Below are 1153433 nucleotides of genomic sequence, written 5' to 3'. Positions count from 1 at the left end.
ATTGGCAAACACACAGCCTCCGCCTCCACCACCACCACCACCATGCCCTCCTACACCCCCAGGCCAACAAGCTGTGCAAGGCCTACATGCATTTGGCCACTATAGCTACAGTCAAAATGCCCCTCCCCCGTCTGGCTCATCTTGGCAGGCAACCGGCCAAATTTTTGGCAGAAGCCAAAATTTAGAGAGTCAGAAATAACACCTATCCAGCTTTGCCCACTCCACAATCCTATCCTCTCCCATCAGTGATGCCTGTTAGGCACCATAATCTGTAGGCTCACTGCAAACCAAGCAAAAAAATTTGGAACCTTAAGCGGCTTTTGCAGCCAATTACACAGTTTTCCTTTTTTTTTTGTTCAAACAATTTAAAAAAAGTTTTTGCAAACATAAACTGTTGAAATACCTATGTTAATAGCAAAATAACTTGTGTCCTTGTTTTGGTTTATGCAGCGTGATTCCCCGAATAAAAGACTCTCTCTAAATTTTTACCAAAAAACAAACAGGCGGTCTTATTTTCGGGTAATGTCTTATTTTAGGTACCTTGCGGACCCGATCAACGCCCCTCCCGCTGCTTTCCACAGCTCAGTCGTGCTTCCTGCATTACTTGCTCTCATACAGCATCAAGTTCATATTATGTGATTAATAAGTTCCACCTACAGGAAGCAATGGCTGTGATTAGTGCATCTAGCACTGAATTGAATGGCCAAGTAGGAGAATAAATCAAACACTGACATCGCATGCTGGAGATGGGATTTCTGAATCCCGTTACCAGGGACTGATCTTGTATGGGAGGCTGACAACTGTTGGACCCCTACCAACTGTCCCAAACCTATAGACAGCAAAAGGGACCTTTGCCGAGCCACTCATGGTACTATTAATATTTTGGCTTTTGTACTTGTTTAATTATGACTTTTATTTTCAAACTATAGCTAATATTTTGATCCTACCTTTAAAAATTAAATATGGCTTATTTTCTGGTCATTTTCTGTGAAACAGGGGTATCGTTTGTAGTGCGTTGCCCTTGAAACAATAACCTGTCTTTTGGGTCCTTTATGAGGTACAGGATCTTACATTTTTAGGATGTCTTATGATGCTGTGTTTCACCACAAAATAAGCGCTACCATGGTTTTTGGCGATAGTATCAGAGATAAGCCCTACCCCCAACCCCCCCCCCCACCACCCACCCACCCCAAAAAAAGGGATTTCCATTTTACGGAAAAAAAAAAAACCTTTTCTTATCAGCTGTGTCTAGTGTGGTGCAACTGGTTTGCAATGCAAAGCGATATCGCAGATTGCTGCTTCAGTGCTGCCAGAAAATCAATGAAGCACTCAATGAAACAATGCGATGGCTTTCATTGGTTTATTGATTGCTTCATTGTTTGTATCCCACAAAATGCCAGGCAAACACAATACTCTCGTACTGAAGGTGGGATTTATGATGTCCACAACTAGGCGAATGAGGAAGGCAAGTAAATTTATTTCAGCTCTGAGAAGAGTGTGAATGCCAGCAAAGCAACATAAAGGTAAATATAAATTTGAAATCCCCCTAACCTAATGCTATATATGGGGAAAGATATCATCTTATTTTTCAGGTTACACAGTACTTACCTAGCAACTGCCGTCATGATCTTCATGCTGGTCTGCAAAGTCGCGCTACTCTGTCGGTTATTTGAGTGGTTGTCTAGCAGTACTCCTAGGCTGTGATTGGCTATAAGTCATGCTATATAACCACTTAAATATCATACCATTGAAATAAGAATGTACTCACTTTTTTCATTAAAAAATAGTATAATTTTATTTGCACCACATTATTTTCATTAAAAACCCAAAAAAGTAATAAAAGATGAGGTATTAGTTTATAATATGGCAAACATTGCTAATGCCCATTTATCACATTAGCAATGTTTGGACATATGATGTAAGCTCGTCAAGGGTCCTTATTTGCTTGCGATTCCCTAACTAAAAAAATAAAAAAATCAATTTGGCAGCCTGGAAAAAAAGTCAAAACCCAGTTTAGAAAGCCCTCACCCTCAGGCTTCATGGATAGTGACCAACTGCCACAGAAATTCTCCCTGACAACTCAGGAAGTAGTCCACAAAGTGGTCTCTAACCTGAATCCCAGAAGATGCAGGCCTAATCACTTAATTGTGATCGAGCCCTCAAACTGATGAAGTTTTAGGAGGTGGATCATCCACAAGCGCCCAACCCATGTCATTGATCTGGCAAAAATTGTGCAGAACTACAGCAGCTTTAACTACCGTACATGTATTTTCAGGTGCCAAGGAATACATGTGCCCAGGAATATAAATGGTGCCCAGGAATACTCACCATTTACTGGAAAGAATTCCAAAGGCGCTTTTTACGAACTGCCAAGCACACATGAGTCTGTAAATAAAGACCCTCTGGAAATGACCGCAGAACATAGGTTGACAGGCCAAAGCCCTCATTCGCAACAATTACGAATGGAGACCTTGGATGTGAAGAACCAGCAAGCACCCATGGCTCTGGCAGGGCCATCTGGTTGGAAAGCAGCCGCTGGCCCATTCTGGAAGCCCTGAAGATGTGAGCATCAGCAGAGCTTCCATAGGCCCCGATATCCTCCAGTAGAAATCGGTAGTCACTGTTGGGTACCACCAATAGGACTACCTAACAGTACTGTTTGTAATTGAAATATCAGGACCTGAGCATGGTGGCTTCTTGATATGGATGTGCTTTCCATCCAGGGCACCAATGCAGTTTGGAAACTGTGCTGCATCTTGGAAACCAGCAGCAATTGCTGCTAGATGGGAGGCAGCATCATGCTTGCCTTCAGCCACTCCCAAATCACACAGCATGTCCTCCTCACAATTCTGGTGACGGTACAGTGCCCCAATAAAAATTTGAAGTATAACGGGGCAAAAGAGTTACAGTGGCCAGGAATCTGTAACAAGAAGATAGATAATATTTTAGAGATGCCAAAAGAGCAAAAGTAAAATACATTAAGGACCACACATTAGCAAATTTTTATTTCAGTCAAAAAGAACAAAGGATGGCGTAAATTATACAGAACACAATAACCATGGGAGCAAAAAGACCTCCAAGAACTGTGGACATGCAGCCAAGCATACATATCTGAGCCAACACACAATTACAAGGGGGGAAAAATTGCTAGGAAAACACAGACTACAAATCAAAATGCATTGCAAAAGAACAAAAAGGATAAAGGTGGGGATAAAAATAAGTAGTAAAGTTTTCCAAAGATGAACTTACCGAAGGATGACAAGCAGATGCTCCTCAGGCATGATGGACTGCCACATGTTCGTGTCTTTGTAAGTTAAGTGCGGCTGAAGGAGCTCAAGAAGCTTGTCAAAGCTCGCAGTACTCAGCCGGCAGAAAGCCGAATTTTTTTTTTTTGTGTTTGCGAAGATCGCTGTATAGAGAGGCTAAATGCTCCTTTTGAGGACACTTTGTGACAATTGGATGAACCCAAAACCACTGTTTTATGTGTTGCGGCTCATTCTCTTCCTCCTCCACCTCCATCTAGGAATCGTCATCAAAGAAGATGTCATAAGCCAGCCATGCCAGAAAGGCAGTGTGACGAGCTCCAGACAATGGCATCCCTCTCTCTTCTCTGCTAGAAGCAAAGTAAAATGGCTTCTAGGTGTTGGCCAGTGGGCTGGACAAGGTTTTGGAGGTTGGCTAGGAGTTTGGCTTTTTTTTTAAGGTGGCGCGGGTGCACGCTGATGCACTGTGGATTATCCATGCGGAAAAAATCTGTAATCTTCCGCAAGCAATAAAAATACAATTTTAGGAGAATCTGTGGAAAGCTGCATGAAAATTCCATGCGCCCCGTGGATATAAAGCCTGCTGATTGTGAGCTACAGTATTTCTACAAATATATTGTATAGCATGATTTCAGCTTTCAAAATTATTACAGGTTATTTTCCATTTTGAGTTTTCTGTGCTAAATTATCCTAGCAAAGACTGCACAGAAGCCGTTAGACTTCACATAATTTTGATGCTGTTCCTATTCATTTAATTTGGGGCTATGGCATTTTTAAGAAGAATAACAAGGTCACAGCACTATTCTTGCCATCATAGTTACCAGAATTGCGAATGACACCTTTTTTTCTGTTCTTTAAATGAACCAAGTGTATATTTAAATTAACTGTATAAAATCTAACATAACATTTAGTCAAAATGTATCCAATATATATATAAATGATTGAAGTACATGTAATAAAAATTCATTTTTTGTAAAATAATATATTCTGGGAAGTAAAAGAAATACACAGGATTTATGGCTAGGTGCAAAATTAAAACATTGACAAGATGGTATTTCATGCCTCCCAAACTACACTTGACTTTACCAGAATCATTTAAGGATTGTTGGAGGACATGCGGTTCCCATTGGCACATTAAAACCTACTCTGTGGGACTGTGCTAATAACCAACCTCTTTGGAAAGCCACTTATCAACTTTTAAAATAAATTACAAAAGTGAATCTAAATTTGGACTCGGTGAGTTCCTTACTCCTTTTGAATCTTCAAAGCATCCACAAACCGATTTGAATTTTCACAGGTTTTCTTTTTTTAGGTCAAATAAATTGGAAAGATATTGGAAAAACTGAACTTGCCCACATATCTTTGAAATAAACAAAAGAGCCCCCCTGCCCCAAAATATATATATATAGGCTTCCAAGGAAGAAAAACCTCCATGGTCCAGTGGCAGGAGAAAAGACCAACCAGTGAGAGCTGCCCCTGATTGGTCGCTGCGCTGAGCCAATTAGAGGCAGCACTCACTCACCCATTCATGAATTCATGAATGTGTGAGTGAGAGCTGCCTCTGATTGGTGAGGCTGTCACCAATCAGATGCAGCTCATTCAGCAGGCGGGGATTTTAAATCCCCGGCTGCTGAATACTACTCACAACAGTTCAGGAGAACTGCCGGCCGGCTGCAGCTGAACTCCGTCTGCTGGGACAAGGCGAGTATATATATTTTTTTACTTTTTACACATTTCTGGATGAATTTCAGGGAAGGGCTTATATTTTTAAGCCCTTCTCGAAAATTCATCCCGCGCTCGCCGGCAGCCCATTGCTTTCAATGGAGCCGGCTGTATTGCCGGCTCCATTGAATTCAATGGGCTAACATTGTTCTTCTCTGCCACAGCTGTTACAGCTGTGGCAGAGGAGAACGATCTTTATGCTGACAGTGCGCGCGGGGGGGGGGGGTCTCACTCTTGCCACTATTGTGGCTTAATAGTGAGACCTCGGAGCCCGAAATGCAGCCCTGCATGTTGCTCCTCGCCTGCCCTATCCATTTCTGTGTTTTTTACATGACTTTGGTGATTTGCTAAGATTTTCACAAATGAAAACCTTAGCGGAGCACCAGTCATATACAAAAATGCTCGAGTCGCCCATTGACTTCAATGGGGTTCGTAACTCGAAACGAACTCTCGAGCATCACTGAAAGTTCGACTCGAGTAACGAGCACTCGAGCATTTTGGTGCTCGCTCATCTCTAGTCCTGACTTTGTTATACACCGCTAATGAATGTGGATAAATATGTAACCACTGGTTAGCCTTTTTTCCTGCTATCGGAGCATGGAGGGTTTTTTGCCTTGGAAGCCTGTATATATAATTTTTTTTTTTTTTGCCTACAGCATAAAAGGGTGTTTGAAGAGAAAGGATCCTGTATGGGGTCATCCCTATTATTCTTGGGGTGATCATGTCATCTAGGCATAAATTAATTTCCTTTCTTTTAGGGCTCATGTCCACGGGCAAAATAAGAATTAAAATCCGCAGCGGATTTTAACTCTTCTTCTGCCCGCGGATCCGCACCCCATAGGGATGCATTGACCACCCGCAGGGTAGATAAATACCCGCGGATCGTCAATAAAAGTGATTTAAAAAAAAATGGAGCATGGAAAAATCTGGACCATGCTCCATTTTCATGCGGGTCTCCCGCGGGGACGGCTCCCGCGGGCTTCTATTGAAGCCTATGGAAGCCGTCCGGATCCGCGGGAGACAAAAATCATATTTTACTCACCCGCTCCGTTTCTTCTCTTCGCGCGGCGCCATCTTCTCTCAGTCGCGGCCGGATCATTTTGCTTCGGCCCGGCGCATGCGCGGGGCACGTCACCGACGTCATCATGCACATCCGCCGAGCCGAAGAAAGAAGATCCGGCCGCGACGAGAGAAGATGACGCCGCAGCGAAGAGAAGAAACGGAGCGGATGGGAGGTGAGTTTATTCTTATTTATTCTTATTTTCAGCGCTCATGTCCGCGGGGCAGGAGGGACCCGCTGCAGATTCTCCATGGAGAATCTGCAGCGGATCTGATTTTCCCCGTGGACATGAGGCCTTAATCTCTGGAGAAGGTCCCTTGTATTGCCTATAGCATCTCATTCCCTGTTATGACCCATACAGACAGATTTTGATACTGAATTTTGATATCTATGTTATAGCTAGTATTGGTTCAGGCCTGCGATCGGTTTATGTATTGTGTTTCTATGTTTAATTACAATTAAGGTTACAGCTTAGTCAGGCTTTTTCAGTGATATGTAAGAGTGTATCGCATATAGCCACTTATTCTTGCGTTAGTCATATTATCTTATAATTGATCAGGCGGCATGTAAAGTAGTGTAGTGAACATATATTTCCGATGCCCTACCTCAACCTTTACAACTATCTTCTTCATAAGTTTTTATTTGTCTTATATAAATGGTCGATCAGCTGATCAAAATTGTCCTGTTACAGGACTTTACCCAATATTTTATGAGAGCATTAGGAATTCTTGATGCTATCTTGTTAATTTAAATGAGGTGTAATAATCCCATAAGAAGAATTTGGGTATCAAGTATTTTAATACAGGATTCGGCATTAAGTCAAATCCATAAAGATCTCCTAGAACAGGTTAAATGATTTTAGGTTGTAGCTTTGGTTACAGCTGCTAAAAAAGTTATTTAAAATACAAAGAGTCTTACAGCCAAATAAATGCAATGAATCACATGTAGAGTACTAGCAATAGCTTATTCTGTCAGGCTTCCTTTTTCCGTTCTCTTTTTGCTAAAATTCATATTGAAACACCTGTCTTAAATGGTGCTTGCCATATATAAGTTGCTCGTATTTTATATTGGAGAAGGTGTGAGGCCTCTTTCAGATGGGCGTAATTTGCTGCATGCCACAAGCATTTCTCTCGTGCACAAACACACACCATGTATGCAATGACGTGTACTTGCTGTGTGCCAATAATCTCTATACATTATCTTGAGGTGTATGAGCACGTAGTACACGCCAAGATAATGCATGATGCAATTTTTTTCATGTGCCGCGTGTGAGGGGCAAAGTAGAAGGTGTATGGGAGATTGATACTGCATGAAAATTGTGCACATAATGTGCCGTGACCATACACTGGTGTGAGAGAGGCCAAACTGATGGAACTTTTTCTTGGTAAAAATCACATGTAATAAATGGGACTAAAATCCATTATGTCAACATCAATAGCTATGTATCTGCACACTAGTTTGGGAAACACTATTTGTAGCAGCCAGACACAGAACTAGTCCTGCATATTGATAAGCTGCAGGCTAGTCACACCCACCTCGCCCTCCAGCCAATGATTGCCTGCTCTCTCTCTATGCACAGTAATAGGCAGACAACTATCAATCATTGGCTGGAGGGCGGGGTGGGTGTGGCTAGCCTGCAGCTCCTGCATATCCATGACTTCTTTAAATAGTTCTCTATGTATGTGCTTACTGATAAAATGTAACTTTCTCCCAAACTACTGCACAAACATACAGCAGATAAATCAGTGTAATCCATGTGACTGTCACTAGCTTGTGCTGCCCTCATTTTTGGATCAGGGTTTCCTGGGGGGCTTGTTGTTTCTGCCATTATACAATAGTGCTATATGCTAGCTTAAGCCAGTAAGTACATAAAGGGACGCATCGGAGCAGCGTGGGCAGTGGAGCGACCAGCAGAATATTGTAAGTATAACCTGACGGTCGTCTTCTGACATCGGAGCTATACAGACTTCAGTGATTATGTTGGAAGATGTCAGACAGTGGACTTGAATGAGTTAAAGGCCTCAACTGGCATTACATCAGAGTGATTGTGTAGGCATTGCAATTGTGCCCACATGAACAACAGCCGAAGGATGAGTGTAATACATAGCTGTACTCTCAACGCAGCTCCCCTGATTGAAGAAACGTACAGGGGTGGACAAAGATATGGAAACACTGTATGAAATGCATGCCTTAAATTAAATGGGATTATAAATCATATTTCAATAAGACATGTAGTGACCAATTTTAAGTGAAGGTAATATGACACAGATACTACAAGACAGAAGTGCACATCTGCCGGAGCAGCAAGGTTCCATTGGTCAGGGGTTTAAGCCACTCAGCTGTCATTATCAGGTGGCTTCCAAAACCACCCAGAGCAGGGCAAGAGGTGAAGTAAACACAAATTTGTCGGGAAAGCTCTCAGCCAAGCAGGAGTCAAAAGAGTAGCTAATGATGAGAATGCAATGCATTTCTTACAGTGTTTCCATATTTTTGTCCACCCCCTGTACAGTCCTGCAATGTGATAGCCAGCTCTGGCTATTTGATCACTGACATCACTATAGATAGAGCTGGGCACTAGAAAAAGTTCCCTAAAGTTGTCTCTTGATAAGCCTGCTAGAGCATACCAGTGGTATACAATAGTAGGTGCTTGTCTATTTATATACCCAGAAACAATAAAGTGGCAAACATAAGTATGTCAGCATATCTAATATAAAAAAGCCGACAGGCTTTTTCTTGCACCTCACTTTGCCGTCTTTGCTAGACCTTTGGTGGATGATTTTGGTGTCATTAGAACTGTGACATTCTCACCACCGCCGTAAAATTATAAAATTTGAGTTTGATACATTGAGTGACCTGTCAGGTCAAAGTTCCTATGTTAAGTCTAGCAGTGCTGTTGTGCTTCAGCCAACAGACCCACTAGGAAGAGTCAAGCATTGCTAAGCGATGTTCATATCAAGTGCTTACAAGTTGATTGTTGTCATGTCCCCAAAACGTGGAAGACCAAGCCATGGACGGTAAACAGTGCAAGCTGAATCCTCGGCTCCACAGTTCTTAAAACATTTACAACCATTTTGCCAAACATTTTATGTTCACGTAGCGAACATTGGGTCAATCTAATTGTAATAAAAAAAGGATGCTGAACTAAAGGGTCGTTTTACACACAGCGTTTTGCATCATGGCAAGTTTCATTGTTGTTTTTTTTTTATAGAAGCTTTTGCCTCTTATTTGCAGCACAAAATTTCTCAGACAGATATCGTCTGTTTTAGCTTTAGGTCAAAAAAATCATTAAACGTACTACACTCAGTTTTCCTTTGAAGCTTTTTCTAACTTGTCTTGCATTTAAAAAAATTTTTTTTTAGGTTCATGGCTTTTCTTGAAATGCAGCCCTAGCCTTCAAGTGCTCAATTTGGGGGTCAGCTGTTACTAACAGTGATGTGAATTGTGAAGAGACACGAATGTAGGGCGAAAGGGAGAAACATATCAAGAGGAAGGCACGTCAAGCCAACCCTTGTCGGTACAGTCTTCCACTTGTAAACCGATGTCCCCACTGTGAAAGAACCTGTGGATCATGAATAGGTCTCTATAGTCATCTACGGACCCACCACAAAGACCCCATACTTGAAAGGCAATCATGCTTAATGATGATGATGATGACATCCCCCACAATACCCTTTGGCTTCAGTTGCTATGGATACAGCAGTACTCAGTCTGGCAGTTTGTAGCTGGTTGCCAGACAGCTGCACACCTGTGTGGAGACTCCAATAAATGACACCTCTCAAATGTCCACATGCATAGCTGGCAGTGCATATTGACCAACAGCTTTGAAGCATAGTCCTTCACCACTATCTTCACATCTTCTGAATGTGATATCATGTCATCTGAAGTACTAATGCTGCTAACAACAATCCAGCCTTCATCTACTAATCAACCATTGTCCAGTGTTAAAACAAACCATCACTGTCGTGCACACATGTCACCACAGGGGATTTAACGCCACCATGAAGCTACTGCAGCTTACATGACACAGCGACAAGCCACAATTTCACCTCAGTCACCAGCTGAAGTTTGTAAATCACATGCAGCTTACAAGCAAAAGCAATGAGCGAACATGTCTCCTCAGCGAGCTGGTGAAGTTCATAAATCACATGCAGTTTTTATGCGAAAGCAACAGGGAAACATGTCTTTTCAGTGAGCTGCTGAAATTCGTAAATCACTTGCAGCTCATATGCAATAGCAAGAAGTGAACAACCTCAAAACTACCCCAGAAAACTGTGTGCGAAGGAAGCCTTAGGCGCAGTGCAGTTTTTTTCCTTTTAAATCTCCTGCTTTCCTGCAGAATCCGTGGGCCATCTGCAGTGTCAGCTGCGGGTGTGCCGCAGATCGGACAGCTTCCATTGGCTTCAATAGAAGCCGTCTGTGCAGGACCCGAAGCAAAATGGAGCATGCTGCGATTTGTTCTCCGGACCAAAGGGTTCGCAAATCAAATTTGCATGCTTAAATTCAGCTGCAGGCGCCCATAATTGTCTATGGGTGGCTTGAACTGCAGATCGTCCGCGCGGGTGCACCGCCTGGATTCCGTAATTCAATTCCACCCATGGACATGAGCCTTACGGGATTAAAAAATATACAATAAATTACCCTCCAATGTTTGGCATCCCCAGGTGGAGGGAACAAAGCATAAGAAAATGTTTTTTCTTTGCTTGTACCACTAAAATTAATAACAATTAAATTCTAACGTATTTGTACCCCATAAGGGTGACTACCCGCTACAGTTTTTTTTTTCACTGCGAAATTCGCAGCCGCCGGCCCCATTGAAATCAATGAGAGAAGATCACTATCTCCTGCCACGGCTGTGACAGCCACAGCAGGAGACTCCTTCAGCCCTTCTGGGATGAGAGGCTGTATTCCTGCGGAAACGCCTTGCATCCAGGGCTTTAAGAAGGATTGGGAGAGTGATATCGGGGAATCAATCACATCCTGATATTGCAGTAATTCTCAACACCCTATGCGTGTGATGATCAGGTAGAAGACAGCTCAGTTTGACAGCCACACCTTTGATGTAATGAATTTTCTGATCTTGTCTGCTTAATTTTCTGGTTGCTGCAATGAGTACTTTAATCAAAGGGGCAACGTCCCCCTCATTGTGTCCACTATTCCATTCCATCAATTTTCCTAAAAGCATATTAATGAACCAAACGCCTTCAAGTGTCATGAACCATATGGATGAAGTGACCTGAATGCCAAATTACCAAGAAAAAGAAGGTAGAGGAAGATTTTCTCATGAACACTTCCTTCTGTTTGCCTAATCACTGAAATTTCCATAATCATTGTCCAGGATCTCTTAGAAATGATTGTTCTACCTTGTTGATTCTATGCCACGTCCATGACTTTTCTGAAGACGAAGGAGCTTATGCGAGTTATTATAATTGTAATTATCATCAAACTGTATTGCCATTCATAATGAATACTGCTGTTAGTACCTGAGAAAAGAGATATTCTTTCTTGATTTTTGTATTCATTTGTTTTCTAATTTTGTCTAAAAAAATCTCATCTGCAATTGCTTGCTTAGTTTTCTAGAAAAAAAAAACTGCAAAAAAGAAATTAGCAACCCTGCACAAAAAATTCAAGCAGCACAACTGACCATTTTAGCAAATATAATTCCTGCCCTGCCGCCTTAAAATGTATAATATAAACTAAGGGCAAAAAAAAAAACACGTTAATAAACCCTTTAAAGCGAAACACTATTATCTGATTTTAATGATTGCCTTTGTCTATTCCCATTTAACTTGATCACCCTTGAAAACAATTTCCTTTCCTGCAGTTTATTATGAGAACGTGAATCAGTTTCCATTGACTATGTGGTTACATGTATACAGCAACACCAAAGTAATAGTATCTGTCTCAGGAGAGTTGCTGTACTGAATCAAACATATGCACATAAGTACAACCGTTTCTAAACAGTCTTTTTAATATTTTCAAATAGTGCTACTGGTACTGTGGAATTAGCATCTGTGTTCCCTTAATTCTAGAATTTAACTTAAAATGTATTTTACATGTAGATTTAATGCAAGATTAATTACCGTAAATACTGGCGTATAAGATGACTGGGCGTATAAGACGACCCCCAACTTTTGCAGTTAAAATATAGAGTTTGCGATATACTCTCCGAATAAGACTACCCCTCTTCCCACGCACACCAAATCAAAATTTTAAAAACATCAAATTTGATTTCAATGTGATAATTTTAATTCAAATGCTTATGACATGCAGGTACTTAGCAGGAAAACTGTCACTTATAAACATAAGGCTGTTTGTCATCAAACATGTACGGTAAACATAAAACTGTGCAAGTGGATTAAACTTTTCATAATTCACTCTAAATCTGAAAGGAAGGATAGGACAATAAACCCATGGGAGCCGCCATGCTGTTTGTTTTCTAAGCTGTCAACCCAACTGGAACTGAAGATAACACAGAATAGAGAGAAAGTGCCTGGCAACGCCCATCATAACTGCAAGCTATGGTATTTTTGCAGGTTTTGCTGGCGTGAGTTTCCCTTTAAAAGCCTTCAAAATCCTCCTGTTCGCCATCTGATACCATAAGTACATCAATGACATCTTGTGATACATTTGTAAGGCGGTCATCGTATGGATCGAATTCCGTATCAGGTGGTGTGGTCTCAGCTTCGGCTTCCTCTTCATCTTGCCACAAGTAGTCGTCCTCCATACCATCTAATGAATTTGATATGCCACACTTCTTGAAAGACTTGATTACTGTTTCTGCATCAATATCATTCCAGGCTTTTATGACAAACTCACACAAAGCATCCAACTGTGGAGCACGCATGTTTCCTCCTTTTGTGAATGATTTTTCACCGCTAACCATCCATTCATTTCACTGTTCTCGAATGCAATCTTTAAATGGCTTGTTTAGGCACACATCCGGTGGCTGTACCAATGATGTCAATCCTGCAGGAATAACTGCCACATCTGTGTTTAGTCTTGCAAGCCTTTGCTTGGTGCTGGGAGTTAAATGAGCCCTGAACATATCCCACACCAGTAGACTACGTTTTTGACTAAGTCCACCTGGTCACCTGCTCCATACATTATCAAGCCATAGCTTTACCCCTTCTTCATCCATCCAGCCTTTTTCATTCACATGTACAAAACAACCAACAGGGAACTTGAGTTTTGGCATTGTTTTTCTTTTAAAAATAATCATTGGTCTCAGTTTGGCGCCATCAGCTGTGCATCCTAGTACCACTGTAAAACTGGACTTCTCATGTCCTGTTTTAATTAAAATTGTTTTTTCACCTTTTTGATGGACAGTTTTATTTCCAACCATATCAAAATTAATAATTGGAGTTTCATCCATATTTCCAATACTACTTAACGCATAGCCATGTTTAGTGCGCTGCATTATTACGTATCGATGGAAACTATTTACTTTGCTATCAAGCTCTGGGGGTAATTTTTGTGCAATTTTCGTCTTTTGCCTCAGTACCATATTATGCCTTCCCATGAATCTAGTACACCAGGAGGCAGTGGCCTTAAATCTGTTGCTGTGATCTGGGTTAGATTTGGCCCACTGAAGTGCAAACAAACGTATTTTATTTCGTGTCACTAAAAAAACGTTTTGGCGATGCTCATTCATCATGTCTGCTACATGTTTTTCAAGTTCTGGCCAATGTGGGGTGCCTCTTCTTAATGCACACTTACCCCTTGGCATACTCTTTAATGCTTTTTTATTTGCTTTCCAGTCCCGAACCATCTTCTCTGTTACTCCATATTGTCTTGCAGCAGCGCAGTCATTATGTTCCATGAAAAAATTTACAACTTTAAGTTTGAAACTGGCTTCATATTTCTTTCTTCTTGCTGGTGGAGCCATGATGGGGTTTTGACTGTTGGACATGTGTACCGTATACCGTACTGTATAATGGTGCTATGCTGAATAAACAGGTACAGATAGTGGTGCTGTATGTGGTATACAACAACCAGCCAATCACGGCAAACGATGTACCTTACCGACGATTGGCTGGTTGTTGTATACAAAGCCTGCTTGGATTGGTCAGCTCCCTGCCTGCCCAGCCCTCCCTGTCTCCAAGACTATCACTTGCCATATTGCTCTGCAGCTATGCAACCAAATACGGGTACCTTACAGCGCCGCGGGTCTCCAGGAGCACCACGGTTGTTTCCCTCCACTCCTGTCATCCAGCAACCTCTGATAGCGTCCCGCCGGTCCCGCTCATCACAACTTCCACAAAGACCCCGGGGAGACTCACCATCCAGTCAGCATCGCCTTGCCGCGGTGTTTTTTTCGCTCTCAGCGGGGCCCCACAGAGCGGAGAGTCCAGCTGTCAAGCGCTGAGACTACAGGCGAGGGGCCGGGATGAGGAGGCTGCCGGCGCACACACGTCAGCAGAAGTCCTCCGCGGCAACATCAGGGGGGGGGGGCTGTCTGTCATTCTCCTGCCCGAGCCGGCTCCTTACAACTCGTAAGTTCTGCCATACGGCGACCGCAGATTCTACAGTACAGCTTTTAGTACAGGAAGTTTCAGTACTCACCGTATAAGACGACCCCCAACTTTTGCAAAGATTTTGCTGGGGTCAAAAGTCGTCTTATACGGCGGTATTTACGGTATTATTGAATTATTTGATTTTGAGGAAGTAAAAGCAAAGTTCTACTCATTTGTGAAATCACCCTATTGTGTTTGGAGTTTCAACTGTCTGTAAATGATATTAAATGTTTATTGTGGTTTCATGCAGTGTTTTTTTTGTTTTAAAGAAACAGTTTTGTGTCAATTTTTCGTGCAGTTTCTTAAAAAAACATATGGCTAGAATTGGTCAAACCATCCAAAAACCATATAATCTACTCACTGGCAAAGATTTCCTATAGTCCCAACTTCTGAAAGGACCTCTGGTTTCCTTCACCTAAGGCTGTATTCACACGAACATATATCGGCTCGGTTTTCAAGCCGAGCCGATATACGTCGTCCTAATCGGCAGGGGAGGGGAGATGGAAGAGCCAGGAGCAGGAACTGAGCTCCCCCCCCCTCTCTGCCTCCTCTCCGCCCCTCTGCACTATTTGCAATGGGCAGAGGCGGGCCGGGGCAGGGCGGGGCTAATTCTCAGAACTTAGCCCCGCCCCTGTCCCACCTCCTTTCATTGCAAATAGTGCAGAGGGGCCGAGAGGAGGTGGAGAGGAGGCAAATAGAGGGCGGGAGCTCAGTTCCTGCTCCTGGCTCTTCCATCCTCCCCCCCCCCCCCTGCAGATGAGGACGACGTATATCGGCTCGGCATGAAAACCGAGCCGATATACGTTCGTGTGAATGCAGCCTAAAGTCTATAAAAATTTTCCTTTGATTCTCTTTTGAGTGGGGTATGCAAGACCTGGGATCTCCTTCGAGGTGATTTAGCCACACATCCGTTAGCGTTTAACCCCCCTAATTCTTCTGCCTGACATCCTAAAATTAGATCTTGATGTCCATGCTAAGCTTATATGGACTTACTTTGAAGACATCTTGGTATCAGATATCTGGCTTCACCATTTGCAAGATAGCATACAATTAACTGAATATTTACTGTCTCAAATGCCATGCACACCACTCTAACCCTTACAATTGTCACACTTATCTACAATCCCCTCTAAATTTTATGAAAGTTAATGAAATGTATCCATCTACCTGTCCGCTCTAGGACTTGGAACACACCATCATTGCACAAAGTCACCTTAGCAGGAGACTAGCCATTCTTAAAAAAAAATTATTGCTACGCAAGACACTTCCAAACCAGCATTTAGCATTTCATGTGAAAGTTCCGTACTTAATATTTGCGATTGCTCCTTTAAGCTTACTCCAGAGGTTGTGATGCTATCAACACCTTGTTCAATTTACAAACCCTTAAAAACTAATCTAATCTCTCACACATTTGCTGCAGCACAGTTCTTTTTTCCTCCTTTGTGGCTAGACTCATCTGCTCATTTACATGAATAATGAATTGCTAACGTTAGCAAAATTAGAAGACTTGAAGAATTAACTAGCTGGGCTAATAGATCACAAGATAAATTTAGAGCTACCTAGGACCCTTGGTCTAATCTGGTTTTAACTTAATTACCTTCTGAGTACCGTACGGGACTAATGTAAACTTGTAATCATTGTATTGCTGAACTTGTCTTTACTCTTTTGGGACTTTGAAAATGTTCTACTCTGTAAACTATTTATTCTAACTCCTTCACCTTCACTTGAACTTGTTAGGGATTTGATGTGTAGCCACTGTGTTGCCCAACCAGTAGATGGAACAGACCGGCAGGGAAGACAGCTGAAGGCGTGACTTAGAATGCAAGGTGACCAAGGGATCAAGCCCTATGCTGGAAGCAGGAGATGGAAAGTCCCTGCTTATAAACAGCAGAGAATTCACCCTGATAAGGGGGGGCCCTGCGCAGGGAACGTGGCGCTGATTAACCCTCTCAGGACTGATCACCGGGAAGCCAGGAAGTTGGATACACCACGCCGTCTGCAGAACCAAGGAGTGAGAAATTTCAGGAAGAGGGTGGAAATACTTGAGCAAACTGAAGAGAAAGTATAACTGCAAACACAGAAACAAACAGGAGCAGCAATGACACATGCATATATGAGGGCTCATACACCAACACTGCAGCAATGGCTGTCAGGTTTGAGGCCTCTATATAGTGGTGAAGAGATGACCAACAATCTGCAGCTTGATGGAAGAGACAGAATCAATTTAACCATGACAGTGCTGGAAAAAAGGCAATCAGACATTCATAGCACGATGCCGACGTCTGCCAGACCTAACAGAACTCAGATCCTCTCTTCCTGAAGTGCTCTTGTTCCCCCTCTCCATCCTTACCTCCCCTTTCCCTTTCCACCCCACCTCTTGCATAATGAATCATAGAATGGGAAAGTTGGAAGGGACCCCAGGGTCATCTGGTCCAACCGCCTGCTTAGTGCAAGATTCACTAAATCATCCAAGACAGATATTTGTCCAGCCTTTGTTTGAACACTTCCATTGAATGAGAACTCACCACCTCCCGTGGTAACCTGTCCCACCCATTCATCACACTCATTGTCAGAAAGTTTTTTCTAATATCTAATTTGCGTATCCTCCCTTTCAGTTTCATCCCATTGCTTTTAGTCTTTCATTGTGCAAATGAGAATAGGTCCGATCCCTCTGCGCTGTGACAGCCCTTCAGATATTTGTAGACAGCTATTAAGTCTCCTCTCAGCCTTCTTTTTTGCAAGCTAAACATTCTCAGATCCTTTAACTGTTCCTCATAGGACATGAGTTGCAGACCGCTCACCATCTTGGTAACTCTTCTCTGAGCTTGCTCCATTTTGTCTATGTGGGGTGCCCAGAACTGGACACAGTATTCCAGATGAGGTCTGACTAATGAAAAGTAGAGACATAATTACCTCACAGGATCTAGACTCTATGCTTCTCTTAATACATTCCAGAATTGTGTTTGCCTTTTTGGTTGCTGCACCACATTATTGACTCATGTTCAGTCTATGATCTATTAGTATACCCAAGTCTTTTTCACATGTGCTGCTGCATAGCCCAATTCCTCCCATTCTGTATGTGACTTTTCATTTTTCTTGCCCAGATGTAGGACTTTACATTTCTCCTTGTTAAATACCATTCTGTTAGTCACCGCCCACTGTCCAAGCTTTTCTAGATCTTTTAAAATACTCTCTCTCTCTTCCCTAGTGTAAGCTATCCCTCCTAGCTTTGTATCATCAAATTTGATCAATTTCCCATCAATTACCTTCTCCACTTCACTTAAAATGGTGATGAAAAAAAAATTAATCAAGAGGTAGTTATGCTTACATGTTGTAACTCATCTTATGTTAAAGGTATTGAAGATATCATCTACCTATGTTATTTGCTTGAAAATTTTTAACAAAATGTTTACTTGCTTGCAGTTTCTTGAGCCAAAGCTAAAAGTGGAGGCAAAGGATATAGTAAATACTTACATTGCTGGATCCACTTCTTGCATTGGTTTTAAAAATGCATCAAAAATGCAGTGGTGTTTTTCCAAAAAATGCCTTGTGTGAAACTATGCTTAGAACCCATTCACACAGGCATATTTCCTACCTGTCTGCTGGTCGTGTATTTCACGGACAACACATGGACCCATTATAGTGAATTAGGCTATACCAAGTACAGTGTAAACAGTGTCATGTTCCTGCATGTCTGTACAGGGTACTGGACATGAGGTGCAGACAGTCCTGTTCAGGGTGCATGGTGTTCTGTGTTGTATGTCAATCCCTGGTGTGTTGGTGTGAGCTGTGTTCAGTCCTGCTGTGTTTCGTTTGTCATTTAGGTCTAGATAGGTCCCTAAGTTCCAGTACAGGGCTGTCCTTGCTGGAACAATTGCCCCACATGCAGGCAGGTTTCATGTGGAAGTTGTCCCATTAGAGTAGGGACCCCCGAGACAATGAAGACCCTTAAAGTGGTCTTGCAGGCTTAAGCATCTTGACCAAAATATGTACAAATACCTTGCACCATATCTATTTACATCTGTTTATGCGTGTGGGTATACTTGGTTACGTTTTGGGTGCTTGTCAGTCAGTGTGTTATGTCTATCCATGAGTTATGTCCATTGTTTCCGAGTTCTGCTGAAGTTTCACCAGTTCGTGAGTGTGAATGATGTAACAGGGTGCAAGTGTTCTGTTGCCCATTGTTACGATCGTGTGGGCAACCTAAGAATGGGAGCCCACACGATCATACCCAAAAGGGCGAGAATGGATGGGATGGACGCACACAGGTAGCACCAAGGTCACACAGGATTCACACAGGTTTCAAGCAAACCGACTCTGTGCTACACGGGAGGATGGCATGGCCCTACCTAAGCGGGGGATTCGCCCCAATAAAGAGCCCCCAGCGGTCTTCGGAACTCGGCCCTAGCTGATCCTAGGAGCCACGCCAGAGACCAGGAGACATATACATGCCACATGACAAAGACAGAACAGGATACACAGTATACTAAACGCAACCACTAGCAATAAATAAGCTGAATATAAATACCAGCTATTGGTTGACATTTTGTACAAAACATGGAAGCTAGCTGGCCACTTCACGGCTCCTGGTTATACTGCTAGTCCCTACACTAACCAGGAGTCCAGCAGAACTGGACAGAGTTCAAACAGAAAGCTGCAACAGGACAGGACACATAGCAGGTCACGCAGCAAACTGACACAAAACTGACAGAATTTAAACATACAAATGGACATGAACCAGCAAGACAGATCACTCAACAAAGCTTGCAATAGGACAGAACAGAGCACTGGACACAGCCAACCACAACATATAGAAACCCAGACAGTCTCCACCCAGAGCTCACATGTGCACAGCTGGAACTCACAGCAAGTCTATGTGTCCTCATACCAGGGGATAGACAGACAGCCAACCAGGCTGACATAGGGAACTGTGTCAGGGATCCACCAACAGACACACAGAGAGAGACATAAGACGTCTGGAAGGCCGCACCTGAAAAGGGGATCTGAATATAACACAGAAAAGGACTACAGGTGTCCAAACCGTCTTGGGGAAGCAGAGAGACAATAGACCTACTTGCAAACACAAAAACAGAGTGGGAACAATCTGAACATGACTGATAACAAGTTACAGGACACAGAAGTAACATGAGTGCTCACCCCAGGGTCCAGCCAGAGACTGACCAGGAGCTGGGTTTATATGTGAGCACAGACCCAGGAGATTGGCTAGCAGGAAGTACCACACCCAGCCAGCTCAATTAACCCTCAACCACCTGACTGTGCTGCTAGGAGTACATAGTACACAGATCGCAGCAGCACATCCTGACACCCATAACGTTAACTAACATTAAAACGTAGATGCTTTTTCAGAACTTTGACAACAGTTGTGTTTGGAAACCCTAATTGTTGAATACATTTACACACTAATTCCTTTGGACTTTGGATACCTGTTCTTTGAATGTCTTCCACCAGTTCTTTACTATTTGATGGTCTTTTTCAATGCTGTTTGTCCAGTAGACTTCCCATAACTTTCCCAGGGTGGCTCTTCATTACATACACAATACTCACATTCTGTGAGTTACAGATTCAAATTTTGCTAGCTACAATGCTCACTGCAATTTTCTTTAACCACTTCCTGCTCCAGGACGTACATTTACATCCTGGAGCGTCAGGGGCGACCTCTCTGCATACAGCGCGGGCGTCAGATGTGTACTATAGCTGACACCTGTGGGCAATAGCCGCGAACATCCGTTCGGCCGATCGTGGCTATTAATCCTTTAAATGCCGCTGTCAGTCCCATACGGCTCCCCCGCGGTGAGATCGGGGGAGCCGTGCAGGTGTCATGGCTGCCGGGGGCCTTCTGAAAGGCCATCCCCGCAGAAGCCATCAAAGTATTGCATAGTGTAGTCCCCCAGGGGGACTTAAAAGTAAAGTGAGAAAAAGAGTAATAAAGTTTTTTTAATTGTAAAAAAAAAAGTAATAAAAGTTAAAATCACCCTCTTTTGTCATATCTATAATTTAAAAAGTCTAAATAATAAAATAAAGATACATATTTGGTATCACTGTGTCCATAAAAGTCCGATCTATCAAAGTAGTGCATTATTTACCCTGTGCGGTGAACGTCGTCCGAAAAAAAGAATTAAGAACGCCAGAAATGCACTTTTTCAGTCACCCTGTCTCCAGGAAAAAACGCAATAAAAAGCGATCAAAAAGTTGTATGTATTTCAAATTAGTTCTATCGGAAACTACAGGACATTTCGCAAAAAATGAGCTATCGCTGAACTACGTCGGCGGAAAAATTAAAAAGTTATTGCGCGCACAAGATGACCGCAGAAAATAATTGAAAACAATTAAATGTCTTTGAAAAAAAAATAGTAGTATAGTAAAAAAAAAAAAAAAAAATACCAGTTTGGTATCACAGCAATTGTACTGACCCATAGAATAAAGTTATCCTGTCGTTTTTGTTGCAGTTTGTGCGCTGTCAAAACAAGACGCAGTGAAAGATGGCGTAATGTTTTTTTTTTCATTTTACTCCATTTTTTTAAAGTTTTTCAGTACATTATATGGTACATTAAATAGCACCATTGAAAAATACAACTCGTCCCGCAAAAAACAAGCCCTCATACAGCGATGTCGATGGATAAGTAAAGGAGTTATGATTTTTTTAAGGGGGGGGGGGGAGAAAAAAACGAAAATGGAAAAAAGGGGCCGCGTCATGAAGGGGTTAAACTATCACCATCTTCTGTACTCTTCTAACCATGCATACACCCTCCCACTAACTTCAGGTTTCACAGTAGCAGGAAGAACACCCAGATGTATAATTATTTCGTCACAGTAAGGGTTCTCTGGTATTCTCTAAAACGTAACCTTTATTCAAAGTCTCGAATAAAAAGGATTTATTTACTCTAAATCCTAGCTTACAGACACACAAACAAAAAAGAATAATATAAAATCTAACCCCTATCAACTAATGGGGAAAGAATAACCAATGAGCCACCTTTGATAAAGTGTCTGGTAACAATAATACCGGGAGATCAAGAATTCCAAATTTTTCCCAGGATACTCGCCTCAAAATAACTTGAGATTGAAAATAACCAAGTTTGGCTCAATGGAACTAGACGTAATGTTCCCACCTTCGTGAACAGATACTACAGCAATTCAATAAGATGAATGCTGTCAATTTCATCAACATGCCGTGGCTGTGCATCCAGGTAGTAATTAGATACACTTTTTACCGTTAGTCGAAGAAAAGATAATAAATGCAGGGCTGACAATCGTCAATCACTGCGGCTCAAAACAAAAATTCTCTGTGAGTCTATGGCAAACAACAGGCCAAAAAAGTGCAGTGCATCACGCTGCTGAATAGGTTCTTAATTGGGTTCAACGCGTTTCTGCTACGGATAACGTAGCCTCATCAGGAACCATCAAAAATACAAATCAATAGGTCAGCTATAAAATACTCGGTAAGTCCCAAGGTGAAGGGCTACCCTTCTTTGAACAGGAGGAGACAGACGATCCTATCACTAAATAAGGACAGATAAGCCCAGTTTCCCCCCAAAAATAGAGCTGCAGGAATAAGAATCAGAGGTAAGTCCCAAGGTAGGGAGAAACTCTTCATCCACTAGGAGGAGATAGACGATCCTATCACTAGGTAAAGGTAAATAAGCCCAGTTTCCCCCAGGTTAAAGTTGCAGGAACAAAATAAAAAATGGCAGCAACCAGCCTTGGTGGTAGGCAGGTAGCTATGAATGAGCTCTGTGTCAACTTAGGTTCTTATAGTAGTGAAAACCCTCCCTTAATTAGGGGTATGTAGCCTTACAGCCAATAAGGTCAAGTTATTTCTGACTCCGCCCATTTGGGGCGGGGAGAGCACTGACTGAGTAAAGCAACTCGGTAGAGCCTTTATTAAATAATGAATTTAGGCGCATGTTTATTTTCAATAGCATCCCGCTCCTCCAAACATCTCTTAGAAGCAATTTAAAGCTTTCTCTAGTGTGCAACGGAGCGTAACACAGTGTATCTGTCAATATCTAGAAAGTCACATGACTCATCCCGGTCATGTGACCCAGTGATGACGTAGTGTCAGGTCCTTTCACCCAGAACGACAGGGCTGAGCCACAGAGAAGAAATTACATGCTCAACTAGAGGAAAGCTGGAGAATAACTAAGGCAAAGGAATAAACTCTTTGTCTGTTGAATTATATCCTAAGAGCCCATGCGGTTCGAAATGTGGGAGGTGCGATATTTTACACTGTCATACTCGATCCGATAGTAATGGGAGGTATCTCCCATACGTGATGACGTCAGTGCAGGACGCACTGTTGTAGTTTTTCTATCTTCTTGCGGCTCTACGGACTAGCAGTTTCGGAGTAGCAGGTCATGTAATCGGGCACCGTTTTTCAACATATAGGTACCAATGATGTAGAGTCCAGAGGCAGGCTTGTGCTGTCCATATTGAGCCAACTGCCTACATATATATTGCTATTTGAACCTCATTGAGCTGCTCCGTGCCTGTAGCGCGGAGCTCAGTGTCATACATTATGTAATGATAATAAATCTTTGATTATACCATTGAATGGTGGCTATTGTAATTGATGGTATAGTAGCAGAACGCATAGATAGAACGGGATGTTTGAAGCTCCACATCTTACTTAGATGATGTCAGATAGCGCATCAAAAAGACAGGTGTTGTGTCAGTATCTGAATAAAAATTCAGTATGCATAGTTTATGAAGTTGATGGCTACTTAAGGAAAGGGAGGGGAAAAGGGAATTATTTTAAAATTGAGATTCATATGACTATATGTTAGGAGGCTGACAGAGAATTATTCCTAACACAGATGACAGATTCCCAAAAGGGGTAAGAGATGGTACTAGAGGTAAGTATACTGAAATCCCCACGTTTTTTAATGAATGAAACTTGAAAACGATAGCGTTTCATTGAGACCATTGGGCTGTACACAGTCTATACGAAACGTCCATTGTGCCTCTTTTTGTAATAATCTTTTGTCTAGATTGCCGCGACGCCCAAAACTCTTTATGGATTCCACTCCCTGGAATTTTAATAAGTCGGGATTTCCATGGTGAAAATCCCTCATGTGGATGGCGACGGGGGTTTTTTCCCCCCGTCTGATGTTTCCTACATGTGCCAATATCCGACGTCTGAACTCCTGTTTAGTTTTCCCGATGTAGTTCTTTTTACACGGATTGGTCGCCATATAAACTAGATGGGAAGTTCGACAGTTGAAAAATTCTCTAAGATTATAGGATCTGTTGGTACTCACGCTGGTAATTTTATCTCCTTTTTGTATATTAACACAGGCATGACAATGGGAACACGGAAATGTTCCTTTAGGTTTGAAACCGTTTAGCCATGTATCCGGTTGGGGAGTTCGTAGGTGACTTTTCACTACCCTGTCCCTAATGTTTCTACCCCTCCTGAATGTTAACTGGGGTGTACTGGGTAAGATAGTCTTTAGGTCCGGATCATCCTGGAGAATCCCCCAATGCTTCATAAGAAGTTCTCGCATATATGGAACTCCTGTGTCAAACGTGGAAATAATGCGTATTTGATCTTCCGTTTTTTTACTTTTCGGTACCAGCAGAGATGATCTGTTCTGTTCAGTGGAGAACTGATATGCCCTTTCAACGGCGTTACTTGGATAAACTCTGTCAGCAAATCTTTTCTTTAGATCATTGCTTTGACGTTGGAAATCTTTCTCTTCGGAGCAATTACGTCTAAGTCTCAAGAACTGGCCCTTGGGGATTGCCTGTCTTAAAGAGTAGGGGTGGGCGCTTCCCCATGCAAGTAAACTATTTGAGGCAGTGGGCTTCCTGAACAGAGTAGATTGTAAGGATCCATTGGGGGTCTTAGCTATCCGAATATCTAGAAACGTAATTGATTCAGATTGCACTTCCATGGTGAGTTTCAGATTTATGGAGTTCTGATTAAGTGCATCCACAAATTCGGTAAACGAATCCTTAGTGCCAGACCACAGGACGAGAATATCATCTATATATCTGAGTCCATTGTGAAAATTGATCTGTGAACACCATCTGAGCCTCCCACCAGCCCAGGAACAAATTTGCGTAAGATGGGGTGCAAGGGCTCCCCATCGCGGTGCCCCTGAGCTGGTGGAAGAGATGGTTGTTAAATAAGAAATAATTTTTCGTAAGGACAAATGTCAACAGATCAATCACAAATTGATTGTGGCGATTAAAGGCCGTGCCTCTCTGTTTCAGGAAATAGCCCACTGCCTCAATCCCGATTTCATGAGGGATAGAACTGTAGAGACCCTCTACGTCTAAGCTTGCAAGTAGGGTATTGGGTTCGAAGTGTATCCCGTCAATCAGTCTCAAAACGTCCGTTGTGTCACGTACGTAAGAGGGTAACGCAGTGACAAAAGGACGTAAAATCCGGTCAATATATATCCCGCAATTTTGGGTCATATTCTCTAGACCTGAAACAATTGGCCTGCCTTTAAGTTTACTTGCATGGGAAAGCACCCACCCCTACTCTTTAAGACAGGCAATCCCCAAGGGCCAGTTCTTGAGACTTAGACGTAATTGCTCCAAAGAGAAAGATTTCCAACGTCAAAGCAATGATCTAAAGAAAAGATTTGCTGACAGAGGTTATCCAAGTAACGCCGTTGAAAGGGCATATCAGTTCTCCACTGAACAGAACAGATCATCTCTGCTGGTACCAAAAAGTAAAAAAACGGAAGATCAAATACGCATTATTTCCACGTTTGACACAGGAGTTCCATATATGCGAGAACTTCTTATGAAGCATTGGGGGATTCTCCAGGATGATCCGGACCTAAAGACTATCTTACCCAGTACACCCCAGTTAACATTCAGGAGGGGTAAAAACATTAGGGACAGGGTAGTGAAAAGTCACCTACGAACTCCCCAACCGGATACATGGCTAAACGGTTTCAAACCTAAAGGAACATTTCCGTGTTCCCATTGTCATGCCTGCGTTAATATACAAAAAGGAGATAAAATTACCAGCGCGAGTACCAACAGATCCTATAATCTTAGAGAATTTTTCAACTGTCGAACTTCCCATCTAGTTTATATGGCGACCTGTCCGTGTAAAAAGAACTACATCGGGAAAACTAAACAGGAGTTCAGACGTCGGATATTGGCACATGTAGGAAACATCAGACGGGGGGAAAAAACCCCCGTCGCCATCCACATGAGGGATTTTCACCATGGAAATCCCGACTTATTAAAATTCCAGGGAGTGGAATCCATAAAGAGTTTTGGGCGTCGCGGCAATCTAGACAAAAGATTATTACAAAAAGAGGCACAATGGACGTTTCGTATAGACTGTGTACAGCCCAATGGTCTCAATGAAACGCTATCGTTTTCAAGTTTCATTCATTAAAAAACGTGGGGATTTCAGTATACTTACCTCTAGTACCATCCAACCTACCACCAAGGCTGGTTGCTGCCATTTTTTATTTTGTTCCTGCAACTTTAACCTGGGGGAAACTGGGCTTATTTACCTTTACCTAGTGATAGGATCGTCTATCTCCTCCTAGTGGATGAAGAGTTTCTCCCTACCTTGGGACTTACCTCTGATTCTTATTCCTGCAGCTCTATTTTTGGGGGGAAACTGGGCTTATCTGTCCTTATTTAGTGATAGGATCGTCTGTCTCCTCCTGTTCAAAGAAGGGTAGCCCTTCACCTTGGGACTTACCGAGTATTTTATAGCTGACCTATTGATTTGTATTTTTGATGGTTCCTGATGAGGCTACGTTATCCGTAGCAGAAACGCGTTGAACCCAATTAAGAACCTATTCAGCAGCGTGATGCACTGCACTTTTTTGGCCTGTTGTTTGCCATAGACTCACAGAGAATTTTTGTTTTGAGCCGCAGTGATTGACGATTGTCAGCCCTGCATTTATTATCTTTTCTTCGACTAACGGTAAAAAGTGTATCTAATTACTACCTGGATGCACAGCCACGGCATGTTGATGAAATTGACAGCATTCATCTTATTGAATTGCTGTAGTATCTGTTCACGAAGGTGGGAACATTACGTCTAGTTCCATTGAGCCAAACTTGGTTATTTTCAATCTCAAGTTATTTTGAGGCGAGTATCCTGGGAAAAATTTGGAATTCTTGATCTCCCGGTATTATTGTTACCAGACACTTTATCAAAGGTGGCTCATTGGTTATTCTTTCCCCATTAGTTGATAGGGGTTAGATTTTATATTATTCTTTTTTGTTTGTGTGTCTGTAAGCTAGGATTTAGAGTAAATAAATCCTTTTTATTCGAGACTTTGAATAAAGGTTACGTTTTAGAGAATACCTGAGAACCCTTACTCCCACTAACTTCAAGATGAAAATCTCTGAGAAGTTGTATTTCATTTGAGAACTGTTTCACATGACTGCCGCATTTCATTCCAACATTATCTTTGAAACTTCCCCATGACTTTTAGGACATAATGTATACATATATGCCATAAAGTGGGACACCAAATCAATCATACTTTAGGGTAAGTTTACAATTTATTTCAGAAAACTCAATGACTGTCCTAATCATCTGAATGGGTTTTTGCAAGAATCCACGCGGAACCAATGCAGAAACAATCTCAATCAGATGTTTGGAACTGATTTTTCAGTTGCATAGATTTCCTAAATATTTCTGTGTGTGATCATACAAGACAAATTAATAAGAAGTTACAGTTATTTTGAAGGTAAATGATCCCTAAGTACAGGGAAATATTTTTCATACCATATTAAAATTAATTGACAAAAGACATAAAAACCAAAAATGCCATATGGATAGAAAAGCTTTTTAGCACATTTTCCCAGAAACTATAGACCTTTTTTACTGTAGCTGAATGTCTTTTTTACGTGTCTTTAGAGAGGCCAGAGATCAGGCATTAGCCATTTCTTTAAGTCATTTGAAACATTTTAGTGCTTACTTTACCTTATAAAAACATGTCTTAGAGAAAAAACAAATGTAGTAAAACATTAAAATACTGTATAAAAATAAATTATGTCCTTCACCTTCATGGCTAATTTGGAGCCTAAATATTGTTTCTGCAGACATCAGAATTGTCTTTCAGGTCATCATTCTGCTGTTGTGTGTTTTCTTAATGTCATTTTAATTATGTAATAAAATAACTTCTAAAATATGAATCTTAATGACTGTTTATCTAAGATGACATTAAAGGGGCAGGATCTCTGCATCTATTCATATTCATATACACATAATGGAGCAGGGCACAGACCCCATGTTCATGGTTATGGGACATTTTATAAAGTATTCTTTTGCCTTTTAGGCTACTATTACTTTAAAAGTTGTTGTGACACGGAGGACAGATGTGACTTCTGAGGTTTCAAAAAAGAAGAGGAGGCTTTTTTAAGAAACAGCATATAGAGTAACACACGTTATGAGTGGCGATACAGAGGTGTACAGAACTTTTGACCCGGTTGATTCTATTAGGCTATGCCAGGCTTGCTTTACAGAGAGATTTTGTGAGTGATACTGCAAATAGAAGAGCATTGTTAACCATTCGACACAGGAAAATAAAGTATGGCATTTTAAAGTAACACTTGAAAAAAAGTCATAAAGGTAATAATTCAACTTTTGCCTAAAGCTAAGATACTCCCTCAAGCCCCTCCTACTGGTCAATTGTTCTACCTGTCACCCATATTAGTGCCATTTATCACATGAAATAAAACTTAGGTGAAAGTCGTGGAAATGATTAGTCTTCCACCACTATTCACATCTAATTAGGGACTGCTCCTAGATGTTCATGCTGTAAATTTTTTATATGCAGAACATTAACTGTTTAACCCAGGGCACAATTATATGTGTGTATATGTATCTAGGGAATAATATAAAAAGCCTGACTGGAGAAGTACTGGAAAATAAATAATCCCAGCCCAAATGTTTGCAGAATTTTATTGAGCAAAACAGTGTTAGAGTACTCAATAATTCATTAAATATCTTTCACATGTATATATTGGCAGCAAAAGAGAATTGAACACAATCTTGTGTTCAAGTGCTATATGTTACAAAAAATTCGGCAAAGATGAATCCTTTGAGGTTTATTTCCACCTTCAATGCAACCCATTATCTGTACAATTCCATTAAAAAACGAACTGAAATCATTAGCATGGAAATAATACCCAAAGCTAAAAGAATGTGGTTGCATAAATGTGAAAAACCTCTTATATTTGAAGATGTGGTTGTGTTCAGAATTAGCCATACACAATTAAACTCATGTTAAAGAGTAGTCAGTAATCCGCTGACATTATGTAAAGTGATTCTGATTTAGCAAAAAAAGAAGTATCAGCTCACTTCACCAGCAGAATCGTCCAATATAGCAAGGAAATCTGAATTTCAACTGGAGCTCCGTCCTCAAGCAGCTGTCGGTAGACGGCTAAAATCCATATAAAAAGGTAGAAGTGGAGAGGAGCTGCTACCATTTAAAAAATTACATTCTTTATTGAATAAAAAGCATACAGCTCACAGGTCCGCGCTGAACGCGTTTCGTCTACAATAGCCTTTGATTTGCCCCATATAAAGTTCAGATTTCCTGACATTTTCTTAGTTGCAGTTTTCAGCAAAAGGTATAAAGAGCTTCCAACAAATCAAAGGGATTTGACTGTTGAAAGGTATCAGTCAGGAGAAGGAGACCAAAATATTTCCAAGGCATTACATATACTATGGAACATAGTGAAGATGGTCATCAAGAAGTGGATTAAATTTGGCACAACGGTGATATTAAAACAAATCAGACATCCCTCAAAACTTGATTAAAAAAACAAAAGAAAATTGTCTGGGAGGCTGCAAAGAAGTCTAGAGCAACATTAAAGGAGCTGCAGGAGTCTTTGGCAAGTACTAGTTGTGTAGTACATGTGACAACCATCTCCCGTATTCTTCATATGTCTGAGCTGTGGGGTAGAGGGGCAAGATGGATGCCTTTTCTAACAAAGATCTAAGCCCCCCCTATGTTTTGCCAAAATCTACATCAAGTCTGTTAAAAGTATGTGGGAACACTTTATGGTCAAATGAAAACAAGGTATGTTTGCTGCAAAACCAACACTGTGCATTACCAAAATACCCACAGAGAAGACAATAATGTGCTTTGAAGCTGTTTTTCTGCTGCCGGACTGGGGCTTTAGTCAAGGTGAGGGAATTATAAACCGTTCCAAATATCAATCCATTTTGGCACAAAATCTTAAGACCTCAGCTAAAATGCTGAAACTGAAGAGGAATTTCACCTTTTAGCATGACAACAACCTAAAGCAGATCTCCAAATCAACAAGAAAATGAATTTACCACAAGATGATCAGAGTTTGGAAATGGCCCAGACAGAGCATATACCTGAATTTAGCGGCAAATTTGTGGGGTTGACCTGAAGGGTGCACTACACACAAGATGCCCTTTGCAATTATACAGATTTGGTGCGCAAGGAAGAGTAGAAAAAGATTGGCAAGTCAAGATTTACCATGCTGATTAACACCTGAGTGAATGCTGTGAGAAAGTCACAGGGTACATCAACAAAGTATTAGTTTTAGGGTGTGTATAATTATGCAACTACATTATCTATTTTTTTCCATGCTAAGGGCTCAGTCAGTCAAGCATTGTTTTTGGCTGTGCAAAGCACTTCTAAAGGAACCAATGGGTTCCTATAGAAGCTCTCACATGAGAGAATGTAATAGCGCAAAACGGCGCGCACCTAACAAACATAGAAGATTAGCTATCTGTGGTGCGTGACATGCAGGAGTTTCCATTGACTCCTATGGGAGCAGGAGTTAATGGAAACTCCTGCGCTGCCAATACCTTCCCCACAGCTTACAGCAGGGCATTTAGAAAGTGCTGCCCAGAAGCGAATTTTAAATGTCCCGCTGTAAACTCATGTTAGTCCCCGTGGGGATGAGGGGACTGTCCGAGGGTCCTGTTAATCCCCGCGGGGACTAACAGGAATTTACAACAGGACATTTAAAAGGTGCTTCTGGGCAGCACTTTTTTAATGCCCTGCTTTAAGTTGCGGGGTATTCCTCCTGCCCCCCTGCTGGGCAATTCCAAGGAGCGGGGGCAGTAGGGGACTCCCTCCCCCTCTCTCCCCAAGGGAGTTCCCTATAGCAGTGAGAGAGAGGGGGTGGGATTACAGGGCTTTGCCCTGAGAGTGTGGGAGGAGGGGGCATGACTAGAGAGATCCTCCCCTAGCACATGCCCCCGCTCTATGTTTTGCTACAGGGAATCTCTGAAAAGCCCTATAGCCTTGCCCCCTCTCTCTGCGCTATAGGTATATCCCTCGGGGGTCTCCATAGCAGGGAGAGAGAACAGAACTATGGATTTCCCCATAGCAGGGAGCGAGCAGAGCAATGGGGTAATAAACCATAACCCCGCATCATCTCTCCCTGCTATGGGGAAATCCCCCTTAGGTCCGCTCCATCTCTACCTGCTCTAGGGAAATCCCGAAGCCCTGCAGGGCTTCTTCACGCTCACCTCCTGGAGCAGCTGCACTTCTCCAAGAGCAGCTGTTCCAGTGAATTGTCGATTTTCATGCACATGAAACTCAGGTCTCAAAAAAATTACCCGGTCACGCGATTTCGGCAGATGCGAGCAACGCTTTTTTTGTATGCCCATTGGTGCACAAAAAAACACTTGTCTGACCTAGGCCTAAAAGATTAGTTTGTTTTCCAATGGAATTGTACAGATAATGGCTCACATTGAAGGTAGAAATAAATCTTAAATTATTCATCTTGGTTGGATCTTTTAACATGACAAAACATGGCATTTTAACAGGGGTGTGTAGACTTTTTATATCCACATTACATACTTTATGTATATAGTAATTGTGCTTTGAATACCGTATATACCGGCGTATAAGGCGACGGGGCGTATAAGACGACCCCCCAACTTTCACCTTATACGCCGGTATTACAGTGGAGAAAAACAAAATCATTACTCACCTCCCCCGGCGTTCTGTCGCGCTTCGGCAGGATGTCGCTCGCTCCTCGTCCCCGGCGCAGCATTGCTTTCTGAATGCGGGGCTTGAAATCCCCGCCTCCAGAAAGCTAATACACACGCCGTCAGCCAGTTACATCCATTCAATGACATCATTGAATGGCTGTGATTGGCTAAAACACACGTGGCTTCAGCCAATCACACTATTCAATGACATCATTGAATGGGTGTGATTGCTAACACACGTGCGCCTTCAGCCAATCACAGCCATTCAATGATGTCATTGAATAGTGTGATTGGCTGAAGCCACGTGTGTTTTAGCCAATCACAGCCATTCAATGCTGTCATTGAATGGCTGTAACTGGCTGACGGCGTGTGTATTAGCTTTCTGGAAGCGGGGATTTCAAGCCCCGCATTCAGAAAGCAATGCTGCGCCGGGGACGAGGAGCAAGCGACATCCTGCCGGAGCGCGACAGAACGCCGGGGGAGGTGAGTAATGATTTTTTTTTTTTACACTTTTTTTTTTTTGTATTACCGGCGCATAAGACGACCCCCGACTTCAGAGCAGATTTTTCGTGGTTCAAAAGTCATCTTATACGCCGGTATATATGGTAAATCCATACATGAAATTCCTTTTCTTGTATATTCAGACATCTAATTGGTTGTTAAAATAATCACTACAGTAAAATAATAAATAGAAGACAATAAGAAAAGGGGTAGTGGGGGGATGCAACTGCAGGTATTTATTGATTGTTTTAGATCAAAAATCACAGCACTGACATACACCCATTCAGCAAGCATTGAGAAAGAAAATATGCATGTACAGAAAGCAGCAAGGAAAATGAAAAAACAAAATCAGTTTGGTAGAATCAACATTTTTAGCTGTACTACATGTAATTACTATAGCTGCCTATGAAGTGTTTTTATAAGTTTATTCACATTAAAGTTGGTTTCTATCTTTTATGCATCAAGCTATAACTTCCTGATGTACGACCCATTGAAACAGACAAAAATTAAGTGCATATATACTGTAAATATACTGCAAGACAAAAAAAAACTGACCGATGTGGCTTTTAACTGGATGCTAGATAGATGTAAAAGAGAACGGCATTGAACTAACAGACTTCGAGATTGTCATCATTTGCATTTAACATTCATTTTAAATTGGTTGCACCACTTCTAGCTGTGGGCGATCAGTTGACAACCAGTGTCTCACTCTATCTGTAGCTTTTGGCTGCTTCTCCTACCTTTCTTAAAGGGGTTGTCCAACTTCTAACTGTTTTGCTGCAGGAAGCAGAAACTCTGTACCTTGCGCAATGGCCTGGGTTGGCACTGTGAGCTGAACCCTATTAAAGTGAATACGACCCAGCCTGAAGTACCAACCTAGGCCACTGTGCAAAGTACAGAGTGTCTGCTTCCTGTGACAAACCCTTTAGGAAAGAAAGCAGCCAAAGGCTACAGAGAGTGAGACACTGGTTGCCAACTAATGGCCTACAGATTCTCAACCTCTCGCCCCTCTTCAATCTGGGATCTGTACAATGTGGACAAGAATGTTAATAGCTTACCTCTATATACATTTATGACACACAGAAAAGTTCTGCCATAAATGTTTTAACATTAGAAGTCCATTTCCTGGAACTCCCCACTGATAACATGTAGCTGAAAACAGGGCACACACTTAGAACAATAATGAGCTCTTATCACACAAAAGAAAAAAGGTCAGATATGCCTGCGGCAAAACATTTTTTATAGCCCTGTCCGCAACTTCTCAGATAAAAAAAATACTAGTGTTAAAAGGAAATTTCAAATCCCAGAGAGACAGAAGAGTCTGGGAGTACAAGCTCAGAGCCACCTTTGACATACTCAGAGCAAGAATAAATGTTGCACATGGTTTTATGTCATTATGCATTACTTAAGGAGCGTGCCCTTCAGACCTCGTAGAAGCACCACAACCGTGGGCCAGATCTCAATCAGAAAACCAGAAAACTTTTGTACTTCTTATCTTCGAACTGCTCCAACTATTTAATGTTATAACTATTCTTTCCCCTAATCATATTGAAGATTCTTGCTTAACATTACTGTCTCAATTGCCACACCATTTTCTGCCCTTTTTCTTTTATTTATGTGACTCTTCATATTTGGTGTTAAGCCATGCTTGATGATAAGATCTAAAGGTCCTTTACACAGTCCGATTATTGGGTTCAAATGCTCTCGACAATCGAGCCATGTAAAGGGGCCAACTACCAGCTGATGAAAGAGTAAATGAGCTAATTCTGTGTGAGCAAGGAAATGTACAGATGGTCTATAGGGACAAATGATTGTTGAAGCAATTGTTCATCCCCATAAACTAGTTCTTAGGCCATGTATAAGAAAATGAAAGAGCGCCAAGTGACAGGCATGTTATTCACTGCTTGCTACATCAGGACAAGAACTTGATTTATGTCATAAGACCAAAAAAAGTCTCAAAGGCTTACCATTTGCCTTCTTTTTTATAACTCTTTATAAAGTTATTGGCATTTAAGAAGAACATACATGAGCAGATCAAAACAGTTACAAAAAATCTTGGTCACATAATACACATTTTGATTCCAGGAGCGACTTTCACCATCAGACATCCACTTAAGCTTTCCAGTTTAGTGTTTTCTGTGTATATAGCATTACCTTGCCTATGTATATACCCTCCATTTTTTTATTTCTCCCCTTTTACCCCCCTTCCCTATCCTCCAACAACCTTAATACCATGTTATAAAAACAGTAGCAAAGTATAGAATTGTAACAATTAAACTTTTGAACTGACCCATAGTGAACCCCCCACGACCACCTCCCCCCAGTCCAATCATGTAATCTTTAAGATTCCCAATTGATTCATGTCGCTCTGACTGTAGTACCATATAGTGTTAATGAATTGGGCCGTACACACCTTGATTTCATTTGGGCTAAGAAATTTTTCTGTAAGTTTCCTCCACTGTTTGAAAAATTTTGAGGCTTGAGACTCTACTCATCTCTCTATTTCTATTCTCTCCACTTTTAGGAGTTATTTTAATTGTTGTATAATATCCTTTATACTAGGGAGTTTAGCCAACAGCCAGTGGTTCAAGAGGTACCGCTTGCTGATCAATAAAATAATGTGGGTCACTTTAGCTTTTTTTCGTCTGATCAGGCAGTTGGTGGAGAATAAACACTTGTGGTGTCAGCTGCAGGAGCTCCACCCCCCCCCCACCCCCACCATATCCTTGATCAGTTTTTGAGCACCTACCCAGTAATTTTGGATCTTTGTGCAATGCCATGTGCTATGTAGAAAGTCGGAATTTGGTTGGGAGCATCTAGGACAAGCTTGTAGCCTTTCTGGACTCTTGTGATTTTGTGGCTTGTCAAACCCATATATAGTTCCATGAATTATCTTAAAGTAGGTTTCCTTCCATCTTTCATTAGACACCGCCTGCCTCACCGAAGTCCAGTTGTCAATTATTCCCTCGGGTAACTCTGGATCTTGGAGCTCTCATGCCCATTTTTTGAATAAGCTAGGGTTGTTCTTTATCCCCCATCCCTCCCTGAATTTGGTATACAATTTTGAGATTGAGTGGTTATCTGAGTAATCTTTTACCAGGATCTCTATTGGGTTAAATATTGTTTCCTTGGCAATGTCAGCTAGTCTTTCCTGGAGTAAACCATGTACTTATGTGAATGGTAGGAAGTGAGACGGAGGTAAACTTTGTTCTTCACACATTTCTTTAAAGGTCTTGAATCTGGAGCATTCTGGTGAAAGAGATGGTGAACTTTCATAATTCCCTTGTGCCGCCATATTTCAAACACTTTGTTTTCCATCCCCTCCTTAAATTCTGGGTGTTGTCACAAGTCCATGTGTTTGGAGATTTTAAACAACAGTCCATAAGCCTTACAAGCTATTTTCCAGGCTGCTATGGTGTGTTTTACCATGATAGAGTGTTTACATTCTATTGGAAGACTAGCGTAGCTTGTAGGTAGTAGGGAATTTAGACTCCATGGGGTAAACAGTTTTGCCTCTAAGTCGGTATTCTAGTAGTCATCGGAGCCCCAAAGCCAGTCCAACGAGTGTCTTATGAGCCTAGCCACATTATACAACCGAATGTCGGGAAAATTGAGTCCTCCTACGCTTTTGAGGAGCATCATTTTTTTTTCAAAGCTATGTGCAGTCGTCTTCATGACTACACAAAGGACATGAAAGCCATGTGCAATTCCCCCTGGTCTTGCCTATGAAGTAAGAGTGGTATTGTATTCACTGGGTAGAGAAGTCTTGGAAAGCTAACCATTTTTATCAAGTGGCACCTGGCCATCAACGAGAGCGGAAAATTGCACCACCTATCTAACTCTCTCATTATTTTAAGTATTGTTGGAGGATAGTTCAATCTGTAAAGCAATTCTGGCCTCTTGCTTATGTTTATACCCAGGTGCTTGATATTTTTTTTAGCTATACTAATAGGACAGCTTTTAAGATCTGTGGCAGTTATATGGCCCTGGGGGAAAAATGTCCAATAATTTACATTTAGTGGTGTTTACTTTGAAACCCGACAGTTTCCTGAAAGCTTCCAAAATGGCAAAAACACACTGTAAATCAGATTTTGGTCGGGAAAGCACTATCAAGAATAACATGGTTTTTACTATACTACCCTGGACCCTTATGCCCTTGATTCCAGTGTTGCCCTCTAGCTTGTGGTTCAGTTGCCAGAATAAATAAAAGTTGTGATAGAGAGCCTTGCCTAGTACCTTTTTGTAAAGGGAATCTTAGGGATAGAAAACCTGGTGTATTAATTTGCGTTTGTGGAGAAGAGTAAAGCTTATATAAATAGGAACAAAATTGGCCATTAAAGCCCATCTTGTTCATTATCTCCTTCAGCCAAAACCACGAGACATTATCAAATGCCTTTTCCGCATCTGTCATGAGAATGGTGGGAAAGGATGAGCCATCAGGTGCAACTTGATGTCGTTGAGAACAGTCAAGATCGTCCGAATGTTTATAATGGCCAAGCATCCTTTTGTAAATCCTCTGCATTGGGGAAATTATATGGGGCATGATGGTGGCTAGGCAATCTGCCATAATTTTGGCCTTCAGTTTAAAATCAGTGTTGATTAAAGAAATTGGTCTGTATGATTTAGCATCTGTAGGGTCCTTACCGGGTTTGGGGAGCAACTTAATAGGTACTATATTCATGTCCGAGGGGATTGGGTTATCATGGATATATCTGTCAAACAGAGTCTCAGGTAGTAGGGCGGTCTGGTCTTTCAATATTTTAAAGAATACCCCTGTATATCCGTACGGTCCCAGAGCTTATTTCCAGTGTTTTTGATACATTGTTTAATTTTCAATTGGAACACAGGTGAATGTAGTACTTTACATTGTTCCTCAGTCATTGTGGGCAAGGATATGTCTGCAAATAGGTCTTACCCTGAAACTGTACTCGATTGTGATTGAGAGTAGAGTTTTGAGTAGAACTCAAAGAATATAGTTTTGCTTCCTTTCGCGACTATGACAATAACTCCCTTTTTTGTAACCAGGACTCATAGGTTTCTTTTGCTGTAATCCATATCTGTTTGTTCTGATCATTTGGCTTCTCCTGGAGCCAGGTGTATACATCCTGTAATAATTCACTGAACCTACTAATTTTATTTTTGATGTTTCTTTTTAAAGAAAATACATATGCGATTGTCATGCCTCGGATGACTGCCTTGGCTGCGTCCCAGAGTGTTACTAGAGTGGGCTTTGTTATCAGATATGTACTCTAACCACCACCACTTCAGTAGAGTACAAAGTGTCTCATCTGCTAAAAAGGATCGGAACCTCCAAATATAATCTTTGCCCCTCGGGAACTCCTTGCACAGGGACAATATTACTGGAGTATGGTCCGAAATCACCATGTCTTCTATAGACATTTTTGCCAATCTTGGTATCAAGAGAGGTGACATAAGTATGTAGTCTATTCTAGACCATGAGTTATGCACATGTGAAAAGTGCGTGAATTTCTGTCCCTCCGGGTTGAGCTCCCGACACGCATCCCTGAGACCAGACTTATTTACAAAATTTTATAGATTGGAATCATTATATCTTATATTGTCGCCCCAAGTTATCTGGGTGCATCAATCTTCTCCCACCCTGTTAACTGTGTTAAAGTCTCCTCCTACTACTTTACGTTTTTCTGTGTCCGTTAGTAGTTTGTCCAATAGGTCTGATAAGAACTGCTTGTTATTTGTATTGGGACCGTAAATAATATAAATGCTATAGTTCTCCTTTCCTATTTTAATATGTAGAGGCAAAATCCTCCCCTCCGAATCATGCCACTGGTCTTCCACTTCAATGTTTAAGCCCCTCCTAATGAGAATTAATACCCCTGCTTTTGACTGCGCTGCTGGTAAACCATGTATTTTCCCGACCCATAACCTACACATGCAAAAATAATCCTCCTCCATTAAGTGTGTTTCCTATAGCAATGCTTTGTCCACTTTCAATTGTTTTAAATGCCATTGTACTACTGAATGTTTGTCCCTTAACATTCCAAGAGTTGATTTGCATATTAGTATTTTCCTTTGATTAGCTTTTGGGTGAAAACTGGTTGCCTAAAAGGCCCCCTGCGGGTAACAAAAAAAAAAACTTAAACAACTTTGAACTTTTAACTAAAATCTAGTAAACTAATTATACCTCTCCCTACTTCCAAACTCCAGTGGTCTACCGATTCCCAAATGGGCAGAAGCAATAGGGGTGATGATGCAATCTCCTTTAGGGTAAAAATGCCTAGCATAAACCCCAAAGAAGAATGCATAAATCGACTTCCCTTAATTCCATTTCGTAAGCAGCATTTGGGAGCAAAGTCGAACTAAAGTCACCTACTTGCGACTGTAAATAACTTTAAAATAGTTTTTCCAGCTCTGGAAAACCTATTCCGGTATGGAATCAAATAGAGCATTGCTCCATTTTGTATTTGCATATAATATCTCTCCGCTCCAGATATTTGCAGGCTATAACAAGAAACTATTAAAGTTAGGCAAACTTATAACGTATTCAATGTTCTTTTTCTATTTAATGTCCCATGACATTCTTTCTTACTTAGTGTCCCCAGAGTGTCACTCTTGTGATGTTGCATACTCACAACCCTGCTGGGACCTCACGGGGAAGTCGTGGGCACTGTTACAGGCTTGCAATGTTGCTCCTTTGGTGCGACTGAGAGACTCGTGAAGTCATCATGCCAGCTCCTGCTGTCACTTGGCGTTGAAGGAGTATGTTCTCCTTGTCTGTCTGGTGAGTGAGTGGGTGGTTTCATGGCTAGTTCTTTCTCTGCTATTTCTGGATCTTTGAAAATAAGGATGATGCCATTAGAGCAAAACACCTTAAGCATTGCTGGGTAAAGTAAAGCCAACTTTTGTTCTTTCCTATGGAGTCCTGACAAGAATGCCTTTCTTTTGCGCTGGACTTCTGCCAAGTAGTCCGCAAAGATCTAAATTTTATGCCCCCCCCACTCTCCAACAAATTATTGTGGCTCTTGAAGTTTCATAGAATTAGAGCTTAGTCTGAATAGTCCAGGTATTTTACTATAATAGGGCTCGAACGTATCCTGTTATTATGGGCTTGTGTGGCAGACGGTGAGCGCATGTCAGGTCTGAAGTGATGAGCATGTTCTACTTTGAAATTCCAAGAATGCTGGGTATTGTAGACTGGCGTAAGTCTTTTTATAAATAGATTTCAAGGACTCCAATAATGTGAAAGTTACTGCGTCTGGACCTGTTCTCCAGATACTCTAGCCAATCCCAGAGATGTTTTTTTTCTCACATCAGTTTTTCTACGCATACAGTTGTAGGGCTATGTTCTGAAGATAATGTTTCCATCTCATATTCAAGTGCATCAATTCAGTTGCTGTGTTGGGACACCATGTCTCGGAGCTCACGCAGCGAGCCAGCTACTGTAGCAGGTTATCGTGATCAGATGATGCAGGAGACGCAGGAGGAACTCCCAGTGGAGATCCATCTTTAGAAGTAATTGCAAAATACCCTACCTGACTGTTTGGACTTCTGCCACCCAAATATCGAGTATTTGTGGGCCTTTTCATGTCAAAAGTACATCTTATTGTCTACCTTATCAGCTACAGTTTTACTACAACCCATAGAGAAAAATGAAATACTTTCATATGGATATTGAATAGATTTTGAGTCAGTGATTGATTTAATTTAGGATTTTTTACCGATGGTTTACCTAATGAAATAATTTAATTTTTGTATATTTGCACATGATATGATTATGATACACGTTTTTTTTATAATTCCTCATCACCACTGAATGTGATTCCTTATCACCACATTTAGTGATTAGCCTTAAGGCCACTGTCAACTCGTGTTTTCAACTATTTCTGCAACTGCGATTAATTAAAAAAGTGTGGTGTGCAGATTTTTTCCTCACATTATAATTGCAGATGGGTCGATAGCATCTGCTTTCAAAATATTTTTAGAAGCTCCTCTCAGCAGTCAGTTAAAAAGCAGCAGAAAGTAAGGTGTTGTCGACCATGTGACAGCGGGAAGATGATACGTCTAATTGTGAATATTTGTTGAAGTTTACCATTTTAAAGTGTTAATTTGCTCTTCTGAAAAATAGCTACCTAATGCTGTTTAAAAATTCACTGTTTTCATTATCACTGTGCCAGCAGATGAAACCTCAGAAAAGGTTATTTTAGAACTAGCACAGAATAGAAATGCTGAATAGGACCAGGTTCGAACTGGACACAAGAGTACCACAGGATATACAAGCGTACTAGAGGATATACTGGTGGGTCTAGATTCTGAGACAATATTGGGCCCTAGACGCCTAGCAGATGACAATTAAATTTGAAGCTCATCATTTTCAACAAGAGACAATTCTTATGTTTATTTTTTTGTGATGTTTGATAAACCATTTTTTGCTTTCTCATATATATTACAAATGCTTAGGTTTCCAAGGTAATACATTTTACATCAATTTCCTTTTCCTACTGATATTAAAGTATTCTTACAATAAATACTAATCTCTGACTCTCCTCCACCTCTTCAAATCCATTGCCACAGTACTGTTGCCAACTGGCTTATTCTGGGCTTATCTTTTCTGATATCCGACAAACTTCTAAGTTACGCACCAAAGTATGTTCTCATTTCACACACTAAGAATATTTCCTTAAACAATTCTCATCTTTTTTCATCCTCGTAATTTTTCAAATGTTCTCCTTATGACCTATCTCCTTGTGTCCATATGCCATGATAAGGCATATCAAGATTATAGAAGTGTAGTCCCCCACTTCAGACCTCCCTCTATATGACGGAATGGACAATCACTCTGCTCAGTCAGCACAGTGTTACATGAACAACCATTCATCTGGATGGTCACCAAATGATATTACATTTCTAGTTGACCAATGCTACCCTTGGAAAAAGAAGCTGTTAGCTGGGGTGCCAGGAGGAGATTTTGGAGCAGGCTGCATTCTGAAAGGGTCTCTAATGATGTAATCCCTTTAAACCCTTTTGTTGGAAGGTGGTGTGGGGTGACAATGAGGAAACAGTCATCTCCAAGACTTTATACCGTTCCCCGTCACATAACCTTTCAGGTCAAGTGGTCCAAATTAGCCCCGTATCAGGGTACACCCCGGAAACCAAGAACTAAACACTGAGACAGTTATCAGTTTCCCCAGATATGTAGAGAAGAGCCACAGCAGGTAACAAGTGGTTCTCTCTGGAGGGAGGCGACACGTACTGAGCGTTTATTCTCCTTTTTATAGCTTTTAAGAATGCAGGAAAGAAATGTCTTGTTAGTCACAGCATACATCTCATTGGATTAGGCCAGTTGTTATGAATTATGCATTGTTCGGCAACCCCATAGCGTGAGAGTCTATGAAATGTCCTTTAAGTATCTGTTTATCCGGTGTGGTCTGGTTCCTCCCTTGTGATTTAGACGGTCGTAGTGTCTTGTTAATACAGTCAGTTCCTTGTCCGAGCCTTAAGGCGTGAGGGAGCTTCTTCTGATAACAGTTGCACATCAGGCATCTAGATATGTTTCTCGGAAAAAGAGAAACAAATCATTAGACACGGTACCATACCTCCTGCCCTAAGCTTATCTCTGCTTTGAATTATTTCTTCTAGTACACACAAGCCTATTCACAGATTATAATGCTCCATTTTGTATCTAGCGTCCATTTTTAGGCAGATTCCTTATTTTAATACACATACTTTCTCAGTCCTAGCCTGACCACACCATTAAAGGGGTTGTCTCGCGAAAGCAAGTGGGGTTATACACTTCTGTATGGCCATATTAATGCACTTTGTAATATACATCGTGCATTAAATATGAGTCATACAGAAGTTATTCACTTACCTGCTCCGTTGCTAGCGTCCCCGTCGCCATGGATCTGTCTAATTCTGATGTCTTCTTGCTTTTTTAGACGCGCTTGCGCTGTGCGGTCTTCTACCTGGTGAATGGGGCCGCTCGTGCAGGAGGGCTGGTCACCGCGTCGTCATCGTAGCTCCGCCTCATCACGTGTGCCGATTCCAGCCAATCAGGAGGCTGGAATCGGCAATGGAACGCACAGAGCCCATGGTGCACCATGGGAGAAGGCCCGCGCTGCACCATGGGAGAAAACCGCAGTGCATCCCTGGGAAAGGACCGGTGGCCATCTTTGGGAGAAGATTTTTTAAAGTCCTTATTTCGTCGGATCGGTGAGTAGCAAGCGGTTTAAAAACCGCTTTAATTTGCTATTTTATGCCAGGGGGTGACAGGGGGAATGGGGTAAGGTAAAATTTTGAGGTTTGCCGTGAGACAACCCCTTTAAAGGGGTTTTCCAGTGAGAATACTATTGATGATCTATCATTAGGTCATGGTGGAAGCCTCCATGTCGAACTCCCCGCTTGTAACTGCAGGCACGGCTCTCATTGATTTCAATGGGAGTTGCGCCTGCAGTTATAGGCGTTGGTCACTACACGGAGGTCGGCACTGATGCTTCCACTCTGACCTCTGTGTATTTGCGGCGCTGACAGCATGTGCCCGCTCAGCTGATCAGTCGGGGTCCTGAGCGATGGACCCCTGCCCATCAACTATTGATGACCCATCCTGATGATAAGTCACCAATACTCTTGAGGTGAGCTATTTTACCGGAGAGAAGTGTGTAATACTGAATTTATGTTCATAACATGTAACTCCATCTTTACTTGTAGCAAAGTTGTAATTTAGCCTGATCCAATATTGTTTTTTCTAATTAAAATAGTGAAGTGGCTCATGGTTCCACATTAGCTTTCTCTGTGAGCATATTACTTTATAATGTATCAAGTGTGTGTGTGTTGGTGGGGGGGAGGGGGGGTCCTCTGAGTCATTCTCTTGCAGAAGACATAAATCCTCCTGTATATCTCCAGTTTGTTTTTTTTACATGGGAAAACGATTGTCTGAATAATTGCTTGATAGATTGAATGAAAGCAATAATCCTATGTAAATAGGGACTTCAACTGGATGATGGGTGAGGATTTTTTTATTACTCGCTTCATTTCACCTCACCTAAAAATAGTCACTGGTTGATTATCATCTGGTGTAAATAGGTAGTCATCTTTCATCATGTTGGGGGTGATGGTATTAAAACACAGGTTCAGGATATAATGCAGCAGACGGAGTTACAAAACTAAACAATATTTATTGAAAAATAAAATAGAAGTGAATAATAGTAGTAAGAGAAGGAAACAAACCTTTATCATATTGTTCCTCAACGTTAACTATGCTAGTTAAAGCCTAGGATTAACAATACTTTGAGCACAATACAGAAATAACAGAAATACAGTTATCAATGACATGATTCAATAAGCTGTCCGTCTGAGCGGAAGTACAATTTATATATCGTAATGCACAGTTTGTATTTTATAGATTAACACTTTCCCTTCCATGATGTGGTAAATCAGGAATGCAAGTTGAATGGACACTAATAATAATGTCTCTGAAATCCCAAGATCGACTACTATTAATAAAAATACATCAGTCAGCTTTTGAGTACAGAACTTACAACAGGCGTACAAATTAGACAGATCCAACCACTTATTGAAGTCTGTGTTCTAATTCACAGCAGAACTGCTAGCTAAATTTTTAGCCTCTTTGCGGTCTGTATGCCTATCTGATAGAAGCGGGCCCCACTTATGATTAAGTTGCATGGGAATTGTCATTACCACTGATCCAAGCTGCGTCAGATCAGGAACGCAACTCTATCCTGTTGGCTCCTGGTCGCAGTCCAGATGTCCCACTGGGTTGTGTTTGAGCACTGATGCTTCCTCCGATAAGGTTCCAGGCTGCAGACACTACAGGTCACTCTATGCAGCACTTCTCCAAGCAGCTCCGCTGGGTTGTTGCACCCTTTCTAGCATCAACTTTACCAGCACCAGACACTGTGCTCTGGACTCAATCCCTTCTGGCAGCCAAAACAATACCTGCAGCTGCTCTTCTAGTCTCTGTATTTCTACTCCTTTCTAGGACTTTCCAAACATGTGATCTGCCAACAGCCAATCAAAGCATAGCACATAGCAGGCAATATCTGGGTGCAGGTTTTCAAACTAGCAATTAGAGTTCAATATAACCTCAGGTTTCCTATCTTTAAGGCAATCTTAACCCTTTAGGGTGAGTGTCTTACAAATGACTAGCCAACAGCTTTGCAGAGAGGCATGCACTTGTTTGAAGTGTGCCTTTCACCGAACATTTTGCCCTCCTTCTTAATGCTTATTAACGCAGGTGAGAAGAATACGAGGATGCAGCACTAACTGTTCAGTTGAACCAGTGAAAGACCACAGCAACGAGTTTCCACTTGTAGACACTTGCAAATATTTATGGGTGTTCATGTTCAGTGTACTTGGCAACCAATGAGTGTGCATTGAGGAAGGGTTGAAATTACAAATACACACCCGCCAAAGAACCTCACGCTCCCTATGTTGTTGTCAATGATATTTTAGCCCTTGCAAATGTACCCAACAATTCGATCAGTGATCATGAAATTGAACAATTGTTTACAACAATTGTATAAAACCACATAAACAAGGGTCATTCATATACTTTAGTGACTATTTCAAGTGACTATTTAGATGATAGTTGTCCCATGTAAAGCCACCCTAAAATTAGATACTCAATTAGGGGGTGTTACAATTATCTATTCATATTTGCTAGTGATTTGTTTTATTCCCAATGGAAATTTTCTTGAAAGATTAAAGACAAAAAAAGAGTATAAGACTCAAGCACCTGTAGAACAGGTCAGAGCTGGCACAGAGCCTGTGCTTATTTTATGCCAGTCTACGGCATTAGACATTTATCATGAGCCATGAGACATTTTTAAAAATATGTCAGTTTCACAGACATAGTACCAGAATTTGTCATTTTGACATTATTAAAGATGAGCAAATATTTAAAAATTATATTCTCCATTAATTCTCCAAATGTGAATTATTCTGATTCATTGCCAATCTTGGACCTACGAATTTAACATCCCCTGTCACTATTGATAAATGTCCAGATATGAATAAGACCATACCTTGTTTTAATTATTATACTGTGCTCTGCTTATAACTCAAACCTGCAATATATTTAAGGGTTTATTTATTATTGGAAGAATAGATTTTTAAAGATATCTGTAATAAGCAATCTGGGGGTGTCTGATGTACTACCTCTGTAGCAGGCAATTTATGGGGCATCAGAAACTAGTAATTCCAATGGAGCATGTTTATCTGACACTATGGAATGCACTTCTGTAACAGTCATTCTTGAGAACATTTCTGTTGGAGGTACTCAAGGAGACTGGAAGGCATTTGGGGGCTTTTTGGACTTCTCTGGCTTGCACATCAATGGTAATCTCTGGAACAGCTAATCTGGCGAGCATCTAAAGAGAAAGACTCAGATGGACAATCCCTTCTCGGAATTAAGTCATCCTTATTGGTCAGGCTTCTATAACCTTCAAATTGTTTGTGCCTCATAGATGTACGCAAAACTCTTCTAAAGACTCAGATGGACAATCCCTTCTTGAAATTAAGTCATCCTGATTGGTCAGGCTTCTATAACTTTCAAATTGTTTTTGCCTCATAGATGTACACAAAAACCTTCTAACAGTCTATTGAGAGATACATGTGTTTGCCTTATCTTTCAGTGGCTGAACGATGGATTTTAAGTTAACTTAAAATGATCATTCAAATGAAAAGTGCACGATGCCCACATTTACATGTAACGATTATCACTCCTTTTTGGTCATTTGAATGAATTTTGAGCAATAATCGTTAGGTGTAAAAGGACATTGAGGTAATAAAATTCTGTCTGTCAGAAACCACCACTAGGAGCAAGTCCCTACATTTGGATACAGCTATTGGAGCTATAAACATTTCTACACAGTGCATTCCCAACACTGGAGGCTGCAGCCAAATTCTATGATTGTGCAACAGGAAGTAGAAGAAGCTGCTTAGTGCCGGGCCACCTCCCTTGGGACCCATAGCAGTCGCCCATGGCTGCTCAGCTGGTAGATACACTATTACACATGAGAGTAAAGCCTGAACATATGCATTCCAGGTTTTAATTTCTGTCTTGGGTATAATTTCAATTTGAATAACAATGCATTCTTGCCTTTTGATATAATAAGTCATCCAACTGATTTTACCAAGTGTACCATTTATATTAAACATGATTTATAAGCACTCTTACAATAAAAAACAATATATAAACAGCAAAAGTATGTCATTACTGTTCTGATGTAATAGATAAATTACCAATAATAGATTGTATTCATTGACATATTTTATGCTTTTGTATGGCAGGAGAATAAAGGAGTATGGAAGAAATCTATCTTCGTAGAATAAATAATTCCAGACATCTGTTGTATGTAAATAGTGGCTGTGTTGATATCTCCAGAGCACTCATAAAATCTGACAATGTGTTTTGTTTTGCTGCAAAAAAATGTAAAATAGGCTTTAGAATTTCTATTGTGCATTAGTGGTGCTATAAAAATTCGAACAATGAAATATCTTCCTTACTGTTTGCAGCTTATCAAAGACTGATATCCAACTTAAAGAATAGGTTCTTATATCACATATTTAAAGTGTAGCTTATTCTTTATTTTACTTAAATAGTAAATCACATGGGGAAAAGGGACCAGGATGTTACATTTATATAACAAAGTCAAATTATATTTTATTTCCAAACAAATTGCATCACTTTAGGATTCATCCATACAAAACAAAGTAGTAGCAGGACTTCCATAGAGGTGCATTTATGTGGAATTCATACGGCTGTATGAAGAAGTTTTTCCTGTCCCCTTCCATAAGTTTGGTAGAAAAAAAAAGTGGCATGCTCCAACACAATATGCATGGAGGCATTCTACAGAATGGCATACATCCAGGATTCTTCAAAACCCCAATAGCATGAAAACATAGGAGTTAGAGTTGAGCGAACGTACTCTGCCGAGCTTGATGCTCGTTCGAGTATTAGCGTACTCGATGGTGCTTGTTACTCGAACAAGCATCACGCCGTGTTCGACCGCACCCCAGTTTTTGGTTCCTCCCCGCTGTGACGTGCCTGTTTTGGCCCCTCCCCGCCGTGACAAAGCGCGCGCGTCAATGGCAAATTTTTTGGCAGGCAGGGGGCGAGAGAGAGAGAGAACACACGAACCAAGAAAAAAAAAAGCTCGGGACCCGGCGTCCCACATACAAAAATGCTCGAGTCTCCCATTGTAGTCAATGGGGTTCGTTACTCGAGTAAAGCTCTCGAATTTTACGAAAAGTTTGACTCGAATAACGCGGACTTGAGCATTTGGGTGTTCGCTCATCTCTAATACGAGTGAAACCAAATGTTTGATCATGATAAATGTTTTGTTTTTCAGCACCCACTGATTGTAATAAGTCTTCCATTGTCTTCTAAGTGAAGGCTTAGTACACCAAAGTGAAGGCAAAGAGGCACAGTACGTTGATATGCAATACAGTCCTACCATTTTTTAACTCATTTAGGACCAAGCACCTTCTGCTGCTGCAATCTAGCAGGAGCAGGTCAGGTGCATGGATGTCAGAGATAGTCCAGAAGCCGGTGGAGAAAATAGAAGCAGTACTTAACCACTTCTGACTACTTTTTTGCAGGCTACATGGCGCTCAATGCATGCTATGCAGAAAATAGAAGAGCAGCAGTGCCCAACTCAGCTCTCACAGTAACCATTGTATGTTTTTCCTGTAACTGTGAATGTCCGAGTTACAGTAGAAAACGGAGAGGCTAAGAAAGAAAAAAAGAGATGACAGTGTGAATGTCCCGCAGATGTCTTATATGACATCATGGGTAACATAGATGTTAAAACTGTTACAAAAACAATAAAAGAAAATAAATACAAATATATATAAAATAGGAAGACAACATACCACCCATGCCAACCTAAACTGTCACCATAGCCGCCAGGTATATGAAGACTATACAAATATTATCTATAAATAATGAAATGTCAGAACACAACCTGGTATTATATCCATGATGATGCGAATTGTTTGTGAAAATTAAAAATAACCTAAAAGTAACAAAGTATAATTCTTGACAATACAGGAGAAGCTTTATCCACGGGATAATTATAACTCTGGATTTCGATTCAAAGTAGTCCTAAAATAGTAAATGGAAAACCAAGGGAAGACATGTTGACATGGCAATCATTTCCACCTTTATTCATTTATTTAGCTGAGCTTTTCGGGGTTAGAAGTTGATGTTATATAATTTAATATATATATATATATATATATATATAAGCAATAACATATATACAGAACAAAAAAAACGTCAGAAACAAAAAGGGGAAGCCATTAATTTTTTGTATAAATATAGATATTTTAAGAATAAAGAACTATAAAAGTGAAAATCTTCAACTTTTTGTACATATTCCCCCTAATAAAAAAAGGTGTTAAAAAAGGTATTTCAAAATAGCCCATATGCCACAAGAAATGCAGCAAAACTATTTTTGATAGCTGAAGAAAAAGTAGATCCATAAAACCATCACGTGTGTAAAATGGCTAAAGTGTGCCTGATCCTTTAGGGGTTAAACAAATAGTGGTCTTAGGGTCTTAGAGAGGATGTGGAGAAAAATCTGGCTCTTTACTTTCGTCCAACGCCTATGAAAATATATCCAAATGAAACATTTGGCTGACAAATCATCCCTCAACTAATTAGTATACAAATCCCTTCACATACCACTCTTCAAATAGCTCCATGTTTTAAGGCCCTTTTACATGCAATGATTATCCCTCACAATACATCTAAATAAATGAAAATGAACGACAATCGTTACATGCAAAAATGGGCAACATGCATTTTTCGTTCAAATAATGGATTTCAGTTTACTTAAAATCCATTGTTCAGCCACTGAAAGACTGAGCAAATACATTCCATTTGATTGTATTTCGCTCATCTTTCAATAGACTGCATGATGTTCTCCCCACGGCATGTTTACACTAGCCACGAGGAGCGCAATGGATTACGTCGGGAGCTGTTTGCACAGCTGGGAGTGTGTTTAAAGACACACTGGGCTCTGCAAATAACTTGTGGGGGTCCTTTTACATGCAAAAAAAGATGATAATTTGTTATTGGCCATTCACATTTTATGCAAATAGCTGGCTAAATCTTTCAATCTTTCAGCCCTTTGCGTATAAAAGAGTCTTAAGCCCCCTCCTTTCCATAACAGATCCTTTTGCCATAAGATAAAAGCCTTCAAGTAGTACAAATAAGTTTCTAGTTTCTGGTTCATATTTGATTTCTAGAACTACATTAAACTAGCAACTATTTTCTTTTCTTTTATAAGAAGGAACATTGGTCTCTATTCAACAACCCATTGCATGTTTAAAATACTTACCGTATATACCGGCGTATAAGATGACTTTTGAACCCCAAAAAATCTGCTCTGAAGTCGGGGGTCGTCTTATACGCCGGTAATACAAAAAAAAGAAAGTGTCAAAAAAAAAATCATTACTCACCTCCCCCGGCGTTCTGCGGCACTGCTGCAGGCTGTCGCTCCCTCCTGGTCCTCGGCAGAGCATTGCTTTCTGAATGCGGGGCTTGAAATCCCCGCCTCCAGAAAGCTAATACTGTGATTGGCTAACACACGTGCCTTCAGCGTCCAGAAAGCAATGCTCTGCCGGGGACCAGGAGGGAGCGTCATCCTGCAGCAGCGCCGCAGAACGCCGGGGAAGGTGAGTAATGATTTTTTTTTTTTGCTCCGCTGTATTCCCGGGGTATAAGGTGAAAGTTGGGGGGTTGTCTTATACGCCCCGTCGCCTTATACGCCGGAATATACGGTATGTCACGTTACTGAAATTGTATTTTAACACAACAAGTATGTCAACTTTCTTTTATTCTTTGCTTATTATAAAACCCAATAAAAATTATTGAAAAGAAAAATTATTTTCTCCAAACAACCAAGGAGAAAATCACAGAGGTGAGAGGGAAAACAAAAGCATATTTCACTGGAAAAGAGCCAAAAATGCAGTACCTGAAAAGGTGCAGAGCAGGCACAATCGGCGTCGAGCAGGCACAATCGTCATAAGGACGGCACAATCGCCGTAGGGTCGGCACAATCGCCGTAGACCCTAACAAAATGCAGCGAGCCAGACTATAAACTGGAGGAGCTAAATTGTTCACTGCAGACTTATATGCAGCCACCCACTCAACCCAGCCCAGATTGGGGAGGAGTGACTGCAGACGAACCTAGTCCCCAATATGAACGATACCATAGAAGCCAGCCAATAGATGGGTGCGTCCCACAATACAGGATTACAACTCACACTAAGAAAGCAGTGGGTTGCCCTGTATCTCAACAGTGCCTACCCTACAGCGATTGTGCCTGCCCTGCACCTTTTCAGGTACTGCATTTTTGGCTCATTTCCAGTGAAATAAACAACTGAGGAGGAAACATAGGAAAACAAAAATACAAGTCGTGAAGCAAGAAGGGGAACCAAAGCAAATGAGGAGTCACTTGACTGTTAACCTGTCAGCATGGTATCTATTGGAAGGCCAGTTGAAAGTATTAAGAAAGGGTCTCAGTTACACTACTACAACAAAGCTTAATTTCTTTAACACCCTGCTTCATGTAAATACATTTGTAAGCACAATTAGAGGAGAAGAAGAGTTAAAAATCCTATGTAAACCAGGTAGGACAACAAAATTAACTTAACTGTTGGAAAAAGAAAGGCTCTACAAGAACTGAGGGACAATCATAACATTATCATACATGCATCAGATAATGGGGATCAATAACTGTTCTGGATAGAGGTTCATATGAGAGAGAAGTTGATGCTATGCTGAGTAAGCATGATTTATACCAAAAATTTAGTTCAGATCCCATCCAGGTGTTTCAAATGTACTACAGATTATTGATGCAAGCAGGTTTCTCACTCAGAATATTATCCAGCAAATAGATTGAATACTTTGATATAGCACATCCCACTTGTACAATGTTTTACACTCTTCCAAAGACCCACAAACAGACTTTCCCTTCCCACATATAGGGTCTTTTTTCAAGAGGATCTATACTTGGCTGGATACACAGTTACTGCCACTGGTCCGAAGCACCCTAAGGAAGTATTAAAGGGGCATTCCTAAGACTAAAAGTTTTTCATGTTTTCACCCTTCCGCTGGATGGGTGAAAACTGATCAATCAATAGGGATCCAACTGCTGGGAGCCCCACTGATCCTGATTAAAAAATGTGTTCCCCCTTTTTCTCAATGCAGGGTTGCTTCTCCCCATTGCTGTAATTTTCTCAGTGAACAGACCCCTGGATTCATATGAATGGCTCCATTCATTTCAATTAGGCTTACGGAAATATCTGAGCACTTTGTACTTGGCCATCTCTGTCACTCCCATTTCAATGAATGAAGCTGCATTTTCACATGCACAGCCAACAGTCCATTTACTGAGCTGTTACAGTGATATGGAGAAGCAATCCTATATTGAAAAATAGGAAGGGACATGAGCCCTCCATTTATGCAATCGGTGGGGGTCCAAGCAGTCAGACCTCCACCGATCTATCAGTTTTCAGCCATTCAGCTCATTGTCTCTGGAATAACTGGGTTAAAACTGGTCATCTTATGCCACACATCTTAGAATATGTTGAGCCAAAAGAAATGATAAAAAAGTAGATGTTTGAAGAAAAAAATTAGATTAACTAATTTTATTCTCCATGAAATTTCAACATTCAAAAGCGTAGTCCAAGATGCACATTAAATACCTGGATAAAATGGGGTGAATTCTGGAGAAAATAAGTCCCTTTATTGTTATGCAGTATTTCATTGTTAACATTCAGCAAAATCCATCAAAATGACAAACATGGAGTAGAAATAAAATATTGCAAAATAAGCCTCTGGTAGTACTTCTTATTCACTTTAAAACAAATACACATATTTTTTGTATGACAGCTTAAAGTTCTTAAACAAGATCCTACAGTGCTCATTAAGTATAGGTCTGTATACACTAAAAGGAAAAGGTATGGCTGGGGTTCCACCAAATTTAATGTGTGCAAGAAAACCTTGCAATGTCTCAATATACTTCTAAAGACCTGCATTTAACTTGAGCTTTTTTTCTATCATACTTTGACTGGTATGTATCAGTGAAGCTTTTTGAACTGGAAAAGGATAGGGGAAATCTTGTTAGCCTCAAATCCAAAAAGTTCATGTGTCAGACTTTGGATGTTAGGTCAATCAAAGAAAATGATTCTACCCTGCATATATACAGAATAGAGATGAGCGAGCATACTCGCTAAGGCTAACTACTCGAGCGAGTAGTGCCTTAGTCGAGTATCTGCCCGCTCGTCTTTAAAGATTCGGCTGCCGGCGGCGGGGGAGAGCGGGGAGGAACGGAGGAGAGATCCCTCTCTCCCTCTCTCCCCCCCACTCCCCCCTGCTCACCGCCGCAACTCACCTGTCACCCACGCAGGCAGACGAATCTTTAGAGACGAGCGGGCAGATACTCGACTAAGGCACTACTCGCTCGAGTAGTTAGCCCCAGCGAGTATGCTCGCTCATCTCTAATGCAGAACATGTGCACATCCATTGTAAACTTTATCATTGCACACACAGATCATCACTGATCAAATCTAACAGAATCAGTTCATAGGAAACAGACTACTGGCTTCTGACCGATTCCAAAGGCAGCTCCATATGGGATGGTCTTGCGATCGACCTTTGGGACTATGTTGCATTAAAAGACTATTATTGTGTCAAAACCTCTGCCAAAAGGGGGTACCCAAAAAAATAATAGAATTGTAGAGTTGATGGGACCCTCAGGGCCATCTTCTCCAACCCCTTACTCAATGCAGCATTCATTAAATCATTCCAGACTGATGTTTGTCCAGTCTCTGTTTGAAGACTTCCATCGATCACTCTCACTGTCTGAAAGGAAGGAGAAACAGATTAGATATTAGAAAAAATATTTTGTTTCATCCCATTGCTTCTAGTAATTCCTTTTGTAGCCCTTCAGATATTTGTAGACAACTATTAAGTCTCCTCTTAGCCTTCTTTTTTGCAAGCTAAACATTCTCAGATCCTTTAACCATTCCTCATAGGACATGGTTTGCAGACTGCTTACCATCTTGGTAAGTCTTCTCTGACCTTGCTCCGGTTTGTCAATGTCTTTTTAAATTGGTGTGCCCAGAAGTGGACACAGTATTCCAGATGAAGTCTGACCAAGGAAAAGCAGAGGGAAATAATTACTCACGAGATCTAGACCCTATGGTTCTCTTAATATATCTCAGAATTGGGTTTGTCTTTTTTGCTACTTCATCACATTGCTGACTCGTGCTTAATCTGTGATCTATTACGGTAGTATACCCAAGTCTTTTTCGCATGTGCTGCTGCTTAGCTCAATTCCTCTATTCTGTATGTGCTTTTTTCATTTTTCTGGCCCAGATGTAGTACTATTCATTTCTCCTTGTTAAATACCATTCTGTTAGTCACTGCACACTGTTTAAACTTGTCCAGATCTTTTTGCATTCTCTCTCTGTTCTCCACTGTTAGCCATCTCTCCTAACTTAGTGTAGTCTGCAAACTTGATCAGTTTCCGCTCAATTCCCTCCTCTACTGTAGATCATTTACAAAAATGATGAACAGTACTGGGCCCAAAACAAAGCCTTGTGGTAACCCACTTGAGACATTCTTTCGTTTGGATGTGCAGCCATTTATGACCACTCTGAGTATGATCACTCAGCCAGTTGTGAATCCACCTAATAGTTGCCTTGTCAATCCCATATTTGTCATTTATTTCAATAAAGATGGTATGAGATGCTTTGTCAAGTGCTGTACTAAAGTTAAGGTATACTATATCTACTGCATTTCCATGAACGACCCAGTCGCGATTCTATCAGAAGAAAATTTGATTTGTCTGGCATGACCTGCTTGTTACAAAGCCATGCCAGACAATGATTGTGCTTTGAGGATCCTATTTCTCAATATTTCCCATTCTTCTTGGAGATTTCTGTTCTTAAGAACATCCAGCCATTGGATTCTTCCTAACCTCCTTCTGAGTTCATTAAAATCTTCCTTTCTGTAATCCAACCTTGACATCTGAGTCTTCTCAGGTCTTCCTCCCTTTGTTTTCCAAAATTCAATGATAGCATGATCGCTGCCTTCTAAGCTCACAGCCACCCTTACTTCCTCAACCTTTTACTCCCTGTTGATAAGAATTAGGTCCAAGATTGCAGATCCCTTTGGTTTTTGTTTTACCTTTTGGCGGATAAAGTTGTCAAAGTGGACCCACTACTTTTGGCTGAGAGAGATTCCCAACAGATATCTGAATAGTTAAAATCTCCCATGATCACATGCTTTTTTGAGAACTTGGCTATCTGATGTAGAAAGGGTTCATTCATGCCTTCTGCTTATCCAGGTGGCTTATAGAAAATGCCCACAATGGTGCCCTTTTTTTTATTATTCTCTCTTTGTATTCTTACCCAAAGAGTTTTTACATATCTATCATTCTCTGAAAGTTGAATCTCTGTGGAAATGTATGCTTTCCTAACATACAATGCAACACTCTCTCCCCTTTTATTAAGCCTTTTTCTTTTAAATAAGTTATATTCTTCAAGCCTTATATTCCAATCATGTGTAGCAGCCCACCAAGTTTTGTGATGCCTATGATATCATATTTCTCTTCTTGTGTTAGGAGCTTCAGTTCTTCTGCTTTGTGCATTTGTGTAGAAACATTTAATTTGTGATCAGTGTCTCTTGCTCCTCTACTTTCCTTCTAAATTGTTTGCCTTTGTTCTCTCTTTCCACTTCTAATAGCAAGATTCCCAATTGTATTCATTAGCTTTATATTTTTGCCTGGCCTTTTACTTCTCTTGCCATATTATCCTAGTTTAAAGCTCTTCTGTTGTCTATTTTTGTGGTTCAGGAGGTGTGCAATTTTCAAAATGAATATTCTACTGAGTGCAATACCTGTTTCAAGTGTTACCGATCCATGTACCCAGACAATTTCTTCAGCAATTACTTTATCTTATGTCCAAAGTTGTTTGGCCAAATAAACTAACTCGAATAGCCTGCAATATACTGACCAGACCAAAAAAGGATGGGGGGTATGGGCCTTCCAAACTTCCCCGATACTACCAGGCAGCACATCTAATGCGTATAGTGGACTGGCACAGACATTGGGACCTTACACAGTGGATTGACATAGAACAGGTATCAGCACCAGTATCCCTCTTAGTTCTCCCATAGATACAGATCAGGTCATGGCGGAACTAGCACATCACCCAACAATTGGCCCCATGATGACAACGGTAACTAGGATCCTCGCAGGGGCAGGCGTCTCTCCACCAGACCTTCTGCCACTTTTTTTCAATTCTTGGCAAACTGGAATTCTTATGTATATATTGTTGTTTTATTCTGTAATTTTCTTTTATATGTGTATGTAATTATGTTTTTTACTATCTATGTCCCCCATGACGTCATACAAGACCTTTTATTTGACACTTTCCCACTGCAGCTGAGGCATCCATAGGAGCCCCAGTCACAGGGGAAATTAACCCCTGTAGTGACATTAGTCACTGGAAGAGCTGGCCAGGGTCTAGTATGACCCTTCAGCTCTGCTGTAGCAGGAAACTCCAGTGGTCACATGACCCGCCCACCCTCCCCCGGGCTCCCGTTGTGAAAGTTACACTGTACCTTCACTTTCAAGTTCACGTGGCTTCTCCTCCCAGTTATCAGCTGTCACTAACAGCTCATAACCCTTTCCTGTCTCTGACTGCAGAGCAGGATGCTTAAAGCGCTGCCGTAATTTTATATACAGCGGTGCTTTAAGCCCAGGACCAGGCAACGTAAATTTACTGTGTCTGGTCCGTAATGAGTTAAAACTCCTGTTTATGAAAACAGAGCAGTGCAAGTTGTGATATCGGGAGGAGTTACAGTTTTCAGTCAGACAGTTTGAGTGGGAAGTCAGTTCCAGTCAGAGTCAGTGAGAGAAGAAGTCTGAGTCGTTTAGCACGTTACAGTCAGTCAGAGCTGGAGCATGAAGAGAGTCAGTTAGTGAGTGATTCAGGGAGTGAAGTCAGAGCAGTCTCAGGAGAAGTACGGCCGCAGTCTTAGGAAAAGGGAGTCATATTCGAAAGTAAGGAAGCTCATGAAACGTCTCAATACCAGTGCATCGTGGAGGCGACTAGCTTGGGATCCTGCTACAAAAACAGTGGGTGGAATGAGCCCCTGTAACGCTGGAAAACCAGGGAAAAATATAGCCTCACCCTAGCCTCCATTACAAGTACAATCTCACCCCAGTCTCCATTACAGACCTCATGGTAACCTACTGAGCACAACCCACAGATAACTGGGATAGACATGGATACTGTTCACAAATAATCCTAAATATAGAGAGAGAGTGCCTTGAAGAAAATCCTATTAAATATCCTTGAGTGTGTTGTTTTCAACTGCTATAGTTTGTGTAAAGACCAATTAGTGTATTGCCATGGAGGAGTGTATAATTTTGCGCAAGTTGTGAAAAGACTGTCACTAAAACTGTACCTTTGGTTTTGCAACAGAAAAACTGTGAACTTGTCTGTTATTCTCGTGTCATCCCCTGGGAGTTCACAACTTAAGGTACTGGCGTCACCTGTAACAGAAACACTCGACATTAGTTGCCTTAAGTTCTAAATCCATGCACGTTCCCAAGCAAGGCCTGTAGTGGGCATTTTGTGGAGAGACTGCAGAGCCACCCATGACCGCCATCTTGTTTTATGCCCGTGGTCTCCCCCACAGCTGGCTGTCCCTCCGCTGGGACATTGCAGGTGCACTAAGCGTCAGCGCCACTATTACTAAGGGGGCCTCTATGCTGACTAAAGAGGGCAAGACTCTAGCATGCTAGCAATAATCAATGTCAATACATCAGGCATAAGGAGATGAAAACTTTGGACCAGATGCCGAGAGAATTGTAGCAAAAACAAAATTATATGTAAGCTTAGAGAGCCTTATTCATAGCATAGCTGCCTGGGGCCACAGTCATTGCTCGATAGGCTGCTTGTCAGAACACAATATAATGCGATACTATGGTATTGCATTACACTCTATCAGCAATTAGATGAGATCAAGTACCCTAAGGGGACTACAACAAATGAGTTTGAACATTTTTTGTTAAATTTTAAAAAATAAAAAAAGGTAGCAAGGGTTAAAAAAAACAAAAACAAAAAAAAAGCTTAGCCCATATTTCTAATTGAAAGATTTAAAACAAAAAGCTTATAGACATTTGGGATTACTGCATTTGTACAAGTGTAATCTATCAAAGTCATACATTATTTATCCCACACGGTGAAGATCAGAAAGTAAAATACACAACAGAATTGCACTTTTCTGGTCACGCCAACTCAAAGAAACTAAATTGAATTGAAAAAAAAAAAAAATATATATATATATATATATATATATACACACACACACACATATATACACATATACATATACACACATACGAAGGGCTGCTGATAAGTCTTTGGTTTTACCCAGAAAGAAATGAGATAGGAAGATGAAACTTTACATTTATTCCAAATACTCTCCTCTGATGTCAACACACTTCTTACATCAGTATTCCAAGTTCTGTAGGCCTTGCAAAAGGAAGGATTTCAGTTGTGCCTCAAACCAGTCATCCATAGCAGCCATGGCATCAGAAATAGTGTGAAATTTTGTACCCTTGAGGTGTTTCTTTAGGTTTGGAAACAGATGATAGTCGGAGGGAGCTAGATCTGGTGAATAAGGTGGGCGGTCAACCAGCTGGAAGCCTAGCTCCACCAGTTTTGCCATGGTCGCTTGTGCAGTGTGAGCGGAGGCGTTGTCTTGCAGGAACAAGACTCCTTTAGACAGCTTGCCGTGCCTTTGGACTTCAGAGCTACCTTCAATTGGTCCAAAAGTTCAATGTAATACCTTGCATTGATGGTGGAACCATTTTGAAGGTAGTCCACTAGCAGCACGCCCTCCTTATCCAAGAACACAGACGCCATCACCTCGGTGGCTGATGTTTGCACCCTGAACTTCTTTGGGCGAGGAAAACCACTGTGCCTCCATTCTTTTGACTGCTCCTTGGTTTCAGGGTCATACAAATAAATCCAGGTCTCATCCATAGTGACCAGTCGATCCAGGAAGTTTTTATCAGTCTGGAAACGCTGACAAATGGACCGGGAAGTTTTCACTCGCATGCTTTTCTGATCTGTTGTCAAACATTTGCGGACCCACTTTGCAGATAGCTTCTTCATGTTCCAATGTTCATGGATAATGACACAAACACATTCACAAGAAATCCCCATGATGTCTGCTATTCCTTTAGCTGAAATTCGACAATTCTTGAGTATGAGGTTGTGCACAGCATCGACAATCTCCAGAACAACAACCTCTCTCGGTCGTCCAGGACGTTCCTCATCATTGGTGCTGAAGTGGCCCATTTAAAATTTGGAAATCCAGTTCTTAACTGTAGAATGTGAAGGGCATTGATCCCCCAATGTCTGCAACATATCACCATGAATATCCTTAGCGGACTTTCCTTGCAGAAACAAGTATTTTATCACTCCTCTGCTCTCATTTGCTGTGAATATCGCCTTAGACTCCGCCATTTTGTTTTCCCGCGTGCCTAGATCACTGTTGCCATAAGCTACAAATACAAAAAGTTGTATGAACTCCAAAATACCAATAACGATTACACGGGACATCCCAAAAAATGAGCTCACACAACTATATTGACAGTAAAATAAAAAAGTAATGGCTGTTATACCGTGGTGGCAGAAAAGAATTTTATTTTTTCCACAGATATTTTATGTTTTAAAAGTAGTACAGCAAAAAATACTATATAAATTTGCCATTGTTATCAAACTGACCCATAGAATAAAGTAATCATGTCATTTTTGCTGCAGTGTGTATGCTGTAAAGACAAGAACACCCCCCCCCCCCCAAAAAAAAGGCAAAATTGAGTTTATTTCCATTTCACTCCACTTAGAAGTTTTTAGAAAATTTTACTACATTATATGGTATATTAAATAGAACCATTGAAAATTACAACTCACCCGGCAAACAGGTTCTCAGACAGCTATGTCGATGGAAAACTAAAAGGAGTCATGATTTTTTGAAATTGGGAAGGAGAAAACAAGAATTCCAATATATAAAAGTGCTGCTTCCTTAAGGGGTTAATTAAGCAAGACTTTACTATGTATGATAAAGAAAGCTATGCCAAAAGTATTCTACAGGACATTAGCATTATTTGGAAACAATGGAATAGATTATTAATGATCAATAAACACTATCTCAGTCCATACTCCATGAACGAGATACACTACATGCACACTTTTGGAAAATCACAGTCATTTTACGGATTACCGCATGTATTGCGTACTGCTGCCTGCTGACAAATCCCCATACACTATCTTGGTATATATGTGAGTGTAATAATCACCAAGATAAAGCATGTTACATTTCTTTTTTTTTGCGCGAGCCCAGTTGAAAGTAATGTAAAGTCTTTCAAAATCTTCGGTTACCCAAATAACAAAATCCAGCTGTTATTATAAATTAATATTGACAAAACTCAATAAAAATGTTGTTAAAAAAAAATATATATATATATGTTCAGAGTCCTTTGAACAGGTGATTAGCGCAGTACCTTTGGGGAGGCTGTACATTGAGGAGTGCAACATGATCCAGTCTACTGGAGATTACATTAGGCGGTCGTAGTCACAATTGCTCACACTTCTGAAACGTGCTGCTGATCTGTTTCATTGCGGTCATCCCTTATTCCATTGAAATCTTAGAGCCTACTGTCATGCCCACAATTGGGTTACTGTAAGTCTCCTTCATCGCCAACTAAGTCTGTCTCTGGAACCCAGCCTTTATCTAGTGACAAATGTGCTGCTTCAATCAGCAGAGTCTCCCTCTGTTGTGGACACAAATCTACCTGTAGTTCAGCTCTGCTACAGCCTTCACTGACAGAGTGTCTTGCTTTTCTGTAATCTTTGAAACTGTTGAGTTAAGGCTCATTTACATGCAAAGACAATCTTTCAAATGATTGAAAGATTGACAGTTCTAGTGATCATTTTGCATGAAGTGCTAATGGACACTAATGTCTATTAGCACTTTATCAGCGTCATTTGCATGTAAATTAGCCTCCAGAGTAGTCTACATAATTCAGCATGTGGCCTATTCTCTGCAATCAGCTCCACTGTTCTCGCACAGGCTGTCTGCATGACTACAATGTAATGAGCTGTCCCGTGCAGAACACAACATGCGGTCTGTTTAATCTACTCTCTTGCTAAGCAATGGATTTTAAGATCACCTTAAAATCATCTTTCAGTCAAAGAGCAAACTATGGTAGCATTTACATGCCACGATTATTGCTCATATGCCATTGCTTGAACAAAGCCCGGGAACATGACCGGTACTATTGTATCTTGACGCCACTGGAACTGATGGGTGCAGACAAGGCTTAAGCTGTTTGACAGCCAGGTCATGCCCCCAGTTGATGATTGGCTGCAGGACTTTCTGAGTGTAGGCGATGAGGTTCTAGTGTGTAGCGGACACCGGACATGTAAGACTGCGACACCCTCCCTTGCTCCCCTTTCCCTGCGCTTGCCTCCCCATTTTTCTTGGATTACATTTCAGCTGCCAACCCCAAAACTGCCATGGCTCGGCCCCCATAGCTGTAATATCTGGCGTCCCTGCTGTGAAAGTCCCCGGGCAGAGGGCTTACAGCATCGCGACCCCGGACTTGCAGTCCCTGTTGTCAGTCTCCCACCTCTGCTATCACTGTGTTCAATGTAGCAGGGTGGCACAGAGGGGAGTGGATGGGGACCGGAGTTGAGAGTGCCGCGGGGATCCATAGCTCTGCAGCAGTCACACCGCCGGACCTTGCAGCCAGCCGTGCGCTGAGGGGAGTGCACCGAGACTGGCGCTTACACTGGCCGCAGGGATACATAGTGCCAGACCTTACAGCCCACCCTGTACTGGCTGGGAGGGCACCGATACCAGCGCTCACAGCAGCAAGGCAACTGAGGTTTGTATTGCATGGAGTGTTAGAGTTAGTTAAGTGTAATGGTTACATTATTTGCTGTAAATGCTTCAATGTGAGACCATTTACAGCTAATAATGTATGTCTAACACTTACATTACCCTAACCCTCCATCCCAGCCAAACCTTACTCCCCATGCTGCTAGCACCTTGCTGTAGCCAGCCAATCAGGAGCTTGTGGGCGTACAGTGGGCAGATACACCCCATCACTAGCTCTCCACCCATTCTTGTGCTGGCATCAAGATACAATAGTACCAACATGACCTCCCTTTTATACCTTATCCATTAGCCAGTCAGTGTGTTACTCAGGTCCTCTCAGTCTATGACAACAAAAATTAGTGTGCAGAGTCATATGACCTCTCCCTGAAGGTCCTGGGAAGAGCATAAAAAAACTACAGCAGTACTATTCATATTATACACACATATATAAGAGCATTTAACGCCTTACATACCGACACTGAAACCTTTTTATATGTACAACATCTTGAAATTAATTGTACATTAAAAAAGGAAATAATGGATAAATAATATAATCTCACATATTTTGAACCTAGGACATATATGAGTGAAGTACTGTTGAGAACAGAAAGTCGCATTTATAAGTGGAAGATATACAACAGATTACTAGTGCAGGTACGGCAATAAAGTACAGTTCAATACATGTGAATAGAATTTTCACAGCCCCCATGCACATGTAATGGTTTCCTAAACTGCGGGTATGGGAGCATACTGTAGATTTTCAAAGCTGTAGTATGTCTATTATGCTGCAGATTTACAATATGGATTTCACCCTTTGCAATGCAAATTTTTACTTACTTATACACAGAAGAAGAGAACGCTCTAATAAAAATAGGATATTGTGAAATGAACAGGTAATTAAAAGATAAAAATGTTATCAGGTTTTCAAACAGAATGTTTATGATGAACAAAGTGAAACTACCTAAAAATAATTTGGCTCTCTAAAGAAAGTCAACCTTCAACTGTTCGGGAAGTGGCAGCAAAAACCTGTGTATACAAACATGCTGACACACATATACATACATATGCCGATTTACATACTGTTCATCATGACAATTATCTCTGCTGAATTTTTCTTAAAAAGGGTGCAGAACACAACGGGACATAATTGTTCCAGCCAAAATGATGCATGTCTTTATGAAATGTGCTCTGCCATCTCCAGGTGAAAAGTAAATATCTCCCATGTAATGTTCACCTTTCACCAGCAGTAGAGTGTTAGGGTACTTTACATGTAATGACTATCACTCCTGTGCTTTCACATAGGAGTAATGACAGTCATTCAGTCAATGAAAGTGGAGCGCACCGGAGGTCTCCTATAGATCTTAATAGATGAATGACTCACTCAACACCCGGTTGTGTTCTGTTTTTACATGGAACAACTATTAGTTAAAAAAAAAAAGCTCATTTGAGCGATTTTCCAGCTGATAGTTGGCTTATGTAAGAGTACCCTTACACATAGTCTACATAGTCTATGTAATTTAAAATAGCCTGTGGAGGAGAGCTGCGAAGCTGAGCCAGGAAGAGAGGTAGCAAAAGGTTTCAGGGCATAGCAGCAGCAGTAGTAGTACCGTGTTTCCCCGAAAATAAGACAGTGTCTTATATTAATTTTTGTTCAAAAAGGTTTAACTTTTTTACATGTATAGCTGCCTGGACACTAGGTAGTAGTAGTAGTATTTGGGATAGTGTATCGCAGAGTTTAAGCAGGAAGCAGGTGAACACTATTAAAAGGGTTCAACAGAATTGCAGCAATATCTAAAATTTGTGTTGCCCAAGAGTGGCTTTTTGTTTTATGTCAAGATCTTGGGGACTAACATACGATTATCTTGTGAGAATGCCAGTTAGTGTATATTAAGTTGGAGGGTGGAGAATCAGGTAAGGAAAAAGAGCAGTACTTAATTCACTGATCACTGAATGCAGGTTCATTTCTGTGAACAGAGAATGGGAGCAAAGAAACAGCAACTAAAGTACAGTTTTTGACTGATACAGCCAATCTAGAAACAGCACAACCTTTGAAAAATGACGAATATACAAGCTAGCAAGAGTGCTCAGAAGGAGGAAGTCTTTGGGTGCAACTGGTGTGCTTCCTTGCCCTGTATTAAAACGTGTTCTGCTTTTCACCCTCTCTTCTTCAAAAAAAGAAAAATGGAAGACCATGCATATGCGATGGACAGTAAACTCTTGAAAGAAAATAATGGAGGCATTCATGTACCATTACTCATTTGATGACCCCTTCTTGAAGGCGTCAACTTCTACTTCGTTTTCTTCATCAGAGTCAAGAAATACAAACAAGCGGTTGGCAATTTGGCTGTTTCCTCTTCTTAATTGATCAATTGTCTGCCAGTTTGCATTTCTTCATCATCAATCTTTGCTGAGGATGATGGAACAGATGTCCTTAAATTATCTCTAGCATATACTTAGGTTTGTGAGGTACCAGCTGAGTGCTGCTAATCTGTTAAGAGTCTGATGCTGTTTAAAGCCTGTACCACCTTCATGATTATTGCTTTGATTATTAAGCACCAATGGGCTTTAAAGGGATAGTCACGTGAAGGTGAACATCAGACCCATGGTATCCTTCAGCACCAAAAAAATCTTTCTCTGGAACCCAGACTGTATCAGATGGCAAACACTGCTTCAATCAAGTCTCCCTCTGTTATGTATACAAGTACAGTTGTGAGTCAGCTCTGCTGCAGCTCTCAATGACAGCATTTCACACTTTTCTGTACTCTCTGAAATGGTGAGGCCCTATCCTATTTTCAGCATACCCTCAAATACTCTTTGGATCTTTCCCTATGGTATATGTTCCATGCCTTGTCATCTATAAAAATGACACCTCATGAGATCTGTGGTAAAGCCTGTCTTCTTCGGATGCATACATACTGCTCAATGCAGAGATTTTGATGGGGGTACAAAGCTATAAATTTTTTACTATCTTGAGGCTGTACTTGAAACATCTACAGCCACCCTATGTGGTGCTAAACTATGACAGTGGATTGTTTTCCCATTTTTGTGGTGTCTTTTCTCTCTTCTCATGGCCTCCGCTGATTCAGATCTCTGGACTAGAAGGTTTCAGCGTGAAGGGAAAAGGGATCCATGCATGAAGGCAAAGAGCTTTTTTTTATTGGGGTGAAGTCTCACAAACCTCAAATCAGCAAGTGACATCTTTCATGCTCTTCTAGGAAGAGAAGACAGTCTTGCTCTTCTATGGATTCTTCTTACTGTATGGCTCTTAAACAGATCTTTAACATTGCTGTCAACTCTGGTTCATGGTCTACTTGAAAAGGTGAGGCTGAGGCAGATATGGGAGTGTGACTTAGGCAGCAAAACCCACAGCTTGTCTGCTGATGTTGAGACAAAGCAGCCCAACTAACTCTGATTCTCAGTGCAACCACATATTTTACCCTTGTAGCGTCTTGGTATTTATTCTCTGCATGTACAACTTACTTCATGGTTGTAGCTGAAAGGTCAGGAGGGTGTATGAACCTGGAAACTGCCAAGGTATATGGATGCACACAATAACATGAGAGCTGAGAAAACTTATTGCGAAAAAGTCTGACAGTTGTGTACTAGGCCTATAAGTGGTTCAACAGGATGAGGCTGCAATGATGAGCCCCCCATTGGTACTTCAAGGTTAGGCATTTGTAGTGAAAAAATTGGGTATAGCCCAAATGTATTTGAACCGCCATATTACTTCCTTTGTAAGGGTAGCCTTCTTTCTTTTAAGTATCAATGTTTGATCTGCAGAGATTCTCATTTACCTATGTTGTTTCAAAATCCTGCCCCTAAACCAGCTCCTGCTGCACAGGCCAAGCGCAGCGTCCGAGAAATGGGTCCCCAGCCTAGAAGACAGCGGGGGCAAACTCCTATATTACTCTCGCACTACCAGTACACACTCCCATTTAGGAAAGGGCACTCAGCGCTGCATGGCAGCTTCTCACACACTTGCGGTCCTTCAAGTCATTAGTATAGAGGCCTGGGTAAATTGGGCCCAGGGCACACATAGGGCAATTGCTCAGGTTCTTCCATCTTCTCCACACTCAGACTGAAGGTGTCTGTGTGCAGGCAGACTCTCCTCTTGCAACCTTCTCACCAACTCAACTAACTCTCCACTCCCTCTCATGCACCTAGCAAACACATATATTAAACAAAGTCACGACATACATTTTCCAGCCATAACCAAACAGTAACCCATTCAGTGCCACAGAGGTGCAATACAAATCAAATTCACGCACATAAGAGACACAGACAATACATAGGCACAGGACAAATGCATTCATACTTATGGAGGGGCCCCGTTACTCTGGCCTACTACAGTCCACTCTACTAAAGAATAAGCCAACCCCGATGCCTCTTAACCAGAGTATATGATCTGGAGGACTTTCAACATGTTCTACACAATTACATCTAGCGGAACATCTACACAGTCGTTGATTGTGCAAGGCGAAACCTGTAAACATAACTCTCCCTTCAGTTGCTACTCAGAGCTTCCTCATCCAGGTGTACTTAAATTACCTAAGATGTCACATTCTATGAAAAGCATTAGTATATAATAGCGTGTATAGCCAGACCACTGAGAAGTTTACTGTTAGGTTGGACGGAATCCAAGGTGCAATAATATTGCTATGGGGCACTTACATAATTCTTCTCCCCAAAGACTGAAGAACATATTACACTGTAATTAGACAAAGGAATAGAGACGGTTTGACTGGTAGGACTGGAACACAGGATAAGTGGAATGACCATCACTTTCCTGGAAAATTTTCATGATGGGTGGTAACCTTAGGTATAGATCCCCAACTGAACTGACTAAAGATAAAAATGAAAATGCGGATGTATCCTCTGAGAGACAGTTGAGATAATATTCTAACACTGGCAAGCATGAGCAGACAAATAGGGATATGCAGATTAACCTCCTCAGACATTTAGGCTTTAGACATTCATTGTAGTTCAAATCACGTATTTTTACAGTAAAATACTCTCCTGCACATTATCTTGAATATTTTAATGTTATGTTTCTTCAACTAGCAGATTAAATTATGCATACTAATATTAGTACACATTATGCAAACAAGTGAACATTTTGGGAAAATAAAATAACTTTAGAATCTTTTGGGTCAATAAAGGGAAAAAAAGTCTAGAAAAAAAAAATACAAAAGTCTCACAACTACGGGAGTCTAATGTAAAGCGAGGTGTAACAGAGTATGCAGCAGAAAGGCATTCAACAACAGGAGTCTCTTTAGCAGCACGCGATTCTCTTCAGTACGGATTGCCCCATAGGTTCCTTTGTGTCCGACTCTGTGCTACTGCAAATAGGTGTGGGTATACTACTCCAGGAGCTAATTCCCAAAGAAGCCATGGAGGACGGACTATCAGGGTCCCTCACTCTTACCTCACAGTCCTTGGTAAGAGTCCAGTTCAGGGTGCTGTGGTACAGAACAGCTACAATCCAGCTGCCACCATGTAGCAAACAAGTCCTGAACGGTGGTCTCAGGCTCCAAACAAGTGATCACTGAGGGTAGTCCACTAAGAGGTCAGGAAACCTACTGGTGACTCTCTGCCTTCCAGCACCAAAATAGAGCCACACTCCAGGGTCCTCAAAGTCCCAAATGAAGGGACAGAATGCTGGAGGGATGGCTGTTCTAGCCTCCTGGTTGTCCTCATGGATAACAATCCATGGCATGTACGGTCGGTTGAGCCCACGCTACGGGGCCTTCAGGAATGGCTCCGGCAGCTGTCCCTCCTTCGAAGAAATAGATTTTGGAGGGGATCTCTTCCTTGCCGGCACTACGTCTCTGGGCCGAATGGAGTCCTATCTTTAAGGCTCCTTCTGGCGCTTCTGTTAAGGGGGAAGCAGGTGTAGACGGCGGAGAAACGGGTTCGCAGTGGCAGCACCAACCCCTGAAGCTCCGGTTCTTCGCCCCAATAAAAGCGAGGTTGAGCAGGAGCATATCGGCAGGAGCTACACGCACAACCTGAGCTGCCATCTCGCCTGGGTGAGTGCTCGTGTTGGTCTGTGAAGAAAGATCCAGTGGCTCACTCACAGATAATTAGGACTCCTCCTCTGGGAACTCCTCTGTCCTTGGATGCTGTTCCGTGGCAGGGGTGACCCGCCCTACTTTTTCCCAGCCACGGCGGGAACTTTTTGCGGGCTCCAGAGCACAGGTTGAGGAAGAAGGCTGGCCGCCATCTTGTGGGTCCAAGTCCATTTCCCTTGTAACAGTTAGAAAGTTCAAACTAGGCAATATAACAGGGTCTAACAGCACCACGCGTCCCCATCTCAGGGCATACCACATCCTGGCAATGTAAGAACGAGACTCAAATGGAGGGTTTTCTTTGCTCTGCATTCTTTTCTGCAGTTAACTCAGTCTTGTCCCTCCAGTAAATCTTCAGAAGGCTCAGCAGACTGGCAAATTAGAAATTCTGGAGATACTTCAGATGTGGGTATTAACTTTTTCTCTCCAGACTGCCTCGTGGGGATAGACACGATGGAACCATCCTGTTCATGCTGCCAGATTGGCTCCACCCTGCAGCATATGAGGAGCAGGGCCCCAGCCTAGGAGACAGTGGGGTAGAGTTTGGGCCTTGTCACGGGGCTCTACCATATCCTACCCTGAGGGTAGCCCAGGACCCATCAAAGTAGAGGGCATGCCTTTCAGTGTGGTAACAACCTGTAGTTTACCTTAAGTCTTTGTCACGTGTGATGCCACAGTTCAGTCCTCTGTAGTGAATCCAGAAAGTGTCAATAAAGAGTCCACACACACACAGAGTTAACATTTCAGAGCTAAACCTGGAACAGTCAGTAGAGCTTGTTTACTTGAAAAGTCAGTTAGTCCAGTACAGAGTACATCCACCATCAGAACATTGGTGCAGGCATATTAGTGGTGTGACAGGGAGGTTCTCACGGGTTGCTCAAGATGATCTATAATCGAGTTATCTGTGTGACCCAGTCCCCGGCAAACCCCTTCTCTCTCTGTATGCTCACATTTAGGAAAGTCTGTGCTGTACTTTAATTGTTTTCTATACTTGACAAAGGCGTTTATAGAACGCTGAAACGCGTTGTAATACCTTTTGCTGCAAGACATTCACTTGCGTGCAATTTTATTTTGGAAATAAACCCATGATTTATGCACATTAACACTGTCTGCTACGACAGTTTATTTTGGTTTTAAGAGGAGCTCCAGCAGGAGCGCGGAAAGAGCATTTTTTATCTTTGAAGTTTGCACATTTAGGAAAGGGCACTCAGCACTGTATGGTGGCTTCTCACACACTTGCAGTCCTTCAAGTCATTAGTATAGAGGCCTGGGTGGATTGGGCCCAGGGCACACACAGGGCAATTGCTCAGCCTCTTCCATTTTCTCCACACTCAGACTGAAGGTGTCTGTGTGCAGGCAGACTCCTTTTGCAACTCACTTAACTCGCAAAGACATATATCAAAACAAGGTCACATGACAAACAAAATACATTTTCCAGCCATAACCCAGACAGTAACCCATTCAGTGCCACATAGGTGCAATACACATCAAATTCATTCACGTAAGAGATGCTGACAATACATAGGCACAGAACAAATGCATTCATACTTATGGAGGGGCCCTGTTACTCTGGCCCACTAGGACTCTAATAAGTGTAACTGCAATGCACCCTTGGCTAAATCTCGAGAGACCAAAATACAGAGCTTCTCACCACTGGGTTTTCTGACTATTTTCATGCCACATGGTCCTATTTTGGCAGTCAAGTTTACAAGTAATTTAAAATTTGTTTATGATTTGTAGTACAAGAGAAGCTGGACATAGTGGTTTAACTATTATCTAATAGTTGACCTCTTTTAGTAACCCCCCTGGCACAACTTGCAGATTTCTCCAGCGGGATTGGTTCCAAGAAACAAACTTTGATCATTTAGGCTTTCCAGCTAGGTAAATTAATGATTGCATTAGTAGGAAAAAAATTGCCATCTTTTATGTATCTTTTGACAAAACTGTCTAGTTTCAAAAGGAGATTGGGATGCTTTACTTACCAAATCTGACTTGGAATCAGCAGTCTACCTTTTATCTGTTTATTCATCATGTTTCCATGTACTAAGTTGTCAATTGTACAAATTTACACTGACCTTTGTCTCCCAGTAGGTTCTTCTAGGTCTTGTAAATATTTTGAATTTTAATTAACTTTTAGAATGAGTAAATTCGAGACAGGTTTAAGTTCCATCACCCATTATCTGAATCGTTCCTTGTTTGTAAATTCTGGGGATTCTTATATGGGCTCTACACTATTGTTTACATTCCTACTATGGTTTGTCCTTCTTGTGTGCACTGAGGTTAATACTATAAACATGGTCTTCTGTGTCCCCCCCCCCCTCCTCGAAAATAAGGGCTTTTAGTTTGAACAATTTAACACCTGTCAGCCAAGAAAGTTGTATTCAAAACAACTACAGTGCCTGCTAAGCCTTTTGAATTTAGTTTGCTGTGTATTTCCAATTGGCAGAGCACTCTATACGTATCTCGCCCTCGCAAAATCTCATATTAAAAAAGCCAAATTAATTAGGCTTAGCAGGGTTCTCAAAAATAACCTTCAGATCTGGCACTTGTTCCTTAGGGACTTAAAACATATAAATGTATTTTGCCCAAAAAAAAAAAAATCAGAAGTTGTGAGTAACAGCTATTCATTGATATATTAGTCACTCATGGTTTTGAATAGAGATGAGCGAGCGTACTCGTCCGAGCTTGATACTCGTTCGAGTATTAGGGTGTTCGAGATGCTCGTTACTCGAGACGAGCACCACGCAGTGTTCGAGTTACTTTCACTTTCATCTCTGAGACATTAGCGCGCTTTTCTGGCCAATAGAAAGACATGGAAGGCATAACAACTTCCTCCTGTGAAGTTCCAGCCCTATACCACCCCCTGCAGTGAGTGGCTGGGGAGATCAGGTGTCACCCCAGTATTAAAATCTGCCCCGCCCGCGGCTCGCCACACATGCATTCTGACAGAGATCAGGGAAAGAGCTGGTGATGCTGCTGCTGCTATAGGGAGAGCGTTAGGTGTTATTTTAGGCTTGAAGAACCCCAACGGTCCTTCTTAGGGCCCCATCTGACCGTGTGCAGTACTGTTGAGGCTGCTTTTAGCAGTGTTGCACAATTTTATTTTTTTTTGTATATCAGGCGTGCAGACCATTGCGTCCTCAGTCTGCAGTCATTGTACAGAGTATAGGGCCAGTACTGGTGAGGCAGAGAAAGAGGGAAAGGTGAAAGAGATATACTGGCTATATAGGCAGTGGGCTTTTTCAAAAAAATTGGGGAAAAATACTATATTTGGGCTGCCTGTGACCGTCTTCAGTGTACTGCGTGTCTGCTGGGGGTAGTAGTCCTAATTAATACGCAGCCAGCTAAGTGTTAAAGCAGGCTTGCGCAAAATTGTTTCCTGGCTCTGCTGTGCCCGTTACATCACCGCCGTCATAGTGCCAGAGGGAAACAGTAAACATAATATACGCTGCATACAGTATCTGTCTACTGTTTCAGCTCACCATTTAAAAAAAGGGAAGCCAAATACTTAAGGCGTACCACTGCCCTTTGGCGACTTGACTGCTTCTGCGCTGTGAATTCCACTAGCTCAGTCCTACGCACCTAGGTCTCACTACAGGCGTGCGCAAAATTGTTTCCTGGCTCTGCTGTGCGTTCCGTAAGCGAAGTCAGCCTCCAACCACAGGCCAATAAGCGGCACATTTAATTACAGCGTTCTGTTTCCGCTCTACTCGTAATACACCATGCTGAGGGGTAGGGGTAGGCCTAGAGGATGTGGACGCGGGCGAGGACGCGGAGGCCCAAGTCAGGGTGTGGGCACAGGCCGAGCTCCTGATCCAGGTGTATTGCAGCCGACTGTTGCTGGATTAGGAGAGAGGCAAGTTTCTGGGGTCCCCAGATTCATCTTACAATTAATGGGTCCACACGGTAGACCTTTATTAGAAAATGAGCAGTGTGAGCAGGTCCTGTCGTGGATGGCAGAAAGTGCATCCAGCAATCTATCGACCACCCAGACTTCTACGCCGTCTACTGCTGCAACTCTGAATCCTCTGGCTGCTGCTCCTCCTTCCTCCCAGCCTCCTCACTCCATTACAATGACACATTCTGAGGAGCAGGCAGACTCCCAGGAACTGTTCTTGGGCCCCTGCCCAGAATGGGCAGCAATGGTTCCTCTCCCACCGGAGGAGTTTGTCGTGACCGATGCCCAACCTTTGGAAAGTTCCCGGGGTCCGGGGGATGAGGCTGGGGACTTCCGGCAACTGTCTCAAAAGCTTTCAGTGGGTGAGGAGGACGATGACGATGAGACACAGTTGTCTATTACTCAGGTAGTAGTAATTGCAGTAAGTCCGAGGGAGGAGCGCACAGAGGATTCGGAGGAAGGGCAGCTGGACGATGAGGTGACTGACCCCATCTGGTTTGCTAAGCCTACTGAGGACAGGTCTTCAGAGGGGGAGGCAAGTGCAGCAGCAGGGCAGGTTGGAAGAGCCAGTGCGGTGGCCAGGGGTAGAGGCAGGGCCAGACCGAATAATCCACCAACTGTTTCCCAAAGCGCCCCCTCGTGCCATGCCACCCTGCAGAGGCCGAGGTGCTCAAAGGTCTAGCAGTTTTTCACTGAGAGTGCAGACGACCGACGAACTGTGGTGTGCAAGGTTTGTCGCGCCAAGATCAGCCGGGGAGCCACCACCACCAGCATGCGCAGGCACATGATGGCCAAGCACCCCACAAGGTGGGACGAAGGACTTCACCGCCTCCGGTTTGCACAACTGCCTCTCCCCCTGTGCCCCAACCTGCCACTGAGATCCAACCCCCCTCTCAGGACACAGGCACGACCGTCTCCCGGCCTGCACCCACACCCTCACCTCCGCTGTCCTCGGCCCCATCCAGGAATGTCTCTCAGCGCAGCGTCCAGCCGTCGCTAGCGCAACTGTTTAAGCCAAAGCGCAAGTACGCCGCCACGCACCCGCACGCTCAAGCGTTAAACGTGCACATAGCCAAATTGATCAGCTTGGAGATGCTGCCATATAGGCTTGTGGAAATGGAGGCTTTCAAAAACATGATGGCGGCGGCGGCCCCGCGCTACTCGGTTCCCAGTCGCCACTACTTTTCCCGATGTGCCGTCCCAGCCCTGCACGACCACATCTCCCGCAACATTGTACGCGCCCTCACCAATGCGGTTACTGCCAAGGTCCACTTAACAACGGACACGTGGACAAGCACAGGCAGGCAGGGCCACTATATCTCCCTGACGGCACATTGGGTGAATTTAGTGGAGGCTGGGACAGAGTCAGAGCCTGGGACCGCTCACGTCCTACCCACCCCCAGAATTGCGGGCCCCAGCTCGGTGGTGGTATCTGCGGCGGTGTATGCTTCCTCCACTAAACCACCCTCCTCCTCCTACGCAACCTCTGTCTCGCAATCAAGATGTGTCAGCAGCAGCACGTCGCCACCAGTCGGTGTCACGCGGCATGGCAGCACAGCGGTGGGCAAGCGTCAGCAGGCCGTGCTGAAACTACTCAGCTTAGGAGAGAAGAGGCACACGGCCCACGAACTGCTGCAGGGTCTGACAGAGCAGACCGACCGCTGGCTTTCGCCGCTCAGCCTCCAACCAGGCATGGTCGTGTGTGACAACGGCCGTAACCTGGTGGCGGCTCTGCAGCTCGGCAGCTTCACGCACGTGCCATGCCTGGCCCACGTCTTTAATTTGGTGGTTCAGCGCTTTCTGAAAAGCTACCCATGCTGGTCAGACCTGCTCGGAAAGGTGCGCCGGCTCAGCGCACATTTCCACAAGTCCAAGATGGACGCTGCCACCCTGCGGACCCTGCAACATCGGTTTAATCTGCCAGTGCACCGACTGCTGTGCGACGTGCCCACACGTTGGAACTCTACGCTCCACATGTTGGCCAGACTCTATGAGCAGCGTAGAGCTATAGTGGAATACCAACTCCAACATGGGCGGCGTAGTGGGAGTCAGCCTCCTCAATTCTTTACAGAAGAGTGGGCCTGGTTGGCAGACATCTGCCAGGTCCTTGGAAACTTTGAGGAGTCTACCCAGATGGTGAGCGGCGATGCTGCAATCATTAGCGTCACCATTCCTCTGCTATGCCTCTTGAGAAGTTCCCTGCAAAGCATAAAGGCAGATGCTTTGCGCTCGGAAACGGAGGCGGGGGAAGACAGTATGTCGCTGGATAGTCAGAGCACCCTCATGTCTATATCTCAGCGCGTTGAGGAGGAGGAGGGGGAGGAGCATGAGGAGGAGGGGGAAGAGACAGCTTGGCCCACTGCTGAGGGTACCCATGCTGCTTGCCTGTCATCCTTTCAGCGTGTATGGCCTGAGGAGGAGGAGGAGGATCCTGAAAGTGATCTTCCGAGTGAGGACAGCCATGTGTTGCGTACAGGTACCCTGGCACACATGGCGGACTTCATGTTAGGATGTCTTTCTCGTGACCCTCACGTTACACGCATTCTGGCCACTACGGATTACTGGATGTACACGCTGCTCGACCCACAGTATAAGGAGAACCTTTCCACTCTCATACCCGAAGAGGAAAGGGGTTCGAGAGTGATGCTATACAACAGGACCCTGGCGGACAAACTGATGGTAAAATTCCCATCTGACAGCGCTAGTGGCAGAAGGCGCAGTTCCGAGGGCCAGGTAGCAGGGGAGGCGCGGAGATCAGGCAGCATGTACAGCGCAGGCAGGGGAACACTCTCCAAGGCCTTTGACTGTTTTATGGCTCCCCAGCAAGACTGTGTCACCGCTCCCCAGTCAAGGCTGAGTCGGCGGGAGCACTGTAAAAGGATGGTGAGGGAGTATGTAGCCGATCGCACGACCGTCCTCCGTGACGCCTCTGCCCCCTACAACTACTGGGTGTCGAAGCTGGACACGTGGCCTGAACTTGCGCTGTATGCCCTGGAGGTGCTTGCTTGTCCTGCAGCTAGCGTCTTGTCAGAGAGGGTGTTTAGTGCGGCTGGGGGAATCATCACGGATAAGCTTACCCGCCTGTTAACTGACAGTGCCGACAGGCTTACACTCATAAAGATGAACAAAGCCTGGATTTCCCCAGACTTCTCTTCTCCCCCAGCGGACAGCAGCGGTACCTAAACAATACGTAGGCTGCACCCGCGGATGGAAGCATTGTTCTCTATCACCATCAAAAGCGGGGACCTTTTAGCTTCATCAATCTGTGTATTATATTCATCCTCCTCCTCCTGCTCCTTCTCCTGAAACCTCTCGTAATCACTCCGAACGGGCAATTTTTCTTAGGCCCACAAGGCTCAGTCATATTACTTTAGTAAACAATGTTTATACGTTTCAATTCTCATTAAAGCATTGAAACTTGCACCTGAACCAATTTTTATTTTAACTGGGCTGCCTACAGGCCTAGTTACAAATTAAGCCACATTAACCAAAGCGATTAATGGGTTTCACCTGCCCTATTGGTTGGGCATGGGCAATTTTTCTGAGGTACATTAATACTGTTGGTACACCAATTTTTTTGGGCCCTCGCCTACAGTGTAATCCTAGTAATTTTTATGGGCTTCGCCTGCACTCATGGTACAGCAAGGTGTGTGGGGTTGGCCTACACTTTTGCTACATAAACATAAATGTAACTGGTGCCTTGTCTATACTGCAACTACTGAAATGTGAAAGAGACTGTTATCTCCCTAAACTGCTGCAACGGGAATGTTACTGTGGCCTGTCTTGACTGCTACTACTACTGAAATGGAACTAATACTGTGCTCCCACTATACTGCTGCTTCGGAATTGTTACTGGGGCCTGTCTGGACTGCTACTACTACTGAAATGGAACTAATACTGTGCTCCCCCTATAATGCTGCTAGTGATATGTTACTGGGGCCTGTCCCTAATGCTACCACTGAAATGTTACTAATTCTGGGCTCTACCTATACCGCTGCTAATGCCATGTCACTGGGGTGTGGAAACGGAGGCTTCCCAAAGACATGATGGTGGCGAGGCCATTTCCCACCAACGCGGTTACTGTTAAGGTGCATAGAACCACGGACACGTGGAGAGGACACGTAGTGCCTCAAAAACATCCCCCTCCTCCTCCAACTATGAAAACATTCTTGGCAAATACCTTTGCATTGGTCCGTCTGGTGGCAGTCCAAGAATTTCACCTTTACCGACACAACAAGAGAGCCACCCCCACCATCCCCCCGCCTCGGCCCACTTAATCCTGGCCACATTCCGAAAACCAACTAAATAAAACTGCGCTACTACGTCAGCAGTCACCACCACATTCCCACCAACACGGTTACTGTTAAGGTACATATTACCAGTCTGACTGGGGCATGCACTGTGTGCCGAAGCACAACTATATTGTATGTGACGTTAGCTCTGCTGAGCAGGGCACTGCAATGGGATACATTTATGTACCGCCGATGGGTTCCAGGGAGCCACCCATGCTGTGGGTCCACAGGGACTTCACATTAGGGAGTTGTACCTGCCAGTGTCTATGTATTAAAACCCCCGGTCAGACTGGGGCATGCAGTGTGGGCCGAAGACCACTTGCATTTGATCGGACGTTACCTCAGGTGTGATGGGCAATGCAATGGGATATATTTATGTACCGCCGGTGGCTTCCTGGGACCCACCCATGCTGTCGGTCCACACAGAGTTGTAACTGTATGTGTCCACTTCTAAAGAACTCCAGTCTGACTGGGGCATGCAGTGTGGGCCGAAGCCCACCTGCATTAAACCTGACGTTACCTCAGCTGTGATGGGCAATGCAATGGGATATATTTATGTACCGCCGGTGGGTTCCAGGGAGCCACCCATGCTGTGGGTGCACACGGAATTCCCATTGCGGAGTTGTACCTGCCTGTGACTATTTATAAAAAACCCCGGTCTGACTGGGGCATGCAGACACCTTGACAGAATGAATAGTGTGTGGCACATGGGTTCCCCATTGCTATGCCCACTTGTGCAGCTCCTGATGGAGGTGGCACAGGATTGGATTTCTCATTGCTTCTGTACAGCATTGTGGGCTATCGCCCCACCCCTTTTAAAGAGGGTCGCTGCCTGGCCGTGCCAACCCTCTGCAGTGTGTGCCTGCGGTTCCTCCTCATGGCAGACGCACTTATAAATAGACATGAGGGTGGTGTGGCTATGAGGCCAGCGTGTGGCATAAGTGCAGCTGAAGGCTGCGCCGGGACACTTTGGCGTGCGCTGTGGACACTGGGTCGTGCGGGGGGGTTGGGCAGCATGTTACCCAGGAGAAGTGGCAACGGAGTGTCATGCAGGCAGTGACTGTGCTTTGTTGGAGGTAGTGTGGTGCTTAGCTAAGGTATGCCTTGCTAATGAGGGTTTTTCAGAAGTAAAAATTGTTGGTGGGGGGGGGCAGTCTTGCCGCTATTGTGGCTTAATAGGGGGACCTGGGAACTTGAGATGCAGCCCAACATGTAGCCCCTCGCCTGCCCTATCCGTTTCTGTGTCATTCCCATCACTTTCTTGAATTGCCCAGATTTTCACAAATGAAAACCTTAGCGAGCATCGGCGATATACAAAAATGCTCGGGTCGCCCATTGACTTCAATGGGGTTCGTTACTCGAAACGAACCCTCGAGCATCACAAAAAGTTCGTCTCGAGTAACGAGCACCCGAGCATTTTGGTGCTCGCTCATCTCTAGTTTTGAAGCAATATTTGGCAGTACATAGGTATCAGATTCATAGGCCAATTTATAGTTTGAGACTCTGTGAAAAAAGTTTGGTTTGGTCCAATTTAGTTTGAACCTAACCAGAAGTTTACCAAACCCTTAAAACTAGTCTAAGATCCTTAAAGGTCTTGTAAACTACATCTAAGAGTGTTATGCAGTGCTTTCATAGCTCTTAGACAGTGTTATACACCTGAGGACTAGTGTTGAGTGAACTAAATCAGTACCACACTGTTTCGTGTAGAACTTTGCCAATAGCTCAGTTCAGATTTATGCTGATGTGAACGTTGAGCAAAGCTTGACCCATAACAGGGCTTTACTGGTTTAGTTAAACACTAAGTTATACTCTAGCTATTGACATCTGGCACAAGAATATGGCTAGTTGTCACACTGTTTGGTCAGATAACATGGTGACTGTATTCACCATTAACGTCTTCACTGCAGAGTGTACATTTAAGTCCTGCAGCGTCGGACACCAGCTGTTTCTTACAACAGCTCTGATAAGCCGCGCGGCTGTTCAGAGCTGCTAAGCCTTTAAATGCCCCGAACGTTGTTTGGGGGTCCTGTACAGCCCCCCCGCGATGAGATCACAGGGAGCTGTGTGGGTGTCATGGCAGCCAGCGGCCTTTTGAAAGGCCCCAGGGCTGTCATGGTAGAATGCCTATCAAGCTATGCCCGTGAGGTGGCTTGATAGACTGCTTGCCCACTAGCAGTATGATGTAATACTATGGCATTACATCATACTGCAGGAGTGATCAAAGCATCGCAAATTGTTGTCGCCTCTGGGGACTTAAAAATAAAAACATTAAAGTTTTACTAATTATTAAGAAAAGTAATAAAAGTTTTAAAAAACCCTACTTTTGCCATTTTTATAATTTAAAAACTCTAAATAAAATAAAAATACATATTTGGCATCACTGCGTCCGTAAAAATTGGATCAAAGTAACGCAATATTTACCCTGCACAATGAAAGTCATCAGAAAAAAAAAAAGAAAGACAGAAATGTGCTTTATTGGTCAGCCTGTCGCCAAGAAAAAAAATACAAAAAGTCGTATGTATTCCAAAATGGTACCAGTGCAAACTACAGGATGCCTCGCAAAAAATGAGCACTCCCACAGCTATGTCAACGGAAAAATTTAAAAGTTATTGTGGTCAAAAGATGTCGGCAGAAAATTTAAAAAAATTAAATAGCTTTAAAAAAATATACATATATATATATATAGTAGTACAACCAAAAAAACCTAAGTTTGGTATAGTAGTAATCGTACTGACCCATAGAATAAAGTAATCATGTAATTTTTGTTGCAGTTTGTGCACCATAGAAACAAGACACACCAGAAAGTTTTTCAGTACTTTATAAGGTACATTAAATAATACTATTGAAAAATACAACTCGTCCTGAAAAAAAAAAAAAACCCTCCTACAGCAAAGTCAATGGATAAATAAAGGCGTTACGATTTTTTTAAAAGGAGGAGAAGAAAAAAAAGTAAAAAAAAAAAAAGTGTCCTGTATAAGGTGTTAAATGGGTATTAACATCTCAGGAATCCTATTTCAATGTGTTTCAAATCTCAAAACAATGCATTGACCTATAAGAGGCTTACTTCCAAGATACTCCAGTCTCCTGATATTCCAGATATTGATTTTTTTGAGTCGTGGATGTATACCGTTATTTTGCACTGGAAACAGACCACCTCTTCTATGAATAGAAATAGCAGAGGAGCAGATGAGGCACTTGAATACTTTTTTCATCTAAATCTGAGGGATGAGAATGCATGTACACTAGTTTTTGCACCAACCACCAGCTTCCACTGTTGTCTGCTATTTACTTCCATGGAAGAGGTGGTCTGTTTTCCTGGCAATGAGCACTGAACATCCAGAGGGCAGAGGAACCATTAGCTGCGTTATCTGGAGAACGGAGCATTTTGAAAGTTAACATTTTATGGGTGAATGCTAGAGATGAGCGAGCACCAAAATGCTCGGATGCTCAGTACTCGAGTAAAACTTTTCGTAATGCTCGAGAGCTTGTTTCGAGTAACGAACCCCACTGAAGTCAATGGGCGACTCGAACATTTTTGTATGGACCGATGCTCTGCATAAGGGATGATTTGTGAAACACCTGAAAACATCAGAAAGTCATGGAAACACCACAGAAACGGATAGGGAATGGCAGGGGCAGCATGTATGGCTGCATCTGAGGCTCCCAGGTCCCACTATTAAGCCAAAGTGGGGGCAAGAGCCTTGCGGTCACCCCCCTAACTATTTACTTGGGACAGACCCTCATAAGCAAGGCACACGTGCTGGCACATCTTAGCTAAGCACCACACTAGCTCCAACCAAGAACAATCACTGCCTGTGGGTGACACCGCTGCCTATTCTCCTGGGTTACATGCTGGCATTGCTGTCCAACCCCCCGCACGACCCTGCGTCCACAGCGCACCCAAAATTTTCCCTGCGCAGCGTTCAGCTGGCCTCATGCCACACGCTCACTTTATAGCCACACCACCCTCATGTCGATTTATAAGTGCATCTGAGATGAGGAGGAGCCAGAGACACACACTGCAGAGGGTTGGCAGGGCCAGGCAGCGACCCCCTTTAAAAGTGTGGGCGATAGCCCACAATGCTGATGATAATTGATGATAAATTAACGTACGATCATCATTCCAATCCCATGCCACCTCCGTCACAAAATTGTCAGGAGCCACAAACGTGGGCATAAAGGGGACTCAGGTGCCAGAACTTCTACACATCTCCACAATGCAGCAGCACATACTAACACCAAAGATTGGTTTGAAGCAGGTGGTGTCGCAAAAGTAGCCACCACAGGTAAACAGTGACCCTGTGAAAGTCTCATTAAATCAGTTATGCTTCCTGTGAATGCTCCAATCCAGTATCTCGGATAACTGTGGTTACGCTGATCCCCAGACCCCAAGCAGGAGGAGGAGGTGGCATAATAAGGCCGAGAAACCATGACCGAAGTAGGACCCGCAATACTCTGTGTGGGAAGCATGTGAGTGGGCCCAGGGTCAGGCTCGGTCACAGCCTCCACCTTGTGTGACCCAAGGTGCTGTGAGTTACATAGCAATAGGAAATCCATGTGTCCCCACACAATTCATTCTGTGTAGGTGTCAGGCAGCTGAACACCGCTATGGGAAACCTTTGTGCACCCACAGTTTAGGCGAACCACTGAAACCTTTCTGTTGGAAGAGAATAGGCGAACCCCTTAAACCTTTCAGTAGCAAGTGTATAGGCGGACCCCAGTAACATTTCTGTAGCAATTCATTCTGTGTAGGTGTCAGATAGCTGAACACCGCAATGGGTAAGCCTTCTGCGCCCTACCCAAGTCAGTCAGCGTATTTGTGCCAGATAGGTAAAACACCGCAATGGGAAATCTTTGTGTACCCACAGTATAGGCAAGCCCCTGGAACCCAGGGACAGTATTAAGCAGGAAGAAAAGAGAGTGCCCAAACATGGCAGAGTTTCACCCCACCAAGGACTTCGGCCTCAGCCCACATTTCTGCCCAATTTATTCTTTGTATGTGTCAGATAGCTGAACAATGCAATGGGAAAGCCTTTGTGCACCCACAGCATAGGCGAGCCCATGAAACCCAAAGACAGTATTACACATAAAGAATCCAGAGTGCCCAAACATGGCAGAGTTTCACCCCGCCCAGGACCTCGGCCCACACTTCTGCCCTAGTTAGTCAGCGTATTTGTGCCAGATAGGTAAAACACTGTAATGGGAAAGCCGTCTGCACCCCAGCCAAGTCAATTAGTGTATTTGTGCCAGACAGATAAACCAACGCAATGGGAAGTCTTTGTGCACACAGCATAGGCGAGCCCATGAAACTCAAAGACGGTATTACACATAAAAAAATCAGAGAGCCCAAACAAGGAAGTTTCAGCCCGTCAAGGACCTCGGCCTCGGCTCATATCCTTTTGTTTGGCCCAAACCACTGTCTCAGATAACTGTGGTAACACGAGAGCAAATACATGTTGCCCAGCACTAATCCCCAGACCCCAAGCAGGAGGAGGAGGTGGCATAATAAAGCCGAGAAACCATGACCAAGGTGGGACCCGTAATACTCTGTGTGGGAAGTACGTGAGCGGGCCCAGGGTCAGGCTTGGTCCAAGCCTCCACCTTGTGTGACCCAAGGTGCCGTGAGTTACATAGCTATGGAAAATCCATGTGTCCCCACACACTTCATTCTGTGTATGTGTCAGGCAGCTGAACACCGCTATGGGAAACCTTTGTACACCCACAGTATAGGTGGACCACTGAAACTTTTCTGTTGCAAGAGTATAGGCGAACCCCTCAAACCTTTCAGTAGCAAGTGTATAGGTGGACCCCAGTAAGATTTCTGTAGCAAGAGTATAGGCGGACCCCTGTAACATTTCTGTAGCAAGAGTATAGGCGAACCCCTCAAACCTTTTAGTAGCAAGTGTATAGGCGGACCCCAGTAACATTTCTGTAGCAAGAGTATAGGTGAACCCCTCAAACCTTTAAGTAGCAAGAGTATAGGCGGACCCCAGTAACATTTATGTAGCAAAATTATAGGCGCACCCCTGTAACATTTCTGTAGCAAGAGTATAGGCGGACCCCAGTAACATTTATGTAGCAAAAGTATAGGTGAATCCCTCAAACCTTTCAGTAGCAAGTGTATAGGCGAACCCCTGTAACATTTATGTAGCAAGAGTATAGGAGGACCCCAGTAACATTTCTGTAGCAAGAGTGTAGGTGAACACCTGAAAAAATTTGGGTACCAAGAGTGTAGGCGAAGGCCGGAAAAATTAGTTGGATAACAGTATAGCCAAGGGCCTGAAAAATTTGTGTACCAAGAGTACCCCTGAAAAATTACTCAACCGCGAGGGCAGATGAAACCCATAAACACTTTTTAAAGATACAGCTCGCTGTTGCTTAATTTGTTACAGAGCCTGGAGGCAGCCTCCCGAAAAAAATTGGTTTCAGGTAAAGTATAAAAACTTTTGAAACTTTTAAAAATTGTAAAAAACTTTTAAACAGAGCCTTTTGGGCCGCAGAAAAATTGGCAGTTGAATGTGATGACATGGTGTTTTAGGAGGAGGAGTAGGAGAAGGAGTAATAATATCTGAGAATGATTGACAAAGCTAATTCCTCCTTTTTTGTGGTGATAGAGGATGCATTTTTCTCCTGTTGCAGCGAAAAGAATCATTAGGTTCCGCTGCTTTCTGCCGGTGAAGAAGAGAGATCTGGGGAAATCTAGCCTTTGTTCATCTTTATGAGTGTAAGCATGTCGGCGCTGGCAGTTGAAAGGCAGGTGTGCTTATCTGTGATGATCCCCCCAGCTGCACTAAAGACCCTCTCTGACAAGATGCTAGCGGCAGGGCAGGCCAGCACCTCCAGGGCGTACAGCGCAAGTTCGTGCCACGTGTCCAGCTTTGACACTCAATAGTTGTATGGAGCAAAGGCATCACGGAGGATGGTGGTACGATCGGCTACGTACTCCCTCACCATCTTTTTACAGTGCTCCCTCCGACTCAACCTTGACAGGGGAGTGGTGACACAGTCTTGCTACGGGGGGCCATAAAGCTGGCAAAGGCCTTGGAGAGTGTTCCCCTGCCTGTGCTGGACATGCTGCCTGATCCCCACGCCTCCCCTGCTACTTGGCCCTCGGAACTGCGTCTTCTGCCACTAGCGCTGTCGGATGGGAACTTTAGCATTACTTTTTCCACCAGGGCCCTGTATTATTGCATCACTCTCGTAGCCCTTTCCTCTTCGGGAATGAGAGTGGAAAGGTTCTCCTTATACCAAGTGTCGAGAAGAGTGTACACCTAGTAAGCCGTGTTGGCCAGAATGCGTCTAACGCGAGGGTCACGAGAAAGGCAGCCTAACATGTCAGCCATGTGTGCCAGGGTCCCAATAGACAACACATCGCTGTCCTCACTAGGAAGATGACTTTCAGGATCCTCCTCCTCTTCAGCCCATACATGCTGAACAGATGAGAGGCAAGCAGCATGGGTACCCTCTGCAGTGTGGTCAGCTGTCCCTTCCCCCTCCTTCTCCTCCTTCCCCTCCAAAACACGCTGAGATATAGGCATGAGGGTGGTCTGGCTATCAAGCGACATACTGTCATCCCCCGTCTCCTGTTCCAACCGCAAAGCGTCGGCCTTTATGCTTAGCAGCAAACTTCTCAGCAGGCTAAGCAGCGGGATGGTAACGATAATGATGGCCGCATCGCTGCTCACCATTTGGATAGACTCCTCAAAGTTTCCGAGTACCTGGCAGATGTCCTCCTTCCATGCCCACTCCTCAGTAAAGAATTGCGGAGGCTGACTACCACTCCGCCGCCCATGTTGCAGCTGGTATTCCACGTCACACAGCAGTCAGTGCTCTGGCAGCTGAAACCAATGTTGCAGGGTCCTCAGGGTGGCAGCGTTCATGGTGGACTTACAGAAATGTGCGCAGATGCGATGCACCTTGCCTAGCAGGTCATACAAGTGGGGTAGCCTTTCAGAAACCGCTGAACCACCAGATTGAAGATGTGGACCAGGTATGGCACGTATGTGAGGCTTCCGAGCTGCAGAGCCGCCACCAGCTTACGACCGTTGTCACACATGACCATGCCCGGTTGGAGGCTCAGCGGCGAAAGCCAGAGGTTGGTCTGCTCCGTCAGACCCTGCAATAGCTCGGGGGCCGTGCGCCTCTTGTCACCTAATCTGAGTAGTTTCAGCACGGCTTGCTGACGCTTTCCCAGAGTTGTGCTGCTGTGACGCGCGCTACCGACTGCTGGCGACGTGCTCACATTTCTTAATATAGTATAGTATAAAAAAGTAGAGGTGGTGGAGGAGGAGGAGGTGGCATAAAATGCCGCAGATACCAGCACCGAGGTAAGACCCAGGCTCTGACTCGGTCCCAGCCTCCACCAAGTTCACACAATGTACCGTCAGAGAGATATAGTGTCCCTGCCTGCCAATACTTGTCCACCAGGAAAAATAGTGGCGACTGGGGACCGAGTAGTGCGGGACCGCCGGCGCCATCATGTTTTTGAAAGCTTCCATTTCCACAGTGGTGTGACCCGGAGGCGGTGAATAGCCTTCGTCCCACCTTGTGGGGTGCTTGGCCATCATATGCCTGCGCATGCTGGTGGTGGTGAGGATGGTAGTGGTGGCTCCCCGACTGATCTTGGTGCAACACAGGTTGAATACCACAGCTTGTCGGTCGTCCGCGCTCTCACTAAAAAACATATACATCTTTGAACACCTAGCCCACTGCATGGAGGCTTGCAGCGAGGGGGTGCTTTGGGAAACAGTTGGGGGATTCTTTGCTTTGGCCCTGCCTCTACCCTTGGCCACTCCACTGCCTCTTCCAACCTGTCCTGCTGTGGCACTTGCCTCCCCCTCTGAAGCCTTGTCCTCAGTAGGCTTAGCAAGCCAGGTGAGGTCAGTCACCTCATTGTCCAGCTGCTCTTCCTCTGAATCCTCTGTGCGCTCCTCCTTCAGAGTTACTGACCTTACTACTACCTCACTGACAGACAACTGTGTCTCATCATCCTCATCCACAAAAAGCTCTTGAGACAGTCGCCGGAGGTCCCCAGCCTCATCACCCGGACTCTGGGAACTTTCCAAAGGTTGGGCATCAGTCACGGCAAACTCCTATGGTGGGAGAGGAACCATTGTTGCCCAATCTGCGGAGGGGCCTGAGAACAGTTCCTGGGAGTCTGCCTGCTCAGAATATGTCATTTTCATGGAGTGAGGAGGTTGGGAGGAAGGAGGAGCAGCCAGAGGATTCAGAGTTGCAGTCCCTAGGCTGGGAGTAGTGGACTGTGTAGAAGACTGTGTGGTCGATACATTGCTGGACGCATTTTCTGCCATCCATGACAGGACCTACTCGTACTGCTCTGTTTGTAATAAAGGTCTACCACGCGGACGAGCAAATTGTGATATGAAGCTGGGGAGCCCAGAAACTTGCCTCTCTCCTAATCCCTCAGCAGCCGGCTGTGATTCACCACGACCAGGAACTCGGCCTGTGCCCATACCCTCACTTGAACGCCCACGTCTGCGTCCTCGACCCTTACCCCTACTCCTCATCATGGCGGATTAAGTATAGAGCAGGGCCCAAATAAATTACACTGTACACCGCTGACAACTGTGGCTAATTCACCGCACACAGAGACTTGTAGATAGCGGAGGCTCTATGCTGTGACTTGAAAAAATTAACCCGCTGTCTTGCGCTGATACCGAGGGGTTATTTACCGCTCACAGAGACTTGTAGATAAGAGAGGCTGTATGCAGTGGTAGAAGACTCTAAAGCCAGCGGATAGTGCTGGTAACTGCGGCTATCTCAACCCCACCAAGGAAAGGGTATTGTGAGATGCTCTGCACAGTGGCAGAGCTGAAATAGTTTGCAGTGGCCCAGGAAATATTACAGTACTGTTTAGCGGTGAGACTTCTGTCTAATGCACTGCAGACATAGAACGATCTAACTGAAATAGTTTGCAGTGGTCCAGGAAATATTACAGTACTGTTTAGTGGTGAGACCTTAGTCTAATGCACTGCAGACATAGAACGGTATAACTGAAATAGTTTGCAGTGGCCCAGGAAATATTACAGTACCGTTTCGTGGTGAGACCTCGGTCTAATGCACTGCAGACTGAAAACGGTATAACTGAAAGGCTCTGCACAGGGCTAGATGCGTTAAAAAAAAATTGGTGCACTACTGCTCCCAGCCAGCCACAACTATAATGCACACGGTGAGAAGTAGCCCTAAAAAGGACCGTTGGGGTTCTTGTAGAGAGGATCCCTACGGTAAAACTTTCCCTTTCTCAGCAGCTTTGTCCCTAAACTCTGCGTAATGCACTGCAGACTGAGAACGGTATAACTGAAATGGTTTGCAGTAGCCTAGGAAATATTAGATTTCTGTTTCACGGTGAGACCTCGGTGTAATGTACTGCAGACTGAGAACGCTATAACTGAAAGGCTGGGAAAGGCCTAGATGCATAATGAAAAAAGGTAGCACTGCTGCTCCCAGCCAGCCACAACTATAATGTTTCACGGTGAGAGCTGGTTGTACGGCACTGCAGCCTGAGAACGCTATTACTGAAAGGCTGGGAACAGGCCTAGATGCGTAATACAAAAATGGATGCACTACAACTCCCAGCCAGCCACAACTATAATGCACACGTGAGAAGTAGCCCTAAAAAGGACCGTTGGGGTTCTTGTACAGAGGATCCCTACGGCAAAACTTTCCCTATCTCAGCAGCTCTGTCCCTAAACTTTGCCAAATGCACTGCACACACAGAACAGTTTAGCTGGAATAGCCTGCACAGCCCTGGATGCATAAAAAAAAAAGAAGGTGCACTACTGCTCCCAGCAGCCACAACAGTAATACACACTATGAGGAGTAGCCCTAAGAAGGACCATTGGGGTTCTAAAAGACAAGATCCTACTCTAACACTTTCCCTATATCAGCACTTTTCCTAACCACTGCCAGCATGCGTCTGAGGCGAGTCGCGGGCGGCCCCAGTTTAAGTACTCGGCGGTCACCTGATCCCGCCAGCCACTCACTGCTGTTGCCGGGCAGAGGGCTGGCATGTCACAGCAGGAAGTGGTAATGTCTTCTCCGCATGTTTATTGGCTAGAAAGTGGTGCTACACATGCGGGGAAGGGAAATGCAATTGACTTGAGTACACCGTGGTGTTCGTCTCGAGTAACAAGCACCTCGAGTACACTAATACTTGAACGAGTAGCAAGCTCAGACGAGCATACTCGTTCATCTCCAGTGAATGCATTGCTTTGCGATTTCAAACAAATTGAAATAAGATTACCCAGATGGAAATATCCCTTTAACTATTTAACTTCTAACCCCATTCCTATTCTGTCATTATTGCAGTATCTGATTTTTGCATGTTTGAGCAATAGCATTGCCTTCCGACAGAGCCTTGTGTGCTGTAGAGTGTTAAGGCAATAGAATGCAGTCCTAAGCTCTTGCACATGACCTGAAGGTTGAAGGTACAATCCCTGCATGGTTCAGGTAGCTGGCTCAAGGTTGACGTATCCTTCTGAGGTCAGTAAAATGTGTACCCAGCTTGCTGGGGGGTAAAAGAAGGCAATGGCAAACCACCCTGCAAAAACAGTCTGCCAAGAAAATCACCCTAGGAGTCAGTTAAGACTCAGTGTTTGCGCCAGGGACTTTACCTTACCTGCACAAAACACATCCTTGGTCTTGAGAATGGTGTAGGCTGATGTTTTATCCTGATTTCAGTGGCATAATTTAAGGGAACATTATCAACAAGATCTGGAGGGGCAGGGCTATCATAACGTCTTGGATCTAGTAGCGAACAACTGCTGGTTGCTCCAAAACTTCGTGTTGTCTGCTATTTTGGCCAGTTATGGGGTGAATGGCTTTGTTTTCTAATTAGTGCCTTTTTCTCCTGACAAGGGGACGACTAAATTGGCAACTTTAGATTTTATTGCGCCCTGTAGGATCAATCCTTTTATCCTTCTCCATGATTCAGAAAAAAAATGGCAGCTGAATTGTTAATGCTCAAAAGAAGGTTTAGACAACAAATATTTCATAGTAATATTTCCATAGCCTTTTTTTGCATACTCTGTGTTAGGCTTCATGCTCACGGCCGGGTCAGATTCTGATTGCGAAATCGCGCAGTGGAATCAGACCCGGCGCCCCTCAGAGACCTTACACTCACCTGAGCGATGATGCTATTTTCCTATGATACTACCTCTGTGCTCGCAATAGAAGCTATATGTGCACAGCTCCCAGCCCGTCCCATCTCCTCCCCCTGCAGAGGGGGACAGCGTATATCGGCCAGGCGTGAAAATAATGCTGCAGCCTGCTATTTTTCTGTCCAAAAATGGAAATCTGCAAGAATGGAAGCCTTTCCGATTGCTTTAAACTTTTGAAACCAACGGGGAAAAAACAGATCAGATTTTTTTCCATTTTATTGACATTTCTCTCCTCCATAAACAGAGCAAAGAGATGGAAATCCTGAATTGATGCATGTGTGAAAGCAGCCATAACGTACACTGTCTGCTTGCCACCATGAAGAATAGTGCCAACTGAATGGGTGAGTTTGTCTGCCTTTCTGCACAGGAGTGGGAAAAATAAATTTTCCCTGGGTCTGCCTAGGAGCCTCATTGGGCCATGATACCACACTGGGTTGTGTTAAGAACTTAATCAAAGTTTTAATCTTGTTTCCCCTGACCCAGCTTTTGCACTAGTGGCATTACTTCCTACACTCCCTTAAGTTTTATACTACATGTAGAAGATTGTGGGTATAGTAAGTGTAACTTTGTGATGTTTGTACTTCTGGTTTGCTGTCACATGTCACAAGAGGTGGCAAAGAAACCTTTCCTAAGGAAATCTATCCCCCCTGGTTAAATATTAAGGATTTACCCACCCCAGACTTGCAAGCAAAGTTAGTTTTTCATAAATTTGTTTTGATTTTACATCACAAGGCTCTCTCTTGCAAATTTTATTAAAGCTGTGAGTGACTCCCACATACATTAGAGTCTCTGCATCCTTTATTTTGTGCTTAGTTCATACCACGCTTATTCAATAAACACCGGCTTCAGTATTCATTTACACAGCTAGCCCTCCCACACCAAGTCTCTGGAGCCTCCTAAAGTCTGCCCCTCTGCACAAACTACAGAGCTTATATAGTACCATAATAAATTCAGTGCCTTCACCTAACTTACCTGAGGACCACATACAATATGTGTACTGGAGACAATGGAATGGCAGGCTCACTGCAACCTTCCCACCATTCCAATAAAAATCCAGGCCTAGAAAAGAACTCTTAGAAAAGCCCCAGCAAACCAGTTTTAGAGACTCCTGGATTTTCCTGCATTTCTTTATCTTACGCAGCTTTCCTGGGTGATAAATACAATCGCTTTAGAACTTTTCCTGATGCAGGTTCACAGGGGTTAACAGTAGAGTCAAATTAAACACACTCAAAGGTAAAAATAGACCATGAAGCTTAAATGCTACAGAACTTTCACAGTGAATACACAGTTTGGGTTTACTCAGATGAGCATATATCGGTCAGGTTTTCACACCCAACCGATATATGTTGCCCTTCTCTGCAAGAGGAGGTGGCGGACCGGACCAGGAGCTAGTGCACTGAGCTCCCGCCCCCTCTCCGCCCCTCGCCACTTTTTCCAATGGGAGGGTCGGGATGGGGACGGAGCTAAGTTCCGCTCCCACCCCGCCCCTCTCATTGCAAACAGTGGTGAGGGGCAGAGAGGGGGCGAGAGCTCAATGCACTAGCTCCTGGTCCGGTCCGCCACCTCCTCTTGCAGAGAAGGGCAGCATATATCGGTTGGGCGTGAAAACCTGACCGATATATGCTCATCTGAATAAGCCCTTAATCTGCAGAAGCCAAATCCACCTCTGAATGGGGGGAATTTGCTGTGGCTTTCAGCCTGTGCGCTACAAAACTTGAAATCCTCTGTCAAAATCCGCAGCAGATTTCATTTTAAGAGCAGCCTTAGGGCTCTTTCGCACAAGCGTATATCAGACGCCATTTTCACGGTCGACCGATATACGCTACAATCTGAGGAGTAAAAACTCGTGAACGGGCGCACAAATCTAACATTTTACAAATGTTTTACAAACTTAGGGCTTCTACCCACTAGCGTTTTTTTTTTACCGCTGCGATATCACTGTGTTTTTTTCAATGGCACATTCTAATGTTAAAATCGCATCGCACAAAAATCGCAATTTTTTGGCGATGTGATTTTTAACATTAGAAAGTCCCATTAAAAGAAACACAGCGATATTGCAGCATTAAAAAAAAAACGCTAGTGGGTAGAAGCCCTTAAGGCCTCATGTCCACGGGCAAAAGAAGAATTAAAATCCGCAGCGGATTTTAACTCTTCTCCTGCCTGCGGATCCGCATCCCATAGGGATGCATTGACCACCCGCGGGTAGATAAATACCCGCGGATCGTCAATAAAAGGGATTTTTAAAAAAATGGAGCATGAAAAAATCTGGACCATGCTCCATTTTCGTGCGGGTCTCCCGCGGGGACGGCTCCCGCAGGCTTCTATTGAAGCCTATGGAAGCCGTCCAGATCCGCGGGAGACCAAAAGTGGAATTTACTCACCTGCCCCGCAAACATGAGGCATAAAAATAAGAATTAACTCACCTCTCGCCAGCTCCGCATCTTCCGCGCATGCGCCGGCCCGAAGAAAAAAGATCCGGCTGCGACGGAGAGAAGATGAAGCCGCGGCGAAGGGAAGATCCGGAGCTGGCGAGAGGTGAGTTAATTCTTATTTTTATGCCTCATGTTTGCGGGGCAGGAGGGACCCACTACGGATTCTACATAGAGAATCCGTAGCGGGCCTTATTTTCCCCGTGGACATGAGGCCTTAAAAGGGAGAGAAGACCCCGCTTAAGAGGGTTTACAACCCTGAGAGCAACTTCACACTAGTGACTGTGATATCACCGCGATAAAATCATGGCAAAATCACAATTTTGTTCATGAGATGCTTGAGCATCAGCAATGCTTTTTCTTGCAAAAATATAGCTGATCTTTGCGATTTTCTTGTGTTTTTTTTTTTCACGTGATTTTGCTGCTATTTTTTAACGCAATAGCGAATAGGACTTACTAATGTTAAAAACGCATCGTACAAAAAACGCAAGTTCGTGCTTTGTGATGCAATAAAAAGGAGGCTCCATAGAGAAACATGGGATATTTAAAAAATGCAAAACGCAGAAAGATAGAACATACTGTGATTTTTTTTCCTCACAACAGCGCATGAGTGAAAACATCACAAATGTGAAGGAAACCATTGAAAATCACTGTTTGCATAATTCTACATTTTCACTCACTCTCGCATCGCGCGAAAATCGCGCAGTTTTATCGCCAGTGTGAAGGCGCCTTGAGCCCTTAAAAAACCTGACAAGCAAGTGCATTCCTGAAGCCCCCTGCACACGGGCGGGTCAGATGCTGCATGTGGTCCTGGCAGTAGTGGCGTCCGCACATACCTGCTTTCTCTTTTCTTTATCTGTACTGCGGATGGTCCGCATGGCTCGCTGTCAGACATGCACAGTACAGGTTTTTATTTTAAACTTCTGCTTTTCCCACGTCATCACCTAGCAGAAGGGCCGCGGATCAGATGGCTTTCATTGACTTCAATGGAAATCGTCCGTGTAGCATACATGCAAAAATAGAACATGCTGCAATTTTTCCTCTGCGAGCGTAAAATCGCAATTGATTTCTGCTCGTGTGGAGCAAAAAGGTTTTTGAATAGCGTGTTATGGGCAGTATTTGCGGCAGAATCTGGAGACGGATGCCCACTCCGGATTCCGCAATGCAAATCCGCCCATGTACAGCCGGCTTAAGGCTGGCTTCACATAACTTTACTTGCACATGCAAAACGTGCGCTTGCGCAATATGCAGTGAATAGAATCCATTGATTTCAATGGATGCGTTCACATTCTTGTATTTTTCGGCTGCAAAAAAAAAGAGCAACAGGCACTATTTTCTTGAGCATGTGCGCACCAAAAGCCCCTCAGAAATCAATGGGGACGAGCAAATGTGTGCTTAATACGCTAAGAAATACATGAAACGCTACGTAATTGCACAGGAAAAATAACACATCTAGAATTTATTAGACTATTTTGCCATTTCTGTGGCTGGGAACTTCACATGCAAAAACAGCAAAATATATGTTGATGCGCGCACAAAAAGGTATCATTCGTTTCACAAATACGCAGTGCTCATGTGCCCCCACATATACATTTATGCTCATGTGAAGTTGACCTAAACACTAGATATTTTCTGAAAGCAGAGAAACCAATGATTTCAGTTTCCTTTAGCCTGGGTTCACACAGGGCGGATTTGCTGCGGTTTTGCCGCGGATTGCCTTTGTATATCCGCACTGCGGCAAAACCGCTGCGTTTGCAGTGCAATGCAGCACAAATGAGTTTTGCAAAAAAGCTGTTCTCAAAGGGCAGATTTTTTCCGCACAGCTGCAGTGCGGAAAAGCAACTGCGGCGCGGTTTTCAAAGATGCAGCATGTCCATTCTTCTGTCTTTTCCGCAGCGCTTTTTTGTCCATAGACCTCTATGGACGCAGCAAAATCTTCACCAAAATACACGGCAAAAAGTAAAAAAACGCTGCAGAAAAAAACGCTTGCAGATTTTTCCGCAAAAAAATCCACAGGAAAATCCGCAAACCAAAATTAACCTTTGAAGCGGTTTTGCCGCAGAAGCAATTCTTCTGCAGCAAAACCGCAATGGAAAAACCGCTGCAAAACCGCAGCAAATCCGCCCTGTGTGAACCCAGCCTAACAGACTGATCGCCGATATATCTACTTTCACGTAACTTTGTGATAAACAGTAATTATTATCAAAAATGTACATTAAAACATACATTCCACATAAAACCACATAAAGCAGAGGATTACATGCAAAACAATGTAAAAATATTAGAGCATGGTGTGCAAAGTTTATATAAACCAAAAAGCCTATATATCAACAGGAGGCTGTGCTCGCAAAATCACTGAAACTGAGCTCATGTAATATTTGACTGTCACCCACAAATGTGGTAAAGGGACTAGATCATCAAAAGAATTTTTAGTGAATAAAAAAATGGGATGGGTGTAGGCGCAGCTGACCGAAATATAAAGTTCAGGGCAATACAGAAAGTAAGCTCAGCTTCTCTATTTTATTGTAAACCAGCATATAAAGACGCGTTTTGGGGCAACACCCCTTCCACAGTTATAGTTGGGGATACACCTTGTGAAGGCTGATGGTATGTGCATGGTGTACCGGGCAGAGAGGCCCCATGCACATACCAATAGCTAACACAAGGTGCATCCCCAGTGCGCATTGCAGTCGGCCGTTTTCATGCCAGATGGAAAAGATAGTTCTGGAATATGGCTGCCTGTCTCATAGACTCCTATAGGAGCTGCCAAGAAAGGGAGGTGGGAGGGTGTTTAGCAGCATCTCTGCTAAACTCCCTCCCCCTCTCCGCTCCTCGACGGCTGTTGGCAGAGGGGGGGGGGGGGGGCGGGACGGTACGGCGTGGGAGATTAAAACACTAGCTCCTGGCTGTCCTGCCCCCTCCCATTGCAGATAACCGGCAAGGGGCAGAGAGGGGGAGGGAGGGGGTCGGAGTTTAGCAGAGCTAAACTCTCTTCCCCTGCTTGACTGTATCCCGGGCTCGGAGTATACTTGCCGGCCCCTGGGCCGTCTGAATGGGCGCAATAACGAGACATGCAGCCGTGACTTGGTCATGGCTGCCTCTCATTCATGCGAGTTTTGGTCGCGCTGTGACCGTGACATGGCCGAACGAAAATCGCAGCGCCCATGTAAAAGAGCCCTCAGGCTGCATTGTGGCTGAAGCAGTGATCCCAGTCATATATAAAGACAAGGTTATTGCCTTGTAAAAAAAAAAAAAGACTAAGGGCTCCTGCACACTTGCGTTTTTCCTATGCGTTTTTTTTTCACGTGATATCGCTGCGTTTTTCACACGCCATTGTCAATGAGACTTTCTAATGATAAAAACACATCGCAAGTTGGTGCTTTACAATTTTTGTACTATGCGTTTTTAACATTAGAAAATCCCATTGACAATTGCGTGAAAAAAACGCAGCGATATTGCACCCACTTGCGTTTTTCTTGCGCGTTTTTTTCACGTGATATCGCTGCGTATTTTTCACGCGATTGTCAATGGGATGTTCTAATGTTAAAAACGCATCACACAAAAATTGTAAAGCACCAACTTGCGATGTGTATTTAACATTAGAAAGTCTCACTGAAAAACACGCAAGAAAAACACAAGTGGGTGTTCACCCTAAGGCTGGGTTCACACAGGGCGGATTTGCTGCGGTTTTGCCGCGCAAAATTTCACCGCAGAAAATCCGCCCGCGGCCGCTAATCTCGGGATTAGCCAGCCATGTGGACGAGATTTCTTAGAAATTTCGTCCACACGGGACGGCCAATCCGCTGCGGTAAGTCCGGCTGTCCATTCTTTTTCTCATTCGGCTGCGGCCGCACTCTCCTCTATGGGAGCGCTGGCCACAGTGAAAGAGCGAGCGGCCAGGCCGCTTCAAAGCCGCCGCGGCTTTTTCCGCGGCGGTTCTCCCGTCGGAAATCTTGCGTTTTTTGCTGCAGCCAAACCACGAGATTTCTGACGGGAATACGCCCTGTGTGAACCCAGGCTAAGGGCTCCTTTCCACTGGCTATAGCAATATTGCTGCGAGAAAATTGCTATGTTAAAATCACATCGCAACGCTGCAAGCTTTTGCGTTGCGATGCGATAATCAGTTTTGCCATTGCACTGTATGGGCAACAGAAAAATGCAAAACGCTGAAACAATCCTCCTGCTGCGATTTTTAATCCTCACATCGCAGCTTGCCCTTAAACATCGCTAGTGGAAAGGTTGTCATAGAACAACATGTGTGGGACTTTCCTGCGAGAGCTCGCACTCTTGCATCCCACTGAAAACTTGCGATTACCTCGCCAGTGGAAAGGAGCCCTAAGGCCTCATGTCCACGGGGAAAATCGGGCCCGCTACGGATTCTCCATGGAGAATCCATAGCGGGTCCCTCCTGCCCCGCGGACATGAGCGCTGAAAATGCAAATAAATGAGAATAAACTTACCTCCGATCCGCTCCGTTTCTTCTCTTCGCGGCGGCATCATCTTCTCTCGTCGCGGCCGGATCTTCATTCTTCGGCTCGGCGGATGTGCACGATGACGTCGGTGACGTGCCCCACGCATGCGCCGGGCCGAAGCAAAATGATCCGGCCGCGGCTGAGAGAAGATGGCGCGGCGCCGAAGAGAAGAACCGGAGCGTGTAAGTAAAATATGATTTTTGTGTCCCGCGGATCCGGACGGCTTCCATAGGCTTCAATAGAAGCCCGCGGGAGACCCGCATGAAAATGGAGCATGGTCCGGATTTTTCCATGCTCCATTTTTTTTAAAATCACTTTTATTGACGATCCGCGGGTATTTATCTACCCGCGGGTGGTCAATGCATCCCTATGGGGTGCGGATCCGCGCGCGGGAGAAGAGTTAAAATCCGCTGCGGATTTTAATTCTTCTTTTCCCCGTGGACATGAGCCCTAAGGGTGCCTTTCCACTAGCATTTTTTTAACGCTGCAATATCACTGAGTTTTTTTAACGTAAATGTCAATGGGACTTTCTAATGTTTAAAATGCATTGCACAAAAATTGCAAGTTAGTGCTTTGGGAATTTTGTGCGATGCGTTTTTAACTTTAGAAAGTCCCAATGACAATCGCGAGAAAAAAACGCAGCAATACTGCAGCGTTAAAAAAAAACGCTAGTGGAAAGGCACCCTTAGGGTGCATTCAAACTACCGTATATCGGCCGGGTATTCACGCCGGCCAAAATACGGCGTCTCTCTCTGCAGGGGGAGGAGGCTGGAAGAGCCGGGAGCAGTGCTCTGAGCTCCCGCCCCCTCTCTGCCTCCTCTCCACCCCCTCTCCACCCCCCTGCACTATTTTTAATGAGGAGAGGCGGGATGGGGGCAGAGCTAATTCCCTGAATGTAGCCCCGCCCCCGTTCCGCCTCCTCTCATTGCAAATAGTGCAGAGGGCCGGAGAGGGGGTGGAGAGGAGACAGAGAGGGGGCGGGAGCTCAGAGCACTGCTCCCGGCTCTTCCAGCCTCCTCCCTCTGCAGAGAGAGACGCCGTTATACGGTCGTCTGAATGCACCCTAAGAGTAATATTTTAGGTGCTATTGAGCCTGAAATAGATAATAGGAGGGACATACCTCCTATGTCCTTAGCGACTAAAGTGTCTGCCTGCAAGGATGTATGAGATACTTCCTTGGCAGAGAAAAAGTTAAAGTATTTTCATATTTCGCAGTGCTGTGGCAGAAATTTGTGGGAGTGAAAATCAGTTCCATCTGGGTTGTTTTGTCATAAAAACATGAATTTCTATAAAACCCATTCAGATGGATGGATCAACTTAAAAAATGTACCGTATGTAAATATACCCTACATGTAAATGTATACATTCTTTTTAGGTCATTGTTTAATATATCACCATGTGATGTATATTTGAGCAGTTTTCTTTAGAGTTATTACAAATTTCACTATACTTCTAACTTGATGATTTTGATATAAATATTAAAGGGGTTGTCTCGCGGCAGCAAGTGGGGGTATACACTTCCGTATGGCCATATTAATGCACTTTGTAATGTACATCGTGCATTAAATATGAGCCATACAGAAGTTATTCACTTACCTGCTCCGTTGCTAGCGTCCCCGTCTCCATGGCTCCGTCTAATTTCGCTGTCTTCTGGCGTTTTTAGACGCGCTTGCGCTGTGCGGTCTTCTGCCTGGTGAATGGGGCCGCTCGTGCCGGAGAGCTGGTCATCGTAGCTCCGCCCCGTCACGTGTGCCGATTCCAGCCAATCAGGAGGCTGAAATCGGCAATGGACCGCACAGAGCCCACGGTGCACCATGGGAGAAGACCCGCGGTGCATCGTGGGTGAAGATCCCGGCGGCCATCTTGGTGAAGGAAGAAGGAAGACGTCGCAGAGCGGGGATTTGGGTAAGTAATATATATAAATTTTTTTTAACACATCCCTTGGGGTTGTCCTGCGCCGAACGGGGGGCCTATGGAAAAAAAAAAAAATGTTTCGGCGCGAGACAACCCCTTTAATTTAAAAAAGCACAAAAACACTTCCGCAACTTTTTAAAAATTTATTATATAACCAGTATATATGTCAGGTAGTCTTACCTTGTTTAGTTATTCCTTTCTATCTGAAAAATTCCCTTCAGTTGGGTCATGTGACCTCTCTGGAATTTCTAACCTTTATGTTCTCTGAAGAGGTCACTACTAAAACTTCCTCTGTGATAAAATGTCATGGAGTGTAGCATGCATGCTGTTCTCAGGAGGATGATTAGAGGCTCTTGTCATACAGTTATAATGAAGTTCATTATAATAAAGAATCCTTGTAGCGGGACCCGACCCGAGCCCCTGCAGAGAGCAGTGCGGGCACTCACCTCTCCCGCGGCCCTGGCTCTTTCATGTGCCGGCTGCCGGGCAACCGGCGCATGCGCAGAGTGGAGCCGGCAGCCGGTGAGTGAAGTCCCGCACAGAAATAGGGCATGCCACAGTTTGTTTGCCGCGCGAGATTTCGTGTGGCCAAACCGCGGCCATCTGCATAGGACTGCGTTTGTTAACGCAATCCTATGGTAGCTTCCATTGGCGGAAATCCCGCCACGGAATTTCTGCCCGTCTGCAGGCGGCCAAAAGATGATAAAATCCTTAAAATGCAGATAGAAGTAATGTAGTGGCCTGAAATTATGTTTTTTCCTCAAGTACATACACAACTTATACTGAAGGTTACCCAAAAGTTTAGTTACACTTTATAACAGATTTTTTAAATTTGGTAACCTTTGTAATCTGGAGAATGTACAGAATGAGGAAAATGTTTTTTTCCTGCTATCCTCTGATATTATATTAACCAATGGAAGTCTCTGATTAAAAAGCCATGACTGACAGAGATCAGAAAAAGCCCCATCTCTTTGTTTACACTTCAGGTGCTGTGATCAGTACTGTTTGTGATATCTAAGATGTGAAAATATAGAGATCTGAACTTTCTCTATTTGTGGCCATTAGAGCAGGAGTGTAGCTGTTAATTGAATCAGTACACTTGTGGGCACAAATTATGTACCAGTGTAGTGGCCTAGAGTTAACAGGGCCCCTCCATAAGTATGAATGTGTTTGTCCTATGCAATTGTGTTGTCAGTGTCTTCAATGTGTGTGCATTTGATGTGTATTGCACCACTGCAGCACTGAATGGGTTAACGTCTGGGTTATGGCTGGGAAATATATCTTTATATGTGTCATGTGACCTTGTTTAATATATGTATTTCCAAGGTGGAATGCAGGAGAGTCTAGTAAGAACTTCTAAGAGGAGAGAAGTTCTGCTGATTGAACCCCACAGACACTAATTGCTGTGAGAAAAACCGGGTCACGCAGATAACCCGACTGCGTGACCCGCATCTGATTTCATACTATGTGGCACTCACCTCACCTCTTCTGAAGGCTTCCTGCTGTCAGCGTTCCCCAGCTTCTGGTTCTCAGAGGGCTGTAGTAGCCTCACCTGACCAGTGGCACCACAGCTGACCAGGCCGCTTGGAACCAGAAGCTGGGGAACGCTGACAGCGAGAAGCCTTCGGGGGAGGTGAGAGGGAGCGCCGCATAGTATGAAATCAGATGCAGGTACATGGCTGATTTCCAGTCAAAATCCGCACCAATGGTATGGATTTTGACTGTTTATTAGATGCAGAAATGCTGCGGAATTTGCAGTGGAAATTTCTGTTACGGACATTCTATAGCATTTCCACCCTATGTAAACATACCCTAAGTCAGCTTGAGGTACACTGCCACATTCAGAGGGGCCACACTAGTAATAGTGTCCTCAATGTCAGCCCCAGTAGTAATAGTGTCCGCTTCATCAGCCCCAGTAATAATACTAACCCCCACAGTGATACCAGTAGTAATAGTGACCCGCACAGTGGCCTCAGTAGTAATAGTTATCCCCACAGTGGCCTCAGTAGTAATAGTGATCCCCACAGTAGCCCCAGTAGTAATAGTAATCCCCACAGTGGCCTCAGTAGTAATAGTGACCCCCACAGTGGCCTCAGTAGTAATAGTATTACTACTGGGGCTGATATAGGAGATACTATTACTAATAGTGTCCCCTATATAGACCCCAGTAGTAATAGCGACCCCCACAGTAGCCCCCTAATATATACTTACCTCTTCCTTGTAGTCTGAGTGCCACTCCTTTTCATCTTAACGCTGCAGCTGACGTCAGTGTGTGCGCCCAGACGCCTCCTGCTTTCTCCTCTCCCCGAGTGGAACCAAGGAGGAGAGGTCAGGGGGGGGGAGGATCCCAGAGTCCACATACTGACATCAGAGTGTTCACCCGGGATTAGCGCTGCTGAGTGATTACTGGCAAGGGAAGCATGGCACCCCGGACCATAATCACTACCGTGGTGAGCAGCCGTCGGCACATGTGCCAGCAGAGAGGGCTCTACTTACCCCTCTGCATACCCCATCTGGCACACGTGCCATAGGTTCACCACCACCCCAGCCCTAGTATATAATATGAAGATGCTGAAATATAGGGCCTTTGGTGGTTTCTTTACTAATACCTCATCCTAAAAACTTAATCCAAGAGCCATGCCCAAGTAAAATGAAGGTTGTCTTTAGTTTGCAGTATTTCCATAGGAAATAATATAAAATACTTATTCATAAGCCTATAACAAAGTCTTATTTAGTATATCAGTTTAGAGGAAGGAATTGATTGATTTACAAGCAATTACCATTTAACATGAAAGTTCTGACAGACATAAATTGCAACTGTAAAATATATATACTTTATGAAAGAAAACAGCTTTTCTAAGCACTTTACTTCCAAATTTCTCTTAAAAAGCTTGTTTGTATAGATTTATTTTCCATTGTTTTTATGACACCAATCTCTATTGACATTTGGCTGACATGCCACTTACCCACATTTTATTGACTTTGACATTTTATAATTTCAAAAGCACAGCTCTTGCTAAAACCCACATCTCTGTCTCCTGACCCTACCCTTAAGCTACTTTCATGCAGAATCTGCTTCCACAAGATTGAATTCTTTAATTTTGGCTTTAGAGTTTAACTTGTGTAATTAGCATTGCATTGCATTAATAGGGAACATTCGGACCTCATTTTGATAAATAGCCGAATAAGCACATTTTGATTTTTTTCATACTTTTTACTTTTTGACTTATTTTTGCTTAAATGTTTATAGTAAGTAATAAAAGATTGAAAAAAAGAATGTCCTAACATAGAGATCATATTCTAACATAAGGGAGGGTGGAGTGTAGAAGAGGTCCAGAATGAAGAGGCTTCCTGATGAAACCTCAGTACCGTCTATATTTCTTGGAGTCCAACCACTGACAATGGTCCCACTGGATATCATACAGATGCTGATAAATTATATACAAGTCATATACTGGCCAGCAATTGCGTTATCCCATTACATATGCCAGGCTTCACTGTACTTTTCTGTAGCGACAGGAGGAAGGCTGCACATTGACCGGAAGTGACGTCAGACGCCAGTAGCAGCGCGCCGAGGCAGAGGCACGAGCGGGGGGTCTGAGGGAGACAACGGACCAGCGGAGGAGCCGATACCGGCGCCCCAAGGTGACAGGAGCCGGCAGGAGGAGTGCAGAAGCGGAGCGGAGCAGCAGCGGGTCTCGGAGCAGCAGCAGGAGGGCAGAGTGACAGGTGGAGTGAGCGGCCGCCGGAGCAGAAGCAGGTGCAGGTGCGGGGGCAGCAATCAGAGACCGGCAGTAGCGGAGGGGACCAGAACGAAGCAACTGAGACAGGAGGGCAGAGTGTGCTGATAAGTATCTACCTCTGTGTGTGTTTGTGAGCTGTGTGTCTTCTGTGTATCTGGTTAGTTGTGTCTTCTGTGTATCTGGTTAGTTGTGTCTTCTGTGTGTGTGTGTGTCTGGGGGTCTAAGTGTTTGTGAGAGGGGGAAAAAAAAAAAAAAATTTTGTGAGCGCGTGTCAGCGGGTAAGCGTTTGCGCGAGAGCGGCAGCGAGTGAGCGGTTGCAGCAGCGTGTGAGCAGTTGAGTGGTCGCAGCAGCGGGTGAGTGGTCGCAGCAGCGGGTGCAGCGGTGAGGGGTTGCAGCAGCGGGTGAGGGGTTGCAGCAGCGGGTGAGGGGTTGCAGCAGCGGGTCAGCGGTTGCGGCAGCGGGTCAGCGGTTGCGGCAGCGGGTCAGCGGTTGCGGCAGCGGGTGAGCGGTTGCGGCAGCGGGTCAGTGGTTGCGGCAGCGGGTCAGCGGTTGCGGCAGAGGGTCAGCGGTTGCGGCAGCGGTTGCAGCAGGGTGTGAGAGGTTGCAGCAGGGTGTGAGAGGTTGCAGCAGCGGGTCAGCGGTTGCAGCAGCGGGTCAGCGGTTGAGCGGTTGCAGCAGCGCGTGAGCGGAGTGTGAACAAGTCTATCTTCACTACTTCCACAAGTAAATTGTAGATCCCCATTAGGATGAGCTCCATGCCTGGCAATGTCATCCAGTGTGCTACTTGTGCAATGTATGCGGTCCTTGATCAGCCGATCGAGGGTGCATACTGTTGCGCAAGATGCGTGCACGTCGAACATTTAGAAGCCCAAATTCTGGATCTAAATGGGCAACTGGCAACACTGAGAGCCATTGACATCATGGAAAGGAGTTTGGTGCTCACTGAGCAGGCACTCGCTGGGGTAGAGGCGGGGGCGGACGGTAGTACGGAAGTGCAGGGGGAGCAGGCAGTCAGCTGGGTGACAGAAAGAAGGAGGGATAGAGGGAAGAGAACCAGGGAGGCTAGTCCTGAACTGGCACAACCCAACAAGTTTGCACGATTGGCAGATGAGGGGGATGCCATTACAGAGCCAGCACCGCTGCAGCACGACACGCCCTCTGAACGCCAGGGGGATGACTGCTCCAGTGAGACGGGGACGGGGAGCGCAGGGCAGGCTAGACAGGTTCTAGTGGTGGGGGACTCAATTATTAGGGGGACAGAGAGGGCAATCTGCCATAAAGACCGGGATCGTCGAACAGTGTGTTGTCTTCCTGGCGCTCGAGTTCGACACATCGCGGATCGGATTGACAGATTACTGGGAGGGGCTGGTGAGGATCCAGCAGTCATGGTGCACGTTGGCACCAATGAACAAGTTAGAGGTCAATGGAGGGCCCTCAAAAATGATTTCAGGGACTTAGGGTCCAAGCTCAGGGCAAGGACCTCCAGGGTAGTTTTCTCGGAAATACTACCTGTACCTAAAGCCACACTAGAAAGGCAGCAGGACCTTAGGGAGGTAAACAAGTGGCTCCGGAGTTGGTGTAAGAAGGAGGGATTTGGGTTCCTGGAGAACTGGGCTGACTTTGCGGTCGGCTACAGGCTCTACCGTAGGGACGGGCTGCATCTAAATGGGGAGGGTGCAGCTGTGCTGGGGGAAAAGATGGCTAGAAGGCTGGAGGAGTGTTTAAACTAGGGACTGGGGGGGAGGGCAAAATGAGAAATAGTGGGGTAGCCAGTGTAATTAGCGATCTGGGTCCAAGCAAAGGGAATGGGGGACGAGCAGGGGGTGGGGTTAGTACAGTTAGAACTGATAGATCAGCCATAAGTACGAATAGCAACAAAACAAATTTAAAAAACAAAAAAAATGATATAAATTGTATGATCACGAATGCACGAAGTCTGATCGGTAAAGTGGGCGAGCTTGAAGCAAGAATGACTGATGAAAGTTATGACATAGTCGGAATTACTGAAACATGGCTTGATGATAAGTGCGATTGGGCGGTGAATTTGCAGGGGTACAATCTCTTCAGAAGAGACCGAAGGAACCAGAAAGGGGGAGGGGTATGTCTGTACGTCAAATCGAACTTGAAGCCGAGGCTACGGGAGGATATAGGGGTAGGAGACGAACAGGTGGAATCTCTGTGGGTAGAAATACAGGGAGGAAAAAATAACAAAATCCTGATAGGGGTCTTCTATCGACCACCAAAAGCAACAGAAGAAACTGAAGACCTACTACTAAGGCAGATAGAAGAGGTGTCAAAACGAAACGAAGTAATTATCATGGGGGACTTTAATTACCCAGATATAACATGGGAGAACGAAACCTGCAAATCTCACAGGGGTGATAAGTTCTTGAGAGTAATTAAAGACAATTACCTGAACCAACTTGTGCAGGAACCAACAAGAGGGAGGGCCATTCTGGACCTAGTACTAACTAACAAACCGGAACGTATAAGGGGGGTGCAGGTTGAGGGGCACTTGGGAAACAGCGACCACAATATAATCAACTTCCAACTGTCAATCAATAGGAAGCCTTATCAGGGAGTGACAAAGAAACTAAACTTTAGTAAAGCAAAATTTGATGAGCTTAGAACTACTATCGGTAACATTAATTGGGACAACATCCTCAAAAATATCAGTACGGAGGAAAAATGGGAAAAGTTCAAAAGGATCCTAATCACCTCATGTGAGCAGTTAATTCCCTTTAAAAATAAAAGAAACTCAACTAAAAGGAAACCAATGTGGCTCGACAAGACTGTACGAGGGGCAATAAACGAAAAGAAGAAAGCGTTCAAACTACTAAAGCAAGAAGGCAGCGAAGAAGCGCTAAAATCATACAGGGAAAAAAACAAAATATGCAAAGATACGATCAAAACTGCCAAGGAGGAAGCAGAAAGACGGATCGCAAAAGAGAGCAGAAACAACCCAAAGCTATTTTTCAACTACATAAACAGCAAAAGGATTTGCAGGGAGAGCGCTGGCCCTTTAAAAAACAATGCAGGAGAAATCATTGATGATGACGAAGGGAAAGCAAATCTACTAAACAGCTTCTTCTCAAGTGTGTTCACCAAAGAAAAGGAAATGCCACACGAGATGCAGGGGAATAAAACGAACCCCTTACAAAATATCTCATACCTAACGCAGGAGGAGGTGCGGAAGCGTCTAAAGAAAACTAAAATTGATAAATCACCGGGCCCAGATGGATTACACCCAAGGATACTAAAGGAACTAAGTGACGAGATAGCTAGGCCGCTATACCTAATATTTCTAGACACTATCAAGACCGGAGTAGTACCATTGGACTGGCGCATTGCCAACGTGGTTCCAATTTACAAAAAAGGGAGAAAAAGTGAGCCTGGTAACTACAGGCCAGTAAGTCTCACTTCAGTAACGGGAAAAATTTTCGAGGGGATTCTGAGAGACGCCATCGATGAGTACCTCAAGGAGATTAAGGGAATAACTCCTCACCAGCATGGATTCATGAAGGGTCGCTCATGTCAGACAAATCTGATCAGTTTCTACGATGAAGTAAGCTCTAAGCTGGACCAGGGAGAATCTATTGATCTTGTATATCTGGACTTCTCTAAAGCCTTTGACACCGTGCCACATAATAGGCTAATATACAAAATGAGGCAGCTCGGACTGGGCGAAAACGTGTGTAAGTGGGTAAAAAATTGGCTCAACGATAGAAAGCAGAGGGTGGTAATAAATGGTTCGTACTCTGATTGGACCACAGTCGCTAGCGGGGTGCCACAGGGTTCAGTATTAGGCCCCACTCTGTTCAACATATTTATTAATGACCTGATAGAGGGGATGCACAGCAAAATATCAATATTTGCAGATGACACAAAATTATACAATATAATTAATGCAACGGAGGACAATGTGCGGCTACAAACGGACCTGGATAAGATGGGGGCTTGGGCAGAAAAATGGCAAATGAAGTTCAATGTTGAAAAATGTAAGACTATGCACATGGGCAGGAGGAACGGATGTCACAAATATTCACTTAATGGGGTACCGCTGGGGAAAAGTGATATGGAAAAGGATCTAGGGGTATTAGTGGATAATAGACTAAACTGGAGTAACCAATGCCAGTCAGCTGCTGCAAAGGCAAATAAAGTCTTGGGGTGCATTAAAAGAGGTATAGGGGCGAAGGACGAGAACATTATCCTTCCATTATATAAGGCACTTGTCAGGCCTCACATGGAATACTGCGTACAATTCTGGACACCGGTGCTCAGGAAAGATGTCACAGTGCTTGAAGGGGTTCAAAGAAGGGCAACTAAATTAATACATGGAATGACGGGACTGGAATACCCACAGAGGCTATCCAAATTGGGACTATTTACTCTAGAAAAAAGAAGGTTAAGAGGCGACCAAATAACCATGTATAAGTACATGAGGGGACAACACATGGATCTCTCCCGCGATCTGTTTACACCCAGGACCACGACGGTAACAAGAGGACATCCGCTACGATTAGAGGAAAGTAGGTTTCATCACCAACATAGAAAGGGGTTCTTTACTGTTAGAGCAGTTAGACTGTGGAACTCTCTACCGGAGGAAGTGGTGATGGCAAAATCGATAGAGGAGTTTAAAAGGGGACTTGATGTCTTTCTGGAGAAGAAGTATATTACAGGATATAAATATTAGGTTAAGGGTCAATCCTGGTATACAGGCAGGTAGGAACTATTAGGGGTTGATCCAGGGAACAGTCTGATTGCCATTAGGGAGTCGGGAAGGAATTTTTCCCCCAAAAGGGCTAATTGGCTTCTGGCCTTGGGGTTTTTTGCCTTCCTCTGGATCAACACAGTAGGATAGACAGGCTGGACTAGATGGACAATGTCTTCATTCGGCCTTACATACTATGTTACTATGTTACTATGTTACTATGTTACTATGTTACATACTATGTTATATGAGGAACACATAACAGCTTATTCTGAAAAGTTACCTGAGACCCTTTCAGTAGTGTTAATGATTTGTGGCTCTTATGGGCTTCAGCTGAATGAGGTCTACATTATGCTCAGAGGGGAATCAGAACACTAGTCTATTATCCAGCAGGGTATTTCAGTGCTCTGTCAGTATGTGGGGGGGGGGGGGGGGGGGCAAATTGGAGATTGGAACATAGAGTTCAAGGCAATGGCCTCTGACACAGCAATGAAATGGGGCCAGTAATGATGAACAAGCTTATTTATCTGGCCTTTACTCTGTTGGAGGACAGGAAGCAAGCTACCGTGGGCAGGTGTCCAAAATGGTTTTGGCATCTGGAGGCTGAAAAAGCAGCAGCGCTGGGAACTCGAATGGGGTCAAATCTATCCCTGTGAGGCCTGCAGGCCCAAGGAGCAGGGTGTAGCAAGGATGGTCCAGTTGTGAGGATCACGACTGGAAGGTGTTCTGTGATAAGATGGATGGCATGCGACCAGACAATGAGACTGATCCTAGGGAATACACACAATTCTGGGCTAAAAATAGGTTCCCAACTCTAATGCATGGTACACTCTTAAAGGGGTTTTATTATGATAATAAAAATGTTTCCAGCAGCTGGACTTCTTCTAAAAAAAAATAGTTAATATCTTTCCTCGAATCCCTGAAGTGGAGCTGAGTGGCTCACACTGCCCTGTGCCAGCTTCCGGGTCGATGGCCAAGCAGAAGTACATAACCATTAAGGCCAATCAAAGGCTGAAGCAGTCCTGTGCTTCTGCCCGCATGTCTACCCGGAAGCTAGCACCAGGGCAATGTGAGCCACTCAGCTCTGCTTTGGGGATCCGAAGAGACGTGAATATGATCTATTTTTTTAATTTTATAACAGGCCCAGCTACTGGAAAGTTGTTCTAGCCATAATGAAACCCCTGTAAGTAAGTGAAAGGGAGAATGACTGGTTCCTGCATTTCTCTGTATGGTTGTGGATTAGGCTCAGAACAGTTTAAACACAGCTAAAATGAAGCCATACCAGATGTCTTGTCTCTGAAAGTTCTTGTCATATATTTTAAACATTTTAATAGAAATTATGAAGGGGTATTGGTTCTCCTTGCAGAGATCTGATTGTTGTAGGAAGTCTTATGGTCCATTTAGACAGAACGAATGTTGGGCAAACTCGTACCTGTGTGTCCTCACATGCTGTTGCATGGGAGCTAGTAGCGCTGGCTTGCACATAGTGCAGCCAGCAGGCGAATAGGGGGGAGGCTGCAGGAGATTTCTCTCCTCTAGCTCCTCGCCCCTCTACATTGACTTAACATAGCAGCCGTTCACTACTGAATGTCTGCTATTTACACTGAACGATAAATGATCAGCTCATCGTCCATCGTTTATGCAGCATAAACGATGAGCTGATCACTCAATGTAAATAGCAGTCGTTCAGTACTGAACAGCCCCTATGTTAAGTCAATGGAAAGGGGCGGGGGAGTGAGAGGAGAGAAATCTCCTGCAACCTCTTTGCTGTGAGCCAGCAATACTAGCTCCCGTGCAGGTGCACGAGAGCTAGTATGTGTGGGGACGAATGTCAGGCATTGTTTGCCTGTCATTTGTTCAGTCTAAATGGGCCTTTACAGATAATACTGGGAAAAGTATGCAAATTGGCTCCAAAATTAAGAAAACTGTCTCTTTAGTGCCAAGTATATTTTCTTATGAGAAATATTACATTTCAATATTTGATCAGTATTTTACATCATTTTTTTTAACTTGAAACAGGAGTTGATCCTAAATACAGAAAGTGGAATAGCAGAAGTGGAATCTAGTTCTGATCTTTAAAAAAAATGATGAAAAACACTTATTAAAAATTGAAGTGTGAATGAAGCTTAAGCTTATCATCTAATGATAGCTTCATTTTTTTTTAATTTCTGCATAACCACTACTATTTAGGGAAATACTAAATACAGTATCCATTCTTTGCTAGAAATTAGGACACCCACGGAAGTGTCTATGGCTTTTACTGTACTTCTGTATGACTTAGTTTTCATTGCAAGTTCCATTAGATATATTTAGGGTGTTTTCTCAAATAGCGTTTTGTGTCAAATGCAGCGTTTTTCACTGCAAACACATTTTTTTGTGACAAAAAGTGCCAAAGCCACATGCTAGTGTGAGGGTATATATATATATATATATATATATTGCTATATGTTTTTGATACTTTTATACTGGTATGCAGATTCTATGCAATGCTATAACGCAAGGGAAAAAAACTTAATATGTAGCCTTAAAAATCCTATCAGATATTCCAAGGCTTTGCAATGCGAAAAAGAATGAGTCTTGGAAACCACAAAGAGGAACAAGGTGCAACGGCAACATGCTTGGCAGCCTTCCCAGAAAGGACATTGTGACATCTTGCTCAGAGGACTGAGAAGAAAAGCAGAAGTGCCTGATGTAGATAATGGACATGTGATTGTTTGCAACTGCTTATTTGATCAATACTGCTCTGAGCAGAATTATGAACATATATGGTTATGCTATAGACTTGGACCAATGAGATGATATATGCTTTGTGATGCAACAGGAGGGTATAAAGCCCTGTGTAAGCCAGTAAAGTTACCGCCATTACTCCCGTACAGGGAACCATACCAGACCTGTGTGTGGTGTTCTTCCTTTACTGCCGGCTACGGGACATTGGGGTGGGTTTGGTTGGTGCTGTACTCATTGTTAATTACCCTGACACTAGTTATACTGTAGATCAATAGAAAACATGACATACTGACACAATAAAAGCTTTTTAAAGTTTTACTTTTGCATTTTTCCTTCCTTGTCTTTTTCTATTGTGATTTCTGGATCATTGGGGATTTTTTTTAAATGCAGCATATACTAGGGCAGGCATCTTTGAACACATTTTACCAAACATGTCTTTATAGGGAAAAAAATCTAATAATAAAATCTGTAAGTTAGATGGCACCCTGTGTGGATTTTTTTTTGCCTTTTCGCCCCTATCATAAGTAAAAAAAACAATGTGTTACATATATCACTGATAGGCGGTCTTGTGCAGAAATCAGCAAGACAGCAGCATACCCACATCATAATAGCTTAGTTAATAAATACAGCATCAGAACCAAACTCATAACAGTAATACAGCACAAACTGATCTCAGTACATAGATTCAATGGCAGAACCAAGCTCATAACATAAATACAGAACCAGAACCAAGGTCATAACATAAATGCAGCGTGAACCAACCTCCGTATAAAGTTACAATGCCAGTACCAAGCTCATAACATAAATACAGCCACAGAATTAACAATATAGCATAAATATAGTAGAATTCCTAAACAATTGTGTTGTGGGAGTACGCATCAGCTGACAGTGGTGCCTCAGAACAACAGAGGAAAGGAGACAGATCTATAAGGAGAATGATTCATGTAGCTCCATAAAATGCTGTTGCACTGAGGAAGATGATCATCTGACTAGTCAGATCTAAGGAAGGGGATCACTCGCAACCTACATTTGCCTGGTGCCCTCTCCTGGTGGTCAGCACCCTGTGCAGCCACACAGATCACACATAGCTAAAGCCGGCTATGGCATCATGGGTACAGAAAGAGCAGTAAAATGACTCCGCAATATGCCAACCTTTTCAAGGAAAAACTAGAGGGACTCTCTAGCCTCCTGCTCCAGCAAACCATTGACCTACTTCCGCTAAATTGATGACATTATTATCATCTGGACCAACACCGGATAAGAACTAATAAAATTCCATGAGAGATTCAATACATTTCACCTCACCATAAACCTGACATTAAGCTACTCATATACTGCAATCAACTTTTTGGACACCACCGTAAAAAATTCAAGCAACTCAATACAGACATCCCTATACCGAAAACCAATTAATCGGCCAGCATACCTCAGATGGGACAGTTTCCACCCTAAACACATCAAAAAGTTCATTTTCTACAGACAGGCCATCAGATGCAACCGGATCTGCTCTAACCCAACAGATTGAGGAACATCTATATCATTTTAAAAGGACATTTTTAAATCAGGGCTACCATCCCACCTCAATTGATAACCAAATCACCAGAGCCACCAGGATACCCAGAAATCAATTGCTCCAATACACAGAGAAAGAAGGAAATGATTGTGTACCTCTAGTGGTGACCAACAATTTACAGCTAGAGGTAACAAGGAAAACCACAAAGAAACTCCATCATACTCAACACAAGGATGACCATGTGAAACCATATTCCCGGAACCCCCCTTTCCCCTTCTGGGTTACAGACAACCTCCAAATTTGAGGAACTTTATAATCAGTAGTGTATTGCATTCTGACACACAAAAAGGAACTTATCCCTGCAATGTAATTATCTGTAAGACCTGCTAACATGTACTGACCGCGGACAGGATACAAATCACCAACACACAGCAGGACTATAAGATCCCGTCCAATGTTGTGTACCTGATCCTGTGCAGTAAATGTTCTGTTGGGGGCCTTTATGTTGGAGAAATAAAAACTGAAAGCGAGGCTGAGATCTCATCGCCATACAATTAAAGAAAGAAAGACAGAATTCCCTGTGGCAGAGCACTTTTCTAGTCATAGACACAACATGGAACACATGAAAGTCACCATATAAAAAGGCCATTTCAAATCACAAAGCCATAGAAGAATTTGGGAGTTCAAAGTTATGAAAACTTTTGACACTTTCAACACAGGTCTAAATTCTTCAAGAGGATTCATGCGTGACTGAGAAGTATCAGTAATCTATAGCAGAGATTACACACAGGCCTGGTATCCCCCTAACACTAATCCAGGGACCATAAAACTTTCACATCTTTATCAATGGACTATTTAAGTATTTATTTATTTATTTATTTCTCTACTCATCCTGTCCTGGTATTTTTTAAAGGCAAATTAATCACACCATGTCTGTGCCTTGTCATATTTATGTGTGTATACATATGCATGCTTCTTCAGATCTATTTCATTAAGCTTTAGAAAAAACCCTGAGTAGGTTTGAAAACTCACTATAACATCATGTATTTATGTTAGCCATTAAAAGGTGTCATATATACAAAATTACCTGATTTCTCTTACTGAGAACAATCACATTTTACAGAAGGAGCATAATGTAACCTTATGAGGCAGAGTTCCATGTAGCTCTCTATGGCTCCACGAGTTATTGCACAGCCTCTACACCTTGTGAATGAGACCTTAAATTCCAGATTTGACAAGTTATATAATAACATAGTTTTAGTGACACATTCTCACTTGCAAACTTTTGCATTTCCTATGAAAGTTGGCTAACTCCAACACAATGACTGATGTTATATAGTATGTTTTAACAGAAAGGGAAGAAGTAAGTAAACAGTGGCAAAATAGCTGAATTCTGATCTTCTAAAATTCCATTCTCTGCTACCATTTTCTTAGGTTATTGTGCAATGCAATTCTCAGAAAGTCACCAAGCTCTGTGCAGATCATGAAAAAGCAGAGAATGCCAGGATATTTAAGCTCTGAAACCATCACAGTTATGTATGCATTATTTCATAACCATTGGCCATAAAGGCATATTCATGCATTCCAGTTTTGCTGCAGAAAATTCATAGATTAAAAAATTATTTTTATGTATTTGAATAAGATTTTGTCACAGCTTGCCAGTCACAAATGAGCTGGCGCTGATGCTGTGATGTCACCCCAGTCCAAATCCCTATGTGATTCTCACGTCTGCACATGCTGACTGGCATTTAGACAGTGGACACCAACTGGACCCTTTTCTGTTAGTTTATGGGCAGATTGATTAGGTGGGAGATGGAAAGTCCAGCCAGCCAATCAGTTTTTAGTTTGTGTGTATTTATTCCGGCTTCTCCTCACAGAGGGCGCCAATTATTTGTTTTGATATTCTATATTTTAATATATTCTTTAGCTCAAGATCAGTACAAAATAAATAAAGAAAAGTATTTATAAAATTCAACAACTTTGTTTCTTTGATCACAGCTATAGCGGGAATCACTACCACCTTCTATTAATCTACTTGATGCAACTGTAGGCAAGTCTAACCATGACTTTCAGAAACAATGAATTACTAAAAAAAGATATGGACAAAAAATACCGTCCTGAGAATATATGGTAAAAGATAGCTAAAACAACTTTTTAAGAGTACATACAGAATTACTACTGAAGTACTTATTATTTGACACCAGATAGGGATTTTCTTTCTTGTAAATTCTAGCAATGTTTTGTTTTAACTGTTACATTCTGTCTCCTGAGAAAATAATTAGACTTTTTTACAACTTCAAATTAAATTGCTCTCTTTATTTTCATAGGTTTTAAAAAAAAGTCACAGCTTTACCTTCTGTACATAAAAGATTTGGTTATTCATGAAAAAGAAGGTTTAATCCAGTCTTTGGGGGTTAATCATGCATAGAGAAGGCATTTAACTGCTCTTTCCTCACTTAGATCATTAAGGATTTCAATCAGTAGTACATGCTTCTCCAAACTGAAGAGCCTACATTGAAGGTCAAGTTAGTATAATGTCTCTTTATTGAATGGACCATAGGAGATAAATAGATTGAATGCTTTCTATGGTTTTAAATGTCCTAATGCGGATGTGGCAGGCAAATAGGAGGCTACAATGTACAATTTATTTGTTCTTTCACGTGTGTCATCTTGTCTTTGGGAACACAATGCATACACTTAATGTTAGGCATAATAACATGTTTGATTAGAACAGTTTGCTTAATATGATCATTAGAGAAGATTTATAGCCTGGAAATACTGAAATAGAAAATGCTCTATTTACTGGAATCTTGAAAACCAATATATGTTTTCCCAGAAAATGGATGATTAAACAAAAAGCTTCTTCATGAAACAAGGACTTCTTAAAAACTGCCAGTAGCACTGTCAAAACTAGTTAGATATTGTTGACATCACTTTTGACTTTCCTTTTAGTTTATAAGTTCAACATACATGCAAAAAAATCTAGACAAAATATACCATTTTCAGCTTCCAACTTTTTGACATATACATCAAAGGTACGGTACATGCTTTCCCTTGCATCCACTAGTTAAGTTAAAAAACGTGCTTTTTTACTGTAAAAACCCTCTTTTTCTAAATAAAGTTGTTTGACACACAGGAAGTTGGTTGGTGTGGTTATATTGGTATGATTGATACCGAGATTATTTAGTACTGAGTTGTTATGACATCTTCTGCAGCTATGGATTAGATTGCAAAAATAGAGAAGTTTAGCTGGTCAAACCAAGTTTAGCTGTTCTGGGTTCTTCACCTTGCTTTCAGGCCAGACCAAGTTTTAGCAGTGGCTCTGCCTTTCCTGGGGCTGAGGGGCGTGGTGTTTGGGTGAGTGATGTCAGTCCTCACCTGTCTCTGAGTAGCCTTGCCCTATATAGGGTATGCTAGAATTGACCTTTAGTGCTGGCCAATTTCAGTTGCTTTTGGATTGCTGGTGAGGAGCACTTCCAGGCTCTGGAGCTCCAGTCCTTGCTACAGATGTCTGAGCCAGCTAAGTACTGCTGTTTATTTCCATGCACTGTTCCTCATGTGTTCAAGGCTCCCTGGTAGGGATTTGTAGTGGCCTAGGTCCGCAACAAACGATAGCGATCGGCTGCTGATTAAGCAGGGCTCCCTCTCGGGGTAGGGGTTTGCAGGGAACGGATTTCCCTTAGTTTTTTTTTGTATTTCCTTTGCACAGTCATGCTTATTGGTTGTGTTACGCACAGTTGTGCTTATTATTATTTGTGTATGTCGCACGTCCTGTCAGGACACGACATGCCCATTTAGACACAACTATTATATCGCTCAAAATTCGCTCAAAAGCCATCTTTTGAGCGATAACTTTTGCGTCTAAACATGCTGCCATCATGCACTCTTCGTTCATTGCTGATTTTTAGCAAGCTAAAAGTCAGCTTTAACTCTTATCAGCTCACATGCTGAGTTCTCAGCAGGACACCGCTGATAGCATTCTTTCAACTTGTATCCCGCATGGACTTCTAAGCGGGATACCAGCCAAAAGCTCCAGAAACAAAGCAGCTGTTTTGCATATACGAAGCAGCTGCTGTTCTCTGAGCTGTCAGCAGTGTCCCGCTTCACCTTGATTCAACCCTTAAGTAGCTTAATAGCTACTTAACAGTTTATACAAAGATGATCGCTCAAAACTGTCACTCAAACTGTTGTTTGAGCGATTTTTGAGCAATCATCTTTCAGTGTAAATGGGGCTTAACAGAGTCTGTATTGTCAATTGTGACATAAGCCTTACAGATTTGAGGAGGATCTATTTATGACAGTGGAGTATATGCTGCTGCCTTGGAGGGACGTCATAAAAGAAGTCATTACTGTAGAAAAAAAAATTGCTGTCTATCTCAAGTTTGCCTGAAACCATGCTTCTGGGAAAATTTTCTATAGACAGATGATACCAAAATTGTGACTTTCAAGTATAAATGTATAATGCTATGTTTGGAGGAAAAATAACACTTTGCACAAAAAACAAAATCTCATCTCAAATGTGAATTATGGTGGAGGGAGCATCATGGTTTGGAATTTTGTTTTTGCCACAGGGCCTGGATAACTTGCAATCATTGATGGGACCATGAATTCTAAGATAAATCAAAATAAGCTACAGGAGACTGTAAAAGCAGCAGTCCATGACTTTAAACTGACATTGGTTGATGCAAGAAGATAATGACCTACAGCGAACAAGTAAATCAAGTAGAGAATGGTTAAATAGGATTTGTGCTTTGAGTGGCTAAGTCTGAGTCCTGACTTTAACCTTATCGATAAGCTATAGCAAGACCTAAAGAAGGTGGACCATGCAAGGCATCCCAGAAATATTGATGAACTGAAACACTTTTGCAGGGAGTAATGGTCCAAGATTCCTCCTCAATGTTGGTTAAATCATATTTACATCTACACTTTGGTGGAGCTGATTGTTGCTAAAGGAGGATCTACAGGCTATTAAATTCAAATGTTCACTTAATCTCTCTGTATTGTGGATGTTTACTCAATGTACAAATGTAACAAGTGCCAAATAAATGTTTGGCATATCACATCTGTTTGTTTAAAAGGGCATTAATGTTGCAGAAAACTTATGTTCATATACTAAATTGTGTTAGTCTCTGTAATAAACTTACAGTAAAAATGTTGTTGCATTACCACTGTAAATCATGTATGAAGTGGCTACCACTAGGGGTCTCCCTTTACTGTTTACAATGTCTGTCATTTGGTACATAGCTTCCATAATAATAAGGACCCAGGTATGTTTCCTTAGCAATAGAGGGAGGTGCTATCTTCACAGGAGCACTCCCATACACCCAGAGGCTGCATGCTGACAGCTCTGCAAACACTGTAATGACAATCTCCAAAATCTCCTGGAGGTGTGTGTACACACATCATATTGCGTTTACTCACCATTTGTGAAGAATGCAGAATTGTCCTGGGAGAGCAGAGGTATGGGCATTCAAATGCTCCCTCTCCTATTAATTGAACCACAGACTGTACAACGCACCCCGATAACTCAGGTCAAGAAAGTACAGGACAGGGAACTACTGGCAGAATGCTAGGCTTGCTACAGACACCCCTGCAAGTGGATGACAAACAACAGGGCAACAGAAAAAATGGGCAAAACCACTTGAAAATCAGAACTTACAGACATGAAAAAGGGTACAAACATCAGCTAATGAGTGGGAAAGGAAAACCTGGTGTATTTTAGAGAATTTGTTGAAAACTCGAATACGCTTTAACCCTTTCCAATCCAATTTGTATTCTGGTTTTCCTAGGGGGCTTACTCTTTTTCTGCCATTATACAATGGCACTATATGCTGGCTAAAGCCAGAACTGCATGAGGTGACACATTGGACAGGCTCCAACAGCAGAGAGGCTGGCAATATACAGTAAGAGAACCCTGATGGATGTCTTCCAACATCGGAGCTGTACAGCCTTAAATCATAATGTCTTTAGACGTCAGACAGTGGATTGGAGAGGGTTAACACACTGGACAAGTGTTCAGTATACTACTCTATTGGCATAGCTATTGCTACTTATGACTGCCAATCTACACAAATAGTATAGGCATACTACAGTAACTCCATAGGGCACCTCACCAACCAAGAGTGGTGATTCTACATCTGATCTTAACAATAGACATGAACAATACATCTGTTTGTGTGGTATAAGTTCAGTTAGATTCTGTTTGTCTATTATTGTGCTTTAGATAATCAGGCCACATTTGATCAATATTTGTTCCAGAAATCCAGTTAATTCTAAAGAGGTCATTTACTTGTTCTTAATATTGTATATCTCGACCTCATTTTAAAGAGTGAGGCTGCAAGACAAAAAAATAATAAAACAATTGTACATTTTCAATCGGAAAATGGAAGTACAAAACCCACTTTATTATCCATAACTACTCACTAAATTTGATGTCATGTTGGATAGTTCAGAATATCACAAGATTAGTTTCAAGGAGATTTCCTCCTAAGGAGAAGCTACAATGTTTGGCTTCTGATTGGTCCCAAAATTATAGGTATTCCTTAACAAAATCAGTAAGGATCTATTTCCCTACCTTCTATACCTTTTAAAAAGCAGAAATGCATCGTGAAGCTTCTAACAGAGACAAAAAATTTCTGTACTAAAAGACAAAACAGTATCACCTTCATTTATTTATTGTTCCGTAAAGATTAATTATAGTTTAAGATCCATCTTCTGTAACTAAAAGATTTTACTAGCCCATTGATTATTACATTTTATTGGAGTAATAAAAATTTTCTTACATAGTAATTAGAAATTAATTACAAATGTACACCCTCAGTCTAAGATATAAATACTTTAATCAACCAGGTCAGTTGTGTACACCATCCTATGCGCCTCTGGTCTCATCATAAACAGGTGTTAGTTGGCATCAGCCTTTAATAATTAAGAATATAAGGCCATCGAAGATGTCGCTTCCAATATACATCTCTGTTATTAACTCACCATTCAGTCGGGCATCACACTTATTGCCTCATTCCAATCGAGATTCCTAGATAGAAGGATGATCCTCTCCAAAGTGATACATCATGGGTGCGACATTCCCGCTATGTATTCACAGTACGGAGCAGTCCAAACTCTAAAACTAATTAAAAGCCTTAAGACAAATAAATACTTACAATATCATGATCTCTTGTGGCATTCCAATGCCTATGGTGGGCTGTTACTCCATCCTAAACATGGTGCCTCTGATGCCGATTCAGACTAAAAGAAAACTAAACCTTAAGGCCCTTGCACAGGCCAACCATTGGGCATGATTGTTCATATGAATGCTCAGTTCCACGACTGTTCAGTGGAAATATGTACCCTATCAACTGACTAATGAAAAAATGCACAACACATCATTTGTTCCACATCGAGCCTGAATTGGCCCTTGAAAAGGCTGGGTAACAGAGTGCCAATCTTGTTGATTGGTGCTGGTCTATGAGAGCAGGTTTGATGCATGTAAAAAGATGTACCTAAAATGGACAACTATGTGGTCAACTATGTCAGCATGGAATAATGCCTTGCATAGTGGAATATATATATATATATATATATTTTTTTTTATAAATGCTGAAAGTTTTTAATGCATTTATGTCACATAACTTAGTATATATTTTATGGAAAGCTCACATGGCTGCTTAAAGTGTAACTATGTTTTTAAAAAACCTTTGACTTGGAGCATGGAGGTCTGGCTGCTGAGAACCCCACCGATTGTTATAACAAGGCATCTGAAGTGCTCGTCCGAGCATTGTCACTGCTTACTAGCCAAAAACAGACTCATAGACTTTCTATTGAGCCCATCTTCAGTTAACAAGCAGAAACAGAATCTGAACAAGTGCTTCAACTGGCTCATTCTAGCGATTAGTGCAAGTATCAGCACCCTGAACCTCAGTTATGAAAACTTTTGACACGTCTCTACGACACGTCAAAAGTTCTTAGAAAGCACATCTACACTTTATCATTTATTCTAGTTGTCAAGCCTATAGCCTTTTAAAGTCAAAAGCAAACACTTGTACCTGCAAGGACTGTACTTAGCTAATATGTACTTGCTTACAGTCATAAAAAATATTATGTTATGTTACATTGCATGAAAATATTTAAAAACTGTACTTGATGTTTAACCCCTTAGTGATGGCCGTATCGACTTTCTACGTCCTGCTGTTGCAGAATGTCTATGGATGGGGAGAGCGCCGCTATCTCCCTCCATACAGCGCGGGCGTAAGCTTTGTATTACAGCTGACACCCACAGACAATAGCCTCGATCAGCCGTTCGGCCGTTCGCGGTTATTAATCCTTTAAATGCCGCTGTCAATTCTGACAGCGGCAAATTGACAGCGGCATTTAAATCCCCGGAAACAATGTTTGGGGGTCCCGTACGCTCGCCCCCCCCCCCCACGGTGAGATCGGGGGGAGCCGTGCAGGTGTCATGGCATGCCAGGGCTGCCCTAGCAGATTACCTATCAAGCCATCCGCATGGGGTGGCTTGATAGACTGCCTGTGAAAAAGCAGTATGACGTAATGCTGTGGTCACCCCTGGGGACTAAAAGAAAGTGTAAAAAAAGAACAAAGTTTTAGTTATTATTGAAAAAAAAGTAATAAAAGTAAGAAAAAAAACCCTTTTGCCATATTTGCAATAAAAAAATCTAAATAATAAACCAAAAATACGTGTTTGGTATAGCTGCGTCCATAAAAATCCGATCTATCAAAGTAATGTATTATTTACCCTACACGGTGAACGTACTCCAAAAAAATAAAGAGCGCCCAAAATGCACTTTTTTGGTCACCCTATCTCCGAGAAAAAATGTAATAAAAGGCAATTAAAAACTCAACTGTATGCGAAAATGCTACCATCGGAAACCTCAGGACATACTGCACAAAATGAGCCTCCACACAACGACGTCGCCAAAAAAATAAAAAAGTTATTGTGCGTAGAATATGGACACAGAAAATAATTTTAAAATATTCAATATCTTAAAAAAAAAATACAAGTACTACAGCAAAAAAAATACTATATAAGTTTGGTATCGTATTGGTATCATACTGACCCTTAGAATTAAGTTATTAGTTCGTTTTTGTTGCAGTTTGTGCGCCGTAGAAACAGGACGCACCGAAAGATGGTGGAATGTCGTTTTTTTTCCCATTTCTCTCTGCTTAGAATTTTTAAAAAGTTTTTCAGTAAATTATATGGTACAATAAATAGTGCCATTGAAAAATACAACTCGTCTTGCAAAAAACAAGCCCTTATACAGCGACGTTGATGCATAAATAAAGGAACTACGATTTTTTTAAAAGGGAGTAGGAAAAAACGAAATTGGGAAAAAAGCAAAAAAGCTCTGTCACTAAGGGGTTAAAATAAAAAAATTATATTTGATCTTCAGAAGGTCTCTTCGATGCAAAATAAACCCATTATCTCTTAGATAAAAAAATTTGAGCAGCTGCCAAAGGCACGTCTGATTAATGGGACATTTTTGTCCGTTGGCCTTATTAGGGTGTTTGCAAAGTCTGGTCTTTCTAGTGTAAAGCTTATGCAGTTGACCTAGCAATACAGTCAAATATGCTTTGATATCTCTCGGCATTCACTCAGCTTTTGCAAAAAGGCAGTTGCAATCCCCCACATATGTAGATTATGGCTGCTGCTGGGCTTGTGCTTGTCTTTTCAGTGTGTGTTGGCCACTGCTCATCTGTCTGATTTTGTAATGGAGCTTCTCCCGTTTCCCTGTGTTGGCACTGTCCGTTTTTTCTAGTGTCACAAGTGGGTCAGAGGTTGGGTCAAACAGGATTGTTGTTTACTATTATTCTTGTACTGTAAAATGGTAAAACTCAATCATATAAAAAATAAATATCGGTATGTTACCCATCAACTTCAATGTTAAAGCACAAATGTTTATAACATATATACTTTTTTCGAGGACAGAATAGTGCATTTAACTACAATACGCTGTCCTCTAAAGAAACCTAGAGTGAGAGAAATCAAAAAATAGAATAGAGTGTCCTTGGGACTGCAAAAAGTCTAATTCTCCCTCAGTAGCTTGTTGGACCTAACCCTCTGATCTCCGTCTGTATGTGGGGCAATTCTGAACACCTTGCCATCTTGAAGCACTACATCATTCAAGGTTTGTTTTTTGTCTGGGAGAAGGATTAGCGTCATATGGATCAGACCATCATCTTCCTCAGATCTCAGTATCACAGGGGATGAATAAGAGAAAGCAGGGATAATATTAGTAAAAAAAAATATGAAGACTCACCCCTCTGTTGCTTTCTTTTGGAGAGAGGAGTAGAAAGGATGAAGTGTTACTCATCTGTGGAGAAACAAATGCAGAAAAAGCAACCCTTCTAAGGGCTGCATAGAAGGGGTGCATGATGGTGAGTGTCCTGCCATTGGAATAGCAGAGTATTAATACTACAGCTCAGCCTTGCATCTTCTCAGTGAAGGGCTCCTTGTCTCAAGAGACACAACTAGTGTTACGGCACTCTGCCCCTCGAGCGCCAGGTGGGGTGCCCTGAACTTCCCGCACCCCACTGTTCCTGCCTACTTGCCTCGGCCCTGGCTAACCCCAGGCGGACAACTGGACGGCGGTCCCTGCGCTGGCTAGGGACCTGGCGACTGACGAAGAAACTACCTGATGGGGGACAGAGTGCCGACAGAGAGGCAGATGGAAAAGACCAACAGGACTTACAAGGCAAAGCAAGGCTGGAGATGGAAGCTGGCAAGCTAACTAGAAGGAGACTGACTAGCAACTAGCACTGACTGAGACAGGCTGACTAGATGCAAGCAGAACCAATAACTGGCAGTGAGCTCAGGTCACTGCCAGCCTTATAAATGAAAGACTCCGCCCCGAGGCAGAGAGTGGGAGGAGCCAGCTCCCCCACTACTGCACAAGAGAGGTGGAGGAGTGCGGGCGGCGCCCTATGGGCGGACACGCCCACGCCGCCGCACACCAGCGGAGAGCCCCGACGTCAGGGCTCCAGGATGCCGGAGCCGACGCCAGGGTGGTGCGCACTGACCGCGGGACCCTGCGCGCCCTGCATGGTAACAACTAGATTCTGGAATTTGACAGTGTGATGCAGTGGTGCTGCTGGGACTCGAGTCCTGAATGAGATCTTTGTAGCTAGAAGAGGTGAGGTGAACTGAGCAGGAGCTTGGTCAAGTGTCCGTGTGTCCTTAGCTTTCCATGGTGCAGAAATGCTGGTTGAGAAATGAGGTTTCAACTCTACAAAGCTGCAGAGGAGAGCAGCAACTTGTAGGGCTCAGCATGTGTGCACCAGTAAGAAATCCAAGGAAAGCAGTGGTGGGATGCCTGATAGGAAGATCGTAAAGTTTTTTTTTTTTTTTTCTGTATTTGCAATTCTTTTCCATAAGCAAGATATGGAGAACATGGGTAAAAAAGCTTGTTCTGTAAGCTCATAAAAAACACTCCAAGGAAATGTGTCTTATTCCTCAATGTGCTTGGTGCCTTTTTCTGCTAAAAATATAATTGGTGTGAGAGCACATTTATTATCAAGAGTTCTGTGATTTCAATCAACTCCTGCTTTTGCATAACAGCCTAAAGTGTATCTCATTTCCACCTGCAATTTATTCACTCCACTCCCTCTCTTTGAATTTCCAAGGCAATTTAATGGTTGCAATTGTTGCTTACTAGCTGTAGTCTTAAAGTTACTTATCATATTTGGGTTAGTGGAAGTCTGCCTGGTCCCAATGACAATGATTCACTTTGCATCTAATATCTGAGCTAATCCCATCTCAAACCACATTATTAAAATGAACTACAAATCTTGTAGTTTTCAGGGCTATTTGCTACATTGACAAAAGATTTCTATTTGCTTCCTATCTTATAAGTGTACAAAAGACACTATTGATAACAGTTACCAACACTAGACAGCGAGGTATGTCACTTTACTGTAGAATGGAATACAGTGTATGCCACGTCCCTCATCACAAAGTAAATAGAATAGTTGCTGCTCTGGTGTAGTGGAGGCGCATATAAGACATATTCCCAGAATTCAATAGAAAGATCACAGAACAATTCACAACATTTTTACAATTGTGACACAGATAATAAAGGCCCTTTTACATGCAATGATTATATTGCTCAAAATTTGCTCAAAAGCCATCTATTGAGCGATAATCGTTGTGTGTAGATGCGCGCCCATCTTGCACTTGCCATGCACTTTTCGTCCATTGCTGACTTCAGGTCCGCATGAAATCCTTGTCCCTCAGGATGATAAGATAAGATGGACAGCACGCTGAGTTCTCCCACAAACTCACTCACTGGAGCAGACAGTCTTTTGGCAACCAGTTATTAGCTGCAATGGAATCCACAATAGCCACCTCAGAACCCCGTCCGCCTACTGTCTCGGTCTAAGCCCATCTATCTTTGCATAGGACTATTGGGAGAGAATGCATGTCCTCCACTCTTAGCACTCTCTCCGTACTGCCGCATCCATTAGCAGTCTAACCTCTTGTTATAGTCTCTTGTTCATGCAAGAATAGACTCTGCATCTCAGGCCTTCACTCTCCAGCAAACCGGGAGAACAATAACTTGTGATTAAATTAACAGTTGCACCAAACACATGAACAGTAAAATTAAAATTACACATTTATGCCAGAACAGATATGCATTATTGCATGTTCTCTTAATAAACGCACATAGCGTTGTACACCCCCTCTACACCAGAAACCTGGTATAATTGCATCCATTAATCTTCCCCAATCTGCAGTTTAATTCTAATTACACAGTAATCCACACTGTTGTTTCAATTTTATAGAGCGATAATTGCCCCAAATTTTCACATACGAGAACTACACTATTTCTGGAGATTCCCTACTGTACTCTATGAGGTCACAGCTCCAAGGTAATTTAATGCTTGACCAAGAAAATGCAATGCTATATTGTTACATTGTTTATTCCTGTTTTTTTCAATAATGCATGTGTATCACAATTGCAAAAAAAAGTAACAGCATTGAACTTTTTATAATAAATCACATAAAACAATTTAAATGCTCTCTCCCTACTTAATACTATTGCAGGTAGCATATAGCATGTTAGCTTTCACTGTAATCTCACATGAGATTGAACTGTAACATCCGTCTGCTTGGAAAGGGGTTGCCCGTGGTCTGCTGCCTGGGATACCCGCCAGTCAGCTCTGTTTTATATGTAGTCGATGTATTGCCAGCAACACACAGCTCTGTACACTTTACAGTGGCCTAGGATAGTATTGCGGACTCAGTTCCCAAGTGAATAGCAACTGTGCTTACAATACCATTCCAACCAACTGCAGTGTGTATAGAACAGCTGCCTGGCAATTATCTGATTGGCAGTGGTCCAGGGTAGTGGGTCCCCACCGATCAACTATTGATGAATTATTCTGAAATCTGATCAAAGGTTCAGTTCTGGAATCCTCTTTAATTCTCACAGAGCCTTGGACATAGGCTAGTGGCATACAAGCATAACTGTGAGTTGCGCCCAACAGACTTGGATGCAACTTGTATGGGACAGCACATGGACACCAGATTGAGTGCTGTCCGATGTACAGACACAGCACATGCATTGGTATGTCCTTTATCTTGTCTGTGAAATGGACAGGAGTATGACAAAGTAACATAGTAACATGGAATCTTTTGCTTTAAAAAAAACCTTACCAAACTCCTATAAATAACAGACACAGACACCAATATTGGATAAAAAAGACTGCGGTGTTTATTTAATGGGGTTACAAACATCGGGGAAAAATGTAACCAATAATAACCATAACACTTCCTGTAAACTGTCTTACAGACACGAGTTTACCACCACCAAACTCTCTCCAAGTTTACCTGCCCACCCGCTAATGCGGAGGACAATCCCCCATTAACTACATGGCGACAAACCTAAGGGAGGGAGGGCGGGATGCTGCTGCCTTTCCAGATTATGATGGCCCCACATCTCTGCACCTCTATATCTCATTATTGCTTCTGGGCCTATCACCAGCCACTGCCAGGCCACCTGACTCTGCCTGACAACCACAGGCATTTTCTCGCCATTTTTCTTCAGCCAATCAGCTGATGCTGCCAGCCACTCCATCACTGGGCAGAACTCACTCTCTTCCATCTCATCTGATCCTGTAATGACCTTTGTAACATATCTTGACTAACCAGAAAAACCCCTCCATAGAGGGTGACACATTATCCATCCATCTTGTACCTAATGCTCCCAGATTCCATGAGGCTTTCTCTCCTGATTGTCCCTCAAGTCTTACATGGTATGTATGGCTGAAAAAATACATATGTCCATCCAGTTCAACATATTATTAACCAATGTTTATCTAGAGGAAGGGGAAAAAAACAATCAGGCAATCAGAATGAATCTCTGGATCACCGACTCTTCTGAAGTAATCAGTGACTATGACATGTAACATTGCTGTACTCAAGAAAGGTGTCCAGTAGAGATGAGCAAGCATCAAAATGCTCAGGTGCTCGTTACTCGAGTCAAACTTTTCGTAATGCTCGAGAGCTCGTTGCGAGTAATGAATCCCATTGAAGTCAATGGGAGACTCAAGCATTTTTCAAGGTGACCCATGCTCCGCCTAGGGGAGGTTGTGTGAATGACCTGAAAATATCAGAAAGTGATGAGGGGAAGAGGCAGTGGTGTGACCCGCACGCGGTGAATGCACTTCGTTCCACTTCGTCATGCTGTTGTTAAGGACCGCTGCACGGTCACATTAACCTTTCAGGCCTTGGGTTCCAAATTAGTTCGTACCTGGATGCATCTCAGAAACCAAGAACTAAACACTTAGAGATAGTTATCAGTTTCCTCAGATACGTAGAGATGAGCCATGGCAGATATACAGCTCACTCTGCTTAAGGCGTGCGTACACAGAACGTTTATTGACGTGGTATAGTTCTAATACAGGAAAGGAATGCGTCATTAGTCACAGCGTTAATCTCATTGGGTTAGAGAAACATTACAGCATAGTGAGAAAATATATGTCCTTCAAATGTTTATTCCTCCCGGACGTTATCTCGTCCTCCCTGGTCCTCCCTTGTATTCACTTTGTGATTCAGGAGGCTGTAGTACAGTCAGTTCCTTTGTCCAAGTCTCCGAATGGAGGTGTGGGAGGGCTTCTTCTGATAACAACTGCGTCCAGACTTGGTTCTCATGAAAAAGAACAGAGACAAATCATTAGACATTGTACCGTATCTCATGCTCTAAAGCTATTTCAGCTTGAATTATTGTTTCACTACGCACAAGCTTATTTACATCTTATAATGTTCCATTTTGTATCTAGCGGCCATTTTGAGACAGATTCTTCCATTTTATGAGCCTGTACCTTCTCAATGGTGGTGGTCAGTCTGGTAGTGGTAGCTCCCCTGCTGATCTTGGTGCAGCACAGGTTAAACACCACTGTTCGTCGGTCGTCCCCGCTCTTATTGAAAAACCTCCAGACCTTTGAACACCTAGCCCTTTGCACGGGAGCTTGCTGTGAGGAGGTGCTGTGGGGAACAGTTGGGGGATCACTTCCTCTGGCCCTGCTTCTCCCTTTGGCCACCCCACTGCCTCTTTCAACCTGTTCTGCTCCTGCACTTGCCTTCCCCTCTGAAGCCCTGTCTTCAGTAAGCTTACCAACGCAGGTTGGGTCAGTCACCTCATCATCCAGCAGCTCTTCCTCTGAATCCTCAGTCTGCTCCTCCATCAGACTTACTGCCCTAACAACAACCTCACTGATAGACCACTGTGTCTCATCATCATCATTCACAAATAGCTCTTGAGACACTACTTGGAAGTCCCCACCCTCATCACCCTGAGACTGTGAAAAGTCCAAATTTTGGGCATCCGTCACGACAAACTCCTCAGGTGGCTGATGAACTGTTTTTTCCAACTCAGGGAAGGGACCCAAGAACAGTTCCTGGGAGTATGCCTGTTCTGCATCTCTCCTTTTCCTGAAGTGACCAGGCTGGGAGGAAGGAGCAGCAGCCTGAGGATTCACAGGTCTAGTCCCTTGGCTAGCGTGAGTAGACTGAGTAGGAGACTGGGTGTTGGATAAATTACTGGGCGCGTTATCTGCTATCTACGTTATGACCTGATCGCACTGTTGTGCTTTTAATAATTGTCTACTACGCGGACCTGCAAAATGTGGGATGATGCTAGGGAGCGTAGATATGGGGCGCTCTACTAATTCCTCAGCAGCAGGCACTGTTTCACCCCGCCCGGGACCTCGGCCTCTGTCCACACCCTCATTCGGATGCCCACGTCCACATCCTCGGCCTCGACCCTTACCCCTAGTCTTCATCATGTTGGATAATGCACTTGGTCAAAATGCTACACAAACTGTGAGGTATTTTGCGTACGCTTATAGCCCAAAATAGACACTGTAAAAAGCGTATACCGTTAGATAGCGTGGATTGACAGGACCCACACAGGGGTATATAGCATACACTTTGGGCCCCAAAATATACAAAGTGAACAGCGTATACTGTTGTTAGATAGCATGGATTGACAGGACCCACACAGGGGTATATAGCGTACGCTTTGAGCCCCCCCCCCAAAAAAAAATGTAAACAGCGTATACTGTTGCTAGATAGCGTGGATTGACAGGACCCACACAGGGGTATATAGCGTACGCTTTGAGCCCCCCCAAAAATCTAAACAACGTATACTGTTGTTAGATAGGGTGGATTTACAGGACCCACACAGGGGTATATAGCGTATGCTTTGAGCCCCCCCCCCCCCCCCCCCGCCAAAAAAATGTAAACAGCGTATAGTGTTGTGAGATAGCGTGCATTGACAGGACTCACACAGGGGTATATAGTGTACACTTTGAGCCCCCCCCCCCAAGAAAATGGAAACAGCATCTAGTCTTGTTAGATAGCTTGGATTGACAGGATGCACACAGGGGTATATAGCGTACCCTTAAAGCCCCCCCCCCCCCCCCAAAAAAAAAAAAAATTTAAAAATGATTGGAGTTTTGTTACTTCCCATCTACTCTCTGTACACCGCTAGCAGTAGACTGCATAAAACCGGTAACAGTATGCAGTATACAGCCGGGATGCTTGAGAATACTTTGTGCGCACTACTGCTCCTAGCCAGCCAAACTGCTGATGCACAAAATGAGAGGAGTTTTAGTCCTAAAAAGAACTGTTAAGTTCTTGGAACAAGGATCCCTGCCTAACCACAACCTCCAACCTACACTATCACTCTCCCTGATTAGCAGCAGCTCTGTCCCTCAGCTAATGCATCATGCATGTGAGACGAGCCTCAGGTGACCTGAGTTTTTATGCTCATAGGTCACCTGATCAGGCCAGCCAGTCACTGCTATAGATGTGCACAGGGTTGACACATCACACCAGGAGGTGCCAAAGCCTTCGCTGCATGTTTATTGACTAAACAAAGGCGCTAAACATGTGGGGAGGAGAGGGTGAAAGTTTTCTAGTGTCCAGGCCTCTCTTGAACTCATTTAGTCAGTTTCCCATCACCCCGTCATCAGGCTGAGAGTTCTACAGTCTCACTGCTCCTACAGTAAAGAACTCCCTTCTACTGTATGTTGGTGTAGAAACTGTCTTTCCTCTAGATGTAGAGGATGACCCCTCTGTTACAGTCCTTGGTATAAATAGACATGCCATGTGTTATTCAGACAACCATGGGTCCTTGTGAAAAAACATTTGTTACACGGACAGCACACGGTCAGAAAATATGCTAGTGTGCACCTAGCCTTAAGCTGCAAAGGCATGTGAGATGACCGCATGGCAGCAAAACAGCACTATCAAAAAACTCTAGGAGCTTGCACAGTAGATACCAACTAATGGCAACCACTGTGTGAATCAATCCAATTACAATAGGTTATTTTGCATAATTGCATAGAAAAAATGACTCTCCCCATTCACCAGAACATGGAATTTAGAGGTCTGACTATTAGAGATGAGCGAACGTACTCGTCCGAGCTTGATATTCGTGTGAATATTAGGGTGTTCGGGATGCTCGTTACTCGTAACGAGTACCACGCGGTGTTCTGGTTACTTTCAGTTTCCTCTCTGAGACGTTAGCGCGCTTTTCTGGCCAATTGAAAGACAGGGAAGGCATTACAACTTCCCCCTGTGACGTTCAAGCCCTATACCACCCCCCTGCTGTGAGTGGCTGGGGCGATCAGATGTCACCCGAGTATAAAAGTCGGCCCCTCCCGCGGCTCGGCTCAGATGCCGTGTGAGTTAGTGAGGGAAAGTGCTGTTCTATTGGAGTTGCTGTAGGGAGAGTGTTTGTAGTGAGTGTAGGCTTCAAGAACCCCAACGGTCCTTCTTAGGGCCACATCTACGTGTGTGCAGGCTGCTGTTAGCAGTGGAATTTTTTTTTTTTTTCCTCAAAATCGGCAGTGCAGAGCATTGCACCCGGTATTAGGGACAGAAGTGGTGCTTAGGCAGGGAGAGTGTTAGGAGTGAGTGTAGCCTTCAAGAACCTCAACGGTCCTTTCTAGGGCCAAATTTAACCGTGTGCAGTACTGTGCTGGCTGCTGTTAGCAGTGTTGCATATTTTTTTTTCTAAAAATCGTCTGTGCAGAGCATTGCACCCTCCATTGATACTACAGGGACAGAATTGTGTAGGCAGGGCCACAACACAGTTATTGTTCATTGAATATCCGCAGTGGGGCCTTCCCTTTGCAAAAAAGCGAAAAAATTATATTTGGCCTGCCTGTGTCAGTCCTAAGGTCTCCGTGTACGTGTGTGCTGCGTGCAGAACGTACAAAAATCAAACGCAAGCAGCTACGGTTTACTGCAGGCTTGCGCCATTGTCTTTCCTGACTGGCAAATACCTGCTCTGCCAGAGTTAATAACTCTGCTACACTAAAGTTGTGTGACACTTTTTCAGGGCCACACCACAGTTATTAAACGTATTGTTCATTGAATATACGCAGTGGGGCCTTCCCTTTGCAAAAAAGCGAAAAAATTATATTTGGCCAGCAGGCTTGCGCCAATTTATTTCCTGCCTGGGAAATCAAATCACTGGTAATACAGCATGCTGAGGGGTAGGGGTAGGCCTAGAGGACGTGGACGCGGCCGAGGACGCGGAGGGCCAAGTGAGGGTGTGGGCACAGGCCGAGCTCCTGATCCAGGTGTGTCGCAGCCGACTGCTGCGCGATTAGGAGAGAGGCACGTTTCTGGCGTCCCCACATTCATCGCCCAATTAATGGGTCCACGCGGGAGACCTTTATTAGAAAATGAGCAGTGTGAGCAGGTCCTGTCCTGGATGGCAGAAAGTGCTTCGAGCAAGCTATCATCCACCCAGAGTTCTGCGCCGTCCAGTGCTGCAAATCCGAATCCTCTGTCTGCTGCTCCTCCTTCCTCCCAGCCTCCTCACTCCACTACAATGACACATGCTCAGGAGCGGGAACACTCCCAGGAACTTTTTTCGGGCCCCTGCTCAGATTGGGCAGCAGTGGTTCCTCTACCACCAGAGGAGTTTATCGTCACTGATGCCCAACCATTGGAAAGTTCCCGGGGTCCGGGGGATGAGGCTGGGGACTTCCGGCAACTGTCTCAAGACCTTTCAGTGGGTGAGGATGACGATGAGGCACAGTTGTCTTGCAGTGAGGTAGTAGTAAGGGCAGTAAGTCCGAGGGAGCAGCGCACAGAGGATTCGGAGGAAGAGCAGCAGGACGATGAGGTGACTGACCCCACCTGGTGTGCAACGCCTACACAGGACAGGTCTTCAGAGGGGGAGGCACGGGCAGCAGCAGGGCAGGTTGCAAGAGGCAGTGCGGTGGCCAGGGGTAGAGGCAGGGCCAGACCGAATAATCCACCAAGTGTTTCCCAAAGCGCCCCCTCGCGCCATGCCACCCTGCAGAGGCCGAGGTGCTCTAAGGTCTGGCAGTTTTTCACAGAGACGCCTGACGACCGACGAACAGTGGTGTGCAACCTTTGTCGCGCCAAGATCAGCCGGGGAGCCACCACCAACAGCCTCACCACCACCAGCATGCGCAGACATATGATGGCCAAGCACCCCACAAGGTGGGACGAAGGCCGTTCACCGCCTCCGGTTTGCACCGCTGCCTCTCCCCCTGTGCCCCAACCTGCCACTGAGATACAACCCCCCTCTCAGGACACAGGCACGACCGTCTCATGGCCTGCACCCACACCCTCACCTCCGCTGTCCTCGGCCCAATCCAGTAATGTCTCGCACCGCACCGTCCAGCCGTCGCTAGCGCAAGTCTTTGAGCGGAAACGCAAGTACGCCACCACGCACCCGCACGCTCAATCGTTAACCGTCCACATAGCCAAATTTATCAGCCTTGAGATGCTGCCGTATAGGGTTGTGGAAACGGAGTCCTTCAAAGCTATGATGGCGGCGGCGGCCCCGCGCTACTCAGTTCCCAGTCGCCACTACTTTTCCCGATGTGCCGTCCCAGCCCTGCACGACCACATCTCCCGCAACATTGTACGCGCCCTCACCAATGCGGTTAGTGGCAAGGTCCACTTAACTACGGACAGGTGGACAAGCACAGGCGGGCAGGGCCACTACATCTCCGTGACGGCACATTGGGTGAATTTAGTGGAGGCTGGGACAGAGTCAGAGCCTGGGACCGCTCACGTCCTACCCACCCCCAGAATTGCGGGCCCCAGCTCGGTGGTGGTATGTTCAGCGGTGTATGCTTCTTCCACTAAAGCACCCTCCTCCTCCTCCTCCTCCTCAACCTCTGTCTCGCAATCTAGATGTGTCAGCAGCAGCAGGACGTCGCCAGCAGTCGGTGTCGCGCGGCGTGGCAGCACAGCGGTGGGCAAGCGTCAGCAGGCCGTGCTGAAACTACTCAGCTTAGGAGATAGGAGGCACACGGCCCACGAACTGCTGCAGGGTCTGACAGAGCAGACCGACCGTTGGCTTGCGCCGCTGAGCCTCCAACCGGGCATGGTCGTGTGTGACAACGGCCGTAACCTGGTGGCGGCTCTGCAGCTCGGCAGCCTCACGCACGTGCCATGCCTGGCCCACGTCTTTAATTTGGTGGTTCAGCGCTTTCTGAAAAGCTACCCACGCTTGTCAGACCTGCTCGTAAAGGTGCGCCGGCTCTGCGCACATTTCCGCAAGTCCCACACGGACGCTGCCACCCTGCGCACCCTGCAACATTGCTTTAATCTGCCAGTGCACCGACTGCTGTGCGACGTGCCCACACGGTGGAACTCTACGCTCCACAGGTTGGCTAGGCTCTATGAGCAGCGTAGAGCTATAGTGGAATACCAACTCCAACATGGGCGGCGCAGTGGGAGTCAGCCTCCTCAATTCTTTTCAGAAGAGTGGGCCTGGTTGGCAGACATCTGCCAGGTCCTTCGAAACTTTGAGCAGTCTACCCAGGTGGTGAGCGGCGATGCTGCAATCATTAGCGTCACCATTCCTCTGCTATGCATCTTGAGAAGTTCCCTGCAAACCATAAAGGCAGCCGCTTTGCGCTCGGAAACAGAGCCGGGGGAAGACAGTATGTCGCTGGATAGTCAGAGCACCCTCCTGTCTATATCTCAGCGCGTTCAGGAGGAGGAGGAGGAGCATGAGGAGGATGAGGAGGAGGGGGAAGAGACAGCTTGGCCCACTGCTGACGGTACCCATGCTGCTTGCCTGTCATCATTTCAGCGTGTATGGCCTGAGGAGGAGGAGGATCCTGAAAGTGATCTTCCTAGTGCGGACAGCCATGTGTTGCGTACAGGTACCCTGGCACACATGGCTGACTTCATGTTAGGATGCCTTTCTCGTGACCCTCGCATTCAACGCATTCTGGCCACTACGGATTACTGGGTGTACACACTGCTCGACCCACGCTATAAGGAGAACCTTCCCACTCTCATTCCCGAAGAGGAAAGGGGTTCGAGAGTGTTGCTATACCACAGGACCCTGGCGGACAAGCTGATGGTAAAATTCCCATCCGACAGCGCTAGTGGCAGAATGCGCAGTTCTGAGGGCCAGGTAGCAGGGGAGGTGCGTAGATCGAGCAGCATGTACAGCCCAGGCAGTGCAACAGTCTTTAAGGGCCTGGCCAGCTTTATGGCTCCCCAGCAAGACTGTGTCACCGCTCCCCAGTCAAGGCTGAGTCGGCGGGAGCACTGTAAAAGGATGGTGAGGGAGTACGTAGCCGATCGCACGACCATCCTCGGTGACGCCTCTGCCCCCTACAACTACTGGGTGTCGAAGCTGGACACGTGGCCTGAACTAGCGCTGTATGCCCTGGAGGTGCTTGCTTGTCCTGCGGCTAGCGTCTTGTCGGAGAGGGTGTTTAGTGCGGCTGGGGGAATCATCACAGATAAGCGTACCCGCCTGTCAACCGACAGTGCCGACAGGCTAACACTCATCAAGATGAACAAAGCCTGGATTTCCCCAGACTTCTCTTCTCCACCAGCGGACAGCAGCGATACGTAAGCAATACGTAGGCTGCACCCGCGGATGGAAGCTACGTTCTCTCTCACCATCCAAAACGGGGACATTTCTGCTTCATCAATCTGTGTCTAATATTCCTCCTCCTCCTCCTGCTCCTCCTCCTGAAACCTCACGTAATCACGCTGAACGGGCAATTTTTCTTAGGGCCACAAGGCTCACTCATAATTTTTCTAAACAATTTTTATATGTTTCAATGCTCTTAACAGCGTTGAAACTTTAACTTGAACCAATTTTTCGTTAAACTGGGCTGCCTCCAGGCCTAGTTACCACTTAAGCCACATTAACCAAAGCGATTAATGGGTTTCACCTGCCCTCTTGGTTGGCCATGGCCAAATTTTTTGATGTACATTAGTACTGTTGATTCAGCAATTTTTGTGGGCCCTCGCCTACAGTGTAATCAAATGAATTTTTAGCCCACCTGCATTACAGCTGACGTTACATCCGCTGTGTTGGGCAATGCAATGGGATATTTTTGTGTACCGCCGGTGGGTTCCAGGGAGCCACCCATGCTGTAGGTGCACACGGAGTTTAATCTACATGTGTCCACTTGTAAAGAACCCCAGTCTGACTGGGGCATGCAGTGTGGGCCGAAGCCCACCTGCATTAAGCACGACATTACTACCTCAGCTGTGTTGGGCAATGCAATGGGATATTTTTGTGTACCGCCGGTGGGTTCCAGGGAGCCACCCATGCTGTAGGTGCACACGGAGTTTAACCTACATGTGTCCACTTGTAAAGAACCCCAGTCAGACTGGGGCATGCAGTGTGGGCCGAAGCCCACCTGCATTAAGCACAACATTACTACCTCAGCTGTGTTGGGCAATGCAATGGGATATTTCTATGTACCGCCGGTGGCTTCCTGGCACCCACCCATGCTGTGGGTCCACAGGGAATTATAAATGCATCTGTTTCCACTTGTAAAGAACCCCAGTCTGACTGGGGCATGCAGTGTGGGCCGAAGCCCACCTGCATTAAGCACGACATTACTACCTCAGCTGTGTTGGACAATGCAATGGGATATTTTTGTGTATCGCCGGTGGGTTCCAGGGAGCCACCCATGCTGTCGGTCGACAGGAACTTCACAATAGGGAGTTGTACCTGCCTGTGTCTATGAATTAAAAAGCCCGGTCTGACTGGGGCATGCAGAGACACCTTGACAGAATGAATAGTGTGTGGCACATAGGTTCCCCATTGCTATGCCCACGTGTGCAGCTCCTGATGGCGGTGGCACAGGATTCTATTTCTCAGTGCTTCTGTACAGCATTGTGGGCTATCGCTCCGCCACTTTTAAAGAGGGTCGCTGCCTAGCCGTGCCAACCCTCTGCAGTGTGTGCCTGCGGTTCCTCGTCCTGGCAGACACACTTCTAAATAGACATGAGGGTGGTGTGGCATGAGGGCAGCTGAAGGCTGGGCAGGGACAGTTTGGTGTGCGCTGTGGGGGGGGAGGGGGGGCGGTTGGGCAGCATGTAACCCAGGAGAAGTGGCAGTGGAGTGTCATGCAGGCAGTGATTGTGCTTTGTTGGAGGTAGTGTGGTGCTTAGCAAAGGTATGCCATGCTAATGAGGGCTTTTCAGAAGTAAAAGTTTTTGGGATGGGGGGGGGCCCACTCTTGCCGCTATTGTGGCTTAATAGTGGGACCTGGGAACTTGAGATGCAGCCCAACACGTAGCCCCTCGCCTGCCCTATCCGTTGCTGTGTCGTTCCTATCACTTTCTTGAATTGCCCAGATTTTCACACATGAAAACCTTAGCGAGCATCGGCGAAATACAAAAATGCTCGGGTCGCCCATTGACTTCAATGGGGTTCGTTATTCGAAACGAACCCTCGAGCATCGCGAAAAGTTCGTTCCGAGTAACGAGCACCCGAGCATTTTGGTGCTCGCTCATCTCTACTGACTATTAACGGTTTTGTTTTACAGATTTTTTTTATTTTATACAATTAAAGGAATTTACCAGTGCACAAAGTTATATGTAGTACTATCTTGTAGTTATGGTGCTTGACTCGTGTATTGTCGCTGAATCCCTTTGTCATGCCCCTCTCTGTTTAGGCCGGCTTCACACAGGCGAGAAAATCGTGTGAGATTTCTACATTGCGAGACGCACAAATATGAACACCGTTCTTTTGAATGGGGTCATACACATGAGCGATATTTTCCCGCATGGCACTGCGATGCAATGCGGAAATCACATACTGGCATATACTATTTTGCGCGTACTATCGCAGTGCTCATTGCTTTTAATGGAGCCAGCGGCAGCATTGCATCATGCGCAAAGTGCACATGATGTGAGATCTCCCATTGAAAGCAATGAGAGTTAGGGCTTACTCAGACGGGCTTATATCGGTCGGGTTTTCACGCCTGGCCGATATACGCTGCCCCTCTCTGCAAGAGGAGAAGGTGGGACAGAATAAGAGCTAGTGTACTGAGACAGATAAGTCCCGCCCCGTCCGCCCCCTCCAATTGCAGACAGTGGCGATGGGCAGAGAGGGGGCAAGAGCTCAGTGCACCAGCTCCCGTCCCATCCTGCCTCCTCTCCTTGCAGAGAGGGGCAGCGTATATCGTCTGGGCGTGAAAACGCAACCAATATATACGCCCATCTGAATAAACCCTTACTCACATGAAAACGCCCTCGCCTATGTGAAGTTAGCATAATCCCTGCACTAACATAGTCTTATCAGTTGTCTATGTAATATGCCTTTAAATTGAAGGTAAATAAAATCAAGCAGAAGTATTCTCATTTTTCTATCTTTTTTCTAATACAGCACATTTTTTCTTTTTAAATTAGCTTGGCTTTGGGAGCTTTGATGCCTCAGCAACTTTGCCAGACAGCAGAAAAAAAAGGATTTTCTTGATATGATTATTTGATTATTTTATTGACACAGCATTCAATATTATTCCTAGCATGTTTTAACTAGTTCCACATTAAATTAGGGTCAAAGGACATTCCAAAAGTCTGTATTTTTCAACAAAAGTTTAGATGAGCACATCATAATTAGATTATTATTGATATGGTAAACAGATCAGTGAAAATGTAACCACCTTTGAAAATTCCTTTCATATTTATATCAAAATAATCCCATTTCAGGCTGCAAATAAAACGGATGACCCAGTTTGGATTAAAATGAACTTTAGCTATGACTTCTAGAGATTTGATGTAACAGCAAACACATATAAATAACAATTATGTGTGCCAATTGAGTTTCTTTTTCTGCATAATTAGAAATGATGTTATCTTAGCAAATTGCTGACTTTGTAAGCAGGACAGCTGTGCTACTGATCACTGCCAGATCTGTGCGCCATTTAAAGAACATAACAGTGCCCATATCACACTGTGAAATTCTTTATGCCTCATTCACTCACAGAGAGCAAGACTTGACCAGCTCCAGGGCAGCAGTCTCAGTGCTGTTTGCTGGGGCCCAGGAAACTTTATTGCTATAGTTCAGAGATCAGGGAACAGTTTGCAAGTTTTGCAATTTGCTGAATTACTCTGCTTGTCATTAAAAATGCAAAGTAAATGTTTCATTTATTTAAACATAAATTCCACTTGACTGTCACATATTTAAAGTGGATCTGTCAGGCGTTTCAATCACATAGAACAACTACAAAGTAAGATACCTATCGCAGATGATATTTTTTGTATTCCTTTGTTTTACTATTACTAAACAGCTTAGAAATTATGTTATAATTACCATATTTTTCGCTCTATAAGGGTGGCTTCACACGAGCGTGTTTTTGTGCGTGCATACACGCGCACAAAAACACGCTTCTATTAGAACCAATGCATTCCCTATGGTGTGTTCACATGTCCGTGTTTTACAGGTGCGTGCCTGTAAAGATAGAACATGGGTGCACCATAGGGAATGCACGCGTTGTCTTCCATGGAGCCGTGGCTGCTGCTGGCGGCTCCATGGAAGACAATGGTCTGCTGGCACCCCTGAATTGTTTTTCAGGGAAGAGCTTTACCTATAAGCTCTTCCCTGAAAAACAAGAATTTTAGTGTAAAAAAAAAAAATAAAATAAAATACTTACCTGTCCGCCGCTGCCGTGTCCCCGCCGGGATGAGGAGCGAATCTGCCGCATGCGGCAGATGTTTCCTGTATCCCCACGAGGAAAAAGAATTCACTGCTGCACCTGCCACATCTGCAGCATTTACAGTACCAGCTATGTGGACATAATTCTGCAGAAAAAGTCCTTGCAGATTCCACAGCATATTTCAAAAATCTTGTGAATTGTAAATCTGCAACATGCCAATTTATGCTGTGGACTTTGGCAGCGGATTTCAGCCTTTGAAAAGCAAAAATTGAAACCTGCAGTAAATCTGCATTTAGTTGTCCATTGCCAATTTTCCACTGTGGAAAGTCAGAAGCAAATACTCCCCTAGTGAATGCACCCTAAGGCCTCATGTCCACTAGCTAAATGGAATTGCGGATTCCACAGCGAATTTTGCCCATAGGGAATCATTGGCCCTCCGCGGTCTATTAAATTGATTTTTGCACCCGCGGATGGCATTTTAAAAGAATTCCGTTTTTCGCACGCGGGAGAAAAAACGCGGCATGCTCCATTCTGTCGCAGATTCCACGCGGATCGTCAGATTGATAGCAATGTGTGCTGATATCTGCATGCAAAAAAATATCATTTAAAGCAAATCCACGTGGAAATCGCCGTGGAAATCCGCAGCAGATTCTGCGCTGATTGTATTTTTTTTAGTGGACATGAGGCCTTAGGGTAAGTTCGCACGGCGGAATTTGCTGTGGAATTTTCTGGTGTGAATTCTGCCTCAAAAAAACAGGTCAATATCCACAGCAGTCTGCTGCAGGTTTTAGAGCTAATATGCAAATGGATTTGCCCCTCAATGGGCAAATTCCAAGTGCTGAATGCTGACATGGAAAATCATGTTTCCGTGAGTTAGTATACTTGATTTGCTGTGGATTTTGATGGGGATCCACAGTAGACCACTTCCCGAGGTGAAATCTGCTGCAGATCCATGTCAAAATCTTCAGCCGAAAATATGCAGAGTATTTTGGTGTGAATTCAGACTGTTCGTCCGAGTAAAAAATAGTGCATATGAATGTACTTATTCAAATAAATACTTCCATTCGATTTTCAGACCAATCTTTCTGTCCGAAAATTGGATGGAAAAAACGCATGTGTGCAAGTACCCTATGGGCTCAGTCAGACAAGCGGAGATTCGCGCGTCTTTCCGCGCGGAAAAAAATGCAATTCGTGTGCAGAAAAAAATCTGCATAATCACGTCCATTGCCATTCATATGTTCTATCTTCTGTAGGTACAGATTTTTTCCAGCAGACGTGTTGCAATTTTTTTTCAGCGTAGAAAGGCGCGCAAATATCCGCTCGTCTGACTGAGCCCTAACATGTTTATTCTTGTTCTCATCCAAGCCAGAATGGATAAGTGTGGTGACTCAGTCACTAGCACTGCTAGGGTTGTAGGTTCAAATTATGTTAAGAGATTGTTACTGCTTCTAAATGAAGCAATTGCAGTCATATGTATGAACTCATTATCAGCATTTCAGCATTTACTGTGAGCTGTAAAATGACAATAATTAGAATAACCTGTTCAGGAACCACCAGTCTCAAAAAATGCGTGTATACATCATAAGTGCCCTATGTTTACAGACTGTTCAGGAATTTCCGGACAGTTGGTAACTAGAGATGAGCGAACGTACTCATCCGAGCTTGATGCTCGCTCGAGTATTAGGGTACTCGAGATGCTCGTTACGCGAGCCGAGCACCACGCGGTACTCGAGTCAATTCCATTTCCTTCCCTGCATGTTTTGCGCCATTTTTTGGCCAATAGACATGCAGGAAAGGCATTACAACTTCCTTCTGTGACGTTCCAGCCCTATCCCACCCCCCTGCAGTGAGGGGCTGGGGAGATCAAGTGACCGCCGAGTATTTAAAGCGGTCCCGCCCGCGGCTCGTCTCAGACACACGCTGGCAGAGATTAGGGAGAATGCTGTTCCTGCTATAGGGAGAGTGTTAGGCTACTGTTTGCGTTTTCAAGAACCTCAACGGTCCTTCTTAGGGCCACATCTGACCATGTGCATTACTGTTGTGGCTGCTGGGAGCAGTTTTGCACAATTTTTATGTTTTCATCTTGGGCTATGCAGACTATTGCGTTGTCAGTCTGCAGCCAATTATACAGAGTATAGGGGCAGTACTGGTCAGGCAGGGACAGTGGTAGAGTACAATCCTGTCAACAAGTAACCCAACGGTCCTTCTTAGGGCTACCTCTGACCATGTGCATTACTGTTGTGGCAGCTAGGAGCAGTTTTGCACTTTTTTTTTCATCTTGGGCTCTGCAGACTATTGCGTTCTCAGTTTGCAGCCAATTATACAGAGTATAGGGGCAGTACTGGTCAGGCAGGGACAGTGTAAGTGTACAATCCTGTCAACAAGTACCCCAAAAAAGCTCCTCCTTAGGGCTACCTGTGAGCGTGTGCATTACTGTTGTAGTGGCTCACTATTAGCCAGCTAGGCCTTTCTGCAGCCCAGCGTATAATTTTTTCGGCCCATAGTGCAGGCCAATAATTGCCTCATTTTTTACACCGCTCTGTGCCTCCCGTCAACTTCACGCACAGCGTACACCGACAGCCGCTGATAGAGGGAAAGACGTATAAATGCTATCTAGGCTGCTGTTTTTTTTTAAAAAACTGAAAAAACACTCCTCCTTAGGGCTACCTGTAAGCGTGTGCATTACTGTTGTAGTGGCTCACTATTAGCCAGCTAGGCCTTTCTGCAGCCCAGCGTATAATTTTTTCTGCCCACAGTGTGTGTTACATAACCGCTGTGACCCTCCAAGTGCAGGCCAATAATTCCCTAACTTTTTTACACCGCTCTGTGTGTCCCGTAAGCTTCACGAACAGCGTACGCCCACAGCCGCTGATAGAGGGAAAGACATATACACGCTATCTAGGCTGTTGGTTTTTTAAAAAAAACTGAAAAAACACTCCTCCCTAGGGCTACCTGTGAGCAAGTGCATTACTGTTGTAGTGGCTCCCTATTAGCCAGCTAGGCCTTTTTGCAGCCTAGCGTATAATTTTTTGCGGACTGCAGTGTGCGTAACATAATCGCTGTCAGCCTCCAACTGCACGCCACTAATTGCATAATTATTCAGACGGCTGTGTCTGCTCTATTGGTAATACACCATGCTGAGGGGTAGGAGTAGGCCTCGAGGACATGGCCGTGGACGCGGGCGAGAACGCGGAGGTCCAAGTGAGAGTGTGGGCACAGGCCGAGTTCCTGGTCCAGGTGAATCGCAGCGGGCTGATGCGGGATTAGGAGTGAGACAAGTTTCTGGGGTCCCCAGCTTCATATCACAATTTATGGGTCCACGTGGTAGACCTTTATAACAAAATGAGCAGTGTGAGCAGGTCCTTTCGTGGATGGCAGAAAATGCATCAAGCAATGTATCGACCACCCAGTCTTCTACGCCGTCCACTGCTGCAACTCTGAATTCTCTCGCTGCTGCTCCTCCTTCCTTCCAGCCTCCTCACTCCATGACAATTACACATTCTGATGAGCAGACAGACTCCCAGGAACTGTTCTCGGGCCCTTGCCTTGATTGGGAAAAAATGGTTCCTCTCCCATCTGAGGAGTTTGTTGTGACCGATGCCCAACCTTTGGAAAGTTCCCGGGGTCCGGGTGATGAGACTGGGGACTTCCGGCAACTGTCTCAAGAGCTTTCAGTGGGTGAGGAGGTCGATGATGATGATACACAGTTGTCTATCTGTGAGGTAGTAGTAAGGGCAGTAAGTCTGAGGGAGGAGCGCACAGAGGATCCGGTGGAAGAGCCGCTGGACGATGAGGTGACTAACCCCACCTGGTTCGCTAAGCCAACTGAGGAGAGGTCTTCAGAGGGGGAGGCAAGTGCAGCAGCAGGACAGGTTGGAAGAGGCAGTGGGGTGGCAAGGGGTAGAGGCAGGGCCAGAGCGAAGACTCCCCCAACTGTTTCCCAAATCACCCCCTCGTGCCAAGCCACCCTGCAGAGGCCTAGGTCTTCAAAGATGTGGATGTTTTTCAGTGAGAGAGCGGACGACCGATGAACAATTGTGTGCAACCTGTGTCGCGCCAAGATCAGCCGGGGAGCCACCAGTACCAGCCTCACCACCACCAGCATGCACAGGCATATGATGGCCAAGCACCCCATGAGGTGGGACGAAGGCCGTTCACTGCCTCCGGGTCACACCACTGCCTCTCCCCCTGTGCCCCAACCTGCCACTCAGATCCAACCCCTCTCTCAGGACACAGGCACGAGTGCCTCCTGGCCTGCACCCACACTCTCACCTCCGCTGTCCTTGGCCCCATCCAGCAATTTCTCTCAGCGCAGCATCCAGCTGTCGCTAGCGCAAGCCTTGGAGCGCAAGCGCAAATACGCCACCAGGCACCCACACGCTCAAGCTTTAAATGTGCACACTGCCAAATTGATCAGCCTGGAGATGCTGCCGTACAGGCTTGTCGAAACGGAGGCTTTCAAAAACATGATGGCGGCGGCGGTCCCACACTACTCGGTCCCCAGTCGCCACTATTTTTCCTGGACACGTGGACAAGTACTGGCGGGCAGGGCCACTATATCTCCCTGACGGCACACTGTGTGAATTTGGTGGAGGCTGGGACCGAGTCAGAGCCTGGGACCGCACACGTCCTATCCACACCCAGAATAGCGGGTCCTTCCTTGGTTCGGGTACCTGCGGCGGTCTATGCCACCTCCTCTAAACCCTCCCCCTCCTCCTACGCAATCTCTACCTCTCAATTAAGAAATGTAAGCAGCATGTCGACAGCAGTTGGTGTGGCACGGCACGCAGCACAGCGGTGGGCAAGCGTCAGCAGGCCGTGCTAAAAATACTCAGCCTAGGTGACAAGAGGCACATGGCCCCCGAGCTGTTGCAATGTCTGACTGAGTAGACTGACCTCTAGCTTTCGCCACTGAGCCTCCAACCGGGCATGGTCATGTGTGACAACGGCCATAACCTGGTGGCAGCTCTACAGCTCGGAAGCCTCACACACGTGCCATACCTGGCCCACGTCTTCAATCTGGTGGTTCAGCGGTTTCTGAAAAACTACCCGCACTTGTCAGACCTGCTTGGCAAGGTGCGCCGCGTCTGCGCACATTTCTGCAAGTCCACCACGGACGCTGCCACCCTGCGGACCCTGCAACATCGGTTTAATCTACCAGAGCACCGGCTGCTGTGCAACGTGCCCACATGGTGGAATTCTACGCTCCACATGTTGGCCAGGCTCTATGAGCAGCGTAGAGCAATAGTGGAATACCAACTCCAACATGGGCGGTGTAGTGGGAGTCAGCCTCCCCAATTATTTACCGAGGAATGGGCCTGGATGGCAGACATCTGCCACATCCCCGGAAATTTTGAGGAGTCTACCCAGATGGTGAGCGGCGATGCTGCAATCATTAGCGTCACCATTCCTCTGCTATGCCTGCTGAGAAGTTCCCTGCAAAGCATAAAGGCTGATGCTTTGCGGTCGGAACAGAAGACAGTGGAAGAGAGTATGTTGCTTGATAGTCAGAGCACCCTCATGTCTATATCTCAGCGCGTTGAGGAGAAGGAGGAGCAGGAGGAGGAGGAGGGGGAAGAGACAGCTGGGCCCACTGCAGAGGGTACCCATGCTGCTTGCCTCCCATCTGTTCAGTGTGTATGGCCTGTGGACGAGGAGGAGGAAGAGGAGGAGGATCCTGAAAGTGATCTTCCTAGTGAGGACAGCCATGTCTTGCGTACTGGCACACATGGCTGACTTCATGTTAGGCTGCCTTTCTCGTGACCCTCGCGTTAGACACATTCTGGCCACTACGGATTGCTGGGTGTACACCCTTCTCGACCCCCGGTATAAGGAGAACCTTTCCACTCTCATTCCTGAAGAGGAAAGGGGTTCGAGAGTGATGCAATACCACAGGGCCCTTGTGGACAAACTGATGGTAAACTTCCCATCTGACTGCGCTAGCGGCAGAAGGCACAGTTCCAAGGGCCAAGTAGCAGGGAAGGTGCGGAGATCAGGCAGCATGTTCAGCGCAGGCAGGGGAAGACTCTCCAAGGCCTTTGTCAGCTTTATGGCTCCCCAGCCGGACTGCGTCACCACTCCCCTGTCAAGGCTGAGTCGGAGAGAGCACTGTAAATAGATGGTGAGGGAGTACGTAGCCGATCGTACCACCGTCGTCCGTGATGCCTTAGCTCCATACAATTATTGGGTGTCAAAGCTGGACACGTGGCACAAACTTGCGCTGTATGCCCTGGAGGTGCTGGCTTGCCCTGCGGCTAGCGTCTTGTCAGAGAGGGTGTTTAGTGCAGCTGGGGGAATCATCACGGACAAGCGTACCCGCCTGTCAACTGCCAGTGCCGACATGCTTACACTCATAAAGATGAACAAAGCCTGGATTTCCCCAGACTTCTCTTCTCCACCAGTGGAGAGCTGCGGAACCTAAAGATTCTTTTCGCTGCAACCGCAAAATAAAAGCACTCTTCTGTATCATTCAATCTGTCTCTGACATTAGTACTCCTCCTCCAGAAACAACATGTCATTGCGCTGAATGGCCAATTTTTCTGCGGCCCAAAAGGCTCATCTACATCTACCAATGTTTTTACAATTTTTCTAAGTTTCAAAAGTATTGAGACTGTTACATGAACCAATTTTTTTAACAGGGCTGCCTCCAGGCTCTGTTACAAATTAAGCAACAGTGAGCTGTATCTTTAAAAAAATGTTTATGGGTTTCACCTGCCCTCTCGGTTGATAAATTTTTCAGAGGTACACTTGTACTCTTGGTACACTAATTTTTCGGGCCCACGCCTACACTCTTATCCAACTAATTTTTCCGGCCTTCGCCTACGCTCATGATATCCCAGTGTTTCAGAGGTTGGCCTATACTGTTACTACAGGAATTTTACTTGGGTCTGTCTGCCTGCCTATACTTCTGCTACGAGAAAGTTACAGGGGTCTGCCTATACTGCTGACACTTACATGTTACAGGGGTCTGCCCATACTGCTGCCACTGGAATGTTACAGCTGTCTGCCTATACTTCTGCTACAGAAATGTTACTAGGGTCTGTCTATAGTGTTACTACTGAAATGATACAGGGGTCTGCGGTTACTTCTCCTACAAAAATGTTACTGGGGTCTGCCTATACTTCAACAATAGAAATCGTGGTGGGGTCTGCCTATACTGCTGCTACAGAAATGATACTGTAGTCTGCCTATACTGCTGCTACATAACTGTTACTGGGGTCTGCCTATACTTCTGCCACATAAATGTTACAGGGGTCTGCCTATACTGCTGCTACTGAAATGTTACTAGGGTCTGTCTATAGTGTTACTACTGAAATGATACAGGGGTCTGCGGTTACTTCTCCTACAAAAATGTTACTGGGGTCTGCCTATACTTCAACAACAGAAATCGTGGTGGGGTCTGCCTATACTGCTGCTACAGAAATGATACTGTGGTCTGCCTATACTGCTGCTACATAACTGTTACTGGGGTCTGCCTATACTTCTGCCACATAAATTTTACAGGGGTCTGCCTATACTTCTGCTACAGAAATGTTACTAGGGTCTGTCTATAGTGTTACTACTGAAATGATACTGTGGTCTGCCTATACTGCTGCTACAGAAATGTTACTAGGGTCTGTCTATAGTGTTACTACTGAAATGATACAGGGGTCTGCGGTTACTTCTCCTACAAAAATGTTACTGGGGTCTGCCTGTACTTCAACAACAGAAATCGTGGTGGGGTCTGCCTATACTGCTGCTACAGAAATGATACTGTGGTCTGCCTATACTGCTGCTACATAACTGTTACTGGGGTCTGCCTATACTTCTGCCACATAAATGTTACAGGGGTCTGCCTATACTGCTGCTACTGAAATGATACTGGGGTCTGCCTATACTGCTGCTACATAACTGTTACTGGGGTCTGCCTATACTTCTGCAACATAAATGTTACAGGGGTCTGCCTATACCGCTGACACTTAAATGTTACAGGAGTCTTCCTATACTTCTGCTACAATAATATTACTGGGGTCTGCCTATACTTCTGCCACGTAAATGTTACAGGGGGTCTGCGTATACTTCTGCTACAGAAATGTTACAGGGGTCTGCTTATACTGCGGCGACAGACATGTTACTGGGGTCTGCCTTTACTTCTACAGAAATGGTACTGGGGTCTGCCTATACTGCTGCCACATAAATGTTACAGGGGTTTGCCTATACTGCTGCCACAAGGATGTTATTGGGGTCTGCGTATACTTCTGCCACGCAAATTTTACAGGGGTTTGCCTATACTGCTGCCACAAGGATGTTACTGGGGTCTGCCTTTACTGCTGCCATGTAAATTTTACAGGGGTTTGCCTATACTGCGGCGACAGACATGTTACTGAGGTCTGCCTTTACTTCTACAGAAATGGCACTGGGGTCTGCCTATACTGCTGCCACATAAATGTTACAGGGGTTTGCCCATACTGCTGCCACAAGGATGTTACTGGGGTCTGCGTATACTTCAGCCACGTAAATTTTTCAGGGGTTTGCCTATACTTCTGCCACAAGGATGCTACTGGGGTCTGCATATACTTCTGCTACAGAAATGATACTGGGATCTGTCTATAGTGTTACTACAGAAATGTTACAGGGGTCTGCCTATACTGCTGCCACGTCAATGTTACAGGGGTCTGCCTATACTGCTGCTACATAAATGTTACTGGGGTCTGCCTATACTGTTACTACAGATATGTTACAAAGCTCTGTCTATACTATTACTACAGAAATGTTCCTGGGGGTCTGTCTATACTGTTTCTATTAAAATGTTACAAATACTGGGCTCTGCCTATACTGCTGCTACTGAAATGTTACAGGGGTCTGCATATACTGCTGCTACACAAATGTTACTAGGGGGTCTGTGCATACTTCTTCTACTAAAATGTTACTGGGGTCTGCCTATACTTTTGGCACGTAAATGTTACAGGGGTCTGCCTATACTTCGGCTAATGAAATGTTACTGGGGTCTGTCTATACTGTTACAACGGAAATGTTACTGGGGTCTCCCTAGACTTCTGCAACATAACTGTTACTAGGGTCAGCTTATACCTTTGCTACAGGAATATTACAGGGGTCTGTGTATACTATTGGTGCACTACGTCTTCCCATCGCGGTGTTCTACCTATATGGCCCCCAAAAAAATCCAGACTGACTAGGGCATGGCGTGTGGGCCGCAGCCAACATGTATTCCCTCTCATGTAACCTCAGCTATCTGGGGCACTGCAATGGGATTTCTTTATGTACCGTCTGTGGGTTCCTGCTAGCCACCCATGCTGCGGATGCACACAGACTTGCCATAGCGGAGTTGTACCTGCCTGGCACTTTTAAAAATAACCCAGAATGTCTAGGACATGGCGTGTGGGCCGCAGCCAACATGTATTTCCTCTCACGTAACCTTAGCTATCCGGGGCACTGCCATTGGGATTTCTTTCTGTACCGTCTGTGTGTTCCTGCTAGCCACCCATGCTGTGGGTGCACACAGACTTGCCATAGTGGAGTTGTACCTGCCTGGCACTTTTAAAAATAACCCAGAATGTCTAGGGCATGGCGTGTGGGCCGCAGCCAACATGTATTTCCTCTCACGTAACCTCAGCTATCCGGTGCACTGCAATGGGATTTCTTTATGTACCGTCTGTGTGTTCCTGCTAGCCACCCATGCTACGGGTGCACACAGACTTGCCATAGCGGAGTTGTACCTGTCTGTCCCCAAAACACTGACAGACTTGGGTAGGGTGCAGAGTGCAGATGGTTTACCCCTTGCGTTGTCGATGAGGTATCCGACACCCAAACAGAATAAGTAGTGTGTGGACACATGGAGTCCCTATTGGACGCAGGGTCGTGCGCGCGGCGGCGGGGGGGCTGGGCAGCATGTAACCCAGGAGAAGAGGCAGCTGTGTGTCCCACAGGCAGTGATTGTGCTTGGTTGGAGGTAGTGTGGTGCTTAGCTAAGGTATGCCTTGCTAATGAGGGTTTGTCCGAAGTAAAAATTGGTGGGGGGGGGGGCACTCTTGCCGCTATTGTGGCTTAATAGTGAGACCTGAGAACCTGAGATGCAGCCCTGCATGTTGCCCCTCGCCTGCCCTATCCGTATCTGTGTCGTTTCCATCACTTTCGTAGGTTTTGCAGATTTGCACAAATGAAAATCTTAGCGAGCATATACAAAAGTGCTCGAGTCGTCCATTGACTTCAATGGGGTTCGTTACTGGAAACGAACTCTCGAGCATCGCGGAAAGCTTGACTCGAGCAACGAGCACCCGAGCATTTTGGTGCTCGCTCATCTCTATTGATAACCCTTGTTCATGGCTTGTGTGTGATATTGTGGCTAAGCATCATTGAAGTGAATGAGGCTGAATATTAATTGCTCACACAACCTGTGGACAGATATGGAGCTGTGTGGAAAAGAAAGCAGTCATGTGTTTAGTGATTCTGGCCAGCACTTTTAATTTCCAAACTTAACTTTAAAGTTGTTGGCACTCTTTTTTTCTGATAGAGAGCTCCAGATCCCCTTCATAACTATCCATTATATATTGGCTGCCTGCAGTCACCACTAGGTGGAGCTTAATAGCTGACTGCATACTGTTTTATTATTGAGTTCAGTATATAAACAGTATACAGTAAACTCCCACACACTATATAGTTGTGGCTGTAAACAGCTAGCGTGTTATCTTTTAAATCTATATAACACTGGGGATTTAGAAAAGCGGAGCTCTAGCTGCTATAAAGATAAATTAAGATGTTTATCAGAACAGGCTTTTAAATCTAATTTGAAGAGTCAATGACATTTTAAGCATCAATTATATACTTGTGTCTCTAGTACTTTATTTTTGTAGCTTATTCCATTCTTTAGGCTAAGCGAATAACAAACAAAACTGCAGAAAAGAACAGCAATGCACTGCAAAGTGTAACTGACCTACTGCTTGCTAGAGGTTATATGGATAAGAGCAGCAGTTGTTGTGTTTACTTCATGCATAGCCTGACAATATGGAGAGGTTAAATATTTCTTAACCTCAATGAATGTTACTTTTCTAATTATGTATTGTACAGGGGATTGGATACACAAGACATAATTCTTCCATTTTCACATAGTGTAGTAAAGGAACTAAATTAATGCATATTCAGATGACTATTATAATAGACAAAAATTCAGTTGCTCACATTGATTAATTTCCCTAAAATGTAAAAAGGTTGCACGTTAGAGACTACTTGAGCGGAATGAAAATCTAGAAGAGAGAGGTAAACCCTGTATACATATAGACCATGATAAATATTGATATACAGTTTTGCGCATGATGTGCAGTCCTGGTCTTCTGTGCTCATTGTGGACAAGACTTATCTTTGAAAGACTTAACCCTTTCCAATCCACTGTCTGACGTCTTCCTACATTCTGATTGAAGCTTGTACAGCTCCAACGTCAGAAGACGTCCGACAAGGTATTCTTACTGTCTATTGCCAGCCACTCCTCTGTCGGAGCCTCTCTGGTGCACACACACTGGCTTCAGCTAGCAGATGGCACCATTGTCTAACAGCAAAAAGCGAAAGCCATTTAGGAAACCCTGAATCCAAAATTGGATTTGAAAGGGTAAAAAGTGAGAAATGGGATTAAGGGAACACATGTATCACTTGGTCTACTTTAAAAACACTTTACTGGTGATTAATGGTGATACAGTAAATTTATTTTCTATGAATTCTAGACAAAGATCTAATTGCTTTGTAATGTAATTATCCTACATCAAAAGCCCATAGAAAGGGTGTATATAGAAATGTACATAAAGTGGAGCCTCCATTCTGACACTGGTTACTATCACCATGTGGAATACTGTGTACAGTTTAGGGGACCAGTTTTAACTACAGGGCTTGCTAATGAATTAAAGGGGTAGTCTAGTTGTAAAGTATTGATTGCCTACCCTCATGATAGATCATCAATGGTAGATCGTGAGGATCCATCACCTGGAACCCCTGGCGATTAGATTTTTTCCAGGCTAGTGTGCTCATGCACTGAGCTGATTTCTAAAGGAATCAGACAGCTCCATTCTCACTACAATGGTGTGGCTTGGTATTGCAGGTAAAATTTCGATTCCCTTTAATGGGAACGTTGCTGTAATGCCAAGCTTCAACACTGCAGTGGGAATGGAGCTGTCTGCTTCCTGCAGAAATCAGCTCAGAATCTAGGCAATGGACTCCTGCTGATCTACTATTGGTAACCTATCCTGATAATAGGCTATCAATAATTATGATTTACAAGTGGACAACCCTTTTAGGTGTTTATTGGCTCCAGGTTCCTAATAGCTACATGGTTTTCGGCAAATAATGAACAGCCAATGAACAAATTTCATTAGCGAGCCGCGAAGATTTGCATCAGTTGTGATGTTATCAGCTGCATCACTGTGCAAAAAAGATACAACCCAGCTACGTGGCAACCATTACTTGGGATTGTACCCTAAAGGTACTTTCACAAAGGTGGAATATTTTCGTAACGCAGCAGAATTTGCGGTCCTTCAGGAAAATCTTGCATCAAAAGCCGTATGGCTAACCTGCATATTTTAATGCGGAATTGAAAATAGCAGAACTCTGCTGGCAGTTCAACATCAAAGTCCAAATTTAGCAGTCCAAATGTTGACACGGATTTCCGCAACAGCAAATTCTTCAGTGTTCTGAGGAAATCTTGGTGTCCATGTAAAAGCACCCTAAAATGAAGTTACTTTCAGACACATGAGATGTATGTGACATTCAAGTGAATGAGGCTTAGCTGCAATACCAGACAGAACTAATGGACAAGTACTGTAACAAAGTAGCAGTGTTTTCGAATCTCATTCAACTATTTTAAAAAAATTTCTACACCATCAGATGTTTTTTTGCCCTTCTCTGGGTCAACATAACACCATGTAGTTGAAGAAACACTTGCAAATAATTACATTATTCAACGCGGGTTTTGTAATGGAGACATGATTAACTAATCTTACATAATTTTCGGATGCTGAACACGAAAATTACATTGAAAATGCGAGATTGTTTCTTGTTAGGAAGTTACAGAGGTAAAAAGGAAAGAAGACCGAGTTCAATGATACTGATACACTACTTCTGGTCTAGTCTAAGTGATGATTGACAAGGCCAGTCTTTATTATAATGATTTAATCTGTCATGATTATCCCATTCTCAGAGATAACAGCATTTTGTGCAGCCCTGCTGTAGGCCCACTTATAGCTACATGCCGATAACTTTTAAGTCACAACACACACGGCACCCATGATTCCTGTCGCGGTCAGTCCATGTGTGGCAGAGGACAATGCACTCCTGATTATAAATCAGTGTTCCATGTCTAATGTAGAGTGCAAATCAGCCTCCAATTTCATGTGTGAACATTTGTATGTAGGTCAAGAGGGGTGTCATCTCTGCATTCGCATATATATATACTGTATATACCCCATCTAAATCAGTTTCATTAAGCCTGAGGAAGCATCCATAGAAGATCCGAAAGTTCGCTGTAGCATCATGTATTTTGTCAGCCATTAAAAGGTATCATATCTACAAGATCACTTGGTTTCTCTTACTGAGAACAATCACACATTGCTCTACTAACACCGTACCAAACCTTTTTTTTGTGTGTGTTTTACTCATAATTCCTGCATTGATGTATCTAAGAAGACTTTTTTCCATTACTGTATAGGTTTCTTTCTAGTTTGAGATGCATATGCCAGATGAACAGCACATTGTCAAACGGAGCTTTGTCAAATCTATAAGCAAACGCCAACATTGCCATTACACAAAGTGAGATTACTTTCTTCAGAAGTAAGAAAGGGGGGGGGGGGACTTGTAATTTGTATAGCGCCAAATAGTTCTGCTTTATTTCAGGCAATTTATTTATTACCCCCCAACAAGCTGGGTACTCATTTTACTGACCTCAGTAGGATGGAAGGCTGAGTCAACCTTGAGCTGGCTACCTGAACCACATGGGGATTGAACCTTCAGGTCGTGAGCAAGAGCTTAGGACTGCATTCTGCTGCCTTAACACTCTGCTCCCCACGTGGCAGTAAACTGAATAAAGCATTATTTTACCAACAGCAAAAGTAAGTGACCTTCACATTTTCTGCGAGGTGATTCCATTGTTTCAATCTGGAGGCCAATAGTTCTGCTTTATTCTTATCCAATTAAAGTCCCTGATAAGATCATTGAGTTGCTCATGTGTTATCTTGTGCTGCTCTTCAGAAACATTTGACATAAATTCACGGTGGCCCTGCCAATTTGTTCATGTTTGGTTCATCTATATCACTCTCTTTATCGTGGGTTTCTGCAATGGGCACTTTCCTTGCTGTGTACTACAGACCGCATTGTAGATGGGATATTAGGGTAGTTAATTGTCATCCTCTTCTAATTAGTCATTCCTTTAAGACGGAGTACCATGCAGAAAAAGAAATCTGTAACGTGATTTTTTGGTTCCCTCCATACCATTGGGACTGCAAAAGGCATGGTACTTCCCTTTCCATGCAGCCACGACCAAAGATTTGTTGAAGAGGTATTGCAACAAAAGTGTGGAGTCCATGGTTAATACTGATTTCCTACTTTGCAACCAAGGTATAAGAAGTAGGCTTTTTATATTTTATCTAATAATACATGCAGATGTAAAATAAAAAAGTACTTTTCAGTTTTTTTCAGCGTTTTTTGACTTTTTCCCTCGTTAACTTCCAAGAAAGAACCCCTCTTGCATTTCAGTACCACAAAATTATGTAAAATTACTCAATAATGTCTCTGTTACAAAAACGTCCCAATTTTTGTAGATTAGTTTTATTAGCACATTTCAGAATTCTTTTTCTACTTGCCAATGAAATTAGATGATATCAACAAGAGTGCTGATACCACAGAAATAGACAGTCTTAGATGTTTTAACATTCATACAGGTAGCACAAGTTGGGTTAGTTTAAACCCACTTCCTTCTGGGCAGTATGGGCACTTTAAATCTCTGCAGGGCTCACACTCTTCATGGGTACTGCCACATTAATGAGAAAACTACTATTACAAGTCTAATGCCAACTTCATTTAAACAAAAAAAACAGCAAACATAGTTAGAGCTGAGTCCTACTGTTCTGGGATGGAGGGAACCCAAACCAACACCAGTGGGATGGGCCGTCTTTTTTGTAGGACCCTAAAAGGGCATCTTTTTTGATATGTAAAACTTATTTAGAGTATCTGGTAGAGATGAGCGAACGTACTCGGTAAGGCCGATTTCGCAATCGAGCACCGCGATTTTCGAGTACTTCACTACTCGGGTGAAAAGATTCGGGGGTCGCCGGGGGGCGGAGCGTGGCGTGGTGGAGCGGGGGTAGCAGCGCGGAACAGGTGCGAGCTCTCTCTCTCTCCCTCTCCCCCCCACTCCCCTCTGCAACCCCCCGCTCACCCACAGCGCCCCCGAATACTTTTCACCCGAGTAGTGAAGTACTCGAAAATCGCGGTGCTCGATTGCGAAATCGGCCTTACCGAGTACGTTTGCTCATCTCTAGTATCTGGCAAACAAGTGAATATTTATCATGTTATCTTTAGAGTGCTATTGATCTTTATGATCTTGCAACTTTAACTGATTTAATAATATCAATTGTATAAATGCTTCAAATCACCTTTATGTATGGGATAATGCACCCACTAAAAAGTTGGAAAAAAATTAAACTTTTAAGTCCTCACAGCAACATAAGCTAAGTTTGAGGACGTGACAGGAACCCGGGTCATATATTTTTTTATACCCACCTGCTTCCCGTGATCATTTTGTGTCCAGCTTGAACATAACCTTCCAGCAGTGGCTGGCACAGAAACAGGAACTTTATGCAAAGAAATGTAAGAGACTGCCTCCACAAGAATGGATAAACAGCACCTATATAGCAGCAATCACTAGTATAATCATTAGGCTCTATGGTAACTATTATTTACTCTACATTCATGTCAATACAATATCACAGACGTATATTATAACAATGATTCCCAATAATAGCAGTATTAATATTTGGATTCATCAGATATAAAGAAATTATATTTCAGAGTGCAACATAAAAATACGGCAGAAGAAGAAAAGAACTAAAGGAAAGAAATCACAAAGTCACAAAGCAGTCATTTGTCATGTCAGGTACAGCAGTTGCTTAAATCCCACAGAAACACGCTGAGTATGACACCAAGGAAAATGGATAATGAATTTCAGTAATAGGTATCATGTGCGGGAGTTACACCACAGTGATGTATGAGGGGGTTCAGATTATGATGCTGTCTTATATGCTATCTATAAAACGGCCTATTGACAGTGCTTTATTGAATTATTAATAAACGGAGAACGCCATTTGTATGTTGTTTCACTGTGGAGCAAGTTTTTGAGTTAAATTTTCTATTGATCAAAAATGTGCTATTTTTCCCCCTAACAAATGGGTTTCCTGAAGGAAGAATGTACGACTGTTATGTTTCTGCTGTCCTATATTGTAGAATTAATTGCTCACGACTGGAATCGACTTCTGCAGTTTCAGAATAATATTTTACTGAGAGATTGGATCTATATATCATTTCTTTTATACAACACTGATAACTTCATCATGTATTTCCAGAAAATATTTAACTCTAGTCATCAAGAACTTACATTATTGTGTGCTTTTTTTTTTGCATAGAAGAAAGAACTCTATAAATGGGTGTTGACTTTCCTATTCTTTTATTAAGAGTTAGAAAAAACATGGCTACTTTCTTCCAGAAACAGTGCTACACTTGTCAATGAGTTATGTCTGTTGTAGCTCAGCTCCATTGAAGTGAATGAGGCCGAGCTGCAATACTACACAACCTGTGTACGGGTATGGCTTTGTTTTGGGGAAAAAGTAGCCATGTTTTTCTAATTCCCCGACAACTCCTACTACCAAAATATGGTACAGTACGTCAAGGGCATTAATGAAATAGTGAAGGTCTACTTCCTTATAATGAAAAACTTAAAGGGAGAGCAGCGCTCCAAAAGTAATGGTGTATTGAAAACAAGCAGAATTTTAAATCAGAGGTGACTCACCTGGCATGAACAGCCACTTCCCCACAGGGACAGCTGTCACATCTATTGTCCGGGTTTTGAACTACTGCCAAAGGCCCTCCGTCCTTACTGGATATAAACAGGGTGGAGAGCATCTATGGAATTTTCACAGGTTGAACTAATGATCCAGAAGCTATAAGAGTGGACTCTATCTACAACACCTGTGATGATTTCAAAATTAATTGTCCTATACTGTACCCTTGGAGCGCGGGAACTTTTCATCCTCTGATCGACGGGTTTAATCGACGGGCAAAGGCTTCCTTAGCCTCAGGTGACCGAATGTTTACCTCAGCACCCTTCTTACTAAGGTCCGTCAAAGGTTTGGCCATAAATGGAAAACTCCTAATGAATTTACAATAAAAATTTGCAAAACCTAAAAAGCGTTGCAACGCTTTTAAATTAGTGGGTTGACACCATTCAGTTATGGCCCGGACCTTGTCTGAATCCATCTGAATAGCAGAAGGTGTTATGACATACCCCAGAAAAAGAGATCCCTTGGACCCCAAATTGGCATTTCTCTAGCTTAGCAAACAATTGATGCTCTCGAAGACCAGAGAGCACAACACGTAAATGACTCAGATGCGTCTCTCAATCGCGGGAAAAATCAAAATCTCATCCAAATACACTACCACAAAAGTACCCAGAATATCATGAAAGATGGCATTTATGAAGCCATGAAAAACGTCTGGGGCATTGCATAAACCAAACAGCATCACCAAACACTCAAAATGCCCGAAAGGAGTATTAAATGCAGTTTTCCATTCATCCCTTTCTCTAATCCTAATCAGGTTGTACATTCCCCTGAAATCGAGTTTGGAGAACCATCTTCCACTTATACCCTGATTAAGGAGATCAGGGATCAGCGGAAGTGAGTATTGATTCTTCACAATAATCTTGTTCAATGCTCGATAATCAATACAAGGCCGGAGACTACCATTCTTCTTTTCCACAAAGAAGAACCCAGCCCCCGCTGGAGACTCAGAGGGACGAATATGCCCCTTGGCCAAACTCTCATTTACATACTCCTTCATGGCCTCCCATTCAGGGACTGTAACATTACCCCCAGGAATAAAATCAATTTTGCAATCCCATTCCCTATGAGGGGGCAACACTTCTGAAAGTTGCTTAGAAAATACATCAGCAAACACCTCTAAGTACTTAGGAAGGCTAGGAATCTCACAACTGGAAGTATGCAGTTGGACAGATGTTATATGATCTCTACAGCCCGCTCTCCACTGTATTAACTCAGAGGCTGCCCAATCAATAACAGGGTTATGAAGACATAACCATGGTAACCCCAACACAATATCGACGGATAAATTCTCCATGGCTAGGAACGTACAGGTCTCTGTAGGTAGGGCTCCTACAGAGAATGTTAGTTCAGGTGTAATCTTCTTAACTAGCCCCGCAGTCAACGGGGTGGAGTCGATTCCAGAGACCTGTATGGGAGGACTCAAATCCCGCAATTCAGATGCAAATGGCTTAACAAACTCCAAATTTAAAAAAAAATGGCAGCCACCCCTGAGTCAATAAATGCATGACCATAAATAAGACAGGAACCAAACAAAATGGAACAAGGAAGAAGCAACTTAGAAATACCTGGAAGCACCTGAGCTCATGGGCGATCCCTTCGGACATTGCCTAGGAGCGGAAATTTTCCTGCTGCTGTCTCTTGTCACAGGTGGCAACCCGATGTCCTCAGGATGAGACAACAGCAGGTCCTTTACTGCCTCAGACAACCCGACAAGAAATAAATCCTTTAAGGTCTGGTCATTCCACCCAGAATTAAAACAGTACTGTCGGAACTGAGAACAAAAATCCTCGGCTGCACTCTTGCCCTACCGAAGGCTTAACAATTTAGACACAGCATAACCTGCTCAGTCTGGTTCATCATATATCTGACCCAAAGCTGTAAAGAAGGCATCCATGGACTGACGAGAGGGTGAATCAGGTGGCAATGAAAAGCCCCAATTTTGTGGATCACCCGTTAACCGAGAGATCACAATACCCACCTTCTGGTAATCTGACACAGAAGAGTGTGGACACAAACTAAAGTATAATCTACATCCTTCGTGGATTGCAAAAAACGCCTTCCAGTCACCAGAAAAGAAGTCTGGGGGTGTTGCTTTGGGTTCACATACTGATACAGGACCACGGGAAACCATCGCCGGAGCACCAGCAACCACTTGCTCCTGGTGCTGGAAGCGGGCTGACAAATCCTGTACAACCTCGGTCAAACTTTGCACCAGGTTAACCAATGCAGACACAGTTGGGAATACTTAGGGCCAGAGAATGCAAACTCGAAAATTGTATGGCCAGAGTTTCTGTCAGGACTGGTTAACATAGTAACATAGTAACATAGTATGTAAGGCTGAATGAAGACAATGTCCATCTAGTCCAGCCTGTCTATCCTCCTGTGTTGATCCAGAGGAAGGCAAAAAACCCCAAGGGCAGAAATCAATTTAGCCCTTTTGGGGAAAAAATTCCTTCCTGACTCCCTAATGGCAATCAGACTGTTCCCTGGATCAACCCTTAATAGTTCCTACCTGCCTGTATACCCGGATTGACAACTAACCTAAGACTTGTATCCTATAATGTCCTTCCTCTCCAGAAAGACATCAAGTCCCCTTTTAAACTCCTCTATGGATTTTGCCATCACCACTTCCTCCGGCAGAGAGTTCCACAGTCTAACTGCTCTTACAGTAAAGAATCCCCTTCTATGTTGGTGATGAAACCTACTTTCCTCTAATCGTAGCAGATGTCCTCTTGTTACCGTCGCGGTCCTGGGTGTAAACAGATCTTGGGAGAGATCCTTGTATTGTCCCCTCATGTACTTATACATGGTTATTTGATCACCTCTTAGCCGTCTTTTTTCCAGGGTGAATAATCCCAATTTGGATAGCCTCTCTGGGTATTCCAGTCCCGTCATTCCATGTATTAGTTTAGTTGCCCTTCTTTGAATTCCCTCAAGCACTGTGACATCTTTCCTGAGCATCGGTGACCAGAACTGTACGCAGTATACCATGTGGAGCGTGACAAGTGCCTTATATAATGGAAGGATAATGTTCTCATCCTTCGCTCCTATACCTCTTTCAATGCACCCCAAGACTTTATTTACCTTTGCAGCAGCTGACTGGCATTGGTTACTCCAGTTCAGTCTACAATCCACTAGTACCCCCAGATCCTTTTCCATATCACTTTTCCCTAGTGGTACCCCATTAAGTGAATATTGGTGACATCCATTTCTCCTGCCCATGTGCATAGTCTTACATTTTTCAACATTGAACTTCATTTGCCATTTTTCTGCCCAAGCCCCCAGCTTATCTAGGTCCGTTTGTAGCTGCACATTGTCCTCCGTTGCATTAATTATATTGTATAATTTTGTGTCATCTGCAAATATTGATATTTTGCTGTGCAGCCCCTCTACCAGGTCATTGATAAATTTGTTGAACAGAGTGGGGCCTAATACTGAACCCTGTGGCACCCCGCTAGCGACTGTGGTCCAATCAGAGCACGAACCATTTATTACCACCCTCTGCTTTCTATCTCTGAGCCAATTTTTTACCCATTTACACACGTTTTCATCCAGTCCGAGCTGCCTCGTTTTGTATATTAGCCTATTATGTGGCACGGTGTCAAAGGCTTTAGAGAAGTCCAGATATACGAGATCAATAGATTCTCCCTGGTCCAGCTTAAAGCTTACTTCATCGTAGAAACTGATCAGATTTGTCTGACATGAGCGACCCTTCATGAATCCATTCTGGTGAGGAGTTATTCCCTTGTTCTCCTTGAGGTACTCATCGATGGCGTCTCTCAGAATCCCCTTGAAAATTTTTCCCGTTACTTAAGTGAGACTTACTGGCCTGTAGTTACCAGGCTCACTTTTGCTCCCTTTTTTGTAAATTGGAACCACGTTGGCAATGCGCCAATCCAATGGTACTACACCGGTCTTGATAGTGTCTAGAAATATTAGATATAGCGGCCTAGCTATTTCGTCACTTAGTTCCCTTAGTATCCCTTAGTATCCTTGGGTGTAATCCATCTGGGCCCGGCGATTTATCAATTTTAGTCTTCTTTAGTTCTTTAGTCACTTCCGCACCTCCTCCTGCGTTAGGTATGAGATATTTTGTGATGGGTTCATTTTATTCCCCTGCATCTCGTGTGGCATTTCCTTTTTGTTTGTGAATACACTTGAGAAGAAACTGTTTAGTAGATTTGCTTTCCCTCCGTCATCATCAATGATCTCTCCTGCATTATTTTTTAAAGGGCCAGTGCTCTCCCTGCAAATCCTTTTGCTGTTAATATAGTTGAAAAATAGCTTTGGGTTGCTTTTGCTCTCTTTGGCGATCAGTCTTTCTGCTTCCTCCTTGGCAATTTTGATCTTATCTTTGCATATTTTGTTTTTTTCCCTGTTTGATTTTAGCGCTTCTTCGCTGCCTTCTTGCTTTAGTAGTTTGAACGCTTTCTTTTTTTCGTTTATTGCCCCTCTTACCGTCTTGTCGAGCCACATTGGTTTCTTTTTAGTTGAGTTTCTTTTATTTTTAAAGGGAATGAACTGCTCACATGAGGTGATGAGGATCCTTTTAAACTTTTCCCATTTGTCCTCTGTACCGTCATTTTTGAGGATGTTGTCCCAATTAATGGTACCGATAGTAATTCTGAGCTGATCAAATTTTGCTTTACTAAAGTTTAGTTTCTTTGTCACTCCTTGATAAGGCTTCTTTTTGAATGACAGCTGGAAGTTGATTATATTGTGGTCACTGTTCCCCAAGTGTCCCTCAACCTGCACCCCCTTTATACGTTGCGGTTTGTTAGTTAGTACTAGGTCCAGAATGGCCCGCCCTCTTGTTGGTTCCTGTACCAGTTGGTTCAGGTAATTGTCTTTAATTACTCTCAAGAACTTATCACCCCTGTGTGATTTGCAGGTTTCGTTTTCCCATGTTATATCTGGATAATTAAAGTCCCCCATGATAATTACTTAATTGCGGTTTGACACCTCTTCTATCTGCCTTAATAGTAAGTTATCAGTTTCTTCTGTTGCTTTTGGTGGTCTATAGAAGACCCCTATCAGGATTTTGTTATTTTTTCCTCCCTGTATTTCTACCCACAGAGATTCCACCTGTTCTTCTCCTACCCCTATATCCTCCCGCAGCCTCGGCTTCAAGTTCGAATTGACGTACAGACATATCCCTCCCCCTTTCTGGTTCCTTTGGTCCCTTCTGAAGAGATTGTACCCCTGCAAATTCACCGCCCAATCGCACTTATCATCAAGCCATGTTTCCGTAATTCCGATTATATCATAATTTTCATCAGTCATTCTCGCTTCAAGCTCACCCTCTTTACCAATCAGACTTCTTGCTTTCGTGGTCATACAATTTATATCGTTTTTTTGTTATTTAAATTTGTTTTGTTGCTATTCGTACTAATGGCTGATCTATCACTTCTAACTGTACTAACCCCACCCCCTGTTCGACCCCCCCCATTCCCTTTGCTTGGACCCGGATCGCTAGTTACACTGGCTACCCCACTATTTCTCTTTTTACCCCCCCCCCCCCCAGTCCCTAGTTTTAACACTCCTCCAGCCTTCTAGCCATCTTATCCCCCAGCACCGCTGCACCCTCCCCATTAAGATGCAGCCCGTCCCTACGGTAGAGCCTGTAGCCGACAGCAAAGTCAGCCTAGTTCTCCAGAAACCAGGGGGCACAGAAGTCCCTACACCAGCCCTCTCCCCTGTCCCTGCCTACTTGCCCCCCTGCGCTAAACCCCAGGGTGACAACTGGGCAGCAGTCCCTACTCTGCACTAAGGAGACTCCGTGAAAGAAGGGACAGAGAAGACCAACTAACAACAAACAACTGACAAACACAAAACCTAAGAGTCAGGAAAAAGCAGGGTCAAACCGAATATGAACGTCAAACCAAGGGAGAGACAAGCTCAGAGACAAGGAATAGCCGAGTTAGACAACTGGAGACAGAACTGATGTAGCGGGTGTTAGCTTCACAGGACCAAATCAAACACTGGCACTGGACTCCAGTGTCAGCCGAGCTAAATACAGAAGTCCCCGCCTACGGCGGGGCGGAGCGTGATGATGCACCAGCCGATGATGCTATAAATCCGGCCTCCCTCTAATCACGCCTCCTAACAGGGGAATCGTGAGCCCGGCCGGCGCAGACGCACCTGCGCGTGCGACAGGACCTGCACCGCCGACCAGCCTGAGCGCATACCAGCACAGGGGAACCCCAAACAGGGACGCTTACATGACCGTTGACTGCATCGGGAAGGCCCAGGTCATTATTGCATGCAAAGCTCCCATTGAATTTAATGGGTTCTGTGCCTGCAGTACTGAACTAGGCCACTGCAATGTTGTCAGCATGGCAAATGTCAGGAAATCAGCTGATCAGCAGGGATCACTAATAAGAAGCCCATTCACACCAGTGTATTTTGTTTATGTGCTGTCATTATTTTTTACTGACTAAATATGAAGAGCACACAAACCCATTAAAGTAAGTAGGTGTATTTAGACTTGAGTTTATTTTACGCAGACTGATGATGCTCAAACAAAATTCCCATATTTCCTATTTTGGTCTGTATTCTTCTGCATTTTTTACACAGGTAAAATACAGATGGCACATGGATGTAAAAAACGCACATATGCAACAAAATCGCATACACACACATACACACGTAATGAAATTAGTATCTCAACAGTCCCATTGAAAGTAAATGGAGTGCAGATGTGCTTGTGCAACCAGTGTTTCATTCAGTCTCTTCTTCACTGTGTGTGGTGCAGTAATCCCGTAGTGAGGAGGACAGAAGACATGGGACCCCCATTCTTCAGATCAGCAAGTTATTCCCTATACTGTGGATAGAGGATAACTTTAAATTCTGGTAAGGGCTCAGTCACACAAGCGGAGAGCCGTGCATATTTCCGCGTGGAAAAAAAAACGCACAGTGTGCAGCCGAAAATCCACATGACCACGTCCATTGCCACCCATATGTTCTTTCTTTGGCATGTGCAGATTTTCATCCGCACCTGCGGTGCATTTTGCTTTCCGTGCAGAGATACGCGCGGATCTCCGCTTGTGTGACTGAGCCCTGAAACTCCTTTTAATATAATGCCAGCAGAAGTACTACAATACTGAGGGATTGCAGTATATTGTATAAATGATCAAACTATCCCTAATTCAAGTCCCATATGGGGACATAAAAGTAAGTTAACACATTTTCAAAAAGATTACAAGTTTAACAAAAATATTGTCATTTCTAATATGAAAAAAAAACCAAAAACACATCTGGTATAACTGCATCAGTAAAATAGGGGGTGCCTGGGAGTGAAGAAGGGTAGTCCACTGCTGGTGGAAGTAATTTGTACTTTGCCGATTTGCCTTTTGGCTTTGTATAGAATGCTTAGGAAATGTGTGAAATATTCATTATTTTATGCTTTTACGTCCCATTTTTAGCATTCTATTGATAACCTAGGTATTCTGCACCATGGCTCATTTCCCACTTTGCCTGGAACATAGGTAATGTCAAAATTAAATAATCTTATTTCACACTTTGCCTAAAACATATTAAGCTTTCTATAAAATACACATGTATCGATCTTTAACATGACCGGCACATCATGTTAACTCGATTTAAGTGTTGTAGTACATTGAAGCCAAGTTATCACACGGATCTATTCTATACAATGCCTGCATTTCACACTTTGCCTGTAAAATATGTAAACTGTAAAAGATATTCTTCTTTACAATTTCCACAGCATCACCAATTGTAGTGCAGATGTACCAAAGTCGGATTATAATAGTTTGTAGCTTTCTCAGCTCTCATTCCCTTCCATGCTCTATACTGTTAGACCCACTACATATAAATGGCAAGAAAGGATATATGATACCCACATCACTTCATATAAATCTTTTAACATTTCCATTAAGCAAATGCATTTGAAAGATAAAAGTTAGGATCTGTGCCTGTAAAATAGGTGGAACATTGTGTCTCTCCTGTTCTGGAGAAGGAAATGAGCATTTTGCATTGATTTAAATCAAGTCTTTAAAAATGTGTGTGAATAAGACATCAATATAGTCTTTTTCCTGCACTTTAGTGTTGTCTGCAGAAAGTCAATGGTGCGCTGAAATTATAATATGCTCATAACAACTATCAGATTGATTGGTTGATTCCAAATTAAAGAACGTGAAAAACAAAGCATGATTTAGATAGAAATACTAGCGATCAGCTAGCTTCATCAAGTCCCTATTGTATACTGACATCATAACGATTCCCACCATTGTGTTTTCATTAATAATTGATTGTGCTTACTGTAAGCTATTAAAGTGACCTTGAACAACAGTACAAATTAAATGCTGAAGTTTTTATTTTAATTCCTAAGAAATGCTATTAGCAACAAATGCAACCACAAAAGCAATAACTTACACAGTTTGTTCTATTTCTACGGAAAGTCATCAGTGAAGGTTAGAAAAACATGGCAATTGCCAGTTGACCCGGGCAAGTGAATGTTGTGATTCTGACATTCATTCCACTGTTGAGCCTCTGGTGAAGTGGCAATGTCAGTCTGTTTACAAATACAGCAAACTTTAACATGACTTTTAACTGTGCCACAATTTGGGACCTCTCACACAGGATTACAAATAGTCGGTAACAGCCAAACTGCGGATTTTGGTGTGGAATTGAAAATGGCGCATTTTTGCTTGCAATTCCACATCAAATTCTGCAGTTAGCCAAGTAGATTTTGGTTGGAATTCTGGAACGGCATATTACACAATACCGTTGTCGAATATTTCGTCTTGTGTGAAAGTTCCCTCAGTTTACTCTGTTTTTAATTCCTTTACAATGGATTTGCTTGTTTTAAGATAAGAGAATAATGGGTGAACCCCATAGTGATTGGCCTATTATATGCCTTAAGTACCAAGCGTTTTTCATTGTTGCATTGCAAGAGCCATAACTTGCTGACAGCCGTTTGAGGGCTTGTTCTTTTGGGACAAGTTGTATTTTTTTAATGATACTACTCTGAGGTATATATACTGTTATATAACTTTTATTGCATTTTTTTGGGAGGGTATTTGGAAAAACCCTAAAGAAACTACACCATTGTTTTGGGGTTTTGTTTTTACGGCGTTCACCATTTGGTAAAAATAACCAGATAACTTTCTTATCTAAATTAGTACAATTACTGCAATACCAGGTTTATATAGAGCTTTTTTTTTTACTACTTTTGCATAGTAAAAAAACATTTTTAAAGAAAAACAATTGAATCTGCATTACAACATTCTAAAACTCATAACATATTTATTTTTCTGGCTCTATGAGGTCTTTGTTGCATCCTAAGAGCGTGCAACCTCAATAACATAAATCAAAGGCACAACTGTGCATAGAAAATACAAAATAAATGGGGGAATACTCTCCCTATAATCCCCTATCCCGGGAGGGGACCCTGCCTGCTCAGCAGACCGACCGCGCTGATAAGTGCGAGCCTGCAATCGTGCCTGGGCCTCTGACCAGTCCCTAGCTGGGAGCCCTAGCACAAAACAAAAAGAGAAACAAAACCAAACCAAACAGTAAAAGAACTTAGCTTATCCAGCAGAGCTTCCACCACTCTGCGTTGCTCCGTCGCTGTCCAACATAGAACTGAAGTGAATTGACCAGCTCAGGAGTAACAGTTAGCACTGCTTAAATAGGAGCAGAGCTACTTAGCACCAGCTGCTGACTGACATTAATCTTGCAACCACCACACCTCTCAGCTCCAGGAGAGGTAGGAATGCTGCTAAACCCTGGTCTGGCCTGAAAGCAAGGTGGAAACCTCAGAACGGCTGCAACAGTACCTCCCCTTCTAGGAGGGGCCCCAGGACCCTTAAGATCAGGACGACCAGGGTTTGATCTGTGAAATTTTTTGACTCGACGGGAGTCCAAAATGTGACTTATTACCAACTGCTCCTCCCCATCCGCTAGCACAGGAGCCGGGGTGGAGGGTCATTCCCAGGATCGATGAATCTTTTGAGCAGAGATTTGTGGAAAACATTGTTAATTTTCATCACCCTGGGAATTTCTAACCAGAAGGCCACCGCGTTAATATTCTCCATTATTTTAAATGGACCGATAAATCACGGGCCCAGTTTAGCGGATGGTTGTTTGAGTTTTATATTTCTGGTAGACAACCAAACTAAGTCTCCAACATGGAATTCCGCCGCCTCTGGGCAGTGACTGTTAGCAACTCGCTTTCTCCGCTGAACCGCTCGCCGTAACTCTCTCTGGACCTTGAACATAATAGGCCCAGAAGAATCCGGCTACCCCAGTGCCGGAGCCGTAGCAACACACTTCTTCAATTTCTGAACCCTCTCAGGATCCATCTTAAAACCCTCTTGAGTATAAGCTTTGAGCGTCAGTCTCTCAGGAGGGGGTATGCGGCTCCTGGGGAACTCGTAGTCAGGGAGAAGTTTAATAGCACAATCTCCCTGTCTGTGCGGTGGTAATTTGTCTGTCCCCACTGGGGGAAGCCCCTCAGAGAGGTCGGCGATGACCTCCAGCAGCTCTTCTGTCTGAGTAGAAGCTATATCAACAGAAACGCAACCGGACCGACAACCAGGGCTCCACTCAACAATGTCCCCCTTATCCCAGTCTACTACCGGGTTGTGTAGACGTAGCCAAGGCAGCCACAAGACTACTTGCGAAGGGAGGGATTCTATGACATATAATGTTATAATCTCCCTGTGGAACAGCCCAATTTTTAAACGGACCTTAGGCACACAAAACCTCAGACTTCTCTGCGATAGTGGAGCAACATCAATGGCGGATACGGGAATGGGAAACTCCAGAGCCTTCATCTCTAAGCCTAAACGTCTGACCGTCTCCCGATGTATTAAATTAATACTAGCTCCACAATCCAGAAGGACTCTTATGGGGCTGCCCACACTATCAGACAGGATCTCAGCAGGAAGCACCAGTCTGGAGGATGATATCCAGGCAATTTGATGGCCTAGAGGGGCCCCCTCAGTAATCTCCCGGTCATCAAGTCCTGACTGGCAATTATGACGGGGACAACACTGAGCCATGCGACCAATGTGATTATAGGAAAAGCATCGACCTTTACACTGTACTTTGTTCCCAATCCTAGCCCTGGCAGCCAGAGACCCAAACTGCATGGGCTCCTCCACATCTGCTGATAAGAAGCCAGAATCTATGGAGAGTTCCTGATGTCTCTCCCTGATCCGTCTCCCAGCTTTGATAGCCAGAGACATAGCCTCATCAAGACTGCGGGGTACTGGATAACCTACCAGTATATTTTTGATTTTATTGGATAGACCCCAATGGAACTGGCTCTTTAAAGCAGGGTCATTCCACTGGGTTTCTGCTGCCCAACGTCGAAACCCAGCACAATAATCTTCAACAGAGGAGTCTCCCTGTTGTAAACGTCTGATATTCCCTTCTGCTACCGATATCTTGTCTGGGTCATCATAGATTAGACCCAATGCAGCAAAAAAGTCATCCACCGAGTCCAAGTCCTCAGACGTTGGGGGTAATGAAAAAGCCCATGCCTGCAGCACCCCTTGCAGTCTGGACATGATAATGCCCACCTTCTGGGCGTCGTCCCCTGAAGACACTGGACGCAGTCTAAAGTAGAGCTTACAGGCATCCCGAAAGGATCCGAATTTCTGCCTATCACCAGAAAAACATCGGGTAGCTTAATTTTTGGTTCCTTCCTGGGAACCAGCAGTGCAGTTTGTTGCTGTTTTATCTCAGCGAGCTCAGCAGCCAGAGTGCCAAGCTGGTGTGAAAAAACCTCAAGGGGATTCATAGTAACAGCACAGAATCTCCCTGAGTAGGTAAGGGCTGGTCAATCTGTTGCGTCCTAAGAGCGTGCAACCTCAATAACATAAATCAAAGGCACAACTGTGCAAAGAAAATACAAAATAAATGGGGGAATACTCTCCCTATAATCCCCTATCCCGGGAGGGGAACCTGCCTGCTCAGCAGACCGACCGCGCTGATAAGTGCGAGCCTGCAATCGTGCCTGGGCCTCTGACCAGTCCCTAGCTGGGAGCCCTAGCACAAAACAAAAAGAGAAACAAAACCAAACCAAACAGTAAAAGAACTTAGCTTATCCAGCAGAACTTCCACCACTCTGTGTTGCTCCGTCGCTGTCCAACATAGAACTGAAGTGAATTGACCAGCCCAGGAGTAACAGTTAGCACTGCTTAAATAGGAGCAGAGCTACTTAGCATCAGGTGCTGACTGACATTAATCTTGCAACCACCACACCTCTCAGCTCCAGGAGAGGTAGGAATGCTGCTAAACCCTGGTCTGGCCTGAAAGCAAGGTGGAAACCTCAGAACGGCTGCAACAGTCTTGTTTTTCACTAGAGGAGTTGTAGTTTTATTGGTACCATTTTGAAGTACATAAACAGGAGTAGAAAATCTGGACAGTGCCTCTGTAGGTTGTAGATAAAAAGTAAATCTAGGATAGTTCACAGCGGATAGCGCGTGGTAGGTGCAAGAGATTGTGGTAGTCATAGGTAAAGGAAACCCTGTCCCAAAGAAGGGACGTCAGAAGAGAGCATGCATGGAGAAGAACTGGGGGGTGGGGCCTCCAGATTTAGTGCTAGGTAAAAGGAAAAAAGATAACTCCTGTAGCAACACGGACCATGTTATCTTGTGCTTGAGAAAAAAGCACCCTAGCTCTGAAACGCGTTTAACTGTACCTGTAGCTCTGTTTAATAAATTTACGTTTAATTTATCACAGAGGGCTCTGTTACCATCACTTCCTACGGACTACACCAGTCCATACAGCTACACGTGTCCCTGTAGGTAGTCACACTTGGTATTATACAGGCCACCCTGAGCGCAGGATTTATCTTTTTTTTTTTGCTTTCACTTTGCATTTTGAAGTACATGTAACTTTTCGATTACTTTCTATTGTGTTTTTTTTGGCAAACTAACAAAAGAAAAATGGCAATTATGTAATTACTTTTTTAAACCATTTTTATGGCATTCACAATGTGTGATAAATAAATATTTTCATTGCCTAGGTCACTTTGAACATAGTAATACCTATTATGCGTTATTTCTTTTTTTGGCATTCTGTCCATTTAAAAATTAATTTTGAGGGTAAAATTTTATTATTTTTTTAAACTGGATTTCTTTTTACTTTAAATTAAACTTCATTGAACTTTTTCAACACTGTTTTAGTCCCTAAAGGGGACTTGAAGATGCAATTGTTTGATCACAAGGATAGTACACTGCATTACTTATGACAACAGCCTATTATATCTGCCAGACGCAGGGTCCAGTAGACTGAGTTACATGGCAGACATGGAGGTCTTGTCAGGCTACCATGAAAACTAATTTGGTATCTTGCAATTGCATTGTGGGGTGTCGATGGGTGACAGAAGGAGCCCCCTCCTTTGTCATCTGCTTACATGCTGCAGTTGCTATTAATTGTGGCATGTAAGGGGATAAAATGCCAGGATCTGAGATATCTCAACTACTGGCAGTTAGAGCAGCATCCTGGCTGTCAGTAGGGAGCCAAGTCACAGCCTGAAAAAGAGGTATGTGCAAGTTTAAAGCCAATTAGTGAGGTCAGTAAAAAGGTGTATTGGCTGTCACTAAGGGGTTAAGATAAGACAACCTTATACAACAAGTTCTCACAGATACGCTAAACTCTGTTACATTTGTATGTCAAGGTTATGCTTGTAAGTTGTGCATAGAGACAGATACACTAGAAAATAATACCACCCAAATGTAGAAATAAACAGTTCTGATTTAAAAGTACCTATAACTGCTGTCATAGGCTCATGTTCCTCATTGATAGTACTGTGTACAGGGGTGGGACAATTCAGAATGCATCCCCCCATTCTTTTGTCCCCAAGGTAAATCCTAATAGCTTCCAGAGGGGGAATCACTCATTTACTTACCCAGTGTCACCCTTCCACCTCTGATTCAAAAGTACCTATAACTGCTGTCTTAGGCTCATGTTCCTCATTGATAGTATTATGTCCAGGTGTGGGAGAATACAGAATACGTCGCCCCATTCTTTGGTCCCCAAAGTAAACCATAATAGCTGCCAGAGGGGTAATCACTCATTTACTTTCCCTGTGTCATTCTTTCACCTCACTTTCAGGAGAGCAAAGAACAGAGAATGCTACTACTACAAAGGGCTGTAATTCACTACAGGTGATTTTCCGGCTCTTATCGGCAGTGAGGGGGTACCACAAGCAGCTACTTAGAAAGAGGATGAGAAATAGCTGTGTAGTATTGCCTGGGTATAGTTATGCTACACAGCCTCTGAAATAGGAGAGGGGAGGGGGATCTGAGCTTGTGCTGGTTCATGAGAGAAACTAGTTGATCATTGGTGGGAATGCTGCCTGCCAGAAACTTGAATGTAGGAGAGCCTGCAAACCAAGTATGAGGAAGTGCATTATTTATTTTTCTGCAGTGACATAGGGAGGTATGTGTGTATTGGTTTTCCTGCAAAAAGGTTTTCTTGGCCTTTTAGAAAAGAGCTATATATTTTTTTCTTTATATACAAATAGTGATCCACCAAGTGGCTCCTTCCTGCTGCCTACTTACTTACTCTTCATTCTGGCTGTGCCAGCAGATTTGTTCTGCTCATTTCCATACACACATAACTCATATCAGACTCTATCTAAAATCTTTGAAATCTGCCATCTAAATGGAACTGCAGGTGCCGTTAGATCACTCCCTGCCCTAACCCTGACACTGAATTACTAATCCTGTCAAATAGACAGGAAACTTACACCAGGAAGTCTAAAATGTGCCAAATATATCAGAATGGCTAATGGTGCATAATATATTTGGTGCATCATCAGACACTTCTGTCCAATTTTATGCCCACTATTGGTTGGCTTAGTTAGCAGCAAAATTTTGAGCCAAAGACCACTTTTACAAGAGCATATTTCAACTCTGTTTTCGGTCTGTGTATGGTGGACAAAGCTAATTCAAATCTATAGGGCCATTCACATTTTTTCTCATACATGTTTCAAATATGCAGCATGACCTATTTTTGTCTCTATATTTGCATGCATTGCTATTATTTTATGTTTGGCAAACAAATTCGTATTCGACCGCTAGAAGATAAAACGAACCATGTGTTAACCAATCACTATGCCTACATAAATCGCATGATTTTTCTCCATCACAAGTTGTATTGCTACATTGTAACAAAACTCTGTATTTATAAATAGTATAAAGAAGGTGATGAATCTCACAAAACAATGCAAATGTTAATATTAATAAAAAATGTTTACGTGAACTTTTCAGCTGAAGAGAACTGTCAGCGGCAAATGTTCAGCAAATTCATTACACCTCCAGTATTCCAACAGATTGCTCATTCTACACTCATAATGACAGATGTTTTACTTGTACAATTTTAATTATACACTCCTCAAACTTCAGTGATGCTCTTGGGGACAGAAAATCCTAGCATTTAGAAGAATTAAAAAATAAGTCTATAATGCATGTACAAACAGGAGAAATATCCATCATGTCATCTAAGGACAGAATGCTCTGGTCACCTAAATATACTATTTAATATGTAAAGCCAGCATACTTTATTAGATGGACAGGTCTATACTTTAAAACTATACCAACTCCAGGAACCCAATTCTTTAGTCCAAACTGCACAGACCCCACTTCAATCGCGGAAGCTCTGTCTATATACCAAATAATCCAACATAAGACCAAATGATCGGAAATGTGACCATGTAAGTCTGTCTCACGTTCCATCAGTCTAATGGCTTGCCAAGCCTCGATATGAGAAAAAAAACCCTCTTATTATATAAACATAGGTAGCGTTGCATGTGTCATTCTGCAAACGAATAAAGAGTATCAAACAGTGTAACAAGCCTTCATATAAACAGTGATGATTACTGGTTTATTTTTCTGCAAGCCTCCAATTGGAAGCTGTCAAAATAAAAAATGAACTATGTAATTGTAAAAATAAAGCTCTAAATGAATAAGAAAATATAAGCTCACTATTAAATGTAAATGGCATTATGTGCCTCAATCTAAATAAAGTCAAACTAATTGAACATGTATTATGTTCTGTTCATTCGAAATGTGTAAGCCGGCCTTGCTATCTATTGACGGAGTTTTAATTGTTGCAGTAAAATATTGACTTTTATTCCCTGTCTTCTTGCAGGATTGTTTGGTGTATGGATGAATATATACTCCTATTACTTATGATGGCACAAACTATTGTGCCATTTGGTACAATATTATGAATTTGGTGTGTTCATGGGGGGAGCAACCCCCAACTCGTATTGAGACTGACTATGTTGGTTTGACTACATGTTAAGGCCTCATTCACACAAGCGTGTTTATGTGTGTACATAAGTGTGCACAAAGCCACGCATTTATTTAGAACCATTGGTTCCCTATGCTGTGTTCACTTGTCTGTGTTTTACAAGGGTGCAAATGCATGTACCTGCAAAACATAGGACATACGTGCACCATAGGTCTGTACTGCGTGTCAATATTCCCCGCGAAGAGTCCCCTTGTCACTGAACACTGTGACAGCACTGTCACAGTGTTCAGTGACAAGGGGACTCCCTGCGGGGAGTAAAGAATCCTCTGCCACAACTGTCCCAATTGTAGCAGCTGTGGTAGAGGATTGCGATGTTCTCCCATTGCATTCCAAAGCAATGGGCTGCCGGCAGCCCCTGCAGTGATTTTCCAGGAATGGCTTTAAATATAAGCCCTTTCCTGAAAATCATCCCTGGTATGTGTAAAAAATAAAAAAAAACATATACTCACCTCTCAGCTGCTATCGGGGCTCAGGCACGTCCAGCTGCTTGGGTCCCCGGCAGTGTAGTGAAGTTCTTTCAGCAGGTGGAATTTAAAATCCCTGCCTGCTGAAAGAGCTGTATCTGATTAGCTGAGCGCTCACCCAATCACAGGCAGTGCTCAGCTATTCATTGAATGACAGCTGAGTGCTGCCTGTGATTGGCTGAACATTGTGACCAATCACAGGCAGCACTCGGCCATTCATTGAAGGCCGTGCCTAATGAAGGCAATGGGCACGGACCTGTGTTCACGCGTGTTTTTGCACGTACATGGACACACGGTTTTGTGCGCACTTATGTACGCACATAAACACGCTCGTGTGAACAAGGTCTAACGCTGTTCCATTAGCACAGAGTAAATATTGAAGATAGCAATATCAGGTGGTGCATTTAGCAGAAGAAGCCCCATAGCAAAAATCAACACCCTTATTGCTGGTTTATGCCATCACAATCCACCATGTTACGACTATATGGGTGAATTCACACAACCAATTTGTTGCAGAAATTTCTGTGACTGAAAACCAGGTCTGTACATCTGAATAGGATTGTTTTGGTGGCAAGCACGTGGATTTTTGCAAGTCCTATTTGAATGAATAGAATAGTCACAGACATTTCTGCAACAAATCTGTTGCATGCGGATTTACCCCATAAAAAAGGTGTAGAGGACTTTATGGCAAATCTCCCCTGTAGACATCACATATGCAGAAGACCTTGATTATTCCTGTCATTGCCATTCTTACCAGTGACATGAGCATTATGATTTATTAACTACTCTACATTTAATTTGCTGAACCTAATCCTTTGATTCTAAGCTGATTACCTCCTGTCAATGATTTTAATAAGATCTGTTATACTAGCATTTGTTTATAAAGTGGATTATTTAATCATTTTGAAAATCCAAATGATAACAGTAACATAGATAACGATATTTAATCCAAGGGAAACATAAACATTTAAGGATGATAAGAAAAATAAGAATTGTTAGATGTTCAGATGTTAATTTTACATTGCTTATTTCCAATACTGTAAAGTAGATTGTACACTGCTGCAATAAAGAAAACCAATGTCATGAATACTAATTTAATTATTGCAAAATGGCCGCCTTAACCCCAAGTCAATGATCAATCAGACAACAGGCAATTAGATCAATGAAAGCAATTGACATGGATAGACTAAAAGTGACTGTTAACATTATGCCATAAATTACTTCCCCTATAAAATCTAGAAGTTTTTTTTTTTACATAACAGGTATACTATAGAAAGTGGCAGTTATATATAAAATAATTTATAGCAGCAAATTAATTTTGAGTACACAACACTTCATTGATGCCAAGCTTACATTCAGTAGTGCTAAGGAATGCATTTATATTCAGTAACGCATTGTGAGAGATTTATCAATAGTGCTATGGGATGTATGAATTTGCGAGTTGGTAATTATGGCACAAATTGTGATACATTTCTAAAAGTGTTGCTTATGGTGCATGTTGTTTTGTCATTCTCTCTATTGTTTCATTAACAGTGAATGTTGGTGCAACGTGACAGAGCATGATTGTAAATGTCAAGTGATAAATGCACCTAAGCTGTTGAGTCTGGATTTATTCAAGTCTCACATCTTCAAAAAATGTGGACACAATCAAATTTGGTCATTAGTATTTACTATGCCTATTTCTTGGTGACTGCTACACTCATTGTCACAAAATCAAGCACCTAGAAGGAGTTGTCGGAATCGAATAAAATTTTATGTGTGATTGTAACGTTGATATAAGTGATTACAATATCAGAGCAAAAGGATAATTTATTGAGAAAAAAAGGTTACTTGAAGGGAGGATTTAGTACCCTGTTGGACTGCCTCTACCTTGAATGCAAGATGTGTTATTGGTAGCATGGAGGCACATAGGTTCCATATGGTATCCTGTAGAAAATTGGACCACAATTGCTGTAACTAAGTTTTAGATTGTGTAAACTTGTAGGCTGTCAAAGTTGGCATCACACTTGGTCTCCTATATGTTCTATTGGCGATAAATCTGGTGAACGGCAGCCAAAGAAGTGTGGCAATGTTATAGAGGCATTCCTGTGACGCCCCTGCTGTGTATGGCCAACCATTATCCTGCTGGAAAATGCTTCTTGCAATCCCTGCCATGATAGACAACACATGTGGCTGCAGGATGTCCTGAACATATCATTGAGCTGTCATTGTCCCTCGTACCACTATTAGAGGTGAGTGACTGTCATATGCGATGGCCCCCAGAATATTAAACTAGCAGTGGAGACAGTGTGTTGCTGCACAGCAAAGGCAGGATTGAGGTACTCACCGCTAGGTCAGCAGGCTCAAACATGGCTGTTGTCAGTGCCCAAACTGAACATGGATTTGTAACTGAAGATAACCAAATTCTACTCCATAGCAGTCCAGTTTCATCATTTACAATTCCACTGCAAATTGAGGTAATGGTGGGTGGGTGTCAAAGGCAGTACATGTAATGGGCGCCGTTAGACCAAATGTCCTTCAGCCAAGCTCCTGGAAATGCTTCAGACAGACAAAGCGGCCTGTAATATTGGTGCCACCTGTCTCTGGATGATGAACAATGAAACAGGTGGAGCTGCTCATGCTTGTTGGAAGATCAGACAACCCTCTCTACTGGTGGTCTGTCGAGGGTTTCCAGAGCTCAATCGCCTTGTGTTTAGGCCCAGGTGATGGGCAATGGGATTTACATTCTCTACCCATGAAAAGTTTGGTTTTACAGGAAATTTCATTCAAGCAATTAGGGCCCTTTATACCTTCCTGTTAGCTAGAGTTTTGATAGATGGCACCTTATCTGAGCCTTTTAACATTATAAACAGCACTCGCCAAGGATGCCCTCTTTTTCACCATCTATTTATTTTAGTGATTGAACCTCTTGCAGAGAAAATTAGAATCAACTCCTCTATTTCTGGAAAACATGCAGACCTCAGACAACGCAAAATAACTTTTTTGCTGATGACATATTACTTATAGAGATGAGCGAACGTACTCGTCCGAGCTTGATATTCGTGCGAATATTAGGGTGTTCGGGATGCTCGTTACTCTTAACGAGCACCACGCGGTGTTCTGGTTACTTTCAGTTTCCTCTCTGAGACGTTAGCGCGCTTTTCTGGCCAATTGAAAGACAGGGAAGGCATTACAACTTCCCCCTGTGACGTTCAAGCCCTATACCACCCCCCTGCTGTGAGTGGCTGGGGAGATCTGATGTCACCCGAGTATAAAAGTCGGCCCCTCCCGCGGCTCGCCACACATGCCTTGTGAGTTAGCTGAGGGAAAGTACTATCGTGCTGGTGCTGCTGTAGGGAGAGCGTTAGGAGTCAGTGTAGGCTTCAAGAACCCCAACGGTCCTTCTCAGGGCCACATCTACCTGTGTGCAGGCTGCTGCTAGCAGTGTTTTTTTTTTTTTCTCAAAATCGGCAGTGCAGAGCATTGCACCCGGCATTAGGGACAGAAGTGGTGTATAGGCAGGGAGAGTGTTAGGAGTGAGTGTAGCCTTCAAGAACCTCAACAGTCCTTTCTAGGGCCAAATTTAAGCGTGTGCAGTACTGTGCTGGCTGCTGTTAGCAGTGTTGCATTTTTTTTTTTTCTAAAAATCGTCTGTGCAGAGCATTGCACCCTCCATTGATACTACAGGGACAGAATTGTGTAGGCAGGGCCACAACACAGTTATTGTTCATTGAATATACGCAGTGGGTCCTTCCCTTTGCTAAAAAGGACAAAAAATTATATTTGGCCTGCCTGTGTCAGTCCTAAGGTCTCCGTGTACGTGTGTGCTGCGTGGACAACGTACAAAAATCAGACGCAACCAGCTACGGTTTACTGCAGGCTTGTGCCATTGTCTTTCCTGACTGGCAAATACCTGCTCTGCTAGAGTTAATAACTCTGCTACACTATAGTTGTGTGACACTTTTTGAGGGCCACACCACAGATATTAAACTTCTTGTTCATTGAATATACGCAGTGGGTCCTTCCCTTTGCTAAAAAGGACAAAAAATTATATTTGGCCAGCCTGTGTCAGTCCTAAGGTCTCCGTGTACGTGTGTGCTGCGTGGACAACGTACAAAAATCAGACGCAACCAGCTACGGTTTACTGCAGGCTTGCGCCATTGTCTTTCCTGACTGGCAAATACCTGCTCTGCTAGAGTTAATAACTCTGCTACACTATAGTTGTGTGACACTTTTTGAGGGCCACACCACAGATATTAAACTTCTTGTTCATTGAATATACGCAGTGGGTGCTTCCCTTTGCTAAAAAGGACAAAAAATTATATTTGGCCAGCCTGTGTCAGTCCTAAGGTCTCCGTGTACGTGTGTGCTGCGTGGACAACGTACAAAAATCAGACGCAACCAGCCAAGGTTGAGTGCAGCCTTGCGCCAATTTCTTTCCTGCCTGGGAAATCAAATCACTGGTAATACAGCATGCTGAGGGGTAGGGGTAGGCCTAGAGGATGTGGACGCGGCCGAGGACGCGGAGGGCCAAGTGAGGGTGTGGGCACAGGCCGAGCCAGTGCGGTGGCCAGGGGTAGAGGCAGGGCCAGACCGAATAATCCACCAACTGTTTCCCAAAGCGCCCCCTCGCGCCATGCCACCCTGCAGAGGTCAAGGTGCTCTACGGTGTGGCAGTTTTTCACAGAGACGCCTGACGACCGACGAACAGTGGTGTGCAACCTTTGTCGCGCCAAGATCAGCTGGGGAGGCACCAGCAACAGCATGCGCAGGCATATGATGGCCAAGCACCCCACAAGGTGGGACGATGCCCGTTCACCGCCTCCGGTTTGCACCACTGCCTCTCCCCCTGTGCCCCAACCTGCCACTGAGATCCAACCCCCCTCTGAGGACACAGGCACTACCGTCTCCTGGCCTGCACCCACACCCTCACCTCCGCTGTCCTCGGCCCCATCCAGCAATGTCTCTCAGCGCAGCGTCCAGACGTCGCTAGTGCCACAGTTTGAGCGCAAGTGCAACTACGACGCCACGCACCCGCACGCTCAAGCGTTTAACGTGCACATTGCAAAATTGATCAGCCTAGAGATGCTGCCGTATAGGCTTGTGGAAACTGAGGCTTTCAAAAGTATCATGGCGGCGACTGCCCCGCGCTACTCGGTTCCCAGTCGCCACTACTTTTCCCGATGTGCCGTCCCAGCCCTGCATGACCACGTCTCCCGCAACATTGTACGCGCCCTCACCAACGCGGTTACTGCCAAGGTCCACTTAACAACGGACACGTGGACAAGCACAGGCGGGCAGGGCCACTATATCTCCCTGACGGCACATTGGGTGAATTTAGTGGAGGCTGGGACAGAGTCAGAGCCTGGGACCGCTCACGTCCTACCCACCCCCAGAATTGCGGGCCACAGCTCGGTGGTGGTATCTGCGGCGGTGTATGCTTCCTCCACTAAACCACCTTCCTCCTCCTCCTCCTCCAACGCAACCTCTGTCTCGCAATCAAGATGTGTCAGCAGCACGTCGCCAGCAGTCGGTGTCACGCGGCGTGGCAGCACAGCGGTGGGCAAGCGTCAGCAGGCCGTGCTGAAACTACTCAGCTTAGGAGAGAAGAGGCACACGGCCCACGAACTGCTGCAGGGTCTGACAGAGCAGACCGACCACTGGCTTGCGCCGCTGAGCCTCCAACCGGGCATGGTCGTGTGTGACAACGGCCGTAAGCTGGTGGCGGCTCTGCAGCTCGGCAGCCTCACGCACGTGCCATGCCTGGCCCATGTGTTTAATTTGGTGGTTCAGCGTTTTCTGAAAAGCTACCCCCACTTGTCATACCTGCTCGGAAAGGTGCGCCAGCTCTGCGCACATTTCCGCAAATCCCACACGCACGCTGCCACCCTGCGGACACTGCAACATAGGTTTAATCTGCCAGTGCACCGACTGCTGTGCGACGTGCCCACACAGTGGAACTCTACGCTCCACATGTTGGCCAGACTCTATGAGCAGCGTAGAGCTATAGTCGAATACCAACTCCAACATGGGCGGCGCAGTGGGAGTCAGCCTCCTCAATTATTTACAGAAGAGTGGCCCTGGTTGGCAGCCATCTGCCAGGTAGGTCCTTGGAAAATTTGAGGAGTCTACCCAGGTGGTGAGCGGCGATGCTGCAATCATTAGCGTCACCATTCCTCTGCTATGCATCTTGAGAAGTTCCCTGCAAAGCATAAAGGCAGACGCTTTGCGCTCGGAAACAGAGCCGGGGGAAGACAGTATGTCGCTGGATAGTCAGAGCACCCGCCTGTCTATATCTCAGCGCGTTGAGGAGGAGGAGGAGCATGAGGAGGATGAGGAGGAGGGGGAAGAGACAGCTTGGCCCACTGGTGAGGGTACACATGCTGCTGGGCTGTCATCCTTTCAGCGTGTATGGCCTGAGGAGGAGGAAGAGGAGGAGGAGGAGGAGGATCCTGAAAGTGATCTTCCTAGTGAAGACAGCCATGTGTTGCGTACAGGTACCCTGGCACACATTGCTGACTTCATGTTAGGATGCCTTTCTCGTGACCCTCGCGTTACACGCATTCTGGCCACTACTGATTACTGGGTGTACACACTGCTCGACCCACGCTATAAGGAGAACCTTCCCACTCTCATTCCCGAAGAGGAAAGGGGTTCGAGAGTGTTGCTATACCACAGGGCGCTGGTGGACAAACTGATGGTAAACTTCCCATCCGACAGCGCTAGTGGCAGAAGGCGCAGTTCCGAGGGCCAGGTAGCAGGGGAGGCGCTGAGATCAGGCAGCATGTACAGCGCAGGCAGGGGAACATTCTCCAAGGCCTTTGCCAGCTTTATGGCTCCCCAGCAAGACTGTGTCACCGCTCCCCAGTCAAGGCTGAGTCGGCGGGAGCACTGTAAAAGGATGGTGAGGGAGTACGTAGCCGATCGCACGACCGTCCTCCGTGACGCCTCTGCTCCGTACAACTACTGGGTGTCGAAGCTGGACACGTGGCCTGAACTCGCGCTGTATGCCCTGGAGGTGCTTGCTTGTCCTGCGGCTAGCGTCTTGTCAGAGAGTGTGTTTAGTGTGGCTGGGGGAATCATCACGGATAAGCGTACCCACCTGTCAAACGACAGTGCCGACAGGCTTACACTCATCAAGATGAACAAAGCCTGGATTTCCCCAGACTTCTCTTCTCCACCAGCGGACAGCAGCGATACGTAAGCAATACGTAGGCTGCACCCGCGGATGGAAGCTACGTTCTCTCTCACCATCCAAAACGGGGACATTTCTGCTTCATCAATCTGTGTCTAATATTCCTCCTCCTCCTCCTCCTGCTCCTCCTCCTGAAACCTCCCGTAATCACGCTGAACGGGCAATTTTTCTTAGGGCCACAAGGCTCACTCATAATTTTTCTAAACAATTTTTATATGTTTCAATGCTCTTAAAAGCGTTGAAACTTTAACTTGAACCAATTTTTCGTTAAACTGGGCTGCCTCCAGGCCTAGTTACCACTTAAGCCACATTAACCAAAGCGATTAATGGGTTTCACCTGCCATCTTGGTTGGGCATGGCCAATTTTTTGGATGTACATTAGTACTGTTGATACAGCAATTTTTGTGGGCCCTCGCCTACAGTGTAATCAAATGAATTTTTAGCCCACCTGCATTCCAGCTGACGTTACATCCGCTGTGTTGGGCAATGCAATGGGATATTTTTGTGTATCGCTGGTGGGTTCCAGGGAGCCACCCATGCTGTAGGTGCACACGGAGTTTAACCTACATCTGTCCACTTGTAAAGAACCCCAGTCTGACTGGGGCATGCAGTGTGGGCCGAAGCCCACCTGTATTAAGCACGACATTACTACCTCAGCTGTGTTGGGCAATGCAATGGGATATTTCTATGTACCGCCGGTGGCTTCCTGGCACCCACCCATGCTGTGGGTCCACAGGGAATTATAAATGCATCTGTTTCCACTTGTAAAGAACCCCAGTCTGACTGGGGCATGCAGTGTGGGCCGAAGCCCACCTGTATTAAGCACGACATTACTACCTCAGCTGTGTTGGGCAATGCAATGGGATATTTTTATGTACCGCCGGTGGGTTCCAGGGAGCCACCCATGCTGTGGGTGCACAGGGACTTCACAATAGGGAGTTGTACCTGCCTGTGTCTATGAATTAAAAACCGCGGTCTGACTGGGGCATGCAGACACCTTGACAGAATGAATAGTGTGTGGCACATAGGTTCCCCATTGCTATGCCCACGTGTGCAGCTCCTGATGGCGGTGGCACAGGATTCTATTTCTCATTGCTTCTGTACAGCATTGTGGGCTATCGCCCCGCCCCTTTTAAAGAGGGTCGCTGCCTAGCCGTGCCAACCCTCTGCAGTGTGTGCCTGCGGTTCCTCGTCATGGCAGACGCACTTCTATATAGACATGAGGGTGGTGTGGCATGAGGGCAGCTGAAGGCTGCGCAGGGACACTTTGGTGTGCGCTGTGGGGGGGAGGGGGGGTTGGGCAGCATGTAACCCAGGAGAAGTGGCAGTGGAGTGTCATGCAGGCAGTGATTGTGCTTTGTTGGAGGTAGTGTGGTGCTTAGCAAAGGTATGCCATGCTAATGAGGGCTTTTCAGAAGTAAAAGTTTTTGGGAGGGGGGGGGCCCACTCTTGCCGCTATTGTGGCTTAATAGTGGGACCTGTGAACTTGAGATGCAGCCCAACATGTAGCCCCTCGCCTGCCCTATCCGTTGCTGTGTCGTTCCCATCACTTTCTTGAATTGCCCAGATTTTCACACAAGGAAACCTTAGCGAGCATCGGCGAAATACAAAAATGCTCGGGTCGCCCATTGACTTCAATGGGGTTCGTTACTCGAAACGAACCCTCGAGCATCGCGAAAATTTCGTCCCGAGTAACGAGCACCCGAGCATTTTGGTGCTCGCTCATCTCTAATTACTTACCCTAACCAACCCAGTGATGTCCCTCCCGACAGCGAGCCAAATTCTTACCCAATTCACATTAGCCTCCTTTTACAAATTAAATATCCCTAAATCCCAAATATTAGGGCTACATATCTCATACAGACTAAGAAACAATATCCAAACGGAATTCCCATTCGAATGGCAAAGTAAAAGTATCTCAACTAGAGATGAGCGAACGTACTCGGATAAGCACTACTCGTCCGAGTAATGTGCTTTATCCGAGTACCTCTCTGCTCGTCCTGAAATATTCGGGACGCGCTGCGGAGCGGGGAGCTGCAGGGGAGAGCGGGGAGGAACGGAGGGGAGATCTTTCTCTCCTTCTCTCCCGCCCGCTCTGCCCCGCTCCCCGCTGCGACTCACCTGTCAGCAGCGGAGCGCCCCGAATCTTTCAAGACGAGTACAGCGATACTCGGATAAAGCACATTACTCGGACGAGTAGTGCTTATCCGAGTACGTTCGCTCATCTCTAATCTCAACCTAGGCATCAAACTAAGTCCCCCTCTCTCAGAGATTATCACAGTTAATTACCTCCCCTTACTGAGCTCCCTCCAGCATGAGAAATTCTTACTCTGTCTTAGCTCTACATTGTTGCCAAGGAGGAGTGGGTCTTCTTAACCTCAAAGCATGTCAAGGTTCCTCTATCCTAAACCAATCCCTCCCATGGCTACTACAATCTCCAAAAATGAGCTAGTCTCTCCTGGAAGTGGAAATAAATGAAACCAGATCCCTGTCCTTCCTATCGTATGCTAACAGCCTCTCCAAGCATAGGATCCCACCTACACACTCCCTCTCTTTCACTTCCTATGCTGTCTTCCTTGATAGCCTAGGGAAAGATCACTCAACAATTGCTCTTATCAGAAAATTCTATACCTACAAAAATCCCTATTGAGATCCTAGAATACTTTATTTCTGGCTTAAAGACAACGCCCTGGTCAAGTAGAGACATAAAATACCTAGATGACTTACTATCTACAGAAACCATCAAACCCTTTCACTTGTTAAAAACCAGTTTTGATGTCCCGGACATGGATCTGTATAAGTATTTACAGGTCTGCTCTTTTTTATAAACTGTACTCAAATACATAAAATCAAACTACCAGATCAGGTTTTACAAGGTCTATCTAATGCTCGATTACACAACAAATCATGCATACGGTTCTTCTATGATCAACTGGTTGGGAAACTGAAAACCACAAAAAATGCCACATCTTAAGTTGGGAGAAGGATTTGGGGAAACAATACCTATGGAAAAATGGTTGAAAGCGTTTGAGTGGACAGGCCATGCTTCTAAAAGTGCAAATGCTATACAAACCCATCTGGAGGTTCTGACTAGATGGTACTTCACCCTGATGTACTTATATCATAGAAAACTATGCTCCGATGCAACATGTTGGAGGGTTTGTGGGAGCGAGGGAACCTTCTTCCACATTTTCTGGTCTTGTAGGATGTTAGATGTTTTCTGGAAAGAGGTATACAAATTACTTAGCAACCTTACAAAAATTTCTAATCCCAAATTTCCCAAGACAGCCCTGTTACTAGTAGATCTAGACATGTATCATCCAACCAGTAGAGTGTTGTTAGGCCACATTTTTCTAGGTGCAAGATTGATTGCTAGAAAATGGAAATCCACAACTATACCATCTATTGAGGAAATAAAACAATCAATATCAGAGCACTGTATTCATAGAAAAATTCTGGCCCTGAAAAATGTCATATCGAAATATAATGAAGTGTGGAACCCTTCCAAAACCATTCTAAAATTATGCCTTCCTTCTGTTTTGACAGTTTGATTCATCCCTTATTTGTTCCTCACCCCCCCCCCCCTTTCTATCATACCGGTTACCGTAAAGTTGTGCAAAACTGCTGAGGTTTTCAAGTTCAATATCACTATTGCAATTGTACTACACTAAGTTTATATTATGCATTTTTTGGTAATCTGCAACCATTTTGAATATTTCTAATAAAAATTGAGACAAACAAATCTGTACAAGTGTTTTATCCTATTGACTTCAATGGGAATCTGCTCCATACTTTATGTGATGCATTTAAGTTTGAGATCTGTGTGGCGAAAAAATAATTCACATGCACATTCCTGATCTAGATTCTGCAAGGTATGACTACTTGCATGCAGATGATTTTTCAATCTGATTTTCAAAAACCGAAAATTGGAACAAAATAGCAACCATTTATATGAATAGCTGTCTGCACACGGGCTTTTTTTATTCGGACTGATATTTTGAGTAATAAAAAATTGCGGCATGTCCTGCTCTTATCTGATTTTTAGACAATGTGAGCACATGTCAATATGCCATGTTCAGGACATTGAACAGCATGCAGACGGTATATCCGAGTGCTGTTCAATGCAAGTTGCGCCCGAGAATCTCGGAAACAACTTTTTTTTTAACCACCCTTGTGCAAATACTGTATATTTGCAGGAAAATCTGCAAATGGATTAACCTTATTGAATGTGGCTGACCCATGTGTGGATCCAGAGTACCTTGAAATGAAATTCCGTGTTAGAAATTCACAGTAACCATGCAAATCCTGATGCAAATTTTCATTGTAATCCATCTCAGATTTTTCTGGTATTGATTTCCAATCATGTTGATGAGGCCTAAAATATGCCAAAGTTTGACTATAGAAAACTGGTGTAGAAGGGCCACTTCACATGAGCCTATGCACAGAAACACTCAAATAAGCGCAACACATTTCTGTCATGAACACTGCGATTTTGTACATATTTTTGCACATATTTGCAGCACCCCAGAGGGATACCCTGGACACTGGACTGACGTGAAGAGCTGGGAGGGTTAGGTGTTGACTTGTCACGGCGTCACTTACCAGGCTCTGGTCCCAGTGGGGTGACATGTAGCCAAGGCTAGAGCAGGATTGCAGGCCACCTTCGACACCTCTTGGATAGGGAATACCAATAAATGAGATGATGGGGGTAGTAGTTATTACTTGTGATGCCACCATTCACACACATTGGTATGCTACGCAGCGGAGAATAAACATAGAGACTTGTGTATCGTACCTTGAGTCTCTAGGAATGGTTAGGGCACAGTATAGCTTTACTTGAAGTAACTTAAGCAAACAATTATTCACAGTGATGCAGGTACAATTCTTCAAAGTGTAGCAGAACAGAGCTCAGAGATCAGGGAGGATACACTAGATGAAAACCGGTCCTACAGTCTGCGTTATCCTTACGGCACTGCTCCTGGACGCATATATCTATATTACACTCAAGTTCGGCACTAACAACCAATCAGGTTGAATCAGGGAATCCAAACAACCAATGATGTTGATCCAGACAAGCCAAACAACCAATGAGATTGCTGTAATTGTGAATCAGAACCAATGAGGTCGCTGGAATTGCTCCATAGTGCCGAACTTGAGTGTAATATAGATATATGCCTCCTGGACTGGGAGCACTCCAGAGGAGGAAGAAGGGTAGAGGTCACTCCACAGACACTCTGGCAACAATTATTTACTTAAAGGGGTGGTCTCGCGAAACCAAGTGGGGTTATACACTTCCGTATGGCCATATTAATGCACTTTGTAATGTACATCGTGCATTAAATATGAGCCATACAGAAGTTATTCCACTTACCTGCTCCGTTGCTAGCGTCCTCGTCTCCATGGTTCCGTCTAAATTCGCTGGCAGCTTGCTTTTTTAGACGCGCTTGCGCAGTCCGGTCTTCTCCATTCAGCACGAGCCGCTTCAGTGTGCTCCCCGCTACAGCTCTTCTGCGCATGCGCAGACGAGCTGTCACTGCTCGGGAGCGCGCTGCAGCGGCCATTCTGTACCTTCCTCTGTTAGAGGAAGGTGCAGAAACTGGAGCTGCCCAGCGGAGAAGCCCAGCCCAGCCCAGCAGCCCCGAGAAGCCTCCCAGGTAAGTGATTTGTCGGGGGGGGGGGGGCTTCCGCTGCGCCGGGCTGCGCCGGGGGGGGGGCTGTCGCTGCGCCGGGGGGGGCTGCCGCTGCGCCGGGCTGCCGCTGCGCCGGGCTGCCGCTGCGCCGGGGGGGCTGTCGCTGCGCCGGGGGGGGCTGCCGCTGTGATGGGGGAACTAGCGCTAGGCCGGGGGGGCTGTCGCTGCGATGGGGGGGCTGTCGCTAGGCCGGGGGGGGCTGTCGCTAGGCCGGGGGGGGGCTGTCGCTGCGATGGGGGGGCTGTCGCTAGGCCGGGGGGGGCTGTCGCTAGGCCGGGGGGGGCTGCCGCTAGGCCGGGGGAACTAGCGCTGGGCTCCGGAACCTAGCGCTGGGCTCCGGGGCCTTCACCTGGGCTGAGGGTCTAGCGCTGGGGAGCCGGGGGCTAGCGCCGGTTACCTGCTGCCTGGCGGTGGGCGTCTGGTCGGCGGCTGCGGGGCGTCTGTTCGGCGGCTGCGATGCGTCCGGTTGCCATGGAGACACAGCTGGCGGCGTCTCGGGAGCGCGCACGTCGGGCTGCAGCGAGCGACGGGGAAAGAGCCGGCGGCCATCTTGAGGAAACTTTTATAAGTTGCTGAAACGCTGGAACGGTAAGTACGAACCAGCTAGAAATGTCATTTACAGGGGGGCTTAGTAATGTATACTTAATGGGGGGGACTGGGCAAAAAAAAATTTAACTGCTTCCTCGAGACATCTCCTTTAAAGGATTGGTGATAACACCCTGCTCGGCAGGCACGTGGGTGTGTTTCTAAGCAGCGTACCTCTATACGGTGATCTTGGAGTTAGACGGCCGCATAGGAAAATTGGTGTTATGAATTGGTACCTGTATGATGGGTCTCTATATACAGAATTACTTGGGGATGTTCTCTCTTATGGTCTTACGTCTCACTCAACTCACATCCAGATTCCAAATGCTACGGGATATCTCTCCTTTTCCTCCATCTTCACCTACATGGAAGCTGAAGGTGCTTCCATGTGGCTCTGCATTAGCACTCTATCTGAAGAAAGGATGGAAGACCAACTTCTCTTTCCGCTCTCAATCACTCCTATTTATACCTTCACTCATACCACATGACATGGCAGACTGTTGCATTTACAGGCAATGATTTTATTGCAGTTAACCTCTCAAGTGCTGCAGCTGTGCAACACACACACACTGGATATGACAAGACAAGCTTTGCACAATGCATCCACATAGGACAAACATGTATGACATTTATGGAGGGGACTAGGATGGTGTTCTGGGCAACTACATATTACTTTACTTTTTTCACTCGCCGGGCCAGTTCACATGGGCACAGGACCCCTTCACCTCTGTGCTTTTAAAGGCTATTTAGCCTAAGGATATCCAAATGTGCTCTTTTTCCAGCAGAATTGCACAATATACTGCACAGTTGCACTCGTATTGAATGCGCATGTGCGCACCTCCCATAGATTTCTATGGTGGATTTTTTTGCACGTGCAAAAAACATTGATGAGAATGAACCCATTGAAATCAATGTATCAGGACTTAAACCCAGGAGCTCCTGTACTTCAGTTGGCAGCTCTTCATGCTGAGCTATTCAGAGAGCTGGATCCTTTGCTGAACATGATCCTTATTCTTTACTCCTGTTAATCTAGTTCCTGTTTTCCTGATTATCTCCACCCTGCTTCCTGATTAGATTCTCTATTTAAACCTAGCCTTGCACTTTCTTCCTTTTGAGATTATTGTGTTTCCAGCTTTTAGTCAAGCTCTGCTACCTGTCTGCTCCTCTAAACTACAACTGCTATTCCTGTGTACCGAACTCTGACTTCCCCTGACCATGCTACCAGCCCACACTGGTTGCAATAAGAGGCTCAGAACCCAGACCTGATCGTTACACAATGGGTTCCATTCTCTGTATACTGCGTGCACAAATACACTTGTGTGAAGGTACCTTTATACTAAGCAAAAGTCATAAAAACCTTAGTTCATCTGGGTGTGTATTTAAGTATTTTTGAATTATTTCTAAGGCAAAGTTAATGAAGAAAAATAAGAAAAAAGAAAGAAGAAAAGCAGAAGGAAAAAATGTTTCATTCTTCTTTTTTTCCTTCCTCCTCTTTTAGTAGGTTCAGCTGAAAAAACCACCCAAAGTTTGAGTTCTCGCTGAACCAAATTTTTCGCAAATTAAGAAAACAGAGTTTGACTGTTTCAATTCGCTCAACACTACTCATTAATAGTTGAGGAATCACTGGCAGCTACCCTGATGGTCTAGAGTAGCAGAGAGTGTTATTACTACCTCGATTAGTGGTCTACAGTATTAGAAGGGGTTACTGTCACCATCCTTGGTGTTTTATAACAGCTCCCACCTTAGAAACCTCATTTGAAAAGCCAGCAGGAAAATTTCAGAAGGTACTGTGGATGTAAGAGTAGGCTTCCGTCGTGATCATTTATTAGCAGGATAGGAGCCAGCATCGATATATCGCTAATCATCAATATATCACTAACCATTAGAGATGAGCGAGCCTACTCGGCCACGCCCCTTTTCCGCCCAAGCGCCGCGAATTTCGAGTACTTCCGTACTCGGGCGAAAAGATTCGGGGGGCGCCGTGGGTGAGTGGGGGGTTGCAGCGGGGAGTGGGGGGGAGAGGGAGAGAGAGAGGGCTCCCCCCTGTTCCCCGCTGCTACCCCCCGCTCCGCCACGCCTCCCCCCGCCCCCCGGTGCCCCCCGAATCTTTTCACCCGATTACGGAAGTACTCGAAAATCGCGGTGCTCGATCGAGTAATTACTCAAAATGAGTAGGTTCGCTCATCTCTACTAACCATCCTTGTTTGCTAATGCATTTACTACCTAAAATGCCATTAATAGTTGATATACACTCATTAACATAAAAATTATATGCAGCATTTTCAAATCATATAGAAAACTTTGCTAAAAATATGTTTTCTTTCAGGAGTTGCAGAGAAACATGTTGGCTGCACAAAGATTGATCAGAAAATATGCATGATACTGGGACTTAGTATTTATTGCAGATGCAAAAATCCTTCCTAAAAAAATGATTTCTATTTGTTAGTATGCTTGTTAACTTCCTCAGTTTAAGAAATAGGGCCTAAATTACTACAGTCTGTCTATTTATCTATCTTAATTTCCTTTTCCCAATGCAATGGAATTTAACAATTCTAGACCGTGGATTTCTGGATTGAAGAGGCATTTGTCTGAAGTATATTCAATACATGTGTTTGCTACTCACTGGAGATAGGGAACCTCTAAGCCACAATCGGTTTTGCACTGACTAGTTTGAAGTCCAAGTAATTTCTATGTTCTCAACCCTTAACTTCCACAAGGAAATATGGACTTTTCCAATCAGATGCCAGGTTGTGGGCCCTAGAATAGTCAACAATTGTTGCTAGAAGTGCAGAAAAGGCAGTAGAATGGTTAGTAATGGTCATCAGGAGATTGAGCAGTCAGGATGCAGCAAACCAGAAGATATGATGGGAACATAGTCAGAAATATTTTCAGGGGTCAGAACCACAAGTAGAACAGTGGAACATTTCCGGCTCCTCATTACGACCAGTGTCGGACATACTGTCCTGACTAAAATGAGGAGCTGGAAGTGTAATACAAGGCTGCTCTCCCATTGGTTTCAATGGGAGTGAAGCCAGCTATTATACTTCATACCAAAGAAGGACCCCAGGGGATCACGCTAGATTCTAATACTCAAGAACAAAAATAACAAATGCCCAAAAGAAAAAAGTAGCCAGTAGTTGCATCCCCACCCAAATGTAACTTTTGTTTTATTTTATTAGAAATTAACAAGCACCACATATATAAGACCCTGAGTTAAACTGCAAGGCTTCACTAAACACAGAAAAAATAGCTGTCTACCCGATTAAATACCTCAAGATCGTAGTGGGTGATAATATACTTGGTGTAGCACATCTCAATTACGGCCCCACCTCTGATACTTCCTCTCCAGTCCTTAGTTATTCTGCTGTCTACCCTTTAGACTAGAAGAAAAACCATTTTGTAATACGTTGTGTGTCCTTTGAGCCTAATAACTTTTATTAGATAATTTTAAAAACTATCTTTTAGTTTGGAATCGCGCAGTGAAAGCTATTCTAGAATTTTTGATTTCTCTGCCACAGTGAAATTAGATATTTTTTCAAATTGGGAGACATTTAAAAAATAATGCAATTGTGCCTTTTTTTGAAGGGTGGTAGTTTTTACAGCATTGATAGTGCAGTTAAATTGACATTAACTTTGTTCTATGGGTCAGTATCATTGCAGTGATATCAAATGTATATAGTTTTTTAATCTTTTTCTTTTTTATAAAAGAAATAAAAAAATTCTTACGCAAATATTGCTTTTTGTCACCATATTCTGAGATACATAACTTTTCATTTTTTCATCAATTGGGTGGCGTGAGGGATCAATTTTTTTTTGCGAGGTGAGCTATAGTTTTTATTAGTTCTATTTTGGAAAACATATGTCCTTTTGATCACTTTATATAACATTTTTTTGGAAGCCGGGATAACAAAATTGTACCTTGTGATCTTCATAGAAACCTAAAATGGTTCCAACCTAAGTTGGAAGGGACCTCCAGAATCATCGGGTCCAACCCCCTGCTCAGGGCAGAATTCACTAAATCATCCCAGACAGATGTCTATCCAGTCTCTGTTTAAAGACTTTCATTGAAGGAGAACTCACTACCACCTGTGGTAATCTGTTCCACTCATTGATCACCCTCACTGTCACAAGGGGGCCATTTGGGACCCCTGAAAGCCAATCAGGACATTTAAATGCCACTTTCAGAATTGGCAGCAACATTTAAAAGTTCAACAGTTGTGATCAGCATGAGTGCTGATTGCAGCTGTTGAGGTGTTGACTGTCAAACATAGCCAGTAGCCATCGTGTATGGAGCAGGATCAGCTCCAAATCCAACTCCATACAAACCCAGCACATGGAGGACATACATGTCCATCCTTTATGGTGAAGGGGTTAAACAGAGTGATGTGCTGCTATTAAATCTGCCCAAGGTCAACATATCAATGGAATTTTCATGTTTTTTTTTTGTTTGTTTTTCTCCTCCTTCAGAGGAACCAAGAAGTTTGTTGGCCCAGTTAGTAGTACTCGTGCCTTGCAGTGCTGGAATTCTAGGTTCAAATCTGTCCAAGGGCAACATATGTATGGAGTTTTTAAAGTCCATGCAGATGCTGTCCTTGATGAAATTTGGACCCAGGATCCTAGCACTACAAGACAATAGTGCTAACCACTATTCATTCAACCATTCATTGAAGACAAACAGACACACACACATTTATCATGCCAGCCAATCACAACAAGCAACCCTAAACCAAAAGTCTTCAATAATATATCTACAACTGATAAAGTAAGAAGTCATCAAACACAAGTGCTTCCACTTATGTCAGCTTCATGACCTTCTCTAATAGGCATTGTAAAACCTCAACTAAACTCTAAACATGGACAGAAGCATTGCAGTGGGTGTCTGACTATCCTCTGCATAGGTCATCAGCAATTGAGGGAGGGGAGGTCTACCGCTCAGGATTGCAGCAATCCATACATTGTCCTCAGTAGTAAGTGCAGGAAGTGCAGGCATCAGCTTCACTCTAATTTAAATCAATGAGAGATCTACAGTGCTCATCCACTTCCTGCTTCTCTCCTGGTTAGGACGTCACATTCAATCCTGACCAGAAAAGAAGCAGAAAGTGAAGGTGCAGGTTCCTCCCCTGTCCACCAATGACTATGTCTGTCCCACTGCACTGGACATCAGGTTGGCTGATTAGCTGATGGACAGTGGTCCTGAGCAGTGAACCCTCATCCTTTAACTAGAGGATAGGTCATCAGTAGAAAAGAGGGCAGAAAAACTCTTCAACACACAAGCTGACCCCAAAGTTCATACCAACTCCTTCATTGCAAGGAATCAGAAGAAGGCAAAAATCATCATGTGGCCCTGTCCTAAGATGCTGTGGGATGTGATTAGGTAGTATGCGTCAAGATCAGGATGTGGAGGATACTCATTTTAGTGTTGCTATGCCTCTCTTCTATGAACATACCTGCTTGTGATATTTTGCTTCCCTTTAAATCATACTTGTTACTTTGAATAAAACCCTTCAGATTCTATATTTGCTGCTAATGATCTCAATTAGAAATGTATAATGTTTCATTCAGAAACTAAGAAAAGACATAACTTATGTTGAATGTATGTTTGGTGTTCATGTTTTCAGCACCTAACATATAAAAACTAATCCGCTCTTAGAATTCTTACAATTGTGACAGACAAAAGCTTCTATTAAGAGATGATCTTTGTGGCCCAATGTTCAGTTGATTCAGCTAATCTTCCAGCCTCTTATTGTGTCAAATACATTGCTTGATATTAGACTGAAAGAAACTTAAAGAATGGAAGAAAAGTGTCAAATTGCTAGTAGAAATAAATGTATAACTGGGTAATAAAGATGCATGAACTTCATTTTGCCTTAGATGGGATTGGATCAAAATTTATTTTTACATTTTTTGATTGTTTTGTTAGCGTCCCCCCATGCCCTACTGGCCCCAAAACTTCAGCACAAGTCATATAACCCTAAAATAACTAAAGAGGCTTCAGGGCGGAAGAAACAATTCACTGATAAAGGACAAGATCAAACTGAGTCACAATGAAAGTCAACAATCATTAATAAAGGCCCAAGTCTAAAGGCCCATTCACACGGAGTGATGATCGCTCAAAAATCGCTAAAAAGCGATCATTTAAACGATAATTGTTGCGTCTAAACGCACGGCCATTGTGCACTTTTCATGCACTGCTAGCTGATTGTTAAATTCTGGTCAACCTAAAAATCGGCGTGCGGTCTTATCAGGTCCGCACGCTGAGTTCTCCACGGGGAGTGCTGATAGGATTGTTTCCCGCCGGAGAACAAAGGATCTGAGCGCAGATAAGAGCCCTCGGGCTGTTAACTGCTTTCAGCTAAAGGCTTAATTTGCACACTAAATAGCTATTAAGTAGCTGAGTAGCTACTTAATAGTTTATGCAAAATGATCGCTCAAAGCTGTCACTCAAACTGCCATCTTTGAGCGGTCATTGCTCCGTGTAAATGTGCCTTTATGTTTTGACAGATAATAGAGTCCCCAGTAAGTCAATATTGGACTAGGACCACGACCTGTTCCTCCTTGATATTAGGGTCCTTAGCTAGACCTTTGAACAAGTACTGGAATTAAAAAATAGACAAATTACAAAATAAATAGGAGAAATCTAATGTAATGAAGTGACAGAAGATACTGCTTCACTTTAAGGCACTTCCCTTTTTTTCCCTTGTGAAGTAAAGACGACACGATGCTGGCGAGGATGGCCTGGCCATTTCAAGCTATAGTACACCAACTTCTAATATTTAAAGGACCTCTGCCATTACCTATGAGCCCACTACATTATAAGGGTGCATTCAGATGAGTGTGCTTATGTGCGCACATAACCACACGTCTATCAAAACCATTGGGTCCCTATGGTGTGTTTGTTTTTACAGGTGTGCCGACATGCCATGTGTAAAAGATAGGACATACATGCACCATAGGTCTGTGGTGCATGTCAATATTCCCCACGGGGAGTCCCCTCATCACTGAACACTGTGACAGCACTTTCACAGTGTTTAGTGACAAGCGGACTCCCCGCAGGGAGTAAAGAATCCCCGGCCACAGCTGTCAATAAATTCAGTGAATGGACAAGCGCTGCCTGAGATTGGCTGAGCACTGTGACCAATCACAAACCGCACCCAGCTGTCATTCAATGAATCAGCCAATCAGACGCAGCCCTTACAGCAGGCGGGGATTTTAAATCCCCGCTTGCTGAAAGAACTTCATTACAGGGATGGGACCCAAGCAGATAGACATGCCAGAGCCCGGCAGTGGTGGAGAGGTGAGTATATATATTTTTTTATTTTTTACACCAGATAGGAACGATTTTCATGGAAAGACCTATATTTAAAGCCCTTGCCGGAAAATCACTGCAGGGGTTCCTGGCAGACCGCTACCTTCAATAGGGCCGCCGGCAGCGGCTGTGGCCCCATTGAAAGCAATGCTGCACAGACCTGCATTCACGTGTGTTTGTGCACTTAGGTGGGAACACTGGTTTTGTGCGCTCGTGTGAATGCACGATAAGGCTCAATATTGAAAGAACGGTGGAGTAGGGAGGTCCAGGGAACTATTTTTTTACTCACTAGGTCCCCTGTTCCAGTGCTGTGCCCCCAAGAATTCAGCAAGCACATACATTGTGACTCTTTTCACAAGGCTCTGTACTTTGCCCGTATTACTACAGCATGTGTCCACATGTGTCCTTTGAAAAGCATTGCCATTTAGTATGTGTCCACGTAATGTTTTTAATAAAGAACTGGTCAAGAAACAATGTTAAGCAACAAGAAAACAAAAATAAAAAGAAGCATTGGCGATTCAAGGCAATAGAAATTGCCTTGCTATTTTATTCAAAATATGGTAGAATGGAGAATCAGCATGTGTTTTCTTCCACCTGTATTCATGCAAGGGGCTGGGTAACAAGGTCTGTGATGTGCTGTGCATTTTTCTGAGTATTTCAGTTTTTAGATGGCCCCAATGGGATTCGATACGCTGGGTGTGGGCACCTGTCAAAGGGTCGATGAAATTTTCAGAATGATTCACCGTTTGGTGAGTGTAATTAGAACCGGGCCACATGGATATGTTCCTATAAGCTTTCCACTGCTCTGAAATTATCGTAGCACCAGATGCTACTTTGTGCTCAATTAGGGGGTGCAAAGTACAGTCATTTCGCCATAAAATGTGGAACATGCAAACTTCCTGAACACCATTGGGCAGCTTCCAGACTTGGTCGAAAAACCAAGGGCCTGCAATATGACGACCATAATTCTGGAGGAGCAAGATTTCCATGCAAAAGTCGGCCACGATTGTATTTCCTGCGTCCCCTTATGAAGCTTTCATCAATTTGAACTATTTCACCCGGCCCTGCCATTGGTAGAGCATTTGAAGGGCTCAGCAACAAACTTCTTGAGTGCAATTTCTCCAATCAATTAGCATTTGTTCATTCAAAATCACTTCTTTCAGCATTGATTTTGTTTGTTTCAATGATAAATCTTGTGCCCAGAAATACAGAACAGCTAATCTGACCTTCATGGAAATTTTAGTATGTGATTTTCTGTCACGGCCCAAGGTTGCAAAGGAGGAACGCAATTCATTTTTCTGTGATGCAGCACGGATTTTACCATCAACGATGGCAAAATCCTTCATAGTCTTTCCCTCGGTTTCCCTTTGTTGCTGGATGAACAGTGCCGGTACAGCCATTGGTTTCCAGCAAGCATTGCTGTTGTTGCTGCTCAAGGTGCGCAACAGAAGGGAGAAAGTTATGTTGTTGAGCAAACTGCATAGCTGATAGCCATAGCCATAGTAATACCTACTGTGCCATTTGTCTGTATAGGAGAGCATGCGCACAGAGCCTGGTGAAGAGAGTCACAGTGTGTGTAGGAGTGCTCGTTCCTTTGGGGTACAGTGCTGGAACAGGTGCATTTGGTAAGTATAAGAAGCAGCTCCTCAAACTCTCTATCCCTTCAACTTTGAGCACCATAACTTAGTTTAGAGGCCCTTTAATTCCTTTTCAGACTTTTAACTCCATCTGGGAACTTGATAAATTCTGCAAGTACTGTATCAAATCCTGTGTCCTTGGATACCAACCATGTGGTCACTGAAATTCCTAATGGTTATGTTGTAGCCCCACCAGCAGTAATCAACATTCCGGACACACTGACAGCACATTTTTTTTTTTGTGCAGAGAAGGGTCTATTTACATGACTGTGAAAAACTCACAAACTCATAAATAACACTGAGGATTACTGAGGATCCCAAGGATGAGATGCAAATTGTAAATTTATTACTTGTGCCGCTGACCGATGCTCAGGTGGCATTATTGAAGAAAGGTCTGTCATTTACACCTACACCATCATTCAGTTAGTTTGATTGAATCAAGGATGTTCACCTCTTCACCAGAAGGCTGGCACTGTATACGTGCCAGGCAGCTAAACTCAGGATGAATAATACGAGGACCATCATAGGCCTTGAGGCTTCAGCGATGGATCTTTAACATGAAAATGATGATGGTCCAGTTGCGGCTGCAGTCCCCTACACATCATTAAAACCAAGATCTATTACCTGTACACTCTCTCAATTCACCATCCGACAAAGTCCGGAACTTTGTAATAATGGAATACTTTGTTTATAAGTTTTTATTATTATTCCGATACATTAGCCCCAATGCTGCCAGAGCGATACATACCACTGTGACTCTATGGTCCTGGTCTTTATTAATATGTATGTATTACCGACTGCTCTCCGAGGTGCATTTTTCAAGTCCCGTGTTTTGGACGGTGTACATGCTCAGGGCTTACAACTGAGTGTAAATGAAATATAGAGATGAGTGGTGCCCAGCAATAAGGTTTCAGCATGCGTGGGTATAAGGATCCGAATAGTTAACATAGCAGAAGGACTTCCTATATTGAGGTAGTGATTGGTGTTGGCCTATGTCAGTTTATTTACGGTATGGGATACATGAAGTTGATTGGCAGACTGCTATGCTGTAGTACGCGCCCGATGTTCGGTTTATTTAATGTCCGTGATCATGCAAGTCATTGGTATATTGCACCATTGTCCCTGATGATGCCATGAAGGTGGTTGAACATGTTGGGAGGGGGGGGGGGGTTATCTTAAATTTAAATAGGTCACGTTGGTTACCCTTTTTCATTTTGGTGTGACACTTGGACTGCAGCCCTGTGTCATGCCTTTCATGTGACACAAACTGGTGTCTTAGTATTGTGCACTGTTATAGACATTGTAGTCTCTGTACTTAAGCATTAGGGATAGTTACATTAATATCTGGTATCTAGGGTCTCCTGGTTTTTAACTTTTGCCCTAATGTATTGTAAATTATTTTTCAATAAAGATCTATATTTTATTACTAGGGTTATGGTGTAGGGCTGTTTTCACATTTGGCAAATTGTCCTAAGATTTAAAACTGGAGACTGCTGTATCTCGGGGTAGCTCTTTTCACTGAGCTACTGTTTTGCTAACAGCTTCTTGCTGAAACCATTAATCCAGTTCCTTACCTTTTGGAAAACCTTGCTTTAATTTGCCTTGATTGTCTGGACTGCCTATATAAGCCTGTTGTTACCACTGCCTCCTTGCAAGCATTGGTGTGCCGCCAATGTAGACAGACCACATGACTGCTATGGGTCCTGTGGGCCAAGGGCCGAACAGCATGGCCCTATGCCACCACTGACTGTCCGGGCCTACCACAAAAGTCCAATTGGCATTTAACTTACATTTCTGCTGGACAAGACTGACGCTGCTGTCTCAGTGGGTGAATAAGCGGTCTCCTCCCCCTCTCTTTTGCTCTTTCAGTGTTGTACTGCCAGAAAATGGAGAGGAAGCAACATCTACATTGAGAAAGAAGAACAGCATCCAGACCAGTAAAAAGAAATGTAAGTTATGGAGAGACTTGTGTTGCTGGCCGAACCTTCAGAGAAGGTGAGAGAGACATAGAGGGGGCATTTTAGCATTCAGGGGCCATAGAGGGGCTATTGTAGTGCCCAGGGGCTACAGAAGGGACTCTGTAAGTTTCAGGAGCCACAGGAAGGTTGGGGAGGGTAAAGAGACAAGTCATAGCTGAGATGAATCATCATAGTGGTCTAGATACAGATAAAGAGTAATGTAAATTGACACCACTAATCGGAGAATTCTCCACTTTTTATCATTAGAGGTAATTGCACTGTGTAGAACTGGCATCTGTATTTAAGCCCACTGCATTATAGGTATGCTGTCTCTAATATACTTTCTAATATATATTTTTTGGTAGGCAGACCCAATTCTGAGTTTTGCTGTGGAGTCCCATGAGTTCTTGTAATGCTTGCAAGATTATTTTGCTTTTGCCTCAGTCTAGTCATACTGTTCAACTGCCATCCTCCTGGAAAACTATTGCTATTATCTCTGTACGGATTACTGGCTAACTGTTGACTATGGATCTGTCTTACTCCTACCAACCTTGCAGTGTATACCTGCGCACCGAACATTAGCTGACTATTGACTGCACTTATATAATCTCTCTATTACTAATATCTGTGTACCAGACTGGGTTTTTCCTTACCTCTTCCTGTTACTACTCAGACTCAACTAGACTCTGATCTTCATTCCAAACCATTGCGGCTGTTTCTGGTATTGCAGTTGAACCACATTCAACTAAATCTGATACAACCCGTTTATTACACTGTTAATAAAAGGGATGTTCAGGAACATAGCATCAGATATAACTAATGACAGTATTGTGCATGAAATGGAATAAAAACAGCAACTAGTAGTTTGGCCTATGTTTATTGCCAGTATAATACAATGGCCATATATTGACAATATTGCTGTGGGCATGGCAAAATGGCTATAGGTTCGATATTACCACTAGACATGCAACTGTCTACTAGACATGATGTCACAGTGAATGAAAGACTTGTGGTGAGTGCCAACTTTTAATGAAGAGTAAGATCTAGATAAATATGTTTTCTTTAAACGTTCAGCACAATAATACCTTATATGACCATGTTCATGGGCAATTCCTTTAAATTGATTTTTTTCCATGTTTTATATTTCATAAAATAAACTGATTGCAATGCATGTTTGATAAATTATTCTATAATTTGCAGTCTACTTCCTTCATTTGGTCTCCTCTTAAAAACAGTAAACTGCTTACAGTTGATCCAGCAGTACCCATGCAGTTTATTTGCTGCCTTGTTTTTACTAACTGGAGGTGACATTTTTCCTTCTGTCAGCAGCAATGAGGAAACCGAATGACAGTTTTGTTCCTGTAGCTATTCTACCGCAGCTGTGGACTTATAGCAACAACCCAGGACTGGGGGCTATTCACTGACTGATTACGAAGGTCTCACAATGTCATGACAACTTTTTTTTTTTAAACTTTCTTACGATGCTTCAAGTCTTTCAGATAGCCATATAACAACTATAGATTTAACATGTAATTGTTTTCAAACACATGGAAGTCTAGATTAGGAAAATATAATCTAATTAGTCATAGTAATTAAAACAGCCAGCAACTAATCTCCCAAGTATGTAAATACACCAGAATCTAGAGTCTGTTCAAAGTTTGCAAGAACCTTAGTAACTGCTTTTGAATATATGTGATATTTTTATTTCAAATAGTGTCACAAATTGTTACCCTTGTGTCAAATTTATATTCCACATTATGAAATCAATCAATTGCTCTAAAATGTTATAGATAGAGCAGCAAAAAAAAACCTTATTTAATAGGTTTATTTGCCTAATTTTACTATGTTAACTTTTACTTGTATGCAAAAAAAATGGACAAGTATAATTTAATTAACACAATAGAACTAATAGAACATGTGTTTTTTTTAAATTCAACACAGAATGCCGCTTTTCATGATTATTGTAGCCTCAGAATGATTCAACCCCCTGAATTGAATCCCTCATAAGAGCACACATTTGTAAATCAGGTGTTGTTCTCAAGCTCACCTGATGCAATTAATCAAGAGCTTCATTACTTACATCAAGTGTGTTTGAGATAATAAACATCAAATACCTAAACTCGCTAGGGCATTGTTGACTGAGATGTTTGATTACATGCTAGAAATATGGCCAAGAGATTGAACCAAAAAGTTAATAAAATACATCATTGCACAAGTAAGGGAAATGATACAAAAAGATAGCCAAGGTACTGAATGCTCCTAGAGGTACAGTGGGAAGCATAGCTCACAAGATTAAAGTTAAAATAACATTGCCTTCACAACCTGGACGGAGCAGAAAGAAGGAGCTATCACCAGCTGCCACCAGATTCCTAAGGAGCCAAGTGATCAAAACCCCTTGAGTGATTGCAAGAGACCAGCAGCAAGATTTGGTGGCAGCATAGTCTCCCTCTATGGAAGGTTCAATAGAATATAAGGTATGTTAAGAGTGAAGAAGATGCAGTGTTGTTAAATTGCTCCCATATTTCCTCATATCACCTTGCTTGCAAATGGAAACTAAATAGATAAATATGGTGCATATATGATAGTAAATTAGGCATACACCATAACTAAGACCTACTACCTAGTAATACCTACTGCTAGCACAAGAGATTTTAATACTTGGGCTCTTATAAGAATACAATTGCCCTCGATTGCTTTGGTATGAACATTGAAACCAGAATAAAACAAGAATTCAGTATTCATGATCATGTAGCCTATAGATTCAGTGCAGACCATTTCCAAGAGCATTTTGTACTGTACTGCCCATAGGGAGTCATACTGCAGAGGCTGCACATTTCTTTTTCAAACTAAATCTTATTTTTTATGTAGAAGAACATAAATCAGAAATCTTTTTTGTAAAGCCAAACAATCAGAGCACGATTTTGAACCATACCAGCATTTCCTCAAGCAGGCTTTTGTCATAATTAATCCCTTCAACACGAGACACGTTGCTTTTTTTCTTCTCATTTTTACGTCCCTGCCTTCTAAGACCCATAACTGTTTTATTTTTCCATCAACATAGCTGTGTGAGGTTTTGTTTTTTTGCACTACGAGTTGTGTTTTTTAAATGGAACAATTTAATGTACCATTGAACGTACTGAAAAACGTAAAAAAAAACTTTAAGAAAAAAAAGGCAATTTAGAGGGATTAGTTTTAACAATATTCACGATGCAGTGAAAATGACATGTGAACTTCATTCTGTGGGTCACTATGATAATACCAAACGTACATAGTTTATTAATGTTTCACCACTTTTAAAAAGAAAATTTGCTTTCCATTGTCATATCATGAGGCCCATAAATGTTTTTTTTTTTTTTTCATTGATTGGGCTCTGCTTTGCAGGGTGAGCTGTAGTTTTTATTAGTACCATTTTGATGTACATATAGCTTTTTGATCACTTTTTATTCAGCTTTTTTGGAAGCCGAAGTAACAAAACCCCCCACAATTCTGGCACACTTGATTGGTTGCACTATAGTCTGTATCACAAAGAGAATGCCGCCAATAGCGGTGGCGTTGAGTGTTTCACTCCCTCATATCTCCTTTGGTCGAGACCGTTTATTTATTTAGCACCAGTGATAATTGTCACAAATTGCCAAACCCACAACCACAAATAGCGGAGTGATACATTCATTGCCACTGCTAATGGCTTCATTCTCTTCACAAGACAGATTGTATATACTGAAATACTTTAATATTGCAGTATATAGTAATTTTCAATTTTGCCTGCCATAAGTAAGTTTTAATAGTCATCCATACAAAGTAGCACTAGTAGCCTTCACTAGGCTCCAGTCTACCATGCTTACCCATCAGCACCCCATGATTGTGTCCCTGGGGGGGCTATAGAGTGCTGCAGAGAGTGCCCCCACATGGCTGGCAGTTGGTATGCACAGGCAGTTTTGACCATGGCATCTACATACTTTACTGTAATTATAACTGGTCAAAACTAGCTGATAGCTGCTGGGCATGGAGTGGACTTGACTCGTGAGCCCGCCCAATATGGTCTTTGCAACCGTATGATGTATATTTACATGATGCAGTTGGGTAGGGGTTAACCTTTCTTGCATACAAGTCATACAGATCAATAATGAACATGTAAAGATAGTTTTAAATATTTTTCTAATATGTTACTAATATTAAATGTGTAGCATATACAGGAATCTTTACTGACTACATTTGCAGTACATGCACACTGTTATAGAACTGCAAACTATACCAGCTTACATACCTCAGACAATGGAAAAATATGCTTTTTTCCAGATTCTGTCTAGACTTTGTTTATAACATTACCTCTTGCAAGAGTACAGTTCATGTCATTTTCTCTGGCTTTTACCATTAAGTGATGATGGTCTCTGTGTAAAACAAACTTTCAAAGCACTTTCAAAACAATGTAGCATTAAAAAAAGATTTCTTTCTGCTGTACAGTTTGCTTTATATGTTCTATCTTTTTGTTGTTTAGTACTAAGCAGGCAAAATGATTGAAAACAGCAGACGCCTGCGGTTTAGAACTTATCCGTCTACTTTAGTTTATAGAAAAACATAAGTTTTTAGTTGATCTGTCAACCGTAACAAAAGTACATTTAACTAGGTCATTAAGGGGTAAGTTCATGCTTAAAGTATCTAAAATTGAGTTTGAGACAAAACACATTGGGGCAGTCATGTAATAACTGTAGTCTCATGCTATCAACATAGAATAATTATTTTGACAACTCTCAAGCGCTATTGTCAGTTTACGTTCTTCCTAAGAGGAGTCTAAACAGAACACACTTTGTGCGCAGAAAGCTTATATCTAATAAATCTTCTAACTGCTATGTGTTGTACACTTATGTCATTTCCAAACTGCATATTCACATGCATCTCTGTAGACTGACTTTTATGTTATACACATAGCCCCAAAAAAGATAGTTTCATATTAAATTGCAGAATATGAGGAATTGGTGATAACGAGATGTCCCCTAAAAAAATGTGCAGTTTATTATGTAATGTATGACATAAATATATCATTTTGTAATTGCGGTTGATTAAATGCTTAAGTGGCTGGGAGCTATTGCTTTGCGAATGCTTTATTTTTTCCATGTCATATGAATTGGTGATCCCATTTCTCTAAATTTAAAGTGTAACTCTGCTTCCCAAAAACCTTTGAGATACTGTTACAGTATACCATCAATAACAGAAAGTAAAACCAGGTTGACTATATTTAACCCAGTCACACCCATTCCTGGGGGTGGTTCATTATGTAGTTTAGCTGGTTGTGCTAGGATGTGTGCTGTGCAGCTCTCTGTCTGGATCCAGTTTGGTTTGTGGATTGCTGAATTCCCCTCCACCCATAAGAGTGGAAACGCCTGAATTTCCCCTCTGTCCATAGGTGTGTGGACGTCTGAATTCTCTTCTGTCCATAGGTGTGTGGACGCCTGAATTCTCTTCTGCCCATAGGTGTGTGGACGCCTGGATACTCTTCTGTCTATAGGTGTGTGGACACCTGAATTCTCTTCTGTCCATAGGTGTGTGGACGCCTAAATACTCTTCTGTCCATAGGTGTGTGGGCACCTAAATTCTCTTCTGTCCATAGGTGTGTGGACACCTGAATTCTCTTCTCTCCATAGGTGTGTGGACACCTGAATTCTCTTCTGTCCATAGGTGTGTGGACACCTGAATTCTCTTCTGTCCATAGGTGTGTGGACACCTGAATTCTCTTCTGTCCATAGGTGTGTGGACGCCTGAATTCTCTTCTGTCCATAGGTGTGTGGACGCCTGAATTCTCTTCTGTCCATAGGTGTGTGGACGCCTGAATTCTCTTCTGTCCATAGGTGTGTGGACGCCTGAATTCTCTTCTGTCCATAGGTGTGTGGACGCCTGAATTCTCTTCTGTCCATAGGTGTGTGGACGCCTGAATTCTCTTCTGTCCATAGGTGTGTGGACGCCTGAATTCTCTTCTGTCCATAGGTGTGTGGACACCTGAATTCTCTTCTGTCCATAGGTGTGTGGACGCCTGAATTGTTTTCTGTCCATAGGTGTGTGGACGCCTGAATTCTTTTCTGTCCATAGGAGTGTGGACGTCTGAATTCTCCTCTGTCCATAGGTTTGTGGACGCCTGAATTCTCTTCTGTCCATAAGTGTGTGGACGCCTGAATTCTCTTCTGTCCATAGGTGTGTGGACGCCTGAATTCTTTTCTGTCCATAGGTGTGTGGAGGCCTGAATTCCGCTCCATCCATAGATGTGTGGATGCTTCAGCTGCTTCATTCTAGCGATTGGTGGAGGTTTCAGTATTCGAAGCCCCAGCAATCAAAACCCACTGACAAATACATATTACACTGTTTCTTTGTTAAGCCACTATCGCGTACTATTTGTGGAATTTCATTTGCTGAATCTTCATCGAAATACTGCAAATACTATACATATATCCTGAATCTAGAATAAAAAGTAATGAAGCTCATTTGCAAATAGGCTTTATTGAAAAAGACCTACCATTTTACTGTTTACGTACAGACCTATATATCTGTCAGAACCTGGCAAACTCGGGCAGATGCCAGGACCAACTGAGCCAGAGGGCTGATTTTTCTTGGGAACCAGAGATGGGTCACAGGGGGAGTCGGGCTACTGGGTCTGGCACAGCAGCCAGGCCCCCCCCTGAAGTTAATATGAAACATGTACAACTAAAAAAAAGTATATATTAACCTTCCCTGTTACTCCGCAGCAGCTATAATGGGCGACGCTGTCCACCACTAACTTCCATGCTGTACGATCATGTGAGAATCCCGTTATTGCTGTAGTCAATTTCCAGCTTCACTGTTAGTGTGGTCAGGGGATGTCCGCAGCGATCATGTGTCTGTCACAAGATCGCACAACAAAAAAGTAGTGGTGGACAGTGGTCCCTATTACAGCTGCCGGTGGGCGACAGGGAAAGTGAGTATGTAAATTTTTTAAAATTACATACTTGGGGACATTGAGTACATTTTTTGTGAAAGGGAGCATTATTAGTAAAAAGGGGCAAATGGACACATTATTTCTGAAAGTGGACAAACAGGGACATAATTTATGAAACTGGGAAAATTGTGGCATTATTTCTAATTAGGGGATTATTTCTAAACAGAAGCATTATTAGTGAAATGAGGAAAAGGGGCAGTATTAATGAGTGGCGACATAAGGCATTATTGCTAAGTAGGGACATCATTACAATGTGAGGGTCACCACTCGAGGGACGTACATCTTGAGGAGCGATTTGTGGAACACCCTGTGGATTCTCCATGTGTTCGGTAGTGCCACCTCGTATGCCAAAGGACTAATCACTTTAGTGATAGGGAAAGGGCCCACAAATCAAGGAGCCAGCTTCAACGAAGGAACCTTTAACTTCAGGTTCTTCGAAGACAGGTATACCAACTGGCCCACAGACAAAGGTTCAGAGATGGTATGTGTACCTCTACTCCTCCTCAGCACCGCATCCCTGGACCGCTCCAAGTTGCCCTGCACCTTCTCCCACACCTCCCATAGGTCCTGAACCTGAGCGTCAGGAGACGGATTGTTAGAAAAGGAGGGGAAGGACACCGAGAACCTGGGATTAAATCCAAAATTACAGAAGAACGGAGACACACCAGACGCCGAATGTGTATAATTGTTGATAGCAAATTCAGCCAACGCTAGATAATTGACCCAGAGACTCTGACAATCACTCACATACATTCTGAGGTACTGAACCAATTCCTGGTTCATACACTCCATCTGCTCATTAGACTCCGGGTGGAAGGCAGAGGAAAACGACAATCTGATACCGATATTCTTACAAAACGCCCTCCAAAACCGGGCAACAATTTGGACTCCCCGATTGGGAACAATATCCTCAGGGACTCCATGCAGGTGCACAATCTCTCTGACAAATATGGTGGCTAAGCTTCTTAAGATCGGTAAAATGCGCCATTTTGGAAAATCTGTCAACGACCACCAACGACCTTCCCCCCCAAGTTGCATAGGAATACAGCCACACTTCTGAGGAACATTGTGTTACTCCCAAGAATTGATAAAAATAGTGTACAGTGGTATAAGGGTCAATCGTAGCACACGGTTGTCACTGAAAACAAAAGGAGGCACGGACAGATCTAGACTAAAATTCTTAGATTTTAACTGTTTAAAATCACTAGTTTAAAAACTGTTCAAAAGAAGACAGCAAGTGGGCTGCTTGTTTTAAAAGCAATCTCAGAAACTTTATAAGCACAAATGCTGGCAGGTGAACACAACACTCAAGCACAGACCTTCTCTAAGGAACAGCTGTACAGCTACCAAAAGTTTTTCTACGCAAGACAGCGGGTGTGCTGCTTGTTTTAAAAGCAATGCCATAAATTTTACAAGCACAAATTTTTCCAGGTGAACAGAACAGCAAAGCACGGGCCTTCTCCAAGGAAAAGCTGTAGAGCTACACCTGTTTCTTATGTTTTAGAACATTTCTGTTTGAAGAGAAGAAGGAGGTGAGGAGGGAACAGACAAGGATAAATGTACCATAACTCTTGGGCGCATTATAAAACATGACCACTACTTTCAGATTCATGCCCCAACTGCAGAACATTGACCCAGTGTGCTGTTAAGGATATGTAATGTTGCTGGCGATGCTTGCTGCATCATGTGTCCCTGATCAGGTGTACCCTGCCACTGACTGTGTTCTTCGATGCAAGGAACCCTTTATCACTTTCAGGGATAGCTTTTGGGCAAAGAAATGTCAACTGGGCATCTGGTACTGGGCGTTAGCATGGAGCATCATGTTGCGGAAAATGTCTGTTTCTACTAGCCTGAAGGGTAGCATTTCCATTGCAAGCAGCTGTTCAATGCTTGCAATCAGACTTTGCGTTCCTGGAAGGTTGGGATTGTATTTTTTGCCAATTGCAGAAGACAGGACTGAATTAAGTGTTCTACTGCTCATACGCAAAACTTCCTCTCTGTATTCAGAGGCTACTGCATGAACAGGGAGGGAAATGGAGGAAGAGGCAGCGACAGCAGCAGAAGAGGGAACAGGATGAGGCTGACTCTTTGCCCTCTGGCCCAGGTGGGCTCTTCAAGGGTGATAAGAGTTCATGTGACTTTTCACACACACATTATTACACTGAGGTTTTTTTATGCTCTTGCCATGTTTTAAACACTTACCACAGATCTTATAGATGACCACCTTTCTGTCATCACATGCAGTTTCAAAGAACACCCGGGCTGCCCATGTCCTCTGAGCAGACCTTGCTGTAGGTGCTGCTGTGAATAGTTATAGCTGATGATGATGGTACAACCGTTGTGTTTTTTCTGTGGTACCCTATTCCCAGCCTTAGCTGGTTGCTGCCCTGCAACTTCTCCCTCTTCCCCCTACGAGCTGCCATCCTAACTCTCCCAGAATCTATCAGGTTGAGTCAAGCACCTTACCATCTTCCACCTCTTCTTCATTTTCCTTCTTCTCCGGAGGGAACTGTATGTCACAATGAGCACCAGGAGCTGGTACCATTTCCACATCCCCCTGAATATACATTACCTATGGATGGCTGACCACATGCACTGACCTACCCTTATCTTCCTCTACGAAGAAAATAAATAGTTGGGCATCAGTGTCTTAGTCTTCTTGCTCTCGTTGTTTGGACTGTTTGGCTGACACCCATGACACGGAATGATCATAAAGCTCTTTAGACTGATCATTAAACTGGATTTGGCACGGGATGAAGTAGAGGGGAGATGCTCATAGCAGACTGGTGCAGACTGGCTGCAGTGTGCCTCCAACTGGGAGGAAGAGGAGGTGGTGGTACTTCAGGCATGCTGTGTCATCCACTCTATTACCTGCTCTGCTTGCTGTGGATTTAATGCATGGGAAGAATCACTTCTAAAGAATGGCATAGGACTTGCCTTGCCTCCGATAGAACATAGAGCTGTTCCTTCAGTGGGAGTCACTTGAAGTGCTAACTTGACCCATCTTCTACCACCACCACTACCACACGTCTCCTACCCCTTGCTTTTTTCATGTTTTATCCTTATTAATTTTTTTAAATTGTTAAATTTTTAGTGTAGTTTTATGTAACTTAATCAGCTAATTTTGGAGTTTGCAGAAAACTACTGCATGCCGCGATTCTCCAGAGTGAGCCTATCAATTAGATAGGCTCATCACAGAGACCTTACAGTGCTCCCCCTTCCTCCCTGCTAGCAATGGACAGACAGTCTAAGGCCTGCAAATAACTCATAGTGGCTGGACTGGCAACTTTGACTGCTGTCTGAGGCCGCTGACATGCACTGCATTTGCTGTTTCCCTATTCGACCTGCTTTTTGTTTTAGATTAATGAAAAAAAAACCCTGCCAACTGAATAAGCTGTAATCCCTGTGAGGTACAATATGTGAGAACACACAACCACACAGTACAGCTTGTATATTTGTGCCCTGTCCCTGTTTGGTGTAATCTAATTCCATCTTCCAAACGCCACTGCCAGCTGAATAAAGTCTGCAAATAATTTGTAGTGGCCAGACGGGTGACTTTGAACGATGTCTGAGGCCACAAACAGAGGACTGCAGTATTCCCCACACCAAGGTGTAGTTTGTTTTTTTCCTTGCTGTCATATACGTTGACAGAAGCAGAAATAAACCCTCCCCCAATGTACAGACCAGGTTTCAAATGGTGCAACTTTTTTCTCTATTCCTTCCAGTATAACCTTGGTATACAAGCTTTCACATCCAGCTGCAATATATCCTCTGTAGAATATCTGTGCCTATTAACAACAGAGTCCATGTTATATAAACATATAAACGTGATGCAGCTTCTCTGCTGTGCTCAGCTGCTTAAACTGTGCCTGTGTTTTTTATATACATATATATATATATATATATATATATATATAACTAAGTCATGTGATTCAGTTGTCCAATGAAAGTGCTGCCCATATGTAAGATGGAGGACACATTTGGTAACATCATCATGGTGCCCTGGCTGTTGATTGGCTGCATGCTGACCTCTGCAGCAGGCATTATGGAAAATTTGATATTCCTAGGATTTTCACCAAAATTGGTTCAAACTAAATTTTGATTTTGCTAAAATCATGGCAATTTTATTGCCCAGCCGATCAAGATGAGCAACACTAGTCATGACGACGTAGGCCAATTACAGTAGAAAAGGGCAACTGAATGACTCCAGGCAGTAAGACTATCACCTGTGATCATTGGATATAACAGTACTGTAATCATTTATATGGTCTGCAAAACACCCGTGTATAGCTGATATCATTATATGGTTACTGTATGCACTGCTGCAGATTTACTGCTGCATGTGCCGTGACACACTGCAAAGGAGTCCACTAAGACTATGGCCCCCCTAAACCTGGGGCCAGCCCTAATACTATGAACTAACCGTAGGTGAAGTCAATTTCTGTAGACTTTACTTCATTTCATTATCCTCTTTTCTTGCTAGTCCAAAGACAGTAAGAGACAGGGCTGTAGTATATCTTGGGCCCGTTTTACTGCATTGGTGCTAGGACAGCTTGCTATACTTGATAGAACAGTGAATTCTGAATTGTACCAGCAAATTGTAAATGAAAATGTTAGGACATCTGTCCAGAAGTTGAATTTCAAGAGAAAATGAAATGAGTCATGCAGTAAGGCAAAGTCCCAAAGCACATAAGTTGTTCCACAAGAGAATGGTCAAAGAAGAATACAGTTAAAGTTGGAGCATGATCAAGTCAAAATCCTGCCCTTTATCCTACGGAAATGTTGTGGAAGGACCTGACGCGTGCAGCTCATAGAAGGAAACCCTCCAACACAACAAAGTTAAAGCTACTTTGTATGGAGGAATGGGCTAAAATTCCTCCAAGCTAATGTGTCAGACTATCCAACAATTATCAGAAATGTTTAGATACAGTTATTGGTGCACAACATGGAATCGCACTAAATATTGAAAGTGAAAATTCACATACTTTTGCTACTCTGAGACATATGATATTGGATCATTTTACTCAATAAATAAATGACAAAATGTAAGATTTTTGACTTTGTTTGATTTGGTTTGTTTTATTTACTTTTAGGAGTTGTGTGAAAATCTGATATAGTTTTTAGTCAAATATAAGCAGAAATATAAAAACTTCTGAAAGGTTTACAAACTTTCAAGCACCACTGCATGTAGAATGACCAGTTATCCCCACCCCAAACCCCACCATTCAATCTTTCTTCAGTTTTTTAATTACCTTGACAAGAGGTCCTCCAACGGGTGAATTTGGTAGAAGCAATATTTAATTACTATTATACTTGATGTTAAAGACAATGAGGAAGCATAGATAAGTAAAGTTTGTAGACCTCGATGCTGGTGTGGTAAGAACAGGTACGAGTGGTATTACAGAGGTTACCAGATGATTGGGGGAAAAAAGTTCTCAACTGCAGCTTCGACTAGAAGACATTTTTCACTGTTACTACTTCTGTCCCCATTTGGTAATACAGAAGTATCTGGGAAGTTACATTTTCTCAAACATCTGATGGAAATATAACATATTGAATATAATGTACACTCATAGGATAGAGGTCCAATAGTGTGTTTTTCAGGGTCCTGATATCAAGCACACAAACCACTATACTGTAATACACATCTTCACTTTAGCCTCGAGTAGACTGTCCTCATATTTTGCTACGCAGGTTAAAAGCTCATAGTGCACACAAAAAACTTCAATTATTGCAAGATGTCTCAAGTTTGAAAGTGCTTTGTATAAAATGTTATTAAATTGAAAATATAGTAATTTGCTAATACAAGGCCTCTAAAAACCTAGGCACAAGAGTACTATGGGATTACTAAGAAATACAGCTCACATCCATAGTTCACATTTAGTGAATCTATTATTTCAAATTTTGTTTGTTTCTCTTCACTTACTTTTATGATGAACCTTGAAAGATTACCTCTAGACAGTTCCTAGAAAATCTTTTCTGCACTATAAAATTTTGACTCTGAGTTGTGTTCAAAAGAAGCACTTGGGAAATTAAAGGATTTTCAAAGGATTGGAAAGAAATAACCATAAGTGGTTGTGTATGGTACTGCATCTTAGTCCCATCTAGGTCAATGATACTAGCACAAGACATAGACAAGAATGGTACTGCTTTTGAAGAAAGCAGCCATGGTTTTGAAAATCTAGTCTAACCCCTTTAAATTCCCTGTAGCTGTTATACTAGTCACTGAATAGCCACTTTATAAGAGATAGCTGCCCTTTAATGATAGGAGCTTCCCTGTTTGGAAATTAGACCTGTAATCTGGAGTGCTGCATAAAATCAAGTTAGCACATTTTCTGTGGATCCGTTTCAGTGTGAGTCTGCATTACAATGGAAAAATTGAGTGATTTGAGCAACCTCGAATGAGACCTGGTCATCGGTGCAAGGATTTTGTACACTTCCAATCATGTTAGAATTTCTTGGGCAACAATGTCAAGAGTATATCAAGAATAATGTTATCAAGGAAAAACATCCAGCAAAATGGGACACTGTGGATGTAAACAACTTTTCTACCAAAGGGGTCAATGGAGGATGCCAAAAATCATTATAACAGTCAAGCAAACTCTAGCCAAATACAACATTGGTGCTCCAACTGTTATGTATAAATTTACAACATTTGCTTCCTTAGCACAGATCACCTATAAGAACAGACAGCAAGTTCCACTGACCCTGCTGTCTACGAGAAACTAAAGGCTCATGGGCCCGGGTGCAAAAATTTATCTTGGGGCCCCCCAACTTCTCTTAACCTCTTAATGCAGAGGCATACCCTGCTGCTTATGGACCCCAATGCAAAACCTATAATAAGGCCCCCAACTATAATGCTTTATTCATAGTACTGGGCTCCTTATATGAAAAAGAGAGGCCTTATGAGCCCCCTAAGGCTCCTAGGCCCGGGTGCAACTGCATCCCCTACAGTTACACCAGTGGGCTCACCTGTACCCCTATGAGACAATCCAAGCCTATATGAATACATAAAACAATCACATGATTACATTCCTAATGACATCTTTTTCGATTGAAATAACCCATATAATCCAACCCCTATGAACTTGTTGCAATCAGTGCAAAAATGAATAATTCATTTATCATTCATTCTCCCTTGCTTTGTACATACATTGCACTCTTTACTACCTACCTTCCCTCTCCAAGTTTTATGGCAGCTCATAGTTTTGACATTATATGATCATAGCCAGGCATTGTGTTTTCATACAGTATATGAGATTTAATTCCTATGCTTTGTTCCACGTCTCTGCTTCCGGATAACATATTTCATGCAGTTTGTGATGGATATACGAGTAGCGAGTGCAATTCTTCATTAATAATCTGTGCAGGATGGACAGGTTAACTGTAATCTATTTTCATACCGCTGTGATCTTTTTTTCTGAATTTTGACTACACTTCTTCTAAGGATGATCCTGTAATTGTTCAGTGTAAATGACATTCTGCTATTAACACCCTGCCTTAGGAAATGCACATCAGGTGACACCGCATGGCTAGGCTGATTGCAGAATCCCTGCTATGCAATGGAAAGGTGGTATAAAAGATTTTAGTCATTCCTCTTACAGCAATCTAGTGCTGTCACTGCTCTGCTCTCTACCGAAGTAAGACAAAAATTGCTTAATAATAACATGCCTTACATAGCGGGACCAGATACAACTCAATTTGTAGCACAAGAGGAGCTTTCTGAGGTTATGAAAGGATAAGACTTACAGACAGGTAATAGAAGAAGAGAAATAACAGAGAAAACATGGGACAATAGCTATTATATGTTCGGAAAACTGTGTTAATTATAGAAGTGTACAACAATGACTAATAGGAACTGAGTGAAGGAATGAAAAGTCATAAAAGGGAAATAACAATAAAAGTACATTGCAAAGTCAATAATAAAAAAAAGTGCCTGTGTCAAAAATTAGGAACATTTGCAAAATAGCACAGGATTATGACTGCCACCTAGTGGACAGCATTTTTGTTGATATATAGAAAAAAAACTGAATTTGCACATTTCCTTTTGGTCATCTGTGGGTTTGCCGCACACAGAAGCACTAATACTGTAACATCTGCTCATATTTGCAAGTTTCATATATTTATGTAATGAATAATAAAGCCACAAAAATATTTTCCTGCTACAAGGTAAAATGTCATGAAATGAGCAGACATTTGCTCATACCAGCATTTCAGCACAGTGTGTTCCCTTGAGGAATAGGAATATTTGGCTTCTTTTTCAATAACACTCTTATCCAGTGCATTATCTTGCTTCAACAAGGTCCAAATGGGGCTAAGGCTTTGTGCACTAAGCTGCTTTTTAACATCTTATTGTTCCCCAATCAATGCAACTAAATTCCTTAATTTAGAAATGTGAAAGCATTATTGAAGTCTTTCTGTTCACAGCTCTGCTATTCAGAAGCATCCTAATGCAGAAGAAACAAGTGTTTGTCACCTTGACGGAGGAGCCGCTTGGTCCCTTAGTCCCCTGGGCCGAACTTACTTTGCTTGACTCACCGTCCTCCCTCCTCCCCTCTATTATGCAGTCACAGGAAGAGTTGTTTCTGAATGTTAAAGTGCTGAACTGTCCTTGTTTTTTTATTTCCTTTTTTAATGAGAATAAAAAACACTTAAGTGTATCTTCCAAATGTTCCACTATCATCCACGACTTATCGTTATAGCTAACAGGAACACCTATGGTTTCCTGTTGCTTCAGATACATCATAGATATGGTACAATGTGCTCCTTGTACATGTTCCTATAGATATGGTATAATGTGCTCTCCTTGTACATGTTCCTATAGATATGGTACAATGTGTACTCCTTGTACATGTTCCTATAGATATGGTACAATGTGCTCCTTGTACATGTTCCTATAGATATGGTACAATGTGCTCTCCTTGTACATGTTCCTATAGATATGGTACAATGTGCTCTCCTTGTACATGTTCCTATAGATATGGTACAATGTGCTCTCCTTGTACATGTTCCTATAGATATGGTACAATGTGCTCTCCTCGTACATGTTCCTATAGATATGGTACAATGTGTTTTCCTTGTACATGTTCCTATAGATATGGCACAATGTGCTCTCCTTGTACATGTTCCTATAGATATGGTATAATGTGCTCTCCTTGTACATGTTCCTATAGATATGGTACAATGTGTTCTCCTTGTACATGTTCCTATAGATATGGTACAATGTGCTCCTTGTACATGTTCCTATAGATATGGTATAATGTGTTCTCCTTGTACATGTTCCTATAGATATGGTATAATATGTTCTCCTTGTACATGTTCCTATAGGTATGGTATAATGTGCTCTCCTTGCACATGTTCCTATAGATATGGTACAATGTGTTCTCCTTGTACATGTTCCTATAGATATGGTACAATGTGCTCCTTGTACATGTTCCTATAGATATGGTATAATGTGTTCTCCTTGTACATGTTCCTATAGATATGGTATAATGTGCTCTCCTTGCACATGTTCCTATAGATATGGTACAATGTGCTCTCCTTGTACATGTTCCTATAGATATGGTACAATGTGCTCTCCTTGTACATGTTCCTATAGATATGGTACAATGTGCTCTCCTTGTACATGTTCCTATAGATATGGTACAATGTGCTCTACTTGTACATGTTCCTATAGATATGGTACAATGTGCTCTCCTTGTACATGTTCCTATAGATATGGTACAATGTGCTCCTTGTACATGTTCCTATAGATATGGTACAATGTGCTCTCCTTGTGCATGTTCCTATAGATATGGTATAATGTGATCTTCTTGTACATGTTCCTATAGATATGGTACAATGTGCTCTCCTTGTACGTGTTCCTATAGATATGGTACAATGTTCTCTCCTCGTACATGTTCCTATAAATATGGTACAATGTGTTCTCCTTGTACATGTTCCTATAGATATGGCACAATCTGCTCTCCTTGTACATGTTCCTATAGATATGGTAGAATGTGTTCTCCTTGTACATGTTCCTATAGATATGGTATAATGTGCTCTCCTTGTACATGTTCCTATAGATATGGTACAATGTGTTCTCCTTGTACATGTTCCTATAGATATGGCACAATGTGTGCTCCTTGTACATGTTCCTATAGATATGGTACAATGTGTTCTCTTTGTGCATGTTCCTATAGATATGGTACAATGTGCTCTCCTTGTACATGTTCCTATAGATATGGTACAATGTGTTCTCCTTGTACATGTTCCTATAGATATGGCACAATGTACTCTCCTTGGACATGTTCCTATAGATATGGTACAATGTGCTCCTTGTACATGTTCCTATAGTGCCTTATTGAAAAGGGTCTTCAGTTTCTCTAAAGTGACCTGTAACTCTGGAGACAAAGAAAACACTTGTGCTTTATTTGTGATGGAGCTGACAGTAAAGATGACCTTCAAGTAGTCCTTAACTAATCTTCTGTAGAAATTCACAAATCGTATATGGTGCGGTTCATCCTTTACATTTCTTGGAATGGGCCGATCAGTGATGCTTTAATCTTGCTGGGATCCATACTGAGGCAGTCTGGAGAGACAGTGCATCCCAGGAATTGCACGTGAGTGTGTTCAAATTCTCTTTTCTCTAGCTTGATGTAGAGTTGATTTTTTGGAGTCGTTCCAAGACCACCAGGACATGCCTGCGATGTTCCTCCAAATTATCAGAGAAGATAAGGATGTCATCGAGATATGCCACCATGAGTTTGTCCAACAGGTCTCAAAATACATTTTTAATGAAATGCTGGAAGGTAGTGGGAGCAATCCAAAGGCCGAACGGCATTATCAGATATTCGAAATGACCATACCTTGTTCTAAATGCAGTCTTCCACTCGTTCCCTGGGCGAATCCGTACAAGGTTTTAAGCCCCTCTTAGATCTAGTTTAGTGATGATCTTAGCAGAGCGGAGTTCTCTAGTAATTCTGGAATTAAGTGGAGGTGGTGTAGCAAATTTTAATCGTAATCTTATTTAACTCTTTTTAATAGATACATGGTCACAGGGTGAAGTTGCTCTTTTCTGAAAGAATATGGGCTGCCCCAGCTAGCAAAGAAGGTCCAATGAACTTCTTTTTCAATTTTTTGTCCAGGTATTCTCTGAGTACCTTCAATTCTGGTTCTGAAAGGCTGTAGATCTGCCTGAATGGAATAGAAACTCTGGGGAGCAACTCCACTGGGCAATCATATGGCCGATGAGATAGTAGTTGGTCAGCTTTCTTCTTGCTGTAGACATCCCTGAAATTTGATACTGAGCCGGTAACTTCTCACAGTCTGGCTGACAATCCTCGGGCTCTTCCAATGTTTAGGGGGGAGGATGGTGCCATCTGGCAGTTCTCCCTACAGAACTCAGAAGGGAAGGCAATGATCTTTGATTCCCAGTTGATAGAGGGATTATAAGTAGAAAACCAGAGGATCCTGAGAATCATCGGATATTTAGGGAAAGAGATGAGATGATAGCTGATTGTTTCTTGATGGTCAGGTTTCATTTGGAGCTCTAATTTGACTGTCTTGTGTGTGACTGGTCCCTAGAACAAGGGTGGCTCATCCATGGTTTCCATATCAACAGGTATGGGCTTAGGTCGTGTTGTAATGTTGCTTTTGTAAGGTAATTTTTTCCTTCTGTTGATCCAGCACCAGTGTCTGTAATCCAGAAAACTTTTCTTGGTAGGAGGCACAAAGCTCTTGAAGTTCTGTAACTTGCTTCTACAGAGTGGTCACTATGTGCTCCATCTTTGGCATGATTATTTTGTAGCATTTCCAGCACTAGGTTGGAGCCACGGGTGTAGTAGCCATGCAGGTCCAGAGAGTAGTCAGGGTAGAGACCAGGAGTCGGCAACACGTGGTCTCAGGTCACAGTACAAAGGAAGAGGTGGGTAGCATTGTCAGGAGGAAAGCCAGAGGTCGGTATTGGAATATCTCAAGTCACAGTACAAAGGTGAAGGTGAGTAGTGTTGTCAGGAGGAATTCCAGAAGTCAGTATTAGTGGTCTCTGTTTGATTGCAGAAGAGCAAGCAGGTAGTGAGCTTGACTAAGGCTGTGCAGTACAATAATCACACGTTGAGGGAGTGGCAGGACCAGGCTTTTATAGTGAGCCTAATCAGGAACAGAGGCAGGTTCGCAACAGGGGAACAGACCAGGGACCACAGAATCATTGGTAGGGGTTAGCAAAGAAGCTGTCCAAGGAATGGATGGCTCAGTGGAGAGAGCTGATGACTGGAGTGCAGGAGGTCCCAGGTTTGAGCTCTAACAAATATAGTACAATGTGGGCTCCTTGTACATGTTCCTATAGATATGGTACAATGTGTGCTCCTTGCATTTTAGATGATTGCCAACTTGCTGATAATTAAGTTTAACCAGCAGGGCACGTTTAGGCAATGTAAGAGTCCTAGCACTGCAGTTGTGTTGTACCGATCTGAATAACAGATTGACTGAAACCTTTCACCAGCCACATTTTCCACAAGATACCATTCATGTATAGCACCAAATATTCCCCTTTTGGCAACATTTGGCACTATTTTTTTTTCTTCAAGAGCACTACACCCCATTCCCCAATGAGTGTACACTCCAACATTTATTGAGTTCTGCCCCAGTTCTTTCACTAGAGACCTCTGAACACCTCTACCCTAATTATGACCACCCTGTACCTTTAGTTTTCATGGGGAGGGGTGTCATAGAAACACAAGAATGTGCCTTGCAGTCAAGCAGTTCTATCTTTGCTCCATCTCTTCTTTACCAACCTATGAGAAATGTGATGTTGGCAAAATGAATATCTTAAAATGAATATACAATTACATATAAATAGCAACATTATACTATGTTTCAATTATCCGTATTCATTAGTGTGACCTCTATGTTGTAATGTCAGTTATAGGCTACGTCTACAAGGTAACTATGTGCACGACACAAGTCACACATGCAAAGATCATAGTGTAGCTCTGTGATCTCCCAATCTAATAGTAGTCAGTGCGGGTCATGTTGAGACTCGCAAGTTACCGTCATCTGTGAGTTGAGGTTGTGGCAACTTGCCAGTAGCAACACAACTTGCATTGATTTCTATTAAATTAGGACATGGCAGAGCTACACTGTGATCTTTGCCTGCACAACCTTTGTTGCGCACAAAGTTATCCTTTAGTCATAGCCTTAAGGGGTTTGTCCAGAACTAGAGAAAATGGTCTGCATTTTGGTTTTATTCCAAGAAACCGCTACAGTTGTCCGTGGGCTGTCTGGTAGTTCATTTTCTTCAATGGTGTAATTTCAGACACAGTCCATAGACAAGAGCAGCACTTATGCTGGAATAAAGCAGAAAAGTCAGATTTTCTTAATATCATTACCAAGACATTTTAATTTACAAGCTATCCTGTCTAGAGTTCCCAGGATCCTAGTACTATATAACTCTTATACACTGTATTGTATCTGTCAATAAACTTTTGTTGCAGGGAATATCCTTGATAACATTTTGAAAAAAGAATATTGCAACTGAAACTCTGGAAAGAGACCAACTATTATATCCCTCAGAGATACTTAGGCCGGCTGCACACGGCCGTGATGGGCTCCGCCGCGTGAATTCCGTGGCGGAGCCCGTCACGGTGCCCCCCAGAGACCCCAAACTTACCTGCGGATCCGGCGTCCTCGCTCCCGCATGACGCTTCGGCGTGACGCGACTGGCCGTCTCATATGACGTGCCGGCCGCGTCAAGTGACGCAGCGGTGGTAGGCGAAGAGGCGATTTCACGCTATCTTCCGCTGTGCTACAGCGGAAGATAGCGTGAACGGACGGCTTCCATTGACTGCAATGGAAGCCGTCCGCACGTACACCCGCGGCAAATAGAGCATGCTGCGGGTGATGACGGGAGATTTCACGATGCGGAATTCCACGGTGGAATTCCACACCGTAAGCCTTGAGCTATTAGGTTCAATATAACCTAATAGCTGCGGGCAACGCGGCGGAAATCCGTCCGTGGGAAGGAGGCCTTATTCCAAGAAATTAGATTATGAGGTTTATTGCATATGTACACTGAATGGTCATTTTTTCGATACTGGCTCTTTTATGATTGGACCGCCGCTATATAAAACGTAGACCTACGCCCCGAGAGTGCAGCATACAATCAAGTGAGCAAGTTTTCCATGGATGATTTTTAGTGTGTATTCACATTAGAATGGGAAAATCACGTGATCTGAACAACTCTGAATGAGACATGATCATTGGAGCTAGACTAGCCGGGGCCAGGATTTTATACATTACCAACCTTGTGGGATTTTCTCATGTAATGGTGTTGAGAGTATACCAAGAATGGTGTGATTGAAGAAAAATCCAGGAAAAGAGGATCTTGTAGACATGACTTTATGATAAAAGGGATCAGAGGAGGATGCCAAGAATCGTTGGGATGAAAATGCAGTGCATAGTGAAGCAAATTGCAGCAGAATATAATGCTGGTGTTCCAAGTAACATGCCTGAATGCATGGATGGGCTTTAACAGCAGTTGAAGTGTTCTAGAGGCATTACTGTCTAAGACCGAGGTCAGACGAGCGTGTTTTTTTGCATGCATATGTGAATGAAAAGAATGCACGGCTCGCATAAGCTGAAAATGCGTGAACAGCCAAAGTTTTTGGATGTGCAGCACATGAAACTTTGCCCGTTCAGTGGAGCAATCATTGAATGGCTGTGATTGGTTCCTGTGTTTAACCAATCAGAGGCAGAGCTTCCAGGAGGATTTTTCAATCCCCGGACAGAAGAAATGAAGAACAGTGCCAGGGAGAGAACAAGTGCTGGAGCCGCCGGACAGCACTTTTAGGTGATGTATTTTTTAAATTATTTTTTCATGCAGCTAGGGGTTGTTTTTAGGGAAGGGTTTATATTTCAAGCCCTTTGCCAAAAATCCCTGTGGGGGTTGCCTTCATCCCATTGCTTTCAATGGGGCAGCAGCAGCGCCGGCACCATTAAAAGCAATAAGATAGCATTGCTCTGCCACAGCTGTGATAGGAGATTCTTTCATCTCTGCGGGGAGTCCCCTCATCACTGAAAACGGTGACAGTGCTGTCACAGTGTTCACTGTTAAGGGGACTCCCCGCAGGGATTATCGGAACCCTCGGGGAGTCGCCTCATGCCCATGGGGACTAAGGAGTTAACAGCAGGACATTTAAAAGGTGTTTCTGGCCAGAACCCCCTTTTAAATGTCCTGCTGTAAACAGCAGGGAAGCTATTGGCAGTGCAGGAGTTTCCATTAACTCCTGCCCCCATAGGAGTCAATGAAAACTGCTGCAAAACGCACACCAAAGATAGTGCATGGCCTATATTTTTTAGGTGCATGCTGTTTTGCGCTTCAAATCCTGTGCATATAAATGCTTCTATAGGAACCCATTGGTTCTTTTAGAAGCATGCATTATGTGCGTGCAAAACACACGCTTGTCTGAATGAGCCCTAAGAGGAACAGGAAGACTCCAGTGTGGAAAAGAGCAAAGAAACTGGATCACTGAGCAGTGGAAAAACATCACCTGGTCAGATCAATCCAGATTTCTGATGCACCATGCTGATGGGAGGGTTAGAATTTGGCACCAGCAGCATGAATCAATGAACCCTTCCTGTCAGGTGCCAACAGTACCGGCTAGTGTAGTTGGAGTAATGGTTTGAGGAAGGTGGCAAATCCTGGGCTCAATATTTCTGCAGCAATCCATTAACATTTTTTCTTGCTTAACATTCTTACAATTACCATACTGCATCCAAATAGAACCATGCTATAAATACATTAAATCTTTATACTGAGAGACTCAGCTGAAATGCAATAAAACAAAAGTAATACAAATCAAATTAAAATGAGACTACATAATCCCTTCAGTGTCAGATGGGCACTGAGGGTTGTACAGGATTCTGCTACTGGTGCTGCTGGCACTGGAAGGATTAAACATCCAATATGCATTAAAAGAAGGATTTAATTCACAAAATAAAAAGTCTTTAAACTTTAATGCGATCTTAGTAAAAATAAGAGAAAGTGTACAGTTGTGCTGAAAGTGCTCTGCACAATCCTCCAGGAGCCATGAAAATTCACAGGTGACGGAGCAATTCTGCTGCACTAACAAAGGACATCTGTGACTTTCAATGAGATTTGTAGGGCTGTGTATTAAAGGGAACAAAGAATAATTCCTAACATAGCCGTGGGCAGCCTATTTCTTTTTATGCATTGTGAAGTTATGGCATTACTTTACCTGTACAGTAGTCCCACTGCTGTCAATAAATCCAATTTGGTCTAAATATAAAGAATACTATAGGGAATTGCTTGAAAAGGACCTATCACCTTTCTTTACAACTTTGATCTATTAAATACTTATATTGCCCATACAATAATTCTAGATGATCTTTTCTTTGAACTATGCTTTGTGCTATTCCTTGGTTATCCCTCCTGGAAGTGTACAAATAAACTGACAACTGAGCATCACAATTCCTTTTGTCCATGGTGTGTGTTCCTACACAGTCTGACACTGGTAACACTGATTGGACATATAAGAGGTTGTAGGGACAGATCCTATTGACAAGAGGAGAGGTGACACCTAGTTGTCAGTTTTTTCATACATTACCAGGAGGCATAACAGAGGAATGGCACTACAGCGAGTTCTAAGAAAAGATGCTTCAGGATTGATGTTGGTATGAAGAATGCAAAGTTTTACCAAATCAGATGTGCCAGGGTCCTAAATCACATTTGGCTGGAGATCCTGATGATGGTATGTTCACATTACAGATTTGATGCAGAAGTTTCTGAGACTGTTCAATTCATCTGAATGAGCTTTGAGAATATCCATGTGCATGCTACCCAAACATCCCCATTAAATGCGTATTATCCTATGGAAATGCCAGCCCATTCGCAATGGTTAGACGTAGGTGGGATTATGAAAACAATCAAACTAGCTGTTCTACACTTTAAGGCCTCCTTCCCACGAACGGATTTCCGCCGCGTAATTCGCGGCGAAAATCCGCTGCGTTGCCCGCAGCTATTAGGTTCTATTGAACCTAATAGCACAATGCTCACGATGCGTAATTCCAGCGCGGAATTACGCACCGCGATTTCTCCCGTCCTCACCCGCAGCATGCTCTATTTTCTGCGGGTGAGGACGGGCTGTACGCACTGACGGCTTCCATTGCAGTCAATGGAAGCCGTCCGTTCACGCTATCTCCCGCTGTAACCAGCGGGAGATAGCGTGAAAAAACGCTTTCCCGCCCACCGCCGCGCGTCATCTGACGCCAAATGACGCGGCCGGCCGCGTCACGTGACACGGCCGGCCGCGTCACGTGACACGCTCGGTGACGCGGCGGTGGTGGGCGGTGACGGGCGGTGACGCGGCGGTGGTGGGCGGGGAAGCGATTTCACGCTATCTCCCGCAGGTAAGTATAGGGGCTCTGGGGGGCGCCGTGACGGGCTTCACTGCGTAATATTACGCGGCGGACCCCGTCACGCTCGTGGGAAGGAGGCCTAAGGCAGCATGCACACTGGCGGGTCAGATTCTACATGCAGGAGTCCGAAGTGGAATCCAAACCCTGTGCCCAGCCGGTATCTGAGCGTACCTGTATTTTTTTCTTCTTTTCTGTACTGTGAATGCGCAGTACTCCTTTTTTTTTTTTTTTAAGCCCCTGCTTCTTCCGCGGAATCTACAGCCCGTCCGCAATATCGGTTTCCCTTGACTTCAATGAAAGCCATCAGTGCGAAATCCACAGAAAAATGGAGCATGCTATTGCATTGCATGCTATGGGCGTTATTTGCTGCAGTTTACAGAGGCGGTCGCCCGCCTGGATTCCACAATTCAAATCTGCCCGTGTGCATTCACCCTAAGTCCCATAGAAGTGAGTAGGAGTTACAGAAAGAACATACCTTAGCACAGCCAGTTTAGTGTATTTTTGTAAAATCTGGCCAACAGAGGTCACAGCAGTGAGCCGGGGCAAAGTCATGGTAGTAGGTATGGGTTCCAGCGATGGGACCGGCAATTATCAAACATTTATGGCACGTCCTGTGTTCAAGATGGGAATACACCTTACAGTGATTGGCTGAAATTCCTCAATGTATAATGCTTTAGCAGGACATCTAGAAGCAATGGGGCAGTTTATCCTAGCTGACACATTTGATTTCAGCCAGAGTAGAGAAATGCTGGAAAGACAAGTGCTTGCTGTGGAGTGTCCGGAGTGCCCACTAAAATCAATAGAAAGCCCATTCATGTTAACAATATGCAAGAACAGCGGATCACAGGGACGGCACTTCAGGATGGTCCCAACCACTCAGGTAGTCGTCAAGGGATCTTTATAGAGATGATTAAACTTAGACATCCTCTTTTATCTGCTTCTTTGATTTTGGTGTAATTTACTGTAAATATTAGAGAACTGCCTAAAATAGTATCTACAGAACATATTACCGTATTAATGGATTATGAAAATACAGTGCAACAGCCGTCCAGATGTGACAAGCAGAACAAACTACAGTTATGGCACCTATTGCAGACTATAGGTTGTTAGAAATGTTAGGCTAGGTATATACTAATCTTAATGTAATTTGTGCCTGAGAGACTTGAGCACAACTCACATCGGTCAGCACATGGACAGCCGTACTGTCTGGTATACATGGACTCTGCACACTGACATACATTGGCATGTCCTATTTTTTTGTTCATGAAATGGACAGGAATAGGGCATGCCATGAATTCTTTATAGGCCCATGTGAAAAACCATCTTTGCATATAGCCTTATAGGCTATAATAGGGCTGTGTGCTGTCCATGGATTAACACAGACAACACATGGCCCCAAACACACAAGTGCGCCAAAGGCCTTAGTCTGTAGTTTGCTGCTAGGATCTGAGGGCAGACATGGAAAACGTTGGATTGCAACTGTTGCCAGGAGTATTTCTATTAATAACAATTTTGTAGGCTCTGTACGTGAAACATGGAAATGTTTCAGTTGGGAAGTGACTGCATTTTCTGGAGATATGCTTTCAATTGCTTTGGTTCAAAGACTCCTTTAACAGGATCTGCCATTGCCAGTTCAATTTAAAGTGAGACTCTGGTTTCTGGACAAAATTATGTCCCAGTACCGGAAGGGGCCTGGGGTATATCACCTATAGCTGTTCTTCTCTGCTGTCTCTCTGATCCACTGGTTTTTGGTGCTGATTTTGGTCGACCAAGATGGCCAAATAATATTCAGACTACCTAAACCCTACAGTGCATTCATAATGTTAGACTGCCAATTCACTATACATGCTCTATGATTGGCCAGAGCTGCTCATGTTATCCGCACTGGCCAATCAGATAGCAGTCCACAGTATGCATTAGAAAGTTAGAAAATTGCTGCAGCCATCTGCCACAGCCCAAAACGGGACCAAGTACCGGTGAATCGGAGGGATGGCAGAGGAGAATAGCAGAAGGCAATTTATACCTACTCCCCCTCCAATGTCAGGACAGAATTTTTTCCTTAAACAAGAGGGTCAGTTTAAATGCTTAAAGGGGTTGTCTGAGTTGTAGCTTCTGGATAAAACCCCTTTAAATGCACTAAAATACCAAACAGACATGTACTCACCCACCCTGCTCCCACTGTGTCCTGCAGCACTGCTCTGGGTTTCCCCTCTGACATCAGATTTACAGACTATCCAGCCTGTTTACGGGAGGTCACAGATTTTGCAGCCAATGACAGACCTCCACCCTTGACCGCTAATCTCTGTAAGGCCAGGCTCACACAAGCGTATTTGAATTACATAATACGCGGCACATTGTGATAATTCAAATACATTAATTTTCACTGTTACACTAATACTAGTGTTTCTTCATTGCGTATAATATGCAGGGTAAAGAAGAATGCAGCATATTCTATATTACCGCATATTACTAGAGATGAGCGAGCCTACTCGGCCACGCCCCTTTTTCGCCCGAGTACCACGATTTTCGAGTACTTCCGTACTCGGGCGAAAAGATTCGGGGGGCGCCGTGGGTGAGTGGGGGGTTGCAGCGGGGAGTGGGGGGGAGAAGGAGAGAGAGAGGGCTCCCCCCTGTTCCCCGCTGCTACCCCCCGCTCCGTCACGCCTTCCTGTGCCCCCCGGCGCCCCCGAATCTTTTCACCCGAGTACTGAAGTACTCGAAAATCGCGGTGCTCGATCGAGTAATTACTCGAAACGAGTACGTTCGCTCATCTCTATTGTTCTCTATGTGTGCGTACAAAACGCTATACATATACAATTACATTGCGTATGTGCGGTGTTTATACTCAACATTGCCTAACAACAGGAAAATATTAAAAAAATGAAACCAGGAAGGCTGTGCACGCTTCGTACGCAAAAATCGCTGCCATATGCGGCAATACGCAGGTCCATAGTGTGGTAAAACATTCGCTTCAGCACCTGTGATATCCCAAAAACCAGATGGGACTGCAGCCTGTAAACAAAAGCAAGCAATGTACACAACAGAAGTGAGGAGAGGTGAGTACATGCTATAACTATTTGTTATCTTAGTGCATGCTGAAGGAGTTATAACCTGAAGCTACAACTTGGACAGCCCCTTTAAAAGTTTTTTTTTTTCCAACTCTTATGTGCCCTCAATGCCATATCAGTGCCTCTCACTGCTGGGACCCCAAAAAAACCTGGAGTGAAACAGCACCATTCCAAACCTAGTGTTATGCCATGAATTGTAATACAGACCTATTGGCATTAGTGAATGTAAACCCAAATACCATACATGGATGGCATAACTAATACATACATATGTCATCAGTTTTCCTTATCAGACAACCTTGATCCTACTTCACAGGCAACTGCTAAAATATCAATATTTCCTAATATAATATTACTGTCAGAATCATTCCTGCAGGCTATGCATCAAGTCCATATCTTCTGCAAATCCTCCACACCTTCAATGTGATAAATAAAATAGATCCCATGCTAAAGATACTGAACATCCTAGTAAAACTATGGGCCATTTAAAACCTTCTTTACCCATGCAGTTATCTCAATCACTCCTGCAACAAACAGTAGTACCGGCTATAATATATATGAGGCAATTACCCTTTAAGCATTCCTCTCATAGCTGCTTGTTTCATGTGATACAATGTTTCTATATTATTGTTATTGTTATCATGTTGATGTTTCTTTTTATCTCTTCCAGTACATTAAACCAATGTTATACTGTAGTTGTAGAACATCCTCACATCTTTTGCAGCCTGCCACAGTCTTTCTTCTGCATGTGAAGCAGCTGAGCTACACCAGTTTAATGCTACTGGGATAGTTGTGCACCGTGCATGTAAATCTGTGCACTGATCTCTCTGTTCTCAGCTCTTCAGCATCCTCCCTGCCTCAGTTCCCAGTCATCACATGTTTGGATCCTCTGCAGCACAGAGCTGGGATCACCCTCCAGTAGAAGATCTGGATGCTACATGCAGCCACATATGCTGAGCACTAGACTGAGGTTAGAGTGCCTTTAAGGCAGGAACAGTGTAGCAAAGCCCAAGTGAGAAGGATGAAGTAAGTCAGCAGGAGGAGCAGGTGTCTGGGCGGTGCAGCCACATTCCCTTCTTTCCATTCTCTCTTTCCCAGTCTCTTCTTGTCTTTTCATTCTTTCTTCCAGTAGAAGGAGCTACTTGTCTGATCACAGGCAGAGGACCAGGGAAGGCTGAGAGGCACGCTGCCTGTGTTTGCATACACACCGACCGCTGCTGTCATTGTCCTCCTCAGCTGACCACAGCACTCGGATGTAAATCGCACATCAGGCGCAGCTTTGCGCAAAATAGCACATCAGGCGCAGCTTTGCGCACTGGCTACTACTTCTCTGATCAGCCAGTGAATGTCGGGGAAGGAATAATACAGAAGAAGCAATTGCAGATTCTCCTTATTACACCGGACTTGGGCTTCCTTGGATCTTTATCTTTGTAGTGACCCAGAAAGATGATCTTTAAGGAGGTCACAAGCCTCCTGCTGAGTGTCAGCTTCTGGGTACCACTCCTAGTTAAAGGTAAGTGATGCTGCTGCTGTGCCTAATACTTTTCCTTACTGTATGTCAACTAACTCTATCACTTAGCGACACATCATATATGCTAGAAGGAGTGAAGTGTCCTATTGGGAATTGAGGGGTGACAGGGAATTGGGGAATGACGTGATGCATGATCCCCATGTGGATTATTCCTTCTGCCATCTGCAAATGGTCTGTAATGAGATGACTGGGAGAGAAAGCTTAATTGTAATCTCTGTTAGTAGGATTTAAAGAACTACAGGGCAGTCCTTGTGTTTCCTTCTGGTGATGTAGGATGCAGCCATGCTTGGAAATTAGGACTATGGAACAGTTCCAAGTTATGTTATCACTTGTAATGTGTCAGCTGCTCATAACTCATGTCCTAGGAAGTACTCTGATACATACTGTAGATGTTAGTAGTCTTGCAAAGTTGTCTAGAAACAAGGTTGTGAATAATGGATGGAAGTTGTTTGATTTTGAAATCTACTTTTACCTTACAACATAATGTGAAGCTACAAACTTTATAGCAAATTTAAGAATACATTAACACACACCCCTTGTAGGTAATTCTGCATGCCCCTGGATCTTACCCTTCAGTTTATGCATTATGTGCTCATGTGCATTGCTGCCTTCCAGGCATTATTCCTTTGCTCAATTTGTCCCTTATATGTTCCCCTGCTAAATTCTATTACTGCATATTTCCATCTTTACTAAATTCCCCTTTTTGTTGATCTTCTATATAGCTTAAAAGCACTGTGCCCCAAGCTGTACCTGTTCTAGATCAAGCGCTGTCCTCTGTGCACCTGTTCACTTTTATGCACCTACACTCTTCTTGCCCCAAGCACTGCTTGGACTTTTCACCCCAGCCTGGACTCTGCACCACTCATTGCTGCACCTATACCTACTAGGCTCTGCTACTGGCTCTTCCAGAGCTAAACACTGGTACTGAAAATCTGCAGCCCCATCTCTCCTTGGCATGAGGACTGTCAATAGAATAGCTCCCTAACTTCTGTTGGTAGAGGGGAAAGGTCTTGTTAAATACAGACAATTCGTCATGGCTTGTAGGAGTAGGTCTAAGGATGAAAGGAATGGATGAGATTAGTGTCTACCCGACTGTGTAGTTCGTTTTCTCTGCCTGAAAGATAATGAAGCCTTTGGGGCTTTAAATTGTGTGAACAGGCACTGATCTGATCTCCCAAATTAATATAAATATCACAATGGGAGTGACCGCATCCATAAAATAAATCCCTTCTCCCCCAGTACGGCCACTGCTTCATTTTTCTATACTGTCAACCTCTGTTCTCATGAAGAGTTGTGATTTAGAACATCTGTATCAATCTGCAGGAAAAACACCATTAAATGAGAGGGATTGCACAGAAAGCCTGGATGCATTTTGTTTATTTGGCTACAGTGCAGCATATAGATTTATCTTGTAAGGAAACAAGAATGCAATCAGTAAAGCCAACACTGCTGTCATTAGATTATAGATTAGAACAAAAAGTCAAAAGGTATCCGGAATAGCTTTAATAAGCACTTGAGCTCAGCAAATGATTTCTCTCTTAAGAGACATATTTTCCGGTTTGTTTCTTATTATTGATTATCTCTGCACTTAGGTTCAAAAATGAGAGAAAGTTTATTGCTCCCACCAACCTGTATACTACCTAATGGTCACCCTCTCTCCTTTCTGTAATTCCCTATAGTCCTTTAGATTGGTTGATAAGGGCAAGAGAGGTCTTACTGCAGCCACTGCAGATTTACTACTCAGACCATTAAAAATCTAATTAATTTATCTTACACTGTTTCAGCACAGATAGATAGGTAGATAGATAGATAGATAGATAGATAGATAGATAGATAGATAGATAGATAGATAGATGCGTAGTTAAAACTGTGGCCTTTCTCAGGTGGTTATAAAACATGAAGACCAACTAGTATCAGACAGTCCAGCTGGTGCTTTGAGGACTTAAATTCCTATTAATACCATGAGACCAGCAGATGTGTTCCATACCTAAGACTCTATGGAGCCACCCACTGATGATTAGGAAGTGATTCATGTAATCTCTGTGAATTGTCATGAGAGGCAATGAAGAGTTTTCAGAATTTGGACAGAAAGATGCCACCCACATCAGTAACTGGCCTTCGGGAAAGGCATAAAACATGATGTTATTGTTTTGCTTTTTTGCTTTTTTTATTTGATAATATGTATTCCTTTTATATTGCGTTGTGGCAGATGTTAGTTCCATCACAGCATATTCAGACAGATGTTATTTTAATGATGCTACACAGTATAAATACAAAGGCGACTTCATAGATTGGAAGAGGAAAAATGAGCTTCATTAACATAGAAACGATTGTTGCTCACGCTAGCTGAGTTTGTGGTTTGTTTATAGAACTGTTTAGTTCTTTTATTATAAAGTCTTGCCACTTCATGCAGTCCGGGTATAATAACCAACAGGAACATAACTCAGATTTCCCTCTCTACATTGTAGGGTTTTGGGATTCCATACTCTACTACGGGCCATGTCTTTAAATGATTTCTGATTTTAAATGATCAGTCATCAAACTGAATAGTGTATTAGCTATTTAATAATTCACCAGCATGGGCTATTCTAAAAATTCAATAACATTAGACACAGTGTCAGGAAGCACGTGATATTATGCAATCAGTCACAGTGGTGAACGCTCATATCTTAATCCTTTAAGCAAAATGTACCCCATTAAGGTCTAGACAAATTCATTTGTTTTACAGATTGACTTCTCTGGGTAGCTTCAATTCCCCGCTCTGTCTAAAATGAACTATTGAAGGCGAGCAAGTTGATATTATTCACTTGCTGTGAAACCCACTCGTATATTAAATATTCATTTGAAGGAAAATCTACTTTTTCATCCTTTTTTTTCCCATCCATAGTAGATTTATAATTGTAAGGTGATGCAATGATCTCTAATGTAACATTTACCAAAGTATTAACATATCTATTCTTCTTCATTCTCTGAGAGATGATCAATCAGTTTAATGTAGTCCATTTTGCAAACCTGTGTAATAAAATACGATTTAGAAAATAGATGATTTTTCTCTAGAAAGAATGATCTCTTTTATAACAAGTGTCCAATTTTCCTAACTCAAAGTTGATGACTAAAAAGTTTCAAATTATGATATCTGATTTTTAAGTACATTGGAATGCCAATAGCCTGGCCAACGAGCTGTAAAATTGAATGTCGTCCTTCCTTAAAACGCGTTATTTGCCAAATTACTGAGGCTTCCAGGTTTAGTGCGCTTTAACATTTACATTAAGGAACAAGTCAAGATGATTTTCTGTTTTCCCGATGAGTGAAAACTAATGGAATTTTTTAAGTGTGGTCGGTGCCCACAGTAGCCTTACATTTAAATGCTTCCAAGTGTTATCTATCCTTAAATAAGTAGCCAAATGGTCTGTAGCAGTTTTCAATTTAAAGCTGGTATTTGTCATTTACAGCTCTCACAAGCAGTGCCTTAAACTTTCTTATGTATAAAGTTATGAGATGGTGACATTTGCATCAGCCAGTAATGGACATGTAGAGCACTGGGGAGAAATAACGTTTTTATACTAGTGTGTATTCTAGATCAGGAGTCTCCAACCTCCTATGTGTATTCTAGATCAGGAGTCTCCAACCTCCTATGACTCTCCAGCTCTTGTGAATCGACAATATCCAGAGTGCCCTGAAAACCTCAGACTGGATGATTTTAGTATCAAGGTGCTTTCACACATACAGAATATTTCTGCAATTCACATCTAAAGGCACAGCTTAATCTACTGCTGTGGATCTCCGCTCCGTAACTCGCATGTATACATCTGGATTTCAGTGCAGAAATGTCTGCGTTTATAGATGCAGATTGTGGAAATATTCCACTCATATGAAAGCATCTGTGGTGGCAGCAAAGGAATGGGATTGTGGTGTTTTCACAGTATTACTCCAGGTCCATGTGATCCTGTTTCCAGCACCAGTTCACTGTCATTGAAATAGGTACCTAAGGTGTTATCTGTCATAAATCCCTCGGTGTTTGCTGTCACTTCCGAAGGTCCCTTTATTGTCATCTATAAGAAATCCCTCCTATGGATTGCATTTCTATTACAACTCCTGTGGTCTAAGGACTGATTGGGCAAGAAGAAGGAACTACCCTTAGTCTACCAATCAGCCATGATGGAGGTGTGCTTATTCTGCTCCCACCTCTACCTGAGTGCTGGTTATTTTCCTGCCCGTAGTGTTTGGTGAAGCAGCAGACTCCTGTCAGCCAAGTACTTATGGCTATTTATAATTGCTCTTTCCTTTGGCAGTTAACTTCCTCGCTTTTCCCCTTCTAGCTACAGTTTAGACCCCCTAGGTTTCTGACATGGAGCTGTCCTTGCTGGGTCAATTGCCCTGCTTTTAGGCAAGGTCTGCCACACCAAAGTGGGTTAGGGATAGCGTTCCCATTCCCATACTTTATTTGCCTATCTTGTGTTTCCTACGTCTTTGATTGTCCGTCTTTATCTGTTGTGTTAGTGACGTCTGTGGAAAGCACCATACTTGTGCCCTTCACTAACATAACAGCACCAGCACTAGAAAGCTACAGATTGGACATCGTGGTTCTAAATAATCAATTATACAAGTTATATGATGTGTTTCTTGGTTCTTATTGAAGTTTACAGCAGACAATGTTGCTTTTTATTGACTTTTTTTTCTTTTTGTTATATGTAAAAGTGTGTTAGAAGTGTTGACCAGTTTTAATCTTTATACGATTGTCAGAGCTGTGCAAGTAAATCACAGAAAAAGGACATATTAATTCAAAAATCACTGCCAGTAGGCATATTTACTGGTATGCTGATACAAAGATACAAGGGCAGGTATAAACATCACTTCTCAACAGCATGTAGTTAGGCGAATTGCTATATGAAAGAGCTTGCACAGGTGCAAAATACTGATGAACACGTACATGTCTACCACATACTGGGAGATCGCTGCTTAGTTTTATACTTGCACATAGATAAGGCATAGAAAGGGTGCCAGTCCCACTGATACGTGTGGTGCACCATGCAGGCTTACAACCCATCAATGACGCAGCATACAGTCTGGTGGGCAGTAGTGTTCATTGTTGCCCTTATATAATCAGTAAGTGTAAGTAGCATAAACTTTTCTGAGGGAGACATCTCCGGTAAGGTTTTTGCACCATGGTGATAACGTCAGAGGGGTATAAATGCTGTGCAAATATCTCCTACCACTTTTCTAGTCATGTTGAGCTGATGAAGCCTCTTGGATGAGTGATGAAAAATCCTAAAGTTTCTGAAACAAGTCTAGTGGATTTTCACTAACCACTACTAGATATAGTGTACCCTTACCTAGTGGATGAACCAAAAGCTACGTAGACATAGGGTCCTTTTACACGGGATGCTAGATGCAAAAGAGCCTATGAGTCTTCCCAGCAATGATCGCTCAGTGAATGGAGGCTGAGCAGGCAGGGGATCATTCAGTCTCTCCTGCCTCTATTCGCAGTAAGCAGGCAGTTGTTCATAGATGAATGACTACCTGTTTATATGGGTTGATCATTGTTCAGTTTTTATGTGTGCAGAATCTGAATGACGAACAGAAAGCCTTTGAATTATCATTCATCGTTCAATCATTGCATGCCTTTACACTGAACAATTATCATTCAGATTTCCGGGATTAAGCGAGAATCTGAACAACATGTAAAAGGGCCATACACTGAATTGCCATTTCATTACAGACACCCATATCACAGTGCATTGGATCTTCTTGGCCTTCAGAACTGTAGCAATTCATCACAGAGTCCATCCACAGTTATTAGAGAACCAAGAGGACGTCAAGAAAATATTCCTTCCATTACTCCACCTCCACTAGCCTGAACTGTTGGTACCTGACAGGAAGGGTTGAACAATCCATGCTGTTTGCATGAAATTCTGACCCTCTCATCAGCATGGTGCAATAGAAATCTGCATTCATCTGACCAGGTGATGTTTTTCTGGTGCTCAGTGATCTAATTTTTTTGCCCACTGGAGTCTTGCCTTTCTGTTTTTCTTAAAAAGCAATGGCACTTGAACTGGTCATCTTGTCCATCTGTGCTTGACTGTAAATTGATTGAACAATTCTTGACATCCTCTTCTGACCCCTTTTGTCGATAAATTGTTTACATTCGTACATACCCCTTTTTTGGATGTTTTAGCTCAATCACAGCATTCTCAGCATACTTTCTGTACCAAAACACCACAGGGTTGGCAGATTATGAAATACTGACCCCAACTAATCTAGCATTTGAAGTCACGCAGATAGGCAATTTTTTCATTCTAATGTGTATTCACAAAATATGGAAAGCAGAACCTTACTGGGTCAACATATGGATGAAATCCACAGCAAAACAACAATTTAATTGACTAAGTGAACATTGAAGCCAATAAATGGGTTTATGTCAGTTGTGACCTCAGAATTATAACAGTGTAGAAGCTTCTCGTTAATAACTTCTGTTTTCAAAATCTTATATTTTCTGAAGCACTTGACATACTATATGTCTATAAATACGCTCTAATTAAGGGCAGGGGAATACGTACACAAGTCATGCTTCCCTTCTCTGCTACAAGCTCATGTCCACTAGTCATCAAATACAGACTGCATGAACCATCTACTAATAATTACATTTTTCTATGTAGCCAAAATGATATTTACTACATATAGATAGGATACAATGGTAGCATTCCCGATGGTTGTGTCAGATGAAGAAAACATCACAAAAATTATTTATATTAATTCCTATATGTCATTCTCAGTGGAGAAAAATCACCCAACCTCAAATTTGTAATATACAAAGCTATCAAGGTTTTAAAGGGATTTTCCAGGCAGATGCTGTTGATGACCTATCCTCAGGATAGGTCATCAATAGCTGATCTCTGGGATCCACTGCTTGGGAACTCGACCGATCAGCTGTTTTGGCACAACACATGGAGTAAGAAGATAACTCCATAGTAACATAGTATGTAAGGCAGAATGAAGACAATGTCCATCTAGTTCAGCCTGCTTAACCTCCTATGTTGTTGATCCAGAGGAAGGCAAAAAACCCCAAGAGGCAGGAGCTAATTAGCCCATTTGGGGGAAAATTCCTTCCCGGCACCCTAATGGCAATCAGACTAATCCCTGGATCAACCCCTAATAGTTCCTACCTGCCTGTATACTACTTCTCTGTAATAGCCAGCGCTTCTAATTGCAAGTGCGGGTCCCTTTAAAAACAATGAGAGTTGTGCATGCAATTACCAGTGCCAGATGCTACACAGGGGTCAGAGAAATTGGCTTCCACTCTCTAACCTCTGACATTTGGTGGTGACAGAGGGCACCAGAACAGCTGATCGATTGGGGTCCGAGTGGCAGACCCCAACCGATCAGCTAATGATGATCTATTCTGAGGATAGGTCATCAATAATATTTGCCTGAAAAACTCCTTTAAAGGGGTTGTCTCACGAAATCAAGTGGGGTTATACACTTCTGTATGGCCATATTAATGCACTTTGTAATATACATCGTGCATTAAATATGAGCCATACAGAAGTTATTCACTTACCTGCTCCGTTGCTAGCGTCCTCGTCGCCATGGTTCCGTCTAATTTCGGGGTCTTCTTGCTTTTTTAGACGCGCTTGCACTGTGCGGTCTTCTACCTTCGGCTCTGCTCGGCAGCATCTGCGTTTTGGCCCTGCCCCCTTGTACGCATCATCGCGTAGCTCCGCCCCCATCACGTGCCGATTCCAGCCAATCAGGAGGCTGGAACCGGCACACATCATGGGGCGGAGCTACGCGATGATGCGTACAAGGGGCGGAGCCAAAACGCAGATGCTGCCGAGCAGAGCCGAAGGTAGAAGACCGCACAGCGCAAGCGCGTCTAAAAAAGCAAGAAGACCCCGAAATTAGACGGAACCATGGCGACGAGGACGCTAGCAACGGAGCAGGTAAGTGAATAACTTCTGTATGGCTCATATTTAATGCACGATGTATATTACAAAGTGCATTAATATGGCCATACAGAAGTGTATAACCCCACTTGATTTCGTGAGACAACCCCTTTAAGTTACTGAGATCTGGAAATTCCATTGTGACACATGAAAGTTCCACATGTAACCAAATCATTCATATAAATTTTATATGAATTCAGTGGTGCTGTTGATGATTGTACAGGGGGTAGTGGCCAGAGCTTGTAGTTGCAGGCGCAGCTGTCATTGATTTTAATGAGAGCTGGAACTGCAATTATGAGCACTGACCAGTACACAGGCACCGCAGCTGACTGCTTTAGCTCAAACCGCTGCGTATTAGGCCTGATTCACATGAGTGTATGTGTATTTGCACGTACATTTGAACCTTGTTTTTGCACATTGGGTGTTGCACATTTGTGCACTCAATTCCCTTCTTTAGTGTGCTTTTTGCACATGCAAATTGTGCACATTTGTGAGTACAAAAAAACCTGCTGCCACGGCCTCGTCCATTGAAATGGCTAATTAGCCTAATTAATTTCATATGTTCTATTTCACTAAGAAAATGCACAGGAAAATAGAATATGCTACATATTTTTGTGTGACGGAATTGCACACACAAAATATATGCTCGTGAATTAACCCATTGCAAATGCAAGCAAAAATATGGTCATGTGAATCCGGCCCTATGGTGCTGACAACGGGTGCATGAACAGCTGATTGGATGGGATGCCAAGCGGCTATTGATGACCTATCCTCAGGATAGGTCAACAATAGTATTTGTGGATAGCCCCTTAAAATATGGAGGTCACTTAGACAAGCAACTGAAAGACCATGCTGCAGTCTCATGAGATATTAAAGTTTATCTTTGAATAAGCAGATATCAACTGAAAAGTTTTTGAAAAACTTTACACATATCGTAGAGTATGTGAAGACTTCATTTTTAGCTGCAGTTTCGCTTTAAATGTAAGAACCATTAGATAAGGTCTACTCCCAATAGAAAACGTCTGTTCATAATTTGATACAATTTAATATTATACATCTATGTTGAATCTGCTGTTACAGTAAAACTGTTTTGTTTGGGGTTCTCGTCTGCCACTGTTCCTCGTGTTGGAAAATATTGTACAAGAGACTCTGGTTTGTGTAGCTATTTTAATGATTTGTCAGACTGGTTTCTGTGGTTAACAAAATGTACTTTACATAATACTTCTTTGCTGAACCATCACAATATAAGATATAAGAATATCTCTGCTGGAAAAAGCTTGTAATGTCATTAATTCGGAATGCAGGATGTGGGGGCTGAGGAGTTACTGGGGAATGACTGGACAGCAAGGAAAATGACCAGAGGGCTCAGCAATACAGTATGTTAAAAACATTAGTGATATTAGTTTCATTGGAAAACTGTGTGGGATAAATCTTATCTATCCATCCAAGTACCTTACAGGATTCAATGTGGTTAGAATTTGTACAGAACTTGGCAAGTTTGTGCTTTAATTGGCTGCAAAAACAGAGGCAGTGTATACTGTGTTCCTCTGACTAATATGCAACTGTTGATGCACAAGTAATAACAATATACATGAAACAAGACTATATACACTATCCAGTCATAATATCAAAACCACCTTTTGTAGATCCCAATTGTGCCACCAAAATAACTTTGACCCATCAAGGCTGGGATTCACAAAACCTCTGAAGGTTTCCCATGGTAGTTGGCACTTAGATGTCAGCAAATACTTTAAGTCCTGTAAATTGGGAAGTGGAGCCTCCACGGATTGGGCTTGGTTTCCCAGCACATCCCATACATACTCCATCATATTAAGATCTGGGGAATTTGAAGGCCAAGTTAACACCATAGAAATGATATCTTCAATTCACCTAACAGTAATCAGCAAATACACAGGAGTGCAGGGCAGCACAGAGCTCATAGAGCAAAGAAAAATCCAGTATCCATGACTTAGCATAAAACCTTCAGGCTTTATTTAACATATTTAATAAAATCCATCAAAGTAAGACATACACTACTGATGCCTTTTAGACCTATACCGGATCTTAGTCATAGATTTTATTGGATATGTTAAAGAAAGCCTGAAAATTTTATGTTAAACATCAGATGTCTGAATTTCCTCTGTTCCAACTCAATGCAATGAACTCCTTGTCTTGTTCCTCAAACCATTTCTGAGCAATTTTTGCAGTGTGGCTGGGTACATTGTTTTACTGAAAAGGCCACTGCCAATAGGGAATATCAATGCCATGAAGGGAGAAGCTGGGAATACTTTGTCTACTACAGTGTTGTTAATGTAAAAATCAATATTTGCTATACAATATGCTTTGGGGGTCCAAATTCTTAGCTAGAGGTAAGCTGAGCTCAGGAGATTAACTCTCACAACAACAACACTTAGCCTGATCAAAGTAATTTGTTTATTGATTGACATGCACCAGTTTTTATAGGGGCACATATTCAATTACAATAATTCAAATCTGTTATAATTTAGTTATTACCATTGGTCAAGAGAAACAAACACTATGAATATGCACGATAAGGAATTTAACATTTAAATTGCTGAAGGAAGAGCAGTGCAGACGCAGTAGAATCCTACATGATTAACTTCTCTGAACACAAATATACTTTAATTATAAACAATAATTATTTAGAGAGAGACAGGAGAACAGGGCACAATGACCCGAGACATTCAATCTAGGGCCATCTAATGTTCTAATCATCGAGGTCCCTTCTTATTCTTCAATACATTTTAGCAAACCTTGTTAAAGGAAAAGTACAAAATAATTGACACAGAAGATGGCTACTTGCTCACAAAATGGCTACGCATAGGATAGAACATGGAGTCATATTCATTTCACTAATAGTGTTTAAATATATTAGGTGGTACATGTCAATGTAACATCCACATTAATGTTAAGAACCAAGTTTCCCAGAAGAATATTGCCTAGAGTATCACACTGCCACCTTGTGTTCTTACCATAGTGCATACTGGTGCCATCAATTTCCCAGATAAGCCACGCACACACACACAGCTGTCTACAGCATATTAAAAAAACTGATTTATCACACCAGACTATGCTAGTCCAGTTTTTCTCCTCACCTGCCCATTATATGTACTTTTGGCTGTGGACAGGCATTAGCATTGGTATTCTGACTGGTCTGTGACTACTGCCCAAACACAACAGGCTGCGATGCACTGTATGTAATTATACTTTTATATCATAGCCAACATTAAGTTTTCCAGCAAATTGTGCCATGCCCTGTCTTCTGCGGGACAGGACCAGGACTCTCCCCACACACATCATTTACCGTTGGTTGTCCATGACCCTGTCACGGTTTCAATAGTTGTATAGTCCAAAATTTAGCAGGTTTGGGTGTTTTTATGACCATGATGTTGCAGTTGCATTATAGAATGGTAGAGTTGGAAGGGTTCTCCAGGGTCATCAGATCCAACCCCCTGTTCAATGCAGGATTTACTAAATCACCCCAGACAGATGTCTGACCAGCCTTTGTTTGAACACTTCCATTGAATAAGAACTCACCACAATCTGTGGCAACCTGTTCCACTCATTGATCACCCTCATTGTCAGAAAGTTTTTTCTAATATCTAATCCGTCTCCTCCCTTTCAGTTTCATCCCATTGCTTCTAGTCTTTCCTTGTGCAAATGAAAAAAAGGGCTGATCCCTCTGATCATATTGCACTTAGTAATGCATCTACATTCATAATCATTGTAAGTAATGTCTTAATGTGATCTTGTAATTTTGGTATCATGTGACCAAAGTCGCCATTGTAGTCCTAGCCTATTGCTCATTGGCAACTCCCTTTAGCAATACCAGTCAATTACGGGAGATTCGCAGTAACAGACCACCCTACAACCAGCTAATTTTTGAAGGACCTGTCTTGTGGGAATGTTTTTTTCCCACTGGACAATCCTTTTTGTAATAGTTTAGATACATATAAAGAGAACACACTAGAGATCTAATTCATTTCTATCCTAGCATACGGAGTGATGTGGGAACAGACAAAACAGTGTATCAGGTATTTCAGATTAATTATAGACATTAATTTAAGCATACTGCTTTATAAGAATAAGCCACATCAACACTATCCAAATCATTAACCTATACACCCATGAATTAAGAAAAGTCCACAGTAGTATATAATGAAAAGAAAATGCAGAAATGAATACTGTCTGAGAATCATAATTATATATATGAAACCCTGGAATTATCTGAAACTATTTACAAGTTGACTACATGAGACTGTTTTATACTGAGCGTCAGTCAAAGAGTATTGTATGTTTGGTTTTGTCGCATATTGTTAAAAGGGCCACTCCTGTGAATATTGTTTTTTATTCAGTATGTAATTAGTCCCCCAGTATATAAAAATCAGCTAGTATTACCTTGGTTAGTTATTTCTATCTCATAATTCATCAAGTTCTTAAGAAACAAATTCAAAAGGAAAGTGGAAGAGTAAGAGACACCGATCAGAAAATAAAATGTTATTACACAAATGCACAGAGCATGGGAAACAAACAATGGTAATTGGAACTTCTAATACGTGATGAGAAATATGATGTCATAGGCATCACAGAAACTTGGTGGAATGATACACCTGAGTGGAATACAAGGCTTGAAGGATATAGACCTAAAAAGGGGCGGAGGTGCTGCGTTGTATGTTAGGAAAACAGAAAGGACTCCATTGTAGGCATTTACTATAGGTCGACTGGACAAGCAGAAGATATTGATGAACTCTTTCTACATCAGATGGCCGCACTCTCAAAAAAGCATGACATAGTGATCATGGGAGATTTTAACTATCCAGACATTTGTTGGGAATCTCTCTCAGGTAAAAGTAATGGATCCAACAAATTCTTATCCACTCTTGCTGACAACTTTATCTTCCAAAGGGTAGAAGAGAAAGCTAAGGGATCTGCCATCTTGGATCTAATTCTTACCAGCAAGGAGGAAATGGTCAAGGAAGTAAGGGTGGCTGGGACTTCAGGAGGCATTGATCATGCTATCCTTGAATTTTGGCTAAAAAGGGGAGGAAGACCTGAGAAAACTCAGACCTCAAGGTTGGATTTCAGAAAGGCAGATTTTAATGAACTCAGAAAGAGAGTAGCAAGAATCCAATGGCTGGATGTTCTTAAGGACAGAAATGTCCAAGAAGGATGGGAAGCACAATTATTAACAATCCCTAAAAGAAGGAAGAATGGGAAGCATTTAAAGAGACCAGGATGGATGAATACAGAACCTAAATGCATGCTAAAAAGGAGGAAAAAATGTTTATCAAATGGAAAGAGGGGGAATATCTAAAGACAAATATGATGCAGTCTGCAGAAGCTGTAGGGCAAAAATAGGTAAAGCTACCAACTGATCTTCCCTGCGCTATTGGGGGGATAAAAGAATGCATGCTATCTATAAGCAGAGAGATGGTGAGGGAGCACTTAGCTAATTTAAAGTAATCCAATTCTCCAGGTTCAGATGAATTACATCCTAGAATACTGAAGGAGACAGCACGGGTAATTGCTGAACCACCCGCCGCAATCCTTGAAAATTCCTGGAGAACAGAAATCCCAAAAGATTAGAGAAGTCCCAGAAGATTGCCCTAATAGGGCATATGGACAGAGTTATCTTCCTGAGACAATACTTCTAATTTACAGGATCCAGACTGGCACTTCAGAGGACATATAAGTAGTCACCATTACTCATTTTTTTTAGAATGGGAATATCTGTTAGGCCTGCTATTCATGGGCGGGTCAGGTTCTGCGCGCACGAGCCCATATCGGGAGATGACTCTGCCTGTGGCCAAGGACATTTTTTTACCTGTCCGGGTCTTCTGCGGACCTGTCTAGGTCTTCTACCTCCTGTCCGGATCTTGTTTCTTCAGCACTGCGGATGCGTGCATGCGCAGTACACTTTATTTAACTCCTGCTTTCCCGCGGATCTGCGGCACATCCGCAGTGTCAGCTGTGGGTGTGCTGCAGATTGGACGGCTTCCATTGACTACATCAAGTCAATGGATCCCCACAGAAATGGAGCATGCTGTGATTTATTTTCCAGACCAGAAGGTCCACAAATCAAATCTGCATGCTTTAAAGGAGATGTCCCGCGCCGAAACGGGTTTTTTTTTTTTTTAAACCCCCCCCCCGTTCGGCGCGAGACAACCCCGATGCAGGGGTTAAAAAAACCACCCGCACAGCGCTTACCTGAATCCCGGCGGTCCGGCGTCTTCATACTCACCTGCTGAAGATGGCCGCCGGGATCCTCTGTCTTCATGGACCGCAGGGCTTCTGTGCGGTCCATTGCCGATTCCAGCCTCCTGATTGGCTGGAATCGGCACGTGACGGGGCGGAGCTACACGGAGCTACACGGAGCCCCATAGAGAAGAGGAGAAGACCCGGACTGCGCAAGCGCGGCTAATTTGGCCATCGGAGGGCGAAAATTAGTCGGCACCATGGAGACGAGGACGCTAGCAACGGAGCAGGTAAGTATAAAACTTTTTATAACTTCTGTATGGCTCATAATTAATGCACAATGTACATTACAAAGTGCATTATTATGGCCATACAGAAGTGTATAGACCCACTTGCTGCCTCGGGACAACCCCTTTAATTAATTTGCAGACGCCCATGCATCCCTATGGACGGCTTGATTTGCATGTCCCCTGCGCAGATTCAGCAAATCAAATCTGCCCGTGGACATGAGGCCTAACTTGCTGTAATGGGAAAGGACATGTCTTAGAGACAGGCTCCCTTTAATTCAGCAACCTTCTACTGACTTCTTCAACCAGCTAACATTTTATACTGGAACGAAATTCACTTTATAAATAAACCGGCAACCTCAATCCGTCACAATACTTTCAGATACCATAAAATGTTGAGCCTCGTGTCTACGGCGCAGTATACCTGTACAAGCTTTAACAATATAAATGGCAATGCTAATCGCTTTGAAAGCTAGAATAGACATTTGCATGGAGAGGATTGTTTTCTCACATTTGTATTTGCATTTCCCAGTTATTTTGTTTAGCTGGAAGTGCGTTCTACAAATGAGGGCAGGTGAGAGATCGTGGCTGCCTCTGTTTAGGAGATTGCACTGTGACAGGCAGCTGAGCAAAGTCAGGAGAATCTGTACAAGTCATCCAATCCCTGTTGGGGGAAGCTAGGAAGTCAAAGGCTGTTGTACATGCCAAGCAAATTAACCTTCTTTGATTGTCACAAATAAACCATACATATGGCTATGATTTGTCCAAGGTCGAGGGAATTCCTTTTGAAATTGATGCAGACATTTTCCAGTGTACAATGAGCAAACACAAGCTATTGTTCTCTGAAGGTTGAAGCACGGGAATGATAAAAACCTTGACATGACTGTAAAAAAAAACCTGTGAGCATGTAACTTCTTCCTAAAGGCTTTTTCATTTCTCTTCGCACTATTTTATCCACTTTTAGCTCAAAATGCAAATCATGGAGGTGAAGATGGAAGGAATAGATACAGCATATGGAGGTGAAGATGAGGAAGCAAAAAGAGTTTTTCAGTAATATCATGATGCATTGATCACTTACTTTATTGATGTAATTAATATATAATCTTTTGCAACAATTTTTATTGCTACAGTGCCTTCTAAAGGGGCTGTCTTGCCACTTAACCCTTTGCAATCCAATTTTGGATTCAGGGTTTCCTAGGGGGTTTTCTCTTTCTGTCATTATAGAATGGCGCCGTCTGCTGGTTAGAGCCAGTACTGTGGTATGGGACATGCTGGAGAGGCCCCCGACAACAGAGCGGCCAGTAATATACAGTAAGAATACCCTCCCGGACGTCTTCCAACATCAGAGCTGTACAGCTTTCAATCAGAATGTCTTCAGACGTCAGACAGTGGATTGGAAAGGTTAAAGGGGGTTTCCCACTACTTACGATTGCATAACAACCACCCTTTTCTGCCTGATTGTAGCTGTCCAGGACATGTGACTCCTGCAACCAATCGCTGTCCACAACAGTAACCTTTTATACCCAGTGATTGGCTGCAGCAGTCACATGGCCTGGTCAGTAGAAACTAAGAAGGACACAGTGGTTGTAAAGCAATTTTAAGTTATAGAATTGTTGAGTTGGAAGAGACGTCCAGGGTCATCCGGTCCAACCCCCTGCTCAGTGCTTTTCATGAGAAGCCCCTTTTAAGTTTTTCAAAACCAGAACACTTTAGAATAATAAAAGAAGTAATTCTGACCTAGCTGATCCTCTGCTACTTACTTCTACCACTTTCTGTCTACCCTGCTAGTTCATCCTGATTCTTGTTGACAAGAATATGTGACTGCTGCGGCCAAGAACTGGTCATAGCAGGTCACTTCTGGGGTAAATATGGAGGCAAATACAGGTCAAACATTAATGAAATTTGGATGGTATACAGTTGGAATGTCATATGTAACATGTCTGCATTATGGATTTGTATTACGGACATGTTACAATATGCTGGTCTGAAACTGGCCTTAGTGAACAGATAGAAAGGAGTATGATTGCAGGATCAGCCTATATATCAGCAAGTTATTTCCCCCCAAAAAATTAGATATACTGGAACAATAAAAAAATGACAGATGTGTGGTTTTGAGTGCAATTAATCTCATTCTCCTATACTCTCCCAAGTCATACTACCAGGGGTAAAAAATTAAGAAGTCTTCCAGCACCTAAAACATCTATAAGGCCTCTTTGAAACAGGTGACAGCAATATCGCATCAGTGTTCTGTGTGATGTTGCTGCTTTTTCTCGTGGCAATATCATGATTTTGTGTCGCTTTAAAGTCGCACGACTTTGTAGTGCTTTTTTGCTGGGATTTTCAGGAGGGGGAGGGGCTTGAAATATAAGCCCTACCCATAAAATACATCACCTAATGCTGTCTGGCTGGTGAATTTTTGGAGAGTGACATTGTGACATCACTGAGTGCATTATCCCTATACTCTTTCAAAACTGGATGTATTATCCCTGTACTGTGATATCATTATGTGAATTATCCCTGTACCTTGACATCATTGGGTGGGGAATTCACTGTGTGGATCCCTGTATGTGTGCATTATACCTGTACTGTGATATCACTGGGTGAATTATGGGTGAATTCACTGGGTGAATCCCTGAACTGTGACATCACAGGGTACATAATAGCTGCACTGTGACATAATTGGGTGCATTATCCCTGCACTCTGACATCACTGGATGAATTATAGGTACATTTGCTGTGTAAATCCCTGCACTGTGACATCACTATGTGCATTATCTCTGCACTCTGACGTCAATGTTTGTATAATCTCTGTGCTGTAAGAGTAAGGGAGACCAAAATAACTTTTGCTATGAGGCCCCATTGTTACTTGTTACACCCCTGCTTGGAGTGGTTGGAATGGCAATGCGAGCTTATTTCCAGACAACCTTCTATTTTTATGGTTTTATGTGGGGGTGTACTTTAAAGCCATAAACTCAATTTAATCACATAGCTTATTTTCTATAGCTTCATGTACAAGTTTTCTGTTTCTCCTAAACATTCATAAAAGTTGGAAGCTTACTCCATTAGCTAAGGTAATGGCCAAACATTTTTTTAGCATGGAATCTACAGTACGTTTGTGGAGCTTGAGTTTAGTGATTTACTAGCAGACTAGGGATAACTACAGTACATGTGTTGTGTGGAGAAAACTGCTGTAATGTTTTTTGCAAAAGGCTGGGGCTACATGCAGAATTTTCCAAATGTAACTATTGAGTGGCAGCTGTAGTTCTTGGGAGTGCACACAATTGTATGCAGCTCACTGTATTCCCTGGGCTATAATGTAATGGGGTAAAGTAATCTCTATTAATTATTTCCCTCTCTGGAAAGGAGTCATGTGGTAGATGGTAGAATAAAACCTGCCCACTAGAGATGAGCGAACGTGTTCGTCCGAACTTGATATTCGTGCGAATATTAGGGTGTTCGGGATGTTCGTTATTCGTAACGAACACCATGCGGTGTTCGGGTTACTTTCACTTCCTTCCCTGGCCAATTGAAAGACAGGGAAGGCATTACAACTTCCCCCTGCGTCGTTCAAGCCCTATACCACCCCCCTGCAGTGAGTGGCTGGGGAGATCAGGTGTCCGCCTAATATAAAAGTCGGCCCCTCCCGCGGCTCGCCTCAGATGCCTTGTGAGTTAGATGAGGGACAGTGCTGTTTGTACCGGAGCTGCTGTAGGGAAAGAATTGGTAGTTAGTGTAGGCTTCAAGACCCCCAAAGGTCCTTATTAGGGCCACTGATAGCTGTGTGTTGGCTGCTGTTAGCAGTGGCAATTTTTTTTTTCTCAAAATCGGCTCTGCAGAGCGTTGCACCCGGCATTAGGGACAGAAGTGCTGCATAGGCAGGGAGAGTGTTAGGAGTGAGTGTAGCCTTCAAGAACCTCAACGGTCCTTTCTAGGGCCATATTTAACCGTGTGCAGTACTGTGCTGGCTGCTGTTAGCTGTGCTGCATTTTTTTTTTCTTCTCAAAATCGCCTCTGCAGAGCATTGCACCCTCCATTGATACTGCAGGGAAAGAATTGTGTAGGCAGGGCCACAACACAGTTATTATTCATTGAATATACGCAGTGCGGCCTCTTGCTTGTAAAACAAGTGAAACAAATTCTATTTGACCTGCCTCTGTCCGTCCTAAGGGCTGTGGACACGTGTCGGCTGCGTGTGCAACGTTTAAAAATCAGACGCACCCAGCTACGGTTTACTGCTGGCTTCGCCATTTGCTTTCCTTAATTGGGAAAAAAATACCAGCTCTGCCAGAGTTATAATAACTCTGCTACCCTCACGTTCTGTGCCACATTAGCAGGGCCACAGCACAGTTATTAAACTTCTCATGTTCATTGAATATACGCAGTGCTGCCTTTTGGTGGAAAAAAACTTAAAAAAAATCTATTTGTCCTGCCTCTGTCCGTCCTAAGGGCTGTGTGTACGTGTCGGCTGCGTGTGCAACGTTTAAAAATCAGACGCACCCAGCTACGTTTTACTGCTGGCTTCGCCATTTGCTTTCCTTAATTGGGAAAAAAATACCTGCTCTGCCAGAGTTATAATAACTCTGCTACCCTCACGTTCTGTGCCACATTAGCAGGGCCACAGCACAGTTATTAAACTTCTCATGTTCATTGAATATACGCAGTGCTGCCTTTTGGTGCAAAAAAACGGAAAATATTTCTATTTGTCCTGCCTCTGTCTGTCCTAAGGGCTGTGTGTACGTGTCGGCTGCGTGTTCAACGTTTAAAAATCAGACGCACCCAGCTACGTTTTACTGCTGGCTTCGCCATTTGCTTTCCTTAATTGGGAAAAAAATACCAGCTCTGCCAGAGTTATAATAACTCTGCTACCCTCACGTTCTGTGACACATTAGCAGGGACACAGCACAGTTATTAAACTTAGATTATTCATTCACTAGAGGCAGTGGGGCCTTTCGTTTTCAAAAAAGGGAAAAAATTATATTTGGCCTGCAGTCTTGCGCCAATTTATTTCCTGCCTGTGAAATCAAATCACTGGTAATACAGCATGCTGAGGGGTAGGGGTAGGCCTAGAGGATGTGGACGCGGCGGAGGACGGGGAGGGCCAAGTCAGGGTGTGGGCACAGGCCGAGCTCCTGATCCAGGTGTGTCGCAGCCGACTTCTGCGCGATTAGGAGAGAGGCACGTTTCTGGCGTCCCCACATTCATCGCCCAATTAATGGGTCCACGCGGGAGACGGTTATTAGAAAATGAGCAGTGTGAGCAGGTCCTGTCCTGGATGGCAGAAAGTGCTTCGAGCAACCTATCGTCAACCCGCAGTTCTGCGCCGTCCACTGCTGCAAATCCAAATCCTCTGTCTGCTGCTCCTCCTTCCTCCCAGCCTCCTCACTCCACTACAATAACACCTGCTCAGGAACACTCCCAGGAACTGTTCTCGGGCCCCTGCTTAGATTGGGCAGCAGCGGTTCCTCTCCCACCAGAGGAGTTTATCGTCACTGATGCCCAACCATTCGAAAGTTCCCGGGGTCCGGGGGAAGAGGCTGGGGACTTCCGCCAACTGTCTCAACAACTTTCTGTGGGTGAGGAGGACGATGACGATCAGACACAGTTGTCTTGCAGTGAGGTAGTAGTAAGGGCAGTAAGTCCAAGGGAGCAGCGCACAGAGGATTCGGAGGAAGAGCAGCAGGACGATGAGGTGACTGACCCCACCTGGTGTGCAACGCTTACTCAGGAGGACAGGTCTTCAGAGGGGGAGTCAAGGGCATCAGCAGGGCAGGTTGCAAGAGGCAGTGCGGTGGCCAGGGGTAGAGGCAGGGCCAGACCGAATAATCCACCAACTGTTTCCCAAAGCGCCCCCTCGCGCCATGCCACCCTGCAGAGGCCGAGGTGCTCTAAGGTCTGGCAGTTTTTCACAGAGACGCCTGACGACCGACGAACAGTGGTGTGCAACCTTTGTCGCGCAAAGCTCAGCCGGGGAGCCAACACCAACAGCCTCACCATCACCACCATGCGCAGACATATGATGGCCAAGCACCCCACAAGGTGGGACGAAGGCCGTTCAGCGCCTCCGGTTTGCACCCCTGCCTCTCCCCCTGTGCCCCAACCTGCCACTGAGATGCAACCCCCCCTCTCAGGACACAGGCACTACCGCCTCATGGCCTGCACCCACACCCTCATCTCCGCTGTCCTCGGCCCCATCCAGCAGTGTAGTTCAGCGCACCGTCCAGCCGTCGCTTGCGCAACTGTTGGAACGCAAGCGCAAGTACGCCGCCACGCACCCGCACGCTCAAACGTTAACCGTCCGCATAGCAAAATTCATCAGCCTTGAGATGCTGCCGTATAGGGTTGTGGAAACGGAGTCCTTCAAAAGTATCATGGAGGCGGCGGCCCCGCGCTACTCAGTTCCCAGTCGCCACTACTTTTCCCGATGTGCCGTCCCAGCCCTGCACGACCACGTCTCCCGCAACATTGTACGCGCCCTCACCAATGCGGTTACTGCCACGGTCCACTTAACTACGGACACGTGGACAAGCACAGGCGGGCAGGGCCACTACATCTCCCTGACGGCACATTGGGTGAATTTAGTGGAGGCTGGGACAGAGTCAGAGCCTGGGACCGCTCACGTCCTACCCACCCCCAGAATTGCGGGCCCCAGCTCGGTGGTGGTATCTGCGGAGGTGTATGCTTCCTCCACTAAAGCACCCTCCTCCTCCTCCTCCTCTGTCTCGCAATCAAGATGTGTTAGCAGCAGCATGTCGCCAGCAGTCGGTGTCGCGCGGTGTGGCAGCACAGCGGTGGGCAAGCGTCAGCAGGCCGTGCTGAAACTACTCAGCTTAGGCGATAAGAGGCACACGGCCCACGAACTGCTGCAGGGTCTGACACAGCAGACCGACCGCTGGCTTGCGCCGCTGAGCCTCCAACCGGGCATGGTCGTGTGTGACAACGGCCGTAACCTGGTGGCGGCTCTGCAGCTCGGCAGCCTCACGCACGTGCCATGCCTGGCCCACGTCTTTAATTTGGTGGTTCAGCGCTTTCTGAAAAGCTACCCACGCTTGTCAGACCTGCTCGTAAAGGCGCGCCTGCTCTGCGCACATTTCCGCAAGTCCCATACGGACGCTGCCACCCTGCGCACCCTGCAACATCACTTTAATCTGCCAGTGCACCGACTGCTGTGCGACGTGCCCACACGGTGGAACTCTACGCTCCACATGTTGGCCAGGCTCTATGAACAGCGTAGAGCTATAGTCGAATACCAACTCCAACATGGGCGGCGCAGTGGGAGTCAGCCTCCTCAATTCCTTTCAGAAGAGTGGGCCTGGTTGGCAGACATCTGCCATGTCCTTGGTAATTTTGAGGAGTCTACCCAGGTGGTGAGCGGCGATGCTACAATCATTAGCGTCACCATTCCTCTGCTATGCATCTTGAGAAATTACCTGCAAACCATAAAGGCAGCTGCTTTGCGCTCGGAAACGGGGGCGGTGGAAGACAGTATGCCGCTGGATAGTCAGGGCACCCTCCTGTCTATTTCTCAGCGCGTACAGCAGGAGGAGGAGGAGCATGAGGAGGATGAGGAGGAGGGGGAAGAGACAGCTTGGCCCGCTGCTGACTGTACACCGGCTGATTGCCTGTCATCCTTTCAGCGTGTATGGCCTGAGGAGGAGGAGGAGGAGGAGGAGGATCCTGGCAGTGATCTTCGTAGTGAAGACAGCCATGTGTTGCGTACAGGTACCCTGGCACACATGGCTGACTTCATGTTAGGATGCCTTTCTCGTGACCCTCGCGTTGCACGCATTCTGGCCACGACGGATTACTGGGTGTACACACTGCTCGACCCACGCTATAAGGAGAACCTGCCCACTCTGATTCCCGAAGAGGAAAGGGGTTCGAGAGTGTTGCTATACCACAGGACCCTTGCGGACAAGCTGATGGTAAAATTCCCAGCCGACAGCGCTAGTGGCAGAAGGCGCAGTACCGAGGGCAAGGTAGCAGGGGAGGTGCGGAGATCGAGCAGCATGTACATCCCAGGCAGTGCAACAGTCTTTAAGGGCCTGGCCAGCTTTATGGCTCCCCACCAAGACTGTGTCACCGCTCCCCAGTCAAGGCTGAGTCGGCGGGAGCACTGTAAAAGGATGGTGAGGGAGTACGTAGCCGATCGCACGACCATCCTCGGTGACGCCTCTGCCCCCTACAACTACTGGGTGTCGAAGCTGGACACGTGGCCTGAACTAGCGCTGTATGCCCTGGAGGTGCTTGCTTGTCCTGCGGCTAGCGTCTTGTCGGAGAGGGTGTTTAGTGCAGCTGGGGGAATCATCACAGATAAGCGTAGCCGCTTGTCAACCGACAGTGCCAACAGGCTAACACTCATCAAGATGAACAAAGGCTGGATTTCCCCAGACTTCTGTTCTCCACCAGCGGACAGCAGCGATACGTAAGCAATACGTAGGCTGCACCCGCGGATGGAAGCTACGTTCTCTCTCACCATCCAAAACGGGGACATTTCTGCTTCATCAATCTGTGTCTAATATTCCTCCTCCTCCTCCTGCTCCTCCTCCTGAAACCTCACGTAATCACGCTGAACGGGCAATTTTTCTTAGGGCCACAAGGCTCACTCAAATATTTTTTCTGAACAATTTTTATAAGTTTCAATGCGCTTAAAAGCGTTGGAACTTTAACTTGAACCAATTTTTCGTTACACTGGGCTGCCTCCAGGCCTAGTTACCACTTAAGCCACATTAACCAAAGCGATTCACCTGCCATCTTGGTTGGGCATGGCCAATTTTTACTGAGGTACATTAGTACTGTTGGTACACCAATTTTTTGGGGCCCTCACCTACAGTGTAATCATAGCAATTTGTATGTTCTTCGCCTGCACTCATGGTACAGAAAGGTGTGTGGGGTTGGCCTACACTTTAGCTACATAAATGTAACTTGGGCCTTGGCTACACTAAGGCTACTGAAATGGAACTAAGACTGCGCTCCCACTATACTGCTGCTTCAGAATTGTTACTGGGGCCTGTCTTGAGTGCTACTATTGCTGACATGGAACGAAGACTGCGCTCCCGCTATACTGCTGCTTCGGAATTGTTACTGGGGCCTGTCTTGAGTGCTACTATTGCTGACATGGAACGAAGACTGCGCTCCCGCTATACTGCTGCTTCGGAATTGTTACTGGGGCCTGTCTTGAGTGCTACTATTGCTGACATGGAACGAAGACTGCGCTCCCGCTATACTGCTGCTTCGGAATTGTTACTGGGGCCTGTCTTGAGTGCTACTATTGCTGACATGGAACGAAGACTGCGCTCCTCCTATAATGCTGCTACTGATATGTTAGTGGGGCCTGTCCTAATGCTACGGCTGAAATGTTACGAATTCTGGGCTCTGCCTATACCGCTGCTAATGGTATATCTCTGGGGTGTGGAAACAGAGGCTTCCCAAAGACATGATGGCGGCAAGGCCATTTCCCACCAACGCGGTTACTGTTAAGGTGCATATAACCACGGACACGTGGAGAGGACACGTAGTGCCTCAAAAACATCCCCCTCCTCCTCCAACAGGGAAAACATTCTTGGCAAATGCCTTTGCATTGGTTCGTCTGGTGGCAGTCCAAGAATTTCACCTTTACCGACACAACAAGAGAGCCCCCACACCATCCCCCCGCCACGGCCCACTTAATCCTGGCCGCATTCCAAAAACCAACAAAATACAACCGTGCTACTAGGTCCGCAGTCACCACCACATTACCACCAATGCGGTTACTGTTAAGGTGCATATAACCACGGACACGTGGAGAGGACACGTAGTGCCTCAAAAACATCCCCCTCCTCCTCCAACAGGGAAAACATTCTTGGCAAATGCCTTTGCATTGGTTCGTCTGGTGGCAGTCCAAGAATTTCACCTTTACCGACACAACAAGAGAGCCCCCACACCATCCCCCCGCCACGGCCCACTTAATCCTGGCCGCATTCCGAAAACCAACAAAATACAACCGTGCTACTAGGTCCGCAGTCACCACCACATTACCACCAACGCGGTTACTGTTAAGGTGCATATAACCACGGACACGTGGAGAGGACACGTAGTGCCTCAAAAACATCCCCCTCCTCCTCCAACAGGGAAAACATTCTTGGCAAATGCCTTTGCATTGGTTCGTCTGGTGGCAGTCCAAGAATTTCACCTTTACTGACACAACAAGAGAGCCCCCACACCATCCCCCCGCCACGGCCCACTTAATCCTGGCCGCATTCCGAAAACCAACAAAATACAACCGTGGTACTAGGTCCGCAGTCACCACCACATTACCACCAACGCGGTTACTGTTAAGGTACATATTACCAGTCTGACTGGGGCATGCAGATACCTTGACAGAATGAATAGTGTGTGGCACATAGGTTCCCCATTGCTATGCCCACGTGTGCAGCTCCTGATGGCGGTGGCACAGGATTATATTTCTCATTGCTTCTGTACAGCATTGTGGGCTATCGCCCCGCCCCTTTTAAAGAGGGTCGCTGCCTAGCCGTGCCAACCCTGTGCAGTGTGTGCCTGCGGTTCCTCCTCATGGCAGACGCACTTCTAAATAGACATGAGGGTGGTGTGGCATGAGGGCAGCTGAAGGCTGCGCAGGGACACTTTGGTGTGCGCTGTGGGGGGGAGGGGGGGCGGTTGGTCAGCATGTAACCCAGGAGAAGTGGCAGCGGAGTGTCATCCAGGCAGTGATTGTGCTTTGTTGTAGCTAGTGTGGTGCTTAGCAAAGGTATGCCATGCTAATGAGGGCTTTTCAGAAGTAAAAGTTTTTGGGAGGGGGGGGGGGCACTCTTGCCGCTATTGTGGCTTAATAGTGGGACCTGTGAACTTGAGATGCAGCCAAACATGTAGCCCCTCGCCTGCCCTATCCGTTTCTGTGTCATTCCCATCACTTTCTTGAATTGCCCAGATTTTCACACATGAAAACCTTAGCGAGCATCGGCGATATACAAAAATGCTCTGGTCGCCCATTGACTTCAATGGGGTTCGTTATTCGAAACGAACCCTCGAACATCGCGGGAAGTTTGTTTCGAATAACGAACACCCGAACATTTTGGTGTTCGCTCATCTCTACTGCCCACCTCTTAATAGTTAGAAGTTGATTGAGGCCTACAAGGAGAAGAAGAGATCACATTGATGACAGTGCATTTGGCGTTGGGCAAAGACAAAGTATGCAACTCCTTAGGAGTGAGAATGGTCGCTAATATGCTAAGAGGAAATTTTGAAAGTGTTGACTTTCCTCAAGGGCAAAAAAACGCTATTCAGCGCAGCCTTAAATTGTAAGTTCTACATCTTGCTGTAGAAACAGGATGTTGTTGAGTGTTTTACTTGGGACTTGAGAATTATGTATCTGCAGTGTACCCCAAGCTGCCTATGATTTTGTCTAATAACTGTTTTGCCGTCATCTGATCCTTCATATCGGTGGTATGTTGTGGCTTCCACTGCCCCATTTTCCACAGCAGAAGAGTGATGCACCTACTTTGAGGCCCTTGTACAGTAGCTTGATAGTTAAAATTGGGATGTTGTGCTAGTCTCCATATATCATTAGCCTAACACTTTTTCATAAGCCTTTGTGCCCCCATAATAATAATATCTACAGTTACATATTGCACTTACTCTACAGCAATGCCTCCTTCATACAAATATCAGTGAAGCTCTACCCTTCTGTCCTTCAGCAGTTTTTTAAGTCACATCACCTAATAGCACTAGACCTTATACGAACTAGTCCTGCCAAAGAACATTTCACCAGTAATGGTTTATAACTAGTCGGGAGGGGTATCATTTCTCCTTAAGGAGAGCACCTAGAAGGTGAGTGAGGAAACTTATAAGGTCATCCATGTTCCTCTGGGAAATATGCAAATAAGGAAGATGGAACAATACCTATGCAGTGCCACCTATTAGATGGCAGCATTCCTTCAAATCAATGACAGACACTTAAACAGGTCTTTAAGACAATGATTGGGAATTGAAAACTAAGCCAGAAAACCATACACAGACAGCTGTTTCCGGGTTTTTGCCTTTCATCAGTATGCAGTAGGTTTCTGGCTTGGCTAGCGAGCGGCCTGTTATGCGGATCGGGAGGGGTTTATCACAGGCACAAATTGAAATACAAACCTACAAGTAGGTGGTTTCTTCATTTTTGTGCAAAGTGCTAAACTAGCAAGAGGACAATAGCCCTGAGGTCTACTGGTAGATTGTAATCTACTATTTGGCCACTTATGGCCCTTTTATATCTCTCTCACTCTTCCCCCCCCCCCACTCCCTCCTGATTCCCTACGACCGCCCCCCGCATGCTGCTCGGGCGAGTACACAGTTACTCGATAAGACTGCTACTCGATCGAGTAGCAGCCTTAAACGAGCGTGCTCGCTCATCTCTAATTATCACTCAAATTTGTCGATTTGAACACATTTTGAGCGATAATCATCTTATATAAATGACTCATTACTCTTTTAGGCCACTGCAAAGGCCAGAAGACTATCTCAGCAGACAGAACCTCCAATAAGTGACTATTTTGTATAATTGGCAATTTGAACCTTTTTAGAAATGTGCCCCTTTGTGTTAGTTCCATAGCATGTACATTTCTAGTTCTATTTTCCATCTAAATGTCTAGAGGACCTGCGTAGAATGCTACTTACATCCACGATAATGGTTGACCTTGTTCTGGCACCAGCAACCCTCGTAATTATAAGATATTGAATGCTGCATATTCCATGTTGATTCCTCTATGAAACCTGAAGACATTAATTTTTTAACATCAGTCCATTTTCATAAATAACCTCTTGATAGCACTCACCATTCACAAACCTTAAAAGCCTAGCAGAGACACGCGGTTAGCAAAAAACCTCAGGGGAAGGTGAGCAGAGCAACATAGTGACCTGAGGATAATAATGGAGCAACGGAGGAGACATAAAAGAATGCCGAGCAGTTTGCAAGCACAATAACTATGAGCTGCTGTTGTAGTTTAATACAATTAATAAAGTGTGTGGTTTAGCTCAGCTGCACTTCTGAGTAAAAAGGTTGCTGTAAGGTTAAAGCAGAAATAAATGCAAAGGAAATCATTTTTTACATGGTTTGCTAATTAAAATATGGCACATTCAGACATATCAATACATTACATTATGTCAAGCTGTGGAACTGTCATACACTTGTCAATTACTATACAAGCCTCCTGTCAGGGCAAGGGCGTAAGCATGTTTTAGTTGTTAAGTAGTGTTCGCACATTGTGGTTTCAGACTGCAGGCAGGTTAACCACCAGTACAACTTCATGGCAATCCTTCCCATGAGCATTATGTCCGCATAAATATACACATGATGCCTTTCTTTGTAGTTGGCTGGTGGCTACTGCTTTTAATGTTATTAACTCTTTTGATCAACGTTAACTTTTTATAACAGCACTTTAATAATTCAACCACATAACTGGCAAGCACTACACCAACTGCTGTCTTTCGGCAGGCAAGTCAACTTTCGTAGTGATATGTTTTCAACAACTTTTTCTCCAGAAAAACCATCAGCTGTGACTTACTGTAGCTTCATAGTCTCCAAATACTTGAAAACCCTTTAAGAAGATAATAAATAGTCCTTCGCATATTCCCACAGGCAAGCATCCAACAAATAGGGAAAGGGGCAGGAACATACATTTTCAGGGTCAAAGAGGAGCAGCAGGTGAGGGGAAGCAATTATATAGCATAAGATATATATATATATATATATATATATATATATATATATATATATATATATTATTTTATATATAATTATATATAATTCTACATACTTTCAGAAGGCTCCTGGCTGCCATGGCAACCACACGGCAACCTGTAATTTTATTGCGAGTGCTAGTGCCGGCCCCCTGAATGCTGATTGGGGAATTTCAATTGACCGTGGCATTTAAAGGGTTAACAGCAGCGCGGTTTATCAAAGCTGTTGCGCGTGGGTGTTGGCTGTAAGAAACAGCCAGCACCTGCAATGTATAAAGCAAGATTGACCCGTGTTCCCCCTCCATACATACCCTGAACCTGCAGGATGTAACTGTATGTCCTGTAGCATTAAGGGGTTAATGGAGGGATTACAAAATCCTATTGGCTCCTGATCCAGGCTACACAAAGTCACTTATGTAAAGGGGGCACCAAAGGGAGGGAAAAGTTAGGGATGGTATGGTCCAGACTGCCTTACTATGTTTCAGCATTTTTTTTAACCCTGTACTACAATCAGCTCGCTCCCTCTCTCCTCCATTGGCTGCCATGCATGTCTATAAAAGAAAATCCAACTTTCTGATATATTTTTTAAATTCCTCATCAATTTGAATATCTCTCTTTGACTTCAAGGCATGGAAACAGTTTCAACTCGGAAGCTGAAAACTGGTTCTATCCTAGTCTTGCTCTTGGCTGTAGATTTTTTACAGTATATCAGTCTAGGCAATAGCCTATAAGCTAAACATAACAGTAGTACAAACCTCTCACCAATTCCAGGCCGATACATTAACTCACACCTACACTAAAATATTGCTACAAACCATAAATGAAGCAGTATGGGGTACTGAGGTAGCAGTTGCAAGTTGCACCTCTGTTATAAATTGCCAGCTATGCAGCTATGTACAACAAGAACTACTACTGTAGGTCAGTAGGGTTTTTAGCATCGAAATGTAACTTCTTCTGACCAAGTGTTTCGTACATAGATAAACGTTTGCTACATCAATGTATTGTAAGTAAAATCCTCAGCCTGGATGTCCTGAGTGTAGGGGGAAGTCGGTCATAACCATGATTAGGTCTAAACCAGTTCTCAGCTCCTGAATTTAGGGGGCCACTTTGGGGATTTTTTTTCATTCATTATGTAATAAGACCCCCGGTTTATATAACTCAGCTAGTATTACAATAATTAGATATTCCTTTCTATCTGAAACTTCCTAGTGTCCTTCTCTTTAGGTTAGTCATGTGATCTCAATCTGACCACCTGAGAATTACTTGACTTTATGTTCTCTCAAAACGTCAGTTTTTCAGTAAACATAATTCCTACGTCTTGGACCCTACCTTGTAAGCTCTTTAGAAGGGAACACAGAAAATCCTATCACAGTCACTGCTAATGATTATAGGCTCCTGTCACACCATTATAATGAAGAAGATCACAGCTCATCCTCTTGACTGTATATTTATGGTCTGCATTTTATTTAGGCAAATATAGAATACAGAAGGTTGTGGCAGTGTCCTCACAGCAGTCAGAGATGGTACTGGCTCTAGCTTGTCATGTGATTCTGTGCTGATGCATCATGTGAAAACTAGGATAACATAGAGAAGATAAAGCAGGGGGAAATCTCAGCATCAAGATAGTGAGTGACTGATAAGCATCAAACAGGAGCACTGCATGAAAGTCACTGCAATATATCTGTAACAATCTGGAGGCTTCCTCTCTAATCAGGTGAGAGGGCAGGAATAGAAAAATGTCTTTTTGCCAGAGTAGCCTTTTAAATACGTTTTTTTTTAATTTACAGCAACAAGCAAAGATTTTGGAAAAAGTTGCAGAACGTTTTGTTATTCAATGATAAAACTTTATATAAGAGTGGATATGAACGCTGGATCTGCTACTCATAACAAGGCTTCTAGATTCTATAATGTCTCATGAAGACATTATATGCTGACATATTGAATGTCTTTGGCTGAATGATACTGAATAGAGATGAGTGAGCATACTCGATCGAGCATTGCCCTTTGTGAGTACCTGCCTGCTCGGGAGCAAAGATTCGGCTACCGGCGGCGGGCAGGGAGCGGCGGGGGAGAGCGGGAAGGAACAGAGGGGAGATCTCTCTCCCTCTCTCCCCGCTCCCCCCTGCTCATGGCCGCAACTCACCTGTCACCCGTGCCGGCAGCCGAACCTTTTCTTCCAAGCAGGGAGATACTCGCTAAGGACAATGCTCGATCGAGTAATTGTCCTTAGCTAGTATGCTCGCTCATCTCTAATACTGAACCAATAGAACTTTGTGTGTCACCATATAGTCTCTGCACAAGTCAAACCATAATGTACGGTATTCTAATATCAGTTCACCAGTTGAGTAACTTCACTTTAATAGAGATTTTTGTATATATTACATCTCATCGAAAGAAATTGATCAATATTTGCTATTTCTTGTGAATAAACTTGGTAGTCAAAGAGTTGCCTGCTAAGCTCCACAGCCAATTTCACATCCTTCGCTGAATGTCAAGTTTTCCAAACTGCCAACTCGAAGCCCATTTGCCCTGTCAGTATAAACCAGCCCTATGTATATCTTCAACAATCCAGTACTGAGAAATTCAGACGGCCGGTGTGAATACGCGTTTCTGTTGACAGTCTGCTTTACCTGACATCCGGCTTTGGGAATGCACTTGTTTACTGCTTCAGTTTGGAATCTCTGGTTTTCAATATCCTCCCCGGAGATTTAGCAATCACTACTGTAGCTGAGAAATAGAAGTTAGGCTTTCTATTAGAAGTTGAATGCTGTCTGGTGATGTAGATGGCCAAACTGGACGTTTAATTTACGATTCAAGACACATTCCGAGCTTTTTCTTCTAAATGGTCACAGAAAAAGAGTATCTTTTAAACATCATCTGTACTATAAAGAAGAGATAAGGTCAATGTGGCTTTAACGTGGTCTGTTCGTTACCTTAGGGCAGATTTAAGTGGAGCAGTTTTGTGTCACTTTTTCTGAAGTTATATTCTTTTGTAGCATGAAGAGGTTAGGTTAAAAAAAAAGCTGTGGTACATTTTCCATTTTCTTTTCGAAATTGGGATTTGATCCAAAAAAGTAGAGCAGACGTTTTATAATGATTAACCTCTATTGGTTCAGATTTGGTCAAGGAATTAAAAGCAGCAAAAGTGTCACATTTGTATCGCACTGGTTGTGCTGTATGTCAACCCAATTTTCTTAAATATTTGAATTGTAACTTATACATTATATTAAAGATACTTTTTAGCAGTAGGTTTACCAATGCAATTACATCCATTTTTTGGTTTAATTAAAAGACTGATATTCATGCCATCATTTTTATGAAGGTTCCCTGTTATTTACCAACACAACGAGTCATGGTGTGCCAGTTATACAAATGACTGATTTTGATATAAATTGGAGGAGAAATAATTGATAGTACAAAATGGTGCTGTTCAGTGGTTTTGGTGTTTTCCCCAACATGATTGGCTCAATGAGGAAATGCATCATAGGCTGGGTTTATGCCACTTTTGGTATACAGGTGTGTCATTTCTTTTGGCTGCACATATTGTGAGATGTGTGATGTGAAATGAACATCTTTGAACAAAAAAAAGCAATTTGTGGGTTATTCTGATGGAAGATGTACATACTACAAGTATCTATGTGTGACTATCCAGTGGTTGTGACATGGATTGGGGCTTGTATTGTATTGAATTTGTATTGTGAGAACATGGAGTTCTTAAAGGGGTTGTAAACTATTAACCCTTTTTCCAATCCACTGTCTGACATCTTAAGACATTATGATTTAATGCTGTACAGCTCCGATGGTGGAAGACGTCCGTCGGGGTTCTTTTACTGTATATTGCCAGCCTCTCTGCTGTCGGGGCCTATCCAGCGTATCACCTCATGCAGTACTGGCTTTAGCCAGCACATAGCACTATTGTGTAATGGCAGAAAAAGAGTAAGCCCCTTAGGGAAACCAGGATACAAATTGGATTGGAAAGGGTTAATGGCCTATCTGCTGGAGAGGCCATCAATAGAACGTCGGAGGGAGTCTGGTGCCTGGGATTCCCATCGATCAGCAGTTCACTTGGCTAGTGTGTTTGTGCACTGAACTGATTTCGGCAGAAATCAGACAGCTTCGTTCTCACTACAGTGGCCAAGCTCAGTATTGCAAACAACCTTCCTATTGAAGTGAATGGGAACTCTGCATGTAATACTAAGCCAGGCCACTGCAGTAGAAATGGAGCTGTGTATTTTCTGCAGAAATCAGCTCAGTACATGCATGCACCATCCCCGGAAACAGCTGATCAGTAGGGTTTCCGGGCAGTAGACCCCCACCAGTATACTATTGATGGCCTTTTCTAAGGATGGGCCATTAATAGTTTACAATTGGACAACCCCTTTAACGAAAATTATGCAAATGTAATGGGGCATGCATCTGTACATTTGGCTTATGAATGTCTATGGGCATGTTAGATGTATATTTCTCAATGTATATGTTAATTGTTCTAGTCAAACATAGTGTAAGTTTAACTATGTGTACACTTTTATGTGAAACTACTATCAACATAAGCTATTCTAGCAACATTTTCTTGGTTTCCTCCAAGGAATAAAAACACACATGCACACAGACACACTGGAACATGATTAGGCGTACACATATGAAGCAGGTTTAAAAAATAATCAGTATAATCTGACAAGAAGGAATGAATTTGTAAAATGGGTTCCGGGAGAATACTCAACTTATTGTCTATTAAACATAAGATGAGCGTGGTGATGAGAATTTTGTTCTGTCTTGGTCGGTTGTCATCTATGTGTGTTGCTCTTGAAAAGTGGTCCCGTTGACAAGACATGAATGATTAATTGGAAAACTTACAGTAAATGTTGATATAAAACCCTGAGCATTGTTCACTTCAGTCTCCCAGTGAGAGCTCAATCTAATCAGTCTTCTCGTAAATCCACAAATGAGTTGATCTTCTAGAAGAGTATTGGCCCGCAAACCAGTCATCTATATCAGCCCAGTAATTGGTCCCACATGGGTATATTTGAAGTAAATTGGCTAATCACTAAATCTTTCACCATCAGAGGTCCCCGAAGACAAATTTAAAAGCCACTCTGCTAGACCGTGAACATATCTAAAATAAGATGCAACCTCAATAATAGAACTGTGCTGTATGGGTAAAACTACACATGTACCTGAGTCATTCTTCACCAACTAACTCTGCCATCACAATATGCTTCTTATCTTTCATTTCACATAATACTGTAGGTTAATCTACTATATCAGGCCTCATTCCTAATTCTGTATTATTTCCATGTAGAATAGAACCTCAATATAGATCAAATGTTATTCTCTGGGGATATATGACTATATTTCTGTTTGCATTCCATATGTTCCAATATGCAGAATGTGCCTTATGGTGGTCGTATGGTCCCAATAGATTCCTATGATGTTCAGAGTTTGGGTCAGAATACCCATGGTCAGAATAGGACACTCATCCTTATTATGGACACATAAATGTGGCTCTAGCATGCTCCTATGTCAATGGCCTTACGGCATGTGCACAATCCATGTCAGAAAAATGTGCCATGGATTTGCACATGCTGTTGCTGCAGATCTGCATACGGATTAGTCCCTTGCAATGGGTTTAATCCTTAGGGTTTAAACAGACAAGCCTGTTTTTGCTTGTTTTTGTGTGTTCGAAAATCCCGTCAGCAAAACGCTGTGAATAAAACCCAATGATTTCAACGAGTTTATTCTCACTTCTTTTTTTGCACGAGCAAAGAAATAGGACCTGCTCTATCTTGTGTGTGTTTGCGCACCAAAGAGCCCTATAGAGGTCTATGGAAGTTGTGCAAACACGCACATCTGCACGAGCGAGTATTTGCTAAATGTAACTCATACAAACAATCATACGTACAAATAATGTAGGTGTGCCATGTTAAAGAAGCACTGCAGTTTTTTTCATGGGGGAAGGGGGAAATTACAATATCACTGATCTCTGCTGTAAAGAATCCAACTTGGTAGTCATGTCCCCTCCAGGCCATTTGTTCTGTGCTTTCCTTCCGTCCTCCAGTTCACATGATCAGTACTCTGACAACAGTCTGTGTCCTGCAGTTAATGAGCTAGATTTATGACGGCTACTGAAAAGAAAAACTGTTCTTCTTGCAAAGAGCAACCATTCAGAACACAGCTTTCGTTTTTAAGAGCAGAATATGAAATAAAAGCTGTGCTATGATTAGTTGCTATGGGCAAGAAAGAGTTTTTCTTTTCAGCAGTCATCATAATTCTGGCCCATTAACTGCAGGACACAGAGTGCTATCAGAGTGCTGGTCATGGGACCAGGAGACCAGACGAAAAGGACAGAAAGCACAGAGTGGAGGGGACAAGCTACAGAACTAGAATCTTCATAGCAGAGATCAATGATATTAGGATGGTCCCCCCCCCCTCCCCCTAGATTTAAAGCTGCAAAATATAGCATGCAATGGCAATGGAGCATACTCTGACCAGAAGGGGCCTGTAGGATTCTGTGGGTGTTATGTTAAAGTTAGGAACCATTACATAGCACAGATAGATAGTTGGTGCTGTTATGCTATTTGTATGTAAAGGTGTACATAACATAGAGGCAGACAGGGACTGAGATAGAGCCCTTGGGGAGAAGAGGCCCCAGTTGTGTTATTGCACCATCCATTTTTTCACTGCAGGACAGTCTTCTAAGGAGGAACTGCATTGTTAGCAAACAAGGAGGTTGAGAATTTTCCCAAAGATCATTTTAACGGACATGAAAAGGGAAACAAACAAGGGGCACTACTGTCCTGGCTAGCAAAACCAGACACCATAATAAGGGGCCCCATTTAAGTTTTTGCTATGGAGCCCCATCTCTTCTATGTATGCCGTTGTTTGTACATATGCTTTTTAGACTTTGAAAGTTTAATCTGAAGCTGAATTTGGACATCACACTTTAATTACATTATATAAACATTGTACTAACAACAGCTATATACTCAAGGAGGAAATTAAAGTAAAATTTATTGCACAGCCCACTTCAGCTGGTCTCACGGGGACAAGAAAAAGCTTAGAATTCCAATAATTAATTATCTAATTTATTTGTGACGGTAATGAACAGATTCATTGTGCGCAGGCAGAAGTGTCTACATGTGGCTTTTAATCTATGGTGTTTTATATGAAGGTGCTTCCTAACAGAAATCATTTAATTGACTCTCTGGTTACAAAGACTTTCTAGGTTTTTTTTTCTTGTGTAATACTTGGGTGTTTCTTACATACCTAGTTGTCTTGTGTTACTATCAACGGGAATTACAATGGATTGCAATGAATGATGTGTCTGAATACGGATCAGACGATTGTAGGTTTGACTCCTACCTGGCTCGTGAACATTACCATGATTGCTCATATAGTGGCTAGTACTTTGCGTTGTGGCCGCAGCACCTCCGGTTTGTATCCGGGTCACAGCCTTCTTGTTCAATGCTACTGATTAAAAAGCAAAGGGGAGCCAAACTGACCAAGGGCTATTAAGAAGCCAGGATGATAACTTACTAAGCGGAGCTAGATGGACATGTGTCTCTTTTCAGCCTTAGACACTTTTACTTTGCTACAATTTTTAGTCACATTTTAAGGATTTATTACTGAAAATCGCATAGGTTTAGTATGTAGGGAATATAAAATGTAAAGCCATAGTGCATTTATATTACTATAAGATTATCTACTTGCTTAATAGTATGCTCCACCTCCAGCACATTGCAGTTACGCATATGTATAGCATGATCAATGTTTGTTGCTTGTCATTCAACGTATTTTGCCACATGGTTAAGGTAACTTTGTGTCAGTCCGTGTTCTACTGTAAGTATAATTGCTGTCAATTCTGTCAACTTTGCTGTCAGTTAGCAGGTGCGTGCCCCAAGAATAAGAAATTCCAGTATGCTTTTCTATGATATGGCACACATTATAGGATAAAGTGAATATGTGTATCTATTCAATACACCAGCACCAAAACCAAATCATTGAGCAATTCCAATTGGCATCATTATATCTCATCATTATATCTTATATATTATTTATAGTAAGTATATAAGCTACTGAAATTCGTTGAAGAATTGGGACATAAATATCAAAAGAAAATTCTAACTCCTAATTATTAAAACTGTAAATCTGTCTAAAGTCTAACTTCGGGCACAAAATTAAAATTCAGCTTCTGGAAAGACTATTCATTCACTTGAATGGGGGGCTGTGTCCTGTCTTCCTTTAAAGCAACCTTCTGTGTTCAGCATAAAATTCTGTCCCTGAGAACAGGGAAGGGGTATGTTAACTGCAGTTGTTCACTGCAATGCCTTTAATCTGTCAGTTTTGGTCTGTCTTTGTTTTAGGTGGTCCAAAGTGGACAGCAATTTTCTACCTAACTAATGCATACTGTGTACTGCTCTGTGATTGGCCAGTGCTGAACGGGTGACCAGCTCTGACCAATTAAAGAGCAGGTAAAGTGTATTGCTAGTCTAAGACTACCAAGGCACTGTGGGGATTAGGTTGGCTGAAGATTGTATTGGTCATTTTGAATGGCTGAAAATGGGACCTGAATCCATTGGCTCAGAGGAACAGCAGTGAGGAACAACTGCAAATAATATACCCCCTACCCCTTCCAATCCCAGGATAAAATTTTGTCCTGAAACCGAAGGGCCACTTTAACAAACTGTTTGAGTAGTCCACTGACAGTGACAATGGAGTAGCACTGACATGAGCTACCCAACACCACTGGGGACCACAGACATGTGCCTATTAAGTTTAAACATTGGGTGGTCCATACAGGAACAGACTTACAGTTTAGGGTAGATAATGGGTAAATGCATAATAGCAGCTTGCAAAGTATATTAATGTAGATAATAGAAATACTGATGAGGTTGGGCAAAGAGAAGGCAAAATGAATTATGGATCTACAGTCTCAATATCTTGAATTGCTTCTGCTTGTAACAGGTTATAGAAATGTGTAAGATTGCCGCCAAGCCTAGTGTAGCATATGAGATACCTAACTCTCGGATGGCAAGACACACAACGCACACACAGATCCTGGAAGTTATGAATTTCTTTACTTGTGAAGCAGTCATGCAGGCTTAGCAGTTGCAACAACGGTTCTCAAAGTAAAGAGGTGCAAACATAAGTTGAATAACAGCAAAGAGTCTGGTGGTTGGATTAGGTATATAACTTGGTGTCCACTTCCCTTTTGGACCAGCTTCAGGCATTCCATCTCTGGTCTCCTTTCCATGCTAGTCACAATATTACAGACCATTCCTTTCCATGACAATGACCAACATATCGGTGGTGCCTTGTTTGGGTTATGTGTTGTCACAAGCAATTGTGGTCCTGTCCAGCTAGCATTTGCCCAACTGTATAACACTTGGCCAACGTCTCCACACTGCTACTTGTGCTTCAGGGAAACTCCGCTTTTATAAGTGCTGAGCCTTGACCAATCTCTATTCTAATGTGCATGGGGTCTCCTGCTCAGTACCTGGTGGTCTTACTGCTCCACACTGCCAGACACTTTACACCAAATTATGTATTCTTAATGATAGAGAACCCAAAAAAGTCATTAAACACAAACATGAACAAATGAAATAAACGACAATCTCATAAATGTCCCATGGCTAATCCTCACCTTACACGTGTATCATTGAGCTGCGTAAATAGGTTATCTTATCATAGCTACCTTTCCACATATGTCCTGATGTATTAGAGGGTGTCTATAAGCCAAAAAGTGGGTCTCGCTCTGCAATATGCGGATTGTTGCAGATTGTTCATTTTCTGCAAGCATAAAGTCATTGTTCAGTCGTCCGCAAGTTATTATGTGTAAAAAGCAATTATTCCATCATTCCCATTCAATGGCACGGTCCTCAGATGGAGTGAACGAGTGAATGACAAAAAAGTGAAATGATTAGCTGCATGTGTAAACTGACTGCATTTTAAAGTAAACGAGTTTTTGCTCCATATAAAAGGATCTTAAGTTGCAAAACACAACTTTAGAAGTTCTAAATGATCTACTGAAAAAACATAACTTCAAGCTTCTGCTCTTTATTTCCTTAGTTTATCCAGTTGTACTGTCTTAAGGATTTGTAGCCTTGGTATATGGTAGAACCCTAAGGCACAAAATGCTGTGCCTGGCAGGTTTCCTTATAGCTTGCTGTGATCAAAGCACATGTAGAAGAAACCTTGGCTTTCTGCGCCTGAAACAGGCCTTAAAGGGGAACTGTCATAAATCTTTAATGTATTATTAAAAGGAGATTTTTTTCCTAATTGATCTGCGCTGAAAACATAGCCTTGTATTCTAGTAGTTACAAAATGCTGTCACTACACAAACTCGGTATTCTCTAGTTTCTTTGGGGAATCAGATATCATAATAATTAGTCAAGATAATGTGTGTCACTTGGGAAGGGTAAAGCTGAAGAACACAGCAAGGGGTCTATGATATAGATTAAATCCTCCTTCACAGGTTTTAGTTCTTTCTTGTGAAGGTCTGAAATATGGAGATAAGATTAGTAAATGCAGCTATTCAAGTAATTGTATATATATATATATATATATATATATATATATATATATATATATATATGCATATATATATATATATGTTTGTATCAGTATCATGTCAGTGCATTTCGCATTTAAAGGGGTTGTCTCGAGGAAGCAGTGAATTTTTTTTTTTGCCCAGTCCCCCTAATTAAGCATACATTACTAAGCCCCCCTGTAAATGACTTTTCTAGCTGGTTTGTACTTACAGTTCCAGCGTTTCAGCAACTTATAAAAATTTTCCCAAGATGGCCGCCAGCTCTTTTCCCATCGCTTGCTGTAGCCCGCCGTGCGCGCTCCCGAGACGCTACCAGCTGTGTCTCCCTGACAACCAGACGCCCCGCAGCCGCCCACCGGACCCCTGGATTGAACACGGCCGACCAGTCACCCACCGCCAGGCAGCAGGTAACCGGCATAGCCCCCCCCTCCCGACACAGCGGCAGCCCCCCCCGGCACAGCGGCAGCCCCCCCATCGCAGCGACAGCCCCCCCATCGCAGCGACAGCCCCCCCATCGCAGCGACAGTCCCCCCATCGCAGCGACAGCCCCCCCCCCCCGGCACAGCGACAGCCCCCCCATCGCAGCGACAGCCCCCCCATCACAACGGCAGCCCCCCCGGCACAGCGACAGCCCCCCCCCATCACAGCGGCAGCCCCCCCCCGGCGCAGCGGCAGCCCCCCCATCACAGCGGCAGCCCCCCCCCCGGCGCAGCCCGCCCCCGGCGCAGCGGCAGCCCCCCCGGCCCATCACTTACCTGGGCGGCAGGACGGCAGGACGGCGGGACAGCTGGGCGGCTTCTTGGGACAGCTGGGCGGCTCTGCACCTTCCTCTAACAGAGGATGGTACAGAATGGCCGCTCCAGCGCGCTCCCGAGCAGTGACAGCTCGTCTGCGCATGCGCAGAAGAGCTGTAGCGGGGAGCACACTGAAGCGGCTCGTGCTGAAAGGAGAAGAACGGACTGCGCAAGCGCGTCTAAAAAAGCAAGCTGCCAGCGAATTTAGACGGAACCATGGAGACGAGGACGCTAGCAACGGAGCAGGTAAGTGAATAACTTCTGTATGGCTCATATTTAATGCACGATGTATATTACAAAGTGCATTAATATGGCCATACAGAAGTGTATACCCCCACTTGGTTTCGCGAGACCACCCCTTTAAGCTGAGCAAATATGATCATAAAAAACGCTGGATACTTCAATGACATATCTATCTATCTATCTATCTATCTATCTATCTATCTATCTATCTGTCTGTCTGTCTGTCTGTCTGTCTGTCTGTCTATCTATCTATCTATCTATCTATCTCTCTCTCTCTCTCTCTCTCTCTCTCTGTATATATGTATTTATATATATATATATATATATATATATATATATATATATATATATATATGTCATTGAAGCCTAGAAAATATTCAGTATTTTTTATTATCCTTATTTTTATGTTCAATGTGGACTTAAATGCAAAATGCTGCTTTGACAAGTCAATGATACAATAGGAAGCTTAAAAACATTAGCAAACATCTACTTTCCTATAATAAAGAATTGTAATGTTTCAATAAGGGTGGTTTCACATCTGCACGTGGGGTTCTATTTCCCATTCGGGGAGCAGGAAAAGAGAATCCCCGCGGCTGAATGGCTCGTCTGAGGACGGAACTAAACAACACCGAGCGGACCCCATTTACTATAATGGGGTCTGTTCATTTCTACTCTGCTCCCTGGCTTACCTGAGCACAGACCCCATCAATTTTTTTTTGGGGGTGGGGGGAGTTGCCTATACACTATCATAGTCTGACTGTGTGTCACTCAAGCAGTGCCACTGTGCCTTTGAGTCTGGATCAATGCTTTGGCCCATTTGTGTTAACAATGGGTGGCAGTCCCGGAAGTTAACGTAACCCTCTAATTTTGGGGACAACATTCTATGCTAGGATCTGATGGGGCGGGGGTATATTACTTGCTGCTGTTCTTCCTCACCATTTCTCTGATCTTATTTTCAGTCATCCAAGATGGCCAATACAATTTTCAAACTATCTAATCCCTACAGTACATTGACAGGGTTAGGCTACCAATGTACCATACCTGCTGTCTGATTGGCCAGAGCTGCTCATGTAATCAGCAGTGGCCAATCAGAGCACTGCACAGTGTGCATTAGGAAATTGCGGCAGTCATCTTGGACAGCCAAAAATGGGGCCTAGAACTGGCAGATCAGAGGAGCGGCAGATAAGAACAACTACAAGTAATAAACCTCCCTCGCTCTTTCGTCTGGGACAGAGTTAGGGGGCTGACAAAATGTACATGGTAGGAAATCCCCTTTAAAAAGGTATTAAGGCCCTGATAGATAAAGCACTAAAAGCATATTCTATGGATATCACATACATATTTGTTGCAGAACTACTCCTTCAGGGATACAAGTAAGACATAAATATTAAAGTCTGGTTTTGTGTCGTGTGCATACTTAGCGGCCTGATTTCGCTATATTCTTATGTGAATACTCTATATTTGTTAAAAAAAGATGAGAGTGATCTACATCTACGTGCCACAGCACATATGATTTCTGGAAGTGGATTTTAAATCAGTCTTCTACATGTATTTTTGCAAATATATGTAGAATTTATACAGTATTTCATCTCTTCCCTGCTCCTCACTGAGCAGTGGCCTCGAGGTCTCATGCTCAAATCCATTGGCCATCCTTTTGAGCTTCTGCTGATAGCATTTTTAATACATAGTTTAACTCTTTTAAGTTTTACCATCATTTTTCATTCTTCTTTTCCTATTACATTTTTAAACTCTGATAATATTAAATTGAGAAGAGAAATTTCATAGAAAACAAACTGGGACAAGATTCCCGGGTGAAATAGGTGATACCATATATACAGTGCCGTTAACACATCCCTCTGGTTTTGGGACAAAATTCTATTCAAAGACCAGACAGAGTGAGTGGTATATTGCCTGCAGTTGTACTTCTCTGCCATGCATCCGAAATGCCATTGTCCAGTCCGATTTCCGGCTGTCAAAATTGGCCAAAGCAGTCTTCAGACTACCTTATCTCCTTAGTGCATTGGTTGTGTTAGACTACCCTATACCTGCTCTCTGATTGTACAGTGGTGCTCATGTGATCATCACTGGCCAATCAGAGAGCAGTGCACAGCTTGCAATTAATTACATAGAAAACTACACCTGCCATCTTGGAAGCCTAAAACTGGGACCAGAAATGGTGAATCAGATGGAAAACAGAGAATATTAGGTGCAGAATTTTATCCTGAAACTGGAGGGTCATTTTAAAAGTGATTGTTTCACCTTCAGTGATGAGTGAACTTAAAAAAGTTCAGCTCAGCTGGTCCGCTGAACTTTTGTGAAAGGTTTGGTTCAGTCTTGAAGTTCCCCAAACCCCTTAAAACTGGCATATAACACTGTCTAAGAGCTGTAAAAACCCTGTATAACACTCTGAGTTCTTAGTCAGTGTTTTATGCTAGTTTTCAAGACCAGTGTGCAGCGAACTGTACTAGTAGAACCATGTTTCGTGTAAAACTTTGCTAAAAGCTCAGTTCGGGTTTGTGCCAAACTAAACCTTTAACAAAGTTTGACCTGAAACAGAGTTCTAGAGGTTTGGTTTGCTCAACACTACTCACCTTGCTATGGTACATTGACATCAAATAGCCTGGGCGAAAGCCAGAGATGAGACAACCCCTTTAAATACAGTCACATGTCAGATATGGGACACTACCCTTAGGCTGTGACTACATGGCAACATGTTTGGTGTGACATCAAGTCTTAGACATGTAAATGTATGTGATTTTTGTGTGACTTGCTGTCGCATGTCTGCTTTAGGACTGTGATTTTGCTATTAACCCTTTCCAATCCACTGTCTGACGTCTAAAGACATTCTGATTGAAGGCTGTACAGCTCCAATGTCGAAGGACGTACATCAGGGTATTCTTTCTGTAAATTACTGGCCGCTTTGTTGTCGGGGGCCTCTCCGGCATGTCATATACCGCAGTACTGGCTCTAGCCAGCAGATGGCAGATTGTATAATGGCAGAAAGAGAAAGCCCCCTAGGAAACTCTGAAACCAAAAATGGTTTGCAAAGGGTTAAGAATCTATGAAATCGCAGATATGTCAAGTGAGTCGCATGAGATTTATATTGTTGTTTAGGATAGAAAAGTAATATACAACTTGCAATAAAAAAGCTAATGGTTTTGAAAATCAGGTGTTGCAGTCACAAGGGCCTGCATACCGCAATGTGACCACATAGATACAATGTTGCAATGCCATAAAGCTATAGGCTTAAAGCCGCCTTCACACGGGCTGTATCCGCTGTATCATTACTGCTAGTAGTATCACTACTGAAATCTCACAGCGTTTACAATACAAGTGAAAATGTCCTTAGGTGCGGATTTTACTAATATGGAATTCTTACGAAATTGCTACAGGTATTCTGTTGCGGAATACAACCACAGATTCCATCACGTGAGAAGGCTGCCTAAAGGGATTTTCAAAAACTTTGCCTAGTTAAAAACTAATATTTATACATTAGCATTTTCATGTTATATAAATATTCATTGTATATCCTAATAGTAATTATTCTGCTAATAAATAATTGATCCCTGGTATTCTAGTAAAGTTCAAGTCTGAGCCAGCCTAATAATTTTTATTGCTATTTTCTACCATAAATAGCAGAGATTTTTGTTTCACTGGTCCATCTACCCTGGATTCATTTCACTAGTATATTAATTTCATGGATGCAAGACTATTGGAATTGTTGAGTTTTGGTGCCAGGAATTTCATGCATTCATTTTTTGTTAGTCCTCTTTAGCTTTCCGTGAATGGACCCACTCTGATGGAGCTGTTGACTTCGACTAATAAGAGGAATGCCAGATTAGGAGAAAATGTATCTAAACATTTAAGTTGTATGTAAGATCAGTTAGCCCACTCTAAGATGAAGGCATAAGGCTCCTATCACACATTATGTACTAGTTGCAGAAATTTAAGCACCAAAATTCTGTAGCTATGTACAGTACAATGTTACCCTGCTGCACATGACCAGATTTGCATTGCAGAATTTAGAGCGGGCACTCGCCTCCAGAATCCACAGCAAATACCATCCACAGCATGCTATGGAAAAGTGCTTTTTCCTACACACGAGCGGATAACAATTACAATTTTACACTCGCTAAGGCAAAATCGCAGCATGCTCTAATTTAGTGCAGTGTCCACACGGACGGCTTCCATTGAAGTCGATAGAAGCCGTATGACCCCGTGGTCTGTCCACAATTAACATTGCGGACAGGTCGCAAATAGTCGCGAATAGTATGTCATCGCCTAGCGACGGCGCTGGAAGATTTGTGCTGCTTATGTCCAACAGCGAGCTGTCCGGACCATACACAGCATTGATACAGAAGAAAGAAGACAGGTACGCGAGTTCACCAGCTGGGCACAGGGTCCGATTCCGCTACGGGATCCCGCATCCGGAATCCAACCTGGTCGTGTGCACTTGGCCTTAGTGAATGGGGTTTTAACAAATACCATTCGCTGAGGCCTTAGTCAGACGGGCATTTTTAGCCACGATTTGCGCATGCGGCGATTTTATAAAACCATTGCTTTGCAATGGTATCGGACACATGAGCGCTTTTTATGCGCTCGTCCGATAAATTATAGAACAAAAAATCGCAGATCGCACCTATCTGCGATCTGCGATTCCTGTTCTCTTCTCTATATGCGCTCAATGGGGCCAGCGGCAGCAGCGCCGACCCCATTGAGAACATATAGAAGACAAATCATTCTTCTCTGCCACAGCTGTAACAGCTGTGGCAGAGAAGAACGATGTTTGCCCATTGAATTCAATGGAGCCGGCAATACAGCCGCTCCATTGAAAGCAATGGGCTGCCGGCGTGCGCGGGGTGAATTGTCAGGAAGGGCTTAAATATATAAGCCCTTTCCTGCAATTCATCCTAAAATGTGTTAAAACAAAAAAAAATTGTATACTCACCTTTCCGCTGCAGCCAGAGTCCAGCCGCGGCTGCTGTCAGTTCTCCTGAACTGCTTCTCGGCACTATTCAGCCGGCGGGGCTTTAAAATCCCCGCCTGCTGAATGATCTGCCTCTGATTGGTCACAGCCCTGACCAATCAGAGGCAGGTTTCACTCACACACCCATTCATGAATTCATGAATGGGTGAGTGACTGCTGCCTCTCAGCGCTGAGCCAATCAGGGGCAGGTCTGACTCACATCCATTGATGAATTCATGAATGGGTGTGAGTGAGACATGCCTCTGATTGGCTCAGCGCTGAGCCAATCAGGGGGCAGGTCTGACTCACACCCCCTTCACACCCACTGCAGGACGGCTGCGCGGAGCTCCGGCTGCCGGGAGAAGGTGAGTACATATATATTTTTTATTTTTACACATTTTAGGATGAATTGCAGGGAAGGGCTTATATATTTAAGCCCTTCCCGACAATTCATCCCGGTCTCGCCCGCAGCGCATTGCTTTAAATGGAGCCAGCTCTATTGCCGTCTCCATTGAATGCAATGCGCTGGACAGCTCCGGCCCGTTTCTAATGAAACGCGGCTAGGAGCAGATTTTCGGGCGATTTGCGGGCGACTTGCGCGCATCGGCCACGCGATTTGCGGATGCGCATCCGTCATGCGATCCACAAATCGCGCGAAAAAACGCCCGTCTGACTAAGGCCTGAGGCTGAATTCACATGAGCGTATGTGTATTTTCACGCACGTGATCGTAGCGTTCTTGTGGAGTGAATGTTGCTTCTTTGCATGTGCATCAACATATTTTACTGTATTTTTTGGGCACGCAATTCGTGCACAAATGTGCATGCAAAAAAATATGCACAAATTATTCCCAGCCATGTGAACCATCCAGGCAGCGCGATAGCGCGACCTTCACTACGCAAAAGGTCACACTATTGTGTGCATTTTTGTTCTTCTGCTCTCCTGAAGCTGCCCTTATTGGGTGCTTGTTTGTTGAGATGCTTGAAATGGAAGCAATAAATGCCCTTTCTCAATGGCTGATTGACATAGTTTTAGAATCAAATCCAAAAGTTATTTTTTTCTACTTTTTTTTTTCTTTGGTTTGTTACATTGATAATGAACATATGTGAATGCACATAAAATGACTTAAAATGTGCTTGGTTGATAAATGTGTCCAGTAGTTGAAATTATTAAATCAGTGATGTTCACATGAATGGGAACTGTGCCTGCAATACCAATCTAGGCCACTACACAGTGTACAGTGCTGTCTACTTCTGGCACAAATTAGCTGCATGAAGTAAAACATCTGCTCCATTCTGCCGCTGATTGCACAGTATAGATCATCAATAGTTTAAAAGAATTGTCCAGCTACTCATAATTTTAAAACTTAAAATTACTAAAAGTACAGAGACTAGCGGGGACCCCAAGAAGTATTAGATTGCGGAGGGGGGAGGGTCAGAAAAGGAAGTAAATTTTTTATTTTAAAGCATTTTAAGTGCCCTTTTTTATCGTTAACAAATACTTTATTGGAAAAAAAACTGTCAGAAATGTGCCTTGTGCCAACAGTTAACTATTGTCAAAGTGGAAAGTCGATATTAACTCACCTGGTACACTGTGGGTAACCCCTGGTAAGAGGGATCCCACTGCCCCCAGTTGTCCAGGTTTGTGTGTAAATGGTATTTTTGTCCACAATCCAGTGAATACCGGAGAGACGTCTAGGGTAGCAGGTTAGCTGTCTGGATAACCAGGAGCCCACAGCAAAAAATAGTCCATGTTGAGCGCGGGGAGCGTTTTATATTTCAATTGGACACATATTTTATTGGGTGTTTCAAAAGAAATTCAAATATAAACATAGATATAATGTAAAATAAGGCATACAGGACCATAATCCACAACATAAGAGATGAGTTGGAGGCAAATGGTTGTGGAATAATCACCAGGTCGACATTTAGTTTAGGCAAACGTAAGGCCCTTTTACACACAACGATTATCACTCAAAAAGATGGCTTTTGAGCGATAATCGTTGCTTGTAAATGTGCTCATCTTTCACTTTTTAGCTGAACGATGATTTTATGTTTGGCATAAAATCCATCGTTCGGCAGAAGAGCTGATGGCAGGGACTTCACGCTGTGTTCTCCGCGGGGAGCGCTGATAACATTGTCTCAGCTGTCAGCCCCATGTCAGAACAAAGGAAATGTATTCAGAGAACGGACCACCGGTTGGTTTCTGAATATAGCTCCTGGAGGCTCACACGCATTAATAAACTACTAGTTGACAGTAGTACCAATTAGTAGTTAATGCAAAATGATCGCTCAAAATCCATCTTTTGAGTGATCATCTTTGTGTGTAAATGGGTCCTTAGCTTCTATTAGGTATAATTGACAAGAGATAGGAAGACTGTCCATTATATCTTGCAATAAAGTCTGTGGAAGCCTCTTGCAGACATGTAGTTGAGGAGGTCAAAATGTACAATGAAGTTTCTGCAACACCTAAGTTACAAGTCATTTGTAATGATCATCCCTCACATATTGTGGATATAAAATGGGTTGAGAATTACTAAAAACAGTGCAGAAAAAGAAAACTGGTCAGAGTGAGCTCTTTCCCATCCACCTTAAAATGAAGAAAGGAAGAAAATACACACAGGTTGGCTGCACTGATTTGTAAGGTACATTAATAGAACCAGTCACTTGATATCTGTACTGGTATATCCTATTTATACCCAATGTTTTTGAAATAAGGAGGATGTATCATCCATGCATAGCCAGAAAAAAAGGAACCACTCCACAGAATATCTAACTGTTTCTAGTTGGCCCGGTCTGGTAGTAATCAAATGTTCTATCAAGCAGCTATGTTGAACCATAAAAAATACTTCAGTTAAGGAAGGGCTAACGGAATGTTTCAATTTTCTAGCTATGGAGGTTCTTGCTGCCGTTAGAACATGAGATGTAATAACGAGGTGGGCAGAATTATAGCTAAATATACCTAATGATAAGAGAGCTCTACTTGGACCCCAACCGAGATTGGCTTGTAAAATCAATCATACTGAGTTTTTTAAATGAGTCTGTTAACCCCTTTAAAGTTGGAAATCTCTTTTATTTTTTTCTGAACTATAGAAATCCACTAAAACATTGGAAGACCTAGAAAATACCATCAAAATGCTGGATAACATAAAATAAACACAAAAAAAATGAAGACCATAAATATTTTACCACTACTGACAAACATGAAACTTCTAAAGTATCTCCAGTCTGTTATTAGGCTGTGTTATTGTTAATTTCCTGCTCGAAAATCTTTGCCCTCCAGTTGTGATTTGATATGGTCTCAGCCTCACTCACAACAATGCGGAACATAGAAAGATAATACAGATTGCTAAATAGGTGCTAAAATGTATTCTCCAAAAGTAATGTTGAGAAAAAATGTGAGATTAGAAAAAAAGTATCTTAAAAGTGTTTCCACTTATGTCCATGGGCAGTGACATCAAGCTTCTTATGCTGAATATATTCTAAGGGTTTATTCACATACCCGTATATGTTGTCCGTGTGCAGTCCGTGTTTGCAACCAGCTACAAAATATGTCCGCTACCAGCAGCAAATGTGGATGTAATTTTACCACCTACCAGGGTATCAGCTGAGTCTGCCATCTTGAATTTTGGCTGCTAAACTAAGTTTAATTAGTTTGATCCATCAAAATAAGGGGTTCAAATTAAACCTAGATTTGAACCAAGATCATGGGCTGAACTGTGTTGGTGCAGCATTTTTCTACTTGATCTTAGATCAACTCTTGTTGATCTCAGATCAAAACGTTGGTGCAACTGGACCTGAGAGCCATAAAAGTCCTGCATAACACTCTCAGAGTATTATACAGAGCTTTTATGATTCTTAGACACTGTTTATACACCAGTTTAGGGGTTTTGCTGAACTTCTGGTTCACTAATTTGGCCCAAACCAAGCTTTTTTGCAAAAATTCAAAAGTTCTCTCATCCCTACTTAGGAAATGCTATTAATACCGGATTAATGGGTTCCAGCTCCAGCAAGCACCACATTGTCATCATTGTTTACTGGGCACAACTCTATTCTTTTAGTATTGGCTGTGCCTGGTATTACTGCTCTCTACAGCTTCCTACCATTCAAGTAAATGGGACTGAGCTGTATTAAAAGTATGGAGCTGTGTCAGGTAACAATGACGGGGACTTAGCGGCTCAGCAAGAGTGCCGAGTGTTAAACCTTATTCACACAAGTGTGTCCAATTCTAATACCTGTATATGTCCATGTGAGATCTGTATGCATTGCATGTCTGCTTTTTACATCTGTGTGTGATCCTATTTTTTTCTTGCGCATTAAAAAAAACTGAAGGGGGTTCAATTATTTATCTAGAATCACTTAGGCCTCATGTCCACGGGGAAAATCAGGCCCGCTACGGATTCTCCATGGAGAATCCATAGTGGGTCCCCCCTGCCCCGCGGACATGAGCGCTGAAAATAGCAATTACTCACCTCTCACACGCTCCGGATCTTCCCTTCTTCGTGGCTTGATCTTCTCTCCGTCGCGGCCGGATCTTCTTTCTTCGGCTCGGCGGATGTGCACGGCACGCTGGTTGCGTGCCGCGCGCATGCGCCGGCCCGAAGGAAAAGGATCCGTCCGCGACGGAGAGAAGATCAAGCCGTGAAGTAGGGAAGATCCGGAGCAGGTGAGTATATTCTGATTTTAGATCTCCCGTGGATCCGGACGGCTTCCATAGGCTTCAATAGAAGCCTGCGGGAGCCGTCCCCGCGGGAGACCCGCACCTAAATCGAGCATGTCCATTTTTTTTTTTCATGCTCCATATTTTTTTTAAAATCACTTTTATTGACCATCCGCGGGTATTTATCTACCCGTGGGTGGTCAATGCATCCCTATGGGATGCGGATCCGCGTGCGGGTGATCCGCTGCGGATTTTAATTATTATTTTGCCCATGGACATGAGGCCTTAGTAATGATAATTTAAAATGGAGTGCCTAAGGATCTTTTTCATGTGCTTTTTTTTTTTTGAATGAGTGACTGTCGTCCAAGAACTGGGACCAGATTACGACATGCTGCAATTCTTTTGCAGTCCAAGTATAAAACAGATGTCTCTATAGCATCATAGACTGTATGGGTAGCGTCACATGAGCGTACTTTTCCACGTGGAAAGATCCTGCACACAAAACGCAGAGAATAGAACCCATTGATTTTAATGGTTTCATTCTCATTTCTTTATTTTTGTACCAACGGTTCTTGCAGGTGCAAAAGAATAGGTCCTACCCTATGTTGTGTGCATTTGCACACCAAAGAGACCCATAGAAATCTCTGGGGGCTGCACAAATGCACACATATGTACGCATGGGTATGCACAAAACACTGAGCAAGCCCGCACCCACTGGTACCTCATTTGGCTTAGTAGCCATTTAAATCAGGGTTGGGTGATACGCCCACCCATGCAATCTAGTGGTGCTTACACAAATGCGCAACTTTTGAGTCATTATAGAGCGCAATTTTTGGGTCACTATGCTGTTCATGTGCAGTCAGTTGCAAATGCAGACAGCACACAGATGTGAGAAACACTTTATTTGACCACCTATCTGATATTAATGGCCTACCCAAAGGAAAGAACATCAACTTTGCAGCCCTGGATAACCCTTTTAATATACCGATTCAAGTGGTGTAATCCACAAATTGGTACATATTATGACATATTGCAATGACCAATATTGCAGTTAACTACTTTTTGTTTCCCCCCACGGTCCTGAAAAGTGGCAGTTCCATTGGCACTAGAAAGTGGTAACCATAAGTGGGCTGTAACTCTCCTTCCACCATATAATACTTTATAGGGAAAATTACTTTTTAGTAAAAGCTAAGGATGCAAAATAGGAGAACGTGTGAACATCAGCATACCATAATGCACAGGTATATTTCAGGGAAACTACACATTCAGCATGTTTCCACTTTGTATTTGAACCCTTTTCAAGACTATATATATATCTATATATATAAAGCTGAAAGCCCTCACTGACTGACTGACTGACTGACTCGCCAAAAGTTCTCCAACTTCCCGATATCGTAGAAACATGAATTTTGGCACGAGCATAGATTATCTCCAAAATAGGAAAAGTAATTGGGTCCCAACTCGATTATTCAATTCTATGCGCAAAAGAATTGGCGTCGAAATTTAACGTACATAATCTAAATCTCTCACTTCCCAATGCCATAGAAACTTAAAATTTGGCACGGGCATTGATTATGTCATAAATAGGAAATGTTAATAGGTCCCAACTTGATTATTCAATTCTATGCGCAAAAGAATTAGCGTCCAAATTTTACGTACGGAATCTAATTCTTTCACTTTCCAGTGTCATAGAAACATGAAATTTGGCACGAGCGTTGATTATGTCATAAATAGGAAAAGTTCATAGGTCCCACCTCGATTATTCAATTCTATGCGCAAAAGAATTAGCGTCCAAATTTTACGTACGGAATGTAATTTTCTCACATAGAAACTTAAAATTTGGCACGGGCATTGATTATGTCATAAATAGGAAAAGCTAATGGGTCCCAACTCGATTATTCAATTCTATGCGCAAAAGAATTAGCGTCAAAATTTTACGTACGGAATGTATTTTTCTCACTTTCCAATGTCATAGAAACGTGAAATTTGGCACGAGCATTGATTATGTCATAAATAGAAAAAGCTAATGGGTCCCAACTTGATTATTCAATTCTATGCGCAAAAGAATTAGCGTCCAAATTTTACGTACGGAATGTAATTTTCTCACATAGAAACGTAAAATTTGGCACGGGCATTGAATATGTCATAAATAGGAAAAACGAACGGGTCCCAACTCGATTATTCAATTCTATGCGCAAAAGAATTAGCGTCCAAATTTTACGTACGGAATGTAATTTTCTCACATAGAAACGTTAAATTTGGCACGGGCATTGATTATGTCATAAATAGGAAAAGTTAATAGGTCCCAACTCGATTATTCAATTCTAAGCGCCAAAGAATTAGCGTCCAAATTTTACGTACGGAATGTATTTTTCTCACTTTCCGGTGTCATAGAAACGTGAAATTTGGCACGAGCATTGATTATGTCATAAATAGAAAAAGCTAATGTGTCCCAACTCGATTATTCAATTCTATGCGCAAAAGAATTAGCGTCCAAATTTTACGTACGAAATGTAATTTTCTCACTTTCCGGTCTCATAGAAACGTGAAATTTGGCACGAGCATTGATTATGTCATAAATAGGAAAAGTTAATGGGTCCCAACTCGAATATTCAATTCTAGCGCAAAAGAATTAGCGTCCAAATTTTACGTATGGAATCTAATTCTCTCACTTCCTGATGTCATTTTATATAAAGGAAACGTCGCATGGTTACCTCCACGTGGTGTTTTCTGGGTAACTATGCAAAATGGTGAACATATGTTTTTCCGGTATCTCTAAAGTAACCACGACTTCATAAGATTTTCCGTGTGAACACCAGATAAACACCAGTACCAAATTAACTCGGGCGAAGTCGGGTATATCAGCTAGTATATATATATACTGTATGTATATATATATATATATATATATATATATATATATTATTATTATTATATAATCTTTGCTTACTCTCTAGATTTAACATGTTTCCTGGAAATTCTATATGAATGGTGTATAACTAGAAATGTGACGTCATGAATTACTGTAATGATACTGAAATATAACCATATCATTGGTTGTCAGTTGTTGAGCCTAACCACTTTTAGTAGCTCAAGAACTGTGAATTTGCATTTTGCACTTGTACATTATGTGGAGTGTACAGTATCTTTGAGCTTACAACAAATGGCAATATAATACTTCTCTTTCTGTGGATAAAATGAGTTTACACAATAACTGGAAAATAATATAACATAAATATTCATGTATTTTGCATTACTATATGGTTAAAGATAAAAGTCCACATCACACATAAGTGATATGTATATAGTTTTTTTTCTCCACAACAGCTGTTCTCTTTTCTGTTCAAAAGGCTATTCATCAAACAAGCTGTAAATGTGCCTTTTATTTTATTTATTTCCTGCCTTAAGCTATTATATAATTGCAGTACAATATTGCTATACGTCTAGCATTATTTATATCAAGGGCAATGAGGGACATGTTACGTGACATGACAACAACCATACCAGCCGTGAAGTGCACCAGGAAAGTGCCGCAGGCAGAGAGGGGATTTCCTAAAGTGGTAAAGTGGGAAAAGGAAAAGGTATACATAGATAGGGATCTGAGCTGCTAATATATGAGATGCCGGGCTCAGTGATTTAAATTTATCAGATATATGTATGTATATATGAGTGTACATACCTATATGTGTTTGTGTGTGAAAAAGGCAAAATTTTGGAATGGCCCAGCCTGTGCCCAAATCAGAATCCAATTAAAAATCTGTGGGTTGACCTGAAGAAGGCTCTACACATGAGACGCCCACACAATCCGACAGATTTGGAGCGCTTTTGCAAGGAAGAGTTGGCAAAGATTGCCAAGTCAAGATGTGCCACGCTGATAGATGCCAACATGAAAAGACTGAATGATGTCATAAAATCAAAGGGTATATCAACCAAGTATTAGTTTTAGGGTGTGCATATTAATGCAAACACAATATTTTAGTTTTTTTTTTATTTCCCCATCCTAAAAGATTCTAGTTTGTTTTGAAATTGAATTTTACAGATCACGAGTCACATTGAAGGTGGAAATAAATCTGAAATGATTAGAGATGAGCGAACGTACTCGTCCGAGCTTGATGCTCGGGCGAATATTAGCGTGTTCGGGATGCTCGTTCCTCGTAACGAGTACCACGCGATGTTCGGGTTACTTTCAGTTTCCTCTCTGAGACGTTAGCGCGCTTTTCTGGCCAATTGAAAGACAGGGAAGGCATTACAACTTCCCCCTGTGATGTTCCAGCCCTATACCACCCCCCTGCTGTGAGTGGCTGGGGAGATCAGATGTCACCCGAGTATAAAAGTCGGCCCCTCCCGCGGCTCGCCTCAGATGCCTTGTGAGATAGCTGAGGGACAGTGCTGCTGGTGCCGGAGCTGCTGTAGGGAGAGCGTTAGGAGTTAGTGTAGGCTTCAAGAACCCCAACGGTCCTTCTTAGGGCCACATCTAACAGTGTGCAGTACTATGGAGGCTGCCTTTTGCAGTGGTGCACATTTTTTTTTTTTGTTTATCGGCCGTGCAGAGCATTGCGCCCTGCAGTAATTATACAGGGACAGAATTGTGTAGGCAGGGCCAGAAGACATATTTTATTGATTGAATATACGCAGTGGGCCTTTCCTTTAAAAAAAAGGGAAAAAATTCTATTTGGCCTGCAGGCTTGCGCCAATTTTTTTCCTGCCTGGGAAATCACCGCTCTGCTGTAGTTAATAACTCTGAAACACTGCAGTTCTGTGACACATTTGCAGGGCCACCACAACACATTTATTATTGATTGAATATACGCAGTGGGCCTTTCCTTGAAAAAAAAGGGAAAAATTTCTATTTGGCCTGCCTCTGACAGTCCTCAGCGTTCTGGGTACGTGTGTGCTGGGTGGAGAACGTAAACAAAAATCATACGCAGCCAGCTAAGTTTAACAGCAGACTTGCGCCAATTTATTTCCTGCCTGGGAAATCACCGCTCTGCTGTAGTTAATAACTCTGCAACACTGCAGTTCTGTGACACATTTGCAGGGCCACCACAACACATTTATTATTGATTGAATATACGCAGTGGGCCTTTCCTTTAAAAAAAAGGGAAAAAATTCTATTTGGCCTGCAGGCTTGCGCCAATTTATTTCCTGCCTGGGAAATCACCGCTCTGCTGTAGTTAATAACTCTGCAACACTGCAGTTCTGTGACACATTTGCAGGGCCACCACAACACATTTATTATTGATTGAATATACGCAGTGGGCCTTTCCTTGAAAAAAAAGGGAAAAATTTCTATTTGGCCTGCCTCTGACAGTCCTCAGCGTTCTGGGTACGTGTGTGCTGGGTGGAGAACGTAAACAAAAATCATACGCAGCCAGCTAAGTTTAACAGCAGGCTTGCGCCAATTTATTTTCTGCCTGGGAAATCACCGCTCTGCTGTAGTTAATAACTCTGCAACACTGCAGTTCTGTGACACATTTGCAGGGCCACCACAACACATTTATTATTGATTGAATATACGCAGTGGGCCTTTCCTTTAAAAAAAAGGGAAAAAATTCTATTTGGCCTGCAGGCTTGCGCCAATTTATTTCCTGCCTGGGAAATCACCGCTCTGCTGTAGTTAATAACTCTGCAACACTGCAGTTCTGTGACACATTTGCAGGGCCATCACAACACATTTATTATTGATTGAATATACACAGTGGGCCTTTCCTTGAAAAAAAAGGGAAAAATTTCTATTTGGCCTGCCTCTGACAGTCCTCAGCGTTCTGGGTACGTGTGTGCTGGGTAGAGAACGTAAACAAAAATCATACGCAGCCAGCTAAGTTTAACAGCAGGCTTGCGCCAATTTATTTGCTGCCTGGGAAATCACCGCTCTGCTGTAGTTAATAACTCTGCAACACTGCAGTTCTGTGACACATTTGCAGGGCCACCACAACACATTTATTATTGATTGAATATACACAGTGGGCCTTTCCTTTAAAAAAAAGGGAAAAAACTCTATTTGGCCTGCAGGCTTGCGCCAATTTATTTCCTGCCTGGGAAATCACCGCTCTGCTGTAGTTAATAACTGTGCAACACTGCAGTTCTGTGACACATTTGCAGGGCCACCACAACACATTTATTATTGATTGAATATACGCAGTGGGCCTTTCCTTGAAAAAAAAGGGAAACATTTCTATTTGGCCTGCCTCTGACAGTCCTCAGCGTTCTGGGTATGTGTGTGCTGGGTGGAGAATGTAAACAAAAATCATACGCAGCCAGCTAAGTTTAACAGCAGGCTTGCGCCAATTTATTTTCTGCCTGGGAAATCACCGCTCTGCTGTAGTTAATAACTCTGCAACACTGCAGTTCTGTGACACATTTGCAGGGCCACCACAACACATTTATTATTAATTGAATATACGCAGTGGGCCTTTCCTTGAAAAAAAAGGGAAAAATTTCTATTTGGCCTGCCTCTGACAGTCCTCAGCGTTCTGGGTACGTGTGTGCTGGGTGGAGAACGTAAACAAAAATCCTACGCAGCCAGCTAAGTTTAACAGCAGGCTTGCGCCAATTTATTTCCTGCCTGGGAAATCACCGCTCTGCTGTAATTAATAACTCTGCAACACTGCAGTTCTGTGACACATTTGCAGGGCCACCACAACACATTTATTATTGATTGAATATACGCAGTGGGCCTTTCCTTTAAAAAAAAGGGAAAAAATTCTATTTGGCCTGCAGGCTTGCGCCAATTTATTTCCTGCCTGGGAAATCACCGCTCTGCTGTAGTTAATAACTCTGCAACACTGCAGTTCTGTGACACATTTGCAGGGCCACTACAACACATTTATTATTGATTGAATATATGCAGTGGGCCTTTCATTGAAAAAAAAGGGAAAACATTCTATTTGGCCTGCCTCTGACAGTCCTCAGCGTTCTGGGTACGTGTGTGCTGGGTGGAGAACTTAAACAAAAATCATACGCAGCCAGCTAAGTTTAACAGCAGGCTTGCGCCAATTTATTTCCTGGCTGGGAAATCAAATCACTGGTAATACTGCATGCTGAGGGGTAGGGGTAGGCCTAGAGGACGTGGACGCGGCCGAGGACGCGGAGGGCCAAGTGAGGGTGTGGACACAGGCCGAACTCCTGATCCAGGTGTATCGCAGCCGACTGCTGCGCGATTAGAAGAGAGGCACATTTCTGGCGTCCCCACATTCATCGCACAATTAATGGGTCCACGCGGGAGACCTTTATTAGAAAATGAGCAGTGTGAGCAGGTCCTGTCGTCGATGGCAGAAAGTGCTTCGAGCAACCTATCGTCCACCCACAGTTCTGCGCCGTCCATTGCTGCAAATCCGATTCCTCTGTCTGCTGCTCCTCCTTCCTCCAAGCCTCCTCACTCCACTACAATGACACATGCTCAGGAGCGGGAAGACTCCCAGGAACTGTTCTCGGGCCCCTGCTCAGATTGGGCAGCAGTGGTTCCTCTCCCACCAGAGGAGTTTATCGTCACTGATGCCCAACCATTGGAAAGTTCCCGGGGTCCGGGGGATGAGGCTGGGGACTTCCGGCAACTGTCTCAAGACCTTTCAGTGGGTGAGGAGGACGATGATGATGAGACACAGTTGTCTATCACTGAGGTAGTAGTAAGGGCAGTAAGTCCGAGGGAGGAGCGCACAGAGGATTCTGAGGAAGAGCAGCAGGACGATGAGGTGACTGACCCCACCTGGTTTGAAACGCCTACACAGGACAGGTCTTCAGAGGGGGAGGCAAGGGCAGCAGCAGGGCAGGTTGCAAGAGGCAGTGCGGTGGCCAGGGGTAGAGGCAGGGCCAGACCGAATAATCCACCAACTGTTTCCCAAAGCGCACCCTGCTTTCTCCCCATGCATCCTCCCCATGCCACCCTGCAGAGGCCAAGGTGCTCTAAGGTCTGGCAGTTTTTCACAGAGACGCCTGACGACCGACGAACAGTGGTGTGCAACCTTTGTCGCGCCAAGATCAGCCGGGGAGCCACCACCAACAGCCTCACCACCACCAGCATGCGCAGACATATGATGGCCAAGCACCCCACAAGGTGGGACGAAGGCCGTTCACTGCCTCCGGTTTGCACCGCTGCCTCTCCCCCTGTGCCCCAACCTGCCACTGAGATCCAACCCCGCTCTGAGGACACAGGCACTACCATCTCCTGGCCTGCACCCACACCCTCACCTCCGCTGTCCTCGGCCCAATCCACCAATGTCTCGCACTGTCCAGCCGTCGCCAGCGCAAGTGTTTGAGCGCAAGCGCAAGTACGCCGCTGAGTACCCGCACGCTCAAGCGTTAACCGTCCACATAGCCAAATTTATCAGCCTTGAGATGCTGCCGTACAGGGTTGTGGAAACGGAGTCCTTCAAAAGTATGATGGCGGCGGCGGCCCCGCGCTACTCAGTTCCCAGTCGCCACTACTTTTCCCGATGTGCCGTCCCAGCCCTGCACAACCACGTCTCCTGCAACATTGTACGCGCCCTCACCAACGCGGTTACTGCCTAGGTCCACTTAACAACGGACACGTGGACAAGCACAGGCGGGCAGGGCCACTACATCTCCCTGACGGCACATTGGGTGAATTTAGTGGAGGCTGGGACAGAGTCAGGGCCTGGGACCGCTCACGTCCTACCCACCCCCAGAATTGCGGGCCCCAGCTCGGTGGTGGTATCTGCGGCGGTGTATGCTTCCTCCACTAAAGCACCCTCCTCCTCCTCCAACGCAACCTCTGTCTCGCAATCAAGATGTGTCAGCAGCAGCAGCACGTCGCCAGCAGTCGGTGTCGCGCGGCGTGGCAGCACAGTGGTGGGCAAGCGTCAGCAGGCCGTGCTGAAACTACTCAGCTTAGGAGATAAGAGGCTCACGGCCCACGAACTGCTGCAGGGTCTGACAGAGCAGACCGACCGCTGGCTTGCGCCGCTGAGCCTCCAACCGGGCATGGTCGTGTGTGACAACGGCCGTAACCTGGTGGCGGCTCTGCAGCTCGGCAGCCTCACGCACGTGCCATGCCTGGCCCATGTCTTTAATTTGGTGGTTCAGCGCTTTCTGAAAAGCTACCCACGCTTGTCAGACCTGCTCGGAAAGGTGCGCCGGCTCTGCGCACATTTCCGCAAGTCCCACACGGACGCTGCCACCCTGCGGACCCTGCAACATCGGTTTAATCTGCCAGTGCACCGACTGCTGTGCGACGTGCCCACACGGTGGAACTCTACGCTCCACATGTTGGCCAGGCTCTATGAGCAGCGTAGAGCTATAGTGGAATACCAACTCCAACATGGGCGGCGCAGTGGGAGTCAGCCTCCTCAATTATTTTCAGACGAGTGGGCCTGGTTGGCAGACATCTGCCAGGTCCTTCGAAACTTTGAGCAGTCTACCCAGGTGGTGAGCGGCGATGCTGCAATCATTAGTGTCACCATTCCTCTGCTATGCATCTTGAGAAGTTCCCTGCAAAGCATAAAGGCAGACGCTTTGCGCTCGGAAACAGAGCCGGGGGAAGACAGTATGTCGCTGGATAGTCAGAGCACCCTCCTGTCTATATCTCAGCGCGTTCAGGAGGAGGAGGAGGAGCATGAGGAGGATGAGGAGGAGGGGGAAGAGACAGCTTGGCCCACTGCTGACGGTACCCATGCTGCTTGCCTGTCATCCTTTCAGCGTGTATGGCCTGAGGAGGAGGAGGAGGAGGAGGATCCTGAAAGTGATCTTCCTAGTGAAGACAGCCATGTGTTGCACACAGGTACCCTGGCACACATGGCTGACTTCATGTTAGGATGCCTTCCTCGTGACCCTCGCGTTACACGCATTCTGGCCATTACGGATTACTTGGTGTACACACTGCTCGACCCACGGTATAAGGAGAACCTTTCCACTCTCATTCCCGAAGAGGAAAGGGGTTCGAGAGTGTTGCTATACCACATGACCCTGGCGGACAAGCTGATGGTAAAATTCCCATCCAACAGCGCTAGTGGCAGAAGGCGCATTTCCGAGGGCCAGGAAGCAGGGGAGGTGCGGAGATTGAGCAGCATGTACAGCACAGGCAGTGCAACAGTCTTTAAGGCCCTGGACAGCTTTATGGCTCCCCAGCAAGACTGTGTCACCGCTCCCCAGTCAAGGCTGAGTCGGCGGCAGCACTGTAAAAGGATGGTGAGGGAGTACGTAGCCGATCGCACGACCGTCCTCCGTGACGCCTCTGCCACCTACAACTACTGGGTGTCGAAGCTGGACACGTGGCCTGAACTCGCGCTGTATGCCCTGGAGGTGCTTGCTTGTCCTGCGGCTAGCGTCTTGTCAGAGGGGGTGTTTAGTGCGGCTGGGGGAATCATCACAGATAAGCGTACCCGCCTGTCAACCGACAGTGCCGACAGGCTAACACTCATCAAGATGAACAAAGCCTGGATTTCCCCAGACTTCTCTTCTCCACCAGCAGACAGCAGCGATACCTAAGCAATATGTAGGCTGCACCCGCGGATGGAAGCATCGTTCTCTCTCACCATCCAAAACGGGGACATTTCTGCTTCATCAATGTGTGTATAATATTCCTCCTCCTGCTCCTCCTCCTGAAACCTCACGTAATCACGCCGAACGGGCAATTTTTCTTAGGGCCACAAGGCTCACTCATATAATTTTTCTAAACAATTTTTATATGTTTCAATGCTCTTAAAAGCGTTGAAACTTTAACTTGAACCAATTTTTCGTTCAACTGGGCTGCCTCCAGGCCTAGTTACCACTTAAGCCACATTAACCAAAGCGATTAATGGGTTTCACCTGCCATCTTGGTTGGGCATGGCCAATTTTTTCTGAGGTACATTAGTACTGTTGGTACACCAATTTTTTTGGGCCCTCACCTACAGTGTAATCATAGTAATTTCTATGTTCTTCGCCTGCACTCATGGTACAGAAAGGTGTGTGGGGTTGGCCTACACTTTAGCTACATGAATGTAACTGGGGCCTTGTCTATACTGCAGCTACTGAAATGTGAAAGAGACTGTTATCTCCCTAAACTGCTGCAATGGGAATGTTACTGGGGCCTGTCTTGAGTGCTACTATTACTGAAATGGAACTAAGACTGCGCTCCCCCTATACTGCTGCTAGTGATATGTTAGTGGGGCCTGTCCCTAATGCTACCGCTGAAATGTTAATAATTCTGGGCTCAGCCTATACCGCTGCTAATGGTATGTCACTGGGGTGTGGAAACAGAGGCTTCACAAAGACATGATGGCGGCGAGGCCATTTCCCACCAACGCTGTTACTGTTAACGTGCATATAACCACGGACACGTGTAGAGGACACATAGTGCCTCCAAAACATCCCCCTCCTCCTCCAACAATGAAAACATTCTTGGCAAATACCTTTGCATTGGTCCATCTGGTAGCAGTCCAAGAATTTCACCATTAACGACACAACAAGAGAGCACCACCACCATCCCCCCTCCTCGGCCCACTTAATCCTGGCCACATTCCGAAAACCAACTACATAAAACCGCGCTACCAGGTCCGCAGTCACCACCACATTACCACCAACGAGGTTACTGTTAAGGTACATATTACCAGTCTGACTGGGGCATGCAGTGTGGGCCGAAGCCCACCTGTATTAAGCACGACATTACCTCAGCTGTGATGGGCAATGCAATGGGATATTTTTATGTACCGCCGGTGGCTTCCTGGCACCCACCCATGCTGTGGGTCCACAGGGAGTTGTTACTACATCTGTCCACTTGTAAAGAACCCCAGTCAGATTGGGGCATGCAGTGTGGGCCGAAGTCCACCTGTATTAAGCACGACATTACTACCTCAGCTGTGTTGGGCAATGCAATGGGATATTTTTATGTACCGCCGGTGGGTTCCAGGGAGCCACCCATGCTGTGGGTCCACAGGGAATTATAAATGCATCTGTTTCCACTTCTAAAGAACCCCAGTCAGACTGGGGCATGCAGTGTGGGCCGAAGCCCACCTGCATTAAGCACGACATTACCACCTCAGCTGTGTGGGGCAATGCAATGGGATATATTTATGTACCGCCGGTGGCTTCCTGGCACCCACCCATGCTGTGGGTCCACAGGGAGTTGTAAATGCATCTGGTTTCCACTTCTAAGGAACCCCAGTCTGACTGGGGCATGCAGTGTGGGCCGGAGCCCACCTGCATTAAAGATGATATTACTACCTCAGCTGTGATGGTCACTGCAATGGGATATTTTTATGTACCGCCGGTGGGTTCCAGGGAGCCACCCATGCTGTGGGTCCACAGGGAATTATAAATGCATCTGTTTCCACTTCTAAAGAACCCCAGTCAGACTGGGGCATGCAGTGTGGGCCGAAGCCCACCTGCATTAAGCACGACATTACTACCTCAGCTGTGTTGGGCAATGCAGTGGGATATATTTATGTACCGCCGGTGGCTTCCTGGCACCCACCCATGCTGTGGGTCCACAGGGAGTTGTAAATGCATCTGGTTTCCACTTCTAAGGAACCCCAGTCTGACTGGGGCATGCAGTGTGGGCCGAAGCCCACCTGCATTAAACATGACATTACTACCTCAGCTGTGATGGGCACTGCAATGGGATATTTTTATGTACCGCCGGTGGGTTCCAGGGAGCCACCCATGCTGTCGGTCCACAGGGACTTCACAATAAGGAGTTGTGCCTGCCTGTGTCTATGAATTAAAAAGCCCAGTCTGACTGGGGTATGCAGACACCTTGACAGAATGAATAGTGTGTGGCACATAGGTTCCCCATTGCTATGCCCACGTGTGCAGCTCCTGATGGCGGTGTCACAGGATTATATTTCTCATTGCTTCTGTACAGCATTGTGGGCTATCGCCCCTCCCCTTTTAAAGAGGGTCGCTGCCTAGCCGTGCCAACCCTCTGCAGTGTGTGCCTGCGGTTCCTCCTCATGGCAGACACACTTTAGACATGAGGGTGGTGTGGCATGAGGGCAGCTGAAGGCTGCGCAGGGACACTTTGGTGTGCGCTGTGGACACTGGGTCGTGCGGGGGGGGGTTGGGCAGCATGTAACCCAGGAGAAGTGGCATCGGAGTGTCATGCAGGCAGTGATTGTGCTTTGTTGGAGGTAGTGTGGTGCTTAGCTAAGGTATGCCTTGCTAATGAGGGTTTTTCAGAAGTAAAAATTGTTGGGAGTGGGGGGGCACTCTTGCCGGTATTGTGGCTTAATAGTGGGACCTGTGAACTTGAGATGCAGCCCAACATGTAGCCCCTCGCCTGCCCTATCCGTTGCTGTGTCGTTCCATCACTTTCTTGAATTGCCCAGATTTTCACACATGAAAACCTTAGCGAGCATCGGCGAAATACAAAAATGCTCGGGTCGCCCATTGACTTCAATGGGGTTCGTTACTCGAAACGAACCCCCGAGCATCGCGATAATTTCGTCCCGAGTAACGAGCACCCGAGCATTTTGGTGCTCGCTCATCTCTAGAAATGATGCATCTTTATTGGGTTTTATAACATGACAAAAACATGGCATTTTAATAGGGGTGTGAAAACTTTTTATATAAACACATACTGTATAGTGTGTTCCAAAAGTCATGATAGGGGTTCAATTGATTATGTTGTTGGAATGAAATATGACAGACACATGAAACAGGTGTCAAATGAAATACAGCGTCTCTAAATTTGTGCCCTAAAAGTCATAAAACATGCTACGTATTATTAAACATAAATCCTATTAGAGAAAAACTCAAATCGAATTTTCCACATTTATCAAAGTTCTATGTTGACCTCATTGGTGGATTGGTAAACACTTAAAGCTATTCTACTTCTTGCCACACTCGACCAAGAACATCAGGAGTGACAGATTCAACAGCGTCCCTTCATCATAGACAGTTTGCTTCACATACTCCCAGAAATAAAAATCCAGAGTTGCACGTTGAGTGTGACGGCCATTTCTTCCATCCACCTCTACCAATTCAGCGCCATTGAAGGGACAGCATATTATCTTGGAAGTGAAGGTCACTTTAATGCCATGTGCATAGAATCCTCTAAAGGGGTTGCATGAGAAAAAATACCTGAAAAAAACAACTTCCAGAAACAACGCCACTCTTGTCCATTGGCAGGAACTGGTATTGCAAATGAGCCTGAGTGGTGCTGTTTCTGCAAGATAGCAACCATGTTTGTTTCTACTCCTATAAAGTATTGTTCCACTTTCTTATAGAAATGGGAAGGATTGAACAGGTATTGCACCAGACACAAGGAGTCTCGGAACGGGAAGGTGTCTCCGAAGTCTCTCAAACCATTGGACTAATAAACTAGTAGGGATGTTCTCATATAGCTATGGTTCAGAGAATCTCGGAATAGGAAGGTGTCTCCAAAGTCTCTCAAACCATTGGACTAATAAACTAGTAGGGATGTTCTTATATAGCCTTGGTTCAGTGAGTCTTGGAATGGGAAGGTGTCTCCGAAGTCTCTCAAACCATTGGACTAATAAACTAGTAGGGATGTTCTTATATAGCCTTGGTTCAGAGAGTCTCGAAACAGGAAGGTGTCTCCGAAGTCTCTCAAACCATTGGACTAATAAACTAGTAGGGATGTTTTTATATAGCCTTGGTTCAGTGAGTCTTGGAATAGGAAGGTGTCTCCGAAGTCTCTCAAACCATTGGACTAATAAACTAGTAGGGATGTCCTCATATAGCCTTGGTTCAGAGAGTCTCGAAACGGGAAGGTGTCTCCGAAGTCTCTCAAACCATTGGACTAATAAACTAGTAGGGATGTTCTCATATAGCCTTGGTTCAGAGAGTCTCGGAATGGGAAGGTGTCTCCAAAGTCTCTCAAACCATTGGACTAATGAACTAGTCGGGATGTTCTCATATAGCCTTGGTTCAGAGAGTCTCAAAACAGGAAGGTGTCTCCAAAGTCTCTCAAACCATTGGACTAATAAACTAGTAGGGATGTTCTCATATAGCCTTGGTTCAGAGAGTCTCGGAATGGGAAGGTGTCTCCAAAGTCTCTCAAACCATTGGACTAATAAACTAGTAGGGATGTTCTCATATAGCCTTGGTTCAGAGAGACTCGGAATAGGAAGGTGTCTCCAAAGTCTCTCAAACTATTGGACTAATAAACTAGTATGGATGTTCTCGTATAGCCTTGGTTCAAAGAGTAATAGAGTAGTTTTAGAGTTTGTAACTGTCTAAATATTTCTGTAGGATTTCTTTCAGTATTGATATTCCTTGCAGGCTCTTCTTGCCTATAAAAGACCAGTATTCATGTTTCACAAGCGGCATTGGAAGTGTTGTTCACTGTTTTATCACTTTGTGCCTCTGGTAACAGGTTAAATTTAGAACATAAGCTCTGTAGCAGCATCTGTCCTTATGTTTCTTTTTTTCTTACAAGACTGCACACATTACTGTGAGGTGTATAAGGACGGAGAAGCTGTACTTTTAAGGGGAATTCTGTCAAAGGAGGGGGGCTTTTATCGACCTTCTCAGAAAATAAGCAGTGTTACTTTGCAGTCTTGTTGAGCAGCATAAATCATGTAAGGAATTCCAGGCACAATCTAGAAAGTACAGTAGAAAGTTTCTGCGCACCATTTACAATGACCTCTATCGAGTGTTAATTTGCTTCTAATTGTCTTAATAACAGTCATAAATAGAGATTAGATCCAGCTAAATGAATAAACCCCAGAGGTGATAAGAGCACTTTATTTGTATTAATCAAGCATCTGGTAAAAGGAGCAATCATTTCATAAGACTAGTACTATACAGGGCTGCCAAGCAGAATTTTTCTTTTTTCTGAACGAGTTATCCAAAAATCACTGACAGACATCTTTTTTTTTTTTACGGACAAACACGGACTGAATAGTAAAGATTATAAGTCATACATGTCTATAGATCAGATGCCGATATGAACTAATTACCAGCCTTTACTATGAGCTGTAAAATGGTAATTACAGTCATAATAACCTGCTAAAGTACCAATAATCTAAAAAAAACATTACCCCCCGCATCTATTTTTTTTCACAGACCTATTTTAACAGTGTCCAGGAATTTATGGACTATAGTTCACTAAAGTATCTAACTCTACATGCTTTTCATGTATGGAATGATGCTATTAAGAATTCCACATGGGCGATGCGTTGTTATGCGGAAATAAGCCGTGATCAAGTCTGCTTTTTTTTACCCATTCACATGAAAATATACGCCGCAGACCAGAAATCCCTCAGTCGGCATAAATCCTCGGCATGGCTTCTAATATGTAACTAGAGCCAGCTGAAATGCTTTTGTAGTGTTGGACGCTGCTAAACTCCCTCCCGTTTTTGCAGCTCCCATAGGAGTCAATAGGAGCTGCTAGTGTATATCGGACGAAAGATAGCGCAAGATCTATCTTTTCCGTCTGCGTATAAAATCAGCCGACATATTCGGTTGCCGATGTCCTATGTCTCCCGGTGCGACGTTTTTATGTGGCTAAAATCAGCTCATCTGAATGAATGCATTGGAATTTAATGCTTCAGATGGTCACGATTTTTTATTGCGCCTAACTTAGCCACATAAAAACACTGACTGGTGTGAATAAGGTCCTGCACACCTGCGTTTTTGTTGCACGTTTTTTTCACGCGATTGTTAATGGGACTTTCTAATGTTAAAAACGCATCGCAAGTTGGTGATTTGCAATTTTTGTGCGATGCGTTTTTAACATTAGAAAGTCCCATTGACAATTGTGTGAAAAAAACGCAGCAATATCGCGTGAAAAAAAACGTGCAAGAAAAACGCAAGTGTGCAGGAGCCCTACGGGTATCTGTGGCATTTCAGGTGGTTAGTCTATGCTGTAGACCAGTATTTCTCAACTCCTGTCTTCGGGTTCTCACCAGGATTTCTTTAGATCTTAAGCTACCTACGCATGGGCGAGCACGATATCAAGCCGAGAAACACCTTGTATATCTTCTGTGAATTTCTGATCCCCTGGTGCGAGTTCCACGTGAGCATGTAAAGGCCATGTGATGTATTTAATGTTCCATTGAAATCAATGCGTGATGTGTTCCAAGGAATGCAAAAAAATAGAACATGCCATGAATTTATCCCTCACCGCATCGCATGTGTATGACTCCATTCAATGTATGACTCCATTCAATTTCACATTTTAATGAGTTTTGTGAGTCCCGCAATGCACAAAACTAGCGCGAGATTCTCGAATATGTGGAACCAGTCTAAGGCCTCTTTCACATGGGCTACGAAATCACAAGATTTCGTAGCGGTGCAACATTACTACAAAACGCATGTATGTGAAGCCTATGGTTTCAAATGGGGTCTTTCTAGAGATGAGCGAGCACCAAAATGCTCGGGTGCTCATTACTCGAGTCGAACTTTCAGTGATGCTCGAGAGTTCGTTTCGAGTAACGAACCCCATTGAAGTCAATGGGCGACTCGAGCATTTTTGTATATCGCCGATGCTCGCTAAGGTTTTCATTTGTGAAAACCTGGAAAATTCAAGAAAGTGATGGGAACGACACAGAAACGGATAGGGCAGGCGAGGGGCTACATGTTGAGCTGCATCTCAAGTTCCCAGGTCCCACTATTAAGCCACAATAGTGGCAAGAGTGAGACCCCCCCCCCCCAGCACTGTCAGCATAAAGATTGTTCTCCTCTGCCACAGCTGTAACAGCTGTGGCAGAGAAGAACGATGTTAGCCCATTGAATTCAATGGAGCCGGCAATACAGCCGGCTCCATTGAAAGCAATGGGCTGCCAGCGATCGCGGGATGAATTGTCGGGAAGGGCTTAAATATATATACCCTTCCCTGCAATTCATCCAGAAATGTGCAAAAATAAAAAAATATATATACTCACCTTGTCCCGGCAGAACGATGTTAGCCCATTGAATTCAATGGAGCCGGCAATACAGCCGGCTCCATTGAAAGCAATGGGCTGCCGGCGATCGCGGGATGAATTGTCGGGAAGGGCTTAAATATATAAGCCCTTCCCTGCAATTCATCCAGAAATGTGTAAAAATAAAAAATAAAAAAATATACTCCCCTGTTCCCGGCAGACGGAGTTCAGCGCGGCTGGCGGCAGTTCTCCTGAACTGCTCTGAACAGCTGTGAGTAGTATTCAGCAGCCGGGGATTTAAAATCCCTTCCTGCTGAATGAGCTGCCTCTAATTGGTCACAGCCTGACCAATCAGAGGCAGATCTCACTCACACACCCATTCATGAATTTATGAATGGGTGAGTGACTGCTGCCTCTCATTGGCTCAGCGGGACCAATCAGATGAGAGGCAGCAGTCACTCACCCATTCATAAATTCATGAATGGGTGTGTGAGATCTGCCTCTGATTGGTCAGGCTGTGACCAATTAGAGGCAGCTCATTCAGCAGGCGGGGATTTTAAATCCCTGGCTGCTGAATACTACTCACAGCTGTTCAGAGCAGTTCAGGAGGACTGCCGTCGGCCGCGCTGAACTCCGTCTGCCAGGACCAGGTGAGTATATATATATTTTTTTATTTTTACACATTTCTGGATGAATTGCAGGGAAGGGCTTATATATTTAAGCCCTTCCCGACAATTCATCCCGCGATCGCCGGCAGCCCATTGCTTTCAATGGAGCCGGCTGTATTGCCGGCTCCATTGAATTCAGTGGTCAGTGCTCGTCTCGAGTAACGAGCATCTCGAGCAATGGTCAGTGCTCGTCTCGAGTAACGAGCATCTCGAGCACCCTAATACTCGAACGAGCATCAAGCTCGGACGAGTATGCTCGCTCATCTCTAGTTCTTTCACATGAGAGATGTTTTGTAGCCTGAAAGAACCCATTGGAAACGATGGGCTTCACATACATCTGTTCTGTAGCGATGTGACATCGCTACAAAATCTTGTGATTTTGTAGCCAATGTGAAAGAGGCCTTATTAACAGGGTCTTATTTAATGGCTGCATGTTGTCTTTGTATTTCACAGACAGCATACAGAATACAATAGGCTGTCAAGCTATTCACACACCTGTCTATTCACATGATGGTCCATGTGAAAAAACATTGCTGCATCTCCTATTCTCATCCTTTTTCATGAACAAGAATAGCACATGCAATATGTGGGGTCCATCAACAGAGATACATAGAGCATGACAGTCTGTAGGTTTGGCATTTTTCTGGAAAAAGAAAAGAAAAACACATATAAAAAATCAGCAAGATTAACCTTCCACCCTCACCCCACCACCCTACATACACACACACACAAAAGTCTTTAAAAAGACAAAAGAAAAAAAAATTGTTACATGGGGAAAAAAATCCACCAAAATGCTTGTATCACACAGCCACACAGTGTTTTTTGCAAAAATGCTGCGCTTTCCGCATTTTTGCAGCAGGTGTTTTTTTTGGCAAAAATGTTGCACCCAGATACTAGCTTTAGCTTAATATTGAAATATGGAATGCTCTATTAACAGTTTGACAGCAAATTAATTCAAATGAATAGGGGCTCATTATGTCCATCGGGCACCATGTAGTCCTCCACACCCTAGTAGGATTTAGGGCCCATGCACACGAACGTACATTCAGTCTGTGTGCCATCCATGTATTTCACAGACAGCCATTATAACCAATTAGGCTATACGTGGCCCCCAGGAAAAAATTACAGCATGTCGTATTCTGGTCTATATCATGGGCTGGAATCGGTCATGCAATGTTCACTACTGGCGGGTCTCGCACAGCACAGAGACAAGTGTCTGTGTGATACGCAGTGCAATTTGCACCTGAGAATGTCATGTCTAACTCACATATGCCCATGTGCATGAGCCCTTAGATTTAGTTAATTTGGAGGGGGGCCTGAAAATGGACCCACATTTATCTACTTAATGTGTCTTAATAAGTAATATGCAAATAAGGGAGATGGAATAATACCTCCAAAGTGCTACCTATTGGAAGTCAGCATTCCTTCAAGCCAAAGTCAGACTCTTTATACAAGCCTTGTAACAATGACCGGGAAGCTGTTTCAGGGTATTTGCCCTTCATCAGTGTACAGTAGAAGTCTGACTTCGCTAGTGAGAGGCCTGGAATGGGGGTCAGAAACGCTCTCTCTTCTCCTTAGGGAGAGCACCTAGACAGTGAGTGAGAAGACTCAAAAGAGATGGAATAATACCTCCACAGTGCCACCTATTGGAAGGCAGCATTCCTTCAAGCCAAAGTAATATCACAAGAGGTTGCCTGAAAAAGACATTTTAACTTCCATATTTTTTACTCCATAGCGTAAAAGCTCATCATAAAATCCAAGGTCACCGCTACCTTCTCCAATAATTCACAGTTGGTTTTGCAGTATGCTTTATGGTGCATATACAGAGGTGACATCATCTGAGCTCTGTCATTATAGTCAGGGACACCAAAGCTTGTAATGTATTCTGTTTGCATTGCTTGAGTACTATATTATATAACAAGCCGGGAGTATTATGTTACATAACAAGTTGTAAGGTTAACCTGTAAATAAATTGTAAGTTATAATCTGCAAAACAGCAGTCCTTTACTTTGTGTTTGATCAGTTCACTTCAATGGGAGCAGCACAGTTATTGCCCCCAAGCTATTGAATTTTGTGTGGGAGAGTCATGCTGAATAAGATAAGGGGAATGATACATCAGTGAAAACAACACAAAGAAGGATATAGCCATATTATTTGCTCTCTAATGTGCTTACTGCCTAGACACATTAAACAAATGCTTAGCTATGCTATGCATAATTTAGTACAAAATTGAGGTTACTGGTGCTTCCTTATTAGAGGTACAGCAAGCTCATCACTGGTGTGAAATTTATATAGTCTGCTGCTGCATAGAGATATATGAAATTAATGTTTTTCAATAGTCTTAATTTTTGATATCTAAATTAAATTCTTAGAACAGTGTGTGTTTATTTTCTAATTACATGATTATATTTCTCTTCATTTTTTTTAGCAGTTTATAAGTACAATGTTTAGAGGAACTCAGGATAAAGCCTTATTCACATGAGCGCTTTTACGCAGCCACGTTTATACGTTGGCTGAAATTCGCGACTGTCTGAAGCATTGGTTTCCAATGCATTCATTCATATGACCGATTTTTAGCTGTGTAAAAACGGCCCGTCTGAAAAAATAGGACGTACCTGACCGAAATCGGCAACCAATCAGAAAAGATTGCCCTATCTTTAGATGGAAATACACTGGCGGCCCCCATAGACTCCTATGGGAGCTGCAAAAAAAAGGGAGGAGGAAGCAGTTTAGCAGCGTCCAACACTGGGAAAAGCTTACAGGTGCCTTTATTTAGACATTAGAAGTCATTCTGAGGATTTATGCCGACTGAGGGATTCCTGGGCTGTGGCTTATTTTTTTTATGGCCTGTATTTATGGAGCGCATGTTCCATTTTTCACGGTGTGTCATTTTATGCGCTGTATACTCGCTCGAGTGAACGGATGGATTGGAAACCAATGCCTGAGAAGGTCATGTATATCGGTCGGCCGTAAAGAAAACGTTGTTTATACGCTCGTGTGAATGTTTTGGTTTTAAAGGCTTTTTAGGCATTTTACCCATGTAGTGGCTTTACTGCCATATTTTATTTCGTTTTCAAATATAATTTGTATAGTCTTGGATTACAGGGTACATATGGCAACGGTTTAGGTTGGCGTTGGCAGTGGGTCGTTTTCTTTTTCATAGATATATTTTTATTTAATTCTGTAATTTTTTTAAACTTATTTTTGTAACTCTTTTCTTTTAACATCTATGCCTTACATATTGTCATATAAAACCTCTGGGGGTCATTCACATTGTCTTTGTGACTAATGGCCAAGGACCCTGCTAGATTGTAGGAGCAGGAGCTTTAATTCTGAGCAATACTTTTGTTATAGGCCGGGATTAATGCCCAGGATCAAGTTTCATAAATTTACCGTGCTAGGTTCTTAATGGATTACATGAGAATAGAAACAAACAGTCAATGCAAATTACATTAATACAAGGATGAATCAAAAAGTAATGCCTCCAGCATCTCCACAGCTTTATTAATGAACAGATCAAAGCAAAAGTCACATAGATTATAGCCTGACATCTCATGTAATAAAACTACTGTTCCAGATAGTCACCATCACATGCAATGTATTCACGCCATTGTTGAACTCAAGTATGAAATCTGTTTTGTAAAAATTGAGTAGTTTGTTTTCATGTTGATCTGAAAACTTGACTTTTTTGGCCCACCATGGTGCCATTCCTTGGATTGAGTCTTACTCTCCGGGTCATATAGGTATGCCGACTATGTTTTTAAAGAAATCCTGTTCTTCAGCTTGAAAAACATCCTAGAGCTTTTGACAGACCTCACATGCCTCTTCTGATTGTCAACTATCAACTGCTTGGAAACCCACGTAGCACAAACTTAGTGATAGGACATATTTGCCATAAATGTTTTTAAGATGATTTTGGATTTCCTTAGTTGCACACCCCTGTTTCGCTAGATATTCAATGACAGCTCTTTGTTATAGCCTCAAATCCATGGTTCTAATCACTTAGTCTGAAAAAGAAAAGCATACATTAATGGAGAAAGGATCCCTACTAGAGATGAGCGAACGTACTCGTCCGAGCTTGATACTCGTTCGAGTATTAGCGTGTTCGAGATGCTCGTTACTCGTGACGAGTACCACGCGATGTTCGAGTTACTTTCACTTTCATCTCTGAGACGTTAGCGCGCTTTTCTGGCCAATTGAAAGACAGGGAAGGCATTACAACTTCCCCCTGCGACGTTCAAGCCCTATACCACCCCCCTGCAGTGAGTGGCTGGCGAGATCAGGTGTCACCCAAGTATAAAAATCGGCCCCACCCGCGGCGCGCCACAGATGCGTTCTGACATAGAGGAGGGAAAGTGCTATCTTGTTGGAGCTGCTATAGGGAGAGCGTTAGGAGTATTTTAGGCTTCAAGAACCCCAACGGTCCTTCTTAGGGCCACATCTGACCGTGTGCAGTAGTGTGGAGGCTGCTTTTTGCAGTGTTGCACTTTTTTTTTTTTGGTATATCGGCCGTGCAGAGCATTGCGCCCTGCAGTAATACTCCAGGGCCAGAAGCGCTTAGGCAGGGACAGAAGACATATTGATTGAATATAGGCAGTGGGCCTTTGCAAAAAAATTTGGGGGAAAAAATCTATCTGGGCTGCCTGTGACTGTCCTCAGTGTTCTGGGTCTCTGCTGGGTGTAGTAGTTCTCCACATTCATACGCAGCCAGCTAAGTGTTACAGCAGGCTTGCGCAAAATTATTTCCTGGCTCTGTCTGGGCTGTGAAATCACCGCTGTATTGCAGTTCACAGTGCAACACTCTGCAGTTCTTTGACATACTCCAGGGCCAGAAGCGCTTAGGCAGGGACAGAAGACATATTGATTATTGATTGAATATAGGCAGTGGGCCTTTGCAAAAAAATTTGGGGAAAAAAATCTATTTGGGCTGCCTGTGAGTGTCCTCAGTGTTCTGGGTCTGTGCTGGGTGTAGTAGTTCTCCAAATTCATACGCAGCCAGCTAAGTGTTACAGCAGGCTTGCGCAAAATTATTTCCTGGCGTTCCGTAAGCGAAGTCAGCCTCCAACCACAGGCCAATAAGCGGCACATTTAATTACAGCGTTCTGTTTCTGCATTACTGGTAATACAGCATGCTGAAGGGTAGGGGTAGGCCTAGAGGACGTGGACGCGGCCGAGGACGCGGAGGCCCAAGTCAGGGTGTGGGCACAGGCCTAGCTCCTGATCCAGGTGTATCGCAGCCGACTGCTGTGGGATTAGGAGAGAGGCACGTTTCTGGCGTCCCCACATTCATCGCACAATTAATGGGTCCACGCGGTAGACCTTTATTAGAAAATGAGCAGTGTGAGCAGGTCCTGTCGTGGATGGCAGAAAGTGCTTCCAGCAATCTATCGTCCACCCACAGTTCTGCGCCGTCCACTGCTGCAACTCAGAATCCTCTGGCTGCTGCTCCTCCTTCCTCCCAGCCTCCTCACTCCATTACAATGAGACATTCTGAGGAGTGGGCAGACTCCCAGGAACTGTTCTCGGGCCCCTGCTCAGATTGGGCAGCAGTGGTTCCTCTCCCACCAGAGGAGTTTATCGTGACTGATGCCCAACCATTGGAAAGTTCCAGGGGTCCGGAGGATGAGGCTGGGGACTTCCGGCAACTGTCTCAAGACCTTTCAGTGGGTGAGGAGGACGATGACGTTGAGACACAGTTGTCTATCAGTGAGGTAGTAGTAAGGGCAGTAAGTCCGAGGGAGGAGCGCACAGAGAATTCGGAGGAAGAGCAGCAGGACAATGAGGTGACTGACCCCACCTGGTTTGCTACACCTACTGAGGACAGGTCTTCAGAGGGGGAGGCAAGGGCAGCAGCAGGGCAGGTTGCAAGAGGCAGTGCGGTGTCCAGGGGTAGAGGCAGGGCCAGACCGAATAATCCACCAACTGTTTCCCAAAGCGCCCCCTCGCGCCATGCCACCCTGCAGAGGCCGAGGTGCTCAAAGGTCTGGCAGTTTTTCACTGAGAGTGCAGACGACCGACGAACAGTGGTGTGCAACCTTTGTCGCGCCAAGATCAGCCGGGGAGCCACCACCACCAGCATGCGCAGACATATGATGGCCAAGCACCCCACAAGGTGGGACCAAGGCCCTTCACCGCCTCCGGTTTTCACCGCTGCCTCTCCCCCTGTGCCCCAACCTGCCACTGAGATCCAACCCCGCTCTGAGGACACAGGCACTACTGTCTCCTGGCCTGCACCCACACCCTCACTTCCGCTGTCCTCGGCCCCATCCAGCAATGTCTGTCAGCACAGCGTCCAGCCGTCGCTAGCGCAAGTGTTTGAGCGCAAGCGCAAGTACGCCGCTGAGCACCCGCACGCTCAAGCGTTAAACGTGCACATAGCCAAATTTATCAGCCTGGAGATGCTGCCGTATAGGGTTGTGGAAACGGAGTCCTTCAAAAGTATGATCGCGGCGGCGGCCCCGCGCTACTCAGTTCCCAGTCGCCACTACTTTTCCCGATGTGCCGTCCCAGCCCTGCACGACCACGTCTCCCGCAACATTGTACGCGCCCTCACCAACGCGGTTACTGCCAAGGTCCACTTAACAACGGACACGTGGACAAGCACAGGCGGGCAGGGCCACTATATCTCCCTGGCGGCACATTGGGTGAATTTAGTGGAGGCTGGGACCGAGTCAGAGCCTGGGACCGCTCACGTCCTACCCACCCCCAGAATTGCGGGCCCCAGCTCGGTGCTGGTATCTGCGGCGGTGTATGCTTCCTCCACTAAAGCACCCTCCTCCTCCAACGCAACCTCTGTCTCGCAATCAAGATGTGTCAGCAGCAGCAGCACGTCACCAGCAGTCGGTGTCGCGCGGCGTGGCAGCACAGCGGTGGGCAAGCGTCAGCAGGCCGTGCTGAAACTACTCAGCTCAGGAGATAAGAGGCACACGGCCCACGAACTGCTGCAGGGTCTGACAGAGCAGACCGACCGCTGGCTTGCGCCGCTGAGCCTCCAACCGGGCATGGTCGTGTGTGACAACGGCCGTAACCTGGTGGCGGCTCTGCAGCTCGGCAGCCTCACGCACGTGCCATGCCTGGCCCACATCTTTAATTTGGTGGTTCAGCGCTTTCTGAAAAGCTACCCACGCTTGTCATACCTGCTCGGAAAGGTGTGCCGCCTCTGCACACATTGCCGCAAGTCCCACACGGACGCTGCCACCCTGCGCACCCTGCAACATCGGTTTAATCTGCCAGTGCACCGACTGCTGTGCGACGTGCCCACACGGTGGAACTCTACGCTCCACATGTTGGCCAGGCTCTATGAGCAGCGTAGAGCTATAGTGGAATACCAACTCCAACATGGGCGGCGCAGTGGGAGTCAGCCTCCTCAATTCTTTTCAGAAGAGTGGGCCTGGTTGGCAGACATCTGCCAGGTCCTTGGAAAGTTTGAGGAGTCTACCCAGGTGGTGAGCGGCGATGCTGCAATCATTAGCGTCACCATTCCTCTGCTATGCCTCTTGAGAAGTTCCCTGCAAAGCATAAAGGCAGACGCTTTGCACTCGGTAACAGAGCCGGGGGAAGACAGTATGTCGCTGGATAGTCAGAGCACACTCCTGTCTATATCTCAGCGCGGTGAGGAGGAGGAGGAGGAGGAGGAGGAAGATGGGGAGGAGGGGGAAGAGACAGCTTGGCCCACTGCTGAGGGTACACATGCTGCTTGTTTGTCATCCTTTCAGCGTGTATGGCCTGAGGAGGAGGAGGAGGAGGAGGAGGATCCTGAAAGTGATCTTCCTAGTGAGGACAGCCATGTGTTGAGTACAGGTACCCTGGCACACGTGGCTGACTTCATGTTAGGATGCCTTTCTCGTGACCCTCGCGTTACACGCATTCTGGCCACTACGGATTACTGGGTGTACACACTGCTTGACCCACGGTATAAGGAGAACCTTTCCACTCTCATACCCGAAGAGGAAAGGAGTTCGAGAGTGATGCTATACCACAGGACCCTGGCGGACAAACTGATGGTAAAATTCCCATACGATAGCGCTAGTGGCCGAAGGCGCAGTTCCGAGGGCCAGGTAGCAGGGGAGGCGCGGAGATCAGGCAGCATGTACAGCACAGGCAGGGCAACACTCTCTAAGGCCCTTGACAGCTTTATGGCTCCCCAGCAAGACTGTGCCACCGCTCCCCAGTCACGGCTGAGTCGGCGGGAGCACTGTAAAAGGATGGTGAGGGAGTACGTAGCCGATCGCACGACCGTCCTCCGTGACGCCTCTGCCCCCTACAACTACTGGGTGTCGAAGCTGGACACGTGGCCTGAACTCGCGCTGTATGCCCTGGAGGTGCTTGCTTGTCCTGCGGCTAGCGTCTTGTCAGAGAGGGTGTTTAGTGCGGCTGGGGGAATCATCACGGATAAGCGTACCCGCCTGTCAACCGACAGTGCCGACATGCTTACACTCATCAAGATGAACAAAGCCTGGATTTCCCCAGACTTCTCTTCTCCACCAGCGGACAGCAGCGATACCTAAGCAATACGTAGGCTGCACCCGCGGATGGAAGCATCGTTCTCTATCCCCATCAAAAACGGGGACCTTTTTGCTTCATCAATCTGTGTATAATATTCCTCCTCCTCCTCCTGCTCCTCCTCCTGAAACCTCACATAATCACGCCGAACGGGCAATTTTTCTTAGGCCCACAAGGCTCAGTCATATAATTTTTGTAAACAATTTTTAAACGTTTCAATGCTTATTAAAGCGTTGAAACTTTCACCTGAACCAATTTTTATTTTAACTGGGCTGCCTCCAGGCCTAGTTACAAATTAAGCCACATTAACCAAAGCGATTAATGGGTTTCACCTGCCCTCTTGGTTGGGCATGGGCAGTTTTTCTCAGGTACATTAGTACTGTTGGTACACCAATTTTTGGGGGCCCTCGCCTACAGTGTAATCAAATTAATTTTTAGCCCACCTGCATTACAGCTGACGTTACATCAGCTGTGTTGGGCACTGCAATGGGATGTATTTATGTACCGCCGGTGGGTTCCAGGGAGCCACCCATGCTGTGGGTCCACAGGGAGTTGTAACTGCATGTGTCCACTTCTAAAGAACCCCAGTCTGACTGGGGCATGCAGTGTGGGCCGAAGCCCACCTGCATTAAACATGACATTACCTCAGCTGTGATGGGCAATGCAATGGGATATATTTATGTACCGCCGGTGGCTTCCTGGCACCCACCCATGCTGTGGGTCCACAGGGAGTTGTAACTGCATCTGTCCACTTCTAAAGAACCCCAGTCTGACTAGGGCATGCAGTGTGGGCCGAAGCCCACCTGCATTAAACATGACATTACCTCAGCTGTGATGGGCAATGCAATGGGATATATTTATGTACCGCCGTTGGCTTCCTGGCACCCACCCATGCTGTGGGTCTACAGGGAGTTGTAACTGCATCTGTCCACTTCTAAAGAACCCCAGTCTGACTGTGGCATGCAGTGTGGGCCGAAGCCCACCTGCATTAAACATGACATTACCTCAGCTGTGATGGGCAATGCAATGGGATATATTTATGTACCGCCGTTGGCTTCCTGGCACCCACCCATGCTGTGGGTCCACAGGGAGTTGTAACTGCATCTGTCCACTTCTAAAGAACCCCAGTCTGACTGGGGCATGCAGTGTGGGCCGAAGCCCACCTGCATTAAAATGACATTACCTCAGCTGTGATGGGCAATGCAATGGGATATATTTATGTACCGCCGGTGGCTTCCTGGCACCCACCCATGCTGTCGGTCCACAGGGACTTCACAATAGGGAGTTGTACCTGCCTGTGTCTATGAATTAAAAAGCCCGGTCAGGTTGGGGCATGCAGTGTGGGCCGAAGCCCACCTGCATTTAATCGGACGTTACCTCAGCTGTGATGGGCACTGCAATGGGATACATTTATGTACAGCCGGTGGGTTCCAGGGAGCCACCCATGCTGTGGGTGCACACGGAATTCCCATTGCGGAGTTGTACCTGCCTGTGACTATTTATAAAAAAACGCGGTCTGACTGGGGCATGCAGACACCTTGACAGAATGAATAGTGTGTGGCACATAGGTTCCCCATTGCTATGCCCACGTGTGCAGCTCCAGATGGAGGTGGCACAGGATTGGATTTCTCATTGCTTCTGTACAGCATTGTGGGCTATCGCCCCGCCCCTTTTAAAGAGGGTCGCTGCCTAGCCGTGCCAACCCTCTGCAGTGTGTGCCTGCGGTTCCTCCTCATGGCAGACGCACTTATAAATAGACATGAGGGTGGCGTGGCATGAGGGCAGCTGAAGGCTGCGCAGGGACAGTTTGGTGTGCGCTGTGGACACTGGGTCGTGGGGGGGGGGTTGGGCAGCATGTAACCCAGGAGAAGTGGCAGCGGAGTGTCATGCAGGCAGTGATTGTGCTTTGTTGGAGGTAGTGTGGTGCTTAGCTAAGGTATGCATTGCTAATGAGGGCTTTTCAGAAGTAAAAGTTGTTGGGAGGGGGGGGCCCACTCTTGCCGCTATTGTGGCTTAATAGTGGGACCTGTGAACTTGAGATGCAGCCCAACATGTAGCCCCTCGCCTGCCCTATCTGTTGCTGTGTCGTTCCCATCACTTTCTTGAATTGCCCAGATTTTCACAAACGAAAACTTCAGCGAGCATCGGCGATATACAAAAATGCTCGGGTCGCCCATTGACTTCAATGGGGTTCGTTATTCGAAACGAACCCTCGAGCATCGCGAAAAGTTCGTCTCGAGTAACGAGCACCCGAGCATTTTGGTGCTCGCTCATCTCTAATCCCTACATAACATGTCTTTTGTATGAAAGCTGCAACCAGCCAGTGAATGAGTGTTTGCTCATTCATCAGCTACATGGAGACAGTTTACACAGCATGATATTTGGGCAAAGAGATGGGGAGGGACATACTCGCTAATAGCAGCTGCGACTTGCTTGCGGCTGCTATTCATTCAGCTGTTTTAGTGTGGCTATCTGAGCCTCAAAACAATGCTGGTGTGAAAGAGCCCTTAGACCTCATGTCCACGGGGAAAATCAGGCCCGCTGGGTCCCTCCTGCCCCGCAGACATGAGGCATAAAAATAAGAATTAACTCACCTCTCGCCCGCTCCGGATCTTCCTTTCGCCGCGGCTTCATCTTCTCTTCGTCGCGGCCGGATCTTCTTTCTTCGGCCCGGCGGATGAGCATGGCACGTCGGTTGCGTGCCGCGCGCATGCGCCAGCCTGAAGAAAAAAGATCCAGCCGCAACAGAGAGAAGATGAAGCCGCGGCGAAGGGAAGATCCGGAGCAGGTGAGTATATTCTTATTTTAGAGACCCGCACGAAAATGGAGCATGTTCCAGATTTTTTCATGCTCCATTTTTTTTTAAATCACTTTTATTGACCATCCGCGGGTATTTATCTACCCGCGGGTGGTCAATGCATCCCTATGGGATGCGGATCCGCGGGCAGGAGAAGAGTTAAAATCCGCTGCGGATTTTAATTCTTCTTTTGCCCGTGGACATGTGGCCTTAAAGTGCTATTTTTAAATCTTGCTTTCTATCGGCAATTCATGCCCTTTCCCAATCATGTGACGTGAATAACGAGTGTGGATCAACAAGATCACTACTCATTAGACTGGCCTTCATGCAGCCCAATTCCAAATGTCCAAACAGTCATTTGTCTCCTAAACAGTATCACCATTGTTGGCAGGGCATCCCCCATTCACGTGGGAGGATACGCTGTAAACAACAATTATTTTTTGGCTGTATGAAAGATGCCATCAGCCAATGAATGAGTGTTCATTCATCAGCTAATTGGGGGCAGCTTACACAGCATGATATTCAGGCAAATGTATATGCCTACAAACCTTCTTGACACATCATCGGGCCATGAAAAAGGCTCTTAAGACTAGTGCTGGAAGAACCATTTCCTCTTTAGTTTTCTTATTTATTAATACTAAAATTACAAATTGAGCCCAAAACAAACAAATGTTTCCTCCTGTTTTAGTTCAATTAGGGAAGAGGAGAATATACCCTTCCATCAGTAGTTACAAGCATTGTAAGGCTCAGTTCACACACACTGTCCAGATGTTTTGTGCTATGAAACCTGTCAACCCACAATGCTACATTAAAAGCAAGCAATGCTAAAATGTGAATATAGGTTACACCTCCACTGTGGGCAATTTAAGAAATTGTATTAGTCGTGTCTTTTGAATGATGAAGCTTGAGAGCGTTGTGTGGAGTCCTATACTAGTTAATTAGAGCTTTGAACCTACCACACAGCTAGCACTTTATTTTTTGCATGCCGTGAATGAGAATTTAATGCACAATCTTGCATATAAACCATAGCAAAACAATTCGTAGCCTTGCCCTATAGTGCCAAGATGAAATGTCTAATTTCTGTGGCATTTACTTTAACAGCAAAGGTTTTCTACTTAAAAGAAGATGGCATTTATAAAATATCAGTTTAGGGGCTTAGTGGCTTTTTAATTAATGGGCTGCATAAGCCTTAAGACATGTTTTCAAGCAGTTAAACATCACTGTGAAGAATTTGCACATTACCATACTCTGTACAAGAAACATAGCAGAAGTCATTTGTCGAGCGGCACTGCTCTCCAGGGACAAGCCCAGTTTTTGCAGATCTGTCCCTAGAATTGCTTCTCTTTTCTAAGTATTGTACAAGTGTACAAATCATCCCTCCTTTCATACATTATACTGAAGATTAGATACCAGAAAGCTAAACCTTTTTTTTTATAAATTGGCCACAAGGAAAATCAAGGTATTCAAGTTAAAGAGGTTTGCTATTTTGGACTACAGGTCCTTCTCAGTCTGCCTTTCCTGCCATAGGGAGATTAAAGGGACATATAAAATTGATACAACATATCTAGTGCAGGTTCTAAGGACAGGACTTGATGAATATTTAAGAGATCATGCACTGACTCCTCAGACCTTATAACAGTCTACCAGCCTTTATGCCTTATGGCTCACTTACATATAATGATTATTGCTCAAAATGTAAATGCAAAAAAATCACTCAGTATTCGTTCACTTGTCAAAAAACTATCGCTGGATCACAGGCTTCTCGTTATGTGTAAATGTCCCCCGCTTAGTGCTTCACATAAAAGATGAAGCACTGAGTGAGAAGCCAGTGAGAAACTCGTGATCCAGCAATAAGTCTTTTTTGGTTAATATTAAGTCCAGAATGGCCGTCCCTCTAGTGGGATCCTTTGTATGTTGGGAAAGGTAATTATTAGAGATGAGCGAGCACCAAAATGCTCTGGTGCTCGTTACTCGGGACGAAATTTTCGCAATGCTCGAGGGTTCGTTTCGAGTAACGAACCCCATTGAAGTCAATGGGCGACCCGAGCATTTTTGTATATCGCCGATGCTCACTAAGGTTTTCATGTGTGAAAATCTGGGCAATTCAAGAAAGTGATGGGAACGACACAGCAACGGATAGGGCAGGCGAGGGGCTACATGTTGGGCTGCATCTCAAGTTCACAGGTCCCACAATTAAGCCACAATAGCGGCAAGAGTGCCCCCCCCCCCCGCACTGTCAGCATAAAGATCGTTCTCCTCTGCCATAGCTGTAACAGCTGTGGCAGAGAAGAACGATGTTTGCCCATTGAATTCAATGGAGCCAGCAATACAGCAGGTTCCACTGAAAGCAATGGGCTGCCGGCGATCGCAGGATGAATTATTGGGAAGGGCTTAAATATATAAGCCCCTCCCTGCAATTCATCCAGAAATGTGTTACAATAAAAAAATATATACCGGCGTATAAGGCGACGGGGCGTATAAGACGACCCCCCAACTGTCACCTTATACGCCGGCAATACAGTGGAGCAAAGAATAAAAATCATTACTCACTTCTTCTGACGTTCTGCGGTGCTCCTGCAGGCTGTCGCTCCCTCCTGGTCCACGGCAGAGCATTGCTTTCTGGACGCAGGGCTTGAAATCCCCGCCTCCAGAAACACAGCCAATCACAGCCATTCAATGACATCATTGTCATTGGCTGTGATTGGCTGAAGGCACGTGTGTTTCTGGAGGTGGGGATTTAAAGCCCTTCGTAGAAAATCAATGCTCTGCCGGGAACCAGGAGGGAGCGACAGCCTGCAGCAGCGCCGCAGAACGTCAGAAGAAGTAAGTAATGATTTTTATTCTTTGCTCCACTGTATTGCCGGCGTATAAGGTGACAGTTGGGGGGTTGTCTTACACGCCCCGTCGACTTATACGCCGGTATATATTTTTATTGTAACACATTTCTGGATGAATTGCAGGGAAGGGCTTATATATTTAACCCCTTCCCGACAATTCATCCCCGCGCTCGCCGGCAGCCCATTGCTTTCAGTGGAACCTGCTGTATTGCTGGTTCCATTGAATTCAATGGGCAAACATCGTTCTTCTCTGCCACAGCTGTAACAGCTGTGGCAGAGAAGAAGGATTTGTCTTCTATATGTTCTCAATGGGGTCGGCGCTGCTGCCGCCGGCCCCATTGAGCGCATATAGAGAAGATTTATGGCCTTAAGAAGGACCGTTGGGGTTCTTGAAGCCTAAAATACTCCTAACGCTCTCCCTATAGCAGCTCCGGCATCAACAGCACTTTCCCTGAACTATGTCAGAATGCATCTGTGGCGAGCCGCGGGAGGGGCAGATTTTAATACTCGGGTGACACCTAATCACGCCAGCCACTCACTGCAGGGGGGTGGTATAGAGCTTGAACGTTGCAGGGGGAAGTTGTAATGCCTTCCCTGTCTTTCTATTGGCCAGAAAAGCGCGCAAATTTCTCAGGGAAGAAAATGAAAGTAACCCGAACACCGCGTGGTACTCGTTATGAGTAACGAGCATCTTGAACACCCTAATACTCGAACGAGTATCAAGCTCGGACGAGTATGCTCGCTCATCTCTAGTAATTATCTTTAGTTATTAACAAACTCATCTCTTTTAGGAGATCCGCAGGTTTCAGTCTCTCAAGTTAAAGTCTCCCTTAAAGAGGTTGTCTCGCGAAAGCAAGTGGGGTTAAGTACTTCTGTATGGCCATATTAATGCACTTTGTAATATACATCGTGCATTAAATATGAGCCATACAGAAGTTATTCACTTACCTGCTCCGTTGCTAGCGTCCCCGTCGCCATGGCTCTGTCTAATTTCGGTGTCTTCTTGCTTTTTAGATGCGCTTGCGCAGATGGGTCTTCTCCCTTCAGCTCGGAAGCAGCGGTGATTTGGCCCCGCCCCTTGTACGCGTCATCGCGTAGCTCCGCCCCCGTCACATGTGCCGATTCCAGCCTCCTGATTGGCTGGAATCGGCACATGTGACGGGGCGGAGCTACGCGATGATGCGTACAAGGGGGCGGAGCCAAATCACCGCTGCTTCCGAGCCGAGCCGAAGGGAGAAGACCCATCTGCGCAAGCGCGTCTAAAAAAGCAAGAAGACACCGAAATTAGACGGAGCCATGGCGACGGGGACGCTAGCAACGGAGCAGGTAAGTGAATAACTTCTGTATGGCTCATATTTAATGCACGATGTACATTACAAACTGCATTAATATGGCCATACAGAAGTACTTAACCCCACTTGCTTTCGCGAGACAACCCCTTTAATAATTACCTCATTGTTATTTGCTGCTTCATCTATTTGCCTTACTAATAGATATTTGGTGACTTCTGTTAAATTTGGTGGCCTTTAGAAAACCCCTATGAGGATTTTATTATTGTTTTTCTCTACCTATAGAGACTCCACATGTTCATTTCCTTCAAATACATCTTCCCATAATGTGGGCTTTAAACAGGACTTTACATAAAGACAAATCCCTCCCCCTTTCAGTTTTTTAATCCATTCCGAACACTATATAATCCGTTAGGTTAATCACCCAGTCACAGCTTTTAAACCAACCAGGTCTTACTTATTTCTAATATGTCATATTTTTCCTCAGACATTATTACTTCCAGTTCATCAACCTTATTGGTCAGACTTCTAGCATTAGCCACCATACGGTTTAGAGATTTTTGATTATTTATTTTAAGTGTATCCTTATTAACTGTTCTGCCAGTTCTTACTGTACCAACCATCTCATTGCTCTACCCCTATTGTCATTACTTAGTCCCAGTGCACTGTCTACACTGTCTTCCCCTCTATCCCTCTGGTTGCCCTCCCCTATCCCTAGTTTAATACTTCTCCAACCTTCTAACCATCATCTCCTATTCTCCCACTCTGTCAGGAATCTCAGGATACAATAGCACCCTTGCAGAACCATATAGAACTAATTGATCAGGCATCCTCCAGTGCAGTAGGGTGCCTTAAAATAACTATGGAGATGTCCGGATTGGCCCGGGATAGAAATACTGAGTGCATGCTGGCCCTTTAAGAAGTGACCATGTGTACCCGCACCCTATGGGTGGAAGCGACAAGCACGTTAACAAACAAAATAGTGTGACCTCTGCTGCATATGACAGAGGGAGAATGTTGATAAAAGAAGAAGGAAGTAGGACGAGCCACTGGCCACGGCAACCAACCTTTCTACAGTGTATCAGTGTAAGTAAAATGTATCTGCATGAATTCCAGGCACTTCACAAAGGGTTCTGAGCTCACATTAGTAGTGGGATTCCCACTTCTATGATGTGGATGTGCCCTAATAGGAAATGTGGACAGAGACTGCCCATTTAACACTACATCTTTAGAGCTTAGTCACACGGGCGCATCCGGGCGCTGATGTGCCTGTCTTCCTGCATGAAGAAGACGGCCGCACTGCAGGTGCGGACGTCTCTCCACAGCGCCGGAAGAAAGAACACATGACCGGCAATAGAGCCGGTCATGTGTTCTTTCTCCACACCTGCAGTGCGGCCGTCTTATCCTGCAGGAAGACGAGCGCATCGGCGCCCGGATGCACCCGTGTGACTAAACCCTTAACTATTAAACAGTGCTTATTGAAATCAGTGGAATTTGTAGATGTAAATAGTCCTACAGTACAGAAAGTTTTACTTGACGTAGTTCTTGGCATTTTCATATAGCGGAAGGTCCTGACCGGATTATCTTATCTCTTGACTTTTTCGTGCATCTGTGGACAGCTTTAGGACATGCTGAGAGAATTTCTGATATAAATAGTTGAAAATACATCATATCATTCGAGGAAAACACAGTCAACGTGTTCAATGCACAAAACAAGAGAAAATTGCTAAAAATTGCCTGGCTTTGCCCATTTTCATGAAATACATTTTGCATACTGTAGCATTGAACATTTGCAACAGTCATAATACCAGCATTGATGCTAAACTGAATAGTTCAATTGTGTGTCTGTCTATACCCATGTAGTCAATCAACTCTTATGGTTACTCCTGATGTGTGTAGTACAGCTGCAATCATCCTCTCATAGGTGTGGATAATGTTCATCCCGAGCAAACGCTCCCTGATCTGACCTCAATCTGTTCATGCTTAGCAGGTGCAGCGGCGGCTTCATTGTGTTGTGTCAGATGTTAATAATTTACCCTATTCTACACTTCTGTTATTCCTTATGGTTATCCTAAGGAATCTTACTGTGAAATATTTTTTTCCGAGGATTTCATAAATGTTTAGAAAGATAATTCATTTAGTGCACTAATGCAAATCTTAGAGATCAGTTATGAAAGGAATTAATTAAACAGGACATTTAATTTCCGTAAAGATTATCACGGCCCTATTTATAGAACATATATTAATCTACGCAAGAGCAAGATTTCATAAGACTTTAATGTCATACATATACCGTATATATTAAGATTAAGGGTTATGCATGTTTTTAATATTATTTTTTTACAAAAAGGCCTTTTAGAGAAACTTCAGCATACCATCATGAAGAAGATAAAAAGTGGAGATATTTTGCCCTGTCTCTAGAGATGAGCGAGCACGCTCGGTAAGGTCAGTTACTCGAGCGAGCATCGCTCTTCTCGAGTAAAATTGCCTTCTCGTCCGAGCATGCTTGGGGGTGCAGCAGGGGTGAGTGGGGGGGGGGGGGGGGGGGAGAGAAAGAGATCTCTCTCACGCTCACCCCCACTCCCCTCCGAGTGACTGACCTTACCGAGTGTGCTCGCTCATCTCCACGTGTCTCCTCTGATATATTACATGCTAACGCTATAAGTAAATATCTGCAGTAGAGGCTGCTTTTATGGGAAAGTCATATGTGACTAGCTATTTTCCATAATCTTGAGGTTTCCATTTTTGTTTTTTCCTCACCCCTTTTTTAAAAAATCATAACTCTTTTATTTATCCATCGATGTCGCTGTATGAGGGCTTGCTTTTTGCGGGACAAGTCTTATGGGCTATGGAATCAAAATTTTATATCTTTCGTACATCATGCAGGGTTTTTGTATTCCATAGGGTAGGTCAAAGGATGCTTATTGAGTGTGGGACACCAACTGTGAAACATGGAGAAGGAAGCGTGAAGGTCTGGGGCTCTTTTACAGAATTCAGATTTGGCATCTTGCACAAGGTGACTGGCACACTAAACAAAAAGTGCTACCACAGCATTTTGATACATTATACAATACCCTCTGGTGTAAGCCTAGTTGGTCAAGCATTCTAAATACAGAAAGATAATGATCCAAAACCTACTTCTAGGTTATATCAGAACTACTTAAGAAGACAAGAAGTATCCGGAGGGCTTCAAAGAATGTAATGGCCTGCAAACTTAAACTAGTTGAGCTTGTTTGTGATGAAATTAACAAAAGGGGGAAAACAAAACAGCCTATAAGTGCAGCACATATGTGAAAATGTCTGCAACAATGTTGGGAAGAAATTCCTGAACAATTTCTGTGTGCACTTGTAGAAAAAATTCCTCAATTGTGTAAAGCCGGAAGTGGCTACTTTGAAGAGTCAAAAATCTAGATTTAATTTGGTGAAATCAAGGTTATCTATTATTTGTATTCATCCTAACTTGTTTATTTGCTCAATGCTTTCATTTTAAAGTGCATTTGAGACATTAAACTGTCTAAATATCAATAGAAAAACTGTTGGAAAAATTGAGTCTTAAACTTTTGACTGGTTGTGCATATATACCAAATGTTGGGTGATGGGGAAATCTGATCAACACTTACAAATACGAAGAGACCCTACCTAAAAGCAATAGATGGAAACAAGGAAAATGGCTATTAAGAATCCACCACAGTATATGCAAAGTTCAATGATAGACAAACACACAATAAACCAGATGTTACACAAATTCAAGAACAGCCAATAGTCAGGAGATAGATATAATAACACCCCAGATTGCACCTAAAGATAAATAGACTTATTAAACTGAGAAACAGGTAAGGAGACGCCGACTTAACCAGAAACAGCTGCAAACAAGCACTATATCTGGGGTCCTCAGTAAGGGAAAAAACGGGATAAATATGTAGACACAAGTGCCGGTGGGTCAGCTGATGCATATGTCTCCCAGTCAGCTAATTGATCCCCGTATCAAAAGATAAGTACTCATGTCGGTGTCCAGTGTCAAAAAGACCCTGAGCATGTGCCAGTGCATGAATCACATGGACCAGGGTTGACACTATGATGTTACCCTGGTCCCGATCTGACATGGCTGGTGAGCCGTAACAGTAACATAGAAACATTCACTGCATTACCTTTGGGGCATGTTGATTTGGCAGGTGTGCATTTATCAACATACCTGTACCCAAATTTTAACAAAATGTGGTAAATGGAGGAACCCATGTAGAAAGGGTAAGAAGAGGATTCTGCATAATACTCTTCTGTACTGTGATGTACGGAGGTTAAATGAATCAACATCAGAAGTGGGATTCAATTTGATTTTTTTAACGGGTCCCCAATATTTACACTGTGTAACATTTTGCCATGGATAATACCACTACTGTTATTTGCACTTATTTTATACATAACTGTCAATCAAATACCTTTAGAAGAAATTAGGAGTTTTAATAAAATTTGCATTTTAGAAATGTTTGGTCCTACTACTAAAATTTCTCTGTTGCCCCCAAAAAGAAAACTTAGTTTAATGCAAATCTAATTAGAAGCGACACTTTGTATATTTCCTTATTCAGGGACAACTTACTTCATTGCACTCATACCCATTTACTATCAACAAAATCCTCATTTTAAATTAGACAGTCAAATAGTTTTACTTCTTTCTTTATAAAGGAAACAAAGTAGCTAAAGTACAACTAATGTATTCTTTAAAACTCACATTGTGCATTTGCGAACATGTTGTGCAATCTGAAGCAAATTTCTTGCTGTAATTTTCTAAAATTTCTAATATAAATCTTATAGTTTGTAAAGTTCCCAGCATTTAAATTCAGAAATTGGATTGGTAGATAACCAAGGGAGTTCAAATGTATTTTGTTTCTCACATTACAATCAGAAAATTGCTCTCACTGTTGTGATTCCTTGGCTCAGCCCTGGAATGGCAATATCCAGTTCAGAATTTAATTAAACCTTGCATGTGCATAGGAAAATCAGTGCAAATAAGCAAAATATTGACTGAACAATCTAAAAAGAAGCCACTGGTGAATCATGGTGTCATGCTATCATTAGTATGTATGATGGCCAGAGGGGTCGTTGGAGTGTTTAGATATAATCTTCAAAAATGGTGGTCCATATCGAATACAGTGTGAGGAAACTGCCCGGGACATTGTACAGTTACTGAGATGGTGTGGCCTTGCAAATAAATGCAAAATTGAAAATTGTTTGTGTTGGATTCTATGGCTTTGAGGATTTTCAATGCTTCTCACAGTGGTGAAATAATCTGGATTGCACAGTCTGAAATTTCACAGTATCCTGGGAAGCTTATGTTCCCATATGGCATCAGAAAGCAAGTGTTAGACTGCTAAAGTATATACTAGACTTATGCAACATATCTCAAAGAGTGAGGAAAAAACAAAGTCTACCGTAACCTTATAAATAGGAGTTTCAATGCCATAAGCACATTGAAACTCCTATTTATAAGGTTACGGTAGATCTTGTGCAGTGTGAAATCACATATAACGGTAAAATTAGTCACTTAAGTGTAGCGTTGATGGCCTATTTTTAGGATCCCCATGAATCACCAGATTGAGGTCTTCGTCAGGCATCCAAGGAAAAGGAAGAATGCAATCAGAGGTTCAAGCATGTAGCATCTTTCTTAAGTAAATACATGATTTTATTTATACAGTCTGTTGCTACAGACTTCTGTTTTCCTCCACATGGTCGGCTTTAGCTAGATGCGACCTGTAAATGCCAGCTATCTGCTTGTAGAGGGGGCACCAAGTGCGTGTGAGCAAGACAATTGGCCCTGTTGCAGCAGTGCTGAGATCGCTGCCAGATTAACGAAGTCCAGTGTGGGTTTTAGATTTAGTTCTGCACTTTCTAGCTCAGTAGGTGTGACATAATGTTATCACATCTGTGGGTAATTAGCTGGGTATTTGTCTGGGCTGATACTGAGCTAAGGTGCTGTGTATTGTCATTGGTCAGCATGGTGTCTACAGCTCTTTACTTCGGACGTCTCAGTGTGCAGCGACTTACTCTACTAAAGCTAAGTGCTGTGTTTTATTTTGTTTTGTCCCTTATCAGTTTGGCCAAGTAGGGTTACTTAGATCCCAGGAATGAGTGCAGGCCTGCATCTATCGATGCGATCAGTCTGCCGTGGTAGGCAGGGCCCTCTCCCTCACTATTTAGGGAAAGACTTCCCATTTATTATTTATCAGTTTGTTTTAGCCGCTGCACTGTGAGCATTTATTCCGTTTGTCTGCAAGTGCTTGTCCAGCACGTCCTGTGCAGACGTAACAGGTCCCTTTAGGTCTGCCCATTCAGATTATCTTCTTCGGCCCTGCAGCAGCATATTGTAGAGCTACATGTATCATCCTCCTACTGCCTTTGTTTCCTCCCCCTTATGTTTTGAGGCACTGCTATTTGCTTGTCAGCACTCCTGCAACACAATTGCTTAGTTCTGATACTGTATTTATGGTATGAGCTTGGTTCTGTTATTTTCTCTATGCATTTAGGTTGGTTCTGATACTGTATTTTTATTATGAGCTTGGTTCTGGTCAGTATTTATTTACTGATCTGTTCTGTTGTTGGTCTGCTACTATCTTGTTGCTTTCTGTCAAGCAGAATACAGGAAAACCAGGCAAACTGCCCATCAGTGCAAGATGTGTTGTTCTTTTCTTATGATGGTGGGGATAAAAAAATCTGCACAGGGTACCTTTTAACCTAAGTTTTTTTTTTTCTTCTTTGCGTTCAGTCTGTAGTCACACTGACATGAAGGGTATTGTGCCTTTTATGGAAATGAAGGGAATGTTGAGTTATAAGTATAGGCCATTAATATTTTATCCTCAAAGTCCCTTTTAATGGGAGGGCTTTGAATATCACAGAATTTTCCTGATCTCTGCTGGATGTTTTTAGATGTTTGCTTACATTATTTTCTACAGGGAAATATCAATGTGGGACCCCAAAATATTTGAATATTAACAAGCAAAGGTGTTGGTAATTAATCCATGAACTGTGGAAAAAGTGGGGTTAGGGGGCAAAAACCTTCAGTTCTCCTCTCTAAGGTGCTTTTGGGTGCAATGGTGTCAAGAAACACTAGAAAGAAGCACTATTTTAATCCTTGAAGTGGGCTCTTATCCTTTATGCACACCATGTTTATAAAAAGAAACCTATGGGCATACAAGAGTTCTGAGATTCTTGATACCATTGCATTGGCTGGTACAGATATAGCAAAGTCTAACCTGACTGTGATAGCTTTTTGCAATAAGTTATCTTATTTTAAGCCATTGTCATGAAAGGACAAACAAATTGGCACAAACAGTTATCTTAGGCTGGGTTCACTTGGGGCGGAACCGTTGTGAAATTTCAGTGCAGACTTTCCGTACGGAAATTCAGCCTGCAAGTCTGAGACTAAGCAGCAAAGTGGATGAGATTTGCAAAAATCTCATACACATGCTGCGGACAGCCTGCTGCGGCCAAGCCGCACTGAAACTGACATGCTGCACGGAATTCAAAGCCGTGACATGTCAATTGTGTCACCATTTCCACTGCAGACTCCTTTCTCTCTATGGGGATAGATGGCCACAGCAGAATAAGCCGTTTTCAAAACCTGCACCAAATGTCTTGGGACTTCAGCTGCGGAAATCTCGTGGAATTTCCATGCGGTCCCGCTGCGGATATTCTGTGAGATTTCCGCCTAGTGTGAACCCAGCCTTACTATTTAAAAAAAAAATCAGTTCAACTTTGCTACATCTGCACATATTAAAGATCAAAGAATAAAAAATAGTAGGTAAGCTTTCAGGTTGACTCTGCGAGCCCCACACAGAATTAGAGCATGCCGCGATTTGTTTGCCGCACGAGATTTCATGCGGCCAAATCGTGACCGTCTGCATAGGATTGCGTTTGTTAACGCAATCCTATGGCAGCTTCCAGGGGCGGAAATTCCGTGGGAAATCCCGCCGCGGAATTTCCGCCCGTCTGCAGGCGGCCTTAAGTAGAACAAATAATTGCAATGTAGCAAAAAATCAGTAAATAAATAAATAATTTGGTTATAGCCGTCTAACAAGCTCATGGGATCAATTGAAAAAAATGAGTTTGTCATTAAAGAGTTAATGTATTCTCTGATTTATTTTATCTAGGACTTAGCAGTGGATATTCATGGGGCAAAAGAAATCAAGTTTAAAGAATTTAGTTAACATTTTTCTATAGAAAAAAACATCGCCAATTTCCATTTACTATTCACATTGTAATTAAAATCCAACACTGCAAATTGCTTCGTGATTCTTTATGCATCCAGCTCTCACTTTCACAAACTGCAACATACTGTGAACCTTGATTAGAGCGGCATATTCATGTTTACATTTATATCATCATCTCATGCTCAAATCTGCATTCTAGCAGCCAGTTACTAAGCTTAAAATAATATTCCAAGAGACATATTGTATGACTGTGTGGGAACATATGTGCATGTCAATTAATAGTCATATATACAGTATGCTTCAAAGTGGCGACCATATTGTTCAATGCATTAACAAATGCTATGCGTCATTTTGCACTTAAGGGAGATAGAAGAATACATCTGCAGCACCACCTATTGGAAGGCAGCATTCCTGCAAGTCAATGTTAGACTTTTTATACAAGCCTTGTAACAATGACTGGTAATTGAAAGCCAAGGCAGAATCCATACACAGACTGCTGTTTTGGGGTCTTTTCCCCTCATCAGTGTGCAGTAGGTTTCTGGCTTGGCTAGCGAGAGGCCTGTGACGTGGGTTAGGAACACTATCTTTTCTCCTTAGGAAGAGCACCTAGAAGGTGAGTGAGTAAGGAGACTTATAAGGCCATTCAAGCTCCTCTGGGTAATATGCAAATAAGGGAGATGGAACAATACCTCTGCAGCGCCACGTATTGGATGGCAGCATTTCTGCAAGTCAATGTTAGACTCTTTATACAAGCCTTGTAACAATGACTGGGAATTGAAAGCCAAGCCTATTGCACATTGATAAGGGGCAAAAACCCCAAAATAGCTGTCAGTGTATGGATCTTGGCTTGGCTGTCAATTCCCAGTCATTGTTACAAGGCTTGTTTGTGACACATCCAGCGTTATTTATTAGATACATTGCATGGTAAGAAGCACAACTGTCGTTATCTGCTGCAAATTTCAGCTCTATGCTACTTCACATTTACTCTCTAGATGATTATTTAGCTAGAATCAAAATGAGGCATTTGGAATACTTTGCATATGTTCACACTCTATTCTTTTAAGGAGACATAAGAATGTAGCCATTTGGTCAGTATAGTGTCTTTTCTTTTGTTTGTTAATTTGGTTGGGGTTGTGCTTATAGGTAAAAAATACCCATGCAGAAGTGAATCGGATTAATCTGAATGGGATAGGGTTAGATTCTCCTTGGGCCCTAAGAGCCCAAGGAGCTAGCTCTATGATATACATGCCATGAGGGGCATAAGTACTGGAGATTTAGAACTTGCTTTCACACTTCACTTATACCAAGATTTTGATCTTTTAGTTGAAGTCTACAGTCAGTGATTATTAGGTCTTGACTGTTTTGGTTATTTAAAAAGATGAGCTCTGACGTATTCAACCTATTAATGACTATTGATCCTTAAATAAGGGGCCCAACTCTAAGAAGTTAAAGGGGTTGTCCCGCGGCAGCAAGTGGGTCTATACACTTCTGTATGGCCATAATAATGCACTTTGTAATATACATTGTGCATTAATTATGAGCCATACAGAAGTTATAAAAAGTTTTTTACTTACCTGCTCCGTTGCTGGCGTCCTCGTCTCCATGGTGCCGACTAATTTTCGCCCTCCGATGGCCAAATTAGCCGCGCTTGCGCAGTCCGGGTCTTCTGCAATCTTCTATGGAGCCGCTCGTGCAGAATGCAGGCTCCGTGTAGCTCCGCCCCGTCACGTGCCGATTCCAGCCAATCAGGAGGCTGGAATCGGCAATGGACCGCACAGAAGAGCTGCGGTCCACGAAGACAGAGGATCCCGGCGGCCATCTTCAGCGGTAAGTATTGAAGTCACCGGAGCGCGGGGATTAAGGTAAGCGCTCCGGTAAGCTTCCTTTACCTCCCTGCATCGGGGTTGTCTCGCGCCGACCGGGGGGGGGGGGTTGAAAAAAAAAAAAACCTGTTTCGGCGCGGGACAACCCCTTTAATGCTACCTTTGGAAGAACTAAAGGTGTGCCAATGCCTAAGGTGTACTGGGCTTCACAAGGAAGCACCAAGATGGCCCCTCAAACTGAACTGAACTGAAGTTCCCCTGGAACTTTTTAGAATCTGAAGGCCTGCTTATGAAAAGGGACCTTTTTGTGCTGAGTCACAGTGAAGAGGCAGTGCTGAGCAGAGTGAGCTGGAAGTGCTACTGAAGCTGAGCTTGAGGGAGCTGTGAACAGCTCTGCTGAGGAGCTGCTGTCTGTGAGCGGGACGAGATAGAGGACAGGGACAGTAAAAGAGGAAGGGAAGTTGCTGTTTATTCCCTTGAGAGTAGGTGAAAGCAGGTTCTGGATTGGGTGCATAGAGGCTGTCAGCACTGTGCAGGAGACTGAGAGAGCCGGGAACGGTGCTGACATAGACCAAAGCTGCAAGCTGCTGGAGGAATAAGTAAAGGAGCACCTCATTGCCTAGGAGCAGACAGAGTATGGAGCTGGGCTGCTTGGCAAAAGCCTCGGGAAGACATCACAGAATTCAAAATCATTGAGTTGAAGGTGAGGCCGGCCTCAGTAAAAGCTGACACGTGTACACTAAAACCGGGCTCACATGGCCGTAATTGTACTGCACATGACCGTGTACTCACATAGGCGGTTATGCACAGTGCACCTTTCTTGGTTTATATTTTCCGTGCCATCATTTAGCGATGATGCGGATACCCTCAGCGCATACGCAATGTATATCCGCAATCATAGAGAACAATGTACTCTGTGTCGCGGATATCCGCGATAAAATAGAACATGCTGCATTCTATTTTACGCAATTCTGACATGCTAATGAACTGGTGGAACTGTGTAATTAATTTGATTGAACGTGTATTACCGCGGATCAAATGCTCACGGAATCCACAATTCAAGTCCAGTTGTGTAAGACTAGCCTTAAAGGGACAGTTGCCTGCTCATAGAGACCATGCTAATACCACAGACACTGAATGCATTTCAAGTTTAAAGTGCTCAAATTTGGTTGAGAGACTGTGGCATTTAAATGAACTTTGTCTGAGTATTCTGTAAACGGCTTTCCTAAGAGGCTGATTAGGGACATTGATCACGAAACGTGTAATTGTGCTTTGCTAACCGTCACCCAAAGCTTGACTAAACAGCAACACTAAGTACCCAGCGTTGCTTACAGTGAACGTTAAGTAATATAGTTATTGTGTTTTGAAACTAATAGAGTGTTAACCCCTTAGTGACCGGGCTTTTTTGCTTTTTTCCATTTTTGTTTTTTCCTACTCCTTTTTAAAAAATCGTAGCTCCTTTATTTATCCATCGACTTCGCTGTATGGGGCTTGTTTTTTGTGGGACGAGTTGTGTTTTTCAATGGCACTATTTATTGTACCATATAATGTACTGAAAAACTTTTTAAAAATTCTTAGCGGAGAGAAATGGAAAAAAAAATGACATTCCACCATCTTTCGGTGCGTCCTGTTTCTACGACGCACAAACTGTAACAAAAACGACCTGATATTTTTATTCTATGGGTCGGTACGATTACTACGATACCAAACTTATATAGTATTGTTTTTGTTGTAGTACTTGTATTTTTTTTTTAAGATATTAAATTTTTTTCAATTATTTTCTGCGGTCATTTTGTGCGCGCGATAACTTTTTTATTTTTCCGTCGACGTAGTTGAGCAAGGGTTCATGTTTTGCGTGATGTCCTGTAGTTTCCGATAGTATCAATTTGGAATACATACAACTTTTTGATCGCTTTTTATTGCGTTTTTTCTGGGAGACAGGGTAACTAAAAAAATGCATTTCTGGCGTTCTTTATTTTTTTTTTCGGACGACGTTCACCGTGCAGAAAAAATAATGCACTACTTTGATAGATCAGACTTTTACGGACGCGGCGATATCAAATACATATTTTTATTTTATGATTTAGATTTTTTAATAATAGATATGGCAAAAGGGGGGTGATTTAAACTTTTATAACTTTTTTTTTTTTTACAATTTAAAAAACTTTATTGATCTTTTTTTTTTACTTTACTTTGAAGTCTTTCAAGCCACCCTGTGTGGATGGCTTGATAGGCAGTCTGCTAAGGCAGCCCTGGGGCCATTCATCAGGCCCCCGGCTGCCATGACACCTGCACGGATCCCCCGATCTCACCGCGGGGGGGCCGTGCGGGACCCCCGAACAGTGTTCGGGGGATTTAAATACCGCTGTCACAGCGGCATTTAAAGGGTTAATAGCCGCGATCGGCCGAACGGCCGAGCGCGGCTATTGCCCGCGGGTGTCAGCTGTAATAAACAGCTGACGCCCGCGCTGTATGGAGGGAGATAGCGGCGCCACCTCCCTCCATACACGTCCTGCAGCTGCAGGACGTAAAAACACTATGGCCCGGTCGTTAAGGGGTTAAACTTGCCAGAAGGAATTGTTTGTTATTTTACTTATTTTCATCACCAGTTTTCTTGGTAACTATTTTTTCCTCATATTATAACCCAAGCGCTGACAGCTCCAAGAGTTAGTTAGTAAATATTTAGCTGTTTGTTTGTTATTTTTACTTTTATTCTCTAACATTCCTGGTGGTTACTCAATAAATATTATGTATTTTTGCAACTTCTTCATCTGCCTTGTGTCCTGAATTTGATATTATTTACCTGAGACATTTCAGATAGAAATATATAAAAAGTGTATATATATATATATATATATATATATATATATATATATATATATATATATATATAATATGCTTTTTATGGGTGTGTGTATATATATATATATATATATATATATATATATATATAGACAAAATGCTTTATATTATTTTAGGATTTTTTTTTTACTGTACTCCAATTTACATATTAGATGTCCTTTAGAGTATAGTACATGTTTTGCAGAATATTGCAAGCTATTCTCAGCTTCCATAGACAAGGATCTGTTACACTATAGAACATTTTGCTCAATTAATCCCTAGCTATGCTGCAGAATATACTGTAATATACTCTACTCCAACAAGATAAAATAAATGAATGGTCGGTGTCAATATCTGAGGCTCTTGCAGCAGTTAAGAAAAGAACTATAACACTGTGTTTCATGTGACATTTCCCAAGCTCACCTGTCAGTAATTGTAAGCATTATATGGTTGTCAGACACTGAGACCTGCAAACAATCACACAGTCACACACACCTCTTGTTATACACCTTGAAAGACAGACCTATTTTCCAAGCAGTTATTTTTACCCAGCAGGTTTCTATTTAGTACTTTTGTGCTTACTGTGCAAGAGGGCCTCCAAAGTCAGATCAAATACAAAACACAGCAGTTCTTCTAATTACATTTCAGAGACTCAAGCTGGTTTGTGTATTGGATGTTTTAATAGTGTTAACAGCAATGACCTGTACCATTCATTATGAACACCTGTTTATGTGAGAGATATGTGTGTAAGGTCAATGTGACCGCTAAGTACCTATAACAACCTCTCTTATTTATGGTTTCTACCGTTACATCCCAGGTAGGAAATATTTAATTTGGACTTTAAATAAAGCCATATTTCCAATGTCAATTCAGAGCTTCCAGTCTGTTGCTTTAAGAAATGACCAATTTCCAGTAATGAAATGCACTATATTTGAAAGAGAACATTTCACCAGAAAACAGTCCTTCAAATAATGGCTGTGTTATGACCAGCAGGAATGCTTCTGCTGTTTTGTCATCTCCTGCCTTTTAATACTGTATGCTGTTGGCGAAGTTGCTATGCAACTGTATGATAACTGGTCTATTACAGTGGGTCAGCTGACCACACTTCTGTAGTCCAGGTACATATGGAGAGGGATTCATGATTGGCTAGACTCTCTTTAAAGGGGTGAACCAAGGATTATAAAAAGTCATTCAGAGTACTGGAGTCAAAACAGCCACTTCTGGTTGAGTTCCAATGAGCGGTTTTCTAGTATTGCTACCCCTTCGCTGTCGGTGACATCTTCGTTGAGGGTCTGGCTGTCGGGTCGTTATAATAACTAAGCCAGCCTTTCTTTATATCTCTGCTTTAGCTGTGATAGAAGGGGTTGGCTTTGTTATTATAATGAGTCAACTACTAGACCTTTGGCAATGACATGACTGACAATGGAGGGGCTGCCATACCATGTGTCTGCTTGCCAGAATTCATTCGGAAGTGGTTGTTCCAACTTCACTACTCTGGGTGAGTTTTTACAATCCTTAGATAGCCCTTTTACATACTCCTGGCTTCATCAATTTGTTTTTGCTTATAGTGTAAGCTATGTACATTTAAATCTGTTATTCCTTGTATGTTTCTAGTATCTTATTCCTAACTTTTTTCCTGATCAATATAGTTTTGTTCCAATGTATTTGTTACGATCGTGTGGGCAAACTAAGCACGGGGGCCACACGATCATTACCAAAGTAGTACTGGAAGGGAGTGGTATGGTATGCACGCACACAGGTTGCACATGGTATTCACACGGGTTTCAGGCAACTGACCCTGTTCTACACGGGAGGATGGCATGGCCCTACCTAAGCGGGGAATTCGCCCCAATAAAGGGCAGCCCATCGGTCTTCGGATCTAGGCCACACACCAGAACAGGACCAATTCACATACCACATGACAGGGACTGAACAAGAGGACACATAGAGCCAGAATACACAGCATACAAAATGCAACCACTAGTAACAGATGATAAGCTGAATATAAATACCAGGTATTAGTTGACATTTTGTACAAAACATGAAAGCAAGCGGGCCAACTTCACGGCTCCTGGTTATACCGCTAGTCCTTACACTAACCAGGAGTCCAGCAGAACCGGACAGAGTTCACACAGAATGCTGGAACAGAACAGGACACAGATAGCAGGTCATACAGCAAGCTAACACAAAACTGACAGAATTTAAACATACAAACGGACATGAACCAGCAAGACACAGATCACACAGCAAGCTTGCAACAGGACAGACAATCAGGGCACGGACTCTACCGGCACGGACTCTACCGGCGCTCACAAACACAGATGAAACTCACAGCAAGTCTGTGTCCTCATACCAGGGGGGATAGTCAGTCAGCCACAGAGGTGACATAGGGGACTGTGTCAGGGATCCACCAACTGACACACTGGAAGCAGAGAGACAACAGACCTACTTGCAAACATAGATCAGAGTGGGAACAAGCTGAACATGACTGATAACAAGTTACAGAACACAGACGTAACATGACTGCTCACCCTGGGACCCAGCCAGCAACTGACCAGGAGCTGGGTTTATATGTGAGCACAGACCCAGGAGATTGGCTAGCAGGAAGTACCACACCCAGCCAGCTCAATTAACCCTCAACGACCTGTAGCTGTGCTGCTAGGAGTACATAGTACAACAGATCCCAGAAGCACATGTAACAGTATTAGTCTAGTTTTGGTGAAATGTATCAGTTGCTTTTCATGACTTTTATGCTTAAGATCATAATTTCCCAATGTTTATCACACAGAAACCTAAAACAATGATTTTCTATCCAAGGTTTCCTACCCAGAAACAAACTGTATCCTTGTACTTCACCATGGCAGCCACCCTGTTAATACATTCAGTAATAGAGTTGACACTGTTACCAGTAATGACAGGATTAAGAAATTTAAATTTTGGTAATCACAAACATGAAAAACTCTGCCGTTATTTGTACTGTGCACAAGATCCAATCAGTCGATTTCTAGTGTTTGCCAGTTCACTGCCTGATTGCTGTCCTGTAGGGCGAAGATCGGGCGAATGAGCGTTCTACTGAATGCTCATTCATGACTACTTGTGAAAGGGACTTTAGTTTATGTTTATTAGGGAGCTCATCCCATCATACTGTAGGTACCTTACAGGTGAATAGCAATACAATTTATCTGAAACTTCTTAACCAAAGAGATTCACTTTCATTGTATGACGTCTCTGCACTTTTCCAATATTCTGTTAATACTCTGCTTGTGATGTCTGATCTGCAGTCATTTTAACTGTTATATTAAGCAATTACTCCTTAAATACAATTTCCTAAGTTGATTTTATTATTGAAATTTCACCATATCATAGACTTTTAGGCCTGTGGGAAAACCATATTTTACACTTCTAACTTGTAGGCACAGTTTATTGTAGCTTGTACTGTATTCTGTAATTACTCCACTCTCTGAGGGTGTATCAGGGCACATTACAACACTCTGTGTGAAAGAGTACATTGACAGAATAATGATTGCTGAAAGTGGTACCTGTACCAGCAATTTGATTTTCTTGCTATATCAGAATCATTTAGTTTGGTTAAGTGAGTGATTTAAAAAACCATTGTATAAAGAATTTCTCCCTAATACTATACTTATATGGCCTCCAACCCAGAAGGTACTTTTAATCATGCAGAAAAATATTCAAATGCTTGCTAGTCATAAGTATGTGAGTGAGTTTACAATTTTGCAGGTTTAAGACCCTTTTACATGGCAAGATAAGTTGCCAAACGACGTCAGATGAACGATTACACACACACATATATAGATAGATAGATAGATAGATAGATAGATAGATAGATAGATAGATACGATAACAAGGCCAATCTTGCTACATAGATACCATACCGGAGCAAAGCTAGACAAATACTTTTAACCATGACAGGGGTCATATAAACAAAATTGCTGTGTAGCCCTGTGACAATAGGTGGCACTGTGGAGGTATTATTTCATCTCCCTTAATTTCCCTGTGACCTGATTCCTGGTTCCGTCAATGTAAACATATCCTAAGTCAGCTTGAGGTATACTGCCACTGCAGAGTAGCCTCAGTAGTAACACTGTCCCCTATATCGACCCCAGGAGTAATAATGACCTCCACAGTAGCCTCAGTAGTAATAGTTCCGCTTATATTACCCCAGTAGTAATAGTAAACCCCACAGTAGCCTCAGTAGTCATAGTGTCCCCTGTATTGGCCCCAGTATTAATAGTGACCCCACAGTAACTCCCTGAGACCGATATACTTACCTCCTCTTTGTTGTCTTCAGAGAGCCACTGCTCCTCTGCTTGGCTGTTCTGCGGGCAGAAATGTTCGCCCCAATACCTCCTCCCTTTACCTCTCCTCTTGCAGAACCAAGGAGGAGAGGTCAGGGAAAGAAGATCCTTAGTGCACACACTGCAGTTAGTGCAGCGCTGCTGAGTGATTACCAGCCAGGGAGCCACAGCTCCGTGGCTGGTAATCAACTTCATAGTAACCATGCGCCACAAAAGTGGGACAGACATCCCAAAAATACGACAAAAGGCTGTCCCGATTAGGTACCCTGGGGACAGTGGGACATAGAGTCCCAAAGCGGGACTGTCCCGCCTATATCGGGACATCTGGTCACCTTACCCAAATACAATGCGGCTGCAACTAATGTGCACTAATGCACAACTCATTATTTTCTTTAATGAATAGGCTGCAACAGCAAATGACCAGTTCAAGCCCCATTTCTATCTGAGAAACAGGCAAAACGTCAGTGGGAAAAGAACACAAAGTGAACCCTTCTTGTCAGGTGTCAATATTTCAGACTGGTTGACGTATAGTAATAGTGTGGGGGAAGTTTTCCTGGCCCATCCTATGACTTCTGATACCTGTGGATGGATGCCACAACAAATTTGGATTCTGAAGGCAAAAGAGATCCATTGAGTTATTAGATGGGTGCTTTTAATAAAGTGGCCATTCAGTGTTTATATATTTATTGTTAAATATAATTTTTATAATTAAACATGTAAAATATTTAAGCAAATTTTAGAATTAGATTAATAAATATGGGATAAATTGTCTGTTTTCTTAGTCAATCCAATGCCTGTCTGTGACACAGTGTATATTATTTACAATCGTAACTGTAAACATTCAACTGGGATCTTGCCTACCGTATATTTCCCCACTAATCTCTAAGTAACTGCTCAGATGTAACCTCTACTCTAAACTATGACCTTCTCCTCTTTTGTACTTGAGTCACCTCCTTACGCTTCTTTTTCTTTTGAACTTTCTTTTTGTTGAGAGTTTTCAAAGAAAAAAAATCCTGTTTCTATATTCTTTATAAAGCTACAAAAGTTATTGCCTCATTATTTCACTTTTCTGAAAGCTCTGCTTTCTTATTCTTGTATTCTGCTTCGTATTTTCCATATTTTCAAACATTTTGCCCAATGTGTATCCACATAGACTAGATTATACAGTATTTCTGTTTTCCATTTCTAAGCCTAATTGGCATATCTATGTGAATATGCTTATGTATCCAGGACTTCTATCATGACCCTCTTCACTGGAATAGTTTTTTTCTCATGCCCTCAAAACATTCCTAACATGGCGTTAAATTTGACGTTTCAAAACAAGCTTCTAATACCATTGATGAATTTTGGTAACTGTTGTTCCAATATTGCCTCCTTTTGACAAGTAATCATTTGCTTACATTTTCCCACAACAGATATACAGTGGATATAAAAAGCCTACACATCCCTTTTAAAATGCCATTATCTGTACAATTCCATTGAAAAACAAACAGATAATTTATGGTTAAAAAAACCAAAAAATAAAATAACGTGGTTGCATAAATGTGTGCACCTTAATACTAATACTTTTTGTTGATGTACCCTTTGACTTTATGACCACATTCAATCTTTTTAGGTAGGTGTCTATCAGCATGGTACATCTTGACTTGGCAATCTTTGCCCACTATTCCTTGCAAAAGCACTCCAAATCTGTCAGATTGTGAGGGCATCTCATGTGTAGCGCCCTCTTCAGGTCAACCCACTGATTTTCAAAGGGATTCAGTTCTAGGCTCTGGCTGGGCCATTCCAAAACTTTGATCTTCTGGCAAAGACATTCTTTTGTTGATTTGGGGGTATGCTTGGGGTCGTTGCCGTGCTGAAAAGTGAAATTCCTCTTCATCTTCAGCTTTTTAGCAGAGGCCTGAAGGTTTTATGCCAAAATGGACTGATAGTTGGAACTGGTCATAATTTCCTCTACCTTGACTAAAGCCCCAGTCCAGCAGCAGAAAAATAGCCCCAAAGCATTATGCTGCCTCCACCATCTTCACTGCAGTTATGATATTCCTTTGGTGATGTGTAGTGTTGGCTTTTAGTTCAATCTTGGTCTCATCAGACCATAACACGTTCCCCCACATACTTTTCGCACACTCGATGTAAGCTTTGGCAAAACGTAGCCGGTTTGGATATTTTTATTTGTTAGAAAAGAATTCCATCTTCCACCCTACCCCACAGCCCAGACAGTACTTGTCAGAAATTCCTGCAGCTCCTTTGATGTTTCTGTAGGCCTCTTGGCAGCCTTCCGGACAAATTTTCTTCTGTTTTTTTCATTAAATTTTGAGGTACATCCCGTTTTTAGTAATGCCACTGTAGTGTCAAATGTAATCTACTTCTTGATGGCTGTCTTTACTGTGTTCTGTGGTATATGTAATGCATTGGAGATTTTTTGGTACCCTTCTCCTCATACCTTTCAGCAATCAGATTCCTTTAATGTGTTGTAAGCTCTTTACGGACCATAGCTTTTGATGAAAAATACAACTAAGAAAATGTCAGGAAAATCTGAGAGCTGAAATTTATATGGTGTAAATCATAACCACTTTATGTAATGGCAGCTAAGTACTAACTACCATTTAACATTAGTAATGGTGCTGTCCTATAAGGTGACGGAGACCCAAGATGTATCGTTTATACTCACCCGCCCCTCCATTCCTGCAGTGTCCACTGATGCAGTCTGGTGAGGTCTGAAAATCTGACTCTTTTCAGACTGCTATGTATACACACTCCCATAGACGTGTATGAGAGTGTTTGCGCATAGTGGTCTGAAGAGTCGGATTTTCAGACTGCAAGTGGACTTCACCAGTGGACGCTGTGGGAATGGGTGAGCGAGTGATTATAAAAAATATATTCCCTTGATCTCCGTGATCTTACCAAACAGCACTATAACTTAGTTTATGGTGCTATTTGGTGGTGACAGGATCCCTTTAAGGATTTGAATATAATAGGAAATATTTCTTATTAAGTACATAGACTGCATTTTGTAATATAATGTACAGTAAAACTTGGTAATAAAACTTTTTAAATTCTCATGCATTATATCATGGCCCCTGTAAATAATTGATCTGCATAGTCCTGAGACTTCCTGGGTAGTAAAGAGCTTATGTATTCTCAAGCAGACATGAGCCAATCAGCGAAAAATTGCTTCATCCATGTTTTGCCGATGGCCAAGTTTCCTATTCCCAGTTAAGGGATCTGTATTAAAGGAAATGTGTCATCAGAAAATGATGTATTATATAAATCACATAATTGTGATAGACATATTTTTAAAGAATTTTTGATCATTTTTTTTACATTTTTGGTCGCAATCTACATTTTAAAGAATATCCTAAATCATGCATTTTTCACACTCACCACAGAGCCTAAAAACAGTCTGACATTTCCTGATCTTTAGAGCACTGGCGTAACTATAAGGGATGCAGTTGCACCTGGGCCCAAGAACCTTAGGGGGCCCATAAAGCCTCCCTTCTCCATTTAAGGAGCCCAGTACTATTTATAAAGCATTATAGTTGGGGGCCCTGTTATAGGTTTTGCATTGGGGCCCAGGAGCTTCAAGTTACGCCTCTGGTTTAGAGAAAACTTTGCAGCAGTCATCTCACTAACATCTCAGGCAGGATTACACTAAAAGGTAAAACCTATATGTAGATAATAGGATCTATGATTCACAACAGGTGATTAAAAGTGACTATCTACTCGCCCTCCTTGCAAAATGACCTCTGCACAGGTCAGAAAATATGTCTAGAGCAGACTCCCATACAAGTCAATGGATTAGCTCCTGTCCATTGTGTGAATGGCTCTTGAAGCTGCTGTAAAGCATATCTTTAAATGCTGTTAAATACATCTCAGGAAAAATGGCAGCCTCCATAGTCATGTATAGACAACAGAATAAAAAAATCTACAATCAGAAAATAAAACAGATTAGAAAAGTTGAAAATGTTTCTCTATCTGATTTTATTTAATAAAGAATGAAGGGTCTAGATCCCCATAAGTATTTCCGTGTCCATTGTCTTATACATATGTTATACAGCTCAGTAATAAAAAATAATGTCAACCATCAGTGAAACACCAGCAAAACAAACACAAAATGGAAATTAGTAAAGGCTTAGAGTCTGTCCTGCCCCTGAGGAACTTTCCTTTCACTGTAACTTGAAATTAACATAAATAATAATGTTAAAATGCCCTCTGATGTCGGGACAAAATTCTTTCCTGACATAGGAGAGGTATAGGAGTATATAACCTGCAGTTGTTCTTTTCTGTAGCCCATCCAATCCACCAGTTTTGGGCCCTGCTTTCAGCCATCCAAGATGGCTGCACCAATTTTCTATCTACCTAATGCACACTATACATTGCTCTCTGATTGGTCTGTGCTGATCACATGAGCCGATTTGGTCAATCAGAGAACAGGTATATTGAATTGGTAGTCCTAACATAACCAATGCACTGTGGAAGATTAGATAGTCTGAAGATTGTGTTGGCCATCTTGGATGACTGAAAACCCCCAGAAGTGGAGGATCAGTGGGACAGCAGAGAAGAACACTGCAGGTAATATATCACCTGCCCCCTACGGTTCCCAATCAGAATTTTGTCCTGAAACTGGGGGGGGGGGGGGGGGGGGACTTTAATTTTTATTTTGTCCATGATTTGAGAATATGTAAATTTATATTTAGCCTTTTTCTAAATATACATGGCTAACTACCGGTAGTACCAAAAGGAAACCAAAAAGTGAGCAAGCACTGCAATAAAATCGGATACACTGATTTTAAATTTTTTTAAACCAAAGCAGAATGCGTTCAATAAAGGAAAATGAAAGCCTGGTAAACATGAACAAAGGTCATTTCAGAGCAGGTGGCACTGCTGTTGCATGGTCTTTTGTCTCAGCTGAGCATTTTAGATGTTTTGTAAGTTTACCTAGAGCACAAAACAATTACATCCAAACAGCCCCTTGTGCTCTCCGAGCTTGTTATACTTATTATCAAAAAATTTAAGCTAAAGGAAATCCAAAGAACAGAAACATAGTGTAGAGAAGTATTTTTTAGAAATGGTCAAAACAGAAAAAAACACTAATGGGCAATTTGAAGGTTAAAGTTGTTCCATATGGGGCCAAATAAAGGTTTCATGAATCATCTGAGCATTTATCTTTATTAAACATTTATTTATTAGAATTTTATATAGTAGACATAATTTCACGATAACAGTAGAGTTTTTGTTTCTTGATGTAGCATGCAAGCATAATATGTGAATTATAGTGAATCATGGTATTTATTGTATTTCTTAAAGTGTTGTGGAATATGCCATCCTGCAGAATATTCTGCACCAAAATCTACCTTGCTAACTTGTGAATTTTAAAGCAGAATTGAAAATGCCAGAATTCTGCCGGCAAAATCAAAATCCATAGTTAGATGTACAGATCTTCATGCGGAATTTCAGAATGGCATATGCGGCAAAGTCGGTGCTGAATATTTCCGGCCCATGTGGAAGTGCCCTAACTGTGCTTATAGGTAAATCCAACTCAATCCACAGAATAGGCAATAAATGTTGCAGTTAAGGGTGTCTTACCGTTGAGGTTACCACTGATCATTGGGACTATGGAGCCCTGTCCTTGTTCACCCTTCATCTAACTATACCTATGATGGTGGAGATGTATGGAAGAAGATGAACATGCTCACTTCTTTGCTAATGCAGCAAAATTGGAATTGTGAAAGTTCCTTGGAGGTGGAGCAAACCCTAAGCTTTTATACTGTACATCTCAGCGCAGTCATACTTGGTGAGGAAAGAAAGTTGTTACAGGTCTCTTGTTCTGAAAATCATTGTGGTCACTTTAATCATTTTATAATTGAAAGTTGCATGCAGTTCTTACACTTTAGGGCAGATTTATCAATATATCTATGCCAGTTGTCTTACGAAAATACATAGCAAAATATCACTTTCAGTCTTTCATATTTATAAAGATATATTGTTACTTTTCCTCATATGGAAGGGTTTCAGAGTCATGCCCCATTTATCTAATTTATGAGAGTGTTCTGAAAAGTCTCATAAGCAATGCCATGCCCAACCTTATTATACGCCTAAGGCAGAATCAACTTTTTACTTACATTATTGCATTACAGCAAAATCTCAGCACAGGAGATTAGTTTGTTTGTTTTGTATGAGTTTCCATCTTGATGATTGAACCCTTTCTCTAAAAATGGTGAGGCACTGGTAGAAAAAGTGATTCAAAAGTCAGGGCCACTACAATGATCTTCTCAACAAAAATAGATACAAACAGAAAACTTTATAGAACACTTAGATGAGTGGGGAAAACATTTTGGCAATATAGTGCTACCTTTCGGCCATCTTAGATTTAGGTCAAGAAACTTCAGTGAAAAAGGCGTCATTGGATATATAATTTGAGAGGGTAGAAACGCATCAGAAATTGATTGGTGCAGTCATTTCTACAACACCTGCAACCATTTTTTGAGTTATGGATGATGTTGTGTTGAGTATTAACCCTTTCCAATCCAATTTGTATCCTGGTTTTCCTAGGGGACTTACTCTTTTTCTGCCATTATACAACGACGCTATATACTGGCTAAAGCCAGTACTGCATGAGGTGACACATTGGATAGGCTCCAACAGCAAAGAGGCTGGCAATATACAGTAAGAGAACCCCGACGGACGTCTTCCAACATTGGAGCTGTACAGCCTTAAATCATAATGTCTTCAGACGTCAGACAGTGGATTGGAAAGGGTTAATAAAGTTGTTTTGTTAAATTATGTGGTATAGAAAACACTAATCACATGTCTTTTCAGGTACCAGAAAATGGCATTAGTAATGCAGGACAGAATTGAGATCATCTTGATGGTTGGTAAAAAAAAGTTCACTTGAGATGGCTGAGGCTTTCAATCAAGGACACCCAGGAAACAACCAGTGAGTGCACAAACTATTAGGAAACTGATTCAGAAGTTCATAGAAACTGCTAGTGATCAGGACGAGCTGAAAACTGGTTATCCGCCAAGTGGCCAAGAAAACTGCGAACTGGTCAAGAACTGGTGTGAATCAATCAACTGTTGTAAGGAACCTTTATCCTGTCATCTTCATAAAACTTCTGTTGCAGCTGCAGGTTGTGTGGGTGGCACATGTGTCTCTTGTGGATCCTTATGACAGTTGGTTGACTCACACCATGCTCCAATGCCAGTCTCCTGGCACTTTTACGTGTTGATTCTTTGTGAAAACAACTAGTACAGCTGCCAACACCTTAGGATCGGAAACTGCTCAGATGACCAGTTCTCGATTTGTCCTGTACACTACCAATTTCCCTGAATTTCTGAATTAGTTTACCGACAGTTCATGCCCTCACTGGCTGTCTTTCTCAATGTTTTGCTTGAAAGTCTCGTGCAATTTACTTGAATTTCTGGTACTGACATTAGGATGATCTCACTTCTATCCTGGATTGTTGGCTGCATCTGCTGGTACCTGAAAAACATGAGATTAGTGTTTTCTATACCACATAGTTCAGCGTAACAACTTTTTTAATACTCAACATAACATCATCTGTAACTCAGAAATAGTAGCTGTTATTGAATAAATAAGCATACCTATTAACTTTTGATGAAATTATACCCTCAGGTCATGTATCCCATGACCCCCTTTCTACTGAGGTTTATTGGACTGGATCCAAGGCACAACCAAGATTGCCAGGCACCACCATAGTGCAAAAATGTTTTCCCACATCTATGTAAATGTTCTAAAAAGTTTTCTACTAAGTTTCGAAGATCTGTGGGATGGCCCTGACTTTTGAATCACCCTTTATATTAGGACATTTTCTGTGTCTGTATTGAACTGGAATACATATTGTAGCAAGCACCCTAATGAGATGAATATTTTTTAGGAAACAGGATGTACACTTTAGCGTTATATTAGGAAACCAACCATAAGCATTTATCACAAAGTAAATGTACAAGTATTTTAGACTGTTTGTAAGCTGACCTTCATAAGTATTGTATCTTATCTAGACCATTCTATAACATTCAGAAGTGTTGTTGAATGACTTTATATTGGTAGCTACAGTTCATAACCAAGGGAGCTCGTTTTTCCTAACAAAAGTCTGCAACCATCGAAATAACCTTTCACTAATCAAGAGTGACTCCACGTCTGCTAAAATTTATTTGCATGCTAAGAAAAACACTTATTCATTGTAGCATTTACTAACTAACAGAACAAGCACAAGTGATTATAATTGAAATAAAACCAGCAAAAGTGAAATGAAACTCAGCAGTAGCAGAGCTCGGTCTAAGAATGATTGGATCAGGAATTTGTAGACATTCACAGATCTAGACTTTCTTAAACATTCAGTTGAGTGCAGCAGTTTAATTTACTGCTAATTCACCGATCTATATTTCTGAAAATAAGGTTTAATGATTTGCTGAAGTATCTGGAAAAGTAAACAAATTAAGTTCAAGCAAACAGACAAATAAGTATCTTCTAAGTGAAGAAGTTTCTATAGGACTTGTTGCTACAGTCTTTCCAAAATATTTATTTTTCTTAGCTCCCACTCTCTTCTGTTGTGGAACATCTGACAGTCTATGTAATGTTCATGGATTTGTCATCCTTTAATAAGGACCTTTTACGATCGTGTGGGCAGGCAAAGCACGGAACTCACAAGATCGTGACCAAAGGGGACACACACGGGATTCAAGCAACTGGCCCTGTGCTAACGGGAGGTAGAAATGGCCCTACCTAATCGGCGACATTGCCCCAATAAGGGCAGCCCAGCGGTCTTCGGATCTGGACCCTAGCTGATCCTAGGAGCCACGCACCAGAACAGGATGCATTCACATGCCACATGACAGACCCAGAATACACCTCATACAACATGCCACCACTAGTAACAGATTGGAAGCTGAATATAAATACCAGGTATTAGTTGACATGTTGTACAAGATGTTGAAAGCTAGCAGGCCACTTCACGGCTCCTGGTTATACCGCTAGTCCCTACACTAACCAGGAGTCCAGCAGAACCGGATACAGTTCATCACACGCTGCAACAGGACAGGACACAGACTGCAGGTCACACAGCAAACTAACACAAAACTGACAGAATTTAAACGTACAAACAGACATGAACCAAGTCACACTTCAAACCTCACCAGACAAACATTCATGACTACTCACCTGAGGGGCCATGCAGTGACTGACCAGGGGCTGGGTTTATATGTGAGCACAGATCCAGGGGATTGGCTAGCAGACAGTACCACACCCAGCCAGCTCAATCATTAACCCTGAGAGTGCTGTGCTGCTGGAATCACAATAGTACAACATGTCTCAGCAGCACACGTAACAGGACCCTTCATACAGTACAGAATATTCTACAACAGCATTGTGCCATGCAGGAAAACATCGCTAATGTGAATGAACCCATTAAAAAGAATGGGTTTCATGTTTGTGCGAGATCTGTGCATCTCACAACGCACAAATATTTCACGGGTTTCTTGCCAGTGTGAAGGGCCCCTCAAATAGTTGTGTAATTCATTAAAGTTGTGCTCACATTTATGTTATTTTCCATCACAGTAAAAATAAAGAAATCTAATTGACTGATGATAAGACAATGGGATCCATTACAAACTTTATAAGCAGAATGTAAAATAGTGCATAAAATCCTTACAGGGAAAACATGCATTTATTAACACATCCCACATAAGACACACACCATTTCAATTCGCATAGGATACCCTGCGTGGATGAAAACATTAAAATGTGTTCATTAACAAATAATATTTTCCTAAAAAGGTGCTGTAAGAGATCTAAAATTTGGATTTTTTTGGCATTGTGACTTCTACAGCTGCAGTTATCTAGGTTTCTTCTCAGGTGCGCTGACTCAACCGCAGCTCTTGAACTAAGTGTGTCACCAGGACCTTTGTAAATGTTAGTTTCCGTCAAAATTCCTTGTGGCTCGGCTTGGATTGGCAGATGTACTAAGGGAGCAAATGTATGTCAATTAGAGATGAGCGAGCACCAAAATGCTCGGGTGCTCGTTATTCGAGTCGAACTTTTCGTAATATTCGAGAGCTCTATTCGAGTAACGAACCCCATTGAAGCCAATGGGAGACCCGAGCATTTTTGCAATGGAGCCGCTGGGTGCCGAGCTTTTTTAAAATTCTCTCTCTCGCTCTCTCCCCCTCTCCCTCTCGCTCTCCCTCTCTCTCCCTCTCTCTCCCAGCCTGCCAGCCAGCCAGCCACATACTGCTGTGGACTTGCGCACGGTGGCACGTCACAGCAGGAAGTAGTAATGCGGGGAGGGGGTCGAACGCAGCATGGTACTCGCTCAAGTAACGAGCACCATCGAGTATTCTAATACGCGAACGAGCATCAAGCTTGGACGAGCATGTTCGCTCATCTCTAATGTCAATATTATGCTTCCATGAAACCAGTCCTTGGTTTGGTTTATATAACTCGTTACCTCAATGTTTGTAACATATGCAAGCAAAATCGATAAGCTCCAATGGCCCAACATGCGGTATGCCAAAAGAGTGTCCTTTCGGCATACCTTGGAAGGCATGAACTAGCATACTTAATTTTTTAATTGCTCTATTTAATGTATAGACACATTGCAACAACCATATACTTAAAAAAAGAAAAAATAAATTCTCAGCGCCTCAAAGAATATAAGGAAATAACAAATATAAAAATTGGTGAGTCACAACTCACCTGGTGCACAGTGCGCTCCTAATTAAAGGAGCCACCGGCACCCGATATCCACGTACGCCTTCAGAAAGATCCTGGTCTTCAATCCTGTGACTGCAGGAGAGCGTCCCGGGGTGTAAAGCCTTCAGGCTTCCAATATCCAAAGCGGTGAAAAGAAAAAAGACCCCCGCGCTCCGAGATCAGGAACTCCGTGGCATAAATTAAATGACTTTTATTGCGACGCGTTTCAACGGTACACAGCCGTCTTTCTCAAGCATTACATACATAATAAAATACACACCTTTATATACATAAATTAATCAAACCTTACTCACTACACCCGGCTCGGACGGACGCCGCGTCCCGGCGCCATCTTGAAACCACGTGGAGTGATCCAGTATACAATCCACGTGATGATGAACACGTCATCTATTTCATTTATAAAACAAAACCTTTTCACCACTATTATAATCTCTGTTGAAACCAAATCACATGGTCAAAAATTGATATTACTCCGTAAAGTTATATATCAAACCACATATCATAATTATCAATAGATCAATATCTCTATTGTATTTCAAAATTTCTTATCATAATATACTGTCATGATATAGTTGTAAACAATTGTAGACTCAAACCCTAAAACTATTATATATGAATACATAAAAAAAAAAAAAAAACAGTAATAAATAATGTATTTTCAAATAGACCCTCTATATGGAAAATAAATAAATAGATCTAATTATATAAATATAGGTAGCATAATATATCTAAGCAATCATATTTTAGTTATATCCTATAAAAATTATTGAATATGTTATCATTATATAAAATGCTTTATAAAATTAATACAATAAATATAAATATAAATATAATAGATATATATCATTATATAAAATGCTCTATAAAATTGATGTAATAAAAATATAATAGATATATTGACTCCCAACTATTCTATCGATGATAAATCCAATAAAAACAATAAAAAAAAAAAAAAAAAAATAATAAAAAAAAAAAAAAAAAAAAAAAAAAAATAAAATAAAAAAAAAAAAAAAAAAATATATAATTTTTTGATTTTATCTATAAAAATATTTTTCTATATATATATAGATATACAAAATTCATATTTTCCTCCCTAATAAATCTAGATTTTCTCCAATATCTCATTTAAACCCCCAGGTACCAAAGTCTTCAATTTGTAAATCCAGTACATCTCCTTTTGTCGGAGATGACTGGTTGATTTATTCTGAACTTGTTCCAGAGGAGTGACTTTCATAAATCTCGATTCACAATTATGCTCCTCCAAAAAGTGACGTGACAGGCTGTGTTTTAAAAATCCCCTCTTAATATTGAATCTATGATTATTGATGCGCATTCTCAGGGAATTTTTAGTTCTCCCTATATACCTCATGTTACAACTACATTCTATTAAATAAATGATGCGTTTACTACCACAGTCTAATCTATTACTACTGCCACATTTCACCATTTGACCATCCAGTTCAATGGATGTTCTCCCTTGTTGTATGTATGAACAACATCTACATTTTGTTCTACCGCATTTAAAAATGCCCGGTTTTTTAAAAAAAATTTTCTCCTTATCTCTACCGATTTTTTTAGCTTCTGCTCTTGAAGGGGCAATATTATCCTTAATAGTTTTATTTTTCCTGAAGATTAGTTTTGGATATTTATCTATATTTTTCCCGAGTATTGGATCATCTTTAAGGATAGACCAATTCCTTTGTAAAATTCTACGGATTTCCCGATTTTGGTTATTATATTTTGTTATAAAAGCTGTTTTATATACATTCTTTTCTTCATTGATTATTTTAAGAACATTTTTATTCATGAATTTATTTACTGAACTATTGTCACTACCTGAATCTCCAATGTACTCAGGTGACCTATTCTCAGCATTAGTTCTTTCTTTCCATATTCTATTATATGCTGTATTAAAAATATTTACAGGATAATTTTTATCTAAAAAACGCTTTTTTAAAATGAGGGACTGTTTTTTAAAATCATCATCTCTAGTGCAGTTTCGGCTAATTCTTTTGAGTTGGCCGTATGGGATATTAATTTTCCATGGACGTGCATGACAGCTGTAAAAATCAATATAACTGTTACTATCCACCTTCTTAAAATGAGTACTGGTAATGATTTTATTATTAAAGTGAGTTAGTTCCAAATCTAAAAATACCAAATTATTATAATCTATATTGGATGTAAACCGTAAATTATAATCATTGTTGTTTATTGTCGCTATAAAATCTAATAATTCGTCTCTTCCCCCATCCCAAATCAAAATAATATCATCTATATACCTCTTAAAAAAAACTATATGTGTATCTAAAAAACGATGTCTCTCAAAATCACCCACATATAAATTAGCATACGTCGGGGCGAATTTGCTCCCCATCGCCGTGCCCCTCTTCTGTTTGTAAAATTTATTATCAAAAGTGAAATAGTTATTATCTAAAATGAATAAAATGGAATCTAAGATAAATTCTATCTGTTGATGGGGCATCAACGGGTCCTGTACGAGATGATCGTGAATTGCTGTCAAACCTTTCGTATGGGGGATGCTGGAATACAGTGCCTCTACATCGAGAGAACACCAAATAAAAGATTCTTTCCATTCAATATGTTTAATTAATTGTAATAGGTGGCCAGTGTCTTTTAAATAGGACGGGAGACTGCGCATATACTTCTGTAACTGTTTATCTAAGTATTCGGCTAACCTGGATGTAACCGAATCTATACCAGCGATGATAGGTCTCCCTGGTGGATCCTGAATGTCTTTATGGATCTTGGGAAGGTGGTGAAAGTATGGAATTTCAGGTTCAACCTGTAAAATGTATTTTCCTTCCATTTTTGTCAAACTATTATTAGATATACCATTTTCTATATGTATTTTTAAAGCTTTATATATTTCAGTAGTGGGATCCCCTTTTAATTTAATATACTGTTCCTCATCCTCTAGTATTTTAAGACTAACATTTTGATATCTACTCCTATCCATAAGAATAATCCCCCCCCCTTTATCAGCCTGTTTAATAACTAACTCTTCATTATTTTTAAAAGAATTTAAAGTGTTCCATTGAGATGCTGTTAGGTTAGATTTATATATGCCTCTCTTATTACTATTTATTGATCTCTCCAGTTCTGTTAGTTCTTTGAGTACTATATTATAAAAATATTCAATGTGCATACCTTTATTCTCAACGGGATAAAATTTATTATGCGGCTTTAAATCTGTGGGGATGGGGTCCTCTAAATTAAATGTGATATTAAATTCCTCAATATTTTTATCTTTATTCATTAAAAAATATCGGTTGAGTGTCATTTTACGAATAAACTGGTTTAAGTCTACAAAAATTTCAAACAAATTTATGTCTCTCGAGGGACAAAAAGAAAGACCTTTTGATAAAAGATTTAAATCCTTCTGATATAATTTAAAACTCGATAAATTATAAACGCCTAATTTCTGAGCTTCTAGATTGGTTATTTCCTTATTTTCATCGTCGTGATTCTTCTTTCTCGTTGGAAGAAAAATCCAACGAGAAAGAAGAATCACGACGATGAAAATAAGGAAATAACCAATCTAGAAGCTCAGAAATTAGGCGTTTATAATTTATCGAGTTTTAAATTATATCAGAAGGATTTAAATCTTTTATCAAAAGGTCTTTCTTTTTGTCCCTCGAGAGACATAAATTTGTTTGAAATTTTTGTAGACTTAAACCAGTTTATTCGTAAAATGACACTCAACCGATATTTTTTAATGAATAAAGATAAAAATATTGAGGAATTTAATATCACATTTAATTTAGAGGACCCCATCCCCACAGATTTAAAGCCGCATAATAAATTTTATCCCGTTGAGAATAAAGGTATGCACATTGAATATTTTTATAATATAGTACTCAAAGAACTAACAGAACTGGAGAGATCAATAAATAGTAATAAGAGAGGCATATATAAATCTAACCTAACAGCATCTCAATGGAACACTTTAAATTCTTTTAAAAATAATGAAGAGTTAGTTATTAAACAGGCTGATAAAGGGGGGGGGATTATTCTTATGGATAGGAGTAGATATCAAAATGTTAGTCTTAAAATACTAGAGGATGAGGAACAGTATATTAAATTAAAAGGGGATCCCACTACTGAAATATATAAAGCTTTAAAAATACATATAGAAAATGGTATATCTAATAATAGTTTGACAAAAATGGAAGGAAAATACATTTTACAGGTTGAACCTGAAATTCCATACTTTCACCACCTTCCCAAGATCCATAAAGACATTCAGGATCCACCAGGGAGACCTATCATCGCTGGTATAGATTCGGTTACATCCAGGTTAGCCGAATACTTAGATAAACAGTTACAGAAGTATATGCGCAGTCTCCCGTCCTATTTAAAAGACACTGGCCACCTATTACAATTAATTAAACATATTGAATGGAAAGAATCTTTTATTTGGTGTTCTCTCGATGTAGAGGCACTGTATTCCAGCATCCCCCATACGAAAGGTTTGACAGCAATTCACGATCATCTCGTACAGGACCCGTTGATGCCCCATCAACAGATAGAATTTATCTTAGATTCCATTTTATTCATTTTAGATAATAACTATTTCACTTTTGATAATAAATTTTACAAACAGAAGAGGGGCACGGCGATGGGGAGCAAATTCGCCCCGACGTATGCTAATTTATATGTGGGTGATTTTGAGAGACATCGTTTTTTAGATACACATATAGTTTTTTTTAAGAGGTATATAGATGATATTATTTTGATTTGGGATGGGGGAAGAGACGAATTATTAGATTTTATAGCGACAATAAACAACAATGATTATAATTTACGGTTTACATCCAATATAGATTATAATAATTTGGTATTTTTAGATTTGGAACTAACTCACTTTAATAATAAAATCATTACCAGTACTCATTTTAAGAAGGTGGATAGTAACAGTTATATTGATTTTTACAGCTGTCATGCACGTCCATGGAAAATTAATATCCCATACGGCCAACTCAAAAGAATTAGCCGAAACTGCACTAGAGATGATGATTTTAAAAAACAGTCCCTCATTTTAAAAAAGCGTTTTTTAGATAAAAATTATCCTGTAAATATTTTTAATACAGCATATAATAGAATATGGAAAGAAAGAACTAATGCTGAGAATAGGTCACCTGAGTACATTGGAGATTCAGGTAGTGACAATAGTTCAGTAAATAAATTCATGAATAAAAATGTTCTTAAAATAATCAATGAAGAAAAGAATGTATATAAAACAGCTTTTATAACAAAATATAATAACCAAAATCGGGAAATCCGTAGAATTTTACAAAGGAATTGGTCTATCCTTAAAGATGATCCAATACTCGGGAAAAATATAGATAAATATCCAAAACTAATCTTCAGGAAAAATAAAACTATTAAGGATAATATTGCCCCTTCAAGAGCAGAAGCTAAAAAAATCGGTAGAGATAAGGAGAAAATTTTTTTTAAAAAACCGGGCATTTTTAAATGCGGTAGAACAAAATGTAGATGTTGTTCATACATACAACAAGGGAGAACATCCATTGAACTGGATGGTCAAATGGTGAAATGTGGCAGTAGTAATAGATTAGACTGTGGTAGTAAACGCATCATTTATTTAATAGAATGTAGTTGTAACATGAGGTATATAGGGAGAACTAAAAATTCCCTGAGAATGCGCATCAATAATCATAGATTCAATATTAAGAGGGGATTTTTAAAACACAGCCTGTCACGTCACTTTTTGGAGGAGCATAATTGTGAATCGAGATTTATGAAAGTCACTCCTCTGGAACAAGTTCAGAATAAATCAACCAGTCATCTCCGACAAAAGGAGATGTACTGGATTTACAAATTGAAGACTTTGGTACCTGGGGGTTTAAATGAGATATTGGAGAAAATCTAGATTTATTAGGGAGGAAAATATGAATTTTGTATATCTATATATATATAGAAAAATATTTTTATAGATAAAATCAAAAAATTATATTTTTTTTTTTTTTTTTTTTTTTTATTATTTTTTTTTTTTTTTTTTTATTGTTTTTATTGGATTTATCATCGATAGAATAGTTGGGAGTCAATATATCTATTATATTTTTATTACATCAATTTTATAGAGCATTTTATATAATGATATATATCTATTATATTTATATTTATATTTATTGTATTAATTTTATAAAGCATTTTATATAATGATAACATATTCAATAATTTTTATAGGATATAACTAAAATATGATTGCTTAGATATATTATGCTACCTATATTTATATAATTAGATCTATTTATTTATTTTCCATATAGAGGGTCTATTTGAAAATACATTATTTATTACTGTTTTTTTTTTTTTTTTATGTATTCATATATAATAGTTTTAGGGTTTGAGTCTACAATTGTTTACAACTATATCATGACAGTATATTATGATAAGAAATTTTGAAATACAATAGAGATATTGATCTATTGATAATTATGATATGTGGTTTGATATATAACTTTACGGAGTAATATCAATTTTTGACCATGTGATTTGGTTTCAACAGAGATTATAATAGTGGTGAAAAGGTTTTGTTTTATAAATGAAATAGATGACGTGTTCATCATCACGTGGATTGTATACTGGATCACTCCACGTGGTTTCAAGATGGCGCCGGGACGCGGCGTCCGTCCGAGCCGGGTGTAGTGAGTAAGGTTTGATTAATTTATGTATATAAAGGTGTGTATTTTATTATGTATGTAATGCTTGAGAAAGACGGCTGTGTACCGTTGAAACGCGTCGCAATAAAAGTCATTTAATTTATGCCACGGAGTTCCTGATCTCGGAGCGCGGGGGTCTTTTTTCTTTTCACCGCTTTGAACAACCATATACTGTGCTTTGTACTTTGTTCTTTTTTTACTGGAAACTTATGCACCATGTATTGTAAGTTGGAGGATTTCCTCAGAGGTATACGTCAGGAGCATTTCCTGACACATGCCACCAATGCACACTGCAAATGGCATGTGAACTCAGCCTTGGAGGAGCCCTCAGTGGAAATGTACTAACTCACTAAAGATATCAGCACTATTTGTGGAAAATATTTTCCTGCTTTAGTTGTTGTGTATACTGGAATGTTGATGGCCTCTGCTATTTTATATAACATTGAACAAACCAAACTATAAGTATAATTGTCAGGGATTTCTAATCTTAATCTTGTTCATATATTTCAAAAATGTTAAAAGAAAAGAGACAACGCTAAGGATGTGATGCATTCATAGGTAATGCTGGTGGCATATGGAGTTCTATGTCATGACAATCCAACCCATGACAGTTTGTGTTGCCATAGACCTTTTTCTGGTATAGTAGTCATGCTCCAGCACATACTGTTCATAATCTCTACTTTCTTTTACCCTATATAGTCCTCCACCACCCTCTATTTCACCTCCCTCAATTAACAGTATATTTTGCGTAGTCCCCATGCATTTTTGTTAATATATTCTCCAACCTGCAAGTGGTAAGCTCAGATATTACAGGAACCCTAGAGATTTCCAAAATTTTGCAATCAAAGTCTTTGCTGCTACTTGGACATTGAAGACTATGGTCTTATCAGTAGGGGCTAAAGTTACAATGCCTATGTGCAGCAGTGCTAAGGAGAAGCTTCATATTATTGGAATACTTACAGTATTTTCAAGAAGGACTTTAGTTTGGCTCGAAAAGCAGCTAATACTTGGGCAATCCCAAAAATCTGTTTCAAAGTTCCTTTGTCACCAGAACATCTCCAGCATTTATCTGAGCTCCTAGGATGAATAGCAGCAAGGTGTGGAGGAGTGGGATACCAACGATGGAGAAACCTCCTTGTCAACTCTAAATGATAAGCAGATTTTGTCAGCGAGCTTGCTAATGTATACATTTTATTCCAGTCTTTTATGCCTATGGAGATTCCTAGATCTCTTTCCCAAAGTAAGCAAGGAGGCCTTTCCCCTAAACTTCTATCCAAATAACCATATAAAGTCTTGGGATTCCTTTGGCAACTTTATTTGAATTACAGAACGCTAATTCAAATGTAGCTTTGGAAAGAGAATACAGATTAAGAGTCTGAGTATTAAAATGGCGTGTTCTGAGGTATTTCTAGAAATCTTTGTTAAGAATGTGAAATTTAGCAGAAATGTCATTAAAGGACATTAGGTGATTATTACCTTTCCATATATCTGAGATTGAAATGATCCCTGCAGTGATCCAGTAACTAATTGAGATATCTGGAATAATAAAGAGTATCGCATGTAAATGTAATTCATGCCGTCTGAAGGGAATAATGGATTTGTAAATTACTATGTATTTCCATGCTGTGATGCCAGCTTCAATAGTAATATAAGGAGATTTACAAAAATTTTGTACATTAGCCAATAGCCATGGTAAAACATCAGCAGGTATAGTATTTGGAAATCATTTTTCTATATTCACTCAATGCTTTTTGATGGTATTGGCTTTTCAGTGAGTGGCTTGATCAATTATAGTTGCACAGTAGTAATAAGAAAGCCGGGGTAAGGTCTGCGGATAAATCCAGAGGCCTTAGGTGCGTAATTTCATCCTCAGATGAAACTTTAACTTTTTAAACTTTTTTTTTCTTTTTTTTACACTTTTTAAAACTTTTTTTACTTTACATGATCACTGTTATCCATTGGATTGCATACAGCGGTCCCCTGTGATATCTCTCTGCTCCTGGCTGCACATGCTGTCACGGAGCAGAAGGATTTAAAATTTCCCGGGGCGCGAGCCTTTCTGTGTATGAGCCCGTCTTTTCTTCGGGCGCGCATGCGTAGAAGGCAACGTGCAGTCCTTAACCCCTTGAGTGGCGGGTTTCCTACCACCCTGTCGTGCCCACCAGGGCAGGTTTTTTAAAATGGTCTAATCATTGAATTTCAACTAATTTTGCAGTTGCGTCTCAAGAGCCATAACTTTTTCATTTTTCCATTGACATGGCCATATGAGGGCTTGTTTTTTGCGGGACAAGTTGTGATTTTTTAAACAGGGGGGAGGAAAAAAAGAAATGGGGAAAAAAGAAAAAAAGGGGCCATGTCATTAAGGGGTTAAATAATGCATTAACTTCCTTCTCTGGGTCATTATGACGCATGGATACCACATGTGTGACTGTATTTTTGATTTTTTACAAAGTACAGGGAGACAAGTGTTTTTATAATTTTTTTAATAATTTTTTTACTCTTTTTTTTTTTGTAATTTTTTTTTTGTCCCTTTAGGGCACTTCCACAGGGACCCATCAGGACCCCTGATCACATTCCGGGGGTCCGATGGTGACAGCCCATCACATGCTGCAGTGACAGCCCTTTACATGCTGCAATCACATAGACTGCAGCATGTAAAGGGTTAACACAGCAGAGATCGGAGGTTTTCTCTGATCTCTGCTGTAAGAGCTAGTACCTATCTGTCCTCTGACAGCCAAGCACCAGCTCTCCCTGCCACAGAGACCATCGGCTTGCTTCTGACAAGCCGATGGTCTCTATGGCAACCTGTAAACAAAGCAGGATATTGCCGACATATCGGCAATATTTTCTGCTGGTTTTTCAAAGCCCTTGCTTTGTTCTCTGTGGGTCTGTGCAGGCAGAGCACACTGTCACAGCTTGTGGCATTGTGCTCTGCAGCTCCCATAGTGATACATAGCCCGGAAATCTTCCGGGCTATGTTGCTATGAGCAGTGGAGCTCGTCCCGGAAAATTTCCGGGCGTGCCACTCAAGGGGTTAAAGGACCATATCGCTGCCGGACATCACGGAGGACAGGGTTAAATATTTTCACCTCCCCTCATTGATCGGATCAATGAGGGGAGGTGAAATTTTAACTTTATTGTACCTTCTACAACTTTTCCATGATCGCCGTTATCCATTGGATAGCGGCGATCATGGGTGCGGGGACCGGTCACCACGGTTCCCGGTGACATCTCCTGCTTTCTGGCTACCTTCAGTAGCCGGGAAGTAGGATATTTAAAATGTCCCGAGCCGATCTGGTCGTATGCATCGCCATTTTCACTTTAGCGCGCATGCGCAGAAGACGCCAGAGGGTCCGTTTTGGACCAGATCATCGCAGGACGTCGTGGAGGATGGGGGTGAGTAGTTTCAGCTCCCTTCATGGATGCGATCAATGAGGGGAGCTGATACTCTAACTTTTTCAACTTTGTATTTACTTTATTGCTATCGATTGCATTGCTGGGGGTGGGTAGGGAGGGGGCGCCCCTGCGGCCCTCAATGACTGCTCCATGGTTTCGGCTACCTCCCCGAACTGACAGCATGGAGCTGTCATGTCCTCAGCCCACGGGGCTTTAATTCTCAGGGGAGGCATGTTTTAGCATCCATGAAGATTAAAGCCCACTTAGCCAGAACGTAAAAACACTATGGGGGTCTTCACTAAGGGCTTAAAGCTGATAAGGGACATCTTTGCCAGGTTCCCTTGGAGATGATAAATGTTTTAGAGGTGTATCCTGTAATACAGCAGCGATTGGGAGGGAGTATAGTGCCAGAATTGAGTCATTTCCTACTCCAGATATACTAAATTTGAGCAGAATTTCACTTCCTTATCCCCAATGGACTCATTCAAATGCCTTCTCTGCATTGAGGGAAAGAAGCAGAGAAGGCATCTGAATTTTCCCGATAAAGTTAATAATGTTTACAAATTTACGGGGATTGTTAACCAAGTACCAAGTACCTACCCTTACCAAATCCTACCTGATCTTGATAAACCAGAGTGGGTAAAATATCTACCTACCTAGTGGCTAAGAACATTGAATATATTTTTAAGTCCGTGTTAAGTAATGATATGGGGAAGAGGTTTCCAGGTCTATCTGGGATTTTCCTTGGTTTAGGGAGAATAATGATCGTAGCATGTAACACCTCTTTGGGGATTGTACCCATTGTTTGTATATTGCTAAAAGGAGAAACAATATGCGGGGATAAGGCAGACTGAAAAACCTTCTAGTAATTGTGTGTTAAACCATCAGAGCCAGGAGTTTTATGTTTGAGTCACTTGATAGCATTATTGATTTCTGCTAGAGATATAGGGGCAGATAATGTTTCTAACTGCTGCTCTGACACCTAAGGGAGCGAAACAGAATTTACAAAGGTAGATATCTCCACAGTAGTGGGTTGGGGAGTTGATGGGCTGTCTTGGAGATTATAAAGTGAAGCATAACAATAAGCTATACTAAGGATTCATTAAAGTTTGAAGGTTGAATATTTTTTTGCTTTGTGCGTTAAAAATATGTATTTTAGAGTTAGCAGCTCTAGATTTCAGACACAATGCTAACAATGCACTAGTTTTATTATTTTGACTATAATTCTTGGCTTTAATTTTCGCAGCGCTTGTTCATATTTATATAATGTAACTGATCTTGGAGGTTACGGATCATATCTTACCTAGCTGGGCAGTATTTTGCTTTAATAGACTCATCTAAATAATATTATTTCAGTCAATTATTATTATTTAGGTAAATATTATTATTAAAATAATATTAATCCTAACTAGAGATGAGCGAACGTACTCGTCCGAGCTTGATGCTCGGGCGAATATTAGGGTGTTCGGGATGTTCGTTATTCGTAACGAACACCACACGATGTTCGGATGTTCGGGTTACTTTAACTTTCTTCCCTGAGAAATCATTTCTATATGCGCTCAATGGGGCCGGCGGCAGCAGCGCCAACCCCATTGAGAACATATAGAAGACAAATCCTTCTTCTCTGCCACAGCTGTAACAGCTGTGACAGAGAAGAACGATGTTTGCCCATTGAATTCAATGGAACCGGCAATACAGCCGACTCCACTGAATGCAATGGGCTGCCGGCGATCGCGGGATGAATTGTCGGAAAGGGGTTAAATATATAAGCCCTTTCCTGCAATTCATCCAGAAATGTGTAAAAATAAAAAATATATATATACTCACCTGGTGCCGACAGACGGAGTTCAGCGCGGCAGGCTGCAGTTCTCCTGAACTGCTCTGAACAGCTGTGAGTAGTATTCAGCAGCCGGGGATTTAAAATCCCCGCCTGCTGAATAAGATGCCTCTGAATGGTCACAGCCTGACCAATCAGAGGCCAGCCCTCACTCACACCCATTCATGAATTCATGAATGGGTGAGTGAGGGCTGCCTCTGATTGGCTCAGGGGCAGCGGAACTCCGGCTGCCGGGAGCAGGTGAGTATATATTTTTTTTTTATTTTAACACATTTCTGGATGAATTGCAGGGAAGGGCTTATATATTTAAGCCCTTCCCGACAATTCATCCAGCGCTGTCCGGCAGCCTATTGCTTTCAATGGAGCCGGCTGTATTGCCGGCTCCATTGAATTCAATGGGCAAACATCGTTCTTCTCTGCCACAGCTGTTACAGCTGTGGCAGAGAAGAATGATTTGTCTTCTATATGTTCTCAATGGGGTCGGCGCTGCTGCCGCTGGCCCCATTGAGCGCATATAGAGAAGAGAACAGGAATCGCAGATCGCAGATAGGTGCGATCTGCGATTTCTGTTCTATAATTTATCGGACGAGCGCATAAAAAGCGCTCATGTGTCCGATACCATTGCAAAGCAATGGTTTTAAAAAATCGCCGGACGCATGCGCATGCGCAAATCGCACAAAAAAAACGCTTGTCTGACTAAGGCCTTACGGTGCAGCCAAGAAAGTGTAATAATGTATACAACCGTGTGAAAGAGCCCTTATAATGGATGATTTTCTTGAAAAAAGCATAATAAAATGTAATTATTTTATCTTTATTATCCTATAGTATAATTTATGCTATTTATTGTACAAACCAAGATAATTCATTTTCCAATTGCATCAATAAAGGTCCAAATTGGAGCATTTTGGTGCTCGCTCATCTCTAGCAATGACTACTCCTTGTTTCGTTAATTGCTACAGCAGCAAGAATATGAGGGAGATATTTGTGTCTTAACTGGAAACTGTCACCTGATAATGGTATGATTCTTGTATGCACAGGATATCTGCATTTGAACTTTTAGCCTCTTTCCAAATTAGAGACCTTTTGAAAGGACTGTTAAGTGCTTTCACATTCAGTGCGATTATGTAGAAGACCATTTCTGGAGTTTCTAGAAATACAGTGCATATATTTTTGCATATATTTCCCGGAGGAGCATGGATGGCCTTATAAGTCTCCTCACTCACATTCTAGTTGCGCTCCTTAAGGAGTCACGCTAGCCTTCCCAACTATAAATACAGTAAAACATCTTGTTACCAGCTAGCAATATGTGGGTTTAGAATCTTCTGTAGAAACTTAGTAAATTGCAAGTACTATTCAAAAACCGATAGTATCATGAATTAACATCAAGGAGCTCAAAAATATGTTTGAGTATGCAACAGCCTTTAAACTATGATGCAAAGCGGGGTTTAGAAGTTAAGAATATCTAACCAAAATATGTGTATGCCACTCCTGGGCTATAATGCATGCAGTAAGTAAAGCATCCTGGCAAGGATATTCAAAGAAATATCAAAAAAGCTGAACAAAATGTAACCACAATAAATTATGTTATTAGTTGGGAAATATTTATACATACCCTTTAACCCACACAAATGGGAAAAGGTGTATGGCCACTAAATTATATAATTCACATATTTTAAGGAGTTGATTTTGTTATCCATTCATCTTCGAGTCTCATATATTGCTTTCCTCTAGGTGAATTTGGAACAGTAGTGAGTCTTCAGTCCTGGAGAAGCTCCCTCAGCTTGGGAGGAGAGTCAAAACTAGTTTTTCCCCTGTCTTGTCACCACTAATTTCACAGGAAACCCCCATTTGTATGACATGTTATTGGCACGTAATTCAAGACGTCTTGCAGAGTGGTCACAGATAGATCAGTAAACATGGAAATGTCTTTAAATCTGTCTGGAAGATAGAAATATAAATGAGCAATTACATCTCTTAAAGTTGAGGCAGGCAGAGATTTAGGTTTTTGTATTCGGTGCACTCTGTTTATGACCAGATCAATTTGAGGTGTAAGGCCATTTTCACACATCCAAGAAAATTGTGCGAGATTTGTACGTTGCGAGGTGCACAAATCTTGCACGAAGATGAACCCCATTCTTTTGAATGGGGTAATACACATAAGTGATTTTTTGAGTGGTGCGGAAAACAAATCGTGGCATGTCCTATCTTTGGGTGTTCCCTCGGAATGCCTCACCTATTGTTTTCAATTGGGCTAGCAAAACATTGCACGGCGTGCGAGGTGCATTCAAGTGGGATGCAATGGGAGGTTTTCCATTGAAAACAAAGGGAGACACTTGCCGATCCTCCAACGTGGCTGAAAGGATCGCTACTTCGCTGAAGTGATGCGATGGGTTTTTGACACAAAAATGCCTCGCATCCACGGGGAAATCGCACGTTTCTGTGCGCAATATCAGCCCGAATTTCACGGCCCGATATCGCCCTTACCCATGTGAAATTAGCCTAGCTGGAAGGACAACAAATAAAAATCTTTAGGATATTTTGCAAACTGCTCTGCTTTAACTACTTCAGGTATGCGATGAATCACATGTTGTTATGGTAAGACCGATCTTCCAAATCTGCCACTTTCAATTCCAGTGCTCCTACCTCCTCCTCTAGGGCATTGTTTATATCCACTAACTTATTGTGAGCTGTTGAGAATTCTGCCACTTTAGATTTGATGTAAGAAGTACGGTCTTCCAGTGCTGTAATCTCTGCTTCTCTGTTTTTAAAGGCAGCATTAATGTCCTTTTGGAGAAATGTGCTCAATTCCAGCAACGTAATTTTAGGAGAATCCTCAGGCACTGGTTTGAGAGAGGAGGACAGAGAGTGATCGTACTGAAGCACGTTCTGCTGAATAATGTGTTGCTGATCAGATACAACATGTGTAGTCACCATTTCAGTTAGCTGCGGCACTTACATATCCAACAGGTTTGGGTCCTCTTTTCTGTACTGTGAGTTCCAGCAAAGTTGTAGGATGGTGAGAGAGTGAATTATCAGAGCTTCCTTGAGAAGGATCAGGTGATGAAACAGTGGAGGACACTTGTGAACCTGCAACACTACTGCCCTCTGATTCAGTGAGCATGCTGCTGGCTAAATTTGTGACCTTGTAGAAGGAAAGAACTCTGTAAATGTTGCAGAGTTCAACTTCTGCTTTCCCAATAATGCAGGAGCACTGGAAGAGATATGTGATGCAATTCTTACACCAGGGACCCACAAAGGATGCAGTGAAAAGCTGATTTTTAGCCAAAAGCTGGTGAACATGCAGCTTACTCCATGTGCTGAAGCTGCACATTACGTTTTAATCAGCCAAGTCCATTGTTTCTGCGGGTCTGGGACGATCATCTAATGTGCTTGGAGGCCTCCCAACATTTCCCTAACGACAGTTGTTGGTGGAAGCAAAGGTCGTCCAGTTGGATTTCAACCACCCAATCCTTTTGGCCTCGAGGAGTAAAGCCATTCCAGCAATGGCTTTCCTCCCTCGCCAAGTTCAGAACACATGCATGCTTAACATGTGTTTAGGGGTGTTGGGTGAGATAGCTATTCAGCCCACAGCTCTTTTATGTGTATGAATGGCTTTAGGAAATCTAGTTAAATTTCACATGAAAGGAAATTTACTTTACACAAATTCTCTTTTGTATATTTTATATTTGGATCCAATTATCAAGTTTGTAAGCTTAATTGCTATTTTTCAATAAATAGAAGACTGTTCTTTTAATTTACATTGTGTTTTGATTACATTACTCTAGGACAAAGACTAATATTGCCGGATAATCATGTAAATGTTTTGTTATAGCATTTGTAGAAGTGCCACACAATCAGATGGTTGAATAATGATGGTTTCTAATGAAAAGTGATCAATCATTCTTAATGAAAGATATTTGGCCTTATGTAGATTTTCTTTTTGCCAAGATCTTTGCTCTCTAAATCCATTTTTAATGCACAGATTACTTAAATGTAATTGTCTGCAAAATAAAGAGCTAATCTTTGGTTTGAATACATGGCAGTGTTCTGTATGTTCCATGTAGGACAAAAATAATAGTAATAATGAAATAAATTTTCAAGAGAGGAGAATGTTAACTGTAACACACGTAATGTCTCGGACTCTTCTTACTTTTTATGCTGAAACTTTTTTTTTTAACATTTTGGAGGTCATTAGCTGAGAATAGGTCCATGCATAAGGAGTCTGACAGAGAATATACAGCAGTGCATGGAGGCTGTACAGCTTTGTCATAAATGATACGTATCTTTGTTGTGTGCATTAGTCCTATCTGTGGCATTCCTTAAGGGTGATTTCAGATGGGTGGAATTAGCCCACATTACGCACCTCAAGAGGTGGTAAATTCTGCACCAAAGTCCACAGCCTCCATGCAGATTTTGATGCAGAATTGAAAATGAGTTAATTCCGCCATCAATTCTGCATCAAAATCCTCAGGAAGACCTGTGGATTTGGCAGAATTTTGCAGCAACTGATTAAGCTGCTTCTTACAGTGTTGATAATTCCACTCATATGCAAGAGCCCTAAGGCCTCATGTCCACGGGCAAAAGAAGAATTAAAATCCGCAGCGGATTTTAACTCTTCTCCTGCACGCGGATCCGCACCCCATAGGGATGCATTGACCACCCGCGGGTAGATAAATACCCGCGGATGGTCAATAAAAGTGATTTTAAAAAAAATGGAGCATGAAAAAATCCGGACCATGCTCCATTTTCATGCGGGTCTCCCATGGGGACGGCTCCCGCGGGCTTCTATTGAAGCCTATGGAAGCCGTCCGGATCCGCGGGAGACAAAAATCAGATTTTACTCACCCGCTCCGGTTCTTCTCTTCGCCGCGGCGCCATCTTCTCTCAGTCGCGGCCGGATTATTTTGCTGCGGGCCGGCGCATGCGCGGGGCACGTCACCGACGTCATCCTGCGCATCCGCCGGGCCGAAGAAAGAAGATCCGGCCGCGACGCAGAGAAGATGACGCCGCAGCGAAGGAAGTATCCGGAGCGGGTGGGAGGTAAGTTTATTCTGATTTATTCTTATTTTCAGCGCTCATGTCCGTGGGGCAGGAGGGACCCGCTGCAGATTCTCCATGGAGAATCCGGAGCGGGCCTGATTTTCCCCGTGGACATGAGGCCTAAAGGGGTTTTACCACCAGAACCATTTAAATGTCTGATTGCTGGCAGTATGACTGATGAGATCCCAGTGATCCTGAGAATAGCACCCCTGAATGTGACAATGTGAATGGGGTGCACATCTCCACGTGTCCTGTTAAAGTGAATGGATCTGCTGTCGAGCATATGCACTTCCACTCTATTCACATGGGGTATTTAGGAGCGCCATTCTCAGGATCACTGGCGGTCTAAGTGATCGGACATTTTACCCTTGTATGTGCAGACAATTTTACATAATTTCATAATATTACAGATGCATCCACCCTTACCTTAACTCTAATTTGGTTAAGAACTGTAAATTCTCCATGCAACCAGTTCAATGTAATATTGCAACATGCTAGCAAAGTCCTTGAAGTTTGCAATTTACATCACAGTCCCTGGGTGGAGATAATAGACACATATAGGGTAAAGATCTTGTGACAGAGCATTGCAAAATCAATTTGTCATAGTGGACACAGCGGGAATCTGGCATTGTCACAGGGGCAGCATTATGCCATTGAACACAGCAGCATTGTGGTGCTGCCAGAGGAGGAGTCTGAGGAGGTTAGATCAGGAGGCAATAGTAGGAAATGAGTTTGAGTTCGGCTCTGACAGCGTATAAAGTTAGAGGGACCTGCTATAAGTACTGACAATAGCAATAGACCCAACACCCAAAAGAGGGGTCAGAAAGAGACTACTGGGCTATGAAAGCTGAGGATAAATTTCGGTACAATGTCCAACAGACAGAATGGACTTCTTTCCTGGGAAATGGCTGTCAAGCTAGCCTCCATTGGAGGCCCCTAGAAAGTATAGGCTGGTGACACATGGGAACAAGCCCCTAAAACATTAAACCTTCTTCAAAATCAGGCTGTGTGGAAAAGGAATTATTTGTAACCTGTAAGAGTTTTGAATCTACAAATTGTTGTTATCATGTTTGTTATATTGTTACTTAAGTGTATGCTATTATGGTCCATAAAGGAATGGTAGCCTCAATTGAGAGAACTTGGATTGCAGCTGTGGCTACCCCATTGTGCTTGAACTGCTCTTTTGGCTGCAACTAGCACATTAGCATCTATGAGACATTGGGCCCATGAAAGTTAGTGGCATAGTGGCCATGAGGACCTATTGAAGTGAGGAGTAGTTCCTATTAATATGACTAGTTCACACCAGTGAGTGGCATATTGTTAGGGCAAGCTGTTTCAGAGGCTGCCTCTCAGAGACCCATAGCAGCATGGTAAGACATAAGGAAATTTGACGCACCACTATCTGCTTGGAATTTACTGCAAAGGTTGAGTTCTTCAATCCCACATAAACACCTCACTGTAACATAATGCTACATGCTTCCAGTAAATTTGTTATAAAACAACATCCTTGTCTTACCAGGAAAACCTTCTTAGGCTGCTCTCACACATGAAGGCAGCAAAGCGCCACAAATTTAGAAGCGGTGCTTTGCCGCAATTTTTTGTTTTGCTTTCGGCCTGAGCTCACTGCAACTGACTGTGTTTTAGTGCACCCAATAATTGTGATGCGTGATGAGGTGCGCTAAAAGGACTAATATAAAGCAGACAGCACTCGAAAATCGTGGTGCTGGAAGGCCCCATCTAGCGCCGTGATTGAACACATCTCTGTAATGCCACATTGATTTAAATAGGAGCGTTATACCGCGATTAATGTGCTGTTCAAAATGCCTGTGTGAGAGAGGCCTTACATTTAGAGATGAACAAGCATACTCGCTAAGGGCACTTACTTGATCGAGCATTGCCCTTAGCGAGTACCTGCCCGCTCGGAAGAAAAGATTCGGTTGCTGGTGGCGGGTAGGGAGCTGCGGGCAGGGAGCAGCGGGTAGGGAGCTGCGGGCAGGGAGCGGCGGGGGAGAGCGGGGAGGAATGGAGGGGAGATCTCCCTCTCTTCCCAACGCTCCCCCCTGCTCACTGCCGCAACTCACCTGTCACCTGCGTCAGCAGCCGAACCTTTTCTTCCGAGCGGGCATTTATTCGCTAAGGACAATGCTCAATCAAGCAATTGTCCTTAGCAAGTATGCTCGCTCATTTCTACTTACATTCTGTCCACAGACCAGAGCTGCGGTGCAGAGAAGACGGCTGCCTTCACAATTATGTGAAAAATATATAATGCAGGACCCTATAGAAAAGGTTCTAGAAAGTAAGAACTTGGTGTATCTCTAAATAAAACTTCATGCATATTTTCATGGGTATTTGGCACTTTAGCATACCAAAGTAAGTTTTTTGAATTTTTTGTGGTAGAATTTCTTGACCAATACAGGAAAAAGCTGCGGCGTGTACAGCGCATAGAGTCTTCGTAGACAGTGAAGCACTTAAAAATAAAATGTCCAAGTAATTTCCAAAATAAATTTATTTAATATCCTTAGCAGCGCTTCGATCAATACTTGTAACTATAATGACACACAGCTAAGTAGCCTTAAGACAACACACGTAGATTATACAATCAAAGCCGAGTACTAAAAAGCTCCTTCCAGACAATATTCTGAATTCTAAGGTGAAAGGCCTTAAATCCCATTATTACTTCTGTTCTATATAATGACACAATCAGTTCTCTTTATGAGCAATTGTTCCCATTTCATAAAGATTTGACTATTGGACAATTCAAGCAAATATGCCTCTTACTTTTGCCAGGCTAGGTAGATATTTTATTTTTATACTCCATTTAACATGAAGAATTCTAGATAACTAGGTTATAACTTAGTAGACGACATTAGAACTTTAAACTTTCCTTGTGATATAAGGTGACTTAAAAACGAAGAAAAGGAAAGCGCATTCTAGGTTGGGAGTATATCACAAAGTCTGGCTCTGAACCTTGGCAAACAATTCATGTTGAATTAATGTATAAGTACCGGGCACTCAAGCTTGTAATTTGGTGATCTCCATTTAATGTGAAGAATTAATTAAGAATTAAGACTTGAAGTTCTTGACATGCATTTGCTACATTCAGACATTTAGAACTCAGAAAGCCTTGCCCTTGAAAAATACCCAAGGTAGTCATTTCAGATTCTTACAAGGTTGTAGTTTGTCTCCCTAGATTTTTCACATAAATAAGTAATTGACCTATTTTATAGGTGTTGGATTTGCATTATTTAGAAGGAAGTGGCTAACGTGCAAGACATTCTTTGGATGCATCACCCTTGTGACATGAAAGGCACAAAAAGTAAAAAGATTGAAGAGGAAGATATGTCTTTTTAAAGCATTATACTGTAAAGGTGACTTTTCCTTGACAACAATGCAGGAGTGTTATGACTAAATATAAGCTCGGAGTCGTAATATGGAACTCATAGAAGTTCATACTGCACTTTCTTATGCCTACAATTTGATAGAGAGGCATACAGATATTTTATCTGTTGAATTTACGCAGTATGGGCACTGTAGTACCAAGCCATAGGCTTGCTGTATGCTACTTTACAGGCTACGCTCTAGCTATGTGTTTGTTTTCCCAGTATTTCAGTATTATATAATGTATATAACTATAAGGGATTGGCTATTAAAAATTAGGCTTTCAAAGTTATTTCCTTCTTCTACATAATAACTCTTGTTATTACGCCATTTTGCAGCGGTCCCAAATCATTTGTTCATCAAAAATTTGATTTTGAGGCGCTGCGCAATTGGCGCATCAGCCTTACACACAATCATCTTCAGTATTATTCCTTTGAGCTGAAATGCTCATTAATGTCCTTGGTTTCTATATAAGAAAGTGTGTTGCCCATAACAACCAATTACAGTGCAGCTCTCATTTTACCTAAGCAGTATAAGAAATGAAAGCTGAGCTGTGATTGGTTGCTATTGGCAACAAAAATGACAGGCGAAGTCGGTAAGTTTTCGATTTTTTAAATTATGCCAGTATTCGTCGCCTGGTGCGTAAGAACGCTCATGCAAAATTGCACTCAAATCGGACCAAAACTGCGGATTTGTATACGACACATCCAAACAGATTTTGTGTTTTATATAGAAGATTTATAATATTTACCAAAGACTATCACATTGGTGTCTAAATTTTTATCCCTTTAATACTTACATGAGCTTTAAGGCTCATCTGCATCTATGAACACCTAAAACACTACAATGTAATCCTTTTATATATATATATATATATATATATATATATATATATATATATATATATATACACTACCTTATATAATTTGGTGTTTATGTGTTGTTCGCACAGAACACTTTATGAAGTTGCATGTACCGATGTTCCTCTGCAAAAAGTTCCACCCCTCCCACTCTCCTCACTTTTTACCCTTAAATATAATGCCCCTTTTTATTCAAATTTACCCCCAGACTAGAGGTTGCAGCCCCTTCTTAGCCTTAAAAGCATGCTTCATCCCTGTAGACCATGGCCGCTTCCTTATGTACTTTACAGCCTTTTAGTATACACACAGAGGTTAGTTAGATTCTCTTCAGGATATACACATAGAGGAGGTTTAAAATATCTTCAGTATATACACATAGAGGTGAGGTAGATTCTCCTCAGTATACAAATCATATCCTTAAATTTGAAACCGGGACCCCAGTGCTGCAAGGCAAATGTGCTAACCACTATATATTTGGAAAATTTCAGAGTATGTACGTGTGTGTGTGTATATATATATATATATATATATATATATATATATATATATATATATATATATATATATAACATACAGCTTGGTTCAGATTGTGCTAGTGATTTTGCACCAGAAATTTGACATGCAGCAGATAAATTTGCACTGTGGATTTTTTTTTCAGCATGTGAATGAGATTTCTTGCAATCTCATCTATACTTATCCTTATCTTATAGTAAATTAATGACAAGGCTGTAAATATTTAGTGAGTCACAGATGCGGGTATTCAGGTTCCGATCATGGCTTATTATTCTTTTCAGTTTAACACAAACCTCTTTTACACTTGCTCTCCAGCTTCTTCTGTGTGTATTATGTATTTTGTTGCAGCTCTGACATATCATGGATCAATAGTGCATTAAATGTTAAACCCTTTTCCACTCTCTCAATCCATTTTGAAAAAAAGTAAAGATCAGAATGAAACCAGCAGCATAAAAAATGCTGCTCAATCCACTTTGCGGAGGTAAATATCCTGGAAGCTGGGGAAAAAAATCATTTATAATGATAAAAATACTCTTCATTGTTTGATTAAGGGGATGGTAGGAGAATACAATTGAAATATAAAGCAATTCTAGTCATTTAGACATAGTAAATAAATGAATGCTGAAATGCATCTATAACTGGATTACTCTTAAATTGGGCCCAGTCCAATGAAGGCAGCCGTCAAGTCTTAGGTTCTATGTATGTGCGATGTTAAATGGGACGAGAAGTCTCTACAGGTCTCTGTAAGGCACCATAATCTCACCTAGTAGTAACACTTGTATGGAGAACACCTTGTCAACACGGCATATAATAAAATATGTCACACATGTATTTGTCTTCTTAATAGATATGGCTTCCCTATAGTTCAATATTCCACCTGTCAATGGACATTGCAATATGACTAAAAGACCTTTTACAAGGGACGAGGGTCAGGCAACCAATGCCGGACACTCGTCCCCGTGTATACTTGCTGGCATGCTGTTACACAGGAGCGCGTATCGCTGGATCGCTCACAGCACGGCCAATAGGGAGATGGGCGGCTGCAGGAGAGTTCTCACTCTCCCCCACCCCTCTCCATTCACTGTAAGTGGCGGATGTTCAGAACTGAACGACTGCTGTTTACACTGAACAATCGTCGTTCAGGATTTTAAGCATGCTTAAACTGAACGACTGGATGATTCACGTCCAGTCATTTAGTTTCTGCATGCTTTTACATGGGATGATTATCACTCAAAAACCTGCAGGAGCGCAGGAGTCTGAACAACCAGAATGGCAATCATCCTGTATAAAAGGGCCTTAAGTAAAAGTAGTGCTGTGGAGGTACTTTTCCATCCCCTATTTTCATACCTTTTTCTCAAGGAGCATTGCATGGCCATATAAGACTACCTGCGCCAACTTGGCTCTCTCCACAAAGAGAAAGTTTGTTCCCTTAGAACTTTTTTATAAGCAAACAAGGTACATAACACAGTATGTCACACATGTATTTGTCTTCTTAATAGATATGGCTTCCCTATAGTTCAATATTCCACCTGTCAATGGACATTGCAATATGACTAAAAGACCTTTTACAAGGGACGAGGGTCAGGCAACCAATGTCGGACACTCGTCCCCGTGTATACTTGCTGGCATGCTGTTACACAGGAGCGCGTATCGCTGGATCGCTCACAGCACAGCCAATAGAGAGATGGACGGCTGCAGGAGAGTTCTCTCCTCACTCTCCCAAACCCCTCTTCATTCACTGTAAGAGGCGGACGTTCAGAACTGAACGACTGCTATTTACGCTGAACGATTGTCAGGATTTTAAGCATGCTTAAACTGAACGACTGGATGATTCACGTGCAGTCATTTAGTTTCTGCATGCTTTTACATGGGATGATTATCACTCAAAAACCTGCAGGAGCGCAGGAGTCTGAACAACCAGAATGGCAATCATCCCGTATAAAAGCGCCTTAAGTAAAAGTAGTGCTGTGGAGGTACTTTTCCATCCCCTATTTTCATACCTTTTTCTCAAGGAGCATTGCATGGCCATATAAGACTACCTGCGCCAACTTGGCTCTCTCCACAAAGAGAAAGTTTGTTCCCTTAGAACTTTTTTATAAGCAAACAAGGTACATAACACAGTATGGGCCAATAATAGTTTTGGGTGATGCATAATGGATCTGTGCAACAGGTGGGACTTAAGCTGAAGTATGCTATCATTTCCCCCTAAACTAGTCTTATGGATTTTTCTCTCATTTTTTTCTTTTTCACCTGTCCATAACCAAAAACTTGAGAATACCATCAATCGGATGAGTGCAACATCTAAACTACCGTTGAGTGTTAAATCTTTTCTTCAATGCTAACACACTTTTATGCTGAGAGAGAGAGAGAGAGAGAGAGAAAGGGAGAGGGAGGTCGAGGGAGAGGGGGAGAGGGGGAAAGAGAGAGTGGGGGAGAGAGAGAGGGGAAGAGAGAGAGAGAGAGGGGGAGATAGAGAGAGGCGGGGAGAGAGAGAGGGGGGAGAGAGAGGGGGAGAGGGAGAGGGAGAGAGGGAGAGAGAGGGGGAGAGGGAGGGCCCGGCGTCCCACATACAAAAATGCTCGAGTCTCCCATTGTAGTCAATGGGGTTCGTTACTCGAGTAGAGCTCTCGAATTTTACGAAAAGCTTGACTCGAATAACGTGGACCCGAGCATTTGGGTGCTCGCTCATCTCTAGTGAATAACTTAAATTTGACGTAATGAAATTAGTGAACTAATTATAACCGTACTAACCTTTTTATTTAAGGTTTTGAAGTGTCAAACTGTTATGATGTTTCATTGACCACTGTGAAAGCTGTAATACTTTGTAAAGTTAAATGTGGAAAGGTATATGGAAACATTATTTTTTTAAAATGTGTAACAAAAATTGATTTAAAACAGAAATTATTTAAAAAATAGATTTGCATTGAATGGTTCTTGATACCATATCTGTAGAACTTGATGACTTGTGGATATAAGCATGTATTGTGTGGATATCATTAAGTAGTTTTCATTGGACACTAAAAAATTGCTTCTAAATTGACTGATGCTAAATTGTAATCATGCTAATGTAACCATGTGAAATGCAACCAAAGTCATTCTAGCATGAAGCCTGTTATTGTCAGTAGGAGATAAGAAAGCAAGGAAATAATGTTTGTTGCTTTTTGTAGGATCTCCACTGGTAGCGTCTTACTGTGCAGACTGATGTTTTAGTTAAATTATGGAAGAGGTAATATAGTCCCCAAATGAGTTTTCATTGCTCCAAGTGAACACATCTAATGACTGTCACTACATAGACATGTTCATGACTGTGGGTTTAGAGGCAAATCAAATTATTGAAATTATTGATGGTACAAAATAAAAATCTTATTACTCCTCAGTAACTCTATAGAAATGGAAATATATTAATTTACTAAAATTGTTAAATATAATGTCCACCTCTAACATATTTATGTGTGGATTTAATCATCATTAGGATATTGATATAGGATACATAAAATGTAAATAAATGCTGAACCTGTTTGATGGACCCAGACATTTACATCCTGATGATCTTATGGCATATCATCCCTGAGATGACATATCATTACATCGTCCAATAAACAGAAAGATTAGTGTAGGGCTAACATTAAAGGTACAGAGTATAAGGCTGGGTTTACACTCAAAGTTTTTGGTGCAGTTTTTCAGCCAAAAATAGGGGGTAAAGGAAATTATAGCAGAAAGACTTATACTCCTTCTCTACTTTGTATGCACTCCTATGTTTGGCTAAAGCTAACTTCTCACGAGCGAGTGTGATATTGGGTCATGAATCACAGCCCGATATTGCGCTCTCCAACATGCAATTTCCCCGCGGATGTGAGGCATCTTTATATCAAAACCTCCTCACATCACTTCGGGTAAGTACAGATCCTTCTACTGCGGGCAAGTAGCTGACAGCCATGGCGGAGGATTGTACAGTGTCTCCATTGTTTTCAATGGGAGAACTGTCTTTCCATCGAACTCACGTGCACCTAGCATGTGGTGCGATGCTACCGCCGACCTCATTGAAAACAATAGGCGGTGCGATGGCACACCCAAAGATAGGACGTGCTGCGATTTGTTGCCTGCATCGTGTGTGTATGACCTGATTCAAAAGATTGGGGTTAAAATTGGTGTGAGACTTGTGTCTTCCGCAATGCAGAAATGTTACTCGTGAATCTTGCCCATCTATAGCCTAAGAAACCTACATCAAAAATCACACCCAAAACTCGAAGTATACGTCCAACATTAGGCTAGTTTCTGATAAACGTATTGTAACATGTCAATAATATGAATCTGTTTTACAGGAGATATTGTGCTATATGTCATCAGTATTGCATCATTGCTTGATCTGTATTTTCCTGTATATTTATTGTCATTGGCTTTATTTTCTACAGAGCCAATACTAATCCATTTGACCAATAGAAAATTATACCAATGAATGCAAATGCAGAGGCAAAAACAGACAAAATAGGTCATACTTCATTTTTAAAACATGTCTGTAAAAAATACGACTATGTGAATAGATACATAAATTTACATTAGCTCTGTATTATGATCCACAAAACATGGAATAAATACTGCTAAAATATGCTCATCTGAAAGGGGCTTAATGGTGAAGTTGGTGAGTGAAAGTTTATTTCCCTATTTTAGTTTGTTTCTATAGGTCCGAAACTGGTACAATTTCTATTAAAACCATTCCAGATGGATAATAGAAAATTACTGTGCCAATATAGCAAACGTTAACTTGACATTTACCGTGTTGTGTACTCCATAATGTACTCCAATGCCGTAAATGCACCAGTCATGTTAAAGATTTCTACATCTGTGATATGACGCTGACAGCTAAATATGGAAAAGCAAAGTGCATATTGCGTGCAGACTGGTATTATTTGGTAAAGATGGTTTTTCCATTTAACCTTTTTTTATTTTGTGTTTGTCTTGACTGGTTATCTATTATGCCTTGACTTTTTATCTGCCTGCTGTCAAACACCATCATACACTTGACAGTTACCACATAGTAATTTGTTTCCAGTTCAGTGGGTGATAAAAGCAAGGGTTTCGTTTTCTAAATGTGTCAAATGGTTCTCTTACAGTAGAAACCTGTCACCCAGTCCTCAGGAGATGCACAATGGTGTAAAGCGAATCATTCAGTTGAGAATTTGAACACATGTAAAATGACATTTTTAACATTAATAACGCTTTTAATCGGAAAATCATTTATTCGAAACCCCTTTTAAACCTTATGTTTGTCATAATTGAAAGAACGTTTGTTTGAGACATGCTGGAAGAAGAAGAAAATATATATAATTTGCATGAGTATTATAGAGCGCTATTAGTTAATTATCTTAAAGTGACTGTCGGGGCTTGGAGAAACAAAGATGACCAACTTCTGGGACTGTCTGATGCACATTGTGCATGAGTGTGCATCATTAGTCTAAGACACTACACCTGCTTTGATTGACCAATGCTGCCCATGTGAGCAGCACTGTCCAGTTAGTGCATCATGTAGTGTCTCACACTACTAATGTATACTTCGCACAGTGTGCATCACGTAGTCATAGAAGTAGTTCGGCCATCGTTGTCTCTCCGGGCCTGAAGGGTCATTTAAGGTAATTTTGTGGTACAGTTGTTTGGCGCATTAGCGCTCAACAGCCGTAGCAGCAACGGTCACTCCTGTGCTTTACATAGGTAGGATAGTTGTTTAAGTGAATGGCTAGGGATCGTTCCAGCCCATCCGCCCACATTCACAGTAAGCAACAGTCAAAGTTTGAGCAGCTCTTATTTACACAGCCCAACAGTTGCTTGATTTTTACTTCTGCTAAAAATGCAGCGACTCTGACAAGTGAACGTTTTGTTGCTCAGCGCCCTATTGGCAGCTGCTTGTACATGCTACGATTATAATCAAGTATAATTGAATTAATCGCCTTGTGTAAAGGTACCTTTTAGATGTTGGGAGACTATGTACTAAATGGAGATTCTGAGTCCTCCCAAAATGCTAGGGGCAAACTAGCTCTCCATTGTGGCTTATAAAGGAGGGTCCAGAGGGTCCAGAGTGGAGAACAGCCCTCTATTAGGTCTGTTTGCCCTATTTTTTTTATTTTTTATTTTCATAGTCATACAACTGACTTCTTTAATATGATTAGGTTCTTTATGCTTGGGGTCTGGCTGCTTAGCATTATGATAATGAATGCCATTTATTGGTCTGTGACAGTCAGAACTGATTTAAGAAACTGGTTTTCTAAAAATGCATAATGCAGAATAGCTGTTAGAGTTGCTAGCATACATCAAAAAGTCGAATGTTAGGAAAGGTTTAACCCTACAGGTTTATTCATACAGTCATGGATATATGCTGTCTGAGTATTTGGACAAACACAAAAAAAACATTGGATAGCTTGTGGACATCGTCCTTGGGCTGCCCGATGTATACTGAATGCTTTATCCATGAAAATGAATTAAATTTTAAGTTACTTCTTAATAGATTCAAAGTGCAAGGAGCAGAAACAAAATCATAAAACATAGCCACTCATGGAGAAAAACTGAGATAAATCACCTTTCTTACTTATATATTAATGATTTTCTATTTACTGCCACCATCTCTCATCATCACCACTAGTTATATGCTCTATATAAATGTCAGATGACAGTCATTGATTCCTTGACAGATCAAATGACCCTCTTTTGGTTACCCAATACTGGCCTTTTCCTCTATCCTCAGGCCATGTTTCCCCGGATGTTGCTACCCACAACAAAGTCTGTTCACATAAGTGACCATTTGAATGGTTTTCTGCCCCCTAGCTTCTAAACTTTATTTCAAATCTGCATGACATGTCACTTCTGGATGCCGATTCCATGTTGGAAAATCTGCACATAAATGTGCAAATCTATGGCAGAAATCATGGGCTCAGCCATAGATTACTACTGGAGATTATGATACTGATTCCCAAAGCAGAATGTGCCCGTGTGTGCACGAGCTAGCATAGATTTGTGCTGTGATTTACACCAGTTTTGGCATAAATTCTAGGAATCATGCCAGGCTGTGGGTAGGGGGGCAGGCACTTTCATTAAAGGGGTTGTCCGGGTTACTTTATTATTCTTCTAATGCCTGCACTTTCCTGGCCCCATAAGTACTGTAATGTACATACTTTCACAAAAATTCTCCCATTCGCCATTTTCTAAGCCAGTCATGTGGATAGTAATGTCAATGAGAAATGATGTCTAATAAACATGTCAGGTGGGTTATAACACTGTAGTGCCTCCCATGTTTATGGGGCGTCACTGCTTACATCCCATTTGGAGCTATCCTATGCAATGTCTCCGGAGTCCTCTCAACCAGCTTCAACAACAGCGCATGCGCTGTCTTCTTCCTCTGCCGCAAGCGCTGACAGCTCTACTTTGACAAGGGCTGTATGAGCTATATTAGAGCTGACACAGCAGCAAGCACCCACCATTGAGAGCGGGGAGACGGAGAGGTAGATACATGGCAGTCTGGCACAGTAATAGACAAAAAAGAGGGGGAAGGAGGAGCTGGGAAGGCAGCTTTCTGCTAGGGGGCTGCTTTGCAATGCTTGGGGACTCATTGAGTCCGCAGCACTGGGAGACACTGCTGAACTCCCAGGAGTACCAGTTGACATAGCGGGGTAAACAGACACATCCTGCAGAGTATAAACAATAACAAGGGCCCCTCTTGGCATTACAAGAGCCAAGAAAAAAATATTTTTTTTTTATGTCAGTGGAGTCATCAGATGTGCTGAGACATGGGACTTGTTTTGGCTGTGTTTTGGTTTTTTTTTAATGTAAACTCTGAAAACCCTTTAAGCCCCACCCACTTTTCAGAAATGCAGTGAGCATGGCATGGAAAGCATAAGAAGTCACAAATTTTTGTGCAAAACATGCAGGCAGCAAAATGTGTGCCTTTTTCACTACAGTTCTGGCATACAGCCTGTCTTAAATCCTCCCTATAAGCTTTATTTAGTCTCATCCATGGCAAATATTTATCACATCCTATTGAATTTTGGGAGCAGTTTGAGGCCCATCTGTCTCAGTAATGAGTATATGTTTGCTTTGAAGAGCATTATTTATTCAAAGACTTCGTAGAATAAAATATCATTCTTCATAGAAAGCGTTAACAGGGCTGTGTGGTATATCTGCTAAGATGTAAATTATCTCTGTTTCTGTGTAGAAATTAAATGGAGACAATTAAAATTTAAGTGCTGTTGTACATGCCTCAGAGTGAACTAGAGTGGGATCAAATTTAGTTCTGCGGATTTACACAAGTTGAGTTTATTACATTATATTTTGTCTTTTTATCATGTATCACAATAGAGATAGTTTTGTGTGCTTGATCCAAATTTGCCTTATGGTTTCTCCAGTTTAATTACCGTAGTGCAGAAGAACAAAGGATGTACTTGTAGTTATAATCAGGTTGCCTCTTTCAGCATCCAATCTAGACGAGACATGTCCATGAATCCTGTGTTTGCTGCATAGCAGTATTCATGCCATGTTTTACTGTATGTTACAGAGGTGTTCTGCCCTAGAAACAATGAATCGCTAATATGACATCTCATAGAAAATGGCACCATAAAGAAAAAACTTCTAAATTTAATAGCCTATGTTGGTATAGTACAAGTACACTAATTTCTATAGATGCTGTATTGCTGTTCTGTGCAACTTCAATATTGTATAGTGCCATATTAAAGCTGTGTTTATGAGGCTTTAGTACAATGATTTGTAAATATTGGGGGACATTCACATCGTATTTATATTCTAGTTTATATCGGGGGTTTTGTCTAATTCCACCCCCCTTGTTGATCCAGAGGAAGCCAAAAAAACTCAATGAGGCAGAAGCCAATTTAGCCCATTTTGGGGAAAAAAATCTTTCCCCACTCCATAATGGCAGTCAGAATAATCCCTAGACCAACGTTTTGATAGTTCCTACCTGACTCAAAGACCCAGATCAATAACCCCGCTGATTATTTAATATCTATATCCTGTAATGTAATAGCGTTCTAGAAAGACATCTACTCTCCTCTTAAACTCCTCTATCGATTTCCATCACCACTTCCTCAGGCAGAGAGTTCCACAGTCTTACTGCTCTTACAGTAAAGAATCCCATTCTAGGTTGGTGATGAAATCTTTGTTCCTCTAGATGTAGAGGATGTCTTCTTGTTACCATCGAAATCCAGGGTTTAAACAGATCATGGGATAAATCCTTGCATTGTCCCCTAATGTATTTATACATAGTTGTTTGGTCGCCCCTCAACCGTCTTTTTTCCAGGATGAGTAATCCCAATTTTGATAGCCTCTCTGGGTATTCCAGTCCTCCCATTCCGTTTATTAATTTAGTTGCCCTTCTTTGTACCTTCTCAAGCACTGCAACATCCTTCCTGAGCTCCGGTGTCCAGAACTGTACACAGTATTCCATGTGGGGCCTGATAAGTGCCTTATATAATGGAAGAATAATTTTCTTGTCCTTCTCCCCTGTACCTCTTTTTATGCACCCCAAGACTTTATTTTCTTTTGCAGCAGCTGTCTGGCATTGGTTGCTCCAGTTAAGTCTACAGTCAACTAGTACCCCCAGGTCTTTTTTCATATCACTTTTCCCTAGCAGTACCCAATTTAGTGCATATTGGTGACATCCATTTCTCCTGCTCATGTGCATAACCTTACATTTATCAATATTGAACTTCATTTGCCATTTTTCTACCCAAGCCTCCAACCTATCTAGGTCAATTTGCAGCCTAACATTGTTCTCTGCTGTATTAATTACCTTGTAAAATTTTGTATCGTCTGCAAATATCAATATTTTACTGTGCATTCTGTCTATCTGGTCATTGATAAATATATTGAACAGAATGGAAACTTTTACTGACCCCTGTGGCACCCCACCAGTGACCGTGGCCCAATCAGAGTACGGACCATTTATTACTACGCTCTGCTTTCTATCTCTAAGCCAGTTCTTTTCCCAGCTACACACATTTTCGCCCAGACTGAGCTGTCTAATTTTATATAGCAGCCTATTATGTGGCACAGTGTCAAATGCTTTCGAAAAATCCAAATATACGAGATCAATAGCCTCTCCTAGATCTAGCCTAGAACTTACTTCATTGTAGAAGCTGATCAAATTGGTCTGACATGATCGGAACTCTTTTGAAACAAAGACAAAAGGTCTCCGTCTCAGCAATACAAGTGAATGGTTCCGTCTAGATTGTGTCCAGGGTTTCCATCTGAATCTCTTTTTGAGGGATTCAGATAGAACCCCTGATGTGAACCCAGACATAAACCATTAAAGTGATGTAAATGCCCCTTTAGATCTACATTACATTTTGCTTGCTTTTCTTTAGCATTTTTTACTTTGTTTTCTTTTCAATGTGACTTCTTGTCATAAAGCAAGATAGCTCCTACTTAAAACCAAGTATACAACCGGGAAAACACAAACCCATCCCATATCTGCCATAACTATTCAAAATCCTCATGGCTCTGCACATTCCGTAGTCGTGTTAATTAGTAGTTGTTTAAAACCATTGTTCAAAACCACTTTGGCTGCTGGTAATCTTAATTCCGAAGGGGTATGTGTGAAGAAAAAAAATTAAGCCAACGTAAGATTTATATTGGCATCAAAGTCAGAAAAATCTATAAGGAAAAGGTTTATTGCCGTTTCCTCATTTTTTTGCCTTGTTTTCACACATACCATATGCACAAAGGGAATGGTTTCCGTAAATAAATGATAAAACCTAAAGGATAAAAGTCTGAATTGGTTTTGCTTGGTTTCCGAGCATGGCATCTGGCTAAGCTCATTTACTTTCAATAGATTTGCTAATTAGAAATTGCTGAACCTTTTGTATTTCTGATAATGAATTAAAGAATCAAATTTACTTGGTAGGATAAAATGACAGCGTGCTGGGTCACATTGTGAGCACTTGTAAAGCACAGTGGAAGATGAACACATGTAAGAATGTTGTGACAGCAACTAATGAAACTTTTCGGTGCCCTACAATTATCCTCTTGCACCATGTGTAATGAATACACTTGTACTACAAGATTTCATTTATTAGGCTAAAGCTACCTGACTTCAAAAACATCACATTGTGAAAGAAGGAAAGTCATTGAGTCACATATTACATAGAAAAGGTTAGCAAATGCTGCTAACAGATCATAGGTTTATATTATTATTGTGTTCTAAACTGGTCAAAGTATTTTTTCTGAAGGGAATATATAAATTCAGGTTTAAATGCTGCGGTACTTAAGCTGTTTGATATCTGGCGGGATAAACCATAGTTCACAGTGCACAATACTAATCGGATTATTCTATATAGACCTAAGCAAGCCGTTCTCTTGGCAGGAGTTGAAAATCCTCATTGACATTAAGTATTTTGGGTCATTACCATTAACGCTTCAGCTGTGTGTGCCTTTACTATTCCCTTGAGATACAATAACAATAAAATGGACATTTCATCTTTTCTCCCAAACACTCAATACATCGGAATGCGAAATCTTTTTGACTTATGTTTTTTTTTTTTTTACAAAAAGTACAGGTTATACTGTGGTTAATATGGTCTTGGATATTAGTATCTGTTCACTATGGAAAAGTTAAATGTAACTCCAGTTGTAGCACATTGTATCTGCCTATGGTCTTTTCGATATCGGTATCTTATCTTAAGCCTTCAGAGCCAAAAACATTTTGAATGGCCAATGACATTCCAATGTTTTTTCACAATTGAACTGAGAATCCACGTTTGTAGGGTTGCATACTGAGAAATTTGGACCATCAAAACTACTTAGTATTGCATACATGGAGGTGTTTTCAAATGAATCACTATGATGATCTTAGGGTTCTTTCACATTGGCACTTTTGGGTTCTGTTTTCCTACTCCATTATGGAGCAGGAAAACAGCGTAGTGCCCGAATTTGACATATAATTGAACCAAATGGTGCAACATGGACCCCATTGACTATAAAGGGGTCTGGTCGGTTTCTGGCTTCTAGCATTTTACTGCATGAAACCTCTAATACTGTTTTGAATGAGCATTTAGATATTTCTTCTCTAACATAGTATAAATGTCAGCCTACACAACCAGCCAAAGAGAATTTCAGGCACATATCTGACCAACCAATAGTCATCTACATATAGCTTTAAAGCTGACCACAGACTTTAAGGAGTTTGACTTTTCCTAATATACACAGTTGACTTTGAAAGGGAAGCTTTACATGGTGATCATTCAGGTGAATGGCCATCCATGTAATCCAAGGACAGCTTAAGCCCACCAGAGCTACTGGTAGTCTCATATGTCAGGTCTCTATTCTGGCTCAGAGGGAGTCCCAAGCAAGGAACCCCCTTTTATGACTATGATGGAGAGGTCTGTGGGAAGTCTTAACTTTCTGGCAATTCTGGTCATTGAAACAAGAAGTGTTGTGTTTGACAGTTGTAGACAGGAAGGTACACTTGTATACAGTTTTTAAAGGAACTCAGCATTGAGATTGTTCCAAACATCTTGGAGAACTAACCACAGATCTTCTGTGGAGTAAGTTTGCATAAATCCTTCTGTCTCTTCATGATGGGGGAAGGGGGTATATATTCACTTCCAGGATTCCTTGTTCTTCTTTACACTGAAGATAGTCCTTAATGACATTGGCTGTATGTTTGGAGTTGTTGTCCTTCTGCAGAATAAATTTGGAGCCAATCAGACACCTATTTAAAAAAAATGTTACTCTGCCGCATTTTTTTCCACACCTGCCAAAACATTTAGCGCAGTACTTTATAATTTTTTTTACATTTTTCATTAAATTCTCTACCATAGTTCGATTAGAATCCAATATCTCTATATCTCCTCTTGCGCAAAGGTCATAAAACCAGCGTATCTTCCATGATTAATACACTAAGCCAAAATAATACATTTAAATGAGCAGTAAGCTAATTATTTCAGAGGTTACCAGAACAAAGAAGTTAATGTTTTTAGCACATTTTATTGAATTTTAATTACTTTGGGTGCCCCCAACTGAGTCTTTATAAGTTTGTGATATTTCTTGCTGCACCGTCTCAAGAGATCTGATGCAGACATTAAACTTTTTTAACTAATTAAAAGTAACGAGCAATTGGGAGTGAGAAAGTATACAAAATAACTTTCAAACAGTTAATTGAATGTATTGTACACTTTCAACTGTTAAATAGAGGTTCAGAGGAATAAATGTGACAGTGGTGGGACATGATTACCACTGTAAGCCAATACTTGGGAATTATACCAAGTTTCCTGGGAGGCTGCAGAAAAGATTATTTTCTGGACTGAAATAATTTTACATAACAATCCTGGAAATGTTGAGGTCAAACCACGGTTGCAATAATCCAAGGATTTAACCGTGAATTAACCATCAACATGATGTGTCGGAATGTAGCCATAACCTTGAGTAAATTTCTACATTTGAAGCCCTTTTTAAAAGTTATGCTCAACTCATTAAAGGATATAATTGCATTTACTAGTAGAGTAATAATGTGATTTACAGTATATCTCCAATTATGAACAACATTTCAGTTTTAGGTCTAAAATTCTAAGCTAATTGATTTTGAAATATATCTTTACTGTATGTCAATGGTTCTCAACCTGGGGTGCACATTCTACAAGTGGTATGAAGCATGGGTGCAAGGGGGTATATAGCAGGCACCCAGGCTTTGTCTACCTATCACAGTTTTACTGAAAACCTGTGATAATACTGCGATAGGTGGACACAGATGATCTAGCAAGCTCAAAGATACACCCTGAGCCATAAATGAAGAAGTGAAGACTATTCCTGCTGTTTTAAGTATGCTTGTATTCACTGTATGTGTCTACATTAACTATACTGAGTGGTGGAATTGGTTTGATTTGTATTGTATCTAGGTGGCAGCATTAATTGTACTGTAGTGCTTGCGGCATTAACTATACTTTACATAGGTGGCATCATTCAATGTATTCTATTTACTCTACATCAGTGGTCAGAACTGGAAGTGTAACAGGAGGCTTCGCTCCCATTGAAATCAATGAAAGCGATACCTTCTATTACACTTTTGGTACTTACTGCAATGAGAAACTGGAACTGTAATGGAAGGCATCTTTGCCATTGATTTGAATGAGAGTGAAGCCTTTTGTTACACATCTGGCTCTAACCTCTGATGCAGATGTCCATCCCCACTGCACAGTAAACCAGAGGATCAACTGATTGGTGGGAATCCTGAGGGGCAGACCACCAATCAACTATTGATAACCTATCTTGAGGACAGGTCATCAATAGTAAATGCCTTTAAGATTTAAGCTTTGGGGATACTTGGTTGAATTTCTTTGACTATCAGATACTGTCTTTTTGTGGTCAGAACAGAGCTGCAAGTCTTTGCTTTCCTTCACATAGTTATATAAATAATAAAATAGTGGCGGAATGAATTCACCACTAGCGGGAGTCTAGGAGCTCGCTGCATCTATTATTAAGTTCAATTACTGCTGTACAGAATAAATCTGTATATCCCAGTGATGGTAGCAAGCAATAGAATGTCATCATTTACTTTAATCCCTTAATGACCAGAGTGTTTTAGTCCTAAAGAATCAGACACTTTTTACCAATTTTATGCATGAGGTGATTTAATGGTCCTATTCTTCTTCTTCGACTACTAAAATTATTTTTGCTGCATTTAAATATATTTTTTTCTACTTAAAAGTAATATGTGCAAAGAGATTTTAAAAAAGCTTTTACATTTTTTAATTTATAGTTCTTTATTTTGAAAACCAGTACACTAAAATAATGGGTGGTTATTTTTTTTAAATGAATTAGCTAGCATTTTATTCTATACTTTTTAACTTATTTTTTGTATATATATATATATATATATATATAATTTTTAACATACAGTGTATGTTCCCCATGACGTTATACAAGACTTTAGGGTGAACATTAGGATAGCCCATAGAGATATGGCAGTATTACAGTAAGACACCTTTCCAATTTGTTACATCTGCTAATAGTAATGTTAGGGTAAAGTTTTTGCTGCAACTGGAAGATGGTGCTCAAAACTGATGTATATTATGAGAAATGGCGCTTATGTGCAAGATTTCCAATTACACAAGCTGCAGCATTAATTTTACCAATTAGCTTTTGCAAAAGTACCACTATACTTGAAAACATACTTTGAAACACAAGTATTGACAATGGAATTTGTCCTGACAATCCAAACATTTGTGCTGTTCATACAAAATACGTCCAAATATATGAAAATAGTCAAAATTACGACACAAAAACTTGTCAGTCAATGCTTAAGGACTGGACTGCAGAATTCTTGGTAATCTGTGTTGGAACAGCATTGCGATTTGCTTCCACGACTTAAAGCAGCAGTTGTTTTTCTTCTTCGTCATTAGTAGAGATGAGCGAGCACCCAAATGCTCGGGTCCGCGTTATTCGAGTCGAGCTTTTCGTAAAATTCGAGAGCTCTACTCGAGTAACGAACCCCACTGACTACAATGGGAGACTCGAGCATTTTTGTATGTTGGACGCCGGGCGCCAAGCTTTTTTTTTTTTTCCTAGGTTCGTTTCTCTCTCTCTCTCTTTTTCTCTCTCTCTCTCGCCAGCCAGCCAAAAAAATTGCCAATGACGCGCGCTGCGTCGCGGCGGGGAGGGGCCAAAACAGGCACGTCACAGCAAGGAGGAGCCAAAAACTGGGGTCGGGGTCGAACACGGCTTGATGCTCATTCGAGTAACGAGCACCATCGAGCTAATGCTCGAACAAGCATCAAGCTCGGCAGAGTATGTTCACTCAACTCTAGTCATTAGTAAAAAGTCTGAAAATGTATGGTCTTTGAGCACCACCTTGTCGTAGGTTACAAGGCAAAACATCCCCCTTAAGAACAATAGTTACAAGTAGAGCTTATTTGAGCTTGCTAAGGCCCAGCAGCTCTGCTAAGTCAGGGGATGCCAGTGATAACATGATCACCAGGTGCAACAGAAGAAATGGCACTGCCATGACAGGTTCTCGTAAATGGACTTTTTGAAAACAAAGTTATACTTCCACCGGTTACACTGTTGACTTGCCAGGTGTGATTAAGTTGATTGGAATTCAAGCAAATTATTTATGAATAAAATTAAAGTTTGCAATTGTATGTATTTTTTATTGAGCTCTGATCAGCGTTTGCAGATTTCATGGTTAGTTTTGTTAATTTGCTATGGCACAGAATCTTGAAAAATGGGAATTAAAGTCAGTCTTCCATATCAAAGTATATTTTAAAAGTAAATTAGAAAGGTTATTTGATTTTGATTAAAAGATGCTCAGACTGTTTTCGAAGATGACAGTATGAATGTTTGATCAACATTCTATTTACTTATATATTCTGGATAGAGCATAACTGCTTACAAATATTCGTCCACTCATAAATAAAGCTTTGATCTACGAACAGATAGCAATTTAATTACATTTTAAATATCTGTCACGGAAATTCTTTAGATTAGGCCTGGTGAAAAAAAAATGCAAGTGGTTTGATCTACAATCTTCCAATCCACTGTCTGACGTCTGAAGACATGATGATTTAAGGCTGTACAGCTCCGATATTGGAAGACGTCCGTCGGGGTTCTCTTACAGTATATTGCCAGCCTCTCTGCTGTCAAAGCCTATCCAACTTGTCACTTCATGCAGTACTGGCTTTAGCCAGCATATAGCGCCGTTGTATAACAGCAGAGAAAGAGTAAGCCCCCTAGGAAAACCAGAATACAATTTGGATTGGAAAGGGTTAAGGGATGCATGTACAGCTGGGTGGCACATATACAGTATTAGTTGTCTACAATCGATTATTTTATACTGGAGCCAGACTAATGCCCCATTTAGATCCATAGATTATCGTCCAATTTTTCCAATGGTTTTGCTTTTAAAGACGGATGTTTTTAGCCTAACGAAAATCATTGGATAATGGACGTAGTGGCCGGGCTTTTCTGTCGTTGTATTATCATTGTGTACTGTTTGCATTGAATGCTACATTGAGTCAGTGAATGACTGAACGAATGTCATTTTAACCAAACGAGAAGCTAACAGAGGAACGACAGACTTAAGTGGACTGAAAGACAACGATGAGCGAGTCGTTAACGAAAACTGCACGATGGGTGCAAGATAGACGCAATGATTATCGCTAAGACGATGGCTTTGGAGCGAATTTTGAGCGATCATCATTGTGTCTAAGTGGGCCTTTATTGAAGACATTTTGGTGCAATGTTTGCAGTGGGCTGGCGTTCATTGCAATGTATGACCAAACAGGAAAGCTCTGCTGCTGTAGTAAGGCATCTAATACTAAAGCAGCTCCCATAGGAAAACATGAGATCATGTCTCTCCACCAAACCAGAGGAAAATATATCATTAGTGATTATTGAAATAATTAGGTGATCATGTTGATTTTTTAAAAATAATTAGGATGACCCAAATCCCAATTCCCACTAAAGTCAATGGGAATAAAAATTGGGTTCACTGATTTGGCCTCTAGAAGGTCCCTAATGCCGCCAAATGCCCCCAAATTGCATGGTAACACATCCACACGTGGCGGTGCCTCTTCAATGAATGTGGCTCAGTGATTAGCACTGCTGCCTTACAGTGCTGGAGTGCTAGTTTTAAAATGTGTCCAAGGACAACATCTGTGTAGAGTTTTTATGTTATTTTAGTGTTAATTTTTTTCTTCCTCTGCCCTTGGAGAAGAAAGAACAAGTGTGCTGGCTCGGTTGTTAATTTTGTGTCCTAGCAGTGCTGGAGTTCTAGGTACAAACCTAACCAAGGGCAAAATCTGTATGGAGTATTTCAAAGTCTATGCAGACGTTTTCCTTTATGAGCTTTAAACCCAGGACTCTAGCACTGCAAGGCAACAGTACTAACCACTGAGTCACATTTATTAAAAGGTGGCAACAACTCCTCCTCTTTCGCTAACTTTTGCCAAAAATCGGATCAGGCTGACCCGATCTGATTTTGCAAAAATCAGCCCGATTTTACCCACTGTCTAATCACGAAAGCAACCTTATAAACAAGCTTACTAGGCATATTTGAAGGAAGTCAAAGGGCACTTTTAAACAGATTAACAAATGAGCAACAGATTAACACTTGGGCGTTCCACTCCCAAGTCAAAGCCAGTCTTTGGAACTATATTCTCTAAAATTGATTCTGGTAAGTTCTAATAGAACTCTTCTCTATTAATGCCAAATACCCTATTACGCAGTTATAATACTAGATGCCTTAAATATATGACTTTCTGGACAAGAATTTTGAGCTAGGAGCACATCCATCAACTCTCATTATTCTGTTGTCCAAACTGTTTTCAAATCCATGTGGATTTTTGTGGGGAATCCCTGGTCGGCATATTCAGCAACGCTGTTGTGGAATATTCTGTCCTGGGTGAAAGGTCCCTAAAGGTTCCACAGTACATGTGCAAGTACTACACCATCTTCAATGATTACATCTGCACATGATCCTGCCACTGCTCAGAATATTGTATTTTTATACAGGCCATTCTGAGTACTACATGCCTGTCCTATTGAAATAATGGGACAAACCTGTAATACTCGAAACAACCGCTATAAAAAAATAAAATAAAAATACAGCAGTCTTTTCGAGCACTTAAAGGATTGTGCTAAGATCTAAACATTGAAGAGACCTTTAATCAGTTGATTGGTGGAGGTCCTGGGCGACAAACCCTCACTAATCAGATATTAATGGTCCATCTAGATGATAGCCCGTCAATGTAAACATTTTTAAAGCCTGGAAATTCCTTTAACAAATCTGTCAAACAAACAATATATTTTATGTATGTTCCGATCAATGTGGATTTTTTAAAAAGTTTTTTGTTTTTCTTGTGATCCAAAACAAGAATGACTAAATTACTTTACACATAGGCAGACGGATGCTAAACATTTGGATGCATTTGCTGAGTAGTTTTAGAAAGAAAAAGAAAGAGTACTACTGTTTCGTATTTTTTAGTCGGACAACGGCACAGCAGGATACACTATTATGTACCTTCAAAGGAAATTTTTTTTCCACAGATGAACCAAAGAAACTGGTTCCTTACATTGTTCTCAGAGATACTTACAGGTATATAAAGTGTCTTTATATAACCAGAAATTTTCCAGTCAAAACATAGTATGATCAAAGCCTATTAGTGACTTGTTTCCTGAATATGCAAAATGAGTTGCAATCAAAAATCAGGAGGCTCATACTTGTGCACAGGTGCTATGTCTATAGGTACAGTACTTATGCTGCATTTATATGATTAGAGGTGTAATCTGAAGCTTCTGGCTCCCAATGCAAAAGCTATAACAGCCTCCCCAGCTACCATGTATCCTTTAAAATACTGGTGTTATGTGAAAGAAGGGCCGTTTGGCTCCTTCAGGTCCTAGGGCCTAAATGTGACTTTCACTTTTGCAATGTCTTATGTCTATACAAACTAGTTATATACACTATCCTACATGTTGTCTTGTTGAAAGTATGGGTGACCATTCTCCGAGTATTGACACTTTTTGGCAGCACATTATTGTCTAGAATGTCAAGGTACACCTCCGTGTTCATGGTTCTTGTCACTACAACCAACGGACTGAAACCATTGTAGATAGACCGATGCATCTTCTTTGAGAGAACTCAACCTTTGTGAGGATGAATGGAGGGAAATTTCAGCTGAAGTGTAACAGACATTAGTAGATATTATGTAACTTATGTCATTAGGGCCAAAGGAGTCCCACTGAATATTAACATATGCAAATAAATGCTACTTTTGATTCTTGCCCAATAGTCCAATTACTTTTGTATTTGCAAAGTACTGGTCATGTGTACAGAAGGTAGACGTTTCTTCACTTGGGGCAACCTGGGACCTTTTTTATAAGCTTTTAGCGAGGAGAGGCAGACTTTTTTATAATTGCATCCTTTATTTAGTGAACTATCAACAGCGCAAATGGTAATTGTATCAACTGAATTATCTTTGTGTCTATGCTTTTTGTATACCAAGTATTACTAAGCGGTAGAGTGAGAAGAGACATTGTACTCCCTGAATGCAGTTCAAGGAAAACTACATGGCATACTTTTATAGCAACACTTATTTAATCTGAACAATCCATAGGATATGGACATTTTCATCATTAGATAAAGACTTTCAATTTCATATAAATGCATATGCTTACTGTGCTGGCTAATCATTGCAATCATAGTGTCATTCTATGTACATTTACATAAAAGTATTACATTCCTGAAATGTGCTGAGGTTGTACAATGATCTGTTATTTTTCCAGTGAGGATTCATGTGCTTAAATGTAATGGTTATAAACTTGTTGGGTCATAGCCCTAAATGTTCCTTTTTTCTGCAATTGCATTTACTTTTACTACTTACCTAGAGTATTTCCATCAAGCTTAATGTTGCATGCACATGTACTACAGTATGTCTGAACTTGCAGATTTGCATATCATGCACAAAAATCTATAATAAACTAAATATCTGCTCATTGCTGTAATAGGGAATAACTTCATAATCAGTGGGGTCTCATCGCTGAGACCCCACCAGTCCTGAGAAAGGGGGTCCCATATATCCTCTTTTCATTTCTACAGGGTTGCTTCTCCCACCCACAGTGACATCAGACTGAATGGAGCACTGACTGCACATGCATGGCTGCCACTTCACCAATGGGGTTGACGTAAATTGCCGAGACTTGTATATGGCTACCATTGAAAGTGAATCGAGTGGCGCAGTGCATGTGTGACCGCTGCTCCATTCAATGTCCTCATCACTGTAGGGGGTGCTGTAAGCCATCAGTTAAAGAGAAAGGGGGACCCACACCAATCATAAAGTTATCCCCAATCCTGTGGAAAAATCCTAAACCACATAATGCTTGCACATGAGTGAATAAATGAAGATAAGAAGAATATAGAGGATATATAGGTCACTTTAGAGGATTTATTGCCCATATAAATACAGAAGGCTTGGATCTTTTAAATGTCATTAACTGTAATTTGGGAATTACTTGCTTCCGCTTTTACAACTATTGTATCCTTTGATGTTATTGCTGTTTGTATTTATTGCATATTTACGGTAATTTATTCTATCTTGTAATCCAGTACTGTAGTAATTACTTACCAACTCACTTTTTTTTTTACATTATTAGCAAATATGACCTAATTATTGTCATCCATCCAAAAAGTTTTACCTACGGACACATTTTAGGATTGCGTTTTATTGTTTCCATCACCTTTCCTACAGTAGATTTTCAAATTGGGAGGATTTTCAAATTTCCATATGATCCCAAATTTGGATGCCCTATAATTTACCAGGAAAGACTATTCAGCCACATTAACTATAATGTACGAATCAACATAGAAAGTTCATAGACAAAGGAGTATCTCATTTTTGTGTTTTCCCTAGAACAGTTATTGCGGGCTTGGACATTGCCGAATTAGCTCCCCGTCACGAACAGAAGAGATAAGAATTCTCCTAGCATGTAGTTGTCATGACATCAAATGCGGCCTGTACAGTATTTTCAGCTTCATGACTGAGTTTAGAAAACTGTGAAAAGGCCAATGCTAGCATAAAGGCTACAGGGACTGTTACTTGCACTGGATTTTTATTTTTTTTTAACCTTCATACTGTATCTTTTTTCCATGATTTGCTTTCTCTTAAGTGTTGCTTGAGGCCTTTCCGGGGCTCTGTCTTACAGAATATGCTGATTCAGTTTACCTAGAGGGGAAATGAAGTGGAAAATTGAATCTGCATTAATATAAGATGCGAGCTTTACACTTGTTGGTATTGCACTGAGAAAGTTTAAAGCAAAGCTTCATGCTTTACTTCTAGAATTAACATTTTATGCCTCATGATTAGCGGCTGTTTACAAAGATTTGACCATTTATCCTTATGTTATAGTATAAAATGTCGCTCCAAGTCAGCAGAAGGCATTCAAATAATAGTTTGTTTTACGATGTCACATTTTAAGCATATTTTATACTTTTTATTACAGTTCTATGCATCTTTTTCAGCAAGAACACAGACAGTTTACACTTAAGGAAGTCTACATCTAGAATGTAAATTATATCCTAAGTCATTCCATAAATTCATGCATGCCCACTTGGTAATAATGTGTCTAATAATAATATAGCCATATAAAATGCATATCTACCTGAGGCTATTCAATGCAGATGGCTACATTTGTTGTCATTTCTGGATCCTGAATTCGTATAGTTAAAGGGGTTTTCTGAGCTAGAGTTAAATTGTACAGAGGGCAGGAAATGGTTAAAAATAAACTGAGCCATACTCATGGCCTCAATCCTCCACCGGTCTAGTGCCACCACTTCTATCCTTCTTGCTGGACTCTATATACTTTGGCTGTAGCAGTGATATTCCATATATACACATGACTGCTGCAGCCAATCACTGGCCTCAGTAGTATGCAGCTTGAGACTGCTAAAGCTGGGGATTAGCTGCAATGGTCAAATATATATACAGAGCATCACCTCTGTAGTCAACATAAATGGAGCCCAGTGGGGAGATTGGGAATGGATCATCACTATTACTGGAGCAATATGCAAATAAATTACATGGAAGTCTTTAATGCCACTATGACATATCAGAGTTTAAAGGGAAACTGTCATCACCTTTGCCCTATAAACTTTGTTATGGGACTCGTAGGTGAGGGAATAGGGAGTCTGGCGAGTTGTGTTTTATACTCACCGGGCACCCTGTTCCAGAGGTGTGTCCTTGTGATGTTGGCGTTTGACAGCAGCTTGACTACTTCTACACGTGCATCTCCCATTCATCTCTTTGGGTAATGTGCACATAGAAAGAATCACTTTAAAACAATGAGACTTCACAAACAATGGTTTATCGTTGCGATAAGTTATCAATGTTTGGTGGGTCAGACAACATTTCCTGCATTGTGGGAGTCTACTTCATTGTTCATACCGATACAGCAACTTGTCCATATGAGCGAATGTGCTGGATACTACAGCTCAATCCAATCCAAGTCCCATCCATTATCAGGCAGATGTTGGACCACCACCAATCAAACATTAATGGCCCTTCTTAAGGGTTTCTGTCATAACGTTCTTGCTGCTCGAACCACAGGTAGCATTAACCCAGGATAGAGAAGCCGTTGCCTTTGTGGGTGTTCTATTATGAAATGCTGCAGCGTTTCAGAATAAATATACTTTGAAGTTTAACTTGAGGCTGAGCTCCAAGTCATGGGGGTGCTCTGTATGCAGATTGACAGCTCTCTCCCTATATACAAGCAGGGAGAGGAGCTGTCAGTCTTCATGGAGCACGAGGGGAGAGGCCCGGTACATCCAGCCCCCTTGACTAAGAGCTCAGCTTTAAGCTAACTTCAAAGTGTTTTTATACTGAAACACTACAGCATTTCCAAATAAAACACCCACAAAGGCAATGAGCTTTCTATCCTGGATTCATACTGCCCATGGTTCAGGCATCAGGAACCTGATAACACAATCCCTTTAAAGAAGTATCCCAGTTTTTGACATTTATGGCATATCTACAGGATATTCCATGAATGCTTGATAGATGCCTGTCTTACTTGCTCAGAAACTTCTTTCTATAACTCAATGCAGCGACCGGAGGCTGCTTCGTCAGGTGGGATCGGGGTCAGAGGAGCCCCATTCTGGAGATCCAGATCCAAAGATAGGACTGACCTCTATCAGACATTTATAGCATATCCTTAGGATATAATATACATTTCAAAGTTGGTAATAACACTTTAACGATAGCTACACAAATTATTACCAAAGCACTCATTAGCAGTCACATCAGTAATATTATCTTCATTTATGGCCATCTTACATCTCAGTGCTTAAATTAGTTTGACATATTTTACTTTTTCCTGCCATTAAGCTACAATGTTCCAAGTGACCTGGTGGTTAATACCAGTAAGATGAGTTTCTCATTTGTCCCAAGTGTCCATTGAGCATGGTTCATGTTAGTCTCGTTTGTAAATGTTGATATCTTAAGGTGTTTTTCTCCTGGAATGCTCTTTATTTGTCATATGAATTGCGTTGTCTTATTCCTAGCGATGGGCAGAAAACAAGCAGATAAATTTACACATTAAAATAGTGGCCATATTATGAATATGCGTAAGCAAATAAACCATATATTGTTAGTTGTGTACAGCAGACGCAAACAGGCAATTTTACTTGGCAAATGTCTGCATTTGGTTAGGTGGTATCGGAGCTTTTGTAGAAATATATGCTTTTGACATAGGAACAGCAGCATGCATTTTTGTGCGTTGCATCGCCTGCAGTGTGTTCCCTTTTCTGTTGTTCTGTACCACTGTACACTTTTGCTCGTTCTGCTCACTCTACCTTGACATTCTATACTCGCCTTTGCTCGCAGCCGATTACCAGCCTATAAAACTTCAGCTGCAGGCTGAACGTGTGAATAAATCTGATGATGTATATGGAGAATTGGTACCAGAAAAGAGCATAAAAGAAGAAAAGGCTTCAGTTCAGATACTTTTATAGACAGCTCTGTATATTGTACTTTGGCAGTTTTAGTTATTGCAATATAGAATGCTGACTTTGTTTACAGAATTGTTTTGTTCTTCGAGAATGAAAACGTCATAGAAACTACTGTGGAAAGAAATGTTTGTTTTTTTAGAAAGTTTTGATGTATCACTATTGATAGACATTGAAGTGCTGAAGTCTAGGGAAGAGCATTTAGACAGAGATGTGTTTTATGCTCCAAAGTTAGAGGCAGTGAAGGTAGTTGCTAGTTGTTTGCTTGTGCTGCCTGCATAGGAATTCATGTGCTGGAGCACATTATTGGAGAAACCACTCATTTAGGCTAATTTCACACGGGTGAGCACAATATCGGGTGGTGACAATTGGCCCAATATCGTGCCTAGAAACATGTGATGTCCCCATGGATGCGAGGTGTTTTTACGTCAAAAACGGCTCACATCACTTCTGGGAAGTACCGATCCTCCTTCGTGGCTTTCATGCACCCCAGAGGATTGGCAAGTGTTTCCCTTGCTATGCAATGTGCTTTCTGGCCCCATTGAAAACAATAGACGAGGCGTTCCGAGGGAACGCCCAAAGATAGGACATGCCGTGATGCGTGAAAAAAGAATAGCTCATGTATATGAGCGCATTCAAAAAATGGGGTTCATATTCATGCGAGATTTGTATGTTTCACATTGCACAAATCTCGCACAATTTTCTTGGCCTTAGGATCCTTTTGCACGGAGTGATTAATTGTTGGAACAAGTGAATGAGCAAACGAGTTATTTTTACATAATGCAATGATTATTTGAATGATAATTGTTCCATGTGAGGGTGACTACCCACTACAGTTCTTTTTCACTGCGAAATTCACAGCGTTTTTTTTTCTCCAGGGGTCTATGGGACTTGTTAATGTTAAAATCGCGATCGTGCAAAATTGCAATTTACCGCAGTGAAAAAGAACTGTAGTGGATAGTCACCCTAAAATGGTTTTTATTTGTTTATTGTTAAATAAAATCTGTCATGATTCCTTACATGTCTGTCTCAACTGCTGTGATTTTTTTTTATTGCATTTCATTTAAACTGTTGAAAAAGTCATAAATTGCTTCCCAAAAGGGATTCTAGTGTAATAAATACTTGTGTTCGTCCTAAAAAAACAATTCTGTAGCCTTTTTGTCTCCTAACTTTCTGATGTGTTCTTTCTCTGTTAGGCCTCAATATCATATCAATGTTCAGCAGTTTTGTTTTCCTGCTCCGTTCAGGGAGCAAGAAAATGGCACTCCCTGGCTGGACAGTTCTGTCTTATGATGGTTCCAAACAGAACCCCAATGACTATAATGGGGTCCATTTAATTTCCACCAACAGTCTGTCATTTTGCCAGAAGTTACAGGATGAAATGCATGAGGGCAGGTATACATCACTTCCCGTCAGAAAGCAGACAGGCAAATTACTGTATAGCGGAGCGCATAATACTAATGAACAATTACTTACACACCTACCACATATTGGGAGGAGTGGCTGCTTAGCACTATACTTGCACATAGATAAGGCATACAAAGGTTGCCCGGCCAAGCGATACGTGTAATAAACCATGTAGGCTTACAACCTATTAATGATACCACATACAATTTAGACTGGTGGGTTGCACTGTATATCAAAAATGAACCACACTGGCAATGACACCCACTGGATTTCCCAGCATTTTGAAGCCAGGCTGCTTACTGGAAAAAAATAATCATGAATACTAATTAATACAAGGTATTATTTAATATATTGACCAAAATACGCAGGCTTGCAACCCACGTCAAGGGTCCTCTTTATCCTGAAGGTCGCTACACTAACATTTATAAACATGTTACTGAAAAAAGATGAATGAACTCATAAATTGCTGGCTCTCTAGACAAAGCCTTTAACTGAAGTCAATTTCAAAGCTGTGCAGAGAAAAACTGTTGAAAAATTACAATACTTCATTCTGAGGATAGATGTTCATCCAGATGCTGTATTTGGACTCTTACCGATCGAGAATTAATGCTGTATTCTAATGATAGAAGAAAGTTTTAGTAGAAGTTGCTATAGAAAGTTGCTAGGCAGTAGAACGTGTTAGAACATTCAGCGACCATATAATTGCTATCTGGGTAAGTGGTAAGCTAGTGAACACTCAATCTATGCCCCAACGATGGATGCTGATGAGGAAACCATTGAAGATTTTTATGGCGACGTCCAGAAAACTCTAAACGAAGTGCCAAATTCGGCAGCCAGGCAGAAGCAACCATCACAGGAAGATTTGGGCTTGGTGAAAGAAACAATTCTACGAAGGAAATCAGCTCAGGATAACAAACATATGGTTTATACAACCCAAATGCCGACTGTACACGTGGACATCTCCCAATGGCCTCCATCAAAATCAGATTGAATACATCCTGTGTAATCATCGTTGGCAAAGTTCAGTCTCTGCTATGACTGGTGCCAACAGGAGCACTGATCATGAACCAGCTAAGATCAAATTCAATAGCATTAAGAAAGGTGCTCCATTGAGAAAATGTGACATCTCTAAAATTCCCCAATTATACACTATTGAGGTAGCAAACAGATTCGAACTGCTTGACACATCAGAAAAGCATCCAGAGGAACTATGATACGATATACAGTCCATGGTTATGGAAACAGACAGTAAGCATTTCACCTATAAGAAGCAGGAAAAACAACACTATTAGAGATGAGCGAGCATACTCGTCCGAGCTTGATGCTCGTTCGAGTATTAGAGTGCTCGAGATGCTCGTTACTCGAGACAAGCACCAGGCGGTGCTCGTCTCGATTAAACGAGCACTGACCATTGAATTCAATGGAGCCGGCAGTACAGCCGGCTCCATTGAAAGCAATGGGCTGCCGGCTAGTGCGGGATGAATTTTCGGGAAGGGCTTAAAAATATAAGCCCTTACCTGAAAATCATCCTAAAATGTGTAAAAAGTAAAAAAAAAAATATACTCACCTTGTCCCGGCAGAACGATGTTAGCCCATTGAATTCAATGGAGCCGGCAATACAGCCGGCTCCATTGAAAGCAATGGGCTGCCGGCGATCGCACAATAAATTTTCGGGAAGGGCTTAAATATATAAGCCCTTCCCTGCAATTCATCCAGAAATGTGTAAAAATAAAAAATATATATATACTCTCTGGTCCCAGCAGACGGAGTTCAGCTGCGGCCAACTGGCAGTTCTCCTGAACTGCTCTCTGTAGTATTCAGCAGCCGGGGATTTAAAATCCTGGTCACAGCCTGACCAATCAGAGGCAGATCTCACTCACACCCATTCATGAATTCATGAATGGGTGAGTGAATGCTGCCTCTGATTGGCTCAGCGCAGCTCTCAACTGAATGACAGCAGTTCAGCACCACAGTGCAGGGGACAGCAGGAGAAGACGCGGCTGTGCCCCAGCAGCTGAAGGGAGGTGAGTATCTATTTTTTTGTTTTTTAAATCACTTTTAATTCATTTCCAGGGAATGGCTTATATGTAAAGCCCTTCCCTGAAAAAGAATTCAGGTGTGCCAGCGGACCATTGTCTTCAATGGAGTCGCCGGCAGCAGCAGCGGCTCCATTGAAGAGAATGCCTGCATTTTTATTCTTTTTTACACTAAAATCTTTCTTTTTCAGGTAAGGGCTTATATTTTTAAGCCCTTCCCGAAAATTCATCCCGCGCTCGCCGGCAGCCCATTGCTTTCAATGGAGCCGGCTGTATTGCCGGCTCCATTGAATTCAATGGGCTAACATCATTCTTCTCTGCCACAGCTGTTACAGCTGTGGCAGAGGAGAACAATCGTTATGCTGACAGTGGGGGGGGGGGGGTCTCACTCTTGCCACTATTGTGGCTTAATAGTGAGACCTCGGAGCCCGAAATGCAGCCCTGCATGTTGTTCCTCGCCTGCCCTATCTATTTCTGTGTTTTTTACATGACTTTGGTGATTTGCTAAGATTTTCACAAATGAAAACCTTAGCGGAGCACCAGTCATATACGAAAATGCTCGAGTCGCCCATTGACTTCAATGGGGTTCGTTACTTGAAATGAAATCTCGAGCATCACTGAAAGTTTGACTCGAGTAACGAGCACTCGAGCATTTTGGTGCCCGCTCATCTCTAAACACTATTGGTTGCCCGAGCATACTTTCAGAATAGTGGAAAAAAAGAGGAGCAGCAAAGACAAAGTTCGACAACTGAATGACGATTTTCAGCAAGCGGCAAGGAAAGACAAGGAAATGGACTGGAGTGAGCATTGCAAATAACTTGAAGCAGAAGCCATAAAAGGCCATATGCGAGGCTTATTCTCACAGGTCAAGATGGCCCGCAAACCTTTCATGGCATACAATGGCACAATTAAAGGCAAACATGGGAAGGAACTGAATATCAATGGTAGGTTGAGGGAATACACAGAGGAACTATATGCCTGCAACTACATATCTGGACCATTGCATGAGGTGGAGCCTGTAGACTTGGAGCCATCCATTATGGAGTCAGAAGTGGTTATGGCAATGAAACAACTATCCAAAAATTAAGTGCCAGGCATAGATAAAATATCGGGAGAGCTATTGCTGCCAGAACCAGTGAAAACCATCACAGCACTGTGCCAGGCAGTAGGGGCTTCCACACTATGGCCACAGGACTGGAAAAGATCTATCTCTATCCCTCTACCAAAGTAAGGCGACTCCCAGAATTGCTCCAACTACCGAACAATGGCCCTCAATCTGAATGCAAGCAAGATCCTTCTCAAAATGATACAGGAATGACTGAGATCAGTAATCAAAGTGGCACTCCCTGATGCACAGGCAGGATTCTGGCGAGCACACGGCAACCATGATCATATTGCAAACCTGCGATGGAAAATGTTTGAGAATACTAAAAGAATATCTACATCTGCTTCATTGACTACATCACTTTATACCAATCAAGGAGCCACTGTGAGAACACAATACAGGGGCACAGATAGTTTGGTCTTGGCAAATGCATTCGACAGGGCTACATCCTCTCACCCATGTTGTTTAACCTATATGCAGAAGTGATCATATGGAAAATGGACCTGTACAAATTGGAAATTGGGGTGAAAATAGGTGGCAGAAACATCAACAATCTCTGTTATGTGGATGACACAACTCTGCTTGCAGAAACAGAAGCAGGTCTGAAGCAGCTGATATGGAAGATTAAAACTGAAAGGGAAAAAATGGGCCTCTACCTGAAATTAAAGAAGATTACAATTATGACAGCTGCAAAAAATGGCCAAATTCAAATCAAAATTGACAATGAATTCATAGAATGCGTGAAAAACTTAATTTTTTTTGGCTATCCTAATGTAGGATAGTATTAGGGGAAGCACAATGCTAAACATGGACAAAATCTGGAAAAGTAGGAAATAGCAACTAAACGTGGGATAGTGCAAACCACTGTTTTCCCCAAAGCCATGTATGGAAGCTGATAGCAGGAGGATTGATGAATTTGAGCTGTGGTGCTGGCGAAAGCTGATGTGTATGTCCTGGACGGTGAGAGTAACAAACAGAGAAGTCCTGAATCGTATAAGACCCGATATATCACTGGAGGGGAAGATGACCGGGCTCAGATTCACGGATTTTGGTCATTTAATGCGAGCAGAGTCGCTAGAAAAATCTATAATGCTTGGACAGATCAGTGGCAAAAGAAGACCCGGCCGCCAAAGATCTCAATGGCTGATACTGGCATGGATATTACAAAACTAAAAGAAGCAGTGAAAAACCGAAAAACATGGAGGAAGCCCGCCTTTAGTGTCACCGAGGGTCGTGGATGACTAAGCGGCTAACAACAATTCTAGTGATATGACATTACTTGTAATGGTAATGGTGGGAAAACCCTGTTAATGCATTATGTATGAATGGATCTCAGGTAAATTGGAACTTGTCCTGTGTACACATCTAATAATGATGACATCAATGTATCTAAATGTATATGAGTATGCCCTTGCTATAGACAACCTGTACCTATAAATGCCAATGGGCCATCTCTTGGGGCAAGCAGCAAAAAGAGACCTCATCTAAGGCTGCCTGTCCACGGGCGTTTTTGCATTGCGTTACCCACAGCGATAATCTGGCCGCGGGGAACGCAGTGCACGCTTTCCAATCGTTGCCGCGATTCTCCACGATGAGCCTATCTGTCAGATAGGCTCACAGTGGAGATCCATCAGCTGGCTCCTGCTCCTGAGCGGCGACTCCTGTGGCGGAGATCCACAGAAGGATATCGCAATGCCCGTGGACAGGCAGCGTAAGACTCTAAATATACAATTTTCTAAATGAAATTATGTTTTGTTTTTCTCTAAGCTTTTATAACTGATGTTCACAGCACATATGTGCAACCTGCATGACTAGACACACCAGATGCCTGTAAACTCATTGTCACATTATCACCTGCTAAACATGTCAACAACTTACGAAAATTGAAGTGAGATAAGAATAGAAGTTGTTTGCTTCTTAATGTTTACTTGTGGAATAAGATGCAGTATTTTATGCTATTTAATGCCATATTTATACTATATTATGAGGTCTAGTGTACTCTGATGTCTAATAAATACTCGTCAATATTGGTCATTGTTGCTAAAAGCCAAATTCTCTATTATACTTATAAATACACTTATAACTACTGTATAAGACCACAGTACAAACAATATGTCAGAATTAGTGACATATAGCAATAAGGCATAGCCACAATCCATTCTGACACCAGAATATTTTGTTATGAATAAGTAGTAATGTACCGCAAGTCGAACCTGCTAATGAAAAGAAATATGGCTTGCTTAAAGGAAATTTCCACCCAAAAAATGAAAATAAGGGGGTAGTTAGTATGTGAATACATTGCACAATTTGTAGTTGATATAGTTTTTATATTAGCAGTGGCATCCTTTCATTTTTAACATCAGTAGGCAACTTCCAAAGTGCGGTGTCAAAAAAGGATCTTTTTATTTCTTAAAGGCAGGTGTGATGTTTTGGTTGAGCGTAGCCTTTCTCAAGCATATGAGCTATGTTCTGCTGAAATGTCTCACCTGCTTTTATGTAATAAAGATCCTTTTTGACACCGCACTTTGAAAGCTGCTTTCTACTTCTTCTGGTCATCTATATGGTTGGGTAATCAAGATTATTCTCACAAAGGAGTCGTGAAGCCATGCTTTTCATACGTTTGGAGTGCTGTTAAGCTTTCTTTATGCTTTCATATTTATGGCATCTAGTTGCTATTGAAAGAGTTGTCTCAACAGGACAACCTTCTATCAGAATGAGGTTGATCTAACAATCAGCTGATTGTTATGGTTTAGCGGATGTGAGCTAGTTTGCAATGTTTCATCTAGTTAGCTGTATGACTGGTTCCAGATGGCCGGCTGTTAGCATTCATATATTTGCCCTTCTAACCCAATACTCAACTAAACCTAGATCACCATGTTCATAGTGAACTCTACAAAGAGTAAATTACAGAAACTCCTTCTTTTTAAAGACCTTTCACATGGATTGATCATCGAGCCCTGTAAATGTGCCACTGATCAGCAGACAAACAATATATTTTTCATATATATCAGTGTTCTTATGAAAAGTTTATTAACCTTTTATGTTCTTGATTTTTCAGGGGACGTGTGTGAACCCAACCCATGTGAAAATGGCGGAATATGTCTGTCTGGTTTGTCAGAGGAAACCTATACATGCGAATGCCCAACTGGCTTCAACGATCCCAACTGTTCTAGTGTTGTGGAGGTTGGTAAGTGCAAGCTTGTGATCACAATGCAGCTTTATTTTATTTTTGGTATTATCAAGTATATATCTCTTTGTGCTTGAATTTGTTATAAAGAAGATGCAAAGATCTTGAAAAAAATAGTTCTGTTCATCTTCTATTGCACTTTTGCAATAAACATTTCCACTCGTGTTCTATCCCTATAAAAGAGTTACTGGATTAAGGTCTTAAATGGGTTATAAGATTTAGAAAACTAATTTTAAAATGCTAAATATGACCATTCTGAGTTAATGGGGAGGGTTACCCATTCAGGACCATCATCTCTTAGCCAGAGCGGAAGTTGATTACAAAGAACATCTGGAATACCCCACATGAATGTGCATTGCACAAATTGTCCATTAAATTCAGTGGGAACTGTGTACTGTCTAAGGTCACTGGTGGTGGTGTAGGAAAACTAAATACTTGCTGCCAGGTTCCCACAGTTTGCAACAAATGGCTAGAGGTCCCAGCAGTGGGATATGTTGTGATCAGCTTATCAGCAAAATAGCACTGTACGAAGCAAAAAAAAAACTCCTTAAAATATAGTTGTGTTGAATAGCTTGGTAACAAAGCTAGTGTTGAGCTCATTAATTGATTTCATAATTTCCTCATGTTTTATTTCTTGAAATGAGAAGCAATGAATTATGTGTCACAGATGTATTTAACTTTTAATAATGGCAGATATGTTTCAAATATCTATATGGGAAAGATTGAAAGGGGTTGTACAGTAGTAGATAAGTTGGGGTCTGATGCCTGAGATCCCTGCTGTTCAGCTGTTTTCTGGGTTGGTGTTCTATTGCATTGAGCTGATTTCTGCAGGAAGCAGACAGCTCTGTTTCCACTGCAGTATCACAAGCAAAGTTCCCATTCACTTCAATGCCTGTAATACCAAGTCTGGCAACTGTAGTGAGAGGGGAGCTGTCTACTTCCTGCAGAAATCAGCTGATCGGTGGGGCTCCTGGGCGATGGATCCATGTTTATCTACTATTGGTGAAATATAGTGTTTCAGATGCTAGACTACAGCTCTGGATGTGGTAGCTGTGGCAGATCGTAGAGTAGTCGAGAGGATGGCAGAAGTCATCAACAGGTACTCATGGTTTGCAGTACAAATGGAGGAGGTGGTAGCATTGTCAGGAGGAGAGCCATAGGTCATCAACAGGTAGTCACAGTTGGCAGTAGAAGAGCAGTTTTGGGAGATGAAGCTTGACCAAGGCAGTTGAGCACAATAATCATGCAAGTTACTAGAGGAAGGGCCAGGCTTTTATAGCATGTCCAATCAGGGGCAGGGCGGAGCTAAAACAGGGACTGGATAGCAGGAGCTGGAAACAAGGCTAAGGTCCATGAAGAGAGCTGTCCAAAAGTTTGGATAGCTCAACAGTGAGGGCTGCCGACTTCAGCACATGAGGTCTTGGGTTCGATGTCTGACACCACTAATGGTTATAACTGTAAAAATGGAAATAAGTGTGTTGGATATTTGGATTCAAAACTATGCAATCTTTTGCTGCATTCCATTAATAGATAAAGGTGCATTCATTTTTACATAATATGTATGACCTTGCCTCTGTGCTGTTCTTAGCGTGAAGTTGTTAATGTTGAAATGAAGTCATTAGAGAAACAATGCTCTGTTTTTGCATTTTCATTCTTCACCCTTTAATTAGTTTTGTATCGAATCAATAGTTATTTAAAAGTTTGAAACTTTTTATCTGTTCCTGTTAAACCATACACTACTTGTCGTAATTAATTTATTCTACCTGCTGTACTGTTTCTCCTATCAATCTATCATTATGTGTGTTTTTGCAAAAGTTTCAAATTATTGCGTTCTATATCTACATTTTTTGCCAAAAATAGAATAAGTTTAAATGGCAATTATATTAACCATGGAATTTCCATAACGGAGAACTCCGTACTACAAACATTTAATACATTTTAGACTACCATGCATTGCTGTATTACATGTTCACATGCAATTCAATTGTATAATGTGAATATTTTTCATAATATAATATACAAGCTGATATACCCAAGTTACTTTGATGTAGGTGTTTATGTGGTGTTTGCACAGAAAATTTTATGAAGTTGTGGTTACTTTAGAGAAAACGAGAAATAAAATATGTATACAGGAGTGTTAGATACTCCTCAGGCAGCATGTACTGATGCCCCTCTGCAGAATGTGCCACCCTTCCCTCTCTCCTCACTTAGGACCTAAAGAATACTCACAACATATTTCACTCCTCTATGACATCGGGAAGTTACATTACATAGGGGTGCACTTACTTTTGCAGTTAGCATTGAAAAATCAAGTTGTGAGCCCTTTACTTTTCCTCTTTAGGACCCAACTTATCCTATTTAGGACCTAAAGAATGCTTGTGCCAAATTTCATGTTTGTAAGACACCGGGAAGATAGAGAATTAGATTAGGTACATTACATAGGGGTGCCAATACTTTTGCAATTAGCATTAAATAATTGAGTTGTAACCCCTTTACTTTTCCTATTTAGGACCTAAAGAATGTTTGTGCCAAATTTCATGTTTGTACTACAACGGGAAGTCAGAGAATTAGATTAGGAACCTTACTTAGGTGTGCACTTACTTTTGCAATTAGCATTGAATAATCGAGTTGTGACCCCTTTGCTATTCCTATTTAGGACCTTACTTATCCTATTTAGGACCTAAACAATGCTTGTGCCAAATTTCATACTTGTATGACACTGGGAAGTTACATTGCATTTGGGGTGCACTTACTTTAGCAATCAGCATTGAATAATTGAGTTGTGACCCCTTTACTTTTTCTATTTAGGACTTAAAGAATGCTCGTGCCAGATTTCACACTTGTGTATCACTGGGAAGATACATTACATAGCGGTGCACTTACTTTTGCACTTTTCACCTTTATATATATATATATATATATATATATATATATATATATATATATATATAGATGTACAGGGCTATCTTTTTTCACCACCTCATGGACAGAGTATTTTAGGTACATTGTTCCATCTGGAAAAACCCTACATTAAATGTGGATTTGATGTTGAGTAATACTTCTGGCACTGTCAAAATTTCAGTGAATATTAAACCCTAGTTAACTCTTTAAACTTCATACCTTTTAATTACAAGATGTATTTCTTTGTTGTCTACTTGCCATTTTATACAGATGTAGGATTTGTTAAACAATTTAGTTTTTTATGTAGCACACTTTATGGCTGGATTCACAACTATAGTTCTTCTGAAGAGGGTGTGGCAGCTACATTGATGTACCAAGAGTGTCAAGGATTTATGACCAAAATAATGTAGTATTAATTAAAACCAGAAAGATCATTTTCAATTTTTTAAAATCTGCTTTAATTTTATGATTGCATGTTTTTTTTTAATTTTGTTGTCTATTCACGACTATGGAGGCTGCCCTTTTAGAATTTTTTTTTTAATATGGATGGTGACTGAAAATTAAAAAAAAAAAAATCACCAAAATATTTTAAGTGTATGTTTAACACAAAAATGTGATTTCTATAATAGGTCATTTTCTGATGACACATTCCCCCATTTCCTTTAATAAAGGGATATTCTCTTACATATTTTAAAATGTCAATGGTTAAAATACACAATGGATTGGTAAGATTTTTTTGTGAGTTTATGGGGCCGCAAAAGAAAACAAGAAGATTATAAATTCTTTTCCTCAACTCACTGTAAATCTTCAATCTTTCCTGCCTCCGGGATGCAAGATATTTCTGTCTGAGGTTTTCCATGTGAGACTGTGTTTTGCAGGTTGTTGAACAGAGTATGAATACTTAGTTGTCCTCTTGCTAATAGGCTGTGGAACAATGATACAACCCAATTCGTGTCTAACATTTATTGAAAAGATAGGTTGGATTATTTAAACAATACATCAGGACATTCCAATTAGCCCTCGAATTCAATGTTGGCATGGCCAGCAAAGCAAAGTATTTTTAGATGGTTCAAGCTTTTTCCTTTAGAACCAGCCTGCTGGCTAATGCTCTTTGTCTTCCTTCATAATAGAAAAGAACCCTAGTTGTCCATATTTGTGGTTTGATGCAATAGCCCATGTTCTGATGGGCATATCTACCTGACCAGTTTCTAGGTTGAAGGTCTTCTTCAACTGCCACCCAAACATTCATTCACAGAAGCAGAAAACTGATCATAGACGTCTTAAAAGATGCTTAGGTAGTATCATTTTAATGAACAATCCAGAGTAGAAAAAGAGGGAAAATTAAATGTAATATTTCTTTCAAGTCTAATGTGTGTACAAAATAGAATATAATTGGTTCATCTATTTGCAGAGCTTTAAACCATTGGACAATTTGCAAAAGCAAAAGCAATGGGGAAAATGGTATAGACTGTGAAATGGGACTGCGTAATGGAAACAGGGGTAGAGTGGTGGGAGGGGTTAGTACGGGTAAAACTGACAGAATAGTGAATAGGGATACACTTCATGGTGACTAATGCTGCAAGTCTGACTAATAAGGTTGATAACCAGGAAGTAATAATGTCTGAGGAAAACTACGATATAGCAGAACAACTGAGACCTGGTTGGATTAAAGCTGTGACTGGGCAATGAACTTACAGGGTTACAATCTGTTCAGAAGAGATTGTAAAAACTGGAGATTGGTAGAGGTTTGTCTTTATGTAAAATCCTGTTTAACGCCCATGCTATGAGAGTATATATGTGAGAGAGATGAACATATGTCGCCCTCATCCACTCCCGGCTCGATTACTGCAACTCGTTGCTGATCGGCCTCCCCTGCACCAGACTCTACCCTCTCCAGTCCATCCTGAATGCGGCAGCCAGGCTCATCTTCCTGTCCAGCCGCTACTCGGACGCCTCTGTCCTATGCCGGTCACTGCACTGGCTGCCCGTTAAATACAGAATTCAATTCAAACTCGCTACCTTCATCCACAAAGCCCTCCACAGTGCAGCACCACCCTATATCGCCTCCCTCATCTCAATCCATCAACCAGCCCGGACTCTCCGCTCTGCTAATGAAACCAGACTGAGTGCCCCTTTCATTCGAACTTCTCATTCCCGCCTCCAAGACTTCTCCAGAGCAGCATCGGTCCTCTGGAACGCACTACCAAAGGCTACCCGAGCAATCCAGGACTCGCAGAACTTCAGGCGTGCTCTAAAAACGCACCTCTTCAGGGAGGCATACCGCATTCCCTAAACAAACCTCTCTGCACTCCGCCTGATAACATGCTCCCTGACCTACTGACTGCAATCCCTGCTAGCCATCATAAACCGCTCCTGTGGTCATACCGTTTCTGCCGTCACACGGCTAAATGTCTGACCATTGTCTATGTGTATAGCATCGCTCACTCTCCACCTCGCCATACCGTGCACATCTCCAGCCCCTTTACCTTCTGTATCACCCCATTACTTGTAGTATGTAAGCTCGTTGGAGCAGGACCCGCACCCCTATTGTTTCCATCAACTGATTACTATATGTAACCGTGGTTCTGTAATGTTTGTATTTTGTCTTTCTGTATTCCCCCTGTCTATGTAAGCGCTGCGGAATATGTTGGCGCTATACAAATAAAGTTTATTATTATTATTATAACATGGAGAATTTGTATGGGTAGAGATTAGAGATGAGCGAACGTGTCCGTTACGGACACATCCGCACCCGGACACCCGCTTTGCCGAACACTGCAGTGTTCGCGCGTAAGTGTCCGGGTGCCGCCGGGGGGCGGGGAGATGCGCGGCGGCGCGGGCGGCAGTAGCGGGGAACAGGGGGGAGCCCTCTCTCTCTCCCTCTCCCCCCCACTCCCCGCCGCACCCCCCCGCGCTGCCACGGCGGCCCCCGAACTTTTTCGCCCGAACACTGAAGTGTTCGCAAGGTTCGGTGTTCGGGCGAAAAAGGGGCGGGGCCGAACGTGTTCGCTCATCTCTAGTAGAGATACATGGAGGGAAAAACAATAATAAAATCCTCATAGGGGTTCTTTATAGGCCACCAAATATAAAAGAAGCCACTGAAAATCTATTAATGAGGCAAATAGATGAAGCAACAAATTATAATGAGGATGACTATCCAGATATAAACTGGGAAGCTGAAACCTGTGGATCTCAGAAAGGTAACATGTTTCTGTCAATAACTAAAGATAATTACCTTACCCAATTTGTTCATGACCCAAATAGAGGGACGGCTATTTTGCACTCAATATTAACCAACAGACCTAACAGAATAACAGAGGTGCACGTCGGGGGCACCTGGAAAATAGTGACCATAATATAATACATTTCCATTTGTCTTTCAAAAGAGACATTTATAGGGGAGCTTCAAAAGTACTAAATGTTAGAAAGACAAGGAAATCAACTCAGAGATGCCTTTAATATTATTGATTGGGATAATGTCAAAAATAATAGTATAGATAGTAAATGGGAAATGTTTAAAAACATTTTAAATACTTACTGTGAGCGGTTCATACCATACAGAAATAAAAAGGTTAGGAGTAGGAGAAAACCAATGAGGCTCAATAGAGGTATAAAGTGGGCAATAAACAATAAAAAGAAAGCATTTAAACTACTATAAAAACAAGTGAAGAAGCCCCCAAAATCTATAAGGATAAAACTTATGTAAAAAGCAGATAAAAGCAGCAAAGATTGAGACAGAGGATGCTTATTGCCAAGGAGAGTAAAGACCCATTTAGAAGGGGCAAATGTTGGGCAAATGATGCCCGACACTCGTCCCCACATACACGCGCTTCTGTGCTGTTGCACAGGACTATCGCTGGCTCGCTCAAAAAATGGCATTTTGCTTAACTGGAGCAACCAGTGTCAGTCAGCTGCTGCCAAGGCAAATAGGATCATGATGTGCACCAAAACAGGTCTAGGGGCACATGACGAGAAAATTGTACTGCCTCTTTACAAGTCACTGGTCAGACCACATGGAATATTGTATACAGTTTGGGGCATCGGTACTTCAGAAGAATATTTTAGAGCTTAGCGGGTTTAAAGGCAGGTAGCTATAGCAATATATGAAATGGGTGGACTACAATACCCAGAAAGGCTATCAAAATTGTTTTTTTTTTAGTTTAGTTATTAGATCGGTTTGGCTGAGGGGTGACCTAATAAATATATATAAATATATTAAGGGTCAGATACAGAAATCTCTCCCATGATCCATTTATACAGAGGACTATTCATACACTTAAAAAAAACTATAAACCTTTTTCTGCTGGACAAATAGATCGTAGCTAAGTCTTGATAAACATCAATTCTATCCCATGAAATCCTTTGACATTAAATGCCAGCTCTCCTGGTACATAACAATAAGTAACTTGTTTCTAAGGCAACACATGACAAAATTACATACATGACTAATGGCTTAGTCATTCTTATATATTCCTCTCTCCCATTAGTTCTTTTCCTAACCTCTGGCCCTTCTCCTAGTTCTTTGATATACACTGAATGGACACTTTATTAGTGACATCCATATAGTAGCATGTTAGATGCCCTTTGGTTTTCAGAACATCGGTAATTTGTTATGGTGTCCAACCACAGGTATCAGAGGACTCAAAGTGTGACGGAAAACCATTCAACACATTATTATTCCACTACCACGATCCGGAACTAATATATTATAATTTATTTTAGTTGCACCAAGCTCTGACCCTTCCATTAGCAGGGTGCAACAAAAATCTGATTCATCTAACCAGGGGATGTTTTTTCCACTGCTCAGTGATTCAGCTTTTAAATTTTTATGCCCATTGGATTATTGTTGTTCTTTTTCTCTTAGCAAAATATGACCAGTTCCAGTGCTATTGCTGTCTATTGCCCATCAACTTTGTAAAAACTCAGCTCAAGTTCATGCTGAACCAAACTTTTAGTTAAGTTTGACCTGAAACAGGGTTCTACTTGTTCAGCTTTCTCAACACTAGTCCAGAACACTAGTGCTAGAGGCAAATGTATGGCCAATTTGGATGGCTTATTGTTCAGCGCTTTTCACTATTTTTTATTTTCATTTTATCCTCTTGTGATTAGTAAATCTGCCTTCACCTCTGCACAGTTGAGTATTGTCCAGGCTTTAGAATAGTCTAATCCTCTATCCCTAAAATAATAACAATATTCCTAAATGTATTTTGAAAAATGTCTACTTTGAGTGTGGAGACTGAGTAACATCTTCATATTCCACTCAGAGCGGCAAAGTGATACATTTATAAAGTCAGCTAATGTTCAATTTTTTGACTTGTAGAATATTCGCATTCTGATTTGCATTGTAAAATAGTACAGAATGATAGAAGGCAGAATTCATACATGTCAACGACCTTCAGATAAACAGATCGTAAATATCTCTCCACAGATTCTTGGCTGTGTGAGATGCATGATAAAATATTGCCGTTTTCTTCAATGTTGGTTAAACTGTACTATTAGGAGAAAAATATTCAATACGAGTTGTTTAATTATGAATGATAACTCAGCATGCTGTTTAAACGTAATGAAATAATCAAAAAGATTGCACTCTAGCCAAAGCTATGTTTTTAAGCAGCCAAATACATAATACAACGGTTGTGTAATGAGCCTTGTCTATGAAAAATGAGCCTCTTTATAATGAGATGTCAAAGTATTGATGCAAGTGTCTTTATTTTTGCATAATAACACTTTTAGAATGAGGTTTATGTTTGATTTGGTGCAAAATTGGATGGAAACCCATTGAACTGCATTAATTATCCATTTAAAATGCATCCAGAAATGGCAATAATGTTTCAGGTTTTACCTTTTAGCATGTTTGTTGTGTGTGCATAGATTGCTTTATTACTGTACTGTATTCTGTTCTTATTATATGCTTGTTATGTGCAAATGTTTGCTTGTGATATGACAATATTTATTTAAAAAAAGCACAGATAAAGCAAATAATGTTCTTGAAATGGTATAAGATTATAATGACATTACAAAGAAAAAAGTAAAATGTGATTGCTCTCAGTAAGAGAAACCAAGTAATCTAGCAATCTTGTAGATATAATTCCTTTTAATGGCTAACAAAAATACATGATGGCGAGCTTTTGAACCTACTCTGGGTTCTTCCTCAGGCTTGAGTGGAATACATCAGTAAAGGTGTGTGTATATATATATATATATATATATATATATATAGTCACAGACACAACATAAAACATATGAAAGTTACTATATTAAAAGGCTATTTCAAATCCCAACATCACAGAGGAATTTGGAAGTATAAGTTTAAGTCTGGAATAACTTCAAGACCAGAATGAACCTTGGAGTGGGATTCTTGCATCAGTGGAGAATATGAATAATCTGGAGCAGACATAATACATTGGCCTGGTGACCCCCTAACAAAAATTCTGACCATAAAACTTTCACATCCCTTATCAGCGGACTAATTAACCCTTTCCAATCCACTGTCTGACGTCTAAAAACATTATGATTTAAGGCTGTACAGCTCTGATGTTGGAAGACGTCCGTCGAGGTTCTCTTACTGTGTATTGCCAGCCTCTCTGCTGTCTGAGCCTATCCAACGTGTCACCTCATGCAGTACTGGCTTTAGCCAGCAGATAGTGCCGTTGTATAACGGCAGAAAAAGCGTAAGCCCCCTAGGAAAACCAGGATACAAATTGGATTGGAAAGGGTTAAGTATTTACTCCTCTACTCATTCTGTTATGTATTGTTTTAAGTGCAAATTATTCACACCATGTCTGTGCCTTTTTAAAATATGTATGTATCTATATGCCTCTTCTGATCTATTCAATTTAAGCCTAAGGAAGAACCCTGCATAGGTTTGAATGCTCGCTATAACATCATGTATTTTTGTTAGCCATTAAAAGCTATCATATCTACAAGATTACTTGGTTTCTCTTGCTGGGAACAATCATATTTTGCTCTACTGGCCAATGGGCCATTGGGTCAAAGTACAGTGTGTCTATGTCTGTAAGTAGCTGTAAGTAGTTACTGGGGTAAAAAGGAATTATTTACTTAACATGATCATTTACCATAGATATTAGATGACTAATACAACATGAAAACTCAAAAGCTACTAGTTAAGAATCAGCTACTTTTTAAATCCAGAAAAAGTGCTAAAACAAAATGTTTATGTACTAAAAAAAGAATTTAATAAGTATTTGTGGTAAAACTTTTATAATAATATTTTGGGAAGCTTTAAAATCACTAATACATTTTTCAAATACAGAATAGGGGATTTTAAGGATTTTTGCAATAGTTTTTTTTCAGCCTATTCTGTACATTTTACTTACAAAACCTTTCTTCAGCTGTCTAGCTAGGTAAAGATTTGGCTGAGAAATTCATCTTTACCTCACTGTATAGCAGTATAGGGAGCTTGATCCAGCTGTGTCTGCTGCTGTTCTCTCTAGAGAAGTTGTAAACTTACTGTTCCCAATAAACAATTCCATTTTATTAATAGCTGCCTTTTATTTAATGTAAAGTAATGAAAGTTGGACACTCAGGCAGGCAGATAGAAGGAAATTTGATGCTTTCGAACTATAATGCTGGACAAGAATGCTGTGTATACCATGGTCAGCAATGGTCGACTAAATGGATAATGATTAGAGATGAGCGAGCACGAAAATGCTCGGGTGCTCGTTACTGGAGTCGAACTTTCAGTGATGCTCGAGAGTTCGTTTCGAGTAACGAACCCCATTGAAGTCAATGGGCGACTCGAGCATTTTTGTATATGACTGGTGCTCCGCTAAGGTTTTCATTTGTGAAAATCTTAGCAAATCACCAAAGTCATGTAAAAAACACAGAAATGGATAGGGCAGGCGAGGAGCAACATGCAGGGCTGCATTTCGGGTTTCGAAGTCTCACTATTAAGCCACAATAGTGGCAAGAGTGAGACCCCCCCCCCCCCTGTCAACATAACGATCGTTCTCCTCTGCCACAGCTGTAACAGCTGTGGCAGAGAAGAGCGATGTTAACCCATTGAATTCAATTGAGCCGGCAATACAGCCGGCTCCATTGAAAGCAATGGGCTGCCGGCGAGCGCGAGATGAATTTTCGGGAAGGGCTTAAAAATATAAGCCCTTACCTGAAAAAGAAAGATTTTAGTGTAAAAAAGAATAAAAATGCAGGCATTCTCTTCAATGGAGCCGCTGCTGCTGCCGGCGACTCCATTGAAGACAATGGTCCGCTGGCACACCTGAATTCTTTTTCAGGGAAGGGCTTTACATATAAGCCTTTCCCTGGAAATGAATTAAAAGTGATTTAAAAAACAAAAAAAAATAGATACTCACCTCCCTTCAGCTGCCGGGGCACAGCCGCGTCTTCTCCTGCTGTCCCCTGCACTGTGGTGCTGAACTGCTGTCATTCAGCTGAGAGCTGCGCTGAGCCAATCAGAGGCAACACTCACTCACCCATTCATGAATTCATGAATCTCAGCTGTGAGATCTCAAGTGAGATCTCAGCATGTCTGACTCACACCCCCTTCACACCCACTGCAGGCCGGCCGCGCTGAACTCCGTCTGCCGGGACAAGGTGAGTATATATATTTTTTTTTATTTTTACACATTTCTGGATGAATTGCAGGGAAGGGCTTATATATTTAAGCCCTTCCCGACAATTCATCCCACGATCACTGGCAGCCCATTGCTTTCAATGGAGCCGGCTGTATTGCTGGCTCCATTGAATTCAATGGGCTAACATCGTTCTGCCGGGACAAGGTGAGTATATATATTTTTTATTTTTACACATTTCTGGATGAATTGTAGGGAAGGGCTTATATATTTAAGCCCTTCCCGACAATTCATCCCGCGATCGCCGGCAGCCCATTGCTTTCAATGGAGCCGGCTGTATTGCCGGCTCCATTGAATTCAATGGTCAGTGCTCGTTTAATCGAGACGAGTACCGCGTGGTGCTCGTCTCGAGTAACGAGCATCTCGAGCACCCTAATACTCGAACGAGCATCAAGCTCGGACGAGTATGCTCGCTCATCTCTAATAATGATCATTTAATGTAATCTCAGTTCTCCTGTGTCCCCAAATGTGTCTGTCAGACCACCAGGGTATTCTATAAATCCTCTCTCTCCTGCCACTGTCCCCGGCACCGCGCTGTGTCAGGAGTGTGACAGTGCATCAGTGACATACACTATAACTTGACAGTGCATCAGGTCTGGCAGTGAGCGAGAGTTCTGTAAGGAGAAGAACTGTATATTGCAACAGTGTATCTACAAGTGCTCTGGAGAGAACAGCAGCAGACACAGCTGGATGGAGCTCCCTTTACTGCTATGTAGGGAGGGGCAAATGGATTTCGCACTCCTGTCTTCACCTAGTTGTACAGCTAAATAGGGTTTTGTAAGAAAAATTTACAAGATAATCTGATAAAACCTATTTCAAAAATGCTTAAAGTCACCTATTAAGTACATAAAAAGTGTAGGTACTCTTTAATGTATCTAAAACCCATTGATTAAAGTGATATATGATCTCACATAAGAGAGGTGCATTGCCAGCAGATTACATAAAAATCATTAATGTCAAACTTTGCTAAATCACATATGAAAGCAGCAGTTATGCTTGTGATCATAATGTAATGGCTTACCCTGCAAAATAGTAAAAAATAAATTTCATAAAACTTCCTGAAATTACATTAAAGTTTCCCTCAAGTGCTAAAGTGTTTTATTGTTTTCTCTGCAAAATAATAATAGTTTCCATTGGTTTTATCATAAGTCAACAATGATAAGAGTAATAGATCTTTTTCAGGCCATTATGTCAACTATGTGCCACAAAACTAGTTTTAAGCCTTTTCTATAAAATGCTTGTAATTTGTCATTGCTGTTATTAAACATAAATTAATACTTTGCAATATTTTTTCTCCAAAGAGTCGGATTCTTTATAAATTTCCATACAGATTTGACACATATTTACTCAGCAAATTACTTTCTGGAAGAGGTTTTAACTCAAAGTGCATTTGTTTTATAGAGTCTGTATTAGTTTTCTAATGATTATTCTCCAGATATTTTACTATTGATAGATTGTGGACTTGTGACACGTATTGGACATTGGCAAACATGTGGAGCAAAACAAGTCCTGCTTCTTTATAGCCAAAGGTACTAAGGTGCTGCACTTGGGAGCATGTCTACAGTCCCATAGAGATGAATGGAGCAGTAGTGTGCATGGTTTACTAACACTCCATTCATGTGGGAAGAAAGGGGGAGGGGGGCAGGACCCCAGTTCTTGTGATTAGTGGGGGTCCCTGCAGTTGGTCTCCCACCCTGAGAATGGAGAATAATTTTAAACTTGACAGAATTTATTTAATATAACTATTGACAGAGAAGTCAGGAGCCGCTTACCCAAACCTCCTCTTCAGCAACTATTAGGGTTTATACATGTCAGATTTCTGCAACTGAAAATGTCCTCCACACACCTAAATGGGTTACTTCTACTGCTTGTGCATGGAATTCATAAAACCCCATGCAACTGAAATTTCAGAAATAAATATGACAAGTATGAACATATCCTTATGTTTGTTCAAGATAAATGTATGAAACTGCCCATACAGCTGGATTCACATGAGTGTTTTATCATGGCTATTTTGCCGCGATAAAACACCGTCTGAAAATCGCAACCATGTGAAGCATTGGATTCCAATGCACTTGTTCCGATGGGTGATTTTTTTGGTGCGTAAAATTGGACGGCTGGAAAAGGTAGCACACACAGTGTGCATTCTGGACAGCGCTTTTACGCTGACCAGAAAAGATAGGTCTGGACCTATATTTTTCCGGAATATGCTGACCAGTCCCATATACTCCAATAGGAGCCTATGAGAGCTGTTGGAAAAGGTAGGTGGGAGAGAGTTTAGCAGCGGCTCTGCTAAACTCCTAACCCCTTCCCTCCCCCTCTCCACCCCTTGCCATCTCCAGCAAAGGGATGGTCGCGGGACAGGGTGGAAGATTAGCATGCTACCTCTTTTAAGCTCCTGCCCCATCCTATCCCCTCCCCTTGTCATCAAGGGGTGGAGATGGAAAGGGAGTTTAACACACTAACTCCCATCCTGCCCCTCCCCTTTACCGGCAGTTGTGGCAAGGGGAGAAGAGGGGGAGGGAGTTGATCACCCAAAGGTAATCCAAGCTGCGACGTATACACACCGCAGCCCGGACATCTGAATAGGCGTTAAAATGGGAGATGCAGCTACTTGGTCATAGCTGCCTCTCGATCATGCGATTTACAGCCACGATGCAAGCTGCCGCAAATCGCAGTACCCATGTGAAAGAGCCCTATATGTGAGATTTCAGTTGGCCAACCTGTGGATGAGTAATCATCATCTAATTTTTTTTTGGCTGATTTTACAATAAACATTTATTACTGGTCAACTACTACCAGAAGAAGTCCAACACAACAGATAAGAATTTCAACTAATTGTCAGTTATTGGTCTGCAATTGCTGCTGTAAGTCCAGTGAAGGGGTTGAGTGAGAAAGGGGAAAGATGCTGAACTTTTTATTAATGTTGAGCTTTGGGAAATGGAAAGAGGAGAAATCTAGCTAATTGATACTCTGCATAAGAGAATGTGGCAGATTTATACTAGAATATACTAGTTTGTGCTTTCCAATTTTCACATATGCGTCACAGATAGTTCTTCAACAAATCTGCAGCGTAAAAAAATACCCTTTTGGCCATAACTCCTGAATCAGATGTACTTTTACTTTTCCAAACATAGATAACCATGGGATTTACAGGGTTTCAGGCACTACAATAGTTTTAAACTGGCATAAGTGGGATGGTAAATCTTTTTCCTTCAGAAAAATCACAGACTCATAATAAAACCAGTTTATCTTGGAGTAGAAATTAAAGGTTACTTACATCTTTTAATAGTTGTTGGCTCAACGCTTGTTTGGCCAACAGCTTCTCTGTCCATCTCCCCATAACTATGCATGCATGATTTAATCAAGTGTGCATGTGTTCTCGAAAGGGAAGGGAAGTGAAGGACCATTTACATGCAAAGATAGTCTTTCAAACAACTGAAATATTTTTGCAATCTATTTGCATAAAGTGTTAATTGCATTAATCGCTGTTAACACTTTATCATCTTCATTTGCATGTAAAAGGGCCTCTGGGAGCTGTTTGCAGAGCCCAGCCTTTGAATAATCACATGCCCAGCAGTGCACAAAGCTGCATCGTTCTGCTCATGTCTGCCAGCAGATTACAATGTTATCTGCCAGCTCCCATTGAGATAACAGTGTACTGAGAGATAAATTGGTTTGCTTTATTTCCCAGTAGAAGAACAATGGATTTTAAGTTCACCTTAAAATCATCGTTCAAATGAAAAGTGCACGATGTAACGATTATTGCTCATTTTCCTTTGTTTGAACGAATTTTGAGCGATAATCGTTACACGTAAACGGGCCTTAAGTGAACTATCCCTTGAGAACAAAAAGCTTGGGCATATTTAAGTTCAACACGACTGATCCTTTATTTTCCAGATAACTGCTCACAAACATCAGACATTTTGTACTGATTTTCAGTCACGGAAATTTCTGCAATAAATTTACCATATTTGAATGTTTTTCACATAAAAGCTACAGACATGAAATGCACATTGGTTGCTTTAATGTTTAAGGGTGTATGTCTTCAGTGTGTTATGGCAGTGTATTTTAATATGTGATTTATGTGTTTAATATATGATTTATAAGAAATGAATTGCTGCAGTAAATGCTTCCTCAGTAAATTGGAAAGGATAGCAGATGAGAAGTGAAGAATCTGTTTGACAGGTTTCTAATTAGTTTAGCTGTGAGAAGTTTACCTGTGAGTCTACAGGATGGATCATTCGTTAGCTGTGAAAGATTGAGGTTTCATTTCAATTACAGTAATTGCAATAAACATTGCACGCAATATTGCTGCCTTTTCACTCTTCTTGGTGCAATAAAGTCTTCTCAATCGGTATTTGATACGTGTGATATATAAGGGCCCTTTTACATAAAACAATTATTGAGTTTCTCGCTGGATAGTGCAAAATTAAATGATAATCGTTCAGTGTAGACACTGCCAACGACTGAACTACTAACAATAATTTGTTGGCTTATTGTTTGTCGTTCAGTTGAGGCAGGCATTAAATTCGAATGATGATTAGCCTGCGTAAATGGGCAATTGTTCGTCTATGAACGACTGCCTGTTTACTGTCAAAGGAGCCGGCCACCATAAGTGATCCCTGGCCTCTATTCATTGAACAATTATTACTCCTGTGTGAAATTACAGGATGTGATAACTGTTGTGACGTCTATCAGGTGTTTAAGAACCCTAAGCAATTTTGTAGTTGTCATGTAGCACTGTAGATACGTTTTCCTTTAACTAAAGAAGGAAGAGAAACTCAGTTTTCTGCCCTGACTTTGTATTTAATACATCTAGGCATCTGACTGCGCCAACCATGACAAGCTATGGCATGCCCTACATGAGCTGGGCGTATCGGCACATCTAGTCAAGCTGATAACATCACTTTATACCAATCAAGAAGCCACTGTGAGAACACAGCATGGGGACACAGATTGGTTTGGAATCGGCAAGGCATCTGACAGGGCTGCATCCTCTCACCCTTCTTGTTTCACCTATATGCGGAAGTGATCATGCGTAAAATGGACCCAGACAAATTGGAAATCAGGGTTAAAATAGGTGGCAGAAACATTAACAATCTCTGTAATGCGGATGACACAACTCTGCTTGCAGAAACAGAAGCAGGTCTAAAGCAGCTGATATGTAAGAATAAAACTGAAAGCGAAAAAATCGTCTTCTACCTGAATTTAAAGAAAACTAAAATTATGCCAACTTCAAAAAATGGCCCAATTCAAATCAAAATCAACACTGAAGTCATATATTGCTTGCTAGAGTTCATCTTCCTTGGTTTAAAAATTGACCAGACTGTAGAATCAATGCCAGAGATAAAATGTAGGATAGCATTGGGGCGAAGCGCAATGCTGAACATGAACAAAATCTGGAAAAGAAGAGATATTGGTATAGCTTCTAAATGCATGATAGTACAATTCACCGTTTTCCCTATATATGGATGTGAAATCTGGACTGCGAAGAAAGCTGATAGCAGGAGGATTGATGCATTTGAGCTGTGGTGCTGGCTAAAGCTGCTGTGTATACCCTGGGTGGCAAAGGTAACAAACAGAAAAGTCCTGAATCGTATAAGACCTGATGTATCACTGGAGGGCAAGATGATCAGACTCAGGTATTTTGGCCATGTAATGCAAGCAGAGTTACTAGAAAAATCTATAATGCTTGGACAGATCAGTGGCAAAAGAAGACCTGTCCACCAAAGGACATGATGGCTGATACTGTAAAAGCTGGTACTGGCATGGATATCACACAACTGAAAGAAGCAGTGCAAAACCGAAAAACATGGAGGGAGCTTGCCTTTAGGGTCCCCAAGGGTCGTGAATGACTAAACGGCTAATAACAACATCCTGGCCAAGAAAAGCATTGCGCACAGCATCTAGGACATATACTTCAACAACCTTCTACCTCTTGTTTTGAGAAGAGTGCCTAAGACTCTAATACATATTATTGGTTGTTGCTAATTCTTATATGTATGGAAGGCAGATATTACAAAATGACTCATTATGGCAGTGTTAGTTTTGTCTACTGCTGATTTTTAATTGGACATCATACTGTTCTTTTAGAGCAATAGAAGATTATCTCAATTAAGTTGAACAATTCTCAGATAATACTCATTTACTTTGAAATCATTTCAGATCATAGAACAAGTAGAATCCTTGGAAATGTTTAGCATGTAATTGATAGAATGCATATTATTACTCTTATCGGTAATGTTTTAATAATAATCTATAATTGTAAGTTTTCTTTTTGCCTAAAATGTATCAGTTGTTGTACTCTCTAAGGGCTCTTGCACACTGGCGAGAGCTATACCGAGATATGATTGATGCCCCAATATCGCTCTCCCAATCCTTCTGAAGCCCTGGATGCGAGGCGTTTTTGCAGGGAAACAGCCTCCCATCCCAGCAGGGCTGGAGGAATCTCCTGCTGTGGTTGTCACAGCCACGGCAGGAGATAGTGGCCTTCTCCTATTGATTTCAATGGGGCCAGCAGCAGCGCCAGCCCCATTGAAATCAATGTGAGATGATCTTGATCCTCTGCCACTGCTTGAAATATAAGCCCTACCCCGAAAATGATCCCTAACTGAAAATTAAGAATAATAATTATAATACATCACTTTAGAAACACTTCAGCTTCTCTTCTGGCCAGGGATTGAAAGCTCTGCCTCTGATTGGTCACAGTGCTCAGCTGTAATTCAATGAATGGCTGAGCGCTGCCTCTGATTGGTCACAGTGCTTAGCCAATCAGAGGCAGTGCTTTCAGGCAGGGTTTTTTAAATCTTGGCCAGAAGAGAAGCTGAAAAAGAGTTCCGGGGACCTGCTGGAAAAAGACGCGCCAAAGATGACAGCACTTCTAAGGTGATGTATTATTATTTATTTTATTTTTTCTACAGTTAGGAATTATTTTTGGGGTAGGGCTTATATTGAAATTTCCCCTACCCCGAAAATCCACACCGCGGAGAGTCCTCTGATCATCTCACATTCATTTCAATGGGCCAGCGCTGCTGCCGCCAGACCCTTGGTGAAATGATGGGCGAGATTGCAAAAAGAATGGACATCCCACAATTTTTTTTTTCATGCAAGCGTTAAAACATCTCACATGTTAATGGAGCCATTGGTAGCCGTTGGCTTAATAATTTTGCGATTTCTTGCATCCTTGCTGGGAAATCATGCAATTTCATTGCCAGTGTGAAGGCACCCTAAGGCTCTTCTATTTAGTATGCTTACCATTGCCCCCCTTATATAGTTACCATGAAAAGGTAAACATGGTATCTATATTTCCATATTATTTAGGCCTCACGCATGATGATACATTTGCAAGAGTCTTAGAGCTCATGAATATTCCCATAATATGCCATTTTGCAAGCTTCAAGTCTCCTTAGAGACAACCACTTTTACAATGCGGCGACTGAGGCAATTAGTTGATCCCCACTGGCCCCACTCCGGCATCCTGGGAAAAAGTTTATTTTGTCAAGGGAAGCCATGGCCAACCAAGCTTTCCCCCTACAGTGCTATTATGAAGTCTACTTCTAGTACCAGACAGTTTTTCTATTGCATAGTATCACAACATTGTATTATTCACTTGACTATCTCCCATCGCTGCTACTAAAAGTATGGCATTTGCAAAAATGAACCAACCTGACGTAATGCAAATGCTGAAAAAGCTGCAATGCTCGGATGATCAGTGAATATACCAATAGTCATAACTTCACAAATGTAGCATTGGTAGCCCATTTAAGTCTTAAGCTACACATGCAACCCCATTTTAGCATCTGGATTATACTCGCAACTTCTAGACCTCTGCATTGTGGTTCTACTGAAATTTCAAATCATCATAAATTGTGCTCATAATGGAAATGCTAAAATGTGGCAATATTTTGAGATTATAGCCTAAAGCCCAGATTTGAGAATTCCTGCTTCAGGTTGTCTCAGCTGTCATAATGCAGATGTCATCACATAACCATCCCATTAAATGAAAAAAAGTTTGTGGATCATTATAACTAAATTAGCCACATCTCCCGTGTTATATATGAAAAAACATTGGTGCAGTCTGTAGGGTCAAAACAATACATTTTTCTATCATTAGTCTTAATTTTTCGAAAAGAATTGTAACTGCAGACTATCTTGAACCCCTGAGAGCATGATTTGAGGGATGAGTAAGATATTGAGCTTAGCTCCATAAAACATTAATTTAAGGCTCTGTGTAGACGTTTGCTCTATTATACATACAGGGTATAATATATTTAGTATTGCTCATGTAATTTAGATACTATCTCTCTAAAATATCTTAATGATTTAAGAATGTATTATGTTGCAAACTAATTTCATTTCTTCTCAGATAAGTACGAAGCTTACATTTGCTGTAGATGGCGTTTACTTCCATAGTTATGTATGTAATTCATGGAGCTCATTTTTTATCTCTTGGATTTGATTTTGTATTCACTTTTGAAAGAGCCTGCCTTTTATTCCCACGAGCGACGGTAATAGCCGAATATTCTCATATGCAAACTATGGTTTGCCGTTGCACCTTCATTTTATACTATCGACCTTTAACAGTCCCTGTCTATAGGGAGAGTTAAACACGTTGCAACTATGAATGGAAGCTTAGTAGTGATATATGTAGGTGAATTGAGTTATTCTACAGAGACCCAAATACAGTATAAATATGAAAACAGTAGCGGATTATTGCTTTGACATAAATCATGCAAAATGGCCTCAAATACAGTAGTTCACTCAGTTTTCAGAGCTTGTTTTTATTTGTGAAGCATGTTCGTAATAAAATTGAGATATCCAGTAGTGAATCTGGTCCCTTTATCAGCTATGTTTACAGGGAAAAGCAGAACTATCAGTAAATGGACATCATGAAGTTGTCATCTTCTGCAAAGATTTGAAAAATTCTATCCGATCATTCTTCAGGCTTGGTTCCCACCAGCATTTTGCATTATATTTTCCTGCTCTAATATGTTAGTGTTAGGTTGTGCTTCTGGAACCTGTAGTACTACGGGTTTCTAGGAGCACATTCCCACAGGTGTGGCATGATTGAGCTGGCGGGGTGTGGTGTTCTCCAGCCAACCAATCACCACCAGTCTGTTGCATATAAATATCAGTCCTATGGCTGGAGGGAGCTCCTGTTCATTATCCCCCCTTGTGTTTGCATTAATTGTTCTGTGGGTGTGAGCTGTGATGTGTCCTGTGTGTCTGCCATGGTTGCTTGACATGTGGTGTGAACAGTCCTGTTCAATTCTGTATGTGTTCCATGCTGTGTTAGCGTGAACTGTGTTCTGTGCTGCTTGGATCGTTTACCAACTCTGGGCGAGTTAAGTCCTTAGATTCCAGCGTGGGGCCGTCCCTATTGGGACGATTACCTTGCTTGCAGGCTGGTTTCCTGTGGTTAGTTTTCTCGTTAGAGTAGGGACTTGCGAGACATTGAGGACCGATTAAGTGACTTGCCGGTTCCATGAACCAGCACCTCATACCTAAGTTATTCCATCTGGCTATGTGTGCAAATACTGCACATATGCAAAAAATGCATGCAACACGCACATACATGCACAGGTAAATTGCTTTATATTTCACAAACCAAAATTGCATTACTAATCACAAATATTAATTACAGTTTGCTCCATAGGAGGGTACATGACTTAACTTGTACTGTATATTGTTAGAAGATGTTATTTACAAAAATACTTATTAACAGGTATTACAATATTAATTTGTCTAATTGTCTCAGTAATAGCTTCAATAACACAGAGCAACTATAACATGAAAATCAGTCTCAATGCATAATAAATTGTAACATTATTTCTAATGAAACACCATTTTTATAAGAAAACTAGCAAACACTGTTTAACCGGTTAACTCGTTGAGCACTTTGCTACCAGTTAGCACCAACTCTAGAACAGTCTTAAACACCTAGGCTTTTTGCCCGACAGGATACATCTGTCATTGCTTCTCAAGCTCAGCAACACTGACTCTGAAACAGGTTATCCCATTCTTTACACAGAACAGCTTTAAGGCCCACGCAGGACCACCTCACAGTAGAACTGGCATAATTCTGGATCACACGCAAAAATACATGGAATAACACAGTTTCTCTCTGTGGTAACCCTCCAATCTCTCAGGAATACAACAATCAATGACCAAAGCTCCCTAAACTCTTTGGTCTCATGACTTTCTTGGTGTTGGACAATCTCCTCCTCAGCTGCTTTCTCTTTAAACACCGGTCAGCTATTCTCTGGTTGCACACATGAACTCTGACTTGTTCCAGTATTGCGTGCAGGAGGACTTACTGTATCACGTGGGAACAGCCTCTTTGCATCTAACTTTGATTTTGCTTTACTTCACAGTAGCTTGTCTATTTTGGGTGGCAGTATGGTACACTTGAGTGGGCTCATCAGCACTCACACCAGTCTTTCTCTCTTGATTTTGGCTTGCTGGTTCTTCCTCTTTCAGGACTGTCTCTCATTTTCTGCAACTGACTATAAACAAGCTCCTTCCACCTCTTTTACCTTTCTCTCTTTCAGAAATGCATAGGAATGTCCTCTCAGTTTGCTTGCCATTTCTCACTTACATCACTCTTCATCTGCACAGTTCATGTTGCACAGACCTTTTTAAGCAGCTACTCAGTCATCTAAGTTGATGCTAGACATCTCTCCAGCATGAACAATTGGCCAGGCATGTGACTGATGCTGTTTTCTCCATTTGAAGCTGGCCTCCACCACTTTAGTGATCTTTTTTTGTTGTGTCACTCCTGTACAATGGTGCCATTTGCCATTATTTATAGTGCACCCTTCTACTGTCTTCCTCTGACATGAGGCCATGCAGTACAGGGACAGGGCCCATCCTTAATGCATCCCTAACATGGGGGCTAAGTCATAGTGGGGGCTGGTACCTCTCCTTTTCTGAATGGAGGGGACAGGGCTTATTCTGGCTCAGTCACTTGATCTTCACTGGAAAGAACAAGAGCTCATCCCATTCTCCTACAGATTCACTCTTCTGAGCTATATCTGTTCTTTTTAGCACATTTCATTGATAAGTTTGCTAAAATTATTGGCACAAAAATTCTGGAGCAAGAACAATGGTAAATACACTCTCATGTTCTTACAATGAGGCACTGACATTATTTAGCCCTACCAAAGAGCCTGTTTATGGACAAAAAGCTGGAAGGTGGAAAGGTGAGATAGAAAAGTTCTTCTGTACAGAACTGATATTCAGAGCAATTAATGTTGTCAATAAGATTGTATTCTGTTTGATTAAATGCCAGTAGTGTAAAAATATACGTGAACAAATTTGAGTCGGTTTCGAATAGGGCAAACAATTTGATAAATATTTTTACTTATATGACATTTTTTGCAGTTATACCTCCTTTTTATATTCACCTCTCTCTACTCTGCGCTGTGTCTCATTCCATTGCTCCAGGTCTTCCTCCTGACGTCATATTTACAAGTTGCCCAGCTTATTTTTGGGGCACTACAATCTGCTAAAGCCAATGACATATTTCAGTGATTGAGTACTGAGCTCTGTCATTGGCTGCAGCAGCTTGTGATGGCCTATAAACAGGCTGGACTACAACCTGTAAACAATCAATGGGAACGAGTTAGGAGTGATGGAGTGGGACACACTGGGGAGCTGGAAAAGGTGAGTATAATGTTTTATGGAAAGGGGAGTTAGGTTTTAAAGAAAAAAAAAGATCTCAGAAAACCCATTTAGAGATACAAGGCTGGTGTATTTCTATTTACTATAAAAGCAATCCCTTAAAGCTCTATACTGCTTCTAGTGTATTTAATAGGATTTGTATGCAGCTGTATAAGTTTAAGGGCCTTTATAAACAGGGAATTTGCTGCTGACAATGGGACGAATGATTGTTCATCCCCCATAGAGTCTGAATCAGCCTGTGTAAGGCAAGGTGGGTATTCATTGCACGACTTGGATTGGTCTATGTAAAAGAAGCCTTAGTGTAATCTGAAATGTAAAAAACTTAAAGTGTCCTATAGCTAGGGATGAATTAACTTTTCAAAAGTTTGGTTAGGCCGTTTCACCAAACTTTTTCAAAACACATTTCTGGATGAATTGCAGGGAAGGGCTTATATGTTTAAGCCCTTCCCGACAATTCATTGTGAGATCACCCGCAGCTCATTGCTTTCAATGGAGCCGGCTGTATTGCCGGCTCCATTGAATTCAATGGGCAAACATCGTTCTTCTCTGCCACAGCTGTTACAGCTGTGGCAGAGAAGAATGATTTGTCTAGTATATGCTCTTAATGGGGTCTAACTTGAGAAAGGTGCTTTACCTCGCACCGAAACGCGTTGCCTTATTAAAAATTTTTCGTTTGGTTTCAACACCTGGATCATCACTATGCAATTTGGAGCATAGCTCTATATCTTGTGGTGGACACTCTGAGGAGGGGGCATTTGTGCATCATACCCCCCTCCTTCCAAGTAAGTGTTATATCTCATCATCATTTACACGTTAATCTATCCTCAGTTTACTCCACTTGTGAGCGCGGATCCTTTTTTTCTGACGTCTTTTTTCCTTTCTTTTTCTCAATGGGGTCGGCGCTGCTGCCACCGGCCCCATTGAGCGCATATAGAGAAGAGAACAGGAATCGCAGATCGCAGATAGGTGCGATCTGTGATTTCTGTTCTATAATTTATCGGACGAGCACATAAAAAGCGCTCATGTGTCCGATACCATTGCAAAGCAATGGTTTTATAAAATGGCCGGACGCATGCACATGCGCAAATTGCGTGAAAAAACGCCCGTCTGACTAAGGCCTTAGACAGTATTATACACCTATACACCAGTGTTCGGGAATAATGTCGAGTGAACCAAACCAGTTGAACTCTGTTTCAGGTCGGACTTTGCTAAACGTTTAGTTCTGGTTCATGCCTAACCGAGTTTTTAGCAAATTTTGACCTGAAACAGGGTGCTATTGGAGGAGTTCACTCATTAATACTTATAGAAATTTGAAAAAGTGTTCAAATCATGCTTAGGTTATTATACAAGGTAATAGTTTACACCTGGGAATCCTTACAGTAAATTACATTTTATACTTTTATTAATTTCCTGCTGCTTGTATAGCATCAATATATTCTTGGCCCCAATGGAGTTCACAAATCTAATTTGTGTTGAGCTATTTAAATTGTTCTTGTTTGGTTGTTGTTTGCAAATAGCTGAATGTTTCTGCATTTGGCAAGTACACGTAATTTACAATGGAGGTTAAGTAATTTTGATTACAACTGTGTATACAAAAGGATTCTTCTACCTCACCTTTTTTACCTTTTCTCATTTTGTCCATCAGGAGGATTAAATCCAATTCTTTACAGTTGAATGGTTAATCCCATCATAGTGTCCCGTGTAGTGCATCTATGAGATATCTGAATAAGATTAAACATGAAGCTGATCACATAACCAGCACTCTTTAGGACTAGGAACATGGCCTATGTCATTTGACCCTGTTGCTTAATTAATGCTGAAGTATAGTTGACGTATTAGGGGTCACATTACTGATGCTATATTAGGCCCTGTTCGGTTAGTCCATGGATGCACTATACAGGACACATCCATATCCTGTACCATTGTCCTATACCATTTGTCTGTGCAGAGACAGGGGTCTACTGCACTGGTCTAAGGAATGTATGTGAGCAGTGTCTTAAACCTCTTTTAATTGAATACTGTATATTAATAGAGCTAAAAGCTAAACACCTCTTTACTTATCAGTATGTTTTGGAGGTCCATTGAAAACAGAGGATTAAAAGATACCAACCTAGGAAGAGAATTTTGTGGTTCACTCTCCTAGACTTCTTCCTTGGTCATCATCTTTGGTTTTTGGACCCAACCGGTGTCACTTCCATTTAATGGCACAGCAGACTTTGTTAATCTACTGGGTTTGCCATGTGTCATTAAGTGGCTTGTAAGCATCGATATTATTATGTTCTGCAGTAAGAAATGCTGTCCATGGAGGGCACAGAGCGACATCTGAAATTCAGAAGTATAGGATTTCTCTGCAGATGCCTCACTGTGAATGAAAAAGAGCAAAAAAATGAGGTTACAAACATCTTTATGGCCGTTTCAATCTGAGGTGTCAGCACATTGAAATAAAAGAAAGAACAACATAACAGCAGGAAACCAGGAAAAGGGGGTTAAAAAGCTACTCTATACAAAGATTACAAGGCCTCCCATAACTTCAATAACTAAGTGTTCATCTACTACCTAATATATCCCGCCCCATTGCAGGTGTCATTGTAACAAAATCAATGTGACTTGGTGGTTTTAGAGAGGCTATCCCATCTCAATGTTTCATGGCTGAGATGAGATATCTGCGGCTATTTTCCGATCACGTCGCGGGGTAATACGGAAACAGACAGTTGAGGCGGTAGCGTTGCACTGTCTACTTAGCTCCAAGTGAATTGGTGTTACGGAAACAACAGAGCTCAGTGTTCTATGCTATTTCCATAATACAGGACTCATGGGAACAGGGTGGCGTGCTGTTTTACACTGTTTGCTAACTCCCATTCACTTCAATAGGAGTTACGGAGGCAGCATAAGGCTGATGCCTCAGCTTTTTCTATAACATTGGTGAGTCGTATCAGCCATGCAACTCTAAGATAGGAATATCCCTTCAATGTTGGGACTAATTGAGCCTCAGGTGGCACAAAGTATTAAGGCAGCAAAAATCCAGCTGCCTTGTTCATGACCTGTAAGTTGCTAGTTCAATCCCAACATGGTTCAGGTAGCCATGTATGGTTGACTCAGCCTTTCATCCTTCCGAGGTTGGTAATATAAGAAAATAAGCACCCAGCTTGGTGGGGAGTAATAAATATAATACTTGGAAGTGCTGGAAAATAAGTTGGTGCTATACAAATAACAAGATGTATTTATTTTTTATATAAACAAGTGAGATTCTATGGCAAAAACATTTGAAATATTTCTCATGTAGGTTTATTTAGCCTGTATGAAATTATAGCAACCCTCTTGTCCCGGACAAATTTTTAAGAGCAGAGGGGAGGGGGGTTATATTGTCTTTTTGCCCTCCTATATTCCTATACAGCTATTGATCTACTGGTTCATGGGACTCTGCTCTGAAGATCCATGATGGCTACATCACTTATTAGACTTGCTGCTTTCTCAGTGTCCAGAGCTGCTCAGGTAGTCTAAGAAACAACAGGCCGATTTTGGATGACTTAAACAGGGCCCCAGGAACCAATGGATTGTTGGCTCTGTGAAAATAAAGGAGGGTGCACCCAATAATATAAACAGCTTCCTGTATGGAAATAAAGCAACGTTGCACCAGGTAATATAAACAGCATCACTTCCCGTTCCAGGACAACATTTCGGTTCTCTACACTCTGCTCTGATATAAAATGTATCACTACTGAATGCAGGTTTACATTTTTGACATCTAACACACATAACAATTAGCTAATAAGTTAAGTTGCCAAGAAAAATGCGCAGCTTTCATTTTTATATGGCAAAAAAGTGTTTAGCAAATGACTCATCATAAGCTGCTTACAATGTTCTGAGCATTGTGGTGTGATGAGTACGACTTGTAGACAATGACTTGTCAGCCACTCCAGATATTTGCTATTTTCAGCATGCAGCACAATTGATCAGCGTCTTGAAAACCTTCACCTTTTTATTACAGACATGAAGCTGTGCCATTATCTCAGAATAAAGGCAAATGCCAATACATGAAGAACTGTCACTTAGTAGAGACGCAACTACCTGTAGACTATTCCAGTCACTCTATTATTGCCATACACAGTGAATAACCTTATTCTTGTATACTTAGGTTTGCCAGTATTGTGCATCTAGCCTTGTAATCTAGAAAATATATCTGATATTGTAAATACTTTTTATTCAAACTGTCACGTGTGACTTTCAGTTGAGAACGTCGGCAGATCTAACTAGTATAGTCGTCACTTTGCTAAGACTAATAACATCAGAATGAAGTCTATTATTCTATCGAGGTCAAAAAGCTGAATGACTACATGGGATAGTTGGTGTTTATCAAACCAAACCAGTAGAACCCTGTTTTGGGTCAAACTTTGCTAAAAGTTTTGTTTGGCACAAACTTGAACTGGGCCTTTAACAAAGTTCTGCCTGAGACAGGGTTTTACTGGTTCGGTTCGCTTAACACTAGTCCTGAACATTGGTGTATAATACTTGGAGTGTTATACAGGGATTTTTCAGCTCCTAGACATTGTTATACATCAGCTTCAGGAGTTTTGGGGAATTTGCGGTTTGGTTCAAACAAATTCAGACAGAATCAAACTTTTTGCAAAACTTTGGTGATTCGGCCAAACTAAACTTTTCAAAAGTTCGTTCTTCACTAATAGTCCTATAAGATAAATAACAAATCAGTTCCATGATGTGCTCAATCATATATTTAGCAAATCTGCTCCTTGTGGTCTAGGCTAGAGCTGTACTTGACCCGTAACAGCCATTCTATAGCCAAAGATCAGTGTTGCCCTGCCTGCATCACATGTAATGTAACTGAATATGGCTGCATTATGATTCGTAAATTGCCACAACCCTATAGTCACAAAGAAATCCAAACCTGCTGGATTTGTTTCTACTGTGGTAATTTCTGAGTCACAACATGACTACAATCATGTTGCATGCAGTGAAGGCAATATAATGCTGCAATCTTTGGATGTAAGACATGTATTGCGGCTAAAGTCGCCTTGTAGCCATTGTTTAAAATGAGAATACAATTTAAGTAGAGATGAGCGAGCGTGCTCGTTTAAGGCTGCTGCTCGAGCGAGTAGCTGTCTTATCGAATAACTGTGTACTTGCCCGAGCAGCATGCGGGGGGGGGGGGGGGGGAGCGGGAGGGAGGGCCGCCCCCCGCATGCTGCTCGGGCAAGTACTCAGTTATTCGATAAGACTGCTACTCGCTCGAGCAGCAGCCTTAAACGAGCACGCTCGCTCATCTCTAAATTTAAGCAACAGCTAACAAATTTTCTGTGTTGTTTGAGCCCTGTATTCTTAGGGCATATGGATGTCATAGAAGGGATCCCCTGTCCTAGCCAAACAATGGCTTTATCAGGCTTCTGTATAAAATGCAAGAGCGTGGGGGGGGGGGGGGGTTGATGTCATGATGACATAATGCTTTTAAGTTCGCTATCAGGTTGCAAAAAGGAAAGACTTACTTTCAGCTTTGCTACACCTGTATATTGTTTGCATGTCTTTTGCAGATATGTTTGTACATTTTCCCTAAACGGAAAATTGTTTGTCACTTTTAAACATTAGGTGCTTTGAAAAAAGCAAAATACTAAAGAGATCTTGTTTATGATGTTAATGGGTTCACCTAATATGGCAAAAGCCACTTTTTCAATTTTATACATCTTAAGTAGAAGCTGCCAAGATATGATAATGAAGCAATGATAGATGATGGTGGAATATACCACTAATTGCTTTTACTCAACCTCTTTGGCCTTTAGCCTTCCCAGATTTAACAACAGAAGTCTCTGTAACCCGCAGTTCATTGCGATTGTGATAAATTGTTCCATGCAAAGGAAAGTTATTTTTCGATGGTTTCATAAGGTCTCTGAATGGACCAGTTGCTATGGTTACCACTGCTGGTTTACAAAATGGTGTGTTAATGCCTAAATACACTTGCAATTAGGAAGTTGATATTCGCCTTTTCTTTAAAAATGCGATTTGTTTCCTTTTTTAGATAAACCATTTGGTTTTTGAATCTTACATTGTTAAAACATTCAGGATACATAAAAAACCACTGCAAAGGGGTTATTATTTAGATAATGCATCTAAAAGCTGAATATCCATTATGCTTTTGCTAGACGTATATTTAATGTGAATGCAAATTAATATATCATAGGAAATACTTTGTTAAAAAAAGTTCTAACTGCAACAAAATGTAGTGGGAAAAATAAATAGATGAATACATTTATGCATAGAATATAATAGCAATCACTCATTAAAGCATATCTATACTGCTGTGTGTAGATTACAAACAAAACTATTTTTGGTCATTGCATAACATTTTTCAGCAGTTTCTCCTCTTCAGGCTGTATTTTTGACTTTCATTTGTCTCTGAGCTGGTGGGTGGAAACTAGATGCTATGATGTACTCTATTCTGTGCATTGTTAAAGAAAAAAACTACAGATTCCAGTTCCTAACTGGAAAAGGGCAAATGTCCCTATCTTCAAAAAAAAGGGAAAAATATAGATTCAGGAAACTACAGGACTGTGAGCCTGACTTCTATTCCTGGAAAGGTCTTTGAACAAATTACTAAGCAGCATGTATGCAAGTACTTGGATGAGAATGGAGTAAGTAACCAGAGACAGCATGGGTTTGTAACAAACAAGTAATGTCAGATTTCGTTCTATGACAGAATCACTGAATGGATTGAGCAGGAAAATGCCGTAGATATAGTATATCTTGTCTTTAGTAAAGCATTTGACAAAGTATCTCACACCATACTTATTGGAAAAATAACCAAATATGGGATTGACAAGGCAACTGTTAGGTGGATTCACAACTGGCTGAGTGATCGTACTCAAAGAGTGGTCATAAATGGCTGCACATCCAATTGGAAGAATGTATCAAGTGGGGTAGCACAAGGCTCTGTGCTAGGCCCAATGTTGTTCAACATTTATATAAATGATCAGGAGGAGGGAATTGATGGGAAACTGATCAAATTTGCTGACGACACTAAGCTAGGAGGAATAGATAACACTGGAGAATAGAGAGAGGATTCAAAAAGATCTAAAAAGCACATACAGAATGGGAGGAATTGGGCTAAGCAGCAGCACATGTGAAAAAGACTTTGGTATACTAATAGATCATAGACTGAACATGAGTCAACAATGTGATCCAGCAGCCAAAAAAGGAAAACACAATTCTCAGACGTATTAGGAGAAGCATAGAGTCTAGATCACGTGAGGTAATTATCCGCCTCTACTCTTCCTTAGTCAGACCTCATCTGGAATACTGTGTCCAGTTCTGGGCACCATGATTTAAAAAAGACAGCGACGAACTGGAACAAGCTCAGAGAAGAGCAACCAGGATGGTGAGCAGTCTGCAAATCATGTCCTAAGAGGAACGATCAAAGGATCTGGACATGATCAAAAGATCTATTTAGCTTGCAAATAAGAAGGTTGAGAGCAGACTTAATAGCTGTCTACAAATATCTGAAGGGCTGTCACAGTGCTGAGGGATCAGCTCTATTCTCATTTGTACAAGGAAAGACTAGAAGCAATGGGATGAAACTGAAAGGGAGGAGACATAAATTAGATAATATAAAGACTTTCTGATAGTGATAGTATATAAATAGTAGCAATCCAACTTTACTAGTTGTCTTCGGCTTTTATTCCGTGAATGCAGGTATACTCACAGATCTTCCATGCCGCCCAGTCACAGCGACAGTCTTCACAAGAAATCCAGCAATTGGGAACAGAAGGTTTAGTGAAAAGTAACTCTGCTTTATCTCTTTGTGCTCACGTTACAGGACAAACACAGGAGTCCTGTAACGTGAGCACAAAGAAATAAAGCAGAGTTATTTTTCCTTAAAACATTCTGTTCCAAATTGTTTGGATTTCTTGTTTCTGACAGTGAGGGTGATCAATGAGTGGAACAGGTTACTATGGGAAGTGGTAAGTTCTCCTTCAATGGAAGTCTTCAAACAAAGGCTGGACAGACATCTGTCTGGGATGATTTAGTGATCCTGCATTGAGCAGAAAGTCCCTTCCAGCTCTACGATTCTATGTTCCTAACTGTCTGTAACACATAGCACTACAATTTGAACCAGATATGGACACTGAGGGAGCACACTACTAAAATCCTAACTATTTTGGAGGTGTAGGCACTGTAGCGTCCAAAAATGTGCTGCCGCATATGTTTCAATGATTGACGATCTTGAAAATCAGGTAGCTATTATCATGATCCCTAGTATAATATAGTGTAACCTATAGCATTGTTTAACTTGAGCTGCCTAGTTTATAGAGTTACAATACTGGACTATAGTAGCAAGTATACAAATGGTGATGTGGGATAGAAAGAACATGTACTGTAACGATTAGCTTATTTAATGGCTAGCATTTTGTAACTCTCATGCTATAACTAGACATATAAGATAGCTCTTGGATGATAGCTTACTACTCCAGCATCTCCATAAATATACCAAAATGGTTATGCTAAGTCAACCTGATATATTGTTTCTACTAGTGATGAGCGAACTTTTTAATAGCTTGGTTCATCCAGTTCTCCAAATTTCAGTAAAAAGTTCAGTTTTGCCCAAATTAGTTCAAATTGAACTGGAACTTCTCTAGTACCCCTAAAACTGATGTATAATAGAGTTGAGCGAACGTACTCTGCCGAGCTTGATGCTCATTCGAGTATTAGCGTACTCGATGGTGCTCATTACTTGAACGAGCATCACGCCGTGTTTGACCCTGCACCAGTTTTTGGCTCCTCCCCGCTGTGATGTGCCTGTTTTGGCCCCTCCCCGCCGCAACGCAGCACGCGTCAATGGCAAATTTTTTGGGCTGGCAGGCAGGGAGAGAGAGAGAGAGAGAAAGAGAGAGAGAGAGAGAGAGAGAGACGAACCTAGGGGAAAAAAAAGAAAAAAGCTCAACACCCGGGGTCCCACATACAAAATGCTTGAGTCTCCCATTGTAGTCAATGGGGTTCGTTACTCGAGTAGAGCTCTCGAATTTTACGAAAAGCTTGACTCGAATAACGTGAACCCGAGCATTTGGGTGTTCGCTCATCTCTAATGTATAACACTGTCTAAGAGCCATAAAAGCCTTGTATAATTCTCTTAACAACTTTTTAAGGCTAAGTTAATAAAGAAAAAAAGAAAAACAAGGAAAACAAAAGAAAAAAGAAGAATGAAAAGGAAGGAAAAGTTAGGAAAAAGATTATTTTTCCTTCCTATGTTTCCTTCTTGTTCTTTATTATTTTCCTTCTTTTTCCTTATTCTTCTTTTTGCTTCCTTAGTAGTAGTATACTACTATTCAACAATACCAGAGCTTCGGCAACGACAGAGTCAACAAGTGATCATCTACCTTTTCCTTCCACCAGCTTAAAAGTAGATGCCTAAAGCTATCATAATCTATTATCTCCTCATTTTTGACAGCTGGGCTCTATATCTCTGTTTTCTCCAGTTATATTTCCAGCTACTGTTTTCTCAGACAGCAATTACCGCAGCAAAATGCTTTTTAATGTACTCCAAGAAAATGTTTGCACAGAATCTGGCTAAATATAAACTTATTGGGTCACAATCAAAAATACATTACAGTATGTAGATATCTACACATGCAAATAATGGAGAAAGTTATAATCTAACAAGTTTGATGGAAATTAATCTAAGCGTAAGAAATTCATAATTTAATGGACTGTGTAGAGAATATGAGTTGAACAAAAGAAATATATGTTAATATTGCTTAGTAAAAGATAAATACCTATCCTTCAGTTTCCAATGGCAAGCCAATGCTCAGTCAAGACAAATGTCAGCAAGAAAATGAGCAGCATACTTCTAGCACTATATTAGAAGGGTAAAGCAGATTTCCATTATGTCAAGTATTTAGAGTATACAATAAGGCCTTAGTCAGACGGGCGTTTTGTCGCGCGATTTGCGCATGCGCATGCGTCCGGCGATTTTTTAAAACCATTGCTTTGCAATGGTATCGGACACATGAGCGCTTTTTATGCGCTCGTCCGATAAATTATAGAACAGAAATCGCAGATCGCACCTATCTGCGATCTGCCATTCCTGTTCTCTTCTCTATATGCGCTCAATGGGGCCGGCGGCAGCAGCGCCGACCCCATTGAGAACATATAGAAGACAAATCATTCTTCTCTGCCACAGCTGTAACAGCTGTGGCAGAGAAGAACGATGTTTGCCCATTGAATTCAATGGAGCCGGCAATACAGCCGGCTCCATTGAAAGCAATGGGCTGCCGGCGTGCGCGGGATGAATTGTCAGGAAGGGCTTAAATATATAAGCCCTTCCCTGCAATTCATCCAGAAAAGTGTTAAAATAAAAAAAATATATATACTCACCTGCTCCCGGCAGCCGGAGTTCTGCGCGGCCGGCCTGCAGTGGGTGTGAAGGGGGTGTGAGTCAGACCTGCCTCTGATTGGCTCAGCGCTGAGCCAATCAGGGGGCAGGTCTGACTCACACCCCCTTCACACCCACTGCAGGCCGGCCGCGCAGAACTCTGGCTGCCGGGAGCAGGTGAGTATGTATATTTTTTTTATTTTAACACTTTTCTGGATGAATTGCAGGGAAGGGCTTATATATTTAAGCCCTTCCCAACAATTCATCCCACACTCGCCCGCAGCGCATTGCTTTCAATGGAGCCGGCTGTATTGCCGGCTCCATTGAATGCAATGCGCTGGACAGCTCCGGCCCGTTTCTAATGAAACGCGGCTAGGAGCAGATTTTCGGGCGATTTTCGGGCACCGGTCACGCGATTTGCGGATGCGCATCCATCATGCGATCCGCAAATCGCGTGAAAAAACGCCCGTCTGACTAAGGCCTAAAACTGTAACTTTTTTTGTTAAAGGGCCTCTGGTGAAAATACATCTTTCCATAACTGGACCCCTCAACTAATTGTCTGTTACACTCTGCGTGTCTCCTATCTATATTACACTCACTTCCATGCAGTGCAGTCTCCTGTCTGATGGTTATCAGGTATCATCTTGAAGTTGAGATTTTTCCCTGCTTTCTCTTTCACTAGTCTGTGCTATTGTTCCCATGACACATCGGCACAACATCACATAAGCAGCTAGAGCCTGTACCATCTCTGCCTTCTGGGAGTAAAGTGGGATTATCATTACCTTCTATATTCACCTGTACAAGCTACAGACCACAGATACAGTCAGGAGGATGAACTCCATAGGTATAGCCAGGATCTGAGCCTCACGGGATTAAAGATAAATTTGGTGAAGCATTTAGAAATGTGTTGGCAAATGGTTTTCCAGGACACCAATATTGAAAACCTATCTCTAGGATAGACCATCAATACCAGATCAGTGGAGGCTCGCTGCTTGGAACCCCCACCAATCAGATATTTGAAGAGTTTGCAGCACTCAGGTGAGTGCTATGTCACCTTCACTGCATACCAAGCACAGTCCATTTCATAGAGGTGGTGCCTGAAGTGCCCACAACACTCACCCGAACTCTGTGGCCTCTTCAAGCAGCGAACCCCCACTGATCTGATATTGATGACCTACATTGTCCTGAGGATAGGTCATGGATATTTTAGTCCTAGAAAAGCTCTTTAACACCAGTGTTCAAAAGACATAGAATATTTTTTTCTGTCCTGCTTTCCTTCCAGACATGCTATACCTCCATTAGGTATAACCTCCATTAAGTACAACCTTGTGACAGTTGCATAAGTTACGAATGTATGTAATTGTAGTTTTAGATACATTTTCTGCCTATTTTAACCTTGTACAAAATCAATGCTTGAAATTTTGCTGCCATTTTATTCATCTTTAATACATTATCACTATTATAGTCCAAGGAAGACATTAAGCCGTAGGGTTTATTGTGTGTATTTTGTAGAGTTAAAAAAATTCTACAAATGTACAAGGAGTATCTTTATTGGATTCTCGCAAGCACAAATCTATGAAAGGTCTGATAGAAGTAACGGAGCTGAACAAAATTATCTGGCTTAACTTTAATTTTAGTTCTTCTGGAAAGAATCTGTTTCGAAAGCCCTGCAGACTCGAGAACCTTGAAAAACATACAGCACTGTTTGTTAATGGCACAAAGCAGATTAGAATATTTGGCTGCGTTGTCAGCATAATGAAATGATGGCATCTCTTGCGGATAAAGTTTTCAAGAAAACAAATAAAGGAATGCTGTTTAATACCTGAAGACGCATAATTTGGTGAATTTTACCAATAAAGTTTTGTTTCATCTGATGTAATTGAATGCCTTAAATTGTAGGTATTTGAAGAGCCCTATGAGGAAATTTCCATAGCATTTTCATTGTTTATTCTGCCTTGTACATACTTGGAGCTTGGAAATCTCAGTGTTATTGATCACAGTTTGTATTCTATTAATCAGGGCCTGATGTACATCTTTAAAGGCCTTTTATGTTCAGAAATGTAGTAATTGGAGCAGCAACTTTAAGGTGCAGACAAATCCAGAGTAAGTACTCACATCCGACTCTTCACTTAGAGTTCCTTTATTGTGAAACACAGTCCATCAGCATATCCTGCGACGTTTCGACCGCAAATAGTAGTCTTCAACAAGCATACAGGTATAAGCATGACTGCCAATATAGATGTACAAAATCAACACCAATCATAGATCACCAACAATTAGACAGAACACCCACATGAAGTATACAGACCAATCGCAGGGAATCCCGGGCTGGGCGGCACCTGAATATCATTGAGAGATAATAATATGTAGAGCAACCTTGCATAGTCCTGTGTGTTCATGATAGAAATATAACCGGCGTGTGTTCATCACCACTGTGCATGCATGAGAACAACCATGATGTTCACGAGATCACAGAACCAGGAAGCAACGTCACAGTTACTATGGCAGTGAGTGCATCACACCGCACCTCTTGCGCTACAGAGTGCTCAAAATCACGAGAGGGTCCACCATATTTGGCATACATCCTGTGTATGGACGGAACCTAATGTTGAACTCGTAAGGCAAAGTGTATATACAAAAATGCCATGGCAACCAGGGCTCCTCCATCAGAGCCCAGCGACAAACTGCACCGATCACCTGAGCTTCAACATTTCCCTTTGCAGTATGAACCAACTATAGAATATATAATGGCATAGATACACTGTGCTCATAAAAGGAACTGAACGGGAGTACACCTAACTCTCTGAACATTACAGATGTTGGCATCAGAATTATTAATAATGTCCCTATATTGATCTCTAAAACTGATATATATGTAGATATGTCCCACCGAAATTTATGAATGATCTATCTATTCTATGTTTGGGGCCTAGACCTTCATATCCACTCTCTAGTTAAGCGCATGTGTGATAGTTGGTGAGTCCCTTGAGAACTAAGTCATATAATCACCATACAAAGTGGAATAACATGATACAAGTGCCCCAACCTGACGATTAATTATTGATATTCCACTAATAATGAGAAAATCTTATAATGCACCTACATATAGAGAAACACACCGGTTATTTTCACGATTAAATATAATTTTATTATGAATATACAACAGACGCCAGCTAAATAAATATCTGCATGAACAAAAATCTATTGACACATCATCATAGACAAATGCATTTCAGTCCATCACATCAAGGATGACGACTGATGATAAAGACGGCATTCAAGTTCCCTCACTCCACGGAATTCCTGTCAATATAAAAAGATATATATATATATACATATAAATATAAAAATGATCAATCGTATGAAAATGTCAAACCTAAAACAAACAATACCCATAACTGTTAAAAAAGGAAACAAAGCAAAAAGGAAATGAAGCACAAGCACATCCGTGTCAGGATCTGCCTAACCGTAGTTGGTCAGAGAAAGTCTTTCCTCTCCTGTCTTTGGTGTGCCCCTTGTTTAGATGATAAGTTACATATATATGTTGGTCCATTATAGACATTATTATGCAAATAAGGAAGATGGACCAATACCTCTGCACCACCACCTATTGGATGGCAGAATTCCTGCAAATCGATGTCCGACCCTTTATTCAGGTCTTTGAAATAATTGGGAATTGAAAACCAAGCCAGAATCCATACACAGACAGCTGTTTTAAGGTGTTTGCCTCTCATCAGTGTGGTGTATGATTCTTGCTTGACTAGTGAGAGGCCTATGATGAGAGTTGGGAGGGGCATCATCACTCCTTTGCATACACTTCCCAGGAGCATGAATGGCCTATAAGTCTCCTCACTCACCTTCTGGGTGCGCTCCTTTTGATAGTTATACAGTTCTTAGGGCTCATTCACATGAACATGTTTTCACAATGTATTAGGCACATTATGCGCGGCCACATGATACTTGGTTAATGGAGTCAATAAAAGTACATGGATTTTTATTGATCCATTCACATAAACGTGTAAACATTGCGTTTAGATATGCATGTGAAAAAGATTGCAGTATGCTCTATTTCACTGCATATCATGCAGTGACAGCCATATTCTTTTCTATGGGTGGCGTATCCAATGCTGTACATATGCCGTACATTGCGTATAGGCAACGCCGCTATAAGACAGAGCAGAGAATTAAAAAAAAAAGAAACTAGTCACACTGCACATGACCATGCACAGTGCACTCGATGCCATGCACTGCCAGCTCGACGGGCTGGTAAAACACTGTGTGATCCACACAGAGTGTTAGGCCAGCTACCTGTGTCTGCCGCTCTCTTGCTGTTCTGGGAAGACACGGGTGTCACTCTATTCCTCCTGTATGAATTGGCTCATAGCTGGGTACTTGCCATCAGCACTGCAGGAGTTAATCCTCCCAGTGCTCTCAGACCAGCTGTAGGGTAATGGGTTATTACCCTCCTATTTAGCTGAGTTGGGGATCCTCTTGCTTGCCTGAGTATTGGTGTGAGTTTGTGTGAGTTTGCCTCAGTCACCTAACAAAGATCTCCAACTTCTGACTTCTGTGTTTGCCTCGATCCTTGGACTTCACCTGGATTACGTCTGTACTCTGCCTGCCTCGTCACTGCACCAAAACTCTGGTTGCAGTTCGGACTGTTTCATGGTGCATTACATCGGTACCTCTGACTTCCATGGGTCAGCAGCCAACTACACCGGGACTATTCCAGGAGGTAGCGGCCTGTCCGGTTTACCACAGCAAAGGCCAGATCTCTGTACAGGGGTTAAAGGGTGAATACTAGGTAACCACCAGGATAATGCCCTTAAGACTAGCCCAAAACCAAACCGATTAGTTGGCACAGTGGGTCCATACTCGCTGTTCATAACACAGAGTTTTACTCACACGGTTGTGTGAATGAGCCCTTGTTTCCATTTTTATGTTATTAATATATATATTTTTTTATATTTGAAGATATTGCAGATTATGTCATGTTATCCATGACAAAATCTCAGTCCCCTGTAAGTTATTTCATGGATTGACTTTCAATAATTTTTTGATGCTGGGCTCCTAATTAAATTATTTGATAAAACCCAGAAAGACAAAGTGATTTATTCTTTCTCCCCATGCTTATATAAATTTGATGGAGTCTCATTGTGTTTGCATTAGAAAGCTGTCATTCACAATATAGAATGTTTCAAAGTGTTCTCATTCCCATTACTGCATATGATATTTCTCTTTTGTTAGAGGAACTGCAATATTTCTAGGCTGAATAAAACAGCTGTCCTTACTAGTAATTGATATTTCCCTGTTTCAATGGACAGAGGTAGAGATAAAACCACTGGCATGAAATGGACTTGTACAGGTAGATGGCCTTGTGACTTATTTTACTGGAACATGATGGTAAAATGGCATATTGGCTGCAGTTTGTTTGTAGAACATTTCAGATGTGGCATTTATATTCTGTTGCACTTGGAGCAGCAATTTGAAATCCTCAACATATGCTCATTAATCAATTCACAAAACTTAGACAGCAAGGCATTCATTCCATGGAGCTAACTTTACTGAGAGTATTACAATTGCTGCCAGTGTGACAGAGTAGAAGATTGGTTTAATATACCTTTCTGCCTCTATATGTTAGAGTAGAAAGAAAATAGAAAGTTTTCAAAGTCTCTATCAGTGACAGCCTTGACCAGCAAGGAATTGCAAGTGGCTACTTCTACAACCCCAATTCCAAAAAATTTGAAACAATGTATAAAATGTAAATAAATGTAAAGATAAAAAATGAAATGATTTTGAAAGAAACGCATATCAAAAGTTGAAAGTGAGCCATTTTTCCACTTGATTGTAAAAAAATTGTTGGCAGCAACACATCTCAAAAAAGTTGTGACATGGCCATGTCTACCATTGTGTAGCAACCCCTCTTCTTTCTACAACAGTCTGTAAATGTCTGGGAAGTGAGGAGACCAATTGCTGGAATTTTGGGAAAGGAATTCTGTCCCATTCTTGGCTGACGTTGGATTCTAGCTGCTCAACAGTTCTAGGTCTTCTTTGCTGGATTTCCCATTTCATAATGTACCAAATCTTTTCTATTGGTGAAAGGTCTGACTGCAGGTGGCCAGTTCAGCACCCGGACTCTTCTACAAAGCCATGCTGTTGTGATGGATACAGAATGTGGTTTAGCATTGTATTTCTGAAATATGTAAGCCCTTCCCTGAAAGAGACGCTGTCTGGATGGGAGGATATGTTGTTCTAAACCCTCTATATCCTGCATAGTGTTGATCGTGGCTTTCAAGATGTATAAGCTGCCCATGTCATAGGCACTAATGCAACCCTATACCATCAGAGATGCAGCCTTTTGAAATGTACGCTGATAACAAACTAGATGGTCCCTCTTTCTTCTCTTTATTTTGCTGGACATGGCGTCTCTGGTCTCCGAAAAGCATTTCAAATTTTGATTCATTTGACCACAGAACAGTTTCCCATTTTGCCCCAGTCCAGTTTAAATGAGCTTTGGCCCAGAGAAGATGAAATGAAATGGAAAGTTGCCTCACTTTTAACTTCTGATGTGTTCTATGTTCCATTGTGAATAAAATATAGTTGTATGAGATTTCCAAATTATTGCATTTTTTTTTCTTTTCATTTTACACAGCATCATAACTTTTTGGAAGAGGGATTTTACATGCCGTTTGCTGAATTTAACACCCACATGAAAATGTGTATATTTTTTTATCATGATCTTTTTGGATCGATCTATCTATCTATCTATCTATCTATCTATCTATCTATCTATCTATCTATCTATCTATCTATCTATCTATCTATCTATTTTTCATAATCATGTTAGTGTTATATCTCAATACTGGTCTATTATATTAAAATAGCAGTGTTGAAGAGTAGCATGTCAGTTGTAGACATTTTTTCTGTGTCTAAGTCCCATAGGATCACTGCTATCATTAAAGTAAAGAAAACGCATGATACATGCATGGAGCCATTGTTGGACCTGTGTTCATTTCAGGGACTCTCAACGCGGATCTCCAAGCGTTGCTATGGAGAGCGCTTCCCCCTCGTCAACGAGCAGAGAATCATTGCGATTCTCCGCTCGTGGGCAGCAATTCGCAGCATGCTGCGAATGTACCCCGATTTTCCGTGGTTAGCCTATCTGTCAGAAAGGCTGACAGCGGAGATCCGTCTGCTGGCTCCTTCTCCCGGGTGGCGGTATCCCGCGGCAGATCTCCGCCGCGGGATACCGCAACGCCTGTGGACAGGTAGCCTTATAGATCATGAGACACTCCCACTATTAGATCCATATGTCCTAATACGTTTTTGGATAGGGATAGTCTTAAAGCAATCCTCCAGGCCTAGACAAAGGTGGCTGCACTGCTTCTCTGACTACCCGATGCACAGTGTGCATTAGTATGCATCATTAGTCTAGGACAAAACGCTGCTTTGCTTGGCAAGTGTTGCCCACATCAGCAGCACTGGCTATTTAGAGCAGTATGTATTATCTAAGATTATCAATGCATATTAATGCACAGTGTGCATCAGGCAGTGAGAGAAGCAGTGTAGCCATCTTTGTTTGTCCTGGACCATAGAGTCACGTTAAGTATGCAACTCCTTTAAGAAATGGCATCCAAAAAGTCTGAATAATCTTGGATTATACAACTGTATTTTTGGCCCAAGAATTGTATAAAGCTAATTTTACTGCATGAACTATATTGCAATAGAGTATCAGTGTTCGGCTACATCATGATTTAGATGCAGACTCGACTATATTTATATTAATGCTACATAATAAAATAATGAATTTAAATTATTCAACAATTATGGTTAATTAGCAGCAACATAGCGCTAAAATTACTTGTTTAAAGAGAAAATTGGAACTTATCCCAAATTTAAACTCTTTAAACACTGTGGTTTAATTTAGTTATTCAACCAGGAGCAGATGCTGAAGGAAAATACATTTCAGCAATTGTGTAACAGTATAAAACTTTATATATTTTGCAATTATTTTATTAAGAGATTCCAAGCTAATTTGTCTTTCAGTTTTATATTTTTTCACTTTTTAACTGGTTTCTAGAGTGTGATGTACGTAGTAGAGCTCCAGTAGTAGAGCACACCAGTAGAGCTCCCATCAGTTTTCTTCTAACTCTGCTGTACTGGCTGCCTTTTCGGTCCCTGAGCCTTTGGTTGTGCTTCATCATGGTTCCTGTTGTGGGAGAGCAAAAAAGAGGAGCAGCAGTGATAGCAAAGGCTGGTTTGTTGTGAGGCCTGTCTGTCCATTAACTGAGTTGTGATGACAAAGAGGAAAGAAATTGGTGGTGCATGTGTGCTTTATGATGGTAATAAGGCACAGGCATCTGCAAATGCTACTCCAAATACTTTGCAGCCCAACATCAGATGCAATATAAAATATTGAGCCGGTTGATCATGCAGAATGCATGGGATGGTCGCTGTATTGAGAGAGGCCGCATTGCAGCAAACAGATTGGTGGATCTTGTTTGTTTACCTTCCCCTGAAACCCTTTTAAGAAATGCTCATGACACATCTACAGTTCTATTTGTCTTCTCTGATGGAACGTTTAATACATTATCACACTCTACTGAGAAGAGTAAGCATGGTCCTCTATTATATACTTCATCTGCCTCTGTGAATACTAATATGCAGGCCATTTCAGTACAGGCTAAGGGTTTATTCACATGAGCGTATATCAGCCACTGTTTTCACGGCTGGCTAATATATATGCTACCATCTGATGCATTGGATTCCAATGCATCAGATCACACAGGCGTATTCCCGTGGCGTTAAAGCACCCTGTGGGAAAATTTTGCACCGGGTGCTTTTACCCTAGGCAGAAAAGATAGTCCTGGAACTATCTTCCTGACTGGAATACATCGGCCGCTGCATAGACTCCTATGGGAGTCTATGACAACGGCCATAGAAGGGAGGTGGGAGGGAATTTAGCAGTGTGACTGCTAAACTCCCTCCCCCTTCTCTCCTCCTCTCTCCTCTGGCTGTTTGGAATGGGAGGGAGCAGGAAGGGGGGGGGCTAAACTGCACCCACTCCTGTTGCAGACAAGGGCGGGGAGGGATGGGAGCTTAGCTCCACCCCCGCCCCTCCTCCCCCAATTGCAAACAGACAGAAGGGGAGTTGAGGCATTGTGGCTTCGGCATTTATGTGCCGGCTCGGGCTGTTTGAACAGGTGCACAAACATTAGATTTATGCGCCCGTTCACGCGTTTTTACGGCGTCGGCGGACGCATGTAAAAGCGCCTATGGCCATGTAAATAAGCCCTAATGGTGTGGATATACAAAATGATACACAAAATGAACCTACTTTATGCAATGTTTTTCTAGCTTGACTAAAAGCAATACTGTTCTGGCTTCCCTCTCTGCTCAGGTTGGTAGCCTAAAAGAGGATTTTGGATTTATAAGACATGATTTGCACAAACTTTACTGAGAGATTGTCTAAAGCAGAGACACATAATGATGAAATGGAAGAAAGAATTTCTCCTGTGCAGGATACAATTAGTAAGTGATAACAGTCTATCTGTACTTTGCAATATAAAGCAAATTGCCTGGAAAATAGACTAAGAAGAAATAATTTGCAAGTGGTGGGGCTTCCAGAAAAGGTGGAAGGATTGGATCTGAGATAATTTTTTGAGGGATGACTGAAATCAACTATTGGGGAAGATATTTTGTCAAATTAATTTGCTGTGGAACGGGCTCATAGAGTTCCTGCTAAACCACCTCCACCTGGTGCCACGCAGAGAACTGTTTTTAAAAAGATCAGGACGTTATGTTAAAGAAAGCAAGAAAAATGAAAGAGTTAACTATGGACAGTCCTTATATAGCCGTTTTTCCAGTTTATTCAGTGAATATAAAAAACTAGCCTTGATACCTGATGCAGAACATGAGCGATACAAAACGTGACCTTTTAAATAAGAAAAGATCATATCAGAACGTACGTATAAATATGTCAAGGACACCTATGCTGGTCCGATTTGAGTAAAATCTGGCATTTTTTGTTGCCAATAGCAACCAATCATAGCTCAGATTTCATTTGTTATACTGCTGATGTAAAATAAAAGCTGTGCTGTGATTGGTTGCTATAGGCAACAGCTTTTAATCCTCTTAGTACTGAGGTAAAAGGAAATATGTGCTGTGATTGGTTGCTGTGGGCAACAGTTTTCAATCCTCAGTGCTGAGATAAAATGAAAGCTGCTCTGTGATTGCTTGCTTCAGGCAACAATATTTAATCCTCTTAGTGCTGAGGTAAAATGAAAGCTGCTCTGTGATTGCTTGTTATGGGCACAAAAAACTGTTTTTTACTGCTTGTTGATTTACTATTAGACAGTTTTGATGAATGAGGGCTGGTGTTCCTAAATTTGCTCCATGTATTCCTGTCTGGGACATATCATTATCCACATAGACATCCAAGGCGGAATTAGGAAGCATGACATGGACCGATGATTGGTGGCTCCACCAGAGTTAGACTGGGGCTAAAAAAGCAGTCCTGAAATACAAATGTTCAGCGCTCAGTCTGACTCTTCAAGTGGGAATTACTTGTTGGAAATAACCAGAAATACTAAATCGCATATGTAGAATCCATTGGTGAAAGCAAATTTGGGGGTTGCTGCCTTAAGAGTCAAGCAAAGGCAAAAAATGCAAATAAGGTTGCCAGGACAACAACATTTCAGAATGTTTTTTATCCTATAACCTTTTTCCGAGTTGAGATTATACTGTGTGCAAAATTTCATTTCAATCGGTCGTACAGTTTGTGTGTGATGCTCCAACAAACAGACATTGACAAATATATAGAAGGAGATGGGTTCAGTTTCATGATGTTAAGACAAGGTTATGGGGTTTACAGCTGCCTTGTGCTATTTGGTATCCAGCACAGGTGAGAGATGTGATGCAGGGGGGGAGACTTTTTTAATGTCAGGATATTGTCTCCTGGATTGATAATCGTGGACAATATTTCTATAACAGTAATAAATAGTCCTCTTTATTAGTGCAGTACTGGTGCAGTATTTCACCGTCTGAAATGAGATTATTTGTTACTGCTTTTTAGTATTAGTGACCTTATGCTGATATTGTTTTTTTTTACCATTATCACTACACCTCGGTGATTAAGAGGTTAATCGAGAAGTTATTATAATTTTGTGGAATGTGTGAGATATAGGGGACAAATCTAAAATATATGCTGATTTTAAATCTATTCAACTACTTTAACCAGTTTTTATTTGTCACATTTGACAAGAGATTTTGTGTGTTTGCTTCAGCATTCTGGATTGGCACATTCGTTTCATTCTGTGTACTCAAATTACTTGCGTGGAGTAAGTGTACTGATTCATAAAAATATCTATTTTAGGTGTGAGTCATCTTTTATAGACTTCAGAGACAGATATGTTTGTTTTAAATGTATTATTGAGCAAAATAAATATTTTTTCGTTGCAATATACATCCACTCTCCATATTCCAGGGAATGTATGAAGAAGGTGGTGAAATGTGTAACTATATCCCCTGCTGTTCAGACATTAATTGTGGGCAATTTTAATAATTGCCTGAAATCCTGTTTGGATAGATTTACTAAAGACTCTATAGTGGCTTATCCTTCCCCAACTGGTTTTACACTCTTATTAATGGAATTAGATTTATGTGATCTGTGGAGGTTGAGAAATCCAGAAGTTTGACAATGCTCTTGTTATTCCAGTTCACATAAGACACTTTCTAGAACAGATTTCCCGATAGGTTCTCCATCTGTGCTTCCTTATGTTTGTAGAGGGGAATATTACCACAAATTGTCTGATCACTCTCCACTATACTTGTCATTGATTGAATGGTGAGGGATTTGGTTTGGATAGAGTATTTGGAGGTAACATTCCTTTTGGTTGAAACCACTTCATGGTAATGCTAGACTAGAAGATGCTCTAATGGATTTTTTTCAGATTCAGGGCTCCTTCACACAGGCAATGTGTTTTTTGGCTGCACGTGTTGCAGCCTAGTTGCAGCCTACTATCGCATGAACGAGAGGCAGCTGCGACCAAGTTGTGGCTGCATCTCTCGTTTTATCGCCCGTTCAGACAGTTGAGGCTGCAGCACATATATGCTGCAGCCTGGAATACTGTCAGGTGGTGGGAGAGAGTTTGGTTCTGCTAAACTTTCTCCCTCTTCCCTCCCCCTCTCTGCCCCAGGCTGGCTTCCAGCAAAGGGAGGGGTGGGATGGGGTGGGAGCTAACGTGTTGAAATCCTGCCCCCTCTCCACCCCTTTCTGGCTGCCAGCAAGGGGAGGGGGTAGGGTGGGGTGGGAGTTAGTGTGCTAATCTCCCACCCCATCCTGCCCCCTTCCTTTGCTGAGAGAGAGCAAGGGGTAGATAGGGGGAGGTCAGGAGGAGGGAGTTTAGCAGAGCCGCTGCCAATCTCCCTCCTACTTCCCTTTTCTGGCAGCTCCCATAGGCTCCCATAGGAGTCTATGAGACCAGACGCTGTATTCCGGCCAAAGATAGGTCCAGACCTATCTTTTCCAGCCTGTGTTAAAACAGCTGGACAGAATAGGCACCATATGCACTATTTTTTCTGTCTGGCCGATTTTACTCCCCCAAAAATAGCCCATCTGAACAAATGCATTGGAATCCAATGCTACAGATGGTCACAATTTTCAGATGGCATTTTATCATGGAAAATCGCAGTGATAAAACGCCTGTGTGAATAAAGCCTAATGTTGGCTTTTCCTCAGTGCCTATAGTATGGTAGGGCTATGAAGGCATTTATACATGGTCATTGTAGACTTAGCTTACCTAAGTCTAAATCTCTGGATGTCATTAGGGCTCTTCAGCGAAGAGCTTTAGATGCAGAGCAAGTCTATATATATTCTCCTACTAATCAGGCCGAAATTAATTGGAATAAGGCACAGTCTATACATGTGGATCATCTGAGAGATGTTGCAAAAAATAAGAGCATTTTTATGAAGCATAAAATCTTTGAGGGAGGTGAAGCAGGGGGTTGTTTTATGGCTTTTATAATTAAGGCATGGAAATTATCATCTTATGTTGCAGCATCAAGAAGGCCTGATAATTCTTTGGTTATAAAGGAGGACGAAATTTTGGAGACTTTTTTTCTCTATTTGAAAAACGTGTATGCTTCTAAATTAGGTGTGGTTTGTGAACCTCTTTAAGAATATTTGGCTCGGGTGCAATTGCAAATTTTGTATGATGATCAGAAAACAATATTAGAGGCTCCTTTGACACTGAATGAGTTAAGGGATGCAGTAGCAACACTTCCACCATTAATGAGAGATGCTATGATTGTTTTCATTCCTAAACTGGGAAATAATTTGTCTCTTCCTGATTCCTATTGTTCAATATCTCTGCTGACCCTTAATGTGAAGCTACTTGTGAATAGATTACTTTTAGCAGTAACTTATTGGATACATGAGGATCAGTGTGGCTTTATGCCAAAGAAATCAACTGCTATTAATCTGACGAGTTTGTGGGAGCAGGACATTTTTTTTTACGCTACACTGCCAAAGCTTTTGACATTGTCAAGTGGAACTACTGTGGGTTGTACTTCACAGGATGGTTTCTGTCAGAAATGTGTGGCATGGGTTAAAATGCTCTATTCAATGCCAAGGGCAAGAGTAAGGGTAAATGGTCACATTAAGGCTTCGTTCACATGGGCGACATGACATCGCCGTGAGAAAATCGCAGCGATATCACATTGCTGGTTTGTGCCATATCGCTGCAGTTTCTCACAGTGATGCCGTGACTTTGTAGCGCTACAAAGTCATGCGACTGTGTAGCACCACATGCAAGGATTTTTGGGGGGTTGGGTGGGAAAGGGGGGATATCCCAAAAATCAACTGTAACAGAAAATTTTTTTTTTTAAAAAGCATACATCACCTAGACGCGCTGTCCGTGGCTCCACTGCAACTTCTCCCCGGGTCCCTGACACTTGTCTTCTTCTTCTCTTCTGACCGGAAAATGAAAAATCCCCACCTCATGGAATCGCTACTGTGATTGGCTGATGCTTGGCCAATCAAAGCCAGCACTCAATGAATGGCTGTGATTGGTTCATCGAGCACTGGCTGTGATTGGCTAAGCATCAGCCAATCAGAGGCAATGCTTCCAAGAGACAGGGATTTTTCAATCCCCGGCCAGAAGAGAAGAAGAAGACAAGTGTCGGGGACCAGTAAGAAGATGCGGCTGGGCTGACAGTGCTTCTTAGGTGATGTATGTTTTTGTTTTTTTTTTTCTGCAGCCAGCGCTTAGGCTATGGCTTTGACAGTAGGGCTTCCTACTGTCAAAGTTGCATCACACCACACAAAAACTGCATTTTTATGTGATGCAACAGAGAGGAAGGCTCCATAGGAAAACATGGGCTACAAAACCTCACAAGTCGCGTGCATATGGCGGGACCCGCAAGGCTTTTGTGTTGGGTTGTTGCAAGCTACAAAACATTGCATGTGTGAAGTGACCCATAGGAAAGCATGGGCTTCACATACATGCGATTTGTAGCATTGTAGCAATGAGACAAAATCTTGCGACTTTGTCGCTCGTGTGAAGGAGGCCTTATAAACAGATGGTATTAGAGAGGGGTTGGCAATTCTAAAAGCTTGGATATATTTTCTGGCATATCAGTTGCAGCAGTTGAAGGAGTAGTAAGAAAGAAACGGGGTGGGGTTGAATGGTAGATTAATTTCTAAAATGACAGGTTGTAACACCAGCAAAATGTTATGTAAGACGGGATGAAAGGAGGAAAAAGGGGACCATAACTGACTATTACATTAATAATTAAATTGTGGAATACATTAAAACAGATTTACTGTATACATCCCCCTTGGGGTGAACCCTAAGTTGCCAGATTTTTTTTAACTTGGAGAGACTTTCATTGTGGCAGAAGATACACTCTTGGGATATTTTTTAACAGTTTTGAATGATTTAAAAAGCTTTATGATGTTCCCCATAATCATTTTTTCTGGTTCCTTCAGTTATGACATTAGTTTGCTGCTCAGACAAGATCAATTTCTGTGCTTATGGTTCAACACTCTTTGGTGAATTTTCATGGGTGTTCTGGAGCTACAAAGGGTGTAATATCTTATTTATATAGACAGATGCTTTCTGAATTAATATAGAAATTCCAAATACAGGCAAAAGAAAAATGGAAAAGACGTTTAGGCCATATTATTAAAGCAGTGTTTTGTATGATTCCAATGATATCTCTAACTAAAAGTCAACCAGTATCGCAATATAACGTTTTAGATAGTATAAGATTAATCTAGTACCAATGTTAAACAACTTTAATGGAGTACGATAAACTCTATGTATTAAAAAGGTTTGCGATACTTGTTGACTTATTTAGCGACTGAATCACATCTGCGACTGCTATGAAAACGGTTCTCTAAATTTACAAGTGAACTTTACATATCGTACTTTTCTGGTCATGATCTAGAGTAGTTGGTTAACAACAGGGCCACTAATTCTAGTTAAAATATTTTAACTATTTATGTATTTAGCCTCCAATGCTCCATTTCTATTTATGATTAGAGATGAGCGAGCGTACTCGGATAAGCACTACTCGCTCGAATAATTTGCTTTATCCGAGTATCGCTGTGCTCGTCCCAAAAGATTCGGGTGCCGGCACGGAGCGGGGAGCTGCAGGGGAGAGCGGGGAGGAACGGAGGTAAGATCTTTCTCTCCTTCTCTCCCGCCCGCTCTCCCCTGCTCCCCGCTGCGACTCACCTGTCAGCCGCAGCGGCACCCGAATCTTCAGACCCGAGCACAGCGATACTCGGATAAAGCCAATTACTCGAGCGAGTAGTGCTTATCCGAGTACGCTCGCTCATCTCTATTTATGATCCATAAAGGGTATTTTTTTCCATCAAGTAAATTTATCACCTACCCATATGATAGCTGATAATGGTTTGAAAACTTTGGGGCTACACCAATCACTACAACAGGAGTCCAGAATCGCCTATTTCTTCTTATCTACAGAATCGTCATTAGAAAGGTGCTGTGTACTATGCACAATTCAGTCTCTATGGCAGCAATAAAAATAGATAAGCCCAGTATTTTCTACCATTACTCTTCCTCACCACGGCTGTGTGGAGGAACTAAACAACAAAAAATCGAGTTCTAGTGATTTTGGTAGTCCCAGGGGTGCAGCTCTCAGCTAATAACCATTCTTCACTTATCTTATGAAAATTGCACATACTGCAGATGATTAAATCTAGAACTGTAGAGGTTCAAAAGTTACACTTTCCAAAATGCTTTTCCAATTGACAACTGATTGTCACATTTCCAACCTCTGGTATATTTGGCACTCCAAACTTGGCCACCAACTGGGCAACGAGCGAGAATTTATTCACTAGTCACTTCTTTTTAGTCCACCTAAAAATAGTTGCTGGTAATAATGATCATCCAGTGTAAGCAGATAATCATTGTTTTTCAACAGCTAGCTAATAATTTTTTGCAGAGAGATGTGTGCTTATTCAGCATGCACCTCCCAACAGACACTGATTGGCTCCTGCCTTTTTTACAACATTTTGCCCTAAAAATACCTCCAAAGCTCTTGCAGGAGTTGAAATTTTAACTAAACGCCCGTCAAAGAACCTCATGCTACCTAACTAGCCGACAAATGATATTTTGGCTCTGTAAATGCGACCTCGGCAATTAAAAATGTAAAAAAATTGAACAAAAAGTGAACATCAATTGCTCCGTGTAAAAGCAGAGAAATGACTCATTCATACGCTTTAGCAACTGTTTAGATATAGTTGATACTTGTCCCATGTAAAGCCACCCTTAGTGACACTCCACTCTGACTGTTTTATTGTGATCCCAAGAAAACGTCAATATGCCCTAATAGTGCATATGGATATGGATTCATAGGATACCCCATTTAAATTCACTGCTAGCCACTTCCATGTACTGCAAATTCTGCAGGTACAGGAACAGACAGAAGACCCCAAATAGCAGCTTCAGTCCACTTTCATTACAATCTGAATGTTAAAGTTTTGGGCAACCTTGTTAACATTTTACTGGAGTTGTACCAGTTACAACATCACAGGCAACTTTTAGTCAGTATCAATGACCCTATAATAGCGATAGATAGATAGATAGATAGATAGATACTATACACAACCATAGATAGATAGATAGATAGATATGAGATAGAGTAATGAGTGATTGATATGAGATAGATAGATAGATAAATATGAGAAAGATAGATAGATATGAGATAGATAGAGATATGAGCGATTGATATGAGAGATAAGATAGATAGATAGATAGATATGAGAGATAAGATAGATAGGTAGATAGATATGAGATAGATGGATAGAAGATATATAGTAGAGATAAGATAGATAGATAGATAGATATGAGATAGATAGATAGATAGATATGAGATAGATAGATATTAGATAGATAGATATGAGATAGATAGATATTAGATAGATAGATATGAGATAGGCCGCCTGCACACAAGCGTTCCGGATTACGCCAGCGGATTTTCACACGAGGGAGACCTGTACCTAAATGTGCTTGCGGATAGGTGCGGATGCGTGAAAAATCCCGCGCGGATATATGCGGATGTGCTGCAGAAAAAAACGCGTGGAAAAACCTGCAGCCTCCTACCATGCCTACTTCCTCTAATGTCATGGCAACCAGTGCCCTCATTCGCAGCTGCACTGTGGATGTACTGCCTGAAAAAATGCATCCATTCACTTGTATTGGAGTCTCCATACACAGAATCCGACCCAAATTAAGACATGCCGCGTTTTTTTTCTAGCGCGTGAAAATCTGCGATGCAAATCCGACCGTCTGGGGACAACTGCGGATCCCCATAAAAGTAAATTGGCTACAGTCAGGGGCGGACAATGCACTTAAAATACCGCGGCAGAAATTCCGCCCGTGTGCAGGCACCCATAGATAGATAGATAGATAGAAATGATAGATAGATAGGAGATAGATAGATAGATAGATAGATAGATAGATAGATAGATAGATAGATAGATAGATAGATATGAGATAGATAGATAGATAGATAGATAGATAGATAGATAGATAGATAGATAGAGTAGACATATTTGAGATAGCTTCATACTGCCTTTCTGGTTTTCAGCCTGCGTGAGATTGGTTTGTCAGTTCAGTAATACGTTGTCTTTCAGTTTCATGACATGTTATTTAGTCTCCTCTATAGTTGATGCAGTTCCCTCCATATACAAAATGATAATTAAAAATGAAACCTACAAAACAAATGACAGTGAATATACTGCACAATATGGTAATGTGTTCCTGCAGTGTAATCCTAAAAGAAATAAAAGTCATAAAATAGTAAAGTCAAGGTTATAATTGAGAAATAGATCAAGACATGAAAAACCATTATGTAGGCCCTTTAAGCAGTAAACTCTATGACACCCGTACAACTCAACAGCCCGTTCATGCACTACACAAAATCTCTAGGAGGAAAATAAATTGGTATTTTAAAAATGTTCTGTATCAGTAAGTCAGTTTTACCCAAAATAATTAGATAGTCAACTAGAAACTTCAAAATCTACAATGTTTAAACACTTTCCACTTATGAAAGTACGTAAGGCTCTCCACTAAGGTGAACCATCACATATCTCTCCCCTCATTTCTGCCTACTGTCCTACCCATGCTCTCTGATCTGCTAATGATCTCAGACTCACATCCTCTATAGTCCAAATTTCCCACTTCTGTCTCCAAGACTTTTCCCAAGCTGCACCAGTTTCCTGAAATCTGCTACTCTAAAGAGATTAATTCTCAATATCCAGTTTTAACGGTGCCCTATAAAAACACAACTCCTTAGGCTGGCCTGTTACGTTCGCTTATCTAACTTTTCTCCATTTATCCCTCAGTCAATCAATCTTGGTATTTATATAGCGCCAACTTATTCCGCAGCGCTTAATTCCTAAGAGAATCCTGCAAATTCAATGCACTCAAATGCTTCATATCTGTACATACTATATATATGTACTAGCTGGTGTACTATCGGAGGAGGGTTCTACTAGGCTGAATTACATGGCAGATATGGAGGCCTTTGTCAGGCCTCCAGCTGCCATGAGAACCCCTGTCATCTGCTTACATCCTGCAGTTGTTGTTGATTGTTAGATGTTAGGTTTATCTGCCAGAATCTGAGGCTTCTCTTTTCTTGGCAGTTACAGCAGGAGCCTGGCTGTCAGAAGTCAGCTAAACAACTACCTTAAAAGGCTTAATAACTACCTTAAAAAGCCCATTAGAAGGGTCTCATCAAAGTCAATGGGTCAGCTCCCGTCCATTGAGTCTATGGCCCAGGAGGCTGATGTAAAGCAGAGCTGTGAAGTCTGTTAAATGCAGCTCAGGCAAGATGGCCTCCCCCATAGTCATGTACAGACAATAGAATTTAAAAAATGTTCAATCAGAAAATAAAAACAAACTAGAAAAATAGTGTCCTGCTTGGTGTTAATTAGTAAAAAAAAGTATATAGGTGATACATTCCCTTTAAAGCTTCACAACTCTTTTAGCTGTGATAACTGGCAATATGATTGCCAAAGTTTGAAAGTGCGAATTACAGAGCACCTCTTAAAATGAAAAGCTATATATTGCATCAGTTGTTTTTAATGGGCACCCTGTGGTCTTTCAGAGCCAGGAATCGCAGGGGGCGCAGCTGTCATTTTTAGGTAATGCTATTATATAAAGTTACTGTACTTTATTTCTGTGATTAACTTTCCATACTTGTAAAAACAATTCTGTGTGTAAAGATATGGGAAAAAAGGAATACAATGTAAGACTGTTGTGTCAGCAGGTTTTATTATTGTATTTAATCATTATTGTAATATGATGTGTGATTTATTTATGTGCACTTGACCCAGTTTCTTTTTTTGCCATTATAAGCAACTCATCTATGACTGTGGATTATTGGAAATTTAATTGCATAGGTGGATCACTATGCTTTAAGTCCGGGATAGGTTGTTATTTAACCATGTTAGGAGCAATAGAGAAGGTTTATTGCTGGAGGTCAGTACATTGTTATCTTGTACAAATTGTCTCATTAAATCATCTAATATATATATATATATATATATATATATATATATATATATATATATATATATATATATATATATATATATATATATATATATATATATATATATATAAAATGTACATGTATGGTATAGGAGCAAAAACCTATTGAGCAGGTGACAGGTGAATCACACAGCTTGAGCATGCTGTCCAAACTGTAGGCAGAATGATACATAGTATTATGGGAATCAATGATATAGTTACTTGTATTTTATTAATTTATATCTCTGCTCATTTTAAGCTGATGGGTGATCCTATCAGTGATTGACAGCTATCAGTGTATGACTGTATACAGAGCCAGCTGTCAATCACTGATGGCTCCGCCCATTGGACTGTTCAGTTCCGAATCAACTGAGATATAAATGAGTAAAGTACAAGTTCTATTGAATCTTTCCCCATAAAACTATTTATTCATCTGCTCAGCTCCTCCTGCTCTCTAATATGCTGCCTGCAGTTTGGACAGCGTGTTTCAGCTGACAGATTCCTTTTAAGAAAGGTAATGAAAAGCATGTGATTCCCCTGTCCAATGGGTAAAAGTGTTTGCACCTATACTATACATGTACAGTATAAATATATAACATACTGCCTATCGTTTGGGCAGTATGTTCAAGCTGATAGATTTGCTTTAAAGGGGGTTTTAGGCAAATATTGTACTATTGATGACCTATCCTCAGGATCAACCGCTCAGGATCCCCAGTGATCAGCTGACTTTTCTGCCCGCTGTCAGTGCAGCGGGGCTGGACGTTATCATCGTGGTCAAAGGAGGAAGTCTCCATACAAAACTAGTTCAGGAGAAAAAATACACATTTATTAATTCATCCTTTAAAATAGGTTTAGCTTGATATTAAATAAACTGTGGTGCCGAACTTTTTCTTGCCATTTCGATAGCTTTTCAATGGCTGTTGCAGCAGGTTTTCACATTTTGGTTAAATTATGCTACATCTATACATGTATTAAACTGCTGAGTATGGATCTGTTCACCCTCATCTTCATGTGCATAATGTTAAGGAGGCACTTTGGCACATTTGTACATCCATCCCCTCCCCTCTTCACCTGGTTGCCTGTCATTATCTGGATTCTCCTATGCATATTATAGTCACTTCCATACAGTGTAGCCTCCTGTCTGAAGCTTATTAGACTCAAACTATATGGTGAGATTTTTGTTTTCACTTTCACATCAATCCCATGATGCATCAGCACACCACTAACTAGAGGCTATACCATTTCTGCATGCCGAGTGGACAGCTTAATTATCATTACCTTCTATAGTCCCCTAAATAAGCTACAGACCATAATTATATAGTCAGCAGGATGAGCTGTAATCTCCTCTGTTATTACTGCATGCTAGGAGTTGTGTAATCATCCGTAACTGTGATGGCAGTGTCTGTGTTTCCCTATAAACCGTGTCTAGGGTAGAGTCCATGTCCAGGTCATAACACACATATTAAGAAACTGGCTAGAAACTGAACACCTAAACCTAAATAAATCTGAGCTGGTCAAGATTGAGATCACATTCATTTTGACACTGACCCGCCCCCTAGAATCTTTAAGAATGGCATGTAAAATAATCAACCAATTTAGTAATGTATCTCTATACAAGTTGAATATAGACAAGTCCCTTATTCTAGGTCTGGGGGTATCTACAAACCTAGAAAATGCAATACGGGCGGAATTTCCCTTTGAGTGGAAAAAAAAAGGCATACCCTACTTGGGAATAACGTTGACACCATCCACCAGAGACATAGAACTAGAAAATTACCCCAAACTGCTTAACTCCACCCAGAAAGTAATTGACCATTTATCAGGTTTAAAACTGTCGTGGATGGGCAAGATCACATCCTACAAAATGAAAGTCCTCCCACTAGTCCTGTACCATTTTAGAACCTTACCACTTATTATCTCCAAGCTTACAATTTCTAAACTCCAAAAACAACTAAACAACTTTTTATGGAGTGGAAAGAAACCACGTTTAGCCCTGTCAATATTAGCACTCCACCGGAAAAAGGGAGGAGCGGGAGTACCAAATCTAAGGGCATACTACGAAGCTAATATACTAAACCAAACTAGACAATTAATCAGGACCAACAACACAGTAGGCTGGCCCAATGTAGAAAAAAGCTATATAAATGATCTACCTGGACAGGCACTAATGCTTGCTACTTCAATAGACGGTTTAATATTCCCAAAAAGCATAGACACCCAACTTAAAAACATTCCCCCTACATTACAAGCCGCGATCCAAACATGGAAAGAACTTACTAAAAAAATAAGCATATCCGATGAAACGGAATTTCCTCGCATACCTATCGAGACACTCAATCTATTTTTACCTAACTGTGATATGAAACCGTGGAGCGTTAGAGGAGTCAGATACGTAGAGGACTTAACATCCAAGAGAGAAATTAAAAGCTTTACAGAAATAAGTACTGTCTATGGCCTCCCGCAGAGCGAAAAATTTACATACTTTAGAATCTGCTCTCTCTTAAGAGAGAAACCCTTACACAAAGTAAAACTCCCGACCACAATCATTAAGAAAATTCTCACAAACCCTCTCGAAGGTAAATCGGAGACAAGAGACTATTATGACATACTAACCAACAACAAAGCAATGACAAAAAAAACATACATGTCGAACTGGGAACTAGAACTCAAAGAAAAGATACCTCTGGATCAATGGTCCAGCTCGAATACGTTAATGACAAAATCCACTATGGGACTTAACATACTAGAAGTACAAACCAAAATTAACCTAAGATGGTACTACAACCCATCACTTTTATACAATAGATCGAACCTGGGAGATGGTTTGTGCTGGAGAGGCTGCGGCCAAAAAGGCACATTATCACACATTTTTTGGTCCTGCCCAACACTAAAAGTATATTGGGAAAACATAACCATGTTCTTACAAAGCACATTGAAGTGCTACATACCTAAAGACGCCAAAATGTATATATTGCTGATGGGCTTGGAAACGTTTCCTAAACAGATAAGATATGTACTTGCTCACTCCCTAATGACCGCCAAATCCATAATAGCAAGACACTGGAAAAATCCATTACCCCCTGACATAGAAGAATTTAAAAGACGTATGGACGAACAATATATTTTTGAAAAATGGTTGGCGTTCCGGAATAAGAACACCAAAAAATTTAATGAGACCTGGGAGACTTGGAGAATATCCTTAAAAAAGTAACAGTTGAATCACACAGATGCGTGAAGCCTTGTTACTGAGTTTGTTCATATGTTATATGTTCGTTGCAAAATATGTGTGGAATACAGGTTGTCAGAGGAACACAACGATTACGCTAAGTGTAAGTTATAGAAAATAGTACATGACTATACCATAACCACAATATAAGAATGTGCAATAAAATCTCAATAGAGTACTACCCTATATAGCACAGAGTGGTTACCATACCAGTTACATATTTTGACTGTAAAGCTGTGGAATGTTACCAATTGTTGTAGTAAAGTAACTTAATCAAAATACTAACACAAATAGCACAGTCTGAATCTGATACTAAATATTCGTTGATTATGTGCAAATCTCTTATGCTACTATGTACCAATGACTTGTATGTTTGTTAAAATTAATAAAAAAATCTAATGTTTAAAAAAAAAAAAAAGATTGAGATCACATGACCATCTGAGGAGAAGGAATTTCAGATAGATAGGAATAACTAATCAGAGTAATATTAGCTGACTTATTTATACTAGGTGGCTAGTTACACAATGAATGATAAATCAAAATCACCGCAGTGGTCCTTTAAGTACTTTATTTTCTCACGGGTATGTAGATCCAAGAGGAATGGTAAGGAAAAAATACAAAAGATTTACCATAAATGCAAAATAGAGGCAGTGAGTATCCTGGTAAAGGCAGTATGCATATATAAATATTGTATAGACATACCATGAACATGTACATATACTCATGTATATAGATGTTAATTGTTGTAAAATAAGTTCAGGACTAGAGATGAGCGAGCGTATTCGGTTCGGGTGTTTTTGGACTCCAGCACCGCTTTTTCCGAGTAACTGACTACTTGGACGAAAAGATTCGGGGGGCGCCGGGGGGCGGCGTGGTGGAGCGGGGGGGTAACAGTGGGGAACAGAGGGAAGCTTTCTCTCTCTCTCTCCCCCCCCCACTCCCCTCTGCAACCCCCCGCGCATCCCCGGCGCCCCCCGAATCTTTTCGTCCGAGTAGTCAGTTACTCGGAAAAAGCGGTGCTCGAGTCCAAAAACACCCGAACCGAGTACGTTCGCTCATCTCTATTCAGGACCTTAAATGAAATCTAACCCGACAAAATTTTACACTTTATTGGCAAAAATTGATAGCCTCAAAATACATCATAATTAAAGATGAGCGAACACCAAAATGTTCGGGTTCGCGTTATTCGAAACGAACTTCCCGCGATGTTCGGGTGTTCGTTTCGAATAACGAACCCCATTGAAGTCAATGGGCGACCGGAACATTTTTGTATTTCGCCGATGCTCGCTAAGGTTTTCATGTGTGAAAATCTTGGCAATTCAAGAAAATGATGGGAACGACACAGCAACGGATAGGGACGATTAGCCCATTGAATTCAGTGGAGCCGTCAATACAGCCGACTCCACTGAATGCAATGGGCTGCCGGCGATCGCGGGATGAATTGTCGGAAAGGGGTTAAATATATAAGCCCTTCCCTGCAATTCATCCAGAAATGTGTAAAAATAAAAAATATATATATACTCACCTGGTGCCCGCAGACGGAGTTCAGCGCGGCAGGCTGCAGTTCTCCTGAACTGCTCTGAACAGCTGTGAGGAAGTATTCAGCAGCCGGGGATTTAAAATCCCCGCCTGCTGAATAAGATGCCTCTGATTGGTCACAGCCTGACCAATCAGAGGCCAGCCCTCACTCACACCCATTCATGAATTCATGAATGGGTGAGTGAGGGCTGCCTCTGATTGGCTCAGGGGCAGGATAGATTTGTCTTCTATATGTTCTCAATGGGGTTGGCGCTGCTGCCGCCGGCCCCATTGAGCGCATATAGAAAAGATTTCTCAGGGAAGAAAGTTAAAGTAACCCGAACATCCGAACATCGTGTGGTGTTCGTTACGAATAATGAACATCCCGAACACCCTAATATTCGCCCGAGCATCAAGCTCGGACGAGTACGTTTGCTCATCTCTAATCATAATTAATATTAGGGATGAATCTTCTGAGAACCAGTACACTCACCACACCTGACCTACGTTTCATAGCAAGTGCTTCATATGGTTGGGGGGATTTGCTATAGAAGGTGAAAAATATGCACAAAAGCTGCCCAATCAGAAAGAACACAGTTGAGCACATTCACTAATCCTGTCTAGCAACTAAATAGTGTAAACTTACACCACATAGTTGCATCATTTATTAGATCTATGACAGTAGCTCCTGTTAGATGATAGTTTGGCAACTAGTTGGCTTACTTTATGCCAAAATTTTGGTGCCATTTAGCACACATTTTCACATTTATGTCATGCTTTCTTTCCCATTAAGTTACACCTCCTGTCCTCTAAGCCATGCCCCTCATCAAAAGAAGTACAGAAAGTGTCTAAAACATAATAAATTGCTTTGAGCGAACCAGACCAGTAGAACCCTGCTTTAAGTTGAACTTTGCTAAAAGTTTGGTTCCGCATGAAACCAAACCGGACTTTTAACAAAATTTGACATGAAACAAGGTTCTACCAGTTTGATTATATAACGCAGTCTAAGGCCTCAGTCAGACGGGCGTTTTTTCGCCCGATTTGCGCATGCGCATGCGTCCGGCGATTTTTTAAAACCATTGCTTTGCAATGGTATCGGACACATGAGCGCTTTTTATGCGCTCGTCCGATAAATTATAGAACAGAAATTGCAGATTGCACCTATCTGCGATCTGCGATTCCTGTTCTCTTCTCTATATGCGCTCAATGGGGCCGGCGGCAGCAGCGCCGACCCCATTGAGAACATATAGAAGACAAATCATTCTTCTCTGCCACAGCTGTAACAGCTGTGGAAGAGAAGAACGATGTTTGCCCATTGAATTCAATGGAGCCGGCAATACAGCCGGCTCCATTGAAAGCAATAGGCTGCCGGACAGCGCTGGATGAATTGTCGGGAAGGGCTTAAATATATAAGCCCTTCCCTGCAATTCATCCAGAAATGTGTTAAAATAAAAAAAATATATATACTCACCTTGTCCCGGCAGCCGGAGTGCAGCGCGGCCGGCCTGCAGTGGGTGTGAAGGGGGTGTGAGTCAGACCTGCCCCCTGATTGGTCCCTGCGCTGAGCTAATCAGAGGCTGGTCTCACTCACACCCATTCATGAATTCATGAATGGGTGTGAGTGAGACCTGCCTCTGATTGGCTCAGCGCTGAGCCAATCAGGGGGCAGGTCTGACTCACACCCCCTTCACACCCACTGCAGGCCGGCCGCGCTGAACTCCGGCTGCTGGGACAAGGTGAGTATATATATTTTATTTATTTTAACACATTTCTGGATGAATTGCAGGGAAGGGCTTATATATTTAAGCCCTTCCCGACAATTCATCCCACACTCGCCCGCAGCGCATTGCATACAGCCGGCTCCATTGAATGCAATGCGCTGGACAGCTCCGGCCCGTTTCTAATGAAACGCGGCTAGGAGCAGATTTTCGGGCGATTTTCGGGCACCGGTCACGCGATTTGCGGATGCACATCCGTCATGCGATCCGCAAATCGCGCGAAAAAACGCCCGTCTGACTAAGGCCTAAGAGCCATAACAATCAGGTATAATGCTCTCTGAGTATTTTATAGAGGTTTTATGGACCTTAAGCAGTGTTATAAACCAGTTTTAGAGGTTTCAATGAACATTTGATTTGGTTCAAACTCATTCTGACTGAACCAAACTTTTTGCAAAAGTTAGCCGAGCCCCAACTTTTCAAGAGTTTGCTCATCACTAATAATAAACGTTAATTACTACTAACCATAACCATTATTTTTATGCATGCATAGTAGGTAGAGATGAGCGAACACCAAAATGTTCGGGTGTTCGTTATTCGGAACGAACTTCCCGTGATGCTCGAGGGTTCGTTTCGAACAACGAACCCCATTGAAGTCAATGGGCGACCAGAACATTTTTGTATTTCGCCGATGCTCGCTAAGGTTTTCATGTGTGAAAATCTGGGCAATTCAGGAAAGTGATGGGAATGACACAGTGACGGATAGGGCAGGCGAGGGGCTACATGGTGGGCTGCATCTCAAGTTCACAGGTCCCACTATTAAGCCACAATAGCGGCAAGAGTGCCCCCCCCCCCCCACTGTCAGCATAAAGATCGTTCTCCTCTGCCACAGCTGTAACAGCTGTAGCAGAGAAGAACGATGTTTGCCCATTGAATTCAATGGAGCCAGCAAAACAACAGGTTCCACTGAATGCAATGGGCTGCCCGCGATCGCAGGATGAATGGTCGGAAAGGGGTTAAATATATAACCCCTTTCCTGCAATTCATCCAGAAATGTGTTACACTAAAAATATATACCGGCGTATAAGGCGACCGGGCGTATAAGACGACCCCCCAACTGTCACCTTATACGCCGGTAATACAGTGGAGCAAAGAATAAAAAGCATTACTCACTTTTTCAGATGATCTGCGGCGCTCCTGCAGGCTGTCGCTCCCTCCTAATCCACGGCAGAGTATTCCTTTCTGCACGAAAGGCTTGAAATCCCCGCCTCCAGAAACACAGCCAATCACAGCCAATGACAATGATGTCATTGAATGGCTGTGATTGGCTTGAAATCCCCGCCTCCAGAAACACAGCCAATCACAGCCATTCAATGACATCATTGTCATTGGCTGTGATTGGCTGAAGGCACATGTGTTTCTGGAGGCAGGGATTTAAAGCCTTTCGTGGAGAAAGGAATAGTCTGCCGGGAACCAGGAAGGAGCGACAGCCTGCAGGAGCGCCGCAGATCATCTGAAAAAGTGAGTAATGCTTTTTATTCTTTGCTCCACTGTATTACCGGCGTATAAGGTGACAGTTGGGGGGTCGTCTTATACGCCCCGTCGCCTTATACGCCGGTATATATTTTTAGTGTAACACATTTCTGGATGAATTGCAGGAAAGGGGTTATATATTTAACCCCTTTCCGACCATTCATCCTGCGATCGCCGGCAGCCCATTGCATTCAGTGGAACATGCTGTATTGCTGGCTCCATTGAATTCAATGGGCAAACATCGTTCTTCTCTGCTACAGCTGTTACAGCTGTGCCAGAGAAGAAGGATTTCTCTTCTATATGTTCTCAATGGGGTCAGCGCTGCTGCCGCCGGCCCCATTGAGCGCATATAGAGAAGATTTATGGCCCTAAGAAGGACCGTTGGGGTTCTTGACACCTAAAATACTCCTAACACTCTCCCTATAGCAGCTCCAACACGATAGCGCTTTCCCTAAACTCATGTCAGAATGCATCCATAGCGAGCCGCGGGAGGGGCAGATTTCAATACTCGGGTGACACCTTATCTCCCCAGCCACTCACAGCAGGGGGGTGGTATAGGGCTTAAACGTTGCAGGGGGAAGTTGTAATGCCTTCCCTGTCTTTATATTGGCCAAAAAAAAGCGCTAACGTCTCAGGGAAGAAAGTTAAATTAACCAGAACACCGCATGGTGTTCGTTACGAATAACGAACATCCCGAACACCCTAATATTCGCACGAATATCAAGCTCGGACGAACGCGTTCGCTCATCTCTAATAGTAGGTTTTTTTCAATTAAAAATATTCTCTTTGTGCATGTATACTAAGCAATATCCATTGTGATAGCTCAGAAGTTAATGAATAGAAAGTTATATTGCTCCATGTAAATGAGCCTTTAGATATTTTCTTCTATCACACTCCCAACACTCTGTGTTAATCCTTACAATTTTATCATTTTAATTAAGCATTGATTGTAATTAAAATTGAAATGTTTCTGGTATTGTGTTTCAGTAAGTAAGACAATTAAAAGAATAAATACAATTTTGTAGCATTTTCTTCTTCAGGTACTTAGTAATTAAACAACATGTAAATTGTAACACACAGAATTAACCTTTAAGCACAGCAAAGCAGAAGACATTGGGACTTGGGGTTTGCAGTTAAATCAACACAGTAATGCAGCTTTCAAGAACTTCACATAATTTTGGTTTTAGATATAGTGATAGACATGTTGGTTTGCTAAACATGTAATTTTAAAGTAGTTTGCAAAACTTGGCAGCTATCCAAGCGTACAGTATTTCAAAGTATTGTTAAAAATAGAACATAGCAGGTGTTTATATATATATATTTCCCCCCATCTTAGCAGTTTTGCTTGCTATATTTCTCGGTAACCAGTTATATAAAAAATGCTGAAAATGTTGTATTAAACAAAGCCACAACCTAAAGGAAATGTTTATAATGAAAGTAACAATCTATACTCCGGTTTTATCGTACCTCTTTTATCATACAGGGTTTTATCATATCAATAAACCTGGTTTATTCAATTCTCTGCGATTCACAATTGGATAATGTAATAGTGGACGACAGCTGAATAAAACAAGTAATTATGAGTGCTGTATGAAAATGTTTTCTTGGAGAAAACTCATGGCTTAGCTTTTTCCCATTTTTTCTCACACAGGTTGGCATAGAACAGACACTGTATTTAATTCAGCCTAAAACTAAAGAGGTGCCAAAAAATTAGAGGACAGGAAAAGGATAAAACAGAGACTATGTTGCCTTGGTGACTCATCGACTGAATGAAACATGTTTGTACATGTTTAATATACTATATGTGTTCTACATCTAAATTAGCATAGCACCCTTAATCCCTTAGCGTATCATGAGTTACATGTACATCATCAACATCGGGAGATTCCCACCAGATGGCATGCAACAGTCCGGGCAGAGGATGAAAGCTGTAAAGAACTTTTTGGGGATCTTGGATATTGTTGACCTATCCGCTTACTCCCGACACCGTACCTATCTGATATTTTGAGGAGCCATAGTGCTTGGGCAATCGTTGTGGCCCCTTCACTGTGTACTAGGCACTCTGCAGTACATTTTATAGCAGTAGTGCCTGGTATTGTAGCTCAGTTTCATTTAGTTGAAAAAGACTGAGCTGCACAAAGGCCAAGTGCTCCCGCCAACTCAGCCTCGCCAATTAAAAGGCCACTGTGGTACTATCACCAGCTGATCGATGGGAGGGATGAGAGTTTGATCGAGCATAAGTTATCTGTATTTTAGTTCTGGAAAATAGCTTTATTTTTTCTTGGATATTTTCAGCTCATAAATTGGCAAATATTTTGCATGTCATTGCATTGAAGTAAAGCCCCATTTACACGCAACGATTATCGCTCAAAATTGGCTCAAAAGCCATAGTTTAAGCGATAATCGTTGTGTGTAAATGCTCCCATCTTTTACTTTTCGGCTGAAGGATGGTTTTTAGGTGAGCATAAAATCGATCATTCAGCTGGAGAGCTGAGAGCAAGAACCGCATACTGTGTTCTCCACGTGGAGCGCTGATTCCTTTGTATTCAGCAGACAGACCCACAGCATTACAAAGGAACTGTATAGAGAACAGACTCATTTACATGCAAATGAAGGTAATAAGCTGCTAATGGGCATTAGGGCCTATAATGGCCCATTTACATGGGATGAATGTCAGGCAAAAGATCGTCCCTGTGTGTACTGGCTCCCATGCTGCTGTAGAGGAGGGAGTATTGCTGGCTCGCTCACAGAGCAGCCAGCAGGGGGCCAGGGTGACTGGAGGTGATTTCTCTCCTCGCTGTCCCCGCCGCTCTCTATTCACTTAACATAGTGGCTGTTCAGTACTGAATGGCTGCTGTTTGCACTAAACGATCATCATTCAGGATTTTATGCAGCTTAAAATCCTGAACAATGATTGTTCAGTGTAAACAGCAGCCATTCCATACTGAATGGTCGCTGTGTTAAGTGAAAAGAAAAGGGGGGGAGGGGGGGAGGGAAATGACTTCCGGTCACCCCGGCCCCATGCTGGCCACTGTGTGAGTGAGCCAGCGATAGTCGCTCCCGTGTAACAGCAGGGGAGCGAGTACACACAGGGATGAGTGTTGGGCATCGTTTGCCCCGACATTCATCCTGTGTAAATGCGCCTTTAGCAGCTTATGCAAAATGATTGCTCAAACTGTCATTTCCCCTATCTTTTGAGCAAATTTTGAGTGATCATCTTTGTGTATATGGGCCTTAACTCAAAAGTGTGTGTGTGTGAGGAGGGGGGGAAGGTCTTACTGAGGAGACTCAGCTCGTGTATGGAAACTTATTTTCAATCAACACTTTCTAGGAAATAGTGTGCAGATTAGCTCACGTCAGCCAAATCAGAGACTCCTCCGAAAGGAAAAACTATCCATCTTTAGACAGACTGTTATGGTGTTCTTGCTGGGTACTTTTTAGCTGGATGAGATGATTAAAGGAGTGTTCCCACTGTGTTTTTTACTGTGCTGTGGGGTTTCTTCTGGGAATTATGTTAAAGGTGTCAAAAGCCCAAAAATTATAAACGCGGCAGGAAAAATATGGTATTAAAAATCAAACCTCTGTTCCTCCATCTTCAGTAAAAAAAAAGTTACAGTCACATGCAACGCTTCGACCGTCCAACGGTCTTTATCAAGCTTGCTGACGTTTATACTTTTTTGGATTTTGTTTTCTGTTGGAGATTGTGGAGTCCATTCTCCCAAACGGCTCTGCAGCTATAAAGCCTTCCCTGAGATGGGTACGATATTTTGTGCTGTTGGTAAAACGCTGTATGGTTTGAGAGGTGTCAAAAGCAACATTGTGACAGAACACCAGAACGACAATGAACAGAACTATTCACTGTTATTTGTGAATGGACACTACTTTGGTATCTGTTTGACAGGGTAGTTGACGGCACTTGTGATTTAACCCTCAGATGGAATCCCACAGCGTAGTGAAAAATTCTATGGAAACGCTTAGTTAAATCCAGATCATTGGGGCTTATTTACTAATACTGCCTAGAAGTTAGACAGTGCAAACTTAGACAGTTTAAAATGCTCCAGAATTTATCATAGTGGCTCTGCTGCAATGATAAATCTGTCAAATGTTATCTAGTCTAAAGGCCCTTTTACACACAGCAATTCTCGCTCAAAATTTGCTCAAAAGCCATCTTTTGAGCGATAATTGTGTATAAATGTGTGCCCATCGTGCACTTACTGGGCACTTTTCGCCCATCGCCGAGTTCCGCTCAGCTTAAAATCCAATGTCCCTGATAAGAGGGACTGCATGCTGAGTTCTCCATGGGCAGCACTTATAACATTCTTTCAGCAGCTGTCCCGCTGGAGAACAATATCAATGTATTTAGAGAACAGACAACCCACTGTTCTCTAAATACATACAAATGAAGCTAATTAGCTACTGATTAGCCCATTAGTAGCTAATGCAAAATGATCGCTCAGAACTGTCAGTTTATGACGAATTTTAAGCAATCATCTGTGTTTATGAATGGGGCTTTAGTTTAGACCATCATTCAGTTAATTTAGGTTACACAAAAAATTGTGTCAAATTTTGGTGCATTTTGGCACAATTTATAACATGATTTATAAGCTGATAAAATTACTTTATACCAATCAAGAAACCACTGTGAGAACAGTATTGGGACACAGATTGGTTCGGGATGGGCAAAAATGTCCAACAGGGCTGCATCCTCTTACTCTTCTTGTTTAGAAGGGTGAAAGGATGCAGGGAGGGAGTTCACTTTTAGGGTAGTCAAAGTTCGGGAACGACTAAACTGCAAACAACAACATAACATGATTTAGGTCACCCCTACTCCTGCCTCTTTTCTTTTTGTACAAAGGAACACCCCTTTGTCAGACACAGCAATAAAAAGTGTCCAAATGCATCTAAAACACATTGTAAGTGTGGAGCAAAGCATGTTCGACAGTGTTCTGGTTCAACTTGTTTAGTGAAACTGATCACTATTACATGTATGGATGGATGGCTGATCTCCTGGGACACAGAGAATATTTCTTCATAGATTTATGGATTTAGCGAGAAAACAGTTTAGGTTCACAGCAGAATTAACCTTTTCCAAAACTAAAGTGCTGTATACAGTATATGCAGTTTAACAGCAGAACATTTCCTGGATGGAGCAGCGCAGCATTCTTCACGCTTTCATCTGCGACTGCATGCCGAATCTGTGCAAAAGGCTATGAAGGTATGGATGGGAGCATAGCCTTACTGATATTTTCTTTTTTTAATGTAATTCATTTTCCTTAGGGCTCATGCACACAGGGCACACACGGATTCCACTGCTGAATTCTGCAGCGGAATCCGCCCGTGCCCACAGACATGGACATTAAAAGACAGGTTCTTACCTCTCCCCGGCCCTTTTTTGTAATCTCTTGCTTTCCCACGGACCGGACGGCTTCCATTGACTTCAATAGAAGCCGTCCCTGCGGGGTCTGCAGAAAAATAGAGCATGCTGCGATTTCTTCCAGCGTGTGCGATCCGCAAGCCGGGGAAAAAAATCACATTAGCTGCTCTTCGGGTGCCCATGTCTCCCTATGGGTGGCTTGATTTGTGCATCTCCCATGTGGGTGCCCTCACTCAGGTTTCGCAAATCAAATCTGCCCGTGCCTTATTTAGTGTTCCTATAATAGGCAGATCAGTTTTCTCAAACCTAATGTCAAGTTGTAATGCACAAACATATTAACCCCTTGTTTCCCGACTATCAACTAAGCAATAAGCTAAACATACTGTGCTAAAATATTAAATTTAAGCAATGTTTGTAGGAAAATTTAAACTCCTGTTTATATGACTTGTAAATAATGATCAGCATGTTGCTTTAAAAGTATTTCCTGTGTGATACATTCTTTATCACTACTACAGATGCCAGTATTTTTGGGCTGGTGTCCAAATTAAATCTTTTAAGTTGCTTGAATCAAAGAAAGCAGTGCAGAAGGTTCAGGTAACTGCAGTACATGGTCTTTTCAGCTACAAAGTACAGAACAATCGACGTCTGCAGGCAGCATTTAACTAATGAACTTAAAGTGGGAACTATGGAATGTTATCTTCTCTTTTATGCAATTCAGTCTTCTAAAGAAGAATGAACTTTAAAGTTAAAACTAAAGTTCACTCAGCTTTGAAAGACTGAATATTTGATATTTTGCAACTAATCATTTTGAATTAAAATCTTGCAAACTTATAGGTAATATATTTTGTGAAAATTAGCATTTTTGTATGTGAGGACAGATGGCTTGTTTTTTGGCCACATATTTAATTTTGAACAATAAACTTAGATCCTTTCAATGTGTTCAATTTAAAAAGACAAGAGGCAGCAAACACTTGAAATAAATTTCCAGCTTTGAGCGCCATTTTCTATGTTATAATACCGCTGTGGTGAAAACACATTTTTCCATGCCTGCCCACTTCACCTGATTGCCTGTCACACCTTGGAGATATCCTTTGTGTATTCCAGCCGCATCAATGCAGTGCAGCCTCCTGTCTGATGCTAATCAGACACCATCTTGAGACTGAGGGTTTTTACTTCCAGTTTCACATCAATCTCATGATGCATCAGCACAGTATTAGTTGAGGCTATACCATTGTTGCTTGCTTGGGGGAATTTTAAATTTTTAGCTTCTATATTCACCTAAATAAGTGGTACAGACCATGCTTATACAATCAGGAGGATGAGCTGTGATCTCCTCTATTACAGCTGTGTGACAGGGGCTGCATGATCATCATCAGTAATTGTGATGAGAGAGTCTGTATTCCCCTACATATAACAGTATCACACAGACTGAAAAAACTGATAATTTGGGAAGACATTAATCTAAGTAGATCTGAGCTGGTCAGAACTGAGATCACATGACTATCGAGGAGGAGGAGATTGGGAGTTTCAGACAGAAAGCAATAACTAACTAAGGTAACACTAGCCCACTGTCAGTGGTAGTCCCTAAAAGCTGCCTGCAACCCCTGTCTTTACCTACTTGTCCCCCTGGGCTAGGCCCCAGGGCGACAACTGGGAGACAGTCCCTATAACCTCTAAGCAAGTCAGGAAGTCTGGGTCTGCAATGCGAGAATATGCGGTACCAGGGATCAGGTGAGGTCAACGTTGGGTCCAAAAGCAGAGAGTCACAATGGGAAATCAGTTCAGAATAATGTAGGTGTATCCTGGAGACAAACATACACTGACAGTGTTAGGAGAAAACTGAGACATTTAAATGCTGTCAAAACTCCTGCCCAGCAGCTGATTGGGGCGGGGAGCCTGCCAGCAGCAAAACCCAGACATAAAGCAGCTAGTGCAGAGACCCAGACATTCAGCAGCGAGTGCAGAACATGCTATTCAGAATTTCATGGCAACGGAGACGGCATCCGCTGCATCCCCAGCAACCCAATTACCCAGGCGCCGCCCCCCGAGCATGGGACCCCAGCAACCAGGGGAGGTCACCAGCACCAGGGCTCCCTTGCACCACACCCCAGCCGCCCAGGTGATAGGACCCGCGGTAGGGGCACAGAGGCCTCGGGAGCCGCTGGTCCTGACACCCACTCATTTATACTGGTGGACTAGATACCTAATGAATGAATAAAAAAGCATCACTGGAGAGACCCGTTAATCTAAATAGGTCCAAAATTATGTACTTCTTTACATACAGTGGTTTCCACCCTTACCATTCTTTAAATTTAGGTAAGTGGGCATTAACTTTTTAACAAACTTGTGCTTATGTGATAACCAATGTAATAACTAGCAAAAATGCAAATTACTTTTATTTATCTGAAATTATACTTTTGTGCTGAAAAATTGCTCTAAAGTACTGATCACCAGAGGTTTCCCTTCTTTCTAATTTGCTGAGTACTGTCAGTTGTCAGGAGAACTCCATTTCTAGTAACAGAGACACTAAAATGGATAATAGGAAGTTGTGGAGGGGGTTGCCTTATGCTGAAGTATATGGAAATGGGCGGGGGAGGAGGAAGACAGAAGCAGAAACTCACACAGATGTGCTTCTAGAGCTAATAATAAGTGATTTACTGTTACAGCTACTGAAATCACATCTACACTGCTCCGAATTGTACACTGTCCAGGCTGATGTTATTTCTCTGTGTGTTAAAGTTATAGAGCTAAATACCCTGATTTATCCATGTGCAGTCTATAGGAACCAACAGCACAGCTAACCTCCACCCTCCAGTTTGGGGAAAACTAAAAATTAGAGCTGTAGGCTGCAAATTGGTGAAAAAATGCAATATGCAAGTCATTTCATGGTCAGATATAATATTATTCATCATGTACACATTAGCTTACTCTAGTCAGCTGAAAAGTTTGATACACTCTAACGACCCTAAATTTGTGTGAAAGAAATTCAATATAATATTTCAACATGCTAGTAAAGCTCTTGACAAGCTGCACCTCGCATCACTAGGTGGCCACACAGGGACTTATATGGTATCTACAATGCAACTCCCAACAGAGTATCGCAAAATTATAATTTAAAAAAAAATCTAGTCATCTCACATCGCACATCTTGGGATATATTGAGCCAAGAGGAAATGTAAAGGGCTTATCTGTAGCTTCATATGAGTCATAACTGACGTAAAGTACCAAATCCCCTGTTTAGCCATAAAGTTAAATGATAAAATTAGGGTAGCTTACGTTCAATCTTTCAATCACTTTGGTGTAAATGGGCTTTAGGGATGGGATATCAAATCAACCATTCTACAGACCCCATAGTACTGGAATAGCCTGCTTCTATAACAATATAATAATTATATGTTAATGGCAAATATGAATGCAGGAAGGTGATATCTGCCACCCCAAGGTTAAGCCTATCTGATTTGCTAAACCTTAAACCTTTAGGCAATTGCACTAATCAATCTTCTACTCATGAGAGGATAACATAGTATTACAGACTTAGTAGTGTTGCCTGAGCCTCCCATAAGGATGATAAACCTTTTATCAGGCTAGAAGGCTTTGCATTTTGGGCAGATAAGTCAATATGAATGACTTTGACTCTACCCTCTAGACTATGGCCTTTGCGACTAGTAGGTGAAGGTTATTTGCTACCATAGGCACAGTGTTTATTGGCATGGATGGTCTATCAGCCAGGCTTACTCGTGATCACAACAACTACATCTGGATCATATTACTCTTGTACTCTTACAAAAACATATAATGCATGTTCAAGGCACAGATGAAGCGAAGTGTAACTTGACTGTGATAGCTTTCTGCTGCAAGCTATCTTAACTTAAGCTATTGAAAAGCTGTTGTTACTTTAAAAGAACAAAAGCCATTAAAAGGGCAAATAAATTGTGGCACTGAACATTAATGCTTTTAAACTTTGCTACACCTGTAAAGTATAAAGAATCCATTGAAGACATTTTTAGATAAAATATTGGCAACGTACATATGGCGCAAAGCTTTACTTGACTTTTAATGTGTTATAATCACATTCTGGGCTACAGTTGGTTTACCTTCTCAATAGCTTTACAATGGGATTTGTTGTGTTCAGATAAGAGAACAATAGCTTTTGGACAGCTTAAGTGCAGAAGGTTTTCACACCCCAGTTAAACTTTGCAGTTTCAGTAAATCAGTGTTTCCCAACCAATTCAGTATTAGCAAACCTCTGGGGAAAACATATTTTAAGGTTGGGCACTAACAACAATGGGGTGTGGTCAGGGGTGTGGCTAAGGGCATGGTTTATCACAATGTATGATTTTATCTCCACTATTTCGGGCACCTGGTGGACTCTAGTTAGCTCAGCACCACTCACCACTTCTGTATCACTTGAGCAGCGGCACTGTACTCACTAGAGGCCGCCAGGTGCCAGGTAAAGAAGGTGCCCAAGACTTCGGAGGTCCGAGGTAGCACGTTATCTACTGAAGAAGCGCAGCTGATTAGGAGTAAAATTTGCACCAATGGTGCTGCACAGTTAGATTTCACACCGCATGTAAATTTACGCACAGGTTTTAGGTAGATTTTTTCTACAGCTTGTAGACAAGATTTTCAAAATCTAATCCACTTTGCTGCTACTGTAAATGCCGCAGAATTTCCATGCAGAGGGTTGTCCACTACATAGGAGACGGAGCAGGACTTCTGCTCTGACCCCGTTGCATTCTGGTGGGCGCTGCCTGGAAAACCCATTTAAGGTTGGCTACGTGATTACCAACCTGAGAGCCGCACCCCCCCCCCCCCCCTGTTGGGAATCACTGATGTAAATGGTTGTATTCTAATTTCTTAGATTAAATCAGCAACATATATTTTATCCGCAGTTCTATTATCTAAACTTCTTTGACTAATTTAACTTGATCAAGGACTATGGGCTCTGTGAACATTTGCTTGCTTTTCATCCATATGAAAGCTTAGACTGAGAAGAATTAAATTATATGGCATTATAGTGTTTTCATTTGTGAATAAATGTACAGTTTAAATAAGACTCTATTCACGCCTCTTTTTTTTCCCTTTATGTTCTGTTCATATGCTGGGAAAATATCCTGATGCATACGTGAAACATAACCCAAAAGTTTGTAACTGCATGCGGTACAATTGTATTCAGCAGCCAAAAACTCGCATTGTAAAAAAAAAAAGTATATACAGAGAAGTACATAAAATCCACTTTATTTATTCCATTAAAATGCATTTCAAGTGATTGCTCACTTACTCATAGCACCCTGCAAGAGTTGACTACATCTTCCAGTACTGAAAAAAAAGGTGTTCGACTGCACGCCACCTGAGCGTATACTGAGAGGCACTATATGCATGCACACCGCAGGCTTCTTCTATCTAGAATCTCACATACTGTACTTACCATTAAATCCAATGCAGTTAATATACCGTGCAGCAGTTTATTTCTATGCTTTACTCTATAAACTAAAGTCTTCAATCTGTTCTTGGCTCTGTGAAGATAAGGAAAGTATACATTATGTTGTATAATAAGTTACATTGGTTCTAGTATTATTTATAACAATATACAACCATGGAATACAGGAGTGACATCATTTTTAATATAAGAAGATTGTGAATGGAGAAATAAAAGATTGCAAATTGAAATCTAGCAAATGATTGTATTAACCCTTTCCAATCCACTGTCTGACGTCTGAAGACATTATGATTTAAGGCTGTAGAGCTCTGATGTTGGAAGATGTCCGTCTGGGTTATCTTACTGTATATTGCCAGCCTCTCTGCTGTCGGAGCCTATCCAACGCATCAACTCATGCAGTACTGGCTTTAGCTAGCATATAGCGCCGTTGTATAACGACAGAAAAAGAGTAAGCCCCCTAGGAAAACCAGGATATAAATTGGATTGGAAAGGGTTAAACTGAACACTAAAATATAGAGGTTGTATATTATTGGTGGACAGCTGGTGTCTAGGGTGGCCTCTGGCTCCCTTTTTGCATCTGTTGATTCTACAGACTGCACACTTTGCTGTCCTATATAAATACATACACACACACACACGCTACTGTCTGATTTATGCCATAAATGTCCGATTAATGTGAGTCTGCTGGAAAACCTCATGGTTCAGATGGCCATTTTTGCAGTGTGTAAAAGCGGCCAGTCGGCAAAGATAGCGCAAAGTTCTGGAAATATCTTCCGGACAAAATATGTCAGCCAGTCCCATAGACTCCTGTGGGAGCTGCTAAAAGAGGGAGATGGGAGAGAGTTTAGCTGCATACTCGCTCCCGCGCCCTCCCATTGCAGACAGCCGGCAAGGGGCGGAAAGGGGGCAGGAGTTTGGAAAACTAACTCCCGCCCCATCCCGCCACCTTACATTGCAGACAGCTGGCAAGGGGCGGAGAGCAGAAAGGAGTTTAGCACAGCTAAACTCTCTCCCTTCGCCCAACGATATTCCTGGTGCAGCATATGCACACCACACTCAGCCATCTGAATGGGCACATAAACGAGAGATGCAGCCATGGCTGGGTCACAGCTGCCTCTTGTTCATGCGATTTTCAGTTGAGCTGTGGCCATGACACGGCCGTCCAAAAATCACAGTGCCCCGTGTGATAGAGCCCTGAGGATAAAGTCTGGTACAATAACTGGCATAATAATGAGAGAATTGACTTCTAATGTGTGAAAGTATTAATTAGGAGGGAGACTGCATTTCTTAGTGGAGGATGTGTTTGCTCTAGCCATTTTGAAAGTTTCCATATTGAATGCAGTTTAGGTTATTCAAATGGTAAGGGGATTATGTGATATATCAGTCTTTGTTAGAATTCTCTCAGAAACACAGTGGTAGTAGCAGTATTGCCCTATCTTTACCTATTTACTCAGAAACACAGGGTAGTGTCAGTGTTGCCCTATCATTACTTATTTAGTAAAGTTAAGAGTTAAGTGAGGACAACGTTCCACAAAGTGCTTTACATGATGTGTTCAATGTGTCCACCAATCTGCCAGATGCACATGGTTAAACATTTAATCCAGTCTTCATGCACATACTGAAGAACTGCAGGTAATGCTTCTTCGCAACACTGTAGGATTCAGTGTTTCAGGTGAACCATATTGTCTATTTTTCCCACACACACAAGGGACTTTAAATGGCCCCAGAGTCAAAAGTCATTAAGTCTGCTGACCTTAGCAGTCATTCTGTTGGACCTTTATGCCCAATCCAGTGCCCAGGGAATTGCACATTCAGCGATCTGCATACAGCCATAGCAAAGTGTAGAGGTGCAGCATCCTGTTAAAAGCAACATGGGAACTCTATGTTCTCATTGGGCACAAATGGGAATATGGTATCTTATAACATATGGAGGTACTTCTCACTTTTAAATGAACCATTACTGAAAAAAGACCCTGGATGTCAGACACAATTTACCAACTTTGCCCTCGCTTGACTCCTAAACAAGTAAAGATAGGGAAAAACTGACAAGTTCAGTGTGTTTCTGAATAAATTCTAGCCCAGACTGATATATCAAATGATCCCTTTCGCATTGGAAAAGCCTGAGCTAAATTCAATATGGCAGAGTTCAAAATGGCCACGGAAAACTTCTCCACCAAAAAATGCAGCCTCCCAATTAATACTTTCACACATTGGAAGTCAGTTTTCTTATTATTACACCAGTTTAATGGATGTCTTCAGACTTTGTCCTCAACCGGCTGATAGGAATTAGTAAGGATTGCCTTATTATCTTTACTAGTTGTATGTTATATCCAGTGCTTTGATTCCAGCATAAAAGTGTACAGGAAATCCTACTGTACTTATTGATTTTTCCTTCTCTTTAACCTCTTTAAAAGGCTATTAACCCCGATATTCACTAACATGTAAATCAGCGGTGTCAGAAGGTCACATCATTGGTTTTCTGGATCTTTAAACCAAATGTTATTCATGAGGTTATTAATATGATCTGTTACTCTGAGCAGCACAGTGACTTCAAAATGTATTAAAACAAAATTCACACTGAGTCCAAACAGAGAACATCAGAAACGTCGAATTTGCATTACTATAAAGCATTCTGAAATATTGTAAGAAAAAAAAATTGAAGAAGAGAATTACATCTGCAGAATCATCCTAGCAATCTTGTATACATTTACTTTCAAACACCAGCCACAAAGGAAATTGCCATTTTATGTGAATTGAATAAATGGATCAAATAGATGAAAGTATGCGGTTACTGAAATTGCCAAACATACAAAGCTATGAAGGAATGCACCACTGTATGGATACATTACAAGAGAGAATACTTACTGCTTGTAAATGGTCTTGCTCTTTTTAAATCCTGTGATTGTTTATTCCAAACATGAATTGGCTGATTTATCAAATGGCGCTCTTATAACCGCGGTTGTAATATGCTTGACTGTAAATTAACCTGCTCGACCATTTCACTGGACTTCCTCCCCAAAGAGTCATTCATTTTTGGTTTGCAGCAGACCTGCTATGTCATTAATCAGAGCAAAGCCATCCACCACTTAATACATTAAGGAAGGTCCACATGTGAATATGATAATCTATAGGTAATTTATATTTGTCACAAAACACCAAAATAAATGTGTTCTGTCTCCAAAGTATGCAAAAGGTTTTACACCGCCAATGTTACATAAAGCCTTCTTTCACTCATATGCCTAGGAAAACGTTTGAAGCTCATTTATCTCAATGGCTGTCATAGAAATTAATGACAATGAGCAATGTAAACCAATGAGTATTTACTCTTGCTGGGGAAATGGAATTATTTTAGCTCTTATTGGTATAGAATTGTTGTATGAACCACCATTCATAAAAATCAACATCATGTGCATTTAGAACGTTATATCGTACAGTAATACCGATTCACATATACAATTAAAGGTGTCTGCCCAAACTATTGATGACCTATCTAATGATTTCTTTCACACTGCGGAATTCCGCAGTAGAATTCTCCTGCGTAAACATTGAGCTATTAGGTTCAATAGAACCTAATAGCTGGTGGATAACGCCAGGGATTTCCGCCGCTTTCACGCGGCGGAAATCCGGCTGTGGGCATTAGCCCTGAGTCTCCTCTCAGCCTTCTTTTTTGCAAGCTAAATCTTCTGAGATCCTTTAACTGTTCTTCATAAGACATGATTTGCAGACTGCTCACCATCTTGGTAACTCTTCTGTGAACTAGCTCCAGTTTGTCTATGTCTTTTTTAAAGTTGAGTGCCCAGAACTGGACACAGTATTCCAGATGAGATCTAACTAAGGAAGAGTAGAGGCGGATAATTACCTCACGTGATCTAGACTCTATGCTTCCCTTAATACATCCCAGAATTGTGTTTGCCTTTTTGGCTGCTGCATCACATTGTTGACTCATGTTCAGTCTATGATCTATTAGTATACCCAAGTCTTTTTAACATGTGCTGCTGCTTTGCCCAATTCCTCCCATTCTGTATGTGCTTTTTTCATATTTCTTGTCCAGATATAGGACTCTCCATTTGTCCTTGTTAAATACTATTCTGTCAGTCGCCGCCCACTGTTCAAGCTTGTCTAGATCTTTTTGAATCCTCTCTCTTCTCTAGTGTTAGCTATTCCTCCTAGCTTTGTGTTGTTGGCAAGTTTGATCAGTTTCCTCTCAATTCCCTCATCTAGTCATTTATAAAAATGTTGAACAACACTGGGCCTAGGACAGAGGCTTGTGGTTCCCCAATTAAGATAACATAATTCAATTAGATGTGCAGAGATCTTTCACGGTATAGAAGTCAGGCTCATAGGCCTGTAGTTTCTTGTTGAAAGTGTGGCCATGGGCAAAATTAGAAATGGGGTCCCAAATACTGAAATACTGCATAAGGCCTCCATAAATGGTACAGATTGTGGAACAGCTGCAGAATGCAACCCTTATATTGCACGGGTTGAATTCTGCAGCATTGTTCAGCAGCATAAATAGGCATGCTGCGGATTTGTTGTGGTAAGTTTCTGTACCATGTGAAGGAGATATCTGAAATCTCCTCCACATGGCTGGTACTGTAAACACTCCGGACGTTGTGCAACGTTTACTGCCTGTGTAAAAGTGTCCTCAGGGAATATTCGCATAAACCAAATTGGATGGAAATAAAACCCATTCTTGGAAGAATAGCCCAAGTTAAAAAACAGTCGTTGCATGTTCTATTTTGGTGAGATTTTTTGTTTAAGAAAATTGCCCACGGTTGTGTTTAACAAATTGTCTTTCACTCCCATGATGCAAGTGGGACCCCATTTTAATCCAGGTAACCATGAAAACCATAAATAAAAAAGAGAACCAATATGCTGCAACGCCAGGTTATAACCCTTTTACTGCTGGAAAGGTGACCTGCTCTTCACACAGCAGTAAAGACAATTTTGAGTTTAGGGGCTAACCAATGTAAACATTCCATGGCTACTGAGTCCTGTAGCAGGTGTAGCAAATATAGCAGTGAAGGGGAAGCACGTTACACACTGAGCCTACAGAGGGATTCTCAAATGACATACAGCTCAGTGAGCCTTCTGTATTAACAGGAAGAAGGCAGCACATTGTTATTTGTAAATTTGTGTCAGTGTTGAGAAAGTCCCTTCGGCCCCACAATTGCCGATTGCGACTCCTATTGCTATGCCAGTGCTCAGGGAGGGTGCTGCAACCTGTTTGTACACTTGCACATTGGTAAGTTCAGTCAGTTCCTCAGATTGCCTGGGGACCCTAGGCAATTCCCCCTCCAGTGTTGCCAAGTTTTTTCCCCTCCAACACTATCGCTGAGGATACAAGACAACTCTTTTCACTAATAACTGCAGTAATCTACAATTAGGAGGTTTTTTTGTCTGCATGCATTTGACCTCAGACACTCCCCCATCAGACTCCATTCTAGAGTTGGGAGGGGTATAGTCTCTCCTTGTAAAGAGCACCTAGTATGTGTGATGAGACTTATAAAGCCATGGATGCTCCTCTGGGAAATTCAGTATGCAAATGGGAGATGGTATAGTGCCTTTACAGCATCTACAGTGCCTCTACCTTCTAGTAGACGCATTGTGTAATCTTGCATTTGTATATTCCCTTCTTAAAGCTTGATAGAAAATGTAGTCATTCCCACTGGTTCTGATCTTCCATCTTTTGCTCATTTAGCATTCATTCTGCCACAGTCCTGAAATGTTTGTGCCTAACTATCATTCTTCAAGAAATCAACATCTTGCATTTCTTCTACTTACCACTGTATTAGAAGTGCAACCACCCCCCCCCCCCCCCACACACACACACACACTTTATGATACCGTTATATACACATTTAATAAGTATTGTTGTATCACTAGGCACATCTTCAATCAATGAATCAATAATATCTAGTGGATGAACTAAAGGAAATGCTCATGAAGATCTTAGCAGGCTTAGCACATATAATGTCTGTGCACTCTACATTTTTCTTCTTCCTTTTTAAGTTAAATCATATTTTTTAACACCTGAGGTGAATGTACACTTCTGTATGTACAGTATGCTTTTTCCAAAACCTAATATGAATCTAAAAAAAGAGAAGTACAAATACTTCCTTCAGTCCCCATGCAGATTGTACAGCTATGTGCACTGAGGGTCATGGCGTCCCTGTGGATCCGTGCTATGGAGCCATAGACAACCCTTGTGCCACTTCCCTGTGCCTCCTTGTATTATCATATTAGGAAGATATCTTTCCTTAGAAATATTGCTGCTCCAACTTAGTAATATGGCATTATATCTAACATTCTGCAATAAAATCAGAAAACTCCATATAAAATCATTCGGACGTACATCAAAGGGGTTTTCTAAATTATGTTAAGATTGGAGAGAAGGTAACAGATGGTTACAAATAAAAATCTAAATCATGCTCATCGCTCTGTTCCCTCACCAGTGCAGCAGCGTCACTTTCGCCTAACGGTCTCCAGCTGTATACCACTGAGACCAGTGATTGACCGCAGTGGTCATGTGTGTCCATGGAATGTCACCGCTGCAGCCCAGTAAACAAAGACATGCAGTGAGGACAGGAGGGGGAAAGGAGCAGTGAGTAGGAATTTTTAAAATTATTTTTAACCACCTGCTACCCTTGCCTCGATTTTACTATGACTTGGAAAACAAATTTAAGGCTCCATTGAAGCCTATGATAGCTAGTATGCATAAGCTATTATATTTCTCCTAGTTTTAGGATTCAGCACTGATTTTGAATAAAATAATACACATGCAAATATAAAGCCTCTGGTCTTGTTCACTCTAGCATTATGGTATCCATTGGTAGCGGAAGCTATAATACTTGTGCCCATCCATTGTACAGCAGATAACATTGATATTTTATGGACTCCATTGAGTTATAATGGGATCCATTGAGTTTCATGGTGGCTTTCATCACTTTGGCTGGGGAAATAGCATAGTATGCAGGAATATTTTTTGTGTTAACCCTTTCCAATCCAATTTTGGATTCAGGGTTTCCTAAAAGGTTTTCTTTTTGCTGTTCTACAACGGTGCCATCTGCTGGCTAAAGCCAGTGCGTGTGTGCGCCAGAGAGGCTCTGACAACGGAGTGGCTGGCAATAGACGGTAAGAATACCCTGTCGGACGTCTTCTGACATTGGAGCTGTACACGCTTCCATCAGAATATAGGAAGACGTCACAGTGGATTGGAAAGGGTTAAATCTGCTGAGACAATAGAGCCAAGAGAGGCTCTGACAGCAGTGTGAATATAGCCTAAAAGTGCTAATTACAGAAATCTGCCTTTTCTCTTATTATTTTATTACATTGTTCTTTCAAAAGGCATAATCTTGAGGTCACTAAAGGCGAGCCAGCGATACTCACTCCTGTGTGACAGCATGGGAGCGAGTATCGTTTGCCCGACAATCGTCCAGTGTAAATGGGCCTTATGTCTACCATGTGCACGAAGTATCACTACACCATCATTCTTCAAAGCATTAAAGAGTTATGTAGGCTTATGTAAATAATGCAAATTCATTGGCTAATAACAAGTAGTGAAACATTGTAATATGCACTGTGTTTCAGTTCCTGGATATTTTCACGGTCACTGCTTGCTGACAGCGAATGTACATGGGCGTATTTGCATTGCGGAATCCGGAATGGGCATCCACCTCCTGATTCCGCAGCAAATACCGCCTATAAACATGCTATTGAAAATTTATTTTCCCTGTCCATGAATGGAAATCAATTGTGATTTTCCGCTCGCTGTGGGAAAATCGCAGCCTGTTCTATTCCAGCGGGGATTCTGCACGGACAGCTTTAATTAAAGTCAATGCAAGCTGTCCGATCCGCCACCCTTCCACAATCATCATTGCGGAAAGCTCGTTGAATCTGTGTCCATGCCTAGCAATGGTGTGGGATAATCTGCACTGTGCATGTGCGCAATACAGATTATTAAGAAGCTGAGGGGTAACCAGCCAGGCACAGGGTCGGATTCCACTGCGGAATCCCGCATGTAGAATCCGGCCCGGCCATGTGCATTCGGCCTAAAAAGGGTCTCTCTCATATAGAATGAAAATGGTTTGGCAGACAGTGATAACATTTTGCATTCAAGCTGCAAGGGAAGGGAGAAACCTGATAGGCCATGTCAGCTATTTTAAATGCCGCCATCTTGGATCGAGTCTAATTTTTCCAATGACAATGTAAGTATGCTAGAAAATTTCAACAGAAAAATAATAGTCTGCTTAAAATAACTTTATTGATTCTCATGTTAACACAGTAATTCTTTTTTATTACAGGCAATGGGAATGACGGTTTTAATGTCAAGCAGAACATGTTGATATCTTCCTTATGTCAAGTGAGAAAAGCACACATCATCGCCAGAGATTTGAATCAATGCCACCAAGCCAGACCACCCATTACCCACAGTGCAGTTACCAAATACCTTTCCAAATTCCAAGAAACAGGTTCTGTTGTTGATAAACCAGAATCTGGACAGTCCAAAACTGTTGATAAATAAGGTCAGAACAGAAGATGCTGATGCTTCATTAGTAACAGTTTTTGGTCATCCAAATTTTGGTTTCTCTGGGACAGAACCTGTTTCCTGGAATTTGGATAGAAATTTGGCAGCAGCACTGTGGGTAATGGGAGATCTGGTTCAGATTGAAATCTTCGGCAATAATCTCAACATGTTTTGCTTGTCCGTAATGAAGACATTGCCTGTGATATTGCATGTGGCTGTGATATTGGTGACATGGTCTAACAGGTTTTTTCCTTTCCGCACAATTTGTATGCAAAATTGCATCACCATCTGCAAAACCATTTTTATTGTATATGGGTGTTGCCAGCATTTTAAGACAGCCCATACATTTAAGTTATGTAAACAATGAGTACTGTCATAGACTTCTAACAAGCAAGCCGATGAAACTGGTGAAAAATTATTTTCTCTGTATAGAAGTGTACCAAGTTGTAACCTAGTAATGCTGCCCTGTATCTAAATATAATAGTATCAAACTATTTTTGCTGTATTATATGTATCAATGCAATGGCATCCCCCTTAGCACCCAGCACCCAGGGCACATAACTCACCTGCCTGCTCCCCGCTATATCCATGAAGGTATACTCTTAATTGGACATGTAGACTCACTTTGCCTATAGCTCCCATTTTCAGTATCTAGAATATCTAGTTTTCACTTTTAATAAATGATATAAATAATTTTGAGTATTTCTCTTACATGGCACAGTTATGAATCAGAGCCAAAAATCCAGGCAATTTGAATTTCAGAATATTCAGCAACAAAATGTGTTTAAGTCCCTTCAGAGACTCAGTGAAGTATATTTGTCTATCTCCTGTTATCAGTCCTACATTTTTTTGGAAACAATGTGGGACCAAAAAAATGTTGGTAAATAAGTCAAAGGTGCTAAAACGGGAACTCATTTTAAAATCTCCATTTGTTTTTTCTTTTGAGGGCTGATACATTTGTCTTGTAATGAATGCTATTGAGACGCAAAGTACAGTGTAAGCCAAAGAGATGTGATTATCTTGCCTACAAGGGATATGTTAACTGCCAATCTGACATTGAGGGTTCTAAATCGCTAGCCTGACCCGCCCCTTAGATTATTGTTACACTAAGAGACTATAGTTTTAGAGAATTATCTGTGCTGAAGTTTACTGATACAGTGTTTCAAATACAGCAGGCTATGTGAAATGATTCTAATAAGAAGGTATGATATGCAGAAACAGTGACAGCTCTGCATAGTTCTAGATTTTGTGCAAATGTCAAGAGACTATAAACTACTCCTAGGTAATGTTAAATGCTGAATCTAAACTACTGGGGGATCAACATTGAATTTAGGTAAGGAGGAACTAAGAGCATAGAAACAAATTAACCTATTATTAGCTACTTGTGAAATGTTATTGGAAAAGAGATCTTCAAGTCATCATTATAAGTTTTGTTGAATATTCGAGGAGGAAATACAGTTTTTGCAATGTATTCTATTAGCAGAGTATGGCACCTCTCTTGCTTGCTCTAAAAATAATTCATTGCCTAGGGGTACAAGTAACACAAGTACTAAGTTTGTGGTGGGGGATAGAGGTCAGAGCCAAGTCTCACAGTAAAGGCAAGTTTGTTTCAAATTAATTTGATGGTTATGGACAAATGATGGAAGGGACGATAACCAAGCAGAATAATTGAGGATTATTTTTGCTGTGCCAATGATAAAAAAGAACATATGCATAGTTATGCCTCGGTCAGACTACCGTTTTTTGCCACGATTTGCGGATTGCATGACAGATGCGCATCCACAAATCGCGTGACCGGGGCCGAAAAATCGACCGAAAATACTGCTCCTAGCCGCGTTTCAATAGAAACAGGCCGGAGCTGTCCAGCGCATTGAATTCAATGGAGTCGGCAATACAGCCAGCTCCATTGAAAGCAATGCGCTGCGGGCGATCTTACGATGAATTTTCGGGAAGGGCTTAAATATAGAAGCCCTTCCCTGAAATTCATCCAGAAATGTGTAAAAACAAAAAAATATATATACTCACCTTGTCCTGGCAGACGGAGTTCAGCCGCGGCCGGCGGCAGTTCTCCTGAACTGCTCAGAGTAGTATTCAGCAGCCGGGGATTTAAAATCCCCGCCTGCTGAATGAGCTGCCTCTGATTGGTCACAGCCTCACCAATCAGAGGCAGCTCTCACTCACACCCATTCATGAATTCATGAATGGGTGAGTGAGTGCAGCCTCTGATTGGCTCAGCGCAGGGACCAATCAGGGGCAGCTCTCAGCTGTCATTCATGAATTCATGAATGGGTGTGAGTGAGAGCTGCCTCTGATTGGTGAGGCTGTGACCAATCAGAGGCAGCTGATTCAGCAGGCGGGGATTTTAAATCCCCGGCTGCTGAATACTACTCTGAGCAGTTCAGGAGAACTGCCGCCGGCCGCGGCTGAACTCCGTCTGCCGGGACAAGGTGAGCATATATATTTTTTTTGTTTTTACACATTTCTGGATGAATTTCAGGGAAGGGCTTATATATTTAAGCCCTTCCCGAAAATTCATCCCGCGCTCGCCGGCAGCCCATTGCTTTCAATGGAGCCGGCTGTATTGCCGGCTCCATTGAATTCAATGGGCAAACATCGTTCTTCTCTGCCACAGCTGTTACAGCTGTGGCAGAGAAGAATGCTTTGTCTAGTATATGTTCTCAATGGGGTCGGCGCTGCTGCCGCCGGCCCCATTGAGCGCATATAGAGAAGAGAACAGGAATCGCAGATCGCAGATAGGTGCGATCTGCGATTTCTGTTCTATAATTTATCGGACGAGCGCATAAAAAGCGCTCATGTGTCCGATACCATTGCAAAGCAATGGTTTTATAAAATCGCCGGACGCATGCGCATGCGCAAATCGGGCGAAAAAACGCCCATGTGACTAAGGCCTTAGGGTGTTTTCATGACTTGCCTGAATCGTCAGGTACCCTTTAAAGGAGTATGCAAAGTTATACTACAACATTATGATCATTTGGGGTCCAACTACTGGGCAAAACTAATTTCGGTAGGTTTACTGAATTTTGGAAAAAAGTTTGGTTTAGTCTGAATTACTTCAAACTAAACCTTTTGCAGTAATAATGATTGCAACTGTTGTTAATTGAACCAAAGCAGTTGGACCCCGTTTTGAGTGGAACTTTGCTAAAAGTTTGATTTGTGGTTAAACCAAACCTCAGGTGGTGATGGTTCCTATCGTGGTTCAGCAGTTAGCATTGTTGCCTTGTGACACTGGGGCCTTAGGTTCAAATTTGACAACATATGCATGGAGTTTGTATATTCTCCCTGTGTTTCATAATAATCACCGTTATTTAACTATGCAGATGTTGCCCTTCATCAGATTTAAACCCATGACCCCAGTATTGCAAAGCATTCCCTTCTTCCCCCTATTCACACCCCAAGATAAGAGAAACCACCACCTTGTTGACTCTTAGCCATCTACTCTCTGTGCTGGGAAATCTTTAGAAACAGTTGAGGTCTACGAATCAAGGAGAAATAATAGTGTATCCTTTAAACATATTATCACTTCACTTCTGAGGGTGAAATAACCCCTTAATCCTTGTCATCAATATTATCATGTGCCATGGATGCTTATGGTCAAGAAGCTGTTCATTGTTCTCGTGTCCAAACTATCAACAAAATGTTTTCTTGATTTGTCATATTTGTGCTGTAAATGCACTGTCATCAATTACTTTGCTTAGTTTAGGGGCATGCTAAGCTGAATGTGCCTGTCCTCGTCAGTTCACAGACCTTACCTGCAACGTCAGGCCTGGCAAGTATCAATATGGAAGATTAGCTCAGAATTTATGGTTGCCGTGACTCTTTACCTCTCATATTGGTCAATTAGCATCCCCTTCATGGTTTTTTTTTATCTTTCTATGAATCAATTTAAGATCATAGCTTGGACTTGATGGGCTTGTGTTTTTTTCAACCTTATCAATCATGTTTTTATTCTAACATTTTTAAATGTTTGCAATCGAAACAAAAGACAGAACTTCCATGGTGCAGATGTTATATAATGCAGGATCGAGAAATGGTCTGGTGGAGAAACTCTCAACTGGGAGTTTTGTGCTGATAGCGCAACACAATGAACAACTTTTAACAGCTGTAGCCCTCCTTCTACTGGATTACTGATCACTGATCCATTGGCAGTAATATAAGTGAAAAATAAAAAGAGAAGGTAAATGCTGCTGTGGATGAAGATAGAGGCTAGATGATAATGTGGAAAGCTTTATTGGGCTATGCATTTATGAGCCCTGTTGATGAAAGAGCAAGTCTGTTTCAGAAATGTGTGGAACAATAAAGCTTTGCATGTTATCATCCAGCCTCTACTTTCATCCACAGCAGCACTGCTCTTCTCCCTTTGTTCTTCATTTATATTATTTCTCAGACCCTCCATTAATGTTCTGTTAAGGCACGTGTCTTATTCTACTTGACGTGGTTTTAATCCCATATTATATGTGCAAACCGTAAACTAACGTCATGTAGAAATGTGAGATTTCTTTATTGCTAAAGAAATATCAAAAGTCATATTCCCCTATTGGTATTAAAAATATTAAAGACTAGTGTTGAGTGAAATGAACAAGTAGAAACCTACTGTATTTCGGGTTGAATAAACCTGAGGGCTCAGTCAGACGGGCGCATCGGCGCCCATGTTACTGCAGGAGAAAGACGGCCATACCTCAAGACGGACGTCTCTCTGCAGCGCCGGGAGAAAGAACATGTGACCGGCTTCATTGCCGGTCATGTGTTCTTTCTTCAGCGCTGCGGGGAGTCGTCCGTCTTGAAGTACGGCCTACTTCTTCCTGCAGGAAGAGCTCAGTCACATGGGCTCATCGACCCCTGTGTATGGGTGCCGATGTGACCGTGTGACTGAGCCCTGAATCGAGTTTTTGGCAAAGTTCTACCTGAAACAGGGATCTACTGGTTTGGTTTGCTCAACTCTTGTCCTGAACTCTGGTGTATAATATACAATTCACAGAAAAATAAGCCAAATATGGATTACCTGATACACTACTGGGCAGCATCACCATATTCCCTAGTAGAATGCCTAAAGCCAGATTGCCATATGAGGGAGCTAAATGTTCATGAGCCGACTAATTCACAGCCACTTAACTCAACTGCAGTGTATCAGGTAACACATTTTTTCTCTCACCTCTGTGATTTTATTTAGCTATTACTGAGATAGTGTAGGTACTGACATATGAATGATGGCCTTTCTGTGGCCCATCAGCTTACGTGTTTTGGCCAAAATTCAAACTAATTCCCACATTTATCACAGTTCTTTTTGCATGCAGTGGGCTATAGATCCTGGGGGAGCCCTGGATGCCCTGCCAGTGTGGTGCACTGTGGTGATACAGGGCATTTCACTGCTTTGCCAGTAGGGGTTGTATTCCTGTATGGTGTGGCACACTAATATATGGCTGGCATCCTTGGTATCAGTTCATATGTGTGGACTATGTTGTCTGCAGTCATCCCTCCCTCAATTTTGGGTTGAGTGGCTGCACATTAGTTGGCACATGAACATTTAGCTCCCTCATATTGCAATCTGGCTTTCTAAATGCTACTAGGGGAGATTGCGAATGCCCTACAGTCTATCAGATAATGCATATTTAGCTTCTTTTTCTGTGAGTTGTGTCTTTGTACATTTTTTCTCTCACCTCTGATTTTATTCTGGTGTATAATACTGTTTAAAATCCATGAAATCTCTGTATAATACTCCCAGACTGTTGAACAGGACTTAGCTCTTAATATTATACACCAGCTTTAGGGGTTCTGATGAAGTTCTGGTGCAGTTCAAACTAATTCAGACTAAGCTTAGATTTTTGCAAAAGTTTGGCAAACTGGCCCAACCAAAATGTTCAAAAGTTCGATCATCACATTAAAGACATTTCTAGCTCAAGAGATAATACAATAAACAAGATTAACATATAATTTCAAGGAGAGCACATAGTTACATAGTACTGTATATGAGACTTAAAAAGGTTCTCTATTCTTATTGTGTTTAGTGAAAGCCAAGTTAGGCCGGCTTCACACGAGCGTGACGGGCTCCGCCGCGGAATATTCCGCGGCGAAGCCCGTCACGGCGCCCCCCAGAGACCCCATACTTACCAGCGGAAGATAGCGTGAAGACGCTTCCCCGCCCACCGCGTCATGTGACACGCCCACCGCGTCACATGACGTGGCCAGCCGCGTCATATGACGCGGCGGCGGTAGGCGGGAAAGCGTTTTCACGCTATCTTCCGCTGTGTTACAGCGGGAGATAGCGTGAACGGACGGCTTCCATTGACTGCAATGGAAGCCGTCAGCGCGTACACCCGCGGCAAATAGAGCATGCCGCGGGTGAGGACGGGAGATTTCACGGTGCGGAATTCCGTGGTGGAATTCCGCATCGTGAGCATTGTGCTATTAGGTTCAATAGAACCTAATAGCAGCGGGCAACGCAGCGGATTTTTGCCGCGAATTACGCGGTGTAAATCCGTTCGTGGGAAGGAGGCCTAAGAGATATTTTTCCCATTTTTGTCATTGCTAGTGTTGTTACAAATATCTAAATCTAAAAGAAAAATAACACACTGTATGTTAACTACATTGCATTGCTTCCATAATAAACAAGGCTACAAATAGCTACGCCAACTGGAAACAAAAAACAACAAGTAATAGCTAGCAATATGAGGAGGTAAAATGAAAAATGTTTCTGATCCTTAAGACAATTATTCGTTTCCTTAGAGGTGTTACTATTCTAACCTATACTTGAAATCTTATTGGTTGTTATGTACAGAACTCTTTGTTTTATATATGTTCCCCAGTGTGAGTTGTTTTGCTCCCTGTTGCTGGTAATTTTCTAGACATCTATAAATTGTTTATTTTTACTTTGTTTAGTGAAGGCCAAGCTAGTGATATTTTTCTGATTCTCTGCACGGTTAATGATGTCACATATATCTAATTCTAAAAGAAAAATAACTCGCTGTATATGAATCACACTGGACTCATTAATCACTTTCCCAGCACACCTTAATCCAGTCACTGGTAGCTATTGTTCTTTTTTGTGTAGGAGCACTGCCAAAATGAATCACATATTCAGAGATGCACTTGGAATATGCGCACTACATTTTAATGAGAGAAAAAGTAAGCAATAATGAAATGATTTATAGATTCTTATGAAAAACTTCAATTTTAGCTCTTGGCTTAAAATGACAAATATATCTTTTATATAACACACACCTCATATAGAAATACTATGGCATCACACAGAAGGCATAGTTATTAATTCCTTGATAAACTGTACTATTAGTTACAGAATGTAGATATGATTAGTGTAATGTAAAAGGATAATTAATTTAGCACATTTTTACGAATATAATGTCCAGAAATGAATAGAATCAAAATGAAGGAAAAAAAATTCTGTATATTTTCTATGTCAGCAACAATGCTGCATGATATTTTCAGCCACAATCTCCCATCACATTTCCAGCCATAATGCCCACAAAATCCAACCACTATGCCCCACCATAGTGCCCATCATATTGCCAGGAAGAATGCCTCATCATATTGCCTGCCATAGGTCATTGACCTTTCTCTGAGTTCCCTGCACTGACCAGACAGCTGAAGTGTAGAGAGGTGGGGGCTAAAAGGGGTATTCCCAACTAGAACATTTATGGCATATATACAGGATATGTTATAAATATTTGATAGATGCAGTTTCCACCTCTGTAACCTAACCTATGTGAAGAACTGGTTGATTGGGGCTTGCAGAAGATGTTACAAAATGTACCATCCCCGTAATTCCAATTTTTCAATTCGCCCCATTCAAAATTAATTACTATGACCAAACGGTACTACTAATATAATTCTAAACTCTATTTTTAATACAGTAGTTATGACAAATTATGATATTTTATACAATACAGTTACATGGTACAAAATTTACATTGTGGTAACTTCTATTTAGTGCCCAGTCCCTGATTAACCATTAGCAACAAGTTCAAAGTAAACTGACTATATACTGTCACACTTTTGGTTTTCTAGTAATGTAAAGGGGCATTGATGTTTCAGACTACTTATGCTCATGTAATAGCCTGTCTCATCAATCATAATTAGAGATGAGCGAACGTACTCGTTTCGAGTAATTACTCGATCGAGCACCGCGATTTTCGAGTACTTCCGTACTCGGGTGAAAAGATTCGGGGGGTGCCGGGGGGCGGGGGGAGGCGTGGCGGAGCGGGGGGTAGCAGCGGGGAACAGGGGGGAGCCCTCTCTCTCTCCCTCTCCCCCCCACTCCCCGCTGCAACCCCCCACTCACCCACGGTGCCCCCCCGAATCTTTTCGCCCGAGTACGGAAGTACTCGAAAATCGCGGCGCTCGGGCGAAAAAGGGGCGTGGCCGAGTAGGTTTGCTCATCTCTAATCGTAATATATTTTCTTTAAAATATTTGTTGTTTTATCACTGTAAATCAAGTTTGAAATGCCTGTCACTAGAGTTCTCCCTTCCTGACCCTCTGCAATTCACTGCCTGTTGCTAGGAATTGAGCTTCTGTAGTTATTCTGACTTTAGGACATGAGGGAGGGGCTGTTATCTTCACAGGCTGCTTCCATGTATCTACAGACTGAGGGAGCTATACTGTCTATAGTCTCCACAATCTCTGCCTCTCCTGCTGTTGCAGCACGTGTGTGTGTGTGTGTTTATACAGTATTTTTGGGTTTACTAACCATTTGGTCTCTGAATGCCTGAATTGTCCTGAGAAAGCAGGATAGGCATTCAGATACTGCCTCCCTTCTCATTGGACCATATTAGAGCAATGCAGTATGGGAAGTGAGAGAAAGGAAGTACAAGGCAGTGAACCACTGGCAGAATGGTAGGATTGCTACACGCCCACTGCCTGAAAGTGGATGACAAACAGTAGAGTAACAGAAAAATGGTGAAGACCACCTGAAATACGAAACTTAAAAACATGAAACAGGGTACAAACAGCAGCAAATGACTGAGTAAGGAGTACCTGGTATATTTTAAAAAATCTGTTGAAAACTCAGGTATGCTTTAAAATACCTTTGTTTAACCACTTAATATAGGTCCCTCCCATTATATTACAGGTTTTATTTTTACTTCAGTGAGATTTTTGTTTACTGACCAAGTGTTTTTTCTCAGGTGATCTTTTAAGAGTCAAGGTTACCTAGCATGATCATATCAGTATATTTTCCTCCAAAAAGTTAGCATAATAATTTTCTTGTTAACTAGTGAGCATTAGTACTGGCCTTAATTAAGCAGTGGTTTTTGGGTAAACTAACCTTGAGTATTCTGTGTCAACTCTTTATGCCCTAATAGTAATGCGGTCCATCCCCAGTGATCTACTACAGTTGCACTTTTCTCAGTCACTGGTAGCTCAGTGGTTTAGTTTCAGCTGTATCCTGCTGTGAATCCCTGATAAGGCTCATCGTGGTCTTTCAGCAAAAATGACGAAGAGCGACGGGGTAACGAAAACTGCACGATGTAAGTACAGTTAAAAACACAACGATTATGAGTGAATTTTGAGCGATAATCGTTGTGTCTAAATGGGCCTTTAGTCCAGCGTCAATGACAGATCCCCTTTTTAGGCTTAGACTGCAGTTTCTGTACACAGCGATATGTAGAAGCTGCAGAAGACAAATTGTACAGAACTTTTAAACAAACCCTAGTGAAAAAATAAATGTCAACTCAAAATACATGCATTTAAGTGAAATAAATTGTCCCTCAAATATGTCTATAGCATTCATGGACAAATGTACAAATATTCTGTTTTAGGGCACAAATGTTTAAGCTAACATGGAACTTATTTTGCAAGAATATAGTCTTCCATGAAGATTGCACTTTAACCTGCAAGACTTAATCATTATTTCACAAATATCTTTCTGTATCTCTAAAGCTATTTTGATCTAAGTTTCTGGTTTCCAGCTGAACTTAGATACAGTACATGGCACCGTTTCCTTTCATCTCCACCAGCTTGTAACTCCGTTATCACTTTTGCTTTCTTCAATTTTTCTTTGCTTCTCCTTTCTTTCTTCTGTGCGAGAAATCATTTTCACATGGGCAAGCAATTAGAAAGGTGACATGTACACTTATAAAATTTCATAAAATTACTTTTGGATGGAATTCAGGAAACTATTGATGTCTCAGATAACAGTTCTGATACTAAAAGCTTTGTAGCAACTTTGTAGTTTACAGGGAAATAATGCTTAAACCAAAAATAAGTCCGGGGCATTCATTTATCCAAACCTAAAACACATCATGTACATTACTGAAAAAGTACAGTAAATATCCAATTTCTATCACATATACACAGCTTGTTATCAGTTTGTAATTATTTGTAACAATATAGCTTGGACAAATCACTGAGCATTTTTTTCCCTAACGGTTGCTAATTCAGTTTGCAGAAATGTGACTTGATTACTGATTATATGTTTCTAGTAGACTATGCAGATGCAGAAATGCCAAAATGCAAGCATTGTAGTCTGCTGATTTTGCCATTTTAAGGAACACTGAAGCTAATTTCAAATGGCCAGAGCATGGCCTTATCTTAGCGTTCCAGCCTCCAGCCATATTACTAGATCACTATAATACCCCACGGTAACTTAAGTTTGGCTTAATAGAGCTACAGGGGTGCAATTATTAGGAGCATAAAATGGACTGTTAAATATAGGGGTAATATATCCATCTGAAAATAATCTAAAAGTCCAACACTTATAAGCGTGACACATATAAAGCATCATAGGGTAAGGCCCTTTTTTTAAATTTGCTGTCATTAATTGCATTAATGAACACTATGGGTACAGATGCAGAATGCTCACCAAATCTGCAGTGTATAAAAGTAGCTTCAAAGGGGTTTTCTGACACTAGAGTATTAATTACCTATCCTTAGAATAGGACATTAATAGAGATGAGCGAACGTACTCATCCGAGCTTGATACTCGTTCGAGTATTAGCGTGTTCGAAATGCTCGTTACTCGTAACGAGTACCACGCGATGTTCGGGTTACTTTCACTTTCATCTCTGAGACGTTAGCACGCTTTTCTGGCCAATTGAAAGACAGGGAAGGCATTACAACTTCCCCCTGCGACGTTCAAGCCCCATACCACCCCCCTGCAGTGAGTGGCTGGCGAGATCAGGTGTCACCCGAGTATAAAAATCGGCCCCTCCCGCGGCTCGCCTCAGATGCGTTGTGACATAGCTGAGGGACAGTGCTGTTGGTGCCGGAGCTGCTATAGGGAGAGTGTTAGGAGTTAGTGTAGGCTTCAAGAACCCCAACGGTCCTTCTTAGGGCCACATCTAACCGTGTGCAGTACTGTGGAGGCTGCTTTTTGCAGTGTTGCACATTTTTTTTTTTTTGCTATATCGGCCGTGCAGAGCATTGCGCCCTGCAGTAATACTACAGGGACAGAAGTGGTGGTTAGGCAGGGAGAGTGTTAGGAGTTATTGTAGGCTTAAAGAACCCCAACGGTCCTTCTTAGGGCCACATCTAACCGTGTGCAGTACTGTGGAGGCTGCTTTTTGCAGTGTTGCACATTTTTTTTTTTTTGGTATATCGGCCGTGCAGAGCATTGCGCCCTGCAGTAATACTCCAGGGACAGAATTGTGTAGGCAGGGCCAGAAGACATATATTATTGACTGAATATACGCAGTGGTCCTTTTCAAAAAAATATTGGGCAAAAAATGTATTTGGCCTGCCTGTCACTGTGCTCAGTGTTCTGGGTCCGTGTGTGCTGGGGGTAGTAGTTCTACAAATAAATACGCAGGCAGCTAAGTGTTACAGCAGGCGTGCGCCAAATTATTTCCTGGCTCAGAAATCACCGCTCTGTTGCAGTTAATAACAGTGCAACACTCTTTAGTTCTGTCACACACTCCAGGGCCAGAAGACATATATTATTGACTGAATATACGCAGTGGTCCTTTTCAAAAAAATATTGGGCAAAAAATCTATTTGGCCTGCCTGTCACTGTGCTCAGTGTTCTGGGTCCGTGTGTGCTGGGGGTAGTAGTTCTACAAATAAATACGCAGGCAGCTAAGTGTTACAGCAGGCGTGCGCCAAATTATTTCCCGGCGTTCCGTAAGCGAAGTTAGCCTCCAACCACAGGCCAATAAGCGGCACATTTAATTACAGCGTTCTGTTTCTGCATTACTGGTAATACAGCATGCAGAGGGGTAGGGGTAGGCCTAGAGGACGTGGGCGCGGCCGAGGACGCGGAGGCCCTAGTCCAGGTGTGGGCACAGGCCGAGCTCCTGATCCAGGTGTATCGCAGCCGACTGCTGCCGGATTAGGAGAGAGGCACGTTTCTGGCGTCCCCACATTCATAGCACATTTAATGGGTCCACGCGGTAGACCTTTATTAGAAAATGAGCAGTGTGAGCAGGTCCTGTCGTGGATGGCAGAAAGTGCTTTGAGCAACCTATCGTCCACCCAGAGTTCTGCGCCGTCCACTGCTGCAACTCAGAATCCTCTGGCTGCTGCTCCTCCTTCCTCCCAGCCTCCTCACTCCATGAAAATGAGACATTCTGAGGAGTGGGCAGACTCCCAGGAACTGTTCTCGGGCCCCTGCTCAGATTGGGCAGCAGTGGTTCCTCTCCCACCAGAGGAGTTTATCCTGACTGATGCCCAACCATTGGAAAGTTCCCGGGGTCCGGGGGATGAGGCTGGGGACTTCCGGCAACTGTCTCAAGACCTTTCAGTGGGTGAGGAGGCCGATGACGATGAGACACAGTTGTCTATCAGTGAGGTAGTAGTAAGGGCAGTAAGTCCGAGGGAGGAGCGCACTGAGGATTCTGAGGAAGAGCAGCAGGACAATGAGGTGACTGACCCCACCTGGTTTGCTATGCCTACTGAGGACAGGTCTTCAGAGGGGGAGGCAAGGGCAGCAGCAGGGCAGGTTGCAAGAGGCAGTGCGGTGGCCAGGGGTAGAGGCAGGGCTAGACCGAATAATCCACCAACTGTTTCCCAAAGCGCCCCCTTGCGCCATGCCACCCTGCAGAGGCCGAGGTGCTCAAAGGTCTGGCAGTTTTTCACTGAGAGTGCAGACGACCGACGAACAGTGGTGTGCAACCTTTGTTGCGCCAAGATCAGCCGGGGAGCCACCACCACCTGCCTCACCACCACCAGCATGCGCAGACATATGATGGCCAAGCACCCCACAAGGTGGGACGAAGGCTGTTCACCGCCTCCGGTTTGCACCGCTGCCTCTCCCCCTGTGCCCCAACCTGCCACTGAGATCCAACCCCGCTCTGAGGACACAGGCACTACCGTCTCCTGGCCTGCAGCCACACCCTCACCTCCGCTGTCCTCGGCCCCATCCACCAATGTCTCTCAGCGCACCGTCCAGCCGTCTCTAGCGCAAGTGTTTGAGCGCAAGCGCAAGTACGCCGCCACACACCCGCACGCTCAAGTGTTAAACGTGCACGTAGCCAAATTTATCAGCCTGGAGATGCTGCCGTATAGGGTTGTGGAAACGGAGTCCTTCAAAAGTATGATGGCGGCGGCGGCCCCGCGCTACTCAGTTCCCAGTCGCCACTATTTTTCCCGATGTGCCGTCCCAGCCCTGCACGACCACGTCTCCCGCAACATTGTACGCGCCCTCACCAACGCGGTTACTGGCAAGGTCCACTTAACAACGGACACGTGGACAAGCACAGGCGGACAGGGCCACTATATCTCCCTGACGGCACATTGGGTGAATTTAGTGGAGGCTGGGACAGAGTCAGAGCCTGGGACCGCTCACGTCCTACCCACCCCCAGAATTGCGGGCCCCAGCTCGGGGGTGGTATCTGCGGCGGTGTATGCTTCCTCCAGTAAACCACCCTCCTCCTCCTCCTCCAACGCAACCTCTGTCTCGCAATCAAGATGTGTCAGCAGCAGCAGCACGACGCCAGCAGTCGGTGTCGCGCGTCGTGGCAGCACAGCGGTGGGCAAGCGTCAGCAGGCCGTGCTAAAACTACTCAGCTTAGGAGATAAGAGGCACACGGCCCACGAACTGCTGCAGGGTCTGACAGAGCAGACCGACCGCTGGCTTGCGCCGCTGAGCCTCCAACCGCGCATGGTCGTGTGTGACAACGGCCGTAACCTGGTGGCGGCTCTGCAGCTCGGCAGCCTCACGCACGTGCCATGCCTGGCCCACGTCTTTAATTTGGTGGTTCAGCGCTTTCTGAAAAGCTACACACGCTTGTCAGACCTGCTCGGAAAGGTGCGCCGGCTCTGCGCACATTTCCGCAAGTCCCACACGGACGCTGCCACCCTGCGCACCCTGCAACATCGGTTTAATCTGCCAGTGCACCGACTGCTGTGCGACGTGCCCACACATTGGAACTCTACGCTCCACATGTTGGCCAGGCTCTATGAGCAGCGTAGAGCTATAGTGGAATACCAACTCCAACATGGGCGGCGCAGTGGGAGTCAGCCTCCTCAATTATTTTCAGAAGAGTGGGCCTGGTTGGCAGACATCTGCCAGGTCCTTGGAAAGTTTGAGGAGTCTACCCAGGTGGTGAGCGGCGATGCTGCAATCATTAGCGTCACCATTCCTCTGCTATGCCTGTTGAGAAGTTCCCTGGAAAGCATAAAGGCAGACGCTTTGCGCTCGGAAACAGAGCCGGGGGAAGACAGTATGTTGCTGGATGGTCAGAGCACCCTCCTGTCTATATCTCAGCGCGGTGAGGAGGAGGAGGAGGAAGATGAGGAGGAGGGGGAAGAGACAGCTTGGCCCACTGGTGAGGGTACACATGCTGCTGGCCTGTCATCCTTTCAGCGTGTATGGCCTGAGGAGGAGGAGGAGGAGGAGGAGGATCCTGAAAGTGATCTTCCTAGTGAGGACAGTCATGTGTTGCGTACAGGTACCCTGGCACACATGGCTGACTTCATGTTAGGATGCTTTCTCGTGACCCTCGCGTTACACGCATTCTGGCCACTACGGATTACTGGGTGTACACACTGCTCGACCCATGGTATAAGGAGAACCTTTCCACTCTCATACCCGAAGAGGAAAGGGGTTCGAGAGTGTTGCTATACCACAGGACCCTGGCGGACAAACTGATGGTAAAATTCCCATACGACAGCGCTAATGGCCGAAGGCGCAGTTCCGAGGGCCAGGTAGCAGGGGAGGCGCGGAGATCAGGCAGCATGTACAGCACAGGCAGGGCAACACTCTTTAAGGCCCTTGACTGCTTTATGGCTCCCCAGCAAGACTGTGTCACTGCTCCCCAGTCACGGCTGAGTCGGCGGGAGCACTGTAAAAGGATGGTGAGGGAGTACGTAGCCGATCGCACGACCGTCCTCCGTGACGCCTCTGCCCCCTACAACTACTGGGTGTCGAAGCTGGACACGTGGCCTGAACTCGCGCTGTAGGTGCTTGCTTGTCCTGCGGCTAGCGTCTTGTCAGAGAGGGTGTTTAGTGCGGCTGGGGGAATCATCACAGATAAGTGTACCCGCCTGTCAACCGACAGTGCCGACAGGCTAACACTCATCAAGATGAACAAAGCCTGGATTTCCCCAGACTTCTCTTCTCCACCAGCGGACAGCAGCGATACCTAAGCAATATGTAGGCTGCACCCGCGGATGGAAGCATCGTTCTGTATCCCCATCAAAAACGGGGACCTTTTCGCTTCATCAATCTGTGTATAATATTCCTCCTCCTCCTCCTGCTCCTCCTCCTGAAACCTCACATAATCACGCCGAACGGGCAATTTTTCTTAGGCCCACAAGGCTCAGTCATATAATTTTTTGCTAAACAATTTTTATACGTTTCAATGCTCATTAAAGCGTTGAAACTTTCACCTCAACCAATTTTTATTTTAACTGGGCTGCCTCCTGGCCTAGTTACCAATTAAGCCACATTAACCAAAGCGATTAATGGGTTTCACCTGCCCTCTTGGTTGGGCATGGGCAATTTTTCTGATGTACATTAGTACTGTTGATACAGCAATTTTTGTGGGCCCTCGCCTACAGTGTAATCAAATAAATTTTTAGCCCACCTGCATTACAGCTGACGTTACATCAGCTGTGTTGGGCAATGCAATGGGATATATTTATGTACCGCCGGTGGCTTCCTGGCACCCACCCATGCTGTGGGTCCACAGGGAGTTGTAAATGCATCTGTTTCCACTTCTAAAGAACCCCAGTCTGACTGGGGTATGCAGTGTGGGCTGAAGCCCACCTGCATTAAGCACGACATTACATCAGCTGTGATGGGCAATGCAATGGGATATATTTATGTACCGCCTGTGGGTTCCAGGGAGCCACCCATGCTGTGGGTCCACAGGGAGTTGTAAATGCATCTGTTTCCACTTCTAAAGAACCCCAGTATGACTGGGGTATGCAGTGTGGGCCGAAGCCCACCTGCATTAAGCACGACATTACATCAGCTGTGATGGGCACTGCAATGGGATATATTTATGTACCGCCGGTGGGTTCCAGGGAGCCACCCATGCTGTGGGTCCACAGGGAGTTGTAAAAGCATCTGTTTCCACTTCTAAAGAACCCCAGTCTGACTGGGGCATGCAGTGTGGGCCGAAGCCCACCTGCATTAAACATAACATTACTACCTCAGCTGTGATGGGCAATGCAATGGGATATATTTATGTACCGCCGGTGGGTTCCAGGGAGCCACCCATGCTGTGGTTCCACAGGGAGTTGTAAATGCATCTGTTTCCACTTCTAAAGAATCCCAGTCTGACTGGGGCATGCAGTGTGGGCCGAAGCCCACCTGCATTAAACATGACATTACTACCTCAGCTGTGATGGGCAATGCAATGGGATATTTTTATGTACCGCTGGTGGGTTCCAGGGAGCCACCCATGCTGTGGGTCCACAGGGAGTTGTAAATGCATCTGTTTCCACTTCTAAAGAACCCCAGTCTGACTGGGGCATGCAGTGTGGGCCGAAGCCCACCTGCATTAAACATGACATTACTACCTCAGCTGTGATGGGCAATGCAATGGGATATATTTATGTACCGCCGGTGGCTTCCTGGCACCCACCCATGCTGTGGGTCCACAGGGAGTTGTAAATGCATCTGTTTCCACTTCTAAAGAACCCCAGTCTGACTGGGGTATGTAGTGTGGGCCGAAGCCCACCTGCATTAAGCACGACATTACATCAGCTGTGATGGGCACTGCAATGGGATATATTTATGTACCGCCGGTGGGTTCCAGGGAGCCACCCATTCTGTGGGTCCACAGGGAGTTGTAAATACATCTGTTTCCACTTCTAAAGAACCCCAGTCTGACTGGGGTATGCAGCGTGGGCCGAAGCCCACCTGCATTAAGCACGACATTACATCAGCTGTGATGGGCACTGCAATGGGATATATTTATGTATCGCCGGTGGGTTCCAGGGAGCCACCCATGCTGTGGGTCCACAGGGAGTTGTAAATGCATCTGTTTCCACTTCTAAAGAACCCCAGTCTGACTGGGGCATGCAGTGTGGGCCGAAGCCCACCTGCATTAAACATGACATTACTACCTCAGCTGTGATGGGCAATGCAATGGGATATTTTTATGTACCGCTGGTGGGTTCCAGGGAGCCACCCATGCTGTGGGTCACAGGGAGTTGTAAATGCATCTGTTTCCACTTCTAAAGAACCCCAGTCTGACTGGGGTATGCAGTGTGGGCCGAAGCCCACCTGCATTAAGCACGACATTACATCAGCTGTGGTGGGCACTGCAATGGGATATATTTATGTTCCGCCGGTGGGTTCCAGGGAGCCACCCATGCTGTGGGTCCACAGGGAGTTGTAAATGCATCTGCTTCCACTTCTAAAGAACCCCAGTCTGACTGGGGTATGCAGTGTGGGCCGAAGCCCACCTGCATTAAGCACGACATTACATCAGCTGTGATGGGCACTGCAATGGGATATATTTATGTACCGCCGGTGGGTTCCAGGGAGCCACCCATGCTGTGGGTCCACAGGGAGTTGTAAATGCATCTGTTTCCACTTCTAAAGAACCCCAGTCTGACTGGGGCATGCAGTGTGGGCCGAAGCCCACCTGCATTAAGCACGACATTACATCAGCTGTGATGGGCACTGCAATGGGATATATTTATGTACCGCCGGTGGGTTTCAGGGAGCCACCCATGCTGTGGGTGCACACGGAATTCCCATTGCGGAGTTGTACCTGCCTGTGACTATATATAAAAAACCGCGGTCTGACTGGGGCATGCAGACACCTTGACAGAATGAATAGTGTGTGGCACATAGGTTCCCCATTGCTATGCCCACGTGTGCAGCTCCAGATGGAGGTGGCACAGGATTGGATTTCTCATTGCTTCTGTACAGCATTGTGGGCTATCGCCCCGCCCCTTTTAAAGAGGGTCGCTGCCTAGCCGTGCCAACCCTCTGCAGTGTGTGCCTGCTTTTCCTGTGGCAGACGCACTTATAAATAGACATGAGGGTGGCGTGGCATGAGGGCAGCTGAAGGCTGGGCAGGGACAGTTTGGTGTGCGCTGTGGACACTGGGTTGTGGGGGGGGGGGGATTTGGCAGCATGTAACCCAGGAGAAGTGGCAGTGGAGTGTCATGCAGGCAGTGATTGTGCTTTGTTGGAGGTAGTGTGGTGCTTAGCTAAGGTATGCATTGCTAATGAGGGCTTTTCAGATGTAAAAGTTGTTGGGGGGGGGGCCCACTCTTGCTGCTATTGTGGCTTAATAGTGGGGCCTGGGAACTTCATATGCAGCCCAACATGTAGCCCCTCGCCTGCCCTATCCGTTTCTGTGTCGTTCCCATCACTTTCTTGAATTGCCCCGATTTTCACAAATGAAAACCTTAGCGAGCATCGGCGATATACAAAAATGCTCGAGTCTCCCATTGACTTCAATGGGGTTCGTTACTCGAAACGAACCCTCGAGCATCGCGAAAAATTTGTCTCGAGTAACGAGCACCCGAGCATTTTGGTGCTCGCTCATCTCTAGACATTAATATTCGATTGGTGAAGGTCTGAATTCCAGCACTCTCAACTTAGAGTTAACTGAAACAGCGAGAACAGTTGGTTGTGGATGTGGCTGGTATTGCAACTCAATCCCATTTACTTGAATGTAACTGTACTGCAGGGAATCGCCACTACTAAATATAGTTGGAATGATATTGATGGATTATATTACTGATAGGATATCAGTATTATAGCCCTGGTAATTCTTTATCATTAAATTAATGTTGGGACTAAATGCAAAAAAATTGAAAAACTGATGCAAACATATAATTTACTGCATCAATTGTTCAATCAGTTTAGATAGGTCAAACAAAATAATACAAAAACAAAATTATTGCAGAAAGATGCAATTGTCAAACTCCCTAAACTCTTCCACTTGAATGAATCTTGTTATATGTATAGCGCGAACTTATTCCGCGGTGCTTTCAGGTGATTTTTTTTTTATTTATTACCCCCCACCAAACTTGGTTTCTTATTTTATTGACCTCAGAAGGATAGAAGGCTGAGTCAACCTTGAGCCAGCTACCTGAACCATGCGGAGATGGAACTCCAAACCTTCAGGTCGTGAGCAAGAGCTTTGGACTGCTTTCTGCTCTCCTAACTCTGCGCCACATGGTGAAGTATAAAGTATGCAGTATATGTGAAATACATGATTAGAAATTAAATCAATTAAATTTGTATCTATTGTGCCTTTTTTAATTGAAGTCACTGGGTCCATGGAAGAACAGATGTAGAGTGATGTCAAAATGTGAACTTTCTTAGTTGTTCCAGCATATTTTGTAGGGCAGTAACAACACAAAATGCAAGAAAGGGTTAGGCTGGGCTCATGCTTATGTGTTTGCATTATGTTGAAAGGCACCTTTTTTATGATTATAAAAAACACAACTTTAATACCAGTTTCAGATGAGCATATTACAGGCATATTACAAGTATCCTGGCCTGACCGCAGGTGTATTGACTCAAACTCACAACATGACAGGAATCTGTAATGTTTTGAGTCTGGGTCAGTAAACCTGTGCTTTGGCTGGAACACTCGCCTGTATTAGGGGTATATAAATATCCCTGCAATATCTTTGTCTGCAACTGGCCTAAAGAGCATGTAAAAGGATGTCTAACCCATTGCATTCAGCTACCATTGTACTTCGATTTCTGTTGTACAAAATACAGAATCTGTTTCAATCCTGTTACTTTTAAGTTGAAAAAAAAGGAGGAACATGTATCATTTTTGTATCCTCTCACATCTTGTTTTCACAGTAATTTTGACAAAAAAGAAAAACAGCATCTTTCATGAGGATGCAATAGTGCAATGTGAACAGGCCCTTAGTAAATATTTTCCAAACTGTAATGTTAAACGACTTGTCCGGTTATTGGACAACCCCTTTTCAATAAGATCCATTGTCTGAAAATAAAGATATACTTACCCATCCCATCTGCAACCCACTGCAGTCCTAGTGATTCTTGTGACATATGATAGGAAATCAGGTGACCACTGCAGCCAATGACAGGCTGAAGCATCACTGCCTGTTCTCCTGGTATCAGTGTTCACATCCTGAGCACCAGGAGTTTAAGAACATGACCCTACTCCCATTGGCTGCAGCGACTATGTGATGTCCTGTGGCATCATTTGTCACAACAAATCCTGAGACCGCAACGGCTGCAGTTGTGGATTCCATCAACCATGGAGGGATAAGTATATCTCTATTTATTATTTTCACACAGGAGATCCTATTGTCTGGTTACTGGACAACCCCTTTAATATGAAGATTGGAATGGTCAGATTATGGCATTATCATACTACTGTATAATGCTTTCTATTTAGTCCTCAGTGTTGAGTAAACCAAACCAGTAAAACACTGTTTTGGGTTGAACTTTGCTAAAGGTTCTGTTCGACAAAGTTCTACTTGAAACAGGGTTCTACTGGTCGCTCAACACTAGACCTTAACATTAGTATATAACACTATCTAGGAGCCATAAAAGTCCTGTATAACACAGTATTATACAGGGCCTTTATGGTTCTTAGACAGTGTTATACACCAGCTTTAGGGGGGTTTATGAAAGTCCAGTTCATTTCGAACTAATTTGGATTTTAGCTAAAATTTTCGCAAAAGTTCAAAGAACCAGTCATACCAAACTTTTCACAAGTTTGCTTGTCACTATTAGTCATATAAGAATTGTGAAGATCATTATCTACGTAATTGACTATGACAGCATTCTATTTTTCAGAGAAACCATGAAGTCCACAAGTTGAACATCAATCTCTTAGAAGTTCTCTTTTTAAAGTAGATTGTAAACTGTAAAAGGTGTTTTAATTCAATGAATGCATTTGATATTTAGGTATAATTAGTAACATCTATGTCCAGAAAGATCACCTTGTCTGGCTTGTATAACCTCAGCTTTCTGTCTTGATTACGAGATGTTTTATTAGACAGAGGCTTAATGATTTGGCCTTTATACTGTCTGAATGCCTGTCTGATTAGCTGCCTTCATTTAATATCTATGTAAGTGTTTTATTGCTCTACAAGCTATTATGACCCCCATTACTACAAGGGAGTCTATTCATATGATGGCTATACTTTGTCTTACAAAATAAGAGAAATAAGTTACAATATATTATAATCTCTTAGGATAGAAAGAAAGGAGAACTTTTAATTAAAATTAGCTGAACCCCGCTCAGTAATTGAATGGAATTATCATGGTGACAACCTTTGATTGGGATATTACCTTAGCAATCAGTAGGGGCATTTCTGAGTAAAAGAAGTAACAAAAAAATAGGATAACTAACAAAAAAAGCTTTATATAACTAAGAAGTGGCTCATTAGTTGTGATGAACTTCAATTGGGAGATAACCTTGGCAATCAGTAGACGCTTTAAGGAATAACAACAACAAGAAAGCAAAAAAGTAGAGCAAAAAATTGAATAATGGTTAATCCTTGTACCGTTATTCTGTTTCTTGATTGAAAAAAAAATAATAATGAAAAGGAATAAAAGGATTCTCAAGTTCTCTGGTTCAGTGGGTTGTCAAGCTGCAGATAGCATTAAAATAGTTTAAAAGGGTTCTTGTGCAAACAATGGGGTATATTTTTGTACAAGTTTTTGCATCTTGCAACACACAAAAGTTGTGCGAGAATATCAGCCATCTAAATTAAGCCTAACAAACACCTCTTTTTGGGCTTCAGCCTTAATGGATTCAGTAATAGTAGGTTGCCAGGCGATATAGTCTAATTAAAAGGCCTGGGCCAGATCGGTGGATGGAGTCCATGACAAAAGTGGAGGCAGACACTCCATTCACAAATGCAACAAAAAGCAAAGTTAGCACTTTGAAAAAATTAATTAAATGTGAATGGATACGTAAGTCATGGCTGCAACACATACAGTGACAGAAACACTCCTCAGCACTCATACATATTTAATATCTAAATAAAAATTCATAACTGTTAAATATACTAACCACATAAAAATATAAGGTTCATAATATTTTGATCACAATATGCACTAAGAACCTTACATTTTTCATGTGTTAGCATATAAAACACGTTACGTATTTTTATCCAAATTCAACTTTTTTTTAATCCATTGAGGCTTAGGGCTCAGTCACACGGGTCCATTGGCACCCATGTTACTGTAGGTAGCAGACGGCCGTACCTGAAGACGGACGTCTCTCTGCAGCGCCGGAGGAAAGAACATGTGATCGGCTTCATTGCCGGTCATGTGTTCTTTCATCAGCGCTGCAAAGAGACGTCCGTCTTCAGGTACGGCCGTCTTCTTTCTGCAGTAACGATTCAGTCACACGGGCGCATCGGCGCCGGTGTACGGGTGCCGATGCGCCCGTGTGACTGAGCCCTTAGGGTCAAAACGAGGAGACTAGGAACTTGTCCAAAATCAATGATCGCCTGGACATGGTGGATGAACCCAAATGTTTAGATCAAAATGTGCTAAGAACCTTGCCTTTTTATGGGGTTAGTATATATATCATTTATGTATTTTTAGATAGCAAGTGTATATAAGTGCTGAAGCATGTGTTTCTGTGACTGACCATGGAGAAGACTGGAGCTGTTTCTAGAAGGAAACAATTGTTTTTTTCCAATCCTGGACAACCCCTTCAACAGGAACCTGGCACATGGAACAAGTAGTCTGACCTGCTAGCATCATGATATGAAGCAAGAAGAGCTGAGCAGGATGATATATTTGTGAAAAAAGATTCACCATGACATGATGTGACCTGTGCATGCAAATCTCTGTTCATTATATGCTTAAGTCCAGTGGGCAGTTTTATTGGTGATTGACGGCTACTTTTGTATGCATACTAGAGTTGAGCGATCATACTCTGGCGAGCTTGATGCTCGTTCGAGTATTAACGTACTTGATGATGCTCGTTACTCAAACGAGCATCAAGCCGTGTTCGACCCCGCCCCAGTTTTTGGCTCCTGCCCGCTGTGACATGCTTGTTTTGGCCCCTCCCCGCCGCAACGCAGCACGCGTCAATGGCAAATTTTTTGTCTGGTAGGCAGGGGAAGAGAGAAAGAGATTGAGAGAGAGAGAGAGAGAGAGAGGAGAGAGAGAGAGAGAGAGAGAGAGAGAGAGAGAGAGAGAGAGAGAGAGAGAGAGAGAGAGAGAGAGAGAGAGAGAGAGAGAGAGACCTAGAAAAAAAAAAAAAAGCTCGGCACCCAGCGTCCCACATACAAAAATGCTCGAGTCTCCCATTGTAGTCAATGGGGTTCGTTACTCGAGTAGAGCTCTCAAATTTTATGAAAAGCCCAACTCGAATAACGTGGACCTGAGCATTTGGGTGCTCGCTCATCTCTAATGCATACTCTTACAAGGAAAGCTGTCAACGACTGAGTCAAAATGCCCACTGGAATCCTAAGCCCAAAATAAATACGGAATTCAATCAATAAGATAAACTATATTGAATATTTTCCCACAAAACTATCAATCTGCTAAGCCCCCTCTGCCATATAGCATGACGCTGGTAGCTTGGACAGCAGTTTTTACAGAATTATTCAAAAAGAATGGTGCAAATGTAAAGCTAATTTAGTCACGCATTAAATAATATACAACAGCCAGAATGACATGAAAACATAAAAGAACTCTTCAAGTTTTTAATGCATCCTACAGATGTTTGTTGTGGGTGCTGTTGGTGATCACCTAAAATAACACATCTCCGCTGCAGTGGAATCAATATAGGAGGATATGCCAGGACAATCAGGGCGCGGTCACACGAGCGTAGGCGTATTTACGTTCGCACGTGCGCAGCGTTTAATCGCCGGAAAGAACGTTTTTCGGCAATCATGACCAGAGCTAGAAAGCGTATTATCGTTTGTTCCTACTTTGCAAACTATCTTTTCGGCCATCGAATATGCGTTGGCGCGTATTTCGGTCGCGTATGTTCCGTCTTTTTTTCGGGTTGCCGTTTTTACGCGCCGTAAAATCGCCCGTGTGAACGAATACATTGGAAACCAACGCCTCAGATGGTCACGTTTATACGATTGGGCGCAAAAACGCGCCGTTTATGCGCTCGTGTGAACGCACCCTCATGGGCAGAAGTGGACTACCAGCATAATATCTGCCGTGTTACACAAGCTTACATGTGTAAGTTGCAATAAAAACTTGAAGAGTTCTTCTATCTTTTCATGTCATTCTGAATTTTGTATGTCACTTCACGTAGGAATGAATCTGCTTTATTTTTGCCCCATTCTTTTTGAATCACCGCATAGATAACCTTCTACATCTAATAACCCTTGTTAACCAATTTCATAATAGAGGCAGTTGTTAAATCAGTGTAATTTGTAGTTTCTTTCTGCTAAATAATAGGTATTATGCTAGATCCAATAATCAGAATGGCTTAATTTGTTGGTCAGCCTTTGCACCAATGTAGCCCTGATGAATATAATCTACAGCATTCAAAGGATTTGTTGTTAATTCGTTTTCATGTTTCTCCTTTTTGTTCATTTGTTCCTGCTTAAGTAGCAATGTGAAAAGCCTCATAATTAAAATGTCCCCATGGGCAATTTGATGGTTATTACTGGGGTACATTATTTTCATTTACCATGTATTTCCAGATGCTGAGAGATGGCTCATTATCTGCATTGTAGATATCATAATGACTGTTATTATCACTGACCTGGTAACTTTTGTGTATTCTATAAATCAAGATGTGTTTCGGACAGATTGCTATGGCCTCCTACTATTTAATATCACATAGTCATTTTTTCCTTAGTGTTGTAAAAGCTTCAGGCATTTTTCTTTTATTACATGACTGAGAAAGCCTCTCTGTACAGCAAATGGAAATCACATGAGAAAATCTGGAGTGTTGTGTGAGAAGTACTCAGTTTTCACAATTTATTTTAATAAGTAATGCTACTGATTAAAGTATAGTGATACAGGGTCTTCATCAAAAATATCATTAGCAAAAATATAAATGCAAATTAATATTAATGTCTAAGGAATAGAGATGAGCGAACGTACTCGGTAAGGCTGATTTCGCAATCGAGCACCGCGATTTTCGAGTACTTCACTACTCGGGTGAAAAGTACTCGGGGGCGCTGTGGGTGAGCGGGGGGTTGCAGCGGGGAGTGGGGGGGGGAGAGGGAGAGAGGGCTCCCCCCTGTTCCCCGCTGCTACCCCCCAGTCACGCACGGCGCCCCCCGGCGACCCCGAGTACTTTTCACCCGAGTACTGAAGTACTCGAAAGTGGCGGTACTCGATCGAGTAATTACTTGAAACGAGTACGTTCGCTCATCTCTACTAAGGAATATACTTGGCAATAAAAGGGACCATTTCTTTTTGATGTGTTGGGCTGCATCAATGTCTGATACATTGATATTGGATGGCATAGCACATCTACTTTCCTTAAGTGGTTTAACGGGGTATTCTGAGATGTTTCAACGGATGACCTATCCTTTGGAATTATCATGTACGGTTCGGAGTTTACTGCAAACTGACTGACAGTCCTAAAGTGCACATTTAAAGGGGTCAGGAGAGGGTGTACAGCGAATGCTAACCAGATTTGGCTGGTCTCTGGTGTGGCAGATAAGAAATTAAAGCTAGAGCAAATAGAAGATAGGCCAGGGTTAGAAGAGATGTACCCCACAGCTGGTAGGAGTAGGATAGAGAGGGTGAGTAGACGGTTGAGAGATTTGCGAAACAGATGGAGTCAGTGTATGATCACGTAAAAAGAGATCCATTCGGACTTGTGCTTGTTAAAATACCTTCCTTTGGGTTATGATTAGAGATGAGCGAGCATACTCGTCCGAGCTTGATACTCGTTCGAGTATTAGGGTGTTCGAGATGCTTGTTACTCGTAACGAGTACCACGCGGTGTTCGGGTTACTTTAATTTTCTTCCCTGAGACATTTGCGCGCTTTTCTGGCCAATAGAAAGACAGGGAAGGCATTACAACTTCCCCCTGCAACGTTCAAGCCCTATACCACCCCCCTGCAGTGAGTGGCTGGCGAGATTAGGTGTCACCCGAGTATTAAAATCTGCCCTCCCGCGGCTCGCCACAGATGCCTTCTGACATAAATCAGGGAAAGTGCTGCTGCTATAGGGAGAGTGTTAGGAGTTATTTTAGGCTTCAAGAACCCCAACGGTCCTTCTTAGGCCATAGAAATCGCAGATCGCACCTATGTGCGATCTGCGATTCCTGTTCTCTTCTCTACATGCGCTCAATGGGGCCGGCGGCAGCAGCGCCGACCCCATTGAGAACATATAGAAGACAAATAATTCTTCTCTGCCACAGCTGTAACAGCTGTGGCAGAGAAGAACGATGTTTGCCCATTGAATTCAATGGAGCCGGCAATACAGCAGGTTCCACTGAAAGCAATGGGCTGCCGGCGATCGCGGGATGAATTGTCGGGAAGGGCTTAAATATATAACCCCTTCCCTGCAATTCATCCAGAAATATGTTACAATAAAAATATATACCGGCGTATAAGGCAACGGGGCGTATAAGACGACCCCCCAACTGTCACCTTATACGCCGGGAATACAGTGGAGCAAAGAATAAAAATCATTACTCACTTCCCCGGGCGTTCTGCAGTGCTGCTGCAGGCTGTCGCTCCCTCCTGGTCCCCGGCAGAGCATTGCTTTCTCTACGAAGGGCTTTAAATCCCCGCCTCCAGAAACACACGTGCCTTCAGCCAATCACAGCCAATGACAATGATGTCATTGAATGGCTGTGATTGGCTGAAGGCACGTGTGTTTCTGGAGGCGGGGATTTCAACCACTGCGTCCAGAAAGCAATGCTCTGCCGGGGACCAGGAGGGAGCGACAGCCTGCAGGAGCACCGCAGAACGCCCGGTGAAGTGAGTAATGATTTTTATTCTTTGCTCCGCTATATTCCCGGCGTATAAGGTGACAGTTGGGGGGTCGTCTTATACGCCCCGTCGCCTTATATGCCGGTATATATTTTTATTGTAACACATTTCTGGATGAATTGCAGGGAAGGGCTTATATATTTAAGCCCTTCCCGACAATTCATCCCGCGATCGCCGGCAGCCCATTGCTTTCAATGGAGCCGGCTGTATTGCCGGCTCCATTGAATTCAATGGGCAAACATCGTTCTTCTCTGCCACAGCTGTTACAGCTATGGCAGAGGAGAACGATCTTTATGCTGACAGTGCGGGGGGGGGGGCACTCTTGCCGCTATTGTGGCTTAATAGTGGGACCTGGGAACTTGAGATGCAGCCCAACATGTAGCCCCTCGCCTGCCCTATCTGTTGCTGTGTCGTTCCCATCACTTTCTTGAATTGCCCAGATTTTCACAAACGAAAACCTTAGCGAGCATCGGCGATATACAAAAATGCTTGGGTCGCCCATTGACTTCAATGGGGTTTGTTACTCGAAACGAACCCTCGAGCATCGCGAAAAGTTCATCCCGAGTAACGAGCACCCGAGCATTTTGGTGCTCGCTCATCTCTAGTTATGATTTCTTGCTCCAATAGGGAGCAGGAAAATGGCATGCAGTGCCTAAATGGAACCGACAAATGATGGTACCAAACGGCACTGAATGGGCCTCCATTGATTATAATGTGGTCCATTCCATTTCTGCCAGAATTCTGGCATTTCACTGGATAAAATGGTGCATGCTTTGCTGTTTTTTCCTGTTTAACAAAATTTGGCAACAGAGGTTCTAATGTAAACGATTGGAAACTTTTCTATTTAGTTCCATCCCGTCACCCATAGATCATAATGTTTAATGTCAAAAATATCAGCACAGTTTTTTTCTATTAAAAAACAAAGCAGATGCAATGGAACTAGAGATGAGCGAGCGTACTGGCTAAGGCAAACTACTCGAGTGAGTATTGCCTTATGCGAGTACCTGCCCGCTCGTCTCTAAAGATTCGGGTGCCGGCGGGGGAGAGCGGTGAGTTGCGGGAGTGAGCAGGGAGGAGCGGAGGGGAGAGAGTGAGAGAGAGATCTCCCCCCCCCCCCCGTTCCTCCCTGCTCTCCCCAGCCACTCCCCGACCCCGCCGGCACCCGAATTTTTAGGAACGAGTGGGGAGGTACTCGCATAAGGCACTTCTCGCTCGAGTAGTTTGCCTTAGCGAGTACGCTCGCTCATCTCTAAATGGAACTGAACTAAGTATAGCTGAATCTCCGAAAAAATTCTATTGCAATCAATTGAAAGCGAAACGGTACAGTTTTTCCTCTGTTTTGCTGCTGTTCTGATGGAGCAGCATAACGGAAAAAAACATACTTAGTGGATTAACTGTTATAACAGTTAACACTTCCCTCCCATAAATATTACATCTAATATCACCAACAGTGATCAAACAAGTTACTAAAGATCTGGTGGACTTGGCTCCAATTACATATTCAAAGCCAGTATGATATATCAGCTCTCCTAGATTTATGCTCCTTATTCATATAGCCTACTCAGTTTTCCAGCTGAGCTTTTTTTATTGCTTTCACCATCTTATGGTCCTTTTCCATGCAAAGATAATCTTTCAAACAAATAAAAAAATTGAAAGGTTTAGTGATGCATTTCCATAAAGTGCTGATGGCCATTAATGTTATCTGGGGATAACAGGTGTCCAGACCATCCTCAGGGAAGGTGAGAGAAACACTTTAGACAACAAGCATAACACACAGTTCTGAGTGAAGGGATGCCAGCTTCCTTATGCAGAGGAAGTGATACATCCTCCTCTTCCTCCTTCTCCACAGTTTTATACACCAGTTTTATGGGTATGGGGAAGTTTTAGTCCAGTTACACTAATTTGAATTGAACTAAATTTTTTGCCAAAATTTGCTGAACACATCAGACAAAACTTTTGAAAAGTTTGCTCACCATTGATTATACTATTTGCTGCTGATATTCATGTCTGTGGACTGTGTCTAGTTTTGAATAGAACTAAGCTGCAATACCAAACATAGCCAACAGACAAGAGGGGCACTGTTTCTAAAAAAAAAGTTGTGTTTTCTATTCTCATTAAACAATTAAGTTCTTCTGCAACCTTGCCAAACCAAAAATGCCAAAATGTCGGACTCAGAGAAGGATAATTACATAATAACTAGAGATGAGCGAACACCAAAATGTTCGGGTGTTCGTTATTCGGAACGAACTTCCCGCGATGCTCGAGGGTTCGTTTCGAACAACGAACCCCATTGAAGTCAATGGGCGACCAGAGCATTTTTGTATTTCGCCGATGCTCGCTAAGGTTTTCATGTGTGAAAATCTGGGCAATTCAACAAAGTGATGGGAACGACACAGCAACGGATAGGGCAGGCGAGGGGCTACATGTTGGGCTGCATCTCAAGTTCACAGGTCCCACTATTAAGCCACAATACCGGCAAGAGTGGGCCCCCCCCCCTCCCAACAACATTTACTTCTGAAAAGCCCTCATTAGCATGGCATACCTTTGCTAAGCACCACACTAGCTACAACAAAGCACAATCACTGCCTGGATGACACTCCACTGCCACTTCTCCTGGGTTACATGCTGCCCAACCGCCCCCCCTCCCCCCCACAGCGCACACCAAAGTGTCCCTGCGCAGCCTTCAGCTGCCCTCATGCCACGCCACACTCATGTCTATTTAGAAGTGCGTCTGCCATGAGGAGGAACCGCAGGCACACACTGCAGAGGGTTGGCATGGCTAGGCAGCGACCCTCTTTAATAGGGGCGGGGCGATAGCCCACAATGCTGTACAGAAGCAATGAGAAATAGAATCCTGTGCCACCGCCATCAGGAGCTGCACACGTGGGCATAGCAATGGGGAAGCTATGTGCCACACACTATTCATTCTGTCAAGGTGTCTGCATGCCCCAGTCAGACTGGTAATATGCACCTTAACAGTAACCGCGTTGGTGGTAATGTGGTGGTGACTGCGGACCTAGTAGCACGGTTGTATTTTGTTGGTTTTCGGAATGTGGCCAGGATTAAGTGGGCCGTGGCGGGGGGATGGTGTGGGGACTCTCTTGTTGTGTCGGTAAAGGTGAAATTCTTGGACTGCCACCAGACGAACCAATGCAAAGGCATTTGCCAAGAATGTTTTCCCTGTTGGAGGAGGAGGGGGATGTTTTTGAGGCACTACGTGTCCTCTCCACGTGTCCGTTCCATGTCAGCAATAGTAGCACTCAGGACAGGCCCCATTAACAATTCTGAAGCAGCAGTATAGCGGGAGCGCAGTCTTCGTTCCATGTAAGCAATAGTAGCACTCAGGACAGGCCCCATTAACAATTCTGAAGCAGCAGTATAGTGGGAGCGCAGTCTTCGTTCCATGTAAGCAATAGTAGCACTCAGGACAGGCCCCATTAACAATTCTGAAGCAGCAGTATAGCGGGAGCGCAGTCTTCGTTCCATTTCAGTAGCCTTAGTATAGCCAAGGCACAAGTTACATTTATGTAGCTAAACTGTAGGCCAACCCCACACACCTTTCTGTACCATGAGTGCAGGTGAAGAACATAGAAATTACTATGATTACACTGTAGGTGAGGGCCCCAAAAAATTGGTGTACCAACAGTACTAATGTACCTCAGTAAAAATTGGCCATGCCCAACCAAGATGGCAGGTGAATCGCTTTGGTTAATGTGGCTTAAGTGGTAACTAGGCCTGGAGGCAGCCCAGTGTAACGAAAAATTGGTTCAAGTTAAAGTTCCAACGCTTTTAAGCGCATTGAAACTTATAAAAATTGTTCAGAAAAATTATTTGAGTGAGCCTTGTGGCCCTAAGAAAAATTGCCCGTTCAGCGTGATTACGTGAGGTTTCAGGAGGAGGAGCAGGAGGAGGAGGAGGAGGAATATTAGACACAGATTGATGAAGCAGAAATGTCCCCGTTTTGGATGGTGAGAGAGAACGTAGCTTCCATCCGCGGGTGCAGCCTACGTATTGCTTACGTATCGCTGCTGTCCGCTGGTGGAGAACAGAAGTCTGGGGAAATCCAGCCTTTGTTCATCTTGATGAGTGTTAGCCTGTCGGCACTGTCGGTTGACAAGCGGCTACGCTTATCTGTGATGATTCCCCCAGCCGCACTAAACACCCTCTCCGACAAGACGCTAGCCGCAGGACAAGCAAGCACCTCCAGGGCATACAGCGCTAGTTCAGGCCACGTGTCCAGCTTCGACACCCAGTAGTTGTAGGGGGCAGAGGCGTCACCGAGGATGGTCGTGCGATCCGCTACGTACTCCCTCACCATCCTTTTACAGTGCTCCCGCCGACTCAGCCGTGACTGGGGAGCGGTGACACAGTCTTGGTGGGGAGCCATAAAGCTGGCCAGGCCCTTAAAGACTGTTGCACTGCCTGGGATGTACATGCTGCTCGATCTACGCACATCCCCTGCTACCTTGCCCTCGGTACTGCGCCTTCTGCCACTAGCGCTGTCGGCTGGGAATTTTACCATCAGCTTGTCCGCAAGGGTCCTGTGGTATAGCAACACTCTCGAACCCCTTTCCTCTTCGGGAATCAGAGTGGGCAGGTTCTCCTTATACCGTGGATCGAGCAGTGTGTACACCCAGTAATCCGTCGTGGCCAGAATGCGTGCAACGCGAGGGTCACGAGAAAGGCATCCTAACATGAAGTCAGCCATGTGTGCCAGGGTACCTGTACGCAACACATGGCTGTCTTCACTAGGAAGATCACTTTCAGGATCCTCCTCCTCCTCCTCCTCCTCCTCCTCCTCAGGCCATACACGCTGAAAGGATGACAGGCAATCAGCCGGTGTACCGTCAGCAGCGGGCCAAGCTGTCTCTTCCCCCTCCTCCTCATCCTCCTCATGCTCCTCCTCCTCCTCCTGTACGCGCTGAGAAATAGACAGGAGGGTGCCCTGACTATCCAGCGGCATACTGTCTTCCCCCGCCCCCGTTTCCGAGCGCAAAGCAGCTGCCTTTATGGTTTGCAGGGAATTTCTCAAGATGCATAGCAGAGGAATGGTGACGCTAATGATTGTAGCATCGCCGCTCACCACCTGGGTAGACTCCTCAAAATTACCAAGGACATGGCAGATGTCTGCCAACCAGGCCCACTCTTCTGAAAGGAATTGAGGAGGCTGACTCCCACTGCGCCGCCCATGTTGGAGTTGGTATTCGACTATAGCTCTACGTTGTTCATAGAGCCTGGCCAACATGTGGAGCGTAGAGTTCCACCGTGTGGGCACGTCGCACAGCAGTCGGTGCACTGGCAGCTTAAAGTGATGTTGCAGGGTGCGCAGGGTGGCAGCGTCCGTGTGGGACTTGCGGAAATGTGCGCAGAGCCGGCGCGCCTTTACGAGCAGGTCTGACAAGCGTGGGTAGCTTTTCAGAAACCGCTGAACCACCAAATTAAAGACGTGAGCCAGGCATGGCACGTGCGTGAGGCTGCCGAGCTGCAGAGCCGCCACCAGGTTACGGCCGTTGTCACACACGACCATGCCCGGTTGGAGGCTCAGCGGCGCAAGCCAGCGGTCGGTCTGCTGTGTCAGACCCTGCAGCAGTTCGTGGGCCGTGTGCCTCTTATCGCCTAAGCTGAGTAGTTTCAGCATGGCCTGCTGACGCTTGCCCACCGCTGTGCTGCCACACCGCGCGACACCGACTGCTGGCGACATGCTGCTGCTAACACATCTTGATTGCGAGACAGAGGAGGAGGAGGAGGAGGAGGGTGCTTTAGTGGAGGAAGCATACACCTCCGCAGATACCACCACCGAGCTGGGGCCCGCAATTCTGGGGGTGGGTAGGACGTGAGCGGTCCCAGGCTCTGACTCTGTCCCAGCCTCCACTAAATTCACCCAATGTGCCGTCAGGGAGATGTAGTGGCCCTGCCCGCCTGTGCTTGTCCACGTGTCCGTAGTTAAGTGGACCGTGGCAGTAACCGCGTTGGTGAGGGCGCGTACAATGTTGCGGGAGACGTGGTCGTGCAGGGCTGGGACGGCACATCGGGAAAAGTAGTGGCGACTGGGAACTGAGTAGCGCGGGGCCGCCGCCTCCATGATACTTTTGAAGGACTCCGTTTCCACAACCCTATACGGCAGCATCTCAAGGCTGATGAATTTTGCTATGCGGACGGTTAACGTTTGAGCGTGCGGGTGCGTGGCGGCGTACTTTCGCTTGCGCTCGAACACTTGCGCAAGCGACGGCTTAACGGTGCGCTGAACTACACTGCTGGATGGGGCGGAGATGAGGGTGTGGGTGCAGGCCATGAGGCGGTAGTGCCTGTGTCCTGAGAGGGGGGTTGCATCTCAGTGGCAGGTTGGGGCACAGGGGGAGAGGCAGGGGTGCAAACCGGAGGCGGTGAACGGCCTTCGTCCCACCTTGTGGGGTGCTTGGCCATCATATGTCTGCGCATGGTGGTGGTGGTGAGGCTGTTGGTGTTGGCTCCCCGGCTGAGCTTTGCGCAACAAAGGTTGCACACCACTGTTCGTCGGTCGTCAGGCGTCTCTGTGAAAAACTGCCAGACCTTAGAGCACCTCGGCCTCTGCAGGGTGGCATGGCGCGAGGGGGCGCTTTGGGAAACACTTGGTGGATTATTCGGTCTGGCCCTGCCTCTACCCCTGGCCACCGCACTGCCTCTTGCAACCTGCCCTGCTGATGCCCTTGACTCCCCCTCTGAAGACCTGTCCTCCTGAGTAAGCGTTGCACACCAGGTGGGGTCAGTCACCTCATCGTCCTGCTGCTCTTCCTCCGAATCCTCTGTGCGCTGCTCCCTCGGACTTACTGCCCTTACTACTACCTCACTGCAAGACAACTGTGTCTGATCGTCATCGTCCTCCTCACCCACAGAAAGTTGTTGAGACAGTTGGCGGAAGTCCCCAGCCTCTTCCCCCGGACCCCGGGAACTTTCGAATGGTTGGGCATCAGTGACGATAAACTCCTCTGGTGGGAGAGGAACCGCTGCTGCCCAATCTAAGCAGGGGCCCGAGAACAGTTCCTGGGAGTGTTCCCGCTCCTGAGCAGGTGTTATTGTAGTGGAGTGAGGAGGCTGGGAGGAAGGAGGAGCAGCAGACAGAGGATTCGGATTGGCAGCAGTGGACGGCGCAGAACTGCGGGTAGACGATAGGTTGCTCGAAGCACTTTCTGCCATCCAGGACAGGACCTGCTCACACTGCTCATTTTCTAATAACCGTCTCCCGCGTGGACCCATTAATTGGGCGATGAATGTGGGGACGCCAGAAACGTGCCTCTCTCCTAATCGCGCAGCAGTCGGCTGCGACACACCAGGATCAGGAGCTCGGGCTGTGCCCACACCCTGACTTGGCCCTCCGCGTCCTCGGCCGCGTCCACGTCCTCTAGGCCTACCCCTACCCCTCAGCATGCTGTATTACCAGTGATTTGATTTCACAGGCAGGAAATAAATTGGCGCAAGACTGCAGGCCAAATATAATTTTTGCCCTTTTTGGAAAACGAAAGGCCCCACTGCCTCTAGTGAATGAATTATCTAAGTTTAATAACTGTGCTGTGTCCCTGCTTATGTGTCACAGAACGTGAGGGTAGCAGAGTTATTATAACTCTTGGAGAGCAGGTATTTTTTTCCCAATTAAGGAAAGCAAATGGCGAAGCCAGCAGTAAAGCGTAGCTGGGTGCGTCTGATTTAGCAATGTTGTTCACGCAGCTCACACGTCTCCACCGCCCTTAGGACGGACAGAGGCTGGACAAATAGATTTGTTTTCAGTTTTTTTCCACCAAAAGGCAGCACTGCGTATATTCAATGAACATGAGAAGTTTAATAACTGTGCTGTGTCCCTGCTTATGTGTCACAGAACGTGAGGGTAGCAGAGTTATTATAACTCTTGGAGAGCAGGTATTTTTTTCCCAATTAAGGAAAGCAAATGGCGAAGCCAGCAGTAAAGCGTAGCTGGGTGCGTCTGATTTAGCAATGTTGTTCACGCAGCTCACACGTCTCCACCGCCCTTAGGACGGACAGAGGCTGGACAAATAGATTTGTTTTCAGTTTTTTTCCACCAAAAGGCAGCACTGCGTATATTCAATGAACATGAGAAGTTTAATAACTGTGCTGTGTCCCTGCTTATGTGTCACAGAACGTGAGGGTAGCAGAGTTATTATAACTCTTGGAGAGCAGGTATTTTTTTCCCAATTAAGGAAAGCAAATGGCGAAGCCAGCAGTAAAGCGTAGCTGGGTGCGTCTGATTTAGCAATGTTGTTCACGCAGCTCACACGTCTCCACCGCCCTTAGGACGGACAGAGGCTGGACAAATAGATTTGTTTTCAGTTTTTTTCCACCAAAAGGCAGCACTGCGTATATTCAATGAACATGAGAAGTTTAATAACTGTGCTGTGTCCCTGCTTATGTGTCACAGAACGTGAGGGTAGCAGAGTTATTATAACTCTTGGAGAGCAGGTATTTTTTTCCCAATTAAGGAAAGCAAATGGCGAAGCCAGCAGTAAAGCGTAGCTGGGTGCGTCTGATTTAGCAATGTTGTTCACGCAGCTCACACGTGTCCACAGCCCTTAGGACGGACAGAGGCTGGACAAATAGATTTGTTTTCAGTTTTTTGGCACCAAAAGGCAGCACTGCGTATATTCAATGAATAACAACTGTGTTGTCGCCCTGCCTATACAATTCTTTCCCTGCAGTATCAATGGAGGGTGCAATGGTCTGCAGAGGCGATTTTGAGAAGCAAAAAAAAATGCAGCACAGCTAACAGCAGCCTGGACAGTACTGCACACGGATAAATATGGCCCTAGAAAGGACCGTTGAGGTTCTTGAAGGCTACACTCACTCCTAACACTCTCCCTGCCTATGCAGCACTTCTGTCCCTAATGCCAGGTGCAACGGTCTGCAGAGGCGATTTTGAGAAAAAAAAATTTGCCACTGCTAACAGCAGCCAACACACAGCTATCAGTGGCCCTAATAAGGACCTTTGGGGGGTCTTGAAGCCTACACTAACTACCAATTCTTTCCCTACAGCAGCTCCGGTACAAACAGCACTGTCCCTCATCTAACTCACACCGCATCTGAGGCGAACCGCGGGAGGGGCCGACTTTTATGTTCGGGTGACACCTGATCTTCCCAGCCACTCACAGCAGGGGGGTGGTATAGGGCTTGAACGTCACAGGGGGAAGTTGTAATGCCTTCCCTGTCTTTCAATTGGCCAGAAAAGCGCGCTAACGTCTCAGGGAAGGAAGTGAAAATAACCAGAACACCGCATGGTGTTCGTTACGAATAACGAACATCCCGAACACCCTAATATTCGCACGAATATCAAGCTCGGAAGAACACGTTCGCTCATCTCTAATAATAACTGTAAATGATATTTTTATATACTTGAGATTTGTTGGATCTTGTTCACCTTTATCAAAGTCTAAAAATTGATTTGCTGGAAAACAATGAGTGCTCCAACTGAGATCTTTACATCTATTCAAGGCTTAAGGGACACAGAAAGAATTACTGTACATGGAAACTGTCAGAGTAGGCATTTCTGACAACAAAAATAAAAATTATTTCTGACCCAGATTTTGTGCCGTACACAGAAAAGCACATTTAGTCCCAAGTGACAGAGAATCTCCTCGTGGCCAGCCCTTTAATTGAAACTAGTTTGGGCATCTCAATATGCAGAGTACAATTTAGTCACAATGCTTCATTTACTGCGTGAAAACAGCATTAATATTTAACTAGTCTGCTGTCACAATTTCCTAGTATGCAGTTCTTTTTATGCAACCTCTTATTAGAGCTATTCTTAATCTAAAAAAAATCCTATAAAATATTAGCTGGATATTGTCTCTGCTTCTAATTCCAGGGCTTCTTCTCAATCACAATTAACAAGAGCTGTAGCAGTTGAGGATACATTTGGTGCTTCAAATCTACTCATTGTCTGCGTTGCTTCCGATCCAGTATACAGACGCTACAATAAACCTCTCTGGGAATTCTTCCACCTGTCTCTTTGAATTGATCATTTCTATGTATCAAACATTTAACACAGGGCAGTATGTAGAAGAGCACTCAGAAAATAGTGGACCTGCCATGGAGTGAAAAACGCATTTATTTACTACTAGAGAGGAGCAAACGTTTCAAAGGTTTGGTTTGGCCAGTTCATCGCTAAAAAGTTTGGTTCAGTCCAAATTAGGCTTTATTCCCACAAGCAGATATACGCCGCGTTTTCATGCCCGGGCGCATATATGGTACCCATGTGAAGCATTGGTTTCCAATGTAGCCGTTCTTAATGAATGGAGAATATACAGTGCGTAAATACTCCCGCAGCGTGAGAAATAGAACATATACTAGGCGGCGCATATACACTGAGCCAAAACATAGTTCTGGAACTATGTTTTGGCCAATATACACTGGCAGGTCCCATAGACTCCTATGGGAGCAGGGTAACAGAAGGGAAGGGGAGGCATTTTTGCAGCATCCAATGCTGCAAAAAGCTTACAGGTGCCTCTATATAGGCATTGGAGGGCATCCTGAGGATTTTGGCAGAGCTAGAGTTTTTCCGGGGTGCGGCGTATATTTTTGCTAAAAACTAAACTAACGGTCGTGTGAGCAGACGAGAAAACGTTGGCCGGGGTTGCGAAAAAGCGCCTATTCAGGTGCTTATACAGAGCAGGTGTGAAAACATAAAAACGTTGTCGCTATATATCCACTCGTGGGAAGGAGCCCTTAGTTTAAATAAAGGTGAAAGTTGATAAAAATCCCTAAAGCTGGTATTATACATTGTCTTAGAGACCTTAAGCAACAGTGGTGGTACTTCAATGGATGTGGCTCAGTGGTTAACACGGTTGCCTTGCAGTGCTCGAGCCCCAGGTTCAAATCTGACTTAGGACATACATGATGAGATTTGTGCCTAAGAGCCCATCACTACTGCAAGGCAGCAGTGCCAACCACTGAGACGCAATGTAACTGTAGATTGGTGTATCCCAAAATCTTTACAGTTGCTTTTATGACCTTTTTCAGCCTGCTAAGCCATTAACAACTCTTCTGGGTCCTCAGAAATCTCCTTTGTTCATGCCATGATACACATCCACAAACGTGTTGCGAAGATCACACTTGTTAGATCCTTGTTCTTTAAACAAAACAGATCACCACTCATACCTGATTGTCATCCCACTGATCGAAAACACCTGACTCTAATTTCATCTTCAAATTATCTGCTAGTCCTAAAGATGCACATACTTATGCCACTCGCTGACATGTGATATTGGATCATTCTCCAAATATCACTAAATGACCAAGTCATTTGAGTTTTATGCCAAATATAAGCAGAAATATTGAAAATTCTGAAAGGTTCACAAACGTGTAAGCACCACTGCATGTTTTCATGGTGATAGGCTTAAAATAAACTGTGTAGTATGCAGCCATACTTTTTTCTTCTGCCCTTGCCTTCTTGATAACCTATGTAAAGTCCTGCATTTAAGGAAAAGTAGATGACAGAAGGGATCTTGACTGCAGGAACACATTACATAAGGTTTGTTTGTACAGTATGAAAAAGACATTTGATCCAGCTCAACAAGAAATGCTGTTAAAATCCAACCTTTTATTGAAGTATATTTAAAAGTCCATGTAATCTCCCACAGATAAGTCCAATACGTTTCAGACATGGTGCATGTCCTTAATCATGGCCATTATTGTGGATGTGCGCAGCGTCTGAAATGTGTTGGTGTTATCTGTTGGAGATTACATGGACTTTTAAATATACTTCACTAAAGACATGGATTTTAACAGCATTTTTTACTGAGCTGGATCAAACTTCTCTTACGTGCTGTGATTTGTTTACTGAAGGTCCAAGCGGCATTCGAGCATGGGAAAATTCAAGCAGTTTGGTGAGCTGGTTCCTTTCTTACTTTTTTTATACAGTAGTGTGTCACCATATAGATCCATAGGTTTGTATAGCTTCCTTAGACATAAAACAGCAGGATGTTTTTAATAAATACTTTGCAAATCATTTAAGATGCAGCGGAGCAATTCAGATTGGTTGTGGAGGTTTCTATTCAGTAGTCTTAACACTTCTTAATGAATAACATAAACATTTCCATAGTTTAATGCCATTCTGATTCACCGATCTTACCTTGAAGAGCTATTAACAAACACAGATGACTTTTAGGTCCACAAGATGAGGTCTATAAAGTTATGATTGGAAAGTAGCCATATGGTATAAGTAGATTTAAATCTAGATCAAATCCACAAAGCTGTAGTCAGTCTGTTTGCTGCTATATGGTGCCTCTACATAGTACCGTATTGTGGAGGTATTCTCCTGTAGCAGCAAGACAGTGATTCTACAAGAATGATTCTCTATAATACGGCATCTCATAAAATATGCTACTGTTAGTGGCTTCCGGGTTCTGGTTGAGGTTCTCCTCTGTCTTCCTGAGAGGGACGGCTGGTTGATTGAGCCACTAGAGGCAACATAGGGAGTGAAAAATCCAGTTCTTGGTAGTGTCACCACCGTCTTCTGGTCTATGTAGGTCGGAGCAGGTGCCAGCAGAGCCTTGTGACTGGGTACTGGCCAAACTGGTTCAGTGGAAGACCTTGATTGGAAGTAGACCTGGGGAGGAAGCAGTATACCAAAGATTCTGAGGAAAAGCTCTGAAAGAATCTGGCCAAATATTGCAGCATAAAACCATTTAAGAACAAGATAGACAAGTGCAAATATCCATGATTAGGCAAAAAATGATTAGATCAGTCAGATTCTCATGCCTATACCAGGTACAATATTATCAATATTCCACTTCCTCAGGAAGTAATGTTTATCAGAACGAGTTTTCACATGAATATCAGCCTGTGTGCCATTACAGTCTCTAGCCCTGGGTACCAGGTCTATATCTGTATTTCAAGTCTTTTTTTCCAATGTCTACTGATAACCAATTTTTTACTTAGAGCAGATAGCCCTGACAAGCAAGACAGGAGAGCCTGAGGGAACAGAGGGTGTGGATAATTGTGCAGAAGCGGTGCTCTGAACTCACAATTCTGCCTGTAGGGCAACTATAGCTGTACGTCAGTCCGCGACACAAGAGATCCTCAATGTACATCTTTCTTTCACACTCATAGGCCCGCTCTAGTCACCTTCCTGGTACCTGTTGGTGATTTCCTATTCATTCTGATTCACCAATCTTACCTTGCAGAACTATTACGGCTTTCCCCCTCTTAAATAATCAGCCACAGTTCTAAACATTACATCATGAACTATAACACAACAGTAAATCCTTAAAAAAGGTCTACCCCCCCCCCCCTAACACTACAACGTTCTTTCTTTCTCATCCTATATGAATCAGAAACAAAAAAAAATTGTGTGCCTCCATATCAACTTAAATTGACATACATGGAAGTATAGTATCAATCAGTAGACATATATCTGCCATATTACAACTCTATGCACCTTCAAACTTGTAAAAACCCTTAATGTTCCCAAGTACACGAGGTCGAAAACTAGTAAACATGGAATATATATTTATGAATCAAAAAATAATTGTGAAATCCAGTACTCCTCTTACTATAAAAGGAAAAACATTATAAAAGGAAAAACTAAAAATACGTTACCGCGGAAAGAGAAAAATTGTGGCAAAATCCTTATTTATGCTTCAGCCCAAACCCATGGAGTAAACTTCCTGCTTTAATATCAAGACGAATGCTGGATATCATAGCCATCTTTGGATTCATTCTGTAGCCTTTGACTAATGCAGAATATATTTCCCTCCACTGTACCGTCTGGGAACTGAACACGTTACTTCAGTTGATTGCGGTGAGCCGGCAAACAGACTTTGTATCCTTGTTTGACAATATATTTTTATACCTCTAATTTATAGTATTTATTGATATATTTCAGCTGTCTAGGGTGCTTCATTAAAGCCATAACACTAGACTACGATCGTTAAAGACCACAATTTGCATGTTTATGATAACTTAATTACATTTTATTATACTTTAATGCACCAGACTGTGCATCACTCAGTCAGTTAATGCTCACATAATATATTCTATGCAAAATATTTTTTCTTTTTTTTTTATTGTCCTATAAGAAGATCTTTTTTTTTTTGCATATTATCAATATTCTTGTCCGATTACATCTAGCGTGTCTAGGACCATATCACAGCCACCTCATACTGTGACCCAGAGACCCACATTTCTATATTAAGAGCGTATGCTACTGCCCACAAATCCATTAAACCATCCAACACCAGTAAAGAAGCCAAAGTGTTAGCTACTTGATAGTGCCTAATTATTGTATGGTAATTCATGTGTAAATGTGTAATATTATGCAAAGAATGCTTATCTATTATCAGCTGCAGAAATGTTACAGTATAATTTAAAAGTCATTGAAGTGAACAGACCCATTACTTTTAGAGAGAGATTAATCTTCTTGACACTATTCACATAAGCAGGCACAAATATGCTTTCAAAGCATAGTATTTAATTCAGGCACTCATTATTATTGATTGGACATGGCTGTTCTCTTTGTGTGGGGAGTTATTTAAAGATTACTGTATTATTGATCCCAAACTCATTTTATTGGAGATTTAAAAGCTAATTTCTTACATTAAGTAAAATGTAAGAGATGATTTTCATTGCTTCTATATTTCCCTTTTAAGTGTAGATTCACCTATGCGTGCAGTGTCCATTAGCGGAGCAGAGGAGATCATTTCAACATCAGTGGGTTAAGTATGCTGACTGTACTTGCACTAAATCCTGCTTAAAGGGAATATATTGTCAGAACAGAATATATTGCTTAAATCAGGTTTTAAGATTAAACATGCCGTTATACTACAAAAATCTTGAAGTTGACCACTGTACCTCGCTTCCTGTTCTGCAGAAGTCACGTCTTAGGTATCATCTCATTATCATCACAGACAGGATTACAATGAAAGCTAGCGCCTATATATAGATAACACAGGATGCACCATTAAAAGGAACCTGTCAGGAGGTTCATGCTACCCAAACTGCGGGCAACATGAAATACTGACAGGTTCCTTCATTACTGACAACTGTGTTCTACTCTGAAATGCTGCAGCATTTCATAAAAAAACATAGTTCAAAAATGAGCCAGGAGAAGAGAGAGACATTTGGACAGATTCCTGCTGGCTTCTCTACACCCAGCTCAGCTACAGTTGATTGACAGTTTCTCCCTATTTGCAGATAGGGAGAGATCTGTCAATCACATCAAGTTGGGCAAGAGAGCGGAAAACCATTCAGATGACTCTGATCTCTGTTCCTACCTCACTTGTGAACTATGGGGCAGATTTAGGCTGTCTTCACACATGGCTGTGGAGTTTCCGCTGCTGGAGTTTACAGGGCAGCATTTACAGTACAACGTATGTGGAGGAGATTTCTAAATTCTCTCTCGCATGGTGCGGAAGTTTTCTGCAATGGATTTGCAATGTTTTTGAATAACGCTGCAAATTCGAAATCCACAACATGTCTATTTATGCTGCAGATTTGTGCTTCAGAGCTCAGTCGTTGAAATATGAGGGTTAACGGGACAATATCACCACTTTTTTAATTAAAATCACATAGAGAAACATGTTCAATTTTTCTAATCTGTTTTTAATTTCTGATAGTAGAATTTTTAAATCTGTTGTATGTACACGACTATGGCGGTGGCCATCTTTTCTGAGCTACATTTAACAGCATTTAGAAGAGATGCTTTACAGCAGTCTCATGGGTCATTCATACAATAGACAAGAAGGGACCCATTGACTTATATGGGAGACTGTACTCGGAGGCTTGAACTTGTCAAGTTGTAAAATGCACCAGATTTAGCACTGATGTGTGGTGGTTGTGGAAAAGCTCAGTGTATTGTGCCTTAATATAAGGCTGGCATGATGGCACTACAATGAGTCTGGCACTGTAGGGTCTACCATTCGAACATGGCAGCAAGTGGTTTAGAAGTTGTGACCAGAGTGCTCAAGGTTGGGACTTTCTCCCGAAAATACTTTATCAAAGCATGTTGTGTGCATAATACATTATTGCCCCTCTTTCCCATCTCCAATCTCACCTTTTGCCCCAGGGTATAAAAAGGCTAGAATAAGCTCTGAGTTTACAGTTACTTATTAGATTATATATTGATTAAATGGATCTATTATAAACATCCATCCTAGCTCTGGCTTGAGTATTTAGGTACTTTATGGTAGTATTATTTTAGCACTGTATTATTTTCTACAAGGCACTTTAAAGTTGGCACTGCATAGCACTAATCTGTGCTTCTATTTCTTTGGTACAACATGACACTAATATATAAGCAGTATTATGCATACTAAGCAATGCTTTCCATTGTCCGCTTTCCCAAAGTGAGAAGTGGGGCCTCTACAAATGTTTTGCCTAGGGTCCTCCGCAGGCAATTTTTTAAAAAAAGGGAATTTTATAAAGCAGCAGTTCATTTATTTGCTCTTATTATCAGAATTACTGTTTTTACAAGCAGAAGAAAGGTTATTGAAACTGTTTATATATGTCTCTTTCAATACTTTAGTCCTTAAAAGCAGGCTAGAAAGTCGATCCCATTTGTTCATATATAGAATATTCATCTGTGCATACATATAGTTTGTTCTTGTGGTTGTGATCCAGCAATCTGCTCATGTATTACCATTATTACACTAAACTAGAATATCCCTTTGAATTCTCATACTTTTAACTTTGAAGCCATCAGCAGAATGCCGCAAGCTGCTGTCTATGGTAGCCTTGATTGTAAGTATAGAGCTAGTGACAGCTGATACACATCCAGGGATTGATTGTCCATGGCGTCCCTCCTCTTTTTTTTTACTATCACTACTTGGAAATGGAGCAGTTTTGATTATAGAAATATTTTAGGGGACTATATACTATATTGTAAGGGTATTGAGACCTATCATAACAGCCGTAGTACCAACATGTAAATTACTTGTAAGGAAAATAACATAATAGAGTTGTTTTCCAACGACTGCATTTCGGTAAAGTAAAATCATAAAGTATAAGCCTGTGAAGATACTGTTCTATTGCGCATTTAATCTAGAGGGAAGATTCATTATAATTATTGATAAATGCCGCTAACTTAGAATGTGGTCCCAGATAGGAGCCAAAAACACAATACAAATATCTGGGGGCCTTAGTGTTTGTTCAAGGGAACATCTCTCTGAACCATTTTGTACGATCATCGAATAACAATTTCGCCCTTATTGTGCATGTTATAGGCAGCTATTACGTATTTTGGATTAAACTTTATTTATCAAGGTGTTGAACAAGCAGAATAAATTATAGACCTAGATATTAATTCTACTAAACTGGAAAAGTAAAGATCCACCTTCTATTTGTGCTTGGACTCAAAAAGTGCAGAAGATCTTTCGGTTGGAAAATTCGGTTAGTAGGGAGTCGAGATCTCACGACAAATGTATTGCTTTGTAGGTTGTGTTTAGAGAGAGTCTCTTGAGCAGATAGACTGCTGTTTGATTTTCTTTGTCGTCTTTTAGCTCTTTTTGTTCTCCCTCACTTTTTCCGATCTCTCTCTCCTTAAATCTCTTTAAATGGCAAAAGCCACAACCTATATATGTGGATTTGTTTAGAAGTATTCATTTTCTAATTGCCTCTTACGGAATATGCTTATTCGTTACTCTATATACCTTTCTTATCTTCAACTTCGATGTATATGTGTGAGGTCCATTACTGGCCTTCTGGCTTATTTCCATGTGATTGCCCCTCCCTTATTACCCTAACCTTAGTTGATCATCAGTTGGTTCTTTATTTTTGTACCCTGTTTCGCTTATATGCTTAAACTAGTGAATGATTCCCACCAATACCTTTTCATTGTGCATTTCTCTATAAAAGTTTGTTCTGAAATGTAAAACTCTGTTTGCATCACATGTTTTCTTTAATAGGAAGAATTTTAGCAAAAAATGTAGAACTAGAAATACTAGCTCAGCTGCAAAATTGGCATATGGACTTTGAAGACTAAAGAACGTTCAATCATTAGTGTTTATTATTGCGCTGCACAAATTTCATTGCTAAAACGGTCAGTGCTTTGTGTTGCTTCCCTGTATCAAGAAATACATACATACATACTGCGGTAACTTGGGGGGGGGGGGGGGTTACTCACTCTGGGATTGCCATCTTCCTCCTGGGTGGCAACACATCAGGAAATTCACTTCGAGGCTGTATCTTCAGTAAAATATCTGGATTCACCAGCCTTTTATTGCAGTTTCTCATTGTTATCACCGACATTACATGCCATAACACCAACAAAGTTCATTATAATACCCAACCAGGGTGTGTGCATCTAGGGGCGTCCTCCCTGCCACACTCGAAACCTTCTAAGCTTGGTCCACATCAGACCTTGGGCTGCAGCCCTTTCAGTTTTCCTAAGCTCCAGTGAGTTTTCCTCTCCCTCCAGTGGTCCCATGGCAGTTAATCTCTGTATATGCTCCTCTCTTATCCAGGAGAAGGCAGTCTCCTCTAACCTTGAGGGACTTTACAACAACACCTCCTGCAGCTCAGCGTGCCTGGAGGTTTTATATCTTCCTAACACACCCATACATCTGCCCCTTCTAATTCAGTCCACAGAGGGCCCGTTTACAACCCTCTGCAGGCCATTCTGTGTACTACCATGCCACAATACATACATACATACATACATAAAGCAAATGCTATGTTTGCTATGTTTTTTCAAAACAACATTTTGGCATATGTCACATGCTCATAATTTTCTGTATGCCAGTTTTGTGCTCTTCTCAGCATAGAGATGAAAATGATGTAGCACCATAGACTAAAACCTTTATTAGCAATACATAAAATTCAGATGTGGATTCCAAGAACACACAGATGTGTTTTGGACACAATACAAAGTCTTAGGACAGCTTCAGATGAAAGTATTTGCACACACCAAAATTGTGTGTGCAAAACACAGAGTATAGAACCCATTAATTTCGGTGGATTCATTAGCATTTCCTTTTTTACATGCACTTTTCTTGCACATGCAAAAAATAGAATCTGCTCTATTTTCCTGCGCGTTTGCACATCAAAGGGTTACATTGAAGTTTATGGGAGATGCGCAAATGTGAGCACAATACACAAGAACATCCACAAAACATTGCACTAAACCATGTAGAAAAGAATACCTCTGGACCTCTTTAGGCTAAATTGCCTTTTAAATCAGGGCAGGCTGGGTCACACATATGAACTAACTATGTGTGTGCAAAAATGTACACGCGCGTAAATCAAGCTTCACTGTGCAAATACATTGCGCTGAGGCAAGTGTATTTGTGCATAAATTTGGATGAAGGCACCCTTAGGGCGCCCACCCACTGGCGTTTTTTTTACCTGCGTTTTGCGTTTTTCCTGCACAGGCATAGAGATAACATGTGTTCCTGCCCACTGGCTTTTTTTTTGCGTTGCGTTGCGTTTTTTAACATAGGAACTGTCAGTTGCATATGTGTCCTTATTTTTCTCCTAATGCACCCATGAATGTCAATGGAAATTAACGGAAAAGCCGCGAAAACGCCGCAAAAAACGCCGCGAAAAACGCGCGGAAAAATCGCCGAAAACGCTGCGTTTTTTCCCCGCGGAAAACGCAAACGCCAGTGGGTGGGCGCCCTTAATCATTGCCTTTAACAAATAGAAACCCACAGCTGTTTAAAATACATACTGTCCAAACCCACCCTTCATTCAAACTCACATAACATTTCAAAAATACACAAACTCTCTCATGCATAAAAAGTAAGGAGAAAGTGGTGGAATATGAAATCACCAAAAAGAAGGTACATATGTGGGTGCATGTACCAATGTCCCTCTGCAGAATGTGCCACCCCTCCCACTCTCCTAATTTAGGACCTAAAGAATACTCGCGCTAAATTTCACGCTTGTACAACACCGGGAAGTTACATTACATAGGGGTGCACTTACTTTTGCAATTAGCATTGAATAATTGAGTTGTGACCCCTTTACATTTCTTATTTAGGACCTAAGGAATGGTCATGCCAAATTTCAGGTTTGTATTACACCGCAAAGTTACATTACAAAGGGGGTCCAATACTTTTGCAATTAGCATTGCATAATCGAATGTGACTCCTTTACCTTTCCTATTCAGGACCTAAAGAATGTTCCTGCCAAATTTTGTTTGTACAACACCAGGAAGCTAGAGAATTAGATTTGGTACATTACACAGGGGTGCCAATACTTTTGCACTTAGCTTTGAATAATCAAGGTGTGACCCCTTTACTTTTCCTATTTAGGACATGAAGAATGGTCGTGCCAAATTCCATGTTTGTACAACACCGGGAAGTTACATTACATAGTGGTGCCAATACTTTTGCACTTAGCATTGAATAATAAAGTTGTGACTAGAGATGAGCGAACGTACTCGTCCGAGCTTGATACTCGTTCGAGTATTAGCGTGTTCGGGATGCTCGTTACTCGTAACGAGTACCACGCGATGTTCGGGTTACTTTCACTTTCATGTCTGAGACGTTAGCGCGCTTTTCTGGCCAATTGAAAGACAGGGAAGGCATTACAACTTCCCCCTGCGACGTTCAAGCCCTATACCACCCCCCTGCAGTGAGTGGCTGGCGAGATCAGGTGTCACCCGAGTATAAAAATCGGCCCCTCCCGCGGCTCGCCTCAGATGCGTTGTGACATAGCTGAGGGACAGTGGTATCGTGTTGGAGCTGCTATAGGGAGAGCGTTAGGAGTTAGTGTAGGCTTCAAGAACCCCAACGGTCCTTCTTAGGGCCACATCTAACCGTGTGCAGTACTGTGGAGGCTGCTTTTAGCAGTGTTGCACTTCTTTTTTTTTTTGTATATCGGCCGTGCAGAGCATTGCGCCCTGCAGTAATAGTCCAGGGACAGAAGTGTGGAGGTAGGGAGAGCGTTAGGAGTTATTGTAGGCTTCAAGAACCCCAACGGTCCTTCTTAGGGCCACATCTAACCGTGTGCAGTACTGTGGAGGCTGCTTTTAGCAGTGTTGCACTTTTTTTTTTTTGGTATATCGGCCGTGCAGAGCATTGCGTCCTGCAGTAATACTACAGGGACAGAAGTGTGTAGGCAGGGCCAGAAGACATATATTATTGATTGAATATACGCAGTGGTCCTTTTCAAAAAAATATAGGAAAAAAATCTATTTGGCCTGCCTGTCACTGTGCTCAGTGTTCTGGGTCCGTGTCTGCTGGGGGTATTAGTTCTCCAAAATCATACGCAGCCAGCTAAGTGTTACAGCAGGCTTGCGCAAATTATTTCCTGACTCTGAAATCACCGCTCTGTTGCAATTAATAACAGTGCAACACTGCAGTTCCGTGACACACTGCAGGGACAGAATTGTGTAGGCAGGGCCAGAAGACATATATTATTGATTGAATATACGCAGTGTGGTCCTTTTCAAAAAAATATTTGAAAAAAATCTATTTGGCCTGCCTGTCACTGTGCTCAGTGTTCTGGGTCTGTGTGTGCTGGGGGTAGTAGTTCTCCAAATAAATACGCAGCCAGCTAAGTGTTACAGCAGGCTTGCGACAAATTATTTCCTGGCTCTGAAATCACTGCTCTGTTGCAGTTAATAACAGTGCAACACTGCAGTTCCGTGACACACACTGCAGGGACAGAATTGTGTAGGCAGGGCCAGAAGACATATATTATAGATTGAATATACGCAGTGGTCCTTTTCAAAAAAATATTGGAAAAAAATCTATTTGGCCTGCCTGTCACTGTGCTCAGTGTTCTGGGTCTGTGTGTGCTGGGGGTAGTAGTTCTCCAAATAAATACGCAGCCAGCTAAGTGTTACAGCAGGCGTGCACCAAATTATTTCCTGGCTCTGAAATCACTGCTCTGTTGCAGTTAATAACAGTGCAACACTGCAGTTCCGTGACACACTGCAGGGACAGAATTGTGTAGGCAGGGCCAGAAGACATATATTATTGATAGAATATACGCAGTGTGGTCCTTTTCAAAAAAATATTGGAAAAAAATCTATTTGGCCTGCCTGTCACTGTGCTCAGTGTTCTGGGTCCGTGTCTGCTGGGGGTATTAGTTCTCCAAATAAATACGCAGCCAGCTAAGTGTTACAGCAGGCGTGCGCAAAATTATTCACTGGGGTTCCGTAAACGAAGTCAGCCTCCAACCACAGGCCAATAAGCGGCACATTTAATTACAGCGTTCTGTTTCTGCACTACTGCTAATACACCATGCTGAGGGGTAGGGGTAGGCCTATAGGACGTGGACGCGGGTGAGGACGCGGAGGCCCAAGTCAGGGTGTGGGCACAGGCCGAGCCAGTGCGGTGGCCAGGGGTAGAGGCAGGGCCAGACCGAATAATCCAACAACTGGTTCCCAAAGCGCCCCCTCGCGCCATGCCACCCTGCAGAGGTCAAGGTGCTCTACGGTGTGGCAGTTTTTCACAGAGACGCCTGACGACCGACGAACAGTGGTGTGCAACCTTTGTCGTGCCAAGATCAGCTGGGGAGGCACCACCACCAGCATGCGCAGGCATATGATGGCCAAGCACCCCACAAGGGACGATGCCCGTTCACCGCCTCCGGTTTGCACCACTGCCTCTCCCCCTGTGCCCCAACCTGCCACTGAGATCCAACCCCCCTCTGAGGACACAGGCAGTACCGTCTCCTGGCCTGCACCCACACCCTCACCTCCGCTGTCCTCGGGCCCATCCAACAATGTCTCTCAGCGTAGCGTCCAGACATCGCTAGCGCCACTGTTTGAGCGCAAGTGCAAGTACGACGCCACGCACCCGCATGCTCAAGCGTTAAACGTGAACATTGCAAAATTGATCAGCCTAGAGATGCTGCTGTATAGGCTTGTGGAAACGGAGGCTTTCAAAAGGATGATGGCGGCGGCGGCCCCGCGCTACTCGGTTCCCAGTCGGCACTACTTTTCCCGATGTGCCGTCCCAGGCCTGCACGACCACGTCTCCCGCAACATTGTACGCGCACTCACCAACGCGGTTACTGCCAAGGTCCACTTAACAACAGACACGTGGACAAGCACAGGTGGGCAGGGCCACTATATCTCCCTGACGGCACATTGGGTGAATTTAGTGGAGGCTGGGACAGAGTCAGAGCCTGGGACCGCTCACGTCCTACCCACCCCCCGAATTGCGTGCCCCAGCTCGGTGGTGGTATCTGCGGGGGTGTATGCTTCCTCCACTAAACCACCCTCCTCCTTCTCCTACGCAACCTCTGTCTCGCAATCAAGATGTGTCAGCAGCAGCAGCACGTCGCCAGCAGTCACGCGGCGTGGCAGCACAGCGGTGGGCAAGCGTCAGCAGGCCGTGCCGAAACTACTCAGCTTAGGAGAGAAGAGCCACACGGCCCACGAACTGCTGCAGGGTCTGGCAGAGCAGACCGACCGCTGGCTTGCGCCGCTGAGCCTCCAACCGGGCATGGTCGTGTGTGACAACGGCCGTAACCTGGTGGCGGCTCTGCAGCTCGGCAGCCTCACGCACGTGCCATGCCTGGCCCATGTCTTTAATTTGGTGGTTCAGCGCTTTCTGAAAAGCTACCCCCACTTGTCATACCTGCTCGGAAAGGTGCGCCAGCTCTGCGCACATTTCCGCAAATCCCACCCTGCGGACACTGCAACATCGGTTTTATCTGCCAGTGCACCGACTGCTGTGCGACGTGCCCACACAGTGGAACTCTACGCTCCACATGTTGGCCAGACTCTATGAGCAGTGTAGAGCTATAGTGGAATACCAACTCCAACTTGCGTGGCGCAGTGGGAGTCAGCCTCCTCAATTATTTACAGAAGAGTGGGCCTGGTTGGCAGCCATCTGCCAGGTCCTTGGAAAATTTGAGGAGTCTACCCAGATGCTGAGCGGGGATGCTGCAATCATTAGCGTCACCATTCCTCTGCTATGCCTCTTGAGAAGTTCCCTGCAAAGCATAAAGGCAGACACTTTGGAATCAGAAACAAAGGCGGAGGAAGACAGTATGTCGCTGGATAGTCAGAGCAACCTCATATCTATATCTCAGCGCGTTGAGGAGGAGGGGGAGGAGCATGAGGAGGAGGGGGAAGAGACAGCTTGGCCCACTGCTGAGGGGACAGATGCTGCTTGCCTGTCATCCTTTCAGCGTGTATGGCCAGAGGAGGACGAGGAGGAGGAGGAGGAGGGGGAGGAGCATGAGGAGGAGGGGGAAGAGACAGCTTGGCCCACTGCTGAGGGTACAGATGCAGCTTGCCTGTCATCCTTTCAGCGTGTATGGCCAGAGGAGGAAGAGGAGGAGGATCCTGAAAGTGATCTTCCGAGTGAGGACAGCCATGTGTTGCGTACAGGTACCCTGGCACACATGGCTGACTTCATGTTAGGATGCCTTTCTTGTGACCCCCGCGTTACACGCATTCTGGCCACTACGGATTACTGGGTGTACACACTGCTCGATCCACGGTATAAGGAGAGCCTTTCCACTCTCATTCCCGAAGAGAAGAGGGGTTCGAGAATGATGCTATACCACAGGGCGCTGGTTGACAAACTGATGGTAAACTTCCCATCCGACAGCGCTAGTGGCCGAAGGTGCATTTCCGCGGCCCAGGTAGCAGGGGAGGCGCAGAGATCAGGCAGCATGTACAGCGCAGGCAGGGGAACACTCTCTAAGGCCTTTGACAGCTTTATGGCTCCCCAGCAAGACTGTGTCACCGGTCCCCAGTCAAGGCTGAGTTGGCGGGAGCACTGTAAAAGGATGGTGAGGGAGTACGTAGCCGATTGCACGACCGTCCTCGTTGACGCCTCTGCCCCCTACAACTACTGGGTGTTGAAGCTGGACACGTGGCCTGAACTCGCGCTGTATGCCCTGGAGGTGCTTGCTTGTCCTGCGGCTAGCGTCTTGTCAGAGAGTGTGTTTAGTGTGGCTGGGGGAATCATCACGGATAAGCGTACCCACCTGTCAACCGACAGTGCCGACAGGCTAACACTCATCAAGATGAACAAAGCCTGGATTTCCCCAGACTTGTCTTCTCCACCAGCGGACAGCAGCGATACCTAAGCAATACGTAGGCTGCACCCGCGGATGGAAGCATCGTTCTCTATCACCATCCAAAACGGGGACCTTTTTGCTTCATCAATCTGTGTATAATATTCCTCCTCCTCCTCCTGCTCCTCCTCCTGAAACCTCACGTAATCACGCCGAACGGGCAATTTTTCTTAGGCCCACAAGGCTCAGTCATATAATTTTTCTAAACAATTTTTATACGTTTCAATGCTCATTAAAGCGTTGAAACTTTCACCTCAACCAATTTTTATTTTAACTGGGCTGCCTCCAGGCCTAGTTACCAATTAAGCCACATTAACCAAAGCCATTAATGGGTTTCACCTGCCCTCTCAGTTGGGCATAGGCAATTTTTCTCAGGTACATTAGTACTGTTGGTACACCAATTTTTGTGGGCCCTCGCCTACAGTGTAATCCAATTAATTTTTTGCCCACCTGCATTACAGCTGACATACCATCAGCTGTGATGGGCAATGCAATGGGATATTTTTATGTACCTTCCTGGCACCCACCCATGCTGTGGGTCCACAGGGAGTTGTAACTACATGTGTCCACTTCTAAAGAACCCCAGTCTGACTGGGGCATGCAGTGTGGGCCGAAGCCCACCTGCATTAAACATGACATTATTACCTCAGCTGTGATGGGCAATGCAATGGGATATTTTTATGTACCGCCGGTGGGTTCCAGGGAGCCACCCATGCTGTGGGTCCACAGGGAGTTGTAAATGCATCTGTGTCCACTTCTAAAGAACCCCAGTCTGACTGGGGCATGCAGTGTGGGCCGAAGCCCACCTGCATTTCATCAGACGTTAGCTCTGCTGTCCAGGGCACTGCAATGGGATACATTTATGTTCAGCGGGTGGGTTCCAGGGAGCCACCCATGCTGTGGGTGCACACGGAATTCCCATTGCGGAGTTGTACCTGCCTGTGACTATTTATTAAAAAACCCCGGTCTGACTGGGGCATGCAGACACCTTGACAGAATGAATAGTGTGTGGCACATGGGTTCCCCATTGCTATGCCCACGTGTGCAGCTCCTGATGGCGGTGGCACAGGATTATATTTCTCATTGCTTCTGTACAGCATTGTGGGCTATCGCCCCGCCCCTTTTAAAGAGGGTTCGCTGCCTAGCCGTGCCAACCCTCTGCAGTGTGTGCCTGCGGTTCCTCTGGCAGACGCACTTATAAATAGACATGAGTGTGGCGTGGCATGAGGGCAGCTGAAGGCTGCGCAGGGACACTTTGGTGTGCGCTGTGGACACTGGGTCGTGGGGGGGGGGGGGTTGGGCAGCATGTAACCCAGGAGAAGTGGCAGCGGAGTGTCATGCAGGCAGTGATTGTGCTTTGTTGGAGGTAGTGTGGTGCTTAGATAAGGTATGCATTGCTAATGAGGGCTTTTCAGAAGTAAAAGTTGTTGGGGGGTGCCCACTCTTGCCGCTATTGTGGCTTAATAGTGGGACCTGTGAACTTGAGATGCAGCCCAACATGTAGCCCCTCGCCTGCCCTATCCGTTGCTGTGTCGTTTCCATCACTTTCTTGGGTTTTGCAGATTTTCACACATGAAAACCTTAGCGAGCATCGGCGATATACAAAAATGCTCGGGTCGCCCATTGACTTCAATGGGGTTCGTTATTCGAAATGAACCCTCGAGCATTGCGAAAAGTTCGTCTCGAGTAACGAGCACCCGAGCATTTTGGTGCTCGCTCATCTCTAGTTGTGACCCCTTTACTTTAACTATTTAGGACCCTAGGAATGCTCGTGCCAAATTTCATGTTTGTAAGACATCGGGAAGTTAGGGAATTAGAATAGGTGCATTACACAGGGATGCCAATACATTTGCAATTAGCATTGAATTTTCAAGTTGTGACCTCTTTACTTTTCCTACTTAGGACCTAAAGAATGCTCCTACCAAATTTCATGTCTGTACGGCATTGAGAAGTTTGAGAATTAGATTTGGTACATTACACAGGGGTGCTAATACGTTTGCACTTGGCATTGAATAATCGAGTTGTGACCCCTTTATTTTTCCTATTTATTACCTAAAGAATACTCCTGCCAAATTTCATGTTTGTATGACATCGAAAAGTTAGAGAATTAGTGCCGCGTCAGTTAGTGAGTGAGTCAGTCAGTGAGGGCCCTCCACCACATGGACACCTATCTGTGTGCTGTCTGATATAAGGATGTCCCACACATTGACATGAATTTCCTAATTCTCATCCGTCATACCGACAAGAATTGGACACGTGATGAGTTTTTTTCAGTGTGCGTAGCCCCATAGGAAATAATAGGTCCATGTATTGTCCGTGAATTAACATAGGCAACAAAAGGACTCAAATACGCTAATGTGCTGGAGGCCTATTTTATATATTCTTGTATACTTGTAAAGATTAACTTGTGATTGCATTTCAGTGCTTTACAGTTAGGGCCAGAAATATTTGGACAGTAACACAATTTTCGCAAGTTGGGCTCTGCATGCCACCGCATTGGATTTGAAATGAAGCCTCTACAACAGAATTCAAGTGCAGATTGTAACGTTTAATTTAAAGGGTTGAACAAAAATATCTGATAGAAAATGTAGGAATTGTACACATTTCTTTACAAACACTCCACATTTTAGGAGCTCAAAAGTAATTGGACAAATAAACATAACCCAAACAAAATATTTTTTTTTCAATATTTTGTTGCGAATCCTTTGGAGGCAATCACTGCCTTAAGTCTGGAACCCATGGACATCACCAAACGCTGGGTTTCCTCCTTCTTAATGCTTTGCCAGGCCTTTACAGCCGCAGCCTTCAGGTCTTGCTTGTTTGTGGGTCTTTCCGTCTGCAGTCTGGATTTGAGCAAGTGAAATGCATGCTCAATTGGGTTAAGATCTGGTGATTGACTTGGCCATTGCAGAATGTTCCACTTTTTTGCACTCATGAACTCCTGGGTAGCTTTGGCTGTATGCTTGGGGTCATTGTCCATCTGTACTGTGAAGCGCCGTCCGATCAACTTTGCAGCATTTGGCTGAATCTGGGCTGAAAGTATATCCCGGTACACTTCAGAATTCATCCGGCTACTCTTGTCTGCTGTTATGTCATCAATAAACACAAGTAACCCAGTGCCATTGAAAGCCATGCATGCCCATGCCATCACGTTGCCTCCACCATGTTTTACAGAGGATGTGGTGTGCCTTGGATCATGTGCCGTTCCCTTTCTTCTCCAAACTTTTTTCTTCCCATCATTCTGGTACAGGTTGATCTTTGTCTCATCTGTCCATAGAATACTTTTCCAGAACTGGGCTGGCTTCTTGAGGTGTTTTTCGGCCAATTTAACTCTGGCCTGTCTATTTTTGGAATTGATGAATGGTTTGCATCTAGATGTGAACCCTTTGTATTTACTTTCATGGAGTCTTCTCTTTACTGTTGACTTAGAGACAGATACACCTACTTCCCTGAGAGTGTTCTGGACTTCAGTTGATGTTGTGAATGGGTTCTTCTTCACCAAAGAAAGTATGCGGCGATCATCCACCACCGTTGTCTTCCGTGGACGCCCAGGCCTTTTTGAGTTCCCAAGCTCACCAGTGAATTCCTTTTTTCTCAGAATGTACCCGACTGTTGATTTTGCTACTCCAAGCATGTCTGCTATCTCTCTGATGGATTTTTTCTTTTTTTTCAGCCTCAGGATGTTCTGCTTCACCTCAATTGAGAGTTCCTTTGACCGCATGTTGTCTGGTCACAGCAACAGCTTCCAAATCCAAAACCGCACACCTGGAATCAACCCCAGACCTTTTAACTACTTAATTGATTACAGGTTAACGAGGGAGACGCCTTCTGAGTTAATTGCAGCCCTTAGAGTCCATTGTCCAATTACTTTTGGTCCCTTGAAAAAGAGGAGGCTATACATTACAGAGCTATGATTCCTAAACCCTTTCTCCGATTTGGATGTGGAAACTCTCATATTGCAGCTGGGAGTGTGCACTTTCAGCCCATATTATATATATAATTGTATTTCTGAACATGTTTTTGTAAACAGCTAAAATAACAAAACTTGTGTCACTGTCCAAATATTTCTGGCCCTAACTGTATATAGTCTGAACGAGGCCTTCAAGAGATGAAGACAAGTACAATGCCACCAGCTCCACAAACAATACTTATCATTCACAATACAATACTGTAAGCTTTAATACGTTCCATACAAAGTAAAATTACATACCAATGATGTACATTTGTAGTTAAAGTACAATATATGAATCAGCAGGGTCATAGCTTTGAAACTATTGTATTGTTTAAGCAGAAGACAAATTATTTAATTGAATCTATTGGTACAATTCATAGGACCGAACTTCCAAGTTGTATTATTGTTCTGTATGTAGAATTAAAGGGATTTTCTGGAACTTTTTGTATTTTTCTATTGTTAAAGGAGATGTCCCGCGCCGAAACGGGTTTTTTTTTTTTAAACCCCCCCCCCGTTCGGCGCGAGACAACCCCGATGCAGGGGTTAAAAAAACCACCCGCACAGCGCTTACCTGAATCCCGGCGGTCCGGCGTCTTCATACTCACCTGCTGAAGATGGCCGCCGGGATCCTCTGTCTTCATGGACCGCAGGGCTTCTGTGCGGTCCATTGCCGATTCCAGCCTCCTGATTGGCTGGAATCGGCACGTGACGGGGCGGAGCTACACGGAGCTACACGGAGCCCCATAGAGAAGAGGAGAAGACCCGGACTGCGCAAGCGCGGCTAATTTGGCCATCGGAGGGCGAAAATTAGTCGGCACCATGGAGACGAGGACGCCAGCAACGGAGCAGGTAAGTATAAAACTTTTTATAACTTCTGTATGGCTCATAATTAATGCACAATGTACATTACAAAGTGCATTATTATGGCCATACAGAAGTGTATAGACCCACTTGCTGCCTCGGGACAACCCCTTTAAGCTGTTCTCAGGATAAGTAATCAATGGATGATTAGTGAGGTTCCACCGCTCAGGCTCCCCACCGATAAGTTGATTCCTGGCACTGCTGTCACTATGCAAATGAAGCACAAGAAGCAGATCACATTGACCATAGCGCAGTGGCTTCGGTTGGGAGTTTAGCTCCCATTAAATCCCGAGGACAGGTCGTCATTTGAAAAAATACAAAAATTCCAAGCCATTGCCTTAAAGAGCAATACGGTTGAACAATAGGGTAGAGAAAGTTTTGCTAACTTGTTTTATTCATATGTTATGTGATTTCATGAATTGAGGTGCAACACAATTTCAGGTTGGCGCAGCTGCTAACAGACGGAGACTGAAGCCAGATTTATTTTTACAAAAAATAAACTGTACTGAACTATGTGGTCTTTCCTAATTCCATAGGAGGGTAATTGTATTTTAAGCATTTCAGGATAATTTACAGTGCCATTACTCTCGATAAATAGCAATAGGTACGCTTTGTTCACTAATCATAGCCATTAGCCACTATCAAATTCAGTTTCACTTAAAACAGACCTTGTTCAGCCTCGTAGGGGCTGGGTGACTACCTTTTACTCTTTACCTAATGACAGGTGGCTTGCTGTACCATTACAAAGTGCTTGCACAATAGGCATAACAAAGCATAATAAGCACCATCTCAACAACCCAGTCCTTGAGACATCTTTGTACTTTATGCACACAGCTTGTATGTTACGAAAACACTCTGCTCCTGCTGGCTTGCATGGGCTTTCACGTTATTTGCCCTTAATCACAACTAATAATACATGGACATTAGTTTTCCTAGCAAGGAGGCTATCCTGGGAGGTAATGTGCTAGCCACCTGCATCATCGAGGGGCTTAAGCCCCTCCTCTAGACGTTCAACTGAGGCTATAAGCAGTCTCTCTGCTCCCCGCTGCTATATTCAGGCAGTGAATCGGGCCTCTGCACACAGTGATTGTTAGTGCTTTTACCTCCAGCACTCGGCCGGGCTCTACTCTGTCCCACACCCTCTCCCAGCCAAGTACCCGACTAGAGGGGGCAGGGCCAAGTGCCACCGCTCCCAAGCCACTTGTCATGGCGGCTCCACCCACTGTGCAATTAGGGGAAGTGTGGCAGCACTACCCCCTTACAATATCATTATGGTATTCTCTCCTTACTTCTGGAAGAGAACGTGCATGACATCCAGTACGGAGCACCATTCCGTGGCATACAATATTTCAACCACTCCATAATACACTGTACACCCTTGAGGCTTCATGAGTCCTAAGAATTAATCTTACAGTAAATATATATATTTTTTAATCACATTTATAAATGCATAAGCTGATATGTGAACACTATATGTCATTTGAGAACAAATCACATAATTTGTCATATGGCATATCACTCTAGTAATCTATATAAATAAGGCACTAATGAAATGCACAGCAGAAAGATTTGTTGGTTTTATTTGAACTATACTATATATTTCAATTGCACATATCTACAGTATGTTCTAGATCCAGATGGAAACAGTGGGATATCCAGCTGCAGCGCTATAGGGCTTTGTGCACTTACTGTAACCTGCATTGACATTCCTTTTTGTTCGTGACTTGCATTAATATAGCTATACTTGTGTCTACTCTGGTAGGAAATGTTTAAATATTTAGCTATGAAAAATGTGTAAGAATAATGGAAGATTCTGTATATTTGTAACTTAAAAATATTCATTTATGGTGAGATGTCATCTATTGTATATAGAGGTTATATATTATTTATATTAGTAATTTATCCTAGGGTCATAGCAATATCTGAACAGAAATTATTAAAGGAAATACATTGGATTGGCTGAAGAACCAAGCATCAAAATGTTAACGCTCCAACTGTAATAATGTACCTAGTTATTTATCATCATACACACAGCTTGTTGTGCCGTAATGAAGGGCTGCGGCCAGTGTAAGAAAAAATACTAAAGGGGTATTAGATCCAAAGTCTGAGCTTAGCTGCCAATTACATATATGGCACACTCTATGCCATTATTAAGACCCTGTTCACATCTGCTTTATGGTTTGTTGTTGTCTGATTCGGCATACGAAAGATACTACTATCACTCTATTGACCCTAATAACTAACAGTGTGGTCTGTCAGGTTCAATCATGGTATCTGTCTTTTTTTGTGAATATCTTTTTCGGGAAGTATTTCAAAAAAGAGTAGAATGAACAAGGGCACTGTACAGTAAATGTATGTATACAGTATGCTTAACATAAATATTTGGTATTGCTGCATCCATAAAACTCGGATCTATAAAAGTAATGCATCATTTATCCCACACAGTGGTCACCCCATCTCCAAAAAGAAATTTTAATTGAAAAACATCAAAAAGTTGTATGTACTCCAAAATGGTACCAATAAACATTACTGGATGTCCAGCTAAAAACAAGCCCTCACACAAGTATATTGACGGAAAAGAGGTCTAGGGGCACATGATGAGAACATTGTTGAATTGGTACTCAAGAAGAACATATTAGACATATCAGTGCTTTAGTGAGTTCAAAGGTGGGCAACTACGTAAAAGGAATGGATGGACTACAATACCCAGAGAGGTTCTCAAAATTGGAGGTATTTAGTTTAGAAAAAAATTGTCTCAGGGGGTGAGCTAATAACCATGTATAAATATATCAGAGGACAATACAGAGATCTCTCCTATCATCTTTTTAAACCAAGGACTGTGACTTTAACAAGGAGGCATTATTTACATCTAGAAGAAAATCAACATAGAAAGGGTTCTTTACTGTAAGAGCACTGAAGTTATGGAAATTTTTCCAGAGGAGGTGGTGATGTGGAGCTGACTAAAATAGTTCAAGAGGAGACTGGATGCCTTTCATAAGCGTAATAATACGGTATTACATGTGATAATTATTGATTACTACAGAGGGGTTGTTGATCCAGGTATTTATCCTGATTATCATATTAAAGTTGTAAAGGAAATTTTTCCCCCAAAATGAGGAAAATTGACTTTGACTTCATGTTATTTTTTTCCTTCTTCTGGATCAACATTTGGGGCTATGAAATATTGATATGATTGGCTTTAACTGATGAAGAAATCTCTTGCAGAGGCTAAAGATGCTCTAGGGCTATGATAAAACATTCACAGTGCAGAATGGAAAAACAAATCACATTTGCAGCAGAAATCGAAGGATTGCAAGAGTAATACTAGTCCGAGTTTCTCGGACTGATATTGCACTCACCTGTGTGAATGCATACTAACTGCAAAGTATTTGAAGATCCACATTTTGTCGTCTTCCTCATGATGTTTTGCTGTTTCCTTTGCTACACTTTGCCATTGTGATACTACTAAGGTTGACCCATGTCAAGGTCTTATATTCATGTGAGCTTTCATGGAATTGACTATTGTCAGTGTACTAGTAGACAGTGCTCCATAAGATTCCATTTTAATCTTACAAATCTTCCATGCAGCATCACTGAACAATGTCTATATCTGCATGTTTCTCCAAGAAAGATCTATATTTTACATTAACCATCCTTTAAATTTACATTTCCAGAACAGTCTATTATCTAAATACAAAAAAGAACACAATTTTAAATATTTACCAGATCTTGATGTTTCATCAAAGTCATTATATCACCCATCATTCTCTGTCATGTGCATCGATAGATTTAATGCTATACTAATATTCTTGAAATAAAGACATAATGTATTATTCATTGCCATGAAAATGTGTGATTGGTTGATATCTGCAATTTTTATTACAATAAATGACTTTGTCATCCGTACATCATGTTCTCATCTATTACTACTTTTCTTCTTCCCGCAGCTGTCTACTGCATTTATGGAATAAAATGTAGATGTGATATCTGGTTTAGTGAGGACATGAACATTTTGTACAGTATATGCAGTATGAACATTAGAGAGATTAACTTCACAAAAGCAGTAGGCATATTGACTACAATTGTGATTTGAGATGATTCTTCACTCTACTAAGGTATAGATTTGCCTCATGCAAGTGTCTTCATAAATCACAGCTGGTTGAGTTAATGGTTTGCCAAGATCCTCCATCAGTTGGTTCAACCAAATCACTTTTTGGCGAGTATGAGCATCAGTTATATATTATGTTTCTGTTGAGGATAATGCAACTGAAACTTGCTTTCTGTTGAATCAAGAAGTTTAACTTTCTCCTTATTGAATAAGCAACTGACTAGCTAGCTGACTTCTGATCACGTGAATCTCCAGTCCAGTCTGCATCTGCATAACCTATGAGGTTTAGATTTCACAACGTAAGCATCTATGTCTTGAGCCTTCTTAAAATATTGAAGAACTCTCTTAACCCCTTGAGTGGCGGGTTTCCTACCACCCTGTCGTGCTCACCAGGGCAGGTTTTTTAAAATGGTCTAATCATTGAATTTCAACTAATTTTGCAGTTGCGTCTCAAGAGCCATAACTTTTTCATTTTTCCATTGACATGGCCATATGAGGGCTTGTTTTTTGCGGGACAAGTTGTGATTTTTTTAAACAGGGGGGAGGAAAAAAAGAAATAGGGAAAAAAGAAAAAAAGGGGCCATGTCATTAAGGGGTTAAATAATGTATTAACTTCCTTCTCTGGGTCATTACGATGCATGGATACCACATGTGTGATTGTATTTTTGATTTTTTACAAAGTAAAGGGAGACAAGTGTTTTTATTATTTTTTTAAATAATTTTTTACCTTTTTTTTTTTTTATTTTTATTTTTTTGTCCCTTTAGGGGACTTCCACAGGGACCCATCAGGACCCCTGATCACATTCCAGGGGTCCGATGGTGACAGCCCTTTACATGCTGCAGTGACAGCCCTTTACATGCTGCAGTCACATAGACTGCAGCATGTAAAGGGTTAACACAGCAGAGATCGGAGGTTTTCTCTGATCTCTGCTGTAAGAGCTAGTACCTAGCTGTCCTCTGACAGCTAACAACCAGCTCTCCCTGCCACAGAGACCATCGGCTTGCTTCTGACAAGCCGATGGTCTCTATGGCAACCTGTAAACAAAGCAGGAGGTTGCCGACATATCGGCAATATCTTCTGCTGGTTTTTCAAAGCCCTTGCTTTGTTCTCTGTGGGTCTGTGCAGGCAGAGCACACTGTCACAGCTTGTGGCATTGTGCTCTGCAGCTCCCATAGTGATGCATAGCCCGGAAATCTTCCGGGCTATGTCACTATGAGCAGTGGAGCTCGTCCCGGAAAATTTCCGGGCGTGCCACTCAAGGGGTTAAGGGTGTTCTAGTTTCTTTGGCATAGCTAGCTATACGTGGGCAGAGAATTCCCATTGTAGCTGTGAGATCTGGGCAAGAAATGTTTGCTATACAGGGTATAGTCAAAAAGATTGATTCCACGCTATATCTCAATACTGGTGTCCTATACTGAAAGAACAGTAGCGTTCTTGAATAGGAAGGCATGGATGCTCTACATGATAGAATCGTGCACGGGCATCTGAGGGCCTTTAAACAAGAATTTTAATTTTGTGTTGTACCTCTTGTTACAGATAGAGAGTAAAACCCAATTGCAAAGTTGAAGAGTAGAATGTGAGAAGCAGAAATTAGTTTTTGGTGTCTCTCATGAGACTGCTGCCATGACTGAAGTGAGGAAAGCATACTCAAAGTGGCTCCTTCTGCTACAGTAGGGGCAGATCATCCAGAAAGTCATCCACTGTTATCTGCAGGAGATTCAAGTTTCGATCTGCATTGAGAGTACATGTAAGGAATCAGGTCCAATGAGGAAAATGCACCAAATTTCAACCCACATGTTCATGATGAAAATTATTAGTGTCTTCGGATCGGGTCATGTTCTTACTAGTAATTTGCATTGCATCTGCACTGAATTGGTGCCTGCTGTTCACTAAAATGATTCATATTCAGCGTCAGCCCTGGACTGTACTACCGAACAGCTCCATGCATGTATTATAAAAGAAAGTGGCCACTTTGAATATGATTTCCTTACTTCAGTCATAGCAGTGGGGCAGAATTCTGCTTCTCACATGCTACTCTTCAACTTTGCAGTTGGGTTTTACTTTCTATTTCTTACACGGGCCACAAAACAAAACTGAAATCCATGTTTCAGATCCTCCAGCGTTATACCATCATGCAATGCATCCATTCCTTCCTATTCAAGTATGTTATTGATATTTTAATATAAATACCAATATAGTCTTTTTGACTATACCTTGTACATAAATTGCCCATACTGCTTGTAACTCTCTTTTTTAGGTTTTGGATCATCTTTTCCTTCCAGCATCTGGCAAAGATGATACATACTAAATAGAACCAATAGACGTCATTGTCTTTGCAAAAAATCAGTTGAAATTTGAATTTGGAGAAAGCACTTGTTATATTAGTTGTGTTATGCTATTTAAATAGTTTGTTTGATTTGTTTATTTTTTGCAAACAGCTGAAAGTTTGTAAATTTGGCAAATAAACCTAATTTACAGTGGAGGTTGAATAATTTTGATAGCAATTGTATATTCAATAATTGGAGCATAATGAAGCAGATATGAAATCTCACGATGAACAGTGTTGACCATTTCACCTAGTTGTTATAAAAAACACCATCTTTTTTTATATAATGTGTGTTTTGTGATTCAAAAGAAAAAGCAGACGAGGATGTGGAAGCAGAAAAAAAAGCAAGCTGTTGAAATTGGTTATTGGATATTCGCCCACTCTTGTTATAGATAAGCTTTTGTTTTTATTGAATCCCAGCAAAACATGCTTAATTAGGTTCTCAAAGTAAACTTCAGTGTCGTAGATCATTCAGAGTCTATCTGGTCTTTAAACAGAAAATTGAAATATGAAGTAAACTACATAAAATTGGAAGAAATAAAGTATAAAGTTAAAAATGTTGTCCCCTATTCATAGGATAGATGATGACTTTAGGATCAATTATGAACTAACCTCAAGAAGCACCACTGATCTTGGGAGTTTCCTAAAGGTCCACGCATGAATGAAGTGGAGGTTGCATAGGCATTTCAGTGGGAGCATCAAAGATTGCCAAGCACATGCACTCACCAATTGATAATAATCTAGAGATGCTAAGTATGCACTACCTCTACTACCTTCATATGGGAACTTTTTGAGACCCCCATTGTCGGGTCCCAGTGGTCAGACCTCCACTATGCCCTATGGATAGGAGCTAACTTCATATCTTGATACAAGTACTTTTTAATACCCTGAAAGGTGCTTACAGTTCATTGAGGTGCTGGGGCTCCATAGCAGAGACTTAAATTTGGGTCCCTCTTGGTGTTAGTGAACATTACCCCACCCTAACTACTTCTAAAAGGAAACTTGGGATTTCATAGCCCCATTGTTTATACCAATTCCTCACTGCCTTCATTTCAACCCTTGTGGAGAAGAAATTGAATGACATATTCTAATCTCTCATTCCAATAAGAGAAGTAGCTGGTCTGCACTTGTCCCTTCTCTCCAGGTAGTCACATGGGCTGTCTTATAGTATGTAATTGGCCGGATAATCTTAGTGCACAATAATGTGATCCAATGAAACTGGCAAGCTACTTCTTTGGCTTACCACATTTATTGAACTATATAATTGTTTCCTCACTGTAGATTTCACCAATCCCAATGAGGCTTAGAGAAGAATCAGAACTATCATTATTCTAGACAAAAGGCCCAACAGTCTAAGCAGATTTGATCTGACAGTATGGAGCATGCATGATGATTAGAGATGAGCGAACGTACTCGTCCGAGCTTGATACTCGTTCGAGTATTAGCGTGTTCGAGATGCTCGTTACTCGAGACGAGTACCACGCGATGTTCGAGTTGCTTTCACTTTCATCTCTGAGACGTTAGCGCGCTTTTCTGGCCAATAGAAAGACAGGGAAGGCATTACAACTTCCCCCTGTGACGTTCAAGCCCTATACCACCCCCCTGCAGGGAGTGGCTGGCGAGATCAGGTGTCACCCGAGTATATAAATCGGCCCCTCCCGCGCCTCGCCACAGATGCATTCTGACATAGTTCAGGGACAGTGCTGCTGGTGCCGGAGCTGCTATAGGGAGAGCGTTAGGAGTTATTCTAGGCTTCAAGAACCCCAACGGTCCTTCTTAGGGCCACATCTAACCGTGTGCAGTAGTGTGGCGGCTGCTTTTTGCAGTGTTGCACATTTTTTTTTTTTTTGTATATCGGCCGTGCAGAGCATTGCGTCCTGCAGTAATTTTACATTGTCCAGAGCCAGTAGTGGTGAGGCAGGGACAGAAGACATATTTAGTGTATATAGGCAGTGGGCCTTTCCAAAAACATTTGGGAAAAAAAATCTATTTGGGCTGCCTGTGACCGTCCTCAGTGTACTGGGTCTCTGCTGGGGGTAGTTGTCCTAATTCATACGCAGCCAGCTAAGTGTTACAGCAGGCTTGCGCAAAATTCTTTCCTGCCTCTGTGTTGCCTCTTACATCACCGCTGTATTCCTGTCCACAAGTGTACTGGGTCTCTGCTGGGGGTAGTTGTCCTAATTCATACGCAGCCAGCTAAGTGTTACAGCAGGCTTGCGCAAAATTCTTTCCTGCCTCTGTGTTGCCTCTTACATCACCGCTGTATTCCTGTCCCCAAGTGTACTGGGTCTCTGCTGGGGGTAGTTGTCCTAATTCATACGCAGCCAGGTAAGTGTTACAGCAGGCTTGCGCAAAATTCTTTCCTGCCTCTGTGTTGCCTCTTACATCACCGCTGTATTCCTGTCCACAAGTGTACTGGGTCTCTGCTGGGGGTAGTTGTCCTAATTCATACGCAGCCAGCTAAGTGTTACAGCAGGCTTGCGCAAAATTCTTTCCTGCCTCTGTGTTGCCTCTTACATCACCGCTGTATTCCTGTCCACAAGTGTACTGGGTCTCTGCTGGGGGTAGTTGTCCTAATTCATACGCAGCCAGCTAAGTGTTACAGCAGGCTTGCGCAAAATTCTTTCCTGCCTCTGTGTTGCCTCTTACATCACCGCTGTATTCCTGTCCCCAAGTGTACTGGGTCTCTGCTGGGGGTAGTTGTCCTAATTCATACGCAGCCAGCTAAGTGTTACAGCAGGCTTGCGCAAAATTCTTTCCTGCCTCTGCTGTGCGTTCCGTAAGCGAAGTCAGCCTCCAACCACAGGCCAATAAGCGGCACATTTAATTACAGCATTCTGTTTCTGCACTACTGGTAATACAGCATGCTGAGGGGTAGGGGTAGGCCTAGAGGACGTGGACGCGGGCGAGGACGTGGAGGCCCAAGTCAGGGTGTGGGCACAGGCCGAGCCAGTGCAGTGGCCAGGGGTAGAGGCAGGGCCAGACCGAATAATCCACCAACTGTTTCCCAAAGCGCCCCCTCGCGCCATGCCACCCTGCAGAGGCCAAGGTGCTGTAAGGTGTGGCAGTTTTTCACAGAGACGCCTGACGACCGACGAACAGTGGTGTGCAACCTTTGTCGCGCCAAGATCAGCTGGGGAGCCACCACCACCAGCATGCACAGGCATATGATGGCCAAGCACCCCACAAGGTGGGATGAAGGCCGTTCACCGCCTCCGGTTTGCAACACCGCCTCTCCCCCTGTGCCCCAACCTGCCACTGAGATCCAACCCCCCTCTGAGGACACAGGCACTACCGTCTCCTGGCCTGCACCCACACCCTCACCTCCGCTGTCCTCGGCCCCATCCAGCAATGTCTCTCAGCGCAGCGTCCAGACGTCGCCACGCACACGCACGCTTATGCGTTAAACGTGCACATAGCCAAATTGATCAGCCTGGAGATGCTGCCGTATAGGCTTGTGGAAACGGAGGCTTTCAAAAGCATGATGGCGGCGGCGGCCCCGCGCTACTTGGTTCCCAGTCGCCACTACTTTTCCCGATGTGCCGTCCCAGCCCTGCACGACCACGTCTCCCGCAACATTGTACGCGCCCTCACCAACGCGGTTACTGCCAAGGTCCACTTAACAACGGACACGTGGACAAGCACAGGCGGGCAGGGCCACTATATCTCCCTGACGGCACATTGGGTGAATTTAGTGGAGGCTGAAACAGAGTCAGAGCCTGGGACCGCTCACGTCCTACCCACCCCCAGAATTGCGGGCCCCAGCTCGGTGCTGGTATCTGCGGTGGTGTATGCTTCCTCCACTAAACTACCCTCCTCCTCCAACGCAACCTCTGTCTCGCAATCAAGATGTGTCAGCAGCAGCAGCACGCCGCCAGCAGTCGGTGTCGCGCGGCATGGCAGCACAGCGGTGGGCAAGCATCAGCAGGCCGTGCTGAAACTACTCAGCTTAGGAGAGAAGAGGCACATGGCCCACGAACTGCTGCAGGGTCTGACAGAGCAGACCGACCGCTGGCTTTCGCCGCTGAGCCTCCAACCGGGCATGGTCGTGTGTCACAACGGCCGTAACCTGGTGGCGGCTCTGCAGCTCGGCAGCCTCACGCACGTGCTATGCCTGGCCCATGTCTTTAATTTGGTGGTTCAGCGCTTTCTGAAAAGCTACCCACGCTTGTCATACCTGCTTGGAAAGGTGCGCCGGGTCAGCGCACATTCCCGCAGGTCCAAGACGGACGCTGCCACCCTGCGGACCCTGCAACATCGGTTTAATCTGCCAGTGCACCGACTGCTGTGCGACGTGCCCACACAGTGGAACTCTACGCTCCACATGTTGGCCAGACTCTATGAGCAGCGTACAGCTATTGCGGAATACCAACTCCAACATGGGCAGCGTAGTGGGAGTCAGCCTCCTCAATTATTTACAGAAGAGTGGGCCGGGTTGGCAGCCATCTGCCAGGTCCTTGGAAACTTTGAGGAGTCTACCCAGATGGTGAGCAGGGATGCTGCAATCATTAGCGTCACCATTCCTCTGCTATGCCTCTTGAGAAGTTCCCTGCAAAGCATAAAGGCAGATGCTTTGCGCTTGGAAACGGAGGCGGGGGAAGACAGTATGCCGCTGGATAGTCAGAGCACCCTCATGTCTATATCTCAGCGCGTTGAGGAGGAGGGGGAGGAGCATGAGGAGGAGGGGGAAGAGACAGCTTGGCCCACTGCTGAGGGTACCCATGCTGCTTGCCTGTCATCCTTTCAGCGTGTATGGCCGGAGGAGGACGAGGAGGAGGATCCTGAAAGTGATCTTCCTAGTGAGGACAGCCATGTGTTGCATACAGGTACCCTGGCACACATGGCTAACTTCATTTTAGGATGCCTTTCTCGAGACCATCGCGTTACACGCATTCTCGCGACTACGGATTACTGGGTGTACACACTGCTCGACCCACGGTATAAGGAGAACCTTTCCACTCTCATACCCGAAGAGGAAAGGGGTTCGAGAGTGATGCTATACCACAGGACCCTGGCAGACAAACTGATGGTAACATTCCCATCCGACAGCGCTAGTGGCAGAAGGTGCAGTTCCGAGGGCCCGGTAGCAGGGGAGGCGCAGAGATCAGGCAGCATGTACAGCGCAGGCAGGGGAACATTCTCCAAGGCCTTTGCCAGCTTTATGGCTCCCCAGCAAGACTGTGTCACCGCTCCCCAGTCAAGGCTGAGTTGGCGGGAGCACTGTAAAAGGATGGTGAGGGAGTACGCAGCCGATCGCACGACCGTCCTTGGTGACGCCTCTGCCCCCTATAACTACTGGGTGTCGAAGCTGGACACGTGGCCTGAACTCGCGCTGTATGCCCTGGAGGTGCTTGCTTGTCCTGCGGCTAGCGTCTTGTCAGAGAGGGTGTTTAGTGCGGCTGGGGGAATCATCACAGATAAGCGTACCCGCCTGTCAACCGAGAGTGCCGACAGGCTTACACTCATCAAGATGAACAAAGCCTGGATTTCCCCAGACTTCTCTTCTCCACCAGCGGACAGCAGCGATACCTAAGCAATACGTAGGCTGCACCCGCGGATGGAAGCATCGTTCTCTATCACCATCAAAAACGGGGACCTTTTGCCTTCATCAATCTGTGTATTCTATTCATCCTCCTCCTCCTGCTCCTCCTCCTGAAACTTCACGTAATCACGCCAAACGGGCAATTTTTCTTAGGCCCACAAGGCTCAGTCATATAATTTTTGTAAACAATTTTTATACGTTTCAATCCTCATTAAAGCGTTGAAACTTTCACCTGAAACAATTTTTATTTTAACTGGGCTGCCTCCAGGCCTAGTTATCAATTAAGCCACATTAACCAAAGCGATTAATGGGTTTCACCTGCCCTCTTGGTTGGGCATGGGGAATTTTTCTGAGGTACATTAGTACTGTTGGTACACCAATTTTTAGGGGCCCTCGCCTACAGTGTAATCCAATTAATTTTTTGCCTACCTGCATTAAAGCTGACGTTACATCAGCTGTGCTGGGCAATGCAATGGGATATATTTATGTACCGCCGGTGGCTTCCTGGCACCCACCCATGCTGTGGGTCCATAGGGAGTTGTAACTGCATGTGTCCACTTCTAAAGAACCCCAGTCTGACTGGGGCATGCAGTGTGGGCCGAAGCCCACCGGCATTTAATCGGACGTTACCTCAGCTGTGGGTGCACACGGAATTCCCATTGCGGAGTTGTACCTGCCTGTGACTATTTATAGAAAACCGCGGTCTGACTGGGGCATGCAGACACCTTGACAGAATGAATAGTGTGTGGCACATAGGTTCCCCATTGCTATGCCCACGTGTGCAGCTCCTGATGGCGGTGGCACAGGATTATATGTCTCATGGCTTCTGTACAGCATTGTGGGCTATCGCTCCACCCCTTTTAAAGAGGTTCGCTGCCTAGCCGTGCCAACCCTTTGCAGTGTGTGCCTGCGGTTCCTCCTCATGGCAGACGCACTTATAAATAGAGATGAGGGTGGTGTGGCATGAGTGCAGCTGAAGGCTGCGCAGGGACACTTTGGTGTGCGCTGTGGACACTGGGTCGTACGGGGGGGTTGGGCAGCATGTAACCCAGGAGAAGTGGCAGCGGAGTGTCATGCAGGCAGTGATTGTGCTTTGTTGGAGGTAGTGTGGTGCTTAGCTAAGGTATGCATTGCTAATGAGGGCTTTTCAGAAGTAAAAGTTGTTGGTAGGGGGGGGGGCACTCTTGCCGCTATTGTGGCTTAATAGTGGGACCTGGGAACTTGAGATGCAGCCCAACATGTAGCCCCTCGCCTGCCCTATCCGTTGCTGTGTCGTTCCCATCACTTTTTTGAATTGCCCAGATTTTCACAAATGAAAACCTTAGCGAGCATCGGCGTTATACAAAAATGCTCGGGTCACCCATTGACTTCAATGGGGTTCGTTACTCGAAACGAACCCTCGAGCATCGCGATAATTTCGTCCCGAGTAACGAGCACCCGAGCATTTTGGTGCTCGCTCATCTCTAATGATGATGCATAGCTCTTGCAGTATATCTACTGCATGATAATATATAGCTTGTCAACAGGATATAAGGTCAACCAATGGGACCTTGGTGTTTTTTGAGATGCCCTTCAGTGCACCGTTGGTTATGCAGTTGATTGGTATCCCATGTACCTTCAAGTGGAAGTTATGGCATACCTCAGGTCATAGCACTAAACTACCAATACCTCATAGCACTAAACATCTTGGTTAGATTTTAAAGGAAGACTTAGGGGACACTGAAAATGACACTGAGTATCTAAAATATTTGTATTCAATTGTTTAGGCATTGTGTCTTTGCTAAAAAAAAAAAGCTGAGCAATATTCCCAAACTTGTCTCTTCAACACTTAAACAGTGAGATTACTGCGCCCCAGCAACCAGAAACTCACCAACTGGACCTTAGTGACATATTTGATTGATGTAGTGATAAATATATTCATTGAAATAGCAGTCTCTGCAGCACAATACATGTAAACAAATCAGTTTTCTTGTTTTTTTTTCTTTTTTAAGCATGGGGAAATTTACTAAGCCTGGTATTTCTTATGCCAGGCTTAGTATGATTCTCCCCGGCACACAGTGTGCTTAATAAATGAAGATGCGCACGTCTCTTCATATGTTAAGAGCATCCCGACAGCTCCGTGCACCTTCTCCAAAATATATGCCAGGCCAGACCTGATGTACATTTCTGGTATAGTTTATGCCAGTTTCTGGTGTAAATTATACATAAATGTGTCATTTGGGGTGGTCGTGCACCCTCCAGACAAGCTCTGCCCACAAGGTGGCAATGTCGGTGCAAAGTGAAAAAAAAATTGCAAATTTTTGTGGAAATCTCCACTTGCACAAAAATTTGTGTTTTTTTTACACCACAAACTAGTATAAACACATCCCCCTATGTGTTCTATGTGCAACAGAAGGTCAAACCGCAAAGATATATGGTTTACTTTTTGATGAAGTGAAGGAAAGATAGCATTGTATGAAAGACCTAACATCCAGGAAATGAATACATTCAGAAAAATTATAACCATGTGAGTTTGAAGAAATGGAAGCAATAATATCTGATATAGAAATTGGATTTCCTTATAATGCAATAACTGCTCATAATATAAAAACGTTTGCTGACAATATGGATCGAGGTTGTGATGAAAAGAAAGCCGCAGACTTTTTGACATAAGACATTATTGCTATGTGGCATACAATCTCTTCATCTCATATCTATATACTTTTGAATGGAGCTACTTGTAGAAACAGTTTTTAATTATGACCTTAAGTAGTACAAGAACAATGACCTGTGGTTAGTGGTAACTCATCTAGAAGACACAAATACATTTTCCATTGAAGTGCTCTTGTCTACCTATTGAGCAAAGCACATAACGACCTTCACTATTGTGTAGTCTGTTCAGTTTGAGTTATAATTTCTGTCAATCCACTCTACATGTCACTTCAGTTTATACTCAATATACTTTTTGAAATGGAGAATAAAATGTATGTACATGAAGTCCAAGGGAGTGTCTCGTTAGCTTTAAGAACTAAATAGTCCATTATACTGGAATGTATTGCATGTTTTCTATGATATAGTGACTTTTATACTCTCTTTGTAAGATTTTTTGTGGTTGGTTTAGTTATTTGTAACTTTTTATTGTTGATTATAATTAGTACTTTTTCGGTTATAAGATATATTGGTTCCATATTAGTTTGGTTGGAAATTGGTTGTATGCAGAAATACTTTTGAATATTCTTAGACCAAGATAAGACAGCAGATCCCAGTACAGTAAAGTGAGGCCTGACCTGACTTATGACTGGGATAGTTCAGTGTTATAGTGTTTTGTACATATTGTCAGAAGAAGCAATAAGTTGCTGTCCAAAGGCAAAAAAAAAACATAGTCATTTTGTATTGCAGGTCTAAGCTCAAGGGCCAAGCTATAGAGGATGCGGAGACAAGCAGTCATTCATAGGTCTTTATTAGAGATGAGCGAGCATACTCACTAAGGGCAATTGCTCGAGCGAGCATTGCCCTTAGTGAGTACCTGCCCGCTCGAGACAAAAGGTTCGGGTGCCGGCACGGGGGAGCGGTGATTAGCGGCAGTCAGCAGGGAGGAGCGGGAGGGAGAGAGGGAGAGAGAGATCTCCCCTCCCTCCCCGCTCTTCCTGCCCGCCGCCGTCACCCGAACCTTTTGTCTCGAGCGGGCAGGTACTCGCTAAGGGCAATGCTCGCTTGAGCAATTGCCCTTAGCGAGTATGCTCGCTCATCACTAGTCTTTATGCTAGAGGGGAACTAACGGCTCCTCTGCAACATAGAAAGGCACTATAACGACAATAGCTGGACCCTAAATTGCGAAACTTGAGTTCACCGGTAGGAATAGTGGCTTCTCGGTAGTATCAGTCTCTCCCATTACTTAGATACTCCAGGATATATAGTAGAACTGAACAGCGTACAATTAGACATGCACAAGAACAAATATAAAAAGCATGTATAATCTATATTAAAGCATTTAATCAATGCAGTGAGATTATGTATCCCAGCCCACTGCAGATCCACTAGGGCTCCCATACTCTTTCACTGGTTGTATAAGGTTGAGGAGATAATGAGCATGGAGGATCTAACCACATCTCTATGGAACACACGTGATTCCTTTATATTCTCTTGGACTCCTTGGATTATGTTTCAGGGTTCTGCAGCATATGAGTTTATTTTGGGCGGAGCACGCTAGCTGGTCCCCCTCACTTTCTTCTTTCTCTGCACTTTCATCTCTTCTTTCTCTGTTCTTACTGTTACTGGATTGGGAATCCCTTTGTTCTTTCAGGTGCTCTATGGTCAAATGCTGTTAATAAGGTTATTAATGTGTATGAAGCAGTGGCACTCTTACTTGGAAGGGTATCCCTCTTTCCTTGTTGTCTTCCTGCCTCATCCCACCATGTTTTTTTACTGCAGGAGGGAGGTTGTTATATGTTATGATTGTTATAGTTGGTCTTTCTATGATCACAGTCTAAGTTGCTGCAAATAATCTCCTGTTTTTTTTATTGTTCTTCACCATCTAAAACTTTTTCATGCTTATTCTAAAATGTGTAAATCTATAAATAAAGAATTTATTAAAAAAGAAGCATATTTTAATACAATATGAAACAGAAGTACAAGACTAGGAACTCACCAGTAGATGACAGGAACAGAATTGGGTAATATTCAGATGATGAAGATGATAATGACAATCAGATAATACAGCAGATGGTGAACGAAACCGAAAAACAACCTGAAAAATTCCTGCCCCTGACACCAGACACCACTGTCCCTGAACAACCCTCAGATATGCCTAATAGTAGCATTATCTGGAAACAAAAATATTTAAAGAGAGGCTACCTAAGCAGACACTCATCTCCAGACAAGCCTGGTCTACAGCAATGTGGTCAGCTGACCCACTCTAATGGATTAGCTGAAAGCAGTTGCATAGCCACTGCCCAACAACTAGTGGGCCTGAGATGCAAAACCTATAGACCAAGCTATAAGGCAAGGGAATATACAACTGGAAAATGGGGTGTATATATAGAGTACTTAAAGTAAGCAAATGAATCGATAGATGATGAAAACATATCTAGCAACCATTAACATGTCTAGCATGTAAAATCATGGCACATGCCCAGACTTATAATGCATATCATTTCAGCCAGCTTCTTTTTCTTTTACATTTTTTGGTGTGTAGTACATTACAGGCAAGATAGAAGTTTACAACTTCTATTTACATATTGACCAAATGTAAAACACTAAGTTTTTATCATATAAGTCTAAAATTATCTTAAGCCTATCAGCATCAAAACAACATGTATGTATTGAAACTCGTTTTTCTGCTTTGTTTCAGATCCTTGCCATCCAAACCCCTGCCATAATGGTGGTTTCTGTGAAATCAGTGAAGCATATCGCGGAGATACATTTATTGGATATGTCTGCAAGTGTCCTCGTGGCTTTAATGGAATTCACTGCCAGCATAGTAAGAGCACGTTTTATGATTATTATCACTTTTGTAACGTTTTGTGTTGCATTTTAGTAATTTGCTACATTTTTATTTTTTCAGGTCTTTGATGTATAATAGTTTTGAAGTCTGTTCCAATAGGATTTTTGCATGCTGTGGATCAGGCACTGTGCCAAGTTTTATTTTTCTCTGTCAAAGTTATTGATGGGAGTAACGGCTATATTGCTTTTTGTATTGATTGATGAGATCATGTCATTTCTATAAAAAGGGTCATCCAAAACAGAGAAAAAACAAAAACAGACAACTGACAATTGTAAAAAGTAAAGAAAAAAACCTATACTCACCTATTGAATGCAATCCAGTACTACTTCCCAGTTCATTCCAGTTAGTTGTTGTAGTGGTCACATGCCATTCATTGTTTGGCCCCTCCGCTAATCACTGGCCTCATTCACATCTGTACATGAACTGCAAATGACTGCTAAGGCCAGTAATTGGTTGAGTGGTCACATGAATGATGAATGGCAGGTGACTACTGCAGCAACTTAACGGACTGGCAGGGATCTCAGAGGCGATGTTGGACTGGGGGCGGGGGGGTGGAGGCATTCAAGAAGTGGGTATAGTTTTTCTCCTCTGTTTTTCGCTGTTGTCAGTTGTCTGAGTTTTTTAAATCTCAGGCAACCCACTTAAGATAATGTTCTTCAGTAAAAATTAAAAAAATGCATATTAGAGGGACAGTGGGATTCTGACTATGCTTAGAAACAGTAACAAATTTTATCAAAGCAAGTAACAACCAAAAATAATGTAGACGGAAAGAAAAACTTTCTTTTACTCAACTCTATCATTACCCTATGCTGTGTAAAAGGTGATCCTTCACTACAAGTTTCACGTAATACAGAAAGCTGACCTGGCTGTGAAAGTAAAGTATTCTCACAGTTCACCTTAGGTTTCAGATTGAACTATCAGCATGAGATCGCATTTAAACATACACTTTCTTGTAGTCAAAGGGGAGTTTCATGAGAACTTTTACTGCACCTGTATTTTATGCAGTGCACAATATTTCCAGTCACTTCTAATACTGACATCGATATTTTGGACTGCATTTTAACTGTAGAAAGTAAAAACATTTGATTTTTCTAAATGCATATGTATTTCACTCAAGATTGATCACAGATTCTCTATTTGTTGATCATGTTATTGACCCCTACTGAGAATTTTTTTTTTTTTTTAACTTACCAAGAGGAGTGGAGTTGGGAAGAGAGAACATCTATCTTCTGTTGTAGTACAGAGGTGGTTATCTAAAGGGCACATTACCTTTGAATCGCCATCACTAGAGGATTCCACCTCTTCAACCATAGCAGAAAATGCTGTTGCCACTTTTTGGTTTCTTCTTCAATCATAGCAGAAATCCGCAGCTAAGCCGCAAATTTTTGCCACATATTTTGCTGTGGATTCACATGTGGATTTAGCCTTGTTATTTGGGCAAAATCCACATGCAGAATTTCCAAGCAATTCTACATGGATCCACCTTAAGGGCTTCTTAAGGTGGATCCATTTAAATTGCCCCCTACATTAAATACAGCAGTGATCTGCAGACAAACAAGCAAAGTCTCATTTGTTGGCTGATCATATCTTTTACGGGGGGCGCAAATATCAACACATCTTCCCATGTAATGCTTTCAAAATAATAAAATGTATGAGGGATAAACGATTGTATTAACCAGTCTAGGGTCAAAGGTGTTTAGCTTATAGAGGGCTACCTAGACTGAAAACAATTATATGGACCTTTCTCTTTGATGAGGTTTCTTGCCTCTGGATGCAGATAAAACTGCTACTATTGACTCCGAGCAGAGGTCTGCTTTCTGAAACACAAAGTAGGAGTTCAAAAGTTACAAAGTTACATAACAATAAATGATTTAAGTGTTACCATTTATTTTATACTCAAATGTCAGACCATTTTTGGTCATGTTGTTTGTGAAGTTGTTGATCAGTGATAGGAAACCCCTAGGGTCACTGAATGAAGGGACTATTAATTTGAGTATTACCATTTGCTGAATATAATGACTCTATATAATGAACTGTTACATTGTATCATTCACAATGACTTTATACCGTCAAGAGAATTACAAACATAAGCCGTGTCCTTGTTCTTGATTGCTGCCATCTTTTTGTTAAGCCTTTCCCACCACTAGATGTTTGTGAGATTTCTCTGAATATGTATCACTTTGATGTAGCTCATCAAATACATCTGGTAAAGTACCGTTTGCAGTTGACCCCCTCGTAATTTTAGTCTTTTAAAAATGCATAGCGCTACACGTATTTATTCTATCTTTTGTCACTCTATTATGTGTATTATAGGCTCTTTGATATGTGATCACTATGATGTGCATCTTTATAGGAAACATATGTGCTGCCAATATTTCATGTAACCAAAGATAGCATTGAATTGTAGTTAACACGTAATGTTCCATACAGGATACCGAGAAGACCACAGTCATTGGTTTTTTTAGACTAAATAAAGGAAATGATGGCCAAGAAATGTTAAGGATGGATATAATTGATATAGATGAGCGAGTATACTCGCTAAAGGCAATTGCTCGAGCGAGCATTGCCTTTAGTGAGTATCTCCCCCGCTCGAGACTGCAGGTTCGGGTGCCAGCAGCGGGCACGAAGCTGCGGGGGAGAGCGGGGCGGAACGAAGGGGAGATCTCTCTCTCCCTCTCCCCCCCCCCGCTCCCTCCTGCTGACAGCCGCTACTCACCGCTCCCCCGCGCCGGTACCCGAACCTTCAGTCTCGAGCGGGGAGATACTCGCTAAAGGTAATGCTCGCTCGAGCAATTGCCTTTAGCGAGTATACTGGCTCATCTCTAATAATTGACATCCTATAATAGTTTGAATCCGGATTTAGACCCTTGTTTTGCTCAGGATTTTTTTTGGTTTTTACAACTATGATATACTTTAGTTTGATATCAGTCTAGTTATTGCTTCTCCTACTAAATTTCCTACATTATGAATAAATCCATTGTTCAGCTTTCATGTGTATCTTGACTGGTTTTGAAATTTGATTTCGCCTATACAGAATCCATGGATTTATGGCGCACGGCACACGGCCGTAGTGTAAATTGCACCCAAGTTTCTTGGGTGCAACTCGCATTGCACAGTACATGGACACCCATCTGTGTGCTTTCTGATCAACATGGACCCTGCACATTGCATAGCTCATTCTCATCCATGAAAACGGATGGAAAAAGTACTTGAGATAAGTTTTTTCACATGAACTGTCGCTCCATGTGAAACATTCTACATATGTTTAGCCTCATAGGCCATAATGGGGTCATGTTCTGTCCATGAAATACTACATACAGCACATGGCCTGAAAATATGTCCATGTGCCTTTAGCTTATCTTGGATGGGATTTTTTACTATTTCATTGAGTTGTTTCTAGGAATTATAGTCACTTCTTTGTTTGCTACTTTTTGTACATATTCAAAATCCAACTCATTCAAAGTAGTTCAACTAGTCCACCTATGTAAATGCACTCTAAACACAGTGCTGGATGGGTGGAGGCTGAATAGGACATTACCATCTAATTTTGCCCCAGCATTGTAGGAACAGCCAGCCAGGTTGGATCACATGCGCAAGAAAACCATCATCTATCATCTCTATATGTCTGTCTGGAGCTGATCACTATTGGTTCTTTCAATATGATCCACATCATACTCTCTAGCAGTGGGAAACAGTAAGCAATCCTGGGTAAGTCCAGAATTCCTTGCAGTCAGGGAGTAGCCATAAAGTTTGCAAATAAAGACTGTTTACCCTGTTATTTCTAGACACTATCAAGACCGGTGTAGTACCATTGGATTGGGGCATTGCCAACGTGGTTCCAATTTACAAAAAAGGGAGCAAAAGTGAGCCTGGAAACTACAGGCCAGTAAGTCTCACTTCAGTAACGGGAAAAATTTTCGAGGGGATTCTGAGAGACGCCATTGATGAGTACCTCAAGGAAAACAAGGGAATAACTCCTCACCAGCATGGATTCATGAAGGGTCGCTCATGTCAGACAAATCTGATCAGTTTCTACGATGAAGTAAGCTCTAAGCTGGACCAGGGAGAATCTATTGATCTCGTATATCTGGACTTCTCTAAAGCCTTTGACACCGTGCCACATAATAGGCTAATATACAAAATGAGGCAGCTCGGACTGGGCGAAAACGTGTGTACGTGGGTAAAAAATTGGCTCAATGATAGAAAGCAGAGGGTGGTAATAAATGGTGCGTACTCTGATTGGACCATAGTCGCTAGTGGGGTGCCACAGGGTTCAGTACTAGGCCCCACTCTGTTCAACATATTTATCAATGACCTGCTAGAGGGGCTGCACAGCAAAATATCAATATTTGCAGATGACACAAAATTATACAATATAATTAATACAACGGAGGACAATGTGCGGCTGCAAACGGACCTGGACAAGCTGGGGGCTTGGGCAGAAAAATGGCAAATGAAGTTCAATGTTAAAAAATGTAAGACTATGCACATGGGCAGGAGAAACGGATGTCACCAATATACACTAAGTGGGGTACTGCTAGGGAAAAGTGATATGGAAAAAGGATCTGGGGGTATTAGTGGATAATAGACTAAACTGGAGTAACCAATGCCAGTCAGCTGCTGCAAAGGCAAATAAAGTCTTGGGGTGCATTAAAAGAGGTATAGGGGCGAAGAACGAGAACATCATCCTTCCATTATATAAGGCACTTGTCAGGCTTCACATGGAATACTGCGTACAATTCTGGACACCGGTGCTCAGGAAAGATGTTACGGTATTGGAGGGGGTTCAAAGAAGGGCAACTAAACTAATACATGGAATGACAGGACTGGAATACCCAGAGAGGCTATCCAAATTGAGATTATTTACTCTAGAAAAAAGAAGGTTAAGAGGCGACCAAATAACCATGTATAAGTACATGAGGGGACAACACATGGATCTCTCCCGCGATCTGTTTATACCCAGGACTGCGACGGTAACAAGAGGACATCCGCTACGATTAGAGGAAAGTAGGTTTCATCACCAACATAGAAGGGGATTCTTTACTGTAAGAGCAGTTAGACTGTGGAACTCTCTACCGGAGGAAGTGGTGATGGCAAAATCCATAGAGGAGTTTAAAAGGGGACTTGATGTCTTTCTGGAGAAGAAGGATATTACAGGATATAAATATTAGGTTAAGTGTAAATCCTGGTATACAGGCAGGCAGGAACTATTAGGGGTTGATCCAGGGAACAGTCTGATTGCCATTAGGGAGTCGGGAAGGAATTTTTTCCCCAAAAGGGCTAATTGGCTTCTGGCCTTGGGTTTTTTTTGCCTTCCTCTGGATCAACAAAGTAGGATAGACAGGCTGGACTAGATGGACATTGTCTTCATTCAGCCTTACATACTATGTTACTATGTTACTATGTTAAAGTTTATGCCATCTCAGGCCTTTTTTTTAGGTTTTTGTTAGATTGATTTATTATTTTACCTATTTATTTTATTCCAATCGCCAATCTTTAAAAATATTCCCAGATCTACCAATCCATCTGGATTTTGAGTGGCCTCCATAAAGCTTGAATATTTTTCCACTGGACAATGCGAAGCTCTGATGGATAATTTCTTCCATCCACCCTTATGCTCTGTACCATAATCATCACAGGTCCCGCAGCGAAAATGTAATTGGTGCAATCTGTAGCTACCATGCACTGGTCCATCTCTTACCACTGATTTGTCTTCTCTGTCATCAAATTCAACACTGAATGTATAGTTCTATTCATAATGACGTTGTCAAAGTATGGATTATAATCAACATTGAAAGGTTGCAAACTAAGGTCATAGATGGCAGCTGTAATTATTATATCAATAGGCACTTGACACTCTCCATGAGCAAGAGGTAACAATTCATGCCATGCATTAGGGCCAACAACATTAAATAGGTCACAGCCCAGGTAATAGGATGCCAAAAGAATCAGGATGCAAGGATAGCAGAAGAGAATACTGAAATAACAGAGCAGGAATAAATAAATAAATAACCAGAAAATCCAATATAGAAATGTTAATCACAATGAAGTCATGGTACATAAATAATGGTAAACACGGTGACTTTACAGTACATAAATAATGAACACCGTAATGTAACGGTACAGAGATAATAAATACAGAGATATCACAGTGCAGAGCAAATACAGTGATGTCACAGGATATATTGTGTGTAATAAACCCAGTGATTTCACAGGACACAGATAATAAACACAGTGGCATTACGGTACATAAATAATAAACAATGCAATGTGATGTGTCCCTTAAAAGGGTTGTCTCGCGCCGAAACGGGTTTTTTTTTTCCATAGGCCCCCCCGTTCGGCGCAGGACAACCCCAATGGATGTGTTAAAAAAAAAAACATATTACTTACCCGAATCCCCGCTCTGCGACGTCTTCCTTCTTCCTACTTCTTCCTTCACCAAGATGGCCGCCGGGATCTTCACCCACGATGCACCGCGGGTCCTTTCCCATGGTGCACCGTGGGCTCTGTGCGGTCCATTGCCGATTCCAGCCTCCTGATTGGCTGGAATCGGCACACGTGACGGGGCGGAGCTACGATGACCAGCTCTCCGGCACGAGCCGCCCCATTTACTAGGCAGAAGACCGCACAGCGCAAGCGCGTCTAAAAACGCCAGAAGAAAGCGAAATTAGACGGAGCCATGGAGACGGGGACGCTAGCAACGGAGCAGGTAAGTGAATAACTTCTGTATGGCTCATATTTAATGCACGATGTACATTACAAAGTGCATTAATATGGCCATACAGAAGTGTATAACCCCACTTGCTTTCGTGAGAAAACCCCTTTAACTTTCTACAAATTTTGTTAAGGCTGAATGCAGATGGCCGGGTCGGATTCCGACTGCGAGATTCTCACAGCAGGATGCGACCCGTACCCCTGCAGTGACCTCCGGCTTACCTGTCCAGCGTCTTCACTCTACGCTGTAGATGTGCCAGCTGGCCCATGGCCGCACATATGCAGTGCAGAGCTGTCGGGCCGGCCATGACGTGGCCGTGCATGCTTCTGTGCGGCTCGCACTAGAATAGGACATGCCGCGATCTCCATCCCGCGAGCGGAATATCACAGTTGATTTCCGTTCAAGGGCATGGAAATGCATTTTTCAATGCATGTCCTACGGGTTGTATTTGCTGCGGGATCTGGAGCTCCAGATCCTGCAGTGCAACTCTGCCCATCTGCATTAGGACAAAGGCCTCCTATTTCTCATGATATAATAAAAACATTATCACAACATGCTAGCTAATCCATCGACAGACTGCAATTTACGTTACAACCGCTGGGTGACTACACATAGACAAGTATAGCATAGAATTCAGGGTGAATACAGCGAAATCATGTGTTTGTCTTTTGGGGGGAGGTTTAAAGGTCTTCATAGCTGTTCCTCTTGCACCACAAATTTCAGGGTCTCAAGTTAAGGGGAAAGTTAAGAAAGGAAACATCTGTGAATGAAGTGATATCTGAGAAAATAAACAGCGTGCGTTAGATTTATATCTAGATTTGTCAGAAAATGTGGCAACATTTTGGGGCATTTCGGGCAAATAATGTTTCATTCCATTTTAGACAGATGTGAAAAAAACAATAAGGGCACTTATACATGGAGTGTAAAAATATGCCATGGACACAGATCTACACCACAATCTGAATGTCGTAGGGCACAGTCACACGGGTGAGCGTGATTTTGAGCCGAGAAGCTCGGCCTGATATAACGCTTGCCAATGTGCGTTTTACACGTGGATGCGAGGCGTTTTTCATTCAAACATGCCTCGCATCACTTCTGTGAAATAGCCATCCTTAGGCAAGTGTTTCATGCGTGTCAGAAGATCGCAAGTGTTTCCCCTTGTTTTCAATGGTAAAAGTCACATCACACAACAACATTAAAAAGTAAACAAAAAAAATCCTTAAAACAATAAGTAAATGAAAAGAAAACTTGATGAAAGCAAGGGGTAGGGGAATGCATTGGTGGTGGTGGTGGAGGTCATAGAAGATGGGACAAGTTGACACTTCAAGCAGCTCCCACTGAAGCAACAGCTCCACGTTCTGCAGGAGGTGAGCCAAGTGTCTTGCCTTTCTTTAGAAGGGGTTCTACTCATGCATTACATCTTCAGCACACAGAACAGGTCATGAAGTGGATGACACAGCATTAGAGATGAGCGAGCACCAAAATGCACGAGTGCTTGTTACTCGAGCTGAGCTTTTTCTAATGCTCGAGAGCTCGTTTTGAGTAACGAACCCCATTGAAGTCAATGGGGACCCAAGCGCATTTTTCAATGGAGCTGCGGCTGCTGCTGGTGGCACCATTGAAAACAATGGTCTCCCGGCACCCCTGCATTGTTTTTCATGGAAGGGCTTTACATATAAGCCCTTCCCTGAAAAACAAGCATTTTAGTGTAAAAAAAATAAAAAAATCACAATTAGCTCTTTCAGCAGGCGGGGATTTTAAATCCCCGCCTGCTGGTAGAACAGTGGCAGGGACAGCGGAGAGAAGATGCAGCTGAGCCCCGGCAGCTGAAGGGAAGTGAGTATCTTTTATTTGGGGTTTTTACACTACTTTTACTGGATTTTCAGGGAAGGGCTTATATTTAAAGCCATTGATGGTGGTGCCGGCAGCAGGATCCTCTATCGCAGCTGTCATGAGTGACAGCTGCGGTAGGCAATTGAAGAATTCCTCTGCTGCATCTGTCACAAAGAATTCTTTTTCTAGCGGAGATGAAGTAAATATCTGGAAATAACCGGCAGCAGCGGCGGCTCCATTGAAGACAATGGAGAGGGTGAAATTTTCTCGAGCACCGCAGTGGTGCTCGCTCGAGTAACGAGTACTTCCGAGCATGCTAATGCTCGAACGAGCATCAAGCTCAGACGATCATGCTCGCTCATCTCTACACAGCATGCTTGAAGTACCACCATCTCCTCTTCCTCCCAATCAAAGGCACACAGCAGTCAGTCTGCACCAGTCAACCCTAAGCATCCCATATTCCAAATTCCATGCTGCCTCCTTCTTCCTCCACTGTAGCTGCCTCTGTCTCCATCTTCCTCCCTGTTCATGCAGTACCCTCTGAGCACAAACTGGCAGTTTTGTGTAGGGATAGCAGCACACCTACTTCCAGTCTCTTCTCCACAACTGACGATTGGAGCCAGGAGTGGGAAACAGAGAGCATAGAAGACCTGTGCGGCGCGAGCACGCCGGAGCCGGACAGAAGAGGGAAGACAGCGCAAGCGCATCTAATCGCGGCAGGAGAAGGTTTTAGTCGGAGCCATGGAGACGGGGACGCCAACGCCGGATGGGGTAAGTATATAACTTCTGTATGGCCAATATTTAATGCACGATGTATATTACAAAGTGCATTAATATGGCCATACAGAAGTGTGTAACCCCACTTGCTGTTGCGGGACAACCCCTTTAATGCCCTCAAGCGTTCTAGGACATTAATCCTTGTCTGTCCCCTCCTCACCACCCCACTCTCCTTCTTTCCTCTACCACTTCACAGCACCTTTCAACACCCTCCACATTGGAATAGATATCCGTATGCAACAAAATCCGACCTCCATACAGTAGTGTACGTGGGAAACGCCAAAATGCTCTCCTAAAACGTATGCTTAGGGGAATGCAGCCATGTGGCTAAAGAGCTGTTGACGGCTCCACAGGCCCAAGCTGACACGTTGCTGGTCCCCGCACAATCTGAAGCCAGGCAAGGTTATGTGTCACAATGGGGCCAACTTGCTGGCAGCCCTTCGCCTCCGCAGTCTCATAGACTTACATTGTCTGGCCTATGTGATGAACCTGAAATGCATGTTTTATTTGTAGGCGTAGGCCCAAGAAAGATGTATGCTAAAAAGTAGGAACCCATCTTTCCGAGGTTATGATTAAATCATATGCCTGGTATTAGTGGTCGGACCCATTTCAAAGCATGGTCACCTGGATGTTCTTTAATGGGCCAATATACTTTGTTCAAACTATATACTAAGAACCTTGCATTTTGTAATGTGGTTAGTGTATGTATTAGAGTTATGTATTTTTCTGATAAAAAATGTGTTTGTGTGCTGTTGCCATGTGTTTCTACTTGTACAGGGTAAGATTGACAGTCATGGGCAGCGTTTATCCATAATGGTCCAAGAGTATGTCAACTCCCGCATGAATGTACCCAGACATGGCGCTGGTCCTTTGACTTCTGTGTGTCTAAGCTGGATGAGTGCCCAGGGCTTGCACAATATGCTTTAGAGATGCCTGCCTTCCTTGCTGCCAGTGTGCTATCAGAAAGGGTGTTCAGCACAGCTGAAAATGTGATAACTGATAGATGCATCTGCTGTCCACAGACAATGTGGATTGTCTGACATTTATAAAAATCGCACAACTTCAGCTTCCCCATTGATTTGGGGTTTAAGGTGATGCTGCTGACCTTTCTCGCTTTTTTACATTTATAAAAATGAACTGATCAGGGATTTGACTTGACTTTTGCACTTCCATGGTAGATTACACTGATTAGTTGGCACAGCGTTGACAATTTTACTCACATATGACTGTGGTAGATTTATATCAAACACCATGCTGTGTCCTCAAGGTGCTGTTGTTGCCGTTGTTGGTGCTACTGTTCTTCTCCTGCGTCTGCCATGTTTCTTTCTCCTTCTTCCCATACTTAAAAAATGTGTCAGAATGCAAATACGGAGCTCCAGCTCTCGTGTTTCCACGAGGAGCACACTCTGCCCTCAAAGTGATGGTGCTGCTAGTGGTGGTAGAACTGCCGCTGATCTCCTTCTCCTGCTTCCGCTTCTGCCTTTTCCCAAAACAAAGGTTTCCTAAAGCTCAAGAAACAAGTGTAGCTCTATAGTTTTTCTTTGGAGAAGGTCCGTGCTTCGCTGTTCTGTTCACCTGGTAGAAGCACACCTGTTGTCTTGTATAGCAAAATTCTTGGTAGCTCTACAGCTGTTCCTTGGAGCAGGACAATGCTTGAGTTTTGGTCCTCACCTGGAAAAAATTCTCCTTGTAAAATTTTTATCAATTATTTTAAAACAAGCAGCAGACCTGCTGTCTTCCTAGGCACAATGCTTAATTTATGAGACCCTATGTGGGCCTTTTTTTTTTGTTTTTAGTGACACCCCTGTGTCACTACACCACAGTATACTACTTGGACTAATTTTTGGAAAGAGCAAAGTTTTTCCCAGATGTATGGCTGTATTCTCATGCAAATTGGGTGGCTTTGGCTGCATTGGGGACCTTCTGGAGGGCAAATTAATGAACCCGATTTTTACTCCCATTGACTTTGATGGGAGTCGGAATCATCCTTTCTGATTCAAAATGATTTTCATGAAATCAGCATGAACCAGTTATTCTACTTTTCACTAGTAGTAATGTCACAGGGCAGGGATATTTTTTTATAACCTTAGCACTGTTTACTGAGCTGTTAAATATAGAAAACCTGCTTTCTACCAAAATGACTAATACACTGAAAGTAGCTATATTGAAAACATAGCTGGCATGTCAAAAAATATGAATTATATGGTTGCCAAGGTATGTGTATATAGTCATATAGCTGCAGTGTACATCGTGTCTACACATACTTCAAGATTCCCTTGTAGTGTGCCCAATAATTCATCTTACCCTCTGATTATGTCACCACAGAATCACGCATCTGTTATCTATTTTTCATCTTTTTGACTTTTAATTTGTTTGAATCCAGTCTTTCTCCAGAACATGTCTTTTTGTTCTCATGAATACCATTTCCCTTTATTTATATCCTATTTTATGGGTATTTGTGTTCCCTGTATTCTGTCACATTAGGAAGACGTATGCACAGATGACAGTGATAATCATTTAAGATTCATAAGGTGAGGAGCCGGGGAGACAGAGATTATTACAGTTTGCCTTTGGGTTGTTATTCCCTGCAGCAAAGCTACTATGGGAACAGGATGCTGCCAAATTATTCATTGCCAATAAACGGTGCTATCTTGCATGCACAAATACTGTACTCTGGTGCTCTTAGACAAAGCATGGGAATAGAACTGTTAATTAGACTTTGCTTTTCCAAACAGTTAAATAGCATGACATTAGTTTGTGAAAGATTTCATACTTATTTCACCTACACTGTTGTACTTGTGTAAACCTACACCTCATTACCCCTTCTCTAAATAATCAATAACACTGAGGCAGTGAATAGCACTGAGGAATATTGCTTCTCTAATCAGAAGCAAGCAAACACAAGAATGTTAACTCTTGCGGTACATTATTCATTGAGATTTATGGAAAGTCAACTGGAATCAGTCTGTGATTCAGAAGATTGCCACACATATGCTGAAATCAATGAGATGATCAATGAGAGACCTTTGCTTTTAAAGCAACCTTCCAGTTCTGGAGAAACACTTCTATGATTAGCTAATGTACACTGTGCAATAGTATGCATTGGTAGTCTAAAACACTACATGATGCTCTAAATGGCCAGTGCTGCTCACCTGGGCAGCCTTGGCTAACGAATGAAGCATATAGTCTATTTGACTTATAAAGCATATTAATACACATTGTTCACCAGGCTGTCAGAGAAGTGGTTTGCCCATCTTTGCTTGTTCAAGACTGGAGGGTAGCTTTAAAGAGGTTCTGTCATTAAAAAAGGAAAATTCAATACTTACCTATTCCTCCATCGTCAATCTACTTGCCAGATATTGACCTACCCTATCTTCTCCAGTTTCCTGCAGTCCGGGGGGGTCACTTCACCTTTAGCCAGGTGTTTCTTCGCCTTCCTGTGAGGTTACGTACATTGGTTGGCGGTCTTTTATCTGCCAGAAAATGTATGTCACAGTTCACAGACCAGCAGGGGGAGTGCCGATCTACTTCAGAGACTGCTCATGTTCGTTTTCTCTGAAATAGATTAGAATTCCCTCCTAGGCAGTGAACGCTACAGCGCAGGTATGTGACCTTCACTAACGTGGCTGGAAGGAATATGAGGAATGCCAGCTTAATACCAAGCTGGCCGGAATGCAGTGAGGTGACCCAGGGGGGGGGGGGGGGGGAAGGGGCTGCAGAAGCTAAGCGATGAGAATATGTGGTAAAGAGACTGACTGGGGAGGAATTAATAAGCATAGAATTTTTTTTTTTAATGACAAAGCCCCTCTAAAGTTGACCTATCAACCCTTTTATGGCATTTGAGCATTCTGGGAGGGGATCTCCCATGCTGGATCTACCTCTATTAGCGAAGGTGTATACCTGTTCCACAAGGTCCTGAAGGACTCATGGGGCATTATTGCTTATTAATTTGAATGATAACGCTTTGTTCACACTAGCATTTGGCTTCCTGTTTTCCTTTTCTGTCATAGGGGCAGGAAAATGGAATGCTGGATCTGTCTTATAATAGTAATGATCTGTACCTAATCAGCCCTATTCATGATTCCCACAGTCAATTTGTTCAGCATTTTGTGTCAGATCTGCACTGCAGTCTTTTACGCAGATGGACATATAGCCTAACATATAATATACCATTTCTTATGTAGTGGCCACTGCAGGAGAAATGCACGGTTCCCTGAAACTTAGTCTGGTAATAGTAACAGATCATCTGGGATCTCAAATAACAGACCTAAGGCTTTTTTTCATGAGCAGATAATTGGCTGAATAAGCATTCATGAGCATTCATAAAGAAGGAAGGTAGCGATCTGCCACTGGTGTACCGAATGGAGGTTTCAGCGCACATGTAAAAGCGGCCTAACTGGGATATCTACTATATATAATTACAAGTGTACAGTTGATAAATGTTATACATCTCCTGTATATACTGATATAACCTGGTATATACCTCCTGTATATAATATGTACAGCTGGTATAAGTTATACATCCTATATGTAGTGAGATGGAGCTTCCTGGTATAACCTGGTATATACCTCCTGTATATAATTATATATGTACTGCTGGTGTAAGTTATACATCTTCTGTATACAGTGATATAGAGCATGCAGCTATATCCTGGGTATCTACTGAATATAATTATATATGTACAGCTAGTATAAGTTATATATCCTGCATATAATGATATAGGCCATGGTGGTATAACCTGTGTATCTTCTGTATATAGTTATGTGTACAGATGGTATAAGTTATACACCTCCTGTATGTAGTGATATGTACCATGCTGGTATAACTTGGGCATCAAAAACACACTCTTTTCTATAACATAGTTGCAGTCTACAAATGTAACAATGATTGGAAAGTTATCATGATCCTGCTTCCCTCATCATAGCAGGGACCATAGTTGAGTTCCTCCAGTGATGATGATTGGGTTTGAAAATTGGGAGATATAGTTGGATTAGTTAACTTTGAATGAATTCGGACTTAGTTTCAGGTACCCTGATATAACCTTTGTATTCTGTAGTGTGGGTCACATAGGCTAAACTGTGCGCACATACCATTCAGCCGTCTTTGGTGAGTGTTTTCTATTACAATATGGTGTAGAAATGTTCTTTCACATTTTAGCCAGTCCTCAAATATTTACCATTGCATATCTTAAGCACTTTGAATATAGCTGCTTTAAATTCATGAGTGAAATCCAATTTTAAATTATTAACTGAGCTCGCTAGAGCATTCCGTACAGATAGAGAGACATTCAGATAACACGTAGTGGGATAGAAATGTAAATAATATGTTATCCAAAAGGGAGCCGGCAGATTATTGGATTTCTCCCTCTGTGAACACTTTACCTATTGGGTTTCCAGAAGACTCAACTGTACATTGATCAGGTCTAGCATGATGTGTCCCCTTACACTTTGGGTAAATGCTGTAGTACATACATTAAGGTACCTTCTCTGGTTGGGGGCATGGAGGCAACCATCACTTCTTCAGGGAAGGTGGTAGGCACTGGTACAGCCATTAAATATCTATGGTACCTGGTAGAGTGGTTACAGGTTGGTACTAGAGATGCCCTGGTGTGGTCTGAAGTCACAACAACCATAGCTCTCTTGAAAGATCCATGGACCACATGCCTCTTCTCCCCTAACAAATTGCAGCAAGTCAATCTCTGCCCAGTAGGAGCTACGTCACTCAGAAACCTCCTATCCAAAAGCCATTTCCTTTCTCCATTTTTAATCTCTGCTGCCGATAACTCAACAACCTGTCATAGGCTCTCCCCATCTATAGGAAGCCCTTCCCCGAAAAACCAGTAAAACTAGTGTAAAAAACAAAAAAAATACATACTCACCTCCCTTCATTTGCCGGGGCTCAGCTGCATCTTCTCTGCGCTGTCCCCGGCTCTGTAGTGCTGAATCTATCAGCAGGCGGGGATTTAAAATCCTCATCTGCTGAAAGACCTGATTGTGATTGGCTGAGGTGCTCAGCCAATCACAGGCAGCTCTCACCGAATGAATGACAGGCGAGAGCTGCCTGTGATTGGCTGAGCACCTCAGCCAATCACAATCAGCTCTTTCAGCAGGCGGGGATTTTAAATCCCCACTTGCTGATAGTTCAGCACTAAAGACCCGGGGACAGTGCAGAGAAGACGCGGCTGCGCCCCGGCAGCTGAAGGGAGGGGAGTATGTATTTTTTTTGTTTTTTTCACACTACTTTTACTGTTTTGTCAGGAAATGACTTATTTTTAAAGCCCTTCTCCGAAATCCATTGACAGGGAGCCGGCAGCAGGATCCTCTACCGCAGCTGTAATGTGTGACAGCTGTGGTAGGGAATTGAAGACTTCCTCTGCTGCATCTGTCACAGATGTGGTAGGTGCAGCAGCAGGGAATTCTTTTTACTAGTGGGGATGAAGGAAACATCTGCCACATGTGGCAGATATGTTCTGCATCCCTGCGGGGGATACGGCAGCGGCGGAGTTAATAATGCTACAGTATCTATGTTGTGAGTTTGGTTCAGGTGCTGTATTTATGTTGTGAGTTTGATTCTGGTGCTGTATTTATGTACTAATCTTGGTTCTGGTCCTGTATGTATGTTATGAGTTTGGTTTTGGTGCTGTATTTATGTTGTGAGTTTGATTCTGGTGCTGTATTTATGTACTAAGTTTAGTTCTGGTGCTGAATGTATGTTAAGAGTCTGGCTTTGGTACTGCATTTATGTACGGAGTTTTGTTCTGTGGCTGTGTTTATGTATTGAGCTTGGTTCTGGTGCTGTATGCATGTTATGAGTTTGGTTTTAGAGCTGTAATTATGTACTTAGTTTGGCTCTGGTACAGTATTTATTCTCTGAGCTGTTCTGGTGTGGGAGGTATGCTGCTATGTTGCTGCTTCCTGCACAAGCAGAATACAGGTAGACTGCCCATTAGCGTAAAATATGTTGTTTTTTAGTATGACAGGGATGGGAGCACACAAAAATCCACACAGGGTGGCATCTAACCTAAGGATAGCACTGTAGCCAATGAATCTGCAGCACCAGTATGTCATAAAAATCAGATTGAATTGGAATCTTAAGGAAGCTTCAGCCATTTGTTAAAAAAAAAAATCCCCAAATAAGGGCTAAACCAGGTACTGTACTACCCAGAACTAGAATCATGTAACTAATAAGGTGCTACTCCTTATATATACACATTTGTTAATGTCTAAAAGTAAAATATAGGTAAATGAAATATACTGGTTGTCATGTTAATTATCACCATACTGACAAACCTTCCTGCCCTGTGCCAGTGAACTCAGAAGTGCCAGAATGCCCAAATCATATTCTACAAATTAATGGTTTAATGGCTAAAAGGGCAGTGATGCAACTACTATTTTCCTTGAACTTTCCTCTTGTGCTTGGAGAGATGCCCAGTAACTGAACTCATAACTTAAATCTGTTATTAAATCAGCCCCTGGCAATGCCCGGGCTTTCTGGCTGAGTTGTGTGAGTCCGTGTTTCCATTGATGTACACTCATACCCTGTCCCATACTTGAATGATCTTTATTTGGCTTACAAATGTTTGCCTTTTGATACAGTCTTCGTGCCCAAATAGCTTAAAAGCAGTAATCTTTTTTTTATTTTTTAGCTCATGTTTGGAATTCTTTTGTCTTTTGATACAAAAATGCCCAATATCATACTGGTTAACCCTATAATAACTGAAACTATTTTCGCATGAAAGACTACAGGATTAATTTAAAAAATGTTTCTGCGTCACTGGCTTAAGAGCCATAACCTTTTTATTTTTCCTTTGGCATAACTATATGAGGACTTGTTTATTGGAGAACCTATCATTTAGAAATCTAATAAATAAGCCTCCACGCTTTTTCTTGCACCACACTTTGACCCCTTTGCTGTAACTTTGGTGTATGATGTTGGTGTCATTAGATGACACCCATGCTCACCCGTGCCGTAAAATCATCAAATGTGAGTTTAATATATTCAGGGACTGTCAGCGGGTTTGAAGTTACAATGTTAAGTCTATAGGAGGCGCTGCTGTGCTTCAGGCATGCACTGGAATGAGGTAAGTGTTGCTAATCAATACAGCATACACTGCTAAGCTGCACCATACACTACACGACCAAGAGCGGTAGAAAAACAGACAGAGAGAGACAGCGATAGAGAGACAGAGTGAGAGAGCGATAGAGACAGAGAGAGAGAGACACACAGTGAGAGAAAGAGTGATAGAGAGACAGCGATAGAGAGAGATAATGATAGATACAGACACAGAGTGAGCGTGATAGTAAGAGAGAGACAATGAGAGAAAGAGCAATAGAGAGACATAGTCAGAGATAGAGACAGCAATAGAGAGACAGACAGAGAGAGCAATAGAGAGACAGTGTGAGAGAGCGATAGAGACAGAGAAAGCGATAGAGAGAGAGAGACAGTGAGAGAAAGAGTGATAGAAACACAGAGAGAAAGCAATAGAGAGACAGAGAGAGAGCGATAGACAAAAAGGGAGAGATAGATAGTGAGACAGAGAGAGGAAGCAATAGAGAGACAGACAGAGTGATAGAGATACAGACTGAGAGCAATAGAGAAACAGACAGAAAAAGAGCAATAGAGAAACAGACAAAGGAAGAGTGATAGAGAAACAGAGAGAGAGAGAGCAATAGAGAGACAGACAGAAAGAGAGAACAATAGAGAGACAGAAATAGCAATAGAGAGATAGAGAAACAGAGAGAGAGAGAGCATAGAGAGACTGTGAGAGTGATAGAGAGACAAAGAGAGAGATAGCAATAGAGAGACAGAGAGAAACAGACAGAGAAAAAGAGATAGAAAGAGAGAGAGGGATAGACAGAGAGCGATAAACAGATAGAATGGGAGCAATAGACAGACAGAGAGAGCAATAGAAAGCCAGAAAGAGTGATAGAGAGACCCAGAGAAAGAGATAGAAAGACATAGAGAGACCGATAGAGAAACAGAAAGAGAGAAATAGAGATAGAAAGAGAGAGCGAGAGAGACAGAAAACAAAAGAGAGACAGAGCAATACTGAGACAGAAAGAGAGAGAGACAGAGAGAGAGATAGACAGAGACAGACAATGAAAGAGACAGATAGAGAGAGAGATAGACAGAGACAGACAATGAAAGAGACAGATAGAGAGAGAGGCAGACAGAGAGACAAACAGACAGAGACAGACAATGAGAGAGACAGACAATGAGAGAGGCAGACAATGAGAAAGACAGACAAGGAGAAAGACAGACAAACAGAGAAAAAAACAGACAAACAGAGAGACCAGTAGGCATTTTTATATTAGATATCTGCTCCAAATACAATGTGACACTTTGAATAATCACCTAACCAAGCAGATTAAGAAATTCACAACAACCACTTTTGAAATATTCTATATTCACGTAGCGAACATCGGGTCAGTCTAGTCATATAAATACTTAAGCTCCATGTTGCCATATTAACTGCTTGGCACCCTACAATCCTAACGGGAAGTTGAAAAAGTTAGTCTCTTTTTTACTAATTACATTCTGTAGTCACTATTAACCACAACATCTAAGTGGTTAAACAAATGAGTTATGTCTTATCCCTGCAGTTACAACAGGAGCTAGGCAATCTTGTTGATAGATTTGGTAATACCCATGAAATCACAGTGATGTATATATCCATCACTGTGCAGGATTAAGCACCCGGCTGCACTATATACTGTATATTTGTCAGTAGTCATCAAAGGGAACTTGTCATGTTCTATTAGCACCATAAACTTAACTTTATGGACTTATGGGACAGGTGCTGTGGAGTCCAGGGGGTGTATTCTTTCTATTTACCCTTGCATTCAGTGCTTATGCACACACATAGAGAACAGTGGGCACATTTATCTAGGATGAGTTTTTTTACATGCCAGTCTTAGATAAGTGACAAAAGAGAAAGGAATGCCAGATGTAATTAGTAAGGTGCATCTTGGCTAGCTTTACACCAAATTACAATGAATTTGACCAGTTTTTACAAAGTTGGCAAGGGAGGTGTAACTAGCCAAAAAGTCTATTTTTTTTTTTTACAAAGCGTAATTTTTGCTAAATTTTGTGGAAATGTGCACGGTATGACGAGGTGGAGAGTGCGGGATGTTATACACATTGACAATAGTCAGACTGGAGCTGTACAGAGTGCTTGATTACAGCAGCAGGGATGGCAGTCAGCAAGGACAAGGGAGCATGTTATCAGTAAAGAGGGGTTTGGTTTCGGAAATATGCATTTGAGAGCAACTTTGCGTAACTGGAATACCTCTTTAAGCTATTGCACTACGCTGTATGTGCTTAGTGTATCAAAGTCTTGTGCAGAACACAGGGAATCAGAAGTTATATCATTTTAAAGTTGTGTGCAGTAAGAGGTGTATTAGATTTTGTGTGATGAATGCTGGATAATGGATGTTAATTACTGTAAGTGAATAATAGAAGCTAAAGCTTTTACAAAACAACAACATTAAAAGTATTTCCATGAATTATGTAATTTTAGAAACAAATGTAACAGTAATTTATTTTTGTTTATGCTTGTTCTGTCTGAGATGCAGACACATTATGCCAAAAGCAAGAGTATATTTGAAAACAATGGCAAGGATAGGGATAGAAGGGACCATCGCTAGCTACAAATAATTACACATGTTTTCATATGCTCAGAATATACTATTTTCAATAAAAGGGCCAGAGGGAGTGTTCTTTAGCAATCTTCAAGTTTACCTTTATATTGTGTGACATACAGCACTGTGCAAAAGTTTTAGACAGGTATGGAAAAAATGCTGCACAGCAAGAATGCTTTCAAAAATACAAGAGTTATAGTTTATTTTTGTCAAAGTATGCACAAAAGAGAAATCTAAATCAAATCTATATTTGGTGTGATCACCCTTTGTCTTCAAGATAGCATCAGTTCTTCTAGCTACACTTGTATACAGTTTTTGTAGGACCTTGGCAGGGAGGTTGGTCCAAACATCTTGGAGAACTAACCACAGATCTGCTATGGATGTAGCTTGCTGAAATCCTTCTGTCTCCTCATGTAATCCCAGACGGACTCGATCATGATGTTGAGATCAGGGCTCTGTTGGGCCATATTATCACTTTCAGGACTCCTCTTTCTTCTTTACACTGAAGATAGTTCTTAATGACATTGGCTGTATGCTTGAAGTTGTCCTGTTGCAGAATTTGGAGCCAATCAGATGCCTCCTTGATGGTACTGCATAATGGATACTTACCTGCCTTCAGGACACCATTAATTCTGACCAAATCCACACCTCTACTTGCTCAAATGCAGTCCCAAACCTGCAAGGAACCTCCAATGTGCGCCACTGCTGCCTGCAGACACTCATTATTGTACCGATCGTCAGTCCTTCAGTAAACAAACTGCTTTTTGTTGCTGTTGGTTTGTTTGCATTTTGTTACTATGGATGCACATTGGTCTGCATTTGAGCTGTATACATAAAATGGTAGCACATTTTTAAATCAAGACTATTTACAAAGTTGCAATATTTTTAAATCTTAGATGTACCGGAGCAATCATTAAATGGATGTGAAGGCGGCCACTGCTGGAAAAACATATGGCCTTGGCTTCTTTTTGACAGCCATTACTGTAACATCGGATTCAGATATTACTTTATAAGGCATTGTCTTTGTGAAACTGTCCCTTTAAAAAAAACGGTAGCTTGTCATACATGTCCATTTTAGTAAATAATTCTTTTTCTGAAGAAATAACAACTATGGAACACCTTTCATTAGAACTCTGTGTTGTGCCGCTTCTCTGTTATTCCTCCTAGAAATGCATGAATAAATGGACAACTGGGTGTTGCCAACTTTTTTTTTTCTTGAGGGAGGGGGTATTGTCCAATCAATGCTAAAGGTATAGACTAGTCAAAGAGATATAACACCTCTTTGATTAGAGAAATGATATCACCCAGAGGCGTAACTTGAAGCTCCTGGGCCCCAGTGCAAAACCTGTAACAGGGCCCCCAACTATAATGCTTTATTTATAGTACTGGGCTCCCTATTTGGAGAAGAGAGGCCTTATGGGCCCCTCAAGGCTCCTGGGCCCGGGTGCAACCGCATCCCCTGCATCCTCTATAGTTAAGCCCCTGGTATCACCCAGTTGTCCATTTATTCATAAATATTCAGGAGGAATAACAGAGAAACGGCACAATTCAAGATTATTTTTTTAATGTAAATTTTTTTTAAAACAGACCTGCCAGGAAAGGTGACAGGTCCTCTTTTGATCACACTATCACCTAACATGCTGAACATTAGTTAAGTCAAACAATGAAGCACTCAGTCTGAAGCTGCATTGTATATCTATAGCAGGATATTAGCTGAAACCACTCACCTATATAATCAGAAAAGTGTTAAAATAGCAACACGTGCAGGATGAGATCTTTACTGTTTGGAATGGATGTTTTGTTTTCGTATTGCTTTCCATGTAATGGCAAATGAAGAATAATGAAGAGTAGATAAAGAGACAGATAGATACAGTGCATACAGTGGAAAGTTGTCATTCTGAACTCAAATGACAAAGTGAAAACAGCATGGTAGAAATCTTTGCAATTTTTTTAAAGGAAAAACTAACATTTCTCATTGACATAAGTATTCAGGCCCTTTGGTATGGCACTTGAAATTTTGCTCTAGGGGCCTCCCATTTTTTTTCATCATCTTTACGGCGTTTCTACACCTTCATTGAAGTTCATCTGTGGTAAATTCAGTTGATTGGACATAATTTTAAAAGGCGCACCCCTATTTATATAAGGTCTCAGCTCACAATGCATATCAGAGCTAAAACCAAGCACTGAGGAGGAAAGAACTGCCTGTAGAGCTCAAAGACAGGATTGTGTGGAGGTACAGATCTGGAGAAGGCTACAAAAAGAGTATGCTCCTCTGAAAGTTCCCAAGAGCACAATAGTGTCTATAATTGTTAAATGTAATAAGTGGGGAACAGCTAAGACTCTTTCTAGAGCTGTCCGATCCACAATCTAAGTAATCAGAGGAGAAGGGCCTTGGTAAGAGAACCCAATAGTCTCAATGTGCCCCAAATATCCTGTGTGTGGATGGGAGAAACTTCCAGAAAGTCAACCATCACTACAGCATTCCAACAATCTGGGCAAAAAAGACACATAAAAGCTGCCTGGAGTTTACCAAAAAAACACCTATAGGACTCAGACTGTGAGAAATAAGATTCTCTGGTCTGATGAAATCAAGATTAAACATTTTGGCTTGAATTTTATGCATTGTTTATGGAGGAAACCAGACACTGCTCATCACCTGCCCAATACCATCCCTACAGTGAAGCATGCTGATGGCAGCATCATACTGTTGGGGTTGTTTTTCAGTGGCTGGTACAGGAGACTGGTCAGTGTTGATGGAACGTTGATTGGAGCAAAGTACTACAGAGATATTCTTAATGAAAACCTGATCCAGAGTGCAAGGGACCTCAGACTGGGCAGGCGGTTCACCTTACAACAAGACTATGACAATAAGAACACAGCCAAGACAGTATAGGAGTAGTTTAGGGACAATTCTGTGAAGTCTTTGAGTGTCCCAGCCAGAGCCCTGACTGGAACCCAATTGAACATCTCTGGAGAGACCTGAAAATGGCTGTCCACAGACGGTCCCCATCCAACCTGACAGAGCTTGAGAGGATCTGTAGAGAAGAATGCCAAAAAATCCCCAAATCCAGGTGTGCAAACCTTGTGGCATCATACCCAAGAAGACTGGCGGCTGTAATCACTGCAAAAGGTGTTCCAACTGAATACTGAGTACAGGCTGTGAATACTTGCCTTCCTCTCTATCAGCATTGGAGGGTAATAAGCTAAATGGATGGACATATTTTTTTTTCGGCCTTACATGTTATGATACTTATGTCAATGCAAAATGTTAGTTTTTTTATTTTAAAAAATTACAAAGATTACTAACATTCTGTTTTTACTTTGTTATTATGGGGTATTGAGTGCAGAATAATGGGGAAAACTTGAAAATTGTTCTTAGTTTGCACAAACCAAAAACAAAAGAAATGTAAAGAGTCTGAAGACTTTGTGAACGCATTATAGATAGATAACAAATTATACAAGATTAAAGGACTTTTACAATCTATCCTATTTTATTCATATATATAGTTTATAAATATGTATCTTCTGATCATCCCAAGTATGATGGAAGTCTAATTACACCAACATGGTCAGAACAGCTTGGTGCTTTAGGTAATTAGACAGATTTATGTTTCCTTCGTTGGTCTAAAATGTGTTCTTTAAATACTTAATCATTGATAATCTGACCAGAATTTCCATTTTTACTATATAGATGACTCCTAGGAAGCGAGCTCTTATGGTGGCTAAGCACAGGCCCTGCTAATGAGCTCCCTATAGTGTGTTGACTCGGCTGTGTTCATAGATCCCAAGGGCAGCTTTGCCAAAAGAGCATAAAGATTAGTGTTTCCCAAGGTGGCTTATGCTCATGCTACCTAGAAAGCATCATTTTCTGGAACAAGTTAATAAAGCTGCTCTGTTTTTATTTGTTTTATGGTCATAGATGTTTAGATAGTTTTCTCTTTTCGAGCTCCTTATGGTGCAATTCTGAAGCTTAGCTACAAGATATCGAGTAATATTGTGCACTAAGCCTCATTACCATATAATGTGGAAGTATTAGAAAACCCTGGCATGTATATATCTATGTGTGTGCATATATATATATATATATATATATATATATATATATATATATATATACTGTATATAGTTTCTCTGATTGCTATTGTTATTACTCTGTAAAATTTCCATTTCAGGGTTAACATTATTATTTTTACATACAAAAATTTACACCTTATTTTTAGCCGCTAAAGGCTTTTTTCCACCATTGATATATGACTAGGATACACCATTACTCTCTGGGACCCCACCAACCCTCAGAATGGAAGATAATATTTTCTTCCCTGCATAACAATGATCCCAGCTACCAGTGGGTGCACTTCAATGGAAGCTGTGTGGTGGGTGGTTGGGAGAGTTACTGTGTAGGTGAAATACCAAAGAGACCTTGTTCCCTTTGTTCTCAGGATTGACATAGGTCTCAGAGGATGTCACTTATTCTCATTCCTGTGATACGCCATAGCACTAGAAGATGAGAATAACCTTTTTGTTGCCTTTGTATCCAGGTTTGAAGATTTGTGAAACTTTGATTCTTTTAAGTAACTGGCTTTTCTAGTTATATTTAATTAGTCACATTCATCAGAGTTATCTACTCCAAGTTCTCGGTAATGAAGCCAATAGAGGACAAAAATGCAATCACCACTGCCTTCTGATTTTGCTTTGGTGACATTTGAATTCATGACCCCATTGCTGCAATCACTCATTAACATGAGCACTACTGTAACTGTTGAGCCTTTAGACAATTGTAATTTGATCTTATAGAATACATACTTTAAAAGAATATCTGAAATAATGACTGCCAAAGTTGGTTCGGTCTACTGGAGTATCGGAGAGCATCTAGTAGGCCAAGCCTCTGGTTCAGTAACAGACTGCAAAAAATCTAGGAAATCTCACATCCTCTTGGAGTTGTCTTTGAAGTCAATCATTTGGCCTTAGGTCTATATTCTATTAATTCATTTGCAAATAATATATTAGCTCTTGTTAATGATATGCATAATGATATCGGTAACGTTTAACAACAAAGTTTATGATGCAATTAAAAATGGAAGTGCACATGTTCTGTATATATGGAGGGTGTGCCTTCAGAATCACTTCTTCAGGTGGTACCAGGGATGCTCAATCTGGCACTAAGGGCTAATTCACACAGGACATTTTTATGTCCGTGTGCACACTGAGCCGTTACATTCCATGGGGACATTTGTTTTTTACACAAATTGTAAAGAAATTGCAGCATGTCCTACTCTAGTCCAACTTCTCGGAAAATAGTCACCAATTCAAGTCAATGGGTGGGAAGAAAACAAGAATGTACATAGAGGACATTTGTGTGCACTCCATTTTTGACAAATAATTGCTAGGGAATTATAGAAAAAAAATGAGCCTCTTTCAGGTTTTTTGTATGTGAGGAAAAATTGGATGACACATGAATCCCACACATGTAAAAAGAAAGAACGCACACAAATTTCACACGGACATTTATCACACGCCAAAATTCAGACATACTCTTGTGAATCAAGTCTAATGCTGATGCTACAAGACTAAAAGGATTATCTGGAGACATTTTCTTTTATCATAACCTGCTCAGGATGCAGGACCAACATAAAATAAGATACACTTGTCAGGCAGGCAGGTGTGGATGCACCTTGCCACACTCTGGTTTGCTTTGGGCTGTCTGTGGAGGCAGCATCTGAGGAACCCTAGTTTTCATCCTTGACCCCTACAAGTGGAATACTGTCTTTGCTGTGGGGTCCTCAAGCTGGTACACACACAATCCCGGTAATTTGACACTGCACTGCACCGCGCAGTACCTGAAATTCTGAACAGGAGCGTAGTGGAGAAACAGGCTGTAGTCATGGTTGGCGGCACATGTGCAGTAACTAGGTCCAGGCTGAAGGTCATGGCAGGCAGCAAGCAATAACAAAGTCCAGAGTATAGAGCAAAGGTCGGGGGGCACAGAAGTCAGAATAGTCAGAGTCAGGCAAGGATCAGAACCAGAATGTACACAGACGGGGGCTTTGTCACAAATGGTTAATGAAACCAAATTGCTTAGGTATCTTCTGGGAGCAGGGGCATAACTAAAGGCTCATGGGTTGAGAAAGTTTATCTTGGGGCCCCCCAAACTTATCTTAACACCTTAATGCAGAGGTGCAACTTCAAGCTCCTGAGCCCCAATGCAAAACCTGTAACAGGGCCCCCAACTGTAACACTTTATTTATAGTACTGGGCTCCCTATATGGAGTAGAGAGGCCTTATGGGCCCCCTTAGGCTCTTGGGCCAGGATGCAACCGCATCTCATGCATCAACTATAGTTACGTCAATGTCTGGGAGAGGGGAAAGCCTAATATAGCAGGGAATAGCTGGCGATTGGTGAGGAACTGGATTAGGGGATGTGCACTGGCCCTTTAAGAAAGGCCTGCGCACGCCTTATGAGCAGAGAACTGGGGGTGATCAGCAGCATTTGAGGCCACAACCATAGGAGCAGGTAGTGGGTTGAGCAGCAGCGATACGCCATGACAATACTTACCTTCTCCACTTTCTTGTCCCTCCCATTCTGCCCCATTGATCATTGATCACAGAGAGATGACATCCCATGATCAAGAATGTCATCTCTGTAGCTAGTCACTAGCTGATGTGAATCAGTAATTAGTTACAACTGGCGCTGACAGACCCTACAAACTTATAATGACGTCTGCCATCTTTCCTTGTGGTTACCCTCAATTTGATGGGAAGTGTAATGCTGCATGCTGCTTTACATACAGTGTTATTACTTCCATGCAATCCACTGAGACCGCCAATAGAAGCACTAAACAGAGCCTCTAACAGAAATGTGTACAGCAACTAAGAGTTGAAAGTCCTGTCCTGCTTGGAAGTCAAGCATACATTGTGTGCATTCCTGATGCTGGACAGCTGCTTCCCTGCAGGTCTGTACAGTAATGGTAACCATTGTACAGAGGGAATTAGCAGATTCAAAGCGCATTGCTCCCTCCTGTTAGAACAGAACTCCATAGGAAGCCTCTGTTATTCTTGTTTTTATTTCTATTTATTTACTGCACAATAGACAATGTACAAAGCAAATAAAGTAATCATTTTACTGCCAGGTCCACTTTAACTATACAGAGAAAATAGAACAGAGCAGGGTTAGACAGGGGCAGTCTGGAAACGCTATTGAAAGCAAGAACCGTCACTGGTATCTTAAAGTGCTGTATCCATGTTGCTTCTATGACTCATATAAAATAAACTTATTGACTTATCTTTATAACATCTAGAGTTTAGAAATTGCTTACATAAAAAGTTTAATACAAAACAACATAAAATATTTTAACAATGCATCTAAGCTATTCTTAAAAGTTATCTCGCAAAATGCAATTTCCTTTTTTTGACCACCCGATTTGTGTTCATATTATGTGAATGTCTATAAACATTAGTAGAATAGGAAAATGTTACATAATAACACAAGAACGGCCATTAAACTTAATAGAGCATGGAAATCCAAAGGGATCTCAGGAAAAAAAGAAAAAGGAGGAGAAAAAGGGGGGTTCTATCTGGTGCCGTAATGGAAACAAAGTACATTGGATTCCTTCTATGTAATATACTCTCACCTTGTAAGGTTGTGCTAGATTTGAGAACAACTACACTTTTCATTTGATCGTGGGGATTATATTCCGTGAATGTTTCACACCACTTCAAAGCTGCAAACCTCCTCTGGTAAATGGGGAGTCTTTCCAACAGGGAGTTCAGTGGTTAGGAATCCTGTTTTTTTCCCAGGCGGCCTGGGTTTGACTCCCGGTATGGTAGGTTATGCCTTCTGGAGTCCCGTGTAGCAGCAGAAATGCAGTCCTAAACTCTCGCCCATGATCTGAAGGTTGTGGGTTCAATCCCCATGTGGTTCAGGTAGCTGGCTCAAGGTTTACTCAGCCTTTTACACTTTCCAGGCCAGTAGAATGAGTACCCAGCTTGATGGGGGGTAAGAGATGACTAGTCAATGGCAAACCACTCCACAAAAATGACGATGTGACATCACCCTAGGAGTCAGTAATGACTCAGTGCTTGAACCAGGGGACTTTACTTTGCCTTACCTTTCCAATAGCTTCTCACCAGGCTGAGTGCATAGGTATAGGGAAAGGAGTAGCCAGTGCATTCCATGCATGCCTGAAGAAGACCCCCTCATTCGAGGGTTGAAGCAGATAGCTGTTTACCAATAAAGTTTCTCTTTTTAGATTTATCCATATATTGAATGCATTGGTTACTCCTGAGCAGGGCCTTACATCAATTGGACCTTATACCTGTACAATAAAGTTTATAGTCAGATCTCATACAATGTGTATATACAGCACATGTTGTTGCCTCAACTAGTACATTACGATGTCTTGGTTCAAGAATTAGCAAATTATATTGCATTACCTTGTTAGTTTATTTTTAATTTACCTTATTTTAAAGATATTTTCTATATAACCTCTATTATTATTTCATTTTGTTGCACTGAATGCTTTGAGCAAAGTTATGCTTATATAATAACCTGTGTGATAACTATCAAAGTGCAAATCATTTCAGTTTCCTAAGTTATACTTTTGTGCTGAAGAAAATCATTGTAAAGCGTTGGACACAAGTGTTTTCCTTCATATTAACTTGCTGTTGTCATGTGAAGTCCATCTGTAGTAACGGAGACACCAAGACAGATTGCAGGAATTGGAGGAGGCTTTCCTTGCTGCTGTCTCATGCTGCCATAGACATTTATAGATAGGAGAAAGTAGGAGCTGCTGGAAGGAGACAGAAGTAGTGAGACTCACACAGACAATTGGCTGAAGCTTCACATAAGTGATTTACTGTCACACAGCTACTGAGATCACAATTACACTGCTCAGTACTGCTGTATAATATCATTCATGATGCTGTTACTTATGGCGATGTACTAAAGAGTGATAGAGAAGATATCCTGTTCTCCAATGCAGGCTGTGTATAGAACATATCAAAGCAGCTAGTCTTCACCCACCAGCTCAGAGGAAACTAGCAGGAGTTATATTTTAACTTATAATTCACATCTCACTATTACAGACCCTCTATTTGAAGAGTAAGGAGTACCATTGAATAACACGAAATTGCCCCCATCCTTTAAAAAAAAAAAAAAACAAGTTTGCAGTTTCATGCCTCAAATTCACTTGTTATGTGTCTACTTTGTGGTTGAGAGACTTGGGTGCAACTTTCATTGGACACCACACAGACATCTGTCTATAGATTGTCTGATATATGGATGGGCCGCACATTGACATTCATTTCCATGTCTTAACTCTCGTTCATGATTAGGACAAGAATAGGACATGCAATGAGTTTTTCCATTGGTGGGTGTGTCAAAACAGCAGTAGGCATAGCATTACAGGCTATAATGGGTCCGTGTGTTATCCATGAATTAACACAGATGGTACTCTCACCCATATATCCCAGTGTGTCGGAGGCCTTATGATGTTTTCCAGCAGCAAAAAAATCTTTTTAAAGAGAGAATGAACAGTAAACATAAGTCAATCCATAGTGAACACTGGAGAAGGAACTGAAAAATAACTGTAACAGACGGATTCTACAGGAAAAGCTAAGTAGTTGCTCTGTATTTGCATAATCGTCAGGTTCATTGGTGCGTATAACGTTCACACCATTAATACCGGCATGGAAAGGGTTACATCATCTGCTATTAAGTTTAGTAATACTTTTTTATGCTATATAATATTTTGTTGCCATCTGCAGCGATATAATTCTCTTCACTGAACACACAAGTTTCTTGATCTTTAGAAGTCCTGTCTAGCAGACTCGGCTCCTCCGCTGTGTATCCCTAGTTGAGGCTCGTTTGAGATTACAGAATCATATTCAAAACCTCTTCATTACCAGAAGTAAAGAGCTTTTGAAGAAAGTAATGAAAGGCGTCTGAAACTAAGAGTTATAGGTTACATCCCAGGAGCCCGGAGAGGAACTGTTCTATTTACAGCTTTCCTAATGTACATAACTCCCAGGAGAGCAACATGCCATGTCAGTGCTGTATGTCAAAAGACGAAAATTATTCTTCACTGGTTATTTACAAAGCCTTGTAGGATAGCAATGCTTCAAAACAGGGCCCAGGCAGAAAAAAGGCTAATGCGGATGAAGAAATTATGTCCAAATGTTTTCATAGTAAATATAGGGTTGCAGTTGTGTAACTACAAGTCCCAGAAACTCAGTGCCACCTTCTACCATTGTATCTTACAATATGGTCCATTATGAAAAATAGGACATATAGACTTGGTCATATACATGAACTGCTTTCATTCGGATGATAGTTAAAGATCAAATGAGACAACCCCACTATTTCACCAGTGGTGTACGGGACTATTACAGGAGGTTCCCATAGGTGCAGCATTGCTTACTGGTTATATTTGTGTACTTATCTTAATTTCATATTTTTTTCAGTGTCTTCCTACAATTCCATACACTCCACTATATAGGCAGGTCCAGCCACGTTTTCATTAACCATTATTCCCAGCTACAGTTCCATGGGTCCGTGGGGTTTGTAAAAACCTATATAATAGCATGTTCAGATATTGGGGCAGATTTACTAATGCTGTCTAATAGATAGACAGTGCAAACAAATCACTGCATTATTACCTCCCGTACTTTATATAAACTTTATTACATTGCATTAAAAACATCCAACAAAATATAAAGTAAATATATAATATATCAAAAAGCTCAATGTAGAAACTTTCAAATCAGATAAATCCATCAATACTTTATCAGCAATACATTCATCAACTAATTGGAGACAATGCACATTTAGTATAAGTATATTCCATATGATCTCCCTTTCACTGAACCTAACTTAGGCCCCCTGCACGAGACCAGGTCGTATTTCGCATGCAGGATCCCACTGCAGAATCCGGCCGGTGACCCCAGCGTACCTGTCCATCATCTTCATATCTGTGCTGTGGATTTGCCGGCCATTGTGCGGTCGCACATGCGCAGTACAGATTATGCCGCGTCATTGCTAGACAATGACGCGGATCCCGCTACCTTTCCGCAATGATGATTGCAGATGGGTTGCGGGGAGGACACCTTCCATTGACTTCAATGGAAGCTGCACAAGATTGTAGCATGCTGTGATTTCTCCTCCGTGAGGGGAAAATAGCAATCAATTTCTGCTTGTGTAGAGGAAATCGTGTTTTGCCATAGCATACTATGGGTGGCATTTGCTGCAGAATGCAGAGACAGACACCCGCTCCAGATTCTGCCGTGCAAATCCGCCCGTGTGCAGGCGGCCTAACTGTGGGGTATTCGCCCTGATAAGGTTGTTCCTGTTCCATAGTGGCTCTGCTGTCAGACAACTATTACACCCTATATATCTAAATAAATAATTATCCAAATGCATTTTCTCATCTCCAGAAAATAAGAGGGTACTTCAGGAGATTTAAAATAGAGAATTAAAAAGAGGGTACAGTGCAGATAAATGTGGCACAATTTTTTAAAACTAATGTCGCATTTACGCAAACCCCCTTTTCACAAAGCTATACCACTTTATCAGATCAGATTTCAAAAGTATCTGAAAGTATCTGAAAACACATGACAAATGTGCTGCAAACGACTTAAGGCAGATTTGCACAATTTGTTTCTGAACCTATCATATTTTTAATAGCAAATGTACTCCAATTAATTTTTCTGGCTGAAAAATCCACAGCAGGAGTCTGAGGCTGACCCTCAGGTTTCTGCCATGGATTTGCAGTTTATATTGACGAGGATCAATGTCTGCATTCTGTACAGTTATTGGACAGAATCCATTTCAAGAATTGAGGTACAGAATAAACTAAAGTTCACATTCCTATTGAAAACTATGGAATACAAATTTTGGGAAGATTTCACACAGATTTAGGTGCAGAATATGGAAGGATATCTATGCGAAATTTCAGGCATGTTACTATGCCCTAATGGTTCGCTGAAAGACAACTACAAGAGTTATCACTTCTATAGCAGTGGAGGGGTAGTATTAGAGGTTTCCCCATAGAGGAAATTGTTTAAAGGGTTATTCCATGATAAAAAGATTTGGGATCACTGGCACCCTAGCATAGTCATAGGACAGATGGAACAGAGAGGTGTCATTCTACATGCTAGTTCAGATTTATATGCCAATGTGCAATTAAATCATGGCTGTGATGCGAATAGCCATCCTAATGCCAAGACCACTGGTGGCCAGGATTAATGAAACAGCTGTTTTGGCTATTTCACATTCCGTAAGTCCATAGAAGTGAATTGGAATTACTGAGACAGCATAGTACAGAGAGCTACACCTTGTGCATAACTTCCAACTTGCAGACAGAGTGTAGCTTGCTGTACTACTCCTTTCCCATTTACTTCTATGAAAGTTACAGAAACAGTATAGAACAGCCAGTTTGATTGTTTCCATAATCCAAGGGCCAAAAAAGGGCCCTTACACTGAACCCTTCCCTTGTGGGGGCTCACAATCTAACTTCATCAGTATGTTTTTGGAGTGTGGGAAGACACTGGAGCATTAGAGGAACTCCACACAAATAGAACATACAAACTCCATGCAGATGTTGCTCTTCAAGAGGATTCATGCATGACTGGGAAGTATGAGAAATCTATAGCACAGATAACACTGCTGGCCTGGTGACCCCCTAACACTAATTCAAAGGCCATAAAACTTTCACATCTTTATCAATGGATTACTTAAGTATTTATTTAATTATTCTCTCATCCTGTTGTGGCATTCTTTTAAGTGCAAATTAATCACATTCATGTCTGTGCCTTGTCATATGTATGTGTATATATATATATATATATATATATATATATATATATATATATATATATGCCTCTTCGGGTCTATTTTATTATGCCTGAGGAAAAATCCTGAGAGATTCAAAAGCTAGCTATACTATCATTTCTTTTTGTTAGCCATTAAAAGGTATCATATCTAAGACATTACTTGGTTTCTCTTGCTGGGAACAGTCACACGATGTTGCTGTAGGTTGGATTGAACCCAGGACCGCAGTATAGCAAGGTAGCAGTGCTAATCAGTGAGAACCATGCAGCCCAAATGTAAGTGAAGTACTTACATTTTACATGGTTGTGTGAGGTTAAAACTATTACTTTTTTTTGCTGTTTTTCAAATCTTAGACAACTGAAAGAAAATTAGGGCAAAAACACATGAACGTGCTTTTATCCCGCTATAGGGCTGTGATAATCACAGCTGCATAACTGGACAAAACAAAACCACTAATTTAAATGGATTTCAGTGGTTTAGTTTTCTCTATCGGGATTTCTCGGCCATTAATAATACGGTCGAGAAAAGATAGGACATGCCCACATAGTTAAAGCTATGTGCGAGAAAGATCGAGCAGCACCTATCATCCCCCTTCGTTTTTTTCAAATTCCTGTGCTCTGGTGAGTTTAAACGACCAACGAAGGGGAGAGAATTTTCCTCGTTGAGGCGCAACTATGCTCCATAACGGAGAGCATAGTTGCGCCATTTCCATGTGTTTTTGTCCGTATAATGTATTAATAAATTCAAAGAAGATATTTGTTTCACATTAAAATAAAGTTGTCACATCTTGGTGTTTTCATTTAATTGCAGAACATCTGTAAAATAAAGTAAATTGTGACGCAAGTGACATCATCACAGTAAATAGTACCCTGCGGTAGTATCTAAAGCTGAAAAAAACATATGTCCATCCATCAAGTTTAGCCTATTATCCTGCCAAACATTTTTTAAGGTAGAAGTCCAATTTCCTCATTTTAGGGAAAAATACCTTCCCAACTCCAAGTCTGGCAATTAGAATAATCCCTGGATCTACATCATTATTTTATTATAAGATTATTATATAATATTCTTGTGAGATCCATTTTATGAGGATTTTGAGAAATCCGTTCCTAGACAATGTTTCATATTCTTGAAATGTTAAAAGCATATTTCTGACTATGATTTCAGACCTAATTATATAATGCTTCTGGACAGAAAAGACTCCATGTCTTGGCAGAAATAAATGGAAATGAGAGTACAATACGCCATAAAGAAAACTTGCTAGAGTTTCCTGGCATCCGCTATGTCTGTGTGGGTTAGCTTTTTGTCCAATAGGTGGGTGTTGTTACTACAGTGTAACAGTAATATGTTGGTATTTTGTTTTATTTAATCATTTGTACTCTGGTAAGAAAGAGTCATTGTTAGATCTTGGATACTCTCAGAGTAAAACCATGACATCATAAAATGAATCATGGGAGTGCAGAATGTTCATACTCCAGCAGATGCAATGATGAATAACCTGAGCAGCAACCAGATCACACATCATGTGACCATAAGTGTGAAGAAAATGGACAAAAAGTGCTTATTGCTTATGAGTTAATACGTATTGAGGGCAGTGGTGATGGTAATGTAATTGGCATTGAAAAACTTTTGGACCAAAAAAAAGGGTTAAAAAAAAACGTGTTTGGCGTGGCCACATCAATCATGACCCATACAATGGATCGAACATACTTTTTTTTTCCCTGTAAGGCAAACACTGTAAAAAAAAATATGCAAAAATACAATTTTTTGTTCCTTTTACATCCTAACAAACAGAAAAAAAACCAGGGGTAAATGTGATTAAAAAGCCCTTTGTACCTACAAAATGGAAAATGTTGATCAACTAGATCGGCCAGGTGATAAAGTCACCCCAATCTTCACGATATCAAATAGCGTTAGTCCAAACAGATTTTTGTCAAAAATCACAGGAGGATCGAATTTCCTATAGTGCCTGTTGTAGAGGTCAGCGTGAAGTCAATCAGCAGACGGAGTGCTTTGTTGATGTCAGCAAATGTGTCCTCAATTTTCATATGGGCAGCAGTTTCATTGGATGCCTAAATAACATGTGGTCTATTGTTAACCCTTTCCCGCTGCAGGGCGTACATTTACGTCCTGCAGCGTCGGGTATGTATGAAGAGAGATCGGGAAGCGACCTCTCTTCATACAGCGTGGGCGTCAGCTGTTTATTGCAGTTGACACCCGCGGGCAATAGCTGCAATCGGCCGCATGCCCGATCGCGGCTATTAATCCTTTAAATGCCGCTGTCAATTCTGCCCCCCCTGATGAGATCGCAGGGAGATGTGAGGGTGTCAGGGCGGCCACACTGTGGGGTGGCTTGATAGATTGCCTGTCAGTATGATGTAATGCCATAGCACTGCATCATATTGCAGGAGCGATCAAAGCATTGCTAGTTCTGGTCTCCTAGGTGGGGCTAAGAAAAAAAAGTAAAAATAAGATTAATAAAATTTTACTAATTGTGAAAAAAAAGGATTAAAAGTTTAAATCACCCCCCTTTTGCTATATCTATAATAAAAAAATCTAACTCATAGAGCAAAAATACATATTTGGTATCGCTGCGTCTCTAAAAGTCCGATCTATAAAAGTAGCGCATTTTTTACCCCACATGGTGAGCGTCGTACAAAAAAAAATAAAAAGAACGCCAGAAATGCACTTTTTCAGTCACCCCATCTTGCAAAGAATGAGTTCTTGCTCAACTACAACGACCAAAAAAGTAAAAAAGTAATTGCGTGCAGAAGATGGTGGCAGAAAATACCAAAGAAAAATTAAATGTCTTTGAAAAAAAATCAAAGCAGTAAAGCAAAATAAATCTATACAAGTTTGGTATCGTAGCAATCGTACCGACCCATAGAATAAAGTTATCAGGTCATTTTTGTTGCAGTTTGTGCGCTGTAGAAACAAGATGCACTGAAAGATTGCGGAATGTCGTTTCTTTTTTCATTTTATTCCACTTAGAATTTTTTAAACGTTTTTTAAGTACATTATATGGTAGATTAAATAGTACCGTTGAAAAATACAACTTGTTTCGCCAAAAACAAGCCCTCATACAGCTACATCGATGGATAAATAAAGGAGTTACGATTTTTTAAAGGGGGGAGGAAAAAACGAAAATGGGAAAAAAGGGCCACGTCATTAAGGGGTTAATAAGGACAGATGTTCTACAGAGGATATATTGCTGCTGGTGTGAAAGGGTGTGAATTGCTGCTGCATAAAAACTTAGAGGTGTTTTCCAGGCAGCGCTGGCTGTCAGTGCCCGGCTACACTGCGGTTGGAGCAGCAGCCGCTACTGTATAGTGACTGGCGCTTATAACTGTAGGCACAGCTGTGCCATTACAAGCGCCGGCAACTACAAAGAGGTCGAAGTAGCGCCTTCCGCTTCAGCCCCAGTGCACTGACAGCTGCTGCTGCCTGGAAAACCCCTTTAAATGAAGTTCTGTTGGAGGGAGCAGAGAGAGTTGCTGCATCATATTTATATGCTTATACAAAACGTGGTCTGAACACTTGGAGAGGGGATATTTATTTTGCTGTATACATATAGCAGCAAAGCAGACAGACAAAATACGCTTTAGCGGGAGCGAAAACTGCAGTTCTTTGGTTGTGGGCTCATTCAATGTTCAAAGTCACCATTCCGGTCACTATGAATTATTTGCAGACTTTATGCAGCTAGCAGTGGGATTTGGGGAATTCAGTTACGCTGCGCCAAACAGGGACAGATCACAAAGATACAAGTTATAGTCTGTGGCCTTCTGTTCTCACATATCGTGGCTCCTAGAGATTGTGGTTTATTTATTTGGTGGTGCTTTTTTGCAAATGTAAAACAAAAGGAAGCCCATTTCTGTGCTGTAGAACTGTATGTCCAGAATAATTTGGATAACAGCTTTTGCAATGGGCACTGCCATTTTTCAACCCAGCTTTTGGATAGAGAATAGCTAGCACACTCCGAATATGTTCAAGAAGTGTGCTCCATGAATGAACAGCCAGAGCACGTGCTTCAGAAATGCTCCTGGCAATAATGAACAGCTGGAGGATATGTATTGCACTCTGAGTATGCTCGGAGTACAATGATGAATATGTTCTATGTGGGGACTGGATTTGAGAGCAAATGTAAGTTTCTGGAACTTCTGCTAAACACAAGTGTGGATCTGCTTTACCGCCAAAACGGGATTAGTTGGATTCATATTGGTTCACATCATATGATTATTATAATGACATGCTATATTGTGTTGTGGAATAATGTAGTTAAAATTGCCAACAATATGAGGGAACTAGAGATGAGTGAACGTACTCGTTTCGAGTAATTACTCGATCCAGCACCGCGATTTTCGAGTACTTTAGTACTCGGGTGAAAAGATTCGGGGGGTGCCGGGGGGCGGGGGGAGGCGGGGCGGCACGGGGGGTAGCAGCGGGGAACAGGGGGGAGCCCTCTCTCTCTCCCTCTCCCCCCCACTCCCCGCTGCAACCCCCCACTCACCCACGGCGCCCCCCGAATCTTTTCGCCCGAGTACGGAAGTACTCGAAAATCGCGGTACTCGGGCGAAAAAGGGGCGTGGCCGAGTACGCTTGCTCATCTCTAGAGGGAACCAATCTTAAAGGGCTTTCCGGTCTTAGTTTTAAAAAAAGCATGATTCTTGTATAATGATGTTATGCAATGAAGTATTTTGTATTTTCTAACCCTTTTTGCTAACAATGAATAAAACATTGTAGTTGATACACAGAGCTTGAAGATCCATACAGCCCTAGTTCTGAGCACAAGCTGATAACTTGCTATAGTTTTATCCAATCCAGCCAGAAAACTAGGCCTCCAGGCTGATATACAGTATTTAGCCTATGCTAAAATATTCCCCTAACTGCAAAGACATTTGTTCTACTACTATATTTAGTCACACCTCCCAACCATCCAGTCCAGTGGTACAGTCCTGGTTTTCAATTGCTGTCCCACTGTCCCAGCCGGCTCCTTCTTGCCACACCTCCACAACCCCCCTGCGCCAAGCGTGATCCTTCCATCACTAGGTCCACGGCTCTGCCACCCAGCACCTTCCATGTGATTCAGCTTCAGGTGCACACATTTCTGTCCACTGGCAGCAGCACCGAGTAGAGTAGGAGTAGCAGCGCTCTGAAGACCAGGAAAAGGGTAAGTATATCAGTTTCAAGAGGGCTCTACTATTACTTTGGGGTGGTCACTGTTACTACTGGGGTCGATATAAGGGACACTATTAGAAATAGTGTCCCCTATATCAGCCCTAGTAGTAATAGTATTACTATTGAGGGCTACTGTGGGGGACACTATTACTACTGAGGGCTATTGTGGGGGACACTATTACTACTGAGGGCTACTGTGGAGGTCACTATTAGTACTGAGGGCTACTGTTGGGGACATTATTACTACTGAGGGCTACTGTGGAGGACACTGTTGCTATTCAGGGCTACTGTGGGGGACACTACTACTACTGAGGCCACTCTGCATGTACCAGCATAAATGATGCTGACTTGTAGCATGTATGTTTACATGTGGCAGAAATGCTGTGGAAAGTCCATAGCGGAAATTTCCATGGCAAATTCCACAGCATTTCTGCATCCAATAAAAAGTCAAAATCTGTATCATTGGTGCAGATTTTGACTGAAAATCAGCCTCGTATTCGTAGCTGATTTCATAGTCTGCGGTGCCCCCTCACCTCCTTCGTAGGCTTCCCACAGTCAGCGCTCCCCGGTTTCTTCACTGAGGACTGGAAGTAGGGGAGCGCCTATGGAGGATGTGAGGGGGAGTGAGGGGGAGTGCCGCAACTCCCATCACACAGGTCATACTATGATGTACAAACTTTAATAGCAGGGACTGACTTGACTTTACAATTTATCCCTTTATTAATCATGGTTCTGGTGCTGTATTTATGTTATGAGCTTGGTTCTGGTGCCATATTTATGTTCCAATCTGAGTTCTGGTGCTGTATTTATGTACTGAGCTTGGTTCTTTTGTTGTATTTATATAATGAACTGTTCTATTAATTATTACAATAATATATATTTGGAATATTGTACAGTAATTGTTTTATTGGACCAATAGTATAGTGATAATTTTTGCGGTGTGCTACATCATGGGCATTTCATACTTGTAATTTCATCACCTAAGTAGTGAATATGTTGTTGAAATTTTGAGGCCCACCTCAAAAAGCACCTCCACCTGATAGATTTGGCATGCTCGGTAATGGGGACTAGGTGTGACTTGGAGAGGGAACTGTTTGGGTGGTGGGGCTTAGAAAATTGCCATGCACCAACTTGCCTGTCCCTCCACCTCCATCCACTGAACGACTACCGCTCCTGTGTGAAACCATAAGCGCCTGACAGTTGTCTGTGTAAAGATACCTTAATTCCTTATTCTCCCAACATCTGCTGTGAGGATATAGTTGGTAGGCCTCATACACAGGAGATCATTGGCAGATCTGCTCAATATTGGTGGGTTTGGACAACTATCCTCTAAAGCATATTGAGACTGGATACAATGGCTGCAAATTCCCAGTTCTGGGAAGGTCGTTTTTAGTTTGTCAGGAGAGTCTCCATTAATTTAACTTCTACAGATGTGAAACTTACTGGCCTGTAGTTTTGCGAAGTATTCTTACAACATTTGACAGTTTATATCGGAATGAGGATATGTTCACACTTGTGCTGGAGACTTCATCACAAATAACTTGAATACATGATGAAGTGTCAACATAGCCTAAAAAAAACTGAATATATTAATTGGCTTTAAAATACTCGTACTTTAGAAGAATCAATCAGCTGCTGGGAAAATTGTAAATAAATTATGATATTTCAAGTGAACGAAAGCTCTATTATACTAGAAATGATTTGCCCTAGTGGAAAAGTTTTACTCGGCTCTCTTGCTGTTACTGTAATCACCATTTCCTACAAATAGCCATTGGGTTAAAGTACAGATTGTACTAATGACAGCCTGGCAGTTGGCACAGTCTGTGAATTGTATAAATTCTATAACTAAATGAGAAATGAGTGCAGTTCTAATAAATCTGTACAGTATGTTGCACAGGGTGTTCTTGATGGCAATACTGATCTTTCTGTATTTACATAATAATTATGCTTTGCTTTGCTCTCTTGCCCTTGCCATGTTAAACATGATAGGACAATGGCATTCATTGATGCTGTGCAACATTGGGCTTCAATTCAACTCAGACTATAGAGCAATCAGACTTGGATTTACTCCTGCCTTTCAGAAGTATGCTGCCTGATGAATTGTATGGTAGATGTGCTTCTGCATTGGAGAAACCAAATTGTCTGCAATTGTCCGTACAACGGGTGCTGGGATGTTATAATACATTTTTTGTACAAGTAGCAGAGCTATATTTGTCTCATAACCCCTTATTTTATATGCTCTGTAGTAACTCATTGAGTTAACCCTTTTATGGTCCAAGCACCGTAAATGTACTTTAATTCTGTCCGATAGCAAAAATACAGCACTGGAGTAAAGCTTCTGCTCATGTAATCAAGCAAGAGCAGGTAGATTCTATGGCTGTCAGACATAGGCCGCCTGCAGACGGCCGGGTTGGATCCAAAAGCGAGAATTCTCGCCGCGGACCCAACCCGAGCGCCTGCAGAGAGCAGCGCATACTCACCCGCGCCCTGCAGCTCCGGGTCTTTCATGTGCTGGCAGCCGGCGCATGCGCAGACCGGAGCCGGGGGTGGGTGAGTGATGTTTCTGTGCGGGGCTTTGCGAACCCTGCACAGAAATAGAACATGCCGCAGTTTGTTTGCCGCACAAGATTTCGCACGGCCAAACCGCGGCCGTCTGCATAGGATTGCGTTTGTTAACACAATCCTATGCAGGCTTCCAGCGGCGGTATTCCCACCGCGGCATTTCCGCCCGTCTGCAGGCGGCCATAGCCGAAGACCCAGAGGAGAAGGGAGAAGCTGGCTTCTGCCTTCTCTTTTCCAGGCTCCAGAGTGCTCAATGAGTGCTATGTAATAATTGTACCTCAATGAGCGCTATGTTCTAAAGAGTGAAGGTTGAAATATTACTTCCACTATGCAACCTGGAGATCATGTGACCACCGGGTGCTCTGTGTCAGGGTCCTAGCAGACTCTGATCAGTTCTATTAGTGACTATTGTCACTTCAGGTGGATGTTTTTTCCTGTACTTGGGGCTTCTATGGATGTCCCAGCTAGAGTTGAAAACTTAAAAAAAAAAAAATGTGAATGACCCTCAGAGTTCTTATATGATGTCATGGGGGCATAGATGGTTAAGAAAAATGGTTACAAAAATAAGTTTAAACAAATTACAGAATAAAATAAAAATATATACATAAAAAAGAAAATGACCCACCACCGACGCCAAGTAAAACCATCGCCATATGCACCCTGTAATCCAAAACTATACAAATTATATCAAAACGTCCAAAACAAAATGAGAAACCCATTTTCTTACTTTATTTTAGTGTAAATACTGAAAAATTTTCAAAGTATTTTTTTTTAGCTTTTTACCCCAATAAAACTAAAAAAAATGGGGAAAAAATGCAGTGAAAAAAAAATACCCAAAATAGCCCTATATGTCACTGAAAAGAAAGGAGCTAAACAAAATTTTATATAAATTAGTTTGAATACTTGCAATCATATAAGAGCGGGGTGCTGATAAGTCCTTGACTTTGACCACAAAAAATTGACATAGAGATTTCATACTTATTTTAAATAGTCCCCTCGGATATCAATGCACTTTTTACTGTGGTGCTTCAACTTCTTCTACCCATCCAGAGAGAATTCATTTGCTTGGGTTGAAAACTACTCGACAATTGTGTCAGAGATTGATACAAATTTGGTTCTCTTCAGGTTTTTCTTCAAAGTAGAAAACAAATGATATTCTGAGGGTGCTAGATAAGGTGAATAAGGCGGATGATTCATCACCTCTAAGCCCGGGTCAGCCACTTTGTTCTGGGTGATGGCGGCTGTGTGGGACGAGGCACTGCTGTGCAAGAACATGACACCTTGTGTGAACTTTCTGTGCCTTTTAGACTTGAATGCCTCTTTCAATTTATCCAGGAATGTTGTACAACACACAGCCATTATTGTAGACTGCTTTGGAAGCTAGTCAACAAGCAGTACCCCATCTTTATCCCAGAAGACAGACGCCATCCCCTTGGATGACGACATCTGCACTCTGAACTTCTTTGGATGCAGGGAACCACTGTGTATCCATTCTTTTTACTTTTCTTTTGACTCGGGATCATACATAAGAATTCATGTCTCATCCACCGTTAGCATGTCTCCATGTCTCAACCATCATCGCCGGTTGAGACAGGAAAGCATCAGAATCCTGACAAAAACACTGCAGAATTCCCCAGAAGCCTTGCACTTAGGCACAACTTTGATCAGCTAATATACATTTTGGGATCCACTTAGCAGGCTCCTTCTTCATGTCGAGGTAATCATGAACCATTCAACCAACTCTCTCTCTGGAAATGTTCAGAACCTTAGCTATTGTTCTAGCAGAACTTCATTGCTTTTTCACAATCATTTCATGGATGGTGTCTAAAGTTTTTGGAATGGTTACCACTGGAGGTTCCCTGGGACATTCTTCATCATTAGTGTTGAGTTGTCTGGTCTTAAATCTGGAAACCCAATTTTTTACTACACAGCATAAAGGGCACTTTTCACCTAATGCTTGCGACACGTCACCATACATGTCTTTGGCCGACATCCCCTTCAGGCACAGAGCTTCATCTCTGCTCTGCTCTCCTTTGCAGTGAAATCTGCTGCAGACTCTGTCATGTTGTCTTCAAACCTGCATAACATTAGAATTAAACATAATTTGTGTCAAAATTTGCTCACAAAGTATGACAAAGATTGAGCTTTCAAATGATACAGTATAACTTTCATTAATGTGAAAACAAATGGAGATTGCAAAGCCAAGGACTTATCAGCACCCCTTGGAAAAACCCACAGATAGCACAACATGATATCAATATAAATGGCCTCAGCTGCTCTATCTACACTTGCCATTGTGACTGCCAGCTTGCAAATGTTTAGCACATTCGCATCCTGAAAAATTATAGTGCTGTTGCAAGAACTGAAATAACTAAAATGATTTCCATATTTTAAGGTAGCCATACTCCAATGGTCAGGCTCAGAATCAGGACATGTGTACTTTCTGAATAAATTAGTTGTACGTGTGATGGCATGAAACTTTGTAACGCAGTATTTTATTACTGGTATCTTTCTCACATTTCACAAAGTCTGTTGCTCCTGTTTCCCTTCCTGCAGGCACTATTCAAATATTCAGAACCCTGCTCAGACACCAAAAAAATCTGTCTAGTATAAAACAGTACAAATATTACTGAGTAGATGAGGCAGTTCTTAGAGAACCATAAGGCTGGCTTCACACAGACGTATGCGCAAAAACGAACACGCTAGTGCTATGTATTCGTGTTGGGAATGTTGCACATTTGCACGCGTTTTTAAGCATTTGACTGTACTTTTTGCGCTGACGGTGACATTTCATATGGGTGTGGTACACACCCGTGTCGTGATTTAAAAGGCTATGTAGCCTAATTAGTTCTAGATATATTCTTCTTCCTGCAGAATTGCGCAGTGTAATGCGCAATCTTGTGGGTTTTGGTATTCAAGTGCGCAGTAAAATAGACAAAGTTGCTCCCTTTTTTCTGCGCATGCTGAATGCACATGCAAAAAAGATTAATATGATGCTGCAGTTCGGTTCTATTCTCTGCGTATTGTGCAAATACGCCCATGGGAAGCGACCTTAAGGCTTATTCAGACGGGCGTATATCTGTTGGGTTTTCACGCCTAGCCAATATATGCTGCCCCTCTCTGCAAGGGGAGGAGGCGAGACAGGATGCCGCCCACTCTCCGCCCCTCACCACTGTTTGCAATTGAAGGGTTGGGGTGTAACTTAGCTCCGACCCATCCCTCTCCTCCTATTACAAACAGTGGTGAGGGGCTGACATCTTGGGCTCCCACAGAAGTCTATAGCAAACTGCATAAAGGAAATATTGATACACACTAATAAAATGCAGGTGTTAGTCTAGAATTTAGGCCAAGACGCATAAGCTGACAGACCGACGGCAAGGCCACACCAGTTCCCCCCCTCACCTCTGTGATTTTAATTTAGTTCAAAGTGAGATAGTCAAAGTTCTGATGGACGTGGTGTGGCCTTGCCGTCGGCCCGTCAGCTTATATGTCTTGGCCAAAATGCTAAACTAACACCCACATTTTATTAGTGTGTATCAATATTTCCTTTATGACTTCTCGGGGAACCAAAGATGTCAGCCAGTGCGGCCCACTGTTGAGATACAGGACAACCCACTGCCATGTCAGTGGGAGTTGTAATCCTGTATTGTGGGACGCACCCATCTATTGGCTGGCTTCTGTAGTATTGTTCACATTGCAGATTTAGTTGCATGCAGTCGCTTCTCCCCAATCTGGGCTGGGTTGGGTGGGTGGCAGCATATGTGTCTGCAGTGGACAATTTACCTCCTCCGGTTTATAGTCTGGCTTGCTGCATATTGTTAGGTTCTACGGCCATTGTGCTGACCCTACGGCCATTGTGCCGACCTTATGGCGATTGTGCCTGCTTAGTGGCCATTGTGCCTGCTCTACACCTTATCAGGGACTGCATTTTTGGCTCTTTTCCAGTGAAATATGTTTTTGTGTTCCCCCTCACCTCTGTGATTTAAGAATTATTTTATAAAACTCCAAATATAAACCTGCAACGCATTTCACCGGAGGGAAGAACACTAAAGTTCATCAGGGAGGAATTAAAAAACCTAAAGTAGTTCAAACGCAGTAAAAAACATCCCTGGTTCAGAGTAATATTATCATAGAGGTCAGATCCTAGGATGTTAACATAGAAAGATATATTTGTGTGTCCCAGATCCGCAAGGCTTAAACCATAAACTACTAGATGAAATGCAAATGCTATCTGGCATAAAAAAGATCATTCATAAACATCAGGATATGAATCGCATAAACTCCACCAACTTCACCTTGTTACTGGACAATTGTACGTTTCAATTGTAGCCTAATACTTGCATGCAGTCATTTGGATTCTGCAGGGTTTTATTTCCTATTTTTTATCAAATAACAGTATATTTCAAATAACAGTATACTTCCTATCAAAGTACAGTATGTCACAGTATACTTCCTATCAAATAACAGTATACTTCAATACTTCCAAACAATGAAATGAAGGAGCTGCTAGACATTGGCACTCAAGTCTGCAATGAGATAGCCAGGGACAGAGCAACAAGCCGAACACCAGGTTTAAAATTTCATTTTATTTTTTAGTACAAAACAGTAAATAGAATACCAGTAGGAGGGAGGTAAGCATTTCAATTATTGTATAAGGGGTGGGGAAGTAGCAAAAATAAGACAGCTGATTGGCTCAGACCACACTGCACAATTCTTACATCACATTAGGAAAAGTCTTGCCTTGCAGCAGACATATTATGTCACTTTATTGCTTAACCCTTTCACCCCTCCATAGCCAAAACTCATTGATGTTCCTGTGTTCATGTCACATTATATAGTTTCCGTATACCTACTTTCAAAAAAGAATAACTTTTTTACTTTCTCATCAACTGGGCTATGTGAGGGCTCATTTTTGGCAGGGTGACCTGTAGCTTTTATTGGTACCATTTTGGGGTTCATGCAACATTTTGATCACTTTTTAATTAAAATTTTTCTTGAAGACGGGTTGACCAAAAAAAAGGACAATTCTGGCATTGCATATTTTCTTTACTGACAACGTTTACTGTACAAGATTAATAATGTGATATCTTAATAAATTGGACGTTTACAGTTGCAGTGATAGCAATTTTTACACTTTTTTATACAACAACTGGTTAAAGGCTTTTTAAAACTTTTAATATTTTTTGTGTTTTTATAATAATCAAATTTATATACCCGTATATAAAGTATTTTAGTTGTTTTTACAGTTTTTGTTGTCCCCATTAGGAGCTAAAACTTGTGATCAATTGATTGCTTATACAGTATAATGTAATACTATTACATTATACTGTATTACAGGCTGCCTATTAAAGACATGCCACAGACTCATTTCAATAGGCAAACAAGCATGGCTGCATTGACACCAGGACGGTAAGCCCTATGATCTTATCACAGTGGGGTCATTCTGGACATTTACATGTCACTGTTAGTATTGACGGCAACATTTAAGGGTGGTTCCACACGGGCGAGAAAATCGCAGTTTTCGCCTGCTGCGATAGTCAGTAAAAAGCAGAATATGAAACCCATGATTTACAATGGTTTCCTTCCCCTCTGCGATGTTTTCACTGATGCCATGTTGAGAAGATAAAAAATCGTAGCACGCTCTATCTTTCTGTGATGTACAATTTTTTAAATCTCCCATGTATTCCTATGGGGGCTTCTTTTTATCACATTGCAATTCTATAAACATGCATTGCGATGTGATGAGATCTTAACATTACAAAGTCCCGTTGACTTTTGCGATAAAAAAATCACGCGATTTTATCGCAGGCAGCAGCCATGTGATGCGAGATTATTCTAAAAAAAAAAAAACATCGCTGGTGCTCACAAATCGCGGTGAATAAAGATGCGATTTTGCTTCAATTTTCTCGGTGACAAATCGCGATCGCCGGTGTGGAATTAACCTTAAAGGATCGACAGCCACATTCTGAATTATCTCCACGGCTGTTGCAGGAGGGTGTTAGCTGTCAAAGACAGTCGATACCTGCTGTGTATGGAGTGGGATTGTCTCCAGAACCCACTGCATACACATCGTATGCTGTGCACATCTATGTACGTCCTAATTGCTCGGGATGTGTGTAGTTAGGATTAAAGATGAGCGAGCATACTCGCTAAGGGCAATTACTCGAGCGAGTATTGTCCTTAGCGAGTACCTGCCCGCTCGGAAGAAAAGATTCGGGTGCCGGCGCGGGTGAGCGGTGAGTTGGTGAAGAGAGAGGGAGAGAGAGATCTCCCCTCTGTTCCCCCCCGCTCTCCCCCGTGCCGGCACCTGAATCTTTTCTTCCGAGCGGGCAGGTACTCGCTAAGGACAATACTCGCTCGAGTAATTGCCCTTAGCGAGTATGCTCGCTCATCTCTAGTTAGGATATATGTAGTCATATGTGTGTCGGGAAGGGGTTAAGCAGAGGAGCTCATCTTTGATTTAATCTGCTTGGTCTTCTGATGTGTGATGTTGTCCAAGTCCAGATTATTTTGAAATCCTGTGGCAAAAATGTGTGTGAAATTTTTAGATATTTTGATCTACAAAATGTCAGATTACATGAAATTTGCTTTCTGATGAGTTGTACCTTGTTTTATGATCAACGTTTCAATTGTAGCCTAATACTTGCATGCAGTCATTTGGATTCTGCAGGGTTTTATTTCCTATTTTTTCTCTTTCTGATCTAAAATAAGAAAAAAAAAAAGAATATTCTGATAGCATTGCTTATTACATTCCCCCCATCAAACAGCTCTGCGCTCCTGGGATAAGTCATTGCTTCGTGGAAAATAAAATGCCACAGACCAGTGAGGCTGAAGCTCATTAAAGTTCATTAGAAGTTGAACATAGAATGAAGAAGGAGGGGATGTTAGTTCAACCATTATTGCATGAAAAATGATTTTGCAAAATAAAGGAATGGACAAGTAAGTCCCTGGGAATGGAGTTCTACTTAACCTATTTTTATATCTATTTCTTCCCTAAGACATTACATCAGTTCCAGTGTAGATAACAATTCCCTATTTAAAGGAGGTTGATTAAAATGATGGATGACATAGGGGGTAACCCACTATGGGACAGAACAGGGAGCTGATAAGTAGCAGCACATTTTATTTAAAGAGGTTGTCAGATTTTTCTTGATATTTTATTTTGCCCCTAAAAAGAGAAAACCCTCCAATTCACTTACTATTAGGGCTCACACCCACTGGCGTTTTTTTCTCCACTGCGCTGCGAGAGTAAAGGAAAAGTCTCGCAGTGCAGTGCGAGAAAAAAAACGACATCACGCCGGGATATCGCCAGTCTTTTCAATGGGGCCTATGTTTTCAGTGGGGCTAGCGCTGCTACCGCTGGCCCCATTGAAGACATTGGCAATATGCCGGTTGTATTTCAGCGTCTTTCTTGCGCTGCGAGGCGAGAATTTTCACGTGCTCTCGCAGCGCAAGAAAGAAAATATCGCCAGTGGGTGTCCACCCTTAAGCCGGGAGCAGGTCATGTGGTTTAGAGTCCATTGCCATTCTTCGGGAAGTTATAACATTCTGTAATTCTGCAGGAAGTTAAGACCTTCTGCCATTCTGCAGGAAGTTAAGACATTCTGCCATTCCGCAGGAAGTGATGCCATTCTGTCATTCTGCAGAAAGGGATGTCATTCTATCAATCTGTGGGAAGGAATGCCATTCTGCTATTCTGCAGGAAGTAATAGCATTCTATAGGAAGGGATTATTTTCTGCCATTCTGCAGGAAGTGATGAAATTCTACAGGAACTTATGACAGTCTGCAGAAAGGGATACCACTCTGCAGGAAATTATGACATTTTGCAATTCTGCAAGAAGTGATCATATTCTGCAGAAAGAAATTATATTCTGCCATTCTGCAAGAAGTAATATTCTGCCATTCTGCAGGAAGTGATGACATTCTGCAGAAAGGGATGCCACTCTGCTATTCTGCAGGAATTAATGATATTCTGCAGGATGTGATGACATTCTGCAAGAAGAGATACCATTCTGCCTGAAATGATGACATTCTGCCATTCTGCAGGAAGTGATGATATTCTGTAGGAAGGGATAACCTTCTGCCATGCTCCAAGAAGTGATGACATTCTGCAGGAAGTAATGACATTCTGCAGGATGTGATGAAATTTTGCAAGAAGTGATGAAATTCTGCAGAAAGGAATGATATTCTGCCATTCTGTAGGAAGGGATGCCATTCAGTCATTCTGCAGAAAGTAATGTCATTCTGCCTTTCTGCGGGAAGTGATGATATTCTGTAGGAAGGGATGACATTCTGCCATGCTCCAAGAAGTGATGACATTCTGCAGGATGTGATGAAATTCTGCAGAAAGGAATGATATTCTGCCATTCTGTAGGAAGGGATGCCATTCAGTCATTCTGCAGAAAGTAATGTCATTCTGCCTTTCTGCGGGAAGTGATGATATTCTGTAGGAAGGGATGACATTCTGCCATGCTCCAAGAAGTGATGACATTCTGCAGGAAGTGATGACATTCTGCAGGAAGTAATGACATTCTGCAGGAAGTAATGACATTCGGCAGGAAGGGATGACATTCGGCAGGAAGGGATGACATTCTGCAGGAAGTAATGACATTTTGCAGAAAGGTATGACATTTTGCCATTCTGCAGGAAATGATAATATACTGCAGAAAGTGATGACATTCTATACAGTATTTTCCGTCTGAAAGCTGGTCTTCCAGTCTACAAACAGGTTATGGAATATCATCAATAAAGTGCCATGTGAGGGCCTCAATTCTCCCTGGTACTGAATAGCAACTGGAGGTTATACTGGAGAAAGGAAAGACAGACTGCATTAGATGAGAAGTGGAAATTGTAGTTTCAGTGCTGAAACAACAGAAAATCTTGTGAACCAAAATTAATTATTGTTCACATAAGCATGTAGACAGAATGCCAATAAAAGCAAGAAAAAAATAGTCATTTTAATTACATTAAACACACAATAGAAATGTTTTATTAATGTGTTGGCGAGTCAAAGAACTCCTTAAAGTTAATAGGAGCAATATCAATATAGATGAAGCAAGTTCCCCCTGAAGGTGGATGCCATTAGTCTTTGTCATAGATTTGCTTGCTTTTCCAGGGGGTTTTGAAATAATCTTGAACAATCCAAGAGAGCAGAAAAATGAGTTACCACTTGAGAATGTGTCCAATGGCTTTTGGACTGTGATCTATGTGGTATAACACTGTGGGGGATATTTTCATGCAATTTAATTAAGAACTTTCTGCCAGTTTTTCCATTAATGTAATAAACACCACTGGAGAGATTTATAAAAACTAATGTAAGGGAAAAAGGAGGAATAGTCCATTACAACCAAACAAGCTGATGTTTCTGTCTTCTAAAAGGTGTTAGCGAAACAAACCTGGAATCTCATTGGTTTCTCCCCCACAATGCCGTGATGTAAATATGTAAAGCTGAGAATACTTTAAGTTATAAATAATGCAAGACAGTGTAATTTTCCCATTATTTTCTGCACAGAGTTTGTAGAATAATAAAGTCCTTCATTACACAGTTTGTCAATTCATGGTTGCATCTAAAGGACAAAAGCAGAGTGAACAAGCTGATTTTAGTAGGGTCGCTACACTGGTCACCAGGAATTGGCTCCTTTCAATACAATCATTTGGAGCCATTTCTTGATAGACTCGAAGCCGACATGGTGTCTATTGATTTAACTGTCACATGCCATGTTGCAGATGTATCACTTCATCAAGTCATTTCTTAAACCTCTTTCAGTGATTGAAGGGTTGATGGAGTTTATAGCACTGGTACATGGCAATACTGAAAATTGGCACAATACCTGTAAAGGTTTGTTGAGAGGTTGCAGTCAAGTTTCAGATTTTACCACAATTACCGCAAAGCCGTATGAAAATGCAGCTGTTTCGCAAAACTTCATCAATCTAACACAGCTTTGCTGTAAAATACCATACCTTGACCTAAGGGTGTCTGTATACCTCTCAAGTTTTGATCAAGTTTTTCGACAGTTTTAAAGGCTAAAGTCAGTGGCAGATCCACCTTGTAATTGGGAAAGTTTAAGTTTCGTATTGTACTTTTCTTTTTTTTTAATACAATTCTGTTATTGGCCTCCACAACTGGAGCACAAAACCTGAACATGTACGAGCAGGCTTTGGCTAGGTGTATGCAATCTTGTGGGCTTCAGCTGTAGCTTGATAGTTAAAAGTCAGTCAGTAGCACTACAAAAAGTCTCCATGTAGCCTTAGACCCTGTTCGCATTGCATATTTTCTGTGTGGTTTCCAACACGGGTTCCAAGTCGAAATTGGAATCGATGCCATTTTATATCAAGATATCATTTTATATCAAGATATATTCTCTCAGTAAGAGAAACCAAGTTATCTTGTACATATGACACCTGATGTTATAGCAAGCTTTCAAACCTACTCAGGGTTCTTCCTCAGGCTTAAATGGAATAGATAAGAAGAGGCATACATATATATACACACATACATATGGCAAGGCACAGACATGGTGTGATTAATTTGCACTTAAAACAATATCAGAACAAAATGAGTAGAGGAGTAAATACTTAATTAGTCCACTGATAGGAATGTGACAGTTTTATGGTACCAAACTTTTTTCATTTTATATCAAGGACCTTGAAGATCCTCGAATGTAGGCTTGTCAAACTGAATTTTTCATTTACTGGACAATTTAACTAAAAATAACAGACAGATAAGATTTTTTATGGACACATTGGAAAATCACAATGAATGATAAAGTAATATATGCCTATAGGTTAGATACTGAAACTGTATGAACTCATTAGCAGCATTTACTCTGAGCTGTAAAATGATGATAATTACAGTTATACTAACCTGCTCAGTACTACCAGACTCCAAAAAAATTCATCAACACATCCAATATCTTCCAGGGACATTGGGAAAAAGTGCCCTTTTTTAATAGACTGTCCAGGAATTTCTGATGGTTGGAAACCTTGTCAAAATGAATGGAGCAACGGTTGCGCATGTGTGCTGCTGCTCCATTTTTATTTATTGAGCTGCGGGAGATAACCAAATTTATGTGCTCTCTTTAGAGACTTCTTCACATGAGCATGTTTGTGCACGTTTTAGCACATACAAAATTAGTGCGCGATAAACACAGAGAGTAGAACTCATTGATTTCAATGGGTTCGTTCTCATGAACATGCAGGACTTGCTCTATTTCCCTGCACATTGCGCATAAATTGCCATTAGGACCTTATTAGGTTTAGATAGCTTTTAAATCCACGGAAAGGGTATGTCACACATGCATTTGAACTGGCCTTGCATGCACAAAAATTACAATAGCATGCACAGACATGCAAGAAATTCTGCGAGGAGATGTTAGCTATCGATCAACAGGAAAATATGTCATGCACTACAAACTGGGCAGGTTTTTGTATATCTTTTTTCCTCTTGTGCGTCACTGGTTGTGATTTTATCAGGCTGTAGGAGTGGCGTTTTTTCCTGCCACTTTTGTAAAAGCTTCTCTAGAAGAAAAAAACGAAAGAAAAAAAAATAATGTAAAAAATGTCTGAATTAAAAAACAACCATCCAAGAAATGCACATACTAGAGATGAGCGAACGTGTTCTTCCGAGCTTGATATTCGTGCGAATATTAGGGTGTTCGGGATGTTCGTTATTCGTAACGAACACCATGCGGTGTTCTGGTTACTTTCACTTCCTTCCCTGAGACGTTAGCGCGCTTTTTTTGGCCAATTGAAAGACAGGGAAGGCATTACAACTTCCCCCTGTGATGTTCAAGCCCTATACCACCCCCCTGCTGTGAGTGGCTGGGAAGATCAGGTGTCACCCGAACATAAAAGTCGGCCCCTCCCGCGGTTCGGCTCAGATGCCTGGTGAGTTAGCTGAGGGACAGTGCTGTTTGTACCGGAGCTGCTGTAGGGAAAGAATTGGTAGTTAGTGTAGGCTTCAAGACCCCCCAAAGGTCCTTATTAGGGCCACTGATAGCTGTGTGTTGGCTGCTGTTAGCAGTGCCATTTTTTTTTCTCAAAATCGGCTCTGCAGAGCGTTGCACCCGGCATTAGGGACAGAAGTGTTGCATAGGCAGGGAGAGTGTTAGGAGTGAGTGTAGCCTTCAAGAACCTCAACGGTCCTTTCTAGGGTCATATTTATCCGTGTGCAGTACTGTCCAGGCTGCTGTTAGCTGTGCTGCATTTTTTTTTGCTTCTCAAAATCGCCTCTGCAGAGCATTGCACCCTCCATTGATACTGCAGGGAAAGAATTGTATAGGCAGGGCCACAACACAGTTATTATTCATAGAATATACGCAGTGCTGCCTTTTGCTTGTAAAACAAGTGAAAATAATTCTATTTGTCCTGCCTCTGTCCGTCCTAACGCCGGTGGACACGTGTCGGCTGCGTGTGCAACCTGTAAAAATCATACGCACCCAGCTACGTTTTACTCCTGGCTTCGCCATTTGCTTTCCTTAATTGGGAAAACAAATACCTGCTCTGCCACAGTTAATAACTCTGCTACCCTCACGTTCTGTGACACATTAGCAGGAAAACAGCACAGTTATTAAACTTCTCATGTTCATAGAATATACGCAGTGCTGCCTTTTGGTGCAAAAAAACGGAAAATAATTCTATTTGTCCTGCCTCTGTCCGTCCTAACGCCGGTGGACACGTGTCGGCTGCGTGTGCAACCTGTAAAAATCATACGCACCCAGCTACGTTTTACTCCTGGCTTCGCCATTTGCTTTCCTTAATTGGGAAAAAAAATACCTGCTCTGCCACAGTTAATAACTCTGCTACCCTCACGTTCTGTGACACATTAGCAGGAAAACAGCACAGTTATTAAACTTCTCATGTTCATAGAATATACGCAGTGCTGCCTTTTGGTGCAAAAAACGGAAAATAATTCTATTTGTCCTGCCTCTGTCCGTCCTAACGCCGGTGGACACGTGTCGGCTGCGTGTGCAACCTGTAAAAATCATACGCACCCAGCTACGTTTTACTCCTGGCTTCGCCATTTGCTTTCCTTAATTGGGAAAACAAATACCTGCTCTGCCACAGTTAATAACTCTGCTACCCTCACGTTCTGTGACACATTAGCAGGAAAACAGCACAGTTATTAAACTTCTCATGTTCATAGAATATACGCAGTGCTGCCTTTTGGTGCCAAAAAACGGAAAATAATTCTATTTGTCCTGCCTCTGTCCGTCCTAACGCCGGTGGACACGTGTCGGCTGCGTGTGCAACCTGTAAAAATCATACGCACCCAGCTACGTTTTACTCCTGGCTTCGCCATTTGCTTTCCTTAATTGGGAAAAAAAATACCTGCTCTGCCACAGTTAATAACTCTGCTACCCTCACGTTCTGTGACACATTAGCAGGAAAACAGCACAGTTATTAAACTTCTCATGTTCATAGAATATACGCAGTGCTGCCTTTTGGTGCCAAAAAACGGAAAATAATTCTATTTGTCCGGCCTCTGTCCGTCCTAAGGGCGGCGGACACGTGTCGGCTGCGTGTGACACCTTTAAAAATCATACGCACCCAGCTACGTTTTACTCCTGGCTTCGCCATTTGCTTTCCTTAATTGGGAAAAAAAATACCTGCTCTGCCAGAGTTATAATAACTCTGCTACCCTCACGTTCTGTGACACATTAGCAGGAAAACAGCACAGTTATTAAACTTCTCATGTTCATAGAATATACGCAGTGCTGCCTTTTGGTGCAAAAAAACGGAAAATAATTCTATTTGTCCTGCCTCTGTCCATCCTAACGCCGGTGGACACGTGTCGGCTGCATCTGCAACCTGTAAAAATCATACGCACCCAGCTACGTTTTACTCCTGGCTTCGCCATTTGCTTTCCTTAATTGGGAAAAAAAATACCTGCTCTGCCACAGTTAATAACTCTGCTACCCTCACGTTCTGTGACACATTAGCAGGAAAACAGCACAGTTATTAAACTTAGATTATTCATTCACTAGAGGCAGTGGGGCCTTTCGTTTTCAAAAAAGGGAAAAAATTATATTTGGCCTGCAGTCTTGCGCCAATTTATTTCCTGCCTGTGAAATCAAATCACTGGTAATACAGCATGCTGAGGGGTAGGGGTAGGCCTAAAGGACGTGGACGCGGCCGAGGACGCGGAGGGCCAAGTCAGGGTGTGGGCACAGGCCAAGCTCCTGATCCAGGTGTGTCGCAGCCGACTGCTGCGCGATTAGGAGAGAGGCACGTTTCTGGTGTCCCCACATTCATCGCCCAATTAATGGGTCCACGCGGGAGACGGTTATTAGAAAATGAGCAGTGTGAGCAGGTCCTGTCCTGGATGGCAGAAAGTGCTTCGAGCAACCTATCGTCTACCCGCAGTTCTGCGCCGTCCACTGCTGCCAATCCGAATCCTCTGTCTGCTGCTCCTCCTTCCTCCCAGCCTCCTCACTCCACTACAATAACACCTGCTCAGGAGCGGGAACACTCCCAGGAACTGTTCTCGGGCCCCTGCTTAGATTGGGCAGCAGCGGTTCCTCTCCCACCAGAGGAGTTTATCGTCACTGATGCCCAACCATTCGAAAGTTCCCGGGGTCCGGGGGAAGAGGCTGGGGACTTCCGCCAACTGTCTCAACAACTTTCTGTGGGTGAGGAGGACGATGACGATCAGACACAGTTGTCTTGCAGTGAGGTAGTAGTAAGGGCAGTAAGTCCGAGGGAGCAGCGCACAGAGGATTCGGAGGAAGAGCAGCAGGACGATGAGGTGACTGACCCCACCTGGTGTGCAACGCTTACTCAGGAGGACAGGTCTTCAGAGGGGGAGTCAAGGGCATCAGCAGGGCAGGTTGCAAGAGGCAGTGCGGTGGCCAGGGGTAGAGGCAGGGCCAGACCGAATAATCCACCAAGTGTTTCCCAAAGCGCCCCCTCGCGCCATGCCACCCTGCAGAGGCCGAGGTGCTCTAAGGTCTGGCAGTTTTTCACAGAGAAGCCTGACGACCGACGAACAGTGGTGTGCAACCTTTGTCGCGCAAAGCTCAGCCGGGGAGCCAACACCAACAGCCTCACCACCACCACCATGCGCAGACATATGATGGCCAAGCACCCCGCAAGGTGGGACGAAGGCCATTCAGCCCCTCCGGTTAGTACCCCTGCCTCTCCCCCTGTGCCCCAACCTGCCACTGAGATGCAACCCCCCTCTCAGGACACAGGCACTACCGTCTCCTGGCCTGCACCCACACCCTCACCTCCGCTGTCCTCGGCCCCATCCAGCAGTGTAGTTCAGCGCACGGTCCAGCCGTCGCTTGCGCAACTGTTGGAGCGCAAGCGCAAGTACGCCGCCACGCACCCGCACGCTCAAACGTTAACCGTCCGCATAGCAAAATTCATCAGCCTTGAGATGCTGCCGTATAGGGTTGTGGAAACGGAGTCCTTCAAAAGTATCATGGAGGCGGCGGCCCCGCGCTACTCAGTTCCCAGTCGCCACTACTTTTCCCGATGTGCCGTCCCAGCCCTGCACGACCACGTCTCCCGCAACATTGTACGTGCCCTCACCAACGCGGTTACTGCCACGGTCCACTTAACTACGGACACGTGGACAAGCACAGGCGGGCAGGGCCACTACATCTCCCAGACGGCACATTGGGTGAATTTAGTGGAGGCTGGGACAGAGTCAGAGCCTGGGACCGCTCACGTCCTACCCACCCCCAGAATTGCGGGCCACAGCTCGGTGGTGGTATCTGCGGAGGTGTATGCTTCCTCCACTAAAGCACCCTCCTCCTCCTCCTCCTCCTCTGTCTCGCAATCAAGATGTGTTAGCAGCAGCATGTCGCCAGCAGTCGGTGTCGCGCGGTGTGGCAGCACAGCGGTGGGCAAGCGTCAGCAGGCCGTGCTGAAACTACTCAGCTTAGGCGATAAGAGGCACACGGCCCACGAACTGCTGCAGGGTCTGACACAGCAGACCGACCGCTGGCTTGCGCCGCTGAGCCTCCAACCGGGCATGGTCGTGTGTGACAACGGCCGTAACCTGGTGGCGGCTCTGCAGCTCGGCAGCCTCACGCATGTGCCATGCCTGGCCCACGTCTTTAATTTGGTGGTTCAGCGCTTTCTGAAAAGCTACCCACGCTTGTCAGACCTGCTCGTAAAGGCGCGCCGGCTCTGTGCACATTTTCGCAAGTCCCACACGGACGCTGCCACCCTGCGCACCCTGCAACATCACTTTAAGCTGCCAGTGCACCGACTGCTGTGCGACGTGCCCACACGGTGGAACTCTACGCTCCACATGTTGGCCAGGCTCTATGAACAGCGTAGAGCTATAGTCGAATACCAACTCCAACATGGGCGGCGCAGTGGGAGTCAGCCTCCTCAATTCCTTTCAGAAGAGTGGGCCTGGTTGGCAGACATCTGCCATGTCCTTGGTAATTTTGAGGAGTCTACCCAGGTGGTGAGCGGCGATGCTACAATCATTAGCGTCACCATTCCTCTGCTATGCATCTTGAGAAATTCCCTGCAAACCATAAAGGCAGCTGCTTTGCGCTCGGAAACGGGGGCGGGGGAAGACAGTATGCCGCTGGATAGTCAGGGCACCCTCCTGTCTATTTCTCAGCGCGTACAGGAGGAGGAGGAGGAGCATGAGGAGGATGAGGAGGAGGGGGAAGAGACAGCTTGGGCCGCTGCTGACGGTACACCGGCTGATTGCCTGTCATCCTTTCAGCGTGTATGGCCTGAGGAGGAGGAGGAGGAGGAGGAGGAGGATCCTGAAAGTGATCTTCCTAGTGAAGACAGCCATGTGTTGCGTACAGGTACCCTGGCACACATGGCTGACTTCATGTTAGGATGCCTTTCTCGTGACCCTCGCGTTGCACGCATTCTGGCCACGACGGATTACTGGGTGTACACACTGCTCGATCCACGGTATAAGGAGAACCTGCCCACTCTGATTCCCGAAGAGGAAAGGGGTTCGAGAGTGTTGCTATACCACAGGACCCTTGCGGACAAGCTGATGGTAAAATTCCCAGCCGACAGCGCTAGTGGCAGAAGGCGCAGTACCGAGGGCAAGGTAGCAGGGGATGTGCGTAGATCGAGCAGCATGTACATCCCAGGCAGTGCAACAGTCTTTAAGGGCCTGGCCAGCTTTATGGCTCCCCACCAAGACTGTGTCACCGCTCCCCAGTCACGGCTGAGTCGGCGGGAGCACTGTAAAAGGATGGTGAGGGAGTACGTAGCGGATCGCACGACCATCCTTGGTGACGCCTCTGCCCCCTACAACTACTGGGTGTCGAAGCTGGACACGTGGCCTGAACTAGCGCTGTATGCCCTGGAGGTGCTTGCTTGTCCTGCGGCTAGCGTCTTGTCGGAGAGGGTGTTTAGTGCGGCTGGGGGAATCATCACAGATAAGCGTAGCCGCTTGTCAACCGACAGTGCCGACAGGCTAACACTCATCAAGATGAACAAAGGCTGGATTTCCCCAGACTTCTGTTCTCCACCAGCAAACAGCAGCGATACGTAAGCAATACGTAGGCTGCACCCGCGGATGGAAGCTACGTTCTCTCTCACCATCCAAAACGGGGACATTTCTGCTTCATCAATCTGTGTCTAATATTCCTCCTCCTCCTCCTCCTGCTCCTCCTCCTGAAACCTCACGTAATCACGCTGAACGGGCAATTTTTCTTAGGGCCACAAGGCTCACTCAAATAATTTTTCTGAACAATTTTTATGTTTCAATGCGCTTAAAAGCATTGGAACTTTAACTAGAACCAATTTTTCGTTACACTGGGCTGCCTCCAGGCCTAGTTACCACTTAAGCCACATTAACCAAAGCGATTAATGGGTTTCACCTGCCCTCTTGGCTGGCCATGGCCAATTTTTGGGATGTACATTAGTACTGTTGATACAGCAATTTTTGTGGGCCCTCGCCTACAGTGTAATCAAATTAATTTTTAGCCCACCTGCATTACAGCTGACGTTACCTCAGCTGTGTTGGGCAATGCAATGGGATATTTTTATGTACCGCCGGTGGGTTCCAGGGAGCCACCCATGCTGTGGGTCCACAGGGAGTTGTAACTGCATGTGTCCACTTCTAAAGAACCCCAGTCTGACTGGGGCATGCAGTGTGGGCCGAAGCCCACCTGTATTACGCACGACATTACTACCTCAGCTGTGTTGGGCAATGCAATGGGATATTTCTATGTACCGCCGGTGGCTTCCTGGCACCCACCCAGGCAGTGGGTCCACAGGGAGTTTAACCTACATGTGTCCACTTGTAAAGAACCCCAGTCTGACTGGGGCATGCAGTGTGGGCCGAAGCCCACCTGCATTAAGCACGACATTACTACCTCAGCTGTGTTGGGCAATGCAATGGGATATTTTTATGTACCGCCGGTGGGTTCCAGGGAGCCACCCATGCTGTAGGTGCACACGGAGTTTTTAATACATCTGTACACTTCTAAAGAACCCCAGTCTGACTGGGGCATGCAGTGTGGGCCGAAGCCCACCTGTATTACGCACGACATTACTACCTCAGCTGTGTTGGGCAATGCAATGGGATATTTCTATGTACCGCCGGTGGCTTCCTGGCACCCACCCAGGCAGTGGGTCCACAGGGAGTTTTTAATACATGTGTCCACTTGTAAAGAACCCCAGTCTGACTGGGGCATGCAGTGTGGGCCGAAGCCCACCTGCATTAAGCACGACATTACTACCTCAGCTGTGTTGGGCAATGCAATGGGATATTTCTATGTACCGCCGGTGGCTTCCTGGCACCCACCCATGCTGTGGGTCCACAGGGAATTATAAATGCATCTGTTTCCACTTATAAAGAAGCCCAGTCTGACTGGGGCATGCAGTGTGGGCCGAAACCCACCTGCATTAACCCTTTCCAGTCCACTGTGTGACCTGTGAAGACATTAGGGTTTAAGGCTGTACAGCTCCGTTGTTGGTAGACGTCCGTCGGGGTTCTCTTACTGTATATTGCCAGCCTCTCTGCTGTCGGAGCCTATCCTACGTGTCAGCTCATGCAGTACTGGCTTTAGCCAGCATATAGCGCCGTTGTATAACGGCAGAAAAAGAGTAAGCCCCCTAGGAAAACCATATACAAATTGGATTGGAAAGGGTTAAGCACAACATTACTACCTCAGCTGTGTTGGGCAATGCAATGGGATATTTCTATGTACCGCCGGTGGCTTCCTGGCACCCACCCATGCTGTAGGTGCACACGGAGTTTTTACTACATCTGTACACTTATAAAGAACCCCAGTCAGACTGGGGCATGCAGTGTGGGCCGAAGCCCACCTGCATTAAGCACGACATTACTACCTCAGCTGTGTTGGGCAATGCAATGGGATATTTCTGTGTACCGCCGGTGGGTTCCAGGGAGCCACCCATGCTGTGGGTCGACAGGGACTTCACAATAGGGAGTTGTACCTGCCTGTGTCTATGAATTAAAAAGCCCGGTCTGACTGGGGCATGCAGACACCTTGACAGAATGAATAGTGTGTGGCACATAGGTTCCCCATTGCTATGCCCACGTGTGCAGCTCCTGATGGCGGTGGCACAGGATTCTATTTCTCATTGCTTCTGTACAGCATTGTGGGCTATCGCCCCGCCCCTTTTAAAGAGGGTCGCTGCCTAGCCGTGCCAACCTCTGCAGTGTGTGCCTGCGGTCCCTCGTCATGGCAGACGCAATTCTAAATAGACATGAGCGTGGTGTGGCATGAGGGCAGCTGAAGGCTGCCCAGGGACACTTTGGTGTGCGCTGTGGGGGGGAGGGGGGGCGGTTGGGCAGCATGTAAGCCAGGAGAAGTGTCAGTGGAGTGTCATGCAGGCAGTGATTGTGCTTTGTTGTAGGTAGTGTGGTGCTTAGCAAAGGTATGCCATGCTAATGAGGGCTTTTCAGAAGTAAAAGTTGTTGGGAGGGGGGGGGGGCCACTCTTGCCGGTATTGTGGCTTAATAGTGGGACCTGTGAACTTGAGATGCAGCCCAACATGTAGCCCCTCGCCTGCCCTATCCGTTGCTGTGTCGTTCCCATCACTTTGTTGAATTGCCCAGATTTTCATACATGAAAACCTTAGCGAGCATCGGCGAAATACAAAAATGCTCTGGTCGCCCATTGACTTCAATGGGGTTCGTTGTTCGAAACGAACCCTCGAGCATCGCGGGAAGTTCGTTCCGAATAACGAGCACCCGAACATTTTGGAGTTCGCTCATCTCTAGCACATACCAGTTACAAAAAATCATTGTCTCTTTTATGTGTGTTTCTTAGGGTCAAAAAATGCTACACAAATAACATAAAAAAGTATGTATGAAAGAAGCCTAAAACTAGTTTTACAAAAGCATATTATGAGTACATTTATGCACTTGTAATATGGCCGAGTGGTCCGGCCTGACTGCGAGTATCTTTCAGCTTGGCACATCTGCCTGTGATTCGTTAAGCGATCAGCTAATCAGACACAGCCCTTGCAGTAGGTGGAGATTTTAAATCCCCGCCTGCTGAAAGAGCTTCATTACCGTGACAGGGAGCCAAGCTGCAAGACGCGCCAAGCGGCGGAGAGGTGAGTATATATTTTTTTAATTTTTTACACAAGCTTGGGATGATTTTCAGTGAAGGGCTTATTTTTAAAGCCCTTCCCTCACTGGAGGGGTTGCCGGCATTACATAGCTTCATTCACACTTTTTTTGCACATGTGTGCAACGCTGTTTTTTCCGCACATACTCGTGTGCAAAACAACGCTCGTGTGAATGAGGCATTACGGCAAAAATGCCATAGACGCAATTACACTCAGCAGGACGGACTGTAGTTGCACTTGAATGAGGGAGATTTCTTCTCCCCCGCTAGCAGTTCAAACTCTGCGCCAGAGCGCAGGACTTTGAAAAAAGAGGCAAGAAGATACGTGCTGTCCGAACTTCCGTGCACCATATATTCACTCTGTGCAGGGAAGATAGAGCATGTCGTATCTTTTCTCGGACGTAGAGTTCACGAAACTCCTTTTGAGATCAGTGGTTTTGTTTTGTTCCCTTATATAGCTGTGATTATCACTGCTGTATAAGGAGACAAAAACACATCCATGTGTTTAGGCCCCTTGGCCTTATTCACACAACCTGATATATGCTGATATTTAGCCGCGTTAAAAAATCGCCCAAAAATCTTGACCGTTCCTAAGCATTGAATTCCAATGTATTCATTCAGATGCACGATTTTTGGGTGGGTAAAAAAATTGCGGCGTGAAAAATAGCATATAAACCACCATTTTTGGTCGCTGAATTTATATGCCGCATCAAAAAATAGGTCTCACCCTACCTTTTGCCGAGGTAAGCAGGAAACTTCGATTGACTTAAATGGAAACTGGAAAAAAGGGAGAGAGTGAAAAAGCTTACAGCGCTTGGAAAAGAACACAGCTGGCCCAACTTAAGCATTATTAGTCATTCCGAGCATTGTACAGTGATCAGTGGTTTTCCATGCTTCTGCGTATTGTTTTGCTGATATGCAGCAGCAGCCTGTGTGAATGGCAGAGAATATGCAGCCAAAGTTTGGAACTTGATCGCGGCAATTCTTCATTCATGTGATTTTACGGCGTGTATGGCCGAACGTAAAAACGCATATAGTCATGTGAAAGAGCCCTTAGTGTCAGGAAATCCGCAGTCAGGCCAAGACACCTATCCCTATTATAGATCCATGAATGCCCCAGTAATGCGCTTGTGCGAAACCAGCCCTGTGTGGCTACACCTTTCCATGTATTATTGAAGTAACACAACATGTAACTGTTTGTCGTCTAATGACTTCACAAACACTAATACAACTATACAAGGCATTCTCAGTACAATGTGGCGCAGGCGCAAATTGGGAGCCATCATAATCACAGTTCACGCAATTATTGTCTGTGTAGTTAACTGTTGGAAGAAAGAGATAAAAACAAGATTCTGGACGAGTAAGATGTGACAGAAGCAAGATGCAATTAATTGCCATGTAGAACCAATTACCTGTAGGCAAAATGTAATATACTGTATATGACATATGTCACTATGGAGGAGAAGTAATACACAGGTGATGTAGAGCAAGAGACATTGAGTGTAGCCTGAGCTGAACAATACCACTATGTACTGCTATGCATATGAGTGGCAAGGGACAGCTTTATAATGTAGCATATTTCATCAATTACTCCCTTTATTGATAGAACAGCTGTATTTCCTCAGCAATCTCCCATTGACGTGCAGCAGTTAATATAGTTAGACACTTGTTTTTTTTACATGAATTTGTGATTTACCTGTCAGCATAGGAAGGAAAAGAGTAATATAATTATATAAGAGTACTTTATATATTTCTGCCTTGTAGTTGATTAAACAACTCTGCAGTATATACTAGTCTGTATGTTGTATAGGAGGTTTTATTCTTATAAAATGTTGGGATGAGTTAATTTAATAATCAGTTGAGTCTTATATGGTGCAGAGTGTTGAGACAGCAGAAATGCAGTCCTAAGCTCTTGCTCATGACCTGAATGTTGTGGGTTCAGGTAGTCGGCTTAAGGTTGACTCAGCCTTACATCCTTCTGAGGTCGGTAAAATGAGTAGCCAGCTTGCTGGGGGGTAAAAAGATTAATTAGGAAGGCAATGGCAAACCACCCCGCAAAAACAGTCTGCCAAAAAAAAACAGCACGCTGTGACGTCACCCAAGGCGTCAATCATGACTCGGTGTATGCACCAAGGGACTTTACCTTACCTCACAAGAGCGTATGCTCCTCAGCGCAACTGTTTTGCGCACTTATCTGCGTACTTACTATACTTTTTCCATCCCCAAGGCATGTTTGCGTGTTGCAAATAAAGAAACACAGATTGAGACGGCAAATTCATCTAATGAGTTCCAGATGTGTTCCTTTTCCTGTGAAATTACGCAGTGCATTGCACGTATTTGCACGATTTGAGGGCTCTTTCACACAAACGTATGCATTTTTACAGTCGCCCGCACGCACTGTTAAGTTGCATGAATGAAGACAAGACGCGATCAAGTCCAGAGCTAAATTAGCATTTTCGCGTCTATTCATGTAGTTAGTTGCGACATATTAGTGAAAAATATGCGGCAGCCTCGAAAGCCCTCGCTCGGTATAAATCCTCGGAATGACTTCAAATGCCTAAAAAGAGGCACCTGTAAGCTTTTCTCTGTGTTGGACGCTGCTAAACTGCCTCCCCCTCCCTATTTTTTTGCTTTGAAGGAATACACTCTGTGGCAAAAGTGGCATTCTACCTTTATTCTATGGGTCAGTACAATTGTGACAATACCAAGTTTATATAGTATTTTTTTGCTGTGCTACTTTTAATAAATAAAACATCTTTGGAAAAACATACCGCATATACTCAAGTATTAGCCGACCCGAGTATAAGGCGAGTCAATAGGTTTTAACACAAAAAACTGGAAAAACTTATTGACTTGAGTATAAGCCGAGCTATACTCAAGTATATACTGGGTAAAAAAAACCCCTCTATACTCACCTCCCAGCCGGTGTCTGTGTCTGCGCAGCAACCTGCATGAATTCTCCCCGCTGTCATCCTCGCCGTCCTCTCTGCTTGGCTCTGTCATCTCCATCAGTTCTGTGTAATTAAGCGCTGTGATTGGATTGAGCGCCAGCCAATCACAGCCGGCACTCAATCCAATCACAGCGCTTACTTCCACAGCGCTGATGGTGGGGGATTTGAAAGCCGAGCAGGAAGAGGACAGTGGGGAAAATTTTAAAGCACCTTACGATTGGCTGTGAATGATCAAGCGCTGGCTATGATTGGCTGGCGCTCGATCCAATCACAGGGTTGACGGCGGAGGATGACAGAGCCGAGCAGAGAGGACGGCGGGGGATGACAGCGGGGAGATTTCCAGCAGCTTGCCACATCTCCGCCAGGAACACAGGAATTCAAGCAGCTTGCCGCACCACCGCCAGGGACACAGAAGCCAACTGGGAGGTGAGTATGGAGGGTTTTTTTAACCCGTCCCTGACTCGAGTATGAGCCGTGGGGGGCTTTTTCAGCACAAAAAAATGTGCTGAAAAACTAGACGTATGCTCCAGTATATATGGTAAGATTATTTTCTGCCACCATCTTCTAACAGCCATAATTCTTAAAAATTTTTATCAGTTGCTTCCTGTATTTTCTGTTTATACTATTTTGGAGTACATACAACTTTTTGATAGTTTTTATTTAATTTTTACTTGGAGACAAGTTGACCAGAAAAGCGTAATTCTGGTGTTGTGGTTTTTTTTTCAAACAACATTCACCATATGGGATAAATAATCTGTTACCTTGATAGATCACAGTTTTATGGACATAGAAATACCAAGTATTTTATGTTTAGATTTTTTTTCATTCTAAATACAAAAAAAGAAGGTGTGTGTGTGTTGGGGGTGGGGGGAGACTTTAAACCCCTTAGTGACGGGGTTATCGTAAAACTACGTCCTGCGACAGCAGGACGTGTATGGAGGGAGGTAGCGGCGCTATCTCCCTCCATACAGCACGGGCGTCAACTGTTTATTACAGCTGACACCCGCGGGCAATAGCCGCGTTCGGTTGTTCGAACGCATTACGTCATACTGCAGGAGCGATCAAAGCATCACATGTTAAAGTCCCCTAGGGGGACTTCAAAGTAAAGTAAAAAAAAAATCAATAAAGTTTTTTTAATTGTTAAAAAAAAAGTTATAAAAGTTTAAATCACCCCCCTTTTGCCATATCTATTATTAAAAAATCTAAATCATAAAATAAAAATATGTATTTGATATCGCAGCGTCCGTAAAAGTCCGATCTATCAAAGTAGTGCATCATTTTTCCTGCACGGTGAACATCGTCTGAAAAAAAAAAATAAAGAACGCCAAAAATACACTTTTTTAGTTACCCTGTCTCCCAAAAAGAACGCAATAAAAAGCGATCAAAAAGTCTTATGTATTCCAAATTGACACTATCGGAAACTACAGGACATCCCGCAAAAAATGAGCTCTTGCTCAACTACGTCGACGAAAAAATAAAAAAGGTATTGCCCGCACAAAATGACCGCAGAAAATAATTGAAAAAAATTAAATATCTTAAATCATCAAGCAGCTTGCATGTTCTCCCTGTGTTTAATAATAATCACCTTTAAATACCACATACGTATTATGTAGTATTTTACATCACTTGACATTTCCTGCCCTCATTGGGGCTCTCCTATGAGTATGTTTTTGGATGCAGGTATGTGAACGATTTATTGCCCCGTGTAAAAGGACCCTAAGACAGCAACTAGCTACAAAGACAGCAGAGCAAGGGCACCTGGTGTAAGACATGACTGATATTGATATTAAGCCAAGCTACAACACTAACTATCTGAAATCAGTTGCTGTAACCAGTGCAGATTCTGTTTATGGAGCAGTATAGTTCTAATGCAACATAACTAGGCGATTTGATTTTTAGGACTGAATATGGCTGTTGGGTAACAGCCATATTTGTTGTCAGAAATGGTTGAACAGGCTTTTTTACAACTTAAAACAAGGGCTTATGTTTTCTATTTGATAAACAAGTCTGGTTGATGTAGTTTATATAGTGTATTATATCTACAGTGTATTATACGTAATTGTACTGTATGTTGTTTTCTGATTTTATGTGCTGACCATTGAGCGATATTTTCCGTGACCACTAAGCAACGCGGACTTATTTATGAAATCATATAACGAGTCACTAATTTCTGCCCAGGAAGCTTTATTATGGCTGTTACCTTTCTAGAGAAGATAAAATGAGACCACCTTCTGAGAATTGCGGCAGAACGGGTCAACGGTTCTCCTGAATAAACTATATAATGATAATTTCTAAATAGCTCACCTTGTTACAGACAAATTTAGTTAAAGAACATTTTTCCTGAATCATTGAGTTAAGCAATTTGTGAAAAGCACTTGTGACAGAAACAGCCAATTACTTTAATCAGGTTCAGTGGAGATGATGATGGTATTTTTGCCCTCTAGGTATATTTTTGCAGTTCTAAATTATATAGCAAATACCAATCTACAGAATTGTGAATTTCTTAAGTTCTTTTATTAAAAGTAATTAAATATCAAGTGACACTCATGGAGTAACTAAGATAATGTAACCAGTAGCAGGATGCGGGTGGATGAAGCAATGGATATTTGTATCCACTACCAGCCCACATTATAATAACAGGGAAGGTTGGAGTTTTGACTTTATAATTAAATGACAATCATTTTTGCATGTTAAATGTGTAGTCGCTAGATTTGATCAGTACATTCTCCTGAAACATAATCTGCACGCCTTTCTACTCTATTTTCTAGCTTTGTCTGACATTTCTCTTGAGCTCATCCATAATTTGCAACTGATGTACAACACAGTGTAGATACATGTAATTATAGTGCATAATCTCACTCACAGAGAATCTGTCGATCCAAATTAGTCTTTTTATTAGAAGCCTAATAAGAGTGCCTGTACACGTAGCAGTAGTGCGCTGAACGGCCAAGCACATTGTTTTACCATGAATTCCTGCTGGTTTGCAATGCAGTTTTTCTTCATGCATTAAAGGGGTTGTCCAGTTGTAAATTATTAATAGCCTATCCTTACAATAGCTCATCAGTAACAGCTTGGTGGGGGGTTGTCAGTAGGAACCCATGCAGATCAGCTGTTAGGCAGCCTTATACACAAGCTAATTTCTATGGGAAGCAGACAGCTGCGTTCTCACTGCAGTGGCCAGATTTGGTATTGCATGTCAAGTTCCTATTAATTTCAATGGGCACTTGGCCTGCAATACCAAGCCTAGCCACTTCAGTGGGAACAGAGCTGTCTGCTACCTGCAGAAACCAGTCCAGTGCCAGAGTGCCGAGCCGCAGAATACAACTGATCGGCAAGTTTCCCAGGTGATTGACCCCCAGCAATTTACTATTGATGGTTTATCCTAAGAAAAGGCCATCGATGGTTTACAACTGGACAGCCCCTTAATTAAAGCCGAACTTCACCTGTATAAGCCTTGTGGGCAAAAACAACATTGCAAACTTACATCAATTCACAATCAAATCACATTCGGTTACGTTCACTCGTTTCTTGTCTATGTAGTAAAAACCTCTGCATATTTGGGTAGGATAATACTTCATTAACCAAATAACTCACTCAGAGTTCAGTCACATGGGTGGCGATCTGCTTTTATTTCCGTGCGGAAAAACGCCTGCATCGTGTGCGGGCAAAAATCCGCATGACCAGCTCCATTGTCACCCATATGTTCGTTTTTTGAAAGGGGCGGATGTTTTTTAGCGCAGAAAAACATGCATATAGCTGCTTATACATGCGTACCTCCACCGTGTGAATGAGCCCTAAACGTCACATTCAAACTGTAAAAAACCCTTATGAAATGTCACTTTTTCATTTTGGATTTTGAATGTATGTCTCTTATTTTAACTCCTTAGTGAAATAACTAATTTAGAACCAGTAAATCGTCTCCACTTTTGTGTTTTAGTAGTGAACTTTTTTTCATCAATGTAGCAGTATGATACCTTGTATTTTGCGGGACAAGTTCTAGTCTTTGTAGGAACTAATTTCAGGTACCTATAATTTATTGCATAACTTTTTTCTGTGGCCAATGGAAAAAGCTGTTTTTACCTTTGTTTCACCATTGTTTTTTGGAATTCATTTTTAGGCCTTAGTCAGACGGGCGTTTTTTCGCGCGATTTGCGCATGCGCATGCGTCCGGCGATTTTTTAAAAACCATTGCTTTGCAATGGTATCGGACACATAAGCGCTTTTTATGCGCTCGTCCGATAAATTATAGAACAGAAATCGCAGATCGCACCTATCTGCGATTCCTGTTCTCTTCTCTATATGCGCTCAATGGGGCCGGCGGCAGCAGCGCCGACTTCATTGAGAACATATAGAAGACAAATCATTCTTCTCTGCCACAGCTGTAACAGAGAATGGGTGTGAGTCAGACCTGCCTCTGATTGGCTCAGCGCTGAGCCAATCAGGGGGCAGGTCTGACTCACACCCACTGCAGGCCGGCCGCGGGGAACTCCGGCTGCCGGGAGCAGGTGAGTATGTATATTTTTTTTATTTTAACACTTTTCTGGATGAATTGCAGGGAAGGGCTTATATATTTAAGCCCTTCCCGACAATTCATCCCACACTCGCCCGCAGCGCATTGCTTTCAATGGAGCCGGCTGTATTGCCGGCTCTATTGAATGCAATACGCTGGACAGCTCCGACCCGTTTCTAATGAAACGCGGCTAGGAGCAGATTTTCGGGCGATTTTCGGGCACCGGTCACGCGATTTGCGGATGCACATCCGTCATGCGATCCGCAAATCGCGCGAAAAAACGCCCGTCTGACTAAGGCCTTATGGTGTTCACCATGTATTATAAATATTATGCTTACTGTACTCTACGAGTTATTAGGATTATGATAACACCAAATTCAAATAGTTTTTATTACATTTCACTACTTTTACATAATATAAACATTGTTAAGACCACTGCAGTTCTATTATTCTATCAACAAAGCTGTATGAAGACTTGCTTTTTGCAGGGTGATTTGTATTTGTTGTATCATTTTAAGCTATATATGACTTTTTGCTTACTTTTTTTGTATTCCTATTCTGGGAAAGTGAGACGGACAGAAAATGGCTACTTTGCTTTTTTTTTTTTTTTTTTTTTTACAAAATATACTATTTGGGATAAATTATGTAAACTTTTAAAGCAAGTCATTATAGATGTGGCAATGTAATGGCTTGAAGTCTGTATATCTGGCCCCTCCATAATTGTCATACATGTCATGTCTTCAGTGTGGATACACTGTGCAAATTGTCTTGTCTCTATTTATGTGTATTTCACAGCTACAGCATGTACAAGTTTGTCTAGTCACGTGATGATTGAATGCCATAAATATGAGTGATTGAGAGTTAGGTGTGGTCTTCTGTCTGTAGTCTTCAACGGTTGTGAGAGGAGCGAAAGTGCCGGCCACATGTGGGTACCTTCAACCCTCATGTGGTGAAAGGATGGAAGGAGAAGAGAGGTATCCTTAGGTCCCAAATTTCAGGAACCTTCTGTAAAGAAAGCAAGAGAAGAAAGGATTCTGCTGTGCAGTGTTTACGCTACAGAGTAAAAAGTGAGTGTCAGTGTAGTGTTCTCTTCCCCCGTTCTCCTCAGGAGTGTTCCCTTTCCAGGAGCGGAACCTTACAGATAACTTAGCCTGAAGGTCAAGTATCATGCTGAGTTCTTCTCTCTGACCTTGCCTAACTGTCATCCCTGCGCTGGCGTGTGAAGCTTGTATCATAAGAAGTAATGTTCCAGTAACTTCCCGTTCCCAGTGATTGAGGTATTTAAGCATGGCAGTGTGTGGACTCTCTTATTTTCTACTGCCGGAGAATCAACTGTGTGAAGGAACGGTGGGATCACGAGTGACAACTTCTACAGTCCACTACACAACCCTATAAAGGTAACCGCTGTCCCAGCATTGCCTGGAAGAGGCCTAGCAGTTACTTGGCCGAGGTTACATGCGTCCCTTCGAGGAGGAGTCTGGTAGAGCCACTGTGACAAGTGCCATCTCTACCCTGCCAGCTCCTCAGCATGGGCCTTGTGTCTTGATTGCTGCAGGATGTCACAGCAATATTGCCATGGCCCAAGATGTATGGAATCCCTATGATGGAGTCAAGGCCACATTAGAGTCCCTCACAACATAATGGGTTGACCACCACTGCTCTAGTGACTCCTGAATAGGATATTGGGGCAGCTGTTGAGTTGTGTTAATACAATACAAGAACTTTAATACAAAATAGCGGCATTTTCTTTGATCATCATTTTCCTTTGATTTGGATTTACAGTTTGATATGGATTTACAATTTGTATAATTAATTGGTTTCTCTAGTGAATTTGACTTCTTATACCAAATATTCACGTTACTTAGTTTAGATTACGCAACACTACATAGTGAAGCCAACCAATTTTTATTATTCCTAGCAACCTGTCCCAAATAATTCAGCTGTAAAAGTTGGATTGCCACAGTGCTAACAACAGCACCAGAGAAAATAAGCTCCTAAGCCATCCCGTAGAGTTCTAAAGTTATAAAATGTTAATTCTCAGTTTCTTACTCCTTCAATATAATGCTAGAACATAACAACATAAATCTTGTGAACCCTAACTGAACAGGATTGGAGGAAATAAAGGGTATGTTTTTTGTGTATGAGTGCCCATCTTGATAGTTCCATCGTGAACGTTCTGAATATTGGTTATTAGAACTTAGCTTGTGTTATATGAATTCTCTAGGTCTCCCTACAAACAGCATAAATCGATCTAGTCGCAATCTTGGCAATTTGATTGCCCTTTTTGGATTTTGCTCTAGGAAAATGTACGTTCTGCCAGGCAGAATTGGCACAGCAGCAACCAAACACTCTTGTGTATCTGAACGTTGTTTATTACACATCATTTTAATTACCTGCTTTGATTTATTATATCTATACACAACAGACCAGCATGAGTAGAATGTCTTCCAGCTCATGAAAAAGAGCTTTGCAAATTTGCTAAGATGTCAAATTTACCTTGCCAAGACTGGCAGTGTCAAGAGGAAAAAGATTATATGGTTTAGTACAAGAACCCAACAAATATTTAGCTTTGATTAAAGTCCTATATGGGTACAATTATATTTTATTGTTATTTTCATTTTTGTTTATTCAGTCTCTTGGCCATTTTCTGATATTTATATACTGGTGCAATTGGCTGACTTATAATAATCCAAGAGGTATATCTATCTCAGTACCACCAGACTGAAGTTGACCATACATATTACATACTTATCAACCAAATCTGCTAATTTTATTGGAACATGTCAACAATGTGATGTGTATGGGGTCCTCCCAATCACCCCCTGATGGCAGATGTTGGGGGAGAAAAGTTGTATTATGATTTTGTTCAACCTTTTTTTCACGGTCAATAAACTGCTGCTAAAAATATCTGACAGGGACACATTCTTCTTTCCCTATCAAAATGTGCGCGCTTAGCTCTATGTGATTCATTAATTTCTTATAGTAACTTAAAAAAACGCTGTCCTGAATTGTGTCTGTGTACAGATGTAACAAGCAGCAAACTAGCATTTAGTGCACTGCATCTGTTTGTTTAGCATTTTTGTCACAACCAATCTCATCAGTAAATCCAACAAATAGATTCAAAGACTCAGTGCATGGATAGACTGGATGACATGCAAATACAAAGGATAACTGAGCTTCTGGAGATCCAAAACATGCAACAGACAGTAGTAGAAGCAGAAGCAAGTCCTAGGTTCCTACCCTTTATCTGGCTTGCATGGACCTGCCAATATAGCAATGCATCCACCCCGAAAAGGGCGACCCCACAGCTGCAACCTATTTGTGCTTATATATAATATCAAGGAAAGGAAAAATACAAGGACAAGACAAAACAGAAAACCTTAGTGAGCAAAATGAAGGATGGAGTTCAACAGTCACATAGATTAGTTCTAGAGACAAACTGACAGAAAAAGTTCAAGGACCAGAGTCCATGAACTGAAGGCACAAAGAGATAGTCAGAAACTCTAAGGTGATGTCACTCTTAACCTCAGAGCAGAAACAGAATACCAAAGTATAATAAAGGTATTACAGGTATGCTTTACAAAGAAGAGCCAGAATAAATACCAGAAATCAAGCACTGATAGGCTGTCTAGGATAATAGATAGGCCAGCCAGCCCATCAGAAAACAGAAGGAAGGTGTTTCTTCCTCAGCGTCCGGCACCGAATGCCACTGCACATATGCCAGCAGATGCATCACATGGTTCAGCGGAGATACCATGACATCCCACCGGACCCACACATGCACTCAGAGTCTGTTAGCACCCTGACAATTGTTTAGAACTGTGTACTGTGCCGTTCCTCTGTTATTCCTTCTCGAAAACTATGAGTGAATTGCGTGTTACCATTCCCCTTATCTCAGTGATGTGTTTCCACACAGTAAACTGTCACTGAATGGTTTCAGACAGTAGGGACCTCTCCAAAGGGTAACACCCAGTTGTCTATTTATTCATAATGTGTAGGAGGTATAACAGAGGAATAATAGAGAGTTATAAACATAATTGTTCTTTTATGGGGATCGCAAGTATATTTACTAAAAGAGACAAGTAAGGAGAGGTGACAGGCTCTCAGTTCCAATGCTGCTTTGTTGCAGTTTCCATTGTATCCTCGGCTCCTTGCTTATTAATTCTTGACCATAGTGAAGGAAGGCTCCTTTATTTGTGAACCTGCCTAAGGACTGTGTTCATCCTACACTTGGCTAGCGTCCAGGCAAGTATGCTCTATTGTTGAGGCCATGTACACAGGACATGGGCTGAAATCTTTACAGGAATTTGGTGCAAGTTTTGCATCGGATTTCACCCTTTGCATAGAAATCTGATGTAAATCCATAGAAGATTAGAGTATGCTATAGACTTCAAAATCCTCACTATGCTTTCAGATCTGAGACTTTTTCCACTGCATATTGATGGGTTTTTCTAATCCCCTTTCACATACGCTGTACTGTGCAGTTTGTTGCAGATTTACATTGTGTGCATCTGAATGCAGATGGCATTGTACTTTCCTTCTGTGGGATCCTCTGGTTTGAGCTAAAAAAACAAACAAAAAATGCAAAATGTAAATTTAATTTATAGAATTTACGGTATTTTTCTATAAAAAAAATTCTTTGTTTTTACAGATGTAAACGAATGTGAAAGAGATCCATGTCGGAATGGTGGAATTTGCACAGATCTTGTGGCTAACTACTCATGTGAATGCCCTGGTGAATATATGGGAAGGAACTGCCAGTACAGTAAGTAGATAGCTTGCTTATTTGATGCAATTAGTCTGGGTTCCCCCGTGACGGAAATCCCACGGCTTGGCCGGACCGAAAAGCCGTGACATTTCCACGGGAGAGCCGCAGCTTCAAAACCCGCAGCATTTTGCCGCTGGTTTTCGAGCGGTTCAGCCGTCGACATTCCTTTGCGAATTTCCCTCCCCATAGAGAGGAGTGAGGCTGCAACGGAAAAAAAAGAATTGACATGCTGCAGTTGGTAATTCTGCGCTGCATTGCCGTTTCCACCTAGCCTTGCCACGACGGATTGGCCGCCCCGTGTGGATGAGATTTCTGCAAAGTCTCTTTCACGTGGCTGGCTAATCCCGGGATTAGCAGCCATGGGTGGATTTGCCGCACAGAAATTCCGCACGGAATTTCCGCGGCAAATCCGTCCCATGTGAACCCAGCCTTATACCTGCAAGAGTCCAAGGCAAACAAATAAAGGTATCAAAACATTTTCACATTTACTTAGACATAAGGGCCATCTTTTGTAGGAATTCCCCTTTCAATATATGAACAGGCTGAGAATGTGATTTATTCTGTAAAAAGCCTGTTGCATCTGATGAATAGAAGAGATATCAATCACATGAGTCTGGTGTCTGCTTAAATTACTATCAAACTGCTCTGCATATCAAACATAACACAGGGCTCCTATCAGCTCTGTAAATCTGGACTGTCTTCATGATAGGGACCAACATCTAGTTTGCTATTGCTATGCAAAAGCAAATGCTTTCTTGTTAATCTCTTCAGCCTTCTATTCTAATCTTGTATTGATCTATTGTGCTGTTAGAATGTAGATAGTTGTATAGTTAATAGGATGTATCACTTTACTTCACTTTTACAAACTGACTAAAAAGCTTTTATTTCTACTTCGCATTTTAAGATTCTTGAAGATGTTTTTAAGATTTTTTTCCATTTTTCTTATTTTCTCTTTAATAAATAAGAACATGTAGACCAGTTGTGCTCAAATAGGTTTTGTTAAAGTCCACTTACCTGGGTCTATCATCAGGGGAAGGTCTGGCAAACCCAGGTAATGAGGGTTAACAAGAAACATAACTATAATTACATAAAAATTACGGTACAATTATTGCCATACCATTTGGGGTTTTTTCTTACTACTTTTGCACTATAGAACATGTAAATCGCCATAACGTTCATATTTTTTCTTCAATGTAGCTGTGTGCTGATTTTTTTTTTTTAGAATGAATTGATGTTTTGATTCAGACCATTTTGGAGTGCACACAGCTTTTTGAACGCTCATGAACCGGGGTACCAGTTCTGCATAGTGATAGTGATTACAGTGCAGTTATGTCCAGTCAGAGGTGTAACTGGAAGCTCCTGGGCCCTGATGCAAAATCTGTAACCGGGCCCCCAACTATAATGCTTTACTTATAGTACTGGACTCCCTATATGGAGAAGAAAGGCCTCACAGGCCCCCTGAGGCTCCTGGGCCCAAGTGCAACCGCATCCCTATTGTTACGCCCCTGTCACCAGTGATCACAGGAGACATCTTCTCTCATTGGTGATATCTATTTTTGTTTTATTTCTCTGTTTGGGGTAGACCACTATCACCAGCTAGAACTAATCTCTGCACACTTTTCCCATCCTGCCTAATGCCCCTCTAAGTAACTTCTTCATTGGAAAAAGTGTCCCCATATGGCCCCTCTTAGTTATGCTGACCCCCAGCAGCCCTCCTTATAGTGTCCCCTGTGACCCTTCTTAGTTATAGTAACCCCATGTGGTCCCTTTGTTTATAGTTACCCCCCTCCACTAACTCCTCCATCATTCAGTCCCATTTAAAAACCACTTTGTCCCTCCCTTCATCTCCTCCATCATACAGTCCCATTCCAAAAAATATCACTACCCTTCCTTTAACCCCAACATACAGTTCCATGTAAATACCACTCTCCCTACCATCATCTTCTATTACAGTCCTCTGTAAAATAAAAACTCAGTACTTGCCCTACCCTTAACATATTCGCCCAACATACCCCTACAACATACAGTTCATTGTAAAACATCTCTCCCTCTCCTTTCAGAAGATCTAATATAGAATCCTACATAAAACACATCTCTTATCCTCTTTTCTACTCCATCCAACATACAGTCCCATAGAAAATCTTTCTTTCCCCCATGTAGATGAGCTCTGTGCTACCTCTTGCTATCAGCCACAGTGCAACTTCGCTCCTTCCCTATCCCTGGCCCCTGTTCTCAAGACCACTGAGAGTCCAGACCTGGAGAAAGAGCAAAGCTACACAGTGCTGGGTCCTGTAAGTGTGATAACACTGAAAAGGAATTAGTGGAGGGCAAAAGGGGTACTGGCAGCGGCTCCTCCACCTCCTGGTCCAGACAGCTGGCGGTTGAGGTTTGCATTCAGATGCCAATCAGCTTGTTGAGAACCTCTGATGTACACAATTGTTACAACTTTAAAGGTCTTTTTTACACAACCTGATAATAATTGGGCACAAATGTTCCTCCAAATATTTGTTAAGCCAATAGGGCCTTATTGTCCCCTACTATAACTGGGATATCTCAAAGGGCTATTTTTAACTGTTGAATTCCACATGAACAGAAAAATACTTATGACATGCTTCATAGGATGCTTCTTCCCTATAAATGTTTCTTCTCAGGGTAAACAGCTCCTTAGAATGCTGTATAGAGGTACCATATGGCGGACTCATACAACGCCTACAGCTCAATCTATGGGTCTGTACTGTACCTCTGTATACCTCTGAGTTCAGGAAAGCTGTTTTTTACTCATGATTTCCCATATATCCAATAGGAAAAATATGTCATGCTTTATCAGATGTTTGATCAGATATTTGGAGGTGCTCTCTCCTAAAAGCATTGCTTTTAACTGTGAATAGCTTGTTATACAGTGACGAATGGAGGTACTCTCTAGTGTCCATAAAGTGTCTGCAGCTCCTGAGTACAGAGCCACTAGCAGTGGTATACATACAAATCATGCAACCCATAACAAAACTTAGTATTGGGCCACCCATAAAGAAAAAAATTAGAGGCAGCATATCTATGACGTGGCAGTTTAGCTAAAGTGGCTCAGCTGTAGGATACCTCTAAATATGATAGTCAGATACAAGTTCTACATAGTGACAGTGATTATGGTGCAGTTACCTCCAGTCATCACAGATGGCATCTCCTCTGATTGGTGACATCTATTCTCATTTTTGTTCTTTATTGGGGCCTAGATAACCATGAAAATATCATCCAGCCATGACTTGTCTCTTGTGCACACTTTCAGTTAACCCCCCTACCCCTCACAGTATCAGTGCCCCCTCTATAACCTCTCATAGTATTAGTGTGCCTTCTCTGTGGTCCCTCAAAGTACTGGAGTCCCTTCTCTGTGACCCCACGAGATAATGGGGTGTCCTCTGTGTCACCCCTTTTTCCTGAATGTCCAGCAGCACAAGCTACTTTCTCGCTGCTCTGTCAATCAGTGCAGGCTGCTCTTCCCCTTCTCTCGGAGAGAGTGCAGTATTCTAAGCAGCTGGGACGTAAGTAAAACTTGAACTGCTGGATGTTATGGGGAAGAGGGAAGTAAGCCAATGATGGGACATTTTGGTGGGGCCATTCGGCCCTGCACCCCCCTCACCCATTCCACAGGCCCCATAGCAGTCGTATGGTCTGCCTACGTTGGCAACACACCAGTAGCCACAGGGACTTCTTTAATAGCACAGAGTCACATGGACTGTCTGCCTGGTACAGACTTTGTGTTCACAGCTCTGCCTTACAGGGAGAATTTATTCCCAATGGAGCAAATATGAAAAGCAAATATTACTGTAAAATGTGTCATGCTCCAGCTGTGTTCTGACCATTTTTTACCTTTTATTCTGTAAGTGTAGTCCAATTATTATTCATGTGTTGTAGCTTGTATGCTTATTTTCTCTCCCTGCTAGAGTGCTGATACTAATAGGGCTTAAATTGTATTTATACCTACCATTTCATCCATGTTCTTATTCCTCGCACAGTTTTATTTAGTCACTTAAAGTAAAAATCTTCGTCTTCTTGTACAGTTTGTTTTCACGGATGCTGAAATTAAAATGTATAGAGATTAATTCCCATTATTTCAATTATAACACTTATAGTGCTGTGAAGAGAAAACACTGGAGCGTATTTACTGATACTGACTAATAGTTAACAGTGCAAACGTAGACTAGACAGTCTTAAAGTGTGCCATATTTATCACTGAATGTTACATTTATCGAATTTTAAGACTATCTAGTTGAGTTTACACCACCTATTAGTTAGCTTAGTTTATGTCAAAAATTGTACCAAATTGAACAAATCAGAACAACTATCTGAAAGCATCTTAAACTACATAATAAATGTGGCGAAAGCATATACAACAGTTTCCTAGTGTAATTTGCGCCAGAAAACTGTTGTATTTTGAATAGTAAATACGCCACATTGGTTTTTTTTTTCATTTTTAAGTTAGCTATTAAGTATCAGTATATTCCACAGTTTTATCTGTGTTTTAGCCGTATGGGCAGAATATTGCTGGAAACCCAAGCAAAAACATACAGACCATGCAAATATTGCAGTGCTTGAACTGGCACCCAACTTAATGATATTTACACCACGTTTAGGGAATTGCATTTGGTAAGACCATTTCAAGGAATCTAATGGGGATGGGGTCTACGCTGCCCATCAGGAACTTTAGAACAATTAGTATTTCCCCACCTTCTGTTTACGGCTTCATTTTGGTCAGAGACATATTAGGCAGACTCTTTAATAATGCAGATTAGGGCTCATGCACATAGCATTGCCACAAGGATGTGTCAGGCACATATGTATGGAGAGATTCTCCCTTCAAGTAGTGCTTCCATCAGGAAATACCTCGTACACATAAAGTATAATGGAATATGTCATGAAGTTTTTTTTTCCTATTTTTCATATCGGTGGCATATGAAGGTAAAGTAGAGGCGCTGGGTAACTCTATGTCAACCCTGTTGTGTGCATGAGCCTATAGCCAATCATAAATCCTCTTTGATAAGCCAGCTGTTCTGTGAGGTAAGGCTATGTTCATATCTGCATTCAAAGGCTCCGAATGGGGGCTTCATTGTAGATTTGGCAGGACATGCCAGATGAAGAGCTTTTTTTGTCCGGTAAAATCCTGAAAGGCCAAATGGAAACTAAAGGACCCCATTATAGTCAATGCGGTCTGTTTGGTCCCATTCACTTGCATCACAAAACGGGTCAGTTCAGACACAGGATTCCTGTTTCTTGCTCCTACAACAGAAAACAGAATTCCCTAACGCAGATGTGAACACAGCTTAATGCTATGCCAGAGTAATATGCAGACAGGTCCCAGGAAGGAGGAATGAGAAAGAAAAGAGAGAGAAGCCAAAATAATCATTAGTCCCGCATAGTGATTGAATCAGGATGTGTAATGCTTAAGCAAGCTAGTGCCCATCATCGTCATTGGTAGTCATTTAAGCACCTAGATTGGCCCATATTAAAGGGTTCTTAGATTAACAGGGTTCTTAACATTATCCTCTTCACTACTTTGTCAGGATCCCTCATGATCAGCTGTTTTCTGCTGGGTATGTTAATGTAGCGCCTGTTGCACCTGGAAATATTGGTGCATCATTCACATGGTCATTCAAATGTCCCACAAAATCTAAGCAAGTTAAAATCTAAGCAAAATAGTTTTGAAATTCTGAGCTGAACATACATTCACTCATCTCGATTTTCAGTCTTTGTACGTTTCTTTCCACAAACAGTAGCAAATACCATAGGAGGAAAGCAGGGAAAACCTTGTCTTTCTCTGATCTGTTTCCATTTTTGTGATATAATGCTCAAACCAAACAGATTGAAATATGAATGGTATCTGCAGCTCTGCTTTAAGTGTGATTTTGTGTTTGGCTTTGTAATGATTAATATTACTAGTACACTTTGTTCTCAAGGTGCAGTTTTGATTCTTGTTTCCAGCTAAGATGAAGAAGATTTAATGCAAAAAGATGTAAAACTCTTTCCTTCTTCATTTTCTACTTATACATTGTAGATAAAAAAAAAAGCATTAAAGCTGCACAGAACTGACCTGTCATAGTTTGGCTATCACTATTACTATTCATGAATTAATTTAATAAATAATTTTTAATTAATAAGATATAACTTACAGCCCTTTGCTATATGGTAAAGTTATTTCTTCTTGTACAGTGCTCCCACTAACCCGAAGTTGCAATACAATATTTTCTACATACAGTACCATGGTCTTCTGTGGGCCAGTTTAAGTTAGGCTGCAGTGCCAGGCAGTGGTGATCTGTGGCACATGTGATTGGCTGGAAGACCCAGCCAATCAATATCCATATTTTACTGGTTTAACCCTTTGCAATCCAATTTTGGATTCAGAGTTTCCTAGGGGGCTTTCTTTTTCTGCCATTATACAATGGTGCCATCTGCTGGTTTGAGTCAGTACTGCGGTATGGGACATGCTGGAGAGGCCCCCAACAACACAGTGGCCAATAATATACAGTAAGAATAACCTGCCGGACGTCTTCCGACATCAGAGCTGTACAGCCTTCAATCAGAATGTCTTCAGACAGTTGATTAGAAAGAGTTAATGCCTGTGATTGGCCTCAGTTTATAACCAATCAGTCAATCATCAAATTAGGGGCAAACAGAACCAATCACTGGGTGATGCATTACTAAAGCACATGCACTAATTCGCTGTGTAAAAAAGCCTGTCTGGAACAGGTATAGGCACAGAGTAATGCTACTGCATTGCTATTCTCTCTCAACAGCATCTTTGGATGCCAGATAAGGGCGATTCCATGTATTTTACAAGATCTTGCTCTACTAACCAGCTTCCAGTAGTTCTGATTATTATATGTCTGGACTTGCTTTAGTTTGATTAGCTACCCACTTCATTTTATTTAATCTCATTATTATTTTGAGCTTTTCCTAACCAATTACTTGATTTCTGTAGCGTAATAATGTCTCATTCAGCTAGACCCAACAATTAAATACATTGACAACAAACAACAGTAATTGAGAGGTTCAGAAGTAACTAGACACCAGAGACCAAACAATAAATATACAATGCTGGGAACTATCCCTGATATAAAAGGGATAGGGCTTGTCGAATAAGTGTAGCACCTGCCCTGATAAGGGCAACTTTGCAACAGGATCCTAGGGGAATGCCCTGCATGTGCCTAGAAAAACAAGTATGAGAAGAGAGACAAGAGCATGGGAATAACTGGACAAAGTGAACAACATGACAGAAAGAGTGTCAAAGGAAAAAGGACAGAATAAAGAAAAATCAAACACTAAGTAGCAAGGACTTCAACTAAGGCAAAGACTCAGAAGTATGAGGAGCAACCACAACCCCTTTGACACAGACCAGAAACACAAAAGTATAACTAGCATCCTTTGCAAAAAGGAGCTTGTTAAAATACTTTAAAACTGACACTGATCAGCTGGCTGAGCAGTCTATTGCCTCAGCCAGTCTATCAGTGCTAGACCCGAAGAGAAATGTTACTCCCTTGACAGTGGCGTAACTTGAAGATTCGGGGCTCCAGTGCAAAATCTGTAACAGGGCCCCCCAACTATAATAGTTTATTCATATTACTAGGCTCCCTATAGTGAGAAGATGGGCCTCATGGGCTCCCTAAGAGTTCCGGGCCCAGGTACAACTGCATCCCTCGCATCTCCTATAGTTACGCCCCTGTCCCTTGGCATCCACTGTTAAAATGACAGTAGGCATGTGCCAGCAGATGCATCACAGGGTCAGGAATTGAGGTTTTTGATATCACACCAAAGCCGTGTATGTGTCCAGGGATTCTCGCCGCTGGGAGCTCTATGAGAAATAGTCTCAATCTATAATACTATGAAGTTAGGGTGCATTCACACAGGTCAGAAAACCGTGCGCGTTTTGTGTGTTGTGAGACGTGGGGTGATTTTTCTCTTATAGCGACACTGCAAGACAAAAAAATTGCAGGATGTTCTATTTTTGTGTGTGTGACTCATGAGAATAGAACATGCAGATGTGAGATCTCCCACACATGGCACAACTCACGAACGGAGTGTCAGTTTGCTGTGTGATGTGAGTTACACCCCAAAATGTCAGGAGCAACTCACTCTTGCCCATGTGAATGCACACTTACAGTTATTCACCAGAGAGGAATTAATATTGTAACCTGAGGGAACACTGCAATAAATTTACTTAAAAATATAAGCACCAAAGAGCCAACATGAATCCCTTTGGTAATAAATGCAGAGCAGTTTGAAGACCTCTCAACATTTCATAAAACAAGAATGGTTCTCAACCTGAACCTGATCCACCAAGATACACCATAATGTGCAATGTCCACATTCTTGTATGACCATTGGACTAAGCAATTGGGAATGTGGCATGGAAGAAACCTGGGAGGTGTAGAAATAAATGTGTGTTTGTGGATTGTGGTAAGGCAGTAGCAAGAGTGCCCGTAGAGGGCTTATGAGTACAGATTACTACTTTTGTTTGTTTAACCTGAGCTTGTCAGAAGGGGTTAATACCTTCGGGTGTGGCAGGAACTAACATAAAAGGAGTAGATTCTGTCACACTGAACAGAAAGAAGTTGGCTGAGAGAGCCAGAGAGGCAGTGAAGGAGCCGCGTCAGGAACTAGGAGCCTGTGGTCTGGCACAGACTTGTGAGAAGAAGTGACAGCTTAGCAGAGCTGGAAGGGCTGCTAGCTTAGGTACAGGGTGGACCAGCAGAGGCCTTGAGTTGCACAAGAACGTCAACCCTGAACTCTCACAACCAGGTGGGGTGCTTATGGAGATTATATGGACTGTGGTATTCTGTAGCCATTTGATTTGATTTGATGTGCTGTGAAATACAGCTGACAGGCGCCAGATCTAAAGAAAATCCACATCTGCTGAGTGTTATCTATAAGTGAGATGCGCCATTTTCGGTCCGAGAGGTCCGCGATCCGCAACAGTGGAACCCCCCCTTGCTGCAGGATATTATGTTTTCTTTGCTTCAGTTGTTTTAATAAGACACAATCATTTTTGGATTACAACTAGCATAAACTCTCCCTTTTGAAAAAAGCTGGGGTTGACCTTACAACTTTTACACCAAGTCCAACCATCTAACTCACTTCTAATTGCTTGTTTTCTGCATAAATAGCACTTTATTGAAACACTTTATTTTCTAAACTATGCATTTTCTTTTTTAGTTTGCTTTAATTAAGACATTTGCTAAAATTATCTCAACATGCTTGAATAAAATCTTGAAGAAAACATAATGTATATGGATTGTGGTTTGCATATTTTGCATCTTATGAAAAGTTATGTATTTTATTTATGAAAATCAACTGATTTCTGTATTATTAAGGTTCGAATAAACCTTTATTGTTTTTCTTTCCTTGGTTCATTTTCATGTTTGCTTTGTGTATGCTGGTTGAGTATTAGGGTGCGTTCACATGAGCGCATAAACGGCGCGTTTTTACGCCCAATCGTATAAATGTGACCATCTGAGGCGTTGGTTTCCAATGTATTCGTTCGCACGGGCGATTTTACGGTGCATAAAAACGGCAACCCGAAAAAAAAACGGAACATATGCGACCGAAATACGCGCCAACGCATATTCGATGGCCGAAAAGACCGTTTGAAAAGTAGGAACAAACGAAAATACGCTTTCTAGCTCTGGTCGTGATTGGCGAAAAACGTTCTTTCCGGCGATTATACGCTGCGCTCGTGCGAACGTAAATACGCCTACTCTCGTGTGAACGCACCCTTAGGTGTCTTACTGATGCACAAAAAACCCTCAGTGGTCAATATGGCCCTCCGACTCCTTGAGATTCAACCCTGGTGTCATCCTTTGCAATTAAAGGGTTTCCCTTAATATGAAAAAGATTTCTTTATTGAACCCATGGATTTCACTTCATATGCTCTGCCTACCATACATTGTAGTATTACATGGTAGCCATTCAATTTGCTGTCAAGTCTGCCAACGTGAGATGGTGTTTGCAGTGCCTTACTATTTTGAAAATAGGTCAAGAGACGATACCCCTCTTGACCCACATCACAGGCCTCTTGCCAGCCAAGCCAGAAACTTACTGCACACTGATGAGGGGCAAACACCATGAAACAGATGGCTTGGTTTCCTATTCCTATTTCCCCTTTATAGACAAAAATCGAGCATTGATTTAAAGGAATGTTGCCATCCAATAGGTGGCGCTGCAGAGGTATTGTTCCATCTTCCTTATTTGCATATTTTGGAAATAAACACGTTGTCCTGAGCATGGGGTTACCTCTAGCTGATGTCCATTTGTCGTAGTGGTACATATGGAAAGACATTTTAACATACACCTTTGACATTTGCTATTTCTTAGAATTGCCTCTTAATTTTGCAGCTATTATCTGTAAATACAGTATATGCATGCTTCTCCTAAATAAACCATTGAGTCTGAAATAGAATCATAGAATGGTAGAGTTGGAAGAGACCTCCAGGGTCATCAGGTCCAACCCCCTGCTCAGTGCAGGATTCACTAAATCATCCCAGACAGATATTTATCCAGCCTTTGTTTAAACACTTCCATTGAAGGAGATTCCAGATGAGGTGTGTCTAAGGTAGAGTAAAGGGGGATAATTACTTTACGTGATCTAGACTCTATGCTTCTCTTAATACATCCCAGAATTGTGTTTGCCTTTTTGGCTGCTGGATCACATTGTTGACTCATGTTCAGTCTATGATCTATTAGTATACCCAAGTCTTTTTCACATGTGCTGCTGCTTAGTCCAATTCCTTCTATTCTGCATGTGCTTTTTTCATTTTTCTTGCCCATATGTAGGACTTTGCATTTCTCCTTGTTAAATACCATTCTGTTAGTCGCTGCCCACTGTCCAAGCTTTTCTAGATCTTTTTGAATACTCTCTCTCTCTCTCTTCCCTAGTGTTAGCTATCCCTCCTAGCTTTGTGTAGTCAGCAAATTTGATCAGTTTCCCATCAATTCCCTCCTCCAGATCATTTATAAAAATGTTGACCAACACTGGGCCTAGGACAAAGCCTTGTGGTACCCCACTTGATACATTCTTCCACTTGGATGTGCAGCCATTTATGACCACTCTTTGAGTACGATCACTCAGCCAGTTGTGAATCCACCTAACATTTGCCTTGTCAATCCCATATTTGGTCATTTTTCAATAAGTATGGTATGAGTACGATCACTCACTCAGTTGTGAATCCACCTAACATTTGCCTTGTCAATCCCATATTTGGTCATTTTTCAATAAGTATGGTATGAGATACTTTGTCAAATGCTTTACTAAAGTCAAGATATACTATATCCACCACATTTCCTTGATCAACCCAGTCAGTGATTCTGTCATAGAAGGAAATTAGATTTGTCTGATATGACTTGTTTGTTACAAACCCATGCTAGCTGTGGTTAATTACTCCATATTTTTCCAAGTACTTGCATACATGCTGTTTAATAATGTGTTCAAATATCTTTCCTGGTATAAAAGTCTTACCTTTTTTGAAGATAGGGACAACATTTGCCCTTTTCCAATCTTCTGGGACTTCTCCTCTTCTTCAGGATTTTTCAAAGATTATGGCGAGTGGCTCAGCAATTACCTCAGCTGCTTCCTTTAGTATCCTAGGATGTCATTCATCTGGACCTTGAGACTTGAATTAATTTAAGTTAGCTAAGTGTTCCCTCACCATCTCTCTGGTTACAGATAGTCTGCATTCTTTTATTCCCCCAATAGCATAGGGAAGATCAATTAATGTTCCATCTACTTTCTGAGAGAAAACAGATACAAAATAGGAATTTAAAAGTTCGGCCTTCTCAACATCATTTTTAACTAATTCACCATTTTCATCTTGTAAGTATCCAATAGCTTCTTTGACATTTCTTTTGCTTTTGACATACCCCCAAAATCCTTTTTTATTGCTTTTGGCCTCTGTTGAAAGCTTCAATTCATTATTAGCTTTTCTGACACTTGCCCTACAGTTTCTGTAGACCACATTATATTCTTCTTTAGATATTCCCCCCTCTTTCCATTTGATAAACATATTTTTCTTCCCTTTTAACATGTGTGCAAGTCCTGTGTTCATCCATCCTTGTTTCTTTAAATGCTTCCCATTCTTCCTTCTTTTAGGGATTGTTAATTATTGTTCTTTGATAATCTCATTTCGCAATATTTCCCAACCTTCTTGGACATTTCTGTCCTTAAGAACATCCAGCCATTGAATTCTTCCTATCTTCTTTCTGGGTTGATTAAAATTTGCCTTTCTGAAATCCAACCTTGAGGTCTGAGTCTTCTCAGGTCTTCCTCCTCTTTCTATCCAAAATTCAAGGATAGCATGTTCACTGACTCCTAAGGTCCCAGCCATTCTAACTTCCTCAACCATTTCCTCCCTGTTGGTAAGAATTAGGTCCAATATAGCAGATCACTTTGTTTTCTCTTCTACCTTTTGGAAGATAAAGTTGTCAGCAACAGCGGATAAGATTTTGCTGGATCAATTACTTTTACCTGGATAGTTAAAATCTCCCATTATCACTATGTCATGCTTTTTGAGATCTTGGCCATCTGGTGTAGAAATAGTTCATCAATATCTTCTACTTGTCCAGGTGGCCTATAGTAAATGCCTACAATGGTGTCCTTTCTGTTGTTCTCTCCTTGTATTCTTACCCAAACAGTTTCTACACAACTACCATGCTCTGAAGCTTGAATCTCTGTGGAGATTAATGTTTTCCTAACATACAACGCAATACCTCCTCCTAGTTTTTTAGGTCTGTTTCTTATAAATAAGTTGTATCCTTCAAGCCTTTATTCCGATCATGGGTATCATTCCACCAACTTTCCGTGATGCCTATGACATCATGTTTCTTTTCCTGTGTTAGGAGCTCCAATTCTCCTTGTTTGTTTCCCATGCTCTGTGCATTTGTGTAAAAGCATTTTAGTTTGTGATCTGTGGCTCTTTCTCCTCTACATTCCTTTAGAATTTTTTGTCTTTGTTCTTTCTTTCCGCTTCTAATAGCAAGGTTCTCAAATGTATTAATTAACTGTATATTTTTATCTGGCCTTTCACTTCCCTTCCCATATTGTTCTAGTTTAAAGCTCTCCTAATTAGTGAAGCAAGGCACCCACCAAGTATATGCTTACCTGTTTTTGTAAGGTGCAACACATCTCTAGCAAGCAGTCCATCGTATAGGTAATTCACTCCATGGTCTAGAAATCCAAATCTTTGCGGATGGCAGAATCAACGTAGCCAGATGTTCACCTCTAGAATCCTGTTCGATCTTCTTATTCCATTGCCATCCACTGGGAGGATGGATGAGAAGACCACATGTGGTCTTAGTTTCTTCACTTTCTTTCGGAAGTCTTCAAAGTCTCTGCAGATAGTTGCAAGTAGCTAAGCCTATGGGCTTTAGAAATAACTCCAAATCTTCAGTGCAATTCTTTCTATTAAATTGCATAGCAGGTTCCAAAGTACATATACACCATATGCGCACACTGCAAAATGTACTGTAAATTTGTTAGAGAGGGAATTCTAAAAATTCTCTAGTACATGAATTTGCCTGATTTAATAAAATTTGCAAACCTGGCGAATCAATTCTCCCATCTCAATTTAGTATTCATTAAGCCCTCGGAATTTACAGAATGATTTACTAATTGATAATTCTTTGCTGTTCTTTCATTTATACTCAGCTGTGTTACAGTAAAATTGGATTACTATGCCATGATTTTCAAAGTCATGATATGACCAAAATATCTGAACAGACGTTTGAACCTAAAATCCTGCCCAAATAGAGCACTTGATTCCGTTCTCTACAACTGGTGCATTTAAAATACTGTATATGTACCTAAGCTAAATTAGATTCAGGCTAGACCATCTAGTTAAAAACCTCAGGAAACTAAACTACATGAATTCGACTGGCTGTGACATAGGGCATTTGGACTCAGTCCTCAGTGAAAGGTGTGAACATCCCAGAGACCTTTGTAAATTGCCAGAAGAATGTTGACAACATGCCATCTGAAAGTGTCAACTCGCAGGCATTTCATACAAGTGCCTGCTGAAACATAACAGACCGGCCAAGAACTATGCAAATATCAATAAAAAGTGCCAAAAACTAGCATCAAAACAAAGCATCATATGTTAGGATTGTACTGGCATCTTAGACAAAAGCTCAGAACTCATGGGAAGTGCTTAAAACACAAAATAAGTTAACAGTATGTAGCAAGCTAGAGAGGATAGAAGGGGAGCAGAGCAGAATAGAATCAAAGGGGCACAGTGGTTCCTTAGCTCTGCGGGATTTGTGGGATTCATCTTCAGCAGTTTGTACATTGGTGGTATATACTACTGTATGGTGGTCATCAACTTAAATACTGTATGGAAATTCCTACAAGGTCCAAGATCTTGAACACAGAGACTACAGTACTGATTGGCGGCAAATCTAATAATAATTCTCACTTAATTCTCGCCATCTTAAAATTTTAAAACGTAAATGGAAACCTGTCAAAATTAATTCTACATAAACTCACTTTTTGTATACAAACTCAGAATTTATTGTTTCTTTTAGTTAAAAAACCTACCCTTGTACTAAAATACTACTGTCTTTAAAGGGCATTGCAGAGTAAGAAAATAGGCCACTTTGCCTATTTTCACCTACTTAAATGGGGAGGTGGCTATTCAACTCTAAGGGAAACTTCACACACAGCAACTACGTAGAACCCCTGCAATGGCCAAACTCGCAGCAAATGGTGCAGATTTTGCTATGGATTTACTTGTGGATCTCCTGTAGGTTTTAAACCTTGTATTTCAAGGGGTGAAATTTGGCAGTATTAGTAGGGATGCTGTGGATTTAGAATCTGCAATGTTTTTCAAAAGGTCTGTGTATTGGTTAGAGACATTTTCCAGTCCATGTACAAGAGATTTCAGAAACCTCCTCCACGTGACTTGTACTGTAAATTATGAGGAATTTCTGCAGTATAATCTGCTGCAGAAATTCTGCAGCATTTCCAGCATGTGTGAAGCTGCTCTAAGGCACGTTGAGACATTTGAAAATACTTATTAGCCACAGTTCTAGAATGTACAATACACAGTTTAGTGTTATTCAATCCCTAGTGATTTGTGTTGCATACACTTCTTTTCAGTACTTATGCAGTACCGAAAAGACCTGGCAGCCAACAATACCAGGGGGCTTTCACTTCCATATGGTGAGGATTTGTTGTATACATGTTTGCTATCTGTGGGCATTTTAAAGGAAGCAAAATGTGACAGCTAAAAAAAATGAAGTCAGACTATGAAACATTGGTATAATAAGAAGAGATTAGAGAGTGCAGAAGCTGCACTGGAATACCCAGGCAAACATATTTTTGCTAGGGGTCATTGCAGTTCTGTTTTACTGGATACATATGTTTGCCGAATTGAAATATTCTAGTAACAAGCAATGTACAAATCCCATCCAATAAAGATAGTAATAGCACACTTTTTATGTCCCTATATGCTTAGCTTATTAGAAGAGTCTCTTGTGTTTAAATAGAGCAAATAACCTCTTGACCTTCAGTACTGTAATGTAGCAGATTTAGTAGCAGGAAAACTATTAGATACTTGCATTCTGGAATCTAAATTTTAACTTCTGCCAGTAAATCAAGATAACATTTTTAGTCCCTGGCAAGCACTTCTTTTATACATCAATTAAATGTAATGATTAAATATATTTCTAAATCTCTTATTTTTATATATCCTATTTGGAATAACAAACAAAAATAACATGGGAAGATAAATGTCACCAACGTGGAAAAGGACATATTCCATAAATGGAAAAAAGTTCTAATTTTTGGAGCAGTGCCGGTCTCAACATAGTCCAGTTGCATTCATCTGCTTGACATCCACTCCATACAGAGTGGTATTCCCATTGTGGCCATGTTTGACTGAGATGGGAATACCCTATTAACTGCATCAACCAATGTCAGGCAGCTGCTGCTCAGGTAAATAAAATCATGAGATGCATCAAAAGAGGCATAGAAACACTGGATGAAATTGCTTTTTGGCACCCCTGTGTAATGTACCAAATCTAATTCTCTTACTTCTCGATGTCGAACAAACAAGAAATTTGGGATGATCATTCTTTAGGTCCTAAATAGAAAAAGTAAAGGGGTCACACCTCGAAAATTCAATGCTAAGTGCAACAGTATTGGCGCGTCTGTGTAATGTACCAAATCTAATTCTTTAACTTCCTGATGTCATACAAACATGAAATTTGGGATGATCATTCTTTAGGTTCTAAATAGGAATAGTAAAGGGGTCACAACTCAAAAATTCAATGCTAAGTGCAAAGGTATTAGCATCCCTATTCAATGTACTAAATGTAATTCTCTAACTTCCCGATGTCGTACAAATATGAAATTTGGGATGGTCATTCTTTAGGTCCTAAATAGGAATAGTAAAGGGGTCACAACTCAAAAATTCAATGCTAAGTGCAAAAGTATTGGCACCCCTATGTAATGTAACTTTCCAGTGTCGCACAAACATGGAATTTGGCAGGAGCATTCTTTAGGTCTAAAATAAGAAAAGTAAAGGGGTGACAACTTGAAAATTCACTGCTAAGTGCAAAAGTATTAGCACCCCTTTGCAATGTACCTAATCTAATTCTCTAACTTCCCGGTGTCGTGCAAACATGAAATTTGGCACAACCATTCTTTAGGTCCTTAATAGGAGAAGTAAAGGGGTCACAACTCGATTATTTAATGCTAAGTGCAAAAGTAAGTGCACCCCTATGTAATTACGTATACCAAGGACTGTGACTGTAAAAAGGGGGTGTCTTTGACATTTAGAAGAAAGAAGGTTTTTACCACCTTATAGTACGTGGGGATTCTTTACTGTTAGGGCAGTGAGACTATGGAATTCTCTGTCTGAGGTGATTGCAATCTTACTAAAATAGTTCAAAAGTGGCCTGGACGCATTTCTTGGTATAATAATTTTAAACGTTAAAGTCATTAGATTACTTCAGAAGGATTGTTGATCCAGGGATTTATTAGAATTGTCAGGAGTCAGGAAGGAATTTATTTCCTAAAATGAGGAAAATTGGTTTCTACCTCATGGTTTTCTTATTTTTTTTCCTTCCTCTGGATCAACCTTGCATAATAGTAGACTGTGCTGCATGAATGGCTATCTACTTTTTTCAGCAATGTACATGATTAGTAATGTAGCCATGGATGGGACAAGATTTCATGGTGACCAAGGCAGGGTTTTTAGAATGTGTCCTTGCACAAGCTGAAGTGTTATTCACTTTGATAGCAACTAGTTGCTCAGTTATTCAGCTGTCAGCCTTAATTCACCTGGTAAACTTCACATTTTTTCTGCTTGGGCATGGCGAAGAAAGTCTGTCACCAGAAAACAGCCCAAAAACCACTGCCAACAATTCACTGGCATTCTGGTCACATGCAGGATCGAAGCTCCTTTGCTTCTGGAAGTGCAACCCTCCAGGAAAAGAATATGGTTTTTTACATGTTTCTCATACTCTATGTAAATCAGCTGCAATCAGTCCAAGGGGTGGTCTTGCACCCTGCTCTGGCTATATGCAGCTTGGTCCTTCTCAGCCCCTCGGCTTGTCTAATGAATAATGGCTCCCAGCATACTCTCACAATGTCCAATCAGTACTGATAGTACCAGGCTCTGTAGGGACACACTATGGGAATGGTAATATGAGTTGTGACTTTATTCATAAATTTATAAAAAGAATAAAAGAGGAACAGCAAAAAAAGTTATAAGAAAAGTTGCCCCAGAGTTCCTATTTTATGGGGAATACAAGTAGTTAGTAAATAATAAAAAAAAAAAACAGATATGCCAGGAGTGGGGAGAGGTCTTTGGTGAAATGTTCTTGAAACAAAAATTGGACAAAAACTGCTGAATGGTGGTGTGAAAATCTGAGATTGAACAAGCAATTATTTGTGCATAATTCTTAGTAATAGACATATAATAGTGCAACTAGTTAACTTTGGGCGGGCCATTATTTTTTGCAGCTGGGTAATATGAATATAAGATTATATTATTTCTCCATAAGTTCAGTAGTGTTTCAGATCTGTGCCGTCTGGTTACTCAGGTTGTCTTTGTATAATAAAAAGAACTGAGTGTGACAAGTATAACCAAAGTTATTTGGAAGGGGGCAAATACTTTTAAATGTCCTTGTGTTTGTGTGTATGCATGTGCAGCCGTGTACTTTAAACAACGCAATAATGTTTTTAGTCCGTCAAACAGAAAATCTAATGTTACACTACAAATACAGCGATCTATTCTGAAAGGGTAATAGTCTCTTTATTGCAAATAATGGTTGGCTGAACACCTCTCAGCGGAATGTAACATTTAGTCCATAACCAAAGACAATAAAATCAAGCGTATGAAGATGATGCGCAGAATAGAGTTCTACACTGATTTTCCCTAGAGACAGTGTATTGTTTTAACCATTTAATTCTCAATGGATCAAAGTAAAATGTCATCTTTTTTTAGCGTACATTCCCAGGTGGCAGATTTGCTGCAGATTTTTCACAAAGGAAAACGCACTGCAAATCAATGAAACCAATGATAGCCGTGCCTGCTGTTACCAGCGCCGACCACTAGATGAGAGGTCGGCGTGGAGACTTCTGCTCCAAATACACAGAGGACGGAGCGGAAGCCTCTGCGCTGACCTCCTTACAGTGGCCGGCGCTCGTAACTGCAGGCATGGCTTGCATTGACTTCAATGAGAGTCTTGCCTGCAGTTACAAGTGCCGGACACTACATGGAGGTCGACGCAGAGGCTTCTGTTCTGACCTCTGTGTTATTGTGGCGCTGACAGCATGCGCCCGCTCAGCTGATCGCTCGGGTACCGAGCGACAGGACCGCAGATGATCAACTATTGATGATCTATCCTGAATAGTGTTTCACTGGAAAAACCTTTTAAGACTTCATTGCCTTGAATACTGCTGTAATTATGCTTCTATTCGATAAGGCTAGTTTCACACATAGATCTCTATGATGCTTTGAGTTCGGGTCAGGAGACCCACTGTCTGGCCCACTCATCCGTATAATGCGTGTATAAAGGTGCTTGTAATATGCTCATGTCAAACCAGTCTTATCCATACATTTTAATTAAATGGATGTGTTCCAGCGTATTTTTATCTTTTTTTTTCAGATAGCGAAAGAGGTTCCACGAGTGATTATTAAAAATCTTTAAGCATGCACCTATTTGTCTTTTAATCTGTCTATGCAATTTATAGATCATGTATTAGATTGAAATATCGTGAAATAAAAAAAAAATGTGGAAAGTGAATTATTACTAAATCCTGAGAAATGTTTTTAACTATCTGTAAGAAATGTCAGATAATAATGTAGACTGTATGTTAGCAATGTATTTTTTACCCTGTCACAAAGAAATTTAAAGGGAATCCACCTGTCTTAGGGCTCAGTCACACGGGTCCATTGGCGCCCATGTTACTGCAGGTAGCAGACAGCCGTACCTGAAGACGGACGTCTCTTTGCAGCGCCGGAGGAAAGAACATGTGACCGGCTTCATTGCCGGTCATGTGTTCTTTCATCAGCGCTGCAGAGAGACGTCCGTCTTCAGGTACGGCTGTCTTCTAACTGTCAGTCACACAGGCGCATCGGTGCCAGTGTACGGGTGTCGATGCGCCCGTGTGACTGAGCCCTTAAGGTAGATTAAGAAAATTTGTAAAGGGGTTGTCCGGGGATAGAGGAATAGGGCTGCTTTCTTCCAAACACAATGTCACCCTTGTCCATGGGTAGTGTCAGGTATTGCAGCTCAACTCTCATTGACTTCAATGGAGCTGAGCTGCAATACCACACACAACCTTATGGAAAAGAGTGGTGCTGTGTTTGGAGGAAAGCAACCATATTTTTCTAATCCTGGACAACCTATTTACATGTGCTGTTTTATATCCCAATTTTAATTTTATTTGTTCTTGAGTATGATGTGCGTAATTTGTTAAGCAGTGAATAAATTAGGTGCATCTCTGGCGTCCATGCTGCGCAAGTGTTAGCATCCGGCAAACTAGGGTAGGTGGCAGGGCCTGCTTAATCTGCTGGAGCCCACTTAATCAGTTATATCTATGGCCTAAAGAAATAGATACAATTGAATATGAAAGCAGGACTCTAGGAAGCCAAGTGATTCCTGCTCCACCATCCAACACCTTGCCTGTCACAGAGTGGTGACATCATTGTGCCGTCTGTGTTGTGTAGCATGACCTATAAATGACTCAGGGGTACAACAGGGCCTATAAATAACTGAAATGACACAGTGGGACCTAGAAATGACTAAGGAGGAACAGCAGCTCTATAAATTACTAAAGGGTCCATTGTAACTCTGTTGCCCAAGGGCCAAGAAAACCTGGAGCCAGCCTTGCATTCATGCCCCAGATTGTCAAATCTACACCAGCTATGAACTGTCATAGAATTGCGCTGTGTTTTATTTCAGTTTCCAGTGTCCCTTCTAGTAAAATTGCCAAGCTTGGGAAGTAAAGCCTCCTCCCACTAAGTTCCAGTAAAGTGATGAGCATGGCGTAAAAAGCAGTCGGCGTTCTATTTTTCTCAGAGATAGTTATTATTCACCTGTCCTCTCAATCTAATTTGCTTATCACAGATATACATACAGTAGGGACAATTTGATCATAAACATACAACAGATTAATTTAATTTCTAAGTGCTAGGGTTCTGGGTTCAAATCTGAACTAGGGTAATAGCTGCATTGAGTTTGCATGCGAAACAATTCAACCTCCATCCCATACTGCGACTCCTTGGAATTCAGTGGCAGTGCAAGGTTGCAAGACTACTCAGTGATCTTTGGTTGAGTAACCCCCGTTGTAGCCCAAATCTCTGTGTAGCCCAAGCCTTAACACCTTCCCACCCCATGGGGTATATGTGCATCATGGCTGGGAATGGGTTCCCACAGAATAAAAACTACAACTCGCTACAACCAACAAATCTTCATATAGCAATGTTGATGGAAACAATATATAAGTTATGAAATTAGAAAAGTGTAGATGGAAATCCCCAAAAATCAATTTCGTCCTCATGTTCCAAACTAGGCTACGTCCTTAAAGCGTTAAAGATATTAAAGAGGGCCTGTCATCTCTTCTGACACGTCTATTTTGGTAAATAATTGTAGAGCTGTAGTGGCCATCAATGCCATAGCATAGCATGCCTACAGAATTTACATTGCATGGCCAATCATTAACTTTGTATTGTAGTGGCCGTGTTATGCCTATTACATACGAATATTGGTTAAGTCAAAAAAAATTTCAAATTACGGTAAACGCTCATTAAACAAATGCTACATCTCTATCTTCCATAATGGAACAATTCTGAAGCATTCCTCTTGTATATTGTGCCGTTCCTTTGTTATTCCTCCTAGAAATTTTCGAATGCATTGATAACTGGGTGTTACCCCTTGGTGGTGTTTCTACACAGTCTGACACTGTCCAATCACCGCAGACACACCTCTTTGATAAGAGGAATGGTAAAACCCAGTTGTCAATCGATTTACACATTTCTTAAAGGAATAACAGACAAAATGTTCCAGAATTGTTGTTTCATGGGAAATACAAATATTTACTAAAATAGACATTTCAGGGTTAGCAACATGTGATTTTATGTCCTTCTTTCTGCGGTTTGTAAGATGCCTATATAATCACCTAGGTGATGCTCATGATTAATACTCACATATCTTCTTGCTGATTGCATCTTGTGAAATATTGTATTAGCAGCAGATTTATTTCTCATGTAATCTATGACTGTAGATGAAATATATACAGCTGTAGAGATGAAGTTTTCTCTCTTTCCTGCTCTAAAACACAGTTGTCCTTCCAATAAGACTGATCACCTTGACAACACAAGTGAAAAAATCTTGAAATGTTTGGCTTTTAGAAATATCTGCAGAACGCTACCAAGAACATGACAGTTACTTCAACAATCTATATTAGTTATCTGAAATTCTACTTTTTATTCTGTACTGCAAAAATACATTCAATGTAAACTTTATTTAACAAGTCCCCCACTTAAATAATTAAAAACAGTTGGAATTTGGATGATCAACCCCCCCCCCCCATCCCCCCCTGAAAATATGGAAATTTAGCAGCAGAATTTGCTGTGGAAAACCTGCAGTATTTACAGTAAAATCCACTTGGATGAAATTCTGAAAAAATTCATCCACATGGCGTGGGAACATTGTAGATGTCATCTGCAGAGTACATAAAGTAAGCTATAGATTCTCAATATGCAGTATGTCAATGTTTGAAATGGAAAGGCTGAAACCCGTGGCATTGCTCCATATTCGCTGCCGATTATCTGCTGTGGAAAGTTCGCAATGAATATGCTTCATGTGAAGGTACTCTTACTGTATTAACCAGAAAGCATGCAATAGGGACAATCATCACTTATAGTGGGGTAGTTGGTGGGGTAATTGCCCTTCTTCACAGTCTCGCAATCAGTAGGGTAAAAACTATGGTTTATGACTAATGTTTGTTGTGCTCCATCTACTTATTCAACGTTCCAAACAATATTTACGTGAGTTACACAATTTGTGTAGCCATAGACATATAATTACTGTCAGGCTGTGTTAATTGCATAGATGAATCACATTAAGGCCTCGGTCACACGGGCAATTTTCCGTGCGATCTGCGCATGTGATGTACGATTTTATAAAACCATTGCTTTGCAATGGTATTGGACACATGAGCACTTTTTATGCGCTTGTCCGAAAAATTATAGAACAGAAATCGCTGAAAGCTGCCCCTGATTGGTCCCTGCGCTGAGCCAATCAGAGGCAGAACTCACTCACCCATTCATGAATTCATGAATGGGTGAGTGAGAGCTGCCTCTTATTGGTGAGGCTGTGATCAATCAGAGGCAGCTCATTCAGCAGGCGGGGATTTTAAATCCCCGGCTGCTGAATACTACTCACAGCAGTTCAGGAGAACTGCCGGCCGGCCGCGGCTGAACTCCGTCTGCAGGGACAAGGTGAGTATATTTATTTTTTTTACTTTTTACACATTTCTGGATGAATTTCAGGGAAGGGCTTATATTTTTAAGCCCTTCCCAAAAATTCATCGTGAGATCGCTGGCAGCCCATTGCTTTCAATGGAGCCGGCTGTATTGCCCGCTCCATTGAATTCAATGCGCTGGACAGCGCTGCACTGCTCCGGCCCATTTCTAATGAAACGCGGCTAGGAGCAGATTTTTCGGGCGATTTTTCGGCCCCGGTCACGCGATTTGCGGATGTGCATCCGTCATGCGATCCGCAAATCGCGGGAAAAAACGCCCGTATGACCGAGGCCTAACGGTGTAACAGGACTTAAAATTTAATTTTAGAGGTACTGCATCTGTATGTGTAGTTTTTATAGTTTTAAATTTTCTTAGAGTTTTTAATTTTTTTAACCTAATAAAACATTTTAATAGGGCATTTTTATGTTTTACTGATTTTAAATATTTCTAAAGATTTTTTTTTCATTTTTTTTGCCTCATCTGGGGAGTAGACGATTTGGTTTTCTGATTGCTCAGATAATAATGCTGATAGGTATCTTATAAGGCCCTGTCTGTGGCAGTGTCTAGTAGATGTAAAAGAAGGCAAACATGGAGGCCTTCATTATGCCCTTGGCTGCCATGACAACTTATCAGCACGTAGCAATCTTATTGCGAGGGTGCCGATGGGAGGTCACAGTCCATTTGCCAAACCCCTTAGATGTTGCGTGCTATATTGACCATGGCATCTAACAGATCCAATGGCTGAAATTGGAGTTATATCCATTTCTGGTCATTGCAGCAAGGTGTCAAGTGTATGATAGTTCTGACAGACACTAATGATAGCATGGGCTTAGTTCCTAGGTCTGCACAAACACTGTGCCCATATACAGCAGTTTGTGGGAATGGTTTGCCATGACTATCCAGTGCAGAGCAAGAATGCATCAATATGGAATTTTAGACCTAAAAATGATATGAAGTTAAAAGGTAGAAATTCATTTTACTCCTTTTTTCTTAGGTAAATTTATTACCTAAGAGGTTTGTAGTAATGGTGATAGTAGTAGTAATTGAAGAAATATTAATCCCCATCAACTCTACTTTATATATGAATACCAGTGACATAAACTCACATAACCAAAGCGCTTTTCAATGAAGTCGAAAGTATTCAAACAAAGCCGACATCCAATCTATACATTTCTTTGAGTATTTTGTGCAGATTTCTTTTTTGAGTTAAAATCAATATAGTTTTGTCAGGTTGATGTGCACCTCATTTTTATGATTGTGTCTGATTACTTGTGCCTCTCATGCACATGATCATAATAGAGCTGAGAAGCTATAAATTGTACCAGAGATCAATGATTTTACTTTTTTACATGTCATGTTACAGAATAAATCAATAACCAATTAACCAGGGAGAGCACAATGAAGCTGTTACCCATTCAGATCTTATTTCTCATCAAAGCTTGATTCTAATTACTTCCTTTTTACTCATACTGTTGAGCATCATTGTTATTCAATGTGGGATGTTTAAAGGGGAATTCCGAGACCAAAGTCAAATTCCAAAATAATCATAAATCATCTCACAGTACTATAGTAAATCCATCCATTACATTTCCTCTGCTTTTTTTGCTCTCCTCCTTATTTTGCAGCACTCACTGTGCTTTGTTGTTGCTTACATCAGCATTCCTGATGGTCAGGACAGGAAGTTAGTACAGGATGGTCAGGACAGGAAGCTTGGAGCCTCCGACCCTGGTCATTACATCAGAGGACAGTAGGGGGTCATGTGAATCACCCTGATTGAACCACAAGCACTCATTTCAGGTAAACAAAAGGCATTGCTGAACACTTCACCGAGGCTGACTGTGGGCAAAGGTTAGAAGTTTGTAAAGTCCTGGAATACCCCTTTAAATAACATTCCTTACCACACAGTATGCCAGTGTTTGGAACATGTATAAAACTTGATATAGAGTGTAACCTATTCACACCTGAAATCTGGACATTGAGATGATTATGGTTATGGTTAACTTTTGGCACTCAGTTTGGTGAACCTGAAGCTCTTGAAATGGAAATGGGGTTTGCCAAGATACAGTAAAAAAATGAGTTTTTTTTTGGCAAATGCATAAATTGTCTTTGCTTTTACACAGGACTGTAGACAAGCCTAGCTATTTATTACAATGTGGACATATTAATTTCTGCTACATAATTATTAGAGAAGAGCGAACGTACTCGTCCGAGCTTGATATTCGTGCGAATATTAGGGTGTTCGGGATGCTCGTTACTCGTAACGAGTACCACGCGGTGTTCCGGTTACTTTCAGTTTCCTCTCTGAGACGTTAGCGCGCCTTTCTGGCCAATTGAAAGACAGGGAAGGCATTACAACTTCCCCCTGTGACGTTCAAGCCCTATACCACCCCCCTGCTGTGAGTGGCTGGGGCGATCAGATGTCACCCGAGTATAAAAGTCGGCCCCTCCCGCGGCTCGCCACACATGCCTTGTGAGTTAGCTGAGGGACAGTGGTATCGTGCTGGAGCTGCTGTAGGGAGAGCGTTAGGAGTTAGTGTAGGCTTCAAGAACCCCAACGGTCCTTCTCAGGGCCACATCTAATAGTGTGCAGTAATCTGTCTCGCAATCAAGATGTGTCAGCAGCAGCAGCAGCACATCGCCAGCAGTCGGTGTCGCGCGGCGTGGCAGCACAGCGGTGGGCAAGCGTCAGCAGGCCGTGCTGAAACTACTCAGCTTAGGAGAGAAGAGGCACACGGCCCACGAACTGCTGCAGGGTCTGACAGAGCAGACCGACCGCTGGCTTGCGCCGCTGAGCCTCCAACCGGGCATGGTCGTGTGTGACAACGGCCGTAAGCTGGTGGCGGCTCTGCAGCTCGGCAGCCTCACGCACGTGCCATGCCTGGCCCATGTGTTTAATTTGGTGGTTCAGCGCTTTCTGAAAAGCTACCCCCACTTGTCATACCTGCTCGGAAAGGTGCGCCAGCTCTGCGCACATTTCCGCAAATCCCACACGCACGCTGCCACCCTGCGGACCCTGCAACATCGGTTTAATCTGCCAGTGCACCGACTGCTGTGCGACGTGCCCACACGGTGGAACTCTACGCTCCACATGTTGGCCAGACTCTATGAGCAGCGTAGAGCTATAGTGGAATACCAACTCCAACATGGGTGGCGTAGTGAGAGTCAGCCTCCTCAATTCTTTACAGAAGAGTGGGCCTGGTTGGCAGCCATCTGCCAGGTCCTTGGAAACTTTGAGGAGTCTACCCAGGTGGTGAGCGGGGATGCTGCAATCATTAGCATCACCATTCCTCTGCTATGCATCTTGAGAAGTTCCCTGCAAAGCATAAAGGCAGACGCTTTGCGCTTGGAAACGGAGGCGTGGGAAGACAGTATGTCGCTGGATAGTCAGAGCACCCTCATGTCTATATCTCAGTGCGTTGAGGAGGAGGGGGAGGAGCATGAGGAGGAGGGGGAAGAGACAGCTTGGCCCACTGCTGAGGGTACCCATGCTGCTTGCCTGTCATCCTTTCAGTGTGAATGGCCGGAGGAGGAGGAGGAGGAGGATCCTGAAAGTGATCTTCCTAGTGAGGACAGCCATGTGTTGCATACAGGTACCCTGGCACACATGGCTGACTTCATGTTAGGATGCCTTTCTCGAGACCCTCGCGTTACACGCATTCTGGCCACTACGGATTACTGGGTGTACACACTGCTCGACCCACGGTATAAGGAGAGCCTTTGCACTCTCATTCCCGAAGAGGAAAGGGGTTCGAGAATGATGCAATACCACAGGGCGCTGGTGGACAAACTGATGGTAAACTTCCCATCCGACAGCGCTAGTGGCAGAAGGCGCAGTTCCGAGGGCCAGGTAGCAGGGGAGGCGCAGAGATCATGCAGCATGTACAGCGCAGGCAGGGGAACATTCTCCAAGGCCTTTGCCAGCTTTATGGCTCCCCAGCAAGACTGTGTCACCGCTCCCCAGTCACGGCTGAGTCTGCGGGAGCACTGTAAAAGGATGGTGAGGGAGTACGTAGCCGATCGCACGACCGTCCTCCGTGACGCCTCTGCCCCCTACAACTACTGGGTGTCGAAGCTGGACACGTGGCCTGAACTCGCGCTGTATGCCCTGGAGGTGCTTGCTTGTCCTGCGGCTAGCGTCTTGTCAGAGAGTGTGTTTAGTGTGGCTGGGGGAATCATCACGGATAAGCGTACCCACCTGTCAACCGACAGTGCCGACAGGCTTACACTCATCAAGATGAACAAAGCCTGGATTTCCCCAGACTTCTCTTCTGCACCAGCGAACAGCAGCGATACCTAAGCAATACGTATTATGCACCCGTGGATGGAAGCATCGTTCTCTCTCACCATCCAAAACGGGGACATTTCTGCTTCATCAATCTGTGTATAATATTCCTCCTCCTCCTCCTCCTCCTGCTCCTCCTCCTGAAACCTCACGTAATCACGCCGAACGGGCAATTTTTCTTAGGCCCACAAGGCTCACTCATATAATTTTTCTAAACAATTTTTATACGTTTCAATGCTCTTAAAAGCGTTGAAACTTTAACTTGAACCAATTTTTCGTTAAACTGGGCTGCCTCCAGGCCTAGTTACCACTTAAGCCACATTAATCAAAGCGATTAATAGGTTTCACCTGCCCTCTTGGTTGGGCATGGGCAATTTTTCTGAGGTACATTAGTACTGTTGGTACACCAATTTTTGTGGGCCCTCGCCTACAGTGTAATCCAATTAATTTTTTGCCCACCTGCATTACAGCTGACGTTACATCGGCTGTGTTGGGCACTGCAATGGGATATATTTATGTACCGCCGGTGGGTTCCAGGGAGCCACCCAGTCCGTGGGTCCACACGGAGTTGTAACTACATGTGTCCACTTCTAAAGAGCCCCAGTCTGACTGGGGCATGCAGTGTGGGCCGAAGCCCACTTGCATTAAACATGACATTACCTCAGCTGTGATGGGCAATGCAATGGGATATATTTATGTACCGCCGGTTGCTTCCTGGCACCCACCCATGCTGTGGGTCCACACGGAGTTGTAACTGCATGTGTCCACTTGTAAAGAACCCCAGTCTGACTGGAGCATGCAGTGTGGGCCGAAGCCCACCTGCATTAACCACGACATTACTACCTCAGCTGTGTTGGGCAATGCAATGGGATATTTTTGTGTATCGCCGGTGGGTTCCAGGGAGCCACCTATGCTGTAGGTGCACACGGAGTTTAACCTACATGTGTCCACTTGTAAAGAACCCCAGTCTGACTGGGGCATGCAGTGTGGGCCGAAGCCCACCTGCATTAAGCACGACATTACTACCTCAGCTGTGTTGGGCAATGCAATGGGATATTTCTATGTACCGCCGGTGGCTTCCTGGCACCCACCCATGCTGTGGGTCCACAGGGAATTATAAATGCATCTGTTTCCACTTGTAAAGAACCCCAGTCTGACTGGGGCATGCAGTGTGGGCCGAAGCCCACCTGCATTAAGCACGACATTACTACCTCAGCTGTGTTGGGCAATGCAATGGCATATTTTTGTGTATCGCCGGTGGGTTCCAGGGAGCCACCCATGCTGTCGGTCGACAGGGACTTCACAATAGGGAGTTGTACCTGCCTGTGTCTATGAATTAAAAAGCCCGGTCTGACTGGGGCATGCAGAGACACCTTGACAGAATGAATAGTGTGTGGCACATAGGTTCCCCATTGCTATGCCCACGTGTGCAGCTCCTGATGGCGGTGGCACAGGATTCTATTTCTCATTGCTTCTGTACAGCATTGTGGGCTATCGCCCCGCCCCTTTTAAAGAGGGTCGCTGCCTAGCTGTGCCAACCCTCTGCAGTGTGTGCCTGCGGTTCCTCCTCATGGCAGACGCACTTCTAAATAGACATGAGGGTGGTGTGGCATGAGGGCAGCTGAAGTCTGCGCAGGGACACTTTGGTGTGCGCTGTGGGGGGGAGGGGGGGGCGGTTGGTCAGCATGTAACCCAGGAGAAGTGGCAGTGGAGTGTCATGCAGGCAGTGATTGTGCTTTGTTGGAGGTAGTGTGGTGCTTAGCAAAGGTATGCCATGCTAATGAGGGCTTTTCAGAAGTAAAAGTTGTTGGGAGGGGGGGGGGCCCACTCTTGCCGCTATTGTGGCTTAATAGTGGGACCTGTGAACTTGAGATGCAGCCCAACATGTAGCCCCTCGCCTGCCCTATCCGTTGCTGTGTCGTTCCCATCACTTTCTTGAATTGCCCAGATTTTCACACAAGGAAACCTTAGCGAGCATCGGCGAAATACAAAAATGCTCGGGTCGCCTATTGACTTCAATGGGGTTCGTTACTCGAAACGAACCCTCGAGCATCGCGAAAAGTTCGTCCCGAGTAACGAGCACCCGAGCATTTTGGTGCTCGCTCATCTCTAATAATTATGTAAAGTGTGGCAGGTTGTTCTTTCTGTTAGGTGTATGGTTGCAATGGGTCTCCATGTAGTTAACATGAGTCCATTATGGGTATATTTAAAGGAACATTCATGAGATTACGATTTTTTGAGCGCATCAGTTATGCACACAAAAATCATGTGAAAAAACGCCCGTGTGACTGAGCCCTAAAGGGGTTGTCCAAGACTTTAATATTGATGGCCTATCTTTCACATAAGCCATCAAAATTAGACGTGTGGGGTCCCTCTGTCAGTCCTGTGATCAGCTGATTGAAGGAGTCACAGCACTTGGGTTAGGTGCTGACCCCATTAGTATGTACAGCTCCATACAGTTTGTAGCAACTGTGCTTTGACTTGAATGGAACTGAGTTGTAGTACCAGACAATGCTTTCATAAAATGTATGGCACTGTGCCTGGTAAAGAATAAAGAGGCCACAGCACCCCCTTCCAGTACTGTACCTACTTCAATCAATTGATTGTGGGGTATTGCAAGTCGATCCCCCACAAATCTGATATTGATGGCTTATTTTAAGAATGGACCATCAATTTAAAAGTCTTGGAAAACCCAATTAATTCTAATAGGAACATGTCGTATAACATCCTGAATACAGCATTCAGATCACCAGAGGGGCTTGCAGAAATAAAACTTATGATTCATAGTATACAAAATTTTAGACAATCTTTCCTCCAACTTATCTCTACTACTGCATATGAATTTTCTTTTTCTATGTCATAATACTATTAGAGTTTCTATATTAGTAGATGTCAGATTGCCTCTGGTTATCTGTTACATAAATTATTACAGTCTCCCTTGTCTTTGCTACTTTAGTTTTTTAATATATATCATATCATCTAGGCTGGGTTGAAGGTTTGATGGAAGAGGAAAGATTCCTGTTTGACGTTAGCCTCAAAGATTTGTACTGTACAGTTTTATAGCTGGAGAATATATCCTCCTTTCATTACTTTCACCATGGAACAAGCGCTGAAATCTACATTTTTTTTTGACAGCGTACGTTTAATCCCTCAATTTTTAACTTGTAACCCTTCAACAGCACCAACGTTGACCTTTTGATTTTGAGATGTACTTGTAGATATTATACGTAACCTTTCAAGTGCGAACAAAGATAATGTTTTCATTTCTATTCATTACTGCATGATAATGGTATATATTTCACTTCTGCATGCAGTTTTAAGCACCAGGAAGGAGTCTTTGTGCTCTGCAGCTGTCCATAACATCCTACAGCACAGATAAGGCTGAAAAATCTGACTTTTTTTGCTATCTTTATTTCCAGGTTAAAAAAAAAGTAGGCCAGGAGCTCTAAAATGACAGGTCTGCCTGCACTTGCCTAACCTTAGTCAGTAAATTTAATTTGGACATAACAGGTCGAACATGGAAGGTAAAAGTTTGCCTTCCTTAGTATTGTTACAGGGTTGGAGCATTAGAGGTTCCTCTGGTAGCCCAGGGTTTGATACAAGAGTTGACCCTAGGGCATAAGCAGGGGCATAACTATAGAGGATGCAGGGGATGCGGTTGCACCCGGGCCCAGGAGCCTTAGGGGGCCATAAGGCCTCTCTTCTCCATATAGGGAGCCCAGTACTATGAATAAAGCATTATAGTTGGGGGTCCCATTCCAGGTTTGGCACTGGGGCCCAGTAGCTTCAAGTTACGCCTATGGGCATAAGTGCATTTACATGCGCATTTACGCAATGTGCATTGTGCTAAATCAGGCACATCTGTGCATGCAAATATGCAACCATGCTGCCATTCATTGAAATGTGCAATTAGTGTAATTAGTTCAATGTGTACTCGTTCCCTGCGCAAATAGAGCATGCTGCATATTTTTTTTACCCGAGCGAAATACACTGGTACACTTATACACGTAGTGCATGCACGCATTTTTTTGTGCATAATACACTGCGCAAATATGTACATCCAGCCAAAGGGATATTTCATATGAGACAGAATTGTTTTGCAGGTCACAGCTGAATTTACTGTGCCGTGGAAAAACGCTCACCTAAGTGCAAGATATTTGCATATCGAATTATGCACTTTTACGCATATATCGGCGCATATTACAGCACTTCATTCACTCACAAGGCCAGTTCACATGGTCGCGAGAAGCAGCTCTACCATTATTAAATCAGTCTTCTTTTTTCACGGAATTGTGCAGGATATTGCACATTTGCGCATGTATTGGGTGTGCACTTGCACACCTCCCATAGACTTCTATGGGAATCATTGGTGTGCAAATGCTGCGTTTTTTCTTGTGTGTGCGAAATGAGAATATACCCATTGAAATCAATGGGTTCTATTCTCTTTATATTGTGTGTGCAAATTTTTCGCGCCAAATATGCACTCAAATATGTTCATGTGAAGGGGCCCTTATTATCCTGAGGTGTAGTGATAACACAAAAAATGTAATCTTTAATTGAATGTGGTCTTGAGTGTGGTTTGTATTGAAACAAAGTGAGAACCCTGAATAATTTCCCTTAGCTGACCCAAGGAACTGCAGTTGGTTACTATTTTTATCATATCTAAATAAATGCCTACTTTCCATTATTAAATTCTTCTATTTGCCAAAGCCATGTAGGCATCATATTTAACCCTTTCACTCCACAGAGCATGCAGTTACTTCCTGTGCAGAGTTTGTGGGATTGGGAGCTGATCACGCTCCATACATGGCAGGTGTCGGCTGTCCTTGAGAGCTGACATCCACCCACAACAGTCACAATCAGCATGAATGCTGATTACAGCTGTTAATTCCCGACTCGGTACTCGGGGGTCCAAAAGGGCTCTCTCACAAAGAGACTGCGAGGTGTCATTCAGTTATTATGTCAGTCTGGAAGCTTCTGGAGGCTTACAGGGCTGCCACGACTAATTGCCTGTAAGAACACAGTATAATGTGATATTGCATTATACTCTATGAGTGATCAAAGAATTGCACATTCGAGTCCCCTATGGGAACTAAAAAAGAAATTTATAAAAGAATATCAAACGTTTTATTCATTATTAGAAAAAATAAAGGTAATAAAGGTTTAACCCTTTTCCCAAATCTATAGTAAAAAAATGGAAACAAAACAAATATATTTGGTATCACTGCATCTGTAAAAGTCAAGTCTATCAAAGTAACACATTATTTATCCTGCATGATCTTCATCTTCAATAAAGAACTGCATTTTTTTGGTAACCCCGTCTCCAAGAAAAAATTTAATAAAAAGCCACCAAAAAATCACGTGAACTCTAAAACGGTGCCAATAGTAACTACAGGACATGCCACAAAGAAACGAGACTTCACACATCTACAGTAATGAAAACTAAAAAAGTTATGGTTTTCAGTAGATGTTGGTAGAACATATTTTTTTTCCAAAGGTTTTTTTTTATTTTTAAAAGTAGTACAGAAAAGATCATTGTGATCATACTGAGCAATAGAATACAGTCATCATGTCATTTGTGCCACAGTGTATACACTGTAAAAACAAGTCCGTTCACGCCAAGATGGCGGCATGGCTTTTTTTTAAAAATGACAACCCACTTCTAAGTTTCTAAACGTTTTTCAGTATATTTTATGGAACTTTAATTAGTATCATTGAAAAATACAACTCATCAGCCCCCCACCCCCCTAAGACAAGCTATCAGACAGTTACATTGATGAATAAAATAAAAGTTATGATCTTTTGAACGTGCAGAGAAAAAAACAAAAAGGGCCACATCATTAAGGGGTTAAGGTGGACGCAACACGGTGAGCAAAAGCAACCTACTATATCTCAGATTCATGTAACACGAATGTGAGATGTGATGGTTGAGTGGACTATTGGGGTTAGCTATAGTGATACCAGAATATTCATGTTCAGGCCTTAGTCAGACGGGCGTTTTTAGCCGCGATTTGCGCATGCGTCCGGTGATTTTATAAAACCATTGCTTTGCAATGGTATCGGACACATGAGCGCTTTTTATGCGCTCGTCCGATTAATTATAGAACAGAAATCACAGATCGCACCTATCTGCGATCTGCGATTCCTGTTCTCTTCTCTATATGCGCTCAATGGGCCGGCGGCAGCAGCGCCGACCCCATTGAGAACATATAGAAGACAAATCATTCTTCTCTGCCACAGCTGTAACAGCTGTGACAGAGAAGAACGATGTTTGCCCATTAAATTCAATGGAGCCGGCAATACAGCCGCTCCATTGAAAGCAATGGGCTACCGGCATGCGCGGGGTGAATTGTCGGGAAGGGGTTAAATATATAAGCCCTTCCCTGCAATTCATCCTAAAATGTGTTAAAATAAAAAAAAATTGTATACTCACCTTTCCGCTGCAGCCGGAGTCCAGCCGCGGCCGCTGTCAGTTCTCCTGAACTGCTTCTCGGCACTATTTAGCCGGCGGGGCTTTAAAATCCCCGCCTGCTGAATGGTCTGCCTCTGATTGGTCACAGCCCTGACCAATCAGAGGCAGGTTTCACTCACACACCCATTCATGAATTCCTGAATGGGTGAGTGACTGCTGCCTCTCAGCGCTGAGCCAATCAGGGGCAGGTCTGACTCACATCCATTCATGAATTCATGAATGGGTGTGAGTGAGACATGCCTCTGATTGGCTCAGCGCTGAGCCAATCAGGGGGAAGGTCTGACTCACACCCCCTTCACACCCACTGCAGGACGGCCGCGCGGAGCTCCGGCTGCCGGGAGAAGGTGAGTATATATATATTTTTTATTTTTACACATTTTAGGATGAATTGCAGGGAAGGGCTTATATATTTAAGCCCTTCCCGACAATTCATCCCACACTCGCCCGCAGCGCATTGCTTTCAATGGAGCGGGCTGTATTGCCGCTCCATTTAATGCAATGCGCTGGGCAGCTCCGGCCCGTTTCTAATGAAACGTGGCTAGGAGCAGATTTTCGGGCGATTTTTGGGCACCGGTCACGCGATTTGCGGATGCGCATTTGTCATGCGATCCGCAAATCGCGTGAAAAAACGCCCGTGTGACTAAGGCCTTAGAGTAAAGACTTTTTTAACGGTTAACCCTATGCAATCCAATTTTGGATTCAGGGTTTCCTGGGGGGCTTTCTCTTTCTGCCATTATACAATGGCGCCATCTGCTGGCTAGAGCCAGTACTGTGATATGTGACATGCTGGAGAGGCCCCTGACAACAGAGCGGCCAGCCAGTAATATACAGTAAGAATACCCTGCCGGATGTCTTCCGACATCGGAGCTGTACAGCCTTCAATCAGAATGTCTTTAGACGTCAGACAGTGGATTGGAAAGGGTTAAGATCATTCAGTCATTTGCCCATTGTTCCCAACCACCGCCCTTGATATTTGTTGCCTAGTTCATGATGTTTCAGTGTAGATCCATCAAATCAAAATGAATAGTATGTAATAGCGGATGAGTTTCAATTTACAATCTAATGAAACAGTGGAAAAGTAGCTTCAAATGAGACAGAAGATAACCATAAATTTTAGATTACTGTTGTCCGATCCTTCCATTTTCCACATTATCCAGCACAAATCTAACGGCTATTGAGGTCTGCCAGGTGCTCTCCTGAAATCTAATTTTGGTAGAATATAGATTGGACACAATTAGTGTCACAAATGTCTGAACCACACTCATCACCCTCTGCTTCAGCGCACATCTGGCCAATCTGCATGTTTATGGGAGTAATCGGGACTGATAACTGTTGGCAAAGCAGTTGGATGGGGCACATTTATATTACATCTATTGGCAGCATATTCCCATTGTATCCGCATCTGACATCCTTCAAGGGATTCTTTATTGATCAGCTGGCAAAGGTTTCTGAAAATGTGTACAATTAATCTTCTATCAGTATAAAAGATATAATTAAATATACTGTATAGATGTAAAATTTCCAACAAATGACTTATGGTGCATCCACGGAATCATTAGAGTTCTGACCTGATTTGGTTGTTTCCGTATCTCTCACAGGGTTTAATGATGAGTCGGCTTACATGCATAGCTACTCTTGCAAGGAAAAAGGTCACCCTTGTTCCTTGGGCATATTGAGCTGACCCTCACAATTAAAGTTTTATGACATATCTAATGGCTATATAATAAATGGCAGTTATTGGAAACTGCCTTTACGAAACAGCCCATTCTAAATATTGTTATAAGTCTCCTACATAAGCTTATTAATTATTCATGTTTAATATGAGTATGCTAGCTGGATCAGTGTTAACATTTATGGTAATTGAAGTATGTAATTTGTGTAAACTATAATGTGTAGTAAAATACACCATGCATTAAAGTGAACTTGCCATAGAGGATTGGAATATTCTTCAAAGGGAAAAGGCTGCTATTATTACTAATGATATAAATCAAGTATTAAATCATAACTGAATCTAATTACAAAGTACATTTATTAACCCACATTTATTATGCTTTGAAATCTAAAAAATTATGATTCTTCCCTTTGTTTGGGTAATTATGAGGGTTTTAGCAACAATTTGTGAGCCCTATGAACAGGATGTTGCTAGACCCAAATTTAGTGACTGAGTCCTAAATATATCCTTGCCCAAACACTTTCTTCTTTTTTACTTTTGCAAGGAAAAGAAAACAACTAATACTAATAAGTAGTACAAAATAGCTAAACAAAATTGGCAAACTTTCGAGTAAGTTTCGGCATTATGTAATAGATTTTTACTGAGTTTGCCAAATCGGGTTGATAGTGTAATAAAAAAAAAAAAAATTTTTTAAGTAGAAAGTGAAGACTTTCATGAACTGTATTCCCATCATTGGCACTAAATATACTGCAAGACACCTTTTACATAGGCTGGAATTTGGCTGTAGGATGAACCGCAACATGCAGCTGTAGACACCAGGATCCACGTGTCTACATGCGTTTTTTGAGCGCAATTGTCAGCAGAATTAATCCATTATCAATTCTGCAGTAAATTTGCATGGAGCCTTGCGGATTTTGGTGTGGAATTTTCGTATGTTGTGGAGCACTCTTCAGCCAAATGCCACCCATGTGAAAGGTCCCTAATGGAGCCGTAATACAGCCATGTGAATATGCAGTTGTAGAAGCAGACTTTGTGATACTTTACTTTGGGATTTTTTATATATAGCATGGCCTTCTAATAATAATTCACACAACCTTATAATTTGGCATCTGACTGTTGCAGTCCTTAAAACAATCCTACCACCATTAGATCCAAATCTCACTTTAGACAGGTAAAGGCCTATTTACACGAAGCGATGATCGCTCAAGCCACAGTTTGAGTGACAGCTTTGAGCGATCGTTTTGCATAAACTATTAAGTAGCTACTCAGCTACTTAAGAGCAATTAAGTGTGCAAATGAAGCCTTAGCTGAAAGCAGTTAATAGCCCAAGGGCTCTTATCTGCATTCAGATCCCTTGTTCTCCAGTGGTAAACAATGCTATTGGCACTACCTGCAGAGAACTGCTGATAAGGCTGAACAACGATTTTTAGGTTGGACTGAATTCAACGATCAGCTAGCAGTGCGCGAAAAGTGTACGATGGCCGCGCATTTAGATGCAACGATTATCGCTCAAACGATCGCTTTTTAGAGATTTGTAAGTGATCATCACTCCATGTAAATTTGCCTTAAAACTGTGAAACATCTTTGAGACATGACCAATATGCATAATTTATGGTATAAGTGAAAAGCTGTAGTACAAAGTCTGTTTGGGATAAGGATGTGGTCTTCTCCAAAATATAGTCTTTTGGGGTGGTTTCACTGTACTTTATATGAGCTGCAAGTTGTTAAAATTCACCTATAGCATTTTAAAGCCGATTATATAATGTTTTCTCTAAGTAGGGATTCCAGGACTTTGCTTACACAATTCATTTTTGACCCTTTTTCTTTTCTGCCAAAGTCAAAGCTGCATAAAAAACTATACATATTGCTTTGATATATTTCGGTTGTAGCTGTATTTATGGTTTTGGTAAAAAAAAAGGCATCAAAATTGCTCTATGTGAACAAAGCTCTTGGAATACTGAATTAGTAGTAATAGTACAACTAGTAAAACAGGGGTTTAATTTTGCAATACCTTTTGAGATACAGAAGATAACCAATAATTAGATGTACACATATATCTTATTTTCTTTCTTTGTTCTCCAGGATGCTCCGGACCTCTTGGAATGGAAGGAGGGATCATTTCCAACCAGCAAATAACAGCATCCTCTACTCACAGGGCTCTTTTTGGATTACAAAAGTGGTATCCATATTTTGCAAGACTTAATAAAAAGGGTCTTGTAAATGCTTGGACTTCAGCAGAAAACGACCGATGGCCTTGGATTCAAGTAAAGCACTCATATTTATTACGATTGTCAAAAATGCAGTAATTAAATCTGTCAATTAAAAGGTTTCTCCAGTGAAAAAAAGTTATGTTGAAAATGGCTCAACATGGAATGGTGCAAACATAAGGCATAATCACTGCACAGATCCCCTGCCGCTCCTGTTCTGGTGCTGCCCAGTCCCGTACTGCTTACTACATTGCTGTAAAAGGAACTACAAAGCAATGGAAGGCTGGGCAGTGTGAGAATAGGTGTGACAGGAGATAAACGAGATGAGTCTGCCATTTTATTTTTTTTTTTTGTACACCATGCTCAGCCACCTTCAAAATAATTTTGTTTGATGCACACCCTCTTTAAAAAAAATGGCCAGCCATTTAGTCTATTTCTATATAGTCTGCAACTCTTTATACAGTCTGAAGACATATGTAAGAACCTAATTGCTCAATATATGAGAGTGGTGTATTAAGTAGACCAAAGGCTTGTAGATGTTTACACAACTTGGGCCTCCATGTCTACAGCATATCTGTGTGTGTAAAAATACTCTACTAGTCCCAATATGATTGCCCATAAGGGTATGTAGCAGATTTTGACATGGATCTGCAGCTGAATTATTCCCTTCAATTCAAAAGATAAAATCTGCTGTGGATCTGCATCAATATCTGCACCAATAGTGGAAATTTTGGAGCAGTTTTTGGTGTGGAACCACATCGAAATCCACTGTGTGTATGTACCCTAAGGATATGTTCACATGGTGGATTCTGTAGTTGAATTTTCCATGCTGAATCTGCTCGAAGAAAAGCAGTAGAAATCCATGACTGCTCTTCCACAAATATGCACCAGATCTAGCCCTGTTAATGAGCAAAAAATAAACCCCATACACACAGTATCACTGTAATCACCATGGCCCATAAAATGACCTCAATACTGTCACTCAACTAAACTCACTATGGCCAACATTACCAATAGTAACAATATATAAGGGCCAAATAATGCTGCCATAACATGATTACAAATTACTACCACATAGTGATAAATACCAACGTACTGTCACTGCATAAAGACCTGAACAAAGAGCAATATTACCAATAATAAAACTATATGAGGGCTAAATAATACCCCAGACTGTGACCACATAATACCATCATAGTGCTATTGAAAAAAACACTATACAAAGACTAATATTACCCCCCCCACATGCATTGACCATATAGCAGCATATACTAGAGCTACGCAGACACTTTACAGACTGTATAAATGATTACAGTACCTCTATATCTGTTATATTCAGTGATTACAATGACATCTCCTCTGACTGGAGTTGTTTACTTTTCCTTTTTCTTCATCCGGCCCAGGCTGTTATGATGACATCTCCTCGTCATAACTTTTCTCTGTAGAAGTTGACAGGCAGACATCTCTAACTCCTCAATTTTCCAGGGACCTAGCTTTGCTTTACAAATGTCAACATAATCCCCCCGTACATAGTGCCCCAGTATTCTGGAATACTGTGTCCGGTTCTGGACACCCCACTTTAAAAAAGACATAGACAAACTGGAGCAAGTTCAGAGAAGAGTTACCAAGATCGTAAGTGATCTGCAAATCGTCCTATGAAGAACGGTTAAAGGATCTGGGAATGTTTAGCTTGCAAAAAAGAAGGCTGAGAGGAGACTTAATAGCTGTCTACAAATATCTGAAGGGCTGTCACAGTGCAGAGGGATCAGCCCTATTCTCATTTGTACAAGGAAAGACTAGAAGCAATGGGATGAAACACAAATGATATATTAGAAAAAAAATTCTGATAGTGAGGGTGATCAATAAGTGGAACAGGTCACCACAGAAGGTGGTGAGTTCTCCTTCAATAGTAATGTTCAAACAAAGGCTGGACAAATGTCTGTCTGGGATGATTTAGTAAATCCTGCACTGAGCATGGGGTTGGACCAGATGACCCTGGAGGTCCCTTCCAACTGTACCATTCTAGGATTCTATGATTCTAGTAATGCCACCTGAAGTGACCCACACTGAAATAGTATCCCCCTTTTTTGTTCCCTTAATGCCTCACATAATAAGTGCCACTTTTCATGTTCCATACAAAGTAAAAGTGCCCTCACTCAATAATAATGCTGTCATACTCTCATTTGGTAATAATGCACCTCACTGTCTCCCACTCAATGATTATTCCCCTTACAGGCCACCCGCAGGATCAGTAGATTATCAATAGGGGTAATTTGGGTGGTAAAGGATCCCCTGTAGCTCCGGCCCAGGATGACTCCCTCGTACATCCTTATTATAATCCGCCATTGATATAAGCTAATAGTTGTGAGCACTTTACATACTGACCTCATGCATAAGAGCATTTGCATTCTAATACTAGTTCATTTCAATCTTCATTTCCTTTCAAGCACTTTTGCTTTCATGCACTCTTTCTTACTACTGAATAAATCATAATAATCAGTTACTACATCTCTTTTCTCTGTCTATATATATTAGTGATACCATTGTTCTCACCTTTGCTGCCATCTGCTTGTTTAAATCGCGGCATTTATGACTACTGTGCTTCAATTTCACTTTTCCTTTGATCATGAGGAACTCCCAGAGATAATGATATCTGAAATTTATGTCCTTCTTGCTGATTATTCCTCCTCCACATCTCGTAGACATGTCTACCTGTTGTAATTGTCAGTTTAAAGGTGCATTCACACAGGCGAGTTTCACCCACAATATCTGACCATTGGCAATATGCTTAGATATCGTATGTGAAAAGAACACACTGCTTCTGGGTATGAAAGCTTGTATACCAGCAGGGAACTTAAATGGGGTTCTGTTGGAGGGAGCAGAAAAAAGAAGCTGCATCATATTTATATGCCTATTTGAAACATGATCAGTACATTGGGAGAGAGTATATTTCTGCAGCATATAGCAGCAAAGCAGACAGACAAACTATGCTTTGGAGTGGGAAGTATTGCAGTTCTTAGTTTGTGCCTGGCCTAAGACATCGTTCAAATTTACAAGTCCTACCACTACTTAATAGTGTTGGTGGTGGTGCTGCTGAAGCTCTCCTTCTTCAGCTTTCAACATGTTTCCTCCTCATACTTGCCCCAGAAGGAACGTTATGTCAATATGGAAACACAAAGCTCCAACTCTCATGTTCACACTAGGAGCGCATTCTGCCCTCAAGGTGCTGTTGGTGGTGGTGGTCTCCATCTCCTTTTCTAGAGGGCAAATTAGTGATCCCAATTTTTACTCCCATTGGCTTTAATGGGAGTCCAAATCGTCTATCCCGAGTCACAATGATTTTTGTGAAATCGGCCCAATACTGACACAAACCGATTATTCCACTAATCGCTCATTACTATCTAGGACTACTATAATCCAGTAAGAACGAAATTGGAGGGCCTTTAATTACAGAAAGCAGTGTGGCTGCATGGTGTGGAGATGGTATTAGTATGTCTGCCATCATCAGGCAGCTCTGGTGTTTTTTCCAATGTAACATTTCCTCCACTTCTTTTTTGGCATGATGGAGGTGAACTGGTGCTATTGTGCACTGTGCTTAGCTCATCCATGCCCAGAGAATCAAGCAACAATTGGATAACGCCTCTAAGTACAGATCCAGCATCAGGTAATATTTGTATTGGCCCCTCTACTAGTATTTTGGACCTACCTACCACATGACACAACTTTTAGATTTTTTTCCCACAAAAATATGGTTCCCACAAAGTAAATCTCTGTTTGGAACCTTTTTAAATAAAGGCGTAGCTATAGGACATGCAGAAGTAGTAGTCCCGCTTTGGAACTGGTGCCTGAGGGAGCCAGATGTCTTTCGTGCATGTAAGCAGCCACCAATATTATAAAAGGCACATAGTAGGTATGGAGTTTTGTTACAGATTTTGAAATGGGGCAAAGAAGCTTCAAGTTTTGTCTCTGGTAGAAGACATATGTTACTTATGATATAGAGCATAGGTGGCCAATTAAATACATTTTGGAGCAAATTAATGACTAGTTTCCACTCAGAAGCCTTAGCCATGGAAGCAGTGACTCACATTTGATGTGATTGTATGTGACATTGATGGCGTTAAAGCAGATGACTACCACTTGAAATGACATGCACCTTATAGAAAACATAAATACATAGAACTTCTAGGAAAAAAAGTTCTATATATGGTATATGGCAGATATCATTAAAGTTAAGTAAAAATCTTGTATATACAGTTGTCAAGAGATTACCGTTTGTTAGAAAGTGTCAAAAAGGTTCGTTTCTATGGAAACAGAATTTAAACTGCACAAAGACTTAACACATTTGTTTGAAACTCTCATTTGCCACTGAATAAGCTAAAATAAAATATATAGAGAAGATATATTAGGGATACATATATGATAGGATATGTTAGGATTAGAGATGAGCGAGTATACTCGCTAAGGCACATTACTCGAGCGAGTAGTGCCTTAGCCGAGTATCTCCCCGCTCGTCTCTAAAGATTCGGAGGCCGGCGCCGGTGACAGGTGAGTTGCGGCGGGGAGCAGGGGGAAGAGAGGGAGAGAGAGATCTCCCCTCCGTTCCTCCCTGCTCTCCCCCGCCGCTCCCTGCCCGCCCACGGCCCCTGAATCTTTAGAGACGAGCGGGGAGATACTCGGCTAAGGCACTACTTGCTCGAGTAATGTGCCTTAGCGAGTATACTCGCTCATCTCTAGTTAGGATGTTACTGGGACTTTAGATTGCATCATGAAGGAAGCCATTTTGTAGCCTTAGAATGAATTTTCGCTCTTTATCATGAGGCCACTTTTGGACCACAATTCTGCACTGTTTATTTCATTCATATAGCAAACGTGTTTATAAAGTTTAGAGTCTCATTTAAAGCATACCTGTAGTTTCAGGTGACATTTCAGAATAACCTGTTGTGTTCGTACATGAGGAGCATATCTGACAATTCATTGGGAATTGGGATGGTTGATTCTAAGCCCCATTAAAATCTATGGGAGTTAAAATCTGGTTAACTCATTTGCCCTCCAGACGGTCCTCAATGCAGCCAAAGCACCCAGAATTGCATGGGAATGCAGCCATGCATATAGAGAACACTGTATTCCTACTAGAAATTGGTCAAAATAGTCTACAGTGGTGTAGGGGTCAATTGTGTCATTCTTCTCCTTCTAGTGGACTGTATGTCACAGTGAGCACAGGAAGTTGGTGCCTCTGTTTCCACATCCCCCTGAGTACACAATGACTGGGAAGATCTGATCCACCATCATGGTTGGGCATCAGTACATTTAATGTCTTGGTCTTCTCCCTCTGGTTGTTTGGGCTGCTTGGTTGACATACACTACCGTTCAAAAGTTTGGGGTCACCCAAACAATTTTGTGTTTTCCATGAAAAGTCACACTTATTCACCACCATGCGTTGTGAAATGAATAGAAAATAGAGTCAAGACATTGACAAGGTTAGAAATAATGATTTGTATTTGAAATAACATTGTTTTTACATCAAACTTTGCTTTCGTCAAAGAATCCTCCTTTTGCAGCAATTACAGCATTGCACACCTTTGACATTCTAGCTGTTAATTTGTTGAGGTAAGCTTGTGAAATTGCACCCCACGCTTCTAGAAGCATCTCCCACAAGTTGGATTGGTTGGATGGGCACTTCTGGCGTACCATACGGTCAAGCTGCTCCCACAACAGCTCAATGGGGTTCAGATCTGGTGACTGCGCTGGCCACTCCATTACCGATAGAATACCAGCTGCCTGCTTCTGCTGTAAATAGTTCTTGCACAATTTGGAGGTGTGTTTAGGGTCATTGTCCTGTTGTAGGATGAAATTGGTTCCAATCAAGCGCTGTCCACTGGGTATGGCATGGCGTTGCAAAATGGAGTGATAGCCTTCCTTATTCAGAATCCCTTTTACCCTGTACAAATCTCCCACCTTACCAGCACCAAAGCAACCCCAGACGATCACATTACCTCCACCATGCTTAACAGATGGCGTCAGGCATTCTTCCAGCATCTTTTCATTTGTTCTGCGTCTCACAAACGTTCTTCTTTGTGATCCAAACACCTCAAACTTGGATTCATCCGTCCACAACACTTTTTTCCAGTCTTCCTCTGTCCAATGTCTGTGTTCTTTTGCCCATCTTAATCTTTTTCTTTTATTGGCCAGTCTCAGATATGGCTTTTTCTTTGCCACTCTGCCCTGAAGCCCAAAATCCCGCAGCCGCCTCTTCACTGTAGATGTTGACACTGGTGTTTTGCGGGTACTATTTAATGAAGATGCCAGTTGGGTACCTGTGAGGCGTCTGTTTCTCAAACTAGAGACTCTAATGTGCTTATCTTCTTGCTTAGTTGTGCAACGCGGCCTCCCACTTCTTTTTCTACTCTGGTTAGAGCCTGTTTGTGCTGTCCTCTGAAGGGAGTAGTACACACCGTTGTAGGAAATCTTCAATTTCTTAGCAATTTCTCGCATGGAATAGCCTTCATTGCTAAGAACAAGAATAGACTGTCGAGTTTCAGATGAAAGTTCTCTTTTTCTGGCCATTTTGAGCGTTTAATTGACCCCACAAATGTGATGCTCCAGAAACTCAATCTGCTCACAGGAAGGTCAGTTTTGTAGCTTCTGTAGCGAGCTAGACTGTTTTCAGATGTGTGAACATGATTGCACAAGGGTTTTCTAATCATCAATTAGCCTTCTGAGCCAATGAGCAAACACATTGTACCATTAGAACACTGGAGTGATAGTTGCTGGGAATGGGCCTCTATTCACCTTTGTAGATTTTTCACAAAAAAACAGGCATTTGCAGCTAGAATAGTCATTTACCACATTAGCAATGTATAGAGTGCATTTGTTTAAAGTTAGGACTAGTTTAAAGTTATCTTCATTGAAAAGTACAGTGCTTTCCCTTCAAAAATAAGGACATTTCAATGTGACCCCAAACTTTTGAACGGTAGTGTACATGACACTGAATGATCAAACAGCTCCTCAGACTGATTCTTCTGGACTGCTCTGGAGGGTACCTGGGACTTGGCACAGCATGTAGTAGAAGAGGGATGTTTATGGCTGACTGGTGCAGATTAACTACTGTGTACTTGCAACTGGGAGGAAGAGGAGGTAGTTGTACATGAGGCATACTGTGTCATCCACTCTACAGACTGTTCTGAATGCTGCAGAACCACTTCTAAGGAATAGAAGCCGGCTGGCCTTACCTCCTGCAGAATATAGAACTGTTGCTTCAGTGGGAGCACCTTGTAGCGCCAAGCACTACCTCCACCATCAACATGCTTCCTACTCCTTGCTTTTTTTTAAAGGTTTTCTTTTTTTGTTTACTTTTTAGTGTAGTTTTATTTAACTTATCAGCCAACTTTGTAGTTTGCAGAAAAGCACTGCTAGCTGCTTAAGGCCTGCAAATAATTTGTAGTGGCTGGACTGGCAACTTTAAATGACCTCTAAGGCTGTTGACACGAACTGTGTGTATTTGCTGTTTCCCTGTTTTTTTGTGTTTTATTTTAACAATAAGCACCAATTAAATAAGCCACAATCCCTATTTAAGAACAGACCACATTTTTTATAGGCATATAAATGAGTGCAGCTTCTTTTTCTGTTTCCTCCAATATAACCCCGGTATACAAGCTTTCACACAAGGAGCAGCATATCCTGTGTAGAATATATGACCCTAACAGCAGACCAAGTGTTATATAGGCCAATAAGCATGATGCAGCTTCTCTGTCCTGTGCTTAACTGGAAAATGGCTGCTGGATAAACTTTACCTATGTTATATATGGCTAGGTCATGTGAAACTACTGCTCATGTGCAAGATGGAGGGCATATTTGGTGACATCACCACAGCACCCTGGCTGCTGATTGGCTGCATACTCACCTCTGCACTAAGCATTATGGGAAATTCAATTTCCCTGCAAAAATTTGCTAACCAGATTCGATTTTGTGAAAATTGGTAATGCTTTTATTGGTTGATGAAGATGAGCAACACTAGTGTTTATGTTTGACATATGCATTGGGGGCATTTCACTTGTATACAGCAAACACTAACCAAATGTATTATGAGCAGTCTTGTCTTTTAAAATGGAGATGGATATAGTGATGACTATGGATGATGAAAACAGGAATGGAAAATTTAATTACACCTCATTTTCATTCCATTTATGGAGCTCAATAGGTATTTCTTGAGTACTTACTATGTTCATTATCATTCATGCAGCACAACTGCAACATAATTGCAAGGAGGGCCCTCACCCCTATTTTGCAAATTGTGCATTGGTTTAATACTGTTTGATATGTCTTATGTTCCCTGCAGTTTTGTAAAGAGCTGCAAAATATCTTGGTGCTATCCAAATATTATTATTATTTGCATTATGACTGTAGTGTGACATCATAAGGTGTTTTTTGTTTGGTTTTATTATGTGTATTGTCTCAGTTGGGGCAGCTTGGCGGCTCACTGTTTAGCAATGTTGCCTTGCTGCACTGGGGTCCTGGCTTCAAATTTGACCAAAATCAGCATGGACTTTATATATTCTCCCTGTGATTATGCCGGTTTCCTCTCACACTCTAGAACTGTACTAATAGCTGAACGTATTTGCTTTGTTTTATTTTAGAGAGTAGTTATGAAAGTTTTCTGTAGAATATAAGATTGTAGGTAGTAGCTTGTGTTTAGTTTTATTTAGTTTTTTTGTGGGTTATTATAGTTAAAGGTAATGTCATACCGTATATACCGGCGTATAAGACGACTTTTGAACCCCGAAAAATCTGCTCTGAAGTCGGGGGTCGTCTTATACGCCGGTAATACAAAAAAAAAAGTGTAAAAAAAAAAAATCATTACTCACCTCCCACGGCGTTCTGTCGCGCTCCGGCAGGATGTCGCTCGCTCCTCGTCCCCGGCGCAGCATTGCTTTCTGAATGCAAGGCTTGAAATCTCTGCCTCCAGAAAGCTAATACACACGCCGTCAGCCAGTTACAGCCATTCAATGACAGCATTGAATGGCTGTGATTGGCTGAAGGCGCACGTGTGTTAGCAATCACACCCATTCAATGATGTCATTGGATAGTGTGATTGGCTGAAGCCACGTGTGTTTTAGCCAATCACAGCCATTCAATGATGTCATTGAATGGCTGTAACTGGCTGACGGCGTGTGTATTAGCTTTCTGGAGGCGGAGATTTCAAGCCCCGCATTCAGAAAGCAATGCTGCGCCGGGGACGAGGAGCGAGCGACAGCCTGCCGGAGCGCGACAGAACGCCGGGGGAGGTGAGTAATGATTTTTTTTTTCTCCACTGTATTACCGGCGTATAAGGTGAAAGTTGGGGGGTCGTCTTATACGCCCCGTCGCCTTATACGCCGGTATATACGGTAGTTCAAAAAAATACATACAACCAACTAATGGGAATCTAAACTTTCGACAGAATGTATGTTAATGTATGGTTACAGCAGAATACGCCTCTGGTCTCACATGTCACGTTTGATTTCCTTCATAGAAACAGAAGCCTAGCGATAACAGTCAGAATAAGCTGAAACCTCAGCAGAAACATAGCTTTTTTATTACTGCCATGGGGCTATATGATAAATAGATTTAAAATCATGTCTTGTTGAACATTGCTGGATTTAGCTACTAATTATCATATTACATCCATGAGCATAAATGGACCTTTAAGTTGGCTTGTGATCTCAGTGATGAATCCCACTACTACTGTACTGCAGCAGAACATACACGAGGATAATACTATAAAATATTTGCTAGATGACTATAATGACAAGATTATTTTATCAAGATCAGCATGGCAAATGCTTCAACATCATATGTTAAATAGTTACTGTGGTGAACTCTATGTTTTTACATTTTTATTTAGATTGTCAACGTTTTGGTGGACTTCCATTTCACATTAGTATTTGTGTAACCCCGGCAGCCAGCAGTGGCACACATAGAAGAAATGGGGCCCCATAGTGTCTGGTTTTGCCTCCCAGGACAGGAGGGTCTGGTGTTTTTTTTTTTTTTAAATCAAATTTTTTTATTGACATTTTGAATTTTATAACAAACAACGACATGCTATAAGAGTATAAGACAACGTCTCCAGTAGTAAATAGAAATCATGAATAAGCAAAAAATAGTTCCTTGAGATACCAAATGCTCAATTTTAGTGCAGAGACAAAAAGGTCAACGGTATTAATAACCATTGGAAAGGGAGATCCACATCCGGGGTCGGCCCCAGACGGGATATCTCTGGGTCCAATCCAATATCCAAGAACATAAAACAAAAAGGGGGGGGGGGGACAGATACAGTAGGGAGCTCACTACGAAGGATAGGGTCGGGAGGGGAGATTTAGGGGGGGGGGGTAGGGAACAGTAGGGGGGTCGTCTCGTGCCACCCCGGTCGCAGTCTCTCACGCAGTCCATTCCCAGCGAGACAGAGCATAAACATACCGAAGAGACCCGGTAAGACCCGGGGGTCCTCCTCCAATCGTGAGGGCCGAGCTTTGGGGGGGTGATGTAATAAAATGATGTGATAGTGACAGTGTTGCTAAAGATAATAGTAAAGCTATTAATAATAATGTTAAAAATAATAAAAGATAATAAAAATCTTGATAAGGGGGATCAAAAGTCCAGATACCAGAACGACATGCGGAAGGGTAGGGGAACTGGTGCCGTCTCACGAGGTCCCGGGGGCCTCCTGGGCTTGGCCTATATCCCTCCTGATGGCTCGCCAAGGGCTCCACGTCTCCAAGAATTTCTCGTGGGAACTATTGGCATAACTGCTCAGCTCCTCTAAGCTGGCCAGGAGGTCAACCCTCTCTTTCCATTTGGTCAAGGAGGGAGGATCCTTCCTGAGCCAGAGAAGAGGGATGAAGGACTTAGCAACATCTATCAAGAGTGCTATCAGTTTGTTCCTCTGCGGGTGGAAGGTAGTGGACGGTCTCCACAGAAAAACCACCTCAGGGGAAAGGACCAGCCCCGGTGCTAGCCTACTCAGCACGCACCCAACCTCCCTCCAGAAGGGAGCCAATACCGGACAGTCCCACCATAGATGAAGATAGGAGCCGGGCCCAGAGTCACACCTCCAGCAAGTTCCCTTAGATGTAAGTTTGTGGTCCAACAGCCACTGGGGAGTTCTGTACCATCTAGACAACAGCTTATAATGTGATTCCTGCGAAGTGACACATGGGGAGGCGCCAAATGAATTGCTGAGGATAACCCTCTTATCACCCTCTGACAGAGAAATCTTGAGCTCCTTCTCCCAGGATGTGATGAACGCGGGTTTATAGTTTCGTGGGGGAGATACAAATTGCTTACGGATGACAGCGAGTTTCCTCTTAACTTTGTTTTGATCTTTGAGAGAGTTCTCAAAATTAGTCAGGGGTCTGGTTGACCTATGCATAGTTAGAAACTTCCTGAAGATATGCTCTATATGCATTGACACGAGAAAAGGAAGCTTATGCCCGGGCACCAGAGCCTCCAAAATCTCCGAGGGGGGCAGGTGAGCCCGCGTTTGTAAGTCTGCTAGTATTCTATCAGAGAGGGTCCGCCAACCACTTATGGAGCAAGGGTCTAGTTGAAGTCCCATTACCAAATGTAGAGCATTTAAAGGAATGAGAGGCGAGGGCGGAGGTGCTAGTTCATCTCCCAGCCTAAGCCAGGTCTCCATGACCCCTCTTAAGAGGGGGCCACCTCTCCCTCGTCCCCGTAGAATCTGCTTCGGAAACCACAAATCTCCCAGAAGAGTGGGTCCGTGAGATAGTAGAGCAAGATCCTGTACCATATGATCCTTGATTGGGTACACTAGCTCCATCCAGAGACCAAGCTGGGTAGACAAGTATAAGTCCCTGGGATTAGGCAGATCTATTCCCCCGTCCGTCCTTCTCTTCTCTAGCAAACTGTGAGCCAGTCTCGCCCTTCTGCCCCTCCAGACATAGTTCAGGATTATTGAGCGTAATGACTTAAAGAAAGAGTTAGGTATATGGATCGGGAGGAGACGTATCCTATATAAGAAAATTGGCATGACGTAGGAATGAAGAATATTCCTTCTCCCTAGCCATGACAGAAAAGGAAAGTCGTATGAGCGCAACAGATTCTTTATCCTAGGCAGGAGGGGAGCGAAATTAGCCGAGAATAAATCCTCTACTTTCTTAGTTAATCTAATGCCCAGGAATTCAATGTCTGCTGTAGCCCATGTGAAGGGTGAGTTTGACTGCAATGCCCGTCTCTGGCTAGCTGAGATCGAAATGCCCAGGACCTGTGATTTTGAATAGTTTACTTTAAAATTAGATAAGGAACCGAACTCCTCCAACAGCGTGGTGAGACGAGGCAGGCCTTCCTCTGGGTTAGAAACCAAGAAGACAATGTCGTCTGCGTACGCGGCCAGGGAGAGGGTTTTCTGTCCTATTTTTAGCCCTCGGATGTTCGTATCCAGCCGCACTTTCTGCAAGAACGGCTCAAGGGCGAGAATAAATAGGGAGGGAGATAGGGGACATCCCTGACGCGTGCCATTACTGATGTTAAAGGAAGGTGATAGGATCTCGTTAATTTTTATTTTGGCATATGGTGAGGCGTAGAGAGAGAAAATGGCGGCAATGAAAGTGGGCGGTATTTTAAATTGGGAGAGCACTGTTTGTATGTAGAGCCAGTCGACCCGGTCAAAGGCTTTTTCGGCGTCAGAGCCTACCAAAGCCAGAGGGGTGTTAGAGATTTGTGCGTGATTTATAGCGTATAAGAGTCTGATTGAGTTATCTCTGCCCTCTCTTCCTCTGACGAAGCCAGCCTGCTCCTCCTTTATAAGGGATGGGATGTAGCTATCTAGTCTTTTTGCGAGAAGTTTGGCCCACATCTTCACGTCAAAGTTAATTAGAGAGATGGGCCTGTAGCTCCCGCAGGCTTCAGGGTCTTTATTCTCTTTGTGAATTAACGTAATGTGCGCTTCCTGCGCCTGTTTAGGCAGAGCGCCTCCTTGCATCAGGGAGTTAAACAATTCTGTTAAATGCGGAGTCAGGCATGATTTAAAGACTTTATAATAGGCGGCAGGAAGGCCATCAGGGCCAGGGCTTTTGCCCGAGGGGGACGAGGTCAGGATGTCTTCCACCTCCCGAGCGGAGACTGGCTTCGTCAGAGTCTCAATCGCCTCCTCGCTCAGGCAGGGGAGATCTAACTCGTCCAAAAAAGCCTGTATCCGAGTGAGAGCTGTCTGTCTCTCTTCCGGAGTGTAGGGGGGTTTAATGTTATACAATTGGGAGTAAAACGCTTGAAACTCCTCCGCTATATCCTTTGAGGAAGTAACGGTCCCACTCGTATCAGTTTTTAAGGAGCTAATGAAGTTCCTTTTTTGGGCTTTCTTGATAAGGGCTGAGGTCCACTTACTCCCTCTATTACCCTGTATGTATACAGTTTTTTGTAAATGCAAGTATTTTTTGTTGTATTTTTCATCAAAGTCTTTTTTCAACTCCCTCCTGAGACTGGTAAGCTTATCTAAAGAGGCCTTGCATTGGGAGCTTTTCGCAGCTTGTTCTAGTTTGGTAATTTGCTGTAGCTTTTCATCTGTCTCTTTTTGAAGTTTTTTCTTAATTCTAGCGCTCAACGCGATTAACAAGCCTCTCATATAGGCCTTGTGAGCCTCCCATGTCATAGGCACTGAGACCTCAGAGGATTTATTCAAATGGAAGAATTCCTCCAAGCGGGTCCTGAGGTATTGCCTATCCTCTTCAGCGTCCAGGAGCGCTGGGTTTAATCTCCAGATCCATTCGCGGGGGGGGGGGGGGGGGGTATGGGTAAAGTCAATGCAGATGTGGAGTGGGGCGTGGACGGAGACCAGGATGGAATCTATTTTAGCCCCCCTGAGTGAGCCCAACAGGGATGAATGGATAAGAAAATAGTCAAGGCGTTGGAATGAATGGTGGACATGGGAATAAAAGGTAAAGTCTTTCGTAGCTGGATTGAAATGTCTCCATGCATCCACCAAACCCAACTCCGAGAGACTGCGGTATAGGCGCCTCAGCTTAGTTTGAGACACGTGGGACTTTCCAGTCGACGCGTCTAGGATAGGGCTTAGAGTCAAGTTCAGATCACCTCCCAGGAGAATAGGGCCCTCTGCAAAATACTTCAGGGTCTCGAGCTGTCCTAGCAACCACGGCACCTGCCCCACATTGGGAGCGTACAGATTGGCGATTGTCACTTTTTGATTTTGAAGTTTACCTCTTAAAAAGAGGACTCTTCCCTCCTCGTCCGAATGTTGAGCCTCACACATAAAAGCTACCGAGTGGTGGAACAGAACAGAGACTCCCCTAACAGTGGATGTTGGATGCGTGCTGTGGTATGCCTGCCCAAACTGTTTCCCAGGGAGTGATAGCCGCCTATTTCCCCTGAAGTGGGTTTCCTGCAGAAAAGCAATTTTAGTTCCATACCTTCTCAGCAGCAGCGCTATGTGATGCCTCTTGGACGGGGAGTTCAGTCCCTTCACATTCCACGAGGTCCATTTCAGTAAGTCGCTCATGTCAAGACGGTCGCTGGCAGGCCTAGCTTCGGAATACGCGGGAGAAAAGGAGACGTTAATCTCAGATGGGAGGAATCAGAAGCCCCTTCAATATGTAGGGGCGCTCACCCGGATGAACGAGACTGGTTGGTCAAGGGAGAGAGGTCTGGGACAGAAGACAACACTGGGGAGAGACTGGGCGGGTGAGGGGGAACACACTTGACAGAAACAAAATGGGTGAAAACTTTTGAGTAGGCCAAACAGAGAACGAATAGACGGACAAGTTAAGTTCCACTCTTACCGTGAAGGGAGCTACAGGCTCTCACGGCTACTTGTCCGCCTAAATGTGAGAAAATGGGGGAAGGGAGGGGGGAAGGAAGATGTGAGGCGGGTTGTACGGCCCTTATGGGTATAAAGACCGATCAACTATAGATAGCCTGAACCACAAGGGTCCAGCGGGGTCTTTTGAAAACAAACAGCCCCGAGGGAGGGTTGGGAAGACCCGTATCCCCTCCCGGGAAAGCTAAAGATTAAGTACAAACCAAGCAAAAGGGGCAATTAAACAATTGTCACAACTAAACAAAAAGCATCATCATAATTTGACAATACAACACCGTATCATCGACGACGGGGTCACGCGGGAGCCAAAACCCGAATGTCGGCTCGGCTTCGCACAGGCCCATTCAAAACCATGTGTAACAGTCCGTATGGGCCCAGCCTGTAAAAAAGGTACATATTAACATTATCAACCGAAGATTCAAGTGTCCTCGTTATTGCAGGGGTCTTTTGCTTTCTTGCGCTTCCCCCTCGGAGATTTAGTGCTGGAAGCAGGTTGCCAAGCATCCGGCGGCGGGAGTATTGGTAGGTCTGGAAACCCTGGAAGTGGGAGCCAGCACGGCAGATCCAACGGGGGGATATCCAACAGGGGCCAGGCTTTATGCAGATCTTCTGGGGTACGGATGATAAGTCTGCGCCCTCCCACGGTAATCCCGAGCCCAAAAGGAAACAGCCAGGCATAACGCAGTTCTTTTGCCCTGAGGGCATCCAGCAGCGGGCGCAGGAGTCTCCTCTTGTACAGGGTGGAGGGAGCCAAGTCCTGAAAAAATTGCAGTGCGTGCTCACCATACTTTATCCCATTGTGCCTTCTCGCCGAGTTTAAAATGGCAAGGGTGTCTTGATGGGAGACCATTTTACAAATAATGTCTCTAGGTCGCTCGTTTACAGGAGGCGGGGGTCTGAGAGCCCTGTGAATGCGCTCAATCCCCATTTGAAGCGACTTCCCAGGACCCAGTAAAAGCTCAAAGATTTCAGCTCCTACCTTAAGGAGGGAGTCTGCCTCAAATGACTCGGGGAGCCCCTTTATTCTCACATTGCACCTCCTGCTACGGTTCTCCAGGTCTTCTTGGGCTATCATGGCGCGGTTTAGGTGCTCATGTTGGTCTTTCAACACCTGCGTCACAGCACGGGCATGAGCTGTAATGGCGGAGGAAGAGGCCTCTAAATCTTCCACCCTGCGCCCCAGATGCTTCACATCCTCTTTAATTTCGGCAAGATCAGAAATTAGAGGCTTCAGGGCGTTAGCGAGGAGCTGCTTCATAAAGCCTTTGGATATGACTTCGTTGTCCTCTTCTTCATCAGAAGAGGACTCCCCTCCCGTCTCCTTACTGATTCCCGGCGCTGCACCCTCGTGGGACGGCGCCATCTTGGCCGGCTGGCGCGGGGACCGCGAGTCCCGTTCCTTCAGGAACCGCTGCATCCCTACTTGGTTCTTCTGCGCCCGAGGGGTGCTCAGCTGATCCCCGCTCCTCTCCTTCATCGGTTTCGGCATCTTAGTTGTGTATAGCTGCTGGAGGGACCCCGCCGGACTACCTTGCAGACAGAGCGCTTGACTCAGGCAGCCATCGCGCTCGGAGGTCAGGCTCCGCCCCCTTACTTGCTTGGTGGGTTAGAGAATTTTGCAGTGTCTGTTCGGGTATTAAGTGGTGTTCTTCGTCTCTGCTCTGGGGGGATTATTATTTAGGTCTCTTACTCCCTCTTCTTCCCCTTATCATGCTGAGGAGCTTGAGGTGGGAGAGAGAAGGCAGAATGGCGGGTGGGGGGGGGGGGAGGTTACGCAGGAAAGAGGAACCGCAACAGTGGGGGCCTTCAGGAGGCTTTCAGGGGTTCTGCTTGTCTTGATGAGCTGTGTGATTGAGTTCACAGCGAACTCTCGTACTCACTGCCGGTTCCTCCACCTCAGCCCCTCTCCAGGCTCTGGGCTGCCACTCGCTCCTGCGGTCTCCGTTTCGTCCAGGTCCGGGGTCTCTCCCCTCTGGTGCTGCTGCCTCCCCTCCTGCCTCTCCCTCCCCTGCAGGAGCGATCTAGCTGCCTCTGTCGCCTGGCCGGGCAGAGCCACAGGCTGGTGAGCGACTCAGTGGCCGGTTTCTGCCGCGATCCGGCCGCCGCCGCAACTTCCGGTCGGCCGGGGCCGGCAAATTTAGCCCGGGGATCCGCCTTGTGCTGTAGGCCGCGGCGGTGAAAATGCCGCTAGGAGGTCCAGAGGGGTCTCTTTTTAAAGCTCTTAAGAGCGCGGTGCCAGCGGTGCTATTTTTATCCCCGGATGGGGCCTCGTGTCGGCGGGATGTCCCTCAGAAGCGCTGCACACCCAGGAGCCTCCAAAATGGCGCCCGCTCCCGCTGTTGGCTAAGCCACGCCCCCAGGAGGGTCTGGTGTTTGTTTCCTATCTCAAGCCCTGTCACAGTGCCCAGTGATGATGGGACTCCCCATGGGGATGAAAGAATCCCCTGCCACAGCTGTGACAGAGGAGAGCAATGCTATCCCATTGCTTTCAATGGGGCTGGTGCAGCTGCTGCCCCATTCACAGCGATGGGATGAAGGCAACCCCTTAAGTGATGATTTTTTTTTGGGGGGGGGGAGGGATGGTTTGAAATATAAGCCCTACCCCACAAATCATCCCTATCTGTTAAAAAAAATCACCTAGAAGTGCTGGGACCAATCCGAGGCAGCGCTCAGCCATTCATTGAATGACAGCTGAGCGCTGCCTGTGATTGCTCACAGCACTCAGCCAATCAGAGGCAGCGCTCAGCTATTCATTGAATACTCTATGGCAGGGGATTCTTTCGTGCCTGCGGGGAGTCCTATCATCACTGAACACTGTCACAGTGCTGTCACAGTGTTCAGTGATGAGGGGACCTTCGTGGAGCCACTGTGCTTCTACAAGCACAGGAGCTCCACATGCATGTAAAAAAACAGCATATAGATTCAGTGTATTTTGCACATCCGTGGAGCATATTTTTTCATGCATATAGGCGCACAAAAAAACCCACTCGCCTAAAGAGGATCTTTTGCTCCTTACATCTGAAAACTCTGAGTGAAACAATGCCGACCAGCTTGCACTTTCTATTATTCTCTACTCCACTCCACTAGCCTAGATAACAAGCATATGAAATGCTGTGACGACTGTTGTGCTTTGTATGCACAACAATATGAGGTGAGCATTTCATTGACATAAATATCTTGCTCTTATACCTGATTGGTACTTCACATATAGCGCTATTTTTCTCCCTCGCCTTGGTTTCATAGCGTCATGACAGTTATGACAGATTTTGAACTGGCCTTATTTGCCTTATTGGGACTTTTATAGATATTTCTTTTTCAATAATTTTTATTGAATTTTAATGTAAACAATAAATAAAAGAAAGTTGACAGATTTGTCGTATTAGATTCCAATTTTGTACCCTGACATAAATATTTTGTACATGCGTTGTTGAATAGTAGTGAAACTAATGTTTCTTCTTACGAAAGAAAATAGTTGCCGGGTTAATGTAGTACATCACTTAAATACTTGATATCAACTATGAACTAGAAACTTGTTTCTGGCACTTGAAGGCTTATGTCTTATGGCAAAAGGATCTATAAGGGAAAGGAGGGGGTTTTAAGACATGGAGATATTTGGTAGGGTGGATTGTTAAGGCATTAGTATGCCACATAATTGAGGGATGATTTGTCAGCCAAAGGGATCAAGTGTTTCCTTTTGGACTGCCAACATTTTCTCAGAGGTGCAGTTGGACGAGTACAGAAGCTATTTCTTCTATGGAAGAAACTTTAGAGCTTTTCCAGTTGTGTGCTATTGTGAGACCAGTTGCATGTAATATGTGGCAGATAATTGTTCTGTATTTCAATGGGTAATTATCTATCTCTAGTAGTAGAAGAGCCAAACCGGGTTTGGTTTTAGTTAGGAAGGGGTGGAGTGTTTTTATAACCTCAAACACATTTTTCCATAGGGTGGAGATTAGGGGGAAACTCCAGACAATATAGAGCAATGACCCTATGTGTCGGCAAAATTAGATATTTCTGACAGTTGGCATAGCACTACAGTCTGTGCCATATTTGCCATCACAATCACTGGAGCTTCCATTGGAAGCATCATAATGCAAATGTTAACAGAGTCTTATATATTATCTGCGTATCACTCTATCTCCAAATACTTTTACAGGGGGCATATGCTGCTGCATATAGATCAGACAGCTTGTGAAATGTTGTTAGATGCATTTTGACAGATTACACCTATAAATTAATGGCAAAAGTAAAAAAGACATAAACTTTCCTATAGTTTGTCCGTTGATTTCTGTATTTTCCTGAAACAATCTGGTAGTTTTCTTATGATTTTCATTTTTAGCTGGTAAATATGTGAAAGATGGGGCTTAGCTATCTCCAATGGCATACAGAACTGTGGGGGGGAGGCTCCTTCTGCAGCCAGGTAACCTACAGCCATGTACAGGATTGTGAAGAGAAGAATGGGGAGAATTGCTGGTCCCTTAGAGACACATAAGGAAGATTACTTTGTAAGTTTGTCAATTTTAATTGCAATATGTGAAAAAGGATCAGGAAAGAAGGAGATCATGTGAAGCAATATGTTGATGTTTTTAACATTTCGTGTATTTTCTATGGGTAGTATTCCTTTAAAGTGAAGGTTCACCTTTAAATATCTTTTGATATGTCATTGAGACATATCAGCAGACTATAGTATATGTGAATATCTTGCAGCTAACCATGTCCAGACCCTTGTCTCTACTGATGTACAATAGTGGCTACATGGGCTGCCTATATAGCATGTAAACCCTTGTGGCCCTCCCAGCATATATAAACATTGGCTTGGTCAACACATAATTCTGCAGAACTTCTTTGAAAGTTACAGGGGAAAAAATTAATGTAAATATAAGAAATTATTTCCTCCAAAGTGATCTTTTAGCAGATACATTACATAAAATCGAAATTCTAATAAATCATGAAAAGTTTCCACCAGCCCAATCCATAATAGCACAGTAGCTTACCCTGAATGCCTAAAGCTGTATGAATCACATCACGAAATAACTATTTTAGGCCTTTATTTTTATGTGACTTTTTGTATTGAAAATATAAAATAATATATAAAAAGCAGACACATTTTATATTGTATATTTTAACTCTAAAACACAAACAAATGCAGAAAAAAGACCTAAGCATCACAAATATGGTAAATATTTAGGTAATATAGCAAGAGCAAAAAAAAATATTTAATCTTAGTAATCCCCACAAATTGCTTAACTGGATTCAGCCATTCATGTAGCGAAATACCTTGGAACTGAAGTGCTGAAATCCATTGCAAAAAAAAGCTCAATTTTCTATCCAGTTATGATTTACGGTAGATGTGACTCTTTCAGACATTTCTAATAGCTTTTATGTTTATTATAGCTTATGCCCCTGTACAACTCTTAGCTAAATAGGGAGCTACTCCACATGGAAATTATGGTTGTCATCCAGATCAATGATCCTTGCGACAGCCCCTCCAGCTTTCACATACATGAAATATAATGTTATTTGCACATTAGCCATGTATAACACTATATATATTGCAATATTATTATATGTTTGCAATGCATATAATACAGCTGTAGTGTTTGTAGAATAACATTGAAGCGTACCTAATTTTTTAGATGATTTTTCAGAATAAGTTGCAGAAAGATAACACTAACAATAATAACAATAGCACATGTATCCTGCATTCTCTATGATTTTTCCTGTCTGCAGGATATATCTCTGATTCTCATTTCTCTCAGAGGTAATGAGAGACGCCTGCTGTCATTGATGTCTCCTATACATTGCATACATAGAAAACTGCAGATTCTGCTCCCTACTTTTCTGTAGCAGACACAAAGACATAGCAACATCATGGGGTACACTGGAGAGGTACTGAGCAGTGTAGAGGCAATTTTTAGTAGCTAAACACAGTAAGCAATTACTATTGGCTGTAAGCAGTGTCTGTGTGAGTCTCTCCTTCTCCTGCCCTTCCCCTTTGCTCTCATAGACTAAATTGAGCATAATGATTAACCCCCTCCTTTACTTTCTGCTATGCTGTTTACTTTTAATTGGTGACAGTGAACTCATTAAGAGTTTGGAAGTATTTATGGGGCTGATAGTGAGTTGCTCCCAAGAGTTGCTCGCATTGCACAGCACTTGGACTATGTCTATGTGTTGTGTGATGAGCGAGATATCACACATTGCAAGTTCTATTGTCGCGTGTGGATCGCACGAAAATAGGACCTGCTATAATGTATCTCTTTTTCAAGCTCTGAATAGCTGGAGTTGATAAATTTGAAATTATATTACATTTCAGTAAATTACATAATCATTAAAGGAATTTTCTCATCAAGTCTATCCATATGCCCTATTAAGGCACACTCTGTTAGCAACATCAGAGAGCTGCTAACAAAGAGTAGCCCTTAGGCTCGGTCCACATGGGGCTGCTTTCCAGCGGAATGTCTGCAGCGGGCATGCTGCTGCAGATCAGCCGTGGAATGCCTGCCTCCAAACCCGCACCACATGGTGAGGGTTTTGAAATGTGTTTCATTGTGAATTCCGCAGTGGAGACGGCGATAAAATTGACATGTCGCAGAATTGAATTCCGCACCATAAGTCAGTTTCCACATGGGTTACTTCCATAGTTTGTGGATTAGATCTTCAAAACCTCCTACTGTAAATGCCCTGGAATGTCTGTGCAGAGGGTCCGCATGAAAATCCTGTGGAATTCCACTCTGTGTGAACCCCACCTTACTCTGGTGTACAAGGCCAGTGCATGTCTTGTATGGCTGATCATTCATTTGAATGACTGTCATGATATACAACATTTTCCTAGCAGTGGCCACTATTGCCAAAATGTGGCTAACTGCCTCTCAAGCTGGGCCTATGGCAATCAGCTAGATGCAATCTGAAAAAAAGTGTTCTCTTGATGAGAACACTCCCTTAAGATTACAGTACATTGTCAAAGTTGCATCATTATTAGAGATGAGCGAGCACCGAAATGCTCGAGTGCTCGTTACTCGAGTCGAACTTTCAGTGATGCTCGAGAGTTCGTTTCGAGTAACGAACCCCATTGAAGTCAATGGGTGACTTGAGCATTTTTGTATATGACTGGTGCTCCGCTAAGGTTTTCATTTGTGAAAATCTTAGCAAATCACCAAAGTCATGTAAAAAACACAGAAATGGATAGGGCAGGCGAGGAGCAACATGCAGGGCTGCATTTCGGGCTCCGAGGTCTCACTTTTAAGCCACAATAGTGGCAAGAGTGAGAACCCCCCCCACCCACCCACCCACTGTCAGCATAACGATCGTTATCCTCTGCCACAGCTGTAACAGCTGTGGCAGAGAAGAACGATGTTAGCCCATTGAATTCAATGGAGCCGGCAATACAGCCGGCTCCATTGAAAGCAATGGGCTGCCGGCGAGCGCGGGATGAATTTTCGGGAAGGGCTTAAAAATATAAGCCCTTACCTGAAAAAGAAAGATTTTAGTGTAAAAAAGAATAAAAATGCAGGCATTCGCTTCAATGGAGCCGCTGCTGCTGCCGGCGACTCCACTGAAGACAATGGTCCGCTGGCACACCTGAATTCTTTTTCAGGGAAGGGCTTTACATATAAGCAATTCCCTGGAAATGAATTAAAAGTGATTTAAAAAACAAAAAAAAATAGATACTCACCTCCCTTCAGCTGCCGGGGCACAGCCGAGTCTTCTCCTGCTGTCCCCTGCACTGTGGTGCTGAACTGCTGTCATTCAGCTGAGAGCTGCGCTGAGCCAATCAGAGGCAGCATTCACTCACCCATTCATGAATTCATGAATGGGTGTGAGTGAGATCTGCCTCTGATTGGTCAGGCTGTGACCAATCAGAGGCAGCTCATTCAGCAGGCGGGGATTTTAAATCTCCGGCTGCTGAATACTACAGAGAGCAGTTCAGGAGAACTGCCAGCTGGCCGCAGCTGAACTCCGTTTGCCGGGAGCAGGTGAGTATATATATTTTTTTTATTTTTACACATTTCTGGATGAATTGCAGGGAAGGGCTTATATATTTAAGCCCTTCCCGAAAATTCATTGTGCGATCACCGGCAGCCCATTGCTTTCAATGGAGCCGGCTGTATTGCCGGCTCCATTGAATTCAATGGGCTAACATCGTTCTGCCGGGACAAGGTGAGTATATATTTTTTTTATTTTTACACATTGTAGGATGATTTTCAGGTAAGGGCTTATATTTTTAAGCCCTTCCCGAAAATTCATCTCGCGCTCGCTGGCAGCCCATTGCTTTCAATGGAGCCGGCTGTATTGCCGGCTCCATTGAATTCATTGCTCAGTGCTCGTTTAATCGAGACGAGTCCCGCGTGGTGCTTGTCTCGAGTAAAGAGCATCTCGAGCACCCTAATACTTGAACGAGCATTAAGCTCGGACGAGTATGTTCGCTCATCTCTAATCATTATGGAAAAACTGATGATGTGGATTTTAGATCTAACCACAATGCTATTCTATAATTACTAGAGATGAGCGAGTACCAAAATGCTCGGGTGCTCGTTACTCGAGTCGAACTTTCAGTGATGCTCGAGAGTTCGTTTCGAGTAACGAACCCCATTGAAGTCAATGAGTGACTCGAGCATTTTTGTATATCGCCGATGCTCGCTAAGGTTTTCATTTGTGAAAATCTGCAAAACACAAGAAAGTGATGGAAACGACACAGAAACGAATAGGGCAGGCGAGGAGCTACATTTTGGGCTGCATCTCAAGTTCCCAGGTCCCACTATTAAGCCACAATAGCGGCAAGAGTGAGACCCCCCCCCCCCCACTGTCAGCGTAAAGATCGTTCTCCTCTGCCACAGCTGTAACAGCTGTGGCAGAGAAGAACGATGTTAGCCCATTGAATTCAATGGAGACGGCAATACAGCCGGCTCTATTGAAAGCAATGGGTTGCCGGCGTACGCGGGATGAATTGTCGGGAAGGGCTTAAATATATAAGCCCTTCCCTACAATTCATCCAGAAATGTGTAAAAATAAAAAATATATATATACTTACCTGGTCCCGAACGATGTTAGCCCATTGAATTCAATGGAGCCGGCAATACAGCCGACTCCATTGAAAGCAATGGGCTGCCGGCGATCGCGGGATGAATTGTCGGGAAGGGGTTAAATATATAAGCCCTTCCCTGCAATTCATCCAGAAATGTGTAAAAATAAAAAATATATATATACTTACCTGGTCCCGGCAGACGGAGTTCAGGGCGGCAGGCTGCAGTTCTCTTGAACTGCTCTGAACAGCTGTGAGTAGTATTCAGCAGCCGGGGATTTAAAATCCCCGCCTGCTGAATGAGATGCCTCTGATTGGTCACAGCCTGACCAATCAGAGGCATCCCTCACTCACACCCATTCATGTTTGTCCATTGAATTCAATGGAGCCGGCAATACAACCGTCTCCATTGAAAGCAATGGGCTGCCGGCGAGCGCTGGATGAATTGTCGGGAAGGGCTTAAATATATAAGCCCTTCCCTGCAATTCATCCTAAAATGTGTTAAAATAAAAAAAAATTGTATACTCACCTTTCCGCTGCAGCCGGAGTTCTGCCGCGGCCGCTGTCAGTTCTCCTGAACTGCTTCTCGGCACTATTCAGCCGGCGGGGCTTTAAAATCCCCGCCTGCTGAATGATCTGCCTCTGATTGGTCACAGCCTGACCAATCAGAGGCAGGTTTCACTCACACACCCATTCATGAATTCATAAATGGGTGAGTGACTGCTGCCTCTCATTGGCTCAGCGGGAGCTGCCCCTGATTGGTCCCGCTGAGCCAATGAGAGGCAGCAGTCACTCACCCATTCATGAATTCATGAATGGGTGTGTGAGTGAAACCTGCCTCTGATTGGTCAGGCTGTGACCAATCAGAGGCAACTCATTCAGCATGCGGGGATTTTAAAGCCCCGCCGGCTGAATAGTGCCGAGAAGCAGTTCAGGAGAACTGACAGCGGCCGCGGCAGAACTCTGGCTGCAGCGGAAAGGTGAATATACAATTTTTTTTAACTTTTAACACATTTTAGGATGAATTGCAGGGAAGGGCTTATATACAGCCCTTCCCGACAATTCATCCCGGGCTCGCCCGCAGCGCATTGCTTTCAATGGAGCTGGCTGTATTGCCGGCTCCATTGAATGCAATGCGCTGGACAGCTCCGGCCCGTTTCTAATGAAACGCGGCCAGGAGCAGATTTTCGGGTGTTTTTTCGGCCGATTTTTCGGCGCCGGTCACGCGATTTGCGCACGCGCATCCGTCATACGATGCGCAAATCGCGCGAAAAAACGCCCGTGTGACTAAGGCCTTACACATCAACACACATTTTTTACTTTCTTCCTGCTATCAGAAAACTTTTTAACATTTTTTTATAGTTACTTTTTTTCCTATGAATGCTTAGAGTATGTTTTGTGCTTGGAGTTTTTTTTTTAGCTTCCATTCGGGCTTGCATTTAATAAATGCTAACATTATACATATACTTGTAACCACCAAGACTCTTTCTGAATGCACTCTTGATTCATCCCATAGAAATGCCATGCTTATAAAACCGGGGAACAGATTAGGCTCAGGATAAAGACAGCAAATGATTGAGCATGACTAAAATCTATTATGGGTACAAGTAGATTTGAAGTCAATACAAACTTTTTCTCATTTTCAGAACAAGAAAAACACATACTAGAAGTCCGTACAGAGTATTCCTGATTGCATCCATAATATGCCAAAATGTACAGAGATGGAGAAGAGATGCAATCAGGAAAAATCCATTAAATCTGCAGTTTCACAGAGCACTTATGGGCAATTTTTGTTATATATGGAACATAGCCTTGTTATAAATCTGCTTCTGATTTTCCACTCATTTATAAAGTCACCGTGCTGAAAGCTGCTTAGCACTGATATGACTTCTTATAGTTATAGCCGGAAGCAATTAATGGGGCTTATTTGTACTTATTTTCCCTATATTTAGGATTTTTGCATATGACATCTATTAGAAACATACAGTAATTCCATCATGTGAACATGGGTTAGAGGTTAAGTAAACCTAATCTACAAAGTTTATGAGATAAATTGTATAAAAGAGCTACTAATATCATTCACATCTATCTATGCAAATGTTTTCAGGAGTCAGTAGAACTAGGGATATTTTATACAAGATAATATCATGAAAGCATATATATTTCTTGAAGTTTTATTAAAAGAAAGCCTCTTTCCCAGCTGAAATGCTGATAGTGATCAACAGATGAATTTAGACTTTAGACTATATCTTCCTATACATTGAAGCAGTTCTGTCACCAGCTTAAAGTGAACCTCCCGGACTGGACAAACATAGATGACTACTTCGCTCCTCTGACTACCTGATGCACACTCTGCATTAGTATACATTGGTAGTCTAAGATACTAAATGCTTTTCTGATTTGCCAGTGTTGCTCATATGGGCAGCACTGGCTAATCAAAGTAGGTGTATTGTCTTAGACTATTAACCCTTTGCAATCTAATTTTGGATTCAGGGTTTCCTAGGGGGTTTTCTCTTCTGCCATTATACAATGACGCCATCTGCTGGCTACAGTCAGTACTGCAGTATGTGACATGCCGGAGAGGCCCCCCGACAACAGAGTGGCCAGTAATATACAGTAAGATTACCCTGCTGGACATCTTCCGACATCGCAGCTGTACAGCCTTCAATCAGAATGTCTTTAGACGTCAGACAGTGGATTGGAAAGGGTTAATGCATACTAAAGCACAGTGTGCATCAAGTAGTCAAAAAAGCTAGTGCAGCCATCTTTGTTTATCTAGGCTTGAAGGGTCACTTTAAAGGGTAATGGGAGACAGGAGGATCACACAATGAACTAGGCAAATGGCAGAAAAGCAAGTACCTGTAGCGGTAATATATCAACTTACATAAAGCAGCATATTAAGATGACCTATCCATTTTAATAGGGTTTTGTAATGTTTTCAAAAACCATTAGTTGTTACAAACTAACCTTTTTATGAGCTAACAGGTCCGTGTTTCCCCACTTATCCTTGGGCACATGCTGTAATAAACATCTGATGTTGCACCCAATCACTTTACCTAGTAGTGATGTAACATCCATATTGACCTTACCAGTGAATGGCTACCATAGTTATATATTAATTTTGGCAGTTTATTGCTCTTGTCAGGTAAACAATCACTGACATAGATCTCAGGACCATTGGAATGGCAGGAATTTTAGGAAATTCAAATTCAATTGTGTGTTCAATCAAGTTTGATTTTCAGTCATTGGATCATTCTCCTCCATACAGATCTATGGATTACTAATTCTTTGAGTTTTCTTAGGCTCATGTTGGTATCAGATTTTACTGTATCAAGTCAATGAGTTCTTAGGTGGCCAATTCTTTTTCTTTTACTGACCATTCCCAGCAAGAGTGACTGCTCAAGTGAAGTGGTGTGCATGACATGGCTAAACTAGGAAAGTTTTTGCTTGCTGATCTTGGAGTCTAGCAAGGTCTGTGGTTTGACGTGATTGAGAACTTCTTTGTTGGTGATTCTTGCTGTTAACAAGATAGACTACAGTCTCCTCTAACACCATAACTCAAAGGCATCAATCTTTCTTCTGTCCTCTTGATTATCAAAGTCTCAAAACCATAGGTAGCTTTGGGGAAGACAATCACAGTGACTAGCCTGGGTTTAGTCGAAGTGCTGATATCTTGACTTTTCCAGGTGACATTATCTTGATATTATCTTATTGGCTGAACAAGGTGAGCAGGTGTTTCCATTTTTGGAAGGCAGGGCCACAGCTTTTCATGGCCGATACACTTGAAGACCTTTGCATAGTCAATAAAACATATGTAGAGGTCTTTGTGATATTCTTGTGACTTCTCTGAGTCATCTGAGATTGATGATTTGAGCCTCTTCCCTTACAAAAACTAGCCTGTACATCTGGCATTTCTCTGCCATTGGTTGCACTTAGGGATTGTTGGATGATCTTCAAGAAGACCATGCTAGCATGTGGCATCAAGGCAACAGTACAATAGTTTGTGTCACCTTTTGTTGGTATTAAACAAACATTAATCCCCTCCACTCCTTTGGCCACAGCACACATGTGTTCTCCAATTGTGTTGACATAATGCCATTAGTAGTGCAGTTGGTAGTGTTTTCAAGAGTTCTACTGGTATGCCATTGTTCCTGGTGACTTCCAATTGGCCAGCTGACTAATTGCTCAAATAACCTCCTCAAGAATGTCAGTTTTTAGCTCGAATCAGTTTTCTTGTAGTGGCACGCCTTGCACTTCACTTGTGTATAGTTCTGTGTATCTGTGCCATCCTTCTCTGATCATTTGTTAGTCATGCAATTCTGAGTGTTGTAGCATTGTAAGCCATCAAAGATTTCTTTCCTTCTTCACTTTGGACAACAATGATCTCAGGTATTCTTTCCAGTTTTGCTCCTCCAGCTTGCCACACTATTCATTCCAGTATCACTCTTTATTTTTCCTGGCTGCTCTCTGGAACATTATACTCAGCCTTCTCACTTCATCCTTGGCCCCAATTGCCTTTTTCCTTCTTCTCCTGTCTGCTAAGTTGATGGTTTTGTTGCATATCCATTTGAAAGGTTTGTCAGATTTCTTTTATGGTACATTCTGTAGAGCTGTTTCATTGATGGCTGTCTTGATTTATTTCCACAGTTCATCTGGCAAGCCTTCTTTGATGTTGAGCAGATTAAATCTGCTATTCGCCTGAATTGCATAAGTGCAGGAGAGCTTATCAATGTCAAACTGCTTTAATGCTGGTGGTTTCTTGATGTTGCAGAACCAGAGTTTCACCTTGCCCACCAATAGTTTATGGTCTGACCCTCAGTCTTCACCAGGGAACATTTCCACAGCAAAAAGAGAGCTTCTCCATTTCTGCTGGCACAGGTTATAATTAGGGATGAGCGAACGTGTCCGTTACGGACACATCCGCACCCGGACACCGGCTTTGCCGAACACTGCAGTGTTCGCGCGTAAGTGTCCGGGTGCCGCCGGGGGGCGGGGAGATGCGCGGCGGCGCGGGCGGCAGTAGCGGGGAACAGGGGGGAGCCCTCTCTCTCTCCCTCTCCCCCCCACTCCCCGCCGCACCCCCCCGCGCTGCCACGGCGGCCCACGAACTTTTTCGCCCGAACACTGAAGTGTTCGCAAAGTTCGGTGTTCGGGCGAAAAAGGGGCGGAGCCGAACGTGTTCGCTCATCTCTAGTTATAATCGATTTGGTTGCATTGTCCACCACTACAAGATATCCATGTATACAGCCCCCACTTTGGTTGTTGAAAGCAGCTGTTTATAAAAGCAATCTGCACTGTCTCATTCCTTTCCCTCAGTCCATAATGGCCAATGATGTCCGTTTCACTTTCCACTCCTATCTTTGCACTGAAGTCACCAATGATGTAGCGAATGTCCTTCTTTGGTGTTTGATTTATTGCCTCTTTGACCAGTGCGTAGAATTCTTCAACTTTATCTGCTTCATTGGAAGTGAGGGTGTGAACTTGGATGGTGGTGATATTGAGCGGTTTCCTATTGGTGCAGATGGCCATGACACGAGTATTGATAGTTTGGAAGCTTTCTAATACCCTGGTGACATTGTTATGCCTTGTGACGACTTCACCTCATCTTCTGAGATTGTTATTACAAAAATAGTACATAATATGGTTGTCTGAGTTGAAAAAGCCAATGCACCTTACTGATTCCAAGAATATCGATCTGTAGCAGATTAATTTCTCATTTAATGATGTCTAATTTGACTGTTTATAATCCTTAGATATTCCATGTGCCAAATTTGTGAACTTTTGTAAAGGGTTGAGAGATCTTTTCACGATAAACTTCATCAGCATGCAAGTGTCCAAAAGGTTTTGACACTTATGTGTCATCACTACCTTGGTTACGCAGTCCACCATTCACCCAGTAGCATGTTGGGTGCATCCCAGTCAATTGGAAGCATTTCAGACTCTGTATTAGGTTGCTCCATTGAATATTATGGCACAATACTGGAATAGCTTGCCTACATGGGATTTCTCATGTAGTTGTTCACCCTTCCTCCACAATGAGATATGGTTGAGCTTTGAAGGAGGTTTTACGTAATATAAAAGGTGAATATGTAACATTTTATTATTTTTACCAATACCAATAGCGGGGGTTTAGAAATAGTCAAATCTCCTTTTAATAAAAGGAGAACATCTGGGATGCCAGAAATAAAGAATGATTATTCTGCATTGTAACAAAGGGCAACACATGTCTTTATTCATTGGACTCTGTAAAATGGGGTTATCTAATTTTTATAAGCATAGCTCAAACTATGAAGACATACCATATTGAAACAAGTAGCTGTTAACAATTTATGAGTGGACTCCTGCAGTCTTCAAGAGTTGAGATCTCCGTTGGATACAGATCTGTTGGATTTATCCAACATGGGGCTAAGAATGCCCTAAAAATGATACATTCTACAAGTATAGTGAAATGTTCACTGTGAACCGCAGGTTAACTTTCATGCTATCCTTAGCTGGTGTTTACGACTCACCACTGAATACTGCAGCACTTCTCTTCACCCCCACAATAAAGTTTACCGCTGAACATAAGAGAAGTACATGTTAAAATAATGAATATGTATATTATAGTGTTATTGGTTTATTTTACCTTTCTAAGAAATATAATTTAATCATTCTATAAGCAGAGTTAATAAACACATTCCGTTTTTATGGTTTACATAAATATTAATATACTTATATCCTATACTATGTTCTTGCCATGTTTATGTCTTTTTATGCCTTTGTATATTATTTATGCTTACTGTACATTTCAATTTATCATCCAAGGGCGTTTAGTGTTTCACTTGAGCGAATATCAAGTTTTTTCAGGTGCAGATAGACATCAACCAATTAGCATATAATTTCCTTGACTTGCTTTCATATGATAAGAGGAAAATTAAAAGCATTATTTAAATATTCATTCAAAGCATGTAATTAGCTATGGTGTTATATTAGTGGTAATTAGTTTGAGAGCTAAAGGGTCAATGATTCTGTTTGTTAAGAAAATGCAGTTCAGATTTTCACCCTATATTTAGAATATTAAATGTATCGTCTCCATGTGTTTCAAATTCCGTATTCTATGTTTGTGTTATTAGTAGAGATGAGCGATCACCAAAATGCTCGGGTGCTCGTTACTCGGGACGAAATTATCGCGATGCTCGAGGGTTCGTTTCGAGTAACGAACCCCATTGAAGTCAATGGGCGACCCGAGCATTTTTGTATATCGCCGATGCTCGATAAGGTTTTCATTTGTGAAAATCTGGGCAATTCAAGAAAGTGATGGGAACGACACAGCAACGAATAGGGCAGGCGAGGGGCTACATGTTGGGCTGCATCTCAAGTTCCCAGGTCCCACTATTAAGCCACAATAGCGGCAAGAGTGCCCCCCCCTCCAACAACTTTTACTTCTGAAAAGCTCTCATTAGCAATGCATACCTTAGCTAAGCACCACACTACCTCCAACAAAGCACAATCACTGCCTGCATGACACTCCGCTGCCACTTCTCCTGGGTTACATGCTGCCCAACACCCCCCCCCCCCGCACGACCCAGTGTCCACAGCGCACACCAAAGTGTCCCTGCGCAGCCTTCAGCTGCACTCATGCCACACCACCCTCATGTCTATTTATAAGTGCGTCTGCCATGAGGAGGAACAACAGGCACACACTGCAGAGGGTTGGCACGGCTAGGCAGCGACCCTCTTTAAAAGGGGCGGGGCGATAGCCCACAATGCTGTACAGAAGCCATGAGAAATATAATCCTGTGCCACCGCCATCAGGAGCTGCACATGTGGGCATAGCAATGGGGAACCTATGTGCCACACACTATTCATTCTGTCAAGGTGTCTGCATGCCCCAGTCAGACCGTGGTTTTTTATAAATAGTCACAGGCAGGTACAACTCCGCAATGGGAATTCCGTGTGCACCCACAGCATGGGTGGCTCCCTGGAACACACTGGCTGTACATAAATATATCCCATTGCAGTGCCCATCACAGCTGAGGTAACGTCCGATTAAATGCAGGTGGGCTTCGGCCCACACTGCATGCCCCAGTCAGACTGGGGTTCTTTAGAAGTGGACACATGCAGTTACAACTCCCTGTGGACCCACAGCATGGGTGGGTGCCAGGAAGCCACCGGCAGTACATAAATATATCCCATTGCATTGCCCATCACAGCTGATGTAACGTCAGCTTTAGTGCAGGTGGGCAAAAAATTAATTGGATTACACTGTAGGCGAGGGCCCCAAAAAATTGGTGTACCAACAGTACTAATGTACCTCAGAAAAATTGCCCATGCACAACCAAGAGGGCAGGTGAAACCCATTAATCGCTTTGGTTATTGTGGCTTAATTGGTAACTAGGCCTGGAGGCAGCCCAGTTAAAATAAAAATTGGTTCAGGTGCAAGTTTCAACGCTTTAATGAGCATTGAAACGTATAAAAATTGTTTACAAAAATTATATGACTGAGCCTTGTGGGCCTAAGAAAAATTGCCCGTTCGGCGTGATTACATGAGGTTTCAGGAGGAGGAGCAGGAGGAGGAGGATGAATAGAATACACAGATTGATGAAGCAAAAAGGTCCCCGTTTTTGATGGTGATAGAGACCGATGCTTCCATCCGCGGGTGCAGCCTACGTATTGCTTAGGTATCGCTGCTGTCCGCTGGTGGAAAAGAGAAGTCTGGGGAAATCCAGGCTTTGTTCATCTTGATGAGTGTAAGCCTGTCGGCACTGTCGGTTGACAGGCGGGTACGCTTATCCGTGATGATTCCCCCAGCCGCACTAAACACCCTCTCTGACAAGACGCTAGCTGCAGGACAAGCAAGCACCTCCAGGGCATACAGCGTGAGTTCAGGCCACGTGTCCAGCTTCGACACCCAGTAGTTGTAGGGGGCAGAGGCGTCACCGAGGACGGTCGTGCGATCGGCTACGTACTCCCTCACCATCCTTTTACAGTGCTCCCGCCAACTCAGCCTTGACTGGGGAGCGCTGACACAGTCTTGCTGGGGAGCCATAAAGCTGGCAAAGGCCTTGGAGAATGTTCCCCTGCCTACGCTGTACATGCTGCCTGATCTCTGCGCCTCCCCTGCTACCTGGCCCTCGGAACTGCACCTTCGGCCACTAGCACTGTCGGATGGGAATGTTACCATCATTTTGTCCGCCAGGGTCCTGTGGTATAGCATCACTCTCGAACCCCTTTCCTCTTCGGGAATGAGAGTGGAAAGGTTCTCCTTATACCATGGGTCGAGCAGTGTGTACACCCAGTAATCCGTAGTGGCCAGAATGCGTGTAACGCGAGGGTCTCGAGAAAGGCATCCTAACATGAAGTCAGCCATGTGTGCCAGGGTACCTGTACGCAACACATGGCTGTCCTCACTAGGAAGATCACTTTCAGGATCCTCCTCCTCCTCCGGCCATACACGCTGAAAGGATGACAGGCAAGCACTATGGGTACCCTCAGCAGTGGGCCAAGCTGTCTCTTACCCCTCCTCCTCATGCTCCTCCCCCTCCTCCTCAACGCGCTGAGATATAGACATGAGGGTGCTCTGACTATCCAGCGACATACTGTCTTCCCCCGCCTCCATTTCCAAGCGCAAAGCGTCTGCCTTTATGCTTTGCAGGGAACTTCTCAAGAGGCATAGCAGAGGAATGGTGAGTCTAATGATTGCAGCATCCCCGCTCACCATCTGGGTAGACTCCTCAAAGTTTCCAAGGACCTGGCAGATGGCTGCCAACCAGGCCCACTCTTCTGTAAAGAATTGAGGAGGCTGACTCGCACTACGCCGCCCATGTTGGAGTTCGTATTCCACTATAGCTCTACACTGCTCATAGAGTCTGGCCAACATGTGGAGCGTAGAGTTCCACCGTGTGGGAACGCCGCACAGCAGTCGGTGCACTGGCAGATTAAACCAATGTTGCAGGGTCCACAGGGTGGCAGCGTCCGTCTTGGACTTGCAGAAATGTGCGCTGACCCGGCGCACCTTTCCGAGCAGGTATGACAAGTGTGGGTAGCTTTTCAGAAAGCGCTGAACCACCAAATTAAAGACATGGGCCAAGCATGGCACGTGCGTGAGGCTGCCGAACTGCAGAGCCGCCACCAGGTTACGGCCGTTGTCACACACGACCAATCCCCGTTGGAGGCTCAGCAGCGAAAGCCAGCGGTCCGTCTGCTCTGTCAGACCCTGCAGCAGTTCGTGGGCCGTGTGCCTCTTCTCTCCTAAGCTAAGTAGTTTCAGCACAGCCTGCTGACGCTTGCCCACCACTGTGCTGCCACGCCGCGCGACACCAACTGCTGGCGACATGCTGCTGCTGCTGACACATCTTGATTGCGAGACAGAGGTTGCGTTGGAGGAGGAGGAGGAGGAGGAGGGTGGTTTAGTGGAGGAAGCATACACCGCCGCAGATACCAGCACCGAGCTGGGGCCCGCAATTCTGGCGGTGGGTAGGACGTGAGCGGTCCCAGGCTCTGACTCTGTCCCAGCCTCCACTAAATTCACCCAATGTGCCGTCAGGGAGATATAGAGGCCCTGCCCGCCTGTGCTTGTCCACGTGTCCGTTGTTAAGTGGACCTTGGCAGTAACCGCGTTGGTGAGGGCGCGTACAATGTTGCGGGAGACGTGGTCTTGCAAGGCTGTGACGGCACATCGGGAAAAGTAGTGGCGACTGGGAACCGAGTAGCGTGGGGCCGCCGCCGCAATCATGCTTTTGAAAGCCTCCGTTTCCACAAGCCTATACGGCAGCATCTCCAGGCTGATAAATTTGGCTATGTGGACGTTTAACGCTTGAGCGTGCGGGTGCGTGGCGGCGTACTTGCGCTTGCGCTCAAACAGTTGCGCTAGTGACGTCTGGACACTGCGCTGAGAGACATTGCTGGATGGGGCCGAGGACAGCGGAGGTGAGGGTGTGGGTGCAGGCCGGTAGGCACTTGTGCCTGTGTCCTGAGAGGGGGGTTGCATCTCAGTGGCAGGTTGGGGCACAGGGGGAGAGGCAGTGGTGCAAACCGGAGGCGGTGAACGGCCTTCGTCCCAGCTTGTTGGGTGCTTGGCCATCATATGCCTGCGCATGCTGGTGGTGGTGGCTCCTCAGCTGATCTTGGCGCGACAAAGGTTGCACACCACTGTTCGTCGGTCATCAGGCGTCTCTGTGAAAAACTGCCACACCTTAGAGCAGCTTGGCCTCTACAGGGTGGCATGGCGCGAGGGGGCACTTTGGGAAACAGTTGGTGGACTATTCGGTCTGGCCCTGCCTCTACCCCTGGCCACCGCACTGGCTCGGCCTGTGCCCACACCCTGACTTGGGCCTCGCCGGCGTCCACGTCCTCTAGGCCTACCCCTACCCCTCAGAATGCTGTATTACCAGTAATGCAGAAACAGAACGCTGTAATTAAATGTGCCGCTTATTGGCCTGTGGTTGGAGGCTGAATTCGCTTACGGAACGCACAGCAGAGGCAGGAAAGAATTTTGCGCAAGCCTGCTGTAACACTTAGCTGGCTGTGTATGAATTAGGACAACTACCCCCAGCAGAGACCCAGTACACAGAGGACGGTCACAGGCATCCCAAATAGATTTTTTTTCCCAAATGTTTTGGAAAGGCCCACTGCCTATATACACTAAATATGTCTTCTGTCCCTTCCTCACCACTACTGGCCCTCGGCAATGTAAAATTACTGCAGACTGTTTCACTGTGGACAGGAATACAGCGGTGATGTAAGAGGCAACACAGAGGCAGGAAAGAATTTTGCGCAAGCCTGCTGTAACACTTAGCTGGCTGCGTATTAATTAGGACAACTACCCCCAGCAGAGACCCAGTACACTTGTGGACAGGAATACAGCGGTGATGTAAGAGGCAACACAGAGGCAGGAAAGAATTTTGCGCAAGCCTGCTGTAACACTTAGCTGGCTGCGTATGAATTAGGACAACTACCCCCAGCAGAGACCCAGTACACTTGTGGACAGGAATACAGCGGTGATGTAAGAGGCAACACAGAGGCAGGAAAGAATTTTGCGCAAGCCTGCTGTAACACTTAACTGGCTGCGTATGAATTAGGACAACTACCCCCAGCAGAGACCCAGTACACTTGTGGACAGGAATACAGCGGTGATGTAAGAGGCAACACAGAGGCAGGAAAGAATTTTGCGCAAGCCTGCTGTAACACTTAGCTGGCTGCGTATGAATTAGGACAACTACCCCCAGCAGAGACCCACTACACAGAGGACGGTCACAGGCAGCCCAAATAGATTTTTTTCCCCAAATGTTTTGGAAAGGCCCACTGCCTATATACACTAAATATGTCTTCTGTCCCTTCCTCACCACTACTGGCCCTCGGCAATGTAAAATTACTGCAGACTGTTTCACTGTGGACAGGAATACAGCGGTGATGTAAGAGGCAACACAGAGGCAGGAAAGAATTTTGCGCAAGCCTGCTGTAACACTTAGCTGGCTGCGTATGAATTAGGACAACTACCCCCAGCAGAGACCCAGTACACTTGTGGACAGGAATACAGCGGTGATGTAAGAGGCAACACAGAGGCAGGAAAGAATTTTGGGCAAGCCTGCTGTAACACTTAGCTGGCTGCGTATGAATTAGGACAACTACCCCCAGCAGAGACCCAGTACACTGAGGACGGTCACAGGCAGCCCAAATAGATTTTTTTTCCCAAGTGTTTTTGGAAAGGCCCATTGCCTATATACACTAAATATGTCTTCTGTCCCTGCCTCACCACTACTGGCCCTGGACAATGTAAAATTACTGCAGGACGCAATGCTCTGCACGGCCGATATACAAAAAAAAAATAAAGTGCAACACTGCAAAAAGCAGCCTCCACACTACTGCACACGGTTAGATGTGGCCCTAAGAAGGACTGTTGGAGTTCTTGAAGCCTAAAATAACTCCTAACACTCTCCGTATAGCAGCTCCGGCACCAGCAGCACTGTCCCTGAACTATGTCAGAATGCATCTGTGGCGAGCCGCGGGAGGGGCCGATTTATATACTCGGGTGACACCTGATCTCGCCAGCCACTCACTGCAGGGGGGTGGTATAGGGCTTGGACGTCGCAGGGGGAAGTTGTAACGCCTTCCCTGTCTTTCTATTGGCCAGAAAAGCGCGCTAACGTCTCAGAGATGAAAGTGAAAGTAACTCGAACATCGCGTGGTACTCGTCTCAAGTAACGAGCATCTCGAACACGCTAATACTCGAACGACTATCAAGCTCGGACGAGTACGTTCGCTCATCTCTAGTTATTAGGCTTCTGCATAACGGGTCTACATTTAAAGAAATAAAACATTGTTTGGTGGTTAATTTCAAAACATATGTACAATACATGCAGAAGAATAATTAATATGGATTGAAATCATGGATTCAAAATAGACCCCAATTAGCTAAAAAGAAGCCTATGTTTAGTATTCTTGGTTCTTATCATTTCATTACTTTTGTGCGTACAAGTTACCATATTAAAACATTATACATTATCACTATTATCAACTTTAAATCCCCCACTCAAAACTTATATAAATGAATTAAATCTGCAGTGCTACTAATTTCTTATACTTTTTATATGGCGATTTCTTGAAATGTCTTGCAAACGTGATCCAAAGAAAGACAACCATTAAAATGGTCATGGGTGCCCAAGGCTGTTTGATACATGTGGGGAGCATTGCTTAGTCCATCTGGTCTAATCTCATTAAACAGCTACTGTAGCAGAAATTGCTGAAAAAGTTAATGTATGTGCACATCGGAAATGAATCGTGGAGCAATGGAAGAAGGTGGCCTGGTCTGATGGATCACATTTTCAGTTACATGATGTAGACTTCCGAGGGTGTGGCTTACCTGGGAAAGAGATCACGCCAGAATTAACTATGTGTATAAAGCAAGATGACAAGCATCATTTGCTGCTCTTTACAATGTTTTGTGGGGAGATCTTGGATCCTGGTATTCCTGTAGATTTTACTTTTACATGTACCACCTTGTTGCAGACAAGGTACAGCCCTTCGTTGCAGTGGTATTTCCTCTATTTTGGGAGGAAGAAAACAGAAGACATTGGCCAAATGGAATTCTCATATGACGGAACCAAACGCCACCAAATGAACCCCATTGATTAGAATCAACTCTGTTTGGTTTACGTTTAGTTTTCCGTCATGAAATATCACAGCATGCTGTAATTTTTCCGCTTGTGTTTTCTTTAATAGCAATCAGCGATGAAGGTTCTGAACAGAACCTCTGATGCTGATGTGAATGAGCCCTGATTGAGCATCTGTGGGATGTGCTGACAATTCAAATCCCATCCATGGAGGCCCCAGGACGCAACTTGCAAGGCTTAAAGATTGGCTACTAATGCCTTGGTGCCAGATACCACAGGCATTAGTAGCCTGTGGTAATCTTCAGAGATTTTGTGGAGTCCATGACTTCAATATACAGCTGGCATTGGTGGCATAAGACTGGCTATAATGTAATGTGTAGTGAATTGCTGGAATTTTGCACATTAATCTAAAACCACAATATTGCAGTATAGTCAAGAGCATCAGCAGTTACTGTATAACTTAAAAACCCCAATCTTTGTGCTAAATTGAAATCTTAATAGCCTCTATGAACATTTCTTATTATTCTTAAAATGCCTGGTAGTCAAAGTGATGAGGCAAAGTAATGTATATGAAGAATACAAAAGTCATTCAAATCATATCCAAGAAGATTTCAATAACCTAGAGCAAGTATATTTTAATTAATAATTAACTTAGCTAACCTCTTAGAAATCATTGTAAAATAAAAAAAATGTAGGCCACCACGTGTATCTAGTCTACAATTACATTTTTTTTTTAGCCCTGTAGGCCTTATAGTTATTACAGTTGATTAATTTCCTGCTAGGTTTTCAATTCTTCTTGATGCGATGAAGTGATCCCAGATGGAAGAATGCACATTTTACTCTTTTTATTAGAATTTTCATGCAAGATATCATTAAATGTATTTTATATCTACAGATGTAGCAATTATTAATATGACTGGAACATCATTGTGTAACTCAATCTACAACATTGCAGTACATTGCAATTAAGATTTTATATATATATATATATATATATATATATATATATTTATTTATTTCTTTTGTTTTAATTAGAACTAAGGCTCGTCGGTAACTTGTATTTTAGGAGAAGACAACAGCCTTGGCAGTTATAAGTAAATTTGATCACTTGCCTAGATTAACTTTGACTACAAGCAGATTGTTGGGGCCGGGAAGTGTGGTTCGAGTTAGTTTTGAGCAATTATTAAAATAATTGGGTTGGGAGTGGTTGACCCAATTTAAAAAAATAATTGTGTGTCGGTACTCCTGATGCTGACTGACTTCCATTAAAATCAAAAGGAGTAAAAATTAGGTTCTCTAATTTGACTTCCTTAACAGTAGTGAAGGTGGTGAAGGCGGCCCAGTGGGTGGCACTGCTGCCTTGCATACAACGGGGTCCCAGATTTAAATTTCCATCAAGGTCAGATTCAAACCTAGAATTCCAGTATTGCAAGGCAAAAGTTCCAATCCAACACACCTGTCCTTTTTGATTAAAGCAGAAAACCAATATTTTGGCAATTTTTACTAAAAATTGGGTTTGGATGATCTGATCCAATTTAGCAAAAACTGGCCAATCGGTATGAACAACACTAGTGCTAGTATTTATAAAAAAGTTGTACTTGTTGATTTTCCCAAACTATAGTATCAAGAGTATACCTAGAGTGGTTGAACCATGGACAGATGTCTAACAGAAGATCGCACAGAGGCAGGTCATGTGTTGTTGATCCTAGAGGCAAGCATCAGGTGGCACATCTTGTATCTCTGCTCGCTACAACATGTCACAGTGGCTCAACTAATCCAGCAGTACAGTAGTAGAGAACGTAGACAAATTTCCACATATGGCAGAAGTTAATCTGGAGTGACCATTTTTTGCTGAACCATATGGATGGTCAGTTCTGTATACGGTATAACAGCATGAAGCCGTATCCTATGGATGCACCATTGGGATTCAAGAGGCCAGTTGTGATTTTGTTATAGTCTCAAGAGTGTTTTCCTGCATAGCCTAGGACCATTGCTTATCACACCACAATCATTGAATAGTAAATGCTACAGGGACCTGTTAGCTGATCATCTGCAACTACAATCTTCATGAAGTCTTCCCCAACCACAGTGCCATCTTTCAACAAGAGAACACTCTGTGTCATCGAGCTTGAATTACTAGGGAGTTGTTGGGGGAGCATGACAATTAATTCATCACTTCCTTGACCCTCAAACTCACCAGACTTTAACCCTATTGAATATGTTTGTGATATACTGGAAATGGCTCTGGCATCTGCTTCAACCTATCAACAAAATGTACACCAACTGACACAGCCAATGCAGTGGATATAGTTCGAGTTGGGTGGATGCTCTCCACATTGTGGAATCTGTTATCCGATGTCTGAAAGTCATGATCGTCCAAAGGGGTGGACTAACCTGTAATTGGACAGGTTTTCCTCATGCAGGGATGGTTCATAGGAAAAAATAAATTAAATATACTTATTTTGTAATTTGAACTTAGGCTTGTTGGTAACTTGTATGTCTGCTTTCTGAAGATGTAGTCTAGCATGATATAAAATGGTTTTTAAATGTATCAGAGAGGGTAGAAAGTATTTTCACTGGGAATGTTAAGTGGAATTTAGGGAGGATTAACATATATTAGCTAAGTAGGTAAGGTAGGTGTCAGAGGTGGGAGAACAGCAGATGAGAAAATATGTCAATCTGCAATGTTAATAAACTATAGCGAGTAGGAGGTAGATTAAATGTTACTGTGGTGTGTCATGCATTCAGAATCTTGATATGAGCTATTGTTTTATAGAAGAGAAGAAGAATATATTACATTTTCATTCTAGCTATTTTTAGCCTTTTTTCTTCAGCTGTATAAGAATTTCTTGTTGGGAAAGGCTTTTTCTGATTTTCATAGTGGAGATTCACTCTGATCTGAGGGATTTGCTTAGTTAACACACTACTGTATACTTAGTGAAACTGTTTCTGTCCGAGCTCTTTTGGATAAATTAAGGTATTATATAATTTATATATATATATATATATATATATATATATATATATATATTTATTTATTTAAATTTAATTATATGTCATATTGCTAAAAATGTAATATTGGGCAACTGAAACGTCATGCGTGGTCATCATGGGATCACTAGAGGATGATTGCTGACTGTGGCATCTAAACGTTTTTACAGAAGGGACAAATTATCTGCATAAGCAAACAGCTGTATTGTTCTCTGCAATTACAGTCAGCGTCCAGCTGTGAACTACCAGCGGGACACAGGCTTTAAGAATCTTATCAGCGCTGCTGACTGTGATAACAGCCTGCACGCTGATAAGAGTTCATTGCTCAATTCAAGAAAACTAGAATTGAACGATGAATGACTCGTGCACAAAAAGTGCACGATGTCCGTGCATTTAGACCCAACGATTCTTGCTCAAAAGACTGCTTTGAGCTATTTTTGAGCAAGAATCATTGGGTCTAAATGGGCCTTTAAGGTTGAGTCTCTTCAGGAAGATCAGCTGACATAATTAGAGAAAGCTACATTTGAAAACACATAATACAATGTTATCTCCATCTGGTTAGTAGGTAGTATTTACCCCAGTTTGGCTTGAAGGTTTTCAGGTGCTCAGGCTGACCGTGGTTGACATGGTATCACACGGTAGCTATCATTTAGAATTTCATGGATTTTTTGTAATAAATAGAGATGAGCGAACACCAAAATGTTCGGGTGTTCGTTATTCGGAACGAACTTCCCGTGATGCTCGAGGGTTCGTTTCGAACAACGAACCCCATTGAAGTCAATGGGCGACCAGAACATTTTTGTATTTCGCCGATGCTCGCTAAGGTTTTCATGTGTGAAAATCTGGGCAATTCAGGAAAGTGATGGGAATGACACAGTGACGGATAGGGCAGGCGAGGGGCTACATGGTGGGCTGCATCTCAAGTTCACAGGTCCCACTATTAAGCCACAATAGCGGCAAGAGTGCCCCCCCCCCCCCACTGTCAGCATAAAGATCGTCCTCCTCTGGCACATCATTGTCATTGGCTGTGATTGGCTGAAGGCACGTGTGCTTCTGGAGGCAGGGATTTAAAGTCTTTCGTGGAGAAAGCAATACTCTGCCGTGGACCAGGAGGGAGTGACAGCCTGCAGGAGCGCCGCAGATCATCTAAAAACGTAAGTAATGATTTTTATTCTTTGCTCCACTGTATTACCGGCGTATAAGGTGACAGTTGGGGGGTCGTCTTATACGCCCTGTCGCCTTATACGCCGGTATATATTTTTAGTGTAACACATTTCTGGATGAATTGCAGGAAAGGGGTTATATATTTAACCCCTTTCCGACCATTCATCCTGCGATCGCCGGCAGCCCATTGCATTCAGTGGAACATGCTGTATTGCCGCTCCATTGAATTCAATGGGCAAACATCGTTCTTCTCTGCTACAGCTGTTACAGCTGTGCCAGAGAAGAAGGATTTGTCTTCTATATGTTCTCAATGGGGTCAGCGCTGCTGCCGCTGGCCCCATTGAGCGCATATAGAATGCATCCATAGCGAGCAGCGGGAGGGGCAGATTTCAATACTCGGGTGACACCTTATCTCCCCAGCCACTCACAGCAGGGGGGTGGTATAGGGCTTAAACGTTGCAGGGGGAAGTTGTAATGCCTTCCCTGTCTTTATATTGGCCAAAAAAAAGCGCTAACGTCTCAGGGAAGAAAGTTTAATTTACCAGAACACCGCATGGTGTTCGTTACGAATAACGAACATCCCGAACACCCTAATATTCGCACGAATATCAAGCTCGGACGAACGCGTTCGCTCATCTCTAGTAATAAAGTCTTTCTAAGGAGCCGGCTTTTCTCTTTTGTTGAAGCTACATTTGGCTACTCTAGCAGAAAAGTATTGTTACATGGTACACATTCAAATAATCAGGCAACCAAGTATTACATGATCATGCATTGGTCTTTCTGATGGGCAGATTCTTTGACTAACCTGATTGGTAATCCAGTGAGAAAGAAAACCATGGCTGCCTGGTCCAGTAGAAATCACAGAAAGAAGCTGCTTTTGCACCAAGTAAAAATTGGGGATAGCTTATCAATATGTAACTGCAGTAGTAAGGAGGGAACTGAAAATAGTCCTTCACTTTTAACAATCTTCATTTTCTATTACTTTTTCTATTGTAAGTACAATGTGGCAGCTACTCTGTAATTTAGAAAATTGATTCATGAATACTCAACGGGGAAATTCCTTGACCTTTCTATACGTTATGAAGAATGCTAACATAAGGTAATTGTTATATTCAGTGTCAAGTATTGTAATGCACTCACTTGGAAGTAGAGCACATAGAAAGTACATGCATCGACTTATTTAAGGTGACCCTCCGGGCTTGGAGAAATAATGATGGCCGCACCACTTCTCTGACTATCTTACACACATTGTGCATTAGTATTCATTAGTAGTCTAACACACTACACCTGCTTTGATTAATCAGTGCTGCCCATGTGAGCCATACTGACCAGTCAGAGCAGCATGTAGTGTCCTAGACTACCAATGCATATTAATGCACAGTGTGCATAGGGTAGCCAGAGAAGCGGTTTGGCCATCTTTGGTTCTTCAGGCCCAGAGAGTCGATTTAAGAGCTTTTTCACATGAGCGTAAATCCGCAGAGTACGACGCAGTGAATAGGGCCCATTGATTTCAATGGGTACATTCATAGGTGCGTATTTTTCACGTGACTTTCGATTGCATGTAAAAAAAAGCGCAGCATGTCCTATTTTGGTGCATATTACGCATTGAAAAAATATGCATAAATATATAGGAAATATACAGGAAACCTGACTATTCACTGTGTATTTGTACAGAAAATCAATGGGCCTTTCGGCAGTTTATTTTATGCACAGAAAAAGACTGCGGATAGGCAGAAAAACGCAAAGCAGCAGCACGGAGAATGGAACCTATTGATTAAAATGTGTTCTTTCTCATAAGTGCATTTTGCATGTGCAAAAAAAAAATAGGACCTGCTTCTTTTCTGCGTTTTGTGCAGCAATGGCCCAATAGAAGTCTATGAGAAGTACACAAATATGCATGGAGAAGGGTGAAACACTGCACAAAATGTAGGAAAAGAAGACAGCTGGACCTCATTAGGCTTTAATAGCCAATCAATTCCACAGAAACGGAGTGTGATGCATCCGTACAAATACTACAGTAATATGTGTTAACACCCGCGCATAACAGGCTGATTACGGGGCCCTTCAAACATCGTTGATGCACAAAAAGGCTGAGCTGCGCCGCATAGAATCGTCGGAAGGAGCTCTTAAGAGGAGCTGACAGTTATATTAGAAAGAATACACTTCCTATTTTAGAGTTATCAATTATATAGTGATTTATCTGCTACTAACATTTAGTCTTTTTCGTTTATTGCATATAAAAGTTTACAGTCCAGCAAGATGCAAATCAGAATGAAATGAAGAGGAAACAAGAAGCAGAGCAGTGAGAAATCTAAATCATATAGGGACAAATACAATATGTAACCAGTGAGTCCACGTATTTAGCTTTTAAGGACAAACTCGCCCTCTACATAAAATATTGTATTGAACAGATCAGATTACTCTCAGACTGAGCTTTGAGTCCCTTGTGAGAAAAGCGCATTACAAGTATTTGTTGTTGCTGCAGTAAAGCACATGAACACCCCGAGTCCGCAAGAAATTAAAGGGGAACTTTCAGCATACTATTTTACGTGTTCCCCCATAGTTTTTATAATACACTATCATTACAGCATTATTCTAATCAACCCCTTAAAATAATATTAATCTTTACTTATATAATGCCAACTAATTCTGCAGCAGTTGTATAGTCTAACTAAATAATACCATCTAATAGTCAGATAAGTCAGATACCAGACTCACAGAGCTCCTCATAGACACATAGAAAGTGGGACTTTTGCTCCGCACAGCGGACACTGTGGGGTTGGAAGGTAGGGAGCATTCACACAGTTCCTTAACACGCAGTGTGACTCCGCTCGGGAGTTCAGTGACGGCTGCAGAAAACAGCGCTGTGACGGAATCTCTCAATGCAAGCAGAGCCATTCACTTGTATTGTGAAACGGACGCCTCTTTGGTCCCCGTTTTACAAGACTTATACTTGTTTCCCTTTTTATTGAGAGGACAGAGTATCACATCAAACCGTGTTATTCTATACTCCAAATATAATGGAAAGAAACAGAAACCTTATGATATGGACAGCAAAGAGGCGACCATTGCACAATAGAATTGAATGGCTCCATTAGTTTCCGTTTGGGGATTCCATCGCAGCATTGTTTTCTACAGGAACTCCCGAGCAGAGTCACACAGTGTTAAAAAACGCTGTATGAACACTCTGTTAATACAGTGGTCACATTGGTTGTCTCTTCAGTAAGCAGCTCAAGGCCGGGTTTAGTGGTGGAGGCTACAAATGGGAGGGCACTGGATAAAAACCTGGGCAACAAAAATAAAACAAATGAAACAAAAATAAAACAATTAACCCTTTCCAATCCACTGTCTGACCTCTGAAGACATTATGATTTAAGGCTGTACAGCTCCGATGTTGGAAGACATCCGTCGGGGTTCTCTTACTGTATATTGCCAGCCTCTCTGCTGTCAGAGCCTATCCAACGTGTCACTACATGCAGTACTGGCTTTAGCCAGCATATAGCGCCGTTGTATAATGGCAGAAAAGGAGTAAGCCCACTAGGAAAATCTGGATACAAATTGGATTGGAAAGGGTTAAATAAAAATAAAGCAAATATAAAAAATAAAACAAATGAAACAAAAATAAATAACTGTGATAGAGATAAGCCGTGTTACTTCCCCTTGTTCTGCAGCACTTTACAAATCAGAGGGAACATGTATACACATAATCAGACATTACATACAGTATTAGGGCTTATTCAGATGGGCGTATGTCAGTTGGGTTTTCACGCCCGGGCGATATACGCTGCCCCTTTCTGCAAGGGGAAGAGGTGGGATGGGACGGGAGCTAGTGCGCTGAACTCCCGCCCCTTCACCGCCCTCTCACCGCCCATCGACTTTCTTTGCAATGGGAGTGGCGGGGCAGGGTGGAATTTAGCCATGCCCCGTCCCTCTTCTCCCATTGCAAACAGTGGAAAGGGCAGAAGAGGGACAGGAGCTTAGTTCACTAGTCCCGTCCCATCCCGCCTCCTCCCCTTGCAGAGAGGGGCAGCGTATATCGCCCGGGCGTGAAAACCCTACCAATATACGCCCATCTGAATAAGCCCTTAGACTAACAAACCATTTGAACAATAGGAGTGAGGGTCCTGCTCACAAGAACTTACAATCTATAGGGGAAATAGAGGTAACACAAGAGATACAAGTGCTTGTATTGCACAATGGTCCAGCCATCTTTTTCTAAATAGGGTAGTATACATAAAGCTGTATGAGTCGGTTGCAGTATGCAAACTAAGAAAATAAATGGCTTAATTTCCGTTCCTTCAAACCTTATGTCCAACTGATCATTACACCTACCTTATGAGTGTTAAACAGGATTATTTAAACCTGAATCATCTAAACATTAATTTTTCCTTGCAGCGCTAACGTATAATGTCAAACGGTGAACATTACATTGCTCATTACATGAAATTATCGCCATTATTATTTTAGCAGGCAAATATATTTCTTGCTTACCGATGAGCACTAAGACAGTAATCTGTGCAGTTTCTCTTCAAATGTGTACAATATAAAATAGCGTGAGGGTGATATATGCCTAGTAACTGCTAATTGCATTATGACCTTAAAGTTTTATAGGAGTTGAATGACCACGTAGAACAGGAGATGGGCTACTTTGGATGGTGTTTAGAACTTTTGTTATATAACCTACTGCAACTCTCCTCTACAAAGTCTTCAATGGATTCAGCCATTGGAGATAAAAGCACTTCAGCACATAATTATATTTATGTATTGCTAGGAGCACCATAGAAATGTGTCTAAGTGGGCTATTCGAGAGCCCTGTCTGTCAGGCAAAATGCATTTAACATCCTGAATGGCTTTTGGTATTTGCTGGTTAAACGGATAGAACTTTTTTTTCCCTAGCAATTTTGTATCTTTCTTTTATGCATTTTTAAGCTATTTTTGGAGGCTTTAAAAGTGTTATAAGCGCTAACATGATTCAAATATTGTAGAGGGGAAAATGTCTCTGCTACAGTAAATTCATAGATTTATGTTGGTAACTAATTTGTGCATTTTGGATTATTAGGGAGTGAGTTTGGCAATGTAGTATTTTTGTTATATGTTCAGCATACGTACTGGGTATTCACCAACACAAAAAATACATCCCACCAATCCAATTCATTGCCAAATGGGTGTTCTTTTAGGCTCATGCACTTTTCTCACTTGTATTAAAAATCAGATTTGACTTATGCTTTTCATTAGAAACATCCTATAGAGAAATATATACCACCATTTCTTAACATATGCAACTATATTGGGTCCAAGGTTTAAATTTGGCACCTATATCAGGAATTTTCCCAAAATGTGCATTGAACATAAACCAGGAACACACCTACCAATGAAGCCTTAGAGCTACAACTAGAGTTCCGAATATGTACACATACACAGTGGCTACTTTATTTGGTGCATCTTTATGGAACATCAAATCTCAGGGGTGCTTTAAATTCCTTCTGAAGGGTTAACTGCTGTGATTGGAGTTATTACTATTCCCAGCAGTTGTAGCTGGGTGTCAGATGTCAAAGATAACAGCAACCCACTTTTTAATAAACTGAACACATCTCCTGACCCTGATAAAGTGTTAAAAAGCCCTATTTGTCCAGCTCATAGGTATCAGAATGATTGATACTCCCACAAATGACCCCATTTAATGTATTCACTGAGGGGGGTCATCAGTGTTTTGACCTCACAGTTTCTTTTCAGGAATGAATGTAATTTAGAGGATAAAAAAATAAGATTTCATATTTTTGGTAATATGTCATTTTAAAGACAAGATTTTTTTCCTACAGTGCTCATGAAAATGAGGATTTGCACCCCAAAATGGATAAGCCATTGTGGTCCTAATTAGAGATGAGTGAGCATACTCGTCCGAGCTTGATACTCGTTCGAGTATTAGGGTGTTCAAGATGCTCGTTACTCGTAACGAGTACCACGTGATGTTCGAGTTACTTTCACTTTCTTCCCTGAGAAATTTGCGCGCTTTTCTGGCCAATAGAAAGACAGGGAAGGCATTACAACTTCCCCCTGCAACATTCAAGCCCTATACCACCCCCCTGCAGTGAGTGGCTGGCGAGATTAGGTGTCACCCGAGTATATAAATCGGCCCCTCCCGCGGCTCGCCACAGATGCATTCTGACATTAGTTCAGGGAAAGTGCTATCGTGTTGGAGCTGCTATAGGGAGAGTGTTAGGAGTATTTTAGGTTTCAAGAACCCCAACGGTCCTTCTTAAGGCCATAAATCTTCTCTATATGCGCTCAATGGGGCCGGCGGCAGCAGCGCCGACCCCATTGAGAACATATAGAAAACAAATCCTTCTTCTCTGCCACAGCTGTAACAGCTGTGGCAGAGAAGAACGATGTTTGCCCATTGAATTCAATGGAGCCAGCAATACAGCAGGTTCCACTGAAAGCAATGGGCTGCCGGCGATTGCAGGATGAATTGTCGGGAAGGGGTTAAATATATAACCCCTTCCCTGCAATTCATCCAGAAATGTGTTACAATAAAAATATATACCGGCGTATAAGGAGACGGGGCGTATAAGACGACCCCCCAACTGTCACCTTATACGCTGGCAATACAGTGGAGCAAAGAATAAAAATCATTACTTACTTCTTCTGACGTTCTGCGACGCTCCTGCAGGCTGTCACTCCCTCCTGGTGTTCTGCGGTGCTCCTGCAGGCTGTTGCTCCCTCCTGGTTCCCGGCAGAGCATTGATTTCTCTACGGAGGGCTTTAAATCCCCGCCTCCAGAAACACACATGCCTTCAGCCAATCACAGCCAATGACAATGATGTCATTGAATGGCTGTGATTGGCTGTGTTTCTGGAGGCGGGGATTTCAAGCCCTGCGTCCAGAAAGCAATACTCTGCCGTGGACCAGGAGGGAGCAACAGCCTGCAGGAGCGCCGCAGAACGTCAGAAGAAGTAAGTAATGATTTTTATTCTTTGCTCCACTGTATTGCCAGCGTATAAGGTGACAGTTGGGGGGTCGTCTTATACGCCCCGTCGCCTTATACGCCGGTATATATTTTTATTGTAACACATTTCTGGATGAATTGCAGGGAAGGGGTTATATATTTAACCCCTTCCCGACAATTCATCCTGCGATCGCCGGCAGCCCATTGCTTTCAGTGGAACCTGCTGTATTGCTGGCTCCATTGAATTCAATGGGCAAACATCGTTCTTCTCTGCCACAGCTGTTACAGCTATGGCAGAGGAGAACGATCTTTACGCTGACAGTGCGGGGGGGGGGGGCACTCTTGCCGCTATTGTGGCTTAATAGTGGGACCTGGGAACTTGAGATGCAGCCCAACATGTAGCCCCTCGCCTGCCCTATCCGTTGCTGTGTCGTTCCCATCACTTTGTAGAATTGCCCAGATTTTCACAAACGAAAACCTTAGCGAGCATCGGCGATATACAAAAATGCTCAGGTCGCCCATTGACTTCAATGGGGTTCGTTACTCGAAACGAACCCTCGAGCATTGCGAAAATTTCGTCCCGAGTAACGAGCACCCGAGCATTTTGGTGCTCGCTCATCTCTAGTCCTAATCTTGTGTCTGTTTGCACAACGGGGGCCAAAATGAAAGGAGCAGCCAGTGGCTTTCAGAACAGACATTTTGCTGAAGGTTCTTTAGGCCCCATTGCCCACTAGTCGTTGAGCGGCCAAAACGATGGAGAACCCCAACAAATGACCCCATTTTGAAAAATAGACCACTTAACAAATTCATCTAGGGGTGTACTGTGTATTTTGACCCCCTGTTTTTGAATGAATCTAAGCAAAGCAGAAGGAAAAAATTACAATTTTAATTTTTTGGGAAATTACATCATTTTAAAAACCGTTTATTTTGTACAGCACACATATGAATGAAGACTTGCACCCCAAAAGGGATCCCCCTGTTTGTCCTGTCTTCAGAAACATACCTATTGTGGCCATAATCGTATATCTGTTTGCACACTGGGGCCCAAACTGAAAGGAGCATTAAGCTTCAATAGCTTTTTAACTTTTATAAAGCAAAGGATGAGATTAGTGGCGCTCCAATGTGAGGTGGAGAAAGAAAGGTGCTTATTTTTGAAGTGGAGTAAGTGACTTACCCCAGATGTAGCTGTACCCAAATGGTGGGGTAACAGTATCGCCCAAATTGTCCAGAAGATCAGATGATGTAAGGTGCAGGGTCCAAAGAACTGGTCAAGCAGACATCCCAGGGAGGGAGAGCATCACGGGGTGGCTCTAGGTATAGTATATACCAGAGAAAGCAGGATACACGGATATTTACAAGAGAAAAAGAAAAAAAAACCTGGCGCTCCAGTTAATTGGTATATGGAAGGAAGAAAGATGGAATGTAACTTACTCCGCAGGGGTGTCAATGCCCGTGACACCCCTAAAATCCAGGTTAGCGTGTAGGATTATGGATGGAGTTCGTACTCGTGAAGTTCCAGAATAAAGGTGTTTATTTTAAAGACATGCAACGCGTTTCGGCTAATACAAATAGCCTTTATCAAGCATATAAAGAATTACAGCAATAGGTCATATTTATATATAAAAGGAAATACCTTAGGATGTATGATCGGCTTGTCAGAAGGACCTGTGCGTGGGGGACGGCCCCTTTTAGGTCACGTGTTCAGTGTCACATGTTCAGTCAAGGGAGGGGGGGGGAAAGGGGAGGGGGGAGGGTCCGGGAGAGCGGAATGGTCAGGATCCATGTACTGCATTAAATATTTTAATATAATCAAGTCTAAGTAAGCCAATGTTGTGCAGGTATTCTATAACTATAAAAGTTAAGAAGGTCCTATGTATTTACATAGAGATGCGGGGACATAATGACGGAGTCACATGACTGGTCACATGGGAAATGAGTGAAGCGTGATGATGTGGAGCGTCATGACGTGGTCACATGAGCGTTAGGGAGGGTGAAAGGACGCTGAGGTTATAGCGTCATGACTGAGAGGCGTCGCAACGTGATGACGTAGTGTCATGACGTTGTGTAACGGGTCACGTGAGTAATAGATTGAAGGCATAGAGGCCGGGATTGCAGCGTCATGACGTAGGGACGTATATCTGATCTGGGATAGCGTACTTCAACAGAATAGATGTGTACTGGATAGTGACGTTATGGACGTAAAAAAGTGGAAACGTATTGACATTCAGTGATTGAAAGTTTGTGACAGGTGTCACATGACTGGTGTCATAAGCCTCGTTATGTGCTAGTAACGTGTAAGGCTTATCTGTAGAAGATATTTGATGGAGTCACTGAAAGGTGACTGGATGGTATAAATAATGGTGATGAGTTCTTGAATAAAATTATGGTGACCACTGAATTCAATAGAAGACAAAAATGTTGAGATGGACAATGAAAGATACTAGGATTATTATTTACAGTGCAGTTCATAAAAATGAATATTATGAAATTCATGTGAAAACAAGTATCTCAAAGAATCAAAATATAGATGAAGATTAGAGATGAGCGAACGTACTCGTCCGAGCTTGATACTCGTTCGAGTATTAGCGTGTTCGAGATGCTCGTTACTCGAGACGAGAACCACGCGATGTTCGAGTTACTTTCACTTTCATCTCTGAGACGTTAGCACGCTTTTCTGGCCAATAGAAAGACAGGGAAGGCATTACAACTTCCCCCTGCGACGTTCAAGCCCTATACCACCCCCCTGCAGTGAGTGGCTGGCGAGATCAGGTGTCACCCGAGTATATAAATCGGCCCCTCCCGCGGCTCGCCACAGATGCATTCTGACATAGTTCAGGGAAAGTGCTGCTGGTGCCGGAGCTGCTATAGGGAGAGCATTAGGAGTTATTTTAGGCTTCAAGAACCCAAACGGTCCTTCTTAGGGCCACATCTAACCGTGTGCAGTAGTGTGGGGGCTGCTTTTTGCAGTGTTGCACTTTTTTTTTTTTTTTTGTATATCGGCAGGTGCAGAGCATTGCGTCCTGCAGTAATTTTACATTGTCCAGGGCCAGTAGTGGTGAGGCAGGGACAGAAGACATATTTAGTGTATATAGGCAGTGGGCCTTTCCAAAAACATTTGGGAAAAAAAATCTATTTGGGCTGCCTTTGACCGTCCTCTGTGTACTGGGTCTCTGCTGGGGGTAGTTGTCCTAATTCATACGCAGCCAGCTAAGTGTTACAGCAGGCTTGCGCAAAATTCTTTCCTGCCTCTGTGTTGCCTCTTACATCACCGCTGTATTCCTGTCCACAGTGAAACAGTCTGCAGTAATTTTACATTGTACAGGGACAGTAGTGGTGAGGCAGGGACAGAAGACATATTTAGTGTATATAGGCAGTGGGCCTTTCCAAAAACATTTGGGAAAAAAAATCTATTTGGGCTGCCTGTGACCGTCCTCTGTGTACTGGGTCTCTGCTGGGGGTAGTTGTCCTAATTCATACGCAGCCAGCTAAGTGTTACAGCAGGCTTGCGCAAAATTCTTTCCTGCCTCTGCTGTGCGTTCCGTAAGCGAAGTCAGCCTCCAACCACAGGCCAATAAGCGGCACATTTAATTACAGCGTTCTGTTTCTGCACTACTGGTAATACACCATGCTGAGGGGTAGGGGTAGGCCTAGAGGACGTGGACGCGGCCGAGGACGCGGAGGCCCAAGTCAGGGTGTGGGCACAGGCCGAGCTCCTGATCCAGGTGTATCGCAGCCGACTGCTGCGGGATTAGGAGAGAGGCACGTTTCTGGCGTCCCCACATTCATCTCACAATTAATGGGTCCACGCGGTAGACCTTTATTAGAAAATGAGCAGTGTGAGCAGGTCCTGTTGTGGATGGCAGAAAGTGCATCCAGCAATCTATCGACCACCCAGAGTTCTGCGCCGTCCACTGCTGCAACTCTGAATTCTCTGGCTGCTGCTCCTCCTTCCTCCCAGCCTCCTCACTCCATTACAATGACACATTCTGAGGAGCAGGCAGACTCCCAGGAACTGTTCCCGGGCCCCTGCCCAGAATGGCCAGCAATGGTTCCTCTCCCACCGGAGGAGTTTGTCGTGACCGATGCCCAACCTTTGGAAAGTTCCCGGGGTCCGGGGGATGAGGCTGGGGACTTTCGGCAACTATCTCAAGAGCTTTCAGTGGGTGAGGAGGACGATGACGATGAGACATAGTTGTCTATCACTCAGGTAGTACTAATTGGAGTAAGTCCGAGGGAGGAGCGCACAGCGGATTCGGAGGAAGAGCAGCAGGACAATGAGGTGACTGACCCCACCTGGTTTGCTACGCCTACTGAGGACAGGTCTTCAGAGGGGGAGGCAAGTGCAGCAGCAGGGCAGGTTGGAAGAGGCAGTGCGGTGGCCAGGGGTAGAGGCAGGGCCAGACCGAATAATCCACCAACTGTTTCCCAAAGCGCCCCCTCGCGCCATGCCACCCTGCAGAGGCCGAGGTGCTCAAAGGTCTGGCAGTTTTTCACTGAGAGTGCAGACGACCGACGAACAGTGGTGTGCAACCTTTGTCGCGCCAAGATCAGCCGGGGAGCCACCACCACCAGCCTCACCACCACCAGCATGCGCAGACATATGATGGCCAAGCATCCCACAAGGTGGGACGAAGGCCGTTCACCGCCTCCGGTTTGCACTGCTGCCTCTCCCCCTGTGCCCCAACCTGCCACTGAGATCCACCCCCCCTCTCAGGACACAGGCACTACCGTCTCCTGGCCTGCAGCCACACCCTCACCTCCGCTGTGCTCGGCCCCATCCACCAATGTCTTTCAGCGCACCGTCCAGCTGTCGCTAGTGCAAGTGTTGGACCGCAAGCGCAAGTACGCCGCCACGCACCCGCACGCTCAAGCGTTAAACGTCCACATAGCCAAACTTATCAGCCTGAAGATGCTGCCGTATAGGGTTGTGGAAACGGAGGCTTTCAAAGGTATGATGGCGGCGGCAGCCCCGCGCTACTCAGTTCCCAGTCGCCACTACTTTTCCCGATGTGCCGTCCCAGCCCTGCACGACCACGTCTCCTGCAACATTGTACGCGCCCTCACCAACGCGGTTACTGCCAAGGTCCACTTAACAACGGACACGTGGACAAGCACAGGCGGGCAGGGCCACTATATCTCCCTGACGGCACATTGGGTGAATTTAGTGGAGGGTGGGACAGAGTCAGAGCCTGGGACCGCTCACGTCCTACCCACCCCCAGAATTGCGGGCCCCAGCTCGGTGGTGGTATCTGCGGCGGTGTATGCTTCCTCCACTAAACCACCCTTCTCCTCCTCCTCCAACGCAACCTCTGTCTCGCAATCAAGATGTGTCAGCAGCAGCACGTCGCCAGCAGTCGGTGTCGCGCGGCGTGGCAGCACAGCGGTGGGCAAGCGTCAGCAGGCCGTGCTGAAACTACTCAGCTTAGGAACTGCTGCAGGGTCTGACAGAGCAGACCGACTGCTGAGAGCCGGGGGAAGACAGTATGTCGCTGGATAGTCAGAGCACCCTCCTGTCTATATCTCAGCGCGTTGAGGAGGAGGAAGAGCATGAGGAGGATGAGGAGGAGGGGGAAGAGACAGCTTGGCCCAATGCTGAGGGTACCCATGCTGCTTGCCTGTCATCCTTTCAGCGTGTATGGCCTCAGGAGGAGGAGGAGGAGGATCCTGAAAGTGATCTTCCTAGTGCGGACAGCCATGTGTTGCGTACAGGTACCCTGGCACACATGGCTGACTTCATGTTAGGATGCCTTTCTCGTGACCCTCGCGTTACACGCATTCTGGCCACTACGGATTACTGGGTGTACACACTGCTCGACCCACGGTATAAGGAGAACCTTTCCACTCTCATACCCGAAGAGGAAAGGGGTTCGAGAGTGATGCTATACCACAGGACCCTGGCGGACAAGCTAATGGTAAAATTCCCATCCGACAGCGCTAGTGGCCGAAGGCGCAGTTCCGAGGGCCAGGTAGCAGGGGAGGCGCAGAGATCAGGCAGCATGTACAGCACAGGCAGGGGAACACTCTCTAAGGCCTTTGACAGCTTTCTGGCTCCCCAGCAAGACTGTGTCACCGCTCCCCAGTCAAGGCTGAGTCGGCGGGAGCACTGTAAAAGGATGGTGAGGGGGTACGTAGCCGATCGCACGACAGTCCTCCGTGACGCCTCTGCCCCCTACAACTGCTGGGTGTCGAAGCTGGACACGTGGCCTGAACTCGCGCTGTATGCCCTGGAGGTGCTTGCTTGTCCTGCGGCTAGCGTCTTGTCAGAGAGGGTGTTTAGTGCGGCTGGGGGAATGATCACGGATAAGTGTGCCCACCTGTCAACCGACAGTGCCGACAGGCTTACACTCATCAAGATGAACAAAGCCTGGATTTCCCCAGACTTCTCTTCTCCACCAGCGGACAGCAGCGATACCTAAACAATACGTAGGTTGCACCCGCGGATGGAAGCATTGTTCTCTATCACCATCAAAAACGTGGACCTTTTAGCTTCATCAATCTGTGTATAATATTCATCCTCCTCCTCCTGCTCCTCCTCCTGAAACCTGACGTAATCACGCCGAACGGGCAATTTTTCTTAGGCCCACAAGGCTCAGTCATATAATTTTTGTAAACAATTTTTATACGTTTCAATGCTCATTAAAGCGTTGAAACTTTCACCTGAACCAATTTTTATTTTAACTGGGCTGCCTCCAGGCCTAGTTACAAATTAAGCCACATTAACCAAAGCGATTAATGGGTTTCACCTGCCCTCTTGGTTGTGCATGGGCAATTTTTCTGAGGTACATTAGTACTGTTGGTACACCAATTTTTTGGGGCCCTCGCCTACAGTGTAATCCAATTAATTTTTTGCCCACCTGCATTAAAGCTGACGGTACATCAGCTGTGCTGGGCACTGCAATGGGATATATTTATGTACCGCCGGTGGGTTCCAGGGAGCCACCCATGCTGTGGGTCCACAGGGAGTTGTAACTGCATGTGTCCACTTCTAAAGAACCCCAGTCTGACTGGGGCATGCAGTGTGGGCCGAAGCCCACCTGCATTTAATCGGACGTTACCTCAGCTGTGATGGGCACTGCAATGGGATACATTTATGTACAGCCGGTGGGTTCCAGGGAGCCACCCATGCTGTGGGTGCACACGGAATTCCCATTGCGGAGTTGTACCTGCCTGTGACTATTTATAAAAAAACGCGGTCTGACTGGGGCATGCAGACACCTTGACAGAATGAATAGTGTGTGGCACATAGGTTCCCCATTGCTATGCCCACGTGTGCAGCTCCTGATGGCGGTGGCACAGGATTATATTTCTCATTGCTTCTGTACAGCATTGTGGGCTATCACCCTGCCCCTTTTAAAGAGGGTCGCTGCCTATCCATGCCAACCCTCTGCAGTGTGTGCCTGCGGTTCCTCCTCATGGCAGACGCACTTATAAATAGACATGAGGGTGGTGTGGCATGAGGGCAGCTGAAGGCTGCGCAGGGACACTTTGGTGTGCGCTGTGGACACTAGGTCGTGCGGGGGGGGGGGGGTTGGGCAGCATGTAACCCAGGAGAAGTGGCAGCGGAGTGTCATGCAGGCAGTGATTGTGCTTTGTTGGAGGTAGTGTGGTGCTTAGCTAAGGTATGCATTGCTAATGAGGGCTTTTCAGAAGTAAAAGTTGTTGGGAGGGGTGGGCCCACTCTTGCCGCTATTGTGGCTTAATAGTGGGACCTGGGAACTTGAGATGCAGCCCAACATGTAGCCCCTCGCCTGCCCTATCCGTTGCTGTGTCGTTCCCATCACTTTCTTGAATTGCCCAGATTTTCACAAATGAAAACCTTAGCGAGCATCGGCGATATACAAAAATGCTCGGGTCGCCCATTGACTTCAATAGGGTTCATTACTCGAAACGAACCCTCGAGCATCGCGATAATTTCGTCCCAAGTAACGAGCACCCGAGCATTTTGGTGCTCGCTCATCTATAATGAAGATATATTTATAATAATCGTTATAAATATCGTAATTTTTGGGTCCATAACAGAATGAAGCTGCACCTGGGGGGCAATGGAGATACAGAAACATTACAATGGGAATGAAGTGAATGTGGATATAAATAGAGATATATGTGTATATATATAAATATGTATGATAAATCATTATAGCTGAATTCATATGAGAATAAACGCAAAAGTCAAAAGTTAAAAAAAAAAAAATTTTTTTACATTAAGATGAAATATAAATAAAATTGCATTTGAGTCAATATTATTAAAATCATATGTTTAGATATAGATGGTAAAGTTGAAAATATGCAATATTTAAGACAATATATAAAAAAATGCATATAAATGCGTATATTTAAAAATTGTATCATGTCAGCGAAAGGGACTCTGGTTACTAAATTTTTTCGAGAACCTCGTTTAATCCATAGGGGTGTAGAGTATTAAAATAATAAATATAGAACATTTATTTTGCTCGCAACTTGGCGAACTCTCCTTTTGGGATCTGTTCGATGGGAGTAACTTTCATGGAGGAGGGGTCAGACTTGTGGTGCAAATAGAAGTGTTTGGAAAGACTATGTTTCAAAAAACTTTTGTTTATATTGTGTCTATGCTGATTTATTCGCATTCGCAGGGAAATAATTGTGCGGCCTATATACTTCATCTGACACGAGCATTCAATTAAATAAACCAGGTGTTCAAAGGCACAATTCAAGTGTTGTTTAATTGTAAAGGGTTTGTCTGATGTCCCTGTGTCAATATTTTTTCTTCTATGGCAAATGTTGTCACAACACTTGCAGCCGGATGATCCGCATCTGTAGGATCCTGTGATGTTGGGAAGGAAGGTGGAATTGATTTTGTTTTAACTTTTATTTTTATTTTTTGAGGGACGTGATGGGGGCAAAATGTTACCTAGTGTTCTATTTCTTCGAAAGATGATATTCGGATTGATTGTTAGTTTGTCCGTGATGAAGGGATCATTTTTCAGGATTTTCCAAAGTTTTTTGAGGATGTTCTTCAATTCGTTTTGCTTGGAGTTGTATTTGGTTATAAAGCAGATGTCTAGACTAGAGTTTGTTGTTTTTTTGTCCACCGTATTGTCATTTCTTGGGCAGATCAGTCGTTCTTTGGCCCTGTTTATAGAATTCTCTATAAGGGTTTTTGCATATTTTTTCTCTAGGAATCTTTCATGGAGAATTTTGGATTGTTCGTTGAACATTTCTAACGTTGAACAATTTCTTCATATTCTCTTGAATTGGCTGTACAGGATGTTGGTTTTCCATTTTTTGGCGTGACAGCTTTTGAAATCGAGGAAGCTGTTTGCGTCCACCTGCTTGAAATGGGTTTTAGTGTGTAGAGAGTTTTCCTTGATGTATATATCCAGATCCAGGAATGTAATATCTGTAGTACTAAAAGTGCCAGTGAACTCTAGACCCCATGTATTGGTATTTAGTTGGTTAATGTATTGTTTGGCCTCCTCAATGGGTCCGTCCCAAATTAGTATGATATCATCTATAAAGCGTTTGAAGAAGATGGTACGAGGGTCATTAATTCGTGTCTCGAACGCACCCATATACAAATTTGCATAGCAGGGCGAGCATTTTGTGCCCATGGTGGTGCCTCTTACTTGTAAATAAAAGTGGTTGTTGAATTTAAAATAACTATTATGAAGGATGAACTCTAAACTGCTAAGTATATATTGTTTCTGTTTGGATGGTAATAATGTGTCATTTTCCAAGAAAGATGCAATGGCATTGATGCCTTGAGTATGTGGTATACTAGAATAAAGGGAACATACATCAAGGGTAATCAAGGTGTAGGAAGTTTTCCATGTAAAGTACTGTAATAGTTGGAGAAAATGGGAGGTGTCTTTTAAATGAGTGGGAAGTTGAGTGACAAATCTCTGTAGTTGTCTGTCGACATACTCTGAAAGATTACTTGTGAGGGAGCCTATACCAGATATTATTGGTCTCCCTGGTGGTTTTTTTGTACATTTGTGGATTTTTGGCAGTATATAAAAAAACTTTTACGTGATCGCCATTATCGATTTGATAACGGCGACCACGTGATTGGAAACCGCTCACTGCCAGGAGCAAGGAGATTTTAAATTTCCCGGGTCATCCCTAGCTTTTGCACTAACGTCCACCATTTTGGTGAAGGGCGCATGCGTCAAAGCTGGGGAAAGGTCTGTGGATTAAGATCCCATTGCAGGACATCACTGGAGGCCTTAGGTAAGTCATTTCACCTCCCCTCATGGATCGGATCTGTGATTGGAGATGAAACTTTGGCTTTTTTGTACTTTTACGTGATTGCCGTTATCCATTGGATAACGGTGATCATATGAATAAAAACCATGAAACGCAGCCCCCTGTGAGGTCTCTAGCTCTCTTGGCTATGTTTAGTAGCCAGGAGCAGGGAGATTTTAAATTATCCCAGCAACCAGTAACTTTTGGCGATGAGCACGTGCGCAGGAGGAGGGGTAAGATCTGCGGATAAATCTGGGAGCCTTAGGTATGTCATTTCATCTCCCCTCAAGGATACGATCCGAGAGAGGAAATGAAACTTAAACTTTTTAAACTTTTCTTTCCTTTTTCTTACACTTTTTTTTTACTTTACATGATTGTCATTATCCATTAGATAACAGTGATCATGTGACTGGGAAAAGTGTACAGCAGCTTCCCATTATATCTCTCTGCTACACATGGTAGCCAGTAGACAAATAGAGAGACCTTACATTTCTCGGGTGGCAAGCCCTTCTGTGCACGTGCCAAATGGATGACTTCTGGTGCGCATGCGCAGAAGCCGATGCCAGGTCTGGGAAGGACCAGAACATTGTGGGACATCCGATCAATGTGGGGAGTTGAATCTTCTATTTTTACACTTTTATGTGACCTCCGGCAGCCGACAGCATGGAGTAGTCACATCCACAGCCCACATGCCTTTAATCCCCAAAGCAAGCATGCTTTTACAGCCCTTGGGATTAAAGCCCTCTAAAGCAGGACGTAAAAAGTCTATGGGGTGGTCACTAAGCGGATATAACAATCTTTATGACATGTTGTATGTTATTAAAGGGGTTGTCCCACTTCTAGCTGTTTTGCTGCATGAAGCACACAGCTCTATACATCGCGCAGTGGCCTGGGATGGTATTGCAGGCTGAATTGCATTTGCTTCAATAGGACTCAGCCTGTAGTACCAAGCCAGGCCTCTGTAGAATGTATAGAGCTGTCTGCTTCCTGCAGCATAATGGCCAGAAGTGGTACAACCCTTTTAAATCTAATTTCTAGAATCTGTATTGGTCAGTACAATGCAGTATGGTTATTACTTTCAGCGAGGGATAAAAATAAGAAATATGACGTTTGTAAGCCTAGAATTACCTATTGATTCCAGTGATATTTTTTTCTAAATACCTGTTTAGGCTGAGGTCAGCTGAGTGATTTTTTTTTTGTGCGCACAAAAATCATGTCTATTAGAACCATTGGTTCCCTATGAAGTGTTCACATGTCCATCTTATAGAGGCGCAACATACTTGCACCTAAAAAAGATAGGAAATGCGAGTCTGTAAGCTCTGTGCTATGCATAAAGTTACAGTGGTGACAGGGTATGAGGGGACTCCTAGAAAGTTCTGTTAATCCCCGCAGGGTGTCCCCTCATCACTGAACACTGTGACAGCACTGTCACAGTGTTCAGTGATAATGGGACTCCCCGCAGGGACGAAAGAATCCCCTGTCACTGCTGTGGGAGTGGACCACGATGCCATCCCATTGCTTTCAATGGGGCCAGCGTTGCTGCTGCCCAACCAGATGCAGACAACCACTGCAGTGATTTTCAGGGAAGGGCTTGAAATATAAGCCCTAAATGCTGTAAAAAAAATAAAAATATATATACATGACCTAGCAGCGCTGTCAGGGCTCTGGCGCATCTTCTTCCTGGCTCCCCGACACTCTTCTGTAGCATTTCTTCTGACCAAGGATTAAAAAATCCTGCCCTCTAAAAGTGCTTGATCTGATTGGCTGAGCACTATGACCAATAAGAGGCAGCGATCGGCTGTCATTCATTGAATGGCTAAGTGCTGCTTCTGATTTTTTTATTTTTTTACAGCAGCTGGGGCTTATTTTCAGGGAAGGGCTTATATTTCAAGCCCTTACCCGAAAATTCCTGCGGGGGTGTCTTTATCCCATTGCTTTCAATGGGGCGGCAGCAGCGCCAGCCCCATTGAAAGCAATGGCATGGCATTGCGGTCCTCTGTCATTGCACAGAGCTTCGGTCACATGCATTTGGCAGATCCGTGGAGCACATTTTTTTGCGCACATATGTGCACAAAAAAATGCTCATCTGACTGAGCTCTTAGATGTTCACACACCTCGTAAAGTGACTACATTTTCCATGTTGACTCATGAATGCCTAATTTCCTTTTTACATATGCTCACAGCTCACATTTTAACACTGTATACGACCACGCAAATGGAAACATATACATGATAGAATGTTAAACTTTACATAGCCTTTTCATGCTTACATTACATTAGTATAGACTGGATTCAGGTAAAATTTGTAAGACCCTATTTACACTTAAAGATGATCGCTCAAAAATTGCTCAAACAACTGTTTGAGTGACAGTTTTGAGCAATAATCTTTGCATAGTCTATAGTAGCTAATTAGCTACTACAGAGCTATGCAGGCACGAGCGGGACACCACAGCTATCACTTGGCGAACAATACAGCTGTTTTGCATAAGCAAACAGCTGCATTGTTCTCCACACTAAAATCTTGCATCCCGCTGTGAACTACCAGCAGGACGCGAGCTGAAAGAATCTTATCAGTGCTGCCGACTGTGATAACAGCCTACATCGCTGATAGGAGTTCATCGCTCAATTCTAGAAAGCTAGAATTGGGTGAGGAATGAATCGTGCATGAAAACTGCACGATGTCTGTGCATTTAGAAGCAACCGTTATTGCTCAAAAGATGGCTTTGAGCGAATTTTGAATGAAAATCGTTCTTTCTAAATGGGCCTAAGTTAATTCATTTCAAATGTCCTTTCAGGTAGTAGTGAGGACCATGAAGTTCTCACAGAGAGGACGTAGAAAATCAATGTTACCCAATTATAGTTTTATGTCTAAAATCTCTTGGATAATTCTGCACAGCATTTTTATCAATAGTTTAATTGATTAATATGAAATTTGTGCTTTCAATTTTTAAAACAGTTTGCATGTAAGTAAATGTTTTATAATTTACTTATTGGGGTAATGATAATCAGCTGATTGCTGTGACGAGTTTACACATATAATTACATATTTATAACTCCTGCCTAATATTGTGTGATATGTGGCGGCAGAGCCCCGTACGTGGCAGGCTGTGTGTTCTGCCAACTTTCTACCATAGGCAGCTGTAACTTTTTCAGCAATGTTTTCTTCAGCACATGTTCTGTGGGATTAGACAAGAGGGGCTGCCATCACTTTCACGGGTACACACACAGTCGTAACAACCACCTGCCTAATGTTATCTAGCTCCGATCAATTTGTGCCACCGAACCAACTGTTGCCCATTAACATATGGACTCTTTATGACGTTTGTCCTGTTTTATGTGGCATCAAGGAATTATCAACAAATCCTTTAGGTCCTGAAAGGAATGAGGTGCCGCCTCCATGAATTGGACTTGTTTTTCTAGCTTCATTAGATTGAGATTTGGGAAATTTGAAAGACCAGTCAACACTTTAAACTCTTTGTCATGTTCCTGAACAATTCTTCCAGTGTGGCACGACATATTATCCTGCTGAAAGAGGCCACTGCTATGGAGGAATGCTGTTGGCATAAGGGGGTGTACCTCGTCTGCTACACTATTTAGGTAGGTGGTGATATGTCAAAATATCATCCACATTAATGCCAGGACCCGATGTTTATTCTCATAGTGCTTCCCATCTCTTCCTATGATATAAAATAGGCAACTTTTTTCCACTGCTCCATGGACCAGATCTGTAGCTCTTGATTTTTTTGTGGTGCACAGGAGTCAGCATGAGCACTCTTTGCAGCCCCCTGTGCAACAAGCAATGATGCATTATGTGCTGTGACAGCTTTCTATGATAAACAGCATTAAAGAGATCCTCCGGTTTTCAGACAAAATTCTGTCCTGAGACAGGAGAAGGACAGAGGTTTGTTACCTACACTTGTTCTTCTTTGCTGCCCCTCTAATACGATAGTTCCGGGCCCTGTTTTTGGCTGACCAGGATGCATGCAGCAAGTTTTAACTATGTTGTGAAATGCTATTTGATTGGTCACTACTGATCACATGAGCAGCACTGGCCGATCAGACAGCAAGTAGAGTGATTAGGTAGTCTGAAGATTGAGTTGGTCATCCTGGACAGCCAAAAATGGGTCTCAGAACTAGCAGATTGGAGGTTTGGCAGAGAAGAACAATTTCAGGTAATATACCCCTGTCCCTCACTGGTCCCAGCACAGAATTTTGTCCCAAAACCAGAGGGTTGCTTTAGCATTTCTAGCAATTTGTGCTTCATTAGCTTTTGCGTTGAATTAGACTAGATGGACTAGTCTTCCCAACATGACAAATCCAGGTAATTTCAAAGAGTTTGCTTACTTTTCATTTATACATGAGGGGGTAACCAAAAGAAACAGGAATCTTTTTTTGTGTGCATTGGACGTTACTAGTACAGGCTTCTGTTGTAAGGTGAAAGGCTGCGGAACCTTTATGAGGCGCTATGCCAGACAACATTGTTGGGGAATGTTGTATTCAGCTCCAGTGATCTCTTTTTCAACGAGTTTTTTTTTTCTTTTTTATGGCTAATTCACACAAACAATGTCCAGCTGTGAAATTTTGTTTCCTTTTCCAGAGCTCAAAGCCCTGATAAAAACTAGTCACATGGAGTGAGATCGGGTGATCAGAGCATGAAGCTAGGCTGTCATGCTGTTTTTCATCAAAAATAGTTTTGAGAGCTCTTTGTGGGAAGGTGCATTATCATGATGTAAATAACAGTCAACTGTTTGCCCACACGGTGCTGAGTGTTAAGCAATTTTTGGCAGAAAACAGATCTCGCTATGTGTGACTTTTCTAGTGCTTTGAGCAGTGGAAAAAGAAACTAAATTTCATAGCTGCACGTTGTTCGTATGAAACGGCCATTAGAAAATAGGCGAAAAACGGAAAAAATTGTTGAAAAAAAATATCACTGAAGCCGAAAACAACCTTCCTCAACAACATTCACTAGTATACCACCCCAGAAGGGTTCTGCAGATATAATATATAAATATTTACCTAGCAACAGAAGCCTGTACTAGTGGCTCCCTGCCCACCAGAAGAAGATTCCTGTTCCTTTTGGGTAGCCCCTCGTATATATCAGAATATCGTATATGTACTAGTAACTCCCCGCCTACAAGAAGAGTGAAGAGGATTGCAGTTTTTTGGGATACCCCTCTTGTGTGTGTGTGTGTATATATATATATATATATATATATATATATATATATATATATATATATATATATATATATATATATATATATATATATATATATATTACATGTGTAGCATGGTACCTTACATGCGTCAGTTCTAATAAACAGGTTGGCAGTGGGCCTTCCTACCATCTGGTTTCTCTCAACAAGGTGTGTAAATACAAGGATACACTTATAACCTGTAGACCATGCAAATTATAATAAGAAAACAAGTGATTTTTCTTTCTCTGCAGATAAACCTACTTCTTTTCTTGCATACTGTATATATTGACAGATCTAGAACTGTATCAACTATACCTATTCGCACACAGTTGTCAAGCTAAACAAGAGTACTATCTATATATACACACGGTGCTAATGACAGGCTTAACAGCTAGAACACAGATTTGTGTTGAGGAAGAGACCTTTAGCAGGAGTGACAAGATGATGTCAAGAAAAGAGTTGTTTTCTGAACTCCCTGTCTAGTGCTGCTGCAGAAGATACTGTAACGCCGTCTACTGTAGCTCATGTGCTGCTTGTGGCAGCGATGGAGACAGAAGTGAGGTTCATTCTCTGAGCTTTCCTTGGTGGGTAATAAATGTCATACAGTTTATTAAAGAAGACCAAGGGCGGGTTGTTGGTTATATCCCAAATCTGTTTACTTAGCAATTTATGTACTATTAAACCCTGTAGACAGCGTTTGTATCATTAGGTATTTGTAGTGGAATTTTCCTAAAAACACCGATTTTAAGAAACATTTGCATGAAAGCAAGTCCAACATGTGATGTCATTAAGGGAAATACTTCCTTTACAAATATGCTGATCATAACCTGTAGATTTGTGGAGGAATGTAACATTTTCAGCACTTTCCTACATTATCTATCAGCAGACTACAGATTGCCATTCATGGCAGCTTGTATTCTGTTAGCGGACTGCAAGTACAAAGTGATAGGAAATCTCTTAGCAAATTGTTTTCAGTGCATTAAATGAAAGTGAATTGTGCTTAGAGCAAGATAAATGTCAATTCTTTTAAATCAGTCATCATCCCATCATCGAACCCTAACTAAAGATGTATTTAGACACAAAGATGATCGCTCAAAAGAAGGCTTTTGAGTGATCATTTTTGCATAAACTACTACTTAGTACTAATGCCTGTTAGTACCAATTAGTAGCATGTGAGCCGCCGGGAGCTGTATTCAGAGAACAGCCAAATAGAGAGTATACCAAAGTATTATATCAGCGAGCAGCAGATCATATTGTAAAGTTCCCAAGTGGGACTAAGAAATACATTCTATTTTTAAAACGTTTGTTGGAGTAAAAAAATAAAACAATTTTTCTATAAAAAAGGTTAAAAAAGCAAACAAACAAAACACATACCATATGTATATAGTATCACTACAGAATTAACATAATATTTCAACTTCACAATGAATGTCATAAAGAAAAGCCCACAAAAATGGCAGAATTGCTTCTATTTTCAAAAATAATAAAAAGTTTTTGTTTGTGGAATGACAGCAACATTAAATCTATTTTTTCCATGAAATATGCGGTTATTGTAGAAAACTATAGTAGAAAACAAGCAAAAAACACTACACACACAGTATTTGGTATTGTCTTAAAGGGGTTGTCCCGCGGCAGCAAGTGGGTCTATACACTTCTGTATGGCCATATTAATGCACTTTGTAATGTACATTGTGCATTAATTATGAGCCATACAGAAGTTATAAAAAGTTTTATACTTACCTGCTCTGTTGCTGGCGTCCTCGTTCCCATGGAGCCGACTAATTTTCGCCCTCCGATGGCCAAATTAGCCGCGCTTGCGCAGTCCGGGTCTTCTGCTCTCTTCAATGGAGCCGCTCGTGCAGAATGCCGGCTCCGTGTAGCTCCGCCCTGTCACGTGCCGATTCCAGCCAATCAGGAGGCTGGAATCGGCAATGGACCGCACAGAAGAGCTGCGGTCCACGGAGGAAGAGGATCCCGGCGGCCATCTTCACCGGTAAGTATAGAAGTCACCGGAGCGCGGGGATTAAGGTAAGCGCTCCGGTAAGCTTTCTTTAGGTCCCTGCATCGGGGTTGTCTCGCGCCGAACGGGGGGGATTGAAAAAAAAAAACCCCGTTTCGGCGCGGGACAACCCCTTTAAGTATACCGACCCCTTGAACAAAGGAAATATGTGCCAAACAGTAGTAGAATTGCTAGTTTTTTTTCTATTTCCTTTAATAAAAGTTAATAAATTAATCAATAAATTATATGAATTATAAATCTAGCTATTCAGAAGGACAACTCATCCCTGAAAAAACAAACTTGCATGCTTCTATGCCAAAAATTCAAAAAGTTATGGCTCCCTGAATACGGAGACATTGAAGAAAAAATAAAAATCTTCTGAAATATGCCTGGTAATGAAGAGGTATAAGCTCTCTGATACCGAATGGTTAAATTGGCTGCGAACTAAATCCGTACACCTCCCCTTTTTTGCGTATTATGCATGTGGGTCCTCCTGCATTGAATGTGGAAATGATTTCCCTGACAACTCCCATCGCCTTACAATTAGCACATTGGCCAGTGTTCAATCACTTCCACACAGGCGTCAGCGATATCGCTGCTCCAAAATCACTACGATATCGCTGCTACGTACACGCGATTTTTGTAGCATCGGTGATGCTTCTTTCTTTAGAAAAATATAGCATTGCGTCGCTGCTAGCCGCGATTTTCTCGTGCGATTTTATAGCAAGTTCGCGCTATGCAATGCGATAAACAAGGAGGCTCTATAGGGAAACATGGGCTACCAAAAAATCGCAGCTGTATAGAGCATCCCGCGATTTTGTAGTCTTGCAATGTAGCAGGCTACAAAACTTCGCTCATGTGGAAGAAAGCATGGGCTCCAAATACATGCAATTTGTAGCACTGTTGCATCTCTACAAAATCGTATGAGAAAATCGCCTATGTGTAAGCGGCCATATGATAACATCTCACAATTTATACAGCTGTGGGCATACCCAAGCACTACCTGAGGGAGCACCAATTGATAGTCAATTTTCATACTGCTATCCCATGACTTTTGGCATGTCAGTTGATGTACAGTATAGGGCCATACAGGTTATGAACAAGACAGATTCATAATATGGTAATGTGCCATATCCCTCGACATTAGCTTTTTCTATTAGATAATTCTTTCAAACCTCAAAAGCATATTTATCTGTATGAGCTTTGACGTTCTCATGACAACGCATCTACAATACAGTATATTTGCTTATAAAACTAGGAACCTCAAACTATATGTATTTTAAATAATCTGCATACTAACAGTCCTGACACCTTCCTGCAGTGCTGAATTGTCCTCTAGTCTTATATGACCATTGTCAGAGCTTTACAGAGAAGAGCATCCACTGATTCTACAGTATACATCATATTTTCCATCACATCTATATTTTAATCCATCATTGTGTTTCTTAGGTCAGAGGCAATGTATTAGATTCTAGAATCACTTGTGCTCCGTCTACAGTATGAATATTTTACAATGTTACAGATGGTAGCTATTTAGTAGAGAATGATGCAGTGCATTTATACGATCTGTTATAATAGCACTATAGTCTGAATCGTATACATGGAAGCTGGCTATCAAGTCATGATGATGATGATTAGATGACTGAATTTGCTTTTATTATTGATGACTTCTGACATCAGAAAAGGTTATGGAAATGGAAGAGGATACTCAGTCACTGCAAAAAAGACACCATACAGGAAATTACTAAATAAGAGGCTTTAGACAAATCCTACAGACTAGGGGCAACTTACTTCTCGTAAGAAAGTATCCCTTAGCTTTCCTGACAAGTCTGCCTTAGTAAATGCCCATTTCGTAGTATTCTGTGTAGTTCTATTCCTCTATTATTTCTCCTGGAAATGTGTGAATAAATTGACAACTGGATGTTACAATTCCTTTTGGAAGGACACTGTTTGATAATGAGAGCACTGATTGGATAGTGCTAGACTGAATATGGACATGCCCCACTGATAGAGATGAGCGAGCGTACTCGGCCACGCCCCTTTTTCGCCCGAGTACCGCGATTTTCGAGTACTTCCGTACTCGGGCGAAAAGATTCAGGGGGCGCCGTGGGTGAGGTGGGGGTTGCAGCGGTGAGTGGGGGGGGGGAGAGGGAGAGGGCTCCCCCCTGTTCCCCGCTGCTACCACCGCGCCGCCACGCCTCCCCCCGCCCCCTTGCGCCCCCCGAATCTTTTCACCCGAGTACTGAAGTACTCGAAAATCGCGGTGCTCATCTCTACCCACTGACCATGGTAATGTTAATGTCCAGTTGTCAGAGGGCTGGCACAGTGCAGAGTTCTTAAAAAAGATGCTCCAGAATTATTTCATGTAAAGTAGAGACATGTCAGGAGAGCTGACAGGTCCTCATTAGTAGTTTAGAAAACAAAGTCAATTTCCAATAAATGTTCAGGTGTACGTAAACCATAGTTGTGACAATACAGTACACACTAAAGCACTTGGCAACAGCTCTTATACACATTCAATATCTTAATAAAATGCATAACTGTTATTTATACTAACTACATAAAAATGTAAAGTTCTTCGAGCATATTGTGATCAAAACATGTGGGTCCATCCGCCAAGTCCAGGCAACCATTGCTTTCAGACAGGTCCTAACACCTGCAAATACCTCTCTTTGAGCCTTAGCCTCCAAATGAATTCAGGCTCAGTATGATATCTGGCTATATGGTGTAATTATTTATTTTTCAGGGGACTGTGCTTCTATTGTGTCACAGTACTCTGACCTTACTCGGTCATTAAGGGTTGCTCAATAACTGTATTTGCACGCATGATCTAGTAATACAGACAGTGTCAGCTAGATCTCTTTTGAGTCCAGTAGTGGAATTTGGACACTGCCATTTATGCATCTGAGCTATATGACTCATATAGGTAGACGAATTGTTGTTGTGCCTAATAGTTCTCAGTATGACTTACTTTACGGCTCGTGTCATTTTACAGTGAGTTAGTCTCCTCTATTGAGACTTCACTATATCGACTCACATGCACGAGGCCAGCCCCTCTAATTTTTGTTTACTGAAGCCTATTGCAAATGTGATCCAGTAACAATAAGAAATTGCGTGCTGTGTGTTGTTTTGTTTATGTTAAGCCCTAGTCTAATTTTAATTTAATCCTAATAAATATCATTATTTTAATGTGTCTATAACAGTGAAGGGCTTCTTGATACTCAATATAGACAATTACTGCCTCGGTGAAGATTACCTAATAACTATGTATAAATATATCTGGGTACAATACAGAGATCTCTCCCCTGATCTGTTTCTACCCAGGACTGTAACAAGGGGGTGCCCTGTACGTCTAGAGGAAAGAAGGTTTCTACTCTGACATAGAAGGGGGTTCTTTACTGTAAGAGCACTGAGACTATGGTACTCTCTACCTGAGGACATGGTAATGGGGAACTTACTAAAAGAGTTTAGGAGGGGCCTGGCCGCCTTTCTTGGGTGTTACAATATTATATGCCATAGTCACTGATTGCTTCACAAGGGTTGTTGTTCTCTGGATTATTCCAAATGTCAGACTTGGAGTCAGGAAGGATTTATTTTTATTATTAATGAGGAAAATTGGCATCTACATCATTGTGTTTTTTTGCCCTCCTCTGAATCAACCTTAGGGAGTTGTAGGCTAAACTAGATGGACATATGTCTTTTTTCAGCCTAACATACTATGTTAGTATGATTATCCAGTTAATAAATCCTATTACATATTTTCATTTTCTATATATTGTATAAAGACAAACATCTTGTTGAAACTGTAACCACAAGATATAGGGAACAAAAAAAATCAATTTCTGCAAGCAAAAATAGTCTGACAGACTATCAATTGAACACATCAGCTCAATAATTCACTGGTTTCCTGAATTTGTTTTTATTGAATCAAATCTCCAAAGTCCAGTGTATCAAATACAGAATGTTCAGACATTTCAATTCATGACTGTAGTATCCTTTTGAATGACCTCTTATAAATTCTGTTTTTATAGTTAGTTGTATGAAATTGGATTATGTCATATAACCTTTATATATTATATGATTATTAACACTCTGTAAACATTGGAAAGAGGGGGTCCCACCCAGATTGGCTTTATCCCCTTATCTAATGAGTAAGAAACTGCACAGGATACTTTTGGTTCATGGGCAAAAAAGTACCCTGGTTCTTAGGGGAGCTGTGCTATGAACCAACACTAAATAAGGAACACCATTTTACCTTTGCTATTGCGACATCTTTAAAGGGATTCTGTCACCAGGTTCATGAATTTTGCTCTGGAGCTGAACTCCAAGTCATGGAAGCCAACTTCTCCCCACCCTCAGCATGCAGAGTATTAGCTCTTTCGCTGTACGCATAAAAAGGAGAAAGCTGATACTCTGTATGATTCGAGTGAGAAGAAGCCAGCGCCAAGTTCAGCTCCAAGTCAAACATCATGAACCTGATGACAAGATCCCTTTAAATTAACATGCCAAGAGATCTAAATCCCTTTTAATTTAGTGTGGGTACACTAAATACAGTACTGAGACTAGACATTGTTGATTTGTTGCAGTGCCTCTCTGGGTTGGAAAGTGAGACATTTTCATTCCACCTTTTGGCTCACCCCTCTAGAAGTGACTATGAACCCTTCTTTACCCCACTTCTATCCTTTAACGGTGCTGAGTCTACACCCTATGTGGCGCCTGTGCTTTGGTTTCTTCTATATGATATTTACTGCATGGACAGTGGCGCATTTGACCTGAATGGCTGCTCACTAGAGATGAGCGAGCACCAAAATGCTCAAGTGCTCGTTACTCGAGTCGAACTTTCAGTGATGCTCGAGAGTTCGTTTCGAGTAACGAACCCGATTGAAGTCAATGGGCGACTCGAGCATTTTTGTATATCGCCGATGCTCGCTAAGGTTTCCATTTGTGAAAATCTGGGCAATTCAAGAAAGTGATGGAAACGACACAGAAACGGATAGGGCAGGCGAGGGGCTACATGTTGGGCTGCATCTCAGGTTCCCAGGTCCCACTATTAAGCCACAATAGTGGCAAGAGTGAGACCCCCCCCCCCCCCCACTGTCAGCGTAAAGATCGTTCTCCTCTGCCACAGCTGTAATAGCTGTGGCAGAGAAGAACGATGTTAGCCCATTGAAAGCAATGGGCTGCCGGTGATCGAGGGATGAATTGTCGGGAAGGGCTTAAATATATAAGCCCTTCCCTGCAATTCATCCAGAAATGTGTAAAAAAAATATATATATATACTCTCCTTGTCCCGGCAGAACGATGTTAGCCCATTGAATTCAATGGAGCCGGCAATACAGCCGGCTCCATTGAAAGCAATGGGCTGCCGGCGATCGCGGGATGAATTGTCGGGAATATTATTTTGCAGATCAAAGCCATTCAGGCTATCTAAAAAAAACTAATAGTACTGATTTTTTTTTAAGGAAAAGTTGTAGTTTATTGTTTCCGAACAGTTATAATTAGAGATGAGCGAACGTACTCGTTTCGAGTAATTACTCGATCGAGCACCGCGATTTTCGAGTACTTCTGTACTCGGGTGAAAAGATTCGGGGGGGCTCCGGGGGGAGGCGTGGCGGAGCGGGGGGTAGCAGCGGGGAACAGGGGGGAGCCCTCTCTCTCCCTCTCCCCCCCACTCCTGGAGCAAAGAGGCTCTCAATCATATACTGGGGAGAGATGTCCCTCTTTAAACTCTAGAAGTGAGGTCTCATGGGGAACCACCATCATGAAGGAACTCTGCGATCCTACAGTGGAGGCTCTGTCTTTCCACGTGGCAGCCATGTTTCACGTGAAAATACTGGCTAAACTATTTACATACCTGATGTATCATTAGCATTACAATGATGACTATGTAGTATTAATAGAGATACTATGAACAAGAAGAAAGCAAAGTGGAGTATAGAGGACAAATTTTTTTTAAATGAATGTATTTTGGGTTGACAATCATTTTTGCAATAGAGTTTGATTTAACATTTTGCACCATTTGTCTTTTGTAGTTTCTGTGTATCACTGTATATAAAAACTCCAGTCTTAAGTCTCAGTAGGAGATCCATCAGTGAGGCTAAACTGACTGAGACCTTATCTCTTCTATCCCCCACTTATTAGCTAATTTATGATCACAGCAAAGATAAACTTTGATTAAAAGATAAGCTCCTGCAACAGAGCTCTTAAACTGCAGTGTCTAAATACAGGGATATGTAGAAGTCGTAGCCCAAACTTTTGAGACAGACATACATTTTGGTTTTCCATAAGGTTTGCTGCTTCAGTGTTTTTCAATCTTTTAGTCTGATGCTTCTATGGTATACTGAAGTATAATTATAAGCATTTCAAGTATTTAAGCTTTATTGATGCATACATCAAGTTTAGGCAAAGACTGAATATTTACAGTGCGGGCCCTTATTTTACAAGACTTCCGCTATTCTCTCTTGCTTGCTGGCAATTTGGTGAATAAAGCTTTTTCCAACATGATGAAGCACAATGTCGCAGGGCTAGAGTAATAAGTAAGTGGTTTGAGGAACAAACCATTGAAATTTTGGGTCCATGGCCAGGAAACTCTCCAGATCTGAATCCCATTGAGAACATGTGGTCAATCCTCAAAAACAAGGTGGACAAAAAAAACCACAGACATTGTGATGAATGACCAGCAATGATTAGGCAAGAATAGGTTAACATCAGTCAGGATTTAACCCAGAAGCTGATATCCAGCATGCCAGGGCATGCCATTGCAGAAGTCTTGAAAAATAAGTGTCAGCAAGGTAAATATTAAGTCTTTGCCTAAACTTAATGTATTTGTCAATAAACATTTAAAAAACATATGAAATGCTTATAGTTATACTTCAGTATACCATAGAAACATCTGACTAAGGCTGCCTGCAGACGGGCGGAAATTCCACAGCAGGATTCCCCGCAGAATTTCCGCCCCTGGACGCCTGCATAGGATTGCATTACAATACGCACTCCCATGCAGACGGCCGGGGTTTGTCTGCGCGAAATCCCGCGCAGAAAACAAATCGCGGCATGCTCTAATTCTATGCAGGGCTCGCAGAGCCCCGCACAGAAATGTCGCTCACCGGCCGCCAACTCCGCTCTGCACATGCGCCGGCTGCCTGGCAGCCGGCACATCAAAGAGCCAGAGCTGCAGGAGCGGGTGAGTACACGCCTGCATAGGATTGCATTTGCATTACAATACGCAATCCTATGCAGACGGCCGCAGTTTGTCTGTGCAAAATCCCGTGCAGAAAACAAACCGCGGCATGCAAGCCACGCCCCCCCCCCCGCACAGAAACGTCACTCACCGGCTGCCGGCTGCCGTCTCCGCTCTGCGCATACGCCAGCTGCCCGGCAGCTGGCACATGAAAGAGCCTGAGCTGCGGGAGCGGGTGAGTTCTGCGCTGCTCACTGCAGGCGCTCAGGGCGGGTCCAGCTGTGAGAATTCTCACAGCTGGATCCGACCCGGCCGTCTGCAGGCGGCCTAAAAAATCTAAAAACACTGAAGCAGCAAACTTATTGAAAGACAAATTTATATCAGTCTCAAAACTTTTGCCATGACTGTAGAAGAAAAACTATGCAAAACTTTTTAATTATACCCTATTGTACCAATGAATGTCAGCCCCAAATACATGCATTTAAGTGAAAGAAATTGACCATAAAGGTGTCCGTAGGCTTTAAAGAGAATCTGTCAAATCCTTAATGGCGCCCAACCTGCTGATTTCATCAGTCTGTGACTTACATTGATCACTTCAGCAATTTTGAAGAACTCACATTTGAAACTTTACAGCACAGTCAGAGATGTAATATTTATGTATTCACTAGTCCCCCCAGCCCCTGCCATTGACTAACTAGTCTCCTGTATTGCTGTGTATATAGAAAGATCTGTCAATTGACAGCAGGAGGGCAGGGGAGCAGTAAATACATGATTAGTAATGAGTTGCATTGAACTTAGCAGCCCCCAAATCATTAGGAACCTGACAGATTGCCTTTAATGTGTAGAAGAAGTAAAGTATGTATAGTAAAAGGTAAGAGATACTGACGAGAAGGATATTAGGAGCTGGAAGCAGATAGTGCCATACCCTAAATATCATGCATTATATTACAGACCTAAGAACACATTTTTTCCAGGTTTAGAAGCCTGAAACATCTTACGTTAAGTTAGGTTTCATAGCTCATTGCAGTATATTTTTTATAATTTTAGGAAAATTCAGATTGGTTCCGGAACAGTGCCATTACAACCTTGTTGATATTGTGCATGTCGCCTAATACTGCCAGCAGAAGCGTAACTAAAGGCTCAGGGGCCCAGGTGCAAAAGTTCAGCTCCCCCTCCCTTGTGCTTCTTCTCCATCTGTGCCCAAACCTAGAGGCATAACTTGAAGATTCAAGGGCCCCAATGCAAAACCTGTAACAGGGCTCCCAACTATGATGCTTTATTCATTCTACTAGGTTCACCTATAGGGAGAGTAATAGGTCTTATGAGCCCCCTAAGGGTCCTGGGCCAGGGTGCAACTGTATCCCCTATAGTTACACCCCTGACTACCAGTACATATACAGCACAAATTAGATGCCTTTAGCAGGAATGAATCCGCTGAACCTCAGACCCCCTGCTATAGAAGAGACAAAAAATTAGTTTGTAGTGTTGGTAGTAAATAACAGTTGGGCCGTGTGCACACTTCCCATGTGTGCGAGTTGTGCCTGTACCCCGCATTGAACAGCACATGAACACCTGTCCATATGCTGTCTGATTTACACAGGGACAGCACATAGACATACATTAGCATGTCCTATTTCTCATCAATGATATGGACAGGCATAGGAAATGCGATGAACTTCAGCATGAAAAACGTAAATCTGCATTGCCCCATAGGCACATGGCCCCAAATACGCTAGTGTGCGTGAGGCCTTATGTGAGGCCAGTCTTATACTGCCATCGAATAGTGACCATGTGATTTAGGCAAAAATACCTACTGACTCAATGGTAATTTCTGTTGCTCAAGCGCATTCATCCAATACAAGATTAATAGTAACAGCAGTGTGGTTATTCATTCACCTGCTGTATCCTTGTAAAACGTGAGCTTTGCACTGGATTTAGAATTTGTATATGAAGCATTTGCAATCCATTCTCTTGCCAATGATTATATCAGAAACAATACAAATTTAAATGGAGAACAATGTGTTGAAGCCAGCAACTTTTCTTCTGATATAAATAGGTGTTGTGGACTAGAACAGCTGTTTAAGTAGATAAGACAGTGTTGCATTTGTGGCTACATTGTAGTCATTGTTCCCAAAAAGAGGAATAAAATGTTTCATTGCTTTAGATATGTATCTATATCTAAGACTGGACATTTTCAATTTACTGTTATCTAAAATACATATTTATCAAGCTCTCAACAGTCTATGATCAGTTGTTCGAGTTAGCAGAGTTGTACTCAGAATAACTTAGCACAACGTTCTGCAGTATAAGTTAGTCATGGAAAAAACTAGCATTGATGATGGAGGGTACTGCATACTGTATGATCCGAGCAGGTGCAGGCCTTAAGGCATTCCCGTATACAGTGTCTGGCATCTCTATTGTTTTATTTTAACATAATATTCTTATTCATGCAGAATAATTCATTTCCTATAACAAGATGCACAATTTAAATGTGCTTTTTGTGTACCTTGTGTCTGTAGCAAGCCACGTAACTTGTGTTAGGTGGGTTTCCTCTTTAATAGTCATTGGCTTTATTAAAGGGGTTGTCTCGCGGCAGCAAGTGGGGTTAAGTACTTCTGTATGGCTATATTAATGCACTTTGTAATGTACATCGTGCATTAAATATGAGCCAAACAGAAGTTATTCACTTTCCTGCTCCGTTGCTAGCTTCCCCGTCTCCATGGCTCCGTCTAATTTCGCTGGCTTCTTGCTTTTTTAGACGCGCTTGCGCTGTGCGGTCTTCTGCCTGGTGAATGGGGCCGCTCGTGCCGGAGAGCTGGTCACCGCGTCGTCATCGTAGCTCCGCCCCGTCACGTGTGCCGATTCCAGCCAATCAGGAGGCTGGAATAGGCAATGGAACGCACAGAGCCCATGGTGCACCATGGGAGAAGACCCGCGGTGCACCATGGGAGAAAACCGCAGTGCATCCCTGGGAAAGGACCGGCGGCCATCTTAGGCAGAAGATTTTTAAAACGTCACATTTCAGCACATCGGTGAGTAGCAAGCGGCTTAAAAACCGCTTTAAATTGCTATTTTATGCCAGGGGGGTGACAGGGGGAATGGGGTAAAGTAAAATTTTGATGTTTACCGCAAGACAACCCCTTTAAAAGAATTATTCACTTTGGACCACCAGTGTACCACTAGTAGGGTGCAGGAGTCTCAATTGCGACCCGGCCCCTTAGTGAACTGCTGCAGCCCGCAAGCCGGCTGTGGGTGGCACTCAGGGAGGGGAGGGTTGTTACCCAGGAAGCCAGCAGCCAATTACAGGCTGAAGACTTCTCCAGCATGGTCCTCCCTTCCACTAAGAGACTGCAGTTGCGATTGGTCACAACTCCAGTCTGTCAGTGCACTGCCAGCCGCATGATTGGTCCGGTGGTGCCTGATAATGAAGAGGAGACTGGAGTATTTATTAAACAAACTCTTTTAACTTATATGTGATCAGTCTCAAAGGGTGAGGATCAAATTATCTTTGTTACCGGGGGACCCTCGAGCTTGGACTTGGAGTTATGCCAAACAGTTGGGATTATTTTTAAAACTTTTAGACTATCCAATTCCTGTTTCAGCTATCGATTCCGCTCCTCTTTCTCAGAGATATTTAAAATTGTGTGTTCCTGATGTTCATCTGAAAATTGGAATGTTCCTTTTTGAAGAAATTATTTTGTTTGTTATAGAGACTCCCCTACACAGGTGGTGTTGAGGTTGCAATGGTTGAGGTTACATAATCCTGTAGTTGACTGGGAGAGAAGAGATATTGTTAAATGGAATCCTGCCTGTAGGCATAATTGTATGTTTGTTAATATAGCTACAGTATTAGCTAAAGAGTTTTTCAAGAATTTCTCAGATGTATTCGCTAGAGAAGGAGAGGATTGACTACTGCCACATAGAGAAGGTGATTGCACCATTGATCTTATTTCAGGCTGCAAATTACCTAAAAGTCTAAAGTATAATGTTAGGGAAGTGGACATGGCTCCACTGTGTCAACCTACCGGATATGCGATGACCTGATCTGGTTAGACCGACAGCTCTAGTGTGCAGAGGGGAGATGCCAGATGACTACGACCCAGTCCGGGAATGCAAACTACGGGAGGTACCTAGCCCTGAGCTAGCATGCAGGAGAGGGAAGACCCTGCCTGTAAGCAGTGCTGGTGTCCTGATAAGAATGTCTTCCTCTAGGTGCTGCCTGACCCTGACAGGACTGAACACCTGTATGACAAAAGACAGACCAGGATTGGGAGGAAACAAGAGACAGGAAGAGACAGGCTCACAAGGAAACACAGAGGAACAGGTGCAAAGTATATACAGAGGAGTGCAAGGACAGACAGGATGACAAAGTACAGGACACAGAATTCAAACAGGATACTTGCACACACAGGAGCAAGCCAGGAGCCAGAGATTAGGACTTCAGACAACAACTCTGCAGCAATGAGGGAACATCCTAGCACAGCTATATAGGAAGGAGATTGGCAGAGCCCACAGCTGAGCAGAGAAGCCCAGGAGCAATTAACCATATCAGTGCTAGAAGCAAGTAAGATTTCAGGAAGAGACGGGGACACCAGCATCTGAGGGAGAAGTTAGTCAGAACAGGGTATCTAACATATAATTTGTCTGGTCCTGAGAGTCAGGCCCTTAAAGAGGATATTGTCAACAGGGGTCATATACATCCATCTAATTCACCTTTAGCTGATGGATTCTTTTTCGTGAAGAAGGATGGGAGTCTATGACCTTCTCTTGATCTTACAGAACTCGATAAGATTACCAGGTAAAATCCTTATCCATTACCACTGATTCTCAACTTGTTTAACCAGTTAAACCAGTTCTAAAAGTTTTGTTCTGGTTGTTTTGGATGAACCTCCTGTGCCCATTCTGTCAGAGGGGGTAGTTGTGTCTTCTGTGACTCTGGATGTGGAGGAGCAGATTCGTACAGGTCAGTATCTGGTTCCTTCAGGTCTTCCAGATGGAAAGCTCTTTGGCTCATTATACTTAAAGGGGTTGTCTCGCGGCAGCAAGTGGGGTTATACACTTCTGTATGGCCATATTAATGCACTTTGTAATGTACATCGTGCATTAAATATGAGCCATACAGAAGTTATTCACTTACCTGCTCCGTTGCTAGCGTCCCCGTCGCCATGGATCCGTCTAATTCTGATGTCTTCTGGCGGTTTTAGACGCGCTTGCGCAGTCTGTGCTTCTGGCTGGTGAATGGGGCCGCTCGTGCCGGAGAGCTGGTCACCGCGTTGTCATCGTAGCTCCGCCCCATCACGTGTGCCGATTCCAGCCAATCAGGAGGCTGGAATTGGCAATGGAACGCACAGAGCCCATGGTGCACCATGGGAGAAAACCGCAGTGCATCCCTGGGAAAGGACCGACGGCCATCTTTAGGAGAAGATTTTTATAACTCCATATTTCGTCGGATCGGTGAGTAGCAAGCGGTTTAAAAACCGCTTTAAATTGCTATTTTATGCCAGGAGGGTGACAGGGGGAATGGGGTAATGTAAAATTGTGATGTTTGCCGCGAGACAACCCCTTTAAGATTGAAATAATTTATTATCTAAAATGCATAATTCTGTTCTGGCAGGGCATCTGGGTATTCACAATACCAGGAAACTGATAACAAGAACCTACTGGTGACCATCTATGAAAATAGATGTGTTTTTTTGTGATGTTTGTGCTAGAACCAAATACCCTCAGAATCCCCTGGCTGGGAGGTTTTTGCCTTTGCCTATAATAGAGAAAATTTGGACCCACTTTTCCATGGATTTTATCACTGATTTATTCCCCTCCAAGGGGAATTTTGTTGTTTAGGTGGTGGTGGATCAGTTCAGCAAGATGTATCAAGTAACAGGTCTCCGTGTTCTTTCAAATACAAAGACTTTGGTTAGACTATTCATAACTCATATTGTCAGGTCGATGAGTTGCCATTTAATATTGCCTGGGATTGGGGTCTTAAGTTTATGCCTAAATTCTAGTGCCTTCTGTGCTGTCGTTTGGGCTTTCAGCTGTCTTCCTAGTCTGCAGATCATTCTTAGACAAATGGTCAAACAGAATATGTAACCAGAGTTTCGAACAATACTTATGGTGCTTTGTTTCTGACAATCAAGGAGACCGGTCAGGGTATTTGCCTTTGGCAGAGTTTGCATTGAACAATAGTTCTCTGGAGTGTACTGGCACCTCTCCTTTTTCTGTAATTATGGATTCCATCCGTGTTTTGGTTCTTTTTCCAAATTTCTCTCTGAGGTGCCTGATGAGATTGAAATTTTGTCCCATATTGAGACTGTTTGTGAGAAAGCTCAGAAAAATCTTAGGAAGTCGGTGAGAGATTACAAGAGGGTGGCAAACAGAAATCGGTCAAAGGGTGTGATATTTAGTTTGGTTGTCCACTAGGAACATTAAGCTTAGACTGCCATCTTTTAAACTGGGTCGCACTTCCTTAGTCCATACAAAATCAATGAGATAATTAACTTCACCGTTTTCAAGTTAGAAATCCACGTTTCCCTTAAGATTACTGATTCACAAATCTTTAATTAAGAAGTATGTTAATACTGTAAATGGAGAATCTCCTCCTCCCATTGTGGATGGAATTCTTCAGTTTGAGGTAAGCTGAATAATTGATTCACATGAGTTAAGGAATTCATTGCAGTATTTGGTACATTACCGACGGTACAGTCCTGAAGAGAGGACTATAGTTCTAGCCGCAGATGTCAATGCTGACTATCTCATTAAGAGTTTCCACAGGCTGAATCATACTTAGCTGTGTTCTAAGTCTCCTAGTGCCCCTCCTTAGAGCGGAGGTACTGTCAAGGCTTGACGGCCGTGACAGGGCCGTTGTATACCGGCCACGAGGCGGAAACGGACTAGGTCAGTCCGAGCCACATTATGACACTTTTGTGATTGTATGTCTGTTATCTTCTTGGGTTTCCCTATCATTGATAAAGGGTCATTTGGAGTCATATGTTGAAATTCCTCTAGGTATTTTGTTTTTTCCTTGATTGGCCAATCTATTTGTGAGAGGGTTTATATATTTGAACCCCTGCTCTCACTAGTTTCTGATTATTAATTTCTTATGGGTGAAGTTGGTCTAGTTCACATTTTCCTTGGAGTAGTCGTCCTGATTCAGTTAAGTAGCTTTGTATATTTGAGTTGCTTCTGTCATCGCCCCTACTGCCTATAGTTGTTACCACCTGTTCTTAGTGCAGGTGGCCCCTTGGTTCCAGCATGGGACCATCCCTATCAGGACGACCACTTTAGGTAGGGGCTGCCCTAGCCTCTTCTGGCTGCTAGGGCTAGATTTCCCATTCCCCTTCCCCCTTGTTTGGGTGGTATGTTTGGTGTTTTATGTGGAACTTACATGTGTTTATTCATCCTGTGTAAAAATTGCCTTGTGTTAGTATTGGGCATGATGTGTAAATGCCCAGCACATACGTAACCCCTTTATAACACTAGTTTTGATACAGTGTTATACACCAGTGTTCAGGACTAATGTGGAGCTAACCGAACGAGTAGAACCCATTTTCAGGAAGAACTCTGCTAAAAGCTAGGTTAGGGTTCATGCCAAACTTTTAGCAACATTCGATTTGAAACAGTGTTGTACTTGTTCAGTTTGCTCAATACTATAGTCAAATATGAAGCCTAATAATGCCATGTCAATAGTGTTCTACTTTTTTAGAAGTTGGCTTTATCAATAACCTGATTACAAAGTGTCGCCTTCTTTTAATCCAAAGTTATCAGCTGTAAAATTGAGGAAACCTTGTAAAAAGTGTTTAGTTTCCCTTCAGTGCCACCACTCAAATTAATGTACTATCTGTATAATGCAGGATTGGACAGCTTTGTGGGAATTTGTTCCCATTCAGCAAAAAGAACATTTGTGAGCTCAGGCACTGATATTGGATGAGAAGACAGATCTCATAACCAGCATTCTAATTTATCCTAAAAGTTTTTGATGGAGTTGAGTTCAAGGCTTTCAGGTTCCCCCACACAAAACTTGTCAAACTATGCACAATATTTAGATCTCACTTTGTGTACAGGGGCACAGTCGTGATGGAACCGGAAAGGACCTTCGCCAAACTATTGCGCTATAGTTGGAAGCATAATTGCATAACATGTATTTGTATGATGTGCTTTTAACATTACCCTTCCTAGCCGAAACCCTGAAATACACCTTCATACCATTGTTCCTCCATCAAATTTTACAGTAGGCACTGTGCATTCCATTTGGTATTGTAGCATTCTCCATTCAACCCATATTCATCTGTCAGTTTACCAGATAGTAAAAGTGATTCTTTACTCCAGAGTACATTTTCATTGTTTCAAAGTTTGGTGGGGACATTGCACATAGCGATCTTATTCTTTACGTTGCACATAGGGATCTTATATGCAGCTGCTCAGCAGGAAAACCAATCTTTTGAAGCTCCCGATGCACAGTTCTGGTGCTGATGTCATATCCAGAGGCAATTTGGAACTTGGATGTGAATGATGATGGACAATTTTTAAGCACCACACTCTTCAGTATATTGAGTTTATTTGGTCTACCACTTCATGGTTGAGCTGTTCTTACTCCTAGGTGTTTCCATGTCACAAGTAAAACACTTAAAGGTAACCAGGCAGATTAAGAAGATCAGAAATCTAACTAATCAATGTAGCAACTGCAGAGAGTACTAACTAAAAGGCCTTTTCTGCAAAGCTGCTCTTAAACAAAGGCCTATTACATTAGACCTATTGTGTCTAATGTAAAATCATACTCCAACTAGGAACTTCAATATTTGACTCCAAGAAGGACATAAATTACAACTACTTGCTTGCGCTGAGATATAACCTAGTGCTGTACCTAGTGAACTTCAGTGCAGCAATGGAAACAGAACAACATCCAGTTCTAGTTGTTCTGAAGACAATAGACTGGCAGAAGGCTAGAATATATTAATGTATTACAGTCATATGAATGATTCTGGACAATCTAGGAAAATATCATTACATTTTATATGCATAATATTTGTATATTTTAAAGATAGAAATATGTGTTAAATATTAATAGGACACAAAACAAATGTTCATGACAATGTGTTGAAAATGGTTACAAAGGAGTAAGATTCAACTGCATGAAAATTATAAAGGTCAGATTCAAAGATGTAATGTTTAGAATATTGTAGTAGGCAGCACACGTATAGAATTAAGATTCCTGTACACATGACATCAATTATGGATGGGAATGGATGACTCCTGCATGTGTATAGGGGCTTGTCACCTTTGCCCCAATAGATGATCTTGGGAAAAACACCTAATTCTTTTGTTTCCCTTATGAAGATCACCACAATTGTCTGCCTACTGCTTACCTCCCTCTTACCATGTAAAATGCATGAATGCTTGACTGAATGACGTAGCTGTTGGCATAAAGAAGATCCAGCCAACAGCTATTGAAAGTTCATGGGCACCTTTAGACTTTACCTTATTGCAAAGGCAACATAACGGTATAAGTTGTCAATGTTGCCTCTTTGAGAGTTCTTGCTTTTCAACCTTATACAAGTATGTCCACAAGCTTTTGACATTGACATAACTAGAGGATGCTGTGTTATTAGTCTCAATAGCTCTTCTGCTGCACAATAGAAAACCAGAATTATAAATTAAATATCAGACTTGAGAATTCTTCATTGGTATTTAGGAGCTTCAAGGTATACCACTGGCTTATGAGTATATTTTTAGATTCCCATTTTTGCACGTTAAGAGCCATATTAGAAACTTTATATAAAAAATCAAATAGCTTCAAGTGCATGACAAGCAATATTTCTGATAAAGTAGAAACATTTGAGAATCAGCAGAGGGCCTTTGATCAGTGCATCTTGGGATAGGATGGTGGGTAGGAAAAACGGGTCTGAGGCTAATTTACAAAAGTTTATCAGTTTCATGAAGAGTGCCCGCAACTTGAGACAAAGAGGACAAATGTACAAATCCTTTAGGGTCCAGTATACGTGAAAATATGCCCATTGATGGCCAGCGGGTTCAAGATCCTGGGCACTCTATGTGAAACCACTGGCCCCCAATGGTCATATTTTTACGTACACCAAACCATGAGGAATTTGCAACATCTACTTATTAATATATAACCTAGCTATTTAATAAAGAGATTTCCAAATCTCGAAACTCATTACTCGCTGGTTCTGAATAAAGCAACTTTTTTAAGAAGATCAATTTCATCAACTGTATTTTGCCTAACATGGACGCACATCAACAGGTTGCACCAGAGCCTCAGTCCTCATTTACCCCTTTTCATCCCACAAGCAATATATCTGGTCATAGCCTAGATGTATTGATTGTCTGATTTCGATTATGACCACCGTGGTGTCACATATGATAATATATCTATTTCATTATATTCCAAAGGCTGAATCTCCCCTAAGCAGAGTATTAATCATATTAAAGGCAGTTTAGATGCATTAGCAAATACAGATAATGTATGAGATGAATATTTATCTGTATTGTAAATATTGAGCTGAACTTTCCAACTACCAGTGCGGTGCAATTAATTCTCATCAGCCGTATTGAATGGTGTTAACACATACAGAAATATAACCCGCCATAATGTATTGTCTCTCATGACACTGATTAACAGCTGTAAGGCGCTGTTTTCGTATTTGTTTTGTGAGTTATTGAACTTTTAATTGGAAGGGTGAAAGACAAAGAAGAGCAAGTTTAATTATGATAACTGTTACAATGTTGATTTTGTGTTTGAACACGCTTGAAGCACTCTAAATAGCTTGGCCAAGCTGGTTCATTGGGTGTTGCGAAAACGCTTGTTTCATTATTTAAAAGAAGGAAAGATGAGCACGGCGCAGGCAGATAATCAGTATGGAATTAGAATAAAAGCAAAGTATCCTACGCAGGCTCCCCAAGGTTAGTCGCTACAATGAGAAGTAATCTTTTGAAGCTGGGACTGAACCTAGAAATGTATTCCAAAACAATATCTAAGCCACCTTCCTCAATGTCTAGCTTAGCATTCAAGGATCACTCACTCTGAATCATTTCCTTTCCGACAACCATGAAGTCATAAACAGTCATAATTTCATTTTCCTAGTTGAAAAGTTCCGTATTTACTTTCTAAGACTTCTCTAGCTAGAGGGGTTTCCTTTTTCTATAATTTTTTTTTTCTGCGGCATTGCCCTCGGGCCTGTTCTGACCTTTCTTATCCCTTGCTAATCTGGTTATATTGCTCAAAACCAAGATTTTCTTCCTTGATGTATTAATGTCAGTAAACTGTTTCACTGTGGAGCAAAGAGACAACTTGTTATTCGTCTGTCAGTACTATTCATAAGTCTAGACTGCATTAAACAGCTGGAAGAAAGTGGAAAATCCCACATGAGCAGGCAATTTGCCTTTCATACTAAGATTCGGATTTTATAATGCATGCTGTACAAGACAACTTGCATTTCATCTATTCATCTCACATCCTTCATAAAATTAAGTCCCACACACTGCTTAATGTGAGCTCAAACTATTTATCATTAAAAAGGATTCCAGGCTCTGCATGAAGAATATTTCAGTAAGATTTATTGCGCTATTTTGCTAAGTCTTCACCTATAAAGAACCACAGTTGTCCACCTTTGGGTAATTTGTCAGACGCATTGATCATTCTCTTCATGTTGAAAATACAACCCAACTACCTTTACATTTCCAAGGTTCCTTCCGTTTCTTTCTCTAAGGACAATGAAATGGCAAGGTTTCTAATCCTTATTCAATTACCAGGGCAAAGCTGGCTAACGACTGGTGGTTGTTGCCCTTGAGCACTGAACTTGAGGAACGTTGTTGCATGTGACAAGTGCTTTCATTGTGCCTTTGTTTGCCATGCTAAGGCCATATAAATGATTGATGGTATTCATTCGGTTCAAGATACACAGCGTCTAACTTCTAACTCATAAAAATTCAGAGTGCATTGACTAAAGGAATTATTTTTCTAGTGTTTGTTGAGATACGTTTCTGTATGTGTAGCAATAATTTGGTCAGTTGGTGCTACGTTAGCCTTTTTTTATTTGGAAACTAACACTTTTCTTTAGATACAAATCATGTTTGTTCTTCCTGTTCTCTACAAAATAATTGACAGTAATAAGAACAAAGTGAAATATGGAGAAAAAATATCATTGTGGCGATAAATGATTTATTTGCAGCCATGCTCATACTGATAATAAATGTCCTAATTCAGCAGTACTTTTGAAGGACAGGTTGACACGAACATTAAAATACTGAATGGTAATTTAGCATTAGTGAATCGCATTACTCATACCTTTTGTGTATCAATTATGATTTCATCCAACAAAGGAGACAATATTAAAAAGCCAGATCATTTGCTAGCAAATTGCGGTCTATAGAATGGTAGTTTTTAATTTTCTGAACTGTGAATTACAACAGTCAGAGACTTTAAACTGCAGTGCTGTTTTTTGATGTTGCTGCAAAAACACGACTGTCCTCTTTGTCATGTAGTTTCTAGTTATGCATCCGGCTGCCAGAGACAGCTGGGAATCCAACAAGGAAGACAGAAGTGATTTTTACCAACTTCTGCTTTCTTTTTTGTGTTGTACACATCCCCCAATGAGTTATTGGCTTAAAACAAAGAATCTGACAATGCCACTTATCCCGTTCCTCATGGTCCTGTCAAAGTAGAAAAGCTGTTACCTGGACTCCTATGGTAGCAGCAAAGGCTTAGCCATAAAGTAATTATAAATTAAGGGAATAATAGAAGACGGTTCAGAATTTTTCATTTTTGCACACTTATGTCTTCTATATGTCTAGTGCAGCTGATGAATTATGCAGGGCTTCTGAACAAAAACAAATCAACACAGTAGTTTTTATATACGTTTTACTAGGTTGGCCTTCTGGTCTGGTCATATATCATGGTTGAAAAAATGGACTGTTTTCAGCTACCCTTACCTTGAGACAGATTTTTATTACTTATACATAGATTTCACCAGTGAGACCCCCACTGATTCTAGGTGCAGCGTCCCATATCCTCCTCTTCTCCTCACTGCAGGCTTTCATCTTCTTCTCACTGCGGGCTTTTTGCATAACGAGAAGGAAATTGTATGGAGTTGTGGTCGCAGATGCCCAGTTGACTGTATTAATCTCCAATGGGGCTGACGTAGCTAGCCAAGCACTGGTACTCACCTATTTTCATCAGCACCATTGAAATGAAGGGAGGAGCAGCTGTGCATGATCAGCAACTACTCCATTCAATCTGACATTACTGCAGGTGGGTGAAGAGAGCCCACAGTGAGAAGAAGAGGAGGACACAGGAACCCATTCTCGAAATTTGTTGGGGCTTCAATGGTGGACGGGGATAAAAGTCTATGTTGGGATAATCTAGGACTGGTGTGAGATAAAACACACACAGGACAGCAGCAACAGCATCTCTGTGTACCCCCTGCCTCCAGCAGCTCCTTCTGCCACCTTTTCCTCTCCCTAAACTTCTAAGGAGAGGGTGGGAACAACTGTAACCTGATCTCTCAGTATTTTGACCTCTGTGTATGGATTTTGTTCAGTAAATTCTGAGAGCATGGTCAGTGTAGGAAACGGGCAGGCAAAGAAGTGGCTGAAAAGTGGAGAAAAATGCATTGTTCTGTAATAAAATATATTACAAAATATGTTATTGTTGCTTGTGTTGTTGATTTATAAAAGAAGTTTAAAAGAAAAATAAAAGTTCCGTTATTCTTTAACAACAGAAGAGAGATATTATTTTTAGTTAAACAAAACTATGCATCTTAAATGTTCTTTATGTTCGACTTCAGTAAGTTTTGGAAATTTTTTATGAGAGTTCCTGACTCAGTGGCTGTAAGAAACAATCAATTACTTCTAGGTCATCAGATCACTCCTGTTTCAGATACTCCTGAGACTGCCCTGCTGAAAATTAATCCAAAATCAGTTTTCTAGCCAGAATTGGGCTCCTTTTTAAAAAAAATCCATTTCAGAACATGAAATACTGCGGCTGGTACTTTGGTCCTATCAATGTTGAAGTCAGAGAGTTCAAGCCAAAAAACATATCATTAAGAGGTTTAGGACCTTAATTCTGATGAATAATAATGCTGTCTGCTTAATAATAAAAGACAATAAAGCCAATTTATGAGCTAGCATGCTTGACTCTTATCATACAATATCTTTATCATTAATATGTGCAGCCATGTCTCCACTAGGGGCAAACACCTTCATTGGGATTAGCAGGGTATCCCAATAATTAGACCCCCAAAACCCAGTCTTTGCACTGACATCAGACCGGAGTAAGCTTTATATTATGAATGGAGCTGGACTCCAGAAGGTATATTTTATTATGTTACATAATATTGCCATTCTTTCTCACTAATAGTGAAATCACTTCAGACTATACCATTGTCTCTTAAAAAAAATCGGAACTGAAATAAAAAGGTGAAAGGCTTGAGTCGTCCCATCTCCAAAAATCATCATGGTTTTCTTGTACCACATAGAAAGTCTTTAAAGAGGGAATTGCTTATTTTTGAGTGGCTATACTATATATGGAGACAACTAAATAATAGCACATTGGACCTTGTTTGGTCTCTAGAACTACAGCAGTTCTTTGTGGCAACTATCCATAGGTATGAAAGGACCCAGGGTGCCAAGAAAATATTCTCTACACTATTACTCCATCTCTACCAGCCTGGACTGTTGACACCTGACAGGAAGGTTTTATCGATTCCTACAAAATTGTGCTAAATTTTGACCTTCCATTAGCATACGCCAACAAAAATCTGGATTCTGACCAGATGATGTTTTTCCATTGCTCAGTGATCCAATTGTTGTGCTTCTTTGCCCACTGGAGTCTTGTCTTTCTGTTTCTCCTAAGGCCCATTTACACTAGCAGATGATCGCTCAAAGATCACTCAAACGATAGTTTAAGTGACAGCTTTGAGCGATCATTTTGCATAAACTATTAAGTAGCTACTCAGCTACTTAAGTACCAATTATGTGTGCAAATGAAGCCTTTGCTGAATGCAGTTAAAAGCCCGAGGCTATTATCTGCACTCAGATCCTTTGTTCTCCAGGGGAAAACAATGCTATCAGCACTCCCCATGGAGAACTTCTCATAAGAGTGAAGGACGATTTTTAGGTTAACAATCAGCTAGCAGTGCCCAAAAAGCGCATGATGGGCGCACGTTTAGACGTGCCAAGGATCGTTAAAACGATCTCCGATTAGCGATTTTTTAGCGATCATCGGCTGGTGTAAATGGGCCTTTAGCAACGGCACTTAAACTGGTCATCTGCTACTATAGCCCATCCATGTTAAGGAATAATGTATTGTGCATTCGCATACATTAGTTAGAGCACCAGCATTGTATTTGAATACCGCTTATTCATCAAAACGATTCTTGACATTCTCTTCTGAGCCCTTTCATCAACAAGCTGTTTATGTCCATAGAATTCCCCTTTTACTAGATGTTTTCTTCTGATCATACCATTCTAAGTATAGTCTCAACACCATTGCAAGGTTGACAGTGTATGAAATACCAGTCCTGGCTAGTCTAACACCAATGACTATGTCTCATTCAAAGTCACTCATTTAGCATGATATTCCCATTCTAATGTGGATTCACACTGAAACTGATTCACAGAAAGCTTGCTCATTTGACTTTATGCTGAATTCTGGAGTTACAAGGAACCCTTCACTTGGCATTCCATACCGCAGCAAAATAAATAAATCTTGTTAGTTGTATAGCGCCAACTTATTGCGCAGCGCTTTCAAGTAATTTATTTATCACCCCCCATACCACCACCACCACCACCAAGCTAGGTACTCATTTTATTGACCTCGGAAGGATAAGTTGCCCTTGAACCGGTTACCTGAACCAAGCGTGGATTGAACTTGCAACCTTCAGGTCATGAAGTACTGCAGTTCTGCTGCCTTAGCACTCTACATGACTCCCTGTGGATTATGATGTGGAATGAAATGGTTTAGTTCTTCTGACAATTCTGCATCAAAATCGACAATGAAACTTGTGGATTTTGGTGTGGAATTTGCACCCGCTGATTAAGGTACGGAATGTGGAAAACTTCTGCCCAGTGGAAGGTCTCATTCAAGGAAACTCCAATCATGAAAGGCCAGGTGTCTTTAATAAAGTCGCCATGCGGTGTAACATTAGATTATCTAGCTTTTAAGAAAGGTTATACAGCTATACATAAACATGACTCATATTTATTATTTCTCAACAGATAAATTTGCAGAGGAAAATGAGAGTCACTGGCGTTATTACTCAAGGAGCAAAAAGGATAGGAAGCCCAGAATATATAAAATCATACAAGATTGCATACAGTGATGATGGGAAATCATGGTTAACATATAAAGTAAAAAGAACCAATGATGACATGGTAAGTTTCTTTTGTAGACTCCTTGAACTATATTTCTGTTGTATTGCACTATGAAGTTGTTCTATGAGATCTCATAAATAGCTATATAAAAACTCCCTATTATACATTGTATTAAAGGAGTTATGTAGAAATAATAAATGTGTATGAACAGTGGCTTCACTTTCTGATATACACTATACATTACATATCTCAGTGGTTCTACACTTAAGGGTCATCTCCATGGGCGGGTCAGATCCTGCATGCGGGAGCCTGCAGCGGAATCCAACCCTGCTGGTGGCCAAGGACACTGCTTACCCATCCGGGTCTTCTTTTTTCTCCATTGTGAATGTTTGCGGAAGCGCTGGCCGATGCATATAAGCAGTACAGTTTTTTCCTTAAACTGCTGCTTTTACCATGTCATCACTAGGCTATGACATGGCATCTGCAACCTTTCTGCAATGTCAATTCTGAAAGGACCGTGTGTCAGACGGCCTCCATTGAAGTCCGAGCGGAATCCGCGAATAAATAGAGCATTCTGCAATTTTTTTTTTTCGGCGAGCGGAAAATCACAGTTGTCATCCGCTCATGTGAGCAGACATGCAGATACTGCATGATTGTCCACACGGAAAGCAATCACAGTCAAGCAATCGCGACAAAATAGGCAGAGGAGGCAGTGATTCAATTCTTGTCTTACATATGTGGTAGCGAGGGCAGAATCCGCAACGCCACTTTTACATATCTCTGAGCTCTCAACTACTTACACCCAACATAAGACCTTGCTCCTTACCCTCACATGCATAGGACTTGAACAAAGACTGTATCGCTGCCTTCATTTCTGGCCCCCAAAGTTCAGACTCACTTAGAGCAGCACATTTTAAAAACGTGAACCATGTATGAGAAAATATGTACCCTTTAAGCTCTCATATTTGTCATTTATACACAACCCTATAGAATGTGTTTGGAATTTGCATGGTGAATATTGTTTACGTAGACATATCTCATTTATGTGGCTCCATGGAATGTCATTAGTAGTGATGAGTGAACTTTTGAAAAGTTTGGTTCAAATTAGTTTGAACCCCTAAAACTGATATATCACACTGTCTAAGAGTCATAAAAGCCCAACATAACACTCTGAGAAGGTTATACAGGGTTTTAATGGCTTTTAGGCAGTGTTATACACCAGTGTTCAGGACTAGTGCTGAGCAAACCAAACCAGAAGAACCCTGTTTTCAGAATTTTGCCAAAATCTTCGTTCGGGGTGTGCCAAACTTTTAGCAGATTTTGACCTGAAACAGGATTTTACTGGTTCAGTTCACTCAACATTAGTCTATAGTCATATAGGATATGAAGTAGTACATAGGGACACTGAGGTATTTTCTTTTCATGAACAGGGTATACACAAAATTGTAGCATCACCAGGCTTCCTTCCTCATGATGGCACATGGCATATCTGTAATACCTGGAAAGACTGTAGGAGATTTACTATTGGAAAGATATTAGTTCTCTGGCACAAATTGTGCCAGAAAACTGTCTTACTTGGTTTCCACCACATTTATGATGTGTTTTAGACACTTTTTGCAAGTTGTCCAACAAAGGAGCATGGCTTTGTAAAAATGTTTGTGGTCCAAAAATTGTGCTTAATCCATACTAAAAGTAGAAGCATTACATAAATTGATGCTCCTGTTTCCATGTTATCTAAACTATGTTACCATATGCAAGTGCCCACTTGTGTCTGTAATGAAAAATTTAACTGCAGGCACAGCTGTCATTGATTTCAAGGCATTAACAAGCATGGGCTGCTCTGACCCCTATGTATTGTCACAGACAATCTGCTGATCAGCTGGAGTCCCAAGTCACCGACTCCAGCAGATCAATTATTGATGTTCTTTTTTCAGAATTTCTTAAATTAAACCCCTTTAATTTCTTGAGTAAGGAGATTAAGTCCTTACAATTGGCACAATTGTAAGGGATTTTCATTGTAATTCAGGATGTACTGAACCATGAACCTTGAATTATAGCACTGACAAAAGCATAGGGAAAGTCACTTGGAGAAGAGTTACTGTAGTATCTGTCACCTTTAACACTTAAGTTTGATCTCGGAAACGTCAAAAGACAAACAAATGCGCATCTCCTCATCAAAGCTGGGGAATCATAGTGAGATTTAAGTAGTTTTTCAATATAAAGAGAAAACAACAGGGAGTATATAGAGGAGGAAAACAAAGAAAAACACATACTCACCTGTTCAATATCCTCCTTTGTCCAATGTTTTTACTAAAGGTGTCCACTGGTCCAATCTCAGAGCGTATAACTAAATTCCACACCACCTCCATACCATTCGCAACCTGATTGGTTGTTTGGATTAACTCATTCACGGTGATTGGTTATTTGGGTTGGCTGATTCACAGTGATTGGTTATTTGGGTTGGCTGATTCACGGTGATTGGTTGTTTAGGTTGGCTCGAGTAGAGGTGGTGTGGAATAGGGATATATGCAATCCCAGAAGTGACTGCATAGGTCACATGTTATTCATCGCTCGTGTGTATGCATAATATGGAAGGGGAGAAGCCATAGCAATTCAGAATAATGCACTCACTGGGGCACTATTCACTATTCATACCTGTCCTGGGTTCATGCTGCCCGCAGTTTCATCAGCATAAACCTGACGACTGAAGTCCTTTAATAAATCTCTTGAAATATTCCATTTAAAAATGCGGAACATAAAATAATCAGCCATTGCATTAAAGCCTTAGTACTAAGTAATCAGTTTTGTCTTGGTTAAGATAAATTGACAGTATAAAAATTAGCTAATGATTTTCTGTAACTCAAGCTGTTGCACACACTAGAAATGGAGAGCTAGAAAGGTACATTATAATTAGGACTAGAAATTAACCTCTCTGTCTTGGACTGTTATGAAAAGATACTACGGTACAGTGAAAGCTAAAAAGATCAAATAAAATACATACATACATGAAACAGACAACAAAATACTGCTCATTTACATGACTACATCAAATTTCATAAGACTGCATTTCGCCCTCACTCTCACAGTGCTCAGCCAATCAGAGGCAGCACTCAACCATTCATGAGTTCATGAATGGGTGAGTGCTGCCTCTGATTGGCGGAGCGTAGCGACCAATCAGAGGCAGCTCTCAGCTGTCATTCAATAGCTGAGAGCTAACTCTGGTTGGCTACAGTGCTCAGCCAATCAGAGGCAGCCCATTCAGCAGATGGGGATTTTAAATCCCCGCCTACTGAATACTATTTGGAGCAGTGCAGGAGAAGAGCCGGCTGGATGCGGCTGAGCCTCGGCAGCTGCAGAGAGGTGAGTATAGATTTTTTTTTATTTCTTACACATGTTTAGGATGGTTTACAGGGAAGGGCTTATATTTTAAGCCCTTCCCCGAAATTCACTGCAGCGCTGGCTGGCAGCCTATTGCTGTCAATGGAGCTGGCTGTATTGCTGGCTCCATTGAATTCAATAGGAGAACATCGCTCTCCTCTGCCACAGCTAGCAGTGTTTTTCCGCCTTGACGCCCGCTTCAGTCACACGAAATTTTGAATGCGTAACTGATGCATTCAAAAATTTGTGCATCAAAACGCCCATGTGACTGAGCCCTTATATAGTAGGGAACACTCGTCTTCTTCTATGACCTCCCCTCTATAACATCTGTACACTATAATAGAAAAATCACATTTTTGCTGATAAGGTAATATTCTTTGTTAGTAGAAAAGCTCTTTTAATCTGATTCATCATAAATGGTTACTAATAGTGTTGAGCAAACGGAAACAGTTGAACCTTGTTTTGGGTAGAACTTTGCTAAAAGTTTGGTTTGGCGTAAACCAAAACTTCAGGAGGTTCATCGTGATCGGATTTACTAGAAGGTGGAGGCCTAATGTGGCTCAGTGTTTAGCACTGTTCACTTGCAGTACTAGGGTCCTAGGTTCAAATCTGACTAAGGAAAACATCTGTGTGGAGCTTGTATGTTCTTCTTGTATTTGTGTTTCTTCTTCTCAATAAACATATGCACTATATAAGGTGACTATTATTATGATACAACATCATACACACTTCATGCAGATGTTGTTCTTGAACAGATTTGAAGCTAGGACTCAAGCACTGAAAGGCAACAGTGCTAATCACCGAGCCACATTGCCCCACCACCAGATCTTAAGTAGTGTCAGACAATAGTTTTAGGAGTATTGGTGAAGTTGCAGTTCAGTTTGACCTGATTTGGACTGAACCAAACTTTTGGCCAAAATTTGGTGAACCGGAAAAACCCAACTTTTGAAACGTTTGCTAATTAGTTAGAAAGCAAGTAAATGAGTAATAAAATATATACATATATGGTAAATGGAAGTGTAGATCTTAAAAATGTTCCAGGACTAAACTTTCCTCTTTATTTTAACACAGGTATTTCGAGGAAACGTTGACAACAACACACCCTATGCCAATTCTTTTACGCCACCTATTCAAGCCCAGTATATACGCCTGTATCCACAAGTGTGCAGACGCCATTGTACTCTGAGGATGGAACTTCTTGGATGTGAATTATCAGGTTGGTCTAAATGTACTATGATAAAAGCATTTCCCATTCTTCGTTTCCGAGCACTCTAAAGTAATTCCTATTTTTAGACTCTCTGCAGTAGAATGAGGAAATAGGTAAGCAGATGTTTGGTTGGCCGGTTGTGTGACAGAATGAAACACTGCATAGAGATGCTAGAGTTTAGAGAATAAGTATGAAGAGTAACATATTTGCAGCCAAAGGTTAAAAAATGTCTGAAACTGACTGTTCATCCACATTTATTTTACGCAATGATAAGATGACCAAAACTGTGAGATTGCCTCTGTTTATTGTTACAATGTATCTTTCTTTTCCGCTGTATTATGTTATCAGGATACTTATAAGCAAACACTAACACATAAGACCACATATCACGATAAGCATGTTAGTTTTTGTTAGCAAAATCTTTATTTTACTTCATATTTTTCCCATGCTGTATATTTTCCGATAAAAATGAATATTTAACAGCAGCCGAGTGATTTGTTTTATCTTCTAAATGCTAAACTATCACTATTCCATGTGCAGCAGCTCCAGCAAATAGATACATGACCTAGCTCATTGACTCTCCAGCAAAGTTTTGTGAACAAAACCTAAAGTTTGACCCTTTTGTCACATATTATCTTAGACACAATGCCTCGAACGCAGTAAAGCAATTTCATTTTGCACATTTTTTTTTGTCCTCTCCTAGAGCAGGCGGTAAATCCATTTACAGGTAACGTTTTAGATGGCTACTCTTATTGTATAAGTGGCGGTCGCTGAGTTCAAGTGTGATACAGCAAAACAATTTGCGTTAAATGATTTCTAGCCTTCCAGAGCCACACAAAAATGACACAGAATTGAAAATCTGCTGCATTAATCTTCCCGTTTCGAGTCTATCAGGATTTGGTGAGGTGAACAGAAGGCTTAATAAAGGTACTTCAGCAAATTAGCTTCTCGTTGTCTTTCATTCCTGACACCCAATTTCAAAGTTGCCCAAGTTATCAGCCATAGACTTGCTAAGTTAATTGGTTTCCTGCTTGATTTTGATTTTCAAGGTCATGACATTTCACCTCAACGGCAGCACTTATGGCTTATACTAATGCACCAGTTCCTGCATCATTCTCTGTTCTATGCTAGTGATGTGCAATATATCTATAGGGAGAATATAGAAGAAAGTTGATGTATAATAGAAGTTGATTTTTACTAAAGGTGAGGTATAGATCTAATTGCCGATTAAATCAGAGTGATAGTATATACTGTAATGGGATTTTCTTTATAACCAAATATCATGATATGTATCATAATCAGTCATTCTCACATTAACTGTAAAACTTAAAAGATCTGCCTGAAACTGTACCATTGATAAAACTAAAAATGTTTGATATGGTGTTAGCCAGTAGAGCAAAATGTGATTTTTCTCAGTAAGAGAAATCATGTAATCTTGTAGATATGATACCTTTTAATGGCTAACAAAAATACATGATGTTATAGCGAGCTTTCGAATCAATGCAGGGTTCTTCCTCAAGCTTTCATTTAAGCCTGAGAAAGGACTCTGCAAAAGCTCGCTATAACATCATGTATTTTTGTTAACCATTAAAAGGTATCATATCTACAAGATTACGTGGTTTGTCTTACTTAGAAAAATCACATTTTGTACCATTGATGGCATTGATGTCTCATTCTTAAAGGGGTTGTCTGGGGAAGTAAACTTACCCAAATGCAGTCCAGGTCCAAAGGTACCAGCTGGTTTAGTTCTTGTTAAATTCTTATGTAAGTTCATATGGTTTGGATTTCCCTCCCTCTTTCTATGGTGCTTTGGGGGCAGGATAATTTTAGTCACTAAGAAACCCCCTTCTTTATCATGGCTGATGCAGGGAAATAATAAGGGGCTGGCTTAGTTATTTAAATGAAGCAATCAGCCAGCCTTCTGCAAGATCTATAACAAATGACCTGCTTTTTACGTCCATCCTGGAATGCCAACGGAAACTTGAGGTTACTTGACACTAGGGCAGTCAAGACAGATGTCTAGCCACCCTTGCTTTATGGGTGGCTAGACACAAGAACAGACATTCAAACAAGCCCCTAATGTTCACCTACCAACTGACGAATGGGACAGGATAATTCTGCCCACCAATGGATGGGTATCCCAAATAAACATGCATCGAGTGTCCAACAACCAGTGGACGGGTGGAACAGATATAAGACGGAATACAGACATAAACCATGATGGACAAATTAACCAAAACACTCACCATACATATCTGCACACATAACAGAATGTATGAGGTATTAGTTTGTGGATTGGCCAAGTCACTTAAGCCGGCAAGCCTATATCAAGAGTCCTTGTTGTTTCATGGGTCCCTCTAACGACACAACCGAACACAGGAAATGTGCCTGCAAGCAGGGTGATCATCCCAATAAGGACAACGCTGTGCTGGAACTTAAGGACCTAACTAGCCCAGAGATCGTAAACGGTACCAGCAGCACAAGACACTGTTCCCACTAACACAGAATGAAATGCATACACAACTGAGCAGGACTGTCCACACCACATATCTGGCAACCAGCTCAGATGCACAGAACATATCACAGCTCACACCCGCAGAGCAACAAGCATGAATACAAACACAAGGAGGAATGAGGAACATCAGCTCCCTCCAGCCAGAGGGCTGATATTTATATGCAACAGACCAGTGATAATTGGCTGGCTGGAGAACACCACACCCAGACAGCTCAATCATGCCACACCTGCGGGAATGTGCTCCTGGAAACCTAGAGTACTACTGGTCCCAGAAGCACAACCCAACACTATTATAGCAACAAGGCCAGGATTAGAGTTGTCATTACCACTAGAACCAGACTAGATTCAGGTAAGTTAATTTCCCCCCTTTACGACAAGTCATCAACGTTTCACTGTGAAGTTGTGACCCAATTAAAGCATAAGCCATCAGGGCTGTGGTTGAGGAGAACCTTTTTAAAGGGCTGTACTGACTGTTACCCAATAAGCTCCTATGGAATAGGCATGAAAGCTGAGCATCCTGACTATGCATCAGGTGTCAGCTACCTTTGATGGCTGACACCCAGCCATAACAGCTGTGATGGGAAATAACTCCAATCATTCAGTTCTGACAGCAGCATTTAAATCTCACAAAAAGTACTCCAGGTCCTATTCAGGTCTCATAGCAGCCTGGAGTCTTGTGAAGGTCCCCAAAGATGCTATGTATTAATACAATGCCTGTAGAAATACAAAACACTGCAATACTGAAATACCACTGGAGAGCACAGGTCGTCCTGCCAAAAAACAAGCCTTCACTGCACTGGAGGAAAAATCAAAAAGTTATAGTGGTCAGAAGACAGTGGCAGGAAATTATTTTTTCAAGTCAGTTTGTTTTAAAAAAGTAGTAAAGCAGAAAAAATACTATATAAATTTGGTGGTGTCATAATTGTACTGACCTACAGAACAAAGTTATCCAGTTATTTTAGCTGCAGCTTGTATACCGTAATAACAAGCCCCCCCCCCAAAAAAATAAAAAAATAAAAATTATGAGATTGTTTTTTTTCAATTTTATTCCACTTAACATCCAACATTTTTGTAGTTTTTCAATTCATTATATGATATGTTAAATAGTACCATTTAAAAACACAACTCGTCCTCAGACAGCTACAGTATTACTAGTACTAATAGTATTACTAGTATTACTATTAATTGTGCATACTGCTGTTAGTGAATAGAAACACTCTTGTTTCCATTTAGACCTAAGCCGGCCATACAAATGTTGATTTAAATGGCTGTATGGTGAAAATATTGTTAATAATTGGCATGTAAATAAATAAATACATTTCCAACAATACATTGATCTCAATGAATGTTGATGAGTTCACAATTGCCTTTTCCATAGACATCCGTCTGCACAGACACAGCGCTAAGAATGCAAGCACACTGCCTGCGTTCAGTTAGAAAGGGTAGGTACACCAACTCCGCTGATCTGCAAATTTTTATTGCCCCGTCGCAGTAGAAGTAGTTAGCACTCTTGCCCTATTCGCTCTAAGCACAGTACTGTGATGGAGTGCAGAGAGCAACACTGTGCATGATGCAAGCAGAAAGTATGCCAGCTGGGCCCACTGGTATGGTAGTTGGCTGCTCCTGAGTACTGCACCTAGGGGGTGCTGTAGTAAACTGTGTCAGCTGAATGCTGGCCGCCTGTGTGTTGCTGAGTGAGGGCTGTGTAAGATGGCATAATATAAAATCTCTGTGCTAAATACACATCAATAACGGGATAAGGAAAGCACAAATGAGGCATAATGCTTTTGGGCATAATGCATGGGGAGAGACCCCCAAAGTTTGCTCTGAGACTCTCGTCGTTGCACTGCACATGATAGACTTTTCTACCTAACAGGAGCCATATCTCTAAAAAAGCTAGCCCAGAGTGGATTCTTTTTTTTATTATGGAAATATTCATGTTTGCCATAACATTTCTGAAATCGTCATTGGTTACTTGAAGATATATGTGATGATGGAAGAAGTAATAATGGCAGGAAATTACTGCAGTAGTTGACGGCAAGCAGAAATATCTTTCACTTTGCCATAGATGCATTTATTCCTAGTTTTTGGTTAGACCTCTATACAGTACTGACTGAAACAGCGATGCCGGACTTAATGTATTTTCTCAAATCATTTCATTTTTGACTTCTGCCAAAGGTTTCAGAAGTTCTTAACATTGCCTATGAATTACTCAGGGATATGGTTGAAGAAGAACCATACAGAGTACATGCAAGCAGTGTTCAGATATATTAGGGGTAATTGAACTAAAAAAATATACGGTACTTTTCTTGGCTTGCTATACAATGCTTGCAACCTTTTAAGAGCCTATAGATCGCTTCATCAATCATGTATAGACCTAAGAAGGCTTGAAAGCAAGCAATTAAAGCCTGTTTAACTGGGCTATAAAAGTTAGATTTAAAATCATTATGTCTTGTTTTATCTGTTACTAAGATGAAATGGCTATTTTCACCTTCAGTGTAGCATGTTTTTAGTAAAAAAGAAAAAATTGTGGACCCTCACCAATCACATTGCTACCCCTTTAAATGCATAATCAAAAATGACCAATTATTTAAATCACGTTTTTTATATTAGGCATATTTTTTAAAGTTGTTGGTGATTTTTTTTTAAATTTTGCTTGTTACTATCTATAATTATTTTTTTTTAGAAAGACCAGTCTACAGGTCCCTTGGGCCAATGTGGCTGTAAAGCATATAGCTGAATGCTGTTAAAGGGCTCAGTCACACGGACGTTTTGACGCATGAGTTTTTGAATGCATAACTGATGCGTTCAAAAATTTGCGTGACCGAAGTGGGCGTCACGGTGGAAAAAACGCTGTTAGGAGCGTTTATCCGCACAAAAAGAGCCCTGACGGCTATTCCCTGCTGGATGTGAAACCCCTGGATGCTGTCACATCCAGGGGCTTCACCTGTGGTCAATGGGGCCGGCGGCAGCTATGGCGGCCCCATTGACATACAGAGAACATCGCGATCCTCTGCTACAGCTGTGGCAGAGGATTTCTTCATCTCTGTGGCGAGTCCCATTGTCACTGGACACTGTTACAGCATTGATGAAGTAATCCTCTGCCACAGCTGTCACAGCTGTCGCAGAGGAGCGCAATGTTCTCCCATTGAATTCAATGGAGCTGGCAATACAGCCGGCTCCATTGAAAGCAATGGGCTGCCGGTAAGCGCCCAGCATCCAGGGGTTTCACATACACAAAACACCGGTTTGCCGCAGTTACATGAGTTTTGCGAACTGGTGTTCTATAACCGTTTTTCCGCATGTAAAATTCGCACATGTGACTGCTGCCATTGAAAATCATTGGTTCTATGTAGTGCGATTTCTTTTTTTACGTGCGGAAAAACACATGTCAAAACGCCCGTGTGACTGAGCCCTCAAGGAGCTCATAAAAGATGTCCACCCCCCAGTCTTGTACAGACCATTGGATAACAAATAAATCAGAAAATAAGGCCTGATTAGAGAACAAAAAATGTTTCACAATCTGATATTAATTAGTAAAAAAAATCTAGGTGATTCATTCCCTTTATGTCAGTGTGGAACATTTTAATTCATGAACTGTTATCACTTTTGTGCTTTTAGCTTTGAAACAATGTCTCACATTTAACACTAATGTTAGTTTGCAAATTTGTTATTCTAACTGAATCATTTATTTTAAATGGGTTCCATATGTAAATCAATATATTTTCATTCTTGGAATATTATGCGGGGGGAGCAATTTAGTTTTACTTGATTTTTTTCTTTTGTACTTCATATGCTTGGCTCAATCAATGGACTTTTAATCATAAGGAGACCTCTCAATACTTTACCCAACATCCAGTTCAGAAGCTCAACACAGCATACGTCTTTTCATGTACTGTTTTTTTTTCTACTTGCTGCATATGTGTTGTTGGGAATTCTCATGGAACATAAATTAAATAGGGCCTATAGATCAGATCTTTACCAAAAGGATGTGCTTTCCACTAACATTGTGGAGTTGTATATCAGAACTAGAGATGAGCGAGCATACTCGATAAGGCAAACTACTCGAGCGAGTAGTGCCTTATTTGAGTACCTGCCCGCTCGTCTCTAAAGGTTCGGCTGCCGGCGCGGGTGAGAGGTGAGTTGCGGCAGTGAGCATGGGGGAGTGTAGGGGAGAGAGAGATCTCCCCTCAGTTCCTCCCCGCTCTCCCCCGCCGCTCCCTGCCCCCTGCCGGCACCCGAATCTTTAGAGACGAGCGGGCAGGTACTCGAATAAGGCACTACTCGCTTGAGTAGTTTGCCGTATCGAGTATGCTCGCTCATCTCTAATCAGAACGCTTTTTTTGCAATTATTATTTGCAATTTTTTACTCTTTTAACTATATTAAATAGCATACATTTAAGTCAATAGAAGCCTATTGGCAAAGGTGACGTTATGGAGATTTCCCAAGTTATGCCTTAAAATACTTTGTGATTTTGTGCTACTCTATTGGGGGCTGTACATACTATATTTGTCTATATGTAGCTACCCAGTGCTTGGTGCATCCTATGGAAATCTGTTTTAGGATGGGAGAATGCATCTACATAGAGGAGAAGGGGAAGGGATCGGGCCAGAGAGGAGTCATAGCCTAACACTACCCTGTTCTGGTGAGGGCAGCGAAAATTATGGTAGTCACAGTGGCACCGCTGCTCCTGTACCTTAAAACGTGGCCTGATGTCCACGCTGCACCAGTGGTAAATTTAGGTCACATCTAAGTGGTGCTCCCTAAGGTGTACCCGAGTAGTCAGATAGGGTGAGATGGTAAATCCCAGTGGGGTGCTACCTGCGGAGTTGGGTAAGGTAAGATGTTGTTTTGTCGTGACTCCATTCCGGACAAAAATAATAAATCTAAAAATGAACAGGCTCAGGCCTATCTGTAACTGCAGCTCTCCATCTCACACGAGCCTAGGGAGACATGAGGAAGCCCTCTAGCTCTGAAGGGAAAAGGGGTTCTTTGGCCTCCTTCAAGCCTTCGGGATGACCAGAGCCTAGTTGCACAGTAGGATCAATAGGGACTCGTGGAATCCACAGAGATAGTAGGACCTAGGAATTTTTGAACAGCAGTGGCACCTGCAGGAGTTGGGGGGTGAGCTGTTCCGCATTAACAGCAGGAAGTGACTTGGGACCTGATAGACCGGGGACATCCGCGGAGGTGGTGGAGTCTGCAGGAGAAGCGAGGCCTAGCTGGCTTGAAGGAGATCCCTTACCCTTCCCTGCATCTGCTCTCGGATCAGCAGCACCCTCAGGAGGGATAGCAGAGATATATAAGTCTGCAGGGGAGCCATTCAGATCCTCAGCGACGTACTCGCAGATAACCACAAGGAGTACTTTCTTCTCCGGCAGCAGAGCGAGAATCTCTGGCTTGTCTCTGAACATTGGAGGGTAGTCTCTTTTGGAGGGTAGTCAGCTGGAACTCCACGGAACAACATCCTGAAGTTAACGGGGAAGGGTCTCCAGGCCTTGCTTCTGAAGATCAGGCAGCACTGTAAGGGTTCTCCTTCTTTCAGCTCCAGGGCAGATCTGACCTTGCAAAGCAGGAGTTTGGTGCCGGTGGAGTCAAGATGTACCCAGGTGCAGGGCTTAGCTGGCTGTGCTGTGCATTCAGCTACGAGGGATGGCTGCCCCCTTTCTTTGCCTTTAGTTTTGGCGGGCTTTTCTCTCTGTGCTGATTTTGCAGGCTTTTCTGCGGGGATGATATAGCAATAAATTTCCTGTGATTTGGTGCCATTTTGGAAGACTGTGGTGCAGTTAAAATTCTTCAACTTCTGGCATTTTGAACATCTCTATTATGGCAATACAGTTTTAAACAGTCCTTACTCACAGTATGAAACCACATATCACACACTTTCTCTTGACTGTCTCTACTTTGAATAAAACAATATTTTTTTTATTTTCACCAATACAATGACATCCAGATTTTCAAGATGGTCGATTAACCCTTTATGCATTGACACTTTTTTCCAGCACAAAAACACATTTTTCTCTTCCAGAATAAGGATTTTGTCCTACAACTTAGGCTCAGAGGATCAATAAACCGTGTCCTTCCCTTTTCTAGGCTAAGAGGGTCTGCAACCTTGTACTTTCCTCTCTAGTGCTCAGAGGGTTGGAGTAATCTTGCCCTAGGCTTATGGGGGGCTCAGAGGGCTTAGAAAACTTGTCCCTTGTTTTGAAGTACAGTCAACTGTATTCTGTGCAGTTTTTATTGATACGGCATGGGGGCTCATCCTGTTCATGACACAAGAACGTAATGCAGTGGGCCAGACCCGCGAAAGGGGCGATTGGCGAGGGCAATGAAAATTATGGTAGTCACGGTGGCACCACTGCTTTTCTACCTTAAAACGCAGTCTGGCGTCCGTGCTGCACCAATGGTAAATTTAGGTACCACCTAAGCGGTGCTCCCTAAGGTGCTACCCACGTAGTTGGGTAGGATGAGATGGTAAATCCCAGTAAGGTGCTACCTGCGGAGTTGGGTAGGGTAAGATGGTATTTTGTCGTGACACAAGTCCTTTTATGGATAGGGACCAAAATAATAAATATAAAAATGGGAGAAATAAATGGGGATAGTAGTCTTTTCCCCTGTAGGCAGGGGCGTAACTATAGAGGATGCAGGGGATGCGGTTGCACCTGGGCCCAGCAGCCTTAGGGGGCCCATAAGGCCTCTCTTCTCCATAGAGGGAACCCAGTACTATAAGTAAAGCATTATAGTTGGGGGCCCTGTTACAAGTTTTGCATCGGGGCCCGGGAGCTTCAAGTTACGCCTCTGCCTGTAGGGTATAGTGCAGATGTTGGGTCGGTGGGGAGGAACTCCAGGAGTCAAGCTTGAAGGTGCAATAAGATGAACATTTTATTGGAAGGAGAATTCTTCCATAGGGGCACAGCATACAAACTCTTTTATGTGATTTTGAGATAATAAACATGAATTTACTTTGCTTATCTTCAAGATGACTATAGACATTGACTTGACTTTAACTTTGTTCTGTTATCTGATATTATCTGAGAGTGACAACCCCTTCACAGATTTGGATTAAAGGTAAGGATGGACTTATCTAGTCTGTGTCACAGTTAAATTTCTTGATATCTTGAACAATTTGGTTGTATTAAGGTGGGTAGAAAATTATGTCATGTTTATTTATTTCCTATTGCTTTTATAGCACTAGCCTGTATAGATATTGCCACCATTTACTAAAGGTCTTATCTCCAGTTAGATGCACAAACTAATTTCCTTTTCTTAGAGGCAAAGACACTAGCAACAACCACATAGGAAGTTATGAACCTAGCAGTGTGAAAGGAAACCTGATATACTCTTCTGAAGGTAAACCGGATTTACCTTCAGAAAGATGGGGAGAAGATGAAAACATGAATTTCTAGTTCCTGCAAGGGCTTTTGACGTTATAAAGTTATGCTTAAAGTTAGAACTTTTCACATTAATATTAAAAAAAATTAGGATACTTTTACCACCTTTTCATGATACGGCGTACGTCCAGCACGGTACTAATGCTAGCAGGCTGGAAAAGAAGTAGACTATACAATTTTTATTTGTATATCCTTATATCCTTCAAGTTTCAGCTCTACTTATTAAACGCGGTGCTGTTAGCTCTCAATTATCTGATGATGTTCATGAACAGATTGTCCGTGTTTATATTTGTGGCAAATCTAAGATTCAAAGTAGATTATGTATTTAGAGTTCTATTCCTAAGAGACATAATTGCAGAACATCAAGGTCAATAATTTTGGATACAAAACCTGCTGAAAGGGATCAACATATCTTCATACATTATTACAAGCTGTGTTTAGATAAAACCAAGTAATGAGAAACATCTGCAGCTTACATTCAGATGTTTCGTTCTACTTATTAAATGAAAGATTTCCATAAGTGATGAGGCTTAAGCAAGTAAGAGACAACGTTTAGATAAAATTCTTACCTTTGTCACAAGAGTTAAATTGTTTTCGGATTTTCTGGGTTTAATTTAGCAAAAATGAAGATGAGATATAAATATATAAGCCCTTCCCTGCAATTCATCCAGAAATGTGTAAAAAAAAAAATATATATATACTCTCCTGGTCCCGGCAGACGGAGTTCAGCCGCGGCCGCCGGCAGTTCTCCTGAACTGCTCTCTGTAGTATTCAGCAGCCGGGGATTTAAAATCCCCGCCTGCTGAATGAGCTGCCTCTGATTGGTCACAGCCTCACCAATCAGAGGCAGCTCTCACTCACACCCATTCATGAATTCATGAATGGGTGAGTGAGTGCTGCCTCTAATTGGCTCAGCGCAGGGACCAATCAGGGGCAGCTCTCACTCACACCTATTCATGAATTCATGAATGGGTGTGAGTGAGAGCTGCCTCTGATTGGTCAGGTTGTGGCCAATCAGAGGCAGCTCATTCAGCAGGCGGGGATTTTAAATCCCCGGCTGCTGAATACTACAGAAAGCAGTTCAGAGAACTGCCGCCGGCTGCGGCTGAACTCCATCTGCCGGGACCGGGTGAGTATATATATTTTTTTTTATTTTTACACATTTCTGGATGAATTGCAGGGAAGGGCTTATATATTTAAGCCCTTCCCGAAAATTCATCCCGCGATCGCCCGCAGTGCATTGCTTTCAATGGAGCCGGCTGTATTGCTGGCTCCATTGAATTCAGTGCGCTGGACAGCTCCGGCCCGTTTCTATTGAAACGCGGCTAGGAGCAGTATTTTCGGGCGATTTTTCGCCCCCGGTCACGCGATTTGCAGATGCTCATCCGTCATGTGATCCGCAAATCGCTGGGAAAAACGCCCATGTGACTAAGGCCTCACATAGAATAACTCCGTAAAGGTTTTGCATGTCCAAGTAATTCTGACATTGTTTTTTCGCAAGATCATTGTCACAGTGTCCAGCGACAGGGGACTCCCTGCGGAGATGAAGGAATCCTCTGCCACAGCTGTCACAGCAAAGCTGGCTCCATTGAAAGCAATGGGATGCCGGCAAGTCTTGCAGTGATTTTCAGGGAAGGGCTTTAAATATAAGCCCTTCCCTGAAAATCATCCCTAAAATGTGTAAAAAATAAAAAAATATATATACTCACCTCTCCGCAGCTGCCGGGACTCAGGCGCATCGAGCCGACTCTTTTCTGTCTGCACTGCTCTGAAGTGCTTTCAGCAGGCAGGGATTTGGAATCCACGCCTACTGAAAGGGCTGCCTCTGATTGGCTGAGCACTGTGACCAATCAGAGGCAGCTCTCAGCTGTCATTCAATAGCTGAGTGCTCAGCTAATCAGAGAGAGCTAGTCACAGTGCTTGGCCAATCAGAGACAGCCTGTTCAGCAGGTGTGGGTTTTAAATCCCCGCCTGCTGAAAGCCCTTCAGAGCAGTACAGGGAGTAGACCCAACTGGATGCGCCAGCTCCCTGGCAGCTGTAGAGAGGTGAGTATATAAATATTTTTTACACATTTTAGGGATGATTTTTAGGGAAGAGCTTATATTTAAAGCCCTTCCCCAAAAATCACTGCCAGGCTTGCCAGCAGCCTATTGCTTTCAATGGAGCCGGCTGAAGCCAGCTCCATTGAATTCAATGGGAGAGCATCGCGCTCCTGTGCAACATTTGTCACAGCTGTGCCAGAGGATCGTGATGTTCACTGTATGTTCTCAAAAGGGTCGGCGCTGCTGCTACCGGCCCCATTGAGCACAAGGTGAAACCCCTGGATGTGACAGCATCTAGAGGTTTCACATCCGAAAAAGACAGATGCTGCAGTTACTTGCATTTTAAACTCCGCTGCCCTACATTTACCGCTGCGCATTTTTGTGTGCAGGTAATTATTGAGCATATGACCGCTGCCATTGAAAAGCATTGGTTCTTAATAGATGCGGATAGCAAATGCAAGTAACATGCGCACATAAAAACGCCCATTTAATTAACCCCCTAGGTGGTAAAAATAGACTGGCAAAATTTGTGTATATTTATTAAAAGCAGCAAAATTTGGAAAATTTGGAAATATTTATCATTTTCTCACATTTTTAATTGAAATATCTAAAATATACTGTACACATTTTTGATAAAATATATATTTCCATCTGTTTACTTTATTCTGGATGCATATTTGAAAAACTTTAGTTTTTTATAAAGCATTTAAGAGACATACAAATTTTACATTATCAACATTTTGAGGAACACTTTGTTTTCCTGCACCAAGCCAAGATTGCAAAGGCTCATAGGCGTCAGAATGACTGATACCCCATTTTAAAAAATACACCCCTTAATGTATTCGCTGAGGGGTGTCATGCGTATTTTGACCCCACAGTTTGTTTTTAGGAGTTAATGCAATTTAGAGGAGAAAAAATACAATTTCATATTTTTGCAAAATATGTCATTTTAGAGGTAGTTTTTTTTTCTATAGTGCACATGAAAATGTGATTTACAGCACAAAATGGATACCCCTGATTGTCCTGTGTTCAGAAAGATACCCTTTGTGGCCCTACTCATGTCCAAACCGAAAGGAGCAGCCGGTGGCTTTCAGAACAGACATTTTGCTTGAAGGCATTTTAGGCTCCGTAGCCCACTGGTAGAGCCCTTGAGAGGCCAAAGCGATTGATAACCCCCACAAATTACTGCATTTGGAAAACTAGACCCCTTAACGAATTAATTTAGAAATGTACTGCATATTTTTTATTTTTTACACATTTTAGGGATAATTTTCAGGGAAGGGCTTATATTTATGGTTCAAAATATTTTTATTAGTTTTATCTTGTATACAATAACTTCTATTATCAAATAAATCAAAATTGTTACTAAAGGAAACAATAAACAAAAACAAAAAACTGTTGTTGAGCTCTAGTCTTTGATTCTCCTCGAGTGTCCGTGTATCTTCTGAGAACTTCTCCCCGATTACCGGGGTGAGAGCTATCGCCTGCGGTTATATGCGAAAATCACTCACTCTCTCAAAACCGGAGGGTGGGGAAACATGTAAATAGCATAACTGTTTATCTTACATTTTCACTCTACTTGTATATAATGTGAACCAGCTCAATAGTATATACTTTAAAAGAAAAAAAGAAAAAAAAAAGAAACATTTCAATAAGGAACGGAGGTGAGGATAAGAGAAAATTGGGGAAAGAAGAGAGGGAGGGGGGGAATGGAGTGTAGGGGGATATAAGGAGTGTATGTGGGGGGGTGGGAGGGGTGGGGAGGGGGACCGACCTAGTCAGCTTCTGTTTGTGTATATGTGGCTCCCCTATTCTTGGGAACCCGTGGCAACCAGTTGTTGGCGTACCCGAGGTGGCGGGGTGGTTCCATTCGCCACCCATGTGATCACCTCCTGTGAGTCTCGGCGCTGGTTCCAGTCGAGCCAGACTGATAAATACTTATTGTATCTCAGCTCATCTCTAGCACATAGCTCTTCTAGATGCCTTATGCTGTCTAGGGCTGCCAGCCACATTATCCGGGAGGGTGGGGATGTAGACTTCCATTTCCTGGGTATTACCTGGCGTACTGCTAGGATGAAAAATCTTAATAATGAGTTTTTGGCCTGCGTCAATGATCCAGGAAACATAGACAATAGTGTAAGTTCCGGGGTTAAGTGTATCTGGTTGCCACTGACCCAAGCATATAGGGTACCCACCTCCTGCCATAGAGGGCCTATCAGCGCGCATGACCACCATATATGGGTAAGCGTACCTTTTTCTGAGTTACATCTCCAGCAGACATCCGAATGTTGGGGGCAGAATCTGGCTAACCTCTCCGGTGTCCTGTACCATCTCGTTAGGACTTTATAGTTTAGCTCTTGTAATTTGCTTGATATGTTTATTTTAAATGTCAGTATGTATGCTTTCCTCCATGACTCTTCTGTGAGTGTGGTGCCCAGTTCTTGCTCCCATCTCCTTTCTAGGTTCTTCCCCCTATCTTTTGTTTCCTCATCTAGCAAGAATTTGTATAGATCTGAGACTTTTTTGTTCTTCGTCTGATTAAAGACAAATTGGTTCTCAAATGGTGTCAATGGGGTGTTTATGTCCTCCAGCTTTCCCAGGGATCTTATGTAGTGGCACAATTGGTGGTATTGGTACCATGCTCCAGTCGGGGGCCTTCCTTCTCCCGTCACCTCTCCCAGAGGCCTAAGGCCTTCTGTCCCCAGCATATCCTTGACCCTCGGGATCTCTGTTGGGTGTGTGGCTGTCATTAAATCCGTGAGAGATGAACCTTTGAAAAATAATGGGATGTCCTTGTTGCCTACCAAGGGTGTCATGGGGCCCGGTTTCGCTATTAGTCTTGCTTTCGAAGCCGGACCTATCCAGGCTGCTAAGATATTTTCTGCGAATGGTGATAGTCCCATATTTCTAAAGCCTGAATGTCCCGGTAGCCATAGTAGTCCCTGTCCCTTGTATGGTATTGCCTCCTGCTCCATCGTCATCCACCGTTTCTGGGGGTTCCTTTGTGTTAGATCTAGTACGCGTCTTGCTAAGGTGGCCTTGTAATACAGTGCTATATTCGGGATCCCCATCCCGCCCCGCTCCCGAGGGCCGGTGAGAACCCTCCAATTGCGTCTAGGTTGTCTGCCGCCCCAGATAAACCGCATCATTGTCTTCCTGATCTGATTAAGGAAAGCACCCAGTAATCGTATCGGTACGGTTTGAAGGGCGTACAAGAGCCTGGGAAGGATATTCATTTTGACCGTGCTAATTCTACCGAACCAGGAGAGGGGTACTGTACGCCATTTTTCCATATCTTCTTCTAGTTTGGTTAGGAGGGGTTTATAGTTTTTTTGGAAGAGGTCAGCTATGTCAGGTGTTATTATGATTCCCAGGTATTTGATACTGTGCTTGCTCCAGGAAAATGGGAACGCGGGCCTAATGGCTTCTACTTCCTCCTCTGGGATGTTTATATTGAGAATCTCAGATTTACTTTAAAATTTGAGAGTCGGCTAAATTGATGGAATTCTTTTAAGATGTTAGGAAGGGCTATTCTAGGGTTAGTTATGTACATTAGCAAGTCATCAGCGTATAAGGCTGTTTTTTGTTCCTCGCTATTCGTCTGGACTCCCTTAATGTTCTTGTTTGCCCGGAGGGCGTTTGCCAGTGTCTCCATAACAATAATATATAGAAAAGGGGACAGCGGGCAACCCTGACAGGTACCATTTTTGATCTTGAGCTGCTGGGATAGTCTGCCATTAACCCTAATTTTCGCGGATGGGTGTGTGTACAGTTCCATTACCCACCCAAGAAATCTCGGGCTCAACCCGATTTGCTCCAGGGCCGCCTCCAGGAACCCCCATCCCACCCTGTCAAACGCTTTTTCCGCGTCAACCGTTAGGAGACAAAGTTGTTCTCTCGAGCTCTGAGCTCTGGACAGGAGTGACAATGTTCTTATTGTATTATCTCCCGCTTCCCTACCAGGTACGAATCCCACTTGATCTCCATGTATCAGGGTGGGGATGAGGGGCTGGAGGCGAACCGCAAGCATCTTGGAGAATAATTTCGTGTCAACATTCAATAACGAGATCGGCCTGTAACTTCCACATTGAGTAGGGTCTTTCCCGGGTTTGGGTAGAACCGTGATCACCGCCTGTAGGGCCTGTTTCGGGAAAGGGCATTCCCTAGTGATGGCATTAAAGGCATCTAGTATTATGGGGGCCAGTTGGTCGCTAAGTGTTTTGAAAAAGCGCGGCGTAAAGCCATCCGGGCCCCGGCTCTTGCCTATCTTTAGTGAAGATATCGCCTCTTTTAGCTCTTGCGGTGTGAAATCACCTTCGAGGGCCTGTTGGTCAAGGTCCGATACCGAGTTAGGGGTGTGTGCTGCAATGTATGTTTTCCTCTCTTCATTTAGTTCTTGCCCCTGTGCTTCCTTGCCTTCCTCTAAATTATATAAGTCTTGATAGAACTTTTGAAAGCTCTCCAAGATGCCGGTGTTATGATGTATTAGCCCCTCCCCTGGTTTGTTAATTGCAAATATGTGCGATTGTTGCGTTCTGGGATTTAGGGCCCTCGCTAGTCCCCTTCCCCACTTGTCTCCAGATTCGTAGAATCTTCCCCGTATTTTGTCCCGTTGACAAAGTGAGGCCTGATCTAATATACGGAGTATTTCTGTCCGTTTGGATGATATTTCTGCCGCTATATCATCTGCCGGGTTCGATTTGTTTGCTGTCTCTAGTCTGTCTAGGTTTGCTAGTAGTTCTTCTATCTTAGCTGTTCTGATTTTTTTAAGCCTTGCCCCATGCGCGATGAATATGCCTCGTAGGACGCACTTGAGTGCCTCCCATTTAATGGGGGCTGGTGTGGGGTCTGTTTCGTGGTTTGCTCTGAAGTCTTCTATTGTCTGTTGTATCTCTTGTTTGCATACCACGTCCTCCAACAGGTTATCATTCAGTCGCCAATCGAGGGACGTGCTATCTCTTCTGCCTGCCCTCAAAGACCCCCAGACCGGAGCATGGTCCGACCAGATAAACTTGCCTATTGTTGAGGAAGGGGACCTGTCTAGTAGCCCATGTGTTATGTATAGATAATCCAGTCTGTGATAACTGTTGTGTGCATATGAGTGATAGCTATAATCTTTCTCCCCTGGGTGTAGTGTTCTCCATAGGTCTATGAGTCTAAGGTTTGCTAGTTCTGTCTTGAGTTTGCGTGTGGTTGAGGGGGAGACCCCCGACTTACCCCCTGACGAATCATGTGCCTCCGAGGATGATGTTAGATCCGTCTGCGAACTTCGCCAGTGCCCCCAACATTCGGATGCCAAACGGCAACTGACCCTGGTTGGGAAAGTAAGCATTTGCTACAGTTAAAACTTCGTTATTCACCAAGATCTTTAAAAATATAAATCTTCCTTTTTTATCTATTTCAGAGGATATCAATTTGTGGGGCAGGCTTTTATGGATGGCGATTGAGGTGCCACACGCTTTTTTAGTTGGGTGAGGGCTATGAAACCAGGTGGTGTAGTGACGATGTTTGCATCTGGGTATTTTCGTGTCCTGAAAATGTGTTTCCTGAAAGAGGACTATCATGGTTCTTTTTTTGTGTAGGTGGTCAAGAATTTGTCCTCTCTTAGCTGGCTTGTTCAGCCCCCTTATATTATAGGTGCAAAAATTTAAGTCGGCCATCTGTTTTTGATTTTGGGAGGTTCGCTTATGGGTCGGTCTGTGGGAGGATGGGGCCTGTTTAGACTTTTGGTGGTGGGGTAGGGTAGAGGGGTTGGGAGGGTGGATGAGGTTAAGTAGAAAGATAGGAAAAATAGGAGGTCCGTCTCGCGGACCCTGTGCAGCATTAAGCTGCTGCGCATGCTGAGCAGGTGAACTACTGGCCTGTTAGCTGCCAGTATTTGCACGAAGTGCATTTGGTCACCTGAGGTGGGAGGCGTGAGGGAATGACAGGAGCAAGCTTTATCTTCCCGCGTCCCCCCCCAGACCTGAGAAGAACTTCTTCTCCAAATATGCAATAGGCCACTATCATTGGCCTTAAGCGCTAACTCTCGAGGCACCATTATCATCATTAACTTCAATATAAACTATAACATTAACATGAATGCAACCCGGACACTTTCTTTTTGTCCACAAACTAGCAGCGGGGATGCATGATCCGCATGGGGCTGCCATCCTTAAACTGTAACACATAAAGAGTATTATGCAGCTAAGAATAGGAAGCAGAAGTATTCGCTCCCTGTGTCCTTTTTGTTAGGGGTTATTCCTTCAGGGTTAGGGCTTCCAAAGTCAGGTAGCCTCTTCCGCTGGCCTCCTCTCGCGTCTGGATCTTGATTGTACTGTCTGCCACTGTTCCTGGGCGGTGGGGGCCACTACTGTCGGCGTTTCTGGCCAGTCTGGTAGAGATATCATAGGTAAATTTAGAGTGCCTAGGAAATTCGGCAGATCCCCCAGGGTGCGGAACGTGGCCGACTTCCCGTTTCTCCTGGCCGTTAGCGAGAAGGGGAATCCCCACCTGTATGGGATTCCCTGTTTCTGTAGGGTTGTTAGGAGCGGTCTCAGGGCCCCCCTCAACCGCAGGGTGTGTCGAGCTAGATCCTGTAAAAGCATTATTGGTTTGCCTTTGTGTTGTAAGTTCCCTTTTTCTCTAGCTTTGCGGAGTATTATGTCTTTCTCTTTGAAATAGTGAATCCTGCAAATAACGTCCCTGGGTCTGTTGGGATCCGCGGGTTTAGGGCCTAGAGCTCTGTGAATGCGATCGATCTCGATAGGGCGCTCAGGTGGGTAGTCTATTAACTGTTGGAAAAACAATTGCGCCCATGCCTCTAGGTGTTGCCCTTCTACTTCTTCTGACAGGCCGCGTATGCGCAAATTGTTTCTACGATTCCTGTTTTCCAGGTCGTCGATATGCATAATAATACTTGTGATTTGGTCGGCTTGTGCTTGTATTGCCTGACGATGTGTTTCCAAAAGGGCTGCCGTATTCTCCTGTGTCTCCTCCACCTGTAGGATTCTATGGCCTATGTGCTGCATGTCTGCATGTATCTGCTCCATGACCTGCTTATTAGATGTTTCGAGTCTCTGGAACAGACTGTCCAGCTCTGATTTTGTAGGAATGGCCATTATACGGCTCTTCCATGCCTCCTCTTTATCTTCTGCCTGCTGGGTTTGTACCCCTTTTTTCTTTCTATTTGCAGAGCTCACCGTGTGGGATTTAGGTGTTTGTGGCCATATATGTGGGCTGCCGTTTCCACCTTCTGTGGGGTCTGTGGCTGAGGGGGAGAGTGTTTTGCGTGGGGTGCATGGGCTGCTGCCCTCATTACTCACGATTCCCCTGCCTGTGGGGGGGGGGGGGGTTGCCGGCTCTTCCCCCTCCATGTCAGACCAGCTCCTGGAGTTTTCCTTCTCCTTTCCGCTTTTATCAGCCCGTTGGTCCTGTCCCCTTTCCTCTGCTGTCAGCGCTCTGTGCCGCTGCTCCTCACATGCAGGAGCCGGCGCTGGGGCGTCTGTCACCGGCGCTGGGACGTCTGCTTTCGGCGCCCGAACTCTCTTGGATTTTACCGGCGCTTCTGCCGGGGCGCTGAGAAACCTCTCCATAGCGCCTTTTCTCCCACTCGTCGCGGGGCCGGATGGGCGCGACTGCCTTCTACTCATGTTGCTGCGTCCGGAGGTAGGTTTTGCTGCCGCTGGGTGCCTCGGAGCTGCTGGTCGGGTGGATGGAGCGGGAGCTCGCTCTAAGTGCGACTTACTCCTCCATTAACCGGACACGCCCCCTCAAGGGCTTATATTTAAAGCCCTTCCCCAAAAATCACTGCAAGGAAGGAAAAAATTACGACTTTCATATTTTGCCATTTGTGTCATTTTAAAAACAGGGTTTTTTTGTACAGCACATATATGAATAAAAACTTGCATGCCAAAATTGAAACCCCTCTTTTCTTGTGTTCATAAACATACCCATTGTGGCCCTAATATTATGTCTGTATGTACAAAGAGGCTCAAAATGAAAGAAGCAACTGGTGGCTTTCAGGACAAAAATTTTGCTTGAAGGTGTTTTAGGCCCCATTGCACATTTGTAGAGATCTCAGCAGCCAAAATGATGGAGAAACCCCACAAATGACCCCATTTTGAAAACTAGACCCCTTAACAAATTCATCTAGTGATGTACTATGCATTTTGACTCCACAGTTTTTGAATGAATCTAAGCAAAGCAGAAGGAAAAAATTCATTTCGTTTTTTTGGCAATTGTGTCAATTTGAAAACAGGGTTTTTTGTACAGCACACATATGAATAAAGACTTTCACCACAAAATGGATACCTCTGTTTGTCCCGTGTTCAGAAACATATCCATTGCAGTCTGAACTTGCTTATAGGACACATGGCTAGGCCTATAATGGAGGGAACACCTATTGGATTTCAGGGCAAAACTGGATAAATTCCTGGCCCCATTGCACACTTGTGAAGAAAAAAAATTGACTCGCTAAAAATAATCATCCCCTTTCCCCCTTTTTGGAATTCCCTAATTTCTTAGATAAAATAATGTAAACAATGTGGTATGTCTGAAGACAATGGTAATTATGGAGGCCTGCTTGGGATGGACACATGGGGCAATAAAAGTGGGTATCACTCCTCCTCAGTTGCACCTTTTGGGGGATATTTTGTGACCTCAGCGGCAGGTATGGGGTGTAAAAAGTGGCGTTCTGTGAGGCTTCGTAAGCTTGCTGAGATGCGGCGGTCTCAAACAGAAGGTGTTCAACAAGCTGCTCCTGGAACTGCATGAAGGCGAGCGTTCCCGGGGCTTCTTGTAAATTACGTATTACAGATAGTGCTCTGAATAATGCCAGGCTCACATGGCCAGACGTGGAATCCGCTTGCAGAGTCCTGCAGCTGGTCCCCGCTGTGAGCCCAGCTGTACCACTGCGTATGGCCACATATTGTATTGCGCATAACTGCGTACTCACGCAGGCGGTCATGTGCTGTACAGCTTTTTTTGTTTATATTTCCTGCGCCATTGTTTAGCAATAATGTGTATACCCAGCGCCCGTACACAATATAGTTGCGTATTGGCTGTGGATATATCCGCGACCATAGAGTACAATGGGCTCTATGTTGTGGACATCCATGGTAAAATAGAACATGCTGCATTCTGTTTTCTGCAAGTGGATTACATAATTCTGACTCGCTAATGTGAGCGGAATTCTGTAATCCAATGCATTTGATAAATCCACATATTACCGCGGATCAGCCGCAATTTCTATCTGCTCTTGCGAGACTGGCCTAAGATGGATTGCTACCTTTTTACTTGCTGTACTGTATAGTAAATATATCCATTGCTGCAGTAAATGTACATGACATCTTACCTTATTCTGCTGAACATATTGTATATCCTGAAGTCAAGCTCAAACAAGAAAGAGTCGTGGCTGCAATTTTTTGTGAAATGAAATACAAGCTCTCCGATGTCTGACCTTTCACCTTCAGTAACTTCCCAATCTCTGCAGTATATTGACATGGCGACTTGTGAGATTTGAACTCCTGTGTCTTGGCATTTATAAAACATGGGATAGAAGATTTAGAAACCTGGTGAAAAGTCTAGGAAAATGTGATTATAAATTTTAGAATGGACTATACCTTACTGTAGACTTCTATGTTCTGTTTTTGCTTTTATAGATTTAACTTTGTTAAAAATTATTATTTTTTTTAATCAAAACGAATACATTTCTTCAACCAATAATATTTAACCCTCTAGACAATACAGTTACACACAGGAATGTCCTAGCACTGCCATAACAGCTTTTAACATATGGTCTTGATAATGGAGGATTTTCCTCGGGGCTCGTAGACTGTATAAAAAATGCAGTATCAGTTTCTGCATCCTGATGTTCTACCTTGTTATGTCTGAATAGCAACTGCTTTGAATCATTGTTTTTTGTGCTATTTTATTGGTGCCATGACTGACTGGCCAAAATATCAACATGTTTTATAGTGTCACAAGTACAGAGTTGTACAAGGCAAAAAAAAAAATTGCTTGCCAAAAAACTGCTTTTGGAGAGATTTCATTTCTGCTCATGTCCAGAAAATTTACTGCTTATTGCCTGTTCAGAAACACGGAAGACAGTTTATTAATGTATACTTCTTCTTAAAAGGAGAATTACTACAATTATTATAATATTGATAACGTTTTCAGTAGTCTACCAACACTGTAAAAACTCCATATACATAGGTTAAGTAGTATCTACTAGTGCAGAATCTAGGTTTATGTTACTTCTTGCAGTAGTAGCTCCTTTAGTTTATTGTGCAGTCTGTTAGTCCAGGTTGTCTAGGTACCACCTCAATTTCCATCTGGGTGGCCATCATTTGAGTACCTATAGCTGTTAAGTTCTATCTAGTCTATATTATTATACTCAGTAGTAGTGATATTAATAATTATTTAAAGCGACCTTCCAATTTGGGGACACATTTCTGTCCCAGGAGCAGAGGGTGGGGTGCATTACCAGTTTTTGTTCTTCACTGCTGATGTCCTTTCTCTGCTAGTTTGGGATCTTGTTTTCAGCTGTCAAACATGGCAGTTGGAATTATCGACCTAACTAATGCACAGTGTGGACTTATGTTTGATTGGCCTGCACTGATCATGTAAGCAGTGTTGGCCAATCAGATAGCAGGCATAGTGAATTGGTAGTCTAACAGTACAAACGTAGAGTGGGGATTAGGTAATCTGAAGATGGCATCAGCCATCTTGGATGGATGAAAACAAGACGCAGAACCAGGAGATTGGAAAGGCATTGAAGGGCACAAAAGAGCAACAGCAGGTAGTACGACTGCTTCTTTTGGCCAAGGACAATATTTTGTTCAGAAAATGGAGGATTGCTTTAAATATATATGGGATACATATGCGCCTGCCCTACCTACCTCTCAAATTACTTTTGCTGTTATAAGTCTTCGGTACCTGCCAACCCTCACCAATCTAAATGTCAGGAAACACACTATGAACCTAAGCACTATTGAATAAAATTAGCAAGGAATTAAATTGTATGCAGGATCATCCACCGCTACATTAGATATCCCATTAGCATCCATGAGCAAAGGAAGATATAGTCCTCTAATAAATGTCTGGGAACAAGCGCAGTTGAAATATTACAAATAAATCTGCAGCTACCTACGTGTTATGGGGTTAATGTTTGCCTTGTAGACAATCTGGAAAATATGCCAAAAAATTTGTCAAAATTGCCGTGTGCGCCAAAATTTGCACCAAAGTTTTGGCACAGCAAAACTGAGCATACTCAATGGATGTTTCCTGTTGGCTGATGCCTAGCTATAAAAAGGACAATTCTTGCTGTGGGAGTGCAGAGAAGTACAGGATCAGCTGTCTGGGAGGAAAGATGGATGGGATTGCTGCGACACAGAGGGCAGGCGAACGGACCTGACACTGACAAGAGAACTGAGAGGCGAGAAAAGAGAAGCACTCCTGACTTCCCAGACAACTCTGTGGGATTGCTAGGGTTAGTCGAGGCTATGACCTCTGCACATTGATTTGTAAGTGAGGTCAGCCTCCGCTGAGAATTGATATGTGCACACCAATAGGGTTGAATTAGTTAGCCAGCAAGCCTGCTGCAGGGAGAAAGACTGTGAGAGAGACATACAGAGACTGTAGACTGCACTGTTAAATCGGACTATTGCTAAGGCCCCAGTGTTCAAGAACCTTTTCATGGACTGAGATATTTCTTTACAAGTGGGAAAGTAAAATGGCACCTGTGGTAGAGAACAAAGAGATATTGTGAGTATATTCTATAACCTGTATTTCTAATAGACTGTATTGATAGCAGTGGATAGTTAACCCCCTAAAGAGAAACTGTGTATTATATTCTGTGACCTATATTTATGTGAAACGGTACCATTATTGAGTGTTATTGATCGTGTTTAAAAGGCATAAGTGTTATTATGGATTGATAAGGTCTTACTATTTCTACATTTTAAGGGCCATTTACACAGGACGATTATCAAAGCTAATGAAAATGCATGATAATCATTAGTAAGTCTAAATACAAAACATTGTTAACTTTTCCTGTGTCGCTTACTTTCAACCAGCATAAAAATCATCGCTGGATTGTTGACTTCTTGCTGCCTGTAAACGCTTCCTGCTCAACACTTCTCATAGAATGTGAGAAGCCAGCTATAGTCAGTGGTGATCTGTCTGTCCAAACACTCTGTACAAGCGCTAACAATGTAGCGGTGACACCAGCGCTTGTGCATTCACTTAGCCGACAGTCGTCCTGTGTAAATGAAGCATTAGTTATCAGCAGATAGAGCTCAGGTATTTGAAGGCAAAAGTTTGTTTAATCATCATTATTCTATTGTTGATTTTTATTTCTGCATTCCTAAAGAGTACCTGTACTTTCACACTGCAGGGCTTGTGTTGCATCTGTTCTTTAACAGCTCCTTCCGGAAGCTGAAGGCAGCCCAAAATAGTGCTTATTTAGCACTATATGGGGCCGTCTTGACCTACTGGGAGGACCTGAAAACAGCCAACAGAACATGAGCACTCCAGCGTACTTAAATAAAAGTTGTACACTTTGGTTACTCCATCTGCTGCATCGTACTTTGAATCCTGCACCACTGCATCTCCACTTGCAACAGTATAATCTTGTGTTTGGCTCATGTTAGTATACAGGGCCCCTCTCGTGGGTATCACATTGTGCTCAATCCTGTTACTTACTATATTTGTTGATTGCCTCTACATTTTTTAAGGAATTGTTATTTATATTTCAAATGCTAGCTTGGTTGTAATATATCTAATATTTCCCGTTTGCAGCTACAGAATGTATCTCCTACATTGTCAAGTTTTAAATACAGAACTGTACCACGCAATAAACCATGTATTCAGTTGCTGTCATAGCTTTACATATGTAATTGTTCTACCGCTAAGACCTAGCCAACTGGCAGTAAGTGCAGCTGCCTCACACAGCGTGTTTTTGTACCTTTGTTATTTATAGTATTGATCTGCAGAGAGTCTGAGTGATTCTGTGTAGAGTATAATCTGACAGTACATTTGCGAAACAAATCACATCCCGGAGCTCATTGTGTCATTAGGCACAAGCGACTGATCTGCTTGAACCGATATTATATTAAGTTGATTACAATGGATGACTTTCCTCAAATACAGTTGAAACCAAAAGGTTATTTAATGGATTGAACTATATACAGTGATCTCAAGTAATTGTAGTAGTACCAGACACATCCAATATTTATATAAACCCTCCGCAGCAGCGGCAGCTTTAGCCAACAGCAAGGGCGGTGAAACCATTGTTTTATGTGTTCACTAGAGCTCCTTTATATCATATGGTGTTGTAGATAATTTACTGCTTCTATTCTTTAGTGTGTGTGAAGCACAGTTTCCTGATATCTTGTAGAGTCTGAGTTATAACATATCTTCCAGCACTGCAGTAATATCATTAGAATTACTAAAGGTAATTGTGATGTGCGATGTGAAACGGAGATAACATCATTTGTATAATCCCAGTCATTCTAGAAGCTCTATAGCAGCATTTTACATAGTTGCAGCCTTTAGATTTGAGAAAGGGCAGAATGATATGAGAACATTTTTCTATGTTGTTAGCTAAAAGATATGGTAAAAGCAAAAAAAAGTTAACAATATAGAACATATACTATACAGGGTATCCCATTTAATGTTGTGACTGGGCAAACTGTGAGGTTGACGTCTCCACATTGCTGATGCTGCCATGTGGTCGAATTAAAGTAGTTTAAAGCACTATTTTCTCTGCTGGATGAGGGGCTTTTTTCCCGTCCAACCCACAATCCCAAAAGGTTCCGCTACAGTCATTTAAACCAGCACCTCCCCGGGAAAGGTGTCAGTTATAGCCAGGGCATGTCTGGTTCTTGCTGCTAGTTTGTGCTTTTCTTTGCCCTTTTTTATCTACTAGCTTACTATGTTTCTCCAGTTCTGGTCATTAGTCGGTGACTTTATGGGCCATGTCATCGCATAGCATGGGGCAAAACTGAGTGGCCCACTCAGTCACCAGAACCCATGCCACTTGATTTTTATGCTTGGGGGAAGCTGAAGGAATAATGGGTGCTGTTAGACAATTGACATGAAACAAATTCATTGCCGCAGAGCATCAGCGCCAGTGTATTTTTCACGTACAACTTTTCATTGCAGCAGAAGGAGGACATGATGAGAACTTGTTGGCATAAAGTATTTGCTCTTCCTACACATGCAATCACAAATAATAATCTATTTTACACTTAAATTAGTTTTCATCCTGCTTTCCATATGTTTAGTTTCCTCGCATTACAAATCAGCAATTCAATGAAGCCTACCTCACAATTTGTCCTGTCACAACTTTAATTGGGACATTAGGAATACAGGGTTGGATTTTCCATAATGAATAAGAGATACATTCCTAGAGGTGATCCTGTGGTGAGGGACACCTACTGCTGGATCAGTACTTATATGCTCAAGCTGCAGCTCGGTTTGTAGATGTATTGAACAAATATTAACATACTGATGTACAGCATCTGTTATTCTAAAGAAATACGGGAGACTGAAGATCCACTGTAAAGACGTTGTCCCAATAAAAGAGCTTATCACCATTATTACAAAGCAATTGATTTAGGAAGATGGCTTTCTCTTATAGATCCTAATACAAATTCCCCTACATTTTACCTTCTAAAGAGCTCTCATGCACACCGGTGACCACTATCTTCTTTGGTTAAACTGCCCCACAAAAATGACCCTTGGTCCTATTATGAAAGAAGCAAAGTAATCCAAAAGATATACCTTAATCCTCCAGAAACACAAAAGCTCCCACTCATGTTTCCCACTTCCCTGATACCTTCAGTATTGGCTAACAAACCATTAGAAACATGTGACGTATGGAATAAATTGAACACCATAACGATAAGTGACATCCTCAAAAATTCTAAATTCATCAATTTAGACCAAGTTGGGTCTCTCGCCTCAAATTCTATACTACATTTCTGAGAAACACCAGATATCTTTAACTCATTTTAAAAAAATCCAGGACTTAATTCACAATAAATTAAGAGATCCACTCTAATTTGAACCGTATTTCTTTCTTTCCAAAACCCCTGAACAAATTATTGACAAAGCTATATAAGGGGTTGCTTTTAAATTCGTCCTCAAAAAAACCTTGGTATTTTAGGGAATTGGAAACAGACTTAAAAACAACATTATCCAAAGACGATGTCAGAAAGATATTCATTAACTCACGTGGCTTCATCAGATGTGTGCAGATTCAAGAAAACTCATTCAAACGGCTGACAAGGTGGTCCAAAACTTATTTGAACTCAATTTAATGTCTTCGGATTGCTGTTGGAGGTGTGACCTTTGTGGAGGTACTCTGCTTCACATCTGATGGGATTGTCCAGAAATTAAGCCTTACTAGAGACAAATAACTGAATAGATTAATAAAATCTGCTCAACTACACTTAATCTATTCCCCGAGGCAGTGCTCCTCTGGTAGTCCTCTGTCAATCTCATACCCTCAAAGACAAATCTCCCAAAACTCCCACTCTCAGCAACAAAACTTCTTATCCCCCTGGTGTGGAATAACACAGAATTAGAGATGAGCGAGCATACTCGCTAAGGACAATTGCTCGATCGAGCATTGTCCTTAGCGAGTATCTCCCCGCTTGGGAGAAAAGGTTCGGCTACCGGCGCGGGTGACTGGTGAGTTGCGGCAGTCAGCAGGTGGGAGTGGGGGGGAGAGAGGGAGAGAGAGATCTCCCCTTCGTTCCTCCCCGCTCTCCCCCACAGCTCCCTGCCAGCCGCCGGCAGCCGAATCTTTGCTTCCGAGCAGGCAGGTACTCGCTAAGGGCAATGCTCGATCGAGCAATTGCCCTTAATGAGTATGCTCGCTCATCACTACACAGAACCAGCTTCATTCCTTTAATGGAGGGACAAAGTATCACAAATATATTGTTTTGAAGAAATCACAAACTGTGATGCTGGTTCGAGAGCTAAGTGCTTTTTAACTTAGAAACTTTGGATCGATTACATCTAGAGATGAGCGAGCGTACTCGGAAAAGCACTACTCGCTCGAGTAATTTGCTTTATCCGAGTATCGCTGTGCTCGTCCCTGAAGATTCGGGTGCCGGCACGGAGCGGGGAGCTGCAGGGGAGAGCGGGGAGGAACGGAGGTAAGATCTTTCTCTCCCTCTCTCCCGCCTGCTCTCCCCTGCTCCCCGCTGCAACTCACCTGTCAGCCGTAGCGGCACCCGAATCTTCAGGGACGAGCACAGCGATACTCGGATAAAGCACATTACTCGAGCGAGTAGTGCTTTTCCGAGTACGCTCACTCATCTCTAATTACATCAAATTAACCAAACTAAGCCTGTCATATTATATCTCATAATACCCACCTCCTTTATTTATCTCATCATGTTTTATAACTCTCGCGTCTTCACAATATTCTACTAACATCCCCAGACACTTAGCTCTCATTCACATCTCTTCAAGAACCCTCTTGACAACCAATCCCTATTAATATGTTACCTTGTCAACTGTTCAAACATGTTTTCAAGGTTTTTTTTGTATGTTGATCAGTCTCTCTGGTACTGAACAAGCTCCTTATACTCAATTACCAGGAAGAACTCTTCTATATTGTATTTACACACTTTTATCTTCCAGACCTGCGAGTCTCATTTCTTGTGATGCATTGGAACTGTACTTCTATAATTTTAATGGACTTCTATAAGTTCTGTTCAACTATCATTTTCTAAATAAAAAGATTGCTTAAAAAAAGAGCTTATCATCCATCTACAGGATAGGGAATAAGTATCTGCTCAGTAGATATCTGACTCCTGGGACCTCCACCGATCACAAATATTGGAGTGTCCATGAATAAACGGTGCAGGGGTTACATGTGCACACTACCTTTCCATATATTTCTATGGGACTACTGGAGATAGGCAAATACAAGTGTACAGCTATCTTTAGCATTCCCACTGACATTTCAGTAATGGAGAAATAGTGTGTACATGTGACCAGTGCTCCATTTATTCAGGGACACCCAGGACTCTTATTACCACGATGGTGCGGTTAGATCACTACTGATCAGATACATTGCACTTCTTTCCAGAATATCGGGGATTTCTTTGTGTAGGAGGACTTTAATTGAATTAAAATTTTATTTATACTTCTTTTTCTCAGATGATCCCTGTAAAAATAGGCTGATCACAGGGACACCAAACAATCAGCAGTAATTTACGAGATAACCTTGGGCAAGTGTTGATATAATTTGCAGTGTCACAATAGAAGAAAGGAAGTATTATGTGGTGCTGTCATGTCTAAGCTGGAAGCAAAGCACCTCATCCAAAGACAAGGGATATGCACACAATATTCTAATGTGGAGAACACAAAATGTGAAAAATTAAACAAAAAATGCAACAATGGGAAATTTGACCCTATCAAACTTACACGATGAGACACTATCTAAAATCGGATAACCGGGGTGACCACACGTCAGGAACCTGGTGCATCCATGACTCTCCCTAGTTGGAAATTAGGAATAATTTTTGCTACAGGAAATTACAAAGGATATAGATGGAAACAAAAATGTACTGAACTCGATAAAATAAAATAGCAAAATGGGAGATAAATGTGACCTGAAGGTATCCTTTACACCAAACAAACTTATCTGAAAATAGAGCAGGACAGGAGATTGAACTTGACCAGAAACACCTTCAAATTTAAAGTATAACCGGCGTCCTGCGTGAGGAGGAGCCAAAATAAATGTTCACATACAGGTGCTGATTGGCCGACTGGAACACACACATGCCAGCCAACTAATCTATCCACACACCCACAGAGAAGTGATCATGTTGGTGTCTAGTGCCGAAATTACACTGAACATGCCCTTTGTATGTAGTTCATATGATGCTGTGATGTCACCCTGGTCCTGATCCAACATGGGCAGTGACTTGTAACAGGTGCCCATTGAGTTTTCAATCTAATGCATGGATCTGCTGGGTCCTAGTTGAAGTAGTAGACATTCTTTGCAGCTGTTGTCTGCTATGTTTAACTGAGGAAGGCTCAAAACAAGTTGATACAGGTTCCAAATAAACTAACCCTTACTATTTGCTCAGAATCCCTTGAAAGGGGTATTTACTTCTCAGTTAGTCATGGCTAAAAAGGCAATACTAGTTTACATGCCTAGGTCAGTAATGGCTGGGATTATAGAAACAGTATAGAACAGCTAGTTCAGCTATATCGGTAATCCTGGCCACCTCTGTCCATGGCATATTGATGGGTATTACCATCTCAGCCATAATATGTGTAATTTTACATCATGTTAATTATCTATGTGAGTATCTTCTGATTCTGCAATCCTAACCACCCCAATAAAAAAAGATAAAAAATGTTGATATGGACCCAACTACAATATTTTAAGCCTTTAAGCCCTTATACTGTTTCGGTTAGAGAACAGCACTGCTATTTTTTTCATTACCGATCACTTTCCAAACTTTTTGCAGTAACTTACTTTCTTTTTCCACTGTAAACTTTTCCTATATGAAATCAATCAAACATTCCCTGTGTATAATGATAATATAAATCTGAGCGTGTGCATGATATAAAAAGAGTTTAATGTAATGCGCAACCAAGTGTAACACTGATTAGTTTCCACTTTTAGTGTGAATTAAGAAAACAAATGCTATATAAAGTCTAAACAAAGCCCAATCACATCTGTTATCAGCCGAGGTAATGTTTTACATTTCTAGACTATAGCACAAGGCAAAACAGTGTTATCTCCGGGAAATGATTGCAAGAATCATTGTACGGAGACCGTATTGTAGTAGTTTGGAAGTAGCTCATTTTATTTAGACTCTATCCTGAGGCAATTATGATTAAGCCTTTTCATATTCACCATCTCAGAGTCCTACTAGAGAGAATACTTTATTTCATTTAATCTGCTCTCCTGTTGTAATAAAAACCCCTTTTTTTCCCAGTAGAGTTCATAGATTTTAAAGAACACAAATATGTTTGTTTCCTTGTAAGCCATTGTTATCATCTGTTCTGCTTGATGCTCTTACAGGCTGCTCAGAACCACTAGGAATGAAATCAGGACATATACAAGATTACCAAATCACCGCCTCCAGCGTTTTCAGAACATTGAACATGGACATGTTCACTTGGGAGTCCAGGAAAGCTCGGCTAGACAAACAAGGCAAGGTGAATGCTTGGACTTCTGGAAGAAGTGATCAGTCGCAGTGGTTGCAGGTAATTGCTTCATTTTCTATAGTCAGAACTTTTAGAACTTTGTAAAAAGTTTTCTTTCTCTCTTTCTAACAATTTACAGTTTACGATACTCCTGTTCTCAAGAGAGGCTGTTAACGTTGTTGTTTTCCAGTCCTACCTATGTTAACTGTTTTATATAGCGCTATACCCAAACTGGGTTAACTTGAATGTGAATGCCTGAATTAGGCCACTCAAAATAATTTCCCAGACACCATTGGAGACAGATTTTTATGAACTTAACCTCAGTAAAACTTGATATGCGGTGGAAAAGGAGAATTAGATTCTATAAAGTGCTCTTTGGGAAAGCCATTGTAACTATACAGATGTTGCTACACTTTTTTTTAAAGTCCTGGTGTTAGTGCTGGAAACTGTTAAGGCCCTTTTACACATAAAGATGATTGCTCAAAAGAGGGCTTTTGAACCATCATTTTGCATAAGTTACTAATTGGTACTAATGCTAATTAGTAGCTCATTAATGCGTGTGAGCCGCTGAGAGCTATATTCAGCGGGTGGTCCGTTCTCTTAATACATTCCCTTTGTTCTGCCATGGAGCTGACAGCTGAGACAATGTTATCAGCGCTCCCTGCGGAGAACACAGTGTGAAGTCCCTGCTATTAGCTCTTCTGCCAAACATAAAATCATCATTTGGCTGAAAAATCACAGATGGGCACATTTACACGCAACGATTATCGCTCAAAAGATGGCTCTGTGTAAAAGGGCTTTTAGACACCCATGGGATATTATAAGTATTAAATAGAGATCTGCAGCAAAGATTAAAATGATCCAGTGTTTGTTTCCTTCTCCAAGCCCTATCCATGACCTTTGGCTAATTTTCCTTTTTTTTGCAAACAATGCATTTCCTGTGGAGAGGGAAGTCTCAACACCTAATATTGGAGGGTTGGGATCAACTTTAGCTTGGCCTCCTTTCTCCAAGGGGCTCACTGCAGCCACATGGTCTGCCTCTAGGGAATGTACATTCTTGGAACAGAGTTTGAATAGTAGGTGAAAAGTATCTGGACAACATCGACAGAACTAGCACATCCCTTTATCTATTTATGTATTTGTATAGGCATGGTTCATAAATGGTTGATAGAAATGGCAAAAATGTAAATAGTTTGTCAAGTAAATCAGTTTTGCATGGGAAAATTTACTTCACAACCCTGTTTGTTTTGGGGTTGCAAAACTTTTTTACTATAGTACCCAGAGCTTTTAGCACTTACTTCATGTGTTTATTCCCTTATCCTGTGCATAAGGGTCCGACTCTGTGTGGTAGGCTATGTTATCAGACCATATTCCATTACATAAGGAAACGTGATATATTAAAGGGATATGCCGATCTCAGATTTTAACAATATATTCACAATATATTCAATAAACATATCATAGATGTAAGTGCCAATTCTGGGACACACAGCTATCTAAAGTATTTAGTCATCTGATCTGGCTGTATATGGTGGTAGTGTTACTGATAACATGATGCACAAATATACCCAACTGAATTGTTCTTATAGTGATAATCCCAGCTGCTATATACAGAGGGATATTTCCATTTTGGTCATGAGTGGCTGAGATGATCCCTTTAACTAAGGTTTTATCACTACATGAACAATTAATTTGGGAATATTTATGTTTCGTGTTGTCAATAATGGTAAGATGTTAAAGGGGCTTTCCAGGCAAACACTATAGCTGACCTATCCTCAGGATTGGTAAGCAATAGTTTGTCAGTGGGGACCAGCTGCTTGGGATCCCTGGCAATCAGCTGATCACCTGGCCTGCTGTCAGTGCAGCAAGGCTGTATCCTGCCATCGAGGTCGAAGATGGAAGTGTCATAAAGGGCTTGATTCCCATTGAAATCAATGAGAGCAGTGCTTCCTATTGCTTCCTATTGTCCAACCCCTGTGTTGGAGCTGAAAGGGCCAAAATTGTAATAGGAGACTTCAGCCCCCATTGATTTCAATGGAAGTGAAGGCATCTATAATGCTTCTGCCTCTGACCCCGATGATGACATGAGTCCCAACTGCACTGAGAGTGGGCCGGGCGATCAGCCGATCACCTGGGATCCTTACTGGCAGATCCACAGCAATCAACTATTGATGAATTATTGTGAGGATAGGTCATCAATAGTATTTGCCCAGAAAACCCCTTTAAAGTACTATGATATGTTGACTGACAGGAGATGACATAGTTTAGTTGGGGTTGATTTAGTCACATATTTCACATAATTTTCTGTTGCTATTTGCTATACCATAGACAGATAGAGAGAGAGAGATAGATAGATAGATAGATAGATAGATAGATAGATAGATAGATAGATAGATAGATAGATAGATGCCAGGGATGTTTTGGAGTGGTGAGTGGCCACCAGATCCCATCTACAGTACGTAATAATGTACACAATACAGCTTATTAATAGAATTTATATGCATAATTTTGCACATTTTATGTACTTTTATTGTATTCTGTTAACTCCAAAATGGTTTATGGATCACCATTACTGTGCACAATGCACTTTGAATACTTTTTATGTAATGAAATGTGTTTTGACACTAATCAATATAGTTGATTGCACATACTTTTGTATACTTGACCTCCCCATGTAACTCAATGCTTGAGAAAAGCCCCAGTGTGTGGACTGAAATGCTACTACAATTGACAGTGTATAAAATCAGCTGAGTTTATGCTACTATAGACTGCACTTTCTTCTGTAAGATATATAGATATTCCAATTTCTCAACTTTTCTTTTGCACTAGTTTTGTTCATTGTCTCACAACAGTTGTACCGTAATGTACCATCAGGCATTTCAAACATTTCTTCTAAGTAAATGTTTATTCGTCTAACATTGGGCATTGCGTTTATTTGCAATGTTTCTTAAATGATTTCCTTTGCGCTGTTAAAATAAAACCTGTTCTTGTAGGATTTGTTACATGGAAATTACTAGTTGCACATAAATTATGTAGATAAATTACAAGTTAGTTTAATGTCAAAAGAATTTGCACAGCTGTAGCCTTTTCAGTAAGGAAGTTGTTAATGTACGAGCTGGCAGCCGCAATGAAATAATGACAGATATCAAATTTAGAATGTGAATATAGTAAATATTCTTGATTTTTGATTATTTTAAATATATACTTTCCAAAAGTTAGCATTTTCTCAAATATGGTTTTTCATAGAAATGTACTTTTTAATGGATCACTTTAGGTCCAGTACTTAAAAAATTGCTTGGAAAGCTGTGTTTTCTTTAAGTAACATAGTATAGAATTTGTGATATGAATGTCATGTCTTGGCTAGGTGTAAAAAGAAACCCAGAGGTTGTGAATGCTACATTTTGCCTTAGGGCACATGCAACCCAGAGTCGTAGGTCTTCTCCACGGAGCTTGTAGAGCAGCCTACAAAGTCCTTAGGTACTTTGTGTATCACCGTATGAACATCAGTACAGCACTTTGTCATTGAGGTATTTGTCCTTAGAAGCAATGCTCCCAGAGAAGACTATTTTCATTATATGGAGTATATCACAGAAACGAATCCAACAAAAAGAAATTGGAAGCATATAAAATCACATAAGAGCCACAGGAACGTCTACTGATCCCAAATTAAAGAGAGATTGTATGGAGAAGTAATACAGTTTACTCATTCCCTAATGTTTTTGTGAAACTATAATGTTATAATTTGATTTTAGAACAATTTTAATGTGACTATTGATTGTCAATATAACGTACAGCAAACATAGTGTTGTATAGTTTTAGCCAGGAGGGTCTATGTGACAATAATTACTACAAAAGGGACAAAATATTAAAGAGGTGATACCTTTATTGGCTAACCAGAAAAATTGTATTTGCAAGTTTTCAGAATTCAGAGGCTCCTCCATTGGGCAGATATCAACTGAACAACTGAAAGCTAGGCACGACAATTTAAATACTAGATTGATCCAATGTTCGCTACGCAAAAATAAAATGTTTGGAAAAATGTTTGTAAGTGTTTTAAGAACTGTCAAGCTGCAGATTCAGCTTGAACTGTTCGCCGTCTACTGCTTGGTCTTCCCCATTTTGGGGACATAGCAACAGTCAAACTGGTAAGCACTTGATATGAACGTTGCTTAGCAACCCTTGACTCTCCCTATCAGCGCTGTTGGCTGAAGAACAACCGCGCCGCTAGACTTAAAGGGGTTGTCTCGCGAAACCAAGTGGGGTTATACACTTCTGTATGGCCATATTAATGCACTTTGTAATATACATCGTGCATTAAATATGAGCCATACAGAAGTTATTCACTTACCTGCTCCGTTGCTAGCGTCCCCGTCTCCATGGTTCCGTCTAAATTCGCTGGCGGCTTGCTTTTTTAGACGCGCTTGCACAGTCTGGTCTTCTGCTCTCAGCACGAGCCGCTTCAGCCTGCTAGCCGCTACAGCTCTTCTACAGCTCTTCTCGCTACAGCTCTCGGGAGCGCGCTGGAGCGGCCATTCTGTACCATCCTCTCTTAGAGGAAGGTGCAGAAACTTGAGCCGCCCAGCCGCCCCAAGAAGCCGCCCAGCTGTCCTGCCGTCCTGCCGCCCAGCTGTCCCGCCGTCCTAAGTGATAGGCCGGGGGGGCTGCCGCTGGGCCGGGGGTCTGCCGCTGGGCCGGGGGGGCTGCCGCTGGGCCGGGGGGGCTGCCCTTGGGCCGGGGGGGGCTGCCGTTGGGCCGGGGGGTCTGCCGCTGGGCCGGGGGGGGCTGCCGCTGGGCCGGGGGGTCTGCCGCTGGGCCGGGGGGGGGGGGCTGCCGCTGGGCCGGGGGGTCTGCTGCTGGGCCGGGGGGGGGGGGCTGCCGCTGGGCCGGGGGTCTGCCGCTGGGCCAGGGGGGGCTGCCGCTGGGGCGGGGGGGCTGCCGCTGGGCCGGGGGGGTGGGGCTGCCGCTGGGCCGGGGGGTCTGCTGCTGGGCCGGGGGGGGGGCTGCCGCTGGGCCGGGGGGTCTGCCGCTGGGCCGGGGGGGGTCTGCCGCTGGGCGGGGGGGGCTGCTGCTGGGCCGGGGGGTCTGCCGCTGGGCCAGGGGGGGGCTGCCGCTGGGCCGGGGGGGGCCTTCGTCTGTTGTCAGGGGTCTAGCGCCGGTTACCTGCTGCCTGGCGGTGGGTGACTATGTGCCGTGGTTGGCCGCGTTCAATCCAGGGGTCCGGTCGGCGGCTGCGGGGCGTCTGGTTGTCAGGGAGACACAGCTGGTAGCGTCTCGGGAGCGCGCACGTCGGGCTACAGCAAGCGACGGGAAAAAAGCCGGCGGCCATCTTGGGAAAATTTTTATAAGTTGCTGAAACGCTGGAACTGTAAGTACAAACCAGCTAGAAAAGTCATTTACAGGGGGGCTTAGTAATGTATGCTTAATAAGGGGGACTGGGCAAAAAAAAAATTCACTGCTTCCTCGAGACAACCCCTTTAATATAGGAAATTTGATCTTGCCTGACAGATCACTCAATGTATCAAACTCAAATTTTATAATTTTACGGCGGTGGTGAGGATGTCACAAATCTAATGACACCAAAATCATCCACCAAAGGTCACGCAAAGAGGGCAAAGTGTGGTGCAAGAAAAAGCCTGTAGGCTTTTTTATATTAAGGTGCATTTATACCATTAAGATGATCGCTCAAAAGATGGCTTTTGAGTGATCATTTTGCATAAACTACTAATTGGTACTAATGCCTATTAGTACCAATTAGTAGCGTGTGAGACACAGCAAAATACGGCTTTTGAGCGAATTTTGAGCACTAATCATGACTAAATGGGCCTTTAGGTGTTACATCGAGATAAACCATGTCAATTACTTAAGGGTCCTTTTACATTGGATGACTGTCGAGCACTTAAGCTCCCATCAATGATTATTGCTCCTGTGCTTTCACATAGTAGTGATAATCGTTCAATGAATGAAGGTGGAGTGCACTAAAAATCTCTTCCAGACACCCACTTCCATTCAGAGTAAATAGGCAGTCATTCATAGTTAAATGACTACACAGGCATTTCGTCTTTTGATATTTTATGCCTGCATAAACTGAACGATGAATGATAAGCGAACAAATTATTATTCAGTCATTGACAGTTATTGCTCAGTTTCTCACAATCCACCAATAAACTGTACAATAATTGTTCCGTATAAAAGACCCTTAGGTTTGTGTATAAATTGAAAGAGGAAGATATAGTAACTTAGTAAGTCAAAAACCCAGGTGTTAAAGCGACCCTTCGGACCTTGAGAAACAAAGATGGCTAAACCGCTTCCTGGCTATCTGATGCACACTGCGCATAGTATGCATCACAAGTCTAAGGTACTTCACTATGGCTCCCATGGGCAGTACTGGTCTATCACAGAAGGTGCAGTGTCTTAGACTAATGATGTATACTATGCACAGTGTGCATCAGGCGGTCCAAGAAGTAGTGCGGCCATCTTTGTTTCTCCAAGCCGGACAATCGCTTTAAATTAAGACCTTGTTTCAGTGACTGGAAAGTTCTTATCTGTCTGAATTACCAATTTTTCTCTCTCTGTCATTCGTAAAATGACCTTTTAGTATTAAGATTTTTAGATCCATTATACTGTTCCCCATGGGTGTATCCAGCTTTTTTATTATTCTCTGTCTGTGCATATTCATCCTGGACTGTAGTCTCGGTTTTGCTTCTCCACGTTGGAGAGACCATGGCATACAACGCCAGTCATACTGCAAAGCCTTGTAAAAGGTCAGATATTGACTCATAGAGTAGCTACTTTCAATCAGTGGAGCTGTGAAGATGTATTCCATTGCTCATTTACATGACAACCTATTCTATCACAGATGCATGAAATTCCTGCATGTCGGCTACTGAAAGGCAATTACAGTATGTCAGTCTGTATACGTGAGAATATACATATATACTGACTGCCTTCATATTATGCGGGCAAACTAATATTTCATTGATTAATATAAAGAATCACTTTTAAGAGGGGGAGCTGCAGAGAAAAGCAAACCTCATAAATGCCGTCGTATTGATTGATACTTCCTTTTCATCCTTTCCAAGAACGTGTAATACATCAAAATCAATTATCACAACCGTAGATTTAATTTCTGCTAGGTTTTATTGAGACATACTAATAGGGCCGGGATAAATGCAGAGTAAGCTGAAATTCTCATTACATCATTTCTTTTATATTTCAGTGTATGTCCAGATTTATAACTCGTGGATTGTTCCAATTCTTTTGGTAGATTTGTGCTTCACATATAAATTCTTCATATTCTACAAACTATTTCAACCTTGAAAGGATTTGGTAAACATTAGAAATAGATTTCCTGGAAACACTGTCACTCTTGGCATCTAGTTTTACACAGTATAAAATATTTATTTATAAGTGATTTAAAAAAAAAACAATACATGAAGCCGCCTAAGGTTAATCCCTGGCAACCAAAGAGAATCAGATAATGGAAGACTGTTACAATGCTTAACATTCCCTGCATACATGGCCACATTTAAAGGGGTTTTCAAAAGATAAAAAATAACTTATTTCTGCTAAAATAATAAAATTCTCAGAATAATCATCTTTTACAAGTCTGTTCTGCTTTCCCAATGCATCTTTTTTGTCTGAATATGGTAAGTGATCTGCAGGCAGTGTGTTAGAGAATAGAAAGAGCTGAACAGATTGATGTCTAATTTTGTGAAAAAGATTCAACTTGTAATTACTCATGTTATTCATTGATATCCCTGTTTTTTCGAGTGTGAGGCAAAACTCTGGACACACCAGTTTAACAGATGTACTAAAAAGAACATTGACTTTTGACATGTTAAAGTATTAATTAGGAGGGAGGCTGCTTTTTTTTAGGAGGCAGAGGTTTTTGGTGGCCATTTTGAACTTTGCCATAGTTCATTTAGTTCTGTTTTTTCAAATGGAAAAGGGGTCATGTGATATATTAGTCTTGGCTAGAAGTTACTCAGAAACACACAGGAAGTGTCAATTTTGCCCTACCTTTACTTGTTTAGGAGTTAAGCAAGGGAAACGTTGGGGAATTGTGTTTGACATTCTGGACCGTTTTTCATTGAGGAATCACCTAAAATGGTGAGAAATATCTATAGATGTTACAAGATACGATATTCCCATCTGTGCTGAACAACAATAAGCTCCCACATTGCGTTCAACAGGATGGAGCACGTCTGCACTATGCTGAGTCTTTATGCTTATAGCTGGATGTGCCATTCCATGGACATTGAATTGGTGGTAGAGGTCTAGTAGAATGTCTTTCAAGGTCGCCAGAAATGGCAAATTCTACAGTGCTATGAAGAAATGTCACCTGCAGTGCTTCAGCTTGTTCATAAACACTAGATTAAACATTTAACGATGCACATGCAGCAGAATGATGGACACATCAAACATGTCATGTAAAGCACTTTATGAAGATTTTCTCTAATTTAACTCCTAAACAAGTAAAGATAGGACAAAACTGACACTTCCAATGTGCTTCTGAGTAAATTCTAACTGAGACTGTTATACCACATGACCCTCTTCCCATTTGTAAAAGCCTGAGCTACATTCAATATGGAAAAGTTCAAAATGGCCACCAAAAATATCTCCTCTGCCATAAAATTGCAGTCTCCCTTCCAATTGGTGCTTTCACACATTAGAAGTCCATTTCTCATTATTACACTAGTTAAATGAGTGTGTCCAGACTTTTGCCTTACCTTGTATTTATGAGTCCAGTGGGTGGTCCTATTCAGTGATCATCTGCTATCTGCATATGCACAGTCATACAGGGAAGGCTATCAATCACTCTGATTACTGCACTCCTAAACATAGAAGGATCAGGGATTTCCATGAATAAATCACAAGTTATAGTGGTCCTTCAACATACAACATTAATTGCTCCTGGGACTACCATTTTATGTTGAAAATATTTTAATAACTCTATGGAAAACTGGTAATGAAATTCCAAAGCCACAAATATGTCAACCTAAAGTAATGTAAAATGAATATTCAGGGAGCACTGACATGTGGTGCATTTGCTGTGGATTTTCCACAACACAAAAATCCACACAATGATAAATTTCCAAATTTCCACCATTTGGTGCGGATTTTGATGCAGATATACAGTATACCTCAAGCCCTTCAATGATCCCGGGATTAGCCAGCAAAGTGGATGAAATCTTGCAAAAATCTCGTCCACGCGCTGTGGTCAAGCTGCGCGGAAACGGCTATGCCGCGCGGAAAACAAAGACGCAGCATGTCAAATCTTTTTAATTTTCGCAGTCTCTCTCCTCTCTATGTGGAGAGATAGCCATAGCGTAGTCATGTATAGACAGCAGAATAAAAAATGATACAATGAGAAAATAAAAACTGAATAGATAATTTTATTATGTTTCTCTATCTGGTTTTAATTAATACAAAAAACATTTTTGGTGATATAGCCCCTACAAGAGTGTGTTTTGTCCACTGTATTTTGTTTTAGATGGTGGATGCTTTCTATCGACATGGCATAGAAAGGCTTAACTGGCCCAGATTGTAGTGACACACTATGCCAATCAGAGGCTGGTGGGAGGGACTTAGTTTATATAAGCCCAACCCACATTTTGTTGATTCAGTAGTTGTTAAGGCTGGTTAAGGAAACATTTTTAAAAATCTGATCCTGCTCTTTTCCAAGGCCTTAGGGGAGGCAGCTTTGAGGTCTAGCAATGACTCGAACACAAGGCTCAGGCAGTGCTACCTTGTTAAGCCTACTAGACTTGTCACAGGGATTCCGATCATAATCAGGAGAAAGCACTGACGGAAAAGCTCTCTAAAAAGAGACTAAAAACTCCAAGGCTGAGGATACCTCGTAGAGAAGTATGAAGGTCGAGGAAGGATCTAAAGAGGGTATCAGCCACCACCAGTACAGCTTGTGTCAAGCAGTTTAATAAGGTCTCTCCCTCCATTTGAATGTGTAACCATTAAGCTTATCGGACACGCAAAATGTATCTTTAACTGTTCTATTCCTGAGTCTCTAGACTTTAATTGGGATATGAACTGTCACCATAACACCTACATCGAGGAGCAGAGACCAACCCAATGTATCTCACCACCACCCCATACATTTTTAACACTCTGTGACTGACTAACTGGCTTGGGGAGTGGCACCCCATGAAATCAATTGCTCTCTATGCCACTCACAGTTGGCCATATCCTCAGTCAACAGAAATATTATATCCTGTGGCTATTGTAATTGAGGAATCACATATATAACTATAGTATATATCAATCTGCTCAGCTCCTTCTGCTCTATAAGATGAGGGGAAGAAGAACAACATTTTCCAGTTCCTTAGAACCAACCATGGAGAAATTCATCTGTCAGATTTATTTCAGGCAAAAAAGGTGCACATTTTCTTGCACTCCACTTTGGCACAACAATTTGTGACTTTTATGACTTTTTGCTCTGCTCATGTCACTTTTTTAAGTGACACATTTACTTTAATGTAAGCAAGAAGTTGCCATAAATTACAGCACAAATCTATGCTCACTCATAGCTGGCATAGACTTGTATTTCTGGTGTACAGACAGCCAAAGATGTGCCAAATTCTTAAAGGGATTGTCCAGTTACCAGACAACCACACTTCAATAGGGATGACGGGGTTAAAATAATAAACTGAACATATTAACCCCTCTGTGGCCACCAGGATCCTGCACTGTGGTCCCAGTGGATGTTGTGATCGCTGATAAGAGGCTGCAATGTCACGTTCCTGAACTCCTGGTATCATGGCACTCAGGATGTGGGCACACATGCCAGGAAAGTCAGCCGTGATGCTGCAGCCTCTCATTGGTTGCAGCGGTTACCTGAGTTCCTGTGACGTCAGTGATCACCACAACTAGCAGAACCATAGCGGGACTGCAGATGGATCCCGGTGGCTGCAGAGGGGTAGGTATGCTTCAGTTTATTATTTTAACCCCTTCATCCCTATTGAAGTGGGGTTGTCTGATTACTGGACAACCTCTTTAAAAGGTGAATGCCACATTTTTCTCCAGCTCACTGCTGTTGTAAGTTCACCATTCTTTAGTAAAGTCCTCCTGTATCTTTACATGTTACCCGAGGATTAATACTAGGTATTTTCTGGTCTCTGTGCTAAGTTTGTGATATACATTGTATTAAGCATCCGATTTACTTTTCCTTAAAAATATGATCTTTCTTTAATGCAAGGTTTATTGCTTTTCCCATGATGCAGCTGGTGTTCTTCTTTGCTTAGAAATTGTATTACTGGCTTGTCACTTTTATTCCCACATGCATTCTAGAAAACATATTTTGTATACTTTGTCTGGTGCTCAGTGATTTCCTAGTCTTTCTTTCTTGGCCTCTATCTCTGTAGAGCCAGAAATATTGTTTTTAATATATCACTCAATAGACCATTTCTGTGTTTAATAAATGGGTGCTATAGTTTTATAAAAATGTTGCAAAAAATAATAATAATACAGGATTTTACTAAAAGAAGCTGACGGAAAAGTGACAGTGAGCTCTATCTGATAAAATCTGGAGCAGCTACAGTGAGTATCTGCACCATATTCATCATAGGCCTTAAGCCCAGGCATAAAGGGTACAGTGGACGCAGTCACAATATGGCCTTGCTTGCTGAGTTGGCCCAGTATTATGATAGCATATGGACCTAGTGACTTCTATGTAATGCGCAGAGATTACTACACAAGGAAGGGTAAGAGGAGTTGTTCCCATTACTTACTAGACTTTCAATTATGTGTTCCCATATAATCTGCCTCCAGCTTTATAATAAAGGTGTTACCTTTTATTGTTGTTCTATCCTCTAATGATAATAACATGACTTTTAATGATGATAACATGACTCGTTAAGCCTAAAAGTGATTGCGTCAAACTAAAAAGTATTGTAAGAGCTCAAGATTTTTCTTTAATACATATGATTAGTGGCAGAACTTTTCAAAAGTTTGGTTCATCCATTTAGCCGAATTTGGATTCGGTAAGAATTAGTTTGAACTGTACCAGAACTTCACCAGTACCCCTAAAACTAGTGTAAAACACTGTTTAGAAGAAGGCGGTCTTATGTGGCTCAGTAGTTAGCGTTGTTGTCTTGCAGTGCTGTGGTCCTAAGCTGATTGTTGTTAAGAAAGCTACACAAACACAAGGAGAACATACAAACTCTCTGCACATGTTGTCCTTGGTCAGATTTGAACCTAGGACCCAAGCACTATAAAGCAACAGTGCTAACCACTGAGCCACATTGTAAGATTTACTCCTCCTCCTTTCTTTTCCATACCGAGACGAACACAACAACTCTCCCCTCTTTGGGGGCAGTAAGGTATATTAGGGTGAGCACTTCAGCATAGCACTCACACCAGTCTTTTGGTCCGGTTTTCTTCTCTTTTCTCTGCTTTGCCATTTTTCTTTTTCTGCAGATGAACATGCACAGACCCTCCATGGAATCCTGGTCCTCCATTTAACATAAAAACTTCATTTATAGAAAAGATTGTATGGTCCTCTGTGATGGTTAGAATGAAGGTGGGCATAGCACCCCTCCTAGTGCCATGCTACTTTGTTTTTGAGCACCCCCAAGTCGGTAGTCGAATCTCTCATTTATTGCTGTAGGACTGCATGCAGCTCCCTTTTTTGTGTGAGTGGTGGACATCACAAGGGAACAAAGTCTCACTGATCATTACTAATGTCTCAGTAACATGTTAGAAGATTTCTAAAGGAAAAGCTTTTTTTTTTAAACAATTAGGCTGCATTCAGATGGCCATGTGCAAGTTGTGCCCGAGATTCTTGGGCGTAACTCGCAGCAGACATCACAAGGACACCCTGTCCGTGTGCTGTCCAGCCTGCAGCACAGTGGGCATTGCATATTCTACTCTTGTCTGTGACACGGACCAGACTAGGACTTGCTTAAATTTTATTTTCACCTGACGCATTGGTTCTTGTGAAGATTTGCGCATTTGAATAGCCTCATAGGTCCATGAAATACACTGACAGCATGCAGATGGAAATTACTGCCACGTGAATAGACCCTAAGTCATTCTCTATTGATAAACTCTTTTTAGCTAGTTTGGGTCATCATAAACCTCCAATAGAACAGATAGGTGATTAAAATGTCTTTTGACTGGGAGGTTGCATTTTATATAAAAAAAAGTTTAGCTTTTTCCAGTCTTGGTCTATAAAGCAGATTTACTGTTGGACCCATTTTAATTATGGTAAGTGAAAAAGACTCAGATATTGGCTCTAAACACTGAATGAAAATGAAAATAGGGATCGACATTTAGCTAAATACAAAAAACAATAAAATATTCATGATTTATGTTTATTAGTTTGTGTAGCATTTGTGCTCTTTCATGAAGCCTGCAGTGAATTTACTTACAAAAATACGAATAATTCTCAGCACCAACCAATTAGTGAGCTCGTTGGAGAATAAATCTTTTCTGCGCTGTTTCTTCATGGTTTCTCGTGATATACAGCCCTTGCCTGACTTCAAAAACATAATTATGTTGAATTCTAATATGCATTTACTTGTAAAGATGGGAACAAAGTGGGATAGCAGAGTAGAACTCCGGAGCTTCTTCTGTCAAGTACATTTATTCTTAATACAGAAAATGAATAGATACTTTACTGCTGAGAAATAATTTGCTTAGTGTTCTTACTATGCTTAGATAGAATATGTCTTCAGTTTTTTTAGTCTAAAAAAAGTCATAATGGAAGAAATCTTATATATTATGAGGAACCTGAACTTTTCACCTACACAGGTTTCCTTTAGATCAGGGTATTCTAAGCCTAATTTTTAGAATTGAATTGCTATCCAAAAGTGTCAGTCAGGAGACCAGGAAAAGGATATTTCACCTCTTTGACCCTTCGGAAACATGACTCTTTGTAAGGAGGTAAGCTGATAGAAGCATGCCATGTGTTACCTAGTGCATTATTTCCAGGACACTGAATGGCACTTTGACCTCCTTAAGCTCAACATTAGACTTTTTGATGCATATAAGTGGTTCGCTAAGTAATAGAGATGAGCGAGCATACTCGCTAAGGGCAATTGCTCGAGCGAGCATTACCCTTAGTGAGTACCTGCCCCCCTCGAGAGAAAAGCTTGGGCTGCCGGCACGGGTGACAGGTGAGATCTCCCCTCTGTTCCTCCCCGCTCTCCCCCGCCGCTCCCTGCCCGCCGCCGGCAGCCGAACCTTTTCTCTCGAGCGGGCAGGTACTCGCCAAGGGCAATGCTCGCTCGAGCAATTGCCCTTAGCGAGTATGCTCACTCATCTCTAATAAGTAATACAAATTAGATGTATCTATTAAATATCAAATGACCAGAATAGATATTAAGGGTGTAGTCAAAAGGACTGATCCAAAGCTATATGTCAGTACTGGTGTCTTATATTGAAATAACAATAGTGTACTTGAACAGGAAGGCATGGATGCATTACATGAGGGACTCCGGAACATGGATTTCAATTTTGTATTATGGCCCCTGTAAGAAATAGAGATAAAACCCAATTGCAAAGTTGAAGAGTAACATGAGAGAAACAGAAATCCACTTTCTGCATCTTTCTAAGTTCCATTGACCACTACTATGATTGAAGTAAAGAAAGCATCCTCAAATTGGCCTCCTTCTACTACAGTAGGGGCAGATCATCTAGGAAGCCATTCACTGTCATCTTCTGAAAATTCAGCTACTGAACCACTCTGAGAGTCCCTGGAATGGACACAGGTCCAATGAGACAACCTTGCCAAATTCCAACCCACACATTTACTCTTAAAGGGGTTGTCCCGCGAAAGCAAGTGGGGGTATACACTTCTGTATGGCCATATTAATGCACTTTGTAATATACATCGTGCATTAAATATGAGCCAAACAGAAGTTATTCACTTACCTGCTCCGTTGCTAGCGTCCCCGTCTCCATGGTGCCGTCTAATTTCAGCGTCTAATCTCCCGATTAGACGCGCTTGCGCAGTCCGGTCTTCTCCCTTCTGAATGGGGCCGCTCGTGCCGGAGAGCTGCTCCTCGTAGCTCCGCCCCGTCACGTGTGCCGATTCCAGCCAATCAGGAGGCTGGAATCGGCAATGGAACGCACAGAGCCCACGGTGCACCATGGGAGAAGACCTGCGGTCCACCGTGGGTGAAGATCCCGGCGGCCATCTTCGCAAGGTAAGTAAGAAGTCACCGGAGTGCGGGGATTCGGGTAAGTACTATCCGTTTTTTTTTTTAAACCCCTGCATCGGGTTTGTCTCGCGCCGAACGGGGGGGCTATTGAGAAAAAAAAAACCCGTTTCGGCGCGGGACAACCCCTTTAATAGTGATTTGAATTGTATGCGCACTGAATCAGTGTTTTGTCGTTCATTACGCTGTCCTGCAATTATAGCATCAGCCCTGGACTGCAGTGTCAAACAGCTCCATGCATGTATCGTAGCAGAAGGTGGCCACTTTGAGTATACTTTTCTTACCTCAGTCATAGCAGTGACTTAAGACATAGAAAACTGATTTCTGCTTCTCACGTGCTACTCTTCAACTTTGCAATAAGGTTTTACTCTCTATCCATTACAAGGGTCACAACACAAAATTTAAATCCATGTTCTGGGCACCTGGAGCGCTGGATCAGTCTTTTTGACTACACCCTGTATAGTACAAGATGATAAAACTCACTAAAAAACATACTTTTTTCAAAATCTTGAATGCATAAGAGGATAACAAAAACTACTTGGATGAATACAGTCACAACAATCAAGAGCACACCATAGAGAAGCCAGAAAATCCGAACAGAAAACAGGGCATATGGTACTGCATATGTTATGCTTATGGTTGCCAGGTGTTAAACTTTCCTTGACAATACATAATGCTGAAGTCAGTAAAAACATAAAAAAATAAAGTATTGGAGGGGAGGAAAACCACAGGTTATATTCTACACTGAATGGCCACTTTATTACAGATGCACTATAATGATTGGTGCTTCCCTGCATCAAGATTAGACATGTGACCACAGACTGCAACACAAAATCAAGCGAACAAAGTTCTTAGTAGATCATTTTCAGTATGAAACCCAGTAGAATGGGAAAATCGAGTGATCTAAACATACAAGACATAGTCATTAGAGATGAGCGAACGTGTTCTTCCGAGCTTGATATTCGTGCGAATATTAGGGTGTTCGGGATGTTCGTTATTCGTAACGAACACCATGCGGTGTTCTGGTTACTTTCACTTCCTTCCCTGAGACGTTAGCACGCTTTTCTGGCCAATTGAAAGACAGGGAAGGCATTACAACTTCCCCCTGTGACGTTTAAGCCCTATACCACCCCCCTGCTGTGAGTGGCTGGGAAGATCAGGTGTCACCCGAACATAAAAGTCGGCCCCTCCCGCGGTTCGCCTCAGATGCCGTGTGAGTTAGATGAGGGACAGTGCTGTTTGTACCGGAGCTGCTGTAGGGAAAGAATTGGTAGTTAGTGTAGGCTTCAAGACCCCCAAAGGTCCTTATTAGGGCCACTGATAGCTGTGTGTTGGCTGCTGTTAGCAGTGGCAATTTTTTTTTTCCTCAAAATCGGCTCTGCAGAGCGTTGCACCCGGCATTAGGGACAGAAGTGCTGCATAGGCAGGGAGAGTGTTAGGAGTGAGTGTAGCCTTCAAGAACCTCAATGGTCCTTTCTAGGGCCATATTTAACCGTGTGCAGTACTGTCCAGGCTGCTGTTAGCTGTGCTGCATTTTTTTTTGCTTCTCAAAATCGCCTCTGCAGAGCATTGCACCCTCCATTGATACTGCAGGGAAAGAATTGTATAGGCAGGGCCACAACACAGTTATTATTCATTGAATATACGCAGTGCTGCCTTTTGGTGCAAAAAAACGGAAAATAATTCTATTTGTCCTGCCTCTGTCCGTCCTAACGCCGGTGGACACGTGTCGGCTGCGTGTGCAACCTGTAAAAATCAGACGCACCCAGCTATGTTTTACTCCTGGCTTTGCCATTTGCTTTCCTTAATTGGGAAAAAAAATACCTGCTCTGCCACAGTTAATAACTCTGCTACCCTCACGTTCTGTGACACATTAGCAGGAAAACAGCACAGTTATTAAACTTCTCATGTTCATAGAATATACGCAGTGCTGCCTTTTGGTGCAAAAAAACGGAAAATAATTCTATTTGTCCTGCCTCTGTCCGTCCTAACGCCGGTGGACACGTGTCGGCTGCGTGTGCAACCTGTAAAAATCAGACGCACCCAGCTACGTTTTACTCCTGGCTTTGCCATTTGCTTTCCTTAATTGGGAAAAAAAATACCTGCTCTGCCACAGTTAATAACTCTGCTACCCTCACGTTCTGTGACACATTAGCAGGAAAACAGCACAGTTATTAAACTTCTCATGTTCATAGAATATACGCAGTGCTGCCTTTTGGTGCAAAAAAACGGAAAATAATTCTATTTGTCCTGCCTCTGTCCGTCCTAACGCCGGTGGACACGTGTCGGCTGCGTGTGCAACCTGTAAAAATCAGACGCACCCAGCTACGTTTTACTCCTGGCTTTGCCATTTGCTTTCCTTAATTGGGAAAAAAAATACCTGCTCTGCCACAGTTAATAACTCTGCTACCCTCACGTTCTGTGACACATTAGCAGGAAAACAGCACAGTTATTAAACTTCTCATGTTCATAGAATATACGCAGTGCTGCCTTTTGGTGCAAAAAAACGGAAAATAATTCTATTTGTCCTGCCTCTGTCCGTCCTAACGCCGGTGGACACGTGTCGGCTGCGTGTGCAACCTGTAAAAATCAGACGCACCCAGCTACGTTTTACTCCTGGCTTTGCCATTTGCTTTCCTTAATTGGGAAAAAAAATACCTGCTCTGCCACAGTTAATAACTCTGCTACCCTCACGTTCTGTGACACATTAGCAGGAAAACAGCACAGTTATTAAACTTCTCATGTTCATAGAATATACGCAGTGCTGCCTTTTGGTGCAAAAAAACGGAAAATAATTCTATTTGTCCTGCCTCTGTCCGTCCTAACGCCGGTGGACACGTGTCGGCTGCGTGTGCAACCTGTAAAAATCAGACGCACCCAGCTACGTTTTACTCCTGGCTTTGCCATTTGCTTTCCTTAATTGGGAAAAAAAATACCTGCTCTGCCACAGTTAATAACTCTGCTACCCTCACGTTCTGTGACACATTAGCAGGAAAACAGCACAGTTATTAAACTTCTCATGTTCATAGAATATACGCAGTGCTGCCTTTTGGTGCAAAAAAACGGAAAATAATTCTATTTGTCCTGCCTCTGTCCGTCCTAACGCCGGTGGACACGTGTCGGCTGCGTGTGCAACCTGTAAAAATCAGACGCACCCAGCTACGTTTTACTCCTGGCTTTGCCATTTGCTTTCCTTAATTGGGAAAAAAAATACCTGCTCTGCCACAGTTAATAACTCTGCTACCCTCACGTTCTGTGACACATTAGCAGGAAAACAGCACAGTTATTAAACTTAGATTATACATTCACTAGAGGCAGTGGGGCCTTTCGTTTTCAAAAAAGGGAAAAAATTATATTTGGCCTGCAGTCTTGCGCCAATTTATTAGCTGCCTGTGAAATCAAATCACTGGTAATACAGCATGCTGAGGGGTAGGGGTAGGCCTAGAGGACGTGGACGCGGCCGAGGACGCGGAGGGCCAAGTCAGGGTGTGGGCACAGGCCGAGCTCCTGATCCAGGTGTGTCGCAGCCGACTGCTGCGCGATTAGGAGAGAGGCACGTTTCTGGTGTCCCCACATTCATCGCCCAATTAATGGGTCCACGCGGGAGACGGTTATTAGAAAATGAGCAGTGTGAGCAGGTCCTGTCCTGGATGGCAGATAGTGCTTCGAGCAACCTATCGTCTACTCGCAGTTCTGCGCCGTCCACTGCTGCAAATCCGAATCCTCTGTCTGCTGCTCCTCCTTCCTCCCAGCCTCCTCACTCCACTACAATGACACCTGCTCAGGAGCGGGAACACTCCCAGGAACTGTTCTCGGGCCCCTGCTTAGATTGGGCAGCAGCGGTTCCTCTCCCACCAGAGGAGTTTATCGTCACTGATGCCCAACCATTCGAAAGTTCCCGGGGTCCGGGGGAAGAGGCTGGGGACTTCCGCCAACTGTCTCAACAACTTTCTGTGGGTGAAGAGGACGATGACGATCAGACACAGTTGTCTTGCAGTGAGGTAGTAGTAAGGGCAGTAAGTCCGAGGGAGCAGCGCACAGAGGATTCGGAGGAAGAGCAGCAGGACGATGAGGTGACTGACCCCACCTGGTGTGCAACGCTTACTCAGGAGGACAGGTCTTCAGAGGGGGAGTCAAGGGCATCAGCAGGGCAGGTTGCAAGAGGCAGTGCGGTGGCCAGGGGTAGAGGCAGGGCCAGACCGAATAATCCACCAAGTGTTTCCCAAAGCGCCCCCTCGCGCCATGCCACCCTGCAGAGGCCGAGGTGCTCTAAGGTCTGGCAGTTTTTCACAGAGACGCCTGACGACCGACGAACAGTGGTGTGCAACCTTTGTCGCGCAAAGCTCAGCCGGGGAGCCAACACCAACAGCCTCACCACCACCACCATGCGCAGACATATGATGGCCAAGCACCCCGCAAGGTGGGACGAAGGCCGTTCAGCGCCTCCGGTTTGCACCCCTGCCTTTCCCCCTGTGCCCCAACCTGCCACTGAGATGCAACCCCCCTCTCAGGACACAGGCACTACCGTCTCCTGGCCTGCACCCACACCCTCACCTCCGCTGTCCTCGGCCCCATCCAGCAGTGTAGTTCAGCGCACCGTCCAGCCGTCGCTTGCGCAACTGTTGGAGCGCCATCGCAAGTACGCCGCCACGCACCCGCACGCTCAAACGTTAACCGTCCGCATCGCAAAATTCATCAGCCTTGAGATGCTGCCGTATAGGGTTGTGGAAACGGAGTCCTTCAAAGCTATGATGGCGGCGGCGGCCCCGCGCTACTCAGTTCCCAGTCGCCACTACTTTTCCCGATGTGCCGTCCCAGCCCTGCACGACCACGTCTCCCGCAACATTGTACGCGCCCTCACCAACGCGGTTACTGCCACGGTCCACTTAACTACGGACACGTGGACAAGCACAGGCGGGCAGGGCCACTACATCTCCCTGACGGCACATTGGGTGAATTTAGTGGAGGCTGGGACAGAGTCAGAGCCTGGGACCGCTCATGTCCTACCCACCCCCAGAATTGCGGGCCCCAGCTCGGTGGTGGTATCTGCGGAGGTGTATGCTTCCTCCACTAAAGCACCCTCCTCCTCCTCCTCCTCCTCTGTCTCGCAATCAAGATGTGTTAGCAGCAGCATGTCGCCAGCAGTCGGTGTCGCGCGGTGTGGCAGCACAGCGGTGGGCAAGCGTCAGCAGGCCGTGCTGAAACTACTCAGCTTAGGCGATAAGAGGCACACGGCCCACGAACTGCTGCAGGGTCTGACACAGCAGACCGACCGCTGGCTTGCGCCGCTGAGCCTCCAACCGGGCATGGTCGTGTGTGACAACGGCCGTAACCTGGTGGCGGCTCTGCAGCTCGGCAGCCTCACGCACGTGCCATGCCTGGCCCACGTCTTTAATTTGGTGGTTCAGCGCTTTCTGAAAAGCTACCCACGCTTGTCAGACCTGCTCGTAAAGGCGCGCCGGCTCTGCGCACATTTCCGCAAGTCCCACATGAACGCTGCCACCCTGCGCACCCTGCAACATCACTTTAAGCTGCCAGTGCACCGACTGCTGTGCGACGTGCCCACACGGTGGAACTCTACGCTCCACATGTTGGCCAGGCTCTATGAACAACGTAGAGCTATAGTCGAATACCAACTCCAACATGGGCGGCACAGTGGGAGTCAGCCTCCTCAATTCCTTTCAGAAGAGTGGGCCTGGTTGGCAGACATCTGCCATGTCCTTGGTAATTTTGAGGAGTCTACCCAGGTGGTGAGCGGCGATGCTACAATCATTAGCGTCACCATTCCTCTGCTATGCATCTTGAGAAATTCCCTGCAAACCATAAAGGCAGCTGCTTTGCGCTCGGAAACGGGGGCGGGGGAAGACAGTATGCCGCTGGATAGTCAGGGCACCCTCCTGTCTATTTCTCAGCGCGTACAGGAGGAGGAGGAGGAGCATGAGGAGGATGAGGAGGAGGGGGAAGAGACAGCTTGGGCCGCTGCTGACTGTACACCGGCTGATTGCCTGTCATCCTTTCAGCGTGTATGGCCTGAGGAGGAGGAGGAGGAGGAGGATCCTGAAAGTGATCTTCCTAGTGAGGACAGCCATGTGTTGCGTACAGGTACCCTGGCACACATGGCTGACTACATGTTAGGATGCCTTTCTCGTGACCCTCGCGTTGCACGCATTCTGGCCACGACGGATTACTGGGTGTACACACTGCTCGATCCACGGTATAAGGAGAACCTGCCCACTCTGATTCCCGAAGAGGAAAGGGGTTCGAGAGTGTTGCTATACCACAGGACCCTTGCGGACAAGCTGATGGTAAAATTCCCAGCCGACAGCGCTAGTGGCAGAAGGCGCAGTACCGAGGGCAAGGTAGCAGGGGATGTGCGTAGATCGAGCAGCATGTACATCCCAGGCAGTGCAACAGTCTTTAAGGGCCTGGCCAGCTTTATGGCTCCCCACCAAGACTGTGTCACCGCTCCCCAGTCACGGCTGAGTCGGCGGGAGCACTGTAAAAGGATGGTGAGGGAGTACGTAGCGGATCGCACGACCATCCTTGGTGACGCCTCTGCCCCCTACAACTACTGGGTGTCGAAGCTGGACACGTGGCCTGAACTAGCGCTGTATGCCCTGGAGGTGCTTGCTTGTCCTGCGGCTAGCGTCTTGTCGGAGAGGGTGTTTAGTGTGGCTGGGGGAATCATCACAGATAAGCGTAGCCGCTTGTCAACCGACAGTGCCGACAGGCTAACACTCATCAAGATGAACAAAGGCTGGATTTCCCCAGACTTCTGTTCTCCACCAGCGGACAGCAGCGATACGTAAGCAATACGTAGGCTGCACCCGCGGATGGAAGCTACGTTCTCTCTCACCATCCAAAACGGGGACATTTCTGCTTCATCAATCTGTGTCTAATATTCCTCCTCCTCCTCCTGCTCCTCCTCCTGAAACCTCACGTAATCACGCTGAACGGGCAATTTTTCTTAGGGCCACAAGGCTCACTCAAATAATTTTTCTGAACAATTTTTATAAGTTTCAATGCGCTTAAAAGCGTTGGAACTTTAACTTGAACCAATTTTTCGTTACACTGGGCTGCCTCCAGGCCTAGTTACCACTTAAGCCACATTAACCAAAGCGATTAATGGGTTTCACCTGCCCTCTTGGCTGGCCATGGCCAATTTTTGGGATGTACATTAGTACTGTTGATACAGCAATTTTTGTGGGCCCTCGCCTACAGTGTAATCAAATTAATTTTTAGCCCACCTGCATTACAGCTGACGTTACCTCAGCTGTGTTGGGCAATGCAATGGGATATTTTTGTGTACCGCCGGTGGGTTCCAGGGAGCCACCCATGCTGTAGGTGCACACGGAGTTTTTAATACATCTGTACACTTCTAAAGAACCCCAGTCTGACTGGGGCATGCAGTGTGGGCCGAAGCCCACCTGTATTACGCACGACATTACTACCTCAGCTGTGTTGGGCAATGCAATGGGATATTTCTATGTACCGCCGGTGGCTTCCTGGCACCCACCCAGGCAGTGGGTCCACAGGGAGTTTAACCTACATGTGTCCACTTCTAAAGAACCCCAGTCTGACTGGGGCATGCAGTGTGGGCCGAAGCCCACCTGCATTATGCACGACATTACTACCTCAGCTGTGTTGGGCAATGCAATGGGATATTTTTGTGTACCGCCGGTGGGTTCCAGGGAGCCACCCATGCTGTAGGTGCACACGGAGTTTTTAATACATCTGTACACTTCTAAAGAACCCCAGTCTGACTGGGGCATGCAGTGTGGGCCGAAGCCCACCTGTATTACGCACGACATTACTACCTCAGCTGTGTTGGGCAATGCAATGGGATATTTCTATGTACCGCCGGTGGCTTCCTGGCACCCACCCATGCTGTCGGTCCACAGGGACTTCACAATAGGGAGTTGTACCTGCCTGTGTCTATGAATTAAAAAGCCCGGTCTAACTGGGGCATGCAGACACCTTGACAGAATGAATAGTGTGTGGCACATAGGTTCCCCATTGCTATGCCTACGTGTGCAGCTCCTGATGGCGGTGGCACAGGATTCTATTTCTCATTGCTTCTGTACAGCATTGTGGGCTATCGCCCCGCCCCTTTTAAAGAGGGTCGCTGCCTAGCCGTGCCAACCCTCTGCAGTGTGTGCCTGCGGTTCCTCCTCATGGCAGACGCACTTCTAAATAGACATGAGTGTGGCGTGGCATGAGGGCAGCTGAAGGCTGCGCAGGGACACTTTGGTGTGCGCTGTGGGGGGGAGGGGGGGCGGTTGGTCAGCATGTAACCCAGGAGAAGTGGCAGCGGAGTGTCATCCAGGCAGTGATTGTGCTTTGTTGTAGCTAGTGTGGTGCTTAGCAAAGGTATGCCATGCTAATGAGGGCTTTTCAGAAGTAAAAGTTGTTGGGAGGGGGGGGGGGGGCCCACTCTTGCCGCTATTGTGGCTTAATAGTGGGACCTGTGAACTTGAGATGCAGCCAACATGTAGCCCCTCGCCTGCCCTATCCGTTTCTGTGTCATTCCCATCACTTTCTGGAATTGCCCAGATTTTCACACATGAAAACCTTAGCGAGCATCGGCGAAATACAAAAATGCTCTGGTCGCCCATTGACTTCAATGGGGTTCGTTGTTCGAAACGAACCCTCGAACATCGCGGGAAGTTCGTTCCGAATAACGAACACCCGAACATTTTGGTGTTCGCTCATCTCTAATAGTCATCAGTGCTAGAGTTGGCATGGCTGCTATTCCAAAACTGTCATTCTTTTGGGGTTTTATTCTGCAATGGTGTGAGCAAGTAAGCAGCTCATCAACCCAATGGTCAGAGGAGGGTGTCAAGAATGGTTCTGAATAGAGATGAGCGAGCACCAAAATGCTCGGGTGCTTGTTATTTGAGTCGAGCTTTTCGTAATAATCGAGAGCTGTATTTGGGGTTTTTCTCTCTCTCTCCCCCAGCCAGCCACATACTGCTGCTGACATGCGCACGCTGGCACATCACAGCAGGAAGTGGTAATGCGGGGAGGGGCCAAAAATTTTTCTCAAACATGGCGTGGTACTCGCTCGAGTAACGAGCACCATCGAGTATGCTAATACTCGAACCAGCATCAAGCTCAGCTCTATATTTGCTCATCTCTAGTTCTGAAGCAAAGTGCAGCTAAATACAATGCTAGTGTTCCAACTTACATGTCTGAACACACAAGGTACCTTAATATGGAGTTATAACAGCAGACGACCAGTTCAATAGCCACTGCTGTCTAATAGAAGCAGTTGTGCAAGACTCCAGTGGGCAAAAGAGCGCAAACATTTGATCACTTAGCAGTAGAAAAACATCCTCTGGTCAGATGAATCCAGAGTTCTGTTGTATCATGCTGATGGGAGGGTCAGAATTTGGCATAAGCAGCAGGAAGAATGAATGAGTTAAAAAGGGGTTTTTGGAGCACCTCCATCCCATTTTTGGAAAGTGCAAGAAGTTATCCTGCACTAAGATTCCTGCAGAACTATTTGAATACTTTGTAAAATCTATGCTGAACTTCTGAAGGCCAAAGGAGGTCTAATGTGCTTATAAATAGGTGTCTCTGATACCATGACTATTCAATGTATGTCAACTTATTAATTATATTATCCAGACTATACAATATGCCTGCATATCTAAGCATACATTTGTTTCAGCAAGTGAATTCACATGTATTCTCATGTGCCAGCTACTCTTCAGTATTATTCATTTGTCCTTAAGTAAACACTTATCACTGAGTTTTTTAGTATTTTTTAATGTGATTGTTTTAAAAATCACTCATTCAGCATACACAGAATACAGTCCGGTTATTTTACACACAATGATTATAGCATAATATTGTGGACATGCTATCATACAAGTACCCTAATTTACACTAGGTTTTCAGGCTAGCCCTTAATGAATGTACAAAATAGAGTACATGCTTGCTTTCTTTGCAAGATAGCATCCCTGGTGGTCTAGTGGTTCAGTATTCTATCTCTGGTATCTCACTGGTTTAACCAAAATCTTTGATTTACTGTTCATCTGTAAATGAAGTAAGCAACATTGTCCCCTTTGGATGTGCCCTTAACTAGTACAAATGTAGTAAAGTTAACTTGAGACTCAACGGATAAAAGAAAAAGTTTTGGGCCACCGTTTATTTGCTCTTTTAATAGCTTCTCGATAATACAGTAATACAATAGCTTTTCAATAGTTTAAGACTGGATAACTTTTCACAGAAAGTTATCACACTGCACTTCAACTTTGCTACATCTGTATGTTTGTCCCTTCAAAGAGAATATAGCGATAATGTAAAAATGTTACTATATTCCCTATGAAGCTGTAGATATTCTGGTTCAAAATACCTCTACAATCAGCCAAATGAATACAAACTCCTATGAGAGATCTCCACCCTTTGAAATCTCCAACTTCTTCCAAACCATCTCATCTATATTATGTTTTCATCCAGGTGTACATGAAGCTTATTATACTTTTCTCTCCATTCGGTTTGGTTATGCAGAATATATCATTACTGCATAATATTACTTACAGTATTCTGTTAGGTTACAGTTTTTGCATTTCCGATTTGTAGCATGAAATGGTCCTTACGGTTTTATAAGCCAGCCGTGGTTATGTTTTATAAGGCTTCAAATGATTTATTAAGGTTGGTGATTTGTAGTTTTCCTATTCTTCAGCGATCGTGGTTAAAATATTTGTCAGGTTTATCCTTTCCTTTGCATTCAGTATTTCCCACATGACTACTTCTATATCCACATAAAAGAATAAAACCGCTATATAACATACAGAGCTTGAATAAGGATGCGCATTATTTACCAGGTAATAGAATGCACAATATAAACTGTGGTGAATCACTGACATATAAATAACGTATACTAAAAAAATCATTAAAGCAGCCCTAAGGATCAATTAGCTTCCCTAGTTTTTTTAATACAATTTTTTGGCAAAAAAAAGTAGTAATGTTGTGTGAGAGAGACTAGAGTTTATATATCTAAACGTGTACAATAGCAGACATAGCACAATTACACAGTATATGTGTGAATATAGCATATTGTATATGTTGCATGGGTAGAGGTTGTGTTTATTATGTGTGCCAAGTACCTAATAAAATCCTATATTTACCAGTGCTATAGAGTAATGTGGATGGATCACCCAGTTCAGGAGCACTGCTATACTTAGGCATTAGAGATGAGCCAGTATACTCGCTAAGGCTAACTACTCGAGCGAGTAGTGCCTTAGTCGAGTATCTGCCCGGTCATGTCTAAAGATTCGGGTGCCACCGGTGGGCGGGGAGCGGCGGGGGAGAGCGGGGAGGAACGGAGGGGAGATCGCTCTCTCCCTCTCTCCCCTGCTCATGGCCGCAACTCACCTGTCACCCGCACCGGCACCCGAATCTTTAGAGACGAGCGGGCAGATACTGGACTAAGGCACTACTCGCTCGAGTAGTTAGCCTTAGCGAGTATGCTCGCTCATCTCTATTAGGCATGTTTGTGTCTGTATTTGCGTATAATGTCTATCTTTGTGTATTATTTTTCTATTGTTATGGGTCTGTTTTTATATACTAGGGCATATTAATTTGTGTTTTGATTTAATTAAGGGTGGTTTTACATCTGTCCCGGGTTTCCATTTTACTGCTTCAATCAGGGAGCAGGAAAGGGGAATCCTCTGGCTCCATCTTATGATGGAACCAAACAACGCCGAACGGATCCCATTGACTATAATGTGGCCTGCTCAATTTCTGTTCAGCTGCCCGGCATTTTACCGGAAGAAAAAGTGTTGCATGCGGTTGTACTTGGCTATTACTAGCAGTTCCATTTCAATGAATGAATCAGTAGTGCACAGGTATGACCATCACTCCATTCATTCAAGAACACTCAAGACCCCCATTCTTGTCATTGATGTCAGTTTCAGCACTAATCAGATAGTAATGAGATATCCTGTAGATAGGGGACAAGTTCTCTTCATGGAATACGGATTTCATGGGATAAGTACGAAAGGAATTGATTTGCATATGGATTTAAAATGAATATTTATCTCTTATAATTATAGAAAAGCAATGTAAATATAACCAAACAGCTCATATGTGCTAACAATGTGACAAGTTGGCACTGTGTATATTAATGCATTGTCACCTTGTCACGTTGCAGTAATATGACACAGTAATCATTTCTTGAATTAGAAACATCTATCTATCTATCTCATATCTCTCTCCTATCTATCTATCTATCTATCTATCTATCTATCTATCTATCTATCTATCTATCTATCTATCTATCTATCTCATATCTCTCTCCTATCTATCTATCTATCTATCTATCTATCTATGTTTTTCTATCTATCCTATCTATCTATCTACATTATATCTATCTATCTATCTATCTACATTATATCTATCTATCTTCTATCTATCTCCTATCTATCTATTTCATCTCTCTATCTATCTTCTATTTATCTTTCTATCTATCTATCTCATATCTATCTATATACTATATCTATCTAGCTATATGTCTATTTATCTCATCTCTCTCTCTCTCTCTCTCATATCTATCTATATACTATATCTATCTATCTATCTATCTATCTATCTATCTATCTATCTATCTATCTATCTATCTATCTATCTGTCTGTCTATCTCATATCTCTCTATCTGTCTGTCGTGTATGGTAATGGGAAAGTACAGATGTAGCAAGCAATAACTTGCCATTTAACACATTTTGATAATTTAACTACAATGTCCTACAATGCCATAAATCAAATTATCACGATGTCATAGTCATGTTCATGATTGCTATATCTGTATGTGTTTTTTGTCTAATATGTCACACATATTAAGGATTAATCCACTTGGTATTACTTGATGTTTCCCAGCAGAAACATTTACAGTAGAGAACACATTGCTTACACAGACTGATAACAGCACGTTTTAATGAACTAGTAGTTAGGAGAGTGAAAACTATCAATTTTCTAGAAGCCAATGATATGAATGTGTCATTTTATGACCAATATTCGTGAGGCTTCATACCCTAGTGAATTCTTCAGCTGCATGAACATTGATTGCATGGAACGTCTGTTTGTGTGCGGATGTGCCATTAAATTCAGTATGTTTGCTTTCTGGTTATTCATACTGTTATTTGCCAGTATTAGATATATACCCACCACCATCCTTAGTAATATAAAGGTATGAAATAATATAAAAAAACTCATTCCCAGGAGTGACTAACTGATCGAGTAAAATGTGATTTAAAAAACTGAGTAGTGAGAAGTCTGGTGGTCTGTACTAGGTGTCTCTATGATGTTGTTAATTGCAAATGTAGCAACGCTGAGATAATCATTTTGCACAGTTGAGACTTTTCATTCATCTGTAGGGTTACATTTGTACAGGCTTGCTATCAGGTACATTGACACCCAATAGCCGTCCCATGGGCTACAGCCCAACTATCGCTGTGAAAGTCTTTCAAGTGAATGAAGGTGGAGCGACTGGGGATCATTCCGGCCTATATTCACACTAAACAGGAGTAGATCAAACATTGGGCATCTCCTTTTTACATGGCCTGACCGTCGCTTGGTTCTTAGTTCTGCTCAGAACCAAGCAAGTCAAACAGGTGAGCGATTTCTGGTTGAATGCCCTGTCGTTGAGCGTGTGTACACGGGACAATTATTACTTGAATTCACTGTTTCCAGTGAGAATTCGAGCGATAATCACCCAATGTAAAGGTATCTCAATTCTTTTCTCATGTATAGCTTGATGAGAAATAGGAAGAAGCTACTAGTCTCCCAAAGCTGCAGTGCAGCATGAAATGTACAAGTCACTACACAACACGTACTCCTTTAGGCTAGGGTTATATGACAACTTTGGCCACAATCCGGACTATACTACGATATAGTAGGAATAACAGAAACATGGCTTAAGGATAGATGCAATTGGGTGGTAAATTTACAGGGTTACAATCTCTTTAGAACAGATCGTGAGATCCAGAAAGGAGAGGGGAGGGTATGTCTGTATGTCAAATCCTACTTAATGCAGAGGCTAATAGAAGATATGGGGGTAGGAGACGAAAACATGGAATATATGTGTGTAGAAATACAGGAAGGGAAAACTAAAAAATACTGATAGGAGTTCACTATAAGCCACCAATAATAACAGAAGAAACTGAAAACTTATTACTAAGACAAATAGAAAAGGTGTCAAATCGGAATGAAGTAATTATTATGGGGGACTTTAATTATCCAGATAAAATATGGGAAGATGAAACCTGCAAATCTCACAAGGGCGATAGGTTCTTGAGAACAGTTATAGGTAACTACTTTACTCAACTTGTATGGAAGCCAACTAGCGTGAGGGTCATTGTTGACTTATTATTAACCAACAACCCAGACAGAATCACAGGGGAGTAGGTTGAGGGACAGTTGGGAAATAGTGACCAAATTATAATTAATTTCCAGTTGTCATTCAATAGGAAGCCTTATGAGGGAGCGACAAGAAAACTGAACGTTAGTAAGACAAAATTTGATCAGCTCAGAATTACTCTCGGCGACATTAAATGGGACAATGCCCTCAAAGATAACAGTACAGGCAACAAATGGGATAAGTTTAAAAACATCTTAAATACTTCATGTGAGCAGTTCATACCCTTCAAAAGTAAAACAACTACAAGTAGAAGGAAACCAATGTGGCTGGACAAGACTAAGCGAGGCAATAAGTGAAAAAAAAGAATCCAGTTCTGGATTAAGGGATTCCTAGGGGGCTTTGCATTTCTGACATTTTACAATGGAGCCATCTGCTGGCTAGAGCAAGTACTGCAGTATGTGACATGCCAGAGAGGCCTTCGACAACAGAGGGGACAGTAATATACAGTAAGAATACCATGCCGGACGTGTTCCGACATCGGAGCTGTACAGGCTTCAATCAGAATGTTGGAAGACGTCAGACAGTGGATTGGAAAGGGTGAAATTATTAAAACAAGAAAGCAACAAAGAAGTGCTAAAAACATACAAGGAAAAAAAACAAATTATATAAGGAAAAGATCAAAACTGCCAAGGAGGAGGCAAAGAGACGGATTGTGAAGGAAAGCAAAAATAACCCTAAACTATTTTTCAATTGTATAAACAGTAAAATGATTTGCACTGAAAGCACTGGCCCTTCAACAAACAAGGCAGAAGAAACCCTAGAAGACGATGGGGTAAAGCAAATCTATTAAATAGTTTTTTTCTGAAGTTTCACGAAGGAAAAAGAAATGTCATATGAGATGCAGGGGGATAAGGTGAACCCCCACTCAATAACACCTGACTAACGCAGGAGGAAGTGCATAGTTGGCTAAGGCCCAATCTCAACAGGCGGTGTGGATTCCGTGTGGGGAATCCCACATGGAATCCAGCCCTGCCCGCAGCGAATGACACATGCTTACCTGTATTTCCTCTGGGTTCGCTGTACTGTGCATGGTCCTCACGACTCACCGTCGGATATGCACAGTATAGTTTTTCTTTTTAAATCTCCTGCTTTCCTGCGGGTGACAAGAACATTATCCCCCCACTATATAAGGCACCTATCAGGGCCCACATGGAATGCTGTGTACAGTTCTGGACACCAGTGCTCAGGAAGAACATTGCAGTGCTTGAGGAGGTTCAAAGAAGAGCAACTAAATTAATAAACAGAATGAGAGGACTAGAATACCCAGAGAAGTTATCAAAATTGGGATTATTCATCCTGGAAAAAAGACAGTTAAGGGGCGACCAAATAACTATGTATAAATACATTAGAGGACAATACAAGCATCTCTCCCATGATCTGTTTATATCCAGGACTGTGACGGTAACAAGAGGGCATTCTCTAAGTTTAGAGGGAAGAAGGTTTCATCACCAACATAGAATGGGGTTCTTTACTGTAAGAGCAGTGAGACAGTGGAACTCTCTCCCTGAGGACGTTGTGATGGCAAAATTGAAAGAGGGAACACGATATGTTTTTAGAGCACAATGACATTACAGTATATAGACATAAAATAACCAGAAGGGTTGTTAATCTGGGAATCTTCCGACAGCCGGACTTGAGGTCAGGAAAGAACTTTTCTCTGAAGAGTATTGATCCAGGGATTATTCTGACTGCCATTATGGAGTTGGGAAGAAATTTCCCCCCAAAATGGGGTAGATTAGTTTCTGTCTCCTCAGGGAGTTTTTGCCTTCCTCTTGAACAACATGGGGGGGGGGGGGTGTGGAAACAGGCTGAACTGCATGGACATTTGTCTTTTTTCAGCCTTGCATAGTATGTTACTATGTAGAAGACATTGAAAATAAGGGCTCCTTCACACTGCCGTATGTACTATACTTTTTGTACATGCACACGCAAAAAAAGGAAATGTTCATGAACCCATTGACATCAATGGGTTCTATTCTCTGGGTATTGTTTGTGCATATTTTGGGTGCAGAAATATGGGAGCAAATGCGCTTGTTTAAAGGAGCCCTAAAACAAGTGACATCAATTTGACGGTTTTGTCTTTTTTTTTTTTGCACATGTGAAAAACTGATGAGACGTGGATGGCACATGGGTGAAAAAAACCCACACCAATGCATCAAACATGCAGGCAACATGCACATGCAGAAACAGAATGCACTAAAAGTGCATACCCCAATGTAAATCAGCCCTTAGGCTATGTTCACATGGGGTGGGTGTGCCGCAGATTTCTTGCGCGAAACCTCCCCATTGAAAATCCATGAAGTTTAAAGTAGCAGCAGAATGGATGACATTTTCAAAATGTTATCAACATGCTATGGAAAACATCTGGACCAAGCCTGAGTGGAAAATGACGTGATGTGGATGTTAAATCTGCAGCATGTTAATTATAGCACCGGATTTTTTTTTGTGGATTCCACCTCTTCTAATGAGGGAGTGAACTCCGCACCAAAATTCAGGGTAAAATCTTGGTTAAAATATACAAGGATTTTGACACAGAATTTGCGGTGTGAATCTGCGGTGGAATGTCTACTTAGATTTGGCCTTCAAAAGTGTCTATTAGTTTTTTCAATTAATAACCAAGATCACCGTATAACATCTTTATATCTCTGTCCAGAAGATGTCATATTAGTAAGTGAAGGCTCATTTACACATAACAATTATTGCTCAAAACTAGTTCAAACGAATGCATTTGAATGTAAATACACAAAAGTCGCTCACTTGTCGTTTGCGGTTTGTTAAACTGACTTTAAGCTGTGTAAACGCTCCCTGCTCAGCGATTCACATAGGAGGTGAGGCACTGAGCAAGAAGAGGACGAGAAGCCCGCAATTCAGCTGCAAGTTTTTCTGTGTAAACGCTCTGCATGAGCACTGATGACCTTAGGGGTGATGTTAGTGTTCATGTAGTCGTTTGAAAGACTTTTGGACCGTGTAAAAGGCCCATAAGGGTGGATTTAGATGGGTCAGTAGTCGCCAGAGTAATTGCTCGAAAGACCGATTACTGGCAACTGTTGTCCCATGTAAACACGGGACCCAACATGGCAAGTTAATGAAAATTGCACACTTTTTAGGGCAGCTAAAAAACAATTGACTATGAACCTGCTTAAATAGGCAGTCTGTCATCTATGACATCCTGTGTAAGGCCACCCTTAAGGCCTCCTTCCCACGAACAGATTTCCGCTGCGTAATTCTCGGCGGAAAAACGCTGTGTTGCCCGCAGCTATTAGGTTCTATTGAACCTAATAGCTCAATGCTCACGATGCGGAATTCCACCGCGGAATTCCGCACCATGAATTCACCCATCCTCACCCGCGGCAATGCTTTATTTGCCACGGGTGTACGTGCGGACGGCTTCCATTGCAGTCAATGGAAGCCGTCCGTTCACACTATCTTCCGCTGTAGCACAGCGGAAGATAGCATTAAAACGCTTCCTCGCCCATCGCCGCCGCGTCATATGATGCGGCGGAGGTGGGCGGGGAAGCGTCATGCGGGAGCCAGGACGCCGGATCCGCACGTAAGTATGGGGTCTCCTGGTGGGTGCCGTGACGGGCTCCGCCGCGGAATTTCGCAGCGGAGCTCGTCACGGCCATGTGCAGCCGGCCTAAGGCACATTTACATGAAAAGATAATCTTTCAAATGACTGAAGGATTCAAAGATTTTGCAATCTATTTGCATAAAGTGTTAATGGCCATTAATGTCCATTAACACTTTATTGTCTTTATATGCATATGAAAGGGCCTCCAGGAGCTGTTTGCAGAACCTAGCATGTAATTAATCACACGCCCAGCTGTGCAAACAGCTGCATTGTCCTCCGCCAGGCTGCCAGCAGATTACAATGTTATCTGCCGACTCCCATGGAGAAAACAGTGTACAGTCTATTGAGAGACACTTTATCTTTCAGCGTCTGAAGGATGGATTTTAAGTTCACTTTAAAATCATCATTCTAAACGAAAAGCCTGATGCATGATGCCCGCATTTACATGTAATGATTATCGCTCATTTTCGGTCATTTGAACGAATTTTGAGTGATAAACATCACGTGTAAATGAGCCTTTAGCCAGTCAGTTAGGTGATCTTTTTTTAAGACTGATACATATACATATAACTGGGTCAGAAGTTTAGCATTAATAGGACATCTTATAGACACAAGATCCTCTTTTATAGCAAATCATTGATATCTGGTCATAATGGTTTCAGCCACATTGGCCATATGTAAATAAGGAATATTTTTGCTGTGAATTGCTTTTTTATTGTTCTGCAAACACTTTTCAAATCCATATAATCTGCTAAAGAACATTCAAGATGATTGTGATTCAAAGCAGGACAAAGTTTGTGATTATCTTGCATTAGCATGCCACTCGTTTTACATTCTTTCTTTTGTGTATAGACTTTTTTTGTTCTAAATTCACTTTTACTTCAATTGTTAATCTCATTTGTGAATACAGGTAGTTTGGAGTAGAATAAAAAGGGGGAGTGAGGCCACAGAAAGCTAGCTATTGTGGAACGTAGGCTTATTTGTTTTCATAAAAGAACTCATTTTGTCAATTGGTTCTTTCTGGCTTTTCCACCTACAGTTTAAATTGAATTAAATGGATGTTTACCAGTAGTTACACAGGCATGGTAGTTGAAGCATGCAAGTACAAGAGATACTTGTTTTATATCTGCAAAGAAACAGAATAAGGCAATGAATTTTTATGAGATAGACGCTCCGCATGTTGTAAGAGAAGCCTATCTGCATATGAAAAGAGAATAACTTTTTTTTCCAATAAAGCATTTACTAAACCCCAAACAATATGTGCGCTAATAGAAAAATTTAGCCCATTGCTTCTTGCCAAGATCTGAATGAAGACTTCTGAAAAACTTTGCAACTGGTGCAATGTGCCTATTTATGTGACATAAATTGCATTTTCAGAGAACGCATGGTGCCACACTTAACATATTGTTACTTTAACATCTTATTAAAATAAAAGTCAATTTCCATACCAAAAGGCATTGTGTCACCAGCTTCATGAAGTTTGACTCATGAAGAACTGAGCTCCGAGTCACAAAGGAAAGTAGTGCCAATTTCTCTATGGTTGCAGTGTGACAACTCTCTCCTCATATACGAAAAGGGGGAGAGTTGTCAATATGCATGATGTGGGCGGGGAAAAGTCGGCGCTGCCCGCTAAATGATTCGAAGTTCAGCTCTGAGTCAAGCTCCATGACAGAGTCCCTTCAATTCTAACAGTTCAGACACAATTGGTTACTCTCCACATGGCAAATACAGTAAATAGTACTATTCGACAGATGTAGGAAGGGTCAATATTAATTGCCATTTTAAATCCCTTTTAATTTGGAACACAATTATCTAGAATTATAAATAGGCTATCAGTGGATTGATGAGTTGAAATCCTAAAAAGTGTTTGGATATGCGAAAGCTGAGGTCATCAGATCAATGACTATGAACATCTAATACATATTGGCAGGGCAAAGGTTTTAAGAGTTTTAAACGACTAGAAGAAAAGGATGGGTGGAGAAAAAGTGTGGTGGTGGCTAAAAGTGAAGGCTTAGAGTAAGGCCCTCAGATTAAGCAAATGGGCTAATGGAGGTGCTGTCAGCTATATATACGTCATACTGCTGGGAGGCATGGATTAATGTGCAGACAGTAGCGTGTAGAAAAAAATCTGGCACACGGTTACAACTTTCGAAAAGAAAATGTCTTGACGAGAAGTGGAAGGTGAAAACTTCTTCTTGTTAGGCAGGTACGGAGATAAGACAGAGTCCCTAAAAACCACCCACACCTCTGACCATACCTACTTGCTTCGCCCTGGCTAAACCCAGGGGGACAACGGTCCCTATACTGTCTAGGGATAACCTGATACTATAGGGGGGAAAAGGAGCACAAAAACTAAGGAAGAACTGCCACGGCGATACACAAAAGGCTAAATATAACTACAGAAAAGGAAGGCAAGGGTTAAAGCACAAGGAATAAGAGGACCAGAGAGACCTAGTTAGCCTCACTAGATACAAATAAACACTGGCAATGAAACTTGCTAGCTGCTGCCTCTTATCCCTAGCAAAGGGGTGGATCCAATGGCATGCTGGTGGGTGGAGGAAGAAGGCCCACCCACTCACATCAGAAAAAGCTCCCAGAGCCGTGTGGCTGCCCTAAGGGAAACGGCGCCGGAGCCGGAAGGAAGAACGCCGTGCCTGGACCCCCGCAGCTGGACCGGTGTGCTGCCGAGACCCGACTGCGCTGCTGCTAAGTTTCCTCCTAACACTTCTTTATTGATGAATCATCATGAAACCAGCGATTTCCCTAGTGGCTAAGTAGCTTAACAGCTTTAAAGGCAGGTTTTACTGAACTACGTATGTATCCACTACTAGGATCTCTTCTTAATAAAATATCTAAAGATATGAGCTCTCAATGTGTAAACGTTTAATTATTATTCATGTACGAGACATACCCTGCCATGGCATACCTTTTCAGATGATGAGCATGTCATCAATATAATGCCCATACCGGCGTATGTCTCAAGCGAAGGGACATATGCTGGTAATGATGTAAATTTAATTTTTGAATCTGAGAATACACATGACATATTTTCATTGACCAGACTTGATATTAACATGAGTGGTTATCTGTGATATTAAAACCATAAAGGGTTAAATTATTTTAATTAACCCAATTTAGCTGAACCTGTGCAACAGGAAGTTTGGACATGTTTTTTAACCTGTTTGTTTTAATGGACACCTCACAGATATGAGTAAGTAGCGTGATATGCTAGTCCAAAACACCTAAGTAGCTTGTCCATTTGTCTAAATCCCTGTTTTTGGATGCATTTAACAAAGGATCCAGTTTTAAAAAGACCTGAATGCTGAACATTATCTTCTCACTGATACCGGAGCCAACACAATCTGCTTGCTGCTGTCCTTCCACCAGCATGTTTATCTATGAGTGTGACGAGCTGGCTAATCCTCTTTACTTATTAAAGGATTGAAATTGCGCACTTTAAGAGCATGAACCACCACCGCCCCACGGGGAATGGTACAAAAACTGATGGGCAACCTTTAGTGCCTTTCTTCAGTTTTGATGGCTTGAGCATGATTTCCCTGGTGGCTATCCTTAGTATACAGCCAGATTCGGTAAAGACTGTTCCTTGCACTGTAAAGTCGAATGTGTCTGTGCCTCATTTCCACTGCATTGTCCACATACCGCTATCGGTTGGTTCATAGCAGCCTTTTGAACAAATGCCAGACCCATTGGAATCAGAATCACCCTTGATTAGCAGCCTTCCTCTCTGGCAAAAAACGGGCATTTTGAGTGAAGGATCCTCCTCTATGACATCCATAACCCCTAATAAGGCATGCAGTATGTAAAGGGGTTGCCTAGATTACATGGCCTTTACATTACTTAAAAGAGTTCTTTCACTGACTAGAAATGAGCAAACTAACTCTGTTCGGGTGTTTTTGGACCCGAGCATTGCATTTTCCGCGTAACTGATTGCGCGGACGAAAAGATTCGGGGGGTGGTGGGCGGTGTGGTGGAGCGGGGGGTAGCAGTGGAGAACAGGGGAACAGGGGGGAGCTCTCTCTCTCTCCCCCTCCCACTCCCCTCTGCAACCCCCCACGCACCCCCGGCACCCCACGAATCTTTTCGTCCGAGTAGTCAGTTACTCGGAAAAAGCGGTGCTCGGGTCCAAAAACACCCGAACCAAGTAAGTTCGCTCATCTCTATTACTGACCTTAGAAATGGAGGATTGGGGAGCTATTTACAGCATACAGATGAACAGCCTAACATCTCTTTATTATGGTAATTTATAGTTGTCCTGTCATGGAGGATTTATTTAGCGATGTATGTCATTTAGAGCCAATTTTGACAAATTTCTCTCAACATAATACAATGTATAATAAATGCAATACTTTACTGTATATTTCATTTTTAGAGATGAGCGAACGTACTCGTCCGAGCTTGATGCTCGGGCGAATATTAGGGTGTTCGGGATGTTCGTTATTCGTAACAAACACCACACGATGTTCGGATGTTCGGGTTACTTTAACTTTCTTCCCTGAGAAATCTTTTCTATATGCGCTCAATGGGGCCGGCGGCAGCAGCGCCAACCCCATTGAGAACATATAGAAGACAAATCCTTCTTCTCTGCCACAGCTGTAACAGCTGTGACAGAGAAGAACGATGTTTGCCCATTGAATTCAATGGAACCGGCAATACAGCCGACTCCACTGAATGCAATGGGCTGCCGGCGATCGCGGGATGAATTGTCGGAAAGGGGTTAAATATATAAGCCCTTCCCTGCAATTCATCCAGAAATGTGTAAAAATAAAAAATATATATATACTCACCTGGTGCCCGCAGACGGAGTTCAGCGCGGCAGGCTGCAGTTCTCCTGAACTGCTCTGAACAGCTGTGAGTAGTATTCAGCAGCCGGGGATTTAAAATCTCCTGCCCCTGAGCCAATCAGAGGCAGCCCTCACTCACCCATTCATGAATTCATGAATGGGTGTGAGTGAGGGCTGGCCTCTGATTGGTCAGGCTGTGACCAATCAGAGGCATCTTATTCAGCAGGCGGGGATTTTAAATCCCCGGCTGCTGAATACTACTCACAGCTGTTCAGAGCAGTTCAGGAGAACTGCAGCCTGCCGCGCTGAACTCCGTCTGCGGGCACCAGGTGAGTATATATATATTTTTTATTTTTACACATTTCTGGATGAATTGCAGGGAAGGGCTTATATATTTAACCCCTTTCCGACAATTCATCCCGCGATCGCCGGCAGCCCATTGCATTCAGTGGAGTCGGCTGTATTGACGGCTCCACTGAATTCAATGGGCTAACATCGTTCTTCTCTGCCACAGCTGTTACAGCTGTGGCAGAGGAGAACGATCGATATGCTGACAGTGCGGGGGGGGGGGGGGTCTCACTCTTGCCGCTATTGTGGCTTAATAGTGGGACCTGTGAACTTGAGATGCAGCCCAACATGTAGCCCCTCGCCTGCCCTATCCGTTGCTGTGTCGTTCCCATCATTTTCTTGAATTGCCAAGATTTTCACACATGAAAACCTTAGCGAGCATCGGCGAAATACAAAAATGTTCCGGTCGCCCATTGACTTCAATGGGGTTCGTTATTCGAAACGAACACCCGAACATCGCGGGAAGTTCGTTTCGAATAACGCGAACCCGAACATTTTGGTGTTCGCTCATCTTTATTCATTTTCTTTATTACTGCAGTACAATAACATATAGGTCTGCCAAAGCAAGCTTGCTTATGTTGAGCTTCCTAAATCAGTGTGGATTAATTATGAATTAGAAAAGTGAAATATTTAATTTTAGATTTCTATGCCTACAATTGTTATTTAATATACTTTTACATTTGTCTGCTGTTACGCTAAATATTATTCGTAAAGATCTCCCTATTAAGTGGACAGATTTGGTAGATATGATAATGCTCTGTCCTGTATTCTTCTAATACTTGAAATCTGAACATGTGAACAAGATTAACAAAACAGCTGTGACATTAATTACAAAGGAAAGGGCACCATATTTACTCATCCATGTCATTAATACAGAATGAGGAATGAACCTTCCCTGTTTATGGCTTTGTGTCGCAAGAAAATTATGTATTAGATTCTGAGAAACTAGAGCTTTCCTGGTATCCACATAGAAATTCATTAAGATCGGCATTTCATATGCTGATCTTAATATTATGCCCGTCGGCATATGATGTGCCTAATAAATGAAGAGGCACACAGCTTTTCATATATTAGGTGCATCTAAGCTGCTACCTACACAGACATTTACGCCACCTAAGAGCTAGTATGTATTTCTGATATAATTTATGCCAGTTTCTAGTGTAAATTGTGCAAAATGTTGTCAGTCCAGGAAGTCGATGTCCCCTCCTGATAATCCACACCCCTTTATTTGGAAAGTCACAAGCCAAAAAGTCCACATCACTTTGCGCAAGCTAGGCCTGCACCAAATTTTGTAAATTTTTTAAAATGTCGAAACAGGCTTCAAAAATCATCCCCATAATGTCAATAAGTAAAGCACTTTAAGGTCCATTCACTCGTAGTCAACATTTCTTTTCTACAACATTGCATCAGAACCATTGCTGTTTTCTAGCTTTTATTTCTGCATCTATAAAGTGAATTTCATTATTATCTCTAGTTAGTTTTATAGTGTCAAGATACTCAGCAATGCTGTACAGAGATTGTCATTACTCATATCAGTCCTATCCGCAAAGCTGCCCACATATTATTTTCAAAAAACACATCGATTAAATTCATAGGCTGCCAGGTGACCTCTGTTTTCAGACTATGGGTGAAAGCTACAGTAGCTGGAGAAAAGCCACCAATGTACAAATGTCATGTGTATTTTCTGTTTGGCCGGATTTGAGTCCAGGACCTCAGTGCTGTAAAACAACCATTCTTACCATTGTATCAGTTTGTTTATACACAGAAGGGTTGAGGATTAGGACAGCTAAATTAATAAATGGAATGAGAGGACTGGAATGCTCAGAGAGGCTATCAAAATTGGAATTATGCACCCTGGAAAAATACGGTTAAGGGGCAACCAAATAACTATGTATAAATACAATAGGCGACAATACAAGGATCTCTTCCATGATCTGTTTATACCCAGAACTGCAATGGTAACAAAGAGGCATCCTCTCTGGTTAGTGGAAGGAAGATTTCTACACCAACATGGAAGGGGGTTCTTTACTATAGGAGCAGGGAGACTATGGAACTCTCTGCCTGAGGACGTGGTGATGGCAAATAATAAATGGGAAGGCTTTCCCTAAATACATAACGAACGAGGGAGAGGCCCTGCCTACCACGGCAGACTGATTGCGTCGATTGATGCAGGCCTGCACTCATACCTGGGACCTAACTATCCCTGATTAAGGAGCTGGAGAGATGAACTAAACAGACACACTGGACATGACATTGTACTGCCACAACGAACACAGAACAGGACTAGACATACGGAAAATGTCTGGCAACCAGCACAGACGTATCAAACATGTTGCTGTTCACACCAAACATACAACAACTAGTGCATATAACAGGAACCCAACCCAGAGTTCACATGCAAGCAGCTGAAATACCACAGCAAGTCTCAGTGTCCTCATACCAGGGGGATAGACAGTCAGCCATCATACCGACATAGGGAACTGTGTCAGGCATCAACCATCTGACACACAAACGAGACATAAGACGTCTGGAGGCCGCACCTGTCAGGGGAAGGAAAGAAGGGGTCTGCATATGATACAGACAAGGACTACATGTGTCCAAACTGTCTTTAGGGAAGTAGAGAGACACAGAAAGACAAGGAGGCAAACACGGCTCTGAGTGGGCACAAGACAGTGATATCCAAGCAGTAAAATGACCAGCATCAACTACTGAAAGATGCTGGTCTTTATATGCTGCAAATAATCGATTATGATCAGCTTTGTGCCTTTCTTGATCTAAATTGTCACTTTGTGGGTGTGACCCTGGTAATAGGAGGGGCCTAAAATGTCAGACAATTTGTGCTAACAGATATCTCAACTATGAATCTGGTGGCTGAATCCTCTTGTACTAGACTACCCAGTGCTTCTAATACAGTAACTGTAAATGAAATTGTACAGAACACTCCAACTACCGCAGTACAAATTATTTGGATGAATGTCAATTTTCTAATTGCTGTGAAATGAGATTTACATCTTTTATGATTTCAATTTTTCTACTGAGAAATGAGCAGGTGGTTTAAATAATCTAGTTTGGTTCCAATGGCAAAGTTATCTCAGAGGATGAAATAAAGTTAAACAATAAATGAAGCGTTTTATCAACTACATCACACATGTTCTGAACACATGCCATCGCTTCTGCGTGATGCCACCGCTCCGTGTCACATGGCTTGAAAATTACAGAAGGCCTTTGGCTGGCATCAATCCTTTCAGAACATTTTTTTTCATGTTTGTGATATTGTTAATATATCTGTTTATTAGAAACATGACTTTATAGCTTGTTTGTCTACTAAACTATGTTGACTGAATTGGAATAGTCAATGTCAGTCAGCTGCAAATAAAGTCTTGGGGTGCATTAAAAGAGGTATAGGGGCAACGCACGAGAACATTATCCTTCCACTATATAAGGCACTTGTCAGGCCCCACATGGAATGCTGCGTACAATCCTGGAAACCGGTGTTCAGGAAAGATGTTACAATGCTTGAGGGGGTTCAAAGAAAGGCAACTAAATTAATAAATGGAATGAAGGGACTGGAATACGCAGAGAGGCTATCCAAATTGGGATTATTTACCCTGGAAAAAAGACAGTTAAGAGGCGACCTAAAAACTATGTATAAATACATTAGGGGACAATACAACAATCTCTCCCATGATCTGTTTATACCCTGGACTGCGAAGGTAACAAGAGGGCATCCGCTACATCTAGAAGAAAGCAGGTTTCATCACCACCACAGAAGGGGGTTCTTTACTGTAAGAGCAGTGAGACTGTGGAACTCTCTGCCTGAGGACGTAGTGATGGCAAAATCCATAGAGGAGTTTAAGAGGGGACTAGACGTCTTTCTAGATATTACAGGATATAGACATTAGGTGACCAGCAGGGTTGTTTTTCCGGGTTTTACATTCAGGTAGGAACTATCAAGGTTGATCCAGGGAAAATTCTGATTGCCATTATGGAGTCGGGAAGGAATTTTTTTCCTACAAAGGAGCTAAATTGGCATCTGCCTCATTTTTTTTTGTCTTCCCCTGGACCAAGAAGGGATCAGAAGCAGGCCTAACTAGATGGACATTGTCTTCATTCAGCCTAGCATACTATGTTACTATGTGTGTGTGTGTGTTGGATAATGTGTTGCATAAACCTCTTCCATATGTGATATATACATACACACACAGACTTAGGCTTCTTACACATGGGTGAGTGCGATATCAGGCTGTGAAACTCAGCCCAATATTGTGCTCATGAACGTGCTAGCTACCCACGGATGCAAGGCATTTTTCTGTTAAAAACATCTCCCATCACTTCTGGGAAGTTGCGGTCTTGTGGCCCAGCTTTTAGTCACGTTGGAGGAACAGCAAGGGTTTCCCATTGTTTTCCATGGAAAACCTCACATCGTACTCGCATGCACATTGCACGCCGTGCGATGTGTTTTTCAGTCCCATTGAAACCAATGGGCGATGTGTTCTGAGGAACGTGAAAAGTTAGAACATGCCATTATCGTGGTTCAAGAAAAAATTGTGCATGTATATGACTCCATTCAAAAGAATGGGGTTCATATTCGTGCGAGATTTGTGCATCTCGCAAAGCACAAATCTTACGTGATTTTCTCGGCCGTGTGAAAGCAGCTTTACTGAGAAATTCCCACTTTGTACTTCTTTGACTGACCCTGGAGCAGTTTTCTTTACCTTCTGTCAGTTCCTTGCTGAAGGCTTTGTGTGCAACACATTAATGCCCCTTTTACACGGGACGATTCTCATTTGCCCATGTGAATGAGCTGGTGAACATTCCTATGTGAAACACTAAATGTTGTTTAAACTGATGGGGAGAGCTACACGAGCCGGCGCTGATTTTAATGCTGGCTGAAACTGAATGCAAAGCGAGAACATCACGATTCTTATTAGTCGTTCAGTCATTGGCTGGTTTAAACTGAACGATATCTTTCAGCTCTGTACTAAACAATTTACAACCCTCCCATTCATTTCAATGGGGCTGCTCACACAAGCTTCAAAACACAGCGTTTCAACTCTTTTCAAAATAAAGATTTTTTAGCTTTGATGCTAAATTATAATAGAAGATTGTTCAAGAGAGCGGAGAGCGTGGTTGGAGACTGAGCCATCAGAGATGCTCATTGATGGATTTAACTGTGAAGGGCACTCTGCAGCTTGCAATACTGTGATGTGTAGAAGCTGCAGAAGCCAAGCGGGGCAAAAGTTTTAATAAAACCCAATAGCAAAGAAGATTTTAAGGCAAAAATGCATACATTTAAACTGTTTCTGTCTGTCATATATTATAAATGTCCAGGTGACTTATGCCTGGTATTGAAGGGGGGGTAAAACATCTAGTCAGGAAGTGGTTAAGTAAAATAAAAGGCTTCTAGCAATGTCCATAGATTTTAAAAATAAATCACTATGTAAATGTACCATAATAGTAATTTAGTATATTAGACGGCTGATATGAATTTTCAACTACAGTTTTGAACTCTACATCACATTCACCAATAAGAAGCTTTGTTCTGATACTCTATGAAAAGTCTTTTCTTCATATGCTGTGTGAAAGCATTTGCGAAGAGTATCAGTTTCAACATTTTCCATACAAAGCTGCCTGTACATACCGTTAAATCTACGTATTACATGAATAGTTTGCAAATTTTCAGCCAAATTGCAAGGTGGAGTGATTTTAAGCCAAATTCTTGCTCTATGTTCCCCACTGTATATACTTTGTCATATGAGTCCAACCTAGTGAATAACCCATTGAATCCTTTGCTTGTATTCACCCATTCATCTTTGTTTTGTAGCAGGTAACTTTTGACATTATGAGATGTGTCAGTTCCCTTTATCCAAGCAGAGGCACCATTGAGTTTGCAAGTGATCTAAGCCTGACCCATATTATATAAGCAGAAGGAATGATTTAGGAAGCCTCGCCTTCTTGTGCATCTGGGAATAATTAAAGTTTATACGTACAATCTGTATTTCTGCGATATGTTGATTATGGCTTTGTTTTTTCAGTTTTATTGTAAACATTTACATTGATTTATGGCTACTGTTTCATGGTGATAAAGCAACCTTGGAGTGTGACGTGATTGCAATTGTGTGGCTACGTTGCTATAAACACTTAACATATGTGCAATAAATCAAATGCTGTCGCTGGGACTTTTATCATATCTCTACAAGATTTTAATCTTTGGAAATGATATTGCTAAGTCATGAACAGTAGAGAAGGTTAGAGATAACAGATTATAATAAATTGAATTTTCAGGGGCTGGGGGGTAAATCAGTAGATAGTCTTCAGTATTGTTCAACATCTAAATGTTAATGTTAATCTGTTGAAATAGCCATGCAGCTGTGTGTTACTAGAGGAGGTGAGAGAATGGATTATACCTTGTAAACATCAGCATCACTTGGTGCAATACATAGAAATAAAATCAGGAATTAATTTATATCCTTTTGCTTATATAGCGTCTACATATTCTGTTGCATGGTTGTTAGAATCAGCAGATGTGGACCTGCTGTAGCACATAGTGGATTGGTTTTGGGCTAAATCCAGAAGCTATATTTAAAGAACCCCTAATAATAATAATAATAATAATCTTTATTTATATACAGCCAACATATTCCACAGTGCTTACAAGACAGGGGGAATAAAACAAGACCACGGTTATATGAAGTAATCAATTGATGGAAACAGTAGGGGTGAGGGTCCTGCTCCAACGAGCTTATATACTACAAATAGTGGGGTGATACAGAAGGTAAAGGTATGCCAACATATTCCGCCAACATATTCCGCAGAGCTTACAAGACAGGGGAAATAAAACAAGACCATGGTTATATGAAGTAATCAATTGATGGAAACAGTAGGGGTGAGGGTCCTGCTCCAACGAGCTTACATACTACAGATAATGGGGTGATACAGAAGGTAAAGGGGCTGAAGATGTGCACGGTACGGCAAGATGGAGAGTGAGGGGTGCTATACACATAGACAATGGTCAGGCCGTATAGTGGCGGAGTCGGTATGACTGCAGGTGCCGGATGATTACGGCTAGCAGGAGCTGCAGTCAGTAGGACAGGAAGCATGTTATCAGGCGGAGTCTGTTTTTAAAAATAAATGTAATACGTAGATTTACCAGTATATACAGCTGTTATGTGACAGCTGATGCTACTATAGACAGAGGCGCCGTATCTGAGCTTGTGAACAAAGGCTTAGTCAGATCAATTTGGGTTAGGACAAGCAGCATAACTTCAGAAAGAGGAACAATGTGAAGGCCAGGGCACACAGAACAGGCTCAGCATGGTACAAATAGTCCACAGGTTGGTGCAGGCAGTAGACTGGCGAATGGTCAGTAGGATATGCTAACAGCAGAGAATGTAAATAGGTTAGGAATAGCCAGAATCAGAAATCAGAGTCCACGTGAACAAGATAGTACTTTAAGCTTTAACCGATTAGACAAAAAACTTATATTAGGCGGAGGGTGCCTAATATAACTAGAAATATTTCAGAATTGGCAGGGATGAATAAGAAATGTGTGTGCATATGGACTTTCCCTCTATAGGGGCAACGAAGAGAACCAGTGCAAGGACCATAACTTGGTACCTGCTATGCCCATCAATGGGGAAAGGAGAGACAAGATGGCAGCCAAGACTGTGAATCGTAAAAACTGTATGGTGATTGTCTCCATTTGCATCACTCCCTGTCTCCACCGGGGCTCACATTATAATTTAATGAACTAAGATTCATAAAGTAGGACCCATTTCATAGGTAGCCAATTAATTTATTTGCATGTTGTTGAAGTGTCATATGAAAATTGCAAAAATACAGAGAGAACATGTAAACTCTACTCAGATATTTCCTCCAGTTGGATTTGAATTCAGGACCCTTTTTACTGCAAGATAACAGCGCTGACTGTTGATCCAACCCTGCTGCCCATAAACAAAGCAGTCCAGTAAAGGACGGGTCATTGTGTAGCGTTCAAGTTTTTTTTAAACTGGCCAATCAGTACACTCCATATTACATTCCATATGTGTGTTCTGAATTGAAGGGGTTGTCTGGTGTAGCAAATTAATTTTCATATACATTATTAAAGAATTCTTAGATATTCAGGACCCTCATTTTTATATTAGAGCAGAGAGTGGCTGCAAAGGTTATCTATCGCTCTCAAAGACCCAGCATGTTTGTGCATAAATAGTTACCCTGTCCTCAATGATTTCAAATTGGTATCCCAGCAATATCCTTTGTCACTTATCTATTGGACTCACTGCCAATTTAGCTCGCCTGGCATTTGTCAGAATTGCCAGATGCATAGTCTAGCACTGGCTAAGATGACTGTCGCCAAGTTAGTTTGTTTCCAATAGCAACCTGCAAAAGTGTCAGATTTGAGAAATACAATTTAAAGATTTAATCACCTTTATATGAAGATTCAAATGTAAAAATGTGTTGAGAAGTTCAACAAGTTATCAATTTTCTATGTAGATGAATGCAGTTTTTTGACACATTGACATGCAACAAATGGCGATGTTCATAAGTAGACTGAGAAGAAAGGATGACATAGCAATAAACAGTAACCATAGTCTATAATCTGGTAGCATACATGAAGTTGTAGCAAAATCTTAACTTGACTGTAATGGTGTTTTGAGAGAAGTTATCTTATCTTAAAGGGAACCTGAAACCTTCCTTCCACTAACCGTAGAGGATGCTCTCTTGTTACCCTCACAGTCTTGGGTATAACCAGATCATGGGAGAGATCCTTGTATTGTCCCCTAATGTAATTGCACATAGTTATTTGAACGCCCCTTAACCGTCTTTTTTTCTAGAATGAATATCCTAATTTTGTTAGCCATTCTGGGTATTCCAGTTCTCTCATTCCATTTATTAATTTAGTTGCCTTTCTTTGAACCCCCTCGAGCACTGAAATATCTTTCCTGAGCACCGGTGTCCAGAACTGTACATAGTATTCCATAGGAGGCCTGACAAGCGTCTTATATAGTGGGAGAATAATGTTCTCGTCCCTCGCCCCTATGCCTCTTTTAAGGCACCCCAAGACTTTATTTGCTTTAACTAGCAAAGTATAGTGCCATAAACTCTGATTTCAGTGGTTTCATGCTTGTACCCATAAATGTTATGGTTTTGCAAAGCCTGCTTTTGAAAATTTGTAGGGCTGGTCTGGAGAATGGTCCAAAAAACTCATGCAAATGTATGTGAAAGGTGCCCCTAGGTGGTGCTCAGCCCCTCTGGCAGCTTTGCAGCTTGGGAGCTGGCAACCACAATGGACCCTGTATTCGAACCACGTATACTGTTAGTGGCGGGTCACACCTGACATAATAGGCCCTACTACAGAAGTGCATATATACCACACCGTGGCTTGCGCAAATAATGTGCTGGAGGACTGACATCTTGTATCTTAACTTTTATAAACAGTAAAATAAGTAGTTGAAACAGTCTCTGGATTGGCTTTATACATCCAATAATTTGAAAGGTGTGTTCTTGCAATAAACACTCTATTTCAAATCTAAGTTAAAATGGACCTTATGATTCAAGAAGGATTACTTGGCACAATAGACAGGTCAATCTAAGATAAGCAAACAGTCTATAATACACAAAATGTACAACTAAAGTCCTTTACTTAGTCCTCCAGTATATAACGAGTTAGTCATTCTCTCATTTCTGGCAGCAGTGCAACATGAGTTTGTGGTAGACGTTGTGCTTCTCAACAATACCTTCCTTGACTTCACAGGGATTCACTAATATACAGACACTCCTTCACAAGCCAGGAACCGGCATGTAGACCATGCCAGAAGGCCTGGTAGGGAACCCATCTGGCAGCCATTCCTTCCTCTATCTTCAGCATGCAAGGCCATGGCAGGGGGCTTTGTACAGAATCCCTATAGACTGATAAAATCAGAATGCCTATCACTATACCCTGATACTTGCAGCCTTGGTACTTTAGGGGACCTGATGGGTTCCCTTAAAGCTATAGAAGAGCAATTGTTATCTTTACACAACAAAAGTAATTAAAAAGCAATAGAAATGGTGAATAAACTGTAGCACAGAAAGTTGTTTTAACGCGTTAAGAGTTATGTTAAACTTTGCTACATCTGTAAATGTTTACACTATATGGATTTTAGGCCACTTGATGGCAGTAGACATCTAAATCACCTTGGTAAATGTTCTGAGCCACAAAAATCTTAGGAATTTACAAAAATAAACACATCCCTAATGCAACAAGACTCTAGTATAACTCAATACAAGGACCAGTGTTTTCTCAATCAAAATGCAAATACTTGCCTCAAGACCTTTAACATAGTTTATTTGGGATATATATTTGTTTTTATTTTGCCTTGAATTGCCATTATTTCTTTTAAATAGATTGTGCACATTAAAATGCAAGTGGGATAAAGAGGTGTAAACATTTCAGATTTACGGCCTGTCTCCAAATCATTAAGTGTTTGTTTTGTCTAGAGGAAAGTCTCATTTTAAGTATTTCAACTCACAATAATGAACAAAAAAAATTCAAATTATAAGAAAAATAATTGTATATGTATGAAGACTTTGACTTTTTGTTGCAAAATCACAATAATGCGTTCTTCTACCACTAAATAAATATAATAGAAATATATTAGCGCCTGTTTTATGATCCTGACTCCTGACCAAACAGCTAAGTGTAAATGATATGGTTTTAGTCTGGTGTCTACTGCAACTAATGTGGCTCTGTGCCTAGTGCAAAGTATTAGTAATGCTGTGAAAGCCCTTGAGTAAAATGGTACAGAATAGTTTCAACATCCAGAAGTGGAACTTCCATTATGGCACAGAAAGTTATCTTACTTTGAAGTTATTAAAAAGCTATTGTTCTCTTATCTTAACACAACAAAACTAATTATAAAGTATTCAAAGGGGAAATAAACCACCCGGACAGCACGGCACACCACAATATCACGTCGTATTAAGAGTCAAGCTAAAGAAAAACCCATCTATACTCCCTATAGTTATGCCACTAGCTGCATTTGACAATAGGCCAAAAGAAGGGGATGAAACTGGACAGCGCCTCTTATGGATGGTCAGCGGATGGTAAAACCTGAGATGGTTTATAATCGAGAGCACATAGGAAAGTGCAGAGAGATAGTAGTAGTCACAGGTGAGAGAAAACACTGTCCCAAGGAGGAAACATCAAGCGAGAGCATGCATGGAGAAAGAACTGGGGAGTAACACTCCCAGTGGCAGTGGCAAATGAAAGAGAAAAAAGGAACCCCTGCGCTCAGGGTGACCCATGTTATACTGTCTGTGACTGCCTAAAAGGAACACGTGTGGGTGTATGAGCTAATGAAGTCTGTAAGGCATAAAGAAAGGTGACAGAGCTCTGTGTGGTGAAGTAAACAAGGATTTATTTATACAGAGCTCCAGGCGTCAGTGCAATGCGTTTTGGAGCTACATCGCTCCTTTCTCAAGCACAAGGTAACAGGGTCCGTGTTGCTCTAGTGTCATTTGACAATACCTAGAAAGCCACAAATTGGAGTCTACATTACACATTTCTACTTTGCTTGACTCATTTGTAGTTAGTCACTGTTTGGCAAATATTGACCTAAAGTATGAAACTATTTATCAATTGTACGAAACACAGAAGTAGAGTGGCCATACAGTTTAGATAGCTGTTCTCCGAATATTTGTTTAGGCCAAAAGTTATGTTGCCTAACACTCCTAGACACATGCACAATCCGCTTGGCCATGCATGCATGTTTTCAGAATGAAGAGAGGAAAGAAAGCTACTGTTAGACATGACTCTCAGAGAAGAAGAGCTCTGGACAGTAGAAATCCAACTGCTTGATGATTCTTATCTTCCTTGACATCTTTTGTCAGGGAGAGTCGTGAGTCCCCAATGCACATTAGATAATCATCCAGGCCCACAAAAATTAATGGGTTTGGCCACTATGCATCTAATGTGAATTGTCACCCTTGGTTACAGTGAAATATTTAACTACATCATATTAGTATTTATATAGAAGTGAATGGGCTGAAAGACAATATTTAGAGATTCATCCAAGCTTCATATTGCCTCAAGAAGATAAATATCCTATTGATTGTGACTATGTTGCTTGAGTTGTGTTAGAGTAGTACTGTCTAGTTTGATTCCATATCTCAGAGATTAGTTTGTGTTGTCACAAAAGAAAAGATGGCAGTAGCACTCACATATAAAACACCTTTGGTGTGAGGTGAATTATCATGCAAAGCCCAAAAGTAGGAACCGGACTCCTAAGGTTCCAAATGACAAGTATAGAAAGTATATAAGCTGGCCAGCATTAAATGGTGAAAATCTTCTTTATTCGTCCATGACAGAGGCAGGTATATAAGCCACGTATTGACCCTGCCCAGGGTCTTTGTCAGGCTTGACAAAGACCCTGGGCAGGGTTGATACGTGGCTTATATACCTTCCTCTGTCATGGATGAATAAAGAAGATTTTGTTACCATTTACTGCTGGCCAGCTTATATATTCTCTAGTTTGTGTTGTCAGTCTGTGGAGAGAAAGTGGAATGGACCTAAGGCTACCTACACACGGGTAAGTGCGATATCGGGCTGAGAAACTCGGCCCAATATTGCAATTGCCAACGTGCATTTTCACAGCGATGCAAGGCATTTTAAGGCAAAAATACCTCCCATCACTTCAGTAAAGTAGCGATTGGCAAGTGTTTCCCATTGTTTTCAATGGGCAACCTTACATCGCACTCACGTGCACATGGCAAGTCGTGTGATGTGTTTTCCTGTCCCATTAAAAACAATGGGTGATGCGTTCCAAGGAACGCAAAAAGATAGGACATGTATATGACTCCATTCGCAAGTATTCACTTCTTTTAAACACATTATGACATTTTGTTCCATTTTTTAGGTCTTTGTAGTTGTATACGGTTGAAGAACACAGGATAATTAAAATGATAATTTATGCTGGTAGCTGCACATACATCTGTATAGTGATAGCACTCAAGTCAGTGGTAGCCAAATACTAAATTACGACCTCAAACTTAAGTGAATGCACAAGTGAATCATGATAGTGGGCCACCAGGGTTTTCCTACTGACCTCTACGCAGAAGTAAGAAAATTGCATCCTCCTGGGCTTTCGTTTCAGTTTGGATATCACCAGTCACTTATCATTGTCAAATCATATCATTTGATCAATGTTATTGACGATTGCTGGTCTCTGTATACTGTAACACAACAGGGCAGAAGAACGTGGCGATACCCTAAAAAAGAAGAAGCTATACAGTAGTACAGTAGCTCTAAAACTAGTGCACTAAGTAACTGTGGCTGCCATCACTATTATGGGTATCAGGACATCTGAAAAATGCTAACTTACTAAACCATATGTGTCTGTCTTTGGTAGATAATCTAACTAAGTCTCTATGATAAAAAAAATATCTCATACTGAACTAGTTTGGCCACTGCTCAAAAAATCGTGTTCCCCAAATAATAAAATAAAATAGCATAAATACTGATACTTGTGAGTCAGAAAGACACATTAATTGCCTGTTTAACTGTTTACATGTTATATAGCATGTTACATGTTCTGCCTGTGTGAAAGGCAGACAATACGTGACTAAAGATTGGGACTTGATCGTGGCTATTCTTTATTCATGCAATATTTTTAATGCATACGGCCAAATGTAAAAACGCATACGGTTATATGAAAAAGGCCTTAATAACAGTAATTCTCAAACCTCAAAAATAATGTCTACCATTTTAAAATAATGAACCATAGATGGGTGAATATTGAAGTCCTCTTCTCCGTTGATACTTCATTTAAATTTTCTTATGCTCTTTGAACCCATATATTTTCCGTGTGTATATAAAATGTCAGAAATAATTTTGTCACTGAAGTAAAGAAAAGAACAGAAAATTGCTTCAGACGTGGTCATAAACAAGTTAAATATTTGACCTTTTGCTCAATGTACAGTCAAGTCATCTTTTCAAAACTTTTTAATCTTCTTAATCTTTAAACTTTAGAATGCCAATGAATGAATCTCTAATCACACTTAGGCATACTGGAACATCTGACATTCTCCAGGTATGTGGAGCCCAGAAATTGGAGGGAATGAAGAATAAATACAGAACGAGTACACAGTATCCCACCAAATTTACTAATAGTTGTATATAAAAAGCTTTGCTTCAACATCAAGTTTCAAAATGAAAAGCAAATTGTGTTAGCTATGTGGCGTATGTACAAAAATGTAATGATTTCCTTGGTTTACCACTTAAATATGAATTTTATATGTTGGATCCTTGGTAAAAATCCTCACCTGAACAAATCCAACATTTGCCTCTGTACTAAATGTGACTGTGGTCCTTCTTAAACCTAGGGACTCAGATAGTTTACAACGCAATGATAGTGTATCGGATGTGCAGAGGGAACATACTATTGCTTCCATTAGGCAAAGGATCCGCAGCAGCATTTTCGCTAGTGTAATCACTCCGGAAAATCAGCAGCGGTACAGTACAAGCCATGTGGATAGGGATTTAAGAAATCCCCTTTCCATAGTGTGTGGAATTTCTGCTTTGCATTTGCAGCCTTTTTGTAAAACGCTACTGCTTATGATTCTGCAGCATGCGTATTTATGCTATAAAATTATGTCAGCCCTTGAACAAGAGTTGAATTCCGCAGCTGTTTCGCAAGTAAATACATGGTAAAATTCGCACCATTTAGGGGTGAGTTTGGCCACCGTGAAATAATTTACAGAATTGCTGTGGGTAGTTCATTGCAGTATGCCTGCAGTGATTCCACCACATAAGAAGGTGGCTTTACAGTGTTATCTATTTCAGATTGTATATTCATAAATTGTTTGATTTCTCCAGTTTTGGCAGCATAGCAATTATTACATTTTTTTAATTTCCCTTTAGGAAAATTACCTTTGGATTCACCCCTTTTCTGTCTTTTCTGACAGGAGATTTGCAGAGTGTAGTTATGTTTTCCCATATGAGATCCTGGTAATATATCATAGTTTATGTTTGTGGAGTGATATTTTTTAAACCTATTACTTCAAAGCAATTGAATAACACTTTTTATGCCTTTATATCCCAGCGGAATACCGACTGTAGTTTCCAGCTGAATAATTAGACTGCTTTCCGGTGAACACATTCATTCTTGCAGCCAATTATTAAGAAAGTAAAGGGTTTATTAAGAATTCAACTAATTTGTAATACCTCCTGGTATAAAAGAGCAGAAGCTAGTGGATGATTGAATTAAAGGAGGAATTGAATTTTGTAAAAGCAACAACACTATTAATTAGTACATGGGTGTGTTAGGTAGATACATGGACTGCTTTGTAGGTCAGCTCATTTATTGTGACAGGTACATCAAAACAATGTTTTTTTTTTCTTGGGTGCCTTTTAAAGGCTGGTTCTTCGATGGCTTGAGGAATTGAGCTAGGGGAGTAATAATGTAAGGAATGTCATGGCCTCATTTCCACATCGAAGGTAACTACATTTGTAATACAACTGGTTTCTTTTTTTTTGTTTTTGGAACAGCATGACTTATATTTAGTTGTCATGCCATTATTATTTTCGTCATGTGGGGCCATTTGCCTTTAAGTAAACCCTGCTAACCATGTATTTATGTGATATTGATTTGTACATATTTTCTGTTAAGCTTATTATTTCCTTTGGAGAATTTACTAGCTTTTCTAAAATTGTAATACAAGCAGGCATTTCTGTGGACAAAATAATAGTTATATATCTCATTTGGTCTTTGGAACAGTTCTGAATCTTTTGCTGCTAAAGACTAATAATTTAGTGTTGTTCTTATTATTATGGAAGAGATTTTTTAGCAGGTGCCGAGATAAGATAGCTGTGGGTCGAAAAATTCTAAATCCTCTAGTCATCAGCCCTATTTCCTCCATTAGCATGTATGTTTGATTAATGCAAAATATATGCTAGGCAGGCTTTCAAACCAGGGTATTTTAACTTCTCATTTGGTCCGTGTTTGGTGGACCATAATATAGAGCTAATGTCAATCTGTATTCACAAGACTGTATTTTTTACGGCTGATTGTAAAATGCAACATCATCTTTTTTTTTTTCCATTTTTGCATTCGCATTGGTATTATTTTTTAATGGGCAAATATGGATCTGTATTTGCCCAGAAGGAAAAAAAACTGTTAAAAAGGCAAATATAGATTAAATACCAATAACATGTCCATATTACAAATCTGTATTACAAACCTGTTACATTTCAATAGGCTAGTTTGAAACTCAGTTTAAAGGGATTATTCCACCAAAAACATTTATCCTCTACACACAGGATAGGGGGTCTGACTGCTGGGATCGACAGGGATCAGGATAAGTGCACATTCTGAGCCCACTGGTAAACGGACTGGTGGTGTGTATGTCCACAGCGCCATTCACTGTTATTAGGCTAACAGAAATAGCCAGCTAGATCCATAGACAGTAAATGGAGTGGTAATACACCACCCATCACAATTTTTAAATGGGTTGTCCAAGTTAGGGAAACCCTTGTCATTGGGTCCCGCATTCCATAATAAAAAAAAAACAGCGGCTGCTCCCCCATTCATCCCCCACTGCCGGCTCTGATCACCACGGTCTGTTTACAGGCAGCAGTGACTCCCGTAAACCTACTGTAGCAGCCAATGACAGTGTTCAGCTATGATCACTGAGTGCTGTCATTGCCAGCTTAAGCTTGATTGTATATGAGCTCCCCATCTAAAGTGAAAATCACAGCGGAGATCGGAGCCAGCAGTGGAGGATGAATGGGGAAGTGGGAAGAGGTGAGTAGCTGCTGATTTTAAATTTGAAGGCATGGAGGATATGGAGACAGGGGTTTCCTTAACTCGGACAAGCCCTTTACTTCCAATAGTCAGTACAGTTGCACTTATTCGTTTCAAATGACTGCAAACAGAAATCCTGAAAGTCAAAGAATAGATATATACACAGCTTTTTATTATATACTAAATAGCTATTGTCTGCTAAAACTGGAATACCTCTTTTTAGATATAAGATATACAGTATAGTATAAAATGGTTTTTTATGTTGAAAACATTAGCTTTGTAGTCTGTGCCCTAAATACTACATGCATGTCTTGCATTAATCAAATGTGCATATTAGTAGCAAGACCTCCATTTACTCAGGGACCGACTGGATACCCATTCTCTGAGTTAAGTGGGGATTCCAGCAGTCAGACTATCCAACATGGCTACGATCCATCATGCAATCAGACTATTCACCTAATCATGGTGTCCTCCTGTCTCACAGCTCATGCCTATCATCACTGCGCTCACTTCCAGGTTTCTTTACATAATTATACTTCCATACCCCTAAAGGATTAAATGGCCAACATATTTAATGTTAAATATACAGTGTACTCCAGATATACAATCTATGTCCATATTTATAAAAAAGTGTGTGTGTGTGTGGAGGAAGGGGAAAGGGGAAGTTCACACAAAATATCCGCACAAGGAGCTGAGAAGGGGTCAAATTCGATTGCTCAAGTCACCAAATTATAAAAGATAGAGAAAATCCATGAATATTCATGAATAAGAAATACAATATTAGCACATATAAAAATATGGTAATATACTGTAGATTCCAGAACTGGAAAAATACACGTTATCAAAACACCTCAAGGATAAAAAAGAATACAGCCTCATCTGGACACTTAACTGGAGTAACCAATGCCAGTCAGCTGCTGCGGAAGCAAATAAAGTATTGGGATGCATTAAAAGAGGCATAGGGACGAGGCATGGGAACATTATTCTTCCACTATATAAGGCATTTGTCAGGCCCCACATGGAATACTGCGTACAGTTCTGGTCACCGGTGCTCAGGAAAGATGTTGCAGTGCTTGAAGGGGTTCAAAGAAGGACAACTAAACTAATAAATGGAATGAGAGGACTGGAATATCCAGAGAGGATATCAAAACTGGAATTATTCACCCTGGAAGAAGGGCGGTTAAAAGGCGATCAAATAACTATGTATAAGTACATTATGGGACAATACAAGGATCTTTCCCACGACCTGTTTATACCCAGGGCTGCAACAGTAACGAGAGGGTATCCTCTACGTCTAGAAGAAAGCAGGTTTTATCACCAACACAGAAGGGGGTTCTTTACTGTAAGAGCAGTGAGACTGTGGAACTCTCTGCCTGAGAATGTGGTGATGGCAAAATCAATATAAGCGTTTAAGAGGAGACTAGATATCTTTTTAGAGTGCTACGATATTGCAGGATATAGACATTAGGTGATCAGCGGGGTTGTTGATCGGGGTCTTGGAGTTCGTTAGGAACTCAAATGTTGATCCAGGGATTATTCTGACAGCCATATGGAGTCGGGAAAGATTTTTATTCCTCCAAATGATCTTAATTGGCTCATTGTTTTTTTTTCTTGCCAACCTCTAGACCAAGGGGGGGGGGGGGGTGTTGAAAGAGGCTGAACTAGATGGACATTGTCTTCATTCAGCCTAACATACTGTGTTACTATGTCTTCAACTGCAAGTCTATACTACATTCAAATTCTAAGTCTAATCCACATTCAAGCCTTTTTGATACAGTGTTTCCAAAATATGAATCCATTTCAATTCCTTCTTTTTCAGCATCCTTTCGTGATCACCCTCTCTCCTGAGAGGTGCTACATGGTCAATTATTCTATATCCTAACTGACTAATGGAGTGACCAGTCTCCAAAAATGTCTGGAGACCGGTTAATCCATAATTTTTCTTATGGTACTTTTCTGTTTGCTTGTTTTGTTCACAAATTGTCAGAGAACTGGAGTCCGGGTACTGGAAGTCCCTAAAAGCTACCCGCAACCCCTGTCCCTACCTACTCCCACTTGCCAATTCAGAAAGTGAAATAGAGGAAATATTTACCACCAAATTTAGTGTCTCTCTACATGCCTCCCGGCCATTGGTCAATTCATCATTGAACCTCTCCATGTCACTATTGGTTCTCTTCTTCCAACCTTGGTGGTGCTTACATCCACCACTCTACGAAGTATGTCTGTCCATATATTTCATTCTAAAAAAAATGTCAAGAGGAATCATCCATGGAATTAGATTTACAGCTGGTGAAGCCCATTTTATTCCCTCTTTAGCAATAATTTCTTCTCCTGGAGTTATTAATCCAGGTAACATGGCCCTGCCAATCCTAAACCTTCCTAGACCATAATACTCCAGGTCACATTGCTATGTATCCCTCTTGGCACACTCAACGTCTAATGCAAGTGTGAGTGGTGCAATAGAAATTAATAGGCTTTTAGCACCACGTATGTGCTTGAAAAATATGCATGTAATATGCGGGGCACATGCATTCATGTGAGTGAGCCCTAACACTATGCCTTCCTTTCTCTCAGTCATCTTTCTGTACAATAGTAGTTGTGGACATATTGTTACAAGTATTAATACTTCTATAGTATTTTCTGTGTTTGTTCTGTCTTGGTAATGGAGTTTACAGATGTAGCAATTGTTAACATCACTAATGAGCCTCCTGTGGTGCAGAGTGTAAGCTCTCGCCTACAACCTGAAGGTTGCAAGTTCAATCCCTGCATGATTCAGGTAGCAAAAGTTGACTCAGCCTTCCATCCTTCCGAGGTCGGTAAAATGAGAACCCAGCTTGGTGGGGGGTAAAAAGTAATAATTACCTGAAAGAGCTGCGGAATAAGTTGGCGCTATACAAATACCAAGATTTGATGCATCATGGAATTGAATATACAACATAGGAATACATTGTAATTAAGTCATCCTATTGCATTTAACTGATTAATTGAGTTGAGTTAACATCTGTATGTTACCATTTTTACCAGGTAAATATCTGTGGGATGCTTGTTAACTAGCAGATTTGGCTTTTAGGGGTTTTTATGCCTTTAGATTCACTGACAAAGTGTTAATTTTCCAACCTCAAGTCATAAAATTGTCTGAGGTGTAAAAAAACGATAAACAATAGTAGAGGGACTATTTTTTAAAATGATTTCTGAAGTTTGGTTTATTGTAACAAAAGAAGAATGGATTTAAGATTGTAGTTTTATTTTTCCATTAAAGGTTTATAAAACAAAACTGTGCATGAATCTTTTCTTCTTGCGGGATCCTTGCGGTTGGTAAAACTCTATTTAACACATTTTTCTTAACAAGTATGATAAAATAACAACTTTAAAAGTAACAAATGAATGTAATGACAAATGGGGATTTTTTTTATTTCATCCACTTCTATTGTACTGAAAATTGCTGCTGATTCTAGGTGCTGAATGGGACTAGAGCAGTATATTTCCTTATTACAGTGTGTCCCAAAATTCATGTTGGGGCTTCAAGTGATTATGTCAGTGGGGCTTCAAGTGCTGCTGTAAAATAGGGTCAACGTAATATGAAAGTTTTCTAGTAATTGAATTTATACCTAAAACTATTGGTCTGCCTGGTGGATTGTATTGATTTTTGTGATGGTGATGGTAGAAGATGGTGAGACAGTTTCGTGTCTCAATTAGAAAGTAATTTTCTTTTTCTTTTAGAATCTTCTGGTAGTACACTGTTTCGAAGGATCTGCATAGCTTTGTTCTTATATGTTTTGCGGTCCTGTAGCACTGCCCCGTCTCCTTTATCGGCACAGTGGATGATCAGATTTTTATCATCAACCAGGGATCTTAGGGCTCTTTTTTCATCCATCCTCAGATTATTAGATATTTTGCATGTTTTAATAATATTATTGAAACCAGAGTGCAAAAAGTTTTTATATGGTTGCCTTCGTGGTTTACGGGATAGAAGGTCGATATTGGTTTTAAAGCCATGTGGAATGGCAGAGGGGATGATGCAAAATCTGTATTGGCTACTGTGGGGAAAATTGAATAATTCTGATTTCCCTCATTACTTTGGGTATCTAGAAGAGAAAAATGCCTGGTGAGTTTTCTAATGAAGTTATTATCAATTAATAATTCAAATTGATTTATTTAATGGGCAAAATGAAAGACATTTTTGGAGCAGTGCTGAGTTCAGGATATGACTTGAAAGTTTGAAGATGTGTTCTTTTTACTTTTTGCCTGTGTTCCTTTATGTTGTTGGAATGAAACACAACAGACACTTGAAACACATGTCAAATGAAATGCAGAGTCTGCAAGGTTTCCATCTCAAAGTTAGTGGGAGTGTGTATCCATGGTGATGAGCACCCAATACGGAGATGGTTCAGAGAAAAGTAAAATGTATTTTGTAGGAAACAATATGTGCAATATGAGCACTGTTGTATGTTTAACAAAGTATATCCACACAAAAATAACATTTATCATTGGGATAGTCACTTGAAGGATATGGAGAGCTTATCAGAGAAACAGCGATCAGGAAGACCGTTGGTTAGGGATAAGTCTGTTGAAGATATTTGAAGAAGTTACATCCACAGTTCAAAGAATTTGGTGCAAAAATGTGCTTGATAGTTAGGCCTTCCAAAAACAACTGTTCACAGTTCTGAAGAAATGTCTATTTTACTGGTTATAGACTTTAATTGCTACATGCAATTTCCCCAGATGATAACCACAAAAAATACGAGTTTACTGTGGATATTTTTAATGAAGTTGATAATGATGAACAGTTTTTACATTCTGTATTGTTGTGATGAGGCCACTTTTCATGTTTTAGGATAGATTTATTTGCCCAACTTTAGAATATGAACAACACCAATTTGCTGAACTTGAGCATAGCAGCTTTAAACTTAATGTGTACTGTGCCCTTACTAATAATCTCGTGATTGGTCCATATTTCTTTGGGCCGGCAATGTGACAACACGCAATTATCTTGACTGTTTGCAGTACCCCAATTTGATAAGAATTTGATTGTCACATCTGGTAGGATTAATTTGCACCGCTGGAGGTGACAGGTTTCGGCTACAAAGTTGTAATTAAACTCATGGCAGTTGATATGATTCCTTTTCGGAATAACTTAGAAAAATAGAACTAAGTATAGTGAGATACGAGGTAGTATGCAGACTAGTATACCAGAACCACCCAAACTAGACCGATCCCTCAAGAGGAGCACTAACCCTGAAAATGGCGGCAAACCCACTATTAGAGAGAGACCAGGAACCAGTCGAAGACACACTGGCAGCTACTATCGCTAAACACTATACTTCTGAAGCTGCAGTAAAACTAAGAAACAAGCTGACTGGAATCTGTTAGTATCCAAAAGGAAGTCTGAGTAGAATAACAGAAAATACTCTGTCAATACATCTGACCAGTACACAAGAAGTGTAACCCTTAGACCCCAGTGGCCAATTTATATATGCTGCAAATGCAAACAATAGGCTGGCTGGGTTATAAGACAACCCAGCCAATCTATCAGAGAACCCAGAAGTCATGGCGCCAATAGCGCTATTAGAGTGATCTTTCAGGAAGATGGTGCGCCTCTGTGACAAGATTGTTACAGAATTTCTTGATGAGATTTCAATGGATTGGTAGGGGAGATGGAGGAAGGCCCCCAACCTTTACATACACCTCTGGATCTTTGAGGATATGTGAAGAAAACTGTCTATCGTGTTCATATTCAAAACATTTAGCACTTGAAACAGAGAATCAAGGAAGTTGTTGAATCTGTTACTCCTGATGTTCTTGGTTAAGTGTGGTAGGATGTGGAATACCGCTTAGATGCTTAGAGAGCCGTAAATGGACTTCAATAGACATATTTGAGTTATTCTTAAATTTAATTAGTATTGAATTATAAGTATCATTTTGCATATAATAAAATTAAATCTTTTGAAAGTCAACCATGACTTATAGGACACAAACTTAGAGACTTTGTCTGTCATTTGACACCTGTTTGACATGTCTGTCAGTTTTCATTCCAACAACATAATCATTTTAAACCTCACCATGCCTTTTGGGACACGCAAGATAATCCCTGTAGCAGTATATTCACACATGGCAAATTTGTTCAGGAATTTCTGTGGCTAAAACTCAATTTCATACATCTTATTTCTGCAAGCCCAATTCATACATTTCTGCAACAAATCTGCCGCTTGTGAGTATACCATTAAGATAAGAATACATACGGAAACCAAATCCAAGGAAGATACTATACATAGACTACGAGAGCCGAAGCACACAAAAATATACAACCCCCTTAGTAGAAGCATGTAGTTTAGATCACACATGTTCAACAATGGTAGTTTTTCTTAACTTTATTGCATTCATTCTGTCTGTTTATGTCAGCAATGAAAAATATGAAATATCCTGCAAAGGGTGGCTAATGCTACATAAGTGACATATCACCCTCAACAGGCTTTCTATATGAAGATAATGGCAAAAATTGTGAAAATCGAAAATGAATTAGATTCAGCTATGTTTCTACTTCAGGTTACAATAAAATAACATAGATATATAAAATTGTTTGATACGATTGAGCATCAAGTTAAATTTTTCATTTACAGAAAATCTCTGGAATGATAAAAAAAAATGATTTAAATTGTATTTGTGTTTCTGTATGGTAATACCAAAAATGTTCCCCTCCCCAACGTCTCTCCTGCCAAGGACTGACTTAACGTGAGCAGGTGTGGTGTCTAGAAGTAGCCCAAAATGGCCAAATGCTTTCCCCTCAGTGCCAGTTTCGTTTACTCTCAGGAGCACTCATAATGCTGCAACAGCTTGAATTTGGAATAGTTTACGTGTGTGCCCAGGCGACTGTGTTGCTGAGATTAGATTTTATGCTCCAACGAAGCAGCAGGGAGTGATGCAACTGAATAAACATTCTGTGGTTGTATGTTATGTCTTAACAAATTGGCCCTATGTAGATGGTAATAACAAAAAATCCCTTATGCTTGGATTATCCTCAGCGTTATTTACGACTCCCTAAATATCATAATCTAACCAGTTTATAATACATCCCTAGTTGTGCAATTCAGTACATAAAAACATAGCACTAAAACATATTAAACAACTGACAATTTTAGCTGAATGTCTACCTTTTGATACAAGCTCTTTGGCCAAACTTTAATCCTTTAAGGGGGTATTCCCATCTGAGATCTTCATGAGATATCCATAGGATGACCCATAAAAGTCTGATAGAGGTAGATCGCACTTCTCTATAGTTCTGTCTGTCACCACGCCTGGCCTGCCTGAATATAGTAGGCGAGGGTGGTTGTGAGGTACGGAAACAGCCAAGCAAACTGTCTTCCACTGTTTCTACAACTCTTATGGAAGTTAATTGGCGTTATGGAAGCAGCATAACTCAATAAGCTACGCTGTTTGCACAGCTTCCAACTCACAGAAACAGTATTGCCCATTGTGCTATGCCGTTTCTGCAATTTCCATACATTTCTATGAGAATTAGGAAAACATCATAGCACAGCTTGCTCAGCTGTTTCTACAAATTTTGATGACCCCCAGCCAACGCAATTAGCCAGGTCGAGGACTGTGGAAGCCAGAACTACAGATAGGTGTGTCCTAGAAGTGGGACCCACATCTATCAGACTTTCATGCCCTATCCAATGGATATCTAATTAAACTCTCAGATGGGAATACCCTTTAACCTCTGCAGTGGCAGGTTTATTATTACCATGTCAGTGCAGCAAGCCCTGGAGATTTTCCTGAGGTAATTTGAAGTGGCAAACATGTACAGTGGCACAATAACTGTGTGTCCTGGCCAGCATTTCAGCGCTAGAGCTGTCCACGGAAATTTTTTGGGGTTTAAGTGCATGGCCAGTACAGCAAGCCCCGGAAATTTTCCGGGTGTGCCACTAAAGGCGTTAAAGGGTGAAATTCTGGTTGCCTGTAGCCAATTGAAGGATGTTAGATGGTTTTGAAGTACTTTTTAATGATTTGAATTAAATGTATAAACAGCATGCAGTAAGCTTGATAGCACCCTCTAACGGTGGCTACATTCTGCCAGAAAATTTATAATTTAACCATATAACTACATATAGCACAGAGTTTGGTGTGTTACAACAGAAAATCAGAGTTCAGAACCTCATTCATAAAGATACATTTTCAGCCCAGACTGTTGGACCTTAGACCATGGTATGAAACAGTGGAGATGCCCTTTATGGAGTTAATGTGCTGTTGTGGCTTAAAGAGACTTTAAATACATTACATTAAAAAGCCATAGAGAAGAGCTTTTATTTTTCTCCCACAAATCTTTGCAAGGTCTTAGTCATTCTTGGTCATTCATATGGCTATAGACTGTTATTTCCCATAAGAGCAGTAGTTTCGAGCTTTTAATTTACGTTAAATCTAATACAATAATTCCCTGAATATACTGTAGATACACAGATGAGCAAAACTTTAAAAGTGCACTGATTGCTGAGGAAGTGAACCAGTCTGACTCTGCTTTAGTTTCTAGTCTTCCATTGTGGCAGAATATACAGTATTTCCATAAACGTTGTTTTCATTTGCTTTGTTATTACTACTACTACTACTTCTTATCTTATTCCTTGCTTCTACTTGGTTTTCTTGTGACACTACAGCAATTATTCAGCACGTATGGTGCATTGAACAAGCTATATACTAGAAAAGTTGTGTCATTTTTATTTTTTTTTGCATTTAGTTTTAGTAACATTCTGCTTAATGGAACATGGTGAGTGTTTTATCCTTCCTGGTATATGTACGGTTTATTTGAATAGAATATCTTGAGATTTCAATGGGAGGTTTTGCGGGCCAGAAGAGAAACAGAGTGCTTTTAAAATACCAACTATCATTCCACTTTGCCTTGCAGGAATGCTCGAATTGAATTTTATACTCAACAATGAGGGATCTGTACGTGTACTTTTAACATGCGTATTAATGTCGACATAAAAACAAGCTAAAAATATCAAGATATTGAATGTATATTTATAAGTCAGAATATACAGCTGACACTGTTCACTTTCTACAGGGATGGTTACTAAACAGGTATGTTTAAAATAAAACCTGTTGGCTGCAAATTACAATGAGCTGAACCATAGACCACATTGTGGCGCAGAGGTTAGCACTACTACCTTGTAGGGCTGGTATTTAAAGTTGTTCTGCTTATATTTATTTGGATTTAGTCTAGTTTTCTTCCATGCCCTACAAATATATTTGTTAGTATGTATTAGGATGTAAGATAGGCATGGACGTTTTACGTGTCCCACCAAAAGTACAGCTAGTCATATGGAACTGTGTAATCCTATAATGGTAGGTGAGCAGTACTGAGAAGGTACAAATGGGTCACTTGGTAGTCTGTATTGGATGCATCACATACTTGTGAATACAAAAGACTGCACCTAATGATAAAATCATTTTTGTCACTGGTCACATTAATGTGATGACTTCCATTTACAACTCATTGACTTAATTAGTTCTATCAAGGTTTCTGCTATCTTGATGGCAGGAGTGATACTGCATGCTATGCTATTCTTTCTGTCTAAAGCTGGCCGTCCTCCGAAGATATCAATTGTCTTCAATGGGATCATTTGTATGAATAATTCCACCAGCTACTGTATAAATTCCTTAAGTAAGAATAAAAAACGATGGAATGGAAAGTGTTACATAGTCTTCCTAACCAGGAGTCCTGGTCACCGCTGCCGCGAACCCAGAAGTAGTTAAGGCCCTTTTAGATGCGACGAATGTGGGGCAAACGATGCCCGACACTCAACCCGCACATACTAGCTCCCGTGCACCTGTGCGACGAACTGCGATTTTATTGGTGCCATTTTGGGGTACATAAAACTATAATGTAAAACTTTTATTAATTTTTTATGATAGCAGGGAGAGAAAACACATCAATTGTGCCATAGGGGTTGTTTTTTGCAGCGTTAATCATGCAGCATAAATGACACAATACATTTTTTCTGCGGGTCGGTACGATTACAACAATACCAAAATTCTTATATTTTTTTTTTTAGGTTTTTCCCCTTTTCCAGAATAAAAACCCTTTTTTTCGAAATAATTGTTTTCTAAATTGCTGCATTCAAAGTCCTATAACTTTTTTATTTTTCCATGGAGATAGCTTTGTGAAGAACTATTTTATGCAAGACGAGCTTTAGTTTTTATTGGTACCATTTTGGGGTACATACGGCTTTTTGATCACTTTTATGGTGCTTTTTGGGAGGCAAAATTAAAAAAAAAGCATTTTGCCTCAGTTTTTTAGAGGATCTGAGGGTCTTAGCTGTGCTATATTTTTTACCTGACGATCTTCTGTAATCGAAATTGCAAACAGTTGATAGATGAAATTCCAAGCAAATACAGTAGTTAATTGTGCATTCATTCTGTAAATGGGAAAATCAGAGATGCTGTAGTGAGACCCAAAAGTGCTTTGTTCATAAAATGCACAATTAAATCTTCTATTTGTTGCCTTCCTTTGTCATATCACTCCTCTTATTAAGTAAGTAATTTGATAATAGAAGTATATTAAGAAATTGTCCATGATTCAATTTCATAATGTATTAAAATGGCCCGATTTAGTGGTATTGTCTGTTTTCCAAAAACCCATTTTCATATAACCTGTTATGGAGTTCTGAATTTATAGAGAGGATTCCTCTGTTAAGGACCTTAATTTTTTACATAGAGTGATGAGCTGCTGCAAAGAACATCTCTCACTCTGAAGGACCTGTCCTGTCTTGCATTTTACAGAAAATTCCTTGATTTGATGGTAACTTGGTAATGCTTAAAGGGATTGTCATCCCCAGAAGCAACCCCTTTCAAAATGCAATCCTTGTGTCATCCCACTTTTGGCACACCAACAAGCAGCTGATTTTGCCAGGCATTTCTGCTGAAGATGAATGGCCATCCTTGTAGTACAGGGATGGCTCAAAGTACACCTGAACAGGAGCTGCCTCTGTTCCAGCAAGTAGAGGAGCATCCAAAGCGAGGGACCTTTCTCTATGATATCCATTTACCTTAATAGAGCATACGAACAAGGGTTGCTTTCTAGGGAAAACCTTTTTAATTATCCTGTGATGTCGCTAAAAACAAATTGAAAATTCAATGCAAGGTTTCTCCAGAGATTACAACTGATCACTTGGAGTCCCAACAGAACACTTTGTGATCAGCTTAGTCTCAAAAGATTCTTCTAACCAGAATGGATTGTCCAAAGTGAAGAATATATTTATCATTTTTATACTTGGTACAATATAGTAATTGAATCTCTACCTTTGCTAATCCATTGTAAGAGAAATGCACCATAGAAAGAAATGGTTGTAAAGTCCCATTATCCAAGTAATTTTCTGTGGTCCTTTGACAGTGTTGGGTTAAGCCCTGTGGAGGTCCCTAGGCAGTCGAAATCTCAGCCCCCCTCTCGCAAATTATCTCATAATATGTTTTTAGTCAGCGGAAATGTACAACACACTAACTCACAGAAAGCTTTGTTTCTTAAGGAATCTCATGCATGCTCTGTAAGATAAAATTGAACTAAGTAGTGTAGTGTGCCCATTGGTCACTGGACGGAGATGACCATCACTAATGTACATTACATATATGTGTGTTGCACTGAAATTTTCTACAAGCTGAAAGCTGACAGAAGATGAGCTTTTAAGAGGCAAACTGTAATGTGAATCTGATGTTTATGGTTTATGTACTTCAAGTTTTTAATGGATAAAGGATTTTCTCTAAAGAGTTTTTACTTAAAAGTAAAGTTATTGTTTCTTTGAGTTCATTTTTTCTGTCTTTTGGAAACAGTTTAAGAAAGTTTGATATAAGTTTCTTTCAAGATCAAACCAATACTACTTAGATTCATTGTTGAGGGGGCCCTAAAAGGTGTAGGACCCATAGACCGGTGCCTACTCTGCCTATTTGTTAGTCTGGTACTGCCCTTTATCACTGAATTCTTTAGCATTCAGAAGATCAAGTAGTTTAAACCATTTTGACATTTTCCTACCATCCAGAATTTGACCTTTATATAAATCCTTTTATGTATTCAATGTAGTTACCATTTACAATCTGTGCTCAGAGACTATTCTATAGAACATACAGTTCATTTCTTTCTTGGATATTTTACAGCTAGTTACATCTCACATGGCTCAGAAATTGATAAATAAATAAAATCACAGCATGTAACATTTGCTGGATTTATATAATTGCTAAAGTCAGATCAGTTTGTTGTTTTTGGCAAACACATGAGCAATGGCCAACTCATGCCGACAAACTGTGAACAATGGGCCTTAATCCAGTATCTCTGAAATAATTAACTGTCACTGATTCTTAATATTTTATATTGTTATCCTTGAATATTCATAGAAATAGTACAATTCGGTTATTTTCTGGAGAATGCAGATTAGATATATTTATAATAACATAAAAGAATAATAGGAATACAGATTAAAAGCATGATCACAGGACCTCACACTGACAGATTTTTTTTTCTTGTGGGGCCACTTAAAAAGTAAAATGTTTGGCAATAAACCCATACTATTACAGTACTAAAGAATAAAACTAGATATTAAAAGAATTAACTATTGAAGCCTATGGAAGCCGTCCAGATCCGCGGGAGACCTAAAATAGGAATTTAAAAGCATTAACTCACCCGCAGCGGACCGGGAAGGTCTTCTCTTCCTCACGGCCGGATCTTTCTTGCTTCGGCTCGGCGGATGTGCCTGGCGCATGCGCGCGGCACATCGGCGACGTGCCGGCGACGTGCCGCCGGCGTGACGAGTTCATCCGCCGGCCGAAAAAGAAGATCTGGCTGTGAGGAAGAGAAGACCTTCCCGGTCCGCTGCGGGTGAATTAATTCTTTTAAATTCCTATTTTCATCCCTCATGTCCGCGGGGCAGGAGGGACCCGCTGCAGATTCTACATGTAGAATCCGTAGCGGGCCTGATTTTCCCCGTGGACATGAGGCCTAAGGATGGCTCATCAACATTAGGGTCTCAAATAATCACTTTAAAGTGGGATAGTCCCTTAATAATGATTTTAAAGTTGGATAGTCCAGTAATTTCACAACATTTTTGCTTGGGACAATGATATCTCCCAAAAGTGAATACTAACACCTACCTGGATACTTGGAGATCTCAGAGTCATCAGAAAAGATGTTGAAAGTGGCCATGTGGCCCCACAAGATGAAATCTGTCAGTGTAAGGTTCTGTAATCTCAGTACCCATAGACCTTTTGAGATGATCCTGTCTCCAAAGAAAGGATTTCTGCCATGCTCTGGTTGGACATATGACAAGTTGGCCTATCTTTTTGGAAGCAACCATTGTGCAGCTCTTCATCTTCTGGCTGGTTCACCAATTCTGTGACTATTGTGAATGGCAATATTGAATATTGGTGGCATTGAAGACGATAGGGCTGATAATAGAGCGATGAAACAAGGCACACTACATTTTTATGGGATGCAGTGGCTTTTTGTGGATTTCATGTGGTTTAGTTGTGGCCCAAATCCATGTGTTTGAGTATTCACATGACCACATATATGGAACTAAACTTTGTCTGTGAACAACATGATTTCCAACAGTTCCAGATGTTGGCCTAGATTTAGCTGAAACCATTCCCCTTATTCCAAGTGCGCACCATATCACACTACTACAGTTCCTGAGCAACTGTGACATGGTAGTGTTTTAAAGTCACTTACTTAGTGGTTCTCTGATATGTTGATATATCTAGTGATAAATGACAAGACTTTTGTGAGGAATGGAGTCTTCAGTCACCCTCCCTGATATACATGCATCCAATAATTCTCCTGTTTCCCACTCATTTGTTAGTCACTAAATGGTTGTTTTGCTGGGTACAGTGGGAGCTCGAAAATTTCCATGAAATTGTCACTGATTGTCATTCATGTACGAAGCGGTCACCCAGTGCATTCATACCAGAAAAACATGCTCTTCCTTAGAATATGCAACCAATACTCTCAGCAGTGAGAAAACCTCACAGACGACTCTGGGTGTTATTTATCCAAACTGTCTAACACTAAGCCTGTCCTTATTGCCCATCGCAACCAAGCAGAGCTCAGCTTTCATTTCTGAAACCTGATACAATGAAAACTGAACTCTGATTGGTTGCTATGGGCAACAAGAAGAGTCTTACATTTGCCAATTTTGATAAATGAGTCCCACCTACTTTGATAATGGAAGCTGTATGCCAACAGCTGCTGCCCCCTGATCACAATTTCCCTCTAATGAGAAACCTGACATTAGTCATCAGTAAACCTGGCATTAGTCATCAATAAACCTGACATTAGTCATCAATAAACCTGGCATTAGTCATCAATAAACCTGGCATTAGTCATCAATAAACCTAGCATTAGTCATCAATAAACCTGGCATTAGTCATCAATAAACCTGACATTAGTCATCAATAAACCTGGCATTAGTCATCAATAAACCTGGCATTAGTCATCAATAAACCTAGCATTAGTCATCAATAAACACTAGATTTATAAAAATGAGTACAGATCTACACAAAGTACTAGGCAGAATAAAGGTTGTGCTTCTAGTAAAACACCCTGTAGTTTGTGCCAAAGATGAGATCCTATCCTCTGAAGTTAAAACAGCTTTTGCTTGTGGGATTTATAAGAATGATGAGTTCTTATGTGGCAGCGAGGCCTTTGTACACCCTCAGGCATGAAGGCCTGTGTACGATTGCTACCTTTGCACTCCCTTTGGCTACACCTTGGGTCTTTTTCTTTGGAGGACACCTAAAAGAAACATTGAAAAAAAAGGAGATTCAATTTTCTATGCATGCACCTGGGATATTCTGCATTTTCTATTTTAGGATGTAGATGTTTGTTTCTTATGAGCCATGCTGTTAATGACACAATGCCTGACAAGAATATTCTGAAAAGCAGCAATGCACAGCCTGAGTATGCAAAAACACATCAATATAAAATTCCATAAACTGAAAATCCTTATTCAGCATCAGCCGCATAAGGAGTACAGTTATATCCACATACTTCATGCCGTCTCTGTGTACTTTATCAAAGAGGATAAATGCAAACTACAGACACATCACATATACCACCTGCTGAGCGGAGAAAACAGCAAGAGGCAAATGTGTCATAATAAACTGAAATCTGTCAATAAGAATGTATCCACACCATAAGATCTAATTGTCAGTCTATCTCTGCAAATGAAACTGGCATATTGTATAGCGCTGGTAATGAATAGATACCACAATACAAATGTTACATTGACACTGGAAGAAAAAGATTAGAATATATTGTGGCTTTGAAGGTAGTCAATTTAAGCCTTAAGAAGTTGTTTGATAAAGATTATGGCATGCCAGTTAAAATGGAAAGTTGCTCTATGAATGGCTCCTGTTTTGGTGGAGTCAAGTCATTCATTTATTACGATACCTGCACAGTCACTCATCTGAATAGGTGGAATAGAATGCTACTGTAATATCTTGCTGGCCTTGGCCTTTCTGGTAAAAGTTAGCTTTTCTGGAATTCCAGGAGAAGAACCCCAATTTGCCGCACCATCCACATTCTGAAAAGGGTTTTCTCTGATAAGACATACCCTTTAAGCTGGAAGGTAGCTGTCTTTCCCATAAACATAGGCATTCAACTTGGCAGAGCCAAGATAATGAAGGAGATAAGTGAATACAGGCAACTATGAGGTTACTTATCTTCTGGGTCAAAAAAAGAGATCAGACAGGTTAAAATCCAATGTATCCTCCTTTTGCTTTCCTATAGTGGGAGAGACCAATGGACAGTCTATTCCTATGGATGTTGAACTGTCTACATATCCAGCTGAAATAAAAAAAAAAGTGCCTGATGGCTATTAGATGTATGTTTGTTAATTTATAGCACTAATCTCATGTTAGTTTGTATTTTAGTATCTCGGTTGGTTACACAGTAGCCTGATACATCTTTGCTTGAAGTTTTAGAGTTCTTAAAGAGAGCCTGTCATCAAGTATAGGCACTGTAAACTAAGTTATGTTGCTTATAGTTTAGGTGATGTGGGGTCTGGGGAGCTTTTTATTGTTGTCCCTCAGTCCCCCATTTCTGCATTGCCCCCCAACAAAGTCAGCATGTACACAGCAAGCGTGATTAATTTCAGAAGGCTTTCATTCATCTCTATGGGAATGCATACCCAGTCTTTTGAAAAGAGCCAAGCTGGTTGTGCGAACTCTGACTTCACCAGGAAAAGCAATAATGGAGGACCCAAAAGAGGCTCCACACTTACACTATAAGCATCATAACTTAGTTTATGGTCTTTATAGTTGATGACAAGTTCCCTTTAACTTAGCAATGTAGCTTGTTCTTTTATACAGTTAGGATGGTTTTAGAACACCTGTCCATGGTAACGAATGCCAACCAACAATGATCATGTTGATCGGCACTCATAAATAATGATCACATGGCAGATGATTGGTAGTATCTGGATAAATGATAATTACTCCGATTGTGGTTTTACATACATGTTCACACAGAGTGATGTGCTGTCAACCAGCCAGTATTTTTATGCTTGTATAGAAGACCTGATCATCTGGGCAATTACTTATTCATTGAGCAGGGGTTTGACCCGATGACCCTGAAGGTCCCTTCCAACTCTACGATGATTCTATGATCCACTGATTAGGGGCACATTCACATGGCCCGAAGATCAGGCAACGAACCTTCTTATGCACAGTCATGCCCGAACATCAGGCCATGTAAATAGGCCTTAAAAGCACAAATTGTGTGTCCCAATGCATCTCTCAATGTAATAATCCAGGCAATTTAAACCACTAATGTAGGTTGCCCTTTCTTGTGAGAACATCACGTGATACCGTATCTTCTATATCTGCACAAGCAGAAAATCTCCTATATTTTGCAAATAATGTGATAGGTTTCATTCCCTAGTTATTTGTACAGCTAGGAGTAGATTGCATATTATGCAGTGTTACCAGGCTAAGGAGAATCAGGATAAAGTTTACAGCTATGAGACTACCGAACAAGAAGCAAAATGTTTATTCTGCTTGTCCTAAAAATGACATCCTAGTACATGACCTAGATCTGCTTTGCTATGAGTTAGATACAGTTGTGTCTTGGAAGGATAATTGTGTTGCAGTGCAGTATAATATCAGACAGCTATGTGATATAATTGAATGGCTAAACTTCACATAAACAGTAAAGTAATATAACAGTTTACTATACTTTAAAGGGAATCTCTCATGAGATTCATGCTGTTCGAACCACAGGTACAGTAGCATGAAATCCCAACAGCCACCATCATTACGCTGCAGCATTTCAGAGAAAAGATAGTTAAGAATGGAGCTGGGAACAGGGAGAAGAGTCATCAATGCATCTTCCCACCAGCTTGTTCAATTAATATGGTTTTCTCAATACATTATATCGATGGACTGCACTACAAATCTGTGTTTGTACAGTACTGTATATAAGTAGTATTGTCGCATAACTCCAATGTCTGCAGCACATATCAGCTACTTAATGACAGTTTTATCTATTTGCACAGTTCTAAAGTGCTGTCATATATCGATGATACAGTTGCATATGTGTAAGGCACATGCAATGCATTGTATCTATCATGTACTTATGCCCACAGGATTGTGATAAACAGGGGCCTAATTTTTTAATAACATGTTATTCTTTTTTTCCATTTTCAGCACATTATTATTTCTAGTGTAACCTGTTTTTAGTCTTGGGCACCCCCTATAATAAATGACCAAATAGAGAACATTATGGTGTAAACTGCATTGTAAACTGAGCTCCAGGTTGCTTTCTCATTCTAGAGAATACAATGGTGCTTGAAAATTTATGAACCCTTCAGAATTTTCCATATTTCTGCTTATATTTAGCCTAAAACTACATTAGATTTTCACAGAAGTCCAAATCAAACAAATGGGTCAAAAATATTAGACTTGGCCGTTTAGTTTAGGAAAATGATCCAATATCACATGTTTGTGCATGGCAAAAGTATGTGAACCTTTAGGATTAGAAGTTAATTTGAAGGTGAATACTAGAGTCAGCTGTTTTCAATGAATGGGATGATAATCAAGTGTGGATCGGCAACCTGTTTTGTTTAAAGAACAAGGATCTATGAAAGCCTGATCTTCAAAACATATTTATGGAAGTTTATCATGACATGAACAAAGGAGATTTCTAAGGATCTCAGAAGAAGCGTTGTTGATGTTCATCAGGCTGAAAAAGGTTATAAAACCATCTCCAAAGAGTTTGATCGTCACCTATACACAGTCAGACAGATTGCATACAAATGGAGGAAATCCAAGACCATTATTACCTTGGAATGGTCCACCAAGAAAGATCATGCCAAGTGCAAGTCATATGATAGTCCATGAGGTCACAAAGGAACTCAAGGTAACCTTTAAGCAACTAAAGGCCTTTCTCAAATTAAGAAATACTAATGTTCATGAGTCCACCATCAGTAGATACTGAGCAATAATGGTATGCATGACAGGATTGCAAGGAGAAAGCGCTGCTCTATAAAAAGAACATTGCGCTCCATCTGAATTTTGGTAAAGATCACCTGGATAAGTCAAAAGGCTGTTAGAACAATGAGACCAAGATATAGCTTATTGCCTTAAATGAGAAGTGTTATCCTTGGAGAAAGAAAAACACTGCATTACAGCATAAAAATCTCATCCCAGTTGTGAAACATAGTGGAGGTAATATCACGTTTTGGGTCTATTCTGCCGCATCTGGTCCAGGACAGCTTGCCATTATTGATGGAACAATGAATTCTGAATTATACCAGTAAATTCTAAAGGAAAATGTCAGGACATCTGTCTGTGAGCTGAATCCCAAGCGAGCATGAGTCATGCAGCAAGGCTCTGACCCAAAGCACACAAGTCATTCTACAAAAGAATGATTAAAGAAGAAGAGAATTAAAGTTTTGGAATGTCCAAGTCAAAGCCCTGACCTCAATCCTAAAGAAATGTTCTGGAAGGACCTGAAGCGGATAATTCATGGGTGGAAACCCACCAACATAACAAAGTTGAAGCTGTTTTGTACGGAGAGATGGGCTCAAATTTCTTCAAGCTAATGTGTAGGACTAATCAACAATTACTGGAAATGTTCAGATGCAGTTATTTCTGCACAATGTGGGTTCACACCAGATACTGAAAACAAAGGTTCACATACTTTTGCTATTCACAGACATATGATATTGGATCATTTTCCTCCATAAATAAATGACCAAGTATAATATCTTTGACTCATTTCTTCTTTTAGTACTGTCTACTTTTAGGACTCCTAACTTCTGCTTCATACTATGGAATAAGTTGGCGCTATACGGATAAAGATTATTATTATTATTATTATCATGCTCCTAGAAGATGCCTTAGAATACATAAGGGTGGTCTTACATTGTACAACTATCATATGAATAATCCTTTGAATTAGTCACTGTTTAGTTTAACAAGGATTCTTGTTTGTGTGCTTTTACACAGAGCAGTTGTTCAAGTATAGAGAAGGAAAAGTAGTTGTTGGCTAGTTGTTAAAAGGCAGTTTTCTGTTTAAACCAGAGAATAACTAATCAAACAGCGACTATTTTTAGGTGAGCGTAAACAAAGCAATTAGTGACTAGTAAATCAATTATTGCACATCACCCTGCTGCTATAAGTGCATGGATGGAACAACTAGCACTTAAGGCCCATTTAGATAGGACAAATGTCGGGCAAACGATGCTCGAGACTTGTCCCCGCATGTACTCGCTCCCGTGCTCCTGTTGCATGGGAGCTAGTATCACTGGCTCGCTCTCAGAGTGGCCAGCAGGAGAGCGGGGAGGCTGCAGGAGATTTCTCTCCTCGTGCTCCCCCGCCCCTCCCAATTCACTTAACGTAGCGGCCGTTCAATACTGAACTGCAGCTTTTTACACTGAATGATAATAGTTCAGCTCATCATCCATCGTTTATGCAGCATAAATGGTGGGCGATGAGCTGAACCGCCGCTATGTTAAGTTAATGGAGAGGGGTAGGGGAGAACGAGGAGAGAAATCTTCTGCAGCCTCTCTGCCCCCCTGCTGGCCGCTCTGTGAGCAAGCCAGCGATACTAGCTAGCTCCCATGCAACAGCACGAGAGCTAGTACATGCAGGGACGAGTGTCAGGCATCGCTTGCCCAACATTCATCCCGTCTAAAGAGGCTTTTACATTCACTCTATTGGGGAACTATTTGAAAATAGTTGGCCCATGTCAACCTACCCAATCAACTTATCTAGACACAAATGATGGGTGTAAGACAAAGCCTCAAGATACATTCACGGATCTTTAGAAAGCAGAATAAGACTGTTGCCTTGTTCTTCTCCATTTGTCTCTATTGTTTATTTCTTTAATGTTGTCATCACATATTGTAGGACATAGATTAATGCAAATGCAAAGTCCATGCTTGATATAGCTGAACAATTTTGTATTGAATGAGGTTGTCTTAACCCAGATTATTGTAGTAGAAAGATAATTTCATAGGACCTAATTAAATTCAGAAATTAGACATTTGTGTGGAAAGAAATATTACTAATGACTTCAGGGATGACACTCTGCTTGCATCTCCACACAAGCACTAGATCTTTCTTTCTGCAGCAGCGCATACCAGACAGCTCATCAAATTGATAGATCATGTGACGGCAAATGAGTGCCATAAACTTCCCCATTACTTGCAGTGATAGAGATTCCCATCCGTTGTAGCTTTAGCTAGAAAATATATCTCTATACTATGTGTTTTCCCTAGCACAAGGCTTCAGCCAAATAACCTTAAGCTACATCCCCGAAGTTCTATGGTTGATCTCCAAAAGTTGTTTAATGCCAGTTTTATATAGCAAAGAAAGTACATTAGAGTCACGAAAGGCAGCTTCATAATTATAAATGGTATGTAAGGTAAAGTTTCAAAGAAATTTCTGCTATGTTCACATTGAAATCCTTTATGGTTGATTTAATTTCTCAGGAGACCATTTACCATCCAAGTTCTTCATTGATCACTTAAAGGACGCCTTGGCGTATAATGTATACATTTGTACTGTTATGTAATGGTCTTTCATTGCAACAAAGATGCTGTTTGTTCCTTAAAGTATTGATCCACCAAGAGAGGTTTTTCTACGTAAACAGAGCAAAACAAGGGAAACATTTATGAGTTTTCCTGAAGGCTGTAGCTGTGTACGGTATGGTAGCTCGATAAACAGAGCTGGTTTATCATTCCTTTTATTCATGAAAGGAAATTGGTTTTAGCTTATACTGTAATTTGCTTAAAAATGCCAACTGTGAAAAGAGCTTGGTCCAATTTAACCCATCTGTCTAAGACTAGACTAACACAGTAATAATGACATTTATACAAAATAGGGCTGATTACAAGAAGTCTGTTGGGAATCTGCAACATTCTCCAACATATTTAATATATTTTACCAATTTCAAATGTTTCCTCCTATGAATACTAATTTGTAAAGTACTTGAAAGGAATAAAAGTTGCACTTTAAATGTCATGCTCATTACTACGGGCTTCTTATGCTATATTAAACAAGTGCATTAATTTTGTAATTAACTACATTTGGCATGTGGCAATAATTTGTGTCTATCAATCAAAAGACTGAAAGGGGTGTTGGATGTCTAGCAATGTTTCCAACCTACAGCAAAAAAGAGGAGCACTTCATGTGTAGGGAAATTTAACCAAGGAGAGGTGAATGAAAGCAGTAATGCATTGACTGGTTATGGCTATGCTGGCTGCATAGATTGCCAGGAAATTAAATAGTTGCAGCCACATCTGCTAGAGCAATGAGAAGAGACTGTAGTTACAGGTGAAGAGGAGAAAGGAGGACAGTGCTAAAGGAAGAACAATCCTGTAGTAAATCAATTAGACCCTTAATTAGGTAATCAGGCAGCATGTTTCAATATTGGAGCAATATCTTGGAGTGAGGGCTTGTTCACACGAATGTGCTTTTCATGCACTAATAGCATCGCAAAAAAATCCCATCACGCTCGGGAGAAAATAGCGTGAACAGGCGATTTCCAGCTCGAGCCTAATTAGCAGTGAAATTGCCCATTTATACAATCAGGAGTTGTGTGGTTCATATTATCCAGCTTCCATAGGAGTCTATGGAGACTCCTGTGCAGCTCGCACCAAAGATTGGTCAGGTCTAGAGATGAGCGAGTATACTCACTAAGGCACATTACTCGAGCGAGTAGTACCTTAGCCGAGTATCTCCCCGCTCGTCTCTAAAGATTCAGGGACCGGCGCCGGTGACAGGTGAGTTGTGGCGGGGAGCAGGGGGGAGCGGGGGGAGAGAGGGAGAGGCAGATCTCCCCTCCGTTCCTCCCCACTCTCCCCCGCTGCTCCCCGCCCCTCGCCGGCCCCCGAATCTTTAGAGACGAGCAGGGAGATACTCGGCTAAGGCACAACTCGCTCAAGTAATGTGCCTTAGCGAGTATACTCGCTCATCTCTAGTCACGTCCTATCTTTTCTCGCAGCACGGACTTTAGATGCGAGCTTTGTACACGCATGTCCTATCTTTGTTGGATGTGAGTATTTTGCACATCTAAAATTCCTTCATGTGAACGTCTCTATAGGAAACCATTGGTTCTATTAGACGGGATCTTCTCATGCGCCTATACTGCGCTAAAACCACGCTCGTGTGAACGAGGCCCAAAGAAGACATGGCTCCGATGCTGAAATGCATTGCCTGATTACTTAATTAAAGTTTGGATTGTCTTAGTCCCGAACCATTCTTTATTCCGCAGCACTGAATATGGGCAATGTATGAAAATGTGTGGCGTACTGCTGTCAGGGTTTCACATTTGATGTATTTGTCAAATTTAGATGCTAAACGCAATGTGAACAAAGCTTTAATCACTTCATAAAGAAAGATAGATAGATATGAGATAGTTAGATAGATAGATTTGGGATAATAAATCGTTACCTACGTTTCTTTGAAGTCCATAATAGAAGATTGTGCTTTGCTTTATAGGTGGATCTTCTTCGTCCTACAAAGGTCACTGGAATTATTACGCAAGGAGCTAAAGACTTTGGCCATGTGCAGTTTGTAGGCTCTTACAAGCTTGCTTTCAGTAATAATGGTGAACATTGGACTGTGTATCAAGATGAAAAACAAAGAAAAGACAAGGTAATATAAGGATACGGATAGACCCATGATTTGTTGGCTTGTAAATTAATTTTGCACGTACAGTGTGTCAGGCATTTCGGCAGTAAATCTGTCAGCTACTAGTCTACTGAGTGAACTTGACCAAAAAAGAACAGATGGTGTAAAATAAGTTAAGTAAAAGAAAATCTTTTTAAAGAAGAAGAGTTAGTAGAAAACTTATCTCAAGGATATGAACAATATTAAGACATAGAACTTGCAAAATGTATTATTTACTAAAGTTTCACAATGGCAACTGCCCATGGCCTACATGATGTCAGGGACAGGAAGGGTGAGAGAAAGGCAGCAGATAATCTGTGAACTGCTTACATACAGTAAAAATAAGTGTTTAGTACAGAATATACTGCATGGCATGAATATTGCATGTATAAGAATTTTATATTAGTTTGCCGCCTCTTTAATTATTTTGGTTTTGTGTAAGACTTTATGTTAGGCACAGAGATGCTAAATCTGGAGTTCATAGTTGAAATGAGGTAACCGAATCCTGAGTAGCTGTCTGATTGTTAAACCATTAACAATTGGGTTGTTGGAAGTCTCTTGCATGGTACACAATAAAGGGGTATCCCCATCTATTTTTCATAGCAGAGATGGGAAACTAGTGCTATAGTTACTGGTCACCTGGTTGGACCTATGAAAACAGCTGAGCACTTCAGCGCACCGCTGTTTCTGTAGTTCTCATTTAAGTTAATAGGAGCTACAGAACCCGGGAAGTTACAGAAATAACATACCGCATTATGTTGCACTGTTTCCATAGCACTCATTCACTTCAATGAGAGCTATGGAAACAGTGCCAGGGGTTGGAAACAAAGCTGGTGGTTGGAAACAAAGAGCTGGATTTTTCCATCTCGGCCATGAAAGGTCGAGATGGGAATACCTCTTTAAATAAAAATAAAATTAATCTTTTTTGTATAGCGCCAACTTATTCCACAGCGCTTTCAGGTAATTTTATTTATTACCCCCCACCAAGCTGGGTACTCATTTTACCAACCTCAGAAGGATGGAAGGCTGAGTCAACCGTGAGCTGGCTATCTGAACCAAGCGGGAATTGAACCCGCAACCTTCAAGTCATGAGTGAGAAGCTTAGGACTGCATTTATGCACCACACAAGAGCATTTGAATCTATTAAATTCCTTTGTATGGTTTAGCAAATATGTTAATATGCCTTCTGACTCTTTCATTATAATTAGAATGCCCCCTGAAGTTACCGTCAGCTTACAATATTTACAACATACAATGGTCTTTTCTGCACCATAGAATCTTGAAACCATATTTAAAATCTACGAACACCTTTAGGGGGCAATTTTTTTCACTTAAATGCCTGTATTTTGGGCTGACAATCAATTTTTGCAATAGGGTTTGATTACAAATTTTGCATTTCTGCCGATTTTACATATCATTGTGCATAGACACTGCAATCTAAGTATCCGCAGGAGATCCGTCAGTGAGACTGGACCGATGGCTTTGTTTTCAGCCTTTATCCCTCCTCTCCTGCACGTTGTCAGCTGATTTATGACCACAACAAAGGTTACGGTAATTAATATGTGGAAGCTGCGAAAAACAAACTGTGCAGAATTTTTAATTAAACCCTAATGCAAAAATGATTGTTTGCTCAAAATATATGCATTTAAGTGATAAACACTTTGACCCTCAAAGGTTTCAAGAGCCTTTAACCCACACAATATAATGCCACAGTCTCTGCCAATCTGCGGCACAAACAATTGACTGGATGATTCAGCTATTCGCTACGGGCATTTCAGTGATTAAACACCTGTTACTGAAGTGCACGCACTGATTGTCTGTCTAGTGGCGCCTCTCTACCATACAGTGTGGTAATACATGTCTTGTACTGCCCTTTACCTGTGCCAGGAGGAGCTGCTCCTTTGGACACCAGGTGAGGGCAGCTTCATTTTATTTTTTCTAGCACACCATTTACTGTGCAGGATCCTTATCTTCATCCTTTTTCTATGATATTTTTATAGACCATAGTCTAGGAGAATTACATGGGATAGGACTAGTCAACTGCCCACCTAATTGTGGTGGGGAATTTATCAAGACGGATGTTTTTTAGACCAGTCTTAATCCTATTCTTGCTAACGTAAGACACACATGTCTATTCACAAATTAGGCAGATCTCTGGCGTCTTTGCAGTACACAGTCAAATGTATATCAACTAAGAGCTGGCGTAGATTAGCACTATAACTGATGGACGTTTCTGGCATAAATTATGTTGAGCTGCCGGAGACTAAATGCAATGTAAGCAGTAAAAAAAGTTGCTAATATTTTCTTAAGGCCTTATGCCCATGGCTGTGACTGACTCCACCAGCGGAATATTACAGCGGAGTCAGTCATAGCACCCACCAATGACCCCATACTCACCTCTCCAGATCCGCCGCTCAAGTCCCATCCGGCGAGTCAGCGCACATGCGCAGTACAGCGCATGACACTCCAGCAGTGGGCGATGACGTGGCCGTCGGTGGGCGGTGATGTGTAATTATGCGATAGTTTCGCTGTGCTCACAAAGGAAGCCAGCCACGTGTTTTTCCGCAGCAATTAGAACGTGCTGCGATTTCTTTCACTCTGCTGAATTTCACTGTACAATTCTGCAGTGTGAACATTGAGCTATTAGGTTCAATAGAACCTAATAGCTGCGGAAATACGGCCATGGGCATTAGTCCTAAAATAGACAAGTACCATAATTTTTGACTTTTTTCCACCATGTTTTGAGTATTAGTCCTAACACATGAACTCAATTATCCAGTCCTATCTACATATTTTCTTTTTCTTGAGGAGGGGAGTATGTATGTTTCTCTTCTGTTTTACTTTGATTAGTTACTCCTTTCTATCTAAATCTCCTTGGAGTCGTTTTTTTTTCTCAAGATTGCCATGTGATCTCATTCTGACCAAATGAGAATTACTTGGCTTTATGTTCTCTCAAGTAGTCATAATTCATGTGTGATGGACTCTACCACACAAACTCTTTAGAAGGGGTCGCAAAAACTCCTATCACAGTTTACTGCTGATGAGTCAAGGCTCCTGTTATACAGCTATAATGAAGGAGATCACATCTCATCCTCCTGACTGTATACTTAAAGGGATTCTGTCATTAAAAAAAAATTCTATACTCCCCTATTCCTCCCCAGGCAGTCTACTTACCTCATCTTTTCCTCCCTAATCTTCTTCTGTCTCCTGCAGTCCTGAGGGAAGGGTCACCTCACCTCCAGTTGGCTGATTTTTCTGCTTCCTGTGACATTACATACATTCACAGCTAGTCTTCTTCCTGCCTGGCAATGTATGCTACATCACTAGTTCATAGCTAACATGGAGTACTGAGCTATAGCAGAGACTGTGCATTCCCACTGTCTCTGCAGTAGATTAGCATTCCTTCCTAGCCAGTGAACGCTACGTCACAGGGATGTGACCCTCGCTGACCTGCAGGAAGAATATGAGGAATGCATGTTTCATATCAAGGAGAGGAGGATTTGGACGGCTTGTGGTAAGCTGACCCGGGGGACTGGAGAAGATCAACAAGGAAAAGATGCGGTAATAAGTCTGCCTGGGAAGCAATAGGTGAGTATGGAATTTTTTTAATGACAAAACCCCTTTAAGGTGTGTAGCTTTTTTAGTTGAATATACAGAGTAGTGATAATCACACTGTCCTCTCAGCAGGCAGAGTTGGAACAGGCTCTAGCTGTTTTAGTGATGTTGGGTTGATGCATCATGGGAATGATAGCACAGAGTAGTTAAAGACAAAACAGGGGCAAATCTCCACATTAAGATGGTGACTGATGAGCATGAGACAGGAGGCGACTACAATATACATAGGATATATCCAAAGTTTGACAGGTAATCATGGGGACAGGGATCGAAAAATGTGTTTTTGCTGCAGCAGTCCTCTATTATATAAAGAATAAGCATCCTAAAGTCTTTTCTAAAGTTATACATTTAGTCTACATAAATGCCCCTCAATGCCTGTCCACTATCCTGCTTCTTTTAAAGTCACATAAGTAATCTGATAAAGAATCTGATTTATGACCTGTCCTGTATTATATAGCCTGCATTCATGTTTATAAATGTCCGTATTGCTGCATTGCAGGAATCAAAACTTATCTCTCTTTATTAAGGCAGTTCTCGGTTCTTAATGTGCAGCTAAAGTGGCTAAACTATAAGAGTTCTATAGCTAAAAGAATAAATATACAGGATATAGATAAAGAATGCGATTCTTTCCACATAATACAAAAATCACACGAGAAACATAAAGCAAAAATAATATCAGTTCTGACTGCGGAGAGCTGACAGTAAACAGGAAAACAAAAGATGCTGATTACCATCTACTATTGCATCTATTTGTTTCTGTAACTGTGGCTCAATATATAAAGGACGATAACAGAAGGGCGATTAAGACTTTCTTAAGAATACTGATTTGAAAAGACGGAAGATAAAAGAATCCTAGCGGAACAAAGCAAATATGAAGTGATTGTGTTTGCATTGAATTTACTTATTGAGGCTTCCAGATGAAACCAAGGCTCAATGTGGTATATTAAGTAAGAGTTACTGTATCTCCTTAAAAACTAGCGTGGTTATATATAATTGTCACTCAGATGGATTAATGCCATGTAGTCGCGTGTGTTTAGATACCATATGGTCTTCAAGAATAGAATTATACATCCTTTGAGAAATATTAACTTCCCAGACCCATCAGTATGTTTTAAGCCAGCTGCTATCTAACTTATGATTGCCTTGAAGATATAGTTCAGAACAACAACTGTTTCCTACTGGGTATTCTATCATTCACAGTTATGTTAAAAGTGCTGTTTTTTAAGAAACTCAGATTTACTTACAAATGTGTTCTTCTGTTGTAAGCAAGATACCATTAAGGAAGAACATTACATTTGCATTTCAAGACACTATACTGCATTCTGCAAATCCCTTTTGCCTGGAAAGTGCAGTCTAGATTTAGTGAAGTTGCGTTACAATCATTTCAATAAACATTAGTAAAGTGAGTAGCGGTAAGAAGGGTTTTTCGATTCCCAGTTTAGAGAGACTAAAATGTGTTTGTAACAATGTAATCCATTTCATTTAAAGGGTTACCAATAGGTTATCCTCCTTCTGAGCACCCAATCATTAGATGCAATGTGTACAGAATCTGATAGTAAGCATTCAATTCCCTTGCAGCACAAAGGGAATTGAAGGGGTTATGCCAAAATCTGAAGCTATTCCCTATCCTGTGGATAGGAGCTTACCTTATGGTCGGTGAGTGTCTGACCACTGATATCCCCACCAATTCTGAGAACAGGGGTTCATCACTAGGCGGACGCTTATTCCACCTGCAGTGATGTCGAGCTGAATCGGTCGCACATTCGTAACAGCCGCTTCATTCATTTCAATGAATGGAAATTGCTGAGCACTTGTACTCAGCTATCTCCAGCAGTCCAATTGATAGTAAAGGGGGTGGCACTGTACATGCACAACTGCTTCTGCATTCAATATCCTCCTCCAGTAAGCCCACATTGAGGAGGGGGAATATGGGTTCCCTGTTCTCTGGATAGGTTGGGGTCTCAGTAGTCAGACCCCTACCGATCATAAAGTTATTCCCTTTCCTGTGGAAAGGGATAACTAGATTTGAGATAAGCCCTTTAGGCCTTTCCAATCCACTGTCTGACATCTTTCTACATTCTGATTGAAGCTTCCACAGCTCCAATGTCAGAAGATGTCCAACGGGGTATTCTTAACATCTATTGCCAGCCACTCTGCTATCAGAGCCTGTCTGGTGCACACACACTGGCTGTAGCCAACAGTTGGCACCGTTGTTTAAAAGCAAAAAGCAAAACACTTTTAGGAAACCCTGAATCCGAAATTGGATTGGAAAGGGTTAAGCATGACAGAGTTCCCATCTAAATTAGTAGGTTACCCATGATGAGTCCACTAGAGGAATATAGTTTTTTACCACTTTCTTCTGTGGCCAAAATGTTGGGAGGTCCTGTATGGATGTAACATGCAGACATGCTTTAGTAATACCTAGATCTGGGTTACCTGTTTTACAAAGTAGAGGACACCAGAATAGCGGGTAAAATGGTGGGAAAAGATTTTCAGGTGAACAGGAAGACGAATTGTGGTATAGTTGGAGAGCATTGACTGAGGAGAAGTATAGCTGCTGGGAAAGTGGATGCTTTCCATTTGTGATGGAGTAATGTAGCCACCAGCAATTGCCTGCAGAGTTATGGCAGTAGTACTGGAATTCTGTTGAGAAAGGGGAGACGGCCACCTACCAAAGTGGTAACACAAAGGTGGTGACAGCTGCAAAACAGAACAGTAAATTAAGAGAAAAACTAGTATTTTTAGTAATAGAGGTTTTGTCCGTGATATTAGACATTGTGAGTCTAGCAGAGCAAGGACACCTGGCGTAAGAAGTGATTGATACTGGAAATACTGCTATAGAGCCAAGCTAGTCTTACTAGAGACTTTACCATATTCTAAGTTTCATTATACAAAGACTGTTAAATTCTATCTGCATTTTCTATAAATATTTCTGCATCATGGTGCATGTTGCACTGCCCTACTCATTGCAGTCCAATCTACAGTAAAAATAAAATTGATTGCAACTACTGCCTCAGTGATTTAGTTGCCTGCCCTGCTGTTTTAATTACATTGGAACCCATTTTATTAACTTTAAATTCCCTAAGAGGATATTTCTAATGGGTTTGCTAAACCAGATGACCTCCTTAAGTCTACCTATAGAAACTGGAGAAGATGCAAGTACAGCTGAAGGTTGTAGTTTGATATTAAATGTAAATATATAAATGCAGTGAGGTAGTATTCTAAAAATCATGAGATGTAGGTCAGAAAGGGCAAACAGATCACTTCAATGGATTGTATGCATGGTACATACAGTAAGTGTACAGCTAGATGCCATTAGACTTTTCCCATATGATTTTACTTGATAACTAGTGATGCGGTCAAATAAAAGAGTTTAATTTGAAAAATCAGTACTGAGGTCTTGTCCACAACCATCAAATATATTGACCCCCTTATATGCATTTTCATACAGAGTTTCCATTTGTAAACTTTTGGTAGATATTTACAATAAAGTGAAGCTCCATCTTTACAATTTGGACCTTTTTAAGTAAAATATGAGACAATTGACTAACTAGTTATTATTTAATATGTTTTCCTTGTGGTGGTCCTGTACATCTCTTTTTTTCTTTGCTACAATGTGTAGTTTACTGTTCATTTACACTCTAGAGCATTACTAGAAGTTAGTACCAATTGGTACTAATTAGTACCTATTGGCAATTTCTCTTACAATATTCATCATTTATTCATGTTTGCAACATGGAAAAGATTGGTGATCCCTGCTCTACCAGATCCAGCAATCCTTATTTCATTAGAGGAACACTATGGAAGCCTTAATTTGAACTATCTTATGTACCTGGCCTTGCCATCCTTCATGCACTGGCTCTGCCTTTCTCTTTTTGAATTTGGGCCTGATGCTGATCTGGGGTCTTTGCAGGCCATGATGTCCTGGATCTTTCCCGCTCATTCTTAAGTTGTGGGTCACATTGTTCACTTGTCTCAATTAATCCCAGCAATTTTAGGTTCTTTACATGTCTAAATTATTCACCACACTGAATCACAAAGCATCTTTATTGTAACATAGATTATAAAATAGTGTAAAAATGTGATTGTTGCACATAGCAAACAATCATCATTCCTTTAGTTACTCTGGTAAAATGAAAGTTGTGTTGTGATTGGTTGCTATGAACAGTAAGCACTTGACCACTCCCGTGCCCATATTTTAAAATTGGATGATGAAGAGTATTTGTACCAAGTTTGGCTGAGATAACTCATCATTCCAATAGCAATCAATCATCATTCCTTAACCTCTGAACAGTTAAGGACCGCTCCCGGTCACATAACCTTTCAGGTCAAGAGGTCCAAATTAGCCCCGTATCAGGGTGCACCCCGGAAACCAAGAACTAAACACTGAGACAGTTATCAGTTTCCTCAGATACGTAGAAAAGAGCCATGGCAGGTAACAAGTGGCTCTTTCTGGAGGGAGGCGCGCCGTGCTGAGCATTTATTACCCTTTTTATAGCTTTTAAGAATACAGGAAAGGAATGTCTCGTTAGTCACAGCAAACATCTCATTGGATTAGACAGAGATTATGAATCATGCATTGTTCGGCAATAGCGTGAGAGTCTATAAAATGTCCTTCAAATTTCTGTTTATATGGCGTGGTCTGGTTCTTGCCTTGTGATTTAGATGGCCGTAGTGTCTTGTTAGCACAGTGGAGTGAAATGAAAAAAAAATCATTCCACCAGGTTTGGGGTGCAGGGTTGTTTTTATAGTGTACATAATACAGCAAAAATGACACAATAATTTTACACCGAAAGTCTTTATGATTACCACGATACAAAATTCATATTTTTTTTGCTGTATTACTTTTAAAAAATAAAATATCTTTGGGAAAAAAATGTAATTGTTTTTTGCCGCCATCTTCTGACAGCCATAGCTCTCATAGTTGTATGAGAGCTCATTTTTTATTGGTACTATTTCGGAGTACATGCAACTTTTTATCCCTGTATATTTTTTTCTTGGAGATGGGGTGAACAAAAAAGAACTATTCTGGTGTTGTGCATTTCCCTTCTCTGACAACGTTCACGAAGTGTGACAAATACTGTAACTGTATGTCATGTATGGTTAAGGGTTAAGCTGCTCAAGTAAAATGAAAATTGTGCTGCTATTGGTTGCCATGAGCATCAAACAGTTGAAAATAACCCTCTGCTTCCCTAGTATTTTAAGTTGGTCATGAGGAATATGTATACCAAGCTTTCGTAGGATCTATCAAGACATGTAGGAGCCTATAAAAAAATATTTTCACACTCACTCTAGAGTTGAGCGAACATACTCTGCCGAGATTGATGCTCGTTCGAGTATTTGCGTACTCGATGGTGCTTGTTACTCGAACGAGCATCAAGCCGTGTTCGATCCCGCCCCAGTTTTTGGCTCCTCCCCACTGTAACGTGCCTGTTTTGGCTCCTCCCTGCTGCGACGCAGTGCGCGTCATTGGCAAATTTTTTGTTTGGTAGGAGAGAGAGAGAGAGAGAGAGACGAACCTAGAAAAAAAAAAAAAGCTCGGCACCCGGCGTCCCACATACAAAAATGCTCGAGTCTCCCATTGTAGTCAATGGGGTTCGTTACTCGAGTAGAGCTCTCGAATTTTACGAAAAGCTCGACTCAAATAATGTGGACTCGAGCATTTGGGTGCTCGCTCATCTCTAACTCACACGTATATGTAATTCAACATCCATTTCCAATAATATTGGCTTTTTTTTATCCCCAGGTTTTTCAGGGAAATTTTGACAATGACACACACAGAAAGAACGTTATTGATCCACCGATCTATGCAAGATTTATAAGGATCCTACCGTGGTCATGGTATGGCCGAATCACATTAAGAGCTGAGCTACTAGGATGCACTGAAGAGGACTGACAGCTTTCATCATCTGACGATTCAACACAAAAACGTCATCATTTGAATATTTCAAAAACTGTGCAAAACCTGAACGAAAAAAAAATGAATGGATTTTCATTTGAACAAGTGCTCACTTTTTGGTAGGCTGGTAACTGTTTTTGCAAGGTAGTCTGTGCCTGCCCTTAAAATGATCCCACCGGTAAATATCCTTTAAATACTGTCCCTTTGTATTGAAATGTTTTCATTTTCTTCTACGTTGTTCACACTGGTTGAAATACATTGGGGAGAGCGGCAGCATCATTTTTTTCCTTAATTTTTTTCCCTTTTACATGTCTATATTTTTATGAGCAAAAGAAAATGCAATTATAGGGATTTTTACCTGAGCTAAAGAAATCTCCAACCGAAATTTGTTTTCATATCTCCTTTACCCCTTTAAACCCGATGCTGCAGAGTAGCAATAAGATGTCTCTGGGATGACTGCATTATCCTAATTGCTTCCCTTGTGCCTATCAAAATATTAATATTTACATCTCAGATTTTAGAAATCCATTTGATTTACACCTGTGAAATTACAAACCTTCAATAACATATTTTCCTCTTAATTTCATTCCTATTGTGCATGTTCTTGAGGCATGTTATTACTTGTGTTGGAAACATTTTCTTCCTCAATGACCTGAATACAAAATGTGCGCAAAGCCTGGGATTTCTTTTCTGCATGTCATCAGCGTAACAATACATCAATATCTCATTCCTTTTTAGTTTAATACATAGAATGCACTGACGTCCAAGATTATTATACTAGCAAATCTCTTCTGAATTTGCCCAAGGCATTATATTTCTCTGCAAATTCTTTTTTTATGCATAAGAACAGTACTAAAAAGTTTTACTTAGTAAGCAGAATTGCATATGCATACAGTATATATATTAATATACATAAATATATTTAGTTTAATCGGAATTATTTTAGGTGCATACAGTACCATGGAGGGAAATGATAAAATTGATAGGCTTGTACACATAATATACATTTCATATGTCAATAGGCGTGTCTTCTAGTTTTCGATTTGTTAAACATGGTCTTTCGAAATTAAAAAAAAAAAAAAACGGAAAGCTAATGTATTGTATTGATGACATCCAACCCATTTTTTTTTCAATTGTGGAATAAACATATGTGTATGTGTAGAAGAAAATATTGTTTTTCTGTTGGTAACACCAGTTGGTAAAGAGTGTGATAATGTGGTGGTATCTGCTCAACTTGTTCTGGTTACTTAAATTATTGAACAATTTAAGTTGTGTGTATACACCTCCATAGAACTAATTTAATATACGTCAATTGAGATGTAACACTATATTTACAATAAAATCCCTAAGAAGCTATTACTGTACTACCGTGATGTCAGAGGTGGAGAAATAGGAGCTGTAAAGATCGAGGCCACACCTGATCCTTGATACTCAACACAGAAGGCCCATATGCCACATATGAAGACACCAGTATTATGGTGTAATGGTACATAGTTGGTGGTGGGTCCTGTTACGGATTATGACTTGGCTTTCAGTTCCCAGTCATTGTTACAAGGCTTGTATAAAGAGTCTAACATTGACTTGCAGGAATGCTGCCTTCCAATAGGTGGCGCTGTAGAGGTATTGTTCCATCTCCCTTATTTGCAGATTTTGTATTGAGATACAATTTAGGCCTCTCAACCTGCAAGTTTTGGGTCATCAAGTGGACATAGAAAAGGAGTGAAGATCCTGAGGAAGACTTGCAGCCCAATAAAAAATGGTGTGTAGACCAATATAATAATAATAGTAAATGATATATAATTCTGATGTAGTTAATAATAAACACATACTTATGATGTAAAAAGCTTAGACTAATATTCAGTATTTCTCTTCTAATCTTGTCAGATTAAGGAATAAAGTTAGTTTTAATATTTCTCTACTGATTTCCTAAACAAATCAGAGAAGAATGCAAACCGTTGAGGTCATGTGATCCATATATTTAATTTTTTGGTTTTACTTGTGCTACATATCTAATGCCACTAGATGTCAATGTCCTTGTCTGTCTGTATAATGTCCTTCAAAAATGTATATTGTGTATGATGTTGTATTCAACCTTGGTGAACAATATTAAAGAGAAAGTCCAACATAAAAAACGAGCCTTGGTTGTAAAGTAGTTATTTAAGAACACTGCCCACACTTTGCACTTTATGATATAGTATTTGTTGAAAATTATTGTGATTTTCTTTCTTTCCATCTATTATACATCTTTGAGTATTGCTATGTTTGAGGAAAACACATACTTTCATTTTCCCATTTCTTATTACATAAATACCACAAGGTTATTCCCAAATGTGTGCTACTTCTCTTGCGTTACATCTGTGTGTAAAAGCCTTCAACATTCTCTCAAAGAATATTCTTAGTACGTCAGCCAGAATATGAATGCATTTATGTAGGCATGCTGCAGAGGGACTTTTTATTTTGTCTTCTTGATTAATTAATCCAGCTATAATATGAGGGATTTCGACATTTTTACTTTTTCTATTAGAGGTTTTTGTATATTAATTATTTAAAAAAAATAAATAAGTAAAATATTTTTTCGGATGATTCCATTTGCACTTTTGAAAAGCATTTGTGTATGCTCAGTGTTATATTTATATATGACAAGAAAAACACAAAATGATAGTACTTAGAAAAATGTGTGCGCTCTTCCAGAAACCACACCACTCATGTCCATGGGCTGTGTATGATATTGCATCTTAGGCCTCCGGCACACTAGCGTGTTTGGGGCCAAGTGCAGTTCATGTTAATTCACAGGCAGCATATGGCCCCATTATCGTCTATGGGTCTAGGCAGATTGCCATTTTTTCATGTGGACCGATGGTCTATGGGAAAAAAACTCATCGCATGTCCTATTCCTATCCGTATCATAGACAAGAAATAGCGTATGCTCTCTGTCGAACATCACACATGGAAAGTGAGCACCCAACCTTAGTCCCATTCCTGTTAATAACCTGTTTCCTTGAAAATAAGACATCCCCTGAAAATAAGACATAGCATGATTTTCCAGAATTTTTGAGGATGCAAAATGATTTTTCAGGCTTTTTGAGGATGCTTGAAATGAAAGCCCCACTCCAAAATAAAGCCCTGCTAACAGTTAATTAAAAAAGTCAATTCAAATAGTGTCCAGGCAGCTATACATGTAAAAAAGTTAAACCTTTTTGAACAAAAATTAATATAAGACACTGTCTTATTTTTGGGAAAACACGCTAGGGGTGAGCTGCAATGCTAAACACAGCCCATGAGCAAGAATAGTGCCGTTTTAGGAAAGAAACTACCAAGGTATTCTTTCTCATTAAACCCCTTTAATATTGAAATAATACGTATAAGGACATCATTCTGAACCACACGACTAATTTTATCTAAAATGTATTTAGTTATTTATTTAGCACTGCATCTTGTTCTGCACTTAGTCCCCAAATGTGTTATAATCATTCACCCGAAGGGCTTTTTGCAAAACCTGGTTCTAGTTTTATGTTGACTTTCTCTTTTGATACAATTAATTTGGCTTTGAAGACAAAAGGGTACTGTACAACATACAAAACATGAAGTGATGGTTAGGGATCTCACTAAGTATAAAATAGCAAACACAGTAACCTTTGCAACTTTTCAAACTGTGTAATACTGAAATGTTTTTTGTAAATATTAAAATCATGTAGGTTGATGTAAAATCAGTATGACATTGTCTAGTCTTCAAGCCTAAAATAAACTTTTGAAAATGTAGGCCATTTTATATGGTTTCTGTGGTTTTATTGTTCATTTCATGTGACAAATAACATGTAAATAACAGTTAAAGGGGCTATCTTGTTGTAAACTACTGATTGTCTATTCTTAGGATAGGTCATTACATTAGTTGTAGATCGGCAAAAGTCCATTAGCTGGGAGCCCTGCTGATCAGCTGTTTGCCAGGCAGGTGTGCTTGTGCACAGAGCTGATTTCTGAAGGATGCATACAGCTATATTTCCACTGTAGTGGCCCAGTTTGGAATTGCAGGCCAAGTTCCCATTGAAATGAATGGACACTTGGTTTGCAATACCTAGCCTGGCCACTAAAGTGGGATAGGAGCTTTCAACTTCCTACAGAAATCAGCTCAGTGCTCAACCCCACCAGTCCAGAGAACAGCAAATGGGTGACTGAACCTCGTTGATCTACTGTTGATGATCTATTTTAGGAAAACCCCACCAGTACTTTACAACTGGACAACCTCTTTAAATACTACAGTGATTTATCATAATAATTTTTGTAATTCAGGGAAGTCTGATAATTTGCAAAGCGGAAGAATCGTTATAATTAAAAAGTTACATTGTCACTCTGGGGTTTCTTGGACTGATGAGGGTTAATAATTGTGAAAGACCAATATTATGATGGTCCAAGTTTCAGCATGTCCTATTTTTGTTTACATCATGAGTGACAGTAGGTCATGCAATGTCCACTGCCCGCAGGACTCGGATAATACATGGGCATGTGTCTGTCTGCTGTCTAATGTGAGCTGCAGCCAAGAATCCTGGTTGCAACTTGCATACACATGTCTAAATAAGCCCAAACTTTGAATTTCTGTGGGATAATGGGCAGTAAAGTCATCAAGAGACATCATATATGCTGTGGTATTTACTGTTTTGTAGTAGGTGTATTTTTTAGTAACTCATGAGGTTTTTGAACATTTACCCAGAGCAAACAGGTATAGAAAGGCAGGCTTCAGCTTTTTCATATACTTAACTAGGAAAAGACATCTCAAGCAAGCTGAGCCGGACAAGGAGAGCCGGTGGGGTGCTGCCCTAATAACACTTCTCTTGTCGATCCCAACTCATTATAGAAGTATGTTTTCTCTAAAACACCCTATGGTTATTGGTAGTATATAGAGATCAGCGAACGTACTCGTCCGAGCTTGATGCTCGGGCGAATATTAGCGTGTTCGGGATGCTCGTTACTCTTAACGAGTACCACGCGATGTTCGGGTTACTTTCAGTTTCCTGTCTGAGACGTTAGCGCGCTTTTCTGGCCAATTGAAAGACAGGGAAGGCATTACAACTTCCCCCTGTGATGTTCCAGCCCTATACCACCCCCCTGCTGTGAGTGGCTGGGGAGATCAGATGTCACCCGAGTATAAAAGTCGGCCCCTCCCGCGGCTCGCCTCAGATGCCTTGTGAGATAGCTGAGGGACAGTGCTGCTGGTGCCGGAGCTGCTGTAGGGAGAGCGTTAGGAGTTAGTGTAGGCTTCAAGAACCCCAACGGTCCTTCTTAGGGCCACATCTAACAGTGTGCAGTACTGTGGAGGCTGCCTTTTGCAGTGGTGCACATTTTTTTTTTTTTGTATATCGGCCGTGCAGAGCATTGCGCCCTGCAGTAATTCTACAGGGACAGAAGTGGTGGTTAGGCAGGGAGAGTGTTAGGAGTGAGTGTAGGCTTCAAGAACCCCAACGGTCCTTCTTAGGGCCACATTTAACCATGTGCAGTACTGTGCAGGCTGCTGTTAGCAGTGTTGCATTTTTTTTTTTTTCAAAATCGGCTGTGCAGAGCATTGCGCCCTGCAGTAATACTACAGGGACAGAATTGTGTAGGCAGGGCCAGAAGACATATATTATTGATTGAATATTGTCAGTGGGCCTTTTCTTTAAAAAAAAAGGGAAACATTCTATTTGGCCTGCCTCTGACAGTCCTCAGCGTTCTGGGTACGTGTGTGGTGGGTGCAGAACGTAAATAAATCATACGCAGCCAGCTACGTTTAACAGCAGGCTTGCGCCAATTAATTTCCTGCCTGGGAAAAATCACCGCTCTGCTGCACTTCATATAACACTGCAGTTCTGTGGAACACATTTCTTATCTGATTGAATATAGTCAGTGGGCCTTCCCTTTAAAAAAAAAAAAGGGAAACATTCTATTTGGCCTGCCTCTGACAGTCCTCAGCGTTCTGGGTACGTGTGTGGTGGGTGCAGAACGTAAATAAATCATACGCAGCCAGCTACGTTTAACAGCAGGCTTGCGCCAATTAATTTCCTGCCTGGGAAAAATCACCGCTCTGCTGCACTTCATATAACACTGCAGTTCTGTGGAACACATTTCTTATCTGATTGAATATAGTCAGTGGGCCTTCCCTTTAAAAAAAAAAAAGGGAAACATTCTATTTGGCCTGCCTCTGACAGTCCTCAGCGTTCTGGGTACGTGTGTGGTGGGTGGAGAACGTAAATAAATCATACGCAGCCAGCTACGTTTAACAGCAGGCTTGCGCCAATTTATTTCCTGCCTGGGAAAAATCACCGCTCTGCTGCACTTCATATAACACTGCAGTTCTGTGGAACACATTTCTTATCTGATTGAATATAGTCAGTGGGCCTTCCCTTTAAAAAAAAAAAGGGAAACATTCTATTTGGCCTGCCTCTGACAGTCCTCAGCGTTCTGGGTACGTGTGTGGTGGGTGCAGAACGTAAATAAATCATACGCAGCCAGCTACGTTTAACAGCAGGCTTGCGCCAATTTATTTCCTGCCTGGGAAAAATCACCGCTCTGCTGCACTTCATATAACACTGCAGTTCTGTGGAACACATTTCTTATCTGATTGAATATAGTCAGTGGGCCTTCCCTTTAAAAAAAAAAAAGGGAAACATTCTATTTGGCCTGCCTCTGACAGTCCTCAGCGTTCTGGGTACGTGTGTGGTGGGTGGAGAACGTAAATAAATCATACGCAGCCAGCTACGTTTAACAGCAGGCTTGCGCCAATTTATTTCCTGCCTGGGAAAAATCACCGCTCTGCTGCACTTCATATAACACTGCAGTTCTGTGGAACACATTTCTTATCTGATTGAATATAGTCAGTGGGCCTTCCCTTTAAAAAAAAAAAAGGGAAACATTCTATTTGGCCTGCCTCTGACAGTCCTCAGCGTTCTGGGTACATGTGTGGTGGGTGCAGAACGTAAATAAATCATACGCAGCCAGCTACGTTTAACAGCAGGCTTGCGCCAATTTATTTCCTGCCTGGGAAAAATCACCGCTCTGCTGCACTTCATATAACACTGCAGTTCTGTGGAACACATTTCTTATCTGATTGAATATAGTCAGTGGGCCTTCCCTTTAAAAAAAAAAAGGGAAACATTCTATTTGGCCTGCCTCTGACAGTCCTCAGCGTTCTGGGTACGTGTGTGGTGGGTGCAGAACGTAAATAAATCATACGCAGCCAGCTACGTTTAACAGCAGGCTTGCGCCAATTTATTTCCTGCCTGGGAAAAATCACCGCTCTGCTGCACTTCATATAACACTGCAGTTCTGTGGAACACATTTCTTATCTGATTGAATATAGTCAGTGGGCCTTCCCTTTAAAAAAAAAAAGGGAAACATTCTATTTGGCCTGCCTCTGACAGTCCTCAGCGTTCTGGGTACGTGTGTGGTGGGTGGAGAACGTAAATAAATCATATGCAGCCAGCTACGTTTAACAGCAGGCTTGCGCCAATTTATTTCCTGCCTGGGAAATCAAATCACTGGTAATACAGCATGCTGAGGGGTAGGGGTAGGCCTAGAGGACGTGGACGCGGCCAAGGACGCGGAGGGCCAAGTGAGGGTGTGGGCACAGGCCGAACTCCTGATCCAGGTGTATCGCAGCCGACTGCTGCACGATTACGAGAGAGGCACGTTTCTGGCGTCCCCACATTCATCGCACAATTAATGGGTCCACGCGGGAGACCTTTATTAGAAAATGAGCAGTGTGAGCAGGTCCTGTCGTGGATGGCAGAAAGTGCTTCGAGCAACCTATCGTCCACCCACAGTTCTGCGCCGTCCACTGCTGCAAATCCAAATCCTCTGTCTGCTGCTCCTCCTTCCTCCCAGCCTCCTCACTCCACTACAATGACACATGCTCAGGAGCGGGAACACTCCCAGGAACTGTTCTCGGGCCCCTGCTCAGATTGGGCAGCAGTGGTTCCTCTCCCACCAGAGGAGTTTATCGTCACTGATGCCCAATCATTGGAAAGTTCCCGGGGTCCGGGGGATGAGGCTGGGGACTTCCGGCAACTGTCTCAAGACCTTTCAGTGGGTGAGGAGGACGATGACGATGAGACACAGTTGTCTATCGGTGAGGTAGTAGTAAGGGCAGTAAGTCCGAGGGAGGAGTGCACAGAGGATTCGGAGGAAGAGCAGCAGGACGATGAGGTGACTGACCTCACCTGGTTTGCAACGCCTACTCAGGACAGGTCTTCAGAGGGGGAGGCAAGGGCAGCAGCAGGGCAGGTTGCAAGAGGCAGTGCGGTGGCCAGGGGTAGAGGCAGGGCCAGACCAAATAATCCACCAACTGTTTCCCAAAGCGCACCCTCGCGCCATGCCACCCTGCAGAGGCCAAGGTGCTCTAAGGTCTGGCAGTTTTTCACAGAGACGCCTGACGACCGACGAACAGTGGTGTGCAACCTTTGTCGCGCCAAGATCAGCCGGGGAGCCACCACCAACAGCCTGACCACCACCAGCATGCGCAGACATATGATGGCCAAGCACCCCACAAGGTGGGACGAAGGCCGTTCACCGCCTCCGGTTTGCACCGCTGCCTCTCCCCCTGTGCCCCAACCTGCCACTGAGATCCAACCCCGCTCTGAGGACACAGGCACTACCGTCTCCTGGCCTGCACCCACACCCTCACCTCCGCTGTCCTCGGCCCAATCCAGCAATGTCTCGCACCGCACCGTCCAGCCGTCGCTAGCGCAAGTGTTTGAGCGTAAGCGCAAGTAAGCCGCCACGCACCCGCACGCTCAAGCGTTAACCGTCCACATAGCCAAATTTATCAGCCTTGAGATGCTGCCGTATAGGGTTGTGGAAACGAAGTCCTTCAAAGCTATGATGGCGGCGGCGGCCCCGCGCTACTCAGTTCCCAGTCGCCACTACTTTTCCCGATGTGCCGTCCCAGCCCTGCATGACCACGTCTCCCGCAACATTGTATGCGCCCTCACCAACGCGGTTACTGCCAAGGTCCACTTAACAACGGACACGTGGACAAGCACAGGCGGGCAGGGTCACTACATCTCCCTGACGGCACATTGGGTGAATTTAGTGGAGGCTGGGACAGAGTCAGAGCCTGGGACCGCTCACGTCCTACCCACCCCCAGAATTGCGGGCCCCAGCTCGGTGGTGGTATCTGCGGCGGTGTATGCTTCCTCCACTAAAGCACCCTCCTCCTCCTCCAACGCAACCTCTGTCTCGCAATCAAGATGTGTCAGCAGCAGCAGCGCGTAGCCAGCAGACGGTGTCGCACGTCGTGGCAGCACAGCGGTGGGCAAGCGTCAGCAGGCCGTGCTGAAACTACTCAGCTTAGGAGATAAGAGGCACATGGCCCACGAACTGCTGCAGGGTCTGACAGAGCAGACCGACCGCTGGCTTGCGCCGCTGAGCCTCCAACCGGGCATGGTCGTGTGTGACAACGGCCGTAACCTGGTGGCGGCTCTGCAGCTCGGCAGCCTCACGCACGTGCCATGCCTGGCCCACGTCTTTAATTTGGTGGTTCAGCGCTTTTTGAAAAGCTACCCACGCTTGTCAGACCTGCTCGTAAAGGTGCGCCGGCTCTGCGCACATTTCCGCAAGTCCCACACGGACTCTGCCACCCTGCGGACCCTGCAACATCGGTTTACTCTGCCAGTGCACCGACTGCTGTGCGACGTGCCCACACGGTGGAACTCTACGCTCCACATGTTGGCCAGGCTCTATGAGCAGCGTAGAGCTATAGTGGAATACCAACTCCAACATGGGCGGCGCAGTGGGAGTCAGCCTCCTCAATTATTTTCAGAAGAGTGGGCCTGGTTGGCAGACATCTGCCAGGTCCTTGGAAAGTTTGAGGAGTCTACCCAGGTGGTGAGCGGCGATGCTGCAATCATTAGCGTCACCATTCCTCTGCTATGCCTCTTGAGAAGTTCCCTGCAAAGCATAAAGGCAGACGCTTTGCGCTCGGAAACAGAGCCGGGGGAAGACAGTATGTCGCTGGATAGTCAGAGCACCCTCCTGTCTATATCTCAGCGCGGTGAGGAGGAGGAGGAGCAGGAAGATGAGGAGGAGGGGGAAGAGACAGCTTGGCCCACTGGTGAGGGTACACATGCTGCTTGCCTGTCATCCTTTCAGTGTGTATGGCCTGAGGAGGAGGAGGAGGATCCTGAAAGTGATCTTCCTAGTGAAGACAGCCATGTGTTGCGTACAGGTACCCTGGCACACATGGCTGACTTCATGTTAGGATGCCTTTCTCGTGACCCTCGCGTTACACGCATTCTGGCCACTACGGATTACTGGGTGTACACACTGCTCGACCCACGGTATAAGGAGAACCTTTCCACTCTCATTCCCGAAGAGGAAAGGGGTTCGAGAGTGTTGCTATACCACAGGACCCTGGCGGACAAGCTGATGGTAAAATTCCCATCCGACAGCGCTAGTGGCAGAAGGCGCAGTTCCGAGGGCCAGGTAGCAGGGGAGGTGCGGAGATCGAGCAGCATGTACAGCACAGGCAGTACAACAGTCTTTAAGGCCCTGGACAGCTTTATGGCTCCCCAGCAAGACTGTGTCACCGCTCCACAGTCAAGGCTGAGTCGGCGGGAGCACTGTAAAAGGATGGTGAGGGAGTACGTAGCCGATCGCACGACCGTCCTCCCTGACGCCTCTGCCACCTACAACTACTGGGTGTCGAAGCTGGACACGTGGCCTGAACTCGCGCTGTATGCCCTGGAGGTGCTTGCTTGTCCTGCGGCTAGCGTCTTGTCAGAGAGAGTGTTTAGTGCGGCTGGGGGAATCATCACAGATAAGCGTACCCGCCTGTCAACCGACAGTGCCGACAGGCTTACACTCATAAAGATGAACAAAGCCTGGATTTTCCCAGACTTTTCTTCTCCACCAGCAGACAGCAGCGATACCTAAACAATACATAGGCTGCACCCGCGGATGGAAGCATCGTTCTCTCTCACCATCCAAAACGGGGACATTTCTGCTTCATCAATCTGTGTATAATATTCCTCCTCCTCCTCCTCCTGCTCCTCCTCCTGAAACCTCACGTAATCACGCCGAACGGGCAATTTTTCTTAGGGCCACAAGGCTCACTCATATAATTTTTCTTAAAATTTTTTATACGTTTCAATGCTCTTAAAAGCGTTGAAACTTTAACTTGAACCAATTTCTCGTTAAACTGGGCTGCCTCCAGGCCTAGTTACCACTTAAGCCACATTAACCAAAGCGATAAATGGGTTTCACCTGCCATCTTGGTTGGGCATGGCCAATTTTTTCTGAGGTACATTAGTACTGTTGGTACACCAATTTTTTTGGGCCCTCACCTACAGTGTAATCATAGTAATTTCTATGTTCTTCACCTGCACTCATGGTACAGAAAGGTGTGTGTGGTTGGCCTACACTTTAGCTACATAAATGTAACTGGGGCCTTGTCTATACTGCAGCTACTGAAATGTGAAAGAGACTGTTATCTCCCTAAACTGCTGCAATGGGAATGTTACTGGGGCCTGTCTTGAGTGCTACTATTACTGAAATGGAACTAAGACTGCGCTCCCCCTATACTGCTGCTAGTGATATGTTAGTGGGGCCTGTCCCTAATGCTACCGCTGAAATGTTAATAATTCTGGGCTCTGCCTATACCGCTGCTAATGGTATGTCACTGGGGTGTGGAAACAGAGGCTTCACAAAGACATGATGGCGGCGAGGCCATTTCCCACCAACGCTGTTACTGTTAAGGTGCATATAACAATGGACACGTGTAGAGGACACATAGTGCCTCCAAAACATCCCCCTCCTCCTTCAACAATGAAAACATTCTTGGCAAATACCTTTGCATTGGTCCGTCTGGTGGCAGTCCAAGAATTTCACCTTTAAGGACACAACAAGAGAGCACCACCACCATCCCCCCGCCACGGCCCACTTAATCCTGGCCACATTCCGAAAACCAACTACATTAAACCGCGCTACCAGGTCCACAGTCACCACCACATTACCACCAACGAGGTTACTGTTAAGGTACATATTACCAGTCAGACTGGGGCATGCAGTGTGGGCCGAAGCCCACCTGCATTAACCCCTTGAGTGGCAGGTTTCCTACCACCCTGTCGTGCCCACCAGGGCAGGTTTTTTAAAATGGTCTAATCATTGAATTTCAACTAGTTTTGCAGTTGCGTCTCAAGAGCCATAACTTTTTCATTTTTCCATTGACATGGCCATATGAGGGCTTGTTTTTTGCGGGACAAGTTGTGATTTTTTAAACAGGGGGGAGGAAAAAAAGAAATGGGGAAAAAAGAAAAAAGGGGCCATGTCATTAAGGGGTTAAATAATGTATTAACTTCCTTCTCTGGGTCATTACGACGCACATGGATACCACATGTGTGATTGTATTTTTGATTTTTTAGAAAGTAAAGGGAGACAAGTGTTTTTTTTTAATTTTTTTCCTTTTTTTTTTTTAATTTTTTATTTTTTTTTGTCCCTTTAGGGGACTTCCACAGGGACCCATCAGGACCCCTGATCACATTCCAGGGGTCCGATGGTGACAGCCCTTTACATGCTGCAGTGACAGCCCTTTACATGCTGCAGTCACATAGACTGCAGCATGTAAAGGGTTAACACAGCAGAGATCGGAGGTTTTCTCTGATCTCTGCTGTAAGAGCTAGTACCTAGCTGTCCTCTGACAGCTAACAACCAGCTCTCCCTGCCACAGAGACCATCGGCTTGCTTCTGACAAGCCGATGGTCTCTATGGCAACCTGTAAACAAAGCAGGACATTGCCGACATGTCGGCAATATCTTCTGCTGGTTTTTCAAAGCCCTTGCACTGCTCTGTGTGGGTCTGTGCAGGCAGAGCACACTGTCACAGCTTGTGGCATTGTGCTCTGCAGCTCCCATAGTGATACATAGCCCGGAAATCTTCCGGGCTATGTTGCTATGAGCAGTGGAGCTCGTCACGGAACTTTTCCGGGCGTGCCACTCAAGGGGTTAAGCACGACATTACTACCTCAGCTGTGTTGGGCAATGCAATGGGATATTTTTATGTACCGCCGGTGGGTTCCAGGGAGCCACCCATGCTGTGGGTCCACAGGGAATTATAAATGCATCTGTTTCCACTTCTAAAGAACCCCAGTCTGACTGGGGCATGCAGTGTGGGCCGAAGCCCACCTGCATTAAGCACGACATTACTACCTCAGCTGTGTTGGGCAATGCAATGGGATATTTTTATGTACCGCCGGTGGGTTCCAGGGAGCCACCCATGCTGTGGGTCCACAGGGAATTATAAATGCATCTGTTTCCACTTCTAAAGAACCCCAGTCTGACTGGGGCATGCAGTGTGGGCCGAAGCCCACCTGTATTAAGCACGACATTACTACCTCAGCTGTGTTGGGCAATGCAATGGGATATTTTTATGTACCGCCGGTGGGTTCCAGGGAGCCACCCATGCTGTGGGTCCACAGGGAATTATAAATGCATCTGTTTCCACTACTAAAGAACCCCAGTCTGACTGGGGCATGCAGTGTGGGCCCGAAGCCCACCTGTATTAAGCACGACATTACTACCTCAGCTGTGTTGGGCAATGCAATGGGATATTTTTATGTACCGCCGGTGGCTTCCTGGCACCCACCCATGCTGTGGGTCCACAGGGAATTATAAATGCATCTGTTTCCACTTCTAAAGAACCCCAGTCAGACTGGGGCATGCAGTGTGGGCCGAAGCCCACCTGCATTAAGCATGACATTACTACCTCAGCTGTGTTGGGCAATGCAATGAGATATTTTTATGTACCGCCAGTGGCTTCCTGGCACCCACCCATGCTGTGGGTCCACAGGGAATTATAAATGCATCTGTTTCCACTTCTAAAGAACCCCAGTCTGACTGGGGCATGCAGTGTGGGCCGAAGCCCACCTGCATTAACCCCTTAATGACATGGCCTATTTTGAGCTTAAGGACCAAGCCTTATTTTTCAAATCTGACATCTGTCACTTTCTGTGCTAATAACTTTTGAAAGCTTTTACTTATCAAGGTGATTCTGAGATTGTTTTTTCGTGACATATTGTACTTTATGTTAGTGTAAAAATTTCATCAATAAATTTTGTCCTTATTTGGAAAAAAAATCCAAATTTACTGAAAATTTGGAAAAATTCACAATTTTCAAACTTTGAATTGTTTTCTTTGTAAGATAGAAAGTCAAACACCACAACATAGTTATTAATTAACATTTCCCATAGGCCTACTTTACACAGCAATCATTTTTTAAGTGTTATTTTACTTTTTGCAGACTCCACAAAGTATATAAATTTAGCAGTAATTTTTCACATTTACTAGCAAATTTCAAAATCTAAATTTTTTAAGGACCAATGCAGTTCAGACATAGTTTTGCCGAGCCTGTATATCAGAATCCCCCATGAATTGCCCCATTTTAAAATCAGCACCCTTCAAAGTATTCAAAATGGCATTTAGAAAGTTTATTAACCCTTTAGATGTTTTACAGGAATTAAAGGAAAGTGCATCAAAAATTAGAACAGTTCCTTTTTTCTACTGATTTTCAATATAAAACCTTTTTTTTAATATAAAACAGTAGGAGTTAGCAAAGAAATAAAACTTGGAATGTATGACCCAGATTCCGCAGTTTTTAGAAATGCCCCATATGTGGACGTAGCCTGTTGTATGGGCACATGGTAGGTCTCAGAAGGAAAGGAGCGCTTCTTGTCTTTTTGAATGCAGATTTGGCAGGAATAATTTTCAGACCCCATGTAGTGTTTGCAGTGCCCCTGAGGTAGCAGTACATTTGAAACCCCCAATAACTGACCCCATTTTGGAAACTACACCCCTCAGGGAATTTTTTAAGGGGTGTAGTGAGCGGTTTGAACCCACAGATGTTTGAGGAATTTTTTTTAACAGTTTGAGTTCAATACGAAAAAATCCAATTTTTCACATAATGTTTAGCTTTAGGCCCAGATTTTCATTTTTCACCAGTGGCAGAAGGAAAAACATACCCCATGATGCATTACCCAGTTGCTCTCGAACACGGAAATGCCCCATATGTGGACGTAGCCTGTTGTATGGGCACATGGCAGGACTCAGAAGGATAGGAGCGCTTCTTGGCTTTTTGAATGCAGGTTTTGCTAGAATAATTTTCAGACCCCATGTAGTGTTTACAGTGCCCCTGAGGTACCAGTGCATTTGAAACCCCCAACAACTGACCCCATTTTGGAAACTACACCCCTCAGGGAATTTTTTAAGGGGTGTAGTGAGCGGTTTGAACCCACAGGTATTTGAGGAATTTTTTTAACAGTTTGAGTTGAGAACGAAAAATTCACATTTTTCCAATAATGTTCAGCTTTAGGCCCAGATTTTCATTTTTCACCAGGGGCAGAAGGAGAAAACATAGTCCATAATGCATTACCCAATTACTCTCGAGCACGGAAATGCCCCATATGTGGATGTAAACTGTTGTTTGGGCACATGGCAGGGCTCAGAAAGAAAGGAGCGCTTTTTTTGAATGCAGATTTTGCTGGAATAATTTTCAGACACCGTGTAGTGTTTGCAGTGCCCCTGAGGTACCAGTGCATTTGAGACCCCCAACAACTGACCCTATTTTGGAAACTACACCCCTCAGGGAATTTTTTAAGGGGTGTAGTGAGCGGTTTGAACCCACAGGTATTTGAGGAATTTTTTTAACAGTTTGAGTTGAGAACGAAAAATTCACATTTTTCCAATAATGTTCAGCTTTAGGCCCAGATTTTCATTTTTCACCAGGGGCAGAAGGAGAAAACATAGTCCATAATGCATTACCCAATTACTCTCGAGCACGGAAATGCCCCATATGTGGATGTAAACTGTTGTTTGGGCACATGGCAGGGCTCAGAAAGAAAGGAGCGCTTTTTTTGAATGCAGATTTTGCTGGAATAATTTTCAGACACCGTGTAGTGTTTGCAGTGCCCCTGAGGTACCAGTGCATTTGAGACCCCCAACAACTGACCCCATTTTGGAAACTACACCCCTCAGGGAATTTTTTAAGGGGTGTAGTGAGCGGTTTGAACCCACAGGTATTTGAGGAATTTTTTTAACAGTTTGAGTTGAGAACGAAAAATTCACATTTTTCCAATAATGTTCAGCTTTAGGCCCAGATTTTCATTTTTCACCAGGGGCAGAAGGAGAAAACATAGTCCATAATGCATTACCCAATTACTCTCGAGCACGGAAATGCCCCATATGTGGATGTAAACTGTTGTTTGGGCACATGGCAGGGCTCAGAAAGAAAGGAGCGCTTTTTTTGAATGCAGATTTTGCTGGAATAATTTTCAGACACCGTGTAGTGTTTGCAGTGCCCCTGAGGTACCAGTGTATTTGAGACCCCCAACAACTGACCCCATTTTGGAAACTACACCCCTCAGGGAATTTTTTAAGGGGTGTAGTGAGCGGTTTGAACCCACAGGTATTTGAGGAATTTTTTTTAACAATTTGAGTTGAGAACGAAAAATTCACATTTTTCCAATAATGCTCAGTTTAGGCCCAGATTTTTATTTTTTACCAGGGGCAGAAGGAGAAAACGTACCCCATGATGTGTTACCCAACAGGGAAATGCCCCATATGTGAATCTAAACTGTTTTTAGGGCGCAGGGCTCAGAAGGGAAGGACTTAGCATGTGGCTTTATGTACAAGCTGTGCGAAGTACATCAGGGTAAAACGTCAGGGCAATAAAAAAATTAAAATTTCAGGGACGTGTGGTAGATCTTAAAACACTCATTTATACAGAGGCCGGGTTGTGTGGGGCACGTTTCACACTGGTATCTGGTGTCTTTTCTTATCCCCTGTTTGTAGCACACTCTGCACCTCTTTTGGGGCCTTCCCTTCGTCGCAGTGGAGGGAATTTCACTGAGAAAATGCTGCCCTGGTACAATTCTTGTGGCCTCGCTTCCAGAAGTACTGGGCCTCTCCCCCACCTCCTGGTCCCCAAATATTAGGTCCTTGATAACTTCCTCTTGAAATTCAAGGAATGTCCCCCTGTGGCCTGCACCTCGGAACAGCACGTAGGCATTATACAGTGCCATCTGTACGAGGTGCACGGCCAGTTTTTTGTACCACACCCGTGTTTTCCGCATGGCTCTATAGGGCTCCAGTACCTGGTCTGATAGATCGACCCCTCCCATGTACTTATTATAGTCGAGGACGCAGTCTGGTTTGGGGGTCTCTGCACTGGTACCTCGTACTGGGCAGGGGGTACTGCTGTGGCCGTGTATTGTCGTCAACATAAGGACATCCCTCTTGTCCTTATATTTAACGCACAATACATTGTCGCTGCATTGGGCCCGGCTCTCACCCCTTCTGAGCAGTTGCCCAAGCAGCGTCTTAGGGAGGCTTTTTTGATTTTTCCGAACAGTGCCACATGCCACTGTTCCTCTGGAAGCGAGGCACTGAAACAGGGGGACACTGGTATAAAAGTTATCCAGGTACAGATGGTAACCCTGGTCTAATAGTGGGTGCACCAGTTCCCACACTATTTTCCCTGTTACTCCCAGCACGGGGGGGCATTCTGGGGGCTCAATTTTAGTGTCCTTCCCCTCGTAAATACGGAACTTGTGGGTGTACCCTGATGTACTTTCGCACAGCTTGTACAACTTCACACCATACCGTGCCCGCTTACTGGGCAGGTACTGGCGGAATTTTAGCCTCCCCTTGAAGTGTACCAGGGACTCGTCTACTGCAATGTTTATCTGTGGGGCATACGCCTGGGCAAACTTGGCGTTAAAATGGTCTATTACGGGCCTGATCTTATACAACCGATCGTAATTGGGGTGATCGCTGGGGGGGCACAGCTGGTTGTCATTGTAGTGCAGAAATTTTAAAATACACTCAAAGCGCGTCCTCGACATCGCCATGCGGAACATTGGGGTGTGGTACAAAATATCGGTAGACCAGTACGCCCTGATTGTTGGCTTCTTTATTAGCCCCATGGTTAGTATAAGCCCCCAAAATTTTTGTATCTCTGGTGCATCCACAGGGGTCCACTTATCGGGTCTGGCATAGCTGGAGGTGGGATTTTGTTGAATAAAATTCTGGGCGTACAAATTAGTCTGGGTAACAATGTGGGCAATGAACTCTTCTTTAAAAAAAAACTTGAAGAAGTCCTTCCCTCTGAGCCCTTCCGGATCAAATTGAATCCCTGGGTTCCCAATAAAATCAGGGATCTGGGGTCTGTAATCTTCCGGGGTACTCCAGTGAGCATCTGATGCATTGGGGTCAGTGGCGGTCCTTGGACGCCTTCTCGGGGGTGCAGGGAGCTCAGACTCGCTGGATGAGGATGAGGATGAGGAGTCGGAGAATGCCAAAAAAGTGGGGTCGTCATCACCACTACCTGAGTCCGAGTCTGATGCAATGATTGCATACAGTTCCTCTGAAGTGTACCTCCTGCGGGCCATATTTATATAAAATGGGGCACACGGGGAAAAAGTTTTATTAGATGGGACACTGCGGGATGGGGTGACCACGGGACGGGGGTCGGAAAGAACGCGGAAACTTATGTGGTGTATTCACGTAAGTGTTTTTTTTTTTCTTTTTTTTTTTTTTTACACAGACGAATACACTGACACAACACGGACTAACGACACACTACACACTAGACGGACTAACTAAACGCTACACTAACTAATAACGGGTGACGGGACAGGTAACGAAATGGGAACAACAGGAACTTTTTTGGTTTTTTTGGTTTTTTTTTTACACAGACGAATACACTGACAGTACACGGACTAACGACACGCTACACACTAGACGGACTAACTAAACGCTACACTAACTAATAACGGGTGACGGGACAGGTAACGAAATGGGAACAACAGGAACTTTTTTTGTTTTTTTGGTTTTTTTTTTACACAGACGAATACACTGACACAACACGGACTAACGACACACTACACACTAGACGGACTAACTAAACGCTACACTAACTAATAACGGGTGACGGGACAGGTAACGAAATGGGAACAACAGGAACTTTTTTTTTTTTTTTTTTTACACAGACGAATACACTGACAGTACACGGACTAACGACACGCTACACACTAGACGGACTAACTAAACGCTACACTAACTAATAACGGGTGACGGGACAGGTAACAAAATGGGAACAACAGGAACTTTTTTTTTTTTTTTTTTTTTACACCAAGGGATACACTGACTACACGCTGCGCTACACTACACTGCTGATCGCACGCTACAGCTCACTCACTACACTTCTGATCACACACTGCAGATCCCTCACTCACTACACTACACTGCACTTCTGATCACTCACTCCACTCTGCTACACTACACTGCCTGATCAATCACTCACTACACTCACTACACTACACTGCCTGATCAATCACTCACTACACTCACTACACTACACCACACTGATCACTAACACTCACTCCACTACACCACACTGATGACTAACTCCTCTCCACTACACTGATCACTAACTCCACTCTGCTACACTACACTCCACTACACTACACTACACTACACTCCACTACACTACACTACACTACACTCACTCCCTGCCTAATCTACACTCTAATCGCACTTTATATTCACAAAATACACAGTAGGTGCTCTCTGTACAAGCACCGGAAACACACTGCGGTGCTTGCACATGGAGCCCCTACTGTAAACAGCGCGAAGTCCGCTGCTGCGCTGTGATTGGTCAGGGAGTTTTTCCCTGACCAATCACAGCGATCGTGGGGGAGGGACCGCTCTGATTGGTCCCCAGCCCGGATGCCTCACTTGTCTGCCGACGATATCAGCCAGGATCGCTGCTGTGTCGCCGCGATTGTCACCGCGGCGACACTTTAATGGCATGACGTACCAGGTACGTCATGTTGCGGGAAGTATCCCGCTACCATGACGTACCAGGTACGTCCAGGAGCGGGAAGGGGTTAAACATGACATTACTACCTCAGCTGTGATGGGCACTGCAATGGGATATTTTTATGTACCGCCGGTGGGTTCCAGGGAGCCACCCATGCTGTCGGTCCACAGGGACTTCACAATAGGGAGTTGTACCTGCCTGTGTCTATGAATTAAAAAGCCCGGTCTGACTGGGGCATGCAGACACCTTGACAGAATGAATAGTGTGTGGCACATAAGTTCCCCATTGCTATGCCCACGTGTGCAGCTCCTGATGGCGGTGGCACAGGATTATATTTCTCATTGCTTCTGTACAGCATTGTGGGCTACCGCCCCGCCCCTTTTAAAGAGGGTCGTTGCCTAGCCGTGCCAACCCTCTGCAGTGTGTGCCTGCTTTTCCTGTGGCAGACGCACTTATAAATAGACATGAGTGTGGCGTGGCATGAGGGCAGCTGAAGGCTGGGCAGGGACAGTTTGGTGTGCACTGTGGACACTGGGTCGTGCAGGGGGGGTTGGGCAGCATGTAACCCAGGAGAAGTGGCAGCGGAGTGTCATGTAGGCAGTGATTGTGCTTTGTTGGAGGTAGTGTGGTGCTTAGCTAAGGTATGCTTTGCTAATGAGGGCTTTTCAGAAGTAAAAATTGTTGGGAGGGGGGGGGCCACTCTTGCCGCTATTGTGGCTTAATAGTGGGACCTGGGAACTTGAGATGCAGCCCAACATGTAGCCCCTCGCCTGCCCTATCCGTTGCTGTGTCGTTCCCATCACTTTCTTGAATTGCCCAGATTTTCACACATGAAAACCTTAGCGAGCATCGGCGAAATACAAAAATGCTCGGGTCGCCCATTGACTTCAATGGGGTTCGTTATTCGAAACGAACCCTCGAGCATCGCGATAATTTCATCCCGAGTAACGAGCACCCGAGCATTTTGGTGCTCGCTCATCTCTAGTAGTATAGTAGTGAGCATAGCTGCTTTTCAAGCAATTAACCTGTGTTTGGTTTCTGGCCAACACATTTTTTCTCTGAAACACAGGAGCATTTCAGAGTACAACATGCATCTCTGTAATGTGGGTGTCTATCTCAATTCCATGCTGCTTGTTGTTCGAGCAGCATGAAGTTCTTGGCAGGTTCCCTTTAAACTTTGCTATCATTGCACACGGATCATATTAACAAGGTCCAATATGTTATTTGTGAATCACCCCATATGATAAAGGCCCCAGTGCTAAGCAATGAGCTCCAAAGACACCCCTAAATAAGGTTGTCTACTTTTGGATATTTGGTGCTCTGTTGTACAGTATTTGATTCCATTTTGTGTCAGCGCATGTGCGCACGGTAGGATCTTCTGCCAGTCCAACCCTAATATTAGATATAGTGCTGTGTGCTCAGATGACCTCTTGCTATCCCTTCTCCCCTCTCACAGTATGAATTATATACCAACTGAGACAGAAAAACTATAACATGATAATCCTTCCTCTAGTATTTACTGTTTTTTTTTACTAGATGTACTTTTTCGCGACTGGGGATACATCACCATTTATTATTCACAAAGCAGAATAAAACACATATGAGAAGTTAAAACTGAGACATTTTTCCATCTCATTAAAAAAATTAACTAATTTAGAAATTGATGGCAACAACACATTTCAGAAAAGTCAGGTAAGTTCCATTGTGTAGCATTGCCTCTTCTTTTTACAACAGTCTGTAAACATCTGAGAAGTGAGGAGACCAACTGCCGGAGTTTCGGGAGAGGAATGTTGTCCCATTCTTGTCGGATGCAGGATTTTAGCTGCTCAAGAGTCTTCAGTCTTCTAATGACAGTTAACTATACCTATAAAACAGCTAATGCTCTAATAATACCTTTTGTAAAAACCAAAACCTTGGAGTATACACATAAGAAGGTTTTCTGTAGAGACGTGCTTAGCAATGCTATATTGATAGCCTGACAAAGTGATAATGGCAGTGTTACTATCTATTGAGAAATACATGAATCACAAGATAACTCATAAGAAAAATGGGAAAATAGACGCCAAACTGTATTACACTATTAAAATATCCTTTTATACAGTCCTATAGACAGGAAACTTGAGGCCAAGCTTTAGCACATCTTCATATACAGCTGTGTCCCGAAGTATTTGGAAGCTGACATAGTCACATTATTGTGGCAGAGCTACAGTGTAGGAGTTGCAGCAGTCAGTGTTGCAACCCTCTCCTTAAGCCAGGGTAGCCCACAGGCCCCCGTCACCACACTAAGGCTGACTCTCCCATTAACGATTGGGTTTGAGCAAAGCGCTCCTATATTTCACTCTGTAAGATCATAGTGAGAAGTGTACATCTGTACAATTGCAGCTGGATGGTCATCTCTATCCCTTTTACATTTGTGTCTATGATTAGTGAAGGGAGTAAATGGGATATCAGAGCCGGAGCAACGCTGGAGCATGAAGTAACCCCTGGATGTCAGGTATGAAAGAATAACCTTTCCACAGCCCTCCAAAAGGGTAAAATTTCACATTTGACTGCTATAGACCACCAGGGATTCTTAAATAAGCCCATTCCCTACCACCAGGGATGCTGGAATTAACCCCCTCCATGCTGTGGACCACTATTTGTACTTTAACCCATTCACTGCCCTAAATCACCAATACAGTTATGTCCACTCTTACATTTTAGAATATGGTAAAGGATTCCAATTTCTCACATAACAAATTAGTTTCAAAATCACAAAGTACTAGCCAAACCTTTGAAAGGTTGAAATATGCATCTTAAAGGGGTTGTCCCGCGCCGAAACGTTTTTTGTTTTTTTTTGCATAGGCCCCCCCTTTCAGCGCAGGACAAACCCAAGGGATGTGGTGAAATTAAAAAAATAAATTGTACTTACCTGAATCCCCTCTCTGCAACTTCTTCCTTCTTTTCCTCAGATGGCCACCAAGATGGCCGCCGGGATCTTCACCCACGATGCACCCCGGGTCTTCTCCCATGGTGCACCGTGGGCTCTGTGCAGTCCATTGCTGATTCCAGCCTCCTGATTGGCTGGAATCGGCACACGTGACGGGGCGGAGCTACGCGATGACGCGTAGAAGGGGGCGGAGCCAGAACGCCGCTCGTGCCCGGACCGACCAGAAGGGAGAAGACCCTTCTGCGCAAGTGCGTCTAATCGGGTGATTAGACGATGAAATTAGACGGCACCATGGAGACGGGGACGCCAGCGCAGGGAAGGTAAGTGAATAACTTCTGTATGGCTCATATTTAATGCACGATGTATATTACAAAGTGCATTAATATGGCCATACAGAAGTGTATAACCCCACTTGCTATCGCGGGACAACCCCTTTAAGCACTGGTGGAAGCCCATAGACTTACATAGCACAGACATCTTGTAGCACAATATCACAAAATCTTGTATCTTTCTTTTTTTCAAAGTTGGTAAACTGGTCTTCTTACACCACACATATGTTGAGTCAGAAGGAAAGATAAAGAAGGGCACATCTGCATATTGATATTTGCCTGTTATTTCCCTAGACTACCAGGGATCCTTACATGAAACGCCTTCATTGTCCAAAACCAACAGTGATACTGAATTTAACCTCCTCACTACCCTAGATTACCAGCTATACTGACATCAACCCCTTCACTGCACTAAACCACCATGAATAATGATATTAACCGTTTCACTTCCCTAGATCACCAGGAATTTGGACACTAACACCAGTACCTCCGTAAACCACAATGGATATAGATCTAAACCTCTTCACTGCCCTAGATCAACAGACATATAGACATTAACCCCTTCACTTTAAGTGGCCACATGAGTAAAGACATTAACCCTTTAAGTGTCATAAACTACAAGTGATATAGAACTTAGCCTCTTCACTGCCCTGAATCAATAAGCATACAGATACTAACCCTACATGAGGGTCATTCCGTGTCAGTTCAACCAACGCTCCCCGGTCGACCATCTCAGATTTCAATGAAACTTTGCACAAAGATAGACCCTGACCCTAAACTAAGATAGCCAGAATATTAGGCTTCAAAGTGCTTTGGTTCATGAGCTACAGGTCTTAATCTAGGGGGTTGTCATGTGATTACAGCGCGCAACCTGAAAAAAGTGGCCATTTCAATCCATTGCCAAGCCAGTTCCAATGACTCTAGAGCAATGAAACTTCACACACTAGGAGAACTTTTGGTGCTGAATCCAGCTAAGCTCCTCAGACTGCCCCTCTTATCATCATTCTGCCACCATTGCATGTCAAAGTAGCTGAAAAATTCTATCGCGCAAAATAAAACTCATATTTTAGGCAGTAATAACTCCTAATCAATGCGATCCAACTCAGCTCTGAATTTATCAATGTGTACTCCATAGAAATGGTTCTCATTATTCACATTATGGACCCAAAAGGATGCATAGCTCTTAAGATACAATGAGTCAAAAATGGCAAAAAAAACACTTTTTTGCTAATTTTTCCCTTTTTCAAAGGCGAAAATCGGAATGTACTCCATTTTTTTTTTTTTCATTTTTGTTCTATTTAGAAGATAATTTTTTGCTCTACAAGATTTGATGTTTTTCATTTTGTTCCCAGACCTTCTAGATGGGAAAATATCAATGCCTGTGAAGGTCCTATGCACTCGCAGAGGTCAAATAATAAAATAAGTGTAAGTTTTGCATGGATGTATAATTAGTTTAGAAATCATGAGAAGGTAAATTATTTTTGGAATGAGACAACTTTTTGTGCTCAAGAAACTTATGTGATCAAAAATTGCCTGGCGAGTTCAGGTGAGCCACAAGCTTTGGCCTAAGATGGTCAGAATATCATTGAGTGTTGCATAATGATTGTGGTATATTACAGTGATCACTGGGCTTATTTAGCACTCTATCCATATTGGATACTAAGATTATCTAAGGCTAACTAGTTATTTATTACACAAATACTAGCCTTCGATAATCTTAGTATCCAATATGGATAGAGTGCTAAATAAGCCCAGTGATCACTGTAATATACCACAATCACTATGCAACACTCAATGATATTCTGACCATCTTAAGCCAAAGCTTGTGGCTCACCTGAACTCGCCAGGCAATTTTTGATCACATAAGTTTCTTGAGCACAAAAAGTTGTCTCATTCCAAAAATAATTTACCTTCTCATGATTTCTAAACTAATTATACATCCATGCAAAACTTCCACCTATTTTATTATTTGACCTCCGAGTGCATAGGACCTTCACAGGCATTGATATTTTCCCATCTAGAAGGTCTGGGAACAAAATGAAAAACATCGAATCTTGTGGAGCAAAAAATTCTCTTCCAAATAGAACAAAAATGAAAAAAAAATAAAAATGAAGTACATTCCGATTTTCGCCTTTGAAAAAGGGAAAAATTAGCAAAAAAGTGTTTTTTTTGCCATTTTTGACTCATTGTATCTTAAGACCTATGCATCCTTTTGGGTCCATAATGTGAATAATGAGAACCATTTCTATGGAGTACACATTGATACATTTAGAGCTGAGTTGGATTGCATTGATTATGAGTTATTACTGCCTAAAATAGTTTTATTTTGCGCGATAGAATTTTTCAGCTCCTTTGACATGCAATGGTGGCAGAATGATGATAGGAGTGGCAGTCTGAGTAGCTTAGCTGGATTCAGCACCAAAAGTTCTCCTAGTGTGTGAAGTTTCATTGCTCTAGAGTCATTGGAACTGGCTTGGCAATGGATTGAAATCGCCCCTTTTTTCAGGTTGCGCGCTGTAATCACAAGACAACCCCCTAGATTAAGACCTGTAGCTCGTGAACCAAAGCACTTTGAAGCCTAATATTCTGGCTATCTTAGTTTAGGGTCAGGGTGTATCTTTGTGCAAAGTTTCATTGAAATCTGAGATGGTCGACCGGGAGCGTTGGTTGAACTGACACGGAATGACCCATGAATTCATGAATAGGTGAGTGCTGCCTCTGATTGGCTGAGCGAAGGGACCAATCAGAGGCAGCTCTCAGCTGTCATTCAATAGCTGAGAGATGCCTCTGATTGGTCACAGTACTCAGTCAATCAGAGGCAGTCCTTTCAGCAGGCGGAGATTTTAATTCCCCTCCTGCTGAAAGCTCCTCATAGCAGTGCAGGAGAAGACCCGGCTGGACGCGGCTGAGCCCCGGAAGCTTCAAAGAGGTCAGTATACTTTTTTTTTTACAGATTTTCAGATTGATTTTCAGGGAAGGGCTTATAATTTAAGCCCCACCTCGAAACTCACTGCAAGGCTTGCTGGCAGCCCATTGCTTTCAATGGAGCTGGCTGTATTGCCGGCTCCATTGAATTCAATGGGAGAACATTGCGCTCCTCTGCCACAGCTGTGACAGCTATAGCAGAGGAGCGTGATATTTTCTGTATGTGAATAGGGCCGCCACAGTTGCCGACGGCCCCATTGACTACCGGTGAAACCCCTGGATGTGACAGTATCCAGGGGTTTCACATCCAAGGAATCCCCTGCTGCAGCTGTCACAGCCGCAGTAGGGGATAGCGGGCTGCACTTTTTTTGAGCAGATAAATGCTGCTAGGTGCGTTTTTTCTGCCATGATGCCCACTTTGGTCACGCAAATTTTTGAACGCATCAGTTATGCGTACAAAAATTTGCGCATCAAAACGCCCATGTGACCAAGCCTTCATCCCGCTGAAAAATGCTTCTTGGAAACCCTGCTTTCAGAGGTAACACAAGTGGCTGCAAGATGCAGGATGTCCTGAACATATGACTTAACTGTCATTTTCACTCATACCACTACTAGGGGTGACCGACTGTTATATGCTATTGCTCCCCCAGACCATCACACCAGCGGTAGAGGCTATGTGCTGCTCTATAGCAAAGGCAGTTGCTCACCCCTAGATTTCTAGACATGAACGTAGCTGTTGTCAGTGCCCAAATTAAACCTGGATTCGCCATTGAAGATAACACGGTCCCACTCTATAACAGTTAAAGGGGTTGTCCCGCGCCAAAACGTTTTTTTTTTTTTTCCAATAGCCCCCCCGTTCGGCGCGAGACAAACCCGATGCAGGGGTTAAAAAAAAAAAAGGACAGTGCTTACCTGAATCCCCGCGCTCCGGTGACTTCTTACTTACCTTGTGAAGATGGCCGCCGGGATCTTCTCCCTCGGTGGACCGCAGGTCTTCTGTGCGGTCCATTGCCGATTCCAGCCTCCTGATTGGCTGGAATCGGCACGTGCCGGAGCGGAGCTACGAGGAGCCGCTCTCCGGCACGAGCGGCCCCATTCAGAAAAGCAGAAGACCGGACTGCGCAAGCGCGTCTAATCGGGCGATTAGACGCTGAAAATTAGACGGCACCATGGAGACGAGGACGCTAGCAACGGAACAGGTAAGTGAATAACTTCTGTTTGGCTCATATTTAATGCACAATGTACATTACAAAGTGCATTAATATGGCCATACAGAAGTGTATACCCCCACATGCTTTCGCGGGACAACCCCTTTAAGTTTTATTGCTCACGGCACCACTACAAATGGGAGTGACCACAAAGGCAGTACATGCAATGGGCACCATGAGACCAAGTGTCCTTCAGCCAAGCACCTGTCAATGGTTCCAACAGACACAGGGATCTACAATGATGATGTCACCTGTCTCCGGATGATGAACAACAAATCTTTTTGAGCGTCTTGTGCTTGTCAGATGATCAGATAGTTCTTTCTATTGGTGGTCTTTCAAGTGTGACCTGAACCCGGTCACCTTGTGTGCATGCCCTCATGCATCCACTGTTCCCAACACTTCCTTACAGTTTTGATGAAATCTCTTCGATTGCATCATGAAGGCATGTTAAGTAGTCAACAAGCTCTACACAAACAGAAAAAGAAGTGCAATACACAAAAGTAGCTTCTGAGAGCCTTTTTGTAGATCAAGGTTTGAACCACTTTTAGGGCCTCAGCTTGCAAGACTGTTCATCTAATCACATCATGACTCTAATCATTTGCATACATGCCTGAGATGTAACTGCATGCAGTTTTGCAGCAAAACAACAACTCCTCCTAGGTGCTTGACTTTTTTTTACCACTTGGGTCAGCTGGTCCCGCAGGCCAGTGTTTGTACTTAAGAAACTTATTTTCTGCTGGAGGCAGACAGCTCCATACATTGCACAGTGGTTTCAGCTGATTACGGAGAACTCAAGTGGCAGTTCCCCATTGATCTGCTACTAATGAGTTATCCCGGTGATAGGTCATCAATAGCTAAAAGTAGGAGAACTCTTTAAGTAGCTAAGACATTGACCTATATAGGGTTCCATAGCAGTACTTGAAATACAGCCCCACTCCATCAGAATATGAACTGCTCCATTCCTATACACAAGTAAGCAGACAGCTGTGAGTCAACTTGCTGTGGGTGAGGAAGGGCCAGCCCGTCGCTTTGACTCTAGAACTCCATTCTGAGTCAAGCTCTAAAGTATGCTTATTTTGAAATGCCGCAGAACAACACTTACATGGGGGTACAGTGCATACCTCTCTGTGGTTCGTGCAGCATGAACTTGCTCACAGATTTCCTCCAAAGGAATGATTAATGAATTATAAAGTGTATGTCTCCGTTCTCGTTTCCATAATACTTTTTCAATTACCCAAAGCTTCAGCATGTTAGAGCTGCAGAATAACTATATCCGGTGTATGGATTCTTGCCTCAGCCTTGAGCTTGTTTCTAGGGAAGAAGCAGCTATTTTAGATGTTGTATCTTTTCTATGGATGAATTCCAATATTAGAAGAATTCTAATAAACATATAATTGTCAACATTACTGTGCAGTTTGATGCACGATTGTACCTTAATTGGCAGAATATGTGACATGTTTCCCAATGGAATCTATTTATGTTTCAGAAACGTAGCCTGTTAAATTGCCCTTGGCATCTTTGGAGAAAATGTTGGACCTTAACGTTAATTAGCACTTGTCACAATAGATTATTAAAGACAACTTCTTGCTACTATATTTACTGTATGACCACAGCTTTTATGCTTATGTAGGCACGAGAAGTCTTGTATAATATTTACAAGCATTAATGACTAAGCTGCACTGAACGTTATGGCCACTCAGAGATGGAATGCAGAAAAAGTAACGGGATTGCAAAAGCATCTAATATACGTTTTACAAATGGATGTCTTATATCTGCTCTGAAAACTCAATAACCAACTTTACTTGAGCTTTTACCTGTAACTATAGTGATCACTTGCTGAATGTTTATTTTTTTCAGTACAGAAACAGCTACTATGAAGTATCTTGTTTTACCATGCAAACTTTTCTTCTGGTTTATACCCTTATAGCGATTCTTGGAGCTTATGAATAGCCTGTCCATGCTTTTAATACTTTTTCTCAAGTGTCTTCTATGTTCAAAATTCTTTTCAGTGCTGTACTTAGTTTTTAAACAAACTTACTCCACCAAAACTTGTTCACCAATCCCATGTTAGTAAGTATCAGGTATTTTCCTGGAGCCAAAGACCATCTCATTCCATTGTCTCAACATCCTCTCCCTCATTGCATACCCTACATTTGTTAGTAACTATTAGTTGTCTGGAACTGAACTTCATAAGGATTGCAATTCACAGACTTAGATCTCCACTAACAAGGCAACCAGTCTGGTTCTGAATAAAGAATCTTTTTCTTAATACCCCATCTCCTCTAGTTTCAGCAATGCCTGGATATAGTCCTTCTTCTTCATCTTTCATCTCACCATATATTAGAATGATGCAAATAAAGTAATTCCTATATTACTCAGTGTAGCTGAAGCCCACACATGTCATACCCTTTATATGATTTGTGTCATGCACACATTCTCCCAGTACATGACTTGAATGCAACCACAAGAGGTTAATCTATAGCACTTGCTCAATAATCAGCTTACTTTCCACTTAGTTTGCAAACTGAGCATAAATCACACCCAACACAGTCCATACACCCCAGAATACTCACTGCCAATACCCCTGGTAAGGCCAAGTCACTTGCATACACATACACTGCTCTCAAGACCTGGGTGAAGAGCCACAAGAACAGCACAGATCGAAATTTAAGACTTCAATAAAAAAAAAATTCAGTGCTTACAAAAAGAATTAAAAAAGGCAAAATAAAATGACATGTAATAAGTGTAAGGGCTTAGTCACACGGATGCATGCGCCGTTACTGCACGAAGAAGATGGCCGCACTTCAGGACGGACGATTCCCTGCAGCGCCGAAGAAAGAACACATGACTGGCAATGGAGCTGGTCCCATGGTTTTTTTTCTGGCGCTGCAGAGAGACGTGTGTCCTGAAGTGCGGCCGTCTTCCTCGTGCAGTAACAATGGCGCCGATGCGCCCGTGTGACTAAGCCCTAAACCAGTTATGAAAACAAAATGGATAAAGATTAGAGTTGAGCAAACATACTCTGCCGAGCTTGATGCTCGTTCGAGTCTTAGCGTACTCGATGGTGCTCGTCACTTGAACCAGCATCAAGCCGTGTTCGACCCCGCCCCAGTTTTTGGCTCTTCCCCGCTGTGATGTGCCTGTTTTGGCTCCTCTCCGCTGCGATGCAGCATGCGTCATTGGTAAATTTTTTGTCTGGTAGGGGAGAGCAAGAGAGCGAGAGGGAGAGAGAGAGAGAGGGGGAGAGAGAGAGAGAGAGAGAGAGAGAAAGAGAGAGAGAGAGAGCGCATTTGGGTGCTCTCTCATCTCTAATAAAGATACATAAATCTAAACTTACAGCAAGTTCTTATTGCCTTATTTCTGATGGTGAATAGAAAATATCACACATTCCAGCTGCAGTCTGACACTGTCCCATTGTTTAGCATAACTTTTTATACTTTCCACCATGGACCTCAGGAATGTATTTACTGCTTAAGGTGTTTTTAGACATTACAATTATTGTTCAAAATAATCGCTCAAAGGAGCGAAAATGAACGATATTGTTTGGCCTAAACAAAGCGAAAGAATGAACAACGAATGAGCATTGTTCACGTTTTGTTCATCAATCACTTTATGCAGGCATAAAAATCATTGTTCGCTTGTTCCCTTATTGTTCTGTTTAAACACCAATATAAGCAAATACAGGGACTGAACGATTCTAAACATCTGTCTGGGATTGTTTAGTGAATCCTGTGTTGAGCAGTTGGACCCGATAACCCTGGAGGTCCTTAAAACTCTACCATTCTATGATTCTATGAATGATTCTCATTTCAATGAGCCAACGATACATTCGTCCGTCTAAACTGGTTGCATGAGTGTGAATGAGTTAGCGGTGACGTCACTTGCTTGTTTGCTTATTCAAACTAGAATTGTCTCTTCTAAAAGCACCATTAGTCCATTGGGAAATTTCCTAGCTTAAGACTGGACAGCCAGGTAGCAATGGGTGAACCCAATGATATTTAATAGTTCCCATTCTTGAACGTCTTCTCTCCAGCTGATGATGGGGGCTGCTGAGTTGGCTTGCCCAATATGCATCTGGCTTTCTCTCTAAACCAGTTTGCCCAGGTTGGTCATTATCATTCAAGATAAAAGAACAGCCTTCTAGACAATAACCTGGTAGCAGAATTAAATAAGGACATGGAACAGAGATGTGGAAATATCTTCTGAAAGGTTCATTTTCTAGAATTTATAAAATGTCAGACATTAATATTTTTTGAAGTTCTGATCATTTTTGTAGATTTATATTAGTGAGAAAACCCATTTAAAGTTGGTATGAGGATTAAAACCATATTGATGGCAGTTAACACAAGGCTAAGGGGTTAACCACACTGCTGTATGTTGCCTCCATTTTGAGTACGGAATTCGGAAGTGTGTCCCGTCCTGTTCATGGGTCTCCTGACCTGAAATACAATCATCATACACTCCTGTGATGCTCAGACTTTAGGTCGGGGGACCTGTGGTCAGGCCATGACACACTACCAAATTCCATACGTAAAAGCGTAGTTAATAGAGACAAGTGAGCATACATGCTAAGGACAATTACTCGATTGAGCATTGTCCTTAGCGAGTACCTGCCCGCTCGGAAGAAAAGGTTTGGCTGCCGGCGCGGGTGAGTTGCGGCAGTGAGATGGTGGGAGCGGGGGGGAGAGAGAGATCTCCCCTCCGTTCCTCCCCGCTCTCTCCCGCCGCTCCCTGCCCGCCGCCGGCAGCTGAACCTTTTCTTCCGACCGGGCAGGTACTCGATCGAGTAATTGCCCTTAGCGAGTATGCTCGCTCATCTCTAGTAGTTAACGACTAAGAGTCATATCACTTGTTGATATCTTTCATAGACTTCTTCTATTTTAATATTTATTGCAACTGAACACTACCTGTTGTAGTTGAAAATTGCACTTAACCTACCAAAGGACTTCTGCTATGTACGCTAAGGCTTCTAGTTCAATAATATGTATAATATGTATTTTTTATATGTTTATTAAAGGGGTTGTCCCGCGCCGAAACGTTTTTTTTTTTTTTTTCAATAGCCCCCCTGTTCGGCGCGAGACAAACCCGATGCAGGGGTTAAAAAAGAAAACGGGATAGTGCTTACCTGAATCCCCACGCTCCGGTGACTTCTTACTTACCTGGTGAAGATGGCCGCCGGGATCTTCTCCCTCGGTGGACCGCAGGTCTTCTGTGCGGTCCATTGCCGATTCCAGCCTCCTGATTGTCTGGAATCGGCACGTGACGGGGCGGAGCTACAAGGAGCCGCTCTCCGGCACAAGCGGCCCCATTCAGAAAAGAAGAAGACCGGACTGCGCAAGCGCGTCTAATCCAGCGATTAGACGCTGAAAATTAGACGGCACCATGGAGACGAGGACGCTAGCAACGGAACAGGTAAGTGAATAACTTCTGATAACTTCTGTATGGCTCATAATTAATGCACAATGTACATTACAAAGTGCATTAATATGGCCATACAGAAGTGTATAGACCCACTTGTTTTCGCGGGACAACCCCTTTAATGCGTGAGGCTAAGGGCTCAGTCACACTGGCGCCCATGTTACTGTAGGTAGCAGACGGCCGTACCTGAAGACGGCCGTCTCTCTGCAGCACCGGAGGAAAGAACATGTGACCGGCTTCATTGCTGGTCATGTGTTCTTTCATCAGCGCTGCAGAGAGACGTCCGTCTTCAGGTACGGCAGTCTTCTTTCTGCAGTAATGGCTCAGTCACACGGGTGCCGATGCGCCTGTGTGACTGAGCCCTAAGGCATTAGATACTTTTTGTCTACCACTTTCAGAGATGTGAATCTGATATTAATGATTATTTCATTTGGATTTAGAGATGTATCTGTCTTACATTTGGATATTTATTAAAGAAACACATTATTTCCAGTGACACAATAATGTCTTCATCTGAATGTGCCAGTAAACTGTAAACAGAATTTATCAAGTGTGCCGTAATTGTATACCACAGTTAATAAACCTGTCTATAAAGTCCCATTGTCCATAGCATATGCCCTCTAATCATGTTAAAGGGGTTGTCCCGCGCCGAAACGGGTTTTTTTTTTTTTCAACCCCCCCCCCGTTCGGCGCGAGACAACCCCGATGCAGGGAGGTAAAGAAAGCTCACCGGAGCGCTTACCTGAATCCCCGCGCTCCGGTGACTTCTCTACTCACCGCTGAAGATGGCCTCTTCCTCCGTGGACCGCAGCTCTTCTGTGCGGTCCACTGCCGATTCCAGCCTCCTGATTGGCTGGAATCGGCACGTGACGGGGCGGAGCTACACGGAGCTACACGGAGCCCCATAGAAGACTGCAGAAGACCCGGACTGCGCAAGCGCGGCTAATTTGGCCATCGGAGGGCGAAAATTAGTCGGCACCATGGAGACGAGGACGCCAGCAACGGAACAGGTAAGTATAAAACTTTTTATAACTTCTGCATGGCTCATAATTAATGCACAATGTACATTACAAAGTGCATTATTATGGCCATGCAGAAGTGTACAGACCCACTTGCTGCCTCGGGACAACCCCTTTAAAGAAAATCCAATTTTAATCACACTATAAACTACATCTCAAGCAGGATTGGCACATGAGCATTAAGTTTTATGTCATAGGGTTTATTGCTCTGACTAGGTTGAAAGAAAGTAAAAATGAACATTAAATAAACTGCTAACGTACAGATCTTTTCATGCCAAGACTTAAAAGTGTCATGAATATCTGAGCTTATTGTCAAGCTTAAATTTACCAGATAACAGCTGAATAGGAAAATTGTGCAAAAATGGAAATTTCATATCATATACTGTATTCTGCAGCCTGCTGAATATGGTAACATGCTTTTAGAGATGACAATGGAGACAATCATAATAAAAGCGTGTTACATCAAACAAAACCCTATTGCTATCAGTCATCATCCTGTATATTTTTGTACTGCTGCTGATTCGGTGATAAAAGAATAAAAGATGCTGATTAAGACCCAGTGCTACAGAGCAGCTTCTGAAGTCTGATACCTGCCACATGCAGAGTGTGAAAAGCGCTTTTTGTGCTATTCCAATGACAGATTTTTTTAACCATTAGGGCTCAGTCAGACGAGCGTTGTTTTTTGCGCACCTTTGTGCACAAAAAAACCCTGCTCCATGCATGTTAAAAATGCGCATGACCAAAGCTCCATGCACATTGCTTTCAATGGGGCCGGCGCTTCTACAGCTGGACCCATTGAAAGCAATGGGATGCAAGCAACCCCTGCAGTGATTTTCGGGGAATAGCTTGAAATAAAGGCCCTTCCCTGAAAATCATCCCTAGCTGGTGTAAAAAATAAAAAAATATATATATATACTCACCTCTCCGATGGGTCTCGGGGCTCCGGCGTGTCTTGTCACTTGGTTCCAGAAGTGTTCTGAAGCTTTTTTAGCAGCCGGGGATTTAAAAAGCTCTGCCTCCTGAAAGGACTGTGTCTGATTGCTTGAACACTTGAATTCAATGAATGGCTGAGCGCTGCCAGTGATTGGCTGAGTGATCAGCCAATCGGACCCAGCTCTTACAGGAGGCGGGTATTTTTAAATCCCTGGCAGGAGAAGAAGCTTCAGAAGAGTGGTGGGGAAGCCAGCGACAAGATGCGCTGGAGCTGCACAGCGGTGGAGAGGTGATATATATATATATATATATATTTTTTTTTATTTTTTTACAGCAGCTAGGGATGATTTTCAGGGAAGGGCTTATATTTCAAACCCTTCCCAGAAAATCAGTGCAGAGGTTGCCTGCATTCCATTGCTTTTAAGTGGGCCAGCAGCTCCGGCCCTATTTAAAGCAATAGGAGAACATTGTAATTCTCTGCCACAGCTGTGACAGCTGTCTGACTTCGCCCTTATTCTGTGGTATGGTTATGCCTAGACTATGATGATTTTTATTGGCTTTCATGTCTTGTGTGGGATGTTTCATGCATAGCCTTCTTTTGTCCATTTTTCTGGAATTTTTTCTTAGCATTCTTTATCAGGAAAAGCATGATTTCCCATATTTCTGAACAAATTAAGCAGCACTATTTTTTATGACAGTTTAATTAAAAACGATTACCTGAACTGACACATTTTTGACACAATGTTTGGTCCGCTAATGGTGCAGCCTTGTAATTATGTCAGACTTTGCGTTAGTAATTTAGTCAAGTATTTTCAACAGTGGGGAAAATTTATTAAGTCTGGAGTTTGTCAGAGTAAAATGTGCCAAATTTATTAAGAAAAATTATCTGATGAAGGTGCTCTCTGACATGCGTAAGAGAGTTTAGACCCAGCAGGCTACTCTTTAGGGTGAAGTGCGATGTCACAGTTATGATTGGCCATGATGCCAACAACTGGGACATTCTGGTGCTTTCAAGCTGTTGCCTGTACATATTTTTGGACTTTGTGGATATGAAGCAGGTGTGAGATATGAGGCTGTAAATAAAAATTACAGGAAAACAAAAACAGTCTCTTAACAAAATGATAGTCGACCTAGTAGATGTGCACCACATAGTGATAAGGCGGAATCCCACAGTCCACCCTAGCCAAGGATAGTAATCCCTTAAAGTTGGAGTACTCCTGTAAGTCAAGTATTGACATAGTCTCAAGCTCTTAGAAACACAGTGGGTGGACAAAAATATGGAAACACTTTATGAAATGCATGCCTTAAATTATATGGGATTATACATCATATTTCAATAAGACAAGTAGGTAATATGACACAGATGTTGCCAGGCAGAAGCGAACATGTGCCCGAGCAACTAGGTTCCATTGGTAAGTGGATTGAGCCACCAGCTGGCTCCCAGAACAACTCAGAGCAGGACAAGAGATGAAGTAAACACAAATTTGTCAGGAAAGCCAAGCAGGGTTCAAAGGGACAGCTTAGTGCTAATGATTAAAATCCCATGCATTTCGTATGGTGTTTCCATATTTTTGTCCACCTCTGTAGTCTCTATTGATAAACTGATATATAATCATAACACCTTGAGCTGAAGACTTGATTTCCAGGGTTCACCCTCTAGCTAATGAATTGGAGGTCTTAGGGTGTAACATTACTTATTTTTGTCCAGATGCTTCGAAAACTGTTTACTTCAGTTTCAACAGTCATTGTTGCACTTAAATTGGCCTTGCACATTCGTCTCTGTATCACTGGTGATTGTGCGCATTACTGGAACATGTGGCCCGGACCCACAAACAGCACAATAGGGAGTAGCACTGAAGTGACGCAGAGCGGGCACTGCATTAATTTGCTAGTCATTTATGTAATTAAGAGTGTATAAGACTGTAATAGATGGGAAAAGTGTATATATGGATTTAAATGTGTTAAATAGGTGTTCTTGCAAACAAACTTCATTACTCAGGTAAATCCACTCTAACCTACTCTCATACCTGTCAATCACCCCTAGCTAGTACCAGGATAGGATAGATAGCCTCCAGTCCCCGCCGGCCAACTAAAATTATAGTGAATAATGCACATGGTCAGGGACTGGAGAAGCGCAAATCATAACTCCTCAAACCTAAGAAAAGTGTTCCATTAATTTGTCTCAATTGTCATCAACTGTGCAGGTAAATGTAATTCAGGTAAGCAAAAGAATGAAAGTAATGTTACTGCTGCAAAGTGCAAGAATTCTCTCTCCCCCCAATAAAAGTGTTAAATTCTTTGCACCATCTAAGGCCTCGGTCAAACGGGCATTTGGCGCGCGATTTGCGCATAAGCATGCGTCCAGCGATTTTATAAAACCATTGCTTTGCAATGGTATCGGACACATGAGCGCTTTTTATGCGCTCGTCCGATGAATTATAGAACAGAAATTGCAGATCGCACCTATCTGCGATCTGCGATTCCTGTTCTCTTCTCTATATGCGCTCAATGGGGCCGGCGGCAGCAGCGCCGACCCCATTGAGAACATATAGTAGACAAATCATTCTCCTCTGCCACAGCTGTAACAGCTGTGGCAGAGAAGAATGATGTTTGCCCATTGAATTCAATGGAGCTGGCAATACAGCCGGCTCCATTGAAAGCAATGGGCTGCCGGCGATCGCGCGATGAATTTTCGGGAAGGGCTTAAAAATAGAAGCCCTTCCCTGAAATTCATCCAGAAATGTGTAAAAACAAAAAAAAAATATATACTCAACTGGTCCCGGCATACGGAGTTCAGCCGCGGCCGGCAGTTCTCCTGAACTGCTCTGAGTAGTATTCAGCAGCCGGGGATTTAAAATCCACGCCTGCTGAATGAGCTGCCTCTGATTGGTCACAGCCTCACCAATCAGAGGCAGCTCTCACTTACCCATTCATGAATTCATAAATGGGTGAGTGAGTGCTGCCTCTGATTGGCTCAGCGCAGGGACCAATCAGGGGCAGCTCCCAGCTGAATGAGAGGCTCAGCGCATGGACCAATCAGAGGCAGCTCATTCAGCAGGCGGGGATTTTAAATCCCCGGCTGCTGAATACTACTCAGAGCAGTTCAGGAGAACTGCCGGCCGGCTGCGGCTGAACTCCGTCTGCCGGGACCAGGTGAGTATATATATTTTTTTTGTTTTTACACATTTCTGGATGAATTTCAGGGAAGGGCTTATATTTTTAAGCCCTTCCCGAAAATTCATCGTGAGATCGCCCGCAGCCCATTGCTTTCAATGGAGCCGACTGTATTGCTTGCTCCATTGAATTCAATGCGCTGGACAGCTCCGGCCCGTTTCTAATGAAACACGGCTAGGAGCAGTTTTTTTCGGGCGATTTTTCGGCCCCGGTCACGCGATTTGCAGATGCGCATACATCATGCGATCCGCAAATCGCGGGAAAGAACGCCCGTGTGACTAAGGCCTAAGTCTGCATCCTGAAGTACTTTCTACCAACCTCAACATCTGCACTGAGGTACCACAATATATGCTTCAAAGGCCAGGGCTACTACCCCCTTTTTTGGTTAGTTCTCCAAATTTTTTATACTTCATTAATTTGCTTGGAATGCGTCCCTACTTGTACACGAGCTGGTGTCATGACAGACAACATTTTACCCTGCCTGACACCACTGGCAGACCGCAGTGAAAGTTGATAAAGATAATTTTGACTACAGTAGTTTCAGTCCCAAAACCAATTTTAACACCTTTCTAAGAGGAGCAGCAGAGCTATTGTGACTACCTTCTTAACCCTTTCCAGTCCAATGTCGGGCCTGCCCCGACATCATCATTTTCCTCCACAGCTCCGATGTCGGGGCAGGCCCGACACTGCAGTGCAGGAGTGGATCTTCACCCGATCGTCAGGCACATCGGGTGCAGATGCACTCCTTTACTGGTCGTCATCGAGGACCCCCGAGGAGAAGGCAGAAAGGGTTTTTAACCCTTTCTGCCCACTTCTTTATACATTACATAGCGCTCAATTAGCGCTATGCAATGCATAGATTCCGGCCGGCGATCATGTGACCGCCGGTGTTACCTGACCCCCGGCGGTCACATGAACGCCGAGCCGGGAGCCTGCACCGTGCAAGGACCTGCTTACCTGACCAGCGTCTTGTGCATTCTCCTTCTGTCTCCCGACCCGGCGATCATGTGACCGCCAGGTGTCACCTGACCCCAGCGGTCACATGATCGCCGAGCCGGGAGGCAGAAGGAGAATGCGGAAGACGCCGGTCAGGTAAGCAGGTCCCTCCCTGCACCCTCCTGAACTCTGTCAGATCAGGAGGGTGCAGGGAAAATGTATTTTTTCTCACCCATTCTCCCAGCTCCAATTTATTTGGAGCTGCGGAGAATGGGTGAGAAAAAATAAATGGATTGGAAAGGGTTAATTTACCCTTGCTGCTTAAACTTCTCCAAGGTCAAGGCTGCTGCAGCTCAATGCATTCTCACAAGCTCAAATCTCTTTCACTTAGTTTGGTGCTCCCACTCAGCTCCACACAAGTCCAGCTGCTAGTGAACTATAATGCAGCTCTCACTGATTGAGTCTCTCTATTTCTTGTGTTCCCTGAAACTACTGAGTCACAATGAACCTAGGAACACAACCTTTTCTTTATATCAAGCCCCAATGGAATGGATTTTGACACTGTTTTTGATGCAGAAATGCTGCTGAATTTTACACTGCAGACGTTCTGCAGCATTTCTGCCCCATGTGAACATACCCTAAAAATGTTTAAATTGGCAGATAATTAGCGGCGCCGGCTACATCTCATTTTCTTCTCTGTTCATACAACACTAAATTCAGAATTCTTCTGACTTCTTGATACATCAGTCTGACAGGAGCAGAAGTAGACAATGGTGAACCATTTCCAGGGACAACCACCAAAATATTCAAAGCTGCTTTATATATAAGGAGATAAAGTATAAAGGAAAAACATACCACAGCAAACTAAATGCAACATTTTTCTACTTCATTTGTAGATTTCTTTGGAAATGTGATGTCTGAATCAAACAATTTTTTTGACACCACACAGAATTCTTTTAAAGTTTTGGCAGTACCCAGGCATTGCATAGAGTACTTTTAGCTCTAATGTTAGCTGTTATGCAGCTGCTTTGAAGTTTTGGACAGGAAAGAGCTGTATAATTTCTTTAGCAGTAGAAAAAGCTCAGAGATAAGGGTAGGGAGAAAGAAAAAAGAGAGAGGGAGGGACAAGGGGAGTAGCTAAAGGCCTCAGTACCCGTGTGCAAAAGTTCAGCTCAGCCATTCCTCCAACTGTACCTGTAACCATACCCATACCTAGACCACTACATGAAAATTTGTTTGTAGCGCCTTAGGCTGTTGTCATGTTTTTTGTTGTATTTTTGAACCAAAATTAAATGCGGTATTCAAAACCAGTCCCTGAAAAAAGACTAAAGCTTAACCTTTAATGAAAAAGTCATTAAAATCTAGAAAATAGACAGACTGACACAGGTACAAAAAATAAATAATATATATAAATGATCGTATGCAATTCTTATCAGTTTGAGAAATACGACTTGATAAATAATCTTGCATGGGGTCCAGATAAGGTACTCTGTTATACCATATTATGTGTTCATTCCCTCAAAGCAGTACGACAAAATGGGTACTAACAAAATGGGTCATTATTAGAGATGAGCGAACGTACTCGTCCGAGCTTGATGCTCGGGCGAATATTAGGGTGTTCGGGATGTTCGTTATTCGTAACGAACACCACACGATGTTCGGATGTTCGGGTTACTTTAACTTTCTTCCCTGAGAAATCTTTTCTATATGCGCTCAATGGGGCCGGCGGCAGCAGCGCCAACCCCATTGAGAACATATAGAAGACAAATCCTTCTTCTCTGCCACAGCTGTAACAGCTGTGACAGAGAAGAACGATGTTTGCCCATTGAATTCAATGGAACCGGCAATACAGCCGACTCCACTGAATGCAATGGGCTGCCGGCGATCGCGGGATGAATTGTCGGAAAGGGGTTAAATATATAAGCCCTTCCCTGCAATTCATCCAGAAATGTGTAAAAATAAAAAATATATATATACTCACCTGGTGCCGGCAGACGGAGTTCAGCGCGGCAGGCTGCAGTTCTCCTGAACTGCTCTGAACAGCTGTGAGTAGTATTCAGCAGCCAGGGATTTAAAATCCCCGCCTGCTGAATAAGATGCCTCTGAATGGTCACAGCCTGACCAATCAGAGGCCAGCCCTCATTCACACCCATTCATGAATTCATGAATGGGAGAGTGAGGGCTGCCTCTGATTGGTCAGGCTGTGACCAATCAGAGGCATCTTATTCAGCAGGCGGGGATTTTAAATCCCCGGCTGCTGAATACTACTCACAGCTGTTCAGAGCAGTTCAGGAGAACTGCAGCCTGCCGCGCTGAACTCCGTCTGCGGGCACCAGGTGAGTATATATATATTTTTTATTTTTACACATTTCTGGATGAATTGCAGGGAAGGGCTTATATATTTAACCCCTTTCCGACAATTCATCCCGCGATCGCCGGCAGCCCATTGCATTCAGTGGAGTCGGCTGTATTGACGGCTCCACTGAATTCAATGGGCTAACATCGTTCTTCTCTGCCACAGCTGTTACAGCTGTGGCAGAGGAGAACGATCGTTATGCTGACAGTGCGGGGGGGGGGGGGTCTCACTCTTGCCGCTATTGTGGCTTAATAGTGGGACCTGTGAACTTGAGATGCAGCCCAACATGTAGCCCCTCGCCTGCCCTATCCGTTGCTGTGTCGTTCCCATCATTTTCTTGAATTGCCAAGATTTTCACACATGAAAACCTTAGCGAGCATCGGCGAAATACAAAAATGTTCCGGTCGCCCATTGACTTCAATGGGGTTCGTTATTCGAAACGAACACCCGAACATCGCGGGAAGTTCGTTTCGAATAACGCGAACCCGAACATTTTGGTGTTCGCTCATCTTTAGTCATTATTTCACTCTTGTGATCGGCTGATCCCCACTAGGACAGTGGATCATGTCCTAATATAGAAGTAGCCATATGCACTTGGCCTACACACTACTTATAGTGTATGGACTGGAATGTACATCCATCATATGGCATTTTTATCTAACGACAGTATGAAGATAATCTGATGACAATGATGCTGCATCTAGATTGCACAGTGTCATTGATAACTGGGAGTTAGCTAAATTTATCACTCCTATCTCTAATGAAAATACACCTAGATATAGTGCCTCATACCATAAATAAATAAATATATGAAGCAGGCGCCCATATAAACAGACTTGACAGTGAATTCTGTACAGTCTGATGTATAAATACAGTATCTGAATACTATCTAACCAAGGGACCTGTATTTTTGTAATAAAACTTATATCACCATAAAATACAAGAATGAAATAATGACAATTTTGTTAGCTTGATCTGATGGCCTATTTGTTTCTAAATGGATCGAGGCCTCAGATTATAGTGTGGTGATTGATATATACTCAGGATACATTCTATTTCCCAGTGGTACTGCTCTGAGGGGATGCACACATAATATGGTATGACAGAGTACCTTATCCGGACGACTTGCGAGATTATTTATCAAGTCGTATTGCTCAAACTGATAAGAATTGCATACAACCATTTATATATATTATTTATTTAATGTACCTGTGTCAGTCTGTCCGTTTTCTAGATTTTAATGACTTTTTCATTAAAGGTTAAGTTTTAGTTTTTTTTCAGTGACCCATTTGATTTTGAAAGACTTTTCTGCCATGGTGATTACAGTATTCAGAAGCTACATACACTATGAAAACCCACATGCAGATTTAAACAATACGCTCAGTTTAAAAAAAAAATGTTTGCAATTTATGAAGGGAGGACCATGTCCCGGGGAGTTCAACAGTGTGGAATTTGCTGCTGGCTTCCCCATGTAAAAGCCCTCCCCTCCCTGAGTGCCACCCACAGGTGGCCCATGGGCCATCGTAGTAAAACAGTATATAGTGGGGGCTCAGCAGGCCCCCCTAGCTAAGGGGCTGGGTCATAATTGGGAGGGAGAAAGGAAGGTCTATTTAATGTACTAAAAAAAGCACACACATTCATGAAGTGAACTGAAGAGGTTAATGTATAATTTATTAATACTTACTCCATAGTTACATTTTAAAACATTATCAAATGAGATTTTTTTGTTTTGATTCTTATAATTCTACACTAAGGAGAATCTGATAGTCTGCTTCTATTTACTTGCGATTGCTATTCTAGTTTATCTTGTGGTAAATACTGTGATACTGTGTAGACTGGCTGACACAATGGAAACATAAAAGGACTCCAGGATATGTGTGGCTATCTTGTGACATTGCTCTGTCTCTGGGATACCAAGTCACAATAGATACATTATCTTTCCCCATTGATTAAAATCTATACTGCATGTTGTTCTTTGTAAATAATTGTTGAGTTACATTTCCTGAACTCTCATCCGCTTTACGAAAGATTTTTAATGAATGCTGTTCTGTTCATCAAACAGTCTGATCTCTGTGTTCTGCAAACGTTTTACACAATGTGGACACACAGGAAACAAATACTGCCCATGGCCAGCTTTCCTAGATTCTGAATTAAGTGTAAGCAGAGTTATTGTCCTGATAAGGACAGCCCTGCTGTCTTCCTCTGGGCCCTGACTATGCCTATAGGAACCCCTGGAGAGAAGTACTGACACTGCAAAGCAAAACAATAAAGGTAACCAAAAAACAACAGAAAGGAAACAGCAGTACTTATCTGAACTAGGTTGAAATTCACCTAGGCTAGAGGATCTCACTAACACCAACCTCTCCTCTAGTGAACTGAAATCAACAACAAGGGGGAGAGGGCGTGGTAGGAATATAAAGCTCTCCACACCTGCTGATAGGTAGAGCAGCTAGCAATCTCTGCAAAATGTGCATTAACCCTTGCCCTGCATAGTAACAGGGTGACGGGTCAGAACCTGTGTCATAGCCACCATGCCACAACGCCATCACAACAGACAAGCCGCGGCAACATATACTCAAAAACTATTGTATAAAGAAAACTGCACTGATATTGATTGTTTTTTATAAAACATAAATGTTATATGTAGTTCCATTGTTTCAATAGGGTACAAATGATCCTTAAGTTCCTCTTTAGTTGTCTTAACTTGAGCCAGGTGATGAACACCAACCAAAAATATTGTGTAAAGAGCATTCATGCAAGCTGATGCAAACTTCATAGGAGACAAATTATTATTGATATGACTGTTTGTCCCCCATATATTTTCATCATTGTCTGCATCCTATCCCCTGTTTACTTATAGAAATGTGCCACCAACAATAATGCATTTATAAAAGATGTCATCAGAATACCGTGTTTGAAAGTTCAGATGAACATTTGTACCTGATCATTAATGCATATAAAATGCTCTTAATGGGGTTTTATTATGAAAACAAGTTATCCCCTATTCGTAGGTCTGCTGGTCTGTGTGCTAAAACTCCTCGCATGTTCTATTCTTGTCCATATCATGGACGGGAAGTAGGACGTGAAAATACTGGCAATCCACAGATAAGAGAGAGCACACAGACACCTGTCTGTGTGGTGTCCAATGTTAATTGCACCCGAACCTCTCAAGCACAACTCGTAAACTTAGGAAGTTGGTGCCCTGCCTTGTTGATATGGGTATTTTATTGTCAGTTCCACATTAGATTTTTCTGACATCCTAATCCACAGCAGAAATTTGAAGCTGAACCTCAAAGTTCTGATGCTAGCTTTGATATGGATCTGCATGCAGATATAGAGGCAAATCCATGTGTGAGCTCCTGACATGATTTCTCAGGGGAATTGCACTAATAATTGACATATTAATTTTTCTTTTGTCTGTGGATTTCAGAATCTGTGGCATTGCAACAGGTCCCAGGGCGGACTGTAGTACACCACTGCTGCAAGCCCACTTACCATGGGTATGACCGGAGGCCTAGTCCTTGTCACAGTGTAACCGAGTGGTAATACAGTGGGGTTATTTGTGAAAGTCTATATATATCACGCCATGATGCCACCATTCCGACACCGTTATTCTATGCGGTGGAGTAATAAACACTGGACAAGTGTATTGTATCTCGGGTCCTCAGGAACGGTTGAGGCCCAGTAAAACTTTAGTTGAATAAAACGTTGCAAACAGGTAATTACAGGTACATTCACGGCAGCAGTTACAGGCAGAAGCTCAGACGTTGGGAAGAAAAAATACACAGGAAAAATGCAGCCCTATAGTCCACGTTATCTATATGTCAACGGTCCTGTACATGAAATACACTCCGGAGGAGGTAAAAAGACATGATCATCTCCACATACTCTGGCAAGACATAGCTTAAATGCACCCTGCATATTCTCCGCGTGGGTGTCAAAATCACGTACCTCTGTGTGGTGATCCTATTGGCGGACAGCCACACAAGAAAAACAATGCCTGTAGTGTGAATGGGTACCTGGTTTGTGTGAAGTAGGATGTTGGGGTTTGTGCGCTCTTTTTCTCTCTCTCTGTAATGGACTCACTTCTGAGCAGGGGGTTGGACCCGATGACATTGGAGGTCCCTTCCAACTCTATCATTCTATACCATTCTATGACATCCACTCTACATGCGCTATGGGCAGTCATTCCTCTTCCTCCATCTTCACCAACATGGAAGCTGATGGTGCTCCCATGCAGCTCTGTGTTAATTCCGAGCAGCTGGTAAGATGGAACCCTACTCCAACACAGATAGAAGAAGACTCTTTCCTGCTCTCAGACACTCACTTTTATCACCTCACTTGTACCACATGACACTATAAGATAGATACATTCAGCAGCAGACAGAGCTTACAGGCAATGAATTTAAGGGAGTTAACACTTCAGATGCCGTAGCTGTGCAACACACATTCAGAAAATAGACATGACAGCTTTGCACAGTGCATCCACATAAGACTAAACATGTACAACAATTATGGAGGGGACGAGAATGTTGTTCTGGGACACTACACCATATGAATGCAATGTTGTTTTTCATAGCATTCAACGTAAATCTAAAATTACTTGGATTTTGTCATAGATTTGGGTGTAGAATACGTGTCAAAGGGCAGATTCAGACAAGCGTGGTTTAGTCCCATTGTACGGCCATGATAATCCTGGCAGTGTGATGGGACAACAGGAAACTATTGATCTTTATGGAATTTCAGTGGTTTCATTTTCACCAGCACTTTTTTCCCGTATGTAACGAATACCATGTGTGTTTTTTTCACTGTGGTTTTGCGCTGTATTTCATGCACCCCTTACATATTGCATGCACAATTGCACACCCCCAATATACTTCTATGGGGCCCTTTGCTGCGCACAAAAAACAGCAGGTTCTATTATTTTGCGTGTGTCAGAAATGTGCACACAAAAAAACTAAATGTAAATGAACCAATTGAGATCATTCTTTGCAAAAACCTGTGCAAGTGGCCCATTTGAAGCTGCTCTGAATCTGTGGCAGAATTCCACCATGTGAAGTAGGCTGAAGGGCGCCTGCACACAGGCGATTTTGTACACCTCTTCACACGCTAAACATTGCTTGCGCAAACCGCTGGCAACAGAACCCATTGATTTCAATGGGTTCCTTCACATTAAGCATTTTTGCGTCCTCATTTCCGCTTTCATTAACTGCGTTGGTGTAGCCCCCGCCAATGGGAATGGGCCCGCTACTGTAAGCAGCATGGATACCATCGCGAGAACATGTTATAGCGCTCTTTTCAGAGCGCAATCACGTCATGCTCTCACAAGCGTACCTATCCATACACTTGTATGCAGGAGCCCTAAGGGTGGTTTCACACTGAGCATTTTGTAGTATTTTAAATGTTGTCACTTTTACTTTGAAGTCTATTGCCATTTCATCAGAAGACTACAGTACATAAAAAGAGTTTTTGTCATTTTGGCGCTTTGTTTCCGAATCTCAGTATGGTCTGAGTAAGATCATTTTCTTGGCTATTTTTCCCATAGACCTCTCTATAAGATGTGAAAAACCTATTATACAAAACAAAAGACAAACAAACACAAGGTCTTGTAAAATAGACTATGAAAAATGCTAGAAACTTGTGTCATCTTTACCAGCATTTAAATACACTGAAATTAATAGTGTGCTTGAAGGAGCCCTGATGTTCCTGACTTGTCAGTATGAATACATTGCACCATGGTAATTTCCTTATTGAACTTGATATGGAATCTAAAAGAAGTGATGTTCTTATCCCCCTGCATTGTAGCACAGTTAGTTATGTATGTTCTCATATTTGCAAATAGCATCTCAGGCTTTAAATTTAATAAATTGGCCAGGATTCATTTGCACTTGTAATTGCTGTGGTAATTAATAAAAACACTCATTCGTATTGTTATAGTTTAAGAACTTGGAGACAGAAGAACACAGATTTATAGCTTGCAGCGTATACAGTTGCCGGCTCAGTTTATCAAAATAATACATTAGATTTATAAAATATGTCTTTACAAGATATTTGTTAATTACAAGTACTAGCAGATTTCCATCCCTTCCCTTTTTACATTTTTTTCCTAAATGGAGAGAATAGTTTTTATTAAATTGGTCTAAAATAAGATGCAGGTAGAACTGTTGAAAAATAAATTATTTTTAAAAACTATGTTTACCTTTCAACAATATTTGACCACTTACATTCAGTATAGAATGCATCTACATAAGGAAGTTACTTTGTAAATAAACTGCTTATTATATATTGTCCTTGTGTTATAGTCACTATGGTTCAAAGCTGAATTCACAATTCTACAAGCTTCAAAGCTGCAATCACCTAGATTCTGCACTCGGAGAAGTGCCATCATTATACCAGACTGTTCCATTTTCCACCAGAGAAGTGGATCCTCTAAGATGTAACTGATTTGATGCTGGCTAGACTGGGGTGGGACATATAAAAAATGCCCTGATTCTTCACCCTTGACCCCCACAAGGAGGTATAGTCTTTCCAGGTCAGATTTCCAGATAGCAGTTCCTATAGGAGGGACTAATTGACGGCGTGGTGTAGTGAAGAACTTGTAGCAAATCAGGAACACAGCCATGGATAGTCAACAGAATAAGGCTGGCTTCACACTTGACTGAAATCCCATGGAAATCTTGCGGAATGACCGCACGGAAATGTGGCTTCAAAACCTGCAGCCTTTCACCACATATTTTGGAACGGCTTCACTGCCTGCATTCCACTGCGTCCATCTCTCCCCATAGAGAGGAGAGAGGCAGCCGCGGAAACGGGGAAAGAATTGACATGCCACGTCTTTGAATTCCATACGGCATGTCAATTTTAGTGCAAGAGTCAAGATACAGGAAGCTGGAAAATGAGATGGAATTGTAGTCATAAGACAGGGCAGGAGTCAGTGCCAGGGGTAGAACCAAAGTAGACAAAACAGTAAGGAGAAGTGAATAAAACACAGACCCTGTACAGTAAACTGATGGATGAAAAACTGTCTCCTTGCATTACTGGAGCTTAGATAAGCAGTTAACCCCTTAAGGACCAAGCTGTTTTGTACCTTAAGGACGAGACACTTTTTAGGGATTTTTGCCATGTGGTAGTTTTACTGGCCTATTTTTTTCCTTTAGCTACCAAAATTATTTTTGCTGTGTTGTTTTTCGTGACAATTTTTTTAATATCTTTTTCACTGATTTTTTTTTTCAGTTTTTTAGTTTTATTGGGGGTAAAAAACAAAAAAAAGATTTTTTTAACATTTATAGTTTTTTTAATCACTATAATTAAGCTAAAATAAAGTATGGGAATGGGTTCCTCATTTTGTTTCAGACGTTTTGATACATAATATGTATGGTTTTGGATTACAGGGTGCATATTGCAACAGTTTTGGTTGGCATCGGCTTTTGGTTATTTTCTTTCTTATCTATATATTGTTCTTTTATTCTGTAATTTTTATTTACTTATTTATTTATGTAATTATGTTTTTTCCATCTATGTCCCCATGATGTCATATAATACCTCTGGGGAACATTCACATGTTTTTTTTATTTGACACTTTTCCACTGTAGCTGGGGAATCCATAGGAGCCCCAGTTACAGGAAAAACATCCCCTGTAGTGAATCATAAAATAATAGAATGGTAGAGTTGTAAGGCACCTCCAGGGTCATCTTGTCCAACCCCCTGCTCAGTGCAGGATTTACTAAATCATCCCAGACAGATATTTGTCTAAACTTTGTTTGGACACTTCCATTGTAGGAGAACTCACCACCTCTTGTGGCAACCTATTCCACTCATTGATCATGCTCACCGTCAGAAAGTTTTTTCTAAGAGCTAATCTGTGTCTCTTTCCTTTCAGTTTCATCCCATTGCTTCTAGTATTTCCAGTGCTGATCCCTCTGCACTGTGACAGCCCTTCAGATCTTTCTAGAAAGCTATTAAGTCTCCTCTTAGCCTTCTTTTTTGCAAGCTTAACATTAGTGACATTAGTCACTGACAGAGCTGATCAGGGTCTACTACGACCCTGCAGCTCTGCTGGAGCAGGGATTCCCGGCATTCACGTGACACCCAGACTCCTGTAGTGGAACAAACACATCCACTTTCACTTTTTAGTACATATCGCTCATTGAGTGCTGTGTACTAAACAAAGGAGGAGGCTGGAAGCATTAAAACCCACTTCTTCCTCCTCCTCCAGGTTATCAGCTATGACTAGCAGCTGACAACCAGTCCTGCTTTTGATTAATTTCAGAAGTAGAAAGCTTTAAACCCTGCCGTAATTTTACATATGGCTAGGCTTGAAGCCCGGGACCAGGCACCATAAATTTACAGTGCCTGGTACTTAATGGGTTAAAGCCATTGTCCAGTACATATAAAACACTCGCTGCAATCAGAGGATGTAATAAAATACTAAAATAAGTATTAGTGTAAATCCCTTGCAACTCCAGTCGTGTCACTCTGGTGATCCGGTGGGTCTCCATTTTTTTCCTTCAGTGATTACATTCCAGCCTACCAGATGTGAATGTTAAAGACAATCACTGCCCACAGCGGTGATAGCAGCACTGGGCAGAAAGTCAAGGATCCATCGTACTGAGAAGAGGGTTCAATAGATAGATGATTACTAAAAATAAAATAATAATTGATCATTACTATTATTACTAGTAGTCACAAGAATCTTTCCTCATAATTGCATACCCAGTTCCCTTTTTTAAAGGGTAATATATCATCAGAAAATGACCGGTAGCAAAATCAAGTTGTCATGTTAGACATACTTTTTAAGAATTTTTGGTGTTTTTCTTTTTAATTTAAAATGTAGTAATCTATATTTATATAGTTTTCACCCTGACCACTAAGCCTAATAGTAATCTAGCACTTTCTGTTCTGTAGAGAAAACTTTTCAGCAACCATCTCATTATCATCATCAAAGGCAGGATTACAATGAAAGAAAACACTCATATATGGATAACACAGGATCCACCTTTCACAATAGGTAATGGTCACAGCTCACCACCATCTCCTTCCTGCGCAATGCCTTGAACAGTTTTCCATAGAGTCAGCTACTGTTCAATAGGGAATTTACTAAACTTTCAGCCTACTGCTATAATGTAGCAGTTTTTTCCCTTATAACTCTTATTTTAATTAAAGGGGTTCTGTCTTTAAAAAAAAAAAAAAAATCAATGCTTACCTATTTCTCCCCAGGCAGCCTGCTTACTGTATCTTCTCCCATTAATCTTCTCCTGTCTACTGCAGTTCACCCGGGCCACCTCACCTTCAGCCGGATGATTCTTCGTCTTTCGATGATGAAGCATCCATAAGCTGCAGTCTTCTTCCTGGTTGGCAATGTATGCTATGTCACTAGTGACGTAGCATTCACTACCTAGCAGGAAGCGCCGGATGCTATGTTGGGCTTATGCAGAGATTTCACACGTACGCATTCTCATTGCAAGAGTTCCTATTCTAACGCCGCGAGACAGCGCACAAACACAGTCTCGGCATTAGCCTGACATAGCATGTAGCGCTTCCTGCTAGGCAATAATCGCTACGTCACTTGTGACATAGCCTCCACTGACCTGCAGGAAGAAGAAAGCCACTGCATAACAAAAGAAGAAGATCTGCCCGGCTTGCGGTGAGGTGACCTGGGGGACTGCAGGAGCCAGGAGAAGATCGTTGGGGAGATGATGTGATAAGCAGACTGCCTGGGGGGGAATTGGTAAGTATTGTTTTTTTTATAACAAAACCCCTTTAACAAAAAATTTACTTTTAAATGTTATAAAACTATTTTAATAATCACTGTGACAACCAAGGCTCTTAGAGCAATTTAGACTATTTGTCACTGAAAAGGCCTGAAACTAAAATATAACCTTTATTAATTTAAATGATAAAAGACCATTCCTGCTACAACAGGATGGTTAAGACCCGAAACGGACACAAAGTGACAAACAAACAAACCAAAAAATACCTATGAGGTTTGAGCAAATGCTCGAGTATACAGAGTCTAGCTAACTCCTAACTGAATTCAGTGAGAGTTTCTGGAAGGGCTACCAGATAAGTCGATAACCTTACTAGCCGTTATCAAGTATGTACAAGACCAGAGGTGGTAGCCCCTAATAGAGTGGCTCCCTGTTGTTATACACTGATGAAAACATGCGTGTTAATAAAGAGACATTGTTCCAAACAACAAGAGAGCATCACTCATCATATACTAAGTAGTGGATAATGGTCATTTAATCATCCACACTAAACAAGTGTTATGCTTGTATACTCGCGTATAAGGGCATTCTGCTGAGTCCGTATAATTTAATATTACTAAACTTTTTGCTTCCCAATAGGAACATCGATCTGTCAAGACCCAGTTCTTATAATAAGGTCCAAAATTGTGTATAGTCAACAACAAACTAGAAGGCTGGACTTGTAATGACAAAACTTCACGATGCAGAATTATGTCAGAAAAAGTCAAGCTACTTATAGTATATGTCAATTCGCAAAAATTGCGAATTTAATGGACATATGTATAGTTAGCTGGAGTCCAATGTGGACTAAGGCAAACAAGATCGTCCGTTATCGTCAACGCGTTTCCACAGCGCAAAACAGATTATTTAGCGCACTGCTTCATCAGGACGAAAATAAGACTAAATTGTGCACAAGGATTGTGCGACACGTACCAATTGTACTCAATTTGTTGTTACAATGGATTTGGATAGTAAACAACAGTTGCGCAAAAATAATAGCGCCTATTAACTGGTGTTTAATGCACTAGAACAAAGAGGCTGGTAGGCTGATTGCACATTGTATGAAGGCAAACAGATTGGTTTGCAATGCAGTGCAATTGATCATACTGCTTTATGTTAAACAGACGACTGGCATAGCAACCCTTATGTTCAATAGGTTCGTTATTTGAACACTATACAACAAACAAGGGTGCTGGTTACTAAGAAGTCTGGACGCCTGATACTTGGCGTTCAATGTCCCAGACTAACTAGAAAGCCAGGGAGGTCAATTAGGGATTGTGATGGTAAATTTCCTAACCTGGCTAAATTACAATGCGGTCCTAGGTGATGACCGCTATCTGAACTACACTACCAGCCCCTAAGAGGCAACACTTCAAACTGACAGACCTGGTAACTGTCTGTACCTGGTCCGTTAATGTAGGGCTAACTCCTCCTTGTGGGAGGGGAAAATATGGTAGATCCAATTGGGCAAAGCACAGGAGATGGGAGGTCCGGAGTGACGCGTCAGCTGGCTAAGCGGGCGCATAATCCAATACCCTATAAGATTGACGCACAATGATTGTGCCAAGTCACATGACACAACGCGGCAGCCCATCAAAATGCAGCAGGCGTCTGAACAATGACGCCGCTGCTTGCGTGTTAACCAGGGCGCCGGGTCACGAGGTGAAGCGCCGGTAGCATCAGGTGTTTAAGCGACAGGGTCGCTTAGTTACGAGGACGCGGCTTGTGACGTGATGACGTCAGCCGCAAAGTCTAACGTGATGACGCCATCGCGTCTGGAGCCGCCCCCACCTTTTGTGGTGTGGGACGTGTAATTACAGGGATCTCCCTTTTAGTGTGGATGATTAAATCGCCATTATCCACTACTTAGTATATGATGAGTGATGCTCTCTTGTTGTTTGGAACAATGTCTCTTTATTAACACGCATGTTTTCATCAGTGTATAACAACAGGGAGCCACTCTATTAGGGGCTACCACCTCTGGTCTTGTACATACTTGATAACGGCTAGTAAGGTTATCGACTTATCTGGTAGCCCTTCCAGAAACTCTCACTGAATTCAGTTAGGAGTTAGCTAGACTCTGTATACTCGAGCATTTGCTCAAACCCCATAGGTATTTTTTTGTTTGTTTGTTTGTCACTTTGTGTCCGTTTCGGGTCTTAACCATCCTGTTGTAGCAGGAATGGTCTTTTATCATTTAAATTAATAAAGGTTATATTTTAGTTTCAGGCCTTTTCAGTGACAAATATTATAAAACTATTTAAATCATGTATCCATTTTAAAGAAGCCTCAGTAGCTGGACAATATTGAGAATAGTGGCTGGATTGAAAGAATGCTGCCTTTTGGTACCAATACTTTATAGATATTAAACAGACCATATATCCAGACATAGATATGATGAAAGGTTTGCAGTCTGATTTAAAGGGCAGCACAATGAACATGTTCAAAATGGATCATACAGCAACTGTGCAGGACTCATGTTTTAAGAGAATGAAAAGGTTACAGCACAGAAGAATTTTCGGAATACACAGGTTTAATGCTTTTTGCACTTGATCTAAAGTTTGGTTAATACCACCAATAACTCTGAAGCAAAAGTCCTAAAAAGTCTAACTTTTCTAATAGTAGTTATACTTCATTCAAAAGAACTTTTAGCATCTGCACTATAGTACAATGTTGTAAACTATAACATATTGATACCTATTTTTTATATGTCTTTATTTTTAATCAAAAAGTACATCGAGATGTGTTGTAGATCAGGCTCCTCAATCTTTTTATCATGTAGTCTCACTATTGGTCAAAGTCCCTGCCTGCAATTTTTAAAATGAAGTCAATTGTTTGAAAATGTTTCTAGTAGAATATTAAAATAAGGAACCAAATATATTGCTACAGTAAATCAGAGATTGGTGCAACAATAAAAGGCATTTGAAGCATATAATCAGTCAAAATTGATTCCACACTTGCAGCTGACCAAAAGACACAAGTTTATCAAATTCATGCTATTATTCTGCAGTGTTGATCACGGGGAAGCTTAAAAACCTCTGTGAGGAACAGCAGTTGTCAAATTGCCTTATATAAGGAAGGGAGGAGAGAAAAGAACAACTCCAAATCTGGCAATCACAATAAATCTCTAGATCAATTAACAATTTGCACTAATCTGGTTCATATAACTTGTAACATTATGTCTTTTAAGAAATGCATCCAATGGCATCTTGAAATCCTTCAATAAATCAACAATCACTGTAACCTGTGGCAGAGAGTTCCATAGTCTGCTCTTACAGTAAAGCACCCAATTTATGAAATTGTATAAACTGACCCCTAAGTGTAGATTATGCCCCCCTATCTCGCTTGTAGGCCCAGGTATAAAGGGGTCATTAGACAGATTTCAGTGCTGCCTATTGATATATGTTAATACAGACAATTGCCTTTGTAGGGCTCTGTTCATATCTGCATTTGGGTTTCCATTTTGCTGTTCCATCCAGGGAGCAAGAAAACAGAATCCCTGCAGAGAAAGAGTATCGGATGAACCCTATTGATTACAATGGTGTCTGTCCAGCCTCACACATACCATCTGGCATTTTTCTATATAAAATAGCGTAGTACGCTGCATTATTTCATGGATCTAATCTGAAGGCTCCGAAGGGAGCCTCTGAAGATAAGATGAACAGAGCCTAAGAAATCTTTTCTATAAAGTGAATAACCCCAAGAATGAATGATGTTTTATACTGAAAACCACCCAATCACTTAATTACGATACTTTAGTTTCCCTCCTATACACCCATTCTAGTTCAACTACATACTTTTAAACACAACTGTCCAAAATTGTACATAATATTCCATGCATTGTCTGATCTGCATAGAGGCAAAACGATGTCCTATGAGTCTTTCACAGTACTGTGTATAGACAACTTATCAAAGTATGCCTTGATAGCAACACCTCCAATGACGTCAGTTCAAAGCTGATGTCCACACTAAAGTAAGCAGGTCAGCATCTCTTTTCCAATGATTCCAGCTTTTTCCAAGAACACTATCTATAGAGCTATTACATTCCATTTCTTGAGATATATTTGGCTATTTCGGCTTGTAAAACATGGAAAAACACAGTCAGCATTTGTTAACAAAATTGAAATTTTCCACAGATGCAGCATGTAAACCATACTCTGAACCAGACAAAGTGACGTCATTGTTAGGACTGAATAACCTTCAAGACACCATAAGACAAAGGTACATATATTTACTTAACATATATTGTAACTACAAGAGATAAAGCAGCCGTGATGTGTTTTATCCGTATACCAGTGGGAGATGTCTCAATGACCAATGTTTGGGAAGAATTACTTTATTTATTGAGTTTTGTGCGCAAAAATAAAGCAAAATTTTAGAAGCTGATTAATAATCTGTAACTACAAGGTGGAAAAACACCTCAATGTACAATGTTGTGTATTTGCACCTACAACAGCTATCTCTAGATGTCCATTGTTGTTGACTAATTGACATACTAACTCATTTCTGATCTTCAGACAAAATGTAATATCAGCATTAAAAATATCGGAGTAACCCGTTAAACAACCAGAGTTGGTTAAGAACAATGTATACTAACTAAGGACAACATTTTCTTTGCAACCCCTAACTGGGACAAGATTGTACAGTATGTTCTCCCTATAACTGCATGGGTTTCAGCCATAAAAGATAAGTTAAGTGTGGTACCCAATAGCTGGCATCACCTGTCCATACTAACCTCTCCATTCAGGGAAGTGATTGACTGATGTGATTGACTGAACTTGACTGAGATTTTGGATAGAGCCTTCAAAGTAGAGATCTCACCTAGTCATGGGTTTTGCATTAGCTTCTCTCTCTAGGTGTTAAGGGGACCACTGGCCAGAGAGAGAGACACTTGTATCAAGACATATGACATATGTATCAAGGAGCCTCTCAGGATTGACCCTCAGACTTCTATTTATTTATAGCAAAAATCTGGGGGTCTATCCCATACATTTGCTATTGACATAGGGCCAATCATGTAACAATTCTTTCACAGTTTACTTTACACTGTAAAGAACAAAGACAAGCACCAGATAATCATTTAGCAAGAAGCATCTTCCTGAAATCTTTTGCTAAATATATTTTGTCTACTGGCAGTTTCTGCTGAAATCAAATCTTGCTTCTTTGCTGAAAAAGAAGGCAAAGTTCACACATAAAGATAATTAGTACATAATGGGCACAATTATCTTTAAACCAAGTTTTATCCATGGGACTGACAGAAATGTGATATTGCATAACCTTTTGTTATTTTGGGGTATATCCAGCTTATACATCAAAAGGCATAAGATATGTTTAACACTGTCTTAGTCCGGCAGTGAAAAGAATGAAATCCCTATGTTATAAGGTGGCAACATAAAAGTGGGTAAAAACTTGAACAATATGTGCACTGAATTTCTTACGCAACTAGTATTAGAGTGGTTTTAAGCACATCTGTTTTTGGAGAAATGCCAGTTTTTGTAGTGCAGTTGTTTAAGCCAAAGTCAGAAATAGATTCAATGCGGATATGAAATATAAAGGAAATGCATATTTTCCTTCTTGTTGAATCCACTTCTGGCTTTGGCTGAAAAAACGGATTCAAAAACTACAGCTGTGTTTTTGCAAAAAACACTGTATGTGAAACCATCCTTATAATGTAGAGACTTTGGGCAACTTTAGAAAATAACCCTCCTGTTAACATTTCCATGGTCCAATATTACCAAACTACTGGGATATGTCAGGACTGGCGGCTCTCGGGGTCTCCATGCCCGCACTCAGGCTGCGGGGTTGCGGCGCAGGGGAGCCCCAGTTTTGGAGCCCTCCCTGGCCGCTGTAACCCTGGTCACCAGCTCCGGGCGCACGCTCCCATGCTCAGGAGGCAGACCCCTAGGTAGCCGGGTTTTTGGGGACGTGGCGTGTGCCATTCCGAATCGCATCCCTGTTGCCATGACACCTAGCTGCGCTGCTTCATCTCTGCCTGTCCAGCAGACTCTGGGGGCTGATTCTTCCAGCATCTCTGATTAGGTCCTGCTGCTGTCAGGCTCCCCACCCCAATCAGCTGCTGGGGCGGAAGTTCTGATAGCATTTAAACTGCTCAGCTTCCTCAGACCCTTGCCAGTGTATGTTTGGTTTCCAGCTACACCTGCGTACCTTTGGATTGATGCCCTGTTTGACTTGCTTGCTTTTGGACTTGACTTGGCTTTCGTCTGACCCCTTGTACTGCGTTCTCTCCTGCTGCTGACCCAGATTGCCTGACCTGCTTCTGTTTGTTTGTTTTTTTTCCCTTTATTGTCTGTAGTCTGATTCTCTCCAGTATTTGTCTGTTAGTCAATTCCCTGCACCACATCCCTAGTGAGCCTAGGGACTGTCGCCCAGTTGTCACCCTGGGGCCTAGCCCAGGGGGGCAAGTAAGTAGGGACAGGGGTTGCGGGTAGTTTCAGTGACATCCACTTACCCGAAACCGGGTTCTCTGACAGGATAAAAAGGTTCTACCATTGAGACAGTCACCAGTCTTGGAATTTCACTTTTGCTCTGTCTCCTATGTGATTGAAGTAGAGTGACAGCCATTAATGGCTCTGACAATGGCTATATTTAAAGGCTATGCAAGCCTTTATGCACGTAAAATCAATACACACATATCTTACTAATTCCCTGCAGAAAAAAAATGATGTACTTATCTGTTTTTTTTGCATTGTAATTTCCTTTTCATGCATTTAAAAGCCTTATACTTGCATTGCCTTAAGTCCTCTATTGAGGTTTATGGCTGGGGGCGGGAAGGCATTCCCAATGCTGATCAGCTGGCAAAGATTGGTGGTAGTGGACCAGATAAGCATGATGAGGTTGTTTGCAATGCAGTGCTATCTCTAGATCAAATGATAAGATGGTGGGAGATGAGCTCAGGCCTTTATTGTACTATGGGCAGGTGGCTGGGGGACAAATGAGCTGGATGGAGAGCAGAGCATGACAAAATAATTGTACCAGAAGATGTAGCATGATAGAGCTAGGTGGTTGGTGAGATGATCAGCATCTGGATGCAGCCTTCTGTAATAAAGTTTCTCCAACCAGACATATTACAGGTTTTTATCCTTTTTTTAATCCGATAGTTACAACTTGCGAATGAATCTAATAAACGATGGTATATAACTTTTCCATTCATTGCACTCCTCTATGTGGAAGACTCAGTTGAATTTACAAATTACTATGTTCTGATTTCTTCCTGTCGCTGTAGAAAGCCCCCAAGTGGTCCCGTCTCACAAATTCCTCACTGTGTAATTTCCCCCCCCCCCCCTTCTTCCCACTTACAAGCGCACAGTATGCTCTTCTGGCTCAGGAGAGCAGGCTATGGCAAGTCTATCAACACAGGCAAATCGTTTGTGGGTTCAGTGACTAGTGCTACTTACCAGATAAATGACTTCGTTAATTGTAAAACGTATGGGGTAATATAAAGGGCTAGATGTGAATGTGGTTTGGAGTATGATAAAAAAAACAAAACAGGAGTTTTGTAGAAGAATCAGTGACTATTTCGGTAATATCTGACATTTATGGGGATTGATATGGTGAGGCTTCCTGGTCAGAGGTGGGGATTGTGATAAATTAGTATTGCAGAGAGAGACAAGGTGGACCTTCTGTCACAACAAGGTGTCACCACTGGGTTTAAATGAACAAAGTCATTTTGAATGTTTTTTTTTTATAAATCCCTCCCTTACTGAGATTTATATAGGTTGGTTTTGCTACATGATTTCTGCATTTTTCCTTATGTACTTATTTTGACCTTGCATTTATCCCTGTTTTATTACCTTTATTTGGTTTAGGGATATTTTGGGTGGAATAGATACTGCTATCAGTTTGAGCGATCTGTGTGATTTTGGAAAATGCCCTTATTGTGTTCCAGGCACACACCAGCCTATGAAGCCTGTAATATTAAATTAGTGGTTGAAAGAGTCACTGCTATGGCAACGCGTCCTTTGAGGGACATGTTTCCTTCCCCTGTTTCTCATTCACATGGCACAGGAATATTCGCGTTCTCAGAGGGAATTTATCATTTCATTACTCACTTTCATACTAACCAGAAATTGCTTCCTTTTTAAAGACGATTTATATTTACAAGTTTCCAGGACCGTGATAGGAAGTAATGTCGCACCTACATAGGCTATTTTGTTTATGAATGCCTTTGAAGACAGGTTTGTATATCCATTTACTTTATTTAACGAACATTGACGATTGTACTTACTGTATATTGATAATCTTTTCTTGATTTGGCAGGGTGACACCCCTAGTTCAGAGAGCTTCCACCAATCACTCAACCATGCTTTTCCTTCAATACACTTCACCATGTTAGCTGATCCCTCTAAAGCCACTTTTCTGGACGTCCTGGTTTGTGTATAATTTACACAAAAACAACCCAAAGACAAAAATAGCCTCCTGCATTATTCTAGTTTTTATGCTAGTATCCGCAAGTCTAAAGAATTGCATCCAAACCAGACATTAGTGAAACATGCTTAGACAAGATGCAAAAGAGATTTAAAGAAAGGGGATTCTCCAATGTGATCCTCCAGCAACACAGTGATAGGCTTAGTGGCATTCCAAGGAAGAATCTGCTTAAAAAGAGTCCAAAAAAGTGAGTCAAATCAATGCATTCCATGTGCCTCTACCTTTAGTTTGGCCAGTAGGGTGGTACATCGAGAGCAGTACGTAGAATTATTTACAGTCATTGGACAATACCCAGTACATGACTCCCTAATGTATTCTCTCATTCCCCCCTCATGTTCTATCGTAGATGCCACAGTCTACAGGACAAGCTGGTATATTCTGATACTGGTCCAACCAAACAGTCAGTGCAGACCACCATTACAGTAGATCCCTCCTTCCAGACGTGACGGTGATCACCTTGCCACCCTACATGATCATGAAGCAACATAGATTAAAGAGCTGGACACCTTGCACACCAGTTGTCTTAATTGTGAATACCTGTAAAATATGTTAACTTGATATGTTTGTTTTTCCCTTTCTCGTGTAGTTTTTTCCATCCTCATTCCTCTGTGAAAAATCTACATCTATTCAGCTGAAACCCTTACCCCCTCAATCCCCTTCCTCCCACCTCCTCCCTCTCATTTATGTCCCCTCCCTGTCCTCTTCCCCGTCCTTTTTTCCCCTCCCTTCTTCCTTCCTTAGCACCTCACCCCCCTCCCTCTATTGGGGATAATCACCCCTTTGAGCCTAGGCACCATGTAAGTACTGTTTTCTGTTCATGTCACCCCTTTGTGGATATAGTATTTATCTCTGTCTCATATATGTCTCTTTAATTATTAGTTGGACCCTTTTTACACTCCTTGTGTTGTTTTTCCAATTACCACTTCTAACATGGTACCCTGAGGTCTCTAACAGTTTCTCAGCCTCATCCAATATGGCACCATGCTCTATGTAGCACTGTGTCACTTTTAGGTTGTTCCACATCTGATATGACACTATATAGCACACAGAGCTTCTCCACTTCTGGTTTTGGGCACGCTCATGATGTCCCTTCTGGTTCATGTGGACGAGAAGGAAAGAGAGGGGTGGAGCAAAACCCGTACAGTCGTGCTTGTTTTGAACAATGATACTACATACGTGGTGAAGAGAGTGGAGTGGTAACTTCAATAGTGGAGGTGCTGCCTGACCAGATAAAAATAAAAATAAGACTCCTACTGTACACTGATGAAGGGCAAATACCCCGAAACAGCTGTCTGTACATGGAGTATGGCTTTGCCTTTAATTCCCAGTCATTGTTACAAGGCTTGTGTAAAGAGTCTGACTTTAGCTTGAAGGAATGCTGCCTTCCAATAGGTGGCACTGTGGAGGTTTTATTCCATCTCCCTTATTTGCATATTACCCAGAGGAGCGTGCATGGCCATTTGAGTCTCCTCACTCACCATCTAGGTGCTCTCCCTAAGGAGAAAAGATAGCGTTTCTGACGTCTGACCAGATGACACACCACCTGGGTGGACGTGACAGAGCAAGAGAATAGGAAAAAGAACTGGCAGTGGAGAAGGCGCAACACTCCAGGTTACAGCAAGTAGGAAGTGACAAAAGGTGTGGAAAACTTCTCCTTTTATTTAATAAAGTACGTGATCAGCTTATGAAAACACGTTTCGGGGATAACCCCTCTATCAGTTCAGCTGGTGTTTAAAATATACAAGCAACTGGTGGGTGCCAAAAAGGGTTAATAATTAGATCCTGTTTGCCTGTGTAGTGAGGGTCAGCCAGGGCAGGAGCAGGAGAACTTCTTGTTGTACAGTGTTATTTTATTCTCTGCAGTAATATCAATGTCTCCAAATGTACTAAAATTATAATAGCCTCTATGTCAGATATATTATACCACTTAACTGAGATGTTAATATAATCTTTGTCTCTACCATGTTTTTGTACAGCTTGAAAATGGTTCGCTGACCCGAAGCAGTGCATTTTCTGGGGATGCACAATAAAAATGTATTAATATGTGAGTGCTCAACATTGTGGGGTAGCATTTCTTAACTCTGTAGGGTGTATACTCTGACCACATGAAGACTAAGAAACATATAACTGCCATATACTGTAGAGTTAACTATGTCATTACTAGAGATGAGCGAACATACTCGGTTCGGGTGTTTTTGGACCGAGCACTGCTTTTTCCGAGTAACTGACTACTCGGCCGAAAAGATTCGGGGGGCACCGGGGGTGCGCGGGGGGTTGCAGAGGGGAGTGGGGGGGGGGGAAGAGAGAGCTCCCCCCCTGTTCCCCACTGCTACCCCCCGCTCCACCACGCCGCCCTCCGCCCCCCGGCGCCCGCCGAATCTTTTCGTCCGAGTAGTCAGTTGCTCGGAAAAAGCGGTGCTCGAGTCCAAAAACACCCGAACCGAGTACGTTCGCTCATCTCTAGATTACATTAATGCCCAATTATTTAAGCTAGTTTGGCAATATTCTTGAGCCTTTGTAGCCCTGTTGGGGTTTCTTTGCTTGAAATACTTCTTTTTATTTCAGCCCTGCATTAGTGAGTGCATTTTTCCCATAGCATTTGATCCCTGAGAAGACCTTCAAGAGAGGGTTGAAATGCATTAAGATGCATTAGGGATGAACTAGGGCATTTGATTACAGGGACAGGTTCTGGATAGGATCGCTCTTGTCAAGGCGGTGACTCTGTAATAGGCACTAGAACCTCAACAGGTAGACCGGATAGGGCATTTCAGGGTGGGTTGCTTGTTCCTATGCCCCTGTTAATTACTGGTTATTGCCTCATATCCTGGATGACCAACACCTGACAACTGGGGTACTCCAGATAACAGAATGCATGTAATTTTTACATAGTTCTCATCATATCAATGATCCAGAGAGTAGAAACTTTGAAGATCCTATTTTTGCTTTATCTCTAAGTCCCTAGTCATGGACACTAGGGCCTTATTATTATTATTGATTCTTAAATACCTGCCATAATTACCATAAAGTGGCACAGCATCGCCGCACAAAAATGTTGAGTTAACATTTGAAATGTTTGTTTTTGTTTAGAAGTTGAAGTGTTCCTTCCATTTACCTGTGTGACATTTGCTTGGCATATGTTGAATACATATTTCTAGCACTAACATTTATTTAGCGAACTTGAAATTTGTTGTTTTAGTCCGCTGTGACAGTTTATAGGTACTGAAAATGAAAATGTAGCATTATGGTTTGTTTCTTTTGTATGAATACTTTCACATTTGGCATGCCCCATACCTTCTAATCTCCCCCTCTTTTGTAGCATGTTTTGCTTGTTACCTACGAAGAATAGGAAGGGATCAGACTGAACAAGCAGTATGACCTTGTTTCAAGTTATAGTGGCTTCAACCAAAAAAATACATTATCCCCTTCCTCTTTATGTAGATTCATGATATTGGCATTTTCCTTGAGTGCACAGCCAATCTTCATCTTTTTGTCTTCATATTCCAAGATCCATTACATTTTTTGTTATTACTCTGTGAATAAAGACTTATGAGGGCTTATTTTTATGGTAGCAAATTGTATTTTAAAACGTGAAACATTGTTCAAGTAGCGTAGAATGGAAAAAATAAATCTTCCATAGTTTTTTGGATCTTGTTTTCATGGCATTCACTGTGTGGTAACATTTGCATGCCATCCTTATTCTGTGGGCCAGTCGCATTATGCTGTAATAACTTTCTGTAGTTTGTGATTTGTTTTTTATTGCACTTTCACAAAATAATAAAAAAATAATTGTTTGCTTCCTGCTAATGGCCAAGGGAATAGCTATAGGATAGGGCAGGGGTCCCCAACTCCAGTCCTCTGGGACCACCAACAGGTCATGTTTTCAGGATTTTCCGGTCCCTGAGGACTGGAGTTGGGGAACACTGGGATAGGGGGTGCAAACACAGCAGGCATTGCTAAGCACTGATGGCTGAGTGGGCTAAAAAAAGCCTCTCTAACCACATAAGGCACCAATATTATATGCAGTAAGTGGGGGAACCTTTTTGGATCATATGCCATAACATCAGTATGATAGCATTGGGATATACATCAATTAAGAAAACAAAAAATGAACCAAGGAAAGTAATCTCTAGTATTTTTTAAGTTTATCCCATCACATCTCTATTACTAAGCGTTGCGTGCAAAACCCTTTAGAGTGCTGCTATGAACATTCCCTGTCATATGGAGCTTCTGTAGGGCGTGCTGTTCTCTATAGGAGCAATTATTCTAGGGATGAATACCTTGGTATTAGGAAATATAATGAAATATGCCATGTTTTTTGTATTCCTCCATATGAACTCAGAGGCACTTAAATGTACAATTTCTATTTCTCTAACTCTATACAACACGGTACTGTGTATAATGAGCCCTTATGCTTTACAGGCACTGGGGAAAATACAAGATACAGGTATATTTCTCTCTCCTTAAAGAGCAGCATTTCCTACAAAAGGGGAAATACCATGTATAAAAGGCAAATAAAGTATAAAAGAAGATGTACACAAAATTCACTGAAATCAGTGCTGTATCCATTTTTATGTTGGACATCCTTTCAAGTGCGTCCCGTAGCCTTTAATTTATGACTTTCATTTTTTATTATAATCTACCTTTGCTTTTAATTGATGACATTTTTAATAGTGGACAGTAAAGATCTTAGGAATATTTTTTCCGCTGATTGTTCGCTATTTACTGTAAGTCATATTTCAAATATTTATACATCTGAAATCCCATTGGTGCTGTTTCTGTATCATATCATCTTTCAAGCATTTCTTCAAGCTGGCCGTTTCCAGTTATTGTCTAGTCTTTTTCATTATGACTTGTTTTAGCAGAGTTGTCAGTTCCTTTCTGAGTTAATGAAAGATGCTTCCTTTGCATTTCTTCTGTGAACCTTTCTCGTAAATTTGCAGATGGATATTGGGAAATAAGTATTGCGTATTGTGTTTCATTTAGCGTAGCCAGGGTCTCTGTTTTTCAATATTTCTTTCCTATTCCCTATGTATTTTACTTTATGGCTTTTTAGACAACACACTTTTTATATAATAAATTCTAATCAGCTTTTCTTGATAATTTTGCAGTCCACCAATTAGATGTAAGACCAATGCACATAGCTACATTTTGGGCTGTCTGCTGCGTGCATTTTCCATGGATAGCACACATTTTCATAATAGACTATGAGGCTATTCTTAGGGGTGACCTAACATATGGACCGATAGTCCATGTAAAAAAAAAATCTTTAGAAGCCAATTTACCTCATTTAATGGAAAAAAATTTCTCCCTGACTTCAAGTCTGGCAATCAGAATAATCCCAGGATCACCGACCCTTCCAAAGTAATTTGTGACTATAACATGTAGCATTGTTACATTCATGAAAGGTGTCCAAGACCCTCTAAAACTTTTTTAGCGAGTTCACCATCTCTACATTCTCATGCAGAGAGTTCCATAGTCTCGCTGCTCATACAGTAAAGAACCCCCTTCTATGTTTGTGTAGAAACCTTCTTTTTTCTAGATATAGAGGGCGCCCCCTTGTTACAGTCACAGTCCTTGGTATAAATCTTAAATTAATTATTTAATAAAATAAAGGATCTCGAAACACAAAACAAACAGAAGTAGACAACTCAGCAGGTGGAAGAGATCTTTCAATGTAGACATCAGCTTCAAAGCCATTTACTTTTAAATTATAAAAAGAAGCTAAAAAGGATAAGGGCCTAATATTATTCGTATAATGATAAATCTGGGAAATTATTGGCTTCTCGCTTCAAAACTCAACACCTTAAATTCAGATTCCATATTTAACCCCTTGAGTGGCGGGTTTCCTACCACCCTGTCGTGCCCACCAGGGCAGGTTTTTTAAAATGGTCTAATCATTGAATTTCAACTAATTTTGCAGTTGGTCTCAAGAGCCATAACTTTCATTTTTCCATTGACATGGCCATATAAGGGCTTGTTTTTTGTGGGACAAGTTGTGATTTTTTAAACAGGGGGGAGGAAAAAAAGAAATGGGGAAAAAAGAAAAAAAGGGGCCATGTCATTAAGGGGTTAAATAATGCATTAACTTCCTTCTCTGGGTCATTACGACGCATGGATACCACATGTGTGATTGTATTTTTGATTTTTTACAAAGTAAAGGGAGACAAGTGTTTTTATTATTTTTTTTATAATTTTTTTACTTTTTTTTAATTTTTTTTACTTTTTTTTAAATTTTTGTCCCTTTAGGCGACTTCCACAGGGACCCATCAGGACCCCTGATCACATTCCGGGGGTAGGATGGTGACAGCCTTTTACATGCTGCAGTGACAGCCCTTTACATGCTGCAGTCACATAGACTGCAGCATGTAAAGTGTTAACACAGCAGAGATCGGAGGTTTTCTCTGATCTCTGCTGTTAGAGCTAGTACCTAGCTGTCCTCTGACAGCCAAGCACCAAGCTCTCCCTGCCACAGAGACCATCGGCTTGCTTCTGACAAGCCGATGGTCTCTATGGCAACCTATAAACAAAGCAGGAGATTGCTGGCATATCAGCAATATCTTCTGCTGGTTTTTCAAAGCCCTTGCACTGCTCTGTGTGGGTCTGTGCAGGCAGAGCACAATGTCACAGCTCGTGGCATTGTGTTCTGCAGCTCCCATAGTGATACATAGCCCGGAAATCTTCCGGGCTATGTCACTATGAGCAGTGGAGCTCATCCCGGAAAATTTCCGGGCGTGCCACTAAAGGGGTTAAAAGACCAGAATAATAAAGCAAAACTTACATACCCTATAGACATAGAAACTTGCTTTAGAGATTACTATTAGGCCTTGTACAACTTAAAAGATAACCCTTTTACGTTTCCAAGCGTAACACAGCAGATTCAAAGGTTTCTTCAAAACATTAACTTACCTACTCTCTCTGAAACCCAGAGGGAAATCCTTGACTTCCCAATTATGGTAGCAGAAGTGCTCAAGTATGTCCACTCATTATTACCAACTGGTAAATCACCAGGCCTGGATGGTCTTACGAATGTCTATGATAAGACTTCTCGACATATCTTAATATATACGTATGCAAGCCATCTAGCTAATGGTTACAGACTGTTCCATTCCTATAGAAAAACAACAAGCCTTAATAGTTACTCTTCCTAAACTGGGGGAAGTACCCAGATTCCCGCCCAGATTTTTTGGTCTATTCCGTTAATAAATACTCATATCAAAATTTACACAACAATATTAGCTTCCAGATTGGCATTTCTCTTGCTATCTTTGATTAAGGAAGACCAAGTTCAATTTATAAAAGGCTGACAGGCATCGGATAACACTAGAAGGGTACTAAATCACGTGTATTATGTTGCATCTGCAGAAACTCCCATGATTTTCTGTCTCTGGATGCTGAAAAAGTGTTTGATTATATAAATTAGTCGTAGGCTTTTGCAGCTTCAGATATAATGGGTTTCGGAGGCCTTTTTCTCAAAGCTACATCCATACTATATTTAAACCCCTTGGCGCGAGTATTTACCAACAGGGCCTTATCAGATGATTTCAAAATTACAATTAGCTCCAGGTAAGGATGCCCACAATTTATGCTGATACTTATACTGTTCCTAGAACCACTGGGAACCATTGACATAGGCCCTTAGACAAAATAACTTATGTAGGCAGTTAAAGGGTGAAGTTGTGGATGGAGTATATCTCCCTCCCAGGCCCTTGGTCTGGACAGGGTGGCGATCCAGTCCAGAACTTCACCCTGGTTCTTAGGAGGCTCAGCTGTAGGCACTGACCCCGTTAATGGGGGCATAAAAGACTGCAGCTCCCAAGGAATCTGGGAGACTGGATGTCCTGGGTAAAACCTGTGACCGCGATGCAAGCGCCAACCCCAGCCATGGAGAAGCTGTTGGCTCGGATGGATCAGCTGATGGATGTCCTCCTAAAACATCCTGCCTTGAGGAAGGATGGAGCTCCGGCTACAGCCAGGCCCAGAGACTGTGCAGAACTTTCTGCAAAAGATGACTCCTGAGGATGATATTGAGGCCTATCTGACTGTGTTTGAGAGAACCACCAAATGAGAGAAACTCCCCAAGGCTGAGTGGGTCAAGGTTCTAGCACCGTTCCTCGCTGCGGAACCACAGAAGGCATACCACGACCTCAGTAGGCATGAGGTAAATGACTACGCCAGGTTAAAAGCAGAGATTCTGGCTCATCTGGGTGTTACAATGGCCGTTGGGGCTCTGAGAGTGCACAATTGGAGCTACAGGTCCGACCAATCAGCAGGTCGCAGATGCTTGACCTATACCATCTTGTAAAAAAATTCCTGGAGCCAGACATGTGCACACATGCCCATATGGTCAATAAGGTCATGGTGGATCGTTATACCCGTGCCATGCCGGCAGATCTGCAACACTGGGTCGGCCATGGGAGACCCAAGGATGCTAACCAGCTGGCAGATCTGATCGACCGCTACACTGCGACTGAGAACTACCTCCGGGACGTCCATACCATCCAGACCCCCGCTACAAGTTCCGATAGCTCCAACCAGTTTTCTGGGCCAAGGAGACTAGGGCCTTTGCGGTGCTGGAGATGCCAGGCACTCAGGCATGTGTTAGCTTAGTGCCCTGTGACCAATAAGCCTATGGAGTGTGACGGTGCTTATTTGCACGTCCTATTTGCAATGCCTCACAGAGACTAGAGACTGAGCCACAACTGTGTCGCATACATGTAAACCACCATTCTGTGGAGGCTCCACTGGACTTGGGTACCCTGGTCACCTAATTGCATGCTAGCCTGATAGCAGAAGGTTTCATACCGGGTAAGCACATAAGTGTGGTATGTATACACATTGACACAAGAATGTATCCTATGGCACAGTGTAATTTTGAAACTCATGTTTCAAAGGATTGATGCACAGCGTGATATTGGGGCATGATTTTCCTGTATTCTGGGACCTGTGGGGAAAAATGATAATCCCTTCTAAAGAGACTGATGCAAACCCAGCTGACCTTACACCTCCGCAGGATTGTGGGGTAAAGGTGGATGTTGAACCAGAGAATATAACTTTTCCTTTTCAGGTCTTGGCTGGAGATGATGCTGAGGAGGAAGTCTACCCCTCAGTTCAGGATGTGTCCGATCTGGAGGATGCGCCTGGGAACTTTGGGACAGCCCAGTTAAGGGACCCCACTCTTATCAATGCCAAAGAAAATGTTGTAGTGATAAATGGTGTGTTACAGGAACCGGGTTCTGACCAACAGTTCCCCCATTTTGCCATGCATGATAACTTGTTGTATAGAGTAACAAAAATAAGCGGGAAAGTGGTGGAACAGTTGGTCGTGCCAAAGCCGTACAGGCGCAAGGTGCCATAATCATGTATTAGGAGGACATTTAGGAACTGATAAAACACAGGATAGAATTCTTCAAAGGTTCTTCTGGCCAGGGGTATACAAGGACATAAAGGAGTACTGTGAATCATGCCCCACCTGTCAGATCACCGCTCTGAATATCTCTAATGATTTATTACACTATCTACTAAATAAACATTTTTTTGACCGGCAAAGCGAAGGTATAAAATATTTAGGTATAACCATAGGCACTTTACAAAAAAAACCTCTTTCAGTACAATTTCAAACCTATGCTAAAAGTATTGCAGGAAAATCCCAAATATTATCTAAATTCGACATATCATGCATGGGAAAAATAGCCAGCTTGAAAATGCTTTTACTGCCCAAACTATTATTACTCTTTCTGTTGAACTACCACACGTTTTTTAATGACATGAACAGGACCCTATGTCAATTTGTCTTGGCGCAACATAAACCTTGTGTGCTCCAGCACCATACGTATTAAGGATAAATGGGTGAGAGGTCTATGCCTCCCAGACATTCAAATTATTATCTAGCCTTTTTATCTCCCAACTAGCTCCATGGTGAAGGTCTAAGATCTAGAAACACTGGGTCTATATAGAGCATAATCTACCATCTTCTGTCTCAACCAAATCTTTAGTCAAAGTTTCTTTATGGCATCTGCCTCTACCCTCCCACCTCTCTCCTCTGACTCAGATATCTTTAAAGGCATGGAAAAAATGATATGATTGATGAAACACTAGAGTTCCCTCCCAGGCAAATACATTTCTTTGGACTTGCTCCAAAATGTCATTTCATATTTCAAGGTGGAAATCGTCAGGTATTTCTACTCTCGCACATTTATTGGTAGAGGAATATCTTTCTCCATTTGAGCAACTAAGATCTAAATATCATTACAATAATAATACAATAATAATATTAATCTATATTTGTATAGCGCCAACTTATTCCGCAGCGCTTTCAAGCATGGGATAAATGCAAAACAATACTATTACAATGTGAGGTACAATCAGTTTGAAACAAATGGGGTGGGGGTGGTACAGGAGGTGCAGGGGGGAGGAGTGAGGCATGGGGAACTCAGGCAGTAGAGGATTTCATGTGGAAATCAGTTATTAAAAAGCAAATGGGGTGGGGCGCTAAAGAGGTGCAGGGGTAGAAGTCGTATGTGATAGGCAGGGTGGAAGGGGTGAGGGACTAGGTCAGCGGATTTGGTATGTTTCCCTGAAGAGGTGTGTTTTTAAAACACATCTGAAATTCCTTGCATGGGGAATTGTCCGGACATTAGACCTCAAGAGCCTATTACACATACAAGATTTTTTACATACACATAAACTTCTATTATTCTGGGACAATTTAAATATATGTAAAACATTCTCTAACGCAGGGTTTCCCAAAGTGTGCTTCATGAGTGATTGACAGGGGGTCCAACGGAGGGTCTAGGTCTGCGCTCTGCTCATCGCTGTAGCGGTGCCCCGACAGTCTGTACTGGGGGAAACAATTTTCAGGACCAGAGAACGGCATAGCAACATGGGTCATGGGATTCCCGTTGCTATGTCGACGGCAGGCACTCAGTACAGCCTGTTCAGGCACCACTACAGTGGTGAGTAGAATGTGGACCAATGTCTCCTTCACATTGGCGTGGACAATATCGGGCTGTAATTCATGACCTGATATCACCCTCACCATCTATATGAAACCCCTGGGTGTGAGGCGTTTCCATGTGGAAACAGCCTTGGGTCACTGTGGGGCTGAAGGATTTCCCTTCCGCGCCTGTCACAGCTAAGAATCACGGAGTTCTCCCATTGTATTCAATTCGGCCGCTGCTGCTGCCGCCAGCTCTATTGAAAGCAATGAGCGATAGCACAAAAAGATAGAACATGCTGCGATATGTTTCCCACACATTATCGCAATGCGGTGCTATGCAGGAAAACATTGCAAAGGTCAATGAATCTTTTCAAAAGAATGGATTTCTTATTTGTGCGAGATTTGTGCGTCTCACAACAGACAAATCTCACATGATTTTCTCGCCAGTGTGAAGGCCCCCTAAGGTTGTGTTCACACGGGGCGGAATTGCTGCAGAATTTCCATGCGGACCCTCTGCACAGAAATTCCACTGAATTTACAGTATAAGCAAAGTGGACAAGATTTTCAAAATCTTGTCCACATCCTGCACGAAAAACCTGCACAAAACCCGTGCAGATCTCCATACGGTGTGGAATTTAAATCCGTGACATGTAAATTACATCGCTGTCTCCACCTCTGAACTCACCTCCACTCAATAAGGGGGTGAATTCCGCACAGGAATCTGTGATGAAACCTGATTCAAAACCTGCACCAAATGGTTTGATAACAAACCGCACCACATTAGGCTAAGGTTTATATACTGTATATTAGACATTACCCCAAAAATAACACCCTGTCTTATATTAAAGGGGTTTTCCAGGGAAATACTATTGATGACCTATCATCAGGATAGGTCATCAATAGTTGATTGGCCAGGGTCTGTCACTAGAGATGAGCGAATGTGCTCATTTAGAGCAATTACTTGATCGAGCATCGCTTTTTTCGAGTAACTGCCTAATCGGGCGAAAAGATTCGGGGGGCGCCGGGGGTGAGCGGGGGGTTTCGTAAGAGAGAGAGAAAGAGAGCTCCTCCTTGTTTCCCCCTGCTCCCCTTCGCTTCACCCCGCCACCTCCCACCCCCCGGCGCCCCCCGAATCTTTTCACCCGAGTAGGCAGTTACTCGAAAAAAGCGAGGCTCATTCAACTAATTGCCCTAAACGAGCATGTTTGCTCATCTCTATCTATCACTTAAAACCCCAACCGATCAGCCGAATGGGTGCAATGACACAGAGATCAGAGTGGAAGCCTCCGTGCCGACCACCTTATAGTGGCCGGTGCTTGTAACTGCTGGTTTGGCAGCCATCGCGCTGTGGAGGCTGGATTTATGAATTGGCCAATCAGTGAGGCAGCTCCGCCAATTCATAAATCCTGCCTCCACAACGTGATGGCTATGATTGGTACTTCGACGGTGTCTCAGCCAATCAAAGCACTCGATGAAGCAATCACAGACATCACATTAGTTCATTGAGCGATGCATTGATTGGCTGAGCAGTGATTGGGAACCAATTAGAGTTATCGCTTCCTGAAGGCGGGATTTAGGAATCCCGTAACCAAGTAGGGATTATATTTTTCAAGCCTCCCCGAAAATCCCAAAAAATCATGCTAGGGCTTATTTTCGGGGTATGTCTTATTTTTGTGGAATCACGATAAATGTCCGAGGTAAGAATATACCTTATTTTTGTGGTATACCATAAATGTCCGAGGTAAGAATATACCTCTTAATTAAGTATTTTTAATACAGGCCCAAAATACTGGACTTTGCTTGTCAATGGCTGCAAAGGGGATTTTTTTGCTACATTTTTACCTGGTGTTTTTTTCTGTTGCCCACGTCCAAATGTTGGCTAGAAAAAGAGAAACATCTTCAACATACTATTATTTTTCAGTCGCGGTTCCCTTCACTTGTCTCCCCCTTCTTTACTTGGCGATTTTTGTCTCTCTTCCTAGATGTAGCATGCTCTAGTTGTACCATTTTTCAAGCAAATTGTGACTTTTTTTTTTTTCGATAGACCTTAACAGATTTTTTTGTTACTTCATAAAAAAAAACATGGTAATATTCATTGCATTTTTTGTGGCGCTTCTCACATTATTTTTCATGTAAAAGATGCCACTAAATGCAAAAAACTATAGGTACTATAGCACACTGTCAGCTACCCCTGTAGATACAGTCATACACAGATAGCTGTCAATCACTGATAGCTCCGCCCATTGGACTGTTCAGCTCAGAATGAGCATAGATATAAATGAATAAAACACAAGCTACACTGAATCTTTCATTATAAAACTATAATCTTCTCAGCTCCTCCTGCTCTACAATATGATGCCTGCACGTTCGACCTGACAAATTCCCTTTAAAAAAATGTTGGCATTATTATATGTGCTGTTTTTAACCCAAATAACACTACAGAAAAACTGTGCTGCAGATTTATGACACTGTTTAAAAGAGAAACTGTCTTTGTTGTTAACAGCAACCAATCGCAGTGCAGCGTCCATCTCTCATGGTGCTCTTACAATATGAAAGGAGCACTGTAATTGGTTGCTATGGGCAACAAAGACAATTTCTCTTTAGAAGGGGCGTAAATGTTCCCCTATGTGTGAAAGAAACATAAAACAATCCATCCATTGATAGAACATTTTCTTTTTAGAGAATGTTTAAGTATGAATGAATCTGTAAAAGGTAAATTAAGAAAGCAAAAACTGAGCTAAATGTTTATTGCTCCATTACATCTAAAAAATATGATAGCATCTTTGCTATAAAACTCCTACAGTTCTGTGTCTACAGCTCCAATGCACACTAATGTGTCTCCATGGAATTAGACTAGAAATGCAAACACATTTTAGTCATACCATTTAAACAACACTATTTGCAAACTTGCTTAATTTGTTATCTAGGAAGCATTGGGGCAAACAAAAAGATGTTTGCAAAGTTTGACATATCTCTTAAATACACTCTTTCTGTGCATTTCATTATAAACAGCAAAAAAGAAAGTACCTTACAGGATTTTTTTAGTTCGCAATGCAGACTTCAAGGTAATAGTCTAGAACTGTCCCAACTTACCAGAAACACATGCTGAAGGGAACTCTGTCTAGGCCACGGCTCCACACATGGTCCAAGAGACCATAATGGTGAATCACCACAAGCAAGATCTCAAAGTCTTTGGCTTGACTGTACACTCAATGGACCAAATGCCTTTTCACATGAAAGTCTGTACGACTTTTGTAGTGTTGCCAACCTAGACACACTAATCCACCCGCACTCACTTCCACCATGCCACAACAGCAACAGACAAGGTGCGTGAATCAGCTCTTTTACTATGGCCTTTGTTGAACCCATGCTGCGCTATGCGCAGCGTTTGTACTCATAACACAAGATCAATCACGTACAACAAAACATAACAGACAGGTAACTTTTTGGACTACTACTGGAAAATAAATGTGATTATAGCATAATTTGGCAAAACAGTGCATATTTGGAATAGCGGAATCTAATAGTTGTAGGTATGGTCACTAGGACCATCACATTTCAGAACATAATGGTAACAGTTCAATTCACACTTACAAATGGGCTAAAGGAAAATATTTTGTTTTACAAGGATTTGTCTAAACTGTTGTCTGCTTGGTGTTTTCTTCCAAGCATGCTGTCCACTGCCTATTGACAAGTGGTGTTATCCCTGTTACAAAAGGCACAACATGATTTTCAGGATGGGAATGAATTCTCTTGCTTTTTGAAGTCCATGACAGCAGAGTATTGGGTTAAAAAAGGAGGGATAGAAGCAGAAACACACACAGACATTAGTGTTAGATCTAATAATGAGTTATTTTCTGCTCTTTATTCACATCTTCACTGCTCTGTCATACATGAGAATGTTATGTCTGTGTGTATTATAGAGAGTTAGAGAACAAAATCTGCAGTTTCCAATGCACAATGTATAGAACACAGCACAACAGCTGGGCTCCTTCCACCAGTCCAGAGAGAACTGAAAATGTATATGTAAAGCCTGCAGATGGAGGAAATGGTGATACATACAGGATACTAATTATGTAATAGTCTTTTCTTCAAGTACACACACAATACATTATTCGGAAAAATCATCTGAAATATTAGGAATAGAGATGAGCGAGCACCAAAATGCTCGGGTGCTCGTTACTCGGGACGAAATTATCGCGATGCTCGAGGGTTCGTTTCGAGTAACGAACCCCATTGAAGTCAATGGGCGACCCGAGCATTTTTGTATTTCGCCGATGCTCGCTAAGGTTTTCATGTGTGAAAATCTGGGCAATTCAAGAAAGTGATGGGAACGACACAGCAACGGATAGGGCAGGCGAGGGGCTACATGTTGGGCTGCATCTCAAGTTCACAGGTCCCACTATTAAGCCACAATACCGGCAAGAGTGGGCCCCCCCCCCTCTCAACAACTTTTACTTCTGAAAAGCCCTCATTAGCAATGCATACCTTAGCTAAGCACCACACTACCTCCAACAAAGCACAATCACTGCCTGCATGACACTCCGCTGCCACTTCTCCTGGGTTACATGCTGACCAACCCCCCCCACAGCGCACACCAAAGTGTCCCTGCGCAGCCTTCAGCTGCCCTCATGCCACACCACCCTCATGTCTATTTATAAGTGCGTCTGCCATGACGAGGAACCGCAGGCACACACTGCAGAGGGTTGGCACGGCTAGGCAGCGACCCTCTTTAAAAGGGGCCGGGCGATAGCCCACAATGCTGTACAGAAGCAATGAGAAATATAATCCTGTGCCACCGCCATCAGGAGCTGCACACGTGGGCATAGCAATGGGGAACCTATGTGCCACACACTATTCATTCTGTCAAGGTGTCTGCATGCCCCAGTCAGACCGGGCTTTTTAATTCATAGACACAGGCAGGTACAACCCCCTATTGTGAAGTCCCTGTGGACCGAGAGCATGGGTGGCTCCCTGGAACCCACCGGCGGTACATAAAAATATCCCATTGCATTGCCCAACACAGCTGAGGTAGTAATGTCGTGCTTAATGCAGGTGGGCTTCGGCCCACACTGTATGCCCCAGTCAGACTGGGGTTCTTTAGAAGTGGAAACAGATGCATTTACAAGTCCCTGTGGACCGACAGCATGGGTGGGTGCCAGGAAGCCACCGGCGGTACATAAAAATATCCCATTGCATTGCCCAACACAGCTGAGGTAGTAATGTCGTGCTTAATGCAGGTGGGCTTCGGCCCACACTGCATGCCCCAGTCAGACTGGGGTTCTTTACAAGTGGACACATGTAGGTTAAACTCCGTGTGCACCTACAGCATGGGTGGCTCCCTGGAAGCCACCGGCGGTACATAAAAATATCCCATTGCATTGCCCAACACAGCTGAGGTAGTAATGTCGTGCTTAATGCAGGTGGGCTTCGGCCCACACTGCATACCCCAGTCTGACTGGGGTTCTTTAGATGTGCTTTCAGATGCATTTATAATTCTCTGTGGACCCACAGCATGGGTGGGTGCCAGGAAGCCACCGGCGGTACATAAATATATCCCATTGCATTGCCCAACACAGCTGAGGTAGTAATGTCGTGCTTAATGCAGGTGGGCTTCGGCCCACACTGCATGCCCCAGTCTGACTGGGGTTCTTTAGAAGTGGAAACAGATGCATTTACAAGTCCCTGTGGACCGACAGCATGGGTGGGTGCCAGGAAGCCACCGGCGGTACATAAAAATATCCCATTGCATTGCCCAACACAGCTGAGGTAGTGTCGTGCTTAATGCAGGTGGGCTTCGGCCCACACTGCATGCCCCAGTCAGACTGGTAATATGTACCTTAACAGTAACCGCGTTGGTGGTAATGTGGTGGTGACTGCGAACCTAGTAGAGCGGTTTTATTTTGTTGGTTTTCGGAATGTGGCCAGGATTAAGTGGGCTGTGGCGGGGGATGTTTTTGAGGCACTACGTGTCCTCTCCACGTGTCCGTGGTTATATGCACCTTAACAGTAACAGCGTTGGTGGGAAATGGCCTCGCCGCCATCATGTCTTTGGGAAGCCTCTGTTTCCACACCCCAGAGACATACCATTAGCAGCGGTATAGGCAGAGCCCATAATTCGTAACATTTCAGCCGTAGCATTAGGACAGGCCCCACTAACATATCACTAGCAGCATTATAGGGGGAGCACAGTATGCGTTCCATTTCAGTAATAGTAGCACTCAAGACAGGCCCCAGTAACAATTCCGAAGCAGCAGTATAGTGGGAGCGCAGTCTTCGTTCCATTTCAGTAGCTGCAGTATAGACAAGGCACAAGTTACATTTATGTAGCTAAAGTGTAGGCCAACCCCACACACCTTTCTGTACCATGAGTGCAGGCGAAGAACATAGAAATTGCTATGATTACACTGTAGGCGAGGGGCCACAAAAATTGCTGTATCAACAGTACTAATGTACATCCAAAAAATTGGGGATGGCCAACCAAGAGGGCAGGTGAAACCTATTAATCGCTTTGGTTAATGTGGCTTAAGTGGTAACTAGGCCTGGAGGCAGCCCAGTTTAACGAAAAATTGGTTCAAGTTAAAGTTTCAACGCTTTTAAGAGCATTGAAACGTATAAAAATTGTTTAGAAAAATTATATGAGTGAGCCTTGTGGCCCTAAGAAAAATTGCCCGTTCGGCGTGATTACGTCAGGTTTCAGGAGGAGGAGCAGGAGGAGGAGGAGGAATATTATACACAGATTGATGAAGCAGAAATGTCCCCGTTTTGGAATGGTGAGAGAGAACGATGCTTCCATCCGCGGGTGCAGAATACGTATTGCTTAGGTATCGCTGCTGTCCGCTGGTGCAGAAGAGAAGTCTGGGGAAATCCAGGCTTTGTTCATCTTGATGAGTGTAAGCCTGTCGGCACTGTCGGTTGACAGGTGGGTACGCTTATCCGTGATGATTCCCCCAGCCACACTAAACACACTCTCTGTCAAGACGCTAGCCGCAGGACAAGCAAACACCTCCAGGGCATACAGCGCGAGTTCAGGCCACGTGTCCAGCTTCGACACCCAGTAGTTGTAGGTGGCAGAGGCGTCACGGAGGACGGTTGTGCGATCGGCTACGTACTCCCTCACCATCCTTTTACAGTGCTCCCGCAGACTCAGCCTTGACTGGGGAGCGGTGACACAGTCTTGCTGGGGAGCCATAAAGCTGGCAAAGGCCTTGGAGAATGTTCCCCTGCCTGCGCTGTACATGCTGCATGATCTCTGCGCCTCCCCTGCTACCTGGCCCTCGGAACTGCGCCTTCTGCCACTAGCGCTGTCGGATGGGAAGTTTACCATCAGTTTGTCCACCAGCGCCCTGTGGTATAGCATCATTCTCGAACCCCTTTCCTCTTCGGGAATGAGAGTGCAAAGGCTCTCCTTATACCGTGGGTCGAGCAGTGTGTACACCCAGTAATCCGTAGTGGCCAGAATGCGTGTAACGCGAGGGTCACGAGAAAGGCATCCTAACATGAAGTCAGCCATGTGTGCCAGGGTACCTGTACGCAACACATGGCTGTCTTCACTAGGGAGAGCACATTCAGGATCCTCCTCCTCCTCCTCTTCCTCCTCCTCAGGCCATACACGCTGAAAGGATGACTGGCAAGCAGCATGGGTACCGTCAGCAGTGGGCCAAGCTGTCTCTTCCCCCTCCTCCTCATCCTCCTCATGCTCCTCTTCCTCCTCCTGAACGCGCTGAGATATAGACAGGAGGGTGCTCTGACTATCCAGCGACATACTGTCTTCCCCCGGCTCTGTTTCCGAGCGCAAAGCGTCTGCCTTTATGCTTTGCAGGGAACTTCTCAAGATGCATAGCAGAGGAATGGTGACACTAATGATTGCAGCATCGCCGCTCACCACCTGGGTAGACTCCTCAAATTTTCCAAGGACCTGGCAGATGGCTGCCAACCAGGCCCACTCTTCTGTAAATAATTGAGGAGGCTGACTCCCACTGCGCCGCGCAAGTTGGAGTTGGTATTCCACTATAGCTCTACGCTGCTCATAGAGTCTGGCCAACATGTGGAGCGTAGCGTTCCACTGTGTGGGCACGTCGCACAGCAGTCGGTGCACTGGCAGATTAAACCGATGTTGCAGTGTCCGCAGGGTGGCAGCGTGCGTGTGGGATTTGCGGAAATGTGCGCAGAGCTGGCGCACCTTTCCGAGCAGGTATGACAAGTGGGAGTAGCTTTTCAGAAAGCGCTGAACCACCAAATTAAAGACATGGGCCAGGCATGGCACGTGCGTGAGGCTGCCGAGCTGCAGAGCCGCCACCAGCTTACGGCCGTTGTCACACGACCATGCCCGGTTGGAGGCTCAGCGGCGCAAGCCAGCGGTCGGTCTGCTCTGTCAGACCCTGCAGCAGTTCGTGGGCCGTGTGCCTCTTCTCTCCTAAGCTGAGTAGTTTCAGCACGGCCTGCTGACGCTTGCCCACCGCTGTGCTGCCACACCGCGTGACACCGACTGCTGGCGACGTGCTGCTGACACATCTTGATTGCGAGACAGAGGTTGCGTTGGAGGAGGAGGAGGAGGAAGGTGCTTTAGTGGAGGAAGCATACACCGCAGCAGATACCACCACCGAGCTGTGGCCCGCAATTCTGGGGGTGGGTAGGACGTGAGCGGTCCCAGGCTCTGACTCTGTCCCAGCCTCCACTAAATTCACCCAATGTGCCGTCAGGGAGATATAGTGGCACTGCCCGCCTGTGCTTGTCCACGTGTCCGTTGTTAAGTGGACCTTGGCAGTAACCGCGTTGGTGAGGGTGCGTACAATGTTGCGGGAGACGTGGTCGTGCAGGCCTGGGACGGCACATCGGGAAAAGTAGTGGCGACCGGGAACCGAGTAGCGCGGGGCAGCCGCCGCCATCATGCTTTTGAAAGCCTCCGTTTCCACAAGCCTATACGGCAGCATCTCTAGGCTGATCAATTTTGCAATGTGCACGTTTAACGCTTGAGCGTGCGGGAGCGTGGCGTTGTACTTGCGCTTGCGCTCAAACTGTGGCGCTAGACGTCTGGACGCTACGCTGAAAGACATTGCTGGATGGGGCCGAGGACAGCGGTGGTGAGGGTGTGGGTGCAGGCCAGGAGACGGTTGTGCCTCTGTCCTCAGAGGGGGGTTGGATCTCAGTGGCAGGTTGGGGCACAGGGGGAGAGGCAGTGGTGCAAACCGGAGGCGGTGAACGGGCATCGTCCCACCTTGTGGGGTGCTTGGCCATCATATGCCTGCGCATGCTGTTGGTGGTGCCTCCCCAGCTGATCTTGGCGCGACAAAGGTTGCACACCACTGTTCGTCGGTCGTCAGGCGTCTCTGTGAAAAACTGCCACACCGTAGAGCACCTTGACCTGTGCAGGGTGGCATGGTGCGAGGGGGCGCTTTGGGAAACAGTTGGTGGATTATTCGGTCTGGCCCTGCCTCTACCCCTGGCCACCGCACTGGCTCGGCCTGTGCCCACACCCTGACTTGGGCCTCCGCGTCCTCGCCCGCGTCCACGTCCTATAGGCCTACCCCTACCCCTCAGCATGGTGTATTACCAGTGATTTGATTTCCCAGGCAGGAAAGAAAGTGGCGCAAGCCTGCTGTAAAACGTAGCTGGTTGCGTCTGATTTTTTAACGTTCTCCACGCAGCACACACGTACCCAGAGCCCCGAGGACTGTCAGAGGCAGGCCAAATATACTTTTTTCCCTTTTTTGTAAAAGGAAAGGCCCACTGCGTCTATTCACTGAATAATAAGTTTAATAACTGTGTTGTGCCCCTGCAAATGTGTCACAGAACTTTAGTGTTGCAGAGTTATTAACTACAGCTGAGCAAGGAATTTCACAGGCAGGAAAGAAAGTGGCGCAAGCCTGCTGTAAAACGTAGCTGGTTGCGTCTGATTTTTTAACGTTCTCCACGCAGCACACACGTACCCAGAGCCCCGAGGACTGTCAGAGGCAGGCCAAATATACTTTTTTCCCTTTTTTGTAAAAGGAAAGGCCCACTGCGTCTATTCACTGAATAATAAGTTTAATAACTGTGTTGTGCCCCTGCAAATGTGTCACAGAACTTTAGTGTTGCAGAGTTATTAACTACAGCTGAGCAAGGAATTTCACAGGCAGGAAAGAAAGTGGCGCAAGCCTGCTGTAAAACGTAGCTGGTTGCGTCTGATTTTTTAACGTTCTCCACGCAGCACACACGTACCCAGAGCCCCGAGGACTGTCAGAGGCAGGCCAAATATACTTTTTTCCCTTTTTTGTAAAAGGAAAGGCCCACTGCGTCTATTCACTGAATAATAAGTTTAATAACTGTGTTGTGCCCCTGCAAATGTGTCACAGAACTTTAGTGTTGCAGAGTTATTAACTACAGCTGAGCAAGGAATTTCACAGGCAGGAAAGAAAGTGGCGCAAGCCTGCTGTAAAACGTAGCTGGTTGCGTCTGATTTTTTAACGTTCTCCACGCAGCACACACGTGCCCAGAGCCCCGAGTACTGTCAGAGGCAGGCCAAATATACTTTTTTCCCTTTTTTGTAAAAGGAAAGGCCCACTGCGTCTATTCACTGAATAATAAGTTTAATAACTGTGTTGTGCCCCTGCAAATGTGTCACAGAACTTTAGTGTTGCAGAGTTATTAACTACAGCTGAGCAAGGAATTTCACAGGCAGGAAAGAAAGTGGCGCAAGCCTGCTGTAAAACGTAGCTGGTTGCGTCTGATTTTTTAACGTTCTGCACGCAGCACACACGTACCCAGAGCCCCGAGGACTGTCAGAGGCAGGCCAAATATACTTTTTTCCCTTTTTTGTAAAAGGAAAGGCCCACTGCGTCTATTCACTGAATAATAAGTTTAATAACTGTGTTGTGCCCCTGCAAATGTGTCACAGAACTTTAGTGTTGCAGAGTTATTAACTACAGCTGAGCAAGGAATTTCACAGGCAGGAAAGAAAGTGGCGCAAGCCTGCTGTAAAACGTAGCTGGTTGCGTCTGATTTTTTAACGTTCTCCACGCAGCACACACGTACCCAGAGCCCCGAGGACTGTCAGAGGCAGGCCAAATATACTTTTTTCCCTTTTTTGTAAAAGGAAAGGCCCACTGCGTCTATTCACTGAATAATAAGTTTAATAACTGTGTTGTGCCCCTGCAAATGTGTCACAGAACTTTAGTGTTGCAGAGTTATTAACTACAGCTGAGCAAGGAATTTCACAGGCAGGATAGAAAGTGGCGCAAGCCTGCTGTAAAACGTAGCTGGTTGCGTCTGATTTTTTAATGTTCTCCACGCAGCACACACGTACCCAGAGCCCCGAGGACTGTCAGAGGCAGGCCAAATATACTTTTTTCCCTTTTTTGTAAAAGGAAAGGCCCACTGCGTCTATTCACTGAATAATAAGTTTAATAACTGTGTTGTGCCCCTGCAAATGTGTCACAGAATTTTAGTGTTGCAGAGTTATTAACTACAGCTGAGCAAGGAATTTCACAGGCAGGAAAGAAAGTGGCGCAAGCCTGCTGTAAAACGTAGCTGGCTGCGTATGAATTTTTTACTATCTCCAGCCACCACACACGTACACAGAACGCTGAGGACTGACAGAGGCAGGGCACATAGAATTTTTCCCTTTTTTAAAAAAGAAAAGGCCCACTGACTATATTCAATCAGATAAGATATGTGTTGCACAGAAATGCAGTTATATGAAGTGCAGCAGAGCGGTTACTTTTCACAGGCAGCAAATAAATTGGCGCAAGCCTGCAGGACAAATAGAATGTTTCCCTTTTTGGGAAATGGAGGGCCCACTGACTATATTCAATCAGATAAGATATGTGTTGCACAGAAATGCAGTTATATGAAGTGCAGCAGAGCGGTTACTTTTCCCAGGCAGGAAATAAATTGGCGCAAGACTGCAGGACAAATAGAATGTTTCCCTTTTTGGGAAACGGAGGGCCCACTGACTATATTCAATCAGATAAGATATGTGTTGCACAGAAATGCAGTTATATGAAGTGCAGCAGAGCGGTTACTTTTCCCAGGCAGGAAATAAATTGGCGCAAGACTGCAGGACAAATAGAATGTTTCCCTTTTTGGGAAACGGAGGGCCCACTGACTATATTCAATCAATAATATATGTCTTCTGGCCCTGCCTACACAATTCTCTCCCTGTAGTATTACTGCAAGGCGCAATGCTCTGCAGACAGCCGATTTTGAAAAGAAAAAAATATGCAACACTGCTAACAGCAGCCTGCACAGTACTGCACACGGATAGATGTGGCCCTAAGAAGGACCGTTGGGGTTCTTGAAGCCTACACTCACTCCTAACACTCTCCCTGCCTAACCACCACTTCTGTCCCTGGATTATTAATGCGGGGCGCAATGCTCTGCAGACTGCCGATTTTGAAAAAAAAAAAAATTCTGCAACACTGCTAACAGCACCCTCCACAGTACTGCACACGGATAGATGTGGCCCTGAGAAGGACCGTTGGGGTTCTTGAAGCCTACACTCACTACTAACACTCTCCCTACAGCAGCTACGGCACCAGCACTTTCCCTCAGCTAACTGAGTCACAAGGCATCTGAGGCGAGCCGCGGGAGGGGCCGACTTTTATACTCGGGTGACATCTGATCGCCCCAGCCACTCACAGCAGGGGGGTGGTATAGGGCTTGAACGTCACAGGGGGAAGTTGTAATGCCTTCCCTGTCTTTCAATTGGCCAGAAAAGCGCGCTAACGTCTCAGAGAGGAAACTGAAAGTAACCGGAACATCGCGTGGTACTCGTTACGAGTAACGAGCATCCCGAACACGCTAATATTCACCCGAGCATCAAGCTCGGACGAGTACGTTCGCTCATCTCTAATTAGGAACACTTTAAACTAATATTTTGGACCAAAATAATATTACACATGAATAATAAATCTGGTCCACTTTATGACTCCTCTGAGCCACGCTGCCTCCTCTACACATTTTTTAAAAACCATTTCCTAAGGCATAATACATATAATAAGTCTGGTGTACTCCAGTTTTTGGTACAATCTGAGTCAGCACCCTGGAGCATTTACTCAGTAAATCTCTCCCAATGTGACTACAAGATGTGTTTCTTATCTGTTGAAGAATATTTTTGGTATTAGATGCCAATTACATTAGCAATGTACAAATATGGCATGCATGGCACATATATAACATGTAGCCCTGCCACCTTCTGAATTGCCTCCCTGTCACAGAATGACAACTCACAAGCTCATAGGATTATAACATACTACATGTCGAAAAAACACACTATGTTGTAAAATGATGCAAATTGCCCAAGTACTTTCTAATGAGCTGATTCACCCTAATAAAGTCCCATAATTGACGTCTGTGAACTACTTCCTGCATAATCCAAATAGAAAATTGAGTTTGACAGATTTTTCTGTTTTTTGTTTTTTTTTGAACAGCTTAATCCGTGAATCAAATTTAATGCATGTCAAAAGAGCAGGTGTTACCTTGGCTGTTAAACAGATACAGTATTAAAGGTTTCCAAATTCTGGCACTGTGTGCTTTTTGTGTGGGAGAATTTCTCTCAGAACTTGAATACATGCTGAAAAGTTAGAATTAAAATGGATTGTGCCTACCGATGGAAACATATTAATTTTTTTTCTAGGTTAAAATCTCTCTGCAATAGGTCAAGTAACAAATTATTCCTCTCTCCTGTGGAGCCGGCATCAAATCTAAAAACATAGGAAGTTTAAATAGAAGTCACCTGAATACAGGGTTACAAAGAAAACGCAAGTGTCGTAATATTATCCCGACTTTTTTTTATCGGATAGATCAAAGAGAAGTGTTCTTAGCACCTCAATCAAGTGTAATTATAGAAACAATGGAGACTATGGGAGCATTTTTAACAATTGGATAACGCTGGTAACAAAGTCGGTTTGTCTCTGTTATATTTCTTTTCAGGTTGAAATACATGGAATATATTATACGAGGGGCTGCTGATAAGTCTTTGGCTTTACCCAGAAAGAAACGAGATAGGAAGATGAAACTTGACATTTATTCCACATACTCTCCACTGATGCCAACACACTTCTTACATCGTTATTCCAAGTTCTGTAAGCCTTGCAAAAAGAAGGATTTCGGTTGTGCCTCAAACCAGTCATCGGTAGCAGCCATGGCATCAGAAATAGTGTGTAATTTGGTACCCTTGAGGTGTTTCTTCAGGTTTGGAAACAGATAATAGTCGGAGGGATCTAGATCTGGTAAATAAGGTGGGTGGTCAACCAGCTGGAAGCCTAGCTCCACCACTTTTGCCATGGTCGCTTGCGCAGTGTGAGCGGAGGCGTTGTCTTGCAGGAACAAGATCCCTATGGACAGCTTGCCGTGCCTTTTGGCCTTCAGAGCTGCCTTTAATTGGTCCCAAAGTTCAATGTAATAACTTGCTATAATGGTGGAACCATTTTGAAGGTAGTCCACTAGCAGCATGCCCTCCTTATCCCAGGACACAGACACCATCACCTTAGTGACTGGTTTTTGCACACTGAACTTCTTTGGGCAAGGAGAACCACTGTGCCTCCACTCTTTTGACTGCTCCTTGGTTTCAGGGTCATACAAATAAATCCAGGTCTCATCTATAGTGACCAGTCGATCCAGGAAGTTCTTATCAGTCCGGAAACGCTGACAAATGGACCGGGAAGTTTTCATTTGCATGCTTTTCTGATCTGTTGTCAAACATTTGGGGACCCACTTTGCAGATAGCTTCTTCATGTTCAAATGTTCATGGATAATGACACAAACACGTTCACGAGAAATCCCCATGATGTCTGCTATTCCTTTAGCTGAAATTCGACGATTCTCCAGTATGAGGTTGTGCACAGCATCGACGATCTCCGGAACAACAACCTCTCTCGGTCGTCCAGGACGTTCCTCATCATTGGTGCTGAAGTGGCCCGTTTTAAATTCGGCAACCCAGTTCTTAACTGTAGAATATGAAGGGCATTGATTCCCCCAATGTCTGCGACCATAGAAACAAAAAAAGAACACAAAGACTCATCAGCACCCCCTTGTATATTCTTATGGAGTATTGGTAGAAAAAAAATCACAAGTCTTTCAGTTAGTAAATCCCTTAAAAACAGTAATCAGAAAGAATACTAATGTCAGTCATATATACCCATTTTAGATTTAAATTACGCTACTGAGGTAAGCCAGGCAAGACATGTGACATACGACTCAAGCATATGGCAGAGCTATGTACTCTACATTGTGTAGAGATACATGGAGAACCTGCAGCTCTGTAATTTGGATCCATAAGAACTTCATGCGCCTCCATATAGAGTAGTACCATACTATGGGAATATTTCCTCCCCTAGGTGAAGATACTTATGTAATACAAATGAAGCAGCTACAATTTGCTTCTATTGGATTCATATGGATTGCTTTAACAAGGCCCATTGGGCAGATTTATCAATACAATCTAATAACAAGAAAGTGCAAACTTAGGCAGACAGTCTTTTGCCAGATTTTTCATAGAAGCTCTACTGAACGATACGTTTGTCCACTCTTTACACTGTCTGGTCTAACTTTATTCCACCTATTAGATCGCTTAGTTTAAACCAAAACGTACGCTAAAATTGGTTGCAATTTGTAGCATAGAATGTTGCTTTTAAGCCACAACCCTTTTTATGAAACCATGCCCCTTTGTCAGCCAAGTTGTAAAAAGTTTTTTAAAGTGTCTAAAACACATAGTAAATATTTTGAAAATCATGTAAGACAGTCACAATTTGTGCAAGTAAACTGGTCTATTACCAATCGTAAATTTGCCCCTGTATGCCTTTATATGAAATTGGAGGCATACAGAGGAATACAATGAAACAATAGACTTTTAAAGGTGCAGTATTGCACCCTAAACCCCCATAAGAATGTATGGACTTTGCTGCAGAAAGATCCCAAAGCTGCAATACCCAGAATGGCCAGCAGTTGGCACCTGGATCTAAAAGTGATGATGAAACCAGAGAATAAACAAAAACAGAGTCAAGGGTCTTCAGCAGAAGAGAGGACAGGCTGTAATAACAAAGGAATGAGCCTGTAAAGAGAAGTCAGGGACAGAGTCAAGTTTCTGAGCCATGAGGGTCATATCCAGACGGGGTCAGATGGAGCTGTGGGTTCAAGCCAGAAATACCAGACTGGAGCATCTTTTTAAAATAGTTATTGATACTCTATATTCAATGAATTATTCAATGCATAAGGGATGTACAATGCACAAGTATGTGCAATGGTATAGTACTTACAAGGACTACCACAAGCAATTGTCTTCAAACCACCTTTAAAAAAATGGTCACTGTACTTTGATTGGTTGCAACAGCATAATCATAAGGCAAGTTCTCAATTTAGCTATGACATAGTAGCAGAAACAACACAACCAGGGATAAATCCAGTCTTTCCACCACTGCAAGCGAAACATGTATAGCTTTGCTATGCTGTATACATACATAGCACTGTTGTTTCATACACATAAATAATGCTGTCATGCCATATTCATATTGTTATTATGCATAAATAACACCAATATAGAATGCATTATCCGCAAAAGTCCCATCAACACAAACATAAATAATGTTGCTGTACATATATAGTGCTGCAATGCATACAAATAAATAGTGCAAGTATAACATACATAGAGTGCTGCTGTATACACTACACATAACTCATGTAACCATACAAGGCATACAAAGTAAGTATATATGATGCTTCCATAATGCAAACATAATAAATGTAATTATGAATAACAATTAATTCTAGCATACATCAGGCATAAATTATATCATACCATAACCAAACAATATTACTTTGTATAGAGCTCAATTAATGCTAAAATACTGTTAGATTTCAACTAATTAGATACACATAATATCTGTTTATCTTTAGAGTGGTAGGCTCTATCCATTCCATCTTAATGGGCTTTATCATAAGGTTTGGTTTGGCAAGAAAATGTATCCAAACATACTACATACTGTAATGTAGTCTTAGTGTCTATGTACCCAACAGTATTTTCTTGTGACCTATATTTTGTCAGCTTATGATCTGGAAACTGGCTCTTGTCAACATTAAAAAGCACAATCTACCTCAATATTTAATACCAAAATTCTGCACGCACTTTAGATATAAAGTTAAGCACATATGAAAGCTAAGAAAATGAAAGCATGAAAAAGTGCTTATGTTGGGTTCGCACCATTGCTTTGAGGTTTCATTGTTTGGCTCTGTGCTTGCAGCCAAGCACCAGTAACAATGAACATGCTGCATAGAATACATATCAAACCTGAATGGTGCCTAGTGGACCCCTCATTCACCTAATAGGGCCTGGCAGGCTTCCAGCATGCCCTCTGGTATTTTCTTGGACAAAATAGCGGAGCATGCTGTGCTGTTTTCTTGGGCATATTGTGCTGGTTGTTCACCAGACTCCAAATGGAGCCTTCCAGGCAGATGTGAACATGGCCTTAATTGTATACCTCAAATGTGATGTGAATAGAGTCTAAGGCTCTGATTGAACTTATTATATGCATCATGGCTCTTGTAATACCAGGTAATGCGTACAGTCTCACATTTATCTCCCCCATTCCCACTGACATCTACAGCTGAAGAATGCTGTATGAAGAACTGTGGCTGCTCATTTAAGGTACAGGTGGAGAGGAGAGTTTAGACAGAATAGGACCAGGCTACCGGGAATTATTTGGATGTTTGAGGGGACAGGAGTGGCTGGAGACCAGAGCTGTGGAGGCACAAATTAGGCAAGTATACAGTAGCTTTGGTTACTATTTTACAGCTGTGCTACCGGTAGTTGTAGGAAAAAACAAGCACCACTTGACAACCCTTGACCAGGGTAGATTGACAACTTAGTGGCCACCAAAATCTCTTACCAATAAATACTACACACAAGATTTCAGATAAGTTGGCCACAGCAGCCGTTTTATATAAAAAAAAAATAAACCATAAAATACTTCAATTTTTAAACCCCACAGGGGGAATCTTTCCAGCCACAAATAATGGGGTGCTTAAAACTTCCTTGATAAAGACATACCTTGCCCACAATCGTACAAACCAATTTGGGGGCACCACTAGCTGCCCATTGTATGACAAAAATATAAATGAGGCCGGAAAGGATAACCACCCCCCGTTAACTGCGTCACATAGCACCCAACACTAACTTCATTAACAAAAGAAAAGAGTTTTACGCAATGAGGAGATCTTCACCCACAACTCCCCCCCTCTACAATTTACAACCGACTCCAAGGACCCCCCCCAATCGCCAATGCTGCCATGACAAAACAAAAGACCCAAAAGCAGAAAACCCAAGTTCTAGGGAGGGAGGGTGGGCTCCTGATAACTTCTCTGTGTAACTGCTTTCTAAAATGGTGTTCCTGCTCATTAGGTCACTCCTCCTCTAACCCTTTCCTTCCCACTTTACTACCACCTCACCTCCAACCACTCCCATTTTTCCACATTTAACCCTTAGCTCCCTAACCACCCTGGTCATGAGTGGCTTACATTACAGCTCCCTTCAGTCCCTTTCTCTCCGGCCCCTTCCTTTAATTGTCTAAGAACAGCACAATTGTTTGATTCCTACTGATCCTGTGTGCTGCCCTCACTTTGTAGAGTCTGCTCTCTAAATACCGCCCACTTCAGAAATCTGCAGGCTGCTACCTAAGGCAAGTTGCTCAACTTGCCTCATGGTATATTAGGTGCAGTCCAAAAATGCAGCTTATCATCTTTGTTAAAGAGTAAAATAACAGAAAGCTCAAGGGGTCAGTGTGGCTTCATCAACATGACACTATGTACTTAATTAACTTTTATATGTTATGAGGACGTCAAATGAAAAATACCATATCCAAAGCCAAATGCATGGACCTGTATGGTAGCAGGATTCCCAATAGATCCAGATCTAGTTGTATGGTGCCTCACTGAAGCACAGTTTTCTTACCTACATCAATGTTTCTATGGCAGAACACTTAGGTATTTTTTTAATCCTTCTTATGCAGTCAGAGGCAGGGAGAGGAACGGTATTAGCTTTTATCAGATATAACGGATCAATAAGACACAGCTGTCAAAGACAACTATGACCATGAGACCTACAGTTATATGCAACCAAAAAGTTTGTGCACCAATATTTTTTTTTTACAATTTTTAGTTTATACAGTTGCAATTATATTACACTTCTAAGTGTTGGTGCAATGCATTTTAACATTTACGTCTTTGATAATTAAAATAATACAATACTCAAATAATTTAGCTATAAGCTTTCTAAATCATGGCTGTAACAGTCATGTAAAATTATAATTTTAGTGAAAGATAAATATTTTAAGAGAGAAGAAACCAAAGAGTAATCTACTAGTATGTAATGGCATGCTCAGCAAAAGCTACTGGGAGACACTTCAAATCTCAAAATATACTTTTGGCAAATAACGATGGAATGGACGGATTTTGTTGATAAGTACATTTAAAGCCATAGAGTTGATAGCCCCAGTGAAACCTATTAATCCCATAAGAGAAGTATTAAATTTATCTTTTGGTTCCCCCTTCAAGGGCTTACTGACGTTGTCTCCTAAGAGTCAGCGATAAGCCTCTTTGTAGAGAACACAACATCCAGCCACATCTTTGCCTCATGTTCAGATGTTGCTAAGTTGGTTTGCTATTTTCTGCTGTTGCATGATTACTTTAACCCCGAAATACAGTTCAAAGAAATATGGAAACCACTATAATAACAGATAAAATGTAGAGTAAAAATAGCCTTTGGAATAGTAAAAAGAAGAAATGTTATGCTATATGTGATGCATTTATGGTCCATTTCCAGGACTATACATAGAAAGGCAAATACGAGATAATAGATAGATATTACCGTGCCTGCCTATAGCTCCATGCGACAGTGTCCTTGGCAACTATGCCACCCAATGGCAATATCTGGCAGTAAACATCACAAGCAGAGTTTTGATGATTTCTTTGTTGTCATTATATTGACATAACAAAATCTATGATTTGATGGTCTTATCTAATGGGTAGTTGGCCATCATGATGTTCATTCTGCTCCTGGTTCTGACTCTTGTTCACCCCGTTGTTAGGTTGTCAGTTTTAGCTTAGTTGCAATAATTATTTATGTCTATTGGATTATCTTATTTTTGCCCTTCAGTTTGTACTCAGTTAGATCTATTTGCTAAAATGTTTTCATCGCCCTCATTAAAATTACATAAATAACAAAGTTATATGGTGCACTTAAACAATGTTGTCATACTGTCCTCCTAAAAAAAGCCAACAACATTTACAGAGAAGATAAAACAACTGCCACAATGTGAAAAGACATGCTGTCATATAGCACACCTAAATGTGTCAACATCATGTACATAGAACTTAAATCATCCACACATAGATAGATTCTAAGTAAGGTCACCTGCGGACGACCGGGTCGGATCCTGCTGCGAGGACTCTCGCAGAGGGACCCGACCCGAGCCCCTGCAGGGACCAGCGCGGCTCTCACCTGCTCCCGCGGCTGCGGTTCTGTGATATGCCCCGTACAGAAATAGCGCATGCCATTATTTGTTTTCTGCGCAAGATTTCGCACGGCCAAATCACGGCCGTCTGCATAGGATTGCGTTTTCTAACACAATCCTATGGCAGTTTCCACGGTCGGAAATTCTGCAGGAAATCCCCCTGCGGAATTTCCGCCCGTGTGCAGGGGGCCTAATACTGCCATGTCAGGATATGCCTTACCAGCATTTAAACAAGTATACTCACTACATACATACAAGCACACTCAATACAAAACATGCACAGACTATGTATACATTCACATATACACATAATCATTACATACATGCACTTGCCATCCGGACAATTCCCGATGCAACTAAATTTTAGACGTGCCTTAAAAACGCACCTCTTCAGGGAAGCATACCAAAGCTCCTGACCTAGTCCCCTGCTCCTCCCTATTGTGCCCCAACCCATTTGCCTTCTAATAATTGATCTGCACATGAAATTCCTTATTGCCTGTGTTCCCCATGCCTTGCTCCCCCCCCCCAACCCTGCACCTCCTGTACCTTCCCCAACCCATTTGTGTCAAACCGAATGTACCTCACATTGTAATTGTTGTATTGTTTTGCATTTATCCATGCCTGAAAGCGCTGCGGAATAAGTTGGCGCTATACAAATAAAGATTATTATTATTATTACTTGCCAATACATGCACGCAATGATATGCAGATTTGTTACATTCACTATATGCAGAAAAGTATTTGGACACTGCAGAAAATCAGCAAATATGCTAATACTGAGTTTGCTGAACGGTATGCTGGGAAGGGGATGGGTAAAATAAAAACTGCTCATTTGGTAATAACTATTCATTCATCCGATCAAGCACTTGTGGGACAAACTGGAGTGACGGGTACAACACCGCCACCCACGCCCATCCTCACAACAATCTCTTCTCACAGCCTTGCACGAGGAATAGTAAGCTATTAATGCCCAGACTTACAGAACTTGTGGGAAGTATGCCTCAACGTGTTACCGCTATAATACAAGCAAAAGGAGAGCCGACATATTACTAAATAGGATAATAAAGCACTTTTTCTGAAAAACATGCAGTGTCCAAATACTCTTGTATATATTGTGTAGATGAATATAAACATATGCACAATCACTACACCCATGAGTCTGCATACTGTACACACATATGTAGCACCAGTATTGGATCGGATTACCTTTGGTCCACTAAAGAACATTATTCTGAGGGCCCACCTTCCATCTACACAGAATTAAGTGTCTTCCAGGTCTGGCCAACTCAGAATCAAATGCTGCACATTTTGTTCTCCCCCTTTTCCCCCGGGGCCAGGAATGAGCATAGAACTCATGTATTCTATAATACAAAATTTAGAGATTTAGTAATTGTTAACATGACTACTTTATTTACGATATTGTAGTGCCTTGTAGTTAAGTTATAATGTAATAAATACCAACTTAACGCTTGCTATAACAGTATAATACACTGGACTTAGATACAGCAACTGCTCACTAGTATACCTCTGTGTAATTCAGTCACTACAATAATCATCAGATATTAGTTCTACAAAGCGATAGTGATTACAGTGCAGTTACCTCCAGTGATCACAGGTGGCATTGTCTCAGATTGTGTTTTTATTTTCTTCCCTATCCAGGCTTAGACCCAGTGAAAAGTTTTCCAGCCACAACTTATCTCTGCACAGTTTTTCAATCTTTTCATTACCACTTTGCTCAGTGTATCCTCATAGTAATTAATGCCCCCTCTGTGGCCCCACTTAATTATAGTGCACCCTCTGTGACCCCATTCAGTAATAGGGCCCTATCTGAGGGCCATTCCTTCTGTGTGTCACTGTTATTAACCCTTTCCAATCCACTGTCTGGTGTCTGAAAACATTATGATTTAAGGCTGTACAGCTCCGATGGTGGAAGACGTCCGTCAAGTTCCTCTTACTGTATATTGCCAGCCTCTCTGCTGTTGGAGCCAATCCAACGTGTCACTTCATGTAGTACTGGCTTTGGCCAGCATATAGTGCCATTGTATAACTGTAGAAAAAGAGTAAGCCCCCTAGGAAAACCAGGATACAAATTGGATTGGAAAGGATAATAGTGTCCCTTCTCTGGTTCCTCTTAGTAATATTACCACATTGGTGGCACATCTTAGTAATACTGTCCCTTCTGTGGCCCCTCTTAGTAATACATGCGCATTCTGTGGCCCTTTTTAAAAATGTCCCACCTATTCCCCTCTTAGTAATAGTGCCCTCTCTGTAGCCCCTCTTTGTAATAATGCCCCCTTTTATGGCTGCTCTTGGTAGCAGTGTCTTCTTCTTAAGCCCCTCCTGTCCTCTTTTGGCTTCTCTGAGTAATAGTGCCCCTTTTTGTTACCATTCCTAGTAATAGTGTCCTCACTCCCGAAATTCTGATTACCAGCAAAAGCAGTAGAAGCAGTTGATGACTCACACTGTACTGCAGGCTGAGGCTGCACTGCTCTGCATAACCTTACTCCTCCCTCATACTGTAATGCTCAAAGTGCTTAAAGCAGCACAGCATCAGCCTGTAGTATAGCATGAGCGATATTCTGCTTCTACTGCTGGTAGATGGAGTTTTTTGGGGGAAAGTCTCTGCAAGTCTGCAGGGGCCGGCCCCACAGCGGAACTGCCCGCTTGTAAGCAAACTACTGTCCAGGACCCATGGAAGGATACTACTGTTCTTCCTTTGTCCAGATTGATGCTTGGTCCAGTCTCTCGCTTACTATGTACATACAAGCACACAAAGCACTCAATAGAGGCATGCTCACTTACCTATACTTGCACACACAATCACTATACACAGATATAAGATGATGGATTAACACCTTCCAGGCATGTTTATCGTTATTATTATAAACATGTTGCATTAATTTTAACAAATACTGAAGTTAAAGGGGTTGTCCCGCGCCGAAACGGGTTTTTTTTTTTTTCAATAGCCCCCCCGTTCGGCGCGAGACAAACCTGATGCATGTGTTGAAAAAAAAAAACGGATAGTACTTACCCGAATCCCCGCGCTCCGGTGACTTCTTACTTACCTTGCGAAGATGCCCGCCGGGATCTTCACCCTCGGTGGACCGCAGGTCTTCTGTGCGGTATATTGCCGATTCCAGCCTCCTGATTGGCTGGAATCGGCACACGTGACAGGGCGGAGCTACGAGGAGCAGCTCTCCAGCACGAGCAGCCCCATTCAACACGGAGGAGACGCGCAAGCGCGTCTAATCGGGCGATTAGACGCTGAAAATTAGACGGCACCATGGAGACGGGGACGCCAGCAACGGAACAGGTAAGTGAATAACTTCTGTATGGCTCATAATTAATGCATAATGTACATTACAAAGTGCATTAATATGGCCATACAGAAGTGTATACCCCAACTTTGTTTCGCGGGACAACCCCTTTAAAGCAGCCCTTCAGTTTCAAGACGAAATTCTGCCCCAGGACAGGAGAGGGAGGAATGTATACTAACTGTAGTTATTGATTTCTGGCATCTTTCTGATTCTCCAGTTTCAGGTCTAATTTGTGGCTGTCCATGATTGCCAATACAATTTTTAGACTACCTAATCCCTACAGTGCATTGCTAGTGTTAGCATACCAATGCATTACACCTGCTTTCTGATTGGGCAGAGCTGCTCCCGTGATCAGCAATGGCCAATCAGAGAGCAGTGCATAGTGTACATTAGGTTCTTACAAAATTTCTCCAACTATCTGGGACGGGCAAAAACAAGGCCTGGAACTGGCAGATTGGAAGAATATCAGAGAAGAACAACTGCAGGCAATATATCCTTTTTCCTGTCCTGGAACAGAATTTTGTTCCAAAACCAGAAGGTCTCTTTAAATTATGATCCTAATTGCTGTTGTGTAGAATACCTTGTTCAGTCTTCCTTGTGTATCTGTCTGTTCTTTATATAGTCACAGGCATGGACATGTAAAGTTCGGGGAGGTCCACCTTCAAACAAGTGTATTTAGGCCTAGAAGATATGTGAGAATATATAGTGTGAGTACTCTGGATTGCTCACATGTGGGAGAATGGTGTATATTAGAGATGAGCGAACGTACTCGTTACGAGTACTTACGCACCCGAGCACCGCCATTTTCGAGTACAGCAGTACTCGCGCGTAAAGATTCGGGGGGCGCCGTGGCGGCACGGGGGGTAGCAGTGGGGAGTGGGGGGGAGAGGGAGAGAGAGAGGGCTCCCCCCTGTTCCCCGCTGCTCCCCCCCGCACCGCCGCGCCTCTCCCCGCGCCCCGGCGCCCCCCGAATCTTTACGCCCGAGTACAGAAGTACTCGAAAATGGCGGTACTCGGGTGCGTAAGTACTCATTACGAGTACGTTCGCTCATCTCTAGTGTATATCTGTGAGTTAATAAGGTGTCTCTCTGCAAGTCATTAGCACATGGAGTAGAGAGAGAAGAGTCTTCCCTCAGAATTGCAATAGAGAGTGTCTACCCACATATTCACAGAGGGCCATAAGATGCTGTAAGGATGGGACATAGCGTGAATAGCTGGGAATCTCTGAGCCAGAGAGCATTAGCTACGTAAAAAAAGAAAAAAAAGCCTTGAAGCAGGAAAAAAAAGAAAGAAAGAAAGAAGGAAATAAAGAAAAGGAAAGAGAAAGTGACAGTGTGAAAAGTGAGAACAACCATTGTCATTATGAGCTGTGACTGTACAGACTGTTAAGCAACAATAAATTAATCCGAGCATGCCTGGGATATGCATATATCTACCCTAAGAGAAAAATAAAAAAGGAAATAATGTAAGGGCAGACTAGATGGACCATATGGTCTTTTTCTGTTGTCAATTTTCTATGTTTCTAAGTGCTATACCTCTGTGTAAAGAAGTGTTCTCTACATCCCAAGATGGCCATATCCTTTACTGAAGGTTTTTTTTTAGTAAAAAATATGTTTTCATTTCAAATTGGGCCATGTCTGTGCCTTATAACACCATGCTTAATCTACCCTCTTGTGCCTTACATATACAACATATATTTCAACTAATATTGTAAAGCAGTACAGTAGTGTACAGTGGTGTAGGAGTCAATTGTAGCACAGGGGAGTCACTGAAAGCAAAAGAAAGGCCACATAGGGTCTCCTAAATCAATAATTGTGCCCAGGAAGACAGCAGATAGACTGCTTGTTTTAAAAATGCCATAAATTTTGCAAAGGTCAAATTCTACTAGGTGAACATAACAGCCAAGCATGTGCCTTCTCTAAGGAAAAGCTGTTTCTTGTGCTTTAGAAAATTTTTGTTTTAGGATAAGGAGGAGGAAACATGCGGAAAGCAGAAGTAGAGCAGCAGCACCAGCAGCAACAGTACCTTGAGGACAGTGTGTGCTCCTCATAGAAACATGGGAGCTGTAGTTCCGTATTTTTGTATTAACATATTTTTCATTTGGGAGGAAATAGGAAGAGAAAACATTGGGGAAGTAGAAGAAGGAGAACAGCAAAACCTCAGAAGATCTATATTGTCTGTGGACAGCAGATGCGTCTGTTAATTACCACACCTCCAGCTGTGCTGAACACCCTTTCTGATAGCCCACTGGCAGTGGGGCAAGCAAGCATCTCTGGGGCATATTGTACAAGCTCTGGACACTCATCCAGCTTAGACACCCAGAAATCAAAGGAACCAACGCCATGTCTGGGTACATACATGCGGGAGCTGACATACTTTTGGACCATTGTGGATAAGTGTTGCCTGTGATAACTACCTTACCCAACTTGTGCGGGAGCCAACTAGAGGGAGAGCCACTCTGGACTTGTAATTAACTAACAAACTGGACCGTATAATGGGGGTGCAGGTTGAGGGACACTTAGGGAACAGTGACCACAATATAATTAATTTCCAGCTGTCATTCAATAAGAAACCTTATCAGGGAGCGACAAATAAACTAAACTTTAGTAAAGCAAAATTTGATTAGCTCAGACCTACTATCGGTAACATTAATTGGGACAACATCCTCAAAAATATCAGGACAGACGACAAATGGAAAAAGATTAAAAACATCCTAATTACCTCATGTGAGCACTTCATACCCATTAAAAATAAAAGAACTACAAGTAGAAGGAAACCAATGTGGCTCGACAAGACTGTATGGGGGGCAATAAACGAAAAAAAAAAAGAAAGCGTTTAAACTACCATATTTTCTGGCGTATAAGATGATTGGGCATATAAGACAACCCCCAACTTTCGTCTTATACACCGGGAATATGCTGTAGAAAAAAAATCAATACTCATCTCTCTGCAGGCTGTCGCTCCCTCCTCCACACTGCCTGATCAGCGTCAGCCAATGAAAGCTGGAAATGATAGAGAACCAAAAGCACTCACCACCACCAATCTGGGAGGTCTTCTTTTGTAAAAGGAATTCTGCATGCCCGGACCGGGATTGGATCCAAATAATTCATTGAATGGCTGCGATTGGTTAACCCAGCGTTGGCTTTCATTGTCTGACGCCGCGCTGAGTTAGCCAATCAGAGCATTAGCTTTCTGGAGGAGAGGCATTTAAGCCCCGCATCCAGAAAGCAATGCTCTGTCGGCGTGGAGGAGGGAGCGACAGCCTGCAGCAGCACCGCAGAGTGCCGCGGGACTATGGAAATTGGAAATGACACCAGCACACGCTATACCTCTTGTACTATGAGGGAGGACACCACTGGGCAAAAATGTGCGCGCTTCTGTGACCGGTTCTGGATCCAATGAGCCGGTAAAGACATAGATCAATATATAATAGAGGTGAAGCAGCATCTAGGGAAATGGTATCAAAATAGCAACTTTAATCCATCCAGCGAAAAAACAAAGTTTCAACCACTGAAAACCTGTGGTCTTTGTCAGAGTGCCGCGGGAGGTGAGTATTGATTTTTTTTTCTACAGCTTATTCCCGGCATATAAGACAACCCCCAACTTTAGACAAGATTTTCCTGTGTTAAAAAGTCATCTTATATGCAGGTAAATACAGTACTAAAACAAGAAGGCAGCGAAGAAGTGCTAAAAAAAAAACAGGGAAGAAAACAAAATATGTAAAGTAAAGATCAAAATAGTTAGGGAGGCAGAAAGACTGATCGCCAAAGAGAGTAAAAACAACCCTAAACTATTCTTCAATTATATTAACAGTAAAAGGATTTACACTGAGTGCAACTTAAATAGTTTTTTTTCAAGTGTATTCACGAACAAAAAGGAAATGTCACACGAGATGCAGGGGAATAAAACAACCCCCCCACAAAATATTACATACCTAACACAGGAGGAAGTGCAAAGCCAGATAAAGAGCATTAAAATTGATAAAGCGCCAGGCCCAGATAGAATACACGCGAGGGTTCTAAGGGAACTAAGTGAAGTGATAGCTAGGCAACTATTTCTAATATTTATGGATACTATCAAGACTAGGGTTGTACCACTGGATTGGCGCATTGCCAATGGAGTTCCAATATACAAAAAGGGGTCCAAAAGAGAGCCTGGAAACTACAGGCCGGTAAGTCTTACTTCAATAACTGAAAAAATATTTGAGGGGTTCTGAGAGACGCCATCCTAGAATACCTCAAGGAGAACAATGGAATAACTCCTCATCAGCATGAGTTCATGAGGGGTCGATCATGTCAGACTAATTTGATCAGCTTCTACAATGAAGTAAGCTCTAGGCTGGACCTGGGAGAGTCTATTGATCTCGTATATCTGGATTTCTCGAAAGCATTCGGCACCATGCCACATAATAGGTAGATATACAAAATAAGGCAGCTCAGACTGGGTGAAAATGTGTGTATCTGGGTAAAGAACTGGCTCAGAGATAGAAAGCAGAGGGTGGTAATAAATGGTTTGTACTCTGATTGTGCCACCATTGCCAGTGGGGTGCCACAGGGGTCAGTATTAGGCCCCATTCTGTTCAATATATTTATCAAGGACCTGATAGAGGGACTGCACAGTAAAATATCAATATTTGCAGATGATACAAAATTATACAAGACAATTAATACAATGGAGGAAAATGGACCTAGATAAGATGGGGGCTTGGGCAGAAAAAAATGCAAATGAAGTTCAATAGTGGGCAGGAGAAATGGATGTCACCAATATACACTAAATGGGGTACTGCTAGGGAAAAGTGATATGGAAAAAGACCTGGGGGTACTAGTGGCTTGTAGATTTAACTGGAGCAACCAATGCCAGCCTGCTCCTGCAAAAGCAAATAAAGTCTTCGGATGCACTAAAAGAGGCATAGAGGCGAGGGACTAGAACATTATTCTCCTACTATATAAGGCACTTGTCAGGCCACACATGGAATACTGTGTACAGTTCTGGACACCAATGCTCCGGAAAGTTGTAGCAGTGCTTGAGGAGGCCAAAGAAGGGTAACTAAATTAATAAACGGGATGAGAGGACTGGAATACCCAGAGAGGATATCAAAATTGGGATTATTTACCCTGGAAAAAAGACGGTTAAGGGGCAATCAAATAACTATGTATAAATACATTAGGGGGAATTACAAGAATCTCTCCCATGATCTGTTTATGCCCAGGACTGCGAAGGTAACAAGAGGGCATCCTCTACGTCTAGAAGAAAGCAGGTTTCATCACCAACACACAAGGGGGTTCTTTACTGTTAGAGCAGTGAGACTGTGGAACTCTCTGCCTGGGAATGTAGTGATGGCAAAATCAATATAAGCGTTGATGGCAAAATCCACAGAGGAATTTAATAGGGACTAGATGTCTTTCTAGATAGTCAAAATCCACAGAGGAATTTAATAGGGACTAGATGTCTTGCTATGATATTACAGGATATAAAAATTAGGTGACCAGCGGGTTGTTGAACCGGGTCTTACAGACAGGTAGAAATTATCAAAGGTTTATCCAGGGATTATTTTGAATGCCATTATGGAGTCGGGAAGGAATTTTTCCCCCGAAAGGACTAATTGGCTTCTGCCTTTGGGGGTTTTTGCCTTCCTCTGGATCAACAAAGAGATTGAAACAGGCTGAACTAGATGGACATTGTCTTCATTCAGCTTAACATACTATGTTACTATGTTACCATAATACTTTCACACCACTCCTGGCTCTGAAGCCTGCAGCCCAATCATTAATTGTAGAGGAGAGGCTTAAAGTATACTTGCCACTGCCAATGCAAAACTCAGTCTGTGCTCAGAGGTTACTGCATGAACAGGGAGGGAGATGGAGGAAGAAGCAGTGGAAGAGAGATAAAGATGAAGCTGACTCTTTGCACTCTGGCTCAGGTGAACTTTTTCAAGGCAGTGGGGTGGTGGGCATTCATGCGACTGTTCCTACACGTTATGTTGAGGTTGTTTACGTTCTTGCCATGTTTTAAACAACCACTGCAGATCTTACAGATGACCACTCTTCTGTCATCACATGTAGGTTCAAAGAATACCCAGGCTGCACAAGTCCTGTGAGCAGACCTAGCTGTGGGCTCTATGTTGCTGCTTCTGTGACTAGTAGTACCTGAGGTGCTGGCACTGTCCTTTTGTTTTTCTATGGCACCCTACTCACTGCCTTGGCAGGGTGCTGCCCCACAATGTCTTCTGCTTCCTCCTCCCCCTGCAAACTGTTATGGGGACTTTTCCTGCGTCTTCATGTTCGATTAAGTACTTCATCTTCTTTCACCTCATCTTTCTCTTTATTGTCCTTCTCCTGCTGGGTGGACTCTGTGTCCTAATGAGCTTAGGGAGCTGATACCTCAATTTCTACATCCCCTTGAGTACACATTACCTGTGGAGGGCCAACCGTGCGCACAGACCCACCCTCATCTACCTCTTCATAGAAAAAAATGGTTGGGCATCAGTGCATTCAATGTCTTGGTTTTCACCCTCTGGTTGTTTGGACTGACCAGTTGAAATCTACGAGAATAAATTGTAGTGGTTGGAGTGGTGACTTTGAATTACGTCTGAGACCGCTGGCATTCACTGTGTGTACATGATGTTTCCCTTTCCAGTTTCTTTTTATTTTAAATTAACAAAAAAAACCTCTGCCAACTAACTAAGCCACAATCCCTGGGAGGAGTGATATGTAAGAATAGAAAGCCACAGAGTATAGCTTGAATCTTTGTGAGCTGTCCCTGATTGGTACAGTGTAAGGCCTTAGTCAGACGGGCGTTTTCTCGCGCGTTTTGCTCATGCGCATGCGTCCGGCGACTTTATAAAACCATTGCTTTGCAATGGTATCGGACACATGAGCGCTTTTTATGCGCTTGTCCGATAAATTATAGAACAGAAATCGCAGATCGCACCTATCTGCGATCTGCGATTCCTGTTCTCTTCCCTATATGCGCTCAATGGGGCTGGCGGCAGCAGCGCCGACCCCATTGAGAGCATATACTAGACAAATCATTCTTCTCTGCCACAGCTGTAACAGCTGTGGCAGAGAAGAACGATGTTTGCCCATTGAATTCAATGGAGCCGGCAATACAGCTGGCTCCATTGAAAGCAATGGGCTGCCGGAGATCGCGGGATGAATTGTCGGGAAGGGCTTAAATATATAAGCACTTCCCTGCAATTCATCCAGAAATGTGTAAAAATAAAAAAAATATATATACTCACCTTGTCCCGGCAGACGGAGTTCAGCGCAGGGACCAATCAGGGGCAGCTCTCACTCACACCCATTCATGAATTCATGAATGGGTGTGAGTGAGTGCTGCCTCTGATTGGCTCAGCGCAGGGACCAATCAGGGGCAGCTCTTACTCACACCCACTGCCGGCCGGCCGCACTGAACTCCGTCTGCCGGGACAAGGTGAGTATATATATTTTTTTTATTTTTACACATTTCTGGATGAATTGCAGGGAAGGGCTTATATATTTAAGCCCTTCCCGACAATTCATCGTGAGATCGCCCGCAGCGCATTGCTTTCAATGGAGCCGGCTGTATTGCCGGCTCCATTGAATTTAATGCGCTGGACAGCTCCGGCCCATTTCTATTGAAACGCGGCTAGGAGCAGTTTTTTCGGGCGATTTTTCGGCCCCGGTCACACGATTTGCGGATGCGCATCCATCATGCGATCTGCAAATCGCGGCAAAAAACGCCCGTGTGACTAAGGCCTATGTGAATCTCCCCAACCCCACAGTTATCTGCGTAAGCTCTTGAAATGCAAGATGGAGAACACATAAGGTCTTCAAACTGTGGGGTTAAAATACTCATGAAACCCCTCAGTGAATACGTTAAGGGGTGTAGTTTTTAAAATGGGGTCACTTGTTGGGGTATCTATCATTTTGACTCCTATGAGCCTTTGGAATCTTGGCTTGATGTAGGAAAACAAAGTGTTCCTCAAAATGCTGAAAAGTAATGTTAAATTTGTACGTCTCCTAAATGATTTAAAAAAAACAAAAGTTTTTCCAATGTGCACCCAAAATAAAGTAAACGGATGAAAATATATATCTTAGCAAAAATTTCTATATTATGTTTGCACATATTTGAGATATTGCAGTTGGAAATGTGAAAAAATGATGATTTTTTTCAAAATTTTCCCAATTTTGGCGCTTTTAATAAATAAACACAAATTCTATCAGTCTTTTTTTTCCGCCAAAATGAAGTACAACATGTGGCGAAAAAACAATGTCAGAATCGCTTGGATATGCAAAACCTTTCTGGTGTTTTTCCATGTTAAAGTGACACATGTCAGATTTGCAAAATTTGGCCTGGTCATTAAGGCAGAAACAGGCTTGGTCACTAAGGGGTTAAACTTTGCCAAATCTGTAGCTCTTTTTCATTTCATCTAAGGCAACGATAATGCCAACTGCCCACTAATTTGAACACTATCATCATACAGTCCATGAGAACCATATATACAGAATTGTCAGATTTGTTTCAAGTACTCATATGCAAAGAGTAGGCAGACAATGTTATGTATATGACTGTATTCTTCCAAGAGAAAAGACGTACATCAAAACTGAAATGGCATTCCATATATCAAAATGCCTAAAAGTCAAATTTAGTGCACTTGTCACTGTAGTGTTTGCTATATTCTTTTATGTGCCACGTCTGACGACTAAATCATAAAGTAACAGTATTGGTGGGCGTGTTACACAACTACGCAGTTAAAAGAGGCTTTTAAAGAATTGTCTTCAGAACTGTCAAGCAGGGGAATACAAAAGCAGATTTCATACTTTCTTGAGACACTGCTTAGAAGAAAATAAACTGTTACTATTTATTCCTATAAGCGAACAAATAATCCATCTGTCAGATAAGTCAGGTGTAAAGTTTTGTTCTAACACATTCATGTTTTATAGGTGCAGTAAACTTTTCAGGCAAGTTTAGCTTTTCTTAAAAATATTGGAAAGAAGCCTTTTACCAAAGAACTCTTAGTAGGAACACGTTGAGGTCTCGCATTGTCATATGTTTTGAAAGCTGTTTTCTTTTCTCTTGAGAACTACTCCGTGAATCCTAAAAATATACTGAATACACCAAAACCACTTGGCAATAAGTAAGTTCACCTTTAATGGCTCTTATGCCTGTTAGGAAAGTGCATTTCATTGATTTCTTGATACATTTCTATTATTGTAATGATTTGATTCTCATTTCTTGTACAAATTTAACAAACATTAACTTGACATTTAACAGGTTGTGACGACTTAACTACAATGCACTACAATGCTGTAAATCAAGTTATCATGATGTGCCAGTCATGGTAATGACCGCTACATCTGTGTGACGTCAACTAGTGCTGAGTTAATCAAACCAGTTGAATTTGTTTCGGGTTGAACTTTGCTAAAGATTCAGTTCACAGCAAACTCGAAGCTCAGGAGATTCATGCTGGCGGTTCTCTTGTGGCTCAGCTGTCAAATAAGTCCAAGGGCAACATTCAGCTGTTGTCTTTTCATTCTCTTTGTGTTTATTCTTCTTACTCTAGTAGAGAAAGGAAAAGTGTGGTGGCTCAGTGGTTAGCACTCTTGCCTTGCAGTGCTGGGCTCCTAGGTTCAAATCTGACAACATCTGCATGGAGTTTGGATGTTCTCCTTGTGTTTCATAATAATCATCTTTATATAACACATACATTATTACACAGAGCTTTATATCACTTTTGTCCCAATGGGGGCTCACCATCTATATTCACCTATTTTCTGCACCATATAAAATAATGTGAATGCAATACTGATGGAATATTGATACATATGTATTTTAATCACTCTCCATAGACTTCAACGGGTGTATTACTGTACATTTATTACTAGTAAAGCCTGCTGTATTTTTAAAATACGTACATATTTTAGACACCCATGTAAAAAATTTTATAGATTTTTAGTAGCTCCGTATTACAGTCTGCAAAATATGGATCCAATATGGATATGAAATATGTTTGTCCAGAATAGGCCCAAGAATGCAGGTTGGAATAACGCAAGAGCTATGATATTGAAGATGTTATACTGTATGTAATTAACTAAAGCAGCAAAATGTTATTGGCTCCTGATGGAGTGCTGGGTTTATATGTTATGTGCAGATTTGTTGTAATAGTTTCTGTGATCAAAAACCCATTTCATTCATCTTAATTGGGTCATTTCAGTGATAAGCACGTGCATTTCCTCAAGCTTAAAGGGGTTGTCCCGCGGCGAAATGCAATTTTTTTTTTCAACCTACACCCGCATTCTGCCCCGTTAAAATCAATACCGTTTGTAATTAAAAAAAAAAAAAATCGCTTACCTCCTTCCCAGTTCGCACAGCATCTTCTTTTCTTCTTTTAAAGATGTCCGCCGGTCCTTTCCCAATGATGCACCGCGGTTTTCTCCCATGGTGCACCGCGGGTCTTCTCCCATGGTGCACCATGGGCTCTGTGCGGTCCATTGCCGATTCCAGCCTCCTGATTGGCTGGAATCGGCGCACGTGATGGGCGGAGCTACGCGATGACGAGTAGAAGGGGGCGGAGCCAGAACGCAGCTCGTGCCCGGACCGACCAGAAGGGAGAAGACCCTTCTGCGCAAGCGTGTCTAATCGGGCGATTAGACGCTGAAATTAGATGGAGCCATGGAGACGGGGACGCCAGCAACGGAATGGGTAAGTGAATAACTTCTGTATGGCTCATATTTAATGCACGATGTACATTACAAAGTGCATTAATATGGCCATACAGAAGTGTATAACCCCACTTGCTTTCGCGGGACAACCCCTTTAATTCATATTAATAGTGCAGAAATGTCTGCCATGTGTGAATTCACCCTTAGGGCAGCCTCACATGAGGCCATGTACAAAAACGCTCGCTATGAAGCATAAACAAGGTTTGAAGGGGTACATAATCTGTGTGTTGCACGTGTGTCTGTGCATCTTACTATACTTTTTGTGCACACAATGCAAGGTCACATGAGTGCAAGACACACCTAATCCATGGATTTAATGGCTAGACACACCTTTTTGTGGATTTAATGGCTATTTAAAGCATAATCAACTCCAGATGTGTTCTTTACCCTGTGTTTTGCACAGTGTCACACCCTTCCCCTTGCATATTTTCTCACCTCCCATAGACTTCTATGGGACATTTGCTACGAAAGCGCAGGAAAATAGAGCAGGTCCTACTTTTTCCTGTGGACACAAAATGCAAGTGCAAAATGTACTTAGAAGAGCGAGCCCATTGAAATCAATGGGCTTTATTCTCTGTGGCCAGAGTTGGCAGAATTTGCATGTGTAAATACCTGTGCAAACACAGTCGTGTGATATTTTATACTCCCATGCAATACATCCATAGATTTTTGGTAGCTCCGTATTACAGTCTGCAAAGAAGCCCTTAGATTTTTAGAGTCTTTGGCTTTTAAGCTGATCAAGCAAGACATTTGCATCACGTGCATATGCTATCCACTTTTTTGAGTGTTGCTAGTTGCTAACTGAAATCATTAACAATTTGCTGCTTAAAGGGATATTCTATGGAGAGGCATGGGTGAAAACTGATAGACCGGTCAGGGTCCCAGCAGTTGGACATCCACCAATCCTGAGAACAGGGGGTCTTATTTCCCTTGCCTCCCTTACTTCCTGGTTTTCGGGATCGTTGGAGTTGCATCCCCTGGACCCCTATCAATCTGTGAGTTTTCAGCAATCCAGTGGATTGGTGAAAACTGGGAGCTTCATTCACTAACCTGAATACCCCCGTAAGGTGTGAATGATTTTATAGTAATGCCATAGAATGATATTAAAGGTTATAACTGTATATATTTATGTACAGGAAAACCATATATATGCAAAGGCTATTCAATTTTAAAGAAAATGCATAGACTATTAGGCCATTATGCTTGGCTGCATAGCTAGAGGTATAACCAGAAGGAAGAAGGAGATGGTGATCCCACTGTATAAAGCTCTGCTGAGACCTCATCTGGTACACTGGAAGCAGTTCTGGAGAACTCACCTACAGAAGCACCTTGATAACACAGAAAGAGTCCAAAGATGGGCTACAAAAAAGGTTAAACAAAGTCACATCTTAGGCCGCCATGTGCCTCTTCTTGAAATCTATGTAAGGTAACGCCGTTACAGTTTCAGGTATAAATTTTATTGAATTTGATGAGCCATTGGCAGTCCTGTCCTCTTCAGCCAAGCCCTGCCCACAAACATTGTGAAGTCAGTGGAAAGTGCTGAAAAGTTACAAATACTTGTGCAAGTAGGATTACAGAACAAAATTGCAACTTTGCTTGAGTTTTGGTATAAACATTTTTATGAATTCCCATAAATGAGTCTTATTGCAAAGACCAAATTCAAAAATCAAACACTATGAAGAGTAAGGTCATTAAAGGGGTTGTGCAATGATTTAAAGTTATTCCCTATCCACAGGGGGGTCTAACTACTGGGACGACCACGAATCCCAAAAATGGGAGTCGTAAATGTCCCTACATGAATGGAGTGGTGGTTGAGCATATGCACGTCTGCTCCATTCACTTCAATAGGACTACTGGAAAGCCTTGAACTCAACCTTTTTTGGAAGTCTCATTGAAATGAATGGAGCAGCAGGGCGCATGTTTGATTGCCACTCTATTTCATCTGGGAACCATTGGGACCCACATTCTGATCAGGAAGTTATCCCCTTACCTGTGGATAGGGGATAGTTTTTAACTATAACGTAGCCCCTTTAAATATAATAGATTTTTGACCAGTGCTTGTTGTGTCCAGAAAAAATAACGTGTCTATAAAGTGGGGCGCAGGGGGTGACTTTTGCATAGATTGACAAATATCTGTCCTCTGGTGCCTGGTTAATGTAATATTCTTCAGTAGTGCCAAATTGTTTCCTACATAAGAGCGTAGAAAAATATCAACATTTGGCTCAATGCCAATACGTTTATGGGTACAACATGTACTGCTATGTCTGGTAATATATTCATTGACATTGATATTCACAACAATGTCCCAAGGAATAAATGCAGGCTTTTCAATTGTATCCCTTTTTGTAGGTTTTTTAATCATTTTACAATTTACATTTGTTAGGGACATTTTCATATTAGTGTTCTGAGTGATAGAAATAATTGTTTTTGGAATTTTCACTATTTTTGATAATCTATACTTTTAGTATATTTTCATCCGTCCCTGATGTTGGCTAAGAGGAGAAAATACAAAAACAAATGCAATATATTTTAACATTCCCATTACTAGAACCCATTCATTTTAGCTGAGAAATGTGACATTTCCTTTCTGACAGGACTTTTTCATGGTATGGTATTAACCTTTAAAACAAACTAAATAAGTACCTTCAACTAAACGACTAGTATCAACCTTTACTTTCTGGTGCTTCCTGTGGTGATAAAAACTTCAGTTTTTACTTTTCTAGAAGTCCAGATAAAGTTATTTCATAGTTATAGAAATGCTCTCAGTAGTCATGAGTTATTCCTATTTGGCTGTTTTGGGGTATAATTACAGTATATATGGTATTTTCAATCACAAATCGGATGACTGAGTAGTGAAAAATTATTGCCTGGCCATATGAATCCAGATTTCTATTGCACCATGCTGATGTGAGGGTCAGAATCGATGAACCCTTCCTATCAGCTGTTCAAAACATGTCAGTATTTCCATCTAACTTGTGACAAGAAAAAAATGTATAACTCAGACTTTCTAACTCTTGTTTAACCCTTTGCAATCCAATTTTGGATTTAGGGTTTCCTAGGGGGCTTTCTCTTTCTGCCATTATACAATGGCACCATCTGCTGGCTAGAGCCAGTACTGTGGTATGGGACATGCTGGAGAGGCCCCCGACAACAGAGCTGTAAGTAAGAATACCCTGCTGGACGTCCTCCGACATCGGAACTGTACAGCCTTCAATTAGAATGTCTTCAGACGTCAGACAGTGGATTGAAAAGGGTTAACTGTGGTTTCCAAGTAAGATTGCAGTGAGATTTGATACATGTTTATATGTTTGTCCATGGTGATGAGGCACTTTCATAGAACTTTTTGAAGTTTAATAAAAGCCCAGAAATTAATTCCTTCAGCTTTCTGTAAGATTGGACCACAATGGCCGACTTTTCAGTATCATGACTGAATGTTAGGTCCAAGATAGGTATGCCACCCCTTAGTGACCACAAATACTCCCTTTTCACTGAGCTCATTGATTGGCTTTGAACCTGCATATGCATCTTTTTAAGCTGGTGGATTGGCTGACTGCTGACAGCCAGGCCCCTGCTTTAACTGCCAGGAGCAAAGAAACCTTGGGTCTTGACAATTTAAACCCTTACATGCCACAATCAATAGCAACTGCAACATGTGAGCAGATAGGCTGAGGGGGCTCTTTCTGTCCCCTATTGGCACCCTGCAATGCCATCACAAAGCCTTGTGTGCCTGCCCAGTGACTTAGCCCATTAGACCTTGCCTTTGTATTACAAAAATCGTGCTGACCCGGATAAGAAAACTGGCATGGTATTTTTACCAAATGGGGAACACCATAAAAACAAAAGTGAAGAAATAATAGCAAGATTTTTCCATCTGCTCCAAAAATTGAATAAAAGCTGTACAACACATTATATGTATGGTGTCATTAAAAAATACAACTTGTGCCACAGAAACAAGCCTTCATACGGCTATATCAATGAGTTTTCGCTCTTGCAATGTGACAATTAAAATCACTGAGCTTGACAAAGACCTAATAGGTCAAAGCGTAGCTGTTCTTTGTGATATGGGAGAATAACTTGTTTTGCAACTTTTTGCACCTATCTATGCTACCACTTTACTTGTTTTGAATTAAAATCACTAGGTCCTTAACGGCTCAGTTAGATGAGCGTCTTTTTTTGCGCACCTATGTGCGCAAAAAAAGCGCTCCACGCCTTAGCAAAATGCGCATGATCATGGCTCTGTTCCCATTGCTTTCAATGGGGCCGGCGTCTGTAGCGCCAGCCCCGTTGAAAGCAATGGGATGCAGGCAACCCCTGCGGTGATTTTTATGAGAGGGCTTAAAATATAAGCCCTTCCCTGAAAATCATTCCTAGCTTGTGTAAAAAATATATATATTCACCTCTCCACCGCTACCGGGGACCCCGCCTCCAGAAAGGGCTGTGTCTGATTAGCTGAGCTCAGCCAATCACAGGCAGCTCTCAGCCATTCATTGAATGACAGCTGAGCAATGCCTGTGATTGGTCACAGCGCTCAGCCATTCATTCAATTCAATATCAATTCAATATCAATGAATTGACTCCCCGCAGGGATATTTTACATGCAGTATGGACCTGCATGGATGTCCTATCTTTTACAGGTGCAAGCATTTTGCGCCTGTAAAAGACGGACATGTGAACACTACATAGAAAACCAATGGTTCTATCAGACGCGCTTTTTTTTGCGCTCATAGGTGCGCACAAAAAAACACTTGTGTGACTTTGCCCTAAAGCACAAAATAGGCGTGCTACTAAGGGATTCATTTATTTTTAGCTTTTCCAGGCTGTGTGCTACTCTACTCTTAATTAGTATTAGTATCAGACCTAATGATGTTAATAAATTGCGGTCATTATGTAGAATCCTAAAAAAGGAACATTGAGAAACAATAATTAGTGTATCTTGATGGATTGTATATTTTTATGCTGCATGAAATTAAAAGTACCCATGTGAGTTAATCACTTATATGTTTCCTTTTCTCCTTAGCCCTAGCTGAAGTGTAATCTTTTTATGAAGAAATGAAACACAGTCTCAGCTCTGTGAATGTATTGCTCTTCTGATTCTTCCCAGTCTTCACGAAACCTCAGAGATGAATCATTTTCAAAGATAACGGCAGAAGTCATGTAAAAAATGTCATTGGTATTAATAAAGGACATGTCCTGGCAAAACACGATACTCCTCCGTAACCATTATCTTGGCAAATCTGCTTGTATTCTCAATGGATTTTTCAAGCGAAGACTGTGGAATTGATTTCAGTTGCATCAATCGAGGGCTTCTTAATGGACAGTTAGATGTGGAAGTTATCCTTTCAGATTCTATTCTGTGGATGAAGATGTTAGTAGATAGAAATATGTGATATTAATTGCAATGTCACCAAAAGATTAGAAAGATAGATCTCCATGTAAAGTATCTAAATATCATACAGACAAGAATGTAGCATAATAACTTAAACGGGTTGTGTTGTTTTTTAACAACATTTTTTTAAAGGCTATGCGGGGGAGAAAATAAAAAACACAGTATACTCACCTGTCTTTGGTCTTCCAAGATCCAGCTAATCCCCTCCCGCTGCCCCACCCTCTTTATTTTTTGCGAATGGCCTCCCAAAGACAGGTAACTGCTACAGCCAATCAGAGGCTGCATGATGCCCAGGATGTGAATGTTAATGCCAGGAGTTCTTTTTGGCTACAGTAGTCAACTGACTTTGTGTAGCCATCCATGGATAAAGAGAAGGATGGGCAGTGGGATCACCTTAGCTAGACCAAAGAAAAGTGAGTATTATGTGTTGTTTTATTTTCTCCCCTGCCATCGCTTTAAAAAAAAATTTCAGCACCATGCAACCTCTTTACAGGGGTATTCCGGTTATGCAAAGTTGTTAAGTAAATGCTAATAAAAAGTTATTAAAGTTTTACAACGTGATTCTGCTTTGGATTTGGGGTCTGTAGCTCTAAAAACCTTCTCCTAGAACTTTATAAGTATTAATTCATAGGTTGCCCTGGGTACGATCTGTAGGCTTTCCAGTGCTACAGGTCTGGTTTGCTCAGTAAGTATGACCAGGGACCGCTTTTTTTCTCTCTTCAGCTCTCAGGATTAGATTGCTGACCAATAGCAGGGCAGTGATTAGCAGGGATGCACACAGAAAGAAAGTACAGAGTAGGGTATTGTGAGAAATGTGGTTTCAAGCTGCATATAGGCAGAGATGCAGTAGCCATCTTGGAGAATAGTCATGTGGGGAAACGTCAGAAAGGGAGGATAGGATAAGAAGGTAATGGCTGTGTGTTTTATACCCATAGACATCTGTGTATAACATGGTGCAAACACTGTTCATATCTGGAATTTTCAAAAATTTGCTTCTCAACTGAAATATCACTTTAAAGGAGCTTGTCTTTATTATATTGTCTCAAACACATTTGAGACACAGGTTTGGAAATTAAGAATTAAAAAAAAATAGGAGATGGCTGATTAACTCCACATTTCTCCTACAGCAGAACTACAACCTGAAACATACAGACAATATCATTAAAATCTATGCTAAGGGGGGGGGCGTGTCCAGCAGCCATGCTGTGAAGACGCATAGACCTTGAGCTCCGTGGGGACCCCGATTATCCTGCTATTATCCTGTCTGCCTAACTGACCAACAGCACGGAAAGAAGCACTTACCGGACGGGGAACACATCTGGCTGCTCGGAGGGGACTCTGCAAGGGTTCCGGTGAGAGGGCACCGGCAGAAGCATCGATCCCGGCTTGGAGCCCGCTCCCGCTGAGCACAACGGCCGCCACTTCCGGGTAAGGGAAAGAGGAGAAAGACGCCGGTAGATCGTCGGCATCGGAGCCGGCAGCGCTGGGACATCGGCGAGCGCTGGGAAGGAGAGCCCGACAGGAGGACAGCGACGAGCGGCAAAGAGCTCCGGAGAGTGCAGCGGCCGGATCCGACCACCCAGGGAGACCTGCTGCAGCGGAGGAGGGGAGAGACGCACAGAGAAGGAACAGCCTGCAGCAGGACTCTGCATAGCAGCGGGACACCGCGGACCCAGCACCCTCGGCTGAACTCCTCGGGAACTCGAGCGGAGGACCGGAGAAGAGTGGTGAGCCTGCTTCAGGGGGGAGATATACCTAGCGCAGCCCCGCTGGCCGGCGCTGTGCACCCGGTGTGGCCCCCCCCAACATCACTCCGCTTAGTTCATCAGGGAGACCCCCCCTGCCCCGGGAGCTGGGTGAAAGGCAGAATAGTGTCAGTGGGGACAATTTCTCCACTCTGAAGCCTCCAGACAGCCACGTGGCTAATAGGAAGCAGCCATTTTACAGCGGCCATAAACTTGTAGCTCTGCTCCAGGGGAGGAAGGGGCTGACCATCTCGCAGGAGGCACTCCCCCCCCCCCCTTCGCCCTCCGCTCCCCGCCCCCCAATAGCAGGAGCTAAGCAGAAGCCATTAACCCGGCTGGCAAGCCACTGGGGAGAGAAAAAAGGAGTATTAACCCCTTCAGTCCCGGACTTCCCATATTAAAGTCCAGCATCCCAGCAGACAAACGCCAAGAGCTGCTCCCCATAAACATAACTGCTCTACCGACTGCGCGGGATAGCACCCAAGCCCTGAGAGACAGCAACGTCAGCCCGAAAGGTTAACCCTTTACATCCTGGGTCCCTCTCCTATACTAACATCTAAGACAACCCAGGGCAGATATTGGAGGTAGCCTCCCCATCGGACCTGTATGCACTAGATACACACCAATTAATCCTTGGCAGTGCAAACTACTGGACTGAGCTATTGACCCTTTGCAATATAAATCTCCAGTACAGTTAACTCTCAGATATATTATTAAAAGGAAATTGAGCGATATTGCCGCGGTGACAGGGCACTTACCACCTTCCTGAATACTAAACTGCTGGACTGAGTTGCTGACCCTTTGCAAGTAAAGCCTTCCGCACAGCTAAACCCCAAATATATTCTCAAACGGAAGTCGAGCGTTATTGCCGCAGCGACAGGGCATTGGCCACCATCCTGAATACTAAATTGTTGGACTGAGCTACTGACCCTCTGCAAATAAAGCATCCCGCACAGTTAACCGCCAGATAAATTGCCACGCGGAAGTCGAGCGTTATTGCCGCAGCTACAGGGCATTGACCACCACCCTGAATACTAAACCGCTGGACTGAACTATTGCCCCGTTGCACTCTAGAACTCCCTGCTCCTCCGGTATTATACAGAGTTCATTATCCTAACACACTATCCACGCACCTTCCGAAGTCTCCTTAACGCAAACAGGCCGCCAACATACCACCGCCGTCGTCCTCCCGTAAGCGGGGTAACCGCAGGCTTTCAAAGATGAGCGGCAAGACTCCCCCACCAATCTCGGAACGTCTAAAAGCCTATGCGCTTGAGCCAACGGCTGGCACCTCACGAAGAACTCCCAGTCCAGACAGAGAACCCACTAGAACCCCTAGTTCTGTCTCTTCCCCTGCTGAGGAGCAGGAACCCACACTGCGGCAAGTTACAGCCCAACTCCTAGAGGCCATACACTCCAGCACCACATCCTTGACGGGAAAGATAGAGGAGGTCAAAATTGATGTAGGTCTACTGAGGCAGGACATGCATAATCTCAGAGGACGAGTCGGAGAGGTGAAAATGCGTATATCCCAACTGGAGGACGCCGCTGCTCCGGTGCCGGGTAAACTCGCAGAGCTAGACAAGGCAGCAAACGCCTGGGCGCAACGAGCGGACGACCTAGAGAATAGGCTACGCAGAAACAACCTCCGCATCCTGGGCCTGCCGGAGCGGGCGGAGGGCCACGACCCCTGTTCGTTTATGGAATCATGGCTGAAGGAGCTCCTGCCGGATGCCAACTTCTCCACAGCCTTCGCGATAGAAAGAGCTCACAGGGTCCCGGCCCGCCCCCTGCCTCCCGGCGCACCTCCAAGACCAATGTTAGCAAGACTCCTCAGCAGTAAAGATAGGGACATCGCCCTACAAGCAGCAAGACGCAAGCAAACTCTCCAGTACCAGAACGCAAATATCTCTATTTTTCCGGACTTTTCCGCAGCTCTCCAGAAAACTAGAGCGACCTTCGTGGCTGTCAAGCGTAGATTGAGGGACGCATCCATACCGTATTCCATGGTATACCCAGCCCGACTACGTGTGGTCCATAACGAGCGCACCTCCTTCTTTTCCACTCCGGAAGAGGCCGAAGAATGGCTCAGCCGTATACCAAGATCGCCTAGACGGCAGTAATCCCCCGACGAACACTTATGCAGCAGTGAATCGCCAGAGCAATGTTGACTGCCAGCCGTGGTCCCATGCGGCAGAGAACCTCATGCTGCGTAATTGTTTATGCTGTTTGCCGCTGGCATCCTCTCCCTTTCTCTATCCAACCCCCCCCCCTACTCCACCTTCCATCCTCTCTACATTCCTGTCCTGTTGGTCGGTGGGGGGAGGGCGGTTGGGAGCAGTTGAATCTCGGTTATAATACTCCTGTTGCCCCGAACGAACACATAGCTACTCAGTTGGGCAGACAAACTATAAATAATTGAACGAATGGGGCCCTCGAGCTCAAGAGACGGACTCGATCTGTCTGACTGTGCCCGCATTAGTCACCGTAGTCTAGGTGCACAGTCAACCCCGTTATTACATATAAGTTCACGGTTAAGTTAAGGGTTATTAAGTTAGTGTTTATGCAAGCCATTAATATCATAGCTACAAATATAAATATACAGGCGTGTTTCTACAGAACATCGTACAGAGTTACCATAAGTTATAAACGAGAGATGCAGAGGCGGACTAAAATGCAGAGGAGTCTGACAGAGTGCCGTACGCAGGGCATACCCACCCCGAAACAGCGAGCTCTCCTGTACATAGATAGCATGCTTTATGTCAATGGCTAATATAACGGTAATTTCCTGGAACGTACGCGGGTTGGGAACCCCTGGGAAGCGATCTATGGTTTTTTCGTGCATTAGAGAACACAACCCACACATTGTATGTCTCCAAGAGACTCACCTGATCCCAGAAAAAACGAGGCTACTGCAGAAGGCATGGGTCCAATGGGCCCTACATTCTACACATACATCCTACTCCAGAGGGGTGTCAATTTTGATCCATAAGCGACTTAGATGGGAGCCAGGGCGCACTGTCAGAGACCCAGAAGGTAGATTCATTTTCATACAGGCGTGGATAGAATCCCTTCCCTATGTACTTATAGGAATTTATCTGCCCCCACCAGCCAATATTGCAATCCTCCATCAGGCGGCCCAATTTGCCACCCAGTATCCTAACGCCTCCATCCTATGTATGGGCGACCTAAATATGGTCCTGGACCCCCAGCTTGATAGGTTCAGTACACTACAGGCTCCCCTGGCTCGGGTTCCTCCATCCCCCCTGGCCCAATTTATGCAGGAGGTGGGTTGGAGAGACGTCTGGAGAGTCCGGTACCCATCAGCGCGGGAGTTCTCGTGTCACTCCGCCGGAAGGAATGCCCTGTCACGGATAGATCACTGCCTGGGAAACACCAGACTCTGTACAGCCGTCGCCCGCATTGAATACCTCCCTAGGGGCGTATCGGATCACTCCCCCCTGCGGGTTGAAATTGCAACTCCGGACACACGAGACCATAGACATAGCTGGCGGGTGCACCCATTCTGGCTGAGCCTGATTGGTTCAAACGATAGGATCCCTGATCAGCTCACTAGCTTTTTGGAGCTGAATCAACCAGAGGCTGACCCAGTAATGGTGTGGGAGACAATGAAAGCCTTTTTACGGGGCGCCTTAAAATCCACCATTTCATACATCAAGAGGGAATCTTCCCTACTTGAGCAAGAAATGGCATCCCAGTACGTGCGACTAGAGACAGCTTACGTGGCAGACCCGTCGGACGAAAATAGGGAACGATGGCTGGGGCAGGGAAGGCAATATTTAATATTTCTGCAAGAGAAAGCCCGTAGAGCATCCTTTTTTGCGAAACAGCGCTTTTATGAACTGGGCAACCAATCTAGTAGTCTGCTAGCACACCTGGTGCATCAAAATTCTGCATCCCCGGCGATACTTCGTATCAGATCCGAAACCGGAGAGATCTTGCACGAAAAGAATACAATAGGGGAACGGTTCCAGCGGTAGTATAGCGAGCTGTACGAAACCAAATTGCAAGCCACCCAACAAGAACTTGTAGACTATCTCTCGGCCATTAATTTTCCTATGCTTACTCCCAACCAGCAGGCGTTGATAGATGCCCCGTTCACACTGACGGAATTGACAGAGGCTCTCGCAGAGATGTCCAGTGGTAAGGCCCCAGGACCCGATGGCTTGCCGATCGAGGTATATTCCAAATATCAAGAGACCCTTCTTCCCACACTACTAGACGCATACAATGCAGCATATAATAACGGCTCCCTGCCCCCCTCCTTTTACGAGGCCACAATAGTCCTTATCCTTAAACCAGGTAAGGACGCTCTAGATTGTGGCTCATACAGGCCCATCTCCCTGTTAAACTCAGATTATAAACTGTTAACTAAGATGCTGGCCAGACGATTTAACACCATCATCCTGGACTTAATACATCCCGACCAAACTGGGTTTATGCCGGGTAAATCTACAAGTGACAATCTACGATGGGTCCAGGTAGTAACTCAGATCGGCTCAGCCGGGGGGATGGAGTGGGCCTTGGCCTCCCTAGATGCCACCAAAGCCTTTGACTCTATCGAGTGGCCATTTCTTCTCCAGGTCCTGAAGAGATTCGGATTTGGAGAGGGATTTATTCGATGGGTCTCTCTGATGTACAGAACCCCCCTGGCCGCAGTATCGGTGAACGGGTCCTGCTCCACATATTTCCCTCTACATAGAGGCACGAGACAGGGGTGCCCCCTCTCCCCACTCCTCTTCGCCCTGGCAGTGGAGCCATTGGCTCTAATGCTCCGAACTAGCCCAACGTACAGAGGGATTGTGATAGGCGCTCCCGGACCTATGTCTGTATTACATAGCTAGTCAATTGACCCACTTGAAATGTTGGTTGAGAGACAGCCCGCTGCCTAACTCTGAGGCCCACCTAGCACAGGTTCTGGACATTCAGAGTCTCTGGTCGGTGCTGGAGTTCCCTGCAACAATATCAAGGAAGATGCTACCCATCCACAGAATGGCGACGCAGGTTTGGCGACTGGCCAAGGTAGCTGGCGGGTTCGCCGACGTAGTGGCAGAGATCCCGCTGTGGAGGACCCCTGGACTGCGGGAGCTGGTAACACTGACTGACCTCGCGACATGGGAGCAGGGTGGTGTAAGATGCCTGGGCGACCTGTACGACTCGAATGTATTCCTATCCTTCGAGCGACTGCAAGGTCAGTTCCAACTACCTAGATCGCACTTTTATAAGTACCTCCAGATTAGACACGCCTTGCAGACGCAATTCCCTCCGGCAAGTAACAGCATATCCCAATATCCCCTAATAGGAATTCTGCGGTCCCAGGGACCCCAAGGACTCATATCGACAATATACTCACATTTAATAAACTCAAAGGCCACCCGGGTGGTTCCCCCCTCCTTAACTAAATGGAGGTCTCTGATCCCGGCGCTAACTGATGACACTTTCCAAGATCTGTTAGAATCTCCTTTATTTGTCTCCCCATCAGTAAATAATAGAATGATTCAGATGTACATAGTGCATCAGTGCTACCTCACGCCGGCGCGGCTGCAAAGGATGGGCAGAATTCCGACAACACATTGTATCCGGTGTACATGCACATTTGCCGATTTCTGGCATATGATTTGGGAATGCCCGATGATCCAGTCGTACTGGGGTGAGGTCACAAGCTTGCTAGCCGAGATCCTTAATATTCCGATCCCCGCCACCCCAGAGGTCTGCCTCTTCGGCATTCTGGACGAGGAACATTGGCAGCATCATGATAGAATTTTTCTCCGAGAGGCCCTGTTCCTGGCCAGGAAGGTAATTGCGCTGAGGTGGATGGACCCAAGGGGCCCTACCCTAGCGTTGTGGAGAAAAATCACTAACACAACCATCCCCTTCAACAACTTAGTCTATAAGGCCCGCAAATGTCCAGAAAAATTCCAGAAGGTATGGGGTCGATGGTGTGATTCCTCGCTCACTCTGTTCCCTCCGCGACTGCTCTCCTCGGTTATATCAACTCTGCAAAGGGGACCTCAGTAGTCAGCAGAGGCTGGAGACGGGTGAAGGGATCCGGAACCTACTTGGTCATGTCAGATCACAGTGGAAGGCGGGCAATTACCGGGATGGTCCAGTACTGCCTCTGCTGGGACGTGTCCACTGCCTGCATGGGTCTTCCCTGCGTCTCTCCTGCCATCCCTCCTCCCCGTTTCGCGCCTCTGGAGTACATTATAAGGGCTATACACTATAACGACGAGGGGAAACTTTCCCCTTTCTCCTCCCTTTCCTAATCTCTTCTCCCCCCCCCCCCCCCCGCTCTCTCTTTTTCTTTTTTTCTCTCTTCTACTCTGTTCTCTACGGGATACTGAGATTTATATGTGATTTTGTAGAACGGAAGATTTGGCATGCTGTTAATTTTCAATAAAACGAGTTAAAAAAAAAATAAAAAATCTATGCTAAGTGTAAAGAAGAATGAGGAGTCCTGGAAGTGATCATATGGCCCCCGCAGAGTCCTCATCTCAACATCACCAAGTTTGTCTGGGATTGTATGGAGAGACAAAAGGATTTGAGGAAGCCTAAATCCACAGAAGATCTATGGTTAGTTCTCAAAGATGCTTGAAAAACTGACCTGCCAAGTTTCTTCTATAAAGAGGTAGGAAAGGGATGGAGCAAACCGGTGTATTCAAGGGTCTGGGGTCCAGTCAGATGTCCAAGGCCCTGAAACCTCAAGGAGATGAAGTGAGAAAAGTGTGAACGTGTGTGAAACAATTTTCACTAGGGAGGCGCTGCTGACCATATAGATCCACCAATTGGTGGTCAAGTGGAAAGAGTAAAGAAAGAATACTGGTATTTAGGTGCTGCTCTCCAATAAATTTCGATAGAAAGTGGAATAAAATTATCTAACTTCTCTTTTATTAATTAAAACCAGCGGATACGCATTTTGGAATAGGCCCCTTCATCAGTCAGGCTGGGTTAGACATCACTCTTGGGACTGAAGGATAAACTCAAAAGTGCTGGTGGTAGCAGAAGGCGTGGGAAAGCCTGTCCAGGGAGCACCACCCCAAAACGCGTATCTGCTGGTTTTAATTAAAAAACGTTGAAAAATTGTATCACACTGTCTGTCGAAATGTATTGCAGAGCAGCGCCTAAACACCAGTATTCTTTCTTCATGAGTTTCTTCTATGACTGTGCAAGTGTACCTAGAAGAACTGATGCTGTTTTGAAGATGAAGTGCGGTCACAGCAAATATTGATGTGATTTAAATTTCTCTTTTGTTCCGTCACTTTGCATTTTATTAATTGCAAAACAAAATAACACATCTATTTTTAAATGCACTCTCATTTTGCAGCAGTTATTCTATACCTGGCTAAATTGAATGACAGCTGAGTGCTGCCTCTGATTAGTCACAGCGCTCAGCCAATCAGAGGCAGTGCTCAGCTGTCATTCGATGAATGGCTGAGTGCTGCCTCTGATTGGTCACAGTGGTCAGCCAATCAGAGGCAGCACTTTCTGGAGGCAGGGATTTTTTAATCCCCAGCCATCAGACTACAGAGAGGACTGCCGAGGACAGGGAAAAGAGCCAGACAGCGCTTCTAGGTGAGTTAATGTTTTTTGCTTTTTTTTTCTACAGCTAGGGATGATTTTCAGGGAAGGGCTTATATTTCAAACCCTTCCTCGAAAATCAACGCTGCAGGGGTTGCCTTCATTCCATTGCTCTCAATGGGGGCACAGCAGCGCTGGCCACATTGAAAGCAATGGGATAGCATTGGGGTTCTCTGCCACAGCTGTCATAGCTGTGGCAGGGGATTCTTTTGTCCCCACTGCAGTCCCATCATCACTGAACACTATGACAGTGCTGTCACAGTGTTCAGTGATGAGGGGACCTTCATGGAGCAGCTGCTCCAGTGAGCAGGCAAAGCTTCATGCACAAACTTTGACCGTATTCCACTAATGCGAGCAGTGGGGGTTTTTTTTGGCGCACATAGGCATGCAAAAAAGCACGCTAGTGTGAATGAGACCTGATAAAGTAAATTTCACCTTTATAATATAAGTTTAGTGGGCCTACAATGGAATATATACCTTGCCCCAAGAAAATTAAATACCTAGATCAAAATTATGCAAAGGCAAAATTTCAACTCAGCCATAGAACTTTCGAACATAAAAGCTCATAAATATAGCAGATTAAAAAAAATAAGCTTAACTGAAGTATTTAGATACTGTTCTGCCAGGATGTTTGTGAGAATTTTTGTTTACTATTGCTTATATATAACATAATCCACAGTGCTGCACAGAGGTTGTCATCGGCCCCTCTTTCAAAATCAAATTTCTCATTCACACGCATACAAAACAGGGCCAATTTCTCAGAAACCCAATTAACCTATAAGTATGTACACTAATGGTCCTTTTACATGGGATGAGCTGTTAAAAAACCGATGGCGGGCAGCTCATTCCAATTATGCTACACAGGAATGAGTATAGCTGGATTCGCTCATAGCGCTGCCGGAATAGAGGTGGAGAAGCTGTGAAGCGTTCTCCCCCGTCCGGCTCATTGTGAACAGGTGGCAATTTCCCCTATATATCCAGAAACTTGGGTGAATAGTCCTGTGGTACTATAATACTAAGCAACCAACCTCCCGAACCCAATGAATAGTAGGTGTTCTGTGAGTGGTTTTTCATTAGTATTTTACACCTCTGCAACTTCCCACATATAGCATTTTGCATACTGCAGATAATTGGTGTTTGCACCCACCCTTTGTGCCAGTGAGCATGGTTTTTTGTGATTTATGTATAGATTTTTTTTCCCATTTTAGTGACTTGTTGAGACAGAAAACAGGTGTCATAAAAAAAAGATCAGGCCCTTAATCCTGAGCTGGCACATAACCACACACGACCTACTGGGAACAGTAAAACCCTTGTTTACCTCTCCGCACTTGCAGTACCATACATAGGAAAGTAGGATGGTGGGGGTCATTCCATTCAATGCTTTTAGCTTTCGGCACCTTTAAAAAGGTATGGTCCTGCACAGGTTCAAGTTGCCCATGGGAAAAAGAATTTAAGGCCAACATGAGATGGGCACCACACATCCCATAGAAAAGTCAGGGGCTGCATCTATGGTACCAAAATATATATATATATATATATATATATATATATATATATATATATATTTTATTTTTTTTTACCTATATTCTCTTGCTTTAGAGCTCTATGAAATGGGATGGCACTAATATAAGTATTTAAAACTCTAAAAATAATCTAAGCTCCTTCTACAAGCCTTTCAAAATATGTATCTTTAAAACTACAAAAAAGTTAAAATAATAATTCTAATTATCAATTTAGCACAGTAAGGTTGTATTTTGACTCATAATAACAGGCCAGTTGCACTCGATTCTATTGAATATGCTGAATAGTAGTTCATTATTATAAATAGCTGAGGTTGGAAATGCTATGACAAGAAAGTGTGTCCTTTTGTTGCAGCCAAACATTGGCTGCAGTTCTGCCACACTGAAGTTCAGGCTGCTGGAATTTTTTTCTTCAACATCAGCAAATCTTTTTGTACAGTACATCTTGGTGCAGCGAGAGTGAAAGCGCACACACTATTATCTGGAAGAGCTTTTTTTCTCCAAAAGCCATCTTCTTTGTTATGATGATTTTTTGGCTGATAGTCTGAAAAATACGTTGACATAACTCTCGATGATCTGTGTGTCTGTATTTCTAGAACATTGCTCTCATCTTCGGAGAAACAAATGTTTTGTTGATGCTTGGTTTTCGGCTGCAGCAGTATGTTAGCAGATGAAAATCCTCAATTGTTTGCTTATACCGTATAATATTGAAATCTGTTAGAATAATTGATAGATTTAGATAGTCACTAACTCACAAGGTTTTCAAACAAGATATATGATTGCACCTTTCCATATGTCATATTTTCACTCCCAAACTGGAATCAAGCCAAACTACAACATTTCTGACACTGGCAGCTGGTGATTGGGGGTTACATTCAAGGTGGGGTTGTGGGATGTCTTTGGGTTGAGGTTTTTTAGATGTGTCCACCAATATATCATTACAACAGTTCAGCATAGAGCTAATCTGACTTTGAATTCTGGAGGCTGCTTATTCATAAACTTTTTGTAAGGCCTCTTGCAGATGGGTGATTTTCTGCATGGTATTATGTGCAGAAATTCAGCCGTGGGAACCTCAACCATTAGAACCCATACATTTCAATGGGTTCCCTTACATGGAGCATTTTTCCACGGCATGCTCTACTTTTGTCCACCCAAGGCATAATAGAAGTCTATAGGGGTACACAGTTGCTTAATGTTTGTATGCAAGTAACTTTACATAATAAGTATAATAAACTTGAACTACTGTAAAAGAGTGACAACTGGTACAAAGGGAGAGAGGACCTTGCTCGCAAAGGCTTAGGGTCCTTTTATACAGGACAGTCATCCTAGTGAATTGCGCCTGTGCTTTCACACAGGAGCGAGGATCGCTCAGTTAATGGAGACAAAGCGGGCTGGAGATCGCTCCAGCCACCCACCTCCATTCAGAGTAAACAGGGCATCATTCATAGATGAATGGCACCCTGTTTACAAAGGTCAATTGTCGTTTGCTTTTTTATGCCTGCAGAAACTGAATGATGTATACATCTTATTGCTTGTCGTTCTGTCGCTGCCAGCATTTCAGATTCTCATGATCCAGCACGGATTGGAATAATTATCCCTCAGTGCAAAAGCACCTTTAAAAACTACAAGGGAATTAGGAAGGAAACAGTAGCTAGGGATAAAAGCTGTTTAGATGGTAGTATGGTGGTGCAACACTGAGGAGATGACGGGGTAGAGATGGCACTTGTCTCGGGGGCTCTACCAACTCCTCCCTGGAGGGACGCATGCAACCTCAGCCAACACGCCACAAGGCCTCTTCCAGGCAATGCTGGGGCAGCGGTTACCTGAATAAACAGTGTGGTGGATCGGAAGAATTATGTCACGGGTGACGCCACCGTTCCTTACCCTGCAGGATGTCTGACAGGAAGAAGAATAATAGAGTCCACACACAAGTACTTAACAACCTCAGTCACTGGGAATGGTCAGAATAGGCTAATTCCCACACCAGTGCAGGAAAGACAAATTACGAAGGTCAGGGAGGAAAACACTAGATGAAACCAGGCCTACAGTCCACGTTATCTGTATGACTCCACTCCTGGACACACGTACTCCGAGACACAGGATGGTTCCAGGCCTATAGTCCAAGTTATCTGTATGACTTTGCTCCTTGATACACACACCAGAGGAGCACATCACACTCCACTGACACTCACACTTAAGCAGGCTGCTGAACATTGCACGGCGGTCTCTTTCTCTCTTTCTTAGGATAGGGATCTTGGGACTAGGTCATCAGGGTAGCTCTCTTCCTCTTCCATTCTTCACCACAGGAGGGTTGAAGCAATGGACTCCTCTGTCTTACCTTTCACTCATATTTATATCTTACATACCCAAGTGACATGTCAATTGGTTAGAATTTTCTGACATATCCCAGACATTCACAGACATTAACCTCTTACATGCTGCAGCTGTGCAATACACATAACTAAAGACAAGACAATTTGCATAGAACATCCACATAAAAGACATGACATGTGTAAAAATTATGGAGGGGCTAGATATATAGACTTCGGGCCACTACAGTGGCATCAGGGTTACCGTACAGTTGGTTGTAAGCTTGTTTAGGCTGTCACAGATATAGAATTTAAAAATTGAAATTTTATTAGGAATTATTTTAAAAATCAAGGCCAACCAAAGAAAAACAATTACATAAAACGTATAGTGACAGGACAGACAAACAACTAAAAAGAGGGATCTTGGGATGGGTGAGGGAGGGAATTATGTGTAACCAACTCCCGTCTAACCATCACCAGGATCCTCAAGAGTCACTTGTGATTTAGTTGATGAGGCAGATCCCCCTATCAAGGTTAGCACTTGAGGTGTTGTATGATTCGTATGTTCTCCAAATGGAGACTGTTTTTTAATAAAGGTATATATGTTATACGAATCAAGCAAACCACTTTTCTTTTGGGACTCCTGTAGTTTTTAATGTTTGAATCAATGTCGTTTAGTGCATTTGTTTTCACTGTTTTATACACTTTCTGTTTAGATTGCTCTTCAAACCAGTATGGTATTGAGTTTACAGTGTTTAAAGCTTTTCCGTTTATATTGCTCTTTCAAGTTGGTGGTGACCTGTACCAAGTTCCTTCTGTTTGGCCCATTGCAAGTATCTCATTATCCTTTTTCAGACTTTTCTGAAGAGGTGAGTTTCAGGTTGCTTGGTAGATGAGAGTCTGGTGTATTTGGTGTAGAGAAATCTTCATGATTATGTAAGGAACAGGCAAGAGGAAAGCTGAGAACAAGATCTTGTGAGGACCGGAGTTTACGTGGGCCAAGGTTTTGGGAGATCAGGCCAGAGATGTATGGCAGAGAGTTTACGGACAGATATTTTGGTTGGAATTCTCTGAGCAATAGGTCTCTAGAGAAGAGATTGGTAAAGGTGAAAAGCAGAGGAGCAATAAGGAGGGTGGAATGAAGAGTGCAAGAGTGTTAGATAGGAGGCCACAGAGAAGAATGCTGCAGTAATCTAGGCAGGAGATTATGAGAGAATGTACTAACATTTTTATTGACTTGAGCTCCAGGAATGGATGGATTAATGAGATGTTTTTGAGTTGGAGGCAACAGGAGGTTCTTGGAGCAGAATCACAGATTACTCCAAGGCAGAGGACTTGTGGAACTGAGGAAAGTGAAAAGCCATTAACTGTGGTAGGATATATTACAAATGTCTCAAGGTGGGAGCCCAAACTTTAGAACCCTCACCTATCAGGAGATTGGACAACTTGTGACCCTACTGTACAGTACCTATATATTGACTCCTTTCATGTGGCTTTGTCTTGTGTGTGAGGTCTTACTTAGAAACAACCATAAAAAAAACAGAGTTAAAACAGGTAAATGCTATTGTTAGAGGTTTATTTTTTTCTATGAGCATTTTCTTTTTCTTTATTATTTGAAGGAAATGAAAAGCTAGCTATTTATCAAATATAAAGAAGCTCTGCTCTATGTACTAAATAAATCTTCACTGCTCTGTTGACGCACAATTTATAGGCCTTCTTTCAAAGTAAATGTTTATGCATTAAAAGTTAAATTATATGTTCTTATTCCCATCAAGGATAACCTCCCTGTAATGAACTTTTAACATTTAAGTATTTTTTACAAGTTAAGTGCAGGCATTTCCACAACTAAGTGTAGAGTGTCCTTTTCCTAATAGCTTATATATCTTGATTTTTTTGCCAACTTAAAAGCACTTTAATAGCATCCCACAAAAACTTATAGTTGTGACCAGATGAAAAAAAAAAAGATCTCAAGAGGAGAATATTCACTGACAAAGTAAGGCAAAAAACCACTGCTACTACCTGTAAGTATAAACCACGTTTATGACTGCTTCTCAGGTACCAATACATTTCCAGCACACAACTTTGCTATGGGTGGTTTATATTCTGAAAATACAGATGAACAGTATACGTAATTATAAGTTGTAAAATATAGAAGCGTCATCATGAGAATCTCTTAAAGGAGAACAAAGCTTACATTATGTTGACAACTTTTCTTGATAGGTACATGTAATACTTTTACAATACTAAATTACAAAGCCTCTATAGATTATCATGCACATGGGACTATTTAGTTATCATTTTTGCCTTGTAGAGTTGGAGTTCTGGGTTTGAATTCGACAAAGGGCATGTTCTTCACGTGTCCACGTGTGTTTTCTCTAAATTCTACTGTTTCCTACTATTAAAACAAAACAAACTGATAGGTTAATTATTAGAGATGAGCGAAGGTACTCGTCCGAGCTTGATGTTCGCTCGAGTATTAGGGTATTCGAGAGGCTCTTTACTCGAGACGAGCACCACGCGGTATTCGAGTCAATTCCATTTCCTTCGCCGCATGTTTTGCGCCATTTTCTGGCCAATAGACATGCAAGGAAGGCATTACAACTTCCTCTTGTGACGTTCCAGCCCTATCCCACACCCCTGCAGTGAATGGCTGGCGAGATCAAGTCACCCCCGAGTATATAAAGCAGTCCCGCCCGCTGCTTGCCTCAGACACACGCTGGCAGAGATTAGGGAGAGTGCTACTGGTGCTATAGGGAGAGTGTTAGCGTCTTCAAGAACCCCAACGGTCCTTCTTAGGGCCACATCTGACTGTGTGCATTACTGTTGTGGTTGGCTGGGAGCAGTTTTGCACAAATTTTTTTTTTCCATCTCGGGCTGTGCAGGCCATTACAGCTATAGCGTTCTCAGTCTGCAGTCTATTATACAGAGTATAGGGAAAGTGTTGCTGAGATATGGAAAGCGGTAATGTAGGATCCTGTCTACAAGAACCCCAACGGTCCTTCTTAGGTCTACCTCTGACCGTGGCAACTGGGAGCAGTTTTGCACTTTTTTTTTTTTTCATCTTGGGCTCTGCAGACTATTGCGTTGTCAGTCTGCAGCCAATTATACAGAGTATAGGGGCAGTACTGGTCAGGCAGGGACAGTGGTAGTGTAGAATCCTGTCAACAAGTACCCCAAAAAAGCTCCTCCTTAGGGCTACCTGTGAGCGTGTGCATTACTGTTGTAGTGTCTCACTATTAGCCAGCTAGGCCTTTCTGCAGCCCAGCGTATAATTTTTTCGGCCTACAGTGTGGGTTACATAACCGCTGTGACCCTCCAAGTGCAGGCCAATATTTGCCTAATTTTTTACACCGCTCTGTGCGTCCCGTCAACTTCACGCACAGCGTACGCCCACAGCCGCTGATAGAGGGAAAGACATATACACGCTATCTAGGCTCCTGTTTTTTTTCAAAAACATCTGAAAAAACACTCCTCATTAGGGCTACCTGTGAGCGTGTGCATTACTGTTGTAGTGACTCACTATTAGCCAGCTAAGCCTTTCTGCAGCCCAGCGTATACTTTTTTCGGCCTACAGTGTGCGTTACATAACCGCTGTGACCCTCCAAGTGCAGGCCAATAATTGCCTAATTTTTTACACCACTCTGTGTGTCCCGTCAACTTCACGCACAGTATGCGGCCACAGCCGCTGATAGAGGGGAAGACATATACACGCTATCTAGGCTCCTGTTTTTTTTCAAAAACATCTGAAAAAAAAACCCTCCTTAGGGCTACCTGTGCGCGTGTGCAGTTTACTGCGTGGCTGCTAGGAGTTGTAGTGGCTCGCTATTAGCCAGCTAGGCCTTTCTGCAGCCTAACGTATAATTACTTTGGCCTACAGTGTGTGTAATATAACCGCTGCCAGCCTGCAAGTGCAGGCAAATAATTGCCTAATTTTTTACAACGCTCTGTGTCTGCTGTATTCAAAATACACCATGCTGAGGGGTAGGGCTAGGCCTAGAGGATGTGGCCGTGGATGCGGGCGAGGATGCGGAGGTCCAAGTGAGGGTGTGGGCACAGGCCGAGCTCCTGGTCCAGGTGAATCACAGCCGGTTGCTGCGGGATTAGGAGAGAGGCAAGTTTCTGGGGTCCCCAGCTTCATATCACAATTTATGGTTCCACGCGGTAGACCTTTATTACAAAATGAGCAGTGTGAGCAGGTCCTGTCGTAGATAGCAGAAAATGCACCCAGCAATGTATCGACCACACAGTCTACTACGCCATCCACTGCTGTTCCTCCTTCCTGCTAGCCTCCTCACTCCATTACAATGACACATTCTGAGGAGCAGGCAGACTCCCAGGAACTGTTCTCGGGCCCCTGCCTTGATTGGGAAAAAATGGTTCCTCTCCCACCTGAGGAGTTTGTCGTGACCAACGCCCAACCTTTGGAAAGCTCCCGGGGTCCGGGTGATGAGGCTGGGGACTTCCGGCAACTATCTCAAGAGCTTTCAGTGGGTGAGAAGGTCGATGATTATGAGACACAGTTGTCTATCAGTGAGGTAGTAGTAAGGGCATTAAGTCCGAGGGAGGAGCGCACAGAGGGTTCGGAGGAAGAGCCGCTGGACGATGAGGTGACTGACCCCACCTGGTTTGCTACGCCAACTGAGGACAGGTCTTCAGAGGGGGAGGCAAGTGCAGCAGCAGGACAGGGAGGAAGAGGCAGTGGGGTGGCCCGGGGTAGAGGCAGGGCCAGAGTGAAGAATCCCCCAACTGTTTCCCAAAGCACCCCCTCATGCCAAGCCACCCTGCAGAGGTCTAGGTCTTCAAGGGTGTGGATGTTTTTCAGTGAGAGCGCGGACGACCGACGAACAGTGGTGTGCAACCTGTGTCGCACCAAGATCAGCCGGGGAGCCACCAGTACCAGCCTCACCACCGCATATGATGGCCAAGCACCCTATGAGGTGGGACGAAGGCCGTTCACCGCCTCCGGGTCGCACCACTGCCTCTCCCCCTGTGCCCCAACCTGCCACTCAGATCCAACCCCCCTCTCAGGACACAGGCACAAGCACCTCCTGGCATGCACCCACACCCTCACCTTCGCTGTCCTCGGCCCCATCCAGCAATGGCGGCGGCGTTCCCGCGCTACTCGGTCCCCAGTCGCCACTATTTTTCCCATTGTGCCGTCACACCCCTACACCAGCATGTCTCCCGCAACATCAATCGTGCCCTCACCAACGCGGTTACTGGGAAGGTCCACTTAACCACGGACACGTGGACAAGTACTGGCGGGCAGGGCCACTATATCTCCCTGATGGCACATTGGGTGAATTTGGTGGAGGCTGGGACCGAGTCAGAGCCTGGGACCGCACACGTCCTACCCACACCCAGAATTGCGGGTCCTTCCTCGGTTCTGGTATCTGCGGCGGTCTATGCCACCTCCTTTAAACCCTCCCCCTCCTCCTCCTCCAACAAAGAAAACATTCTTGGCAAATGCTTTCACTTTGGTCCGTCTTGCACCGGTCTAAGAATTTCACCTCTAGTGGCACAATACGAAAGCCCCCGGCCGTCCCTCTTAATCATGGCCCCAGTTCCGAAAACCAAAAAAATAGAACCGGGCTCCTATTCCAATATTCCTAGCTGAAGCATTCAGCCGACCCCCGGTATAAGGAGAACCTTTCCACTCTCATTACCGAAGAGGAAAGGGGTTAGAGAGTGATGCAATACCACAGGGCCCTGGTGGACAAACTGATGGTAAACTTCCCATCTCACAGCACTAGCGGCAGAAGGCGCAGTTCCGAGGGCCAAGTAGCTCGGGAGGTGCAGAGATCAGGCAACATGTTCAGCACAGGCAGGGGAACACTGTCCAAGGCCTTTGCCAGCTTTATGGCTCCCCAGCAAGACTCCGTCATCACTCCCCAGTCAAGGCTGAGTCGGAGGGAGCACTGTAAAAAGATGGTCAGGGAGTATGCAGCCGATCGCACGCACCGTCCTCTGTGATGCCTCTCCTCCATTTAACTATTGGGTGTCAAAGCTGGACCCGTGGCACGAACTCGCGCTGTATGCCCTGGAGGTGCTGGCTTGCCCTGCCGCTAGCGTCTTGTCAGAGAGGGTGTTTAGTGCAGCTGGGGGAATCATCACGGACAAGCGTACCCGCCTGTCAACTGACAGCGCCGACATGCTTATATTCATAAAGATGAACAAAGCCTGGATTTCCCCAGACTTCTCGTCTCCACCGGCGGAGCGCAGCGGAACCTAAAGATTCTTTTTGCTGCAACCGCAGATAAAAGCACTCTTCTCTGTCACCGGTAAAATGGGGCATTAAGCTTTGTCAATCTGTCTCTAACATTAGTCCTCCTCCTGCTACTCCTCCTCCAGAAACAACATGTCATCACGCTGAATGGCCAATTTTTCTGCGGCCCAAAAGGCTCATCTACATCTACCAATGTTTTTACAATTTTTCTAAGTTTCAAAAGTATTGAGACTGTAACATGTACCAATTTTTTCAACAGGGCTGCCTCCAGGCTCTGTTACAAATTAGACAGTGAGCTGTATCTTTAAAAAAATGGGTTTCACCTGCCCTCTCGGTTGATACATTTTTCATAGGTACACTTGTACTCTTGGTACACTAATTTTTGGGGCCCACGCCTACACTCTTATCCAACTAATTTTTCCAGCCTTCGCCTATGCTCATGGTATCCCAATGTTTCAGAGGTTGGCCTATACTATTACTACAGAAATTTTAGTGGGGTCTGCCTGCCTATACTTCTGCTACAAGAATGTTACTGGGGTCTTCCTATACTGCTTCAACAGAAATGTTACTGGGATCTGCCTATACTGTTACTACAGAAATGTTACTCGGCTCTGTCTATACTATTACCACAGAAATGTTAGTGGGGTCTGTCTATACTTCTGCCACGTTAATGTTACTGGGGTCTGCGTATACTTCTGCTACAAAAATGGTACTGGGGTCTGCTTATGCTTCTGCTACATAAATGTTACATGGGTCTGCTTATACAGCGGCGACAGACATGTTACTGGGGTCTGCCTTTACTTCTACAGAAATGGTACTGGGGTCTGCCTATACTGCTGCTACAAAAATGTTACAGGGGTCTGCATATACTGCTGCTACACAAATGTTACAGGGGTCTGCCAATAGTGCTGCTACATAAATGTTACAGGGGTCTGCCTATACTTCTGGTAATGAAATGTTACTGGGGTCTGTCTTTACTGTTACTACTGAAATGTTACTAGGGTCAACCTAGACTTCTGCTTATACCTTTGCTACAGGAATATTACAGGGGTCTGTGTATACTATGGGTGCACTGAGTCTTCCCATCGCGGTGTTCTACCTATCTGGCCCGAAAAACAACCCAGACTGACTAGGGCATGGCGTGTGGGCCGCAGACAACATGTATTTTCTATCACGTAACCTCAGCTATCCCGGGCACTGCAATGGGATTTCTTTATGTACTGTCTGTGGGTTCATGGGGGCCACCCATGCTGTGGGTGCACACAGACTTCCCATTGCGGTGTTTTACCTGTCTGTGCCCAAAACACTGACAGACTTGGGTAGGGTGCAGAGTGCAGATGATTTACCCCTTGCGTTGTCGATGAGGTATCTGACACCCAAACAGAATGAGTAGCGTGTGGACACATGGAGTCCCCATTGCTATGTCACTCGCAGCACCTTGGGCCACTCAGGGTGTTTGCTGGGACAGAGGCTGACCCAGGACCTGCTCACATACTTCCCACACCGAGTATTGCTGCATTGTGGAGATGTGTAGAAGTGCTGGGCTGGCAGCGGACTCCCCTTTATGCCCACGTTTGCAGCTCCTGACGGAGGTGGCAAAGGATTGGAATGAAGATGGAACGTCAATCTATTATCAATTCTCAACAGCATTGTGGGCTATCGCCCACACTTTCAAAGGCCTGGCCCTGCCGACCCTCTGCAGTGTGTGCCTCCGGTTTCTCCACATGGCAGATGCACTTATAAATAGACATGAGGGTGGTGTGGCTATGAGGCCAGCGTGTGGCATGAGGGCAGCTGAGGGCTGCGCAGTGGCACTTTTGTGTGCGCTGCGGACGCAGGGTCGTGCAGGGGGGTTGGGCAGCATGTAACCCAGGAGAAGAGGCAGCGGTGTGTCCCACAAGCAGTGATTGTGCTTGGTTGGAGGTAGTGTGGTGCTTAGCTAAGTTGCTTGCTAATGAGGGTTTGTCCAAAGTAAAAATTGTTAGGGGGGGGGGGGGCGCACTCTTGCCGCTATTGTGGCTTAATAGTGAGACCTGGGAACCTGAAATGCAGCCCTGCATGTTGCCCCTCGTCTGCCCTATCCGTTTCTGCATCGTTTCCATCACTTTCGTAGGTTTTGCAGATTTGCACAAATGAAAACCTTAGCGAGCATCGGTCATATACAAAAATGCTCGAGTCGCCCATTGGCTTCGCGGAAAGCTCGACTCGAACAGCGAGCACCCGAGCATTTTGGTGCTCGCTCATCTCTATTAATTATCTCTTTATGAAATTGACCATGTTGTTTGTGTGTCTGAGATATGAAACAAATAATTAAAGAATTGCCCATGGTCAAACAAGGTTATTCAACTAATAGACAAACAGTTGCTATAGGGCAACCAAAAGCCTGTTGGTTATGAACCCCACCAAAGTAAAACATAACCTTTATTATGAAAGTGAAATAAAACATCTATGAAAATATTAAAATTACTCTTTCAACTCCTATAGACAAAAGTATTAATGGATGATAGATCATGCCATAATGGTATAGAAATTGGCTGGGGGGTTACCAAGCTGACTCCAATCATGCTAGAATATGGAGGGACTGAACACCTGACACAATCTCCCACATGTATATACAGGGCAGCAGTAAAGTCCTGAGCTCAAATGTTACCACTAGCCCTGCAACATGTTTTGGCGAACTTTTTTTTTTATAAATCACTGTTTATTGACAATTTCTACATTACAGCAAAGGTGGACCAAACATAGTAGTCCAGCGTGTCGAGACAGGTAAATAACTGCATTATAGTAGGGTACAAGCGAGAAAGTTGTCTCTTCCAGGTTGCATGAGAGATTCGTCACGGGTGATGCATACTCCAGTTAACACCCATCTTGGAGTTGGAGGACTGGAGAGCTGGAGCTTAGAGTGTGAGAGGCCTCAAAGGCTGAAGATGGAGCAGTAACTGACCAGGCGTCCTCAGAACCTGACCGGTCAGCCATGCCCCATCGGCATGGGGAGTGTTCTATTTGATCTCATCTCTGATAGTATGCCGCGGGCTCCAGATTTTTAGGAAGTTGTCGTGGGCTCCCTTTGACCAGCTGGATAAGTCTTCCAGGTTTGCCAGAAGATCTACTGTGTCCCTCCACATGATCATAGAGGGAGGGTCTCGTTGTCGGTTTTGGCGAACTTGTCGTCATGAGGGGAAAGAACGGAGCTATAATGAAAACAGCTCTGCAATAACAGCTCTAAAATGGCAAGTAGCCGGGACAAATTATCCACCCTCTAATATGATCACTTACATAGTTTCATCCAATAAGTAGACATTATGCGTTTTCCTTCCGTTCGTAGTGGACAGCATAATCAACCAATTGTAGTCATTCCCCCATGTTCAATCCAGGAGTGCCCCTGGAGTATGCTCAGTGATAATTGGGTGTCTCAGGGACCGGTATAGCACAGCAGACATGCTCAGTAGAGCAAAAGCTACACTTAGGAAAAATCCAGATAGCAGAGACATCTCTATTAGAGATGAGCGAGCACCCAATTGCTCGGGTCTTCGTTATTGGAGTCGAGCTATTCGTAAAATTTGAGTGCTCTACTCGAGTAACGAACCTCATTGACTACAATGGGAGACTCGAGCATTTTTGTATGTGGGCCACCGGGTCCTGAGCTTTTTTATTTTTGTGGTTCGTGTGTTCTTTCTCTCTCTCTCTGCCTGCGAGCCAAAAAATTTGCCGTTGACATGCTCGCTGTGTCGCGGCAGGGAGGGGCCAAAACAGGCACGTCACAGTGGGGAGGAGCCAAAAACTGGGGTGGGGTCGAACACAGCGTGATGCTCATTCGAGTAACAAGCACCATCGAGTATGCTAATACTCTAACAAGCATCAAGCTCGGCAGAGTACGTTCGCTCAACTCTAATCTCTATATAAAGAGAGAAAGTCTCTGCTAGCCAGTCAGATGCGATAATAGACACCAAGTCAGTATTAGCAAAGATATTAGTACAGCAACCAAACCCTGGGAAAAATATATATTCTCCGGCTACTACAGGCATAAAACTTGCTGCAAGATCTAGTTTTGAGGGTGTAGGGGCATTTAAAGCAATAGTATGCATATAGATAATTTTATTTTCTTAAAGAAACCATTCAAATCTATCTCATTTATGGCTATCAGAAAGATGCTGAAAAAGAATAAAGGTGCAAATAGAAATCAATATAATATAATAGAGTGTATGGAATAAGAAATTGTTAGGATGAAACTTACCAGGAGCGCGGTCGGGTCGCGGCAGCACGTCGGTCCAGCTGCAGGGGTCCAGGCATGGCGTTCTTCCTTCCAGGTCCGGTGGCGTTTCCCTTAGGGCGTCCGCACGGCTCTGGGAGCCTTTTCTGATGTGGGTGGGCCTTCTTCCTTCACCCACCAGCATGTCATTGGCTCTGCCCCTGTTTTAGAGATAAGAGGCAGCAGCTGGCAAGTTTCATTGCCAGTGTTCGTTTGTATCTAGTGAGGTTAAATAGGTCTCTCTGGTCCTCTTAGTCCTTGCGCTTCAATCCTTCCCTTCCTTTGCAGTAGTTTGTTTAGCCTTTTGTGTATCTCCATGGTAGTTTCTCCCTTAGTTTTGTGCTTCATTTTTCCCCCCGTTATATCAGGTTATTCCTAGACAGTATAGAGACTGTCGCCCAGTTGCTCCTCTGGGGTTAACCAGGGCGAGGCAAGTAGGTAGGGTCAGAGGTGTGGGTGGTTTTCAGGGACACCAAGTCTTATTTCCGTACCTGCCTAACAGAAATACAGTAAATAATTAGATATTAAATGCATCAGATGAAAGCAGAAAAGGAAAAAACCCTCATCCAGTACAGTAGGGCTCCTGCTGTTTAGTCTGAATACATATTTAGCCTCTGGTCTTAGCAATTTGGAATATTAGTTCCCACCTTGTGGACCAAGGTTCACAAGACAGAGTCCTTAATCTTTTAAGTACTCAATATTGTTCATATACCTAGCTACTGGAGTGTCAGCTCTCGTTCTTATCGAGCTAAGATGTTTAAATACGTGCCGTCTTAATTCTTGTACAGTTTTCCTCACATGAATCTTTGACAAGGGCATTTTTCCACATATACAACCCCTTTAATCCTACAGTTAATGTACTGCCTGATGGCATATGTCTTATTATCCACCGGATTGTTCAATGTAGCAGATTTCATAATATAAGGGCAAAATATGCAGGTAAGAGCCTGCGTGTAGGTTCATACTGTGATCAGCCCCTCATTTATGTGTTAAGATGTGGCTTCTCGTAAGTTGGGACCTCTTCTGTAGGTGATGGGATGTTCTGTTATAATATGTTTTAAATGTTGATCGTCCAGGAGAATGGGCCAGTATTTTCTCAAAAGGTTACATACTTGACTGGAATATCCATTATATGTCCCAATATGCCTAATTATTTTTTGTTTGAGAGGTGAGGATCAATATCAGTAGACAGAAATTTGTTGCGATCCCCCGATTTTACTCTTCCATAGGCCTTTCTGAGGATATTGATAGGATATCCTCTTCTCTTATATCTGTCAAATGGCGAGTCACATTCCCTTTTAAAGCGCATATCATCAGGACAATTTCTTCTGTTGTGCCGATATTGCCCTATAGGTATATTCCTATGTAGGCAAAGTGGGTGATAAATATCCCAAAGAAAGAAGTTATTAGTTGCTGTAGATTTATGAAAAATATCCATACCGATTCTACCACCTGGGTCCAGTATGATTGTCAGATCAAGAAAATGTACAGTGGATTCATGAACCTCAAATGTGTATTTTATGCCTTTAGAATTGTGATTGAGTTTATCAATGAAGGCATGGAAACTGGTGACATTTCTGTCCCAAATGATGATGTCATCAATATAATGGCCCCAAAGGAGAATAAACTTGTAACCCCTTAACACTACAGGGCGTAAAGTTACATCCTGCAGAGTTGGGGTATGTATGAAGAGAGATCGTGGGGCGACCTCTCTTCATACAGCACGGGTGCTGGCTGTTTATTATTGCTGACACCCGCAGGCAATAGTTGCAATCAACCGCGTGGCTGATTGGCACTATTAACCCTTTAAATGCTTTTGTCAGTCCTGATAGCAAGACTTAAATCCCCCGAACCACATGGGTGCCATGGCAGCCGGGGGCCTTCTGAAAGGCCCTAAGGCTGTCTTCGCAGACTGCCTATCAAGCCATCCCCGTGAGGTGGCTTGATATATGGCCTGTCAGATAGCAGTATGATGTAATGCTATGTCATCAAAAGATCACTAGCTGTGGTCCCCTAGGAAGACTAAAAAAAAAAGTAAAAATAAGATCAATAAAGTTCTACTAATTGTAAGGAAAAAAAAGTAATAAAAGTTTAAATCACCCCCTTTTGCAATATCTATAATAAAGAAAATCTAAATCATAAAACAAAAATACATGTTTGCCGCGTCTGTAAAATTTCCAATCTATCAGAGTAGCGCATTATTTACCCCCTTAGAGAAAAAATAGAGAACGTCAGAAATGCACTTTTTTTGGTCACCCTGTCTCCCAGAAAAAATGCAATAAAAAGTGATCAAAAAGTCATACGTATTCCAAAATGGTACCAACATAAACTACAGTATGTCTCGCAAAAAATGAGCCCTCTCTCAACTATGTCAATGGAAAAATAAAAAAGTTATTGTGTGTAGAAGATGGTGGCAGAAAATAACTTAAAAGAATTAAATTAAGAGGATACAACTAAAAACTGGCAGTGGAGAAGGCGCAACACTCCAGGTTAAAGCAAATAGGAAGTGACCAAAAGTTTGGGAAACTTCTCCTTTTGTTTAATAAAGTACGTGATCAGCATATGAAACGCGTTTCGGGGATAACCCCTTCGTCAGTTCAGCTGTTGTTTAAAACATACAAGCAAACCTTTGGTCACTTCCTATTTGCTTTAAACTGGAGTGTTGCGCCGTCTCCACTGCCAGTTTTTTAGTTCTATTCTCTTACTCTATCACGCCCACCCAGCTGGTGCGTCATCTGGTCAGGCAGCACCTCCACTATTGAAGGTACCATTTCACTCTCTTCACCACCCCTCTTTTTCCTCCTCGTCCACATAAAAGAATTAAATGTCTTTGAAAAAAAAGTAGTACAGCAAAAAAAACTATACAAGTTTGATATCGTAGTAATCGTACTGACTAGAGATGAGCGAACACGCTCGTCCGAGCTTGATGCTCGTTCGAGTATTAGCATACTCAATGGTGCTCGTTACTCGAGTGCGTACCACGCCGTGAGAGAACTCGGTCATCTCTAGTACTGACCCATAGAATAAAGTTATCATGTCACTTTTGTTGCAGTTTGTGCAACAAGATGGGGGAATGCCATTTTTTTTTTCGTTTTACTCCACTTAAATTTTTTTCAAGTTTTTCAGTACATTATATGGTACATTAAATAGTACCATTGTAAAATACAACATGTCCTGCAAAAAACAAGCCCTCATACAGCTATGTCGATGGATAAATAGAGGAGTTACGATTTCTTAAAAGAGGGGAGAAAAAACAAAAATAGAAAAAAAAAAAAGGGCTGTGTCCTTGGGGGGGTTAAACTATGTCCTGTTTCAGTGTATGCATGCAAGCATGAGGTTCTGGGCGGGATTCCCCTATGCCCCTAGGTGTGGATGTTTAAACTATGTCCTGTTTCGGTGTATGCATGCAAGCATGAGGTTCTGGGTAGGATTCTCCTATGCCCGTAGGTGTGCAGATGACTGGTGTGAATTATGTCCTATATTGGAATTTCCTGTGTCTGTAGAGATGGCTCTTGTATGCTATGTTACTATTGGTAAGTACTTGGCCGCCTGGTGTTGGTGTAGGGTCTATGTTCCTGTTTTCCCTTTGTTGCTGGCATGTTTGATGTGAATGGTGTCCGATCGTGAGTATAACCCAATATACCTCCAGCCTCCCCCACAGCCCTATACATATTATTTTTTGAGCAGCCAAGGCGAATAAGAACTGCAAGTGAACAGTTTTGGATTTCCAAAAACACCACAAGTCAAGCCAAGGCCGGAAGAGCGGAATCACCATCATCGGCTACTTCCTATTTAATGTATGATAAGAATATCTTTCATGCACTAATAAAATATATAAAGACTCTCTAGAGAATTTGTCTTCATTCCTCCCACATACAGCAGAGGATGTTTGGTTGAAATCGCTACCAGGCAGAGTCAAAATAAGAGGAAGAGAAGCGGCAGGTATATTGTACAGGGGCATTATTTCACTGATGATTTTTTAGGACCATGTTTTAGAATATTTAATGAACTTGTGTGTCAGTGACCTGTGTGGGAGGACAGCTCGGTAGAGTGCGGGTTGGCGGCAGTCAAAAATGGAAACAAGTGGATAAAGTCCAAGTTCAGGCGTGACCTGCATTTATTTCAGTCCAGGAAAAAACAACACAAATCCAGCCTTAGCTTCAGGCAAGAAAATAACAGTCCAGCAATAGGTCAATAGGCAGTCCCTGCCTGACCAGGTCACACTCAGCAGGTGCACCACACAGCAGGGCTTTTACCTCTAGCAGGTGTCACAGGCTGCCAGGGTCCAGCAGCCATCTTATTACCCCCCTGTGTCAGTGCACACTGCTATTTATGTGCACACCTCCTGCTGGCTCAGCCTCAGCACCTGTGCTGATTGACCTCGCCCACACCCTGGAGTGGAGGAAGTGGAATGGATGGCCCCACTACCATCCATTCCAAAAATCGAGGCCCAAAGACTTTTAAAGGAAAACCTCTAGCAACTACTTGCTGGAGATTACATTGCCCTCCTGGATTTTCATGTCTCAAGCAGCGGGACATGAACTTCCTCCAGTCCCACTAGGCATAATAACGGAACCTAGGGGCGATGTAGCGACCATCCACTATCACGCCCCTCAGTACCTCACACCTGCAAAAATTGATCTGCTGGAATCAGAGTAACATTATAGCTTCCTGTAGGACCTGCACATTTGGCTTCCATAAATAGTGTTGCAATGGCTCTCACAGCATGCTGGGAATTGTAGTTCCAGCAGCAGGAACAAATGTAATTGACTTCTGTAGTATGAGAAGCCCAGGGAAGCCTTTCCCTATTATGTGATCTTGTACTTTACATCTCTAATATGGAGCTATAATAAAGCCTGTACACAAGTTTATCCTCCAATTACATTCCATAGACCTTTTTTTCCTTTTTCTATATAAAATATTTTTTCACAACCATTTTCCTTGAACTGTTCAGGTCTTGGGTTTGTATTATACTGATGGCATCTGCATGGAGTTTACTACTACACTCTGCTACTACTGTACTACATTCCATCTGATTGTATCAATGAAGAACCAGATCTTTTAGTGCATGGTGTTTTGGTACGATATTGTTGTCACTTATTCCTAATTTTACGCTAAGGCTGCCTGCATGCGGGCAAATTGACATTGCAGAGTCCAGAGCAGGCGTCCGCCTTTGGTTTCCGCATCAAATACCACCCATAGCATGCAATGGAAAAGCGATTTTTCCTGCACACGAATGGAAATCAATTGTGATCTTTCGCTCGCAGAGGAAAAATTGCAGCATGCTCAATTTTTAGGTGGATTCTGTGTGGAGGGCTTCCACTGAAGTCAATGGAAGCTGTCTGACCCGCAGTCCTTTCGTAATCATCATTGCAGAAAGGTTGCGGGATCCGTGTCATATCCTAGCAATGGCGCGACATAATCTGTACTGCGCATGTGCACCGACGTGCCAGCCGGACCATGTGCAGTACGGATTAAGAAGATTCTAGACAGGTACACAGGGTCACTGCCGGGCACAGGGTCGGATTCAGTTTCAGGATCTGCATGCAGAATCCGACCCGTTCATGTGCAGCCGGCCTAAGTCTGTCCCCCTGGAGTTGAAATGTCCCTTCTCAGTCTCAAAGAAATCTGACTGAAATATTTGTGTATTTATGTTGCTGCTGGTGGATATTATTTTTCCTCAAGTATACTTGACCCAATTCAAAATCTCTGGAGTCCCTAATAAATTTCCGGTGCTTTTTCTCTTTGATGTCTCTTTACAAGTTGTCAATACTCCTCTCTAATTTTTGTTCTAGAGTTGAGAACTCTGCAGATGAGGAGAAAACCTTAATCTCTTTTATCTCCTTTACTAATTGAGCTGTAAGATTTGACACAAACGTCTTCTAGTTAAGTAGATATCATATCATGTGCAGAGAATTATCTGTCAGAACCTGTTCCCAACCTTTAATAAATTCATCAGGTGAATTAGGTGTAATATTGATTCTCATTCCTGGATGTACAATTCCCCATTGGAGATATGTCTCAAAGCTGGCAATCTCCCAGCAAGGCTTTACATATTGTTTGTATGTTTTAAACAGGTTTTTAAAAGTCCTATGTACATCTAGCTGGTCACTGGGAAGTGCTGTAATAGAGAAAACTTAAGCTATTTCTAGATTAAGTGGTTCTGGATTGAGGGTCTCTGAGAGAAAGTCTGCCATACCTTATTATGACCTAAGGATGGAGGCGAAGATGGGGATAAGCAAATAATGGATGGGTATAATATATATAGTATTGTATACACTTAGGGTCAATCAGGCATGTATAACCTATAAAAGTTCTAAAACCAATTCCAGAATTCCCCAGGGTCACAACAGGCTATTAAACTAATAGACAAAGTTGCCACATGGCAAGCAAAATCCTGTTGGTTATGATCCCCAAGCCCCACCCAAGTAATTGATTGCTATTTGTACCTTTAGCCTTTTTTCAGCACCTCTCTGACAGCCTTTATTGAGATAGATTTGAATAGCTTCTTAAAAAAGATAAATCATCTAAATGCATACTTCCAGCCCGTCATAATTGGGTGTTGTATCTGGTTTTATGCCCGTTATTGCCTGAGAATATATCATGTATTTTGGTAATAGCTTTGCTAATACTTGTCAGGACTCGGGGTCCAGGGAACTGGAAGTCCCTGAAAATACCCGCAACCCCTGTCCCTACCTACTTGCCCCCCTGGGCTAAGCCCCAGGGTGACAACTGGGCAACGGTCCCTACACTCACTAGGGAAGGGGAACACTGGGATTAACAAACGGACAGACACTGGTACAAACAACAACAAGGAGAGTCAGACAATCCGGGTCGGCAACGAGAGGGAACGCAGTACAAGAGGGTCAGGCAAAGGCAACGTCGGGTCAAAAACAGAGAGTCAATGTCAGGAGTCAAAACACGGAGTACGCTGGTGTAGCAGGAAGACCAAACTAACACTGGCACTGGTCTGCAGACACAAGCAGGTTTAAATGCTGTCAGAGCTCCCGCCCCAGCAGCTGATTGGGGCGGGGAGCCTGACAGCAGCTAAGTGCACCCAGCAACACTGGGGCATCCGCCCCCAGCCCTGCAGGGGGCAGAAAAGGAGACACATGCCTGGTTGCTATGATACCGAGGAAGCGACGCGGGGCAACACCCATCGCGTCCCTAGCAACTCGGCGGCGAGGAGGAGCTCGGCGGCCAGGGGAGGTGACGAGGATCGGGGCCCCCCTGTGCCGCACAGCAACCGCACGTGTGACAGGACCGGCGGTGCAGGCACGACGGACCCGTGAACCGCCAGTCCTTACAATACTGACTTGGTGTCTATTATGGCATCTGACTGGCTGTTAGACACTCTTTATATAGATAAGTCTCTGTTATCTGGATTTTTTTCTAAGTGTAGCTTTTACTCTACTAAGCATGTCCTCTGTACTATACTGGTCCTGTAACATCATACATTTTTGTTAGCCATTAAAAGGGTTGTCAGTGTAGTGCTGTCCTTATAATAGCCACATTAATTTCCTTGATGATGAATAGTTAGGTGAAACAAATCAAGGGTGGGGGGGATAGTGGTTATATTTTAGCTGAGGACACTACTGCTGCTCTGTATATGCATGCAGGGGATTGTTCTCAAAAACTTTTAGCAGTGGCTTATCTCAAGGCAGAATAAGGGAATGAACATGTTCAAATCCAAGGTGCCTAGCAGTGTTGAGCAAACCGTAACAGTCAAAACCTGCTTTCAGTTAGACTTTGCTAAAAGTTTAGCTCAGCAGGAACCCGAACCTAGGGCAGTTTGTCTTAGCTGAACCCAATAAATTTATTCTCCTTCTTCTCCTTATCCTTTACCTCCAGAGAAAAAGCGAAGAAGGAGGAGAAATAGGAAGAAGGCAACAGAGTATGATGGCTCAATGGCTAGCACTGTTGCCTTACAGTGCTGGGATCCTAGGTTCTAATCTGACCAAGCAAAAGTTGTGCATGGCCAGATTTAAACCCAGGGCAACAGTGGCAGTGCTACCCACTAAGAGAATAAGCAGAAAGACCCTTGTGGCTCTTAGACAGGGTTATACATGAATTTTAGGGAAATTGGTGAAGTTCCACTTTGGTTCAAACTTGGAAGGCATGCAAGGCTACCAGGACAAGCAAGTCAAATACTTAGTCCTGCTCCTTTAGTCCCTTATGGTGACTATTATCTCTCTTCTTGTTTGTTTGATTATATACTATAAATATTTCACATCTAATAGGCTTTAAAACATACCATTGCAAGCTATATTTTAAGTGTATCAGTGCCATTTTCAATAGATACAACATACTATTTTGCCTGTCAAAGGAAAATAATCCTTGCCAGATTTAGATTGAAATAGATGCCATTTAATAAATAGTATAAAGTAGTAAAAAAAGGAACACAACCTTGCCAAAGCAGCAGAATTTTGTAAGGTGACTGAAAAACAAATAGCCTTTTTGCACAAAATAATGTTACAATAAATAGCGATTGAGTTCATAAACGTATTATATGACATTACATGTTCATCGAAACAACCAGATGAAGTGTCTGTGCTCCAGATATAGACAGAGTATGGTAATTAATTAAATGCAAGTGCAATCCTGAAGAAAAGGGGACTTACTTGTTTGGTGTGGAGTCTGTCAGCAGGCAGAACTCCACACCATGTAGGTCCACTTCAGCCTTAGACAATCACTCAGATGAGAATCCAAAATGGGAGAGCAGCATGGAACACAGACCCCGGATGTTCAGCCTCGGTAATAAATAGTAAAAGAATAGGGAAAAAATAAATGGGTTCCTTTGCGCTACAATGCACCAATTGGAGAGTGTATACATTTACTTCACTGGGGGGATCTGGAGCCAACCGTTTCCCCTCATTCCAAGTTAGCCTTAAAAGATGTAGACAGTGATGTGTCCTATTTCTTATCTTTCTTTCGGGTGCAAATACATGGTAACCCGTTTCGTTGTTCACGTACTCCTTTTTCAAGACTAACATACAAATGCAAACACACTTACTTGTATACCTTTCAGCTGTCTTGAGAGATACTGCAGCCAGCCCTTGGCGCTTTGACGTGACATCAATTGTAGTGCCAAAGCTTGCTGCTGACGATGGTCACAGTGGGGCACAAATGTGTTTCACCATGTAGTTCACAGGAGTTCCAATCGTGTGACTCGTCACATGATGCTGTGGTGTGTTAGAACACAGTGGGATGCAAATGTGTTCCACCGTGCGGTTCACAGGAGTTCCGATCATGTGCTAGTCATGAGACAATGTGGCGTATCGGGACGTCTAATGGAACGCCCACTACTTATCAATGTATCCCGCAAGAGACGCTAAACTCATGGAGAATGATGTGGTGATGTAGTGTAAAACACGTCACCACGTTCTATGAAGTTTATATATATGAAGTTTGTATATAGTTTGTTACAGTATAATCAGAGATACCGTATATACTCGAGTATAAGCCAAACCGAACAAAAGCCAAGGCACCTAATTTTACCGTGAAGAAAATGGGAAAACTTATTGACACGAGTATAAGCCTAAGTTGGGAAATGCAGCAGCTACCTGTACTGCATACTCAACGGTACCGCCTATGTATGGGAAGTGCTAATGCAACGCATGCAGTAACACCGTGCACTGCTGCCCGGGGCCCCGTTGAAAGCAATGGGCTGAAGGCACCCCCTGCAGTGATTTTCAGGGAAGGTCTTTAAATATAAGCCCTTCCCTGAAAATCATTCCTACTTGTAGTAAAAAAAATGAAAAAAAAAGAGCTATATTTACCTCTCCGCCGCTGTCGGGGCTCTGACGTGTCTAGCCAATTGGGTCCCGTCACTGTAATGAAGTTCTTTTAGCAGTTGGGGGTTTTAAAATCTCCACCTGATGAAAGGGCTGCATCTGATTGGCTGAGCACTCAGTCAATAACAGGCAGCGCTCAGCCATTCATTAAATGACAGCTGAGCACTGCCTGTGATTGCTCACAATGCCCAGCCAATCACAGTCAGCGTTCGGCCATTCAATACATTCAATGAATTAAGCTTCATTAAGCTTGAAAAAGGCTACATGCCAAAACGTCGCTGTCTTGGTTTGATGGGAGAATAAACTTGCTGATGGATTTTCACCATTGATGCTGCTGAGACCTTTATTTTTTCATTATTGGATTCATTTTGGGATCTCCTGAATGTTTCAGCTGTTGCATCTTGCATCCCCACCTATGATAACGTTTAATCAGTAGTGCTGCTCACGTGAACTCTACATATCAGATTTAGGCAGCGCTCAGCTGTCATTTAATGAATGGGAATCTGGAGCCAACCATTTCCCCCCATTCCAAGTTAGCCTTAAAAGATGTATACAGTGATGTGTCCTGTTTCTTATCTTTTTTATTCACACTTAACATAAAGTACACAGCCTATGCAAATACATGGCATCGCGTTTCGGGGTTGGCATGTGATTGGCTGAGCGCTCAGTCAATCAGATGCAGCCCTTTCAGCAGCCATGGATTTTAAATCCCCATCTACTATAAGAACTTCATTGCAGGGACGGGACCCAAGCAGCTAGAAGCGCCTGACCCCCGGCAGCGGCAGAGAGGTAAGTATAGATTTTTTTTATTTTTACTCAAGCATAAGCCGAGGGGGCTTTTTCAGCATAAAAATGTGCTGAAAAAGTCGGATTATACACGAGTATATATGGTAATACAAACTTAGTAATTCATTTATAGTCAAAAGAAAACACAAATAATGCAAAGGACCATAAAAAGAGAAATGATAAATTTACACACCTACAAAATAGTGATATTCAGATGGACAATATAAAGTCCCTAATTACTAATACACTGATATATGTCTGATATTATCCAAATTCTACAAATATATATATAGGATTACCAAAATCCTATGTCTATATACCTTATAACATCAGTTTTAAAACACTTTTTTGTAAATTTTTAAAAATTCATATAAAAAGTAATACAAATATGTTCTTTACCCATGTCACAAGAGGCTGATTCTGAATACATTAGAGGGAATAGTATTGTAATATATATATATATATATAAATATACACAAAGCTAAAATATGTGCAATAAATAATATATAAAAGCTAGAAAGGAAGTCAAATATGTAATGCTTAGAAAGAAATATATTAAAATTGATTAGAATACTAAAACAAAAGACATCTTCACCACAGAGGCAATGCTGTATATTGAAATATTGATAATAACATTGGTCTCCAAATATATATATTTTTGTGTTACAAGAACAAAACACACTGTTTCTGGAAGATAATTATTCCCTGAATCCAGATCTAATTTCAGAATTTCTGTATCAGCCTCAGTTTTCATGTGATAATGGTTTTTGTAAATGCTTGCATCGGCGTATGTAGCTATTATATGTGTCTGGCAAAAGGACACACTTCTGCTACAAGAGTTCCAAAAAACACTGTGTCCGTTCACAAAGAAATCAAAGATGTAAAAAACATAAGACTAAAGAGAAGTGAAGAAACATCTCAAAGCAGGAATCAAAGAAATAAGCAACATAAGAGTAAAGAAAAGGGAAGAAACATACCTAAAAAGATTTCCTTCCTGATTTCCTGCGGTACTTTGCCTCTCTCTTATGGAACATCTCTCCATAAGGTCTAGCAGTAGTCAGACAACATTGCGGCATTCCATTTGTCTAAATAACTCTTTTCCATTTGAGAAATGTCCTGGTGGAACCGTTCTTCATGTTCATCACTAACGCCGCCAAGGTTATCCAGGAAGAAGTTCAAAGAATCGTCCAAGAAATGTATTTTTAGTGACATATGACGTTCCATACGATGGTATGATCTCAGTAGTTCCTGTACAATATCACGATAGGTCTCTGCCTTATTGTTGCCTAAAAGTTCTTGCAGTCACTTGTGAAAGACAGCCTTGCCTTTTTTTCAACATCATTCAACATATTAAGGAAATTTTCGTCAGCTATTACTTCCCTAATTTGAGGTCCTACAAATATTCCTTCCTTAAATTTTGCTTCATTGATCGTTGGGAATTTCTCTCGTAAGTAGATGAATCCAGGAGATGTTTTGTCCTTGGCTTTTAAAACTTTTTTGATGAGACCCAATTTAATGTGCAGCGGAGGCAGATACACATTTTTGGGGTCAACAAGAGGAATGTTTACCACATTCTTCTGTCCAAGCAGAAGTTCATTCCGAGCAGGCCATTTTCCTCACAATAGTGTTTTTTCTGCCTCTGCTGTCGCACTCAGATAACAGCAGTGCTTTGTGTACCCGAGCTGCATACCGAGCAGAATTGCAATAACCTTGAGATCTCCACATATACACCATTTGTATTTATCATATTGGACAAGTATGAGTAGCTGTTTGAAGTTCTCATATGTCTCCTTCAGGTTAACTGTATGTGCAATCGGAACTGAAGGAAATTCGTTCCCGTTATAAAGAAATACTGCTTTAAGACTAACTTTGTTAGAATCTATGAACAAGCGCCACTCATTTACATTGAAATCATGGGCAAGAGTCTCCATAATGAATTCGATATCCTTACAAAAGACCATGTCACCTTCCTTGGAGAAATATTCAGAAAAATAGCATGTCGGTCACGAAAAACACTCACTTTCGTATCACGAGAAAGAAGGTTCCATCCTTTTAATCTCGAACCTAAAAAGCCCAGCCTGTTGCTTTGACAAATTTAAATCACGAACAAGATCATTGAGATCCCTTTGAGTCAAAAAGTGGAGCTCATTTGATTCGCAGAGGTCTTGAAATGTTGGGTCGGTATGCATATCCCCTTCCCTGTCTTCTGCATGTTCGTCACCGTGTTCGTCTTCACTCACTATCACATTCTCAGGAGGCACTGGTACTGGCAATTCTTCACCGTGACATGCAGGTCTTATAGCAGATTGGAAGTTAGGATATTGCACAATTTTCCTTGTTTTCGAGGTGATTCCTGCTATTTTTGTCAGACAGAAATAACAGTCTATTGTGTGATCCGTTGGTTCCCTCCAAATCATGGGAACAGCAAAGGGCATCTGACGTGTTCCTTTTAACCAGCCGGTCAGGAGTGTAACACATATCAAACTGCAAATATGGGGAGCCTATTTGCGGTCCTGTACACCAGGACTAGGAAATATAGTTTATAGCACTTTTTAACAAGAGGATTAAGTTTTCGTTTTTGCGATTTCAGAGTAAACTCTCCACAGATATAACAAAAAGAATTTGGGCTATTTGCACAGGTATGAGGCATTTCTTCTGAATTGACACAAAACACAAACCTTCACAAATGAAGAACTACGAGCAGTCACTTCCAACAGCAATTGTTGACTGAACTCTCAATGCTGAGATCTAGGTGGCAACTGACGCATCAGAACATTTTTGTACATGTTCCAGCATGACTCATGGGCAATGTTGGCAAAACCGCCCTTATTTCCTGGTGGGGACTTTCTAAACTAAGGGTTTTGTATTGGAATTCCTAGTATATTTCAATTGTTTTTCAACAATTACAACTGCTGAATTAAATTAAGCCATAACAGAATACTAAAATGCAGCGTTTTCAAGGATCTCTATAAAAAGGGTAGCGTGTCACAAGAAAACTGAGCCCAATAGGCAAAAACTGATTTCATTTTTGAATTCAGCACTCATGCCTTAGCTAAGAACACCATTTACACTCTTTGCAACAAAAATGCTGTTTACCAGTGTAATCTTAATAATTTGCCTAATATTAAACTTATTAGTGTTAATCCGCTTTTCCAGTACATCCCCTGAACAGATAATGTGCATGGGCAAAATGAAAGCTCAAATATATCACTTGCAATATGTAAAAAGACTGAGTTAAAATTCTACTGTATGCATTATGATAATTTTCCCTTTACATACAAGTGACTCGAATACCCAAGATTAATACTGGATTTTTGCATGGAATGAAATTTGGTCACCACTTCAATCTAAAATACAGCAATAAAACTCAAGTATAGAATAGCTTTCAGAAGATACACAGAAAGCTGCCCTATACTTACTGATATACTCATAGAAAAGGACAGGTTAAAGCACCACACCTGTCAACATATAGACAGCCAGACTGCTAAATGGAGGAGCATTGCACAGGTGAAGGTACTGATAAACAACCACTCACACACCTTTTGTATATTGAGGGGGTGGGGCTGCTTAGTACTGTTTTTGCACAAAAAAACATATTCAATGTAGTGCACCATGTAGGCTTACAACTTATTAATGATACCATATTTTATTCCAGCGGGCTGCCCTGCACCTCATAGGTGAACCACACTGGCACCTTGGGCTTCCCCAGTGTTCAAACCCTCACTGTATGTTACTGATACATACTGATAAATATGAGGCATCGGTTAATATTTTGGCTAAAAAACACAAGCTCACAAACCTGCGTCAAGGGTTCTCGTTTTCTTGTCATTCCTACACTAGAATCATTAAAATCACAAAAAGGGAAATATAAACAGACATAAAAATCATAGAAAGTGGCTATATACTTAATGATATACTGATACAAGAGAGTAGGTATAGACACCACATCCCAAACATGCATAACATGCACCACATACTAAACTGCTAAATGGAAGAGCAATTTGCACAGGTGCAAGACACCGATGAACAACTACTCACACACCCTCCTTATATTGAGGGGGGTGGTTGCTTAGTACTATTCTTGCATAAAAAATAAGCAGATGCAGGGTGTTAGGCCACATGGTATGTGTAGTGCACCATGCAGGCTTGCAACCTATTAATGACACCATATTTCAATCCAGTGGGCTGCTCTGCCCCACATAGGTGAACCACACTGGCATCCTGGGCTACCCCAGAGGTCAGAGACGCACTGCATGTTACTGATAAATACAAGTAAATATGAGGCATTGGTTAATATTTTGCCAAAATACAGAAGCTCACAAGCCTGCGGCAAGGGTCCTCATTTTCTTTTGAAGATACACAGAGGTGTAACTTTAAGCTCCTGTGCTCCAGTGAAAAAAATTGTAGCGAGGCACTCATATGCCATGTTGCATTTATCAAACTGATATTTTCTCACATGGCAGAGGGAGCTTTGGGCTCCCTCAGGTACCAAGCAAAGCCCCAGGTAACAAGCCAATTATAAAACTATGATATCTCCTAAACACCACTGCTCTCCAGAGGAAAACATTTAATAAAAGTTGGGCACCTGTCACTAAATCATGTTGCATGTGGTTACATCAGCATCCTCTTGCTGATAGGTTCATTTTAAGGTGAGTGACAACCTATATAGATATAATAATGATCCGCAATGGTTTGTGTTTTGCTGTTACTATTAAAAAACTGTTATTGTTTTCAGAAACAAAATAATATTCTTGCCTCGCGGAACACTGTTTTAGGTTTAACTTTTTAAAATTCTGGGTAGGCACAAACCCAAACTTTGAACAGTTTGTCTTGGCCAAACCTACTAAAATGGATCTTCTTCTTTTTCTTCTTCTTCTCCTCCTTCTCCTGCTTTTCCTCCTTCTCCTCCTCCTCCTTCTTCTTCTTCTTCTTTTCCTTTTATCTCTTCTTTTTCCTTCTTCTTCTTTTATCTCTTCTTTTTCCTTCTTCTATCTCTTCTTTTTCCTTCTTCTTTTTCCTTTTTCTTCTTTTGCTTTTATCTTTTCTTTTATATCTTCTTTTTCCTTCTTCTTTTATCTCTTCTTTTTCCTTCTTCTTTTTCCTTCTTCTTCTACTTTTTCCTTCTTCTTTTCCTTTTATCTCTTCTTTTATCTCTTCTTTTTCCTTCTTCTTCTTCTTTTATCTCTTCTTTTTCCTTCTTCTTTTTCCTTCTTCTTCTTCTTTTTCCTTCTTCTTTTCCTTCTTCTTCTTCTTCTTCTTCTTCTTCTTCTCCTTCTTCTTCTTCCTCTTCTTCTCCTTCTCCTCCTTCTCCTTCTTCTCCTCCTCCTTCTCCTCCTCCTCCTTCTTCTTTTCTTTTTATCTCTTCTTTTTCCTTCTTCTTCTTCTTGTATCTCTTCTTTTTCCTTCTTCTTTTATCTCTTCTTTTTCCTTCTTCTTCTTTTCCTTTTATCTCTTCTTTTTCATTCTTCCTTTTCCATTTCTTCTTTTTCTTGCTTTTCATCTTCCTCATCTTCTTTTTTCTTTGCATTTTTCTTCTCTCTCATCTTTTTCATTCTCATCTTCCTATTTCCTTTTCTTATTTTTCTTTTACTTCATTACTGTGCTTTAAAAACACATCAAAAGCACTTAGATAAACTCCTAGGTGACTAAGAGTGTTATACATTGCTTTGATTGCTTTTAGACAATATTACACAACAGTTTTAGGGGTATTGGTGAAGTTTTGGTTTTGTTTGAACTAATTTGGACCGAATCAAACCTTTAGACAAAATTCAGCTAACTAGCCAAACTGAACTTTTGAAAAGTTTGCTCATCACTATTCTTGCCAATGCGATACCTTTTAATGGCTAACAGAAATACCAAATGATGTTAAACAGCAAGCTATTGAGACTACTTAGATCCCTTCATCTGACTGGGTCTATTACTAGTGTAGGAGACTGAGAACTTACAAAGGGTTAGAAAGAAAAACGTCAATCTGCTTAAAGTCGTGGCTTAAAAAAAGATATGTTCTGTACATGTCACAGAAGTAATATATCCCCTATATTATCAATAGGGGATGGATATCTGCTATTCATTTTCCTCAGTACTTACTGATTGTGATCTGTGACTCCAGTTTAGTTACAGTGTATACAGGTGTCTGTAGTAGTCTGAGACACACCTCCTGTATCCTCATTTGTTCAGGAAGGCACACTTTCTGTCTCATCATTGGCTCAGTTTGGCCATTTCTCCCTCTCCCTGTGGCTCTGTCACCTCTAATTGGCTTTTGTATAAAACGCAAGTCTATTAAAGGATCACCAAGAAGTCAGTGCATGGAGAGATGATTTATTTTACAGCAGAATGATTATATATTACAGATTACTAAACCACCAGTGACAAAAAGATGATTATTGGGTAATCACCATATATATATGCTGAAAGAAATGTGCCTTGGTAAGGGGAAGATGGGAGAGTTGCTTCAACACTTAAAAACATTTGATAAAAATTTCCTTTAATATGACATTTTCACATGATATAACCTTTCCATGTGTTGAAATTTAAAATTTACTGTTGGTTAAAAATAACAGCAGCTATTCTGGCAGAAAGCAGGCAGTTGTGACCATTAATACTCGTTAATGCTATTAAATAAGCAAATAAGAAATTTGCATTCAGTCGTCTTGCAGTGTGCAGTCTGGATACTGGACCAAGGTAAACACATATATTTGCTCTTAATCATATCAGTGCCGCTGCAGCTGCAAGTAGAGGCATAATATGTTCTCCAAGTGACGTGTTGTAGCAGGCAATTCATGCTGAAAAATATCCTCCAAGTCATGTGGAATACTTATATTTAATGTCTCAGCTCGGTCAACAGCATTTTAATATTAGGTAGTTTGAATCACAGAGAGTGTTTTTCCTATTTCGGTAATCTGTAGGGACAGGTAATAAAACAAACAAACAAACATCCTCCATTAAAAGAAAGACTCGCCAGACATGCCAGCAAAACTTTCCCATGTTTACTTGGAAAGAAAGTTATTTGGGAAGTTAGAGTACTTGTATGAGTTAATAGGTAAATATAGTTGACTTCCTGCCGTTCTTATTTTTCCCCACATGGTTTCCAAGTGTAATATTTCTTAAAAAAGTAACAAAGCTGTAAAGAATCTTTAATGTCACATAAACAAGACCTAAAATAGTATATGATAATGGAAAACATTGCAAGCTTCCACTATGCAATTTAAGAGTTGGCACGGAGATATTTCTGAAAATGTTCATCGGTGTTTCAACTTATTTTCTTTTATGCTGCAATATAAAGAATTGTGCATTTTGTACATAGCAAAAAATCCTTAAAGGGATTGTACAAATATTCAATGTTATCCCCTAACCACAGGAAATAACTATCTGACTGTGGGGGTATGACCATTAGGACTAGAGATGAGCGAGCATACTCGCTAAGGGCAATTGCTCGATCGAGCATTGCCCTAAGCGAGTACCTGCCCGCTCGGGAGCAAAGATTCGGCTGCCGGCGGTGGGCGGGGAGCAGCGAGGAAGAGCGGGGAGGAACGGAGGGGAGATATCTCTCTCCCTCTCCCCCCCCCCCCCGCTCCACCCTGCTCATGGCCGCAACTCACCTGTCACCCGCGCCGGCAGCCGAACCTTCTCTGCCGAGCGGGGAAATACTCGCTAAGGACAATGCTCAATCGAGCAATTGTCCTTAGCGAGTATGCTCGCTCATCTCTAATTAGGACCCTTACCAATCACTAGAACAGAGCTCCCATGTCCTCCTGTGTGATTGGACTGAGTGTATACACTGCTGCTCCTCCATTTGTTTCACTGGGACTGCCAGGGATAGCCAGACACTTATACTAGACTCTCTCCGGCAGTCCCATTTAAATAAAAGGAGAGGCAAAGCACATGCTCAATTCATTCAAACATCTTCAGAACCTCTATTCTTGTGATCAATAGGGGTCTCAGTGGTTGGGCCCTAATGAACAGATAGTTATCCAATATTCTGTAGATACTGGATAACCTTTATTTCCTGGCCTAAGAAGAGGAGGGGGAAGAAGAAGAAGAAGAAGAAGAAGAAGGAGAAGGAAGAGGAGGAAGAAGGAGAAGGAAGAGGAGGAAGAAGGAGAAGGAAGAAGGAGAAGGAGAAGGAGAAGGAGGAGAAGGAGAAGGGGAAGGAGAAGGAGAAGGAAGAGGAGGAAGAAGGAGAAGGAGAAGGAAGAGGAGGAAGAAGGAGAAGGAGAAGGAAGAGGAGGAAGAAGGAGAAGGAAGAGGAGGAAGAAGGAGAAGGAGGAAGAAGGAGAAGGAGAAGGAGGATAAGGAGAAGGAAGAGGAGGAAGAAGGAGAAGGAGAAGGAAGAGGAGGAAGAAGGAGAAGGAGAAGGAGAAGGAAGAGGAGGAAGAAGGAGAAGGAGAAGGAAGAGGAGGAAGAAGGAGAAGGAGAAGGAGGAGAAGGAAAAGGAGAAGGAAGAGGAGGAAGAAGGAGAAGGAAGAGGAGGAAGAAGGATAAGGAGAAGGAGAAGGAAGAGGAGGAAGAAGGAGAAGGAGAAGGAAGAGGAGGAAGAAGGAGAAGGAGAAGGAAGAGGAGGAAGAAGGAGAAGGAGAAGGAGAAGGAAGAGGAGGAAGAAGGAGAAGGAGAAGGAAGAGGAGGAAGAAGGAGAAGGAGAAGGAAGAGGAGGAAGAAGGAGAAGGAGAAGGAAGAGGAGGAAGAAGGAGAATGAGAAGGAAGAGGAGGAAGAAGGAGAAGGAGAAGGAAGAGGAGGAAGAAGGAGAAGGAAGAGGAGGAAGAAGGAGAAGGAGAAGGAATAGGAGGAAGAAGGAGAAGGAGAAGGAAGAGGAGGAAGAAGGAGAAGGAAGAGGAGGAAGAAGGAGAAGGAGAAGGAAGAGGAGGAAGAAGGAGAAGGAGAAGGAAGAGGAGGAAGAAGGAGAAGGAAGAGGAGGAAGAAGGAGAAGGAGAAGGAAGAGGAGGAAGAAGAAGAGTAAAGAGAATGAAGAGGAGGAAGAAGAAGAGTAAAGAGAATGAAGAGGAGGAAGAAGAAGAGTAAAGAGAATGAAGAGGAGGAAGAAGAAGAGTAAAGAGAATGAAGAGGAGGAAGAAGAAGAGTAAAGAGAATGAAGAGGAGGAAGAAGAAGAGTAAAGAGAATGAAGAGGAGGAAGAAGAGTAAAGAGAATGAAGAAGAGGAGGAGGTGCTATGTTACTTTGTTGTTAGGGCATGTGACAGGGAGCAAGGTGATGTATTTTTTACACTCACCCATGACCACGATCCAGCGTTGTTACCCAGTGAAGTCTGTGCAGTGCACAAAAATAGTTTCCGAGCCTCACGACTAGTATGGAAGAATGCTCGGGACTCTGAAGTCAGTCAGATTTTTGTGCACTATGTGAACTTCATTGGGTGAACGCACTGGATTGCAGGAGTGGAGGAGTATAAAAAAATATATCACTCGGCTCCCTACCATGTCCCCTAACAGTGCCATAACTTAGTTTATGGTGCTGTGGGGATGTGACCAGTTCCCTTCAATGCTGCTTATAGACTGGCATATTTTAGCCTTCATCTGGTCCATGTTTTGCGGACCATAATATGGAACTAATGTAAATCTATTGTAACAAAGTCCTCCAGGGGGTGGGGCGGCACAGAGACTATGGATTCAAAGTGGATAAACTTACTTCAGTTTATTCAGGAAAAACACAGCAAAACAGAAAAGTCCTTTCAAAATAGCAGAGGCACCACGCAGGGTGCTCAGGTCCATGCAATATCACAGATGAGGTGCTGCATGACACAAGGTGCTCAGAGGGTTTTCTCCTCAGGATGTCAGGCACTGACTCCCTGGGAAATAGGTGGCGGTGACAGCATAGAAGGTGCAAATAAAACGTTTCTTTATTCCTCCATAGTTTACATGCAATGTTTCGACTCCAAAGGAGTATTTTTCAAGCATAAATCAAGACATACACATGCACATTTATATACAAATTACCCATATACATCAACAAATCAAAGATGCAGGTCCAGAATTGCAATCAACTCCTATGATTAGCTTCACCTGGTCTGGGATTGTCTCAATGTGCGGCTCCTCCAACAGCGTGTCCCCACCTGTCTAGTGAGCACGTGCGTGTGCCCATAATGCTTTGCATCAGTCACATGATCGATGTGCCCATGATGCTTTGCATAAGTCACATGATCAATGTGCCCATGATGCTTTGCGTTAGTCCCATGATCAATAAAAAGGTCCTGTGATGCAGCAGATGCAATTAATCACAGCACATGCGTCCGGAGATGGTACATCATAAGTCACACCGCAGATGAAACATCGACCAGAAAAGAGTGGACAGCCGGGAGGAAACCGTAGACAATACAAGACCCATTCGCATCTAGAAAAGTAAAAAAAACATTAAAATCAAAATTAAAAACAAAATCTATAATGATACTTCATGTACGAATATAGTCAGATATCACAGATCACAAAAATGGAACCACATCGTGTTCATCGTTTAACCCTCTGGGACTCAACGTAGCTAATAAATAAATCCAGCGAAGCTCTTTCACTCTATCTCCACCCCTGACCAAGGGGGATACCCCATCGATCACGAGAAATTTTAGCTGGCTAATGGTGTATCCTTTATCATCAAAATGTCGGGGAATCGGTAAATCCAGGTTTCTAGTACATATCGTGCTCTTATGCTTCCCTATCCTACTCCTCACTTCTTGTGTGGTTTCACCCACATACTGAAGTCCGCATGGGCACGTGATTAAATATATAACATAAGATGAGGAGCAGGTATAGCAACCATCAATACTAAATGCTGCGCCCGTTTGTGCCCCCTCACCATATTGCCGCAACATGAGCAACCTAAACACGGATAGTTGCCCATCTTGTAAGGTGCAAAGGTCACCTGTTTAGGCAACGTCACTTTACTACACAGGGAGTACACAAGTTTGTCCTTAAAATTAGGACACCGCCAGCATAACATCATAGGGGGATTTGCAAATTCCTCCACATCGCTGGTAAGGCCTACAAGCGACCAATGTTTATTCAGAATCAGTCAGAATAGAACGTAAAGCTGTCTGATACTGTGCTGTGGGATTACCTGGCAACAACTCATAAACTTGTGGATCCCCCAATTGTCGTAAAATCTCTGCCTCATATTTGGACGAGTCCATCACCACCACCGCCCCTCCTTTATCGGCTGGCTTGATGGTGATGGACCCACCCAGTGTCAGGGAGAGTAAAGCCTGGCGTTCGCCCCAATTCAGATTGTGATGCTGGGAACTCAAATTCACACTATTACACAATTTTCTAATGTCACGATCCACCAACTCAATATAGGTCTCATGATCTGTTGTTGGTGGCTGAAATCTGCTCTTGTTCTGCAGACCCACGTCTTCCGAGGTAAAAGCCTCTTTGTTGGTGGTCTGCGTGTCAACAGCAGGAGTCATTGTCACAACGAGAACCTGTTGGGAAAAATAAGATTTCAACCTTAATCATCTAAAAAAAACTTTGCAGATCTATATCCAGATTAAACCAATCAATATGCGGGGTAGGGCAATAGGATAATCCCTTAGACAATACATAAGTCTCTACTTTCGAAAGAGTCTTAGAGGAGATATTTACCACTAAGTTTGTTTCACACCTACTGGAAATCTCCTCATGGACCGAGTTGTCCTGTTTGACACCCCTCCTCCTAGATCGGTGATGTTTGTGTCCACCCCTGGGAGCTAAGGCCTTTTATTCCCCAGTAACGAGGTCAGTGCCCACAGCTGAGCTTCCTAGGAATCAGGGTGAAGTTGTAGACTGGACCGCCACCCTGTCCAGACTAAAAGCCTGGGAGGGAGATATACTCCATCCACAACTTCACCCTTTAACTGCCTACACTATGTATCTATTTACTTGGGCATATATTTCATGGTCGTGTTGTAAAAATGTGCTGCATTTATCTATTTTGCATAATAAAAAAAATACATCCATTAAGGTCAAGGGAAAGTGATTACAATATGAATGAAACTGTGTGCTATTAGTATTTATTTGATCTACATTTGCCTCTGTATTTGTATTCATTGGTAATATTTTTTTTCGGCAAATACAGATCCATGTTTGCTCAGTAGAAAATAAAACCAATGACAGCAAATATAGTGGCAAATCCAGATGAAATACTGATGATATAAGGCTGCAGCACCATCTGTAACATGTCTGTATTACAAACCATATTACGGACGTGTTACAATCGGCTCCTGCGAAACTGGCCGAAGAATCATTTATTTATCTGATTGGGAAATAGTATTAAAAGCAAGGCAGGGAATTAAAATAAAAGATTCAAGAACATTTACATTGCTGTTCTAATCCCCAAATAATTTACAAGATTTATCGATTTATGGCCAAAGCTGATATTTGTTCTGACAGTTTGCATTGGGACTAATTAACACTTTTCTAGGTGTTTGCAAATGTGATAAAACAAATTTTGTTCAGTATTAGACAGATTTTCTGCTGAGCATGTTATTCCACATTGATGAGAAAGTGAATTATAGGAGTGTGCCAGATTTTTGGGGGGAATGAATATGCAGTAAGTCATTGACTCACTGCAGATCTTGATATTTTCTCGTTTCCTTTAGCAGGTGAAATCTCAAAACAAACTTAAATATTTTATGTTCCGTCTTATATCAGTCTAGGAAAGGAAAATTCCTGAGTGGAAAATAATGCAAACTGCAGTATAGCTGTAGCAGAGCTGAGTTAGTTATTTAAAGGGGTTGTATGAAAAATTCAAGTTATCACCCTATCTACATGATAAGGGCTAGCTGTTTGATTATTGAGGGTCTTACCATTGAGACGACTACCAATTTTAATAAAGGGGTTCCTGTGTCTCGCCCTCTTGTCACTGCAGGGGTCGCGTCTTTCCCCACGGGGATGTCACTCTGAATGGAGCATTGGCTTTCAGTGGGGCTAACGGAAATACCCAAGCGGGCTATTCAGTCTCCTCCTCAATGCAGGGAGGAGACTGAATAGCCCTCCCTGCATTGGGGAAGGGCTATTCAGTCTCCTCCCGGCAATTGCAGCCCTCCCTGCAATTCCTTGTGCATAGGGAATAACTTGAAATTCTGATACATCTCCTTTAACTTTTTATTTGGTTGACTGTCATTGAATTTATTTGCAATCTTTAAAAAAGAGAAACAAATATAATATGTTAGGGGAGATTTAATTAAACTGGTGCAAGGAAAGTGAAGACGTTATCCATAGCAATTAGAGATGAGCGAGCATACTCGATAAGGCAAACTACTCGATCGAGTAGTGTCTTATTCGAGTACCTGCCCGCTTGTCTCTAAAGATTCGGGTGTCGGCAGGGGGTGGGGACCGGCTGGGGAGAGCGGGGAAGAACGGAGGGGAGATCTCTCTCTCTCCCGCTCTCCCCCCCCCCCCCCGCTCCCGCCTGCTCACGGCCGCAAGTCACCTCTCACCCGCACCGGCAGCCGATTCTGTAGAGACGAGCGGGCAGGTACTCGAATAAGGCACTACTCGCTCGAGTAGTTTGCCTTATCGAGTATGCTCGCTCATCTCTAATAGCAATCAATCAGAATCCAGATTACATATTTCAGAGGCTACTTCAACAATGAAATAAGCAATTTTAGGCAGATATTACACGATAGGATTAGCTGCATTTTTGTGATGTTTTTATTGGTGTTTTTCAAAGACTTTTTTTTAGATCAAAAGTGCTTGTACCAAGTATTACTTTAACCCCTTCCCGCCCCAGGACGTACCGTTACATCCTGGGAGCCTGGTACTTCCCGCAACAGGACGTACCGGTACGTCCTGGGGATAGCGCAAGATCACATATGATCCCGCGCTATCCCGCAGCGGGAGCCGGCTGTCAGTCACAGCCGGCATCCCGCTGTTAACCCCTTCCCTGATGCGATCCAAGTAGATCGCGGCAGGGAAAGAGTTCACAGAGGGAGCGCGCTCCCTCTGTGTCTCCGGCCGGCTCTCGCGATGTTATCGCGAGAGCCCAGCCTGTCACCATGGCAACAGGACACCAGACACTGGCGTCCTGTATTGCCTATGCCTATGATCGCTGTATAAGAGATAAGGCATGGCAGAGCAGTAGCTCTGCCATGCCTTATCACAGCGATCATAGGCATAATGCTGCAAGTCCCTCAGAGGGACTCAAATAGTGTAAAAAAAAGAAAACAAAAATGTAAAAAAAAGAAAAATGTAAAAAAAAATGTAAAAAAAAACCCTTTTTTTATGCTTTTTCTAATAATAGCATAAAAAAAGGTAAAAAAAAATTAAAACCCCACATATTGGGTATTGACCGTAACAACGTGTACAAAAAGTTGAACATGCTTTTTATTTTGTATGGCAAAAAGCGTAACAAAAAACGCTTAAAAACAGGCAAAATGCTAATTGTTAGCATTTTGCCTCCCAAAAAATGCAATAAAAGTGATCAAAAAAGCCATACATTCCCCAAAATGGAACCAACAAAAACTACAGCTCATCTCACAAAAAATAAGCCCTTATAGAGCTCCGTACATAGAAAAATAAAAAAGTTACAGGACTTTGAATGCAGCTATAGAGAAAAAAAAAAAGATTTCCAAAAAAAAGGGTTTTTATTAGAGATGAGCGAACGTACTCGGTAAGGCCGATTTCGCAATCGAGCATCGCGATTTTCGAGTACTTCACTACTTGGGTGAAAAGTACTCGGGGGCGCTGTGGGTGAGCTGGGGGTTGCAGAGGGGAGTGGGGGGGAGAGGGAGAGAGAGAGAGCTCCCACCTGTTCCGCGCTGCTACCTTCCCGCTCCACCACGCCACACCCCGCCCCACAGTGCCCCCGAGTACTTTTCACCCGAGTAGTGAAGTACTCGAAAATCGCGGTGCTGGATTGCGAAATCGGCCTTACCGAGTACGTTCGCTAATCTCTAGTTTTTATTGCAAAAAAGTGTAAAAGCCTAAAAAAAATATAAGAATTTTGGTATCGTTTTAACCGTACCGACCCGCAGAAAAAGTTTAGTGTGTCATTTATGCTGCATGATTAACGCTGTAAAAAAAAAAAATCTATGTCAGAATTAATGCGTTTTCTCTCCCTGTTATCATAAAAAACTACCCAAATGTACCCAAAAGTGGCACCGATAAAAACTACAGCTCGCCACGCAAAAAACAAGCCCTTATACGACCGCGTCAACGGAAAAATAAAAAAGTTATGGCTTTTGAAAAATGGAGATGGGAAAATACCAAAAATCGCTTGGTCCTCAACGCCAAAATAGGCCATGTCATTAAGGGGTTAAAGCTCATTATGAAATGCTGTAAAGTCTATGTACAGGGCAATTTTGTTTGGAGCATTTTTGCGGCATTGTTGGTTTCCCCATATGCTTCTCTATAGCACTTAAAAACACACATTTAAAATGTTCAAAAAAAGACCAGCTTATGAAAACACTTAAAATTCATGTTTTTTTTACAAGCTTTAAAGCCCATATTGTTGGCACTAATAAGATTAGTAAAAGTGTCAGAGAAAGCAGTGGATAGTGAGTAGAGGAAGAATTACCATATGTGAGTAAAAGGGCCAGTAAAGCAATTGGTTAAAGGGGTTGTCTGTCCTTTTTTAAACTCTCTTTTTTAACCTCTGAATAGGTTATCAGTAGCTGATGGACAGGGGGCTGTCGCTTGGGACCCCCATCCATCATCTGAATGTCTGCCCAGATATCAGTGCAGTGGGCCAGATGTCATCAGTGGTCACCACAGGAAGTGAACTTGATAGGAGAGCTGTGCTACTATGGCTCTTCCTGCTTGTCTGCTGCTCATGACGTTACATCCAGTCCTGACCAGAAGAGGAGCAGGAAATGCCGTAGGAGTGTGGCGCTCTCATTGATTTCAATAGGAGTGCAACTGGCATTGGCACTTCCTCCCTTGTATGCTGATGACAACGTCTGGCCTGCTGCACTGGACAGCAGGTCAGATGATCAGCTGATGAATGGTAGTCCTGAGCGGCAGGTCCCCATCCATTAACTACTAATGGATCATCAGTTGAAAAAAAGGGCAGACTACCTATTTAAATACTTAAAATGATTATTTGGGTCTGTACTATTGATGACCTATGCTCAAGATAGATGAATAGTGGGAGGGGCTGCCACTCAGGACCCCGACTATCAACTGTTATTCGACCCATTGTCAGTGTATACAGAGGCTGCCAACTCTACACCAGTGTTTCCCAACTCCAGTCCTCAGGGACCGCCAACAGGTCATGTTTTCAGGATTTCCTCAGTGTAACACAGGTGATGTAATTATAGTCGGTGCCTCAGACATTGCCACAGGTGTTCTTACCATAGGATATCCTGAAAACATGACCTGTTGGTGGTCCCTGAGGACTCGAGTTGGGGACCCCTGCTCTACTCACTGCAAGGGTCTAGGTTGCGTTCAAGGAGAACTGTGCCTGCATTACCAACCCAGTCCGCTACAATATGCACAAAGCTGTCACATTCTGGCTCAGTACACACCTGCTAGTTCATCAATAGTTGAGATTCGGACAATCCCTTTTGAGGCATACATTTTAGTACAAACATTGTCCATTCTATAAAATAGCAAAAGAAGTACTATGCATCTGACCAATGCTCTGAAACTCTCAAGCGGATGATTTCCAGATCCCTGTATACCCGACTCTAGTAATGACATCTTGAAGGCTACAGCTACACATTATCATTGGGTTAGAGTGAACAGAGAATAATGGAGGACCCAAGAAGTGCTGGCATGGGAATGGCAGGGAATTAATGTGGTATTACTTTGTTTGTGATTTTATAGCAAAGTAAGCTGTTTCTAAAAAATTTGTGGCTAGACAGCTATTTTAAACATCTTTAAATGGACACACACTAAGTTTTCACACAACTTCTGCTCACCTAACAGTTGTGTATAATCTAATATACTTGTATTAAAATTTTGTTTGTTTAACCATTAGAGATGAGCGAACGTACTCGTCCGAGCTTGAAACTCGTTCGAGTATTAGCGTGTTCGAGATGCTCGTTACTCGTGACGAGTACCACGCGATGTTCGAGTTACTTTCACTTTCATCTCTGAGACAGCGTGCTTTTCTGGCCAATAGAAAGACAGGGAAGGCATTACAATTTCCCCCTGCGACGTTCAAGCCCTATACCACCCCCCTGCAGTGAGTGGCTGGCGAGATCAGGTGTCACCCGAGTATAAAAATCAGCCCCTCCCGCGGCTCGCCTCAGATGCATTCTGACATAGTTCAGGGAAAGTGCTGTCTTGCTGAAGTTGCTATAGGGAGAGTGTTAGGAGTTATTTTAGGCTTCAAGAACCCCAACGGTCCTTCTTAGGGCCACATCTAACCGTGTGCAGTAGTGTGGAGGCTGCTTTTTGCAGTGTTGCACTTTTTTTTTTTTTGGGATATCGGCCGAGCAGAGCATTGCGCCCTGCAGTAATTATACATACTCCAGGGCCAGTAGTGGTGGTGAGGCAGGGACAGAAGACATATATTTATTGAATATAGGCAGTGGGCCTTTCCAAAAACATTTGGGAAAAAAAATCTATTTGGGCTGCCTGTGACTGTCCCCAGTGTACTGGGTCTGTGCTGGGTGTAGTTGTCCTCCTAATTCATACGCAGCCAGCTAAGTGTTACAGCAGGCTTGCGCAAAATTATTTCCTGGCTCTGTGTTGGCTGTTACATCACCGCTGTATTCCAGTCCACAGTGCAACAGTCTGCAGTTACTTTACATACTCCAGGGCCAGTAGTGATGAGGCAGGGACAGAAGACATATATTTATTGAATATAGGCAGTGGGCCTTTCCAAAAACATTTAGGAAAAAAAATCTATTTGGGCTGCCTGTGACTGTCCTCAGTGTACTGGGTCTGTGCTGGGTGTAGTTGTCCTCCTAATTCATACGCAGCCAGCTAAGTGTTACAGCAGGCTTGCGCAAAATTATTTCCTGGCTCTGCTGTGCGTTCCATAAGCGAAGTCAGCCTCCAACCACAGGCCAATAAGCGGCACATTTAATTACAGCGTTCTGTTTCTGCACTACTGGTAATACACCATGCTGAGGGGTAGGGGTAGGCCTATAGGACGTGGACGCGGGCGAGGACGCAGAGGCCCAAGTCAGGGTGTGGGCACAGGCCGAGCTCCTGATCCAGGTGTATCGCAGCCGACTGCTGCGTGATTAGGAGAGAGGCACGTTTCTGGCGTCCCCACATTCATCTCACAATTAATGAGTCCACACGGTAGACCTTTAGAAAATGAGCAGTGTGAGCAGGTCCTGTCGTGGACGGCAGAAAGTGCATCCAGCAATCTATCGTCCACCCACAGTTCTGCGCCGTCCACTGATGCAACTCTGAATCCTCTGGCTGCTGCTCCTCCTTCCTCCCAGCCTCCTCACTCCATTACAATGACACATTCTGAGGAGCAGGCAGACTCCCAGGAACTGTTCCCAGGCCCCTGCCCAGAATGGCCAGCAATGGTTCCTCTCCCACCGGAGGAGTTTGTCGTGACCGATGCCCAACCTTTTGAAAGTTCCCAGGGTCCGGGGGATGAGGCCGGAGACTTCCGGCAACTTTCTCAAGAGCTTTCAGTGGGTAAGGAGGACGATGACGATGAGACACAGTTGTCTATCACTCAGGTAGTAGTAATTGGAGTAAGTCCGAGGGAGGAGCCCACAGAGGATTCGGAGGAAGAGCAGCAGGACGATGAGGTTACTGACCCCACCTGGTTTGCTACGCCTACTGAGGACAGGTCTTCAGAGGGGGAGGCAAGGGCAGCAACAGGGCAGGTTGCAAGAGGCAGTGCGGTGTCCAGGGGTAGAGGCAGGGCCAGACCGAATAATCCACCAACTGTTTCCCAAAGCGCCCCCTCCACCACCAGCCACCACCACCAGCCTCACCACCACCAGCATGCGCAGACATATGATGGCCAAGCACCCCACAAGGTGGGACGAAGGCCGTTCACCGCCTCCGGTTTGCACCGCTGCCTCTCCCCCTGTGCCCCAACCTGCCACTGAGATCCAACCCCCCTCTCAGGGCACAGGCACTACCGTCTCCTGGCCTGCACCCACACCCTCACCTCCGCTGTCCTCGGCCCCATCCACCAATGTCTGTCAGCGCACCGTCCAGCCGTTGCTAGCGCAAGTGTTGGAGCGCAAACGCAAGTACGCCGCCACGCACCCGCATGCTCAAGCGTTAAACGTGCACATAGCCAAATTTATCAGCCTGGAGATGCTGCCGTATAGGGTTGTGGAAACGGAGGCTTTCAAAAGTATGATGGCGGCGGCCCCGCGCTACTCAGTTCCCAGTCGCCACTACTTTTCCCGATGTGCCGTCCCAGGCCTGCATGACCACGTCTCCCGCAACATTCTACGCGCGCTCACCAACGCGGTTACTGGCAAGGTCCACTTAACAACGGACACGTGGACAAGCACAGGCGGGCAGGGCCACTATATCTCCCTGACGGCACATTGGGTGAATTTAGTGGAGGCTGGGACCGAGTCAGAGCCTGGGACCGCTCACGTCCTACCCACCCCCAGAATTGCGGGCCCCAGCTCGGTGGTGGTATCTGCGGCGGTGTATGCTTCCTCCACTAAACCACCCTCCTCCTCCTCCTCCTCCTACGCAACCTCTGTCTCGCAATCAAGATGTGTCAGCAGCAGCACGTCGCCAGCAGTCGGTGTCGCGCGGCACGGCAGCACAGCGGTGGGCAAGTGTCAGCAGGCCGTGCTGAAACTACTCAGCTTAGGAGATAAGAGGCACACGGCCCACGAACTGCTGCAGGGTCTGACACAGCAGACCGACCGCTGGCTTGCGCCGCTGAGCCTCCAACCGGGCCTGGCCCACGTCTTTAATTTGGTGGTTCAGCGCTTTCTGAAAAGCTACCCACGCTTGTCAGACCTGCTCGGAAAGGTGCGCCGGCTCTGCGCACATTTCCGCAAGTCCCACACGGATGCTGCCACCCTGCAACATGGGTTTCATCTGCCAGTGCACCGACTGCTGTGCGACGTGCCCACACGGTGGAACTCTACGCTCCACATGTTGGCCAGGCTCTATGAGCAGCGTAGAGCTATAGTGGAATACCAACTCCAACATGGGCGGCGCAGTGGGAGTCAGCCTCCTCAATTCTTTACAGAAGAGTGGGCCTGGTTGGCAGACATCTGCCAGGTCCTTGGAAACTTTGAGGAGTCTACCCAGATGGTGAGCGGCGATGCTGCAATCATTAGCGTCACCATTCCTCTGGTATGCCTCTTGAGAAGTTCCCTGCAAAGCATAAAGGCAGACGCTTTGCGCTCGGAAACAGAGCCGGGGGAAGACAGTATGTCGCTGGATAGTCAGAGCACCCTCCTGTCTATATCTCAACGCGTTGAGGAGGAGGAGGAGGAGCATGAGGAGGATGAGGAGGAGGGGGAAGAGACAGCTTGGCCCACTGCTGAGGGTACCCATGCTGCTTGCCTGTCATCCTTTCAGCGTGTATGGCCTGAGGAGGAGGAGGAGGAGGAGGAGGATCCTGAAAGTGATCTTCCTAGTGAGGACAGCCATATGTTGCGTACAGGTACCCTGGCACACATGGCTGACTTCATGTTAGGATGCCTTTCTCGTGACCCTCGCGTTACACGCATTCTGGCCACTACGGATTACTGGGTGTACACACTGCTCGACGCACGGTATAAGGAGAACCTTTCCACTCTCATACCCGAAGAGGAAAGGGGTTCGAGAGTGATGCTATACCACAGGACCCTGGCGGACAAACTGATGGTAAAATTCCCATCCGACAGCGCTAGTGGCCGAAGGCGCAGTTCCGAGGGCCAGGTAGCAGGGGAGGCGCAGAGATCAGGCAGCATGTACAGCACATGCAGGGGAACACTCTCTAAGGCCTTTGACAGCTTTCTGGCTCCCCAGCAAGACTGTGTCACGGCTCCCCAGTCAAGGCTGAGTCGGCGGGAGCACTGTAAAAGGATGGTGAGGGAGTACGTAGCCGATCGCACGACCGTCCTCCGTGACGCCTCTGCCCCCTACAACTACTGGGTGTCTAAGCTGGACACGTGGCCTGAACTCGCGCTGTATGCCCTGGAGGTGCTTGCTTGTCCTGCGGCTGGCGTCTTGTCAGAAAGGGTGTTTAGTGCGGCTGGGGGAATCATCACAGATAAGCGTACCCGCCTGTCAACCGACAGTACCGACAGGCTTACACTCATCAAGATGAACAAAGCCTGGATTTCCCCAGACTTCTCTTCTCCACCAGCGGACAGCAGCGATACCTAAACAATACGTAGGCTGCACCCGCGGATGGAAGCATTGTTCTCTATCACCATCAAAAACGTGGACCTTTTAGCTTCATCAATCTGTGTATAATATTCATCCTCCTCCTCCTGAAACCTGACGTAATCACGCCGAACGGGCAATTTTTCTTAGGCCCACAAGGCTCAGTCATATAATTTTTGTAAACAATTTTTATACGTTTCAATGCTCATTAAAGCGTTGAAACTTTCACCTGAACCAATTTTTATTTTAACTGGGCTGCCTCCAGGCCTAGTTACCAATTAAGCCACATTAAACAAAGCGATTAATGGGTTTCACCTGCCCTCTTGGTTGGGCATGGGCAATTTTTCTGAGGTACATTAGTACTGTTGGTACACCAATTTTTTGAGGCCCTCGCCTACAGTGTAATCCAATTAATTTTTTGCCCACCTGCATAAAAGCTGATGTTACATCAGCTGTGTTGGGCACTGCAATGGGAGATATTTATGTACCGCCGATGGGTTCCAGGGAGCCACCCATGCCGTGGGTCCACACGGAGTTGTAACTACATGTGTCCACTTCTAAAGAGCCCCAGTCTGACTGGGGCATGCAGTGTGGGCCGAAGCCCACTTGCATTAAACATGACATTACCTCAGCTGTGATGGGCAATGCAATGGGATATATTTATGTACCGCCGGTGGCTTCCTGGCACCCACCCATGCTGTGGGTCCACAGGGAGTTGTAACTGCATGTGTCCACTTCTAAAGAACCCCAGTCTAACTGGGGCATGCAGTGTGGGCCGAAGCCCACCTGCATTTAATCGGACTTTACCTCAGCTGTGATGGGCACTGCAATGGGATACATTAATGTACAGCCGGTGGGTTCCAGGGAGCCACCCATGCTGTGGGTGCACACGGAATTCCCATTGCGGAGTTGTACCTGCCTGTGACTATTTATAAAAAACCGTGGTCTGACTGGGGCATGCAGACACCTTGACAGAATGAATAGTGTGTGGCACATAGGTTCCCCATTGCTATGCCCATGTGTGCAGCTCCTGATGGCGGTGGTACAGGATTATATTTCTCATTGCTTCTGTACAGCATTGTGGGCTATCGCCCCACCCCTTTTAAAGAGGGTCGCTGCCTAGCCGTGCCAACCCTCTGCAGTGTGTGCCTGCGGTTCCTCCTCATGGCAGACGCACTTCTAAATAGACATGAGTGTGGCGTGGCATGAGGGCAGCTGAAGGCTGTGCAGGGACAATTTGGTGTGCGCTGTGGACACTGGGTCGTGCAGGGGGGGGGTTGGGCAGCATGTAACCCAGGAGAAGTGGCAGCGGAGTGTCATGCAGGCAGTGATTGTGCTTTGTTGGAGGTAGTGTGGTGCTTAGCTAAGGTATGCATTGCTAATGAGGGCTTTTCAGAAGTAAAAGTTGTTGGGGGGGGGGCACTCTTGCCACTATTGTGGCTTAATAGTGGGAACTGGGAACTTGAGATGCAGCCCAACATGTAGCCCCTCGCCTGCCCTATCCATTGCTGTGTTGTTCCCATCACTTTCTTGAATTGCCCCGATTTTCACAAATGGAAACCTTAGCGAGCATCGGCGATATACAAAAATGCTCGAGTCGCCCATTGACTTCAATGGGGTTCGTTACTCGAAATGAACCCTCGAGCATCGCGATAATTTCGTCCCGAGTAACGAGCACCCGAGCATTTTGGTGCTCGCTCATCTCTATTAACCATGAAAAGTCAAGTTTTAAGTGGCTGCTACTAGGGATCTCTTTTCAGCTCTCTTGTAATTGCCAGGCAGGGCTAATGTAATTGTCCACCTAATTTGAGTAAAAAAAAACAACTGGATTGCATAACTTCACCTATAACGACTTCCTTCCCACCACTCTGACGAGGGTGGAGGAACTCAACTAGCACTTGGTGCCTCCAAATAGTCAGAAAAATGTTAGCTTGTGGGAAATAATACCAACATGTCACAGCTCAATGACTGCAAGTGAGGATAGGGACCAGGGTGACACCATGGCATCAGCCCTGGTCCATGTGATCTTCGCGCCAGCTCATTGTCACTTTGGTGCTAGATACTGACAGGGACACTTTTCTACCATTATATGGGCATATCGGTTGGCTGAAAGATGGGCATCTCAGCTGGACAATAAGTTTGCGTTTATTTATTTTGGTTCATCCTCACAGAGGACACTGGTCCTACTCTTTGTCTGAGGGTGTTTCTGTCCCTGGTGGTGGCTACTTGTCTTGACCTGCATCTCAGTCAAGATAAGTCTGCTGGTTATTTACTATTTACTTGGGGTGTTTGAACATCTGGTTCCCTGTACTCTTGTGGTTTGTTATTCATTTAGTGTCATCTTATCCTTGTCACTATTCCCTGTCACCATCTAGGGCGATCACTCCGCCCTGATTTAAATGGCTAAATAGCCTAACGTGGTTCTGGTGATCATGAGTATGCATAGTGTATAAGTAGGCACTCCAGCCTACTCCAACATGGCGCTGCCGGGAATGGCAGTATAATAAAGTACAGTAAAATGTACGATCCGGGCGCAATAGCCCACGATCGTGCATCATGCATGGCACATATACATCCCATGACAGCCTGCGTATATATGCTTACGCTTGTGTGGGGCCATACTAAGCCCTCAACCACTATACAACGATAAACAGGAGAAAAAAGTCTAGCTAGGCTATGAAACCTAATAACACACTGAGGACAGTGTAACACACACATTTATACACACACACATATATATATAGAGACACATAAGGTTCGCATGTGAAATCTGTAGAGCATTAAGACTGAAGTCTTGGGGGAATGAAATGAAAAAGTAAATCTTCTAAGTTCTTTATCTTTCAAGAGTGTGAGAACAAGCACTCATCTTAATTTACTTCACTCCTGACCCTTGTATCAGGGTTAACTGTGCAGTAAGCACCACATAGGCATGCAATATAGAAAACATGTTCTAAGCTTTGGGAAACTTGAGAAATCTTTATTTTTAGACCACCAGGTTTCCTTTGGAAACCTCCCTTTCTTTGAATTCTGGTGAGAGAAGGATTTCTAGTTGTACTATGTTATTACAGAGAGTACACATTACATACTGCTCTGTTGGAGTCATAAGCAATTGATATACATTATACTGTAAGTTCTATTCCTGATCTCTTTCTTGATTTAACCATAGCTGATGGGATTAAATAATAATGAATTGCTAACAAGACTATACAAGAGAACCTGAAGTATTACTGTGATACATTGTTATCAATTTAGTTGTCATAGGGTCACCTATACACAAACAGGAAGAGATCTTTCAGTCCAGGCAATCAGGGCAAAGAGGATGGCCTAACCCCGCCCCCGAGGCTCCAGGCAGATTTTTAAAGTATGTTTTTTCTGAAATTCCAAAGTGTTTTAGAATAAAACATACATGGCTGTGATGTCTGAGCTTGCTGTACATTCATGCTACCCATGGTTTAGGCAGCATGAACCTTGTGACAGGTTATCTTTATCCAAAATCAATCCCCAGATTTAGTGCACACAACGACTATCTAATCACTTTCTCTTTCAGCAGCTTTTTCTTTATCAGATTTTCTGTCAGTCTTAATTTATATAGATCTTCTCTGCCAGACTTTCCCAGAATACATTGCATTAATTAATGCCGCAATTCAAAGTCATTGTAGTCCCCCTAATGCATATGTTGTAAAAATTGTCGCAAGAAGTAGCTTACACATAATTAGCCAATCACATCTCAGACATCAATCTCATTTGCCCGGACAAGTATTTAATGTAAACCAGCAGATTAGTAATAATAAATAGTGAAAAATTTTAAGACTCCAAATAGCGGTTGTTGTGTAAAGTCCCACAAAATCTGATATACGGTTCACAGGATTGCAATAGTACTAGCTGATATAATTAACCAGCTTGCAGGTAAGGCAGCAGGGCTCCACACTGTGGCTCAGTGGACAGCATTGTATTGCTGGTGTACTAGATTCAAATCCTACTAAGGACAACCTCTGCACGGCGTTTGTATGTTTTCCCATATTTGCATGGGTTTCCTTTCAGACTACAAAAACATTAATTTAAAAATGTTGACCTCCAATAGGGACAGAACCCACAATATCAAGTTATGTAAAGTACTGTGGAATATATATGTGTTATATATAGGTGATTATCATTATTATTACATAGAAAGATAAGGCTGTCATAGCAAGTTTTTGAACACTGATTAATATTATTATGTATAGAGGCCTAATAATAGTGCCTTTTAGTACCAAAAAATAGAGAGATTACCCAAATAAGTGTACATATACTGTATAATTGATACTACAATAAAGTGCTTATATAAAGGTTTAGTCGGATGTCCAAATAAGTCCACCATACATTTTCCAAGTACAGTAATGGTGCAATAACTTACAGAATAATATTGACATTGAGAGCTCAAATAAAACTGCTTTGAATAGTGCTAAAGCCATACCATTATCCAGTCACAGTGTCCCAATGTGAGGGGCTGCAAAAAAGGGGGTTAGTTGCTCATGCTGCTCTAAAATTCCTATATGCTACTAACAGCACATCTGGAGACCGGTTAAAGAAGTATTAGGACAGTGACTCTTCTCAGTTCAAGCAACGAACTGTAAGTGAGACCAACTCCAAAGCAAGTACTAAGTATGCACACTGATAAAGACTGACAACAGGCCTGTTTTATTGTGAAACACTGCAGCAATTCATAATCAAAGAGAAATTGCTTGCTAGGTGAAGACAGAGATTAAACCAAATACACCAATGCAAACACATGAAGTAAAGACACTGTGTTTAGTTATAGTGTGCATAGAGGTGAAGTGATAACCTTACTCAGAAGGACTGTGTATTGTACCACGTGAACTGTATTCCAGTGTTATAGGAATAACTATTGTAATTATTGTTAATACTGTTTTCTAAATATCGCCATTATCTTATTACTTGTAGTGAGTAATATTCATAGAACCGAGTTAGGGTGACTACCCACTACAGTTTTTTTTCACTGCGAAATTCACAGCGGTTTTTTTTCTGCAGGGGTCTATGGGACTTGTAATGTTAAAATCGCGATCGCGCAAAATAGACCCCTGCAGAAAAAAAAAACGCTGCGAATTTCACAGTAAAAAAAAAAAACTGTAGTGGGTAGACACACTTAGAGTAGATATCAGTAAATATCCACAGTAAACAGTAAATATCCACAGAGTGAAGGTGAGGTTGCTTGTTTATTCTTACACCTGTGTTATTTACCTTTTTTGTATTTTTTTTTTAAATAAACTTTGCATATGTTTAGTAAGGCCAGCTGTCCACGGGCGATGTGGTATCCCGCGGTGCCGGCGCTTTCCATAGGCCCCCTGTCATGGACAGGGGGCCTAACTCTGTTGGCTCCATCATATCCTGAAACCTGCGCTGCACACCTCCTTCCATGACACCAATTAGGAGCCATTCACATTTTTTTATTTCAATGGTACTTATTACATTTTTCATTTTCAAAATGTTCATTTTTATTTTCAAAAGGTTACAACCTGTTAAGTATGCATTTTCATATGCAAAAAGTGTTTATGAATGTGCAGCACGCCAGGTGCCAAAATAGCTTGTACATAGTTTGAAATTTAAAATAAAATATATGGAAACATTTAACTTGTAAACACCAACATAATAAGATAAGTCGGTAGTTATCAGGTAAAAGGAAGTTTCTATACACAGAACTCAAAGCCAAAATTGGAGTAATACACGGAGCAGGCCTATAGTGGAAAAACATTTCTTCAATCATCCCAATACACAATGGCTGCTGGATATCCAAGATTTCGAAATATACTGACATTTACAGAGTGTAAAGGTGTTGCATGCTAGCATTTTTTTAATAAACTTATGTCTGATTAATCAAATTAATAGTTTCTCCTATGCTGGGGGTATCATTATTTTTCTGATGTCGCAAGATGACTAGATTGGGCAATGCCAACACTTTGCATTCCAATGTTCAAAATCTTGATTATGTATGCGCCAATGTTCATCAATGCTAGGGATAGGGTATTCGCAACCACATACCCAAACAGAGAAGATAATGGTTGAAACACAAAATCCAAGCATTGTTTGAGAAAAGAGCAAATGCACAGTATATGTAACAACCTTCCCCTATAGCCTCATTCTTCTAATAATCATCTGTACAATTTGGGCTAGACGACTGGAGTAAAATACCAATGCAGTGTAATTTGCATGATTGTTTCCACATGCATGCTACATTTGAGTGCTTTATGATTCAAATGAAAGGCTTGCCTGCACTCTTTCTCACTAAATTATTGGGCTAGTTCACATTCACTTAATGGACAGTTTTTTTGGGAAATTTTATAAGGTCGGTTAATAGAGTATATATAGGCTTTAACCATTTAGTCCTTTTTAAAAGTATCTTAAATAAATTTAAGTTACCAAGTTAAGTTGTGCAATAGTGGAAATATCTAGGGAAATCCATTTAGAGGTATTCAGATAAGGGATAGCAGATAAAGGATAACAAAGGCATGCTGAAGCAAATCCATGAGAATATATTCCTTTGAGAGGACACCCTGGGGTTATCCATGATCATGGAATATTTCCCATGCCTTTAAAGATATATGTCAGTAGGAAGAAATGTGGAGGTAAGGGTAAGTTCTACAAAGGAATCACGAGCAGAGAATTAACTGAGATTAGATATGTTCATAATGCTCTATATCAACCCAGTGTTTTTGTGCTTCAAACTTTCACCACGGAGATAACTGGAAAATGTTTAGTCAAGTAATATTGTGGACATCTGGAAGGCCCATACCTCCCATTCACCTATTCCTTGTAAGTATTGTACTAGCCAGACACGGTTTGTATGTTGCGCCCAGATAAAGTGTGATAGTATCTGGTTCATAGCCATAAAGAAACATTGTGGTAACAGAATAGGAAGAGTGAAAAATAAATCTATTTTATTGTACCAAAAGAATGTTAAAAGTAGCTATTCTTCTCAGCCACGATATCTCATATTTAGATAGTCTTTGAGATTCTTCCTGCAATACCCTTAGCATAGGTTCAAAGTTATATTTGTAGAGATTTTATGTGATAAGTTATTGTTATACCAAAATATTTAATACCCTTATGTTGCCAGTCAAACAGATGCTTATTTTTTAAATAATATAATAAGTCATTAAGAATAGTCATAGGCCTAATCTGGGATTTAGTAGGAAATCTGTCTGAACTCTTTAATAACCTCCAATGCATTATCTACTGAAGATGTAGGCTCTGTTAATGTAAAAATAGTATATTCTGCATAGAACGATATTAAATGGGTACAATCCCCAAACCATATTCCTTTAATTAAAGTGTTTTCCCAAAGAATTTGAGCATGTGGTTCTAACGATAATATAAAAATCAACAGAGACAATGGACAACTCTGTCTAGTGGCATTCATAATATTACATTTGTCCAATAGAGCACCTTTTGTAAACACCTGGGTTGAGGGGTTTGAATATAATGCAGGAACAGCTTTGAAAACAGAGCCTCTAAAACCGATTTTGCCAGCAGCCGAAAAGACATACGACCAATTTATGCAGTCAAACGGCTTCTCAGCTTCCAGGGAAAGAAGAACTGTTGGAGCTTTCACAAACATGATATAGTGCATTAGATTGAAAACCCTTCCAGCCTTGTCTTGTGCCTGTCAGCCCTTTACAAACTCCCCTTAATTTTCCTTGATCAGAGAAGGCAAAATAGGTGCCAGTCTAAAGTCTAACATTTTTGCATAAATTTTGATATCAGTATTTAGTAACAAATTAGGTCAAACATTTTGCCGGACATCTGGATTCTTTCCCCATTTTAGGAAAGGTAACTATTAAAGCTTGTTGGTTTTCTTTAGGGAAAGAGCCCTCCGCAACCCCGTAACTTAAACGTTTTACACATATGTAGAGATAAAATATCTTTGAAAGTATTCTAGTAAACATTTTTTAACCTACCTTGGCTTGGTGTTTTACCATTGGTAGGGAGTTGATAGAATCAAGTACTTTTGCCACTTGATTGGGAAGTCAAGGGCTTACCTCTGGGTTTTCAAAAGCGTAAGTAGATTAATATTTTTCAAAAACACTTGGATATGCTATCTTGCACTCTCAAACACAAAGGGATCATTTTTCAGGTCATATAAAGCTGAATAAAGGTCTCTAAGACTATTCACTATATCTACAGGAGCTGTTTGTTTTACTTTATTGCTCTGGCCTAACAAATATGGAATCAGAGATTTAACATGTTAGGCTTTATGGAGAGAAGCTATCAGTTTTCCATATTTATTATTTTGCGAATAATACTGGGCTTTGACTCTTTTAAATGTTTTCATATAGTTCTGTAATTAAGTAGCTTCGGAGTTGCTGCCTGCATTGAAAAAGCTGCTCCACCCGTTGTGTCATTGGCGTTGATTTATTTTGTGCTTTGAGAAGCCTAATTTTCTCTATCAACACATCTAAAAATGAAGTCCTCTTTTTTCGCATAGTGCCCTCATTGAATAAACAAGCCTCTTATGTATGCTTTATGAGCATTCCATAGAATATAAGGGTTTACATTGGGAGGTGCTGTTAGGCACCTGTATCCCTAGAGGCCACTCTTTAAGGGAGAGGTACTGTAAGGGTAGTGCTGGCTGGGATCTGTTGTACCACATAGGTTTCTAGCAGCACAGCTCCACAGGTGTGAAATGTTTAAAGGGGTTCTGACATGAAAAAAAAAATAAAATTTACTCACCTTGCCTGGCCAGGACCGATCGCCAGGCATGTCCCCTCCAACCGGAATCTTCTTTTTGTAGAAGCAGAGCAGGAGCTGTCAAAACTACCGCTTCCTGCTCTGCTCCGTCCGTCAGTCACTTCCGAGGTGAATGGACGGGCTGCCCACAGCAAGCACGTCACAGGCAGTGCTTGCTGTGGGTGGCCCGTCCGTCATGGCTGAACTCCGAGATTCTGCGCGTGCGCAGTGGAGACGCGGCCCGTCCTGACTCCTGTCAGAGGGCACCTCTCCACTGCGCGCAATCCCGGAGTGGCGTGGCTCGTGGAGGAAGAAGAGGAAGAACAGAGCCTGCTTGGAGATGACCCCCCTGATGACAACAACAACTGAAGACAAGGTAAGTATTATGTTTTTATGCTTTAACAGCCATTAAATCATGAGTTCCCTGTGTCCATTAGGCAGACCAGGGAACAATGGCTGTTAAAGCATAAAAACATTATTCATGTCAGAACCCCTTTAAGCTGACTTGGTGTGGTGTTCTCCTGCTAGCCAATCACCACCAGTCTGTTTGAAGATAAATATTCACCCTCTGCTTGGTTGGTTTTCCTGCATGCTTGCTATTTCTGATCTGTATCCTGTCTGCCTCTCTGTCTTGAGTCTGTTTCCTGACCTTCTGTCCTGTATGAGGCTTCCTGCATCTGTCTGCTTCCAGCTTCATCTGGTTCTGTCTGTGTGCCAGTTTTGTGTGGTTCTATGTGTTACTCCTTCAGGGATTGTTAGGCCCGAGGTTCCAGCGCGGGGCTGCCTTTACTGGGGCAATCATCTTGCTTACAGGTAGGATTCTGCCATTATCCCTGCAGCTTGGGGTTAGTTGTCTTGCTAGTGTAGGGACCCACAAGATAACAAGGAGCCTTGTAGTGGCTTGCAGGCTTAAGTGACTTAGCCAATCCATGAACAAATACCTCGCACTTTCATAGCTTTTCCATCTGTTGTGTGCTGGTATGCAAGGTGAGTGTTTGGGTCCTGTTGGCAGTCCCTATCTCCGGTAACATTTATGTGGGCCTGGTGCTCACTTGCCCACACGAATGTAACAGATGCATTCAAAGTAAAATATTTCTTTAAATCTGTTTCCAAGCTACTTCTTTGTCTTGGGATAACAAAGAATTGTTGCTTGTCCATAATGTGGCAAGCTAGGGTTACTTGCCTATATATCGCCGACCTTTCGGACTGGAATGGACACCACATGTGCATACAGGCTCCAGGGGACTTGCAGTTTCTTTAAAACTGGCTACCACCAGCATTTATTTGCGCAGCACAGCAAACATGTGTGGTACACAACAGCATACAGATGTCCTGGGTTCATAACTAGCAGGGTCACTGGGTTAGATGGTACAAGGCGATACTGAGGCAATCAGTGGCACAGGATCTACACATGATGTCAAGGTGTGTCTAGCACTGTTATTGGTTAATCGAAGGGTATGTGGTTTTATAAATAGTATGTATTTGTACTTGTTTGTATAAGCTTGAGGAAGGCCATCATGGCCGAAACGTCGCTGTCATTGTGATGGGGCAATAAAGTCTTCATGTTACTTACATCCACGTATGCTGCCAGTCACTTCTTTTGCTGGATTATCACTTGGAGTCTCTCTGGTTTGGACTCCGGCCTGGCATTGCATTTTACCTGCCTGACCCATGGATTATTTGTGTGCTGCTAGTGGAACTTTTGCATATTTCTGAACCAGCAGGGTCACTGTCACTTACACCCACCCGAGGTGTTTAGAAGGCATCCTCCTCTTTCAAACTCAGTGACAGGCCCATACTTATCCACGTGGACCTCAGGTTCCCAGTTCCTGATGCAGCTCCTCTGACCACCTCACACTCTGGCTAACAGACAGCTTTCTTACCCCTGAGTGTGGCAGGAACTGATCTATTTATTTTAATTTTTGCCAAACCCATAGGTGTTTCCTCTCTCTGTAGGTAGCAGAATGGCTCTGTCTAACACCCTCTGCAGTCAATCCTGTATACTGCATTCCTACAATAAATATATTGGTGTTTGGTTATATTGTTGTGATAGGGTCAAGGAGATCGCAGTGTGATCAGACCAAATAATTGTCTCTATTGTTGACTCATAAGGCATTTGGATAGGAGTAATCTCTCTCCAAACTGTGCATTGCCCACTATACATCAAAGAGTTCCTTTGTATCCATAAATGACCCAAAATTGAACATGCCATGTGTAAACCAAAGGTGGTATCTATACTAGCATCTTAGACTGCATTAACATCACCACAAATACATTTAGAAAGACGTAGATCTTATGAGCAAAACTCCTTTGTTTGGGAGTAAATTGAGGCCAATGTATGAATTGCATTATTTATAGAGCAAACTATTATAGTATATCTATTCTGTGCATCTATTTTTTCTTGGATAAGTTGAAATCTAACAGAATTTTTAACAGAATTAGGACTCCCGTGGATTTGGAAGTGGGACTGAAATATTATAGTTTACTCTGGGTGTTATACATGGAAGGCATCTTTTGAAACTATGCGTTTCATGTGTACAGAAAATATCTGGGGATAACGTTTTAACATTTGTCCACATAAATGTCGTTTTGTTGGCTATTTGACCCTTTTACATTTAGTGATATTACTTTAATCACAATTATTAACATAAAATAATTGGAGCATGATTACATATTTTCATATATGATTGAAAAGATACAGATTTGTCCTCATAGGAGCATCTTCCATGTGCTAAGTAGGCCAATAGAATATCACAAAAGAGAAAAGAAAGCAGAAGGAGAAAATTACAACAGTAACAGTGAACAATTCTTCACATGACTGTGTAGAATGTGTGGGGGTATATGTTCTCAAGTGTTTATGAATTTTAGCATTCTACTATTACACACCAGCAGGGCAGGCTTGTCTTTCAACAATGAACTTGTTTAGGAGGTTTATCTACTTGCCATTCCTCTTTTCTATGTTAAGAAGACTGCTTAGAGTTTTTATTGGTTAGGGAATCTTTAAGGTCCATTGTCGTAGGAGGTTGATACTGTCTTCAAAGGATTTAACAATATATTTGGTGTTATCGTAGGTGATCAGGAGACACACAGGAATCTTGTCATCTCTAAGGGCTCCTTCACACTGGTGATTATGACTTTGTTCCTGTGATTTTTCAGTGCACGATGATGCTTTTTCCTGAGAATAATCTTCCATCACATCACTGCCATCTGCGGCTTTCTCACACAACAGTCAATAGGAGTTTCTAATGTTAAAAACGCATTGCATCACATAAAAATCACAAGTTTGTGCGTTGTGATGCAATAAAAAGGAGGATCCATAGAGAAACATAGGAGATAATAAACAGCAAAATGCAGAAAAGATAGAACATGTGGCAATTTTTTTTTCACTCCACATCGCATGAGTGAAAACATCGCAAATGGGAATGAAACTTATTGATTTCATAATTCTGCGTTTTCACTCACTCTCATATCACTCCAAAAATGTGTGATTTCCTTGCAAGTGTGAAGGCACCCTAAGGGCTCTTATCCACTGGCGATAGACTTTCCTGCAATGCGAGAGTGAGTGAAAACCCATGCTTACGAAACGAATGATTTTCAATGGTTTCATTCTCATTTGTGATGTGTTCACTCAAGCCTTGCAGTGATAAGAAAAATCTGCAATATCACAGCCAAGGAATCCCCCATAGAGAGAAAGGGGGGGCAGAGCAACAGGGGATCTCTTACATATCTTCCCATGTTTGGAGAGATAGGGGGCGGGGCTATAGGGCTTTCCCAGGGCTTCCCCGAGAGCGGGAGATGGGGCAGGGCTAGAGGGGTTATCATAGTCACATGTAAACGCACTTTTCGTTTGAACGATGGATTTCAATTCACTTAAAATCCATCATTCAGCCGCTGAAAGACTGAGCAAATACTTTCCATTTGAATGCATTTTGCTTATCTTTCAAAAGACTGCATGATGTTTTGCCTGTGGCATGTTTATATTAACCACGGGGAGAATAATGGAACATTGGAAAACTGTTTACACAGTTGGGCGTGTGTTTAAACACATGCTTGGCTCTGCAATCAACTCCTAGAAGTTCTTTTACATGCAAATGAAGATGATAAAGTAATGGACGTTAATGGCAATTAACTCTTTATGCAAATAAATCTCAAAAGTTTACAAGCTATCAGTCCTTTGAAAGATTATCTTTGCGTGTAAACAGGTCTTAAGAAAGGGGATTCACCGTTTCAGAACTATAAATGATTCAATCAAATTTGAATCAGTTTAAACCTATGGGGCAAACATGTCCATTGGTCCTCAAAGAGTTAAGGCTTCTTAATAATTTGTGACAATGGGAGGGTTTAGCGGGTCATGTATCCTCTTCAAAGTTTTTTCCTGGTACTCCTGATCAACGACTCTTTGAAGAGGGCTCTAAAAAATGTGAAGGGGACACAGAGCTAAGTAGCATTACAGCCCTTCATACTCTGGATATGTAGGGGTGGTACCAGCAGTTGGATTCCCATTGATCACAAAGTGATGGCATTTAATATTCCCATTTTCTTTAATGGCAATAACATTTTAATTATATAGTAAATCTACTTTGGGCTTTGATTCTGCAGTCATATAGCCATCCATCTGGTCAGGAGTAGAAGTAGCCTTCATGTTAGACATATTAACTAAAACTAACTTTCCATTTTGTAGATGTGTTATTGGTCTAGTGTTTATAATATGAAGCTATAACTGAATACAGTTTCAATTACTTTCTGTAACAATTCTGTCATATAAATTCATTTTAAATGCCTGGTGGCTTGGTAGAGGTAGTAAATATGCTGATTTAAATGTAATTAGTTTATAATTATAGTAATCAGCCCTACAGATCTCTTAAGAAAAATAAAACAGCAGAGGTTTAAGAAATACAGGGCCCATCAAATCATTCCAGGATATTTCTGCAAAAGCAGATCTATTCATTTCTTATTTCTACTAGCCTGTCTTTTAATAATCTTCCAGAACATAGAACAGGAATCCTACATCCAAGTACTGTATGCAAAATGTATTTATTGTACATTCTCATACTAACACTCTCTTATATCCTAAGATTAAAGGTTGAAAATTTCCCACTATGAGAATGTATAATATATCCATGTTATATTCATCAGCTTTTCAAAAGTAATGAGAAAAGTAAAAAGTTCCAACTATGGCACTTTGAGATTATTTTACACGAGAAAATTGGCATACCACCAAATGATCACAGACCAAAGTTGGTTAAAACAGAAGATTTTACTTTCTTCAGAGTATAGTCGCACAATTAATGGTTGTAATTCACATAATAAGACATAGTAGGCTTAATAGTTGCAATACACTCTGTGTTGTGCTCTTCCCTTGATGGTTGCTTTTCACTCTTTGTCATTTAGTATACTTGAACATTCTAGAACCTAAAGGGCCAAATATGGCTGAAATGGTAATACAAATCATACACCACAAAGTGAATAAAGTTATAGAAACAGCATACAATAGCTTGCCCCTGAGTTTCTGGAACTCCTAATCAATTCCATGGAAGATACAGTTCAGCTGTTTCTGTACTCTTGACAATGATGCCTAGGCATCTTTAGGGACCCCTGTGCAGGTCCCAGTTGTGACATGTGGGTATGCCATGAATGACTGAAATGGGAATATCCCTTTAAATAAAACTGTATTTTGTATAAAACAGTGATAAGGGCTTTGTGTGGTGCAGAGTGTTAAGGCAGCAGAATGCAGTCCCAAGGTTTTACTCATGACCTGAAGGTTGCAGCTTCAATCCCCGCTTGGTTCAGGTAGCCAGCTCAATGTTGACTCAGCCTTCCATTCTTCCAAGGTCAGTAAAATGAGTACCCAGCTTGCTTTCATCCAGTTCTCTGTAATAATGTAGACTTCAAACTACTCTAGAATTTTTTTTTTAAGTTGTATTCCAAAGCTCCGAGAAAATATTTTACTTTGGTAAAATATTTTCTCGGAGCTTTGGAATACAACCTTTTTGTAGAGTTAACTAGAGGAGTGTCACTACTACTGGCCCTACTCAGCCAACCTCTCGTACAGTAGCACTCCCATTCAGTACACTGCATCCAAAGACCAAAAAACCAGTCTAGACCAGAGCCCTTCTGCTTTGATTACTAATAAAATGTGATCTGGATGTTATCTAAGCGTGAACACCCACTTGCGTTTTTTTTTACGTGACTGTCAATGGGACTTTCTAATGTTAAAAGCATATTGCAAGGTTGTGCTCTGCAATTGTTGTGCAATGCATTTTTAACATTAGAAAGTCCCATTCACAATCGCGTGAAAAAAACGCAGTGATATCGCAGCGTTAAAAAAACTCAAGTGGGTGTTCACCCTAAGTCAGAATTATAGACAAATAGAATCTGTGTCACTGAATGTATGCCCTAGATGTATAAAACTGCCACTGACTCCCATTAACAAGATGTAAACTATATATATATATATATATATATATATATATATATATATATATATATATACCGTATTTTTCGCTCTATAAGATGCACTTCTTTCTCTCCAAAGTGGAGAGAAAAAGTCAGTGAGTCCTATAGAGCAAATGTGCAGCTGGAATACAAAGCCAACACAGCAGGAGAGCAGAGTGGCCCGCCCAACAGCTGATTGGTGGGGGCGGGGGAGTAGCAGGGAGCTCAGCTGTTTTACGGGCAGCCGGCAGCTTCTGCTATGAAGCTCACAGATAGTATGATAGTGATCGCTCCATAGCAGAACCCGGCGCTCATAAAACAGCTGACTGGTGGGGGCAGGGGAGCAGCAGGGAGCCCAATACTTGGTCAGGCAGCCAGCGGCTCCTGCTATGAAGCCCACAGACAGCGTGCTAATAGCAGAGCCCAGCGCCCATAAAACAGTTGATTAGTAAGAGGAACTGCTGCCCCCCCTCTGACTTATCAATCAGTTGTTGTTAAAGACAGCTCTCACATCTGACGGCTGCATAGCAGGGGGAAGGGGAGAGAGCTGCCTGTATGTTGTATACATTTCTGCCTAGTTATGCACAGATATATACTCCATACATAACCATAATGAGACATGCCATACAGAGTTCCTGGAAAGTTGGGTGACAACTAATGGAATCCTCATTACATTGTCACCCAGCTTTTCCAGGATCCTGAATGCCAACTCCAGAGTTATGCAAGCATGTATACAAAATGCATTGCTATAACTAGTCAAACATGACATTCAGGGCTCCTGGAAAGCTGGGCGACAAGTAGAAAGATAACCATTACATTTACACTCAGCTTTCCTGGATACTTAACGGCAGGTTGATCTGGTGGTATACACTTCATTCCGAGGCAGTACTACTGCTCTTTATTCCTAATGTGATACCTCCCTCACTGCCTGGACTGGGGGTGTTCAAAATAATTTTTTCCCCATTTCCCTTCTCTAAAACCTACGTGCATCTAATCATCAGGTGCGTCTTATAGAGCAAAAAATATGGCATATATATATATATTTATTTATTTAATTATATATAATTATATTCACAATGAATGATGGATAGCATGGTAAATATGTTTTGAAACAAAGTATCTGAAAAATATCTGTAGAATGTATTGCTTTTTATTGGATAACATAATATTGTATGCTGTTAGTAAAAATTTGCATTTTTCTTAAATTGTACATTCACAATGGACTTTAACATAGGATTAAAAAAATATATATATAAAAAGCCATTTGATTATACGATACATGTAAATTGCAAGAGGATTAATCAAATTCTAGGTTGGGCTGGTATATGTTGGTTTTGTTGCCAACAAGAACAAAGCAATTGTAAGGGGTAAACACTAGAGATGAGCGAGCACCAAAATGCTCGGGTGCTCGTTACTCGGGACGAAATTATCGCAATGCTCAAGGGTTCGTTTCGAGTAACGAACCCTATTGAAGTCAATGGGCGACCCGAGCATTTTTGTATATCGCCGATGCTCGCTAAGGTTTTCATTTGTGAAAATCTGGGCAATTCAAGAAAGTGATGGGAACGACACAGCAACGGATAGGGCAGGCGAGGGGCTACATGTTGGGCTGCATCTCAAGTTCCCAGGTCCCACTATTAAGCCACAATAGCGGCAAGAGTGCCCCCCCCCCCTCCCAACAATTTTTACTTCTGAAAAGCCCTCATTAGCAATGCATACCTTAGCTAAGCACCACACTACCTCCAACAAAGCACAATCACTGCCTGCATGACACTCCGCTGCCCCTTCTCCTGGGTTACATGCTGACCAACCCCCCCGCACGACCCAGTGTCCACAGCGCACACCAAACTGTCCCTGCCCAGCCTTCAGCTGCCCTCATGCCATGCCACCCTCATGTCTATTTATAAGTGCGTCTGCCAGAGGAACCGCAGGCACACACTGCAGAGGGTTGGCACGGCTAGGCAGCGACCCTCTTTAAAAGGGGCGGGGCGATAGCCCACAATGCTGTACAGAAGCAATGAGAAATCCAATCCCGTGCCACCTCCATCTGGAGCTACACACGTGGGCATAGCAATGGGGAACCTATGTGCCACACACTATTCATTCTGTCAAGGTGTCTGCATGCCCCAGTCAGACCGCGGTTTTTTATAAATAGTCACAGGCAGGTACAACTCCGCAATGGGACTTCCGTGTGCACCCACAGCATGGGTGGCTCCCTGGAACCCACCGTCGGTACATAAATGTATCCCATTGCAGTGCCCAACACAGCTGATGTAACATCAGCTGTAATGCAGGGGGGCTAAAAATTCATTTGATTACACTGTTGGCGAAGGCCCCCAAAAATTGGTGTACCAACAGTACTAATGTACCTGAGAAAAATTGCCCATGCCTAACCAAGAGGGCAGGTGAAATCCATTAATCGCTTTGGTTAATGTGGCTTAATTGGTAACTAGGCCTGGAGGCAGCCCAGTTAAAATAAAAATTGGTTGAGGTGAAAGTTTCAACGCTTTAATGAGCATTGAAACGTATAAAAATTGTTCACAAAAATTATATGACTGAGCCTTGTGGGCCTAAGAAAAATTGCCCGTTCGGCGTGATTATGTGAGGTTTCAGGAGGAGGAGCAGGAGGAATATTATACACAGATTGATGAAGGAAAAAGGTCCCCGTTTTTGATGGGGATAGAGAACGATGCTTCCATCCACGGGTGCAGCCTACGTATTGCTTAGGTATCGCTGCTGTCCGCTGGTGGAGAAGAGAAGTCTGGGGAAATCCAGGCTTTGTTCATCTTGATGAGTGTAAGCCTGTCGGCACTGTCGGTTGACAGGCGGGTACGCTTATCTGTGATGATTCCCCCAACCGCACTAAACACCCTCTCTGACAAGACGCTAGCCGCAGGACAAGCAAGCACCTCCAGGGCATACAGTGCGAGTTCAGGCCACGTGTCCAGCTTCGACACCCAGTAGTTGTAGGGGGCAGAGGCATCACGGAGGACGGTCGTGCGATCAGCTACGTACTCCCTCACCATCCTTTTACAGTGCTCCCGCCGACTCAGCCTTGACTGGGGAGCGGTGACACAGTCTTGCTGGGGAGCCATAAAGCTGTCAAAGGCCTTAGAGAGTGTTCCCCTGCCTGTGCTGTACATGCTGCCTGATCTCCGCGCCTCCCCTGCTACCTGGCCCTCGGAACTGCGCCTTCGGCCACTAGCGCTGTCGGATGGGAATTTTACCATCAGTTTGTCCGCCAGGGTCCTGTGGTATAGCATCACTCTCGAACCCCTTTCCTCTTCGGGTATGAGAGTGGAAAGGTTCTCCTTATACCGTGGGTCGAGCAGTGTGTACACCCAGTAATCCGTAGTGGCCAGAATGCGTGTAACGCGAGGGTCACGAGAAAGGCATCCTAACATGAAGTCACCCATGTGTGCCAGGGTACCTGTACGCAACACATGGCTGTCCTCACTAGGAAGATCACTTTCAGGATCCTCCTCCTCCTCCTCAGGCCATACACGCTGAAAGGATGACAGGCAAGCAGCATGGGTACCGTCAGCAGTGGGCCACGCTGTCTCTTCCCCCTCCTCCTCATCCTCCTCATGCTCCTCCTCCTCAATGCGCTGAGATATAGACAGGAGGGTGCTCTGACTATCCAGTGACATACTGTCTTCCCCCGGCTCTGTTTCCGAGCGCAAAGCGTCTGCCTTTATGCATTGCAGGGAACTTCTCAAGAGGCATAGCAGAGAAATGGTGATGCTAATGATTGCAGCATCGCCGCTCACCATCTGGGTAGACTCCTCAAAGTTTCCAAGGACCTGGCAGATGTCTGCCAACCAGGCCCACTCTTCTGTAAAGAATTGAGGAGGCTGACTCCCACTGCGCCGCCCATGTTGGAGTTGGTATTCCACTATAGCTCTACGCTGCTCATAGAGCCTCGCCAACAGAGTGCTGCAGGGTGGCAGCGTCCGTGTGGGACTTGCGGAAATGTGCGCTGAGCCGGCGCACCTTTCCGAGCAGGTCTGACAAGCGTGGGTAGCTTTTCAGAAAGCGCTGAATCACCAAATTAAAGACGTGGGCCAGGCATGGCACGTGCGTGAGGCTGCCGAGCTGCAGAGCCGCCACCAGGTTACGGCCGTTGTCACACACGACCATGCCCGGTTGGAGGCTCAGCGGCGCAAGCCAGCGGTCGGTCTGCTCTGTCAGAACCTGCAGCAGTTCGTGGGCCGTGTGCCTCTTCTCTCCTAAGCTGAGTAGTTTCAGCACGGCCTGCTGACGCTTGCCCACCGCTGTGCTGCCACGCCGCGCGACACCGACTGCTGGCGATGTGCTGCTGCTGCTGACACATCTTGATTGCGAGACAGAGGTTGCGTTGGAGGAGGAGGAGGAGGAGGAGGAGGGTGGTTTAGTGGAGGAAGCATACACCGCCGCAGATACCACCACCGAGCTGGGGCCTGCAATTCTGGGGGTGGGTAGGACGTGAGCGGTCCCAGGCTCTGACTCTGTCCCAGCCTCCACTAAATTCACCCAATGTGCCGTCAGGGAGATATAGTGGCCCTGCCCGCCTGTGCTTGTCCACGTGTTCGTTGTTAAGTGGACCTTGGCAGTAACCGCGTTGGTGAGGGCGCGTACAATGTTGCGGGAGACGTGGTCGTGCAGGGCTGGGACGGCACATCGGGAAAAGTAGTGGCGACTGGGAACTGAGTAGCGCGGGGCCGCCGCCGCCATCATACTTTTGAAAGACTCCGTTTCCACAAGCCTATACGGCAGCATCTCCAGGCTGATAAATTTGGCTATGTGCACGTTTAACGCTTGAGCGTGGTGGCGTACTTGCGCTAGCGACGGCTGAACGGTGCGCTGACAGACATTGGTGGATGGGGCCGAGGACAGCGGAGGTGAGGGTGTGGGTGCAGGCCAGGAGACGGTAGTGCCTGTGTCCTGACAGGGGGTTGGATCTCAGTGGCAGGTTGGGGCACAGGGGGAGAGGCAGCGGTGCAAACCGGAGGCGGTGAACGGCCTTCGTCCCACCTTGTGGGGTGCTTGGCCATCATATGTCTGCGCATGCTGGTGGTGGTGAGGCTGGTGGTGGTGGCTCCCCGGCTGATCTTGGCGCGACAAAGGTTGCACACCACTGTTCGTCGGTCGTCTGCACTCTCAGTGAAAAACTGCCAGACCTTTGAGCACCTTGGCCTCTGCAGGGTGGCATGGCGCGAGGGGGCGCTTTGGGAAACAGTTGGTGGATTATTCGGTCTGGCCCTGCCTCTACCCCTGGACACCGCACTCCCTCTTGCAACCTGCCCTGCTGCTGCCCTTGCCTCCCCCTCTGAAGACCTGTCCTCAGTAGGCGTAGCAAACCAGGTGGGGTCAGTCACCTCATTGTCCTGCTGCTCTTCCTCCGAATCCTCTGTGCGCTCCTCCATCGGACTTACTGCCCTTACTACTACCTCCCTGATAGACAACTGTGTCTCAACGTCATCGTCCTCCTCACCCACTGAAAGGTCTTGAGACAGTTGCCGGAAGTCCCCAGCCTCATCCCCCGGACCCCGGGAAATTTCCAATGGTTGGGCATCAGTCACAATAAACTCCTCTGGTGGGAGAGGAACCATTGCTGCCCAATCTGAGCAGGGGCCCGAGATCAGTTCCTGGGAGTCTGCCCGCTCCTCAGAATGTGTCATTGTAATGGAGTGAGGAGGCTGGGAGGAAGGAGGAGCAGCAGCCAGAGGATTCTGAGTTGCAGCAGTGGACGGCGCAGAACTGTGGGTGGACGATAGATTGCTGGATGCACTTTCTGCCATCCACGACAGGACCTGCTCACACTGCTCATTTTCTAATAAAGGTCTACCGCGTGGACCCATTAATTGTGCGATGAATGTGGGGACGCCAGAAACGTGCCTCTCTCATAATCCCGCAGCAGTCGGCTGCGATACACCTGGATCAGGAGCTCGGCCTGTGCCCACACCCTGACTTGGGCCTCCGCGTCCTCGGCCGCGTCCACGTCCTCTAGGCCTACCCCTACCCCTCAGCATGCTGTATTACCAGTTATGCAGAAACAGAACGCTGTAATTAAATGTGCCGCTTATTGGCCTGTGGTTGGAAGCTGACTTCGCTTACGGAACGCCAGGAAATAATTTTGCGCAAGCCTGCTGTAACACTTAGCTGGCTGCGTATGAATTTGGAGGACTACTACACCCAGCAGAGACCCAGAACACTGAGGACAGTCACAGGCAGCCCAAATAGATTTTTTTCCCCAAATGTTTTTGCAAAGGCCCACTGCCTATATTCAATCAATATGTCTTCTGTCCCTTCCTCACCGCTACTTGCCCTGGGGTATGTCAAAGAACTGCAGAGTGTTGCACTGTGGACTGCAATACACCGGTGATTTAACAGCCCAGACAGAGCCAGGAAATAATTTTGCGCAAGCCTGCTGTAACACTTAGCTGGCTGCGTATGAATTTGGAGGACTACTACACCCAGCAGAGACCCAGAACACTGAGGACAGTCACAGGCAGCCCAAATAGATTTTTTTCCCCAAATGTTTTTGCAAAGGCCCACTGCCTATATTCAATCAATATGTCTTCTGTCCCTGCCTAACCACCACTTCTGGCCCTGGAGTATTACTGCAGGGCGCAATGCTCTGCACGGCCGATATACCAAAAAAAAAAAAAAGTGCAACACTGCAAAAAGCAGCCTCCACAGTACTGCACACGGTTAGATGTGGCCCTAATAAGGACCGTTGGGGTTCTTGAAGCCTAAAATACTCCTAACACTCTCCCTATAGCAGCTCCACCAAGACAGCACTTTCCCTCCTCTATGTCAGAACACATCTGTGGCGAGCCGCGGGAGGGGCCGATTTTTATACTCGGGTGACACTTGATCTCGCCAGCCACTCACTGCAGGGGGGTGGTATAGGGCTTGAATGTCGCAGGGGCAAGTTGTAATGCCTTCCCTGTCTTTCTATTGGCCAGAAAAGCGCGCTAACGTCTCAGAGATAAAAGTGAAAGTAACCCGAACATCGCGTGGTACTCGTCACGAGTAACGAGCATCTCGAACACGCTAATACTCGAACGAGTATCGAGCTCAGACGAGTATGTTTGCTCATCTCTAGTAAACACCCATGCATATATGTCTATGAATATTATTGCTGGACTTTATATATTTTCCTTCTAGAAACGTCAGAGAGAACACATGACAGCGTTTTTACTCTAACTTTGCTGTTGTTGATGAGAAGGAATGCCCATTGATTGGCTAATGGCCTGACTATAAAAGGCAGGTATTGTTCCTAGGCTGTGGCATGACTCAGCAGTTTTTTCAGATAGCAGAGAGCCTTGTGAGGAGTGTGCTGCCCCAGGTCTACTAAAGAGCTGGATTTTCCTGTACCAGAGTGAGAGAGAGCACACAACTCGAATTCCTGAAATAGTGATACCCAGCTATTGTGATGTGAGTGCCAGAGGGAGGTCTGCTGATCATTCAAAGCTATATCAATCAGCAGGAAAGACCATCTGCAAGAGCAGATAGACTAACAGTAAGCATATGGATATTCCGGTTTCAGGGGTGTGTAATTATGAGTATCATCACCCAGGATCTTCATCAGTAAAACGGATTGCTTTCACTTCATCACTGTGCAGCCTCCCCAAAGATGCTGTGCTAATAATGGGGACAAGGGACAGTGAGGCTAACTTCACACGGGCAAGCACGATATGGCGTGATTAATCTCCCCCCCCCCCCCCCATATTGTGCTTGCCATTCATGTTAAATCCCAGAGGATGTGAGGCATTTTCATGGCAAAACAGCCTTGCCTTACCTCAGGGATGCGGGATCCTGTGGCGCAGCTGTAACAGCTGCGGCAGAAGATTGCAGAGTTTTTCCCATTGCTCCTGCAATGCATAAATCTAGCGTAATTTTAGCACCCATGTGAAGCTGGCCTTACTGTATATTTTATTTTCCCACAAGACCGAGTTACTTCAGAGTCTTATTTTCAAAGAACATATTTGGAGCTATTTACCATTGGTCAGGGTAAACCATTTATTGACTGTAATAATTCTATATTGCATGCACAATATTAGACACCTTATCTATAGAGTACGGACTAAGCTATAGTGTTACTTGAATAATAGTTAAACTGTTTACACTGTAACCAAATAATATTGTTTATTGTTATCTGCATATTATTCTTTATCGTACATTCCATAAATATTGTTTATTCAACTGAACTAAAGCCTTTCCATCACTGGCGTCATATTCTGCACCTGCAACCCGTTTCACAATGTCTAGGCTTTAATGCTACCTCTGTGCCTCTGTGTAAAATACTTGTTTCATCACAATATATAAAAGAGCCAGGTATTGGCTTGCCTTGGTAATGGCATTCCTATGTTATAGGTAATACACAAGGCTGAACTGTAAGTCAGATGGATTGCATGCAAGGGTGGAAGACATAGGCATGAATGCAGCTTAAATACACCAATATCATATGTTTATGTTTCTTTGTCTTAACTTTGAATAGACGCATTGGAGAAGTGTTTCTATGTTAAACATGAGTCATCTATTACATGTTTCTTGGTTTTTCAGACATGTATTAACCATAGTTTAAATTAGTAAAGTTTGGAGCACAATGTCATAACTGTAAAACACTTGGAAAGAGTCAAACATGGTGGTCTACTATTCATAGTTTGCTCAGAATATTAACCCCTTGAGTGGCAGGTTTACTGTTACCATGTCGTGCCTCAGAGGGCAGGTTTTTTAAATAAGTCAACAATGCAATTTTCTCACGCAAGTATTTATTTAGGAACAGAACAATCGCTTTGCAATATTTTTTTGCAAAGAAAGAATAGATTATAACAATTTTGGAAAATAAAATAAAAGAATTCATAATTTAAAAAAATCTATTAAGATATTCTAATACTTTCTTTTGGTGTGATACGTCTCAAAGCAACCTTCTGGATGTAATGCGATATTCCCACAAAGCTTGCATTGCCATCTGGTTTCTTTCCTTCCGGGACAAACTCGGCACACTCTGCTGGGAAACTTCTTCTTTGGTGTGGGTGGGATATGAGATGGGAAATGTTTTTCAGTAAGACGAGAAGGTGGGTCTGTTTTGGGGGGTCTTCCTCCCAGGGCTGGTTTCCTTTCCATCGTATACTTCTCTAGAAGTTCATGAATTAATTTATGCCTAAATTGCAGAAGACGGCATTTTTCTCCACCACTTTTGACATACACAATATGGGCATTCACAAGAGTGATGTCTAGGAAATGGAAGAATAGCTTCCGATACCATTTGAGGCTCTTCCTGAGGCATTCGTATGGCTTTATTTTTTGGTCCAATCTGTCAACTCCACCCATGTTTGCATTGTACTCGATGACTACGTCAGGTTTTCTCACCACTTCTTTGGTCTTTCTGTCTGTTTTCTGGATGTTGCATATTATTCCCCTGTGATATGTAGATAACATTGCCACATCTTTTTTGTCTCGCCATTTGATTGCAGCACAAATTGCAGATGTATAGCAAAGTACGTATCCTTTTTTTAATTTAGCAGACTTCAATTTTTTAGGCATTTCCTTCCTCCGTAAGTCGACGGTTCCACAGGCTCCGAAACCATGCTGCTGCAGCTCATGGAATAGCAAAGGGCTTGAGAACCACCGGTCCATAAAAACCACATAGCCTTTCCCACAAAGTTCTGGGCACAGCACGAGTTTGGTCGCTGAAGCATGGCTTATCAGTTTCCGTGAAGTACTCTCTGTATCCCGTGTTTCTTCCCCTTGTCCAGTGTAAATGAAAAAGTCCCAGGCATATCCTGATAGCGACTCGCATAAAAAAAACATTTTTATCCCAAACCTGGCTCTCTTTTGCGGAATATATTGCTTCATCGCTAGCCTTCCTTTGAACAACATTAGACTTTCATCCACGGAAATATTTTGTTCTGGAATATATGTTTTCCTAAATGAATTACGAAGAAGTTCTAGTAGTGGCCTAATTTTGTGTAGACGGTCATTAGTGTCTGCTTCTTTATTATTTGCAAAGTGTAGATAGCTAAGTAATAGCTGGAATCTTTTTAGAGACATTGTCTCATAAAAAATAGGGGTCTGGAATATATAATCTCTGGACCAATAGAGCTTCAATTCCGGCTTGCTAATTAAGCCCATTGTCAAAATTAAAGCTAAAAAAATCTGCATCTCATTTTCACACACGTCCGACCAAAATCGAATTCTCGCTTCTGCTCCTGTTCCCATTTCTTCTGCATCATTTATGCAATTTTTTGCATACCTATTTGTTTCTATGACGATATTGCGTACAAAATCGTCGGTGAAAAAAAGCTCAAAACATTGCAGAGCTGAAGCGGTTGAAGAAGGTGGTGCACAAACACCTGCAAAACCAGAAAAATAAGGTTTTTTACTGGGCTGTTCTGCAGGGTTACATTCCCATTTGGTCCACTGAAAATGGTGCTGAAGTGCCTCCGATGGTTTTTTCTGCAGCTCAATGTCTGCGCTCTCAAGCAGTTCTTCCCCACTGTCACTCCCATCACTGCTGCTATTTTCTTGGTCACTGTCAATTTCTAAGTAGCCGATATCGCTTTCTTCTTCGCCACTTTCAAACAGTGCAGCAATGTCAATCTTATGCTTTCTGTTTGCCATTATCCCACTCAGCGCTACACTAATCTTGTAGGAATTCCTGAGGAAATTTCAACAGTCAATTCGGTCAAAAGACGCCACAAGGAATAAATTACACAACTGGCTAGAAGTCCTATCTGGCGGTAGGATGCGGTCAGAAGCCAAACAATATTCTGCGCTCAGGTCCAATAATGTTGAAAAAGAATTAGTTTCACTCACTCTTCATAGAGGGACCTTAATTACCACAGTGTTAACTTATTCCCGCTCAAATCTGCTCTGCAGAGTAAAGGGTGCGTTCAGAGGAGCATGGGGAGTGAAGGGGACTCACCAGGGGACTTAAGAATAGCAATCCTATTGACTCAATGGAGCCGCCGGCAGCCCCATTGAAGGCAATAGTAAGCTGGCTCACCCGCAGTAATTTTCTGGGAAGGGCTTGAAATATAAACCCTTCCCAGAAATTCATTTCTATCAAGTGTAAAAAATAAAATAAAATACAGACTTACCGCTCTGTGCTGCCGAGGCTCAGGCGCGTGTCTCTGCTTGGGTCCAGGCACTGTAATTATGTTCTTTCCGCAGGCGGTCTCCTATTGACTTCAATGCAGCCGCTCTGTGCTGCCGGGGCTCAGGCGCGTGTCTCCGCTCAGATCCCGGTACTGTCATCATGATCTTTCAGCTGGCGGGGATTTAAAATCCCCGCCTGCTGAAAGAACATAATCAAACTGCCGGGATGGGACCGCGTAGCGCTCAGCCAATCACACGCAGCGCTCGGTCTATTCATAGAATTCAAGAAGCAGCATGATGACAGTACAGGGACGTGAGCGGAGACACGCGCCTGAGCCCCGGCAGCACAGAGCGGCTGCATTGAAGTCAATAGGAGTGCTATGCGGTCCCCTCCCGGCAGTTTGATTATGTTCTCCAGCTGAAAGATCATGATGACAGTACCGGGATCTGAGCGGAGACACGCGCCTGAGCCCCGGCAGCACAGAGCGGTAAGTATATATTTTATTTTATTCTTTACACTTGATAGAAATGATTTTATGGGAAGGGCTTATAAGTCCTTCCCAGAAAATCACTGTGGGTCAGCCAGCTTCCTATTGCCTTCAACGGGGCTGCCGGCAGCGGCGGCTCCATTGAAATCAATAGGAGTGCTATGCGGTCCCATCCCACAGCTGTCACAACTGTGACAACTGTGCGAGGGGATTATTTACTTCCTGCAGGGAGTCCCTTTTACTCCCCATGCAGTAAAACCCCAGAAATTCAGCGGACATCTCAGTGCTCAGTACATTTCAGCACTGGAGCTGTCCACGGAAGCCTTCCGGGGTTTAACTGCATGGTCCGTGCAGCAAGCCACGGAGATTTTCCGGGCGTGCCACTCAAGGGGTTAAAGGGTTATTCCCATTTTATTAAAGTAATATCATATCCCTAGGATGCCTCCAGGACTCCCACCAATCCTAGAAACAAAGAGCCACAATGGTGTTTGACTGCTGTACTCCTTCCAAGATTTCCTTAAACAGTGCTGGTTTAATTGTGTGACCCCATTACTGTTTTTCAGTGCTGTTTTAGTAGCACTACTAACTGCTGGTTGTGCAGGGAACTGCATTACAGACCTATTTATTTGAATGAGGTTGGACTGCAGTTTTCTGTGCAGTGTATGGGCATAGTGCCACTGTGCATAGAGAGACATTGATGAAGGTGTACTGCTAAACCAGTGTTGCCATCCCTTGATTCTCAGGTTTCATAGAGGTCCCAGTGATTGGATTTTAAAGGGATGTGTAAGAGGAATTCTGATCATCATCTTGAAAAAATCTACATTGTGATCATAATTAAACTAGAGAAGTTCAGAGGTCTCTAGCAAAAAAGCTATGGAGGCAGAACCCAATAAAAGTTTGTGTAAGTGGGGGATGGGGTTTAGATTTCTTCGAAGAAAAAAACCCACCAAATATTGCCACCAGGCGAATATTTGGCACTTTACGTGAATGGTATGGCATATATAATGCAGCTGGTGAAAGGATTCTATCAATCTGCTCTTCAGATCAGTATAAAACGACTACAGTGTTAGGACTTTCACATTACCCGAATCCGTCTTGCTGATTAAACATTATTATTAGAGATGAGCGAGCACCAAAATGCTCGAGTGCTCGTTACTCGAGTCGAACTTTCAGTGATGCTCAAGAGTTCGTTTCGAGTAACGAACCCCATTAAAGTCAATGGGCGACTCGAGCATTTTTGTATATGACTGGTGCTCCGCTAAGGTTTTCATTTGTGAAAATCTTAGCAAATCATCAAAGTCATGTAAAAAACACAGAAATGGATAGGGCAGGCGAGGAGCAACATGCAGGGCTGCATTTCGGGCTCCGAGGTCTCACTATTAAGCCACAATAGTGGCAAGAGAGAGAACCCCCCCCCCCCCCCCCACTGTTAGCATAAAGATCATTCTCCTCTGCCACAGCTGTAACAGCTGTGGCAGAGAAGAACGATGTTAGCCCATTGAATTCAATGGAGCTGGCATTCTGTAGGCAATACAGCTGGCTCCATTGAAAGCAATGGGCTGCCAGCGAGCGCGGGATGAATTTTCGGGAAGGGCTTAAAAATATAAGCCCTTACCTTAAAATCATCCTAAAATGGGTAAAAATAAAAAAAAATGTATACTCACCTTTCCGTTGCAGCCGGAGTTCAGCCGCGTCTGAATTCATGAATGGGTGTGAGTGAGAGCTGCCCCTGATTGGTCCCTGCGCTGAGCCAATCAGAGGCAGCTCATTCAGCAGGCAGGGATTTTAAATCCCCGGCTGCTGAATACTACAGAGAGCAGTTCAGAGAACTGCCGCCGGCCGCGGCTGAACTCCGTCTGCCGGGACCGGGTGAGTATATATTTTTTTTTTATTTTTACACATTTCTGGATGAATTGCAGGGAAGGGCTTATATATTTAAGCCCTTCCTGAAAATTCATCCCGCGATCGCCCGCAGCGCATTGCTTTCAATGGAGCCAGCTGTATTGCCAGCTCCATTGAATTCAATGGGCTAACATCGTTCTTCTCTGCCACAGCTGTTACAGCTGTGGCAGAGGAGAACGATCTTTATGCTGACAGTGCAGGGGGGGGGGTCTCACTCTTGCCGCTATTGTGGCTTAATAGTGGGACCTAGGAACTTGAGATGCAGCCCAACATGTAGCCCCTCGCCTGCCCTATCCGTTTCTGTGTCGTTCCCATCACTTACGTGAATTTCCCAGATTTTCCCAAATGAAAACCTTAGCGAGCATCGGCGATATACAAAAATGCCCGAGTCGCCCATTGACTTTAATGGGGTTCGTTACTCGAAACGAACCCTCGAGCATCGCGGGAAGTTCGACTCGAGTAACGAGCACTCGAGCATTTTGGTGCTCGCTCATCTCTAATATTGAACCATGTCTATTCCTGAGCCATGGTGCATGAAGCATAATTCTGTCCCAAACCACAATCAATAGTTCTTTGCCATTAATTGTGATTTACTCCTATGTCTTTTACTTCAAGAGTGCCAAATACTTCATTATTGGCAACATTTGGTGCTGTTTATTTCGTCAAGAAATTTAAAGCCCATTCCCCACTGAGCATACACACCTTATTGAGTTTAGCCCCATCATTTTTTTTCACTAGGAACCTCAGCCTGTATATTAAGAATTTTCAGTTACTAGTCATGTCAAAGCTACAGGAATTAGTCCAAAAGGAATTAAATAAATAAAAAAAATAAATGTATAAAGTCTAAAACTAAAAAAATAATATCCTTGACAAAATGTATTTCACCTTCATTATGGGAGTTGTAAAAGCTGCTTTCTGATTCAAGCTTGATGCGGCAAACAGAAAGCGACCATGTTATTTAGGAGATTTTTTTTATCCGCCTCTGTTCTTTACTGCATTTTACAGAATAAAGGAGTGATGTTGATATGTCCTTCCTAGTACTCTTTTTTAAAGTAATTCTCCAGAGATGTTGAAATATAGATGCAGGATCTACTTCTAAAGATATCCCATGCAATGCGCTTTCAATAAGGACCTTGAATTCCACTTAAGCTGCTGCTATAATAGACCAAATAAAAACAGAACGGAAAAATAAATTCCTGAAGCTTTCTCGACAAATAAAACAACAGTAAAGTAGAATGCTATTTATCTCATCTCCTGGGACACTTGCATATATTTACATGCCTTCTGATTACACAAGAAGCAAAATGACTGATCTTTTAGAACTGTCAACTCTTTAATATTTATTCTGCCATCGCAGCCCAAAGCCAGTACTATAATTGAACAGGAAAATCTTATTTATGTAGCACATAAAATAACATGGATTCACAATTAAAATGAACTATTGAATACTTTAGCAAAAGATCTAATTATTTTCTTCTCTGAAGCAGACTACATATTCAATAAAATATAGACCAAAGGAAAGTGATGAAAATATAGAATCCGCACCCAAGATTACTTTTAAATGGTCTTCACTTTACAAAAGGAATTTGTAATTAGGGATAGGACATGCCTGTAATAATAAAAATGGACTCATTTAAAATGTGAAACCCTCTTTTCATTAACGAGCTATCAGAAGCCAATTTACGGCATTTACATTTAAAATGCAAACTACTTAAACCACTTGGATATCAAACTATGGGCTAAAAATATCCATTATCAATATGCAATCAGCTATTTTCAGAAAGTAGCTAGGAAAGTGAACTACACACTGATCTGAAACAAAACCTTCGTTGGAAGGAATGCAACGTGTACTGTCGAGGTATGAAATGGTTACGCAGTTGGAATAAAGGGTTGGAGTTATAATTAAGCTGTCTGGTAAATGTGCTCCTATGTCTTTGTGATTGGTGGTAGGATGATGTAGATAAAACATCCTAAAAGACATTCCATAACGTATGATACAATATTTACTGCAGATATATGGAGCATTAGGAAGCAGACGGTGAGACTACTACTGTAAATTTTCATCGCCTTGTAAACAGACTGCACTCCACAACAAAGAGGCCTCTAAGTGGAAAGCGCATACAGTAGAAATACTATAAATTAATATTAGTAAATCCACCTACAGTTCTTTAAAGGGAACTTATTAGAGATGAGCGAGCACCAAAATGCTCGGGTGCTCGTTACTCGGGACGAAATTATCGCGATGCTCAAGGGTTCGTTTCGAGTAACGAACCCCATTGAAGTCAATGGGCGACCCGAGCATTTTTGTATATCGCCGATGCTCGCTAAGGTTTCCATTTGTGAAAATCTGGGCAATTCAAGAAAGTGATGGGAACGACACAGAAACGGATAGGGCAGGCGAGGGGCTACATGTTGGGCTGCATCTCAAGTTCCCAGGTCCCACTATTAAGCCACAATAGTGGCAAGAGTGGGCCCCCCCAACAACTTTTACTTCTGAAAAGCCCTCATTAGCATGGCATACCTTAGCTAAGCACCACACTACCTCCAACAAAGCACAATCACTGCCTGCATGACACTCCGCTGCCACTTCTCCTGGGTTACATGCTGCCCAACCCCCCCCCCCCCCCCCCCGCACGACCCAGTGTTCACAGCGCACACCAAATTGTCCCTGCGCAGCCTTCAGCTGCCCTCATGCCACACCACCCTCATGTCTATTTATAAGTGCGTCTGCCATGAGGAGGAACCGCAGGCACACACTGCAGAGGGTTGGCACGGCTAGGCAGCGACCCTCTTTAAAAGGGGCGGGGCGATAGCCCACAATGCTGTACAGAAGCAATGAGAAATCCAATCCTGTGCCACCTCCATCTGGAGCTGCACACGCGGGCATAGCAATGGGGAACCTATGTGCCACACACTGTTCATTCTGTCAAGGTGTCTGCATGCCCCAGTCAGACCGCGTTTTTTTATAAATAGTCACAGGCAGGTACAACTCCGCAATGGGAATTCTGTGTGCACCCACAGCATGGGTGGCTCCCTGGTACCCACCGGCTGTACATAAATGTATCCCATTGCAGTGCCCTGCACAGCAGAGCTAACGTCAGATTAAATGCAGGTGGGCTTCGGCCCACACTGCATGCCCCAACCTGACCGGGGTTTTTAATTCATAGACACAGGCAGGTACAACTCCCTATTGTGAAGTCCCTGTGGACCCACAGCATGGGTGGCTCCCTGGAACCCACCGGCGGTACATAAATATATCCCATTGAATTGCCCATCACAGCTGAGGTAATGTCATGTTAAATGCAGGTGGGCTTCGGCCCACACTGCATGCCCCAGTCAGACTGGGGTTCTTTAGAAGTGGACACATGCAGTTACAACTCCGTGTGGACCAACAGCATGGGTGGGTGCCAGGAAGCCACCGCGGTACATAAATATATCCCATTGCAGTGCCCAGCACAGCTGATGTAACATCAGCTTTAATGCAGGTGGGCAAAAAATTAATTGGATTACACTGTAGGCGAGGGCCCCAAAAAATTGGTGTACCAACAGTACTAATGTACCTCAGAAAAATTGCCCATGCCCAACCAAGAGGGCAGGTGAAACCCATTAATCGCTTTGGTTAATGTGGCTTAGTTTGTAACTAGGGCTGGAGGCAGCCCAGTTAAAATAAAAATTGGTTCAGGTGCAAGTTTCAACACTTTAATGAGCATTGAAACGTATAAAAATTGTTTACAAAAATTATATGACTGAGCCTTGTGGGCCTAAGAAAAATTGCCCGTTTGGCGTGATTACGTGAGGTTTCAGGAGGAGGAGGATGAATATAATACACAGATTGATGAAGCTAAAAGGTCCCTGTTTTTGATGGTGATAGAGAACGATGCTTCCATCCGCGGGTGCAGCCTACGTATTGTTTAGGTATCGCTGCTGTCCACTGGTGGAGAAGAAAGGTCTGGGGAAATCCAGGCTTTGTTCATCTTTATGAGTGTAAGCCTGTCGGCACTGTCGGTTGACAGACGGGTACGCTTATCCGTGATGATTCCCCCAGCCGCACTAAACACCCTCTCTGACAAGACGCTAGCCGCAGGACAAGCAAGCACCTCCAGGGCATACAGCGCGAGTTCAGGGCACGTGTCCAGCTTCGACACCCAGTAGTTGTAGGGGGCAGAGGCGTCACGGAGGACGGTCGTGCGATCGGCTACGTACTCCCTCACCATCCTTTTACAGTGCTCCCGCCGACTCAGCCTTGACTGGGGAGCGGTGACACAGTCTTGCTGGGGAGCCATAAAGCTGTCAAAGGCCTTAGAGAGTGTTCCCCTGCCTGTGCTGTACATGCTGCTTGATCTCCGCGCCTCCCCTCCTAGCTGGCCCTCGGAACTGCACCTTCTGCCACTAGCGCTGTCGGATGGGAATTTTACCATCAGCTTCTCCGCCAGGGTCCTGTGGTATAGCATCACTCTTGAACCCCTTTCCTCTTCGGGTATGAGAGTGGAAAGGTTCTCCTTATACCGTGGGTCGAGCAGTGTGTACACCCAGTAATCCGTAGTGGCCAGAATGCGTGTAATGCGAGGGTCACAAGAAAGGCATCCTAACATGAAGTCAGCCATGTGTGCCAGGGTACCTGTACGCAACACATGGCTGTCCTCACTAGGAAGATCACTTTCAGGATCCTCCTCCTCCTCCTCCTCAGGCCATACACGCTGAAAGGATGACAGGCAAGCAGCATGGGTACCCTCAGCAGTGGGCCAAGCTGTCTCTTCCCCCTCCTCCTCATGCTCCTCCACCTCCTCCTCCTCAACGCGCTGAGATATAGACAGGAGGGTGCTCTGACTATCCAGCGACATACTGTCTTCCCCCGCCTCCGTTTCCAAGCGCAAAGCGTCTGCCTTTATGCTTTGCAGGAAACTTCTTAAGAGGCATAGCAGAGGAATGGTGACGCTAATGATTGCAGCATCGCCGCTCACCATCTGGGTAGACTCCTCAAAGTTTCCAAGGACCTGGCAGATGTCTGCCAACCAGGCCCACTCTTCTGTAAAGAGGAGGAGGCCGACTCCCACTGCGCCGCCCATGTTGGAGTTGGTATTCCACTATAGCTCTACGCTGCTCATAGAGCCTGGCCAACATGTGGAGCCTAGAGTTCCACCGTGTGGGCACGTTGCTCAGCAGTCGGTGCACTGGCAGATTAAACCGATGTTGCAGGGTGCGCAGAGCCAGCGCACCTTTCCGAGCAGGTCTGACAAGTGTGGGTAGCTTTTCAGAAGGCGCTGAACCACCAAATTAAAAATGTGGGCCAGGCATGGCACGTGCGTGAGGCTGCCGAGCTGCAGAGCCGCCACCAGGTTACGGCCGTTGTCACACACGACCATGCCCGGTTGGAGGCTCAGCGGCGCAAGCCAGCGGTCGGTCTGCTCTGTCAGACCCTGCAGCAGTTCGTGGGCCGTGTGCCTCTTCTCTCCTAAGCTGAGTAGTTTCAGCACGGCCTGCTGACGCTTGCCCACCGCTGTGCTGCCACGCCGTGCGACACCGACTGCTGGCGACGTGCTGCTGCTGACACATCTTGATTGCAAGACAGATGTTGCGTAGGAGGAGGAGGGTGGTTTAGTGGAGGAAGCATACACCGCCGCAGATACCACCACCGAGCTGGGGCCCGCAATTCTGGGGGTGGGTAGGACGTGAGCGGTCCCAGGCTCTGACTCTGTCCCAGCCTCCACTAAATTCACCCAATGTGCCGTCAGGGAGATATAGTGGCCCTGCCCGCCTGTGCTTGTCCACGTGTCTGTTGTTAAGTGGACCTTGGCAGTAACCGCGTTGGTGAGGGTGCGTACAATGTTGCGGGAGACGTGGTCGTGCAGGGCTGGGACGGCACATCGGGAAAAGTAGTGGCGACTGGGAACCGAGTAGCGCGGGGCCGCCGCCGCCATCATGCTTTTGAAAGCATCTGTTTCCACAAGCCTATACGGCAGCATCTCCAGGCTGATCAATTTGGCTATGTGCACGTTTAACGTTTGAGCGTGCGGGTGCGTGGCGGCGTACTTGCGTTTGCGCTCCAACACTTGCGCTAGCGACGGCTGGACGGTGCGCTGAGAGACATTGGTGGATGGGGCCGAGGACTGCGGAGGTGAGGGTGTGGGTGCAGGCCAGGAGACGGTTGTGACTGTGTCCTGGGGGGTTGGATCTCAGTGGCAGGTTGGGGCACAGGGGGAGAGGCAGTGGTGCAAACCGGAGGCCAGTGTGGCCCACCTTGGAGATACAGGGCAACCCGCTGTTATATCAGCCAGGGTTGATATCCTGTATGGTGGGTCACCACCCATCTATGGCTGACATCTTTGGTATCGTTCACATGTGCAGGCTATTAGTATATGCAGTCACTCCTCCCCATCTGGGCTGGGTTGATTCGGTGACTGCATATTAGCCTGCCAGGAACAAGCTGCTCCTCCACACATTATTGTCTGGCTGACTACTTATCTTCAGGGCTTAAGGCCATTGCGCCTGCCCTACGGCGATTGTGCCGGTGGCGATTGTGCCTGCCTTATGGCGATCGTGCCTATGGCGACCGTGTCTGCTTTGCAGACCTTCAGGTATTGTATTTTTGGCTTGTTCAGTGAATGTGTTTTTTTTCTTTTTCCTCACCTCTGTGATTTTACCCCTACCCCTTAGAATGGTGTATTACCAGTAGTGCAGAAACAGAACGCTGTAATTAAATGTGCCGCTTATTGGCCTGTGGTTGGAGGCTGACTTCGCTTACGGAACGCACAGCAGAGCCAGAAAAGAATTTTGCGCAAGCCTGCTGTAACACTTAGCTGGCTGCGTATTAATTAGGACTACTACCCCCAGCAGAGACGCAGTACACTCAGGGCGGTCACAGGCAGCCCAAATAGATTTTTTTGCCCAAAATTTTTTTGGAAAAGCCCACTGCCTATATAGACAGTATATGTCTTTCACCTTTTTCACTTTCCCTGCCTCAGCACTACTGGCCCTATACTATGTAAAATTACTGCAGACTGAGGATGCAATGCTCTGCACGGCCGATATCCAAAAAAAAAAAAAAGTGCAACACTGCAAAAAGCAGCCTGAACAGTACTGCACACGGTCAGATGTGGCCCTAAGAAGGACCGTTGGGGTTTTTGAAGCCTAAAATCACTCCTAACACTCTCCCTATAGCAGCTCCAGCAGCAGCAGCACTTTCCCTGATCTATGTCAGAATGCATCTGTGGTGAGCCGCGGGAGGGGCCGATTTATATACTCGGGTGACACCTGATCTCGCCAGCCACTCACTGCAGGGGGGTGGTATAGGGCTGGAACATCACAGGAGGAAGTTGTAATGCCTTCCCTGTCTTTCTATTGGCCAGAAAAGCGTGCTAACGTCTCAGAGATGAAAGTCAAAGTAACTCGAACATCGCGTGGTGCTCGCCTCTAGTAACGAGCATCTCGAACACGCTAATACTCGAACGAGTATCAAGCTCGGACGAGTACGTTCGCTCATCTCTAGAACCTATCACTTACCATAAAATAACTTATGGTGCTCACAGAACAGGGAACGTGAAGTCCAGGGGTGTACTTCTTATACTTACCTGGCTCCTGATTTTCTTGCTGTCACCCCTGGAAGCCAGCACTCAGTCTGTGAGTGACCTTCTCTTCTTCAACCACTGTGCACACCCCAGTGGAGAATGTGTGCACGAAATAACTGAAGAAGAGTCACACTCACAGATCGAGGACACCCGCATTGTGGCCGAAAATCGCATGAACAAGAGGCGGCCATGACCAAGTCGCAGCCCGGAATACCGTCGGATGTGGCAGAGAGAGTTTAGCTCTCCCCCCAGCAAGGGGAGAAGGCAGGACGAGGCAGTAGCTTAGCATAGCTAGTCATGCTAAACTCCCACCCACTCCCTCCCCCTCTGGCTCCCAGCAGCTCCCATTGGCTAAACACAGAAAAAGATAGGACAAGTCCTATCTTTTCCGGCCATGTGTAAAAGCAGCCATCAGAATCGGCACTGTATGTGCTATTTTTTCCGGACGGACGATTTTGTGTGATGTAAAATTGCCCATCCGAACAGATGCATTGGAATCCAATGCTTCAGATGGTTGCAATTTTCGGTCAACATTTTATTATGGCAAAATTGCTGTGATAAAACGCTCATGTGACTAAAGCCTCAAAGGTAACCTATTAAAAATGTAGTCCACTCTGCAGGCAGCCTGTTACAGAGCAGGAGGAGCTGAGCAGAAAGATATATAGTTTTATGGGAAAGATTCAGTAGAACTTGTATTTTATTCATTCAAATCCCTGCTCACTCTGGGCTTAGAGGTCCATGGGGTGGTCCTATTACGACTCTGCATATAGAAATAACTGTCAATCGTTGATAGGAGGGCCAACTGGACCTCTAAGCCCAGAATGAGTGGGGATTTAAATGACCAAAATACAAGTTCTACTGATTGCTTTGCCGCAAAACTATATATCACTCTGCTCAACTCCTTCTGCTTTACAATAAGCTGCCTGCAGTTTGGATACTATGTTCCAGCTGATAAATTCCCTTGAAGGCTAAATTCACATTAAGTTTTTTTTTGCTAGTAAAATCTACATCTAATCTAATCAAAATGTATTTATACAATGACCTGTCCATAGGCTTTCTTGGGTAAACTATGCCAAAAAGGTGTTGGTTTGGAATATGTTTGGTCAGGATATGTTGGGGTCCCATTGCTACAAATGCATTGAAAATATTTTCAACAGTTGTTTGCCAATGTATAATGCATGGTATTATGACAGATGCATGCTACTGTAGAGGCATAGTAGTAGAAATCCAAAAACCTAACAAAAAATTTGTGGCATTACATGGTGTATGTACAGAGCCCTGGAACAAATGTGTTTAATTAAACACTACACATAATCATCTTCATTTATATAATCCATGTGGGAGGAAATCCACACAAGCATGGGGAGAGCATACAAACTCCATGCAGATGTTGTTCTTAGTCAGATTTGAGCCTAGGATCCCAGTGCTCCAAGACAGTAGTGCTATCCACTGAACTACTACACTGTGGCAGAGAGGCAGTGCTCCTATAAAGAGTTAAATTTAGTATAAAGTGAATCTCGGGGTGCCTTATTGGATGCTACTTCAATTACTTTCTGCTACCTAAATCCAACCCTGAGATAGACCTAAAAGTTCCCTCATATCACTGGAATTCCAATGATCACACGGTCCACCAGAATCAATAGTGGCAGTGACAATGTAAAAATATATAACATTAGGCACAATAAAAAGAGAACTATGAAAGTACTGAATTCAAATATTTCCTCATTATAGAAGGTCTTCCACTTGGGATAGGAGAAATCATGTTTTCTTCACTCATATCTAGGGAAAATGAAAAACTCTATGTCACAAAGAGCTTAAGTGCTTTTCACTGTAGTGTCATTTGCAAATATCAGTCTGGCGTTATACCTTTTAATCACATGTAGGTTTTAGCAGAAAGGAGGAAAAGCATAGGGTGGCATTGCTGTAATTTCATATTCTCTACCCATGAGTGCTTATTGTGCACAGTTATAGCAATACTTCAACTTGACTTAAAATAGAGTGCCTGCAATAGTTATGGGTAGGTCTTACTAAAAATGAAAAGGCAAATCAATAATGAATGAACACTTGAAATGTATCATTTGGTAAAGCCTCATGTCTAGTGTACTCGTCATTAATATGTTACTGTAGAAGGGATTCGAGTGCACATGAAGCTTTTGTATAACATTTATATTAATACTAGCTGATATACCCGGCTTCGCCCGAGTTAATTTGGTACTGGTGTTTATCTGGTGTTCACACAGAAAATCTTACGAAGTCGTGGTTACTTTAGAGATACTGAAGAAAAACATATGTTCACCATTTTGCATAGTTCTCTGCGTTACCCAGGAAACACCACGTGGAGGAAACCATGCGATGTTTCCTTTATATAAAATGACATCAGGAAGTGAGAGAATTAGATTACGTACATAAAATTTGGACACTAATTCTTTTGCGCTTAGAATTGAATAATCGAGTTGGGACCCATTAACTTTTCATATTTATGACACAATCAATGCTTGTGACAAATTTCATGTTTTTATGACATTGGGAAGTGAGAGATCTAGATTATCTACGTAAAATTTGGACGCTAATTCTTTTGCGCATAGAATTGAATAATGGTGTTGGGACCCATTAGCTTTTCCTGTTTATGACATAATCAATGCTCATGCCAAATTTCCCGTTTCTATGACACCGGAAAGTGAAAAAATTACATTCCGCACGTAAAATTTTGATGCCAATTCTTTTGCGCTAGAATTGAATAATCGAGTTGGGACCCATTAGCGTTTCCTATTTATGACATAATCAATGCTTTTGCCAAATTTCACGTTTCTATGACACCAGAAAGTGAAAAAATTACATTCCGTACGTAAAATTTGGACGCTAATTCTTTTGTGCATAGAATTGAATAATGGAGTTGGGACCCATTAGCTTTTCTTATTTATGACATAATCAATGCTCGTGCCAAATTTCCTGTTTCTATGACACCGGAAAGGGAAGAAATTACATTCCGCACGTAAAATTCCGACGCCAATTCTTTTGCGCTAGAATTGAATAATGGAGTTGGGACCCATTCGCTTTTCCTATTTATGACATAATCAATGCTCGTGCCAAATTTCACGTTTCTATGACACCGGAAAGTGAAAAAATTACATTTCGCACGTAAAATTTGGACGCTAATTCTTTTGCGCATAGAATTGAATAATCGAGTTGGGACCCATTAGCTTTTCCTTTTTATGACATAATCAATGCAACTGCCAAATTTCACGTTTCCATAACATTGGGAAGTGAGAGATTTAGATTATGTACGTAAAATTTTGACGCCAATTCTTTTGCGCATAGAATTGAATAATCGAGTTGGGACCCATTAGCTTTTCCTATTTTGGAGATAATATATGCTTGCGCCAAATTTCATGTTTCTACGACATTGGGAAGTTGGAGAACTTTTGGCGAGTCAGTCAGTCAGTGAGTCAGTCAGTGAGTCAGTCAGTGAGTCAGTGAGGGCTTTCAGCTTTATATATATAGATGCGCCTGGTGTATGTATATAACATGGAAAAGGATATGAATGAAAGCCATATACATTGGCTCTAGAAAGTCTATAGAGCCTTTCACTTGTTATGTTTTGGCCTTGTTCAAATTATAAAAAATGTAAAGTTTTTCCCCATCATTCTGCACTCAGTACCCCACAACCACAAAGAGAAAATAGAATTTTAGAATTTTTTGTAATTTAAAAAAAAAATGAAAAACTAACATTTTGCATTGGTATAAATAGTCAGACCCTTTGGCATGACACTGGAAATTTAGCTCTGTGGAGCTCCCATTTGTCTTAACACCTTGACTGGAGTCACTTATGGTAAATACAATTGATTGGACATAATTTTAAAAGACACACCCCTGTCTATATAAGGTCTCACAGCTCACAATGCATATCAGAGCCAAAACCAAGCTATGAGGAGAAAAGAACTGCATGGGGAGCTTAGAGACAGGATTGTGTGGAGGCACAGATCTGGAGAAGACTACAAAACAATTCTACTGCACTGAATGGTCCTTAGAGCACAGCAGCCTCCTTAATTCTTAAATGGAAAAAGTTTTGAAAAACCAAGATTCTTCCTAGAGCTTGACAACTCACCAGACTAAGTAATTGGAGGAAAAGGGCCTTGGTAGGAGAGGTGACCAAGAACCCAATAGTCACTCTGGCTGAGCTGCAAAGATCCTGTGTGCAGATGAGAGAAACGTCCAGAAAGTCAAACCATCACTGTAGCACTCAACCAATCTGAGCTTTAAGGCAAAGTGGCCAGAAAGGATCCTCTCCTCAAAAAAAGACACATGATAACCGCCTGGAGTTTGCCAAAAAGCTCCTAAAGCACTCAGACTGAGAAACAAGAGTCTCTGCACTGATGAAACCAAGATTAAACTTTCTGGCCTCAATTCTAAATTCTTGCCCAATGCCACTCCTACAGTGAAGCATGATGATGGCAGCATCATGCTATGTGGGTATTTTTCAGCAGCTAGGTCACGGAAATTGGTCAGAGTTAATAGAAAGCTGAATGGAGCAACATTCAGAGACATTCTTAGTGAAATCCATATCTAGAGTGCAAGGAACCTCAGACTGTGCAGAAGATTCACATTCCAACAAGACAATGACCCAGAGCACACAGCTAAGATAACACAGGAGTGGCTTTGGGGCAGATCTGTTAATATCCTTGAGTGTCCCAGCAAGAGCCCTGACTTGAACCTAATCAAACATCTCTGGAGAGACCTGAAAATGGCTGTCCACAGACGGCCCCCAGCCAACCTGACAGAGCTTGGGCGGATCTGCTTAGAAGAACATTAGATAATCCCTAAATCCAGGTGTGTAAACCTTGTGGCATCATACCCAAGAAGACTGGAGGCTGTAATCACTGCAAAATGTGCTTCAACTAAATACTAAGGACGGGTCTGAATACTTATATCAATGTAAAATGTTGGTGTTCCATAAAAAAAAAAATACAAAACTTTCTAACATCATGTTTTCACTTTGTTATTATGGGGTATTGAGTGCACAATGATGGGGAAGAACTTGATTTTTTTTACATTTGCTCAAAGCTACAACATAACAAAATGTTAAAAAAAACCCTATTGCCCACTTTTGTATCATCACAACAGAAGACCCTACCTGTTAAAATCTTCTCTTATGTCACTTACAGACATATTAAAAAGAATAGGGCCCAGGAAAAACCTGTTACCATGCAGGGTGGTGCTGGGGCCCGCGGCCGGCGCGCGGCGCTCCGATGTCGGCTCCGGCGTCCCGGAGCTCTGCTGTCGGGGCTCTCCCGGCGGCGTGGAGCAGCCAGCATGCAGCGGCGTGGGCGCGTCCGCCCGTAGGGTGCCGCCCGCTCTCCTCCACCTTCCATATGCAACAGTGGGAGAGTCGGCTCCTCCCACTCTCCGCCCCTGGGCGGAGGCTTTCAGTTAAAAGGCTGGCAGTGACCTGTGCTCACTGCCAGTTATTGGTTCTGCAAGCCTCTAGTCAAGTCTGTCCAGTCTGCTCTAGTTGCTCGTCAGTATCCTGTCAGTTTGCCTGTGAGCTCCATCTCCAGCCTTACTCTGCTTTGTAAGTTTTGTTGGTCTGTTACACCTGCCTCTTCTGTCGGCACTCTGTCCCCTGTTAGTAGTTCCATCTAGGTAGTCGCCAGGTCCCTAGCCAACGCAGGGACCGCCGCCCAGTTGTCCGCCTGGGGTTAGCCAGGGCCGAGGCAAGTAGGCAGGGACAGTGGGGTGCGGGAAGATCAGGGCACCCCACCTGGCGCTCGGGGGGGCAGAGTGCCGTAACAAAACCCTTGTGGTCACCCCTTGTGACTTGTCTTTGTTCAGAATATACTCTGTTAACAACAAATATCTGTCTTTTAACCAACTGTGAATCCGCAGGACTATTAAAGGATTAGGTCCAATTTCCATCACAGATGCGGCTCAAAATACCACTAGAAAAAGCGCTGCATGCCGCCTTTTTTCTTCTGTCAAAGAGACGGGCAGCTGGGCGGAAAGCGGATGAACCTTGTTATACTGAATGGGGTCCATCGGGCAGTGCTTGGTTTCATCCAGGGACGGAGCTGTTCGGACACAGGGGTTTTTCTTTCCTGCTCCCTGAACAGAGAGGGAAAGCAGAACACTGAGTGCAGATGTCAAACCATCCTAAACTCAGTTATGTGGAACTGTATCCAAGGTTTTACTAAAATCTAGATAGATGATATTGATGGCCCCACCTTCATCTACAAATTTTGTGACATAGTCAAAGAAATCAATAATATTATATTGACATGATCCGCCCTCAGTAAAGCCGTACTGTATAGGGTCTAAAAGGTTGTGGGTTTTTAAGTGGTCAAATACCCTCTTTTTCAGCAGAATTTCAATTAGTTTAACTACCACAGATGTCTAACTAACTGTCCTGTAGTTGCTGACATTTTCCCTATTACCCTTCTTGTGGATGGGTACAACATTAGCCATTTCTAATCATCAGGAACATCACCTGTTAGAGGGATTGGTTAAACAGACCAGTTAGAGGAGCAGCAATCACAGATTGCAGTACTTTAAGAATAGAGATGAGCGAGCACCAAAATGCTCGGGTGCTCGTTACTCGGGATGAAAATTTTGCGATGCTCGAGGGTTCGTTTCGAATAACGAACCCCATTGAAGTGAATGGGCGACCCGAGCATTTTTGTATATCGCCGATGCTCGCTAAGGTTTCCATTTGTGAAAATCTGGGCAATTCAAGAAAGTGATGGGAACGACACAGCAACGGATAGGGCAGGCGAGGGGCTACATGTTGGGCTGCATCTCAAGTTCCCAGGTCCCACTATTAAGCCACAATAGCGGCAAGAGTGGGCCCCCCCCCCCCTTCCAACAAATTGTTACTTCTGAAAAGCCCTCATTAGCAATGCATACCTTAGCTAAGCACCACACTACCCCCAACAAAGCACAATCACTGCCTGCATGACACTCCGCTGCCACTTCTCCTGGGTTTCATGCTGCCCAACCCCCCCCCCCCCCCCCCCGCAAAACCCAGTGTCCACAGCACACACCAAAGTGTCCCTGCACAGCCTTCAGCTGCCCTCATGCCACACCACCCTCAAGTCTATTTATAAGTGCGTCTGCCATGAGGAGGAACCGTAGGCACACACTGCAGAGGGTTGGCACGGCTAGGCAGCGACCCTCTTTAAAAGGGGCGGGGCGATAGCCCACAATGCTGTACAGAAGCAATGAGAAATCCAATCCTGTGCCACCTCCATCAGGAGCTGCACACATGGGCATAGCAATGGGGAACCTATGTGCCACACACTATTCATTCTGTCAAGGTGTCTGCATGCCCCAGTCAGACCGTGGTTTTTTATAAATAGTCACAGGCAGGTACAACTCGGCAATGGGAATTCCGTGTGCACCCACAGCATGGGTGGCTCCCTGGAACCCACCGGCGGTACATAAATATATCCCATTGCATTGCCCATCACAGATGAGGTAATGTCATGTTTAATGCAGCTGGGCTTCGGCCCACACTGCATGCCCCAGTCAGACTGGGGTTCTTTAGAAGTGGACACATGCAGTTACAACTCCGTGTGAACCGACAGCATGGGTGGGTGCCAGGAAGCCACCAGCGGTACATAAATATATCCCATTGCATTGCCCATCACAGCTGAGGTAATGTCATGTTTAATGCAGGTGGGCTTCGGCCCACACTGCATACCCCAGTCAGACTGGGGTTCTTTAGAAGTGGACACATGCAGTTACAACTCCGTGTGGACCGACAGCATGGGTGGGTGCCAGGAAGCCACCGGCGGTACATAAATATATCCCATTGCATTGCCCTGCACAGCTGAGGTAACGTCAGATAAAATACAGGTGGGATTCGGCCCACACTGCATGCCCCAGTCAGACCGGGGTTTTTAATACATAGACACAGGCAGGTACAACTCCCGAATGTGAGGTCCGTGTGGACCGACGGCATGGGTGGCTCCCTGGAACCCACTGGCGGTACAAAAATATATACCATTGCAGTGCCGTGGACAGCAGAGCTAACGTTTGATTAAATACAGGTGGGCTTCGGCCCAAACTGCATGCCCCAGTCAGGCTGGAGTTTTTTATAAATATACACAGGCACGTACATCTCCCTAATGGAAAGTCCATGTGGACCGACAGCATGGGTGGGTCCCAGGAAGCCACCGGCGGTGCATAAATATATCCCATTGCAGTGCCCAGCACAGCTGATGTAACATCAGCTTTAATGCAGGTGGGCAAAAAATTAATTGGATTACACTGTAGGTGAGGACCCAAAAAAATTGGTGTACCAACAGTACTAATGTACCTCAGAAAAATTGTCCATGCCCAACCAAGAAGGCAGGTGAAACCCATTAATCACTTTGGTTAATGTGGCTTAATTTGTAACTAGGCCTGGAGGCAGCCCAGTGAAAATAAAAATTGGTTCAGGTGCATTGAAACGTATAAAAATTATATGACTGAGCCTTGTGGGCCTAAGAAAAATTGCACGTTCGCCGTGATTATGTGAGGTTTTAGGAGGAGGAGCAGGAGGAGGAGGAGGATGAATAGAATACACAGATTGATGAAGTTAAAAGGTCCTCGTTCTTGATGGTGATAGAGAACGATGCTTCCATCCGCGGGTGCAGCCTACGTATTGTTTAGGTATCGCTGCTGTCCGCTGGTGGAGAAGAGAAGTCTGGGGAAATCCAGCCTTTGTTCATCTTGATGAGTGTAAGCCTGTCGGCACTGTCGGTTGACAGGCGGGTACGCTTATCCATGCTGATTCCCCCAGCCGCACTAAACACCCTCTCTGACAAGACGCTAGCCGCAGGACAAGCAAGCACCTCCAGGGCATACAGCGCGAGTTCAGGCCACGTGTTCAGCTTCGACACCCAGTAGTTGTAAGGGGCAGAGGTGTCACCGAGGACGGTCGTGCGATCGGCTACGCACTCCCTCACCATCCTTTTACAGTGCTCCCGCCGACTCAGCCTTGACTGGGGAGCGGTGACACAGTCTTACTGGGGAGCCATAAAGCTGCCAAAGGCCTTGGAGAGTGTTCCCCTGCCTGCGCTGTACATGCTGCCTGATCTGCGCGCCTCCCCTGCTACCTGGCCCTCGGAACTGCGCCTTCTGCCACTAGCGCTGTCAGATGGGAATGTTACCATCAGTTTGTCCGCCAGGGTCCTGTGGTAAAGCATCACTCTCGAACCCCTTTCCTCTTCGGGTATGAGAGTGGAAAGGTTCTCCTTATACCGTGGGTCGAGCAGTGTGTACACCCAGTAATCCGTAGTGGCCAGAATGCGCGTAACGCGAGGGTCACGAGAAAGGTATCCTAACATGAAGTCAGCCATGTGTGCCAGGGTACCTATACGCAACACATGGCTGTCCTCAGTAGGAAGATCACTTTCAGGATCCTCCTCCTCCTCCGCCTCCTCAGGCCATACACGCTTAAAGGATGACAAACAAGCAGCATGTGTACCCTCAGCAGTGGGCCAAGCTGTCTCTTCCTCCTCCTCCTCATGCTCCTCCCCCTCCTCCTCCTCCTCCTGAACGCGCTGAGATATAGACATGAGGGTGCTCTGACTATCCAGCGACATACTGTCTTCACCCGCCTCCGTTTCTGAGTGTAAAGCGTCTGCCTTTATGGTTTGCAGGCAACTTCTCAAGAGGCATAGCAGAGGAATGGTGACGCTAATGATTGCAGCATCCCCGCTCACCATCTGGGTAGACTCCTCAAAGTTTCCAAGGACCTGGCAGATGTCTGCCAACCAGGCCCACTCTTCTGTAAAGAATTGAGGAGGCTGACTCCCACTACGCCGCCCATGTTGGAGTTGGTATTCCACTATAGCTCTACGCTGCTCATAGAGTCTGGCCAACATGAGGAGCATAGAGTTCCACTGTGTGGGCACGTCGCACAGAAGTCGGTGCACTGGCAGATTAAACCGATGTTGCAGGGCGCGCAGGGTGGCAGCGTCCGTGTTGGACTTGCGGAAATGTGCGCTGAGCCGGCGCACCTTTCCGAGCAGGTCTGACAAGTGTGGGTAGATTTTCAGAAAGCGCTGAACCACCAAATTAAAGACATGGGCCAGGTATGGCACGTGCGTGAGGCTGCCGAGCTGCAGAGCCGCCACCAGGTTACGGCCGTTGTCACACACGACCATGCCCGGTTGGAGACTCAGCGGCGAAAGCCAGCAGTCGGTCTGCTCTGTCAGACCCTGCAGCAGTTCGTGGGCCGTGTGCCTCTTCTCTCCTAAGCTGAGTAGTTTCAGAATGGCCTGCTGACGCTTGCCCACCGCTGTGCTGCCACGCCGCGCGACACCGACTGCTGGCGACGTGCTGCTGCTGACACATCTTGATTGCGAGACAGAGGTTGCGTTGGAGGAGGAGGGTGGTTTAGTGGAGGAAGCATACACCGCCGCAGATACCAGCACCGAGCTGGGGCCCGCAATTCTGGGGGTGGGTAGGACGTGAGCGGTCCCAGGCTCTGATTCGGTCCCAGCCTCCGCTAAATTCACCCAATGTGCCGTCAGGGAGATATAGTGGCCCTGCCCGCCTGTGCTTATCCACATGTCCGTTGTTAAGTGGACCTTGCCAGTAACCGCGTTGGTGAGGGCGCGTACAATGTTGCAGGAGACGTGGTTGTGCAGGGCTGGGACGGCACATCGGGAAAAGTAGTGGCGACTGGGAACCGAGTAGCGCGTGGCCGCCGCCGCCATCATGCTTTTGAAGCCTCCGTTTCCACAAGCCTATACGGCAGCATCTCCAGGCTGATCAATTTGGCTATGTGCACGTTTAACGCTTGAGCGTGCGGGTGCGTGGCGGTGTACTTGCGCTTGTGCTCAAACACTTGCGCTAGCGACGGCTGGACGGTGCGCTGAGAGACATTGGTGGATGGGGCCGAGGACAGCGGAGGTGAGGGTGTGGGTGCAGGCCAGGAGACGGTAGTGCCTGTGTCCTGAGAGGGGGGTTGGATCTCAGTGGCAGGTTGGGGCACAGGGGGAGAGGCAGTGGTGCAAACCGGAGGCGGTGAACGGCCTTCGTCCCACCTTGTGGGGTGCTTGGCCATCATATGCCTGCGCATGCTGGTGGTATTACGAGTAGAGCAGAAACAGAACGCTGTAATTAAATGTGCCGCTTATTGGCCTGTGGTTGGAGGCTGACTTCGCTTACGGAATGCACAGCAGAGCCAGGAAAGAATTTTGCGCAAGCCTGCTGTAACACTTAGCTGGCTGCGTATTAATTAGGACTACTACCCCCAGCAGAGACACAGTACACTCAGGACGGTCACAGGCAGCCCAAATAGAATGTTTTTTCCCAATTGTTTTTGGAAAAGCCCACTGCCTATATAGACAGTATATCTCTTTCACTGTCCCTGCCTCAGCACTACTGGCCCTGGACTATGTAAAATTACTGCAGACTGTTACCCTGTGGACAGGATGACAGCGGTGATGTGACGGGCAACGCAGAGCCAGGAAAGAATTTTGCGCAAGCCTGCTGTAACACTTAGCTGGCTGCGTATTAATTAGGACTACTACCCCCAGCAGAGACGCAGTACACTCAGGACGGTCACAGGCAGCCCAAATAGAATGTTTTTTCCCAAATTTTTTGGGAAAAGCCCACTGCCTGTATAGACAGTATATCTCTTTCACTGTCCCTGCCTCAGCATTACTGGCCCTGGACTATGTAAAATTACTACAGACTGTTTCCCTGTGGACAGGATGACAGCGGTGATGTGACGGGCAACGCAGAGCCAGGAAAGAATTTTGCGCAAGCCTGCTGTAACACTTAGCTGGCTGCGTATTAATTAGGACTACTACCCCCAGCAGAGACACAGTACACTCAGGACGGTCACAGGCAGCCCAAATAGAATGTTTTTTCCCAAATTTTTTTGGAAAAGCCCACTGCCTATATAGACAGTATATCTCTTTCACTGTCCCTGCCTCAGCACTACTGGCCCTGGACTATGTAAAATTACTGCAGACTGAGGACGCAATGCACGGCCGATATACAAAAAAAAAAATGTGCAACACTGCAAAAAGCAGCCTCAACAGTACTGCACACGGTCAGATGTGGCCCTAAGAAGGACCGTTGGGGTTCTTGAAGCCTAAAATAACTCCTAACACTCTCCCTATAGCAGCTCCACCATCAGCAGCACTTTCCCTGAGCTATGTCAGAATGCATCTGTGGCGGGCCGCGGGAGGGGCCGATTTATATACTTGGGTGACACCTGATCTCGCCAGCCACTCACTGCAGGGGGGTGGTATAGGGCTGGAACATCACAGGAGGAAGTTGTAATGCCTTCCCTGTCTTTCTATTGGCCATAAAAGCGCGCTAACGTCTCAGAGATGAAAGTGAAAGTAACTCCAACATCGCGTGGTGCTCGCCTCTAGTAACGAGCATCTCGAACACGCTAATACTCGAACGATTATCAAGCTCGGACGAGTGCGTTCGCTCATCTCTATTTAAGAACTCTGGGGTGGATGTCCTCCATCGCCTAATTCAACTTTAAATGTGTAAGTTCACCTACAACATCAGTCTCCAAAAACACTAGATCTGAGCCATTAAAACTAGAAACACTACCAGACCCAAACACATTATCATTCTGAAAAACAGATTCTGAAAATATTGAACAAAAGTAGCTATTCAAATGGTTAGCAATGGCCTTATCTCCATTGATATAGTCATTGTCCTCACTTTAAATTTTTACAATTCCACAGTTTTTCTTATTTCTGCCACTAATATACCTGAAAAATGTTACTCCTTACTCCTTCATGGATTTGGCCATTTCTTCCTCCAAAAAATATTGTTACAATCTGTGTGTCTTGTACACGAGACAGTAATAGTGAACAATCCAGTAAAAATATAGTCCACACCACTGCCACAATTTGTACCTCACACAATAAACGTACCCCAACATAGTAATACTGACCCCTTTTTGCTCACATACAGTAATAATACCCACTATGCCCCCCCCCCCACAGTAATAATGCCCCTTTTGCCCACCTTAGATAATAATACTGCCGTTTTCAGTCCTGTCGCATTAACAATTATCCCCTTTATGTCCCCCACTCAATAACGTTCCTAGAAAGTAATAAAACTGATACTGATCTATTCCTAATCTTACAATGAGGGAGGTGCATGAGGTTGTTTCAAATCTGTGAAGTCAGCAGCTCGGCCCTGGAGATGCAGTATGGTGACATAATTACACCATAGGTGTTAGTTGCACTGTTCAGACACAATCCTCTGCTTCTTTGCCTGACAGATGTGGGTGTCGCCCTGCTCTCCCTGTTCCCTGAGCTTATTTATTCTCTTCCAGCACTCCAAGGGTTAATTGCTTCTGGGCTTCCTGCTCAGCTGATGCACCTTTTCTAATCACCGCCCTATATAGCTGTCCTGGGCCTTTTAGGCAGTGCTGCAGTGTTGTTGTGAGATTCGTTTCCATACCTCTATGTTTAGCTGCTGCTCCAGCAGTTACCTTGCTATCATGCTATCTGCTTGTGTTCTGTGTCCTCCGTTCGTGTATCCTGCTGTCTGTTATCCCTGTGAGTCTGCTTCTCTGTTTATCTTTGTAAGCTTGCTTCTCCTTTGTTTCTGTACCCCCCGGTATTGTTTGGTCTTTTGTCATATAGGTGTTCTGTCCTGTCAGGGTCAGTCAGCACCTAGAGGAAGACTGCGGGGTCATTCTTATCAGGACGCCAGCCCTGCTCGTAGGCAGGGGTTTCCTTCTCCTTGTTATAAGCTCAGGGCAAGATGCTTTCCCTAGTACTCATCTGTATACTGGGTTTGTATATCTGATATCTTACCTTCCACACTGGGGTTGGCTGTCAGCCATGCTGGATCGGATCATCACCTACCTGGTAGGTTGACACAGTGGTTTCACATCCAGTCATTACAATAGGCTTTTAATCACAGACTTTTTATTTATCTAATCCAGGCGTCCTGTTGACCACAGACCTATGAGACAAAAGTTGCCAGGGCAGAAAGCCTATAGCTCCATGTAGTTCCATGCGTTACAATTAAATTTGCAATGTGATAATGCTTCTTTTGTGCCCGTTACACAAGATTCAGAAAAGTAAATTAAAATTGCATTCCCAATAAAATATTCCCACCTTTGTTGTATCCCCAGAAAATAAAACTTTTACTCACCTAATTGATGGGCACAGGTGAGCTCTATTATGGCTTGTGAAATTATTAGCCCAATGCAATAGGGATGCTGCAGGGACATCATTACGCCATGACATGCAAGGTCCTGGCATCCTGTAGGCCACAGACTTAAAGGGGTTGTCCCGCGCCGAAACGGGTTTCCCCCCCCCCCCCCCCCGTTCGGCGCGAGACAAACCCGATGCAGGGGTTAAAAAAACAAACCGGAGAGTGCTTACCTGAATCCCGGCGGTCCGGCGTCTTCATACTCACCTGCTGAAGATGGCCGCCGGGGTCTGCTCCCTCCGTGGACCGCAGCTCTTCTGTGCGGTCCATTGCCGATTCCAGCCTCCTGATTGGCTGGAATCGGCACGTGACGGGGCGGAGCTACACGGAGCCGGCATTCTGCACGAGCGGCCCCATTGAAGACAGCAGAAGACCCGGACTGCGCAAGCGCGTCTAATTTGGCCATTAGACGGCGAAAATTAGTCGGCACCATGGAGACGAGGACGCCAGCAACGGAGCAGGTAAGTATAAAACTTTTGATAACTTCTGTATGGCTCATAATTAATGCACAATGTACATTACAAAGTGCATTAATATGGCCATACAGAAGTGTATAGACCCACTTGCTGCCGCGGGACAACCCCTTTAAAGAAGCCAGTAGCCCATGAGACAAAAGATAGCAGGGCACAAAAACTATAGCTCCTTGCACTAGTATAGCTTTCAACTCTATCTGCATGCTGGGGATGCTGAAACACTTGAAGTGGTACTTGCTTGCAAGGATGTGGAGTGGGAGGCCCAAGGAGCCTATAGGAGTTCTGATCTCAACTGCAACCACTGCAACCCCTATTGCTATGCAACAGAGTATTTATGCATGTACTATTCATGAGTGTATTTGCCCACGTTAAAAGCAGAGAGCCTCCCTCCCCCTTTTTTTCCCCAAATCCAACATATGCCCCCAGTACAGGGCATCTTTTGTCAGAGATGCTGGTTGTTCTGTATCTTTCCCATCAGGATTACAAATGTAGGCCTCTTTTATGCAAGCATTTTATCATGGTTATTTTGCCGTGATAAAACGCCGGCCGAAAATAGAGACCATCTGAAGCATTGTATTCCAATTTGTTTGTTCAGATGGGCGATTTTCCAATGCGTAAAATCAGCCGGCTAGAAAAGATAGCACATATGGTGCACATTCCAGCCGGCCGCTTTTATGCAAGGCCTGGAAGAGATATGACTTGTCCTATCTTTTGCCAGAATATGCCGGCCATTTCCATAGACTCCTATGAGAGCTGCTGGAAAAGGGAGGTGGGAGGGAGCTTAGCAGTGGCTCGCTTTGCTAAAGTCCCTCCCCCTCCCCTAGCCGGCAGCTCCCATAGGCTGGGGAGGGAGGGGTAGGGAATTTAGCCTATCAAGCGCTGCTAAAGTCCCTCATCCTCCCCTTGCCGGCAGCTCTATGGGGGCCTCTATTGCCACTATCAGCCGACAAGGGGAGGGGGAGAGATATTAGCAGCGCTAAGTTCTCCCCCCCCCCCCCCCAGCTCATGGAATTCCGGCCGTGAAAACAGGAGATTTAGTCGTAACTTGGTTGCAGCTTTCTCCCATTCATGTGATTTTTCAGCCGCAATGCGGGCGGCCAAGAATCGCAACACCCGTGTGAAAGAGGCTGCATGCTTATATTTCAGCTTTCTGTTACGGAATAATTGAAAAAGAAGTTAATTTTACAACATCTGATTTTATCTAAGTGCATTGTGAAGATCTGCCCCTGACTAATTAAGATCTGAAATATTGCTTATCGGGAGCCTCAACCTTTTACCTAAGTGTACTTGTTTTCATGTAAGCAGAGCAGGCAACATTTGCTGTTTGTCTACAACTAGAAATCTAATGACAATTAAATATTATTTCTTGTTCTACAGAGTGTGAAAACAGAAATGGAATAGAAGAAGGACAGTCAGCTCCTCTGTCACTCAGGAAACTTTATGAGTGAGGAAAATAATGAAGTTCAGCAGTGTACAATGATTAAGTCAAGCATTAAACGGAAATTGTTTTCGTAGGGCTTATTACTGCTCATTGACTATCTAAGTAAGCACAGGTTCAAGAGATAATTGAAAAACTACTGCTGCCAAATAGCAATGATTGCTACTGTGGATATAGCCAAAGAATTGAACAGAGCCAAACTGGTTGCTATCCAGTTCTGGAAACCATCCAGAACTTGCAATGCAAATGTAGAGTTCCTCAAATATTCATCAGAAGCATTGCATTGTTTGCCATGTTCCCTGCACAAAGGGGACACGATCATATTATTTTACCTATAATGAATGACCATTGATGAATCAGTTATTAGCTTCTCTATGAAGCAATCCTACAGCCATGACTTCTACTGTATGTAAGAATGAATGATGAGACGACCTACGGTATATACAATGGCATGTGAGTAGAGATGAGCGAGCATACTCGCTAAGGGCAATTACTCCAGCGAGCATTGCCCTTAGCGAGTACCTGCCTGCTCGAGAGAAAAGGTTCGGCTGCCGGCTCGGGTGAGAGGTGAGTTGCGGCATTGAGCAGGGGGAGCGGGGGGGGGGGGGGGGGGAGAGAGGGAGAGAGAGATCTCCCCTCCGTTCCTCCCCGCTCTCCCCCGCCGCTCCCTGCCCGCCGCCGGCAGCCGAACCTTTTCTCTCGAGCGGGCAGGTACTCGCTAAGGGCAATGCTCGCTCGAGCAATTGCCCTTAGCGAGTATGCTCGCTTATCACTATATGTGAGTTACTTGAGAAAAAAATGAGCACTTTCATTTCTATACCTTTAGGCCCTATATAACAAGGTCAGAGCCCCTATATTGTTTACAAAGATCTTTATAGAATCTACCATCATACAAATGTGATATTACTACATTATTATTATTAAGAGGCAGATTGTATCTATTCATGCCAAGTTTAAAGTGACTATATTATATGTAACAATATCTTAAAGGGAACCAGTTACCAACCATGAGCACCATAAGCTAAGTTAGGGTGCTTATAGTTTAGATCATGTAATTCCATAGAGCTAGGTCTCATACTCACCTGGTCCCCCATTCCTGTGGTTTTACCTGGCAAAGTTTAGTGTGCACACCAGCATGACTCTCTTCAGAAGGCTGCGCATGCACGCCTCTCATTTATCTCAATGGTAGTGCATGCACAGCCTTTTAAAAAAAATGAAATTGGTGTATACGTACTGAGTAAGTATGGAAAGACTCTTCCCTGAATCCACATCACCTAAATTAGAAGCACTTTAAATTAGTTGACAAGAGGTTTCCTCTTAGTGCTTCATATGTGTTTAGTTGTGGTAGTACTTTCAATTTATTTACCAATACAGATTTTGTCACTTGACACAATTCATGATAGAAAAAGACCTATTGCATCATCTTAGGAACCCATGCACGCAACTATGTTAGAGACAGCTCTAACCCTGTTTTTTTGCTTGGGTTTGGCATACAGTATATAACAGGAAAATCTCCCAAAGTATACATTACATGGAGGCTAAAAGGATGCCTAACAGTTTCATCCAGCACCTACAAAGTAATTTGGAATATTGGTTTGTTTGATTGATAATTGTGAGATTCTTCATGAGAGATCCATGAAACAGATTCCATTACAGCCACTGTTAGAGATAATATCCCTCCCGACTCACATCATATGCCTCTCACTAGCCAAGCCAGGATCCTACTGCACACTGATGAGGGGCAAACACCTGAAACAGCTGTCTGTGTATGGATTCTGGCTTGGTTTTCAATTCCCAATCTTTGTTAAGACCTGTATAAAGGGTTGGACAATTGAGACCCACTCAAGAGGTTAATTTAGTGATGCTGATTTTCACTCCCATTGATTTCAATTGGAGTCAGAATCGGTTGTTCCGATTCGCAATTATTTTTTGAATATCGGGTCAGGTACTCACTCAAATCTACCTTTCGGTCCATAATACAGATCTTTAGGAACTTTATGGGATCTGTGCCCAACTCCACTGTCATGCACATGGACACTAAGTCTGAGGGTTATCAGAATGCAATAAAAAATGTACCCCTTAAATGTAATGACAAATTCAGCTCCGATATTTCCATATCAATCTGTGTCAGTAAGTATTGAAATTATCATTGGTCTATTAGACTTTAAGACTCTAGAATGCTAATGGGTTGCATAAACAGAACACTTGATGTACTTTAACTAAACTCATCTAGCCTAGAGAAGCAGACAGATTGATGTTAGTACCTTGGCCTTTAAATGACAAATGCAGGTTTTAAATTTGTTTTCTTATTTCATTTTCTTGATGTGTATTTATTTAAGCAGACTATGAATTAGATGTATCTAGATTGTTGAGTAAGTCAGAAAAATCTTGATATATATTCATGTTCAGGCTCCAACCATATATTATTATAAATATGCTGTCTTAAAACTAAATATATGCATGCAGATTAATCCTAGGGAGAATACTATTGCATAAATTTATGATGATGATCTGGTTATGATTGTAGTTCACAAATTTTTATCATCTATATCATCTTAAATTCAAGATGTCCTGGGTATGAAGACGGGCTGGTGAGCCAGATCTCATTTATGAAGGGGGAAAAGCAATGTATTTAATATAGCAAGTAATTAAAAATGATGTGACTATGCGGAACTTATTAACATAAGATCCACTTCAGATCTCAGCAGATAAGGTTTATGGCAATTCTGAAATGGTAAACTGCTATGTCTCGATTAACCCCTTAAGGACATGGCCTATTTTGGGTTTAAGGATGCAACGATTTTTGACGGATTTGAATCTCCATTTTTCAAAAGCCATAACTTTTTTATTTTTTTATCGACGCAGCCGTATAAGGGCTTGTTTTTTTGCGTAGCGAACTGTAGTTTTTATCGATGCTATTTTTGGGTACATAGACTATATTGTAAAACCTTTATATTTTTTTATGATCGCAGGGAGAGAAAGGGCATTAATTCTGCCATAGATTTTTTTTTTTTAAACGTTAATTATGCAACATAAATGACACAATAAATTTTTTTCTCTGGGTCTGTATGATTATAATGATACCAAAATTCTTATATTTTTTTTAGGTTTTCCACTCTTCTGCAAAAAAACCCTCTTTTTTTGGAAATGTTTCTTTTTTCTAAATCGCTGCATTCAAAGTCCTGTAACGGTTTTATTTTTTCATGGGCGGAGCTCTGTGAGGGCGTATTTTTTTGCGAGACAAGCTGTAGTTTTTATTAGTACCATTTTGGGGTACATATGGCTTTTTTGATCACTTTTATTGCCTTTTTTAAAAGGCATAATGCTAAAAAATAGCATTTTGCCTCAGTTTTTTAGCATTTATTTCTTACGCTTTTTGCCTTGCAGGATAAATAACATGTTCAACTTATTGTATGTGTCGTTACGGATATGACAATACAAAATATGCGGGATTTTTTTAAATGCTAATATCAGAAAAAGCCCCAAAAATCGGCTTTTTTTTACAATTTTTCTTACATTTTAATTTTTTTGTACATTTTTCTTTTCTTTTCTTTTTTTTACACCTTTTGTGTCCCTATGGGGGACTTGCATCATACCACTGATAATCGCTATGATAAGGCATTGAAGGACTTCTCTTCTGCAATGCCTTATCGCTTATTACAGTGATCACAGGCAATGGCAATACAGGACGCCTGTAGGTAGCATCCTGTTACCATGACAACCTGCCGGGCTCTCTGCAATTATATTGCAAGAGCCCAATAACATCAGAGGGAGCACTTCCCATGCCGCGATCTACATAGATTGCGAGAGCCCAATAACATCACAGAGGGAACACTTCCCATGCCGCGATCTACATAGATCGTGGCAAGGAAGGGATTAACAGTGGGGGGCGCATCACAGATGCACCCCCGCTGTTGCAGCTGGAGGCTGGCTATCACTGACAGCCGGCTTCTGCTCCTGGATAGTGCAAGATCTCTTATGACGTATCCCTATGACATAAGGGTACATCCAGTTGCGGGAAGTACCCTGCCTCCAGGACGTACCCTTACGTCATATGGAGGGAAGGGGTTAATGTTGTTTTGCAGGACCCCAAGAACATCCATAACCCTTGGATTACATAGTCAAAGTGACGGGATTGTTCCAGGAGATTAATATTCACACTTCATTGTAATAGTTCCCTGGCACTAAAATCCCAACACAATCATTGCAAACATAACCTTTATTCAGTATATGCAAAGAAAATTATTGATATATTTATCATGGCCCTAAATGGTCAATACACCATTATTATATGATAGATGGTAGTACGCTATTCACTAAGGATAGGCTGACTATGAATCTTCTGTAAGCAGAAACATTTTGTGCGGTTTGGGGTAATAGTAGAGGGAACTTGTGCCCATACTAGTCTACTAGACGTTTTACAGGATGGCCTTTATTTAGGATTAGTGATGAGCAAACTTTTCAAAAAATATTTGGTTCGGCAGTTTGACGAAGTTGGATAAAAGGTTTGGTTTGGTACAATTTAGTTTGAACCAAGCCAGAACTTCGCCTTTACTCCTAAAATTAGTTTATAACACTGTTTAAGAGTAGAGATGAGCGAACGTACTCGTAATGAGTACTTACGCACCCGAGTACCGCCATTTTTGAGTACTTCAGTACTCGCGCGTAAAGATTCGGGGGGCGCCGGGGGGCGGGGAGAGGCGCGGCGGTGCGGGGGGTAGCAGCGGGGAACAGGGGGGAGCCCTCTCTCTCTCCCTCTCCCCCCCACTCCCCGCTGCAACCCCCGCGCCGCCACGGCGCCCCCCGAATTTTTTCGCCCGAGTACGGAAGTACTCGAAAATCGCGGTACTCGGGCGAAAAAGGGGCGGGGCCGAGCACGTTCGCTCATCTCTATTTAAGAGCCATAAAAATTTTATAACACTCTTAGGACAACTAAGTATTTTTGAGCTGTTTTCAAAGTTAAATTAATGAAGAAAAAAAAAAGTAGAAGGAAAAAAATGAAGAAGAAAATGAAGAGGGAGAAGGGATAAAAAGGAAAGAAAAACATTTTTTCCCGTTTTTTCCTTCTTATCCTGCTCCTTTCCTTCTTCTTTTTCCCTCTTCTTTTTCAGAGAAGGAAAAATAAAAAGAAGGAAAAAGAAGAATTATTTTAGTAGATTTAGTAGAGACAAACCGCCCTGAGGATAGGCCATCAATTTTAAAGGCTAGTTAACCCCTTTAAACCTGGCTTACTTTAAAAGTCATTGCCTCAGTGTCAGCATTGTTCATCCTCCATTCTGGTTCTGTCCAGTTCCTGCAGGGGCATAGCTAAGGTGGAGCAGGTGGAGCATGTGCTTGGGGTGCAATAATGGGGTGGAAGTTAGCCCTGGCTGCAATTAAAGGAGTCCATTAGCTGATTACTGCCGAAGAGCACAGCACTACCTTTAGGGATACCGTTGATGTGACAATCTTGTAACCAGTAACATATATAAGAAAAATGCTGGAGGAGCTGAAGGTCCTCTGATGATGTCATGAGCATGTGATCAGTCACATGAGTAGGTAGTTTCAGACTCCAGACTGTGCTCTTGGGGAAGGTCCGCGCAGTATTTTTTAAAATAGCAGGTAAGAGAGCTCTAACACTGTGTAGAACAAAAAGGAGAACTTTATCACTGTGAAGACACAAAGGAGGACACCATTACTGTGGGGGCTCTTAGAAGAACACCAGCACTGTGTGTGGGCACATACAGGGGCACTATCACTGTGGGGTCACAAAGGGTAATTTTATATATATATATATATATATATATATATATATATATATATATATATGTATATATATATATAAATACTGTGTGGGAAAAGAAAAAGAAAGGGTAACATAAATCTTGGGGGCTGTGCGCCTGATGTCTTAAGACCCCAGAAATGTTCCTGCTAGTGCTGTACAGATAAGTCACTTAAAACCATGTTCACATGGCATTCTTTTGCCTTGGATTTAATGGGAAATCTGCACCAATTCAACATCAAATCCACAGCAAAATTAACATCTGAAGTCTTCTGCTAATGAGAATCCACAACTGTAGTGCATAAAGTGCGTCTTTCGTGTCGACTTAAAATCCATGTGCAGAAGAAAAAGAATGACGTTACTTCTTAACGTGGATTCAGAAAATTGCACATAGAATTTGCCCATTGACTGTGTTAGATCCATGTGTGGAAAATCCATGTAAAAAAATCTCTGGCGGGTAACTGATGCAGATTTTCATTGAAATGTACCCCATGTGAACCTTAGAGACACAGCAATGCAGTAGAATGTTATAGATGGATTTAGCCGGCAATCATAAAAAGAAGCAGAGCAGAGGAGCCCCAAGCACTTGTTCTACTACTATCTGGTGACTGGTGCTCAACATATCTCTCACAATTGTGGCAGGATCTACCCCCAAACAACTGTGATACATTATCTGCAGTCCACAATAAAGCATGAAGGCGGGAAGAACTGACCCACAAAATAGCTTGTGAGTTTATCAGACTCATGTTAAATGTAACAAAACTAAGCAATAGCATTTATCTGGTTGATACATTATGTAGAAAGAAAGTGCAAAATCATGTTATACGTGGAACAACATGATGGAGGAATAGTGAAGGAAGTAACACAAATTCTCAAAAACATTATGCCATAAGTTGAAGAGACTCACCTTAGATGTTTGTTAGCACAATCACACTCTTAGCTATACTGTGGGTGCCATATTAGGTGTGGTTGGTACGAGCTCAGAGAAAATCATCTTACACAACACAGTGGGATGGATGTGTTACCAAGTGATTCTCTGCTTTATTGTAAATTCACACAGCTGTTTATAAACCAAATAGGACTTCAGGAGAAACAGAAAAGGGGTGTTACAAAGCTAAACACAGTTACATCATTCATTTGGTTCAAAACTGGTTTTCCTTTGAAGTTTAAATAATGATCACGTTCTAATGACTGGTCTCTTCTGCTGGCTCCATTGTGTTAATGGTGTTCTCAGTTTTTTCTTGACTTTTTGGGACACACTATCTTTCTCATGTGATAAACATCATTAACATTTAACCCCTTGAGTGGCAGGTTTCCTACCACCCTGTTGTGCCCACCAGGGCAGGTTTTTTAAAATGGTCTAATCATTGAATTTCAACTAATTTTGCAGTTGCGTCTCAAGAGCCATAACTTTTTCATTTTTCCATTGACATGGCCATATGAGGGCTTGTTTTTTGCGGGACAAGTTGTGATTTTTTTAAACGGGGGAGGAAAAAAAGAAATGGGGAAAAAAGAAAAAAAGGGGCCATGTCATTAAGGGGTTAAATAATGTATTAACTTCCTTCTCTGGGTCATTGCGACGCACACGGATACCACATGTGTGATTGTATTTTTGATTTTTTTACAAAGTAAAGGGAGACAAGTGTTTTTATTATTTTTTTAATAATTTTTTTACTTTTTTTTTTTTTTTTAAATTTTTTTTTCTTTTGTCCCTTTAGGGGACTTCCACAGGGACCCATCAGGACCCCTGATCACATTCCGGGGGTCTGATGGTGACAGCCCTTTACATGCTGCAGTGACAACCCTTTACATGCTGCAGTCACATAGACTGCAGCATGTAAAGGGTTAACACAGCAGAGATCGGAGGTTTTCTCTGATCTCTGCTGTAAGAGCTAGTACCTAGCTGTCCTCTGACAGCCAAGCACTAGCCCTCCCTGCCACAGAGACCATGGGCTTGCTTCTGACAAGCCGATGGTCTCTATGGCAACCTGTAAACAAACCAGTGCAGGAGGTTGCCGGCACATCGGCAATATCTTCTGCTGGTTTTTCAAAGTCCTGCACTGCTCTATGCGGGTCTGTGCAGGCAGAGCACACTGTCACAGCTTGTGGCATTGTGCTCTGCAGCTCCCATAGTGATACATAGCCCGGAAATCTTCCGGGGTATATCACTATGGGCAGTGGAGCTCGTCCCGGAAAATTTCCGGGCGTGCCACTCAAGGGGTTAAAGATGAGCGAACGTGTTCGTCCGAGCTTGATATTCGTGCGAATATTAGGGTGTTCGGGATGTTCGTTATTCGTAACGAACACCATGCGGTGTTCGGGTTACTTTCACTTCCTTCCCTGAGACGTTAGCGCGCTTTTCTGGCCAATTGAAAGACAGGGAAGGCATTACAACTTCCCCCTGTGTTGTTCCAGCCCTATACCACCCCCCTGCTGTGAGTGGCTGGGGTGATCAGGTGTCCGCCGAATATAAAAGTTGGCCCCTCCCGCGGCTCGCCTCAGATGCCGTGTGAGTTAGATGAGGGACAGTGCTGTTTGTACCGGAGCTGCTGTAGGGAAAGAATTGGTAGTTAGTGTAGGCTTCAAGACCCCCCAAAGGTCCTTATTAGGGCCACTGATAGCTGTGTGTTGGCTGCTGTTAGCAGTGGCAATTATTTTTTTTCTCAAAATCGCCTCTGCAGAGCGTTCCCCCGGCATTAGGGACAGAAGTGCTGCATAGGCAGGGAGAGTGTTAGGAGTGAGTGTAGCCTTCAAGAACCTCAACGGTCCTTTCTAGGGCCATATTTAACCGTGTGCAGTACTGTGCTGGCTGCTGTTAGCTGTGCTGCATTTTTTTTTTCTTCTCAAAATCGCCTCTGCAGAGCATTGCACCCTCCATTGATACTGCAGGGAAAGAATTGTGTAGGCAGGGCCACAACACAGTTATTATTCATTGAATATACGCAGTGCTGCCTTTTGGTGGAAAAAAACTGAAAATAATTGTATTTGTCCTGCCTCTGTCCGTCCTAAGGGCGGTGGACACGTGTCGGCTGCATGTGCAACGTTTAAAAATCAGACGCACCCAGCTACGTTTTACTCCTGGCTTCGCCATTTGCTTTCCTTAATTGGGAAAAAAAATACCTGCTCTGCCAGAGTTAATAACTCTGCTACCCTCACGTTCTGTGACACATTAGCAGGGACACAGCACAGTTATTAAACTTTGATTATTCATTCACTAGAGGCAGTGGGGCCTTTCGTTTTCAAAAAAGGGCAAAAATTATATTTGGCTGCAGTCTTGCGCCAATTTATTTCCTGCCTGTGAAATCAAATCACTGGTAATACAGCATGCTGAGGGGTAGGGGTAGGCCTAGAGGACGTGGACGCGGCCGAGGACGCGGAGGGCCAAGTCAGGGTGTGGGCACAGGCCGAGCTCCTGATCCAGGTGTGTCGCAGCCGACTGCTGCGCGATTAGGAGAGAGGCACGTTTCTGGCGTCCCCACATTCATCGCCCAATTAATGGGTCCACGCGGGAGACGGTTATTAGAAAATGAGCAGTGTGAGCAGGTCCTGTCCTGGATGGCAGAAAGTGCTTCGAGCAACCTATCGTCAACACGCAGTTCTGCGCCGTCCACTGCTGCAAATCCGAATCCTCTGTCTGCTGCTCCTCCTTCCTCCCAGCCTCCTCACTCCACTACAATGACACCTGCTCAGGAGCGGGAACACTCCCAGGAACTGTTCTCGGGCCCCTGCTTAGATTGGGCAGCAGCGGTTCCTCTCCCACCAGAGGAGTTTATCGTCACTGATGCCCAACCATTCGAAAGTTCCCGGGGTCCGGGGGAAGAGGCTGGGGACTTCCGCCAACTGTCTCAACAACTTTCTGTGGGTGAGGAGGACGATGACGATGAGACACAGTTGTCTTGCAGTGAGGTAGTAGTAAGGGCAGTAAGTCCGAGGGAGCAGCGCACAGAGGATTCGGAGGAAGAGCAGCAGGACGATGAGGTGACTGACCCCACCTGGTGTGCAACGCTTACTCAGGAGGACAGGTCTTCAGAGGGGGAGTCAAGGGCATCAGCAGGGCAGGTTGCAAGAGGCAGTGCGGTGGCCAGGGGTAGAGACAGGGCCAGACCGAATAATCCACCAACTGTTTCCCAAAGCGCCCCCTCGCGCCATGCCACCCTGCAGAGGCCGAGGTGCTCAAAGGTCTGGCAGTTTTTCACAGAGACACCTGACGACCGACGAACAGTGGTGTGCAACCTTTGTCGCGCAAAGCTCAGCCGGGGAGCCAACACCAACAGCCTCACCACCACCACCATGCGCAGACATATGATGGCCAAGCACCCCACAAGGTGGGACGAAGGCCGTTCAGCGCCTCCGGTTTGCACCCCTGCCTCTCCCCCTGTGCCCCAACCTGCCACTGAGATGCAACCCCCCTCTCAGGACACAGGCACTACCGCCTCATGGCCTGCACCCACACCCTCATCTCCGCTGTCCTCGGCCCCATCCAGCAGTGTAGTTCAGCGCACCGTCCAGCCGTCGCTTGCGCAACTGTTGGAGCGCAAGCGCAAGTACGCCGCCACGCACCCGCACGCTCAAACGTTAACCGTCCGCATAGCAAAATTCATCAGCCTTGAGATGCTGCCGTATAGGGTTGTGGAAACGGAGTCCTTCAAAAGTATCATGGAGGCGGCGGCCCCGCGCTACTCAGTTCCCAGTCGCCACTACTTTTCCCGATGTGCCGTCCCCCGCAACATTGTACGCGCCCTCACCAACGCGGTTACTGCCACGGTCCACTTAACAACGGACACGTGGACAAGCACAGGCGGGCAGGGCCACTACATCTCCCTGACGGCACATTGGGTGAATTTAGTGGAGGCTGGGACAGAGTCAGAGCCTGGGACCGCTCACGTCCTACCCACCCCCAGAATTGCGGGCCCCAGCTCGGTGGTGGTATCTGCGGAGGTGTATGCTTCCTCCACTAAAGCACCCTCCTCCTCCTCCTCCTCCTCTGTCTCGCAATCAAGATGTGTTAGCAGCAGCATGTCGCCAGCAGTCGGTGTCGCGCGGTGCGGCAGCACAGCGGTGGGCAAGCGTCAGCAGGCCGTGCTGAAACTACTCAGCTTAGGCGATAAGAGGCACACGGCCCACGAACTGCTGCAGGGTCTGACACAGCAGACCGACCGCTGGCTTGCGCCGCTGAGCCTCCAACCGGGCATGGTCGTGTGTGACAACGGCCGTAACCTGGTGGCGGCTCTGCAGCTCGGCAGCCTCACGCACGTGCCATGCCTGGCCCACGTCTTTAATTTGGTGGTTCAGCGCTTTCTGAAAAGCTACCCACGCTTGTCAGACCTGCTCGTAAAGGCGCGCCGGCTCTGCGCACATTTCCGCAAGTCCCACACGGACGCTGTCACCCTGCGCACCCTGCAACATCACTTTAAGCTGCCAGTGCACCGACTGCTGTGCGACGTGCCCACACGGTGGAACTCTACGCTCCACATGTTGGCAAGGCTCTATGAACAACGTAGAGCTATAGTCGAATACCAACTCCAACATGGGCGGCGCAGTGGGAGTCAGCCTCCTCAATTCCTTTCAGAAGAGTGGGCCTGGTTGGCAGACATCTGCCATGTCCTTGGTAATTTTGAGGAGTCTACCCAGGTGGTGAGCGGCGATGCTACAATCATTAGCATCACCATTCCTCTGCTGTGCATCTTGAGAAATTCTCTGCAAACCATAAAGGCAGCTGCTTTGCGCTCGGAAACGGGGGCGGGGGAAGACAGTATGCCGCTGGATAGTCAGGGCACCCTCCTGTCTATTTCTCAGCGCGTACAGGAGGAGGAGCATGAGGAGGATGAGGAGGAGGGGGAAGAGACAGCTTGGCCCGCTGCTGACGGTACACCGGCTGATTGCCTGTCATCCTTTCAGCGTGTATGGCCTGAGGAGGAGGAGGAGGATCCTGAAAGTGATCTTCCTAGTGAAGACAGCCATGTGTTGCGTACTGGTACCCTGGCACACATGGCTGACTTCTTGTTATGATGCCTTTCTCGTGACCCGCGCGTTGCACGCATTCTGGCCACAACGGAGAACCTGCCCACTCTCATTCCCGAAGAGGAAAGGGGTTCGAGAGTGTTGCTATACCACAGGACCCTTGCGGACAAGCTGATGGTAAAATTCCCAGCCGACAGCGCTAGTGGCAGAAGGCGCAGTACCGAGGGCAAGGTAGCAGGGGAGATGCGGAGATCGAGCAGCATGTACATCCCAGGCAGTGCAACAGTCTTTAAGGGCCTGGCCAGCTTTATGGCTCCCCACCAAGACTGTGTCACCGCTCCCCAGTCAAGGCTGAGTCGGCGGGAGCACTGTAAAAGGATGGTGAGGGAGTACGTAGCCGATCGCACGACCATCCTCGGTGACGCCTCTGCCCCCTACAACTACTGGGTGTCGAAGCTGGACACTTGGCCTGAACTAGCGCTGTATGCCCTCGAGGTGCTTGCTTGTCCTGCGGCTAGCGTCTTGTCGGAGAGGGTGTTTAGTGCGGCTGGGGGAATCATCACAGATAAGCGTAGCCGCTTGTCAACTGACAGTGCCGACAGGCTAACACTCATCAAGATGAACAAAGGCTGGATTTCCCCAGACTTCTGTTCTCCACCAGCGGACAGCAGCGATATGTAAGCAATACGTAGGCTGCACCCGCAGATGGAAGCTACGTTCTCTCTCACCATCCAAAACGGGGACATTTCTGCTTCATCAATCTGTGTCTAATATTCCTCCTCCTCCTCCTGCTCCTCCTCCTGAAACCTCACGTAATCACGCTGAACGGGCAATTTTTCTAAGGGCCACAAGGCTCACTCAAATAATTTTTCTGAACAATTTTTATAAGTTTCAATGCGCTTAAAAGCGTTGGAACTGTAACTTGAACCAATTTTTCGTTACACTGGGCTGCCTCCAGGCCTAGTTACCACTTAAGCCACATTAACCAAAGCGATTAATGGGTTTCACCTGCCCTCTTGGCTGGCCATGGCCAATTTTTGGGATGTACATTAGTACTGTTGATACAGCAATTTTTGTGGGCCCTCGCCTACAGTGTAATCAAATTAATTTTTAGCCCACCTGCATTCCAGCTGACGTTACCTCAGCTGTGTTGGGCAATGCAATGGGATATTTCTATGTACCACCGGTGGCTTCCTGGCACCCACCCAGGCAGTGGGTCCACAGGGAGTTTAACCTACATGTGTCCACTTCTAAAGAACCCCAGTCAGACTGGGGCATGCAGTGTGGGCCGAAGCCCACCTGTATTACGCACGACATTACTACCTCAGCTGTGTTGGGCAATGCAGTGGGATATTTTTGTGTACCGCCGGTGGGTTCCAGGGAGCCACCCATGCTGTAGGTGCACACGGAGTGTAACCTACATGTGTCCACTTGTAAAGAACCCCAGTCTGACTGGGGCATGCAGTGTGGGCCGAAGCCCACCTGTATTACGCACGACATTACTACCTCAGCTGTGTTGGGCAATGCAATGGGATATTTCTATGTACCGCCGGTGGCTTCCTGGCACCCACCCAGGCAGTGGGTCCACAGGGAGATTAACCTCCATGTGTCCACTTCTAAAGAACCCCAGTCAGACTGGGGCATGCAGTGTGGGCCGAAGCCCACCTGTATTACGCACGACATTACTACCTCAGCTGTGTTGGGCAATGCAATGGGATATTTTTGTGTACCGCCGGTGGGTTCCAGGGAGCCACCCATGCTGTCGGTCGACAGGGACTTCACAATAGGGAGTTGTACCTGCCTGTGTCTATGAATTAAAAAGCCCGGTCTAACTGGGGCATGCAGACACCTTGACAGAATGAATAGTGTGTGGCACATAGGTTCCCCATTGCTATGCCCACGTGTGCAGCTCCTGATGGCGGTGGCACAGGATTCTATTTCTCATTGCTTCTGTACAGCATTGTGGGCTATCGCCCCGCCCCTTTTAAAGAGGGTCGCTGCCTAGCCGTGCCAACCCTGTGCAGTGTGTGCCTGCGGTCCCTCGTCATGGCAGACGCACTTATAAATAGACATGAGGGTGGTGTGGCATGAGGGCAGCTGAAGGCTGCGCAGGGACACTTTGGTGTGCGCTGTGGGGGGGAGGGGGGGCGGTTGGGCAGCATGTAACCCAGTAGAAGTGGCAGTGGAGTGTCATGCAGGCGGTGATTGTGCTTTGTTGGAGGTAGTGTAGTGCTTAGCAAAGGTATGCCATGCTAATGATGGCTTTTCAGAAGTAAAAGTTGTTGGGAGGGGGGGGGCCCACTCTTGCCGATATTGTGGCTTAATAGTGGGACCTGTGAACTTGAGATGCAGCCCAACATGTAGCCCCTCGCCTGCCCTATCCGTTGCTGTGTCGTTCCCATCACTTTCTTGAATTGCCCAGATTTTCACACATGAAAACCTTAGCGAGCATCGGCGAAATACAAAAATGTTCTGGTCGCCCATTGACTTCAATGGGGTTTGTTATTCGAAACGAACCCTCGAACATCGCGGGAAGTTCGTTCCGAATAACGAACACCCGAACATTTTGGTGTTCGCTCATCTCTATTAACATTGTATAAAGAATTTACTCTGCATAACATCCATGCTATGCAGAACATTCTACATACTGACATAGCCGAAATTTTAACTGAAATACAAAACTACATCATACAATATATTATTTCCCTCACATGTTTCAGGGTTAAAGCAGCCTGTAATTCCACATCATAATCTGCAATTAACGCTGCAGATTTTGATGTGGGATTCCACAGCGGTAAATTCCACTGCATCCTGATGGAAATATTTCACCAACGTGAAAGGTCCCTTACACAGAGAAAAATGGTTATCAAGAGATTCTGTACCGTAATAACCTTCCCCTGAATCACTGCTTGTTATACTTTTGTGAATCACAAAGAAACAGATTGTCCCTTAATACTGTGTAGCAGGACCTGAAAGTAAAAGGAAACAGACATTAAAAACATAAAGGGGAGTGGAGGAACATGCAAAATAGGAGCACAATTGTGCTCTAACATACTACCTGTTCTTCCCCACAAACAAAGATGAGGGTCTATACAGGGAGGATTCACCATTGTTAATTTAAATTTAATTACATTAATGTATTTCCAGCTTGATGTGGGTCAGTTGACCTCATTGGTTGGACACCTGGAGGACTTAACATAGTCTCCGCTTTGGGAAAACAAATTAAAATTATAAATAAAAATTGGAAATTGTAGGACCCCTGCTGGCTTTCATGAGCAGCAAGCTCACACAATGAGTAGAAGGGAAGAAGAGGCAAAGTTTGGATGAATGGAAGCAGATGACAAAATAAAGCATGCCTCAAAGCACTGTCTGGATGTATAAGATGAAAGTGCCCCTTTGGCTGTACCAGTAGCATGCACTGCTCACATAGGTTGTACAGGTCTTAGACAGGCCCTGACTCATTTATGTGTACATACCCTAACTTTCCGTACTTTTGTAGAACCTTTTTGTCATTTTTTGGGATATATTAATAGATGCATTAGTCCAGTGGATCATGATGATCTGGTTCCCTCTGCTATTTAACAAATGTCACTTGTAAATAAGCATCAGAATATTATATACTAATATAGCAGCAAAAATCAGAAAATGTGACAGCGCTCCAGAGAGGTTATCCGTGATAATATGTATAGATGACATATGCGTCCTCTAGTACAATGTAAATACCCACACAACCATTTATTAGACAATTTTTATACAAAGTGATAAATTTGACTTCATGTCCCATGGTTCTACTGAAGTTCTATGGTAATCTATGTTCTGTCCAGCAGAACTGTGATGGTTCCTCGTGTTTCAGTGGTAAATTGGATCCCAACATGTGGCCATGTTATGTCAGACTGTAAGCAGCTGTAGTTCTCATGCAAATGAGGAAAGAAAATCATAGGAAGCAGCCACATACTCACAGATACATTGTTACAAGAGGGCAGCCATGTAAAACAAGATATCCCTCAAACATGAGGAAGCCAGACTGATATATGAAGGAGCCAAATGAGCAGGTCCATTTTGGCTTCTAGTAAAATGCACAAAACACCATCTATGCAACAGCTCTGCATGCATGGCCTCATAACAATGCAGCTACAGCATATCCAGGAATAGAGAGGAGCAACTTTTCAAAAACTTTAGTTCGGTCCAAATCACTTGGAACTGAACTGGAAGAACATAAAACCCCTTAAAACTAGTACTGATAGCCTGTGGTTTTCCTTCAATGGATGTGGCTCAGTAGTTAGCACTATTGCCTTACAGCCCTTGGGTCCTTGGTTCAAATCTGATCAAGTTCAACATCTGCATGGAGTTTTACAAATTCCATGCAGATGTTGTCTTAAGTCAGATTTGAACCTAGGACCCCAGTGTTGCAAGATAACAGTGCTACTCACTGAACCACATACATTGAAGACCCCCATCACTTCAGGGCTCTGGGACAGCATTTAATACTAGTTTTAAAGGGTTTTATGAACCTCTGGTTCAACCTAAACAAACTGCCTGAGGTTTGAGTTCTCTCTGAATCGAACTTTTAGTAAAGTTTGATCCAAAACACTGTTCAGTTGGTTCAGTTCACTCAACCCTATCTGATAACCATTTGAGAAAGATCCCAAATAAATTCATATACATAAGGCCTAAGCGTAATATTTTTCAGTATTTTCATACACTAATTTACTTGCCATTAAAGATAAAGTAACAATAAATAGCAACACTACATATTTTGTAAGGATTTGCAATTCTGCACAAAACAGCAGATATGTTTTTAGTACTGTTGGTTTGGTAGCAAATAGATCTGATACATCATCCTTTTCTTATATTATTTTTTTGTAGCACCACAATTCACCAAGTCCTAGTATTGTATCCTATTGCAAATAGATTGCAGTATTTTGTGATAAGGTCTATATACACACCATAGATACAAATTCACAAAACCCCAGATATGACAAAGAACTAATATCCTGTTCATCATGTGAGTGCTATATGAAGCCAAGTGATAGAAGAAAGGAAATTGCAAGAAAGAAACAGAAAGACATCAACAAACAAAAATATATGTTAATAGACTATAGTAATGAGCAGAGGCGTAACTTGAAGCTCCTGGACCCCAATGCAAAACCTGCAACAGGGCCCCTAACCATAATGCTTTATTCATAGTACTGGGCTCCCTATATGGAGAAGAGAGGCCTGAAAGGGATTGTCCCGCGATAGCAAGTGGGGTTAAGCACTTCTGTATGGCCATATTAATGCACTTTGTAATATACATCGTGCATTAAATATTGGCCATACAGAAGTTATACACTTACCCCTCCGGTGCTTACCCCGTCTCCATGGCGCCGACCAAAGCAGAAGACCTCTGCGGCGCGAGCTCGCCGGAGCAGCCCCTTCACCGCAAGCGCGTCTAATCCAGGGAGAAGGCGGCTTTGGTCGGCGCCATGGAGATGGGGACGCCAGCATCGGAGGGGTAAGTGTATAACTTCTGTATGGCCAATATTTAATGCACGATGTATATTACAAAGTGCATTAATATGGCCATACAGAAGTGCTTAACCCCACTTGCTATCGCGGGACAACCCCTTTAAGGACCCCCTAAGGCTCCTGGGCACGGGTGCAACCGCATCCTCTGCGTCCCCTATAGTTACGCCAGTGGTAATGAGGCTAATTTATTCACTCAATCATATTAAACCAAGTGGTAAGGTAATATTTTTATGCTAAGACTGTTGTGTAAATACTGAACGTTACTTTGTGGCTAATGGCTTTAAAAAGGAAGATAATGACTATTATACAGTTATATATGTAAGAGGATCAAAACAAATTGTGTAGATAATTAAAGAGTGTAATTTATTTTTAAACAGCAATTCTGATTAACGTTCCCATTGAGTTATTGTAATCAAAGGAAAGCTCCTTTTTCCTCTGGGATTACTTGGTCTTGAAAGTATTACCATCTTAAGTAACTTCTTAGCGGTAACTTAAATATGGTATATATTTTAGAGCGGCTGTTTTACATAGGTATATATTTGGTAAGATTAATTAAATACATTTACATCAAGATGAATATGTTATATTTTCTTGCCATATCTTTTTAGAACAAGGAGAAATGGCGGGAAATACTATTTTAAATTTGCTTAGTCATTTATCCTTCCAACCATTTGCTATCCCCACTACCAGTTGACTGGGTACATGCAAGAAAAAAAATATATATTCTGAACACCATACTTGCCTGCTTTCTATGGAGATTATTAAGGTTGAGAGGGTTAACAAGTTTAGGGCTCTTTCACACGACCATATGCGGTTTTATGAAGAATGGCAACGGTCAAGTCTCGAACTTAAGCCACTTATTTTCTACCATTTACATGGACGGCTGCTGCGTATCAGCAAAAAAAGATGCTGCAGCGCAGAAATCCAGCGATCTGCAGAAATCCTCGGAATGACTACTAATGCTTAAAAAGAGTCAGCTGTCTTCTTTTCGCAGTGTTGGACTCAGTTAAACTCTTTCCCCCACCCTTTTTTTCAGCTCCCATAAGAGTCTATGGGAGCTTCCAGTGTACCTCAGAGAAAGATAGGGCAAGACCTATCTTTGGAAACAGCGTATAAAATCGGCAACCAAAAACAGACGCAATGTTCTACCTTTGCCGGCGCAATATTTTTACGCAGCTATAAAATCGCTCATCTGAATGAATACATTGGAACCCAATGCTTCAGATGGTTGGAATTTTTGCCTGATTTTTGGTTGCGGCTTAATACCTGCTCATATACGGTCGTGTGAATAAGGACATAGGTCTCTTTTACACGGGCATATATCGGCCCCGTTTTCATGGCATGGCCGATATACACCACCCATCTGAAGCATTGTTTTCCAATGCCTTAGTTGAGATGGGTGTTTTTCTGCTGTGTAAAAGCACCCGGCAGGCCAAGATAGCACATACGGTGCACATTCCAGTCTGGAACTATCTTTTCAGGCCGGAATACGGCCACTGCCTTAGACTCCTATGGGTGCCTATGACAACTGCCGGAGAAGGGAGGTGGGAGGGAGTTTAGCAACGTGTCTCCTCCTCTCCGCCTCTTGCTGGATGTTTGCAATGGAAGGGGGTGGTAGCTAGTTGCTAAGTTCCCGCCCCACCCCCTCCCATTGCTGGCAGCCGACAAGGGGTAGAGAGGAGAAGGTAAGGGGGTGGGAGTTTAGCAGAAACATTATTAAACTCCCTTCCTTCTCTGGTAGCTGTCATAGGCTCCCTTAGAAGTCTATGGCAGCGGCCGTATTCTGTCCAGAAAAGATAGTTCCAGAACTATGTGCTAAACTGTCTTTCCCCAACTGATGGTATCCCGGGCTTGGAGTATAATCGCCGCACTCGGCCATTTGAATCGGTATTAAACCAAGAGTTTTACCGCCAGTTCACGCAATCTTTGGCCGTGCTGTGGCCATGACATGACCGGACGAAAATAATCATGCCACTGTGTGAACGAGCCCTTAGGGTGGAGACTAGAGACACATGTTGTTGATGAGGGAGGCTTTTTAGATAATGACCTTAGATTGTAGGTGTCCAAAGGGTCTAAACTTGAAAATATATCTTTCATATTTTTATTGAATTAATAACTAGTATATACTGAATGCTGTAGCAAACTTTATTGATTTTTTTTAAGTATATATTTTCTGTCTATTTATGAGTAATGAGAGGCAGAGTTATGTTAATTGGGAATGAATATATACATATATGTTAATTGGGAGATAATATAATATTTTGCCGCGAGAAAACCCAGTCCGTAAATTGTGACCATCTAATGCATTGGATTCCAGTGCATTTGTTCAGATAGGCAATTTTTTTGGTGTGTAAAATCGGCTGGCCGGAAAAGATTCCAAAAGGCTTGTTTTGCACTGACCGGAAAAGATAGGTCTGAACCTATCTTTTGCCAGAATACACTGGCCGGTCTCATAGACTGCTATGGGAGCCTATGAGAGCTGCCGGAAAAGGGAGGTGGGAAGGAGTTTAGCAGTGCTCTGCTAAACTCCCTCCCCTTGTTCTCCCCCTCTTCTCCTTTTGCCAGCTTCCATAGAACAGATGAGAGTTATCATACTAAAGGGCAACTTCGAATCGTAGCATCACAGAAGAACTTGGGAGTATAAATTTATGGCCATTTTTGATACCCTCAAAAATGGAATAAACCTCATAGCAGGGTTCTTGCATCAGTGGAGAATATGAAAGGTCTGAGGGAGGTTGCGAAAGTATCCTTAGGGGGGCACCCCGGGTGGTGTGTGGAAACACCTGCAGGGTGGGTGGATCGGGGGATGGTGTCGCCTCTCCCCAAGGAGAGCACCCAGAAGGGGTGCTATTCCCAATCATTGTTCTTCAGACTTGGTGAAGGGTCTTACATTTATTTGAGGGAATGCTTCCATACAGTAGGTGGCACTGCAAATGTATTGTTCCATCTGGGGTTTTTAATGCAGAAATGCTATGGATTCTACCACAGAATTTTCCACTGTTGAAAATCTGCTGCATTTCTGCTACGTGTGAACATACCTTAGGGTCTCCCTCACACAGACATTTTTGTAGAGCATTTAGCACTAAACGCTGTACAACGCTCCCATTTATTTCAACGGGGATGCTCACACAAGCATCAAAATGCAGCATCTTCAATGTTGAACTTTAACAGTGATGCATGTCTTATCTTTGGTCACTTTCAGCCCTGCGTCGCCCATTGAAATGAATGGGCAGTGGTCTCAGCTCAGCTGAAAATGTGGCACAACTTGGTACCATGTTTTTGGTAGCGCTAAACACAAGCGTTAGTTGCACTATCAATACTCACCTAGCAGATGCTGTCCCTACTGCTGCTCTCCGGAGCTCCGAGCAGGCTGCTGGGCACTTGTCAGTGCCAACAGAGCATCTTTTGCTCATGACGGGGCTTGAGCCAATCGTGACGGGGCTGAGCCAATTAGAGTCAGAGCTCAAGGAATCAATCACAGCCATTCAATGAATGACTGTGATTAGTGCATCCAGCGCCGGCTCTGATTGGCTGATCTTGCGTCGCTCAGCTAATCAGAGCAGTCTCTTGCTGGAGGTGGGGTCTTCAAACCTCATCACTAGCAAAAGATGCTCAGTCGGTGCAGACAAGTGCCTGGCAGCCTGCCCAGAACTCCGGAGAACAGCGTTAGGGACCCGGACAGCGCCAGGTATGTGAGCATTGATTTTTTTTTCAGCTTCCTTGGCTGTGTTTTCAGCTGTGCCAAAACGCTGTCAAAATGCATGCCAGCGCTGCTGAAACCGCAGTAAACGCAGCGTTATAAAAAATGCAGTGTTTCTGCAAACGTCTGTGTGAGGGAGGGCTAAAAGGGTCATTCTGTCATTTAGGATTATGATAAAAAGAGTTCCTACATCTGGACCCTCCACTGGTCCATAAAATGCAGGAACAGGGACTTTTTCAACATTTCCCCTGCGCAACAGCATTACCAGCCGAATGCTGTGCAGGATACTGCCACATGTATTCAAGTGAATGGGGCTACATTATAATTCCCTGCACAGCGTATTGGTGTGAGCATCGCTGTGCAGTAAGTCCATTCGTTCTAAGGATCGATGACTTTCCTAGGAGTCAGATCCCTTGCAATCAGTAAGTGAATACATATATTGATAATATGTCATTACTTAACTAAAAAAAAACTGTTTATTTTATCTCTTACATTACACTGGACTCCATACCTCAATTCTGTATATTATAATCTACTTCTTATTTAATATGTGCCCCCAAATGAGTATGTGATTCCCCCAGACTAAACTTTGTAAGTACCAGTCAATATCTGTGATTCTCAAAGACAAATTAGTCCCCTCATCTCTAAAGGATTAGGTAGAAAATCCATTCTATCCTTTGAGAGATCTCTAATTAGCCAAGCTGTGTTAAGCATGTGATAGTAAAGATAATTGCAAAATGTTTTCTTTGCAGTGATAGGATGTTCACTATAAACCAGTCAGTTTCATCTAAAAAAATTATGATAAAAGAACATCTCGATAAAGCAGTCAATTGAAAATGTTTAAGTATATAGAATATACTGTATCAGTTACACAGTAATTTACATAAAAGATAAAAACCCTTAGTTGCTGAAGAACATTATAGGCTAAAACCATTAACATTGAAGTAAGCGTCCATAACAATGGCACTTAAATGTCACATTTAATCTACTGCACGTAGAAATTGTTTTCAATGGGGCCGGGAAAACCATCACACGACAGGCAAGGTTTCCCACTGAAAACAATGGTAAACACTTGCAGAACCTTCCGTTCTCTGAAGTGATGCAAGGAGTTTCTGACATAAAGCCACCTTGCATCCGCGGGGAAATCGCACGTTCCCGAGCGTGATATCTGTCCAACTTTCACGGCACGAGATCATTCTCCCCCATGTGAAATTAGCTGAAAGGGGCTTTCCCACAGGCAGAATTGTTCTGCAGGAAGCATTGCAATTGTGTATGTTGTCAAATAGTGCGGATTTCAACTTCTGAATGCATTCATGGGACATTTTGCGGAGTTTCCTGCATATTCCGCACACTTTGTTATGTGTGCTGCTGGGATCTGTAGTTCTAAGCTTCCTAGCAGCACAGACCTCACAGGGTTAATTGATTGAGCTGGCTGGTGTGGTACTTCCTGCTAGCCAATCCCCTGGGTCTGTGCTCACATATAAACCCAGCTCCTGGTCAGTCTCTGTATGGCCCCTAGGGTGAGCAGTCATGAATCCTTGTCTGTTGAAGTTTGCTATGTGACCTGCTATCTGTGTTTTGTTGCAGTTTGCTGTGTGATCTGTGCCTTGCGGTTCATGTCCGTTTGTATGTTTATTTTGTGTCAGTTTGGTCTGCTGAGTTTGCTTGCTATTTCTGCACTAGGTTGGCCCCTAGGGCCCTCTAGTAGATGTGTCTTGCTAGTGTAGGGACTGCAAGATACGAGGGGCATTGCCGGGGCTTGCAGCTTAAGTTCATTGGCCAATGTACGAGCTAACATCTCGCATTTATATTCAGCCTATTAGTGTTTGCATTTTGGCGGCTGTATGCTGTGTATTCTGGCTCTGTGTATCCTGTGGTTCAGTCCCTGTCATGTGGCATGTGAATGCATCCTGTTCTGGTGCGTGGCTCCTAGGATCAGCTAGGGCCCAGAGCCGAAGTCCGTTAGGCTGCCCTTATTGGGGCAATGTCCCCGCTTAGATAGGGCCAGGTCAACCTCCCGTGTAGCACAGGGTCAGTTGCCTGAAACCCGTGTGAATACCGCATGCAACCCGTGTGCATACCCAGTCCTCTCTTGGTCACGATCGTGTGGGCCCTGTGCCTAGTTTGCCCACACAATCATAACACTTTAATTGCTTTTCCACCGTGAAATTTAATCTCACAGTTTTGAAGTAAATACGTGTGGATTTTAACAGATGTTTAATTCAATTGCCACAGGAATAACATTATGATGCAGAAATGTCCGCATGGACTAATTCCGTCCCATATGAAAGCACCCAAACTGTCAATTAAATTTCCAAATGTATCTGGATAGCTATTCTACAATCATTTGGAAGGTGTGACATGTCGATAACCAAAGCCATTTATTGTATTCATGTGCAATAAATAAGTCAATTGATGAATAGAAAAATTCTGAAACTAGACAGATGATCTGAAAGTCCCATTAATCCAGCATGACACAAAAACGATATTAATTTAAATAGGTTGTTTGAGTTCATAAAAAGTTTGGTCAAAGGCAGGAATTCTGATAAAATAACAAAAGGTGGTACAATTTATTCACCTATTGAATCTTTTGTCACTTCATCGCCATCGCTCTGGTTCTCTGGTCAATTCATGCAAAGGGCTAGCAAGTTCTCTCAAAGGCGATGCATTAGCCCATCTACAATGGTGCAAGGAGGATCGTCATTGGATAGTTGACCAATGGAAGAACATTCTAAGGAGTGATGCATCACACTACTTCATCTTCAAATCAGAAGTGTGGAGGAGGCCTGGGGAACTCGTTTTGCCTGAGTGTGTTGTGCCAACAGTTAAGTACGGCAGTGCTTCCGTTATAGTCTGGGGATATTTTACATGGCATAGTCTCCGTCTGTTAGTTGTGGTAACAATAACTAGACATGGAGGTGTACCTTGACATTCTAGATAATAGTATCTTGCTGACAATGTGGCAATACTCTGGTAATGGTCAGCAATATTTCCAAAAAGACAGCATGCCTTGTCACAGATCCAACGCTGTTTTACATTGGTTTGAATATTTGAATGTTACACAATGCAACTGGCTGCACAGAGTCCCAGCCTGAACCCTACTGAACATCTTTGGGACAAATTCAAATGTTGGGTCATAAAATAAGAACAGTGTCCACCTTCTTTGAGAGAACTCACCAGACGTTTGCAGAATGAATGTAGGGAAATATCAGTTGTAGTGTATAAGCACATCCACAGCAAAGTAGAGAACGCAGTGGGGGGGGGGGGGGTTTGCGCAACCAAAATGTGAGGCAAAATACGTACATGTGATTGGACCCATTGAAATTAATGGGTTCTATTCACTGTCTATTGTGTGTGCAAAACGCTGCACAAATACTTTTGTGTGACACGGGCATAAGCACATTTACATGCGCATTTGCGCAATGGGCGTTGTGTTTTTGCATGCGCATGTGCTTGTACACGCAAATTGTGCATATTTGGACGCACAAAAAACGCAACCATGCTGCCATTCATTCAAATGGGCAATTAAGATAATTATTTTAATATGTACTATTTCTGTGCGCAAATAAACAGAAAAATACAGCATACTGCATATTTTATTGCGTGAACGAAATGCGCCCGCAGAATACGCTTGCGTGAACGAACCCATTAAAATCAATGGGTTCTATTGACCACGTATTGCGTGCACAAATTTTTTTGCTCACAAAGCAGTGCACAAATACTTCTCATGGCATGCCTGAATGTGAGAAAATGATCATATTTCTAGAATGTCTAGGCAGGAGTATAAAAATACAATAAAAAAACCATAAATCTCCTAAATATTATGTAGCTACAAGATATTGATGAATTGCATCCTAACTTTTAATTGCCGGCAGGAATGCAGTAAATGAAATCTAAATTATGATTAGCTGGGCCATAAAATTGTTACTGCAAATATGTCTTAATTCCGTCTCTTGTTAATTCAAGGATTAATTTTTATTACTGAAGATGCAAGATGGTAATAAACAGCGGCATGAATTTTGACCGCATCTGTACAACTTAATTTTCTTAACAACGCATTATTATGTTTTAAATTAAAAAGAAAATACAATGTCACTTGTAACCATGATGGCCATTACTCCGGAGCTGTAATGTTGTCACAAACTACTTAAAAGTACATCTTGTGTGATATTTACTGGATAGAGCACTGCTAATAGCAAGATATTTTATCTTTACTCCTAATTAGGGGATTTATTACAATGCAGATTTTCATTTCACACCATGTGAATAGAAACAAAGTCATTTATTTTGAAAAGAATCTGATCAGTTTTAGTGATAAAAATCATCAAACTAAAATAGCAATTAACATATAAAAGGACATAAAATGTCTATTCTTTTTAGGAGAAGTAATACCACTCTTTTCTATGTTCAGCCTTACAGCTCAACCCTATAACATAATAAAATAAAGGCCCATTTACACGTAACGATTATCACCCAAAATTCCTATAAATGACCGAAAATGAGCGATAAACGTTACATGTAAGGGCGTAGTCAGACGAACGCATCAGCGCCCGTGTTACTGCAGGAAGGAGACGGCCGCACTTCAGGACGGACGTCTCTCTGCAGCGTCGGAAGAGAGAACATGTGACCGGCTTCATTGCCAGTCATGTGTTCTTTCTTCGGCGCTGCAGAAAGACATCCGTCCTAAAGTGCGGCCATCTTCTTCCTGCAGTAAGGGCTCAGTCACACGGGCGCCGATGCGCCCGTGTGACTAAGCCCTAAACGTGCACTTTTCTCTTGAACAATGATTTTAAGGTGAACTTAAAATCCATTGTTCAAACGCTGAGAGATAAGGTGTCTCTCAAAAGACCGCATTCTGTTATCTCCACGAGAGTTGGCAGATAACATTGTAATTTACTGGTAAGCGTGGGCAGATTAATGCAGCTGTGTGCACAGCTGGGTGTGTGATTAATCACAAGCTGGGCTCTGCAGTCAGCTCTTGGAGGCCCTTTTGCATGGAAATGAAGATGATAAAGTGTTACTGGCCATAGATCGCAAAATCTTTTAATCTTTCAGTCATTTGAAAGATTATGTTTGCGTGTAAATGGGCCTTAAGCTGCAACACCAGACGCATTGCGAGGACAAAAGTGGTACCATTGTTGAAAAAAAAAATTCTAATTGCGGACAATATCTTTAGGGCTCTTTCACAAGAGCAACCTTTTGAAGCAATGCAGGAGCACCAAAAAAATCACGCCTATTAGAGCCAACTGTTTCTTATGACAATATCTAGATGGAGGAATTTTAACTGTGCCCAAAAAGCGCTCTGCCAAAAAGGACCTTAGGTACTAAAAATTCAGTAACTCAAATCCTCTGCTGCGCGAAAAGAAAGGACTTGACCTATCTTTGGTGCGCCCTGTGCAGCAGTGTCCATAGACTTCTATGGGAGACTATTAGAGATGAGCGAGCGTACTCGGAAAAGCACTACTCGCTCGAGTAATTTGCTTTATCCGAGTATCGCTGTGCTCGTCCCTGAAGATTCGGGTGCCGCTGCGGCTGACAGGTGAGTCGCAGCGGGGAGCAGGGGAGAGCGGGCGGGAGAGAGGGAGAGAAAGATCTCCCCTCCGTTCCTCCCCGCTCTCCCCTGCAGCTCCCCGCTCCGTGCCGGCACCCGAATCTTCAGGGACGAGCACAGCGATACTCGGATAAAGCAAATTACTCGAGCGAGTAGTGCTTTTCCGAGTACGCTCGCTCATCTCTAGAGACTATGCAAGCCGACTGGCAAATGTAGAAGATAGGACAAGATTACGCCCATGTGAAGAAGCCCTAATACATAGAATTTTTTTATCAAAGGCAGCTAAAAAAAAAATTAAGACTTTTTCTCAGAAAACCCATTTATGCCTAATCTCAGTTCTTCTTCAAGACAGGTAGAAATATTGTTATTATGCCACCACAGTGCTGTCATTTTTGATACAGGGGCTTAAGGATCCCCCCCCCCCTCGCCCCACAGCATTTGCCCCGGCCTTGTCTTCAATCAGTCCTATCTTTACGCTGTTTACTTTATTCAAGAGCTTAGTGTTATTTTGTGTAATTATTTTATGCTTAATAACATAATCCTTTAAACATAATGCATTATTCATCTTCATAATGGCATAATGTTATAATTTGTATAATTCATTAGAGCAAATTATATTTCTTTATCTTTGAATTAACTGAATCTAATTATATCTGCAAAAGCTTTCAGTGCATTCTGGTTTTGATCATTGTCTCGTCACATCATTATTTTCTCCCTGGCTATTATACGCAGGGATCGGCTTGTTATATTAGTGTATTTATGTGCTCTTATTTTCCACATATGCATTTTAGATTCTATTTGTTACCATGGTTATTGCACTAGCTCTGCCAAATGCTAAAGGAAAACCAATGTTAATGTGCAAACAGGCTACATCTGAATCTTTATCACATAACGTGACATAGATTTTAAGTGGCACGGAGTGATGCAGTGAAATCTCGCAGCATTGCTTAGCATGACAAATAGCTTGAGTTGTTTATCCTACACGATACCTGTGCTTTATCTAAAATGTAGATGGTACACATACATTTGTATAAAGATATCACATGTAGAAGAAAAAACTCATAGCGCTTACCAAATCCTTATTCCTTCTGTATTGCTGCATATTTTAAGATAACGACACTAGAAAGATAGGAAAGTGCTGGCCTACAGATGTTTTATGTATCCCTACACTTTGTCAAGCCCATAAGGCATCAGACATACCTATATAGTACACACATCATTACCGTAACTAATTACAATACTACAAAACAACATAACTTATCACAAAATAATGTAACACATTATTATTTCTTGTCAAGTGCAGGATTGTACAATGTAGGTCGATTTACATGGGACAAATGTCGGGCAAGCGATGCATGAGACTCGCCCCTGTGTTTCCGCGCTCTCCTGCTATCACACAGGAGCTAACAGAGCTGTTTCGCTGACGGAGCGGCCACCAGGGGGTGAGGCAGTGCAGGAGATTTCTCTCGTCTGGCTCCTCGGCCCCTTTCCATTGAGATAACACAGTGGCCGTTCAGTACTGAACGGCCGAGGTTTAAACTAAATGATGAGTGATCAGCTGCAGCATAAAAGATGCAGCATAAAAGATCAGCAATGAGCTCATCGCTCATCGTGCAGTTTAAACACCGGCCATTCAGTAGTGAACGGCTGCTGTGTTACCTCAATGCAGAGGGGCGAAGGAGCTAGAGGAGAGAAATCTCCTGCACTGCCTCACCCCCTGGTGGCCACTCCGTGAGCGAGACAGCTCTGCTAGCTCCCATGCAGGAGCACGGGAGCAAGGAAACACAGGGACGAGTGTCAGGCATCGTTTGCCCGACATTCATCTCGTGTAAATGGACCTTAAGGCCTAAATTAAACATTTCAAGCGAAAGAGCTAAGATTCATGGCCAGACTTGGCTATGTGAGACTCGTGTGATCATGTATCAGGGAATTGGCTGCCAGTTTGTAAAGGGTCACTAGTGGATTTAGGGTGGGGTGATCTTTCTCCTTACACAGCATGAATATTCTCTTATTCTTCAAAAGAAGATCATGAAGCCGATGTATGATAAAAAGGACATGCTTCTCTTTATTTAATCCGTGCCATTACATGTCCACATTAAAATACAGCCAGAGGACCAGTTTCAGCCCTTAAACAGAGCCTTGATCACCTTAGGTCAGCCTGTCTAGATGATCTTCTTCCTCCATACAGCATACAGTATTGGAGACAAAAAAGAGATACTATAACGTTACAACAGCACAAAAGGGGCATTATAACTTTATGAAGTCACATTCCTTCATCTCCCATGCAGGGAAAGCCCTCCAGCTGCACTGCTGGGGAATCCCTTCATTTCCACTGCGGGGGAACCCCTCCAGCCACACTGAGATGAAGGGAGTCCCCAGTGATGGAGTGAACCCCTGTGGAGATGAAGAGAATCCCCAGGGAGTCCCTTCATCTCTTTCTCATATATTTTCAGTTCATCCTGTTCGGTGTGGAAAGATCGCTGCTGAAGCTCGAAGTTTTAGCGTGGAAAAAGTGTCCTTTCAGATGATTTTTCAGCAGCTAGAGTTGCGATTTTTTTTGCGTAGCTAACAGGTTGCATGAATTCCTCGCCCATGTGAACCACCCCTGACTCATTACTTGAGAAGAGTACTACTGTCATGGCTTCAGGTGCCAATCCGGTTCTGGGAATAGGACCAACTCTGGCATAACATTGCAACATCAGCGCCGGGCTACATGATGTACCTGGTGGCTCAAGTGTAGAGTCATTCTGGGTTTTCTGCTGTGGGAGATACATCTCCCCAGCTGTAAAGTTATTTGATGGGCTGACTTGGCTGCCTGTTATCCCAGGCAACTATCAAGTGTTTTGCTGTTGTTTTTAATCCAGCTCTGTGATTCTGCAGGTTCTGGCTATACTCTTTATTATCCTGGTTGGTCTCTGTTAGGAAGCCTTGAAGTCTTGCATTGCTGTGGCTATTCTAAGCGTATTCCCCCTAGCCCTATCTCATGTTTACACCTTTCCTTTAGCCTGCATATGTTCCCTGGTCATCACCTTTCCTTGATGTTATGTATGTTTCCCAGTCTGATCGCTGCTGTATTATTGGGTCCATGGGTCAGTCGTCATCCGCATATGGGTCAGACGTTACAATTACTTCCATGTTTTATTTTCACTATAAATATGACTTACAGTGTTGTTTACTTGATAGATGAAGTCTAATGCAGCAGACAATCTGTGCCTACAGGCTCCTGAGAAGTACGGTAAATCTGGAACTATCAATCAAAGGTTTTCAAGGAACTTGGTAAACAATTGATATTAAGAACATATACCTAATGTAAAAGAGGTTACAATGGGCAGAACAGAACATTAGATTATGATATTCTACCCCTCTGGGCAACAGAAACCTGACAGAATGGAACCAAGGTGACTGTAAACAGCTTAGGATGCAGATATATTTCTAAGTATATTCACTATGATTTAATGTTTTCATAAGATGTTCGAAGGTCAAAGGATTTAGAATTCTTAAAGCTTAACTTGTCTTTGAAGATTGCATGGAGACCTGAGAAGTCAACTTATCTTATGACAATTTCCTGGTAAGAAAAAGACAGTCTTTGTATCTCAATGTCCACTTTAAGACGTTGCACTCAGACGTTACATCATTACATCAGTTTCCCAAGTGAATGTGGATCTGATTGGACATCACAGAGCTAGATGGTGATATCCCTAACTTGTCTTACACGGCCAAGGGAACAGTTGATAAACTATTTGACAATTTTCCATGTTCTCCCATTCCATTTGTTTCATTGGTCGAATTTGATTACTGCTATGGAAAAAACATTTTCTGAAGATTGATAAATGTTATCATATAAAGAAGCATATTCTGCAGTTACACAGTATAATTTTGACTATTAATTAATCATTCTCCGATGTGTCCATAGGTGAGAAAAGCTGAATGGGCCGAAAAGCATCCTGAATACTTTTATATATTATGTTCTGAAAAGATGCAATAAAGAAATATTTTGAACGAGCGAGTGACAAGATTATTTGGAAGTTATTGCCGAGTGTTGGCTTTTCCACATGCACAGTGAGGAGAGCTAGTAGTGCCGATCAGGAGGATCGCTGTCAATTTTAGCAGTTCCCATTGGATGGTAATAGACATCTTGGAAAAGCATAAAATGATACGAAACAATGAACTGGTTATTGAGGAGCAATTCACTTTTTACTTGACTTACAATGGCCTGTCTATCTGATGATGGCTTATCGTGAAGCTATGCAATCACAATCAGTAGAACATAACCTTGAAAGATGCATTTCTGAAAAACAAGAGAGATCACGGGTCTAAATGGAGAAAATGCCATATACTTAACAGTTATTTATAGGCAGACAAGATAGTCTCTGAAAGCCTTATGGGCATTGGCATAAACACCTACCTCTATTCAGGAAAAGAAGGGGGAAAAAAAGTCAGAAAAAAAGGATCCGCGCTCACAAGTGGAGTAAACTGAGGATAGATACACGTGTAAATGATGGTGAGATATAACACTTACTTGGAAGGAGGGGCGTATGATGCACAAATGCCCCCTCCTCAGAGTGTCCACCACAAGATATAGAGCTATGCTCCAAATTGCATAGTGATGATCCAGGTGTTGAAACCAAACGAAAACTTTTAATAAGACAACGCGTTTCGGTGCGAGGTAAAGCACCTTTCTCAAGCCATACATAGAAAACAAATACACAATACACATATTTATACATAGTAAGAAAAAGACAAAGACATACCCCTCCCATGCTCATCAGTGCCGTGTGTCCGGCGTTCCTGGGGGTGGGCGTGCACTGATGACAGTATTCAGGGTTATTGAATGACATTGGATTTTATGACTCAAGTTAAATAGATAATTATGAAAAGTATATTTCAGATGCTCCCAGACTTAATTTTCCATTAATTTTGTTAAGGTCTCCAATTTGTCACAAAACAAATGCCATACAATATCATGACATGCTAGCAAAACCTTAGAAAGGCTGTAATCTATATTATAACATATACTACCCTAAAAGAGTATTGTAAAATTATGTCTCTTTTTAATCCCTTGATGCCACAGGACATAAGCGTACGCCCTGGCTGCTTGGTACAACAAGATATAAACTTATGTACTGTGCATGGCATGAGCTCACACTGTTATCCCCTTACATGCGGCGATCAATGTTGACCATGGCATATAAAGGGTTTACAAGGTATTTCACTCTTCCTTGATGTCACCTGTCTGCAGAGATGTCAACATGGAGGGCCTATGGGTTGCTATGGCAACTTGATGCCAGGCAGTAGTCTGCCATTGCATATGATTGCCAGCAATAGCAACGATTTAATGCAGTACAGACATACTACAATGCATTATCGCAGCAATCATATGATCGCGGGTTGACGTTCCCTACAGATATATAATATATATAAAAAAAAAATTAAAATTGCTAACTTTTCTCTTTAAAAATATAAATAAGTAAAACAAAATAGAAAAAAAAATCTCTCGTGTTTGGTATTGTCATGTCTGCACTGATCTGTACAATCAATTGAGCACACTGTCTATCTTGCATGGAAAAGACATCCAAAACCTAAAAAACTGAGACAAAACGCTTGTTTTGTACATTTTGCCTCCCAAAAAAACTCAATAATGTAAGCGCAATTGTGCATTTCAGTGCAAAGTATTTGCACACTGAACAAGGCTATTTTGCATGCATATCAGTCTATTTTACTGTACTTTTCTGTCCACAGGACATGTTCATTTGCGAGCAGCACACAAACACACCAATTGAAATAACTGATTAGTTCCAGATGTGTTCTTTTCCAGCACAATTACGCAATGTTTCACACACCTCCTTGCATACTGCATACGCATTTGCACTCCCCCCCCCCCCCCCATTGACTTGGTTGGCAAATACGCAGGAAAAAAATAGAACATGTTCTATTTTTTTTCCTGACTTACATGCAAAATACGGAAATGTGAATGAACCCATTGAGATCAATGATTTGGATTCTCTGTGTATACTATCTTCCCACTTGAAAAGTCAAAAAAAGAAGAAAAAACAGTTTATGTGCTAATAGCTCCATATCGGTGAGCATATTATCGCATGCACCCAGGTGTTTTGGCCCTGAGAAGCAAGGAGTGGGCTAGAAATAACTAAAAGAAGAAAACTACACTAATTAATAACAAAAATAGACTACAGGTGGATTGTCCTGCGTTTAGGTGAAACGATTATTGTTCAAAGAATTATTCAAATGAGCATAAGTGAATGAGTCATTGAGTTTAAACGCGAGCCAATGACTGAATACCGAACAAGAATCAGTCGCTTCTAGTTTGTAGTTCAGTTTCTGCAGCCATAAAAATCGTTGTCCCATTCGCTTAACATTCCATTTAAACAGTAATTATTCAGTCCCTGTATTCACTTAGCAATGTATATGCCTGTCTAAACAGGCTTCCCAAATGCAAACGAGTTTGCTCATTCAAACGAGAATCGGCTTGTCTGAAAGGATGATTACTAGAGATGAGCGAACGTACTCGTCCGAGCTTGATACTCGTTCGAGTATTAGCGTGTTTGAGATGCTCGTTACTAGAGGCGAGTACCACGCGATGTTCGAGTTACTTTCACTTTCATCTCTGAGACGTTAGCGCGCTTTTCTGGCCAATAGAAAGACAGGGAAGGCATTACAACTTCCCCCTGCAACGTTCAAGCCCTATACCACCCCCCTGCAGTGAGTGGCTGGCGAGATCAGGTGTCACCCGAGTATATAAATCGGCCCCTCCCACGGCTCGCCACAGATGCATTCTGACATAGCTCAGGGAAAGTGCTGCTAATGGTGGAGCTGCTATAGGGAGAGTGTTAGGAGTGATTTTAGGCTTCAAGAACCCCAACGGTCCTTCTTAGGGCCACATCTGACCGTGTGCAGCACTGTTGAGGCTGCTTTTTGCAGTGTTGCACCTTTTTTTTTTTTTTGTATATCGGCCATGCAGAGCATTGCGTCCTTAGTCTGCAGTAATTTTACATAGTATAGGGCCAGTAGTGCTGAGGCAGGGACAGTGAAAAACGTGAAAGACATATACTGTCTATATAGGCAGTGGGCTTTTCCCAAAAAATTTTGGAAAAAAAAAAATATTTGGACTGCCTGTGACCGTCCAGAGTGTACTGCGTCTCTGCTGGGGGTAGTAGTCCTAATTAATACGCAGCCAGCTAAGTGTTACAGCGGGCTTGTGCAAAATTCTTTCCTGGCTCTGCGTTGCCCGTTACATCATTGCTGTCATCCTGTCCAGAGGGAAACAGTCTGCACTGCAGTAATTTTACTTAGTATAGGGCCAGTAGTGCTGAGGCAGGGACAGTCAAAAACGTGAAAGACATATACTGTCTATATAGGCAGTGGGCTTTTCCAAAAAAATTTGGGAAAAAAAATATATTTGGGCTTCCTGTGACCATCCTGACTGTACTGCGTCTCTGCTGGGGGTAGTAGTCCTAATTAATACGCAGTCAGCTAAGTGTTACAGCGGGCTTGCGTAAAATTCTTTCCTGGCTCTGCTGTGCGTTCCGTAAGCGAAGTCAGCCTCCAATCACAGGCCAATAAGCGGCACATTTAATTACAGCGTTCTGTTTCTGCACTACTAGTAATACACCATGCTGAGGGGTAGGGGTAGGCCTAGAGGACGTGGATGCAGGCGAGGACGCGGAGGCCCAAGTCAGGGTGTGGGCACAGGCCGAGCTACTGATCCAGGTGTATCGCAGCCGACTGCTGCGGGATTAGGAGAAAGGCACGTTTCTGGCGTCCCCACATTCATCTCACAATTAATGGGTCCACGCTGTAGACCTTTATTAGAAAATGAGCAGCGTGAGCAGGTCCTGTCGTGGATGGCAGAAAGTTCATCCAGCAATCTATCGACCACCCAGAGTTCTGCGCCGTCCACTGCTGCAACTCTGAATCCTCTGGCTGCTGCTCCTCCTTCCTCCCAGCCTCCTCACTCCATTACAATGACACATTTTGAGGAACAGGCAGACTCCCAGGAACTGTTCCAGGGCCCCTGCCCAGAATGGGCAGCAATGGTTCCTCTCCCACCAGAGGAGTTTGTCGTAACCGATGCCCAACCTTTGGAAAGTTCCCAGGGTCCGGGGGATGAGGCTGGGGACTTCCGGCAACTGTCTCAAGAGTTTTCAGTGGGTGAGGAGGACGATGACGATGAGACACAGTTGTCTATCACTCAGGTAGTAGTAATTGGAGTAAGTCCAAGGGAGGAGCGCACAGAGGATTCGGAGGAAGAGCAGCAGGACGATGAGGTGACTGACCCCACCTGGTTTGCTAAGCCTACTGAGGACAGGTCTTCAGAGGGGGAGGCAAGTGCAGCAGCAGGACAGGTTGGAAGAGCCAGTGCGGTGGCCAGGGGTAGAGGCAGGGCCAGACCGAATAATCCACCAACTGTTTCCCAAAGTGCCCCCTCGCGCCATGCCACCCTGCAGAGGCCGAGGTGCTCAAAGGTCTGGCAGTTTTTCACTGAGAGTGCAGACGACCGACGAACAGTAGTGTGCAATAGAGATGAGCGAACGTACTCGTCCGAGCTTGATACTCGTTCGAGTACTAGCGTGTTCGAGATGCTCGTTATTCGAAACGAGCACCACGCGATGTTCGAGTTACTTTCACTTTCATCTCTGAGACGTTAGCGCGCTTTTCTGGCCAATAGAAAAACAGGGAAGGCATTACAACTTCCCCCTGCGACGTTCAAGCCCTATACCACCCCCCTGCAATGAGTGGCTGGCGAGATCAGGTGTCACCCGAGTATATAAATCGGCCCCTCCCGCGGCTCGCCACAGATGCGTTCTGACAGAGATCAGGGAAAGTGCTGTCTTGCTGGAGTTGCTATAGGGAGAGTGTTAGGAGTATTTTAGGCTTCAAGAACCCCAACGGTCCTTCTTAGGGCCACATCTAACCGTGTGCAGTAGTGTGGAGGCTGCTTTTTGCAGTGTTGCACTTTTTTTTTTTTTGTATATCGGCCGTGCAGAGCATTGCGCCCTGCAGTAATTATACATAGTATAGGGCCAGTAGTGGTGGTGAGGCAGGGACAGAAGACATATTTATTGAATATAGGCAGTGGGCCTTTCCAAAAACATTTGGGAAAAAAAATCTATTTGGGCTGCCTGTGACTGTCCTCAGTGTACTGGGTCTGTGCTGGGGGTAGTTGTCCTAATTAATACGCAGCCAGCTAAGTGTTACAGCAGGCTTGCGCAAAATTATTTCCTGGCTCTGTGTTGGCTGTTACATCACCGCTGTATTCCAGTCCACAGTGCAACAGTTTGCAGTTATTTTACATACTCCAGGGCCAGTAGTGGTGACGCAGAGAGAGAAGACATATACAGTGTAAAAAAATTGCGCAAAATTATTTCCTGGCTCTGCTGTGCGTTCCGTAAGCGAAGTCTGGCCAATAAGCGGCACATTTAATTACAGCGTTCTGTTTCTGCACTACTGGTAATACAGCATGCTGAGGGGTAGGGGTAGGCCTAGAGGACGTGGACGTGGGCGAGGACGCGAAGGCCCAAGTCAGGGTGTGGGCACAGGCCGAGCCAGTGCGGTGGCCAGGGGTAGAGGCAGGGCCAGACCGAATAATCCTCCAACTGTTTCCCAAAGCGCCCCCTCGCGCCATGCCACCCTGCAGAGGTCAAGGTGCTCTATGGTGTGGCAGTTTTTCACAGAGACGCCTGACGACCGACGAACAGTGGTGTGCAACCTTTGTCGCGCCAAGATCAGCTGGGGAGCCACCACCACCAGCATGCGTAGGCGTATGATGGCCAAGCACCCCACAAGGTGGGATGAAGGCCGTTCACCGCCTCCGGTTTGCACCACTGCCTCTCCCCCTGTGCCCCAACCTGCCACTGAGATCCAACCCCCCAGGACACAGGCACTACCATCTCCTGGCCTGCACCCACACCCTCACCTCCGCTGTCCTCGGCCCCATCCACCAATGTCTCCCAGCGCACCGTCCAGCTGTCACTAGTGCAAGTGTTGGAGCGCAAGCGCAAGTACGCCACCCCGCACGCTCAAGCGTTAAACGTGCACATAGCCAAATTGATCAGCCTGGAGATGCTGCCGTATAGGCTTGTGGATACGGAGGCTTTCAAAAGCATGATGGTGGCGGCGGCCCCGCGCTACTCGGTTCCCGATGTGCCGTCCCAGCCCTGCACGACCACGTCTCCCGCAACATTGTACGCGCCCTCACCAACGCGGTTACTGCCAAGGTCCACTTAACAACGGACACGTGGACAAGCACAGGCGGGCAGAGCCACTATATCTCCCTGACGGCACATTGGGTGAATTTAGTGGAGGCTGGGACAGAGTCAGAGCCTGGGACCGCTCACGTCCTAGCCACCCCCAGAATTGCGGGCCCCAGCTCGGTGCTGGTATCTGCGGCGGTGTATGCTTCCTTCACTATACCACCCTCCTCCTCCTCCTCCTCCAACGCAACCTCTGTCTCGCAATCAAGATGTGTCAGCAGCACGTCGCCAGCAGTCGCTGTCGCGCGGCGTGGCAGCACAGCGGTGGGCAAGCGTCAGCAGGCCGTGCTAAAACTACTCAGCTTAGGAGAGAAGAGGCACATGGCCCATGAACTGCTGCAGGGTCTGACAGAGCACACTGACCGCTGGCTTGCGCCGCTGAGCCTCCAACTGGGCATGGTCGTCTGTGACAACGGCCGTAACCTGGTGGCGGCTCTGCAGCTCGGCAGCCTCACGCACGTGCCATGCCTGGCCCATGTCTTTAATTTGGTGGTTCAGCGCTTTCTGAAAAGCTACCCACACTTGTCATACCTGCTCGGAAAGGTGCGCCGGGTCAGCGCACATTTCCGCAACTCCAAGACGGACGCTGCCACCCTGCGGACCCTGCAACATCGGTTTAATCTGCCAGTGCACCGACTGCTGTGCGACGTGCCCACACGGTGGAACTCTACGCTCCACATGTTGGCCAGACTCTATGAGCAGCGCAGAGCTATAGTGGAATACCAACTCCAACATGGGCGGCGTAGTGGGAGTCAGCCTCCTCAATTCTTTACAGAAGAGTGGGCCTGGTTGGCAGCCATCTGCCAGGTCCTTGGAAACTTTGAGGAGTCTACCCAGATGGTGAGCGGCGATGCTGCAATCATTAGCGTCACCATTCCTCTGCTATGCCTCTTGTGAAGATCCCTGCAAAGCATAAAGGCAGACGCTTTGCACTCGGAAACGAAGGCGGGGGAAGACAGTATGTCGCTGGTTAGTCAGAGCACCCTCATGTCTATATCTCAGCGCGTTGAGGAGGAGGAGGAGGGGGAGGAGCATGAGGAGAAGGGGGAAGAGACAGCTTGGCCCACTGCTGAGGGTACCCATGCTGCTTGCCTGTTATCCTTTCAGCGTGTATGGCCTGAGGAGGAGGAGGAGGAGGATCCTGAAAGTGATCTTCCTAGTGAGGACAGCCATGTGTTGCGTACAGGTACCCTGGCACACATGGCTGACTTCATGTTAGGATGCCTTTCTCGTGACCCTCGCGTTACACGCATTCTGGCCACTACGGATTACTGGGTGTACACACTGCTCGACCCACGGTATAAGGAGAACCTTTCCACTCTCATACCCGAAGAGGAAAGGGGTTCGAGAGTGATGCTATACCACAGGACCCTGGCGGACAAACTGATGGTAACATTCCCATCCGACAGCGCTAGTGGCAGAAGGCGCAGTACCGAGGGCCAGGTAGCAGCGGAGGCGCAGAGATCAGGCAGCATGTACAGCGCAGGCGGGGGAACATTCTCCAAGGCCTTTGCCAGCTTTATGGCTCCCCAGCAAGACTGTGTCACTGCTGCCCAGTCAAGGCTGAGTTGGCGGGAGCACTGTAAAAGGATGGTGAGGGAGTACGTAGCCGATCGCACGACCGTCCTCGGTGACGCCTCTGCCCCCTACACCTACTGGGTGTCGAAGCTGGACACGTGGCCTGAACTCGCGCTGTATGCCCTGGAGGTGCTTGCTTGTCCTGCGGCTAGCGTCTTGTCAGAGAGGGTGTTTAGTGCGGCTGGGGGAATCATCACGGATAAGCGTACCCGCCTGTCAACCGACAGTGCCGACAGGCTTACATTCATCAAGATGAACAAAGCCTGGATTTCCCCAGACTTCTCTTCTTCACCAGCGGACAGCAGCGATACCTAAGCAATACGTAGGCTGCACCTGCGGATGGAAGCATCGTTCTCTATCACCATCAAAAACGGGGACATTTTTGCTTCATCAATCTGTGTATAATATTCCTCCTCCTCCTCCTGCTCCTCCTCCTGAAACCTCACGTAATCACGCCGAATGGGCAATTTTTCTTAGGCCCACAAGGCTCAGCCAGATAATTTTTCTAAACAATTTTTATACGTTTCAATGCTCATTAAAGCGTTGAAACTTGCACCTGAACCAATTTTTATTTTAACTGGGCTGCCTCCAGGCCTAGTTACCAATTAAGCCACATTAACCAAAGCGATTAATGGATTTCACCTGCCCTCTTGGTTGGGCATGGGCAATTTTTCTGACGTACATTAGTACTGTTGGTACACCAATTTTTTTGGGCCCTCGTCTACAGTGTAATCCAATAAATTTTTTGCCCACCTGCATTAAAGCTGACGTTACATCAGCTGTGCTCGGCACTGCAATGGGATATATTTATGTACCGCCGGTGGGTTCCAGGGAGCCACCCATGCTGTCGGTCCACACGGAGTTGTAACTACATGTGTCCACTTCTAAAGAACCCCAGTCTTACCTTGACTTTTAATGTGACATAATATCATGGTGTGCCAAACTATCAGGGTAGTTTATTTAAATTATGAATTACTTTCTAATGAGTTTTGTTTTGTTAAGATAAGAGAATAGCTTTTTAATGCATTAAGATAAGATAATTTTTTTGCGGTGTGCTATTACTTATAAGTAAAAATGCGATTTGCAGGAACAATAAATTGGAAGGAAACAAAGAATACTAAATTTAGATACACATAGCTTACACTATAACCAGCATGAAATAATAGAGAAGTGGCAGCATCACAGGTGTAGTTTCCAACAGAAATCTTTAATCTTCCCAGGCAATACAAAATATCACGTTTTGACTCTGTCTTTTTCAAGTATTTGAAAAAGACACAGAGTTAAAACTTCATATTTTGTATTGCCTGGGAAGAGTAAAGATTTCTCTTGGAAACTACACCTGTGATGCTGCCACTTCTCTATTATTTCATGCTGGATTTAACAGGGAATCTTTGGATCTGATCCCTATTTGTGGCTGATGTATATCAGCTGCCTATACAAGTGGGAAAGGTTGTGCTGTCTGCGCCCTATTACTGTTGCAGTTACACTATAACCAGCAACATATTGCAGAAGCCAGAAATATTTAAAAGAGAGGTTACCCAATCAGGAACTACTTTCCAAACTAGGCGGCAAAGTGGGGTCAGCTGACCCACATTAATGGTCAGCTGTGGGAAAGTTACATAGCAACTGCCCCAGTGACAAACTAGAAAATACGAAATCAGAGAACAGAAGAAATCCAACTGATCGCAACCATTATGACCCCTTTCCCACTATAGATATGCTGTTGAGAAAGGTCTAAAGAGACTGATACGTTCGTACTAATCCATTTATACTAATGCTGTATTGTTAAGCTTTTATTAATCGAGACTACGTTGCCCTAAAATTTTTACGATTTTTTTGTGGTTATCTAAGCTAAACCTTTTCAGTGTCTGTCTCCAAGGTGAGCAAGGAAAATTTTGACAGCAGTTATGTTCAGTACACAAATGAAGAATAGGAAAGTAACAGAACAAGAAGAATGAAACTGAGTATTAAAATGGACTGTTCCTTGGAGTAAAATGCAGTTTATGATCTCATTCCAAGTAAAGCTGAAATTACACATGTACTGCTTACCATTACTGATTCAACTGCTGATGGTAACATTGCCCATGTATAGATATGTTATATGTGTATATAGCATAGCAATGCTAATCCTATCTATTACTTCGTATAGCACCATAGAATTGTATCAGAATTCGCTGACTGCTATTCCAATCTACACAAGCTTCAAGCTTGCAGTAAATTACATTTTCATCTTAAAGATGCCAGTCTCCTGACTCCTCAAAAAATACAAGCGGTTAATTCATTTTATTCAGCATATCTTTATATACTTCCATTAGTGCAATGAGGTAATTGTCAGTTTTTTTTTCCATTTGGAACTGAATGTACAATCTATGTCAATGAATGCTCTTTGTGATAAGACGGTTTGTGTCTAGACTCCTGACTGTGCTTCACTTATCTTAGCTAGTCCTATGTCCTTTATTGATTAGCAGGCATGAGGCTATCATTTTAGGCATACAGTATGTTTCTGCTTTACTGAATTTACTATGAACTGATACTGGGGCCTGAACAAATTTCAATCACATCAAAGGAACTCTATCCCGAGTCGGCATGACTTCCCTGAGAGGAAATATTTCATTATTTTCATTTTGTCAGCACCTGTAGGTTAAATACAAAGCTTATCATCCTAAGACATGTTTGAAGAATGTCCTGTGGAGATGGGTTCTATATGCGTGTAGACACGCTCTTGTTAGGCAGCTGGATTGGAAGAATACCCCGTATTCTGCTTCTGAAACTCTTCTACGTTGACCTTGTTTAAGACTTAGGTCGAGAAATAACCTGATTCTAAGAACAGAAAGGGCCATATATGTCATCAAACAGAGAGAAGTGGAAATCTGTTTTGTAGAAGAAATACATTTTTTTTTTCTGGAAAGTGTCTGCCGAAAGTACTTGATACAATTAATATTGTCTTTTCTTGTCTTATTGATGGAATAGCATGCTGTCTTGTAAATTTAAAGTGCTTATTATACTTGCTCAGTTGGTAGCATTAGCTTTACTGGCACAGTACGCTGCAGATTCAACAATGTTAAAGGAAATCTGTCACCTTGAATCATAAACTAGAAGTACGAGTGAATATTATAAAGGGTGCCAATTTCAAATCTGTACTTATACTTATATATCTTTATACGCACTCCAGTTCTCACAAACCAGACAATTGCTGCTTAGAGAGCACTGAGTGTGCACACTTAATGGAGAGGACTAGTCCTCTTAGGGTATGATCATACAGTGTATGATAGGGTAGATTTTAACTTGGAATCCTTGCCACCATCAGATTACAATATGATTAACTTGAATGGGAAATCATCGCTGTCTTCATGATGCAGATTTTTTTGCCATTCATTTCAAATCTGCAAAGTGTGATTGTTCTCAATAAGAGAAACAAAGTAATATTGTAGATATGATACCTTTTAATAGCTAACAAAAATACAAGATGTTATGGCAAGCTTTTGAATCTTCTATGGACCCTTCACCAGGCTGATGAAACTGATTTGGATAGGTCTAGAGATGAGCGAACGTGCTCGGCCACGCCCCTTTTTCGCCCGAATACCGCGATTTCCGAGTACTTCCGTACTCGGGCGAAAAAATTCGGGGGGCGCCGTGGCGGCACGGGGGGTAGCAGTGGGGAGTGGGGGGGAGAGGGAGAGAGAGAGGGCTCCCCCCTGTTCCCCGCTGCTACCCCTGCACCGCCACGCCTCTCCCCGCCCCCCGGCGCCCCCCGAATCTTTTCACCCGAGTACTGAAGTACTCGAAAATGGCGGTACTCGGGCGCGTAAGTACTCGAAACGAGTACGTTCGCTCATCTCTAGATAGGTCACATATATTTAATATACAAATGCAGAGACAACACCCCTTTTGATCTAAATACAAATGTTCACACATAGACATTTGAGACTGATTTGCACTTAAAACACTACCAGAAAAGCTTAGCAGAGAAATTAAATACTTAATTAGAGATGAGCGAACACCAAAATGTTCGGGTGTTCGTTATTCGGAACGAACTTCCCGCGATGTTCGAGGGTTTGTTTCGAACAACGAACCCCATTGAAGTCAATGGGCGACCAGAGCATTTTTGTATTTCGCCGATGCTCGCTAAGGTTTTCATGTGTGAAAATCTGGGCAATTCAAGAAAGTGATGGGAATGACACAGAAACGGATAGGGCAGGCGAGGGGCTACATGTTGGGCTGCATCTCAAGTTCACAGGTCCCACTATTAAGCCACAATACCGGCAAGAGTGGGCCCCCCCCCCCCTCCCAACAACTTTTACTTCTGAAAAGCCCTCATTAGCATGGCATACCTTTGCTAAGCACCACACTAGCTACAACAAAGCACAATCACTGCCTGGATGACACTCCGCTGCCACTTCTCCTGGGTTACATGCTGACCAACCGCCCCCCCTCCCCCCCACAGCGCACACCAAAGTGTCCCTGCGCAGCCTTCAGCTGCCCTCATGCCACGCCACACTCATGTCTATTTAGAAGTGCGTCTGCCATGAGGAGGAACCGCAGGTACACACTGCAGAGGGTTGGCATGGCTAGGCAGCGGCCCTCTTTAAAAGGGGCGGGGCGATAGGCCACAATGCTGTACAGAAGCAATGAGAAATATAATCCTGTGCCACCGCCATCAGGAGCTGCACACGTAGGCATAGCAATGGGGAACCTATGTGCCACACACTATTCATTCTGTCAAGGTGTCTGCATGCCCCAGTTAGACCGGGCTTTTTAATTCATAGACACAGGCAGGTACAACTCCCTATTGTGAAGTCCCTGTCGACCCACAGCATGGGTGGGTGCCAGGAAGCCACCGGCGGTACATAGAAATATCCCATTGCATTGCCCAACACAGCTGAGGTAGTAATGTCGTGCGTAATACAGGTGGGCTTCGGCCCACACTGCATGCCCCAGTCTGACCGGGGTTCTTTACAAGTGGACACATGTAGGTTACACTCCGTGTGCACCTACAGCATGGGTGGCTCCCTGGAACCCACCGGCGGTACATAAAAATATCCCATTGCATTGCCCAACACAGCTGAGGTAGTAATGTCGCGCTTAATGCAGGTGGGCTTCGGCCCACACTGCATGCCCCAGTCAGACTGGGGTTCTTTACAAGTGGACACATGTAGGTTAAACTCCCTGTGGACCCACTGCCTGGGTGGGTGCCAGGAAGCCACCGGCGGTACATAGAAATATCCCATTGCATTGCCCAACACAGCTGAGGTAGTAATGTCGTGCGTAATACAGGTGGGCTTTGGCCCACACTGCATGCCCCAGTCAGACTGGGGTTCTTTAGAAGTGTACAGATGTATTAAAAACTCCGTGTGCACCTACAGCATGGGTGGCTCCCTGGAACCCACCGGCGGTACATAAAAATATCCCATTGCATTGCCCAACACAGCTGAGGTAACGTCAGCTGTAATGCAGGTGGGCTAAAAATTAATTTGATTACACTGTAGGCGAGGGCCCACAAAAATTGCTGTATCAACAGTACTAATGTACATCCCAAAAATTGGCCATGGCCAGCCAAGAGGGCAGGTGAAACCCATTAATCTCTTTGGTTAATGTGGCTTAAGTGGTAACTAGGCCTGGAGGCAGCCCAGTGTAACGAAAAATTGGTTCAAGTTAAAGTTCCAACGCTTTTAAACGCATTGAAACTTATAAAAATTGTTCAGAAAAATTATTTGAGTGAGCCTTGTGGCCCTAAGAAAAATTGCCCGTTCAGCGTGATTACGTGAGGTTTCAGGAGGAGGAGCAGGAGGAGGAGGAGGAATATTAGACACAGATTGATGAAGCAGAAATGTCCCCGTTTTGGATGGTGAGAGAGAACGTAGCTTCCATCCGCGGGTGCAGCCTACGTATTGCTTACGTATCGCTGCTGTCCGCTGGTGGAGAACAGAAGTCTGGCGAAATCCAGCCTTTGTTCATCTTGATGAGTGTTAGCCTGTCGGCACTGTCGGTTGACAAGCGGCTACGCTTATCTGTGATGATACCCCCAGCCGCACTAAACACCCTCTCCGACAAGACGCTAGCCGCAGGACAAGCAAGCACCTCCAGGGCATACAGCGCTAGTTCAGGCCATGTGTCCAGCTTCGACACCCAGTAGTTGTAGGGGGCAGAGGCGTCACCAAGGATGGTCGTGCGATCCGCTACGTACTCCCTCACCATCCTTTTACAGTGCTCCCGCCGACTCAGCCGTGACTGGGGAGCGGTGACACAGTCTTGGTGGGGAGCCATAAAGCTGGCCAGGCCCTTAAAGACTGTTGCACTGCCTGGGATGTACATGCTGCTCGATCTACGCACATCCCCCTGCTACCTTGCCCTCGGTACTGCGCCTTCTGCCACTAGCGCTGTCGGCTGGGAATTTTACCATCAGCTTGTCCGCAAGGGTCCTGTGGTATAGCAACACTCTCGAACCCCTTTCCTCTTCGGGAATCAGAGTGGGCAGGTTATCCTTATACCGTGGATCGAGCAGTGTGTACACCCAGTAATCCGTCGTGGCCAGAATGCGTGCAACGCGAGGGTCACGAGAAAGGCATCCTAACATGAAGTCAGCCATGTGTGCCAGGGTACCTGTACGCAACACATGGCTGTCTTCACTAGGAAGATCACTTTCAGGATCCTCCTCCTCCTCCTCCTCAGGCCATACACGCTGAAAGGATGACAGGCAATCAGCCGGTGTACCGTCAGCAGCGGCCCAAGCTGTCTCTTCCCCCTCCTCCTCATCCTCCTCATGCTCCTCCTCCTCCTCCTGTACGCGCTGAGAAATAGACAGGAGAGTGCCCTGACTATCCAGCGGCATACTGTCTTCCCCCGCCCCCGTTTCCGAGCGCAAAGCAGCTGCCTTTATGGTTTGCAGGGAATTTCTCAAGATGCATAGCAGAGGAATGGTGACGCTAATGATTGTAGCATCGCCGCTCACCACCTGGGTAGACTCCTCAAAATTACCAAGGACATGGCAGATGTCTGCCAACCAGGCCCACTCTTCTGAAAGGAATTGAGGAGGCTGACTCCCACTGCGCCGCCCATGTTGGAGTTGGTATTCGACTATAGCTCTACGTTGTTCATAGAGCCTGGCCAACATGTGCATCGTAGAGTTCCACCGTGTGGGCACGTCGCACAGCAGTCGGTGCACTGGCAGCTTAAAGTGATGTTGCAGGGTGCGCAGGGTGGCAGCGTCCGTGTGGGACTTGCGAAAATGTGCGCAGAGCCGGCGCGCCTTTACGAGCAGGTCTGACAAGCGTGGGTAGCTTTTCAGAAAGCGCTGAACCACCAAATTAAAGACATGGGCCAGGCATGGCACGTGCGTGAGGCTGCCGAGCTGCAGAGCCACCACCAGGTTACGGCCGTTGTCACACACGATCATGCCCGGTTGGAGGCTCAGCGGCGCAAGCCAGCGGTCGGTCTGCTGTGTCAGACCCTGCAGCAGTTCGTGGGCCGCGTGCCTCTTATCGCCTAAGCTGAGTAGTTTCAGCACGGCCTGCTGACGCTTGCCCACCGCTGTGCTGCCACACCGCGCGACACCGACTGCTGGCGACATGCTGCTGCTAACACATCTTGATTGCGAGACAGAGGAGGAGGAGGAGGAGGAGGAGGAGGAGGGTGCTTTAGTGGAGGAAGCATACACCTCCGCAGATACCACCACCGAGCTGGGGCCCGCAATTCTGGGGGTGGGTAGGACATGAGCGGTCCCAGGCTCTGACTCTGTCCCAGCCTCCACTAAATTCACCCAATGTGCCGTCAGGGAGATGTAGTGGCCCTGCCCGCCTGTGCTTATCCACGTGTCCGTAGTTAAGTGGACCGTGGCAGTAACCGCGTTGGTGAGGGTGCGTACAATGTTGCGGGAGACGTGGTCGTGCAGGGCTGGGACGGCACATCGGGAAAAGTAGTGGCGACTGGGAACTGAGTAGCGCGGGGCCGCCGCCTCCATGATACTTTTGAAGGACTCCGTTTCCACAACCCTATACGGCAGCATCTCAAGGCTGATGAATTTTGCTATGCGGACGGTTAACGTTTGAGCGTGCGGGTGCGTGGCGGCGTACTTGCGCTTGCGCTCCAACAGTTGCGCAAGCGACGGCTGGACGGTGCGCTGAACTACACTGCTGGATGGGGCCGAGGACAGCGGAGGTGAGGGTGTGGGTGCAGGCCAGGAGACGGTAGTGCCTGTGTCCTGAGAGGGGGGTTGCATCTCAGTGGCAGGTTGGGGCACAGGGGGAGAGGCAGGGGTGCAAACCGGAGGCGCTGAACGGCCTTCGTCCCACCTTGCGGGGTGCTTGGCCATCATATGTCTGCGCATGGTGGTGGTGGTGAGGCTGTTGGTGTTGGCTCCCCGGCTGAGCTTTGCGCGACAAAGGTTGCACACCACTGTTCGTCGGTCGTCAGGCGTCTCTGTGAAAAACTGCCAGACCTTAGAGCACCTCGGCCTCTGCAGGGTGGCATGGCGCGAGGGGGCGCTTTGGGAAACACTTGGTGGATTATTCGGTCTGGCCCTGCCTCTACCCCTGGCCACCGCACTGCCTCTTGCAACCTGCCCTGCTGATGCCCTTGACTCCCCCTCTGAAGACCTGTCCTCCTGAGTAAGCGTTGCACACCAGGTGGGGTCAGTCACCTCATCGTCCTGCTGCTCTTCCTCCGAATCCTCTGTGCGCTGCTCCCTCGGACTTACTGCCCTTACTACTACCTCACTGCAAGACAACTGTGTCTGATCGTCATCGTCCTCCTCACCCACAGAAAGTTGTTGAGACAGTTGGCGGAAGTCCCCAGCCTCTTCCCCCGGACCCCGGGAACTTTCGAATGGTTGGGCATCAGTGACGATAAACTCCTCTGGTGGGAGAGGAACCGCTGCTGCCCAATCTAAGCAGGAGCCCGAGAACAGTTCCTGGGAGTGTTCCCGCTCCTGAGCAGGTGTCATTGTAGTGGAGTGAGGAGGCTGGGAGGAAGGAGGAGCAGCAGACAGAGGATTCGGATTTGCAGCAGTGGACGGCGCAGAACTGCGGGTAGACGATAGGTTGCTCGAAGCACTTTCTGCCATCCAGGACAGGACCTGCTCACACTGCTCATTTTCTAATAACCGTCTCCCGCGTGGACCCATTAATTGGGCGATGAATGTGGGGACACCAGAAACGTGCCTCTCTCCTAATCGCGCAGCAGTCGGCTGCGACACACCAGGATCAGGAGCTCGGCCTGTGCCCACACCCTGACTTGGCCCTCCGCGTCCTCGGCCGCGTCCACGTCCTCTAGGCCTACCCCTACCCCTCAGCATGCTGTATTACCAGTGATTTGATTTCACAGGCAGCTAATAAATTGGCGCAAGACTGCAGGCCAAATATAATTTTTTCCCTTTTTTGAAAACGAAAGGCCCCACTGCCTCTAGTGAATGTATAATCTAAGTTTAATAACTGTGCTGTTTTCCTGCTAATGTGTCACAGAACGTGAGGGTAGCAGAGTTATTAACTGTGGCAGAGCAGGTATTTTTTTTCCCAATTAAGGAAAGCAAATGGCGAAGCCAGGAGTAAAACGTAGCTGGGTGCGTCTGATTTTTAAACGTTGCACATGCAGCCGACACGTGTCCACCGCCCTTAGGACGGACAGAGGCAGAACAAATAGAATTATTTTCGGTTTTTTTGCACCAAAAGGCAGCACTGCGTATATTCTATGAACATGAGAAGTTTAATAACTGTGCTGTTTTCCTGCTAATGTGTCACAGAACGTGAGGGTAGCAGAGTTATTAACTGTGGCAGAGCAGGTATTTTTTTTCCCAATTAAGGAAAGCAAATGGCGAAGCCAGGAGTAAAACGTAGCTGGGTGCGTCTGATTTTTACAGGTTGCACACGCAGCCGACACGTGTCCACCGCCCTTAGGACGGACAGAGGCAGGATAAATAGAATTATTTTCCGTTTTTTTGCACCAAAAGGCAGCACTGCGTATATTCTATGAACATGAGAAGTTTAATAACTGTGCTGTTTTCCTGCTAATGTGTCACAGAACGTGAGGGTAGCAGAGTTATTAACTGTGGCAGAGCAGGTATTTTTTTTCCCAATTAAGGAAAGCAAATGGCGAAGCCAGGAGTAAAACGTAGCTGGGTGCGTCTGATTTTTACAGGTTGCACACGCAGCCGACACGTGTCCACCGCCCTTAGGACGGACAGAGGCAGGACAAATAGAATTATTTTCCGTTTTTTTGCACCAAAAGGCAGCACTGCGTATATTCTATGAACATGAGAAGTTTAATAACTGTGCTGTTTTCCTGCTAATGTGTCACAGAACGTGAGGGTAGCAGAGTTATTAACTGTGGCAGAGCAGGTATTTTTTTTCCCAATTAAGGAAAGCAAATGGCGAAGCCAGGAGTAAAACGTAGCTGGGTGCGTCTGATTTTTACAGGTTGCACACGCAGCGGACACGTGTCCACCACCCTTAGGACGGACAGAGGCAGGACAAATAGAATTATTTTCCGTTTTTTTGCACCAAAAGGCAGCACTGCGTATATTCTATGAACATGAGAAGTTTAATAACTGTGCTGTTTTCCTGCTAATGTGTCACAGAACGTGAGGGTAGCAGAGTTATTAACTGTGGCAGAGCAGGTATTTTTTTTCCCAATTAAGGAAAGCAAATGGCGAAGCCAGGAGTAAAACGTAGCTGGGTGCGTCTGATTTTTACAGGTTGCACACGCAGCCGACACGTGTCCACCGCCCTTAGGACGGACAGAGGCAGGACAAATAGAATTATTTTCACTTGTTTTACAAGCAAAAGGCAGCACTGCGTATATTCAATGAATAATAACTGTGTTGTGGCCCTGCCTATACAATTCTTTCCCTGCAGTATCAATGGAGGGTGCAATGCTCTGCAGAGGCGATTTTGAGAAGCAAAAAAAAATGCAGCACAGCTAACAGCAGCCTGGACAGTACTGCACACGGTTAAATATGGCCCTAGAAAGGACCGTTGAGGTTCTTGAAGGCTACACTCACTCCTAACACTCTCCCTGCCTATGCAGCACTTCTGTCCCTAATGCCAGGTGCAATGCTCTGCAGAGCCGATTTTGAGAAAAAAAAAATTGCCACTGCTAACAGCAGCCAACACACAGCTATCAGTGGCCCTAATAAGGACCTTTGGGGGGTCTTGAAGCCTACACTAACTACCAATTCTTTCCCTACAGCAGCTCCGGTACAAACAGCACTGTCCCTCATCTAACTCACACGGCATCTGAGGCGAACCGCGGGAGGGGCCGACTTTTATGTTCGGCGGACACCTGATCTTCCCAGCCACTCACAGCAGGGGGTTGGTATAGGGCTTGAATGTCACTGGGGGAAGTTGTAATGCCTTCCCTGTCTTTCAATTGGCCAGAAAAGGGCGCTAACGTCTCAGGGAAGGAAGTGAAAGTAACCAGAACACCGCATGGTGTTCGTTACGAATAACCACCACCCAGAACACCCTAATATTCGCACGAATATCAAGCTCGGAAGAACACGTTCGCTCATCTCTATACTTAATCAGTCCACTGAGCTAAGGAATGTGACAGTTTTATGATGTCTGTTATCTCTCCTTTAACCCTGCACATTAAGATGATGGAACAATAGTTCTGAAGCACCAACTATTGGATGGCAGCTTTCTTTCAAATCAATTTCTGAATTTTTATAAAGTTTAAAAAAACAAACAAACAATGATTAGGAATAGGACATTCCTCTTGACCTCCTTCAGACCTTTCATATTCTCCACGTATGCAAAAAACCCACTCTGAAGTTCATTCCATTCTTGAGGGTATCAAAATGGCTATAAATTTATGCTCCCAAATTCTTCTGTGACGATGTGACTTGAAGTTGCCCTTCAGTATGATAACTCTCATCTGCTCTATGCTGTGTCCCTGACCACAAAAATGTTTTGCCACAGGTAATTCCGTCTTTTCCTCTCTAATTGAGTGGCGATGAGATCTCATCCTGGCTCTCAGTTTTTGTCCTGTTTTCCTGATGTAAAGGACATTCACTGCATCGGATAAGGTACACAACATCGGACGTAGAACATGTGAAAGTCCTCGGAATCTTATAGTCCTGCTGTGTGTTGGGGATCTGTATCCTGTCTGTGGTTAGTATATGTGAGCAAGTCTTGCAGCTCCTTACCTTACAGGGATAAGTTCCTTTGTGTATGTCAGAGGGCAATACACTCCTGATGATAAAGTTTCTCAGATTTGGAGGTTGTTTGTAACACAGTAGGGGAGGGGTTTTTGAATCTGCGTCACGGAAAAAAGTGACATGTCCTTTCTCAATATAGATTCAGTCGGAATTTGCACCAGAAATTACGCACATGAATTTTGTCACTTGATAACAACTAAATCTGTGTAGGAATATGCGGCATACAGAGAGGCAATTTTTTAGTAAAAATACTGCATTTAGCTGTGGATTTCTGCCATGTTTTTGGAAGCAGAATCCTTACTGAAAAATTGAATGTAAACTCTGCTGGGTGAATGTACTCTTACGCATCATCATGCAGCAAATAGCCAATTTAAAGAAACCTAGCAATTTCAGCATGCATTTGTGTTTATGGGGACATCAGGATAATACAATATTGAAAACACATAACTAATTGTTACCAGAATGGGGATTCTTTTAACCACAATCAGGCCACCAGGCCCGACATGAACTTTGGACATCAGTTGCCTCTTTGTATCCAAAGTAGCAAAGCAGCAGAGCTGCAGGCTATAACACCAAGGCCGTAGTGAAAAACAAAAGCCAAAGCAGAAGTAAAGGAAGATTCTGGTTGACTAGATGAGGCCATCCGCAGGAGCCACGGCTCTTTTTGGAACACGCCACTGGAATCACACGAGTTTATTAACATGGATTTTGTTCTAATGTGCAATAGGGTTAGACTTTGGCATACACCACATTAATCCATAGATCTATACTGTGTCTGCTTATGCTGATAGTAGCATAACGATGTGGGGAATCTTTTTTTATTGCATGCATAAGGCTCCTTTATTCCAACTGAGTTGTTTTATGTCACTAGTTAAGTATGGTTGCCGACCATGTGCATCATCTTATGTTATACAATATCGCAAATTATCCCAATCTCAAAGGGGTTTTCTAGTCCAAAACTATTAATGAACTATTTTCAAGAAAGGTCATCAACAGAATATCACCAGGATCCGTTGCCCAGGATCTCTGCCAGGAGCTGATGTGCACAAACTGCTGGCTAGCCAGTAGACTCAAAACACCATTCAAAATGCAGTGGACAGGTATGGTAATGCAGCTTTATACCACTTAAGTGAATGAGAGAGAGCTACAGTACCATACTGGACAGTGTGCCCCCGCTGATCTGCTATATCGGACCTACCCTGATGGCTTTAGACCGGAAAACCCCTTTAATAATGAACCAATGGATTGTGAGATTTGCAGCTTCACATTCTGACTGTTTCTTTGGTTGTTAATATTTAAATAAAATATGAATTTAAAATCTTTTCTTTCATGAATCTTGGGGGAAAAAAACTAAAGGATATACCATTAAACATTTTGTTTCCTATCATTAGAGAAAAAAGGCCGCATGTGCCAGAAAATCTCTGCTAGATCAGGCTGACTAATTAAAATATAGGAAACTTTCATTGCCTTCCGAAACATTTCTATGACTTCTTCCTGCACAAGAAAGTGATTTATAGAGGATTCCACAGCCGGATATATACCAATATAGTAAACACCAGCTGCTATTTATGCCAATGTCATGCTGTCATTAAGTTATCAGGTGGTACTGCATTATATTACTGCAGCCCCATTTGCTAGCCACAATATGAAAAGCAATGGGTTTTCATTGGGAACACATGGTTTTTCAATAAGTATTGGCTCACATTACTTCACATTAATGCATAGAAACACAATGCTAATTTGATGTCGGTAGGCACCAGCTGTTTACTTTTGTATATGTGGATGTAACACGTGTAGAATTTGGAGATTATGTGAAGCCATAAAATCTAACAAAATACCTTGAGTCTAAATACTGAAGATTTCAATATGAATAGCTTTTAATGTTTAATGATTCAGATTGGCACAAATGGAAAAATAATTTCTTTATCTTACCCTTTCATTGCAGAGTCAGGCATATTGTTGGAAACTTATTTGTGCAAACTTATCTACACAGTCATCATGATCGTTCAAATATGAGATTGTACAGAGATGTTACAGTCCTGTGTAACATAGTAACATAGTATGTAAGGCCGAATGAAGACAATGTCCATCTAGTCCAGCCTGTTATCCTCCTGTGTTGTTGATCCAGAGGAAGGCAAAAAACCCCAAGAGGCAGGAGCCAATTAGCCCTTTTGGGGGGAAAAGTCCTTCCCGACTGCCTAATGGCAATCAGACTAATCCCTGGATCAACCCCTAATAATTCCTACCTGCTGTATACCCAGATTAATAATTAACCCAAGATTTATATCCTGTAATATCCTTCCGCTCCAGAAAGACATCAAGTCCCCTTTTAAACTCCTCTATGGATTTTGCCATCACCACATCCTCAGGCAGAGAGTTCCACAGTCTCACTGCTCTTACAGTAAAGAACTCTTTTCTGTGTTGGCGATGAAACCTGCTTTCCTCTAAACGTAGTGGATGCCCTCTCGTTACTGTGGCAGTCCTGGGTATAAACAGATCATGAGAGAGATCCATGTGTTGTCCCCTCATGTACTTATACATGGTTATTTGATCGCCCCTTAGCCGTCTTTTTTCTAGAGTAAATAATCCCAATTTGCATAGCCTCTCTGGGTATTCCAGTCCCGTCATTCCATGTAGGGGAACTCTAAAGTTGTATACAGAGTTCCTCTAGCTGCATACTATTGTGCCTAAGACACTCTGTGTGCCTTCTTACAAGCTCTGTGCACAAGGCTCTGTTACATCTGTAAGGGGTGTTATTTTTATGTGTGTATGTTTCTTTAATATTTTATTATTTTACTCTTGTACTTAGGTTCCTTTATCTAGGATGGTAGGCAGTAGTATAAGGAAATTGGCTAGTGCCATTTTTGAGGTGGCGAAATAGAGAAACGTGAAAAAAAGAGTTCCTGTGCACCAGTGTGAGGGGTGTGGGATATTGAGTCCCATTACCAAGAGACACAGAAGGATGAAAGGAAGGAGCTCATTATTGAATTCCTGAGAACTATTTTGCCTCAACCCAGATGGGTTCTAAAGACTGCCTGCAACTTGCTACCTTCGGTGGTACTGTAGTGTGACACTACAGAAGGCAATGCAGTTGTTTTACTGAAATGTCTGCATACTACTTTAAGAATGTTAAATGTTTGTTCTTCATGCATATTCTGGTCTGGTAACTCACACTGTACCCTATTGGCTAGTTAGGTAACAGGGAGATAGCTGTTCTGTAATTGGAGAATAACCCCTCCTCACGGATTGGTTGAGAGAATTTATTGAGAACAGAATACTGATGAGCAGGGGAAAAAAAAAATCACTCAGCGCTCCCGAGGACAGACTGCCGAGAAAAATTTGCCGCTAACAGTCGTGACTTTGTTAGAGATGAGCGAGCATACTCGTCCGAGCTTGATGCTCGTTCGAGTATTAGGGTGTTCGAGATGCTCGTTACTTGAGACGAGCACCACGCGGTACTCCAGTCAATTCTATTTCCTTCACTGCATGTTTAGCGCCATTTTCTGGCCAATAGACATACAGGGAAGGCATTACAACTTCCTCCTGTGACGTTCCAGCCCTATCCCAAACCCCTGCAGTGAGTGGCTGGTGAGATCAAGTGACCGCCGAGTACTTAAAGCGGTCCCGCCCGCGGCTCGCCTCAGACATACTCTGGCAGAGATAAGGGAAGGTGCTGTTGCTCATTCAGGCATAGTGTTAGTGTCTTCAAGAACCCCAACGGTCCTTCTTAGGGCCACATCTGACCGTGTGCATTACTGTTGTGGCTGCTGGGAGCAGTTTTGCACCAAAAAATTTTTTTTCATCTCGGGCTCTGCAGGCTATTACAGCTATAGCGTTCTCAGTCTGCAGTCAATTATACAGAGTATAGGGGCAGTACTGGTGAGGCAGGGACAGTGGTAGCGTAGAATCCTGTCTGCAAGAACCCCAACGGTCCTTCTTAGGGCTACCTGTGACCGTCTGCATTTTACTGCGTGGCTGCTGGGAGTTGTAGTGCTTCACTATTACGCAGCTAGGCCTTTTTGCAGCCTTGCGTATAATTTTTTTCTGGCTGCAATTTGCGTCACATAACCGCTGTCAGCTTCCAACTGTACGCCAATAATTCCCCCATTTTTTACACCGCTCTGTGTTTGCGGTCAGCTTCAGGCACAGCGTACCGCGACAGCCACTGATAGAGGGAAAGTCATATATACACTATATAGCCTGTATTCTTTTTCAAAAAAATTTAAATAAAAGCTCCTTTGTTGGGCTACCCCTAACCGTCTGAAATTTACTGTGTGTCTGGTGGGAGTTGTAGTGAATCACTATTGCACGGCTAGGCCTGTTTGCAGCCTTCTGTATTTTTTGTTTCTGCCTGGAGTTAGCGTTACAATAACGCTGTCAGCCTCCAATTGTATGCAAATATTTCCATAATTATTTACACCGCCCTGTGTCTGCCGTCAGCTTCAGGCACAGCGTACAGCGACAGCCCCTGATAGAGAGAGTTCCTGGTCCAGGTGAATCGCAGCCGGCTGCTGCGGGATTAAGAGAGAGGCAAGTTTCTGGGGTCCCCAGCTTCATATCACAGTTTTTGGGTCCACGTGGTAGACCTTTATTACAAACAGAGCAGTGTGAGCAGGTCCTGTCATGGATGGCAGAAAATGCATCCAGCAATGTATCGACCACCCCGTTCACTGCTGCAACTCTGAATCCTCTCGCTGCTGCTCCTCCTTCCTCCCAGCCTCCTCACTCCATGAAAATGACACATTGTGATGAGCAGACAGGCTCCCAGGAACTGTTCTCGGGTCCCTGCCTTGATTGGGAAAAAATGGTTCCTCTCTCACCTGAGGAGTTTGTCGTGACCGATGCCAAACCTTTGGAAAGTTCCCAGGATCCGGGTGATGAGGCTGGGGACTTCCGGCAACTGTCTCAAGAACTTTCAGTGGGTGAGGAGGATGATGATGATAAGACACAGTTGTTTATCAGTGAGGTAGTAGTAAGGGGAGTAAGACCGAGGGAGGAGCGTGCAGAGGATTCGGAGGAAGAGCCGCTGGACGATGAGGTGACTGACCCCACCGGGTTCGCTAAGCCAACTGAGGGCAGGTCTTCAGAGGGAGAGGCAAGTGCAGCAGCAGGACAGGTTGGAAGAGGCAGTGGGGTGGCCAGGGGTAGAGGCAGGGCCAGAGCGAAGAATCCCCCAACTGTTTCCCAAAGCACGCCCTCACGCCAAACCACCGTGCAGAGGCCTAGGTGTTCAAAGGTGTGGATATTTTCCAGTGAGAACGCAGACGACCGACGAACAGTAGTGTGCAACCTGTGTCGCGCCAAGATCAGCTGGGGAGCCACCACTACCAGCCTCACCACCACCAGCATGTGCAGGCATATGATGGCCAAGCACCCCACAAGGTGGGACGAAGGCCGTTCACCGCCTCAGGGTCGCACCACTGCCTCTCCCCCAGTGCCCCAACCTGCCACTCAGATCCAACCCCCCTCTCAGGACACAGGCACGAGCGCCTCCCGGCCTGCAACCACACCCTGACCTCCGCTGTCCTCGGCCCCATCCAGCAATGTCTCTCAGTGTAGCATCCAGCTGTCGCTAGCGCAAGCATTGGAACGAAAGCGCAAATATGCCGCCACGCACCCGCATGCTCAAGCTTTAAATGTGCACATTGCCAAATTGATCAGCCTGGAGATGCTGCCGTACAGGCTTGTGGAAACGGAGGCTTTTAAAAACATGATGGCGGCGGCGGTCCCACGCTACTCGGTCCCCAGTCACTCCTGTTTTTCCTGGTGTGCCGTTCCAGCCCTACACCAGCAGGTGCCCTCAACCCTCAACATCAATCGTGCCCTCACCGCAACATCAATCGTGCCCTCACCAACGCGGTTACTAGGAAGGTCCATTTAACCATGGACACGTGGACAAGTACTGGTGGGCAGGGCCACTATATCTCCCTGACGGCACACTGGGTGAATTTGGTGGAGGCTGGGACCGAGTCAGAGCCTGGGACCACACACGTCCTACCCACACCCAGAATAGCGGGTCCTTCCTCGGTTCGGGTATCTGCGGCAGTCTATGCCACCTCCTCTAAACCCTCCCTCTCCTTCTCCTCCTACGCAACCTCTACCTCCCAATTAAGAAATGTGAGCAGCACGTCGCCAGCAGTCGGTGTGGCGCGGCAGCACAGCGGTGGGAAAGCGTCAGCAGGCCATACTGAAACTACTCAGCCTAGGTGACAAGAGGCACACAGCCCCCGAACTTTTGCAGGGTCTGACAGAGCAGACGGACCTCTGGCTTTCACCGCTAAGCCTCCAATCTGGCATGGTCGTGTGTGACAACGGCTGTAACCTGGTGGCGGCTCTGCAGCTCGGCAGCCTCACACACGTGCCATGCCTGGCCCACATCTTCAATCTGTTGGTTCAGCTGTTTCTGAAAAACTACTCGCACTTGTCTGACCTGCTCTGCAAGGTGCGCTGCGTCTGCGCACATTTCCACAAATCCACCACGGACGCTGCCACCCTGAGGACCCTGCAACATCGGTTTAATCTGCCAGAGCACCGACTGCTGTGCGACGCGCCCACACTGAGGAATTCTACGCTGCACATATTGGCCAGGCTCTATGAGCAGCGTAGAGCAATAGTGGAATACCAACTCCAACATGGGCGGCGTAGTGGTAGTCAGCCTCCCCAATTCTTTACCGAGGAGTAGGCCTGGATGGCAGACATCTGCCAGGTCCTCAGAAACTTTGAGGAGTCTACCCAGATGGTGAGCGACGACGTTGCAATCATTAGCGTAACCATCCCGCTGCTATGCCTGCTGAGAAGTTCGCTGCAAGGCATAAAGGCTGACGCTTTGTGGTTGGAACAGGAGATGAGGAATGACAGTATGTCACTTGATAGCCAGACCACCCTCATGTCTATATCTCAGCGGGTTTTGGAGGAGGAGAAGGAAGGGGAGGAGCAGGAGGAGGGGGAGAGACAGCTGGGCACACTGCAGAGGGTTCCCATGCTGCTTGCCTCTCATCTGTTCAGCGTGTATGGCCTGTGGAGAAGGAGGAGCCTGAAAGTCATCTTCCTAGTGAGGACAGCCATGTCTTGCGTACTGGCACCCTGGCACACATGGCTGGCTTCATGTTAGGCTGCCTTTCTCGTGACCCTCGCGTTAGACGCATTCTGGCCAACACGGATTACTGGGTGTACACCCTTCTTAACCCACGGTATAAGGAGAACCTTTCCACTCTCATTCCTGAAGAGGAAAGGGGTACGAGAGTGATGCAATACCACAGGGCCCTGGTGGACAAACTGATGCTAAACTTCCCATCTGACAGCGCTAGCGGCAGAAGGCGCAGTTCCGAGGGCCAAGTAGCAGGGGAGGCACGGAGATCTGGCAGCATGTTCAGCGCAGGCAGGGGAACACTCTCCAAGGCCTTTGCACGCTTTATGGATCCCCAGCAAGACTGCGTCACCACTCCCCAGTCAAGGCTGAGTCGGAGGGAGCACTGTAAAAAGATGGTGAGGGAGTACGTAGCCGATCGTACCACCGTCCTCCGTTATGCCTCTGCTCCATACAACTATTGGACACGTGGACACGTGGCATGAACTTGCGCTGTATGCCCTGGAGGTGCTGGCTTGCCCTGCCGCTAGCGTCTTGTCAGAGAGGGTGTTTAGTGCAGCTGGGGGAATCATCACAGACAAGCGTACCCACCTGTCAACTGCTAGTGCTGACATGCTTACACTCATAAAGATGAACAAAGCCTGGATTTCCCCAGACTTCTCTTCTCCACCGGCGGAGAGCAGCGGAACTTAAAGATTCATTTCGCTGCAACCGCAGATAAAAGCACTCTTCTCTATCACTGGGAAAACGGGGCATTTAGCTTTGTCAATCTGTCTCTGACATTAGTCCTCCTCCTGCTACTCCTCCTTCAGAAACAACTTGTTATCGCGCTGAACGGCCAATTTTTCTGCGGCCCAAAAGGCTCATCTACCAATGCTTTTACAATTTTTCAAAGTTTCAAAAGTATTGATACTTTAACATGAACCAATTTGTTCAACAGGACTGCCTACAGGCTCTGTTACAAATTAAGCAACAGTGAGCTGTGTCTTTCAAAAAATATTTATGGGTTTCATTTGCCCTTTCGGTTGATAACTTTTTCAGAGGTACACTTGCACTCTTGGTACACTTATTTTTCGGCCCCACACCTACACTCTTATCCAACTAATTTTTCCGGCCTTCGCCTACACTCATGGTACCCCAATGTTTCAGAGGTTGGCCTTTACTATTACTACAGAAATTTTACTGGGGTCTGCCTGCCTATACTTCTGCTACAAGAAAGTTACAGGGGTCTGCCTATACTGCTGCCACTTAAATGTTACAGGGGTCTGCCTATACTGCTGCCACTTGAATGTTAAAGGGGTCTGCCTATACTTCTGCTACGTAAATGTTACAGGGGTCTGCATATACTGCTGCCACAAGGATGTTACTAGGGTCTGCCTATACTGCTGCTACCTAAATGTTAGAGGGGTCTGCCTATACTTCTGCCACATAAATGTTAAAGGGGTCTTCCTATACTTCTGCAATGTAAATGTTACAGAGGTCTGCCTATACTGCTGCCACAAGGATGTTACTGGGGTCTGCCTATACTGCTACTACTTAAATGTTATAGGGGTCTGCCTATACTTCTGCCACGTAAATGTTACAGGGGTCTTCCTATACTGCTGCCACAAGGATGTTACTGGGGTCTGCCAATACTGCTGCCATGTAAATGTTACAGGGGTCTGCCTATACTTCTGCTACAAAAATGTTACTGGGGTCTGCCGATACTGCAGCCACGTAAATTCTACAGGGGTTTGCCTATACTGCTGCCACAAGGATGTTACTGGGGTCTGCCTATACTGCTGCTACTTAAATGTTATAGGGGTCTGCCTATACTTCTGCCACGTAAATGTTACAGGGGTCTTCCTATACTGCTGCCACAAGGATGTTACTGGGGTCTGCCAATACTGCTGCCATGTAAATGTTACTGGGGTCTGCGTATACTTCTGCTACAAAAATGTTACTGGGGTCTGCCGATACTGCGGCCACGTAAATTCTACAGGGGTTTGCCTATACTGCTGCCACAAGGATGTTACTGGGGTCTGCCTACACTGCTGCCACTTAAATGTTACAGGGGTCTGCCTATACTTCTGCTACAGAAATGTTACTGGGATCTGTCTATACTGTTACTATAGAAATGTTACAGGGGTCTGCCAATACTGCTGCTACATAAATGTTACTGGGGTCTGCCTATGCTTCTGCTACATAAATGTTACAGGGGTCTGCCGATACTGCGGCGACAGAAATGTTACTGGGGTCTGCCTTTACTTCTACAGAAATGTTACTGGGGTCTGTCTATACTGTTACTACTGAAATGTTACTAATACTGGGCTCTGCCTATACTCCTGCTACTGAAATGTTACAGGGGTCTGCCTATACTGCTGCTACATAAATGTTACTGGGGTCTGCCTATACTGGTACTACAGAAATGTTACTTGGCTCTGTCCATACTGTTACTACATAAATGTTGCTGGGGTCTCGCTCATCTCTAGACTTTATCAATATTATAGCTAACTATAACGTGATGTATGTAGCTGCAGAGGCGTAGAATGCCTGTACCTTCTGCAACATAACTGTTACTGGGGTCAGCTTATACCTTTGCTACAGGAATATTACAGGCGTTTGTGTATACTATGGGGGCACTAAGTCTTCCCATCGCGGTGTTCTACCTATCTGGCCCCCAAAAAACCCAGACTAACTAGGGCATGGAGTGTGGGCCGAGGCCAACATGTATTTTCTCTCACGTAACCTCAGCTATCCGGGGCACTGCAATGGGATTTCTTTATGTACCGTCTGTGGGTTCCTGGGAGCCACACATGCTGTGGGTGCATAGACTTGCCATAGCGGAGTTGTACCTGCCTGGCACTTTACAAAAAACCCCAGACTGACTAGGGCATGGAGTGTGGGCCGAAGCCAACATGTATTTTCTCTCACGTAACCTCAGTTATCCGGGGCACTGCAATGGGATTTCTTTATGTACCGTCTGTGGGTTCCTGGGAGCCACCCATGCTGTGGATGCACACAGACTTCCCATAGCGGTGTTTTACCTGTCTGTCCCAAAAACACTGACAGACTTGGGTAGGGTGCAGAGTGCAGATGATTTACCCCTTGCGTTGTTGATGAGGTATCCGACACCCAAACAGAATGAGTAGTGTGTGGACACATGGATTCCCCATTGCTATGTCACTCGAAGCACCTTGGGCCACACAAGGTGTTTGCTGGGACAGAGGCTGACCCAGGGCCAGCTCACATACTTCCCACACGGAGTATTGCTGCATTGTGGAGATGTGTAGAAGTGCTGGGCTGGCAGCTGAGTCACCTTTATGCCCACATTTGCAGCTCCTGACAGAGGTGGCACAGGATGGGAATGAAGATCGAACATCAATTCTCATCAATTCTCTACAACATTGTGGGCTATCACCCCCCCCCCCCCCTTTTTTTTTAAAGAGGGTCGCTGCCTGGCTCTGCCAATCCTCTGCAGTGTGTGCCTCCCGTTCCGCCTCATCGCAGTCACACTTATAAATAGACATGAGGGTGGTGTGGCTATGAGGCCAGCGTGTGGCATGAGGGCAGCTGAAGGCTGCGCAGGGACACTTTTGTGTGTGCTGCGGACGCAGGGTCGTGCGGGGGGGGTTGGGCAGCATGTAACCCAGGAGAAGAGGCAGCGGTGTGTCCCACAGGCAGTGATTGTGCTTGGTTGGAGGTAGTGTGGTGCTTAGCTAAGGTGTGCCTTGCTAATGAGGGTTTGTCTGAAGTAAAAAATTGTTAGGGGGGGGCCCACTCTTGCCGCTATTGTGGCTAAATAGTGAGACCTGGGAACCTGAGATGCAGCCCTCCATGTTGCCCCTCGCCTGCCCTATCCGTTTCCGTGTCGTTTCCATCACTTTCGTAGGTTTTGAAGATTTGCACAAATGAAAACCTTAGCGGAGCATGAGTCATATACAATAATGCTCGAGTGGCCCATTGACTTCAATGGTGTTCGTTACTGGAAACGAACTCTCGAGCATCGCGGAAAGTTCGACTCGAGCAACGAGCACCCAAGCATTTTGGTGCTCGCTCATCTCTAGACTTTATCAATATTATAGCTAACTATAACGTGATGTATGTAGCTGCAGAGGCGTAGAATGCCTGTACCTTGAATCTTATAGGGACTGGTATAAAGGTTACAACAAGGCCTTCTTGCTCAAAGCCATATGTTCAGTCTTACAGATGAATAGAAGCTATATACTGTAGATAATATGAAGTTGCATTTGCATAGTACAACATAGTAGAATCACTTAGTATGAAAATTTTTTTACTTAGTATTTCATGTTATTATGGCTCTGTCCTTTTTTGTGGCATAACACCCCTATTATGATGTCTGCTATTCTTTTGGTATCTAAAAGCAAAGTACATATTATAAAAATAAATGGAAGAAGTTTGTGAATATTACCTGCCAGTATTATTTATAGATCGGATTTTTCTTTTCAACATTTCCAACAGACAAGTTCTGAGTCTTTGTAATGCTCTACTATTATAAACAGAAAAGATAATTCTGTACAGACACATTCTCTTACTGTGTAATCTGTCATTGATTTCTGTAAAACCCACCGTCTGATTAAGCTTTCACATTTCTTCAGGTGTAATCATTATTTTCCTTTTCACATCTTGGCCAATCAGAACTGTCTAAATGATAGTTTTAGAAGACTCCGTACCTCAAGAATTTTCATCAACACATTTTCAGTTTGCAACTGTCTTTCTCTAAGCCCATCATTTGTCATTATGAAGCTCCAAGTGTGGAAAAATAGTTGAGTACAAAAATACAGAGGTAAAGTATAGAGGTAACTATGGCATTAGCTGTTTATTTCCTTCTCTCCTGCTCTGTAGTCTAACAAAATACTACCTTCCTGAGCAAAATGCCAACAGGACCTGAGTCATGTCTGTGACCTTTCCATCACTGGTAAACCTACTATTAGAGAAAATATTGAAATCATTTACTGCATAATATTTTCCCTTTATAACGGTGCATTTTTGTATGTGATAAAAAAAAAAATATACCATTGAAACAGACCAACCTTCTTCTATGAGACCCATGAGCTGGAGCCCAGTTAGGCTGACCCAGGGCCAGACCAAGGTTGATGTAAGCCACTGGACAGGAAAAAAAATGAGGGGTTGCTATGGTATAGAATGAGTACAGGTGTGTAGCCATAGAGGATATGAATGCCATAGTTTTATCCTGGATCTGGTGACCTGTTAGTAAAGAGAACCTGTCAGCCCAGTTATACTGCCCTCTCTGAGATATGCTGATTGCAGTCTTCTGTCACTAAAGGCTGGTTTACACGGGCCGATGATCGCTCAAAGGACAGTTTGAGTGACAGCTTTGAGCGATCATTTTGCATAAAAATTAATTGGTATTTAAGTACCTTCTCAGCTATTTAAATACCAAGTAGGTGTGCAAATGAAGCATTCCCTGAACACAGTTAATAGACTGAGGCTATTATCTGCGCTCAGATTCTTTGTTCTCCATGAGAAACAATGCTATCAGCACTGCCCAGGCAGAACTTCTGATAAAAGTGAGTGACGATTTTTAGGTTAGCTTGAATTTAACGATCAGCTAGCAGTGCCCGAAAAGCAGATAATGGGCACACATTTACACGCACCGATTATCGCTAAAACGATCGCCAATTAGCGATTTTTTAGCGATCATTGGCTGGTGTAAATGGGTCTTTATGTGGTAATGTGCAGTAGTTTTGGAGAACTTACACCTTTTTCCTTACAGCATGCGGCCAGCAAGGAGACTGATGTATTGATGATATGCAGGCTCCACCTACCTAACCACGCACTCCAGTAACTAACAGCTTTTTCTCTTTCCATTGCGTGACAGTACTTGGAGAAAGCTGTCAATCAGTGGCTGGAGGTTGGGGGAAGCTTTATAACTTTGCACACATTGGATTCCTCACTGGAAATGCTGGCAACACACTGCAAGGAATAAGTTGTAAGTTCTCCAAAACCACTGTCCATTAACATATAAGTGACAAACCAGTATATTAAAATCAGCATGTCTATTGCTACTCTATGCTGCTGTCAGAGAGGGAAGCATAGCGGAGCTGACAGATTCCCTTGAAAGGATCCTTTCATCTACTGACTCTGTCCCTTCCTACACAGTAAAGCCAACAAGAGGGCTAAAAAAAGGAGTGTCAGCCTATATTGACTGCTGTAGTGGCCAATTTGAAAACCGCCATTTTTCCAGTTGCCACATAAGTAGTCACAAAAAAATAAATGGAACAAAAATATATCAGAACTAGAGATGAGCAGGGTCCCTGAACAACAGCAGGAGGGCAGAGTGACGTCACTGTGGAGGAGATGCAACAGGAGACGATAAGTATTTTCTGTGTGTGTGTGTGAATCTAAGTGTTTGTCTTCTGTGTATCTAGTGTGTCCTAGTTGTGTTTTCTGTGTACCTAGTGTAAGTGTGTGTGTCTGTGGGTGTTTGTGAGGAGGGGGAAAAATTTTTTTGTTGCGTGAGTGGTTGAGCAGAGGGTAAGCGTCAGTGTGTGAGCGGTTGCGTGCAAGCGTCAGTGTGTGAGCGGTTGCGTGCAAGCGTCAGTGTGTGAGCGGGTGCGTGCAAGTGTCAGTGTGTGAGCGGGTGCGTGCAAGCGTCAGTGTGTGAGTGGGTGCATGCAAGCGTCAGCGTGTGAGCGGTTGTGCAGAGGGGGCAGCATGTGAGCGGATGCGCAAAGGGGGCAGCGTGTGAGCGGTTGCGCAGAGGGGGCAGCGTGTGAGCGGTTGCGCAGAGGGGGCAGTGAGTGAGCGGTTGAGCGTGAGAGTTAGTGTGTGAGCGGTTGCGTTTGAGCGTCAGTGTGTGAGCAGTTGCGCAGAGGCGGCAGCACGTGAGTGGTTGTGCAGAGGAGGCAGCCCGTGAGTGGCAGCGTGTGAGCGGTTGCGCAGAGGCGGCAGCATGTGAGCGGAGTGTAAACAATTCTATCTTCACTACTACCACAAGTAAATTGTAGATCCCCATTAGGATGAGCTCCATGCCTGGCAATGTCATCCAGTGTGCTACTTGCGCAATGTATGCGGCCCTTGATCAGCCGATCGAGGGTGCATACTGTTGCGCAAGATGCGTGCACGTCGGACATTTAGAAGCCCAAATCCTGGATCTAAATGGGCAACTGGCAACACTGAGAGCCATTGACATCATGGAAACGAGTTTGGTGCTCACTGAGCAGGCACTCGCTGGAGTAGAGGCGGGGGCGGATGGTAGTACGGAAGAGCAGGGGGAGCAGGCAAGAATCTGGGTGACAGAAAGAAGAAGGGATAGAGGGAGGAGAACCAGGGAGGCTAGTCCTGAATTTGCACAACCCAACATGTTTGCAAAGTTGGCAGATTAGGGGGAGCCAGCACCGCTGCAGCACGACATGCCCTCTGAACGCCAGGGGGATGACTGCTCCAGTGAGAAGGGGACGGGGAGCGTAGGGCAGGCTAGACAGGTCCTAGTGGTGGGGGACTCAATTATTAGGGGAACAGATAGGGCAATCTGCCATAAAGACCGGGATCGTCAAATGGTGTGTTGTCTTCCTGGCGCTCGAGTTCGACACATCGCGGATTGGATTGACAGATTACTGGGAGGGGCTGGTGAGGATCCAGCGGTCATGGTGCATGCTGGCACCAATGAACAAATTAGAGGTCAATGGAGGGCCCTCAAAAATGATTTCAGGGACCTAGGGTCCAAGCTTAGGGTGAGGACCTCCAGGGTAGTTTTCTCGGAAATATTACCTGCACCTAAGGCCACACTAGAAAGGCAGCAGGATCTTAGGGAGGTAAACAAGTGGCTCCGGAGTTGGTGTAAGAAGGAGGGATTTGGGTTCCTGGAGAATGGGCTGACTTTGCTGTCGGCTACAGGCTCTATCGTAGGGACGGGCTGCATCTTAATGGGGAGGGTGCAGCTGTGATGGAAGAGAAGATGGCTAGAAAGCTGGAGGAGTGTTTAAACTAGGGACCGGGGGGGAGGGCAAAAAGAGAAATAGTGGGGTAGTCAGTGTAGCTAGCGACCTGGGTCAAAGAAATGGGAATGGGGGTCGAGCGGGTGGGGGGGTTAATACAGTTAGAACTGTGAGGTCAGCCATTAGCACATATAGCAACAAAATGAATTTAAAGAACATAAATAACAATATCAATTGTATGACCACAAATGCACGAAGTCTGATTGGTAAAGTGGGTGAGCTTGAAGTGAGAATGACTGATGAAAGTTATGATATAGTTGGAATAACGGAAACATGGCTTGATGATAAGTGCGATTGTGCGGTGAATTTACAGGGGTACAATCTCTTCAGAAGAGACCGAAGGAACCAGAAAGGGGGAGGGGTATGTCTGTATGTCAAATCGAACTTAAAGCCGAGACTATGGGAGGATATAGGTGTAGGAGACGTACAGGTGGAATCTCTGTGGGTAGAAATAAAGGGAGAAAAAAATAACAAAATCTTGATAGGGGTCTTCTATAGACCACCAAAAGCAACAGAAGAAACTGAAAACTTACTATTAAGGCAGATAGAAGAGGTGTCAAACTGCAACGAAGTAATTATAATAGGGGACTTTAATTATCCAGATATAATATGGGAAAACGAAACCTACAAATCTCACAGGGGTGATAAGTTTTTGAGAGTAATTAAAGATAATTATCTGAACCAACTGGTGCAGGAACCAACAAGAAGGAAGGCTACTCTGGACCTAGTACTAACTAACAAACCGGACCGAATAAAGGGGGTACAGGTTGAGGGGCACTTGGGGAACAGTGACCACAATATAATCAACTTCCAGCTGTCATTCAATAGGAAGCCTTATCAGGGAGCGACAAAGAAACTAAACTTTAGTAAAGCAAAATTTAATGAGCTTAGAACTACTATCGGTAACATTAATTGGGACAGCATCCTCAAAAATATCAGTACAGAGGAGAAATGGAAAAGTTTAAAAGGATCCTAATCACCTCATGCGAGCAGTTCATTCCCTTTAAAAATAAAAGAATCTCAACTAAAAGGAAACCAATGTGGCTCGACAAGACGGTAAGAGGGGCAAAAAACGAAAAAAAGAAAGCGTTCAAACTACTAAAGCAAGAAGGCAGCGAAGAAGCGCTAAAATCGTACAGGGAAAAAAACAAAATATGCAAAGATAGGATCAAAATTGCCAAGGAGGAGGCAGAAAGACTGATCACCAAAGAGAGCAAAAACAACCCGAAACTATTTTTCAACTATATTAACAGCAAAAAGATTTGCAGGGAGAGCACTGGCCCTTTAACAAATAATGCAGGGGAAATCATTGAAGATGATGGAGGGAAGGCAAATCTATTAAATTGTTTCTTTTCAGCATATTCACAACCGAAAAGGAAATACCACACGAGATACAGGGGAATAAAATAAACCCCTCACAAAATATGTCATACCTAACGCAAGAGGAAGTGCGGAACCGATTAAAGAAAATTAAAATCTATAAATCGCCAGGCCCAGATGGAATACACCCAAGGGTACTAAGGGAACTAAGTAATGAGATAGCTAGGCCGCTATACCTAATATTTCTAGGCACTATTAAGACCGGTGTTGTACCATTGGATTGGCGCATTGCCAACGTGGTTCCAATTTACAAAAAGGGGACCAAAAGTGAGCCTGGCAACTACAGGCTGGTAAGTCTCACTTCAGTAACGGGAAAAATTTTCGAGGGGATTCTGAGAGACGCCATCCATGAGTACCTCAAGGAGATTAAGGGAATAACTCCTCACCAGCATGGATTCATGAAGGGTCGCTCATGTCAGACAAATCTGATCAATTTCTACGATGAAGTAAGCTCTAAGCTGGACCAGGGAGAATCTATTGATCTTGTATATCTGGACTTCTCTAAAGCTTTTGACACCGTGCCACATAATAGGCTAATATACAAAATGAGGCAGCTCGGATTGGGTGAAAACGTCTGTAATTGGGTAAAAAATTGGCTCAATGATAGAAAGCAGAGGGTGGTAATAAATGGCTCATACTTTGATTGGGCCACCGTCGCTAGCTAGGTGCCAAAGGGTTCAGTATTGGGCCCCATTCTGTTCAATATATTTATCAACGACCTAATAGAGGGGCTGCACAGCAAAATTTCAATATTTGCAGATGACACAAAATTATACAATATAATTAATGCAATGGAGGATAATGTGCGGCTACAAACTGACCTAGATAAGCTGGGGGCTTGGGCAGAAAAATGGCAAATGAAGTTCAACGTTGATAAATGTAAGGTTATGCACATGGGCAGCAAAAATGGATGTTACCAATATACACTAAATTGGGTACCGCTAGGGAAAAGTGATATGGAAAAAGATCTGGGGGTACTAGTGGATTGTAGACTAAACTGGAGTAACTAATGCCAATCAGCTGCTGCAAAGGCAAATAAAGTTTTGGGATGCATTAAAAGAGGTATATGGGTGAAGGACGAGAACATTATCCTTCCATCATATAAGGCACTTGTCAGGCCCCACATGGAATACTGTGTACAGTTCTGGTCACCGGTGCTCAGGAAAGATGTTACGGTATTGGAGGGGGTTCAAAGAAGAGCAACTAAGCTAGTACATGGAATGACGGGACTAGAATACCCAGAGAGGCTATCAAAATTGGGACTATTTACTCTAGAAAA

General features: G+C 43.0%; 1 protein-coding gene across 1 annotated transcript; it reads left to right on the top strand.

The window, feature by feature from the left end:
- Positions 1–221872: 221872 nt before the first annotated feature.
- Positions 221873–871216, top strand: EDIL3 (EGF like repeats and discoidin domains 3). Its single transcript, XM_066602963.1, has 10 exons — positions 221873–222513; positions 387492–387620; positions 542934–543062; positions 616266–616379; positions 653900–654081; positions 743890–744045; positions 748435–748579; positions 779563–779747; positions 857768–857923; positions 867300–871216. Exons 1-10 carry the CDS (start codon positions 222447–222449, stop codon positions 867447–867449), a joined length of 1413 nt encoding a protein of 470 aa, XP_066459060.1. The 5' UTR covers positions 221873–222446; the 3' UTR covers positions 867450–871216.
- Positions 871217–1153433: the final 282217 nt, after the last annotated feature.

Source organism: Eleutherodactylus coqui, chromosome 5, assembly GCF_035609145.1.
Source record: "Eleutherodactylus coqui strain aEleCoq1 chromosome 5, aEleCoq1.hap1, whole genome shotgun sequence".
NCBI lineage: Eukaryota > Metazoa > Chordata > Amphibia > Anura > Eleutherodactylidae > Eleutherodactylus > Eleutherodactylus coqui.
The sequence above is the reverse complement of the archived record's forward strand: the minus strand, read 5'-3'. Positions and strand labels throughout refer to the sequence as shown.

What these genes read in the sequence shown, in the direction of transcription:
- EDIL3 (XM_066602963.1), top strand. Translation starts at nt 222,447, where the DNA reads ATGATCTTTAAGGAGGTCACAAGCCTCCTGCTGAGTGTCAGCTTCTGG. An exon ending in TTCTAGTGTTGTGGAGGTTG is followed by an intron (nt 387,621 to 542,933) that starts GTAAGTGCAAGC and finishes GCTTTGTTTCAG; the next exon opens with ATCCTTGCCATCCAAACCCC. An exon ending in AAAGAACCAATGATGACATG is followed by an intron (nt 744,046 to 748,434) that starts GTAAGTTTCTTT and finishes ATTTTAACACAG; the next exon opens with GTATTTCGAGGAAACGTTGA.